Source organism: Andrena cerasifolii, chromosome 6 (genome assembly GCF_050908995.1).
Source record: "Andrena cerasifolii isolate SP2316 chromosome 6, iyAndCera1_principal, whole genome shotgun sequence".
Classification (NCBI taxonomy): Eukaryota; Metazoa; Arthropoda; class Insecta; order Hymenoptera; family Andrenidae; genus Andrena; species Andrena cerasifolii.
Window position 1 is genome coordinate 7,696,452 of NC_135123.1, and position 1,060,222 is coordinate 8,756,673.

General features: G+C 42.6%; 64 protein-coding genes, 6 long non-coding RNA genes and 2 other non-coding genes across 174 annotated transcripts; 38 read left to right on the forward strand and 34 right to left on the reverse strand.

Moving 5' to 3' along the window:
* The first annotated feature begins 1,957 nt into the window (after nucleotides 1-1,957).
* Nucleotides 1,958-5,379, forward strand: LOC143369997 (NCK-interacting protein with SH3 domain). 2 transcript variants are annotated; one of them, XR_013085543.1, is made up of 10 exons: nucleotides 1,958-2,267; nucleotides 2,350-2,534; nucleotides 2,607-3,452; nucleotides 3,524-3,726; nucleotides 3,799-3,902; nucleotides 3,999-4,217; nucleotides 4,573-4,745; nucleotides 4,817-4,914; nucleotides 4,982-5,243; nucleotides 5,327-5,379. XR_013085543.1 is itself a non-coding variant. In XM_076814575.1 (9 exons), exons 1-9 carry the CDS (start codon nucleotides 2,243-2,245, stop codon nucleotides 5,070-5,072), a joined length of 1,944 nt encoding a protein of 647 aa, XP_076670690.1. In that variant the 5' UTR covers nucleotides 1,958-2,242; the 3' UTR covers nucleotides 5,073-5,379. The 2 variants fall into 2 exon arrangements, 1 of the variants encoding a protein (XP_076670690.1); XM_076814575.1 differs by having other exon boundaries at nucleotides 4,982-5,379.
* A 724-nt stretch (nucleotides 5,380-6,103) lies between these two features.
* Tpnci (troponin C type I) lies at nucleotides 6,104-12,181 on the reverse strand. Of its 2 annotated transcripts, none has more exons than XM_076814585.1 (6): nucleotides 11,873-12,181; nucleotides 10,655-10,685; nucleotides 8,483-8,626; nucleotides 8,257-8,376; nucleotides 7,567-7,698; nucleotides 6,104-6,551 (listed from the first exon to the last, which is right to left on the reverse strand). In XM_076814585.1, the coding sequence occupies exons 1-6, from the start codon at nucleotides 11,894-11,896 to the stop codon at nucleotides 6,523-6,525; spliced, it is 480 nt and encodes a 159-aa protein (XP_076670700.1). In that variant the 5' UTR covers nucleotides 11,897-12,181; the 3' UTR covers nucleotides 6,104-6,522. The 2 variants fall into 2 exon arrangements, with proteins under 2 accessions (XP_076670700.1, XP_076670701.1); XM_076814586.1 differs by having other exon boundaries at nucleotides 11,894-12,175.
* On the forward strand, nucleotides 10,637-11,843 carry LOC143370010 (uncharacterized). Its single transcript, XR_013085546.1, has 2 exons — nucleotides 10,637-10,755; nucleotides 11,216-11,843. It is a non-coding gene; the product is annotated as an uncharacterized LOC143370010 (long non-coding RNA).
* A 2,732-nt stretch (nucleotides 12,182-14,913) lies between the features above and the next one.
* Nucleotides 14,914-16,024, reverse strand: LOC143370005 (translocon-associated protein subunit gamma). Its single transcript, XM_076814583.1, has 4 exons — nucleotides 15,783-16,024; nucleotides 15,489-15,616; nucleotides 15,317-15,408; nucleotides 14,914-15,238 (listed from the first exon to the last, which is right to left on the reverse strand). Exons 1-4 carry the CDS (start codon nucleotides 15,910-15,912, stop codon nucleotides 15,043-15,045), a joined length of 546 nt encoding a protein of 181 aa, XP_076670698.1. The 5' UTR covers nucleotides 15,913-16,024; the 3' UTR covers nucleotides 14,914-15,042.
* Nucleotides 16,025-16,881: 857 nt separating this feature from the next.
* LOC143370063 (uncharacterized) lies at nucleotides 16,882-27,805 on the reverse strand. Its single transcript, XM_076814679.1, has 17 exons — nucleotides 27,632-27,805; nucleotides 26,819-26,941; nucleotides 26,625-26,742; nucleotides 26,293-26,554; nucleotides 26,050-26,205; nucleotides 25,880-25,970; nucleotides 25,432-25,571; nucleotides 25,078-25,309; nucleotides 20,158-20,280; nucleotides 19,960-20,077; nucleotides 19,610-19,871; nucleotides 18,120-18,260; nucleotides 17,865-18,020; nucleotides 17,585-17,675; nucleotides 17,354-17,490; nucleotides 17,110-17,242; nucleotides 16,882-17,001 (listed from the first exon to the last, which is right to left on the reverse strand). Exons 1-17 carry the CDS (start codon nucleotides 27,632-27,634, stop codon nucleotides 16,951-16,953), a joined length of 2,337 nt encoding a protein of 778 aa, XP_076670794.1. The 5' UTR covers nucleotides 27,635-27,805; the 3' UTR covers nucleotides 16,882-16,950.
* Nucleotides 22,483-44,947, forward strand: LOC143370009 (COA8 family protein CG14806, mitochondrial-like). 3 transcript variants are annotated; one of them, XR_013085545.1, is made up of 4 exons: nucleotides 22,659-22,804; nucleotides 22,879-23,076; nucleotides 23,152-23,448; nucleotides 44,780-44,947. XR_013085545.1 is itself a non-coding variant. In XM_076814590.1 (3 exons), exons 1-3 carry the CDS (start codon nucleotides 22,739-22,741, stop codon nucleotides 23,350-23,352), a joined length of 462 nt encoding a protein of 153 aa, XP_076670705.1. In that variant the 5' UTR covers nucleotides 22,483-22,738; the 3' UTR covers nucleotides 23,353-23,484. The 3 variants fall into 3 exon arrangements, 2 of the variants coding, with proteins under 2 accessions (XP_076670705.1, XP_076670704.1); XM_076814590.1 differs by lacking the exon at nucleotides 44,780-44,947 and having other exon boundaries at nucleotides 22,483-22,804; nucleotides 22,882-23,076; nucleotides 23,152-23,484; XM_076814589.1 differs by lacking the exon at nucleotides 44,780-44,947 and having other exon boundaries at nucleotides 23,152-23,484.
* Nucleotides 28,987-35,643, reverse strand: LOC143370003 (uncharacterized). The gene is made up of 8 exons (XM_076814581.1): nucleotides 34,888-35,643; nucleotides 34,070-34,187; nucleotides 32,241-32,502; nucleotides 31,995-32,150; nucleotides 31,849-31,939; nucleotides 30,814-30,950; nucleotides 30,582-30,714; nucleotides 28,987-29,199 (listed from the first exon to the last, which is right to left on the reverse strand). Exons 1-8 carry the CDS (start codon nucleotides 35,026-35,028, stop codon nucleotides 29,149-29,151), a joined length of 1,089 nt encoding a protein of 362 aa, XP_076670696.1. The 5' UTR covers nucleotides 35,029-35,643; the 3' UTR covers nucleotides 28,987-29,148.
* LOC143370001 (uncharacterized) lies at nucleotides 37,570-42,619 on the reverse strand. Its single transcript, XM_076814580.1, has 9 exons — nucleotides 42,422-42,619; nucleotides 41,292-41,414; nucleotides 41,094-41,211; nucleotides 40,055-40,316; nucleotides 38,528-38,683; nucleotides 38,250-38,340; nucleotides 38,019-38,155; nucleotides 37,775-37,907; nucleotides 37,570-37,712 (listed from the first exon to the last, which is right to left on the reverse strand). Exons 1-9 carry the CDS (start codon nucleotides 42,503-42,505, stop codon nucleotides 37,662-37,664), a joined length of 1,155 nt encoding a protein of 384 aa, XP_076670695.1. The 5' UTR covers nucleotides 42,506-42,619; the 3' UTR covers nucleotides 37,570-37,661.
* On the forward strand, nucleotides 43,789-44,947 carry LOC143370008 (COA8 family protein CG14806, mitochondrial-like). Of its 3 annotated transcripts, XR_013085544.1 has the most exons (4): nucleotides 43,848-44,066; nucleotides 44,141-44,338; nucleotides 44,414-44,672; nucleotides 44,841-44,947. XR_013085544.1 is itself a non-coding variant. In XM_076814588.1 (3 exons), exons 1-3 carry the CDS (start codon nucleotides 44,001-44,003, stop codon nucleotides 44,612-44,614), a joined length of 462 nt encoding a protein of 153 aa, XP_076670703.1. In that variant the 5' UTR covers nucleotides 43,789-44,000; the 3' UTR covers nucleotides 44,615-44,741. The 3 variants fall into 3 exon arrangements, 2 of the variants coding, with proteins under 2 accessions (XP_076670703.1, XP_076670702.1); XM_076814588.1 differs by lacking the exon at nucleotides 44,841-44,947 and having other exon boundaries at nucleotides 43,789-44,066; nucleotides 44,144-44,338; nucleotides 44,414-44,741; XM_076814587.1 differs by lacking the exon at nucleotides 44,841-44,947 and having other exon boundaries at nucleotides 43,849-44,066; nucleotides 44,414-44,736.
* Nucleotides 44,791-47,453, reverse strand: LOC143369998 (uncharacterized). Its single transcript, XM_076814576.1, has 9 exons — nucleotides 47,330-47,453; nucleotides 47,053-47,251; nucleotides 46,605-46,987; nucleotides 46,301-46,540; nucleotides 46,144-46,244; nucleotides 45,697-45,910; nucleotides 45,407-45,634; nucleotides 44,929-45,345; nucleotides 44,791-44,878 (listed from the first exon to the last, which is right to left on the reverse strand). Exons 1-8 carry the CDS (start codon nucleotides 47,441-47,443, stop codon nucleotides 44,932-44,934), a joined length of 1,893 nt encoding a protein of 630 aa, XP_076670691.1. The 5' UTR covers nucleotides 47,444-47,453; the 3' UTR covers nucleotides 44,791-44,878; nucleotides 44,929-44,931.
* Nucleotides 47,454-47,760: 307 nt separating this feature from the next.
* LOC143370004 (uncharacterized) lies at nucleotides 47,761-48,884 on the forward strand. Its single transcript, XM_076814582.1, has 3 exons — nucleotides 47,761-47,902; nucleotides 47,969-48,206; nucleotides 48,272-48,884. Exons 1-3 carry the CDS (start codon nucleotides 47,761-47,763, stop codon nucleotides 48,858-48,860), a joined length of 969 nt encoding a protein of 322 aa, XP_076670697.1. The 3' UTR covers nucleotides 48,861-48,884.
* A 114-nt stretch (nucleotides 48,885-48,998) lies between these two features.
* Nucleotides 48,999-52,564, reverse strand: LOC143369996 (protein claret segregational). 2 transcript variants are annotated; one of them, XM_076814572.1, is made up of 5 exons: nucleotides 52,304-52,564; nucleotides 50,971-51,971; nucleotides 50,592-50,889; nucleotides 49,995-50,269; nucleotides 48,999-49,918 (listed from the first exon to the last, which is right to left on the reverse strand). In XM_076814572.1, the coding sequence occupies exons 2-5, from the start codon at nucleotides 51,969-51,971 to the stop codon at nucleotides 49,498-49,500; spliced, it is 1,995 nt and encodes a 664-aa protein (XP_076670687.1). In that variant the 5' UTR covers nucleotides 52,304-52,564; the 3' UTR covers nucleotides 48,999-49,497. The 2 variants fall into 2 exon arrangements, with proteins under 2 accessions (XP_076670687.1, XP_076670689.1); XM_076814574.1 differs by having other exon boundaries at nucleotides 52,396-52,563.
* A 2,185-nt stretch (nucleotides 52,565-54,749) lies between these two features.
* On the reverse strand, nucleotides 54,750-61,016 carry Marf (Mitochondrial assembly regulatory factor). 7 transcript variants are annotated; one of them, XM_076814567.1, is made up of 13 exons: nucleotides 60,865-61,016; nucleotides 60,319-60,396; nucleotides 59,635-59,920; nucleotides 59,434-59,560; nucleotides 58,087-58,480; nucleotides 57,906-58,013; nucleotides 57,093-57,246; nucleotides 56,880-57,018; nucleotides 56,489-56,802; nucleotides 56,127-56,422; nucleotides 55,889-56,056; nucleotides 55,621-55,817; nucleotides 54,750-55,544 (listed from the first exon to the last, which is right to left on the reverse strand). In XM_076814567.1, the coding sequence occupies exons 3-13, from the start codon at nucleotides 59,810-59,812 to the stop codon at nucleotides 55,340-55,342; spliced, it is 2,280 nt and encodes a 759-aa protein (XP_076670682.1). In that variant the 5' UTR covers nucleotides 59,813-59,920; nucleotides 60,319-60,396; nucleotides 60,865-61,016; the 3' UTR covers nucleotides 54,750-55,339. The 7 variants fall into 7 exon arrangements, with proteins under 7 accessions (XP_076670682.1, XP_076670684.1, XP_076670683.1 ...); XM_076814569.1 differs by lacking the exon at nucleotides 60,865-61,016 and adding an exon at nucleotides 60,545-60,829; XM_076814568.1 differs by lacking the exon at nucleotides 60,865-61,016 and adding an exon at nucleotides 60,460-60,493.
* Nucleotides 61,017-61,392: 376 nt separating this feature from the next.
* Nucleotides 61,393-65,024, forward strand: Nsun5 (Nop2/Sun-like domain containing protein 5). Of its 2 annotated transcripts, none has more exons than XM_076814578.1 (6): nucleotides 61,393-61,692; nucleotides 61,926-62,196; nucleotides 63,067-63,323; nucleotides 63,403-63,518; nucleotides 63,930-64,110; nucleotides 64,186-65,024. In XM_076814578.1, the coding sequence occupies exons 1-6, from the start codon at nucleotides 61,567-61,569 to the stop codon at nucleotides 64,891-64,893; spliced, it is 1,659 nt and encodes a 552-aa protein (XP_076670693.1). In that variant the 5' UTR covers nucleotides 61,393-61,566; the 3' UTR covers nucleotides 64,894-65,024. The 2 variants fall into 2 exon arrangements, with proteins under 2 accessions (XP_076670693.1, XP_076670692.1); XM_076814577.1 differs by having other exon boundaries at nucleotides 61,399-61,692; nucleotides 63,930-64,102; nucleotides 64,175-65,024.
* A 3,662-nt stretch (nucleotides 65,025-68,686) lies between these two features.
* Nucleotides 68,687-96,165, forward strand: Dcx-emap (Doublecortin-domain-containing echinoderm-microtubule-associated protein). Of its 2 annotated transcripts, XM_076814559.1 has the most exons (18): nucleotides 68,687-69,789; nucleotides 70,542-70,763; nucleotides 72,083-72,587; nucleotides 72,749-72,926; nucleotides 88,683-88,913; nucleotides 89,003-89,119; nucleotides 90,657-90,888; nucleotides 90,973-91,268; nucleotides 91,416-91,580; nucleotides 91,669-91,764; nucleotides 91,837-91,974; nucleotides 92,043-92,303; nucleotides 92,372-92,629; nucleotides 92,695-92,857; nucleotides 92,923-93,105; nucleotides 93,179-93,274; nucleotides 93,883-95,577; nucleotides 95,986-96,165. In XM_076814559.1, the coding sequence occupies exons 2-17, from the start codon at nucleotides 70,628-70,630 to the stop codon at nucleotides 94,149-94,151; spliced, it is 3,324 nt and encodes a 1,107-aa protein (XP_076670674.1). In that variant the 5' UTR covers nucleotides 68,687-69,789; nucleotides 70,542-70,627; the 3' UTR covers nucleotides 94,152-95,577; nucleotides 95,986-96,165. The 2 variants fall into 2 exon arrangements, with proteins under 2 accessions (XP_076670674.1, XP_076670675.1); XM_076814560.1 differs by lacking the exons at nucleotides 68,687-69,789; nucleotides 70,542-70,763; nucleotides 72,083-72,587; nucleotides 72,749-72,926 and adding an exon at nucleotides 88,100-88,583.
* Nucleotides 77,987-84,021, reverse strand: LOC143370160 (uncharacterized). Of its 2 annotated transcripts, XR_013085565.1 has the most exons (6): nucleotides 83,401-84,021; nucleotides 83,145-83,313; nucleotides 82,282-82,407; nucleotides 81,672-82,054; nucleotides 80,758-80,994; nucleotides 77,987-78,136 (listed from the first exon to the last, which is right to left on the reverse strand). It is a non-coding gene; the product is annotated as an uncharacterized LOC143370160 (long non-coding RNA). The 2 variants fall into 2 exon arrangements; XR_013085564.1 differs by having other exon boundaries at nucleotides 83,145-84,021.
* Nucleotides 84,154-87,045, reverse strand: LOC143370011 (uncharacterized). Its single transcript, XR_013085547.1, has 3 exons — nucleotides 86,148-87,045; nucleotides 85,877-86,056; nucleotides 84,154-85,800 (listed from the first exon to the last, which is right to left on the reverse strand). It is a non-coding gene; the product is annotated as an uncharacterized LOC143370011 (long non-coding RNA).
* A 261-nt stretch (nucleotides 96,166-96,426) lies between the features above and the next one.
* Nucleotides 96,427-102,592, reverse strand: LOC143369994 (7SK snRNA methylphosphate capping enzyme). Of its 3 annotated transcripts, XM_076814562.1 has the most exons (5): nucleotides 102,233-102,592; nucleotides 100,945-101,669; nucleotides 100,370-100,863; nucleotides 100,080-100,298; nucleotides 96,427-99,998 (listed from the first exon to the last, which is right to left on the reverse strand). In XM_076814562.1, the coding sequence occupies exons 2-5, from the start codon at nucleotides 101,657-101,659 to the stop codon at nucleotides 99,105-99,107; spliced, it is 2,322 nt and encodes a 773-aa protein (XP_076670677.1). In that variant the 5' UTR covers nucleotides 101,660-101,669; nucleotides 102,233-102,592; the 3' UTR covers nucleotides 96,427-99,104. The 3 variants fall into 3 exon arrangements, with proteins under 3 accessions (XP_076670677.1, XP_076670676.1, XP_076670679.1); XM_076814561.1 differs by having other exon boundaries at nucleotides 100,370-101,669; nucleotides 102,233-102,587; XM_076814564.1 differs by lacking the exon at nucleotides 102,233-102,592 and having other exon boundaries at nucleotides 100,370-101,387; nucleotides 101,494-101,635.
* A 634-nt stretch (nucleotides 102,593-103,226) lies between these two features.
* LOC143370000 (uncharacterized) lies at nucleotides 103,227-106,373 on the forward strand. The gene is made up of 6 exons (XM_076814579.1): nucleotides 103,227-103,882; nucleotides 103,963-104,368; nucleotides 104,629-104,829; nucleotides 104,916-105,112; nucleotides 105,256-105,366; nucleotides 105,431-106,373. Exons 1-6 carry the CDS (start codon nucleotides 103,757-103,759, stop codon nucleotides 105,797-105,799), a joined length of 1,410 nt encoding a protein of 469 aa, XP_076670694.1. The 5' UTR covers nucleotides 103,227-103,756; the 3' UTR covers nucleotides 105,800-106,373.
* A 13,201-nt stretch (nucleotides 106,374-119,574) lies between these two features.
* On the forward strand, nucleotides 119,575-140,673 carry LOC143369529 (uncharacterized). 4 transcript variants are annotated; one of them, XM_076813571.1, is made up of 6 exons: nucleotides 119,575-119,713; nucleotides 136,040-136,109; nucleotides 136,986-137,723; nucleotides 137,799-138,024; nucleotides 138,095-138,185; nucleotides 139,210-140,673. In XM_076813571.1, the coding sequence occupies exons 2-6, from the start codon at nucleotides 136,058-136,060 to the stop codon at nucleotides 139,318-139,320; spliced, it is 1,218 nt and encodes a 405-aa protein (XP_076669686.1). In that variant the 5' UTR covers nucleotides 119,575-119,713; nucleotides 136,040-136,057; the 3' UTR covers nucleotides 139,321-140,673. The 4 variants fall into 4 exon arrangements, with proteins under 4 accessions (XP_076669686.1, XP_076669685.1, XP_076669688.1 ...); XM_076813570.1 differs by having other exon boundaries at nucleotides 119,592-119,961; XM_076813573.1 differs by lacking the exon at nucleotides 119,575-119,713 and adding an exon at nucleotides 119,936-120,047.
* Trnar-acg (transfer RNA arginine (anticodon ACG)) lies at nucleotides 120,581-120,653 on the forward strand. Its single transcript has one exon. It is a non-coding gene; the product is annotated as a tRNA-Arg (tRNA).
* A 333-nt stretch (nucleotides 140,674-141,006) lies between the features above and the next one.
* LOC143369876 (lipid scramblase CLPTM1L) lies at nucleotides 141,007-143,405 on the forward strand. Its single transcript, XM_076814316.1, has 8 exons — nucleotides 141,007-141,490; nucleotides 141,565-141,679; nucleotides 141,743-141,966; nucleotides 142,039-142,324; nucleotides 142,400-142,588; nucleotides 142,750-142,922; nucleotides 142,994-143,245; nucleotides 143,309-143,405. The coding sequence occupies exons 1-8, from the start codon at nucleotides 141,237-141,239 to the stop codon at nucleotides 143,397-143,399; spliced, it is 1,584 nt and encodes a 527-aa protein (XP_076670431.1). The 5' UTR covers nucleotides 141,007-141,236; the 3' UTR covers nucleotides 143,400-143,405.
* A 143-nt stretch (nucleotides 143,406-143,548) lies between these two features.
* On the forward strand, nucleotides 143,549-149,709 carry LOC143369870 (rifampicin phosphotransferase-like). Its single transcript, XM_076814299.1, has 19 exons — nucleotides 143,549-144,558; nucleotides 144,628-144,752; nucleotides 144,817-144,955; nucleotides 145,034-145,214; nucleotides 145,283-145,393; nucleotides 145,463-145,687; nucleotides 145,758-145,885; nucleotides 145,966-146,088; nucleotides 146,162-146,370; nucleotides 146,446-146,591; nucleotides 146,670-146,936; nucleotides 146,999-147,149; nucleotides 147,226-147,765; nucleotides 147,842-148,144; nucleotides 148,203-148,592; nucleotides 148,661-148,986; nucleotides 149,051-149,135; nucleotides 149,210-149,510; nucleotides 149,582-149,709. The coding sequence occupies exons 1-19, from the start codon at nucleotides 144,429-144,431 to the stop codon at nucleotides 149,653-149,655; spliced, it is 3,954 nt and encodes a 1,317-aa protein (XP_076670414.1). The 5' UTR covers nucleotides 143,549-144,428; the 3' UTR covers nucleotides 149,656-149,709.
* Sec5 (exocyst complex component secretory 5) lies at nucleotides 149,686-154,298 on the reverse strand. 2 transcript variants are annotated; one of them, XM_076814308.1, is made up of 12 exons: nucleotides 153,837-154,298; nucleotides 153,464-153,737; nucleotides 153,096-153,396; nucleotides 152,841-153,036; nucleotides 152,270-152,771; nucleotides 151,663-151,952; nucleotides 151,387-151,571; nucleotides 151,204-151,318; nucleotides 150,846-151,124; nucleotides 150,408-150,734; nucleotides 150,157-150,341; nucleotides 149,686-150,085 (listed from the first exon to the last, which is right to left on the reverse strand). In XM_076814308.1, the coding sequence occupies exons 2-12, from the start codon at nucleotides 153,570-153,572 to the stop codon at nucleotides 149,899-149,901; spliced, it is 2,676 nt and encodes an 891-aa protein (XP_076670423.1). In that variant the 5' UTR covers nucleotides 153,573-153,737; nucleotides 153,837-154,298; the 3' UTR covers nucleotides 149,686-149,898. The 2 variants fall into 2 exon arrangements, with proteins under 2 accessions (XP_076670423.1, XP_076670422.1); XM_076814307.1 differs by having other exon boundaries at nucleotides 149,686-149,851; nucleotides 149,889-150,085; nucleotides 153,464-154,298.
* A 202-nt stretch (nucleotides 154,299-154,500) lies between these two features.
* Nucleotides 154,501-158,235, forward strand: Akt (AKT serine/threonine protein kinase). The gene is made up of 7 exons (XM_076814309.1): nucleotides 154,501-154,788; nucleotides 155,240-155,507; nucleotides 155,581-155,806; nucleotides 155,887-156,084; nucleotides 156,169-156,439; nucleotides 156,531-156,767; nucleotides 156,857-158,235. Exons 1-7 carry the CDS (start codon nucleotides 154,707-154,709, stop codon nucleotides 157,195-157,197), a joined length of 1,623 nt encoding a protein of 540 aa, XP_076670424.1. The 5' UTR covers nucleotides 154,501-154,706; the 3' UTR covers nucleotides 157,198-158,235.
* A 126-nt stretch (nucleotides 158,236-158,361) lies between these two features.
* Nucleotides 158,362-160,650, reverse strand: LOC143369877 (acid phosphatase type 7). The gene is made up of 8 exons (XM_076814317.1): nucleotides 160,636-160,650; nucleotides 160,164-160,531; nucleotides 159,899-160,093; nucleotides 159,505-159,832; nucleotides 159,250-159,432; nucleotides 158,969-159,188; nucleotides 158,670-158,864; nucleotides 158,362-158,593 (listed from the first exon to the last, which is right to left on the reverse strand). Exons 2-8 carry the CDS (start codon nucleotides 160,264-160,266, stop codon nucleotides 158,492-158,494), a joined length of 1,326 nt encoding a protein of 441 aa, XP_076670432.1. The 5' UTR covers nucleotides 160,267-160,531; nucleotides 160,636-160,650; the 3' UTR covers nucleotides 158,362-158,491.
* Nucleotides 160,651-161,337: 687 nt separating this feature from the next.
* On the forward strand, nucleotides 161,338-227,419 carry LOC143369869 (uncharacterized). 10 transcript variants are annotated; one of them, XM_076814291.1, is made up of 18 exons: nucleotides 161,338-162,820; nucleotides 163,424-163,536; nucleotides 163,618-163,675; nucleotides 178,879-178,939; nucleotides 179,080-179,158; nucleotides 180,902-180,987; nucleotides 181,546-181,693; nucleotides 182,171-182,361; nucleotides 208,638-211,545; nucleotides 213,241-213,414; nucleotides 219,877-220,096; nucleotides 220,344-220,579; nucleotides 220,655-220,985; nucleotides 221,067-221,281; nucleotides 221,362-221,564; nucleotides 222,397-222,569; nucleotides 222,654-222,818; nucleotides 222,959-227,419. In XM_076814291.1, exons 1-18 carry the CDS (start codon nucleotides 162,757-162,759, stop codon nucleotides 223,447-223,449), a joined length of 5,916 nt encoding a protein of 1,971 aa, XP_076670406.1. In that variant the 5' UTR covers nucleotides 161,338-162,756; the 3' UTR covers nucleotides 223,450-227,419. The 10 variants fall into 10 exon arrangements, with proteins under 10 accessions (XP_076670406.1, XP_076670407.1, XP_076670408.1 ...); XM_076814292.1 differs by having other exon boundaries at nucleotides 178,882-178,939; XM_076814293.1 differs by lacking the exon at nucleotides 180,902-180,987.
* LOC143369879 (uncharacterized) lies at nucleotides 172,991-178,256 on the reverse strand. The gene is made up of 3 exons (XR_013085518.1): nucleotides 177,870-178,256; nucleotides 177,461-177,774; nucleotides 172,991-173,674 (listed from the first exon to the last, which is right to left on the reverse strand). It is a non-coding gene; the product is annotated as an uncharacterized LOC143369879 (long non-coding RNA).
* A 2,834-nt stretch (nucleotides 227,420-230,253) lies between the features above and the next one.
* LOC143370064 (uncharacterized) lies at nucleotides 230,254-249,054 on the forward strand. Its single transcript, XM_076814680.1, has 14 exons — nucleotides 230,254-230,546; nucleotides 235,865-238,613; nucleotides 238,696-239,261; nucleotides 239,417-240,422; nucleotides 241,442-241,613; nucleotides 241,690-241,891; nucleotides 241,974-242,468; nucleotides 242,922-243,156; nucleotides 243,240-243,408; nucleotides 243,498-243,612; nucleotides 243,738-244,056; nucleotides 244,138-244,348; nucleotides 244,426-246,991; nucleotides 247,467-249,054. The coding sequence occupies exons 2-13, from the start codon at nucleotides 235,898-235,900 to the stop codon at nucleotides 244,565-244,567; spliced, it is 6,348 nt and encodes a 2,115-aa protein (XP_076670795.1). The 5' UTR covers nucleotides 230,254-230,546; nucleotides 235,865-235,897; the 3' UTR covers nucleotides 244,568-246,991; nucleotides 247,467-249,054.
* Nucleotides 249,055-249,570: 516 nt separating this feature from the next.
* Mlt (tubulin folding cofactor E like protein mlt) lies at nucleotides 249,571-263,966 on the forward strand. Of its 5 annotated transcripts, none has more exons than XM_076814310.1 (6): nucleotides 249,571-249,594; nucleotides 258,048-259,061; nucleotides 260,576-260,745; nucleotides 261,014-261,122; nucleotides 261,282-261,386; nucleotides 261,646-263,966. In XM_076814310.1, the coding sequence occupies exons 1-6, from the start codon at nucleotides 249,586-249,588 to the stop codon at nucleotides 261,796-261,798; spliced, it is 1,560 nt and encodes a 519-aa protein (XP_076670425.1). In that variant the 5' UTR covers nucleotides 249,571-249,585; the 3' UTR covers nucleotides 261,799-263,966. The 5 variants fall into 5 exon arrangements, with proteins under 5 accessions (XP_076670425.1, XP_076670430.1, XP_076670428.1 ...); XM_076814313.1 differs by lacking the exon at nucleotides 249,571-249,594 and adding an exon at nucleotides 250,840-251,086; XM_076814312.1 differs by lacking the exon at nucleotides 249,571-249,594 and adding an exon at nucleotides 255,512-255,688.
* On the reverse strand, nucleotides 250,706-253,204 carry LOC143369878 (uncharacterized). The gene is made up of 3 exons (XR_013085517.1): nucleotides 252,949-253,204; nucleotides 251,095-252,886; nucleotides 250,706-250,845 (listed from the first exon to the last, which is right to left on the reverse strand). It is a non-coding gene; the product is annotated as an uncharacterized LOC143369878 (long non-coding RNA).
* A 145-nt stretch (nucleotides 263,967-264,111) lies between the features above and the next one.
* Nucleotides 264,112-293,418, forward strand: LOC143369872 (uncharacterized). 6 transcript variants are annotated; one of them, XM_076814301.1, is made up of 11 exons: nucleotides 264,112-265,781; nucleotides 276,094-276,429; nucleotides 280,482-280,604; nucleotides 280,875-281,049; nucleotides 282,113-282,443; nucleotides 282,524-282,827; nucleotides 283,393-283,674; nucleotides 283,865-285,066; nucleotides 285,985-286,383; nucleotides 286,930-287,088; nucleotides 287,191-293,418. In XM_076814301.1, the coding sequence occupies exons 3-11, from the start codon at nucleotides 280,515-280,517 to the stop codon at nucleotides 287,342-287,344; spliced, it is 3,096 nt and encodes a 1,031-aa protein (XP_076670416.1). In that variant the 5' UTR covers nucleotides 264,112-265,781; nucleotides 276,094-276,429; nucleotides 280,482-280,514; the 3' UTR covers nucleotides 287,345-293,418. The 6 variants fall into 6 exon arrangements, with proteins under 6 accessions (XP_076670416.1, XP_076670415.1, XP_076670418.1 ...); XM_076814300.1 differs by lacking the exon at nucleotides 276,094-276,429; XM_076814303.1 differs by lacking the exon at nucleotides 276,094-276,429 and having other exon boundaries at nucleotides 287,169-287,334.
* Nucleotides 293,389-294,045, reverse strand: LOC143370065 (uncharacterized). The gene is made up of 3 exons (XM_076814681.1): nucleotides 293,819-294,045; nucleotides 293,664-293,748; nucleotides 293,389-293,586 (listed from the first exon to the last, which is right to left on the reverse strand). The coding sequence occupies exons 1-3, from the start codon at nucleotides 294,043-294,045 to the stop codon at nucleotides 293,389-293,391; spliced, it is 510 nt and encodes a 169-aa protein (XP_076670796.1).
* Nucleotides 294,046-297,317: 3,272 nt separating this feature from the next.
* LOC143369672 (uncharacterized) lies at nucleotides 297,318-301,859 on the reverse strand. The gene is made up of 6 exons (XM_076813905.1): nucleotides 301,539-301,859; nucleotides 300,867-301,106; nucleotides 299,494-299,577; nucleotides 297,934-298,065; nucleotides 297,679-297,830; nucleotides 297,318-297,444 (listed from the first exon to the last, which is right to left on the reverse strand). Exons 1-6 carry the CDS (start codon nucleotides 301,737-301,739, stop codon nucleotides 297,318-297,320), a joined length of 936 nt encoding a protein of 311 aa, XP_076670020.1. The 5' UTR covers nucleotides 301,740-301,859.
* Nucleotides 301,860-303,994: 2,135 nt separating this feature from the next.
* On the reverse strand, nucleotides 303,995-306,671 carry LOC143370287 (uncharacterized). The gene is made up of 6 exons (XM_076815213.1): nucleotides 306,537-306,671; nucleotides 305,609-305,807; nucleotides 305,146-305,385; nucleotides 304,944-305,075; nucleotides 304,727-304,878; nucleotides 303,995-304,644 (listed from the first exon to the last, which is right to left on the reverse strand). The coding sequence occupies exons 2-6, from the start codon at nucleotides 305,804-305,806 to the stop codon at nucleotides 304,518-304,520; spliced, it is 849 nt and encodes a 282-aa protein (XP_076671328.1). The 5' UTR covers nucleotide 305,807; nucleotides 306,537-306,671; the 3' UTR covers nucleotides 303,995-304,517.
* Nucleotides 306,672-308,904: 2,233 nt separating this feature from the next.
* Nucleotides 308,905-309,982, forward strand: LOC143370288 (proteasome subunit beta type-2). Its single transcript, XM_076815214.1, has 3 exons — nucleotides 308,905-309,126; nucleotides 309,298-309,654; nucleotides 309,739-309,982. The coding sequence occupies exons 1-3, from the start codon at nucleotides 309,036-309,038 to the stop codon at nucleotides 309,909-309,911; spliced, it is 621 nt and encodes a 206-aa protein (XP_076671329.1). The 5' UTR covers nucleotides 308,905-309,035; the 3' UTR covers nucleotides 309,912-309,982.
* Nucleotides 309,983-310,043: 61 nt separating this feature from the next.
* Nucleotides 310,044-313,448, reverse strand: LOC143370285 (signal peptide peptidase). Its single transcript, XM_076815210.1, has 6 exons — nucleotides 312,959-313,448; nucleotides 312,574-312,684; nucleotides 312,407-312,489; nucleotides 312,143-312,317; nucleotides 311,556-312,049; nucleotides 310,044-311,160 (listed from the first exon to the last, which is right to left on the reverse strand). The coding sequence occupies exons 1-6, from the start codon at nucleotides 313,148-313,150 to the stop codon at nucleotides 311,082-311,084; spliced, it is 1,134 nt and encodes a 377-aa protein (XP_076671325.1). The 5' UTR covers nucleotides 313,151-313,448; the 3' UTR covers nucleotides 310,044-311,081.
* A 74-nt stretch (nucleotides 313,449-313,522) lies between these two features.
* On the forward strand, nucleotides 313,523-317,386 carry LOC143370283 (uncharacterized). 2 transcript variants are annotated; one of them, XM_076815206.1, is made up of 3 exons: nucleotides 313,523-314,056; nucleotides 314,134-315,051; nucleotides 315,130-317,386. In XM_076815206.1, the coding sequence occupies exons 2-3, from the start codon at nucleotides 314,395-314,397 to the stop codon at nucleotides 316,783-316,785; spliced, it is 2,313 nt and encodes a 770-aa protein (XP_076671321.1). In that variant the 5' UTR covers nucleotides 313,523-314,056; nucleotides 314,134-314,394; the 3' UTR covers nucleotides 316,786-317,386. The 2 variants fall into 2 exon arrangements, with proteins under 2 accessions (XP_076671321.1, XP_076671322.1); XM_076815207.1 differs by having other exon boundaries at nucleotides 313,523-313,936.
* Nucleotides 317,387-317,637: 251 nt separating this feature from the next.
* On the forward strand, nucleotides 317,638-321,999 carry LOC143370284 (ADP-dependent glucokinase). 3 transcript variants are annotated; one of them, XR_013085587.1, is made up of 6 exons: nucleotides 317,638-318,017; nucleotides 318,130-318,417; nucleotides 318,499-318,635; nucleotides 318,905-319,353; nucleotides 319,427-320,465; nucleotides 320,514-321,999. XR_013085587.1 is itself a non-coding variant. In XM_076815209.1 (5 exons), exons 1-5 carry the CDS (start codon nucleotides 317,686-317,688, stop codon nucleotides 319,667-319,669), a joined length of 1,449 nt encoding a protein of 482 aa, XP_076671324.1. In that variant the 5' UTR covers nucleotides 317,638-317,685; the 3' UTR covers nucleotides 319,670-321,999. The 3 variants fall into 3 exon arrangements, 1 of the variants encoding a protein (XP_076671324.1); XR_013085588.1 differs by having other exon boundaries at nucleotides 319,427-319,744; nucleotides 319,776-321,999; XM_076815209.1 differs by having other exon boundaries at nucleotides 319,427-321,999.
* LOC143370281 (uncharacterized) lies at nucleotides 321,353-329,085 on the reverse strand. Of its 5 annotated transcripts, none has more exons than XM_076815203.1 (9): nucleotides 328,919-329,085; nucleotides 327,933-328,257; nucleotides 327,735-327,866; nucleotides 327,054-327,219; nucleotides 326,749-326,930; nucleotides 326,286-326,666; nucleotides 325,767-325,872; nucleotides 324,437-324,555; nucleotides 321,353-324,345 (listed from the first exon to the last, which is right to left on the reverse strand). In XM_076815203.1, exons 2-9 carry the CDS (start codon nucleotides 328,227-328,229, stop codon nucleotides 322,045-322,047), a joined length of 3,684 nt encoding a protein of 1,227 aa, XP_076671318.1. In that variant the 5' UTR covers nucleotides 328,230-328,257; nucleotides 328,919-329,085; the 3' UTR covers nucleotides 321,353-322,044. The 5 variants fall into 5 exon arrangements, with proteins under 5 accessions (XP_076671318.1, XP_076671319.1, XP_076671316.1 ...); XM_076815204.1 differs by having other exon boundaries at nucleotides 326,749-326,927; nucleotides 327,933-328,246; nucleotides 328,919-329,084; XM_076815201.1 differs by having other exon boundaries at nucleotides 327,933-328,246; nucleotides 328,919-329,084.
* Nucleotides 329,086-329,758: 673 nt separating this feature from the next.
* On the forward strand, nucleotides 329,759-331,430 carry LOC143370286 (RISC-loading complex subunit tarbp2-like). Of its 2 annotated transcripts, XM_076815212.1 has the most exons (3): nucleotides 329,759-330,044; nucleotides 330,114-330,561; nucleotides 330,639-331,430. In XM_076815212.1, exons 2-3 carry the CDS (start codon nucleotides 330,124-330,126, stop codon nucleotides 331,320-331,322), a joined length of 1,122 nt encoding a protein of 373 aa, XP_076671327.1. In that variant the 5' UTR covers nucleotides 329,759-330,044; nucleotides 330,114-330,123; the 3' UTR covers nucleotides 331,323-331,430. The 2 variants fall into 2 exon arrangements, with proteins under 2 accessions (XP_076671327.1, XP_076671326.1); XM_076815211.1 differs by having other exon boundaries at nucleotides 329,760-330,561; nucleotides 330,639-331,429.
* Nucleotides 331,431-332,351: 921 nt separating this feature from the next.
* Nucleotides 332,352-333,047, forward strand: LOC143370119 (replication protein A 14 kDa subunit). Its single transcript, XM_076814782.1, has 3 exons — nucleotides 332,352-332,479; nucleotides 332,590-332,776; nucleotides 332,845-333,047. Exons 1-3 carry the CDS (start codon nucleotides 332,402-332,404, stop codon nucleotides 332,931-332,933), a joined length of 354 nt encoding a protein of 117 aa, XP_076670897.1. The 5' UTR covers nucleotides 332,352-332,401; the 3' UTR covers nucleotides 332,934-333,047.
* Mio (GATOR complex protein mio) lies at nucleotides 332,844-337,682 on the reverse strand. 4 transcript variants are annotated; one of them, XM_076814756.1, is made up of 16 exons: nucleotides 337,498-337,679; nucleotides 337,230-337,413; nucleotides 336,941-337,138; nucleotides 336,576-336,875; nucleotides 335,654-335,881; nucleotides 335,408-335,569; nucleotides 335,149-335,330; nucleotides 334,959-335,092; nucleotides 334,761-334,874; nucleotides 334,323-334,686; nucleotides 334,124-334,262; nucleotides 333,905-334,043; nucleotides 333,634-333,841; nucleotides 333,341-333,552; nucleotides 333,185-333,257; nucleotides 332,844-333,115 (listed from the first exon to the last, which is right to left on the reverse strand). In XM_076814756.1, the coding sequence occupies exons 2-16, from the start codon at nucleotides 337,348-337,350 to the stop codon at nucleotides 333,110-333,112; spliced, it is 2,580 nt and encodes an 859-aa protein (XP_076670871.1). In that variant the 5' UTR covers nucleotides 337,351-337,413; nucleotides 337,498-337,679; the 3' UTR covers nucleotides 332,844-333,109. The 4 variants fall into 4 exon arrangements, 3 of the variants coding, with proteins under 3 accessions (XP_076670871.1, XP_076670869.1, XP_076670870.1); XM_076814754.1 differs by having other exon boundaries at nucleotides 332,844-333,257; nucleotides 337,498-337,680; XM_076814755.1 differs by having other exon boundaries at nucleotides 332,844-333,257; nucleotides 337,230-337,397; nucleotides 337,482-337,680.
* A 266-nt stretch (nucleotides 337,683-337,948) lies between these two features.
* On the reverse strand, nucleotides 337,949-343,366 carry Rala (Ras-like protein A). Of its 6 annotated transcripts, none has more exons than XM_076814780.1 (7): nucleotides 343,111-343,359; nucleotides 342,110-342,229; nucleotides 341,816-342,024; nucleotides 341,553-341,727; nucleotides 340,932-341,048; nucleotides 340,741-340,788; nucleotides 337,949-340,186 (listed from the first exon to the last, which is right to left on the reverse strand). In XM_076814780.1, exons 2-5 carry the CDS (start codon nucleotides 342,212-342,214, stop codon nucleotides 340,932-340,934), a joined length of 606 nt encoding a protein of 201 aa, XP_076670895.1. In that variant the 5' UTR covers nucleotides 342,215-342,229; nucleotides 343,111-343,359; the 3' UTR covers nucleotides 337,949-340,186; nucleotides 340,741-340,788. The 6 variants fall into 6 exon arrangements, with proteins under 6 accessions (XP_076670895.1, XP_076670893.1, XP_076670894.1 ...); XM_076814778.1 differs by having other exon boundaries at nucleotides 340,741-340,791; XM_076814779.1 differs by having other exon boundaries at nucleotides 340,741-340,850.
* Nucleotides 343,367-343,844: 478 nt separating this feature from the next.
* Nucleotides 343,845-350,932, forward strand: Pfrx (6-phosphofructo-2-kinase/fructose-2,6-biphosphatase). 3 transcript variants are annotated; one of them, XM_076814765.1, is made up of 8 exons: nucleotides 343,849-344,612; nucleotides 344,679-344,850; nucleotides 347,031-347,545; nucleotides 347,610-347,981; nucleotides 348,054-348,155; nucleotides 348,248-348,482; nucleotides 348,942-349,069; nucleotides 350,006-350,932. In XM_076814765.1, the coding sequence occupies exons 2-8, from the start codon at nucleotides 344,772-344,774 to the stop codon at nucleotides 350,060-350,062; spliced, it is 1,488 nt and encodes a 495-aa protein (XP_076670880.1). In that variant the 5' UTR covers nucleotides 343,849-344,612; nucleotides 344,679-344,771; the 3' UTR covers nucleotides 350,063-350,932. The 3 variants fall into 3 exon arrangements, with proteins under 3 accessions (XP_076670881.1, XP_076670880.1, XP_076670882.1); XM_076814766.1 differs by lacking the exon at nucleotides 350,006-350,932 and adding an exon at nucleotides 349,317-349,992 and having other exon boundaries at nucleotides 343,845-344,850; XM_076814767.1 differs by having other exon boundaries at nucleotides 343,856-344,850; nucleotides 347,031-347,458.
* A 114-nt stretch (nucleotides 350,933-351,046) lies between these two features.
* Nucleotides 351,047-352,182, forward strand: Gas41 (YEATS domain-containing protein 4 Gas41). Its single transcript, XM_076814774.1, has 4 exons — nucleotides 351,047-351,207; nucleotides 351,283-351,564; nucleotides 351,637-351,817; nucleotides 351,889-352,182. Exons 1-4 carry the CDS (start codon nucleotides 351,157-351,159, stop codon nucleotides 352,059-352,061), a joined length of 687 nt encoding a protein of 228 aa, XP_076670889.1. The 5' UTR covers nucleotides 351,047-351,156; the 3' UTR covers nucleotides 352,062-352,182.
* Nucleotides 352,183-352,969: 787 nt separating this feature from the next.
* On the forward strand, nucleotides 352,970-355,625 carry LOC143370116 (solute carrier family 25 member 35). Of its 2 annotated transcripts, XM_076814773.1 has the most exons (5): nucleotides 352,970-353,240; nucleotides 354,195-354,576; nucleotides 354,824-355,042; nucleotides 355,112-355,226; nucleotides 355,295-355,625. In XM_076814773.1, exons 1-5 carry the CDS (start codon nucleotides 353,206-353,208, stop codon nucleotides 355,486-355,488), a joined length of 945 nt encoding a protein of 314 aa, XP_076670888.1. In that variant the 5' UTR covers nucleotides 352,970-353,205; the 3' UTR covers nucleotides 355,489-355,625. The 2 variants fall into 2 exon arrangements, with proteins under 2 accessions (XP_076670888.1, XP_076670887.1); XM_076814772.1 differs by having other exon boundaries at nucleotides 352,971-353,240; nucleotides 354,824-355,226.
* On the reverse strand, nucleotides 354,631-361,466 carry LOC143370113 (solute carrier family 2, facilitated glucose transporter member 3). Of its 7 annotated transcripts, XR_013085561.1 has the most exons (11): nucleotides 360,353-360,392; nucleotides 360,016-360,042; nucleotides 358,445-358,518; nucleotides 357,686-357,793; nucleotides 357,339-357,612; nucleotides 356,962-357,255; nucleotides 356,483-356,889; nucleotides 356,114-356,385; nucleotides 355,929-356,041; nucleotides 355,282-355,431; nucleotides 354,631-355,181 (listed from the first exon to the last, which is right to left on the reverse strand). XR_013085561.1 is itself a non-coding variant. In XM_076814760.1 (10 exons), exons 1-9 carry the CDS (start codon nucleotides 360,375-360,377, stop codon nucleotides 355,942-355,944), a joined length of 1,581 nt encoding a protein of 526 aa, XP_076670875.1. In that variant the 5' UTR covers nucleotides 360,378-360,392; the 3' UTR covers nucleotides 354,631-355,181; nucleotides 355,929-355,941. The 7 variants fall into 7 exon arrangements, 6 of the variants coding, with proteins under 6 accessions (XP_076670875.1, XP_076670877.1, XP_076670874.1 ...); XM_076814760.1 differs by lacking the exon at nucleotides 355,282-355,431; XM_076814762.1 differs by lacking the exons at nucleotides 354,631-355,181; nucleotides 355,282-355,431; nucleotides 360,016-360,042 and adding an exon at nucleotides 361,057-361,162 and having other exon boundaries at nucleotides 355,592-356,041; nucleotides 360,353-360,399.
* Nucleotides 361,431-374,778, reverse strand: LOC143370109 (putative chitinase 10). The gene is made up of 28 exons (XM_076814751.1): nucleotides 374,687-374,778; nucleotides 372,902-373,221; nucleotides 372,510-372,766; nucleotides 372,369-372,422; nucleotides 371,665-372,281; nucleotides 371,408-371,593; nucleotides 371,190-371,334; nucleotides 370,765-371,124; nucleotides 370,192-370,682; nucleotides 369,901-370,129; nucleotides 369,639-369,827; nucleotides 369,254-369,563; nucleotides 368,943-369,181; nucleotides 367,954-368,339; nucleotides 367,226-367,561; nucleotides 366,979-367,147; nucleotides 366,700-366,911; nucleotides 366,274-366,610; nucleotides 365,794-366,198; nucleotides 365,419-365,715; nucleotides 365,141-365,352; nucleotides 364,789-365,067; nucleotides 364,507-364,692; nucleotides 364,141-364,429; nucleotides 363,282-364,075; nucleotides 362,732-363,208; nucleotides 362,458-362,583; nucleotides 361,431-362,380 (listed from the first exon to the last, which is right to left on the reverse strand). The coding sequence occupies exons 2-28, from the start codon at nucleotides 373,219-373,221 to the stop codon at nucleotides 362,222-362,224; spliced, it is 8,061 nt and encodes a 2,686-aa protein (XP_076670866.1). The 5' UTR covers nucleotides 374,687-374,778; the 3' UTR covers nucleotides 361,431-362,221.
* Nucleotides 374,779-376,462: 1,684 nt separating this feature from the next.
* Pdf (Pigment-dispersing factor) lies at nucleotides 376,463-379,630 on the forward strand. Of its 5 annotated transcripts, none has more exons than XM_076814785.1 (4): nucleotides 376,463-376,740; nucleotides 378,803-378,961; nucleotides 379,106-379,240; nucleotides 379,362-379,630. In XM_076814785.1, the coding sequence occupies exons 3-4, from the start codon at nucleotides 379,115-379,117 to the stop codon at nucleotides 379,485-379,487; spliced, it is 252 nt and encodes an 83-aa protein (XP_076670900.1). In that variant the 5' UTR covers nucleotides 376,463-376,740; nucleotides 378,803-378,961; nucleotides 379,106-379,114; the 3' UTR covers nucleotides 379,488-379,630. The 5 variants fall into 5 exon arrangements, with proteins under 5 accessions (XP_076670900.1, XP_076670899.1, XP_076670901.1 ...); XM_076814784.1 differs by lacking the exon at nucleotides 376,463-376,740 and adding an exon at nucleotides 376,865-377,255; XM_076814786.1 differs by lacking the exon at nucleotides 376,463-376,740 and adding an exon at nucleotides 377,278-377,557.
* Nucleotides 379,543-382,148, reverse strand: Pitslre (cyclin dependent kinase 11B pitslre). The gene is given in 8 exon segments (XM_076814788.1): nucleotides 379,543-380,140; nucleotides 380,219-380,482; nucleotides 380,549-380,640; nucleotides 380,642-381,235; nucleotides 381,343-381,447; nucleotides 381,450-381,539; nucleotides 381,542-381,707; nucleotides 381,921-382,148. Coding segments are annotated over 8 exon segments (1,443 nt in total). The 5' UTR covers nucleotides 382,013-382,148; the 3' UTR covers nucleotides 379,543-380,100.
* A 510-nt stretch (nucleotides 382,149-382,658) lies between these two features.
* On the forward strand, nucleotides 382,659-387,619 carry LOC143370112 (putative RNA-binding protein EEED8.10). The gene is made up of 7 exons (XM_076814757.1): nucleotides 382,659-383,363; nucleotides 383,447-383,535; nucleotides 384,380-384,507; nucleotides 384,581-384,846; nucleotides 384,918-385,402; nucleotides 385,545-385,821; nucleotides 386,159-387,619. The coding sequence occupies exons 1-7, from the start codon at nucleotides 383,297-383,299 to the stop codon at nucleotides 386,536-386,538; spliced, it is 1,692 nt and encodes a 563-aa protein (XP_076670872.1). The 5' UTR covers nucleotides 382,659-383,296; the 3' UTR covers nucleotides 386,539-387,619.
* On the reverse strand, nucleotides 386,730-395,630 carry Dsor1 (mitogen-activated protein kinase kinase 1). Of its 3 annotated transcripts, XM_076814770.1 has the most exons (9): nucleotides 395,399-395,630; nucleotides 395,216-395,291; nucleotides 394,888-395,113; nucleotides 394,687-394,799; nucleotides 394,496-394,607; nucleotides 390,560-390,736; nucleotides 390,224-390,437; nucleotides 389,253-389,419; nucleotides 386,730-389,176 (listed from the first exon to the last, which is right to left on the reverse strand). In XM_076814770.1, exons 3-9 carry the CDS (start codon nucleotides 395,104-395,106, stop codon nucleotides 389,060-389,062), a joined length of 1,119 nt encoding a protein of 372 aa, XP_076670885.1. In that variant the 5' UTR covers nucleotides 395,107-395,113; nucleotides 395,216-395,291; nucleotides 395,399-395,630; the 3' UTR covers nucleotides 386,730-389,059. The 3 variants fall into 3 exon arrangements, with proteins under 3 accessions (XP_076670885.1, XP_076670886.1, XP_076670884.1); XM_076814771.1 differs by lacking the exon at nucleotides 395,216-395,291; XM_076814769.1 differs by having other exon boundaries at nucleotides 395,216-395,630.
* Nucleotides 390,745-394,605, forward strand: LOC143370110 (sodium/potassium-transporting ATPase subunit alpha-4). 2 transcript variants are annotated; one of them, XM_076814753.1, is made up of 4 exons: nucleotides 390,745-391,430; nucleotides 391,517-393,344; nucleotides 393,483-394,261; nucleotides 394,474-394,605. In XM_076814753.1, exons 1-3 carry the CDS (start codon nucleotides 390,996-390,998, stop codon nucleotides 394,121-394,123), a joined length of 2,904 nt encoding a protein of 967 aa, XP_076670868.1. In that variant the 5' UTR covers nucleotides 390,745-390,995; the 3' UTR covers nucleotides 394,124-394,261; nucleotides 394,474-394,605. The 2 variants fall into 2 exon arrangements, with proteins under 2 accessions (XP_076670868.1, XP_076670867.1); XM_076814752.1 differs by having other exon boundaries at nucleotides 391,517-394,261.
* A 1,251-nt stretch (nucleotides 395,631-396,881) lies between the features above and the next one.
* Rpl17 (ribosomal protein L17) lies at nucleotides 396,882-398,374 on the forward strand. Its single transcript, XM_076814926.1, has 5 exons — nucleotides 396,882-396,940; nucleotides 397,197-397,283; nucleotides 397,411-397,570; nucleotides 397,909-398,079; nucleotides 398,166-398,374. Exons 2-5 carry the CDS (start codon nucleotides 397,203-397,205, stop codon nucleotides 398,309-398,311), a joined length of 558 nt encoding a protein of 185 aa, XP_076671041.1. The 5' UTR covers nucleotides 396,882-396,940; nucleotides 397,197-397,202; the 3' UTR covers nucleotides 398,312-398,374.
* Nucleotides 398,375-398,974: 600 nt separating this feature from the next.
* On the reverse strand, nucleotides 398,975-439,782 carry LOC143370188 (synaptic vesicle glycoprotein 2B). 3 transcript variants are annotated; one of them, XM_076814933.1, is made up of 10 exons: nucleotides 439,633-439,782; nucleotides 407,046-407,284; nucleotides 405,115-405,174; nucleotides 404,285-404,368; nucleotides 403,221-403,545; nucleotides 402,377-402,498; nucleotides 401,986-402,224; nucleotides 400,715-401,156; nucleotides 400,227-400,514; nucleotides 398,975-399,819 (listed from the first exon to the last, which is right to left on the reverse strand). In XM_076814933.1, the coding sequence occupies exons 2-10, from the start codon at nucleotides 407,080-407,082 to the stop codon at nucleotides 399,764-399,766; spliced, it is 1,653 nt and encodes a 550-aa protein (XP_076671048.1). In that variant the 5' UTR covers nucleotides 407,083-407,284; nucleotides 439,633-439,782; the 3' UTR covers nucleotides 398,975-399,763. The 3 variants fall into 3 exon arrangements, with proteins under 3 accessions (XP_076671048.1, XP_076671047.1, XP_076671049.1); XM_076814932.1 differs by lacking the exon at nucleotides 439,633-439,782 and adding an exon at nucleotides 426,687-426,833; XM_076814934.1 differs by lacking the exon at nucleotides 439,633-439,782 and adding an exon at nucleotides 419,372-419,578.
* Nucleotides 412,664-412,736, reverse strand: Trnar-ucg (transfer RNA arginine (anticodon UCG)). Its single transcript has one exon. It is a non-coding gene; the product is annotated as a tRNA-Arg (tRNA).
* Nucleotides 439,783-448,467: 8,685 nt separating the features above from the next.
* On the forward strand, nucleotides 448,468-451,024 carry LOC143370192 (uncharacterized). 3 transcript variants are annotated; one of them, XM_076814944.1, is made up of 4 exons: nucleotides 448,468-449,214; nucleotides 449,582-450,043; nucleotides 450,159-450,306; nucleotides 450,726-451,024. In XM_076814944.1, the coding sequence occupies exons 1-3, from the start codon at nucleotides 448,906-448,908 to the stop codon at nucleotides 450,276-450,278; spliced, it is 891 nt and encodes a 296-aa protein (XP_076671059.1). In that variant the 5' UTR covers nucleotides 448,468-448,905; the 3' UTR covers nucleotides 450,279-450,306; nucleotides 450,726-451,024. The 3 variants fall into 3 exon arrangements, 2 of the variants coding, with proteins under 2 accessions (XP_076671059.1, XP_076671058.1); XM_076814943.1 differs by having other exon boundaries at nucleotides 448,469-449,214; nucleotides 450,431-451,024; XR_013085571.1 differs by having other exon boundaries at nucleotides 448,473-449,214; nucleotides 450,159-450,563.
* A 1,357-nt stretch (nucleotides 451,025-452,381) lies between these two features.
* Nucleotides 452,382-460,460, reverse strand: Ari-1 (E3 ubiquitin-protein ligase ariadne-1). Of its 5 annotated transcripts, none has more exons than XM_076814936.1 (8): nucleotides 460,097-460,460; nucleotides 458,524-458,805; nucleotides 458,205-458,378; nucleotides 458,066-458,131; nucleotides 456,459-456,674; nucleotides 455,723-456,280; nucleotides 455,418-455,644; nucleotides 452,382-454,750 (listed from the first exon to the last, which is right to left on the reverse strand). In XM_076814936.1, the coding sequence occupies exons 2-8, from the start codon at nucleotides 458,728-458,730 to the stop codon at nucleotides 454,669-454,671; spliced, it is 1,530 nt and encodes a 509-aa protein (XP_076671051.1). In that variant the 5' UTR covers nucleotides 458,731-458,805; nucleotides 460,097-460,460; the 3' UTR covers nucleotides 452,382-454,668. The 5 variants fall into 5 exon arrangements, with proteins under 5 accessions (XP_076671051.1, XP_076671055.1, XP_076671053.1 ...); XM_076814940.1 differs by lacking the exon at nucleotides 460,097-460,460 and adding an exon at nucleotides 459,143-459,594 and having other exon boundaries at nucleotides 455,418-455,545; XM_076814938.1 differs by lacking the exon at nucleotides 460,097-460,460 and adding an exon at nucleotides 459,265-459,572.
* A 370-nt stretch (nucleotides 460,461-460,830) lies between these two features.
* Aduk (unc-51 like kinase 3 homolog Aduk) lies at nucleotides 460,831-480,049 on the forward strand. Of its 2 annotated transcripts, XM_076814941.1 has the most exons (8): nucleotides 460,831-461,194; nucleotides 464,583-464,734; nucleotides 469,325-469,539; nucleotides 469,614-469,840; nucleotides 476,203-476,464; nucleotides 476,543-476,746; nucleotides 477,845-478,029; nucleotides 479,763-480,049. In XM_076814941.1, the coding sequence occupies exons 1-8, from the start codon at nucleotides 461,093-461,095 to the stop codon at nucleotides 479,874-479,876; spliced, it is 1,461 nt and encodes a 486-aa protein (XP_076671056.1). In that variant the 5' UTR covers nucleotides 460,831-461,092; the 3' UTR covers nucleotides 479,877-480,049. The 2 variants fall into 2 exon arrangements, with proteins under 2 accessions (XP_076671056.1, XP_076671057.1); XM_076814942.1 differs by lacking the exon at nucleotides 464,583-464,734 and having other exon boundaries at nucleotides 460,835-461,194.
* Nucleotides 480,050-481,047: 998 nt separating this feature from the next.
* On the forward strand, nucleotides 481,048-496,597 carry LOC143370187 (uncharacterized). Of its 5 annotated transcripts, none has more exons than XM_076814928.1 (7): nucleotides 481,048-481,517; nucleotides 489,236-490,581; nucleotides 491,008-491,186; nucleotides 491,821-491,847; nucleotides 492,595-492,825; nucleotides 492,903-493,160; nucleotides 493,716-496,597. In XM_076814928.1, the coding sequence occupies exons 1-7, from the start codon at nucleotides 481,421-481,423 to the stop codon at nucleotides 493,909-493,911; spliced, it is 2,334 nt and encodes a 777-aa protein (XP_076671043.1). In that variant the 5' UTR covers nucleotides 481,048-481,420; the 3' UTR covers nucleotides 493,912-496,597. The 5 variants fall into 5 exon arrangements, with proteins under 5 accessions (XP_076671043.1, XP_076671045.1, XP_076671046.1 ...); XM_076814930.1 differs by lacking the exon at nucleotides 481,048-481,517 and adding an exon at nucleotides 487,102-487,309; XM_076814931.1 differs by lacking the exon at nucleotides 481,048-481,517 and adding an exon at nucleotides 487,554-487,680.
* Nucleotides 496,598-497,987: 1,390 nt separating this feature from the next.
* On the forward strand, nucleotides 497,988-510,183 carry LOC143370477 (ubiquitin-conjugating enzyme E2 Q2). 7 transcript variants are annotated; one of them, XR_013085625.1, is made up of 7 exons: nucleotides 497,988-498,149; nucleotides 501,914-502,261; nucleotides 502,385-502,544; nucleotides 502,626-502,777; nucleotides 503,246-503,543; nucleotides 503,929-504,021; nucleotides 506,889-510,183. XR_013085625.1 is itself a non-coding variant. In XM_076815638.1 (7 exons), the coding sequence occupies exons 1-7, from the start codon at nucleotides 497,988-497,990 to the stop codon at nucleotides 503,958-503,960; spliced, it is 1,068 nt and encodes a 355-aa protein (XP_076671753.1). In that variant the 3' UTR covers nucleotides 503,961-510,183. The 7 variants fall into 7 exon arrangements, 6 of the variants coding, with proteins under 6 accessions (XP_076671753.1, XP_076671752.1, XP_076671757.1 ...); XM_076815638.1 differs by having other exon boundaries at nucleotides 501,914-501,992; nucleotides 502,077-502,261; nucleotides 503,929-510,183; XM_076815642.1 differs by having other exon boundaries at nucleotides 498,008-498,149; nucleotides 501,914-501,979; nucleotides 502,050-502,261; nucleotides 503,929-510,183.
* An 18,009-nt stretch (nucleotides 510,184-528,192) lies between these two features.
* On the forward strand, nucleotides 528,193-876,361 carry LOC143370478 (zwei Ig domain protein zig-8). The gene is made up of 9 exons (XM_076815644.1): nucleotides 528,193-528,528; nucleotides 534,266-534,770; nucleotides 633,895-634,039; nucleotides 642,433-642,506; nucleotides 643,167-643,316; nucleotides 674,151-674,364; nucleotides 762,081-762,258; nucleotides 852,357-852,496; nucleotides 874,658-876,361. The coding sequence occupies exons 3-9, from the start codon at nucleotides 633,961-633,963 to the stop codon at nucleotides 874,756-874,758; spliced, it is 936 nt and encodes a 311-aa protein (XP_076671759.1). The 5' UTR covers nucleotides 528,193-528,528; nucleotides 534,266-534,770; nucleotides 633,895-633,960; the 3' UTR covers nucleotides 874,759-876,361.
* Nucleotides 876,362-881,929: 5,568 nt separating this feature from the next.
* LOC143369963 (uncharacterized) lies at nucleotides 881,930-886,590 on the forward strand. Its single transcript, XR_013085537.1, has 2 exons — nucleotides 881,930-884,627; nucleotides 885,213-886,590. It is a non-coding gene; the product is annotated as an uncharacterized LOC143369963 (long non-coding RNA).
* A 7,431-nt stretch (nucleotides 886,591-894,021) lies between these two features.
* LOC143370067 (cilia-and flagella-associated protein 96) lies at nucleotides 894,022-899,554 on the reverse strand. The gene is made up of 5 exons (XM_076814682.1): nucleotides 899,494-899,554; nucleotides 899,214-899,452; nucleotides 897,737-897,946; nucleotides 896,529-896,796; nucleotides 894,022-894,407 (listed from the first exon to the last, which is right to left on the reverse strand). Exons 1-5 carry the CDS (start codon nucleotides 899,552-899,554, stop codon nucleotides 894,022-894,024), a joined length of 1,164 nt encoding a protein of 387 aa, XP_076670797.1.
* Nucleotides 899,555-941,380: 41,826 nt separating this feature from the next.
* On the forward strand, nucleotides 941,381-955,587 carry LOC143370068 (uncharacterized). The gene is made up of 9 exons (XM_076814683.1): nucleotides 941,381-941,867; nucleotides 942,704-943,470; nucleotides 944,450-945,620; nucleotides 946,985-947,642; nucleotides 947,833-948,113; nucleotides 948,837-948,973; nucleotides 950,077-950,311; nucleotides 952,721-953,112; nucleotides 954,943-955,587. Exons 1-9 carry the CDS (start codon nucleotides 941,381-941,383, stop codon nucleotides 955,507-955,509), a joined length of 4,695 nt encoding a protein of 1,564 aa, XP_076670798.1. The 3' UTR covers nucleotides 955,510-955,587.
* Nucleotides 955,588-981,965: 26,378 nt separating this feature from the next.
* Nucleotides 981,966-982,901, forward strand: Arf102f (ADP-ribosylation factor 2). Its single transcript, XM_076815683.1, has one exon. It carries the CDS (start codon nucleotides 981,966-981,968, stop codon nucleotides 982,506-982,508), a length of 543 nt encoding a protein of 180 aa, XP_076671798.1. The 3' UTR covers nucleotides 982,509-982,901.
* A 925-nt stretch (nucleotides 982,902-983,826) lies between these two features.
* LOC143370488 (E3 ubiquitin-protein ligase ZNF598) lies at nucleotides 983,827-987,669 on the reverse strand. 2 transcript variants are annotated; one of them, XM_076815681.1, is made up of 3 exons: nucleotides 987,466-987,669; nucleotides 986,510-987,093; nucleotides 983,827-986,423 (listed from the first exon to the last, which is right to left on the reverse strand). In XM_076815681.1, exons 2-3 carry the CDS (start codon nucleotides 986,921-986,923, stop codon nucleotides 984,099-984,101), a joined length of 2,739 nt encoding a protein of 912 aa, XP_076671796.1. In that variant the 5' UTR covers nucleotides 986,924-987,093; nucleotides 987,466-987,669; the 3' UTR covers nucleotides 983,827-984,098. The 2 variants fall into 2 exon arrangements, with proteins under 2 accessions (XP_076671796.1, XP_076671797.1); XM_076815682.1 differs by lacking the exon at nucleotides 987,466-987,669 and having other exon boundaries at nucleotides 986,710-986,848.
* A 940-nt stretch (nucleotides 987,670-988,609) lies between these two features.
* On the reverse strand, nucleotides 988,610-989,585 carry Taf12 (TATA-box binding protein associated factor 12). Its single transcript, XM_076815353.1, has 3 exons — nucleotides 989,387-989,585; nucleotides 989,130-989,322; nucleotides 988,610-989,053 (listed from the first exon to the last, which is right to left on the reverse strand). The coding sequence occupies exons 1-3, from the start codon at nucleotides 989,543-989,545 to the stop codon at nucleotides 988,926-988,928; spliced, it is 480 nt and encodes a 159-aa protein (XP_076671468.1). The 5' UTR covers nucleotides 989,546-989,585; the 3' UTR covers nucleotides 988,610-988,925.
* Nucleotides 989,586-991,239: 1,654 nt separating this feature from the next.
* Ac13e (Adenylyl cyclase 13E) lies at nucleotides 991,240-999,680 on the forward strand. Of its 4 annotated transcripts, XR_013085598.1 has the most exons (9): nucleotides 991,243-991,617; nucleotides 991,980-992,279; nucleotides 992,349-993,808; nucleotides 993,892-994,146; nucleotides 994,223-994,674; nucleotides 994,756-994,911; nucleotides 995,150-995,349; nucleotides 995,423-997,249; nucleotides 997,370-999,680. XR_013085598.1 is itself a non-coding variant. In XM_076815349.1 (8 exons), the coding sequence occupies exons 2-8, from the start codon at nucleotides 991,990-991,992 to the stop codon at nucleotides 997,068-997,070; spliced, it is 4,386 nt and encodes a 1,461-aa protein (XP_076671464.1). In that variant the 5' UTR covers nucleotides 991,240-991,617; nucleotides 991,980-991,989; the 3' UTR covers nucleotides 997,071-999,680. The 4 variants fall into 4 exon arrangements, 3 of the variants coding, with proteins under 3 accessions (XP_076671464.1, XP_076671461.1, XP_076671462.1); XM_076815349.1 differs by having other exon boundaries at nucleotides 991,240-991,617; nucleotides 994,223-994,670; nucleotides 995,221-995,349; nucleotides 995,423-999,680; XM_076815346.1 differs by having other exon boundaries at nucleotides 995,423-999,680.
* Nucleotides 998,283-1,005,837, reverse strand: Ranbp21 (exportin-5-like protein Ranbp21). Of its 3 annotated transcripts, none has more exons than XM_076815351.1 (9): nucleotides 1,005,681-1,005,837; nucleotides 1,003,805-1,004,505; nucleotides 1,003,413-1,003,721; nucleotides 1,001,918-1,003,321; nucleotides 1,001,590-1,001,844; nucleotides 1,001,359-1,001,482; nucleotides 1,000,955-1,001,291; nucleotides 1,000,511-1,000,880; nucleotides 998,283-1,000,434 (listed from the first exon to the last, which is right to left on the reverse strand). In XM_076815351.1, the coding sequence occupies exons 2-9, from the start codon at nucleotides 1,004,489-1,004,491 to the stop codon at nucleotides 1,000,273-1,000,275; spliced, it is 3,648 nt and encodes a 1,215-aa protein (XP_076671466.1). In that variant the 5' UTR covers nucleotides 1,004,492-1,004,505; nucleotides 1,005,681-1,005,837; the 3' UTR covers nucleotides 998,283-1,000,272. The 3 variants fall into 3 exon arrangements, with proteins under 3 accessions (XP_076671466.1, XP_076671465.1, XP_076671467.1); XM_076815350.1 differs by lacking the exon at nucleotides 1,005,681-1,005,837 and adding an exon at nucleotides 1,005,282-1,005,612; XM_076815352.1 differs by lacking the exon at nucleotides 1,005,681-1,005,837 and adding an exon at nucleotides 1,004,741-1,004,861.
* A 1,044-nt stretch (nucleotides 1,005,838-1,006,881) lies between these two features.
* Spoon (A-kinase anchor protein spoonbill) lies at nucleotides 1,006,882-1,017,959 on the reverse strand. Of its 6 annotated transcripts, none has more exons than XM_076815649.1 (7): nucleotides 1,017,774-1,017,959; nucleotides 1,013,444-1,013,506; nucleotides 1,010,942-1,011,736; nucleotides 1,010,358-1,010,870; nucleotides 1,010,053-1,010,268; nucleotides 1,009,845-1,009,975; nucleotides 1,006,882-1,009,774 (listed from the first exon to the last, which is right to left on the reverse strand). In XM_076815649.1, the coding sequence occupies exons 3-7, from the start codon at nucleotides 1,011,690-1,011,692 to the stop codon at nucleotides 1,009,679-1,009,681; spliced, it is 1,707 nt and encodes a 568-aa protein (XP_076671764.1). In that variant the 5' UTR covers nucleotides 1,011,693-1,011,736; nucleotides 1,013,444-1,013,506; nucleotides 1,017,774-1,017,959; the 3' UTR covers nucleotides 1,006,882-1,009,678. The 6 variants fall into 6 exon arrangements, with proteins under 6 accessions (XP_076671764.1, XP_076671761.1, XP_076671762.1 ...); XM_076815646.1 differs by having other exon boundaries at nucleotides 1,013,423-1,013,506; nucleotides 1,017,774-1,017,958; XM_076815647.1 differs by lacking the exon at nucleotides 1,013,444-1,013,506 and having other exon boundaries at nucleotides 1,017,774-1,017,958.
* Between the last annotated feature and the right edge of the window lie 42,263 nt (nucleotides 1,017,960-1,060,222).

The window sequence follows — 1,060,222 nt, forward strand, 5'->3', positions numbered from 1 at the left end:
AATAGCTTTTTATTTCTTTTCCCATGTTTTGGCTAATCCTATGATTTTTCGACACTGTATATTCAGCTTCCGTCGAACGAAATAATCAGTGGAAATACATATTTAGCGTTCGTATGATGCTTGATGCACTGTTATGGTTTCGAGACAGCTTTGAATATATGTGTACAGGAAATAGATTTGTTTAAACATGCGTTGAAGGGAAGGCGCAGAAAATGTTCAATTCTTTACATAGAAATTTATGAAACAGAGAGTTGAGCTATGTTGTTATACACGTATTATATTAGCGGTTAAAGTAACAGTTAATGGGCTTAATTATCCGTTACATACATGTATAGTAAAAATGTCAATAAATGAGAGAAACGATTGAAATTCTAGTTTTAATAATCTTTGTTAAAATAGAGTTTCTGGTGTGTTTGTACGTTACATTAGTGTTCACGTGTGCCACATTCTCTTCATTACTCTTATTAATAATGTTGTACTTTAATGTTTAATGTGTTACTTTACTTGCAGAGCAATGGTAATGAAAACGGAGCATTGTTTTTATAGATTGAATCCTGGCTGTTTTCCTCTGAAGAAGCCGATGCGCCGAAATGCGAAGATAGGAGCAGAATGAAGGCATCTACAAGTTTAATCTAAACTTAAATTTAAATTCACCCGCTGTAAGACGGTTTGTGTTGGCGACCTCTCGACGATTCAAATCGAAGTATTTGTACGTGCAGTATTCTATCGGTAAGATTGCCACGTCATTTCCACGAATAAATCAATTGAATCTAATCTTCACACAAACTCAGTAAACTCCCTAAGGTCGTGTTCAGATATATCGGCCGGTGACTTTCGTGAGGGGTATTCTCCTACCATACCGCTTGCCTGCCTCCATGCTCCTTTTCTCAACGTTTAGAAACAACAACGTTTAGTAAGAATTTATTAAAACTTACGCGGATTACCCTGCATAATTAGGTAAAACATAATCGAAATTTAGAATCATTTTCATTAATGTAGGATGAGAAATGTGGAAAGTTTAAGTGATACGGATAACTAGTGATCCTCTAGGGAGTGATCGGTATAACCGCAGCCATCTTGGAGCAAAACCGGAAATAAACATATCTATCTCTTTCTATCAGCATTTCTCTCTCTCTTTCTATCAGTATTTCTGTCTCTTTCTTTTTTTACAGTTTCTTTCTCTGTTTACTTCCGGTTTTGCTCCAAAATCGCGGCAACCAATCAGCGACGATACACGTTGTTCCGATCACTCCCCAGAGGATCACTAACCTCAAATTATGGGTCAGTAATACAGTTTGGGTGGCGAAACGAACATCCATAAGGTGATAGGTCTATCCTATACCTCGTCTGGGTCTATACTTTCTCGGAGATACCGTCAGCGTTACCTGTGTCACAGACGAGGTATACCATCTTACGGGAAGTCTCGTGACGAGAACTGGGATATCGGCTTTGCGACGAAGGGCTTGATGCGCAATCTATGTCTGGGGACGGTAACTTTGGAAACTTTTCAAATCTATCGCCGAAGTCGGTAAAATTAGTTAATTTACCTAGTTTGAATTCTACTTGGATTTCTGGCTAAGTACACATAATTAAGAGAATGGAATTAGAGAACATCAGTCTGGGGTGATGAAGTCAGAGTTCCTAAAGAATATTAATAGAAAATGAGAAATGTATAAAGAAATTACGTCATAGTTAGGTAAAGTTATAGTTTAAATAAGGTTATAGAGTTGATATTTTATTTATATATAACGGTATGTAAGGAGGAGCTTGAGAGCTCCTCCACAACTGTTATTCTTGAAGGAATAAATTCAAAAAAGGATTATGGAGTTAGTTTGAATTTGTAAGATCGCGATCGGATTCCACTCCGAATCGATAACGTTGCATGCGGCACGAGAATGAATTGGACGGAAGGTCTATTGTCTATTCTGTAGCTCGTAAGCTCGCTTGTGCCGAAACTAATCTGCTCATGCGTTAGAGATCCCTCATGCGGCACTGCAACCTGCAACTGCAATTCGCTAGTATTCGTCCGTACTCGTCTTATGTCAATCTACTGTTATAGAGGGCCTTTCGAATACGCCTGCACAGTCGGCTGACAAAAAAGGACACCGCAGAAAAATACCATGCCGAGCACGAGTGAAAGTGAAATTAGTGAGCGGTGGTAGACTGCTCTACGCCCGTTTACTTCTCGCCTGGGCGTTGCCTTCTCGAGAACGAATATCACTTTCCATTTCGAATCGCGATCATGGGTGACAATTCCATGAGGTTAGGTGAGTCGAAAGATCGATCAATCCGCGACCATTACCTTCCTTTTAGATACCCTCTTTCAACTTAGACATTCTACATATCCAGATAACTATGAAATGCTCAAAGCCCTCTACGACTTCAAGGCCACCTTTGCGAAAACCATCAGCTTCCAGAAAGGCGACTATTTCGTTCTCTACCAGACCAGTACAAAGCAAAAGAATTGGTGGCAGGTGGTCAACAGAGATGGCCTGATTGGATATATCCCCTCGAATTACGTCACCACTGTTAAGGTACTTTGATTTGGGAACCATATTGTTACCTTGTAAGCAATAGCTTTTAATGGATCATCTAATGATTACCAGGTATCGTGTCAAGTATTCATTGAATACTTGGAGGACTGCATCGAGAATGTAAAGGTGGAGACTAAGAAACAGACCGGGTCGTTGCTCTTGGACAAGCAGGACCTCCTTCTGAAGCTGATAGAAAAGAAGAGGCAGGCGGAGTCGCACAGGAAGACTAAGAAGCAAGCTCCGATGCCGCCGGACTATGCGAGCTCCACGCCCAATAGAGAATTATGCTCGTCGCCTGTTTGTAGTGCGCAAGACGGAGACGTTACCTCCGCGCAGAGTAACACTTCTTACACGACAGCTCAAACAACATTGCATGGTAACACTGATAAAGAAGAAGCGCCGGTGGTGCCACAGTGCCAACGCAGCTCCGTAAGCGAACAGAGGAAGCAATCGCTCCCGCGCCAGTCCTCTTCTGATTCGCAGAAGATTCAGTCTGAGATTCATAAAAGCCCTTCGCACGGCAGCGTTCGATACACCCCCAACGGTTCGCCCACGAAGAACAAAGCACCCTCGTGCGATATTAACTCTCATACAGCTTATCAGCTGCTCGACCAAGTGCGCAGGAATACGCAGTTAAGCTACGAGATGTCTAAAGTGGCGGTGATGGTGGTGGTTTCCGGGCTGCAGCAGTTGTTCCCGAAGGGCACGAGTCATTACTTCGATGCTCTGCTGCATCAGCTGGAAACTCCGTTCACCGCGTCGCAATTGAGTATAGAGGAGACGTACGACGCTAACAGGTTGAAAGTGATTTTTACAGAGCTCACCTCTTGTAAAGAAGACTCTCAGCAGAGGAATTGGATGCTGTACGAGGACGAATCTGTTATTGTTGATTACATAAAGGAGCTTACCTCTATATTGGTGTGCATTAGAAAAATGAATTATCTTCTCTGCTTAAGCGAATTCTCGTAGATAATCTGTCGATGTTGCAGACAAATGCGGATTCGAATGTGTCTAGGTACGTCTTGAAACAGGATCAATACAACGGTGTTACTATATTGATACAGTATTATCAAATGGAGCCGAGGTGGACTATCAGGCAGCTACTGTTACAGTCGTTTGGAGTAATGTGTAGCCTGGATCCTGTGATCTTGACCATAATGTTGAACAGTGTGTTGCCCATGGAACTAGGGAGGTAATGATTAACTGAACTATAAACGTACTTATACATTATTCGATTAACGATCCGAAATGTGTCTTTGAATAGAGATATGAGGAGTAATGCTAGAAACGTGACAAAATTAAATTATTCTTCGTTATTACTTACTATGATCTTTTCAATGGGTGAACCCATGCCAGTCACACATTTGGGTGAGTAAAGTAGGTAATGCGTTACGTTCGTTCTATTATCCGGCGCTGGGTATCTTGCATTTACCGCGCGATCTCTAACTGTGAATTTCGTTGCAGAGCAACTGGGCCAGGATTTCATAGCATTCATCCTGGATTTAATAGAGAATCCACCGGACATGGACTTGGAAGACCAGATCCCAGACCTGTTCGTTAACTTCATACTGTCCTATAATCTGCAGTTTACCAACTCAGAGAATATTGTTCTGAATGCACTGAAAGAAAGGACGGTGGCGAAGTGCTTTACCGAGAAAATCTTGCTGCTCTTTAACAGAGAAGGTGAGATGTCTGGTAAAATCTAGGAGATACACTTGTGTCCTAAGGGGTCATCCTTAAATTACGTAAGGCTTTTGGGGGGGGGGGAGTCAGGTAGCGTCTTACGTAATATTTTTTCACCGAATTTTCAATAAATACAAATTCTATCATTAATGTTCCAGAAAAGTAGTTTTAGTTTAAATTTCCCGAAACCGAGTTAAATGAATTACAGTGGCGGACGACAGAAAGTTTACACTCTTTAAAATCGCATAACTTTTTTGAATTTTTATACTGGGGGAGGGAGGGGGTAAGAATTTGCCAAAATTACCCTTACGAAATTTAAGGACGGCCCCCAATGAACTGGCGCAATTTGTTGCAGTGGATCCTGTGCGAATATTCGACCACGAACCGCCACCGCCGCATTCCGTACTGAAACTATTCATCGATCTGTTCAGCAACGATGTCACGGCAAGTCTATTCTACACTAACGACGTGAAGGTTCTAATCGATATTATATTGCGGCAGCTGTACGACATGTTCCCCGGCGATAAGGTATGTAGGCGGAATCCGCCTTTATTAGTCAGAAAATGATAGCACGCGGTACACGGTAATTAATTTTACAGCGGAGACAGTACTTGGAATTGTGTCGAAGGGTGATCCGCACCTCTAGCTACAACGAGCACAGATACCGTTCGGAAGATCTACTGAAATGTTTCACAAGGTCTGTATGAATTGCATGCGTGTTAATAAGCATCGCCGTTAATAAGCTGGAAACTTTTATTTCACAGAATATTCTGCGAGGAGACTGGCGAGAGCCAAGAGGACCAACAATCGGTGCGCGAGATTAGCAACGAATTCCCACATTTGTTTAAAATGTGACATTTACTCTCGCCCTCCGATAACAAAGAATTGGAGGAGGATGATTTGCAATCTCTCGTGTAAAAGTGCTCGGCCGCGGCCAGGAGCGGGAGCGGGCTCGAGTCACCGATCAGATATCTTCTTTATTTTTCTAACTTCTACTTCGCATATGTATATTTTGCTCAGCTATACGTAAATATCGAGAACGCACACGATTTTCGTAGAATCTTTCAAATGCATGGAGATTATATTTTCCCCCTTTTTAATCTTTTTAGCGAACGACACTAATTCTAGTGAAAAACGAGAAAACAGAGAAAAAAAACAATAGGGTACACGAGTAGATGAAAGTTTAAAAATTATTGTACATATAGGCGAGAAGTTTCTCTCTATTCTAAGCATGAGGACCATCAGAGTATATATAGCGTATACATTCCAATTTCCCTGTATTAAGTGATCTTAGGTAAGATTAAAGTAGCGTGACTGCACAGATGAAGTCGCACAATTATCGTCTCGATATATTATAAATGAATTCGAACGGCACAGTTGGAATCTCTTGTAAAAGTACACTACGGAAATTCTCCCGCTGGAGGGGAAAGAAGAAAGTTTGGCTCCAACGAAGCAATTATGCTGTCCCTGCAACAACTTATAGTCTAGTCCACGTATCTGCGTGCTCCGAATAGTGTTCTAAGTCATACGTTACTGATTATTTATGTTCGACTCTGCCTAGCGAACGGCACTGTCTAGCACGTTGTTCGCGAGTCTCTCCGCGAGAAAAATTTCAAAGGTTTATTAGTGCCACCGATACAGTTATCGAACCTTCTAGTCTATCGCTAGCGACTCTATTTTTTTAAATGGTATTGTACCGTGTTACGTTTGCGACTATTCACGCCAATCGCGAAGAAATCTGAAATTATTATTGTGATTATAAATCAAATGTTAAAGATATATATGAAGTCTAGGCGAACGAGAAATAAAATAGCGTTTCTCTTGAGACTAATCCGCCGTGGAGTCATTGAATGAATAATTTTCAGGGGAGGAGAAGAACCAGGGGATCTTTTCAATGGTGTTTTATTAACAACAATAAATACTGTCCATGAAAAAACTTAGCAGGCGTGGTGCAAGTGTGTGGAAACCCGTGATTTCGTTATTCTGTAAATCGATTGCGATTCGCGATGGGTTAATTTTCGGCGATGGAACAGGAAGGAAACGTCTTGCGCGAGGCCCCCGCGAGTCTCACTGAATCCAATGGAACTCCAGCCTCTGAAGTACCCGAAGACGCGTCATGACGTTAGAAGGAAATCTTTGTACGCTCTTGGACACTGTTCTCCTGCAACTGTATCTGCTTTTTCATTCTTTTTTCTTTTTCTTGGTTTTTTAGAAACACGCGGATGATTAGTTTGAAGTAACGCGACCGTCGCACACATATATTGTCTTTGGATCGAAGTGCTGTGTCACTGGCACGTCGGGAGCTTTATTCTCCAGTCATCATCTCCATGAATTCTGCAACAGAGACCAGCGATTCCTGAATGCTGTAAAACATTGGCAATGAAAGCAACTAAATGAATTGGGAAAGTATTACTTGAAAGTACAGTCGAGCGTTAAGAGGTACGGTAGAAAGTGTCTCTAGTTACGTTCCGCGCCACGCATAAGTCACGAAGATGTTGAAGGGGGAGCAGCTTAAAATACGACGCGTCGAGGCGGCATCAACAAGTAGCCGACTACTCAATCGTGTTTCTCAAGACAAACAGATGAGAATAATCGCGTCGGCGGGACCACAGGCACCGCCACTTATTTACTAATTCGCGTATTTCGCTGACATTGGCAACGGTTACGCGAGGATAAATTAGCGTTGATACATGCAGCAGTTTGCAGGTTGTTGAGCGTCGAGGAAGAAAACAGAGGGACGGAGGGACGCCAAGATTCGCGTAGAGAAGTTGGAATGGGTGACACGTTGCGTAATTCAGAATCGCTGGAAAGTGCGAATAAATTCGCTACTGCAGAGAACTTGGATCTTAGAAACTGAGAGACATTAGAAGCTTCTGAAAATGGAGACAGTGGATGAAATGCAAGTAAATATGAATTGTTAATAGAAAAAGAATGTGATGAGAAGGAACTTTTAGATGTCTATTTTGCATAAAACTTGTCATTGCAGTTTAAGACTGCAAGATATGGTGGAGCAAAGGTGGAAGACTACTAATTGAAGTGCTCCGAAGAGTTCGAGTCTTCAGAGTCGCGGAGAAATCGCGCGCAACTTTGAAGCGAGCCCATAAATCACGAGTTATAATAAAGGTAGCGATCTTTATCCATAGATCACGTATAAATAAACCCGCGTTCAACGCGTATCGTCGAAATTATGCTCAAGAGGGTGTGCTGGTTCCTTCAGACGATAATAAATGGCCGTGCTATTTATTGCGATGCTTATACGTGGACTTCAGTATGCCAGCAAGCTCGAACGATCGTAAAAACCTTTCTAGAACCTTTTTTCAAGAAGTAAACCACCAGAGGAAAGATTTACCATCGAAGTCAACGGTGCCAGATCCATCAGAGTCGATCTCCTCGATCATGATATCCAGTTCCTCGTCCGTCAGCTGGTCATCCAGCTCCCTCAGGATCTCGCGCAAACAGGTAGTGGGGATGTAGCCATTTCCTGCGAAACAACGCAGAGCACATCCTCAAGCTCAGTCATCCTGTCGGAAGCAATGCGATCGTTTCCTTCAATTACTCGGAACAACGTGATTTATAGAGCCGACCCCGAAAGAGAATTCTGACGGGGTGGAACGGTGGACATTAATACACGTCGAAGACGAGCATCGTAATTCATGGAGGATTCGCGACAAAACGAATCGGATTTTTGGCCAGTGGCCCATCCCGTTCGTTCCCATGCGAACCGTAGACGCGGTGTGCCAGTGCCTCCACGGTTCTACGTGTTCCGAGAACCTGGAGCTATTCCGGTCCGACAAATTTATCTCTCTACCCCCGTCACGCATCGTTCCTACTCGCCCCGTTCTCCAGTTTCGCGTACGACAATAGCTTCGCGACTGGTCATCGAAACGAAAAGCACGTAGCGATAATAAAGAGGGAGAGTTCCATCCTGCAACAGCAGGGAGATGGAAAATACTTTTTCAGAGTGAATCTGGATAAGGGCCCTAGCGTTATGTGAAGATCTTGGGGCACCCTTCGAGGGAAGTTGTGGGAAGACATTTACCTTCTTTATCATAAAGCCTGAAGGCCTCCCGAAGTTCCTTTTCCAAGGCCTCGGCGTCCTCCTCGACGATGAACTTAGCAGCTAGCGTGACGAACTCCTCGAACTCGAGGCGTCCGGATTCTGGTAATCAAAACTCTACCATTAACATCCATTCAGAAGAATCGCCCACGATAATATTTCTAGGAAAGTAGCTGCGGCTCACCAGTGGCCGACTGGTGCTACTTACTGTCAGCGTCCACTTCCTCGATCAGCTCGTCGAGGATCTTCTTGTTGAAGGGCTGGCCCATCAATCTGAGGATGTCGGCCACCATATCGGTGGGAATGCTCCCGCTCTTCTCCCTGTCGAAGCTGTCGAACGCTTTCCGAAGGACTGCAACGAGAAAATCGAATCGATTCGAACGGATTTCTATTAGCAAAGTGATCGACGAAGGGGAGAGTGATGGAGGGAGATCCTCGTCTCCCTTTCGCGCGGTCAGGTCGGGTGAAGAGCTCACCGGGGCGATACAGTTTCAGATTTAGAACCCGATGTTAATGCCCTTCCGTACGCCGCGATTCTGGCTCGATGCTTATTTGGCTTGCGCCATCGTTCACTCTAGTTAGGCCGTTTATTTATCGTTGTCGAGCGGCGGCGATCCGCGCGATCAAATTTTGACGCGATTTACACGCGGACTTATTTATCACCCTGAAAAAAGGTATCGAGTCCTTGTCAGAGCTTCTTCGGGGCTTCAGCGCCGTGTACCTGAACGATGCATTTTTACTCGGCAAGCTTTTTGTGTTACGCGTAGGTATTCTATCTACCGCACTGTGCGTGCGGGGAAGGCCCGCGGGGCGTTTGTCGAATAGGGGTAACCAGTGTGCAAGATGCTTTCCGCACGCGGAGTACAGCAAGCGCTCTAATCCCAGCGAAAGCGGTGTGCGAGGCGGATTTCGTGTTTTCTGATCGGTTAAGAAGGGCAAAGTCTGATTTTTTTTTAAATTGTAAAGGGATAGCCCCGTGATTTGCTAAGTGTAAATGATTCATCGTCTTCCCGCGTTTCGAGAGCAAGTTGTCGGCCACGGCGCTGGATCTCGCGTACCAGCGTCTATTTTTCGATCGTCCAACCGCTGGAGAAGTCCGTCCTCTATTTTTACCGATCCGATTCCCGCGATCGGATCGTCACGCGATACGCGGCTAAGTCCGCTCCCCGTAGCTATACATAGGCACACGTTGGCTGCCCCCGATCGGGATCGAAGCGCAAATAAACGCCGGGAAACGCTGTACGGAGATAACTTATCTGGCCCATTCTTTATGTTAAACGCTTCTACAGCATCCACTGCGAAGAAACTGGTTTATGGAAGCTGGCCCTTAAAGCCTTACTCATTTCACAATTATAATGCTTCAGATGGATATAATAAGTAACCAGTGCATCGGTACACTGATAATTGAGAAGAGATTGTTATATGTAGTTGGAGCTTTAGATCACGTTTATAATGTTCGAAGGCAGTGCTGAATTAACCAATAAGCAAAATAAGCACGTGCTTAGAGGGGTGCCATAGAAATTTTCTGAATTTTAAAATCTAACTTTCGTTAGAAACACTTTTTAATCAAATTATCGGAAATGCTTAACAAATCGCACATTGTGTTTAAGTATTCGTCCTGTATAAAAGGGCCTCTAAAGGTCTTAATCCGCACCTGTTCGAAGGTTCGTAATTCCAACTTCCACGTAACACTTTTCCCTGTAATTTGATAGAAATTCGCCACCTCTAACTAACATTGATCAATTTCCAGGTATACCGCCAAAGAAGACGAAAACTAATGTCCCTTGCATCGCGACGGCCTTATCCACCAGCCAACAGTCTTTCGATTCCTCAGAAATCTTCATTCGACATCAAACGACCGTTGTTCTCGAATTATGCCCTGGCAGTCGAGCAGAGACTGCCCTCTTTTCTGCTCCCGCGTTTCGCGAGTTTCTCGGGGGTCGATTGCAGCTGGCGTCGAACGTAACGCGACCGGGGGGGACTAAAGATAGTCTTCCGGAACGATTAAACGGGGGTTTACACGGTCGCCGATGGAAGGAAGGGTCAGGAAACCGAAAGGGAAACGGCGAGAGCGAGAAGGACTAAATTTAGTTGCGTCCAGTAAACACGATACGTCCGCCTTCGACGAGCCGTCTTGAGAGAGGATTGAAATACCGAAAGGCCAAGAATGGCGCGGTGGAGGTGCCCGAACACGGGGATGCGATCTGTCGGAGGGATCCACAGGGTGTCTCGTGAAGCCGGGCCGCATTTTTCAGGGTAAATTTAAAGGATTTAAAGGCAAAGCATCGGGAAAGAAGGCTCCTCTTTAAGACCGTTTTGTTTTCAATACTGTAACTGTAATTATCACTAAAATAGTATTTGATTGTTAAGGGCTACATACCAGCGATTTGCTCAGGGGGGAGCTCGTCGGCCTGCGAACACAGAAAAGAATCAAGTGTGGATGTCGAGCCGGACACTTCCTCCGCGAGAAAGATCCAAGACGTGAATATCGACTTCGAAGTGTTTTTCGTATTATTGGTTATACCAAGGCATATCGTAAAATTATAGAAGAAACTTTGGTTACTCTAGTGTCGCACAAGTTGCATAGTATTACGTCGAATTAGTCCGCGTGAGAATCCAGACATCCATGGTTAACATCGATCGCAGTACGATTAAATTATTGTTACTTCATTGACAGAGAAAGTGTATTATCACAGAGACCGAGCGACAGAGGTCTGCTAAAGTTTCGCGATGGTTGCAAGTCGATTAAGTAGAAAAGGGCACGAATGGTCAGACACAGAGTCACGACTTTCCCCTGCCGATTTAAACATCCCCTTGGCATCGGTTGTAATTGAACTTGAAGCGAATGATCGTCATCGAATAATCGTCTCGCGGCTTGAATCGACAGGGGAAAGACGTGGCTCGAGAAAGTTCGCCAACTAAGAAACAATCACGTTTCCAGGGCCTCGCATCTCTGGAGCAACCGGAGCCGCGGCTGGACACGATCTCGGACGATGTTAGGCTTCATTCACTGTGCACGGTAGGCGGGAAAAAAATAGTGAAACAAAAATCACAGGCCATCAGAGACGTTACGGTGAAAGGGGTGACGAGGTGGTATCAGAAACAGAGATACAGTGGATGCAGGCGTTCGTCGGCAGCCACGGTGGTGAACTGATATTTCGAATCTTCTATTCCCTTGCATTTACACGCGACGCAGTAGTACACACTAGTAGTCCCAGTACAAACTATAATCACTCTGTAACAAACTCCTCACAAGTACATCACAACGCGCGTTATCGGAGCAGACTTAAACGGTCTAAGAAATCCTGTGAAAATTGTAATCCCCCAACAGTTGAAGGGGCGCGAATTGATCTTAAAACTCCCACGATGCTTCGACCGCTCTAAAATTATAAATCCGTTCAAAATGTGAAGCTTGAGCATCCGAAACACCAGTTCACTCGATTCCGCGTTGAGGAGGGTGTCAGAGGGGGCGACAGAGAAACGAGAAACAGAGATGAGAGTCAGCGAGGCATCGTTAATGTATTATAAAAAAAAAATACGATAAATAAATAGAGTAGACAGTAGGAAAACGTGTATGTTTACCAGGGCGACGACTTACGATATCATCAATAGAACATACCATGGTGGCGCGGTCTTTTTATTTTCTTACTTAAACAAACGTTTACTTTTAGAGCACTGCTAATACTATACGAGGGATGGGATCGAGCGTCGGGCCGTTCGATCGCGGTAAGATCGAGGTCGTCTCGTGCACAATGTTGCCCGGGGTATATGGTGGAAAGCTTGCTGTTCGCCGAGCACTGTCACGAGCAACGTCCACCGTCGCGGTAAATATTCGAATAGGAGGATATAGCGGTTGCGTGGAGGACCCGAACCTCGCCCCCCGGCCCTCCAGCCAATCGTCGAGCTTTCCTTCTCCTCGGCGCGGGCTTTAAAGCTTTTGGAAAGGCGCTTGCGCTATTTCTGGGACGGCAGCCACGAGCCCCGCAATCAGGGCCGTCTTTTCGATTCTATCCTCCAGCCTTTTCAACGCCGCGCGAGTAGAAAACCATTCTCTGGGTCCACTTGCAGTCAATCATGTGCACGTCACTGCTCGAGGGCTCAAGAGCGACGTTTTCTTAAATGAAATGGAAGGGACGCGTGGCCTTCCCGTAGAACATTAGATTTCTAAAGGCATTTTTAATTATTTGCAGCGGAAGAAGTTTGACTTTTATAGTTCTGGTGTAGGTAGTTTAAGGGTTGAGCCGTTGGTGATATAAAGAAGCTCTCCTTAAGGTATTTTTGTTACTCAATCAATACGTTAAGACAGCGGTGCAACTGATTTGCTTAGTAAATCTGAAATCAGAATTTCCTCGCTTGTTTACAGATAGGCTTGTCCCGTGTTCTCTGACGAGATTGTCTGACGAAAGCGACTCTGTTTTTTAATTTTAGACGGCCGCCGCGGGGAAAGTCACTCGAATCGTTCATTGAATCGAGATGTGCCCCACGATTTTGCACCCGTCGTTTTGAGAACGGGATATCGCCGGTACGAAAATAGAGAATGGAAATTCTGCGGACAGCGGTAAGCGACAGTAAAACACTCGGCCGTACACCGACGAAATCGAAGTAGGACTTATTATGTACTTGGAGGCGGGACAAGAACCTTCCTTCTGGCAGCAGCGAAAGAAGCCATCTACCCCCCAGATGTACCAACAGCCAGGACTAATTCCAAGAGAAACAGATACCCTGAACTTGAAGCGTCCATTGAATGCCATCCTCGAGGAGACCTCTCATTCCTCTCGCAATTCTCGCTTTAAAACTGTTATCTGTGTTTCACTCTCGGCTACCGAAGACATCTGCTAAAAATCTGCAAGCAATTAAGAGAAATCTTTCCATCATGTAGACTCTAAAGTTTCATTTGCGAGACTCTTACAACCGATTCGTCATCCAGACACAAGGTTCTTTAATTATTTAGAGCGATCTACGAGTCCAGATGCTTGCGTGAACTTCCTTGATGGCCCAGTCAACGCAAAGCCGTGTAACATTAGCCAACTTCCATCTCCAACGCCGTCAATCAGAATAATCAAGGAAAACGGTGAATCTATAGGAAGCTTTAGCAACGAAGACAGATCGTTACACGACGATCCAGATTGACAAAGAACTGTGGGTGGCTAGGTGGACGGTTGCCAGTAGAGTGTCTTTTCCGGTCTGGACACTGGTCTAGGAAAACAATAAACAAACGCCAGCCTCTCGTGGCTTCACCACTGTATTCTTGAAATATGTTTCTGTGAAGAAAGCTACATCGTAACAGGTGCGACTCACGCTTTATCTAATCAAACATGCGATAGTACATACCTTAACTTCTCGCGCAGCGGTGGACACCGATGATGAAGCAACTGTACTTGTTATCCCTCAAAAGTTGCAACCGTATTGCTTCCCAGCGTCAAGTTCAACAGCACACAGAATGCAAGCTGAAGTTTCAAATAGAGGATGGAAATACCTACAGAAATATTAGATCACTCCCCCGGAATCCAGCATCACCGACGCGATGAGTAAGATGCTTCTTATTTATGGAGCATTGCCTGATAACAGCGTAGGCTGATTACGCGACCCTTCCGCGGGAATCATCGGCCTGGCGTCTGGAGAACGGGCACCAGCGCTCTTGGAGAAGGTCCAAAATGCACGGGGCTGAGTAGCCCGCTGTACAGCGAACGTCGTAAACAGTTATTTATCGGACGTCCGAGCAACCAGAGCGTTTAGTCTGGCGGGCAGAGTGGGCGGGGGATTCGAAGACTTCGGTAGCCTCCAATTCTCAATGTTTCCTGCGTAATAATCGAAGGAAATCGTCAGGATTACGCCAGTATCACGCGGGGATATAAATCAAACCAGAAAAATGATACATCTCTGCCAAATGCACATGTACGATGGAGCCAATGCAAATTCCTTGCGACAGGAGCTGCCCCCTTCCTCGCCCCTCATTTTTACCATTTCGCTCTCGCGATGATAATGCATCCTGAAAGAAGCGCTGCGAAGGGATTCATCTATGTATATCGAAGAGTAGTGGCTGGCTTGCGAAACCAGTGGTAATAGCTCGGTGTCGTGTAAGCAAATGTTTGTATTTTCACTTCTGCACAGGAATAGAATGTACAATTTGGCGAGAGATTTTCCTCCATCGAGCTGTACTCTGGCAAGCCTCCAACTTAAGCAAACAACCGAGGCATTAGAATGGTCCCTCGGGCTGCTTATAATGGATTACAATCTGTGATCCGCTATAATTCGTCATCCACAGTAGAAGCGGTTTAATTGATTCCCACGATGCTTTTCGGCAACTTGCAGACATCGAGCCATAACTTAGAACGATTGCGCAGCGATTGGTAACGCGGGTGCCGTTAACGCGGCCGTCCGGCCTGCCAGAAAGATGGATCTTAAAATCGAGAAATATTCGTTAATAAGCACAGCCCTTCTGGGCAGCTTGACAAGAGCAGAGTGAACCAACGACGCAGAAATGACAGTATCGCTCGTTTGTCTGGCACGTGTGCGTAAAACACCGTAACGGTGACGTTAATACACCACAATTCTCCTCGCAAATCTCTCGATTTGGCAGTTAGTGGTGTATTTCTTTAGGATGGGAATTTAAGGATAAGATGACTTGAACGACCGAAATTACTATAAATAATGACGACTTTATTACACGTACGCATTCACTCGTATCAAAAGATCAGCAACTGAGCCTCGCAGAATTATCGGGCATGATGAATGATCAGAGTCACACGTTCCGCACCGCTTAGATTATTAAGAACCAGTCGACAGTAGCGCCAACAGCGCGCTAGTCGCGCCCACAGAGAATATATAATTAACAGCTGGTGTGAACGTCTTCAGAATGTAGAACGAAGATACGATCACCAGAGCTAAGAACAGGGCGTTATTGTAGAAGATGGAAAAGGTCGTCGCCTCGTAATCAGCCACCTCGTTCTTCTTCCACAGAATCCTACAAAACCATCCCATCGTGTTACATTTTAACTGCAGCTACTAGCCATAGGTATCGAACAGAAGAAGCTTTGGATACCTTTCATCCTTTTCCTTCTTGCTCATCTTCTTATCTTCCGCCAGTTTCCTGCTCATCTCTTTCGTCACTGCATCCTCCCTCTTCACTGCAATCTAAGGAGACACACAATTCGATCGCGTACAATTCTAAGAAACGCCAGTTACAGTGTACTCGATCTTTTAATTTGCCATACCTTATGTTTAAGAACAAACTTGGTGTTCTTGTACGCTAGCGCCAGTGCGTAGGTACTGGCCAGCGTGACTAAGAAGAAGGAAATCAGGTTCGCGTAGATGTCGATCAGGTGGATCCTCCAGAAGAGCCCTGTAACAGAGGTTACCCTTAGAAAGTGTGGATTCTACCCGCGAGCCTTCATTGGTTCCCAAGATCATGATATAAAGGTATACTGAAATTGATCTTAGATCGTGCGAACGTGAACGTAAGCTCGATAGACTGTGTATTTAACAAAGCTCCCGGTTACTGTACTCACAGATGGGGATGGCTGAGACGATGAAAGCGTTGCCGTAAAACAGCGCCGAGGACTTGGTCGACACATTACGCGAGAAGTCTTGTAGGAGAAGCTCCTCTTCTTTGGTGAACGCCTTCGATTTACCGGACATTTTTCGCGCCGTTTTCGCAGGTGATTTTTAACTAGCTTGAAAACAACCGACTTGTCACGGCACGTCCACGCGAGTTGTAAATGCTCGGTGGCGAGTTAGCGCGCGTGCGCAGAGGGCACCGGTGTGGCGGCGTTCGTGTCAGTTCGTGTGACAACGTGTCCACAGAAACGTCATTTCAGTGGTGTGGCTGCGGTTCCCTCGGTTGCTATTAGAGGGCCACGAGAGGCAGGATTTTCCCGTAAGTTCCTACTTTACGAGTTTCTTTCGTGACATTGATAACAAGGGGAGGGTAATAAATCCGGGCGACGCCGTCGGCGGTCGGGCTGAAGAGCCTGGAGAATTGGTCGAGGGCGGTATTCATAAACGTTTCTTATAGCGAATTCGGCGAATTTATAGCGGAATTAAAATCTTATATACTTATCATTTTGTGCTAATGTTCTTTCATTTTATAGAGAAACACCCAACAACTAAAGAAGTTGTGGACCAACCTAAAACACGCACATAAAGATGCTTTGACAAATGAAAAGCAGGTGGAGGGCCAGAAATGCCCTCCGCAGAAGTTGACGCAGAGATCGCAGCAATTACACCCATATTGATGTCTACTGCACCAGCCTTATTTACTTCAAATATGATTGTTAATGAAACAGAGTCTCATTAACATCAGTCACTTTCGGTTTACGTCGATCAGTCCCCTTATTAGACGGTTCAGGCGAGGGCCCTGACAGGGGTCAGTTTATTAGGTGCTAACTACTTCTCCTGCCCCGATTTATCGAGAATTTCCCGGTCCCAAATCTTTCTCGATAATCCAAGGAAGACTGTAGTATGAAGTATGATTATCTAGTTCCAAGCAAATTTGCTCCCTTTTGAACGATGCACCGGTTTTCCATAAAATGGTGTAAACTAACGCTCGCCCCAAAATTCACATACGGAATTCACATATTTCAAGCATATAGAAGCAAAACTCAATGATAAATGACTACAGCTCTATTTATTATAGTAGAAACACATTATCGAATTGCATTATCTTGCCATAGCTGCTCAAAACGCTGACGATACAACGGTGAAATACGACATGGCGGTTTGGAGGACCTGAAAGAAACAGGAACATCGTAAAAGAAACTATTTCTCATCCGAATCAGGGATGTGCGAGTTGCATGGCTTCTTTAACGACTATATAGGGGTAGATCGAAGACGTACCGAGAGGAACGTCTCCATATTCAGCGTCGTCACCTTCAGAGCCGTTAACGTGATCGGTGTCAGAGTATTCATGACTATGAACTGGTAGACAACCTGGGACCTCGTGTGCATCAAGTGCCACATACAATCCAGGCTAAGCGTACACGTAAGTGCAACGGTAGGGAGGAAAAGTACTTTCATTAATCGTTCGGTTTACTGAGTATAAAGAGGCGCGATCCAATTACAATTTATTCTTAATTCTTACGCGTCGAAGTACACCTGCTCGCTAAAATTTATCAGTCTTTGGCCAGGAAGGCAAAGAAAAAACAGATGAACGAGCTGTCCCATTATCCAGATCCCCAGCCTTAACACCTCCCGTGGATTTGACTTTTTCATCAGAACCTAAGACAATCGAGAATCGTAAAGGGACAAAGATCTCCAGTATGTAAAATGAAACGAACCATCCTGCAATTTTATCATCGAGTCGGACACTTACTAATACTCCAGAGATACTCAAACACAGGAGGGATAGCGATACTTGAAAGAACAACGTCTTCGAGTACGCCGATTGGACGAGTTTCGTGTATCTGGAGAAGAAAAAAAATGCAGTCTCGTGACATTCAAAAGGTACTACCCCGAATAAAACTTCCACCAGCAGAATTGTGAGAAAGGAGAATTGTGGAATAAAGATTCTCAAATCGGCAGAGTGCGTAGACGAGCTGAAAGTGTTTAGGTACGAATGACGAAGTGATCGATAGTACACAGCACACGCTCACTCTATAGCAATTTTGTGCTCTCTAACGCAGTTTATGAGCCTCTTATACACTTCCCCCTGCTGCCACGTCGAGATTTCTTCGTCCTTGTATTTTGTGATGTCCTCGCCGTTGTTCAGGATATCCATGTTTAAGATGTGCACTGTTTTCAACCGATACCTGTGAGGAAAACAGATGCATCATCGACGTAATTGGTAGGAGCAAAGTGTAAAAGGATGTTGGATAATAGTTGGTAGAAAGCGAAATTGGTGATCCTACGTGGGAAAATAAGACGAAAATGAAGATGAAAAACGTTGGGTGGGGAAGCGTGGTGACGGCGACTGTACATCGCATGGCTGACCTACGCCACGTGACCCGCTGTTCGCCGAGTTGCCAAGCTTCAGGCGTTTCATGTGCCGACTTAATAATTAAAAAACGAGGCTTTCACCGCAAGCTCATTTTGACTATGCGTTGTAAGCTCGCCGCCAGCACCGAGCGCGGTGCCTATAACAAGAATTTACTGTATTTTCAAATATCTGCTGGGATTGCAATACCGGTAAACCGGTTTCCCGGTAATTCGCGAGAAATACCTTCAAATTTTTACCGGTAATTCGATAAATTACGTATAGCAATATTGGGAGTAGAACATTATTATGCGACACTAGCGGTAGGTACGCAAACTAATAGTAATGGCCGACGCAAGTATACCATTTATTGCTACTACATATTGGCCCAGACGAGGTATAGATCTATACCACGTCTGTGGTAAAAGGTATACTTGTGTCGTGCATATTTGTTATGCACACTAGCGCCACCGTTCCCGCGGTGGTAGATTCCTTTGCGCTGCACCACCTTTCATTCGGTGCGCTGCTGCTGCTGGGACCCGAAGGAGAGAGGAGAGAACAAAAAAATGGGACTATAGTGTTCGTTGGGCAATATAAACAAAAATAAGCTTGAAACGCCATCCTGCTTAAAACACAGGAAAACAAACAAACAGACAACAGTGTAAAACAACTTCAGTTAGATACTAATAAAGACGAAAACCGAAGTATCTCATGGAGAACCAACTCTGATCCAAAAGGAAACTAAAAATCTGAATCAAGTCATCAAAAAATGGATGTATTTTCAAGTAGAAAAAGTAAGGAGAAAATATATAGATACAAATGGCATAAATGGTAAATTACCGGTAAACCGGTTTTGATTGAAAATTTTACCGAATTACCGGTAATTGAAACAGTCGGTAAATTTGCAATCCCTACTGCTGCGGACTGTATTTATTAAATAATTTTACTTAGCTGCGATCCTCTGTATGTTTGGGGTATGTTTGGTTCAAATCTAGCAACTCAATTCTCACCCACTTCCACCAATCCAATTGTTTTTGAAACTTTGCATGCGTGCGTAGGTTGGTTGGCAATACATTTAAAAAAAAAGTAAAAAATAAAAGAATATAAAAAGATATGTATAAAAAATCCACAACACTGAAAACTAGAAACTAAAAAAAATATACATATAGTTTTTTTATGTTAAACGATTTTACTAAAAGTGCACTAAAAACTAAAACAGAATTGTTTTCTCGTACTACAATTTCGATGGGTATTTCTAATTTTAAATAAAATCGTGGTGCTGTATTAAAATGATTCATATTCTGTTATGAAATATCATATAATGATAATAAAAAAAAATATTTTTTAGTCTAGTGCATTTTTAGTAAGATCGTTTAACATAAAATATTTGTTTAAATATCTTTTTATTTAATCCTCTGTATTTACCCCGTGACAGCATACAAGACGCAGGCATGTTGAATGACGGTGATGTACATCACGTCCATACAGAGGAGCGAAGTTAGTGCCACCGAGGATGCAAGCATACAGTGCACCGAAGTGAAACCGTAATGTTCCTGGGCATCGAAAAAGTAGAAATCTACTTGATACATAGTGTACTTCGGTTCCGTCTCGTTCTTAGATACGTAGTCGGTTAGTATTAGCGTGGTCGACACTGTAAAATATATAGCCACCAGCGGGAACATCGCACCTGTAGTCAAGGGAGAAAGGGATGATGTGATCGTGCTGGATGAACGCTACTTCGAGAAGAAGTGCGAATTCAAGATCAATTGCTTTACCTAGGAAAGATATAACGTAGTTTTTTCCTTCCACCGCGTACTTCTGCAGCACTTTGTACTCCGGATAAGGCATCAACCTTTGGTTATCTTCCTTGATGTTCTCCATTATACGCATCACCTACCACCACGCGCATTTACCTCGGAACTCCGCGAATTTACTTGTACCGAATCTATTTTCGTATTTATCGTGGACGTTACCTTCTCTTGCTGGACCACAACGTTCAAAACCTTGGACAACGCGTCCACCTGCGTGCACACCGTCGGGATGCACTCGACCGCGATGCTGTACTCCACTCCCCACGAACCGATCAATTTCAGAATCTGAAATCCAACGCAGATCGGTCGTTTAAGTTAAGGCTGCCTCTATAGAACTTCGGCGTAAAGTCGGGGCACACTCGTTAAGGGTTTGGGGAAAGGAGGGACCGACCACGGTGATGACACCGCCTGTCACGCACCCAAGCAGATTTTCACTTAATTAGCCATGTTCGGTGCATTTAAAGAAAAAATTTTCACAATAAAATACTCGCGAGATGACGTCTCGCGACGTAGCCACCATTTCATCCACCACGCCAGTACAGTTCTAGTCCGATCCTGCTGAATCAACAGATCTCGCCGCGATGTGTGCTTAACGTTCCTCCACCACTGGCACGGCCGTCCCTAGCTATTGGTCGGCAATTTTATTATAGTGGGAGGAAAATTGGAATACTGGCGTTAGTGCAGTTAAATGGAAAGAACGACTGCCAGGACCGCGGGTTACTGCGTTTCCCAGCAAGCTGTTGTTTCCCTCAAGAATCTGCTGCATATCTACGCTCGAGAGTGGCATTGTTGTAATAACACCATGTCGCTCTACGCATTGTCAGAAAATCAATCTCAATTGCTGCTGCCGTAATATTCACAAATTATCAAACGTCAGACATCCCACTTCTACCCTCGCGCGGCGGGCGCGAGGCAGAGGGTGCAAGGGCGGCTATACAAAGCGTTTCTAATCCTGGCGAAGTTTACGGTATGAATAATTTTTAAGGCAGTATAGCCCTAAAGCCATTTGCTCTCCAAATTGGAAAGGGAGGGTGAAAACTGTTGGGATAAACGCCGGCAATTGCCAACGCTTTTAACGGAATGGAGCATTTTCTGCACGCAACTCTACCTACTAGCGGAGCAGGTAGTCGTTACTGGCATTCGTTCGCAGCAGTTCTCCAAGCTCGAGGACGCTGCTCTTCCTGGTGCTTTCGCTTAGTGGTTCCGTGGAGTGCCGCGGAGAGTGTACCTAATGCACGAGACAGATTTCTTCGATCAGCCCGCGTACTTGTGGTGCAAGCGCACTTTATCGTTCGTTGGGGTCTGGCCCTTCCAAACGCTCTACCAACGAATCGGGAGGCAGATGGTGCTGTTCATGTGCAGCTGCTTTTGTTACGCACCGCCGGTAAATTCTGTTCGGCCTGGTCAAAGGCGAAATGATCTCGTAACGAAAGTGCCCGTTGTTTCGATTGGATTTCCGAGTGGCAGATATGATATCTGGAATTTCAAAATTTGGAATACATATACTCAAATCGCCCTGTTCTCGCATCCTCCATCCTCTGGCACCTTATTAGCATCGTCTGTGTGGATCAGGAATTAGCGCACCCCTCAGCCATCAATAGAAACACTAGCATTGACACATACCTGTGAAAACTACTTACACTCTATCGGTAAACACCGGTGGTCATCGTTCCTCGATGTTCCAATCGAGCGTATGAAACCCTCGAGTTTATCCAGGTCCAAGCAGATTTTCGTAATTAATTGCACCGATATATGTATACGTTTTGCTGTACTTCGCGCAGGGAATTCGTCTGCCACGTATTCATCGACTTTCGAATAAATTTCAGATGTTCACTTGCAGCGTTCATCGAGATTTCCTGCACTTGCCCCGAGGTGCAGCGAAACTTTAGCGAAATGTAGATCCGGGTGGAGATGCCCAAGGGTGAGATTTCTTTGTGATGCCTTTTATTGTGGAGAGAGAAGTAAAGGGGATAGGTAAATGAAATTCAAATACGTGGAAATGGTGTACCAGGATCGTGGAAGATCTTACAAGGTCATAGAATCATTACTAGATGTATTTATATGAATAGAATAGCTTACATATTTTCAGGTTCGTGCACTTCCATATCGACGAGGTAACAAATTATGACGGTCTTGATAAAGAAAATGGTTTATATTAGAGAAAATAGGCATAAAAACACGTCGAGGCCAGGTTGGGGCTAGATTTGTGTATGCAATCACTCGCCCTGGCTTGGCTTTGGCGTAGTTTAACGCTCGTTTCTTCGAAATTCTTGAATCGCTTTTTTACCTACAAAGGAACAGTTCTGTTGGTAAATCTTGTTGCTAATTGATCGGCGGTCCTACTTTAGCTCAACTCTTTCGCCACTAGGGACCCTTAGTGTTTTGTTAAAAAACTTTTTCCAGCAATAAATAAACGATTTTATTGTTGAAAACGATTGTATATTAATTTTCAGAGCCTCTACGAGCTACGAGAGACTTAGATCCACGGATCGCAAATGAGCAAATGAATCTCAACATTTTAATCTACTTTTTCAGCGAAACGAGCTCCCCGAGAATTGATGAATTATCAATTTTCTAACATTAGATAATGTACTTTTATTGTTGCCATTTTCCTATAGCAGATTTCTCATCATTTCGTTTATGATTAGTTAGGCAATAACAGCGATGGTGAGTGGTGAAAGAGTTCACGCTGCGTAATTAACCTAAAAACACTTGGGGGCCTAAAAAATGTGAACGCTATGAAATGGCTCGATTATCTAATTTCGCGCAAGTAAAACGTTACGACAGAGTAGCACGATTATGTAGCGGGGTAAGTGCTTTCTTTATTATCTTATTCAACAACTTGACAATCTCGGCTTCATTTATGTTTCGTATTTTAACCAGAAGGCGTGCTCCAACCTAAACCTTTCAGCGGAAACTGACATCATCGGTCCGCCTGACCCGATTTCTAACTTAAGACCGATAATATTCGCGAGATCTCCGAATGAGACGAACCTTGAGAAGAGATATAGAGAGGCCAGAGAAGCTACTCAACTGTGGAACCAGGATTTCTGGCTGAGGCACAATGCTAGTTTCATAGAAGTACGCCATGGAATTTTGGATAATATAGTTACAAAGAATTGTATCAAATTTCTTAACGCTCTATATGCACCGTAGGAACGTAAACGATTCCAAGACGACCTAAAGCTACAAGGAAAGGAATTAATTACGGCGGATGACATGTCAGTATTCTATAAACAGTTCTTGGATAAGAATTGGAAGACTCACTTGAATTACAACGTTGCATGGTACAGGAGAAACATCCAGCTATTGTTTCTCGAGATTGGCGTCAGAGTATCCAAGCTGAAGTTCAAGTAATTGAGACTTTCTAAAGAAATTCTAATAGGAAATGCATTATTACTTAGCGTATGCATTTGTACGTACTGTATATTATCTGTAAAGCGTCCAGTATAGGTACATATTAGAATATACATAGTATGAAGTATCATACTCATTGTGATATATTCATTGATAGAATTAGATCAAAACAATTACACAGCATACATCCAATCGCGTCTAATTCCAAGACGCACCAGTTACAGTATACTACACTGCATTCCACTTTAGAGCGGACCCGTTCCGCGCCAGAATGTACTGTTGATTGGTAGGAAGCTGGCAGGGAAAGTGCTGCTACCAATCGCGTGTGTCTCTTATGTGTAAGAGCAAACTTGCCATTAAACAGACACAAGAGGAAGGCTTTTTTCACAAGTTCCCATCTTCCTTCTTTCTTCTCTAACAAGTAGTCTCGCGTTTAAGGCAAGGCTCCCATCATGTTACTAATTATATAAATTAGTATGTGTTTAGCAGCTAAATTTTAGCTAGCAACCTCAAGCTAGACGGACCCTTTAAAGATTAGGATTAGAGCCAAGAACTTCAATATTCGACTGAGATTTCAACGATATAATAAGTATTAAAGAACGAAGAAATAAAAGATGTACGAGAGTATTAGCTTGAATTCATTCTCTATGCTTTATTGCTACTTAAACTGACGAGGATAGAACAGTGAAGTATGATACAGCTGTTTGAGTAACCTGGAAGAAACAGAAGGAAATAAACCACATTTTCAAACCTTACACTAACAGTGCAACCGTGGGTAATATGTGTTCAGTTACAAGAAATTACAGGAGGTGATTCAGAGTTCCGCGTAACAAGTTCACGGTGTTATAGAGAACGATACGGGGAGCACAGTTTCCTAATACCAGTCTGCTCTCTGGCTTCATACAATAAAACTACAGATCTTTGAAAGTTTAGGCCGCGAGCGCCTGGCGGCGGGCAACCCGCCGCCCGCTGTTGAGTTAGGGATTGCCTGTTATCAGGCTCAGGGATTGCTATTTTTTAACCATGGACCTATTAGGTCTATGTTTTTAACCGACTTCAAAAAGGAGGAGGTTATAGATTCGACTGGTATGGAAATTTTTTTATATTTTTCTCTATGTTTGTCCCCGCATAACTCCTCAGCATATGGACCGATTTTGATGATCTTTTTCTATTCGAAAAAGGGCGGTGATCCCATCCTACACTGCATCAATATTGGCCCAATATTTTGCCAGTTCTGGTTAATAGCATGTCGTGTCAATATATATATGTTTGCACTGTGTAAATCTGGCGCCGACTTAACAAATACGAGAGCCGTAGATTAAATAAGGGATTAATTTTTTTTACTTTTTAGTGCATTTTTATTTTTTTTTTACATTTTAGTTTACATATTGACACAACATGCTACTAACCAGAACTGGAAAAATATATAATAAACTAAAAAGACAAAAAATGTAAAAAAAAATAAAAATGTACTTCAATGTAAAAAAAATTTAATCCCTTATTTAATCTACGGCTCTCGTATTTGTTAAGTCGGCGCCAGATTTACACACTGCAAACGATGAGACGCCGACTTAAAAAATGTGAGAGTCGTAGATTACATAAAGGATTAATTTTTTTTTTTACTTTTTAGTGCATTTTTATTTTTTTGAAGTCGGTTTTAATTTTTTTTTCCAAGTACGACGCTGTACGGCAGAATGGTACTAAAGAGAAACGTCCATCTAATCATCTTCTATAACGCCACGAATCTATCGCAGAATTCTGAGATCCCGAAAGTAATATTTCCTCGACGCTTGATTTCGTATACGAACGTAATTCGATCCGTACCGACAGGAACGTTTGAAAATTCAACGCCGTCACCTTCAGCGCCGTTAACGTGACCGGTGTCAAAGTGTTCATGACTAAGAACTGATAGAGAGCACGAGACTTCTGCTGCAACAAGTACCACTTGCAGTTCATCCTAAGCGCGCGCGCCAACAGTAGGAAGAGCAATTAACATTCGCACCCGCAGACCCGTCTACCGGTCGTTTCTTCGAATACACAGAGAAGCGATCCGATAAGAAAGCGCTGTGGCATACGTACGCGTCGAAGTACACCTGCTCGCTGAAATCCATGAGTTTTTGGCCAGGAAGACACACGAAGAACAAGTGAAAGAGCTGCCCCATCATCCAGATAGTCAGCCTTATCATCTCGGTTACGTTCCCCGATTTCAGCAGTGTCAGCTGTGTAACATCAAGTGGATAAAGAAGCCCAATACGAAGCGTTCCAACTACATTAATCATGATTAACCACTTCAGTGCGGATATTCGAAAGATGAACGCCCGTCACGTGCGGGAATCCTCCGCGCGTATTTACTAACAGCACTCGCTGAACGCCCCGGAGGCGTTCGCAGCGCGGACCGTGTTTGTCGACCGAACGTTCACCACTGATACGGTTAATCGAGACACTCGACCACCCTCCGAATGATTCAGACGACTCGTACGATAATTACTGGTCACAGTCGAGGTAACGCGAAGGGGCTTTAGCTTACTTGAACTCCGGTGATGCTCAAGCATATGATGTTGAAGGAGACTTGAAAGAAAAAGGTCTTGCCGTAGGTGGACGTGACGAGGCTCGTGAACCTGAACGCACGCAATTAGTTTCGTCCGATCACAGGACACTATCGGCGTTATTAGATCTTAGGAGGTACAGTATACTCACTCCAGAGCTCTTCTGTGCTCGTTAATGCATACTACAAGCCTGCCATGTATCTTTTCGTGCTCGTCCACCGAGAAATCTTCTACCGCGTACTCCTCGATGCTCCTGTTCTCCCTCAGATAATTCGTATCTAAAATGTGCGCCGTTCTCAAACGGTATCTGTAACAGGCAAGTGGCTGTGTTTCCTGCTGCACTGGACCCCGGGACCTTCTCGATCGCTGGCGCCGATAAAACGCGTACAGTTACCCCGTGACTGTGAACAGGGCACAGGCGTGCTGTATGGAGACGATGTACAGCGAGTCGAACGTGATGATGAACACCAACACCATCAGAGACGACGCGTAAAAGTGCGCCACCGTGAAGTAGTAATACTTCTGGGCGTCGAAGAAGTAGTACTCCACTTGGTACGCCATGTACTTGTCCTCCGACTTGTTCTTCGTCACGATGTCGTTGACGATCAGCACAGTTGGAAGAATGAAATATATCGTCGCCAGCAGGATTATAAAATCTGAAAGGTAGTCCTTTCAAATCGGAGGGAGTAAATCGAAAGCGGGCACCACCTGGACCGATCGGTTTACCTATGAAAGACAGGACGAATCTTCTTCCCTCCAGCGCGCAATTGTACAGAACACTGTACTCCGGGCAACCCTCCAATCGCTCGTAATCCCTTTTAATGTAATTCAGTATGTACGTGATCTGCAACGTGGCGGACACGTGAAACACTCGCGCCGAGGCAAAGAACCCTCCAGCGCCTCGTCCCATCGGTATCTACCTTCGGCAGCTGACGCACCACGTTCACGTACTTCATTATCGCCACGAAGAAGCTGAACGAAGGCGGCAGGCACTCGATCGTGATCGCGGAGTTCACTCCCCACGAGAAGCACATCTTGAGAATCTGAAACGCAACAAACAGCAGTCGATACGATGGGAATGATTCTGGGAACGAAGGGTCTACAAGAGAAATCGCATCTCGCCGCGGAACCCAAGCAGACTTTCTTTCGAGCAACAATGTTTAAGTGGGAGCTAAATGGTGGTGGCAATGAAGGGATTGGTAAGACGCAAGGGACAGTTCTCCTGGCTTTGATATTTGTTAGACAGAAGGGTTTCCCTCCCTCGGCGTGTTCTTGTCTTCAAATGCACTAAGACGCGGTTCTTGCAGCTTGCAACTCCACGGAGGTCGACCAACAGGCCACTCGAACGATCGGTCTCCCCGCTGTGATCGAAAACCAGAGACAAAGTTGCCTCCATCAGCGCGGGCGTTGCAGAAGGTAATCTACATTGGCGCATTTACTGCCAACGACGGTGGACAGAGGATGCGCGCATGAATTTATCATTCTCTGAAGGCGGCAACTTTATTATAATGCCGGTCTGCTATAGGGGAAATTGTTGCGGACGGACGGTGGCTTGGCTCGTCGTCCTTAACTCGACGAGGGCAATTTTTTGTCGGAGCCGAAACAATTGGCTGCTGTCGATCGATAGCAATTTTCTCTCGCGGCTACTTTACGTGGAACGTTGCGGTATGAATAATTTCTAGAGCAATGTAGCTCGGGCGACGTCACTGAATTTATTCCGTGGCCGTTAGTACCATGCCGATCGTCCTGTGACTCGAAGAGTGGCTATGGTAAGGTGACGCCTTTGCTGCACCGTTGGATCAGTCGAAACCAAGCGGGCCACAGCGTGCTTGCTCGGCCGTGTTCGGGGGTTCCATTTCTGACGCGTGTTCGCTGTTATTAAGCCAGGCGTTTCTGATACATTCGCGGAGTAGGTGTTACCTTACGTACGAATTGCTGCGGAGTCGGTGTTACAGAATCAAGCTTCTCTGGAGTAGGACGATCCGCGAACTGTAAGCTCCAGCTTCGAGTAAGATCGTCGGAGGAGCCAGAATTTCAAGGGGGAAGCGTTCACGAAAAGATGGATGCGTGTCTGATGAACTGACACAGTCCCAGATCAGATTTGGTAAAACTGCCACTTCTGGGGGGAATTAATTGCAAGGAAATTAATACAAATTGTGACTAGTACTTTTGGGTAATGTTTATTAAGACTGTAAACTACACAGAAAAATGTTTTGGTTAATATATACTTATATATTATGAGAAGTAGAAGATAAATTTTTCCCTTATTTAATCTAAGACTCTGCATTTTTTTTATGTCGGCGCCTCATCACTTGCACTAAATCTGGCGCCGACTTGAACAAATTGAGAGTCGTAGATTAAATAAGGGAAAAAAATATTTTTTACTTTTTAGTGCAGTTTTATTGTTTTGAAGTCGGTTTTCATATTTTCCTCTTAATATTCTCTTTCTTTCTTTTCTTTCTCAGTCGTTGCGATGTATGTGATGCTAAACGCGCTCGCGCGTCTGTGTTTTTCAGTTTTTCAGTGAATCCGGAGTATGGACTTCTTCGACTTGCCTGCATACTCGGTGTGCAAGCGGTTGTTGACGGTGGTAGGCATGTGGCCCTTTCAGAGTGTGTATCACCGATACGCGAAATGCACGCTCATCACGGTGTTGAGTATAAGCATGGAATTACCGGTGGTAAATATTCTCGTTGTTTAATTACCGAGCAGCCTAAAGATTCTAACTTTCTCACGCGCCAGGGTGGTTAGTGTATTTTAAGTAGCGTATTTCCCAATGCAGATCATTCGAACTGTTCGCACTGGAAATGTTAAGTAACGCGATGGTGAAAAGTGTAAAAGACGCCGGGTTACCAAAAGCGCAGGGGCGAAGCCATGTTCCAAGCAGATTTTCTTAATTTCGACTAATGCACGAAATTTCCCTCGCCGCATCCTCTACGGAACTTTTTACACTGTCCTCCCTCGAAAGCTATGTAGCCAGCTTTGCTTTCTTCAATGTTCTTTTAGAACTGAATTATCATCCTCCCGAATCTGTAATGACGATCATTCGAATCCAGGGAAGGTCGTTCCTCGAATTAAAAGCCGTACAAGGAATATAACTCTCTTTATTATAATCCAAGTACGCTCTACAATTTTCACTCCATTCCTAAGAAATCTATCCCCGTGTCCTTAATTTGGTACGGAGAGAGTCGTTGATTCCGTGTCAACCAACTACATATCGTAAGCGTCCCCGTCACGTAGCCAGTGATGCTCAAAGTGACGACGACAAAACGGTGAAGTACGACATGGCGGCTTGGGTCACCTGAAAGAAACGGGAAGATAGTAGAAAATGAAACGGGTGACCCTACTTGAGAAAATAGGAGGAGAATGAAGAGTAAAGAAATTGCGGCGTTGGCATCGTTTTTTAGTTATTAATGTTGAAGTGTTCGAGAGAGGGGCGCCTGAAGCACGGCAATCCGGCGATAAGTGAGTCACCTTGCGGCGGCTGTGCGCAGCATTACTGGCAACACTGACCCACTGTGCGCCGAACAGAGTTGCCGTGCTTCGGGCGTTCCTAGGTCAGGGGTGGGGATTACCCGAAGTACTACGCTAGACGTTCCGGGTACCGCCATGGGGGCCAGTTAGGAGGCCGTGAAGAGGGGGTTTTCAGTGGGTATACCGTGGTAAGTCCCACATAATCCCGGCAACACTGCCTGGGTATGCGCAATACCATTTTCCCCCTCTTTAAAAAAAAAAGGTCAGCGGTGGCGAACCAAAGCACGCGTGCTTTGAACGCGTCAATGATTTACAGGTGCTACCATTAGTATCTGTGTTACGAGTTACTTGCAGAGTTGGGCAAAAAATTATTCGTCATGTTCGGGTTAACTTTATTCGTCGAATAAAGAAAATAACTGTATTCGTCAAATAATCTAATGTTGAAGTCACTCTTATTTGATCCGTTATTTAAATAATTTTTTATTTAGGTAATGCCCAACTCCGGTTAATTCTTATGAAATTCTATGTTAATTTTTAAACTTGTCTCGATACAATTCTGCAATGATTAATTTTCCACTAATTTTTTCCCTATTAAAAACTACCCGGCACGTCAGCAATTCTATAAATATTATTTATCAATTTTCGGCACGCGCAGATAAAAAGGTTCGCCATCCCCGCCCTAGGTAACTCACAAGGAAAGTTAGGCATCACGAAAATTCAGAAAATGATGCAACTTTGTGTGCTAGTAGAGTAGTTGATCCGTAAGACAACCCTATTTTTTGTTGCCGCCATAGTGCGGCTTTAGGGGGTGAAATCACCCCTTGTCATATTCGTGGAATGTCTCGAGAAAGATTAAGGATATTGAAAAGAATTTTCAACAAAAGTTGCATTCTCTTTTTATACCTACGTAATTATAATTATCGAAAAATCCATAATTTTCAAGTTGCCCCCACCACCAATCCTTAATTCGAGAATTTTATTTCGTTGAAACTTCTTTCCGATACCTTTCACTTCCCTTGTAAGAAATGACGCTTCCAACCGCAATTTCTTTACCCTTCATCTGCGCCTTATTTTCCCGCGTAGAATTACCAATTGCATTTTCAAATATCTGCTGCCGAACACCCTATATTACTAGTTCCATGCCTTTTGTATACATATACTCTTTTATCGCGCGTTTAACGAATATTTAGGGGTAGATCAAATGCATACCGAGAGGAACGTCTCCAAATTCAGCGTCATCACCTTCAAAGCCGTCAACGTGATTGGCGTGATAGTATTCATGATTAAGAACTGGTAGATAACTCGGGACCTCGTGTACAAACCGTGCCACATGCAGTCCAGTCTAAGCATACGCATCGACAGCGAGAAGAAGAATTAGCATTTCTGATCCGTTGGCTATAAAGGTAAACGGCCCAGTTACAAAGCGCATTCATAGTCTTACGCGTCGTAGTACACCTGCCCGCTGAAGTCCATCAATCTTTGACCAGGAAGACAGAGGAAGAACAGATGACTGTACTGCCCCATCATCCAGATACCCAGCCTTATCGTGTTGCGTATGTTTGCTATCTTTATCAAAGCCTGAGGTAGTGGAAACAATAGAGAGCAGCTTACAATTTGGAAATAACTGAGACGAGGTGCTTTACGGGCTGATGTGCCCCACTACCATTCCCGCGTCACATCCGACGTTAGTAACCAATTGCAAGCATGAAATATGGGTGCAGCGATACTAACGGTGGAAATTGAAATTGCAATAGCGGTGAGAATGTAAATTTTTAAATATACACACAGTTACACTTTCAATTATCATTTTGAACATTTCCTATAATAAGCAATTAAAAGAATATTAAAAACGAATGTCACGGTGTTTCTCGTTTGGTTTCAAATTCTGTAGCTTTAGGCTTATTTACTTGCTGCGTACCTCCACTTATACGCTGCTATATGCGCGTGACATCCAAGATAGATTAAGGAGTATTTTCACTGTAACGTTCTAAAAAATTACCGTTCTTTGTACCTTTCTTTTTGTCACAAAAAGAATGTATTTGCTAATTTGAGGTTTTTTGTATTATCAATACGTGTTTTGAGAATACAAATTTTTTTCCCCATATTTTTTTAATGCTTGCTGTCGAGACGCCTCAATTGCGCGGCCGATTTTGGAGGAACCATGTATCTGAGGCGGTTGAATTAGGGAGGCTTGTAATCAGTAGGGTAGATGTACCTAGGGTTTGTGGCCATTGCACTGTTTTTGGCCATGTGCATAGTAATCTTATTTTTAAACTGCTTGCAGATCATTATTATGTGGAGAACGTTTACGTTGTTTTTTTCTCATCCTTGTGTCGTAAAATGATTAAAAAATTTGGCTAATTTCGACATGTCAACATTGTGAACTTTGGACGTCCGCTACTTTGTTTTTTTTCCTTACAGTGGAAAAACCCATGGAAGCCACCGAGGTATTTCAAAAATATGTTAAACGACTCACCAGTACTCCAGTAACACTGAGGCTAATGATGTTCAGCGAAACTTGAAAGAACAAGGCACTCGAGAACAACGATTGAATGATCTTCGTGTACCTGGGCAAAAAGGTAGAGAGTTTCTCGCTGCAACGCATCCGAAGGCTACACTTACTCCAGCGCTCTTTTGTGCTCCTTGATGGACAGTACAAGCCTGCGGTACATTTGCTCCTGCTCCCCAACCGCAATTTCATTGTACCTCTGTTTCTCTGCGAGCTCGTTCTTTCCTAGAACATTCGCTCCTAGAATGTGCACCGTTTTTAAACGATATCTGGAGAGAAAGAAACATGTATGAGAAAATAGTGGTTGAGTGGTCCGGAACGCCGATGGACGTTTCTATCAGGACGAGTTGTGTAATTACCCAGTAACTGCGAACAAGGCGCAGGCGTGATTGATGAAGGTAATGTACATTGTGTCTAGCGAAAGGAAAATGTGAATTATCGTCCCGGACATAGCATAAGTGTGCAGCGTAGTGAAACCGTAATGCTTCTGGGCATCGAAAAAGTAGTACTCTACTTGGTACATGGTGAACTTCTCCTCTGTCTCGTTCTTGGACACGTAGTCGCTTAGTATTAGCGTGGTTGCCAGTGTCAGATATACTAGCACTAATGACAGAACGAAACCTGTGGCCAAAAGAAAAAGGGCTAAAGTGTGCATCCGAGAATCGCTCCTTTCCGGAGTCTTCGATCGATCGAGTTTTTACCAGGGGTAGGAATGAAACTGTTAACTTTTGTAAACGAATGTTATTTATTTATGGAACTTTTAAATTTTAAATCATTTTTCTGCTTTAAGTGAACTTTCTATATAAACTTTGTTGTCATAGGCAAGCGGTTTAACTGTTATCCTACGTTCGATTAATAAATGTTCTGGTTGTTGTGGAAGGTGCCTGGATCGAGATTCTCCCTGAGAATCTCGCGGTGTTCCTTGGTCGTCCTTCGCTGTTGTCGTTCGACGGGCTTTGAATACTCGGGTGGAGTTGTCGGGACGGGTTTACTCGGTTGGAAGCCGAGGGTAGTAGGATTCTTGGCCGGTTAAAGAGTTAGGACTCACCGTAGGGTTAAGCAAGGTTTAATCTGTCCCGATCTCGGTTACACGGACACTGTGACAATCACGCGTGCGTCTCGTATAGAGTCTGAGCTGTCGTTGCTCGCACATGGTTCTTATACTCTAATTGGGGTGAAGCGGAGACCATCGGGGTCTCCGTCTTTGGCCCGCTTTTGGGTGTTCCACCATATGCTGACGGTTCTCGGTGCGTTTCCGAAATCTCTTACGCGGTTCTGCCGGATTTCGGCTGTTCGATTGTGCAATCGGAATGCACGAGGTGTCGTTACGCTTGGGTATCGGTTGCGTCACAACATAGTGGATCCTATAATTCTCAACAGACATTTAATCGTGAAATATGAATTTAGGAATATTTTTTAATTATTCTCTAAGGAATTCGAAGCAGGATAAATATAGAAGAGACAGCATGGTGTGATTCTTATATAATTTAAGAGCCCTTGTAGCACTGTAAGTGTTAAAAATCATGTTTTTCAGGAAAGAGAACAATGTTTCCTAACTTTATTTATTATTTATATTTAATTATTTACGAAATTTTATTTATTTTGATTGCAAAAATATGCTTAATATTGAACCCTTCCTGGTCACACGGGGTGTATCGCACCCCAAGAGCAATTTTCGAGTTCAAGTGGGTTAAATATACAATAACCCAAATGCATCACAAAATTTTCTATTTTTGTTGTATTAAAATTTGCAACCCCTGTAAGTGCCAATCCTGTTTATCCCTAGCTAATACATAATTGGCGCTTACAGTGTTTTCTACAAGGATTCTTCAATTATTTTCACCGAACGTATTAATCAGGTTTCAGCTTCAGATCTATCCACCCCACATCATTTTCAGGAAATATGCTTGCCACAACTTTAACTTTTCCAGAGCAGAATAAATGTTCCTGTTTTACTAGAACTAACTTTTACATTCAAGAAAACTCAAGTGTCTTAATTACAGGAAAATGTATAATGGAATAAACATTTCACTTCATAGAAAAGATAATAGTTAAAAAATCAGAGTTACCTCATAATTAATTGAAAATCTTAACAGTTTCATTCAACCCTTGGTCGGTTTGGACTCTTTAGTAACGCTTTACGTCAAAAAAACGGAGCGAATGAAGAATTGGAACTCGACCGGTATACCTATGAACGACACAATGTACTTTCTTCCCTCCATCGCGTACTTGTGCAGAACCTCGTACTCGGGGCGGCCCTTCAGCCTTTCCGAATCGTCTTTAATGTTCAGCAGTATAAAGTTCACCTACGGTAACACGAACATTTCTCGGTAACGAATTTATACCGCATCGTTCATACAGCTACAATCAGGCCCCGATCTAGCTCTTCCGCCACTCTGAGCAAAACTGATTTTTGCCGCTCCTTATATTTAATTATAAATAATTATTTTAAAATATAATTTTTCACAGTGAGTGGTATTTGTTGGCTAACAAAAGCCTTTTGTTTCATACAAAATTTAGTAATCATATGGGCGATTTAAAAACAATTTGTACGTTTGATACTAAATTCAAACATGTAGGTATTAGAGCTGGGACTATTCGAATATTTTACAAGTATTCAAATGCTACGAATAAACTTCGAATATTTGAGTATTCGAATATTATTATTCGAATACTATTCGAATACATCAGTATTCGAATACTTAAATATTCGAATAGGATTTGAATATTATTCGAATACTTGGATATTCGAATAGTATTCGAATACTTGGATATTCGAATAGTATTCGAATACTTGGATATTCGAATTATATTCGCCAAATAATTGAGTAACTGAAGTATTCGAATATTCAAATACTGAAAAAATCGACAAATAGTCCCAGCCCTAGTAGCTATTACCTACTTCACTACCGCTTTATCAAAAAGTTTTTCCTTTATATTGGTTTTTATTAATTTTTAATTTTCTCTCTCTATCCTAGATTCGACCATAGCTACAATAGGGACTACCTTCTCCTCTTGGATCACTCCATTCGCATACTTAATCACCATCACGGCCTGCGTGTATGCAGCAGGCAGACACTCGATCGCGGTCTCCTGATCCACTCCCCACGAGAAGCACATCTTAAGGATCTGAAACTCAACGCACATTTTATCCTTCAATCGAAGCAGATTAATCAGAACGCAGCGCAGGGGGCGGGGGGGGGGGGGGTGGTTTAAAAGGGTCAGAGCCCAAGCAGATTTTCTTTCGAGGAACAACGCTTAGATAAGTGTTAAATGGTGGTAACAGGATGGTGACTGAGTGATAATGAAGGAATTGTTAGCATGCGGGCCACAGTTCCAAAGAGACACTTCCCTCGAGCTGATATTCGTTAGACCAGTGTTCTTCAACTGATACCCGTTGTCGGTCCGCGAAAACTTTCTCCTATTTTCGCTGGGAAACGCGCTCCATTAGACGATGCAGTGTCCTACCCTCCCCGTATTCTTGCTTTCGAAGCACTTAGCCGCGGCTCTTGCGACTCGCAAATCCACCGAGGTCGGCCGACAGGTCACTCAAACAATCAGTTCCCCCGCTGTCGGTCGTAATGGAAGATCAGAGATAAATTTGTCCCCTCAGCCCCGCGTTTACGGCGGTAGTTTCAGAGAATGCGTATGAATTTATCATTCGCTGAATGCAGCAACGTCGTTGTAACGCCCCTCGGCTATAAAAGAAATCGATGGACGATAATGCACCATTACTTGTTAACTTAACGAGCGCAATTTTCGTTGCAGGTGAAACAATTGCAGCCGCAGTCTGGTCACAGGGCATCAGAGGGCTAGAGGTGAGCGTAGAGCTTCCCGAGAAGCACGGTTTATACCGATTTGTATCGTGGATTTATTTCTTGGCTACTGTTGCCAATACAATTCGTACTGCGAGAGGAAACAGTGCATCTGGACTGGGTTTTCGTGTTTACAGGAGTTTATCGGGATCGATAGATTGGATATAATTTTTTCAATGAATGAGCAGAGTGAGAAATTCTTCGATCAGCCCGCGTACTCGCTGTGCAAACGATTAATGATAATTGGCGGCGCGTGGCCTTCTCAAAAGGGGTATGATAAATACTGGAAACGCGGGATGGTGATGATTCTGACGATGACTATGACTCTGCCAACGGTAAATGTGTTAGAATATATTATTAACTGTGGTAAACAAATGGTGCCCTTGCTAATAGGTACTTTTGCTAATGTAAAATAATGCGGAAATTTTGATATGTTTATGTCTATATGAGCCTCTTGATCAGTTGTATCCGCGGGGACTTTCATTAATAAGTGTGTGTGTGCGCGTTCGCAGCCACTAGTTTCTACGCAGTACTTTCTTATCGAAATCCCATTATGGAGTATTATCGAGTTCCAAGCAGATTTTCTACCTTTCGAACGGTGCACCGACTCCCCATGAAAACACGTAAAGCAACGCTCGCCCCGCTTTATGTAGAATGTAGATTGTAGCGAATTCATATTTTTCCAACATCCATCCAATTGCATGTATCGTCGTTCATACTGTTTCGTAAAAAGTAGCATCGACTTTCGAGTTAGTTGCAGCATAGTTGATCTGAAAGTGTTTTTGCACGATGCTCGTCCAATCTTGCCGTGATTCTTAATGTCCTTTGATCAAAGTACATGTATAGACAGCGGATAGTAAAAGTATATGCGTCCGAAGATAATAAAATAACTACTTGTAGGTACGTTGAGGTAAGCGATAGTCTACCTACATGCACTTAGCACTTTCTATCAGCACCAGTTTCTAAAATAATGCCGGGCATCCACCTGGAAGCTAAGCTAAACTACGCTTTGCTAAGTTTGAAAAAATCAGCTTTATGGAACCGTTTCCACCGAAAGCTAAGTTAGAATCTTGTGCTACGTCGAGCTAACTTAGCTTCCGAAAAAAAAACAGCATAGCTTAGCCTAGCTTTTGGTGGAAATAGTTCCATAAGGATGTATCGAAGCTAATTTCTTCAAACTTAGCATAGCATAGCTTATTGTTAGCTTACCTCACTGGCGCAGCGGTCTCACTAGCGCACGGAGACACAGATGCATACTTCTGCATTGCACTAGTGCAGGAGTGTCGAACTTCCCCCACTCCGAGAGCCGCACGAGTCGGGCCCCGGTCAGCCCGTTCCCCCACTTATTTTTCTCCAAGCGTTGCACGAGACCCGGCAGGGAGACAGTGCGGCTCCCGGAGGAGAAATTCATCAGAGTGAAGTAGGTGTGGAGGGGGCCGTGCTCCTACGGCTCTGCGGAGCAGGCGAAGAGGAGAAGGAGCCACTGCGGCTCGCGTGCCGCTGGTTCGACACCCCTGCACTAGTGAAGCTAAAGCTAGGAAGCTAAATCCCACCTTTAGCTTCCATGTGGATCCTCGGTTGAAGGATGCGTTGAAGTTAATTTGTTAGAACTTAGCATAGCACAGTTTAGCTTAGCTTTCAGGTGGATCCCCGGCTTGAAGCATTGCAATTTCGTCCACCAAAGTCACAACGCACAGCCATTAGATACACTACTATTCTTGAATATCCTTCTGTAAAGGCCAGTCAGTGCCCGAGCAGGCCTAAGATTCGAAATAGGATTCAGTACCGTTCCAGTACCCCTTCGAACCTCGATTAATAGCCATTAATAGTGATTTGGATCTAGGCGAAGATAACACTGGACTACCACGGCGTGTAGAAGCAAACCCCAATTATAAATGGCTACGACTCTTTTTATTATAATCGACGCACACTCTATAATTCTATTACGTAGGTAGCTATCGCTGCTCAAAACGCCGACGATACTACGGTGAAGTAGGACATGGCGGTTTGGAGGACCTGAAAGAAACAGGATCGTCGTAGAACGAGATATTTCCTTACTGTGCAGATCGAAGACGTACCGAGAGGAACGTCTCCAAATTCAGCGTCGTCACCTTCAGAGCCGTTAGCGTGATCGGTGTCAGAGTATTCATGACTATGAACTGGTAGATAACCCGGGACCTCGTGTGCATCAAGTGCCACATACAATCCAGCCTAAGCGTACGCGTAGGTGCAACGGTAGGGAGGAAAAGTAGTTTCATTAATCGTTCGGTTTACTGAGTATAAAGAGGCGCCAGCCAATTACAAAGTATTCTTAATTCTTACGCGTCGAAGTACACCTGCTCGCTAAAATTCATCAGTCTTTGGCCAGGAAGGCAGAGAAAGAACAGGTGAACGAGCTGTCCCATTATCCAGATCCCCAGCCTTAACACGTCCGTTGGATTGGACTTCTTCATCAGAACCTAAGGCAACGGAGAATCGTAAGGGAACGAAGATCGCCAGTATGTAAAGCGAAACGAACCATCCTGCAATTTTATCATCGAGTCGAACACTTACTAATACACCAGAGATACTCAAGCACAGCATGGCTATTGATAATTGAAAGAACAATGTCTTCCCGTACGCCGATTGGACGAGTTTCGTGTATCTGAAGAAGAAAAATGCAGTCTCGTGACATTCACAAGGTGCTGCCCCGATTGAAAGTTGCACCAACAGAATTGTGGGAAAGGAGCATTGTGGAATAAGGATTCTCAAGATCGACAGAGCGCGTAGATGAGCTGAAAGTGTTTAGGTACGAATGACAAAGTGATAGATAGTACACAGCACGCGCTCACTCTATAGCAATTTTGTGCTCCCTAACGCAGTTCACAAGCCTCTTATACACTTCCTTCTGCTGCCACGTCGAGATTTCTTCGTCCTTGTATTTTGTGATGTCCTCCTCGTTGTTCAGGATGTCCGCGTTTAAGATGTGCACTGTTTTCAACCGATACCTGTGAGGAAAACGGAGATGCATCATCGACATAATTGGTAGGAGCAAAGTGTAAAAGGATAATAGTTGGTAGAAAGCGAAATTGGTGATCCTCCGTGGGAAAATAAGACGAAAATGAAGATTAAAAACGTTGGGTGGGGAAGCGTGGTGACGGCGCACCCGTATCTAGGTTTCCACATCACCCATGGGGTACTATTATCGATGCGTTTTTTTGTCAGTGGTATCCCCTGTAGGCCTATTCCACTGTGCCGCGTGATAAAAAATAGAGTGGAAAAGCGCGTTTTATTATCAAAATTTTAAACATGTTTTTCGACGTGCTGGCTAAATCTAGTTTAGAGACACGGTTCTATATACCGCGAATTCATTTAGTGACGCGCTGGTATCGTCAAGGCCGGAGAGGGAGGCTTGCGCAACGCATAATGACTCTGGCGCACCTACGCGTGCGTTTTAGGTAGGGATCGCCCATCCTCGTCGATGGTCACCCCCGTGAGTACGGTCCGTCCGCAAGCTGGCCTGGGCCTATAAAAAGCGGACGCGTACCCGAGAAACGGGGTAGAATCCTGGCGGGTTAATGCGTACCATGAGGAGGCGGCCATCCAAAGCCATTCCCTCCTCCCTTGGGAGGAGGCCCATCTTCATGGGCCGTGCAAGGTAGATGGTGTGGTTCTCCGGACCAGGTGGCAAGTCGTCCCTCCCTGCTCGGCCCCGGCCGTTGAAGGGAGGTGGATATTTTATTCGATTCGTAGTTTCTTTTTTATTGCCTAAAAACGACAGGATTTCATGTGCGATTTTTTAAAAAATTTTGAAAATTAAAATGTGTCTCGAACATTTCTTATTTATGAAGACTACAAGAAATGTGTACTCTTTATTTTCAACCCTAAAGGTTGATGCTGTTACGTCTCTGTCACCAATGAACATACTTCACTTCTATATTTTCGTTATTTTTGCGAATTTGGGCGGTGACGCGAAGAAAATGTTGAAAGAGTAAATAAGAGCCACCCTAGAGCACACCGCATCACTGACCTATTCTCCTTGTCATATCAGAAGGAACCCGTTTCACGTATATAGAATGAGCTCATTGGCTCCGAGGGAGCGTTGATTGGGGTATAGACAATAGTAGCGCAGAACAGGTCTATGCGTAGGTTCCTTCTTATATCGTTCGCCGAGTTATCTATGCGTAGGTTCCTTCGTTCGCCGAGTTGTCGTGCTTCGGACGTTCCTCGCTCAGACTTTAAACATTAATAACTGAAAAATGAAGCCTCCACCGCGACTCCTCCACTTTTCATTTTCGTCTTTATTTCCCACGTAGAATCAGCAATTTCATTTTATTTTCAGATATCTACCACCTACCCTCTGTATTTAGTATACTTACCCCGTGACTGCGTACAGGGCACAGGCATGTTGAATGACGGTGATGTACATCACGTCCATACTGATCAGTTGAACTAGTGCCACCACGGATGCAATTATACAGTGTGTCGTAGTGAAACTGTAATGTTCCTGGGCATCGAAGAAGTAGTAGTGTATCTCGTACATCAGGTATTTGTCTTCCGTCGCGTTTTTAGACGCGGTATCGCTTATTATTAGCACGAATGACACTGTAAAATATACGAACACCAACGGGCCCATCACACCTGTAGCCAAGAGAGAAGGGGATGAGTGATCGCGTATGATCGCTGCTTCATATATCCTTCGATCGATCGAATCTTTGGGTAAAGACAGGATCCTTCGAAGTTAGAGGACATAGGTTAAAGAGTATTAAAGAAAAACCAGGTGTAAATATGTTTTGGAGAGCCGAGCTGAGGGCAGTGACGGATTTAAGAAAAAAGGCCCAGGTGACAAACGCTCTAAGGGGCCCATTTTTCGGGAAAATGACTTTGTAGTTTACTGCAAGAGTGTATCTGTACAGAAAAGTGTAGAAAAAAATATAGTGCTTGGATAAAATCGAAGTTTTTTTAAGACAGGGTTCTACGAGGGGCCTTCTGAGCAGGGGCCCATTTTTCGGGAAAATAAAGCTGCAGTTTACTAAAAACGGGCTCAGTGTAATAATACAGAAAAAAATATATACTTTGAATATAATCATATTTTTTTTAAGAATGGGGCCCTGGGGGCCCTTCTGTGCAGGGGCCCAGCTGGCAACTGCTTATCGGCCGCTCTGTTAAATCCGCCACTGGCTGGGGGGGGGGGGGATGAAAATATAGAAGATGCGGATAGAGAGGGCATTGTAAGAAGAAAAGTGATGAAAAGTAATGAATTTCATTGAATTTGCATTAAAAATATTTTCATCCGTTCAACTCGGCTCCTCCTCAGATTAAATCCTGAAAATATCTACTTAGCAGATAAGCACTCGAGAAGGCGGCAGGGAGAATCCTTTCGGAACGAAGAGAATGGAGAGTTGAAAATTGGTTTACCTAGGAAAGATACAACATACTTCCTTCCTTCCATCGCGTGCCTCTGCAGAACTTTGTACTCCGGATGAGACATCAGCCTATTATAATCGCCCCTGATACTCTGCAATATAAACCTCACCTACCACCACACACGTTTTCCTTGTTAATCCGCATACTCACTTGTACCGAATCTATTTTCGCATTTATATTGGCTGTTACCTTCTCCTGCTGGAACACAGCGTTCATGTGCTTGACCACCGCATTCAGCTGCGTGCACATCGCCGGGATGGATTCAACCGCGCGACTGTAGTCCGTTCCCCACGCGAAGAATAGCATCAGAAACTGAAACGGAACACAGAGCAGTCGATTGAATCGAAGCTATAAAATTTTGGCGTAAAATTGGGGCACGCTCGTTAAGGGTTGGGGGAAGGGGGAGATCGAACACGGTAATGATACCCCGTGCCAGAGACCGAAACAGATTTTCGTTTAATTCACCACGCGCGGTGCAATTAAATTAAATAAAGATTTTCCTCGAAAAGATACTCGCGAGACGATCTCTCGTGACGTAGCCACCATTTCATCCACCACTCCAGTACTGTTAGAATTCGATCGTATATCTCGATCTCGCCGCGTTGTGCGTTTAATGTTCCTCCACCATTGGTCGCCGATAGAACGCTTGACGAGACTGCGGGTTGCCGCGTTTTCCAGCAAACTGTTGTGTGTTTCCCTCAAGAACCACCTGCTACATAACTACGCCTGACAGTGGCATTGTTGTAATAACAACTTGTCGCTTTACGCATTGTCAGAAAATCAATCTCAATTGCTGCTGCTGTAACATTCGCGAGTTGTCAAGCGGCAGCAATTCTCTCTATTTGCACCCTCGTGAAGCGGGCGCGAGAAGCAGAGGGTGCAAGGGCGCTATACAAAGCGTTTTTCCAATTCTGGTGACATTTACGGTATGAATAATTTTTAAGGCACTATAGCCCCAGAACGATTTGCTCTCCAATTTGGAAAGAGGAGTGATAAAACGCCGGCAATTGCCAACCACCCCTTTTGACGGAAACACGGAGCCTTTTTTTGTTCTGCCCACAATATTATTTATTTACTAACTTCTTTCTACTAGCGGAGAAATTTTTTTAGTTTTACTGGCATTCGTTCGCGGGAGTTCTTCAAGCTCAAGAGAAAACAACACAACAAACACACACGCGCTGTGCTTCTATCTTCTCCTCTCTCTCTCTGGTGCTTTCACTGGGTGGTTTTGGTTTAGTGGAAAGTGTAGTAATGCATGAGATGGACGACAACGACGACGATTTCTTCAATAGCCCCGCGTACATGTGGTGCAAACGTACTTTAACGTTCGTTGGGGTCTGGCCCTTCCATAGTATCCACAAGCGAATCACGAGGCAACTGCTGGTGTTCACATTGAGCAGCATATGTGTTACGCCGTCGGTAAATTTAAATTCTGGTTGGGCCTTCCCTTCTCCTTTGGTCGAAGGCGAAATTATCTGGAATTCCTAAATTGTGGATAATAATAAGTACTGTATAAGGCTATAGGAATAAGATTTCGTAATTCCTATTGTGTCCGGGGGACCCATAGAAAATGGGGGCGGCGATGGGGATTCGAACCCACGCTCCTTGGTTCCTCTGCGCTACTAGCCAGCCGTCTTACCAATGTTGCCAAAGTCAACTCTCCGAGGTCTCTTATTCCGGACTCCCTCTTACGTGGCTTCCTGATCCCACAATACTCTTAAATCGCCATGTTCTCGAATCCTCCACCCTCTGACAACCACAGGCAACTTAGCACCCATCATTCCGTAGTAGAAACACCAGCGTGTGAAAACTACTTACTCTCTATCGGTAAACACCAACGCGCGGTGGCCATCGTTCCTCGATGTTCCAATCGAACGCATGATACCCTCGAGATTATCCAGTTTCCAAACAGATTTTCGTACTTAATTGCAGCGATATATGTATACGTTTTGCTTTACTTCACGCAGGGAATTCGTCTACTGCGTATTCATCGACTTTCGAATAAATTTCAGATGTTCACTTGCAGTTTTCATTGAGGCTTAATTCCAGCATTTGCCCCGAAGTGCAGCGAAACTTTAGCGAAATGCAGATACCGGAGGAGTTGCTCGAGGCTGTGATTTCTTTGTAGGCCCTTTTTTGTGGAGAGAGAAGGAAGAGGGTTGGTATATGAAATTCAGAAGCGTGGAAATGGTGTACATATCAGGATCGTGAAATATCTTACAAGGACAATGTATTTGTATTAAGAGAGAATCTTACATACTTTCAGGTTTGTGCACTCACATACCGACAAGGTAACAAATTATGATGGTTTTGATAAAGAAAATTATTTAAACTTGCCAGGCTGAGGCTGAAATGGTGACTGCGAGACACTCGCCTTGGCTTGGCGTTGACATGGTGAATCGCTTTTTTACCTACAAATGAACAGTTTTGTTGGTAAATCTTGTTGCTAAATGATCGACGGTCCTACTTTAATTCACCTCTTTTGCCACTACGGGCCCTTGGCGTTTTGTTAAAACACTTTTTCTAGCAATAAATAAACGTTTTTATTGTTGAAAACGATTGTGTAGCTATATCTACGAGCTACGAGAGACTTAGATTTAATTGGAGCCACGGATCGCAAATCAGATTTCATTTCATGAGATGTGATTTCAATCCACTTTTTTAGCGAAATCAGCTGTCGGAGAATTGATGAATTATAAATTTTCTAAACATTAACTTAAGTATTTCTATTGTTGCGTTTCAAAATATTGGCCCTCGAGTATTTTCCTATAGCATATTTCTCATCATTTCGTTTATCATTAGTTAGGCATTAACAGCGGTGATGACTGGTGAAAGAGTTCACGCTCGCGTAATTAACCTAAAAACACTTGGGAGCCTAAAAAATGTGAACGCTATGAAATGGCTCGATTATCTAATTTCGCGCAAGTAAAACGTTACGACAGAGTAGCACGATTATGTAGCGGGGTAAGTGCTTTCTTTATTATCTTATTCAACAACTTGACAATCTCGGCTTCATTTATGTTTCGTATTTTAACCAGAAGGCGTGCTCCAACCTAAACCTTTCAGCGGAAACTGACATCATCGGTCCGCCTGACCCGATTTCTAACTTAAGACCGATAATATTCGCGAGATCTCCGAATGAGACGAACCTCGAGAAGAGATATAGAGAGGTCAGAGAAGCTACTCAACTATGGAACCAGGATTTCTGGCTGAGGCACAATGCTAGTTTCATAGAAGTACGCCATGGAATTTTGGATAATATAGTTACGAAGAATTCTATTAAATTTCTTAACGCTCTATATGCACCGTAGGAACGTAAACGATTCCAAGACGACCTAAAGCTACAAGGAAAGGAATTAATTACGGCGGATGACATGTCAGTATTCTATAAACAGTTCTTGGATAAGAATTGGAAGACTCACTTGAATTACAACGTTGCATGGTACAGGAGAAACATCCAGCTATTGTTTCTCGAGATTGGCGTCAGAGTATCCAAGCTGAAGTTTAAGTAATTGAGACTTTCTAAAGAAATTCTAATAGGAAATGCATTACTACTTAGCGTATGCATTTGTATGTACTGTATATTATCTGTAAAGTTATAGGTAGGGAATTCAATCACGGGAGTTTTAGAACTCAAAAAACAGCCGGGATCCCGGGATTGAATTCCCTAATTATAGATTCATATTAAAATATACATTGTACAACGTACCATACTCATTGTTATATATTTATTCATAGAATTAGATCAAGCCAGAGTTCCTGAAATCTTTGTTGTAACAGATTTTATGAACACAAACCATTACTTTAATAAAATTTAGCAATACGCACATTACGCGACATAATTATTCATTCTCTTAACAGTTCTTGAGCTGCTCTGATACATCTGACTTCTTAGGTATCCTATTTCCTCTTCCTTCGTTTCAATAACCGACGCCATGTGCCTGTGTTGATTTCTCTCATGGGTGAGCTGTTTTTGGTAATCCTTCACAGACCCGTTCAACTTCTGATAAGCAAATTTTGCGATTGTTAAAGCTCTTTGCTTTTCCTTCTTCAGGTACTCTATTTCACTTCTGAGAACTCTACACTGCTCGCATTCTAACAGACGTGCTTTGTTCAATTTATCAGTTTGGTCCAACGTTACTTGCAGAGTTTTACTCCTCTGCTTTTCTTGATACAAGTCCTCTTTCAGCTGGTCGAATTCAGCGGCAGCTTGTTGAGCTATCCCTTCGCTATCATTCAGCAACTAGTAAAACCAAACGTTTCTTAACTCGTCTTAAATGTTGCGTCCGAAGCATACGCACTACCTTTCTTTGCCTGGCGATAGTTCTGTTCTGTTCCTCTACGATCTTCTCTTTTATTCTCAGTTCGGAAGAATGGTTCTCTCGAAGAGCTGCCAATTCTTTCTGCAAACACTTGCATGCTTCCGTTTCCTCGTACAGGCAACGTTTCAAGTCTTCGATTTCCTCCTTCATTTCTTGACAGGCACAATCACTCGACTGCAACATCCCCTGCACTTGCGATAATTCTGAACTCTGTGGACACATGGCAAATCAATGTACGATTGCGATTTACTTGCACTTATTCGTTGCCTTACCTTCCGAGACAATTCTTCATCCTTCTCGTGCAATATACGCTGTTGATTATTACATAGTCCCGTTACTTCGCATATCCTCCGTTTCTGTATCTTAATCACGTTTATAAGCTCCGAAATCATATCTATGAACTCTGTTCTCTCCTTGTTTAAAGCGTCTTCCTTCTCTTTTACCGCAGACTTCATCCTACTCACCTCTTTCTCAACTTCTTCGCACCTTGTACGATGGAAGCATGCATTTAATATCTGAAGTGATTTTTAGATTATACTTTGGAGAGGCAAGGGTTTCACATATCAGAGTCGGACATTATTCGACTAAATTTTTATGTAAATTTTATTCCGAATAAATTTTAAATAAATTTTTATATGAATAACATCATTTTATTCGAAATTTTTATTCGAACAATGCCCAGCTCTGTCACTTTTTCACGCGGGAGTAACGAAACTTACCTTTTAGCTTCGTCATCCGACAAAGATTGCATCTTATTCTTCAGTTTATCCCGTTCTTGCGTCAGAGCCTTGTTAGCGTGCTCAACTTCGATTATCTGTTGCTGAAATGGTAATTAATCTGACATTAATGAAAATGATTTCTCCTCGATGTACATACTTGTAACTTCGTGATCTCGTTCAACAGCTCGTCCCTATCTGCTTTAACTAAGTGCGACTGATTTTTGGATTGTTTCACTAAATCCATTGCAAACTTAGTTTGCTCCTCTGCTGTTTGCAATGCATCTTGTAAACAAGCTGCCCTCTGCTCGCTGTCTTCCTTCAGACAGTTCAAGCTGCAGGTCAACGACTTCAGCTTCTTCTCAAGCTCTTCCGTGCGCTTCCTTTCGTTCGAGAGTTCCTACGAAATTACATATCACGTAAACTCGCACGAAGCATGGGACAGAAACAAACTCGAGCAAAACCTCCTGAATTCTTTCAAACATCTTTTCGTCCGCCACGGGAACATCTATGCTGTAATTAACTTCTCCCAGTTCACTAATTTTCTGTATAACATCCGCTCCACTTTGATTTCTTTCTCTGCTCGCTGCTGTCTCGAGTTGTACATTTTTCATGCTCAGAGTATTTACGCTTAAGTCAGTGCAAGAAGTGTCTTTAGTGGGAATAGTCTCTTCACTCAGCTGTACGCGCGTACTAATCATCTTATCACTAACATGGAACCCAGGTAATTGTGGAATTAAGTTCAGTTGATCAGATCTAGTTTGAATCCCTTTCACAGGATCTTCTCTGATCGCGTCGCTGCTAACATTCACAACCGCGGATTTGGAGACTTTTAAATCCGTCTGAACTAGCAAAAGGAATTAAATCAGAAATTCATTGTCTCTTTTAAAAAAACTGATAGCATCGAAGTACCTTCCCTTAATTTGGTTCCTCTGCATTCAAGGCATTTCTTACGCGCCCTGCACGTTCTTGCATTGCATGGTGACTTCTTTTTACAGCTTTCGTGTGAAAAACATTCGTCGATGCAGTTGAGTCTATTGAACTGTTCTTTCAGGGACATGAAGTGATAGGTGCAGTGACAATGTTTCGCAAAATTATTCTGCATACTGCACTGCAACGAAACGCATCAATTCTCATACATCGCAACCCATTTATTGTGGAACAATAATGTGCGACACGTCGCGGTTACCTTTTTGCACGTCGCATGTGGATACGCGTTACATTCCTCTTCCATTCTTTGCAATTTAGAAATGATCGTGAGCTGATGGTTCAGTGCGTCAAGTCGTGTTGAGATACTGCACATTCCAAATTTTACTGGATGTATTTTTATGGACGTCTGTCATAATACTAATTTCTGCCCCTGTGGATTCTAAAGTATTGGCAATTAATAACCAGTGCAACAAAATAGGCCTGAAACTGTTGCTATTATGTCCTTCGCAGATTGTCTTCTTTTCTTGCCTGCGTAACCTTTCGATTTGCCATTGAGGTACCTTCGCAAAATTCATTTTAATCAAACATTTACGTAGCTCCTTTAACATGCAATGAACACAGAAACAATGTCTGAATATAATTACCTATCCATGAGAAAGTTGGACGTTTCCGAATAATACCGCTCGTGCAATGCTCTGTCGTTGCTTGAAATTATTTGCCCCAAAAAGATCGCGTTATATATCGTGGAATAGCTTGTTCCTCTGGGCATTTGGATTATGGATAGCTCTGTGCACGAGTGATATATATCATTCAGACGTATTGTCCCAAGGAGGTAAGTATGCACTCCGTAAATCATCCTGACTCGTATATCTGTATAATTACAGTGTCTTTTATCTAGCTGCGATGATCTGCCAACAAAATTGGAATTCTGGAATTGCATATAACATTGCGATTAGGACAGAGACCATGGAGAATCTGTCATATATCGACGCAACAAATTGTAATTTTTGTAATATCGTGCTGGCGGTGAAAACTCTGTTCCAAAGCATTTACATGCTTCTTTTTGTGTGCCTTGCGGTGCCTCTTCTGTGTATACACGACCGCATAAAGAGAAGCATAGATAGGCCAAGTAATATGTAAGTAAAGAATTTCTTGCATTACAGTCTGTTAATTGCATTCTCATTCACACGAGTTTCCGCAGAGCTAATAATCTTTGTTCGATTGGCAAGTATTTGAAAGCTGTTGCGAAATACTGCAAGGAAAATATCCTTGATAGAAAGATGACAAACGAAAATGATCCACCAAGTGTCTTGCAATCCGAGTTGATTGCGAAGTGTGAGATAAGGGCACAGCAGCTACGGGGAACTTTAATTCATAATTGGAAAGAAGAGTATGCTTTGGAAGGAAATCAGATCAACTGTTTATTCAACGCGAGTATAAGGACTGTACAGAACGAAGTTACTTTAGGTTGCTACACGTTGTTGCTATTCAACAATTACGAACTGTACCGTTATTTCAATGCCCAACTACTTAAAAGTACGTGCCACTTCTTCACGAAATATCCTGCTGCTCAGGATCCAGGATATGTGGTAAATGATGGAAAATGGTTGAGCGAGTGTAAAGCGATTAGTAATCTTGAATTGAAAAGTGGTATGCGAAAACGAATTATTAGCTCCTCGCCGGAATTCCAAAAGTTTCTGGCGAGCTTGAAAAGATCTCGAGTTCTTTATCCATGTATGTTAGAAGTATCCACGAGTTACCTTATAAGTATAAAATCAACTTACAAATAGTTACTATATGAACACGTCGTCTTAATAAAAACCATCTTATTCGCACGAACGCTTTTATTTGAAATTTTAATAATTTTATGCCACGAGATACAGAACACTTCGAACAGGTTTCGAACAGTGATCGATGAATGCCAAAAGTCAGATTAATGTTTTATTATCTGAATACATTATATAATATATTTATACTCTAACTTATATTATAACTGTTATGAACATTATTTCATGAAAACATTTTCCATGCGATATACCTATAAAACTGCGCACCTATTCGAAAATATCCTTCATATCGTTGCCAATGCTTTTTTGTTTCCTTTAAAGTGAGACTAATAACTTAAAAATGAAACATCAATTTCAATGGTACCCCCGTGACTTAAGTGGGCAGATTTTTATGCGAACTTTTATGTTATCACTTTACATTAAACTATTTACACATATTTTGTACCATTTTAGAAACCCGAGAAAGTGAAGTGTCACGCGTTATAAAACTAGCTTTCATAAAAATTGAATTACAAATTAAAAGTATCCGGTGTTAGAAAAATAGCTTTCATAAACATTAATATTAATTACAAATTAAAAGTATCAGTCAGTCAAACGGTAATAAAATTCTGGTAACAAAGTGTTTAGTCTATCTACAATTTCACGAAGCATTCTGCAAAACCGTTCGCGTTCTCTTTATATTGCCAGTCTTGCAGCTGTTGACGTTGCTAGCGAATCGTAACGAATTCAACGTTTCGTTGTAACATTCGTCTAGCGGCGATATATTTAATAGCATCAAAGTCTTGGAGTTGCCACCCAAAGACGGCATTAATAGATGAGTGAGTTTAGAGTTTCTATAAGGTATATGTTCCTGCTTCTTCAACAGAGCAAGTATTACGTTACCGAGATTTGCGAGAGATTTATTAATATTCTTTGTTTCAGCCACCCGAACCGATTCCTCGCCCCGCAGTCTCTCCGAACCGGCTAGATCCACCAGATTCAGATTCCCTATCGAAACCTCTTCTTTCATCTTGTGCACCCCTATGAGTTTGATCCGCGTCACCGAATGCGACCTCGATGACCTAGAAAGATTGCATTTCGTGACTGTTAGCGAATCTATACGATAATTTTCGTACATATGAAAGAAGAAATATTTACCGTTCGTTCGATTGGGTTGCCGCAACAGCCCTGTTCTTTTGGGCTGTTAGTAGACACTGGTGTAATTCTTCAGGACTATGTATTTCTTCAATCTTTAAGTTACTGACATATAAGTCTTGCCCTTTGCTGTCGGCCATCCTAATCTCGTGAGTTTTCAGTTGCGAATCGAGGAGATCGACTATGTGCTCGTTGTAAATTTCAAGGAAACTGGCCTCTATCCGGTACTCCCAGCCTAGTAATTCAAATTCTCGCATTTCTTGAAATATATGCTGTACCTGCAACATAACATTTCGAACCTGTGTTTTAGACGCCGAATAGAATATCAATGCTAAGTACTGTGCCCCGATGGAAAGAAGACGGTCGAGAAACTCTAGGGCCCGAATATCAGGCCGAATAGTATATCCCTATTGGCCGGCGCGGCAACATAGACGAATACAAAGTAATCAAACAGGACACGGGCAGCGGGAGCCAATGCGAGCGAAGAACCCCTCTCACCCCTGTGACATTTCAATCTTCTTCTTTCCATCGGGGCACAGTAGTTAATGGAAAGTAGTTATACATCACTGAACGATTATAAACGAACTAAACGATATATACCGTTTTCGGTATCATGCCCTCCGTTTCTATGCCTGGGAGACCTTCCATCGTGTACGTTTTACCAGAGCCGGTCTGGCCGTACGCGAAGACACAAACATTGTACCCTTCTAGCGCCGATTGCACTAGAAGTGCCAGTTCCTCGAAAATATCTATCTGCCTCGCGGTCGGCGGGAACACTTTATCGAACGAGAATTCTTGTCTAGTTCCCCTAACTTTGCCACTGCAGCTCACCGAGTCTGACCCGTCAGACTTACCAATCTCGATGGTGCATTCGTCAGTGAAATTCATACTGCACGTTCTGTGGGCAGAAAAAGAAACGATTACGCAATAATTTATTAAATCCCAGAATTTTCAGACACGACAGATGATGGATACATACGGTTTTCCAAGCTCATTTGGGGTTTGAGGGCGAACCCTACAGAAGACACGTATATTCCCTTTCAGTTCTTGAATGGCGTTATGTAACGTTCTCCGGTCCTTGTCCATTGTATGAACAAGAGACTGGAGCTCGTCGCTTATCATTCGCAATTCTTTATTCATCTTCTGCTCGGATTCAAGGCTTGCCCTTAAACCTTCCATCTCCGATGCGTGCTCTGAAAGGAGTGCTTCTTGCGAAGCACACTTCTCTTTGAATTTCTTCAATGCATCCGTAACAGTTTTGAACGATGCTTCAGACTCTTTAAGGCGATTAGCGAGATCCTCCCGTTCGTCTTGAATGCTGCTTACTTCTGCCTTTAATTGGTTCAGCTCGCAATCCAGGGCTTTGTTCAAGTTCTCGTACTTTTCAGCCTGCGACTTGTAGATTTTCGAATGTGTCTCTAGAGTGCTCACTTGAGTCTCAAGCTCGTTGCACTTGGACGTGGTTTCTTTATACTTTTGTCGTACATCAGACAATGCGTCATTGGACTGAGCGAGGCGCCCCTTTAAGTCCCACTTAGAGGGCTTAGCTGTATTGGTACTCTGCACCCTTCGGACTGCAGTATTTGGAACGGGTCTCGTCGTACTGGTACTGGTACTCGCTAACGTACCACTCGGTTGTACCCTAGGTTTAACAACGGGCCTAGTAAATGGCTTTTTAACTTCGCCATGCACCGTCGTGATGGCGGCTGGCCTTTTCACAGCTCTGGTAGTGATCGACGACATGGTTCTTGATCTCCTCAGATTCGGCCTCGGTGGAGGCTTATTCTCGTTTGTACATTTGGAGTTGAGATTCAATGTACTTTTGGCTTTCTTCAAAGATTCCGAGACACTACTGGAGCTGGTCGTGGGTAGATCGGTGCTATTGGACGCTTTCTCGTCGCCCATTTTCATGCTCCTGCTTGTGAATGAGTTAAGTGAATTGAGGAAATTAATTTTGGGTTTCGGTAACCGTGATTCCATCTATCAAACACACGCAATGAAAATCAATATAAATACACGAAATGAGAGGAATGCTTCTTAAAAATTCCAACAAACCAACACATGCGTTACCCAAACTTTGAAATACTTCGTGATCCCCGCGATATATTAAGCAATAAGAAAAATAAATAGAAAACCGAATTCTACCGTTCATGCCTCGTTCAAACACCGTCTACGTAAAAAGCATTCGGTTCGATCGTGAAAGAAAAATCTACAGTACGAAATCGACTCTACATATATACTTGCAAATACGATTGTTCGTTAGAAGAAACTTATATACGAACATTAGTGGGAGCAAATTCAATAAAACAAACCTCGTTATACAAGAGTAGGCAATCAAAATCCCTCGCAGCCACTGTCACACGTAAAAATCGTCGTTATAATTAATTGTATGGCGCAGTATTACCGAATACTTTCATAACAATAGGAAAGCTTTTATTTAACACGTGAAAGCGTTTCTCTCTAAGTAATATCGCAATGCCGTGAGAACACATAGGTGGTAGATCAGACTTCTCGTGGATACACCGTTCGAAAGAACGTTGCGGAACGTTATGATCTTGCTGGAGACCAAAGGACGGTTAAATGATACACGCTACATTTATTTGAACTTGAATCTGGCGGAACGCAGCCAATCCAAGGTGCCCTGAAACGAGGCAACCAATCCGTTACGATGTGGACGAGGCGCGACCAATAGCAGTGCTTATTAGATTCGTTCTCGTTGGTAAAGAGGGGAAGTATAGATAGAAATTCGTTTGTTTGGCCACGGGCGAGATATAGGATAAACCATGCATATCCTATACAAACACAGTACCGGACAAAAGTATTGGGGCATCCTTTAAAATAGAATGACTCTTTTCAAATTGGTCCAAACGGCTTGGGTCTTTTTTGAGAAGCTGGAAGGATTAGTTTACTAGGCGACGTGGTTCGTCGTTTTGATAAAAAATTGCAATTGTAGATTTGTAGATTTAAGTTATACACATGCTAAAATTTAGAATTCTGCTGTGAATTGATAACGTTCCATGCGACACGCAAATTGTAAGGGGGTTTTAGAGCCCCCAGTCCGCGTGAGGAATATTTACAATGGATGTAATGTATTTTATCTCTCATCTATGATTTTAACAAGTTCTATTGTCTAATACGTAAAAGTGACGAGTGCGTGCTGAAAAAGGCATTTCGTAGCATTATTTCTCTCTGTAGTAGCCGAACACCCTGTATATTCGCATGAACCTACGCGTCGCGTTATCTTTACGCACGCGGCTCACTATGCCGGCTTCGTTGTGTACAGTTTTTGCACATGTCAAGACAGAACGTTGGAACGAAGCAAGAAACACGTTGCAAGAAGCACGTTGGAATTGTACCATCGTTTTTGTATCGTCGATGAAGGAGATTCTCAGCCGGAATTTATATGCAAATTTTTAAATATACACAATTTTAATCGTTTAACGCAAATAACTTGGTGTTATATATGGGCAAATTTCACTTACGCCCAAATCGCCCGCGCGGTCGGGATATGTAATGAAAATCACGGGCGATTTGAGCGGAAGTGGAACGCACCTCATATGTTATAATGCACGTGGCAAGGGATTTCCCAGAACGCTGTGCGTTGCCACACGTCTTCTCGAAAGCAATATTAAATTTTTCATTTGTTAATGTTAAGAGATATGTCCCCTCTTCTTCACACGCGGCACGAGATGTAATTTTATGTATACATAATTTATTCATCCACTCTAGAGTATAACTGTACGCGATATTGTGAAATATAGCACCGATAAAGCATCAAATTTGCAATCAGAACGTCGTCTTGGCTCGAAACAATATTGTATGAGAACCTAATGGACCCGATGATTTCAAAATATTGCGTCGTATTCGAGAACTTAAGGATATTCGCGTTTACTTCTTCAACGCCTTAGGAGAGCACACGACCCTTTTTATACGTGCATAAGAAATCTACGGCTTGTATTTATGTACAAAAATCCGGCGGTTTGTGTGACGATTCCAATAAGAGAACCAGTTAATGTTGAATAAATGTTTCCATTTTTAAGGCTCGGCGTTGGGAGCCTCCAAGGAAAAAAAATTTAGTTGTAAACATTTATATTGTTTTTATATATTAAATACATACATTCTGCATGTATGTACGTTTATCTGTTGTTAACATATTGATATATTTTACATTACACTATAAAAGGTAGTTATGCAACATATTTTGCGCGCTGAAAAAAGGCATTCCATAGCACTATTTATTTGTAATTTATCAATATAGTTCGTAATATTGTATTCGCATTAGAATTATCAGTGTAAAAGTCGAAGAAATTTTGTTACAATAGAAGTGAGAAATTCAAACGAGTCGATTACTCAGAAAACGGCCATGGCCACGCGGCGATGCGGTATATCCTGTATTCCAATACATACCTCTATCCTGCTCGTCAATACTCTAGGCGGTGATTATACAGCCGAAAATAAGACGAGAATCAAAAGTAACGAAATTGCGGTAAAGGCTTCGTTTTCAAGAAATACGTAAGCTACGGGCGTAACATGGTCATTTGGGGCTTTCTGGGCGTTTAAAAAAAGTTGCAAATCAATTTTTAGTGGCTTTGTAACCATGCATAATGTTCTAAATCGACTTTCAGTATCTCCTAGGCTCGATAATGGTGTGAGAGTAGCGTTGTTTAAAATGATTTTGGAATAGTGTAGAATTATCAAATTTCTAATATCAATTTATGTACTTTTATAGTTTCCACGAACGACCAAGAAAAAGCATAATTCTTATTCAACAAACAACCGTTTATTAATACAGTAACGTAAGCTCTCTTATAAATATAATCTAATAAATCTAATAATTGCATTATTTCATTCGCTACATAAAGAATTATACGTCTTTGTAATAGATTTGGGTAGAAATCAGGTTTTTACAGATTCGTTTAAAAAAATCTCATGATTTAAGTTTGCAAAAAGAAAACAAACAATACCTCCGATCACGATTCCCCTCAGACGAGATATTTAAAAAACGAAAAATACCTTCAAAAATAAATCATCGCGAAGGCGAAATAAATCATCTGTTCGCGTCGCGACAAATTCATTAAAAGTCTGAAACTATAAATTTCCAAGAAGCCGAAGGTGCCTGCGTTAAGACTAGAGTTTCGTTTTTGTAAAAACATTCCCGCTGTACGCACATGTAATTGTTTAGGAGGACCCATCCAGGCATGCGTTCAATATATTTCATTGTAGGTATTCTAGTACGAGCTATATCGATTATCACAACATGCAAGGACACATTTCCCGATTCACGATGTTCTGAACATCGGTTTTTCCAATAGTTTGCATTACTTCCTAAGAGAGGCGTCGGTGGATGCTTAGTTTAACGATTTTAAATACGCCGCGTCGAATAGTTCGAGTTCGTTCGTTAAATAATTAGCCTTATTTCGTAAAACTTTAGCGCTACTTTTTGCCTCCTCGAGCATTCGTATCGTAGTTGTGATGCTCTTCAGATTGCTGTCCATTTCGGACGTCGTTTCGTCTACTAAATGACAGAGGCGCGCGAACGTGCTCGACAGCTCCCTGTAATCAGAGAAACAGCGCTATGTTACGAATCGGTTTCTTTAACGAAACAAGTACGAAAAGAACCGATGCTCACTGTTGTACTTGATGGCTACAATTCGCCGATGTCAGATCTACGATTAGTTTCAATTTCTGTGTAGCGTGGCCCACGTACTGGCGCTTGAACTCGCGTTCCTTCGCTTTGTTAGTCCACGTTAATCGCTCGTACAGATACAATGCACCATATACAGCACCAGTTACAGCTATAAGTCGCCAACCAATCGTCTTCAGCATCTGCGAATGGGTAATCTCAGTAGAGTGTAGTCATTCCACTCAATACTTAACATTCGGCTTGGAGTACTTACGAAACCGGCGACTATGAGACCACCCATGGTACCCTGAGACGTTACAGAGGCTATCGCGATTCTAGTAGCCAACGACCAGTCGTCTGATCGCTGTTGAAAGTTTGGTGTGCTTGATATGAATTTTACAGAATCGACACTATCTGCGGGCGACATGATCGCTGGTGGCATCTACGAAAACAGAAATTGAATAGTATCTTTGTCACGGTAAAGAAGTACTAGGTGGGGCGAGCTCACTTACATCCTGCGGGTAATTCGCTATGGCTAGTTTGTGACTCTGCCTCCCTGCGAACCTTTGGATTATGGCTGTGATTCCCCAAGAGAATCGAAACTCTAGATCTTCGTGGAAGTCTGCGCACAAATTGTCGCAGTTTAATCTGTAAAAAATTTCGAATGGCTCTCTTCTTGGCAAAATGCTCAACGACATCTGTCTCTTGTTCTCTGGCAACAAGCTTGCCATTCGCTCTGTCATTTCCTTCTGCGAATTCTCTATGTTCATCGCCAGTGCGGTACTGAGCCTCGCCCTCAAGTTAGAGCCTGCAACAATCGCCAAATTAGAATGTCGTCGTGGCAGAAGGTATGAGGGCTGAATCGAAGTATTACCTAAGCCATTTTCCACGTGGGTATGAAGCTCTCGCTTGTACACATTTAGAACTAACGAGTCGGTATGAAACGGAACGCTGAACTCGTCAATGAGCACAGCTAATCTGTGAATCTCTTCGCTCAGAGCTTTGGAAACTCTTTGCTCTACATCCTCCACCATATCATGAATCTTGTTCTTCATCTCCTGGGTCAGCAGCATCAGCTGCTGCTCCGTGAAATTTAGTGTGTCATGAACCTTCTTTTTAGCGCACAGCTGCTCGTTTCTCATCATCTGCGTTCTGTCCAATATTTTATCCAGCGTCTGTCGAATCTCTCTGAAACCCGATCATTCTTCTTGTGTGATGGGAATTAAACGTACAAGTGGAAGCTGAACGGATGAAGAACTACTTACTTGGCGATGTGTTTACCGCGTTGAGAGTGCTGCTCGAATTTTGTCTTCACTGCAGACTTCGAGATGCACTCCTCGAATTTTCGTTCGAAATCCTGGAATTCGAAGTAGCGATTTTGGAATCCTTCTGCTAGCGCGCCGTCTGCGAGAAAGTTTGGCATGCGTTAATTACGAATCGTTCGTGCAATCGTTGGAGGAAGACGCTGAAGAGCTTACTGTGAGCAGGCTGGCCACGTTGCTCCTGCATGCGAGCTTGCAGAGTCTCTTTCGCAGAAATGAAAAAGACGCGTTCCTCGGCATCTTTCGGGGTGTAAACTTTTAACTCTCTTGACAGAAAATCCACTGCCCGCTCTTGGTGTTGCGCCCTTACCTACGCACACATAAAATCGTAAATAAATACAATATATATGACAGCTCTGAGAGCACAAATTCAGAAGCAAAATGCACGCCATTTCCTTCTGACATTGAAAGCAGAGAAATAGTAAAAAACACTGCGCCATTGGAAATGATAATCTTATTTACCGTGACTCCCAGTAAGGTCTCTCCATGCCACAAAATTTGTGCGCGATATAAATTGCATAGTGCATTGTTGGATTTCATTAACAATGTACAAATCATGAAAAAAAGGTATAGGAGTGGCTATGAAAACTGAAGTTGACGAAGTAGTATGACTTACCTCCTTTTGCTCTTTGACCAGCTAAGGGATAAATGGGGTATTACGTGAATTATTTGAGTAAAGCTGCCACTGCATACAGCTAAAGTGTCAATAAATTTATACTTCACAGATCTATTTCTGAACGTATCAATACGCAGCGAGTTAAATGATTAGTACCCGAAAAGAACACCGAGGTAGAAACGTCGATATGTAGTACCAGCTTTAATGAAAATATAGAATCTTGTTTTACAAGAGACTTGTTTCATTCTTCAGATATTACATTTATGAGTAGTTTCCCAATTGATTCAATACATTACAAGACAGTGTTTGAAACGAAAGAGAAGTTCCATGTATCTCGTTCGTGCAATATATACCTGCTCGAAGAATTCTGGTTCCGAAGCAGAAGCGTCCCATCGATTATTCAGAATAAAGATATTTGGTTTCGATAACTTTGTAGACACTTTGTGGAAGAAATTCTTTTCCTGTAATTATAGGATATTTTCAATATAATACAATTGTATGTACACATGCAGAGTAGAATGTGATATCACTTACAGTAACCATTAAAGTAGATTCAGCATTGGCTACTAAAACAAAGACGTCTGCGTCCAAACAGTGTTTATCGATCCATTCATCCAGATTGGGTGTTACATCCACGCCGGGACTGTCAACGAACACTACGTCATCTCGTAAGAGTAAGCACTTCTCCTTTGGCCAAAATATTCTTACTAAATTGCTCTCGCACAATTTTTCCTTGCAGAGAGCGTGACCTAGTTGGCCGACCGATTGGACAGGTTGCTTTTCGGTAGATCCTTCGGTGATCAGATAAGACTCCCCGCTATCCGACCCTTCGACTTGTAGAAAACAATTCGTCGTGTGTCCTATGCCGCTAGGCAGAATCTTGTCGCGTAACATTGCATTAATAACCGTACTCTTTCCGTTGCTGGTCCTGCAATACATACGTTGTGCTTAGTTCAGACATCAACGCCGCTTAAGGGGGACACCGCTGTGACGGCCGGAAAAGTAAGCCGTTTTAAAGATTTTTTTCAGGAATAATTTACAGTTTTCATAGAAAATTTGTATTACCTACCTTTAGTACAATGTGTTAAGAGAAAAACGATCTTTACAAAAATAATGGTGGGTGATAAAAATTTTATATGAAAACTGTAAAGTATTCCTGAAAAAAATTCTTAAAAATGGCTCACTTTTCCGGCTGTCACAGTGGTGTCCCTTCTTCAGGGGAGGTTCCGGTCTAGAGCCCATAAAAATAGGTAATCGCTGGGAGTTTTTTTTTTTTAAAGGAAAACTACTACCTATGTATAATTTAATGGGACTTTTTGCATTGTATTAAGGAAGTCTTAAATTATAGAAGTATATTTTTTTGTTTTATGAAAATTCATCCAAATCGATGGGACCTGTATCTCCAAAAATTATTATCCGATTCGACTGAAACTTTTTTTATTTTGAAGAATATACTTCTGTCTAGGGGGAAAACCAGAAAAAAATACAAAAGTGATATTTTTTCAGAAAATAACGACATTTGAAGTTTGAAATCACTTTTTCCCAACATTTTTCGTCCTTTCAACGCCTTTAAAAATTATAAATTATCAATTTTTTGTATTTTTTTCTGGTTTCCCCCCTAGCAAGAAGTATATTCTTCAAAATAAAAAAAATATCAGCCGAATCCGGTAATAACTTTTGGAGATACAGGTCCCACCGATTTTGAGAACACTGTTTCGAGAAAAACGCGTTTAAAGTTTCACGTAAGCGCCGAGTGGCTGGTTGTTACCCATGCATTTGTTAAACACGCATTCCTAAAAGGTTGAACATTCGAAAAATGAAACAAAAGAAAAATCGATTTTTAGATCGGAACCTCCCCTGAATCCCATCGTAATCTTATACCTGCCGAAGAATGCAACTTTCATGTGATCCCGCTTGAGTACATCTCGAATCGCGTGAACTTTGTCAACATAGCTCTTGATTTTCTGTCCTTCGTCGGGCGTAATGACACGGTCTTCGACTTGCAGAACTACAAAAATAATTTGATCGTAGTCATTGGACGCTACCGACCGGTACACGAGAGATTTCTTTATGTCTATTTACATTCCATGAATGCCACAGTGTCCTGCACATAGTCGTCTATCTCCACGAATATGTCGTTGATCTTTTTCTTGGCTTTGACAAATATCTGCAGAGGAGAATTATCAGTTCGAATATCTGTCGATCGCAAGTGGCTGTCTCCCCCAATCATGGACATTGTACGATTGATGTAGGCAGCCATAGATCCTTATATGTTTATCGTGTACACAATGTGATTGGCAAAGTAAGATATAATACGGTGCGATACTTTAGGCAAGATGTTGATGGAATGCACAGCATGCAGGATCGACTGAAATCATAAAAAAAAGCAACAATTAAACATTTTCTAACGACAAATCCAATCTACGAGGTTGTAGGTGCGATTGTATGATAATCAACAGATATATATACAAACATATGTATTAAGCGACAATGTAACTGTTTGGGTACTTTGGTGTAGCTATGGGAATAAAACAGAAGGAAAGCACGATTTCGATATATAATTAACAATTCTGCACATGTATATGACACATTAAGCTGCAAGGCTACGCATTCCGTTTGAAATAATCTCTTGCTCCGAACGACAAGAAAGTCCCCGCATATTCCGAATTCTGTACATCTGTGCGATATGTGTGCGTGCGATTAATTATACATAAAGTTTCACGCGTAGTAAGCACTAAGTAACAATTTACAGCAAAGCAATAAAACCTTCTTGTCTTTAGTCATTGAAGTGTCCTTTATCTTGATACAAATCAGACTGTGAACGTTTCCTTTAGCCCGAATCTTCTAAAACAATTTATTACAATTTCGTTATTGGATGACACTGTATCGCCGTTAAGCCTAACATACTTAGCGAAATGTACATAGAGGAAACTATCTACTGCGTTTTGAAAGTTTAATAAAAACTCCACTTATAGAGTATTGTTATTTGTACTTTGTTGTCCAACGGGTTGCCCAAGTTCTGCCACTTATATCAGGGGAGATATTTATAAATTCTGACAAACTGATGTGTACGTTTTGTAGAGCGCGATTGCAACAGAATATTTTGCGTCTCTCTATTCCGTTTCGACGATCACGGGCGCGCATCGGCTTGCCCGTTAATTAACCAACGAATGCCGCGCAATTGTTACGAAATCGTCTAGCCGAGAGATTTGCAAGTTAAAAAAATGGAAAGTACACTTCGGACTGCTGGGCGAGATTTAACCTGAGGCGAACGGCAGACTCGATAGTAAGCTTTGGAGAACTCAATCTTACCGAGTGGTTACAATTCCATATTTCTAATCGAACGTAAATCTGATCGTGTGTGAAAGGGCGCATAACATTTCGTGGCTAGAAAAATAACGAACTAACAATTAGATCCAAGAACATCCAAGTACACTAAAATAAGTTCATATGCGAACTGAGGGTGGAATGGAAGTGGTAGCGAACACGTGACGTTCGAAGAACGAAGGCTCATTTCCAAATATCTCGCTGTTCTACGTTCCGATCGCCGAGAAATCAGCCTTCAGATTTCTTTCGAAGGACGAGCAAAGAAAATATATCTTCTACAAGAAATACATCTCTTCTTTCTGATAAAGTCTTTCAAACGCACAAAATCCCTTCGAAATACTTTCAAATCGACCGCCCAATATGATAATTCTGAAAATAATCCCGAATAAAATAGCTCTAAAAATTCATGGGACAGATGATATTTTAATAAGATTCTTTTTCGCGCATCTATTTTGCATTCTGAAACAGTTGCTTCTCATTTTGTAGCGTATTTATTTATTTATTATAAAACCGTGCTCGAGCTTTGTGCCACTTTCGGCGCACTTTGCAGCAGCATGGCGGCCGTGTGATTTTATGTCGTTCAGTTCGCACGAGGCGCATCTCCCGCGTGGCATATCCAACTGATACAGCACCGAGTGATTAGAGTTGATTTTAATATTTCGAGGTAATTGTCTCTGATGCAGTAACATGCCTAGCGGATTCGTGCACTCCGTCAAAGTCCCAAGACTTTATAAATCCGCTGCGAAGATCGTCCAGGAGGTTCGCGAGAAGGGTGGCAGCCTCAAGTCGTTGATATACGAACAAAAGCATCCTGTAAGTTGATCACTTAATCAGCTGAGAGCGTAGAACGAAATGACTGGATAGTAAAGCGGACTAAGTTTCACGAATTCGAAAGGCTCTGGAATAGTTGGTGGCGTATTACTCGTGCCTCCGCTCCAGCTTAATCACGTGGTTTTCATGGGTGTTTTTCCTCCGAACCCCTGCGTCTTCGATAATATTCCTGATAATATGTTTAATTTTCTCCTCACGCTTGTTTCGCAATGTAGAATGTATCTGCGATATACTCTCTGAGCGTCAATACCTTGCAAAAAGAGGCCCTGCTGAATCACCTCTTAACTAGAACTGGTATATTGCTGAGCGAGCCTCGTTTGGATCCGTGGCTGGCGAGAATTCTGATAAACGAATTGCTCTGGGGGAAAGAATCCCTGAAAACTGAGTGTAAACCTGCCAAAACTATACTCTCGTACGAGAAACAGCTGCGGGATGAGTTGAGGAACGCTAGAGACGTAGAAGCGCTTCAGCCGTCTAGCAAAGCAGGTAAACAGGTTGGCATTTTTTTACCAATCGATGTCTGTTATTTTTACAGAGATGGGCCATCCCTGCGCGAGGGAATTAGTAGCCGGATCGAGCCACCGATATATCGAGTCGTTGTCCTTGTAAGAGAATCGCGCATCCAGATTGATGGTTTTGATCATACGCAACAACCGAATACTTTCTAGTCGGCAGTCTAGGATTAAAAGACTTCTGTCTTACGTGCATAAAGATCAGCAAAAGTCCCATCCGAGAGAGACGTCTCCCGATCGGAGCAAACAGACGCCAGCTATGAGTCTTTTGTCGGTGTTGGGGACTCTGTCCCTGTATAGCATGGCTATGTTTACCTTGCCGTTCGCTGCATTTTTTGGGGTTCAGCACATTGTACAGGCTGAACTACAAGTAGATAGATTCATGACGAATTGCATTTCTGTACTCGCCGCCGTGATCACGGTGAACTTGATAATATTCTGTTACGCGTATCAGGCTTTCCACGAGCCCGACGATACCCCTGAGATTAAAGAGATCGCGGATCAGCCGTCTAAAGAAAGTCTCAATAAAAAGATCGATTAGTTGCAAATAAGTAATTATTACTAATAAGAAATATAATGTTTACTACTCTATTTACACTGCACACATATTAGTATTTAAAGCATGTTAGTAACGTATCTACATATGTAATGACTATGCAGTAGAATATAATTTATATATTTGTATATTTTTTTACTATTATTATCATGGTGTGAGATAATGGCAGTATTGGATAGAATAATTCAATATGTATAAAACAATAAACGGTTCAGCCAGAAAGCATGACTTTTTACTTAACATCGTGCACCTTTACGTGTCAGCTAAAGTCGATCTCATTTTTTTCAGTTCGCAAGCCAAGGTACGTTCGCGTCAACACTTTACTGTTGCCCTTGCACAAGGCAGTAACGTGCTTCCAAGACGAAGGATGGTCCTTGCTGCCGAAATGCGCGACTTACGCGTCGCATCTCATGGCTGTGAAAAGTTTGTCACAGCCCAAGTTCATTCAGGACTTCCATGTCCCGGAATTACTTGTTTTCCCACCTGACACGACATTCCACAACCACGCCGCGTATCAGAACGGAGAAATCATTTTACAAGATAAGGTAAATCTTTTGTAGAAATCAGTGAATCTCGCTGCGATTGTTTATACAGATAAACGTTTCATTGTACTCGGTGTTTTAGGCCAGCTGCCTTCCAACGCAGTTGCTGAACCCGGAGCCTGGATCGGAAGTGCTCGATATGTGCGCAGCTCCGGGAATGAAATCGTCACATTTAGCTGCGATCATGAGGAACGAAGGGTACGATCCGTCAAGCTGGCGTTAACGTTTTATTCACAAATGGGGGTCGTCCTTAAATTATGTAAGGCTTTTAGGGAGAGGGGGTTGGGAATATCTTAAGTTTTCTCAGAAGAGGGAAGAGGGAGTTAGGTAGCGTATTGCGTAATATTTTTTAATCTAATTTTCAATAGATACAAATGCTATTGTTGCAGAAAAGTAATTTCAGTTAAAATTTCCCGAAACCGAGTTAAATGAATTATGTAAACCTTTAAAAGAATTTTACGGTAAGCAGGGTAGGGGGAGTGGAATATAAAATCTTACGAACTCTTATACTTGGGGAGGGAGGGGTAAGAAATCGCCAAAATTACCCTTACGTAATTTAAGGACGGCCCTATGGCTCCAGGTAATTTCACTCTATGTGCCTTTTTGCAGGAAAGTTTTTTCAATAGAAATTGACAAACGAAGGTATGGCACTCTATGCGAACAGGTCAAACTGACAAGCTCCTCTTGCATAGAGACTATTAACACGGACGCGTTAACCTTGGACGCAAACGAGTACTCTAACGTGACCTATATTTTGGTGGATCCGACTTGTTCTGGATCAGGTAAAATCCTCTTCGCGCCGGTAAATCTATAAACCATCGAGATCTTATCTAAAATGAAATTCTTTATCCCAGGCATGTCGGACAGACAGCTGGTGTTCGGCAAGGAACAGTGTTCGCCGCAGCGACTGAAACAGTTGCAAGCGTTTCAAGCACTCCTTCTGAAGCACGCCCTCCTCAACTTCCCCAACGTGAAGAAGGTTGTCTATAGCACCTGTTCCATCTACCCAGAAGAGAACGAGCAAGTGATAGACGAGGTTCTCGAGATGGTTCAAGACGCGTACACGCTTGTACCCGCGCAGAAACTGCTTAAAGATAACTGGACGAATTACAGCTCGAAGAATTACAAATGCTCCGACAAGTGTCTCTACGCGAAGTCTGATCTAGATCTGTGCACCGGCTTTTTCGTTGCAGTGTTCGAGCGAAACTTGGGCGTGCCTCTGCCCGAGTACAAGCGTAAGGGGCGAGTTGCATCCGACGAGCAACAGCTGGAGGGGAACGACGAATCGAACACTGCGAGAGCGAGCTCAACGAGGACAAAGAAGAAGCGCGGAAAGAGGAAGAGCACGAACGCGCAGGAAGATTCCATAGTGGATAGCAGTCTGAACGTTTCCTCTGACTCGATTAAGATCATCGGCGAGATGTCTTCGCAGAACGACGACGACGAGGAGGTCGCGTCGCCAGTGAAGAAGGCGAAGAAGAAAGCAGGCCGTAGGGTTAAGAGGCAACCAGACGAAGGAGCTCGGCCCACCACCAGTCGCAAGCGATTTAAAATGCAGAAGGAGGCGCAATAAAAAGTGCAACGTTGCCTAGAACAGAGTACAAGTTATATCTTTCACTGTTCTAATGCGAAATACTTTAAGACCTGCTATATCCGGAGGGAGTGACGAGGAATGTATTCTGACAATATACCGATGTCAAATGAGCTTATAAATTTGTACTGTCCTCTCGTTTCTCCTTAACACGCTGTTCCTTCCAGCGCGATAAATTCTTTAGCTATTTTTAACGTTATTTAGGATAAGATCGGTACCTTTTATCGGCGGTGTCGCGCAACTTTCGACCACGACACGAAATCTCCAGCACGCACGGCATCAAAGGCCCAAGGAGCTTGTCCTTCGGACCTGGCACGTAAAGAGGGCTCGCAGCGACTCCTACCTACCCGAAATTTAGAGAAAACTTACGGAACACAGAGGTCTTTTAAACAAAGGAGCGAGATTACTTTACCAAAAGCTCCACGCTGCCTTATCTCCCCCGAACTCTGCTTAATTGCACCTCACGTGGGCAGATAAGGATTCTTTGCGAATAAGAGTTTTTAGTCCGATGGCCTGGTCGATGATTACAACTGTACCGTGGCCATAGTTAGTACGATAATAGTTAATATCATTCCTCTTCCATGGTCAGGCAAAGCGAAGCCTAAAACCCGCGCGCAAATGTTATTTCAGACCGAAGGATATCGTCGGAGTGAGCTTGATAATCCTTATGATGTACATGACGTTTCCTTGATGCTCGATGAAAAATTGGCCCCAGCCACGCAGCGTGCTTATCAAGGCTTCTTTCGGCGAAATGCATGTCTGTATGAACACTTCTAAACTTTGTCGCGCTGACGCGAGCAAGGTCTTGTATATCTCTTGATATAAAGCCAAGTGTGTTTCAGATGGCAGCTGATAGCAGCCTCATAGATCGTCGTAATATGCAGTGATAACGTGGTAATGATCATTATACCCGTGGGGTCGCACGCTTGCGTCATTAATGGGACACATGTAAGGGAACCAATCCGTGTTAGCGTCCTCGTGACCCGCCCTTTCCGAAGGGTGGATGCAATCTTCAGCGCCCACTCACACTAATTTTAATGACTGTGCAGAGTATATTGCTTGTAGGAGCTCGGGGCTTTCAAGCATCCTTCCAAGAAGACCTCTCGGGAAATAGGTGCAGCTAGAAAATAAGTTGAGAAGCGCGTCGTCGAAGCTGCAGGATTCGACGGCAAGTGTAAATGAGGTGAAAAGCCCCTTTAAGCGCTCATTTCTCTTTACGCCCGTCTATGTGTTTGCCTAATAACCAGCCGCAATTAATTCTAGATTTTCGAGCACGCCGCTTCGTGACATTTATGAGAGAAAACGTGGCGGGTATCGCCGGGACTGCTTATCTCCATCGGACACGACACTTTACGACTGGGCTTGTAAGAGGGAAGGGAAAAATGAGCGATCAGGAGCAGAGGCTTTCGGGCAACGGCCCCTTCCGAGCTTTATCGCAAAGTCGATACCAGAGGAAGGCCTTTCCTCCGCCGTCTCCGAGTCCCAGACTTGTCAGAAATTACTGGTACACGCTTTGAGTCCGCGTGTAAGTCGCCATCCCCCTTTTTTTCTTCACCCGATGCTTTGCCATTAACTCGGGCATCGGTACTTCCGCGACACGAAACTCGTTGACCTCCTTGGCCATTAGGGGTTCACAGAGCCCGCGGAGATTTCCAGGGCGACAGCGTTGATTTGTGAACGCCATTCTCCCCCTCTGCTCCGAAGAAGAAACGAGTCTACCATCCGTACAATATTTCCATTATTCTTCGAGTAGTTTCGTAGTCGAAGTAGATCTCTGGGGCGACAACGTTTGATTTGTGTACGCCTCTCGTCCTTCACTGTAAAGAAGAAATTAATCTACCATCTGTAGAATAATATTACCTGTACCGTTCAAGCGGTTAGAATGTTTATTCTACTTCGGAATTGGCATAGATTTCCAGGGCGACAACGCTGATTTGTGTCACTCTTACCTTCCGCTGCGAATAACGAACGACTCTACACTCGCCGCGATCGTTCGTTGCGAGAATGTGGCAGATCGAGCCCCCCACTGAATTAGGAGCTACTATTTCAACGCCTTGAAAAGTCACTTGTCAGAGGCCACGGCAAAGAAACTGAAACTGGGAATTACAATTCCCGAGTTCAACTGTATAATCAAGGAGCCGGCCACGCCCATGGCGCACTCCCCTCGTCGTCACCCCGCAGAGCTAATCGCGAACCGAGCGTGGGCCACTTTGGCATTTCTTCTGATTTTAGAATTGCAGAAAGGGCCGCGTAGGCGGCGGGGCTGGAAGTGACGAGTTTCCAGCTGTCCGCGGGGAGAAGTTGGGACACTCGGTGGTCATCGAATCCTGCTGATTCACGCTTGCACGTGATATACGAGCCGCTCGGCCGCTCGATTGCTTAAGTGGTAGAGGAACGAATCTGGTCAGCCAACTTCCACGGGCCGAGCACGCGAGCCAGACCCTTCCCCGTATCGACTATTCCTCGTGCCAAGGAAATATTATAAAAAGATGACCGGCGCGATACAAAGTAGAAATCGCCTGTGAGACTTAGAATCGCTGTCGACTCGTACCATGTAGAAATTGTAATAGACACAATAACGGCTCGTAATGGACTGGCTCGATGGTTAATCCCTTTCTTTGCTCGCTCTCTCACTCGCTCATACTCCCGGCGGAATCGACAGAAGCTCGCAGTTTCAATTGCAAATTTTTTTTTACAGAAAAGGAGAGAGGGTCGTTCGGAGGTACGACGTGAATATTATCGCCTGGCTTCGCTCGACCTTCGCGGTGGCCACGCCACGCTTCTATCTCGTATTCATATCGTGCATTCTGCAATTCTTAAAGCTTCATGCGGCTAATCATCCCGGTTGCTCTACGATAAGGCGTTGTTCCTTGCTCGGAGAAATGCGGACGACGGGGAATCGTTAAAAGGGGGAAAAAACGAAGGAGGGCCCGTCGAATTGCTTGAAATTATTTCGGTTATTTCAGTGGGAGCTCTCCGAAGTTTCGAGGGCGACAATTGAACAGCAAAAGTGAAAAGCTTCCCTCGGAGGAGTGCCAGTTATTCGCCCAACGTCCGCAGCTCATCGCGGCTCTGCACCCCGCGCTAATTATTCCACATCGAGCAGTTCAGCTTTATGCGGCTAATCGTCCGACTTCCACTCGGGCAAGTATATGCGCGCCGTTATTACGGCAGGGGAAAAAAGTCGATCCGACACGCGTTACACGGCTCAAACGTTCTCGATGCGATTATAATTGGCTCGACGTCGCGACGTTCTGAATTCATGAACGGACTTCACTCGCTATGCAAATGCGCCACGCTTGTGCGCGAGATGTTTAAATAGCGAGCGTTTCTTAGAAATCGCAATCTCCTGCACGCAAAATGCCGTCGCGCTCGTCTTTTTTCTCCATCTCACTCGCCACTGCCGCAATGCCCTCCGAATCACTTATGCATCGATCTTTAATGCATTCAGATTCCCTATATCTCCATCGAACTCCCCGAGCCCACTGCAGGGCTTCAAATCGATTCTCAAAGTTCACCCTTTCATCCAGAGACGAGGAGAAATTTATTTAAATCACAACTTTCAGTTCGAGTAAAAGATAAAACTCTAACTTATTTAAATAATTTTTATCTCTGCTTTCATCCCCCTGTTCAAAGCCCCTACCAATTTACTCCTCAATCTTCGACTGTGCATCGACACCCCCTTTCTCTAGAGTCCCTCAGGAATTCAAAATTACAGCCATTCAAATTTTCCAGAGCAAGTGCCATCCCAGCGAGCGAAATCGAGCGATTTCCGCGGAGCTGCCAAGCGGAAGACTTGCGCGTAGGTTGCTGGTCGGGTGCAACAAGTTCGGTGGCTCGTTCCGCCGGCGTCGGTTCACTGACACCAGGCGTCGATGCCGGCAAAAGTCGTCGGGCAGGAGAGCTGGCACGGCGACGAGGACTACGACGACGACGACGGCGGCGCCGAGGTAGCGTGGCTCTACGCTGTCCCATCGAGCGTCACACTCGACGTCGGGACGCCATCGTCGAAGGACGCATGAATATGTATACCATCGCGGCTACCACCGCGTTATCTTCCACCCGAGCGAGCAGCCGGTGTCACTGCACGATCAGCGTTACGCGTTCTTCTTCCCTCCGCCTCTCTTCTCGAGCCTGATTCACGGCCATGCCGGGCCTAGGCTTCGACTACTCGGGAACGTCGAGCAGAGGGGTCGCTATCTTCGCGCTTCGTTTCCTCGAGGAGTAGCCAGGTCGAGTCGAAGGAATTAGACAGTGATGGGAAACGGTGCGCCGCAGTGAAGCCACTTGTGTCGAGGAATCAGAATCAGGATTCAAGGGAGCTTGGCGTTGGTCGATCCAGTGTGACATCGAGGCGCCTGTAATTATAGATCGTCGTTGATTTAAAAATTATTCACCCTCCGCATTGTGCTAGCTTCTACGTAGTCGCTGAAGTTTTTCTGGTAACGGTGTGAATCACAGTGAGGCCTGCTAGGAAGGGCTGACTCAACGCAGGGACAGCTGAAGCCGAGGAGTCGCGATTCAGGCACGTGTGCCGAAAAATCCAGGCAAGATGAGGAACTCCCCGATCGATTGATCTGCAGTGAACTGCAGGCTACGGAATAAAAGTGCATCGTAAGCGTCGAGGAGCCGATCGATCGGGAATCCCCGGCAATCACGCGACACGTGGACGTTCCGCCGGCATATACGAGGCCTTTTTTCCACCTCCCATCGCTCATCCGCTGCATACCGGCACCCTGTGCCCGCAAAAAAAGGGAACCTTGAATCCTGGATAGAGGGAAACCCCGACGATCCATCAATTTTGACAAGCGATTTCACGGGGCAGAGGAACACCGTGCTCGTGGAAACGAGTACGTTCCTCAGCAGTCCGCCATCGAGGTATGTGCGAGCAACAACTCTTTCGCGCTTTCTCTCATCCGAGTCTCAATTACTCTCCGCCTTTAACGCGTCGAATTTCGACGGGACCGTAAACAGGGATGTGAATTTCAGTCGAAGATCTTTGCGGCAAACAGTTCTCATTAGTTTCCAAAAAGTTAACGCGTTGGGAGGTGCTCTTTTCTCGACGCAAAGTCTTCAACCCCTCGTGGTTACGCCTTCTTATAATCACAAATCGGTCGCATGGGGTTCAATGCACCCCGACGAAATTGTCGAGTTACCATTTTCGTATTTTTGAACCTTCTAACTTTTAATCGTGCTGCAATAGTCTATTCCCAGAAATCTAAATTTTGATGCGATGAAATTTGTATGTAGTTGAGAAAATAGTTGTGGGGAAGAAGATCTTTATTGCTGAAATTCAGCGAATTTTTAAATTTCAATATTATGGTCTAAATTTTTTCAGAAATATTGGCAAGTACATATCCTAGGGTGCGATGAACCCTGTGTGATCACGAAGGGTTAATTGAAGCTTTCTTTCCCACTTGCTCGTTGGGCATGTAAACTAGGAAATAAGCTGGTCCGTTTGATGGGAACATGGTGCATCGTGGCGCGGGACGTGTTAACGACACGGATAATCGATAGTACAGGGTGATAATGTCCGCGAGGAGAGAGTGACGGTCGAGGAAGGGACGCACTTCCGGGGGAGAGTTCAACGCGTGGAGAAAGGCGAGGGTTTGGCGGAACGGCTGTTTCAGGAGCAGCAGCCTCATCCCGGGTCATCGAGATCGGCCAGACTCGCTAGACAGAGGGCAAGGGGGTGAACGGCGGCGGCCTTGCGCCGATGATCGCCGCTGAAAATCAGTCGAGCTTGCGTGCCGGCTCCAGGCTGGGGCAGTACGAGGAGGCAGCGGGCGACGGAAGCGTGGGTGGCGGCAACGGGGGTGGTGGAGCAGCCGCAACCACTACCTCGGAGCCAGGTGAGAGAGCTAATTAGCCGAAGAGATTAGATTAGAATCGTCGCGGAGGGTCTGGCGAAAAGAATAAAGCCCAAGGGGGCGCGAGACCACCCTCGTGGCACGTAACCAGCGTCCCTGATCCTCTCGGCTGGGGATGCGGGATAGGTACACTCTGACTTATCGTTAAAGACTTCCAAGGATACTTAGAATTTTCCTTAGAAGCTATGTAAACTGTTTTGGGTGAAACCTTACAGAGCTAAGGGTAAGTTTACGTTGGAGCTGCGATAGAAGCTATAAGAGCGTCGATCGGATGCTTGTATCGTTGGTCATCCCTTAAGGGGAGGTTCCGGTGTAAAAATCGATTTTTTTATTTCATTTTTCGAATGGCCAACTTCTTAGGAATATATTTTTAACAGGATTTTTTAAAATTCCCGAAGTTATAAGCATTTGAATATAGCGGCAAATGCATTGGTACAACTGGCCACTTTAAACGCGTGTTTCTCGAAACAGTGTTCTCAAAATCGGTGGGACCTGTATCTCCAAAAGTTATTATCCGATTCGACTGATACTTTTTTTATTTTGAAGAATATACTTCTGGCTAGGGGGAAACGAGAAAAATTACAAAAAATTGATAATTTATAATTTTTAAAAGTGTTGAAAGGACGAAAAATATTGGGAAAAAGTGATTCCAAACTTCAAGTGTCGTTATTTTCTGAAAAAGTGTCACTTTTTATTTTTTTCTGGTTTTCCCCCTAGACAGAAGTATATTCTTCAAAATAAAAAAGTTTCAGTCGAATCGGATAATAACTTCTGGAGATAAAGGTCCCATCGATTCGGATGAATTTTCATAAAACAAAAAATATATTTCTATAATCTAAGACATCCTGAATACAATGCAAAAAGTCCCATTAAATTATATATAGGTAGTAGTTTTCCTTTAAAAAAAAAACACCCAACGATCACCTATTTTTATGGACTCTAGACCGGAACCTCTCCTTAAGGTAGATTTTCCTACACGCGACTAGACGCAGCTTTAAGAACTTTCAAATCGATTTTGTCGAAAAAGAAGCGCGATATGAAAAAAAGTTACTCTTTCTTTCCGACCTATAAGAAGCAAATAAGTCGAGAAAAAGGAGTACAATTTTTTGATACTGCGCTTCGTTTTCGAGAAAATCGACTTTGAAGTTCGTCACGTAGCGTCTAGTAGCGCATAGAAAAATCTCCCATTAGTAAGCGCAGCTCTGCTCGCTGCTTCAATGTAAACAGTTCCGTCGTGAAACTATAGGACGTATTTCTGAAAGAACGCATGCCCTGCCCCTGAAATCCGCTTCTCCGCTCAGGTGTAATGAAGAAAGAGGAGCAGGAGGCGCCACGAAACGAGCTCCCCCCGAAGGAAGGCAGCAGCAACGCGGCAGCGGCGACAGTGACTACACCTAGCGGCGCCGCGACGACGGCAACCAGCGCTACCACGGCGACGTCCACGATGCCTGTTGGAGGCGCTCGCAGCGACGAGGAGCAGGAGGAGGAGGAAGAGGAGGAGGAGGAGGAAGAGGAGGAGGATGACGACGAGGAGGAGGACGTGGAAGTGGAGGGTGGAGGGACGCAGGAGGCGGTCGGTGGCGGTCTGCTGGCGAACGAGGGTGGGGGTGGAGGCGGCATGGCCGGCTTCTGGAGGCATAGCAGACCCTCCAGTCCCCGCATGCCGCCTCCGGAGCAGCCGGAGCACAGGCCGAAGAGCCGACACGAGCCGGCGCCCGCGAGATACAACAACCTCGGCTACTGGAGGGCCCGACGTGTCACCTTCTACAAGAATGGCGACCCTTACTTCCCCGGCATCGAGTTCAGGTAAGCCTCCGCCGTCTTCCTCCCCCGGAAACCATCGCCACACGATCCACCCACCCTCCGGCGCCCTTCGTTAAGTACCATGAATGAGACCCTGCGTTCAGGGTCCTCCGAGGTGTCGGGGGATGATGCTTCCTCGAGCTTGAGAACTGGTGCACTTGCAGGTTCAAACCGGGCCGGGACATCGGCTCCCTGGAGGCCCTTCTGGATAGACTGTCCCTGCGGATGGACCTGCCCAGAGGGGCCAGGCACATCTTCTCCATGGACGGGGACCGGAAGCTCACTCTGGACGAGCTCGAGGACGGCGCCTCGTACGTGGTGTCCAGCTACAAGACGTTCAAGGTAAGCGGCAACCTATTGTCTCCCCTATCGAAACAGTAACACGTACCTGCGAGCCGCTGCTGGAAACGGACGTATGGATTTTCGATCGCATTATGCAGCGCGCCGCCTGAAATTGGTCGACGGCGGAGAAAAACAGGGGTTTTAATCGCAGCTTGGGAGAAAGTGGGTCGTTCGATCTGATACAATGCACGAAGAAGAAATAAGGTCCTTAAGACAGAGAGGGGTCGCGTGTACGTGCAGATGAGATCTCGGCCCAGCTAACAACCCCCTTCGGCGAACGAGAGGGGACCGATCTCATTACGGCGGCGATAATTCAGCGCGTGCAAGGACTCGCGCGCGCCGCCCCCGCCGCGAAAAGTAAATATCCTTCTGGACGCGGCGCGACGTCGCTCCGTTCGCGTAATTAAAGCGGGGTGAAAAGCAGAGGGGTTGGAGAGCAACCGGTACACACTCTTAATATTCATGAGGCCGCGCCGAGCGTTCGGCCGGCGAGTAGTAAACCGCGGGGCACGCGTGCACACACGTGCAGCCGTCCGCACATCGATCTCGAGGGGCTGCAGCGGGGGGCGGTGGTGGAGAGTCGGTCGCGATACGGCGATTTATAAGAAAGCTGCGTATACTGCCGTCGGCAATCTTTGTGTATCTGGCCCAGATCGGGCTTTAAGCAGGCCGCACGCGAACGCGATCCGCCCGGCTGCCTGGAAACAACGATTATGCCGATCCCTCGTGTTCCTTTAAGCAGTCCATTCAGACTGGCGCAAAGTTAAAGATCTGTGGCGCTTTGCATAGACTATCGGAGCCGCAGGAACCTCCCGCAACAGCGAATTAATCTCCCACGCGTTCCCTCGGAACCGTCGGGACAGCTCGAAGGCCGCCTGAAAGCAGGTGGAGGATTGCACCTTCGAGAAGCAGGGCACGAGCACTCCCAAGGATTGCTTCTGGGAAGTAAAAACTGGTCCAATTAACGCTCGATGCTTTCAGCTGCCCCGCCACCCCCTCCGCTCTTCGTTATTTCCACGAGGGATCGGTTTCGTCGGTCTCTCCCCGCTGCGTCACTGGGCGTTCAAGGCGGCCCACGCCCCAGCCTGATTTCTAGGCTTTAAGGTGTGACCGGGTCGCGGATCGCGCTGCTATAAGCCGTATCCGCGTCGTTTCTGCGTGGCAGCCGTCGCGTCGTTTCGATCGTCTCGTGCTGGGTCAACCGTTAATCCGGCAAAGTGGCTTGTGCACGATCCTATCGTTCCACGGATCGTTTGCATGCCGATCAGCGAGAGAGCGCGTGGATAGTCCGCCCTCTGCGACCCATATCCCTCGTCCACGGCGTGGCACTAGGGCCCACCTTGACCCGTATTCCACGGGGTGCAATCAATATTAAGTGCTCCGTGATTCCTACCGATGGCGTCGGCTGGTCGCCGCGATATCCTCTAATCCTAATCTCTCTAATTGGAAAGGAGCGAGGGAATCGATAGCGAGAGCTCGCAAATCTTCTGTGAGACACATTGTTCCTCTACCTCCGGGGCCCTACCCCGAAGCATCGCCATCGGGTATCGGCCATCGTCGAATTGGGTAACGCAGTGCTGGGGAATTCGAGCATTGTTTACCAAAGCCACGTGGCAAGGGACACGGAGGTCTCCAGGGGGTGAATCTGCGGTCGAGGGGTGGGGATAGGAACGCTTCGTTTGGTCGAGAAGAGGGGGGCGAGTGGCGACGCAGGGTTGGCTGAGAAGGGGGTTGAAGGGGGCTGGCTGCGGTTGCGCACCAGTCGCCTTCTTTCTCCCTTGCTTTCGATCCTTCCTCTCCGCCCTTATCCCCCGTTCAAATGGTACGTTATCCTGGTTCACTCGTCGACTCTTCATCCCTCTTTCTTCCATGCGTAGCGCCCGTCATTCGCTCATTTTTGCCCCCATTTTGCGTTCTTTAATCAGAAATGCTAGCATCTCTCTCTGGCAGCGCATAGCTCTCACCCCCTCCGTCGCACAGCCGGCAAGTTTTGCGATTTTATGGCCAAAACCACGAAAATGTGTTTTTCAATTCGATAAAATAAATGCGCATGTTAATTGAAGAACTACTATGAGTATCAAATGCCTCCAATTTTACTGTTAAATGTTTTAAGGTGTCATGCTCAGTCAGGAGACCGAAAAAAGGGTGGTTTTTGGAAATTTTTTACTCAAAAGCTATAACACATTTCTCAGAAAATCTTTTTTTCTTTCAAGGATTGCATCTAGTACCGTGCATCGTAATTCTTTTATTTAAAAATATTTATCAATAACTAAGTTATGATCCATCACTCGAAGGCGCTCTAAAAAAAAGGCTTCTGCGGTGACCACTGCTGCTCGAAAGTCGATCATCTGAAATAAAAATTCAAAAGAATTTACTTATTATATTATATTATCTAGTATTTTTTTAGGTTCTATATAAGTTACAAAGCGGTTATAGAACCGATTCTTGTAACGATTGTACAGAATTTTACAGTAAATGAAATCACAACGTATTACAACTATAGATTACTCTGTGTAACCAAATTGTTTAAAAATTATTATAAATAAGTATACAAGTGATCCTTGCATACCGCCGAGTGTATACATATACATATGTACAACTGTGTACATAATATATATTTGCTTACTTGTTTATAATAATTTTTAAACAATTTGGTTACACAGAGTAATCTATAGCTGTAATATATTGTGATTTCATTTACAGTAAAATTCTGTACAATCGTTACAAGAATCGGTCCTATAACCGCTTTGTAACTTATATAGAACCTACAAAATAAAAGTTATAGAACCTAGAAAATAATGGTTTTGACCACGAAAGTGGATATAATTCTTCAATCGACATTTGCATTAATTTCGTCAAATTCGAAAATTTCATTTTTGTGGGTTCCGGCCATAAAATCGCAAAATTTCCCCACTGCGCGCCGCGGCATTCGGAACGATCTGATCTGCAGCGTAGCGCGAAAAAAGGGTGTGCATTAAGAGGCGCGAACGATCGAAACGGCAACCCACTTAGTGCCCTTATTAATTCGGTTACGTGGCGCCAGATCAGAGGGATAAATTTTTAATGACAGCCGGCTATAAAAGAATTCAGGTCGCGGTAATGCATGAAGCGGGCGGAGAGCCGACGAAACCGAAGTCCTGGCCGATGGTACCGTTTATCGCGATTGCGGGAATGGATTTACGCCGCAATCGTTTGGCAACGATTTAACGTCGAATTAAGTTCACCTAGGGTAAAGGACCCAATTACTAACACCTAACCAATCACTGTCACCTTAAGCTATTTTACTTAAAACAACGAATAAATAAACTATAGTATAAATAAACTATATTTTATAGATTACAGTTTGAATTACATAATTCTTTTTGCGCACGACTTTACAGCGTTTAATCATTCGTTGTTTTAAGTAAAATAGCTTAAGGTGACTGTAATTGGTTAGGTGTCAGCAATTGGGTCCTTTACCCTAGTATCCTTGAATTTTCCGATTCGCTGGGATTTCCCAGGGTTGCGTAGCCCCTGTGAGACGGCATGAATCACGGCGGTGCGCGGGAGGGTTGCCTGCGCGCGAGGGGGTCGGTTCGCTCTTCCGGTTAAGGAGACCGATGCAGGGCCGTAGGGCGGCGAGCAAGGGAGAGACCGTATCTCATTGACCGTTGGTCAGCCCCGCAAGGGATCAATAAACACGGAGTTCTCCCCGCGGCGACGATTCACAGACCAAGTTTCTACGACTGCCTTCGACGTCGCCGAGTCCCTACCAATTGCCCACCAAACCAGGGCCGTTCCGTTTCTCTCCCCGCGACGGGACGCACCATTTGGACCGTGGGCACTGGCTCTTCGAGTCGCAGCGCGACCTCGAGTTCCGATCTCAGGGGGGTGGGCGTCACGGTATATTTGACCGTTATCGCTACATCGCGGTTGTGACCGAAGGATGACGCGTCGGGCGGCGATAACGAGGTGAAAAATTAATGTCGCGTAGCGACGGAAGTGACGAGGACCCCGCTGCAAGATATAGCGCCGATTACAGGCTGCGAGTTGACGCGATCAATTATGTTCTGGCCGTCTCTCGCAGCGGCAACACTACTGCGGTCGGAAGTAACAGTTTATTACTACTGCAAACCCTGGAGCCAGCCTTATGCAAGGGGTGTAGAAAAAGTAACGGTCACAGTGCCCGTCGGTGAACCGACGCCTCTGTAGCGTAGAGGTTCCTCGAGGATCTGTGTTACAGATAAGGTGGTTCAGACGGGAGACGCGTTAAGGGGTCATGCTCAGTCAGGAGGCCGAAAAAAGGGTGGTCTTTGGAAATTTTTTACTCAAAAGCTATAACACGTTTCTCAGAAAATCTTTTTTCCTTTTAAGGATTGCATCTAGTACCGTGCATCGTAATTTTTTTATTTAAAAATATTTATGAATAACTGAGTTATTGTCTGTCACTCGAAGGTTCTCTAAAAAAAAGGCTTCTGCGGCGACCACTGCTGCTCGAAAGTCGATCATCTGAAATAAAAAATTCAAAAGAATTTACTTATTATATTATATTATCTAGTATTTGAACGAAGGATTTTTCGAAATATTGATTTGGGAAAAAATGGCCGAATATTGATTTGGGAAAAAAGGTAAATTCTTTTGAATTTTTTATTTTAGATGATCGACTTTCGAGCAGCAGTGGTCACCGCAGAAGCCTTATTATTTAGAGAGCCTGCAAGTGATGGACAATAAGTTATTGATAAATATTTTTAAATAAAAAAATTACGATGCACAGTACTAGATGCAATCCTTAAAGGAAAAAAGATTTTTCGAGAAACGTGTTATAGCTTTTGAGTAAAAAATTTCCAAAGAGCACCCTTTTTTCGGCCTCCTGACTGAGCATGACCCTTTAAAGACCGTCGCGCGTTTTGGCGGGGCGAGGAAATTAATAATCGATTAATGGTCGCCAATTGTTTATAAACTCTCCTCTTCGCATCGCCGCGAGAGAATCCGTCCGCGAGAATCGAGACGGTTACTTGCTTCGCACCCTGTATGCAATGCACACACGCGCCCGTCGAATGCTCGATGTCACGTGCCTTTTGAGCAGGATCCGCGAGACGGTGACACGAAACGACACGTCCGGGCGTCGATGTCTCCGCGAGAGTGTACTTTCCCGCTGCCATTCATCCCCCGTTTGCATCGACGTCGGGCTCTCCTCCATGCCAAAGAATTTTCGTCGCTACTTTCCCCCACTGAAATTCAAACGAACGAGGGTGTTTATTTTTTAGAGGGATAACAGAGGGCTGAAGATATAAAAATTAAATTAAATGTCGAGAAATGGGCACAGCATATTAATGTCTCCACTGTGTTGTACGCGTTAGTGATGGTAATACAAGTGTGAAAATGTATAAAATTCGTTTCCTTTTCCTTTTTAATAGATGTGAAGTAAGTAGATGCCAATCTTACACCGCACTGCCAATGTTGCCCCAGTATGTACGAAAAGCTTGAGAAGGATTTGTATCGGAGGCGCGACGCGCCTGACTATAGGCGACCCGCTTCCCTCGGCCGCTTGCGCGGTCCTCACTCCTCGGGCTCCAGTAGTACAGATCAATCGTATCTGCTCCATCTTGTTCCGCGCAGTCTTAATACGCGTATCACATTGGACGTTGCATTGAAGTGGTCGCAACTCGGCCACTTAATAAGGAATCGTATGGATGAAGAAAATCTTGGGGAGCACGTGGACGTTTATCACTAATTCCTCATCTTGAGGATTTTGTGATCAGAGGAATCGGTTGCAGGGGGAGGAATATTCCAGAGGGTGGTCGTCGCGAAGCACGAGGGTGGCCGATACGAAATTCGACCTGGTTATTTCTTTCGAGAACGCTCTCGAGCGTGTTATCCCTTTTATGAATTCACGTGTGTCGCAGGAGGAAACGAATGACCCTCGTGTTCGCACGCGCGCGCGCCCACCGTGTCGACCGTTCTGGAAGAAAGGAGGACTCGTTATCGCTCCCCGTGGCTTTCGCCGCGATATGAAAATGAAGAACGAGCATGTAACGTGCGTGACGGATCGTCCCGAGTTCGAAATGTGCCACGGCGATTAGAAAGAAACAATCGCGGCGATTATTCACGTGCCGGGGGATAACAATTTATTAGCGAGCCTCGCGCCACTCGTTTACATCGCGGCCGAGTAATTTAGTTGCCATAAATTAGTCGCAATACGGCCGGCCGCGTGAACGGAACGCTACGGGCCGGTTTTGTTAATACGTTTTAAATGGTACAAGTTGGGGCGCGATATTACTGGCAATTGAAAATAGTAGGGGAGGCCAGAGTAAACTGAACTTTTGCGATTATTTAATTATAAATATCGGTAACATAATAGATTTATATAACACAGCGATGATAAATTAATTCGCTCTTCTAACTATAAATATTATAATCTACTATTAAAGTAAACAAAGCTTGTTTAAAAAATAATTCTCAGAAGGAAGTTAAATATCTTAAAAGTTCTAATAAAGTTAATTTAGTAATTATATCCTCAATTAAGATAAGGTGAATTTTAATATATTCTTACAATTATACAGTTCGACAGCCATCTGGACTTCAAACATTCAATAGCCGTTTCTTATAGGTTTTCGTGCCCTGAAAACGTATTACCATTTCGACACAAAAGATGTTCAAACTTGAAAATTTGCAATTTTTTTCAAAATCGAATTTCGCAACAACTGAGGGTGATGGCGACAAACGGTTTGCGGACTCGTTTCTTTTCAGGGGACTAAAAACTATAAGAAACAACTATTGAATGTTACAAGTCCGAAAAAAGTCAAATTTTGTCGAACTGTGTTGGTTAATCTGAAGCATGGCTACTCATAATTTGTCAATAGTAATGTACGAATTGTATTATAAATTTATCCGGACACATTTTTATTGAAAAGAAAAAGCTTTATTCTACTTTAGCCTTCTTTAGGCCCACTTTACTCTGGTCTCCTCTGGTACAAACTGGTGTACTCGAAATTAGCATACAGAATACTGGCAATTAATATATTTCAGGCAATTTCGAAAGAATTCAGGGTGTTTCTTGGGGATGCGCGTGATCTTCCTCTATATTTCTTCTTCGCGAAGCTGCCAAGATTCTCTCGAGCACAGCAGGTCGCGAAACGACTTAATTTATTATCAAACTCGCATGCATTGACATTTCGTGTTGGCCAATTTAAAACCGGGCGAGCACTCCAATGTCCTAGCGTTTTACTGTTCCCTTGAATTTCTTATACCGCGCACACAATACACCCGTTGCGAAAGCATCGTGTCATTGTGTTCGGTCCCCTCTACTTTACGATCCCAATAAAAAAGAAACTACAGAGCGCAGTAGCGAAGAAAACAAAGGTCACCCTGATAACACCCCCCAAAAAAATCACCAAAACGGCCGCACTTAACACCCCCTTTTCGCAGCCACCCCCGTCCCTCCCCGGCGAATATTCGTGTCCAAGCGAAATTCTTATCGATTCCCGTGGCTCCGCTGAATTAATAACACAGTCCCGACGAATTCCCCGCGAAATCATTAGCGAAACTCTGCATTTAAATCCGTTTAAGCACGGAACTTCGATAAACACCAGCGATATTTCATCCGGGGGGAGGGCCGCGCCCCAAATTTCGCTACAGCCTTATCGTTTTTGGGCCACGCGTTGCATGCAGATTAATCGCGGCCGAGGGGACGAAAAAACATCTGCGCCGGTAGATCGGTTTGGAGCTCGTAAATCTCCGCGATATGTCCCACCCTTTCGAAGTGATTGTTTCTTCTCGGAGAAAGAGAGTGCATGCCACGCAGCACTCCGGTTTAATTGACATTATTACGCCGATCTGGGCAAAGATATACCGAGGATTATCGAATAATGGCCCTTGGGGGCGTCTCTCCGCTGATTCGCTTCAGTCCCAGTTTCCCTCTTCAAATCGTGACGCTTTTATCGCGCCGGCGATCGGGAAATGTGCGGGCTGCCGGCTAATCGGTGCACAAAACGGCGAATTACAGCCGGGAGCAGGGAGTCGCCACTGGGGAACGGAAAGCTGCCACGTCCCCTTTGTCTACAGCGCTCTGGCCTCGCGGACAGGGTTCCTGCAAAAATTGACTTTTGAAAGAACTGGTTTTCGAATTTCGTAACCCCTTAATACTTGCTTATGGAACTACAAAAGTATAAGAAAATAAAATACACTGCATACAGAACCAATTAAAAAAAAGCTGAAATAACTAAAACCCGTACAGGATATTAATTACAAATCTTTACTTCGTTTGGTATTTTTCTGCAGGAAATATGAACTCACGAAGATTAATTTTACAGTAAACTGTTACTAGGGTATATGTACCAGTAGATGAAGAGGTTAAATAAGTTATTTAGTTATTTATTAATAAGTTATTTAAGTTAAAACGAGTAAAATAAGTTATTAAAATAAGCAACTAATTAATTAGAGACTTCTTTTAATTCCTTGCTTCGTATCCAAACGATTTTTACAGTACATAGAATCAATCGCGCTGCAAACATAATTTTACAAAAGTGTTCATTCATTAGCCTTAAGTGTTCATTTATTGGTGCGTTTACCCTATAATATTCCTGTGCTCGGGGCGATTTCAAGTCGAAATGTTAACGTTTCTAGTTAAATAATGAATTAACTTATTCGCATTAATTCTAGTAGATATCTAAAAGCGGTTTTTGAAATTTAAAAACTAAAAGAAACTAACTTAAAAAATTAAATAAGCAAAACCTTTTTCTCTCCTACCCTCTCTGCAAACCCTACCTACTCGCGGAGCGTTGCCGTGCGCTGGAGCAATCCGCGATACTGATCGGCAGGGGGCCAGAAAGTGCAAGTTCCAGTCGCGATATCTTGCCGCGGTGTTGTTCGATACGTATGATTTTCGGGGGGGCGGTTGGACGGTTTCCCCGAGAAAATACCCGGTGCGTATGCACGGGTTCATGCACGTGCGGCGACGTAACGAGGCGTACAAACTCGATCGAGGATATGTAAATCACTGCGGCATCCCGTCCCGTGTGGCACTCGTTGCCTTTTATCCCCCTCGCTGCACGCTTGTCGCAGAACATTCGCAGGACAACCACCCTCCGTGCTGCCGCGGCCCCCCTCCTCCTCTTAGGTGGCACGCTCGCTCGTCACGCACCCCCCTTCTGTAATATATGTCAATTACGACTTCAGCCCCTCGCATGCATAAGCAGCCTGTCGCCTTCCAAATGAAATATAATCTGTTTGCTCGTTGGCGAACCGGGCGCAGAGCAGAGGAGCCACTCGGAGACAGAGGGTGGCACGTTTGCTTTGGAAATTGGGGCAGTGGTTGGTGCGGATGAGTTGGTGGAATGCACGTACTCGGACCCTTGGTCTTTTTAGGAATACTCACAGGTTTTATATCGAGTCAGCACGAAACTAATATCCACCGCGATCCAACGATTGTCGCGAGAAATCGGGGCTGCATGTAACGCCGACAGATCTCCCGATAGGGGTAGCAAGAATTAACTCCGGTGATCTGGAACGTGAACGGTGTTTATCGGTGAGGTTTTTGCAGGGGTCGGGCAACTTTGGGGTGACGGTAAAGAAAATAGACCTGTGCTTTTAATATTATTGTATTAATTTATTTATTAATATATAAATAAGCTGATTTCAGCTATTGGGCTCATACCCTAAGCATAGAAAATCAAGCTTTCTTTTATATATTTATAAATAATTATGTAAATATCTTTTCAAAATATTAATGTTAAAATTCTTTAAAAGTCAACATTTTATATGCTCTTGCATTAAAATGTAAATATAATTTTAGTAATTTAATAAGTAAAATACCCCTGTGATGAATTGGATCGTGAAACACGGGGTGAGCGTGGAGTAGCTCTCTTGCTTTTTTTAACCCATTTTGTAGTGCCAATTTAATTGATAGATTAAAACCGACGTTTAAAAATATTCACTTTACACACTCCACATTAGCTTTTAATTAGCGAGTTTTTCTGAGAAGCCAGGAGCAGCAGCCACCCCCTTTGCTCTGTCAAGGGCACCTGGGAATTTTGGCGAACGTTTTCCTTTCTTTCTTCCTTCTCTATTAAACCCTGACTCGGTCTGGCTACTGCAGAATATGTAATTCGAATTTTGTACTTTTTTTTAATGATTCACGGTCGACGATCTTGTCATTCCAAATGCGGTTGCGTTTGTAGAGGGCAGGGTAACTGAACGAATCGCTGGGCGCGAATGATAATTGATGGTGGACTGACCTACCTGAAAGGTGAAGGGTTGTTGAGGTAGAACAGCGACGCGACCTTTCCGCGGTCTCCGCTCCTTATCATCGAGGTAAACGGTCAGCAGGGATATTCACCCCCGTTGCTCCGCGAGGAGCTCCGACTCCTCCGAGGAGGAAGCTTCCCACTGGACTGCATTTCCGCGATTCCTAGGAGCACCGAGGGAACGAAGGCCGCGCGAAGGGGAGCGTGACACAGCACGGAAGCTTGAAATCCTTGAGAATATCTTCAATTACCTTCGAAGGGTAGTATCTTCCCCCGGAATGAGCTGTGAGTCACACAGCGCATTCTAGAAAGTGCTGGACACGATTTTCTGGAGGTCACCCGGAATCGATGATGCAACGACTTCCAGTTGAGGCACCTGCGAAGCAATCCGATCGATCAAACATTAAATAAAGGGAGCGGTTTTCTTTTTATAAACAAAGAACAGAGAAGAGGCTCTGTGCTTCCAAGAAAAAAATGAGAAAACTTCAGGCGATGGGACTCGAACCCGCGATCTTCGGATTCACCGAGTGTTGGTCGGCTGCAGGGCTTGAAACCGTTATTATAAAGATTTCGGTTCTTGAAAGAGTTATGAAGAACCTTTATTTGGAATAACCGTTATGAAGAACCTAAATATCAGACTATTTAAGTATAAGTTACGGTTCCTATATAAAAAATAAAAGTTATAGAACCTAAAAAATAAAAGTTATAGAAACAAAAAAATAAAAGTTATAGTACCTAAAAATAAAAGTTATAGAACCTAAAAAATAAAAGTTATAGAACCTAAAAATAAAAGTTATAGAGCCTAATAATAAAAATTATAGAACCTAAAAAATAAAAGTAATAGTACATAAAAAATAAAAGTTATAGAACCTAAAAATAAAAGTTATAGTACCTGAAAAATAAAAGTTATAGAACCTAAAAATAAAAGTTATTGTACCTGAAAAATAAAAGTTATAGAACCTAAAAAATAAAAGTTATAGTACCTAAAAATAATAGTTATAGAACCTAAAAAATAAAAGTTATAGAACCTAAAAAATAAAAGTTATAGTACCTAAAAAATAAAAGTTATAGAGCTATATAGGAACCGTAACTTACACTTATATAGTCTGATATTTAGGTTCTTTATAACGGTTATTCCGAATAAAGGTTCATCATAACTCTTTCATTCAGAACCTTTATATAACAGTTTGAAACAGTTATCTTCGAAACCTATTCAAGCCCTGGCCACCCGCCTTAGCCAATTCCCCCAAAACCGACTCCCCGAAATTACTCTCTTCCGAAGTCTACTTAACGGGTCGCTATTGTCATTGTCTTATTTCCGCTACGCAATATGGTGGCGCAAATTAAAGTAGTCTAATCGGGCTAGCTGTCACATGTAATTGGCAGTATTGGAAATTTCGACTGTTCGATGTTCGATTTTGTAAATTTTTACAGACTATTTAATGACAAAAACATTATCGCACTGTTTCAATACTTGTGTGACACCAGTCCTGTAACGCGATTCACCCGATTACAGAGAGCTTACTTTAATAGACGGCGCTCTCACAGTATTTCCCAATCTATGGACCGAAACGCACCGGAGGCCGTCTCCCAAGCAGCCGAAGACCTCCCCACTCGAGGATGGAAGAAACTCGCGGGGTGCACGACCGAGTAAATGCGTGAAAAGGTTAAGGGTTGTAGCACCCATGGTGAACCCACCGCTGACGGGGGTGCACCCACGCGTACTTTCCTCGCACACCCTCCATTCGATCGGCGTTGCATACCTCCGTTGGGGGGGAAGATTGTTGCACCGTGACCTTGGCCTTGCATCGCGGATATGCATTGGCTCGCGCTTACGTGCGACTGCGGTCTACTCGCGGATCGTAATTTAAGGGGACAGCCCGGTGAATTGCGACGGGGCCATGATAGAATCCGTGAATGGGCTCCTGCTTCTTCACCCTCCCCTTAGCAGCCGGAACTTTTTCCGGGGACACCATGACGCTCAGTGGCGGATCCAGAAGCCTTGCAGGGGGTGAAACGTGTGAAAGTACACGCGTACGCTTTAGAACCTTCCTTTACAAGATTTAAAATTCACATGTAATTTATATCTTAACATTTCCGTTCGCTACAATAGCCTAAATTAATTAGCTTCGCATTAATTATAAATAATGTAATATTTTTATATTTTATTACTGGATCCGCCCCTAATGTCACTGGAATTCAACGTTCGACTGGAATCACCAAAGAGGATTCTAACAACCGCGCGGAATTCTAGCTTCAACAGAGTGGCAGGTATTTCCGAGGCAGCTATCGCAAGAGTCGCAACTTCTGCTCAGGGCAATTAGTGTTCTTTTAATAGAAAGAATATACGTATCTGAAATTGATCCATCAGATCCGCGGAACATTGCTGGTTTAGGGAACCCGAGCACGCAATATTCGTGAACACCTCTGAACCCTAATTTCGCCCAGCTATGACACGATTAGATCTCCCCCTCCACCGGCGTACACTTGACATTAAGCCGGGGGGGATTATTTTCAGAAGTTAGCTTATTGATAATCTGCCGTGGCAGGTCCCACGAGGGCCGCGATAGCACCGATTCCAAGCCTCGTCACAGCGAAACTCCCCATCGAATCGACGAGATAGAGGAGCAGATCCAACAGACTCGTGGAACCTGAAGAAAGTCACAGTGAAATGGCCGAAGAGGCGAAGGAAATGGAATGCCGTTACTTGATTTGCCGTTTGCATACATTAAACCCAAGCACCCTTGAATAATCCACCTAGTCGTCGAATGGTTGTTCTTCCTGACCCGAATCGGCCAGGAGCCGCGTACTTTTTCACCACCAGGATGTCCAGCTACCGAGACTCGTGCCTCGAGTCCATTAGGAGGCACGTGCAGCCGGTCACTCGGGCTGCATTGTCACGAGCGCCTATTAAATATCTGGCTGGTGTAATTCGAACTGGGATCGTGCCATTGATCGCGCTATCCGCTGTATTAGAATAATTATCCGGCGGAATCACCTTTTGTCACGATTCGAGAGGGGGTGGTGACGTCCGGTGGACGATCCTCCGGGCAGCGGCGAACCTGCGGAGGAAAGAAAACATCCACGACCTCAGCAAGGGTTAAGCCTGCGTCACGGAGGATTGGCTGCCGGAAGGGTTGCGCGGGAATGAGAGTAGTAGGGGTTGCTCGACCTTCACCCTGTGTTAATCCGAGCTTCCATTATCATACCAATCCCATCGAATCCCTGGCCGTCACGGCTGCAAGGCGATGAATCCAGTTATCGGTGGACGGGCCGTCGTTCAATGGAGACTCGAGTCCAGGCAACCCCCGCAGCCCCTTTAAATTAACTCGCCAGAGTTAATGGCCCCGCGAGCGACCTGATTCTCGCGTCATTAAGGGGGAACACCACTGTGACGGCCGGAAATGTTAGCGATTTTTAAGAATTTTTTTTAAGAATAATTTACAGTTTTCATAGAAAATTTTTGTTACCTACCTTTAGCGCGCTGTCTTAAGGGCTGTATAAAAAAAAATAAATAGAAAAACATGCATAAATTTTAATATATATTAATTAATCTTCTAGACACCCCCGCGCGACCTGGTCGAATGTGTAACTATGGAACAGCAGGTCCGAAATCAAATTTCATTTTTTTTTTATAATCTATATAAGTGTAGTTTCTGTTGTAAGTACCGATTTCTTAAACAAATTATTTTTGTAAAAATGGTGCGCTTTAGAAGAAAAGTTTAAAAAATCCGCAAATAAGGTGGACAGTTTTTCGAGCATATTTCAAAAAATTTGTCTTCGATCAAAGAATCCGTACGCACAACGGAAACTACCCTCATATAGTATATAAAAAAAAAATGAAATTTGATTTCGGACTTGCTGTTCCATAGTTACACATTCGACCAGCTCGGGGGAGGGGGGTCTAGATGATTAATGAATATATTATAATTTATGGATATTTTTCTATTTATTTTTTTTTGCATAGTCTCTTAAGGTAGCGTACTAAAGGTAGGCAATACAAATTTTCTATGAAAACCGTAAATTATTCCTGAAAAAAATTCTTAGATACGGCTTACTTTTCCGGCCGTCACAGTGGTGTTCCCCGTTAATTCGCGCGGAGTGCCGGCGCGATAAAAATCGGTGCCGGGCTTAATCGCCGCCGATAAATCTAGAGGGATCGACGTAACAAGGGATGACAGGGTTATCGCATCCCTGGGCGCAGCAAGGTGCGTGCCTCGAATTCATAAGTCGCTTTATTGGACCGTTAGCCCCGTTAACTTTTCCTCGCGCCCTTCTCCGCTGCGACTCGCTTTGAATATCGACCCTATTTAACCAATCAAGGTAATTGTACCAGCGCGAGAGGCCCATTTCCGCGAAGGAACTGGGGCCGTTTCGCTCCCGCAGGGGCGTGGGCGTCCTTAATTCCGAGGAGCTTTCAAGCTCGCTCGCGGTCCTCGTTACCGGGTGTCCATCAACCCTTCGTTTAAACCGAGCTTTCCCGCCCGTCGATCATCGTCATCTTCCCCTAAAGCGGGCCGAAAGGGTTGGCGAGAGGAAAAAAAAATGACGCTAAAAATACGCGACAGGAAGTGTTACGTGTAAGGTCGAGCGAAAGAAGTGTACAAAGTCGGTCATGAAACGGCGCTCTCGACACGCGAGGAGATAAACCGCTGGGTCGCGTAAGTAGGGGATGAAAAGTAATATCTGTGACGTAGGGGGAGTCGAATTTCGGAGGCAGAATTACGTGTCTTGTAGTTCGGCCAACTGTGACTCGACGGAGGGAGGGGGGTGGGTGTTTGGCCTTGAGACACGGCTGGCTGCGAGGGTAGGGGACGTTGCAGCCCCCGGGGGCTGGTTCTCCAACCCAATGGCACACACCCCGCCTCCAGTTGTCCATCGAGCACAGCCGGGGCTGCACCTAGTGGCCGCAGCCTTACCGCGATCCGTTTCTTTCGCCGCCACGCTTCCCCGCAAACATCGGCAGCCCCTTTACGATCTCTTCCTCCGGGGATCGCGAGGTGCTCAAGGTCAAGCTTCTGTTCTTTTTTTTTTTCTTTTTTTCCCAACGACGGTTACCCGTTCATTCTTGCGCTGGCAAGGTCCACGTTACGGGGTGGCCAGGAGGGTCCAGTGATCCACGGCTCTCCGCGTGAAAGATGTGAGGCCCGCGAACGTTCGGTTGCTCGGTGCGAAACGGCGCGAGGAGCGTGACAAGTCGCGGATATCGTTGGGCAGTGGACACCAGTGATCCGAGTTCACCATTGAGTCGGCAAGTTCCTCGTCCCGCTCGGACCTGGAGCCGGAGTTTGGCGCAGGCGGCGAGAACGCGGACTCCTACAGCGACTCCGAGCTAGAATCCTGCGGCCCCGAGTCCTGGGAGGCCTGCGACAGCTTCGTCGTGTTGATGAGCGACTCGTTCGAAGTGATATCGCTGCCGGCCGACATGCTGCAGGTCCTCGATCCTCTCCCTCCTTCGTCCTCCGCCCGGGACGAGCGTAGCACCGTGTGCCTGGGTAATCGCGCTAACTGATCCGTTTCTCTCTTTGACCAGCCGGCCAGCTACGGGAAGAAGAGCAACACCTGGTACACGAGCCCCAGCGGAGGAGGCAGCAGAGCCGGAGCGGGCGGAGGTGGCGTCGGAGGATGGCAGAGCAGGCCGCCAGCGGTGGCGAGCCTCAGCAGGAAAGCCTCCATCACCGACGAAGCACCGCCGCCTGGAGGCGGGAAGCCATCCTCCGGACGTGTCATACGGATCGTTAACAACCACGATCACACCGTGCAGGTAACGGAAGACTGTGTCGCCGGGATTCGCTCCCCCTAAGCTTCTCGAATACGCGGGAAGTTCGCGCTAATCCGCGGCTGGATTTTCAGTGCCGAGTCCTGCTGAACCTCCGCACCTCGCAGCCGTTCGAGGAGGTGCTCGAGGACCTCGGTCAGGTGTTGAAGATGAACGGGGCCAAGAGGATGTTCACAGTTTCCGGCCAGGAGGTAAACGCGTCACCTGGCCAACCGAGCAGTCGCGCTAGTAGCCTCCTATAGACGTGGAAATCCTACGGATACGTCGCCAAAAATGACGCGGCGCATGATCGATACGTGTCCACTGTTCGTGAACCGCTCGAAACGTGGGCGACTCGAAAGTTTATCAGCGATTTATGCAAATCGAAGACATCGGCTCGCCATCGCACTTATAAAATCTGCCTGAATAATGTTTGTCCATAAATATGCATGGCAGCGGCGGGGGAGGAGGGCGCGAGGCGTCGAAACGAAGCGTGACGGTATCGGGGTCGGCTGCTCGACTCTGTATGGAATCGGGTCGCCGCTTAAATCTCTCATGAATCGTCTTGGTTCGCTCCTATATCTTGCAATCGTAAAAATGGCAAAAAATTTAAGGCGCCGCTTGGCAGGAGGAAAAATTCGCTGCTTATACTTGAAACACTTATGTACCTGAGATCTACAGGGTGTCCCACCTAGGACTGGACAGCGCGATATCTCCTAAAGTATTGGAGATAAAAATTTTTAAAAGATATGTAATTGAATGGTTCTAGAGGACCAATTTATTAGCCGAGACGATTTTTTATTATTATTATTATTTTAAAAGATACGATGGTCAAGTTTCAACAGGCAATGCCACCCGTGGCGCCAGTAAGACCCCGGTCCTTGCTATTCCAGAGGGTTTTCTTCCAGTGAAAATCAGTAATTTTGCAAGCGCAATATCTTAAAAACCAGTGGAAATAAAGTGTATACATTAAAGCTTATTCAATTTGTCTTGGAACACACTATCAACTCAGGTGTTCAAAAAAAATAGTTCCATTTGAAAAACCGAACTTGACCATCGTATCTTTTAAAATAATAATAATAATAATAAATCGTCTCGGCTAATAAATTGGCCCTCTCGAACCATTCAATTACATATTTTTTTTTAATTTTTTATCTCCAATACTTTAGGAGATATCGCGCTGTCCAGTCTTAGGTGGGACACCCTGTAGATGGAACAGGAGAGATATCAGAAGTGGGCAGTGTTTCTATTTGTCTCCTTCTGCTTCAACATCCACACTGCCCTTTCCGATTCAAATATCTAACGTCAGAGCGGATTATACGTAGAGGGGGGGCGGTAGCTCTAAGTGGGTCGGAGCCCTGCGGGAAAAAGGTCAGAGATCCATCTTTTCAGGTCACGACCGTATATGAATTTCAAATTGGCCAATTTTCCTTAGCGAGCATTCGGCCGCCTTGTATATCACCGCGCACACCTCCGTCGCTGTCTACGTCAACAGTGACGCTCGAGATACGATCCTTGCACGAGAAAATGTCCCCGGTTCATTCATTTTAACAGCTTGGCCCCCCCCCCCCCACGCTCTTCTATTCGTCCTCGGTACACCGGCGGTGTAATATCGATCGGGTCCGTGATAGTGGGAAGAATATTCGATGCGTCTGTGTAATAAGAAAGTCATTACTCCGAAGTTCTTATACTCTTCTTAACGATACTCCAAGGCTCTAAGACATTATGTGACAGAATACTTCTCGCCAGGTGAGGAGTTTCTCGCAGCTGAGGAACGAGTTCGCCGACGTGGACACGTTTTACTTGGGCACGGGCTCCGGGATGGGGGTGGCTGGGGCGGTGACCGCGTCCCCGGCCAGGAGGTCCAGGTCCAGGGGGCCTCCGACGGTGGTGGAGGACATAGGTCGCCAGAGGAGAGCGCGCAGCAAGAGCAGACCCCGCGCTCTCTACGCCCCCGACTCTGACGTCGTCCGAGTAAACGGTTCTCCATATCGCTTCACTGATTCATCCTCCAAAATCGCCTTAGCCTTAGATCAGCCAGGAATTAAACGAACCGCCCCAACAGATTACAGCGTGGTGGAGGTGCTGCGCGACGAGCCGGCGAGGGTTACCATCAGAGGGCTGAGGCGCTCATTTTACCCGCCCTCCCACCTGCCGCCGGTGGACAACTCGCCTCCCGACAAGAAGCTGCAGCTGGAGTGGGTTTACGGGTATCGGGGCACCGATACGCGGCGAAATCTCTGGGTCCTGCCGAGCGGGGAGCTGCTCTACTACGTCGCTGCCGTGGCTGTTCTCTTCGACAGAGAGGAAAATGCACAACGGCACTATGTGGGCCACACGGAGGACATCACGTGCATGGAGGTGAGGCGCGCGGTTAATCATTTCGCAGAGAGGTCAGAACTGGAATGAGAATACAGATATTGTTATATTCAAAGTCTCGTGACCTCCGTTTGACTGCGCGAGTACCAAAAAACAAGCTGACAAACGCTCCAACGCGTTCTCCTACAGGTCCACCCAAGCAGAGAGCTGGTGGCATCCGGGCAAAAAGCTGGCAGACACAGGAAAGCGCAACCGCACGTTCGCATATGGTCGACAGAGACTCTGCTCACCCTTTACGTGTTCGGAATGACCGAGTTCCAGATGGGGGTCTCCGCCTTGGCCTTCTCGCAGCTGGTAAAGTATCAGAGCCGAGTGTAGCCACGTCTGCGCCGTCAACAGAGAGCAAAACAATAGAATGACGTTTGTGTGTTCTTGAATGCAGAACGGGGGCAGTTATGTGTTGGCGGTGGACGCTGGGAGGGAGGCGATATTGTCCGTGTGGCAGTGGCAGTGGGGCCATTTGTTGGGCAAAGTGGCGGTAAGCCTCTTCGTTTCTCTTTCAAATACCACGGCAATATATGTCGAATGATGCTAATTTCCTTGATGGCAGACTATGCAAGAAGACTTGACCGGGGCAGCTTTCCACCCCCTCGACGATAACCTACTGATAACGCACGGTCGGGGACACCTGACCTTCTGGAACCGGCGGAAAGACGGCTTCTTCGAGAGAACCGACATCATCAAACCTGTAAGACTCGGTAGAACAGTCCTGCCAAATTACAGAAGCAATCGACTATCTGTGTCGCTCTGTTTAAGCCGTCCCGTACCCACGTGACGAGCATACAGTTTGAGCAAGACGGTGACGTGGTGACGGCGGACAGCGACGGCTTCATCACCGTCTATTCCGTGGACGCAGACGGAGCCTACTTCGTTCGAATGGAGTTCGAGGCGCACAACAAGGGTATCAGCTCTCTGGTCATGCTATCCGAAGGCACTCTGCTCTCTGGCGGGGAGAAGGACCGCAAAATCGCGGCATGGGACTCATTGCAGAACTACAAACGCATCACCGATACAAAGGTACGTAATTGTTTTTACATAATTCTATGAGATTGTCTTCTGAGCATCCCCTGCGCCGTGTTTTCTAGCTACCAGAGGCAGTGGGTGGCGTGCGCAGCATCTACCCGCAACGACCAGGAAGGAACGACGGTAATATCTACGTGGGAACCACCAGGAACAACATACTGGAGGGTTCTCTACAAAGAAGATTCAACCAAGTGGTCTTTGGCCACGGCAGGCAGTTGTGGGGTCTTGCGGTGCACCCTGACGACGAGGTCTTTGCTACCGCTGGTCATGACAAGAACATAGCCCTCTGGCGGAGGCACAAGCTACTCTGGACGACGCAGGTGATGGTCCCAATCGAAGGTTGACGAAGATACGTTGTCAGTTTTCTAACAAAGTGGTCTCTTAGGTGGGATTCGAGTGCATCTGCATAGCGTTCCACCCCTTCGGCGTGGCCCTCGCTGCTGGGTCCTCGGAGGGCCATCTTCTGGTCCTAGCAGCGGACACTGGAGCGGCGGTGGCCACTCTTCGAGTCTGTGGGTCGCCATTATCCTGCATTGGATACAATCCAAGTAAGACATCTTCTCTTTACGAGAGGACCTGCAAATACTTTAATGAGTACGTTTCTTTGTAACAGCCGGGGAAATCGTGGCGATGGGCTCGCAGAATGGCAGCGTCTACCTCTTCAGGGTATCCAGAGACGGATTCTCGTACAAGAAGAGCAACAAGATACGCGGGACGCAGCCGTTGGTGCAGCTCGATTGGAGCTCAGACAGCAGATTCCTTCAGACGGTCACGCAGGACTACGACCTTGTGTTCTGTAACGTCATCCACCATTCTGATCCACTGTATCTCTGTTCAACAGTAAACGTAACGTTGCGTATGCTTTGCAGGGGACGTGAAGGCACTGTCGTCAGAGAAAAGCCCGCTGGTGATGAAGGACGTGAAGTGGTACACTCACAATTGTATGGTTGGCTACATGGTGTCTGGTGAGTGGAGAACATTTAAGTAACACTCACAATCAGACAAGTATTGCCAGTGCTGGATTAACCAATAGAGCAATGCTGGCACCATAGAAATTTTCTCAACTTTAAAATCTAACTTTTGTTAGAAGCAATCGAATTATCGCAAATGCCTAGGAAATCGTGCATTGCATTGAAGTGACCACCCTGTATAAGGGGCCCTCAAAATCTTCTAAGTACTTAGGGCCTCTAAAGGTTTTAAGGGGTTATACCTAGTCAGGCGGCCAAAAAGAGGTGAATATTTGTGATTTTTTTTTAACAAGCGGAAGCATATATTTTTACAAAACTTTTTGCGCTTAAAAGAGCAACATTTGAAGAACATTTGGTAATTTTTTCGTAGAAAAATATTTACGTTTATAATAAAGTAACAACCGACATTCAAGAAACTTTTTTAAAAATTTGGTTTTGCGGTGAGCACTGCCATTCGGAACCAGAACTTCCGCTTTTTCAAAAAAAATTCACAAACATTCGCCTCTTTTCGGCCGCCTGACTAGGTATAACCCCCTTAATCCAACCCTGAGTATCGCACAAGGTTCAAGGAATGCGCAGAGTGACCATTGACGTTCTTCTTACAGGCATGTGGAACAACCGATATTATCCACTGACAACCGTCCTGACCACCTCGAGCAGATCAGCTGCCCACGACATGCTGGTCAGCGGCGACGCTGAAGGCTACTTGAGGCTGTTCAGATACCCGTGCACCAGCGCTAAGGCTGAATACGTGGAGGAGAAGGTGTACAGCTCCCTGGTGGCCTGTGCCAGGTTCCTCTACAACGATCAGAACGTGGTCACCGTCGGTGGAACCGACGCTGCGCTCATGCTCTGGGAACTGGTCGACGAATAAGGCCCGACCGAGGTTGACCGTACTCCGATCACTCGATAATTTTCCATTCTTTCGCAAGTCTGGTGTCAGACTTCTGGCATCCACCTTCGCGATCCGCGATAATTGGCGAAGGGTTTTCCTAATACCGATAACGAGCAGATGCTACGATCGTTTATCTTATCGCTATTGCGGGTGCCGTCTTAGCGCGCATCCGACATTTCGTCAGGAACGAAAGAACTTGGATTCTCAACTTTACTCCAACGACGGAGTCATGGTAGTCGTTGGTAGCGAAGTCCAACTTGTCAGCGGTGGAGCCGTCCGGCGCGATTGCCGCGGGGGCCACGCTTTGTGTCAGTGGATTGTTCCAAGGACGAGACATTTTTAACGTTTTCGGTACCAGTTTTACATGGCGACGACGCCACTGGCGTTGCCTCTTCGAGTGAGGGTAGTTTGATACTAGCCGGGCGAGGCGACCGTCGGGAGGGAAGATACGATCCTGCTGAATTTTCTATTGCCCAGCGCAACTCTCACCCTTTTCAATAACTATCTACGTAACAGACACCTCTGCCCATCCCGTGATACGCAAAAGACATCCTGCCCCTTGAAATATAAGCGGCTCTTAACGCTTTCTCTACCAAGAGAACAGTCCCGATTCGGATCCAACGATCCAGGAGGCCGACGAAAATAGCCGACGACGAGGATGGAGAGGGTCTATCTTCCCTTCTTTCGGCCGCGTCGCTGCGGCTTTTATACGCTCGGCGATAAGAGCCGAGAACGATAACCGTTATCACGCTAAGAGACGATGCAGTCGGGCGTTACCGACCGTGACGCAACGATACAAGTAGCCATACGTGTTAAAGTGTGTCCCAGTAGTAGATTATTATAACAGTAAGCGCACGTTCAGGAGCGTGCGCCCGGGGGGCGCTGGCGCCCTCTTAGTAGACGTTAAGCGACGAGAATAGACGCAAGCCATCCCCAGGGGAGAGATATTTCAACCGAACACGCACCTTCGTACTTCGGGCAGGACGATCGACACGTTCGATCCCCTCGTTGTCGCGAGGACCTTAGGATCGCTGTTGCAGGTCAACGCGCCAACTCTGTCCTCCCTTCGTTCACACTTCCCCGTCCCACTCTCTCTCTCTCTCTCTCTCTCTCTCTCTCTCCCCGTTTCTATGGGAGATGACAGAAGAAACATAGGTTATACAGAGTTCAAGCGACATATTACTACGATTAAAGTAACTATTATAGAAGTAGACGCAGACGGCGTCACGCGGTCTCGTCGTTTTCTGTTAGAGTACGCGCTAGGTAAAAGCACGGGATCGTCACTGCCAACGCATGGATGTTCGAGATGTTTTGTCGCGGCCCGCCAACCGCCATGGCTTCCCAGCCGATCTCCTCGTAACTGCTGCAACATGGAACCCCCTTTTTTACCTTCCACGCAGGTAATGTTCTGTTCTCGGAGAAACGGTCGAGGCGAGGTCGATCGATAACGCGTCGAAGAGGCCGGAGGGTCGGGCGTCGCGACTACAATTCCTCCGACGGTTCTCTCTCTCTCTCTCTCTCTCTCTCTCTCTCTCTCTCTCTCTCTCTCTCTCTCTCTCTCTCTCTCTCTCTCTCTCTCTTCGGTGCGCACCCACTTTGTCAGTTGTTGTTATTAAGTCATTTGCATCATCCAACTTTTCGCGAAGCTTGTCGGGAGAAGTGGTGCGAGGGAGACGCTCGGTTGTTTTTAGGAGGGTAGAGTAGAGGAGAGTTTTGTGGGGGGCTGCTTAATGAACGGCGATTTAGAGAGTGCGTTTAAAAATCGTAGATGTAATATTGCTGATGCAAATGGATTAATGGTGTTACAAAGAAGATTGTGAATGAACGGCGTGTGTCACCGATCGCAGGCAGGACTGAATATTGGTCTTCGATGCGCCCTGAAACAAAACCAGAACATAAATCAACAATGATTCAAACGATCCCCCTCCCTGGATCTTTAGCATAATGTAACAGTGTAGAGAAGCTATCTTATTACAATAAATTCTGCACATTAGATATACGATGGTTTGGATCACTGCCACGCAAACGTCCCCATGCATTCATACTGCTGAAAATAGTCGGAGGAGCTCTGGCGGGTAGATGGGACTTCTGCTGCCGTGCCGCTGCTACTATGAGCGACGCGCGGTTGCATAAACGATGAAGTCACCGGAACACGGGCGATCCCCCGACTATTTTCAGCGAACCACGCAATTGCCTGTCCCGGCTCGCGACAGGTCGCCACCACATCCAGAGAAAATTGGTACCAAAGCACGAGTCGGTGACTCAAAGCGATTCTTTATTATTAATTTGATCTCTTACACTATGAGTGTTCCTGGTAAGCGTCTAAGTGGTTCAATATCTTATTAGCATTCTCTCAAACACAAAACATGGAAAAGTGATTGCGCCCGTGAGTGGATTTCTGCTGTCCCGTCGTTTGCGTCGCTCGCCGTCCACGTTCCCTTCCTCCTCGGCGACGGCACTCTAGCTCGAGCAGATATTGCACCAGTCGACGAACGTTCGAGGAACAAATTAAAGACGCGTCGGTCCACGTTTCTGTTCGAAATTTTCACGCGCTGCGATCCCTTTTGGATAAGAGGCTGGCGCCGCGTGCTAAAGACGGTCTCTTGGTGATCTCTTCCATTCCGCAGCGGGCTCCTCTTCGCGATGTTTTCAGACTTTTGTACGGAGAAGAGTACGGAGAGAATGGTAATGCGTAGGGCGCGGGACGAGCTCGAACAGAAACGCGTGTAGAGCGCGCGAGAAGGAATTCCAAATCGAGAACAGATCCTTCGGTTTTTCGCTTTCGAGCGGAAGCGACTGTCGCGTGATCATCTCCGTTCTTCCTCCGTGAATGCAGACAGACTAGATAATACATGAAGGAAAGCCGCCTGTGGGTACGCGATATCCCGGACACTTTCGCCCCCCCCCCCCCCCCTTTCTTCATCCGCAGTCGTGATCCGAGGAACTTTTGTACAATCGCGAGTGCACCGTCCGGAAACCCTCTCGGTTTCTTTACTCGCGATGCGCGACACGAGTCACGCTGCGAGACGAGCGACCTTCCTCAACAATACAACAATATTCTCGGCAACTAACTCCGTTCGCGACAACAAATTCGAAGATTTCTCGGCTCATTTCCATTACCCCTTCCCGGCCCCTCTTTCGCGCGATAAATAAATAACAACTATATGAAACAATACGCCGCTTTGGATCCTCTAAAATTACAGAAATTTACAGGTCTACAATCTAAAGTTTTCCCAACCGATAAAATTCGCCTTCCCCGTGGTCCGGCGCTACGCTAGGAGCAACGATCCTCTGTACAATGCTCTCGCATTCTTCGTAATCAAAAGCAAAAGAGAAGAAAACAAATAGTAGAAGAAAACCAATACAGAAACAAGAAGAAAAGAAAAGTGCACGATCAGATCTTTCTACTCTGTTGGATAAATCGAACAGGAAACAATGCCCGTCTTGTGTCTCTTGTTTAGCAGGAGAACGTTCACTGCCATCTCGAACCAATCGGATCGACACAATTAAGATAATCGTTATCATTTCTTTTCTGCTTTCCTTTGCGCTCTCTCTCTCTCTCTCTCTCTCTCTCTTTCTGCGTTTCGAAGAGAACTGTCGGTGCTAGCTGTCCCCGCTGTGCTCCTTGTCCCTTCTTCGGTGAAGCGGAGAGCACGGCAACAGTACGACCGCGAGCACGGAGCAGTCCTCAGTTCCGAGTGATCGTTTCCCTTCGTTCCATCGCTTACAGTGCATTCTATCCGTCTCCTTTCTTTCTTCTTTATCGCCTTTACAATTGAAAGACACACGGTAAAACCAAGGGAAATGTTAGTCGTCGGGTGACTAACCAGCTAAATGCGTACAGGCTGTTTCGAGATAAGTACCGGAATAATTGTTAAACAACGGGTTTAGAAGATACGACGAAATGTAACCAAGTTCTTTTCAAGGTCACCCTCGGTCATCGAGTGTTGGTCGAAAGGTCTTCAAGATTATTTCAAAGTCACCTCAAAAGCCACGCCATGATTTTTAAATGCATCGTTATATTTCGAAAAATCGACTGTTCGATGCTGTCAGGGCCTACATAAAAAAGGAATCCTTACATTTCGTTGTATCTTCTGTGGTTTGGTAACTATTTTATGCGGTACAAATCTAGGGACACTCTGTACTCGGGGACATGCTCTCGGATAGTACAACATAATGCAAAACGCTTTTTAATATTAGGCACGTACTTAGAATTTGTTTCGCCCCCATCCTCTTCGTCGCTTTGCCCATCGTGTTATAACTACGCGGTCAGGCACAGCCAGATTATTCACACGCTATATCACATTCGCGCTACGGGTAAAGCGATACACACAATTTCTATATCATGTACAGTGCCGGTTTACATCCCGTTTCTTTTCTTTTCTTTATTCCTTCTCGAGTCTCTCTCTCTCTCTCTCTCTCTCTCTCTCTCTCTCACACACTCACACACACACACACTCACACACTCACGTACTCTCTCTGATTATCTCTTTAATGGAGCATCACGTTGCATGACACGTAACAACTAGATATCTTCCCCTTAACAATCGAGATCGATTTCAGACGCGATACAGATATACACCGAAACCCTCACCAGGTATTCTAAAAGGGAAACTTATCCGTTTACTCGGCGTACAAATGTTTAAAAAAGAAAAAGACAGAGGAAGGAAACGAACAAACAGAACTACGTACTAACAGAAATCGAAATCTAGAAAGTCTTTATACCTATCACTATCGTGTGGGAACAATTGTCCGCCTGTCGTGGGGCAATCGATTCTCGGGATGTGTACGAGAACAATGAGTGGGAGGATAGATACAAAAAAAAAGAGAAAAGAATAGGTTGGCCAAGTAAATGGATAACCAGACAGGCCGAAGTCTGCGTGGTAGCACCGCTCGTTCTCTATTTTCAGAGGGCATATCCGCAGCGACGATTTACGTGTTGTCCGACGTCAGTTTGCAGCGTTGCGTCTCCTTCAGTTCCTCTTCGCTTCGACTCCTTGATCCATTCTTCTGTTCCCTTTGCTTCTCAGTCCTCGAGTCCCTCTTATCCTTTGTGTAGTTAGAATTCTTGCTCGGACTCTCCTTAATCACCTCCTGAGTATTCGACTCGTCCTTTCTTTTCCCCTTCTCCAATATGCTCTCGCTCGCTCCTTCCCCCTTAACTTTCACCGTTCTTCCACCACTGTCGGAAGTTGCGCTGGTCTGTGCGTGCACCTGTGTTTCATCCTTCTTTTTCGCCTTCTTCGCGTCCCCGGTGCAAACGTTTTCCGCTACAGAGTCGATGTTCCTTTTCCGCGACGCCTGAGCTTCCGTCGACGATTCGTTGCTCGGCTGATCGACCTGGTGCTCCTGCTCCGTCTTGTCGCTTTCTATATTAACGTCCACGTAACACATCTTCGACGAATCCGGTGGCTGGCTGTCGTTGTTGTGACCAGGCGTGTCGTAGCAAGGCGTCGCGCTGGGCGCATAAACGTTCTCCAGCTGATCGTACTGACTCATGGACTCGCCGCTCTGCTGGCTGATCTCCGACATGTTCCCCTCCTTGGCCACGTCCTTCTCGAACAGCTTCTTCTCGTACTCCCTGCGCTCCATTTCCTTCCTCTCGTTCTCCGTCCGCTCTTGCCGCTTCGACGCATTGCTCTCCGAACTGTCGTCCGGCGACGCAGCTTTGGTGAACAGATGGATCGGCCGCTGGAACCCTTTCACCGGGTGAGGAGGGATCGACAGCACCTCGCATTTGGAGAAACCGACTTCAGAAGAAAGGAGATATTGCGTGAAACTGTCCGGTTGGAACTCGATGTGCTGATAATTTTTGTATATGCGTTCCTGAAACAGGCACATGGATTAATATGTGTCGCGGCGCCACTGAGAAACGAACGCGCTCTTTTACAATCGTGAGACACTTACTGTAAGATTCCTTTTCCTGGTGTAGCTGCTCCAACCTTGAGGCTCCAATATTAAGACCCCACCTGGACGTAACTGTGCATACATACGTTTGAAGGCTTGCTTGAGGCCAGCATCTCCGAAATTCAAGTGTATCCACTTGGTAATCGACAGGCAGAGAATCGTGTCGAACTGTGGTTGTTCTGTGCACAGCAGAGCGTCGTCCTCCAGCACGTAATTACCCTAAAAATGAGAATATTTAGATCTCCCAGAACCTGCCGCCCGTACACGTAACGTCTAGTTTGATAGAATACCTGCACAAAAGTGACATTATAAGGAAAACCTTTGTGATTCTTATCCTTTGTGAAACCTGGAATATCAACCGGTCCGTAATTGATAGGCATAGACATTGGGAAGAAGTTTACGTCCTGATGACGGCTGTCTTCGTTACCAGCAGGGGACTGTACACAATTTACATAGTGTTTGATATTTTTTCTAGCAATATTGATGAGTGGTCGATCAATGTCAATACCAGTTACACTGTGAGCAGAGAGATCTCTTGCAACGGACAGAGTAATATGGCCAATATTGCAACCAATGTCGAGTACATCTTTCTCAATGAACAATTCTTTGCGCTGCGCAAACACTGTCAGCCTCGGATCCATATCGCGATGAGAGTTGCGATACCCGTAATACCTATTGTAGTTGCCATACTGAAAACGTGCGTCTTTCTCTCTGAAGTTCGGTACCGTTTGCTTCTTTTTCTTATCCTGACTCGGCCGATGTTGCGGCCTAGGCTTCCATGCTCCTGGTTGAGGAATGACAGGACTTACAATCTTATCTTTAACATCCATCTTACGCAGCCTTTTATCTTTAGGTTCTTCCAAACCTTTCAGACGCAATTTATTTTTGTCCTTCTGCGGGCTCTCTGGCTTAGATTCCTTAGGTTGACTCGGCAGCGGTGGCTCTGACAATGCCTGCTGTTGCTCAGCCTCGCTGCTCTCTGGCACGCACTGCGCCACGGGCTCTGTGATGTCGGTCACGTCACAGTCCTTAGATTTCGTTTTAGACGGCTCGCTCGCATCATCTTTCCCAGAACCTGAGGACGCCCGCTTTTTCTTTCTGTTCCTGCGCTTAGAACCCTTTTTCGTAGGGGAGATTAACTGTTTCTCGTACTCGTCATTGTCGTTGCAATTGCTCAGGTTCAGAGGATCGCAGATGTTCGGCGGTATAATAACTTCTATAACCTCCTTCTTATGCTTAGGCGTCGGGAGAGGGCTAGACTTAGGCGTAACAGCGTTCATGGCTCTATTTATCTCCTCGTCTTGCATGCTATTTAAATTCAACGGATCGCATATATTGCCACCGAGCAAAAACTTTGTCGGGGGAATAATGACGCCCTCCTTCTTTCTACGTTTATATGGCGGAAAGAATTTACCGTTGCTAGTGAAACTCTGCAGACGCTTACGTCCGAACTTAAAATGGCGATTGTCCTCGTGCTTGTGCTTCTTGTGGGAGGAGTTGAAAGTCTTCCTCGATTTGTCGTTCTCTTTCTTATTGATGTGACCCACTTTGGTGGGGCGATCAACTTGTGCGGACGACATGTTGCAGAATCTGCGAAAGGGTGGACTTCGATTAGAGACGCAACTTACCTTTCGCACCCAAGAACTTGCCAAAAAAAAGATAGCACCTCAAAAGCACGAGCATGAATACACGATTTGCGTCGCGAAATATCAGAAAATATCCGAGTTTTATTTACAAAACGCCGCGCACATGAATTCCGCCCGGCCAACGAGTAATTTCGAAGGAAACTCTCGAGTTGACATAAATTATACGTTATCGCTAAGACAACATAGAAAACATCACAAGGGAACGGACAGGAGGCATTCATTGCCAGCTCGTTTTATTTTACGCGGCAGCTAATATCGCGATACAAAAATCCCTCTTTATTGCGCTCGTGATTTCATTGACAATAATTCTTCACGATCAAGCCAATTGTTTGTCCCGCGGAGTATCCGCGATCGCGAATGCTCGGCGTTCTGTGTAAATTTATCGTTCCCGCGATCGCGCATGCGCAGGCTATGGTTTATGCGTTCTGTAAACGGATGGTCGTCAATGCCCAGAGTTTTCGTCGTGCCTTTCTACCCTTAAATGCCCTGCTAATTAACCAAACTCACCTTCGTACGGTTCCCAGGCAGCTGCGCTTTCACCTCGGCGTACCTTCTCCTCGCATTCAGCACAAAAATACACGTTTGTCACGGGATACACGGCGCGACCAGCTCAGAACCGTCGTTGCGTGCCCGTCAACGATGGCGAATAGCTACTTCGCTTGCTTCGCTCAAACTCCATTTTCTATGTGGCCACCCGAACGAGCCGAGCGCGACTTCGGCAACTTTCGGCCGCGAAACAAGAGCTCCTTCGGCTAGCAGCGATTTTACGACTGTTCCGCGGACACGGGACCGTTGGAAAACCGCGAGAAACTTCTTAATAAGCTCATTAAGATTCTACGAACACGATATAGATAACCACATCGTTACTTGTTAGCGATTTATACGAACGTATATACGGTGTTCGCGTTATCAGTACCGACCGTTTTTCTCGTGCGTAGATCCGGGCGAAACTTCAACGTATTTCATACGAACCACGGGAAAAAAACATTTTCCCCTCCCATTTTTCCCATACCACTTGTTTAGAGAAGATAAAGCTCCGTGCAATAGTAACACCGTGTATATCTACGAAGGCGTGTAGACTCGGATTGTCATTCGTTTTATCGTATGTTCCGAATGTTAATAGAAATGATGTAACCGATCATTTTTAATACGCAGTGGTGTTGCACGCGAAATAATGTATCCAGTAGAATTGAATTGTTGAACTTATTAAACGATTCAATGATAAGATACGAAACGACTTGACGTTTCGTTACGATTGGCGCTCGGTTTCGTGAAAGTTGGATAATGAGAGGCAGTGGAAGATAAAGTAAACGACGATCGATCAAATATTCCGCAATCGTATTGGCCAAAGTCGTACGAACGCGATAATGGTGGTGACGTTAACGTATTACTTTCTTCACTTGTAAAATACACTCGCGTTTGTTAAATACGAAGCGCGGCCATGCAACCGTATTCACAACGGACATAACCGACAGATTTTCGAATCGCGAGCAGCGAATTGGATCGACGCTGCGCGCGACGAGCCTCGGTCGACCAATGAGAGCGTTGGCGGTGATTGCGGTATTTCAAAAGTGGCCACACAGCTAACATTTTATTTTCCAGTGTCTCTAATACTTTTACGATTAATTGAAACACCGAAAAGAGGATTGAACGCGTTTAATACTGTTTGGTAGGAAGGGAATTTTTAATGGATATTTAAACGACACACTTTATACGTTCGTCGTCTGTCGCGAGCTCTGAATTGCCATTGGACGGCGTCTGCTTTTTCAACAGACACCGTGCGATAGGCCGTGAGAACCCCAGTTCAAACGCGGCGGATTTCTCAGTCGTCGAGGCAATTTTATTCCTCCCCGGGACGCGATTTTTTTTTTCGTCACAAAATTGCGCAGTCCCCGCCTCGAAAGAGACGCCGTTTAAAAACTCTACGCTTGTAACGTTCGTTTTCGTAACTTAGCGAAAGAATTGTTCCCTTCCGCCTCGTTGTATACTCATTTCCTACGTAAACGTTGCATCGAATTTCAGTCGGGCGACATGCAGGGGAGAAAATTTCTGTTTGAACCGTCGAACTTGAACCGGCAAACCCCCACCAATCTGTTCGAAAAATCGGATTTCAAGCCGCTGAAGATTTCTAACGTGCGGACTATTTCGTTGCCGCAGGTGATTTCGCAGACAGAAATATTTAATTATGAATGATTTAAAAGCAGGTACGAGTTGATGATTCTGTCCCTTGTTCCCAGTTAAAGTTGTTCGATAGGCAGCAGTTCGATGGAAATTCGAACGTCCTCGCGACGCCACCGATGGAGAAGAAGTTCGTACCGACGCCGCGGGCGCCGGTTAAGAACAAAGCGCGGTTCCGGAAGGTGGACCTGAAACCGAAGAAGTTGCAATACTCCGAAGATGAGCTGGACGCTCACAGCGTCCCTGACAGCGGCATATGCGTTCGATTCGATCAGTCGAGCGACTTGTTGCCTCGCAAACAGCATACAGTTAATTGTAAGAAACGCGATCCCCCGCAGAAACCGACGCGCATTTCGCGCACCAGGCTAGGCAAAATTAAAATACAAACGGACGACAAAGAGAACGATAGGAACGTTGTAAGAAACACGCCGAACACCAGAAACAATGTAGCACAAACATCCGTAGGTAGGTGTACACAGAACGACAAGAAGTTAACACATTTCCGTGTATAACAGTGTATGGTTAGCCGTTAATTTAATTGTATAAGTACGTTACTCCTAAGGAAACAAAAAAGAAAAGATTGTAATAAGATTGTACGATATCTCTATTTTATAAAGCGATACATTTGTAACGAGTAAAATTTGTGCAAACTTCAAGGGTGATAGACGTTTCACTTTAGCTGTACAGGGTATTTGAAAGTGGAGTTTTTGTTTGTTTTTATTTAGCGTCTAATCCGCACGCCAAGGAACTGTCTCAGTGCGATAGCAATCTCGATTGGAAAGAGAGACTGCGGTGGTTACAGGCTAGGAGAGACATCGGGCTCTGGATCGAGTGCTGTAGAAAAAGATGTGGAAAATGGAGGTACACAGAGGATTACCACGATCCATCGAATGTACCAAAGCTATGGTACTGCGACATGAACTCTGGTGTGGGAATACTTTTGTAAAATGTTTAAGCGACAGTGGAGGTTTCTATGAACGTAACGAGTTACCATTATTGCTTGATTTCGCAGATAAGTCAGTAGCTTCTTGCCGCTTACAGCAATGCCCTATAACACCTGATATTCAGATGGACTTGATTGAAAATGCGTACAACGCTGGAAGCATCGTGTGGGCGCATGTAACTGGTTATCCATGGTGGCCAGGAATGGTCAGTGATTGCCCTGACACCTTTGCGTATTATAAGCTAGCCAAAAATTCTCTGCAGCCTGTAAGTATTACAGGTTATTTGTCTGAGCATTAGGGTGGAACGAAATATAGGGGCAAAGTATAAAAAAATATTTTGCCCCTATATTTCGGTCCACCCTACTGAGCATACTCTGTGCGAATTAGTAATATACGCTTAATCTTCAGAGCCAGTACCACATTATATTTATACAAGAAGAAAAATTTGAATATGCCTGGCTGCAGAAAAAGGACATTAAACCGTTTATGTCGATTACGTATAAGGAGCTTATTAAAAAGGTATTCGTCTTTTACGTGAACTCTAATGCCGTTGTCGTTACTAGCGTTGCAACTGTAATTACAGACAAAATACCATAGAGTGGATTATAAAGGCCCTTTAATAAGAGCATGCGAACTAGCTGCGAACGCTGTGAAATTATCTATATCAGAGAGATTAGATAAGTTTAGCTATTTGGCGCAATATGAGAAATTTTACGGCGGAGCCGATAATAACGACGCCAATAATAACAACATTAACAAAACCGATGTTGCGGTAGTAGAAAATGTATCGGAAATGGACATCTCCGATACTTCAGATGAAATAATACTCCCATCCCCAACATCTTTTCCCAACCCCAGCCGTATCTCGTTGAAAGATTTTTACTATAATGTAGTATTGCCTCATAAACAGGGAGAACTTGATCGATGCAGTGCCACAACGAATCAGTTTTAATCAGTCCGTTCAGATCGACTGTTGAGGTTTTCAGTTAATTATATCACGGACAGTGTACACACGTAGGTTTAATTTATTACTCTTAACATTGTTGTAATCTCATTTCATTCTAGATCGATAACGTTAGATACGCGACGTGAGAATAGAATTAAGGTTCATCGTACATCTCCTCTCTGCGTCGATTGGAAAAGGTCGATTTTAATTCGTTGTATCCTAACGATCTCGTTTAGTTTTTAGAATGTGTGTATATAAGTTTATATTCGTGGATAAGAAAAATCGCAGGGATTCGATTGCAGGGCAATCTTTTAAGAAGCGTAAAGCCTGTATCAGGTTTCCGCAGTTATTAACTACAAATATGTAACTTTTCCGTTCAAGTTTAACAGATTCTCCAGATTTTAAGTTCCTGATTTGTATCTGCGTAAATAGTCGTGTTAAGTGCACCGGCAAAACAGCGACGACATCTGTGATGCAAGGCTTTAAATGTGAACAAGCAAAATAAACGTTTTTAATCAATTCGAAGGAAAAACTGAAATTAACAAAGATTTTATTCACCGTTCACGATCTGTTTGAGGCTACTTTGTCTAATCAATTAATTATTATGAATTCTGTAATGCTCGTTCCTTTCTGCTGGCGCCTGCTAAAGTGCCCCCTATAGGAGATTTTAGTTTAAAAATTCAAAGGGACAAGATACCGTGCTAATTATTATATAAAGTAATATTTCGCGGTTGAAACGTAAGAAGATTAATAGATTTACACGTTATACACGTGTATAATTATTTGCGTCGGTGAGTAGGGATCGTATTACGAGGAAATAAAACACAGGTGATCAGAAGACGTAGGGCAAAGGACACTAGGAAAGTTATCCTTGAATTATCGCGCGTTTTTCCATCCCTCGTTGTTATCTGGCTTGGCTTGGGCCGCGAGCTGTTGGAAAGATATGCCGTCACTACGCCGAGCAACATTTCTCAGAAAGCCAAATTACGGTGGGCCTAACCCCCCAAACAAAATTAGCATTGACGTCCCATCTTCGCTCTTTAGCCTTTTTTTCGACCTTTTGCCTTTGAATTACAATCTTTCAAGGAGTATTTCGACTTAATTGTTGCTTCATTAGCTTATACGGTTGCCTTTAGGTTGAAATAATTATTTTAAATTTGAATTCTTTCTGTCACAGATATCTGGGAGTTCGAGCTGGTGCCACCTCTGAAGTAACAACTTCGTGAAAGAACTGTGACTTGTGTTGCGCACTGTATGTTTAAAAACGGTAACTCTGAGAACCATATTCCACCGATTCATACAGGTCGGTAAAGTTAATAGACATGAAAAATAACTGCCCCTGCTAAGAAAAATGAAAACACTGCAAATGAAGAATTGCATACTAAATTACTTTTCAATTACTAAATAAACGAAATCGATCCAAATACGATCGCATTCTTTATCCTTATCACCGACCCACGGTAAAAAGTATCTCTTACCTCGCCATAATTGGTTTCAACACAGACGAGGTACAGCATAGACCTATCACCTTATAGATCACCTTATTTCATCGATTACTGGACCATGTGGGAGGCCTTTTAACAGGATTCCATTTAGATATACCCGTTACCTAGAAGACTTTTTCAGAAACTGAAGGACGTTTAAAAACAGGAAGTGCTTCTGTAATCGTGTGCAATGCGATTGTAGAGTCAGTGCCTGTGCCTGCCAAAAAGTGTTTCATAGAGTACCGTGGTTCTATCGTATACTTCGTCGATCTTAGTAACTAAGGGGGAGAAACAAGTATGTCACTCATATTTCTCCAAATATTCCTGCAACTATTCATTTACACCAAGTTCCACTAAAATGTATTTATTCATTATAAATAATACTAGATAATATGTATAAGCATTAACATTAATGTATCGAACAATTAAACATTGAGAATAAAAGAGAATTCATTCGGCGTAGAAAATCATTTGCAAATTCAAGATCAAATGTTACTAATTGCTTGATATCTCAAGTTCTATCGATCAAAGTTAATAATAATTTCTACTGGGCGGTTAGGGTAAATGTTGTTAACATTATTTGTCATAGCAATAGCCAATGGAACGTATATTTTAGCAGAAAATCCATTTTTGCCGAAGAATTCGTTGGATTTCGCAATTGTAATTAACCGTCGACCTTGTTTTGATCGGGAGACATCGTTCCTCGAAGTCTAGATAAGGAGCTCACAGAGCTTCATGTACTCAGTCGTCGTCGGTCTTCCGGGCCTGGAGGACCTCCGGGGACCCTGCAGTTGCCGAGCTACCTGGACCTACTGGACTTCCTGGACTTCCTGGACTTCCTGGACTTGCTGAGGACCTGGTCAGGGTTTCAACTCGGGTCCATCCCCCTCCCCCCGATGCAGCCGAGCCACCTGGAGAGGCGGATTCAGGAGCCTTTCTTGGAGGGGGCGAAATATGTAAAAGTACATAAGTACATTTTTTAACCCTCTTTCACAAGATTTAAAATTTGCTTGTAACTTATGTTTTAATATCTCAATCTGATACTGTAACCTAAATAATTAAATTCACATTAATTATAATTCTGTATAAATAATTAAATTCACATTAATTATTTATACAGAATTATACACAATGTCATAATATTTTCTATTTTATTACTCTTGGGGGGGGGGGGGCGATCTGCAGAGATAGCAGTGCAACTTTTCAACTCGTTCAATCTTTCTACATGCTACCGAATAAAACGATTATATATATATATGTATTAAATTCTAGATAAAAGTTTTAGTATCGCGTTTTAAACATTCTAAACAATTTTTCTTTAATTTCACAATCATTCGAGATGCTTAATGTTTTGCATGCAAGTTACGCTTCTCAAGTTTAAATATTTCATATGAGTTTTATGAATCTTCTCTTATTAATAGTTATTACATTCGAGTCATTAGATTTTCTGAATAAAACATAAATAGGCAGTCTCTCTACGGGCCTCGAAACGCTGCGACCTCCTCGTAGCGAGACCTGGTAATTGGTGAGAACAGAGCCGATGCGATTGCTGCGATTGTCAAATATCCTAAATAAGTAGATAGATACAAGAATTTCTTTAAATAGTAATACTTTGATATAATGTAAAAATAAATGTAACTCGAAATGTTTGAATAAATCATTCCTTCCCTTCCTTCCACATGTATAAATATATAAAATAAAGTAATGTGGAATTCTCAAGATATGTGAAATAATGGAGTTCAATAACGACGTTCACCAAAGTCGGAGGACGGATCGGACGGATGAACATTTAAAATGCCATGGTATACCTATCTTAATGTATTATTTCCATCGATTACTGGAATATGTGGGAGGTCGATCGTCCAGATTCTACTGCAATACACTAAAAATAAGTATCTGGAAGACTTTTTTGAAAACACTGAACTCGAGTCCGATCACATCTCCTCAACTTTGAAAGACATATATGTATACATAGAAAGAGCAGGGTGCATGGCTGCAGCTGCGAAAAGTACATATTTCGCAATGGACATTGCGATATAGAATTATTTCCGGCCTTTGTGAAATTTCAACTTCCATGGGAAACAGTTGAGGTCGACAGCAACCTCTACCAATGTGACAACATTCACGAAAGGTGTAAGCTGACAGTTCGACTTCAACCGCGGCAGCGATCGGATCAGTGAATGTACCTGCATATTATTTCGTGATTTCTCGATTCGTGCATCAATTTCATCGATTACTGGACTATGTATGAGGCCGTTTAACAAGATTCTGCTGCATTACACTCAATACCAAGATGCCTTTATGGAAACATTTTACGCGAGCCCGAACACTACTTCCCACTGCTGAGAGATGTTTAGAAATGTGATGTGCTTTTGTGACCGCGTGCAATGCGATTTTAGAGTCAGTACATATTTCGCGATAAAGTATTTCATAGAGCACTGTGTGGACGCGAGTGCAGAGTCAATGTTTTGCGCATACAGAACTATTTAAGTGAAAGCACCGGTGCTCTAAGTGATTTTTCATCGTGGAATTACTGTGTCTACATAAAATTATTTCTGGCCTTGACGAATTTCCAGTTAGCTGGGAGTCGATCGAGCGCCATAACACCGCCAACAACCCCTACGTCACAACATTGCCAAGCGGTGTCACCTCTGTCAGTTCGACTTTACTCGCGACGGTGATCGCATCAGTGAGTGCGTGTACATATTATTTCGTGATTTCTCGATTCCTGCATAAATTTCATCGATAACTGGACTATGTGGGAGATCGTTCAACGAGATTCCACTACATTACACTCAGTACCTAGAGGACTATTTTGGAAACGCTTTACTCGAGTCCGAACACATCTTTCCACTGTTGAGATATGTTTAAAAACATGAACTGCTTTTGTAATCGTGTGCAATGCGATTGTAGAATCAGTGCTTATTTCGCGATAAAGTATTCGATAGTGCACAGTGGCCCTGCGTATTAGTAATGTGAACGCGAACGTAAAGTCAGTGTTTTAACGCATCTAGAATTAATTCAGAGCACCAGTGCTCCTATTGCTTTTTCATCGCGAAAGTAATGTGACATATTTGGAAGTGTGACACATTCTATGGGGTACTGACCCTGCAACTGCTGGACATTCGCCTGCAGATCGAATAGCTACTGCTAAAAGGGGATGCTTGTCAGTGAGACTATTTTCAACGAACGGTGAGTGATACTTTTTCATTCTTTGAATTTTTCTGTATGCTATCGAACATAATGATTACTGTAGCGAGCATAGTGACCACGAATACGTACTTAGTACTCGCGAATAGTAAAATTTAATGCGTGTACTTCCAAATGTTTAATACACGTAGAAAAATACAATGAATAAATTTTAAATTCGCGATAGGAGTTTTAATATCGCGTTTCAAACATTCTAAACTTCTTTTCTTTAATTTCACAATCATTCCGGATGCTTAATGTATCGAATACGAGTTACATTTCTGAAGTTGAACTCTTTCGTGCGAGTTCTTTCAAATCTTCTCTCTTAACAGTAATTACATTCGAGTCATTAGATTCTCTTAATAAACAATGACAGTAATTTTTGGTACTACTTGGTTATTATGCTCGCTAGTTTTGCTTGCCCGTTGCATGTGCTAAATATTAAGACACACTGGTAGTAATATTACGAGAAATCAAAAATTGCCACTCTTACCACCTGATATCTCGACCTCAAATGGTCCCTTTATAAAATAACAGTATAATAATAAATGACTGCCGCCAAAGTGGCTGCTATATGAACTTAAATTTCTTTCTCCCTTGCATAAAAATAACTTTAAGCCACTAAACCTACAAATTTTATACATCGCGGAAGAACTTGCACATGTGCTTAGATTTAACTAGCCATAGTCCTAGAGTCCATTAAGTTTTAATTTAAGAACTTTAGTCGTAAGAATTTTTCCAAATTTTCAAAAATGCATTGGTCGAATATGGACCAGAAATATTTCGTAGAAATGGGTCACTTTCGTAGGTACCTCCGCGTTGGTGTGCCTGGACTTGGTAACGTTTTCCAATGCATTGCGTCTTGCAAAACGTTGTCAAGCTGAAGCCTACGATCTAGTTTAAGGGTCCAGATCAAGCCAAACTTACATTCGGTGAGTTTGGTTCGGTCTGGACATCTATTCAGAAATGCACTTGCGTACTTCGAGCGATAAGCTTTTGTTCCGCCTCGTTCTTTTTAAATATAAGAGTGCCAAACACACCCTTCTAGAAATACAATTCGCTTTCGATCACTGATTTCTATTTCGCGCATGGTGTTCTCGCCCTTCATAGGCCGGCTGTGCTGGGTACAACTTATTACGGCTTTACACAGAGGACCATTGTTAGACGAAGATGTGCGACGGTTCTCGTTCTCGGTCACGCTCGCCATGGCTGTGTAAAGTCGTGATATGGAGCATGCCATGTAGAAACGAAATTTCGGTGGATCGAGGGTGAATGTTCGCGTCGCGCCGCGCCTTTCGGTCCTTTAGTCGTTTAGTCTCTTTTGCAATCTCAATCGGGAGATTCTTAGCTTTCGCATATCCCTCGAAAGTTACGCAAGTGCATATTTGCAATAGATTATGCCACTAGGGCTCATTGTAAAGAGTGCGATAGGCTAGATTTAAGGGTAGAGGTACGCTTGCTTGTTGAGAGTGACGCCTTTTACATTTGCTTTTGCTTACAATTAGCTTCACCGTGCACCGTGTCGTTTCGCATTTAGTATACTTTTACAGACTTGTCATAGTGTATTTTCTATTTCCTACTTTCAATTCTCTTTTCTTTTTTTCCGGTAATATAATTCGCTCTCGGGAGAGATCTTGAATTAGCACAAGATGCTCGGGCACGATACACTCGCCTGTGCAAATTGTCGGCTTTGTGATGGGAGCGCGTATTGCAGCTGCATGTGATTTAATTGTGAGGCGGGCTGCTGTGAGTCTGACCCCTCAGGCGCGGCCCCTAGTGGGGAACTCCCGTTAATGGGGGGCTGGATGAATGGTGGTCGCGTATTAGCGTTTTGTCTGTGCAACTGCAATGCGTGAGTGTATCGAGCAGCTCGAGATCTCTCACGACGGCGAATCCGTGTCCGTTTTTCAATTCTTTTTCTATCTCTGCAATGAGATACTTAGCGTCTATTTGTCACTTGAAACCAGTGCAAGTGTGCCTCTAAAATATGCGAAAGAAATTGTAATGGCATATGTGTAGAAAGATCGACGAGAACCTCTCGTCTATCTTTCTTACGCGCGCATGCTAACCCTTTGGACTTTAAAGTAAAGTCTTTGGAAATAATTTTAGTAGTTTTTTACCTTATACCGCAATCACAGTCCAAAGGGTTAGTATAACGAAGTATAGTGTATATGTGTGCTGCGAAACTTAGAAAATTTAGCCAGGCAAGTCCAGTTTTAAGCGCATCATCGAAACATTCGCCGAGGGATTCGCCGAGGTTTTCTCTGGTGAATTCTTTAATAAAGAATTCACTAAGAGATTCGTTGCTAGTTTCAGGGAAGAATTAGATCTGGGTTAGGGTTTACTAACACTTTAGAGTAGAATTGGAATTTTTCTGGCATTCCATGCCATTAGCGCCTGATGAGGCTGCTTCTATTTCCTTTTACAATTCGGAATTATCATGCGCCTAAACAGGCTGCTGTATTTTTTAATTAACATTAAAAAGGATGAGACCTGATGATGGTACATTAGAATTAAAAAGCATTAGGCGCCCAAAAAGGCTACTCCTTCCATACATTAAGATTGAAAAACCTTAAACGCCCGAAGAGGCCACTCCTTTTTTCTATCAGACAGAATCAGAATTCATTGAGCGCCCAATGTGGCTGCTGGAAATTTTTCTCAAAGTCTGAATTGCGTGACACCTTGCAATTTAAAGGAAATTTTTTCGAACTTGTTTAAATACAAATTGTCTGTTTCAGTTATAGTGTTTGTGATCGCCCGTAATGCGATCGTAGAGTCAGTGTTTTTGCGCAAGTAAAGCTAGTCGAGAGCACCGGTGCTCTAATAACTTTTTCACCGCGAAAGTAGAGTCATGCACGAGTCCAACTGCAGCTGCAACGTTGAGAGCTAAGCTGGGGCTGAGTTGAGGGGTGCTCGTCTGGGAGCTGCTGGTCAGAGGGATGCTGGTTAGACGGATGGTGATCAGAGGGGAGCTGGTCTCAGGGATGCTGGTCAGAGGGTTACGAGTTTGCAGAGATGCAGTACCGATGATGACAGCGAACGGTGAGTCATTTTATAATTCTTTGAATGGGGGTGCATGTAGTACAGCTACTTAGCTCTTTCGATTCTGGCCGTTCCAACACAAATGCACGACATGCAGAGGCCCTTTTCACATGGTCGGTATTCGTTTGGGGAACTCTTATGCAATATTTCGCGAATATGGTCTAGGGCGTCTAGGCAGTAGCCTTATGGCGTGGTCCTTTTCTAAACCATATTCACGAAATATCGTAGAAATGTTCCCGAAACTAATGCCAATTATATAAGATGCGCCACTAAACGTTATGCATGTGTGTTCGAAAGAGCAGCATCGATTGAGCTGACCATACAAGGTACTCGTAGATAGTGACAGGCATGTGTCTGTCTCAAAATAAAAAATAAAATAAATCAATACAATTGTTGCTCGCGATTCTTACAATTTTATATCGATTAATAATAATTCGTAAAATAATCGGATCGATCGAGTCAAGTAGAGTCACCGCGAAATTTTTTGAAATGGGTCTCAATGAAACTAGTCTTCCTAACAATCTTGCATTCTAGCAAGATCTTTTATGGTCGCCGGTAATGCGATCGTAGAGTCCACGCTTTTTTCGCGTCCATATATTTTCAAGAGCGCCGCGGCTCTTGTGTAGAGTTCTATTACCGCGAATTTACAGTCAAATTTTTGCGGATCTATGATTTATACAGAGCACGGGAGCTCGTGTTGATTTTTCGTCGCGAAAGTAAAGTCAACCTTTTGCGTATCGGAAATTTGTCCAGAGCACCGGTGCTCTAATTGCTTTTTCATCGCGAAAGTAAAGTAAAATTTTCGATTAGCTTCAATTTTCAGCTGCTTGGTATTCTAGGTCCTAGAGAGGACCTAGCTTGTGGGCCCTAGAGAGGGCCCAGAACAGGGGCCCTAGAGAGGGCCTTCGGCATAGGCCCTAGAGAGGGTCCTAGTCATGGGCCCTAGAGAGGGCCTAGCTCGTGGGCCCTAGAGAGGGTCCTAATCATGGGCCCTAGAGAGGGTCCTAGTCATGGGCCCTAGAGAGGGCCTTCGGCATAGGCCCTAGAGAGGGTCCTAGTCATGGGCCCTAGAGAGGGCCTAGCTCGTGGGCCCTAGAGAGGGCCTAGAATTATGCTAGCTTGGTAGCTAGCTAAGATGTACTTGCATGCATGCTGTAGAATGTAGAATACGAGTACCTTGTATAAGTGGGTCGTAATCTTTGTGCGTGCATTTTGGAAGGAAAAGCATCATACCTAAGGCACGCAATGCATTTGGTAGGATAAGCTTCCTACATAATGCATGCAAAAAGACCTTACCCAACAAAAACACATTCAGAAACTAAGGAATGTGAAATAGATGAAATGTGAAATAGATGAAATGTGCGCGTTTAATAAACAGGAGCGCTAAAAGTTGCTGTTTAAATATAAATTGTCGGTTTGAGTTATAGTGTTTGTGATCGCCCGTAATGCGATCGTAGAGTCAGTGTTTTTGCGCAAGTAAAGCTAGTCGAGAGCACCGGTGCTCTAATAACTTTTTCACCGCGAAAGTAGAGTCATGCACGAGTCCAACTGCAGCTGCAACGTTGAGAGCTAAGCTGGGGCTGAGTTGAGGGGTGCTCGTCTGGGAGCTGCTGGTCAGAGGGATGCTGGTCAGACGGATGGTGATCAGAGGGGAGCTGGTCTCAGGGATGCTGGTCAGAGGGTTACGAGTTTGCAGAGATGCAGTACCGATGATGACAGCGAACGGTGAGTCATTTTATCATTCTTTGAATGGGGGTGCATGTAGTACAGCTACTTAGCTCTTTCGATTCTGGCCGTTCCAACACAAATGCACGACATGCAGAGGCTCTTTTCACATGGTCGGTATTCGTTTGGGGAACTCTTATGCAATATTTCGCGAATATGGTCTAGGGCGTCTAGGCAGTAGCCTTATGGCGTGGTCCTTTTCTAAACCATATTCACGAAATATCGTAGAAATGTTCCCGAAAAAAATGCCAATTATATAAGATGCGCCACTAAACGTTATGCATGTGTGTTCGAAAGAGCAGCATCGATAGAGCTGACCATACAAGGTACTCGTAGATAGTGACATGCATGTGTCTGTCTCAAAATAAAAATAATAGATAAACCAATACAATTGTTGCTCGCGATTCTTACAATTTTATATCGATTAATAATAATTCGTAAAATAATCGGATCGATCAAGTCAAGTAGAGTCACCGCGAAATTTTTTGAAATGGGTCTCAATGAAACTAGTCTTCCTAGCAATCTTGCATTCCAGCAAGATCTTTTATGGTCGCCGGTAATGCGATCGTAGAGTCCACGCTTTTTTCGCGTCCATATATTTTCAAGAGCGCCGCGGCTCTTGTGTAGAGTTCTATTACCGCGAATTTACAGTCAAATTTTTGCGGATCTATGATTTATACAGAGCACGGGAGCTCGTGTTGATTTTTCGTCGCGAAAGTAAAGTCAACCTTTTGCGTATCGGAAATTTGTCCAGAGCACCGGTGCTCTAATTGCTTTTTCATCGCGAAAGTAAAGTAAAATTTTCGATTAGCTTCAATTTTCAGCTGCTTGGTATTCTAGGTCCTAGAAAGGACCTAGCTTGTGGGCCCTAGAGAGGGCCCAGAACAGGGGCCCTAGAGAGGGCCTTCGGCATAGGCCCTAGAGAGGGTCCTAGTCATGGGCCCTAGAGAGGGCCTAGCTCGTGGGCCCTAGAGAGGGTCCTAATCATGGGCCCTAGAGAGGGTCCTAGTCATGGGCCCTAGAGAGGGCCTTCGGCATAGGCCCTAGAGAGGGTCCTAGTCATGGGCCCTAGAGAGGGCCTAGCTCGTGGGCCCTAGAGAGGGCCTAGAATTATGCTAGCTTGGTAGCTAGCTAAGATGTTCTTGCATGCATGCTGTAGAATGTAGAATACGAGTACCTTGTATAAGTGCAGAGAGATCGACGATAATCGTCAGTCTATCTCTCTTTCGATTTCGCTTTCGCGTTCGCGGTTGTCACTAATAGTAGAGTCAAATCATCGTTTCCCTCATTGCAAGCAATGACGGACGCGATGAGTTTATTGAAATGGAGGGTGGATGGGATCGGTGTTTGTTTCGGGATGGGTCACTTTCGTAGGTACCTCCGCGTTGGTGTGCCCGGTTCCTTGGTAACGTTTCTCAAGCATTGCGACTTGCAAAACGATATCAAGCTAAAGCCTACGATCTAGTTTAAGGGTCCAGATCGAGCGAAACTTACATTCAGTGAGTTTGGTTCGGTCTAGACATCTAATCAGAATTTTATTCTCTTTCAGGTAGGTATTTCTTCGATGGTTTTACATGATTTATTCTATTTCATGCATTTCTTCGATGGTTTTGCGTGATTTATTTCATTTCGTCGATTTCTTCGATGATTTTGAACTCATGAACACATGTCTTCCACAAATAATGTTGTTGTTTATATAAATTTTTATGTTAAATAAATTTGTTTGGCGTTAAATAAACCTGAATAGAATAGCAAGGTTAAAAGGCGTATGTGTTCTTGTTTTGTTGCGATCCTTCTTTCTCGGTCGTTGCACGGAATACGTTTATAAAACGATCTTTAAATTGTTACTCTAACAGAATCATTTGTAAATCGCGGGTTTCGACTGACATCTTGAATTCTAATTCCTACCACACGTAGCGTTACAATCTGTTTCGAGGCTTCATCGGTAACGTTGCATGCGACACAAAAATGGTAAGGTGGTTCTAGGACTCCCCCAAACCGGTGACAGAAAAATGCATTGGTTGATAGGTCTATCCTATACCTCGTCTGTGCTCCCGTAAACGATTCTGTATCGATAAAGTTGAATGCGACCACGGACGAGGTATTCTCGGTTAAATTTATTAAATTTTTTTATTTCACACCTGCACAATCCTTATACATAATTACTTTATAACAAGTATAATTGGAATTATCGACATCAGTACAAGATGTTGAATACATCAACTTCCTTCTCAACATTATTTTATTCTTTTCACATTTCCTTGCATTATTTTAAGGAACTTTTGTTTATTGTATCTTCTTTCCTATTTCTTTAAACGTAATAATAAAATAAACGATTCGAATCTTAATATTCGTTTTCACAACGTCGAAACGATAAGCGATGTGACAGGTAAAAGTGGTGTGCTAGACTGCTTTTAAATACACAGCTTGTCAATTCGATATGTTAGTGGTGATTCTTCATGAGCAAATTTGTTGGTTCGGTTTGTGGTTATCAAAAATTGGGAAAATGGACAGTCTGACTACCGCGTCACGTTCATACCGGCCCTAGAGGTGTTATGCGTCATTCTTACAGTCTTTCCGTAGCAGGGGACCAAATTCTTCTTTTACCAAAAAGAAGATATAGATTTAGACAAAGCGTAGGTAAGATAGGCCTACATTTTAAGGAAGGTTCTGTGCCACCCAGGGGGACCAAGCCGTCTTTGTTTGGCTGAAGTTTTCCCGTTTAGTTAGCACCGTATTGGTAGGAGGCGCTAGGTACATCACACACACATACCTACGTGTATCAGTGAGCACGACACACAACCTTTCGACGTTGGTGAAATGTTACCATGACGACCGTCGTCATTTAGAAATGTTTGGCGCAGACACGAGGAAGTGTCCTCACTTTCCCTGGTTTACCCTTTCTAAGGCCGTCTGACCATGGATTGTCGCGTCAGTGACGCGTATGCAGCAGATAGAAGGATATACAAAGCAATTGAATATATTTTCTTTTCCTAAGAAAAGAAGAAATATTCAATTTCAATGTTTATCCTTCTATCTGCTGCATACGTGTCGCTGGCGCGACGATCCGTGGACAGGTTTTAAAGTAAACGGTACATTACACGTATACACATACACATACGTCCCGATTCACACCAATTCACACATTCACAGTTTAGTACGCACCTCATTGGTAGGAGGCGCTACAAACTCTGCTTCAACTTTCGTAAGAGGGAAGCTTGGCCCCCCTGGTTCGAGCCAAGCAAATAGACGCCATGATGCTTGACGATGAGTTTGAAAAGTTTGCGCGGGATAATTGGTAAAGATTGAATTTGAATTGAGTCTTGGAAAAAGGTGACGATACGTGGGTATATATATTTTTTATTCTGTTTTGGTTTTTATTGAATTGTTTTCGATCGTAAGGATATTTCGGAATTTCATATTTGATCAATGCTAAGATACAGGCGAGTAGTTTGTCAGAAAAATAACTGCGGCTGTAAGACTTGGGCGATCTGTATTATTTGGCATGTGATTACTGATCGTATCACAATTATTATATAGCAAATAATACGAGCAGATGGCTGGGTTTCTATTTTTATTAACAACTGAATAGCCTTTTTCTAGTTTTACCGACTTCGCTGATTGAGTTGGGTATAGTTCTCGGAATCGCCGTTTTCGAACGTACACCGCGCGTGAGAGCCATTGACTTTTTGCGTCGGTATTTCAGGTTGCGTTTCAGGACCTCTCGTAAGGTAATCCGGCCTTTCTAATCAACTTTCGATGAAGTAGAAGTACCAGGTGAGAGCGTCTTTGCACGCCTAGAGAGAAACTTCCTTATTCGCTCGGTAAATCTGTACACTGTAACTTACAACTGTTTGTATATCCTGTAACCATTTTTGACTCACCACGTCTAATACTCTAATCTAAAGCTTCATCCTCTCTTACATCGGAACCAGGTCCCCCGTGCCTTGTTTTCAGTTTCCAGATCCCCTCGAGCTATTGATTTCAAGCGACGTGCAACGTCAGGCTTCTATTTTAAACTACGGCCAACCGTTGAAGTGTACCTCATCCGCCAAATTTAATATCGCAAAGATAAGCAGATTTCATTTGAATTTAGAACACGGAATAATAATTCCCCAGCCACTTGTAAGCAACCGAAGCGTTGGACGGTCGATCCTCTTGCCTGGAATGGTATTTCAGGCGCGTCTAATTGGAAAACGCGGAAATTTGGCTCGTCGAAGGTCCGTAGGAGGAAACGTTCGAACACCTCACACCAGCGATGCATTGCGGACGATATTCAACTCCCGGGCAGCCACCTGTCGCGCGCATGCGCACACACGGTAAAACACCTCGCCGCCCGTTCCCGAGTGTCAGTGTAAACCAAAATGGCGAGTGCGACGATGGTTCGTGACAGCTCTCGGCGCGTTTCGCTCGTGTCCTCGGATTTCTGAACGGGACGCGCGCGACTATGTGATTGACGTGACTGATCCAACTACGAACGGTGAGTGGCGAGCGATGATTTATTCGTGGCGGGCATCCGCACGCGATTACCCCGAATATCTGCAGCCGCGATCGGCACCCTCCTGTTCTCGATGGACAGTAGCGCGGGGTGACATTGACGTTCTCATCGAATTAAGTGGCCCCTCGGGCTAGCCGCTCGTCGTTCATCCGTATCGCTTTTCCCACGTCTGACGTCGAATGCCTTCTACCCGTGTTAACGCAGACAACGGAGGACTATCGCTTCCCTGGGTGTGTATCGTGCTGAATGTCACAAGAAACAGAGATGATATTGGATAAGTGTGGATTTTATTGTTGTCCCGCGGAAGTGTCACGAGGTGTGTATTTGTTTCGAAAGTCCTACTGTACCGTGCACGCTCGAACGTGCACCGATTACGCTCGGCGAGTCCCCCGAAGTCCGAGCGTAGGGACCGACGGGCGCGCGTGCGATACTTTTTAATTCCCACTCGGACGTCCAGTCACCGCTGGACACGGTGAGTCGATGCTTTTTATCACGATCGCATTAAAAGTCGCGTAATAGTTTCACTCGGTATTACGGTCGTGTGCTTCGAGCGACGGTCAACGGATACTCCTGTGCGAGCTGGATCAGGCTCGTTGGTACGTTAATAAGTTCGTACGTGTTTAGAAACTTTAGCTCGCCGATTTTCTTCTACATTCCGTGTTTATTGTACAGTGGACAGTTGTATTACTTTGTTTTCTTCGAAGGGGTTATAAATATTCCTAGTGACATTTTCGGTGCGCTATAAATAGGAGACGTTAGCACGAAATAGAGAATTAGCACGTATTATTTTTTATAGAAATGTTTTGACATTGGTTCGTTATTCTAGAATTAAAAGTGTCGTAACGGATAGGTCCTGTGGCGCAACGGATAACGCGTCTGACTACGGATCAGAAGATTCCAGGTTCGAATCCTGGCAGGATCGAAAAGGTTTTTTTTCAATTGCATCGCTTTTGTTGCATTATACATATCTCTTCGTCGCTTATAATCTACATTTACATTTACCTAGGAAACTTGTAAAGTAGGTACAATCATGTTCTTCTTATACAATCATATCTTATCGTTGAAATTGTAACAAACAATTTAATCGCTTTCCCTCGCAGCACGTGGTCAGTGATTTCGAGTTTCAATTGGTTGGAAATATTTCGGCGAAGAAGGGTCGGTCGCAAACGGTCTAATGCTCGGATACAAGTGACCTATTTAGTGTGTATCCAAATTCGGAACGGAAGGGGAGAGCGCGCGACCAGGAACCCAAGGAGTTTTTCGCAAACACGAGCAAAACGTGTCTCCGAGGAATCCTCCAGGAATAGTGCGCATTCCAGACGGGCCAAGACAAGACGGTGCCCCGATGCGCTTTGTTTCTCCCTTTGCATTCTCCGCCGCGAAAGTTCACCCGGAAGATAAACAGACGAGTGGGGCGAGGGGCCTCTCCATCCTTTGGGGATTCACGCGTAACCCTTACCTCGTTGCGGAGCGTTATTTCGAGCGAGAGGAAGCAAGGAATTTCGACCGGCAAAATACACTTGGCTCGCGTAACTCGCGCTAATCGATACCGAGTGAAAGCACTGAATTTTGTTCCACGGCGTGGTCAACTTTCTCCTTTTTTAAAATACGCGTTAGAACGCTTCAGGTCCGGCAGATTTTTATCCACCGCGTCAGTCGTAGTTTTCGGAGAAAACTGCAACGGCGTGGAAGCGACGGCCACCGCGGCCCATTTTCTACGCTCTTTTCTTCGATCCAGATAACGCGAATCGCCGCGACGCGTTGAAAGCGCCGGCGAGATAAAATTTCTAGTAAACTCTGGCGGGACGGTCGCGCAGCGATTCTTCGAGGACGTTAATGTAGCCTTCACACGCGGAATTATGCCATTTAATGGCACGATTAATTGGCGAGATTAATCGGCACGTTCGATTTAATTAGACGAAAATCGGTGGGCTGCCGGGGAAGCTTATCGTCCTCGCGGATGCATTATGTCGCGCTCTACGCCAGACAAATTGCGCAGATCTAATTGTTCTGTTTTATGCGTCGCGTCGCTCGAGCGAGCTCGGAATTATCATACCCGCCTGGAACAATCTGCGGAGCTGCGGGGGAACTGGTATCACACTCGCGGTCTCCCTCGAGCGTCCGGTCCAGGGACGTGAATTTCCATCGACAGGATGTTGCTGTTGTTGCTACTCCCTGCAGTGGCGAGTGGAACGATCCTCGTATATCTACCTTTCTCTCTCTCTCTCTCTCTATTCGTCCAGTGTTGCCCTCTAATGTTCACTTCTTCTCTCTGGCCTACTGTTGCGTTGCTCCCGCGGGTAATTCGACACTTGCGTATAAATTACAGAGGCACAGTTATCTCCCCTTGCGATTTCGTTTTCATAACCTGTTAGATTCGAGGAGGAAAGTGCATCGCGCATCGGAACGCGATGAGCGTAACGGTTGTGCCGTTATTGCGGCTGGTCGAGTGCTTGCGAACAGGATCCGTTGGAGGGATCGTTGGGAAACGCGGGGTCGAAGCGCAGCATGCGACTGTTCCGTCGGATCGGCCGCTTTCTATCCTCGGGATCAGGATTCTTATCCAGGACACGCGGGCGCAAGTGAAAGGGAAGGCGGTTGGACAATAGAGAATAGACAATGGCTCGCGGCAGAGGCGCATCGCGAAATGCCGCCCGCTGCGTTTTATTCTCCTCTCTTTCCACTTTTATCGTCCGGGGCTGTCGGCCAGCTGGCAACTGGCAATTACTTAATCGCTGCGTGGTAATTTACACCGTGCGTATCGCACCGGCACACGCACGTGCCGCCACGTGTCCGATACACATTGCACACCCCGTTTGTTTACCTTCTCCTTTCTTGACTACTCGCCAACCGACCGAATTCAAGTTTTCCTTTCAACCTCCCTGGGAGCACTTGGTAAATCTTCTTCTCCCACGTTCTCTGCATCCTGTCACCCCACTTTTCTGCAATTAATAACTAGCCGGGGCAGATTTGTATACACAGTGAGTGGGCTGCAGCTTAGGGCGGTAAATCTTGGAGGGTGCGAAATTTTCGGCGAAAGAAATTGAGAAAGGTTAAAACACAGAGGCTTTAAACTCCAGACTTTTAAATTATAAAGTTTTTAAACTTTCAAAATATAAAAACAATTCAGTTTTCTTTCATCTAGCAAATTATATATAACTCATATGCGAGTTTCCATATTGAATTAATTTTAAAATTCTCTCAACTCATTTCAATTGAAATACTTGATGATATTTCACCGAAGGGGCGGCAGACGCTTGTTAGCCCAAGGGCGCTAAATTCGCCCCTGATGAGACTGATAATAATAATAATAATAATGTGTCTTTATTACAAAATTAGAATTATTAACAAAGAAAGTAGAAAAGATAAGAAGACTAAAGAAGTCTTAAGGAAACCGCGGGAGGATGAAAGAACGTATATTAAAAGGAACAGAATTATAATAATAGCAGGGTATATAGAAAACTCTTGCCCCGCTTCAAGCAGATTATCTGCAATCCCTGCTTCTCCCTCGGGGATCGAGTTATTCTCGCCAATCTCCATTTTTAATTCCATTTGGCCGGGCCAGCCGATTCTCGGGCCACTGCGCCTCAACGAACCACCCTCTCCCGCTTCTCCGTGGAACTCCACGTACGAGTGCCCCGTCTGATTACACGGGACCCGTAATTTCATTACGCGGCGCGTCCAGGACAAGTGTCGCTTTGAAAAATAGATGGAAAACGCGTTTCCCAGCGGTCGCAGGAAAAGAGGGCCGCTTCGATGGAGCTGGGGATAGATCGCCCGGTGAAAACAGGAAGCCGGCTATTACCCGCGGACGAGCGCGCGTAATTTGGCGTTGTTTCCACTCCGTCGATGCGAATTGAAGGCTGCAGGCCGGGAAATGTTCTCGCGCAGGTCTGTGTCCGCTGCTTTGTTTGCTCAGGTAATTCTTATCTTGAGCTAAGAACATCTTGAACGGGTATTGTCCTCTCAAGAAAAGACCCCTATTTCGGAAATTCAAAAAATTCTTGGAACTGGGGATATCTAAAGGACTTCCTCCCAATTACATCGCAATTTTTCTTTGCTGTCCAAATTCACTCTAAGGGGGTGAAACTAACCCCGGAAAATTTGGCTATTTTTCGATTTTATTTTGTAACTCGCAAACTGTAAGAGACAGAAAAGAAGGCTCAAGACAGAAGTTAGTTCGTTTAATTAGATCTATCAAATGGTGAAAGTTTTATCAATTGTTTTAACAATTCGTATTCGCAAAGTTCGATGATTTTTTAAATTTTCGGCTTCAGTCGGCGAGTATCGTTAATTGCGTTGGCAGGAGGTGCGGGCGTGTAGCGTGCACGGTTGCAGCAGGAATCGTTCCACCATCCTTGGGCGGTTTGTTTTGGCGCGCACTCGATTCGGTTATATATCGAAGCACGCAATCTCAGTCGTAAAAATAGGTGGTGACCGATTCGAACGGCCCACTGCTAACGGTCGCGCTCCACCGCCTCGCCACGTGACCCGGTAGAAGTCTGGCGAAGATTTGTGCTGCGTCCTCGCGTAACCTGTTGTGTACAGTACGTCTGGCCCGCTTCTCGATCAGTACGCGCCGGGAAAGAAACTCGTTTCCCCCGTGCCGCGTTCTGTGTTGCTCGAGGGGGCCGATGTTTTGCGCGAACCGAGCGAAGTTAATCGCGCGGCTAAGCTACGAATAGCGGGGGATTCATCGAGCATGCGAGGCTCTTCAATAAAGATGGAGGAAAGCGAGGCACGGCTTTCTCGCCGGTTTTGCATGATCGCGAGCGTGACTACCAGTTGCATTAGGAGCTTTCGCTTTCAGAAACGTATACATTACGAGTTATTAGCCAGCCACGTCTGGAATCACCAGTGTCGTCGACACGCGGCGAATTACGCTTGCGCTTTTATGATTTCTCCCCCGGGGTGCATGGACCGAGGCGTTCCGCTCTCTTGCGTCGAGCCGATCCTCCCGATCGTCGCACATTATCAATTCTGATCGCCACCTCGCGTTATCGTCGCGTTCTGGACTGAGCCTAAGTAGATTCCATTCTGCCTCGAGCGAACGTAAACAATTTGAGCGGCACTGGGTTCCCAGTAAACCCCCTTCGAGCCCAACTGCGGTCGAAAAAGTGTTGATTAACTCGTCCGGAGGAAACATTCGAGGACACTCTGGCAATAATAACTTTAAAGCCGGAAATCCACCGGGAAGATAAGCTAAGCTGTGCGATGCTATGATTTAATGTAGCGTTTGGTGGAAACGGTTCCATAAGAATGTATTGAAGCTATATTTTTTAAAACGTAGCACGGCATAGCATAGCATCGCATAGCGTAGCTTAGCTTCCCGGTGGATTCCCGGCTTGTACTGAGAACTTCACTAATTTAAGAAATTAACAAGCTGTTTATTATATATTGATGAAAAAATACACTGTATGCTTTTGATAAAGACAGTCGAAACGGTTGACTGCCTAGTTCGACGGTTACGTTCTGACGAGGGAAGATCTCGTAGCCGAAAATTCAAAAAATTCTGAAACTGTTAAATTCACTCGAAGGGGGTGAAATTAACCCCTGAAAATTCGGCTATTTTTAGGTTTTGTGCTATAACTCGCGAACTATGAGAGATAGAAAAAAAGTTTCAAGGCAAAAGTTACTTCTTTTAATTAAATCTATCATTTGGTAAAAAAATTATTTTACAGTTCCCGAGTTATCACACAGAATTGGAAAATAACCGAATTTTCAGGGGTCAATTTCAGCCCCTTAGAGTGAATTTGGGCAGTAAACAAAAATTGCCACGTAATCAGGAGGAAATTCCCTACATATTCACAAAGGTTCAGAATTTTTTGAATTTCCAGGTTCAGGATGTTCCCTTGTGAGTGACCTCCGAGCGTTCTTTTCCGCTGGCTCCCAATTTCACCCTGGCACGTCCTTTTCCTCGGCACAGGGCAATAAACAGTCCACTCAAGTGGCCTTAAACTCTCCTGCAGGCCAGAATAGGTTCTGTGCCTACAGGCTTAAGGGGGTATACCCGTTTGAACCCTCGGAAAATGTATACATTTTGTGGATTTTTTTACAAGTCAACGGTTTGATGCAGATTTCCCGTTTTTAAACTATGTTTACATAGTATTATGAACTACTTATAAAAAAAGTTTCAGTTAAAAAACTATTGTTTTTCAGAAGTTACGGATACATGTCCGAAAGTCTCTCGATTTTAGACGGCTAAACGGTGGCCCTAAAAACTCGCGCTACGTTCAACCAATTTACTTCAAATTTTGCATGCAGAATCATAATAAGATTCCGCATCGTCCAACGAAGGCTTTTTTTATTTCGATTCCCCGTTTATTATTTATAAAGGAAAAAGGTGGATTTTTCTCTTAGAAAAATTTAACTTTACCTTTGATCTCTCACCATTTCTTTATTTTTCAAAATTTTCAAAATCGCCTTCGTTGGACGATGTGGAATCTTATTATGATTCTGCATGCAAAATTTGAAGTAAATTGGTTGAACGTAGCGCGAGTTTTTAGGGCCACCGTTTAGCCGTCTAAAATCGAGAGACTTTCGGACATGTATCCGTAACTTCCGAAAAACAATAGTTTTTTAACTGAAACTTTTTTTATAAGTAGTTCATAATACTATGTAAACATAGTTAAAAAACGGGAAATCTGCATCAAACCGTTGACTTGTAAAAAAATCCACAAAATGTATACATTTTCCGAGGGTTCAAACGGGTATACCCCCTTAATGCTTTGCAGAGAAGATCGACGCGAAAGCACGCCAAATATATTTTGCGTAAGCTCAGTGGCGGCTGTAACGGCCCATGGCCCCATGTTCCAAAGAAACTATGACTTTTTAGTAAAGTACCTCTACGTTTTCCCCCGAAAACGGGCCACTCGGAACCTTCGCCACCTGGGACTTTTTTCCTTATATCCGCCACTGTGTAAAGCTCAACTATCTAGGCGCGAACACACGTGGACGTTCGTAGCGTTGATCCGCAGCGCGTAGAAGCGGTTAGCAGAAGCGCGTGTTGCACGTGCAGTTCCCGAAGCTCGTTGGAAGTCAGCTCGCGATCGAAGGACACTGGAATATACGTCCCGTTGCTCGCACGAGCGCGCTGGCAGAATGCGAGGCAAACGTGCAAAAGCACGGCCGCAGGAGACGGAGGAAACAATTAACACCGCGGCGCGCGCGCGGTGTGTCTCGTTAGTGACGGCCAGACGGATTCGTTATCATAGCGGCGACCAATTACCACCGTTGCGTCCTCGGCGCTTCCAAGGGAGCAAAGTTAAATTTGTTTTTAATTGCCATCGCTGTCGCCCGTCGTAATTACGGGACTGGAGGATAGACGCGCGTCGAGTTGTTAAACAAATACGGGAGCGCTGCAACGGCGATGACACACGGCGCTGGTTGTGGCCGAGTGAAATCGATGAGATTAGATAAAAGTCCCCCGCGATAAATGCCAGTGGAGAGTTCGTTAGCCAGGCGAGCTGCAGCGAAAGCGCGATGCTCAATGATTCATCAGTGAGCAGCCTCGACGAGGAGTTACCGATGTTTGGATAGGGGAACGATCATCCGAGGATTCTCAGGCGACCCTGGATCCTTCGGATGAATTATTTCGTAGCTGGGCGAGATTCAGCGTCGGGCTTCTTCGGAGCAACGAGTCCGAGCCTCTAGGAGGCGCAAATCTCGTTACAGGCACGCCAGGCAAATCGGATTAATTCGGGAACGCCGCTCCGATTCGGAATCACGATTTATCGAGTTAGCCGCGCCTGCAGCTGGGCAGGAGAACGTCCACGAAGACTTTCAGGCGACGCGATCGATCGGCTGTTGGAATTATAACGACGCGGAGATCGAGCCGGGCGAGTAGAGGGGTGTGTGGAATTGGGCGCTTCGATCCTAACGATGTCTTTCGTGCTGTGGCAAGAGCGGTGGATTATCGAGCAGTCCGGAGCAAAGCGTGAGCATTCGCTCCAGCTTCCGAGGCTAATGGCCATGAACTGATTAGCCCCGCTAGGCCGAGTCCCTCTCTTTCTGCCGTTTGTTAACAGCCAATCCGACCCGCTTCGAGCAAAGGTTAATTTTAGCGATTGACACCACCGGGGCCTCTAATTGCTCGTTAATCACGTTTCCCAATCGAGCGGTCGCCCTCGCTGCCGACCCTCCTTCGTCCACTCGCCGCCCCTCTTCTTCTCGTCTCCGGTACAACGTCGCACGCTTCCTCGTACATTTTCCAACGGGATCGCAGCCGCCCCGAACAAGCTCCGAGATTCAGAGGCTCGTCTTTCGCGCGGCTGCCTGCCGCCGCTGCTGCGCCCACGCGGCTCCTTATCGCCTCTTCCGCGTTCCTGCGCCCCGGGAGAGGCGAACGTTAGCTCGCGGGTGCTGTGGAGCGGAATGGAGAACGCTGGGGGTTCGCTTAACACACTTTGCTGGTGGGATGTCTGGAAACTTAAAAATAGGAGACACTATTGGTGCTAAAAAGTATCCTCGGTTGTACAGTATAGTACCTAAATAGAAGGGATACCCTATAGCGAGGTGGTGAAAAAGCTCTGAGGTATTGGAACATGAGGTTTTGGCATTTTTGAGGGATGTAAGGTTTCCAGCAGAGGGGCAAAATCTTTATCTAAATATAAAATTTCAAATCACGAATGAAAGGTAGAAAGATTTACTCGCTACTCGAAGCTTCGATACAATTCAAGTTATATTTTAACGAATAAAGGTAATTGCGCCCGTCTTCTATTCAATTATTCTCCTGCCCGCCTCGGCAACGCTGTGTTTTCCTCTCATCTCGTCGATACCAGAAACGCGATCGCTCCGCACCCACCTGTTAAAAATGGTAAAAACCCGCATTTGTTTAAAATAATTGCACAAAAATGGTTGCAATTTTTTTTTAAACTGAAATAATTTTTTCTTAAAACTTCAATGTCTTCTCTATAAGCACCGTAAAGCTCATCTCCATCCGTTTACTACTTCCATAGCTATAATATATTGAAAAAAAGTTAGCACTTAACTTCAAACAGCTGTAAAATCGACATTCTTCAAAATTTCGAAAAATCCTTTGAGGCACGTTTAAATATCACTAAAGACTACGACATACTCAAATTCCAACAATCTACGAAAACTTACTCCGGAATCTGTCGGAGTTCGCATGGAATTGTCCCCAACGCGAATTTCGCCGTGCGGATGCGCCGCGGATCAGATAACACTGCCCATAAGCCACCACGTATAAAAAACTACTGCCTTAAGGCTCCCCGCAACCAACGCGAATTTCGCGGCGCGGAGCGGGTCCGCCGCGGATCAGATAACACTGCCCAAAAGCCACCACGTATAAAAAACCGCTGCCTTATCTTATCTTCGGCGCGGAGCGGATATTCGCGTTGGTCTGGGGGAGCCTTAAGGCCGGTATTCATAGTCGCTACTTGTTCTTAAGCAACTGCTTACGCATGCGGCATCCTCTGCTAACCCAGTAGCTAGTAAAGGATGCCGAACGCTTAAGCATTTGCTTAAGAACAAGTAGCGACTATGAATACCGGCCTAAGACAGAAGAAAAGCGACAACTGCGGATCGTTTGAGTTACCCAGTTGCATAACGTAGTGGCGAGCTGCTCGGCCACCTCGTCTGACGAGTTTCGGAGCGTGCAGCCTATCGCTGATCTATCGATCATCGCGCAATTAAGTGGCTGAGGTCGACGGGCAAAAGCTCGCGAAGTCCATAGTCCGTACCTATCTGCTCGCACGGATCTAAACTTTCGGGTGGGAAACGCGAGATGCGAGATCCCCGCGGATTCGGAGATGAGGGTAAACAAGTGACAAGAGCGCGCACTCGAGTCGGGCGAATCCTTTCGCGAGCCAGCCGTGCAATTAACGCCCACGCGTGCGTTCGTCGTGTGCCGCCAGCGGGTGAACGGACCGCGGAACCGTCGAATTATTTCCACGGAAATTCCCGCTCGCCTGGAACATCCTCCCGTGACGAGCGAGCGTTAAGCATGGCGGGCGATAAGGATCTCGTGAGAATCTCGGTCACGGAAGCGAGGAAACTGGGTGAGCCCCGCGTCCCCTTGTCGACACACTGAATCCGCGAGCAGTTTTCTCGCGGGCATCGCGAGATTCCCATCGAACGCTGACGATCAGCGGAGTGGCAAGGCCGATGGATTCCAATAGGGTTGCCAGCCGCGCTTTAAGGTGAAACACCTGTTCCACGTTATTATGCGCAAATGTACTCTACAGTTTTGGATGTCAATAAAGCGCGCGAAAATACTTTAATTCGCGATTCATGATATTACATTCGCCGTGATCATCTCAAAGTAAGTTTCTTATCTTCCGCCTGCTCCTGCCACCTCAGCGTTTACTGAGTGGCCGGATGAGAGACACAAAGCCTCGCTTAATTTAATAAAGAACGAATTGTTGGTGTATTTTGAAATGAACATAAAATAGTGCCGTTGATTTACTTAAAAAGGGTAAAAAGTTGCTCTGTAACGCTAAAAGCAATAAGAATAAAGCCAGTAGAGGATTAATACATAAAAGTAGAAACACAAAAATGGACAAAATAGAGGTGAAGAGAAATATTACCAAGATTGAAAGTAAGCAGAAAAGAATAAAATACGTCAACGAGAATTGTTAACCGCCTTCCCCATTGACAAGGGGAGGACACCATGTGGTAGACACCGATTTTGATGAGCCTTGGCACGATGGATCTATGTCGAAAATAAGTAAATAGGTGTCCGAGCCTTTCAGCCAATAGGCTTTAATAGTGGAGATATTTACAAGTAAATTATTAAAAATTTCATAGTAGCCGCGGGGTTTTAGTGGGTAAAAATCCCACACTACCCTGGCGCCCCCGGAGGATTATGAAGGAGTCGGGGTGCCTTTTGAAGATTTCCCCAAGTTGAAAAAAAAGATTATAAAAAAATATGTAATTTATTAAAAAAAAATGTATAAAGTTTTTTTTAACGTGAGGACATCCTCAAAAGGCACCCCGACTCCTTCAGAGGGGAATCCCCCGGGGGCGCCAGGGTAGTGTGGGATTTTCCTCATTAAAACCCCACGGCAACAATGAAAATTTTAATAATTTACTTATTTTCGACATAGATCCATCGTGCCAAGGCTCGTCAAAATCGGTGTCCTCCCCTGTGAGTGCTTCAAAGAGTATACATAGCGAGTGGCAGAAGAAATCAACTAAATGCGCGACAGAATTAGATCTCAACATGTTCGTAAGAAATAGAAACTAACAATATTAAAAAAAAATGTCCTTTTAGTTTCTTCGAACCCACATTTTGCACACTCCGCGGAAGTAAATTTACGTTATTTTCCTGGGGAAAGAAAAGGTGGCAACCCCCAGCCTCCAGTGGCGACTCCCTGTCACTCTTTTCGCTTTCGCGCCAATTCCACCCAGGCAGCTATCGGGAATCGTTTCGCTTCACTAACCACGTGTTTTCTTTCCTGGAGTCGACGCGTACACGCGCCTGGGTGCTTTCACCTGGCAAGCGATCGCGCTTGTCTGCCTCTTCCTCGTTCCTTTAACGAGAAACCGTGGCTGGAAGGTTCGCAGAGAATCGAGGGATGGTTCGTTCCCTATCCGTAGACGAGGGCCCACTAGTTTCCGCGGGAAACTCGGGCCGCTGGGAGGAAACGCTCGTTGCCAGCAGCTCGGTATTGATTTGCAATGAATTTTCGGTGTGGACTCTATTGAACCGATCCCTGAAAGCCGACGACTGTCGATGGCCTTTGCCTGGGTACCCTCTCGGTGTCCCTGTCAGGACAATGGTCCATTAGTCAGGCGGATAGCCGCGAATATCGACCGTCGACAGGCTGGGACAGAGTGCTGCTGGAAAGCTTGATTTAGAGCTAACGCGCGCTAAGCACTCGGCTGCTTTTCAATCCGCTGCCCACAGAGAGACTGTACATCCAGCGAGGAAAACTGTGTTAGGCAGCTTTCAATGATTGATTGCTCTGATTAGAAAACGAATCCCAGGTCCGGCTGGGGAAAGCAGAGAGTTCGCCGACGTAGGTTGCTCGGTCACCCAGAAAATCGGTTACTTAAAGTGAGTAATCGCGGTGGAAGGTTGCTCAATCGCGGCCTCCGCGTGACTCACCTCGTGGAGCGTGGATGAAGTGGAACGAAGGAATGCCAGAAACGAAGGAGAGCGCCATTCTGTGACTAACTCTCTCCGTGACGGTGGCAGGGAAATTCGATAAGAATGGGACAGGGCGGAGAGGTACCTAATTGCCCCACCTTGGGGTTCAAGGTATTTGTAGGAGAAGATGGGAAAAAACCCCGGGCCGGCGGGACTCGAACCCGCGATCTTCGGATCCACTGCGCGCTGGTCAGCCGCTTTAACCGATTCCCCCAAAGCCGACTCCCCGCGATCTCTGTGCGTTCGGAGGCTACTTAACTCTTAACTGGTATCCTGGGGTCGCGCGTGACCCCATGCACCCAAAGTTCGATGTACAATTTTCGGTTGTCTAAGTTGGTAAACTGAGTTTCTAATGAATTTTATAATAATAGTTTAACTTTCTACGCTTCTATTATTTTCTACGTTACCTAAGAAGAAAATATTCATAGTGGTCGCTCTAGTGTCGACTTTACAAATTTCTGTGTCCTTTTTTATTTGGGGTCTGCCACGACCCCAGTATACCAGTCACGTTTGCCAAGAACAGTATACCAGTTAAGGGTTAAGAATGCCTGCGGTACAGAGAATTGTCCGGCGGAGACTGCGGTGGTTGGGGCAGCGAGGAGCGAGCCACCAAGGGTAGAGGATTAAGCGGGCATGGCCCCTGAGGAAACGCGAAACGGTGACTGTCGACAAAATAATCTGGTACAGTTACTCGCAGACCGGTCATGCTCCGCTGAGTGTGACCAGGTTGCAGCTGGATGCACCGCGACGGCAGGGTGCGCGAACGGTGTCGCAATTTCCCCGTCTCTAGTCCAGGCTTAACAAAGATGCCGGAACAAACGCGAGTTGCCGCTCCCTTTCCGCCTGGCGAACGATAAAACGCGATCCATCCGATTCGCCAGCGTGACGCGGATGATACAGAGATATTCCTAGAACCACCTGAAGAGCTTCGGTGTGTTTGGTCACCTTTGCGCATATTTCTCATCGACTCTCGGAGAGTCGCGGCTGAACTCCTCCCGAGTCAGACGAAGCCCGTGATTGGATTAACGACGCGCCACGGGTAGGTCTCCTCCTTGGCTAAGACACCGCGAGGACGGTGTTCCTGATTTGGATGAAGGGAACCAGGGGTTGGCTGCAGGCAGAGATGGGCAAAGATTTTATTTAAATATACTAGCGTCCCCCATCTCGGCTTCGCCCGAGATATTAGCGTGACTAATTCATGTTTATTAGAATTAATATCTTTTAAGGAAATTAAGCATTTTGGAAGAAGCTTGATTTCTTCGTAATATTTCGGAGAAGATAACATTCTTGGTATATTTGGCTATTTGAACTTCTCCTAAGTTAACATACCTAGTTAATTCCTGGAGCATAATTCAATGCAAACCTTCCGGTAACATTCACTGTTATAAGTCCAGGATTCACCAGTGTATATCTTAATATATAAAGTAGAAAGTGTTTGTGTGTTTTTGTCTGTCACAAAATTTCTCCCAGCTCATTATATCTACCTAATCCAGATGAACGTGGCTATTTTCACAAAAAAATAAATAAAAAACAAATTTTTGTTATAAAATCAGAATCTAAATTTCGGGTGAAGCTGAGTAGCAAAGCTAGTATTGCATACGTCGAGCAGGAGTGGATATGATCTTGACAAATTTGATCGCATCCGGGGCATAGTAAAATCCATATAGGGTACACATAAATCTGCAACAGTAATTTGTAACCAATAACCAACGAACATTCTAACATATATGTCCGCGGTAATCCACTTCTCTAGCGAGAAAGCGCGCGAGAAAGCTTTGCCATCTGGTGGTGACATCACGGTACTGCGCGCGAAGTAGACACGGGTCACGTGGTCTGCAAAACAGCCGTACACCTGAAATGTTTACACATAAATTACATGTTAATAAGGCGTTTCTGAGACATGCTACATAGCCTATGTCCATCCTAGAGTATGCAGAAATAACGTGTTAAAATTTGAAGAAGATCGGTTCAATAGGTCTTGAGTTTTGCGCGAAAATAAAAATCGGCTGTCTCTTTACATAATAGTATAGATATAAATTTCCAGTAACGAATAAATTTTTTAAATTATTCGTCGCGCGTCGAATACAGTTAATCTTTTTATTCGTCGAGCGGTTCAACTTCAGCGTCGAAGTAATTTTTCAATTTTCGCTTTAACTTTATTCGTCGAATAATCTGAAGTTACGGTGACTTTTATTTGATCCATTATTTAGTTACTCTGGACCATTCCTAAGAACGGCTGAATATGTTTTCGTTGTCGGATCGCAGACGTCGCGAGTTATATAAAAGTGGACGAACCGATGAATCACTCGGATAACCGAGGTGCGCAAACGTAGAGCGCGCAATGGGAGCTGCGTATTATCAATGCCGACCGCGATAGTGGCGCGGAAGTAATTACTATTTAAGATCTCTAGCATTCTCCTTCTCCGCTTGGGGGTTACAAGCGATACGGAGAAAAGTGTTACTGTTTTCGGCCCTGTTTCCGCGACACCACGTGCCACTTGGTTTCTAGACCAAAAACACTTGGCGATCGCAATCTACGTGCTCCCATTCGCTGTGCGAATGGTATCGGCCGCGAATTATCCTCTCGAGCGTGAGTCAGATTCGGAGGATCGGTCGGCGGGGATCGCTGCCGTTTCCAGCGATCCGTTCCAGTTGGCTTTTAGAGTGGACAGGGATCCAGGTAGCAGCTACGTTTCAGCGATCAGTCTCGTTGAAGATGCAACCGACCAGGGACAACGAAAACGTGTTTCCTGGCCGACGTGCAACCTCGAGCTGCCTCGATACAAAAACCATTGCGTAACTGCTTCTGGAGAACTCGTTCCCCTCAGCCAGGCCTCATTCACTTTCCATACTTATCCGGCGAGATGCTTGACCTTCGGGTGGATTTTACGCGAACCGTTGAAATTCGACCTCCATGGGCCTTGGACCGTGGCTGATACATCGCTCGAAATACTGTAGCGGACTCTGAGTCTTTTTAATCGCTTCTGTATACTCAGAGTTGGGCATTAGTCGAATAAATTTTTATTCGACTACGGTTTTATTCGAGTTCATTCGAATAAAAATGTAGTCGAATAAAAATTTCGAATAAAGTGAAGTTATTAACTTCACTATTACTTTACTTATTAACGAAATTTTTATTCGAGTTCATTCGAATAAAAATGTAGTCGAATAAAAATTTATTCGATCTATATATATATATGTTTGTCTCCGCAAAACTTCTCAGCATATGGACCGATTTTGACGATCTTTTTTTTATTCAAAAGGCAGCGATGCCCCGGTGGTCCCATTCGAGTACTGGTTAATTCAAATTCGTCTCGCATTTTACAGTATATCCGCGCGCTGAGTTGTAGACCCCATATAACGAATTTGAGACATCCATATTCTCACTTTTCCAAGTCGCTTATTTTTTAAATCTTCCATCTCTAGCAAACGGTTCCTTCCTTACGAACAACTGTTTTTGTGGGCCTACTCATATTTCCTTAAATAAACGTATTTATGTAACTAAAATAACTAAAAACTAAGAAATAAAAAAATTTGAAAAAATTAAAACCCGACTTCAAAAGCACAAATATGCACTAAAAAGTAAAAAATAATTTTTTCCCTTATTTAATCTACGACTATCAATTTTCTAAGTCGGCGCCCCAGATTTACACAGTGCAAATGACGAGACGCCGACAAATAAATTGATAGTCGTAGATTAAACAAGGGAAAAAATTATTTTACACTTTTTAGTGCATTCTTATGTTTCTGAGCTCGGTTTTAATTTTCGTTTTAAATATTCCCCCCTCATCCTTGGTATTTCATTCCTACGGAGCTGGCTGAGCTTTTCGAACGATTCCTCGACAGTAGTCCCCCGGAGTACATGCACAGCCGTTTCCAAACAGTATGAAAGAGTGAGCCGAAGTGGATGGCTGGATCGATAGGGCACTCGTTTTAACAATCAAGAGAGTCCAGCGAAATCCCATCGACCTTCTCCCCCCGTGCAAACCATCCAAATGGGCTCTGTCCAAGTTCCGTCGAAAGCTGAAGCTCCGTCGATGGCTTTCGACGGAGAACCGGGTGAATATTTGCCCGATGATTCACCCGCCGAGCCTTCCTGTTCGCGATCGCTCGAAATTCCCCTGGATACCGCGGTCAGCGTTGCGCAACCGGCGCCGATCCACGGTTCCGTACTACGTGTCTGCTCTCTGTTGCAGGTACACGCAGATGACGCGATGACGCTGCATTGGTGGATGCACTGGTTCTGGGTTACCGCTCAATTTCTCGGTGCGTTCTAAATCATGCTACATACCTATACACGCCGCTGGAATCAAGGACAATCGGCGCTGACGCTTTTTCGCGCCTTTCACGCGCTCGCGAGCTTGCTCGAGGCGGTAGCTCGAAGAGCAGAGCCGCAGCCTGACGTTCACGGTCCAGATAATGTTTCACGGCGGGCAGTGAAATCGCGGAGATCAGCTTGGAGGGGATGCTCGTTAAAAGAAAAATTCTAAACACTGATTAATTTCCTCCTGTCACGTGTTCGTCCTCAGCAAGGGCTGCCGCCCACGCTTCTAACAAGGAGAGTACTTTAATTGTCCGCCTCCGATCATTTCGATTTTTGGATATGTTATAGAGGACCGAAAAATAGGAAATACGTGTTTTTTTATTTTCCCCTGTTTTCATATTTGGGGGGTGAAAGCTGCGTTCGAAGTTAAGGGTTGAAAAATCATTTTTGTGGAATATCTCGAGAACTATCAGAGATAGGGGAATAGTGTAAATAGACGAATTTTGTGTCTTCGAATGCGAAATATGACTGACTCACCAGATTTTCTAAAATCCACAAAAATGATTTTCACCCCTAACTTTGAACGCAGTTTCCACCCCACAAATATGAAAACAGGGAAAAATAAAAAAACACGTATTTCTTATTTTTCGGTCCTCTACAACATATCCAAAAATCAAAATGATCGGAGGCGGGCACCTAAAATACTCTCCCTGTAAGCATAAAGACGCTCGCAGCGATGCCAACGGCGTCCGTCCCTATGTATTTGTAGAATTGTAGACATCTCACTCGCCTTTGCTCTTTGAACACTTACACCCTGCGTTAAGAACTGGCAATTGCTTCTCAGACTTGGCTCTAATCGAAAGGTTCTCTGTCACCAGTGATCTTAGGGAACCCAGTGCCGTCGAGCACGACGGAGCCCCGCGCAGGCCAGGTGCAGGACCGCCTGAGCCTCCAGACGACCTCTGAAATCGCCTCCGTGGACACGGACAGGCCGGAAGAGTCGCGGACCAGCTTCCGCGTGGCCAAGGCGATCGGTCTTCATCCGCCGACGAACGCGGCGGCGATGTTCGACAGGCAGTCGACGACCACGATGCTCTCGACTCCCGGGGAGGCCCGGGGGAACGTGGTCGGGACGAGCGCCAACCCCGCGGAGCAGATATACCACAGGGACGCGAACGTCACGGTGGGCGTGCCGCAGAGGACCGCGGACAGCGCGGACAGACCTCGCAGCCCGGCCACCAAGAAGGACACCAGGATCACGTGGATCCTGGCGGCCAGCAAGAGCGGCAGGTCCAAGTACGAGCAGCAGGATGAGAAAGTGGAGGAGAGGGGGAACAGGAACGGCAGCGCGGATCAGGTGGAGGATCTCACGGTGCTGCCTCTTCAGGAAGAGGTGTCTAGGATCAGGCTGGTACTGAACAAAACGAAATCCTCGTCGTTCCTGTCCCCGTCTTTGTCCTCCTCGTCGTCGTCCTCGTCGTCGTTGTCGTCCTCCCTGTCCTCGTCCGCGGCCGGCTCCGGTATCAGGACGTTCAATAGGTCCGACGACGACGTCGAGATCGACGAGGAGTTCATCGAGCCCCAGCTGTTCGCCACGGCAGCCTCGATTCTCGAAGGTAACGCCCTCGTGTTGTCTGCCTGGGAATTTTGTTGGAGACGGTGCCTGCCCATTGTGGTGTTCGATGTTGCAGTGGGAGCGAGCGAGTCGACGCGGCTGAGCAGAGCCAGAAGCGCGTTCCCCAAAGATTTCCAAAGGGATCAGGTGCAGGAGGACCATGTCGCCGATTACGACGGCGAGAGCTCGGATCAAGAGGGCTCGTCCAAGTCCACGGTAGACATCGCCGCTATCACCGGAAGCTGCCTAGCGACCGTAGTCTTGCTCAGCACAATGGGCAGCCTTGGATTCATTATGTACAGGTAATTAGCTCGTTACGATCCGCGCCGGGGATCGAACGGAGAGACTGATGGGTGCCATTCGGCGTTCCAGGCGCAGGTACCTGAATCCACCGCAGACGCTCAACAGCGACAAGTGCAGCAACCCGGACAGTTCCGGTTACATCGATGACTCCACCATTCGTGTAAGTTCCCCGCTGTAGGAGAATTGAACGGCTCGCGAGGGAACATCCCCCGAAACTGGGAATTCAAAGTATTCTGTTTCTTTGTGGATATGTAGGGGATTTCATCCTGATTACAAGGGAACTTTTGTTTGCTGCCCATATTCAATCTAAGGGGCTGTAATTGACCCCTGAAAATCCGGCTATTTTCCCAGTTTCTGTTATAACTCGTGAACTGTAAAATAATTTTTTTAACCGAATGATAGATCTAATTAACCCTCGGGCGGGCGCGCCAATTAGAGGTACCACGAGCAGGCGCGTGGTGAACTCAGTTCAGCAGTTGGAAATAATCATTTTAGCCCCCTTATATATTACACTTCAGAAACGGTTTCTCTGTTGACAGTGGTAACTTAAATTAAATGTGATGGGAAAATAGTAGCAGTGTATCCAGAAATGCAGTAAATGTATTTAAAAACACAAAAATAGTATATGTAAAACATTTTTAACATCAAACATGAAAATCAACTGGCACAAGCATCATAGGGTTCTTGAAGCACAGCAGGATCGCGCGGAGAGAATGTTTGTTTTACCGAGACTTCTTAATAAAAGAAATACGCAGAACGGAGTTCACAAAGCGCGCCCGCTCGAGGGTTAAAAGAAGTAACTTTTGTCTTGAAACTTTTTTTCTATCTCTTACAGTTTCTGAGTTATAACACAAAATCGGAAAACAGCCGAATTTTCAGGGGCTAATTTCACCCCCTTCGAGTGAATTTGTTGAGCTAAAAATGTACAGAGTTGTTGTTCGGATATAATACTTTGAGAGAAAAAATAGTTTGCAATACGGCTTTGTGAAAGAAACTATTTATTTTGCATATAGAAGGTATAGAGTGTCAAAATCAGCTTATGGGTGGCTCACACCCAGAGTGTCAACGAAGGGTTAATGGTACACAGTAACGAAAATTTATGCAGCTGTTTCTGCTTTCCACTGAGCCCCTCAATTGCAGGGGAGTAGACGAATATTGGTCCTATGTGGTTGCTGTCTTTGCAGGATAATTCCGAGGAGATGTACAGTTTGGATAATGATTCGTTCCTGAACTCGCTGGAGGCGATGACAATACAGAATTACTGGACGGACAGTGTGAAGCATACGAAGCTATGACAAAAGAAGATAATACAGCCGGGGAAGAGGATCGAAACGTTCAGTATTTCCGACGGTGAAGCGCACGAGCAGATTTCATTGTTGGAGCAGTAGTACTTACGCGATGCGTGCCGGCCGTTTGTTAATCGGATGCAAGAGAGCGCAGGGGTTGATTGTACCGTTTCTCTCTCTCTTTCTCTCTACTTTCTTCAATAGCGTAACGAGCGAACAAAGCGTTTGAACCGTTCCCTCAGATTTCTAGAGAAAAAAAAACTGTGCCCGGCTTGGCGACGCGAACTGATGATAGATCAAAATTGCAGGACGCACGGCGCATTCCTGTATATTTGCGTTTTGTACGGCGTGCCCGCGTTCACGAGCTTCCGCGTAAGAGGCGGCGTGTACGGTGTGCAACACGGAATATCACGTAACATGCCTGAATTTTGATTTCGTCGCTCGCACCGCTCCCCTATATTTTTCTACCGCGACCACAATTTGGCAGAAGTCCAGCTCGTTAGTGGAGGATGGTGACCGACTCGGTTAGTGTTAGTGCAATAAAATATCTACTTTATCGACGCGGACGATTAACGGTAAACCTTTTAGAACGTTAAGTACAAATAAAAACCATTAACTTTTAGCTAGAGGTAACTGTGTTAGGTGGGTGAGATAGGTGTAATTTAATAAGAACGAATTCCTACGAATCGCCAGAGAATACTTCCAAACTGTTATTATATACTTGTACGATCAGGTTTGGATTTGTACGACAACTGTACTTACGTAATTTGTTTTTAATCGGAAACGAAGCTTGGACGGTTCTCACGGTCTTCGAACACTTTAAACGATAACACGGTTCTAAATAGGGTAATAGGAGCCTCGGGGCTCTATATTCGCTTCTGCAGACACACTTGATCAGCTTGAAAAGATATTTTTGAAACAAAAGTCGGGCTAACGGATGAATCGGACCAAATACATACGTAGTTTGTAGCTTAACGCCTTTATAACATATCCAGCAAACTGAAAATGGAGATTCGATTCGCGTTTTCCACTACACTTCTGTAGCTTGTATATATGTATGTATGTACATGTACACGCATTGTGCGATAATAATTATTGCAGATATACATGCGTAACTGTGTGTATCTTCTCATAGGTGTGCAAAGTTCTGTGACGATACCTGCCCGCCACCCACGGAATAACGATTTACGTTTTAGTAGAAGTTAGCGCGTGTTTGTTCAAATATATTTCTATACGAGTCTCGCGCGTCGAGGAACAGAGTTTATTGTGATAGATCGTAGCGTTTAATAAATGTAAAATTATCACTGATTCGTCTTATGGTAACGGTTGTGAATAAACCCACTCGTATATTATTATTATCAACTGCGATCTTTACCCAATACACTTTCCTTTACAACAGCGCTCTCCAACCTTTTCACACCTGCGGACCGGCTGGCAGCTAACCAATGTAGATAGTATTTTATTTATTAAATCTACTGTTATAAAATTACAATTTAATTTAATTTTTTTTATTTAACGTATCGATTACACAATTCGGGCGAAGTTTCGCGCGGACGTGGACTCGAAGAACACTGCTTTACAATCTTCCAAACCTCGCGCCTGTTCCTCGCGTTTGATCGCCACCACTTGCGCTCTTTCTAGTTACCACTTGCGCCGCAAGATGGCGACTGTTTTCCCGTGTGACGTTCACAGTTATTGGCGACTTTTTTACCTTATCCGTTATGTTTTTAAACGAACAGAATACGCGACCGGTTTCCATATAGATTTATCAATGAAACGTCAATTAACTGGATTTAAAACACACGCTCGGCAAGATTGTACCGTTTAAGTGCAATTTCACCACAGCGCGTCACCGACAGTGTATCATGCCCAGACTGCCCAGTGGCTGATAATTTTTTTAGATCTCTTAACAAACCTACGCCAACATGCAGTGGCCGTCGTTTACTCTGATACTTACAGAAATATTTCTGGCTTACATCGCTTACTCTATTTACAATCTGTCCCTGCTGTTCGTTGCCCCTTCTTGCGAGGAAGGCAAACCTTGCTTGACGTCCTACTTGAGGCAAAAGCCAAGCTTGCAGTTGCAGATTTATAGCTCCGTCGATGGGTACCCAGACGACAGGCAGGTGGATCATGTCTACGGCACCGACGACTTGAACTACACGCATCCGAATAGTTTGTGAGTGTACGGTTTATTGTACTCGGGCTGTAGTACCTGTAAAACGGTCTATCGGTATTGCTTTCCTTTTTCAGCCCCGTGACTCTGCGGGTTCCACGTAAAACAAGAAATAATGGAACACTGTTTCTCCACGTTATTGTTGCGCCTAACTCTAAGAGATACAGCAAAAGTATCGCCGATATACAGAAGGTAGTAAAGACTGGCATAAGCTACGTTCGTGTGTGCTTTCTGCTTAACCGAAGTACGTTTCAGGATCCATACGTGTCCTATACTACAATTAAGATGACTCAGTACACAGTTCCCGAGGCGGAGGCTTTTAATTTGTTAGGCGAGAAGGATAGGGATACTAAAAGGAAGAAGGAGAAGGTAATACGGCCTGTGACGCATATTAAGAGTCGCATTACGTTTACGCTGATGACTGACGACGTGAAGCTGCCTGTGCATAATGTACCGATGGAACTTATCAATCATCTGAAGTATGTAAATAATAGCCGCAGCTACCAAGTTCTTTTCGGACAAAGGTACAGCGTACTCGCATGTTTTTCTAGAATCGTGCGCAGCAGGACATTTTTACCTATCATTAACAACGATTTCCTGCAAACCCGACATCACGACTTGGTGCGAATCACACCGCAGAACGATACGGTTAATGTTACGCTGCAGTATTCCCCGATCTCTCTGGCGAAATTAAGACTGATACTACACGTCGAAGCCACCATGCAGAGTCTGAGGAGCCTTGGATTCTCTGACAAAGATGTGGACGAAGTGAAAGGAATCTTCGCTGATACTAACATATATATTCTGGGAGGGACTTTCTTTATCGCGGCCATTCACGTATGCATACGAAACAGTGGATTTAAGGGAAGTTGAGATTACACCTTGACGTTGCGACGTTTTCTATCGTTATAGTTGCTGTTTGATTTCCTTGCCTTTAAGAATGACGTGAGTTACTGGAGAGGGAAGGATAATCTCGTGGGCCTCAGTAAATGGACCGTTATATGGCGCACGTTTAGTCAGACCGTAGTTTTCCTGTATTTGCTGGACGAGGGTTCCTCCTTGCTTGTTCTTATCCCGACGGGAATTGGATCTGTTATCGAGGTAACACACATTAATGCGGACGCGCATTTTGGCGAAGCGCGGCGAAGCGAATCGATGAAATTAATAATAATTAATTGACGACCTTAATGCATTTATGCGAAGAGCTTTTACGCTCCATTTACGCCCAGACTCCAGATTCATACCTGTACCTTTTTCAACAGATATGGAAACTGAAGAAGGTGCTGAAATTTCGACTGAATAAGAATCGAAACAACCAGGCCGAAATAAGGACTAGGGAATTCGACGCAGAGAGCATGCATTATCTAAGTTACTTGTTATATCCCGTTGTGGTCGGGGGTGCTATTTATTCATTACTTTATCAACCGCACAAAAGGTCTGTGATTGCTCTGAAATCTGTCTCGAGTCTACGCCACATCTTTACATGCCTGGTATTTGAAATTTCAGCTGGTACTCCTGGAGCATAAATTCTCTGGTGAATGGCGTTTACGCTTTCGGGTTCCTGTTTATGCTCCCCCAGCTTTTCGTGAACTATAAATTGAAATCCGTGGCGCATTTACCGTGGAGGACATTCATGTACAAAGCGTTCAATACATTCATCGACGATGTGTTTGCGTTTATAATCGTTACCCCGACCGCGCATAGGATAGCGTGCTTCAGGGATGATGCTGTTTTTCTCGTTTATCTTTATCAACGATGGTGAGTCACATTCTCCCGCGCGTACGATGTCTAGCCGCCGTTCTCGAATATTGCTTGTTGCAGGCTATACCCGGTAGATAAATCACGCCCAGACATTGATGGTGTCGCTGAGGGATCCGCGGACCTTGGAGGGTCGAATAAAAAAAAGGATTAAAATGTATTCATTGAAGCTTTATTGATTGGTCCTCATCCCAAGAGGTGGAGATTATTGCGACTCACTTAACGGCCGCCTCAATAATTTATGGTACTAATATGGACGCCTAAGTGTTGCAGCTATCACAGAGCTTCGGAAGTAATCTCTCGTCGTTCATTTGCATTTCTGCTAACGACCCGAGACATTTAATCTTTTCCCACTGTTCGGGATATATAGTAGACGTGTGTAACTTGTTAATGCGTGGCATTAGAGTGAAAATCATTCCATTACCACGCACTTTGATTGCGACGCAGTGACTTGCAACGAGAGTTTACAAATATCGTCAGTATTATATGGAAGGGAGCACTAATGCGGCGAGCTTTACTTATGTCTGCGAGTTCGTATTGTTTTTTTAAGTAATTTTGTATCTATAAACAAGTCACGATAGAATTACAATTAGTGATACGATTGTTTTACATTGCAAATAAACGTGTGCGTTTTCCGGAAATATCCAGCTCCGTGACTCAGAACATCGCTGCGCATTAATTATCACCAGTAATGATTACGATCGACAGATAACAGGATCTACAATAAGCCCGATAAGAGAGCTTGATCTAATTATAACCGTCGAATTTATTTGTACCTAGTTATCGGGTTGGGCCTCGTGCGCTCTCAGATCTCGCGAAGACCATTATGCTGCATTTTATTACGTTATGTAATTGTTCGAGGTCAATAACGAGTATAAGTGATTCCCTCAAGTGGCGTACACAGTAAATCGTTTATTAACCGCTGGTAGGATCCTGCGCTGTGATCACAGATAGTTTACGTTCGTGATCGAGCGCAACACCACTTAGATCGCCCACAGACAAGATCGGATACTTACGCGGCATAATCTTGAAACTGAAGATAACAAGTGAACTTTGTGTTCGAGGATACGCACGCACTGAACGCGTCGTGCGACAGCAGATCTTTATTTAGGGGTACAGGTAGCCCGATGCCCATTGCGATTGGCATTAAATTTCTGTCCCCGAGTGAAACAACTACCTCACGATGGAGGGCATTCTTTTTGTCATTAAACTCGTGCTGTCCATTTCTCTGCCTTTATGGGCGTATTATTGGCTCAGCGATGCGTTTAAAAAGCAGCCTTGCTCAAGGTCGGCCCCGAGTTACGAAATTACGAGTAAGTATAGTCTGCATAGTTGAAACAGATCCGGCTGGATCATATTACAGCGGTAAATATTGCTTTCAGGTGTTAATTTCTTACTAAAACGCTGGTGGGCAGAGTGCTCCCTAGGTATGAAAAAGAAGGAAAACATGAATTCGAATAATTTCAAAAGGAACGATCTAGAGAACTCGAGGATCACGGATAATGATGTAAGCTTGTTACATTAGCATAGCGACTGTTGTGTTCGTAATTTACATATGATTTTGATTCTAGAGTACCAACAGCTTGCTTTTCTATGCTGCGGATCAAACAGGCAACTCCTTGTTTATTAAGTTCTCTCACAGAGGATTTAAAACCGTAGAGGTGTCGCTGCATCTTGCTACGTCGGACGGTCGACTGTACGTCCTACCTGGTACAGAAACGTTTATACAACAAACGCAGCCTTTCAATGCGAAGCAGAACACTGCTGATTGATCTCCTTCTTTCACAGGGAATCCTGATACCACGTTGGTGAGCAGTTTTAATCAGGAATGGACGGCAGCCGGTCTTAAAATTGAGGTGCTGGAATCCCAGCAACGTTGGAGGGTAGTTTACAATGGCATGCTGAGGAACTTGGCGCAGGGTGGTGAATGCAGCGATGAGAATGTTGAACATATTCGTTTGAACTTCCTGTAAGAGAGACAGCATCCGCCTGTTCGGCCAGCTTTGTTGGGAGCTGATGGATTAATCTTTTGTCTAGATTTATTGGAAATTCGGAGCAGTTAAAGTGGCCAGCGGATTGGAGCCACAAGCTGCACGCTGAGGCGTTAGCTCGTGAACCGTGGAGAAGCCCCAAATGGATGAACAAAATGTAGAACCATATAAATGCTTACGTAATTCTTTGTTGTTTATAGAAGTGGTGTAATGGTTTTAATTGTAGAAAGCTACTGGATCACACGGGCGTCGATCACTTTGGATCTATGTTGGGCCAAGTAACATACAAAGATGGATCTGTTTCTACGTTATATCTGCGCGGACTTCATCAGCACCGTTGGGGAAAACACGAATCTCACGAGTTTCACAAATCCGTCACCTTGTTCGGCGTAATGTCTTCCGGAGCCATGTATTATCTTAACGGGAGTAGTACGAAGCACAGTTTTCCACAGTAAGTGGAAAAGATCATAGCAGCTTCACTTCGAAACTTCTGGTACTTATTCAAGGGTCTTCAATTGCAGACTACTATGCGGTCAGTTTAGAGACAGTAGCGAGCAGATCTTTAGCATAGACGGAATGGAAATCAAGTTATCTGATTTCACGCAAGAGAAACTTACTAGCCGCTCGGAAAGCAAAATGTGGTTCACAGGTTACCCACAGTTCATATGAAAATTCTGTTTCAGAAGAGCTCTAACTCTAAGTGCATAACTGTTGTGTATTTAATTTCAGCCAGAGGGAAAGAGTATAATATTCTCGCGAAACCCGAGAGTCCGTTGACATTGTACTACGGCCAACCATGGAACTGGGTGAATACAATTGCTACTGTGAAGTTAGAGTTAGATGGGAAATTAGGTATTAAGGCAGAGGCATTTCGATACAGTGTTTGCGCATTATGTAACGTTGAATGAGGTCGATCTTTTTGCAGGCATTGGATTGATACAACTGTGCCATCCTTACGATGGGCCATGTCAGGCGAAAACCCCCGTGAAACTGCGGCATTTGAAACAAGTCCACGCACACGTGGAAAGAACGGATTACGTGCTACGCTTTGACGACGAAAAATGCCGAAATGAAAATATCGTTGGCGGGAAAGGGTTTTCCCTTGCAATGTTGACTTCGATCGAAGACAGGGACGTACGTAGCGATTCAAACTTCACGTCCATTTACTTGAATCCCTTGGCATATTTAAATCCACGCTTACGCTTGCAGTTTATTGTACCAGGAGGATTCTGCGTGACAGTCTTTGCCTTCGAGCTGCAATTGCACACGCACAAAGCGTTGCAGAAGATGATCAATGACATCGAGGACGTCAGCGTTGGCAAAAAGGACGGTGATCTTCAAAAATATTGCGAAGAGTAAATCACCTTTCTCGCTGGGATTATAGATCGCTTAATCTCTCAGTACTAAGAGGTTTATTTTTTTTTTTCTTTTAGGGCGGTTCGTATTATTCAATCGACTCCCATGGTGGACGAAGTAAAGAATGCCATTTTAAAAGCGATAGAAAATTTAGAGTCACTAGATGACAGCGATAAGCCACACAGGTACGCGATAAGATCCAGCGCAGTTGGCGAAGACAGCGAGGAAACTTCGGCAGCTGGGCAGAATTCGACGTACTTGGGTATTGAAGGCGCGGATAATATTATCAAGAGTGTAACCATGTGTTGGGCAAGTCTGTTCTCGAATCAGAGCGTCAAGTACAGGTACCGTGGTATTATTACGAATGAAATTCGTGGACACTGGTGTACAGCGATTTATACCGTAGGAAGCAGCACGGTCTATTCATAAAAGCGTCTATGGGAGTTTGCGTGCAGAAGATGGTGAACGCTGATGCGGCTGGCGTGATGTTCACCAGACACCCGACTACCGGAGATCCCTCGAACTTAGTTATTACTGGCAACTATGGATTAGGAGAGGTACCATTAAACTAAACTCAATTGCAGAGACATTGACATTCAGGAGCCTAATGACAACCTGTTCGTTCCGTTGCAGACTGTTGTCTCAGCAGCGGTGGAGCCTGATACCATAGTAGTGCACAAAAGTTGGAACAATAAGTTAACTATAAAGAGTTCCGTGCCAGGGAATAAGAGGCAGAAAATGTTAGTGGGAAAGGGTGGAGTGGTCACGATCGAACTGAATGACCACGAGAATAAGGCGGTTTGCATATCAGAGGAGATTGCGCTACGATTAGCTGCGATAGGATTGGATTTGGAAGCTCTGTTTAGCAGTGCTCGGGACGTAGAGTGGGCAGTGATAGGCGAGAAGATATATTTACTTCAAGCGCGACCCATTACCACTTTATACGCCTGGACGGACTTTGAGCTGACGCACGAATTAGACTCTGGTGTGCCTGGCGACTCCGATTTGATAACGTTTGCCAATGTAGGCGAGGTGTTTCCGAACCCGATATCACCTCTAACGCTTTCCATGATTGTGAAAGCCTTCAATGCAGAATTAAATAAAGCGTGCCACAGTGTCAGTCGGCAATTTTTCTGTACCGTAGGCATGAGGATATCTATGAACTATTATAATGTAAGTTATCTCGCGAATCTAATGCAGCGACCAGTAGAACAGAGAAGGGAAACGCCACCGGTTGCCTTTGTTGCAGATGTTCCTACGAGATCCCAGAAAGGAAATAGTGATTCTGAATAAAGTGGCCGATATAGCTCTCTGCGGAGAGGTTATAATTACACCGGAAATCCATAGAACCAGTCTCGAAAGAAACGGCGTAGCTACTGCCTTCCGTAGGTTCGCTCTGCTTTACGGAATGCTGAGGGACGCAGTGAGGAACAGCAAGGTAGAGAAACGTGCCAAAGAAATATGCGGAGGTTTAGTACTGAAGCCAGAAGAATTTCACACCGCCTACAGCTTGTACAATGAGATCAATCGAAAGTATCCTGTATATGTAGAAGTAAGTCTCCAAATACCGTAGATACTAACAGATCATTGAAAATGAATTAATATTTCAGGCGACAGGGTGTCACATGCATACGTCGAGAGTGAGCGTTAGCTTTCAGATCCTAGCGATGGGGTTGTTAATAAAAGGCTACAAAGACTTTGTGCCAGACCATTTCACAGACATCGCGGTCTTGTTCGGCTCCTGCAGCGATTTGGTTGGCACCGAGGTGCTAACGGGCCTGAAGAAGATCGTGAACTACGTCAAGAAGAGTGAGAAGGAAGAAGAATTCAAGAAGCTGGATCCTAAGAAGGTTATGGATTGGTTGAAGGTCAATTGCCCACTGGGAGCGAAGGAGTTGGAGAAGTTTCTCGAGGAGCACGGTCACAGATGCATTCAAGAAATGGATTTCTGGGCCGAACCGTGGTCCCTTAAACCCGAGAACCTTGTCGTCATGCTTCAGGTACATTGACTTGCTCGAAACACCGTAGTGCCATTTATCGTATAAACAAATCCTGACGTTCTCATTAGACAATGATAATGTCCCCCAATCTGACCAACGCGAACAAGACAATTACCGCGGCGGACACAGTGGCGTCATTAAAGACACCGAAGTCAGCTGTCACCAAAGCGATCCTGGAGAAACTGGTGCCTCTCTCTAGAAACGCTGTCGTGCGTAGGGAAATGACGAAATCGTTATTCGTGAGCGTTGTACACAAATTTAGGCTAGCTATCAAGAAACTTGGGGAGCTGATGGTTTTAGAAGAATATCTACCCAGCGAGGATCTCGTGTTCTTCTTAACGAACGAGGAAATAGGACAAGTGCTGACTCACCGTAACACAACGTTTATCCAAAAGTAATTAGATCGTTGTTTGATTTTGTGGTCTATTTGATGACCACTGTAACATTTCTTCTTTTAGAGCTTCCCGTAGAAGAAGAATTTTCCCGAGACTGAAGGAACAAAACTACACAGAATTGAATACTGGTATGCCGATTCCTACGAAGGTAAGCGCATGGTTCTATTTAATAAAAGCACGGTCAATATGTAGGAACTGAGAGACGATGTTTGGATATTGCAGGATGATTTAGAGGTGACGGTGACTGAGGGATGCGTAAAGATTCAAGGGACACCGGTATGTCGTGGCTCTGCATTGAACAGGGCATGCGTGATAACGGATATATCAGATGCTCACCAGATACAACACGGTGATATTCTAATTACCCATGCTACCGACATTGCTTGGAGCCCGTACTTCCCTTTGTTGAGCGGCGTTGTTACAGAAATGGGTGGGCTTATAAGCCACGGGGCCGTCGTGGCTAGAGAGTACGGCCTGCCCTGTATAATAGGCGCTAAGAAGGCTACGCGCACCTTCCAAACGGGTAAGCAGTCGTGCGCGAGTATGCTTTCAAACTCAAGAGAATACTACATTGATGTATGAACGTGTTTTTAGGCGATACTGTGTTACTGGCCGCAGATGCTGGCGTTTTGCAACTAGTAAAGAAGCTCGACCAGGAAAAGGTGTAAAGACTTTCGAATAACACTTAGCCAGATTAATTAAATAAATTTGTAATAAACAAGTTATATTTCCGCGCGGTACGCGCGAGTTCATTTATACAGCTTTACATCTCAAGATGACATTGATTTCCCAAGATAATAGCAGTGAGTGTGGGGGGGGGGGGACTGCAAAAGAGACTCCCATTGTATTCGGTGTAGAAATACGACGAGCGTGATGGATTACTTACCTCGCTCCTTAAGTTACTATTAGAACTATACAGTGGTAACGCGATCGGGATCGGCTACCTTTGCTGGAGTATTATTTCTTGTATCACCGGCAAGACACGACAACTGCAGCTGCATGGACGTTGTCACTTTTGATAACAGCATGTCGATACGCATGCGGTCCTCGTTGCTAACGGACTGGGGTATCGCGTCCAGAGCCTCCTCAAAGAAATTTCTATGGGTCGAAGAGCTCTGTTAAACGCTGTTTAAACATCCGGGAACAAAGGAAGAAGCCCAGATAATTACTTAGCCCTAGTTGTACTATAAGACTGCAAGACGTTCCGTAGGAGCGTGATATCGGTCCGTGCCTGCACAATCCCAGCGGGGCGAAATTGCGTGACGCACGACATGAGCCTGGCAAGTTCCTCTGCTACGGTTTCTACGATGTGCGACAGCACACGGTGCAGCAAAGCTGGCGCGACGCGGCGTACCTAGGAGAAGAGACTTAGATTCTACGAAGCCAGTGTATGCCTAAGAAAATTATAGCCGACACTCACTTCCGCGTGAACCGCGACTAAATTCGCCAGTATTTCCTGCGCGTAAGGCCGGACGTGAGTCGGCTCGATTTCGAAATCCCATTCCAAACCACCCAGGTACATGCTGGGCTCAATCGTACCGACCAACGGGTCGCAACGGCGCTCCAAGTACGCGTCTAAAACGGCGTTATCCAACGTCTCCAGCTGCGTCCAGTCGGACTTCCATCCGACGGCGCTCGACAGGCTCGGGTAATCCAAATCCTTGAGCGCATCTCCGATTCGCGGCAGGATGGTGTTGAGCGTGTAACGGATGTTACTTAATGAGATCAGGAGGCATTGCTCCCATGTCTGGCGGAAGAATCAGAAGTAATTGTTATTTATTGTAGTTTATAATGACGGAGGTAGTAGACGCGTCATGTGCCCAGAAGTAAAGTTTGCAGTCTATAAATATGGACTTACTGGGCCTTGATGTTTGTTGTTCTTGCTTTTGTAGCCGGAAGGAGACCCAACCAGCTGAGAGACGGATGCTTCGTCGTCCTCCAGAGCTTCCTCGCAGCCACTGAATGCCAGCTGCTGCAAGCATCGCGCGAACGACGTGAATAATGTCTTGATAGAGTTGTAGTAGAGCAGCTGATGAGTAGTATTGGAGAACAGCGCTCCTTCTCGAGGACCGCACGCGACCATCGTGTCTCGAGCTCGCGTTGAAACTTCTATAACCATTTCCTCGAACAGATATGGCTGTTGAATGTTAGAGAGCAGGTATATTTCATCGAGGCATGGGCACAGAAAATCCTGATGTACTGAAGTGAATAATTACCACTCTGGTAACGCCACCGTCTTCGTTCAAATATTCGATCTGCCAAGTTTCTCTCTTGTGCAAGGCTGCTATATTCTCCGCCGTTTGCTTGAACAGGGCAGTGAAGCATTGCAATCTGGTTGGAAAGATTCATAGTTGATTCTACAGCAGAAACGAAGAACATTTTCGCAAAACGTTCCATACCTTAAATCGAGTATCAGCTTCCCGAAGATATCTAACGCGTCGCTGGGTAGGTCCAGGTGAATCAGCGAAGCGTACATTTGCCTAATCCTGCGCAAGATGTGTAACAGCCATAATGCGTCCAGATCATTGCTGCACGTGTTTCTCATGGCCTCCATGGCATGTTGCATGCTCGACAGCACTAGATTCTAAATCGGAATAGTTCGTCGTGCGTGATAAAATCTGTACATCCCGATGACTCTAATTTATTACAAACTTTTTTCATTGGCATTGATTTACTTTGAATGGTGTCTGCTTCTCCGCATCCACGGCAACATGCAGTTGCCCCGTGAAATAACTCTGACCCAATCTCCACAGGTCCGGTAATTGCTCAACGACGATATCACAGATTGCTTCGATACAGGATATCTGCGGCGGTACGCTGGTACCATCGTTCTTGTTCGATTTGAATTGTCTATTGCTTTGCGAGGTCTTCATTTTCATCGAGTCGTCGACACCCGAATTGTCCGTTTCTAAGTGCTCTTGTACGCAAGCGGTAATACTTTTCTTCAAGTAACTTGCATGCGAAACTGAGGGAAGTGGGTGTTATCATTTTACTTTACGCGATAGCATTGTATGGTTCAGTGGCGGATTTAACAGGGCGGGCTGATGATCAGTTGCCACCTAGGCCCCTGCATAGAAGGCCCCGCAGGGCCCCATGACCCAAAAAAAAACATGATTAAGTATAGGTATCTAAACACTAAATTTTTTTCCGTGCTACTACGCTTGGCCCGTTTTTAGTAAACTACCTCTTCGTTTTCCCCCAAAAGTGGGCCCCTCGGAACGTTTGCCACCTGGGCCCTTTTTCTTAAATCCGCCACTGGTATGGTTTAAACGTTACGCATACCTATTGCATCCCAAGCTGGATCTCCGTCAGCTTCCAAGTTAACGAGGTTCCTAATTATCTTTTTATGCTCCTCCAAGCTGAAGGGCATTTCCTCGAGCTTGTTCCTCAGGAACACCTTGAGCATCTCGACCCTGTTGTCGATTTCCTGCAATACCTTTTTAAAAACGTCGACTTCCGTGCTCTTGAATAAATTCTTCACCCTGGCATAGTCGTTAATCACAAGATCGTAGTTGCCGCGCTTTATGTTTTTCTCTATATTAATTGGCATACAAAAGAGGAATTTGTATCGCTGCATTACGGCAAGAGCGTTCCTCGTTGCGTCCGCTCTGTCTCTTCTTGCTAGCACATCGTCGAACAATTTATTAGCCTCCGACATGGACTGCTGAATAGCCGTCTCCAGCTTTTCAGTGGGGTCACTGCCGTAAGTCTTCATGTCCGTTTCAAATTGCTCTTTCAGCAACATTATCGTATCCAGTTGTTCCATTACTGATCCTACATTGGCCTGAACAGAAGCACAAACGAATAAACAAAGGCATAGGGACTAAATATTCTGTTCTCATTATTTAATCACCTTCAAAAATGACAATTGACCCTCCTTCTGAGAGTTCACTTTCCTCTTAAGAAATGCCAATCCAGCTTTCAGGTCCTCGAAAGTGGTGGCGTGGTGATGCTGCAATAGGAACCAGCCAGGATGGAACTTGTCGTTGGTGAGATCTCCGCTACCTTCCCCGAAAAGCTCGATCAACTCATCTTCGGGAAACTTTTTCCTGCAAAGAAACTTGTTAGGGCATTTCCTTTAATCGATACGCGCAGAGTACGAACGTACTCGTTGCCTTCTACGCTCAGACCCAACGGGTCCTCCTGTTGATAGTTGGTCGGAGAGAGCGTTCTTCTTCCCCATACAAAACTCTGCGTGGGAGCTTCTTCCACCCATACCGCGGACTCTTTCATAGGACCTATAGTTTCATGGTAGCCACGGAACTGTACAGTCGACGTTCCTTGCCCTCCACTACGGGTGGTTACAATGATATCCCCGCGACCTTTGCATGGTCCCGACCTGGCGATGATTTTGTTGCTGGATTTCCATTCAGCCGACAGGAGGCAATCGCACCCGCATATCGTTAAACCTGTGCGTGTCAGATGTCACACGAATAAGAAGGTGATATAGTTTCAATCGCTGCTGACAAGACTAACCTATGAGATCGTGAACCTGGCTTCCAAGAAATTCACCGCGAACGATCACGCGAGTTCCCGGCGGACCCTCTTTGGGTGATATCCCCGTCACCACCGGCGGAAGACCCATCTTTTTGATTACACTTGAATAGAAAATCCCTTCTATCTTCGCACACGTAAATATCGATCACGCATAATTCTAACCTCGACCATTGATCCGTGATCGTGGCCCAAGCGTTCACTTTACAAACGCTGCGAGTGCACTAAAACATTTCTAAACGTTCTCCAAGCCCTCCTGAAACCTAAATCGTTAACTACGAGCCGTGGAACGAGACGTGGGTGTACATGCTAGAGAAAAACCCGTCTCCTGTCAAAATAGATGACGGCTGATTACCTAATGACAGAAGCGGCCATTGACGTCCTTAGGGTAGGAGGATCCCTGAGTATTTTCGAAATCCCATTCCCTTTCGCGACTGCCGCATTCTTGAAATCCGATTACCTTACTCCGCGGAATAATACACGGGATACTGGAATAACACACAAATATTTCGGATCACACGATTACATTCAACTCTCGCCCCTACGAATGAGGATGTTACTGTAAATAACAGTGTACAGTTACGACGACACATCTGCCAGATAAAAGGACTGACACATTGCTGTTTAAATGATTCTCCTTATCGATAGATATCTGTTTACACACAATACTCCCTATGGAAACCCGAGTATCGCAGAATCGCAGAGAGAACTTCCAGTTACAAGATCTCTCACGGATCGCGGAATGATATTAATATTAGAATAGAATAGAAACACTGCGCGGCTACATTATTTATTTCTTATTTGAAACGCGTACACACATTGACAAGCAGTAATAAACCGTAATAAACAAACCGGCCTGCGCATGCTCGCCGTGAAAGACAGAAATTGAAGACAGCTCTCGTAGACGAGGATATCGGTATCGTTCCTCAGCAGTTGAACGAAACTAGCCGGGCGCCGGCCCATGGAGGTCCACCTTCAGCTGAGATCGAGCGACGCGCCATCTTCGGAATATAAGCGAGGAATTCATGTTAGTGCGCATTAGTGCGTCCGCCGATCATCAGAGTTGCTCGAGTTTACCTGCCAAACGTGTATCTATGATTGCTCAAGTTTGTATACTCGTGCCATCCTCGCTGTTGTATTTGGCCAATTCTCCTGGAATATTGAGCTCGGACGGGGACACGAAATACCAGCCGTGTGCATACGGGCGCGCATCAAGGAAGGAGTTATGGGGGACGCAGCGATGAACGTCGCAGCGTCCGGTGGCGGCAGTCAGCGTGTCGTTAAGGAGGGCTGGCTCCAAAAACGCGGTACACCACGCACACACACCAGTTTCATAATATTTATGTTTACCCCCTCGCGAGCAATGGGCTCGCGCCACCCGCATTTCCTCGCTTTTTCGCGTGTCCCTAGAGCCTCGGCACGCTATACTCGTCGAACTTAACGTCAGGGATACAAACATTCGCTGGGTTTCACCGTTTTCGCGGAAACTTTGGAAAGTATCCGATCGTTCCGCGGGTAACGTCCTTTTCCCGTGCGATTGGTATTCGACAGCCGAGTGCACCGTGCTTCTGTCGATTAATGGACAACTGTGTTTCGTCTGTTTTGGTAGCTTTTTTTAATTAGCTTCTCGGAAAATTCTTGTACAGCTCCGTCGGGATACCAGTTGGTCCTTGCGCTTTAGTTGGATACTGCGATATAGGAAGACTCCGGTCGATTGTTGACACAGGGAGGAAGTGACGTTTTGTCGTTTGTGTACAGGGGAGCATATAAAAAATTGGAGGCCGAGGTATTTCGTTTTGCGGGACGACGGCACGCTGGTAGGCTTTAAAACGAAACCCGATCAACAAATGGCAGCAGCTGCGCAGCCATTAAACAATTTTACGGTTCGAGGATGTCAGATCATGTCCGTGGACAAGCCCAAGCCTTATACATTTGTCATTAGAGGCTTGCAATGGGCAGCTGTCATAGAAAGGACGTTTCACGTGGAGACCGAACAGGAGAGGCAAGATTGGGTGGAAGCGATCAGGTTTAGCTAGTTTTGTATCCTACGCATGCAAGCGCGACAAAAAAGATGGTTCAAGCGCTGTGTTTGTCGACAGATACGTGGCTGCTAGATTGGCGGCGGAGAAGCAGTCGCAAATGCAGCATTCATCTTCGTTGGAAGACGTCGACATGGATACCTCGGGGGGTGGTAGGTCGGATTCCAGCGGATCCATCGGAGTAGTGTCCTCTTCGGACGTGGATAGCGGTAGCATAGATGAACTGTCTGTGAAATTTAGTGTTCAAGGAACTTCGAGTAGTAAAAGTACAGGGAAAAAGAAAGTTGTATGTATGCCCTTGTCGCACGCTGTTTCATTCCTCCCGGCGCAAGGATCAATTATTCAAGCTTGGTATTTGAATTGCAGACCCTTGAAAATTTTGAGTTTTTAAAAGTTCTTGGAAAGGGTACGTTTGGAAAGGTAATTCTTTGTAGGGAAAAGGCAACGGGGCACTTGTACGCTATAAAAATTTTACGAAAAGAGGTGATCATTCGTAAAGACGAGGTTGCGCACACGCTTACAGAGAATAGAGTACTACGTACCACTAATCACCCGTTCCTAATTGTACGTATATCTTACGAATCGTTAAATTGCTGTCTCCCACCCATTTCTGGTGTTCATTAACGGCTGACACTCGTTGCTTTGCAGTCTTTAAAGTATAGTTTTCAAACAGCGGACAGGCTGTGTTTTGTGATGGAATACGTGAACGGCGGAGAGTTGTTCTTTCATTTGAGACACTTCCGCGTGTTCGGCGAGGACCGTACTCGATTCTACGGGGCTGAGATTATTTCAGCTTTAGGCTACCTCCACTCGCATGGTATCATTTATCGTGATCTCAAGCTGGAGAATCTTCTCTTAGACAAAGACGGGCACATTAAAATCGCCGACTTTGGACTATGCAAAGAAGATATAACGTACGGTAAGCGCGGCTGATAAATCGCACTGGGCGTCTTTAGATTTTAGAGCGTCGCCGAACAGCTAGCACCGGTAACAATCTTTCGATTCTGCAGGAAGAACGACGAAGACATTCTGCGGAACTCCCGAGTATCTTGCGCCAGAAGTGCTGGAAGATAACGACTACGGGCGAGCGGTGGACTGGTGGGGAGTCGGCGTTGTTATGTATGAAATGATCTGTGGTCGATTACCTTTTTATAACAAAGACCATGAGAAGCTGTTCACGCTTATCGTAATGGAGGAAGTAAGATTTCCTAGAAAGATCGGTAACGAGGCGAAAGATATGCTTGGCGGTAAGGGAACTGTTCATAGTAGGGCGATGCTGCGAGACCGAGCAGCGTCTTAATTTTCCATTATCCGTGGTCTGTGTATTCTTTTGTAGGACTACTTGTAAAGGACCCGAGCAAAAGATTAGGCGGTGGACCGGAGGACGCGAAAGAGATCATGGATCACGCATTCTTCTCGTCGATCGACTGGTCGGATCTTGTACAGAAAAAAATTCCTCCCCCCTTCAAACCTCAAGTAACGTCCGACACGGATACCCGGTATTTCGATAGCGAATTTACCGGCGAAAGTGTGGAGCTCACGCCGCCCGATCAGAACTTCTTAGGCAGCGGGGCCGGCTTGAACTCGATAGCCGAAGAGCAAGAACATTTTCCCCAGTTCTCGTATCAAGAAAGTCACTCAGCAGCTAACTCTTCCATCGTTTCCATTAATCACTGACAGTATCAAGGGGCTCCTTTGTTTATACACTGAGATGCATGGCAAAATGCATGAAAAGTCAAAGACATTCGATTGCAATGAGTGTTTGTGGATTATCTGCCGATTTGGACGAACTTCATCTCTCTCTCTCTCTCTCTCTCTCTCTCTCTCTCTCTCTCTCTCTCTCTCTCTCTCTTTTTGTAAAGCAGATCAATCGGGATATCATTTGTTGCTAATTTACGATGCTTTTTTGTGCATCTTCGAAAGTTTTTAACACATATCTCCAATGGCAGATCAGATTCGTGCACGCGCACGCTCATGGAAATTGTACATGAAACGATTGTGTACCATAAGAACCGATTGAGCTAATACTATTTATACTTGCTGAGTAGGTTCGCGACGACGCAACGGGGGGAGGGGGGTTGAATTTTTCTCTTAAGGAAGAGAACGGAAAGAATAGGGATAGTTAACTTAAGTTTATCCCCTACGCTGTGTTACATTGTAAAGAGTGGTACATACGTACGTCTCTTCTGTTCAGAAGAACAATATTTGATAATCATAGCTACTACAGTCTTTTGTTCGACGAAAGTGATATTGATTTTCGGCTACATTGTGAAATCTGTTGTAATGATTTGCGGGAGGTGAGTTCCTGGTCATTTTTTAAAAATTCGTTGGTCGACTGTTACAGCAGACGCCGAAATAGCGAATTTACACTTGGCGGAGAGCCAGCCGACGGGCAAATGGTTCGAATCCATTTTAAAAGTAGAGGCATAGAGATATTACCAGCTTTAATCGAATTACCGTGTAAATCGGAGATGGATTTTTAGCATTGAAGGAAAGCGTTTCTTTGTTACACTAGTGCTATCGAATTAGGGAATTTACATTTTTTCTTAACATGGTCCGCGCTAATTCATAATGTATTATTGACAAATAATGACTTACTGTGAGAATCAGATGGAAATATGAAATGCTACCCTAATATTATATTATTAATATTATATGCTACGATGATTATATATACATATATTTATATTTTAACAATTAAAGGATTATATTGTACGTACGCATTATTAATTTCCATCTCATTTGTAATTAGCAAAACTTTTGTAGTTCGTTCGTTTCTGCGCGAGAAGGGAACGGGGAGGAGGACGTGTTTTTAAAGAAAATTAGAATCGAAGACTACCATTTCAGGTTTACGTATATATACAATTTTCCTATTTACCATAAAAAGAACTTGGTACATTATCGAAAGAGATAAGATAACTAACTACAACGATATGTCTGCGTATCATTTCAATTTGTCCTAAACTGCGCTTCATAGTTTGTTTTCTAGGTGATCTATATTGTACGCCGGGAAAGTGTCGTCCTTTATGAGCCAAACCCGATCCAGAACATCGCCATCCTTGTCGTCCGACACCTGCGTCAATCGAGTGTTGTAAATCGCAGAGAATAATTGTCATTTACCTCCCACCTATGTCACCAGACTCCGATACCTGTTCTAGATAAAGATGAGTCCAGTTGTACGCCTTCATTCTTGTGTATCCATAATCCGAGCTACGGTACGCAGACCATGCTGGTTTATCTGGGACGAACTTTTCTCTACCTTCCTTGCAACCGGCCGATCCAGTTACTATGTGCACAGGTGCCTTGTAATTCCTATACGGTTCTTCGTAACTACCGTTTTCTACCTACGATTATTTCCATCATCTCTTATTTATTCTCCACTCGCTACCGACTAAATCCATTAAAAGAAAGTCTAGAATTCAAAACGACAGGAGGCAACGGGAACTACCTTGAAGTTGTACATGGGCCACATACGCTCGTAACTGTGCTCGTGAGCCCACAATAATAAATCCACCTTGTGCTTATGAAAGAGATCTTCGAGACCGAACCAATTCAAGAACGGCAGCCCAACTCTGACGAGACTCTGGTGATTGGTGCAGTCGTCGGCATTTGCATTGCTGCAGTACATCGGTCTGTGACCGAACGTTACGATCCACGGCCTCCGTGCCCTGTATTCCATTGTTATTAATCTTTATTACGATCGCAATAAGAGAATGATCGCAGATTTACCTGTTCTCAGGCTTGTTGGCTTCCTCCAAATCCTTCTCCAGCCATTGATACTGTTTCACCACCTGCTTTATACCGTAATTCATGAAGTAATAAGCTTCCGTCTCTATGGCTATGAAGTGGACAGGTCCCACGTTAAAACTATACCACAGACCTTCGCTATCTCCAGGCATCGTGAAGCGCGCCCTACAAAATTCACATTGGCAGAAATTTCACGGAGAATCATTTCGGAACGTCGTGACTGAAAGAAAATCCGACCTGTAGTTACTGAAATTGTATCTCTCTTCGTGGTTGCCAGGCACCGTCATGTAGGGTAAGTAAGCAGCGATCCCTTCTATTTGCTTCATGAACTCGTCCCCGACGCGTGCGTTGTCGGTGTTCATATCGTACGCGAAATCTCCGACGTGAATCGCGGCGTCGTACATCCCACGTTGCGTCTCCTCCTGCAATCTCGATAAACTTTGAGCATTCTCGTTACCCATGTCGCCGAATATGACAATACGAGGCGACCACTCTGCTGACTGGTCAGGAGTAGTTTTCAGGTAAAATATGTCCGACCATCCGTACTTGCTGCCGCAGTGGTAAACTGAAAATTTCAACGTACAAGATTCTTGTATAAATTGGTGGGAAATTAGAAAACCATTCAACTTACAATACTTGCTGCTAGGTGTTAAGTTTTTCAACCACACCCTGTGGATATATTGCCTTTGCTTCTCATCTCCACCGTCAACGAAGAGACTAGAGTATCCTGTGGCAGTGAGGCTGAGATCACCTATTCCGTATTCTACGACAGACTCCTCTGTGTCGTTCCTAGTGCTCCAAGTGACAACAATGTCACGCGTACTATCTGAAGCACGGTGTATTACGGTTCTTTTTATAAATAATCTATGCCCAGTGGTCTGAAAGATCGCTCTTACCTCCGTAGGAAAGGTGTACAGCCTCTGGTTGGTAATAAATAACATCGCACAGCGAGCCAGAGATCGAGGACAAAGTCACCAACAGAGGGATAAACGAAATCATTTTTAATAAAAGCTCTGGCAACTTTTGCAGCAATTACAGTCAATAGAATCTTCTTTGGAAACTTGTACTTGGTTCTAAGCCCTCAGGCTTCGATGATTCCGCGATGCGAGACGGTTCGATGCATCGCTGTGCTTGTTCGTGCAATGACAAAGCCTTGGTGCATTTATGCGTAGTTAGACGCGTGCACCGATCGCTCAAGATCGCGCGTCAGATGCAATGAGTCAGGGCATTATCAGGGGAACCTCTATCTGCTACCTACGCCGAGCTGGAAACATCGAACACTCGTTTATCGCGCTGTGCAAAGATCCAACAAACGAGATCGTCGGTTACGGGACACGTTTGCACCGAATGTTTCACAGAGACGGTTACCTAGGGACCGAGAGGCAAGGTTCGAGCCCCTGGTCGAATAACTGTTTCCATCTTGAAGCCATGCGATAGCGCCATCTCACCTGCGATTATAATTCGTTAGAATTCGTTCGATGCGCGTAGAGCATTCAGAAATTGAATCGAAGGAAAGGACGAGCATTATTAAGCATTATTCTACTAGAAATCCTGATTTGCAGAATGTAAACGTCGAGTTAGAAAGCTAAGTGGCGTTCGTAATCGATAATAGCTGGCAACGTCGCGACGTCAGTCAACTTTAATATTACGTTTCACGGTTGATCGCAGTCGGCGAGCAGGCCTTAGAACAAAAGCAGCTGTAGCGGAACTTTTGGGCGATGAGTAGTCTGTAGCTTCCGGCGTATTGATCAAAGGCGTCCCGAAACAAAGCCGAAGGCGCGATCTAAAGGAAATTAACGCGAGTTGTTGCTGTATTCCCTGGATCCGCGATGATCTTAAAAACTGCGCCGCGAAGCTCTATCTCGCGAGGATCGCCTCGCGGACAGAAGGACGCGGAGAGAGAAGAGAATTTGGAAGGTAGCGGAGTGTGTCAGGCGAAATTGTTTGAGATTTGGCTGGACGAAGATGGGGGGGGGGGGGGGTTGCCGCCACGAGAGCGACGTCGGCGCCGTGGGACGGCCGCCGCTGACGCCGCTTGGCGGCGAGGGCTGAAGATGAAGGGGCGACAAGCGATGTCAGGGCTGCTGCCGCCGTCGGTTAACACGCACAGGTTCACACCCATCCTCGCCGATAGTTCGGAAAGCCGTGGACGTCGCGGGAAACGGGAAAGGACGATCCGCGAATTACGCGCTCGCGGGGCAGTGTCAGTGAATGGTCGCGATCGAGGAGAGTAGCCTGGGATCAGCCAGCGAAAGGATTGCGCGATATCAGAGCAAGGGCAGAGCAAGGGTGGCCGTATCCGCTGGAGGCTCGTGCCAGATCTCTGGAGCACACGGGATCGGATAACGAGGAGGAGGATGCATCGCGAGGATCGAGCAGGCGTTTGCGAATGGTCGCCGTGCACGGTGCATCGATAAGGACCGTTCGGCTAGAATTGATCTGTCACCGATCCTCGTGGATGTATATACTTGGAAGAGGGTGAGGAAGACGATAATCCCTAGAGTAGAATTGCATAAGAGCGCAGGAGGCTGGCGTGGAAGGAGCTGGACGAGAGCTAGCATGAGGATTGTCGGTGGGAATCGGGTCTCGTCTAACCGAGACGTCCTCGTGATTCCCGAATGCCACTCGCCGAGAGCCGTACGCTCGAGGATGCAAGGAGCCAGGATGATCGAAGCGAGCGAGGAGCCGTGCTCGGCGAACGCTCTGATCAATAAGCCGGGACTTGAGCGGTTCTAAACTCTTGTGAATCGTTGGAGGAAGAGGATATCCTCAGGAGGATGTAGGGGGGCCCACACACGGGGCCCCGACGAGGGTTTCCTCCAGACTGTTGGCGCCGCGCGCCGCGACAACCAAGAGCGGAAACAGGCGTTAAAGCCTCGCCACATAACCTTCTTACGCGAGCCGCTTCGAGGCTCGGGGACGTTACAGCAGACGTAACCATGAAATAGAATTTCCGGCGGAGACACGATTCTCGCCATCGATGCTCTAGCGAAACGATTCGCAGGAATATTCGCTGCCACTTTCCCTGCTGGCTTTTCGTAGCTGACGCGTGCAGCCGACGGACGGGGCTGGTTCGTTCGGGCTTTAAAGTAACCGTTAGTGAAGTTTGAAACTCGCGGGCGTCCCGACTGTTGCACGAATCACGATCGGCCGATCGAAAAAACTGTGCCTGGACCGTTGGAGATCGCGGGTTCGGAGGAAAACGAGGGGGAAAGATGCGTTGGTGCGTTTACAGAAACGGTGGTATTGTCGGGTGAAAAGTAGGTCGCGCGCGAGGTCGATAGTGCCATCGAACGCGAAGATGCGAGAGGATACGGAAGGAATGGCACGCGGTAACGACGTTCACATCATCGGCGAATCGTGGTTTCGGTGATGACGGGTATGTATTAGTGCGCGACGCGTCGACCCTCTCGACCGAGGAGCATCGCTCTCTATCTCCACCTGTGATCGAGTAGAGCAGCGTCTGCCGCGCGCGGCACGCCAGCGAAGATGGTCGATCTAGGGGGATACATTATCATACTGATCAACCACAATGACAAGATCAAATTGTACGGTAAGCATCGATGTCCAGATCAGTCGGCCATGCAACGCACACCCGCGAGGTCTCTCTGTATTTGATCGCGAGACGCGGAAGGGCAAGGTGACAGATAAGAATAAAAGTCGAAGAGTGCCCTTGAGTGGCCGCTCAATTATAAAATCTCATTTACACGATCGAAACGAGAGCACCCTTCGTTTATCGTGTTGTGGTAATTGTTTCTTAATTAGCGGCACGTCCGTGTCGCCTAATGAGCGAGCAACTAACAAACTCGGTTGTCAAGCACGTTTAGTAAACTGCATCTTCGTACTGATACTCCTCCTTTCGTTCCCCCTTTTTTAAACGAAGGTTAGTCGTCGCGTAAGACGCGTTTCTATTACGCCAAGTAATTGGATTGCTCGTCCGCTCGTGTATCGCCACTGTCTACTGGCCGGCCTAGCGGTCTCCTCTTCTACTGATACCGAAACCGACAAGCCTCGTTCTCATCGAGCATCACTTTCTCTATGCCTTAAACGCTTTTCAATTTCCACACGCACCGCCATCTGTGAATGACATGCATGGGTGCAATTATTTCGGAACACCGAGTTGCTAATACTTCGAATGGTTTGAAATATGGCGCAGGTTCGCCGGCCCACACCGCGGACACGCTGGAGGTGGCCGATGAAATTTTACAGATTAATGGTAGCACGCTGGAGAATGCCAGTCAGTCCGAAGTCATTCAATACATATACAAGGTAAATTAACGTTTAATCGAGAACCCGCTTAGGTTCGTTTACCGAGGCATAAGGAATTAATCGGCTGGTTTGTTTGCACAGTGCATCGAGTCGAGAACGATATGCCTGCGAGTGCGGAGGAGGAGCGGAAACAAGATGGGTGAGTGTCTCTCCGAAATCATCTCTTTCGTACGAACTTTTTAGAGATACTTTCTACATATTCTTCGAGCAACGTTGATCGGGTGGTATGGATTTTCGATCGCGACGCAGGTCGCGCCCCCTTCGGCGTTCCCCCTAATCTGTTCGCGCAGTGAAATCCAATCCGCCTCGGTCTGATCCCCCCCATTACCCGGAAAGTTACATTCTACGTTACATTGCACTTTGGCGAAGGGAAACCCGACGTCGTCCACCCTCCCGGAGGCTCGCATGTCGCGCGACGACGCGACAGGGGTCCCGGCCTGCACGAATGGTCTGCCCTCGCAGAATCGCGGTAATCGTGCGGATCGAAAGGTGCGGGCAGGTTGAATCGTCGGCCGATTTCGTGTCCCCTCGTGCGATTCCGGCGTTCGCCAGGTAAACGCTCAGGTCGCCGCTCGTCTCTGCGATGGCGACTCGGCTAGGGGGGATTGGCGATCGGGGACGAGGTGGAGGGGCCCGGGGGAACCGGGGAACACGGCGAAAGAGCCGCGGGCCGCGGCACTCACGGGAACCGAGTCGATCTAACCTTCGAATGTATACCGCTGTCACGCTACTCAGGCTTGGTCCTCGCTAGTACGGAACCGTCCATACGTGCCAGCGGTTCCGCGGTGTCTCGCGCGCTCCTACCTTCCTCCTAACCTCCAGGTCGCGGCGCGGCGTGCACGGGCCTACCGTCAGCGCAGGATTTTCCGCCTTGCCAGCCCCGCGACACACCATTACAGTGGTCCCGAGCGCGTGACCAGGAAGCCAGCAGAGCCAGCAAGCCCGGGGAACCAGCGAGGGTCGTTGGCGCGAGTGAGCCGAGTGCCAGTGGCCAGTGCGTTGTTTCCGCGAGTTCGTGGCTCGTGGTACGTGAACGGTGTTGTCTACGGTGCGTTGCGTGCTCCTGTGCCCGTTTGCTCGGCTTACCGGTCGAGGGAAACAGGACGACGATCCAGATGGCAGGTTGGTGCTACGTGGACGAGCGTTCTAGGATCACGAGGATGCGCGACCAACGAGGATCGGGATCCTTGCCTGATTTCTGACCGATTACCGTTAATCGCCGATCGCGCTCGCTGGATCCCCGTCGATACGGAAGGTGATTGCTCCTCTTTCTTTTCTCTTGCCTCTCTATCTATCGCTCTCTCTCTCTCTTTCTCTCTCCCTCTCTCTCTCTCTCTCTCTCTCTGTCTGTCCGTCGCTGGCGGTCTGTCTTTCTCCGTCCGTCGAAGTAGGCGACGTTGCTTTTTAAGGTCGCGTTTGGCCCCCGCAGCGTATGCGGGCCCCATCTCTCGTTTCACTCTTTCACTCCGTCACTTGCAGACACGAGTTCTCGTTGCCTCTCGCGGATGCCTCGACTGTTCAGCGCCGCGCTTATTGCCCGGCGTTTCGTGCTCGAAAACGGAGACGAGGAATCCGCGACTGTTGCAGTTTCTGGGTTAGAGAGGCAATCGGCGTTGGACGCGCGCGGTTATTAGGTCGCCCCGGTGGGGACTCCGTGTTTTCTATGCAACTTTCTCGCGTCGCGGGAAAAGGAAGGTGGCCTCTCCGTTGACGCGCTCGTAAACTCCTCGCCCGTATACACCTCCGGGACTGCTCCTGCTCTGTAATATCGTCCCCCTTCCTCCTCGCTCTGTCAGGAAATCTAGCGCGCGCGAGCACGGCTGCGATATACCGACGGCAGATTTCCATGCTCGCGGTGGCGAAGTTGTTTAGTCGTCGTTGCCGACGGTAAGTTTGCCTTCCATTTCGTTGTGCCGCGCGTAATGCGTTGGCGATTAGCACGACAGGCATTATCGGGTAATTAGGTTTACGACTTTTGTCAATCGGTCGGTAATTAACCGAGTCTTGCCGAGCGAGCGACTTTTAACGGTCGACCAGGCGCTGCGGAGCCTCGAAAAATGCGCACCATTAGCGACGGGTCGGCGGTCGGGCTGCCGGCTCGTAAAAGTGCATCGGATTACGGTTTAATTGCGAGTCAGGAATTCAGCCGCGCTGCGGATCGATAACGAAAAATCGCCTCGCCCGTTCTCACGCGTTTCGGGAGCAGCGCGATCGAGATAGCCAGGCGATCGAGCGACAACGAGCAAGTTGGAACCGTTCTTTCCGTACCGCTGACTGCACTTATCGCGGGGATTCAGAGGAATTCGCTGTAACTGGCGGAAATGTGGAGCGAAACCGGTTGGCGGTGTTCGTCTATCGACATAACCGCGAGGCGAAATTCGATTCCCAGCGATTTCCTTACGCGGTTCCGGAGCGTTCCACTGGGCAGTGTATAACATTCGTGCTCTCCGCGGTGAATTCAGACAGAGTCGCAGGCTCTTCGCTCTCTTCTCCTCGACTTGTTTCTCGCGAAATTCAACCCCTCGAATCGATACCTGTTACGCCACCACTTGGATCCACCCTCGCCTCGATAAAACTTTCCCATTCGACTTTGATCCGTGCCGCGTATTCTCCTCAACTTCGCCGAAAATCTCAAATCTCTTCTCGCTCGGTGCTCGGTGCTGTATAGCGGGTAGAAAATTGGAGAAGAATCGTATCGGGGACAAGAGTGGGTCCTCGAGCGTGAACACTCTCGCGCGCGATCTCCGCGCGGCTCGAGCATGGGGACCCCTTAAAGGGGATCACCTCCTTCTTTTTTCCACCGGCCCCAGATGCGCCGGGGAAACGGAAAGTCGTGGCGGAACGGTTAATCGAGACCCCGCTGCGAATTTTCGAGGGTGTCGTTCCCCGTGGTTCAGGCTCGAGGGAGCGTTAGGCGCGGAAAATGGGGAAGAGTGTCGCACGCACCGCGCGCACGGGACAATTACTGGATACGTGCCATTGCGAACGGTCGGGACAGCAGCAAGAGGAGCAAGAGGTGCAACTGGAGGGGGAAAAGAGAAGAGCACCGAGTAGCGCTGCTGGAGGGGGATAGGTACGCCGTATAGACCCGACGGAGGTACCAGCCACGATCCATCGGACATGCTATATCATTGCATACGTTTAGACGACATAATTACATGCACGCGCGTCTATACTTCTACGCTGTAAATATGTGTATAGATAGGTTTATAGATAGATAGCTAGAGGCGCGGTAGTGTCTCGATGCCAAGTACATGGAAGACACCCTGTATATGTCGACTGTTGCTACTATTATTTACTCGTCGCACGGCAACCTAACCTGAAACTTATTTCATTAATATCTCATCACGCCTGCTATATTTTCGAAATTTAAAGGCATTTTTCTTGTGTAAACCGCATACCAGCTTTCGAATAAGACCGAATTTAATTAAATCGGTCCACGCATAACAGGGATATTGTAATTATTCTTCTCATTCTTCTTCTTCTTATTCTCCGAACAAATTTTGTCGACATAATACGCATACGCGTTATACGCACACCTTCGGCCAAAAAGAAACTAACACATGTTTCGTTCGTCAATCGCTATCTTCACTGTGCAAGCTACTCCAAATTTTGACAGCTTACCGTCAAGTTATGACCAAGTTATAAACGTGTTTTTGCAAATATGTATCGTTGTACCATTGAATTGCAACTAAAATGCAGTCTCAAATACAAGGTAAGTTGTCGAAATTTGAATTGCGACATGTTTGAATATTATTAAAGTGTTTCTTATTCGTAACTAAACTGGGGATTTAAAATAATACTGTGACTGGATTTGTCCTTAATTCTGTCCCGTGATAATTTGTAAGTTATAATATTAAAAATTATCTGAAGTCATTCCCTATGCAAATTATCTTTGTAAAAAGAAGTGAGATCTCCATAAAAAACTTCAAAAAAGTAAAAAAAATACGCCAAGTACATACATAAAAAAGTCGAGGACGAAAAAGAGTATTATCAAATAAATCACAAAAAAATAGAAGATAATAATAAATGTAATATTAAAAATTATCTCAAATCATTCCTTATGCAAATTATCTTTGTAAAAAGAAGTGAGATCCCCATAAAAAAACTTCAAAAAAGTAAAAAAAATACGCCAAGTACATACATAAAAAAATCGAGGACGAAAAAGAGTATTATCAAATAAACCACAAAAAATAGAAGATAATAATAAATGTAATATTAAAATTTATCTCAAATCATTCCTTATGCAAATTATCTTTGTAAAAATAAGTGAGATCCCCATAAAAAACTTCAAAAAAGCAAAAAAAAATACGCCAAGTACATACATAAAAAAGTTGAGGACAAAAAAGAGTATTATCAAATAAATCACAAAAAATAGAAGATAATAATAAATGTAATATTCAAAATTATCTCAAGTCATTCCCTATGCAAATTATCTTTGTAAAAAGAAGTGAGATCCCCATAAAAAACTTGAAAGAAGTAAAAAAAATTCCAGAAGTTAATATACTAGAAACGCCACCCACTTGGGGAATAGCGAGAAAGAAAAAACATCTTACATACGATTTAATAAAACAAATAATACAAAACTGGCTGTGAACTTATGCTGGATGCAAACTTAATGCAAAGTCCTAGATGATAGATTATTCGCTACAATTGTACAACTGTAATACTGTAAAACCGTGTACCTGAATAAAAACTATTTAGAAGAAAAAAAAGGAGGATAGGTACGCGGTTTCTACGTTCACGGGGCTGCGCGGCGTGTCGTGGAAAGATGGGTGAGCGAGCACACGGTGTGTGTAGGAGGTGTTGGATATACGGGGCGTGAAAAGGAAGGGTGAAAGGGTGGTAAAAAATAGATGGGTGCAAGGTATTTATACCCTGCGCGCATCGGTTATCGGGTCATCCCGTAAACGCTACGAATTTCATTCTATATTTTTAGAAGATGGGGCACCGCCGCACCGATCGCGTTCCTTTGCTACCAAGTTTTTCTCAATGGCGACAGTTAGCTGCGTTGGATCGATTATTCTCCAATTATTCGAGGGCCGTACACGTGCAGCTCCTCCACCCCCCGTCACTCCTCTCGAGGGGAAAATCGCCCGTTCTTCTTCATTCGCACGGGCTGGAATATATATTCTAGTGGCCGGGGCAAAAATTCGACCCAAATCCGTCGCCGTTGAAGCGTTCCTCGAACGATCGAGAGCTGGAGGTTCGCGAATGGACGTGGATTGGTCGCGGGGAACGAGTCCTGTCCCCCCATCCCATCGAGCCCACACGGATCCTCTTCGATCGCCGACGTTCCTCGCCCCCGAGTGCTCCAGATTACGCGGGCGTGCGCGCAAAGCAATCTAGACAATTTAGAGAATTTAGACGACACGTTTCCCGCTGCTAATGGATCGATCTTATCGCGGCGTCAATCGAATTTGCCGCCCCCTATAGCGAGTGGAAAGTGGCCGAGGCTAATCGAATTTACTTTCACGCCGCTGCGAGGAGAAGAGCTCTGGCGAGCGAGCGAGCGAGCGAGCGGGCGAACATCCGCGTGCCTTGGGAGGGGGAACGAAACGATTTCAGCAATTCCGCGGAACCGATCCGTAAAGCCTGACCCCGGACGTTCGATCCGGAATGCATCCACTGTTCTCGGGTGAACGCCACGTTCCGTTCGGCACGCTCCTAACCTCCCCCTGTTTATGTCGCGGCGACCGAAACGCAAGGGGCGGGGGAAGAAAATGCAGGTCCCGGAGCTAGAGCCCGCCAGGCTCGTTAGCATTTAGATTGCTAAATGGCGTTAGACACGGCGAGATTCGAAGTACTTTGGGCGGTGAAGAGAGCAGGTAACCGGTGTGCGCTCTTTCGCCTGGCCTGGCCGCAAATTTGCATGCAACGAGTCGGTGTCTGGAGCGGCGAGGGACGCGCGCGACACGTAGGACCCCATTACGCGTCGCTACGAGTTGCGCAAAGATTAATTTACTTCGCTTGTTTATCTTGCGGGAGAGAAACTCTCGCTGTTGCAAAAAATGAAAAAAGAAAGAAAGCGGATGGCACATAAATAAAAATACCGAAGATCTCGCGAGAAGCACAGTCCGTGCATTTACCGATGATGTAACCGAGGCTCCTTGAAGATCGCCTTCGTGACCCAACTCGCTCTTCCCTCGGCCCGTTTCCATTATATATCCTACCGCAGGAACGTCGTCTTGGAAACTGGTGACCGAGGAAAACGTCGCCAGACAAAGCATCCTCCGTGGGCAGGCGTGATGTAATTGCACGGAACGTTGGAGAAGTTGCGCGGCACCCAGCCGCCATTATGGTCGCTCGAGAGGTGTCTTTCTCTCGGGGAACAGTTGACGCCGCAGAGTGAAATACCTCGCCGGTTGAAATGAAAAATTGCCAAGCCTCCAGCAGCCGCCCCTGCAACCCGGAACTCTGCGCGACGAACCAGCAGATTTCGTCGTTTCGTCGGCGTGTCCAAAGGGCGTGGAAGCATCGGATGCCGCGCGTGTAGCCAACCGTCAGCCACGCAATGACTGACGATACGGTTGTAAAGCGTGCACGCGTGCACGGTGCACCAGCTAGCTGGGCTGTACAGTTAGGAAACTGGTCCCCGGATGGTCGCGCCGCGTCAAGCGACGCAAGTACTGTTCCTGATTTCTCGATATTTTTTATTCTCGAGAAATCAGAAATGAGATCATATTTCTGGAGAATTCTAGAGAAACTGAAAAAAATAATGCTAAAATTATATTTCTGGAGTAATGTTGATAATTCTTATCAAAAACACAAGAAAACTTTAACTAAATGATTATTCCTGTCTAATTTACACGAAACTTGTGTAAATGAAAAAATAGGTATTAAATATAATTGGTGAATTTATTTAATACAAAATTTGTACAAAGCGAGACACTACTTTTTGGTCTTAGAATCTATTTTTCTGAGCAAGGGAATTAGCTTCTTTCATACATGTAACAATTAACGCTTACGAAGAAAATCCGCAGATCATCTGATTTTTCAAAGGGGGATCTACGGAATCCTACGGAAAGTTTTACTCTCCCCTGCGGATTTTCAAAAATCTGAGTTGGCAACACTGCTCCAAAGCTTCGCTAAAATCGCTTCGAAACATTCGGGGAGGCTGAGACAGTGCTTGGACGCTTCCCAGAGGGTGGCAGCGCCGCGTAGGGTGCAACCGCCTCGGCGAGAAGACGCGCTGAGGCAGCCAAGCTGTTGACTCGTCCAGGATTCGTGGAACGCTTGACGGACGGTGTTATGCAACGGGATTAAGGCCGCCGCGCACTTTGGCGAAGCGAGTTAAGGAATTAATAATCAATTAATTGTTTAGAAGCTTTTCGCGGCAGCTTTCAAGTGGAGCGCGCAGCGCGAGGGAATATGTGTAGAAGACGATACCGGCTTCGCTAAAAGTGCGAAGGTTTATTAAGAAAACTGAGTGGCACGCGGAGGGTTAGCAACCCTCTGTGGATTTCTGGGGTGTATTCTCCACCGGTGACTATCTTCTCTGACTAACCCTAGGGGTCGGTGGACGATTATTCCCCCAAACACTGAAACCACCCTACATAATCTCCGCGTAACAACTGCGGACCGTGGAACGTCGAACCGTGACTGGTCGGAATTTTGCGCGGGATTTACTTTAGAGAGTGTTCCCAGCGGGAGGAAATGTTAATCGTCTCGCTCGTTATAGCCCGCTGGAGGTGGCGCGAGCTCGAAATTGCTGTGCAAGCGCCGCCCTGGCTCCTCTCGGCTCCGCGGCTTTTCTCGCTCGTCTGCTTTCCCACCGCAGCTCGCGGACTCGCCCCGCGCCAGCTCCGCCGAGCTGGAAAGCGCAGCGCGAAGATTACCGAGTCGGTTGGCTCAGGTACCGCGAAATTTTTGATCGCGAGGCGCTGCGATTTTTCTCGGCTCCCTCCTTTTCCGCTGTCGATCCCTTTCCTCCCCTCTGAGTGCTGGATGCTCCCTTCTGTGAAAGAAAAATGGAAATTCAGGCGACGGGATTCGAACACAAGATCCGCGGTTCCCCCTCTGTTTATTTTTTTCCCCAACATTTATTAATAACAATTATAATTGAGAATACTCGTGGAATAGCTTAACCTGTGTTAAATCAATCGCAGTCTTAATTTACTGCCCCTTAGTTATTGGTACCTGCCCTCCGATGTGGATCTATCCTATATTATGGTTTCTTTTATGGATGGAAGTCTCCCTTTTCCTTTGCTTTATCGCTATGGTGTTCGAAAAATCAAATCGCAACCTCATACAGTACTGGAAATATTTATCGCGTCACGCGAATAAACGCGCTAGCACTTGTACATCTCATTATTAATACTAGAGAAATGTTATTGCCGAATTTATGCACTGCAAAACTCTGTGTTATTTCCCCATTTTGTGTTATAACTCGTGAACTGTATAATATTTTTTTTTACCAAATGCTAGATCTAATTAAAAGAAGCAACTTTTGTCTTGAAACTTTTTCGCTATTCCTTATAGTTTGCGAGTTAAGACATAAAATCGAAAAATAGCCGAATTTTTCAGGGGTTAATTTCACCCCGTTCGAGTGACTTCGGGCAGCAAACAAAAATTGCGTTGTAATCAGGAGGAAATCCTCTACGTGATTCACAAAGTTTCAGAATTTTTTGAATTTCCGGGTTCGGGATCTTTCCTTGTCAGTCTGTTACTGTCACTTCGTGCGGTCCACCGGTGAACCTGCACGCTCGGCCGGGCAGCTATCGCGCCGCTCCACAACGTCAGCGTAAACGGAAGTATTCCGGGAGTGCCGGCGCACTGTACAGTGACTCGCATTAATGTTCGGACACTTTTTAAAATCCCACAACTTTTTTAGAATTGGTCCAAACAACTTGAGTTTTTTTGAGAAGCTAGAAGGATTAGTTTGCTAACTGACGCGTTTCGTCGTTTTGAAAAAAAAATGTATTTAGTTGGAATAGGGAAAAGAATAGTAAAGGTCGACTTTTAAACTTTTTTTTTGTAAGCTTGTAATGAAAATTAAAAAAAAAACCGTTTGTAATCTAAAAAAAAAAAATATATTTGGTTGGAATAGCGAAAAGAATAGTAAAGGTCGACTTTTAAACTTTTTTTTGTAAGCTTGTAATGAAAATTAAAAAAAAAACCGTTTGTAATCTAAAAAAAATGTATTTGGTTGGAATAGCAAAAAGAATAGTAAAGGTCGACTTTTAACCTTTTTTTTCTAAGCTTGTAATGAAAATTAAAAAAAACCGTTTGTAGATTACAACCAAATACATTTTTTTTAGATTACAAACTTTTTTTTTTAATTTTCATTAAGCTCACAAAAAAGTTTAAAAATCGCCCTTTACTATTCTTTTCGCTATTCCAACCAAATACATTTTCTTTCAAAACGACGAAACTCGTCAGTTAGCAAACTAATCCTTCTAGCTTCTGAAAAAAACTCAAGTTGCTTGGACCAATTCTAAAAGAGTTATGCGATTTTAAAAAGTGTCCGAACATTAATGCGAGCCACTGTATATTAAAATTCATTTGGAGGTTTCTACACGTGACTCGTTTAACTCGGTTTCGCGTTTATGCTACTCATATTCAAAATTGGGTTAAAGGAAATATTACGTAAGAAACTCGCGACTTCCTCGTCGTCAAAAAATCCTCGCGTAATTTAAGGGCGGTTTCCCTACAGCTCTAATTTCCAGCGACGTAAACGCGCCCTGAGCACGAATCTTCCGTTGCACCACCGCCGCCGCTGTACATCTCCCTTAACGCAGACAAAGCGGTTTGGTTTCAAGGCAACGTTAGAGTATCGCTGGGTGGTGTGTGACGCGCCCTTGAAAAACAGTCTGGACGGGAGCAGAGGAGGCGCACTTTCTCTGAATCGTCGAGGGATATTCGAGCGCGCTCTGGCCCGCTGCCAGGTACGATCGGAAACGTACCTACCCGTCGCCTGCCGTTGTCGCGAAATTTTCTCCGCGGATGCACCGACGTCGGGACGCGGGGCCATTCGGATTTCCACATTAACCGCCCCTCGTTCAACCCCTGAATCGCACTGTGCTCGCGCAAATCACGTTTCCTACGCGATTCGATTCCCTTCAACAGTGGCGGTGTCGGAACAGGCTACCTTCGGCTGGAAAATAGAACGACTCGCCGGGGGATGGTCTGTGGAGAACTGTAGGTCAAGTGATGCTAATAACGTAAGCATTTTTTGTTCTGCGTGAAGGAACCTTCTTAATGAAATTGCGAGCTTTCGCAGCATCGTGAATTCGACAAGGGAACACCCCGAACCCGGAAATTCAAAGAATTCTGAAACTTTGTGAATATGTAGGGAATTTCCCCCTGCAAATTTTGTTTGCTGCCCAAATTCACTCTAAGGGGGTGTAATTGACTCCTGAAAATCCGGTTATTTTCCGATTTTCTGCTATAACTCCTGAACTGTATAATAATTTTTTTACCAAATGCTAGATCTAATTAAAAGAAGTAACTTTTGTCTCGAAACTTTTTTTCTATCTCATATATTTCGCGAGTTATAACAGAAAATCGGAAAATAGCGGAATTTTCAGGGATTAATTTCACCCCCTTTGGGGGAATTTGGGCAGCAAACAAAAATTGCGTTGTGATCAGGAGGAACTCGCTTACATATTCACAAAGTTTCAGAATTTTTGGAATTTTCGGGTTCGGGATCTTCCCTTAGTAGGGGAGACCGGGGCTAAAAGTTCCGGGGGTAAGTTGTTCCGACGGCTCTATCTTCAAAATAAAAAGAGCGTTGTACTTTAAATTATTTTTTCCGTGTGAGTTGATCACGCCACTCTGTCCCCCACTTTAATAGCGTCCGCGACAGCGAATTGTGTGGTTGTAAGCAAGGACCTATTAGTCGCGTACCAGATAAGTAAAAATTTTTCTATCATTACTTTTTGGTCTATTTCAATTATTTAACGTAGATATTATAGATTGAATCGTTCTTATGGATCAAATGACATTTAAGAACATGGTGTAATAGTGTTTATCGTTTGAATACATGTATAAGCAGAATAATCTTTGAAATTGCTACATGTGTCGGTAGGGGCTAGTTGTTACCGTGACTTGGGGCACGTTGGTACCGTAAAAACTTGCCCCGCCGCAAATAGGTCTGTGAAGATAGCACCCCCAAATTCGATTTTTTAAAAAAACTCAACGGCATTCGTTTGTCCTTCGTTTGCCCACGTTTGCCCATAAAAATTTTTTTTTTGCCCACCCTACAAAAAAAGTTATGAATAAAATAAAAAATTTGTCTTCATCACCCACGATGAATGCATTTCAATTTTTTAAAAGAAGGATACGAATATACCCGACCTGGCCACGTTTGCCCACTCTCAGATTTCATTTGCCCACCCTCCAGAATTTAAATAAAAAATAAAAACCTCGAAAAGAAGGGTACAGGTGAAGCGATCGCGTTAAAGTTCGATTTTTCTAGAAAATATTATCAAAATCGGTCTTTCAACGATGCAGTCCGTTAGTTTAGATGTAGAAGAGATTTGCCCATGCATTAATTTCGTATGCCCACCCTCCAGAATCGAATTATTAACAAAGATAGCCAAGAAGTGCGTCGTTGGAAATAATTCGAGAGTATCGCCAGACATCTGTTTACGTTTCGGCAGTGGCACTCGGCGCTGCGCCCCTTTAGTTAGGGTAGCAGCGCTGCGTGTCGTCATCGAACGTGCCGAAACGTAAACAGATGTCTGCGACACTCTCGAATTGTTTCCAACGACGCACGAAAGTCAGTCGGTCTACAGAGTTCGGGCGCAACTCTTGCGAAATCGTGCGTTCATTTACGGTTTGTGAAGTAACTGTGACATTATATTATTTTCCGTTGTACGATATCATTGCGGTAATTAGTGAAAAATGACTAGAAAACCACTCTGGTATTATTCTGCACATGCTGCAGATGTGTGAAAAGTGTGAAGTATTCGATGAGCGATACAAATTGAAGTGGATAACATGTCACCAAACACCTTTAACCTTTACGGTAAGAACAATCCATTTTGATAATTCATTCGGAAAAAAAACGAACGGAAATGTATTCGGTTTAACGGGTACCGCACTTCTTGGCTATCTTTATTAATAATTCGATTCTGGAGGGTGGGCATACGAAATTAATGCATGGGCAAATCTCTTCTACATCTGGACAAACGATATGCATCGTTGAAAGAACGATTTCGATATTATTTTCCAGAAAAATCGAACTTTAACGCGATCGCTTCAACGGGCACCGCACTTCTTGGCTATCTTTATTAATAATTCAATTCTGGAGGGTGAACATACGAAATTAATGCATGGGCAAATCTCTTCTATGTCTAAACTAACGGACTGCATCGTTGAAAGAACGATTTTGATATTATTTTCCAGAAAAATCGAACTTTAACGCGATCGCTTCAACGGGCACCGCACTTCTTGGCTATCTTCATTAATAATTCGATTCTGAAGGGTGGGCATACGAAATTAATGGATGGGCAAATCTCTTCTACATCTAAACTAACGAACTGGACCGTTGAAAGAACGATTTTGATAATATTTTCGAGAATAATCGAACTTTAACGCGATCGCTTCATCTATACCCATTTTTTCGCGGTTTTTATTTTTTATTTAAATTCTGGAGGGTGGGCAAATGAAATCTGAGAGTGAGCAAACGTGGTCAGGTCGGGTACATTCGTATCCTTCTATTAAAAAATTGAAATGCATTCATGATGGGTGATGAAGACAATTTTTTTATTTTGTTCATAACTCTTTTTTGGAGGGTGGTCAAACGAAAATTTTTGATGGGCAAACGTGGGCAAACGATGGACAAACGAATGCCGTTGAGTTTTTCCAAAATTTCGAATTTGGGGGTGCTATCTTCACAGACCTGCCGCAAATGTATAAATTGTTTCCGCTGTGCTTTAAGATGCGAACATATGAATGAAAGGCGGAAAGGGACACGACTTCGATCGAAGATATGCGTAAAGATAAATAAAAACTGTCGCTTTTGGTTTTCTTTTAAAGATAATACATTTTTGTTGGTCCGAACCTTCATAAATAACCATTATTATTAAAATTCTGCTTTATTTCATTAGAAGGCAACTCTTATATCATAGTAACAACTTACCCCAATGCGATAACAACTTGCCCCATATAGGGGTAAGAAGTTCCGCTTCGATCAGCCACAAATAAATTACTTTCTATGGGAAACCTATTACAATATATTAAACACAAGCTTAAAATCAGAAAATATAATAAATTTAACAAGAAATTAGTCAATAGTGAAGAGAATAACTACATTATTTTCCAGTCATTTTTTATGTTTTATCGAAATCGGAACTTTTAGCCCCGGCCTCCCCTACACAAATATTTTATCTCCACTTTTTGTGGAGTTTTTAAATGCGACAAGTATTTCCTGACTCTTTCTTTATGCCGTATAAAAATCACATTTACATATATATCTCACAAATTTGTCAGAAATAGTAGTTTTCTTCATTAAATACCCACCCCTGAATTTTATCTACCACTGCACGTTTAAACCCATTTCTCTGTGAAACACTAAAAGTAGATACACGATATTTCCGCACAAAGCCATCGAAGTATTACCACCTCTATAATTTCTAACACTACTATTTCTCTCCTTCTTGCCTTCCAATTTTCGTAATGTTTACTGGCGCAATAAAAGCTTACCATAAAGAATTTTCGAAAGAAATAAATTTCACCAGAATCGATCACCGTATCACAGGAACTACAATCTCCTAAATTCCCGCCGAACATCCCCTGTCACTAGATATTAATTTCGACGCGGCAAAAATCGCACGCGATGGCCCATCGAGCTATAATTAATTGGCGACGCAGGCTCGCCTAAGCGGCCCGTCTGGACGCTGTTGCATGTTTACGCGAGCGTTTCAGATAGCATCGCGCCGAATTTAACACCGGCCCGCAGAAAATCAAGGAAACTCACCGACGCTGGTGTTTCCGGCCGAGCGGCAGCCACCCCCTGAATCCCTCTTGCCCGTCGCCCCACGATAAGATCGCCGCGATTGCATACCACAGCGTTCCGGGTGTCTCCCTTCGGAAACGCTGAAATACACTCCCGCCGGCGAATTATCGACTGAATGGAAAAACGGTGGAACCGTTCCGACCTCGTGCTCCCGTTTTACTCCAGCCTGATTTGCATCGCGGCAGGCCTTGGAATTTCATTACTATTTCCCCGGGGAGCTCCGAGGATTCCGCCTGTGCAAGTAGGGCCGCAGAGAACTAGGTTGGCCCCGCGATCTTAATAAAAAAAAGTGCACTCTGTTTCACCGGCCGGATAAATAGCTGCCCCAGCCGCGATGTTTTCGCCACTTTAGAATTTCGTTGCTACTCACCGTGGGGGGAGGGGGTCTTGGAAAGTGGAGAGAGTACCGAAAGGATCCTCGCCGGCGAAAAGCTGAATTTTCAGCGGCTGATAAGTGGGGGCAAGAAAGTGGCAGCCGATCGACTCGAATCGACTCGACTCGCGAGGTGCGTTGAACCACTCGGCTCGGTCTACCCGTTAATTTTTCTCGCCAGCCAGCGGTTCCAAATATAAACCCCTTGGTCCGCGCGTGTCGTGGCATCCGTCCTCGACGCTGCGGAGAGACGGAGAGTTTATTTTCTATGGTCAGGCGACACGTGCGCGAGTCTCGCCTTTCTCAAGCTGTGGTTCGGAACGTTCATCGGGGTCCTGAGAAGCTTCGGCGTCTTCGAGAGTCGCTCGCGTGCAAGAGGAAGCTTCGAACGTCCCCGTTGTTCCCCGGAGATGAGAGTGATCGTGAAAAAGAGGCAGCGGAACGTACCCGAGGCTCGCGCTGTCCGACGCTATGCCTTGAGCTCGCTGAAGTAGAGATTCAGGTGGACCCCAGACCACTGCTCGAAGAGATGTCGAGCTTCTTCCGCAAAGTGATGCTCTGCGGATGCTCGACCCGGACGGGCATCGAGGGCCAGACGTTCGTCGTGGACGAGTCGGTGGACGACGATCGCTCAAAGTCCACGGAGTTTCCGTCGGCGGAGGAGCAGCACTCGGACGTCGCGAGGCACTTCGATCTGTCCGCCATTAAGTTCATCGACGACGAGGAGATGGACGACGATCTAGTTTCCCTTCGAACTGGTAGGGGCACCGCGAAGGGAGGTCTTTTAGGGAGGGGTGGGTTTTGTAGTTTCGCAACCATCGAGCAGCTAAATCTCTCCTTTCCGTTGATACAGTAGAATTGCGAATTTTCTACTCCACGGTGGAATTGATTCGCGCCGTTAATTGCGGGCCCAGGGTCGACAGGAACGGTTTAAAATTTCATTTTAACCAGTTGCAGGTGCGTTGAGTTAAAAGTAATAGACTAATCGGTTTGAAATTGTCCACAGCAGAGCTGGACGGGTTCAACGCTGGTCGGGTGCGAGAAGCTTGGGTCATCGCCGTCGAAAGGTAATCACTTGCTTCTACTTTTAAAGCAACATGCCCAGAGAACGTCGGTAGTTCCTCGGCGCCCCTGAGTGATCTAACCAGCGTGCGCCTGGGTCCTTGGAAGCCCGTTCTAACGGTGGGAAAACGTTTGTCGGTTGCAGGCGGGCAAAGGAGAGGCTGCAGAGGCTGGCGTCCCACTGGCGGATTCAGCCGCGCGATATTCAGGCGATCCACCAGCAGGTAAGCGCCTCTAACGAGCAATTACTGGCAATCACGCGGATAGCCTTTGATTCGAGGAAAGAAGAGCGCCGGCAGCCTTTCACCGCGCCGAACCGAGCACACCTTACGTAACGGGCACCGAGGCGTTGCATCTCCAAAGATAACCGGCCCCCCTCCGTCATAGGAGCCGTCGTTCAGGAGAAATGGCCAGTGGATGTTCGGCCGATCGATCGACATCGATTCGAACCACTCGTTCCTGGTGAACGCGCGCCACCGAGATAAACTGCAGTCGCGCGCGCGTCTCCATTGTATTCGAGCAATTAGTTCCTATTCCGCTGGCGTCCGTGGCTGGCCTCTATCGAACATTCTAATCAGACTCGTGTCCGCGCGAATTCACGGCATTCCGCGGCTCGTCCGATCCAGCGACGCTGCTGAATTCCGTAAAATCGCCAGAAATTACCAACCGGTGGTATGTAAATAGTAGAAACGGTCTAGCCGGGAAACTACCCCAAACCCGCCCTCAATGATCGATCTGCAATTTCGAGAATTATGTACGTGCCAGAGCTAAGAAGTACCTGCTACGCGCTTTTTGAAGCGTTCAAATATCTTGAGTAGCTGCTGAGAAGAAAAATGGTAAAGTCACACAATTGATTTCACGCAGCGTTACATTCAATTAATTTTCATTTGGTCAATCTTAAAACGTCCACGTTTTTCAAAACATGTCCATAACGAGGAGAAACAGGGCTTCGTCCTCCTATTTTTCCAAATTTTTAAAAAGATGCCTTCAACTATAAAATTGCGTTTGTTTAGAACAATTACTAAATAAATAGTCAAATATTCGTTTTTATTAAGTGAAATAATTTTTATTAGGTACTCTTATATCTGCACCGTAAGCACCCAAAAGGTGATTTTCATCAGTTTATTAGTTCACCAGTTATAATTTTCGGAAAAATAGTAAACGCTATATTTCAAACAGCTGTAACATCCACAATTTTTGACATTTGCAAAAATCCTTCGAGGTATGTTTATATACCCCTAAAGACTACAACATATCAAAGTTGCACTTTAGCGGTTCCTCTATCTTGTCGTGTAGACTCTCAGCTTCTGAGAGAGTTTCCTAGCAAAAAAATAGTAAAGTAGGAGCAAACGGACCGCGCGCTGACCCTTAGAATTTCACGACGTTCGAAGCGGAAAGATTTTTCTCAGGCCTGTTGCCTCGTTACCTTCCGGTCAACACGTGCCTGGGAGTATTCTTTCTCTCCGAGAGAAAGTTACTTAAGGACAAACGACTGCCTTTGGGACAATTGTTTAGACTACCCGGCAAAGGCGGCAGCCAACGAGCGAGCGAGCGGTCGTCGTCGCGTCGAATCGATCGGCCGCGAGCAGGGAAATCGTTTGCTGGTTACAGAGCTCGGTTATGATGTGTGGAATGCAAAGTAAATGAGCGTAGTGAGCGGCTGGCAGGATCATGCGCGGCCTTGGATGAGTGCAGCCAGCAAGGCGCGCCTCGCCTCACCTCGCATCGCCTCACCTCGCATCGCCTCTCTTCCCACCTATTCCACAGGTTGTGTCCGAAAACACTGCCGGAGATGTCTCCTCTTCCGTGCTCCCGCCTCCCCTCGCGAGCCTAGACGCCCGGGCCGCCGAGGGGAGCCGCGGAAAAAGGGCCCCTGCGGCCCAGGGCCCCCCTCTGTTCGCCGCGGTGGAACGCGACAGGTGAAGCCGATCACAGCTGATCGTTCGCCGTGCTCTCTCTGTTCGCAGATCAACGAGTCAGTCGCGTCCACGAGCGGGGACAGCGCGGGCAAAAATGCCACCGGCAACCAGATTACCGTGACGTTCGCCGACAAGTAAGTGACATTTCATTCTTCGCGCTTCCGTGTTCCTCGCGGTACCCCCGATCGTCTCTCGTCCGACTCTTTCGCGTCCACTGGCTCCGCGCTGCATCGCTGGGGAGCCGAGCCACGGCTACGTGGAAAGGTCCGCGTCGAGATACGCGATCCGAGGCGGCCAGCGCCCAGTCGGCTGGGGCCTCATAGTGTCAAAGATTCTGGGACTGCTCCTGCGAAGGACCGCCCCTGTTCTCAGTTTAATAATAATAATTTCGATCTCTGTGGCTGGTTCCTCCTCCGGTTCGCATTCCCCGATAGCCTAACAATCGCCACTCGCCGTGCACGCCGCGGAACGCGAAAGCTCGCCGGCGCGGAGGAGGGAAGTACAATTACAGGCCGGATGCGAGGAATTGCGATTGACGTGATTGATATCCCATTGCGATGCAACCGCGCATGCCGGTCTTTGGTGGTGTTCTTTTTTTTTTTTTTTGTTCCGGAGGCATTAGCGTGTCAGAGGAGCGCGATCGTCGGTTTCTCGGTGCACCGCTAAAGCCCCGCCGGTGGATTTTGTCGCAGGGAACCGAGCCCGAGTCCGAGCCCGAGCGCCTTCACCTCGAAGCTCAGCAACGGCACGATCCCCAAGGGGCTGGCCAGCGACAAGGACCCGCGGGAGGGCAAGGACGCGCCGGAGAAACAGCAGAGCCCGGAGGAGACGAACCTCTTGGTGAGTGCCGGATAAAACGCCCCCTTTCTCCCTTTTCATCTTCTCGTTTCAGTGATTGGCGAGCGTGGCACCGTGCACCCTATGATAAAGAATAGCTGCGAGCCGTATCGGCGCTTTTTAATATCCTTGAAAGCGAGCGGCGGCTCGCGGGTGTCTCTATGCCCGCAGGTGGAAATGATTTCTCGCTGGTTATGTAAAGGCGCGCGGCGCGAGGCGCAAACATTTCGCGGAATCGTAATTCGTTGCTACCGTAATTAATAGCGGGTAACGCCGCGCAGGAATTCCGCCCCGGCGTTCCGCAGGCCCCTCCGACCTGCCGTAGAAAGTTTTCGTCGATTCCTTGCGATTAATCGCCGGCCAGTATTGTGTCGACGCGGTATACACGAGATCTGGCCGCTGCGCTGTTTGTCCGTCGTCGTTTTTTTTTCTTTTTTTGCCGGAGTATTTCGTAATCGCGGGCCGTGACTCACGTTGCAGACACCGGTGCAAGGCGGAAGAGTCGGGGAGCGACGTGCCAGCAGTCCCTTCCAAAATGGTCAGACAGAAGTCCTGATCGGGGAGCCGGAGGGCGGCCCAAGGTCGCCGCGGGGATCCACCTCGTCGGCGGTGAACGACGGCAACTTGCTGATCCCGCCGGATGAACGCGACGACCAGAAGCCAATTTGTAGGTGAGCGAGGAAATCGAGCTTTGATCGATGCATGCTTTTGCGCGTCGCTCGGCCGTCGGCCGTCGCCGCGAACGTCACACCAGCGTCACACAGGCGCATTCGGACGAGAGCCGGTCAAAGTATGCGACTCGCGTGGCTGCACCGTCAGTTGGAGAGCAGAATCAGCTGACCGTTCAGGGCCACCTCCTCCGCACTCGATACCTCAGTGCCTGCCACTTTTACTCGATGTCAGTGGCCTTGAGCGATCGATCCGTGTGCCCAGCGATATTCGCGCGACCCGAAATGCCACTTTGTCGCGTCGAGCTAGAACGGCCCCTCGTGCTCTCCGCTTCTTGACGCGTGACTAGCGTACGGAGAGGCATGGGCGAGAGGAAGATGGTAGGTGTAGGTCTCTCGGTTCCCGACCTTAGGTGCTTCGCCAGATGACCGCTAGATGTCGCGGTGAGCGCGTCGCGTTACCGACAGGCGGTAGGAATCTTCGTTACCGGGAGACAGCAGGCAAGAGGTTTATAGCACGTCTCCCGAGCATGCTTAATGGAATATCAGAGACGAATCGACGCAGTCGAGGCTTGAATTAATCTCTGGCCCGCTGGCTCTGCAATTATAACGCAATAAGGATAATAATGCTAATGGAATGGCGTAATGCAGCCTCCCCCCTCCACGGTACCCAGCCGAGCAAAGTGACGCGTTCACGAAGCTGCGAGAGATCAAAGGGAAGCTCCCGTAGCCAGTGGTGCTTTTATTCTCGGATTTATGCAGCCCACTTGGCCCGGCGAATCGAAATCTCCGGCGTGCCGCGAGGAGCTACGCTCCGTCCGCCGTCTGCCCGTAGTCACTTGGACGGTATTTCACGCTCGTGACACACCCACCGACTGGCTGCTGCGACTGCAGCCTAAACAATGCGTTTTCCAGTCCTCGCGGTGGGGCGGCTCGCTCTCCGCCAGCGTTTCCCAACCTTCCTATCCCGTTGGATGGGAAATCTTCGGTAGAATTTCGGTGGCACAAGTGGCCTGGTTGATTGAATTTTTTATCACAGCCGTCTGTGCAATGTTGCCATTGTTGGGGAGTGAAATGGAGAACCTCCGGTTCGCTTAACACACTTTGTGGGAATACCTTACAAATGGAAATTTGAAAATGGGACATTTCCCGTTGTGGGGTACAGGGCGACGCAAATCTGGTATTCCTTCGTAAGGCGTTGGAGTCACCCTCGAATCTACTTTGCCAGAAAACGGTTCGGTGCAAACAGAGAGTTCCCTATAGCGCTACAGGGAATCCATATTGGCGAGGACGGTGTCGAAACACGCAAGATTGGGAAACGCTGGCCGTGTTCGTTTCGGATTCCTCCTTCCTCGTTTCTTCTCCGACTCATTCTTTCGCCCCTTCCCTCGCTGCCTTGTGGCCGGCGACCGACAGAGACGAATGGCCCGCCACGAACCGTGTAAAGACGAGACGTTGAATATCTGTCTAATACTTTAGGAAGAATCGCTAGTCGCCCATTGGCTGGTTGGAGGTTGCTAAAGTCAGCCGTTGGGCGTCGCAGTTAGCGATCAGCAGGGAGTTGCCCCGAGGTTTCCTTCTCCCGTTTGGCGAAGGGCACCTGCGTGGTTTTCGAGCGAGAAGGAAATTGCCTCGGAGTTATTCATAGAGAGGAGAAGCGTGGAGGTGCGAATGAATGCGCCCATTGACACGGTGACGAGGGCGCGTGAATGGCCCCGAAATGAATGCTTTCGGTCGCGATGCACCAGCTCAGCCGTCTCGTCGCCCTCAATCTAGCCCCGGTGTGCTCGATTTTCGCTATGGATCGCGATCGAGCCGTCCCTGTTCCACTTCTCGGCGCTGGCGCGCTGCGCGGTGCGCGCTCTTTTCTCCGCTGAACCCCACGAGATCGCGGGTCCCGCGAACGTCTAACGAATTTCCCCTTTCGAAAGCCCTCGTTTAGTCGCCGGACGAGTGGCCTCACCTCGATCACCAAACGCGATGTGTACTCTCTCGGATTTCCTCTTGCTGCAGTCAGTGACGTCGACGAACGCGAGCGTTTCGATTAACTTGCCAATCAATGCTCGGGAAGTTGAGCGCGAAAATTGTCCGTTTTCGATAACGTCTGTCGACGGTGGATAGATAAGGGGGTAGCGGCGTCGAATGTACATAGGATCTATGTTATAGGTACGTATGCACTTATGTAGGTTGCGCAGGCAGAGGCGATGCTATCCCAGTCGATCTGTGGGGAAAGAAAGACTTTCACAGAGATAAGCGTGACCAAGTCAGCGATTCGCGGTCTCTGGTGTCCGCTGTCCGTTATCCGAGCCACGGATATCGATTTCGTGAGCGCAAATCGATATCGAGCCCGCCAGCGGACGTCCACGTTCACGCTCCAACCCGTCCGGGTCTCGTATGACATTTTTGCACGTCGCAGACCGGCACGTGAATTTGCATTTGACGGTGCAGCCCGCGGCGCCTTAAACAGTCGTGCCTGCTTCTTTCGTCCCGCGCTATCGATACTCTGATGCTCCTAATGATCCAACCTCTATCGATTGGCAAATCTGAGGGGACTCATTTACTATTTCTCTCATTTATGCAATTTGAGGAATTGTTAATTTGAAATTTTAGAATTTGAATATTTGAAAAGTTGAAAGTTGAAATATGAAATTTTAGAAGTTGAAATCTGAAATCTGAAATCTGAAATTTTAGAATTAGAAATCTGAAATCTGAAATTTTAGAATTAGAAATCTGAAATCTGAAATCTGCTATTTGAAATTTTGAAAGTTGAAATATGAAATTTGAAACCTGCAATTTGAAAATTTGAGAATTTGAAATTTGAGAACTTGAGAATTTGAGAATTTGGGAATTTTGGAATTTGAGAATTTGGGAATTTAAGGATTTGAAATTTGAGAATTTGAAATTTTGAATATTTGAATATTTGAATATTTGAATATTTGAATATTTGAGTATTTGAAAAATTGAAAAATTGAAAAATTGAAAAATTGAAAAATTGAAAAATTGAAAAATTGAAAAATTGAAAAATTGAAAAATTGAAAAATTGAAAAATTGAAAATTTGAAATATGAAATTGTAGAATTTGAATATTTGAATATTTGAAAAGTTGAAAAGTTGAAAAGTTGAAAGTTGCAAGTTGAAATATGAAATTTTAGAATTTGAAATCTGAAATCTGAAATTTGGAACTTGAAATCTGAAATTTCGCATAGGAAATTTTCTATGATAGGCTTCCATTTCATCAATTGCATAATTTTCATTTATTTCCCGCGATCCACTTGTAACCGCGTCGTTTGACAAGTCGAGTGGTTTAACGAACCGCGCAGAGATTTTCGAAATTGCTCGTTGCCCGGTGCAATTAGCCGAGCAGCAGAAAGCAAACAACTCGGAATAGTCGGTGGTGGTCGTCAGACGCTGCAGCCTGAGCCCGGTCGCCGTGGTCGACGGCGTTTCGTGGAGGTTCTCCGTGACACAGCCACGGAATACCGATTGCTCACTCTCCCATGGCGTTTCCTGTTCCGACCACGTACATATCCCTCCGCTTTCGAAATAAAAAGCACGCGGGCGCAGAGGTGGAGGAAAATAAAAGTGACGATGCAGAGGGCGGATGGGTGGAGGACGGTGTTGTAACGCGGAAGACGGCATCGCGCTTCAATTTTATTAATGTTGCTGTCCATATAACCGTTGGCTATCAACAAATAATATAAAAAAAGGTGCTCAAAAATATTGAGAAACACCGAAGTTACAACATTTTTTCCGCGCCGTACCGCGACCCACACAAGCCGCGGGCCGCCAATATCCTACAGGAAGAAGCTGCAGTTTCCTCGTGGAAATACTCAAGGACGCGGCTCGATGAATAATTGACCGGTACCCAATTATCAGGTCGTCTTGAAAGCACACAAGCGTTGCGTACGAACGCCAGATAAGAGCCTGTTATCGTTGGCTTCGTAAGAACCCGAGCAGCAGGGATCGTTCTCTCGCGACCGTGTCGAATCGCATTCGGCGAGCCGATTTATTCCTCGCCATTGACACCGTTGCGACGACACGCGGCGGGAATAACATTGGGGCGAGTCGAGATTACGCTTCTCGTCTCTTGAACTCGCCTGGAGAACTCTATCGGCAGTTCCTCCGCATGTGCATACTTATCCTGTATTCGAGTTTGATAGATCGCGCGGGCACTCAGGCTCCTCGAACCCCTCAAGTAGTAACAACTTGGAAACTGCGAAAGCAAATCCAGCCCCTCTGCCTCGTTCCTTCTTTACCAGTCAATTACCCTCGCGGTACCATGCATTTCTTCTTTCCCCTCGTCTGGATCGATCGATTTCCTGGGAAATTAAAGTCCGCGACTCGTCATCGCTGCCTCGATGATCAATCTCCTCGTTTACCAGCTGCACCTTGAACGTACATGGAGATTAGTTGCGACGCTCGTCAGCTGGACGTTCGCAGGAATCAGGCGAATGGACAGTGGATGGCTAAGCCTTCCACGTGACTCCGAAACGGAGGAAACGGGGGAAAAGGAGGCTAGAGAGGCAGCGACAAGTGGATCAGCGGAAGAGCGGCGGCTCGTGAGACAGGAGCGAATAATGGAGCGTGGATGTTGACAGAGCGGTCGTTAATCAAAGCGATTAATCGAATGTCACGGGACATCCTGGCTGGCGGATTCCTCCGCGTGGAAACACGGTGCGCGCGTGGTAGGTGCACTCGGATCCGAGTATAACCGCGCACCACTTTCCAATCTTCGGCCATAATGAGCCCCGGCGACGTGGCAGCTGGGAAATGGGGCGTTTTATCGGTCTTCCCGCTTCTGTCTCTACTTCGCTCGTAGACCCGGCAGACGATCCGCGCGGGCCACGGCTGGCCTCAAGGTTCCCGCCGCGTATCGATTAAAGAAAAATGTAATTACGCTTCCGTGGAAAGTCGATCGGAGTTCTATTAACGTAGCGCGTCGTCCCTGGTATTAATAGGGCACTCGGCGAGCGACGGAGGGATTAATGGCGAATATTCTGACGTCCCACCGCGGATCAATTGGGTTCTGGAGTTCTTGGGAAAGGGATCGTTGAAGGGTGCATCGTGGGTTCATCTCGATTTGCACTCTGCAAGGCCCCGCTCGGCTATTCGTGTACATTGGGGGGAGCGATACTATTTCTGCTCGTTTCGTATTCTTCTACGAATCACGTCGTTTAAAAAACGAATCCTTCTAGCTTCTTAAAAAACAGTCAAGTTGTTTGGGTTAACTTTAAAATCGCATAACTTTTTTAAAATTAATCCAAACCACTTGAGTTTTTTTTAGAAGATAGAAGGATTAGTTTGCTAAGTGACGTGATTCGTCGTTTTAAAAAAATTGTATTTGGTCGGAATAACAAAAAAAATAGAAAAGGTCGTTTTTTCAACTTTTTTTTGTGAGCCTGTAATGAAAATTTAAAAAAAAATACGGACATTCAGAGCATTATATATTTAATTACAAATTGCTAATAGTTAAACATCTTGAAATATCTTTATTAAATAGTTTTTCAATTGGTTGATTTATTATTAAAGAATTAATCAATTACTCTGCAAATTTTCATCACAAACGAATATTGCTAATATCGATACGAAGATCGTATGAATTTACCGATTAAAAAAATTTTTCTAAGATAACAATTTTTATATAGTACCATTAAGAAATTATTTTATTTAAATTAAGATTCAAAAGTATTACCTACAATGAAAACAAGTAATCTACTTTCCAAATCATATTTGTAAAGGAAACTAGAATTATTATTTTAATAAGAAATATCTTAGGCACCATTCAATATAAAAGTATGGAAAGGAATTACTGAATTGGTTTGAACGAAAGAAGGTGCAATGACTATTATCGATATTTCGAACAAAGTTATCGATATCTGTAATTATTAGTGTTTGAAATATCGATAAAAAATATCAAAATATCGCCACGCAAATATCGATATGTACAGTAATCGATAAATATCGCTCATCACTACCCTAATATACATAGCTCGAGCAAGTTCGAGATCCTCCTCCCCTTCTCTTTCCGTCCAACCCTCCCCCGAAGAACGCAATCCCCAGTGACCGACGCCTTTCGTGTTCGCCTGAGAGCCACTGACCTATTGTGAAGGTTCAAACGACCAGGCTAATTGAAACTTCATTACTTCCACTATCCGAATGGCCATCGACGTCGTAAAATCGTCAAGCACTAAAAATCAGCGGCGTCGAGTGCCGTGGCCGTTCCACGAGCGATTTTCTTTTAAACTGATCCTTATTAAGTTTACACTAGCAAAGCGAATACTTTCAAATTTCAATTTTAAATTTTTTAATTCAACCACTTGCCACCTATCAACTTGCGACTGCTTCTCTGCAACTCGAAATCGGAGGAGGTTTCCGCTCGAGTGAAGTAAAATTTGGTAGAGTTGTTCAATAAATTCGCAACAGTTTCTCACCTTTTCCACTTGTGACCTCCAGTGGACGTGCGAGGACTGCCCGCGCCGAGGAATCGCGAAAGAATTCGGCGCGCACCCCGTCCCCGCGAGTTTTCAAACCTGTAAATTCTAAACGTTGTTATCTCTTTGATGGTGGCTCCACGACTTCAGCCTATCACTTCCCGCGAGCCTAAGAATTCAACTGTATTTCATATTTACCACCGAGGAATCTACCCCGTTCAAAGATTCCTATTCCATTTGCAATGTGCTGCTCCGATGGTTTCCAAAAGCCAACGGGAGCACTTGGGGAAAAGCTGGACAGTAGTCGTAAGTGTTCTCGAAAAGGCGCGGCCATGAAAGCGTTAAGCGACTGGAGCGTTTCGAGGCTGCGGATCGGCGCGGAGCCTTGGCCCTCTGCGCCTCTGGTTAGCTGTGCCTTGAGAGAGCTACGCCGTGGAAATATCAAGCGTTTGAAATTACGCGAGTCATCGTCCCCACGAAACTTGTCGGTAATCGTGTTTATCGGCCCTCGGGGCTGCCGCTCCGAGGTACACCTCCTCTTACGCTCCCGTCTCGGAGTTTCGAGGCTCTTGAAAGTTGCAAGATTCCCTGAGACGCTCCCCACGATCACTTAAAGATGACGCGAAAGCCTCCCCCGATCGAGCGCATCTGACCGAGCCGATTATCGGCCCCGTCAGCGGAGCTCTTGCTGGAAAAGCCGCGGGCCATTTTCTACCTGCGACTGTTTGCTCGAACCTGATGCCATTGTGATACGCCCCTAACCCAGAGCCCCTCGAATTTCGGCTTCGCCTGAGTGAGTCACGGAGCTAAGCTCCCTCCACGCTTCTTCTCGCAATTATTTTCCATCGCCGCCTTAGAGTCTAGAGTTTCGGACCATGGCGATAGCAAGCCCGTTTGGATTGCACGTAACTGAATTACAGATGAGGCCTTGCGGTGCAGGTCTCTTTGCGAGCGAGCGGAGAAGTGTGCCAAGTCCAGTCGTCTGCCCCGTTCGTCAGCAGGCGAATGCTGAAGGGACCTTTACGAGCAGGTCGTTGAGTTCAGGTAGGGTGGATCCGTGGAGTGTACACCTGCGTTTCCTGTCGGCCGAGTCGCAGGGGCGCGCACCTGACGACCGGAAGCCTGTCGCCCTCGACGCCACTGGTAGTTTTCACTCTCGTTTTCCATCGACACCGAGACAAGCTTCCTGCCGCGAGCCTCCGCCAAATCTATATCTATACTATTGTATAAAGAGAGAGCCGATTTTTATGTTCGCGCAAAACTTAAGATCTATTGAACCGATCTTGATGAAATTTTTACACGTTATTTCTGCACACTCTAGGATGGACATAGGTTTTGTTGCATGTTTCAGAAACGCGTTATTAACATGTAATTTATGTGTAAACATTTCATGTGGATGGCTGTTTGCGGATCACGTGACCCGTGTATACGACAGTCTACTTCGCACGCGCATGCGCGATACCTCGCCCGCAGCAGTACCGTAATGTCACCACCAGATGGCAAAGCTTTTCGCGGCGCTTTCTCGCTAGAGAAGTGGAGTTACCCCGGGTGCGATCAAATTTGTCAGGATCATCCGCTCCTGCTCGACAGTACGCAATACTAGCTTTGCTATTCAGCTTCACCCGAAATTTAGATTCTGATTTTATAAAAAAATTGTTTTTTATTTATTTTTTTTTTTGTAAAAATAGCCGTGTTCATGTGGAATTAGGTGGGTATAACGAGCTGGGACAAATTTCGTGACCGCTGAGTTTTACCGTTCGAATGTTTTTAGGCGACAGACAAACGCGCAAACGCTTTCTGCTTTATATAATAAGATACACTGGTAAATCCTGGACTTATAAGAGTGAATGTTACCGGAAGGTTTGCATTGAATTATGCTCCAGGAATTAACTAGGTATGTTAAGTTAGAAGTTCAAATAGGAGCGATGGATAATATTTGCCATCATTGAGAAAATCATTATACCAAGAATCTTATCTTCTCAAAATGCTTAATTTCCTTAAAAGATATTAATTCTAATAAACATGAATTAGTCACGCTAATATCTCGGGCGAAGCTGAGATGGGGGACGCTAGTTATTATTATTATTATTATTATTATCATTATCATTATCATTATCATTATCATTATCATTATTATCATTATTATTATTATTATTATTACTAAATTAAACGGGTAGACACCCTTTGGCTACACAAATGCAAGTAAAGGTACAGGAAAAAATGAGCGAAGTCATCAGCAATAACTAGCTATACTAAAGTCATGAGGTACGGACAGAATCGCGCAGCGCGCCAATCCTTCTGAAGTGGACGACAGAGTTGTGTGAAAAGAAGTCAATCTTGCGGCTGACACTATTGGCCAATCTACAAAGACGATCAGTGGTATCATGCTCGCCGTAACTCGTAGCGTGCATTTCTAAAGGGAAAAGTGGGAATTGTCTGAAGAAAATTATCTTTCACTTACACTTCCATATAGCTGCGTAAGGGTACGTTGGAGCTGCGATAAAAGCTACAAGAGCGTCGATCAGACGGCGATAAAAGACGCCGAAGCATTGTACAAATATTTCGCACAGAAACAATGTTTGCGGGAAGGGTTCTCGGCGATTCGGGAAATAACTTTTCACCATTTCCTTCGGACCGGAGGCGGGCAACATTTGCATTCAATTTAACGGCTCCTTCGTCTCGCGGCTTATCCGGAACAAATCTGTTACGTACCAGTAACGAAACTCGCGACAGTCATTGGGTCCCGGGAAGCAGGAAATTTCGCTGGAGAGTCGTGACTCGGCCAGGCTCTCTGCGTCATCCTCATCGTCCCCGTTCCCCTTTCTCGCTCCTCCGTTTTCCACGGGTGCGCGAGAATCGTCGTCCAAGGAGGCCAGGACCGTTCTCGACGGCGTTTTTATTGGCCGCCGGTGACTCATAGACGGGGTCGGGCCCGTCTATCGCGTGTCACGATTGATCGGGCTGTTTGTCCCGTCAGGTGTGCACGCAGGCCGTGCGTTCCCTGCGAGCGGTGCAAACGGACGATTCGATTGACCGCGCGTGTGCACGTAACTGTCCGGTGCTATCGTCGTGGGAGGGGAAGGAACACCTTTCCATTGAAACTCTTGGGAACTCCGCGCTTGTAACGAAAAATCGTGTCGATTGACGGAGTTGCTCGATCGGACGCGAGTTGGGTGTGAATGGAGAAAGACAGTCGGAGGGGGATGGAGGAAGAATGGTCCTGGTCTCCTGATACGGTATACGCTGTACAGGAATCCTTTCCAGAAATTAAAACGTCGATTTCCGTGAAAATTTCATAAAACTATTATATAAAATTCGCAGAGACACTCGATCGCAACGCTGACAACATTGCTGCGCGCGACGGATAGTTGGAAAAATCCCCAACCTGGTCCATCTCCTGCGAGTTCCCAGGCACCGAGCATCCTCGGTCGCGATCGCGAGTGGGAATCAATTCCTCCACTCGAGCCGCGACTTCGGAGACGCGACGGCCGCACACAGTGCCACCGGGCGTCGCGGAGCTGCACACGTACGGTCAGATACGCGCGGCGTCAGAATGATAGGGAGATAGGAAAGGCGGTCGTATGTCGTATGCACACAGAAGGAACGGGACGCCGGAGATAAGCTTTGGATATCAGGTGGCGAGGCCGATAAAGCACATTCCTGGCCCCAGTTCTCATGGTGCACGCGGAGCGCGCGGCGTGTCAACAATTTTCGTCCCGTGCCCGTCCGCGTATTTCCACCGTGGTTCGTTCACCCGCGCGCCCTTATCGCCGCGCCTCCACCGTGATCCTCGGCCAAGTCCTACCAGCATGTCGCCACGCTGACAATCGGAATGATCGACGCGAGCCGGACAACCCTCCGTACGTGCGGAGCCTGCTGGCTCTGCGTTTTCGACCGCCTCGGATGCACCAGCCTCTTTTGCAGGTAAAAAGGCTAGATAACTGGGATCGTTCGTTATCTGAAGCGAGTCACGTTGCTGGGACTCTCGAGCCAAAGTGCTCCGCGCGTCGACAGAGAATCCTACTATTACACTTCGCTTACGTCCAAATAACGTTTTCTCAATTATTTCGCATGTATTTTCTCGAGCTTCGGCTTATAATTTATTAGGGGGGAGCAACGCCTTGACGCCTGGAAAGAAGTGCAATATTTTTGAATTTTTTGCTGGATAGCCATACTTCGTAGGAAAGTCATTGATAGGGGGTTTAAATGTGCAGGTAGTGGACAGTGTTTTAGCATTTTTGTGTGAGAATATATACAGTTTTAATCAAGTTATAGAGGTCGCTGTAGAGCGCGACGCGTCGAACACGATCTGATGGTTTCCCACTTTATTCGCGTCGCGTTCAGCTGAGAAAAAAAAGAGCATTTTTTTTAATCTATATTAGTATAGTTACAGTTAAGCGTGCGGAAATTAAAAATAAATTATTGTTACTATTTTTTCCACCCCAAAATATATTGATTTTTCCCTTAAAGTGACTCGAAGTTTTAGAACCTTCCCCTTTAAGCTCCGCCATTTCTCTAACAATTACTGTAATTAAATTTCCGTACGCTTAACTGTAACTATAGTAATACAGATTTAAAAAATGGTCTCCCTTTTGTTCTCAGATAAACGCGACGCGAATAAGGTGGGAAACCATCAAATCGTGTTCGACGCGTCGCGCTCTAATGGCGACCTCTATAACTCGATTAAAACTGTATATTTCGTCACGCAAAAATTCTAAAATACTGTCCACCACATGCACATTTAAACTGCATATCAATGACTTCCCTACGAAGTATGGATATCTAGCAAAAAATTCAAAAATATTGCACTACTTTCCGGGCTTCGAGGTGTCGTTCCCCCTTAAAGAGGAAGGGCCAAAGTATATTTAGCATATTTCTTATTAACTAGTTAATTCGAAGAAAAATGTAAAAAAAAAAAAATAAGAAAGGAAGAACGTAATACGGCCTGAAGAACTCGCAATACTGCCCTCTTTAGTTAAAATGTCCTATCTAACATTTTGAAACAATCGAGAAAACTGAAGTTTTATCATTTACTTCGTACCGCCCTTATTTCCCTTCATTCAAATTAAAACTTGTTGTCATTATTTCGTAACAGCCTAATATAATTTTTTGTAATAGGTGTACCGGCACGTGATGTATTATCAACGTACCAATTAATTAATTGTTTCAGATAGGATATTATAACCATTTGGAAAGAAGTTAGATTAAATACATTATACTGTTTATAAATCTTCACGAAGCACGTAGAGTTTTCTAACTTTACTTAAAACATAAAAGACGCGTGGAACTTCAAATATTTCAACATATCTGAAAAACTGAAAAAATGCTAGATAGGACAGTTTAACTATAAGGAGGGCAGAATAGATTTCGGAAGGTATCGAGAGAGACAGAGAGACCACGCGTTTGCCTCGCTCCGTGGCTCCGTCGACGGTGTCGGCTGTGTGACAGTGAAAAGCCGGTGATTTAAACTGGAAACGTTGCGAGGAGAAAAGTGGCAGAGATGTTCAGACGTTCCCTCGCGAATCGCGCGATCCGCGCCAGCGAATTGGGAGGTGTTGTTCGGATGGCGAGAGAGAGAGAGAGGACAGGTTTGGAGGCGAGAGTGGTGCTAGAATCGGACTCGGAGAAAAGAGGCAAGGAGGCCCGGTTGGAAATCTCGGGGATTACGTCACTGGCCGTTTTTTCTTCTCGAGGGCGTCCAGGGCTTAGTCGTAAACGAGGAGCCGGGAGGTTATCGGCGGTGGGGGAGTCGTCGTTTGCCCTTTGGCGATCTCACGGTCGACAGGGGTTGGGGGAGGGGACAGCAGAAGGAAATCGCGCGACCCGAGATGCTCGTCCTTTCTTCCACCCCCTGCCTCGAGGAAGCGACATCCTCGAGCTCGAGGGACAGGATGCCGCATCGCGGAAATTCGATCAGCTCCTCTGTTTGCGGCGACGTCACTCCGCGTTGGAGGGTGGCGCGATTTCGCCCGAAGTTATTAAGTCGCGAGAAGTCCGTGGGAGAGCCTTGCGCATTCCTCGTTTCCCCTCCGCGTTGTTCTCGTTTTCCGCTGGTTCGCGAGACCGGTGAATGGCGACGGGAAGGAGACCGCCTGGCAGCGCGGGGCCCGCGGCCACTCGAGGACGAAAATAAAGGAGGATTCGGTGGCCAGGCGACTCTTGGCCGACAATTTCCGCGACTCGAATCTGGTTTCGCTCAGAATCCTTCCCCCTCAGGACGCCGGGGATGGGGAAGGGCGGTGAGGAGAGGCGAGGGAGGACGGGGGAGGCATTGTTCCCTTGGCTGCCTCGCCATAAAATAGCAGCCTCTCTGGACCTGGTCGCTGAGAGCCGGGAGCTTGCGGTGCTTGCGTACACGTGTTACACGATGCCCGGCCGAAATTCGGGGATCGTCCTGGCATCCTTTCCCCGCCGAAGGCGGCCGACTCGCGCGCGAGCTTTCCTATTATCTCGGCCCAGGGACTTGTTCCGTGTCCAGCTGTTATTCGCACATAAATCCCGGAGACGCGGTCGACCCATTATAAAATGCCTGTTAAAACTGATACAAATATCACTTGTTTTATCAGATAAAACCTACACTGGCTCACAGCCACAATCGTGCACTCTTTAAAGTCGCGTAACTTTTTTAAAATTAATCCAAACGACTTGGTTTTTTTTTAGAAGCTATAAAATGACTCACAAGGGAAGCTGCACGAGCCGGAAATTCAAAAAATTATGAAACCTCCCGGGTGGGGATCTTCCCTTGTCAATATGATCCGAATCACATCTTGTTTGGTCTTATTTTCATCAGCAAAGCCTCGTTAATGTGATAAAAATATTTTCATAATTTCTACAATCTTTGACTCACTCGAGTTGCCTCTAAAGATGAGAATACATCGTCCAAAGTTTTTACCCAGCATTTGTATATAACAAATCAGGGTGGTATGCCTTCTAAAAAATTATTCAATTTTTTTCTTGAACTTCTAAGCTCCTCCCTAGTGCGCACTCTTGCCCCAAACTATTCTACCGATACGCTATCGTAAAGAACTGCCGCAGATCACGGTCGAAAGTCTCCGAAACCCTGCAGCGTTCGAATCCTCGTCGGAAAGGGTGCAGGGACCCGGAGGATCAAAGCCGCGGCCGGTTTAATCGACGGTGAAGCGCGCGTCGCCCTTTAACTGGCCGACACGCGAGTTTTCTCGACGACTCTTTGATACCGTTTCCACGAGCCGTGATTTCACGCCCATCACGCTCTCGCGGACCGCGTCAGGGGCGCCGAGCGTGCTGGAATTTCGCGTTGATATCGCGATTAATTACGGACAGCCGCGCGTTGCTTCGGGCCACGGCTACAGTGTTTAATATCGCGCACGCTCCACCGGGAAAACGGCGGAGAAAACGCCACGAAAATCGAATGGAAAGCGACGGCGAGATGTCGCCGCGACGATCCTCGGCGGTTGCGTAATCGAGCTGCGCAATTAAACGATCATTCGACCTGGCGAGAGTCGCTTGAATACCTTCCGCGAATACCTCGCCGCAGGTATTCGCGGCGGCGACTCGAACCGTGCTCTATCGAGGGGCACGTTTTGCGCTTAAGTTAGCCAAAGATCAGTCGTCTTTCGCGCGGGCAAAAACGGAGTCTTTCGAAGTGGGGCACGTTGTACCCTTCGGCGACGATTCTAATTTTCCAGCGCGGAGACGCTGGACTTTCTGATTGCTAAGACGGAAGTCAATAGGCAGAAGAGAAACGTGGATCCAGAGCGGCGTGCACATATTCGTTTTCGCGCGCGACTGGGACAGTAGGTCGTAATATTGTAGGCTGGAAGCTGCGTCGTTCAACGATCTCTCCGGGAAGGGTAACTTTAAGGGGAGGTTCCGATCTAGAGACCCGAAAAATAGGTGATATTTAGGAATTAATTAAAGGGAAAGTACTGTATATAATTTAATGGGACTTTTTGCATTGTATTAAGGATGTCTTAAGTTATAGAAATATATTTTTTGTTTTATAATTAATCATTACAGATTCGTTTCATCAACTTCGAATTACCTTAGTTTTAAAATTATACATATTAATAGTATTAAATAATTTAAGGTAAAAAATCCATAGATTTCAGTTTACAATCCGTAGATAAAGTAAGAAATCCGTAGATCTACGGAAAAATCTGTAGGGCTGCCGCTACTCAAATGCCTAGGGTAGATGTCCCATATTACTGCCACTTTATTTATTTCACTTAAAAAAAACGTAATGTATAACGAATAGAAATATAAAGAACGTACTATAATAACAAGAAGAACAGTCCGAATTTTATGATAAATTATTTTCTAAACTATTCATTATACATTGCGTGTTTATTAAGTAAAATAAATGAAGTGGCAGTAATAGGGACACTGGCAGTAATTGGGACATTTACCCTATAACTTCGGGGATTTTACGAATTACAACAAATCCTTTTAAACGCGCATTCCTAAAGGGTTGAACATTCAAAAACTGAAAAAAAATCGACTTTTACACCGGAACCTCCCCTTAAGGGTGACGCTACGATGAGAGGCTAAAAGCGGTGGAATAAGTTCGGAGATAATTTTAGAGAAATTTATTTATTTTCCATTCGAGGCATTTTACGGTGGCCATTTTCCACGTTGCCAGTACAAAAGCGTCGGGAACGCGGCGTTGTTGCTTGCACGCCTCGTGAATGGAGGAACTGTGCTCGCGGGCTGTTTAAGCCCAGGGGTGGCGCGCTTTGGACAAGGGTGCTCGTGTGCGCTGTAGTTGGAATGGCCACTGTCACTCCAGGAACGTGAACGCTCCTCGAGGGTTTCTCTTGGCCAAGCGACCAGGGCAGGCTGGGACCTAATCTTGCCCTGGGTCTCAGTTTCAACGGAACTCAGTAGCGAAATTCGTTTAGGATTTAAAATCATCCAGTGGATTGCCCGAAGAGAATGGAAATCCTCCTGCGTATTTAAGAGAGCGACGAAGCAGATGGATTCTGGAGAAAGACTCGGGATCAGCTGAGAAGCGCAACGCGAGAGGTGGAGAGAGTCGATGTTTGGCGGGCCGCAGCTTCTTGGAGGCGTTCCTGCTGGCCGTGCGTGGCCGAGAGACTTGAATGCTGGGCTACGTGATCCCTGGAACGCAGGAGCGACGACACCGCGACGGAGAAGCAGCGGCGCGGAGGGAGCGAGCGAGAGGGGAGGCGCGACGTGAGCCATCCGCGAACCGGAGGGAAAGGAGAAGCAAGCGAATGCCTGCAACGGACTCCTGCGGAGGGAAAAGGCGAGACGCGAAAACACGGGAAATGGAGTCCCTGGTTGGGCACTGAACAAATTCGAGGAAGAGTGGAGTGGCCTCGGGGGTGAAAGAAGCCCCGAGGAGAAATTTCCGAATGGGTGGAGCAAATTGTTGGGCAATTATCCAGCCGAGGGAAATGCCTCCAGGGTTCTGATGCTCCTAAGCAGAAAAGTTAAGTACTATCCAAGGGGACAGTACAGAAGAGGGGACGAAACTTCTAGAACGTTTGTGGCGATGACGTTTCCGAAGCAGAGAATACTGGATACCCCCCAAAAAAAAGAAACACCTAAGAGTAGTTTACCAAATGAATGGCACCGAAGAAATATCAGCGCGAGTAATCGCATCGGCTCTGCGGAGTCGTTCGCCAAGGAGTGTCTCTCTCGCCGAAGGTCCCTGGGTCTCTCTCCTCTTTTCACTCGACGAAAAGAAAGTCGTTGAAAAACAAAAGCCAGCCGGAATCTCTGGCGACTAACAAAGAGGCGAGGCATCTGGAGGAAAGGGACGAAGACGGAGCAGAGGCGCTGCCGAAGACGGGCGAAAGAAGCGAACGGGAAGAGGCGTACGAAGGAAGAGCGAGTGAGAGAGGCTGGTGGTGGCACCGTAGGTTGAAGGGGGACGCGCGCGAGGCGCGTTGGTAGGGGCGTTGGAGGGGCACGGGATCGTGGAGGGGGGTGGGGGGCAGGTTAGGTAGGAACGCGGAGGAGGACTTGTCGAAGAAGGGCGGGAGGTATGTCGAGGGAAAGGAAGAGAGAGACAGAGCGAGGGAAGGGGGGCAAACACCGCACCGGCTTGCCTCGGTCGGAGTACAGCGAAGCCAACAAACTCACGTCAGTTCGAAGCTGGAGGGATGCCAGTGTCGCTCGCGCGTCGTTGGACTGTATCGCGATCGCACCCCGAACTTGCTGGAAAAGCGACCTTGAAAGTGAAACTGGATCCGGCGAAGCGCCCACGGGTGATCGGGATCGATCTTGGACCGGTGGATCGTCGCGGTAGAGTTGCTCGCGATCCTGGCGACTCGCAGTGCCGTTGGATGGACTCCGATCGGCGCGGTTGGAACCTTGGGACCATTGGGATTGTAGTGTCGGGTGTACAGCGATCTGTAGAGCACCGTAGCGGTCGAAGTGACGGTTTCCCTTGAGATATATCACGGAGCCTGGACGATCGAGTTTGTTAATCGTGGCCCGGGGTGCAGCAGAGGTGACGGAGGTATCGGAGGGTGGCGAAAAGCGTCGGTTTTCCCCCTCGGGTGCTATGAGCCGGGCGCAATTAAGGCGGTTAACGGAGTCGGGAATACCTGTCCGGCGGCGGGCCAAAACCGGTACGAGCCTTCTCCACGCGATACAGCGCGCTCTGCCGTAGCCTTAACCGTCGTCTCCTCCTTGGCGCTCGTTCCTCGTGTTCCTTGTGTTCCTCGTGTTCCTCCTGTTCCGCCGCGTGCAGCCTTCAAAAGGTGCATACACCTTCGCCTGCCAGCGAGCAACGAGTCTGCGCTTCTGCGTGCCGCGCGCGGCTTCTCTCCTTGTCTCCTACCTCGGTATCGCGTCCCCTGCCGCATCCTTTCTTTGCGGACTTTGCCCACAACTTCTTCTTCTTCTTCTTCGTCGTCGTCGTCGTCCTCTGCCGCCTCGCGGTGAACGCGTAGCGCGGCTTGGTCCACCCAGTGAGAGATACCCCTCGTCTCGTTCCCCTTCGTCGCCTTCCTCGCCCTCGTCGTCTCCCCCCCAGCCGTAGTGCGCGCTATCGTCGACACGCCAGAGTGCATAACGGCCGCGAGTGCTGAAGAGGTGGGTGCAGCGGAGGTGATCTACGGAGCTGTGGAATATCCGTGCGTGTGGGAATGTTGGAAAGGGCGGGAACGGGATGGTGATTGGGCAGCAACGGAAGAGGAGAAGCTTGGAATTCCGTAGGATACGCTAACGGTCGCGTGGATCCAGCGCCGCAGGGAGAGAGGAGTAGCTTCCATTTCTGGGAGCGCGTGCAGGAGAGGATCATGATAATCGACAGATGATAGAAGAGGAGGCGAGACAGAGGGAAGGAGACGAGAAAGAGGAGAAGGAGGATCGATGGGTGAAATGGAAGGCCTGGAGAGGATCTAGGGAGAGAGATCCCATCGAGATCCATTGAGATTCTCTGCTCGTTGGTCCCCCAGGCACGCCGCGAGCTGCGAGACTGTCGAGAGTCCGTCCATGAGGTTTGAACGAAGGACGAATCGTTGAGAAGCCACGCCATGAGAATCCTCAAAACGCTACACTGGTAGGTTCCAGCGAGAGGCTCTCTCTCTCTCTCGTCGATTCCATTCCTCCGCTCCTCTGATCCCAGCCAGGGCTGCCTCTTTGTACGGGAATACGATTCCGGGAAGACAGCGCGTAGGGATTTACCTGGCAAGCAACCGGAGTGCTGTGCGAGGCACTCCGCGACTGCCAGTAAAAAGTCGAGTCAAAGCCGGGACGTAGGGTCGCGATCAGCGAACGAGAGAGGACCGCGGTGCCTGGTACGCGTTTCGATCCTCCCACCGGAACCGTCGAACGCGACAACTATTGAAATCGCGGCGAGCACCACGCTGCTGGGACGATCGAGGCGGGTTCCGAAACCCGCGAATGTGTTTCTCTTCGAGTACCTGGGTCCGCGAGACCCAGCCCGCTGTTTTTCACCTAGCTACCATGCACCGAGCATTCACTAGCATTCACTAGGGCCCCGGTTAACGAGCCTGAATAGGCAGGCAACGGTACTCGCTGAAAGGTAGCCATCGCGAGTCGCAACGGTCGCGCGACACAGGCGCCTCTAATGTCGCGGATCCTTTGGAGCAGCGCGTGGCTCGCTGGTTTTCGATGGTAGCGAGGGGAAGGCAGGTTGGAATTTTTGTTGCGTAACCGCGGCTCGCCCAGCGTTAGACACTTGTTCCCGCATTGTGCACCCGGGGCGAGAGGGGATCGCGTGTTTCCGCTTCTGCAGCCCTGCTCTACCTGCCCGCCTCCGCCAGGTATCGCTCGACCAGGGCCGCATGGAACGCTCGAGTTTCTTTTTTTTTACCTTTTTCTACCTTTACCGAAGCTTTCGGAGGCGGGAACGCGGCTCGGTGTGCGCGGATCGATCCTCTGTACTGTGCGATGTAGAGGACGCGAGATTTCGCAGGAGATCGGCCGTGGAAACGTTTAAACCTTGGTCCCGCCGTGATCCACGTCGCTGGATAAGTGGCCCCACCTTTGCTCCTTCTCGCGTGGCTCGTAGACTCTAACGAAAGTTCGTTCGCGAATCGGTTAGGGTGGACCGGGGGCGGTAGTGATACCTTGACTTTGGAATACGATTACGCAAGAACTATCACAGTTAGAAGAAAAAGTTCTCATACGAAAATGTCACTTACTTATCTGACATTATTGAGGCACAAAGGTTTCGCTGTATGTTAAGTAATATGCAGGTTTTTCATAAAGAAATGAGAAGCGGAGAAAGTGTTACAACCGTCCCTGACCCCGGGTCGGTTGAAACGCTGCGTGGAGTCGATAGTAGCACGAATTTAACTTTACGAAATTAAAATATTTATTGATTTTAATTATAATGATAAGTGAAGGAAAGTGAGATTTGTAATCAATTATGCGGGATCGAAATTCTGGCAGAAATGGAAAACGTTTTGGCTGGTGCATTCTTCGTGTGATCAATCCTTACATTCAGTACGTTGCACACGTTTTTTATTTCGTTTGCTTGTGCTGTGCTATAGGATTCCATGCGAAGGAGACAATATTATTAATCTTCTTTGTCACTATTCGGATCTGTCGCGATGTTACAATCGCCCCCGACTAGGTTGTTGAACTTAAATTATAAATTTTGATTAACGAGACTCGTAAAAGTGATAAGTAACGATCAGTATTACTTTAAATATGAAAGAAAAAGAAGAGAAAAACATACTCGCAAAGGGAGTATTTATATTACAATTTTAAATCGGCAAGAAAAAGTTACTTTAGGGCAGGCCTTCCCAAGTAGGGGAAAACCACTCCTGAGCACACATGTTTCGATTCTCCCTCCAACGCTACACCTTCAGCTAAGGTGGGACGATTCCTACTACCCTTTCTCCGAGGAGACAGTAACGCCGCTAGGAAGCACGTTGGGGCGCTTTAGGGTGAAAGTACCGAATGCGTCAGGTTTTTATAGGAGATTTCACGATGACTTAAAAACAGTAGGAAAAATTAATTAAATTAAAAAATTTATTATACTAAATACTAGTAATAATAACTGTATCGTTGCGTGTAATAATTTTTTAATTCTTTCCACGTCATTTTAAAATGCTAGCTTAAATTTTAATTTTTCCTACTATTTTTAAGTGATCATGAAATTTCCTATAAAAGCTTGACAGGTTTGGTACTTTCGCCCTAAAGCGCCCCGAGATGCTTCCTAGCGGCGTTACTGTCTCCTCGGAGAAAGGGTAGTAGGAATCGTCCCACCTTAGCTGAAGGCGTGTATCGTTGGAGGGAGAACCGAAACATGTGTTTCAGGAGTGGTTTTCCCCTACTTGGGAAGGCCTGCTTTAGGGTATGGAAAACTTATTTCCCTCGCTGTAAATGTCTATTATCTATCTATACTATAGACGCGTGTATTCCAAATGTCATTTTTCATCATATATCCAAAATTTGTGTCAACATCTATCATATGTTTTGAGACTATTTAACGCGTTACAATCGCCCCCGGTCTATTTTCCTCGCTACAAAAGTCTATTGTCTATCCCTACTGCTGTGACATAGACGCGTGTATTCCAAATGTCATTCTTCATCATGTATCCAAAATTTGTGTCAACATCTATCATATGTTTCGAGATATTTAACGCGTCACCCTACGCTTAACGAGATCGAAAGCTCCGAAGAGCAGACTTGTAAATGGACCTGATTTTAGCGAGTTGCTCGCGGGAAGAAGACGGCCGAAGAGGGTTCGGGTGCTGCAGAGGCGCAATGCCATTAGGTCTGTTCGCCATTGAACCGTGGGCGACCAGGGGGTACTTGTCGGAACGGTTCTGGACAAAAACCAGCTACCTTTACCCCTCGACGGGGCTGGCCGTTCTCGCGAGACGGAAACTGCCCCCTCGAGGATCGTGAGATCGATGTAACAGAGGCAACTAAACTCGCGACTCGTCCCTCATCGTTGTCAAACGGCAAAACACTTGTCGCCACGGTCCACGCGAGCGATCCCGTGTTTGCCAAGCGCGCTTTCTCTCGGACGAAAACGCGTGAGAAACGCGCGAATCGGGAACAGCCGAGAGCCGGTGGGCGGGAAAAATAAGAGAAGTCTCGACCGTTTTCCTGCGAGTGCCCCGTCTGATCGACTCCGCGTGGTCGTTCCCTTTAACAGCGATCCCTGTTAGAAGCGGAGCCCGCGGCTAGCCTAGATATCGCGCGCCACCTGGGCTTTCAAAGTGGATTTTCTCGAAAATAAAGCGCGATATCAAAAAATCTTATTCCTTCTTCTCGACAGGTTTACTCGTGGTAAGTCGAAAAGGAAGAGTGACTTTTTCCGATATCGCGCTTCGTTCTCGAGATAATCGGCTTCTATGTTAGTATAGGAGAAACTACGTTTAGCTGGTCGAGCCTTGGCATCGCGCTAGCTCGCGTAATTTCGTATATACAGGCACGCGTAGCCCCGCTTTTCGATGTGTCACGCAAACTTCCATCTGTTCCATTGTCTCGTTCACCGGAACGCGCCTCGCTTTAGCCTGCCATATCGGTGCTCGTCGCTGTGCGGCACGGCCTTGATCAATCCCTGCGCAATAGCCGACGCCGATGAATCGCGGGAAAAAAGTCTCGTTGATCCTTCCTCGATGGAAATGAATGCAGCTGGCGCGGCAACGGCGGGCCCACGCTCGGGCCACGGTAGAACGGAAACGGAGAGGCCCCGCGCGCGCGGGCCTGCGTGGAAGGTTTTCAAAAGGGCCACGACGAAAGCAACGTGAACTCGTTTCGCGTTCACGCACGGAGAGCTCATTGCGCTATCGCGGCCGCGCGCGTTGTTCCGCTCGCTTTTGTCCCGCGGCAGCATTGTCCCTTTTCTTCGGCGGGGCCCACGGAACGCTTTGGGCCAGGCGAATTCACGTGGCCACTTGCGAACAACCGCGCCCCTTGTGCCTCGGTCCCTTTCGTCGGCCCGGTAACCGGATCCACGGGGAAAACCACCTTCCACGAATTTCTTCCAGCCTTCTGAGGCCCCGTCGCGGCTAGACTTGCCAGTGGCCCCGCCATCTCCGTTATTCATTGTCGATATGAGTCAGAGGAGGAAGGATTACGCTGACCGCTGACGAGCCTCGACTATGGCCATTCCTCTGCGTCAGGTCGTTCCGTGAGTCGAGCGGTTACTTTCGGTGCATCGTCTGTGTTCGCAAAGCTTTATAATAGGGTCATTCCACGCGAGGGCGGACACTTTTTGGAGCAATATTTCGGATTTTGGCGCAACTTGGATGTGTTGTAGTCTTTAGGGGTATGTAAACGTATTTCGAAGGATTTTTCGAAATGTCAGAAATTGTGGATGTTACTGCTCTTTGAAATATAGTGTTTACTATTTTTCCAAAAATTATAACTGCTGAACTAATAAACTGATGAAAATCACCTTTTGGGTGAATTACATTTGTTTAGAACAATTACTAAATAAATGGTGAAATATTCGTTTTTATTAAGTGCAATAATTTTTATTAGGTACTCTTATATCTGCACCGTAAGCACCCAAAAGGTGATTTTTATCAGTTAATTAGTTCAGCAGTTATGATTTTTGGAAAATTAGTAAACACTATATTTCAAGGAGCTGTAACATCCACAATTTTTGACATTTTGAAAAATCCTTCCAGATATGTTTACATACCCCTAAAGACTACAACATATCCAAGTTGCGCCAAAATCCGAAATGTTACTCCGAAAAGTGTCTGATTTCGCGTGGAATGACGCAATACGGTTCAGGTAACGGTGGAGCGTAGAATGAGACGGATTCTAGATTAATAGCTAGCTTTAATTATAATTAGCTGCTGGGTACCTGCGATGTCAACGCTTTATAATTGTGGGCTTCATTGCTATTGTTCGCTGTGTAAGTGGAATTGATTTCCAACATCGCTGCGGTTGAAAGCAAAAATACTGAAAATTCTCACTTCTACCACTCGCATCATTTACCATTTCAACTCCTCAATTTCTCATACAACGCGAAGGCTTCTCTTTACGCTAGTGTACCTGACTCCGATCGCGACTCGTCGCATCTGTCAGAAAGGCCTCGTTACTTACGGGTCGACCTAACAAGGGGAGGACACCATGTGGTAGACACCGATTTTGACGAGCCTTGGCACGATGGATCTATGTCGCAAAATAAGTAAATAGGTGTCCGAGCGTTTCTGCCAATAGGCTTTAATAGTAGAGATATTTACAACGAAATTATTACAAATTTAGGGTTTTAGTGGGTAAAAATCCCACACTGCCCTGGTGTCTGCGGGAGATTACCTTCTGGGGACGTCGGGGTGCCTTTTGAAGATGTCTCCACGTTAAAAAAAAACTTTATAAATTGTTTTTTATAAATTATTTTTGTTTATAAATTTTTTTTGAACTTGGGGAAATGGCCACTATGATTTTTTTTTATAATTTTTTTATATATTTTTTTATAATTTTTGTATAATTTTTTTATAACATTTTTATATTTTTTATAATTTTTTATATTTTTTTTATAATTATTTAATATGGGCAAATCTATCCCCTATCCAAGAAGTTTTTTTTATAAATTTTCTTTTTTATAAATTTTTGTTTTAATCTTTAGAGGGCCAGCCCCACTAATAGTGGCCACGTCAGAATTTGAATACTTTGCCGAACACGTTGGTCGTATATATGCATAAATTTTAAGTAAATAAAATTTACGATTTCAATGAAAAAATCCCGGCCTTCAAAAGGTTAAGTGGGGAAATCTTCAAAAGGCACCATGATATCTCCAAAGGGTAATCCTCCGGCAGCGCCAGGGTAGTATGCGATTTTTACCCATTAAAACCCCAGGGCCACTGCGAAATTTTTAATAATTTCCACGTAAATATCTGTCTTACTAAACCCCCATTGGCAGAAACCCTCGGACACCTATTTACTTATTTTCGACACAGACCCATCGTGCCAAGGCTCGTCAAAATCGGTGTCTACCGCACGGTGTCCTCCCCTTATAACTCCTAATACTCCTAATACTTTACCTGGCGATTGCAAACTGCCTTGGAGCGCTCCGCTCGACGTCGATTGCGCGGAGGGTTAACGAGATTTAAATGGGGAAACGGGAAATTTGGTCGGCAGGTATACAGTGGTTTGGCGAAACAGGCCGCATTCTCTTCGTTTTCCCGGGAGCCGGCGTCGAATTAACGAGCAAAGTTGCTCGGCGAGGGGGGCTGGAATTTGGTCGGTCTTGCCCGCGGCCGGTGGAAAAGAAAGCAAGAGGCCCGGATTCGAGTATGCGCGAGCTTTAATCGTCGAATCGATGGAATTCCACAGCGGACAATCGAGTCGGCCGCTACGATCGAATGACCGAGCGCCTGCTCGACTTTCCACTGAAATTTCTAACGCGTTGTTCACGCTGCTCCGCGATGCTCGGTCAACTGGTCCGCCTCGGCTACGACTCCCTCGTTCCCTCCGCTTTCGTTGATCCCAGCTGAGGAGAGTCCGCCGAAAACTCCGTTGGATTCCTTGTCTTCCTCCCTTCGGTTTCGTCGAATCGAACGCACCCACCAATTCCCTCGCAATAATCTTCCTCGACGCGAGTTTCCAGATCCCGATTAGAGCGTCCAGATAGCAGGCTCTTGGAGATAAAATTGCCATCGAGATTCGGAAAGACTGATACGTCCTCTATCTTGTTTGCGCGATCCGGTTCCGCGTCTGGCGAACTTTCTGCCTTCGAAAGCGACCGTTCCCTCGGAAGAAAACTTTCGCCGAGCCACATCTTGCAATTACCGCGAACACGAGGGGTTTGCCTAGCGGCGGGCAACCACCCTGTCGCGGGAATTCACACTTTTGCGGGTGGGCCGTTATTGGCCAGCTCCACCGCGCGCCGGAGTTTCGTCCTTTTCGGCGTCTCGTCGCGGTGGGTTTCCATGGGAAATGCTGGGAAAATGTGCGGATGTTTGGCTCGCACCAGGGTTTTATCGTCGGCAAGTGGGTGGAAGTTCGGTTGGCCTGGATCCGCGCGTAAGAAACGCTCTCAGACAGCTCGTTATCCTCAGCCGGTTAATTTCTTCCTTCCGTAGTTAGCGTATGCCGAAAGTATGTCGATGCGTTCTCATCGCACTGCACCGGAGTACCGCTTTATTCCAGCGATTTGCCTTTGTAATGGGCGTGCTATAGGTAGCTTGGCATTAAGGGGTTACGTTCGTTTAGCCCCGGCGAATTTCAATGATTTTTACGATTTTTTTTTGGCGATTTTATTGAGGAAATTAAAACAAAGTACTCGTCGCGCGTGGTTCGTTAGTCCATAAAGTGAAGGAAAAAAATTATTTATAATAATTTTAGTGGTAAATTATTTACGAGTTTCGAGGTTCTTTAGACCACTGCAGGAAAAATGGTCAGCATGATATCTCCGTTAAACAGCGATGCATTTGGAGAATAATTTATTTATTTATTTATTTATTTATTCGCGGGACAAGCCCATTAAGAACAAAAACACTTGTAGTAAAAGATAATTACAGTAAGTCACAGAATAATAAAATAAAAAATGAGAAAAGAAGCGCCAGTCATGAACATAGATTTCCAAGTAGTTACATGGGGAATAAACTGCGAATTCAAGAAATGCCTTCCGCAATAAGGACTCTCCGAGCACTAGTCCTGAAGCTAGAAAGAGTACCGGCAATAATATAATATTCTCGTAAAATAATATTGCCATTGCGGGCTGGCGGGTGAATTTTTTTAATTTAAACAACTAAACAGTTTATGGCACATTATTTTTCTCGCGAAAGTGTAATCACGCGTACTAAGTATTTGGTTCTACTTTTTAAAAAATAAAACCCCTAAAATAATTCGTAGAATCATTTATTTTCGCCGCAGCTAAACGTACGTAACCCTTTAAAGGTTGGATCTTTGGTAGGCTTTTACCGGGCAAACGCCCGTGCTATCTTGTGATTGTATTTCCGTGGCGTTTTAGAGCCGCTCTTCAGGGTCCGTTGAAAAATCTCCCTGGAACTCGCTCGGCGGAATTGTCGAGCGATGGGACACGCAGGAGGGTGGATTGAAACTTCCTTTTATTTTACATTGTTCTTTGCCATCGATGTCGCGACGACGCGATTCCGGTCAGATAAATAAAAAGGCCCCGTTAAGGCCCCGAAGTTTTCAATCCAGCCTCGTTATTCGCAGAATGCACGTCGGCAGCGGCCTGCTTTCTCGTCTCCCTGCGGAACGAGGCAGCGCGTTACCGTGCCTGCGATATCCACGTTCGAGGCGATTTTTCAAGCAGCGACCAGCCACTTTTTGTTCCCTAAATAGCGCGAGTGGGCACGCGGTTGAATAGGGAGGAACGACGTCCCCCGAACTCGCGGCCCCTTGTCGAATCTCCGCGGACGAAAAGGAGTGGGCACTCGTTGCATCGAAAATCGTTAGAAAGCTCACCTTACGCTTTGTCTGGCAGGTCCCGAAGGCATGGCAGCAGTGGTGTGACGGACATACACTCGCAACAGCAGCAGCAGTCGCCGCAGCAGCAGCAGCCGCAGCCTCAGCTGCAGGAGAACAACAACAGCAGCTCGCGAGACGCGAAGAAGCCGCAGGAGGGGCTGGTTCCCGATGAGATGTGGGCCCCTGGCGGGCTAGGGCCTCACCGGGAGCTACCAGTCGACGTGCCCGACACCCTTCTGCAGAAGGCCTATCCCAACAAGGTAAAGAACTGCTCTTCCGACTATAGGAACGAGCTTCGTGGCCCCCGTAGCGACCTAGCTAGCGACCTCGACCTCGACCTCGACCTCGACCTCGACCTCGACCTCGACCTGTCCCTAAACCTTAAAAACGAGACCCTTAAATCACCGCCGCCGCCGCCGCCGCTGCCGCTGCTGCCCTCCACACGCATCATCAACGCTGACGAGCGCGCTAGATTCGTCGCGTCCGTGGTCGAGCAGCGGTCGGACGTGACCGACCACTCGAGCGACCTGACCGATCCGATCGGCAGGCAGTGCGCGAGGAACGGCCGCCAGCCGCCTATGGTGAAGTTCGTCGAGCTGAAGATCGAGTCGGGGAACCTCGAGGACGAGGACGAGCGTAAGTCGAAGAAGGACAGCGGCAAGGGCGAGGACAGCGAAAACCACCGGAACGGACCGTCCGCCCTTGGCTCCCCGGACCTCGAGAAGACTCCCTTCAACGACCTCGAGGAGCAACAGCAGCGGGAGGAGCAAGAGGAGGACGAGGGAGTGGAGGAGGCGGAGGAGGAAGAGGAAGACGAGGACGAGGGAGTGAACGTGAACGCGGAGACGACCGGGCAGAAAGAGTCGAGCGTGGACGTCGACGTCGAGGAGGATTACCCGTTCGCCAAGGAGGACTACCCGACTATGCTGAAGACTTGCAGCGACGACTCTGCCAGTCCGAGAAGCTCCTCCGGTAGGTCGGATAGCACCGCCCCTTTGGACAGCAGCCTGGTGCTCAGGCACGCCAAGAGTCGGGGAAAAGACTCGCCGACGTACGACGCCAGGCGGATAGACCTGGGCTCACCTTGCAGGCCCGTCGTCCCCGAGATCAAGGTCGCTCCGCTGTTCGGTCGCGGCAGAGACACCACGTCCTTTGACAACCCAGCGTACGGGCTGGCCGATCTGCAGAACCTCCAGGACCTGCAGGATCTGCAGGGGCTGCTGATGAGGTCCGACGAAGTGTCGGACTTGACCAGACTGATCGACGAGCAGTGCGCGATCCCCAGGATGCCGCGAGACGAGGAGCGCGCCAAAGACCAGCCGGAGTCGACGCCCAGCAAGCCGGGGAAGAGCTCCAAGTGCCGTCGACAGACGGAGGATCGGGCCAAGCTGAAGGCCAAGACCAGGAACCTGGACGCGGAGGAGCTGATACGCACCGGATCCAGCGAGGATCTAGTCGGCATGGAGTCCGGGAGCAGCGACCGGGAGCTCTCCTCGTCCTCGAGGCAGCGACCGAAGAAGAAGAGGCACCAGCAGATCTCGAGCGGCTACTCGACCCTGCGCAGCGACGCCTCCACCGACCACGAGCACGGGGAGCGTAGCTTCCTCGTGGTCGGAGGCAGGAGGTACCGCGAGGTGGCCGTCGACTGTCCGCCCGACTTTGTCCCCGTTACCAAGTGCCACCCCGTCTATCCTCCGCCGAACAAGACTCCCGGCAACAGCAAGCAGAACACCCTCGAGCCGATGAGACGGGAGCGTAACGGGAACGTTAGCAGGGAGAGTAATAGTTTGGTAACGGGGGGATGCGGGGATGACGGGAGCGCGTGCACCACGAGCACGACGATCGTAGCCTCATCACCCTGCCTTCCCTCGAACGACCTTAGCCTCACCGAGCATACCGCTACGGAGGCCGTAGTCGCGCGCACGCTAGACAGAAAGCACGACTCCTCCAACAAGGTAAGGTCCAAAGTAAAGAGTTTGCTTCTCGGCAGCTTCCTCTCTATCGTGCACCACGAGCCACCGCGCCACCGCAAAACGCTTGGTCACGCAACTTCCGCCACGCACCGCTCGCCCTATGATAATTGCTCGCTGCTCTCTCGCTCTAACAACCACCCTCCATCCCCGCAAGCTCCGCAATCGTCGCGATCCTCTCCCGAGTCGAGCCGCGTCCACGTGCACGTGACGCTCGACCACGAAGCTGCCGCCCTGGCCGACGCCAGCCTGGTGCTGGCGTCCTCTCGCGACTTCTCCGTCTCCACCGAGAACCTGATCGCCCCCGCCCCGCAGAGAAGCCTACGAATACGCTTCTCTCGCGGGTTCTCCGCGGAGAACAGCTCCTGTGGCGTGTTGCTCGAGCAAAGGGAGGACGACAGCCTCCCCGAGGACCCGTTCCCCGGGAAACCGCCGCTCCCGGCGCGGAGCACCCCGCTGCGACGCCCGTCGTTCGTTCAAGAGACCAATCAGAACTCGCGCAACTCTCTGCGCGAGCTGTCCAGCCGCCAGACGAGTCGTCGCTCGGTCCCGGAGGCCGCGACACCCTGCAGCGTACTCGACGACTCCCCCAACACGCAAAACCAGACCAACTTTCGGCTGTCCCTGGAGTATAAACGCTCGAAGCTCTTGGACGTGGCTCGAGGCTCGTCCGACGGGTTGCGGGCGAGCCAGGGGGCGTCCAAAAGCGAAACGGACCTCTCCAATTGCCGAGTCGACACCACCACCCCCGTTGTTCGTTCTGGCTTACAATCGTGGCACTCGCGCCTCTCGGAGTCCAGGCTTCATTCGACCTATCCCTCAAACCGGCGAGCCTCCTTCGAGCACCCGGGACACTCTCACGATTCGAAACAAGCTGCGGCGATACCAGCCGACTCGCAGAAGAAACGTACGTACGCGTCGCACGAGGACCTCGACGATCTTGACCAGCACCAGGTAAACCTTGCTTCTTCGACCTTCCTGGACTCCCTGTCGTCAGGGCGGACTGGTCCGTGTTCTCGGGCTCTACGTGCTGTCTTCCTCTCCGTATTCGTGGATGGTTGAGAGAAACTTTAGCTCCGATGGGATGGTAAAGCGTCGCGGAATCTCTCCATAAGGACATTCCACGCGAAATCGGGCAGTTATTGGAGCAACATTTCGGATGCTGCTGAAACTTGGATATGCTGTAGTGTTTGGTGATATGTAAACGTGTCTGGAAGGCTTTTTTAACATTTTGAAAACTGCGGATCTTACAGCTCTTTGAAATGTAGTGTTGACGTTTTTTTAATAAATTGGAAGTGCTGAACTAACTAGGGGAGGACACCATGTGGGAGACATTGATTTTGATGAGCCTTGGCGCGATGGATCTATGTCGAAAATAAGTAAATAGGTGTCAGAGCGTTTCAGCCAATAGGCCTTAATAGTAGAGGTATTTACATGGAAATTATTACAAATTTAGGGTTTTAGTGGGTAAAAATTTCACATTGCCTTGGTGTCCGCGGGAGATTACCTTCTGGGGACGTCGGGGTGCCTTTTGAAGATGTCTCCACGTTAAAAAAAAACTTTATAATTTTTTTTTATAAATTATTTGTTTTTAAATTTTTTTTTAACTTGGGGAAATCTTCAAAGGGCACCATGACGCCTCCAGAGGGGAATCCCCCGGGGCGCCAGGGTAGTGTGGGATTTTTAGCCTCTGAAACCCCACGACCACCATAAAATGTTTAATAATTTACATGAAAATATCTCTATTATTAAGTATTTCTAATAAAAATTATTTCAATTTAAAAAAACACAGTTTAGAAAATGGCAAAATAAATGGGGAACAATTTGCCTATTTTTAAAGTCAAATAATTTTTATTAGGTATTCTTATGTCTCCACTGTAAGCACCCAGAAGCTTTCTATCAGTCTCTTATTTCAGCAGTTACAATTTATTGAAAAAAACGTCAGCGTTATATTTGAAATACCTGTGAAATCCACAATTTTTAAAAGTTCGAAAAATCCTTCGAGACACGTTTACATATCACTAAAGACTGCGGCATATCCGAGTTCCAGCAAAATCCAAAATACTACTCCAAAAAGTGTCCGTTTTCGCGTGGAAAATGGTCCGATACCATTTCTCGAGGCCCGGAACCCTTTGACGGCCGTCAGACAGAGCCGCGGGAACATGGACCGCCTCCAGCCGACAAGGGGCGGTAGGAAACGCATGCAGAACGAACGCCTAAGCTTGCGTGCATGGTAAAGTAGACAGAAGCCTCTGTGAAGACTTTTCGTAGACGTAGCACGAAGCTGTCTCTCCTGTAGTGCACGCGCTCCGTAGCTTTTCTTCTCTCTCTGTCTCTCCACTCTCTCTCTCTCTGTCCACTCTCTCGACTCTCTCCCTTCTACGTCTCGCTGTGCCTGCCGTCGTCGTTGTCGTCGTCGGCTCCTTCTTCTTCTGCCCGACGAACGATAGCAGACGCTCTCGGAGGACTTGCCCGAGCCGTCGCCTCCTAGTGAGACTCTACTTTGAAGATTAAATGAACGTGTAGAAACGAACACGGATTAAACGAGGGGGAATAATGATGGATGACGTGTCGGTAGTCGCGATCGCGGCGGCCTCTGACCCGAGGGACCATTAATGCCAGCTGTTTTTCTTCGGAACGGATTTCTAGGCCGGTTTGAACGGGGTGAAACCTGCCATCCCCCCGAGAGACCAAAAGAGGGCGCCTGCCAGACCGCCGAAAGATAATCTACGTCTCTCCACGCAGAACAATAACGTGAAGAGCACCGATTACGCCAATGCCGAGCCCACGCAGCAGCAACTGCACTCCATCAGGAAATACCAGGTACGTTCTCTGCCCCGAACAAACCAATCGTAAGTTCCGCGGCCGAGCTTCGCCGGCTAATCGAACTCGCCGGATCATACCGATCGCGTCACGAGTGCTGCGCGAAAATCAGATTATCGCTTCTCTCCTGTCCGGGGGAGGGTGTGAAGCGGTTCTTCACTGGAATACTTGTGGCACTGTTTGGAACTTTTGCGAGCAGTTCAGTAGAATCTCGAAAGGACCAGCTATGGATTCTTTAGTAGGATCAAAGGGTTGTAAAAGTAACGAAGAAAATTATCCTTAACCAGATTTATCTCTAGTAGCTTCCAAGCAAACTCTAGGTATTGTATTTATTAATTTCTTCAAATATTCTTCATCTAAATTTTCCCACTCCGCTTTAAGGGGAGGTTCTTGAGTAACGGCCCCAAAAGTAACTGAGACTTGTGAATTTTTTAGAGAAAATTATTGTTAATATTGGGTTATACCGTTCTGCGATATAAGGGAGGCATCTTTAAACTTGCAGAATTTTTTTTACAGTCGTCTCTTTGCAAAAGAAAAAGAAAATTTCTTAAAGTTAGATAGCTTACGCTCGGATCGAACCCACTTCGAAGAAAAAAGTGAAAAAATATATAGCGTTTTAGAGGAGTAACATTTTCTCCTTCGATTTTACTTCACATCAATGAAAAAGGTATTATAAATAAAAACAAGAATTAAAATTTCAGGTTCAGTCCCAGTGTAAATTATTTAACTTCAAGAAATGTTTCTATTTTGCAATCAGGTGACTATGACAGGTGCTACTCGTGGGATCAGCGAAAAGAAATAATTTCTCCGAGATTAAAGGTGCCTCCTTATATCCGAAAAGAGTTTAACCCAAAACTGACAGTAGTTTTCCCCCAAAGAAATTCGTAAATATCAGTTAGCTTTGTTAATCTACTCGAAAAGTCGCGTTGCACTGGTTGGTGAACGATTCTTCTCTGCCAAGAGTTTCTTCAGCCAGCGAAGCTCTCGCACCCGTCTCTGAAACACCCTGCACATTCGGTACCCCCTAAAAGTCTCCCACTCGCCGAAACGCAGCCAGGCCATCAGTGTACCCCGGAATTCTCATAATCGATTCGAGGCCGCAGGAATGATCGAAATCGTTGCTTTTAGCATTTCAGGTGGGCAGGGAAGAAGCATCGGGCGCGGAAAACGCGTGGCATTCCAGCGAATAATTTACCGTTGCGTAATAACGCGAACGGGTGGGGCGGGAGGAGGGGGGGAGGGTGGTTGTCCGCAACAGGAAATTACGGACACGAGGTGCGCAATGCTCATCGAAGAACCGATCTCTCAGCGACCTATTCCGCGCGATTCGAGCGTCCTCGCCTCTGGAAATTAATCGTAGACAACCGCGACAATAGCGCGGGCAGCTGCGATCGTCGCGGAGAGCTGCGTCTCTACAGTATCGAAAAGGATCGCTGCTCATTATCGCCGCGCGTTTCATCGATCGTGGGACGTATCTGAGTGGGATGCCGGCATTCCTTGATTTTCTGCTTTCCCTGCAATCGATGAGTAGGGTAAACGCACCGGTAAACGAACGCTTAAGGGTAGGTTCCGATCTAGAGCCCCTAAAAAATAGGTGATCTTCAGGAATTAATTAAAGGGAAACTACTATATATAATTTAATGGGACTTTCTGCGTTGTATTAAGGATGTCTTAGAGTATAGAAATATATTTTTTGTTTTATAATTAATCATTGCAGACGGCACTGGGGAGTCGTTGAAGTCAAGGCGTCAAAAGATTGATAAAAATCGGGGGGACCTGTATCCCCAAAAGTTTAATATTCGATTCGACTGAAACTTTTTTTGTTTTGAAGAATATACTTCTACCTAGGGGGGAAAATAGAAAAATTACAAAAATAACATTTTTTTTTAGAAAATAACAACACTTGAAGTTTTAAATCACTTTTTCCCTATATGTTTCGTCCTTTCAACGCCTTTGAAAATTATAAATTTTCAATTTTTTGTATTTCTTTCTGGTTTGCCTCCTAGCCAGTAGTATATTCTTCAAAGTAAAAAAGGTTTCAGTCGAATCGGATAATAACTTTTAGAGATACAGGTCCCACCGTTTTGAGAACACTGTTTCGAGAAAAACGCGTTCAAAGTTTTACGCGAGTGCTGAGTGGCCGGGTGCTACTCAAATGCCTCTAACTTCGGGAATTTTACGAATTCCAACAAATCCTTTTAAACGCGCATTCCTAAAGGGTTGAACATTCGAAAAACGAAATAAAAAAAAATCGACTTTTAGACCGGAACCTCCCCTTGACGGTAATGAATGAACATTATAAAATTCTGTTTGCACCGCGATTGATTGCACGTGCTGCAAAAATTGTTCGAACATGGAGGGAAAAAAGAAGCCTTTAATTAATTAGCTGAATTTTTTTACTCGTTTTACTAAAAAAATATTCATTCACTGTTCGCGTTGATTTACTGGCACATCCACCGTATCTCGCAGAAGACTTTCATTTTCGTTGATCGGTGCGGTCGAATTAGATTATGGCTACGACTTTAGGGGGGGGGGGGTTGTTGAATGCTCGATGTTACGAGGAAAAAGGTCGTATATATTCGTGGGGGAAGAGGCACACTGTGTTCGTGGTGAGGAACAGCAGGTCTGGCGCGACAGGACGCGGCTGCGTGCATGTTTGCCTTATAAAACGCTCGCACTGGTCCCAGCCACCTTAAGTCAAGTGTGGTCTGGAATGCAAAGAACCCCGGGCACAATAGTCTAAGATTACACGGCCCGAGTGTAGCGTTACGAAGTGTTTCGATAGGTGTAGACGTTGGCTGACTCAGACAGCACGTATTCGTCTCTCCCTCGTATTTTTCGCCCCCTCTCTGTCCTCCCTACCCTGACCTCGGATCTCTGCCACTCTCTCTCTCTTGCTCTCTCTCTCTCTCTCTCTGGAAGCCGCATTTTTTCCTCGGAGCTGGTTAAAAACCAGACCCACTCGATACTCGAGTCCACTCTCGCGCACGATAACCATCCTCCGTCGTTCCGACGATACCGCACACGCCTTCTAAACCCGGGGAACCACAGGCCTCCACTTTGCGGAGCAACCCCTAATGTCCCACGGTTCCTCTGACGATTGCCAGGCTCCATCGCGCTTCACTCGTGTCACTCGGTCATTTCTTTCGCTCCTCCGTTACGTGTAGTCTGTCTTGGAAGACTCGAGGGTCCATCAAAAACCTTCCACCTGCTACGAAGACGGTGAGGGGTAATGCCACCCTAGCGCCCCGGAAAAACAGCCTGATTTCCTGAATTTTACTGACGAATATAGTGAATGGAATACAAAATCTGTTCGGAGGACTTTATTGTACGTAGGGGAGACCGGGGCTACTTGTTACATTTTTCAGTTTTTTATTTGTTTTTGCATTAAATATTAAATACTAACAATGACTCTCGCTTAAAGTACGTTCTTTACCTCTACCGATGGGGAGATTCCGCCCCGATTATAGTTTCATCTCACAGTGACTCGTGGTAACTAAAGGGTTAAATTAATAAATTAATTACTAAATACAATGTAACGACGTGCCCCGGTCTCCCCTACTTTGGAATATGATCACAATTTTTCTGTTAATTTTTTTAATACAAAACGGAGGCGCCGCAGCTCAACAAAGGAGAAGCTTCTTTTATCCCGTGACTGGAAAGATTTCTCCTCTAATTTTTCACCTAGAATAAAAATCAAAAACTGTCGAGTTCTATATTCGATCTATACAAAGTTGTAAACTTGTTACAAACAATTTTTCACGTAACTTTTTACCTAACAATGCAACTTTTTACTCAATCACGCGGCATTCTTACAAAAAAAATAGTACTTTTTAATTTCCGTGCGTTACTTATCGAGCTGATCTTAATAGAACTGAAAAAGGCCTTCAACCACATTTTGTATTCCATTCGCTACGCTGGCGTAAATATTCTCAAAATCAGGCTGTTTTTTCCGGGCGCTAGAGTAGCATTACTCCTAAATAGTGACGAGGATATTTGCAATATAGTCCTCGCTCGAGCCACCAACATTTTTTTCTCACAGATCAGAATCGCAGGAAATCCATTGGAATCGGTTGGAGCTGACGTCCCAGAAGCCATACCCACGCGTATATACCGCGAGAGCAAACGGGGCTTCGTCCAAGAATTCTACTCTAGCATTAATACACGAGAGCCTTCCTCGCGTTACGTAAACCGCGCTGCTTTCCGAGCGATTTTACGCCAGCCCACCAGCCTTATCGTATCAAGTACGAGTGGGCGTCGATCAGGATTCGATCAACTGCCCTCTCTAGTATCGCCACGCTTAGCTTCGGACCCGCTGCAAGTTTATGCCACCCGATACGACCGTTTCGATTGTCCGTATGAACTGTAGCCCCATCGTTCGTCGAAACAATCGCTTCTGGCGAACGAAAACTAAGATTGTCGAAATGCTCGCTTTTCAAGCTTGATCAGTGGCGTGCCCAGAGGAGAGATAAGAACCCCTGGCACCTCCGACGAAGGGGCTTTGCAAGGAGAAAAGAAAGCTGGATTTTATTCTCCAAATAAATTTCCATAAGTCACCTAATGGAGTTTTATCGAATTTGCTTTAAAATCATTTTTATCTCCTCAACTCGGCTCCCCCCAAGATTAAATCCCGAGTGCGCCACTGAGCTTGATAATCGGTGGCGGATTTAAGGAAAAAGGCAAGTGGTAAACGTCACGAGGAGCCCATTTTTCGGGAAATGAAAAAGTAGTTTAGCTAAAAATTGGCTAACAAGGGAAGATCCCGAACCCGCGAATTAAAAAAATTCTGAAACTTTGCGAATATGTAAGGGGATTTCGTCCTGATTACAACGAAATTTTTGTTTGCTCTCCAAATCACTCGAAGGGGGTGAAATTAACCCCTGAAAATTCGGCTATTTTGCGTTATAACTCGGGAACTGTAAGAGATAGAGAAAAAGTTTCCAGACAAAAGTTACTTCTTTTAATTAGATCTAGCATATGGTAAGAAAATTATTTTACAGTTCACGAGTTATAACAGAAAATCGGAAAATAACCGGATTTTCAGGGGTCAATTACACCCTCTTAGAGTGAATTTGGGCAGGAAACAAAAATTCCGTTGTAATCAGGAGGAAATTCCCTACATATTCGCAAAGTTTCAGAATTTTTTGAATTCCCTGGTTCGGGACGTTCCCTTGTAAGTGTAGCGGTACAGAAGAAGAATATAGTGTTTGGAGGAAATCATAATTTTTTCTCACTTTTGAGCAGACAATTAGTGTTTAGTTTACAGTTTATAGTGTTTACTCAGTTACGTGTTACCTGCAGAATCTTAACTGATCAGACTTAGGGATTGCAAACCAGTAAATCGGTAAATCGGTTTGAAGCTTTTTTCACTGATAACGTAGTAGATATCGACGGAATTATGCGCTACATATTTTTACCGGTAATTCGCCAAATTTTTACCGGTAACTCGATAAATTACGTATTTCTCGCGATCTACCGGTAAATACCGAGAAACCCATAATTTACCGGTAAATCGATTTACCGGTAAATATCGAGAAATACGTAATTTATCGAATTCCCGGTAAAAATTTTGCGAATTACCGGTAAAAATTGTATGCATAGCAATGTAACTCATATACATATAGCGCATAATTCCGTCGATATCTACTACTTTATCAGTGAAAAAAAAACTTCAAACCGATTTACCGGTTTGCAATCCCTAATCAGACTCTGTCATTCCTACCGATTCTGTATCGTTTGTATGCTACGCGTATTCCCGTTTATTAATAAATAATAATAATAATTTTCGTTCGAAGCCAGAGGGCCTTCGGGGGCCCATTAAATCCGCCACTGTTGATAAACATTGATAACGTTGGGGCGAGCTTCGTTTTCGCTGGCTTGTTCGTCGCATCATCCGACTCCTCGACATCGTTCGGCTGCCACGGTGTAGATGGTTGAATCTCGATCTCGAGTATGCCTGCTTGATGTTAAGTGTTTCTCGCCCGTCATAGATCGATGTTCTTTTCCGTTGTTCCTTGCGGTGTTCGTTGTTGGTGTGTCAGACATCTTCGCACGGAAGAGTTCAGGTAGGTGATTAAAGGAGAGCAAGAGTACCCCCGAGGGTGTTGCCTTCGCAGAGGCGTTTGGGATTCTCACCCTGCACGTTGGACGTCTGCCCGTCGCGCGGACGTTCGCGCGCGTTCGTCTGTCCGCCACGATAGTCTCGCGGGATTCCGTGAATCTGGCCCGGTGTAACGAACGAGGTAAGGCAACTATGTGCTCCCGATTGTCGTCCACCCGAAACGCCTGGGCAGAGATAACTAGCTTGCAGCGGCGTTGCGTCGCAGCCCGGAGGAGTCTCGAGACTCTTGGACTCACGGCAGAGGGAACTGGGAGTGGACGACGGGTCCCCTTGCAGGAAACGCTTCGGAATGTGGTTTGGCGGTGTTAAGGGAGGGACGTGTACCGATCATTTGATTGTAGGAGCAGCTACGGAAACGGAAGGATGAGGAGGAGAGGCAGGAGATCCTCAATAGATCGCTGCGGGGATCCAGGAAGCTGCAGGCGTTGGAGAGTCACGCGACGAGCCTCTCGGGCCAGGAGAATCCTGCTTACGCCCAGGACGAGGTGACCACCGTCGCGAGGCCGGCCCATGTCGTCGCGAACGCGGTGCAGGAGGTCGAGGAGCCTCCCAGGCCCCTCAGTAAGTCTCCTTTATTTTTCCCTAGTGGATAACGTTCCCCGAGGACCCACTCGTCTCGACGATGCACTAACAACCCTCGTCGCCCCGTTGCGCCTCTACTTGCGTTTCAATCGTGCGTTTGTCGGTTCCCTGCTAGCTAAACCCTTCTCCTCTTTTAATGGGAGCGAGGACTGCCCGTCTAGCTCGCGGGCAATACCTCTCCGGGAAGCTAGCTACCCGTCTAACCGTGCTCTGTCGCGTATTTCAGCGTACGGCGAGGTCGTCGCGACGCTGGAGAGGCTACAGCTCCAGCTGCGCAGCATCTCCGGGGCTCTGGGCATCGCTGGGCCCGAAGTGAAGGCCGAGATCGAGGCGGTGAGGACGCTGCTGGTGCAGAGTCGCTTCGAGTCCGCTCTGGCCACCCATCACGCCCTCAGGAACAGGCTCAGGTCCAGCAAGGTGCTGAAACATCACGCCGAGGACGCCTCGAATTTGGCTCGAGATGTAAGCGCCATTCTCTTCCACTTGCTCGCGTCCCGAAGCGCCGGCAACCGCTGTATCACGCCGCTGTGGTTTCAGTGCGTGGAGATCCTAGAGAAATGGCAGACCTCCGCAACGGCGCCCGGCGTAGGCGGAGCGGAAACGATCGCCGCGGTGCAGGAGCTGACTGGAATTCTAACGAGCCACGACATGGACGCGCTGCTCCTCGCCCATGACTCGATCGTGTCGTACGTTGACGGGCTGCAGAGGAAGCAGAGCCCATCGTCCTCGTCGCCCAGCGGACCGCCGAGCCCGACTTCCAGCTGGAGGGGCAGCCGGGGCGTGGATAACATCAAGATCATTAGAATCGAGAAGACGAACGAGCCTTTGGGCGCCACGGTTAGGAACGAGGGCGACGCAGTTATCATAGGTAACGTTTCCGTCGCCGATGCGGCTGCCTGGGTACTTGGCTCTTACGAGCTCTTTAACTTGCGTTTACCTGCGTTTGAAGGTCGCGTCGTGAGGGGCGGCGCGGCGGACAAGTCGGGGCTGCTCCACGAAGGGGACGAGGTCCTCGAGGTGAACGGCGTCGAGATGCGGGGGAAGAGCGTGAACGAGGTCTGCGATATTCTGGCGGGCATGCAGGGCAGCCTCACCTTCCTCGTGCTCCCCGCTCCCACCACTCACAGGAACAATCTGTCCAACAGAAGAGAAGATACGAACCAGGTAGCGAAGCACTCGCCGCTAAAAGTAGGGATAAGGGACCATTTAGTCTATACCTGAGCCTTGCGCCGTCCTTTTGTCAGATACAGCATATTCGAGCGCACTTCGACTACGACCCCGAGGAAGACCCTTACATTCCTTGCCGGGAATTGGGGGTCAGCTTCCAGAAGGGCGACGTGCTGCACGTTATCTCTCAGGAGGACCCGAACTGGTGGCAGGCGTATCGAGAGGGCGAAGAAGACCAGACGCTGGCTGGATTGATACCCAGCAAAGCCTTCCAACACCAGTACGTTGATAACGAAACCCTTGTGTCGTCGCACACAGACATTTATCTCGGCTGCTCACACCAGGGTTGCCAGCTCAGATTTTTGAAAATCCGTAGAGAAAAGTTCAACATTCCGTAGAATTCCGTAGATCCCCCTTGGGAAAATCCGTTGGTCTACGATTTTTCTTCAGAAGTTTTAATTATTACGTGTATGATAGAAGCTAATTCCCTTGCTCGTGGGAACCGTCCTTTCCCAAATCCTTTCTAGAAATATTATATCTCGACCCTCCCCCAACATCCTCAAAAATATTATTGTCACAACAAAATTTCACAAGTTACGAAAAAAGTTCACGTGCAAAAATTGTGAAATTCACTTTTACTAATTCCACTTCGGTACAAGAGCTCTTCCCAAAAATAATGTTTCCCTGAAAGTCGTTTTCGCCAAAGCCTTTCGTCTCGACTTAAATTCGCGAAAAGGAATTAAAAAAGTTCACGTGCAAAGATTCTGAAATCAATGTTGCTAATTCCTATTGTACTCGATTAAGTGTGATGAAAAGCTCTTGTAGCGAAGTGGAATTTAGCTACCCGCGGTAAATCGGCGGTTTGGATCGTAAAATCAATGGGTCAAATTAAACGGTAAATGATTTCTTCAATCAGAATCAGAATCTTTTCTTTTATCAACTTCGAATTACCTTAGTTTTAAAATTGTACATATTAATAGTATTAAATAATTGAAGGTAAAAAATCCGTAGATTTCGGTTTACAATCCGTAGATAAAGTAAGAAATCCGTAGATCTACGGAAAAATCCGTGGGGTTGGTAACACTGGCTGACACTGTTAACGCTTCCCCCAGGCGAGAATCCATGAAGCAGACCATCGCCGGCGACAAGTCGACCGTGCGCGGCTCCAAGAAGTCCAGCACCCTGCTGTGCGCCAGGAAGAATCCAAAGAAGAAGAAACGGAACAAGTTCGGGGCGAACTACAACGACGACGGCTACCCTCACTACGCAACCACCGCCATCGACGGTAGATACCTTGCACGGCCGTGTGCGCCTCCCGAGATTCCGCTCAACCTTCGCACGGTGCTAAAATATATTTCTGCCCCTTTAGATTACGACAGCGAGGAGGTGCTGACTTACGAAGAGGTCGCGTTGTACTACCCGAGGGCGAATCACAAGCGGCCGATCGTGCTGATCGGACCGCCGAACATCGGACGACACGAGCTCAGGCAGAGACTGATGCAGGACAGCGAGCGTTTCGCAGCGGCAATTCCTCGTAAGCGCGCGTTAGATTATCCGGTTCACCTTGCACGCTTCGACCGGCCTTTAGCGATAAAGCAGCTGCGGCCCGACAGGGCCAGTCGAAGCGTCGAGGGCCGCTGTTCAGCGAGCTGTCACGGTCGTTCGTGCTTTCAGACACGAGTCGTCCAAGAAAGGACTCCGAAGTCGACGGACAAGACTACCACTTCATCTCCCGCTCGCAGTTCGAGTCAGACATCCTCTGTCGGAAGTTCGTGGAGCACGGGGAGTACGAGAAAGCGTACTACGGCACCTCCGTGGAGGCCATTAGGACTGTCGTGAACTCCGGTAAAATCTGTGTTCTGAACCTGCACCCGCAGAGCCTGAAGATCCTCCGGAACTCGGACTTGAAGCCGTACGTGGTGTTCGTCGCGCCGCCGAGCCTGGAGAAGCTCAGGCAGAAGAGGATCAAGAACAACGAGAACTTCAAGGAGGAGGAGCTGAAGGACATTATCGAGAAGGCGCGGGAGATGGAGGACAAGTACGGGCATCTGTTCGACATGATCATCATAAACACCGACACGGATCGAGCGTATAATCAGCTGCTGACGGAGATCAACTCGCTGGAAAGGGAGCCCCAGTGGGTGCCCGCGTCCTGGATACAGTAAGCACGGCTGGAGGGGAAGGAGGGAGGCTTTCCGAGCAGGCCCGCTTGAGAATGGCAGCGACGGCCAGTAATGGAGAGAGCAGAAGGAACCAAGGACTGGTTCCCTTTATTATCGGTGCCTGTTACACGCGCGTTATCAAACTCCAAGCACCAAGCCCTTGGTACGCCAAGTAGCAAGTCGGCTTGGCGTAGTCTTCCGTGTCGCGTCCGGTGCCATCGGATCATCGAGGAGCGTCGTCAGCGAGCACATCGAAGCGCTCGCGACCGTCCGACTCCTCTCCTCGTCCGTTGAAGGCCCGAGGAGCCACGAGGCGGTGGGTCTGGCGAGCTGTGCGTCGACACCGCGTTTCCTCGGGGTCTCACTCGGCGCGATCTCTTATCGCGATTATACTCCCGAGGAGAGTTCTCGCGCAAGGATGTATCGACGTTTCCCAAAGATATCGCGAACCTTGAAAGACAGAGATCATCGCGGCCGCCTTCTTTCGCGAGCTCAGAGCCAGCTTTCCCGAGGACACACAGCCACGAGGGACGCTCGCGGCGCTCCGCAAGATATTCTTCAAGATTCACGTGAACCGCGCCCTCCTCGTATTCGTAATTCGTAACTCGTAATTCATGTGAACTAGTAACTCCGGGAAGACGGAAGCTCCATTAACCTTTCATCGTTCGCCGTAGGCACTCTCTCGTGTTTATTTAGAGAATGAGAATCGTACCTCTAGCCCCGTAGACCTCGTTAAAATACGATAGACACTTAGGGCTCGTGCGCGTAAACGGATTCTATCGAAGCGAACCGTTGTCCCCGGCACCCTCCCCTCGTCTCCTTTCCCTCCCCCATGCGTTTCCATCCACCACGATTCTCGCGCATCTTCTTCGTAACTAGCAATAATCGGGGACGTCCCGGAAGGTCCCCGCTAAAAACTCCGCGGAACGATAGGCGACGACGAGCGCCAAAAGCGCGTCTCGACCGTCCGAGGAGTAGCTTATCATTTCGATGCCGCGGATCGATCTAGAAGAATCGAAGAATCCAAGAATCTTCCCCTCCCCTCGTCCCTCCAGGAGAGAAAGGACTCGAGAAAGATTTTAATTCGGTATTGTAAATTAAGTTACGGGAATTGACGCAACGATTGTGGTCGGGACTGTTTTACCAAGTCGAAGAGGACGCGAAAACCGAGATGTGCCAAAATAGCGTCTATAATCTGTCCACGGAAAGAGAGAGAGAGAGAAAGAGTGTGTGTGTATGTATGTGTGTGCGTACTGCGTGGAGAGTGAAAGTGAAGACAAGAGAGAGAGAGAGGAATCGTTGGTTTCAGGAAAGACGCGTGAAACAAAAGAAGCAAAGAAAAGGGAAAAATGAGAAACACGCTCAACAGCACCTTCGTATCTGTCATTATACTTGATTGTATGTAAATATTTGTGCACTTGTATAGAAAAAGGGAAGAGGACAAAGTAGACGAAGAATAAGAAGTTTATCGGTATTATTATTATTATCAGTAGTATTATTAATATTGTAATATTGTTATCGTTTCGATTGTTCTGTTCACTACTCTCGTCGCATCGCCCGGACTCTTTTCTTCTTTTTTTTCTTCTTTCTCTCGAGCGATTTTACGGGCGACGCGAACCAAGGTCAGTACGATTGCGCTTTTCGCCGCGTCCCTGTGCAGTGCTGTGCAATTAAAGGTCGATTCGCATTATCCGTTCACACACTGAACATCGCGGAACGTTTCGGTTCGTACGAATATTGTCGTGGGTTATTGGATGCGAATATTTATATGCAGCGATCAGTTAAAACACGCTACGCTTCGGGCATAAGGTGAATGTCCCAATTTCTGCTCAAGTCCCCGTTTCTGATTATTTATAATAATAAGAAAAATACGAAATCAGCAGAAATTGGGAATATGCGTTACGTCTGTACTACAGTTGCAACAAAATAATTCTAAACTATTTAAACATTTACGTGAATGTTGCACGAGCTTCGGGTAATACATACATCGCTATTCTTCGTGAGCAGAAATACGGACATTTAGAGCATTGCATATTTAATTAGAAATTACTAATAGTTAACGATCTTGAAATATCTTTCTTAAATAGTTTTTGAATTGCTTGATTTATTATTAAACAATTGATCAATTGCTCTGCAAATTTTCATCACAAACAAATTTTTTACACCTTCTTTATCACGATTTATCTCTTAAATCAGCAGAAATTGAGACATTCACCTTATTACAGTTTCTCACAAGGGAAAATCCCGAAGCCGAAAATTCAAAAAATTCTGAAACTTTTCGAATATGTAGGGGATTTCCTCCTGATCACAACGCAATTTTTGTTTGCTGCCCAAATTCACCCAAAGGGGGTGAAATTAATCCCTGAAAATTCGGTTATTTTCTGTTATAACTCGCGAAATGTAAGAGATAGAAAAAAGTTTCGAGACAAAAGTTACTTCTTTTAATTAGATCTAGCATTTGGTAAACAAAAATATTATACAGTTCACGAGTTATAGCAGACAATCGGAAAATAACCGGATTTTCAGGGGTCAATTACACCTTACGACAATCGACATTCTCGAAATGAATGCTTTGACTGAAGCGACACGTGACTGAAGTTGTCGGAACGTGTTTGAACGGAGATTCAGACAGAATCTGAAACGACCACCCCTATACAAAAGTTATATTATTCCGACGCCTGTCGCCTGTCGTCGCCGAATGCGAACCGATGTTATAAACACTACATCGTTATTGTCTGAATCGAAACGTTCCGCGACGTTCCGCGTCTGAACGGATAACATAAATCGACCTTAATGCGTTACTCGCGCATCGAGGCACTCTTAAAAGGCACCCTTAGCCTCGCACACCGTCGGTAACGCGTTAATCCGCAGCACAGCGTCTAGGCGCGATCAGAGATGCTCGTCGACTATGATTTCTCTTTTCCTTCGGCGATTTAACGCGTGAGATTAACGTGCAAGCTGCAAGAGCAAGTATAGATATGTACAGGCACGCGTAGCCGCGGATAGTGTAGCAGCCGCCGACCGAGTGTCAGAATCGAGCGCGTGTAATTCGGCGCAGTCCGTTCAGATCGGCAAAGCGCGCGCCCACTGCTGATCGTTCCTTCCAGCTCGTCTCCGCGCGTCCAGCAAGGCGCACGAAAGTCGCAGAGACTGATACCGAGGCGAGGGAAACACCGTGTACAGAATGCAACACCGACGACAAGGCTCCTCGAGAATAGACGAAGCGATTTCTATCCAACGGTTCACCGCGCCTCTATTTCCGTTCCTCTTCTCTTCGCCTGCTCCTCCACGGACACGTTCCGCGATCGTACCCCCCCGACCGTGTTTATCAAATTAATAAGCGATACCGTAGGGTCGTAAAAAGCTACGAGCGTTGTTCCGCGGTGCGATTAGCAGTAACGCGGAAACAATGGGCAGCGCGCCGCAGAGAAACATTCTAACAGAGATGGAATTATCGTTCTTCCGGGGCGTCAACGGGTCACGAGCGGAACAAGTAAACACCGGCGTTTGAGGGATGATGAGAAGAAGAAGCCTTCGGAAGAAGAACGCTCGGGGAATGCGTACACGCGTAGGCTGTTAGCGCGCGTGTCTCGTTGGGAAGCAGGCATCCCGCAGCGGACGGAGTCTCGAGCAAACAAAGAGGATGGAAGAAGCTGCGGTTCGCTCGGAGCGGGGGTCTTGGGATTGAACTCTGCGCGCGATTAGATTGCTGTTTCTTTCCTGCAGAAGCATCGTGTAAATAGGGGGCGGAAAATTTAGCGTATAGACAAGTACAATATACATACATGTATACATACACATGGCGCGAGAATGTACAATACATATGGTATGGACTTGAATCCCAATGCCCCAATCGCAGCGAGATCCCGGTCTCGCGAGAGTGTCGTCGTCTCACTCCCTCCAGTTTCCTCCACGTTCTGTTATATATATAAATATATCTTCCGTTAAATAAAAGTTACTGTAATATTTCTAAGGTCGCTTGTCAACTTCACACGGCCCGATCACGCGGCAATGCACGTCCACGAACTCTTTCGCTCGATCTCGTTTCTTTTTCAGAAGCCCGACTTTCCCCGCGCGAGAGTAGGAGCGGGATAAGAAGCAGCCCCCGGTTCGTCGGGATTTCCGTCGCGGTCCTGATTTAGCGGTGCCAAGGGGAACAGGACTCGCGAGTAGGAATAAACGTGATTGTAAGTTGTTTGTCACTTCGAATCCACCGCGACGCGAAGGGAAGGGGAAAGCTGGCGACGACATACGGGGCATCGCGATCGGGGCCCGATCGGGGCAAAAATCATTTTTAATTATAAATAATTAATTATAAATAATTACTTTAAAATATAATGTTTCAAAGTGGCTGAGATTTTTTGAATAACAGAAGCCTCGTGTTTAATAAGAGATTTAATATTCATAAATTAACAATTACCCAGTTGCCCTGATTTGGGCCCCGATCGCTAGCAACCCCTTCCAAGGAAGTCGTTCTGGTAACAGAAACCGTGCAGAGATGCATTTGTCCGTCTCGACAGAACCCTGCGCTGTTTGCATTACAAATTTCCCTGCACGAGCCACCCTCCACCGAACTTCCTAGCCACTACCCCCCCTCGAATCGCGGCGGTCTAGGGTCGCGTCAGCCTCCCCAGGGCGCGAGCACCGCCACCCTAAGCCAACTAGCTTCTGGCTACCGTAAATCGATCCCTTTACAGCCGACTCGTGTTTCTTCCTCCCTGCGTTCGCCGAAGCAGATCGTCGAAGGCGGATCACCCTTCTCGATCCTCCCTAAAATTCAACGCGACGGCGCACAGTGGTCGAAAACGACACAGTCGGCGTCAAAATTCAATTCCCACGCCAAATCGAAAGGAAAATCGACGACCCTTGGTGTACCGGGGTATTAGGTATCGCTGATTACGAATTCGTTGCAGGTTTTTTGAAAAAGAAGATCGCGGATCCAATATGGCCGCTCAAAGTTGACGAAAACTGGAGAAATACGAATCCTGCGAACGAAACACGTTGTTTATTCAAAACCTACAGCTTTAACTATATATTTTATGAATCTATAAATGTGCATCACACTCTATAGAATGATATTCTAACGAATAGTTGTTAAACAATTATTGTTAACAATAAAAATAACATTATTTACTAATTTTATCATTTCCGCGACAAATACTGCAAATGCGTGATTAATCTAACCATTAATCAATACAAATATTATTTTATTCAATAAACTTCAAGTAAACAAAAAATTATTAAAATAAAATATGGAAAAGTTATAAAACTGAAAAATGTAAAAAAAAGTTTAAAAAGGTCAAATACTGGGTTTAGGGTTTTTATTTATGTATAGAAAAATACGCGTGCTTCGGTACGGTAGAATAATTAAAAGGAATTACTTTCATATCTGCTTTTTGTAGCAATTTTTTATATAATTTCGGTAAAGTAACCTCCGTATAACGGATATTGATATATGTAGGTATATGTTCGTTCACACCTACTATTCGAAACTTAAGACGCCCCAATTCGATGCACACTTACTTAGTACACCATATTCAGAGTTAACCCTTTAAGGGTTGAATAGGGTAAAAATTTGAAATTGGTTTTTAGGCATTTGTGTTGCTAGGCTTAAACCAAGTATCGATATCGAATCGGACCGAAGAGCTTTTGAGGGATCCGTGAAAACAAATTATACCCCTTTTCACCCCCATGGGGATGAAATTTCCAAGAATCCGTACTTAGTGGGTACCTACGTCATAAAAACAATGTACCTTCCAAATTGCACTTATCTTGTTGAATATTACTGAAATCGATTATGTCAACAAATTGTTTAATAACAATGAATTGTTATTAATTGTTTATATTAATGTTACAAAAAAATATGATCAATCTGATTGTATGAAATGGATTTCAGTCACTTTGTTAAAAAATTGTTTAAACAAATTATGAATAAACAATTATACTAACATTTTTTATGTCAATAATCTTTATTTTCGTCTCCGATAAATATTTAATCGTTAGATTAATCACGTATTTGCAGTATTTGTCGCGGAAATGATAAAATTAGTAAATAATGTTATTTTCATTGTTAACAATAATTTTTTAACAACTATTCGTTGGAATATCATTCTATAGAGTGTGATGCACATTTATAGATTCATAAAATACATAGCTATAGCTGTAGGTTTTGAATAAACAACGTGTTTCGTTCGCAGGATTCGTACGTTCCAGTTTTCGTCAACTTTGAGCGGCCACATTGGATCCGCGATCTTATTTTCCAAAAAACCTGCAACGGATTCGTAATCAGCGATACCTAATACCCCGGTACACCAAGGGTGGTTGATTTTCCTTTCGATTTGGCGTGGGAATTGAATTTTGACGCCGACTGTGTCGTTTTCGACCACTGTGCGGCGCTCGGACTGGCGGACGGGTGGCTAGCGATGGCCTCGAGCCGCGTCCAAAATCACCGAGGAACGGGTTGCTCGAATCGGTCGGAAAAATTTTCAAAAAAGGAGAAGAGAACCAGCTACTTAAACGAGTCCCCGAGAAGCGCTCTTTGGTTCCCGGGAAGCCGATCGGCGATGTCCAGGTGAGTGGGAAATCGATGAGAAAGTCGAGCGTCGGGTGTCCGCGTTTCCAGGCGATCGCTATCCGAGGGTGGCTGGACGGGTGGAGAGCGTAGAGGGGCGGGCGGGCGGGGAAGTGGCGTAGGGTGTCGGGGGCGACGGTGGGCGTCCGCGTTGTACGCGCATGTTTCTTCTCCGGCGAAACGGATCGATGCTGGAAATAGCTCGGCCCGCAGGAGAGTACGAGGTGAGTCGGCTTCGCTTTCGGCAGGGCCTTCGCGGCTCTCCACGCCCGTTCTATCGAATTCTCCGCTGGCAAGGAGAAAACGTACGTCTCCGCAGTCGCCTCGCGAGCTTCCCCCCGTTACCGTACCACCTCGCCTCGCGTTCTTCCTCGCCGCGGTTTCACCCAGCACTCGCTCTCCTACCCCTACCCCGTCTTCTACTCGTTCTTCTTTCCGGTGCGAGGAGTTATCGTGATCGGACCCCTCGGGCGCGGGATGACTCGAAAAAAATGTGCGTCGCACCGATGTGGCTGACGAGGCTGGAATCGTAAGTACTCTGTAGCGAACCACCGTGTTCGACAGTTGCACCCTGCACCCAGGCTTCCTCCAACGCTATTGTAATAATAGACTCCTCTGCCCGTGTACGCGTAACAGTGGCGAAACGTGGCCCTCCCCCTGCCACGCGACTCCTACGATTGATCCGTCCCAGAAACGAGTCACGAGCTCCCGCATACTAATCGCGCGCACCGCTTCGGAACCGCTCCCCTGACGCCTCGAACTCCTGGGGAAAATTGCGAAAGGGACCAAGGACGGCTCGCGTGGGCTTCCCTTTAGGCTCTCCAGAGCTACGCGACGATTTTAGAGTCCCCTAGGGGGAGGTTCGCCGAGGAGTATCCGGGGATAGCAAGCAGTGACGCACTCGGGGTTTAATCTCAGGGGCGCCGAGTTGAAGGGCTGTAACATATTTTTAATGCAAGTTCGGTAAAGCTATTTAGGTGATTACAGAAATTGATTTAATGAATAAAACCCAGTTTTCTTTTGGGGCGACAGAGGCTCTTCGCCCCACTCCGCGTGCGCCACTGGTACCAGAGATACAAGGGAAATAAGAAACCGCGTGGAAATAGGGGTAGAATGAGTCGCAGCAGGTCCCAAGGCACGTAGAAGCTATCGCAGAGGCCGACTGCGGCTTCGCGAGCATTGCTGACGCAACGGTGATCGTTGCTAAGAAGATAACATGCTCATCGAGCACTGGCTTGGTCGATACTCCTTTACTTTCCTTCCGAGTCCCCTTTCTGCTCAAACTTGCCCCCCCCCCCCCCGCCGAATCTAGAAATTACGAGCGACAGCCTGCCCCTGTGCGTGGGCAACCCGTCAGCGCTTTACTCCCTTACGTCGCTCACCCTCGTTCGCAACGATTCTCGATTTCCGGCTGGAGTATTCTCCGGGAAACGTTTCGAGGCTCCTCGGGGTTGAATTGCCCGGCAGGAGCCAGAAATCTGGCCGCGATTAGTGACGGGAAGCTTCCAGAGCGGAATGCCATTGGAACCGGCGTTACGCGTGCGCCCTCGCCGAAATCCGCTTGGCAAGCGTACCAGATATCGCGGCGATACTCTTCGCCGAAACTTTCTCAATTACGTCATGGATCCTGCCATGTTCCTGGACGTTCTTCAACCCCCTTCTCCGCGTCGAAATTTCCAAAAATTGTGCAACGCACCGGTGGACACACTCGGAGTTTCCAGGCTTCTCGGCGTTACGTCGCGAACAGCTTGCACCGGAACGTTTCTGCGGAGGTTTGTGGTAGCCCGAGGCGGGCACAGGCCTCCGGTATCCCTGCCGCTGGATTCCGTATGGGGTTCGGATTTTCTAAATATAAATCGGTACGCGCACCATTTTTCCCCCTTTCCTCGCGACCTCGTTTCGGAGAATCCTCCGCTCAGTCGGAAGACAGCGTTCGTTCGGCGACATGGTAACAGAATTCTCGTTAGACGGACCTCGGTGCAGTGCTTCACCCTGGAGCGACGCTGTCACGGGTTCAGAACGTAGGTGGCACTCTCGGAACGCGAGCCCAGGTTGCTGTTTGAATATTTCAAAATTCACACGATGTTTACGGAGAAGCCTGTTCCTCTTCGGGTGCCTGTAGGGGAGATAGTGAATCGAGATTACGGGGTGAAAGCTTGATGTTCTAGCGTCAGTGATTCCCAACCGGTACGTCGCCACGGTTTTCTGTGTTTATTTTCTTTAATATCATTAAGTTAGAATTATATTCTGAAGTATCTATTTCCATGTGTTTTCTTTGCCTTAGTAAATTTACCTCTCGCAGGTTATTTGAATATTATGAAAGGGGACCGTGACTCAAAAAAGCTTGGGAACCACTGCTCTAGAGTCTGTGTAGACTAATTGTTTTCCTATAGAGTAAGTAGTTTTAAGTTACGCGCCGTGTGGGGCCACATTGAAGTACGTAACCAGGATTTGGCAACACCGCGCAAGCAAGACGACGGAAATGACCTCCGATCGCTCTAAGACAGAAAATGAAACGTGTCGCATCATTAACCAGATCCCCGAATCCTCCTTGCGTTTAACTGAAAAGCCAACGGTCTACTTACACCTTTGAAGAGAGCATTAAAATCATCCGCTCAGTGTCGCTCCAGGATTAAAATTCGTGTGGCAATCTAGTTGTTTTCTCAGACCTCGTACTTCACTCAAACCACGTACTGCCATCGCTCCCGTGTGCGGAGCTCGTGCACAGTTGGCTTAAAAACAAACGAACTAATTTCGCTTCTCCACTCCACACCCGTGGGGACAAGAAACAAGCATCCAAGACGCTAATTAGAGCAGCGAACCTTCTACTTTCGCCTGCTACGTTCGTCGTAAATTCTGGTCGCTTGTTTGATCCAAGAAAGGAATGTCGGGGCGTGCATCGAGGTGCCTGAATCCCCGTGCTTTGCCACATCGACGACGCTTCATCAGGGACTAGTAATTAACTCGTAACAAGTGCCGGTCTGGATTCTCTGGCAGCAGCGGCAGAAACCGTGCTGGTCGATAGTTTGTGCGGAGGCAGTGACGTGGCACGGCCAAACTTAATTATCTGGATGCCAGAGATAAGAATGTACCTTATCGCTCCCCTGCATTGCTATCGATATCGCGGAGCGTCGGTTGCAGGTCCAAACACGCTTGTCAGTTCCGTGACAGTTGAGTGCCGGTGTGGTAGGAAGAAGAGAGGCGTAGAGGACCTCTACTTACCTACCACTGGTACGTCGGCACCGATCTATCAAGAAACCAGTGCTGCATTAACCGACAAGCAAAATAAGCACGTGCTTAGGGCATTAGGAGAAAGGGATACCAGCTTAGAAATTTTCTGAATATTAAAAACTTCTGTTAGAACCACTTTAAATTATCAGAAGTGCCGTAGAAATGGTGCATTGCGTTGAGGTGGTCACCCTGTACGAGGGGCCCTAAAATCTTTTATGGTCTTAAGGGGTTATGGTCATTCCGGTTAGCGCGCCGATAAATTCAGCGATTTTCAGAAATTTTCTGAAGCGAAAATAATTGCAGTAATGAAATAAAACTTTTTTCTATTTATTAAACTACATTTCTCCTGCAAATAAAAAATATAAAATTAATAAAATGATTGCTTTTAAAATGCTTTTGAAAGCGGTATTGATGACATGTTTAAAAATTCATGCCTCGCTCGGGCGGGCGATTGCAGCAGTTAGACTTATCTGAAACCAGAAATCCAAACAGATTCTTGATCAGTACGACTGTCGCTATCGCTCGGACTGTAATTAGTGATTTACCTTCAATATTAGCAAAATCGCGGGCAAAATGCAAGAGAAATGTTTTTTCAACTTTTTTCCTTTTCTATTTTCGATTTTAAAAGTTGATTAGACGCGATGAAAATACTTGGTTGTAGTCGCTGCGAAAGTCATAGGTGCGCAGCATAAGCAGTAAAATTTATAAAGCAATCGGTTCGATAGATTTTGAGATTTTGTCTTCGCGATGTGAAAAAATGACGTTTCGAGAAAACCACGTCGAAAGTTTTCATCTATAGAGGCCGAGGATATCGAAAAAATTGTCGGCCGGACGATAGAGAGTACATTTAAGACCATCTGTGCAAAATTGTACGAAAATCCATAGAGTTTGATTCAAGTTAGTGTGTAAGTACACCGTTTCAGAAAACGCGGTTTCGACAAAAACGCATATAAAATTTTCGGAATGCTTTGATACTTAAAAAAAAATTATATATATTCTTCAAAGATGTTTCCATCTTCGTTGAGAAATTTTTATCGATAAAACTGTTTTTGTCACTTCGAAATAAATTCCCAAAGATGCGCTATTTCTTGACCTGGCCAAAGGTGGTCCAACCCCTTGATTCAGAACTGATAAACGTGTTAAAACAATAAGCGACGCATCGAACAGACTCGCGTGCTCCCCCGTTTCTCCTGCAGGACAACTCCGAAATCTCTCGAAGCCCCAGAATTCCTTGGCTCTTGATTGATCCGCCATTACTGCTCCCCTATCCCACGTCTCCCACCCCTTGGAGTCGAGGACTTGATCCCAGAGTACATTCTTAAAAATACCAGCGAAGGAGAGCACTTGCTGCTCGCGATTCCTCTCCCGTTATCGATTCCCCAGCTTGCCGTCTACGTCGTGCATGCACTTGTGGTGGTATCGGTTTCAGCAGGGGTGGGCCGGGCGGTAGCGGGCGAGTTTGTTAGCACGAGACCACCCCGCGATAATCTGGAGCACGTGCTCCCTCGTCCCACCCCTATTATCGACGAAATTTCTTCTTTCGAACGCAATGCCAGTGGACGCTCGCCGTTGGTCACTAGTCGAGGGGTGGCCTCTCCCCTGCCGCTTGGTGTACAGAGGCTAGCTGCTAGAAGCAATCAACCAGGGGACAACTAAAACAGAACACACCGTTAATAACACTCTCCCCCATTCGAGGCGGATCAACGCGACTAATATGCTAAGTAGGTATGCGATCGTGTCTGGTAAGACTTTAATCCTCTTATCAGCGGCGATAATCGTGCCATAGCTGGCCGCGTATCTGCTCGAACCAGGGGGAGACTCGGTTGCACCGTGAAAATGATGAAAGTCTCCAAGTCCCTCTGCGCTACTTCCAGCTGGAATTAACTTGGTCAGCGGACATCCTAGAAGTACCTACATCGTCCAAGGTCGTGCAATCGATGCTGAATTGAATGTCTGCCCAGTTGCCTGTATAACAGTCGCCGGAGTGGGCATTTCTCGCGAGGCAGTTGCGGACGAAACGGAGAGGGTAAAGTGGGCACCGGTTACGGTCCTGCGATCGATCCGACTGCTCTGGCAACGATCCCACGACGCGTGCAGCAGAACGTCCAGAGCAAAGACTCGAATCGTGGCCGATACAGAGATCCCCCCCTCGACAACCACCGCGCTTAATTCACGCCTGGGCCGACGGCTTTAGGTCTCCGGAGGCATTCGACGTCCATCTTTGACTCGTCACTCGTATCGACGCGGAATGTCGCGAGGATGGACGCACGGAGGTGTCGGCCGGTAGGCGCGCGCGTGAAAAGAAGTCGCGGACGAATTTAGCACGGTGGATCTAAGCGGCGACTGGCTAAATAAAGATCGTTAGTGTGCAACAAGTCTTGGGAGATCGGAGGCAGCTCTGGCGTCATCGTCAGTTTTCCTCGGCACCCGATGTTTTCGAGTGGTCCGTCGCGTATACCGCAATCCTGCCTGCGAGCACCGTAGACAGTTTAGATTAGGTGGAAGACGGTTGGTAGCGTCCTGCGATGCTTGGGGGCCATTTAGTGGGCCAGGGGGGTCGGCTCGTAGGACGATTCGAACGGTGGTGCTAATGGAACGGGGGTGCGTTGGTTGCAGAGGCCTCGCGCGATCCACGGTAGCTGTTAGAGGATGCACAAGCTAGCCAAGGGCCTGAAGAAGAAGAAAAAGCAGAAGAAGGGCAAGAAGGGGGCAGAGGACGAAGAGTTCGACCCGGAGGAGCTCGAGCGTTATAGGCGCGAGCGGGCGGAAGCCCAGCAGAAGGCCGAGCAATCCGGCGAGCAGTCCGGCACCGTCGTCTCCGACGAGTGGAAGAAGTTCGAGGCGCTGACTGCCGGCGTCGATTCGATCCTCAAGAAGACCCAGGGGGACCTCGATCGCATCAAGTCGACCTCCTTCTTCCAGCGCAAGCCGCCGCTAGACGACAGGAAGAAGAAGAAGAAGAAGAAGGAGCAGCAGGAGGAGGAGGAGGAGGAAGAGGAGGAGGAGGACAGCCAGGAGGACTCGAAGAAATCCTCCAGCAAGAAGTGGGTGGGCTTCGACGAGGAGGGCAACCCTATCGACGGTGAACCGCCAGACTTCGAGGGCAAGGAGAAGAAGGAGAAGCCTCTGGTGAACGAGGACGGGTTCGTCGACGTGCCAGAGGACAACGATGACCAGGAGGTCTCCGCCGATGAGGACATCTTCGACACTACTTACGTGGACGTCCTCCAGAACATCGACGTTCAACTAGCCTACATCCCGGACAGCCCGACCGAGGAGCTAGAAGGAGAAGATCCCTTCGACACCACCAGCGCCGACAAGGTACTGAAGACAGTCGACAAGAAGGGGAACAAGCTAGTCAGCTTAGGGAACGCGGTCGAGGTACTCTCGGGGAGAGTCGATTACGTCAGCTCCTGCAAGATCTCGAGAGGCAGGAGGCCCAGGGTCCAGCAGGATCTGTTGTTGGACGACTTCGAGGAGGCCGAGGTAACAGCGGACACCGGCGCCAGCGTCGCGGAGCCCGTTCACGCGGAGAAAACCCTACTCGACGATGATACCGATCTTCCCGACATCCCCGTCGACCTAACCAACCTTCCGCCCGTCTTGCCCAGACCCGTCAGCCCGGCCGCCGAGCGCAGAGCGTCCAGCGAAGCTCCGATCGACATCTCGGAGTTTGAGTTGCTCAAGGAGAAGACCATCCTAGAGGAGATCCCTGACTTGGACGACGCGGAGTTCGATCTTGACGCGCCACCCGATGAGCCGCTACGCCTCGAGCAAGCCGAGGACCCGTTCGGAGCCAAGGAACCCGAGGTGGTGAACTTCCAGACAGAGATAGCCGAGGCCAGCTTCGAGGCAGCGACCTTTGCTGACGAAGAGGACCCATTCGACACCACTTTCGCCGAGAACATCCTCCCCGGCAAGACAGAGCTGAAGATCATCGAGAAGGAGCTCGAGAAGCTACCAGTTGCCGAGGTGACGATCTCGCTGACCGATCCCTGTGGCTTGCACAGGGACTACGAGACTGGCCTGCTGCAAGGTGAGAATGGGAGCAGGGCCCTGCAGGGGAAGAAAGATCTTCTAGGAGGATCCACGACTGATCTCAGCCAGCTAGCCGATCAACCCATAGCTCCGATCGAAGACATCACCTACGTCGACCCGTTCGACACCTCCGCCGTGAAGGAGATCCCACCTGGCCAGACGGAGCTGAAATTCCTCGAGGAAGAGTTGCTCGGCGATCGGACCAAACCCTCCAGTTCCCTAGAGGACGACGACTTTGATCCCAGAAAGGACGAGCAGTCTGTGGTTGCAGCTGCAGTTGAAACCGCTCCAGTCGTAGCGCCAGCGAGACCGTCGCTCCCAGCAGCCACTGTGCCGACCTTCGCCATCGACTTTAACGAGGAGGAGAAGGACGAAGCCACTGGGTGCAGCGGTCGCCGAACATCGAGGCCTGAGGTCCTCGACTTGGCACCCGCCAAGACAGTCGCGTTCGAGCTGCCAACACCTTCGAAGCGACCGGATCTACTAGCCACCAGCGAGGAAGAGAAAACTCTGCCCTCGAAACCCCTCACTCCATACTACTCCCAGAAGTCCATCGAGGAGTCTGTGCCAATCGAGGAGGAGGAAGAGGACGCGGATGTCGACCCGTTCGACACGAGCTTCGTTGCGAAGGTAGCTCCGGGCAAGACGGAACTGAAGCTGATCGAGTCGGAGCTGCTGAAGCAGGAGTCGAAGCTGCCGCACAGCTTGAGCGACCACGACTTCGACCCCAGGGCGGAGAGCGAGCCGACCAGGAGGCAGAGCGACTTCACGGCTACCTCCGTCAGGCCCAGCGACTTGAAGCTCGCTGAGCTGCAGAGCGCCGTGCAGAAGCAGGTGGACGAGGAGCGTCGAAGGTTGCCACCGCGCCAGGAGAGTCTGCTGGACGCGGAGGTCGAGGTAGACGCGAAAGCTCTCACGCCGAACGTCGAGTCCAGGCCCATCGAGGAGGAGGTGATCTCCTACAGCGACCCGTTCGACACCTCCATCGCCACGAACATCCTCCCCGGCAAGGCTGAGCTGAAGATTCTCGAGAGCGAGCTGCAGCAGATCCCTGGCGAAGTGGAGTTGCGCCCCGCTCCCATTAGCTTGGCCATTGTCGCCTCCACTGTCCCAGAGATCGACGACTTCGATCCGAGGGCGGAGGAGAAGGAGGAGAAGGACTTCCTCTGCATCGACGACCAAGACACAGGCGACAAGGTGCTCACTCCACTGCAGAACGAGAGCTCGGCACTGGGAGAAGACGTGGACCCGTTCGACACCAGCTTCGCCAGCTTGGGACCTGGCAGGACCGAACTGAAGCTGCTGGAGTCCGAGCTGATGGACAAATAAAGACTCTCTGCTAACGACGTCGCGACATTACACGCAAGCGAAGTCCTCGAGTAACGCTAAGCTAGTCAATTAATCCACAGCCAACATGGATTCGAAGGGGGGCAACCCGTTCCTGATGGACGACTACGGAGCGACCGAGTCCAGCAACGCGATGGCAGGTCAGGCGTCGAACCCGTTCCTCCAGGACTTCGCCGAACCAGAGACCACCGGGCCTGGGGAGAATCCGTTCCTCAGCTTCGGCGGGGACCAGTCGTACCAGCCGACGGTCACCGTCGACTCCACCAACCCGTTCGCCTCGTTCGCCGCGGACACGTCCGAGCCGAGCGCCGCTGATGCGCCAGCAGCCAACATATTCACTAGCCAAGCGAGCGACATGTTCGCGACGACCGACGAACCGAGCGCGAACCTCTTCGACGCGCCGGCTCCTTCGGACACGCCCCCGGCGATGTTCGAAGAGCCAGTTACCCCGCAAGCTCCGACACCACCGGCTACACCTGTCCAGCCGAAGAACGGAAAGCCAGCGCCGTCAAGGCCACCTCCGCCGAGGCCTCTACCCCCGGCGCCGCCCAAACACACCAAGGAGCTAATTCTCTCCGTCACTGGCGCCATGGACGCCACCTCCAACCACCTTTTGGATCGACTACAGGTTCGTACGCCTCTCACAGCCACCCTGATATATACCTGCAGGAAAGAATAATGTCAAAAATAATTTTGCTCAGCTAGGATCGCATTTCCAACCACTCTACTCACGTCCACGGTCACTGATCACGTGACCGCGTTAATTTGCATCGTTGATTACAGGCCACCAGAACGCCCAGCCCTACGCTGATGCACTCCCCGTCGCCCACTCCCGAGCACAGCTTCGCGGACCTGCTGGACGTGGACTCGAACGTGCCGGACCTGATGTCGGACGACAGCAAAGCGATGGACTCGCCGAAGCACCAAGACATCCTGGATCTGATGGACGCGCCGAATACAGACACCACCACCACTACGATCTTCTCCACCTCGATGACCACCGGAGACACCACAAGCTTGGTCACCGGCGTCGCTCTGACGAGCACCGGCATCCAGGACAACCCCTTCGCAAGCATCGCCGAGCAGGAGGCATCCACTGCTCAGGCAGAGGACGCGTTCCAGTCGGACTATCCAGAGACCGCGTCCATCAGCAGCGAAAAGAGGCCCTCCGTGGCTTCTGTGACCGGCTTCCTGGGCACCGAAGCTGATGGAAGTGGAATCGGGTTGGACTTCGCCTCCGCGGCTCCAGTTGCTACTGAAACGCAGGCTGCACCCATCACGGCTGCTGAATTCTTCGCCGCGAGCGCCGCAGAGCAGCTGACCGCGGCAACCGCGGAGCCTGCGTTCTTCTCCGTTACGGAAACCACCACCTCCGCGCCCTTCGGGACGACCGAGGCCACCTCCGCACCGTTCTCGGTTAGCACCGCGCAACCCTCTGCTACGCAACCCCTGTTCGCCACTGCAGAGGCCACCGTGCCTACCTCTCAGCCCAGCGGACCCTTTGCCTCGGATCTGCTGGGTGATTTCGGCGAACCGATCGACAATGGTGCCGCGAGGTCCACCAGTCCCATTCCTGGTATTGAATTCCCCACGAACGAGGCGTACAGGCCCGAAGAGCAGCTGGATAATTTCGCGGCCACCACCAAGGCCATCGAGAGCACTGGCGACGCCTTCGACATCTTCGCCACGAAGTTCGACAAGGCTGCCGAGCCGGACGCCGGCTCGGATCCGTTCATGGACGCGTTCGGCGGGGGTGGAGGACCCACTGCCATGGACACATCTAGCGATGGTAAATTAATGCATGTTGTGTACTTGGTACGCTAGGTCGGTGCGAATGTTCCGTCGATTTATTCAACCAAAGTATTTATTAAAAGTTAAGATACGTCACATGTCTCTTAAGGGGTCATGCTCAGTCAGGAGGCCGAAAAAAGGATGGTCTTTGGAAATTTTTTACTCAAAAGCTATAACACATTTTTCACAAAATCTTTTTTCCTTCTAAGGATTGCATCTAGTACCGTGCATCCTATTTTTTTTATTTAAAAATATTTATCAGTAACTAAGTTATTGTCCATCACTCGAAGGTTCTCTAAAAAAAAGGCTTCTGCGGTGACCAGAAGTAAATTCAAAAGAATTTACTTATTATATTATATTATCTAGTATTTGAACGAAGGATTTTTTTATCCCATGCTTAGTTTTCTTTTAATTGACGAAAATCAGGCACGATTTATGATAAAAATTGAAACTTTTACTTTAAACATCAGCCATTTTTTCCCAAATCAATATTTCGAAAAATCCTTCGTTCAAATACTAGATAATATAATATAATAAGTAAATTCTTTTGAATTTTTTATTTTAGATGATCGACTTTCGAGCAGCAGTGGTCACCGCAGAAGCCTTCTTTTTTAGAGAACCTTCGAGTGATAGACAATAACTTAGTTATTGTTAAATATTTTTAAATAAAAAAATTACGATGCACGGTACTAGATGCAATCCTTAAAAGGAAAAAAGATTTTTTGAGAAATGTATTATAGCTTTTGAGTAAAAAATTTCCAAAGACCACCCTTTTTTCAGCCTCCTGACTGAGCATGACCCCTTAAGAGGTATTCCTAGTGTGACGGCTCGAAAAAACCTAACATTTTTTTAATTCAGTTCTCATACTAAGTAGGAAGAACCCTTAATCAAAGCCTCTGTGATCCTTTGCCAGTTTTCTGATAAAAGTACGATGGATGTACTACAAAAGGACATGACGAATTTTCGCACTTACCTAATATTACACTTGAACTGGCGCTTAACGCGTGGTGTTCACAGTTTGGGGAGATTCGTCCGCCACTGGGTCGGAAACAGCGATGATGAGCGGTTTCGGGGAGGCTGACGGGTTCGATTCGTTCCTGAGCATGACTGCACCGCCACCGGAGCCAGCCGTCAAGAGAGCCGAGTCTGCGGACTCGGACGAGGGGCCAGACTTCAGCGTGTTCATCAAGCAAGTATTTGCAGAGCCAAAAATAATCCTTCGTTGATCCGTGCTTGTACTTGATCGTCTCGCTCTCTACTTGAAGGCCGAAAGAAGGGGACCAATCCGGAGTAATCGAGGGTGGAGCGGTGCCGGTGTTGGCTCCGCCACCCAAGAGCCCGCAAAACACCGCGTTCACCGATTCCTTGCCTCGTTTCAACCCCTTCGACAAGTCCGGCTCCGCGCAGGACGCCGTGGCCCCCGACGAGACCGCCCAGCTTCCGGAAATGACAAGAACAGATTCTCAGGTATTACTTCAACACTTTTGCTCTAACGTCTACATAATCTGGTGGGCACGATGGCACTGTGTTACGAACGGTTCCGTTTCAGGAAACCCCGCCGACTCCCCTGTTCGACGAGGATACGAGCCAGCCCTTGGAGGACTTCCCGAGAGTGACCTACACCGGTGATGGATGGGAGATGCAGCTGCGCCAGCCGAACAAGAAGAAGATAACCGGCCAGCGGTTCTGGAAGAAGGTGTTCGTGAAGATCGCTTACCAGGGCGACAATCCTGTCCTCCAGCTGTTCAGCGCCCCGGGTGACAGGGATCCTTTCCAAGAGCTGCCTCTGTTACCATGCTACTCCGTGTCCGACGTCGGGGCCCAGCAGTTCGATCAGTACGGCAAGATATTCACGGTGAAGCTGCAGTACATTTTCTACAAGGAGCGGCCTGGCGTTCGACCCGGTCAGGTGACCAAAGCCGAGAGGCTCACGAATAAGCTGAGCCAGTTCGCCGCGTACGCCATTCAGGGCGACTACCAAGGGGTGAAGGAGTTCGGAAGTGATCTGAAGAAGCTGGGTCTTCCCGTTGAACATGCTCCGCAGGTACAGTTCCTTTTTTACATATTATTTTTGTTATACTACGTGCAGGAGCGGATGTGAGTATAGGCTGAGGAGGTGGAAAAATTTGGGGGGGCGGAAAATTTGGTGGAGCGGAAATTTTGGGGAGCGACGCATTTCGGGAAGCGGCGAATTTTAAGCGAAAGAAATTGGAAAAGGTTTAACCACAGAGGCTTGAGACAACTTCAAAAACAATTCGCGTCTTTTTCATGTAGCGAACTAGCAATGACTCTGATGTGAATTGCCATGTTGAGTTAATTTTGAAATTGCCTCGACTCATTTAAATTAAAATCTTTGATGATATTTCACGGAGAGGGTGGTAGATGCTTGTTAGTCTAGAGGCGCCAAATCTTTAAATCTACTCCTGACTATGCGTATTCGAAGCTTGGTATGTCTTGGAATCCCCCATTCGTCATCCTCTGCTACCGAATGTTACAGATCAACCAGCTGTTCAAGCTCGGCTCCCAGTGCTACGAGGACGTGAAGCAGTTCTCCTGCGCGATCGACGAGGCCCTGTTCAGGCTATCCGCTCACAGGGACCGAGCGCTCTCTTACAAGATGGAGGAGGTGCAGATAACGGTGGTGGACGAGCTCTACGTCGAGCAAAGCTCCGACGGGCACGTGGACAAGCAGATCGCGCGGGTCCGTCTGTTCTTCTTGGGCTTCCTTTCAGGTAGGAGCCGCTGAAAGCGGTCCCAGCCCCTGCTCTACCGCTGGAAGTACATTAATCACAATAATTACGCTGTACCGCCTCAGGTATGCCCGACGTAGAGCTAGGCATCAACGACATGTGGCGTCAGGGAAAGGAAGTGGTGGGCAGGCACGACATCATACCAGTCGTGACGGAGGAATGGATCCGCCTGGAGAGCGTAGAGTTCCACGCCTGCGTCCAGCAGGACGAGTACGAAAAATCCAGGATCATCAAGTACGTCCTCTTTGCAAGCTAGTACCATTCACCGCGTGTAATTACTAACCGAATGACTCTGACTCACCTCCCGACTAACACGTTTGAAGGTTCAAGCCGCCCGATGCATGCTATATCGAGCTCATGAGATTTCGCGTGAGGCCGCCCAAGAACAGGGAGCTTCCCCTCCAGCTTAAAGCCGTAATGTGCGTTACCGGCAACAAGGTAATGCCGCTTTCCATCAAACAGCATCCCTTTCCGCGGTAATCCTTCAACCTCCCCAGGCTGATCCAATCGCCCAGCAGCTTTAACAAAACACGCGCCTTGACCCTGTTCCTCTGCGTCGCCAGGTGGAGCTGCGAATAGACATCCTCGTGCCAGGGTTCGCGTCGAGGAAGCTGGGCCAGGTGCCCTGCGAGGACGTGATGGTTCGCTTCCCGATCCCGGAGTGCTGGATCTACCTGTTCAGGGTGGAGAAGCACTTCAGATACGGGTCGGTGAAGTCGGCGCACAGGAGGACCGGTAAAATCAAGGGTATCGAGAGGTTCCTGGGTGCAGTGGACACGCTGGAGCCGCAGCTGATGGAGGTGACCTCGGGGCAGGCCAAGTACGAGCACCAGCACCGGGCCATCGTCTGGAGGATGCCCAGGCTACCGAAGGAGGGCCAAGGTGCGCGGACATGTGTTAAGTAAATGTAGAAAAGTACTGTTCCCCTTCACTCGGCAATTCACCCTGTTACCTCACTCTTAGGGGCGTACACCACGCACCAGCTGGTCTGCCGCATGGCTCTCACGTCCTACGACCAGGTCCCAGAGAACCTGTCCGAGTACTGTTACGTGGAGTTCACCATGCCCGCCACCCAGGTGTCCCACACGACCGCGAGGAGCGTCAGCTTCCAGAACAGCGACGGCGACAATCCACCGGAGAAGTACGTGAGGAACCTCTCACGGCACGAGTACAGGTATGTCGGCCACCCCTGTGTTCCTGCGTAACAGAGGCATGAAAGGTTTAAACATTTCCGTCTTATTCCTCGACCAGGGTTGGGGTGGAGCACACGCAAGGCGAGGGTCCAGGCGCGTACGTGACCGCGACGCTCACGAAGATCCCAGAGTCGACGCCTGAGGTTCAGGCCGAGGTCCCGGAGGCGGTAGCCGAGTCCGACTCGGACTCCTCCGACTAAACGGCAGTCGCTAGTGTATACATACGTAAGGTAACGCTCGGAAGTGACGGGACGCGTCCGCGTGGCAAGTAACTCTTCAGCAAGAGAGTTACTTGGGGCGCAGAGGCACTATCTCCAGTGCTACCGGGGTGTATAGAGAGAGAGGTGACGAGGCCTGTGACACGGGGCACCGGCGTTCCGCGGGTCCGTCGATGGAGATTGAAAAGCGCAACTTGGATGTAAAATAATCGCAAGGGAAGGTCAGCTCCCAGGTAGCTTCGAACGCACATGAGTATCAGACGGCGAGGATGTCGGTGCCCGGATCGACGACGCCCGCGGCACGCCCCGTCGCCGCGTGTTCGCGTAACGCATTTAGCAGTTAACCAGATGTACGTGCGAGACAAGTAATTTCTAAGGGAGGACAATACCGATTTTACGTTCCGTTTAGCTCGCTAAGTAGTAATACGCGCCCGCCGCGAAAGGCTTTGCCCTGCGGCTACGCGCTTCAAAGACGGACCGACGGGAACGTATCGGCTGGGGTGTAATTCGCGTGGTGCGATCCCCTGCCCGAAGGCTACTCGAAAACTGTGGAGTTTCGTCAGCTCTTGGACGTGGGATCGTTCCTATTTCTGGTCACACGAGCTACGCCGCAGCCTCTACGCGTAACTCGATATTAACCGAATCGGGTGAGAAAGCTTTTTCGGTTCCAACTTTGTCACAGCGATGTCTCTAGGAGAATCGCTTTATCCGCGCCACCGGTTTCTCTTTAATTCTATCGTCGCGACAGATTGCAATTTTTGCTTTCAACTTCACTCGAAAGTAGAGAATCGCATCGCAACAACACGACGATCAGAGGACAATAGTTGTTTTAATTAAGGGAGCCGTAATTCGATGGATCGTGCGCGCGCATATCTTATCGTTTCAGCTTGCAGATGATCTATATCGAATGTTATCCAGTCGCTCGTAGAAGTTAGTCTATCGGGATTAATCGTCGGGTGCTAGAGACGTAAGGAAATAATATTAACGATAATAATAGGAAAGAAAGGTGTCGGGGGTTTAAAGAGTCAAGGGGTGGGTGAGCGTGTGCGTGGTATTTAATGCGTGACTGGGAGACTGCGATGTATCTAGCTGTTAAAGATACATATTTCGTATTTTCGCGCGTTATAGGTTGGAAAAGAGAAGAGGAGGAGTTTCAAACGCTTTGCAAACCGATTGTATCTAAGTCGTAGGCTTAAGTTTCCTTTAAAGGTTTACTTACCGATCGAGAGGTAGACCATTCGACTTCCGGTGAAGTTTTAATCGTAAGGGCATCGTTCACTTTCGTGGAAGTTAGTCAAAAGTACGTAAGTTCCGTGTAAAGTCACGCGAAGCCGGAGCGAGTATCTATCAGTAGTGTGAAAATGGCGGTAAAGTTGTCCGAATGAATTCCGCAGGGGGGGGGTCTTAGGCACGTAAGTTTCCGTTGATTTACGATTTTTCGTTAGCGTTTTTGTCATCCTGAAAAAAGGAGATGGGAAGAGTCTATTCTAGTCCTTAGCTCGTAAGAAGATCGTATGACTTATCAGGTGCGAGTCCACCGGTCATACGTTTCGCTATGTCTATTTTAGGTTAACTCATTGATAGCCGTAATCGATTCAACGACGTTTAGAGATGTCGGCCGATATGCCAACTAACTCGTAGACACTTAGGATTATCAGGTCGGGTACTGTCAGTTATAGATTGTCGCTCTGATCCGTGTCAGTGCGAGTTCGAACGTTACGCCTTAAGTTAACCTGTACGAGCATAGAGAACGTATTTGCATCGAACCGTGGTCAGACAATACCCTTCAGTTGTGCCAGTGCGTAGATTAGCGAGAGAATTAAAGGAAAAACGCGACGTAGCTGGGCGCAGAGGACACTGTAAACACTGAACTCTAAACTACTGTAAAATATAAGCGAGAGATTCTCCCATTCCGTTCTTTGAAGAGCAGCGCAAAGCTTCTCGGTCCGCGGCGCGACAGTCTGTTTGCGTTTGATACATTAAACGGATCTCGGGGGAGCTTTTCCCGCGAAAAGTTCCGCTCGGGGAAAGACGTTTCCAGCTCGTGATCTCAAATTTCCAGCGCGTGATATCGCACCGTCGTGTACGATATATGTGTGCCAGGTCGACGTTTCTGCATCTAAAGGGAAAGAAGTCCGTTAAACACGCGTTACATGTATAGGTATCATACGGATGACGGACGCTACCCGAATTAGAGGTTATGTGTGGTATCGGGGTGCTAAACGAGTGTGTGAGAGAGACCGAGCAAACGGGGCAGGAGAGCGAGAGTGAGAGAGAGAGAGAAAGGGAGCATAAAATTGTTTATTCGACAAGGAGGTCGTAAGTTGAGTTTCACTTTACTTTAACGAAACAAGCCTACTGTTTGGGAAAGAAAACTACCCTAACCTATATTGCGACAGTAAGAGCGTACATCAGGGCGGAGGGGACAATTTAAATTTGAATCTTCAGTTGGCCTGGGTGCAGGATAGTTGTCTTTTGATTAACCAAATACAACTGTAAAAAGAATTGGGAAAATATTCATGTCTGTAGGTTCCTTTTTCTCCCAAAAATGATTATACGATCAGCTAGTATGTAATAATTTTTTGAGAAAAAGGAACCTGTAGACATGAAAATTTTTTCCAAATTTTTTCACAGTTGTGTTTGGTTAATCAAAAGACAACTATCCCGCACCCAGGCCAACTGAAGATTCAAATTTAAATTTTCGCCTATGTAGTATGATTATATAATTATTTTTGGGAGAAAAAGGAACCCGCAGACATGAATATTTTTCCAAATTTTTTTACAGTTGTGTTTGGTTAATCAAAAAAAACAAATCCGCACCCAGGCCAACTGAAAATTTAATATATATATATATATTTTGTCTATTTTCGCTCCGCCCTAGTGTACATGTGTATAATAATATGTACTCTGCATAATCGTACGATCTATTGCGATCGAAAGTGAGACCATAACCTATCGAACGACGGTCGAGTCGTTAACTATAGATACATATGCGTAATTATGGGAGATACGAATCAGAGATTGCGTTTCAGTTATTGATTGTCTATCACATAAATGTCTGAAAGTAAATGTTGTCGTTGATGCCGATCCAAAAGAAGCCAATCTTTAAAGTCGTCGAACGCTTGAACCTTAAATGTTTGAAATAATTGTACTCTCGAGAAAGTTGCTTCTGAAACAACGTTGCTGGGGTTAACATGCGTCGGTAAGATAGACCTCGCTTGAATCATTACGACCTCCATTTGTTATTGCTCCTAGAGGCACCATTTCTCCGCCAGTCCTGAAAGAACTTCTTCGTTTTCCCGCAGTAGGAGTATTAAACTAGAATTATAGATATAATCCTGTTATATTTCGCTGTAACGATTAACTGTAAAGGAGATGCTAGTAGTGTCGTTGTTGTTCTTATCATTATTAAACAATGGAGAGAAGGAAGCAAGTGTTCTGTACAGGTGAGGGAGAGAGTCTAGATACGATTTACGAGTCGAGCTAAGTATGATCGTCGGTAGACTTTAGAGCGAACGTTCGTTGCGCGTAATGGAGCCGTGCAAGTGACGAAAACCCCTTCGAACGTGCCGTTTCGCTTTTCCTGCGTTTTCTTGCACCACCGCGTGCTTGACGAATTATTTCGGCGCAATTTGTATCGTACGTTGGAGAATTTTGTACACGATGGTAAGAAGTAGGATTCTCTTCAGTTAATTCCGTTCAAGGGGCGAAGGTTGTCGTGCGGTGTGCGTTAAAGATTTCCCCTGCGTTGCTGTTTTAACGTTAGCCGATCAAACGTGGCATGCGTCAATCTCTGCTTCGACGAAGAATGGGAACAAAGTCTGTACCGATGGTTCACGAAAGATGTCTTTAGCGTTTAGGAAAGCACGCGTAGGCAAGTTGATTTAGTTTCCTTGGTGTTTAGAAGCGCGATTTAGTCGGAAAGGTTCCTTCAACTTTTAGTATTACGCAGACGATTGTTAACTCGAAACTCTAGAAAGAGCGTAGCGTAGGAAAGAATTTTTCGTTGCCATCGTCGCGTATCGTTTTGATCGGTTTTGACGGCATCGAGCCTTAAACTACGGCAGAAGGAGGATGACCGTGAGTATCGAAGCATTCCCTGAAGAATCGAGATAGAGTACCTCTACACCTCCGATCTGTAATTTATAAATATATAAATATATACATAAACACGTGTATGTAACGTCGTAATGTGTAATTATACGTGTATGTATGATCTGTAATTGTGATCTAATAGTAATCGGTGCGATGTATACAAGCTGACAAACGAGAGAAGAGAGAGAGAGAGAAAAGATACAGGAGATCAGGAGAGTGAGTTCCTCTCCCATACAATATGTATTATAATTTCGCGAACGAGAGAACGAGAAAATGACAACGTAGACAGGAACAAGTGTAACACTGTTAGCTAATGGTATTATTGATAAATTCTATGTATCAATAAATAATATAACATTGTTTAAGGGACGAAATTGGATTGAGAATTGAGATTTTATTATGGATTCTCGGTTTCCCGCGTTCCGGTATGGCACGCCAAGTTTATCATGGCGACCGAAATTTTCCAACAACGCTTCATAATTTCACATAACCTTACTTCATATATGTACATCTGCAGAAGGAAGGGGAGGAAGGATTTATTCAGATATTTCAAGTTACATTTCTCTCGGATTTGATCGAACTATTGCAAGTTAAAGATATTCTTATATCTAACTAGAATATTTGACAATCAGCAGCCATCGGCTCGGTTCTCATCGATTACCAGGTCTCACCACAAGGAGGTTGCTGCGTTTCGAGACCCGTAGAGAGATAGATGGAAACGAAGTTCCATCTGGGTGAGTCCTAATGGTTGAAATTCTAATTCCCACTGTAATGGGCATTTTGATCTGTTTCTGTAGTCTACTGGTGAGTTGCACGTGACAGGGAAATGGTAATGGGGCTCTGAACACCCAGAAAACCTTGCCGCGAAATTCCATTGGATGTTAAATCTATTTTATACCTCGTCTATGGTTTGGGTAAGTTCGGTAACGGTAAAACAGGTTGCAAGTGGCGGTAGCGCAACGTCACCCATCGAACCCCGAGTTTACACGCCTAACACCATCTCTAACGGCATTCCTCGATGATGTTACATAATCTCTGTTATGCACGCCATCGGTGAATTATAGATACGCATTTCGCAATCGATGCATTTACGAAATCGTCATCCATTGCGTTAATCGATTTCTTCCTCCTTGACACTGAAATTCCTAGCACGTCCTATTTCAATCATTTCACCGAGAATGCGTAAAGATCCTACATTATTATTAACAAGGGGAGGACAGGGTGTGGTAGACATCGATTTTGATGAGCCTTGGGACGATGGATCTATATCGAAAATAAGTAAATAGGTGTAAATTATTAAACATTTCATAGTGGCTGTGGGTTTTTAGTGGGTAAAAATCCCTCACCACCCTGGTTCCCCTGGGGAATTCCCCTCTGGAGGCGTCGGGGTGCCTTTTGGAGATTTCCCCACGTTACAAAAAATAATTTTTTTTTTATAAATTTTTGTTCTAATTTTAAGTAAATAAAATTTACGATTTCAATGAAAAAATCCCGGCCCTCTAAAGGTTGACGTGGGGAAATCATCAAAAGGCACCATGACGCCTCCAGAGGGGAATCCTCCGGCAGCGCCAGGGTAGTATGGGATTTTTACCCTCTGAAACCCCACGACCACCATGAAGTGTTTAATAATTTACATGTAAATATCTCTATTATTAAGGCCTATTGGCTTAAACCCTCGGACACCTATTTACTTATTTTCCACGTAGATCCATCGTGCTAAGGCTCATCAAAATCGATGTCTACCACACCCCTTACCTCCCCTTGTATGTTTTATTCATCTAATCTAATCTGATCTGAATCTAATCACCCCTGTCACTACAGAAAAACGTCCCTTTCCTCAGGAATCTATAAATTACTAAAAGCCATTGGGGAATAGGAGGAAAAGAAATTTATTTCCCTAAAACTGAATATCTACGCGTGTAACGACAAAAAGGTTTGTAGTGGTCATACTTCATTACAATTCTCATGATACGAAATAATCCAGCGGTTTGTGGTCGCGACACGGCCCTGTCCGAGCAGAGCACTCGGATTGGTCGAGCGTCGAAGCCCACGTGATCTTTTTACCAAGAAGCGTGCCTGCGCCGTGTGGTCATCGCTGTGCGGGAAGAGAGGAACCAGCTCCCACCACCTCGTAACCAGTAGCGCGGCTCAGCTGTTTCTGTTTACTAAACAAAGGAGGCAGAAATCAGTTCAACGGTGGACGGCGAGCGGCACGTTCGTGTGTCCGTACGCGACACCACTCCTTTCCTAACCCCCCTTCGATCACCCATCGAACCGATCTCGTTTCCGTGATCGTGCCGATAAATCGCGAGTGCATCTCACCCAGGATATAATCCCCGTAACCTCCCAGAAGGTACACGCGGAGGTACATCGGTGGACGAAGGGCTGCAATACACAGAGAAAACAGTGAGTACCTGTGACAGGCGTCCCACCTCGATCCCAATATACGTGCGGTAGTTTCTCCGTGATCCTTGACCCGATTACTTGGCGGTATTCTCGTCCAACGCGTCTTAATTCCGTTCCCGTTCTAATCTTCGCGAACCTCTGCTCGATCGATCCACCCTAGCCTCCAACCTACGAGCGACGTTCTTTTCCGCCTCTTTATCGCGACATCTCTCGATACGCCTCCTATATCGCATTACGGAAGCCGAATCTCTGGCCTGCGTTCTCTTTCCGTGCTCGCGTGTTTGCATGTCGAGGGACGCGTCTCTCCGAATTGTCAAAATTGGCAGATCCGTGATTCAGATTCAGACGTTACTGCGCCATGGTAGCTGTCTCTTCCAGATTTTTTTCTACCGCATCGAATAACCGTTCGGGGATGCGCCAGATAGCGTGGACAGTATTTTGCTACGCGTTGTGCGTTCGAGCCTTACATAATCACTATCAGCTGTACGCGCACGGGAAACGGGGATCCGCGGTGTTCTAGCCAGCGTGCGTTCACAGCTGCTAGCGTCGTATCCCAATTGCAACGCCGTTTCCTCGAACCAGTTTATTCCCTGTCGCAATCTTCCTCCTTATCTCCCGCCTGCATCTCGGTGTCCGTTAAGAAATCTCGCTTAGTCCGTGTCGAAAGGGTTACCTGATTTATCGACGATGGGAACAGCGTTTTGTCGATCGCTAGGTACAAGGGCTTTTCGTAACTTCTACATACGCTCGCCCATCGTAGATAGCGACAGCGACACAGTTCCCCGGGAATAAAGAGTCGAGCGAGTAACAAGTAGTCGTTAATTGCGACAGGTTAGCGGGTCTCGTTTTCTCTTAGACATTAGAGCGCAGTTGAACGATAATGGACCGTAAAAGAGGCTTCGGAGGGAACAAAGGAGCACGCGTCCGTGAGAATTGCGTCGTTCCTTGTCTGTACGAACCTCAAGGCCGACGCAATTGAAAGGAACTGTACTTTGACACGTCGGTTCGGGCATAAGGAAGGAAACGCGAAATATATGCAGTCTCCAGTGGCGTCTGGAGTCATTGTGTTCATCGTACTTTTGCTGTCGCTCAGACGTACCTGTATGCTCGTTTGAAATTGTTCCTGCTGGCTTGCATCATTGGACAGGTTAGGTAAAAGCTCGTTCGCGGACGATTTTTAAGCTCCCTTGATAAAGTAAAAGTTGCGCGGTAACACGCTGGTCCGAAATGTTTGCTCGGCAGTGCTCCATTGGCGTCAACCGGGCTTAGCTTACGGAAGAAGCGTGCATTATGTAAACGAAAGCGCTTCGCCTCCAGGAATAACGCTTCTGTAACACCACCGCGGTTGTTAATAGCGGGCGCTTTTCGGCGCTGAAAATACCCCCGCGCAAATAAATGATTAGAAAGCAGGCAGCGCCTTTCAGCGTCCATTGTCGTCGGGGCAGCCCGCGTGGCTGATCTCCGCGCTCCCTTCGACTTCTGCTCGGTTTGTTTTTCCACATTAGAACTCGATAGATGCTTGGATAGGAGGCACTAATTAGCGCTCCCGCTCCGCGGTAGCGTAAACGTTACGGATAGCTTCCGTTTTATCCTCGTTCCTTATCGACGAGTTTTCTAAAAGAAGTCGAGGAACTTCCTGCGATCCTCCTTTTTTTTTTCCGCCACGAGGAAAGTGATTTCTCGGAATCAGCGGTCCACTTTTTGCGCGCGCCGTTCGAAACAAGTTTCGTGGCGGAACGGACGCCACCGTTCGACGAAAGAAAGCTTCGTCGGTCCATCCGTTTCGCAGGCTACCAGAGTCTGTGATCGCAATAGATTTTTAGATATTTTATATTTTTTCATCGTCGATCTGACACACTTACCGGAAGGCAGAGCCTCGGTACATTGTACCGTGTCCGATGTATCTCTCGACTTTTACACACACACACATCGATATAATAATTGCCGTGCACCGATGCGAGACCCGCTCTTAAAAGCCGCGATACGAACAAAGAATAGGTGCATGCGCGCACAGCGTTGCCCAATCTCAGGTCTCGTCCTCTGCTGTTCCTGCGGCGCCGATACCGATAGATCTGTCTAGTCGAAGCAGCCAAACAACGACACCTCGACAGTGATCAACAGCCGGTGTCTAACTTCCTGCATAGTTTGAAAGGTAAACCTGCCTCGTAACGGTCAGGCTGGCAAGTGTTCTTATCGACGTGGCAGCCCGAGCGACTCAAGGTCGCTGGAAACTTGGAATCGTGCTTCGTGCGAGCGCTGACTAGCCGTGAAGCAAGTTCGACGCGCGAGTAATCGATTTAAGTCGAAAGGGAGACGGTTGGGAAACACTGACACGTGTTCCACGCCGTTGGTTGCGACACGTATCTATCGATAAAGTGCACACGCTCGAAATCGATTTCCTCGCAGCGGCTGCGTCGCATTTTAGCCTCACTTCTGATAGGGATCGCGGTGTTACGTCTGCGTTCGTGGCGCGCAGTTGGGACAGCGCGTGTACATATATATATATATCTGGAGATAGATTCACGCGTGCACACCGTAAATACGGGCGCGTTTGTGCGCGTGTGTAGGTGCGCCTCTCTGTAAGTGCCTGCCGGCAGATATATGTATCTCTGCACACGTGCATGATGCTCGGGTCGCGAGCGGAGCGAACGGCAACCTTGGCCAACCGAGTAATATTCCGAGACGGGAGAGCATTTGCGCAGCACACACCAGAAACTCGCGCTGTACTCTCCCCTTGCTGCGTTATCGATGTCATCAGCTTCTGTCCAGCAACGAAGGAGGATATAGATCACCATCGATCCCCTCTGTCTCCGAGTTACCCACCGACCCTGCCGCGACTGGTACAACGAATTTCTTAGCCGCGACTATGTACTTTGAAACGAGGAAATCGCGCAGCCAAACACTCCATCGCTCCACCTCATTTCCCCTGTGGCTAGAAAGTATCGTTTATCGCTGTTTTTCTCTCATTGCAGCGACTGCACGAAAATCGGCACCGGAGAGGCACGGTGGAACATAATGGTACACCCGTTCTGGAGAGCGGCCCAGTCTTTTCTGCCTCGTACCTATATCTCGCGTTAACTTTCTAAGTCCTTGGGCCACGGAACAGTCGAGGCGAGCGTTGTACGTATCCTCCTGCCCGAGGAATCCGAAATCTCGCGGATTCTCTTCGGTCATTTTTCCCCCGTCACGCTTCGCTGCGGTAATGCACGCCGTTTCTAATGTACTTCAGACGACAAGAGGACGCGGGGAGGGTGCAGTCGCCTCGTAGAAATGATCTTCGAGTGTTCAGCAGCGGTGTCTCGCTTCTCGGGGGACCGATCACGCGAGATTCTACTACGTTCCCGACTGACCCACTACGCGGCAGCTTCTGCCTGACATTTCGTAACCGTCACCGCCAACGTATATTTAGATACACGTTGCGCTGAAAGTTAGGGTGCGTTCACGCTGTTGCGACATTATGCGAACTCCTGGGAATAGTTGGTCTCGCAGTGGAACTGTGCTGATCGAAATTTACTCTGGTTTTGATGCGAAGGGAACTCGCGCGATAAAGACTCCCATTTGGGAAGGCTGCGGTGGTTGCACGCGTGCGCGTTAATTTTTTACTTGGGATCTGAAATTAAAGACGCAGCGAGCCTCGAGGGCCATTTCTTTTTGATTTCGAGCGCAGGCAGGGTCTCTTGCTCGACTCGTTGCGGCGATCTAAGCGCACCCTAACGCCTTTGAACCACGCTTCGCTTCTGGAACGCGTAGGATCGTCAGCTGTTCGGCCCACTCGCGCGCGCCTGCCCGATTTTAACCTGTTAACTGCGCCGTAACGCGTTGCTCGCATTAAGGAAGCGCGATCGAGTAGGGTGGCAAGTAAATACGGGAGGAGGTGATGTACTTTATTCAAACAATTGGTTCGAGGAGAACTTTCACCCAGAATTGCCCATCTCTGCGGTTTCCCAGCAGCTTGGGAGTCCAGAAAAATGCGCCGAAGAAAGTTCCGATGAAATATCGCTCTACCGAAAGGTGGGGATTTCTCCTAGCAACTATTTCTCGCTGGAAAAAAAGTCTGCTCCTCTCCGAATGTGTTCGGCTACTTCCAGCGAGCCTTTTAATCGTTTCCTTGGGAAAACAGGTTTCCGCTCGGATCTCCGTGCGGATTTTGCTGGGGCTTAGCCGACGCCTAACCGTCGTGTATATTTCGCGCATGAAATCGTCGGCCGGGGAGAAAGTAGCGTGCTCGCGTTTTAGCGTCGTTACCGTGCTCGATGCTAGAACAGTTAACGAACATTGCGGCCACGTGATGCAACGGAGCGCATTGTGTAATTTCATTAGGATAGCTTTGCATATTTGTTCGAGCGTTTGCGTTTCCATGCTCTCTCCACGCAGTGCGTTTAATATCCAGTAATATTCGATGTTCGGCTTTCAGCCCCCGAGCAAAATTACCACCAAGGACCTTCCGTGCTCCTGGACCACCCTGCACCCGATGACCAATCGCATCGACCTGTTGTACCTAGACTCGAACGAGCTGCTAGCGATGGCAATTCGAAGCCTGCGTTTCAAGATCTCGACCAACGCTTAAACCCCCCTCCCGAAGATCGGCTACCCATACAATCAGTTAGTTCATTCCAGTAGCGCACTTAGGATTTAATCTGTTTATTTGACAAATTTATTTCAGAAATAAAATCCCGATTTCTTTTCTTTTTGCGAAGCTCTTAAATTACTGCAGTCGAGGTTAGATTAATCTGCTTTTTCCTCTTTCTTTGGAGGGGTGTCAGGGCCCCTTGCTCCCCCCTGGGTGCGCGACTGGATAATTCTAATACATTGATACGGTTAGATTGTTAGACACTGGAATACACTCTGTTTTTGAAGCAGCGCAGGTACTTACCTAGTTGAAAGTAATATTCAAAGGATGAAGGATATGACCCTAGCTTTTATATTTTATACAGCTAATGGGGGGAAGGGGTTAATCGGTAGCGAGTAGAACGATAGACGATGGGACCTAGCTGGGCCTTATTCGATTAAAATATCGAATAATAAGTTACTCGAGGATAGGGAATAAATTCTTATTCGCGAACTCCGCGATGGAGAACTGTCCGAGGCTCTGGCAGCGGTTGATCGTTGCCGTGTCGAGGACATCGCTAGGCGGGTATCAGGCGAGGAGAGCACGGTGCGCTGCGCCGCTTCTATCGGGCTTCTCGTTGGCAGGCCCGTGGTCCGTACCGGAGAAAGTTAATTTCGCATGGCCGTTGAACCGATATCGCGATTACGTAGGGGAAGCCAGGGAGTAATGCAACGACTATTACGCCGGTCTACTCCTCTCTGGGCGCTCGTCGAGCGGATCACAGCGCGCGCAATCGCCTCTCCTCTCGATCGTGCAATTTCCCGAGGGGATGAAGCCGTTGCGCGTCCCTCGATCGTCCACGGCGGTTCTTTCTCTCTTCTCGTGGAAAGCGCGCCGTCCACGGCCGCGGAAGAATCCCGCGGAACGTTAGAAAGCGTCGCAGACCTCGTGCTGCTGCTCGAGAAGCTCGCCGCGAACAGAGAGGAGGACGCCGTTTGGACACCGCGTCCAGGAGTCGCTTGCGCGTTGTTCCTCTACTTGCACGTCGGAGCACCGCCAAAAATTCACGTAACATTCCTACCACCCCGCGTTCACTATGGGATATTCCGTAATCGTCCGTCTTCGTCCGTCGTGGTCCGTTGCACCCTCCCACTTTTCCTTCCCTTTCTTTCCTCTTTCTTCTCTCTCCATTTCTTTCGTTCTCTTCCACGGGCAGTGTTCGAAGCAGAAACTGCCGCATTCCATTCGACGGACGCTGCTTTCCGTCGCGCCGACTCCGGGGGTATAGTGCCTATCCGAGATATAGCGACTTAGGTGTGAAGTCCCTCAGCGGGGTCTTACCCGACACCCTGCTGAGTACTGGCCGCTAAATACACCCCCCTACTACCTCTTGCAGGACTGTATTTAGAGGAGACCAGGACAAAACCGGGGTCCTAAAGGGTAAAATCTCCAAAATTACCTGAAGCATGCAGTGACTTTAATTTAAAATAAGTTGTTAACATAAAATAATTTATATTACAACTGTTCTAATGCTGTGCATATACCTTACCACAACGGATTTGTATTTAATATGTGCTGACAACGAGAGAATTTTTAATAGCCAGTAGCAAAGTTTAATTGATGTCTTTTAATAATGACAATCAATGTCTTTTTTATTTTACTAAAATCGAAATTGTAACACTTAATCTTTAGGGCCCCGGTTTTGTCCCGGTCTTCCCTAAACACAGTCCTGCTAGAGGTCACGTTTAGCGGCCCATACCCAGCAGGATATCGGTTAAGACCCCGCGGAGTGGCCTCACACCTAAGTCACTATAGCTCGTAGAGGCACTATACCTTGGTTCCCCGCAATCCTCGCGCTAAGACCGCTGGAGGGCAGCGCCGAGAAACCGTTCCGTGGCACCTTTGTCCGCGGTGGTGCCAGCGCAACGATCCTCCCGAGCTGTTCGAGATAGCTGATAGAGTAGTCGCGTGGGCGAAGCTCAGCTCGGCCGCGGAATCGTTTTCCAGCGACGACCGGCAGGGACCCGGTACCGGTTTTCCGCCGCGCAAAAAGACAATGCTGTGACCTTAGCGGATATGGTCAGACCAGATACTCCTCGAGGATGCCCGGTTCGCGCGTTTCTTCCTCCCGTCCGTTCTGTCCCCGACGGACAAAGGCACCTTGTGCCGCGCCGCTGCGAAGGGGGCTCCCCTTTGTCCGCACCCTCCCATCCACTGCGAGGTAGATCCCTCGCCGTCGTTGATCCTGCGCGAGTATCGAGGGGGAGTCGGATCGCGAGGGAAGGAGAACAGAGTTAGATCGACCGGGGGGGAAGCTCGCGAGCCCTCGTAACCCGAGGAACAATGGCCGTTTAATTTTCTAGTGGCGGCGTGTTAAGCCCGACGGAAGCGTGAAACGATGGTCTGTTTCAGAATGCAGTAAACATGCCGTCGTTGCTGGAAGCGCTGGAGCTGAAGTACGGCGGTTCAACGACCGACTGCTCCCTGACGGACGAGGAGACGGAGTCCAGCTCGCCGAAGGCCGCCCTATCGGTCAGCATCTTCATACCGAAGAAGTCCCCGCGGCACACGGTGCCGGCCCTGCTGGTGCTACAGGACTGCGACATCGAGTCGGCCGGTAACGACGACGAGAAGCTGCGCAGCAAGTGCAAGAACGTGGAGGAGCTGGATCTAGCGCAGAACAAGCTCTCGCAATGGACAGAGGTGTTCGGGATCCTGCAGCACATGCCGAAGATCAAGTTCGTCAACCTGAGCTTCAACAGCCTGGCGGAGGTGCTCGAGATCAAGCACGGCAGCTACGACCTGCTCAAGAACCTGGTGCTCAACGGCACCAGGGTGTCCTGGTCGACGGTGCAGGGCCTGGTGCGGTTGCTCCGTAACCTGGAGGAGCTGCATCTCTCCCTGAACGAGTACAGAACCGTGGACATCGACCACCAGAAGCCGGAGAACGGCAACGCCTCGGTGAAGAAGCTCCACTTCACCGGGAACCCGGTCGAGGCGTGGAACGAGACCTCGAAGCTCGGCTACATCTTCCCGAACCTGGAGAGCCTGGTCCTGGCGGAGTGTCCCATCAGGTCGCTGGACCTAGGCGAGAACAGCAACTCGAACGACGAGGAGGCGCCCTGCCCGAACAAGGACCCGGAGAACGTCAGCCAGGACAACGAGAACATGAACAACTTGGACGAGAACACCTCCGCGGATGAGAAGGGCAACAGGATATTCGCCGAGAGCAAGGTCAATTACGATAGGTCCGAGTCGGAGTCAGAGTCCAGCGGCAACACCATCAAGTCCCCCCACGACCCCTTCAGGAAGCTCAGGTTCCTCAACGTGAACGGCACTTTGCTGTCGACTTGGGACGACGTCGAGAGACTGGCCAGGTTTCCAGCGCTCAAGTCCCTCAGGATTCAGGGCTGCCCTCTTTTCGAGGTGAACGACTAGATCCTCTCTCTGTACTCGCGTCCACAGGGAAGAAGGTGTCTAAGACAAAATCGAGCCAGTTCCAACGCACAGTACATCTGGCGCTACTCAGGCGCGACCCAGATTCGTTGCGGACACTCTGTAAGACGGTTAAAAGCGGGAGCAACGAGTCGAGGGACAAATTGATTTATTAAATGCACCTCGCTCGCGAGGGTGATCTCGCGCCCGAACGGGCTTCAGATGATTTAGGGTACCATCAGCCTCTCGATCCACAGACGGCTTTATTTTTAGAAGGACGGCTGTGGGAGCGCGATTTCGAACAGTCTTCCGTTCGCGGTAACGGAACCAATAAAAGGAACGCCGCTGAGACGAGAAAACGTTACGACAGCTCGGTCTAGTATGCGCCACTAAATCCGTTCATTTTAGCTGTACCGGCCCGAAATCTTGGCACCAAATCAACCGCTTTAAACGAATCCGCGCGCGTGCCTTTCGAAGAACAATCTGCACGGGCAGATGCCGGTGGTCCGAAGTCCTAATCTTAATCGAAAACTTACTCAGCCTCTGGATTTCAACCGCTCACTCTGCTCGCCTGGATATTCTTCGGTGGAATTTCAAAGTCGATTTTCTCGAAAACGACGCGCGATATGGAAAATAGTTACTCTTTCTTTTTCACTTATAACGAATAAATTAGTCGAGAAAGAGGAATAACATTTTTTGATATCGCGCTTCGTTTTCGAGAAAATCGGCTTTGAAATGCTTGACGTTGCGTCCAGGGGAATCTACCGAGGGCCGACTCCGTAAGCCATTTTTAAGATTTTTTTCAGGCATAATTTACAGTTCTCATAGAAATATTGTATTACCTACCTTTAGTACGCTGTCTTAAGAGACTATAGAAAAAAAATAAATAGAAAAACATCCATAAGTTTTAATATATTAATTAATCTTCTAGACCCCCACACGCGAGCTGGTCGAAGGTGTAACTATGGAACAGCAGGTCCGAAATGAAATTTCATTTTTTTGTTATAAACTATATGAGTGTAGTTTCCGTTGTACGTACGGATTCTTTGATTGAAAACAAATGTTATGAAATACGCTCGAAAAACTGTCCATCTTATTCGAGGATTTTTTAAACTTTTCTTGTAAAGCGCACCATTTTTACAAAAATAATTTGTTTAAGAAATCGGTACGTACAACGGAAACTACACTCATATAGTTTATAAAAAAAAATTACATTTGATTTCGGACCAGCTGTTCCATAGTTACACTTTCGATCATCTCGCGTCGGGGGGGTCTAGAAGATTAATTAATATATTAAAATTTATGGATGTTTTTCTATTTATTTTTTTGTATAGTCTCTTCAGACAGCGTACTAAAGGTAGGCAATAAAAATTTTCTATGAAAATTGTATATTATTCCTGAAAAAAATTCATAAAAATGGCCTACTTTTCCGGCCGTCACAGTGGTGTTCCTCCTTAAGTGCGCGGTAACGTTATTTCGCCTCTGTATTTTTAAACGCGTTGCAGAGTCCTCGAGAGTACACGGAGCACGAGAGGCGGCAGCTTTTGATCGCCAGGCTTCCAAACGTCGAGACATTGAACGGCGGCGGCGTGATCTCGTCCCAGGAGCGCGAGGACGCCGAGAGGGCCTTCATCCGCTACTACATGGACAAGCCGGAAGCGGACAGGCCCGAAAGGTGGTAACCCCGTTCCGCGGCGATCTTTCATCGCTCCTTAGTTCACGCGCCGCGCCTGCTTCCTGCTTTACCATTTCTACGCTCGCCGACACCTGGCCTGCGATTTCCATTCGCGCACCAGCCCCGACTAGTTCCCCGTTTCCTTGCCGGGTCTCGGCTTTTGTCGCCTCTATTCCGGACGAAGCAGAACCCATAAAGCTATTCTAGTTTCACGGCCATCGTCGGTCTCGTCGCCAGCCCCAACTTGACCCTGCTCCAACGTTTTCAGGTACTCCGAGCTGGTGGCTATTCACGGAAAACTGGACCCTCTGGTACATGTCGACCTGAAGCCCGAGAAGAGGGTCAAGGTCACGTTCACTTACGGAGACCTCGTCGAGGTAAATTCCCTGCAAAAGATAATCGCCAGTATTTAAACCGCAAGATATCGGGGGGTGTCGAACTGACCGCGGTCAGTCTGCTGCTTTCTCGTTGCCGCGCGTTCACCGCGCCTCGAACCACTTCAGATGTATGTACCGTAACGTTGCTGGTGCTCGTAGGTGCGATCGGTGGACGTGTACAGAACGGTTTTCGAGCTGAAAACCAAGCTGGAGACCATGGTGAAAATCCCGGCGAACAGGATGAGACTCTTCTACGTGGATCAGGTGAACTGTCCAGTCCTCGCTTTACTTTAGAGGGCCGTTTTCTGTTTTCCAGAACGTCTGGTTCCTCGAGAGGCCCCTTAAAAGACGCGAAATCAGCATATGAAAGCCCCTCCAGCCGAATCCTTTCCTCGCACCTCCTCGATCCCCAGCATCCTGTCAACTTCCCGAAGCGTTTAACCAAAGTCACGGTCGCAGGTGAAATTAGTTTGTTAGACGGTGGCCTAAGGACCGAAGCCTTTTAATCTGCTATCTGTTGAAGGTGATGAAGGCGCAGTACGGGCCGGAGGAGATGCTGTACCCGAACAAGCAGCTCTATCGGTACAACATCCGCAACGGCGACGAGATCATCATCGACAGCAAGCTGAATCGTTTCGTGTCGACGTCCTCGACCACGTCTTCCATTCGTTCCTGAAGAAGGTTCGCCAGCGAGTCATCGGACGACGCGAAGCATACCTGACGATCGTCGGGATCTAATCTCCGTTAACAGGATCCGCGACTCGGCGGTCCCGAGGGCGCGGGCCTCGGTCGTGAATCGACGATGGGGGCAGACTTGGGATTTTTTTTTTATGTATATATATACATACATATATACACAAACATATATACACATACACACAGACACGCATACACACGCGGTGTAATTGTTTTAGCGATTGTATATTTATCATCGATTCTTCAGGGTTGAGAAGCATTGTAACGCGTCATTAGGAGCCGAGCGACGCGAGTCTCAGTTTTCACGGATTCCTCGGCGCACGTTCGTCGAGTAGGGACACCTTTGAACGGCAGCTTTGGGATTGTACGCGCAGACGTGCGTATGCACCCCCGTATCCTTGTGACGTTCACTTTTCGTTTTCGACGGATTTGCGACTCTTCTTCGAAGCCTCGCCACTAATCGTTAGCGTAGACGGCAGACGAGCATGCGGAGGAAAGCGTACGGTACTTAGCCAAGTAGTGTTCGACTTTACCGATTGTTTTACGCGTAGCAGACGTTGCCTGTTGGCCCCGGGACACGCAAGTCGATGCGTCTCACTACTGTACAGGGAAAGAGGCGAACTTAGCGAGTCGGTCGTGAGCGCTCGAGAAAGCAGCGGGAGAAGATGATTCTCGTAGACTTCGCTCTCTCGTTCCGTCGCGAATGGGGTGCCAGCGAATCGACGCGACGTTGGACGCGTTAGTCAAAGTGACATAGGACACATGCACGTGGAGTGAGCTTGCTGCAGGGACGTTGAATAGCGAAGCGTTCGCTCCAGTTTGTTAATCGATGTTTTCCAACGGTAAGGACGCTCGAGGAAGAGAGCAGGGAGCTGAGCTTGAGCGTGACGTGGTCACGGACCTTAGGATAATGCGACGAGCGCGGCCCAGAAAATGGAGAAATAGTAAAAAGGAGGAGAAAATCTTCAGGCTGCCGAAGAGATTGCACTATTTTTGTAGATCGCAGCCGGTAACGTTTAAAAGGGCGCGGACAGGACGATGTAAAATAGAAGGCATGACTGGAAAAATGGTGAAGTGTACGCGACACGCGGCTTCGGTTTATTCGCACCGAATTTTCCTCTCGACTCTCACAAGCGAACTGTTTGCCACATGCTGGGGGCAATCGTGGAATATTAAAAGTCACCGGCGAAATTCTTTTTCCTTGTACTTTATCCAGCACGAAGGAATAAGACTCGATTCTATCAGGAACGATAAAGATATGTTCAGGAAATTGCGCGAAGAGAGTTGTGGTGTAATTCTGTGCATTTTCGGTGTGTACTCAAGCGCGATAACCGCGAATTACGAGTGCCGATAACACGGAACGTTGGCAACTCGCTGTACTTCTAGACGATTTACAAGCGTGTTTCGCAAGCTATGGTTTCCTTGGCTCGTCCGAGATTCTGCGAATTGTGCAGAAGCACGGTTTCTGACCGGTACCATCGAATTACGTGAGAGAATCCATCGGTAGACACTGATGAGGCGCGAGGGATCTAGGAAGCGAGCAGACCCCGAGGATGTCGCGCGTTCCGGCTTATTCCGCTTGCGAAGCGTGGGACCTTGAAGAGTCACTTAGTGCCTGCCTTTTACTAGCGTAACTCGGATACTTCTAACACTGCCCTGTAAATACCATAAACGCGCGCGTACTTCGGACAGACCGGGTTCTGCGAGAACAACTTCGTGGACTCTTCATGGTAGCGCGTTGACCCCGTGCATTGGAATATCATTGGAAAATTCGCGATAACTTTAAAACGAATCCCCAATGAAGCTGTTGATCCTTGCACGGAGATGCTCCCAGTGCAGCCTTCGCGAAGGACGAGGAGAAACAGGCGGTGGACCGTTGAACAAGGGGGGTAGGAGTCGGTCGACGCGTCTCTGAAAAGATCTCGCTTGGCGAACATTGCTGTTGGATTTCAGGGTCGTCGATCGTTTCGGGACTGCGAGCAGTCGCTCGACGGACTGGTCCCCGACGACCCTGCAGTTCCACGGTCGAATCGTGTGTCTAGTCTCGGAAAAGGAACTCTGCATTAATCTCATTTTATATAATAACGATCCTTTCTTGTGCTGGCGCAAATGTGTACGTACTAACGGAAATAAAATGTTTATATGAGACGCTGGCCCGTGTTTCTCTGCGCGCCACGTCACAGATGGACGCTGGACGCTCGTCGAGCAGCTAGGGGCACGAGGGAACTTTGTATTCGAAATGGAGCATCGCCGTGGTCGTCGCTGGCCGCCTGACTCCTTATTGGTGGCACGGCGAGCGAGCGCATCGATCGCGGGCAGCGACGCTCGGCGCCGCGACGGCCCTAAGGGCGACGCCGTGTCGATTGGTCGACGCGCGGATTACGCCGTGCCCTCGAAACTCACTCGCCTGTCCCGCGACTCGAGCGTCAACCGTAAGACAATAAACTACATGCAAAACACAGAGGCTTTTCCAACAATCTCGAAAGCGACTCTGCGCAGGCTGCCTCTCGGCGTATTACAGGGGTGACTGGGCGCCTCGTTTTAGCCAGCCCTGTTTTACTCGCTAGCGGGTGCAGAGATGGAGTCGTAAACCCCACCGCCCTGCGCCTTTTTATTATTACACCCTCCATAGAAGCAGATTGCGTACCCAGTACACGGAGTCTGCTTAACCGAGGTAGAATCTCTACCGTAGTTTTAAGCGTCTCTGGAGCCTAAATTAAATCGGAACGATGTAAATCGCGAGGGGTTCAACCTTTTTATTTTTTATTATTATTACTATCGACGGGAAAGCCTTTGGAGTACAGAGAGATGAAAAAGCAACAGAGGGAAAGTGATACAGTCTGAGGAACTTGTACACTAAACGCACCTAAGCAGGTGACAATCACTCCTGGTGATCATCGCTCTTTCACTGTGTCCTACCCCGCGGATTCCGTGGCCACGAAATCAACGAATCGCGAACGTTCGACTTCCCCAATTTGCCGGAGGTTGTCGATCGTTTTATCATCGTTTGCAGATCAGTCTCCCCCAGGCCGGGTCGATCGAAGCAAGCCGACTGTGCCGGTGCCGCGCCGGGGTAAACAATCGACGCGGTCGCGAGATTCTCCTCAATTACATGGCGGATCATACGATCCGGAATAATAGAGCGGCACGAGATGACAGCTCGGTTACGGGGTCCCACCTTTTTCCTTTTACCTTTGAAACTTTACGACCGAGTGGGATCGTGACTAATCCTACCCTGGGGGAGCGTGCGCCCCTACTGTGCACTAAACCCACAGAGGCGACCGCATCGATTCCGGTGCCCCGTCTCTTGCGACGAAACGCTTCGCGTAGCAGTCTACTTGTTGGCCCACGCGAGCCAACCCCCGCGTAGACCTCTGGGCGTCGGTGAACGGGCTTGCGAAGTTTAAGCGCAAACGACGAGTCGAAGATAACTTGAGGGAAGATTCTACCCATCGACAAAGCGGACGAAGAGGAGCGCGCGCAGAGACAGAAGCCAAGAAACAACCCCTGCTCCTCCAGCGTTCCTATCGCCAAGGAAAAATTGGAAATGCGGCGGTCCCATGGCCCTCGACCGTCGGGCTTCATCCCTGGCTCGACGTAGGTCGCGGGTAAGGGCAGCGGGTGCGCGCGCGTTGCCAAGAGAGAGTGGCGAGCATGAGTAGGACGTGGGTCGCGGTGGTGTGTCGCTGCAGAGGGCCGAGAGAGCGTGTCTCCTGCGGAACACAGCTGGCGCGGACCGTCAAGATGTAAGCTGTCGGCAGAGAGAGACGTGCACCCCACGGTAGCCGCTGCTGGCCCAGGAACGACAGAAGTGGAGCAGAAGCGGAGGAAACGCGGCGCCTGTGGACGAGGCTCCCGAGGACCAGCGAGGAGACAGCGATCGCGATCTAACCGGGACACGATCCGAGGAGCAGCGGGGATCGATTGCTTCCCGATAGCTGGCATGGAGGACACGGCACTGGGGTAAGTGAAGACACCGTGCACCCCCCGTCACGCTTGAACGGGTGCGTTCCGTGCTACGCAGGATTTAACCGATCGATCCGCTCGGCTCACGACTGATCCCGTAGGATCCATCCGGACGCTCTGCGCCCTGCGATACTCCGGCAATCGGTGGCTAGAGCGTCGTTGCACACCGTCTTCCTTAATCGATAATATGCGTTCGCCGTTATTTCTCCCCTGCGCCTCACCCGTGGCCAGCGGTGTGTTGCTGCAGCTTCGATCGGATATATCGAGTGGACGCCTGGCGATCGAACACCCCCGGAGCTGCAGGGGAACTCTTCCCTCATCCGTCGAGACCTGCACGGGCTTCTGTAGTCTCCGGTGTGCTCGCGACAGGGTTGGATGCGGTTTATTACTAACGGTTGGCTGGCGAGGTCCGAACGCTTGGCCCCGCTCGCGAGCGGGGGCAAACTGTGCCGACTAATGAACCCGATCTTCCTCCGCTCTGTTCTCGCCCTTTGTGCTCGGCGCGGACAAAAGCTCCGCGCGCCTCATTGTTGGAGCTTGCCAGTCGCACGAATCTTACCTCGATCGGGAGCGCCGGTAGTTTCGATATAAACTTGACCGTCCCTCCGCGCGAAGTAATAATGGAAACAGGGTTGCGTAGAGACGGGGCGGCCTGACACGTATATTCCTGTGCTGGCGTGTCAGCTCGCCTAGCACGGGGGGCAGCAATCGCGCCGAGCCTGCTCCATTGAAAAAGCCTGCCTGCCTCGATTCCACCAGATACGCCGCGAAGCCTGGAACGTTAACAGAGCCGCGCGCCTCTCCCCAGCAGCGCGGAAAAACTTGTTGGGGGCTATTTACCTGAGGGCTCTAACCGGCCCCTAGAGCTTTCGAGATGGTCGCCGGCGTGGAAAGCTCGAGCGCGTTCGCCGCTCGCATGCCGACTCCCTCCGGCGGCTTCGCTCTCGCAAGGGGACCTTCGGGACTGTCCAACTCAGAAATTGTTTATACTTAGTGTACGTGGAAGGTCTTCGCTCGGACTTTAATTTCACTAAGTATTAGGACGCGATTTTCAGCCAAATTCGAGAAAATCGACTTTGAAAAATTTGGAGTGCGCTTATATACGTTTTATAGAAAGCAGTGACCAACGAATAACGTGCGCAAGTGGATAGCGCTTCCGACTTACAGGGAAACATCCCCAACTCGGAAATTCAAGAAAGTCTGAACCTTTGTGGATATGTAGGAAATTTCCTGCTGATTACGACGCGACTTTTGTTTGCTGCCCAAATTCACTGTAATAGGGTGCAACTGACCCCTGAAAATCCGGTTATTTTCCAATTTTGTGTGATAAGTCGTGAACTGTAAAATAATTTTTTTCACCAAATGATAGATCTAATTAAAAGAAGTAACTTTTGTCTTGAAACCTTTTGTTCTATCTCTTATAGTTCGCTTGTTATAACACAAAATCAGAAAGTAGCCGAATTTTCAGGGGTCAATTTCACCCCGTTCGAGTGAATCTGGGCAGCAAACAAAATTTGCGTTTTAATCCCATGGAAATCCCCTACATATTGACACAGTTTCAGAATTTTTGGAATTTTCGGGTTCGAGATCCTCCCTTGTTAGTAACCATGAGGTCGTCAGTTCGCATCTCACTGTCGGCATTTTTTTTTTTATTCATTTGAATACCGACACACCTTTCGCGTGCAAAGTTGATCAAATGCATGCTAACTAAAAGATTTGCAAACATTTGTTATATGCACGGTGTGTACCGATGCTCCACCTCGCAGGGGATGGACATCGCTTTCAATTAAAAACACACATCTCATTTTAAATTATCTCTTGCTTGAAAAAATCGTGCTTTCTATTGCACGTATTGATTTTTAAATAGGAATATTTTCAATAAATTACGTTTTTCGCGCGAAAATAAAAAAACGTAGAGTAGAAAATGGAAGTTGCAAACGAGACAGTGGCGGATAAGGGTGGAGTGTCCCAATTTCTGCTCATACCCCCATTTCTGCTCATACCCCCATTTCTGCTCATTTCGTATTTTTCTTATAATTATATGCGTTACGTTTGTACTATAGTTTCAAGAAAATAATTCTAAATTACTTGAACATTTACGCGAGTGGTGCACGAGCCTGGGGCTAATCAATGCGCAGCATATGCAACGAGAAAAGTTTTTAAAAGGCGAGACTCATGATTTTTCCACCGTGTTTTAGCTGGTTGTGCTAAGGCACAGCGTCGCTATTGGTATTCGATAATTGGGCAGAACACAGTTTTCGCAGTAAAAGTTCTTATTTAATAACAAAAGCAGATAACGTATTATGCTCTGGATGTAGATTTTTTACTGTTTTCGATTAGTTTAAGTAGAAAACAGGTGATTAGGTTTAGGGTCGAGTGAATCACTATCGTGTCCGCATTTCTACTCGCCAAAGTACTCTTCCACGTACACTAAATATAAACAACTTCTGAGCTGGACAGTGCTGAAGTAGCGGGGAGCCCTTTAACTGCCTCTTCTTAACGGATCATCGTCCGTTTCATTTGGATCGCGGGAAAGCTTCTTCCCTCGCCCCTTTCATCTCGCCGAGTCTTCGTTGTTCGAAGCGAGAGCTCTCCCCATTCAGAGGCAGCCTTTCTTCGCGCTGCACGCGTCGGCCGGGCTTCCCTCGGTGTCGTTGCACCCCCTCGAAATTCAGCGGCTACCCTCCCGCGGCGGTGCGTCCTTCAGAGCGCAACCGGGTCCTGGGGAACAGGGTACGCCGCGGCTTTCCAGCGGGGGATGTCGAGTGGCGGAGCGGTCGAGTGCGTCAATGGGTTAAGGAGAAAGTTAAAGCGACCCTCTCGCTTCGAATATACATACTCCGTCCCATTTCGCTTCGATCCGCATCGATCGAACGGCATTCGAAACTCCAGCGCAGGAGCGACGCCGATAAATGTCGTGTGTCGCGTTTGCATTAAAGAAGAGGGCCAAATATACGATGCAGGGTCAACGGTGCAGGGGGAGCTGGTTAGGCGGGCGGAAAACAGGCGCCCGCCGCCCAGGTTCGAAAAGCAGAAACGAACGGCCGGCGTTCCCCGAATCTGGGCGCGGTTGCGATATTAATGGGCGTAGCGGAGAGCCTCTCGACTAGGGCTTCGCTAATTGCCGGTGATTGATCGCGCGAACTTGCAGAAGGGTCAGGGACCATCGCATTTAAATGCGCCGATACATACCGCTGCTCCTTCCCCAAGCAAACCAAGGGTGTTTGCGGGATGATGGGTACAGACGTAACTAGGTAACGGCTGCTTTTAGGTCACGCGTAAGCTGTTCGCGCGATTGTGCACGTGGTATCGAGTGACTGACATCTCGAGAGTTTAGCGTGTCACCGGGTAACGGGTGATCCCGAAATAAATATCCAACGAACGAATAGACGGTGTTCTACCACCGGTGTGGTACCACCAGTGCTGGATTATTAACGAATGAGCAAAGCAAGAAATTTTCACATCGCAGAAATTTTCTGAATTTTAAAATTTAACTTTCGTTGGAGAAACACTTTTTAGTCAAATTATATTTAGTCAAATTTGCGTCGAAGCGATCACTCTGTACAAGGAGGGCATTTGGCTTTCCAAGCACCGACTCGGCAATAATTGTTTCAAGAGTAAAAATTAAAATTAAGACAGAGGAAAAAAATCTAAATTGTTTGATTGGTAGGCATATTTGCGTATCTAGAGACGCGGCAGTGTCTGGATGCCAAGTACAGGAGAGAAAGTATAGGAAAGACACCCTGTGTATGAAGACTGTCGCTGCCGCTATCATTTACTCGTCGCCGCGCTACTCCAAATTAGCCTGAAACTTATTTCGTGGATATCTCATCACGCCTGCAATATTTTCGAAATTTAAAAGCATTTTTCTAATGTAAACCGCATATAAGCTTTCGAATAAGACCTATTGCAATAAAATCGGTCCGCGCATAACAGAGATATCGTAATATCGTCTCATGGATCAGTCGGAAATTTTAAGACTTTTCTGCGTCTTCTCCAAGAAATTTTTTCGTCAACATAATACACTATGCAATCTACTCCAAATTTTGACAGCCTACCGTCAAGTTATAACCAAGTTATAAACGTGCTTTTACAAATATACACATAAATGAATTTCTTTTTAATTTAAATGATAAAAACCAATTTAAACCAATTCCACCAAGCCAATTGTCTTGAAGCTTTGCAGGCGTGCGTAGTTTGGATGACAATACAATATATTAAAAAATAAAAATCCCGAGAGGATGAAAAAATCATCCAGTCATCAATTAATAATATAATAATATTTATTCAGTTTAGCGGCACCAATTCGGGACGCAGCGCCAAGTATTCTGCATAAAATGTTTATTCGTATTAAAATATTTATTTGTATTTATCATTACCTTTATGCACGTGCAGCTCATTTTGATTTCGCGTCTTTTTTTATTTTATAATTATTATTATCTTCTATCTTTTGTCATTTATTTGATTTCATGTACTTGGCGTAATTTTTTTACTTTTCTAAAGTTTTTTATGGAGATTTAATATTGCGGCCCGCGCAGAGTATTAGCTTTCCACTTTCTCGCCTCCTTCGAAACGGGCGATGACGACAGACCGGAACATGTGGCCGCGGCTGAATATGGATCGAGAGTGCATGCCTTTCTGCGGCAGCGGTGTGTGGGGGTTGAAGCGCGATCGAGTCACGAGATGTTTTAAAGGGTGGTAGTCGATTAAGCCGCGAAGCAGCCCCTGAAAGAATCCCCCACCCCTGCCCCCCTCGTCGGCAAGAACACGGTCGCGCGACAGACACGCCGCTGGAATACTTTCCCTTTCCGAGCGGATTCTTCTCGGTAGAAATGAAATCTCGCTGGGCCAGCCTCCCCGTCGCTCGCCAAATTGAAATATCCCGCGAGCTGGGCTCCGTGGAACGCTCAGATTTTCATCTAACCGTGGCCCAGTGGATAGAGTGGTATCTTCCTCTGAAAAAAAACCCTGTGTCCACGGAACCGAGAAGCTTCTGTCGAAGCCAATCTTTGTAAAATGGCCGCTTTTATTTAATCGCTTACGAGGGCAGATCCCGAACCCGAAAATTCCAAGAATTCTGAAACTTTGTGAATACGTAGGGGACTTCCTCCTAATCAGGGGGAATTTAGGTAATTTAAGCACAACCCCTTAGGTTGAAATTTTGCACAGCTGTTAGTTAGCATATTTGAAAGAAAATCGACCTTGCGGAAAAGCTACAAAAATGTAAAAATACTTGAAGAAATGGCCCACCTCACTCCTGCAGGGTCCCCAACTGTTGCCAGGCTTAATTCTCCAGCCAAACGCGACTGCAATCAAATGTTTCGCACAGGCCGTTACGCTCGAGACTTCGCAGTACGCGTGACTCGCGTGACTCACCGAAATCCGTGGACGGTTCGGAAAGGAATTCGTGCGTGGTCCTGCCGTTACGTCGGCCAGTCTGCTCTCGCAAGTCGGCGGTGTCCGTCGGGAACGCGAGCAGTTCTCCAAATCCGCGTGCACCGTCGGTCGCGTTCCGCGAGGCTCGCCAGCTTCACGGACGTAAGTTACTGGAAGTCACCGGCCAGTTTCCCGAAGCCAGACAGTCGGAGGATCTTTCCGCGACCGCGGGTGGTCGGCCGGGTGATTCAATCGCGGCGCGTGAAAAGCCAACGCGAGGGAGCCGCGCGAAATGTCCGCCCATTTGTTTCTCCCCAGCTGGGAACGGGCGGAGGTGCCATTTCTCGCTCGAATCGACGATTAATCTCCTTCGATAGCGCGCGCGAACTCGGCGATCGATGCCGGCCGTTGATTGCCGGGAAGGCAGCTCGCACCGCGGCGTTCCCGCTGCTACCGGGCGATTCTACGTCCCCGCGGAACAGTTTTCCAGATTGGTTCGAAATTTCGAAAGCCGACGTGAAAGGGACGTTTATAAATAAAGCGGACGGCTGCGCGATCGTCTAGGCTTGCGCGTACCGATAGAAGCGCCCCGACGCACAGTGGTGCCTTTTCCCGAAAAGCTGGCCAAAAGTCAATTTCTGAAGTGAATAGCAGCATGTTGGTAGTATGGCACATTTTATATATATATATTAAATTAAAAGCGGCATTTGTTGCACTGATATATATATCATCACTATGGTGGATGAATGGCCTATGACGAAAGGTAATTTATTTATTTATAATAAGAATAATATTTCTTAACACATCTATTGTATACGAAATTCAAAGAATATTGTCATTTTTTAAATTTGGAAACATGTCACTCTCGAGGAGAAATTTGCGAAATAAAAATTTGTTTATAATTTGACGTTACATAAATAATTTTACAATTTCAAAAAAAAATTTATTCAAATAGGTCAGATCTTCTACATTAAAATAAAAAAAGAATGAACCTAATGCGACATACAGTTTCTGAGATAAAAATTCATAAGTACAGCTCGATTTCACGAAACTAGGGAAAAACTACTCCCTCTACCGTATCACTGTAACCCGCTCTGAAAGCGGATTAATCGGGTAAATAATTAATTTACAATTTCAAAAAAATTTATTCAAATAGGTAAAACCTTCTACATTAAAATAAAAAAAGAATGAACACAATGCGACATACAGTTTCTGAGATAAAAATTCATAAGTACAGCTCGATTTCACGAAACTAGGGAAAAACTACTCCCTCTACCGTATCACTGTAACCCGCTCTGAAAGCGGATTAATCGGGTAAATAATTAATTTACAATTTCAAAAAAATTTATTCAAATAGGTAAAACCTTCTACATTAAAATAAAAAAAGAATGAACACAATGCGACATACAGTTTCTGAGATAAAAATTCATAAGTACATCTCTATTTCACGAAACTAGGTAAAAACTATTCCCTCTACCGTATCACTGTAACCCGCTCTGAGAGCGGGTTAACCGGGTGAATCTGTGCCTGGATGCCTCGGGTTACCCGGTTATGCGGGTTAGTCTACGGCACTGAGAACCGAACCGGCTTAGGGTTACGGTTACAATCCCTGGTCTGTTGTTCCCAATTTCCGCGCCTCCTTGGCGAGTGAATTAGAGAGGAGCACGAGGCACAATCTACCGGGGTGGGGCGTGACTCGCGGTACGACCGAATAGGCAATGTATACAGACGCCTACGCGCAAGTAGAAATAACGAGCGATAGACAGACGCGTCGGCCAAGTCGCGCGCAGCCCCGCGCGTCCGTTCGGAGTTGCTTCTCTCTGTCGATTCGGCGGAGAGAGATTTTCGATCGTTCATCGTTGGAAGTCGTGGCAGGATAGCGGTGCAGAAACAATTTCCCCTTAGTCTCTTTACTTAATGGCAAAGAATTACGGAAAGTAACGCTGCAGTTGGATCAGTTTCCTCCTCGATTTCTCCGAAACGGAGAACTGTTTTGTGCGATGTTTACGGGCGTCGAGTAGTGGAAGTGGTGGGCGTATGATTACCAGCCGGCCAGCGTGAATCAGCGTGAATCAGCATAGATATCGTCGGGCGATCGACGCTCGAAAGGGGAACGTTGGTCGCGGCGCTCCCACCGCTAGAGCGGCGCCGAACGAATCGATGGGAAAAACATAATGGAAACGAGATCATAGACGGGGTCAAAGGTGAGAGGAGGCTAACGGGGTGGGTGAATCGCGGAAAGCGGCGGGGCGCGTGTCGTTTCATTATTCAGCGGGGCGCGGTTTTTTCTTCGTCCGTCCGTGCGATTGTTGGCTGGTTAGCTTTTTTTTTTTCGAGTTTAAAAAAAGAAGGAAGCGGTGCGCGCCCCGGCGTCTCTACGTGTAGCGTCGATACAGGAGGGACAAGTACATACGCGCGCCTCGTGCAACCGCTAACAAGGCTCTTCTATTTATAGCGGATCGCTGCCGTACACAGCTTCGAGAAGCACGACCCGAAGCCTGCCTGTTTTCCCATTTTCCTTCCCCACAAATCGGCTTTCCCCGCCGCGCCGCGGAGGCTGCGGCTGGTCTTCGGCTGCTCCGCGAGCCGAAATCCTCGCGGGGGACGGGATGCGATTTATGAAGTGGAACGAAGACGCTCGGGCAGAGACGGATCTGTGCAAAGGCTGAGCGAGAAATTTTCAGCTGAAGAAATTGGGGAAGGTTTAAGGGGATGTACCTAGTCAGCCGGACGAAAAGAGGCGAACGTTTGTGAATTTTTTTTGAAGATGCAGGAGGGAGGATTTTTACAGAACTTTTTGCGCTTTAAAGAGCAACGTTTAAAGAACATTTGGTAATTTTTTCGTAGAAAAATATTTACTTTTATAATAAAATAATGAAAATCCGTGCAAAAATCCCGCGAAAAATCAGGATTTCAACTTTAAATAGCCGCCATTTTGTTCTAAATTAATATTTCGGAAAATTCTCTCCGTCAATCGGAAGATCTATTAATATTTTTTAATTTGGGTTTGCGGTGAGTAGTGCCATTCGGAAGCGGATTATCTAAAATCAAGGGACAAAACAGTTTTTGTTAGTATATTAATGTATCCTCAGGTTGACGGAGAGAATTTTGCGGAATATTAATTTAAAACAAAATGAAGGCTATTTAAAGTTGAAATCCTGACTTTTTCGGGCAAAAATCGCTGACTGGGGAAAGTCACAAAGTCGTCTTCTACGTTGGGGTGATTTCAGCGACTCTATTTCGTCGCGAAACAGTTCGATGCAAAGAGACAGCGCATTCGTTAGGTCCATCGGAATGCGCAGATAAACAAGAGTGTACTAGACGGGTCCCGGCGGGCATTCGCACAGTTCCGTTGTCACCAGAAGACGCAAGGGGGTGGATCTCGTCCGCTATTAGTTCCTCTTGGCTCGCCTCTCTATCTCTTCCCGTTCCCCATCGCCTCCCTCGAATTAAGCCCCGATCTTCCTCGGGGAACAGGCACTCTTCAGATATTGGCAGCGTTCCACGCTCCCGCACCCCTGGAGCCACTCCCACGCATCAACGTCCGTCCTCTCGACCGAGTCGTTAAACCCGCTCGCAGCATCGTCGCGCGGGTGAACAGTCACGGAACTGGCCGTTAAACGAGAATTATCTCTCCTAGGTCGTCCACCTATTCGGACGCTTGCCATCGTTCCTCTGCGGCGCGCAAGCCGTACAAGCGGCGCGAAGATCGCTCGAACGGCTAGTCTAGACAAACGTAACCGAAAACGCGCGCCGCAGACCGTGCGCTAATCTCTTTGAACCGTGGACGAACCAGGCGGCGGCCCTGTGCCCCAGCGTTTTCCACCGATCGCGCGGCGCGCAGTCGTGCGCTCGGCTCCGCGTCAGACGGAGCACGAAATTGCGTTTGGAGGAAGGTCGAGCGGAACGCGCTCGAGTGGTACGAGTCGACGCTGCAACGGCCGCCTGGCTGCTCCACGGGGAACCACGCGAGCCGAGCGTTTAAGGAGTCGTGCTCAGTCAGGAGGCCGAAAAAAGGGTGGTCTTTGGAAATTTTTTACTCCAAAGCTGTAACACATTTCTCAGAAAATCCTTTTTCCTTTTAAGGATTGCATCTAGGACCGTGCACCGTAATTTTTTTATTTGAAAATATTTAGCAGTAACTAAGTTATTGTCCATCACTCGAAGGTTCTCTAAAATTAAAGGCTTCTGCATCTGAAATAAAAAATTCAAAAGAATTTACTTATTATATTATATTATCTAGTGTTTGAAAGGAGGATTTTTTATCCGATGCTTAGTTTTCTTTTAATTGACGAAAATCAGACACGATTTATGATAACAATTTTGAACTTCCACTTTAAACATCAGCCATTTTTTCCCAAATCAATATTCCGAAAAATCCTTCGTTCAAATGCTGGATAATATAATATAATAAGTAAATTCTTTTGAATTTTTCCAAAAAACAGCTTCCGGGAAATCAGTTGTAATTTTGCAATAACTAAATATTTTTATACCAAAACATAATATAATAACCCGTTAAAGTGTCCCTCATCTGAGTACAAAAACCAGTGTGTAAAAATATGCGTGTACTTTCTCAAATAAATTCCCAAAGAATCGATTCTCTTTCTACCTCCTGACTGTAGGTAACCCCTTAACCCTACAGTTCACACGTGGGGCCTGACGGGCCCAAGCGACCAGTTTTCGTGATATCGACGAACCAAAATTTAGGATAATAACTTTCGATGATATTTTCCATAAGACATTATTGCAAAAGATTGTTCAGTATTTCATTCTGTCATTAAACATTTTTCTTAACAAAGATCGAGTGCAATAGATCACGAGCAGTCTAAGCGCTACTGTCTCAAAATATCCATGCGTTTCTATATCTGGAGACACGGGCCCGTGAGGCCCACCACGTGCAATGGTATAATTTTAATTTACCCTTGCGTTGCAGAGCTAAGAAGCCACCGTTTTCCATTCGGATTCGAAGAGAATCGATACCCGACCGGGCCGTAAATCGCGCGCTGCCAGCGAGTGGGAAGTTGGAGGGAAACTGCCGGCCCGCTCGAAAATCCATAGCGATCTCGCTCGGCCGCGGGCCAACTTGCCCGACTGGCAGGATATTACTAGCGAGGTGGATGGATCGTTGCTTGGATCCCGAGACTCTTCTCTCCCTTGTTACTCGAGCCGTGGGTGCTCTCGTTTCTCCCCCGTCGAATTCGAGGTCATCGTGCTCGGAGAATAGGAGGAACGGTCGATCGTCGGAGAAGATTTCCCGAGGAATCTCCAGGTAGCTGTTTGTGGAACGCCCTCGCGTATCGGCGAGAGCCGAGACTTCCTCTCGAGACGGCCGAAACAATTGATTTACCAGGAGATTGAGGGCCGCGAAACAAGGCAGCCAGAAAGATATATCCGACCGCCGAAATGCTCCTCCCTGTGCACTCTGCCTCGTCCGGCATCTAGTGCGTTTACCACCCTCTTCCGTGAACACTGTCTCTCTGTTTCGGCTGGCAAACAGAACGGCGGAGACAGTGGTGCAAGGGGCTGGCGGTTTCTACGTTTCGACTTTTTCCCTGTCGATCGAACGGACGCCGGGGTTCTTCTTTCTCTCAAGGTTCGATCAGACGTTATTTCCCGGAAGAACCGTAATAGCCTGGCCGCTGGAACGACGTTGGGAATAGACCGTCGGGCGCAGCGCGTTTAACACGTTGAAGCGAGAGATACAGTCTGAGCCCCTCGAGACTTGCTTGCTAATTGGCTCAGCGTATCAACGACCTTTCTTACATCGCGCCGTTCTTTTCCCCCGTTTGAAAAGTCCAAGCAACGCTTTAACGCATCGACTTTGCGCGCCAGGTGCCTCCGCTTCCCTTGCTGGCGTTTTCTGATCGACGTTAACCGCGTTAAGGGGTATCGCCGCGATGGTGGGCAAAAAATTGTAGGGATAAGTTTTGGAGGTGATTTTAAAGGAGTTCGTGAACTTTATTAAATATGTAACATAAGATTGTAACTTAATGGTTTATAGCGTGGGTTCATGTTTCTAATTTAAGGGGGAACACCACTGTGATGGCCGGAAAAGTAAGCCATTTTTGAGAATTTTTTTCAGGAATAATTTACAGTTTTCATAAAAAATTGTTATTACCTACCTTTAGTACGCTGTCTTAAGAGACTATACAAAAAAAATAAGTATAAAAACATGCATAAATTTTAATATATTAATTAATTTTCTAGACCCCCACACGCGAGGTGGTCGAAGGTGTAACTATGGAACAGCAGGTCCGAAATGAAATTTTATTTTTTTGTTATAAACTATATGAGTGTAGTTTCCGTTGTACGTACGGATTCTTTGATTGAAAGGATAGTTTTTTAAATACGCTCGAAGAGCTGTCTATCTTATTCGCAGATTTTCGAAACTTTTCTTCTAAGGCGCACCAATTTTACAAAAATTATTCGTTTAAGAAATCGGTACGTACAACGGAAACTACACTCATATAGTTTATAAAAAAAAAAAGAAATTTGATTTCGAACCTGCTGTTCCATAGTTACACCTTCGACCAGCTCGCGTGGGGGGGTCTAGAAGATTAATTAATATATTAAAATTTATGGGTGTTTTCCTATTTATTTTTTTCTGTATAGTCTCTTAAGACAGCGTACTAAAGGTAGGTAATCAAAATTTTCTATGAAAACTGTATATTATTCCTGAAAAAAATTCTTAAGAATGGCTTACTTTTCCGGCCGTCACAGTGGTGTTCCCCTTTAAGGAGTCATGCTCAGTTAAGAGGCCGAAAAAAGGGTGGTCTTTGGAAATTTTTTACTCAAAAGCTATAGCACATTTCTTAAAAAAACTTTTTTCCTTTTAAGGATTGCATCTAGTACCGTGCATCGTAATTTTTTTATTTAAAAATATTTATCAATAACTAAGTTATTGTCCATCACTCGAAGGTTCTCTAAAAAAAGGCTTCTGCGGTGACCACTGCTGCTCAAAAGTCGATCATCAGAAATAAAAAATTCGACCTTTAGTTAGTACATTAGATTATCTTGTTCTCAATCGTGGATTTTTCATTTCCGTTGCGTAGTTTTTATTTTACAGTTGAAAAAATGATGAAACATGAGCGCGATTCTGTGGCGAAACTCGATACTTTTGCTATGAGAAGCCGCCATTTTGTAGCGAAATTAATATTTTGGGATAATGCACACTCGGACAAGATAATCCAATACACTAATTAAATTCCCGCGAATTTGTTATTTCAGATAAACGAGGTCAGAATTAGAGTGGTCACCGCAAACTACTGGGAAAAAAATCGCTGCCGGGCGATGGCTAATATTTTTTTTATTTATTTAAATTTTCCATCGCAAAAATCACCACAAGTAGTTTAACATGTTCAGTTCCGAATACATAAAGGTTTAATTAAAAAGGTCTTAAAGTTTAAAAGAAAAAAAATCCCGAAAATACTTGCGTTTTCAGACCTTGCAGGTAGGCACAACCCCTTAATAATATTTAATTATCCGAATACATTTATTAAATATACCTAAAGAAATTTAATATATTCACTTATCTTATTCAGTGTAATAAATAAGTTACAGAACCGTGAACTAAAAATAACCGCGACGACCCCGTAGAAAACACTGCGCAACCCCGTTGGAGTCGGATCGCATACGGAATCGCGAAGGACCTACCTGGTTCCATTCATTTTCCTCGTCCAGGAATAACGCGTTCCCCTTCATCCATTCGTAAACTTGCCGCGGCAGAGGTACTTTAAGCCCCCTGTATCCGCGCAGCCCGTGTAACTCGATTCTCCAAACTTCCTAACGCGCTGAAAGTTTCAGTCCATCGAGGCGACAGAAGCGCTGGAATGGATGGGCCAGGCCAATGAATAATAGTCCGCGTTTTTATCGAAGCAATTCCACCACGAAGGGGCAGGTCTGCTTTCGTTGGACGCGTGCTCCGTCGTCCGCGCGAATTTGCACGGGCGCGGGCGGCTGTTTGCGGTGGCAACTTGTTGGTTGTTTGCTTCGGGGGACACAGCCGCCCCTGCGGTTTCCGCTGTCAACGCGTGTCCCCCAGTCTCGTCGAGGACGCGTCACTCCTCTGCTAACTAAACGATTAACGGAGGCCCTGAATCTGCCTTCCTAAAAATACACAAAACCACTGAAATATTTATGGGGGGGAAGCCCGCGGATGACGTCCGTGGCGTTCGTCTCGGGTCGAAGAATATCGAGGAATCGTTGAATGGAAATTGGAGCGTCGAGGGCCACTTCTCCGTCGTCGCGTCCTGCGGCACGTAACGGAGCTAATCGATTCGTCCTTCGCTTAAACGCTCTAACGTTGCCTCTGATTAGCGGCTTTCGTCGATGGCCGTCCCTCGGTTATCGCGGGAATATCTGGCGAGCAGGCAGCTGCGACAGTGAGAAGACCTCTTTCGTCCAATACCTGGCAGGATAAAACCTTGAACCCTGTAGGATTTCGGCGTTTAGGAACGGCCTATGCGTGGCGTTCGTTAAGGGGTTCGGAAAAGAGGCGAATATTTGTGAATTTTTTTTGAAGAAGCGGAAGCGTATATTCTTACAGAACTTTTTGCGCTTAAAAGAGCAACGTTTAAAGAACATTTGGTAATTTTTTCGTGGAAAAATATTTACGTTTATAATAAAATAACAAGCGACATCCAAGAAGCATTTTTAAAAATTTGGGTTTGCGGTGAGTAGTGCCATTCGGAACCAGATTATCTAAAATCAAAAAACAAAAAAGATTTCGTTAGTATATTAATAGATCTTCCGATTGACGGAGAGAATTTTCCGAAATATTAATTTAGAACAAAATGGCGGCTATTTAAAGTTGAAATCCTGATTTTTTCGCGGGATTTTTGCACGGATTTTTATTATTTTATTATAAACGTAAATATTTTTCTACGAAAAAATTACCAAATGTTCTTTAAATGTTGCTCTTTAAAGCGCAAAAAGTTCTGTAACAATATACGCTTCCGCTTCTTCAAAAAAAATTCACAAATACTCGCCTCTTTTCGACCGCCTGACTAGGCATAACCACTTAAGTAGAGTCCGGAATACAGGGATTCCGGGGAGTCGACGTTTGGGCGAGGTGGTTAAGGCGGCTGACCAGCGCGCACCGAATCCGAGGTTCGCGGGTTCGTGTCCCGTCGCCCGAGGTTCCGTTTTTTTCTTACAACGGCCCACCCTTCGGCTCTGCTTCTCCCCTGCGGACCTATAGGTACATACGATCTGGCCAGGAAAATTAATTAACAGCCTCTTGATGGGGAATGTTTGCGGGGTATATGGGTTTGTTTAATTTGTCGGCGAGGGGGAGGACTAACGCCGACGGTTGTTTTGCAGCATCATCGAGGGTTGAGCATATCGAAAAAAAATATGGCGTCGGGATTGCCGGGCGCCCATCAGAGGAAGCTTGGACCAGCGCCGATAGCGTCGTTCGAAGACCTGTCCGACGAGGTGGAAAACGTGAGTCCTTCCCTGTGTCCTCCCTGATTGTGAGTCCTTTGGTTCTAAACCGGCTGTGCCGTCGAGCTAGTCGCGCTCTCGAGAGTGGTCGTCGAGGATCTCGGCGATCGGTGCCCTCACGTGCGTGTGTTCCCCCTTCGAAAACCGAAGCTCCAACCACCACCACCACCACCAACTACCACCATCATCACCACCACCACTACCACCACAACCACACCCCAGTGACCTGTCACCCACAGCGAAAAACCAGCCTTACGAATTTGAATGCAGGGGGAACCGGCTGCGCGAATGCCAGGCATCGTCGAGGTCACCACGCCGGCTACGCCTGGCAGTTCGCTAAAGACACCCAGCACCCCGAGAATAGACATCAGCAGGGCCAGCAGTTCCTCCCACCATGAGGACAGTAACTCCAGGGACTCGACGCCCGAGAGGGAGCTCCTCGCAGGTATACAGAAATTCCCTGCGACCTCGCAAAATACAGAGAGAGAGAGAGAGAGGGAGAGGGAGAGAGACCTTCGAGACGAGAGACAGCTCGCGTGTCGCGAGTGGAAGGAATCTAGGCGAGGTCACCAGGGTATTAGTACAGTTTACAAGTAGCAGCGACAGCCACGCTACGTTCGGCGGGGCAAGTTTTCGCGGGGCCGAAAATCGAATCCGCCCAGCTACACAGGGTAGCCGCGGGGGCGCGAGAGAATTCAATTACGCGCCAGGCTTTCCGGCACCTCTTCTTCCGTGGGAAATTTCAGGCGCACCGCGACAGCTTGCGTCCCTCGGTCACGAGCACCGGCGAATTAAGCCCCTTGGAACGCCTCGCGTCCCATTCGATCTCCGAGGAATTCCACTGTTGCGAAAGGCTGGCTCGGTCACGGGATCGCGGCTGAAAGATTCACAGGAACGGCCGCAGAGAGACGTGCCCGCTGCTAGTGCCCCCGTATCGATTGCGGCTAGGAAAATTTCTGGTAGAGCGCGAACAGCGCTAGAGCTTGGTGACCTGAATCGATCGAGGGGGAGACGTTGTCTCTAAATGCTCCCTCGAGATAACGCCGGCTCGATTCCCCGTCTCTGCGTGGCCCGCGAATTAATACACGCTTCTGTACGGGGGAATCGAAGCGAATTGTTCTGGAAGTTTGTCCTATAGTCGCCGGGCCCGCTTTTGTCTGCGGCTGAACGTTGCTAGGTACACTTCTGCCGTAGATCGCTAACGGCACCACGGTAAATAAGCCCGCCTTCCTGTTCTTCGTGTAATACTAACAGCTGCGTTTCGCAAACGCGATAGAAGTCACGCAAAGTAGATCGTTTGTGCCTCGTAGGTAGACTAAACTTAGCTCCTCGAGCAAACTGTGCTCCGTGTTGAGGATAGATTACTCTGTAATTCGTTGAGTTTGTGGGTAAAGTAGCTAGTGTATCGATGGAATAGCTGCTCGAGATCTGTGTCCCCGTAGGCAGTAGAAGCTAGATTTAGTAGCTGAGGCTGGCATTTGAATGAACCCGGCAAATGGGAATTGCAGGCGCCGAGCCTCCGCCTGGATGCAAGCTGACTCTGGGGTACAAGGAGGACGCTCAGGACTTGAGGTCCTCCACGGAGGAGCTGGACCTCCAAGACCCTGTCCACGAGCAAGATCTGAGAAGGGAGTCGAAGAAGGCGAAGAAACGAAAGGAGGAGGGCTCGCTGTCGGAGTACAGTGGCAGCAAACAGTTGGACAGGGAACGGAAAGACAGTAACTGCTCGGAGATCATTCTGCTGAACATCAGCGGGAGGACGTCCAGGCTGTCCTCCGTGGGTAGCCAGGGCTCCGGAGCCTCTGGCAAGCTGTCCGTCGTGTCGGCTACCTCCTCTAGGTAAGGGAAGGAGCCTGGTCTTCGGTTACTGTCGTTGACTTTGGGATAGTACTGAATTAATTGTATGTCTGCGCTGCCAGGTCGCCAAGCCCGCATAAATGCCTGCTGGAGACGTCGTTCTGCGGGAGCAAGCCGACACTGGCGGACAACTTGATAGAGCCTTCGAAGCCTGAGAGCGACGACCTGGAGAAGATCCTCCTGAAACGAGAAGCGGACACCACGAAAGCTCTGATCCCGGACAGCATCAAGGTGCCCATAGTCGATGGCAACCTGAAACCAGATCCCCTGGACAAGCCAAGGAGACGCGGCCGCGAGGAGAGGAAGGAGATTTTTAAGAGGGAGGTGGAGATCACGAAGAGGTTCCTGGAGAAGGTGAACATTGAGGTGAGTCCTCTTGCTCGTCGCTAAGGGGAATCTTATGGATTTGGAATTTTAGAGTTTTACGGTTTCACAATTTCACAATTTTAAAATTTCACAATTTCACAATTTTAAAATTTCATAATTTAAAAATTTCACAATTTCACAATTTTAAAATTTCACAATTCCACAATTTCACAATTTCACAATTTCACAATTTTAAAATTTCACAATTTCACAATTGCACAATTTTAAAATTTCACAATTTTAAAATTTCACAATTTCACAATTTCACAATTGCACAATTTTAAAATTTCACAATTTCACAATTTTAAAATTTCACAATTTCACAATTTTAAAATTTCACAATTTTAAAATTTCACAATTTTAAAATTTCACAATTTCACAATTTTAAAATTTCACAATTTCACAATTTTAAAATTTCACAATTTCACAATTTCACAATTGCACAATTTTAAAATTTCACAATTTCACAATTTCACAATTTTACAATTTTACAATTTCCCAATTTTAAAATTTCACAATTTTAAAATTTCACAATTTCACAATTTTACAATCGTCCACTGTTTAGCTGCCAGTTGTCAAGAGGCCAGCGGAACCGGAAAGTACAACGGCGCAGGAGCAGTCAGCGCGGACTCTGGCGCTGGAGGTTCAAAAGCCAGCGACCCTCGACTTCAACGACAAGCGGAAGAAGTCGCAGAATTTCAAGGAGATCGTGCAAACGACCCCGACGACCAGCGTGACCGGCAGCCCGAAATTGCCCAGGCACCAGAAGGTCCGCGACCTCGAGGGCTCGAGGACACCCAGCCCGTCCTCCGTCTCGAGGAAGAGCAGCTTCGCCTCCCTGTTCAAGGTACCCACGTTCTCCCACGCCCTTTGATCTGGCACTGCTTAACAGACGTTTCTCGATCAAGCTCGCCCGCCTCGTTTTCCTCCAACGTGGACTCCTCGCTTTGTCTTTGTAGCAGATCCGCTAGCTTAGTCGAACGAAGGATATCGAAAGGCCGCGTTATATTCTGACCAGCGCCTCTTCAACTTTTAAGGCCCGCACAGACAGCAGTGTGTTGAGCCCAGAATCCCCCTCGCCCAGCACGAAGCCGAGGCGCAGCCTCACCTCCAAGATCAAGGACACCACGGAGAGCCTGCGCAGCAGGTCCAAGTCCCGCGAGCGGGTGTCCGTGGACAGAGGGTCCAGCTTGAAGAAGGAGTCGAAGAACAAGGGAGTGTTCTCGTCGACGTTGAGCCTGTTCAAGAAGCGGGAGAGGAAGAAGAGCTACGACGAGGCTATCGCCGCGTCCTGCGCCGCGGACCTCGAGGAGGTCGACGGCCACCCGTCTCTGGAGAGCATCGGCAACGTGGAGTTCCGGTTCAATGCTGAGAAAGAGAATCGCAAGGAGGACTCGATCTTCATTAGCCTCCACGCCGACGACAGGAACTACGAGGAGGCCCTGCCGTCGGAGAGCGTCTCGATCCCCCTGGAGACGCCCACGAAACTGCTGGACGAGTACGAGCTGGAGCCCTGCACCGGTAGCATAATCACGGAAGTCTCCATCGAGCACCACCCTGGACCGGTGAAGATCAGAACCGAGGCACAGATCGAGACCACCTCGAGGTCGTACTCGCGGGACAGCCAGATATCGCAGAGCGCGTCCAAGGAGTCTGAGATCTCGAGGAGCTCCTCCAAGGAGTCGAGGATCTCGCGGAGCTCCTCGAGGGACTCGAAGCTCGCTAAGGTGGTCGAGGCTCCTGTGAAACCCGCTGACGGCAAGCATTCGGAGCACCGAGTCTCCAGCAGCTCCTCCAAGGACTCTGTTGGCAAGAGGGAAGCGCCGCCGAAGCCCAAGAAGAGGAGCAAGGAGGTGCAGCAGATAGAGCCGCCGGAGAGAATAGACGATGCCGGGTCGTCGCTGAGACAGGCTAACGATCAAGCTGCTCAGCAGCACGCGGAGAGCAAAAGGCCGGAGTTCCTGGACGACGGTCTCAGACCCGAAGACGGCCTGGCCAAGGCGCCCAGCGTCATCTCCGACCTGGATCACAATAGCTCCGAGTCGGAGAGGGACTCTGAGATCGAGTTCATCAGGAACAAGGCCGAGAAGATCGTGCAAGAACTGCCGGACGAGAGAAAGGGGTTGTTCTACGAGGAGAGCTTCGAGGAGGACCTCCCCTACGTGCCCACTACCTTGCCCATGGAGAAGAGCGTCGCTGTGCCCATGCTGCCTGTCAAACAACGACTTCAAGAAGTCAGGTAATTGTTGCTGGCCGTGATTAAAGCGGTGCTCGAAGGAAAGTTTAACGCTCGTCTGATTGAACCTTCTTTTCGCCACTACTCTGCGAGCCATTCCATGTCAGGGATTTCGATGACGTTGAAATAATTCAGCGAGTAGGGCCTACTCTTTGCGATTAAAACAAACGTACAACGAAACGCGCGGGCTTAACAGTTTCGGAAATAGAAATTCATTTGCGAAGGGAGTTTCCGTAGAAATCGACGAAAATTGTGAACTTTGAGGGCTTGTGTTTTTTAAAGAACTTCTAAACTAGGGAAATGATGACTTAAAGGCCTCTTGTATTCATATTGTCTATAATATTGTGGCAAACCCCTTAAGAGGGAGCCCGGAATAAGAGATCGGAATTGGTGGAGTTGGTATGGCGCCGGACTAGTGTGCAGTGGATCTTCAAGAACGTGGGTTCGAGTTCCATCGCAGAGGCCCTGTTTTCCGTGGCTCCGGAACGCGTAGAAATTAAAAAACCTATTTCTACAATAATGGACTCACCCCGTAAATGAATAAAGAAATAAATAAATAAATAAATAAATAGATAGAGGGATAAATGGATAGATGGATAGATGGATAGATGGATAGATAAATATATATATATATATATAACTTAAATATTATAAATATATATATATATAACTTAAATATTATAAATTATATATATATAACTTAAATATTATAAATATATATATATATATAACTTAAATATTATAAATATATATATATATATATAATTTATATATTTATAATTTAATTTATAATATATATGTAATTTATAATATTTAAGTAGATATCATCGAATATATTTCAAATCCCTGACATGAAATGGCACGTTCACGAGTTGTTATCAGCTTCTCATCCGCCACTAACGAACCACCCTGCCTATTCAGAACGATCCCCATCGAGAGGCCGCGATCGACGACGCCCATAAACCCGACCCTCCTCGACGAGTTCGTGATGCAGACGTCCCTGGACGAGCGTCGCATGGAGAAGATGAAGATATCCCTGCCCCGCGAGGACAGTCGCAAGCTGAAGAGCCCGAGGAAGCACGCGGCGAACACGTTCTCGGAGTTCGCGGGCAAAGTGCCCGACGTGGGTCGGAAGGGCGCGGGTAAATCCCCGAGCCCGCCTCCACTGCCGCCAAGAGCGCCCTCCAGACCAAGCAACTGGATCAACTTCGAGGAGATCCCGGAGAAGAGGAAAGCGCCAAAGAGGATCCAGACCATCCCGCGAGCCGACGACGAGCCGAAATCCGGGGGATACAGCTACGTGCAGCCGGAGGAGTGCAGGTGCGATTAATTTGTAGGGCGCTCAATTTTAGGGGAGGGGCAAAGTTTTGGGAAGCGGAAATTTTAGCCAAAAGAACTTGAGAAATGTTTGAAACACAGAAGACCTTCGGACAACTTTAAAATCAATTCACTGTTCTTTCATCTAGCAAATTAGCAGTAACTCACGCGCCAGTTGTCGCACGGAATAAATTTGAAAATTCTCTGGATTCTTTTAAATTAAAATATTCGATGATACTTCGCGAAAAGGGCGGCAGACGCTTGTTAGCCTAGGGGCGCTAAATCTCCAAATCCGCCCCCGAGCATCCCTCTCAATCCCTCTCTACTTCGTACACGTCACGAAACTGCGTGATTAATCCCTCTCTGCTTACGCGAACCGAAACATTATATTACTGTGCACGGCAGGGGTTGGTGGGTTCGAAGCTTGTGAATCTACGTCGCGTTCTCTCTCACCGATTACCACCCTCGCTCCTTAACTATTTAGCTGAAGCCTCGAATGCATCGTTACGGGGGAGGCTTGGGGTTGATGTTTGACGGTGATTGGAACAGGTGCGAGTGCCACGAGGAGTCGCGACGTGCGTCGATGAGGGAGGCGGCTGCCACCAGGACGTCGTCCTCCTCGTGCAGCAGCAACGGCGAGCGCTCGTGCAACGGGGACAACTGCACGGTGCCAGCCTCCAGCAACGTGGACCGAGCCAGCATCGTCAGGTAAACCCGCCCGGGTACGATCGCCGCCATCGTCGAACCACTCCCTTAGAGCAACCGTGGAAGACGCTAGTGATGAGTAGAAGTCTGTTCCTGTACTTTCAGTGACAGCTCGGTCGAGGGCAGCCTGAGCATCGAGGACGGCACGCAGGCGTTGATCACAGACTCGTTGAGACCGTTCAGCATGGACCTGGACGTAAGGTCGAACAGGTCCAGCGTCGTGTCCCCGGACGAGACCGACGAGGTCACGCGGCAATAGTAGCTTAGCGACGCTTCCTCCTCGAAAAATCGATTTCTTTTCATTGCATTTTCCGAAAGCGCTATCTTTTCTGAATAAAATGCCGCTTGGTTTGCGGTAAAATTCGCTAAATTGTAGATTTGGCAGCTAAAAACGTCGAGCGGCAATCTATAGCGCTTTGCCCAGATAGTTTAAACGTGTTTTTCTCGAATATTTTCTTCTCTTCATTTTTTCCCTGATTGCGAACTAATTGAGGTTCAGATCGACTTGGAAAAATTACAGGATGTGTAAAACATGTGCCATTTCGGGGCACACCTCTTATAGGGTCCGTAAATATTCGAGATTTTCATAAAAAAATTAAGAAGTCGCCGAATTTTTTTAACCCAGACCATCATTGTTTGTGCGCTACTAAAATCCGGCGGCTTCTTAATTTTTTTTATGAAAATCTTGTATTTTTACGGACGCTATAAGAGGTTTGCCTCGAAATGGCACATGTTTTGCAGATACCGTAATTTTTCCCAAGTCGATCTGAACCTCAATTCGTTCGCAATCAGGGAAAAAGTGAAGAGTAACAAATATTCGAGGAAAACGCGTTTAAAGTTTCTGGGTGAAGGCGACGCTGTAGGTTGCCGCTTGACGCTTTTAGCTGCCAAATCTACAATTTTGCGACTTTTACTATAAACCAAGCGGCATTTTATTCAGAAAGGATAGTACTTTCGGGAAATGCAATAAAAATAATCGATTTTTCGACTGCCTCGTCTCCTTAAGGGGGAACGCCACTGTGCCGGCCAGAAAAGTAAGCCATTTTTAAAAAAAAAAATTCAGGAATAATTTACAGTTTGCACAGAAAATTTCTATTACCTACCTTTAGCACGCTGTCTTAAGAGACTATGCAAAAAAAATAAATAGGAAAACACCCATAAATTTTAATATATTAATTAATTTTGTAGACCCCCCCATGCGAGCTGGTCGAAGGTGTAACTATAAAACAGCAGGTCCGAAATGAAATTTAATTTTTTCTTTTATAAACCATATGACTGTAGTTTCCATCACACTAGCCGATTTCTTAAACAAATTAGTCTTGTAAAAATAGCACGCTTTGGAAGAAAAAATTTAAAAACCCGCGAATAAGATGGGCAGTTTTTCGAGCGTATTTCAAAAAAAGTATTTTCGATCACGGAATCCGTACGTGCAACGGAAACTACACTCATATAGTTTATAAAAAAAAATGAAATTTAATTTCGGACCTGCTGTTCCATAGTTACACCTTCGACCACCTCGCGTCGGGGGGTCTAGAAGATTAATTAATACATTAATATTTATGCATATTTTCCTACTCGTTGTTTTTTTTATAGTCTCTTAAGACATTGTACTAAGGGTAGGTAATAGCAATTTTATATGAAAACTGTAATTTATTCCTGAAAAAAATTCCTAGAAATGGCTTACCTTTCCGGCCCGTCACAGTGGTGTTCCCCCTTAAGCTCTGGGCACACGTGTCACTTCCGCGACGACACGGACAGAAGAAGAGGGGCGTAGAGCAGGGGTGTCGAACTAGCGGCTCGCGAGCCGCAGTGGCTCCTTCTCCGCTTCGCCTGCTGCGTAGGGCCGTAGGAGCACGGCCCCCTCCACACCTACTTCGCTCTGCTGAATTTCTCCTCCGGGTGCCGCACTCTCTCCCTGCCGGGTCTCGTGAGAAAAATAAGTGGGGGAACCGGCTGACCGGGGCCCGACTCGTGCGGCTCTCGGAGTGGGGGAAGTTCGACACTCCTGGCGTAGAGGATCTCTCCTTACCCCTGGCGCGCCTTAACTGTGCCGTCACGGAGCTGACAAGTGTGTTTGGACATTTATCCGCCTCGTTCCCTCCCTGGGCCCAGCTGGACCGCAAACGTGACCTCCAATTTCCGTTCTCTCGATCGCAACGGAGCACCGCCGGTCTCTTCTCCAGCGCTGGGGGCCCGAGGCTGGCCCACTGGTTTTCCCTGACTTCTCTCCAATTCTCCGTAACGATCGCAACGCTACCAAACGATCCCCCGTTTCCACGAACGCCACGGGGATGCTCCGCCAACATTCTCGCTGTCTGTCGAGCGCTGAGCACACTTGTACATACAACAGCCACTCAGAGATATCCCCGCGAGCACCTACCTTCCGCGAGAACTCGCTCGTTCTTTGAATCCACGTTACCATTGAGAGGACAGAAGCATGCTTTGCCCGTGCGCACACATCGACCAAATGCTTCCTTACGGTAGAGGAGCGATAAGTGCGTTAAGCGAATGGGATGATCGATCGTGGACGGTGGCTCGACGGTGGAACCATCGCTTACATTGGTTACAGGCTCCTCGAGGTCCTTCGCTGGACAGGCAATTCTCGCGACGCAACTTTCTGCCGAAGTTAATTAACGATAACTAAAGACAAGAACCAGTAACACATTAGAAAACCAACCGTAACTGCAAACTGAAACTGAAGCTAGAATTAGGAAGGGAGAAAGAGAAATTAATAGTACATTAATGTCTATCAGCGATTTGGAGAGTAAGGTTCCGCGGAGGACCTCGGGGAATCGAACCCTGGGACGTTCCGTGAGCTCGCGAGAGTTGAGATAGGTACTTGCGAAAGGTAGCCTCGTCTCGTTTCCTCGAATCAAAAGAGCAAGGTGGCGAAGGGGAGGGTATGATTTACCGAGGAGCAGAGCTTCGTTTCATATCATGTAGATAGGTCTAGGTATGTAAGTGTTTCCGCTGGTGCAGAGGGATATAAACGCCAGAAGAGATTTATCGACTGTTGGAGCCCATGGCTTGACTTTTGTGACCACGCGCTAGAGATAATAGCTGGGAGACGAAGAGAGCACAGAGAGGGGTGGTTCGCGCATTGAAATTAGACGCGTAAGTCGCGCGTTAGCGGTACATCATCTCGTTAGTATTAAACGCGAATAGCGTGCGCCTGGGGATAATGTGTGCAAGTGTCGAGGTTTTAGATAGCGCACCCTTCGCAGCGACTCGTGTCCGTAAAATTTGCGCTTCGACAATTTCAGCTGCTCGAGAACGATCGTATTTGTGCGAGCAGACCGAGCCACCGTCCACCAGAGGCGGTAATGAAGCGCGCTTCGGTTGGATGACTTGGATACGTGAAAATCAAACGACCACGAACGATCGGAATCGATCCAGTAGCACCGTGACTCAACTCCGTGGGAAGCACGCTTTCCAGGACGGCTCTCCATTTGCCATTTCCTCCACCAAAGCAGAGTTCAGCATTACTCGACTAAAGAATTATCCGTTATTCTTGAAGAACTTCGTCTTATTCGCAAATCTTTTTTGAAATTATTCGAATAAAAATTTAGTCGAATAAAAATTTATTCGACCAAAAATTTATTTAATTAAAAATTAATTCTAATAAAATATTAGTCGAATAAAAATTAATTCGACCAAAAATTTATTCAATTAAAAATTAATTCTAATAAAATATTAGTCGATTAAAAATTAATTCGAATAAAAAATTTATTCGATTAAAAATTAATTCGACCAAAAATTGATTCAATTAAAAATTAATTCGAATAAAAATTTATTCGATTAAAAATTAATTCGAATAAAAATTTAGTCGATTAAAAATTAATTCGACCAAAAATTTATTCGATTAAAAATTATTTCGATTAAAAATTTATTCGATTAAAAATTAATTCGAATAAAAATTTATTCGATTAAAAATTAATTCGAATAAAAATTCATTCGTCATTCTCGACTAACTCAATTTTATTCGCATTTCTTATCCGAGATCATTCGAATAAAAATTTATTCGATTAAAAATTAATTGGAATAAAAATTTAGTCGAATAATGCCGAACTCTGCCCCAAAGGAGCGGTTCCGCTTCGCAGCGAGTCGGATTAAAAAGTACAAGATAGTAGAGGTAATCGTAAAAGTTATCGGACGTCGGCTAACCGATTTAGCGGTCTCGTTAATTTAGCCGAAGGAACGTTCCGAACGGTATCGAGTTGTGCGGTTTAGAGTAATTTCAGGACGTACGCGATCCCCGCGACGCCAGTCGCGCGTACACCACTCGGACAAGCGACGGCTCGTTAAATCGCAGCAAGTCTTTATCGCGGCTGGTGAACGTTTCCGCTCGAGTTAATTGCTCTCTCGTGCTTTACCCTTGGCCGCAGATCGACCACGGCCCACCGACCTGTTAGCGTTAATTAACACGGCTAGTAATCGCGGATTAGCCCGGCCCTCGGGGGTTGGCCGCTGGAAATTAATTTCGTCCAACTCTTCTGTAGGCGCGACTTTCTCGCTAGGGGATGAAAACGGAATCGAGCCGCCCCCGATCGCCCGCGGGTGACGCGGGTCGCGCGTAGATCGTCGTTCACGCGTCGTAATCATCTCTGCTCAAGAACGTTTACGTTTCCACTAGCCGTGTACAACTGTACTGTGTTCAAAACGCAATTGCTCGTCCCGGTCTCGCGCGCGAAAAAAGGAAAGAATTATATCTTCACAGGACCGCCCGTGAATTTCGATCAAGACCTCGTGCCCGTTTGGACTTTCCCTCTTCTCTTGCACGCGCATAGGAATTGAATGATCGTTCTGCTTCGGTGTATTCGCCCTTCCAGCCCCAATTCATCGTCGCGTCTCGTCCGATGGAACGATAGAACCAAGAGAAGCAACCTCTGGGGATCGTCTGCTTCGCTCAGACGAGGTCTTCTGCCCTCCAGGGGGTGGCAGTGCTCGTGTCTGGGAGATTAAAGCGACGGGAAATTTTTTCCAATTACACAGGAGCGTTCGCGGGTTAATCGCGTGGCTTGAAAGGTATTCGAAGTCTAAAAGGTGTTTAAATAAATGTTTCTAACGTGTAAATAAGGACTCGGAGAGTGCATATCGCGGGTACGCCACCGCGCGAGGTCTGCGGGAGAGAATAGAGAGGACGGAGACACACTTGCGCCTCGAGGGGATGGCCGAATCATTTCGTACCGCGTTCCTTTAGATTCTGTAGAACGTAGAATGCTCTCTCGCCTTCGGGAAGTTATTAGCGAACCGTAACAGCCTAGCGAGCTTAGCAACGGAGCAGGAACTTCTGGCGGGGAATCAGCCAAGGGCCGAGGACTTCAACGAAAGTCCTTTCCCTTGCCTCGACACTTCTCGAACGGTGGACTCGAAGCTAAAGTAGAATTCTCGATGACTTCCCGCCGACAAAATAGAAGTCCCCCACCCGTAATTTCGTTTCCGCGGCAGATCGCGATTGTTTATTGTTGCGCGAAGAGGAAGGTCGGAGGAAAGGCGAAGGGAGGAACGGGGCGCGGGAAGCGCTCGCGACTCGTCGTTGGTACACAGATCTAACTGTGAACCGCGCGATTCTAGGCACAAGGAGGAACGTTAGGGTGAGTGGGACGGGCCAGAATAAGGAACCGACGAGAATAAGAAGAACGCGAGGGGGTAGAGGTTGCGAGAAGCTTCGTCGTGGACGACTCTAAGCCCGTTATTTTCCGAGGGACAGCATTAATTATTCCTATAGAGTCTATTCTTATAAAAGTAAACCTTTCGACTGAGTTCCGCGTCGACTAACCGGAGGTAGACGGTCGTTCGCGCGCAAAAGACAAATTCAAACGTGACACAAAAGATACAAAAGGAGAGAGAGCGAGAGAGAGAGAGAGAGATTTTCGCTGTATATATGTATGTTTATTCTCAAAGAAATTATACAGCTATTATATATATATATAATTACATTACGAACATAAATATATATATATATGTATATATAGAAAAAAGCGAGTGAAAAGCACCAAAAAAAGAGAGAGAGAGAAGAAGATGAATACGAGTGTACTACGAGAAAGAGAACGTATGCTATATTATACAATATTTCGAAGCCCATCTGTTTAAGGAATTGTTACAAGATTGATTCAATAAATAATTATCTTAATACGACGCGCTAGGGTGACGATCCCTCGGCGATGGATTGTTTAACGAGTGCGAAGCAGCTTCCAATCCGATCGATCAATACTGTTGATTTCTCCACCACCCTCCCCACCCCCCCCCCCCACATTTTTCGACTACTATCGTGTATATCAATGATTATGTACCCGATGCGTTTTATTTAATATACTGATTGTTAAGCCTTTGGATCTTGGATTTCGCTGCTGCTCCGTGGAAACCGCCTTGCCTCACCTCGTCCCTCTTCTTGATCACCTTCTCCTCTTTCGTGTCCAGCACCACCGCCTGCTCGTCTTCGCGCACCACCACCGCGGTCGTCATCATCGGCGCTGTTGAATTGTTGTCCTGCAGGGATTGCTGAAGAAACCAGGCACGGGTAGTTTTCACTCTAACCCCCCACCCCACTGTTGCAACCTGAGATCCAGGATAATTACCTGCATGACGTTTATCAGGAACAGAAAGGCCAGCAAAGTGAGCGCGCTCAGCGCGGCCCCGCTTCCGCCCTTGCTCTTGTGGCCCCTGAAAGGATCGATCAATGTAGGCCTCGAGCGTGTTTCGAAGATCAAGCCAAGCTTCGCTTTCTATTCACCCCCGGGAACCGTGGTGGTGATCGTGGCCGCCACCGTAGCCGCCTTGATGATGGTGGTGGCCGCCACCGTAGCCACCGTGGCCACCGTGATGATGATGATGGTAGCCACCGCCGTAGCCACTTGGATGATGGTAATGGGCCCCCGAGCCGCTGTGGAAGCGGTCGATGGATGGCTGGTAGGGCTCCTTGGAGTGCTTTCCGATATTCATCAGGCTCTTGAACGTCATCTGACAAAGCCACTGTGCGTTGCGGAACGACTTCGCGTAAGAGGATCGCGCGGGTCGCGATGAACGCAGGGAACGTGTTACGAAATCTTGCTCGTGGGACTCTCTGCGACGCGGCACGGTGGACTGTCTTCAAGGCAATCGTTTCTCGTCCACTTTCTGTCACGGCGCGTGAGTCCCTTCGTGTCACCCCTGCCGCGCCTTTCCGCCGCTTGCACCACTTAATTGCACTTCGTCCTACTTCCCCCTTCGATCGCGACGATCAGCGGGCGTGAAACATGTATTCTTCCATGGTCTGCTCGCGTATTCGAGTGTATTTGTTTATTGCGCTTGTTAGGAAACGTTTCAAAGCATTTTTCACGGGGGTTGTTGAACGGTTGAGGGGGAAGGACAGAAGAAGAGAGAAGGTAGTTTGCTTTTTCATCGGTAAAAGCCTCATCAGATTAGTTAACTAGTTTAAGTGAAGTAACTTGACTAATGAGAACGAGGGGCCTTAGGGCCCCTGATAGCCAGATCTGGGCAGCGGAATCTGACATCGGAACCGTAGGTCGTCTGTGTCCGCAGGTGGCTGCCTTCTGAGGTGCTGAGCCTGATGTCAGATCGGCAAGCAGAACCGCAGCAGATTCTGCCGGCTGCTAGTAATCTGATGTCAGACTGGAGGAGACAGATGGTTATCAGGGGTGGTAATCTCAGTCGCTATTTATTCTTAAGCAAATGCTTAAGCATGCGGCATCCTCTCCTAACCTAGTAGCTAGTAGAGGATTGCCGAATGCTTAAGCATTTGCTTAAGAATAATTAGCGTCTGAGAATACCGCCCTTACGGCTTTTTTTTTTAAACAGATGTTTATTGTCCAGAAACATACCTACAATAATACTGACTGGCGACAATAAAACACAGAAAAAGAGCCATCGATATAATATGTATCTCTACTGGTTCGTTTGCCAACGAATCTCATAGAGAAACTACAATGTTCTCGCTGACTAGGTCTTAAACTTTATTCTTACTATCTAACAGGTACTGTTATTCAGTTGACCGCCCTTACGGCTTACTTAGTCTACCTCAGACGGGGCGGTGTTAAGAGAAAGAACGAAACTGGTACATATTAGAGATCCCTATTTCACGTGTATTTAAATACACGTGTATTTATAAATACACGTATATTAACGTATCCGTATTTTGATTCGTCTGATTTTTAATATCTACAGATATCCCAGAACTCTGGGGGAATGCGAAATTCATAAAAGAATTAATGTATTTAAATATATTTACTAGAATAATATGCGGAAAGTATGGTTTTACAAAATTTTCAGATTGTAAGTAATAACACAATTATAAAATTAACAAGATTTATTTAATCGATTACCTATTTTGATACAAAAAATTAAGGCATTACTGGTAATAAGCGAGTTTCTTTTTAGACGCAACGATAATCCTTAAAATTGAAAAACATCACTCGGTTTTATTACACTTATTGCTTAAGTGACCGCCATTGCCCATTCTCCCGTAGTTAATGCCCAATTCTGATCAAAATAAACAAATACGTTGATACACGTGTATTTAAATACACGTGAAATAGTGCTACACGTACCATACCGTGGTCTCTAGTACATATATACAAATCTTCAGTCGGTGGTGCGCTTGCGAGAAAGCGGGATCGGCCGGATCTCCCTCTAGCGGCGGAATTCGAAAGTGTCGCTGCGCATTCCTTGCTCCAAGCAGAAGGAGAGGGACAGAAAGAACCAAACACTTGTCCATGAGAATACGTTTATTAGCTTGCTTTAATTGTACCGCGCGTACATACAACTTAGGTCTAGGTGACACGCTAACCGAGCTAGATATAAATGTAGCTGTTGCGAAAAACTCCACCCGTGTGTGTGTGTATATATAACGCTTATATACAGTAGACAATTTAGAGCGGGTGACAGAACCAGCCGTGATATCCTGAGACGTTAACTCGTACGAATATGAGGGAGGGTCTTTCCAGGACGAGCCTCGTTGCGCCTCCTCCGACGAATCGGTCCTCCGAGTGGCGATTCTGTCGAATGCGGCTCAACGAAGCTCGTCGAGCACGTCCACGTTACCGAGCCTCGTAATTCCAGCAGCTCTGAAGCTGGTCTTCCTCCCCGAGCGAAGAATCCGTGTCTCGCGAAGAGAGCCAGGGGTATACATAAATGCGAAGGGACGGCTCGCGGTTGTCGCGGTGCGCTCGTCGGCCACGGGCGAGAAGAGAACGCGAATCGAGCGATCTAAGGTCTACAGGTATACCGCTTCTACGACGGTGACCTTTTTCTCCGCGAAACGAAAAGAAAACTGGACTTTACTCTTTAAATGAATTTTTCCAGATTTTATTGAACTCGCGTTAAAAATATTGGAAATCCTGAGTGGCGCCGCTGTTAAGAAATTTCGCGCCCCTTTTTCTTTGGAACGAAGCGGTTTACGCTTCCGCGTGTCAAAGAGACAGAGTCGTGTTAAGTCGTCACGGAACTGGTACGTATGCGTGGACCTTTAGTCTCGTTGGGGGATGAGAGGAGTTTGGTAGACGCGTGCACGGTGTTCGTGAAATGTCCAGGTTCGATGAAAGCGATCCTCCCTCCGCGTGGTAGCCGATCGAGCCTGCAGCGTACGCTAGCTCTACGTTTAATACATTCAATAAATAGAAATAAATATCGTGATCGTCGCCGAGACCCGTCCGAGCGGTTCACAAGGTTCGCGCAGGCCTGTGTGCGCGCGCTTCTTCATGGACTCTTCTCTCGCCTGTCTCTCTATCGCGATTCTCCTCCTCGAGCAGCTCTCACTGTCCCCGGGGGTAGCTTGACCGGCGCCCGAGGACACCGAGAGCTGCCGGCAATTTCAACGACGCTTTAATCAACTAATCTTAGTGGGTCAGTCGATATTAATTGACTAATAAGCCGGGTTCGCTGATTCCCCTCCCCCTCCCCGGGTTTTTGAAAGGCAACCGATTCAGTCTGTCAGCCAATGAACCTAGTTCGTCGATCGAGAGCATCGAGAAAAGAATCACCGAGAGTCGCGGTGAGTCTAGTCTCCTCCTCGTTCTGTCTACAGCTACTCGTACGCGGTTCTGGGGTGGCGATCCGCACCTTGGCACGCGAACAACCCGTGCAATTTCCACGCGATCAGACAAACGGGGCTTTCGTTTTTTTTTTTTGTTTTTTTTTTAAAGAGGAGAGGAGCCTCCTCGACGCTTGAAGTGTCCAGAGTTATTCGGGCCCCAGGGCGTCCGATCGTGGGCCCAGAGAATCGAGGCGACACCCTCTCATACGGCGTTGCAGTCCATGAAGAGGGTTCGGCAGTCCTCTCCGCTGCGACCGCGTCGACTTGCTTCGAAGAGAGCATCGAAGCCGACTCCGCTCTGTCTCTGGATCAAGTAGCTCGTCGCGTACCTTGCGGGGAAGAAAAGATTTCGTTATTCCACGGTCGTCCTCCTAAATTTTTATTTCTTAATGATCTTCGGATAAGAGTATTCTAACGAAATCAAGTTACTGGAGAATATCTTGAATAAGAATTGCGAATAGAACGAAGTTATTTGAGAATGACGAATAATTTTTTATTCGATTAAAAATTTATTTAAATATCGCCGAACTGTGGATAGAACTGCGTAGAAAGAGGTCGCTTACGATCCGAATTGACAGAAGATGGAAGAGGTGCCCTGAGCTTTCGCCACGCACTCCGCACTCGCCTCGCAAAGGGCCCTCTCCGCGCAGCCCCTCTGGCCCTCGTCCTCGGCGCGTCCAATGTTGTTAATGGTCTTCAGGGACCTCACGTAACCCTGGACAATTAATTTAGCGCGTTTAAGTCTAGTAGAAATCGCGCTTCGTGGGCGAAAGCTGGTGATACTCGTCCTCCTGCTTGTTTAATCACTTGCTTCGTACCTTGAGCATAGTGATGGACGCGACTGCGGCCTCCGAGATCGTGTCGCGTCTGCCTATGGATCTGGCCGTCAGGGAACGGTGGGAGAACGACGTCTTCAACGCGTCCAGAAGGTTCACCACTATGTTGATGAACTGTTTAGGAAGGATCAGATCGGTAAGTATCTCTGGGACTTTGCGTTTGGCCCTTTAGCAGGCGTAGGGGTGGTCGCGAGCAAACCAGAGTGTAAGACTAACACGTTAAAAGCGTTCTACGCAAGGAGAGAATACTTATACTTGTGCTGGTGATTATGAAAGCGGTGTGAGACGTGGATCTCTGGTTTCGAGATATTTAAAAAATATGCTTCCCTCCAATTTTACAACATTATGCTCTCCTGACATCAAAGTTATCTAGCATTATAAAATTTTATGAGTAACTCGCACGAAGATGCGTTTCTTAAACCTTCGAATGTCCCTGAAATTCCAAAAATGCTGAAACGTAGTTTTTACATTTTTACGACTTAATAAGTTTAAATATATTTCGAGCAAAAGCGATTTATATTTTCAAATACTCTGCCACTAGCAACTTTACCATTATTGCAATGGTTTTTTTAACTTACACCAATTTCTTAATCACCCGCACACTTTATCTTGAGCCTCGACCAGGGCTTGAATAGGTTTCGAAAATAACTGTTTCAAACTGTTATATAAAGGTTCTGAGTGAAAGAGTTATGGAGAACCTTTATTCGGAATAACCGTTATAAAGAACCTAAATATCAGACTATATAAGTATAAGTTGCGGTTCCTATATAGCTCTATAACTTTTATTTTTTAGGTTCTATAACTTTTATTTTTTAGGTTCTATAACTTTTATTTTTTAGGCTCTATAACTTTTATTTTTTAGGCTCTATAACTTTTATTTTTTAGGCTCTATAACTTTTATTTTTTAGGCTCTATAACTTTTATTTTTTAGGCTCTATAACTTTTATTTTTGAGGTTCTATAACTTTTATTTTTTAGGTTCTATAACTGTTATTTTTTAGGTTCTATAACTTTTATTGTTTAGGTACTATAACTTTTATTTTTTAGGCTCTATAACTTTTATTTTTTAGGTTCTATAACTTTTATTTTTTAGGCTCTATAACTTTTATTTTTGAGGTTCTATAACTTTTATTTTTTAGGTTCTATATAAGTTACAAGAATCCGCTTATAACCGCTTTGTAACTTATATAGAGCCTAAAAAATAAAAGTTATAGAACCTAAAAAATAAAAGTTATAGAACCTAAAAAATAAAAGTTATAGAGCTATATAGGAACCGTAACTTATACTTATATAGTCTGATATTTAGGTTCTTTATAACGGTTATTCCGAACAAAGGTTCTCCATAACTCTTTCAAGCACCGAAATCTTTATAATAACGGTTTCAAGCCCTGGCCTCGACGCTTTGCCAAGCCCCTTGCTGACGGCCGCCTCTGATACACCAGAGCACAGCCACAGCGGCGTCTACGCGACTCCCCCTTGGCAGAACGTCGCGAGCAGGCCCAGTGAACTGGGCTTTTACAATTCTGTTGGATCACGTACTAACCTCGGAAGCGTTTTTAGCCATGTCTGAAATGTGATTGGGGTGCCTGCCCCGCAGAAACGCGCTCAGCATCGCAGCCAAAATATCCTAAACAACACCGACACCAGCTATGTGCGCTAAGTTGGAATTTTCATTATTATTTACAGGGGATCGCGTCTGGACCTCGATCCCAGCCAATTCGCCGTTCGATCCGACTAAACTCCAGCGATGTACAAACGCTTTTACAGCAATAGGCAAAGGAACTCGAGCGATCTCGATCGTCGACGAACAATGCTCGCTTTCTCGAGAAACGTAATAGTCGCCGTTCCGTTCGAGGGAGCAGCTCCGAATTCACCTCGCCCGGGACGCCAGTCGAGGACGAATTAGATCGCTTAGAAAACGTAAAGATCGTTAGCGAAGTTACCCCCCGTGCGAGACTTATGTCGCCGCTCGCTCGACAATTCTTATAATTGCTTAGAGACTCGACGCCTCGTTACCGGGAGCAGCCGCACGCGTCGGCGATCCTTGTTCCACAGAAGCGCGATTAAGTAACCGTGAATGGCGCAAAGTGATTCTCTCCTTTGCAACCGTCTCTCGAGAAAGACGAGCGCTCTTCGCGTCTACGTCATGCTCAGCAATGCATCATAAAATCTACCGCATAGGTGCGCGCTACTCTAATTAGCTCTAGAAAGGTGCGGGGGTGCGTCTTTGAACCGGAACCCGGTCGCAGGGGGAAAGATTCCATGCTAGGGAAACGCGTTAATGCTAGAAACAGGAATCTGCTGGGTGAGTTTGGAGAAAAGGTGTTGTGTTGCCTGGGTGTATACCATGGACCGATTTTCCCTGCGACGAGTCTGACCCAGATCGGTGCTCGCGCGCGGTCACTCGAGCTTCTTGCTTTCGTTACGCGATGAAAGTCACCCGCGAGGCTGTTCCCGCTGCAACCGACCATTTCCAACGACCGCCAAATGATATTCAATTGCTTTCTAGACCGTTACACGATTTCCGACTTCCGCGGCGTCTGCCTGCTGGCCAGGAATTTCTTTCGCGGAATTGCAACAATGATATCCCTCGAGCGAGCAATTAACTGTAGTTTCGCGGACTATCGGTACACTTGTATCGGGTTAGAGGCAGAAACCACCGTAAACTGTGGGCATACGGAGGTGCGTAGGAATAGGTTTTCGTAATTCCTGTAACCTATGCTCGGTTGCCACGAAAAAAGCGAAACCTCGGGAGACGGGATTCGAACCCACGACGTTCGGGACCTCTGCGTTACTGGCCAGCCGCCTTACCAATGTCGCCAAAGCCGCCCCCATCCGTGATCTCTTATTTTCGAGCTCTTATAGGGGTTCCTGGTCCCACAGGTGTACAAGGTGACAGAGTCCTATCCGACCTACCTGCATGGTGCTGCTCTGATTGTCCACCTTGTCTATGCCGTCGGTTTGTTGCTGCGGGCCGCCGAGAAGGGCCGTGAGCAGCCTGAGCCCCACGGAGAGCAGATTGGCCCAGGGACTGGGCGGCGCCCCCTCGTCGATCTCGTTCTTACTGGGCCCGACCACTCCCCCGGTCTGTCCCAGCAGCATCTGCATCAGCATGCTGAGCATGTTCGACCAGGAGAAGCCGGTACTGCCGCCTTCCTGGTGAGAGCAGATCAGTGGAACCCTCGACAGGCGTTCAAACAGGCGAAACCCTTGGGTAAGGGGCATTCTTAAATTACGTAAGGGTGATTTTGAATTTAAGATCCCTCACCCCTTCCCTCCCGCAGGATAAGAACTCCTAAGATTCTGTATTCCAACCCTCTTCCTTGCGCAATGTTCTTCGACTTGCATCTTTCCAGATATTAAAATTCTTTTAAAGCTTTATTTTAATTCATCTTTATTGAAACATCGGCTTTTAGTTCACTGTTATTGGAAATAAGGTTAAAAAAGTATTACGTAAAAAACGCTATCTGATTCCCTCTCCTCCCTTTCTAAGTGAACGTAAGAAAAATTCGCGACACCCTCCTCCCCAAAAATGCCTTACGTACTTTAAGCGGGACCCCTGACCAGTCTAAGAGAAGCTTCGCTTACTTGAATCTGATTGGTGCTGACGTCGTCCAGATCGTCCAGGGCGACCTTCTTCATAGCGTTGGGCTTCTCCGCGAACTTCCTGTCCTCCCTGGCCTGCTGCTGCAGCTGCTGCTGAGGGTACTGGGGCTGCTGGGGCAACGCTGCCGCCTGGCCCAGGACCAGCGCCACCAGGCACACCGACACGTACTGATTGCAATGCATCCTGCAACGGAAATCCCCGGCTTGCTATCACAGGACCTCCCTTAATCGACGCGGGACGGATCTTCCGATTCAGTTCCGTTTCCTCGAGTCACCTTGCTTATCCAGTCACGAGTAACGATCGCGAACTCTCTCTCTCTCTCTCTCGGTGCGACGATCGAGTGACTCAGAAGAGAAAACCAGCGAATTATTCGAGCAGGGATCCCAGGACCGGTTCGAAATCTGATCCGGGAGAAAATGCGCGACTGTCGAACCCCGTGCTCGCGCCCGGACGCGATCGAATGTTGGTCGCGGCGGCTTCGAGTGGTTCGATGATTCCCGGGGAGGGAGGAGGAGTCTATCCGGTGCTACCGACCTTGATCTTCAGCTCTCGGGGGCAGGGAAGAGCGAGCGATCGCGCGTACGCTGGACGAATAAAGGCTCGGCGAGCGGAGGAACGACGCCGAGCGGCAGGAAAGTGTGTCAGAGCGGTTAAGGTCGCCCTGGCAGGCACCAGGTAGCCCACTTCTTGGCCCAAGCTACCGGTTTATTGAACCCGACAGGTACCGTTAGCTGAAAACGCGGTCGCGACCTACTGTCGTACTCCGCTGCGCCTGCAGGCCAGTGGAAAACCCAGGAAACGCCGGAGGATGCCGCGTCGAACAGTCGTGGAAGTTCTTTTACCGCTGCGAATGTCTCGCGGGAAGGGAATTTCTTGGGAAAAAGAAACCGTAACGGTTTATTTGGATCTATTAATGGATATCGAAGCGACGTGGAATTGAAACGGGAGATAGAGTAAACGGGGAAAAAAGTAAAATTCTCTTCGTTAATCTTCTTGGTTTAGTAGAAGGAGCAAGGGGAGTTTAGTGATCAGGTGCTTCCTCCGAGATGTGATTGCAGGGAGTACCGTGCGAATAATGGATACCGTGCACGGAGAGCGCCACGCCTTTCGAAAACGGTACCCGCCGCGTTGCAAAAATCCCGAACGATTCCTAACTGTACCCTGACAACCTGCGAAGAGACGTATTCTACCTGTTCGCGCCGCGTTCGTCAGCTTTAGTCTGCGCCGTTTCCAGCGCCGACGGCGAAACCTTTTCGATCCTCCGCGCTCTCTCCCTTGAAAATTCTACTTCCCATTCCGAGCCGCGAATATAATATCGCTAGGCAACTGCAAAATCATCCCCTACTAAATTCAATCGATCGCCCGCTGACCCCTCGCTAAAACGCGAAATAAAGAAACCGTTGACAGTTGTCTTTAAAATTTCCCGCAATTGACAGCGAATCGATATTTAGGCCTATGGATCCTCTTCCCCCTGCCGCGGACGATGTAAGTACGAAAGCAAAATGCTGGGCTCGAGTCGAAAACGTACGAAATCACTGCGGAGGCTCGAACGGCGTTTTGCGCTACTTACGTAAAGACGGGATTTTTTTGGAAAAATTCCGGACGTCCCGAGGACGAGCGACTAGACCCGGATTGTTCGGCTTCCCCTGATCTAAGGTAAGAGCTAGATCCCGAGAGATCGATACTAGGCGAACTGTACTACTCACTTTGTTACCTCCAGGTAGGCTTCCTTGACACTGACTCTCAGCTCTGAAGATGAAATTCCTCGCGGGGTCTTCTATATAGCTTGCGCACTTTCGTGGGGGGAATACCGTACGTCCAATGACCACGCACCTTTGGCACTATTTTCAATGGAACTGACCAATCCTCCGGCGCTGTTCCCTGCGGAATCAGCTAGGTCTACTTTTCGAATACTTTTCAAGCGGACTTTACGGTTTCGATGTTCCCGAGCGCTTTTTACCTCCGACGAATTCCCTTCGTGGCGAACGAGGACCGGAAGCTCTCCTTTTTCTCCTCATCTGGATGAAGAAGATCGCGGAGGATCTAGAAGGCTCCGAGGCAAGATCACTCGCGCCGCAGTATCCTGCAGAGGCTGTACTTTTAATCCTTTAACATGCTACTAAAGCATTAAGAGTTCTTTGAGATTTCGAGGTCGTCGAATTAACTTTGGCTTCTTTTCTTTTCTAAATTCTAAGCTCGAGGGAAAGGATGGAATCCGCTTTATGGGTCATTGCAGTCGGGCCACTGACTCGGCCAGAAAGTTATCTTTCCTGTGCGCAGCTTCACTTCAGAAGAGTTTAGAGACAAAGACAAACCCAGACACCTTCGTGTAAGTCCCATTACTTCGCTATTGATTTTATCAGGAATATCGAATCAGGATCTCAGGAAGAATTACTGCGAAGTTCTTCGAAACATTTACATTTTATTTACAATCGTACATAATCATCGTTTGCGCTATATCCTTTACAATCACATATGTATAAATATCTCGCTACAGCTGCGTGCGTTCTTAAATATCCCAGGGAAATATAAGCTTGCTCCACGTATTACATAACAATGACGTCGCGCGCGTATACAAAACACGCGCGCTCGCTAATCCTACGTGTAGTACGCTCGACGAATAAATCATTGATAAATAAATAAGTAGTATGTTGACCGTAACCGAGACTGGATCACCTGTCCGCGGCTCGCTCGGGACTCGAATTCCATCGAGGCCGCTTCCACGACGAGTGTTCCCGAGTGTGCAACCCGCTCGCGGACTCTTCCGTTTCCCTTTTCGCGAGCAGAACTCTCAATATCCACGGGAAATTCGGGAAATTCGGGCAATTCCCAGGGACGTGGAGAGTTCCCATTGTGTCCAGCCCGTTTCCCTTTCAACGGCCGTCGACTCTGCCCTTCGACCAGGTCGATCCAGTCGCAAGGGATCCAGAGTGTTCGCGTTCCGCGGAGCGTTAACCTTCTCATACGCTGTTGCAGTCGACGAAGAGAGACCTGCAATCTCCTCCGGTGCGACCGCGTCGACCTGCCTCGTAGAGCGCCTCCAAGCCCACGCCGCTCTGTCTCTGCAGCAGGTAGCTCGTCGCGTACCTGTAACACAAGGGAACCTTTCGTTATCTCGCGATCAGTTCGCGCGGAGTACGCGAGGATCCTTGGAAACCTATGCACGTACGATCCGAGCTGGCAGAAGATGGAGGTGGTGCCCTGAGCGTCCGCCACGCACTCGGCGCTGGCCTCGCAGAGGGCCCTCTCGGCGCAGCCTCGTTCACCCTCGTCCTCGGCGCGGCCGATGTTCCCGAAAGACTTGAACGACCTCACGTAACCCTGGAGATTTCACAGATTTAAGAGGCTTTAGAAATGCTCATCCACGCGTATTTGTACATTCACACCTTGAGCATGCTGGCAGAGGCGACAGCGGCCTCAGAGATCGTGTCCCGTCCTCCCATGGACCTCGCAGCGAAGGAACGTTGGGAGTAGAAGCTCTTCACGGCGTCCAGCAGGTTCATCGCCAAGTGAACGAACTGTTCAAGAAGAATTCGTTTATTAAACACCCTCGGGTACATTGTTCTGTCCAGATCTACTTGGACGTACCTGCGTCGGGTTACCGTCGTTGCTCTCCTTGTCCACGCCCTCCATACCGACGTACCGGGGACCCCCGATCAGCACGGTGAGCGCTCTGATAGCATTGGCAGCCAAAGATTTCAGAGAACTGATCAACACTCCGCCGTCGTTCTCGGTTTTGCTCGGCTCGCTGGCACTGGGTCTCCCTAGCAGCGTCTGCATCACCATACGCGTCATCCTCGACCAGAAGCTCTCCGCAATGCCAACTTCCTGATAGAACAGACCAGGGGGAAGTATATTCGTTCGCTTAAATCCTTAAAGTGTTCCCCAACATTTTCTGAGTCACCATCCCCCATTTTCATAATATTCAAATAACCTGCGACACCCCATACGAGGTAAGGTAAATTTAATAAGATAAAGAAAACACATTGAAAATAGATTTCTCAGAATATTATTCTAACTTAATAATATTAAAAAAGAAACGGTGTCTCACCTGAATCGCGTTGGAGTTAAAATCGTCCGCCTCGTCGCTCGCCACCTTCTTCACAGCGTTCGATTTCTCGGCGAACTTTCTGTGCTCCCTGGCCCGTTGCTCCAGCTGCTGGGTACCCTGGCGGTGCTGCGGCAGCGACGCTACTTGCCCCAGAACGATCGCCACCAAGCACAGGCACGCGTACCGGTTGTAATGCATCCTGCAATGGGAATCCCAAGCCACGCAGATCCGATTAATCCGCCGACCTTGAAGCACGATTAAGCCTGGCCTTGACAACGCGGGAGGCGGCGGGAAACAAAGGAATCTGCGCGCGTTAGGCGAGGGAGGAAATCGGGCGGGACGAGCGGCAGGAAAGTGTGTCAGAACGGTTAAGGTCGCCCCGAAGCACCGCGTAGCCAGCGTTGCGATCCAAGGCGACCGGTTTGTTGAACTCCGCAGGTACCGTTGCAGGGAAACGCGGTCGCGACCCACTGTCGTCCTCGGGCCTACCGATCAAGTGAACGCCAGCGGAGAAGAGTATCGCAAGGGACAGTAGGCTTTGTTTAAATATTCCTTGCGAAGAAAAAGGACAATCCGCGGAGTGCAGCACGCGTCTACCCAGAAGTACCCGGACGCGACGTAAGCGAATGGCATCTATCTACTGTTGGGCTTCGCCATCTATTATTCTTAAAATTTTGCACAATCAACAACGAATCAGGTTCCACGGTTCGAATCTCTTCTCCTTACACCTCGGCCTGTCCAAGTACAAAAGCAAAGCGCTCCGCTGTTGTTAGAACCTTGAATAGCGGCGCGTCAAAGGCTCCTTGCACCCGAGTACGACCGAGCGTCTCTAAGGGGAGGGGATTGAAAATTCGTGAATTTTTCACGCGTAGTAGGCAGGAAGAGAGGCTTCGCGATGGCCGACGCTAGAAGGACTGGACTTACTCACTTCGTTACCACCAAACGGACTTCCTTGACACTGACTCCCAGCTCTGAAGATGGAATTCCTCGCGTGGTCTTCTATATAGCTTGCGCACTTACGTGGGGGAAGAGCACACGACCAATGACCACGCACCTTTGGCATCATTTTCAGTGGAACTGGCCAATCCTCGGCCACTGTTCGCCGCGGATCCCGAAGGACTACTTTTAACACACTTTGTCCGGCGAGATCTTACGGTTCCGCGCGCCTTTCATTTCGCTCGAATTCTCTTGCACGAAATAGTCCTTCGATTAGTGGGAACGAGAGCTCCGACCATCTCCTCTTACTCCACAGAATCCTTTCGTTTTGCTCCTGCCGCGCTGAGAATGCTAGATCATTCTGGATCACGACCCTGTTGCATCCACGGGCCGCATAACAAATTACGAGCGGCCCTCGTTACCCGTTAAGGACGCGCAACGGTTGTTGCTTTACAACCGAACACGTATTTGTCACCACCGCGGGTGATCGTCCAGTAATTTTAGCGCAGAGTCGAAGTTTCTCGAATGCTCGTTACCTGAAATTCTTATCCTTCGATCCACTCGCGATCGTCTCTTACCTTTCTCAAGAACTTTCAGGTGACCACTCGTCTAAAAACGAGGACGGGACCGTTCACCTCGACATGGCATTACCGTGGCTCAGTTTCGAGTTACTGGTCAATTTCGACGCTGTACTACCCGATCCGTGAACAGAGGCTTTCCTTTTCTTTGTCAAGGCCCATTTCACGTTGCACGCATTCCGCTCTAAGGTGATCGCGATTTATCATAACTGTTTCCGTAGCGGGACGCTGGCGTCGTGTCTTCTTATTAGAAGGATCTTGCTAATCGTCGCGTACACGAGCGTCACAGATAGATGGTGAGTTAACGGGACCGATGGACCACCTGCCAGCGATACCCAACTTTTCCATCAACCTGCCGTACTCGCATCAGCCCCCTTTTTCCTTCCCAGTAGTCAATGAAGCTGAATATTTTCTCATCCAGCGATGCCTGTTTCCCGTGCCTACATAACCCAAGCAATCCATAAATTACAAGCGTAGAGGTGAATGCTTTAGGGGCGATGCAATCGGTACAACACCCTCTACCGTCTGTTCCCTGAAATACCTACTTCTTTCTAGAGGAAAGGCGAAGGGAGAATGACAGTTTGTTAGGAACAGAAATTCTATCGTTTAACGAGTTTCTCCACTAATCGTGAGTATTACTTGTTTCGAGTCACCCTTCGTCGTCATGCTCGTTCCACGCGGATCAACTTCGGAGAATCGTCGATTAACTGCCATATCTAATAAGCCTGAAAGGAGGAGATTGTATCCCTATTAGACCTTTTACCAGTGACACAGAAAAGCAGCGGCGGTCTAATAGCGGGAATCGATCGCTTCTCTTTGGCATTCCTTCCAGTTTCCATCGTTATTCAGTAAAAGAAATAAATAAGTTATTATTGGCATAGCTCCTGCGTCTACTTGTCACTTTTACTACCTATTTTATACTGTGGATCCAGATCTATTCCGATTTCCGTTTTTCGTAGCAATTTTCACCATATGAAGTTTCAATTCTAACCGCTAGTAGAGTTGCGATCGAATTCCACTCTGAATTGATAACGTTGCATGCGACACGGAAATGGTAAGATCCGTTATGGATGTTGACATAGACGAGGTCACGGTGTAATAGACACGTGTTCCGACTCCTGTGCAGAATGTGTGAATTTTTCGTCCTAGTTCTTCTGGCGGCCGGCAGAAGTCGTGGTTGTTGTAGGCCGGTATTCATAGTCGCTACTTATTTGCTTAAGAATAAGTTGCGATTTTGCATACCGGCCGTAAAGCATTTACATATATATATATACAGGCCTGGTATGGAATTCCTACTCGTAGTGGAAGGGGAACACGTCACGCATGCGCGTGATGACGCCGTGACGTCAAACGAATCGACGCCAAGATTCAATCAAATGACAGCGTCATCGCGCGCATGATTTTTCTGGCAAGCCCAGTAATACCATTAAAATCTCTACTACACAATCTCATTAACACGTATGTATATGCCTTCTAAGCCACGACGCCTCTCGCGGCGGCTTAAACAGAAATCGGCACACAAAATCGTTGAGGTAAAAGGTACAGAGTCGGAACATCTGTCTATTACACCGTGGACGAGGTATACCTCGTCTGTGGTAACACAAAATTACATTGGATGATCAGTCTAGTGTTCATATTCATTCACGTTGATAACGAAGTAAACAACTTTTCTACATACCATTTGAAAACAGCAATAGTTGGAAAGGTCCAGCGTTAGATGGCCATCGAGTTTCTTGGTCCGCGAACTAAATAACCATACGAGGGGATAGTGTAATGCATGTTTAACTTGTTCACCGCGCTGCATCGGTCATCGTGGTAGCACGTAACCCTGCAATACGTGACGGGCAGTTTTCACTGTTTGAATGGTAGCGTTATAATTCCAACGAAGCTAGTGAAAAGAATCGTCCGTCAAAATGGAATGTTTAATCGGAATACAATTTAAAGACTTCGTGTTCGTTGCGGCTGACATGACCACGGCTCAATCGATCATGGTTATGAAAAGCGGTAAGGAAATGCTACTTTCATTGCAACCTCAAAATTATTTACATGTAGTTCTCTCTGTGATTCTTCTTTTCATCTAATAATAAATTCCTGTTGCATTAAGTCACGATTTGTAAAACTGCAAATATCTACGCAACGCTTCCAAGCTGTACTTCAACTGTTCCCTGATTCTAGACGAGCAAAAGATTCACAAAATCTCTGACAAACTTGTGATGGCAGTGTCCGGAGAGTCCGGCGATACCACTCAGTTCTCAGAATACATAGGAAAGAATATACAGCTGTATAAAATGAGGAATGGGTATGAATTGTCCCCGAAAGCTGCTGCCTGCTTTACTAGAAGAAACCTAGCCGACTGCCTTAGAAGCAGAACTCCGTACTACGTCAATTTATTGATGGCAGGCTATGACGATAGTACAGGACCAGAGTTATTCTTTATCGACTATTTAGCATCGTGCGTTAAAGTGCCTTACGCAGCCCATGGTTATGGAGGTTTCTTTTCTCTTTCCATTTTGGACAGATACTACAAATACGGTGATTACAGCTACAAAAATTTATAGCTCTTGGTCGGCATAGTAATTCGGTGATGGAATGTATCGTAACTATCGTATATTACAGATTCAACAGAGGAAGAAGCATACCTCCTAATGAAAAAGTGTGTCCGAGAAATCCATAAACGTTTGATAGTTAATCTCCCGAATTTCAAGGTGCAGAAAATATTTAAAGATGGTATAAAAGAATTGGAACCCATCACGGCAAAGAACTTGGCAGTAGAAGATGCCGAAGCATGAAGCACGTGTTTATATTCATTCGATTTGTAATATTATTTCCACTTCAAAGAATAAAAGCAATTAAAACAGAATTTCTTTGCCATTCTACGCGATCGACCCCTCTAATACACGTGATACTCGATACCAAGGATGTATGAATTAAAAAAACGTAGTTTTATTACATTTTCGAAAGGTTTTTACAAATTGTTCTACCTTACATATTTTACAAAATTAAGTTCTTGGAAATTTTTGTGAAGTAAGATCCGTAGAGTAAATTATGAATAATAAATTGGAAGGCATTCTCGTAACGAAATGAAATCTGATCTTAAGAAATAAGGCTTACCACTATTGTTTCTTGCATTGTGCACATTGGAAACCGTACTTGATTTGTAAAATCGTAGTTTGAAACAATTAGGTACACTCTTGAACGTGTAAATTTGTTAATATATGCGCAACGTAATACATGATTCCGTATTGGTCGTTACAAGCGTATCGGAGCAAATGTGTAATGCCGCGTTCGAATGCTATGCACGCGAAACTGCGAATCGCAATGAGATAAACTAGTCGTAAGTTAAAAATATGTGCACTACTTATATCTTATACCTGTCCAAATACATTTACAGGGGAAGGTGATTTATCGTATTACACAGTTCGAGTTTCGTGTAATACCAAACTATACGTGGATTTTTCCCGACCAAAGAAAGAATATAATACTTGATCCACGGCAAAAGAAAATTACGCACGCGCGAAAGCAATACTACTGCCAATTGTACTTTAAGAAATACTTGGACAAAACATAACTTATATTCCCTGTACCAGTTAAAATCTATACATAAAAGAATGACTTACAGTTTTCACATTCCCTCCATACATTATTCATGTTAACGTTCCTATGTTTGTTGTCGCTTGTGGAAACCAAGGCGAGCACACGATTAAAAATGAACTAGAATGAATCTCGTTAACTGAATTGAGGTCCGATGTACCGAAGTACATCTGATTTGAGACGAGCCGTATATCGGACTATACCTCCGAATGTGCGTACAGAGCATAAATACATATGCCTTTGACACTTCACTTTTTATGATTGTACCGCTTGAGCATAAGATGTAAATTATCGTTCGTTCCCCCCCCCCCCTATGTATGAAGAAATTTAACCAATAACGGCTTAACAGCCAGGCTGAAATACGAGTATTATGTCTCCTTTTTCGCCTCGCTTTGCGTTTGCGCGGGTTCTTCTTCGTGCTTGGGGTTCGCTGGATGATCCTCGTAACTGAAACGCAATCGATCAATTATAATTTATAAGTTGTTACAGAGTTTCTTGACTAGCAACTTTATCCCTCGAGTGTATCCCTTCGGTGTACGCGCCCGCGGCAGTTAGGCGCAAATTTTATATTTCGTATATTTACTGTAAAAACGAGCAGGAGATGGATGTGGACTAACTTCCTTTTTATTGTCTTCATCGCCATTAATATTCTATTCTAAGCAACTAATGTAACTTCGATTTTCTTCTGTGAGACCTAAAATCGTCTAAATTCAGAGGTAAAACAACGAGAACTCCGATTGCGGTGTAAAAGCCGCAACGCGCCCACTCATGCAAGTCTGAAGAGCGCGCCCACCGAAGGGGTATAGCAGAATGGAACTAACAAAACAGTAAGTAATACGTACGAGAATAACGCTTTTAAATCTCCTTTAACCAACGCCAACAGCAGCGGAGTGCCCAAACAAGCGGGCACTAAGTACACCAGAGCAGGTTGCGGGTGATTGAACAAATGCATAATCAGCATCGTTGCCAACAGTCCCATGAAGTACGCGAAGAATGTTGAATAGAAGTACACGTTCGTTTTCCTGCTCAAGCTATTATCGAACCGCAATAGAAGGGCAATAAATATTCCAGGTAAAACAATGTCTCCCAAGCCCAGCATGGCGAAATTGCTGGCAGTTAGACCTTTCTCCAATAGATCTTGGGGGAACATTAATTTAATCGGTACTTCAAACGACTTCGCAACCGTTACCATCACGTCTGTACCAAATACCCAGAAAGCGTCGTAGAACAGCAATCCGCAGAGCAAGATGCATCCGGTTATAATGTTATTCAAGTGTAGCAATTCGACCCCATTAATCGCGAACGCGATGCCGAATAAATTGTTGGCAATCCAGTGCTGCAAATTAAAACGACGCTATTTTACTCCGTTTCTCACGTAGATAAGTATCCCTCGGAAGGAAGTCGATTTAACAATTTTGGGCATGCTTACCTTTTTCAAGAGGTACCAAGCCCCGACGACTGAACAGCATATCAAGCAAACGATGTCGTGCAGATTGAATTTGTAATTAATAATGTGTTCCGCCTTGTCACCTTCGCCCTTGGTGAACTGTATATGATACGGGGTTTTTGGAATCGCAGCAGGCACCAGTGATGAAATTAAGGGGCTGCAAATATTTAATATAATTACGACATATGATAAGATCGCTGCAGGGTTAATGAAATGCTTGTTTTATCGAAGGACCTTTACTCATACCTGGCGATGTGACACAAGGCTAGGATGCCTAAGAAGAAGAAGTAACTAACTAATATTAGGTTCACATACTCCTTTGCAAAGATCTGAAGAACATTTAAAAAAATTAGTATTAGCCTTAGAAGCGTGCCTTAGTAGGTTCACAGCGCTCCACGTTAAATTCTTCTCACCTTATATACAACATATAGTCCGACTAATGTAAAACTAGAAATGAAAGGAAATATGACTGCATCCTTGCGAGACATTGTATCTGGCTGTTCTCCACTTTCCTTGTATTGTTGCTGTAACATAATAACGATACTACGTAGAATATGATACGAGCATACATAGATCATTATTTATTCATCGATGTATGTGCAACCAAGGAATAATACAGAGCGGCTTTATTATTGAAAACCGCTACCGACGAATCGACACTTCCCCCGATTTTCGAAATAACTAGGCGCGACTAGAAGACTGACTGATGCTTCGAGTGATCGCGTTCCGCTTGAATTTAAAATACAAAAATCCGCTCGAGAAATACACGTGAAACATATGTCAAAACGCGTGGCTAACCTGCTGCTCCTTATGGTGTTTAACGGCTCGATAACTGCCGAAGAAAATTGGCAGAATGGCCATGATTATCAGGCTCCCGTAAGCAATGGCCATTCCCTCGGGCGTCGAAGGTATTCTTCCCGTCAGGGAATCATTGTTTTCCGTCACATTCTCACTGACTTGGGCAGCGATCTCGCTTACCTCGCTTGCCATCTTGGATCTATTGATTATTCTGACTGTGTGCAATCGCTCTATCTACGCGACACGACTTCAAAAAGAAACAGACTTCGAAAACACAGCTTGAAGATGGTCAATCCAGCCCATATTTTATTAACAATTGCACTTAACTCTTTGATTGGCGTTTGGAAGTCGAAACACTGTCTCGAGCCTGCCGGACCGATTTACGAATTCGCCAGTAGCGGGAGAAGCATTGCGTGAATCGCGTCCCTGTTGCTACGCTTCTTTTTAACCATATTATGGACACTTTCACTCTTTAATGCTTGGGTGACGCCATCTATAACTATAGCAATATGATATATGATATGATATACCGCTCTCGATCGCTCTCTTGGGCCATGAATTAAACGAACGTTCCTGACGCTCTTTATGTTAATAATAATCTAACTTCGAACAAAACTCTTGCGAAACTTACTCCAGAAAATAACCCAGGCATTATAAAACCACCGTGGCGGTGGGGCACGTATGGTGCACGAAGCGTGTCGCGTTACACCGGCTAGACAGGCTACATCCCGTGACACGCTTCGTGCAACGCATCTGGCGCACGGCCAGTGTCCACGACACGCTTCGTTAAGCTAAGTAGAGTCTACAGCCGATCGGTAAATGTAATTACCAATTGTTACCTTGAACAGTGAAAGTGCGCGCGTCCCTTGGAAAACTATGAAACCAGAGAATTTCAAATATTACCCGCGTGAGGTTTAAAAACTAAATCTGGGGGGACTTAATCTCGACGAGCGCTAAACCTCGTCATGAATTGAACAGGTTAGGGTCACATTCCGTGTTATTTTCTGAGAAGCTGCGAACTCCGTTCGAACAATGTTCTATCCGTACGCCAAAAATGGAAGTTTATGAAAAAGGATCTAGCGCACAAGTGCCGACCAAGTAAATAAAACTCTACATCGCCGTTTAGCAAGGCATTTCGGAGCTCGCGTGTCTTAATCCTTCGCTTTCTTTCATAGATCACAATGGACTCGAAAAGTAAACAGTTGAAATGTCAAGACCGAGAACCATGCCAATGAAGGAGTTTCATTTCTTGGTCAGAGAAACCAGTATTAGATTCCTACAAGAGAAATTACATTTTCGTCAGGAGTTGCTTAAATTTCTGATTTCGAGTTAGAAATCCGATAAGCAACAGAAAAGCTAAAAAAGACCGCAACAGATATTGTTTATACAAGGGAGCTAATAATGCCACATAGTTGATCGTTATATAAATTGAGAAAATGAATTCCCATTACGATACCGTGAACAAAAGATTACATCATCGGGGACAAATTGATGTGATGGACATGCCGATAGAATTAACTTGTAATTATAAATACTTCTTTGTTTACGAAGATCAGATGTCCAAGTTCGTTGTACTGAAGGCTCTACACGGAAACACAGCAAGCGAGGTAGCTGCAAAGCTCTTAGACATATTAGCTATTATCGGAGCACCACAGGTATTACAGAGCAGTAACGGGCGTAAGTTCGCGGAGCAAGTTGTACAGGAGTTACGCCTCTTATGGAAAGATTTCATTATACTTCACGGAGAGATATCCGAAGACAAAGAAAATGGGAGAAATTTTAAAAGCTTGCTCGAATGCTGGGTGCAGAAGAACCCGACGAGAACATCACACGAGGCGTTGAAACATGTACAGATTCTTCAGAATTCAACGTTTCAATGCGAAAATGGGAAGATTCCTTGTGACATACTATTCGGGCGAAATATCCACGAAGAATTTCAGAAGCAGTCGAATGCTTTAGGTCTGAAAGAAAACATATGGACCGAAGAAGAATGGGTGAATCTCACAACCAGTAAGAGCAACGATGCTGAGAAAGAAGAGAGCGTAAACTGTAATGAAAGTTCAAATTTTATAGCCATGAGAGATATAGACGATGTAAGTATACTATTAGAAATAGAATAATTTATGTAGTCCCATCTGTAAAGTACTAATCATTATTCTTCACCTTACCAGTCGAGAGATTACGACAGTGACTCCCTGAGCATCAAGGAGGAGTTTCAAAGAGACACTCCTGGCTTTAATTTCGTTAACGTGAAAAGCGAACCTTTGAACATGCACGCGGAAGATATAGTATTCGAAGACGAGTCGACGCTAGATGGTAAAACAAAATTAGTATCGGAGAGCCAAGACTTAAAGTGCAAAATCTGCAAGAAGCAATACATGAAACCTGGTCATTTAAAGAATCACCTGAGGACACATTTGAGAGGGAAAAAGTTCGAATGCAAATTGTGTAATAAAACGTTCCACGTTCTAACGTTGTACGAGAAGCATATGCGACAGTCTCATAAACAGAATAAGCTGTCCAGTTTGAGTAGATTGCGAAGACATAAAGATTCGCAGGAGAAAGCAACGTCGGACCCAACGGCTTCGAAAATCAATTGTTCTTTGGACGCAGACGCCAATGAATCACAATCTAATCATGCCGAAAGAAAGAAGCTACCCGCGGAAAGTCGGTCGACGAAGATAAATTGGGATCCAACTCTGGAGTGTACGTACTGCAAGCAGAAATTCAACTTCCCCAGCGTATTAAAGAGGCACATGCGATCTCACACGAATGAAAGACCGTACGTCTGCGAAGTCTGTAACAAAAGTTTTAAGCAATTGGGCCACCTCAGCCAGCACTCGCTCACGCACAAGGATTACCGGTCCTTCCACTGTGCAGTCTGCGGGGTAAAGTTCGAGTCACTGAGCTCGTTGAAAGTCCACACTCAGTCCCATAAAGAGGACTATATTTCGAAAACGAAAGAGGCCTTCCGCTTGTTCGAGTGCGATAACTGTAAGAAGGTGTTCACCACTAAGAGCGTACTAGAGCGACACATACTCACTCACTCCCACGAACGTCAATTCGCGTGCATAATTTGCGAGAAAAGATTCAAGCAAGCTGGACACGTCAAGTCTCACATGCTGGTGCACACGGGTGAACGGAGATTCGAGTGCACCGTGTGCAAGAAGCGATTCAGCCTCTCCAACTCCCTGAAGAAGCACATGTACGTGCACAACGGGGAGAAACCGTACCAGTGCGACGTCTGTGGCGCACGGTTCCTTGAGAAGAGGAATCTGAACGGACACCTTATGACTCATACAAACGAACGGCCGTTCCGCTGCAAAATCTGCGGGAAGAGGTACACGCTGGCGGACACTTTGCGCCGTCATATAAGCGCCGCCCACGAGGACGGGCGTACCTACCAGTGCGAGATTTGTGCGAAGATGTTCAAGCAGCTCGCTCATCTCTCCGTTCACAAGAAAGTGCACAACGACGAGCGACCGTTCCAGTGCCACTTATGCGAGAAGAACTTTAAGCATAAAAACGTCCTCAAGTCTCATCTGGCTATACACGCAAACGTCAGGCCATTCGAGTGCGACGAGTGCAAGGCTACCTTCGTAAGAAAGACCAATCTCCAAACGCACATCGCATCGGCCCATATGAACGAGAGGCCGTACGTTTGCACCATTTGTGGCAAACGGTTCAAGCAAATTAGTCACCTGAACGGCCACGTTGTGGTGCACAGTAACTTAATGCCTTACCAATGCGATTTCTGTGAACGACGATGCAACAGACTCGATAACTTGAAGAAGCACATGCGCCTGCACACTAAAAACAAAGAATGAACAGTTCAGCGCAGTATAATTCCTACGGTTGTCTTCTACGAGGCATCCCTAACGATCTTCTTAACGTAAAAGTAATAGATATTCGAACCTGTTTATACTAGCAGTAAAGATAAGCCGATCTTGTAGAAGTCTTTACTTTCAGCCTACGTTCGTTGTAGTATTTTTACCAATGACAAATGAATTTTCTTGATCTGTAATCGCATCGTTGTGTGCGGCCACAGTACACTTATAAATTTCAGATATTTTTATATATATATATATATATACACATATATATATCTCAAGCAGAATCTCGCGACGCTCTACTCATTTGAAACTGAATCAAACTGGTCAACAATCCCGATGCTGCTTTAAAGAATACGGACTCGGTTCGGCGATCGGAGTTTCAAACGAGTACAGCTAAAAATTTTAACACGTCTCCTCTGTATTTTTACTAATACATACTATAAGCTTCCGCCCTTTTTTAAGTCCCATTGTAATCTAAAGATAGAAAGCAATGCGTTGTATAATTCCTCTGTACAAACATATAGAATGTATATTTCGAATTTCAGAAGTTTTCGAAACTTATACATGTAAACCAATTAAAATTTATTCTAAACAATTTATCGTTGCGCTTTTTCTCAAACAATTACCAGCGGGCAAAACTCTACTGTACATATTTTCACCCTTTCGAAATGAGTCTTGGTGCAAAGATTTCATTAACAAACTGTAACATATATTTATATAGTTGTAGATTCTTGAATTTTATATTTAGAGTTGTAAACAACGATACGGCGTCTGGGGCAAAGTTATTATTTGCGTGTTAAATAGAAAAGATAAGGACCGATATATGGCATCGATTAGATTTGAAAGGGGCAATGACTGCAGCGCTTGGCTGGTTGCCTATCGTATGTGTTCACCATGGGGTACAATAAGGGATGGAAATTCGGTTCGGCACTGACCCTGTTGGTGGTTTTATCTGCAATCTATTATAGAAACTCCGAGAACGTGCTTCAAAAACGCTTGCAGACATTAATTCACGGATTAGAGAAGCTTGAGAACAAACATGTGATTACTTCGAGGCCGAAAGTTGCGATAGGTTATGGTGTGTGCACTGACGTCTACGTGAATGCCGACCAATTGCTCACGTACAGCGAAGAGATTGGGCAACCGCAGCATTTCGATGAAATTAACACGCAATTAGAACTCTTGAAGAGCTTTGCCTATTACTTCCGTCATGGAGCTGCCGCCGAGTATGAATTCGACCTTTGCTCCGCTGCGCTTTAGCATAAGTTAACATCTGCTCGATGAAAGCCGAGCTTTTTTTCCGCAGCTTCAAGTAAAATGCCTAATTAATTCTTTCAGGAGGTACATGGCGAATCAGACATTGTTCGACGATCTCGTCGCCAAGGCTCGTTCGTTGCCTTCGTCTTATTCCACTATCGGTGGCAATGCAGCTGTTATGGCGCTACGATTCGCGAAGGAGGGGTGCGACGTGACGCTCGCTGCAAAGCTGACTACCTCGTTGCACCAAATGATACCACAAGTTGTCAATATTGTAGGCGGCGAAGTCAAGCGCGACGATATTCACTTAGTTATGGAGTACAAGCACGGCGATGTTTGGGGCCCGTACTCCAGTGCTAGGGCAAATAGGTGTGAGATTCGAGGGGAAAGTTTTAAGACCATTGCACCAAATTGTTGAACATCGAGTTATTCGCTAATATAATTTTGCAGGTACATAGTTCACAATGATGCGAATAACCCGATGATTAATTCTCTTGAAGCATTCGATAAGCTTCTGGCGAAGCACGAGCCTAATTTACTTGTCATCAGTGGCCTACAAATGATGGACAATTATCCATTTCCCCAAGGTAATTGTGGGTTACCCTATTAACTACATAATTTTTATGCAGGCCCGTTCCTGGCGGGGGTGCAGAACGTGCCCCTGCACCTGGGCAGCCAACTGTTCAAAATTATGTATATATAGATATAAAAGTAAACACTGCATACCAAATTCGTAATTGAAAAATATTAAATTTTAATAGGGGCGGCAATATTGTTTTTACACCTAGGCGGCCGGAACTCAGCAACGGCCCTGTTTTTATGACTCATTTCCTGATACTTGTTTCCTCCTTTGCAGGCGAACGGCATAAGCTGTTGCTGAAAGTGAAGAAACAAATGATGAGTCGATCTCCGTCCACCAAAGTTCACTTCGAGATGGCTTCGTTCGCGGAGGATAAATTCTTGTTCGAGCTGTGCGAGTCAATTATACCGTACGCGGACAGCTTAGGCATGAACGAGCAAGAAATAGCCAATTTGCATAACGCCATGTATTATGGGAACATCTCTTTGGTAGCTAATTCGACGCCGCGCATCGCGACCGTCCTAGATCAGATGCGAACGTTATTCAAGCTCATACGCACGAGGAGCAAATCTCTGACCAGTTCTCGGGAGCTCACAAGAATTCATGTACACACATTAGCGTACCAAGCTATATTTACCGTAAAAGATTCCGTGTGGAAGAACACTATGGCTGCAGCGGCCAAAGCCTCGCTGACTGCGCATAGACACGTGTGTGCGACGAGTCACGTGAGTATATGTTGAAGGAATACTGGACAGCGAGTCAGCCTGAACGTGTATTGAAATTCACAAACTCTTGCAGGTGGACGTTAAAAAGGCGGCTCTGATTTTAGACGATAGCTTTTCTACTTCTATCATCGATGGTACACGAATAGCGCTAGACATTGACAAACCAGTTTCGTGCTGGGACGAAATGTTGAAAGTAGGGCTCGAAGATATCTCTATTCAAGTATGCGTCGCGCCAGTATTAGTTTGCACCCAGGCGGCTCAAACCGCTGGCGGCGGGGATAATATTTCAAGCGCCGGTCTCGTATTGCAAATTTAAACTTCAGATTTCTCAGCAAGAGCGGCCGAACCGCACAGTTATTCTTCTTTCGTACTATTTTTTTACGTTTCGACACTCGCAAAGTAAACGTGCAGATTCCCACGACCGTAAACTTGAAAAGTTTAGATCACGTTTCATTCCACTAGATATCATTCCAATGTTTCAATTATTTTACTCTTTTACACGTGATAAGACTCGGCATTGGACATATGCATTTATACGCAAGCAAATTAATTGGAAATAAGGGACATAAATGATATTTGATAAAAGTGAAAGTTATTAAAGCGAATACACAAAGTGTCACTTCGCTACGCGCCACTATGGGCGTTATCGTTCTCTGTCTTTATATGGTGAAGGAGGTAAAGGTGGTAGTGATATGTAGAGGCGAAGATTGGATAGAAAAGGAGGAAAGGAAAGAGGTGCGTTTCGTCCTGGGCCTGCTAGTGGACTCGTAGGCAAGGCTTACCTAGCAGACCCTGCCTTAGACGCGGGGATGCTAGGAGGTAGGACGAACAGGTATACATCTGAACCCCCGAGCCAGAATGTATTAAGTCCGCTTTATTTAAAAAAAAAAAAGTAACACGTAAAATGTGACTTTTTAAAAAAAGTGGACTTAATACACTCTGGCTGTTGGATCCAGATACAGGAATCGGTAGTTAAGGGGGAACTTGCGAGAGAGGTATCGCTTCAATGGTATAATTGTTGGTCATCTGCGACGAAAGTTGAAATTAAGACACTACGAAAACACGTGAACGTCGATGACGTGAAGCACTTTTTTGAGTTGTAGATACACTCTGTCTGCAGCTTCTTTTCAAATTATCTTCAGAAAGGTACCAAAGTGCAGCAGGACTCCATCTTTGTCGGATTGTAGACAACAGGCCCGGCTCGTCCTTATAGGCAAAATTAGGCAGCTGCCTAGGGGCGCAAAATGGTCTTTTCATTGTTGGTATTTTTTAAAAAATAAAGTTTTCAGTGAAATATTACAAGTTGTACTATAAATGTTTAAAGCTACGAATAAAAATTCAGAGTAGGATCATCAAAATCTCAAATAAATGTACTTTAAATAAAGGGCGCAACTTTGCACATTCGCCTAGAGCGCAAAAGGGGCTCAAGCAGTTTCACACGTGCGTAAATGACACTTTCATATCACTGAGCACATTGGCTGAAATATAATTTGGAGGGAGTTATCGATACAGCGCTCGAGTAAAGGTAGTATACCGGGGAGGGAAATCGAAGGGGTCTTCGAAGGACCGTTCGGGAAATTATGGAACGCAGATTACTCGAGCTGTAAACTTTTGTTCGTAAAGGTCTTGCAATTATACCGCCAAGAGAGCATAGCGTAGAAAAGTAGAATTTGCATTTCTCAATAATTGTTAAATTACTAAGTGAACAGAAAATGTTATGACAATACTTAACGAAAATGTTAGGCATATTATTTATGCCTTGGACACAATTTATGCTACAGACGATGCCACGCGGTAGTTAGTGTATTAAAAAGAATTTCATGAAAGTTTGATTGCGCGAAGATTGTACGCTTCCATGGTCGAAGCAATGTGATATAGCGTTTTAAAAATTCTACGAATCAATTCGAAGAGAAGAAAGGAATAAAGTATAGTTGAACGATGCACGAAATTGTTTGTTATTCTGTTGCGTTTTACCCTTCCTTCGGAACATAAAATCACATTTCACGTTTCGTCATTTTATTAATGGAATACTATTGACGAATAAAATTTACACTTGGAAACTTTTCAAAGCACGGCGTTTATACCCACATTGGGATCCAATGTGATCGTATCTTGAAAATTGAGAAAGCCGTTTCTTACGAGTCTAAATTACAGCGCTTAAACTATGTAATACCCTCATGCACAATGCATATTCACTGAAACTCCGAACTTGGATGGGAATTAAGTTTCAATCTATGCAAGAGATGTGTACACATATGATAAAAATAATAGCGTGACGCTGTGATATTCTAATTCTTGCACATTCTTATCAACATCTCAATATTCCCATCAATTAAAGTCGAATGAAAACAGTATGTTCAATAAAAAATAGTAAACATTTCGTACGACATTCCCGTCCCTATTCACTGTGTACCTCGTCTAATTAGCAGACAGAAGAGCATAACATTTACTATTTCCCATTTAAAATACTAGTTTACATAATTACACAATTCCATTACAAAACGTGTATCATATGAGGTGTACACTTAAAAAGATAGATTCGTCGAATCATAACGGATAATGCCTGCAAATAACGGCCCCATCAAAGGAAAACGTGAACAACCGATGAAATGACTCACAAGGTTTCGCATCATGAAACCTTATTAAGAAAGAAAAATTCGAGTCTATGCATGTACGTGTCCGTAGAAAGTTTTACAGGATAGTGTCTCCTTCGTCGATACCTAACATCTTCAAGTCGTCTGGTCCGGGCTGAGTGTCTACCTCGCTCTCCGCCTGTGTTATCTCTGGCGGCGGCTGATCCATGTACTCTGGACCATAACCAACGCAGCCCAGCATACTATACATAGAGGAGTACATGATATTAGTCTCTTGCTGACTCTGCTGCTTGGTCTCTGTTTCCTCTTTGGGGAAGATGATGTTCAGAGCCTCTTGCAAATCATCGGGTAAGGGAATGCTTGGGTCGGTCCGTTTCTCGGTGGGTTCCGGTATCTCGGCGAGTTCCTGCGACCCGCCTTCCACGACTGGAAGCGGAGGCGGTGGAGGGTTCTGGTGGTTCTGGACGAAAGGTGGAACAGCGGGCATCTGCGGTGGCGGATTGGCCATGAACGGAGGATGGCTCTGCACTGCTGGACGCACTGGTTGGTGAGCAGGGAACCGTGGTTGGCTCTGAACGAATGGTGGCGGGTTAGACATGAATGACGGGGGTGGTCTGTTCGTAGGGAATTGTGGTCTGCTCTGCACCGTTGCTGGCTGCTGTTGCGCCTGTGTCGGCTGAGCCGAGAACGATGGCGGTGGTCTGTTCAAAGGAGGCGGGGGATGAGGCGGCAAAGGTAACTTGGATATACTCTGCGTTTCCTTTTGCTGCTCCATCATCGGCTCCTCTATCACCGTCTCCTCGATCTGATCCTCAATCTCCATGTCAACTACCTGCTGCGTTGGCTTGGTTTCATTCAACACTGGTGGTGGTGGAGCTACCAGTATCTTCATTGGTTGATTCTTACTAATCGGACTCGGTGAGGTGCTAGCGTTATTGCTGGCACCGTTATTGTTGTTACTGCTATTGTTATTGTTACTGTTGCCGAGATTTAGCGGAGTAGCAAGCTTCGTGATATGCACAACGCCCGGCGGATTGATAATTTCATTGGGTACTTTCGGCGTATCCTCGAATTTACTTTGCTGATAAGGGAGCGGCGTAATGTCTTTTTCAGGCATTTTCGGTTCCTCGGTTTTCTTCTTAAACAATGGCAATCTACCGATAAAGGGCAACTTCCCCTTGGATACCTGAGGCGCTGATTTCTTAGTCTGTACGCCACCCTTCTTCGATTTGGACGCGGACTCGTTCGTCTTCTTTTCGAATTTCGACTCATCGTTGGACGAATTATCGTCCCTCCTATCTTTGCTGTACTTCTCGTAATTCCTCTTTGGACTGTCGCGCCAGCCTCTCTCCCGTCGCGGAGAATCGTTGCTGTCTCGTTTCCTACGATCCTCGTAGTACTCCCTTTCCCTGTCCCTATCACGATCCCTGTCCCTGTCCCTGTCACGATCCCTATCCCTGTCCCGATCCCTATCCCTATCCCTGTCCCGTCCGCGTCTTCTGTCGTATCTGCTATTGTAGCGTTCGTACTTTTCCTCTCGTCTTTCGTATTTCCTGTCGCGATCGTCTTTGTATCTGTCGCTCTCCCGATCCCTGTCGTCCTCCTTCTCCACGGTTTTCATCTCGGGCGGCTTCACGGTCATGTTCACCTGTTGCTTCGTCCAGAATCCCATGTGAGGCTTAGGCATCTCTTCTGGTTTCGGTAGTTCGATCGGCTTGCTGACTATAGGTTGCGGCTTCTCCTCTTCCTTTTTTATCCAGAAAGGTTTCGGCGGTTCCTTTGGTCCCCAAGCTTCCAAGCTCTCAGACTTGGATTTGTTAGAGAAAGAAGGCTGCTCTGGTTCCTCTTCCTCCTCTTCTTCCTCCTCCTCCTCGACAGGTTTCTCTTGACTCAGCCTTCGATTACCAACAGACTTCATCTCCTCCTCTTGCTTCGCTTTCAACTTGTCCCTGATCGAGTTCAACAACTGCCTGTCATCGGTCTCCGTCGGCTGCGGTTCCGGAGTCGGCGGCTGATTCAAATGCTGGGATATCTTGGACCAGTGGCCCTTCAGCTTTATTCGATGATAGTCTATCTCCTCGTTGAGGATCGCCTGAGTCGACGCCTTCATCTTGTTCCTCATGGCAACGCGAATACTCTTGGACATGTCCTGATCGGAATCCGTATCAGAGTTCTCCGAGTCGCTGGAACTATCGCTCCCACTGCTCCTGTTCCTTCGTTTCTTCGACTTCTTCTTGCTCTTTTTGCTTTTCTTCGATTTCTTCGACTTCGGTGGTGGATCGTCATCTTTGTGCTTCTGCAACTCCATCTGTATCTGCTTGTGCTTCTCCTCGGAGAACGCTTTCTCGCGATCCGCCATCCAATCGGTTTCCCAATGCGGATTCTGTTCTACAAAACGCTGCCAGAAAAAAAAAATGTTGAACGTTTAGTTTGCGTTTTAACGCGCGTTCGGCGAAATATTCGAACGTAAGAACTCTGCGGACACTTACGGAATAATTTTCGGAATGCTGCTTAGACTTCAGGTGCAAACTCGCGCAATGAAGATCGCCGATCCAGGAATCGCAAAGCTTGCAGTACCATGCCGTCGCAGCGCTGAAGAACTGCAGACCTATAACCAAATAATTCGACACTTAGCATTGCTTAAGCTTTGAAAAAATGGTAGACAATTTAAGTTCATAAAGAATGACCTTATATTCTGCCACGACACATTCATGTCACTGAAAAAACAAAAATAATATATTAAAAGATGCTCAACAAATGGTCGAATACATTATAAATAATTCTTCAGTGGGTCCCGCGTTGATCTCTAGAAGAAGAAAAGGGTGGGGGAGGGTACGTCATACTTTATTTATACAGATATATGCACATATAAGTCGTAGGTGTACAATAAAACTGATAAACTTTACATAGAGCAACGTATAAACTTTCTCCACTCACATACCGCAATTGCCACTCGTTGACGGCACCGTGGAATGCTAACTGTTACAAATTCCCTGCGGCGCCCAGCTCGACAAGGGAGATGAAGTTCGGCGCTTGCGGTACGTTTCACATCAATATATTTCGATTTATAAACATTTTGTATCATAAGTGTATTGTATGTATAGATGTAACAGATACGCCGAATAAAGTAACACGAGCGATTATCACAGTTTACACATTCCGTATAACCAGATACGTTATTCGTATTTTGTACACGCACCATCATTATGATAACATTGATCTGTATGTTGATATGCTTTTCTTTTCACATTTTAGTAATTCTTCTCTCGTTCATTCTTCACCGTGTGAATCGACCTATGTACAACAATTCGACGAACGATACACTTACGAAGAATAATGTTTAAACAGTTCGAGTATAGGAGGAGGCTGAAACATCTGAAATGCGCCCGAAAGTGTGCTCCTCGTCCATTTTAAAATCCAGTGCATCTCTATGGTGTTTTTTTACATCGTTGCTACAAAATTTGCTGCTAACAACGTGACATGCATAGATACCCCTCGGAAATAGAAACTAATAATTCTCCGCGAATCACGTGGAACACCCGTAAAACGATTTCCGCATAGAGAAGAGCCAGACGTCTGATTTCAATAATTTGGGGTGGGAGGGAGAGGAGGGGGATTTTTTTCAGAAAAAAAAGAATGCATCTCTTTTGCCGGCAGTTCAACTCTGGGAGCCGACAATTACGTATGTTAACGCAGACAAATTTTTGAGCAAACCATAGCCGTAGGTCTCTTCAATACATACCGGACACCAACACAGTGTCTGTGCACAAGCTACGGAATTGTATTCTATTAGTAATTATCCACTGAAATAAACCATACCTTTAATAGGTGTTCTTTTCGTTGGCAGTCCGGGATAATAGGGCACTTCCTTTTCCGTTCCCTCTCCATTCCGCTCATGCCATGGCATATCAACTATCTTGCGTTCCTGTTGCAGGGAATGAAAAGCGTTAATTCGCGATGCTCCTCACAAAACTGTGCGAAAATACTCGGTGGTACGTTGTTAAGAGTGATATTGTTATGGCACACCAATCAGACTACGTGTACCAAGTACCTGCACGTCGATCAGTTACTGTAATACATATCATCCTTACATAAATATAGTTCAAATTAGAAATTAACCGAATCCGTTTTCTTTCTCTCACAACGTAAATCAATAATCAGTTACATTTTTTTTTCTGCTCCCTGTTCTAATGATTACAAATATTATTTATGAAAACAATCCTCACAATCGGGAATTTCTAAATTAAATTATTCGGAAGCACCTACGATGTATATATACCAAGGTTGGAGGAGTTTTTACTAATACTCTACGTTATTTACAACGATAGGCGGACTTACTAAACAAGCTTCTTTGTGCTCATTGCTATGCAGATGATTCAAATATTCCTTTGCCGTTTTAGGAAATATATCGCAGACTTTACACCAATGCATTTCCGGATCGTAATGCACGAAATTGTACATAGGCTTAGAGTCCTCGGGAGACCTTCGCTCTTTCGTTTCCCTTTCGGTTTTCGATTCCTTGTCGGAATCGGACGCCGACGTTCTGTCGGGCGACTCCGATTTCCCTTTCGGAAAGTCTTCTTTGGGACTCCTCGAACGTTTATTAATCTCTAGTTTAAACTTGCTCTTAAGATCGTCAACGGTAGCTTTATCCCCGATTATTCCGGTAAGCATGTCGATAACGTTGTGTATCGACTTCATTTTGTTCTGTATCTCGATCTGCAAACGGGAAAGGATTAAACAACGAACAATCAAGTTGGAAGAATCTGTCGACCCACGTTTCAAGCGATAGCACATTTACCTGCAACTTCTGGTTCTCCTTTATGATGCGATTGTTCTCCCGCCCGCCCTCTTTACCAATTTCATCACACTGTTGACGCAGGATCTCCAGCTCCCGTTGCAGCGTGGCCGATTTTTTAACGTACTCCTCGCGCTGTTTAGCCAGAGTCGCTTTTTGCTGTTTCACTTCAGCTGCGATTGCTGCTGGGCATGTAATTTCAGGGGATTTTAAAAACTATACGATATATAATTTTATAGATATCGTAGAATGGACAGATCGGCAGTAATTCGATACGAAATAAAGCTGAGAGAAATTAAAATGCGCACCTTCTTTCTTGGCGTCCTCCGGTCTCGCCAAGGTCGGCACTAGTCCAGAGGAACCACTGTCCATTGGCCTTGACGACTCTTGCTGAGACGTTAATGTGGGGGGTGGCGGTGGTTGTTGACTGTTATACGACACTTGGCTCCCTTGCCAATTTGGTGGTGGATAGTCCTAACAAAATAAATATGCAGTTCATCTCACATACTTGGGCAGTATTCTTATCGAACCTTACCTTTCTTCGTCCATACGCAAATCAGAACTTTGGATAATACACGGAAGATTCTTGAAGATGAATCATCTGGTCAATTATACTGGTTTCCAATGTCAATGCCAATAAAATAAACAACGCGAGTGTTATACTTACGCGGAGAGTCGCAACATTTTGCGATACAAAAGGACAATAACGTTCGTCCTCGGAAATGAATAATACTACCAAATACTATCAAGAACACTTTGATAGCTTGCGTGATAATTTCCTAATTATTCTCACAAATTTATAACGCTATTAAGCCAACGAACAGGTGATAACACAGAAAGGTTCTTGCGAGCGGTGGAACTTAATTGCATTGCCCCGATCGCGATGCAACCACAATTACCGCAGACATAAGCTTAACATCCGCATATAAAAGTACACCTCTCTCTATTAATTAATCATTTTTCTTTCATATTCTTTTCAGAAAACTTACGCTGCGATAACTAGTCGGCTGCTGGTAACTGTAGTCATAGCTTTGCCCGTAGCTGTAGTTGTAGTTATTATATCCCTGGTTATACGCCGATAGAGGTGGTGGTGGTTGGCTGGTGTTTGGGGGTGGTGGCGCCTATGCAACGACATTAACAATTTAGTGTTAATAATAATATTAGTGATAACGTTGATTCGACCATACCTGGTACTGATTGTGTACCGCTGCAACATAACCACCGGAACTGTTTGGATTAGGAGTAGAAGCTTGAGACTGGGATGTAGCCTGCTGCTTCCATTCTTGTTGAGAGCGACTGGACTCCTTTCTCCTCCTATCCCTGGAACTCGAACGAGATCTTCTGTCCCTAGAGCGAGATCGACGGTATCTGCTCCGCCTCGGAGATGGAGATCGATCGTATTTCCTAGACCTCCTTCTGTGAGAGGAATCTTCTGAATCGGCGCTCGGACTTCGTGGTCCTTTGCGCCTGGATTCTTGTTCCATCCTCCTGCCCACTCAAACTGCAAAAAATCTATTCGTGTTATAACAGGTATATTATTAATCACGGACAAATAAGGGGAAAAAAATCTGCAGGCTACTCTTAGCATTTGAGCAAACATTGTCAAGCTTTTCTGCTATAAATGCTTCCTTCTCAAGTTACGAAGACTAAAAACTTTGGATGCGCAGAAAAATCGCATCGCTCCAATAAATCATCGGTGGCATAAGTATTATTTAACACTACTTGGGTGTAAACAACAATAAGGCATGACAGTGTTGCTTTCTGCCAAATGATATTAGGAGAATGCACTATAACAATTCGTGCATAGCGTTAGTAAGTTATTTCCTTCGAAGGGCCATAACGCCGAAAGCAAACTGTTGCGGAGCTGTGATTGCGCGACGCTATTGTTAAATACGATTAGTATATTACGCTGTTATAGTTTGACCGAAAATTTTAGGAACACCCTATGCATTTAGGACGCGATAACGCGTATCGTATCGATGAAATTGGTAGAACTGTGCGTCGCGTTAAGTTCGATATTGATCGCCGCCCTACAATATCCTATGTTTTAACCGCGATACATTTTCGGGAACGGAAGGCACGATTTTAAATGTCGCATTGCAGCCATTGCTATTGTGCCGATAAAACATGGATGTTGTTATTCGGCGAGTTGAAGCTGATTAGATGTATTTACCTTCGTTAACGACCGTCTTGCGACTTTCGTACCCCGTTCTCGGTAAGTACTGAAGCGAAACAACGAGAATAATATATTTCAAGCCACTTCAATACCATTAATTCCGCACGACGTAACACGGACCCAAAAACGAATGGAAGAAGCCGAACTGCGACTGCGAACGAAGCGCATAGAAGCAACAAGATGGAAGACGGATCAACTCGACGCGCTACCACGTTTCTAATGCCACAACTAACGACAAGCAACTATAAAAAATCGCGGCAACCAATCAGCGACGATACACGTTGTTCCGATTACTCCCTAGAGGATCACTAGCCTGTCGTTGTTTGCCGTGTCACCTGCGGATAGTTTTATAAGTAGAAGTAAGTGGATAGATGCTCAGTCTTTTTCGATAACCCTGGGAATCCCTGGACATCCCTTTGATTTACCACGCATTAGGTGCTTGTTACCATAAAGTGTCATTGCATGTTATTGTTAGATTTGCATAAATAATACTGTGCGTGGTTGAAATGTAGGGGGATGATGTGCGCGAAGGCACAGGGGAATGCGGGGTACTCTTCGTCACGCTTGTGTGATCTGATTCGTCGATGTTTTCGCGTCGACCAATAACGGACAATACTATGGGGACTTTCGGGATATAACCAGTTATAACCAATCGGACCCACATTTCTTCCTCTTCTTCTTCCCCGTTCTCCCCTTCGATTCCAAGCCACGCACAGTAGTTCTTTCTTATTCTTTCTGGTTCATCGTGCGCCTACTGTTTACAATACATGCCCTACGACTTGTTACGTGGTCGTACGTAATTGGTCCTGACCAGAAATGCATATGCGAACTGAAAAGTACGTTGCAAACTCTAGCATGCCATCTTTTTACGAAGCTTTCATTTTTCCGTTTTCTAGAAAAGTCCTTTCGAGTTCGAGCCGATGATTCAATTATTAAAATTAATTAATTAACGTTTCGAGCAGTTTCGAGTTGTATCGCATCCCTGATATTACGCATAGGTAAACTTGTAGATTTGTTCCAATATTAAGGCGTGAAAGAATCATCCTCGGTTACCAGTCTAGCTTGGGTTATCGTTCAGGATTAGGATTTCCAGTTCTCCGTGATTCTCGGTGTATCTCATATGGTAAAATCGTGAAATGTAAAGTTACTTATCACAAATAATATTATGACTGTACGGTTGCTTTTCGCGCAGATCAAGCAAAATGAGTAAAACACCGGTAATGGTATTACAAGAAGTTGCAATGAAACGTTGTAGTTCGTTACCCGTTTATACAGAAATTTCTTGCATCCAAGGCACTCATCAGAATAAATTTACTATTGGTGTTAAGTGGAAGTCCTATGATGCTAAAGGAGTAGGATCTAGTAAAATGAAAGCCAAACATAATGCTGCACAGAAAATGCTAGCATTGTTAGTAGCTTCATCAGAAATATCGCAAAATCAAGTTTCCTTGATCTCGTGTCATGAAGCAGCTACAACTACTGTAAGGCCTACTAATTCAGCTACTTCTACAACGACTATGTTTACCTCTGTACTTGATTCGGGCAAGTCTTTTAATAATTCCTCGATATCTTTACCTTGTTCACCTGTTTCGGCAGCAAGCTTAGGAAATGCATTTGTGAACTATGTAGGGCTTCTCCATGTAAGTATATGTTCAAGCATTATTCGCATTACAATGCTATTTGAATGTACATTTTTGTTTATAAGATTATTTTATAGGAATATTGTGCATCGAGACATATACCTGAACCCCAATATGATATTGTTAATAGAACAGGACCATCTCATCTTCCTGTATTTATTATGAGCTGCAGAGTTGCTTCTGTGCATGAACAAGTATCTGCGACTACAAAAAAGAATGCCAAACACGAAGTGGCTAAGAAAGTATTGCAGCAGTTAACAAAGGACACAGACTTTGGTGTCAAGAATGAAACATTAGAGAGCTGTGTTAAAAAGTTGAACGCAGAATTTATGAATCTTCAGATAAGTGAACCTAAAGTAGACGATTCTCAAACTGTTAAAGTGTTGACAACTTACACACAACTAAAACATAAAAGCCCCGTAATCACACACGCAATAAAAATCGAGAACTATCATGCAGTATTGAGCAGTTTATGCTATAGAATTCCAAAAATAGAAAGAGATTCTTTGATAAATATATTCAAAACAAAAACGTATTTTACACAGAACATAAGCGATGTAAAAAATATTATTTGTAGTGCGATGGACACGACTATGCAAACAATTGCTTTTAAAGCAAATATTGGAAATCAATTCATAATAGGGCTTAGATTGTGTACGTACCCTACAATACTTAAAATTGGTATAGGTGAAACTACAGAACGAGCAGAAAGGCATGCTTTATGTAAACTCTTTGCATTCATCGCTGTATTATTAAAATAATATGCAACGTGAATCGCGAAAATTTATACATTATAATATTACGGTTACCATACTGCAGATATACCTGCCTTCAAATTATATATATATAAATTTGTTAATTAATTATAAAATGTAAGCTTTATATAATTTTTAAATATAAATATATTTCATAATGTTTAAATGTTCCTTCGAATGTAAGTTCATAAATTCAACTAATTGTCCGAAGAAATTATTTTGTACACTGGGATCAGAAATATCTTTCCAACTACCTACCACCAGTGATGGGTCGAAGTTGCGTCGGACGATTCTGATTGGTTAATTGTGGTAGAGACGAAACACTTGTACACTTCCTAGGCGCCGATCGGCTAGTGGAAATGCGCTGGCTAGATGCGAGTAAAATTATGTGGTCCGCCCATGGTTTTTTAAAGTAACAGCTAAAATTATGTTATTTCAAGAATAAAAAAGAAAGTCAGCATGTAGTAGTAAAATACTTTGCAACAAATTTTAAGAAGCTTGATAACCTAAAATTTTACAATCCTACATTCCCTATGCATTATCTACAGATTCTCAATTTTCTTCAGTTGGTCACTTAATATGCTAATAGCGAATTCGGTACCTCGCACTGTCTCTGCACTGGTGCCAGAAAATTACTTGGATTGGTTGTTTCTGATAGAAACAAGGTAGCTCTATAAGAATCAACTAATCCAAGTAATTTTTTGGCACCAGTGCAGAGTCAGTGGGAGGTACCAAATTCGCTATAAGTTACTTTGAGTTGCAAACAGCGTGCGGCGGAAATGACTTGTGGTCAAACTATTCCGCGGAGGGGGAATAACCAATCAACGCCAAGGTGGGAAACGAAACGGCGCCACCGTCAAGTCAAGCCAAGCTAGGCAACACAGGCCAACCAGCGTCGCCGGGGAATCGGTTATCGACGCTGGTTGGCTGCGGCCTCACTTGGCTTAGCGCTGGCGCCGTTTCGTTTCCTACCTTGGCGTTAATTGGTTATTCCCCCTCCGCGGAATAGTTTGACCATCAAGTCATTTCCGCCGCACGCTGGTTGCAAACGTTAAAAGGCGGTGAATTGTTCTGTATACATCAAAATGAAACAACGTATCGATGGTCGCCGTTTGGCACAGAACGTCGGGCAACAAGTTATTTTACTTGGGACTGTCGAAAATGTATGATTCGCACGTAATTATGTTACGCCATAGAAGATATTCAATATAAATTTTATCTGTTTACAAATCTGTGCAATTCTAATAGACTTTCTTCTTCCGTCACGTATTAGAAAAGTTCGAACGGTAAAAATATAGAACTGAAAACAACCGATGGCGTACAAGTTAATGTAACTCTGCCCAATCCCATCGATGGCAATGCAGAAGGTTATATAGAAGTGCACGGTACACTGCATTCAAAATCCACCATGGCTTGCGATAACTATGTACTATTCCCAGCCAGCATGACAGAAAAGTTTGGCAAGTATAACACCCGCTTAGTTCTCGTATATCCTGCAAGGTCCGTAAGAACATGGAAAATATTACAGATGCCGAGCAATATAACGAATTGATGGTTATATTAAACGTATTGGGACCGCAAAAATGGAGAGTGTCCGCAGATGACACAGGATCATAAGCTGCTATGGAAGCCTACTGTACACCTTTTGCAAGAGTACAATTACTATTACGCGTATCATCATTTTGTAAATCCATGCTTTATAATAAAATTAAATAATATCTATTACATAGAGATATAGGTAGTTATCCTTTGCTTCTTATATTAAGGTGGCTCCAAGAAATGTACAAAATATCCTAAAACTGTAATAGGTAGTGTAAGTATTTCTCAAAATTCTTAGGAAGCACGGTTTCTATTTATGGGATACCCACTCCTATTTTACACGATGCGTCTAAAGAGAAGCATCTGCAAGTACACGATGTTACTGGACATTCGGAATGCTGCCTGTTTAACGTGAATAATATTAGTCACCTCGAGAAAGCTACAAGCTGAAAAGAAACAATGCGTATAATTCTGAAAGACCTTACCTGAACCAGTGTGTAATATGATCAGCATGACCACCGTGTCTGCACGTTTGACACCACGTGAACCAATTGTTGAATTCTGTTAATTTATTGTCACATTCTTCGTTCCTACTAACACCCGATGTTGTCATCTGTAATCCACTAACGGTACCCATGTGCATCAAACAAATTGCACATCGTGGTAACGGTTTTCGACAATTTGGGCACGAGGACATCTACAAAAGAAAAAGAAACAAAAACAGAACACTGTAGATAGGATTTGAATTATGTGAAACATCCATACCGAAGCTTATTACCTTCAACTTATTGGGTGTACTTCCTAATCTACCAAAGGGGCCTCTTGCCCTACTCAAACCCTGCATAAACGCGGATATGCTTTTGCCACAAAAATTACACGAGACGTATATCTGCTGCGGAGGCTTTTCGTTCGTTGCAGATCGCATAGCGATATCGAAGTGGGCTCTCTGAGTCCACATTTTCCAAGCATTTAAAAGGTTCCTGTAACTATATTCAACTTCTTCACGCCACCTGCTTTACGCTGCTAGCCCTCGTTTGTAATGTTAATACCTAGTAATCCATACTTGGACTTGATTTTCTTGGAGTAACTTCGATGTGAACGCTCTAATAGCTATAAGGCTGCAACTCTGAACATCACCAGTGATTTCTAAATACCGATTTAGTAACTGTATACCTTCTAAGCTTGCACCTAAAATATAGAGGTATGTAGAAAAGGACTACGGTAAGTAAAAATTGTTTACTAAATAACTGAATAAAGGAAAGCCGAACCTGTTAAAAGAAAGCCAGATAGATCGCCCTCATTGCTCAGCTTCTGAGTCAATTTTTTCAAATATTCATTTAATTTATTATCCGACAGAAACATGAGCGCGAACGCTACTCTGTCCTCAACTGCCATGCCGTTTTCGTTCTGGAACAGTAAGTATAATAGATATCGTTTCCAGCGATGGGCACATCGACGTATACTTACCAGAACATTTTCGTACGAATCGTCCGCGGTTAAAAAAGCAAAGGTTGCTCTTAAATAAGGATCCGAAAGTTGCGTTATACATTTTAAGCATGATTCTCTCCACATGCTACTTCTGTCTTCAGAGAACCCCGACAGGGCCATAGCGACGATATTTAAATTCGCGGAGACTGGCATTTTACTGGCTCCTCGATTTAAAATGTCTATAGCCTGTCGCAAACATAAATTGAATACTGCTATCGCTGCTGCTCTCGAATAAGCCCCTTCCCTTTCTAATCTTTCTAACAATAAGTTATCATAAAGAGTATTTGTATCCTTATCGAATCTCCAACCACATAAGAGCAGTCCTTTATCTCTGTCTGGAGATCTGTAACCGAAACTCTGATAATTTACCCGACATAGTAACTTCGATATACCAAGCTTATCGTCTCCGTTTTATACCTGTACATCTTTGCTGTGTGATTCGATCCTATGTCTGACCAGGGGCGATGAATCAATTCCGATTTCAAGAAACCATTATTAGATCCTTGTTGGCTATCTAATTTCAAAACTGTTCTATGTAATATTGATGATCATTAATTCGTATACTTCCTTGCATTCCCCACGCTCGTGTTAAATGAAACAAAATTCTTAATTTACCTGACACCTGGGTGTTTATTATCTGGACTAGGTATAGTGTTGTCTTCTACCAAATAACGACTCAAATACAGCCACTGCCACAAATTCTTCAAGGTGTCGTTTACAGCCAGTTCGCCATTCTGGGCCAGCTCTGGCTACAAAGACACGCGTAAGAACCTTCCTACGTGAACCACGAGTTTTCTCAACTTACAAGTAATCCATATTCCGACGTTGCGCGCGTTTTGGTTAAAATAGAAATGTCATCCAAGGCGTTGTAAATATTATCGTTGCTGCATATGTATTTAAATGACTTAGACGCGTGATTCCATGCGAGGTGAGATCGCGTGGACCAGTTTACCGTAATCCTCTCGCAAACTGTATAATCTGTGAGTCCTTTAAAAACAGGGGAAACCGGTTAAATAGTTTTTCTCCGATCGTTCTTAAAACGTAGCGGTGTAATATGATCAAACCTTGCTGCGATATTGCCAACAACCTGTTCACGTGTGTTGGATGCCATGAGAAACTTACAGGACTGTGCCAAAGTGGTGCAACCGTTCTTTCCAGAGCTCCGGGTTCGGTATCCTCTCCGCCCCCGATGCCACAGTGTTGAATGTCGTACAAGTGTAATGTCACTTCAATAAAAATAATGCTAATATGTAATACAATTCCTAGTAATTCATTTCCTTACATGCATTCATATAAAAACAATATTCTACCCGAATCTTTTTGTAAAGCTCCCAAGAGATTGTGTCTAGTCGGACACCACAGTACCTTGGTAATTTGTCTAGCTTGCGACAGAGTTAAAACAGGCTTCTCGAAGCATCTTGTGTCCCAAATCGTTACTTGATTGTCAACGCTTGACACTAAATGGTAATTATTGTGTGGATTAACCGATACGTTATAAACTGCTTTAGTCGCTGCTGTATTTATCACCTTAGCAGAATCTAATAAAAACGTGGATTAATGTATATAATATATATATAGAGATTTATTTTCAGCCTCAACAGCGTTGAAAAGGAACTTGGTTTTACAATTTTTCCATCCAATTCATCCACTCTGACATTCCTTCTATCTTATAAACTACAATTTAACTCATCTTTCCTATCTTTTAAACTTCCTTCCTATCTCTCTCATCCACTCTAGTATGTTCCCATTTACTGTCCCCTCTAATACCCTTTCTGTACTGTATCCTAGTCTCTCTGTTTCCGTGCCATCTTCAATTAGATGCTTCACCAATCCTCCTCTCTGGCACAGACCGCATCTTCTCCGGCCTACCGCATTTAAGCCTCCCTCCTCGAATTTCCTTGCCCTGCTTTTATTCTTATTTTGTCTCGCTTAGCTTCTTCCAAAACTATATACCCTGATGTGCTTCTTTCCAAACCCAGACACCATCAAATATCTTTCATTTCTACCCTTTCTGTGTCATCTCTCTCCATTTCTCTCTCCTGTTTTCATCTTCTCTCTCTCCCCCCCTCCTTCTACCTTCTTTCTACTCCCTACTTTCACCTAATTTTTATATAATACCCTCCTAAAACAGAGATTTTTCGCTCACTCTCACACCGCATACAACCAAGTCCGATTAATGTATAATATAATAATATATAAAAGCAATGAGCCATACAGTTTGTTTAGTAGTACCTCTAAAGTCGATGATCTTCAGTTGCTTATTGTTGGCACCGATTACCATACATTTCTGTTCGTGTTTGAACCAAGCAATGGAATGTACAGTTTCAGAGACTCCAACTTCTGCGATAGGTCTTAAAGAATCTGTTTGCACCGCCGCATGGTGATGCATCCTCTCGGAACTTTGCAAACCTTTATTTATATCCCATAACAAGATAGAATGGTCTTTACTATGTTTGTCTAAACCGGACACAATCAAATTTGTGTCTATAGGATTCCAAGCAACTGTGTTGCATTGCCTAGCGTGTTTCGGAACTGCAACAGTTTATAAATGTAATTGGTAAGTGCACATCTCACGGCCACGCGTCAGAATGATTTACCTAGCTCTTTCCCGCTAAGACCTTGAGAATCAAAAACAGTTGGCCCGAAAGTGGTTAAAACGACCTTTCCGTTCGCTTGCCCAACAGCTAGGAGAATATCTGGCTCCGGCTGAGGATATATATCGATACACTTAACGTAATGATGATTTGTATTCGTGGCTAGTAAGTGGGCCACTGTGGAATCGGAGATCTTTGTATCTACGCGAGGAAAATGTTCAAATTTACTTTCAATATTTAACGAACCTTTCGTCGTCGGGCGAATACGTGTCTGTAGGAAATTTATACTCACACATTTGCCTGATATTGTCTTTTACTTGAGTAACTTCGTACAGACAAATCTCTGTACCCCAAGTAACGAATTTATTTCCATGGATAGGGGACCACTGTACGTCAAGTTTGATACTACCCATTTTCTCCTGACTTTACGTACGTTTGTCAATAACGGTAAAATACATTACTCTGGTAAGCGGAACCTGGAGTAAGGAAAAGATAAAATGTTAGAAGACTTCATCGATACCGATTCGTCGTTGTAAAGACTGACGGATAACCCTACGTACAGTATTTCATTCATCGAACACGTCCTTTTACGTTTGCCAGTTTTCAAACATTCATCCTTCTCCACTGCGTTGTAAACGATTAATAGTAAATATGCAGCTATAGTAAACTAAAAAGTAACAATAAGTACTATTATATTTCCGTAAAGCTAGGCTATGATTGGTCGCTTGATAACTCTGTCCAGCGACGTCATACGCCGTTTACAGGATGTTCAAAACTTACGGGCTTGTAATCTTTCGATAGAAATAAATCAATTCGGATTAAATAAAAACAGCTATTGCAAGCACTAGCTTACCTAAATTTATTGCATTTTATGCTGTAGGTGAAGTAATAGGATGTAACGCTGCATTAACGAGATCGATTAACGCTTCATACAGTTTCGCTGATTTATAATTTTACGAACTACGTTTCTAATATTTCCGACGATACGATATAAAGGTGACGCACAACACGTTTTCTAATTTGTATAAAACACGTTTTATTAAAAAGTAACTATAGACATGTGGTTGAATAACAGACGATAGTGCATGAAAGTTACATTAAATATGATTTAATTTACGACAGAGCCGTGATTCGAATATACATAATTGCAAATATTGTACAATGTTCACAATGATATATAAGCGATTATAGGATGAAATACGTTTGAATCCATACGCACTGATAAGACTCCTCTAAAGAATTCTATTATATTATTAATCTCAATTTGTTAACAATGAACACTTAAAAGGCACAATTAATTTCAATAGTACAAAAATATGAAAACTCAAGTGCACAAGAAACATCACTTATTCTCTATGAAAACTATTACTACCAAATGTATTTCCAAACCATAATCAATCGCCCCGTAAAATCTGAATCTCTAATAATACATACATACGCGTATAAACATGCATGTAAGTACGCCGACGCGTATATACACGCATATGTATACATGTAGAATAGTGGTAAAACTGTAATTATAATATAAAAATTTTCTTATTACATGCTTGCATAAATAAATGCACCTCATAGAGGTTCAAGTCTTTCAGAAGTTGATTAACCATGTGCTCAGTCTACTGAAGTCTATGAATTCATAGACGCAACGTTCTGCGTAGAACTGTATTCTTGGTTCGTTTTAATAACGTAACATTCAGCCTCGTGTAATGGACCGCGCTTCGAAACACGTATATGTATATATTTAATAAACTTTCAATCTAGAATTCAGACACCGTCAAACGAAATTCAATCAACTATTAAAATTGTGTTCAACAAAGACTATATATATAATTTATAAGCAATATATTCAAAGAAATTCAATAAAAGTGTGATTACCCGACCTGGACGTAAACGTTTAAGGTAACAATGATTCGCTTGCGCCTGAATGTTTGTTACCATCGCTATGTTATGTCGTTGTAAAATGTAATAACTTCGCAGACTTGCTCCTGATACAACAGCAAAGTCGAAACTCTTTCTTCCTTGTCTTAAAAATCAAGATCAATCCTTTTGCTGCGACTTTCGATTATAAATGTAAATAAAGCTAAGCTACTTGTGTTTGCATGTCCAGGACATAAAGCCATTTTGATACATAGATGCACTTTGTAATTAACTAGACTTACAAAATACCACAAATAATAAGCGAATCGTCGATCGATTATCAGACGTCTCCGTTACTTTACAGTGCGCTGACTAAGTTGACTATCTCGTAAAATAAAAAAAAAAACAATTCGGATTGTTCATGTTCTGTTAATGTATGCTGAATGAATGCAAGAGTGCTGAAATCACCGAAGGTTATAAATAAATGCACAAAATACATTACTCACGATATATTAGTTTTATTTATAGAATCGATTACAGGATTTTCATAATAAATATTTGTAATCTTTTGAGTAACTGTCTTCGATAATCGTGGAACGTTGTGCATAATGTATACGCATATATTTTTAAATAAATTGGACCTTGACTTTTATCAAATACTGGGCCAGATAAGTGTATAATATTTCAGCACTCCAAGTATAAATGGAAAAATTAAAAAATAATTTCATTAATACGTAAGGTACTTTTGTGCTCTATTAAAAGCCGTGAGCTTTGCTCTTTATATATTACGGTAAAAATATATGGTGTGAATCCCTTAGTGAAGATGAGTTATGATAATATGTACCAGTGCAACATGAATAAATCAATTAGTAGTTTTACGAAAGAGAGTAAAAATTTCGCAACTCTTAACAACAGAATAATTATTGAACAATCTGCGAACTGTATGCGCTCTCAACATAAATATTCTGTCCGTTCAGTGTCATTTCACTGTAAAGTGTCAGAAAACTCTCACGTATATATATGTATATATATATGTGTCGGTAATTACGAAAGTGGTTTAAGTGAAAAATCGAAAGAAGTGAGTTTATTACTTATTTTGTATTGCATCCATCTAAATAACCACTAAATTCACTTTTTCTCGATTTTCCACTTGGACCACTATCATAACAACCGACATATATGTAACACATATGTATACATGTATATAAATACATGTTTCTCTTACTCAGATTTTCGCAATTAGGAGCCGAACATTCCGTTATAGAAGCTATACGTATCGTTTTATGTTTGTTAAAGCAAAATGCAGCAATTTCGTTTCTTCTTACGTTCGTTCCCGTCCCCTTGATTTTCCTGTGCTTTACGCGCAGCTATTGCACGCATTAAGTCAAAGAATACCTGTAATACAATAAACAACCGTCGATTTTCAACTTATACTTCTACCCATATCGTAATTAAAGACCGCAAAAGTAATCATTACTAAGTAAAGTAATCACTGAACTAAGTATAATGTTAGAAATATTCCCCAATATATATAGCTATCGGTAGTTAGATATAAAACTACAACTTCTGTCTTTGTCTTTGGCTTCAATTTTGTCCATTAACTTTAGAGAACTAATGCATAGTAAAGAGAAAAAACCACATATCAAATGAACGAAGATACAATACTGCAGTGATGTATAATACTTATTTGCATGGCCAAAATAAACATGCGTAACGGCAAGCTATATTTACTATTTTACGTTACGATTCGCAGAATGGTTCTCAGACTTTTTCACTTCTAAAACGGATGTCTCAGAAGTGAAAATAGAGAATCACTCTGCGCCCATGTAACGTGGAACGCTAAACTGAAGTTGTACATGCATACGCAGTATCTCAGGCATAAGCAAGTGTCAACATGATAAGCGAAATATATATATATATATGTAAAAAAAATCTTATTCTGTACATGCCTGTCTGACACTCTTGCAGAAGGTTGATACTTCTGGCATGACTGTTACCTGCTGATAATTGTACATGTACTTATACTTATTTGAAATTTCAGAGAAAAGTGAAAAGAATACTGCAATTTATAAAAAAAATCTAATCATCATCCAGCCTCTCCGTTATAAGAAATTAAAAACAGTGCAAAAGAACAGCAAACCTATAGAATAATGCACTTCTTTTTCTTCTTCTTGGCACGGTCCTTCCCACGACCGTTACTTGCCGATTTGTCCTCGATCTTGCGCGACCTTATTTCACGCATCAAGTCGAAAAATACCTGGAAATGTGCAATCGATGCTATCTCAAACCTTCGAGGCTTGAAGAGTGTGCTTTATGAGCTAAAGGAGATATGCAATGTGTATATGTATTTATCGTGAGCTTACAAGAATATCTTTTTACGACAAGGATTTATTGGTGCGCAAGCTATAAGACGTTGTGTATCGCCAAAAAAAACAAAAGAAAAAAAGGAAAGAGAAGAGTCTATAATAAATTGCGAATCAAGCTAAATAATCATGTATCTCATGCAACTGCTCAGTGGTCTAACGTGTTACGGTAAATTTTAGATGGTGTAACAAATGAAATATCAAAGATGCATGTGCATTACAAGATTTTTACACACGGCTATAAATGTAGAAATCTTATGACTATCAGCGAAGTGCTATTAAAGACTTTAATTACTGTACCAAACGAGATTGTCTCCTATGGGAACATCTTTATGTTGTTACTGTCCACGCTGCTTTATATAAAAACAAGGCTCACCTCGGTGTCGATTAGTAATTACCTTATCAACATTCTCCTTCGTCTTTGCACTTGTTTCTACATATGGTACACCCCACTGTTGTGATCTGGCTTGAGCTTCGGCTAAACTAACTTTCCTCTTCTCTTGCAGATCACTCTTATTTCCCACCAATAGAAATGGAATGTTCTCATCGTTTTTTACCCTAAGAATCTGCTCCCTGTATAGAAGATATTAAATGTATTCACCTTCTTGTACACACATACATACCATACGCACATTTCTCTACTTAACTGGCCGTCGCTCACCTAAATTCTTGGGTTGCCTGAAAACTGTCATCCTCTGTTATCGAAAAGACACAAAGAAATCCTTCTCCGCTTCGGAAGTAATTATCCCGAATGGCGGCGTAATCTTCTTGGCCTGCGGTATCTAAAATATCTATTTGTACTTCTTCCCCATCTAATACAACCTTTTTTCTGTAGGAATCCGCTTTTGTAGGTTCGTAATCTTCAACAAACTGATTAGAATACAATGAAAAATATACACGCATTCTAACGCGGCTTAATCTACGGCGACTTTTTTCTATTATACATATTGTGTACCTCGTCGTACATAAATTGTAACGTGAGAGCAGACTTTCCAACGCCTCCACTCCCAACCATTATCACTTTATGCATCGCTGGTGTAGTACCTGGCTTCTTCGACATGTTGCTACGAGTTTCTAGAACCAATTGCAAAAATTGTAAATGGCAGTGTTTACACAACGTTTATCCTACATTTATGAAATTGTACATTTTCTTAGAAATTGGTGCTATTAAAGGAAGTTACACTTGAGAAAGGCAGGATGTGAAACTACTGTTGTCAGCTTGAGAAATCTAAGGAACAGGGTCAGGAGCGTACAACTATCTGGACTACATTATGTACTCTATATTCTGGTTTACATTGTGCAAGTCAATCAACTATATTAACTTGTGATGAAAAATTCTAGCTTTCAAAATAATTATCAAACACGGACTTTCGCGCATACAACGACCAAGAAAACCCTATCTTTCTATAAATAAAGAACCGTTTCGAACCATATAAACATTGAAAATTAATTGACCATAATTCCTGTTAAAAAGGTATCAGCCCTTCTTTGCGCGAGGAATATAAAAGACTCATTCACACAGTCACAAAATTCGACGAAGACGATCTAAAGATAAGATAAGGAAAGCAACTGCAAGGAGAACCCGGAAATAGTTTCGATGTACACAGAGTGATGCATTTAATTTTTTCGTCTCGTGTTTATGTGCCGCGAGTATGGAGATGCAAACGACGGGTATGGTGAAACGAGAGGTGTAGCACTATGCACCGTTTCCGATAGAATTAGAAATGTTGTTTACGTTGTGTCACACTTGTCTATGCAGAGAAGTATAACAAAAAACACCGAAACGTATAGATATAGGGATGACGAATAATGAAAAAGGCGGTGCCACACGCCCAATTTCAAGGAATGCCCGCTTCGATTTCCAGGTTCCCTTTATCCATCGTATTCAACTATATCCATTTAAGCACAGTTTCTATCTTGAATGATCGACGATAAACAAGGATCGAGGAAATACCTTTCGAACGATCGCGTGTGTCGAAAAACGTTCGATGTTTTCTCTACGACCTCGGTGGTCGCGCTTTACTTCGCTCTACCGCGACTGGTAGTACCGATAATTAACTACAGAGGTACCGCGCCACCCTATCGGCTTCTTCGCGCACTGCACTACCGGCGCTGAAAATAATCGACATTTCCATTCGACGCATGAACAAAAAGAGCTTCACATGTTACGTATATATTCGAAAAGCTGCAGCGTATTTTCTTTGGTTGAAATAAATTTTCTTCGAGAAATTCACAAATGTACCAACAAACATAGGGGAAGTAACGAACAAATGGATACACAGTAAAGATAATAGACCTTCTTTTAAACTAATAATGACACAAGATATTCCACAAGTAAAACATAAGAAACGTGTTTAAACAGAGATTCAAAAGATAAATGAAAAATGAAGTTACAGGGATTCGTTACGTTGACCTAAACGTGGCCGAAACTATAGTTGGAGGTTTAACAAACTATACATTACGCGAAGCAAGTCGTTACTTGTCTACTATTTAAATAATAAAACAGATATCTATTGCCACCTCATTACTAATTCGAAGCGTTTTCGATCCCACTCGCCACTTGTCTGCTGGTGATTTTCTAGAATGTGTTCTTATTCGTCCCTACCTAGTTACCAATATTTCCTATTGGTTGCCGCGGCAAGCGAAGAAACGAACGGGCATTCGCTAGTGCTCTCCGCTCGTGCTCCCCATTTTACTGACGACTCGATCTATATTAATATATTCAGTCATATTCAGTTCTCATTTGACAATCACACTAAAATAAAGAATGACTCCACTTTGAAGTACAGTAGCCCATTCGTTCGCGCGGAAACCAGAAGAAATCGGTTCGAAAAGAATAAAGTGACGTCAAGAGGAATCGCGTGATCGCTCTCGAGGCTACGGGACTGGTCAGAGGTGTCTCGCATGTACAGTGGTGTTTGCCAAAAGCTTCCGAATGGAATTCGCGTTAAATTTCCGAAGTACCTCGGTGGATATTCTTCTGCTCGAGAGAAATGCATCCAATTAACAAAATGATAATCGAGCCCGCTTTCTAACAGAATCGATGGTCGTTCGAGTGTTTTCTCCGAACACGCGAAGAAGCCGCGCAATGAGAGTTACTGGCGAGGAGATTTGCCCGCAGCTCGATTCGTATGTAATAATAATCGCTTCGAGACTCGAGGTCTGTGTGCGGCGCGGCGCGTATTAAACTTCCGACTTTTCCGGCGAACGTTCCTCTTCTCTCTTCCCTCGGTGCCTCCTTCTTCGCCCTGTACTCCGCCACTTCCGACCACCTCTTTAAGCTTGTTGCTCGCGTTCGCTCGTGCAGACTTGCAGTGCATGTCCATGACTGTATCGGGACGATGCCGAGCGTTTAACGCGATGACATGCCCGTAATTACGAGTCGTAGGATGGAGCCGTAGTGACAAAGTGAAATTACCGCGTCGAGTTTCCATGCGCGATTAACAAGCGACACGAACGTACGTAGTGCACTTTACACCTGGTGAGCCTTTCAGAAATCTCTTCAAGTGTTCTTTCACTCTTAGAGAGTGTTAGCCACCAGCGAGACAACCAAAGACAACCAACCGAGACATTCAGCCAAGTGATCGGAAAGGGAATATCTACGCGTATCTCGTAGGATGACCGATCCGAAAATCGAGATGCATTACACACCACCGACCTCTGACACCATTCAAACCAAACCTTTTCCCATTCGAGGTAAGAACTTTTTTTCTTACGATTACGTATATATAGACGAGGGACTGTTCTTGTTCTGAAACATCGCCAAGGGAGGGACTAGGTTGGGTACGATTCACTGGAAAATGAAAGAAAATTGAAAGGAATTTACGAACCTACGCTCGGTCCCTGACACGTTCCTAATATTTTATAAATGGGAAATTTTCCTCGGCGAGTTCACTTTAATGGGGATAATGTACCGCCCCCGATTAGCCTCACGTGGGCTACTGCACCGTGCCCAATTGCCCTCCAGGAACATAACCTCGGAGACGTTGCACCATACTGGTCGCGTAGAACACGCTTATATTGAACGATGCGTATTACGTAGGTGTATACTTTTGATAGACAGAGGATCGTATTAACTGCCCGAACCTTGTGATGAAACGAATTCGACTGCGGCCGGTGCAAAGACGGTTGTATCCGACACCATGAGAACAGCCTTTAGTCCTGACCTTGGTCACGAATGATTGCTCCTGCGAATAGATACTACTACTTACACGCTCAATGGCAATACATATTCGTCATCAATAAGGCTGATGAAATTTAGAATGAATTACTTCGAGTAAATCTTGAGGGGGCGTTTGCCGAATTGCCTTCGCAGGCGCCATGCAATACTTATGCCTTTTGTTTGAACGTGGCAGCGATTCACGCGGAAAACCACTGAGGCGCCATCGTCGAATACTTTCACAGACGACGGATATCCAAAGCTGATTTTCTCGACATAAGTCGTGTAAAATAATTGTGAGAGCTCCAAGGGCAATCGATTTCCTGACGAGGCACCCGCTTCAAGTGATTCTTTGCGTAACCGTAAATCCCCTTCTCTATATGCGCGCGTAGAACCCCTCTTGATCGTGTCAAAATGTGCGATCGTACCTCGATCTTTATACGATTGTTAAATACAACAGCGCGACGATAAAATTAATCTGAGAAAGATTGGACTGCGATGAAGAACGGCACATTCGCGCGCGCGCGCGCGCCCGCTTGCTTACGTGTTTTTCGAATCACAGGGGGTGCTATTTCGTAAACGACGACAGATAAGAAAATGTTTTTCGTTTGAAAAGTCGATGGGCAAACAAGAGTACGCGCCGTCTTCGTGACGATACGTCGAGCTGTTGTTTTATCTGATCAAGATTCATGAATCAGCAGCAACCGTTTGGGCATTTATATACGGATCCGTTTATCCCAACGAGCTTTATGAGAATCCAATTCTATTATTCCCCCCTGTGGCCTAAGCTGGTGAAAATAGGCAAGCGGTCATTAATAGAATCCGACCCGGAATTGCGTAAATTTCTTTGGGCAGCCGTTGCATTCTGATCGTCGCATAAATCTAACGGCTGTCGAGCGACATTCGCACAGACAGGCACGAACACGCTCGCAGCTTTATCTGGGATCGAACGTGCGGACAATTATTATCCAACTACGTTTACTGTACTAAATGCGATAATTCGCCGCGGTGTTAAAAGCGACCGCACGCGAAGGACAGATCTATCGGCACGTGCCAGGAAAACCAATAAAGATAAATAAAAAGTATACGTATCTACGCTTATAGGTTGATCCATAATCAGCGGTACCAGTCCGAGAGGAAACGATCGCTGCTTGCAAATAGATAAACGGGGAATGTGGAGTAATATTTTTTCCTGCAAACTTTTGCTGCCCAATAAAAGCTACTTACGGGCTGGACAATGTAACGATAATTGAAAAGCACGCTCTGTGCACGCAGCGCATGAGATACGAGATCCATATTGGTAGAAACCGGTTTGCCGCGCTGACAAGAAATTTCGATCTGGGTGATAATTCCGAATCAATATGCGCTCACTTCTGCTTAACGACTCGTCAGTCGTCATGCTTGTATGCAACATTCTACTGTTTTCAGTTAGTCCAGCAAAAAAATTGCGTAATATATAGTTGTATATTCTCTATATATCCCTAAAGATTAAAGTTTATATTTATTCACTCTAAAGCGGTGAAATTGACCTGTAAAAAAAATTCGATTCTGTTATAACTCGTGACTCCTAATGTCACTGGACTAAGTAGGCATTTTTCAAATGTCCAGCTTCCAACCGCCTCCTTGCTCGATCTAGCGCTTAGAGGCATAGACTTCTAGAACTTAAGAAATGGATGTTACCACTGTTTACGGAAGACTCATTATTTGCTGGTTGTAGGTGAACGGGCAAATTTCGTGAACAAGCCTCATGTGATCGCTATGGTCGGTCTGCCGGCCCGCGGCAAGACCTACATCTCGAAGAAGCTGTGTAGATACTTGAACTGGATCGGGATCAGCACGAAGGTGTTCAATCTAGGGGAGTACAGGCGACACGCGACCACCGCCTACCAATGCCACGAGTTCTTCCGCCCGGACAATATAAAGGCGATGGCGATACGTACCCAGTGCGCGATGGATGCGCTCAACGACGTCTGCCAGTGGTTGGAGAGCGGGGACGGCGAGGTGGCTGTGTTCGACGCCACCAACTCCACCGTCGATAGACGCCAACTGATCTGGGATATCGTGGTCGAGAAGATGGGCTTCAAGCTATTCTTCGTCGAGTCTGTCTGTAACGATCCGGAGATCGTCGAGCAGAACATCATGGAAGTATGGAACAGCCTTCTTCTAAATGCCCCTGAAACACACAGTGATTCTTATAGTACCGTTCTACCGACTATTGGTTCAAGCATTCCTGTACGATCACGAAAGAATAAGTTGGGGACTGAGTTACGATGAAATGCAACCTCTGTTCGTTTAGGTAAAGGTGAGCAGTCCGGATTACGCCAACATGAACAAGGAGGAAGTGTTGGCCGACTTCACGCTGAGGATCGAGCACTACCAAGAGAAATATCAGCCACTGGACGAGAATCAGGAGAGCGATCTTTCCTTCATGAAGATCTACAATACCGGCGAGAAGGTGCTGGTCCATAAGCACGAGGGTCATATACAAAGTAGGATAGTCTATTACCTCATGAACATCCACATAGTGCCACGCACCATTTACTTAACCAGGCACGGCGAGAGCGGGATGAACATCGACAGTAAGATAGGCGGGGACTCGGAGCTGAGCGACAGAGGCTGGGAATACGCCAAAGCTTTGGCTAGCTTTATCACTGGCCAGGATATACAGGTAAGCATGGCGTACAAAAGAGAGGGAATATAGGGGGAGGAAAATACGGAGCATAAATTCAACCGATTGCAGGGACTGCGAGTGTGGACTAGCTGGCTGAAGAGGACAATACAGACTGCGAGCGATGTGAACGCTCCTCAGGAAAGGTGGAAGGCGCTCAACGAGATCGACGCGGTAAGATGAGACAGATGAAGTGCAAGGAGCTGAAAGAATATCGATTATAGAGAGAATAGGTAAACGTTGCAATTCTCCACACTCGTGCGTAGGGTATCTGCGAAGAAATGACTTACGAGGAGATCGCTGACAAGTACCCGACCGATTTCGCCGCGAGAGATCAGAACAAATTCTCCTATCGTTATCCGAGAGGGGAAAGTTACGAAGATCTGGTCGCGCGATTGGAGCCTGTAATAATGGAGCTGGAACGACAGGGTAATGTACTGGTTGTCAGTCATCAAGCGGTTCTGCGATGTCTGCTAGCTTATTTCTTGGACAAAAACGCGGGTAAGCAGAACGTACACTGATACCGATTACATATTCTCGAGCGCAATTTCGCACGCCGTTAACTCTATTCGTTTTTTTTTTTTGCTCTAAGCATTTACATAGCCACGGTACAGATGGTGCAAAGCTATTAGACACAATATGCGTCATTCAACCGTTCGCATTGTGAATGCGCGGAAATGTATTTACGTTGAAGCACGTGCGTCGAGGTTGCGTAACTTTTGACGTTCGAGTTATCGGAAAGAAGTAGGGAAATAGATCTGTGCGCGGGGATCGGGGTGCCTGGAACGACGTAGTTCATGCAATGAAAGTTCAAGGCACTCCGTTCGTGTTTACATAAATTTACCACCGCTTGTCGTAAGTCGCGAGTTCTTCTCTTTGCTCGGCTAGTAAGGGTATTGATAATCTTAAAGGACGATTTACTTTTTGTGTTACTGCAACATGAGCCTTTTTTGATTGCAGATGAATTGCCATATTTGCAAGTACCGTTACACACTATCATTAAACTAACGCCCGTTGCTTATGGTTGCAAAGTGGAGCACATTCGATTGCCTATCGACGCGGTGGACACGCATCGGCCGAAACCAAAGGTAGAAACGATCAGAATTGTATCATAGTAATCGTTTTTCCCCCCTACCTGTATATATATATATACATATATATCCTACGCGTGCGTGTACTTTGCTAATTTGGGATAAAGAAAGAAAGAAGGGAAGAAAGAAAGAAAGAAGGGAAGAAAGAAAGAAACCGAATCGAAATACATATTCCTATTTGTTTGCTACCCTCAATAAACAAACAAACCACAACCCCTTACGTTTCTTGTTTTAATGTTCCCAGAATATGCGTGACCATTAGTGGATTGGGGCCACTTTCTTGTATCTAATATCGTGTCTAATGTACCCTAAAGTCATCCGCTCTCTTAAATCTCAAGCTTGCAAATTAAAACTGCGCCGCATGCATTTCTTTATACTCTATAGTACATACCTATGGGTACAACGCGAGACGTCGTACCACGCACGTACTTAATATTGTACCGTCGCAACGTAATAGTTTTGTGCAAAATTGTAAGATAGTTAACATTAACTTGTTGCAAGTTAGAGACTAGACGCTCTAACCTGCTAACTGGTCGGTTATACGAACTTAAGACTGTACGCATCTGTAAACTGAAGGACCTCATCGCCACATACCACATTTCTCTAATAAATCACGTATCCTTTCCGGTAAATATTCGTTTGTGTGAATGTAAATTGTCGTAGCGAATAAGCATTGTGAATGTTTTGTCGTTGTAGAGCAAAAAGATTTTGTACTACGTTGTGATCTGTACACGTATTATACAACTTTCTAGAGTATGGTACGACGTGACCATAAAACTTATCATTAAATCCAGCTTGATAACATGCCTGCAAGAACTTCATTATTTTCTGTTCACATAGAATCTAGACGTAGTAATGCGTGGTAGCTGCTGCTTACTGTAGTGGGGCCATCATGCAACCGAATGTAATCGGTCCTTGTGAAACTATTTTCAGATCCCAGGATATCTAGAGGAACGATTCCGAAGAAAAGGAACATTGTCTCGCACGTGATAACGACGACGTTGTAGCGCGGCAGAGCTAATTGTCACGATCGTTACGAGGTGCTGAAGACACGCATTCGTTTTTGGCAGCTGGCTGCCTTTGCACGTCCGACGCAACGCGCATCCATTTCATCTTCTAACGTTTCATCAATTTAGGCGACGATCTTATCCTCTACAATTTCCCGACCGAATGATACCCTCCCGTTTTTCTCTTTCTCTATTTCTCTGTTTCTTTCTAACAATACAACTAGTAAAATATGCGCGGATCCGATATACTTTCACTCCTGTATCTCCAATTCATTTCTGGTAGAACCCAGGAACACATTGAGTAATAAAAGTGAAATGGCAGAGTTTCGTGAAACTCGAGCGCATGTGTAATCGCTTTACGTATATCAGTTTCAATTTGACATTTCCTCGAGATGACGCCTTTAATTTTCTGCAGAAGCGTCCGTCCGCATTATCTGTAGAATGTTTCGTGTTGTTTGTAAATGAATTGTCGATAGGAAATGCGAAGATTGATCTCCACTGATATGCTACGATATAGATAACGATTATATTCTACCGATATCATGTTCCGGCGGTCGTCAACTTAACGAGCTGCGTATATACCGATCAGGAAACAATTAACAGCCGTTTGCGCGTTTTAGAAGCTGTCGTCCTGAACGAGAATCATGTTACATTTATGAAAGTTTATCGCCTTACGTACATGATCCAGTTGCCGGGTATTCAGGGAATAAATCCCAGAATATTTTTGTCAATACGATCAAGCGGCGAGGGCGATGATAGAAAACTTTTTGGAGTATAATTTATTTCGAGAGATGTGTACATATTTTTTTAATGCCCTTCACGACGGAAAAAAAATACATTTACTGGAAAACAATGGCCTTGGAAACTTTTAATTCTCATACCCCACTCATCCATCCCACAAATAAAAAATTGAACGAATTACGATTTACCATATTTTTAAAATGCGCCATGTAGCGCTACAGTGGAATTATGAATGGTAATGGCGTGATGCGGTTGTGTTTACATTTAGTGGACCCCGATCGTTGTACAAATCGGTTGTATCCAAAGTACATGCGATGAACAGCGTGATTAATCACAATGATGGCAACGACTAACGAGTTTGGCCCTGACTCTGGTGGCAGAGTAAAGGTAAACTTCCTTTAAGAAGTTCCGTAAAGATTTTCCGCGCATAACCTGCAAATATATCATTTGTATTCGTTACAGGGAGTTACAATCGTGAAACCCATAGTGTACGGCAATGTAGCCCGTTATTTTGGCAAGAAAAGGGAAGAAGACGGACACACCCATCAATGGACAGTTTATGTCAAACCATATCACAACGAAGACATGTCACAATATGTAAAGAAGGTCCATTTTAAATTGCACGAGAGCTACAATAACCCCAACCGTATTATGACAAAGCCACCTTACGAACTCACTGAAACTGGTTGGGGAGAATTTGAAATTGTCATTAAAATATATTTCCACGATCCTAACGAACGTCCTGTGAGTATAATCCTTGTAATGCCACAAATATGGACCGATATAGGCTCATGCAAAGTCTTGTGTTCTGTACAGGTGACTATATATCATATATTGAAGCTATTCCAAACAACACCCGATATACAATTGGGCAAAAAGAGCTTAGTGTCTGAATTTTATGAGGAAATAGTTTTCCAAGACCCAACAGCACTTATGCAACATTTGTTAAACAATGGCAGGCCTATAACTCTTGGTGTTTGGCGACACAACACAGACTGTAGGTATACGTGACAGTCGTTTAATCAAAATTAAAATTTATATGCCTAAAAGCTAATTTTTACCCTGCAGTCGAAGCTAAGAAGGAATCCACGATGAAGGCAGTAATGGAAGCGAGAAACAAAATAAGACTGGAGGTGATAGATCTTAAAGAGAAGTTAACACTGGCAAAAGAGACAATTGCTAAGTTTAAGGATGAAATTGCTAAGATTTCAAAGGCTGGTGGAAGTTTGTCTGTTGCGTGACAAGTGATTAAGGAAATCCTGGAAAACTATTGTAAAATAATATTTTGTACAATTAAATACGATGTATATAGTCCTGTTATAACATAATTATAAATTTAATAAAATAATTGAGTCTAAATGCGTAATGTGTATTAAAATCACATTTCGATAGAAGATTCTATCGCGTATAGTTGCGAGAGTCTGTAGTTACTATAAAAGAGGCGCGCTGACGCCATAATAATACGCAATAATAAGTACAATGAAAGATAAACGCGACAAGGGGGCCCCCACCCTGAAACCACTAACAAAAGACAAAGTTAGGGCTTTTTTTGTTCGTGTAAATAAAAATATAGGACTTAATTGAAATATTCAAAAAATCCTACGGTATCTGAATCTCGTTAGACGAACGTAGAACCATAGACATAATATGTAACTATTAAGATAGCTAACTCGATTTTTTTGGAAAATGGACTTACGCCACTTTCAAAATAAACGGCTCATATATAGACAGAGCGTAAGCTGAGGGGGGTGTAAGATTCGCGGTAAAGGGTGCGATACAGGCAAATCGGGTAACGCAGTGGTTATGTATACCGAATGCTTCCGAAGCTAACCCGACGTCGGGCCGACGTGCCTGTATCTAATTTCTGCCTTTTTCCCTCCAAACCTACCGTTCCCCTCGCCTATAGTCCCAGCTTCTGCTCCGTCTATATATGCTATGCGTAGAACCAACAACTCCCGAAAGTGTTTCATAAACTTCTGATTCTGACAGCGTAGCACACGCGCGTGCGCAAAAGCGTCAAACTCGGATGTCACAAGCTCGTTAAATTTGCGAACCGCGGCCGCTATTTGCAGCGATGTGATTTCGGGTCTTATAAAGGCATACAACGATACGCAATGGTATCGATCCGTTTCTGTTAAATATCTATTAAAATCCTACTTTGTTAAGCATGACCTTGAAACGTCAAATACACAAAAATATATAGTTATCTCGTGCGAGCGTAGGGAATGATGTAAAGTGGCTGAATACGGAAGTAATGAGATCAGTAATGTTATAAACAGAAACGGTATCGGCGCTGCATGACCCGACTAAGTGACTCGATGGAAATCAGTTTTCAGTAATCGCGCAAACGCGCGTACATGAACATCTAATTCTCGCGTATGGGAAATGACAGCAGCGCCGAGCGCGATCAACGACAGACCGTGAGCCTTTTCATCGTTGACCATGCGTTTCTAATGGACTGTAGTCTCAGTTGATCTTCATCAAAATGTTGTCCCTATACGTACACGCACGCACCGCGTCAAGTAGTTACGCAACGATACTTGTGACTGTACCGGCTGGTCAATGATGTCTCGTCTCGATTCAGGTCTATATTTCAGTGGCTAGAGCATTATTGCTTTAACGATTGGGGATTTTCGCGAATGTTTCGGTTATCGCTGTTCTGTGCTGCAGTTACGACAGCCAGCGGCCGACCAGCGATGACCTAAGTATTACATTTGATAAGCATATATATATATACGATATGTCTCAATTTGTTCATTTGTTTAAACGCCTATTTCAAATCAGTTAAAAATAACGTATGAATCCTAAATGTGCCGAAACATCTTTGACTTATTCCGGAAGCAACTGCAGAACTATTTCTGACTTTGAAATTATTATTCAAGTACACGGAACGTGCGCTACTTATAGAGACACATTATTCATTTTTACTGTACAAAGTATGCAATGTACATAACTAATGATTCCACGATTTGAGTAATTTATGGGAATTAGCATTTAAACGCATTTTAATAACAGAATTACCTGCCATTTTGCCTCGTTCGTTTTCGTCGCGCGAATAATTTCTCATAACGAATACAGTTTACAAGATTCTAACACGATTAATTTCATAATATTTCTCATGTAACTGGTCCATGAAACATTTAAATGTCCACTAAAGTGAAGTTCAGACCGATTCGCATTGTGTCATTTCCGGTTTAACGTCGTTACTTTCCCGCGCTCAATTTCAAATAGTCTATCAAAGGAGATCACCGTTTTTTTACATTGATATAATTGTCGTAGCTATCGCATCCACTGGTGTTACTATACGATTGCGTAGATAGAACATTTAAAAGTTAGTGACTAATTTTTCGGCCATTGTTTTTCTCTGCTTCCAGTCCGGGTACTGAGTTTGTAATTGGAGGGTTGGCGGCGGTGGGGGCTGGATTTTTTACAAATCCAATTGACGTGGTAAAAGTACGCTTGCAACTGCAAGGGGAACTGGAGACGCGGAATACGTACAAAAGAATATACAAGAACACTTTACACGCGGCTTACTTGATAGCGAAGCATGAAGGCGTTCTTGCTTTGCAAGCGGGTATCGTGCCAGCCCTTTACTTTCAAGTGGTGCTCAATGGAATACGGCTAGGCATCTACAACACAGCCAAAAAGTATGAGCTGATTACGAACGACGAAGGGAACACCGCCGTGTTCAAGACTATAATGGTAACTGGAACGGCTGGGTGCATAGGAGCTGTTCTCGGTAGCCCGTTCTACATGGTAAATTCTCCTTTCTACGTTTCTGCGTGTGCTACTCGTTGAACGTACGAATCGTTGTTTTGATTCCAATTATTCGTTTAATACCTTCGTCTCTTCAGGCATGAGCAATCAAAGAGAAGTGTACAAGAGTCCTACGCGGTATTAACAATGGAATACTGTACAATATATATATATCGATATGTAAATGTGTAAAGACACATCGTTAAAGTCTCAACATTATACCAATCTGTTTCTTCATTTGTAACAGGTGAAGACGCAATTACAATCACAATCGGCGCAAAACATAGCCGTTGGCTATCAGCACAATCACTTGAATTCGTGGAGCGCATTTAAGGCTTTGTGGAGAGAAGGTGGAATAGCTGCCCTGTATCGCGGTTGGCACGCTAACATTCCACGCCTTTTCGTCGGATCTGCAACGCAACTGACTGCCTTTGGTATGGTCGCGGACTGGCTGCGCTCGTTACAAGTGAGTATCTCAATCAACATCGCAGCAAGAGAATCGTCAATCGAGAGGTATGTACTTGCTTTCTCCCAGGTGTTTCCAAATCAGCCGATACTTCTGACTTTCATGGCGTCTTTGATCGGCGGAAGTTGCGTGGCACTCACTATACAACCATTCGATGTTTTAGCAACAAGAATATACAATCAAGGTAGGTCTGCCTTAATTCAATGATGGTTCTTGGCGCGTTATACTAATAATTTTACCATGGAAATACAGGGACGGATACGGGCGGAAAAGGTTCGTTGTACAATGGCCTCCTAGACGCTACCGTCAAGATATTCCGAACCGAAGGACTGACCGGTTTGTATAAAGGAATATTTCCAACGTGGATGAGAATTGCGCCGCACACTGTGCTGTGTTTGGTATTTTATGAGAAATTAGAACAGTTATACGATAGGATTCGAAATTAACGTTAATCTCTGATCAAACGTCTCTGCGTTTGGTCAACTATCCATTGTAGAAAACGAATATTTTATAAATGTCAATCAAACCAAAGTGTAACGTACCATAAAGTAAGAAAGAATAAATTTTAATTTCTTACAAGGCAGTGACGTGTTCTGTGATTCATTAATTACACAATTAATAAGCTAATAAAAAATAATGCAATGCCGTCAACATTGCACGATTTATCGATACATTACTGCTACTTTCCTAATGTTTAAACAACTTAGCAACGAACTATACAAGTTACAAGCATTTACAAATTGATCTATACGTAGTTTCTCTTTGTTTACCCTGAGCCATATGAATTATTTAACGAAACGAATATTTATATAAAACTGTATAATTTAAAAATTTCAAATAGATCTATCTATATATAAAAAAATGTGATAGAAGAGTTTATTAATACCAATTTCGTAAACTTAAATGGCTGTTCTGGAATGCGGCCTAGATTTGAAGCCTTGACTTATGGATGCCGCCACGTCCATTGTATTCTTTCCTCTAGTCTCTGGTAAGTATATCCTGAACGCATAAATGTAACATTAGAGCACGAGCGTGATTAGAATTGTCATTATTCAATTGGGTATCACGTACCTAACAATCTGTCCCATACTTAAAAGGGCTCCAGCAAATATTAAAAAGGTGTATGGGCCTATAATACTTTCCACTGTCGGAAACAACATCCCCACTAGAAAGTTTCCACCCCAATTGAAGACGCTACCAAGCGCCATGGCTGTTGGCCTAGGCCCGACGTCGAACAATTCAGATCCAATGAAGTATGGTATCGGCCCAAGGCCGATTCCATAAAATATCACATAGGCTAGTACAAGTGCTGTACACACAATCGGCATAGACGATAATGCATTCTGTAAAAGTGAAGATAATTGTTGGTACATGTCACGTGATATCTTTAATTCTGCCACCCGTTATGTTTCGTTGGGTATTACGTTGACTTTTACTTACAATAAATAAAATGGAGGAACATAGAGCTATCAAACATCCGAAACATAAATACGTGCTAGTGAGTAGGACGCCCCTCCTGTTGAAAGATGACATCACTGGCACAGAAACAAGAGCCATAGCAATGTTTGCCACGCCAGTCCCAAGGGTGGCATATTGTGATCCGGTCCTGCCGAGCCCAGCTTGGAGAAATATTGTGTTCGAATAGTAAAAAACCACATTTATGCCGCTCATTTGCTGTCCAAATTGTAGCAAACAAACTAAAAAGACGGGGAGCTTTAAACTTGGATCTTTCAATATATGTTTCAGATTCAAAGGCTTGGATATCGTTCTTGATTCGAGTTCCTGCTGCAAGCTAGCAATTTCTACTTGCAAAAGCATTATGTCCATGTTACGTATCCTACAGAGTTCTGTAACATTGAAACAATTATTACTATCACACGACCATACTGTTTACCGACAAAATACTAGTCGCTACTAACCATTCAAGGCTCTTTGCTTTTGCTCCTTCATTATAAACAGATATGTAGGGCTTTCCGGTAAAGTAATACTTGTAACTACCAACGCAAATACACATAGTGGAACGAATGCTCCTAACATGTATTGCCAGGCATCCTCAGTTCCCAGAACTGTTTCGAGTCCTGCAACTTGACCGAAAAACACTCCGCCAGTAAGTCCTAGTTGGCACAACACCCCGACTGCACCCCTTAATCTTAGAGGTGCTATTTCTGTCAGATACATCGGTACTATGGATGTCGCGAAACCTCCAGAGAGACCTGAAAAATAAAAACAAAACATATTACTCTTAATATAAGTTTGACCCGAGCAGCTACCATGTAGTATGTAAATGGAATCTTACCTACAACTAATCGACCTGCTAAAAGCAGTTCGATTGAATTTAATTTACGCACTAAGAGAAACATTGCAGCACCCGAGATGCCACATATGTTTCCAAAGCATAGCGCTCCCTTCCTCCCATATCTGTCTGCTAGCCAACTAGAGATAAACGACCCGGTCACGCCGCCAATAAGAAAAACTGACACGACGGCCGACCAGAGTAGTTGTAAATTATATTCGGAAATATCCACGTCGTATCTTTCCCTCATACTGTCATTGCAGAAATTTCTTATTAGCTGAAATTTGCATGTACATGAATTTATTAGACTTAAGACAGCGTGCAGAATATAAATAGGGAGCGGTACTAACATGGTCCACATTATTCAGTACTCCTATGTTAAATCCTGCCGGTACCGCTGACCCTAGGCAGCAAGTGATGCCCGCTAGGAGCAACGTAATGGTCCATCCACCTGGCGCCTGTGAAAACATAATGTTACTACATGTCTTTTTATAGTCATCTATGAGGCACAATTATAAATTAAAAGTGTGTTTATAATATAAATGTGAAATCGGTCTTTTAATATAGACTGAAACTAAATAAGAAAAAAAACTTCCTCTGTGTTTATCACATCGGAATGCTTATCAACTCTACACTTATCAACTCCACACTTATCACCGCTACGTTTGTTTATGCTTCAGTCATTCATACCGAGTGCAACTACATCACGAACAGGAAAAAAAAAGCCGTGAAGAAACCACGCGATCCTGGAGAGTCAGTTGAACATTTACTAAGACTATAATCCCTCCTTTACCAATATGCGCTGAAGTGCATTAAGCGAGCAGTTCGTGTATTATGTACACAGCACAATACGGGAATGTTCTGATAAAGTGATGATAAGTAATATATCATTTCGACTTAATTTCAATACACAGGGGCTACAGACGAGAGCTGCTTGAATGAGAAATCCATTGCTTTTTGGCATCGGGACTTTCCATTACTTTATACAGATACTTTGCAGTGAATTGCAATTACGAGATTCGTCAATGGTGCTCGCAAACCTCTCCAACGAACGTGCAGATACACAACGAATGTTAGTAGTTTCAAGTTAAGCGTTGAACTGTACCCACCGTTCTTTCATCGCGGTCGTTAGAGGTAGATTGACGCGGTCGTTCAGCGTCCGTGAGCACGGCAGCATGACTATCTGTAATGACGAATTATCCTGGAACTTCGATACTTCATGCGGAATGAAAGACACGCTATCCTCTGGTTGCAAACGTAATATTAACGCACAAAGTATACGAGCTTTCGATTTAGGCATATCTTGATCTAACAAGTGCGTGTAGGTCACATAACCATATCTGTGAAACCATGTTTACAAATTCCCGCTGTACGGAATGTATACCTATATGCTACTCGAACGAACATCGCTACGAATAAACAGCGAACTGAATGGTATATAGACGACACTAGCACTGCGACAAAAAAAACTTGACAAATGTTACCTAACGCCATGCTTCGCGTACAGCACGTGTCGCTGACGCGACGTCACAATGGTAAATAATGCACTAGAAGTAACGGCAGTTGCCTTTGTTTTATGATGATCCTCGAAAAAATTTGGGCGGGCGAAACTCGCGACTCTCATTCACGCAGTCACAGAGAAGATATCTTCCGACTACGATGCAACACGATTCTATTTGTGCAAAGTGAACGACCGAAAAATACACGCACGTATACAGTCGAGACAAACACGTATATTTTCGACGCAACCGTGTGCTCTTAATTGAATCACCTTTTCCGTAGAAAGCATTACGTAGTGGCTGGTATTAGCGCACTTTACAGCTCCCTGGGACTTTAAAACTCTCCTGGAATCCATTGAATACTAATCGAATAACTTCTGCAGGAGCTGGAATGTTGCAAAAATGAATTTTGCCTGCTATTGTTAAAGAGACCGATACGACTGATATCGATCGGTTCGAACACCTCTGCGGAAGATAACAGTCACCGTTTCGTTCTCACGCGGAGGATCAACGTATCTACTTTTTACACGTGACTGATTATAAATTTAGATCTGAAAAGAAGCATTCATTCCCTTGGCTTTTGAGAAAACATCGCTTATTTTTAAAAACTGATATTTATTAAGTATAAACTAAAAAGTGAATATTTCTAAATTTTGGATTTAAATTTTTAATTAAATTGGCAGTGCAAAATGAGTTCAAAAAAGCAAGCGGGCTACTCGTTTTTTCATTACTATATTTTTTTTCACCATCACCTCAAAGTTGCTCCCTTCTGGAAAAAAGTCTACGGACGCCCTTGTTCAGGTTGCGAAGGGTGTGATGGTTTGTCTTCGTCGTAACGTAACTTCGCTTGGAAATGTTTCAATTTCAATAGACTGTATGATTCTAGGATTCTACTTCGTCTATCGCTCGCTGCATATCGTATATACTTCCGTAAATTATAATCGCAAGATGGAAAGCCTTGAACTATGTGTGCAAGCGTGGGCGCCAGCTACATATTCGAGGAACGCTTTTTATTCTCGATGTAGGAACGACATCTTCCGAATTGTATAGCCAAATTCTTACGAAGTGTAATTCGCGTTTTCTGTTTTTAATGGATGGGTTACGTTGACTCGATAAGTAGGTAGTCTGTAACGCAGAGGGTAACGTTCTTTTAGAATGAAAACACGGGAGATTACGAATACCTGATCGCACCATACCGACAGGCGGAACTGCGAAGAAGAATGAGATTCGAAAGCTAGTTCACGCGATAGCCGTGCACGTGCACGCGAGATTCCAATTTCAGGGTATCATTATAATCGCAAAAAGCTGACGGTGCATCGTTGAGGGATTCGGAAAATGTACATATGCACGTATAAATTATTTGCCCAGTGTCATGTCACGCCATTAAATGATTCCTGACAAGCTTAACGCGACTGTAACGTGTAATTTATGAAAGTAACTCGACACCTATGGAAAGGTAAGAGAAGATAACGCATATCGATGTGTTACCGTTCAATCAATTTGCTTCCTTTTACGTACCCTTGTAGTCGAACATGCCTGCCATTTATCGATGCGTGCACTGCAATCTGCACAAATAAGAATTCTTTGAGCAGTGTCACGGTACTTATACTAAATAAAGAGTCTTATTCACGCCGCTGCCATTAACGTCACTTGCGTTTGCAACATTTGCATGCATGCGTTAGCAATGGATGCGCATCGACTATCGAAATTTATCGATCGACCTTAACACCGGTTTTCGATAAATTCAACATCTTCAGCCGCCAATGACCATTAATTACATTACGCATTACATTATCAACAGAAATACACAATGAAGATGATACTTCTTATATTTGCAAATTAGCTTTTATTCTTTTAATCGACCGAAACTGTGCGCCGAAATCATGTTTTAAATTTTTTAAAAAAATTCACGGTCGAAATTCCAACTTCATTATTTAGAAATACACAATACTAAACATTCGCCACAATATTACCTTTGTCCTTTTTCTTTCATTCTAGGCCATTTCTAAATTTTGTATAAACTAATTAGAGTCGCCGGAAAAATAGAAAAATAAAGTTTTTCGATATTAAAACCTCCATGTTTTTGTAACGCATCTCAACTATGACGAGGCTATGAATTTTTTTCCAATGTTCCTTGTCACGATTCCCGATTTTAAATGCACATACTATCGGATTCAATTGTTTGGTTACAGTATCGTTCAGGGAAAGTGTTTCTCACTTACATTTTACTTGCGCGATGTGTGTCGGGTCCCAGAGCGCACAGAGACAACCACGCCGTCACGCTACCTGCGCAGGACTGTTTGCAATAGCGCAAACGAATAACCGTGGTCCCCACTCTAACTCGCCACGCGCTTATTTACTTGTCTAATTAATTCTATCCTTGAGCGTTTACTTTTGCGGAAAAAATCATACGAAAAAAAAAAACAGTTTCGGTACAAAAATTTTCGCTACTCGATGGGATTGGCAGAATTATATGTTTACTAAAATTAAGCAACGTTTCTGAAAAAGATGGTTCAAACGGGAAGCTTTTATTTCACATCTTTGACTCGCGTTCTGCCGTACTATTTCCACGAAGAAGAAACCAATAATCCCCATCTTTCTCTTGTTGTAATGTCATGTATTTATAATCGTATACTCGCGAAGTACAAATATATCGAAAATCGTGCGTGTAGTTATCCTCGCGAAACGTACAATAGATTTACAAGATCGATCGAAATGTCTTCTCAGGGGACGCGATATGTTTCGTTTTCTCTATCTGCGTCACCCGGAAGAGTTTTCCCAATGGCTTTATTTATTCGTGAAAATTTTCCTTCGCGCACCACGCTCGATGCATTCAGCAGTGTACAGTTTCTTATCTATTCTTTTCTCCTTTTTTTCCCCCCCGTTTCTGCCGAGATGAACTTGGAGGAATGTTATGCGCGTCTTGCGTAATATAGCTGCTGGGTAGCATCATGAATCGAACTATTGGATAAGTGTTTTATCTCTCGGTTCGATATCTGCAATGCCCCATTACGTAATTAATGATTACGATTATTCGCGAAAGAGATGAGGAAAAATGTAAATGGCGTCCATCACCGCGATAGACGTGCGCGTCTCCTAAGTTCGAACGCGAGGTGAGCAACGCCGTTCGGGCGTTACAAATCACTTGGAAGAAGCCTAGTCCATCGCGTTACTCGCATTTCCGTGAATTAGATAAAACTGTAACGATGGAACGCAAGTCGGCGCGTCGGAATTTTCACCTTGAAGCGGATTCGTTTCGCGTTCGCACTAGCTGATACTTTCTTCAGCGATCCGAGATTTATCGAGATCCGTGAAAGTGGAACGCAGCGTCGATGAATTGTCGTCCGGTGAATCGTTCGCGCGTTTTCCTCGAGGCAGGAGTATCCCTCAAGTACAGTCCATCCTCGGGTCCCGTTTTCCTCTGACCCCTTGGCTCAGTGCTGTCAATAGAGGATACTTGCCGCAACCGCAACGGTCCTTGAAATCATCCAGATCCAAGGACCACATCATCGCGCCGCCGAGATTCAGATCGTTTATTAATTCGACCTAGGAGAAACGCGCGCACCCTTCGTTAATAATCATGCGCTCGCAAATGAAAGTCGTGCTCGCGAAGTGCACATTACCTTCTGCGTCACACTGGACACGTCGTCGTAACTGACCCACTGATCGCCTTTAGAAGCGTAGGGCCCGACCAAGCCTTTCGGATCTTTCCTCGCGGACCATCCTTTGTTCTTCACGTTGTCGCATATCTAGGAGGGCAAATAAAGGAAACTTGTAAGCAAGCAACTTTGGTAATCTGATTTGCAATAGTGATGTAAGTCGGACTCCTTTTTATCCTGATTTATTCCCTTCTGTGGCTGTTGCATAATCACGCGCCTCTGTCCATAAATCTCCTACCTCGTAATAGGCGAGGATGCCAGCCGATTTCGTGAATTCTCCTGGACGACCAGGTCCAGAAGCCTCCACGTTGAAGCCAGGCGTCTCCCCTGCCTGCGGCTTCCTCGATAGCGTGAAGCTTTGCCCATAAGCTGGCACACCCATCAGGAGCTTGCTGGATGGCACACCTTGCTCCAGCCAGTAGATCATTGAGAAGTTGACGTTCATGTGATTCGTTCCTTTGTTTGGATTGCGGTAAAGGGGAGCTACGTGTCCGGTTCTGCCATCCCAGAAACCGTGATAGTCGTAACTCATCACACCGATCCAGTCGAGATACTTGACCAACGCGGGGACGTCGTAAGCCGCGTCGACGACTTCTTTGCCCGCCGAAACGGCGGCTGTGAGGAGCAAACCTTTGGGCCTGAACGCTGCACTCAGTTCCTGCAACAGCAGAGCGAAGGCTTCCTTGTCGCTCGGTGGCCCCCGGTTGCAATCGACCTGCAAGGCACAATCAAACATGTTCCTCGGGGTCTACTAGATATGCACTTATCATTGCGCGCAATGTAGTTACCTGCCAGCACACTGGGTACTCCCAAATAAGATCAAGTCCGTCGAATCCATGACTCTCGAGGTACTGAGAAGCGTGGCGTGCAAATCTCTGCCGCTCTAACAAGTTGTGCGCGATCGTACTGTATTTGTCATCCTTGGACTCCTCCCAGCCGCCCAAACCGAGCAGAACTTTCAAGCCTGTTCGGCTCTTGATGTCGGCTATCCTATCGAGAAACTCCTTCTGCCTGCTACGCTGGCGATTCTGTATCGTTAGTCGTTCCGGGTCCAGCTTGGCGAGCCCGTAAACGATATGCGTGCACCCCTCCAGCTCGATGTCCTCCGGCAAGAATCTCCCTGCCCTCGGGCGTGTCCGCGCCCATTTCATTAGGTAGCAAACGACTTTCTTTTGGTCCCTTTGCTTCGCAGCGATCAGAGGGAGAAGCTTGTTCGTCTGTTTCTGGGAGTCCTTGCACTTAGTATTCTCTGGCCAGTCGCAACGGTCCTCGTTCCAGTAAAGACCAGGCGGGCACGAGTGCTCGCTTAGCCTGCCAAAGTTGCATAAGAAGTACTTGGAACAATCTCTCTTGTGGGGAACGAATAAGCGGCCAGTGCAGTCCTCGGGCGAGGCTCCCAGCGGTGGTGGATCACCAGCTTCTATTTCAACGGTGTCGTCGTCGTCGATGTCCGTGGTCGAATCGGTGGATGTGGAAGTTGGGGGCAAGTATGTCGGTCGCGGGGACGTCGTGGGTTCCCAACTGGGTTGCTGGGTAGTGGTCGATTCCGTGGTGGACTCGCCCAGGTCGATCGTTGTGTATTCTAATTTGAGAACATCGAGAAATTCATGATTCCCTGCGATAGAAAGCTGTCTATTAAATATTCACCGTTTGCTACTGGGCACAATGGGCCTTCGGGATAATTTCTGAGGACCCTGTTCATGGTCCTCAGCAGTGGGCTCGGCTCGCAGTCGCATCTGTTCTTGAAATCGTCTAAATCTAGAGCCCAGATCATACCGCCGGCTAGATCGAGGTCTTTTATTAGCTCTGCTTTCAGCTTGATTTGCTGCGCGTCGTCGAAGCTGACCCACTGGTCGCCGCTGTAAGCGTACGGGCCGATGCGTCTCTCCTTGTCTTGGATCACGGTCCAGCCCTTCTTCAGGGTCCTTTCGCATATCTGTAGGAATGAGAATGCGGAGAATCGTGGACAAAGGTCTAAAGAAATTGCTCGCTGATAGGGCAAAAGGATCTTACTTCGTAATAGGATAAGAAACCTCTAGCTCTGGTCGCTTCCCCAGCTTCACCTCCGCCGTAAGTTGGCGCGTTCAACCCTCTTTGACTTCTCTCCGCCAAAGAAAAGGACTGCCCGTACATGGGCGCACCCATTACGAGTTTCTTTGCTGGGGCACCCTTCTCCATCCAGTAGTGAATCGAGAAGTTCTGTAAAACGATTACGACGGATCCTATCGTACGAACGTAGCATTTGATCGAGACGAAGAGCGACTGCGCGGTTAATCGTGACTTTTAAACACGTACCGCGTTAAAGGTTGGCTCCCAGTCGCCAGGCAAATGGTACAGGGGCGCTACGTGACCGGTTTTCTTATCCCACTGGCCGTGGTAATCGTAAGTCATGACGGATATCCAATCTAAATACTTGGCCAGGGTCGGGACGTCGTAGCCGGCGTCGATGACTCGTTTGCTCGGCGAAACCGCCGAGGATAGCAGCAAACCTCGCGGCTTAAACGCATCGCTCAACTCCTTCACCAAATTGGCAAAGGCTTCTTTGTCTGAAGCCGGCCCCTTGTTGCAATCCACCTGAAATTCACGGGTCAGCGGACGCTCATTGGAGAATACTGGTCCAAGTACGAAGTGAATCCTCTTTCGTTACCTGCCAGCATACTGGGTACTCCCAGTCCAAGTCCAGGCCCTGGAAATCATACTTTTCTATAAACTGTATGACGTTCTCGATGAACCTTCGCCTCGCCGACGGTGAATTCGACAGTCGACTGTATTTGTCACCGGCGGAGTCGTTCCAACCCCCGATTGCCATCAACACCTTTATCCCCTTCGACTTCAACGCCGCTATTCTTTCGTAGAATTCTAAAAGTAACGAACGATAGTACGAAGCTACAAAACTGGGTACAAGAAATCAGTTCGCTTATTTACTGTTGTCTATGTCGGCCCATGGATCGTGCGATTTGATCGTCAGCTGGGATCCATCGAGTACAGCGAAACCGTAGAGAACGTGGGTGCACAGGTCGACGTCTATGTCCTCCGGCAAGAATTTCCCTCCCTCTTGTCGATACCAGGCCCAATTCGTGAAGTAGCATATCACTTTGTACTCGTCGTCAAGTTCCACCTGATCATTCGAAGTTGTCGATGAAACAGGCACGCCTACAGTAGTGGGTGCCACTGTCACCGTGCTCGGCTCCAAATCCTCTTCGCTTATCGATGGTCTCACGGCTGTAAATTAAAAGGAAGTTCCATTATCTCGAATAGCGAAGAAGAAGAATGATGAAAGGAGCAAAGTCTGATCTTTACGTTCGTCCCCTTCGTCCGGAGTCGCAGCCAGCACCCTCTGAAGGGCGTGCATCAAGGGATGAGGCTCGTCGCCGCAACGTCCACGGAAATCGTCGAGATCCAAGGCCCAAACCATCCCACCGCCCAGGCCCATGTCTCTGACGAACTCAGCTTTCCGTTCAATCATTTCCGCATCGTCGAAGCTGACCCATTGGTTGCCTTTGTAAGCGTACGGTCCCATTCTATGCTCCGGGTCCTGAACCACGGTCCAGCCACGGGTCCGTATCCTGTCGCAGATCTCGTAGTAGGCCAAGAATCCAGCAGCTCTGGTGAATTCCCCAGCCTGTCCGGCACTGGCGGGAGCGTTCAGCCCTGTCCCCTTGCTTGGCTCGTTTATTGAGAACGATTGCCCATACAGCGGCATTCCTGATTTCGCGACAAGTGATGCGGATGGTCAATAAGCTTTGGAGTTGAAACGATTCATAGCAGAAAGATGTATACCCATAACGATATTGCGACGTGGAGCACCCTTCGCTATCCAGTAATTAATCGAGTAGTTGGCGTTGAAGTAATAGTAATCGTCATCTGGGTGGGAATAGAGCGGTGCCACGTGGCCAGTCTTCTTGTCCCACTGACCATGGAAATCGTAAGTCATCACCGCGATCCAGTCCAAATACTTGGCCAGCGCTGGCACGTCGTAGCCCTTGTCGATTACTTGCTTGCTGGGCGAAACCGCGGCACTCAGCAGCAATCCTTTCGGCTTCAGCACGTCGCTCAGCTCCCTCAGCAAGTCTGCGAAGGCCTGTTTGTCCGAGGGTGGACCTTTGTTGCAGTCGACCTGCAGAAGTTATGCGAACTCGTTCTAGCAACGTCTCAAGGGAAATTGATACGTCTGCAGGTCATGAGAATTATGAAGGTATCACTTACTTGCCAGCAAACAGGATACTCCCAGTCCAAATCCAGACCATCGAAGTCGTACTTCTCCAGAAATTGAACAGCGTGAGAGATGAACTTGCTCCTGGCGGCAGGATTGTTCACCAGGCGACTGTATTTGTCCCCAGCAGAGTCGTTCCAGCCTCCTAGAGCGAGCAGCACCTTCAGCCCTCGCTTCTTGTAAGCGACAACGCGTTCGTAGAAGCCTGTTCGAAGGAAATCTGCAGTTAATAAAGAGATAATGATCGATGCAACGGGGTAAGCGATCCGTACGGTTATCGTAATCTGCCCAAGAATCGTGGGCCTTGATAGTGAGCTCCGAATAATCTAGGACGGCAAATCCGTAGACGATATGCGTGCACAAAGTGTGGTCGATATTTTCAGGGAGATAGCGGCCGATGCCTCGCCGGTACCAGGCCCAGTTCGTGAAGTAACACACCACCTGACAATTAAAGAACGTACATCATTATGGGGAAACCTGATGTCTATGAAGTGCTCGGATAACGACAAACGGTTTTACTTTGTAATATCCAGAAAGAGGAGAAACTTCGTCAGGATTTATCACCGCTGGCGAGAGGGTGGTCGTGGCTTGAGTGGTGCTGGAAGGTTCCCAGGGTTTCTCTGTGCTCCAAGTGACTGGCTTGTCGATCGGTCTGCTCGACGTCGGAGGGTCCAGGTCCTCGGTCGAGTCAGAGTCATCCTGGCAATTAGCGCGAGCCGGCCAGTCGCAAATTCGAGTCTGTTTATTGAAATGCAGCCCTGGAGCGCAGTGGAACACCTCGTGACGACCCCACAGGCAAGCCTGGTAGCTTTCGCAGTCCCCGGGGACGCCGGAGTAGCTTCCGGGAATGCATGGCTGGACAAAGCAACGGACAGTTAAGGGGTCATTCCGGTTAGAGGGGTTGAAAAAATAGATTTTTTTTTTAAACATTGTTCGAAAGTACATATTCTCAAGAATGTACTGTTAAATTTTCATGAAAAAATTCCGATTATTTTAGCTTCTACAGAGACATTTTGTAGGGAGCGCAGAGGCTCGACCTCTATAGATGGAACGACTCTCCAGTACCGTTTGCAATGATTAATTATAAAACAAAAAATATATTTCTATAGCTTAAGATATCTTTAATAAAATGCAAAAAGTCTCATTAAATTATCTGTGGTAGTTTTCCTTTAATTAATTCCTAAAGATCGCCTATTTTTATGGACGCGCTGGCACTCAGTAGAAGACAAACGAGAGCTGCTACTCACGCTGGACTTTCCGTCGGCAGCAACCAGCGAGGCGCTCTTGATGGGCGTGTCGTTGCAAGGGTTCTTGAAAGCCCAGTCGCACATGTTCCTCTCCTTGTTCCAGTTCAACCCCGGGCCACATTGCTGCGAGATCAGGTCACCGTTCACGCAGACCAGGAAATTCGTGCACGAATTCGGATAGGGGTAGTACTGGCCGTGCTCGCAGCTTTTCCCAGGCCTCTGAATGGGGCGCTCTGTGGTAATCGGTTTCTGAGTGGACGGCTGTCGCGTGGTGAGCGGAGAAGAGGACCAGCTGAAGGATGTAGTCGGCTTCTTAGATGTGGTGCTTCCAGTAGTAGTGGAAGTACTCGCGGTGGTGGTCCCTGGTGGCCTGTGAGTCGCTGAATCTGACCAAGCAAAAGATCAAGACGCTTCAACACGATTTATTCTGCAGATCGTTAGTCTCTTCGTCTAACAGCCATCGATTTACTTATATTGTACCGTCGGGAGATTTTGTACACCTGCGGTAGCGCAGTATCGATCGAAATTAGAAGGAGACTCGCGCAAAGGAGATAAAGCGGTGTCATTTTCCAGGAAGATGCCAAGGAGCAGCCTGAAGCCCTGACAATCTTAAGCAAACTGAATGACTTACAGAGGCAAGATGCCTCGGCACAATCTTTGCTTGGAGGCGGTGGTTACAAAACCGACGGAAAAATGTGCGCAGGAGTGAACATGCTCGCTGTTAGCCACACCGTAAACAGGTTTATGCCATTGCCAACAGACCGATCCCTCATCTATTGACATGCGTTTAAAAAAATGCCATACAGCTGAGTTTGCGTAACTTGTTACGCGCGCGCATCTCAATCGCTGCTTAATTCACATTCTACAGAGGGTACGCAACAATCTACCTCCCTGGCTGCATCTTCCCGACAGAAGAGTGTCTCCTTTGTTTCCACTGGTAGCGAACAAATCTGTTGGATCGATGCATCCGATAAGAATCCAGTCCTTACCAGTTGCTTGGCATTTCGCCGCTGCTGGCCAGTCGCAGATGCCTCGTCTCGCATCCCAGTGCAACCCAGGCGCGCATTGTTCGCGCTTCAATTCTCCGAGCACGCATCTGAAGTAGCTACCGCAGTTGTCAGGGTCCGCGACGTACTCCCCAGTCGCGCACGGTGCCCCTGGTCTCGAGGAGTCCGTCGGTTTCTCTGTACCTTCCGTGATCTCTACGCTGGGCTCCACGGTGGGCGGTCTACGAGTTTGAATAACGAATCAGATGTATATTTGGTGATTCGAAACGGCGCATTGCAAGATAGCGCTATACTTCGTTGAGGTCCAAGTCCAGGAGACGCTGCTCGACGGCTCGGTCCAAGATAACGTGGTGCTGCTCTTCGTCGTTGACTCTGGCTGCTTAGTCGGCTTCGGAGTCCACGTCCAACTTGGCCACGTAGTTGTCGGAGTCGTCGTGCTCGGTTTCTCGGACCAGGCCGGCCACCCGGTTGGTTTCGTAATCGGTGTAGTGGATCCGGAACTCTCTGCTGCCGCGTCGCTGTGAGTCGTCAGCGTCGGAGGCTGCGGTGTGACTGGTTCCGCTGGGCGGAGGCAATCCTCGGTTGGCTTAGTCTTCAAACGTCCTGCAGAAGAGAATACACAATTTGGTTCTTCTGTAGCGGAAAACTTATAGGTCGAATAATGGGTAGTACGCTGACCCAACGCCCGGTTTATGCTCTTCAGCAGGGGGAACGATTCCGAGCAGCAACGATTCAAGAAATCGTCCAGGTCTACGGTCCACAACGTGGCTCCTCCGTAACCACTTTGCAATATGTGTTCTCCCTTCGCGAAAACGCTCTCTGCAGTATCGTAGCCCACCCACTGGTCCTTGTAGTAAGCGCTTGGCCCTGAAAAGTAGTATTTAAGATGAAGTCATTAAGACAGAACGCAGACGCCACGAATCCTCCCACGATTCTTCACCTGATCCATGTTTCCAGCCTTTGTTCTTGAGCCTGTCGCAAATCTCATAGTACGCTAGCATACCAGGCTGCCTGGTGAATTCTCCCGGAGTTCCAGGACCCGTCGCAGGGTCGCCAGGACTCGTCAGACTGTCGCTGGACAATCGGTAAGCTTGCCCGTAAAGAGGAATACCCATCAGAAGCTTGGACTTTTCTGCGCCTAATTGAACGAGGTACTCCAGCGTGGAGTTCTGAAAGAGTATCAACGATTAATTGATCAAAATCGATCATCATCGCGTCTATCAAAACTTACGACGTTGTAATACGGGTGGCTCTCGCCAGGAGTGCCAAACAGTGGCGACAGGTGTCCCGTCCTGGACTCCCAGGCACCATGATAATCGTACGTCATGACAGACATGAATTCCACCGTTTTAGAGATCGCCTGCACCTCGTACGCCCTGTCGATGACTTCCCTGTACCCCGACAGCGCGACAGCCAACGCGAGCTTAGGCTCCTGCTGGTCGAACTCGTCCTTCAACTCTTGTATCAGCTTGGTGAAGTTGGGCTTGTCGGAATCTGGACCTTTTCTGCAGTCGCTCTGCCAACACTTTGGATAGTTCCACTCGACGGAGAGTCCATCAAAGTTGTGCTTCTTTAAAAAGTTTATGGTGGACGCGATGAATTTCCGACGAGCAGCTCCGCTGCTTATCAGCCGAGAATATTTATCCCCGGTGCTGTCAGTCCAGCCTCCGATGGCCAGTAGCACCCTCGGCCCCTTGATCATCGTTATTCGTTCGTAGAGGTCTGTAAAAAAATTAGAAGATCGAGTCTCTACTAGGTTCTGACCCACCGAAGATAATAAGGACAAGGAACTCGATGCAATTACTGTTTTCTATGTCGGCCCAGGGGTCGAACGCTTGAAGGAGCAACGTGTCCGGGTTCAGCCCAGCGAAGGCGTAAATTACGTCCGTGCACAAACGCGAGTCCAGCCGCTCAGGGACGAACATTCCATCATCTTTGCGGTACAGAGACCAGGAGGTCAGGTAGCAAACCACTCGTGGCGCCGTGTCCATGGAGATCTCCAAATGCTGCAGTTGCTGGTCTTCTCGCAAATCTGACGGTGATCCATCCTCCTGGGCTCGATCATTTTGGCGGGGTTTACAGGCGCCTGGAGTGGCTTTCGCGCAACGTCCATTGACGGAGTCGAAATACCTTCCATAACCGCAATCGCCGTGATACTGTATACCTAAAGAACAGACGAGAACACTCCGTAACCGAGCGTACACCTGGGCTATGATGCGCCTTGCGTACCTTCGTGACAGGAATAGAATCCAGAGCAGCTGTTCTGGTCGTTGAGGAGCCCGTCGGTGGAGCACTTCTTCAGCAGCGTTTCGTCATAGAATCCTATCGATTCAGTCGCAGCGTTCAGCATCGGCCAAGGATTTCCGCAGATGCCCTGAAAGTGCAAGATACTAGCTGTAACAGATTGGAAGGACAAATTAGCGACGAGTCAAGAGTTACGCGCGTACCTGAAAATCGTCCAGATCGAGGGACCACAGGGACACGCCGCCGAGTCCTGTGGATCGCACGAAAGCCACCTTTATCTTCACCGATAGAGGATCCTCGTAACCGATCCATTGATCTCCGCGTTTTACATAAGGGCCCTCCTCGTCCCTGCCAGAGATCCACGAGTCGTCCTCCAGTTTCTCGCAGATCTTAAACGAATTAGCGTGTGAAATGACGATAAAAGGAATAGTCTCTAGAATTACAGACTACCGATCTTTACTTCGTAATAGGCTATCCTGCCGTTTTTCTGATTAGCATAAGAATCGTCGGTTCCTGGTCCGATGACAGGCGCTCCAACGTCGGTGAAGTTTCCAAACTTGAGGGTGTAGCCCTGCCCGAAGATCGGCAGGCCAAGGACGACCTTCGACCTGTGCTCGCGTGGGATTCGATCGATCCATTTGCTCGTTGTTCGAACAACGTATTTCAAGGGTGCTGGGTGAAGGGCCAGTTTCTCCCTCCTCAACGGCGGAACCTCTCGCCACGCTCGTAGGAGCAGGAGATCGGCAATGGAGGTGACCTCCTGATCCACTGGATCCTCTGGTCTCTGCGCCACGGCTAGGATATACTCGCGACCGACGAGAGATCTTCTGATGGCCTTCAGCAAGAGCTTCAAGTCGTTCGAGTGCTCCGACGAGCTCTCCCAATCGATTTCAACGCCATCGAAATCGTGATCCTCCAGGAAGCTCAGTATAGATTTGGCCAGCTTCTCGCAATGGAGGGTGCAGTGATTTTTGGTCACCTCGGAGAACAGTTTCCCTCTATTAGGTGCTGCGATCGAAACGAGCACTCGCAACGCTGGGTCCCTGGATCGGTGTCCCGTTACCGCCTTGTATCCACCTGTTCGAATTGTTCGAATAAATTAACGGGACTCCCGACTTTATTAGTTTCTTATACTTCGCATTGATAAACGCTCGATCGGTTTACCCTTAATCTCGTCGTACTCGCGGTCCCTCGAAGCGATGACCAAGCCCTCGGGATCTGCAAGCGAAGAAGATCGCGGGTTACAACGTCCAGCGCGTCAGACCGCGGTTTCTGTGCGCATCGAATAAATAACCGAGTGTATACCCAGAGTGGTCGCTGCGTATATTAAGTGGGAGCATTTGTGGTCGGGGACTGCCTGAGGGAAGAGCGAGAACGGCTCTATCCTGTGGACAGCGCCAGAATCCAAGTGGCATATCACTTTCGGATCAACGATCTGCTGCGTGCGCGTCAGGGTCGGTGGAGCCAGGGGCTCGATCCAAATCGATTCATGGTCGATCCCGCTGAGGAAAGGAGTCTCGCGGTGCTCCACTGCATCCCTTAAGGGCACCCGTCCGTCAGGCCTACGAAACGTTACAATTATCAGTCACGTACCAGACATGTTAATCAACGAGTCGGGCCATTCTACGCGCCCAACGTTCGCGCCGAGAGCGTTGGGTTCGTGGCATGCTCCGACGATATCCCCTAAGGCCACTGACTCTCTGATATCCTGCAGAGGTAGGCTGCCACCTTGGGGATCGATCGCATTCGCGGGCAACGCCTCGACCGCGTCCCGCAGCGGGTATCTTTGCGAGCCGTATTCCTCGTGGGTGACGGGGTCCTCCAGCGAATTCTCGATGGTCGGCGGGCTCTCGACAGCACCCCTTTGAAAGGCTGGCACGCCGATCACCTCTGCGTCCACCTCCCTCTGATTCGGTTGCCACGGCGGCGGCGGCGGCAGCAGCTCGTGAATGGATACTCGATACGAGGGCCCAGCGGCCGCCAGGCCCCCCAGAATCAAAACGAGCCAGGGAATCATCTGCAAACAATCAGCGCTGGAGTCGTGATACGCCATAAATCATACAGCTCTAAAAGGTCCGCGACGGTCCGAATGGAACGTGACAATGAGTAGCGACGACAAGTACAAACGTTCGACGGGGGATTAAATGGTAACGGCTGACAGGGGGTGTCAAATACACGGGTGATTAATTTTCTCGGTAGGACTCCGGCCTGCCGGTCGGCCGGATCGCGTGGATTCGCCTATGCGTGTCCGTATGCGTTCGTGCACGCGACCCACCAAACCTGTCCTGCACTCGAAACGCGCGTGCATCGAGACCGGAAAAGAAAAATATGGAACAAGGTGTGCTCGGCATGACAAGAACCTCGGCCTCCCGATAATTGGGCCCGGCCAAGTTCAATCACAATAATGACCAGGTTTGCGCCGTTGCTTGAAAAACGGCCGACACCGCGGCAACAACAACGTACTTCTTTGTTGACCTATTCTTAGCCCCTTGGGACCAAGACAAAAGTCTCTCGGACACTCGGCGACCTAGGGGGCTACCAATGGTCCCGGGGAGTGTCGGATGTCTCCCAAGCATTTAAAATAGCAGTTAAGCGGCTTCCACTCGTCTCGCGGCTAAATCGCTCGCTGTTGACAGGCCCATTGGCGAATTCCTTTTATTCGTCGCAAAGTAAACTGTCCGCGACCCGAGAGGAGCCCAGAAGCGGAGGAAAGAGAACGGCGAGAAAAATCGGCTTTTCGCCGGTTTCGTGTGCCGACAAGAGATTCCTCTGGAATTCGTTTAGACCCCGACGATTTCGTCGACCTTGCCATTCGCGTACCTACTTCGACTGAAATCCGTCTTCCTCGCGATGGGACAATAGGCGATACATTAGCCGCGAAATTGAAATTTATGCGGCCCCCGTGCGCTGATTCACTCGAGGACAAAGGCCACGCGGTGTACTTAAATCCTCGGTCGGTGGCGTTGAGGCATTAAAAATGCAAAGCCCGTAGGTGGAAGTGACCGGTCACGGCAGAGGACGACGTTTGCCAGTCCCCCCCGTCGGCTGCTTCCTCCGATAATAACTTTGAATGGCACGGACGACTGCAACGACATTTCACAGATACCGCGAGTCGCTCAATTAAATCCAGCAATTAAAATCGCAAGCAGTCGCGACGTTATCTTAACGCCCGAGCTACCGATGATCGAGCTGCTCGCTGACCATCGCATTGGCCTTTATTTTCGCATCTTATCTCCGACAAATGAGTCCGAACGGCAATCAGTCTCGGGCGCGCGCAACGGAAGGATACGATCTCTCGGTTCCGGTTAACGAGGCGGTAATCGCGGAGGCTGAGGGGGTCGGCTGTTCGCCGACGAACATCTTCAAGTACAAACGCTGATCGCCGTATAATCGTTAGACGGATATCTACGGAATAAGCGAGAAAATGGTAACGGGGATGGCAACCGGGGTAGAGAATGCGTCTGTATGGTAAGAGAACGAACCTTGCCCCGAGTTAGAAGCGGACGGGCGTTCCCGAAAATAGCGTGCCCAGGAGACGTCGATCCACCGAACCGTCAATAGCACCTGATCGTACTGCACTGACCGATGATTGAGAAGTCGCAATGGGCCCCTGCGGACACTTCTCCTCCTTCTGATACTCCTCCTGCTCTGTTAGGACGTCCGCGATGAATTTTTAAAAGCACACACCACCCGCCTCGCGGGGAGGGCTAACTTGCATGAATCTGGTATTCCGAACGCGCGAGGACGCCCATATATACCTACTCCATCGCCGGGGACCCCTCGACCCGCACCCTACAGACCCTGTCTCCAACGTCCTTGACCACGAGAACACGACCGTGTACGTATGTACACCAATTCTCCCGATACACCTCGCGCTGGTGACATTAAGCGGATCTTTTGTGTGCGTGCTCCTGCACCCGTGCACCCGGGGACGTTCCGCGCCTTCTAATCCCGCCGTTTCTGTCCACTCCCTTCGCCGACCGAATCCTCCGTTTCCCGAGCTCGAATGCCGAGTGAAACAAATGCATTTGGCGAAGCTATCTGCACTCCGTTCGCTCTCCGCTGGTAATCGACACCTGAAACGGCGAAATGTTTATTTCTCGAATAGCGTGACTGATCGCGGCCGGTCAGCATCCGGTACAAAGTGTAAATGCATATTTATAACAAGTATTCTGTTCGTACTTGACCGCGGTCTCGCGGATGAGACTCTAAATGAATAAACGACGGGCTCTTATGTTCTAGATGTTGAGCGCGATAGCGACGAGTCCTTAAGCGTCCTCTCTTCGAGTCTCAGGGATAAATGGAAGGTGATATCTAGAATAACGTGCCGCGCTTCTTTATGAACTCTCCGTCCTCTGTTCGACGTGTTGATTTCAATGACACCAGGAACTCGGTGCTAAGGTGTCACCAATCCGAGATCGTCTCCTCCGCTTGATCCAAAGAACAGCCGAATTACTGGAACTGGGTAAACGAGCGCCGAGTATTAGGATACAGAAAGGATTCGATGCGCATACATAAATTCACGGTGCCAGCTCTCTGCTTAGAGTTTCATGTCACAGGCACGACGATATTTCGAATAAACTAGGCAAGATTACCTTGAAACAGACGCAGGACAACCACGAGCTGCGCAATGGTTTTTTATTTTGACTAGTTGCGCGGGTGCAGTTTCAGTCTCCGAGTATCTTTCGCTTAAAAGTTTCCGCGGCATCGTCCCGCCTCGGAAATGCCGTCTCAGTTTCCACAGGCTTGGGGCCATAAAGTTGCTAGCAAAATTGAAAAACAACGACCGCGCAGTCGGCCGATGGTGAAATATTCCTGATATCCTCTCGAGCTACGTAAAGCCGCCCAGGGTCCGCTTTAAAACAAACGCGCGTGGTCCTCGAACCCCCTTACCAGCTACACCTAGAGGCCGGCGAAGAAGAAGAGTGGGAAGGGAGGGCCGAAGTTAGGGAACTCGTCCTATTGAAAACTTCACGAGTCGATCGTGCTGGTCGCCAGGTACTCAGGAACCAGCGGTGTCCTAAAAATAAGGCACTTTAGGGAACGGCGATGATTCGCCTTGAACTTTTGGCCGGTCGAGTTATCGTCTTGTTTGCACCCTGAAAAAGAAAGAAAGGGGAAAGTCTTAGAAGGCATCCTAACGAGTACTCTTTTCAGCCGAAAGTTAGGCACAGGATGGAGATGTACTTACGCGGTTACGTTAGTGGAAAGGGAGAGAAGGCCAGGCGAAAATGTCCCTGGTTGCCGACGAGAAACAAAGACGGAATTTGGGTGGCGACGGAACATGTTAGACGGAACGGGTATTCAAATCCGCCCAGAATTCCGATAGCACGATTAATTGTCCTTAGTTCTCCGAATTACTTCGGAGTCGAGATCCAGTTCGGGCAGCCAGGCTTCTTGACAGAGCGGATTATGGATGTGATCTTTCAAGTTCATTGGCATCGGGAAGTCAAACGTTTCGACACAGCTCGTATGAGTTTCTCGTGGCGTGGAACCAGTTAAAGCATCTTAACAGCCAAATGGAATACATAATCAAGCTCGTATTCTTCTTTTCTTTTTATAAATAAACGTGACAGTTAGACACGCGCGAGGAGCTCCGCAGATGGGGAATGAGATACGTTGCTGTACCTTCTGCCATTCTCCTTGTTGACGATTGTACTATGTACGACACGAAAATTTACGATCGTTTCAGGGAATCGCTCAGGTCCTCCGTCGGCCGACGATTCCACGGAAAAGAAGCCTTGACCCAATCCCGGGGAACATTGTGTCGCGTATCAGGTCCAGGCATTGGCCATTAGTGCACCGCCTTCTAAACGTTTCAGATCATCGTATGATAGTTCAGAACGGACGTATACACGGGAATGCTATTAACACGGGGGCAATAGATAATTCGGGGGACAAAACTGTTGTTAGTTTGCTGTCAACGTTGCCGGGCGAGACGCGGCGTGATTTATACAACACCTTGGACAGTCATCGGATCCTTGGGGAAAGTCGCCGAAACCACGGGCGTCGATTAAAATTACGATACACCCGAGGGAAGCTATCAGGCTGGTATTTAATTACGTCACCTATAAGTTAATTCGTACCCGTAACTGTTCGATCGAGACAGCTGAATGAGAAGCGGAGAGAAAGACGAGGCGAGATACGCGCGATAAGAGGCAGCCGTTGGATTTCGTTTCCCGCAACAAGCAGCAGGCGGCTCAGGTTCAGTGACGTTAACATAAAGGAAAGTACTCGGGTGTCGACAAAACCGAATCCACGACATGATCGACACGACGCCGCTTCGGGCTCGAAGGGTCTTAAGAGCGAACCAAGGACACGACACCAGTCTCGGGCCACTTTTCTGGCTGCTGGTTAGTGACCCGGGCCCATCCCCGGAGCACCAACGTTTCGATTATGGTCCATGGAGTTCGGGAGGACTCTAAGCTCCCTCTCCCTGTTCCTCTTTATTTCTCTCTCCCTTTTTTATTTCCTCCGGCTCTTTCTCTCTACTCCTCCGTTCCTACGAGGGATATCGGTGCCTATCTTCGCTATTTATCGCTCTCCATCTTCGCGTGGGCGTCTCATGAATAAATACAATTCCCTTAATTATTAGAGGTGCATCGCTGGTAGGCCGCATTGCTAAAGATTACGGATTCCGCGCGCTTTTCTCCCTATCGTCGCTGGGGTGGCTCGAGCATCGCAGCAACGTTACGTTCAAGTACACGGAACCGGCCGTCAAGATTAAAACTAACACTTATCCGCCACTAAATAAAACATAGAAGTTTATTCCGCGTGATGTATTAAAGAACGCGGATACGCGTGCTCGGCGAAACGCTCGCGTGACCGGTCGTGCAACCAGAAGGCTGCAGGATTCTCGGTGGACAAAAGGTAAAACACATTGTAAACAATCGTTGAATCGAACACCTGAGAGCCGTGGTGTATCCCTGCAGCGTAAATGCGTGCGTAAATTGACCGAGCCCGCGTTATCGTGTCATTAACTCGAGAGCGGTGCGTCGTAAACGCAGATAGGCCAGGACGCATCGCGGACTGGGGCTCGCGAGCATTAACAATCGCGAGTGATTGTCTGGACGATGGTCACCAACGGATCCTTACTCAACTTCGATCCGCTCTTTCGCGACGCTTCACGACCGTGGCGTAGATGAAGCGGTGCGATTAGTCGGTCCACATGAACGAGCGACTTCAAAATATCCTTTAATCTTCTTACTACTTGTTTCGCTGTATTTCCTTCTTCCTTGATTCCTCGTCTGGATGTAATGACACCTGAATCATTAAAACTTATTTCAATAGGAAAGTGGGGACTTGTTTCCTTGTAATTTGAGGCGGATAAATAAAGGGAACGAAAACATACAGCGAATTAATGACTCTGAGAATCCTCAAACCGCGGAGGCCTCGCGCTGAAGCAATGCGTCATCGCAAAGTTATTTTTACAATAAGTACGAAAAAGAGACGAGACGTACGGAGCGGCGTTCGGTTGGAGCCGATCGGAAAACTCTGCCACCGACACAATCGGCGTTTACGTAATTCAAGTAGAAAAAAAAAGAAATGAAGGGCAATTTCTTCGATGTCTCGTCAAAGGAGATAACTGTCGTTCACAGATGCATCTGTCGCAAGCAGATTTCAACCCCCACGAGGAAGGATCCACGACGCCGCGTATAAAAGTATCGTGCCCTGCCGGAGCTTAGGGCACATCCAGCTTGCACGTCCAACAGGAACAGTTATTGCATTCGCAGCACCCGCTTCACTGAGGAGAAACAGTAAGCCGCTTAAAATTGTAATCCCCCACGTGTACACTTATTTTCATAATTATACAAAAGTCTGTCTCATACTTAACTATCGCGCGATTAAAAGGGAAAGCTTTATCGGCGAGGATTTTATCATCTTCTGTGTGGTGTTTTCAGGAATAAGACATGGCTTCGATCAAGTGCATGATCGTCTTGATCGCGATTCTGGGAATCTCCTACGACGCGTTGGGGGCGATCGAGGACCCGGAGAGGAATCTCTTGGGACTAAGCATCCCGTACGGCCGAGGAGTGGTAAACAGATGCACATACAATATTAATGAACATTTATAGAATAGGATGATTTCTCGTTTGAAACAACTTTCGACGAAAAACACGACCTGGCTTCAGGAAATGTAGGAAGTTATGGTTTCAGGATAACGAGCTGCAACTTGCAAGGCTGCTGCTGTTACCTCCCCGCCTGTATCATCCTAAACGCAATTCCGAACTCATAAACTCGCTGCTGGGCTTACCGAAGAACATGAATAACGCTGGAAAATAAAAGTTCTCGGATGAATCGCTGTTGGAGACTCTATTATAATTAATGAATCTTAATGTAAACGGAGCTATGCTTTATTCATCATGTACATTTCGAAGAATCTCCCGGGCTTGTAACGTGTCGAACTCAATAAAGGTAAAAAAATATTGCGTCGTTGATATCTCCTCAATCCCTCACCTGTTGGCAGCTCTAACGATTGTCGGTCACTTCTCATAAATACTTGAACAAAGTAAAACGAAGCGTATAAACATAAAAATGTTCCACGACCAAGCAACTTTCCTCTGTTAAACTTGTAACATTTTTTAATCGTGTGCACGCTTTTCATTGAATATTATGAACCAAGTGCGGAACACCAAGTATTATGAAATTTATGTACAAAGTTCATTTCGTAGAAAAGCACACGGGAGGCTGCCTTCCGCCTTCCGCGAAACCCATGTGAAACCCGGAATTGCTCGAATCAGCATCATCTCCGTCTCCTAGTTGTTTGTACTCTTTTCCTCCGCTCGGTGGTTTCGGGAAGCGTTCGCTGTTCGAACTCCGAGCTCTGATTTCGCTGGCTACGTAGGAAACATCCGCGGTTCGATCGGTAAAGGTGCTTCCGCGAAGTAGCCGTGCTTTAGCGCGTCCTCCGCTGTTGGGAGTCGTACGTGAGAAACCTGCAAATACATTTAAGAGACGATAGAGAATAAAGTGCGATTCCGACACAAAATTGCTACGCGACGGAGAAAATATACTTATTCAACAGCAAGACGCCCAGATCCGACATCGATAAGTGGCCAGGGGATTCCCCGTCGGAGTGATCAGACTTGGCTAATCGATCGACGGATAAGGGGCTTGGATTATTGTAATCAGATCCGTCATTCGATTCAGCGTTAGAGCCTTTGTTCGAATCGTTCGACTCGTCATCGTCCTCGCTGCTTGATTCAGATGAATCGGAAGAATGTCTATCGGAAGATCTTTCGCGTATACTTCTTTGGCCATCGGACGAATGTCTGGACCTACGAAACAAATACTTCAAAGATATACAATAATTTCCTTTAATTCGTTCAAGCATATAATCTTACTCTATGGATTTGGAACAAACTTCATCCGAATGGATGGGACTTGGACTTTCGTCCGACAGTTCCACGATAGAAGGGTCTTGACTGGTGTTTGGGACTCAGCAGCCGCTTTTCTCCTCTCTTCATTCGTCGCGCTTCCAACTCCATTCTAGAAACTTCTTTTCTCCTGACCATTTCCGTGTCGGCTTCCAATAATCTTTCTTTCCTCAGCTCTTGTTCCGTCATCTCCTTCGGATCCTTCGTCTGTATCTGTATTTCATTGATTTCCATTTCATCCGCTTCCTCCGTAACGATCTCCATCGCTTCGCGCAACTGTTTCTCCCGGTGCTCTTTCTCCCGTTCCGCTTTCTCTCTGTCCCTATCGCGGAGTCTGTCGTGCTTGTGCGATCTCTTGTGACGCTGCTCGCTTCTCTCGGGCCGTTCCATCAGCTCCGTTTCCGAATATTGCTCCTCCATCGCCCTCATGTGCCTGTGCTCCTCCATGCGAATTTCACGACGTTCCCATACATCGTCTCCAATAGCACGGATCTCGCGACGCTCTCGCATACCTTCCATTCGCATTTCCCGGCGCTCGTGCGTATCGCGCAAGTCACGAGAGTCGTCCAGACGAATTTCCCGCCGAGTTTCTGCTCTGTAATCTCGAATATCCCGCGAATCCTCTCGCCTCTCTCGTCTCTTATCCAGCAATCTGTAAATAAAATATTATAATAGACAATGGTATAATCGCACAATGAGCCAAAAGTTACGCAGCAAGTAAATATACCGCTTCAAATATCTCAAATCTTCTATACCTTTCTTTCTCTCAAATCCTCCAAAATACGATCTCCGGTGCTCCATTCTTTCCTATCGTGTCTAGATTCTCTATGACCATCTATTCTTTCTAACCATACCATTCTCTCTCTCTGTCCCTTTTAGATCCATCGGAGCACTCTGGCCTCTCTAAAAGGTCCGCTCCATGTCTAAGGTTCCAGTGCTTGTCCCTGTGCCTGTCCTCCCAGAATCGTGGTGCCTAGACTTTCGTTCCTTCTCTTCCCTATGGTCCCTCCTATTGTCGTTCTTATCTCTCCTTCTCGTCGAGTTAGACTTGTGATGTCTGACGACAGCCTGCGGTGGCTTTATGTCCAGAGAATCGGCAGTATCTCCGCCATCCTCCCCTGAAAAGCTATAAGTATACTTTTCTCGAAATGAAAAAAGCATGATTCGTCAGGCACAACCAAATAGTGAAAGAATGTGAGTTCGAAGAAAACTTATCCCTGCATCGAGGATTTAAAGTAACATTGCTTGTGGGGATGATGAAATATTCTTTGACTGTTCGAAGTTAAAAGTTACGGTCGGAGATTAGAATCTAATTATTTAACGACGAATTATTCGTTACCTAAAATCATCCATATCCTTCGAGGGGCTTTTCTTTACTTCTCCGTCTTCACTTTGATTATCAATATCCATGTCAAATCTATTTTCTGACATGTTACGAGTGAAGGTGGAATTTATACAGCCGTCGTCACAGGCACGATCCGAGTCGAACGTTTGAAGCTCGCGCGAAGGAAGATGGGTGAACGCTTGTCGGGGCGAGACGAGTCGCGTCCGAGGTCTATCCGTGCCTAACGACAGTCGTGTCGTTCAAGCCAGGACCTACATAACATATGGAAACGCGTGCACAGAGACGACAGAACAACGATCAGTCGTTCAATCGGCGGGCACCTGCGACTGTTTCGGATTTTTAAGTCGGCCGACTGTCACAGGATTTAGTGATCCTCTAGGTGTAGTGATCGGAAAATGTGTTCCGCGCTTTCTATTGGTCGACGCAATTAGGGTCTAAACCGGAAGTAGAGAGAGCAAAAGAAACTGTAAAAAAGAGACAGAAATACTGATAGAAAGAGACAGAAATACTGACAGAAAGAGAAAGAAATACTGATAGAAAGAGATAGATAAACGTTTAGGTTATGTTACTTCCGGTTTTGCTCCAAAATCACTAACAGGATTTGCGCACGACTGTCGTACGACTTAAAGTCGTATGTGTAGCCTAGCCCTAACTTTCACTACGCATCCACCCATTTAAAAGCGACCCTTTCGAGCGTTTCGAGGGTTCTGAGGTGCTGCAATGCGCGCTGCAGATGCGTAGACGTGGCTTTAGTGTAACATTCCTGAATTTGACCTTGACCTTGACCGTCACCTTGCCCGACGGACATTCACCTTTCTCAATGTGATCGGCACAATAGGAATAAAGTCTCTATAAACACTCGTACACATGCGAGAGGGCAGTTAATTAAAGAGCACGTTCAAAATTGATAGCTTTCAAGTTATAGTTCGTTCAGCATTGGCTACTTGTTTCAATTATTTCCTTCAACTGTTCTCACATCCGTATTACTAAACAAGTAGTATTTAAACGAAACATTTTGGTTCTTGTTGTCCGCGATGGATTAGTGATTATCTACATATCGCGTTTTCTGTGGAGAAGAATGCATATTCTTTAAAATTCTTGCCTTCCTTATATTAGTTTCCTCGGTACTTCTTGTACGTATCTTTTATGAATTAATACTAATTACTTAAAGCATTTAATCATCGTAATAGTTCGAGGGGGTGTGCTATGACGTCAATTGAAACCAAAACTACATTGTATAAGTACGTACATATCTTTTGATTGGACGAATCTCTATTCTGGAATCATGACATTGATGCTCGGCGAGTGAGCTGTATAAAAGTAAAACGAAGAACAAGCGATCTGCGTTAAAGGAATTACTAACAATAAAAATGATTGACTTCATAGAAGAATGTATCGCTAATAACTTGTATCTCGAACACATTCTCGAAGAAAATGGTAAATAGAACAATCGAGTTCTTGGTTAACTCCCAACAATTTTACTACGATTTCACGGCTTTTCATCCTTCTTGTATTCGTAGATGTAACGCTAATGTATGCAGACATTCGCAGTGTAACAGAAGATGGTGTGCCAATTCGAAAGTTATTTATCAGTAACTTAGCGGAGAGGGTTTGTATTTACACATATGCCTTGCTATTTTAGCGTTCAATTGAATTTAAGTACAGGGTGTGGCTACAATGATAGTACAAACATGAACGGAGTGATTCTTTTGCGAAGCCTTTTTACAGAAGACTCCTTGTTTCGAGGAAATTCGTTTCGAAAGTCTCTCGAGTACTCGTGCGCTTGAGTAACAATTTGTTCCTATCCCTCTTTAGATCAGCATCCTTTCTCAGACTCACAATTGTATACACCGAAGCGGTCGCTTAATCTGTTTCAACAATTAATAACTCAAGAGATATTGGAATCAATCAAAGAATCCGTACGTACAACGGGAACTACACTCATATAGTTTATAAAAAAAAATCAAATTTGATTTCGGACCTGCTGTTCCATAGTTACACCTTCGACCAGCTCGCGTGGGGAGACGTAGAAAATTAATTAATATACTATAATTTATGAATGTTTTCCTATCTATTTTTTTTGTATAGTCTCTTAAGATAACATACTAAAAGTAGGTAATAAAAATTTTCTATGAAAACTGTAAATTATTCCTGAAAAAAAATCTTAAAAATGGCTTACTTTTCCGGCCGTCACAGTGGTGTTCCCCCTTAACTGAACAAACTAATAAATGCAGCTTTTCAACAGTTATTGTACTTTCCTGGATTTTGCGATTGACATTATCAATATTCATAAAGTGTACGCACACTTTCGTCGCCGTTCAAATGCCTGAAAAATAAAATCTTGTATAAAAAGGTTTTCATTCCCCGTCTTCGATCTACTTTGCTCGTACCGTCATTATCGCCATACATTATATGAGCGCGCAAAGTAATGACGTAATTGTATTTTTTTTTAGACTACGTATAAGAATCTTACAAAACTGTTTTCCAAATATGGGAACGTTGAAAGTTGTTTCTTACGGAGAAATCCAGAAAGAAAGAACTATGCATTCGTCACGTTTGACAATGCGGAAGCAGCTGTAAGGTAAAGACGGAATGAAAATGAAGATGAAATTATACGTCAAAGGACTTTAGCGTTGATAGAATATGATCTGTAGAGCTAGACGCGAAGATATAAGGCTCCACAACAGAAATTTAAGAGTTGAGCCCGCTGATTCTTGGCATCAACCAGAGAGCATGGAAAATCAATATTATAGTAGAGATTGGCAACGGTCTGACAGAAAACAGTCCAACGAGCAATGCAATCAAGATTACGTACAAAGCGACGTTTGTACGGGCACTAGCATTCAAACATTAAACGACGACTGCTTGATACATATATTTCTTCAGTTGCCAATTATAGACAGAATTAGCATAGAAAGGGGTAAACATTTATTTATAATTCTTTCTCATGGGCAAATGGCATTTGAAAAATTGATTCTTCGATGATTACAGTATGCAAACGATGGAGAGCAGTGAGCCAAGAATCTTGGTGCAGTGTAAAGAGATTGGATTTATTGGACAGCGGAGAAATCAATACAAATATCCTTCACAAAGTGTTGCTGCGGTGCGGTCGATTTTTAACGGAGATAAACTTATCCCAAGTTCGCTGTCCGTTAAGTCAAAGCACGCTGACCATAATTGGGAAATTGTGCCCTAATTTACAAAGGCTGGATGTCACTACTCTGACTGTTTCCGCGGCAGGTATCAATTCGTTAACGAATAATTGTCATGACATTACAAAGTTTAGTCTAGGCTCCACCACCTCTATGTGCGACAAGGATCTGCAAAAGTTATTTCAAATGAATCAGAAGCTACGATATCTTAAAGTAGTTACCGGTAAAATACGCGGAACGTGTCTATTACATTTGCCATTGGAGAGAATGGAGGAAGTAGTTTTACAAAAATGTACTTGCTTACGGGCATACTGTTTGTCTAAGGTAAAATATGTAAATAGATATCTCTTTACTCTGCCTTCCATAGGACGTTCGGCGACGGACAGTAGAAAATGAAATGGATGGGTCCTGCGTGGCTAACTAAGGGGGAAATCATGTTTGAAATGTGTCTTTCGTACTTTTTCAGGCGATTGAGAAATTATGCAATCTGAAGAATCTCGTGATACATAAATGCCTGGGAATCTCTCACAATGTCATCCAAGCTATCGGTACTTACTGTACCAGTTTAAAGACGTTAGAACTTTCCGACATTTCTTATTTAATACAATCAAACGATATGCTGTATATCGCGCAACTGACTAATCTCGAAGTTTTAAAAATCAACACGAATATTGTCGTCACGGACGAGCTTCTCAGTAATTTGGCATTGAAATGCCAACAACTTACTTACATAGATATAACTGGTAAGTTGGTCGTTCTGTCAGTAATTCGTATACACACGAGGTGTATGGCGCAAAATGTGTTAGGCCGGGTACAGACTAGAGGCACGAACGCGAACGTTCAACACTTGCATGTTTATTCTGCCTCGGCTTGCCTCGTTCGCGTTCGTGCCTCAAGTCTGTACCCGGCCTAAATAAATCGTATTCTCCGATATTGCTTTTTGCGTTTTTAAATCACCCGTAAAAATGAATCTGGTAACTGGTATTCAAAACCTTTTTTTGTACTCTAAATAGGGAAGGAGTTGTGACGAAGAATATTTCTTATTGATCCTCTAATGAAATAATTTCTTATATGTTGCAGAATGCGATTTCGTTACGAATGTGGGTATAGCGGCCATAGCCACGTTACCGAAATTAGAAGTGTTAATAATGAATTCCTTGTGTCAAGTGACGGACACAAATTTACGAGACATGTGTAATCTGAAGAGATTAGAGTGTCGCGCATGCAATTTTACAGATAAAACAGTTATGGAACTTATAGCATCAGCGCCACGATTGGAGTTACTGGATTTATCATTTTGTGGCGGCATCACAAATCTCACATTGAAGAAAGCTGCCGCCGTTACTGTTAACCGAACCAATATTATAATTTTGAAAATATTCGTCGGTGGGACTACTGTAAATTTACGAACGTTCGACGAAGTGTCGCCGTTTTTGCAAATAGTCAATGTACTTTTCTAGTCACTGTTATAGCTTTGTACGGTATTATGTAAGTCTTTCATAAGGAAACATAAAAAGCGTCAAATTCCTGCGAAATTAAAAAGTACCGTAGGTTACGGTAAAAGCTCTATGAATGACTCCCAATATATTCTTGACTGCATAGACACGTCATATCTTTCGCTGCTCAAGTGCCAAGTCACAAGAAATGACGGTTCAATGTAGGATAAATTTATTCTTCGAATAATTACAACATTTAGACAGTGAATCGATACAACGGCAATTATTATGCACAGACTTGCAACGACGAATATCCATATATTTTTTTAATAAGTGCCAGAAGTAATCAATCATCCCTTCGACAATCAAGATTCACTGCTTTGCAAATAGAATTTTTAACTGCGCGTCATATCTTACATTTGTTTCTTAACAGAACAGTATCATCGAAAATGTTTCCAGTCCACGGTACACGCGCTGTAAATATGTATCGTGCTGTGGTAAATAGCGTTACGCATATTGTTATCAGGCATATAAAATATAATACGAAAGATCAGTTCTTGGGCGTCTTACGCTGAGATACGTAAGTGTGTATCCCCACTACGCTTGCAATCACAATACGCTCGTAGTGCGCTCCGATATTTTTTAGCCAAATCGGCAAAGGCTGATACGACACTACATCTATAAGAATGTAATGGGCTAAGCGAACACGGGAAACTGTGTCCCGGGGAAAGATTTACTATTATATAATAGGTGTAGTGTCATATACGTAACGAATCTTTCCTTCAATTCTCAATCGATTGTGATTCAAAAATAACTGAATCTGTAATGTTTGCATACTACGGTTTAAGAATGCTTACGCTATCGTTATACTATGTACAATGTACATATAGACACTCTTTGTCAGCACATTACAATGATAAGCAACTATGCCTACTGAATTGTACAATATTAAACATCTTTCTATCACTATAGTCATATAGTAAAAATAAAAAAGAACGACTGCTGTGATACAGCAACGAAATCATTGATTGCTATATTCGTAATATATATATATATATATATATAATGTTCTTTTTCTTTCCAATAAAGATTCGAAAATTTTTAATCCTATCGAGCTATGTTCCTTTCTCGTAATTATAATAAAAAGTATTAACATCTCTTGATTACAATTAATTACTGAGATTAAGTATAAATACAAAGTGGCCAAATGGCCGATTCCCAAATATGGTTCACAAAAATTGCACAATACTCGATGCATAACTACACAGTACATATAGTTGTATATATTAAATATCGTGTGAACACATGGACACGCATGAAAATAATGTTATTTATCGAACCTACGAAATGTAACGTTTCCGACCGCGATGTATTTAATACAAGATAAATTAACGTATTTGCAGAGATACCGTGTCGTTTTGTGGTTTAAAATATTTTCATCTACGACGCGGAAGTTACGTATTAATTGGTGCTAAATAAAAGAGTACTTCGGGACCATTGTTTGTTAAATTGCACAAGTTACGATGAAGTGGTATTCGTAATATTGTTACACCGTCGTATTAAATACACGCTCCTCCAACTACTTATACATTCGTTATTCGAAATACTGCTGTGTTCAACTACAATTTCAAATCATTATTCAATCGCGGATCGATACTTGGTAAAAAATAGCGTGTTATTCTAGCGATGATAAAACAAGTCTTTTTTTTCAATGGTGTGAATAATACTCTACGAACGTCAGGTACAAATGTTATACTAGTAACTTGATCTCTAGTTAACACTTCTTTTCCTCGAATTCTGTTAAAACCGATGCCCATTTATGTATCCTAGTATCATCACAGGGAACACAATCTGCCCATGGGTGTACGATAACGTTAAACTTATAATGATAATAGTTTATCTTACATACTTTCAACAGAAGTATATCACGAAAATAGAAATTACGCACAATGTAAACGAAAGTTTAAGCACAGTGACGTATTTTATGCAAACATGTCGATATAGATTTCCGTCTTTCGTAATATCCTATATACATCGGAAGTAGCTGTATGAAATTTTAGATTACTCTGATCGCGACTTTGAAATCGGGTCTGGGTGATGTATCGATAAAACAATTTAATACCCTAAGTCTGGATTTCACGAGTAAATAGAACGTATTAACATATAATTAAGAACTAACAATTTGCATCCTCAAATAACTGTATTCCGTTATTTAAGGGAGGGTAAATCTGTGACACACATATATATAAAAAAAAATCTACCTTAATATACTTAAGATTCTATTTAATAAATACGTTTGCCCGGACGCTAAGAAATGTTCGAGCAATGGTATATAAAATATAGCGGATAAAAGGATGGCAGGGTCTAGTAAACGTGTCTGATTTCAAAATCGCGAGCGACTTTTGCTTCGGGGATTATTATAACGGAAACGAAGAAAATAAATCACAGACGCCACTGTATACGAATCGAACGAAAAGTAACTGAACTCCACTTAAGAGTACTGAACGCGTATGTAGGTAGTCAAGTATGTAAGAGTGACATTTATTCAGGATTGTACGTTTGCTAAACGGGTTGGAGTGGTCGGTTGCAGATCCATCGTGCGGCATACCCAGCCAGCGATGTCCACATTCTCAGATTCCGCTTTCTTCACCCATTCGTGATTCTAAGAACCAAAGAAAACGATTGAATGGAAGGGGTACTTAGATAGTAGGAACTTTTGGTGCGAGCAGAATATGTACCATTAAAGTCTTCAAATCTGCCCTCTCGGCAGGATTTTTCTTCAGGCAGCGATCCACGAAATCCGTAAAAGCATCGCTGAAGATTCCAGAAGGCAGTTTAGGGGGTGGTTCGTTGACAATATAATCTAACAATTCGAATATGGCCATTGGGCGTGGACTACCTGCACCTGAAAGGTGGTACATTCAAATTCAACACCGTTTAAGGGCTCGGGGACGTTACGATTTTTCATACGATGAGATCGAATACGACTATCTAAAACAGCGCTGTCCAGCGTAGGGGCCCCTCACGCGCCCGCTTCCCCTTCTAATCTTTCTCTCGCACAGCGTGCCTTCCATTGTCAAGGAGACCGCGTGACGCTAAGAAGGCTGCCATGACGGGCTAGCCTAGCTAGCGTCTTCGCGGTTAGCGTCGCGCGGTATCCCTGACAACGCGGACGAGAGTGGGAGAACCCCAAACTCCCGCGGGAGCGACCTTGGACAGCGTTGATCTAAAAACAACAGTCTTTAACTATGTGCGTGTTCGGCGATTAATTAGAGATGCTATCAATTTTGACCGGATGATATTTCGCACCTGATAGATCGTCACGTCTGTGGCAAAACTGTTGTACATACAACTGCATCCTCGAACTCATCGCACGAATAATCGTAATATCTATAGGGCCTTTTACACTAAGCGCCGAATGTCTGCTGATCTGGTTCTCGACCATGGCCGTCTCTAGTACTTCCGCATGCTGCTTTTCGTAACGCACGTTTCTTTGTAAGAAAATTGAAACGTGCTACTTTTCGTAACGCACGTCGCTATGACGTTGCAACAGCGCATTTCGAACAACCAGCAGTCCGACAACTATGTTCCGGCCGGTAGCAGAGACGGCCGTGGTTCAATCAAAACGCGCGAATGGCTTCAAAGGATGTTAAAATGTGACTGAAAATATAGAAGGAGGCAAATTTAAATGGATAATAGAGAAACCAACTGTGTCCAGGTGACTGGGTTGTTGGAGTAGAAGCATTATTCGTAGTAACACTGTCTGCTGGTGGTTGGCCTGGTGGTGTGTTGAATATCGCAGCCAAAGTTTTCTCATCCGGTGGTGGAATTGGGTACATTCCAATAGCCATTTCAACAAGGGATAATCCTAGAGACCAGATATCGCTTTGCACCGAGTAATGCGTGCCCTGAAGCCTTTCTGGCTGAGAACAAAAATACCAATACAAACGGAGTTACATTTGGAAACGACGCAATCCATGGTGTCCCAAACAGTTTGCATTCCAAATGATAATAATAAACGCAAATTAATCCAACAATATCTTACCGACATGTAGCTTCTTGTACCAACAAATGAGTTAGCCATGGAATCGATTAATTGTCCGGAAACACCAAAATCACAAATCTTGATCTCTCCAGCGCTATTTACTAAGATATTGCTCGGTTTTACGTCGCGGTGCATGATTGCATGTTTATCTCGTAAATAACTCAGACCTTTCAGGACCTAAAATAAGACCAAATATTATCCAGTAAAATTGTTTGTAACGAAAAATGAAAGAGTGTTTTCCGTGACAGGTATAGAGTATAGAACTATAGAGACATCAAGCAGAAAGCTTTCCAAGAATTACGAAATTGAGCAAGTAGGCCATGACTTCGGCCATTAAATAAATGAACCTCAAATCGTAATCAATGATCAGATATATCCACGTTATAGGTAGTTTGTATTTTCCCGTCAAGACGCAATACGATCAATATCATTAAAAATGCCAACAGCTCAACGATCATTTTTGAATCACGTCGATAAGAAAAGGCTAACCAAAAACGAATTACTAGATCTCCAAAAAGAACTGGTCACCCAAGACCACACAATCCCATTAGAAAAATTATGCGAAAAGCTAAACACCGACAGGGTAAATGGTTTGACCGAAGAGCAAGCGCAGAAGATTCTCCTCGAAAAGGGACCAAATGCTCTGACTCCACCTAAAATAACTCCAGAATATATAAAATTTATAAAATGCATGTTCCACGGATTCGCTACTTTGATGTGGGTCTGCTCAGCGTTGTGCTTTATTTTATATGGCATCAGTATGCTGGCCGAAGACACAGGTGGTGGCATTGAATGGGTAGGCCTTATCATTACCTGCACCTGCCTGATCTCCGGTGTGTTTGCTTACGTACAAGAGAGCAAGAATTTAAAGGTAGGCGAAGCACAGCAGCCACAAATACATATGGCTTTTAAATGGTTCGACCACGAATATAACTTCTCCTGTGTAACACTTTGCAGGTGATGGGATCTTTTACGCAAATGGTACCTACTTTCGCAACGGTCATACGAAATGGTATTAAGACACGCATAGCAACCGAGGCCTTAGTTCCTGGTGACTTGGTGCAAATTAAATTCGGCGATAAAATACCAGCTGACATCAGGATCATTGCGAGCAATGGCCTCAGGGTTGAAAATTCGAGCATCACGGGTGAAAATGAGCCAGTCGCGCGGACAAATTACCCCACCGACGACAACCCTTTAGAATCCGCCAATGTGGCTTTTTTCTCGTCTTTCGCTGTGGATGGCGAGGGTATAGGTATAGTACTTGCCACCGGTGATGGGACGATGATCGGGCGGCTAGCCGGCCTCACGTCGCAACTCGTAAAAAGCGAAACACCGATAGCCAAAGAGATCAGACACTTCGTCCAAATAATCATCATCGTTTCTATACTATGCGGAATGCTATTCTTCGGTCTATCCTTGGCACTCGATCCCAATATACTAAGAGCAGTGACTTATTTAATTGGCATTATGATAGCCAACGTTCCCCAAGTCCTGCTGATAACTGTCACCACAAGCTTAACATTAACAGCCCAGAAAATGGCCAACAAGAATTGCCTGGTGAAGAATTTAGAGGCGGTGGAGACGCTCGGATCTACGTCGACCATTTGCTCCGATAAAACGGGGACCCTTACGCAGAACAGAATGTCCGTGTCCAACTTATGGTTCGGCCATGCTAGGTACAATTTCCCACAAAGCGAAATGCTGGGCGTTGAGAAGAACCTGCTGATGGAAAAACCAGCGTTTAATATCATGATCCAGAACGCCACTCTCTGCTTGCGCGCCGAGTTCCTAGCGGAGACCACTCTGCTGGATCCCATCGACGAACAGAAGATAATCGGCGACGCCTCCGAAACGGGCATCCTCAGATTCTGCCAGCACATACATCCAACAGAGAAGTTCCGCGAGGCATACCCGAAAGTCGCCGAAATACCGTTCAGCTCCATAACGAAGTACCAGATGTCGATACACAGGCACGACAAGGGATACATAATGATCTGCAAAGGTGCGCCGGAAGTGATATTGGAGAAATGCACTCATATACTAACTACGTCCGGGGAAACTGAAGTCATGACATCAATGGATCGCACGATATCCCGTCGAGCTTGCGCGGAGTTGGGGCATTTAGGGGAGCGCGTGTTGGCTTATTGTGACCTTGAGCTACGCGAGAGCGTCTACGGCGCAAATTACAGATTCAATACTGACTCCCCAAGTACGTACAACTTTCCAAAGAAGGGCTACCGATTCGTTGGATTTGTAAGTCTAATAGATCCTCCGAGACCGGCTGTACCGGACGCCGTGAGAAAGTGCCGCACAGCTGGCATTAAGATAATAATGATAACGGGTGACCATCCCGTAACAGCGATGGCGATCGCAAAGAAAGTCGGCATCATAAGCGAGGGACACGAAACCAGATATGAAAGGGCGATATTAGAGAACAGATCTCACACGCAAATCACGGACTCGGATAAGCATGCAATAATCGTAACCGGCTCGGAGCTGAGGAATATGGACAGCGCGGAACTGGACCAGGTCATACGAGGCTACGCAGAGATCGTTTTCGCGAGAACATCCCCGCAACAGAAGCTGCTTATCGTGGAAAGCTGCCAGAGATTGGGAGAGATTGTCGCTGTAACCGGCGACGGAGTGAACGACGCGCCTGCACTGAGGAAAGCGGACATCGGCGTGGCCATGGGCGTCACCGGCTCGGACGTCGCGAAGAATGCGGCCGACATGATCCTCATGGATGACAACTTCGCTTCGATCGTGACCGGCGTCGAGGAAGGTAGATTGATATTCGACAACCTTAAAAAGTCCATTGTGTACACTCTAACGTCTAGCGTGCCCGAGATGCTGCCCATGCTATTTAGCCTCGTGTTTGCCATGCCTCTGCCGTTCATCCTTGAAATGATCCTCTGCATAGATATCGGGACCGATCTGCTTCCATCTATAGCATTGGCATATGAGAAGGCAGAATCTGACATAATGCACCGCCCGCCGAGAAATCCGCAATACGATAAGCTTGTAAACAAACGTTTAATATCGGTGGCCTACGGCCAAATCGGCATGACACAGTCTCTAGCTGCCTTTTACACCTACTTTCTCATTCTTATGCTGAATGGATTTTTGCCTGACCGCTTATTAGGACTAAGACTAGAATGGGAGAACACGTCTATCAATGACTTGCGAGACTCCTACGGGCAAACCTGGACGTACGACACTAGAATGGATTTGCTAAACGAGGCTCGTACTGGATACTTCTTAGCTATTGTTATAACGCAAATGATAGATTTAATAATGTGTAAAACACGAGTGAACTCGATCTTTCAACAGGGGATGGACAATTGGTTTCTGAATTTCTCTTTCATTTTCGAGATCATTCTAACTGGCATTCTGTTGTACACGTCTGGAACTGAGAAGATATTCAAAACTATGCCTCTCAGTGCTTATTGGTACTGGCCGCCTTTGCCGCTAGGCGCGTTTCTTTGGATATATGACGAATTAAGGCGGCTATGCATTCGCAAGTTTCCAGGCGGGATTATTGAGCGCGAAACCTATTACTAAATATCTAATAATTGAAACGCTGAATTCGATCAGTTGATTGTACTATATTTCTCAGTTACTAATGATAAGTTCGCCATTGTTATTGTTGGGTATAATTACAAGGGGGCAAGTCGTAATGTTCGGATAAAATAAGATAAGGCCAGGGTTGCGAGGCGGTTCAGTACGCCGTACTGGCATATATGCCGTCACTTGACTTGGATTGTTTAATGTTGATATGACGTCACAGCGTCACCAACCAAATATAAGTGTTCCCCGTCTCCTACACCGTACCGCCAAAGAGAAGATATGAACGACGTCATATCGGCCAGCACTCCGCCGTTTATCCAGTACGCCTGGCAACCCTGGATAAGGCAGTAGCTTCTTACTACTTACCGCAGAAGTAATTGTACTTAATATAGGTTCTGGGATCCGTCCAGCTTTCTTTAATATTAAGTCTAACGATCCACCATCCATGTATTCCATGCATATACTAATTTCTCCATCACTGTAACAGATAAAATATATTAATGTCAAACAATAGCTCCAATTAATAAATCGAATTAATCGTACGCGTATAAGTATACCTGTAAAAAGCACCGTAGAAGCCGACTATATGTGCAAAATTGCACTCGTGAAGAACTTTTAGTTCTCTGATTATCTGCTTTTTGATGGCAGGCTTAACTTCTAAATGTATTAGCTGAAATGTTGTTACGTTCATTTCAACCGTAGTCATTTGACGCGGCTGCAGTCGAGTTACATTAAATACATATAATAACGAGCTATACCTTTCTTGCCATTATAAGCCCATACTTCTTATGCCTGACTTTCATAACAACACCACCATTGCCAGCGCCTAGCTCGCCGAGCTTTTCAAAGTCCTCGTCGCATAATTCGCCGACCTTCTCCTTCTGTCCTAAAAAACTTTCCAGCCTCTTCCTTTGTTCCTCGTCCATTTCTAATTCTTCTAACCTTTCCTGAATAGCGTCTATACTCATTTTGCCCATAACTCCGCTGTAATCGTAAGGAGCGTGAATGAAAAGAGACAGACAGAGATAAATTGCAACTTGTAGTTTGCGTGTTGAAAAATTGTGTTCGGTAACGGAATGTATTTACTCTGGAATCGCTGGTGGCCCAGAATAAATTGGCAACGGTGGTACCGGCGGTACCGGTGAGACAGCTGGGACTGGTTCTATCGAGCCAGGAGGAAGTGTCAAATTTAATTTGTTTTTTGACATTTGGTATGTAAAATGAAATTGAGCACCACTAATGCACGACTCTTATGCACAATAATCTCACTTGTTAATAACGTTGGCGGAAATTGAAGTACACCTGCTAATCAACCGAGAACTTATTTCTTTTACGATGTATCTCTTTTCTAAGTGTACCCGCGTAAATCACAGTGGACGAAACGTTATCGAAATCGTTCTCATTGCGACATTTGTTCGAAAATACAAGTACACCGTTGAACACAATACTTGTCAACCCCACCAGCCCCACTCTTGCCTCCCGAGAGCATAGAGCATATATACTGTAATTACTATATGCTCTAAGCCCGAGACACGCTACGGAAAACAGCATTCCCATCTATGACACGAGGTTTTGTGGCGCATCGCGCGTGCGCAATCGACTCGTTTCAACTTCTCACTTCTGATCTAACAAAATCTCTTTCACTTTTACAGTAATGATATTGCTTATACAAGAATGATATTAATGCGAATATCATGATATGTTGAATATTCATAAACTGCAAATAAATAGCGCTACTGAAAAAGGCATTCTGCATCGCTATTTACGTTTTGTGTCGGGTCCGGTCGACCACTATCTCGAGAAGAAAAAATCTTGGGGATTTATTCGTTATCGAAATAAAAATTGCCCGACTCTGCTCTCGAGGCAAAAGTAGTGTTGAGTGTTGACCGTCAGTTGACTGGGCGAATTCCACTTACGTCCAAATCGCCCGCGCTCACGACCGTAGGGATTATCCCTTTTTGTAATAAAATGAATATCATAAATTATATGCTCCTGTTTTTGAGTCGTAATTTATATTTAAAAAACTGTATTTTCGATAACGGCCCTTTCACAGATTTCTCTTCCATATTTCAGGAGACTTTCATAAATTTTGAAACGAAAATCACGGGCGTTGCGGGCGATTTGGGCGTAAGTGGAATTCGCCCAATTGTGTTCAGTCAGCCTGGTTCCAACTGGTTTAGACTGTCTATCTGTCGTTGGTATGAACTGTCAAGGCTCGAACTGTCAAATTCTTTGCCGGTAAACACCTTTTGATAAATGACAGAAGGCTGTATAGTTTGTTTCAAGGAATCATTAATTTGCCAGCGATCACCACTACATCATACAACTATGCACATTTTTTGCAAATTTCATGTAAATGGAAAGAGGTTATACGAATCTTCCCGGGAACAACTGCGACTGTAGACTCGCTCATGGTGTTCACCGTGTTCACTTTAAATATCCCTAGTATTACATTTTGTTAAAAATTCATATTAATGTTTTATTTCTCACTGATGGCTGATTAATGATCACAAATTAAAGGTAATTAAAAGATGAATGATGTAAATAAAGGAAAAGATAATCGATATCTAGTTCTTTCTAATTTGTTCAGAGTTATTTAAAATGTATAATATTAACTTCCAAAGGATTCTCGAAAACTAAATACTTAAATTACGATTTAATTTATGCACATTTAGACTAGAAACTTAAACAAGCGCTCTCATTTCGGTCTTATGTCGAAAATATCATAAGGTTGGTAATCTCGCTTTTACAGGAAGTCTCTTTCTAGTTGCAGATGTGACGTCTTTTCCTTTAAAATCGTGCTGTTGAGAGGTACGTATGGTGCGGCCTGTAACACTTTTCGAATCTCTTTACATCTGCAGTTTTATATAAAAATTTCTCTCGATACCGTGCAATTTTCGAACATGTGATTCCAAACTGTCGTTCAACTGAAAAAGTGCGAAAGATAAGTTCGGCGAATGATGATAACCGTGTACAAAATACGCGTGACGGAGGATCTGGCCGCGACACCTACATGGCAAGGTACCAATGTATAAAAGATTGTCAACGAACATTTGTATGATTTCAGAACACAATGGGGCGTTACTCTCAAGAACCAGTGAACGCGGCCAAGTCGTGCAAAGCACGAGGCTCTAACTTGCGAGTGCATTTTAAGGTAAATAAACGGACGACTGTACGTCGCATAGTGTAACCTCAAAATCAGTAGTGTTTACAAAACGCGGCGTGATGGTTCCCATTATCTACCGAACTTCGTGATTGTCCGCGTCTGTTCCACGTTCCAGAACACGCACGAGACAGCACGTGCCATTAAGAATATGCCCCTGCGGAGGGCGCAGAAATACTTGAAGAACGTGATTGACCACAAAGAGTGTGTACCATTCCGCAGATTTAATGGCGGTGTTGGCAGATGTGCTCAAGCAAAACAATTTGGCACCACGCAAGGTAAGCGTTAACACATTTCAACAAATTTTTGTGAGAATTGTGAACAGAACACATAACTCCTGTGCAAAGATGAAGTTCAGTGAGGAAGTAGGGAGTATTGACGAACCAAAAAAAATGAGCAAGGCATCACTGACACAATTTTTCCCAGAAACTAATGTAGCGTAGATAAATGTTTGTAGTTTGTCGTAGATGAAAGACACAGTAGTATGCCCTAGCTATGAGGTTTAACATGCCACTGCTCACAAATGTATTAAGAAATATTCAGTGAAATTTGTAATGAATTCGTGTATTGTTTTCACTGTTCGAAAAGTGTGCTTATGTTTTGTGTCTGACTTCAGGTCGCTGGCCCAAGAAATCTGCAGAATTTTTGCTGCAGCTTCTCAAAAACGCAGAAAGTAATGCCGATGTCAGTGGGCTAGAGATTGACCGTCTTGTAATTAATCACATTCAAGTCAACCATGCTCCTTGTTTGCGCAGAAGAACATACAGAGCTCACGGGCGCATCAACCGTTAGTGTTTTAAAGTTATTGCCATTTAAAGCATGAAAGGAATGGTAATTGATGCGTAATTAAATTAATTTTGTGCTTTTCCATAGCTTATATGAGTTCTCCGTGTCACATTGAGGTGATTTTAACTGAAAAAGAAGATTTCGTGATGAAGAGTCCAGAAGAGGAGCCTTCGAAAAAGAAACTCAGTAAGAAGAAGCTTGCCAGGCAAAAAGAGAAAATGATGAGGGAATAATTTTTCACGCTAGCTGGATATTGAATGTACCATGGAAAAAATGAAAATTACTCTGTTCTATAATTGTTTTACTTCATTCCTGCCCTTTCCCAGTATTGTAAAATAACGAAAGATGAAAAGTCACTTGTTTGTTGTATATTTTAATTAAACTTTATACTGTTAACAATACTCGAAGTATTAGAAACGAATATTCTTATAGTAATTTTAGGACGAGCATCGTTTTATTTTCAAAAATTTCATACAGCAAGTGCTATTGTAATTAAATATCGGAATGATAATCTAGAAAACTATACCTTCGAAATGTAGAAAACCGTTTACGTTTCGATTTATGTTGATTACCATTGTATGATTATTCGAATCATATTTATTATTTGGAAAAATTCCATCTGCTGGAATAAATCGATCCAAGTTAAGATACCTGAACAGTTGGAATGGCTTTGTATTCGAATGCCTATTCCCAAGTATTACCATTTCCATACAGCCCACTTCGTTGCAGGGACGTTGCAGGAAAGTTGCGATGTTGCATGTTTGCAGCGGAATATTGCTGTATCGTTGTTGCAACGTTGCCGTGCAATAGTCCCGGTAATGTTCCGGTGCTCTAGGGGTTTACAGGTGTGAAACTAAAACTATGATTAATCAGAAAAAGAAAGGATGTACAAAGTATTAAATGCAATACTAAACATAGTCTCGTTTAATTTAATATTATCAGGGAGTTATAATCTGTCTGGACCTCGAATAAGGAGAATCGGCAGTTAGGGTGGGATGAATAAATTAAATATAATGGCGAACGTATTGACAAGTACTTCTGAAAAAAAACACTTAACTACCCTTCATTATTGCACTTCTGTTTTGTAATTAAAATATTTGGCAATTATTACATTTTGACAAATATGAGAAACATTTTATGTATACAACAGCGACGGCTGTGTTTGGAATGGGATCGAACGACGAGAAATACAAAAATACATAATAAAATTTACACGCATTTAGGAATAGACTCCATTATGTAATTGCCAGGTCTACTTTTCACATTTTGCATCGGTGTATAAAATTCACACGCCTCACGGTTAGCGCAATCTATCGAGTATACCTAATACTTGAAAATACATTATAGAAATACCGTGGAATATTTATTTTCTTATAAAGAAAACGTTATACGAACTCGCATTCGTATTTTTATTTCTTCCTCGAGATACACACTAACGTCTAAGTCTAATATCTATCGCGAAGTCTAACGGCTAATACTACTTTCTTTATTGTCGTTTAAACTTGATGTATAACATAGGAATGTGGAGCTCGATTATAGCAATGATCATCCATTCATGAAAATAAATGTGGGCAGATGTGTGAGCGTAAATGTGCTACTTCAGAACGTCCGATGTTTCTGTGCTTGAAAAATTGCGTAGACGACTGTACATATCGATTCAGGTCTGATATAATTCTCCACTGGTATCAAGAAAGTGGCTCTCGCGTTGTGTTTGGTAAAAATAAGCACAATAATCCTCCGCCTGTAAAATAAACAGAAATTATGCTTTTTATTTCGACAAGTGACATATTTCAGGCGATATAAAGTGATGACCAAATAAGATGGAGCACTTAGGTATATAAATGCGTATAGTTCACGGAATAGATATAGCGAAGTCGTAGAAGCAGCAGGTGTAAATAGAAGGTGTAGGCATGCATCGTAGTAGAAGTGAATAGATGTGATAGTAAAATGGTTGAAAATGGGAAAGGTTGGGAAAAGGGAGAAAGAGTAGAATAAAAGAGGAGGAAGGCAATATGACCAACAGTAAGACGAGAGCGATGAAAAGAAATAAGTAGAGGTTAGAAGCGGGGAGAGGAAAAGAGACACGTGTAGGAAGGTTAATTTTTATACGTGTCAACTTGTACAGACTGTTTATGATAAAGCACTGACCAATCAAAAGAGCAGCAACAATGAAAGTTGGTGCTGGACAGTACATGTCCAGAAGTTGGGCTATCACGATGTTTCCAATAATTCCGCCGAGACGTGCCGCGACCATGGAAATAGCGATTCCGGTCGCGCGGAGGTGCGTCGGGAAAACTTCTGTTATCAGGCAGTCCAGTGCCGCATTTCCACAGCTAATTACACCGCTGAAGAAAGCCGAAACAATCAGGTTGTGGGTCTTATTGTACACAAAGTACAATCCAACCGAACACAGCCCCGATGAAAGTGTACTAAACACTGCAAACAAGATTGTCAAGAAGTTTGAGAGTATGATCCAAGCTGCTTTCTAACTTTATTTTAGATTAATTAAACGGCGATATCTATCAAAATGTGTTTCGAGTAAAAACGAAAGAGTTTCGAGGGGGGCATTTTATAGCGGACATTATTCTTTCGAATGAGTCGATGGTCGAAGGAAATAAAGGAAATATGATGCTTACCGAGGAAAAATTTACGCCCAAGACGATCCATCCCCAAAACAGCGACGATATTTGCGGGGATGGCGGACGCTACTGTGATCAACGACTCGAGGAAGACGGACGCGCCGATCTTGTCCGAGCAAAGGTTCTCGACATTGTGAGAACCCTTTTTGACCACGTAATCGGTGACCTCGCATATCGAGGCGACTTCGCCAGGATGATCGCGATGGAATTCATCGAAACGGTTGAACAGCTCGGGGAACCACATCATTAGACCATAGTAACCGATGTGAAAGGTAAAGTTGATGATTATCGAGATCACGGTGAAGCGAAGGATCGGTGAGACGAACAGCTTTTTACTGTTGTCCACGATGTCGCCGAGCATAGTTTTGCATTTATTCTTTTCGACCTTGTCCTTCACCGGTTCCGGCACTTGGAAGTCGTCCAGAATCAATTCTTTGACCTGTGGAAAGCGCACAGTTATTAAGAATCGCGATCTGTTATCCGACTCGATTTTAATGGATCGGCCACGATTCTCTTAACACTTTAATCGCATTCTCAGTGCTTAATCTCTTAATGTGGGGGATACTATTAGTAAGAAATAAGATCTGTTTATTTTGTCATAGTGTTAAAGCAACAAATACAGTACTGTGATCCGCGATATTGAAGAATTTAGTATTAAGCCTTCTACTCGTAGGATAAGGTCAAAGTGATTGGTTGTAGCAGTTGCATATATTATTTAGTGGAATGTAGTTTACATTGATCTTGCAATCTGCAATTTCGTAACAGAAGTTGAATTAGCATTAACGTCAGCACGTCTCTATTTAGTTAGATTAAGAGTATATGTATTCTGCCTATTTTTTTAATTGACACTTACTTTTTACAAGGGAACTTAGGCAACCGGAAATTTCAGAAAATTATGCAATTTTGTGTGCAAGTAGTTCATCCATAGGACAATCCTATTTTTTGGTACCATAGTGCAGTTTTAGGGGGTGAAATCACTCTTGAAAAAAATTCAGAATTTTTTTTTCGAGGAATATCTCGAGAACGGTGAGAGATATCAAGAAGAAGTTTAAATAAAAATGATTTACGAACTACGTTTGATCTACGAATAGAATGAAACGATTGCAGTCGGCTGAGAAACAACAAAATCGGACCACAGCAATTCAAAACCTTTTCTTTTATACTTTTCTACTTATACGTATGTTGCTCTATCGATCGAAGGTTCGTCGTAGCATCACTGATACCAGACATACCGTTGTAGTTAATTAGTACAGTGAATAAGTATTTACCGTGTAAGTGTCACGTGATTTGCCAGTGTTAATGGCATAAATCCCGCGGAAGATGTCGAGTGCCTCTTCGTATCTTCCGCAGGATAAGAGGTATTTGGGGGATTCGGGGAGCAGCATGAGCAGCCCCGCGACGATAAACGACGGAGCAGCGCAGATCAGCAGGAAGATTCGCCAAGAATTGTACGTGAACGTTGCGCTCGCAATGCCGATGTCATTAGGGATGATCGACCATGCTAGACCTAGATACAAGCAAGAGTGCATACATATTGGAGAACAAAAATATTCTTGACAAAATAAATACATGTCCTTTTAGTCTTATCTTGTCTTTTTTATTTCAGTATACTCGTGATAGTGTAGATAGTGCGTAAGACGAATCAAATAGCAACCTTACCGGCAACGAAAAGGTTCCCAAGCGTCCAAAATGCTGCCATGAAGGACAGCATGGAGCCTCGCTTAGACTTCGGCTGAAATTCAGCGAAGTACGACCAGATGACAGGCCCACTGCCTCCAAGGCTAAAGCGGAACAGAAAAATAAATATTATGCCCTATTTTGCATATCCTAACGCCATTATAAACCCCAGTGAGATCGAACATATCGATGTAGGAATTACGAGAGATCTAAAAAGGAAGCACGTCCTGCGTAATTTTTAAAATGCAAATTGTGAAGATTTCGAATTCGTCTTTATCTTAATGGCGCTGCATATCTGATAACATACTGCACATTCCATTGAACGGGTCGAATAACATTTGCTTTTACGCGAGTGTTGAAGAGATACAGTACCTAAACTAAACTCTCGCTATGGGCTCGTCTCGACTATGCGTTAAGCGCTCGCCGCCAGTCCCGAGCGCGGGCCCACAGCGAGAGTTTACTGTATCGCCGTAATATCGTCGATAAGGTAGATACTGTGTTTCATTAAAAATAGTGCCCTACACATTAAAACTCTTCACTATAACCACAAGATGAATACATAACGCGCGTTTGTGTCACTAAAACCGACAACAATTTACCCTGCGTTACAACCAACCCCGGTCTCCCCTACATAATCTAGAGGCAAGAAAACTAATTTTCTGTGAAACACTTCTTTGAGTATTTCTTTGGCAGAGAGTACAAACTGAAAAATATATTAGTCAAGTTTCATGCTGATGTAAACTATAATAAATTCCGAATTTAACGTTACTTAAATGAGTGAAATACGTTGTGGGGGGTGATTGATTTTTTTAATCGATTCACTTACGCAGCGCCGTTGAGAAAACGGAAGAACATGAAGAGTTCATAGGACTGGCTGAAGCTGGAGGCCACGATGCAAAGAGCATTCGTGAAGGAGATCGCGATGAGAACCTTCCGGCGACCCAGGGCGTCTGCGACAGAGCCCCAGGCATACGCGCCGGCCATCATGCCGATGAAGATGATCGAGTTGAGCCATCCCTTGGCTTGCGTGTCGAGCTTCAGATCACATTGTGCACTTGGCAGGATGAAGGACATGGAAATCACGTCCATCTCCTCACTGGTGCTGACGAAGCCGCATACCGTAAGGAGGAAGTAGTGAAATTTGCCATAGTCTGGAATCATCAGTGAAGTGGCAGAGAATAATGAAAACTAAAATTCTACCGAGCCCGATAAAAACAGTAAATACAGCGGAAAGTCAATTATCCAAAATAACGAAAATGTGAAGCATCACTGACAATATAATCGAATTTTCAGATACTCGTCCGAAGGGGAAAAAAAATAGAAAATTTATGAAAACGTAGTTTTTAGTAAAAATTACTTCAACCTTAGATATAATTGAAACTTGCTTCAACAAAATAATATGGTTATCCTTTTAGGGGGCGATTCTACAGGTCAGAATAAAATGTAAATTGAGAATAAATATTTCGTTACATCGCGCTGTGTTTTCGAGAAAATCATCTTCGAATTTTAAGTAAATATGCGTGCACCGAAGTACAGTTTTATTCGGCTAAAATGCAAAGTCAATTCTCTCCTAAACGAAGCGGGGTATTCGAAAACTTTATTCTATATTTTCGTCTTACTTTTGAGCTGTAGAATAGTCACCTAAAAGGATGACTGATCGAAGGGTAGTACTACGCGCATACACAGGATACGCGTAACACTTGATTCTTGATCAAGGTTTCGGTAAATTCATATTTATATAGATAATCGGCGTTCTACAATAGGGAAAAGTACCAGCGCATTTTTCAAACGTTGACTGTTAACGACGCGATAAAATTGTAGTAAAAGTAGCGATGCATTTGTACTTTCGAAACGGTTTAATTTGGTACAGTGGAAGGTACGTTCGATTACCGGTAAGTTCAATGGCCTTTTCAAAGTCTGCTTTAACGAAGGATCCTTTCTCAGGATCTAGGGTCTTGCCCTTGGTTCCAATACCTGTACACAGAAAATTATGGCGTGGTTATAAATCCGTAAGAATATCGTGCCCGTTAGGCGAGCAGATGGTGCCATTATTCGAATAACAGCCATCGAAAAAGTTCTGGAACTCTTGTTTTTAAAAAAACTCTGTTAGAACTTATATCTTTCGTTTAAGAAAATAGAAATGTTACCCTTAGGAACTTCTTCAGAAAGTGTTCTTGTGGGAAACAGTTATATTTATATTTATTAAAAAAAAGTAATAAATAATTAATAGTTTCAGAAGAAGTATTGAACAGAAAAGAGAACTTGTCAAGAATAATACCTAACTAACATTTTTTTAGAACTTACATGAATCAAAATACACAGAACTTCTATAACATCTGCGTAGAAATTATCTAAGTAGGTAAATATTTAGTTTAACTGTAATAATTATTTATTACTGTTGCAGTACTATTCATTGAATATTATTCAGTATTTGTCACTACGATTGAGAAATTTGTTTAATATCGATGAACAAAATATCTGTTTCTGTTATAGAGAAATTTTTATTTCTATACTTTATAAGTTCCATTCCAACTAGAATTGCTATTTTCAAGAACCTTTACTTTATCAGTTCTCATGGGAACTTATAAAGTGAGAACATTTTTAACAAAAGCCCCAGCGTCTATGTTTCAAATAGGACCTATTGAAAAGTTCAAGAACTCTTTCGAACCCTCTCGAATAATGCCCAACTCTGAGTAGATCCTCAGGAAATGTCTACCTACGGGCAAGTTCGAGATCCTTGGAGCCACAGCCGTTTAGCCGCTCGTCTTTTACATCACACTCTGAAATAGAAAAAAGTTTAAACACGCATATTTTCACTCCTCTTGCGATATTGCTCGAGCAAACACGAGGTTCACACTTCGCGAAAGTTGACGCTCGGTCTCGTAACGCGCCTGTTAAATATTGACATATTATTCGGCGTTCACGACAGCGGGGATCGCCAACGAAAGAGATTATTAACCTTCACGCGTGAATCGAAGGAGTTTATTAACCAGGCGATCGCCGCCCGGATCAAAGCACCGAGAACTATTGCGCAAAAGCCGGGGAGGAACCAGTGAGGTGGTACCAGAGCAGACTAAACTAGACGGGGGTTTCCGTAACTACGAAAAAGCGGACCCCATTGACGGTAGAGATGGCTCGATCTCTCGAACCGTGCACCACTGGTTCATTTCGTTATCTATATCTTTTACAGGCCTCCACTAGGGCCTTAAACCTTAGACCACTGATGAGCAACCTTTCGTCCGCAGTGGGCCCAAAGTGGAAGCCTACTACTCCACGCGGGCCCCAATTTTAAATACTTAAATATGCTAATCAGAGAATTCAATTTATGGGCTGAATTTGGTATTTCTGGCATTGATTTATAATAAAACCTAGAAGGTTTCTGATAAAACCTAAAGTTTTCTTAAACTTGATTTACTGTTTATTAGTAATATATACATATAAACAGGTACATGGACGTATATTTCTTTAATTACACGAGATTTACAAATAAAGTACCAAATAAGCGGTTTCAAATCTTTTTCACCAATATTACGTTAACAGAAACGAAAAAAGAAAAGTTAAACAAAGGTCAAAAAATATGAAATTATACAACATTAGAAAGGGATAATTTTACCCTATTTTTGCCGCAAAATTCATTTCGATATCCTTTACAGTGCAAAAGATACGCGCAAATGTCACGAAATCGTTCAGGCGGGCCGTAGGTCTGTGGCTGTTGGGCCGGCTAAATGCGGCCCGCGGGCTGCGGGGTGCTCATCACTGGCTTAGACAATGGCTTTCGTCACTGGATACGTGTAGATATGCACAGCAAGTTACGGAAGCATTCGTTTTCGTTTACTTTAGTTAATTCGACATGACAAATTTCTAAAATTATCTTTGTTTAATGTGTGCTCGTTGCCGGTTGACGTAGAACAGAAAGAAGATAAGATAATCACGTGGTGTGAAATGTACGGAGTTAATTTAATTAGATTACGCGGTATAACAATGAAAAATAGGGATTTCTTACACTATTCGTAAATGGCATAAATGCTGACTCGTTGGATATTCGTCGAATATTATTTTTTGAATTTTCGGGTTCGAGATCTTCCCTTGTAAGAAAAAAATACGAAGGACATAAGACAACTAACAAGAAGAGTATTTTAGGTGTCCGCCTCCGATCATTTTGATTTTTGGATATGTTATAGAGGACCGAAAAATAAGAAATACGTGTTTTTTTATTTTCCTCTGTTTTCATATTTGGGGGGTGAAAGCTGCGTTCAAAGTTAAGGGTTGAAAAATCATTTTTGTGGAATATCTCGAGAACTATTAGAGATAGAGGAATAGCGTCAATGGACGAATTTTGTGTCTTTGAATGCGAAACATGACTGCCTCGTCAGATTTTCAAAAATCCACAAAAATGATTTTTCAACCCTAACTTTGAACGCAGTTTTCACCCCCCAAATATGAAAACAGGGAAAAATAAAAAAACACGTATTTCTTATTTTTCGGTCCTCTATGACATATCCAAAAATCAAAATGATCGGAGGCGGACACCTAAAATACTCTCCTTCTAAGTGATAAATTGAATATTCCCGGAACTTTTACTCAGGCCACTTTCATGCCGAATCTGTGCCGAGTCCGGGTCCGAAGAAAGGTCCAGGAAACTTGTACGTACTATGATTGTGCTTTGAATCAGGTTCACTCTCTACCATTCTACGGTATCGGCGCAGTTGGGTGAATCCGGCTGGGTGATTGTGTCAAATGAGAAATCTTCTTGCTCGACGATAGGCCTCGATCGATATTAGATTGATCGCGTTCTGGCGGATCACTGGATCTCGGCAAATTCTTCCTGCTGAATCTGCGCTGATCTGCTGCTGCTCGTCGGCGGGGCTAGGTTCTGTGCTCACTTGCGAGCTGAAACACATCGCGAAAACAGATTTGCCGTTATATAAGCGAAAGAGGTGCACGCGACAAATCGCCGCGAATTAAGACGGTTGAAGGAAAACCATTTCTTCGAAACGGAACGTTCCGGGTAGAGGCGAAGAAAGCTATTGCCCGACGAAGTCGAGGTTGACGCTCTTTTACCTCGGATGGAATAAAATTCGGGAACGTTAGTGTCGAGCGTGCGTTACTTTGTAAACGGGGATCCCGCAATGTTGATCGATAATTTTGGATTGGAAACTGCAGCGGGTCCTTTCATAATTGGAAAATAAATCTCCTAACAATTTATAGCCATTTCAGGCGCTACCGCTTTTTAAGCGTTACTGTTTGACAGCTCCTGTTGCTTACAAAATAAGTAACGCTCACAGGACTCGATCCTTTGTAATACAGTAATGTTTGTAATACAGTGGTACACCCTTATCTTTCATTCTAGTGCACCAATGATTTTTTATATTTAACCCTTCGTTGACACACCCCTTTGTTCCAGGTCAACTTTGACATACCTGGGTGGCTCACACCCAGAGCAATTTTTCAACGACTGCCATTCTCATCTAAAGAATCCAATCGTAATGAAAAAAATCACCTACTTTTCCTATACACAAATCCACCCCTGACTATAGGTAACACAGAGAGAGAGAAGCAGGACGAGGGTGACCAAAGTTATCACGTCTCTCAATTAAGCCAATAAGATTTAATAATCGATATGAATTTAATTATATGTGGTGTATTTTAAAACAGCCTCATCGCTAGAGAATATATCGTGTTCTTTTTCGGTCTACGAATGCTGCAAAAAAGGCGTTAAAAGTATCGTTTATTTATGCATAAATCTGTGGGCTGTACGGCTTGCAGTGTAAGATATAAAAATAAAGCATGGATTTCAATGATTATAGCGAAACGTTGACAACGAGGCTGTCACGTGTTGCCCCCGGCAGTCACGGGCATGCACAAATTGCTTGGTAAAACATGCCTGTGTACGTTAAGGGGTTAAATAACATATAATACCCAGAAAAAGGGTAAATACGTTACGGTGCGAATGCGAGGTGCGAGGAGTGAGTCACGCAATTCGCATGCTGTGTATGTCTGCCACTCTTGATAATAGAAAAATATGATAAAGGGTAAAGTTGAATGGCATATAACGTTTATTGGGCATTTTTCGCGAGTAAAAAAGTTTTAGTAGTTTCGTGAGTGCATTATTGTTTTAAATAGAAATATCTACTCCCTTTTTGCATACACCGAGCCTTCTGAACAATTTGCGCTCAACCCTTCGTAGTCGCACGGGGTGTATCGCACCCCAGGGGCGATTTTCGGGCACAAATGTCGCGCCTAACTTCCAAAGGGGATTTATCGCGAGAAAAATAAAAATATCACTTTTTTCCACGACCGTGGAAAATCGCTGTGTTTCAACTATAAATATTTCATCGTATCAAAATTATATTTCTAGGAAAAGAATATTAGAGCATGATTTTGCGAGCATTACGAATGTACAATTATAGCTCGAAAGTTAAGAGATTCGAAAATACAAAAATGGTAACGCAAAAATGACACTGGGGTGCAGTGAACCCCATGTGACCTATCGTGATTATAAGAAGGTGCGATCATGAACATATTTTTACAATCTTCAAGCTTTATCTGAGAATTTTTGCGACATAATTTAACAGTTATTTCTAGAAAGTAGTTGATTGGAGAAATAGGTGTGACAACCGAGGGTTAAGTGTAATTCAAGGGCTCCTGTAGAAAACACTGTAACAGCCAAAAATTAAATGCTATACTATATTTTCCGGTAAAGTATTTTTTAATTTTGGCACTCTTACAGTGTTTTCTATAAGAGCTCTTTAATTATTTTCACGCTTGTCGGACTCGATAGACAGCAGCGGAGGAATAAAATGTTAGAAATACAGAGCAATTCTGCAATCAACAAATACCAAAAAAAAATCAGAAGTTAGACGACTAGAATAATCAAGGTTTAAAAATGAACGAGATGCTGCCGTCAGTAATGAGTAGAAATATAGGCGCCATGTGAAAATCAATTGTTGAAAGTATAGGGGTGTTTCAGAAGGCTGCATTGACTCCCTTTTTTCAGAAGAAATCACGTAGTGTCTGATATAGAATTAATCGTCATATCGGGTATGTAGAGTTCCTTTAACGATCAATTACGTTCAACGATCTTCTACGAGCGTCTAAACGATCAATCGCGAATCAAGAATAGCTATTGATCACGGATCGTGAAATATGGAGGCCCTTGAGAGTGCGTTCGCTTGCTTTTGCATCGAAACGCGCGGTCACGTGTTTGAAATCAATATCCAGGGGTTAAGTAGGGCCAATTTGTAATTGCACCGATAATGGGCGTTGGTCGTAACGTTCTGAAAGGCTACGATTCGGAAGCTTTCCAATGGTGGCGGCGATATTGGAATCTGCTCGGAAACCGGCTCGCATCAATTTTGTTTTCCTTGTCGAGTTATTAGGTCGATCGGATCACTCGTTCGTTTTCTCCCTAGATCACTCGTTCGATGAATAATTAACCCTCCGCGGTCGTACCTTCTTATAATCGGAAATTGGTCACGTGGGGTTCACTGCACCCCAGCGTCGTGTTTGAGTTGCCATTTTTGTGTTTTTCAATCTTTTAACTTTTCAGTGATAATTGTACATTCGCAATACTCATACTGTTCTATAAATGTCAATTTGGATATCAACATATCCAAGTTCGAATTTAATGTCAACTAAATTTAATAAAATTTAGCTCCCCCCAAAAAATGTATCTTAAAAAAATCGAATTTAATGTCACCTAAATTTAATAAAATTTAGCTCCTCCAAGAGAAATTTTTAACTTAAAAAATCGCATTTAATGTCAACGAAATATAATAAAATTTAACTCCACCGAAAAAAATTTAAGTTAAAAAAAAATCGAATTTGCTGTCATCTAAATTTAATAAAATTTAGCTCCTCCAAAAAATTGAATCTTAAAAAAAAAATCGAATTTAATGTCACCTAAATTTAATAAAATTTAGCTCCTCCAAGAGAAATTTTTAACTTAAAAAAATCGTATTTAATGTCAACGAAATATAATAAAATTTAACTACACGAAGTCATTTGAGCATACTATAATTTGGAGCAATCATTTCTCACACCCTTCCTTGCACACTTCCCGGTTACTTATCTTGTCAGCAAATAAATAACTCTCTAAGATTTAATTTCCTTGAACTATCCTTTTTTTAGTGCAGTCTTTGAAAATATATATATTACAAGAACGTTTGATGAGAAGAAGGTGACTCTAACATTTTTAAAACACTAACTGCACGAATTATCATGTAATAATGATTCAGAGCTAACATAAGGTTGATCGTATAATAATTTCCTGAAACTGCAATCGCTTGCCGGTTTCGATCGGAATGTTAATACCTACGCCAAGGCAAACAAGGCGATGGCAGAACGTTTAAAAGCTTTCTACTCGCGAGAAGTTAAGGACTGCTATCGTACGCAGGCACGCATAAGTTGAAGTAGGGACAAGACGAGCAGTTCATTGTTACGAAGAGACGTATACACGAAGGAATAGCAGAAAAATGTTGAATTCGCGCGAGATCGCAAAGCGTGGCCTTGATTCACAGATGACTGCACCCGTTTAACACATAAACGAAGCATGTTATGACCGCTTTAATTATTACGTGTTCCCACGATACTAATGGTCGACGTAACGAGCCGTCATACGTAACGAGTCGGTATTGCGTATAGATTTTTTTGTTACTTGTTACCTTCTTCTTCTTCAACGACATGCGATTGTTGGACTTCGTAGAATACAATGGCGAATTAGATATTATAGAGCACACGTAGATGCTCTGTGAACTCGTCCCTGTTTCGTTTACTGGATGATATTGCAATTCCCTTGTAATTAGGGCTGGCAACTTCTTTTCGGGAAGATACAGTACTTTACCAAATGTGCTAAAATATATAGTACACTGTGAAGAGATACAGAAATTTTCAGAGGAAAGTGGTAGAAAATAAAGCTACGTCAAAGCAACGCAACCCTAGGAGACCGGGGCTAAAAGTTCCGATTTCGATGAAACATGAAAACTGACTGGAAAATAATGTAGTTATTCTCTTCACTATTCACTAATTTCTTGTTAAATTTATTATATTTTCTGATTTTAAGCTTGTCTTTAATATATTGCAGTAGGGTTGTCCACAGAAAGTAATTTATTTGTGGCTGATCGAAGCGCAACTTCTTACCCCTATATGGGGCAAGTTTTACCCCTGTATGGGGCAGCTTTATTTTGTACCACTTTCTATATTTCTTCACAATGTACTATATTTTTTATCACATTTGGCCGTAAAGTACTATATGTCCGCGGATTAAGTTGGCAACCCTAGTGTCAGAGGTGGTCGATGATCCGCACAGTTCACTGCCGTAAGGTCACAGTGGTGGAAGAATATATAGTCGCGTTAAGTTACTTTAGGTTTAAGCAAGAGTTTGGATTTGGATGCTGGTAGCCGTTATGTGTTTATTAGTTGAGCGCCAAGCTGCTCTCTTGTTTGTCAGATTAGCTGCCTTCGGCTGAACAAAATATCGTAAACCTTGAATGGAGCATCGTCACGGATGAAAAGAGCTATGGGTAATTCGCTGAACGACCACTAACGACTCAACAAGCACGTGCTACGGTGAAAACAAGATGATGGAAGATACGTGGAAATAAGGAAGATGGAAAAATAGTTTCCTCCACTGGAAGCGGAACACACATGCTTCAGTTCACACGAGATTAATAATAATTCGTTATAATTTAAAATGGGACAAAACATTCTATTATTCGTGGATTATGCTGTGTTATTTTTTATAATTGAAATATTATTAAACTAATATCCACCCCTGAACTAAAAACAAAATTAACAAACGATATTTCTGATGACGAGTTATTTAACGCAGAAATAACGAGTTATGAATTATGTCGTTTAATAATCTTATTGAAATAAGTCTTCTCTAATTTTTTATTAATTTTGTTGGTCACGTCTAGTAAGAAATGATCCCAGAACTAGTTTCCTCAAATACAAAATAAGATAAAAGATTATTCTACCAGGAGCCAAGTAACGAAACAATTTGGAAAAAATATTATTTACGTGTACGATTAAACAAACTCGAATGCAACAGATTTTTCAGTCGAAGAATACTCAGAATAATTTGAGAGAAACTGATTTCTGTAGGGCGCAGCCCGCGATTTCAATTCAAAGCAGTCGAGATCGTATAAAACAATTTATTATAACGAAATTCTACAAACTAAAATAAAAAAATTATTTTCACCAAAAAGTAATATGGAAAGTGAATTCAGTTGTTCGAGATAGAAGGTATAAAAAAAAAAAATTATTCATCGACCGTGACAGGACTCGAACCTGCAATCTTCGGATCCGAAGTCCGACGCCTTATCCGTTAGGCCACACGGTCATTGAAGGGTAGTTTTCTGAAATTTGTATATGTTGCGTCGGGAAATATCACCCCTGCTACTATTCAACACGAAACAAAATTATCGTGGGAACGTTTCAGCGTTTCGTTTACAATCTAACTTTAAGTAAATGAACAAACCCATGGAAATATTATTATCTGCAGGCAATAATGCGCGTGCAACGTGTCTAAACGAAAATCAAAACTTTAATAGCCTTATCCATCCATGTATACATTTTGAAAAATAGCTCGAAGGCTTTCATTCTCGTCTCCGTTACAAATATCCTCTTTATTAATAATAATTGCGAACAAGATTAATGGTAAATTTTAACGTAAATGGTATTTTGTAACTTCCACAAATCAGTATGTAGGGTAGATGTCTGTATTAATGCGGGCAACCGTTAAAATCTTGTCCCTATTAGTGGCTAAATTAAAAAAAATACGAAATCGTTTCAAAGGTGCTAATTTTGCTTATTTTTTATAAAAAGTTTTTATGCTGCAATTAACACTTAACACAAGCGTAAACACGGGCGTCCGGAGGGGGGTGTAAAAAGGGGCAGTTGCGCCACCTGGTTATTGAGAAAAAATCGCTTATTTTTCAAAACTGATCTTTATTAAGTTTACACTAAAAATGAGAATATTTTTAAATTACGATTTTAAATTTGTAATTAAAGTGGCACTATAAAAGGGGTTAAAAAAAGCAAGAGGGGTATATTTTTCTTTACCATCATCCCAAAGTGGCCCTCCTCCCCCTGGAAAAAAATTTCCGGACGCCTTTGAGTGTAAATCATGATAATTATCAATTTATTCACTTCTGTAATTTCTGAAATTTTCTTTCTATACTTTCGTTGTTTAAAAATACATTTTTCTCGTTTGCAACGCATACATTAATAGTTCAGCTTGATTAAGAAAAATTCTTTCCTAAATAAATAAATATTTATGCGAGTTTTTTTGCACTGCTTCATTAAACATAAAGGCACCGTAATAAGGACAGGTACCTTAATAGGGACATTTACCCCAATTTCGTCTCTATCTGTTCTGATTATATTATCGAAAAGTACTGTTGAAATGAAACATAATCTTGCTGATATTAAACGGAATAAATTGGCGGAAATTCCAACAGATCCTCGCTGTTGTTATATGTCGAGTTGTTGTACTAGTTAATACGATTTTTTCCACCGAGATTTAGCACAGTCATAGGTAACAGAGCAAGATAGCGGTGTAATTTTCACGGAAGCTTTGATTTGATACCTTGGCAAGTTACGCTGGAGAGCGCGAAGGCTCAACGACGTAATTGCAAGGGAGGCGTGTCGCGGCTTAATGCCGTTCCAGAAAACGGCAGAATATTAGCAGACATTGGCGGACATCCTGTACCAAATACTCGCTAAATAGGCGATATCACGCGTGTCTGTTGAAAACTCGGCGCGGACTTCTTGGATCACGACCGTTCGGAGTATTTCTCGCGCGTTGGCTTCCTCATTAGCTAGAGTGCATCAATAACCTTCGCTTTTAGCTTCCCAATGCTCCTGTCATCGGCGGAATAAACATTTGCTTTCACAAGGTACTCGATAAGAAAGATTCAATGCATTCGCGGATTCTCAAAGCTGCTTTTCGCAATAACGAGCAAGTGGATTGCGCAAAGAATATATTTTCGATTTGTTAATTCGTGTATGAAGAAACAGTTCATTTCCAGCTGTACTATTATTACCGGGACACCCTGTACATTTATTTATAAATCAGACGTAAGATTATGTAAATTAAATTCGAGGTTCAGGTTTCCGATTAGAAAATCCAGAGTCTAGTTTCGAGGAATAATTCGCGTGGCTGCAGCACCTTTTTCAAGGTATAAATAGTTTGTGATGCTGCATCGAGGTCGTTGCTCGGCACAGTACAATCAACTACATCAATTAAATTGTCAATTATCTGTTGTGAAATTGAGTTCAATGATCCGACCAACGCAACAGCGATCTGCAATGATGCGTGTTGCAGGTGCGACGTGTGTATGTACAGGGTGTTCCGTTAACAATGCAGACACATTTTGTTGGAACAATGGTTTTGTAACCCACGCAACTCTCACAAATAAAATTCTAGAGTCATTGTAGAAAGCACTGTAAGTGCCAAATTTAAAGAAAGGAATTTTTTATTGTAAAATGTTCTACGTGAAAATAGGGTGGCCATTTGTGGCCAATTTAAGATATGGTACCAGTCCGTGTAAGCAATAAATGTAACCTTATACTTCTGGCGGTATACTAAAGAAAATATTTACGATGTGAAATTCTCCACGTAATAATGATCCGCGAGCAATTTAAAAATGAGATAATTAAGCACACCCAAGTCTACCCTCCCTACTAATGATTTTGGCACTTGCAGTGCTTTTCACAAAGATTTTAAAATCCCGATTAATTAATGCCTCTAATAAATCTGGCACTCGCGTTAGGGACAATCAAAGGTAATGGTCCTGATTAATTGATTTACGTTGGGTAGCATTTGACCGAACTGTAAGTTCGGGAGAAAATTAAATTTACTTGCAATTAGGAAATCTTGGAGCTCAACTCTATTTTTATAGAGATGTAACGTGTAGGACAGTTAAACTCATGGAACGATTTGTGACCAAAGAGTGTGTCGCAATTAATATAAAACGTTGGATAGCTCTTATCTTGGAGAATCGAATGACATCGATTTTATCTAAAAAAAATCATGTGCGTGAAAAGATTATTAAAAATGGACTATAAGGTTCGTGATTTCGGGACAAAACAATGTGTATCCGCGTGAATGGATTTCGAAGCACATTTCAAAGTAAAGAATGGCAAATATATTTACTGGATGTATAAACGAATATACTTTCCAGTGCAATTTAGTTGTAAACATTCACGTTACACTTTTAAAGCATGACCTGATTAACCTACTTTCTGCGGCGCACCGCTATTATCACCTAGCGCGCTTGTAAGCTTGCTTAATTACTGTTGTGAGTGATGCAAAGATATTCTGTTCACAAGAGATCTATTGTAAAATGTCTCTCGGTATTGTGATTCTGTACCGAGCAGCAATTTTCAGGATTTTTTTTCTAAATAACTGTGCAAGATATCTTGATGAATCTTTTTACAGTTTATTAATCTATGTTTGCACTACCATTTCCCATATTGTTATAAAAAGTATGTCGTTTTTATAGAGGGTGGAGGAGTAGACTCCTTAAGGGGTTACGCCACCCTGAAAGGTTTGAAAACACGATTTTTTTTCTTTGCATTTTCTTATTACGCGAAGTTTTAAGAATAATTTAAGTCATTGTAGACGCAAAAATTCCCGAAAATAGCCGAGTTATAGGCTTTCAAATCCCTACGCTACATCGTAGGTATTTTATTAAGGAACACGAAAATCATCGGGTTTTTGATTTCAGACGAACATGTTCGTTATAATTTGTTAGGTTAGTCACGCGTGTAACGGCGGAGGAGCTTCGCGGGAGAACGAATACCTCGGTCATTTTTAAATATTTTTCTCCAGTATTTATACAATATATGCACTAATACATGTTCTACCCATAAGAAGAAAATAAATAATTTTCAACCTCATACTATCAGTAAAAAAAATTCGTCTAGCTTAGTGCTGTTTCGAGCGCCTCAGGGTGGCGCAACCCCTTAAGGGATCTCTCTACTGTAACTGCCTGGAAATTGCCGTTCTTTGGAACTGTTTTTTATCACTAAAAGAACGGATTTGCTGGATTGAGGTTTTCTCCAATGCTAATGTGATAACGATTTGTTAATTTTTAAATATAAAAAATCCCTATTTAGTAAACTGTTCTTATTGTCATCGAAAATAACATTCCGCCCTTAAATCCGCCACTGACGACCCTCCACTCGCTCGCACGATCTTCGAACACCGATGGAGTCGCGACACCGCTACGCACCCCTCCCCCCGCGGCTTTCGAACAGCGTCAATCACGCCCGGGCTCGCCGAAATCGGCTGCGCGTGGCATAATCATCCCCCGGTGGACGAAGCTCGCCGCTTCCATTCCCGATCGTACCCCGCGGCCCGGGATCGAGCGCCGGGGATCGCCGGCGATCGCGGATCGAACGGCGCAAGAGGGAACGAGGTCAAGCCGCTCTCGAAAGCTCTAATCGGCGTGTCAAGCGTGTGGCACTGAAAGTAAAGCGGTTTGTAATTATCGTCAGTCTCGCAAGGACATAATAATCAGTCTCGTTGTCGACAAATTTGCCAGTAGGGGGGAATAGGGGGGGGGGGAGGGGAGGGGGAAGGGGGAGGGGGGGGGGCGGCGGTGCTGTCGCTGAAAAGCGGTGTCATCACACTCGTTAATACAGAGGTTCGCGCTGCTGGTTGTCGGAGTTAATTGACGCGTTTTCGACAGACGGTTCACCGAGCTGCCGCGATATTCACGTGCGCCTTGGACCGATCCTTTCCGCCACCCGCGATAGGGGTAGGTAAGTCGCGAACGCGAGGAGCGCCTTCCGCACGGAACCGGGGCTGAAAATCTACGGGTCGACGGGTATGAAGAGGTCGTGGAGTATTTAAACGACTCCGGGACACATTTTTTCGTTTTGTTTTTAGTAGAATTTTTGTGGTTTTTGAATCACTCCCCCCCCCCCCCCAAGAAGATGGAAACACTTATGTTCGAGTAGATATTTTAATTAATATGGAACGTCGCCTGCGACTTTGTGCTTCGCGATATTCGTCTTCTTCCAGTATTTCGGGAAAGCATTCTCCGCGACAGCTGTGCGATCGCGCGAGGACTATTGCGGCAAGAAAAGATTTCCATTCTAGAGGAGAGCAGTTAGAGAGAGATTAAGATCAAGGCATTGACGTCCTTTACCATTCATTTATTTTCTCCTTGACTTGCACGTCTGGAGTAGAAATATTTCGCTCGATGCGACGCCCCGTGCGAAGTCGCTACGCTTTTGTGGAGAACATTTTTGCCGGAACGCTGCGATATGTATGGGGAAATATTTAAAATGGTAAAATTAGGTAGTACAAACTGTAACCGCGTTCAGTTGTTTATTGCAAAAGCTTGTTGAAGCTTCGTGATGCAGGTATTGTATTTAAGTCAATGCAAAGAAGTAGTACAGTAAAGTTCTAACCCAAATTTGAATTTTGCGTTCAATACACGTTCAGAGTGGTACGATAGATGTTCGATACACGTTCAGAGTGGTACGATAGACGTTCGATACACGTTCACAGTGGTGCGATAGACGTTCGATACACCATACTACTTTTGACTGGCGCCATAGGGGTATCGAACATCTGCCGTACCACTTTGAACGTGTATCGAACATCTATCGTACCACTCTGAACGTGTATTGAGCGCAAAACTTAAATTTGGGTTAGAACTCTCTTTACTATACTACTCAAAGAACTATTTTAAATTAATATAAATATTAAAGGGAGAGAAAAGAAAATCACTGGAAATCAATAAAATAATTTAAGATTGCTTACGCAAATGGTAAATTATTGAGAATATAAGGAAACTGATCCAGGGTCGGCCTTCTGTATAAAGGGACCCGGGTGCAAGAAATATTTTGGGGCCCCAAAGAATTTCTCAACAACAAAAAAACATATATCTTTTCACAGAACGAAATCTCGAAGAAAAGGACAATAATAACAGTAATAAAGAAAATAAAATAAAAAAGAAAAGAAATAAACTTTGGCATATGTAAATATATGTCTTGTTATTGCCATTTCATTAATGATATTAGATTATTATATTACAAATTATATTCTAATTTATTTCTCCTCGATTTTAATTAAACAAAGAAATTTCGTTCCCGTTTGTTTCCTCTTTATTTTCTCTTTCCGTCACGCTTCCTTTTTCCGGGGCCCCTGTGCAGCCCGGAGGCCTGAACAAGATCTGTCGTTTATAAAATATTTATTCCGAGGTCATTCATTAACTGTTAACACGTTGAACTTTCGAGATAGGATTCTACGCCACACCGAATCGAGCAGATTTCGACTTGCGCAACCAAACATCTCGGAAGCACCGTTTCATATTTCTTAAAATATTTCTTATTCTTTCCACACAGCCCTGAAATACCCGGCGTGCCGTTAGCTACAGTTAAGCAAAGAATTAATTCGTGCTGTCTCTGCTGGTGCACCAAGAACCTTCGGCCATTGTGCGTGATGTGAAAGGGGAGAATGATTGAGCATTGAAAGTCCCTTAATCGTCAGAGCCGTAGAGAATTTTGCAAAATTGTATCACTTACTTCACGAACCGACGAAGCGTTTTCGTTTGGATTAATCCTCGTGTATCTCTGCGGCCTGAAGCACTCAGAGAGCACTCTAAGATTCACTCTTACTTCACACGAGTGCAGCGAAGTACCTTTGCAAGTTGATCACTGAAAACGTTATTTACAACGCAGCTGCGTGCTCGCAGTTCCAAATTGGTCTGTCGAAAGGAGTCACGGAAGCCCTCGGGGAAGCGTAAAACCCTCCTTGGATCTGTCCTCGAAATACCAAATCCCCTTCTCCCTTCACCGAAAGCTTCGCGGAAACGACTGACACAAGCCTCGAACGGTCGAGTAAATCTCAGAGACGCCCCTTTCTTAACAGAACCTTGGAGCACTACCCCCACAACATTCTCGGCGGACTTTAAAGAATTTCGACGCTCTCGGAGGATCGCGGCTGGAGAGAGTCACCTCTTTGGAGAAGCTCAAAGATCACGATGATTCTGATGACACTGGTGGCACCAAGCAGCAACGATCGCAGCGCGTCGATTGGTGGTTGAAGGAGGGTAGTTTCCGTGGTCGCACGCCGTTTCCTGGGCTCGTTCCGCGACGTTCGTTAGATGGTAGAACTGTGCCGATATACGGTGCGAATCGACATTTAATAGCTTGACCCGCGAGAGACGGTGCGTGGAAATGAAATGAGTGTCCGAGGCATTGAAGCGCTAAGAGCTACCTGCCACCTCCCACTGGACTATCGCGGTAGATGCTTGTTGACTGTAAACGTTTCCCGCGCGTTTCCTAGTCTCTCCACTATCGAATGGCACGCTGGCGATGATCGTGAAGGGGGATGCCCTCGTTACGTCGCTCGGAGCATTTTTAAGGACACGCGTTGTCCTTTAACGCCCCCGCCACTGGCGCCGTTCGAACGTTGCGCTAGGATTCTTGCTATCGCGCGGTGGAATCGATCGCAAGGGGGGTTAACAGATCCAGAAACGAAGAAGGAGGAGAATCTAGTCTGAAATCGTTTGAAAAGGGGCACGTTGTAAAGTAAAATCAAATTTTAGATACCAACTTTTATTACGTAAGGAGATATTAATGTTCACGTTAGAATAATCTTGTATACATATTCAGGCTCTAATTAGCTCTGGGCTAGGCATTAAATACTGATTCAATACAATTAAGGGGCAGTGGAAAACACGCACATGCCACAAACGCATAAATGTTCGTTTCTGAAGGATTCATAATTTTTTTCAGAAAGCATCGTACATATTTTTGTGAACTTTGTATGTTATTGAAGTCTATGAACATTAAACTGCAAACTGTGGTGGTTTCGATAATATATGAAGACAATAAATATGAAAATTTTTAGGTAAAAAAGTCATTAAAAAAATCATGAAACTGTGGCACGTGCCTGTATTTCCACTTGGCCTCTCAATTTCAAACATATGACTAGTATGGAGTTTTATGATTATATGCTAAGAAATAAAGAACATTTTTGTCAAAAATAGGCAGCTCTGAAAAATATGCCTGTTTAGGAAGAGGTTAAGATAATTCTAATGCGATGTAAGCATTAATGTTTTCTTATATGATGAAAGTTGATATCTAAAGTTTAGTTTTATTTTACAACGCCTTCCTTTTGAAACGATTTCAGGCTAGATACTCCTCCCTTTCTCATTTTTGGGTCTGGTAAATAGTGATGGAATTTTGCCGGCGAAGTCGAGGCGAGTGGATCGCTGGAGTTGTGGATAAAACAAAAAAGAAGGACATTTTTAGGTAATGGGAGGACACTGCATTTCAGTAAAAAAAAGGAGGACATGTCCTACTTTTAGATTCCATATAGTAACCCGAAAGAATGGTAGTTTTTGAGAGCGAGCCGTGAATTACAAAATCACCCGGTTTATTTGCAACGCGTGTATTAAATAATATTTGGCAAACATTTTCACGTGACATATGCTGAGGAATATTAAAAATTGACGCAGTTATATCGACTTCTATAAATCTGTCGTGCGACCCGTAACAATTATTGAAAAAAATGACAAAATTTTTTTTTATAATTTATAGGTACTCAATGCTTTCGATTTATTACTTACAAGGGAAGATGCCTTTACAATTAAATGCGTTAAAATACTTGTGCGTTTCAGCAGTCGGAGAGGCAGAAATCGTTTGAACTTTTCATGCAAATCGGCTCCCTGCGTCGCGCTTCCATTTTCAGTAAATAAAAACTGACGACATAATTAAATAATTTTCAAAGCGTTATCTAATCTCGACAAGAATGCGGGAGGCTGATTTCCATATTCAAAGACGGTGTTATTTTTTTACAGCGAGGAAGTAGCGCAGTATTCATTATTACTGCATTATTCATTCATAGTGAGACAAGCTACTCATTCCAGTTTGTAAATGCGTAAATAACTTTCTGTAATTGCAATACTGCGTGTCTTGTATAATATATTGCAATCAAGGCGATATGAGATTATTACGTTATACAAACAGTTGAGCATGTTTGTACGAGGCATTAAGAGCAAAAACGGACTAACCCACGTTGAAAAAAAATCAATTTCTCCTATTCTACACGATCAGTATTTAGTACGGCCTGATAAATATATTATCGTTACTAATTGGATTTCACAAAAAAAATGAGGATTACACCGAAATGTTAAGATATTCGGGAATATATTCGTCGTTTCCTGAACTACGGATTTGGAGAACAAAAGGTAAATTACATCTGACGAAAGTCTTAAGACAGAACTCACGATCTCTCCGCTTGGTGTTATGAAAAATGGAAATACATATATGCTGACCTCGGCGTCACTAGAGCAAGGATCATTCCATCTGTGTCCGAAGGACTGTCGCAATTTCCTGCACTACTCTCTGCAAACATTCGATCGTTCCACAGATTTGATTGAATATATAGTTTTGATGAATGTAGAGGAATGAAAATTAAATTGGATTAAGCAGTGGATGGTTAAGCAATTGGAATTAAGGGGTCATGCTCAGTCAGGAGGCCGAAAAAGGGTGGTCTTTGGAAATTTTTTACTCAAAAGCTATAGCACATTTCTCAAAAAATCTTTTTTCCTTTTAAAGATTGCATCTAGTACCGTGCATCGTAATTTTTTTATTTAAAAATATTTATCAATAACTAAGTTATTGTCCATCACTCGAAGGTTCTCTAAAAAAAGGCTTCTGCGGTGACCACTGTTAGTCGATCATCTAAAATAAAAAATTCAATAGAATTTACTTATTTTATTATATTATCTAATATTTGAACGAAGGATTTTTTTATCCGATGCCTAGTTTTCTTTTAATTGACGAAAATCCGCCACGATTTATGATAACAATTTTAAACTTCTACTTTAAACATCAGCCATTTTTTCCCAAATCAATATTTCGAAAAATCCTTCGTTCGAGTACTAGATAATATAACAAAATAAGTAAATTCTTTTGAATTTTTTATTTACTTGTCGTATAAAGTGGCCTTCGATGTTGGGCCGAATGTGGTTGAATGTCCTATTAGAATAGTTTGGAAATATCCTTTCTAAACCTACAGTTCACATTAATTATACAAACGTTGACTCAATAACTTAGAAAGGATAATTTTTCAAATTTGCATCGAAACGATCTAGATTTCTCACGTAAGGTGACACTTGAACGAATCGAAGAGAAACTGCGCATTAACCAACACGTACTACCCTATTTAATTCATTCGTATACTTGTTTATCATCCATTGTGGAAATGGAAAAAATAGTAGGGGACAGCACAGAACGATATTACCAGACCCATCGACGTGTGATCTCATGTTTTCCAAAGAATCTCGTCGATGCGTCTGCAAAGTGCAATTATGCACCCTGTTTTAAGCGAAACCACATATCTCTTTCAAAATCGTCAGTTTAGACATAGAAAATAGTCGTAAACAAAAGCATGGCAATTTTCAACAGGCAATAAAAGCATTCGTACAATTGAATTCTTAATGAACAGTATTCGGTACCTATTCAATATCTCACAAGGGCTCGATCTAGCTCATTCGCCGTTCTGGGCAAAAATGATTTTCGCCTCTCTTTATAAATAATAATTTAAAATATAATTTTTTACGGTGCGTGAAATTTTTTGTCGACATTTTTTAAAGTCTTTAAAAAATTTAATATATAAATTTAAAGAATTTAATGATCATAAAAAGACAGTGTCAAATAAAATAAAATATATATGTACAGGTAGGAGGCAAGTATCTACTTTCTAAGCCTCCAAAAAAGGATTTAACGAATGAAACGAAATGAATATAAAAAAGGGGAAAAATCTAAGATCTTTAATATAAGTATGGAGCTTTTCCTAGTATAATAAGTAGTAATTATTTGGGTGATTAAAAACAATTTATAAGTTCGATACTAAATTCAAACATGTATTATTTGCTTTTTTACTGTTTTTTTTTTTAAAAAGTTTTACCCTTTTATTGATTTTAATTTTCTCTTTCTACGATTATTTGCCGCCCCTAATTAGCCGTTTTGGGCAGTTGCCCTGCTTGCGCCCCCCTTGATCGGGCCCTGCATCTCGCACCTGATATTATCAAACGTTCTGGTATCAAGATCCAAATATATCTCCCACACGTCTCTCATTAGTCAAACACAGTACTGCCAAATCTTACTTGAAAAGATAAGGTTGCAAAACGACGATTGCAAACTACTGAATTTTCGTGGCTGTTAATTAAGCCTGCCTTTACATTTATCTGCTGGATGTTCTCCACTCTGTTCGTTGCACTACTAGCTAATCAACATTTTCCCTACAAAATGTCACTAAAGATGACATTATTAATTATTTATCATTGATTGTGACTTAACCTGTTCTACAACGCTGGATAGTTACTGTAATTTATACGTGTGTTAAAAACTGATTAATTTCATGTGCAATCTCCATCACGTTGTAGGAAGTGATTATTAAACAATGTAGATACCAGGGGCGGATTTTCAGATCTGGCGCCCCTAGGCTAACAATTGTCTGCCGCCCTTTCTGCGAAATAACATAAAATATTTCAATTTAAAACAGCCGAGACAATTTCAAAATTAATTGAATATGAGTTATGGCTAAATAAAAAAAAGGAATTGTTTTTAAAGCTGTGTCAAGCCGCTTTTACAATTCCTTTCGCCTAAAATCTGTGGCCCCTCGAAATGCTCCACCCCCAAAATTTGCCGCCCTAGGCTGCAGCCTACTCAAGGTACTTACGTTTTCCTAAACGCAACTGGACGCAGCGTCAAGAATTCCAAAGTCGATTTTCTCGAAAATGGAGCGCGATATGAAAAAAATGTATTCCTTTTTCTCGACTGATTTACTTGTTACAAATCGAAAAGAAACAGTAACTTTTTTTGGTATCGCGCTTCGTTTTCGAGAGAATCGACTTTGAAACTCTTATCGCTGGGTCCAGCCGCGTATAGGAGAACCTACACCCAAATCCGCCCCCTGACAGATACTGTTACAGCAGCATACAGTGCACTTTGATTTCGGGTGGGGGAAGGTTGACCCTAGCGACTACCCGCAGGAAAAAGCAGAAATTTGAACACCGGACCGGAGAGCGAGCGTCGCGATTAACACTGGCGATAAGTTTGGATAATGACTGGTTCGACGAGATTTATCAGCTATACTCTTCGGTGAATCAGAGCTAACAGATGACTGGCCATCCGACACGTCTAATGGTATGCTCGTAATCAATCGAACAAATTATACCGGGCTTCTTATACACGTGCTCAACGTCAAGACCTTTGAAAGTGGTTTTAACTGGTTGCGTCCCGGAGACGTCGAGAATAATACGATGCTCTAGATCCCCGGTGTCCACGTGCCGCGATCCTGGATCTTTAATTACTTGAAATTCACGCGGACCGTTTGCCCGGCACGCGAAAAGCTTGCTGCCACTTTACGATCCTTCCCGAACTGCGCGAGAAAATCTCTATCGATAAACATTTCGTTCGACACTTCCCATCGTGCGGAAGAACGCCTCCGTTGCGTCAACAAGACGATAGATCCAAGACAGTAAAACGATTCGAAACAGGGGAGAACCTTATCGACGATATAAAAATCGTAATTTCCTTGCCGATTACCCTAGCTGGGGGCATTATCCCGTGGGCCCATAACATGTAAACATTTACGAATCGCCCACGTGCTTACCCATACACCCGCAACAGTAATGATAACGTAATTTACATAAATACGTAAATTACGTATCGTAAAGAGCAGTGCAAAGCGAGGCTCACAATCAGCTTGACTACTGTTAGGCGTAACCTACATCTAGCTAACATCTAGAATTCGTTTAGTAAATAATGTAGCATCGCGTGGTTCTTGGATGATGAAATGAACACGAGCAAGTCATCATCAAGGGGACATTGGGATAGAAGAGAAATTAGGACGAAGCCGGGTAACTTAAGAAAGACGCATCGCTTGCGCGTTTAGGGGAAGGTGTAATCGAGGCAACGACAGCAAGCACGGACTAACAAATTAAAAAATTCGAATACATTATTGCTGCGTATTTAATTTCGCCAAAATGTGGGTTAGTCCGTTTTTGGTCTCAACGCCTCGATTGAAGAGTCTTCGTAGAGAACACTGTATGTGCCAAAATTAAAAAAAAATTATCAGAAAGTGTTCTACGCCCAAAGTGGTACCTACAGAATTTCAATTTCACAGTGTTTTCTAAAAGAACTGTGTTTCCAATTACAATAGCCGCGTGGAGTGTATGAGGCAGAGTTTGCGAAATCTTTGCAAAATGGTACTTTTTTAACCGTCCGAGTAATCGACTCTTTCACGAGATTCGCCATTGTTTCGCAAGGTTTTAAACGCGTAAAGAACTGCAGGCTACGGAGCGACACTCAATTCTTCGATTAACGAAGGCTCCATTAATACTACTTGCCGAGAAAAAGCAACGTGCGCGATCCGCGGGACAAGCAATTGCTTCAGTTCCACAGGCGAAAGGAAAACAAGCATTAGTATGGCTGCAAGAGGATAAACTGAGAATTGCGTCCCGTCCTTTCGTTCGCGGGGACATCAAACGCTGGACAATAAAGTAAAAAAATCATGTACAATTGATTTCGTAAACGAGGAAAGTCATCCGCTGGCGCCAGCCCGCGAAACAACGCGAAGAAAAGAAATAAAAAAAATCGAAAAACGTCGCCGTTGGATCCTCCGACTGGGAAAGATTCGATTGTATCATCTACTGGGAAGCGAGCAAAATCTTCCGCACTCTCCGTTGTACAACCTCTGAACATATATTAACACTTTATCGCTCGGTCACGAGGTATTCCGTATTTTCTGTTCCCTTGGCTGACGACTCCGTAGAGATGTCTCCTTGGAACTTCACCACTCACTGCAGAATTACCGAGCGTCGTTTTATATTAATAAATATAAACGTGGCTCCTCCTCGAAGTTGGGTAAAACCGACTGCAGTCAGCTACGAACGCACACACCGCGTGCCCGGCGATAAAGTGTCGAACAAACAGCTCCTTTCCTGTTCGGAGGATTTTCTTAAAACGCACCCCCGCGTCCGCACTCCCGGCACTGGATATTCTACTTAAAAACGACCAGCGCGGAGAGCTGGCGATGCTTCCCTTATTTCACAGTCGAAGAGACACTCTGTTCGAGACAGTCGAAGAGTTAGAATCGCGGAGGCGTTTCTGGGTGGACGGTTCTGGGGCAGCAGAAAATTTTCCGAGACCCGAGATACGTGCGCTGAGCGGCAGAGTTGCTTGAGCCAGAGACTCTAATTGTTTTGAGCGGCGCGCGTATGTGTGTAGCGTAAGAAAGATGTGCGTGACTTACGGTGTGCGATGTGCCAAGCTCGGAGAAGTTGCCCGAATTGGGGAACAACCAAAGAGCGATGGGACAGCGCAAACCTTATATAGGGGAGGCCAACAGGCACCAACATCCCCCACTCTTGCTCCGCGGAACCCACACGGAGGCATATCTGCATCTATGACAGAGGCGTCGAAGAACGGACGGCACAGAAGCGGCAACGGAACCCGGGGACTGGTCCTTCGTCAGTGGTGTCGTCGTCGGTACAAACGCAATCTTTTCCTTCCCCCCCGCACTCTGATTCTCCTCGAGGAAGACGAAGAATGCCGCGCGTGTCTTCGACAGGGTCGTGCGGCCACATGGGGCCGCAGAATTTCACGATATCCGCGGCGTTACGCAACGGCGAGCAAGTGTTTCGCGCGGAGACCATCGCAGGTGTCAGGAGCCGGCTCTTGGATCACCGCGGGAAAACTTGCGGCCGGGTTCTGGATTTGTGGCTGGACGGTAGATCGAGTACTGTGCTTCAGAGAGGAGAAGGACTCTGCGTATTTAACATTGCAAAGTTATTGTCAAATTTTTGGCTTTGGAATGCGAATTGGTTCGTTAGAGAATGCGCATCGGTGATTATGTTTTCAAGAGATTGTTTCAGCGACATCCACAGTTCCTCGACACAACACGGGTCACGATGGGGAATCATTGGGCTAAATTGTGCTGACGTGACTTGATCCGAAAATGAACTTACGATTGTAAGTACCATCTGGAGTATTGAACTGTGATGATCATGGGCGGATTTGAAGATTTGGCGCCCCTAGACTGACTAGCGTGAGCCACCCCTTGCGTGAAATGTCATTATGTATTTTGGGTTAAAAAAGTCGAGGGACTTTGAAAATTAATTAAATATGGCAACTCATATCTAAGAGATAAAGAAATGAATTGCTTTTGAAATTGTCTTAATGCTCTGTATTTAAATTTGAACTGTTTCCAATGTCTTTCTCTCAAAATTTGTCACTCTCAAAAATTTGTTGCTTCCCAAAATTTACCATTCCCAAAAATTTATCGCTCCCCAAAATTTGATACTCCGCAAAATTTGTCACTTCCCAAAATTTGATGCTCCCCCAAAGTTACCGCACCCCAAAATAGGATGCTCCCTCAAATTTACCACTCCCCAAAATTTGCTGCACCCCAAAATTAGCCGCTCCCCAAAATTTGTCGCTCCCCAAAATTTGATGCTCCTCAAAATGTGACGCCCTCCAAAATTTGCCATTCCCCAAAATTAGCCGCTCCCCAAAATTTGACGCCCTCCAAAATTTGCCATTCCCCAAAATTTGTTGCTTCCCAAAATTTTCCATTCCCCAAAATTTGTTGCTTCCCAAAATTTGTCGCACCCCGAAATAGGATACTCCCTCAAATTTACCACACCCCAAAATTTGCTGCACCCCAAAATTTGCCACTCCCCAAAATTTGATGCTCCCCAAAATTTTCCACTCAAAATTTGCCGCCTACTTAGCCTATCCTCAAATCCGCTCCTGGTGACGATCTGAGTTTAAGTCGGGTCTTAAATAAATTTGGTTGACAAGTTGGTTCCTGGAGCTTTCACAATCTCTAGTGTCAACTTTACAAAAGTGCTCAGTGGGGAGGTGATGACTTTAACTTTTAGTTACTACACTAACGTGTCAAATTTGTCTGAATGTGTACGTTAAGATCGAGAGTCGGCACCGTGCGTTTCGGAAGTGGTTGGTAAACGGAAGTTGTCGGTCGGTCCCTTTAGTGATTCAGGGCTAACGAGGCGGGTCATTTAACAGTGCAGTGCTAGATCTTCCTCCTTTCTTCGTTAATAATTCACAAAGCTTTCGTATTCGACTCCTTCGATCCTCGTACTTTAAAAAATAATTACACGGAACATATTCATAGCTATTTCCTCGTTATGGAAATACCAATTGCAAGTCAAATTCAGTGTGAATGAAAACTGCAAACTGACCTTGTAGAAAACGCTGTAAGTGCCAAAATTAAATTCTATATACACCTACTATAGTATACCAGTGGCACGTAGCACATTTTCGGATAAAATTATTGTTTTTTAATTTTTGGCACTTACAGTGCTTTCTACAAGGACTCTTCAAACACAGGGTGGTCCATTTAAACAACCCCACCCAAATATAACTCTTCCAATTGTAATGGTACAAGAAATATTTTATATGCAATTTGAATGGTACCGAGGGTCCAATATCCTGCAAGAATCTTTCTTCCAAAGGGTTCTCACTTGTCGCGTTATGTGCAAGAAACATCGAGGACCTTGACAACTCCGAAAAAAATGACTTTGAAAAAAAATATATTCTTGCAGCATATTTGATACCACTCAAATTGCATGGAAAATATTTTTTGTACTCAAATGGGCCACCCCTATATAACGCAACCGTTTGCAATGTGGATCCTTCAAACTATTCGTAAGGTGTCACAGACTTCGTTGCCAATTTACAAATAAATAATCGGGGCCATTTCGCGCCGAAGTCTGCGCGAAAAATTAAGGAGGAAGAGAGTGAATCGATCGCTGTAATTAATTCCGAAAGCCGAGGGGAACTGCCGTGTCGAATCCCTCGGCGTCATCTACGCATATTAATGTCGTGCAATCATAAATCTAGATAAACAGGCGGACTGATTTATTGTATCTTTCTGAATTTGCTTTTCTGTCGACGATCTCCCCGCGATCGTCGTAGTCGATTTTACGTCAGGCGTGCCCTGAAAGAAAAAAACACTTATCGTGCGTCACAACAATATTTGATGCTTAATAAGATCCTATCGACTGGCCCACTAACAGTGCCAGCAGAAACCCAAGGCATTAATCAAATCGTATTTAAAATCGATTAGCAAGAAACCACGATCTCTTGTCTCATTGTGTTTTGAATCTTATGTAAGATCAGCTGTTCGTTGTGAAGTAATTTTTTGAGAAAATTCTCTTCGTTATTTCTTGTTCTTAAATTATTCTACAAAGGTATTGCCGCTTGGGATCCAAATAGGAATTATTATTCTCAATTTCTCGCATTCTTTCAGACAGTACTAATTAAGCAATCGCTTGTAAAAAGAAAAGAAAAGGAAACGTTCTTAGGTATCTGATCGCGGCGACTTCCAGAATGAGAATTACGCTGGAGTTCGTCCATGCAGCTTTGCTTCGCGTATTCCCGGCAACGCGTTTATAAATATGTATTAATTTTCCGGGAGAAGAGTGGTGGTATGTACTGGGCAGAAGACAAATTAGTGATTCACAAGATCAATCGGCGCTCCGAGCGCCGTCGAAATTGAACGAAAATACGCTGCTAATTGCGCAGTAGCGGCATCAATCACGTAGATTTACCAACTTTAAAGAACTGTACGTCGGCTCCTGTTGGAGGAACCGCGATAATGGAGAGAGTGTTTGCACTAAATCTTACCGGCGGCTTAACAAGCGCCAAAGTGGAACCAGGTTTTCGTTGTGCAATCGCGCGCTACAGGGTGATTCTCTCGTTGTGCCTGTCAAAGAGATGCCGCCTGGTACCCCGAGGTCAACCCCCCGTGGTTCCTAATTCTATGGATTTCAACCCTCGAAGGGGTCGATGTGCCTATTAAGAAGTGAGAAATTTTTGAGTTCCACATTTCTTATCAGATCTTTGAGAAAACGACGCCAATCGATTCCCTATGTTTCGCCGATGAAACTGACACCAAGAACGACGTAATTCGGACGACAGTGAAGGAAATCACATGAAAAATTGATTTGCGTAATTTCAAGCTAACTTCGTTGAAAATAGTCCGATTTACATGATATTTGATATGGTTCTCATCGGAAAAACACAAGGAATCCAGCGGTCCCACTTCCATAGCGATACGATAAGGAATAAAGAATTATTTTATTTCTGAAACAGGTATGAATCCTCGGCCGACCGCAGCGAATTGAGGTCCGCGCACCGCAGTCCAGGGTGAAAATGTGAAATATTTATTTCAGTGTATTGAGAAATTCTTTATTCTTTATCGTATCGATGTGGAAGTGATACCAATGGCTTCCTGGTGTTCTCCCGATTAAAATCGTGCCAAATATCATGCAAATCGGAATACTTTTACATAAGGAATACAAATTCTTTGCCAATATTTCTGTAAATTTTTAGAACTTAATTTTAAAATTTAAAAATTTGGTGAACTTTAACAAAACAGGTCGCTTTTTTCCACAACTAATTTTTCAACTACAAATTTTATCATATCAAAATTTATATTTCTAGAAAGAGACTCAAAAGTTAACAGATTCAAAAATACGAAAATGGTAACTCAGAAATGGCCAGTGACGCACCCAGAGGGGGGACAAGGGGCCCTGCCCCTCCCCCCACCCCCCACACACAAAACGAAGGGACATTGTGAAAAGAAAACTGGATTTTATTATTTAAATGAATTTTGATATTTACCTTATGAATTTTATTGAATTTACCTTAAAAATATTTTTATCCGTTCAACTCGGCTCGCCCCAGGATTAAATTCTGCGTGCGCCACTGGAAATGACGCTAGTCAAATGGTGCAGTGAACCCCATGTGACCAATTTGTGATTATAAGAAAGTGTGAAAATGTATTACAGCATAATAAAATTTAGCAAGTTTATAGTTTTAAAAACATTACCCGAGTTGATTAGCGTTTGCCAATATTTCTAAGTCGATTCAAACGCCAACCCTTAAATATCTCAATGTATGAATAAAAATGGACTTATACCACTTTCGAAAACACCGGCTCAATATCACCCTAGCGATTCAGCCAGACAACCTGTTCAACCTACATTTCCATGAGCGAGGTCGTCCTGGTAATATCTACCATGGTCTTCTGCCTGTTGTTATCAAGAATCTTTGCCGACGAATTAAAATACGTGTAGTATGTATCCAGACGCTGCGAAATATGCGTGCACGACGCACGCCGCGCATAAGGAGAGGCATGGCTGCCATGCAACGCTCGACATTAATATACGCGATGATATACAACTATCATCCTGTACTAATTGATTGTCTCGCCGCGCAACGATTGCCTCTAGTCGCCTTTGTTTTGCTCGCCACGGCTTTCCGCGCCCCCTTCGCGGCGAAGCGATTCGACGGATCGTTAGGCAGTAACGTTATTGCACCGCCTTTTAGCTTTACGGCACTAAACAAATCTCATATCGCTGTAATTCGTCACGTTCGCTGCACTCCAGTAGAAAGAACGTTTAAAATCGGGTCGACACACTCCGGTTACACGGTCCTCGATATTATCACTGACAATCAGTGAGTAACACGAAGCACGATGTGCAACTCCGTAAATATTTCCCTGGACTACGATCCTCGGCGTTCTAATCAAAGATGACGTTATCAAAATTTCTTGAACTTCAGAGTCTACGAAACCACGCACAGTGGTTTCAAATGCGATTGTGCGCAAAATTATTTTTCTCACTGTTTCTTCCTGTAATTGCACGTATGCGTTAATAGTATTTACTCGTTTATTATTTTTAATGTTTTTTTTTTTACTTAATTACGAGTTTTAGCTTGTTTTTTTGTGTAAGTAAGAATACAGGTGTTCCCGATAAAAGTTAGTGTTTCCTGATTTTAATCAATTAGTTTAATGGGAAATTTACAAATAAACACACAAGTGTTTCAGCAAAAATAACAAAATGTATATGACGTACGTAGAATAAAAATAGTGCGAAGCATTAGGAAGTGCAATAGAATTTAAGGGCAGTTTTTGCTGGTTTTTGAAAATTATTGAAATTCGAAAATTTCCTTAAAAAAAATCAATTTCTCAATAAATTTGCTCGGCTAGAATTGCATTTTAAACCACTGTGCAACGTCCTCCTTCACTTGAATTTACATTCGTAAGCATTTCTTTGACGGCGTTCTTTGGGGTAATTTTTCAAATGCTTTGTCAAGCTTTTTCATTGGAGTATTAATATGGGGACTATCTGATTAATTAGAAGTAATGTACAGTAGAATTTTGCATTCATAGGCGTCCGGGGGTGGGGGTAAAAGCGCAGTTGCTCCCCTGACTTTTAACAAAAAAATTTTAAAATCTGATCTTTATTAAGTTCATACTAAAAAAGTGAATATTTTAAAATTTTTTAATTAAATGGCACTACAAAATTAGTTGAAAAAGCAATATATTTCTCTATACCGTCACCCCAAAACTGGCCCCCTGGAAAAAAGTCTACGTTCGCCCTTGTTCACTTAAACGTGTGTTGCTAATTTTCTTGAAATAATAATAGTGAAATAATCATTCGACTGACACTCGTAAAGCTATTAATATTGCGTAGAAGTAACGAGTGTCGTGAGAATAATAAAAGGAGTGTGGAAAGTGAAGATTATTCCCGTAAAAATGTAATATTTCTTATTTGCACAGAGGCTCTACTATTCCTTTACAATTTTACACTAACGCTGTCCAATTTAAGCTCCGGAGCTTATTGCGAGACTTCTTCCTCCACATGGACTGCGTTACTCTGCACGCGTTACTATGTAGAGCAGCGCTGTTCAAGGTCGCTCCCGCGGGAGCTTGGGGTTCTCCCACTCCCGTCCGCGTTGCCAGGGATACCGCGCGACGCTAGCCCGTTATAGCAGCCAGTGTTGCCAACTCAGATTATTGAAAATCCGTAGAGAAAAGTTCAACATTCCCTAGAATTCCGTAGATCCCCCTTTGAAAAATCCGTTGATCTACGGATTTTCTTCATAAGTGTTAATTATTACATGTACGAAAGAAGCTAATTCCCTTGCTCATGGAAACCGTCCTTTCGCAAATCCTTTCTAGAAATCTTATATTTCGACCCTCCCCTAACAACCTCAAAAAAATTATTGTCGCAACAAAAATTCACACATTACGAAAAAAGTTCACGTGTAAAGATTCTGAAATCAACTTTCCTAATTCCTATTGTACTCGTTCAAAATGCAGGGTAGTAGAGCTAGAAAATAATAACTTGAACTCCAGCGATTAAGTGTGATGAAAATCTCTTGTAGTGAAGTGGAATTTAGCGAAGTAAAATCAATGGGTCAAATTAAACAGTAAATGATTTCTTTAATCAGAATTAGAATCTTTTGTTTCATCAATTTCGAATTACCTTAGTTTTAAAATTATACATATTAATAGTATTAAATAATTTAAGGTAAAAAATCCGTAGATTTCAGTTTACAATCCGTAGTTCCATAGATAAAGTAAAAAATCCGTAGGGTTGGTAGCACTGATGGCAGCCTTCGTAGCGTCGCGCGGTCTCCCTGACAACGGAAGGCACGCTGCGCGAAAGAAAGATTGGAAGGGGAAGCGGACGCGCGAGGGGCCCCTACGCTGGACAGCGCTGATGTAGAGAACTAATTGGTCTGCACTTTAACGCGCTTTTACCTATTGAGTCTGAAATACAGCAATTGTACCAACTCCCCTGCCGTACCGACAGCCCGGTTTTACCCTACGCTACGATCAATTCTGCAGTGGTGAGGTACAATAAATTCCGCTACAACGTTCGCCCCTTGTAAAGATATTCTTGAAGACTGTTGAAATCTCCAGTAATAGAACCTACATTTCATGCTCACAAGTTCCGTTGTTTAATTCGGAGGTGCCGAGATACGATTTACTTATAAATGTTTCTTAACAAATCTACAAATCGAATAACAAAATTTGTAACATACTACTCCTCTTGTCACAGCTAAATATTTCCACCCGACTGAAATCTATCCACCTTTGGAAAGTATGCTTATGAACCTGTCTAGGTTCGAAGTATTTAATAAAAAATAAAAAAATCTTTCCATCCCTTAACTCCTACGATATAAGAACCCTACTGTTATTCTACCTTCCGAGTTACCAACCCTGATTCATATACCGAAAGCAATTTCCTAAACCTCAGGTTGTACTAAACATATCTCTCACCCTCACTGCTACCCCAAAAATTTCTATCGCCCACTCTGCAACGTCCGATTAGAGCTCGGTTGGGATCCAATGCCAGTTCGGTTCTATTAATGGCGAGTGTTAATACAGTTCCAAGTGAAACTTGATCCAGTATCAGTTCGGCTCCGCTTCAGCGAAGCTTTAGTTCGGTTCTCGATCTGTTCCGCACACCAGTGACGCCTCGCCTTTCACAAATGATTCAATAACCGTGCCATTAGCCGGTAGAACGTTTACGCCTTGTCTTCATCGGAGATCGAAAGATAATGACAACACTTGGACGAACGTACCGCGGTTACCGTAAGCCAGAACCGCGGGGCAATACGTCGGGTTCGGAATGCTCTCAATCTTAAAAGACCACACACCTAACCACATCGCAATAAGTTAATACAATATAATTCTGGTGAGTGAGAGTCTTGAAGCTAGATGACCAGTATTGAAGTACCAAAAATCACAAGAACCCCCGAAACAGTTGTGAGAATCGAAATAATTTTGAAGCAGTTACGAGTGAAAAAGGTTCTGGCGTATATCGGTATCGGTTCCGGTTCCGCAGAACCGATATTGCATCGGTTCCGTAACGGTTATGTATGGGTTATACAGTAAACTCTCGGAACTGATAAAACCGGGCTGTACTTCCGAATGGCCCCAGTGGCTAACCCACACCGACACGAGGTTTTGTGGGGAGGGGTGGGGAGGGTGTTTGGGCCCTAACTCTAAAATTGTTGCTTCGGGAATTTATTAATTTACGAGATATTAATAAAAAACTTTTAGTATTTCTGTTGACTTATTCCGACATTATGCATTCCACTTTCCAACTTGATCTGGGTATTAGTATTGGTTGGGGCTAGATTAATGCGGGGGACGCGTAAAGCGATGCAAGTTTGGAGATTTGAACGAGAAACTTGGAGATGCGATCCATCCTATTATACAGGGTGGATACCTATTACTTTATCGACAGGCAATACTCTAGGGGGGTGATTCTACAGGCTAGAATTTCACCGGGGCTCTGGCAATCGTCACTTTTATTGCCCTAGCCCCCAAGCTCGGCCACCCGCAGTAGGCACTCGAGCAATCGTCCGTTTTGGGCCTAGGAAATAATTGAAACTTTCTCTCGGCCTACAGTCCGCTACAGTTAGAATATTATTATATATTATTATTGAATATTAATTGTTACATACGTTCCGCGCTCACAGACGCGGACTGTACGTGGTCAGGTGAACGCACGCGCGTGAAAGTAATGGAAATTATGCGCGCGCGATTACGCGTGATCGTGTGTGCTCGCTATGTAGCGTACGTGGCCAGCGCGCAGTGACTCATCCAGCGTACCTACTGACGTCATCAGCGTGCCTCGAGCCGGAGAGGGGGAACAATCAAACGGCAGGCAGCGTAAAAATGTTGCGAATCACGCGTCACGTAGCGTACACTGCTTGCACTGTTATGTACGTGGGTGGACGCTGAGAAACTGAATGGCGGTCGAACATCGTAATCGTTTCGATGGGAGCGTAGAAACTGGTCTAGCCGTTACGTCACGCCATTTCAAACTTCCGACGGTACATACCTCTCTTCCTTTCAGTCCCCGGAGAAAATCCAAAGTACTATTTGTATTAGCACATACGATTTAATTTCCAATTTTATCGAATGCAGAAGAAAGATGCGCAGGAAAACGGTTTGATAATCTAACAAGATGTGGCTTCTTGTGACTTCACTCTCTTCTTAAAGGCGAAACCGCACATTTGACGTTCGTTACACATTCGTCACGCGAAATGTGTGGTTCTTGCCACCTGTCAGGTGCCGGTACAGTTGCACGTTTTTGTTACGTGTCATTATGTATTCTTTTTTTTCAGATATATCGACTCTTCTCGCGTAATAGGCACGTCAGAATAATAGCTGAAGATTCGGGAAATCTTGCGAAATATTTCGAATGTTTCGAATTTCTGAAGCATTGCGTACCAAATGCTGCATACCTACGCCGTTGCTTTATGTTTTTTATTGGAGCATTAAAATGGTCGTTATTTGGGTTCAAACGATTTACTGTAATTGATTCTATCACGTTTTCTGTAGCAGTGATTCTCAATCTGTGGGTCGTGACCTCTTAGTGGGTCGCGAAGTGTTTTTTCCTGGAGGGTCGCCATGGTTTTGGGTTTTTTAAAAATATTTTTAAGTTAGAATTATATTCGGAAAAACCTATTTTTTATATGTTTTTTATCTTATTAAATTTATTTGAATATTATAAAAAGCGATCGCGATTCAAAAAAGGTTGGGAAACACTGCTCTATTGGTTCAAATGCATGCGAACACTTTGCTTTATAGGTAATAGGTACTGTGGGAAAAAATCAGGAGGATTTGAATTTGGGTAACTATGTTTAGTGGTGTTGAATTATGCGTACCAACCTATTTTTCGCTATTTTGTCATAAATAATTATGTAATAACAACCTAGGCACCAGTGGCGGATTTAACAGGGCGGCCAATGAGCAGTTGCCACCTGGGCCCCTACCCAAAAGGCCCCCCCAGGGCCCCATCCTTAAAAAAAGTGTGGCCGACGCCATTGTATAAGTTTAATAGGTTAAGTCTAATCTTTATGTTGACGAGTTAAATTAAAATTGAGTTACGCGTATCGATCGTATTCCCTAGGTGCATTAAATCAATCTTTGTCGCACACATAGTGATTTCTTATCGCAGAATCCGGTTTCACGATGAGTAAGAAGATTTTAAATAGATCAGTCGTATGTGCGCTACAATAAATTTGTCCGCCAATGGATCTAAACGCAAACAGTGTGAAGTCGGAAATCAAATTGTAAATCAGGAACACAGCGGCGCGCTATATTTTCGGCGTTTTATCACGGCAAGCTTTGACTGTATCTTCCACGTGTCCATTTTACTTTCCAGTGTTTCTGAGTATGTATCAATTTCTGGGAGCCACAAGGGGAGTGAAACTTACCAAGACTCTTTTTGCATAAAGTATACAAGGCCCAATCTAGAGGGGCGCAAGCAGGGCAACTGCCCAGAGCGGCAAATATTGTGGCGGCAAAAATGGCAGAAAGAGAAAATTAAAATCAATAAAAAAGTTAAACTTTTTGAAAAAAAAACGGTAAAAAAGTAGGAAATACTTTTTATTTTATTTTATCACTGTTTTTTTATGAATATTAATTTTTTATACAACAAAATACTTTTGTCATTGAACAAATACCTGCAAAAAGTTGAATTCACTGTAAAAAATTATATTTCAAAATAATTATTTATAATTAAATATAAAGGGCGGCGAAAATCATTTTTGCCCGGAGCGACAGAAGAGCTAGATCGGGTTCTGAAGTTATAAATATATATATATAGATGTATTAAACGGATAGGGTGCACCATTATTTAGTTTCCTTATTACGTGGAGACGTACTGTTAATCATATAATTTGATTATTTCAGTTATTTCCAGGATTAGCGAATGCATTTCGAGTACCTATTTAGAAAATACAAAATATTCAACTCTATTTTTGTAGTTTAATTAGATCTCGACAATATTAAACACTCTTTCCGATCCCGTAAAAAAAAATGTCATATTATATTAAAAAAAAATGATTTTGCGGTCTACGATATTTTATTAACTCTCGCACGAAGGAGCGGTATTTTAAACCGAAATGTTGCTCACTTGGTTTGCATAATTTCCCCCCCGGAAGTTAAGGCTATCAACGTTATTAAAGTTGTTAAAAAAATCTTCGCAATCTGATTTCGCTTGCTTCCTCGTGCCTTCGTGTAATTCATTAGGTACCTATATATAATAACGTGTCGTTATCTGATTTATGAAGTTATTCTGGAAACAAAGGAAAGGAGACACGCGTGTCTGTAAATGTTCAAGCCGAAGCGTCTCCCTGAAACCATGTATTTTTATCCGACTTCTATAAACTAAATATAGCGGCGCAATAGAATAACAAAATATGCCCAACACCGTGTTTCGCGACAATATGCAATTTTCGGATCCTAGATCCTTTGCCGTTAAATTGCTTCATAAATCTAAGATCATCGAAATATACCGTATAAAAATTGATTGCCAATTAATTAGTTATATTACATTATTTTCTTGGCTCTATATTAAAATAATACCACGTTAAAGAAAATTCGAAAACAGAGTATGCGCTTTATTTTTACGTTATAACAATTAAAAAACGTTTAATAGTGCCTATATATTTAACGACTTCTGTCAGTGTTTCCCAACCTTTTTTGAGTCGCGATCCCCTTTTATAACGTTCAAATAACCTGCAACCTTCCCGTAAGGCAACGAAAACAGATTAAAAGTAGGTATTTCGGAATATAATTTTAACTTAACGATATTAAAAAAAAAAAAAAAACAATGGCGTCAGAAAACACTTCGCGGTATTACCACAGGCTGGTAATTCCGTTTCGAAATAGTCACCGTGTCTATTATACAACGTTACGATAATTTACTTTCTATTAACGAAGGGGGTGCATGAACTTCGGGTCACCGAATTCGTTCAATTTTCACACAATGGCACCGCAGATTATAGACAGCAATGTTCTAAACGCGCGGGGCACACTGTGTGCGTACTCAATTTTTCACGAAAGAATTAATCCAATGCTCTATATTTTATACAAACTGAAATGCACTACAGCGGGGCCAGCGACGATCTAGAATTTAAACACTCCGAATAGTAGTCGAACACACTAAGCAGCCACTGCCCCACTCTTTATTTTACATATAAAAAATGCAGACTCCGATTTTCTTGAGAAAATTTTTGCTACCTGTCATTTAGTACATTACAGTGTATACTAACTATATGCGAAACCTGAGCCGAGTCTATGTTTCGAGCCTCGCACACCCTCTTCCTAAGCAGACGCTCTTGTTATAACCTCGCGCGACATCGAGTTATTTAAAAATTCCCAACGGAACTTCAGACGCGAGAAATTACTTTCCCCATCCGCAACCAGAAACGGGATGTCGCCCGGTAGCAGTTTCGCCAGCAGTTACCGTACTTCCTGGAGGCCTGCATACCTCCCGCCGCTGCGAAGCTCGCGAACGCGCGACACTTTGTGGAGCAGAACAAAAAAAATCTGTTGCGAAGCAGCGCATACTCACCTAATCATAATATCTCGCCTCGAGAGGATCCCGAACCGGCGGAAGCTCATTCAGCGTGGAGCGCGCACTACCTTTTGATACAACACTTCCGGCGGCACTTTTATTTCTCGTTTCCACGGCGCGATCGCGAGCGGTGCGACTCGGCGAGACGTCGATAGAGAGATAACTAAATCACTACGACGGGGTCAGTTCGCGGCGAGTACGTCTGTTAATCTGTTAGTACCAGTGCCGTCTCAGGGACGTGACACGGGACCACGAAATCAGGCGGCCCCCTTCCCATTCCTCGGCCCTGGCACGCTGGGGAAAAAAAAAGGTGTTCCCCGAGAGTTATAATGGACGACCATTGGCAGCTTCGCGGAAGTAATAAAGCTCGCGGTAAAGGATAACCGCTCGGCCGGCGAAGTTGTAAGTGGGTAAATAAATTTCTGTTCAACCTCGGCGGAGGGTACTCCTTCGGGTCCTGCAACTCTATAGCTCTCTATTCTTTCGACTCCTATAGTTCCGTACATTAACGTTAACACGGTGGGAATATGGTAGGCTGCTCTTTACCGATCGAGGAACAAGGGATCGCGATCATAGTTTCTCCTTGAACTGTTTCCGTTGCTCCTTGTGCGCCACCTTCACTCGAATTCCTTCGTCACACCGTTCGCAAATCGGTTAGCACGGCTACCTTAGGAATAATAGAATACCGGCAGCTTTCTAGGTATATCTTACTCCACGTCTTTCGTCCTCCACGTTTGCGATCTATACCTTTGTTTAATTCGCCGCCGCTATCCAAATCGCGTTAGCAATCGTCTTCATTTTCGCGACACAATGTCGTCTCAAATGAATAAGTGGAGCTAAAATGGGGGAATGCAATCAACGGGGCCGCACGCGGAATGCTTACAACGTTGATTCAATTTTCATGAACATAAAGCTTCGTTAATGAAAAGCGCCGATTCGCTGAGGTAATTACTCGGCACCGTGCACGTGTCCGATAGGAAAAATATCGGTCTGTGTGGCCGAGCGGAAAAAAAAGAGAAGAGGAAGATCACCGAAGGGCCCAGCCTCTGCACCCCTGCGCCCTGCTCGAGTTAAATTACTATAGAAGACTTTATCCACTTTAGGCACCGACCGTCAAGCAATCATCCTATTGGCCGTGCCATAGTATCATGAATGACGGTAAGAAAAGCCACCGAGAGCCGGTTACCATGAGTTCCCCTGAAACACTATGTGCCGTTCACTCTCTTCTATTCCCACGGTCCACTTTGCCAAGCGAAAACAATGCGAAACGACGCTTTCGGGCGACCTGGCCGGACGGTGCACGCGGCGGTACAGTTTGTGCCTTGGGAAGCAAGATATCCCGGCGTCATGTTTCTATGACCGTTTTGCGGATTTTTCGTTAACAAAGTTTGGTCACCTATTTCGGTGACACCCTGTACGTAATACAGAATGTTAAGTACGAAGGAAATTCTTTCGTGTCTCTGGTCGCGTTCCTTTCGAGGCACAGGAATAATTTACCTGCCTTTGTAGCTTTATGCCTTTATGGTGCGGCCTGTTCACGACTAACTTTCCTTCCAAATTCATACGCAGCGTTGTGTAAATGTTTTGACGGATTTGGAAAACAGTTTATTTGGGGATTCATCTTTTTTTTTTAGCAGTTCGTACAAAATTTCAAGGCGGTACAAAATATAACACTGAAAACCTGGTGACCACGGGCACAGGGCCGAAAGAAATCGAGGCATCAAAAAAAAGTTTGGTTAGGAGTTGCTACGAATAAGGTAAACATCCGATACTTCTGCATTCTGTAGAAGTAAAGAAAAAATGCTTCAGGAGCCTGCAAATCAATTTAGATTTTTTTTTGCTCGTGGAATGTCGTTACAAGATACGCGTAGAAATTGTTTTGTACGATTTGAAAGAGATGGTTTTGAGTTACGTGACAGAGCACGTTCCGACAAGCCTCGGGAAGCTCGACGCGAAGATTTGCGAACACAGCTGGTGGAAAATTCGACACATACCACATTAATCAAACTAAACTGAATATTAGAGAAAAAAAACTATTTTTTTGGACAGGGGAGTCAAAAAGCCACACTCCTGAAGGCCGTGCTCGATGAGAAGTTTCGAAATTCACCAAAGAAACCATCGTAAACTTGGGTTGGGTGCTTCTCCAAACGGCTTACTCATCAGGCAAGGCACCAACCGGCTACCATTTATTGAGGTCATTGGAGCACTCATTAAGGGCTAAGCAGTTTACATTGTTTAGCAATATACGAAAATTCAGCGACCACTTCCTTGCTACAGTAACGACATAATTCTTCCGCGATGGAACTCGCAAGCTGCAAGGGAGGTGGTTTAGAGAGGTAGAGAGTAATGGCAAATATTCCGATCAACAAAACTCGTAACCTATGTTGTAGTATTAATAAACGAACTTCTACGAAAGAAACCCAAAAACTTTCACCTAATATTTTGTGTTATCACAATCTTCTTTAGTGTTCTTTCTCTGTTATCTATTCTGCTCGGCAAAACAACAGTTGATTGATAATCCATCTCTACGTGGGTAATGGTTGCAAAGAAGCTACCTCCACTAACATATGCGCATACTCATGTCAGAAGTCAAACATAAGGAACAAAAATAAAGTAGGATGATGCAGTTTACTTCACATTATTTTCTTCTCTGTTTGCTCGTGGTTTACTACGGCGCGATTCGATCGCTACTACCTCTCGCAACTTCGTCGTCCGCGCACTCATCTCCTTCTCTCTCTCTCTCTCTCTCTCTCAACTCTCCGGCCAGCCAATACAGCCAACACAACATTCGCACGCACTTCGTCCTTTCACGCCGCGTCACGCATCTTCACATTTCAATGTTTCGTGAAAGAAATAGTTATCCCTGAATCACTATAAGACTTATGCAATAAGTACCGCTTAGAAGACACGTCCGAAATAAGTTACTTACCAAAATCTAACTTTGTAACTAGGAGAATTAGAGGGACAATTAGAGAAGCAACAGAATAGAAACTCAGTCCAAAAATACTCAGCTGAAACTCCAAGCACAAGACTTCAGTACTCTACATGCAATTAGTCCATTTTCTATGAACGCTTAATTCACGTCACGTCAGCTCGATTTAGCTTAGTAAGTATTCTATTGTTAAGTACAATCAGTATATACGTTTCTTGCCCGGGATTCCAACAGGTTACAATAATCTCCTTATTGTCATGCCACTAATCCTTCCATCCCTCTTTTAGCTGCCCCTTTTATAGCGCCCATCGAAGGTGTCGGTAGCATTAGGAATAATTAAATTCATAGAAGGAGTTCGAAGGAAGGGCTGGCAAATAAAGAAGTTCGTGGAATTTCCCTTTTTTTGGCCAGCCACCCGATAGTAATGCTTCGATACTAGATCGCCTAACACACCTCCCACCTAGCCATCACTAGCCTCCCAGTACATATACTTGCACTGTACAGTGGAGGGGGGCGTCGTCGTGCCTCGTTTAGGCATGCGCGTGAAACACTCGGCTATTGCTTGGCATGCGTGGACAACAGATGAGTTGTGTTGACATAAAAACGTGTATACGACATACAGAGGAATTATGAACGTGAAATAACAAGGTGATAGAAAGGCTAACGCCACGAATACGTGACTGCCAAAGCGTTAAGGCAGAAACGTGCTTCGGGCGGAATGTAAGAACGCCATGGTATTTGCTTTGATTGAATTCTTCTTAACGCTTACCCCGAGGAATTCGTCGCACTGAACGTCCACGATCCACGGAGCTCCTTATTGCGACTCTTCGCCACTTTAAGAAGCGACTGTCAGATAATGACCCAATTAGATGTCATTTACACGTGAGTCATATTATCAATTTACCCATGTCCGGTTGCTGGGCTTTAATGCCTTACGCGTACGGAGTACCCACGTTTGGTATAGAAAGGTAAACCGCCTCGGGTTGCGTTGGTAATCGTCGCACCTGCGGACTCTGTTCTAACTGATATTGTTCGATTGTCGCGAGCGCTGTGCGAGCGTTTTGTGTCTTGACACGAATTGTTATATGCGGCAGAGGGGATGTACAAAATTCGTGGATGAAGGTTAATCCTTGACCGACATACCTTAAACAGGTTTTGTGCGTAATTGGCGATTTTATCACGCGCTGCAATGATCATTTTATGTGTACTTGATTGCATATGTTGCCATTTGAGAAAGAACAAGACCACTCCAGCGTTATTTCGCACAGTGTCAAATATTTATTAAAAACTGTTAGTTTTTCAGCGAAAGAAATTTCATATCACGGTCATAAATTTCTAGTTTCACGTGTTAGGTTGTATTATTGATATTTATTGAAAATCACTGAAAATATTGGCAGAGAATTTTCGAACATTTGCGGTGGAAACAAAAAGAGCTGGGAGATCGCTTTACTTCGCCACCTCAGCGACCCTTCCCTCGAATAATAAAATTTTAATTTGTATATTCCCTATTAGATCTTCACGACAGTGTTGCCACTAGAATAGCGCGGTTTTCTTAACGAAAATGTGTCCAAATTGAACCTCGTCTCTCCCGGAATATTTTTAATCATACGTAATGATCATTGGTCTATGGAATTCAAAAGTAATTTAAATCATGTATAATTAAATATGTTCCGAATGAAGTCGTGTTTGGACTCATTTTCATCGGAAAAACCTCGCCCATCCGTTGATAGCACTCTCATAAAGATCTACTAGGAAATATAGAAAATAAAATTATTAGTAGTGTCGACATATATTCAGGCCCGTCTCGACCCATTTTTGCGCCCTAGACAAACTTGTCAAATCGCACCCTTTATTTATAATACATTTATTCGAGATTTTTTGTGACTTTACTCTGTTACCGAAAACACTGCAGCGTCAGTTCTTAAAATTAAAAAAATCATAATTTGTGGACTGACAATTGACAGAAGAAGAATTTGATTTATTTAACGCATTACTGTGTCAAATTTTACAGACAATATTATTTAGGGTGCACACAACACCGCTTTGCCTATTGTTATAAATTAGGGCACTAATGGTGTCAATGAAGAGCGAAGGATTAATAAATGCTGACGTATCGCGCCCAGTGGCGTCGCATTTCCAAGTGGAGGGGGGCAGAACTAGTTCGCCGCCGACTGACGTTGGAGCTCTCGGTTTCTTCGCCACCTGGTATACATATCCGGTCGACCGGCACTCTGCAACTTTCCTACTTCATTCATCGACGCATTCTGTGGCCTTTGAAGGTTGCACAGACAGCAAGGAGCGGGTATGGTCGCGCGCCGACCCGTTTCAACATAATAATTCCTTCTTGGAAATACAGGGTGTTTCAGAATTATAGGCAAAAACTTGACGAAGCAATGGGACTTGCAAAAAATAGATTAAAAAATTCTGTTACACGCAGACCCGCAAAGCAATGATTTTTTTTAAATATTCATACGTGCTGTAAAATGATTGATGTGTCGAAAGTTCAAAATGTGAATGAAAAGTTCGCTCGAATCCATGTTTCACTTTTCTGTTATTCACAACGATTCGCCTCGCGTTTTTCTTGGTCCTTGTGTTAAATTCATCAAGCATCAAACAAGACTTTACTTAAAAAATTAAAAGAAAGCTTTTCCTTCTTACAAGTTCTGTTTTCCAATTAAGTTTGCTTCTGTAGTTTTGAAACACCCTGTATAGCGCGGTACCACTGCATTCTACCAGTACGCACACATTTTGATGATAATATTAGTTAAAATAAAGATGATAAAGAGAACTAACTCATAAATTAAAAAAGCATCGTTTACTCTGATTTTCGACTCTTGCTAAATTTTTATAAAACGATCTGCCCGAGGATTAATGGGAATCGGATAGCAATGATGTAACGATCGTAAATGTATTCTGACAAAGTGCTCTGCAACACGGTGAGAAGAAAGAAACAAATCGTCAGCCGTGTGTGTAGCAGGAAGTAATAATAATAGGAAGCACGGCATCAATGAAATGGGAAACCACCAATGACTAGAATACTATCGTCATCCCCGACGGTCTTTACGTCACCTATGGGTCAGTAACCGTGACGTTGCTTTCACCGGGTACACCGGGGCAATCGCTCTGAGCGTTGCAATTTCTTGCAATCGATGAACCACTTCCATTACATATTAACTCATTCATCGTCTGGCTGGTTCGCTCAATTTACTGAAAAATTTAAAAATATTTACTAACGATCCTGTTCTCAATAATTGATTAGAAGATCCTGAAAATTATAGGGGAAAAAATGGAGTTTTGGACAGCCCTTGGAATTAACGGCTCGCGATAAACGTGTAATTTTGAGGGCATGGGCAAATTCGATGATGCATGCGAAACAAATTGCTGAATACAACGGGGGGCCTAACAAGTCTGACGAATGGCCAATGTATTCTAGAATGATGGGGACATTTGATGAGAACGAAATTGCAGATGAATTTTTCTCCTCGCAGCAATTAAAACTTTAACGTTTTCAGTGGCGCAAGGTTTTCAGGAAAGTTTGGCTTTACTCGGCCCGAACCAACATCTCGGACGATACACTTTCGATGCTTTCCAGAATTTGTAAGTATATCGATGCGAGATGAAAGTGCTAAAAGAAGGTAAACACGATTTAAGGAAAATTGACGAAACGAATCTGCGACGAAAATTGCTGACACTAATTTTCTATTTCAACAGGAGAATATTATAATTTATACCGCGACGTCAGTAAATATGCTTTTTTTTTAAAAAAAAATGCATCATTAGTCTGTCCGTTTGATATCTCTAAATATTTGTGCGTTTGTATGTAAACCTGAATCTAGTATTGGTATTTAACTCGAACCTATCAGAATGTATCGACGAAAACAGTTTAAGAAAATATATAGCTACAGAGAATTATTGTGGAGAGACACATCAGTTTATTATTCACCTTTCAGGATACAAAAATGTCCGACTTCCCTTGTTTTCTTTAACAGCCTAACCTCTTAACCCATCTTAACCTACTTTTATAATATAATTCCCGAAGCTATAGCTTAATCCAATCGCTCCTCTCAGTTTTTACTTATTCTAACTTTTAACTCATGTATCTTACAGCTTTCCTTAGAACCTATTTCCCAACTCTCCTTCTCAACTTCTCATCCATCCCCTCTGCTCTTACCCCCCTGCCCCTATAGTTCGTAGCCTAACCAATTCTACTATCCACCCCTCCCTCAAAATATTCACTATCATCTCTGCTCCAACCTCACAATCCCCACCCGGAGAGCCGTATCGTGCACGTTATTGAATAATAATTGGAACATTAATACAGCGTATCTATAATTATTTTGTCCCAGGCTATAATAGCTTCATCGTTCCGACTTTCACGGAAAGGGAAACGGCGACCTTAGGACCCCACCGACAAAACTGCTTTTGCATGGAATTTCTGCGACACCCAGCTGTTGACAGTTACAATTTAGTCATAAAGCATAAAACCGTGCTCTACTGATCATACCGATCACTATTAACGACCATCCCAGTAAAAGATCTGAGAAGGGCACGCGACCTGGTACGTACACAATATTCGTGGGACCATTTCTAATCGATCGTTAATACGATGTTTTTTGGTTCCGAGCGTAACCACCGACGCCTTTCCCTCTGCCCTCTGTGGCCTTTTCTCAGAGTCAAAAATCCTTACACTTGTCACACAGTTTCTAGTTGAAAGTTTACGTGTATCAGTTTCTAAAAACGTTAAGAGTAGCGTGTGATCTGAATTCATACATATCCTGTTTATGGGACAGAACATACAATTATCACCTTTTTTTATTCGCATACCTTGTATACATATACCTAGAACACAGCCCCCTGATAGTGCGAGATATGTAGGTACACTCCGCGTTACACTCGCAGGAATCGCGATATACGAAACGCACGCTCACGCGAAATAAAGGGGATGCGCATTGTACATTCTTCCGCATATCTCGTGCCATCTTTTGGCCTAGCGTACGAACCTTGGCAATATACGAGATAGGTGATTGACACTGCTCGCGTATAGTTCTTCGTTTCGGCTGTCACCAGCAGCACTCATCCATTTTCATAATTCAGAAATAACAGCGTTTCTCGTTGCAGGAAACCGCTTTAAGCTTAATTCTCACCATCTTTCTAGCTGACGGCAATCAGCCGTCCAAAACCAAACTGCATCGCATTTGCCTTCGGACTACTCGCAAGAATGTAAAAATGCCACTAACGTGTTTTAACTCTGGTCACTTGTTCTTCCATTCCTATTCTTAACTCAAGTAAAACATGAAAGCAGTCACTTATCGGCTTATTATTAAAAACTCGAAGAAAGGACTAAGTAGGAAAAAGAGTATATGTAGCGCAGATTCCGGGGAGACTTAGAAGGTAATTAGAAAATAAATAAAATCTCATCGCATCTTAATGCCGACGAAGGACTATCCTTCCCAGCGAAATCCATGGGAGAACGCTTCACGGACGCCTGACGGACGGTTGCCTGCCGTCGGCTAGACGAATAGTGAGAATGAACCTTTACAAGGTGGTCTATTGTACCTAACGAACGTTTCGCACAAGCAACGCAACGGCAAGAGTATGCCTGGGAATGGCAGTTGCTGGCAAGGGAGCTCTATGTTCTATCGAAAATTCCATTCGTTCGATTCCCGGAGTTAACACAGGTATTCGCGGTGCGACCGTGCGGCGTGCACGTGCGCGAGGGCACCTTCCGGAGGGGAAGGTTATCGACGGCGCCTCGCGAAGGAGAGTAAAGCAGAGGACGGCGAAGGGGTAGAGGGGAGTCCCAGGGGAAATAGTGAGGCACACACGGATGAGACGTAGGTGTACAGGGAGTTTGTGTGGTAGGGTGTGCGAGGGTGTGCGATCGCGTGCCGGTACGCCAGCGATGAATGGTGGGGAGGAAACGTGAATGATCCATAGAAGCCGGTGTCGTTGTGTGGCGGGATCGGGGAAGTGTGTGTTGCCAAGCGTACCGTACCGATGGAAGGGAACGGAATGGTAGTGGAACGGTGGGAAACGTCAAAGAGATGGTAGGGATACGGCGGGGCAAGGAAGTGGGGCGGGCGCAGGGAGACTCGGCTTTGGAAATGGCCGCGGGAAAGTAGAGAGCGTTACGTCGTCCGGCAGGCGAGCTAAAGTTTTTCGTGCGCGGCGTTGATCGACCCGGCGGCGCTTTGGAGAATCGGCCGAAAGCTCGAACAGGGTGCGATGCTTTAAACTGCTTAAAGGAACGCTGCGCACAGGGGAGGATCCTGTGGTGTAAGTGCGCCTGTGACAGCCGGTACCTCCGAAGGGATCAGTGCGGGCGGTCGTGCACGAGGATGGCCGGCAACGACGGTGCACCACCGAACAATGAGATCCTCGGTACGGACAAAGAGGAGGAGCAGGGCGCGTCAGCGCGGGGGGAACCGCATTCCAGAGTGGGCGGCATCCTGGAATGCGATCCCCCCGGTAACAGGAATCCGCCGAGCGAGAACGACTGCGCCGACGGAAGCGGTGAAACTGTGATCGGCGACGACGACTGTGACAACAGCGGAGGTGTCAGAGCCGCGATCACTGATAACGGCGGCCTGTGCCGATATGCCATCGGCACTGCCAATACCGCTATGTCTTTCATCGAAGTTTGTCAGGTATATAACACGATCATCGGTATTCCCGCTTCAACCTCTGGCTACTGTCAATCAGCTCTCTGCTCGTATCTTTCCTCGAGCTTCCGACTTTTCCATGATCCCTCTCGCGTGCACGCTCTCCGTCCCCTCTCTTCGTTCCGCTCACGTGTCCCAAAGCCGCGTACTTGTACACACGAAATCCCTGGTTTTGAAAACTTCATCAGCGGTCCCCTCGATCGCGATATAAATAATGCCCATTCAAACGACCGCTCGCGGTGCCGAGGCGCCCGATCTTCGAAGTAACGAGAACGAAGCACCGTTAATCGCTCGATTACCGCCTCGCTTTCTCTCGCGGTGTAACAATGTTACGAGATGTCGTCCGTTTCAGATTCGGCTGCAACATCTCTTCCCGCAACTGGTGTCGTCCCAGCGGTACAGCCTCTGCGTGGACTCTATAGAACTTACGGCGGAATGTTTGGCCAACGACGTGATACGGTATCTACTGAAGGAAGATATCTATCTCATATCTCGGAACCCGGTTTCACGCAGCATGAGGCACAACGTGTATCAGATGCTGAATAAACACAGCATCTTGTTCGCGAGCATGGTGAATCGTTTGAACGTTGTGCCGGATACGGCGTACGAGGCTTTCATGGCGGTCGCGGACGAACTGTTTTTACACGGCGGCGTCACATGGGCAAGGATCGTCTGCCTGTACGCGTTCATGGGCAGGCTTGCCCTTTGGGCCCGCGACAGACGAATGCACGCTCTGAAGAAAAAATTACCGCTATATGTATCGCGATTTATTGGGGAGAAGGTCGCCCATTTCATTAAAGGATACGGGGGATGGGTAAGTGTTAGGTATTGAAGTTCAGGAAGCAATACCGACGGCGATTCTCTGTTTTATCCATGATAATAAATTGCTCGCTGGTACGCTGATCTTTGTGTATGCTGTACTTGTTCAGGACCAGCTCTGCGTAGAATACCCTGTAGCGGAAGAAATTAGCGGAGCGATCTGGAGGAGTCTTCTGATGACGGGCGCCACTCTCGGCCTGGTTGCGACAATTTTAACGGTGACCTCCTGATATACGCTCACGAACCAAGCTCCACGGGGTACGTTTTACATGAGACCTTTCAGCGTACTTATATTCTACCAAAATGCAATTAAAAACAACTTCCAAGAATTCGTACGGCATTCTTGCACTGGCACTGAAAATGGTATTATGTAATTTGATAGCCAGCTTTGGTACTGCGTCTTTATAAGAAGCGTGGAATGTGAATTTAGTTCTGCCCCTCCGGCGCATCTTTGTATCGATGCCGCTCGGTTCAGGGGCATCCTCCTGTTCGCATAACTCAAGCAGATACGTAGAGTTTGTAAAAGTTAACGATACAAGTTCCCTATTATATTTGTATTTTGCAATAATTGCAGCTCGATGGACTAGTTAAATTAGTAAAAAGGAATCTTATTTAATGTTAACCTAGATATTTTTTATCAAAGTAACTATATATGATACTCAAAATTGATGTTTCAGATATTTATACCAAACAAGAATCTCGAAATTATATTGAATTTAGGTAGAAGCAATCTAAATATATTTATTTATAATTTATTTTAGGTAGAAAATATATTAAATAACAAATTTCCTTATCGATCAATGACCATTGGTAATGAACACTTGGAATTCATGAAAATAGAAACAATCGATGTAACAGTGCTCATTAAATGTATAATAATATCTTCAAACAGCAGTGAATATTATGTGATAGCTTCTAATAGTATTGGAAAAATTTTATACAAGTATTTGGAGAGAATAAACATTTCTACAAAGTATCAGTTTCCTTAATTGTATCAATTATTTTGTATTCCTATAACAAAAGAATCGTCTACAAAATAAGACAATTCTGTTTTATACGTAACGGATATACGATAATATACCTCATATAACTAACACGTTTAAATATCTTTTCAACGTCAAGTATGAAATGCAAAGATGACCGGATGATTAATACAAGTAGCTGATGCTTGTTGTCACTCTGATCGACAGTATTAATGTATTACGCTTAATAATTAATGTCTATTAAATAGTATCAATGTTACGATCTAAAATATCTTATAAAAAAAAAAGTATCGACCTTTTCGCTACATAGCGTTCGACCGAAAAGCGACCATACGGGACGGGCCCCAACAGCATGTACCTAAGCAATAAGACTAAAGCCCGTTTCTAACAAGGTGAGTATCCCAGGTGTCCACCTTCGATTGCTTTGAATATTGGATATGTTTGAGAGGACCGAAAAATAAGATATGTGTTTTTTATAACGGCTAGTTTTCATATTTAGGGGGTGAAACCACCCCTCAAAGTTATAAGATCTTCAGGTGTCCGCAACCGATTGCTTTGGTTTTTGGATGTTTTAGAGGACCGAAAAATAAATAAATATGAAAACGGGCCACTATAAAAAGAACACGTATATCTTATTTTTCGGTCGTCTAAAACATATCCAAAATTCAAAGCAATCGGTTGCGGACACCTGGGATACTCTCACTTTATTAAGATTATAATTTTTTAGTGTAACGAATGAAATGAAATTTACATGAACAATATAATTCTACAAATCGTAATACATAAAACTATCTCTTTAATAATAAAGCTGGCTGTGATATAATTCAACGCAAGGGTACATGCGCAGTTGGGCATCACGAATTACTAAATCGGTAATGCGATTCGCGCTTTTTATCGTAAAAATAAAATAAAAAAAATAAATCCATCACATCTGACACTATACACGCTTGTAAGGCCAAACTGCGACGGATTATGTGCAGATCGCATACTGTTCCGGGCCGTCATGGCCACAAAAGTGTAGAGAAGCAAAGAAACTCGATCGCGAGCGACTATAGTCAACGCTAGTTCCCGTAAGTCGTAGAGGGGATGACTATAGTCGGCGTTAGTATCCACAGTGATTCGACCGAAGACTAGTCGGCAGTAGTAGTGAAAGGGGATATAAAGCAATGATCATTGTAAGTCTCATAAGCAGTTGTTCTTAATTGTACCAGTTTATACATAATATAGTAAAGATGAGGGGGATAAATAACTTGGGTTACATCTTATTATCAAACAAATTGATTTGAATTTCGAAAAGGTATTCCTTTAAAAGACAACTAACATTCTAGCACTAGAATTATTGAAAATATATTTTTCACATGTTGATATAGTTTTATTTGAAATAGTTATTCAAACATAAATACAATCTATGTATGTACTACTCAAAATATATCAATTTATGGATTAACATCGGAATTGTAAATGTTTGGAAAGCAAAAAGTTTCTAAAGTACATGATTATTGATGAATGTATTATTATGATTTGCGTTTTGTCGCCTTTCGGGCAAATCAGATAATATTAGTAAAACACCGGCGTGCAATACCGACGTTTTCGATTGCAGAATTAAACGCGCAATTTTACTAACATTACATTTTACTAAAAAAAAATATTTGATGTAACTTCTGTATACATGCAGCCAATGATTGAGAATTAGTGGATACTAAAAATATGCGGCCAGGAAACACGCTTTCTCGAGTAATACTGTCATTTTTAAATATCAAACACTTCGTACTGTTAAAAGATTCTAGTATTGATCGAACTATTACGTTCTTTGGATATGTTTAACAATTTAAAAATCTAAAACCAACTAATCGAATTTATCGTACAGGTCTTAATAAATACATGATGATTTTTAAGGGCGAATAATTGTTACACAGATTACATGAAATTTTTTTTAAGCTTCTCTAAGTATTTCTTACGTCTGAATATAAAAAAAGGTATTTTCCCTGATCATTATTTTTATGCATTACATGAATATACAATACAAAACCATGAACTAGAGGATAATTTCCTGTGAATATATTCTAACGGTTCCCTTACTTCTACTCAAATTTTGTGACTGTACAGAAAACAACTGCATTTTACTTTTTATTCCCTAACGTAGATAATAGTAAGGATCAACAATTTTTTTTTTATTTTAATAAACCTTCAAATGTTTCTACTTTAAGTTTGCTAATATTGATATTACAACTATATATAAGTATGTATTATGCATTTATGTGTGAATATATAACTATATAACTGTACAAACGGAACTCTTAATTCGTTCCCCACTTATATAACAATAAGTGATCATTGTGTCATAGTCATTAACCTCGAATTATTTGGCTAATGATGTATGAAAAAACATCGTCAGCATTATGAGAATATCACATCAAACGAACTTTACTATAAACGATAGTATTGTCATGAATAAAATAAATTATCGACAGTTTTTCCTTAAATTCCAAATTAAATAGAATCATGAAAAATGCAATGATATATATATGTAATGAATAGTACGAATTTCAATCGAGAGCACAATGTTAAACGCAATTCTTCGTCAATCGATGTATCAAAAATAAAGCGGTGCGAACTATAAATTCCTAAAAGCATTTGGACCCTTTTATATTACGCGAACTTGATTCTGATAATTTGCCCTAAAACAACAATACGGAGTTTTAGGTGTTTTCGTGTTTGCATTATTTATAGACCAATTCGAATTTCTTCTTTTTTTATATATATGTGAACTACTTTACGTAATATCGTAAAAAGAAGAAGAAATAAAGTAGATGGTAAAGAAATAGAAGGCCGATGTACGGATTGCACACGATACTGACGATACGATCACTTTAATTCAGTTCTCCTTAATGGTTGGCAGTTATAGCCTGGACGTATTGCTGTCCAAAATAGAGCAAAAAGTGGTAGGGTATTTTATAAATCTTATTTGCACCGATATTCATAGCGTTCAGTTATCCCTTTGTAAATTGAATTGCGCAAGACTGAGGATAAGATTAAGGTATTTTAGATCTATATTAACCTTTCCACTTACTATTTAAATAACTCTTGAAAAGTCGCTGCTTTCTTTTTTAAATTCAATTGATACTTTTCTAGAGGAACTTATAGTATTATGAAAAGGTACACTACATTATTATACTATGGCATTAAAATACATTAAGCGAATTTCAGATAAATTGTTGTTCAGTACTGCAACACACTGATCGATTTTTCTTTCATACCTTCGTTTATCGCTTGTAGTTTATGTATATAAAATTCATTTAAGTCTTGAAAATATCGTTAGAAGGCATATTTATGGAGAATTAAAGATTTGCAACGATGAATAGCGCACGGTAAGTGCAAATTAGAATTAGTAATACAAAAGTATTTTATGTTTAGCCTGATGGTAATAGGATTCAATTTTAATAAATTCAATGTTCAAAACGATATATGCGTTGCCACAGATCATATTGCGTTTAAAGTATGTCTAATGCGTAAATCACTCGGTGACATGCTCTATTTCTGTCTCTTGTCAGCTTTTTTAATTTATCACAGCTGGGGAAAACGCGACAAGAAGGAAAACTTGTCTTGCACCCCCGAAAAACAAAGCTGGTATGGTCCTCTATTCCATGTAGTCCCACCAATCCTTTTCGTAACCTTCGTGTACGTGTTCCAAAAGCACTTTCCTCCGACTGTCGCAGTATCTTCAAATAAAAAGAAACACGTGAGATATATTCAATAACATATGCGCGTTTGGCTCATTAGGCTTTAAAGTCGTGGATATGTTTGTTTAAATGGAACCATATATTATTGTTCACGCGACGCCATTGCTGACGTCGAGAGAAGTTCGTATAACCCACGGTATTGACCTCTACGGAACCTTAAACACGAAGAATCGCGTATATTTGGGAAGAACAGAAAGGTGTATCAGATCAGATCTTAATGGAACTCAAATACGTTGGAATAAATAACTTCGAACATTTTTCACGGTGAAACGCATAAATTTTAGACCTTTCTGCTTTCCTCGGCACATGTAATTTTCCTTCTTTCCAGGTCATACGAAGGTCACGCTGTCATGTTTTTCCACACCTTTCGATGCCAGTTAAGACATCGCGCGAATAAAAATACATGGCTGCATACAAAAAAAAGAAACTGCAAAAATAACTTTCGTGTTATAAAAAATAACGAATCAGGTTTATGTAATTAAAATAATTAAAGCATTTTTAACCTGGTAACAATAGTTATAAAACAGTGATGAACAAGTGATAAAAACTAAAAGATATCAATTACTGCAATTTTCTTTTTAGCAAAATCAGGATACTAATACTATTTCGATGTGCTCGTAGATAAAATATTCATTTAACAACTTACCTATACTTATCTTGCACCTTTTGTTTAATATCAGCAAGATTTTCACCGGTAATATCCCTTTCAAGATATTCAGAGAGGCGTTCCGTCGTACCCTCCAGATCTTTTTGGTTGTCTTCGAAAATCACAGACTGGTTGTTTTTTCGCACGTAAAAAGCAAAAACATAAGTATACATAAGAGTCTGTCTACAGGAGCACAAAATATCTACCGCTTTCTTTAAAAATTGTACCTGAAAAACAGAGTAACGATGTTAGTCTAACATTCCCGTTCGACCGGCGGTCGTGCATTTAATTTTAATCTATTTCACCTCGATCCACGACATATTATGTTGCTGCATTTCTTCCATTTTTTCTTTAACACTCGCATAAAGTTTATTTTCGAATTTCAACGACTGCATATGATTCATGTATCTATTGCAATAAAATAAGTATCTTTGTAACGCGGATCTTGATTTTTCTTGAGCGTCTCTTGCGGCTTTAGCCTCTTCTTCGTCGTAACGATTACAATTATACCAACTGGAACCATGCGGTTCCCAAGGTCCAAGACACACCCAACAGAAATCAGCTTTACAATTTTGATTTTTACACACCATGTGGTTACATCCACCATCCTTCTCAATGATGACGTTGCACTTTGGACATTCTTTTGTATTCGCAGCGATCCAATTCGATGTTTCAGAGTCATCGTCGCATTTCTTTATCCACTTACGCAGCAAGTGACATTTCACTGGGTCGTGCCAATTCTCGCCGCAATAGAAACAGAATGTATGTCTACATTTGCAAGTTACGGGCCTTGCTTCTATATATTGTACTTTTATAGCGTTATTACAATCCGGAGACGGGCACCACCTTAGTAACCTATTACACTGCAAAGCGGAATAATAATTAGTACGCTTTACACACGATTATATCGACGCGCGTTAAGAAGAGTAGCACGTTTCATTTATTTTCTTACGGACAACTGCATGTAGAAATAATGAAACGTGTTACTTTTCGTAACGCGCGTGGATATAAATATATATTAATGCGCAAGGTGGTATTTACTTCGACAAAACTATTAGTTATCAAATGTTGATACTTCAATTTGACTTTCGAGTCCTTTATAAGACGCATAACGGTGACATCGTCGACTAAAATGTCACAAGCGTGCGCCGCGCACGCGATAGTTTGACCAACTCCTTCTTCCATAATCTTCGTGGTAAGATATTCTCCCCAACAGCCGGTACAAAAGCGATGTCCGCACTCGAGCCCAGTCATCATCTAATTTAAGAATAATGCTTGAAAGATGCGTGTACGTATATAGAAACCCTTTCATTGATTAATGAAACGACAAAATATATTACAAAATAATGTCCCCTTTGTACCGGTCTAACAAGGGGACCTTCAGGACTGGCAAACTCAGAAATTGTTTATACTCAGTGTACGTGAAGGTGTCCCCTCGGACTTTAATTTCCCAAAGCAGTAAGGTGCGCTTTCACGTCTCACTGTTGGTACTATTTCTTTTTTTTTTTTATTCATTTGAATACCTACACCTTCGCGAAACATAAAAGGAAGCAAAAAGGGCGAAACATCGAATAGTAACGAGTCGACAGTCGGCTAATTGTAAAGCGTATCCAGATACGCCGCGTAGAGTAATAAACTCACAACCTGCAAATGTGAGCCGTACGTTCGAGATCAAGGGCAGGTCACTGGAACACCCCCGATTGACGCACCTACACTGCGTTCCACATTAGAGCATACTCGTTTCGCGCAGGGATACACGTTGATTGGTGGTAAACCGGCAGGGAAAGTGCTACGACCAATCGCGTATGTCAGATCCGTAAGAGCTGCGCAAATCGGTCGCAAATCGGTAGGGGCGTTGATACACTCTTATATGGAACGCAGTGTATGTGCCTTTCGTGCCGCGATGTACGCGACCCTTGTGCGTATGCTAGCTGCCGTTCACCACTATCTCGTTTGCAAGTTCCATTTTCTACTCTACGTGTTTTATCTTTGAATGAAAAATCTAATTTATTGTAAATATTCCTATTTAAAAATCACTATATACAATAAAAAGTACGATGTTCCAAGCAAGAGATAATTTAAACTAAGATGTGTGTGTTTAATTGAAAGTCACGTCCATCTCCTGGGAGGTGGAGCACCGGTATACACCATACACCCATACATATAACAGATGTTTACATATCTGTTAATTAGCATGAATTTGATAAACTTTGCATGTGAAAGGTGTAGGTATTCAAATGAATACAAAAAAAAAGTACCAACAGTGAGACGTGACCTGGCGATCTCCTGCTTACTAGTCGGGAGCGCCACACACTGGCCCACGCTATTCGTTGGTCATAGTTTTCTATCAAATGTATGGAAGGGAATTCGACATTTTTCAAAGTCGATTTTCTCGAATTTGGAGGGGAAGCGCACCTTACTGCTTTGGGGAAATTAAAGTCCGAGTGAAGACCTTCACGTACACCGAGTATAAACAATAATTCTGAGTTTGCCAGTCCTGAAGGTCCCCTTGCGAGTTAACTTTGCCTATCATAAGAGTTTAAAGAAAACACATCCTGCAGATACATTTGCATCCTTTGAATACAGTTCGCCTGTACACTGTACAGACTAGTCAACAGAAGAGTTAACACAAATTCGTTTATACATACTGCAGATGGTTGGATGGTAAAACATATTCCACATTCCTCGGTACCGCTCGTCGACGTTCTCCTGGACTAAAAATCACAAGTATACATTACCAACTGGAACTCCCATCGCTGTTCAGAGAAAAGCTTCAAACTTACTTACCAAAGAACTTTGGGAAGATTGATTTCTGTTTATTAAGGGACCCTTTGTAAATGGATTAACAACTCGCGCCTCCGCGAACAGTTTCTCTTGATCGCCGTCGTAAAAGCGTTCCATTAATTTCTCTTTGTCCCATTTAAAATGATTTAATAAAATACGCGTGGTGGTCGCTGGTATCTACAATTAAATCGTCAAGCACACCGATTACACGCGTACATCGATTCTCTTTGTATCAATAGATGTTATTATTTCTATCGAGCCTCGAAACTGTTACGACATAGTAGCCCTTTGACTTTACGAAACGGGATGCTACTTCACGTACTTCTACGACTGTGTTGACTTCTTTTATGGAATCGATCATGTGCTGCACTATCTCCTCCGTCGACAGAACTTCGAAAGGATAGTTATCGACGTCCGTCGCCCGTTCGCTGGGATTCTCCGATTCTGTTTCCATCGCGAAATCCACATCGTCCCCGCTGGATTCGTTGCCGGAATCGACGTCGTCGTACGTCTCCTCTTCGGAATCCATTGTGCCGTCGATTTGCGGAGCGATTAAAACGCCAATTTATATGTATTTATTCTTTTTATTTCACGTAGTTTGCACCTGTACATAAAACACCTCTATCAAGGAGTGCGCCTTTCGCGGCCGATTACTCCAATTTCTAAGTCATACTTTGTCCGTGTACACTAAGTTTCATTTGCTCGACTGCACAGTAAACGTGTGTACGGGAAACAATGAAAGCACCAGTAAGAGCGTGTTACGATTAAGTAAAAACTTTTACGTTGGCGCACTTTCGTTTTGAATTGTCCTTTATCGACTTTCGAAATAATTGCAACGGGAACGATAGGAGCGGCGCGGTTCCACCATAATAATTACCGTTCCACCACTTTGCTCGGCGGGTTTTACGGGAATTTCGTTACTAGGAAGAAACGTATCGCACCTGTACCCGCGAAATACTGTTGTAGCGGAACGAGGTGAAAACAGCTTATGTTTCAGCACATGACGTCATCGTTCGCTACTTCCCGAATAAAGAAACTCTGTCGCACGTATTTCCTTACTTACTACCAATGCGGCCCCGCAAAATTTACTACCGCCACGCTACAAGAGTCTTTGATAAATCTAGAGGACCGAAGAGTTATCGAAATATATCTGCGATATTTCGAAGCAACGATAAAATCATCTACCAAAACATCCGACTTGAACTCCGACAGCTGATATAGCAAATACTATTGTCACGGCAGAAAGGATGAATGAGCTGCCGTGTAGCTAGCCTTCTATGTACATATTGCCCAATGGCGTCCCGTGTTTATCGAATTGATATTTCGCATCGTTCTTTGGCTTTTGTTCACATTTTCGGTAATTTCGCATAAAACATTACCGTTCAAGTTGTAACTAATGAATTAAGATCAGCATTAAAATAATCGAGAGCGGTTCAGTTTCGATAGAAATAAAGTCATTCCGATAGAAGCGATACTCATTAAGGGGCAATTTTCTCTTTGTCGAACTTGTGTTCCACTAACAGTGCCTGGAGATTATAATTAATTTCAATTTTAGAAATAAACGTATACGATGGATCGTATCTTTGAAAAATAGAAATAACCCAAGTATAAGAAATATATTTTGTAATTCTGCCGTACGTAAGGATATCGAATTTTGGGAATACAGTTACGCGCGGTATCACTGATGCAACCAAATGAAGCCCGATTTTTCTAAAACCGTAGAACCAAGTGAAAGTTCTTAAGGAAAAATTAATTCAATTATTTCTTCATTAAGCGACAGGACATCCGATTTAATCGATGATCTTAACGTGCACGAACATACTGAACAGATTTTGCGCGATGCTTGAAAATTAATCGACGTCGAAACACATCACAGGTGTTACGAAATGTATTACCATGCACAACAATCTTTTTAGCCATTGCACTCAGGGAGTCACCAATTTAGTAGGCTAATCGGGTGAAACCATAAATTAATCTAGGATGCACTATTTGCCATCAAAGAATGGACGAGCTTATAGCTCGATCACTGCTGCCACGTCCATAGCAATGCGTGCCGTAACTTTCCTTCGATGATTGACTTAAATGCACTAGTTTCTTCTGCGCTCACTGATTCAGGTTAAGGCTTGCTGATCGTTGAATGAGAATAGACACAAAATTTCACGCGATACCATCCAAGAAATTGTACATCTATTAGCGACGCGACAACAAAATGTCTCGTCACCAAGTGCTGTTTCACTGATTCCAGTCAACTGCTTGAAGTGCGCTCCGAACGCGGCGCACAGCTGACGCACATGGGCGTCTCAATAGAGGGCACAACTATTTCATATAACGAAATTTAATTCATATCAAAACAATTAATTATCGTATCGAAAGAAAAACGATTATACTAAAGGCCGTTCCGACGAAAAGTACTATTACCACACTTTGTTCTTACGGCAATCACTAGTGTACTTTCCTATAGTAATTCGCGTCTTAATTTATTTATTCTTCTGGCGGAATAAAATGCACTGAAATTTGAAAATAATTAAAAAGGTTTGTTAATGAACGTGTATATACGCATATATTTGACTTAAAGTTATTCAGACTGTGCCCGATACTCGCGAACGTGAAGATGAATGAGAATTTAATTTTAAAAACAATTGTATTTTCAGAATAAATACTATATTTCGCTGCATGATTGTGTACGTACGTCGATACAGCGCAGTATGCATAATATAATCACTTGCGTGCATGTAACATCTTGGAACTTAACAGTGACACGTTTATCGAGGATTTTGTGTAACCACGCCAATGCATACACAAACGGTATGTGGAGAGGCTCACTGCGTTTTGTCAAGTTAAGTTAACCCCATAGTGTCGTAATATTTCGGGCAATTACCGATGTGAATTACATGTCATCGGGCAAAATGAGTTTGCCCAGCGTGAGTGATTATTGCTTGCTAGAGAAAATCGGATCGGGGAGTTACGCGACGGTCTACAAAGCGTTTAAAAAGGTATGTGCATTTTGAGGTTCGGAATAGAGTTGTGCGAAACATATGACGACAGTGCCGTAACTAGTTCCACAGAAACCACCCTTTCACCATTAGAATCGTGGCTTGACTGGGTGCACATGTGACACACGTAGAAAGCATGTCTTTTTTTCTCACGCGTATAAGTTTATCACCAACTTTATAATTAACACAAATTTGCTGCTCTGACAGAGGAAAATCAATATCATTCCCTTTTATGGAAATATAAAACATATCATTCATAGAATGTTGAAGGCAGGTTAATAGCTTATGAAGTACAGTGATGTTTGTGGTGTCTTCAGCATATAGAGATTACTTTTATCGAAATATATGTACTCCCTAGCATATTTTTTCTTCCTCCACTGTAAACTTAAACTGGAGCACTGCATTGCAGTGCCGGAACGTGGCACAATATCAGTAGTTATAAGCTACGTTACGAGCAATTTAATAATCTAATAAAGTCGAAGTGAATAGTTCGACAAATCGTTTGTGAACTGTAATTTTGTAAATATCAAATGCGATGAGTACAGTAAAATGAGTTCCTAATAGTGCACTTTTTCCAGGAAGTAATATTCGATTTCCCTAATGCGTTTTAACAGTTTGAAGTTTTCTAAAGGTTCGAATTAAAAACGGAAATATAGGTGGCGATAGTTTGCAGATCTGGCAAAGGGGAAAATCGCTATATAGCTTTAAATGGTGTGCCTAAAATCAGTGCCGTCCAACCTAAACTCCGCGGCGCTTAGGTCCCTCTACCTACTCCCTCTCACTCTAGCTTCGACTACTATGCACATGAACGCTAATCGAAGGCGTGCACGCGTCTATGCTTTTTACACAAACAAAGTACAGCTGAGGAGTGGGAAATAGACCTGCGTGAGGGACGCCACCCATGGACGATAAACTTCTGCATCGCGCGGTTTTTTTTTAGGTATACCTAATATCGGACTTCAACCTGCTATTCACTCGGTGGATAAAATGTTTTTCCTGACGCAAAACAAAAAAGCAGAAAACCGATTTTGCTGAGTTAAGCAGGAAGTGACAGTTATCTTTCTGCTAGCACTGATTCGAAATACCCGCGCATTGCAGATTTTTCTCCATTTTGTTTCAGCACAAGTACGTATGATTAAATATGATCAAAATTGAACCAGATATATTTTGGGTACAACGTTTTTATTTTATTGAAAGACATAGTTTCCAAGAATATTCGAAACCCGTGTAATATGTTTGTGATAAAATTTCTAAAGGATATTAGGATGTAAACAAATTTTGGTCAGCTTAATTGAAGCTAGTTTGAAGTAAGTAGGTGTTACTCGTACTTTTCGTCGTGACTGATTTTTCCAGTGGCATGGAAAAATAACGAAAAGAAGTCGGAGACAAGGAAATGAGAAAGGGCGCTTAAATGGGCACTGAAATGAGACGAAGAACACAAATCGTACATCGAAATCGCTCAACTTATAAGTAGGAGCAACTCTGGTATTTATTATTTTTTATGAAAATGCGAAACTGAAGAACTGATGAATATCGCGAATAAACTTCGTGGCCATTGTGGAAATTAAAATGGAAAGTACAACAATTTAAAACACAGAATTATTAGCGTAAAACTTGAAGGCGACTGTGAAAAAGAAATGATGAAATCTTACCCAAAATAAAATATTTCAAAATTTGATAAGAAAATTTCTAGGATAATATCAGAAATAGACCTGTCAAATAATCTTTGCCATTAATAATACAGTGATCTGAATAACATGGGCAAAGTTGCTAAAGGGTGAATATTAATGAGCTGTAGGTATTTATATCCTTGAAGTGGAATATCGGCGAAGTTTGGCAGTCCATGAAGTCTCATTTCTAATTTGGTGCATTTTGGAAAATCGACTGGCAATCAGCAGAACTGTAATTGAACTTAAAAGCGGTAGGACTTCGTATCGATCTTATCTTTATTTGACGCCAAAACCATATTTTGAATATATTTGCGATATGCAACACGTCTTTCAATCTAAAAAGAAATGGTGTACCTTGGATACGTGTGATTTGATTTAGATCATATTTAAAGGGGCGGATTTGGAGATTTGGCGCCTAGGCTAACAAGCGCCCTTTCCGTGAAATATCGTCAAATATTTTAATGAAAAATAGTCGAGGCAATTTTAATAACTCAAATTTGAGTTATTGCTAATTCGCTACATGAAAAAATAAGAGAATGGTTTTTAAAATTGTCTCAAGCCTCTGTGTTTAAAGTTCACCCTTCACTTGCGGAGTTAGAGAAAATGGATATTCTATTTTAAAAATAAAAAATAAAAAGTTACAGGCAAAAAAATTGCTATCTTTTCCAATTTCCTCCCCCCCCCCTCTATTTAGCCTACCTATGTACAAATCCGCCCCTGCAAATTTATTCTTTTCACCTTTACTTCCCCCCCCCCCCGTACATAATTATTATTATCTTCTATTTTTTTGTGATTCATATTATTATCATTTTCTTCTAGTTTTTTTTTGTGATTTATTTGATAATACTCTTTTTCGTCCTCCACTTTTTCATGTACTTGGCGTAATTTTGTTTACTTTTTTCACCTTTACTCCCCCCCCCCCACCGTAGATAATCCACGTGGTATTGTCAAAGTATCCTGTGTGCTTGTACATGTGGTGCACTGATTTTCATGATCGTATAAACAAATCAGTTCTAGCTTATCAATATTATATAAATTAAATAACGGTATAATGCATAAATATGCATAGTGTGATATTTAGATCACGTTTCTTATCAAACTTATTGTTTTAAATCAGCTGAATGGAAGTGCAATGACAATACACAATGTTAATACCACATTTCACGAAGGAAACTAAAACAAGAATAATTTTATATTAATCTCAATCATGCTTTTACACCATAACAAATTTATTTACAATCCAAGTATGGACATACATTTTTAACATAATTTTCTACGTTCCATTCGCACAAAATAATAATACGCTGTTACAATAATATGCAGTAATAACATTTAATAAAAGTATTGAAAGTGTTCTGTAGCGCAGGGTTTCTCAAACACACGGTGTTAACGATCGTGCTAATCCAATCTTTGACGATCTCGGCAGAGATCTGCCATCCACACCACTGGCGTTACACAAATGCCACAGAGACGTTTGTACGAATACACTGACCTTTGCGCCAAATTGTTTTCCTCGTACAACGCGCGTTGAAGAATAATCGGTTTATCAGCGTGTCGCGGATTCCAGCGTAACTTCAACGTATCACGACGGTTGGCTCTCTATCCGACGAGCGACACGGCTGATTTGAGATGTGGCCAGAAAGAGGGTTGCATCGAAGCTTGAAAGAAGCAAGTTATCCCAAGGCGACTAACGTATGCTATTGTTGGTCGTTTTGTAGGATGGATGCCGAGAGGTGGTCGCAATCAAGTGCGTAGACAAATCGTCGCTCTCCAAATCGGCTATTGATAATCTCGTCACGGAGATTAATCTCCTGAAAATTCTGAAGCACGAGCATATCGTGGAGATGAGGGACTTTTTCTGGGACGAAGGGTTAGTTGCGGCTGATTTCTTTGAAGGTTGAAAGTGTAGACGTGAGAAAAAGGACTGCAAATGCGGAATATAGTGATCGAGGAGGTATCTTACTTTAAATAGTTAGATAAATGAGTCTGTTCTGCTTTCAATTAAATTCGGACAACTGAAGTGCCATATGTACCTATGTTCTAATAACTTTTTAGTATACATAATACACAGTAATAAATGTTGCGCTTAGTTTACACCTGACGAGTGCTGGGCCGAGTGAGCCCACTGGGCCCAGTGCTCGCACAGTCTGAACGCATGTTCTACTAGGTACTCAGAGTTAGGAGCGATGGGGCCGCAGCGATGGAGGGGGAAACGCCTACAGGAGCGGTGGTAATGTGTGCGCGACTGACGCAGGCGCAGTTCGTGCACACATAACCACCACTCCTGTAGGTGTTTCCCCCTCCATTCACTGCGACCCCATCGCTCCTAACTCTGTAGGTGTTTCCCCCTCCATTCACTGCGACCCCATCGCTCCTAACTCTGTAGGTACTTGACCGAGTAGTCCGACGGGCAAATCGGTCAAAATTTTCACTCGGCCGAGTAGCAGAACGAGTGACTCGGCCGAGGCACTCGTCAGAGGTAAACCCAGCTGTAGAGGAAGGAGGCGGTAAACGATCCAGCGAGTTATAATGTTAAAAATTAATAGCGTGCATTTGTTTTTTGTTAAAAGAAGACAAAACCGATTTATTGCGTGTTTATTCGAATACAACTTATATTATGTTCTATCTTTTAATAATTTCTCTTTTACCATGCTAACACGAAGACCAGACTATTTTTAGAAAATAGTAGTTGATTAGTAATAATAAATGCCACAAAGATTACAAATGTGTTTACTATTAAAGTAAAATATTACGAAACTTCGGGAATGTATAGGTGTCTTGATATTAAATGGTATGTTAACCCTGGAAGATCAAGCTATTTTTCGTTTTAATTTTACTCTTGGCAATCGGTACGAGATATGAAAGACTTTCTGAAGATAATTTGCCTCTTTCAAGCAGTCTTATCGCTTTATTAAAGGTTACCACTTATTTATGTGGCTGTAAAAAATTTATAAACAAAAGTGAAAAAATATATTCTTACCATAGCTATCTTGACTTTGTGACATTATCCGAATTATTAATGTTAGGGAACGTTTTTGGAAACATTAATCTGAGCGTTATGACTTTCGGTACAATTAAAACATATTATTCAAAAACTATTTGAATACATTTTTCCTTGTGCTTTATGGTCTAATAAACCACGTGTAATAAGTATTTTGTTGCATTCTTTTTAAATAAAACCCTTATAAATAATTCTAAAATCAGTTATTTGAATGAAACAATATGGATTACAGTTCTGTCTCCCAAAGTGACACTGGTTCGGGGCCGGCCAGTATCAACTTTCGAATCGGGTAGTCTATTCGGCTTGCCCCTATTCTCCGCCGCGGCGCTCGAGGCGGACTGTGAGAAGTGAAAACGATCAAGAGGGTAGGCAACAGCGACAAGCCATAGATTACGGTTCCCTCTTATTGTTAGTCCCGGTCTACACGAGCGGCATGCGTCACTTTGCAGCCGCGTCGATAATAACGTTGTGCTCTAGCAGTACATATATGTACATAGAGACATATATAAAATATTTGTATATTTTGGGACAGTATTGACACGGCTGCAAAATGACGAGTGCGGCTCGTGTGCCCTGGGCGTTACTCGTTCTCAGTCCCTCTCACTCGCAGCGGCGACTACGGAAGAAATGGTGGGCATGGCAGATTATCACACAAGGAATCGCGAAATGTATCACTTATGAAGACAGCGCTGTATCACCGAAGGCAATAGACTCAATTATTTATCCAAAAGGTTGTACATAGCACAGTTTCCTAGATTTAAATAGCACGATTAAACGTCCCCGGAAAATGTGAATTAGTGAAAAATGTCTATTTACAAAGGAAATTTATCCCACCCGATACAGGCATTGCAGTCCTTTTTTATAGCTATTTTATAATCATCACTGAATTCGAGGAATTCTTCAATGCATATTACTTAAAACGATATGGGGATCAGGTTTCTGGAATTCAGAAAAATGAAGTACGTAACGGTCAGGAACAGAAGAAACGCCGAGCACTTAACCCTGCTGTTCTATTTAAGTCGGGTAGATACAAAAAATCGAGAATACTTCAAACGAAGGTTTCGTAAACAAAGATAACGGTGCAATGAAAGAAGGAACTTATATTCAGAGCGTTTCACGAATAGAACGAATAGTACCCTTAACGTTGCTGTCGCGGTGGTTTTTGGTCGCAGATTCTGGCTTTAGTTTTCTATTTCTGCTTTTTACTCATCGCGAGTAAGTTCTTAAAGTTCATAGTACCTATTCTAACTTACGCATTTATTACTAACATCTCGAAGCTTACAATGTCCTTAAAAAAATTAACAAATTGTTATATGTTTATTGCTAAGTAGACATACATAACAAAACTTTCTTTCGCTTCTAAATTCACTGTCTCACGAGCTCATGCATACTTCGTCTGAAAAGCTTCCAACGTCGGCGGATTTAGCATTTCCTCGCGCTTATGCACACTATTTTCCATTACCAGCCCCGTAATCCTCGGTTATTATAATATAAAATGGCGGCGACGCTAGGTGTTTTTGAGCGTATACGGTCTTCCTGTAGAGTCGTGCCAAATTAAACAAACAAGGGGAGTGCACAAAGGTCGGACTACCGATTTCACTGAAAGTTTGCATATCTATAGTTAGTGTGCATTGCGGTGGCTCTTATCTTCGACTTTTTAATTTTCTTCGCGGCATCGCCCAGACTAGTTTCCATTAATAAAAAAAATCTGTAAAGTTTCAGCCCGATTGGATCAGGGGGAAAGGAGCCCCTGGGTCCTTGAACATTTAAATAATTACTTAAAAGCGCACAAAGTCGATTTTATTTAATTACATCAAGAAACGTGTCAAATAAAAGATGTAGATCCAAACATGAAGCATCTTTTATATTGTATTACTTTTTTTCTATTACTTGGAACTACCCTGGGCTGTGCAGCGAAGAAAATCTTGAAAAATAATTTCACCAATAATCCTATATAATAAGACGCTTAAGGTTAAAGTGGCCAGACATTTTCTATTGCAATGCGGGGCAAGCAAGCAAAAAAAAAAGGTTAACAAATCCGTGAGGAGATCTTTTCCGTAGTTTATTAAAGCATTTGCAATATATTCAAAAATACATGTGATTATAAAGTGATACATTGAAACGAAATTAAAAATATTTCTTTCTTCACAACAGAAAAGGTAGAGTAACTTTACGCCACTGCGAAAATGTAAAAGGTTACATGTCCAACCCAGGACACCTTGCGGGACACTTTTCAATGCGACTGACTGTCCCTCACAATGCGGGACGTCTGGTCACTTTACTTAAGGTGGATGTTCGTTTGTTAACAAAATCTTTTTCCAGCGCCTTTTTTCGTACTTCCCGATGACCTATAAGGTTCAGATTCGGCATGCAGTTTCCTCGGCAGCCAAAGGTGCCGTAAAAAATCCAAAACCTGGAAAATTCCATAATGGGTAGTCCCTGTGGCCTAAAATAGGTATTACGTACAATGTTGTAGCTGCTACTGCATTGTATGTAAGTACCTAGGCCCGCACTCGGGTCGAGCTCGCTGCTCGAGCACGAGCTGAGAAACGAAGCGAGACAAAGTATTATGCTTTCTCTCTTTCATAGCCGACGACTACTTCGTGTCGACTCTGTCGTCCTCGCTCGCTCACGAGTTCTCTCACTCTCGACCGAAGGATTCCAAGAAGCGATGGAGATACAAACGCGCGCTCAATGCAGAGTCGAAATGCGCCCTTTATTTGGGCTCTCGTGAAGGCAAACGAAAACGCATTGTTCTTACATGAATATGCTCCACAAATTTCTTGGATTCGGGGTCTTTGTCACGTATTAGTTGTTGTAATAATATCGAGAATTATTTCGTTTCTAGGGGGGGTCTCAAATGAGTCTGGGCACGTATGGGACTTAGGCCCAGTGTTCGGGGGGAGTCGGCTCCAATGATGGAGGGGGAAACACCTATAGGAGCGGTGGTTAAGTGTGCATGAACTGCGCCTGCGTCAGTTACGCACACATAACCACCGCTCCTATAGGTGTTTCCCCCTCCATCATTGGACTCCCTCCGAACACTGCTTAGGCCCCTCGAAATGCCCTTCAGGAGACCAATTAAACAGGTACCCTTCTGGTACCCAAAAGTTGTAAAATTTCGTATTTCGCAGCGAAAATTGTTTCTAGGGAGATTCCAACAAAAATTGCGGTTATCTTAGGCGTCTTATTATATAGGGTACTGCCTGGCAAAGACAGGCTAAAAACTAGTTGTAAATAAGAGCCACCCTACAGCGTACTTTTAACTTAGTACGCGTCGTGTACGATAATATCTCGCATAGGTATATACAGTGCACTACTTGAAGCACTATAAAAACGTGGTGTAAAGTCTTCTCGTGTCCAAATCCAGTAAATGGGCCTGTACAGAAGAGCGAAACGTGATCCCCTAATTATTTTAAGCGACCTGTAATAACGTTTCTATCGCCTGGCGTAATGTAGGCACATATACATCGTAATGGAGTACTGCGATGGCGGTGATCTATCGAGTTTTATAAGGGAGAGACACAAGCTGCCCGAGCAGATTTGTCGGAGATTTTCGCAGCAGCTCGCGCTTGCTTTAAAATATCTGCGCAACAATAATGTCTCTCACATGGACTTGAAGCCACAGAATTTGCTGCTAATGAAGAAACCATGCATGACGTTGAAGGTTGGAGGTTCGTACGTGTTCGGGAGTTGAGAGAATCTTCGATCCCTTCGTCACGGGTCCAACGAATCCTTTTTCTTGCAGACTTCGGTTTCGCGCAGTACCTCTCGAACTCGGAGCAAAAGTTTACCATCCGGGGCTCCCCCCTTTACATGGCGCCGGAGATTTTATTGAAACGCAAGTACGACGCACGCGTCGATCTCTGGAGCGTCGGCGTGATCATGTACGAATGCTTGTTCGGCAAGGCTCCGTATTCTAGCAGTAGCTTTCAGGAACTGGCGGAGAAAATCAAGGATGGCCGGCCGATAGAGGTGAACTGCTTTATTATAGTATCATAAAACGCGTATAAGAAGTAATTATTGTTAGTTAGCAAATTACTACCGCACGCATTTATTAAGTTTGCTTGGTTTTTTTTTTAAAGATTTAAAGAGTGCATCGTTGGCTTGTTGGTGGAACTAAAGTTCAATCGGTTACAGAAAAATCAGGTAATAATTGAAGCATCGAAAGCAGAAACGGACTAACTCACGTAAAATAAAATTAATTGTTCCTATTTTATATGATTAGTACCTATAGAGGGTGGCTAAATTATTATACTATTATTAAAAAAATTCTTAAATTGGCAACTAAAGGTTTGGGTTAGGTCTGGGTTAGAATGCGTTTTTTTAAATATTTTTTGCGACTATTTTTCGCAGAGATACAGCCACTTCCATCGCTTAAACTTACAAAATCTCAAAACTGTTTGCTGGAGTATAATAATTGGGCCACCCACTGGGTGCCAAAGCGTATTGAAATACATTATTGCTACTAACTCAATTTCATAAAAAATATGGGTTAGTCCGTTTTTGTTCCCGATGCCTCACTTGAAAACTATTGCAACATAATGTTTTCCCCCATATGGATTTTGATTAATCCATTGTTGTAAACAACTTGGAAAGTAATTGTTTCCATTAATTCTGAAGGATTTCAGGATGGAATGAAGGACTTGGTCAGTTTTACCAACAAGCCAACGATATAGGATTTAAATTCGTCTTTAAATTCAATCTTTCATGCACCTAATTGTAAGTTACATTATATACACGACGCAGTGAAACAGTTCCAAGACTATATAGCAATGCTATGCGAATGAAATTTTGAAAATAACAGCTTATAAGTTGAAAACATTTAGCTGGTGAAGATAACGGTTAATTAATATAATTATTTACCTATTGTTTTATGAGTGCACTGTCTACACCTCTGAAATAATTAAGCGTCGAATATTAAGTCACGATTGTTTGCTCCACTAGAAGAAACCTAACAGTTTCGATTTTTTTGCTTGTATACGAGAGTTTTATTCGTTACAGCAAGTTAGACTTAAATAATGCCACGTTTTATGCCACGTATTGAAAATGAAACTGGTCCAGATTAAAAAAATCACTGCGCATTTTTAATACAAACTGTGGCAAATATTGATTCAGTTTTAGTAGATAATTTATTTATACGAATGTATTATTATCTTATAATTCACTTCGATATAGATTTTAGGTCAAAATTAAAAAATCTCGCGTACATATTTTGTAATACCTTTTTAGTTAGTGTATCTTGTCGTGTTATGCTGTATTTCCCTTAGATTAATTTTCACTTGGTTATAGTTACTTTACTTATTATATTGATATGTTAAAATAAATTGTTAATATGTTTCCTTTAGTATCGCGATTCGCAATCTACGCATAAAATGAATTGTAGCGTAATTCATTTGCATTTAAAATATTTGTACGTATCTACATATAAATTATGTAGCGCTAAATGTGCAACAGGCTAACATGTATCTTGACGACTAACAAGTCTGATATGAAATTTTGTTGAGGGGTGCAAATGAAGCGAAATTTATGTCTACACCACTCCTTTTTAATAGACGCGAGTAGGCGGTTATCGCTGGAGTAACAAACTTCGAGGATCGGTTAACACTTGTAAATTGCAACAACACGAGACGCTCCCTTAAAGGACTGGTACAAGAGTGAGGGTGCGGGTTTTTGTTTTGTTAAATTTACTCAGTACGGGGAGGGGGGTTGGAGGTAGGTTCTCCGCCTTTCTCTCTGTGGGCCGTCCCTCTAAGCGGAAGCCCAGTTACCGGCCTGTAGGATGTGGTACTCCCTCTGGAGGGCTATTTATGCAGCCCCCGCGGAAGGCCGCGCCCTTCAAGCGTCACCAAAAATGCGCGGGAAAAATCGCGCGGGAAAAATTGCGCGGGAGACGCGTCCGTGCCCGGAAAACCCTGACCCGGGCGAGCCTTGCTGCCAGATGTACAGGGTCATCCGTTAAAACCTTAAAACTGTCACTTACGTGCGCGTGAACAGTCGAAAATGGCAACACCGCATCACGGACGCATTCCACCACAACCATTCACCGGCCCAGCGTTCGCAGGGCTGCCAGCGACCGCTGAACAGCAGTGATGCCCGAGCTTCGAAAATTTTAGGATGGTCTCTTTCAAATTAACGTCGCAAAGAGCTGTGCGGAATTTCCCGGCCCAGTTAAGCGAGAGCCGCGCGCTCCGCTTTTATGATCGGTTTACCGCTCGCACCCCAGATTACTGTAATGAGGTTTGAAAAGAATGCAAATTTAAAAAATTTTAGCTACGACCCAGACCTAACTCCTGTGCGGAGAGATTTTTCTCCTACCCGCTGGGCCTTTTTCCTTAACCCTTCATGGTCACTGTGGGCCCAATAAGACCCGCCCTCTAACTTTGGAGCTTGATGCCAGAAAGTTCCTGGCTTTGAAATGTCATTGAACTGACATTTTACGGAATTTCGAGGTTTCCTCTTCGGATAGAGACCGGCAGTTTTTTAATCAGAGCGCGTTCGTCGGTAAGTGGCAGCTGTTACTTGAGAAGGGGGGCTGGATGCCAGAGGGTGCTGCGGGTGCCCGCGAGCACCCGCGGGCGCGTCTGTGGAGCATGCCGGATTTACAGAATCCAAAAGTGCAACCGAAAATAGCCTGAATGTAGTCGTCTTTGGACTCATTTTAATTGAGAAAACGTCACCGATCTATCAGTAAGTCTGTTACGAAGATTCAACGAGAAATATCAAAATTTTTAATTTCATTTATACAGGATCCATCTCCAGCGCCTGACTTACAAGGGAACACTGCGAACCCACACTCACCGAATGGAAAGGAACATTGTGGGTTTATAGAGTGACTCAAAATAGGAAGAACTGTTCATTCGTGTCCAATCCCCCTTTATGGTTGTAAAAACTAACCTCAAAGTCAAAGAGGCACGCCCACTTTTCCGCGCATAGCTCCTAAAGTAAAAGGGACAGAAAAAAATGTTTCAAACAAAAGTTTAGTGGCGCAATAAGCACTGCAAACTTGCGTTAACAAAATTTAAAAAATAAAGTTTTTTTTCGACAGGTTCTTTTTTTTAAACTATTTTTCAAATTTTGTTAACACAAGTTTGCAGCGCTTATTGCACCATTAAACTTTTGTTCCAAACATTTTTTTATATCTCCTGTACTTTAAGAGTTATAAGCGATAAAGTGGGGGTCTATTTGAATTTGAGGTTAGTTTTCACACCCTTAACAGGCGATTGGGTGGGAATGAATCATACCGTTGTTCTTGCGTGAGTCACTCTATAAACACACAAAGTTGCGCTCCAATTGGTGAGTAAGGGTTCGCGGTGTTTCCTTAGTGATTTTAAGCGGTGCTCAAATGTGGGCGAATTTCTCGAAACGAAGAGGATAGCGGTGGACTAGCTTTAAAATGCGGATTAGTAGCGAGGCATTGCTCTGTTAGCCTGTACCATATTTAGCGTTACGCCCCGTATGTAGGGTGTGAGGATGGCGATGACCAATCGTGAATGGAGTGATTCCTCGAGCAAAAATAAACAAGAAAAAGTGGAATTAAATTGTTTTATACGAGGCTTTGTCTTTCATCTGTGGGCAAAAAAAAAATAACGATTATAAAAAAATAACTTTTTATTAAATTTGGATAAATTTAGGTTTCGACTTTCATCCAAAATTCAAGAACAGTCCCAAGGACGAGCATAGAGTGTTTCACGGACATAAATGGCTGTTTTAACGGAGAGAATATGACAAGTATAATATTTGAAAAACGAAGTGTGGGTAATTTGTTTATTCTACTAGTTGAGAATGAAGTGTAGTAGTTACAGGTGCTACAGAAATGTAAATGCTTTGAAAAGTTCTTTATGGCCGGAAGCCCTTTGTCGCATTTCTATTCGAGAGCTTCTAACAATCAAAGCGGTAGGACTGTCGGCAGCAGGCTCCATAAAACCAGAGATGAAACCAATTCTTTGATAAAATACAACAATTCAAAGATACCGGTTATACAAATTTTCGAATATAAGAAGTATAGACAGGATGACGAACCATAGAAAAAGTAGCTTTTATTCATTTTATTAATCCAACCTTGGAACTTTATTTGCCTGTGACTGTATTTATAATTGAGGCATTAAGAACAAAAAACGGACTAACCCACATTGAAAAGATTTCATTTTTCCTACTTTATATGATTAGTACAGCCTATTGGAATACATTATTGCTACTAACTCGATTCCGCGAAATATGTGGGTTAGTCGGTTTTTGCTCTCAGATACACAGTTTATATACAATTATACAATATTATTACATTTCTATATAAACATGTAAGAGATGCGTGGCCAGTTGTACAACCAACTGCATTGTAGCGGTACAGAGAACTGTGTAACGAAATCAACTACAACTCTGTTTACATAATGAGTCATCTACATATCTGCGACGCTTTTGATGACGCGAAAGTCGCACGAAGGTCAACATTGCATGCTTCGAAGAAGTCTATGTGGGGATTGAAAAATGAGCGCTGTTCAAAGTCGGGTAGAGATTTTTTCGAGACCTTAAAAGCTATCCAAGTATTTTTAAATGTGATTGTATATTCTTGTGAAGGTGATATTAATATCCAGACAGATTCAACGTTCTACGCTGACCTGCATAAAAGCGTATTCGCGTAATTACTTCAGTGTATAGTTTAAATTTGGAGAAAGACAGTGGATTCTTATTCAAACTTCTAAGTTTTGTCCCATAGTACTTAGGAACGTGTCATAAATTCACAATGGCACACGCTGAGTGGCGTCTAAGCATTTCCATCTATTTTAAAAACTTTCAGTGACCTTTAGGTTTGAAAGTAACAGCTTTAGCAGAAGCCACTTGTATTTCGTCAACTCTTCTTTCTCGAACCATGTGACCTTCTCATGAATCATTCGTGGTCACGCGGGGTGTATCGCACCCCAGGATATGTATTTGCTAATAGTTTTGTAAATTTTTAAACCTTAATGATAAAATTTAAAAACCAGGTGATTTTTAAACCTCAAACACTACACTATATTTTCCTAACGCGACCCAAAATTTTCTTTCCTCTATATATCAGGATTTGCTGGACCGTTTTAAACAATTTTTTTTTTAATCAATTCGTCGGACAGTAAAAAATGGAATATATCGATAGTTTGGTGAGAAATCTTTTGATGCTCAGGATATTTAGAAAAAAAGACGTCTGTGTTCTGAAAGTTAAGTTTTTCTTTTAATCACAGTTTTTTTCTTAAAATAGGTACATAGATTTTACTATACATCAATTGAAAGGTTTTGAGTCATCCTTCAAGAAAGTATATATGCTATTATGATTGGTTCGAAAAAATATAATTATTTCGAGGGGTGAAGTCGAGTGATTTTTTTTACTTCTTCCGAACGAATGTTCTCCGTGAAATGATACAATGAAATGGTTGGAATAATAATTTATTTTATAAAAGCAGTATAAATCTCTATGAAATAATTAATTTACACTAACAGCAGTCGCAACATATTTTCGCCGCATATTCCCGACACATCGCATTTTAAACACTTTCTATCGATTGAAAAGTATATGTTCTACTTTACACAGCGTAGAAACACTGTCTGAACAACAGATCACTGCACAAACAATAATGTTCTGTAGCAACTATTAAACTCCACTTTTCCGAAAATACTGACGTGTACACCACACTGGGTCTGCGCGACCCATAGACTACCTTTATCACGATGTCACTCGGCTGCTTCAGGTACATTAGGGGTCTCATGGTGCGGAATCTGTAGTACGGGTCCCAAAGTTTTTTCCCCCACCACAACAGGTCCCCACCATTTACCGTTTAGCAGTGACCACGAATCTTCCAAACGGCCAGGGACTCGGTGACCCAGTGTGGTGTTTGAGGGTTAAAAAAAATCGCTTTCATCCACAGCTATTTTTTCAACTACAAATTTCAACATATCAAAATTTCCATTATTAAAAAAAAAACTATTACAACACGATTGCATGAGTATTGCGAATGTACAATTATCGCTGAAAAGTTAAAAGATTAAAAGATACGAAAATGGTAACTAAAAAATGACTCCCTGTGACTGATTTATGATTATAACCACGGAGGGTTAAGAAACTATTCAATTTTTCAGAAGTATCGCGAATACTTAGATGCTCCTTTTTTGCGCTCAATTTTCTACACGAAGACTTATAAATAATTTGTATATATTCGTCACTTACAAATATATATAAATTAATTTCAAACGCAGCATGCGATGGATGGAACTCGTATAAACGACGGGAAACAGGATTATTAACGATTCTGTACGATAGAAATTGGCAAATTTATTTTGTACGATACTTGTAACACCGTTTACTGCAGTTACCAAAGGGCTCGCGCGTGTCGCGCGAGTGCAAGGATTTGCTGATGTCCTTGCTGAAGCACGATCCAGGCGAGAGGATCTCCTTCGATGAATTCTTCGCTCATGATTTTCTGGATTTGGCTCACGCGCCAACGAAGGAAAATTATGACAAGGCGATTGACTTGGTGCAAAAGGCCGTGCAAATGGATACAGAAAATAATCCCAAAGAGGCATTTCACCTTTACTGCGAAGCTCTTAGATACTTCATTCCTATTTTAACAAGTAAGGGGCTACGATTTCTGTATAAGTGAAGCAAAGGTGTCGCAAACAGATTAATACAATCGGATGCTGTTTTATCAGATGAAGCTGACCTAAAGCGCAAAGAGATTTTACGGTCGCACGTGAATAACTACATTAAAAGGGCGGAAATATTGAAAGCGTCGTGTATAGATAGTTGCAACGAGAAAGAGACATGTTTACGGGTAGAGAGTAAAGGAAATTCTTCATCGAACCAGAGGGTGTCGTCCTTAAATGAGAGATTGTCATTCGTGCATCATGAACTACGTTTGTATCCAAATTTTCATAACAAACTGAACTTCGCGGTACTTAAGATCTGAGAATAAGAGAACTTTTAAATTAACTATTAATTTACGTACGCACAACAGTGTTTGTAAAATAATATTTCTTCTGTCGCATTAAATTAATTAGTTCACGCCAGCGTGTGTTTTAATTATCCAATTGCCCCACTTAAGGGGATATTTTAATGCGCCATGCGATTTTTTCAACTTTCTTCAGGAATTTTTTTTATGGACTTAATGAAAGCTTTTTATGCTCAAATTTTTGTTGTGTATTTATTGTATCTTAAACTAGGAATATAATTTTTTTTCGGGTGTGAAATAAAGATGGTGCCACAGCCCATGAAAGTAGCAGATTTGGATTGAATCTTCGAAAATTCTTAAAATGCCTGCAATTTGAAGATCAACCGTCGACTTTCGCGATTTTTCTTCGTCTTTTTCGGGCTGTAAAATTAAAAAAAAAATAGAAGAGACAAATATGATAGCCCAATTCTGATAAGAACGATAGCCACGCATCTGCTGAAGATGTGTGCGCAAGATGGGCCTAATCGGTCAAGTAGAATTTGAGATATCGTGGCAACCATAAAGCACCGTTTTGCGAAAAACGTGTTTAATCTTTCGCAAAGAGTTCTAGCGAAGAAAATTCTACTTACACCCAATCTGCCACACCTGGTCCGTAATAAAAATCCTTCGCTAAGTCCATAATAAAAAATCCCGGGAAAAAGTTAAAAAATCCCCTCTTAAGAATAATTAATCATTTTTTCAATTAAAATCTAACACGAACACTTTGCATTAATAGTACTACAGCTTGCAGAAAATTAGAATATCTAATGAAAGCTCTTCGGAGATAGTTACGTGCCATTACATACATGGAGTTAGTTGATCGGGCGAGAAAAATAAAATGCTAAGTGTTGATAGTAATAAACAACTTCAACATTCGCTTCATTAATATTGCTCGTTATCGAGAAGTATTATTTTATGATCACGTCTTGCGATTACGAAACAGAATAGTTGACCACTTTTGAATGGAATCGAAGTGCGTGTAAAGCCTGTAACGTAATGCACCCTGTGACACTTTTATCGATAGGAACACTTAGCAGAAGTACCACCAATATGACGGACGCCCTCGAAATAGGAGATGTTGCCGAACAATATCTGGCGGAAGGGAATTACGCGCTTGCGTTGGAAAAATTTCAATCTTGCCTGGGAATACTCGTTCCTCTCTTGGGAAAGGAACCACTCGGCCGAAGGAGGGACTTGCTACATAAACAGGTGATTAACTAATATCATATTAACACTGATTTAATTAATAAGCACACTAGATCAAGATAAAGGAACCCAATCAAATTTTTGCGCACCTAATATCCTGCTTCGCACAGGTAGAACATGTGGCTGGCTTCAGAAAAGGATTAAAATAAAGGGAATGCGTATAGAAACGTATTTTTTTAATATTATCATAATTGAAGGGCGATGGAAAGAAACAAGGAATGTCAGAAAACAGCGCTATCGAGAAAATTAAGTTTTAATATTTTAGTCCATCAGTAAAGAAACAAGGTTCAATGAACCTTCTTCTTAAATAATGTCTTGTTTTACCTTGACGATAGAAGCTTGTGCTTACGCAAAGAGTGGGGACATTTCGTTTTTTGTTCCAGTGCAGAGTGGAGATTTCCGGCTTTCAACCAGTATACCAAATCTTTAGCGGTAACTTACGGGGGTGTTTGAACTTTCTACCCCTTTTTGATTCGACAGTTTAGTAGATCCCAGTTGCCAGCAACAAAATATGCTATGAATCGCAGAATCCCGGAGAATGGACATTCCCGGTTTTTCCCTTTGCCCTTCGATTATGGTAACTCGAAAGTAACGAGATATTTCTACTTTAAATTAATAAACTGCGGAACCTAGTAGATATTCGATTAAGTAGAACCCTCTGAGCGTGGCACTTCGATCGCTTCGTAACTCGGGGGCGGATGATAGTTCGCGCGCCAAGTATAATTAACCCCAATAAAATATTACGAATGTAACAATCAAGACAGTATCGAAATTAACCAAATTCAGGGCGAAATTGTTGTAACATAAACCTGAAATTCTTCTCAACGTTGTCAGCCCGGATTCTATATTAACTATTCGGCAAGGAAATGCACCTACTAAGAATTCTGAATGCTTTTTCATTCTTTCGCAATTTACCGGTACCAAGTTCTTACATTAAAAATGCGATGCAATTATGAATATCTGTCGTTCGCGATTCGCATATCTGCATGTAAAGAACGCAATGGGTAAAGAGGAAGCTGTCAAAGGTCTTACAGCGTCAGCTAGTTCACTGAATAATATATGTGCATGAATAAAAATCATTTGTGGTAAATTGCTTCCGTTTACCTACAATTAGTCTCATCGAATCCAACTTGTTCGTCGTTTACGATGATACAGCAATTACATATTGCTAAAGCCTGCACCATTAGCTACCGTTTGGTATAATAATTAAAAGTATCGATCGAATTGGATACCTAAGGATCAGGCAATACAGCGTGACTTTAGTTTGATGAAGTTTAGTGTTAGATATATAGTAGGGAAAAAGTATATTGCTACTTTAAATCGGTTAAGTCCCTTATCGTCGAGGAATTTCCGTGCGCATTACATTAAATAGGCGATAATCATCAGGTGCCGTGTATTATCACCCAACAAATAACAGTCGTTTAAACTCATTATTAAAATAAATAGCCACTATGAATTACATGCAAATACCTTTCAGCTGCTGGCGTATACAATAATACTAACTAATTCATATAATTTGGAAATAGATGATTCTACGCACAGTATTCATTAAATTCGTAATAAAAACCCTTTTTGTAAAGTGGTATTTCTGCGTAATTAATAATTTGCGACTCGATATTACGTCGCAAATAATATAACGCAATGAGTAATATTTATAACAATATGTTGCATTTACAAATACACAACTAATTATATTAGATACATTTCGTTATGCATAATGTTGTTTTAATCGGCAGGTCCAGCTTTGGTTGAAAGAAGCGGAGAGCACCAAAGGTCTTTTAGCCACTCAGGACATTGAGGAATCCGTGCACCGTGGTTCTGACTCGTTTAAGCAATGCGCCATACAGTAATTTGTGCTTTGCATTTAATACAGAGGTTACTTTCACTGGCATTGTGCGGGTAAATTTTGCGAATGGAATGCGAGTCGTTTCTGTCGCATCACGTTGATGTATATATGTAAGATATTCGTATTAATTTATGGAGGAGTAAAGAATTTTATATTAAATTTTTCAATGTCCATGGATCTGTCGTATTCTCTTAAACTGTACAACTGGCTTCTCATCGAAGCAAGAAGAAAATAAGCAGCGAAGGTGAAATATTTTATAATACTAATAACATTCACACTTACTCTATTTTATTCCCCCCACCACCACCACCACGCGCAACAATCGTCCTTTGCGGGCTCGAAGCCTGTGACCTCCATTAATGACTGCCATTCAGGTCTAACCGCCTTTACATATTTACTCTCATCGCCAAGTTACAAGGAGTCATTTAAGGACTCACTGACATTATTTACATTTCAAAGTACTAACCTCAGGCGTTCAACGTACATATCAAGCCATTTTTTCTTTTTGTTTCGTAACCTCAAACCAACGAGGAGTCACGCAATTTGTTTGCATCTTTCGCAACAGGGTTTGTTTACTTTGTGCGCGTTATCGAGTACAAGACCGTTTCCTGCTGAGGGCACTCTAGCACGCGCGGTGACGTTTCCAAGAAACTACAATTGCGAAAAATCGATTGACGAATACAAACAGATCGAGAAAAATATAGCGACGTTATTAAAGAAAAAGAATAAAAAAAAAAAGAAAAAATGATTCGATTGGAAAGAAAAGTTAATCACTTCCAGGGAGGGCATTGGGACTTGCGACGGAAGAGGAGGGCGCGCGCATCGTGGCGCGTCGCCCTTACAACTTCCGGCAGAACCACGTGACCCAACTAACGGTCGCCGTTGCCCCGAAGCGTCATGGAAAATTCCCATTCCCGAGCAACAACACTCCCCTCCCCCCGCTCCGCTCCCCCCTTCCCTATGTACATACCCCCTGCTCGCCCCCCACCCTCCCGCGTGCCCCCACCATGCCGTTGTCAGGTACTTATGTACATCCCCCACTCCTTTGCAAAATTCTCTTTCCCCCACCAGCGGACCGGTGGTACCGGATGTGCGGCAACGTCGCAACCGTTAAGTACATAAGGATCAGGGGGGTAGAGGGGCGGGGGGAGGGGGGCACGGGAAAGAACTGGCAACGTGTACCACATTCAAATCTGGACGGAACCCGGTCGGCCTCTCGGTTCACCTCCGCGCAAAACAGCAGAAAACGCGGGCTGGCGAGAGAATCGCGTGCACGTTTGGGACGGGCAACCAAGCGAGCGTTCCTGACGATCCGCCTAGGATCATCCGTGGTGTACGTCGCGCGTACCCGTCGCCCGGAACAGTGCCGAATAGCGTGCAGAAGCCGTAGAGCGCGATTTCGCGGCGCCCTCGTGCGACGACCCTTTCTCGCCTTCCCCGTGGAGCAGTGTGAATTTTCGCGCGCGCGCAAGCAGCTCATGTAAATGTTACGGGAACGCGGGGGTAGCGTGACCGTGTCGCGGAAGTGTTATCTTGTGCCGCGGAATTATGTGCATGGATATTCAGGTTAACGAGAAGGAGAAGAAGATGAGCGACGGGAGCGTCGACGAGGACGTACAGATCGTCGAGGCCCGAGTCAGCGGAGGTAAGCTTTTGAGGTTATGGGTGGCGGCAACGACAGCAGACTCGCGCGTATCCCCCCTCCCCTCCCCCTCCCCCTCCCCCCTCCCGCCGGTGCGCCCTCTGTCTCTTTTTCTCCTACCGTCGTTCGCGCCCTTCTTTCTTGTCGGGCAGTCGTCGCGTCCCGTCCTTTTCCCTCTCAGCCGCGTCTTTCACTCGATGTTCTACCACGTCCAATCGCGTTACCCTCGCCGCCGCTGTACTTACCTACCTACCTACCCAGCGGCCAGAACTACACATCATGTTTGATGTTTTCTGCGAGCTCTGCGCCTCGTGCAGACCCGGCGAAACGTGCTTTCCCGATACGCGACCTGTCAACGTCTCTGACTCTTCTGACTCGAGGCAAGGCCTTAAAGACATTTTGCCCGCCCTGTGCCTCGCACGTGCGTCTCATCGATTCGATACTTGGCAGCGAATGCCGCTAGCAAATACTTCACGCGTGTACTTATGTGCTGCACTTTATTAACAGGGGCAACAGGTTCACAGTTACGTAAAACGTTTTATGTTGATTCATTCCTGCATGGATCCGACAGTGTTTTCAGACTCGTGTGTAGGCAGATTCATTTTGGAGTCGCATACGCATGAAATTATTTCGTTTCCGTGGTATATCGTACGTGAAAGAAGTTTCGCGTTAAAGGAAAAGGAAGTGTTGTTAGAAAAGATTTATATGTGAATTGATTATTTCATCGTAGTGTAGGAGTCACGTGACTGCGCGCTGATGCGTATGAAATTGTACGAATAATACTTTTACGTTCTACGTCTCACTAGATTATTAGCAATGATATCTTTGTTAAATTGTTCTCAAAAAGGACTATAAATTTTTATAAACATTAATTAGGACTCGTCAGTTACGCACATTATATTTACGAATACTATTAAACAGCACGACTCGTTTTTAATACATCTCCGATTTATAATCAATAAAAGGATCTTAAGTCTCATTTCATTTTATCCACGTATGATTGTAGCGGATGACGTCACGGTTTATTTAAAGCAACCTGTAAGATGATCCTGGCAATATCTTAGATGCTTTTATAGAAAGAAATTGTATAACGAATACTTAAATTAGTACTAACCTTAAAACTCGACTTTTTTACTCAACAATATTTCCATATAAATGGTAAACTTTCAAATCATTAAATAGAAGAATATGTTTATTTTACACCGAAGTGTAACTATGACCATTTAAAGGCTGTTGAATACTCTTCCGTCTGTTGTATATTTATTAAATTTTAGTTTAGGAAACAAAAGAGTATTTTATAGTATAGTTCGCCTGACATAAAACTGAATGATAAAAGATATTATATAAGTAGCTTAATGTCTTTAGTAGCCTATAATGTATGCTACATTAATTTATTATACTCTTGGATTGTTAAAGATTCATAACGCGATTTATGTATCGACCAATTAGGTTTCATATATCTTTCAACTATTTTCATGTGCAGTTAGAACCTAATGAACTGGAAAAGAAATATGTAATCTGTACAATTTTAATGGTAATAGAACATCAAAAGTTAATTGATTACAGATATTGCCGATAGTTATGGAGGTCATCTTTGACATTGCTATGATAAAAGAATTTCTGTTCCTTTTATACAGAGAATGTTCAGTCTCCAAATGCTATTTTTTACCAATTTACAAAAAAAACATGCGATCAACAATTTCTTCGCTAATAAAATCAATTTTAACAATACTTAAACTATTTTTTTTATAATAAAAATGTTTCTGTTATACATATATGATAAAAGCACTGCTTTCCTTCGCGAATGTGGTTTTTCTCTGAATCAGAATGAAATTTATTAAATAAAGAAATATATTGGTATGCTTATGAATGATTTTTACCAAATACTTAACATTCTTAATAGTTCAGTTAGATTTTATTATAACTCGTGCAATTACTAATGACAGAACATGTATATTTTATACACTAGTGTTCGTTCTAGTTATTCACGCCCGTGCGCCTCGTGTAACACGGATTACAGCCTGCTCCGACCGCCCGCCCGTTTGCTGCGATGGCACATATATGCAAAGGCAACTATATACCCTGTACATACGAGAGCGCGAGCTAGAGTGGGGGAAGATATGTGCAGGCGCAGTACATAATGTACCCGCCCCTATGTACTACATAAGAGCCGAAGAATGATGTAACAATGAGGCAGCTTCACGAAGTTTGCCGAGCGTTCCCGAGACGAATGCTTTGTCCAAGTCGCATGCGTGCTTGTGTGCTATGGGGTCGCACACCACGAAGCTTGTCAGCTGCTGCAAGTGTACGACGCCATATGCAATTCTACTGAGTTGCGCAAAAAAATAATGCCTCGAAAAATGATAGAGCATACTTAAACGATTGCTTCTCGGTCATAAAAATCTATAATACATACGTATTTACCCTAACTTATTCTCATTCTTCTGATGCGAGACGAGCAAAGCGATGACCTTCGCGTCGTCCGTCTTATTACGATAGAAGGCAGCGGGCTTCATAGAAACGTGCCTTTGTGCGCGATATTTTTTTGTATTACGTAATGTTTGTTCCGACGATTTCGCAATTGAAGAAAGCATAATAAGCAGTGCATCGTTATTAGAGAGGAGAAAAGGGACTATGAGTGAAGTATGTAGGTAGTATATTGGAAAGATAGAGAAAGGTAATGCTGTTATGGCAAAGAGAATGGATTGGAGTGGGAGAAGGAGAGGGCACATCCGGTTTACCGCCATATTGTTCTTTGGTAATCTCCTCTTCCCCCTCCATCTTATACTGTCCTCCCTCCCCTCAAACTAAGTGTGCCTTCACTCGGCATAGCAACAGCAGCAATAGAAGCCTGCTATAAATAGATTGCTACGACCTTCCAGTGTTGCCAGAACGACTGGCCCAGCATACGTAGCGAAAGAAATCGGGCCAATCAAGGCCACGTCAGGCATTTTGTAGCGGCAACGTCGCATTCGTCCTTAGTAATCCGTTGCGAAAGCAAGCAGTAAATAATCGAATGTTTTAATTCCTTTACGTCCGATTGATTCTTTGTATTTGTTTTCTATTTTGTCAAGTTACGTTTTATCAATACGTATTTCCATTTAATACGTTCAGATAAAGCGTTAACTTACATCTGCTTATTTCTATACGCGTGTCTGTCACATTATCAGGATAACGACCAACGCATTTTATGTGCATTTTTTTTTATTTCACATTTCTTTGCGTATCGATCAAAGCGGCATTGCTTTTCTCCGCGTGCATTCTCCATGTATTCATGTGTATGACTAAAAAGTGAAAAAAGCCGGAGTGGGCGTGCCTGTGGCGCGAACCGGCAACGCTGCAGCCGTAAATCATGATTAAAATAATAAGTATAATATATATGTAGTATATAGGAGGCTGTCGGGTATATGTATATAGGAGCTGCGCAGATGCACAAATAGCATTGCACGTCTGGCCGGGTTCTGCGCAGCTTCAATTCCCCCACCCTTATTCTTCGGCCCCCACTATCACGCAGAATCCCACGGGTAAGTTCCAGGAGTGGCAGTGGGGGTAAAACGCAGGCGTTAGAGGAGGGAAGGGCACCTGAAACCGCGACTATATACCCCCGCGTGCGTTTACCAATCTTGGCACTTTGCCTGAAAGAGCATATCGACCGTGCGACGTTGTCACATCGTCTGCGCGATCTTACGTGCTGGCCCTGGCCACTCTTTGAGCGGTATGTACCTAGCCGCTGCAGCCGATCCGTGATACACGATGCGAAACACGATCGACAATATATATTTCACCCATTTTTTCGATTCAGTGCCGTACCTAGCGCAAAAGTTCATGACTCTGTATCTTCGAATAAATTCCATGGGATAATTAACCGAGGACTAATATTTCGAAACTTAGCAATCCAAAAGGTGGAAAAGTGTATGCAAGCAAAATGTCTAATACGTTTAGTGACATTTTCGGTACGAAATTGTTGGATACAGTATTATACATGTCCGTAGATGAAATTCTACTTTACGTGCATTTCTCTACAAGTCCCTGTCCCTATCACAATAGTCTCATTGACGTACTGCCTCCCCATCGGTCTTAATGATCCAAGTTCCGATTTCTTTTATAACCGGAAATGTAGTAGAAATGTAAAATAATCTTGTGATTATCAAATCACTTCATTCCATACATAGAATCTTTAAGAGCGCGACTCGTTGTTTCAATTTATTTCGAAAATACGATTCCTCCTTGTAAATACGATATATGTATACAGGCGGAATGTACTACCAGATTCGCAAGCCGTTTCTGCTTCGCTCTTTCCTACAGTTCTTATTCGTCGCTGGCAACGTGCGTACAGTCAGTATCAAATCGTTACAATGCGGAAACGACGGGATTCATTGTGTAAATATTCGAGCACGTACAGTCGTCGCATGTTTAGGCATTGTTAAAGGGTTAATCTGCGATAAAGTACGTTTAAAACGTGCGTTAATATACACTGGGCGGTATAAGTTTCGGTGGACGAGACTCGAACATGAATCACACGAGGCGTAACAGGCATGCGTCTTAACGCACGACATAAAGATTTTTCCAAGTTTTTCTCGATCTCTCGAGCACTTGTATCTTTATTTGTCGCAAGAGGTAAAAATCGGAGCTACGTTGTCGATTTCACGTACACGGGAGGCTGTTTTAATCATTTCGAATCGGTATTGTTACAGAGCGATATTACATACACATACATACGTCATCACAGAATATAAGATTTTGTGCGACTCTCAAGATTTTCTTAAGTCATATCATAAAATTGTATACACCCTTCACTTGTCACTGTTCGGCTTCGACTAAAGACTGCCGCCACGCAACGTTCTTATATACCACTGTGCAGCGAACAGCAGAGTATCGCAATTAGTACGGGGCAGAATTTCCTTTGCATATCGTAAATAATTCATTTATAATGGATCAACAAACATTTCTTACATTGCGCACATAAGTTGTGCAACTTGCCCAACGATTTAGTAACGTTATAACGTAGTAGAGTAATCCCCTTTAAATTCTGCGCGGCATATGTATTCCACAAATTATTGGCGCATGCGTTGTATTCAATTTCTATCGAGACGCTGAATTCCATATAATTGACAATAGTAGCTGCGGCGGATAGATGGCGCCAGTTACCGGGACCTATTCATTTCTTTCTCTACCGAACAATAGACATTTGAATCTTCGATCTGTAAACTGAAGAGTTGAAATATCACCGAATCGTATGAATCGTGTATGGGATTGGGAATTTATTTTAAAAATCCCGTTGCGTTTTCATTTTGAGCCAGATGCCGCGATAGAAATAGCAACCACCCAAGAATTAGTATTACTGAACCGAAAATAATTTTACGGATAATAAATATATTAACTAAGTCAGTTAAAAATCGATTCCCTCTAAAAAAACAATAAAGTGAGAGTGCAAAAGTTGGAAGAATGATTTCTTGGAGACACGCAGTTTCTCGGGCAACAATTTCAGAGGAAATCCCAAAAATGGAAAGTTAAAAGCAACCGATCGTGTGTACGCGGAGGACGATACTGGTACCTAGCCGTACAGTCCGTGCGGAAAATTAAACCTGTGCCGCTCTGGCCCGTAGAATTCGCGGTCGGCTAGACCGTGGAATGCCTAGTCTCCCGTGCAGCTGCAGCCAGACAGCTCGATGCCACGACATGGTTTATCGGGCGGCCTGAGATCGGAGTTTTACAGAGACCAGGTCCGCGTAAAATGGCGCTACCCTCGGCCGAGAGCACCCTAATCTACGACAAAGCTTCGCCGGGGTCCAGAGGTATGCCCGTCCAAAGTGCACGTACATAGTGTCAACGGTGCACCGTTCACGTACGTTCGTCTACACCTCCAAATGTATGCTCGCCGTGAGTCGAACGTGGACGAATTGCCTCGCGCCACCTGCTGTAATTGTAGTTGCTGGACAAAGTGAAACGTCGAGGGAAAGCGTGAAAACTAGAAGCCGCGAGAGTAGAGACGAGAGAACTTTTCCGTCCCCCCGAGCCTGTTCCTTCCCTCCTCCATGTCGTGTAACATGGTCGTGTGTCGCCGTCTCATTGACAGTGCACTTCGGTAGAGGCAGACGCAGCCGCGTATAACCTCTTCGCTGGTGTGTCTTCCTTCGCAATCCGTCGAAATGTGATTTCAATTAAAGTAAGGCACACTCTGTATCGTCGAAGATGAGGAACAACATTACGGACATGCACACAGCGAACGCTGATAGTAGCACGGACGCCATATGGCTCGAGAAAAGGAGTCCGTCGCGGACGGCGCCCGATCAAGTGTCACTCAGTACGTCCCTAAATGCATCTTTCCTCGCGAAAGAAAGATGTGCTTCGCAAAAACTTAGTGCTGCCGTGTCTGTCGATGGTATTTCGACCTGCACGTCCGCGCGTTGCCAGCTAGCACTTTGTTTTACATTAGTGATTGATGTTGGTAGAAAACAGTGTGAGATCTATTTTCCTTTTTCCTTGTCGGGTTCGTTGACAGAGAGAGAAACATAGATTGAATTATTTTACGATGCTTTTACCTGAGGAAATCGAAGGTTGCCTTATTGGAATGTTTGCTTAAAAGTGACCGCGGAGGATCGGTTAGGCTCGGATAGACGGTCAATTAACGCAGGTCATGAGCGCGGTGGTTTCCAAGTACCTGACGTTTTATGACGCTTTGATTGCGCACTTACATTGGATTCAAATTTACGATTACATGTACTTACAAAGTGTAACTTTTTTTTTTATTATACGTATGTTGGAAAGGAAAAGAAAATTTTGATGCGCGTAAATTCCAAATACCGATTGTCGCGTAGTTTGAAAAGAAAATACAACGGGTCTTGTAAATAGATCGCAGAGTACGCTTTCCATGTTCGTTTTCCATGATTGTGCTTCGTACGAAAGTGTAAGCAATTATCTGTGCATGATTGTGATTACTACCGTGTGAGATTTTGTTCCGCGATAAAGAAAATAATTACGATTTGAAATTTAGAATTGCAATTAAATAATGATACTTACATATATGGAATTTGCTGTTTTACATAGTGAACGAATTTAAGTAAATTGTATCACTGACATGCGCATCGTTCGCGTGCACGTGTACAATTCCACATGGCTGGCAATGCCAAAATTTTGTGCATCGCAAAAATCGGCTTCCTATCGCGCGAGAAGCAACAAGAATCTGGTTTATCTCGAATGAGACTCGGGATTGTACGAAGCCGGAATTTTTATGGGGCGCGTGTACGACAGAATGATAAGAGATAATTGCTCGAATTAATTACCGATTACACGTCGAAACCGTGCATTGGCACGCGATACACGCTTTCTCGCGCTCTTCTCTATCTACCACTAATTTTTATAGAACAGATAAAGATCTATTTAGGGAACTTTTTGCAACGATTCTTTTGATATCTTAACACTCTTCCTCTTTCGTTTCTCTTATAGAATTTGAAATACAGTTGCGATACGACATCAAAAACATTCAATTCATACATGAAATATCTTCGATTGTATAAAATTTATTTAAACAATCGCACTTGGACCTGAATTGTTTTTACGAACGATATTTTAATCACTAAGTGGGCATGAAAACAGTTCCCTTCTAAGGGCGAATGTTTTACTTATAGAAATTGCAAATAATTGCAAATCGTATTGCTTTTTTTCCAAATGTCTATCTTGCAGTAACATAGAAATTAATTAAAGTTGTTTGTCCTTTCTAGGTTTTGAAAAGGTCGTTGTAAAGCAAGAACTTCCCGATGAAGCGGAGATCCGAGAACTGGCTGCCAAAATGGTGGAAGCAAACAAGGCGAAAATGGTCAGTGGGGTGTCAGGGGCGCCGCAGCAAAGGCCACCTCAATGTCTCCTTCCGCAGACGAATCTTCCTGGGATTCTAGGGTATTTGAATAAACGGCCGGCAGATTCATCAACCGCCGTACCGACGAAACCCCCTCCCGTGGAAGGGAAACTACCCCCGGACGACGAGAGTCAAAGAGGCCGGTTCGGATGGACCAGCTTCGACGACTGTCACATACCGTACATATTTCGCTCCGGCGAGAAGTATTGCGCCGTACGAATCCTAGAATCTAAGTTATTGAACAAGTACCTGAGCTACCTGCACGCGGACATCTACAGCTGCACGTGCATAAGAAGTTACTATATTACGGAGGCCGAGAGCAAGCTGTTCACGGAGATAAACGTGAAGCATTGCGAGAATCAGTTTGGCCGAGAGCAATTCACGTGCAAAGACTTGGTGGTTCGTCTCTCGGATGCTAAGGAGTTCTACAATTTCCTGGACGTTTGTTACACCAAACTGACAGCCGGCACTAATCCCAGCCTGTCGAACGGGAACAAGGCTGACAAATGCGGCTTCATCCGGATAAACAAGGAATCGGTGGTTCCTTACACAGTGAAAGACGGCCTTCAGTACGTCCCTCTGTTTTATTTCGAGGGCGAGACTGAGAATCTGAAGCTAAAAGCCGAGAAGCTCGAGGGTTGGGATCTGTCGTACCTCAAATTCTGTTGCAAAGTACAGGGTATACGTAACGAGCTGTTTGCCAGTGAGACATGCTCGGTGATTAGTTTGAACGATATTAAAAGTTACTTCCCCCCTGGCACGGGATTCGAGGACTACTGGCCGACCAAAGTTATGGACTCTCAGTTGTTAGTGAATAGCAAAGGCGGTGGTAGCGTCGGTGGTTGGACGAAACAACCACCGACGCCACCGGCGACAAAGCCAGTAGCCGTGCAGAACAATGTGACCAAACCGACGCTAAATCCACGCGCCACTCCTATGCACACCATGCTACCACGTGGACCTGTCCCCAATACGTCGCAAGTACAGCGTGTTACTCAGCCGAGGCCTGTCGCTACTACGCATCCTACGCATTCGTCTCCAACAGCGCTTCCCTCCGGCAGGCCAAACATTGTGACTCAGCCAATGTTAAACACCGTGCAAAATGTTAACGGTTGGACGGGACTTGTCGGTGGCCAGCCCACTTTCCAAACAGCGCTGGTCTCTCAGGCCAATTCCATTATACGAATGCCTTCGTCCTTAAACATGCACAGCGTAAGTTCGTTTCAACGCCATATTACTTCTTTCTACTTTCCATTCAATTATGTCGGAAGCAAAAGAATCTAAATGTGAAAACGTATCTCAAGATACACGTAGGACCTGTTTTTAACTGGAAAAGTTCCTTCAACTGTTTCAATATTAGTGTAAATAATCAGGAGTTTGCTACATTGCTAGAACCTTAATTTCGTACTAAACAAGACTCTTCGTTGCAAGCTATGTCTTCCAGGAATAGTGTCCTAATATTTCATTGGTACTGTAATTATTTTCAACGTTAAATATTAAATTTGGAAAGCCTCGAATATTATTTCTGGGGAATCATTTGAAAAGTAGTATTTTGAAAAGGTCCCGGGCAGTATGTATTGTCTGATGTAATACGGAGCTGTTAATTGTTATTCATATACGTGTATGTTTTAATTGCAGCAAATGCCTGCGCAACCGAAAACTTATTCGCAACAGTCTAGTAGGAGTAGAGGGGGTGGTGGCAACGTAACAGCTCAGTATCCTGGAGTATATCCGGTAACAACTATGCAGACTGTCGCTCAGGCTCAACCACCCCCTCTTGTAAGAGCAACGGTCCATTCCAGTCAACCTAATCTTGGGTAAGTCTTGCAGAGTTTCCTTAAACCCTGGGTTTCTTAATGTATAGATGTTTTTCTCGATAAAGTATGAAGTATTCAGGGAACTTTTTCTTTTTCACATTCAGCATTTCCACTTGTCTCTTATAGCATTATCGATGCTTTGTGCTTGCTTTCGATTTAGCGATTGAAGCCAGTAAATTGTACCTTAGGTGTGAGTTCAGTGTTAAAAAGCACGCAGCGAAACGTTCTGTTCGAATCTATACATTTTTAGTGTCGTTCGCTATTCAAAAGCTAAATTGCACATCATATTTTTAACACAGCGTTCGAAAAACTTTGTATAAGATTCGGTATAAGCGAGTCGGCAGATGTTTTGTTTATTTAATCAGTAGATTAGTGTAAAGAGTTGCCTATTACATTTATTGTTCACCTGTACCTTCATTAACGATTGGAATAGTTTTAATTGGAAATGTACGTCCAATGCGATATATATTAGAGTAAAATTAGCATGTGATGTCAGATTTTGGGGAGCTAGTTCATTTATTTAAACATACATAATTATATTTGTATTTGCAAACGATTATTATTTATTGTGTGGAGAACCTGCACTATAGCTTTTTGCATTTGTACATACAACATATGATTTTTTTTTGTATAGTTATCCAACCTATGGGAAGGATGACTGGTGAGTCCCTGTAAAATGTACTATAGTCATGATTACTGCGTAAAAGTAAGATAGCATGCACAAGAATACTATCATTAACAAACTTTGGTTTATGCGAAACTATAATAACTAAATACTGTCTGTGTTGCCTCCTTAGACTTTTTTCTTCATATTTTCATTATTTTTATTCGCTAAACACATATTCAGGAGTGTAATTGCGTTTTTTTTTTTATTAACTTTTTTTCCTTTCGTATTTTGCTAACGTACATGTCAGTATAAATAAGAAACGTAAATATCTGTTACTTATGATTATTTCAAAATATTCTCCATTGCCTTATTCGTTTATTACCTTAATCGTAATATTCTATTGCTTTAAATCATTTAAATTATTATACTAAAGTACTGAAATTTATACTATTACAATATCACAGTATTCACTGATATTAAATATAATGAATTAATATATACATTTTGTAGGGAATCTCTAATTACAACGATGCGAAACTTAATATGCCCTTAATAATTAATACTTAATGCATTTTCTTTTGCTTTGATATACATTTTGAAGTGCACACTTCAAATTGTTCTCGAATGCACATAGAGTAAATGGCAAATGTATACAATAATACATGTTATTAAATATCTCGCAACTTACCTAAGTATCGCAAATCAGTAAATTAGTGTCGCAAGTCTAAATCACATAGTTACGCGTACGTTTCTTGAATTCTTCTATTTCTCAAGATCTGATGTAAAGTTTTTCTATTTTAGGGTCACATCCACGTATACTACACCTACCTTAGGTGTACCTAACGCAGTAACTGCGAGCACGTACCCGCAAATGCTTGGTTTGAGCGAACAAGTACAAGCTCTAATGCCTTCTCCTACTTCGGTGTCTACATTATTGCACCCGCAAAGGCATACGCCATCTGTACATAACACATCCCACACAAAATATCCACCACCATTGATACCAGTAAATGGTGCTAATAATAACACCAGGTATGAGATTATATATACTTTGCATTAGAATGTACATCTACGAAAAATCGCTGCTATGTAAAAGTATTTGATTTCAGAGATTCCAGAGGTAGGAAGCCATTAATACCAATATCGGAAACACATATATCGACTTGTCAGGTTCAACCTTATCAAATTCAGAAAGCGCTTGTTGAAGATAAAATGGTACCTTGTATTAACTTCAAGCCATACATCTACTCCGAATTATTGATGACGCTTCCTGATTTTGTTGCTCAGTATTTCCCTGCTTGCGACATCAATAGTTGTCGGCAAGTCCTCACGGATGTCTTGCACATAGACTTATATCAAGGAAATAGGTAAAGTAATACCTTTTTATACAGGCTGTTTCTAAAATAGTGTTACAAAATTTACAGGTGTATTGTACGTCTTCGATCTAGTCGTAAGAAAAAGCTTCACAGACTTAAATTTAACTTATCGTAATCCTAGTAATCACAGGAGGAGAATTCACCTCTGTTTCTAATCGTGTCGCACGCGCATTCGTAATTCTGAAGCATTTTCCGTCGGTGAAGAACTCTAAAATGCACTATTGAGTTCTAGTGATTCCACAAAAAAGTTGAAACGGTTTAAATTCATTTTATTTCATTTTTCACGAAAGTTATGATTTCAATATTCTCGGGTTACAAGATTAAGGTGTGACGGAGTTATTATAGTAAGCTATTTCCATACTGCAACTTGGATTGATTGTATCTCAAAAAGAATATTATATTCTTACACGAAATCTAGACCAATACACTTCTCCGTAAAAATAACACAATTTTTCCTTCATCCTTCTGTAAATGTGTAACACAAACTGCGTGCTAACTTTAAAGCATACTTAATGATATTGATAGACAGTGACCTTTTCTTTAAAGGTTACAAATGAAGATGCTAATGGAAGCAGGAAAGTGTTCGTCTATGAACGAAGAACTACCCTTAATACAAGTGAAAAGTATAATGAAATACATGCCACAGTTGAAGTACATGTTCAATAGGGGAGAGATGGTGATGCCTACGCCAGCGCATTCATCCGAGGAACACCCTGCTAAAAAGCGCCAGCGCACCAGCTAGGACTGGCTACAGCCTTACTGGCCTACTTACGACTATTATCATTCGGCATTTTGAGAAAGCCGATCACATTGACTCGTGTGTAACAGATCAGCATTATCATGTGCTCTGAGAAAACGTGAAACGCGGAATAAATCTATATTGACGTCATGTGCCAGAGATTGCACGCAACCGAAGATTACCTTTTATATAGAAGGGATCTGTGACATACTGTGAGCTACTTCTTTCTCCAAAGTGTATCTACGAGACGACAGTCTGTTTGTAAATAAAAAAAAAAAAACTAAGATGTATAAAGCTGATGTTGCACAGTTGGCGATTCGAATATGCTTTTATATATTAAGATCAATAATACTTTTCTCCCTTGTTTCGTTTAGAGCTGGATGCTGCTAAACGGGCGGGGATACGAGAATAGAGAATATCGTAACTATAAAGATCATTCCTCGTTTTGTATTTTGTTTCAGTTTTCTACCTCTGCTGCAGAGTATCGTACGTGTAGTATTTCTTTGTAAATAAACTGAAAAGTTCTAATCTCGATGTGATTCGGAGAGAGAAAGTGCTGATGTGTAAATCGTTAATGGACACGAAGTGCTGATGGTGTATTATTTAAAATACAACCTGAATCGCACGTTGGGACAGATATGAGAAACAAATTTGGCATTTGTATCTTTAAAGAAACGGAAGTAATACTTCTTCAAGTTCCTAGCTATCGCTAATGTGTATCCTGATAATTAGCTGAAAAATAATTTAAAGATGTTCTTAATTCACATCAACGGTTTAATGTAAATTACGACGTAAGTTTAACAAGACTTATTAGATAGAGCGTTATAAGTTTCAAATGTTGGGAAATTCTGTTTCTGAAAATTCGATTAACAAGATCACCGTATACAGCGATGCGACTAAGTTTGTTCGGATATTGTCAGTATCTAAATACCTAGGTCAATAAAACAAATAAAAAAAAAAGAAAGAAAAATGCAGCTTAGGTTACTATTAAATCCATGACGCGTGTTAACTAACAGTCAATGAGATATGTATCTTTAGTGTCATACAAAAGATTTGTAACTATTTACTATTCGGTGAGCACAATCATTCCAGAATGTGAAAATGCAATCAATTCTGTTTTACTTTTATCGAGATCAAAGTATGCACTGTTCCTTTACATTACGCTTAACGGAATGTCAGTAACTGTGTAGCACACTCGAGTTCGAAGGATCCTTTATGTAGATTAAATTACTGATTGTCTTATTAATATTTTCTCTTCAATCAACAGATTCCATAATGGTTTAAGTATTTATTGAAAGCAAACATATCTCATGAATGTTAATTTCAAATATTCATGTAATAGTATTTAAACGTTATTAGATAGCTCGCAAGTTTCTTGGAAACAATTGAACAGGAGAAGTTATTGATTTTGCGAAACTGACAGATCGAAGAACTTTTAATTTTAAGGCCGCCTGATACGGTCTTCCGTTTTAATCTACAATTTCACGTGGATACAAAATTATTCTCGTTTTTAATCATTATTTAATATAATTTCCTATATTTACAAGAAAAGTACGCGCCAGGTGTTTTCCACTCGGGTGAAAAGTAAGGTGCGACTAACTGATAAAAGTAATGGCGTATTAATACGCAGTTTCAACTGGTTCTGCTCTCAGAAAGAGGCTTCAATTAGTATTATCGACTGATTAACTTTCGCATTCGCTATTACTATTACATAAAAGGAAACTAAGTATGTATATGTGAAAAAGATGTGTATGTATATATGTATGAAGATAATTGTAGCGATAAATTAATGTTGACCATCATGAATTTTCCATATAAGAGAAAGGCTTTAGACATCCTGTTACGGTGGAAGTGGTATATTTTGTTATTTATAAATTACATTTAGTCATATCACAACTTCAAAGATTCTATTGCCATTAAAAAGACTACATACGTTGGGCTGGTGTCTACCCTCTCTTGATAAAAAGAACGAAGGAAAACAGAGGGGCAAAATAACACAAGAAATTCGTACGCGAAAAGTATTCGACGCAGAAGTCTGCAATAATATGTAAAGTACTATTTATTGTTTACCAGATTTTACGTTTGAGTCTGCGTGAAGTTATCGAAAGACACCGACGCGTCAACTGCTTGACAGAAGAGCCGTTAATTTCGGCCGCACGTGGCATACGGTAGATTCACATTCTGTTTAATAAATGAAACGGAGTATCGGTATAATAAATTTCCCAGGTACGTTATTTTGTAAGTAAACACATTCTTTTGTATCTGAAAAATATAAATAAAAAAGTATGAAACATATACCATGGAGGGCACACGAATACGAATTCGTAACTGAATATTCAAGTCTGAGGAATTTCTTGAATTATTTTAAGTATTAACTATTTCAAGCACACGTATTAATGTACGTTATTAATTGCTCCTTGTTATTACAAAGTGCAAATAGAATAATGTATCACACGCATATAATAATGTTTCGTGGCGAAGAAACAAAAGGAAAACTGAGATTTTGTGGGCCCAGTCCAAAAATTAGAACTTAATTATTTTTAGCATATTAGATTAGAGCATTTATTTGTTATCACATGTTAAAATGATGCGTGTATTATACTTTATCACATTATCATCTGTACATATAGATCATAAGAATTAGAAATACTAGACATTTCAAATAAATTCATGATATAATCAATAAGAGTGTTAGTCATTTTATATTAAATTTTTTCATGTGTATCGAAACGCACCGCCGAGAATAGAACAACACTTTTTCAATTCAAATATGGTATATTTAATAAAAAAGTGGCATAAATTATACGGTCACTTTTTTTATTCTTATAATTTAAACATGCATCGACATACCGCAATTTTCCAATTCAAATACTGTACTACTTCCAAAGCATGGAACAGGTTCTGGTTTAGAAAAATGTTTGCAGCATGAATAGCGTATGTTAAATATTTAAGACAGTTTTTTATTATTATGGCATTCCAATGCATAATAATGTACTCTGTTACAATCACGCATTATAATTTTACAACGAAAATAGACAATCAAAATACATCACTTAGCTTTTTAGAAATAGTAATTCAGTAATATATGTGTTTAGTAATATCCAGTAATTTCCAGTCTTTTATGCTCTATCGTGCTTCCAAAAGAAAAGTAAACTTATATTAAAAAACCAAAAACGCGATAACTTTAAGGGTTGATTTCGCCTCCTCAGACTGCATTTCCGTAGAAAAAAAGAAATTGCTCCTGGCATACTGAAATATTCTCTACATTCACAGGAACTTTCATTAAAATCCGAATTCTCGGATTGGAAGTGTGTTTTCCATTCTGATATGCAAACAAAGCATAATTATATACTAATACAGTTTCGTTTGATTTAACTTATTTGAAGTAAATACGTCTAAATATACCTAATTATTATTTGGCATAGAAGAATATCAGATATTATTAAAAGTGGTGGATATAAACGAAATAGTATTTCAAATGCAATATGAAGATTTATGAAGTAAAACTGTTTGCTTTAAATTCATGTTCTTCGAAGTATTCACTAAAGTATTCTATTTTCAATATTCACACATTTCAAATATATGAAACATCGTGCAATAGTGAAGATAAGTACGGCTAGATGGTAAATAATAATGGAACCATCTGTGAAATAAACAGATTTTCTAGACCAACTAAAAGAACCCGCTTTGCGCAGAGTATCGGAGCACAAGTAGCTAAGCCGAATCCCCAATATATTGAACAATGCAATATTCCTATTTCATATGTTCGCTACTCAAATAAAGCTACTCTACTCATCAAACTTCTGCGTTATGTACCTATCGGCTTTGCTTTTAAACGCCGCAACGCGTTTGATCGCGCTCAGCTGTACCGGAAGGACGTCATGTGCATTCGAACGGCACAGTGCTGGCATCTGTGACGGGGGCAAACGAAATTGCACGAGACTGGCCGAAGCAGTCAGTCGCGGTCGCCATTTTGTCGGGTAGTCATCGGGTACGTCGTGTTTCTTTCGGGTTGCTGTGTTTTTGGAGCAAGCATCGCCGAAGAATTTGGGGCACGCCAATCTCGTTCGCTCCCCTAAATGGCTTGTCTGAACACCCTTAAGCAGGAGATCAAAACTCTTGAGTCCGTCTTCCCTAAGAGCCATGAGAGATTTCAGATAATGTCAGCGAGTGTGGACGAACTCAGCTGCAGGTTCGTCGGTAAAAATGGGAAGAAATACGAAATACACGCCAATATTACAGTAAGTGTAACAAGCACGGTTGGGATTTTAATGGGCAAGTCTATTCGAAACCGCCGACAGCGGTTTTCTGTTTATATGGGGGCACGTTGGTTCCCATCGTTGCCCGCGACAAAGAAACAATAACACTCGGTGTTATTATTTAGGACTTTTTGACAAGAGCCATGCCCCGCCGCACGTACATGTACCGTCCATCCTTACGTACACTTTTCCCACCACCGTTTCTCGTTGCACCGTAGAATTTCTTGTAGCCACGATCGATTCTTTCTCGCTTCGTCGAGACAGTTCCCGTGGAGATTTTCAGGCGAATTAATATCGCGCTAGAGGTCAATGTATGTCACAAACAGAGGGTAAGCCCCTCGCAATAATACCTAGCCCGTCCATTTCTACTTATTACGATGAAAACAATATTCTCGCTCTCGTTCGGTAACTCTCGAACAGTTACATCGTATTTGCGCGAAAGCGAGCCACCAATTTCGTGCACCTTAGATAATTTTCGTAGATAATCTCAGTAACAATGGGTACATTCATTTGCGCTTGTTTCACCGTTACTGTTTCCGTTTGTTTTCAATAGGAACTTATCTGTCGCCTTTTTATTGGATACCGCGAAGCTTTGTTAAATATCGAATAAATAGCATTCCGCATCGGATGGCATTCGTATTTCAAAATCCACTGATTTGCAATGCATAATTTAAGTAACAAATACATAAGTGTAAAATTCACTATCACTTGGTGCGCGCAAATACCACACAGGTTCTTCTCTGTTTACCTCCTTTGGTAAATTATTATGCAAATTCAAGAGTAGTTACATGTTTTTATGTTAACTAATTATGCATTGGAATCGTGCAGCACTTTAGACGCGTGTAAAATTTAATTACTAATAACTTACGATTCGCGTATACAGCGATACCAAGCCAATTGCAATTTTTCCTTAACAAATATTTCTAACAAATGATGCTTCTACATTTACTTAACGTAACGATTTATTAGAAATAATTATCGAGTATAGCGTATCGCGATTATCAAGTTCCTGCGATCGTACGCTAAAGGTTTATTTCTAATCTGTTTAGTTTTAATGATTGGATTTTTAATAACTGTGTTATGAGTAAGTATAATCGGGGAGTTATATTATTTTTATAACAAAAGGATATGCCTTAAACTTCCAGGTTGTAAGATATTTCTCATTTCGTAAAGGCGAGTAGTATTACGCGAAATGCTTGTGAAGAAATGCTCTTTTCAGAATCTGCGAAAATAATAAAGAAGTATTAATAGTTGTGTAATAGTTTGGAATTCGCAGATGAAAACTTGACTGTATGTACCTAGTTAAAACAGGTCAATGTTATTGTACGAGATACGTACAAACTTTATTTGTTTTTTAAAGAACAAGATTCTTAATGCCTATAGTCCATTCAACGAGTCGGTTCACCGACTGTAAATAAAGGCGCGTGGTGATGTTCAGACAGAACAGCGACGTCCCTCAGATATTGTATATTATTCGTTGCAAATATGATTAATGCAATAAACAAAGCAAGTTCTTTGATTAAAGGTTCAGTATTTACAGTATGGCACGACGTGCTTTACAAATTGATACAAAGACGGCTCTGTGATTAATAACTGACTAGTGTTTGATTGCTGGTGGTAGCCAATAGCTGTGGCCGCTGCCTTTCCTGTGTACTTCAGCACGTGCATAATTTGTTTACAACTGGTGACTCGACTCGCTCAACGGACTTTAGTTCATCGGCACTAGTCTTGCTTACTTTACTCTGTGCTGGGTATAAACGGTTATATGCAACGAATGAAAACACTTTTATTGGAATCGTTGTTACCGTTACATTACTCTATGTGGATTTACTTTACATTACCACTTTTTTATGTACCATTATTGCCGATAAAGTGATATTTTGGAACATTTTTGAGGACGCATATACTGGCCCCCTTAGTTAAAATGTCCTACCTAGCATTTTTCAAGAAACGTTGAAATATTTTAAGTTCCAGACTTCTTTTACCATTTAAGCAAAGTTAGAAAACCCTACGTGCTTCGTAGAGATATAGAAACAGTATAATTTATTTCTTTACGAGGAGGGCACAAAGAAAATGATAAAACTGAAGTTTTCTCAGATGATTCGAGATACTAGATAGGACATTTTAACTGAGGAGTGCGGTATAGTTCACTGAAATAGGATTACTCTGTCTGCACTTACAAGGGAAGTTCTGAAACTTGGAAATTTGAGAAATTATGAAACTACTATTGTTTTCTGCTACCAAAATTGACTTTAAAGGTCAATGTTTGATGTATACACTCTCGTATCTCCTGTAGTTTACAGAGAATGAAATAAAAACAGAGAGAATCTGAATTTTGAACGGTTGATTTTACTGATTTAAGTAAATTTCGGCAGCTTACTATTCGTCATGATACGTTCCATATATTTGCTAGTATTCAAGTATCTGATACATGTAAATTGTGATCTGTAAAAGGAACTTGCAAACTTTGACAAACTAATACTCCCTCTGTGTGAACGTTGCGTCTAACTGATGGAATATACTTCATTAAAGATGGAGTAGGGGCATTAAACATATAATTGAGAGGCTTGGTAGAAAACAAGCACATTTCGTTTCTTTGTAGCATTAATTCGTTGCTGCAATGTAGTATAATTACACCACCTCCTAATATAATAGCATGTACGTTTCACCAAGCAGGATTGTATTCAATTTTCTTCACGCTGAGAGAAAACAAAAGCGTAGTGGAAAAGTGGCCCATGTGCCTGTTTTCAATTGGGCCCCTCAATTACAAAATGCAAACGAAGATCATACATATATAATAATTAATGTACTTTTATAATATAACTAGTATGATAAGAGGGAATAAGGAAACACTGATATGTAACGCACACTTTTATAAGTAGTAGACATTTTTTCACAAGAAATATGTCTCTTATATGTGAAGAGAAAAATGTGTATCTCATAGTAAAGAAGATACACTACCAGTGGCGGATTTAAGAAAAAAGGCCCAGGTGGCAAATGCTCTAAGGGGCCCATTTCTTCGGGAAAATGAAGAAGTAGTTTACTAAAAACGGGCCAAGTGTGGTAGTACGAAAAAAAAATGTAGCCTACCTATGTAGGATACCTATAACTAATCATAATTTTTTTTGGTGATAGGGCCCTGGGGGGCCTTCTGGGTAGAGGCCTAGATGGCAGCTGCTCATTAGCCGCCCTGTTAAATCCGCCACTGTACACTACCTGTTCTATCAGCTAAGTGTTAACACTCTTCAAGTGTTATAGCAGATTTTAGAATATATAATTACTAGAGAAGACATCGGGTCGGGTCGGGTCGGGTCAGGTTTCCAAAAATTTCGGGTTCCCGAGTGTGTTGGGATTCCCGAGTGTGTTGGGATTCCCGAGAATATCCCGGTTTCCCAAGAGAGTCAAGATTCCCGAAAGTGTCGGGATTCCTAAAAGTGTCAGGACATTCTTGGGAATCCCAAAATCCCAGAACCTGTTCAGATTCCGAGAAAAATTCTCGTCCCGACTCGACCCGAGATTTTCGGGTTCTCGCACACCTCTAATAATTACGTACTATTAGTTGAGCCGACAAATAATGAATTTCCTACAATTTTAAACTGTAAATTAAGATTTGATTTCATAAAATGTATGTAAACATTATTCTGTACCGATACATGTACACCATAAATAGAATTGGTTACGCATTAAAGTTTATTATTCCGGTACATCGTGAGATAATCATATAAATGTTAATCGGTGTCTTACAGGAAACCTACCCCTCTACGCCACCAGTATGGTTCGCAGAATCAGAGGAGACGAGTGTCACAAATGCGGTACAAATTTTAAGTAATACCACAGGCCGTGACAACCATGTCATTAATCAAGTTGGGATTCTCTTGAAAGAATTATGTAGACTTCACTCATTACCAGAACCACCTGACGTTGAACGATTGAGAACAGCTTTGGATCCATTGCGCTTAGGAGGATCAAATGAAGCTGCAGCGCAAAGGATGGAAGCTGATGATGTTGAAGATATTGACGAAGATGAGGAAAGCGAGACTGAGGAAGACCTTCACTTAGACATGGACGAGGGAGATGCCAATGCCAAGAGTAAGGTAAAAAGGGAGAATATTAAATATAAAAGTTATGTTGATATCGAACTACTTGCGTCTAGTGACTATACTAAATTTCAATCCCTTCTGGCATTCATTTGTATTAACGTTAAGTTTACTTTGAAGGGCGAAGAAATGGATTTGGAACATCTTGCGACGCTAGAAAGGTTGAGACAAAATCAGAGACAAGATTACTTAAAGGGCTCGCCTTGCGGAAGCGTGCAAGCTACGGACAGGCTTATGAAAGAATTGCGCGATATTTATCGAAGTGACAGTTTCAAAAAAGGTAACATAGTGTGATCTAATAAAATATCTGTATCATAGAATTATATTGTATATTTTAATCTCCTGTTTAAATCTATTACAGGAATGTACAGCATAGAATTAGTAAGTGACAGTTTGTATGAATGGAATATTAGGCTGATGTGTGTTGATCCTGATTCGCCACTGCACAGCGATCTCATACTTTTGAAAGAAAAGGAAGGCAAAGATAGTATTCTCCTCAACATGCTCTTTAAGGTATATCATCTATCTAAAATTCTTCTTCTCGCAAACATCTTGTGTACATCAAAATATATCGATTGTAACTTCTACCCAAATAACATACTACATAGCTTTTACCCCGGCGGGAGGCGCACCCCATATTGTAACACAGGTTGTCGCTACCGGGTCAAAAATACCCAAAATTGAAACGTAAAAAACCACGGTTTAAAGTACAATGTTTTAAGAATCAAACAAAATTTATGAAATATCTTAAAATCTTTATTAAAGTTCTTTAAAAAATTGTAACAAAAACTCAAACAGTCTTCATATTTTCGCAACTAGCGCCTCTGTGGTAAGTTTTACCCAGTAGCGCCTCCCGCCGAGTTAAGGATACACTTAGCATTTTGCTGTACATAAACGGACCACCTTCTTTAATTTCTTTTTAAATCTACTGCACTAATATCCGAGGATAAGAGAACTCATTAGTGATTTTCGTTATTATAGGAAACGTATCCATTTGAACCCCCATTTGTCAGAGTCGTACACCCGATAATTTCTGGTGGATACGTCCTTATCGGAGGCGCAATTTGCATGGAGCTCTTAACGAAACAGGGTTGGAGTTCTGCTTATACAGTGGAAGCAGTAATCATGCAGATTTCAGCGACATTAGTGAAAGGAAAAGCACGCATACAGTTTCAAGGATCTGGCGGTGCTGGAAAAGTTTGCGGTGGGCAAGGCCAATACACTCTAGCACGTGCACAACAGTCATTCAAGTCTCTTGTACAAATACATGAAAAGAATGGTAAGCTATTAAGTTTCACTTATTATTTTACGAAGATCAAAGTAGTGGATTCGTTCAATGAGAAGAAAGTTTCGAAATATGTTCAAGCTGTATCGCAAATGATTCCTTTATGAATAATTGTGTCGGAGCGCTTACAGTAGGCGGATTCAAGAAGCATTCGCTTACCTCGTGGTACGTCTCGATGGTACTCCTCGAGTATCTGAAACCGTCCTCGAGTCACTATGTATCCCATTCTCTCGAAAACAGAGGCACTTGCGAACAAATTTTACTTTGCAATTTCAACCCACTGTTTCACGTAGAATCGCCACGTTTCGGGTCGTATTGTCGGCCCTGTTTCTGAAATAACGATGCATCGAACATATTGTGTATTATAATATTCTTATAGGTTGGTTTACCCCCCCAAAAGAGGATGGCTAATGAACACGAATGGCGAAGGATGAAAAGTATGACGCGTGCTTACAGCTGAGACTTTAATTCGGTGTGTGCCCAACAAATAATTGTTACGATAATGATTTAATACACAAAACACAACATTAACTAGGTAACTTAAGATACTGAATTAATCGAACGCATAATTCCTTTGATGGCTGAGAAGAAGGCTGCTGCGCGACAGCGAAGCGTTTCGTTCCGTATGCATAGATTTTTCAGTAATTAGTGATTTAGATCGCCAATCGCATTTGTGGAATGTGAGACATGATCATTTTATCTGGAATTGATTCTCACGTTCAGGGGTTAACTGAGAATCGTAATTATTCCAAATAACATTAATCTTAGTTTTTTTCCCTTTCTTTCTCTTGTACTCTGTCGAGTACAGATGTTGTACGTACGTACGAAACAGTGTGAATATTCTGTGAAATGCGTTTGCGCAATCTGTGCTTCCTGTCTTTTCAACAGGGAGGGACACGGCAATTAGCAACTTAGATAGTTATATTGTGAATTTTTCTAAATATTTTTTTATCATTTTGAGTTTCCATTCGTTCCATTCTACCTTATTATAATATTAACTTTCTCATTCATCGTGCAATTCATAAATAAGTTGTTTGGGTATATACAACCCCTGGCAATAAGTTTGGAACCAAACGCAAAAATACGAAATTAACGAGAAACACCAATATTTTTTATGTATAATATGCAACGGTATATATATGAAACGCGTGGTAATGTTAAATTGGTCTATTTTAAAGTAAAAGCACCACAAATAATTAAGAATTTTGTTTATTATATAATACAAAATATGGAAGAAACAAAATGTGTCTGGGAAGTAAGTATGGAACGGACCGATGTTCTGGAAAAAGTATGTAACATTATGAATTTGCAAAGAAATTAACAATAATTGATTTAATATTTATATTACCTAGTATTTTGTGACGTTCCCACGTGCACGTATCACAGCTTGTATACGTTTTGGCATCGATGTAATCAAGTTTTCATACTGTGATGGCAAAATTTGTTTCCATGACAGCTTAAAAGGCTTCCAAAAGTTCATTTTTATTTTTTGGTTTTTTGTCGCGTATAAATTGTTTCCAAAGTGCCCACAAATTTTCGATTGGACTTAAATCTGGGCTATTTGCTGGCCATTTTATGGTTCAAAAGCCTTTTTGTTGAAGGTAGTTTTGAACTATTTTGCTTCGATGACAACTTGCATTGTCACGTTGAAAATAAAAATCATCCGAATCCTCGAACCACTGATCTAAACTCGGTATTAAAAAGTGTTCTAATATATGAATATATACTTCAGAGTTCACATTTTTATACAAAATGCATATTTGTCCAACTCCTTGACCTGTCATACAGCTCCAGATACGACTTTGGATATTTTATTTTAAAATTCAAACAATCTTCACCTAATTTTTCAATTGGTGTTCTCCACACGAAGTGTCCTGCATTCTTACACCATTTTAAACGTTTCTTTTTGTGTTCCTTAGTGAGAAATGGCTTTGTCTTTGCTTTGCAGAAAGAATACCCAATTTTTTCATTAATTTCGTGAAATGTGGCTCTTCTCATTTTCTTTACGATCTGTCTTAATCGTCTGTCATCTCTTCTTGAAGTTGAGCGCGGACGTCCGCCTCTTTTGCGATTCACCACACTGCCCGTCTCGTTAAATTTTCCTTTTATTTTACTTACTGCACTTCGGCTACAATTCAAAATTTCAGCTACTTTTTGCTGAGTATTACCTTCTTTCAATAAGGCATGTTTTATTCATTCGACTTGTTTGTTTCCTGTCTCAAAAGAGTATTGAAAAGAGAATAATGAAATGAAAACCACGAAGTAACTAACTAATATGCATGTACAAATGTCAGAAAATACTAGGTAATATAAATACTGAAAAAATTATTGTTAATCTCTTTGCAAATTCATATTGTTCCATACTTTTTTCCTGAACATCGGTCCGTTCCATACTTATTTCCCAGACACATTTTGTTTCTTCCATATTTTGTATTATATAATAAACAAAATTCTTAATTATTTTTGGTGCTTCTAGTTTAAAATAGAACAATTTAACATTACCACGCGTTTCATACATATACCGTTGCATATTATACATAAAAAATATTGGTGTTTCTCGTTAATTTCGTATTTTTGCGTTTGGCTCCAAACTTATTGCCAGGGGTTGTACGTTCGTTAAAAACCAAGCAGTGAACGATTAAACGCGAGAATAGCGATGTTTCTGGGGGTAAAGCGAGCTTCGTTATTACCTTTTGTATTTATTGGACGATTTCTTTCATTGGCGGATGTAATTCAACGATGCGAACGAGCGCACAACCAAATCACTACCTGGCAGAGTACCTTAAAGTAACACCCATTACATTTCTACGAAGTTAATGTTGCAGTTGCGTATTACGAGACTTTAGAGAGTATGTATGATGCTATATAAATACAAGCTTCCTTAAATTCTGCACATCGTAATAGAAATCAAGAGAATCTCATTCGATATTAATTTGCTTCACGTACGTAAAGAGATCGTAGATTTTTCATGTAAAAAATATTTTCTTACATTTTCTAAGTAGTGAATTTCACAGTGCTAGTTACTAAAATACCGAGCGCAGGTACCTTTAATGCTTTATGTTGTAAATACCATAATTATCATTCGTATTTAAACTTCAACTAACGTTCATATTAAAGCCTGTTCTAACATGACATTTTCAAAAAGAAGCTTCTGAAGGTCAAGTTTAAATTCTCGACCGTATTTATATATATACACATCGCATAGCAATACTTAGGTAATATATATTTCTTTAATGTAATTGAACAAAATAGATAAGGGTTGTATAGATGTACATATACATGTTCGTATACTAACATCTCGGAAGTGCTCTGTAGTGACAATTTTCTTTTCTCCTTTAGATCGAGGATTACAAACACACGATTAAGAAAAGATACCTAAGATTTGGTTGTGTGACTCGTTTGATACGGTCGACTTTTGTTACGTCGTCTGCAAAGTGGTGGATATGCTTGGGATCGGCACGAAAGTTTAGTCTGTATGTTGGGCGTACGCTCAAGCGAACTTTTAGTAGTATGTACTCTATATATACATACATACATATATTATATAAATATATATCGTGACATTGATTTGCAATTCAAGCTCTATTTGCAAGGCGTATCGAACACGAGGATAATGAGTAATCGACGAAATTAATTTGTGCCACAGTAGGGTTTACACTGAAGAGTCGTGAAAACGATAAGGCAGAACACAAAGACCACTCGTACATTAAATGGTACAATTAGAGTCGCGGAATGAGTACATATTGCTTGTTAAAATTATACACAACTTATCGTTGCACCTGTATTTTTGGAATTCGCGAGACTTACGGCGGAACATTTTCTTTCTACGAGCGAGTCTCATTTCCTTCTTGTACGAGAATAACGAACTTCCGTTGCATGCCTCGCGATGAGATTTCGTCCCAGTTGTAGCAGCGACAAGTTACCGTAAATGCGTGGCAGGAATCAGAGGCCAAACTCTATCGCTGTGTTAACAAGCGAATTTCTACATTTCTAAACGATTGCTATTACGAGGTACTCGAGATCTTGAGTCCACTCCCAGAACGTCTGTGCAACTTGTTTCGTACATACATACACGCATGCATACACCCAGACACTCACGCGCACCCCGGACAACACATACCTATGTCATACGTACACACACCTGCTCCGATTCGTGTATATAAATATCTTGCGGTTTCATCTTTGTACGTTGCCCACGCGAAAACCTTTCATCGGTCGAACGTATTCAGTGGGCGACCACTTTTGCTCGGTCACTCGAGATACATTTCATTACTCGCTTAATACGATATCAACCCTTTGGCCCATCGACGCGCCGAGTCACAGAATGACGATAGCACCAATGTACGTTTCAGACATGGCCACCAGAATCGTACGAAGATGAAGCGGTATATATGTTATCGGTAATAACGCGCGCACGATGCATCCGTGGACATAATTATCGGGCTAATCCAGCGGAGGTAGCGTGGGTCGCTAGTTTCGTTCGTGGTGTAATTAAAAGTCGTTCGTGAAATTCGTGCGAGCAGTATCGTAACGATATCTAGATTCTTAAGTGTAGGGTGTACAATCGACGGGCTCGTTGTCAGCGGGCGTCAATGATTTGTACAGCCGAGCCTGACTGACATTGAGTACTGGTTGTTCGACGTCGTTAACCGTTATGTTCTTTGTCAAAAAGCTTCTTTCTCTCACGTCTGTTAAGTTTTCTTTCATTTAAGAATTTGCGAACCATATATATTGTAAGCAGCCACCGTGGCCTGTATATTTTTGCTACAAATATCGTTAGTAGTACCGTTTTAAACGTACAAACGTTTTCGTGTTTCTCTTCTCCTATTTGTTTTCTCTGCCTCTCTGTCTTTCTTTCTTTCTCTCTCTCCTCTCTCTCTCTCTCTCTCTCTCTCTCTCTCTCTCTCTCTCTCTGTTTTTACTCATTGACGTTCTAAAGAAAGCTGAAAAGAAGATACTGATGTACTACGATAAATTGAAGACGAATTACATTTAATGGTTTACATTTGTTAACGTGAATCGATACGAATCTTTCTCGGTTTTTGAATAAACGAGACTCTTACTTGATTGATGCAACAGTAATGGGAATTTTCGAAAGGGAATAAAGCATTAAGTATCGAGCAAGAATCTTTTGTTCTTGGTTTAAGTTCCGTTAAGAGCGACAATGGTGGTGTATAAAGAAAACGATATTACTCTTGGACACAGTTTTCCTTTCCAAGGTAATGAGAAGCTCTTCGCTCTTGCATCGTCGCAATAATTTAGGGAGACAGAAAAAGAAAAGAAAAGGAAAACAAAAAACAGAACAAGCGAGTGTATCTAAGAACGTACCGAAGCAAAGCTGATCGCTAATTCCTCCGGAAATAACCAAATGATTTTCAGTAGTTTGTATGCGATATATGCTTAACGAGCTCTCGACATTTCACGGTAATTTACAGTGGACATTCGATTTGAAGACTGATTAAGGTCGGAACCATCGCGTTCCTTCTTCCATTGTCACGTACTAAGAATTGTCTTATCATCGACGCTTAACTCACCCATCGCGGATCGGCACGAACAAGTAGCAGAGAATAATCGGCCCGTGCGTGTTAAAGCTGCCCGTTCTCGTGCACTTGTTCGCGACCGATAATAAAGAGATCCATTAAACGTAGACATTTCGTTCCCGAATGTATTTGTGGCAAAAATGGCGAGCTCGCTAGAGAGTGTCTTAAGTTATCTTTGTTGCCCCCGGAGTAGCCCGGGGACAGTGTAAGCTGGTTCCCCCGGGTCTCGTACGTGGGGGTCGCACGTGTTTACGTTGATTTGATCGGTGACGATCGGAACGGCATCTTCTGTTTTACGGTGGGGCACGCGGTTCGCAAGGAATGTGTAATCAAGCGGTAGAAAGGGAGACTTTCGCAGACGTAAATCAGGAACCGTTGGTATTGATGCGCGACGGAGAATTGCTATTAATTACCGTTGCTGCCGTTACGATTGATTACCATAATTTCGTTGGAACCGCTGCCTTCGGTCAGAAATTTGAAGTGGTCAACTACTGTACCCTGGTCAATTACTGTATCGTTTACCCTATGCAGACTTTGCGTACCGTGTTTTCTTTTATGTATGTGGCATCACTTAATTCTCGTATTGTAATAGATTTTTGACAAGGGCTTCGGGGAAAGAGCATTGTTCGCGTCGACAGTGGCACGCGAGAAGCTTTTTCTCCGCTGTTAATTGCGAATCCACGCCTTTGGACAGAGATCTCTCAGGATCTTCCGCGCGAGCAATGTTCTTCGAGCCTAAATCTGTAACTCGACTTACCTATCCACTGTAACTGCCTATGTACCCACCTAATTAATTAACCAATACCGGCAATCAATCGGTCGGCCGATCGCTTCATCCTGTCGTCGTCAATCTATAATCTTAAGGTCATTCTACGTGTCTTAAATCTGTCTGCCCCCCCCCACCCCCTCCCCCATACATATATGTCATACCATTCGCAGACTTGAGTGAACATTTCAATAATTCTAACGTAACATCATACTTTTTCTCTATCTCTGTCCCTTTCTCGCGCCGCGACTTTTGCATTAAGTTATGTTTAAATATTATTTAGAAGAACGCTACGAAACACAGAAAATAAAGATTTTAATAAAAAATAGAGATTCTTCGTGGTGTGAAGTGATACCCTCATTCTCCTATTTTACTGGTCGCGACGCGGTTCCCTCGCGAACGTGTAGCTTGTTGAAGAGCCGATTTCTACAGCCGTAAATGCATGGGGGAAGTAGGGAGTAGCGGGGACCGCATTTGGCTACGTGGGTCGGTTTACTGACCACTGAAGTGTGCGCCGGGTTAATTATTATATTTGCACGGCCAAGGGTGGATTTGGGTATAGGCTAAGTAGGCTGCAGTCCAGGGCGGCAAATTTTGAGGGGTAGCAAATCTGGGGGAGTGGAAAATTTTGGGTGGCATGGAATTTTGGGGAGCATGAAATTTTGGGTAGCGACAAATTTTGGGGAGAATCAAATTAATTTTAGGTAGCGAGACGTTTTAGGTAGCATTAAGTTTTGGGGAGCATCAAATTTTGGGGAGCATCAAATTTTGGGTAGCGACAAATTTTGGGGAGAATCAAATTAATTTTAGGTAGCGACACGTTTTGGGTAGCATTAAATTTTGGGGAGCATTAAATTTTGGGGAGCATTAAATTTTGGGGAGCATCAAATTTTGGGAAACATCAAATTTTGGGGATCGGCAAATTTTGGGTAGCATCAAATTTTGGGGAACATCAAATTTTGGGTAGCGACAAATTTTGGGGAGCATTAAATTTTAGGGAGCATACAAATTTGGGAAACATCAAATTTTGGGTAGCGACAAATTTTGGGGAGGAGCAAATTTTGGATAGCATTAAATTTTGAGTAGCGACAAATTTTGGATAAAAAGTACCCTATAGGGTATACTCTGCAGGAAGCGATCCCTACTATAAAAGAGTGTTCTGTTATCAGAAAATTTGTTTACTCAAAATGTACAAATAGCTGTGTTTCTCTATCGAGCAAGCAGAAAAAAATGATCAATAAACTCACGACACATCGATGAATGTATCAATGTACAAGTGTCATTTCGTTTCATTACTCTGTTGAGTAACTTTAGCGTACATACGAGATTGCACACATCAGTTTCGGTTTCGCTTAATGCGTTGTATGTGTTGTTACTACTTATCTGCTTGTATTTCCCATGGGGATTCTCCTCGCGTTCTATATGCTTATAGTTTGAGATAACACACCCGTGGTCCTCCGCCCGTGCTATGCATCGAGCTTGCTCTCAAACTTATCTTTTTATTTCCAAGTCATATTTTGATACCGTTACCTCCGTTCGCGCGAACATTCTGCAGCTTAAATTTTACAACTACATTATTTCTGTGTAAACTGACGCGAATATATTAAAAATTGTACACACTTCTCCAAATAAAATTAGATGGTTATGTATCCTCCGACGAGGCAACTAATACTTCGAAAGCTATTCAATGATCTTTTTATTTCTGACATTTGCTCTCTTCAATTAGTTGCGCGAAAAATGCTACTATTTAGCAGTCGAGGCCTGAACTCTGATTAAATCCAAACGAATGATCTCTCCTATTTTAGCTCGTTAAAATAATCGACCAATGCCCATGATATTCGAGTCACCCGGTAAAGTTTCTTCGAAATCGATACCCCGTCCAATAGTCCGGGTTGCCTTTCGTCGCGCAGAGGACGAATCTGCTCCTTATTGCTTCCGTAGTGATGGTCGAATCCGAGACGCCGCGGAACTTGCTAAATTGGTTGTAGTTGAAGCGACAGAGTGGATGAATTTGTAACAGGAACGGAGCTATTGGCTTCTGTCACGGGCGAGTATCGATGAAATTGGTCCGGCTGACCAATGGACGTTATCATATAAAGACCACGGTCTCCTGGTATCTCATTTCTATATAGGTATGTAAGGGTTAGAAGTTCTATCTACCTCCTGAACAGGAATTTCGAGCATATCTATTTCTAGGACAAATCTTCTGTAGCATTCCATAGTGGGATCAATTTTTTAAAATACTTTATGTTAGAAGCCTCTCCGGAGTAGAATTCCTGGGTAAATAGAAGTTCCTTGGGGCCTAGAGCGTCTGCCATAATTCAATTTTTCAAAGCAACAAGTGCTATATTGCTCTGTAAGAAAGTAGGTCTTTTAGCAGAATCTGCATTTTTTTTTATACGGTAAAGTGAGAAAAGTAGTGGGGAATGAAACAAATACTAGGGATTGTAGATTTTTAAAGTCCTCACTGCTTCAGCACCCTATTGAAATATACCAAGTTACAAGTCCTCGGTGAGGTACTCCACCTTACATCATGAAAGCATGTGTTCCACACTAATGTTGTTGTTTATATAAATTTTTAGGTTAAATAAATTTGTTTCGCGTTAAATAAACCCGAATAGGACAGCAAAGTTAAAAGGCGTATGTGTTCTTGTTTCGTTGTGATACTTCTTTCTCGGTCGTTGCACGGAGTACGTTTACAAGACGATCTTTAAATTGTTACTCTAACTGAATCATTTGTAAATCGCGGGTTTCGAATGACCTAATTTTACACTACTTGAATTCTAATTCCTACCACGCGTAGCGTTACAATCTGTTTCGAGGCTTCACCGGTAACGTAGCACGTGACACGAGAATGGTAAGGGGCTCGCGAGCCCCCCGAGCGTGTGACACAAAATTCCATTGCGGGATAGGTCTATCATATACCTGGTCTGTGGTCGCATGCAACGTTATCAATTCAGAGTGGAAAGCAGCGCTAGTAGCGGTTAGACTTGAAACTAAATATGGTGGAAAATTGAAACGAAAGAAGGCAAATGTGAATGGTTCTAGATCAAGAGTGTGGAGCAGATAATGAAAGTGACAACAAGTGGCGCGGGGATCAGGCTAATTCACACTATGAACACATAGGTATTGCTTTTCTCTTTACTAACTTTACCGACTTCGATGATTGAGTTGAATTAGTTCCCGGAGCGGCCGCTATTAACCCCTCGCATGGTGGATGCAGGGTCTAGTGATCCTCTAGGCAGTGATCGGAACAACGTGTATCGTCGCTGATTGGTTGCCGCGATTTGGAGCAAAAGCGGAAGTAGACAGAGAAAGAAACTGTCAAAAAGAAAGAGACAGAAATACTGGTAGAAAGAGATAGATACACGTTTAGGTTATGTTTATTTCCGGTTTTGCCCCAAAATGGCTGCGGTTATGCCGATCACTCCCAGGAAAATCACTAGCAGAGTCCATTGAGCCCCATCTTAAATATTAAACTACATGTATTATTTACTACTGGTATTACTTCTTGAAAAAACTGCGGATTTTCGATGATAACAGGATTAGATTCAACTCCCAAAGCTTATTCCGAGGCAAAGTTGGGCATTAAGGCTCCCCCAAACCAACGCGAATTCCGCCGCGCGGAGCGGATCTGCCGCGGATCAGATAACACTGTCCATAACAGAGTTGGGAAAAATGTAATCTAATTACAATTTACAAAGTACGATTAAACTGTAATCGTGTAATTGATTACACATTATTTTCGGTAATCGTTCATTTAGATAATTGACAAAACCAAATGGTCAACTACCTAAATTAACAATTACAGAGAATAATGTGTAATTAATTACACAATTACAGTTTAATCGTAATTTGTAAATTGCAATTAGATTACATTTTGCCCAACTCTGGTCCATAAGCCACCACGTATAAAAAACTGCCGCCTTATCTGTTCCGCGGCGCGGAGCGGATATTCGCGTTGGTTTGGGGGAGCCTTTATTCAAGTAATGTTCGAATACGAATCTCGAATGAAACGAAGTTATTCGAGAGTAGTGAATAAATTTTTATTCAAATAATCTCGAATAAGAATCGCGGATAAAATGAAGTTATTCGAGAATAGCGAATAATTTTTTATTTGAGTAATGCTCGACTTTGTTCTGAGGTGTGCATGAATTATATTGTGGGTCAAAATGGACCCTGCATCTGTCGTGGAATCGAATTATTCATCGCCCAAGAATTAAATATAAAGAGCGCGTCAGAACCACTAATCTTTTACGAAGTCAGTATTTCCCAAGATGCGAAGTTTATACCTTGCCAGTGGTATTGGATCTCATTGATGCTCGTTTAAGTTCGTTTGTCTGTGCCCCGTTATAAATTCCTGTAGTTACAAATTATCAGGCCTGATGCAAGATATTTAATAATCAGGATACCCCGGTGCAATTTTACGTTGCACACTACACCACCCCTCGTGGATATATTTTACATTAGAGAATACCATATAGACACATATTATGCGGATATTGCGGAGGCAACGATGCGTGTCGTTTGGCCGCTAACAATGGTGCGTGAATAACGTCCGTCGGTTTCGCGTTGACAGGCAGAGTTAAGAGAATTTGTTGAATTTCATCAGGCGTGTAGCGCGATACGTTAGCTGCAGAATTCTATACAAATTGGGAGCATTTTTGACCGAGTGGTCATTCTACCATTAAATCAAAGAACCGTTTGTGTCTACCTAGTACGTACTAGGGTAAGTCTTTTAATCTTGTAGGGAGCTGAGTTAAACGGCTAAAAACACTTTTAACGCAAATGCAATAAAATTCATTAGATGATTGTAAAAATCTATTTAACGAATAAAATTCAGTTCCCTTTTGTTCCTAAAAAGTGTCGCAAAAGGGGTTGAAAATTTTCTTTCTTTGCTCAAGCAAAAGGGTTCTTCGTGTACAGAGCTATTAAACAAAAAGTCTCTGAATAACAAAATCTGTCTCAGCTTTTCTTTAATGAAAAATCTGTGTAATAAATATCTCATTATCCTCGTAGCCTGACTTTCCGCTTGCTTTAAATAAGCACCCCGTGAGCAATTCTCGTTCCTCGAATTGCTGCAGCTCTTTGCCTGAAACTAACCACTCCTTAGATCGAAAAGGTCGCTTTGGAGGAGTTGCGTACATTTTTAAACGTTAAACGGCACGTGATACGCGGCTAGTGGGACACTGGTATGCCCGTGTGCGCGGAGTGTGCAGCGGCGTGTCTGCCAGTGAGTAGAGTAGCTGGTGCACCATCAACAGGTGCAGTAAGTCGGTTGTTTCGGTTAATCGGTTCGTATTCTGCGACCAAGACTTCTAAGCTCCGCGCCGTAATTCGTGATACCCCCCGGGAAAATCCGGTCGATGCGATTCCGGTACCCCGAGGCAGGTATGATCATTTGGTCGTTTCCCGGAATCGCCTGGAACCACCGATCGAAAGCGAAACTGTGAAAGTTATGTACACCTTCAAGGTACTCGTGCCGATAGTTGAACGAATCTTGATGCCACACCGGTGCGAAATAAATCCGCCAGTTAAATTGCCCTGGGAAATTTCCAATTCCAACTGGCACGCGTGATGACACACGTGGTCTCTGTTCGAGGCTACTGGGCTTTCCGAAATTGCAGCTCAGACTAACAACAAGTTGAAGTCATTTAAGGAGACTACTCAAGTAGTCGAATCGCTTGAAGATCAAGCATTTCTTTGCGAATTAATTGCAAGGAGATGCATGCAAATTGTGACTAGTACTTTTGGGTAATGTTTATTAAGACTGTAAACAGTGAATTATATTTTTTTTTTGATAATATATACATGTATACGACGACGCTACAGTCGTCTGATGTGTATGAGTATTTTCTGCGGTTCTGCCCTGATTGCGAGAAAACCGAGGTTCGGATCGACTTGAAATTTTTACAGCATGTTCAAGGAATGCTCCTTCTTGGAGTGTACCTCGGCATAAAGTGTAACAGCTTTAGTTTCCGAGATAAAAAAAAACACAGCCATCTGTGCACTCCGAAAATCGACATTTATTGCACGAATCGCCTTCTCGTAGTCGATATTTTAATAATTTTGGTTCAATTATTTTTTCAAAGGTCCACTCCAAAATTGCAGGTTCTAGGAGAGACATATACCAAGGAAACCGTTGTAGCTTTATTTTTAGGCTCAATATCAGGGCAAAACCAGAGACACTTTTCCTAAACCACTATATAATCAACCTCGTCTGGCGCCATTTGTAAAACAGATACGTAGCCACAAATAATTTTTTTTTACTCTACGTGACAGTAATAAACATTGTATGAAAGGTAAAGTCTGTGCTTGCTCTCGTCTCTTTGCAATTAATTCGCAAAAGCTACTTGATTTTCGAGCGATTTGACTGCTTACTGAGACCCCTTATGGATCTCTGATAACAATAAATAGCGTTACGAACGTTCTAGTTCCACACGGGTGCTTTTTACTTCGATTATTCCCATTGCTGGTATATCTTCGAAAAGAAGAAACTCCTGACGCGGATGGGAATAACTCAAACTAAGTACTCTGATTCAATTTAAATATGTCGCAGTCGAGCTGCCCACAATTTCTGCGTTCCGGAGCGCAGTAATAAGCAAAACAGCGATGCCGCTAATTGCAAGAGATGGCACGCCTATTACGGCTGTTCAATTTATCACGATTCATAAATGAAATTCCCTTTGTACGGAATCAGCAAACGTCTCTCCGCAAAGACTATTGCGTCGGAGTTACAATTATTATAAATGATCGCGCAAGCAAGTAGTAAAATCAGCTGTTTGAGCCTTGAATTTCCCTCAAATGCACGCGCGAACGGATAGCTTGAAGCTTCGCGAAAAAGTGCGAGGTGTAAAGGGGTAAGGGGCAGGGGGCATTTCTGCGTAGGAGGTCGCCACCGGCCTAAGTTGTTTGGCATTCATTTGGCGTGCGATGCCAAGCCCATTCCGAGATTGAATCCCACAAAACTGGCTGCACCGCGGCGTTATAATTAATTTATAATACCTCTAATTACGTGGCCATGTCGGATGTGGCCGTCCCGACGTTTAATTTGTTCGCTAATTAAACAGGGTATACGCCCTACGAGGGCGCAACGCGTTCGCCCAGTTCACCTGCTTCTCTCCCCTTCTGTTCCACCGTTCTCTCCGCCAGTTTTCGACGAGCTATCTGCCGGCCGTTCAGGTTATATGTTCAGGAACGACGGACACACCGCTGCTCGTTGCGGTCGCAGTTTACTCCTCGGCTGCAACTGCCTGTCGCCGAGATTCGACGTTACGCCCCGACCCTCTCGCCATTCAATCCTACTTTCCTCACTTTCTTCTTGAAATCTCTGTCGTTCCGCGTTAATCGACATTTTCCCTCCCCCCCCCGCCCTTTCCCCGCCATTTCACAGCTTATCTCCTTTTTCTGCCATCCTGGGCCCCGCACCCTTTCCCGTCGAATTTATCTTCAACGATTCTATCTAAACTATGATTCCTTGCTGCGGGGGGTCCGGGGGAAATTATTTCCACGATGGTTATAATACGATCCGCGCAAAGTGGGACGAGAACAGGATTTTTAAGGGTAGGTAGGTACTAGGCAGTCGTTCCTGTCTGAAATCAAGCATTTCTGTTTCAATTCATTACAAAGCAAAGAAATTGAAACTGAGACTTGTTCTCTGGCCTGAAGTTTATTGACATCGTAAGCTTTAAAAAATATGTTTGCTTAGTCAAGAGCATGCGTTATGTATGACGCTACAGATGGATCATTAAGGGGTCAAGCTCAGTCAGGAGGCCGAAAAAAGGGTGGTCTTTGGAAATTTTTTACTCAAAAGCTATACCAGATTTCTCAAAAAATCTTTTTTCCTTTTAAGGATTGCATCTAGTACCGTGCATCGTAATTTTTTTATTTAAAAGTATTTACCAATAACTAAGTTATTGTCCATCACTCACTTATTCCCAGCTAGCTGGCAGGTTAGGTTAGAGTCCGGAGATTCCAAAAATTCTGAAACTTTGTGAATATGTAGGAAATTTCCTCCCGATTACAACGGAATTTTTGTTCGCTGCCCGAATTCACTCTAAGAGGGTGTAATTGACCCTTGAAAATCCAGTTATTTTCCGATTTTCTGTTATAACTCGTAAAATATAAAATAATTTTTCTACCAAATGATAGATCTAATTAAAAGAAGTAACTTTTGTCTTAAAACTTTTCTTTTATCTCTTACAGTTCGCGAGTTATAACACAAAACCTAAAAATAGTCGAATGTTCAGAGGTTAATTTCACCCCCTCCGAGTGAATTTGGGCAGCAAACAAAAGCTGCGATGTAATCAGGAAGAAATCCCCTACATATTCGCAAAGTTTCAGATTTTTTTGAATTTTCGGATTCGGGATCTTCCCTCGTCAGTTCACCCCGAGGTTCACTTTGCCCCGTTCTCCCCTACATATTATACACACACTACTATACATTATACATATTATACTACTCAAGACGTTCCGAGACGTTTCTGAGCAAAGACATCCGCATGGTAACGCGAAGCGACGGCACGACGCCGCCTAGCGAAACAAAACCGATTTGACTCCGCAAATCGGCAGACTCTGGGTCCAACCCTCGACCGGATAACCCGGCTAAAACCTACTTGTACACCTCAGTCTAGTTTAGTTGTTTTCGAATAAAGACTTAGTCTTTGAGTTTAAACAAACTTGGTGCAGCTCACTGGATTCTTATCCTTTAATCACTCCCGAACCCCCGATTACGCCAGATCCCCTACCACCCTTGCGTCACACCACGCAGGGCACAAAAGCAGTGGTAACTCAAAAACGGAGGTACCAATCGATTCAAATCAAACTCGAGTATGTTCACAAAATGCGTAGCTTGGGCTTGGACCTAAATTGAAGTTAAGGAAACCTCCGCGTTACCTTGCCTTTACTCAATTATAAAATCAATCAAGTCCTCTATAATTTTTATTTCCATTCCAGGTCTTTAAAGTATTCGTGCCAAAGATCCCGTACTGACAGTCTCTCTCAATGATATGGAACGTGATTCGAAATAATAATTTAGTTGATAATCTTCCAACAATTGCTTCTGGTCGCTCTGACGAATATACTTCCTAGGCAGAACGTTGAAGAGGAGGCGCGAAGAAAATCCTCGTATGAGGCGCGAGAATGAAAACGGGGATTTAGACAACAAGGCCGTTTAGTTCGTCCTTCTCTTTAATGCTCCTCTTTGACGCCGCACTTTAATTTCCTATGGGAATTCACGGGCGCTCCTCGGGTACAGTATCTATTACCCCGGTTTCGCCGGTTCGCTCGGGTTCTGACAAGTGTCCTTTTCGCTTCTGCACCATGAATAGCATGTCGCGTCGCTTATTGCGGCCATAACGATCAAAGGCACGGCTTTGTACACCCTGCAAATTATCGAGGTGCTTCCGGCTCGACCAGTTCTAATTGTAAGTGATGGTCCGGGGCTTGAACATTTCCAGCTTCGGGGTTCCGCCGGAGTCGAGTGTTATTCTCACTTTGCGCTGCAACGCTTCTGATAGTTCGGCCGATAACGAGGGCCCTGTAACTTTACAGTATTTTGCTCTCGAGTTGATTCGTAAGGGGTTGAGAACTAAACCGACGAGTGATCCGAAAGAAACCTTATCTTAATCGATCGACAACCATTTTATTATGCTTGCCGATCGCCCCCTGGCTTGTCAAAATAGCCAAGCTGACGTTCGACTGTTTATCGAGGAAAATGTCAAGCCATTATCAATCGACAGTTCGATAAGCAGTCAAAAAGTAGTCGAGCGTCAATCGGACTTCTGTCAGATCGATGAGTAATCCAGTAGTAATCCAGATCAGTAGTCCATACCATTCGGTGAAATTTGACTGAAGTTTAGCCGCTAAACTGTTGATCGACATTAAGTCGATAATGCGCTAAGCCTTTAATAGCACTCAATCTTCCATCGTTCCCTTTGAACGCACCTTCGTTCTTCGATTTTCAAAAATTGCTACGTATTCGAGTAACGAATGCAAGTGAGAAAAAATAACTTTACTAACTTAATCACCTTAACACACGACGAATAATTTTTTTTTAACTTTCATTTGTTACTCGACATTTCTCTTTAAATAAGATATTCTCCCACGTCTGTTCAGAAGTATCTGAAAGCTTTCTGGGAACAGTGGCTGCGAAGTAATATCCAAGAACATTCTGTTTTTAATGGATATCAGACATTAGCTTTACATAATTCCGTGGATTCTATGCACGGAGCATGAGGAATAATAGTAATATTGAGTGGGCTCGGTCGTAAAGATACATCAACTTATTCGAAAAAGGTGGGACCCTTTGGGAAAGTTAGGTGGCTACGCCGGAGCCGTTGTGAGAAATGGAGCGGTTCATTCTAAACTGGCATAACTTCCCAGCTCGTGGCTTTCGTTCTTTTCATTATTCCCATAAATTCCGCTCCACGCCGTACATTTTAATCGCACGTTTCAGTCAACGGGGATTGTAATTTACGGAAACTTTTCCTGTACGACAGCCGTGTTAATGACAGACTCTTGTGCTCCTAATTGGGCCACGTGCCTGTAATTAGGCGACGGGTTGCCAGAAAAGGAGTGAAGCAGGTCCACCGTATGGATGGCGAGACCGGCAGAGGTGAAAAAGGATGCGAGGGGGCAGGTGTTCGGAAGACTTAAAACGGCGGCGGGTTGCAATCTTTAATCTCGATGGACGCGGGGCGTAAACAACATCAAATAAAAGGATGCGATCTACACAGATTACGCTGGAAATCACAGTGCGCCGTTCAATAATAGTGCTTGTCGAGTTAAAAGGCTGGAACTCCAAAAGTTCAGCGATTGTGTCACTGAATTTTAATTGTTTAAGTTAAGGGTGCATTCTCGTTAATCCTATACAAAAATTTAGGATGCTTTTATAAAGACAACTGTACTGGCCCCTTTAGTTAAAATGTCCTGTCTAGTATTGTACCATTTTTCAAGAAAGATTGAAATATCCCACAAAGTTCCACAGCGTCTTTTACATTTTAAGTAAAGTTAGAAAATCCTATGTGCTTCGTGGAGGTCTAGAAACAGTCTAATTTATTTATTTATTTATAAGGAGAGCACAAAGAAAATGATGAAACTTCAGTTTTCTCAGAAGTTTCGAAATGCTGGATAGGAAATTTTAACTAAGGAGGGCAGTGTAACAGATGCATATTTTAAGATGATAACAAATTTTTTTTATTGTTTTCTCTCCGATGTAATCACGAATAAATTAGCTGTATTTAACTCTGACGGTGATAAAAAACGGTGTACATAAAAACGAAAAAAAAAATTTCGTAAATGAACTCGCTATTGTATTACCAACTTTCATAAGTTTTAACAATAATTGGTGATATGATAACCATGCTCATATATTTTAAGAAAAACTTGTGATTTTTTATTTCAAGTGAGCCTGTCTTTAAATATCATGTGTACCTACACCGTGTTTTTTTATCATAGTCAGAGTTATAGCTATTTATTCAAGATTACATCGGAGAAAAAAACAATAAAAAATTTTTATTAGCTTAAAATATGTATAAATCAATACCAAAGAGACTTTTGTACCTTATCTGTCACAGTTTTAAAAAAAATCCTAAATTCTTGAGGGTATCATACGAGAATGTACCCTTAAAGGAAATGGAAAAATCTTTCACTTTCACGTGAACGGATTCTGAAACTACAGTTTGCTGTAGATTTCGTATTCAACTGTGTTTACAAATTCGCTTCTTCAAATAAATTAATATTTGTGAAATTCTAGCAGCAAATCTTCGATTCTTTCTTTTTCCTCTTACACAGGATGCTTCCAAATTGCGGGGCAAGGTAGAATACCACGTTAATAATCGTGGATGATGATAACCGTCTTCTAAACTGGAGTTCTCGGTGAAGTTCACCTGGAGATTGGAGATTGGGGATCTGACTTCTGGCGCGGGCTATTTAAATGTTAAGTGACCAGGCAGAGTATAGAATATTGGCTTACATTCCAGAATACATGGAAAATGTAGACCAGTGGTTCTCAACCTGTGGGTCGCAACCCTCAAGGGGGTGGCGAAGTGTTTTTTGAGGGGTCGCCGCGGTTATTTTTAGCTGACGATTCTTAGCACTTATTTATTATACTAAATAAGACAATTAAATACATTAAATATCTTTAACGATATTTAATACGATATGTATTAAGGTAATTCAATATTATTAAGTTAGAATTATATTCTGAAATACCTTATCTTAGGGTGCGGGGGTCGCAGGTTATTTCACTATTATAAAAGGGTGTCGCGGCTCACAAAAGGTTGGGAAACACTTAGATTGAGTTTGCTGAGAGGTGTAAGAACGTATGACGAGATAAGGCCAGTGAACTGTAAAGTAGACACGTCTGGGTGAACGTCAGTTTTTTGAAACGACGAGAAACTTACCGAGTTCTATTGACACTTTTCTGATCATACTTCGTTCCAAACCTAACCCAGACCTAGTTTAGTTTAGTTTACCGTGCTGGTGTGGTGGCGTGATGACGTCAGAGGCCACAAAGTAACCCAGACCGAACCCAGACCTTTTTTTATAGAGGGGGATAATGCTGTTACGCATACCCCGGTAAATATTATCGAGTAAATAAGTCAACTAAATGATGTTTTTAATGTTAAAAATACAAAAAAGTGTTTCAAAATAGATACCGTGATATCCGAAGGCAAATTATTTATTTTTTAATGACAACTCTGCTAATCCAAACATATTTGTGGGCTTTTTACTTTTTTTCACATTTTACTTTTATTTGATGTGTAATGAATATGGAAGATAAAAGAAAAGACATTTAAATTTAGAAAAACAGAAATAATATGTGTACTTATTTATTTTTCCAATTTTATCGTATTTTATAACTGTATAAATTAAAAGATGCTTCATTTTACTTTGCCTTTACTATTTTTTTTAAATAAAAAGTTAAAATTAACAAGTTTAAATGGAAAATTAAACGTATTTCGAAATGCGGCAACACTCCCGCATGTGCGGCGTCTCTCCCAAAAATTGATGTTTTTAGTTTCAATTATTTAAGGGTGACAAATATTATAATTTTAATTTTCTTTAATGCTAGTAGTAGCACAGGGTGTTCAACTAATAATACGTATCCTGGGAAACAGAAATTTAATAGCAAAATCTAGACACTGTGACAATTTTGCGTAAGGTGCGGCAACTCTCCCACAATTACCCTAAAGCAAAAATAAAAATTTCTGCTACGTTGAACTTGTGCTCCTCCTGCACCAGCGAAACTGTTACTGACATTTAAATAACGCGTGCAGGAAGCCGAGCTTTTAAACTTCCACTGCTTCAGTATGGAAACGCAGCCTCAGGTTCCAAGTGCTAAAAACATTTTGATTTTTTATAGCAAGAACAATTTGCATGTTTGGCTAGTTCCAATAATTTTGAAGCCCTCGTTATTTCGATTTAATTATCTTAAAACTACAAAATGAAATTAATGTGGTCACTGGCGGAAGAAATATGATATTGTACGGAACAAAATTATGCATGTAAGAATATATGAAACCGAAGTTCATGATAGATGTATAATATTGCACCCCGGGATTCGTATTCATATTTTGTATACCTGCATATGATTTCACGTTGAAGCAATTCAACCACGTTCGAATTATTTATAAAGACCCTTCCCATTAAAGTGTAGGTAATAGAAACGTGGGAACTGAAATGATGATTAATCAATCATTAAGTTACAAAGTGTAAATCAATTTTTAGTTTTTATATGCGAGTGGCAATTGCATTAAGGGGGTATTACCCGTTTGAACCCTCGGAAAATGTGTACATTTCGTAGATTTTTTTACAAGTCAACGGCTTGATGAATATTTCCCGTTTTTTTACTATGTTTACATAGTATTATGAACTACTTAAAAAAAAAGTTTCAGTTAAAAAACTATTCTTTTTCGGAAGTTATGCATATATATTCGAAAGTCTCTCGATTTTAGACGGCTAAACGGTGGGCCTGTAAACAGCTGTATGTCGTGTCTGAAATAAAAAATAATAAAATCTTCTTATAAAGTATGTCAATAGCTATCGTCCAACGGGGCCGATTTTGAAAATTTTGAAAAATAAAGAAATGGTGAGAGATCAAAGGTAAAGTTACATTTGTCTAAGAGAAATATAACATATAATAAAATAATAAAATTACGAGGATATTATGAAGGAGTTTTTCGTAATATTGTAGGTATTTAGGAACGTTACGGTGGTACGTAGGTACTTCGTAGAACAGTACAAGTGTATTTGGAACTGAAACTGCTAGCTATTATATTGCATACACGGTTACAACTTATCGCGTACGGAAGATGATAGGATCAGCGGACTGTTCGAGCAGTTTCCGAGTATACGTGCCATATTACACGGGAAAACTTTTTTGGGTGGCTTCCGAAAACTTCGCGGCTAAGGAAACGGTTGAAGATCTGATTGGAGTTTAACAGGTTCGTTCTATGTAGTCCCTTATCAAGGAAACGTAGGTAGGTTCGAATTCTAACTGCGAGATGTGACTACATCAGGAAACCGTTTACTGTTCACACTTTTACAGAGTATTTGGGCAGATAGATTTTATTACGTGTGTGGAAATTACTCCCGTTCATTAATGATTCCTATTAAAGAAAAGGGAGGTCTTGATCCAGCAAAATGAACGTGAAAAATTACCTTTTATTATATCACAGTGCTTAATTAAAAAGTCCATTTAATGGCTTAATTTACTGCATGTGGTTCTTTCTACAGGGGAACGAGTTTTGTTCTGCACTTTTTCCAGGGTTTCTATTGTAATTTTGCGAACAAAATAAATGTTGCATATATATATATATATATATATATATATATATTCGTGTACGTGAAACGCGAATAGCATTTTAGTCGAATTAAACTAGATATTTGAAACGTTTTCTATGAAGATAATTGGTTACATTTTTTTGCGACACGTGGTTCTTCTCGAAATTTTTAACTTTTTTTTTTAATTTTTTCTTTTCATTTTTTAAGAAAATGATAAGTAACCGTTAATGTCGCAATAGTCGATATATATTTTTTGGATGAAAGTATGCAATTCCATTACGAAAATAATAATTGCAATGATGGTTTTGAAGAAAATGACTGTAAGTCAACAAAAAACATTCATCACTACACATGTGTTTGCATTTTGAAATTCGAAGAAGATATTTGGGGGTACGTACTGTTTTCACGAATGGCGATGTACATTATTAGGTCGATTAAAACGATGGATTTACCGTACGATTATAAATAATATAAAATCTAACATGGAGCCCATATGTTGCAGTTTATAAATAAAAAATGTCTGATATTCTTTGTCGGACAGTTCTTCCTACTGGTTTTATGCGCTCATTAAATGCAGCGACTAAATTGATTTTTATTGAACGAGGATGTCGTCTGTATGTCGAATTGATAAAACGTATTATCGCTTTTGTTATTATTATCATCGATTGTTTGTATTCTTTCGCGGTATCAGAGGAATTGAAAGCTTTCCGTTTACTTTGGACGTTTGCTCACCATCGATTTCGCCTTTTCCTCTTTATATCGCCTTCTCTCTTATTCATCCCAACTTTTAATAGAGAACAATCATTCGACATTATTTTCAATCCGTCTCTGTCCGCACAAGTGACTTTACCTTTTAAAGAAAATAAACTGAATTATTAACTATGCGCGCAATAATGTTTATAAATATATAGAAACAATTATTTGCTTCGTAAATGAATCTACTTTCTGATCAATAATATGTATGATGATAAAATTGTTTTAAATTTAAATTAATTTGTTATTATAAATTCTTTAGTGATTGTTGGGTTTTGAGGGTGATAAGGTTAATTTTTTTCAAGTTAATGTTTATAAATCTTACCAATGTCATCTTGATACTGTTAAATGTATTTTTGTAGATTTATTGGTGTCCTATTTCTTAACAAGTTAAATTTTAATAGTTATTTATCCATTGAATTCAATTGGGTTAGGGGTCTGCTATAGAAATTACATTTAAAAAGTATCCCAGTGTTTCAAATCAAGATCTGAAAACAGTTGCGATATCGGTTTCGGTTCTTGAAACAGGTATGCAGTACCGTTATTCTGAATAATTGTTATAAGGAACCGAAATTTCTGACTATTTCCGTTTCGGTTACGGTTCCAATATCGGTTTTATATAGGTTCTTATCGGTTCTGATATCGGTTCTATATAGGTTCTTATCGGTTCTATTTCAGTTCTATACCGGTCACGGTTATAATAGCATTCATTTTTATAGCAGTTCTATTTTGATTCTACATAATAATGGTTTGACGAGGAGTTAGGGTTATTATAACCATTATTAGGTCGAATTGAAATAAAACCGATATTAGAGTGAATACTATGATAACTGTAACCGTAACCGGTATAGAACTGAAATAGAACCGATATCAGAACCGATACTAGAACCGTAACCGAATCCGATATTAGGTCAGAATCGTTATTCCAATAACAGTTGTAACATTATTTCCGTTCTCGTAACTGTTTCAGTAAGAACCGATATATAACAGTTTGAAACCGTTATTTTCGGAACCTTTTCAATCTCTGGTTCAAATACCTGCGTAAGATAACGTTAAAGATTTGGTATAGGTACTGCTTAAACACAGGAAATCTCCCCTGTGCATTGGAACAAACACGGAATGTCCCCACTCTTCGTTTAAGCGTAAGCTTCTATCGTCAAGGTAAAACAGGAAATTATATAAGGGAATGGAGATCTTCTCTGCGAGAAAAATTTGTAGAGAGATGCCCATTCCCCATTCAGTAACTGAAGGAAATGCGAATATTATGTTTGTTATCGAACCAGTATTCGAATAGTTATATACGAATAGAATACACCACTATTCGAATACTGATGTCGAATTTTTCGGTATTCGAATATTCGAATACTTCAGCTGCTCAATTATTTGGCGAATATAATTCGAATATCCAAGTATTCGAATATAATTCGAATATCCAAGTATTCGAATATAATTCGAATATCCAAGTATTCGAATATAATTCGAATATCCAAGTATTCGAATATAATTCGAATATCCAAGTATTCGAATACTATTCGAATATTTAAGTATTCGAATACTATTCGAATATCCAAGTATTCGAATACTATTCGAATATTTAAGTATTCGAATGCTACCCGAATATTTAAGTATTCGAATGCTATTCGAATATTTAAGTATTCGAATACTGATGTATTCGAATAGTATGGTGTGAAGTGGGTCAAGATTAGCTTACAAGATTTCACCCTGACAAATGAATCTAAAGAACTTGATTTATAATTCACACTATACTATTCGAATACATCAGTATTCGAATACTTAAATATTCGAATAGTATTCGAATAGCATTCGAATACTTAAATATTCGAATAGTATTTGAATAGTATTCGAATAGTATTCGAATACTTAAATATTCGAATAGTATTCGAATAGCATTCGAATACTTAAATATTCGAATAGTATTCGAATACTTGGACATTCGAATTATATTCGAATACTTGGACATTCGAATTATATTCGCCAAATAATTGAGCAACCGAAGTATTCAAATATTCGAATACCGAAAAATTCGACAAATAGTCCCAGCCCTAGTGGACTACAGTATTAAAGCTTAGGCAACACTTTGCGACATTCCCTGTTCTAACGTAAATGGATGGATAGAGACCTTAAGCTTTGTAATGCTCCTCGTAGTATATTAGGAATATCATTACTAAACAGTGTGCTCTTGGTAAATCCTCGTGTGGTTATAGAGGCTCCTTGACTTAAGGTCCCCTGGACCGTCGAGGCGCGGGATGCCAATAGAAGATAGGGATTCGTAGCGTTCGCAAAAGACGGATCGTCGCTCTGATCGACGCGAGGGCTGCATCGGGTACCGTTTGCGGCTGCACGTTTCACGGGGGCGCGAAAGGGAAGCTGGAAAGAGTGGAGCGCGAGGGATCCGCCGGTATTGGTTGGTATCGCTGCGACCAAGGGGCCAAGGGGTTCTAAGGGGGTAGATGCGTCGGCGTGCTGCGCCGTAGGTTTTGCCGCGGCGCCCGGCAGTCCGTAGGTGAAGTCCTACCGAGCAGCCGGTGGGCGAGTCGTTCCTCCGTAAAGCTTCCCTCCTCTCGCCAGCCAGGCCGGAGTGGAAGTGTACCGCGTTCGCGCCCTCGATCCTGCCTCGATCGGCTGTTCGTTTCTTTCACCTATCGCGTCGGCTGGTCCGTTCCCTCGCGGGTTCACGGCGGCGGGACGCGAGACCGCGCGCGTCGCTCCGTTCGAAGAGCCTCCGACCCTTTCGATCGCGACGAAGCAGAGCAAAATTCAGTGAAGAAGATCGAGTGCCGGCGGATCGATCGTCGCGCGGGAAGTCCGGGGCAGAGTGCCGGGAGCAGTGATTCATCGAGGAACAAGCGAGCGTCCGATGTGCTTCCAGCGACGACATGTGATGAGCCGCTAGAGAAGTGTCGATCGTGCGCGAGCAATAAAACACATCGATCGCGGCTCGATCCTCCGCGAGGATCTGCGGCTCGTAACAGGCTGAGCATCTCGGTGGAGCTAACCGGGAGTATTAGTGACCAGCAACGAGCGTAGTTCTTGTTTACGTGCCTCGGTGTTGCTTAAACGGTTCTACCGAGCCGATCTCGCAGCGGGAACCCGCACGCGTCTGAGTGTAAAGGTGCGTCAATCGACTGTCTCTTTTGCTTAAGAAAATACCTCGGCGATTCAATTGAAATTCGATGATCGAACAGCAAGCTGGAAGTGAACGGGAAGCTTCGATCGTGCTCAGAGCCTGCGTGGCTCCGAGGGTTTCAGCTATAAATCCCCCATCTGCCTCCGATCGCCGCAATCTCTCTTGGTTCTCGCCGCCGATTATCGTCGCGAGCTGGCGAGACGGCTAGGCGATGCCCGCGTTGTTGTAGGTGATTATAAAGTCACTGCAGGTGACCGCTAAAACTGGGGCACACCCAGTCCGCCTCCGGAGCGTTATCTGATTCGAGCGTTTCACGGTACATGGGAGAGAATAAGGAGGCAGAACGGAGGGGGTGGAATAAAAAAAAAACGTGCCAGGGTGACGGGGGGAAACGGGGGACGAAGGGGTGGAGAAAGCCAGAAAAAGCCGGGAAATACGAAACAATACCAATCGCGACAAATTACACGTTGCTTTATCCGCTAACGCCGGTTCATGATTAAAAGGGGATACGCTGCACCGAATACGTACTCTCGTCCACCCCGGCAACCGCCCCCAACGGCGTGGTCCGCCCTTTTTATTCGTTGCTTTCTTCGGGGCAAAACTGTCAAGAGAACGTCATCCGCTCGAAGCTTATCGGAGCTATCGCCGCAATTTAATTAACGCTTCGCTGACTTCGGCGATTTCTGCTCTTTTTTCCTCGGATTTTCGAACCCGTAAATTGATTGCTGTGGAATATCGCATGGGGCGGGCGATAATATTTGTTTTGGATATCGTTTTCGTGGGAAGATTTATTAATGAAAATAAATAAGTGTTTCTTTGATGCCGTTGAATATTTTTGAAATATGATTTTATTACGGAATTTTGTTTACGAGGAAAAGAAACAGGGGTGGATGCGTCTCTTATTTGGAAATTGCTAGTCCTCTAAATTGCTAGCTTGATTTGAGGTGAGGGTTGCTCTTAGTATTACGTAATTCATTCACTAATAACAGTGTAATAAAGGTGTTCGCCTGTAGTAGACTTCCTCTATGTATGTACACGCTAACGAGCTGAACGTATTTCTCAAAATTGCGTTTTATGAATACGCAATTTCTCTTCGAAGCGATAGAGGCTGGATGAATGCGTGCGAGTGAATGAACATTTTTTATTAAAACGAGCAAAATTAGTTATTAAAGCAAGCGACTAATTAATTAGAGATTTCTTTTAATAACTTGCTTCGTATCCAACCAACTTTGCAAACACGTGGAATTAATCGCGCTGTATAGAAATTTTATAATGATGTTCATTCGTTACTATTCAGTGTTCGTTTATTGAAAGATGAATGATTTTCAAACTTCGCAATAGTCGCTTAAAATTTTCATTCCTCCGTAATGATAACGGAATTGCCGTTTAATTTACAGACTTACAATCAGCGCAGTTTCAGAGATATGAATGGTATCACCTATTGTTTAGTCACTCAAGATTAAACGTGCATTTAACACGTTCGCTGCCACTGTGCGCTTTGGAAAACAACCTGCCACGTACCGCGACAAATTTTGATAGTTTTATTCAATGTAGTGTATGTTTTCAACGCGTTAACTGCTGCGCAACTCTTCCCGTGTTTTGACGTTTAAATTGAACACAGCTTGTATGCCTGCGACCGTTCCTCCGCGTTTATTCAAACTGTGTTGACGAAAATAAAAACATTTTGCATTTCATTAATATACTTATTATTTCAACAGCATTAATAATTAGGTCGATGGGAAGGTTCGGTTGGTTTTATTGAACTGAAGTCTTTATTAAAAGTAAAAATATGTTACATGTTTCTTTAAGGGGGTAGGTTACCCTCAGCAGCTCAAAATCAGGCGCTTCTTCGAACGCATATTCTGAAGTAATAAATGAATGTAGAGATAATTTTTGTTTTAATTTTTAAGCTTCATTTCCGTTGACTTTAATCCGCAAAAAGAAAATTTTAAATATATTTATAGGAAAACAAGTTATAAATATAAATGTGAGAGCGTGTACGCGACGCCCCTCACTATTATCTTCGCTATCTCGACCAATTGCAATTTTTTCCAAGACGACGAAACACTTGTTGTAAGTAAACCAAACCTTCTAGCTTCTCAAAAAACTTCAAGTGGTTTGGACCAATTTTAAAAAAACTTATTCTGTTTTAAAGGGTGTTCGAATACTTTTGCCTCCCACTGTATGACCTTCTGCCACTTCTTTGGCACAAGTACAAGTAGATGTAGTGAAAAAAGACATTTCCGTACACCTAACATTACGTGACAGTGAGCGAACGAACTTTTGCATCGACCTAAATATTGCTCAGACATATAAATATTTGTGTCCTTCTTTGCATACGTTTAAGGGACCATTGACTCACCTACACTCACCTACGTTCGCATACATGATGAAGAATAACTAATTGCGCAAGCCATTACATTGCTTCTGCTTCTTGATGCTCATCATTTTATGGTTAGGCTTATTGTTATGTTTAGGCTTATTAACAGTTTTTTAAACTGCGGCCTCGCCTTTACTCGCATCCTAAGTTTCTCCTACTTTTTTCTTATGCGCTATACTTTCTGTCAATGAGTAATGAAGTCGAAATAATAATAATAATAATTTTGTACACAAGTTTAATATATAAAATAAGAGTGCAGTCATAATGTGGTCGAACGAATTTGGCAGCCTCTCGTGAACTTTCTGAGCAACTGTACGTGCAATTAAAATGCGTTAAAGCAATCGATATAGTCTCGTAAATGAGCTGAAACACAGTACACATATGTGACGTTGATCTATACCTCAGCTAATTTTAATTGTAGACCATGAGGCGATCTCTGAACAAAAAACATGCACGGATTGTATAACAGCCAAGCGTGCTAGTACTTGTATAATTCATACAAATAAACCATTTGTTCTGTTTCGCGAATTTGTCGCGACCAGTCTCCTGGAATTGTTCTCTATTGTGCCGTTTTCTAGGCTGCATGGTACTGGCAACCGAGGCTTCTATCGTTTATGTGGATCGTCATTATATACATACGCGAAGTACGGTTGCGCGCGTGTTAAATGCTCTCCCTAGTTCGACGCTCTGAAAATAAGGCACATTTTTTAAAAGAAAAGTATCGAGTATTGTAATTCTAATCTTTGTACGTTTATTAATCGCCATTCGAAGAATGTTTTCAAATTTTTTTTATGTACTAATAATAATTTTGTTCAAAGTTATAGCGAATGTTGTAAACACACAAAATTTCAAACGAATACTTCTATTTAGCGAAAAAGAAATTCTTAGTTTTGTTTTAGATGCCTACAACTTATCTTTCAAACCCCTTTTACTGCTACCACCATAACTTCCAACAAAATTATTATTATTGCATAAAAAAAATTGAGCACACTCTTCGAATGTCAATTACTAGACGCGCGGAGTTTGGAGTTATAATACTCAATACTTTTCGTTTAAAAAATTCCCCAAAATGTGCCTTATTTTCAGAGCGTCAAACTAGAGTGACCCCTTAATGCGATATTTTCTTAATCCATGAGTGCGCGAGGATCTAAGAACGCGGGTCAAGATTCCGTTTCTCCCGTTTATATCAACCCCGCGTGCTTTAATCCCATGATATTCCGTCTATTCGCGACGCAATATCGTTTCCAGTGCTCAAGATCGCGTTGACACGTGTGCTACTTGTAATCCGCCAACGAAACCGTCGGGGTTTCGTGAAATTTATATGATCCGTGGAAGATTCCCCGTAATCCCGCGGCGTTTCAAGGCTCCGATGTATCCGCAGCTAACGCGCGACGTACGGGGAGTGTTCTCCAAGTTTCAGGAAATTGCGAACAGTTTTTTTTTTTACTCACGTGCGTGGTTTCTCTTTCGTGTTTCCTGTATCGATGCGATGTCAGGTCGATGAGAGAACGTTGGTCTTCTTCGACAGCGTAGCCCCAATCGCTTCTGGTTTTCATCCGCCACGGCTGATTTGTCACAAATGAGGCTATTAGACAATGCTAACAAGCATAAAACCCTCTTTTAAGGGGGTACACGGGTATTAAGCGGCTAAAATGAACGGTTCCTTTCGGGTTGGATTGTAGGATGACTAATAATTCATACCATTTGCACGTTTCGCAATACTTTATTGTGGATATAACACGCATTTTAAGACCAGGAAACCTGAAAAATATTAAAAATTAAAGGAACTACAAAGCGTCAAACTGGGCGCTGCGTGACGCACGCGTTAAAACGATGAACATCATAATTCGAGTACGGATTAATATTTTTGGTTGAAATTTTAATTGAACCTACAAAACACTCTTCTCCACAATGTGGAACTCGGTTGAAAAATTTTAATAAAAATTCACGGAGTTATACAACAAATATCAACTTTGGAGGATTTTACTGAAGTAATCCTGTGATAAATGTTGTCTTAAATGTTGTTAAATTTATGCGATCCTATTGGGCGAGTTTCACATCGTGGAGAAAAGTGTTTTGTAGGTTCAGTTGAAATTTCAACAAAAAATATCGATCCGTTCTCGAGTTACGATGTTCACCGTCTTGAGAAACATAGTTCTGAGAAAAACGGCTTTAAAGCCCGCCGCGGCGCGTTTACTTGCATTGGCCCGTCCGTTACTTTTCACGCTGTAACTCTCACAATTCTTCGAGTTTTTCAATGAAATCTATTTTAAAATACTTCTAAGACTCGTGGCTACTATAACCAATCGAAAAATTTTCGATTGTTTGACCCCGAAATACTTGTGTACCCCCTTAAAGAGAAACTCTATTTTTGGGCTAAAAACATAACAAAATTGGGATTTTTTAAAAAAAAACTAGCGATCCGATTGGTCTGAAATTTATACCACGTTTTTATGCATCTTTGAAGAAGTTGCAGTTTTTTTATTATTAATTTTTAATCACAAAAACATCAGTTATGCCGCGCAAAGTTCGTCGCCTGAAATATGCTGGTGTGCACAATATTTACCTTCCAGGTAATCTGGAGCAGAGAAACGAAACGGAGTTTTACTTTACACATATGTAGCTTCGGTTTGTCGAATCAGAATAAAAAAAAAATTATTGACAAGAGTGATAATCCCTTACAAATCAAACCTTAATTTTTGCTATTCGCCCCTTCATCAAAACTGGCCAATTTTCTTATGCAACAAAAACGATACCTTATCAGAATTGTGGTCAATCGAATCTCTAATTTCTTGCAAAAAATCCCGAAATTTTGCTATGTTTTTAGCCCGCAAAATAGGATTCCCTCTTAAAACAAATCACAGTGTTCTTCGAATCCACGATCCCTACGTGCCCCAAGGGGAGGACGTTCGCTTCCTCTCACAGCAGTTGAAGACAAACACCTCCTGGAACCTCCTTGGGTGAACTGCTATTCCGACTCAGGTTGCTATCCTACTTCCTAAACGGCAGGCGAGCAATTTCTTTCGCTCCATCATGTATTTATTGTAAGAAACTCGAGCAAACGTGCATACATAGTCGAAGCGCCTGACAGTTTTACACCCTTCGGCGAATCTCCCCGCGGCATCCGTTCGTTTGCTTGTCCCGCGATAAACCGTCCGTTGTAGCTGCCCCGCAGGGGGTGGCCGTCGATGCCCGGGCCTCGCCGACGCTCGAGAGATCGCTCCCCGCTGATTGACACGCGCGAGACTGCGAGTTGTCGGGTCGGTTAACAAATCCAATCGCGGCCGCCGCGATTACTCCCGCTCAAGCGTGTCCGAGTGCTTCAGAACGTGATGTTTCCAGGTGTCGTCATCGCGTCATCGTGCCGGGCTTAACGAGGCGCAGTTAACGCCGGCGTCGTTAGGAGACGCGCGACGCGAGTGGACGCTCCTCGTCCTACCGAGCCCTCGAAATTCGTCGCAGCGATTGCTAGGCGGGCCGGCGTGCAGTGTCTAGAAAGCATTTGGGCCATTCGCGTCAACGGCTGGGCGACCCCTCGATCGCGCGGCCGAACGGGCCGAAGCTGAGGGAGCAGGGATGCGCGGATACCATGCGGACACTGGTAAACTTGACGGCGAAGGAAAATGAGGAAGACCGTAAGCGGCGGTGGTTACGAGAGCGTGTGCTCCCTTGAAGAGAACTTTTCGCGCGGATATGGGCTATCAGTGAGGGGAGCCAGTGTGTAATCCCTTCCGGAGACGATTGGATCGTCCTTTCGCGGCGAGGAGCTGCGGGAAAGGAACGGAGAGGCGCGGCGAGTGGAAGGAACGGCGAAAGGGACAGAGAGAACCAACAGCGGTACAAAAAGGTGAGATACATGAATAGCGATGATAGAGGACGATGAATTAATGTACCCTGGTACATATGTGCGGCGAACGATATTAATGCCTCTTCCGCGGCTCGATAATGCTAATTTATATATTTCCCGATAATGTCGCGTTAAAGCTGTAATCGTGCTTTACTCTTGTTTCGTACGTATGTATCTGCCATCCACGACGCTTATAACGATAAGGTATTATTGAAAATCCGTCTTAATTGGCGCCAGCCACATCGTTGCCATTGATAACGCAGGCTAACTTGCTTTTGAGGAGCTTTGTGTTTATTTGAGTTTTGAATTTTGTCTTTACACGTTCCATTATGACTGACAATATAGGCGTAATTTAATATCGCCGGGGGTAATAGCGGCCCTTTCTTATCATTTTTATCCACGACGGAACGGAGAATTTGTCAACAACAACGATATTAATTCATTAATACTTGTCGATGACAAATATCTAACCGAACGTATAGAATGTGTTACATTTTTTGAATACCTATAGATTAATTATAAATCGATAAAAATATATATCATGGAAAGTTCTAGTGTGAACACATTATTCAAATATTATTATTTATCATTTCACTATTTTTAGAGGACTGTTTTATTTTTTTATTATTAAGTTTTGATTATTCTGCGTGAATTTAATTGGCCTCTTAGATACCTTGGTAGGTGACACCTGCGACAGAGTTGCTTAATATTAACATTTTGAGAGTATTCTCGTGTTCTTATTTACTTATATGCTAGCAGTGGGTAAATTTTAAAATGTCATTTCGACAGTGAGTGAAATTCTTTGCAGGTATTTGTTGAATAAGAGAAGCCTTTTGTTTTATAAGAAATGTACTATTCATAAATGACCGATTAACCAATTTTGCCGCTCCGGGCAGTTTCCCTGCTTGCGCCACCCTAGATCCGCCCGTGATGCCAATAACGTGGTGTACAAAAATACCTTAGCGGAGGGTGTTAATAAAATGTCGGACGCTTCTTTCTGAATCGATTTTATACGTCAGCTTTGATGGACAATGCTCGATAACGCTAGATTTTTTTAGTTGTACGCTGCTTTGTAGGTATCTATCGAAACATCCAACGGGAACTAACAGGAGTCCATTCTAATAGGTGTCAGCTCGTCTAATATCTCCATACCTGCCATTAAAAATAATATTAAACATTTGCCAACTAACTATCAATCACACGAAGAATACGTAGACTTCGGTTTTAAGGAAAGTCAAACGTTGAATGCAACGCGACGCAAATGATCGCAAGTGTAACAAGCAGGGTACTGCGTGCCAGATTACAGTTCTGTAGACCAGGGGTGTACGAGAACTCGAAATTCGAGCCGAATAATGATCGGTCGGGCGAGCCGAGTCGAGCGTTTGAATTTTCCGAGATGCTTGAAATGGACGAACTGTTTGAGAAAATACGAGCTACTTGAAAAAGAACTCAAACGGCTCGAATAGGTACTCGAGCCTTCGTAAGACATCGAGTTGCTTCGAGATCAATTTTCAGCTCGAAATTTTTCGAATTACGCGAATTACTTCGAGTTACAAGCATCTTACATATTTCTTCCTTAAAATTAAACTGGTATTTGATAGTAAATATATAAATACTCGAGTAACTCGAGTACCGAATTCGAATATTTCGAGATCTGTTCGAATGTATTCGAAGGGTTCGAGCATTTCAGTTTCTCAAGCAGCTCGCATTTTTTTTCAAACACTTCGTCGATTTCTAGTACCTAACTCGGAAAATTCTAATTCTCGATTGTGGACCTTAGCTACTCTTGACGAAAATTCTTTTGCGAAATTTATGTTGGCCCCCCCAGAAATGTGACACTTGTTGGGAAAATGATCTGGAAACAATTTCAGCCCGATTGGACCACGGGAAAACGAAGCGCCACGAATTTGAAAATTTTGAACTTTCTAAACTTTGTGGATGTGAAATTATGTCAAGGTTTAAAAAGTTAAAAATTTTCAAATTCGTGGCGCTTCGTTTTCCCGCGGTCCAATCGGGCTGAAATTTTTCCCCAGATCATCTCCCCAACAAGTGTCACATTTCTGGGGGGTGAGACCAACAAAATCTGATGGTCGAAAAATAAGGTCCACCCTAGTGATCACCTTCCGAACTCCCGTTTGTATAATGTATCAAATCACACCGCAATTCGCCCTTAAAAGGGTTAATGCGTCCTGTTTGCTAATTACTGGGTTATCGGTCCCTTTAAAGCCACGTAGAAATCTGTTGAAAAATCCCCGCCTAACGATGAATTGTGGTAATTGGTGCCGGTTAACGCAAAGACCAAGAAACACCAAGAATACTCGAGCGCAGAGGCGGCTGGTACACGCGACGCGGGGGAAAACAGCTTTGCCTGGCTTTTGGAGACGCCATAATGCATTACATGAAAACGGGTCAAGAGGTCTTTGCATAAGAAAGTTAATTCCAAGCTGGTCGCAAGTTACCGAGGATGCCGGACAAAAACAAGCCACTTTTAAGTGATAAATTATCCCTAATGGGGGCGGCTTGTCGTTCTTCGATGAGGTTCCTTTTGCGTTGCACGTTCCGCTGCCGATTACGGGCACAGGTGCGCTGGCGTGTCCCCGTAATTCCTGTCGCCGATGAAGCACTGCAATTAACATAAACGCTCGCGTTAACGTTGACGGCGATTTATTCGGTTGTTCGATCCCAAACAAAAACACCTACGTATTATGCGTCGGTTGGATCGCGATTTACGGCGCTGCAGCCGCGTATCGTTGCGCGGAGCGCGCGGATCTATACCGTTTTGCAGTTGATTAACCATAATTTATTGTGAGGAGCTGGCTTGGCGAAGTTTTGCAGCGTTGGAAACAATATGCAGGTATATTGTTCTGGGGGCAGCGAATCATTATCGGTAGCACTGCGAAGAATTTATGACGATAGTCGAGGGAATAGAGATCCTCTGCTGCAGGTACAGTGGAATTATGAGTTTTCGCATTAGTTTCGCAGTTCCACGGACATAATTGTATTCAATGTGGTGATTACTTTCGTAAGTTTATGGTACGCATATTTCGACGATGAAACAAATCTCGGGAACAGATCAACCTGGTAGCTAAACTCGTTAGCAAGTGCGTTAAATTTCAGAGTTGACAGGCATAGTGCAGAGTGTTTATATTGGTCTGAGGGATCATGGCGAAGTATAAAATTTTAAACGCGATCTGGAGTTTTGAACTTTAGTATATTTTATTTATTTTTTATTGTAGTTGCATTTATTATATTTTAGGATTATTTCGTTGACTATATTGAAGATAGGAAACATATTAGAAACTGTTCCATAGGCACTTAAGATGTTTATTTTAAGTTATTGAAATACAGATTGATATAATTCTGGTCACTTTTGATCTGAAAATATCTGAATTTGGAGGAGGTTTAGTTCAAGTGTTTATATCATACTCTTCCTAGCAATTATTTAATGATATTTAAAATTTAAGGGTTGGAGGGTAAAACGACGAGAGTCCACTTTTGGTTAGGTTAATTCTTACCCTTCGATTTTGTGGATGCTTTGATGAATTGATATTTTAGAAGATTCGAGTGGAAGAAATCGATCGCAGGAAAAATGGGACTTAAAGCTAGAGTAATCAATGTCTACGAGCATACCTCGAAAAATTATTAGTGTCCATCATGGTGGAAAAGGGGACTGTGGTTGAGGACTAATTTAATAAAGTCATAAAACCGATTTTTCTGCCATCGCTTACTTTCTAAAAAAGTTTCCTTAATTTGAGGTAAAAAGTATTTAATGTAGACAACGACGGATAAAAATTTAAAGCAGTATTACTTGTATTCTCGATCATAAGCCATGACAATAGTAGCTAGAAAAATAAACTAAACAAACTCCAGATCTCACGCTACTTAAAAGTTTTCTGCCCCAGCTTCTCGAGAACTAGATTTAACTGAATTCTGATAGTTTTTCTCTTCAACCTTTCAATTTATTTGGGGAAGCGATCCAATTAATCAAGTCTGCTTCAACATTGCTTTTCGCAGACTGTTCCATAGAATGCGAGCACAGCTTCATAAGCGAAAATAATATGCAAAAATAATAACAGTCTTAAATAAACTTTCCCTCAAATGCCAATCCGTTTCGACATTTTACAGGTCGTTGGTCAATTTTCGTAGAAGTACACTTTTAGATACGTTCAATGCTTTACAGAGGAGCGAGCTAAAATGCTTCACAGAATATTGTGGAAAAATTCACGGCACGGTAATTGAGGACAGGTTGATTTCACGTGTAAAAATAAATCGATGTTATACAATAAATTTGTTTACGCGCAGCTTGGTTTTCCGTAAGAAACGACTTTGAAACGAGCTCGCGTAGAAGTACCTACGCTTACCGCGGTCTGGCTCGTCTGGCTATTGACGGGTACACTCTACTTACGCTTGTGTTTTCGAACATGCTGGCGCTTCGTCTGCCCCATTGCCATACAGTTGTCAGTTTGAGTCAAGATATATTATCGAAATTATCCAGCAGGAGAAACCTAGTCTTTTAGCAGGATGGTGCACCACCACATTTTAATAGGGAGGTGTGGAGTTTATTAAATCAAAAGCATGACTGGTGGAATCGGGTGTTGGCCTATGAGATCTCCAAGCTTTACACAGTTTGATCTTTATTGATGTGGCAACGTAAAGTTCTTAGTTTATACCACAAATAGTCTAAATCGTGTCTAATCACGTTCAATTCTGTTATCAACAATTCATAAAGCAATCATTAGAAGAATGATGATGTCAATATTTTCAGTAATTCCTGAATTTCTAAAATAAACAGATTAAATAGTTGCTCGAGAATGTGTTTAATTTTCTCGAGCAATTTCATTTTATAACTCTGCGCACCTATGCCTGTGGATTTTACACAAGCACGAGTAGAAGTGCACCTGTCGTAGTCAACAAAGCAGTGGCATGGGACGTGCACGCGCACTCGACGAAATTACAAAATGGTTTTTCCCCCAAAAAATGGACTCTCGCGCGGAAAAAGCTTAGTCGAATTCTGCTGGCACCTTGTATAATTCACTTTCTAACGAGAATCAGTAACATACAAGGGTAATGGTGTAATTAAGAAAGTAGAACGTGCAGGTTGAACATCTAACGAAGTACAGTGGCGGACAAAAAAAAGTTTACAACTTATAAAATCGCATAACTTTTTTAGAATTGGTCCAAACGACATGGGTTTTTTTTAGAAGCTAGAAGGATTAGTGTACTAAGTTAGTATTCCGTCATTTTGAAGAAAATGCAATTCGTCGGAATAGCAAAAAAAAAAAACAAATACTAAATGTTTTTTAAACTTTTTGTGTGAGCCTGTAATGAAAATTAAAAAATTCCCGTAATCAGCGATTTTCGACCTTATCTTGCGACCTTTAAGCGATTTTTGATGAAATTTTAGGTATGTATACAACTTACTTCAATCTACAACCGGGTTTTTTGAATTTCCATTACAGGCTCACAAAAAAAGGTTTAAAAACGACCTTTACTATTTTTTTGCTATTCCGACCAATTGCATTTTTTCCGAAACGACGAAACACGTCACTTAGCAAACTAATCCCTCCAACTTCTCAGAAAAAAGCTCACGTCGTTTGGACGAATTCTAAAAAAGTTATGCGATTTTAAAAGTTGTAAACTTTCTTTCGTCCGCCACTGTATGCATTATTGTTATTTGCTGAATTCACTTCTCAAGCTACCTCCATATATTATATGTTATGTTTTATTATATTATATATTTGTTTCGCGAATAACTTCAGCGCTCATTGGGTTCGAAAATATATTTGTGATTGCGCTATTCGAGGCAAGCTCTAAACGCGACGTAATTTCCCGAGATTTCTTACGTCGTCGTCGTCCGCTGTGCTTCGCGTTTTGATGGTATTGCTATTTTAGATAGCGTGCAGACATTGTGCATTCGTGAGCGCGGCTCGTGCAACTCACGTTGCACGATAGATGCGCCGCTGGAGGGATTCTGGTGCATCTGTATGTAAGCGAACGCAGTGGTTTGAAAGTGGAGTAGGAAGGAAGGTCTACTTAATGGAACTGCTATCGTTTCTAGCTACTCGCGATAAGGTTACTCTGAAAGCTCTGTGCCCATTGGTTTTCTCCCGAAACTCGGTGACGTCTAATACACTGAATATTAGAGTACTCCGCTAGTAAGCGCCTTTTGGCATTAGGTTGCTTCCTTATGCTGCTCCTATTCCTTCCCTGTTGTTAGACATTTCGGCAGTAAGCACGAAAGCATTTTCACTCCTCCTATAAACTTTGGGAACGTGCAAGAAACGTTTCCACACTGACGTAGACGAATCAGGCTACTGAAAACAAGTATTCCAAATTTGTTTTTTTCCGACTGAAAATTCAACTTAACCCTCTGGTGCATACGCCTGCCTTAAGGCGGGCGTCTGTTTAATCCAGGAGTTAAAATTTTGCTTGTGCACCTTTTTAGCTCTTTGTTCATGAAATTTGGTACCTATATACGCATACATATATCATAGGGGAGACCGGGGCTAAAAGTTCCGGGGGTAAGTTGTTCCGACGGCTCTATCTTCAAAATAAAAAGAGCGTTGTACTTTAAATTATTTTTTCCGTGTGAGTTGATCACGCCACTCTGTCGCCCACTTTAATAGCGTCCGCGACAGCGAATTGTGTGGTTGTAAGCAAGGACCTATTAGTCGCGTACCAGATAAGTAAAAAATTTTCTATCATTACTTTTTGGTCTATTTCAATTATTTAACGTCGATATTATAGATTGAATCGTTTTTATCGATCAAATGACATTTAAGAACATGGTGTAATAGTGTTTATCGTTTGAATACATGTATAAGCAGAATAGTCTTTGAAATTGCTACATGTGTCGGTAGGGGCTAGTTGTTACCGTGACTTGGGGCACGTTGTTACCGTAAAAACTTGCCCCGCCGCAAATAGGTCTGTGAAGATAGCACCCCCAAATTCGATTTTTTAAAAAAAACTCAACGGCATTCGTTTGTTCATCGTGTGCCCACGTTTGTCCATAAAAAATTTTCGTTTGCCCACCCTTCAAAAAAAAATTATGGCAAAAAAAAATTTTCATCAGCACCCCCATGAAAACATTTTAATGATTTCTCGGTGGGAAATGATTGTCCTTCGTTTGCCCACGTTTGCCCATAAAAAATTTTTTTTTGCCCACCCTCCAAAAAAAGTTATGAACAAAATAAAAAATTTGTCTTCATCACCCACGATGAATGCATTTCAATTTTTTAAAAGAAGGATACGAATATACCCGACCTGGCCACGTTTGCCCACTCTCAGATTTTATTTGCCCACCCTCCAGAATTTAAATAAAAAATAAAAACCTCGAAAAGAAGGGTACAGGTGAAGCGATCGCGTTAAAGTTCGATTTTTCTAGAAAATATTATCAAAATCGGTCTTTCAACGATGCAGTCCGTTAGTTTAGGTGTAGAAGAGATTTGCCCATGCATTAATTTCGTATGCCCACCCTCCAGAATCGAATTATTAATAAAGATAGCCAAGAAGTGCGATACCCGTTGAAGCGATCGCGTTAAAGTTCGATTTTTCTGGAAAATATTATCGAAATCGTTCTTTCAACGATGCAGTTCATTAGTTTAGATGTAAAAGAGATTTGCCCATGCATTAATTTCGTATGCCCACCCTCCAGAATCGAATTATTAATAAAGATAGCCAAGAAGTGCGATACCCGTTGAAGCGATCGCGTTAAAGTTCGATTTTTCTGGAAAATATTATCGAAATCGTTCTTTCAACGATGCAGTTCATTAGTTTAGATGTAAAAGAGATTTGCCCATGCATTAATTTCGTATGCCCACCCTCCAGAATCGAATTATTAATAAAGATAGCCAAGAAGTGCGTCGTTGGAAAGAATTCGAGTGTATCGCAGACATCTGTTTACGTTTCGGCAGTGGCACTCGGCGCTGCTACCCTTTAGGGTATCAACGCTGCGTGTCGTCATCGAACGTGCCGAAACGTAAACAGATGTCTGCGATACCCTCGAATTCCTTCCAACGACGCACGAAAGTCAGTCGGTCTACAGAGTTCGGACGCGACTCTTGCGAGACCGTGGATTCATTTACGGTTTGTGAAGTAACTGTGAGATTATATTATTTTCCGTTGTGCGATATCATTCCGGTAATTAGTGAAAAATGACTAGAAAACCACTCTGGTGATATTCTGCGCATGCTGCAGATGTGTGAAAAGTGTGAAGTGTTCGATGAGCGATACAAATTTAAGTGTCGTTCCAATAAAGTGAGAAAGAAGTGTGTGCAACATTTTTTGGATAACATGTCACCAAACACCTTCAACCTTTACGGTGAGTACAATTGATTTTGATAATTCATTCGGGAAAAAACGAACGGAAAGGTATTCGGTTCAACGGGTACCGCACTTCTTGGCTATCTTTATTAATAATTCGATTCTGGAGGGTGGGCATACGAAATTAATGGATGGGCAAATCTCTTCTACATCTGGACAAACGATATGCATCGTTGAAAGAACGATTTTGATAATATTTTCCAGAAAAATCGAACTTTAACGCGATCGCTTTAACGGGTACCGCACTTCTTGGCTATCTTCATTAATAATTCGATTCTGAAGGGTGGGCATACGAAATTAATGGATGGGCAAATCTCTTCTACATCTAAACTAACGAACTGCACCGTTGAAAGAACGATTTTGATAATATTTTCGAGAATAATCGAACTTTAACGCGATCGCTTCATCTATACCCATTTTTTCGCGGTTTTTATTTTTTATTTAAATTCTGGAGGGTGGGCAAATGAAATCTGAGAGTGGGCAAACGTGGCCAGGTCGGGTACATTCGTATTCTTCTATTAAAAAATTGAAATGCATTCATGATGGGTGATGAAGACAAATTTTTTATTTTGTTCATAACTTTTTTTTGGAGGGTGGGCAAAAAAAAATTTTTTATGGGCAAACGTGGGCAAACGAAGGACAATCATTTCCCACCGACAAATCATTAAAATGTTTTCATGGGGGTGCTGATGAAAATTTTTTTTTGCCATAGTTTTTTTTTGAAGGGTGGGCAAACGTGGGCAAACGATGGACAAACGAATGCCGTTGAGTTTTTCCAAAAATTCGAATTTGGGGGTGCTATCGTCACAGACCTACCGCAAATGTATAAATTGTTTCCGCTGTGCTTTAAGATGCGAACATATGAATGAAAGGCGGAAAGGGACACGACTTCGATCGAAGTTATGCGTAAAGATAAATAAAAACTGTCGCTTTTGGTTTTCTTTTAAAGATATTACATTTTTGTTGGTCCGAACCTTCATAAATAACCATTATTAATAAAATTCTGCTTTATTTCATTAGAAAATGAAATATTTCATTAAAAGGCAACTCTTATATCATAGTAACAACTTACCCCAATGCGATAACAACTTGCCCCATATAGGGGTAAGAAGTTCCGCTTCGATCAGCCACAAATAAATTACTCTCTATGGGAAACCTATTACAATATATTCAACACAAGCTTAAAATCAGAAGATATAATAAATTTAACAAGAAATTAGTCAATAGTGAAGAGAATAACTACATTATTTTCCAGTCATTTTTATGGTTTATCGAAATCGGAACTTTTAGCCCCGGCCTCCCCTACTATTATAATAAAGCTACAGCATTTGTTGGTATGCTCACAAAATTCTCGAAAAGTACTGAACAAATCATTACGAAATTTGAACTACTATTTTATGGTGTAAAATATAATTAATCTGTTTAAAAAATTTCATGACTCGGCCGGCTCGCGGTGGATAGTACGCGACGCGATTCTTCTTCTATGCTTTCTTAAATTTCACAATGCACAATAATGAATACTTCTCTATTATATCATAAATTTATATTTTTTTAAAACATTTTTCATAGTTTTTCATTAAAAATAAAGTATTTATTTTATAAAAAAACACTAGATTTTTGAAGGCTGCTCTGGGGATCCCAGACATCCTGCAAATTGAATACAGACATCGGTTTCGGTCTTTTCATCCCTAAATTAGACTAGTCTAGTTTTTTCCAACTGAATTAAAAATCTATGCGCTATAGGGTTCATCAACCAGGAATGGATATATATTATCGTTGGACGAATCACAAATTGTTGGAAACGAACTAATTTATTATTATTATCGACGTTAATGGACCTCGGGGATCATATTGACGTGCACGACGTGAATAAAAGAAACACGTTTTAATTAATTCCTGCAATTATTGTTCGCCGCTATGCAGAACGTATAAGGGAACGCGTGGTCGTATTTTGTAAAATATATTTCTGGACTGGTAATTTAAAATAAAAGGGATCGCGTTTCGTCGGAGTGCGATTTATCTGATGTTTTCGTATCTTGCGTAAAAATAAATCGGAAAATCAATTTTGCCCGGGGATGCAGGATTTATCGCGACGGCTCTGTAAATAATGTAACGATATTACAATTTTACGAGTCGTATAAACTGCCCCTAAAACGTTTCAAGCCCCGGTCGTAAGCTTTCGGTGATCGTTGAACTTTTTACGTCAATATGCTACGTCGAGATTGCAGGGGACAGCTATTGATGCAAACGTTTAAGATTTTGTGGCGAGAATGAATGGCAAACAAACGAAGCGAGGAAGGCCGGAAAATTTTAGGGGAATATTCCATAGATAATGAGACAGTACGTAAATGGCTCGGCAGAAGCAAAAACAAAAGTCAAGTAGAAAACTTTTATCAGCCCCATTATGCTTTCTAATAAATAGTTTCTTTAAAACGACTAATTTCTACTATTTACGGACGAAGCTACTTATAATTTTTCCATCGAGAAACGCATTTTATTATTCAACTCAGATTCGATGGAATAATATCTGGCTCCGCGCAGGAAGCAGCTTTTCGTGGCATACAAATTTTAAATCCTGTGGTATCGATTTTGTTCAACCAAAATGTAGTTAATACAGTTAATCAATATGAATAACTAAAATACGATAAATAACATAAAATATATATGTATGAATGTAAAAGATATAAATGTAATTGAAATATAAAAAATATAAAGATATACTTATTTTAACCGCGGCCGGAACTGTCTATTTGTCTATTTGTTGAAATCCGAGTAAATTTAAAAGTTGCAGGTAGTTGCACCTAAAATTTGCATTCTCTCCTTCATAATTGTGCAAGCTTTCATATGAAATAAGTCCGACGTCCAGTACTTTTGAACATTCTTTTAAAACCCTGCTGAAAGCTTCAATTATTATAAATCATGATTTAAAAATGCTTAGAACAGGATTATATATCTCGACATACACCTGCTGACATGTATAAAACCGTCATTCAAACCTGTATTCTGATATTCTATAATGTAGTGTTTCCCAACCTTCTTGAAGACCCCCTTTTATAATATTCAAATAACCTCCCCCCCCGGGGGGGGGGCACACATATAAGGGAAGGTAAATTTAATAAGGTAAAGAAAACACATTAAAAATAGGTATTTTAGATTATAATTCTAATTTAATAATATTAAAAACAAACCGCAAAGAACGTGGCGACCCACCAAGAAAACACTTCGCGACTTGGGGGTCGCGACCCCCCACTGCTATAGTGAATCTCTTTACCGTTTAAATTCACTTTGAACCTTACGATTTTGTCTCCAGAACGCTGTATCTCATCGCAGAATTATCTAAAATGAATATTTTGGATTTTGAAGCCTCAAAGGGTTGTCGCTTCACGCGAAATTTTTCTCCTCGAAATATTAAACTTGAAAAATCGATTTTCTACGGTTAGGTGGGCTTACGTAAAACCAGCAGCATCTCCATTGGAATTCAGAAGACCATTATTTCTTTCGCGAGTTGCCGCAAAAACTCCAACAAGTTCGATGGTGCAGGACTGTGCCGGAAGGTTGCGCTGCAGATAAGAATCCCTTGGATTTCTCCTTCAGATTGAAAGCGTCCTCGCAGCTCGCGCTTTCCGTCTTCTCTTCCGTTTTTTCCTCCATTCAACGGAGAAGCGAGAAACTGGTAAAACAACGAGCCCTGAATCCACCAAGTTGCGAGGCTGTCAGTGAGCTGCAAAGGGATGGAAGGTGTTTGCGTCTACAATACGATGGGAGCAGAACGGCAGATAAATGGCCTTACACTTTTCACGCCGTAACGCGGCCACGTATCTTGGAGCAGTCATTCGTCGTGCATCGTCTAATTCACTAAATTAGTCTTACACATCGGGTATAAAAATTCATCAAAGACTATCAGCTTTACCATTTCTATTGGGCAGGAATTTGGAGCAAGTATATTGTTTTATGGGATTTAATCTTGGGGCTAGCCGTTGATCGGCTAAAAATACTTTTAATGCAAACTCAATAAAATTCATTAGGTGATCATAAAAATTTATTTAAACATTAAAATCCAGTCCTCTTTTCTTTTTACAAAGCTCTTGAATTACTTTAGTCGTGGTTACATTAATCTCCTTTCGTAATTTATTGTATTTATGTTCTCTTTCTATTATTATTGTGCCTACTTTATCATTAGTCGTTCGGGTTAGACTTAAAAACAGCAAATTGTTGAGGCTCACCCATTACTTCTCTTCTTATTTTTTGGGGCGGGGGGTGAATGTAATGAAGAAGTATTATTATTATATTTTTAAGATAGAAGTATTATTATTATATTTTAAAAATATAATAATAATACTTCTTCATTACATCCCACCCCAACAAAAAAAATACGAAAAGAAGTAATGGGTGAGCCTCAGCAATTTGCTGTTTTTAAGTCTAACCCGAACGACTAATGATAAAGTAGGCACAATAATAATAGAAATAAAATAATGTTGTGCGACTAGCTAAAATGCCGGAAAAGAACACGAATTTTGCCAGTAAGCCTTATTAATGGGACTCTTACATCTTCAATTCTTCTAATGTACTAGGACTATCTAGTCCAGACGATGCTCTTGCGTAGAATATTTAAAAAGAAAAAGGAAAAGGGAGATTAATGTAACCACGACTTAAAAATTTAGGGACCTCCATCACATATTCATTCTACTGAACATTAAAAATGGTCCCACAATCAATATCCCACTTCAAGGAGAATAATAACATAGCGAGCTTAGAAAACAAATTACCTGATATTTATTGATTGTGTTGGTTATTATTTGCTTACGAAAGACGCGGTCGGTCAAAAGCGAGCACTTTTTGGCGTCAACGATTAATTTGAAGTAAAATTCGGTTGGGAGGAATTACTTACGTACTCTCTTGTACCTACTCCGCGAACTAGGAGGGAAGAATTTACCGAATCGGGGCGTTATTCATCACTTCGAACATACGACCGTCACATAATCTGAGGCCTAGCAAGAGAAAGAGTTTCTGAGAGAAGTAGGTATATGAATTTGTGCCTTTGTTATAGGGTGTCTTGTTAAGTGGCAATCAATTTACGATTATTGGACGTTTTCCCGCGCTTAAAGTGATCGAGTGTCCCTTTAAATCATCCCATCCCGCAGTTTTCCACCTTGGACCTTACCGCGCCACTTTATATACGCGCGCAAGTGTCAACGTAACGTATAACCTCCTCCCGTTCCTTTAGCATTTTAATATCAGAGGAGCCAGTCTTATCTGCGAAATACAGTACAATTCATTCGTATACCGATTCTTCACTGTAAACACACTGAAGATTCGCACGGCTCCAATGGCACCTAAAGCTGCGAGACTGCCATTTCTACGAATCTAACAAGGGGAGGACACCATGTGGTAGACACCGATTTCGATGAGCCTTGGCACGATGGATCTATGTCGAAAATACGTAGATAGGTGTCCGAGCGTTTCTGCCAATGGGCCTTAATAATAGAATATTTGCATGTAAATTATTAAAAATTTCACAGTGGCCTTGGGGTTTTAGTGGGTAAAAATCCCACGCTACCCTGGCGCCCCGGGGGATTCCCCTCTGAAGGAGCCGGGGTGCCTTTTGAAGATTTCCACAAGTTAAAAAAAATTTATAAAAACAATAATTTATACACAAAAATGTATGAAGTTTTCTTTTAACGTGGAGACATCTGCAAAAGGCACCCCGACGCCTCCAGAAGGTTATCTCCCGCGGGCGCGAGGGTAGCGTGGGATTTTTACCCACTAAAACCCTAAATTCTTAATAATTTACATGTAAATATCTCTGTTGTAAATATTATTAAGGTCTATTGGCTGAAACGCTCGGACACCTGTTTACTTATTTTCGACATAGATCCATCGTGCCAAGGCTCATTAAAATCGGTGTCTACCGCATGGTGTCCTCCCCTTGTAAGCCGAATGCACGATTTCATTCGTTTGCCATCGATGCACACCGTGGCGAGGTTTTAAAGTTATTTAAGCACCTGCAGCTTCGCAACTTCACAATTGGAGCCACGACAACTCTAGATCCGACCGTTCTCGAAAAACGGTAAACATCGATGTTTCTGTTTTAACAAGTAGTCCTGTTTGCACACGATGTTTTTCGGCAAACGTTATCCATACACGCAAATTCGACTTTTGGTCATGGAGCGAGATCGAGGGTCCGTTTTTTAAATCCCTCGCTATACGCACGTGTTGTTTCAGTGAAAATGTATCCGCGGCGTGGCTGGGAAAATAACGGCTTTGGAAATTGCACTTTCAGTGTCTGGCAAAAAGAGTGGCGAGAAATATCCGTTGAAGTGGAAATTCATAGCGACGAACTTCTGCGCCGTAATGCGACCCAACTTTAGTCCCACGGATCTCTTTCTGGGGGAGGGGGGTTAACAATTTCCGCGGCAACGAATTCATGGTGCCGTGTTCCTTCCGCGAGTGAGCCCTGCCGACAGGCTGCGAGAATCCCCCTAGTCTGATTTACATTCGGCCAGCTTAATTGGAGAAACGGGAGCGTTACCGGTCTCTGCTAGTCTACACTAAATTTCAATCAGTGTTACGTTGGCGTTCTTGCGCAGGGGCGCGTGTCGTTCCGATCTTACCAGTGCAGATCTTAATTAATCATTCGCTTCGTATCGCGTGAGCATTCCATCTTCGTATCTTTACGTAACAGTCGGGGTGGACGACCATTTCGTAGATGAACCTGGCAGTCCCTCGCCCATTCTCTTGTCTAGCTGTTTCGAATTTCTCCTGTTCTCTTTCGATTCTATTTTTCAATGGTAGGTCGACATATGTATAATGAAACGTAGGCTGACTATTTTCGTAACTTGTAAGCGAAAGTGCGTCTGTTAAGAATGTTTCTAAATTTAAAAATAATAAGCTGTACTGAGGGTACTGTATGTGTGAGCGCGTGGCACTGAATTCGTATGATTGTTACTACTTAAGGGTATTATTTGTAGGTAGGAAATATAGGTAGTAATATATAAAAGGAAATACACTACAATTAAATGTTTATAAACTCTAATTTAAACTTTCCTTTTATATATTACTAGCTTAAACCACCTGGCGTTGCGCGGGTAAAACTTTGACTATCGCAAAGTGTCAAGGGGATGAAATAAGGGGAGGGGTGGTACGTCCAGATTTCGTGGTAGGCTATCTTTTCCGCAGGGTTTTAATTATGCGAAATTTGGTCCGGATCGGTTAAACAGTTTGGGAGTTAAATGGTGTCCCTACCTTGACGGACGAAAAATGATGCGAAATTTGGGAATTTTTTAAAACAAAACCATTAAATAGATTAACTTCCAGCTTTGTAGCTTTATTTGTCAATCTTTGGAGAATATGAGAAAAAAATTGTATGCAAAAATAGTGGCTATATCCGGAGTTATAGTGTTTCAAATCAGCCGTTGTAGTTGTCTGAGATATAAAATTTAAAAATTGCTGTAATCTGTATGAGTGTGGTTATCGTTTGAACTAGATTAAACGAGAAATACTGAAAAGTGAAAAAAAATGGCAGCGTCTAAAACAGACATCGATTTCTGCAAAAAAATCGCTGGTATTTTAAGTCGCAAAAGTCTAATTTTGCAAAAACCGACTTAGTTTAATTACTAACGATAATGTGACATCTACTGAATATATGTATACCAAGTTTGAACTAAATCAGTTGATCGGTTTTTCAGATACCATGCTAACTAATTCGAAAAATATCGTTTTGGGAAAAACACATTTAAAGTTTCAGGTACCGTTTTTTTAATTATTTTTTTTTAAATGTTGTCTAAATATGGACAAATATAGGCATAAAGTTTTCAATTAATATAATTTGAGAGTTTCTCTTTAAAAAATCCCAAATATCGCGCTGCTTTTCAGTCAGTCACCCTAGGGAGACCCCTTAATGGGGAATATACAGACATACATTTTATTTTATTTTTACAGAATAGAAGATAGACCCAGACATTTTTTATTTCTTTAGAAGGTCTTAGTTATATATTTATTTTACTTTTTAGGGTGACTATGTGAAGAATTAATTTCTCTCATACACCTATCCCTCCTTCAAATTATTGAAAATTATTGAGCTACAATTGAAAAAATTAAGAAATTGAAAAACGTTTAAACACAAAGGCTTGACACAACTTTAAAAGGCAATCGCTTCACGTGTAGCAAATTAGCAGTAATTCATATCGGAGTTATCATATACTGAATTAATTTCAAAATTGCCTCAACAAATATTTGAACTTTTAAATTAAAATATTTGATGATATTTCACAAAAAGGGCTGCAGACGCCTGTTACCTTAGAGGCGGAGACTTTCAAGCGTCGTACTGTCCCGACATTACGTAAAAAACAATTAATATATAGAATCACATCTGTGCACGAAAGCTTCTTCATCCCTTTTCCCAAGTTTTGCTGATCAAATTAAGTTCGTACCCGCAGGTCTGAACTACCCCTGTACGCATCATATTTACCGTGGAAGCCTACTTTCCCCTGTTGTTTTCTTGTTAACGCGCCAGTATTTGCCGTCACGTTGTCGCAAAAGGTAGAAACGTGTCGACGCAAATAAGCATATAAATACGCCGCAGGGAAGTAGGCGTCGATTCAAAGAAGCTTGATCGCATTCTTCGCGCTAATAAGCGTAAGTAGGTGCAATCGGCGTTGCGGAGCGGCGAGAGAGGGTACAAAGGCAGCAACGACCTGAAAAAAAAAAATGACGATCGTTCCGCGCGAAGCGTGGCTAATAAAGGAGGAATTTACGCAGGAGGTCGCGAGAACAGCCGCGGGAACGGTAAACTGGGAGGTGTCGATGGGAAAGGTGGATGAATGATGCGTCGTTTGAATTAATGAAGATCGCTTGAATTAAAGCGCGGCGCGTCTTTCTGCAGAGACTCTTACGGGACAGATTCACTTTGACGCTGTCCTACAAAGTCGCTCGGGGGGGGGAAAAAAGCGCGAGCGTGAAGCTCTCTGACGGGCTCTTTTGAGGTGGCGTTTTTTGTTCGTTAGTGTTGCGTAAGGATACAAAAGTTGGAGACCAAAAAGCGATGCGTGCTTTATGCCTGACGCGAGCTGTTACCGTCACGAGAGAATATTAATTGGGGGAGGAACAGTGATCTACAGGCGTGGAAAGCTTCAGCGTACGTATTAACATCTTTATTGTTCTTTACGTGTTACAATTTTCTTCCTCCCTGCGATATATCTCTCAGGTATATGTCAAAACGTCTTGGTTACGTATGCCTCAGCGCTGGATTTTCCATTTATGTTGTATCGTTCACAAAATACTCTCATCTCATGTCCCGCCTTATCTCTATAATATTCTTCGCAATAATCTTTCTTACCATGGGCCTAATTCTCTTTCTGCTCGACAGCAAAGTCTCCTTTCCATACCGACACACTTGACATCTAAATTTCAATCATCCTTTGCTTATATTTCGACTCATTACTATAATTCCCTCCCACCTGATATTCGAGGTTTAAATTCGTTTCCTGATTTTAAATGTAAAGCTCGGCGATATATATGGTTACAGTATGCGTCGCAATAACTTTCTAGTTTCTTAATGTTAGTTAGTTTTTAGTGATTTAGTTAGTTATTTAGTTATGGTTAGGCTTCTAACAGTATTGTACTGCAGCCTCGACAATTACTTCGCTTGTCTTTATGTATTATTTTCTTCTCTGGATGGGTCAAGTAACACAGATTTCGGTGGATTTAATAATGTATGTACGGTACAAGCGTCAACCTCAGTCGATTTAAATTTCTCTCTGCTCCCTTCCATTAAAGGGATTGCGTAAGTGTTCCTTTTAGACAGGAAATTTGTTTAACAGCTTCGTTCCTAGTTAATGCGAGGGAAAAAGTTCCATTTGCTTAAGGGTACTTAAATGTCCGGCTGCGAAATGGATATCTAAAGGAACTTAGCGAGACGCGATGATTTTATAATCGTAACAGGTAACAAAGCTGCTTATGCAGGCTAGTGAAATATATTTGCATTTGCAGTCTACACAGCTGGACAAATTTAAACGATCATTATAATTTTCCGAAAATTTTCACCATTTTCAAATGTCTGTATACCTACCTCTGCGAAAAACAGTTGCAACAAATATTTAAGAAAAGCATTTTAACACACGAAGTTTCTAGCTTTTGAATCAAGGTATAAACTTTTTTTTTCATCCATGAAGGAGGTCGCCCGCTAGGCCAAAGCAGGGCGAAGCGAGGTGCGGCGACCTCGCATCGCACATACGACAGAACAGCGGCGATGAACATTTCGCTTTGGGCACCGCACTTCACTTCGGCGTAGTGGGCGAAGGCCTTAATACTGCTTCGTCAAGATGAAACGCAGAAGACGAAGTTTCAAAAATCTCTGTCTAATTTGAACGTATGCACGGGCCAATATATTTTCTATTTTTTTTCAAAATACGATGCCTTTGACGTTCCTTTGCATTTGCAAGAAACTGTTTTGAAAATAACTACTAGATGGAATTCATCTGGCATTAGGTACTCGGATCCTTCGGTGACTCCGGATTTAATGAAATGTCCAGATTCATATAAAACTCAAAAATGGAGGTGAGGGTTCAGAATTTCGTAAATCACGCATATCGGAACACGATTGAACTTTTGCCGCGAGACAGTTTTTTTTTAAAGTGGTGTAGGTGTTTTATTTTCTTCTTCTTCTGATTATTAAATCAATTGACAGGAACGTCGTGAAAAGTAGACCGCGATGAAAATGTGTACACACAACTTGCTCGCTGCACTGGATGAATATATCCCCTAACGATGATTGATCCCGCCGCTGCGGACGCCACGGATTTTTAATCTCCAGTTCGACACGAGTGTTCTGCCTCTCTCGCACACAGCCGCCGATGGTTTTTATCATTCTATCGAGTCGACCGAGCCATGCAATCGTATGTACGCACGTGTTGCTAACAATAAGTGTTTACGATCATTTGCATCGGGCCTGTAAACAATCCGCTGGGATCGGGGAAACAGTCCAGCTGCTGTTTTTCCTAGCGCGGAAAATTCGGTCGATGTCGCGCGTAACGCCCGACGATTCCTTTTAATCGGGCGATACCTGCGGCGACAGATTTTCAACAGGTTTAATTGTAAGCGTAAACGGAGACGTCGGTGTACAAAATTTTACGATAAACTGTCGACCCGTCAGCAGGCAAATTGTGTTCTATCCGCTTTGAAATTTCGCGTGTCACCGGCAAGCATCGCGTTAGCGGCAAATTAATATGTTACTCCTGGCTGTGACAGTATTTTTATCTGCTCGTGTATACTTTCAACGTTATCGGCGTTAATGCAAATGCCGTGGTCGGTGAAATAGTCGCGCACGTTGGCTCGCAATCGCCCCCGTAAAAATGTTTCGAATACGATCGAGGCGTTTCAAAAAATATAACGCGTGCTGGGGTGAATACAACAACCCCGCGTGAGATTTCGAAGAGGAAGAAGGAAATAGGGCAAACAGAAAAGTACGAAATTAATGTTAAGATGAAATTTAATAATAATAATAATAATAATAATAATAATAATAATAATAATAATAATAATAATAATGATAATAATAATAATAATAATGATAATAATAATGATAATAATAATGATAATAATGATAATAATAATGATGATAATAATAATGATAATAATGATGATAATAGTAATGATAATAATAATGATAATAATAATGATAATAATAATGATAATAATAGTGACTTAACTTTGTTATTCAATCCGTTCCCTGTCCGTTTGCCACACGTGATACTTGACAGTTCAAGCTGGCACGCTTAAGTACGCCGTATGTGGTGCACTGGCACGATTGTGTAACACAAACCATGCGTAGGGCTAGAGCCTGATCAAGCTCTTCCGCCGCTCCGAGCAAAAATAACTTTTACCGGCCTTTATATTTATATTTAATTATGAATAATTATTTTAAAATATAATTCTGGGCAGTGAGTGAAATTGTTCGTAAACATTTGTTGAATAACAAAGCCCTTTGTTTTATAAAGAACTAGCTTTACTACTCGGCTTTGCCCGAAATTTAGATTCCAGGGTTACAAAAAAAATATCTTTATTTACTTATTTTTGTGAAAATAGTCGCATTCGTCTGAATTATTGCCTAGCGGCATAATGACCTGGACGCATTTCGTGGCCCCAGAGTTTACCGTTCGAAAGTGTTTAGGCGGCAGACAAGCACACAAACACTTTCTGCTTTATATATCAAGATTTAGTAATTAAATGGGCGATTTAACCATAATTTATAAGTTCGATATTATTCTAAATTCAAACGCGTATTACCTACTTTTTTTACTGCTTTTTCAAAAAGTTCCACTTTTTTAGTGATTTTAATTTTCTCTTTTCAACAATTCTGCCGCACCCGAATTTCACGCTCCGGACAGTTGCCCCGCTTGCACCCCCGCGGATCGTACCCTGCGCAGCGCGTGTCGCTACGAAATGTATGCTGCCTGACATTGCTATGCTTTCGTAATACGTAAAAAATAAAATTGCAATTGATCTCTCAGAAATATCAATTTACCTGGCGCTCACAGCTTTCCCAAATTGCAAATAACTAACTCGACTATTGCCGAGTTACACAAAACATCCACCTGAAAACATTCTTTTAGAGACACACTTGCCAGGCGTTTTAGGGAATACGAGCTAATGTTTAACCGACAGGATGGAGCGTCACCTGGTGTATATTTATAAGTACAGGCCGTTCTCATTATTCCGATGCGGAGGATCGATCCTGCAAAGCGTGTGCCATATTTTATTAAACCCACCCGGCAAGCTCATTGCGTTTGCGGAAGAATAATAAACACTGAAAGCGCCGGAGATCGGTGGCTGAATTACTTTTCGCAGCCGAGTTTGCCGCTTGGAACGCGGTTTCAGCATCCCTTTAGTGTGTCGCGCTGCGCAGAGCCGGCGCTTGTTTAACTCGGCAGTGTTTACCGCATTGCGAGATTATATCATGGTTTATAGTGCACTGCAGTGAATGTTTAATAGAGTGGTACAATGGAGGAGGTATACGCTCATAGGTGTGTTACGTACGTATCACATACGTATATGCACACGTGCATATCTAACTTGCACCTTGTCCCAGAGACCTTCGTCCCCTCGGCTCATCTTTCTACCCTCCCACTATCGTTCCTCTCTCTTCTCATTTCCCCCTCCTCCCCCCTTCTTTATCAGTTCCCAGTCAGTGATTCTGAACCTTAAAAGTTTCTCTAACGCCAGAGATGGGGAAAGCTTTTATTTAAATAGCATTTCGAGTAACGAAATTATTGCTTTAACTTAATATACAAAAGAGAACAGTAATTGAAAAAAAATATATTTACACACAATAAGTAGTAGTTATTGAGTTGATAAGTTTGTATTTCTATTTTTCACGAATTTCTCAAATCTGAAACTGCCCAAAACAAAAATATTGCACGAAATGGGTGCAGGTTCAAAATTTGCAATAAATCGCTCATTTGTTATCGGATTTGCATCAAACGTGCAGCAAGAGATGTAGAATTTTTTTTTCGTATATTACACGTCGTAACTCAAAAACTGTCAAAAATGAAGTTGCACCCCTCTTGTTGCAAGGTCCTCAATTAGACTTCAGATTAATAAGCTTTATTGTTGGGTTTATTTTATACTATATCAACTGTCTTCGATATATAGAAAGGGTGGTGACGGATTTTCAAATTTCCATCTTGATTTACGTCGATATTATCTTTAAAGAAAAATGGCTTAAATAAAAACTTCATGGTTTTAAAGGAATTATGTCAAACCCTCAGCTTCCATAAAAATAAGGGATAGTAAAGGACAATATTCGTGATTCACGTGGGGCAAAAGCACAGCCAATTTAAAAATCAAATTAGGTGGTATTTGTTTGCTGTATTTGTTTCAATTTTGCTGAGTAGGGATCAAAAGATTTTATACACAAGCAGCTACATCAAAGTTACCCTTGTAAAAGATGTAATGGGTCGAAATTGAACGGTTGATTAGAAACACAACTCCTTTGACAAGATTAGAAGAGTCATGTAGAAAAAAAACATTGTAAGAGCCAATTACGTAGCTAGGGACAAACAGGATTGCCACTTACGGTGCATGTAAATTTAAACGAATGGCACACTTACTTTTCTGTACAACTAAGAGGTGGCACATACAGTGTTTTCTACAAATACAATTCTTTCTTCCCTGAATCTCGATTATATTAATGCAAAAAATTAAAAAAAAATGTGACGCATTAGGTTATTGTACTTGCGTATATTTTAGCAATCAAACTAAATCAAATTTCGTAAATAATTTGAAGCCGGGGAAGTTTTTTCTCCCTCCTGAAAAATTTGATTTTTGACACTCACAGTGTTTTCTACAAGGATCAGTGGTGCACTCAGAAATTAATCTTGAGGGGAGTCGACTTAAGCGGATAAAAATATTTTTGATGCAAATTGAATGAAATTCATTAGGTGGTTATAAAAATTTATTTAAAGAATAAAATCCAGTTTTCTTTTCTTTTCTTTTTACAAACCCCCTACCCGAAACCACGGGACCCGATTTGTGATTCGGGAGCCGATTTTCTTGCTTAAGAATTTCTACATTTGATCACGCTGCAAAATCACAACTTAAAAGTTATCGGGTATCCGAGACCCGCCCCTGCTGTGATATTGTACTGCTTTACGAACCGTCCAGGAAGCTGCAGTACAGATTTGTACCCATTTTAAAGATTTGAAGGTGATTATAAATACAATTTTAATACTACAATACTTTGTGAAATAAAAACTGAGGAAATCAACGAGTTTGCGCAGTGTACCCCGACGCAATAAAAGAGTAGATTTAAGAGATTACGGACCCATTATTAATCAAGCTTCCATCGAAGCACTTTATCGATTAATCGTATCATCCTTTTCACATCATTCCTCATCCCCTACCACTTACGTGCGCCATTGGAAGTAGCTTCCTCCGGTCGTACCTTAAGTCCCTCCGTTTCAGTTTGCTCCTCTTCCCCTGCAGATAGATCCGCCGAATACATAGAGAGCCTGCAGGATTTTTCATTTCCATCGCGCCTTTTCGATTATTTCCTTTCATCGAGGGTTCGCCTCTCCAAGCTCCTTCTCGAGAGGATCAGGAAGCATCCCCTAACCAGTCTAACCGTTAGAGTCTATCGCGTCACGATCTACTTGCGATTTCTTCCCTTTGAACATCGCGAGGATTTTTAGATATCTTCGGCATCTATAAGTGCGCGCCGACGAGAAGTTTTAACGAGAGGCTCCCCTCTTCTCCTCTTCGAGACGAGACGCTTGGCGTAGTGGAATAGAATGGCCCCGGCTCGTTCCGGTTTTATGCGCATCTTGTTTCAAGACCCTCCGACTTTTGTGGGTCGCGGAGTGAAAATTTTACCTGGACGACACGCTCTTGCTCTTCGTTTTTCGGCCTTTCCCTTTGAGGAAAAACTTTACAACTTCCCGTGACCAGGCCGAGGGATGAATGGGAGAGGTGTGTACCAGACCTGTGTTTCCATTCCTCTCGAATGTCGTCTTATCATCTGCCCTATCGTGGTCAGCTTTTTGGCGCCTGAATTGTTTCGCGTCGCTTCTGGACTTCGTTGCTTTTATCTACGAGCTTGACTAGACGAGGGAAAATGTGATTACGATCACAACTGCTTTTATGTAGGTACCTATGATAGTAGCAGAAAGTGGATGGCTTAAGGGGAATCCTGTTTTATGGGCTAAAGGCATAGCAAAATTTAGGATTTTTTTTTTAAGAAACTAGCATTTCGATTCAGCTGAAATTTGGAGCATGTTTTTATGCATCCTCGAAGAGGTTGCAGTTTTTTTTTTATTCATTTTTAATAATAAATGTAGGAGTTATGCATCACGCCCCGCAAAACTCGTCGTCCACTGGTGTGCGTGATATTTACCTTCCAGGTAATCTGAAACAGAAAAACGAAACGGTGTTTTAGTTTGTACATATGTAGCTTCAATTTCGATGAACCAGAATATCGCTCAGTTCTCTACTTCTTTTGTTACATAAGAAAATTCACGCAAAATTGGATAGCAAAAATTAAAGGTTAAGACCTTTCAGTTTGAAAATTCTTCATACTGTTCAATAATTTTTTTTTGTTTTTTGCTGGTTCATCAATTTCAAGCTACACATGTATAAAATAAAACGCCGTATCATTTTTCTGTTTCAGATTACCTGGTAGATAAATATCGTGCACACGAACGGACGACGATTTTTGTACGGCGTGATGGTCGATCATGCATAACTACTATATTTGTGGTTAAAAATGAATAAAAAAAAATCTGCAGCTTCTTCAAAGATGCGTCAAAACATGGTCGAAATTTGAGAGGAATCGAATCGCTGATTTGTTAAAAAAAAAATCTCAAATTTTGCTATGATTTTAGCTCAAAGAATAGGAATCTCCCCAAAAACTAATTAAAACGAATTAATTTAAACACAGTATTTTTTCCATAATTTTGTGATGTTTATTTTGCATAAAATTACCAACCCGTAGAACAACTACATTATACAATTATTAAAACTACCAAGCCACAGTTCCATTTTAGGCTTAGGAAACAAAAGCTACAGAAAGCTTAAAATAATATTAATTACGTTTCAATTAATGTATACAATATAAACATATACTCGGCAAAAAAGTCGTGTGCAGCAGTATAGTTGGAGGGCGTCTTTGCTGAAAGGTCGATGCTCGAAAACAGTTTTAGCAGCCTGCCCAGTAAGCTCGCAAGCTCGTCGCGAGCCCCGCACGATTCCGATATGCAATTAAGGTCGCTGTTTCGACGTGCAACAGGGAGAAATACGGCGGAAATAAAGATGAGCCAGACAGTAGCACCTTGATGAAAGTTTAAAGCCGAGTTTAAGCTTGAAAGATCATGCAGTCTTGCTAACATAACTTTCACGCCGTCGCGGATCTAGGGAGCAGCGACAGAACTGATTTCTCGTTTGCGTTACTTCAGCGAGATCGCGACGCGGAATAAATTGATTCGGCACGCACCAGCTGCGGTGTAATAACGAGGAAATTGTAGAAGTCTCGGCACGTTGCGGGACAGTGGGATATTTATGTCCGTTCATAAATAAAGTAACAAACGTGACAGGCGCGCCACTTAGCGCTGAAACTGATCGAATAAATATGTAGGTACAAAGCACGGGGTGAAACATTACTCACAGACATTACTACCAACAAGTACCTAAAGACTAACAAGGGAAGTTCGGTGGCCCCAGCGTTCCGATTTTTTTTTTTAAACTGTGCAAATTTGTAGAGGGCTCCAATAGAAGTATCAGGCAATTTTTCGTTTCTGCCCATTTTCGGGGTGAACACACCCCCTAAGGGTTAATGAGTGTTTTCCTACTTTCCAGTATATCTTAAAAACTATAGTAGATATAGAAAAATTGTAATAAAGAAAATTGAATGGTTTTTGTGCTGTATAAAACTGTGTAATCGAATTCGTTAAAAATCGTGGTGGGGAACGTTTTCGTGTTTACACTGCAAATTTTAAACAATTTGATTACACAGTTTTGTGGGGTAGAAAAAAAAACGTTAAGTTTTTATTCTAATAACTTTTTGGTATCTGCTATAGTTTTTAATATATACCCGTACAGGAAAGTAGAAAATCACACGTTAATCTTTAAGGGCTGTTTTCACTCTGAAGAATCGAAAATGTGCGAAAAATTCACGTGCTCTACAAACCTGCGCAGTTTCAAAAAGAAGGTCGGAATGTTTGGGTAAGCGAAATTTCCCTTATTTAGTGTTGAATTTTAAATGTGACGTCGAATGTTTCGTTGGAATTGTTGGAAAATTCTGTCCAATTTCCAGGCGATGTTTACCAACGCGGGAGTCGTGATTTTAACGTTGTTTCAGGTAGGAACTGGCTCAATTTTTTATATTAGGGTTCTGCTAAATAAAGTGCTACCTAGACCCGTGCTTAAAACACAATTACCTCGACTGTATAGTTAATGGATCGTTCAACACCTGCCTCCTTTAACGGGACTACCGCGCATGTTTAATGTAACGAGCGGGAACGTGAAACAAATTGGAACGTAATCCTTTTTTCAGGTATGCTTTAACTTCGTACCCCGTAGCTTTCCGGGGCTGCAAATTTTCCAGCGATTGGGTTATGCGCTTCCCCGCCGTTTTCTTCCGTGAAACGAGCCGCGTAACAGAAAATCATGGTGTACGTTCCATTAAACTTCACGACGGAGATTAAAATGTACGGCTGCTGTGTAGGAGCACGTGGGAACATATACCGACTGAGTTAATGTTTTAATGTCTCTCAACACATTCCCTGCCCGTGCGTATGTAAATGGTGCACCGTCCGTGGCGCACGACCATTTCACACGTGACACGGCTTTATAAACTGCTGGATTATAAATATCGAACTCCCGGTAACGTCTAGCTGTGTAAACTTTAAATATCAAAAACATTGGGATCGTAAGATCGTAGGACATTGATTGATTGATTGATTGATTGCGAGCCGATTAATTTGAGGCAAAAATCGACTGGTATTCAGGGCCACATTTTTGTAATTTGTTGTATCAATAAATTTGGGCATTAGTAATAGGTATACGCGTGCGCTACTAATTGCTGTGCAATACAGCCCCATACTAGGGTTGTAATGAATATTCGAGTAATTTAAGTATTCGAATATCGGAGAATTTAAATAATCTAAGTGTCCGAATATCGGGGAATTCGAATGATCTAAGTATTCGAATGTCGGAGAATTCGAATGATCCAAGTATTCGAATATCGGAGAATTCGAATAATTCCTTCGAATATTCGAATAATTAGGAGTATTCGAATATTCGAACACTATTCGAATAATTAGGAGTATTCGAATATTCGAACACTATTCGAATAATTAGGAGTATTCGAATATTCGAACACTATTCGAATAATTAGGAGTATTCGAATATTCGAACACTATTCGAATAATTAGGAGTATTCGAATATTCGAACACTATTCGAATTATTAGAAGTATTAGAATTATTCGAATATTTACAGTTCTACTCCATGCGTGGTCTATATGATAAATCTGGAGACTCCGGTGGTCAGATTAATGATACAAAGATGTCCGTCTGTTGAAAATACGTTTACTAATTTCGAGGTGTATTTAAAGTTCTTATATCTAAGCGATCGTGTCACAGAAAGTGTTGACGAAAGTCTAGAGAGTTTCCTACTGTCTGTGTAAATTCCTTCCCTTTGCCTCCTCTATTGGGTAGTAAAAATCACTTTTGTGTAACACAGTTTGAGATTTCTCGTACCGTGCATAACATTCACTCATCCACATGCGCAGAATTATTTTGCTTCTTAACTTTCTTTGGCAAGTGTACCTATATTGCGCTTCCATCGAGGAAATAGCCGTCGTTAAGCACTTTTGAATTTTGGAGTAAGCTGTGCAAGCGAGACTGAATGCAGGCCGTGAATGGGTTAAATGTTTGATGAGTCTGAGTTTTTTTCCCCGTAACAGCGGATAAGGGAAACGTTTCTACCCTCGATTCGCCTTCTCCCTTTGTGTCGGTGTTCTGTACTCCGCTTTTCAACAAGTTATATACATCGGCTCTCGCGAGGTATTGTTTCGTTGTTCGTCGCTGCCTGATCTAAAGCAAAAACCCAAAAGGATTTTTAATCAGTAAGAGTGTAGCTTACGCCCCTATCAGATTTATAAAAAAAAATACAAAATTAAAAAAATGGCGAGACTTTGAATTTAAACTCATTTCTGGCGTCTTTTTCGTCTTTGAACGGCCTTAAACATGTTAAAGAAAGACTTTCTCAATTCAATTCTGCTAGCGGCTAGAATTATATGTTTTCTGAAGGTGTACGAAAAAGATGAACCAGAATGGCGCACTAGAAGTTGAGATACTGTGTGCATCGTCACGAATAATACCGTTTTGAGGAAAACCCATATCTCCATTAATTATTATTATATACTGTTAGACTTTTTGGTAAAATATAGAATAATATATTTATTAACAATAAGTGATGTTGATGGTACAATGGTAAAATACAACTCTGCTAGTACTATACTATGTCTCTGCACCATGGAGGCTCTGTGCAGACTGAACGGAAAAACTGTAGCCCTCCGCACCCTTCCCTGAGTTAACTGCGTCCCTAGAAACAAGACAAAAGGTCGGGAAAAAACGCCAGGCGTCAAGAGGCCCAACGGTCTCCAACTGCTATCCTGCTTCTATATACGTGTTGATATCGTTCCACTCCAACATACATGGCTGAATTTTTTTTTACAACTTACTGAAATGTTAATAAACACGTGTGGATAATACTCATGGCTCATTGCTGCGTAGTGTTTTTGTGCGTCGCCCTTAAAGAGGACAGAAGATCCCCTGTCTCTAGACGACAATCCCCCTTTAAGGTGATAGGTGCTACACATCCCGCCAACAGGAGTTACATCGTGGAAGAGGTGGACAAGATCCCACAATAATTAATAAATAACAAGAAGGATCGACATTAAAAAAAATATTTTCTGCAAGTTCAAAGATGCCTCCTCATATCCTAAAAGAGTTTAATGCAATATTAACGATAGTTTTTTTTTTTAAAAATTTTTTTAAAAATCATAAACTTCAGGGGCTGTTACATGAGAATCCCCCCTTAAGTAGCGAGACGTTTAAGGTTCGTAGGGCTTTGTAATGAGTGGCGGAAAACACTTTCGCTACTTTCTACCTTCAAGATATCACATCACATGTCGCCTGAATGTGTGCGCAAACACAACAATATGTTGATTCCACCAGCTGTGGGCAATTTGCTTCAGATATCTATGTAACTGATATTAAATAATGCGAGGGTGTTAAAGGGCCTGTACACTTATCGTACTATGTTCGATACGAGTGTTTGAGCAATAATTGAGGCGTGTGGAACTGTTGTACAACCAGTCGTACGCCGCTGTGTTGGATGTTAGTATTGCCATAAAACCTGTTGTACGATTGATTGGATGAACGATGGGTTGCAACGCGTGTGAGAATTCAGCGACTATGTAGTTCGAAATTACCAGTGCGATTTGCACATTGTTCTAATTGTGGCCATGCGAGCGCCAGCAGTTGGTTCATTTGTTTGGAGTAACAGCTTTACATGAAAATTGACGTTCCTTTTCCAAAGCCAGTTCTTGCAGCATTTCCTCTTTTTACCTTTTCTTATTTCTTCGAAAAGATCGTGTAGGTATGTTATAGTAGCCACGTTGCAGGAATCATTTCTAGCTTATTCGATGCTAGCTTTACCACTCGGTTTCGCCCGGAATTTAGATTCTGATTTTATATAAAAAAAAATATTTCTATAGTGTCTTTTTTTGGTGAAAATAGTCACATTCGTCTGGATTAGCCAGGCATAATGAGCTCAGGCACCTTTCGTGATCCAAGAGTTTAGCATTGAAAAGTTTTTAGGCCACAGACAAACACACAGACATAAATTTGCGTAACTAGTTCCATAACAATGAACCCTTATTCTTTCTTATGATTAGTCGCGGATATACTACTTTATAATAGATGATATTTGTGGGAAATGAGTTGCGACAAGTCGATACAGCAATATATGAATCACCGCTTTCAATATCTTCGGATCCATCGAAGTAAGAGAAAAGTTAGTCCAATAAAAGTTGTTGCTTACGAGAAGGTCAACCCTACTTTTCTAAGACGTACCATATTTTTTATATTTATTTGCTAATAACAAATATTCTTAAGGCAAATAAAAGACTTATAACACAAGGTCAATCAGGTTCATGGAAAGTCTGTTACATGAGTTCACTTCTGCTATATGCGATATTCGAAATTTTGGTATCGATTCTAATGACGTCAGAATTTATTGAACCATAAAAATATGACGTGGCGTAAAAAAGACGGGGCTGAACTTCATATCTCGTAAGCGGCTTCGCTTATAAAAAAAAAAATCAGTATGGCCATACGATGGTCCCTTTCAAACTAAACAAATTTTATACCAAAAAGTTTTCTCTTACCTCCATGGTTCCGGAGGTATTCAAGGTGTGAATGGTAATCCTTATTGGTCCACCCTGTATATTAGAGTGGTCTTTAGCTACGGATAATGAAAAAGTTTTTTGGCCTCGCCCCCTGAAATGATTACTAATCCATAAAAGCATAGTACCCATTGTGTAAAAGATAGGCTCGATCGGATAACGGTAAAACGTACCCAAGGCGCCCTTAGATTCTACATGTAAAATCCCAAGAGCGCCTTCTGCAAATCCTTTGGTAAAGTTGCCCAGCTATCTAGCTGTTCCTTCGGCTCCTGTATTTACTGTTGTTTAATGTATCTTTCAGATCACAGATCATAATCTTTCACACTGCGGAGTCACAATTGAAGGGTCCTTGCAAAAAAACACTGTAAGTGCCCAGACTCAAATTCTATACTATGTACAGTATTACTATTGGCACGCAGAACACTTTCCCCCAAAAAAATTCTTTTCACTTTTGACACTTACAGTGGTTTCTACAAGGACTCTCCAATTATCACCAATGTAATATCGAATGTTCTGCTATCAACTAATAACGTGACTAAATAATGTGAATATATTATTACCGAGCTTGAGAATCGCTCACTTTTAACAGATTTTATCGAGCCAAGGGAGGCTCATTCAGTTTCACTGCCTTTTCGAAACAGAGTTTCCCATTTCATCCTGGGTTCATTATTATACGAATATTATTATGTGGCCTTAAACCTGTGTTTTCATCGTTTGGAGGTAGCTTGGAAATTTTGATAATAATAGGAGCTGTTATTACTCTTTCATTACACGTTATTTAAATCCATTGATTTCGCAAACTCATTCCATAGCTCAGCCAGAATGAACAATAACGGATTAATTTGATCTTTTAGATCCAACCACTGATATCGGATAGAGTGTATCGCGACCTAGTTGAAATTACCAAGGAACAAGCCGACTGCTGATTCGGTAAGGTTCCATCTTCGCCCGTTAAGTCAATCGAAATGTGATTAGACTTAGTTTCTTGCTGCTACAGCTAGCTAAACTTCTCCAGGCGAGGTAGCTTTGCTAGGCTAACTGTTTATGTTGGAATGCAGTCGAATTACCCTGAGCCTTCCCAGGTTCACCGTGTTCAGAAGATTTACCACTTACGAGGGAGCATCCCGCACCCGGAAATTCGAAAAATTCTGAAACTTCGTGAATACGTAGGGAATTTCCTCCTGATTACAACGGAATTTTTCTTCGCAGCCCGAATTCAATCTAAGGGGGTGTAATTGACCCCTGAAAATCCGGTTATTTTCAGATTTTCTGTTATAACTCGTGAAATATAAAATAATTTTTGTACCAAATGATAGATCTAATTAAAAGAAGTAACTTTTGTCTTAAAACTTTTTTTCTATCTCTTACAGTTCGCGAGTTATAGTACAAAACCTAAAAATAGGCGAATTTTCAGGGGTTAATTTCACTCCCTTCGAGTGAATTTGAGCAGCAAACAAAAATTGTGTCGTAACGAGGAGGAAATCTCTTACATATTCACAAAGTTTCAGAATTGTTTGAATTTTCGGGTTCGGGATCTTCCCTTCGTTAGCAAATTCTTTGGAATTCCAGGGAATTTTGTTGTACTTAGCGTTCAGGCGTGGCTTCTTATAGTTAAATATTGTCGAGTGAGTTTCGATAATCGCTTTCATTAACTTCAGAGGGTGTTAAACGTATTCTGTGTTATCTGATTGTTTGAATTTCAGAGCACCTCAATTTGCGCCAATATAATTAATATCAGTCGGAGACAGGTCCGTCTGATGTGTTGAATTTTTGATGAGTTGTGATGCGCCACCAAAGTATTTAGTTCCGATCGATACTGCCCAATGCTTTAATAGAATTTCACGTTATCGCTATTTCTTATTAAAGCAGCATATCTGGATTCTGTTTGAAGCTTCAAAGATGCGTGGGAACAGATTTTCATTTGCGTTTTTGCGAGATTTGAAAAATCTCACGAGATGCTCGTTCCTACAATCACCCTTTTTTTCCTGAACGAATGGTGTCGACTAATTGTAATTCATAAAATATAATTTAATCGTTTAGCCCGTTCAGTGCAGGTCAGTTATCACCCAATAAAAAGCAACGACTACCTATATCAAGACCACTTTTTCCTCTGCCAGCCCAGTGTAACTCATTTCTGGCTTTTAACATTCAAATTCAGCGTGTAATTTGAATAATCGATTGTCGACTCGGATTCAGCTCAGTCGATTAAAATCAAGTGGTAATAGTGGTAAAAAGTTCTGCGAGCACTTTCATCGAGCTGACTTCCCGCGACGCGGGTGACATTAAACGGTAACGAGGGATTTTAATATTCATTACGTAAATGTTTCATGCTTGAAAATAATAGCGTTATGACCTGCCGTTCTGAATGAACGGATAAACATGCGATACATAAATATTACGCCCGTAGGTACTCTGTCGCTTGCAAAAATGTACCCTTTTTTACGCCCCTTCACATAATTTTTTGTAGGGGAGACCGGGGCTAAAAGTTCCGGGGGTAAGTTGTTCCGACGGCTCTATCTTCAAAATAAAAAGAGCGTTGTACTTTAAATTATTTTTTCCGTGTGAGTTGATCACGCCACTCTGTCGCCCACTTTAATAGCGTCCGCGACAGCGAATTGTGTGGTTGTAAGCAAGGACCTATTAGTCGCGTACCAGATAAGTAAAAAATTTTCTATCATTACTTTTTCGTCTATTTCAATTATTTAACGTCGATATTATAGATTGAATCGTTTTTATCGATCAAATGACATTTAAGAACATGGTGTAATAGTGTTTATCGTTTGAATACATATATAAGCAGAATAGTCTTTGAAATTGCTACATGTGTCGGTAGGGGCTAGTTGTTACCGTGACTTGGGGCACGTTGTTACCGTAAAAACTTGCCCCGCCGCAAATAGGTCTGTGAAGATAGCACCCCCAAATTCGATTTTTTAAAAAAACTCAACGGCATTCGTTTGTTCATCGTGTGCCCACGTTTGTCCATAAAAAATTTTCGTTTGCCCACCCTTCAAAAAAAAATTATGGCAAAAAAAAATTTTCATCAGCACCCCCATGAAAACATTTTAATGATTTGTCGGTGGGAAATGATTGTCCTTCGTTTGCCCACGTTTGCCCATAAAAAATTTTTTTTTGCTCACCCTCCAAAAAAAGTTATGAACAAAATAAAAAATTTGTCTTCATCACCCACGATGAATGCATTTCAATTTTTTAAAAGAAGGATACGAATATACCCGACCTGGCCACGTTTGCCCACTCTCAGATTTTATTTGCCCACCCTCCAGAATTTAAATAAAAAATAAAAACCTCGAAAAGAAGGGTACAGGTGAAGCGATCGCGTTAAAGTTCGATTATTCTCGAAAATATTATCAAAATCGTTCTTTCAACGGTGCAGTTCGTTAGTTTAGATGTAGAAGAGATTTGCCCATCCATTAATTTCGTATGCCCACCCTTCAGAATCGAATCATTAATGAAGATAGCCAAGAAGTGCGATACCCGTTGAAGCGATCGCGTTAAAGTTCGATTTTTCTGGAAAATATTATCGAAATCGTTCTTTCAACGATGCAGTTCATTAGTTTAGATGTAAAAGAGATTTGCCCATGCATTAATTTCGTATGCCCACCCTCCAGAATCGAATTATTAATAAAGATAGCCAAGAAGTGCGTCGTTGGAAAGAATTCGAGTGTATCGCAGACATCTGTTTACGTTTCGGCAGTGGCACTCGGCGCTGCTACCCTTTAGGGTATCAACGCTGCGTGTCGTCATCGAACGTGCCGAAACGTAAACAGATGTCTGCGATACCCTCGAATTCCTTCCAACGACGCACGAAAGTCAGTCGGTCTACAGAGTTCGGACGCGACTCTTGCGAGACCGTGCATTCATTTACGGTTTGTGAAGTAACTGTGAGATTATATTATTTTCCGTTGTGCGATATCATTGCGGTAATTAGTGAAAAATGACTAGAAAACCACTCTGGTGATATTCTGCACATGCTGCAGATGTGTGAAAAGTGTGAAGTGTTCGATGAGCGATACAAATTTAAGTGTCGTTCCAATAAAGTGAGAAAGAAGTGTGTGCAACATTTTTTGGATAACATGTCACCAAACACCTTCAACCTTTACGGTGAGTACAATTGATTTTGATAATTCATTCGGGAAAAAACGAACGGAAAGGTATTCGGTTCAACGGGTACCGCACTTCTTGGCTATCTTTATTAATAATTCGATTCTGGAGGGTGGGCATACGAAATTAATGGATGGGCAAATCTCTTCTACATCTGGACAAACGATATGCATCGTTGAAAGAACGATTTCGATAATATTTTCCAGAAAAATCGAACTTTAACGCGATCGCTTTAACGGGTACCGCACTTCTTGGCTATCTTCATTAATGATTCGATTCTGAAGGGTGGGCATACGAAATTAATGGATGGGCAAATCTCTTCTACATCTAAACTAACGAACTGCACCGTTGAAAGAACGATTTTGATAATATTTTCGAGATTAATCGAACTTTAACGCGATCGCTTCATCTATACCCATTTTTTCGCGGTTTTTATTTTTTATTTAAATTCTGGAGGGTGGGCAAATGAAATCTGAGAGTGGGCAAACGTGGCCAGGTCGGGTACATTCGTATTCTTCTATTAAAAAATTGAAATGCATTCATGATGGGTGATGAAGACAAATTTTTTATTTTGTTCATAACTTTTTTTTGGAGGGTGGGCAAAAAAAAATTTTTTATGGGCAAACGTGGGCAAACGAAGGACAATCATTTCCCACCGACAAATCATTAAAATGTTTTCATGGGGGTGCTGATGAAAATTTTTTTTTGCCATAGTTTTTTTTTGAAGGGTGGGCAAACGTGGGCAAACGATGGACAAACGAATGCCGTTGAGTTTTTCCAAAAATTCGAATTTGGGGGTGCTATCGTCACAGACCTACCGCAAATGTATAAATTGTTTCCGCTGTGCTTTAAGATGCGAACATATGAATGAAAGGCGGAAAGGGACACGACTTCGATCGAAGTTATGCGTAAAGATAAATAAAAACTGTCGCTTTTGGTTTTCTTTTAAAGATATTACATTTTTGTTGGTCCGAACCTTCATAAATAACCATTATTAATAAAATTCTGCTTTATTTCATTAGAAAATGAAATATTTCATTAAAAGGCAACTCTTATATCATAGTAACAACTTACCCCAATGCGATAACAACTTGCCCCATATAGGGGTAAGAAGTTCCGCTTCGATCAGCCACAAATAAATTACTCTCTATGGGAAACCTATTACAATATATTCAACACAAGCTTAAAATCAGAAGATATAATAAATTTAACAAGAAATTAGTCAATAGTGAAGAGAATAACTACATTATTTTCCAGTCATTTTTATGGTTTATCGAAATCGGAACTTTTAGCCCCGGCCTCCCCTACAGAATTTAAGGGGTTACGCCACCCTGAAAATTTTGAAAAATGGATTTTTTTCTTTGCATTTTCTTATTACGCGAAGTTTTAAGAATAATTTACGGCATGGTAGACGCAAAAGTTCCCCAAAATAGCTATTTCGCAGCAGGTAGCGACCATTCTACTTTTCTTCTATTGCGTTTTTCTCGAAAGTATATTCTCAAACGTGATATATCAAATATCTCCAAAACTGTTTCTCCGATTGATTTCAAACTTGGTACGCATATTCTTAATGGTATTGTCTACAACGTAGCACATCATTTTTTTTCATGCGACAACCCATTCGTGTATAATAAATGTTTTAAGTTCGTTTTGTCAGGTGAAAAACGAATAATTTTCTTCACCTTGCTCTCATTTGTGTAATAATTTTTTTCTCTCGAATCCGTATGCTGCATTGTAGGTATTTTATTAAGGAACACGAAAATCATCATGTTTTTCATTTCAGATGAGCCTGGGCGTTATAATTTGTTATATCAGTCACGCGTGTAACGACGAACGAGCTCCGCGGGACGACAAATAACTCGGTCATTTTTTAATATTTTTGTACAGTATTTATTCAATATATGGACTAATACATGTTCTACACGTAAGAAGAAAAGAAATGATTTTCAATCTCATATTATCGGTAAAAAAAATTCGTCTAGTTTAGTACTGTTTCGAGCGCCACAGGGTGGCGTAACCCCTAAATTCACTGGCAAAAGGACCATTTTTCTCGTATTATTTATTCCACATTTTAATTCTACTTTAACGATAGAAGAAATTGATTTATTTGCAATGAAATTTTCTTATACGAGGCTTTGCTTACAATAGAATCGATTCTGAGAGTGCATTGAGTAGGTACGGATCTATTTAACTCGAGCAGGTCATAGTTGTAAGTTGCAAGTCATACCTGTTCCGTAGATCTCGATGGATTAGTATTTCTAGTCGATCTTTACATTAGAAATAATCCTGGATGGTTCTTCAGAAAATAATTTCCACGATTCGCATATCTTTGCCCGTTTAAATCTGAACAAGTTCTGTCGAAGATAGTTTTGTGTGAATTATCTTCAGGCGTGCCAGTTACGCGGGCATTGATCGCATTTTTCAATCACCATGTTTTTCCAATACACTTACGGCAATGTTACGATTTAAATTACAGCGCGAAAGTGAATTTATTTGAATGAATTCACACCTATCATGATGCCAATTGCGTTGCCCGCGTTTGCCTGGTATGCATTATTCAAAGCCCCTGGCTAAATGGTAGCAACTCGGCGCAAACACGCGTGCACGATTTGAAATGGTCAAGGATTTGATGCAGCACGCGCAGCTGTCGGAATTGGTAGCCGTTAATTACGCATTTCCGCAATATCGTTCACGCATTCGACGCGAGTGGCCCAATCCGTTCGAAATACAGAGTGGTACAAAAATCCGTGTTGGTATCTCAGATATAGGGTGTGCACATTAAATCGAGGAGAAATTTAAGTTTTCTCAATGTGCGCATGTTTCGTTGTTAAATTAGGTACATTAGAAAATCATTTATTACGAAACTGGTGCATCTCCTCTTTTCGGGAAATCTGTTTATACAGCAGCTAAACTGCATACGTAGTAAAACTACCCCAACATTTTAAGGGGGGATTCTCGTGTAACAGCCCCAGAAATTTATGAATTTTATTTTCTTAAATATTGTTAATATAGCATTAAACTCTTTTAGGATATAAGGAGGCATCTTTAAACTTGTAGATTTTTTTTTTCTATGTCGATCCTTCTTCTTATTTATTAATTATTGTGGAATCGTGTCTTTCTCTTCGACGATGGTGGTGTCAGGTGATTTAACACCTGTCACAGTCATCTGACTGCAAAAAAAAAGAGAATTTTTCTTAAAGTTAAATAATTTACGCTGGGACTGGACCTAAATTTTAATTTTAGTTTCTATTTATAATACTTTTCTCGTCGATATAAAGAATAATATGAAAAATTTGTCTAAGGAAAAAACTTACTTTTTCTTTCAATTTTTCATTTTTTTACTTTCAAGTGGACCGATCACAGCGTAAACTATCTAACTTTAAATAGTTCTTAGGATGAAAACAGTAGCTTTCCGCACACTTTTGTACGTTACACCCTTTAAAATTACAGCCGAGTCAATATGCAATGAAAAATCACGCGAGTTCAGGAAGGTTAAATAAGTCACCCTGAAAGTTTCATCAAGTTAGAATAAATAAGTTCTTCGAAATGAAATTTCCAGAAATCAAACTTCATCTTAGTCATATATACGAAATGTCCCCTCTACAAAATCAAATCGTTGCGAAGCCTTTAATAATTTTTGCTGACCAGACGGTTCATTTGTGACATACCTATGGTTTCTTTTAAACTTTCTCTCTTCTTACCGCGCAGAATATGTTGATGCAAACAAAAAATTTAACATTAAATTTCAACGATCTAGGGTTCGCCCCTGAAAGCCATGGCAAGTAGTTTCGCAACGCCCTGTGATTACTAGTGGCATAACTCAAGAAATATAAATTTTACAGGAAAAATTTAAAAAATTTGTATTTGGCTAATAGTCGAATACTGATCATATAATTTCTTCGAATTGACATTTTTAGAGTTATGCTACTGTGAAAGGGCCAAACGACGATATGGCACACCAACTGTACGATAAGGTACACGTAAACGATATTACAGTCGATTCGATGCAGCAATAACTACAAATTTCGTACATAAAATTGCACCGCTTTGTAACTTCAGTACTTCGTTACCGTTAATACACTATATGGGATAATTGATCCTCCAACGCAGATTCTGCGATGGTTGGTACGATATGCGAAGAGCATCGAGAATCGCAGCTCTTAAAAACCTCCATACGATGTTTATTGCGGCTGGCATTATGGATAAGAATCAACTGATTATTCGATGGCTCTTAAAAATTGTCGCGTCGCTGCTGGGAATTTCTGGTTTTCATACGAGCCATCCGATAGTATTATTTACGAGGGCCGATTGCGCCATTGTAAAATTATTCATTCCGAAAGCGCGCGGCTACGTGACCGTCGACACCACCGGGAATAAAAATCTTGTAAATTCTCCATCCACCGGATTGCCGTACACGCGCGATAGGAACGATCGACCTCGTTTGCGTGATCAGTGGCTGATACGACCAATCTTTTAATTGGGAGGTGCTTAGCGTGTATTAACGCTTTTCAATTTATCCATCGTTTGACCGTGTTTGACAGGATTTGATAGCTCGTTTCCAACACGAGCAACGCGCTGCCATTGCCAAGGTTACGGGAATAATCGAAATACTGAACAAATTGTTCTGCATTCACCGCCAAACTCGTCCGTTTAAGGGGGAACACCACTGTAAATTTTATTCAGAAATAATTTACAGTTTTCGTATAAAAATTTGATTACCAAGCTTTAGTAGGGTGGATGCACCATTTGTGGCCACTTTAAGATATTGTACCAGTTTCGGCCACTTCTTAAAAAATATAATATTTTTCCGTGTAAGCAATAACTGTAACCTTATATTTCTGGCGGTAGACTAAACAAAATATTTGTGATGTGAAATTCTCCACATAATAATGATCCGCAAGCCATTTAAAAATGAGATATTTAAGCACTAGGCCACAAACGGTACATCTACCCTACAATATCTTAACAGATTATAACAAAAAAAATGTATAGAAAGCATACATAAATTTTAATACGTTAAATAATTTCCTAGACCCCTCACAAAAAGCACAGGTCGCTGGCAGGACGTGTAACCATGGAACAGCAGCTCTGAAATCAAATTTAATTATTTTTTTATACGAGTAATTTCCGTCGAACGTACGGATTTTTTGATCGAAACCAAATTTTTTAAAATCGCTCGAAAAACTATCCATCCTATTTGCGGATTTTCGAAACTCTCTCTTCTAAAGCGCACCACTTTTACAAAATTAATTTGTTTAGAAAATCGACACATGCAATGGAGACCACACTCGTATAGTTTATAAAAAAAAAATTAATTTGATTTCGGAGCTGCCGTTCGAAAGTTACACGTGCCGCCAGCGACCTATGTTTTTTTTGTGAGAGGTCTAGAGGATTAATTAATATATTAAAATTTACGCATGTTTTTCTATTCATATTTTTTTTATAGTCTCTTAAGACGTTACACTAAAAGTAGGTAATAAAAATTTTATACGAAGGATGTAAACTGTTCGTGGGAATAAAATCTTAAGAAGGGCGTATTATTCCGGCCAGCACAGCAGTGTTCCCCGTTGTGGAGCTCGAAATAGCGAGGAATATTCTCGTAATTTCTATTTTTCCCCGCCATTAAGAACAATTACCCCCAAGTGAAACGTAGTAGAGAGAAAGGACTTGCAATCAATGGGCGAGGTTTAGGAATACAGGCGGGACTAATCTCCTTAAACTTCAACGGCAGGGGCACACGAGTAAATTAATTTCTACATAGGGCAGTGGAAGTGGTTTTACCGGTCACTTATCCGAAGACGAGCCGTAGAATGAAAGGATTAATCTTGCTCGGACAAAAACACGGGGCGGAAAAAGGGTAGAAGGTAGAGGGATGATCGACCGTTGGAAGATAAAGGAGCAGCAAAGGAGTGGGCCCCATTCATTCTTGTTTTTGTTCTCGATCCAGCAGAGAAACTTGCCGCGTTCAATCTAATTCCATTTGTTGTCCGAGTATCGAACGCTCTCGGAATTAGTATGAAGTGGGATTATGGCCGATAAGGTTGACCGCTCAATTTCCGGGGTTCGGCGAGTAATTTATGGAATTTTTCGTGGGAAAGAGCAGGAAAAACAGGCATGATATAGTGCCACGCGCTAGATGGACGCGGCCCGATAAGATCTTCGATCCTCGGCTGGTAGGGTGGAGGGAAAATGATTAATAGTGCCTGATGGGTCACACAAGTTAAATTCGTCAGGGTTATAGGAAGTTGTCAGCTGTGATGCGCGCGCTTGTAGAAAATATTTCAATGAACACGGTAATATATATTTAAGGGGTTATACCTAGTCAGGAGGCCGAAAAGAGGCGAATGTTTGTGAATTTTTTCTCAAAAAGCGGAAACATATATTTTTACAGAATTTTTTGCAATTAAAAGAGCAACGTTTAAAGAACATTTGGTAATTTTTTTGTAGAAAAATATTTACGTTTTTAATAAAATTACAACCGACATCCAACAAGCCTTTTTAAAAAGTTGTTTTGGGGTGAGCACTGCCATTCGGAACCAGATTATCTAAAATCAAACAAACAAAAGAGATTTAATAGTATACTCTGATTCGCGGAGGGAATTTCCGAAATATTAATTTAAAAGAAGGGCGGTTATTTAAAGTTCGCGTATACTTAATAAATCATTCTTATTAACGATGAAACATATATAATAATCGTTATGTTCAGAAAAATCTTGTTCGCTATTAAATTTGCATGAAATGTATTAATCTTGCTAGCTTGCTATTATTATGCAGACTTACGTTATGGATAATTAATTGCTGAATCCATTTTTTGAGTGATCAGACGATTCAATAAAGAAAGTGATTGATGGTTGCTAGCGCGTGACACGTGTATACATAATTTCAGCCATCTGCTGTCGAGTCGTTTTAAACGAGTCCTTGTCCACAAGCTTTATTTTAAAATTTAAATGTGGTTAATAATAGTTCTCTTCTCGATAGAAATGTAATATACAAAAAATTTAATAGAAAGGGATTAACGGATCACAGAATTGCTAAGCAAGTTAAGTTTTGTCAAATACTTCTCAAATTTTGAACTAGCATTACAATTTATAGAAGGAATATTCTGAATTCTAATTAAATTGGATTTTACAAAAGTTTCATTGCAATTTCTTTTCTACCTAGGTATATAAATTTACAACTATTATAAGGTCTTGTGCAAACTACAATCAAGCTGCGAAAGGGGATCTTAAAACTTCAATTTCCAATGTAATACCAAGTTTTTGTTATTTAATTCAATTCATAATAATATTCATAGGTGTTGATCTAGAATATTCTATTCTGTCTTTTACTTAAAATATGTGAATATATTCCTCAGATTTTCTGTCCGAGTTTAACAGAAACGTTGTATGCGGTTCTGTAAAGGGGAATAGACAATTCAGCATAAAGTGAGAGGGTTGATTCACTTTATCAATAATTGATTAACATATGAAGCAGCGAATCGCGGACGCATTGTGTTACACGAATATTAATGGGAGTGATTCTAAATTCAAAATAAGAATTATCTCTCGAATTGCTAATAATGCAAGATGAACTATAGGCATGTTTCATGCTTTTAATTAAGAATCGTCAGCTTAGGTAAACGATGAATATGGAACTTTTGTATTTACGCGGAGAATATTCTCAACCGAGGAGAACGCATCTCAGAATAAGACGAGCTTCAATTTTTTCGTGTGCATTTAGAATTCAGGTCGATGAAAATTTCTCGGTGAAAAAAAAAAACATTACATTTTTTCATTTGTTCTTGTGAAACTCCGCAGGCGTTACCTCGACAGCCTCGATTTACAGTCTCCCTCACGGCGTTTAAACCTTCGAAACGTTCCTCTCGCAGAAGTTTCTTCAATTCGGGGAACAGATGTCAGTCCTAAGAAATAAGATCTAGAAGATAGGTCGGGTGCGAACGTTTCCATTTCGCGCCGGAAATCGTTTTCGGCGGATCGTGAAGGCGCGAGCGTGGGGGAATAATTGAACAGTGGAAACTTGTGACATAAACTTGTAATAGTCATTTAACTGGGTTTACATGGAGGACACTCGTACGAGTGACTTAAACTTAGTAACCGCGGATTCGAGGAACGTCTTGAAATATTTAAATTTCCGTGAGTTACTACGATGTAGCGAATACACCTACTTGTCTTATTTACAACTTGTCTTATTTTAATCAATCCACGTAGAAATGCTCCAAAGTATTAGAGATTCCGAAGAATATTTCAAATAAAATTCGAAGGGATTCGAGTGTGGCTATATATAATAGCAATAATGCAACGATTTTGTTGTACCAGACCTATGCAGGGTGAGTGACGATAAATAAAGCACCTAAATATCTCTGTTAGAATTGAAGACAGGAGAAAATGTCAAAGAAGAAAGTTGTACTGTTCAAGCAATTGCATTCGTAAATATAGTGATACAAATTGTAGATCTCCTGTTTGACGATATCTTCAAGATTATTTACCCTTCGTGGTCACACGTTCTTATAATGACGAATTGGTCACTTGGGGTTCACTGCACACCAACGTCATTTTTCAGTTACCATTTTCCTATTTTTGAATCTTTGAATTTCTGAGTGATAATTGTACATTCGTAGTAAAAATCTAATTTTGATACAATGAAATTTGTAGTTGGAAAAATAGTTGTGGAAAAAAGCGGTATTTTTTTATTAAAATTCGCGAAATTTTTAAATTTCAATGTTAAGGTCTACAAATTTACAGAAATATTAGAAAATGAAAAAAGAAGAGTTAGAGGTTATTGATGCTTTTTTTTTAAACGACATCATGCATTTTAATTTCATAGCGTAGTAGCTGATGTAAAGACGAGTTCGACGACATAGGATACTATGATCTTGAAATGATCTTGGACCCAGACAAAACCAAATAAATAGAAAAAAAATGAAAAAACTGAAATCCGTACGAATCCATACAATTTTTTTGTTCATTTAATATTTATAGATCTACAAAAATATAACGCAATAAAATACACTGCATACAAAACCAAATAAAAAAAGCTAAAATAAGTAAAATCCGTACAAAATCTAAATTATAATGCTTTATTTCATTCAGTATTTTTCTTCCGAAAATATGAACTCATGAAGATTAGTTTTACAGTAAACTCTTACCTACTGCAATATGCTTGTGCCCGAGGTGATTCCAAGTCAAAATATTAACGTTCTACTATATAAAACCCTTTTTTTTAAATTTATAAACCGCCTTTGTAATGTTAAAAATTTATAAAAAAAGTCTGTTTTTAATCCCGATTTTTAAAAACCGGCAAACCCTACCTGCTAGGAAGATCGTTGTTCCGCTACCTCTGTGTCCGTCGAAGAGTCCAAATACGCGATAGAGGCAAACTCCCCGAGTATTTCTCTTCAGCGTTACATTTTTCGAGATTCCAGACTTACAGACATTTTTTCAAATACGTAGAACGACCCGCTCGGGAAACGTACCAGCCATTTGCCATCTCTTTTCTGAAAATAGGTGTAACGAGAGGTAATGAAATAATTAGTATGCGTGTAATTTGAATATTCAGTACAAACGGGACCACTGTGTAATGGAATAAAGTATTTCAGTGATTTGCGGTAAACGAGCTGCTGAGAAAAATTCACGGGACGAGCAGTGAAACACAATGAAAAGAGGGACGAGAGTGAATTCCGTGTCTTTGGGACGCGTAACATTCGCCGCGCAATAAATGCAGCTTTAATAAACCAGTAACTATTCATGCTCGGGAATTGCAACGTTTGCCTTCGCTACTCCACAAAAGCTGATAATCGGCAGTTTCTGCGAACGTGGCATTTCATAATGGAATATTATGAATGTTTCAGCGATCATGCCGCCTACATTTAGGAGGAAGCACGAGGGGATAACGTGGAATTAAGCTGGTCGAAATTAAAATTCGCGCTCGCGCGCGCGCGCGCGCGCCACTCTTAAATCGCCGTGTCGCTTACATTAATCCCCGGCTTCTGACGACGGCAAAATAATATTTTGTCATATCGTTATTAAAGTTGCCTGCGCGCGGGATTAAGCAACGCGGTAATAACGGCGCGTTAACGCTAAAAATCGTGTATAAAAAACTGCAGCCCTGTTAGTGTGCTCAACTTAAAGTTAAAACGCGACAGCACCGTAACTTTTGACGACCACTCCACCTTCCATTGTTAATCTGCTTAAACTCGCGCCTTTTGCATATTTCATAACCGTGTTCCGTATATTTAATCGCGCAACCTTCCGTCCCTGCGTTTACTTTATACCCGCTTTCTTCTTTTTCATTGTTTGCTGAAAGGAGAATTTTTTCTTCCATCGACTTGTCACAGCCGAGTTTCATACCCTTTAATAAATCTGGCATTTTTTTTTATTTCAGACCAATGGTTTAGGTTTAGATGCTACAGGTTCCACCGTGTTGGATGAATTTTTCACACCTCGACTGTAACGACTGCCCAGTGCCGTCTGCAATGATTAATTATAAAACAAAAAAAGTATTTCTATAGCTTAATACATATCCTTAATTCAATGCAATAGGTTCCATTAAATCATATATTGTAGTTTTCCTTTAATGAATTCCTAAAGATAACCCACTTTTATGGGCTGCAGACCGGAACAGCCCCCTTAAAGAAAATCAAAATTTGATTATAACGAGAGCACAATTGGAATTAGCAAAGTTGATTTCACAATCTTTGCGTGAGAAGGTTTTTAATGTTTTTCGCGAATTAAACGATTAAAGGTACAATTGGAATTAGCAAAGATGATTTCACAATCTTTGCCTGAGAACTTTTTTCGTGAATTAAAGGGAATTAGCTTCTTTCATACATGAGTCAATTTTTTTGGGGGGGGGGGGGGTAGAATCGACAGAGCTGTATTTTATTTTCGACAACCCTGAGATACCAAAAGTGCGGCGTCTCTTTCAATGCGGCATCTGTCCCGTAACCACCCTACAGGCAGTTGGTCCGTGCTATGAACATTAACGTATTACACGTGGATAAGAGACGCTACAAAATTTTGTTCCTCAGAATGTCAAGTGTAATAAAATTTCGTGCTGCTAAATTTTGCGTATAGATCTATGCGCACAAAAGGCTCCAATTTATACAACTAAGCGCAGAAATAATTAATGGCTCGCAAAACTCTACAGGCAGGCCTGGAATTACTCAACGCGTTACAGTTCCGCTGTTACTGCAACTTAATTACAGTTTCGCTTTTATGTGCACTTACATATAAAATCACGGTGAAAAAAAAAACAGAACTTAGAACTCGATTTACCCGTAAATTCGCCCTATGCGCTTAAAACATAATTATACACGTGGTGCACCTACTACCTGCCCGTACATGCAAAATTTCAAGCAAATCCGTAACTCGAACCTCGTGCGCTTCCCCTCGTCAAAGAGAAAGAGTCTCGCACACAGTCTGATATTACATTCATACCAAAACACGGGAGCCAGCGGCCGCGTTCCTGGATGCAATTATTAACGAACATGCTCGATCGCAAATTTGTAATTAGATTTCTTCATGGCCGCGCAATATTCCCCGATTCTCCCAGTTGAACAGTCACTTTTATTCCCCCGGACACAGCCGGCGAGTTCCCCGCCTCAAAGCCAGATAGACCATCGACCGGTTAAAAAATTTGATCCCGGCAGCGTGGCTACGGGGCGCCGGATAAGTTTCTCGATTCCAGCTCCCGTCCGTTCCAGCTTCGGCCTCTGTAAACCGGATTTTACGCGTCTCTAGGTTGCGTTAATGCAAATGGATTAATTCGTTTCAGCTGCGAGGTCGGCGGGACTTTCGGGGAAACGATTAACGGATCTACGGAACAGCGATGGGCGAGATCGCAACCGGGGAGGACAGGGAGACTGGGGCAAACAGGGGATCGCGGCAGTTGAGGAAACTTGGCAAGGAGGCGAGGGGTGGGGGGTGGGGGTGGGGGTGGAAAGGGGGTTGGCGACAAAGGTGCGAGAATCGAGCGAGTTGCTTCGGGCGTTTCGAGAATAATTTGCATTATTCGCACGGAGGGTTGCCCCATCGGTGCGTTAATGGGTCTCTGGGACCTGAGATTCGGCTGTTCCATTTCTTTCTTCTCTTCTTTCCACCTTCTTCCGCGGTCGGGTTTGAGAAAGCCTAGGCGTCGGCGAGCGTTGCGGCTTTGTCCCGCCGCGACACGCCGTGCAACCGAGACAATGCTTTCTCCGCAAGCCGGCTTCTTCCAAGAGACAAATACGATCGCCCGGAGTGATAGCGAGCCTTGCTGTCTAGTAGCATTAATGGGATTAACAGTTGTGGCGTTTAATTGGTCGAGGATACGGTTCGCGACATTAACGGAACGTCGTGCGTGAAAAGAATTGCCGATTATTTATCGGGAACAGTAATTGGGTTCTGCGTGAATATTCAGTTCGTTTTTCACATGGCTGAGTAACTTGATGAACGGGGGGAAGGTTAATAGGTTCGTTTCAATGTCGGTCGTTAATGGTGTCCCTCGTTTTAACATGCGGGTAGCCTAGGTCAGGGGTGTCGAACCTATGGCACGCGTGTCAGAGCTGGCGCGTACGAAAATTTTGCTGGCACGTCAATGATTTATGACGTGCTATCGTTAATATCTGTACATGAATCTAGAATATTTATTATACCGTTAGATACACCTACGGTAATATTTTTGGCTGGTTTTTACTATACGAACATGTGTACGTCAAGTCATGAGTTAATTCCAGAGACGGGCAAAAAATTATTCGTCATGTGTCGAATAAAATTGCCCCGGGTTAACTTTGTTCGTCTAATAAAGAAATTAACTGTATTCGTGAAATAATCGAAAGTTGAAGTAACTTTTACTTGATGCGTTATTTAAATGTTTTTTTATTTAGCTAATGCCCAACTCTGGTTAATTCTTATGAAAATGTTTGTCAATTTTTAAATAGTAATAGTTATTCGGTTGCTTGTTCCGTCAAATTATTCTATGAACCCTCCCGAATACAAGGATATAAGTTATATTACTGCATTGTGAATATTTAAATTAAATTAAACAAAGATCGAAGGGGAAAGAACACCCGAAATGCACCCATTTTTGCAAATATCTATAAACTTATTTCCAAAACTAGGGGTCTAGGAAAAAATCTAACTACTCCACGCGGCGCAGCAGACAATTTTCCTTCGGAAAGAATCAACAGACGTGGTAAGTCGCGTTTCGTTTTCAATACAGAAGCGAAAGAGTTTGGCAAAACGTGCGGCGCAGACAGTGGTAGTCAACGACGGCGGGCCATCCACTGCCACTCAGCGTAACACAATCACTTAGGCCCGCTGCACACATCCGATTTTTTTAACGTGCGGCGACGTGGGAACCGATTAATTGCACTCGAATGACAGGGTTTCACGTTCGTGAATTTAGCATATTTTGCACAGGGGTGGATAGTTATATATTGACAATTAAACCGATATAGCTGGACGAAAATGAATACTACAAACGAAGGGTGATTCTGGGATATAATCAGCGCGAGTCTGGCTGTGAAACGCCGCGTAAAATTTCTCATTTCTGCGTAATGGTAACGGGATACGAACGAAAATTGTAATTAAGTGTTAATGAATCGTTGGAAACGGGGTAAGAAGGGGCGAAGTTTCGAATCGAAAGTTCCCGCGGCATTTTGCAAACGGAACTGGGGAGCAAAGTGGGGGTGGAAAATATTCTGTAACCTTACGAGGCAGGTAGAAGATTGCGATATGGAATGTTATTAAAACCTTGAAATTAAAAACGTATCGTCTATTAGGCTGTTAGGAAGAGAATTAAAATACGGCTTCCGATTACATCGTCGGGCTTAGAATTATGTGAGCTGCAATCTTGTGCAAGCAACGTAAAATTCAGAGCGTTATTTTTTTCAGCGACTGGTCGGGGAGAACGAAAAGTTTAAGGGGTGCTTGAAAGTAACGAAATGAGATTAAGGAACGAACGTATCTAGACGAAGAAAAAAATTAATGATTTATTACACTGGCGTTATTAATTTTGGCCGAGTTTCCACCTCTCGACCTTTTGAGGAAGAAAATCGAACTTCCACGAAGTAAAATCCTTTCGACCCAAAGTTCAGTCACTTTCGAATACTTTCTTTATTATTATTCGTGCTCGGTAGTAAAATGGATCTTGCTATAACATTCAACAATTTACTTTATCAGGTTTTCTCCAACTTCGATGTAAATAAAGGAAAGTATATGACTACATAGTTTTAGCATAGTCATAGCTTTCAAAGACTCCTCCCTCCTACTGTTTTAAAATGGTTTACAGACGTAGGGTAAATCTGGGAGACGTTGTCGAGCCGGAGAGTTGGTCTAAACAGTTGATTCCTAGGGAATTAATTGTTCTGAACCTTACACACTTTTGCATATACACAGATGTAAAGTCTGAACAAGTCTGATTTTCGACCTTATTTTGCGATCTTTAAAGATTTGTAGCTCAGAGCAACGTTAACAGATTTCATTGAAATTTTAGGCATGTGTACCACTTATTTCAATCTACAAACAGGATTTTTGAATTTTCATTACAGGCTCAAATAAGTTTAAAAAATAACCTTTACTATTTTTGTTGCTATTCCGACCAACTGCATTTTTTTCAAAACGACGAAACGACATTTAGTATATTTTTTTTGCTATTCCGACGAGTTTTGCTAAAACGACGAAACACTAACTTAGTACACTAATCCTTCAAGCTTCTAAAAAAAAAAATTCATGTCGTTTGGACCAATTCTAAGAAAGTTATGCGATTTGTAGTAGGCTCGCGGTGAGGCGCGACGTTGCCGGCGAAGTGTTGCTAGGCGGCGAGCGGGGGGGACTACGCAGCGGGCAGTCTGTGGAAAGGCAAGGCCGGGGAGTTGTTGTTCGGTTCTGCGTTGCGTAAAATAGCGAGACGATAGACTGTATTCTGTATACAATTTTTATATACTCTTGCCCATTAAAATATACATATCTTTCTGACTAAAGAAACCCACAGATTTTAAAAGTTGTAAACTATCTTTCGTCCGCCACTGTATATGCTGCACCATTGTTTCCATAACACTTGTGTGCATCTCTACGACGCGATGATCCCTCTTGTCTTAACGACGCCAAGCGTTCCGTTTCACTGATCCAGTCCAGTTTAGTTTCGGGAAGAATCCGTCGTAACGACCGACGCAGCTAGCTATCAGTCTGAATTACGAAAGCATGGGGCGGCGATTCGTTTCCAGCGGGGGGGGGGGGGGGGGGGGCGCACTCGAGGACTAGCGTGCCACGGAACGATTCGTCACGTCACATCAGATCACGTCAAAATCACTGTTCCCCCGATGGACCGCGGAGCCGCCATTAATTTAGCCATCATTGTCGTTGTCGACGGGACCGCGCCGCTACGATCGTTACCACCACTATTGGCAGCCATATATCCGGCTGTCGTGACGTCACATCGCTCTATGACGACGTAAAACACGATCCTTTCTCTCTGTATTCTGAGCCACCGTTCGGTTCACTTTTGGTCACAGGTGATTGGCCCATTCGTTGACGGCGTAACAACCGTTTGCCGTAATTGCTGCTGGACCGAGCGAAAGCAGGCTCTTCTGTTACACGACACTGAATTTTACTGATCGTTGTTGGCCAGCGTTTGACGGAGGCTGTATACAGCGAACCAGGAAAAACAGAGTTTCGCCACGGGGGTGCTTTACGCTTCTCTTACGTGGGATACGCCCAGTTGGGTATTTCATTATCAGAGAATCTATATTGACTATTTTCTATTGCTCCTCCATCTTTGATATTTCATTATCGGGAAACCTGCGCCGGCGTGATTAAGGCGGTTCCTACTCGGATGTTTACGGATGGAAGGGATCGCTTTATTCTGGGTCTGGGAAGATTTTCATGCGCGGTATTTACAACTTGCTGAAGCAGCAGGGGTTCGTGTATATATGCGAGTATGTAAGTCACCAGCAGTGATAGCTGTTGCGTTTTATATATTTTTCTCATATCTTGGTCGATTTCGTTCAAAATATTTTTACAAGTCGTTTATTGTTTCTTCAAAGTGATCTGGTTGCAACCAGGTTTTTTTTCTATTATTTAATGTCGCGTGAATCAGTTGTATGGGTTCTGAGCGACTTAGGGTCTGGTTTATAATTTGTTGTACTGTTCGATGTGCTTTAGGTAATAGTCTTTGTATTTATCCTTTGTCGTTTAAGTTGTCCTTTAGGGTGGGCCTTATGTTGTAGTTTTGTCTATCGGGGGTAGTATTTCTAGCAGTGTAGGATGATGTGATTTTTTCACCCTGGAGGGGGCGAGTTTTTCAGAATTTTGTATTATCATCATAGCTACGTACGCCTGCAAAGTTTCAAGTCGATTGGATTTGTGGAAGTGAGTTCAAATTGAATTACAAGATTTAAACCAAACAAACAAACATGGGAGTGAAGTTAAAAATAAAATCGTTTAATAAAACTGGCTGTGACTTGCGAACAGTTTCAAATAGGGCACGTGTTTCTAGGGATACTTTTTTTTTTATTTTTATGCTCCCTCCGACTGTTGAAGTGAGTTTCACGTGTTATGGAACGCCCTGTATATGTTGTAGTCCAAACGAATATTGTTGAGAGCAGGCGTGGCAATATACGGCAGTAATTGAAATCGGACTGATGGGAAAACGGACGCGATACGTTCTGCTGCATGAAAATAGAAGGAAAATACAAATAAACGATGAGACAATATAATTTTTTTTTAATTACCTGCATTCGTTGTAAAATATGTCGTTATTTCCATTCAAAGGTAACATTCTCCTCTGGTGTTACCTTCCATTTGTCTGCAGCCTGACGAACCTAGTAATTGCGGTCTATCGACAGATGTATTTCGTTGCTTTAACAATTATTCTTGGTTTCTCATTAAAAAGAAAAAGTGGTCGTAGATCGTTTATAACCATGCACCAATGGTGACACAGTTACCACTTCCATTTATTTTATAACCCCTTATATTCCTGCATACCCCTTATGTTTATTATTCGAAGGAAATATGACACTTTAGTTGCCACTCTCAATTTAAATATAAAACCTACCCCCGTGTGCCATTGAATTCGTTTCCATAGTTGCTTCCTTGTAACACAAAGATGTACAATTTACAAACGAAAAGTCACCTACTAATTTCTTGAGCAATTTCATCCGAGAAATATTATTGCCAGAGTATAACTACACCTGTACAGTGTAATTTGTTTTCACTAAATGTTCCTCTAACTGCTACAGGCGAATAAATAATGAAAATGTTAGCAGTTACTAGACCACAGATGCAGGTTGATCGAATCAAGTAGTATATCCATGGCACTGGTCAGCCAGAGTTACTTGAGCGTCTCAATACACGTTGGAGAATCTTTATACGTATTCGTATAATTGAGTTTCTTCCAATTTCTGAAACTCAGGGTACTAATGTTAAAAGATTTGCGGTTCCATTATTTAACGATTCATAAAGAAAGTTGGAACTTATTCTCAGTGATGCCGAGATTTGCGAAACAGAATGGAGTATTAAAATAATTTGGGAACGGAACTCCTTCGGATTTCTCTTTTTGTAACATGTGTCAGAGTTTCCCTGGGATTTCAGTCACAATAGAATTATACCTGCAAGGTTTGTAATATGATGGATAAGCATCCGCGCATACTAGTAGTATGAGATATGTATGAGGGAGGCTGTCGGCTCGTTTCAGCTAATTGCTAATCACGCTGCATTTACATGGGAAGAACGAAGGAACGGCAGAGGGTGTGAAATGTGGAGGAAACCAGATAGTAGTAATAATAAGCGTGTCTCGCTATTACGGCGAACATCCACGATACGTCAATGGTCTCTCTACGAAAAAGGTCACAGCGAATATCGTGAAAAACGAGTAATTTTGTTTCCGAAGGTTTTATTGTGAAAAATCGTGCGTAATAGAATTCTTTTTCAACCCTCGGTTGTCACACCTATTTCGTCGAACGTGGTTATCTGCTGCTGCTTAAAAATTATCCGTTAAATCAAGTCGCAAAAATTGTGAGATAAAGTTTGAACATCGCAGAATAATATGTTCGTCGTTGAAAATTAGCATTTAAAGTATCGTCATGTTTAAACACCAGTGCCATTTTCAATTATGCCTAAAGTGTTTTTTTACGTCAGAATCAAATTTCGGGTCATTTTCCCCCAGTGTGACAACCGAGGGTTAAATTTGAGCTTTATACGCCGTAGCAATTTCTCCAGTATTAATTATTGATGATTAAGTATTTATCAAAAATTAAGAAAAACATCTTCAAACACCACAGCTCCAAGTGGGTCGAATGAGTTTTCTTGAAATTTTAGTGGCTTTCAAATAGTGTAATGAGTAGATATAACCAAGGCACTTGGATTAAAACCTGAGAGCATTAGCGCTCAAATTCTCTGAGGAGTAATTACTATTATGCTAGGAGTAATTACTGGTATAAATTTATACCAGCCATCATTTTACGTGTGTTAAATTAAATATTACAATTTTTAATTCAATACTCTAATACGTCCAAAATTACGAATGGACATTCAACAAATTCAACAAAATGTCTCAGTCTTTGTTTCAGCATCTTATCTGACCTAGTTATTACTGAGTTACTTTTTTTTCAAATTTCAAATTTGGTGGCCTATAGGGTGTCCCATATTTTCCTCACCAAACAGTGGCAGCTTGTTTTATAACTAAAAATAAGGAGAAAATATTATATAAACACAAGGACTGAAATATTTTATTAAAATGATATAAAAATAACTGATTTGTTCTTCGTGCGGTATAGCCTGAGAATAATTTGAAATATCACTTGAAATGTTATTCTGCAGGAACAGTATGTTTCTGAAACATCATTTCTTTCATCTTGAATCTCTCAAAAGTTGACAACCCCCTGACGAAATATAGTCGATATTTTTGCGAATATCTCGAAAACTAAGCGGTGGTTACGTGCATAGGTAAAAGTTGTTCAGAATGTTGATCTTGGCAACATATGTCAAGGTCAACGTAATTGGGGCTGGGTTCCCTTCTGTCCACATTTACCTTATTTTTACACGTAGAATACACTGCCACAGTTTGGCTAAAAGAACCCGGGACACCCGGTATATTTTCTTGTTCGTCCTCCTGCCTCGTCCTATGTAAACTGAAAGCCCTGCTAATTTGCTTTACCAATACATATAGCGTGCTTCGACGAAGAAAGTTGAAGGTGTTTCAGCAGTAGATTACAATCCCCAATACCCTTCTCAAGCCAGCTGTCACTTTCGACGCTTTAAATACAAAGCGATCGTAGGGGATTTTTTCCGAGACCGGAAAGTGCGCGTTTGATTGCAAGAAAGTGGAATTCTCATCTCGTTCCCTGCTACGCGATTGTGCAACAACCCAGCCGTTTCAGAAATGGCCGAGCAATTTCATTCAATCGACACTTCCGCTGGATGGTGTAGCTGGTAATTACCGGTAATCAAATAAATCGCGGACCGAGCAATTTTTACATTTATAGGAGCTTCCGAGCGTCTGCGCCTGTAATAGCGTTTTATCGGATAAATCATTAGTGTCGTTAATTAAAAACTTTAATCAGCCTCGCCAGCTTTATAGTGGTGCTGTTCGGGTAATTTTAAAGTTGCGAAGTGTTGTGCAACTCGGTGCGTCTCGTGGAGCGACACGGTGCCCCCCGTTAAGTGACATTTCACCATGTGATAGACCCGAACGGCTTGTAGTTTCCGAAATTTTCGCGAGATACCTACGTACAATAACTTTCATTGGGAATTTTAATTCGCGCTTTCTGTCTTCTACAATCCTTTGTACATTTCGTTTCGTTACACCCGATGCTTTGAATGGTCCAGTGAAATTGGACGGAAATATGGCCAATCTGCGGAATTTATTTCGTAGTTTTAAACAATATGTCAAATGTCCCCATAGATGTGACCGCTGCTAAAATTTTTACAGAGGTTCAATGGTAACAAAAAACAGTTTTTTTCGCGAATATCTCGTTACCTATCAGTTTTACAACAATAAATAGTAATTACGAAATTTGTTGCTTAGGAAAAAATTCTCTACAAAAAAGGTGGTATGAGTTTTTTCTTAGGTTTGATCCCTGCAAATTTTTCGATTTTGTATTACTCGCGAACTGTGAGAGATAGAAGAAAAGTTTCAGGAAAAAGTTACTTCTTTTAATTAATTACAGTTCGGGAGTCATGGCAGAAAATCGGGAAATAGCCGAATTTTCAGGGGTTAATTTCACCTCCTGAAAGTGAATAACCATAAACTTTAATCTCTGGAGGTATGTAGAGGATATATAGTAAGGTGTCACTTATTTTCCGACTTCTGATTTTGCAGGGAGGCCCCTCCCCCAGTTCCTTTCGATTTAATATTACGCTACACGAAATCTCAGCTAATTCGGATAATATTATCCCGTGACGACAACCCGTGGAAATTAACAAAAAATTATCTTCTCAAATTTTTATTGAAGGATTTATCTTATTTCAAATGCCCCAACTGTCTTCCAAATCCTACATACTTATATTCTAATTTATCGAATTAAAAAAATTAATCACAATTCCGTAACATATCAAAGTCAAGTATATAGTTTTACTGTTTTATTTTAAAATGGAATAGCGAGGGTAAATATTGCATCCCTTAATTTTCGTTGCTTGCAAGATTTCTTTGTAATTTTTTAAAGTTAAAGTTCAAATCGCCTCGGTTCGATGTTACTCGAATATTATATCAAATGAAACAAAATTAGGGGGCTCCCAGGGAACATTTGAATTTCTTTTACTAAATAAATAAGTGGCACCCTAATACATACGTACATATTATTCAATTTTTTTGCAGCCCAAATTCCCTCTAAGGGGGTGACATTGACCCCCGAAAATCCAGCTATATCTCAACTTTCTGTTATACCTAAGTAATCAAATGATAGTTCTCATTAAAAGCAGTAACTTTTTCCCGAAAACTTATTTCTATCTCTAAGCCACAAAATTTCACACTAACTATTTTTATCTCAGAACTGATAAATAACGATATATTCGGCAGAAACGTCCTTTTTACCTATGACGCTCAGTAAATTTTTTATCTGGAATTCCGACATATTATTTAAAACGGCGAAATAAAGGCCCATACAAGAACCGAGCTTGCTGGGGATTGTTCCGCAGACAGATCCTAATTTCGCTGGACTATAAAGGCAAACATTTCGTTCGTTGGTAAAAAATATCGTTTCCCCGGAGCGGCGCACACTTGTCCGTGTCAAAGAGACAATGGGGGCCACCGACACCGGGCGGCGCTGAACCGTCACGGAACTGATACGCGTGCTCGGAGCCGTGGACCTTAAATGCCGCTAATTTTCCAGCGGTCGTAAGTAGGGCGTGATCGCGAAGTGGAAGGTTCCCGCAGGGGCGAGCATATTAAAACCACTGGGGGCGGGAGCTATCGACTCCTCGCGTCGATATATTTTCCAGCGTGGAATTCGGAATTCGCTTAGCCTGTCGGCTCACAAGGCGAAAGGTAATATCTAAGAAATTTTCGACATTTTCATCGGCATTCCCGCGAGCAGAAGCACACGGTTAAGGTGGAACGTGTGGAGTGCGGACGTAATGGAATGCGTGTACCGGTCGGAAGGTGGGAGCAACAGGGGACAAAGTGGATGCTGAGGGTAGAAAAGAATTTGGGTCAATGAGAAATTTGCGCCGCGTTGCCGCTCCACCGATTGAAACCCCCTCGCCCAAGATCCGCGGATTGCGGACTATAGCAATTGGCTCTGGGAAACGTTTTGGCGAAGGTAATCGCCACCTTACGATACTTGAATGTGGTTTTCATTTTTTTTTATTTCTGTCCTCTCTCTCTCTCTCTCTCTCTCTCTCTCTCTCTCTTATTATGCCTTCCGCTTAATCGAGAAACGCTGGCTACTTGGTAATTCGAAGACGATTCTTCCTTAACGGAAAATGTAATCGGATTTGATGGTTCCGTAGTTATCTACGTCGGTAATGGCCGCTTTTATGTCTCCATTGCTACTACTCTTCCCCATTGACGTACCTATTATTACCTCATATATAAAGTGATTTTATTACGACAAAACGGAATCCACCTGTGGGATAATGGTGCTCGGTTGGCGATTGTTGAAACTTCCTGGAAGATGTACGAGGGGGTGACAAATTTGACGGCTGGGATTTATCGATTCCTCCAATAGAACAATTGTTACTGCTAGTTGGTTCAGGGTGGGCAATAGTCGGATAATAGTAGCAGCTCTTCTGGGAAATTATGATTCTCGAATTTTTAAGGTCATGAAAGATTTGTTTTTAAGGGGACTGTAGCTTGTGTTGCAGTTGAAATGGCAAGCAAGAATCAGTGGAGTCCGATGATCGGTATCAATAGGATTTAAACTTTCGCGCACTTTGAAAAGTAATGGGGGCATCTAAATTGCTGATAAATGGGACACTGCACCTCACGACTGCCAAGTCGTATAAAGGGTGAGTCAGGGAGAATACAATCGAGTGTAGGGGTCATTCATCGCGGAGAAATGAATGGAAAGTGTAGAATACCATTTTTTTATGTTTTTAGTCTTTCAAATCGAATTTGAAAACCCATCGAGTACGAGTACCTGCATTTGACTAAAAATTGGTCCCGCCCTTAAATTGATTTTCCTCATGTTTTAAAATAAATTCTTCTGATTTTTAGTTTCGGGCGCGCGTAGCAGGTGAATTTGCAAATTCGATTTTCTTGAAAACCAGGGCTCGCGTAGAAGAAAATTGATATTCTACTTTTACGATTTGTTGTTAGAACACATATTCGACGGTTGTTTTTTTATCATACATACAATAAACAGTCACGGAGACGTTATCGAAATTGAAATTAATTAAGTTGAAATTATTGCTTCGTGCAAAAATGAAATGTGCACGAGACGTGTGCTTTTATTTGGCGTGATTGCGATCGAACAGCTACTTCCATTTCATTGTCAGTGTGTGTGCCAAATCGATTAGGAAATATAATTTTCCATTTCTAGTCCTTCCATATTTTACTACGCTGGGCATAACTGCAGGATCGTTGCAACTAATTTATGCTCGAAGATGGTTTGCTGTCCATTTTATTTCAGGTATTGATGGTGCAGAGAGAAGTCTGGCAGTAGACGTTGAAATCGTTTGACCGCGGACACATAATGTAGGCTAGCATGGTCGGAAGCGACGCCAGCGTCGGAAGTGGTTGTGGGAAGGGTAGGAGCTTACTTAGCTCGAGCACCCCTCTTGTACCTTACGCCGACTACTTATATCGCGAGCACTATTTAATAACTCGCTCATTGATCCTCGACTGAGGGTTTAGTTCGCCCACAAAATTACGAAGTGAAAACAAAAAATAATGTTCTTAATAGCAGATCATGGGTTAGTACACGATTTAATTATGAAGCGAGCTATTAAATTGTAATTATTGCAATATTTTTTTTCCAGTGATAAATTGACTGCAACATTGAGTTGCATGTTTCTTTCCTTATTTGAATTTGGCAAGGATTAAATTAATGTTTGTTTTTCCAAAGGAATTCTACACATGCAAGCACTTATTATACTAAAAAGATGTTTGATATTGTTTACACCTTCAATCGTAACAGTTGTAGTATTAGAAACTTAAATGTTTGATGAAAAAATTAAATTTTTGAAATAATGTTTTTTCTACACTACGTTAAATAATGTGAATTAGATTCAAGGGAGCTGTTAATATGTGTGTATACTTTTAACAATACATGTATGTTAAATATTTTAAGGGCTGAAATAGTTTTTTGTTTGATTATAATGGACTACGCCATGATTGACTTAACACAGAACCGCAAATGTGTGGTGAACGAATCTATTATTATTATATGGCAAGTATTAAATAGTAAATACACTTTCAGAATTTATCAAACGAAATTTGCCAGTAAAAATTTACTTATCAGTAATACTGTTTCTTTCTATTACTATTGAAACGTCGATCTCTTAAACAAATATGAGATAGATTTATTTTAAATTCAACATTTCAAATCAAATTATCAAACAAATAAAAGTATACATTGCAGTATTAAAAAAAATCTTTTAATCCAACACAGTGCTTGTAAATAACCAAGACAATTTGTAAAACAAAGACCAAAAATGTAAAAGTTACTCGCCAGTTTATTTTGCAAATTGGAACATTCCTGTTAGATTCTGTAGATCACGATGAATGCTTTGGACCTTGGTAAATTTGCACATGATACATCATGCGTATGTTCATAGGGAAATTGGACTAATAAACGGTATTCGTGATGGTTTATTTCGGAGTTTATTGGAGTCACAGAAAGAGATATTAGGGTAAACCAACCAGTGAATGACCGAACTGTTGAATCTATGAACCTTTGAGATTAATACTTGAATATATTTATGTATAACAACAAAACAACTGTTGAAATTGCATTTAAATTTATTTTTCTTTAAATTTCTAGAAAAATAATAACTTATTCTTATCGTAATTAAAAAAAAAAAATTATAAAATGCAAAACGTGTAGACCGCATACTTTTAATAAGAATCTATCGAAGTCTAGTTGCGCCTAGTTGGGTTTAAAATCCACACCTTTGATAAGCGAAAAGCACTTGATGCTTCTTTCCCTTACAATCCAACTATTTTCTACTTAAACTATCACTACCCTTTAAACTATGGACCTGGGAAGTAATACAGCGAGCCCTGTTATTCTCCACAACACAGTATTATTTTTTGCGCTGTTTCTTTTTCAAATACCATCGACGTAGAAATAATGGTACCTTTAATGAGCAGTCGAGAATGAAGGTTCATGCTCGATTGAGAGAAGCTTAAACGCGACGGTAAACTTGTTACTTGTTATATCTCGTTGAATAATAAACGCTACTTTGCATAATAAACCAGGGGAAACTTTGCCCAGATTTCTATGGCCCTTGATCGCATTACAGTCTTCTCTGAAATGTATAAAGTGTGAGTCCATAACGCCAGGCGAGCCCATTAAATTTACATAAAAATTCCCCGTCGCGAGATCCAGCGGCGTCAGAGGACGGAAACATCGAGGAAACGGAGTTTATCTCTCAACGGGACTTGTAGCAGCATATTACCGGGGATGTAGTATTACTTTTAACCTTAAACTGATCCCCGACCAATGAGCCTCGCCTTCTTCGCGCCCCACCGCACGAGGAAGTAGTATTCTCCGAGGGGATGTAAATCCTTCTATCGGGAGAGAATAGGGAGACATAAGTTTTATACCACATGTTTGGAACTTCCGTGGATTTTTCCATTTCGAATAAACCTGTCTCTTTACGCGAATCCGTCGCACGAACGAATTTATTTCTTTTAATTCGCAGCCTTAATAATAGATATTGAATTCGTTCCTTGTTCGTGCATCGCGAGTGGTGCATTGCTATTTAAATAGTATCGCGTGAAAGGTTTGCGCGCACCACCTGTCACGAACTAGTGTCACGTGATACGATTGCATGTGTTAGGTAGCACCGTTGCTACGTAGCACCTTTGGAGCGATAGCACGAGTGGTACAGAAATGGTTGCAGGTACGCAATGTGGGATGCATTGTAGATAGCGTCGTCGTATTTTAGTAATTTACTTATGGGTTCGGGAGCCACGGAAAATAGCGGGCCTCGGGCGATGGGACTCTGACCCACGATTTTCGGGTCTTCTGCGCTATTGGTCAGCCGCTTCACCAATGTCGCCAAAGCTGAGCCTCCGAGCAGAGTTGTGCATTATTCGAATAAATTTGTATGGGAATATTCTTTGAATACAAATTTCGAACAAAGTGAAGTTATTCGAAATTAAGCGATTAAATGTTTATTCGAATAAATTTTTAGTTTTTATGTATAAATTTGTTCGGATAGTGCCCAACTCTGCATCCGAGGTCTCTTATTCCGGGCTCCCTCTTATGGGGGTTTCTGATCCCACATATATACCAAGGAAATTCGAATTAAACTCATAATTAGCTTGAACATTGTTAATTGTAAGTTATGCAGGTTTTACCTCGGCGAAAGGCGCTACTGGGTAAAATTTACCACAGAGGCACAAGTTGCGAAAATATCTTTTTTCTCGCGCAATCCTGTGCCGTGCTGTTCTAGGTACTTTTCGGTGGGGGAATAACCAGTGCAATAAAAGACCGAAACCTTTCACTAACACTGTGTAAACTGAGTCTAAGTATGTATACACTTTAGGAAAATTCTGAGTGTTGTTTTGAAAAAGTTGTTACGAATTATTTTCTGTGCGTTCGTTGATAAGTTTATAGCATCTACTTTTGATAAGGATCTCAATTTGATATTGTTACTAAAGAAAGAAGACTAATTTTTATTATTCGATTTTATAGCCAAGTAAAAATGAAGAATACTGTTCGAGTTTTTCTTACAATTTTTTAAAGAACTTTAATAAAGATTTTGAGATTTCTCTTAAATTTTGTTTGTTTCTTAAAGCACTGTACTTTAACATAAAAGTAACAAGGTTAAAAAAAAAATACTCTGAAGCCGTGGTTTTTAAGTTTGGGTATTTTTCACCCGGTAGCGACAACTTGTGTCGCATATTGGGGTGCGCGTCCCGCCGAGTTAAATCTAAAAACAAATCGACATCAGATAATCGCAGAAGTGATGTTATTTTTAAAATCTTGCTACAGTAAATTGCTGAATTACACAGGCTTCGAAAATGCTTGGAAGAAAAATCTGTTTTCAGTGTTATTCTTAAAGCCTTTTTAAACGTCCAGCGTGAAATAAAGTGCTAAAGGCTGGTTCAGGCACGCCCAGTAATTTAGTCGAGTGGAGAGTAGCCACTTACTACTAAACGGTTTGGCGAATAGAAAGTGTCCAAATTAGTACAGTTCACGGTACACCTATACCAACGCGATGACATTTCAGCTACTAATGAACTCGACCAAACAAAAAACATTCAGGCTTGTTGATTAGTGAGTGGTTGGGGGAACCCTACTCGACTAAATTCTTTTACTAAACTACTCGACTAAATTTTCGTGTTCGTAGTTCATACACGGTAAATTACCAAATTACTCGCTACTCGACGAAATTGCTGGATGTGCCTGAACCAGTCTTATTGGACAGGTAAACAAAAGCCACTTGAAAGTTTTCTTCCAACACGTGACGTTTCCTATTAAACCTATATACGAGTACATTGAGCTTGACTAATTCATACGGAAGTCTGAAGTAAAAGTATATTGGCTGCGAATCACGTAGCTATAATGCTGGCAACGTCCCTGGTACCGTGGCACGAGTCTGCAAGGTAGAAGTGTAATTGCGCTCCGTGTCCTTGCGTACGGCAATGAAAGATCGACTTCCCGGTTAAGATACATCCGCGGGAATTTATGCAGAAAGTGGGCTAACAGTTACATCCCTCTGACATTTGGTAGCCAAACTTCTCGATTGTTACCGTGTCCTTGTTCGTGGTATTTCCAGTCAACATTTGTAACATTCAGTGGAACTATTGCAACACGGAAATTGGGAATTGTCACCGGAGAATTCATGCAATACATCGATCTCGTGTATCGCCAGATATATTCTAGCTAGCGAATTACATATCAAACAACGTGGAACCAAAGCATGAAAGCCGAGACTTGAATTGTTAAGTGAATCGTTGTTTAAATTTCCTCGTCAATTACAATATATCAAGTTTCAACTTGGAACTGTGGTATGCGTTTAATAAAATATTTTGGTGGAGGGTTGAAAGCTCTATAGAACCCTGTTAAAGTTGAATTCATTTAACTAATAAACACAAATTTTATATGACATTGAATTAGACAACACATTTTTGGGGCCGACAAAGGAGTTACCACTTTTGGTGACTTTTTGGACAGTCCTAAAAGCAAAAAATGCTCCACAAAATATTAGATTTTTGTATTACTTTTCAAAAATGGTAACTTTTTGCGGCTTTAAAATTGTGTAAAACTTATTTAATTTTATTGCAGGATTTTTGTTTGTTAGGTAAATACATTCAACTTTAACTGAGTTTTATACAGCTCTTCATTCCCTATCGGAATATGTTTCTATTTTGGCCGCGTGCTGTAGTTTTGAGTTGATGATAAAAAGTAATGGGGGTAGAAAAAGTGGATCGAAAAAGTGGTAACGCTTTTCTCCGCGACTGTAGGTAGGCATACGTGTTAACACAGGGGATATGAAGATTACGCTGAATGGTGAGGTCTTGTAGACAGAGTTGGGCATTAACTAAATAAAAAATTATTTAAACAACGGATCGAATATAAGTTACTTTAACTGTAGATTATTCGACGAATAAAGTTAAATTTTTTATTCATCGAGTGTTTCAAATTTAGCTTCGAATAAATTTTTCAACTTCAACTTCAACCTCAACCTCAACTTCAACTTCAATTTTATTCGACGTCGAATAATGTACTTAGTATCGCCAAATCACGGTCCTCGGCGGCTCGAACGCGCGCCAGAAAATTATTCCACCTCGAATAAAGTTATAGTTAAAATTGAAAAATTTATTCGACGCTCAAGTTGAAACGCTTGACGAATAAGAAAAATAACTTCATTCGTCGAATAAAAAGAGTAACATTATTCGGCACATGATGAATCATTTTTAAATTTTTGATTCCTTATTCGAAATTGTATTTAAATAAAATATTGCCTATCTCTGTTCCGGGCTCCCTCTTATAGAGAGTTCCTGACTCCACACGAGTGCCAGAGTTTAGGGTTGCATCGGCGATAAGACAGTCATTCTGGGGCGTCCCTAACGACGGCTAGTGAGATTCCATCTTGAGTCTTATCATACCTTTCTCTACTATTTAGCGGCAGTGACGTTGATGGCTCGAACAAATCGGTTCGCCAATACAGGAAGCTTTTGGAGAACGCACTTTTACGTTATCACCCGAAGTACGTTGCGATTGTTATCGTAGCGTTCCACGCGAGGAGGGCCTATGCCGATCAATGTTTACGACAAGAGACGCCAGAATTGGGTAATGCGAAAGAGCTCTCCACGATGGCTATACCGACGTCCAGGCTCGTTTGATCCCTCGGCTTAGACGCGGATCCTCTCTCTCTCGAGTCCCACGCAATCGCGTTAGTTTCACGCCGCATGCTGTACAAGGTCCACCGATCGCTGGTAAAATGAAGGAGCCCCCAGGTCGATGTTCGACGAACGTACATATCGATTTCGAGCGTGCACCGTGTCGATGCTCCTTCCGTCTCTGTTCCTCCGCCACTTGCTCCCCGTGCCTCTCTGTCCTGACGCCGCGCTCGGCCTATTATGGTCAATTGGCGGGCTTCAAAGAGGGCTCCGAAGCGAGCATATTTATTCAAACCACAATGCGATATCGTTTTTATTGGGGATCGTCGAGCATCCTCATCGGGATTTCTGCCGATCGCTTTGAGGTTAGTGCTTGTGAATTAAATCTCAATTGTGCGCGTGCCACACTAAAGTCGGCTCGTTCCCGCCAGAGACCGCAAATGAGCGGCACGCCTGAACCCGGCGTCATCCCCCGCGTATTTGCTTGTCCGAATGCACATTGGAGCCCCTCTATTCATTTGTGATTCCCCTTCTGACGGTTTTTCTCGTATGCGACACCCGCGACAACGCCACGGTTCTTGAATAAACAAAAACAATAGCTAGCAACGGGGTTCGTCATTTATTAAAGAAGCACAGTAGCTAACTAGGAACTTATTAAGGGATATCAGCAGGATTGCCACCCGTTCTACGTTATGTAGTATTGTATTATATTTCGGTAAATTGTACTATATACTGTTGAAACAAAATATAGTACGCTAAATACTATATTTTTACTTCATAGTTAATTGCAAAAAAGTTTAATTAACAACCTAACTAAACTAACTCAAAACGCACCCTTAGCTATTAGCATCACGCGACACCATGCATGGCCAGCTTAGGTTAGCTGTCAATATCTAAGTTGTTCTTGCATGAATACTAAATGGCGAGAAGAAAGAAATCAAGCTACAATTAAATTAATAAAAAATGAGCTGTTAAATTATATTAATATGAAACTTAAGGTTACTTTGTAAAAAATAATTTCTTGATACTAAAAGCACAAACTAACAACAGATATACTTGGAAAAATAAGTAAAAAAGTATTAATCTCTACTTTTTATTTTCCTAAATTTCTCTGAAAATACTGTATTTTCCTCAATATTTTTGGAAACACTATATTTTCCTAAATTTCCCTGAAAATACTGTATTTTCCCAAATGTCATTAAAAATACTATATTTTCCTAAATTTCTCTGACAATACTATATTTTTTTCAAGATTCCACAAATATACTATACCACCCCCCACCCCCGAAAGGTGGCAACCCTTGATATGATCTTGAAAAGATGTCGTTGACGCGCAACTCGAGTGCGCCTTAAAGTCTGTCCACCCAGATTCCAATTTCCTAATGTCCCCTTTACGAACTTTAACTTCATTTTTCTCGCACTTCGAGCGACGCCGTGTTTTCACGCCATGGGATTTGCATCTTGCGCAAGCGTATGGCATGTTTTCACGTTGATATTTTCTGCAAAGCGTCGAAAGTATTGCTCGAGAGCCCGGGAATGTTTACTGCGAAAACAAATCAAGTTCGCAGGTCGCTTTATACTTCACCGCTTTAGCGATTCTTCGCTTGCGTAGCAAAAATGGTATTTTCTATATTCTCTATTACATCATAGTGACAACGTCACCAATGAATTAACGAGATTTTCCTGATGAAAAGGAGTCCAAACTCGATCTCATTTAGACAATTTTTAATCATACTGAGCAGGTATATTTTAAAATATGTGCCTGTAGCAATACTACACAGTGCAATATCCTCTAGCTAACAAAGTCAGCTCGAGACTGCCTCCTTTTGCATCCTGTTTTGTGATGGATGCCTTCTACGTTGATCCCCAGTCTTCCAGGATAACTCTGCTTCCCACGTTTCCCAAGTGTCCACATTTGCGTGCTATTTTTTTTATTATTTAGGCTCAAAGAAACTTTCAATACAACGTTATAAAGCTTCACATGGATTTTTACACTTTTTAATAACCAATTGTACCCTTGACTTTGTTCAGTCATGCAGGGTACATGATGTTTCCAGCGACGTGTGTTTATATTTTTAGATTATAATTTTTAAGGAAGAGTTATACATACATGTGTACAAGCCTCGATGTATTCGCTTGACCGAGGAATTACGATATATCCAGTGGTAGGCGCAGTTCACATTTATTTAATTTTAATTAATTAATTCTATTCTTCAAGTATCGAACAAGGCGCATTTTGCGTGCCACTTGTGGAGAATGCGACGCTGCGAAATAACGTCCACCGTCGCCGCGGCTGTTGCTGAAAAGCCAAGCCACCCCCGCAACCAATACTCCTGGAATGCAGAAAATTCTTTCAATGGCACATACCCGCCTGTCGCCCTACGTATCACTCGGAAACACTTGACCGACTTGAAGGATGATATTCCGAAATTTGTCGCTACTCAAAGTGTTAACCTACTTCCATTTAATATTTAAAGCTGGTACCATTTACAACGAAGTACGGAGATCGTGGAATGCTCTTTGGATCCCAAATCCCTTTATAGTGTTATTATTGCCCCCCGTGCTTTTGTACGCTGTGCGGATGGAGCACAAACAGCTTTTCTGTTTGTTTACCGTTCACCGGGGGTCCTGCACTGCGCCTCGCAGGGCTGCGTGCACCTTTTTGCACTTTAAGGTCGCGGGGCCCTTTCAACTTGGGCGGGAAATGTCTTAGAGGAACGGTTCCTCGCGGATGGTAATAATGCAGTAATAATTTCTTCGTCCGGGGATGAAATTCTCTTTATTTGTCTTCGCTTCAAGGAGAATTCGAGGGACGAGGGCGCGGACGTTCTTGCCTGTCTCGCGTTTCCCGGGCTCCTCGTAATGCAATATTAATTCCAAGAGGTTTTGAATGGGAAATAAAGCGAACGGGAACGAGTGAGAAAAAGCGGCGTCCTCTTTACATTATAAGCGCGCCGTTCTGTGTCTCCCATTCCGGCGTCGTTCCGCAGCCGTCGGTGCCTGTGCTTCTTGTCGTGGCTCCTCGTCTCTCCTTCGGCTTCGAGTCTCTCTCCAATCCTCCCTCTCATTTTCGGCGCTGTGCAGCGCGAACAAAACTGGGTAGGGAGGGGGGGCGCGATAGCGGCGTGACGTTATGGAACTTATCTGTAAAATAGGAATTTACGAGGGAAAAAGTAGGGGAAGGGGTGCGCGGCGGGCGCAGGGAAGGGATCGGTGGAAATAATGCTGGAGGGGAAAAAGAAAACGATGTTAAATTTCGGCGTCGGTTATCACGACCTACTGCCTCCACTCCCGTTTCGCTCTTCGCCGTGGCATTTTTTTGCTTGCCATTTTTCCTTAACCCATTCGCTGCCTGGCCGTTCCAAGCGGGTTCTGCTCGCAGGCATTACTGCGAAATTTTTAAATGCCCAATACCGATGTACCTTCTTAACGGAAAATCGATATAAGTACGTATACGCGACGCGGGAGAATTCGTGGCACGAGCAGCATGACTACCCGTGTAAAAGCACATACGTCGAAATATTAGAATAAATTCTTCTGATACGGGACTTCGTTTAGGAGAAGAACGACTTTGAAATTTCATCAAGTAGGTGCGCTTGAATTTCAGCTCGACTTGCCTGGCTACGGATAAGTGGATTTCTACCCGGGTTTGTATGCAGGACGCGACACAGAAGGTTACGAAATGAGATTGTTCGGGAAAATTAAATTCTTCGGTATTTAATCTCCTTACATGACTAGTGAAAAAATTGTTGGAGATGTAGGTATCGTTGTTGTATTTATTTATCAAATCTTCCCGACGTATAGTCAGGTTCTGATAAGTGCTGCTATAACTTTTTTTATTAATGGGCATGATATTGGTTATTTATTGATTGAATTAAAGTTTCGCTAATATTTAACCTGCTTTTGATAAATCTTCATCTGCCACTCGATGTCTCATCGTAAATTGCTAGTTCTAATATTAAAGCTTGCTATTGCATTCTAGATTTTCTAAATAGCTGTAATTTGCGTATCTAGGACGAATAATGGTTTAATCCTACTGTATACTTCTGTACGTGCACACTGATATCTTTATTTTTGTTGCGTTTTCTCTGAAACACTGTGTATTACCTGTAATATTGTTTTAATAAGTCTCCTATGAGATTTACATAAAAAAAAAAACTAAAGTTTCGCACCACCATAAACAAAGATTAAGGTTGCGTGCATCATATTCTTCTAACAGATAACTTCATGATACCTGAATACAAACTGATAATTGGAACGGACGTTCTACGTCAATACACATGTACAAGCATGACTGGACGTCTCCTTTACGCTGTCAGGCTAGTCTGATCGTGGTAAATGCGAACGTAGCTAGCGTGAATGTACCAGTAAATGAACACGTACCAGTGAATGGACATTTTATATTAAAATTAGTAAAATAAGTTATTAAACTAAGCAACTAATTAATTAGAGACACTCTTTTAATTTCTTGCTTCATATCCAAACAATTTTTGCTCGATGAAATGAGGCGAATTTACAGCAAAAACGGACTATTCCACATTGGAAAAAATGAATTTTTCCGATTTCATATGATTAGTACGGCCTATTGGGATACATTATTGCTACTAACTCAATTTCGTAAAAAATGTGGGTTAGCTTTTGCTCTCGATGCTTCAAATATCAAATAGTGTTTTTTATCGAAAGCAAAGCCCCGCGCGCAAGAAATTTATTGTAAAATTTCTTCCTCACTTCACCAACTGTGGAATTAGCAAGTGAAAATGTTTATTAAAATATTTTTTTCACGATTCAAGAGTAACAAGAGCTCAAGAGTAATTTCTGTGTAAATGGAATTTTTCCCGTTCTATTATAAAAGAAATGAACGAAGAAAAAAGTCTACGACCTTATGATTTCGAACCTTTTTATATGTAGAATCGATATGACTTGCCGCCAGTCAAATTACATATTTTTTTTATAGATAGATGAACTCCAAATATTAACTATTTAGATTGGAATTTATAAAAAATCGGTTACAGTTTCTTTTTTACATATCACGAACATACACCTACGGTGTCAGATTCCTATGCAATCTAGGTTTAATATCTGTTTATCCACGCAAGCTTTTGCTCCGCGAACGTACCAGTGCGCCACATTCAACACACGCGAGCAGGTGACGTGACAGCGATAGAGGGAGTGAGTTAAAATGCGCCCATTTGCGCCCCCATAGGAACGCGATGCAAATCGAATGACTCTTTCTTGCTGGAGGTTTAATCAATCGCTTTTATCCATCGGGGAGGGAGCCTGCAACGAATCGCATTGGCTGATGTGTTTTAATTGATTCGATAAATTGATTTATTAAAGGACTCCATACCCTTGTTTTATCTCATGCTTAAGAAAATGGTCCATTGGTTTTCAATTATCGTGGTAATTAAAGTGTTGTTCCTGGAGGCGGATTTGTCGCGCGTAATTGATGTGCAAACGAACGGTGGTAAATTTGCTCTAGCAAATTCAGCTGTATTGAGAGTCGATTTAACGAAACGGAACGTATGCATATTTATCTCCGCTTTGGATATACGATACGAAACACAATTCATCGCAATTTATTAGATATATTATGTGCCCATGATTACTTCCCGGTGCTAAGTGAAAGACCATTCGCTTCGTTGCAGCTCCGAGCGTTAGATAAATGAAAATCCAATTAAACCGAAATAAGAATTGATGGGAGACGAAGTGAAATACGAGAAAAGTGTTGAATTAATAGAACCTAACTTACAGCGAGCACAGGTATATGAAATGTAGCTGAAAAGTTATAAGGAGTTACAGAAAGCGCAACTTTTAATCTACTTTCGTGATTTACTATTACATTTACCTTTGCACTGGAGTGGCGCGGTGTAAAACTTATTAGCAAGGAATATCATCTAGTCCCTACACTCGGATTTTCATCAAACTTTGTGCTCGAGTAGAACGTTTGAAAATATCTGACATGTATTTCTCCTGTAGGCGCCCGTGTTCATATTTACAAGGGGAAAAGAGTTCCGAAAGCTCGGGATAAAAAATATATTCTCTTGAATTTCTCGGAAAGTAATGCAGATAGAAAAAGCTATTGCGCTGCTTGTGTTTTCATACGAAATAAAATGACGTGAACGAAATTTTTAAAAAGTCACAGGTGGCGATAGTGCGGCTCTAGTGACCCCCCTTTTTTTTACAAATATTTCTGTTACGGTATTATTTCCCTGCTGTGAATTGGCGAGTTTAAACGAACCGAAAGGGTAAACATACCGATGGCTTTGTGGACAAATATTGTATGTTTACTTTTAGCGTTTTTGAAAAGAGCAGGGTAAAACATGCATTGGTCCATGCGATTCAGGGGCATAGAATGAACAAAAATATCATTTTTAACGAATTTATGAAGTGGATATAAATGTGATTTTTATACAGTCAAGAACTATTTTTTGCGTAGGTATGAAAACTGAAATTTCACAAAAAGTGGACACGCCATCGATATGCTATGTAAGTTAACTTGCATCGTAATTTTTATTTCGCTGTGTCTGACCAGCCTAACTTGATACTACTGCGCGCCGGCATAGTCCAAACATAAGCTCCTCGCGTCACACGGTTCTCAAGTACATTTTCAACAATTAATAACCCGGAAACGAAGCCTCGAACGCAATTTCGACATTCTTTATTTTTGTCTTTTTTTTTCATGCAGAATCACCACTGAAGGTTTCTTATCGATCACGATTGGTTAGTGCTAAAGATAGCTCTGAATTTTATATTCGTAACGCAATGGTTGTACATATCAGTGATTCTAATAATATATCAGTTGGTATATTTACGATAGACGTTCCATGCACGATCCTTCTTTCCTCTCCTGCTCTTTCTTCACATTTATGAGAGATCGTACATCACAGACACTGGCCCAGGAGAAAGCTCATATTGATGAATCAACGTCGCGCGAGGATGCACGGAAAGGAGGCGACATTATCTGATTTACTGGACCATAAATATCTCTAATCTGTAGCAGACCCGGTGCATCCTTCCACCTCTCTTTCTCTGCCTCCAACACGCCCGTGTTCTATCTCTTTGTTCCTCTTTAACTGTCCTGGTCTTCCTTCCGTTTCCCATCCCTCAGCCATTTAGTAGGGGAAAAAAAGCATTAAATTACGATCCACCGAGCGGCGAGTCGAGAGAATTCGAAATCAGTTTTCAGATTAGCTAGAAGAGCGTATGGTGTAGGGATTGAATGAATAAGAATGTTAGTCTCTCTCATCGAAAGTGCACATAGCGGCTGGGGTTTGTCCCGCAAACGGAATTAACGATCTCGAGGCACCTGAGCCAGCTTGCCAGCACTGAGACAGCGCAAAAGGGACCAATTCTGTAAGTTTCAAAGGCCCCACCGTCGCTCAAATGGTTAAGGCTGGTTCCGGGATGCTTAAAGATTGACAGGGCTTTGTCTCGACTCTACTTGCGAGTAGAATCCAGTCTGATTCTCCACTAGTCTCGTTCCAAGCTAGGTCTCGCCGAATCTGGGATTTGCCTTCAGAGCGAAAATAGTGAGTTTGGGTTTTTGAGTTTTATCTGAGCTAGTTTTTCAGCACTGAAATAATATGGAAGGCTTGACTGGAAACAACTATGAATGTGAAGGGAATTGCTGGGCCTCCAGTGACTCTTGATCCTAGTTCCCTAAACAATAGAAGTAGACTTTTCATTAGCTCCTCCGCAAGCTCTAGCTTGGCAAAGCCCACTATTCTCTAATTGCCCGGTAAAGTCTGAGTTTGGAATTGCTGAGATGTGTAGTGGTTATGTTTCAATTCGCAGGGCAAGGGTCTTCAGGCTCCTTTTGATAGTTTGGTAGAGGTATGGCTCGATGAGTCAAGATTCTGAAACTGTTGGACTGCAGCAATATTACGTCTCATAAGGAAGCTATGTTCGTCGATGTGCCATCGGAATCGTTTAAGGGGTTACGCCACCCTGAGGCGCTCTAAACAGCATTAAACTAGACGAATTTTTTTACTGATACTACGAGGTTGAAAATTATTTCTTTTCTTCTTATGCGTGGAGCATGTATTAGTGTATATATTGTGTAAATATTCGACAAAAATATTAAAGAATGGCCGAGTTATTTGTTGTCCCGCAAAGCTCGTCCGTCGTTACACGCGTGAGTGGTGTACTAAATTATAACACGCAGGTTCATCTGAAATGAAAAACACGATGACTTTAGTGTTACTTAATAAAATATCTACAGTGTAGCGTATGGATTTGAGAAAAAAAAATTTATTGCACAAATGAGTGTAAGGTGAAGAAAATTATTCGTTTTTCACCTGACAAAACGAATTTAAAACATTTATTATGTACGAATGGGTTATTGTATAAAAAATGATAAGCTATATTTTAGATAATACCATTAAGAGTATGTGTACCAATTGAAATAAATCGGACAAATGGTTTTGGAGATATTTGATACACCGCTCACGCGGAGTAGCTTCGCAGGACAACAAACAACACGGCCATTTCTAAATATTTTTGTACAATATTTATTCAATATATGCACTAATACACGCTCTACCCGTAAGAAGTAGAGAAATAATTTTCAACCTCATAGTATCCGCAACAAAAATTCGTCAAGTTTCGATGGTCTCAGGGTGGCGTAACCACTTAATATAAATTCGTGACATCACTGTGCCTATATGTGCACTCCTGGACAAGCAGATAAATTTTATGAAGTTTTTGTACGTACGGTTTATAATTCTTTATGCGTGCAATGTAGTAAAGAAACACTTTGTGTGCTGGCAAAAACTATATACAACTATATATAATAAATTGGACACCTGAAATGATAGCACATTTGAAATAAATTACGAAAGGTATTAAATGTGGCTACATGTTCAACAATATGCTGGACTCTCTTTCTCTGTTACCTCTATCGTACGTTTCAGTAAAGATTTGCACACCACTTTTATTTTTGGCTTACGAAAGTTTGCTCCATTCTTCTGCAACACGTCGTTTCAGTTTCATCGCGGTATTAAATTCCAGATTATCAGCACGAACAGTTGAGGAAAGTTCACCTCAACAATTTTCAATAATGTTGAAGCTGGGCGAACGGCCGGGTCAGTTAAGTGCAGGTATACACAGTTTTTAACTTCGTGAATGCAAAGTATGCCGGAAATTGACTCTTTCGAAGATACCTGTGCGTGCCCGGCGGAACGTATTACAAGCCAATCTTTGTTTATTAATGCGCCGTTAGAAGCTCGCGGAGCAAGTATGCTAAAAGTTAGCTTCCCCGTATGGTTACTAACTCACACATCCTCTGCAACGTAGTTATTCTTACGAGGAAATTAATCCCTTGTAAAGTGGAGGGGTTTAATGCAATTAAATTGAACGAGATTCCCCGCGCACACAAGCTCGATACACGGATGGCAATTATCCCGTAATTATGAAACCTGAATTTTCCAACGGAATCTCATTTATTAATATTAACGACATCCGCTAGGCAAGAGCTCTCAGCTTTCGCACATTCTTCCTCGATGGCCGTCGTCATTCCCCTCCGCTGGCGTTGTTCACCGATTCTCCAACTCATCTCCGTTATTCTGTACCACGCGTAACAACGGTCGCGTTGCATAGCGAAATGATCCCGCAGGGAGATTGGTCGGTTTCCCGTGAATAATATTCTGCTGCTTTCGTACGTGGCCCCTTATTTTCTACCGTCACAGCCACCTCTCAGTCTTCCGTCCAGCACCGTAATTGACTTCCCAGTTTCCAGCATCATAGAATTTTAGTTGAGCCTGTTCGCGTGCAATCTGACTGCAAACATCGCAGGGCAATTGGTAGAGATCAGGTTTCATCGTTGAATGCGGTAAGATTAATCATGGATGCGCGCACGTATGTACTTCAGGGGTGGAGCTACACACATACTCACAAGTAAACACATGTCCTCTTCTCGCAAAGAAAGATCGGTTATCCGAACATTCAGAGTTTTTTTAAACTGTGCAGGTTTGTAGGGGACCTTAATAGAAGTATCAGGGAATTTTTCGTTTGTGCCCGTTTTCGGTTCATCTAGGTGAAAACACCCATTAAATATTATACGTGATTTTCTACTTTCCTGTATATCTTGAAGACTATAGTAGATAGAAAAAAAATTATTACAGTGAAAACTTAATAGCTTTTTATGCCCTATAAAACGATGTAATCGAATTGTTTAAAATCTGCAGTGGGGAACGTTTCTTTATTTAAACTACAAATTTGTAACAACTTAATTTCATTATATTTCATAAAAAGCCGTTAAGCTTTCATTGTAATAATTCTTCTATATCTGCTATAGTTTCCAAGATATACAGGAAATTAGAAAATCACGTATTAATCGTTAAGGGGGAATCCTATTCTTTGGGCTAAAGAGATAGCAAAAAGGGGATTTTTTTTTTAAGAATTCAGCGATCCGATTCATCTGAAATTTGGACCATGTTTTGATACATCTTTGAAGAAGCTGCAGGTTTTTTTTTATTAATTTTTAACCATGAATATAGTAGTTATGCACGATCGACTCTCACGCCGCTGAAAATTCGTCGTCCGTTGGTGTGCACGATATGTATCTACCAGTTAATCTGAAACAGAAAAATGAAACGGCGTTTGATTTTATACATATGTAGCTTGAAATTGATGAAGCAGCAATGAACAAAAAAATTTATTGAGCGGTGTGCAGAGTTTTCAAATTGGTTATCAAATCCGTTTGGCTGTTACAGTGCCAATTTTTAATATTTTTTTTAGTTACAATAAACTCAACTACCAAACTTCAAATTAACATTATTTATTAAACAAGGAACTGATGTTCATTACTTTGTAAAAAGAGTAACGCTTCTTAACAAGTTATAGTTGAGGGGAAAACTCCAGGGAACTTTATTAACTATTAACACTAATAACTATTAGACGCTGCAACCGAAAAGGGGCACAAGCAAAAATTCACTTGATACTTCTATTCGAGTCCTTTTACAAACTTGCACAGTTTCAAAAACATCGGACTGCTCGGATAACCGAACTTCCCTTGTCACTGGAATTGTCTACCTTTTTCCGCCGCGGTAATTCATTTTTCTCCCTTTGCTATGCACGACGCCGTCGATTAACTCTATCGGTCGTACGGGAGATGAGTTACGCAGGAAGCGTTTAATCGAGCCGCGACGGAATGATGTACAATGGAATTTCACACGGTGCCAGTGTACGGCTACACATATATCAGGATCAAGTCGGGGATCCTCTTTCGGCTCGATGCGCTTAAGCAAGCCGTTTCATCTCCTCCCTCGAGAAAGGGTAAATGACACTTGAGGCATCATCTTCAGCAGTGAATGATACACTTTCTACCGGGAGAGAGTAAATGACACTTGAATCCTGTAATATGGGGCGACGATGGATGTATGCATCAGTAGGTCACTCGGAAAATACCCATCGCGAGAAATATATTCAGATCCGGGGAAATTCTACGTGAATTTCCATTAATTTTATTCGCACGCAGTAGTTCACTCGTAATATACGCTCCACCCGAAAAGTGCCGGCACATTTTCAGCTGTAATTTTTACTAGGAAATTTTACAAATCATCGACGCGAAATTCTTATTTCTTACAGAAATACAAAAGTTTTTATACGATGAGAAATATTACAGTACGACAGACAGTAAAGGGTGAATCGTTGTGAAATCTGAAATTTCTCTATGCTTCGATCAAGCGAATAGCACTTTAGGTTGCCTGGAAATTTACATCTTTAAAATTTTGCAACTATAATTTCTGAACGCTATATTCGCTCCAAGAATTCTCGATTTGTTTCTTATGACTGGACGAAACGTTCCGCCGGGTTCGCGTGTATTGTAGTAAAAGGTTTACAGAAGAAAACTACTAAATATAAATAAAGATTTATAATTTATATTTTGTACGAATTTCAGTTATTTTAGTATGTTCTTAACTGGTTTTGTACGGAGTATATATTTTACGTTGTTATAGTTTTGTAGTTCCATAAATATTAAATGAACTGAAAAATTGTACAGATTTTAGTGATTTCCTTATTTGTTTGGTTTGGTATAGATAGGGTACCTGTATTTTATTTCGTAATATTTTATAATTCCATAAATATTAAATACACCGAAAACTTTACAAATAAGTATAAATATTTTTTCGTAAAATTTCGAAAACTGTTTTTTTTTTCAACAGCCGATTTTTGTATAAACCCTAAGTGCCATCAGTGTCAGCGGTAAAAAATATCGCATCCTGATCAACAGTTCACACTTACCCGTGCCAATTACTGACACCGAAACAAAGAAACCACTGACACCGCCAACTGTTTTGCGTAGCCCTCCATTCTCCGCGTTTCGTGTGTTATAAAAAAGCATTTTGAGTTTATCGCCCCGAAGCGACGTCTTTTATTCGATTTAAGAATCACGCCCGTTCCCGCGCGTAATTCAGAGGCAGAATACATTAATCCTGAGCAATCTTAGCGGAGATGCACCATTTCTCCTCGCCACGTCTGGTAGATCCGTTTCCTTCACCGAGGTCAAACTCCGCTGCAGCCGCTGAAACTTCATCCTGGAACGGCAATACGGGATGAAGAATTATGAGATCAGGCGGACCTTACGAGATTGGCCTTAAGCCTGAAATAAAACGCCGACGGGGTGATGATGCCAGTCTCGAGAATTTTCCCCGCCGAAGGCTTTATGGTCCCGTTTGAGCCGTAGCGTCCCTATTGCCAGGACATTTTTCTTCCGCGGAATTAAGAGACGGCGACCCGTGAGACGCGATCAATTCACCCATAACGGTTTCGTTGATGCATCCCCCCCCCCCCCCGAAAAGAAGCGACATTTTCCTGCCCATTTTATGTCACTCGTCCACAATGGAGCTCCGTGGTGGGCTTCAAGGGTAATTCCTTGCGCTCGCTTCCTGGCCACCCCTGGAATACGAATAATCAAATTTTTGCCACCCCTTGGCCTGGAGGTACAGCAGACCGCGGCAGATTGGCCAGCCTTTTCGGGGTAAATGGATCGACTCAGCGCTTGTTATGTGGTTAGAAGTAAATAGAGAGGGTGATTTAATCCATCGCCTGTCTGTGCATCGTATATGGCGCACGATCGTGTATCACGTGGCGCGGTTGGGCGCGCAATAGATTGCATCCTGCTACGTTTTCGGGGCGAGACATTAGCGGGAGATGCAGGCATTTAATTGTATTTTAATTGTCTTTTAATGTACAGAAATCGTCCGGAATTACGAAGGGCACGATACGTATATATCGTTATACGGAGGATGGTGAAATAATTGGTGACTTGAATTTGTCAGGGATTATTACATAATGTGCACTCGATGCGCTGGAGTGTCGGAGTGAACGTGACCGTAAATGTATTACAATGTAAATGATTTATGGTACAGAGTGATATACGAGGTAGCGGTGATTATTTTATGGCGTGCATTTAAATTAATTTTGAAGAGCCTACAAGATGAAAGAAGTAAATTTTTTATTCAATTTCTTTTGGAGATATATATTCCGAGGCCATAGTCAGTTCTTTAGGTGATTCCATAGGTTTGTGTTGCCATAGTCCTGTAGATAGTGACAATGCAAATTCAATCGTGTATGATGCGTTGACATTCAAATGATTTAGGCCAGATAGTACTGGCCTCCTCTCCTTTTTTTCTTTCTCGTTCGCTGTCGATTTGAAGGCTAGCGAATGTGAAATTATCTTGCCTAATTTGTCTTTAAATGGCGGAATTAAAACGCGTGTTTCTACTAGAAGGAAGAACTCAAGGCGATCTTAAGATTTTCCCTCAAGGAATTATTAAAAAAGTTTCTAGTCAATGTCTTGCCGACAACTCGAAATAAAACAAATCCAAAGCAATGTCAAGAAAGGGACTGTTCAGAGGCGTGCTTTAAAAGATCAGAATGCGCGGGTCACACCATATAGTACCATTGCACATGTGCAGCGATGGTGCAGCGCGCACGTTTATTAACCGTGTCTGTTTAGATAGCAATTTCCTAGTTACATATCCACGGAACATTCCCAGATAGGAGACCATGAGTGAACGTTGCACGAGGTGTGATATTGTCACTTCAAATAAATAATCGATGCATCTGTAAACATTTTGCGAGAGGATGTGATGTAATTAGGAAGTGACACTTTAATTACAGCTAGGCTCTTGAAATTTGTCGTAATTCTAGGAGTTATGCAGATTGTCACTTGTTTCTTGGGGTACGATGTTAAATCTGTGAAGCGATTTTAGAGCAAAAAGTGGAAAGTATTGAGCAAAATGGAGCCATCCGGAAAATCGGAGTGAAACATCTTACAAAATGGACTTAAAAGAGGACCGTCCGGCCAAGACGCTCGTAAAATTGGTGATTTTATGCTTTTTTACAAGAAGAGGTTATAACATATCCTAAAAAATGTTTTTGGCTTTTATTAATACACGCGTCAGGGTACAAAAAAATGTTTGTTTCAATCTTTAGATCTTGATGCATTTTCTAGGTGGCGCTTAGTGGAGCGCTGGAAGATATACCTAAATGGTAACCGCTAAAGATAACGCTAAGTTAAGTTAATTACAACAATTTTTGGAGGAATGGCGGAGCTTAAAGGGGAAAGTTTAAAATTTCGAGTCAGTTTAAGGAAGAAATCAATATATTTTCCGGTCGAAAAAATAGTAAAAATAATTTATTTTTAATTCCCGTACGCTTAACTGTAACTATATTAATATAGATTAAAAAATGCTCTCCTTTTTTTCTGAGATGAATGCGGCGTGAATAAAGTGGGAAACCATCGGATCGTGTTCGACGCGTCGCGCTCTACGGCGACCTCTATAACTTGATTAAAACTGTATATTTTGTCACAGAAAAATTCTAAAATACTGTCCACTGCATGCACATTTAAACCCCATATCAACGACTTTCCTACGAAGTATGGATTTGTAACAAAAAAATTTTAAAAATTGCCCTTTTTTCGGGCTTCAAGGTGTTGCTCCCCCTTAATGGGACTGCTGTAGGCTATAGAATAGCTCGAAAATCCACGTGCAGAGTGCGCTACACTTGTAATATTAAATGTTAAATTAAATGAGAACGAAAGGTCTTGTAAGTTTATACCGTAGCGAAGCACGAGTGGTTTGATAATATATAATAAAACTAACAGTCCATAATAGTCAACTGTGTTGTCACCAACGCGTAGCTCAGGTGAACGCGGCTGTATATCAATAAACTGGGGTACCTACAGATAATCGAGCAAACGGCGCTCAACACTCGCGTTAGCCCATTCCCTTTTCTATTACAGCAGGGCGCACACGGATTCACCAGTGCTTGGGAAAGTACATTGTACTCGTATATATGTACGTAATGAACCGAAAGCGCTCAGGTATCCAGGGTTTGTCCGTATATCTATCTGTCTCTCGATCTAGAGAGCATTCCGATGGTTAGTCGATTGCAAATCGTGGAATTCGTGTCTGCGGCTTCCATTAAGGGAGTTCAAGCTGTAGTTTCGCGTCCGTAGCTAGTACAACCTCCTCCTCTTTCACGGCATGTTGTACGAGCAGTTCTCACCCCTTTCCTCGCCTTCGTTATCGTTACCAGCAACCACGGTTCTTGCAATAGTGGTCTTTAATTAATGATATTTGCTAACCGTCCTTATTATTCCTGCTTGTCGATGAAATTTCACCTCCCTTCGGTTATTAAACGCCTGATAAGTGGCGAATCGAAACGCGACCGTTTCGTGAGCCTCCCCCCTTCTACCAAGCATACCTAGGTTTTTGCGATTGAATTAGATTTCCGTATCGTTCCCCGAAGAAATTACAGTCTCATGTTTTATAATTCCGTGGTTAATAGGTATGCTGTGCTTACTGATTACGTTGAGATTCTTCTTCTTTAATGGGACTTGGCAGTCGCCAAATCGATTTTTTATTGCATTTTCTGAAAGTGTCATCTTTTCCGAATATAATGCCACTTGGTTTATATTAAAATTCGCAAAATTGTAGATTTGGCAGCTAAAAAGGTCAAGCGGCAACCTATAGCTTCGCCTTTGCCCAGAAACTTTAAACGCGTGTTTCTGGAAACTTTTTTCTCTTTGTTTCCGACTAGTTGCGAATGAACGGAGGTTCAGATCGACTTGAAATAATTACAGGATGTGTAAAACATGTGCCATTTCACGCCAAACCTCTGATATGGTCCGTGAGAAGTCGAGATTTTCATCAAAAAATTAAAATGTCGCGGATTTTTAGTAGCGCACAAACAGGACCTAGCCGGGCCTACCGCTTGACATTGTTAGCTGCCAAATCTACAATTTTGCGAATTTTAATATAAACCAAGCGGCGTTTTATTCAGAAAAGATGGTACTTTCGGAAAATGCGATAAAAAATCGATTTTTTTTAAATGCCTAGTCCCCTTAATACACAGTTTGAAAAAGAGCTCTTCTGTGAAAAGCATTATATTTAGTCATGATGGTATTTTATATTTTATCCGAGTCTTACACTGTTGATTCATTTGCAAAGTTTTTTCATTTTTCAAATTTTCTCCATTTGCATATTTTTTTAAATTCGCAAATTTTCTGCATCTACAAATATGCGACGCGACGCACGAGAGTGCATAGTCCCACTTTCGGTGACTGCCTCAACCAATTCTGAGCTATCGTGGTTGGCAATGAATTCACTGCCCCGGTCCATAAATACATATCTATCGAGGGGCCATCTAGCTGCCGCCATTAGCTAACAATAGGTTCAAACGCACTGCGAATAGAAGGAAACGCGTCCACGTCGACCGTGTCTGCCCGACAGTCTGTCCTCTGCGCCATGGTTCGTATACTACCGAGCTCGAAATTGCGTTACGTCACGGCAAGTTACATCGAATTAATTCCACTCGAACTGGTTTATCGTATGTGCAAACTTGAGCTTCAGCTGCATATCGAAAGTTACCGTTGGAACGGTAATTAGTTGGGGAGTATTAATAATACAAATGCTCGTAGTTTCGGTGAAACGGAAACCGGCATCTCCCTGCAGCGCGCCTAGATATTATTGCCAGATATCATGCGATTACACCGCGTTATTGTAAATGTTTACCGGTGCGTTACGTCGGCCTACATTCGAGGAGTCCGTTGCTCGGGCACGGCACTGCGAGCTTCGGGAACGTTGCCCGAATATATTCGCTTGGATTTCTCTCGAACTGACTATCACAGCAGCCTAGGTTTAATAGCGGCGTTACGGATGCATCTCGCCTTTCACGCATTTCTGTTTATCTTCGTTGTAATACCTACCTCGTGGTTGTTGCGTATGTGGGACCGGTAATACGGCCCGAGGAGATGCTCTGATGTAAATAGCGATTCGGACACTAGCATAGCACTGTTTCAGCGATTACCGGCTTCCTTGAAAGATGAATTTCAATATTTAATGAACGGGCACAAAGTGGTGTGTAAATTGTTAGCAGGGGTGGATTTGTGTGTAGGCTAAATAGGCTGCAGCCCAGGGCAGGGGTGGTGAAGCTTTTTATCTGCGCGTGTCAAAAATTTATTAATAATATTTATTAAGGCAGTTTTTAATACGGAAAAAACATTAATAGACTATTAATCGTTGCAGAATTATTTCGAGACAAGTTTAAAAATTAACGTAGAATTTCATAAGAACGAACTCATAACTTGAAATACACAAGTGTAGGATATTAACGGGAACAAGTAGTGTCGACGAGAAACAAAACCCTGCGAGTGCTTGACGCCATTAATATATAGATGTTAATGATATCACCTGTAAAACATTGACGTGCCAGTAAAATTTTCCTACGTGCCACCTGTGACACGCGTGCCATTGGTTCATCACCCCTGGCCTAGGGCGGCAAGTTTTCGGCGAAAGAAATTGAAAAGGGTGGGAACACAGAGGATTGAGACAGCTTTAAAAACAATTCACTTTCCTTCGATCTAGCAAATTAGCAATAACTCGTGTGTGAGTTGTGGTATTGAATTAATTTTAAAAATGTATCAGCTCTTTTAGATTAAAATATTTGATGATACTTCGCGGAAGGGCGCCAAATCCCCAAATCCGCCCCTGATCGTTGGTACAGCGACTAGCAGCAATAATTCATAAAAATGATGCTACTACTTGAGAGGACCAGGTAAGTAGCGCGTAGAAAGCAGGAATAAATGATTTAAGTGCACTGGTAATTAATAATAATGATTATTTATTGCACCAATAGATATTAAGAATAATAACAAGAAGATAAAAAGAAACATAAATACATATGTACCTACGTAGAGAAAACAAGAAAGAGAAATATAATACAGGTAGAAATTAGACCAGGTGAGTCCCGTGAAGGAGCAACAATTACCAATCGAGGCATGAACGCTCGTACCCACGACACAGTGACACGGAAATCCACCGAACGCGGTTCCAGTCACGTGTTAACGCAGGGTGTATCGTGTTCGCGGTTGTATAGCAATCCGAACAGATCGAACGTTCGTGCGTTCGTCATAATATCCTCGCTGACAGAGGACGCGAAGTGAGGACAGTCGACAAGAAAACCCGGATGATCCTAGGATTCCGATATTTTCACCGCGGAACTGATCGGTAATCACCGCCGGGGGACAATATGGAGGGTATAACTGGAACGATAATTGTTACTGCGCTCGTTAACACATCGATATAGGGCACGTCTCCTGTGTGCGCACGGGAAAGTACCGATGCTCGTTTGGTGAGCGGCAGTTGGGAGGAAGATTAACAATTTCGCTGGCGTTAAGAGCGGCTCGGGCGACGCACAAGCCTTCCCACCTAGCTGCAACCGATTCAATGGGGTGGTTAATGAATTTAAGCTATCTTCAGCGACCTCTAGCCGCGCGGCGCTGGGGTCAGGTTCCGCTCGAACGAACCAGATATAGATCCCTCTATCCGCATCACTCGCGAACGTCCGCTTGCTGCTATCTTCATCCCATTGTTACCTCACAAGGGAAGGTCCTCAAGCGGGAAATACAAAAAATTACGAAACTTTGGGGATACATAGAGGGCATACAGGGTGTTCGGCTACGCGTGGGAATGAATTTGCTTCTAGGCATATCTTTAAACGCTTGTAACTAACAAACGAAGCCTCAATCGCAATATCGTTACTCTTGATTTTCGTCTTGGTATGGAGTCTAGAAGTACGACCTATATTACTCAATTTTTTTTTGCTGCCCAAATTCACTCTAATGGGGTGAAATTGACCCCTGAAAATCCGGCTATTTTCTAATTTTCTCTTATAACTCGCGAACTGTAAGAACCGTGAGTTACCAAATGATAATCTTAATTAAAGGAAGTAACTTTTCTCTGCGAACTTATTTTCTATCTCTTGAGCGTTACTGTTTATACTATTTCCTCTCGAAATGTTTCTTAACAGTCGCAAACAGGCGTAGTGAGTGGAAAAATATCAGCGAGGGTACTTTTTCAAATAGCCTTCCAAATTTCGTACTGTACAAGCTGACCATATAAGATATGCAGAGGGGTAAAACGCTTAAAAGTTAGACACGTCTTTGACTCGGGCAAAGTAGCCAGCAGCCTTCTCCTTCACGTTCATCAAAAGTTTGCTGTTTAGTCGCTGTTGTGAAGCAAGAAATAGCTTCAAGCCCCGCAAGTATTAATTATCGTTTCAAAATTCTTTAACGCCGGGATCCTACGAACTGTTCCCGAGTTCTTTGATCAGATCCTTTCGAGCTGCGGAGGACGTGACTGAAAATAATCTGAGAAACTACTGAGCCGCAACTCTCCCCAAATTTGCGAGAAATAAATTGTTGGAAATGTGAAGATTTCAACCGGTGTGCGGCGACTGTGCGATCCACGAGGTTGGGTCGAAAGGTTCGCGGATTTCTGAAGAAGGAGAGGGTAGCTCGCGCACAAAGTTCTACCGTGTTCCTCTATTTCTGTACAAATGCCAAGTTCCAACTCGATGGGGTAATTAGTCCACAAGTTATCTATAAGCAGACCAATGGCGAAGAAGAACATTTACCTGGTAAGTCAAATTCCCGCCACTGTCCTTAACATTAATAGCCGATCGTTGGAGCTCTTTGGGAGGCGACATTGCAAAAGGAGATGCAATCTGACAACGGCGGGATCGGTCACAAAGGGAATTGTTGGAAGGCAGCGTTGCCCGGTCGTTAACGGGGAGTCGTTAACACGTGCATGGGCGTAACGTATGTTTTGCATTTAATGAAAATGTGTTTACTCGTGCTGTATCCGGCGCTGTGTCGACCGCGCGAAACGAAAATCAAAATTTACTGCGCGTCGGTCCCGAACACGTGCCTCGCTAATCCAGTTCCTCGGCTTATTATCCTCCATTAGTGGCGCTAAAGGGGGGAAGCTTGAAAATTTGACGAACTCTTCTTAATAACCGACCCCGAGGGAGGCGAAAGTTTTTTTTCTTATATTTTTCATCGTGGAGAACTTTCCAGCGCCTGTCTCTTCTCTTTCCAACTCCTTCGAGAGAGATGCACTTCTCTATCATCTACCCCTTCCCTTTGTTTTGTTTTTACAATGTTGCGGTCATGTTTCTGCTAGACCCTAGCAGACTTAAACATAGCTAGCTAGCTACAGCTGCGCTGCTGGATTCCATTTTTATGAAGACGTGTAAAATTGGAGGTTGATGGCGATATTTAGTTGCTTGCGATTTGAAAGAGTCGGGCGGAAGGTTCGCGAGGCTTAACAAATTAATTCAGGCACGAAACTATTTTTTTTTCACGTAGCGATGCTTGTAGGGAAATAAAGGTTTATGTATACGCAGGAGTAGATTGAAAAATTTGATGACCCCAAATCTTGTGCTATTTAATGTGAAATTATTTTTCGTGTAGGCGGCTATAATAAAGTATTATACTTGTTTTATACTTTAATATTATATGCACATTAGGGTGGCCCTTATTAATTATCCGTGTCGATTTTTTTTTGTATTTCTTTGTTCACACCTCCGCATATGGTTCTATTTCATGAAAAAATAGTCCATGAAAAAGATTATTGCAATCGGACAACAGGAAAGGGTGTCGACCAGTTCTTAAAGTTTAGAATTCATCAACGATTTGAATTTGAAGAATTTCTCAAGAATGGTAAGCCCTATCGAAATTTTGTTCAAATAATATTAAAAGAGCATTCAAGTTTCTACAATTACTGTATATACAAGTTTTTTGTGCTGCCAACCATTTTATAGATAATAGCGTTTGAATATAGAGAGGTCGGCGCTATGCGCGTATAGGCAATACATCACGCCGTACAGATGGGACGCGCGAAGCGCGGACCTCTCTATATTCAAACGCTATTATCTAAAAAATGGTTGGCAGCACGAAAAAACTTATACATACAATAATTGTAGAAAATTGAATGCTCTTTTAATATTATTTGAACAAAATTTCGATAGGCCTTGCCATTCTTGAGAAATTCTCCAAATTCAAACCATTGATGAATTCTAAACTTTAAGGCCAGGTCGGCACCCTTTCCTGTTGTCCGGTTGCAATAAACTTTTTCAGGGACTATTTCTTTATGAAATGGAACCATATTAGGGGGTGAGAGCATAAGAAATCGCAGGTTGAAAACAAGGGCCACCCTAAGGTACACTTGGTGCGATAAAGTAATTAATAATAATGTGATATGCACAAGAATTGGTTCAAGAAGGAGATGAAAATCCTTGCGATATTGGACTACGATATCGCGTAAATAATAGAGTTTCTTTCTTCTATTACTTAATGCCACATCAACCACTTGTATGAGTTATTAACGACCTAGAGTCTGGTTTACAATTTGTTATGTACCCACAAACTGTAGTTTGATCTGTTTTAAGAAATGCAATAGTCTTTGTATAGTATAGATCCTTTGCCGTTTAAATTGTCCTTTAGGGTGGGCCTTACGTTGTACTTTCGTCACATAATAGAATTCAATTTGGAAGTTGAGCCGAATTGGAAGAAAAACTGTTGGTCCCTTCGTGGGTAAGCGTTTAACGTCTCATTATTGCATCACGTCGCTGTACTTGTTCCTCTCTTCGTTTGCTTTTACCACTGTTAAACGGGCTTAACAAAAACGTCGCTACAAACCGCTCCGGCGAGATAAGTTAACAAGTGGAACGATATTGCGACGTAAGGTATACACGTCGCTAAGCTTTACGACAGCCGTTCACGTCTCTGTCGACTGCACTCGTAAAAGCTCGATGGTAAAGCCGCGTGACAGACGCGAGCGATTAATTTAATTTGTCGTACACCCGGAGCAGCGATTCGGTTTTTGCCCGAACTTCATCGCTTCAGTTCGTTCGACGAATCAGTCGTTTAGCCGGCATTCTTTCGTCGACAATTACCGCACAGTGCACGATGCAATTTATCATTATCACCTGCAGTATCAGGTGCATTCTGGGCTGTTTACTGCGGCGGTGATTGTGCAGTAGGATCTCCAATATCCGACTTAATAGCGAGGCATGACCATTCAGATAACGAAATGTTCGAATAGTGAAACGTGAAGCACTCGCTTATTATTCTATTCTATACTGTAGAGGGAATGGTACGGGTTTTTACAAACAAGATGCAGGGTAATGTAAATGTAGCATAGTCAGGGCTGAATTAAAATCTTTAGAGGCCCTGAGCACTTAAAAAATGTTGATTTTTTTGTCATTTCGGATAATTTGGGGAAAAAGTGTTTCTAACAAAAGTTAGACTTTAGAATTCACCAAATTTCTATACTTATTCTATAAGCAACATGGACCGCGAGATGACAGTAGCGAGCGAATCACACGTGGCCTAAGAATCCAAGAAGATCTTAATAGATAAAGCAAAAAGTGTTTGTGTGTTTGTCTGTCGCGTAAAAACTTTCGAACAGTAAACTCTGGGGTCACGAAATGTGTCCCAGCTCGTTATGCCTAGCTAATCCAGATGAATGTGACTATTTCCACAAAAAAATTAATAAATAAATTTTTTTTTATATAAAATCGGAATCTAAATTTCGGGCGAAGCCGAGTAGTAAAGCTAGTATATAATAAGTGTGTCAGAGTAAGGGTGTTTTCTTGTGGGGATTAAACAATATTACCGCAGTGTTAAGCGTTTAAAATCGTGCGCCCTTATTGTATGAGATGTCTGCGTGTGTGTGCATTGGTGGCGTAGATGGTGTTATGTTTTTGTTTATGTATATCTGCGCGCTATGCGACGACTGTCTTGCTTTTTTCCCCCAACGTATAATTTTCATAATAGTGTTCTTATATTTCAAATATAGAGAGTTTATTTCCCCAAAACGCAATTTTTCATGCTACTGGTATTTTACGTGCGAATAAAGTGTTCAAAGCCCCGTGTGAAGTAATTTCATTCCCTTTGGGAGAAACTCTTCGAGTAGAATATGCATTTTCGCGTAAATTTTTGCATCGCCTACCTCGAGCCGTTCACCCTTCTCATTTATCTTGTTTAAGCGGTGCAACCGAACGTGTACGGATTATAGCGGTTTATTTAATTTTCGCGTGAGTTTGTGAAAGAATGATGAATGGAACAATATTGCGATAGACCGTATCTTTGCTTAGGTGCGTACACATAATTACTTCTCAAACTATCGGAGATCCGTGCAAGTTGCTCATAGAAATGTTGTCTTCTCATTGGAGGGGAGAAATATAACGTAGGCATAACATTCTTTTGGGATTATAACTTGCCAAGATTTCGTTACTATCGTAGAGTCATTGATGGATACAGAGATGGATACCTAATCTTTATTCCATAGTAAGGTTAGTAGGTGGGTATGGTGAACTTTATACATATGGGTACATGTAATGAATACCCAACTGGCTGTAGTTAGGTACTTTTTGTAGCGAAGGGGCTAAACATTAGGGATGGGTTTCTCGAAGCGTCGACACCTTGAAACCTCTAGAAGTGTCGAGTTTCGAGAATTCGAAACATTGCACTTTTTTCGCGAATAGAAACTCCTGAAAGCCAGATAAGGAAAAGTATAAAATCCAAGAATAAAGAATCATTCGCAACGTGCCTCGGGAATTTGTATATTGTTATATATTTGTTTGTATTTTGTTTAACTATGGTCAATAGAGGTCTATGCAAAAATTGTTTTCGCTTTAGTTCTTAAAGCAAGATAGTCCACTTATAAAACAGAATCAGCACTTGGAATTTCGATTGTTTCGAGCTTCGAGTTTTGAGATTCGAGTTGCGAGAAATTGAAAATCAAGTTCGAACTCACCCCTACTAAAAACTAGGCGCCACGTTATTTCTTTCCTGCAGCCGCGACACATTTTGCGAGAGTGCACGAATGTTTAGAGGACGAAGATGGCAGCAAAATGGGGAATAAATTTTAGGTTAAACTGGGCGTAGTTTCTACGAAATTTTCGGGCGATAGCGTTGAAGAAGTGCTTTGTAAATCGTAGAGACACGGTGTACGAGTACAGAATTCGTTAGAGTTCGTTGTTTGCGAACAATAAACGAGTTGCCGCGTGATTGGTCCGCGGCCACGTGCAGCGAGAGGTCAGGGGGAGGCTTACAACACGGTGGGCACGGTGTGACACGTACTTTATGGTTGTGTAGAACATGCCCTGGCTACGGTGTAACGTAGTTGTTCTGCGCGCTTGTTAACGGTAACTAATGCGCTACACGCCCATCCGATGGCTCGATCCGACGATCAGCTAATGCGAGGAAATCGAGAGGGAAAAACGACGAGAATGCCACATAAATAGATAGTAGTGGTGTGCCAGGGAAATTAAATAGAGAGGAAGTTGAATTTGAAAATAATTCACAAATCAAGGGCGGAAGAAAAGAAGGAATAAAAGAGAAAGGGTGGAGATTTCTGAGGTTTAATAAACAAAAAATCGATTTTTAGACCGGAACCTCCCCTTAAGGGCTGAAACGCACTTATCAGGTGACCAAGTCACGATTGACGATTCCCCACATGTGCTCGCTTGACGTGACTTGTCTTTAGAGGCGAAAGGTAGTACTCGATTTTTGTCCACCTACACCGAGCAGATTGGATATCCCCCTTGTCTGCTCTCGACGACGTCGCTCCCCATTAAGCTCGGGTGGGGCTATCTTACTCATAGAATGCTCCCAGTCGAGCCTCCTGCACAGTCTCAGCGCTGGTAATCCAGCTCGAGATCCCAGGATCACAAGTTGCCATCCTGGGGGCATACTACTGGGGTTTAAAACACCCAGAAGGCAAGCTGCGAGTGTTTGGGGGCCTTAACCATTAACCGTAGTTAGATTTCAGTCCTTCAACTTTCTATATTCAAGTTAGTACTAGATTTTCATAAATCAGTAAAGCTCCATAAGGGCTTCACTCACGTCGTTGTCATATTTTCATCGGAGATAAAAAAAATTGATGTTAGAGCTGATTTGTTCTTACTTTGAGTTGTAACAAGAAACTTGCATTCGTAAGTCGTTTCTCGACGAGTAAAGAGACCTTACGCGGCGAGGGTTTATTTCCAAATTTAAAAGTTCAAAAGCATAGAAAGCAATAATAAGTTTGTGGTCCGTTTCGTGATCGGCCAGGATTTATTTCGAAATTTACAAGTCTCTCGTAAGCCGTCCCGCGTAATGAAGAAAGATCGAAGTGGAGTGAGATACCGAAAGCGTGGAGATAATTCAAAGGACAGAATGAACGAAGATGCATAGTGGTAAAAAAGTAACGGACACCGGAGAAAAAACGGATGCAGGTAATAGGGATGGCGAAGCAAGTAAAAAGCACGTAGCTAGGGAAACAGCAGTTCAGAAAAATAAAATCCAACGAAGAATTGAGTAAATTGCAACACGCGAAATGTCCACTGCGAACCAAAGGTACAATGTATCGCGGAACGTAGCGGATGGACGAGGGAATCTACGAAACAAGCCGGGACGGGAAGTTTCTCGTTTTTCCGTACGTGAAAATGAATGTCCGCCGTCATAGGTATACGCTTGCATTTATTTTTTCCTTCCGAACGGTTTTCGATGGGTCTATTGGCGATCGATTCTGCCGGGACTGCGAGATCGTTTGTCGAATAGACCGCAGTGCATTCCTCCTACCAGTTGTTTGCGGGTCAACAAGAGCCACGCTATTAACTAGGAACCCAGAAGAAATCAGAAACTTCCCATTTCGAAATATTAATGATGTTGTAAAAGTAGCAGGGTGCAAAATCACCAGCGGCAATTAAGGGAGCAGTCTTGAAGGAACATACTCAAGGGCTCAATCAGGATTAGGGTAAATCCGGGAGGAAAGATGGCGCAGTCACTATTCTGCAAATTAAATTACAATATATTTCTTGTTGTACTATTCACTAGTAAATAATTCTCCTTTCTTCTTTGCCATTTTTCTCATGAATTATGCGAGCATCTCTCCCAAAGACGCGCACCATCACACCCGGCATTCTGGGAGAGATGGTTAGATGACTCAGGTGTCATGACTTCAGTTTTCAATCAGAGCAGAAGTAGATCCGGAGCACAGAAAATTTTTACTGTTCCACTGCTCCAGATTTTTTTTTATTATTTGAATTTTCTTTTTTTTTCTTATAAAAGCAGATGAATGAAATTTTTTTAAATACTAATTCTCAATTTAAAGGAAATATTGACCACTTTTTTTCTGAATCGGCACAAAATTTTAAACACATTAGCTTTATTCTGACAAAATCAATAATACCAGTATCTAGCCATCTCGTGTTAGGTGAGCCAACTGTCCCGCACTTAACCAATTTTGCCACAGCTACTCACGGTCCTGTGCCAAAACATGCGTCATTTGCCAGTAAGACGTAATACATACATCAAGTTTGACGGAGTAGACAGCGCGATACGCGAATGAATAACGTTCATAAACACGCCATGCACCGCAGCTACGTAGTCACCTTAATTTACCACGCTTAATCGCGGAATAGTCGCGAACGTCGCTCTTGTTAGCTCGTGCCGTGGGCAGAGAAGAAAAAAGACCACGGGCGGATGAGCTTTCCCTTCGATGTGCATTACCATCGAAATTGAAAAGCAGAATGCGGCAGGCCAATAGAAACGTCGGCGGATCTCGCACGCTCCCGCGAGTCCTACCGCTGGCATACATTTATTTCATCGAATCGAGTCAACTCGTGCGGCAGATAATGCGGGCTACCTCGGCGCATGTTTCCCGCGACGGAAAAACCAGCGAATAAATAGCGACTTCGACGCGCTTTGTGTTTGCCCAGGTTCGCTCGCGGTGTCGTGTTAAGCAAAGCTCTTCGTGTTTGTGCGCGGCATTGCCGTTCGAGTTATTACTTTATCTTTTCTTTTACGTCAACGTTCGACAGTCCAACTTTAATGTGAAAAGAAGCGGGTGTACTGGATTTCGATAGAATATCGACGGTTGGCCGTACACGAGTTTCGGAAACGGATATATTCGCCGACGGAATCGTACCGTGAAATAGCGAGCGTTAGATAGCAAGGCAGAGGTGTGAAATTAATATCATTTTCATCGAATAATGGGAGCGAGGAACAGGGTGTTGTATTGTTTTCTAATATCGTTATACCTACTTCAGTGAAGGTGATATCTATTGCGAATAGTAGGTAACTTGATGTGCATTACTCCCTCGCAATAGGATTTTATTCCTTTAACCCTCTAGTGCATAGATTTTTAATTCAGTTGGAAAAACTAGACTAGTCTAATTTGGGGACGAAAAGACCGAATCCGATGTCTGTTTTCAATTTGGAGGATGTCAAAAATGTAGTGTTTTTTTATAAAATAAATACTTTATTTTTAATGAAAGACTATGAAAAAATGTTTAAAAAAACATAAATTTATGATATAATAGAGAAGTATTCATTATTGTGCATTGTGAAATTTAGCAAAGCATAGAAGAAGCGGGAGAAGCGCTTGGCCCGGTCGCCGCCTGGCGGTGGCGTCGCGTACTATCCACCGCGAGCCGGCCGAGTCATGACATTTTTAAAACAGATTAATTATATTTTACAGCATAAAATAGTAGTTAAAATTTCGTAATGATTTGTTCAGTACTTTTTGAGATTTTTGTGTCACATTATTCGCCGCGATGCGCGTTGCCGCATCGTTCAAAAGCCTATACCATTTTTAATTTTAAGAATTCAGATACAGGGCGTTGCACATGCATTTTTCACACAATATTCATTAAGGAAATGTAAGAAATGGATTTTTAAAGTAGAACACCCCTTTAATAAACACTCTTAAAAATACTCCGAGCTTCGTATTCGTAACGGGATTAAAGGTAACAGAAATCCGGGCAGAGCTGGCGAACAAACACGGTGCTTCCAGCATTCTCTTCACATCGGGGATTCTGGCACTACGCTGTTTAATCTTTGACTACTGAATGGCTTAGGGATTGGGCCAAAAGCTTGCCTGTATTCGCGTATCGGTCATCAGGGATCGTTCTTCGGCTCGGATCAAAACTGGGATAGGAAAGTTGCTCTCTATTGCCCACGGCCTTTTGTGGAGATCCCTCCATTCAGTGGGTGCATTCAACTTATTCGGTAGAAATAAAGACAGGGAAAACGAGAGGCGGAAGAAACGCGATTCGCGTAGCCGCTGCGGCGATTGCGGCGCCGGTAGCCTGAAATGCGGCTCGACTTTGCTACAGTGAACCTGGCGTTTAAATAAAGGAAAGCCACTGGACGAAATTTTACTTCATGTTTACTCGCACGAAATTTCCAGTTCGCCCTAACAACTCTAACCTTTTTCCTATATCCTCGTGGCCATTCAATTGATCTTCGAGTATAATAGACACGTGTGGTTAGCATCGAACTTCATTTTTTGAACTCCTCAGACCTTGCCCTAAAAAATTATCGTGTTTCGAATTTTCAAATCGAAAAGAATCTGCCGTTTAAAGCAACAGTTATAGTAACAGTACGTAACGTGTTGAACATGTTTGTTATTTTTCTTCTGGAGATCTGCTCATTAATGTTTAAATACGCGAAAAAAAATTGTTATCAGGAGCACAATGGGAAAGAAGGTGGTATTTCACGGTAGAGCAAGTTTATTTGAAATACTTCCCACCCTTAAGTTTACTCGGGTATTGGCAGAATATCTACTTTCTTTGTGGGACATTGAGTCTTCGAGGCATGGACTACTCCAAGAGGTTTCGAAGTTGAACTAACAAGTAAAAGCTTCTTTTTGGTTGGATGAAATTTTCTTGAAGATATTTGTGAAGGTTAACTAAACACGAATCTCGAATTCATACTCCTTTCTCTTTGGAATTTCAGTTTGTACCTTGTAATTATAGAAGACAGCTACTTAATTGTAGCAAGCCCTCTTTAAACATTGACAAAGGGAATGGAGGTTAAGAAGAACAGAAAAAATTGTGCGTTGGTATAAGATGGAACTACTTCTAACTTGTAACTGATGATCGAGCTTTCAACTACACTTTGTAACAGCTTCGCGCGGAGAAATTGTCTACAAAGCACATAGATCAAACTTCCCGAAGTTTGAACGACAGCGGCAGTTTCCAAAAGTTACTTTAAAAGTTACCCGAGCCCTTATTCGAGCAAGTCAACTTTCAAATCCCGACAGGAGCAAGTAATTGTGGTTCTTAAATAAGTCGGAAGGCTCTTCCTCCGTGCGACAGCCCTCGTGCAGATGCGCCGTTGTTTCTCTGAAAACCGAAAGCAATTTCGTCCGCGCCCTGTTGGTTGAACGGCGCACTCGAATTAATTATTATCGATGCTCGCGGCGCCGCGATTCGACCGATTCGGGGGTGGGGGAGGGTCGCCTATTAATATTCTCTTGTTTGTCGCGTGCGCGAACTTTCTGAAAGCGAAACAAACAGCAGAAGTTCCATCGCTGACGTTCAGAAATTTATCAGCCCTCCGCTAGCTGTTTTCCAGCTGTCGTCTTGTGGCAGCCGATCGATCGGTTTTGGCAGTAGGACCCTGGCAATTGTAGTTTCGACCGATGTTTGCTCAATAAACCTCTGTAGACCCGACAAACTAACCGCTATTAGCCTCGGGGTTCTCGAGCTGGAAGTTATTAATTGCATTGGTAGCACCGGACCCCGTGTAAACCATTGGGCACACGAGGAATTAGGGTGCTCCTCATGAAACACTGAATAACTGAATTGCGCAACTTGCGCGGCCTGAACTTCGGCAACGTATTAACAGAAGCTCCCTTCCGATTGTCACATATCACGTGCAGAACTCATCACAGCCCGTGTTTGCTGTTAGCGAGTGATAATGTTATCGCATTCGCATGATTATTACGAATTACCGTTGCATCCGTACGCCTGGCTACGATGCTATCTAATTTCACTTCGCTGTACCGATAAATATTGGTGAACAGGATCGCGCGGCCACGTTATTTTCCTGATACGTATTACGCCGCCTGTTCCTTCTTGCGTCCGCACCGCTGCAAACAGAACAAAACATTCACACAGCGTTAACAACCCTACGGATTTCTCCGTAGATCTACGGATTTTTTACTTTATCTACGGATTGTAAAATCTACGGATTTTTTTACCTCTTTCGTGAGTTAGTAACCTATAATCAGCAAAAGAATCACTTTTTTTGGAAAGACTAATAGCGACATCTGTTGCCATTGATTTTACGATCAAAGCCGCCGATTTACTGCGGGTCGCTAAATTCCACTTCGCTACAAGAGCTTTTTTTAATCACACTTAATCGCTGGAATTCAAGCTATTTTTTCTAGTTCTACTATCCTGCATTTTGAACGAGTACCATAGGAATTAGCAAAGTTGATTTCAGAATCTTTGCATGTGAACTTTTTTTTATTCCGTTTTGTGAATTTACGTCGAGAGGAAAACGACGTCTTTGGGGGAAACGACTTTCGAGGATGCATTATTTTTGGGACATGCTCTTGTACTGAAGTGGAATTAGTAAAGGTCGATTTCACAACTTTTGCGCGTGAACTTTTTTCGTAATTTGTGAATTTTTGTCGTGGCAATAATTTTCTTTGAGGATGTCACGGGAGGGTCGAAGTATAAGATTTTTAAAGGGCCATTCAGCCATCTTCAATTTTAACAGTTTTTATGTGGAGTTAAAAAAAATTGGTGGCTGAATGCTACTTCTCTACTCGTGAATCGAACTAAATGTAGTCAGGACTGCCGCATTTCCGGCAGTTTACTTGTTCGATGGCTTCACTAGCAGGTCTGGGAAGAAACATAAGTAAGTACTTCCTTCTATTTCTGCGTCCCTCGCCTCGCTTCCATGTCTTGTCAATTATTTCTGCCCGTCAAGAGCATGTTACGTGAGAAATTAAAAGTCTTCCATCTTAACCGTTGATTTTTCTCTAGTTCACGTTTCTCACTATTCCCTCAGCCTTGAAGGGCGTATTTCATTAGATGTGAAACCAACCGAGCCTCTACAAATGCAATTGTGATCCGCTTCACTCGCAGCAGCTGTACGAAACACAATCAATTTGATGTTTGAATACTGCACACTATACAGGATGCGAGAAACTATTTACAAGGGCTGTTCAGTTATCTGAACACTCCCATTATTTTGAAACTGCGGAGGTTTGTAGAGGACCTCGATAGAAGTATCAGGCGATTTTTCGTTTGTGCCCATTTTCGGTTCTTCGCGGCGAACACTCCCCCTAAAGGTTAATGAGTGTTTTCCTATTTTCTAGCATATCTTCAAAACTATAGTGGATATAAAAAAAATTCTATTTCGATTTCGACGTTGAATTGAGAAAACACCATTTCCCTTCGGGCAAAAGTTTCACCACCGATAAATGTCGTGGGCCACCGGTGGCCGACGTGGCGCAGAACGTAAAGATGCATAAGGTTCCTCTTGCGCTTTGGAATGGGTGGAAAATACGAGTCGTTAGATCCAGCGACAGGTGACGACCGACCGATAGGGTCGCAAGAGCTGACGATGGATTCATTAGGACTGCGACAGGAACTTGATGGCGTACCGTGTTTTCGCCCGAACTTCCGGTCAAATTGAATCACGTGGAAATTCGTGGTAACAATCTTCTATTTGACTTTGGCTGACTGTCTGATTTACCGTGGACTTTCGGTCTACATACAATGTACGTCGTTCAAAGCGATTGATTCTCGGGAACTTCCTTTGTGCCGTTGGCGAGCTTGCTCCTGTGACGAATTCTTTGAACCGAGGAAGTAAATTGGCCCACGGAGTATAGTGCCTCGACGAGCTATAGTGACTTAGGTGTGAGGCTACTCACCGGGGTCTTAACCGATATCCTGCTGTGTATGGGCCGCTAAACGTGGCCTCCTACTACCTCCTGTAGGACTGTGTTTAGGGGAGACCTGGAAAAAACCGAGGCCCTAAAGATTAAGTGTTACAATTTCGACTTTAATAAAATAAAAAAGAAATTAAAGAAATTGATTATCATTATTAAAAGGCATCAATTAAGCTTTGCTACTGACTATTAAAAATTGCCCCATTGTCAGCACATATTAAATACAAATCCATTGCAGTAAGGTATATGTGCTGTATTAGAACAGTTGTAATATAAATTATTTTATATTAACAACTTATTTTAAATTAAAATCACTGCATGTCTTGAAGTAATTTTGGAGATTTTACCCTTTAGGTCCTCGGTTTTGTCCTGGTCTTCCCTTCGTGTCTTTTAATAATGATAATCAATTTCTTTAATTTCTATTTTATTTTATTAAAATCGAAATTGTAACAGTTAATCTTTAGGACAGGAGTGTCCAACTTCCCTACTCCGAGAGCCGCACGAGTCAGGCCCCAGGTCAGCCGGTTCCCCCACTTATTTTTCTCCATGCGTTGCACGAGCCCCGGCAGGGAGAGAATGAGGCACCCGGAGGAGAAATTCATCCGAGTGAAGTAAGTGTGGAGGGGGCCGTTCTCCTACGGCTCTACGGAGCAGGCGAAGAGGAGAAGGAGCCACTGCGGCTCGCGAGCCGCTAGTTCGACACCCCTGCTTTAGGGCCTCGGTTTTGTCCGGGTCTTCCCTAAACACAGTCCTGCAAGAGGTAGTAGGGGGCACGTTTGGCGGCCCATACCCAGCAGGGTATCGGTTAAGACCCCACTGAGTGACCTCACAACTAAGTCACTATAGCTCGTAGAGGCACTATACATGTACTGCTAAACGACATGTCTCTTGCACTTTCGGCTTGCCATTCTATTTGTCTGCCCCAGTGCTATTCATATAATACTAACAAGAGACTGCACACATTAATACCTGGAAACTTCTAGCTAATGTATACGTACATTTGCATATAAATCGTGACTGTGTGTTCTTAACAAAATAATTTATTCTGAACAATACTGCGTTCGACGTCGTGATTTATATTTTCATTAATGATTATGTACGTATATATAATTGATAATTATTGAATATTCTCTATGTACATATCAATTATTAATTACATAGTTATTACATATATAGGTAATAGATAATGCTTTCATTATAACGTGCATCTGTGAGTCTAATTTGACATAGAATTACTAATGAACTGGGGGTGAAGAAGGCCGAGGTAGAATCTAATATAGACACTTGCAATGGATTAGAATTAAATTTAGGTTGAACTCGTAGGAATTAAGATTGAACTGTTATCGAATTGGAACTGACTTGTGAGCTCGAATAGGATCTTGCAATGGGTCTATTTGTGTAACAGCGAAGATGTTATTTTTCGGTGTATTTACAGATATCGGTGACTGAGCTGTTAGAATAACGCGTGGGACTCCTGAGGCGTACAGGGTGGGTGATGAAAAAAAAATTTGGCGTTTGGGCGGAAATATTTGGCTTCGATTATTGTATGTCCATTGTAGGCGACCTACTTGGGCAACTTCTGGATGCGTTTGGAATATTGTAGATGTGCACGTGCCTGGAACATTTCGAAGACGTGCGCTTTTCTTACAAATGTGTTCCATCATATACAGTCTGTGCGAAAAAGATAGTCTCTTTAAGGGAGCTATTACGGCAGGTTAAGGGGAGTAAAAAAAATATCCTTCGGCACAGTGTCGAAAACGTAAATTTGATCAGATAAATGTTACAGCAAATTTGCATTATAATCACCACATTTTCTGATGAACAGTTCGCCACAAAAGTGATTGACGCACTTCTTTTAGTACAGGCGTAGTCTTTCTTTCCTTTTTAATTTTTTTGCAATGTATACGGAACAGAGTTTAGCTGGCATTACTAATGTTACACACATATTGATATCTTTCACAGTTTCTGTACCAACTTCATCTGTTTGCTTCCCTTATCACCTCCCCCGAGAAGACAATATTCTTCAAAAACACTCTGCAGTCATTGTTTAGTCAGTCGTTCACAAGCCCCCGATGTCACATGGTAACGAAAAATAAATTTCATCATAAACGCGTATCAGCCCTTTCGTTTCTTCTCATATTCTCCTATTACTTTCCTCTCTGGAACCATTGAATTTTTCGTGATTCTTGAATGCGCGCTCAATTTCAATTGAAATATCAAGTTTTGATGGAACGATGTCATCAGGAACTCATCGAGGGCGTATTTGCAAAAGAGTGGAGCGCCGGGAGACTGGTGCTGGGTGTGCTAAACTGCTAATCCGTCACGAAAAGGGTCGATCCTTTTTCTGGGGCGCACACATACAAGATCGACCGAGTAACGCATTGATCTCTGCTTAGGGGAGGTTTTGTGTCTGGTGAACCCAATTGGGTCAGCGCCAGGCAACCGAGAGGTGTTATTTCGAAGTCCACGAGGATTCCAGTAGGTCTGGTAGGACTGTTTGACATTGTGCAGCGGGGAACTGCGTAACTAATTAACGGTCACATGTGTCTCGTCTACAGCTTTATCTTTAATCTCCATGCGATAACATTGAATTTGTGATATCAATTTGGACGTGCAATTGGCCACATGGAAAACCGCCTGACACTCTTACCTAAGCAGTGGTCTTTATGCTGTTAGGTCAGCGAGGTCCAATCGGGCCATTAAGGAGCCTGACCTCCGTGATGTTTAGCAGTGCCGCGCGGAAGAGGAGCTCGAGAGCCAACGATAACGAGGGCGTGCAACGGATAGGGAAAACTATAGTAGCGCAGGCTTATACCTGTAGGAGAGGCTTGAATGCCTGGGATTCTTGGGGGCCCCAGTGTTCGCTGCCCCAAAAAGAAGGCCCCTGGCAGGCGGTGCAGTCCGCCGCTGTGACGATTGGTTTTTGTCACCTAATTGGGCAGACAGGCATACGTATTTTTGTTATTGGCGGAACCGGCTATATCTACTTACTACTATGCACACGGACAGAGGTTTAGGCGGAGCTAGCGGCGGACTGCACCACCTGCTAGGGGTCTTCTTTCTGTGCTGTAATAGTACTTATACTCTTACAGTTTTCCCTATCCGTTGACACCCGCGGTATCATTGGCTTCAAGCTCCCTTTCCGCTCTGGAAGACACCATGGAAGGCGGGCTCCTTAATGGCCCAGGGAATACTTCTGTGCTTTTGGTTTTATAGTCTATAAAACCTAAACGTTTGAGGTCCTAACTCGAAGTTTCTAGCTATTACCATTGTTTAGATCCAGTTATTATTTTCCTGGTCATTATTAGTCCTTCAAGATGAGAGTTGAAGACCTTGGGAACTATTGAACCGATTTTAACCAAACATGGCTGTTAACCTTCCCCAATATATACACTGTAACACAAAAAACCGCATCAGAATCCGAGCGCTCGTTGATGAGCGAAGGAACCATAGACAAACAGACGCACGCACACCCCGTCCTTTTTGCGCCGGGGGTTAAAAATGATATGAAACTGAGATATCTTCCCGCGCTTTAGGTCACTTACAGCGTTGGTATTCACTTGCTGTTATTGCGGAGCGATATCAACACCAGTCGACCAATTTAAGTGATGAATTAAAGAAAACGTACATCTTGTAATAGATCTATATTATTCTTTCGCGTGGTTCCTTGGAAAGACCATAGCTTAACAAGTGTACTAAAACTATCTACTAAGTTCCTGGTTCACTCAGAATTGAGCACAATCGTTTTGCCATTTCAGATCAGCCGGGGAAAAAGGCACAGCGTCCCAGCTTTCGAAACAGAGATGAGTTGAGGATCGGCTACGATGTTGAGTCGTCTTTCGGCCGTGGTGGCCTCCATTTTGGTTCACCAGCTGCACTTCTTATATGCCGCCGGTTTACTAGGTAAGCATAACCAACGCGTGAATTTATTTATGTTAGAAAAACTCTTCAATTCTGTGAAACGAAACTACTTAAAATTGAACGTTAATGACTGGTGATAGAGCCCATGTTAGGATTCAGTTCACCTGTTAGAGAAGTGCCAAGCTCAGTTAATGTGTTTAATGAAATTAAGAAATTGTAACTGCGCTATGTTTCATTCTGGAAGCATGGAAATTCTGCAAACAACATTATTTGAGGTTTTACTTGTTTGCATACGACAGCCATTACGATAATGAGAGTTGGGGAGAAGAAATAAGCTCGTGGCGCGTGTAGATTGCGTTGTCCATGTAGAAAAAGGTCCGCTACTGACGACAACGAATATGAATTCTATTTTGTACTTAAAAAAATAAATAGGTGGTTGAAGCATAAATACACCACTTCGATTCGGCACGATGCGATACAAATTTTATTAGCTTAGTATTTGTACGGTTCGACGCAAGAAGGGCCTCAGTGTTAAATGGTAGTTTTGATAAAAGTATCTGTAAACATTACGGAGTTAGATATTTTTTATACCTACATAGTGAAGTTGTGAAACTGTCTATAATATTTAAAATTATGATACATCTCCTTGGAGTTGCATTATTACAATCAGAATTATGTAATAAATTGATCAGTGAATTTTTTAGTATTTATTTTATACTTACATAATATTTGAAAAAATATATAGAATAATGAAAATATTGAAATAATATATTCATAATAAATATTTAAAAAAAAAATTAAATCCGACTTCAAAAGAATAAAAGTGCACTGAAAAGTAACAAGTACATTTTTTCCTTATTTGATCTATGACTCTCAATTGTTTCATGTCGACGCCTCCTCATTTGTACCGTGTAAATCGGGCGTCGATTAAAAGAATAGAGTCATAGATTAAATAAGGAAAAAACTTATTTCTTACTTTTCAGTGCATTTTGACTTTTTTAAGTAGCTTATAATTTTTTTATTTTTTACTTTTTAGTTATTTAAGTTATACATATAACAACATTTATTTAAAAATAATAATAATGAATTCGGTTAATGAGACAGATTTCTTATTTTTGGCGTAACTTCAAAACTATTTAACCGATTTTGACAATTCTTTCTCCACGACCTAAGTCGATTAAAGCTAAACTAAATGCAATAAGTTCCACGAATATCGGTCCAGTAGTTACGGAGAAATCCGCGGACAAACATAACTCATCGAACCGAGAACCTATGTCTTTTTGAAGCCGGTTAAAAACAGTCGGTTAAAATTCAGCTTGATGTATGTTTGGCTTAGATACGAGTTAGGGGTCAGTTGCTCAACATCGATTCGCAAAATCTACCATATCTCTGTCAATTTTAAAGATGCGGTAATGAGGGATCTAATTATGCGTTTCATGCAAAAAGGGCCTGAATGTCCCGAGGCCGTTCTTGCATCCAACAGTACATTTTATCTTTCCGATGGGTGCGGCGAGGGATGGCGGTGGTAGCTTGATGCGAAGGTGTCGATCTCCTTTCTGGAGGCGGAAAATATTGAGGTTGCGGTTGTGAAAGTCGGCTACCGGTGAGGGGCAGATTATACCGGTTGAATAACGAGCCACGGACCGAACGGTCTGTTCCCAGACATTGTCCTATAATTTTCCAATTAAGGCATTGGATTCCCATAAATCCAACGGCCACAGACAGGATCCATAAATTCGGCGCTGTACCGAGCGACAAACCGCGCTCCATCCGACGCAGTTTTCGATCCGAGACGGTCCCTTACATTACTGACTGGAGAGCCGTCAGTGAAGAAGGGCGCCGAGAATTTATCGTGCTTTAACGGTTGACAATCTTTCGTTTATTCGCCGGGATTTAGGGGGACAGAAGTGTCTTATCTCCTACTGCCAATGGGCATAACTACGGGGCCATTCTGTTAATGAATTCTTTATAAATTCAATAGCACGGGGGCATGGAAAAGGAGCGAGTGACTTGTTTCCTTATATATAACGGAGAAGGCTGCGTTTCTTAAACCAATTGCCAACCAGCGCACTTGCTTGAAACAAAGTGGATTATTCCCTCAATGCTCAGACGTTTCTCTTTTTAAACGATTTTATATTAGCTTCATTCCTGTGTTCGTTTCTTTATTTGCTTGGCTCAAATCTTGTAACTTTAATTTAACCCACTTCCACGAATCCAATCAGCTTGGAATTTTGCAGGCTTACGTAGTTATGATGGCAATACAATTTTTTTTTAAAAAACTCACCCTCGAGGAGGGGAAAAAATTTCATCCCCTGCAATAAAAACGCATAACTAGAAATTCAACGACTTGGAATCAGCTTCTCGCCCACTTCTCGAGAACGACAAATCACGTGCAAATATTTCAATTGTTCAAGTGATTTTAGTTGCGAAACTCAAACACTAAAAATTAAATAATAAAGAAATATATAAAAAAATTGCAGTTACGCCATTTTATTTAATTAGATCGAAAATGCACTAAAAATAAGTATTTTCTTGTACTACAATTACGATGGTGATGTGTCACTTTAAATAAAGCCGCGGGACAGGATATTTCGTAACAGAATAAACATCAGCCATTTTTTCCCAAATCAATATTTCGAAAAATCCTTCGTTCAAATACTAGATAATATAATAAAATAAGCAAATTCTTTTGAATTTTTTATTTTAGATTTTTATTTAGAGAGCCTTCGAGTGATGGACAATAACTTAGTTACTGATAAATATTTTTAAATAAAAAAATTACGATGCACAGTACTAGATGTAATCCTTAAAAGGAAAAAAGATTTTTTGAGAAATGTGTTACAGCTTTTGAGTAAAAAATTTCCAAATACCACCCTTTTTCGGCCTCCTGACTGAGCATGACCCCTTAAATAAAATCGTTTAACTTGAAATTTTTGTTCATATATTCTTTTATTACTAAAATCTTTCGTGTACCGTAAAATATGTTTTCCGAAAGATTGCCTGAAAAGATGAGCAGGATGGTACTTTCTCCATAAAAAAAATATTAAATGCTCGAACTCTACAAAGATTCGTTCGGTCGTTGTATCATTTCTGCTGAAAAAATATCCCCCACCACGATGCTCTGGGTATTACAAAGGAATACGTCTTTCATTTGGCTGGGAAGAGTAATACGAACTTTCAGTCGGGGGAAGTTTTCTGCAGCTTTACCGCCGAACGAGGAGCGAGGCGGGAGGAATTCGCCTCCCGTTAATATATTTCGAGTTCCAGGGAATTGACAGAGGAGGGTCCAGAAGGTATCCCGGGGACCAGTGTCGCGAGGTGTGCGCGCCGAGAAGAGTTCTCTTTGTACAGCGCGGTTGATTTGAGAAGGAAAAGTAATTCCGCGGGCGACATTCCCTGGATGTCGTATTTCGAAATCCTGACCAGTAACCAGGTTTATCCTTCCTGAGAGATTACGTGCTTCGTCTTTCTAACCGATATTAGATGTCCCTTCGTTCCTTTTCCACGGGGCGCCACGGCAGCAGGAGAATTCACCTCGCGAGATTGGTCCTGCCAGAAAGGACGGAGGGTCCTCTCGTTGGGGCTGATAAATTTCTCGAGGATTATCCCGTCGTTCTTCGAGAAATAGTTAGGACGAAAGTAGCAGGAGGCGGCGCGAGAGGGAAGGGGGCGAGGCATTGGCGCAGTAAAAGAGAATACCGCTCGGGAGCAGAGAGGAGAAGAGCTAGTTTGCTTGTAGCTCGCTAAGAGCGATCAGGCGAGAAAATAATTTTCAGGTGTGTCCTTTAAGTCGGCTGGGAATCCTCCGGAGGAAATGGAAAGAACTTCCCCGCGCTCTAAGCCCTTCCAGGCGAACGATTCGTCGAGCGCTACGCTGTTTGAGTCGCCGAATTTGATGGAGAGATATTGCGCTCCCTTGTGGTCTTTCGTATTCTACTTTCCTTACTTTATTTCTCCACCCCATCCTGCCAGTCGGTGGGCCGTGCCTCTTTCAGCCGCTGCCTTTATAACCGGCGAGGCCGCTCAGTTCCTCGGTTTGCCGCTCAAAGAACAGGATGCTGCAAACTGACTTTATTACTTCTTCCGGCTCGATCGCACGTGTCGCGCCGAGATCGGTGAAAAGAGAGATTCCTATTGTTTCTGTAGCCCCCGGCGCGTTGTCTCTTCCGCTCTGCGCGGTATCAATAAAAATTAATTGCGCGGGTATTGATTATGTGTACGTCGCTGGTAAAAGCCGCGGATTATTATTTCTTTAATCCTCTTGGGCTTGTAAGGCGCATGTAACTGTCGTAGTACCTACGCTCGCGATTGCCACTCGCCAGATTATTGTCGAGTGACTTTTTTAAAAGCGGCGAAGCTAGTGGCGCTAGATTTTGTAATACATTTCGTAATTATTGACGAAATATTAACAAAACAATAAAATATATATAAAATGTACATAAAATACAAATAAATAACACGTATATATAAAACACAAATACATCGTTTTATCGGCATCAGTAAAGATAAATTAAGTGTAGCAGTTTGTAGCAGATAAAACTTATTTGACAATGTGATGCAGTAGCTTTTTAATACAGATCAATACAAATTACAGGATGGTTTGATCCGTTTCTTTTCAAACAGCTTTTTGTTAAAAGAATTATTTTATTTAATTGGAAATTAAAATTATACGAAAGTTCGAACGTGAATTAATACGTAAGTTATTACGTTATTACTGTCTCTACAAAACACAGTACCGATGTTAAGGGCGTACCCCTTGTATAGATAGATAAATCTATAGCTGTAGTATAACAATGGGAAAAACATAAAACAGTACATTAAATTTTGTATTCATAAATTACATATATTAATAAACACAAAGAGTGATATAAACAATTTAACATTCCTCTGGAACCCACAGGGTGGCACTATCTTAGATACAGTTACTACGGCTTCTGAGTTCTCACGGGGTACCCTCAAAAGTTTTACCGCGTACCACACCTTGGGAAACACTGCTCTACGATTTCTTTCCATTTGCAGGTGGAATGAAAATGCAACCCCTCTCCGTTACGTGACTGACATCTTCTCTTATATTTAACTAGCAAAATACCCCGCGCTTCGCTTCGGGCCTAAGAGATATTAAGGGCTCCCTGAAAACACATTTCACCCCGTTTCACCCCCTTAGGGGTTGATTAGGGCAAAATCCTGAAATTAGTTTTTAGGGCTTTATGTGGATAATCTTTCGAAGTAAACCCCAAGTTGATATCTAATTGGGCCTAAGAGATTATGGGGAATTCGTGGAAATACACCTCATCCCGTTTCACCCCTTTAGGGGTTCGTTAGGGAAAAATCCTGAAATTAGCTTTTAGGCATTTGTGTGGGTAATCTTTGTGAGTAAGAACCAAGTTGACATCTAATGGGGCCTAAGAGATATTAGGGAGTCCGAGAAAATACATCTTACTCCTTTTCAACCCCTTAGGGGATGAAATTCCTTCCTTAGTGGCTGCCTACGTCATGAAAACAATGTGCCTTCCAAATATCACGTTCCCAGGTTAAACGTTTTGAGCTGGGCGTTGATGAGTCAGTCAGACAGTCAGGACTTCTTTTATATATGAAAAAAAATCACATATGGGTCGAATCTATAACCTCCTCCTTTTTGAAGTCAGTTAAAAATACGTAGATATAGATTACAAGATTTTTCTGGTTCTCCACGAACAAGTGGTGCGCAGAATTTTGAGTAAACTATTTAAAATGATAACAACGTGAATCGTGTTATGCCATTGTTTTTATTAAACGATTTTATTTTATAATTAACATTCCTGGAGCCAATATTATTTTACAATTAGCTTTTATTACACTTAAAATTACACTGAAGAGTGTTGCATGCAAGGTGTTTCAAAATAAGTGGACATAATTTTAGAGGTGAATTGGGGTCTAAGGGTTAATTTTCGTAGAAACATTAGGTGAAACAGGACAAATGTTTATACCAAGTTTTTTTTATTAATTTCGTGTCGTGGGATCGTCCCCAAAGTTGTGCCCTTATGTTTTGGAGCATCCTGTATATTATACGGTTTCTCATATCCACAGGGTTGGATTATAAATTCTGTAGTTCGATAACTCCATAGCATGCAAACATCGTATCGCTGTTTCTATATCCGCGTCCAGGCGGCTATTTTAGTGGAGTGCAAAAGTTTATTCTTGTTTCAGTACCTACGACGTTGCGTAACCCTGCCAGCGGAATACATTTGTGTAATGTGTATCGTCTTGGAAACAGTCGCGTGTGCTCGCTGCTGATAAGGCCATTCTATTCGTCGACAGCCGAAGGAGTTCCCTTCCAGCCGTAGGAAAGTGAAAAACTTTTCCACTGCGATGTACACCCTTTCTCCTGCCTCGCCACTGTTTCCATAGTAATTCGATTCTCCGTGTCTATTCCACTAACGAGGTGGCTGTTGGTGTTTGCACCGGGGGCTTTCTTTAGGACTGAACACAGGATAATGTTCTGTTTCCTGGATCACAGCAGATCTGGGCTTACCGCGGTGATTTATAACGGCGACGTCTGAAACGTTTATTGCCACCAGAATGAGGCTACTTCGTCCACGATTCGCTCTTCTCTCACAACCTAATTTTCTGCTGCGTTTCGCGACATGTTGCATCGGGTTGCCTCGGTGGAATCGCACCCTTAACGCGGAAATTCTTAAGGATTTGGCTGATAAGTGCTGCTTGACGTTTCCGTTTTTTAAGTGCGCTTATTTATAGTCGCGTTAACAATTGAGTCATTAGCGAATACAAAGGTGAGGGGTGCGAAGGAAAGTATTACTAGAGACTCTTACACCACACTCCTTTTAATTCGCGACAAGGCGATACAAGGCAAAACACTGTTGTGCACAAATGTTTGAACGCGGATAAACAACACAGCGCGAGACGTGGCCTCTACAGGCGGTTCCTAATGAGTGAGTGAGAGGGAGCGGCACCTCTGGAGGGCTATTTATACGGTCCCTCAAGCGACGCCGAAAATGCGCGGAAAATTTTGGCGGGAAACGCTTCCGCACGCTGGAAAAAACCCAGACCTTTCTAGCAAAATAAAGATACGTACTTTAAAACTGTATAAAAAATCCAAGTCCTATATTGTTATTTATACGAACAAATAAATCCTTAAAATTTTGTTTTTTGTTAGTAGCTTCAGGGTAGCCCCCCTCGTCCTCCTTAAATAAGAGGAACAGAAATGTTTTAACCGAACACGAATCTACACTCTCCCAAGGACCTTTCCATTGCAGAGTTCGTAAACTGTCAAACATGCTCGTCTGTTTAGGATTGACTGTTGCCCGTGGCACAAACTATACATATATAGACGAAGTTTGAAGCTTTTGTACGAACGCTGCAATAGTATCTCATACAATTGGTCTTAGAAGTTGGGAGGGGCGGATTTCGATATTTCACTCCCCTAGGCTAACAAGCGTCTGCCGCCCTTTCCACGGAGTATCAAATATTTTAATCTAAAAGAGTCGAGACAATTTTGAAAATGATTCAATATGACAACTCAGATATGAATTATTGCTAATTTGCTACGTGAAAAGGAAGTGAATTATTTTTAACAATTCCAGAAATCTACTTATTTTACAAATCCACCCCTGCAAGTTTGATTCTTTAAATAAACCAAATGTCGTCAATCGACGTCTTCAAATATGTTCAATTGTTCTTCAATCAGCTTATGCAAGGAGCCACTTTACTTTCATTTGAGTTCTTGAAGAAGTCATTGGGAATAATTGGGCAAAGTGTAGTATTTTTCTAAAAAAAGAATACCGGTGTTAGAAAAGAAATAGATAGGTGACGAACTGTTTTCGTGCAAATGTTATCTTATAAAAGTGATCCTCTAAAAGTGCATAGTTATGGAATTAATTTCAATAGAGATTTGAAAGGATTGGAAAATTGCAGGAGAGTGTATGGGTATCAAAGCTTCACGACCGTAAAACAAAACGATCCTCTGTTATTTATAAGAACAATCTATGGACTGAAGTGTTACTTATTCAACGTGTTACAATTCATCAATACCCTGTATGTTATAAAATTCAAATAAAGCTCGGTCGTTTCGACGAAAGTGTTATGGGCACTTCGGCTTACAATTATGCACAGTTTATTATTTAGATTTATTAATTTCAGCGTGGTGGAATAAATTTAATTCAAATCTATTGTAACTCATTATCGAGTTCCCTTCGTAGCATACTTTTCTATTTCCCAGATAGTATTTTATAACGGTGGGAGTAATTGCAATGGAACAATCCCAGCCAGGATCGATTAGTCAAGCCTCCGCGAGTGTATTCATTTGAATAATCAAGCGTGTCGTTCGTTAATTGTAACGAGAATGGTGGAGAATTTACGGCCAAGTTTAATTATACCGTTGTATCTCAGTAATAAAGCTTAGGCAGCGGAACATATAATCTGGCTCTAAATTGTTTCAGGTGCTAAGCCGTTTCCTGGACTGGAAAACCTGCCGAGGTCGTTCTGGCATGAGCTCAGTTCGCCTTTTACCGAGGTAAGTCGGCTACGTAATTGGAATGAGCAGTCTAAATGTCTTTTCGAAAAGGTACAACTGTTTGTTTCTTACACACTTCCCCGTTGCACGCCGCGCAAAAAAAAAAACAGTAAGCTCTCCGTGACCAAAGCAAAAACCAATATTTTATGCGATTTTGTAACATCGCATTGTAATTTAAATGCTCTCGATTGCAAGAACAATATGGGGAGACTTGTATTCATCCTACAGTAGCAGCGTAATTTATCATTTGCCTGAATATGTATGTTTATTTTCTGATATCTAGAAAAATTTTGTAAGGCCAATGGTAAATTATATTCAACAGCAAGATTGAAGAAGTATCTTGCATGAAATGCTAAGGCTTGCGATAAAATGAGCGAACTTTATTCACGTTATGAAAGGAGCCTTCCAAATGCAAATTTTCTTCAAGTTCCGTAGGTTTATAAACCTGTATAAGCGGGCCATTGAAATATGATTCTCATTTCTCGATAGAATCATCCGGGGAGGGGAACGTAGGGTGCAAGTGGTCATTATACAAAATTTAAAAGTCGTTATAACTTTTGGAATTATGAAGATATTCGAACGTTATTTTTTCTTTAAACTCCCTGTATATCGTAGATTCTATCCGTCTGCCATCTGATATATTCTCCTATCGGGGTGCAGGTATACGAGGTGGAAAGTTTCGCGACAGAAACTGGCGGCACCCCCGAGCCCAGGCCCTTTTTCGAAGATCCAGAGAGCAACATCACCGTGCAACTCGGTGCCCAAGTGTACATGCATTGCAGGGTACAAAACCTGCTGGATACTCTTAAGGTAAGTTTCCATCTCTTTTCTCCTGCCGACGTTCTGAGAGCAGCGCGCTGCACAAATGATTTCCACACAGCGAGCGAAAGCATCAGTCGGAATAATCTCGGAGTACATTCAGCTGGTAGACGTTTCTTAAAGAATTTATTATATAACCCGTAGGCGTTATCGTACCTCCTGTACGTAAATATTTTCAGTAAGCTGCAACACAATTTCCAGCGTTTCGTAGAATTTTATATTCTCGGAATACGTCGGTAGTACTGTCGGAAGTGGTTTATTTTTATTCATCCGTTTTGCCAGTCGTATTAAATACTCGCTTCTTAGTTAATAAGGGTTACAACATGTTTTTGTAATTATGTAACTACTTTTAGTTTGTCTTGAAATAATAGTAGGGTATTAGATTAAGTTTTGTGATTCCTATATGTTCGGGAGCCACGGAAAAAACGACCACAGGCAACGGGACTCGAACCCGCGATCTTCGGGTTCACTGCGCTACTGGCCAGTCACTTTACCGATGTCGCCAAAGCCGAGGTCTCTTACTCCGGGCTCCCTCTTATGGGGGTCCCTGATCCCACAAAATACACACCATTAATTAGCAAGCAAAAGTAAGCTCAGTACTGTCTTTGCTCTTCGTCTATCCAACAAATCTATACTCTAATTGAAGAATGACACGTTCGTAGGGTAAACAGCACTAATACTGGCACTGCACTAATCATTGGCATTCCTGATTAAAAGGCCAAATATTAAGAAGTACGAACTTAGAAAGTACTTTTTTACAATTTCTTATTTCTCTTTCACTACAACACTGCAAATTCCAGTAGTTGAACCACACACTTTACATCTGGCAACACCACAAAAAAGTCTTAAAGGTAGCCGTGGGACAAAGGGCTAGTTTCAAGCTTCTAAAATTAGCTCAAGTATAGTCTGTTTGAAACTTCCTTTTTAACCATTGTTTTCTATATAACCTCCAATTTTCGGGTGTCAATGATTGTGCCTTTATGCCTATTTTTATTTAATAGGCATTCAAGATGTTTTATTTCAACGAGAAATCCATAATCATCGATAATAACTGAAAATTAAGACCACGTAAAAATATTGACATTCCAATTGGGATTTCCGCTTCGGGTGCCAATCATTGTACAGTTTACCTTGGTACAAATCCGAAGAAAAATTTAGCCCCGTTCGGTTAGGTTTGCCTAAGCTAAAAGCAATGCGTGAAAAGAGGTTGGTCGAAGGTAATTTCGCTGAAAATAATCTTGCGTCTTACAATTGTCGCGTTACCAGTTCGAAATCCCCTTCCTTCCTCCCCGTTTCTTCTGCTCCTTCGGGCTAAAAGCTTTGCACCGTTACCACTATTTCCAACGAACATCCCGTTGCAGTTTTTCCCGTTCGCAGCGTCTTCGCTGAGAACTTAACTTTTCCATCCACCGTCACTATCAACACCCTAACCCGTTACCAACTTCCACAAAGAAAATTCCGCGAATAGCGGCCAAATATTTTCCTCTTAATTTTGTGGCCGGAGCACCGGCAAGGCCTCTAACGGTGTGACGCGCGCAAAGTGCTCCTGTGCTCTTTATCGAGGTAAATGTAACCGAAAGATGGATCGTAACTCAGTAAACTTCCATTTTATAGTTCCATTCCTTATTTTATGTGAAGTTAAATCGCCCGTGCCGTATAGGATCAGGTCAGCTTGGGGAATTTATCCCTACTTAAACGTAAATATCCAATGCAACTAAAAGGATTGAATTTGAAACGCGAGCGTGGTACAACGATAAGCCTATTTACCCACAAGTCATAATCCAGTTACGTATTTCAACAATACGCAATTCTCTGAAGAAATTAAGGGACCGCCAGAAAATTTAAGGAGACATTCATGGGCTCGGCTAATAGACTTATGAGATTCGCGTCGCAACAAGAGCGTTAAGGTCAAAATCATTCTTAATCCATTAATTACGCAGAAAGTTTTAAGTAGGTACTTAAGAGTGTCGTACTCTTCTGAATGGAAAATCTATGTTATATGGAAATATCGATTGAGGGTTTATTCTAAGTACTTTGATCGGCAGAAGAATTAAGCTACTTTTAAAGATATTTTTCTGAGTAAATACAACATATGATGAAATAAATCTTTGTCGAATTTATTAAGGGACTTTTATATTACACAACAAAAATGTAAAAAGAACTTTTTTCAATTTGTTTTAAATGGTTTTTGTAGCGTCAATATGGCACCTCAAAAAATTATTTTTATTTTTTTTGCATAATATAAGAGTAGCTTAATAAATACCTCCAAAAATTCTTTCATTATATGTTGTACTAGCTTTACTACTCGGCTTCGCCCGCAATTTAGATTCTGATTTTACAAAAAATTTTGTTTACTTATTTTTGTGTGAAAATGCGCACGAACACTTTCTGGTTTATATATTAAGACCAGCGGCCCCAGTCTCGGTTTCGCCCGAAATATATACGCTACCACATTTGTGCCTTCATTTGAGACTTTTACGATTTCTGTGTTATTGGTATTATTTGCTAGATTTTTACCACGATTCGTGTTACTTCCGGCCTACTATTTTTCACCGTAAAAGAGCAGGCACGGCTTGAAAGAAAAAGTCCTGCACATTTAATGTTTCATTCGCGTGACGTACTAATGAAACAGTTGCTGAAGATTATTTTCCCGGCTATAAAAACTGTACGCGCCTCGTCGTTCCGTTTTTACGCTTCAATATTTTTCCCTCATTAAAAATTTTTCGAAGCTAACCCAAGACTTAGGTTCTAACGGTGACAGTTGAACGCAATTCCATTTAATCGCATTTTAACGGGGCGCGACATATTTCGTCGAGTAAATGAAACTAAAAGGATACTGAGAATCTGTTACGGCGCGAAAGATAATATGGCAGGTAGCTTTCCAATTTGCAGCACACTACCGCAAGGGTGCGTTATTAGTCAGAGGTTTTTAATCCCACATTACTGTATATCTAATGACGAACGTTCAAACGTAGGACATGTTTGGCATCTCTCTACAAAAACTGTTTCTAACATACTGGACGCGAGGCCGCATAGATTCTTGCAGCTACCTAACCGTGATAAATACTCATCCCACATCTATGTAAAAATCATCTGTATGCGTATGCAAATCTGCTCGAAAGTACGTCATAAATTTGCACGCGTTCCTCGCGAAGTGGGGTCAAACAAACGATCCGAGAACCGGCTTCAGAAATTCCGTTTAAAAATTTCGGAAATTGGTAAAGAAATGATGCCCTCAAATGGAACGAGCAAGTATTCTATGGCATTTGTAATCGTTATTTATTAAACATTAAATAGTGAGGGGGTACAGTAATTCTCTAAAAATGAATATAAATACTTTCTCTTCCATCGAAATTTTCTTACAGGTTGGGCAACTTTTAGTTAACTAGGATAATATTGGATTTAATGATCCTGAGCTTAATCGATTAGATTATATATGTTTTCGCAATGTTTTTTTTTTATTCGTTTGTATTTAGTTATCCGTAATTTCTGTTTCTATTTAAAGTTGCAGAAAATGCTTGCATAAGTACATATTACATACAGTAATAATGAGGGCTCTAATTAGCATTGCCAAACGAACAATTGTAAGGTGGCTGACATATCGTTGACTTTCTCTACTTGACAGTGTATCTACAACTGTACAGTTTATAGGGTTAACGATGTTTATACTTTCCCATTTTCTCTTTGCATCTTATTATTACTCGGTATATCTATAAATAAGCATTTCCTGAAGCATATCATATTTATCTATACGTATCACAAAATAAAATTCCATTAAAACCTTATCCCCGTCTGAAAATCTCATCGCAATGTTTGTTCAATTGAATTTTTCATTTAACGGCAATACTTTTCGCAACATATATTTCGTGTTTCGTACAAACAATTTCGGTTTTACATTTTCAAATTATTTTTGCACGACAAATCATGCGTTTCATAGTTGTATCGGGAATTTAGTCGGCCCATTTACGCCCCCGCCCAAAAATATTAAAAGCTTCAAATCCCAGATGTATGGAATCGGTTTTGGGCCAATAAAACGGAACAAATCGCCGTTTACTACCTATGCCATAAAATCGTAATGATTTAATGAAAAAATGTATAAAAATTTCATAAAACGCAGACACTTTTACGCACTCAATCAATACACTTTTTCTGGAAATTGTCACCGCTAAATAAAAAAGAAGCATTTTAAAAGAAGCAAATCACAAGCATTTTTGTATAATTTCGGAGAAATTGTGAAATTTTAAAGAACTCTACATTCCACGAAATATATGAATTTAAGGGGATGTTCCGGTCTAAACATCGATTTCTTTTTATTTCAATTTTCGAATGTTTAACCTTTTTAGAATACGTGTTTAAAGAATTTTTTGAAATTCATAAAATTCCCGAAGTTACAGGCATTTGAGTAGCATCAAATGCATGAGTAACACCCGGCCACGGTGTTCTTAAAATCGGTGGAACCTATAACTCAAAAAGTTATTATCCGATTCAACTGAATCTTTTTTTATTTTGAGGAATATACTGTTGGCTTGTGGAGAAATCAGTAAATTATTTTAAAAAATGAAGATTTGTAATTTTTAAAGCCGTTGAAAGGACGAAAAATATAAGAAAAAAGTGATTTCAAACTTCAAGTGCTGTTATTTTCTCAAAACATGTAATTTTTTGCAATTTTAACTGCTAAATCCACGAGTGAGTTTCATTCCCGTTAATAATCTGGCATTGTTTTTTATTTCAGACTAATGGTTTAGGTGTTACAGGTTCCACCGTTTTGAGTGATTTTTTTGACGCCTCGATTTTAACGACTCCTCACTGCCGTCTGCAATGATTAATTATAAAACAAAAAAATTGTTTCGGTAGTATAAGACACCCTTAATAAAATGCAGAAAGTCCCATTAACTTATACGTAGTGGTTTTCCTTTAATTAATTTCTAAATATCACCTATTTTATGGGGTCTAGACCAGAACAGCCCCTTAATGCTTAATAGTATTTATTGATGGTGATACGTATTTAAAAAGGTTTAAATTTTCAATTTTTCGAACGAAAATCGTAAGAATCGTATGGAAAATTTAAAAAAAGAGTATATTCGAAAATTACTTAGTATTGCCAGTTTCATTGAAGCCTCTAATAACTGCATTAATTTTTCGTTCGAAGTTCTGTCATCACTTTTTCAGTTGTTTGTCGCGTTCTTTCGGGTGTCGACCCGCTGCGAAGGCACTTTATACCGTTCAGAGGGAATAAAAAGAAAACGATGGCGGGAAATAGGAGCAAACGTTCCGTTGTGCTTATTGTGCGGTATGGCCGATAAATCGTTGTCGAATTCGCCAATCTCGTGCAAAACTCGCGACGCTTTGGAAGTTGTCTGAAGCGGCGGCGGCGTATGTACAAGAAGCATTTTCGCCCGCTCGCTCGCAGACGCTTGGAATTCAATCTTTCTAAGTGGCGAACGCGCTAGATCGACTGAAACAAGTTGTTCCATACGATCGAACGCGGGCTGCGTGGGCGCAAACACACGCGGACGAAAATTCCTGGCCTGGCTATCTCAGAAAATCCGTGCAATCGTTTTAAAATCTTAATGGAATGCCGGGAGCTTAGTGGAATATCAAGTATCTCTCCTCTGACGGGCGCAGCAAATAAGCACCGTTAAAGGGAGAGAAGCCGCGAGTTCTTGGCGCAACATATATTTCTTGTATCGACGGAGCAAGTAGTGAAATAAAAAGTAGGCACTCGCAGGTTACTTTTAATAGCTTTAATCCATTCTTTGCCCGTGTGCCACATATGGCGGACTGGACTCGCTCGAAACAACTCTAGGCAGTGAATTAAGTAACCCGCCGTGGGCAGACTCCCAGCCCCCCATATGGTCGTCACTACTACTGAGTTTCCCATTGCTAATATTGTTTAACTGAATAAGTAATTGAAGTATTCTATCATCTTATTTTGGCTTGCAGTATCAGCTCTCACGATGTAGTCTACAGTGTATAAAGCAAAATGACTAAAAACGTTATTAGAGTATGTAGGTCATGCACACTATGGTTTCTGAGTTATGCTCATCTTTTACACATTTCTGACGATCGTGTGTCGCTGATCTTCGCTAACGGCGGCAGAAAACTTCCATATTTTCTATGGAAGCCTTTCAGCATCCCCCTATCTGGACGAACAGATTCGATTTCGGTAGGGACACTAATTTCAACTAATCTGTCCTTTTCACGGAATCCCATTTCTGAAGCTTGGACTCCTTCTTGCCGTAGACCCTCGAGGCTTCTAATTATCCAGTGCACGGGAACTCTTCGAGCGTCTAAAATCGCGCCTGTGATCTCCCGGCCGACGTGTATTGTAGAGATGCACCGTCCACGTGTCTGAAACTTCCTCTAGAAGCTGTCAGTTGTCTTCAATGTTTGGGAAGTGACTTAATCTGAAACTTCATTACCAGCAACAAAAGAGCCGTTTCTCAGGCGCCGAATAATAATATAATAATGATGTACTTTGAAATCTATGGGCTCTAGTTGACCATTTTGTTTACAATGTGATTAGCTGCCTTGAAACGATCGATGGGTGCTATAAACTTCGTTGGACGAATGCGTTGTGACGTCTAAAGTTTCGCGAAAAGCAGTGATAAAACTGCTGGTGGGTAAATAGATTCAGGGTCTTCATTAACAATATGTATTGTTTATTATTTAAACTCAAACTTAAACTTATAAATTACAAAATATTAAAGCGTGCACTCTCAATGCCGATTAGACAGCATCTGCTTTGTATTTCCCAAGTGTTATACTAAGGATTGTCGGTTTTTAAAAACCGGGTTTAAAACCTTTTTTTTATAAACTTGTAAAATTCAAAAACTGGTTTTTAAATTTAAAAAATCGACTTTATATACTAGAATTAATATGTAAACATGAATAAATTATTTAATTAAAATCGTTAACATTCTGACTTGAAATCAAGTAGGTACTGTAAAATTAATCTGCATGAATTTTTAGAAGAAAAATACTAAATGAAATAAAGATTTATGATTTATATTTTGTACGGATTTTAGTTATTTTAGTTCTTTCATTTGGTTTTGAGTGCAGTCTACTTTATTCTGTTTAATTTTTGTAGATCCATAAATATTAAATGAACTAAAAAATTGTACGGATTTATATGGATTTTAGTTATTTTAATTTTCTTTTTTTACTTGGTTTTCTATACATACAGTACATTTTATTTTGTTATATTTTTGTAATTCCATAGATATTAAAAAAACTGAAAATTTTTAAAATAAGTACAAATATTTATTTTCTATTTTAATTATATTTTTTGTGAAAATTCGAAAACGGTGTTTTTTAAAGTCGGTTTTTGTATAAACCCTATGTATTGTATAAACCCATCTGCAATACGCTCACCTCACTATAGTAATTATTTCTCCCTTAAGTGACTATTCCAAACCCAAATCCTTCTGTAGCACGAATTTTACTTTACCTATATCAAATTTTGGGTTACTGTAAATTCTGAGTCACCTATATAGACTCATCCATTGAAAAATAATTTCTCAAGCTTGATTGTGACCTCTTATCCCATAGAGCGAATTATATCACCCTATAGACGTTAATATTGCCCTTCGCCAAGGCAGGCAGCGGAAATCAATGTAGCCGCTTTTATGCGAGTTTGCTGGTGAACTGGCGTGGCCTCGTAAGCATCATGAACTCGCTACTTTTCTCCCTTGTAACGACGGGGAGAACTTTTGACATTCCTCTCGTCTAACAACTGCCGGAAGTTTAAACACGTGTAATTAGTTTAACAAGTCAGCCGGGACTGTCCTAATTGCACGGGAGTGAATCGCGACGATACGAGGCCAAACGAGTGAAATTGTTCCGTTTCACGCTAACCGGGCGGAATTTACGATTGAGATTTCCGCGTTGCCTCCATTCACTCTCCCCGTTATTAATTCCGCAATTGGAACCATGGAAAAGTATTCTCCACGTAGTCTATTGCATTCCTTGCATACCAGTCCTTTCTAGATAAATGTCAAGCGAGACTCGCAATGAGTGGGGCAAGTTATCGTGGATCGTTCGTCAGAGTATCGTGTCGTTTTATAATATACTAGCGACCCCCATCTCGGCTTCGCCCGAGATATTAGCGTGACTAATTCATGTTTATTAGAATTAATATCTTTTAAGGAAATTAAGTATTTTGAAAAAAGCTTGATTTCTTCGTAATACTTCGGAGAAGATAACATTCTTGGTATAATGATTTCCTGACATTAGGATGAATTGTTGTTGCGCATCACCTGCGGGAGCAATGATGGCAAATATTATCCATCGCTCCTATTTGAACTTCTGCTAACTTAGCATACCTACTTAGTTAATTCCTGGATCATAATTCAATGCAAACCTTCTGGTAACATTCACTCTTATACGTCCAGGATTTACCAATGTATCTTAATATATATAAAGCAGAAAGTGTTTTTTAAGTCTATTTTCACAAAATGATAAATAAATAAAAAAAATTCTATTTTTTATAAAATCAGAATTTAAATTTCGGGTGAAGCTGAGTAGCAAAAGCTAGTAGTATTACATACGTCGAGCAGGAGTGGATGTTCTTGAAAAATTGGATCGCATCCGGGGCATAGTAACATCCACACGAGGCACACATAAATCTACAACAGCCATTTGTAACCGTACGATCATTCTAACATATATGTCCGCGGTAATCCACTTCTTTAGCGAGAAAGCGCGCGAAAAGCTTTGCCATCTGGTGGTGACATCACGGTACTGCAGCGAGCGAATATGCGCATGCTCGCGCGAAGTAGACTGTCGTATACACGGGTCACGTGATCCGCAAACAGCCTTACACATGAAATGTTTACACATAAATTACATGTTAATAACGCGTTTCTGGGACATGCTACATAGCCTATGTCCATCCTAGAGTATGCAGAAATAACGTGTTAAAATTTGAAGAAGATCGGTTCAATAGGTCTTGAGTTTTGCGCGAACATAAAAATCGGCACTCTCTTTATATAATAGTATAGCTCTGTAATATTTGTATTTCATCACTTTGATCAAATACTTTTAATTTGTAATTGTATTGTAATAGTAAATGTATGCCTTATTATATGAATGTCGCTAATAACATGTAGCAGTTGGTGCGGCAATACCTGATAAGTAATAATAATAATAGAAAAAATAAAATAAAAAAAAATACTTATAAACTGGTGGTATCGCGGCGATACGTTCGGATCTGTCTTCGTTTCCATTTAAGAATTTTGCAGTATTTATGTTGCATATCCGGTGCTTGGAGTAATGAGTAAGTAAACATTTATTTTGGAATTGTAAAGAAGTTTATGAAACGGTAGGGATTCGTAAATCGTGTATATTCTAGACAGAGAGGGAAACAGAAATGAATTTGCCGATAGCTTTAGTAAACATGTAGCAAGTACTAAATGTTAAATTGGAGAGCACAAATACGAGCGGCTCGATAATGATTAACGTACAGTACAGAATTTCTTCGGTAATACGAGGATTACGTTGAAATATAGAGGATCGACTTCAAAGATCAAATAAGGATAATGGCCGAGATATTTCATTCCGAGGACTAGAATTTATGGACAAATAAAACACAGTACGTCTAGCGACGAACGGAGGGTGGCAATTTTACAAAGATTAATTTTAACACAGTTGGTTAAAGTGTCTATAAGATAAGCAGAGCAAACAATATTGAAAGAAATTCATTCGTAATGAATGCTAAACCAGTTAAATCTCCGCATGATCTTTATTCAAATTTTACCTCGAATTAAAAGACAGTATCGCCGCGTTATTAACAGGCAGCCATAAATAACATGATTTATTCATAATAGCTGTAACAATTTTATATTACCACAATTTCTCTCTAAAGCGATATTCGCAAAATAACTGGAGTATATCCAATTACATGCTTCCCTCCGTACATGGTCGTTATACTTCGCAATGGACAGCGAGTGGAATGAAAAATTATTGAAAAACCTGCTCCGAGCGTAAAAGTTTATTCATTTTCTGTGAATTTGCAACTGCGAGACTGTGATGAAAGGTATAACTGTAAAATTCAATTGTTATAGATCAGGTGACAAGGTAACTGTTCGAAAACGGCAAAAGTAAAGGCTATTAATCTATTCTTTGTGGCTTCAGTATTTCTATCGCTTCTTGACGCATTCCATGTCACGTGTCATCCTTCTATGCGCAGCAAGTGTCGACTGTTGTCACGTGGCAGGGTTGCGTGCGCCACACGTGGAGTATTGGTACGTTTATCGAGTAATAGCATATGTAGAATCATGCAGGTATGCAACATGGATTGCATAATATATTCAGGGCATTCCACCCTTATTTCCATACGATCATCTCCGAAACAAGTGGCAGTTTAAAATTCTGCAGTCAATTTCATTTCATTAAATGAATGTATGTATGCACACACGTACCTACTTTTTTTCTTCGTCTAATCAGTTTATGCACAGACGAACCCCACGATCTAAGATAGTTAAATTCCTTTAAGACCATTCATAAGCAAATTTCGGTGAATGAAATTCGAAACTTGACATTGAAATTCAAAATTGCGTCCTTGAGCAGCTTGTATTATTCTTCAAATTCAAACCATTCATGAATTCTAAACATTAAGGACTGGTCACCCTTTCCTGTTCTCCGATTGCAATAATCTTTTTCAGGGACTATTTTTGTATGAAATTGAACCATACTAGGGGGTGAGAGCAAAAGAAATCGCAGGTTGAAAAAAGGGCCATCCTAATCCCTCATCTGTCGCAAACGCTACAAACTTTCCGAACAACTGAATACTTCTGCACACAACATGTTTTTACAGTTTATAAAAGCACCATGTACAGATCAATCTTCAGTGTTCACGTTTAGGGAAGCAAACCTTCCTGATTAGAGGTGTCCATGCCTGTGACAGAGTGGGGGTGCAAAGTATTTTTGCCCGATTTGTTACAATGCAGGAGCGTCCGTTAACCCTACAGTGCACATGTAAATTAAAAGGACACCATTGTTGGGCCCCACAGGCCCATATCTCCAATTTTAGGAATGCATGGATATTTTTGAGAAAAATATATTTTTAGACCGCACTTAATCTATCGCACTCAGTCTTTGTTAAGAAAAATATTTATAGCAAAATGAAATACCGAAGAAATATCTCTTTAACACTACAGGCCATCGTTATCCGAATCTTTCCTTTCATTTAATTGTTCACTTGGGCATGTCAGGCCCCACGTGTTCACTGCAGGGTTAACATTTGCGGAGACGTTATTATCGCGTGAAAATGACGTTCCTCTGTCCGCTTTGTGTCTCCCTCGAATCATTCTCCCTCGAGGATCGGTATTTCACTTTGATTATTCTGCCGGTGCCAAGAACGCCGCGTGAGTAGTTCTCGGGGGGCATAAATATTGCGGTGGCATTCGAACGAAAGACAAGGGTGTGCTCCTTCCTTCCCCGTTTCCCCTCCTTCTACCTCTTTCTCTTTCTCCCGTTTTCCGTGGTGCAAACGCCGGTTCAGAAAGCAAAAGCGGTTCACTCGAGGGTCCTCGAAAGAAAAGATACGACCGAGACGCCGGAGGAAACGGCGGGCGCAGGGGCGATGTTGAAAGAGGAGCACGTCATCGCGCCCCGCTTAAAAAGGATTTGGTATCTTTGTTTGCTGGCGGATTAATCCAAGCTCAAGGCCACTTTTACGCGAAGCCATCTCTGATCCGCACGGGCACCGTAGTTCCCTCGGATTTTTTCATATCCCGCTCGCCACTCCAACGCTGCGACCTGAAGAATATCCCACAGCTTGGTTCCTTCATCCTAATAAATTCCGCCCGCACGCTGCACGATATACAGGGTGCTTCATAATACGCGGGCATAACCTCAGGGATGAATTTAGATCACAGAGATTGTATTGGGAAAAGTTGGTGTGAACGTTTAAACTATCCTGGCCGTGTTTGTGAGTTACAGTTTTATATTCCAATAATTCCTGCTGTATATTGATCTACTAGCAAAATACACATGCTTCGCTACGGTAGAATAATTAAAAGGAATTACTTTTTTACTCTGCTTTTTTAATTCATTTTTATATAATTTCTGTAAAGTAACCTTTGGAAATGTATATATTCGTTCACACCTACTATTTAAAAATTCAGACGTCCCAATTTAATGTACACTTAGTATCTGTTAGCAGATCCAGATTCGACCCTTTAAGTGTTGATTAGGGCAAAATTTAGAAATTGGGTTTTAGGCATTTGTTAGGCTAAAACCAAGTATCGATATCAAAATGGGACGAAGAGATTTTTAGGAATCGATGAAAATACATTTTACCCCTTTTCACCCCTTTAGAGGTCGATTACAACACCCTCGCTGCTGTTCCGTTGGGTATTATCCTGAAATTTGTTGTTAGCCATTTGTGTTGCGTCGCCTTTGTAAGTAAAAACCGAGTTGATATTTAATCGGGCCTAAGAGATATTAAGGAGTCCGAGAAAATACATTTTACCCATTTTCAACCCCCAAAAAATACACTTAGGTATTCAGTTTGTGTATTCTTCCTAATGCTTTTCTATTCCATAGTTGTTCGACGTTTAGAATTTTCTATTCTGAGCAGCTGGTTCTCGCGTACAACGTAACGATCATTTTTGCCTGTATGAATTTCTCACATGGTGCATCACGTTTACACACGTCCCTATAGCAATTTGAATATCACGTGCACTGTTTCATCTATAATCCGTACAAAGATTCATATATTAGCAATGCTAACACGTGGCAATTATCCTAATTGCCACATAGTGAGTATATCCCTTCAACCCTTGCACATATCTCAAAAGCGAGTGAAAGTATATGTACTTCAGGGTATGACAACGTGATTATCGTAAGTCCTCGTTGCCCTATCTAATCTTCTTGAGAGTTCGCAGAAGTGATAGTATCTTGCGGGGGCCTGTACCCGAACCACTGTTCGTCCGTGGCTTGATTAGAACTTTATGGGCTCATTATACAACGGTTATCTTCTCGTCTCCATTTAAAAGCGTTTTAGCGTGTTCAAACTGTTGATCCCTGGGATTTGGTAAAAGTCTGAACACGCATGGTACCGCATTCTTATTTTTAAATGACTGTGCTTCGATGGTATTTTATAAATGAAAAATATTTTAGGTAAGTATATTTATATAAAAAAAAAAGAGAACGATGTACTGTCAAGTTAGAACTTATTTTATGGCATTTCTTCCTCTTGTTCACCGTGGGCCCTTAAAATTGTATTGATCTAGCGCACGTAGGTATAAATACGATAAATGCAATATCGGCAATCGGCCAGGAACGTCCAGTATTTATTATCATTTTCCGTGGCTTTCATCGGTTCCTTCCTTTACTCGATTGATGTCGTACGAGGCACGAGGGTGCTTTTCGTTCGAGTGCAGTGATTTTTCGCGTTCCTCCATTCCAAAGGGAATCGTATACGGGCTCTTCCTTCCACTTCTATGGTCAGAAATATTCGATCCTTTTCGACGGATGGGAGACTCGGATTAAGAAACGATCCCCCGAGATAAGTAATTGTTCACGAAGAATTGATGCTTTAATTTCTAAATCAAAATGAGTTAATATTGTACGTTTACTATTATTATACTAGTATCTATATTAATAATTACGTTTACTATTTATTATTCAGTACAGCAAGATCATTACTCGTGATTGATTTATAATATCGCTGTAGTTGCAATTTTATATTTATTGTTAGTGAAAAATGAAACCTGGAACATTAAGAAAACTGTGCGAATACTTTGATGAAAATGGGGCAAATGGTGACGAAAGTGCCTATTTAGATATCGTTGCGGTGCCTTCGGTTTTAAGGGGACTAGGCATTCGAAAAGTCGATTTTTTATTGCGCTTGTTCTAGAGAAACGACGAACTGTGTTTTAGGAACGAAAGTTTGGCAAGGACATGGGATTTTCTCCAGTTCTCTGCTTCATCTTTCTTTCCGCAGCCGCAAAAACCACTAATTGCAAGAATGGTTTCTGCAGAGTGTCCTAGCTAAAGTGTTACGAACTATTTTATCTGAGACGGTTAAATATAACGATAAAATTTCTTGTAGCTTGTTATTTTTCGTTATGTTTCATTCTTTTTAAATGTAATAATACATGTATATTCTTATTTGCGGGTGGCTCTTCTCATTTCTAACAACACCTTTTTTCACTTTAGATAATTGAAGAGATATGACTGAAGTAATTTAAAAAGAAAATTTAACGACAAAGACGAAAGATATTAAATTCAATCTACGTTTGTAAACTTCTTCTGTGAGGCAACCTTTCTGAACAATTAATAAAGTAATGTTGAATCTACGATAGATTCAATTCAATACCATTCGTCGCCACCTTTAAGTTTCTTCTCTAAAATATTTTTTGCCATATTTATTTAATTTCGTAAAACAGAAAAAATGTTATAGATATATATTATCAGAATTAAAGATACCTAATCGGAAACAGAATACTTACGTATCAGTTTATTTGAAAAATGGAGAGGACTATTCCTCCCTTGGAGCTCCAGTTTGTCCATATCTGAATTTCTGCTTTCATATGCATCATTTAGCCTAGGGAATGTCCACCAGCAAATGCTTAAAAAAAACAACATAACTCATATCCAAGCCGATATCTCCTTTAGTTAATAATAATAACTCATGAAAATTTAGAATAATATAGTTGAAAGATGTATCTCTTAGCAGAAAAACATTGTGTATGATTTTCACTTATACTTTCCCCAAAAAAAATTCCTCAACTTGTACGCTTTTTCCGGACCTCTAGGTGGACGTAACTCCTTAACAAGTGGAATACCCAGACTCGAAACCCAATCAGCCGAGTCCCCATTCGCGTACAGTGATCAGCGATTAACGAATGTCTTTTTCCACCGACAATCAACCCCCTCGAACTTCCCCCGCTTGTACTGCTTAATTCTCTAACTCGTGACGCGAGGTCCATAGTAAACGTCCGTCTCGAGCGCGTTCGAAAACTTCGATTCCTGAAAGCTGCAAGCTTCTCTGAACTCTTGCGCCGCGACTGAAAAAGTAGAAATTCTTATAAAGCGGGAGCAGATACTTTCAGCTGTTGTCAAATATATTCCGGCATAATGGGACGACAGCTGTTGTCATCGCGGGCATGAGTGTGGCTCTTCAGGGGGGGAGTTTTGTTAGTTTTGGTCGCGCGGATGTGTCGATAGCTCGGGGCACGAGAAAAATTTGATGGCGGGGTGGTAAGCTTGCATATCGTGTGGATAGAATACGAGACGGTGGAAGGGAAGTTCCCTCTCGTTGGCGACAAGGTGTAAAGTTAAACAATTTACGGTGGCGGCGCGATACGAGCTGGCTTATAGCAGAATTATACGATGCAAACGCCAGTCGAGATAGAAAATTTCGGACAGGAACCCTCGCCGATATAAATCACTTCAACGAAACTCCGCGTTAGTTGTGTTTACTCTTTGTTCAGTTGCAGTTACAGAGTACATCGGCAGAAAGTGGTGGAATTTCATGGCGCTGCTCGACATTCCGCGACCATTTTTTGCGTGCAAAATGGGGAAGGTGACTGAAAAATTTTCCCATCCGTGACGCCACCAACACACGTGCAAAACATTATGTAACTACCCACTTCATACATTCCACAAATGAAAAATTCGCGCGCAAATCATTCGCACATGCGCCGAGCTTTGCGTCATCTTCCCCAATGGCGACGGACAGAATTCTAGGAATATTATTAGAGGACGCATCTTACGTACGTTTGTCGCAGAGACGGGCAAAATTTTTATTTAAATAAAATTTCGAATAACGAATAAAAGATAAAAAAATAATTCGTCATGTGTCGAATAAAGTTAACTCAGATTAACGAACGAATAACGATATGATAATTCTTTTAACTCTTATTCGTTATTTGACATTTTATTTAAATAAAAATTTTGCCTATCTCTGGTTTCTCGTCATAGAAAATATTTTTTGAAACCTGGTTTGCACTCGACATGAGAAAGCGAAAGAATTCTAATACCTACGGAGCTTCCCACTTCTTTTGTGATTTCTATCGCAGCCTATTTTCACTCATCGAGGGAAAGTTGAGGAAAAAATAATGGTAGTTGGGTCGAACCACCCCCTTCACCCTTTGTTAATACCCGTGGTTGATCGTTCAGATCGTTCGGGTGTTGTTAGATTTTGCACGTGATGTGCCGACTGTAAAGCTTCACTCGAAGCACCATCCCTTTTGATTGATAAGAGAAAATAATTTTGTACAAGTCTAACTTTCGTGAACGTGTTGCGTCTTTATTCAAAGCTAGTTTCTATCTGCCTGCGAGGCGTACATACAGTGGCTCGCATTAATATTCGGACACTTTTTAAAATCGCATAACTTTTTTAGAATTGGTCCAAACAACTTGAGTTTTTTTTTGAGAAGCTAGAAGGATTTTGATGAAATTTTAGGCACGTATACAACTAACTGCAATCTACAAACGTTTTTTTTTTTAATTTTCATTACAAGCTCACAAAAAAAAGTTTAAAAATTGACCTTTACTATTCTTTTCGCTATTCCAACCAAATACATTTTTTTTCAAAACGACGAAACGCGTCAGTTAGCAAACTAATCCTTCTAGCTTCTCAAATAAACTCAAGTTGTTTGGACCAATTCTAAAAAAGTTATGCGATTTTAAAAAGTGTGCGAATATTAATGCGAGCCACTATTCTTTTCCGAAGAAAACTACATTGGCTGTTAACGAAAACCGGGGTGAGAAAATCACGGTTGCTATTGGTCGCTTGAAAACAGTGGGTGAAGCCACCCCGCGGTGGGGAAACGTCGCCGGCGTGGCGGCTCGACTTTCCCCAAACGTACATCTGGCAATACTCAAGGTCAAGTCCCACCAAAACAGTTGACGAAAATTTGGGCCTAACCCTGAGATGTAAACATCTGCAACGCAGACTACCAGAGTAGACCTCAAGTACTGCCTGCCGTAATAAATTTTACAGCCCTGTCCCTGTTACAGGGTGTCCCGGAAAAGGGTGACCAAGTGACGCGTCCACACCCTTTCAGAGTAAAACAATTCCTTCGCGAGACATTTCTTCTTACTATCGAAAGTAACGGAGATACTAAAGTGGCCAGGTTAACTGAAACTCTCTATACATCGTTTTGGAAATAGGAATGGCTAACCTGGTGATTCTACGTTAATAGAATCCTACGTTACTAAATTTTTCATCGGCCATACCCGGAGTTTTAAAGCCTGCGTTATGAAATATTTATACCGCTCCGCTGAGAAACCGAGAGATTTTTGGGAACGGTTCGAGAATGATCGTTCTCGGGTGCATTAAATTTAATGACAAAGTTAATGGCGGGTCTGGTGGAAATTGCAGATCGGTTTAGGCCATTTACGATTACCGCCGTTCGAAGGGATGTTCCGCTTCCCCTTCGAGATGCACCGACGTATTTTTATGCGGCACCCCCTGAGTAATGCTCTCAGATCTGCATAATTTTACGAAATTACGTGGCAAGTTTCATGTTGCACCCGGCGATGGAGATACTGTTAACGATAAAATATTGATAACGACACTGAGATATCTCTGCTTGTATTACTAATATAGGCAGGGGTAGGGAATCCTCGCTGGGGGGGTGCAGGGTCTATCTGGGCTCGTCCCGAATAACAAACTGCCTACGTGTTTTACGTACTATTGATATTGCTTCTTGGAGAATATAAGGATTTTAGACTGTAACGAGATTTGCTTCTTATACCTATAGGAGCTTATTCTGACATGTACACTAGTGAAATAAATTATGGGGAAATATTAGCTGTCCTTGCGACATGTGGTGAAGCTATCCAAGGTTGATTCAACACAAACCCATTTTCAATCAGATGCTGTTAAAAACTATCTGTTAAAAGTTAAATCAAGTTGCAAAAATTCTGAGATAAGGTTTGAACATTGTAGAATATATGTTCGTTATTGGAAACGAACATTTAAAGTACCATCGCGTTTAAAAAAAATTTGGAAAGAAAAAGAGTTCTAGAAAAAATATTATTGCTTAAAAAAAAGTCATAACTTTCAGTTTTAATATTTGCAGCTAAAATTGGCTGCTTATACTCTTGAGATACGCTACTTTAATAACAAATATTTAATTAATAAAATTCCCCTCACCCGATACACGAAATTACTAACGTATAACGTCAGTCGTACCATTTTCAATGATGCCTGAGATATTTCACTTGAACTACTAGAGTAATCACAAACGTCTGTAGATTGTAGTGCTGCTACAATTTTAAAGTCCAACCAATTATTCTATTAATTCGCCATACAGGATATATCGAGAAGGTTGTATAATTGATCTCGAGCTTTGTATCTACGTACCAGATATGCTTGCGGCTTCTTGAGCACAAAACGATCGAAAGCAAAAGAAGTCTTATAACCGGCTAACGCGTACCGAGAACCCACAAGTTATGGGCGGTGCACATGTCTTGTTCCCCAATCGAGACATCGTATGCTCAAACATGCACGGATATTTGTCGATAATATTATCTCCGACAAACCCCCCGCGTATGTGTTCACCCCGACAACACGACGGCTTCGCGATAGTAACGGCGGTTTCAAGGTTTCACTTTAATCGAGTATTTTGACTAAGCCGGGGTTCATTTCGGAGTTTCTCTTAAGCGAGAGATACCGGTGAGCAGGTATTATATTTTGGGGAGCGCGAGACCCTAGATGCAAAGTACTTTAGCGATAAGACCGCCACTGTTGCGATGATAACGAAACAGCTGATTGATCGATGGGGCTTAGGAAATAATACTTCTGCTGAGCTTTTCACGATTTCTTACGGGGTGGAAAGACGTATAAACCGCAACACATAACAATACAGCTTCATTTATTAGCAGCGCGCGCGCTAATGAGCTCTGCAGCTGGTTGGGTCGAAGTGGACGCTCCGCGAGTTTTCGCCGGTTAAGTAGGACTGACAAAACAGAGTTAGAGGTAGCGAAAAAGAGAGAGAGCGACAGCTCGAAAAAGGAAAGACAGGGAGAAACGTAGAGAAAGTTTGGAGGAAATGTAGGAGAGAGAAAACTCTCCAGCCTCGCAAGGGCTTCGTCAAATGTTCCTGGCGGTGATCAAGCCTGCCCAACCCCTTCAAACAACAAAGAAAAATAAAAATAAAAATTGCAGGAAGTCACAAAGAAGTATGAAGGATTAGAAAAGTAAAAGTCAGAATTGAAATACCCTAAGATATAGGAGAGAAGAAATGATAAGATCTAATAAGAGAGGATCTACTTCAGGGTCAGTGGCTTGTCCTCAGAATTGGTGACCCCCCAGGTACCTGAGTTAGCTTGCTAGCGTTTAAAATTGTCCAAGAGGCTTTGCTGTGAGCAGGTTTGTGAATTCTAAGGCCTCATTAAGAATCGACACCCAATTCTCTTAAAAGTGGAGATGGGGTTGACTCCTCCTTCAAAGGGAGGACCGAGGATAGTTCTCTGAGTGGTGAAGGCTCGTGATAGCTGAAATGGTGTCGAGTTCACAGGCAATTGAGACATGAAGTGAATGGGTGTATTACTTACTCTCCTGTGCAAGGTTGTAAGGATTTATTCGTTCCCTTCCTATCCCACGACCAGGTCAACTGGAGAAATCCCTAATCGCATTTCGGGCTTTGGGTTTGGAATCACGAGGGTAGTAGACGCGCCCCGAATTCGCGAGTCACAAGTGTTTCTGTTTAAAAAGTGCACGCGTGGTTGGCAAGGCTTTGTCATTTTACTGCTCACAAATTAGTCTTACAATCACGGAGCATTTTTTATTCCTTTTATCAGGATCTATAGTCTGCCAGAGAAACGAAGACGATCTAACGATTTTTAAATTGATATGTTGGAACCTGCTTTTTATGCAAATAGCTGTGCGTCGAAACTTAATATTTTATGTTTTGTTTATAGTTTCAAATTGTCTGAAAATTGATTTTTTTTTTATTGAAGAAGTCTGCAAGAAAACGTATCGAACTCCTGTTATTTCATTTTCCTGGGGATTCTGGGTTGGAGCATGGCTACGCGATGAAATGATCCATTCTACCGATTATGAAGTAATATAGCGCTCGGCCGTACCAATCTCCTGCCGTTCTAAAATCCCGCATCGTTGCTTTACGTAGCAGTAATATTCACACGTGGATGCTCGGCTACAGTTTACGGTAGCAGATTGGAGCTGCATGGGCCGATATGCATACACGCTCCATTCAGACGGCACCGCTCATCTTACGCTTACACTTTCGTAATTGCTCGTCCGTGCAACCTCGCGATTAATGAATTAATTATTTGACGAGTCACTCAGGGAAATGGAGAAGTCTGGTTCAGATTAAGGCACGAATACAAGAGCTTCCCTACCTCGAAGAATTAATGTCGAGCGGCACCACCGTTTTGCATTCTTGAGATTACTCAGCGAATTAATCATTTGTCCTTGGAAGTCATTTTGTATTATATATTACACGTTCGTTTCTGGAACCTTTCTTTTCGATTTTTTTCTAGAGGTGATCGTGGTATCGATGAAGTTTATTGCCATTGCGATTTTAATATTTGGTATAGGTGTCAGGTGGATGTTCGATGTGATATCACAAATTTTCCCAATAGGCTTATTTATTGGTAGCTTAATAGGTGGTCATAAATGCAGTTAAAAATAATGATTCATGTACCAGGAAATTTTGAATACGTTCTTCCTCGTTTCTTTTATTCTGGTTGAAAAATTCTGTACCTACGTCGTGGCAGAGTATCAGCCGACATCCCTTCGTGTTTCTTTCATTTGTATTTACGTGCTCACGTTATTATTGACTATACTTCGCTCATGCAATGTATAAATGTTCGGATTCTTGAAAGCAGGAGAGTCGTGGTTGACCTTTGTTTTTTATTCAACGTTATTCGCGGTCAGACGAATAATTCCCTGATTTCACTGGTCAATTTTAATGCGCCTGCTCGACCCATCAGAACATCTTTGCTCTTCAGACCATCGTTCTTCGCATCGCGTCTCAGTGTTACGGATCCAATTAGCAGAATTTGTTCTCTGGCGAATGATTATATCGAGGGGATAGATATTTTTGCACGGAACGTCATTGTCTTTAGGTCTGAACTGCTTAGAGTTCTTGATGGGAAGATATGGTTATTACGTTAATGGTTACTCGTTCAGTTGCAGATGTATTTTCTTGTTTTTGCCTTACTCTGGCAATCTGTTAACTTTTAAGGAGGATTCTAGTCTAACAGCCCCAAAACTAACTGATACTTAAATTTTTTTTTTAAAGAACTGTTGGTTGTATTGGATTAAACTCTTTTGGGATATAAGGAGGCATCTTTAAACTTGCAGAAAATATAATTAATAATAATTAATAAATAATAAGAAGGATCGACATAAAAAAATATTTTCTGCAAGTTTAAAGATGCCTCCTTATATTCCAAAAGACTTTAATGCAATATTAACAATAGTTTTTTCCCCTGAAAAATCATAAATTTCAGGGGCTGTTACACGAGCATCCCCCCTTAATATTGTTCTCGGGGTTTCGATGGTTATTATCTCGTGTGCGGTAATGTTTGTTTTGTTACATTTTTCACATTGTAAATTATGGTGTCTTCCCGTAAAAAAAGGTAATAAATAAATCATTGAGAGTCCGTCACGAAATTGGTGTGATGGGAGCTGCATTAGGTAGCACCTTGTTGCAAAAACGGAGGATAGGACTCCTTTCCAAAGACAGGCCTTCGGTCATAACCGGACGGAGGTCGATACGATCGATTCGCTCCAATTTTCCCAGGGTATCGAGTTTTATCGGATGTGTATCCTCCTTAGCGGATCGTTGCCCGGTCTGTCGAGCACGCGAGTACGTTCAGCTTTCCGTCGATTTCGCATTTTAAACTGCTGATTCGACGGACGACGATTTATCTCGGATACTGCAGCGACAGGCAAACATTATTACCCCTTGTTATCGGGGCTTGCAGCTCTACGCGCGATCCCTACTGCAACTTCTCCAACCCCCTCTTTCCTTCTTCATTCGCGTCTAATGTCGACGGCACTGTTTCTCGTCACGTAGTAATCTGAGTCTCGTATTTTTGTATTCTCTTTTATCGGCTATCTTACGCTAAATCTGTCATTCAGCAGCCTACAGGTATCGCTTATCGTTAGCTTCGGCAAAATACCTCCTTTGGTTAAAAGGCTGCAGGTAATAGAGTACGATAACTGTGCGAGGTATTACGTATTGGGAAAAATTGAGAATTATACTTACTCAGAGCTGCCATCGTTCCAGTTTTTATTTGTCGACTCTGGACTTTGTCTTCTGCTTCTGGTTTATTCCAGTTGTTATACTAGACTTATCGTGGGGCTGTGTTTCCCAACATTTTTCGAGTCGCGACGAGCCCCTCAATTGACAAGTGGCGTAAGTCGAAAATTACTAAAAAAATGAGTTTATTATAGAAATAGTAAGTATTATGAACACTTTACTGTTTACTGTTTTATTTACCAATCTAACTTGCGTTTTATACAACTCTTGTTGCCACGTTTGTTCCTTTGAAATTACGTACATATACATATGTCTTTGGAACCGAAAGTTTCCGACGATAAAACTCTGCTTGTTTGTTATTTAAAACAGAAACTGAATTTACAACTATTCACTATTAAAATGGGAACAGTCACAAGCGTGCTCAAAGTTGTGAACTAAGTTTCGACGTTAGAAAGAATATAATTACAAGGCGTGTAATTTTCTTTGGGAGTGGATGCTATCGGCATATTTAAATAAGAACTGGCAAAGTAATATGAAAGTTCTTGGTTTGATTAATGTTGATTGATTAACCGTTTCGCTGCCGCGCGTATCAGATACAAAGCGACCGCAATGTGCTGGCTCATGATGTTGATCGAGCACACCGGCTCATTGCATGCATCTAATAACAGTTTTTAATGCCTCGTTGGGCACATAATATCCAAAGGGAATTCTCTGTAAAATTAAGTGTTAGACGCTAATGTCTCTGTAGTTTACTGAGGTGTGAAAATTTTGCACTTTAGGGACCGTTTGGTCTCGCGGGTGGCGTCAGATGAGAGAAGGTTATTTCTTTGTGCGAGAGAGGGGGCGGTTGCATATTGGACACGTGCGGTCTGGGGAATTTGTAACAAGTTGTAGGCTTATAACTCACTATGAACTAAAAACAGGGTCTATTTCAGTACCATAATCACTTATTTACCCGTGGAAATACATTTCAACGACAGGTATGGGTATCTTATGCGGGGGAGGCAGCTCCGATGACAAGAACACGACCCTGAGTAACTTTTTCCTTATACCCTAATCCAGAAATTTCTTCATCTTAAAAGAGAAGAAGAGGGAGATAAAATGACAAAATCAAAGTCGAAGGAAGTATGGCCTGAAGGAGTAAAAAGTAAAAGGGATGAACGAAGTTGGTACCGAACGAAGCATGGCTGTGCCATAAGAGCAACGTTAGGGGGAAGCTCAAAGAGACCACAAAGACTATGAAGAAGAGAAGGATTTCTGCATGTACAATTCTGGAGAGTATGAATAATTTTACTAATCTGCAAGAAAGGGGAAAGTGTACAATGTGAATTTTACACGAGAATTCCTGTCACCCAGAATTCGTGAAGCACAGAGACAGAATAAATAACTTCTATGCATTGCAACAGACAACAAGAAAGGGAAGAAGAAAGCAAAGGAAAAGTTACTCGGTGTCTTCATAGATTTGAAAGTAAGTACCATTTTGTAATGTAGACAGAGGGGCATTTATAGAAAATGATGATGGGAGCAGGATTAAAAGGAGAGTGGATAAAAAGTGTAAAAGCGATACACAGTGAAATGAGGATAGAATTAAAAGCATCGGTTCAGTTTTGGAATTAGAAGGGAGTAAGGCTAGGGTGAGCTATAATAAGGGACATCACTCATTGTACTTAGTTCTCGAAAAAATATTTTACATGTATTTTGTTTATCGGCAAACGTCCATATCTAGGGGTGAAATCAGTCCTTAAAATTGGGGGTGAGAAACTCGTTCGCTCAAATATCTAGGAAACTATGCACTATAGAGAAAAATCTTTTAAGCAAAAATGACGTATTTTTTTATAATAAATTCAGCCACCTAGTCAGATTTGTAATACGTAAATTTGTTTAAACAATATACTAAAAAGTAGTAATTTTTTACTGAACCTCATTGCGTGGCTGAATTTGTTATAAAAATACATCATTTTCGTCTAAAAGACTTTTCATTACAGTGCATAGTTTCCGAGATATTGGGGCAAATGTGTTTTTCACCTAGATATGGACGTTTGTCATTAAAAAAAATTGGTGTTAAATATTTTTTCGTGAACCTCATGAAAATCGGAGTGTAACATTTGGGTGATGTCCCTCATAGATTAATATCCTCGTTAGCTAATGTAGAAGGATATATGATTTCAACGTGCAGGCCTTTCATTGCAAAATGAAATGTTTACACAACTACTTTTTTACATACTGCGTAAAATTTCTGTTTCTTGTTATAAAATAATTACTTGCTTTAGTTCATCTTTAAATATTGTTAAATTTTATATTCCCTAGTTCCTTTTTCGTTCTTAAGTGAAATATATATATATATATAAAAAAGTTGAAACAACGAACTACGAAATGTAGAAAAATTGATGCCTCTTGTTGCATTTATTGTCAGACTCATTTGGATACAGAGGAGTTTAACGAATGAGGATACTTTATATTCAGCCTTTGTGCCCCTGATTACAGGAGCTGTTCTCTTTGCGCAATGATCATAAAACGTCATCGATTAAGGTAGCTGTATGCCGAATGAATACAGAACTAACGAGTCGTCTGTGGAAAATTCCGCTTTTAGTTACGAGCTCGTCGTAATGTTATAAAAGCTGGGTCATTCCACGTAGTTCAACGCCCTTTGTAGATTTGCGTCAGCTCTGTCTCTTATTTCTTGCTCAAAACTTGGCTAGTGTGCCACGCAAACGATTATTGAATGTTCCTGGGCAATGTTATAGAAAAATTGATGAATCCTGTCGCTTGGAATTGGCTTCCCTCATTCATACTTTATAATAACAATAATTTAAATTTAGCTTTTTAGATGCCAACAACTGTTGTGTGTCTTCGGAATAGTACGTCTTTAACCTTCACTCTGCGTAATAATAGTTTAACGTTAACCGTGTACGGGGGTGTAATTACACCCCACGCATTTTTAGTCCCAAATGTACAGAAAAAACTTTGGCTGCGTAAGTATTTGTGAAATTTTATTAATTTATAAGAAGATAAGTGTAGAAAGAATTATGACATGTAATAGATGTTCAATACACGTTCAGAGTGGTACGATAGACGTTCAATACACGTTCACAGTGGTACGATAGATGTTCAATACACGTTCAAAGTGATACGATAGACGTTTGATAGATAATTTCGAAAATTTTCAAATCCAAATTCGGATTTCCCCCTCCCTCAAAACTCAAATTTGAGTTAGAACTGTCACAGATATACTACTTATTGTTGCTATGATTTTTACACGCTGGTGTTTGAGAAATGTAGCAGCTGGTCGTGATGTCACTAGACCGAGGGCACAGGTAGCATCAGCGTTAAGATCCCTTACTCCTCTTGCTGGTGCTGGGTTCGATGGAAAGAAAATAAATAAACACTGCACACGGTTAAGCGCTCAGGTACCTTTGAAACCTATTACTGCATTCAAATCCAGCGATTCCAACGAAATATTTATCAAATTCTCTGTGAAAAATATCACAGATAGCATTCCCACAAGAATACTTGGGAAAGTTTCCACTCGGTAACTTTTTATTTACGTTTTTATTAGCTCGGGGTGTGTTTGCATCCCTGTCCGCAGAGCGAAGGTTAAAATTTATCGTGTTTAAAATTTCAGAAATATCCTCATTTATTCGAATGGAGGCACAATAAGATAAAGAATAGCAGCTCGATCGTAGGTATCAAGAAACTTAACAAAATTGTTTCACAGGGCAACTCAATATCTTAAGAACGATAAGCTTACGTTGAGATTATTTTCAGATAAAGTTAATTAGAAAGATTCTAACGAATAGAACAAGCGGCACAGAGTGTTGTTCAAATGCTAAGGGGAAATAACTTTATAATGGAAAGCGAACTGAAAAAGATGGGACATCCATCTTACGTCATTGGTTTCGCGGCGCCGTCGTTTCTCTATTATAAATCGTTCAAGGATTAATTTATTATAGTCGCACGCGAGCTGACTGCGACGACGATTCAGCCAGGCGGTATCACGCCTGGGCAACGTCTGGCGGAAGTTTCGTCGGTATAAATTAATACAGTACTCGTAGTTGGTGTTCCAGAGTTTGATACAGAGGAGTTAAAGAATCGTTAGGCGCGGCTGGATTGCAAGAAACCTGGTATTTCGAAGGTCTCGCTGCAAAAGGACGGAGCGAACAGAGCCTACAGCCATTTGTCATTATTATAAAGGGCTCAGTGGTGAATAATTACGTCTTAGGAAACTTCGTGTCGTTGGTTACGCAGCGTTCCTCCCCCGATTTCTATGCGCGTCCACTCTAACCCGATTCCTGCAATTAATTCAGCCGGACCGGTTAATTGAACTGCTATGCTCTGTTTTGTGACGGGGCGGAAGGAACAATCCCGATTGACGTTCACGCGCATTGGAATATCAAGCAGTAACAATCGTTTGACTGTTTGAACGGGAATCCAGCGCGAGATGGAAAGCGTGCGAAAGTTACGGCAATGGAATTTTGCGTGTCAGAAACTATTTCGCTTCGGCCGTTAATATCCGCGATGCTCATAGTTTAATAGAACGTGTTCGCAATTTACACCACCTTTGTTCAAGGATTAATCAAGAATTTCGATGAAATCGTGATACAGGAAATTCCAGTTCACGTGACACAGAGACGGATTGTTTTATATTTGATCTGAAGAAATATCGAGTTATTAAGTTATTACGGTTTCAAGGTGATTGGTGAGAAATTGTTTATTTACGATGTTTTTAAAACAGGGTTTATAACACACAGGGTGAAAGTACTCACTAATTGCAAGTTGAGGACATCCTTTTTCTTACGGCTTCAAGTCACTTATTTTTGGAATCTTCCGTTTCTGGCAAAGGGTTCTTTTTTACGAGCTCTTTTTGTAGGTCTACCCATCTTTTTTTTTAAATATATGTAGTTATATAACTTGAATACCTAAAAAGTAAAAAATAAAATAAATTAAAAATTAAAACTGATTTCAAAACAATAAAAATGCATTAAAAAGTAAGAAATATATTTTTTTCCTTTTTTTAATCTACGACTCTCCACTTTTTTTATGTCGGCGCCTCATCATTTGCACTATGCAAATCTGGCGCCGATAAAAAATTATGAAAATTAAAACCGACTTCAAAGAAATAAAAATGCACTAAAAGATAAAGAATAATTTTTTCCTCTTATTAAATCTACGATTCTCCATTTTTGTATGTCGACGCCTCATCATTTGCACTGTGCAAATCTGGCGCCGGCATAAAAAAATGGAGAGTCGTAGATTAAATAAGGGAAAATATTATATTTTACTTTTTAGTGCATTTTTATTTTTTTTTTGTATTCTTATTCATCGCGTGCGGAGTAAAGATAAAGTACAGGCAACATTTGTATAACTGTTACAACACGCATAGAAAATTCTGAAATTCAAAATTTTATCCTAAAACGTACACAGGTATGCGTAAACTTAGGCGAGCAAAATAGGAATTCTATTTTCTCGAAAGAGAACTTGAACAATGTCCAGCTTTACACTACGAAAATGAAAATCTACCAAGAAAAAGGATGCAAACGAAAGCAACAATTTTTTTTTAAATTCTAGAATATTGAGATCTAGATGTTGCGGATGAAAGCACAGAGGAGCTGAAGATATTTTGAAGAAGAAAAAACGAAGAAAACAATGAGCGTGCAGTAGTTAACATTAATCTAAGTATAACACGTCTGACCCTGTTTTTTCTATTAGTTCTTACAATTATATCAGCATATTCTTACCGCACTATTAACATTTTAGTACCACAGAATTCTATGCTCTATAGAATCCCAGGTCTGCTTATGACAGGCATTTTCTACTTACTGAACCGAAACTTGCAATATCGCGTCTTGCAAGATGAGAATATAATAAAATGATCTCTTGTATTCACTTAGCGTAGGATAATTCTATTACCACCACGGAAATTTGCGTCTAACTCTGATAAGGTGAATTGTCCAACTTATATTCAAAGAGCACTTTTTTATTCAGTTTAGTAGGATCTATTTGTCCCATTATCTGTGAATCGTTGTCGATTGCAATCAGGGGCAGATTTGTAGATTTTATAAAATATTTTTATTTAAAAGAATTGAGACAATTTTAAAATTAGTTTTTGCTAATTTGCTACGTGAAGAAAAATCCGGTCAAAACAGCCAAAATAAAAAAATTACCGAACCCGAAAATTCAAAAAATTCTGAAACTTTGTGAAAATGTAGGGGATTTCCTTTTGATTAAAACGCAATTTTTGTTTACTGCCAAAATTCACTGGAAGGGAGTCTGGGTTGAAATTAACCCCTGAAAATTCGGCTATTTTCCGATTTTGTGTTATAACTCCCGAGCTGTAAGAGATGGAAAAAAATTTTCACCACAAAAGTTACTTCTTTTAATTAGATCTATCATTTGGTAAAAAAAAATATTTTACAGTTCGCGAGTTGTAACATAAATTCGGAAATTAACCGGATTTTCATGGGTCAATTGCACCCCTTTAGAGTGAATTTGGGCAGCAAACAGAAATTGCGTGATAAACGGGAGGAAATTCCCCACATACCCACAAAGTTTCAGAATCTTTTAAATTTCTGAGTTCGGGATGTTCCCTTGTTAGCCTATATACAAATCCGCCCCTGCTCGCGATCCGTGGAGAGGCTGCTATTTTACATGCTGCTGGACGAGAATAAAAAATTAAGGAAAATTTACAAAAGCAAAAATAAAATTTCATGCTCATAATCACGGTCGAAGCTCTGCCGCGCAGGAAGTGCATGTCTCTTTGCTTCCACAGCGACCTCAGTCGCCTCGACTCCGACGCACTTTGCAAGGAGGACGAATCTTTTATATATTCGTTTGCGAAAGGTGCCTGGGAATAGATCGACCTTGTTTATGCGCGGCTTTTAGATGAAATCCGAGGTACTTTGATGTCTCCTCGGCGTCGTCGTCAACGAAATTTCATTTCTCCAGGGTTTTTCTGCGTGTTTGAGATAGAGCCGCCTTGTCCATGGTGCCTCGCTCTCTTTGAGCTGTGTATCTAGAAGGTGATTATCTCGGAAGGCATGCATCAAGAGAAGGCGTGCCGTCGTCTACGGGGACGATGACATTTGAATTCGAATACCCGGCGACGGCAGCAAGGCGAGCAGGACATCCGATTTACATTAAATTTACATTGCTATAACTTGCCCCCGTGTCAGAGATTGATACACAGCGCAGCAACGGCGAAAACTCTCTACCATAGTCTCTCTGGAATTCTCTCTTTCATTTCATATAACTTTCAAGGAAACATCGATACACGCCCATCTCTCTTGGCGGAATCACCCTCAGACTATACCTACCCGTCGAGTAGCTGTCGCACGCGTTCATCTCCGCCCAGTCACGCATTCGAATTCGAAAAACGTTATGTCGTCACAGTGGTTTCGTGGATTATTCTTTATTGAGAACACCTTTATGTTTCCTGCACTTTGCAGTTGAGTGCGGCGCGGTGTAAGTGCAGTTATTGATACACATGCCTACAGTGCCGGACGAGGGTATCGGGACACCCTTTAAAACAGAATAAGTTTTTTAAAATTGGTCTAAGCGACTTGAGATTTTTTGAGAAATTCATGTGGTGTCATGTTGATCTTCAGCAACACCTTCTGTCCTTCAGAAGCATATACCTTTTAAACAAAGTGTAGATGAAATGTGTTTTGGCGAGTGTCCCATCGAGGCACCCCACACATATACACAGTTCACACCGAAACTGGGATAAACTACCTTTCAAGCCTGCATCAAGTGAAGTCTGTTTTTGTATCGTATCGTCAAATTGATTCCATTCGGCTAGTTAACATCGAAGCTTACTAGAAATAGGATAATATAAGTAAAATGAAGCATATTTTTTATTTTATACAGTTAAAAGATACAATGAAATTGACAAAATAAATAGGTACAGATGTTATTTCTGCTTTTCCACATTTCCAAATTCATTACACAGGAAATAAAAATAAGATGTGCAAGAAAAAGTAAATAGTCTAGAAATATGTTTGGATTATCAGATTTGTCATTAAAAAATAAATAATTTACCTTGAGATATCACGTTATCTATTTTAAAGCACTTTATTTCTATTTTCAACATTGTAAACATCATTTGGTCGACTTAGCTTGCGATACATTACAGTAGCAATCCCGCACAAAAGTGCGGCATCTGTCCCGAATGCCTGCAACCTATTCCGGCAGAGAAATATCGCACAAACTCCCTTTAACCTATTACAAAAGTTATATCACGAAGAACTATGAATTTCTAACTATTATAATAGCAAAAACAAACACGGCGTAACAAACACGAGAACGTGTTTCCCTTATTACTTTTAAATATAAGTATAGAAGCAAAGTGCGGTAGGCTTACCTAAAGAACAGCAAAATCTTTAAAAGTAATAAGGGAAACAGGTTCTCGCTTAAAAATCCGATCCAAGCCCACAGCCCAGAGCAAATAAAATGAACAGCGCTGTGCTTTATTACCGACAACCCTGAAATACCAAAAGTGCGGCGTCACTCCCAGTGCGGCATCTCTGCCATAATTATGAAAATTTAGCACCAAGTGTTCCGCGCCTGATTTAGCGGCTACGGTTCGAAGCGAGATGGCCAATGGTCCTCTGACGGTTGATCTTTATGATTGCAGGTGTCCTGGGTCCGCAGACGCGGGGAGGAGCTGCACCTACTCACGATCGGGCTGGACACGTACGCGAGCGACTCCAGGTTCACCCTGGCCTATGAAAAGCCGAACGATTGGCGGCTGCTCCTGAGCTCGGCGACCGAGCGAGACGGTGGCCTGTACGAGTGTCAAGTCAGCGCTCATCCTCCATTAATCAGAACTGTCCATCTAACGGTGTCAGGTGAGTAAATGTGTATTTGCGCGTGTATATCCGCCCGCATTTGCTTGTCAGGCTACGAAGAGCAATCGCAAACCGAAATTTCTACCCGGTGGTCCTAGAATATATATATATATGTCCTTTGATCTGACGACTTTGGCGTCACCTATAAATCAGCCTGCACGGACAGTGCTCAAAGCGAGACTGCTGCGCGATGGATCTCCGCTAATCAACTGTAACGAGAATTTCACGGGGAGGGGGATGCTGGGCAATTATCCGGTCTCCCTTTTTCGCCCGCGGATAATGGAGACCCGCGCTCGTGTTCGTTCGTCATTTGGTCCTTTCAATGGGCCGACATAAATCGTTTATTTTGAAACGGGAATGCATCCGTCATTCGCGTTTTGTTCTACACTTCGGCGAGGTAAGCAAGGATAATTAATGGAGAAAGATGAAAGGCCAGAGAATGGTCGAAGGATCAGATTCCTCGCATCTGCAAGGATTATAGAGTTGACCGGCAACACAGGAGTTTATTGCTGTTGGGTGTTGTTTTTTAAATGGCAGAATAGGGGCTGTTAAATAACAATAGGATCGCGTTTAGTGTGTTTGATATTAGCGTCGAAAGAAAAATTTTGATTCTCCAAATACAATAACAAGCATTGACGTGATCTATCAAATATGCGATTATCCAAATAATATCAGTTACCATAAAAGAACAGAGGAAGTAACAAATAAGAGAAAAATTTTATTTGAATAATCATTGGCTAAATGTTTGTTCCAATAACTTTGAGTCGTGCTTCTGTTAAGTGTATGCTGTTTAAAAACTAAAATCTTTATACTCAAAAGTAGTAGAAAAAGGACATATTTCTTTATAGAAGAATCACAAGCAGGGGCGCAAGGAGCATTAATTATTATTATTACGGTACAGTAATTTTAATAACCACAGATATAAGAGCAGTTATATGAAATGATACTTTTATATATTTCGAAATGTACGGGCAAACTGAAATGAAGAAATTTCTTACGCTTTCCTTATGAAACTGTGTATAATCGTGAATTTGTATGGCTTTAAAATTGCACAGGATATATGTGTGATGGAATTTGTATGAATGACTTAAAATTTAAAAACCGTCTCTCAAAGTGTAGTCGCAGGGCAATGGGGGTTTTTATATAGTACAATAAGGAATACGAATATGCTAAGAATATTATTGTATGAGAAATATAAACGTAGATATTGCAGTTAACATTTCACACAAAACCTACACTGTTCCTGATCTAATTTAATTAAATGAAAGGGTAAAGCATAATACTCGATCTCTCTCCCGAAATATTATTATTTAAATAATCCGTTTCTTGTCCACTAATAAATTTAGGAGAATAAAATATCCCCGCAATCCTGCCTCATTCAAATTCATACCCTCCTTTTGAGGTATTTGCGCGTCAGCCACGAATAGCCAGCGTAAGCTTATGCAAATATATATATATTTTTATAGAAAAGCACCCCACCAAGTGGGACTTTGATAGAAATACGTTTCGTCATTAGAGAGTTTTAAAAGTAAATTTTTTTATTTTGCACGTTTCGCACACGTATACTTCCAGCACATGCGTACAGAACTTGCTTACAAATTATCTCGAGTACAGTAGCGACCATGATACAGCGAGGTCGTAATTATCGTAATAAATATCGTACTTGCGTAAACCTCCGCAGTCTAGTCACGGACACACTGTAAAATTCCGCGATTTAGAACGGCCGTTTATCAGAAAACGATCGAGGCTGAGGTGGCTAACGAGAAGCGCACTCAACCCGCGAACAGTAGCATATTACGGCCCTCGTCGGGTTCATCTCGTCGAAGGGAGGGCGACAAAATCCAGCCTCATTATTCTCTTAATCTTGCCGCGGAAAGTATCTCGGGAAAGTTGGCCGGTAGATACATAATCCACGCGTTCCACGGAGCATTTTCGCCGGACCATAAATCACGGCGGCTCGCGTCGTTAGAGTCGTCCTTGTCGTGGCATAATGGCGATCTTGGAGCTGTAACGATGTCCTCGTCGCACTCCCGGCCCGGCGTACGTATACCCCCTTAATTGGAGCCCCCTCCCTCCTTTGCATCCTTGTAGTTCCCTCTCGCTCGCCCCAGCAGTATTGCTTTCCCTCGTTTTCGGTGTTTCTTTCTTCCTGTTCTGATGACGCGGCACGGATTTGCCGATTCCTCTCCAGTTCCATAGGTACAGATGCCAGGGAATTGCATGTCCTTTCTTCAGATCGATAATGTACAGGATATTCGGATTATTGAAACCCAATATCTTTCATTAAAGTGGATGTTGTAACAATAAGGAGAAATCGAGCAGGGGAGAGTTTCGGTACTAATAAGCAGGGAGCAGGACAGGCATAAGTGCATAATAAATCGGGGGTGGTTATGGTCCAAGTTCATTTTTTTTTAAACGGAATGGCGTATAGATTTTTACTATTTTAAACGGCTCTTCGAATGCCAAGTATTGTTTATTTAAAATATATACTGATGGCGAGAAGAATTATTTATAATGGGATCTTTAATTTGGGGATGAACCACTTTTCAATTTAAATATCATTTTCTTCAATATTACAAATTTCATTCAGTCTCTTGTATGGATTTATATCAGGGATCGAAAAAGTTCGAGAACTCTTAATTTTCAAAAAAATTCTGTTAAAACTTATATGTTTCGTTTAAGAAAATATCTGTGCCTGTGGAATTTTTATTGAACGAAATGTTGCGTAGGTAAATATTACAAATAAATAACACATTCAGAATACCAATATAACTTTAATAATTATTTATTATTGTGTAGTATTTATTCATTGAACAGTATTCAGTATTTGTTACAACGATGGAGAGTTTTTTTTTAATATGGATGAACAAAGTACCCGTTCCTGTATAGAGAAATTTTTACCTTTATATTTTACAAGTTCCATTCCAACTAGAACATTTATGTTCAAGAACTTTTACTTTATCAATCCTCAGGGGAACTTACAATGTGAGAACATTTCTGAAAAAAAAGTTCCACGGTCTATGTTTAAACTAGACCCTATTGAAAAGTTCCAGGACTCTTTCGAACCTTGATTAAACATTTCCCTGACACAAACCAAATTCCAACTTTCTAAACTCTATAAACCTCGCCTCTGTTTTGTCAGTTCTCCTCAGAATGCTGTAGCCTCGTGGTTCTGCGAAGGTGCATCGGTCTGGTTGGGCGGGGTGCTTGTTTAAAATGAGTCATTCAATTTCGCGATTCCCGCGTGGAATGGTCACTGAGCGTTACGTGAGCTGGCCGATAATATTGCGACTCGTTGCCTTTGTCGTCGTAAATCGAAAAGTCGATTGCTGCAAAGCCCGAGGCTGGCAGGCCAGCCGTATCGACTTCAACAACGTTTTATCACCGATCGTTCGTTCATTCTATTAAAGTGTGACTATGCAACGAGAACATGGTGGCGATATCTTGATCACCGATATTCCTAGCAATTTCAGGTTAATAGAGACATTCCGCGAGCCGGGCAAGTTTATTCCACGGACGCAGAGGCGACAGATTATTTGATAATGAGAATATTCGATTGTGGCCGCTCTGACGCAAATCCACGGCGAACAGGGGCCAAACTTCAAACGATCGGTATCCGGGTCGCGAACTCTTCTGCGATTCCCTGCGAATATGGTGTTCTGGCAAAGCCACGCTGTCGAGTTCTCGCCTGGACCATAGTCACGAAACGATTGCCACATGCGAATTAGCTGGTTGTACGTCGGATAACTTGGAAAATAATTAAATAAAATCGATCGATACCAGTAAGGGAACACGTTGCGGGTTCGCAGAGTGACTCAAGACAAGAATAACGGCGAGTGCGGGTTCGCGGTGTTCCCCTGCAAGCAGGGGATGAAAGAGGGGGCAGACCGGCGCACAGTGGTCCGGATTGGGGATGTTAGTGACGTTTGGGTATAACTTGTGAACTTTAAAAATGTATATAAATAAAAAATGTTATGTTAAACGATTTTATTTAAAGTGCGCTAAAAATTTAGAAACAATCCATTTCTTGTACCTAATTTCGATGGTGTTTTTCAATTTAAATAAAATCGCGGAGCAATGTATATCTATAAAAATGTGTAACTAAGTAAGTAGACAAAATTATATTTAAATAACTAAACAAAGAAGCAATTTCTTACGATTTTACCTCGTTTAAGGAAAAAGGCACACAAACCACTTGCTTGGAAGTTATAAATAAAGACATGTATCATTTTCAAGTGATGAATTCTGTTTTCAGAACGTTTGAAGGACACGGTGCTACATCCTTAACAAATTTGTATTCAATTGCATTACTTTTTATTAAGTTGTACTATATAAAGAAAACTTTGAAATCGATTTTTATGAAATGGCATTTTGACGTATGTGGCCTTCTTCCATCAAATGCCCCATTTACAATTAATAGACTGTTCGACAAAAGATGCTTTCCGACAAAGTGTATTTTCCTTCGACAATTATTTGGATAACCCGTTGAGGAACAATTGCGCATTTGCGGTGGTTCGTAACAAATCATTACAAACCCCCGCCCTAATGGCATGCAAAGCACGAATCACATAGAATGCAAGAACTTTGAGCCGTAATTGAAACCCTTAATTAATCGTTTCTCGAATAACCTTCTCCATTACAGTAATAGATGGATAGCGGATTGGACTAAATGCGCTTAATCGCGAATGATAACGAATATTCGGTGAACCAAACAGTTGCAGCAGCGCAAGCGGAGGATTGTTAGGTCTCCGCGTTCCCACCGGGAAATCCAACAACTGCATCGCGCCCCAGTATCGTTCGGGGCGTTTTTACGGCGTGGCCGTTATTGCCGATTCCGAAATCCAAAATCCAGAAAGACGATAAATCGAGCAATGCACGTTGAACCGCCGCGTCTCGGGAATTCATGCATCGACGTCGCTGGTTCCATTGTTTCCGTGTATTTATCGGCACACGGTTTCGGAAGAGTTGTTGAAGATCGACCGTGTTTCAGCCGGATCAGTTGAAGAGCAGAGCGCACGGATGGTACGGATACAGTTGGAGTTATCAGTGGAACAGCTCACGGCCTGCGCTGTGCAGCGTTAAACGCTAGCAGGGGTACTCTTTATACATGTAACAGTAACAATTGTAATGATAACCGGGTGATTTTAAAAAGGGCCTAAGGTTTTAGGAATTTACAATACTCACCGAGAGGAGTAAACAATTCTGGACGAACATACATCCTAAAATCAGTCCATTCGGTGTAAGTGGCACTTGTTTGTTTACGAGCGTGCAGTACCAAGCTCCTTTGCCACGCAGTGAATGTAAGCGGAAGAATGAGCCAAAAGAATTTTAGGCGACCGACTTTTAGGAGCACTTCTCTTATAAAAAAGATTTACTCGTACTTTAGGCTATAGCCTGAGCCAAACAGCCATTCCTCTGCGCTTGAAGCCATTTCGATCTCGCTCTGCCAGTTGCCGGCTAAACTCCGCAGCTGAAAATCACGCGAGCTAAACCAGCCGAAGAAGTTTCGTTGTTACATTGCACGAATTGTTTATTACGAAATGAGCGCTTAAAGTGTTGACTAAACGAACAATTTGACCGGGCCCATTCGGGGTCGCTAAACTGTGCGCCCGCAGTAAATAACGGCTAGGATGAACAGACAGTGTGTCGGTTTATTCAAGGTCCAACTGACGCGCTGCGCCTCAGAGTTTCCTCTATAGCAGCATTGAAACCAAGCAAGATGGAGTGAGCATTTAATCTCTTTCTATGAGACCACCGTGCAGGCCACAGGGTGGACGGAAAGCAGAGTGAGGTCTGAAAGACCACGTCTTAACTCGAAGGGATATCACCGTAAGGAATTTTTGCTATTGGGCAGGCCATAACGGTCACGAATTATAAACGTTCGCAACCGGGGAAACCTACCCTTAAGGTTGCCAGCAGCAAGCAACGCACCAGGAGAAAAACGGTCACCCATCTTTCCCCGATACGCGCCCCACGATGCTTAACGTCGGTGATCGAACGAGAACCGGTGTTTCCATCGCGGCCACTGCCGCTGGCTGGCTAGGATGAACAGTGCTCCCTACCAAGCGGGCAATAACTTCCGCGCGATTCATTTACCAGCTCTTGCATCTCCCGCGGCGTGGAAATTTCGATCCCGCCACCGCCGTGGCGCATTACGACAAAAGAAATCGTCAATATGCCGGCGGAAGGGGCCGAGAGGGTGGACGCGTGAAAGAACGAGCAGACCGGGGAGAAGCGATAGGTGGAAGCAATAAGCGCCGCAGAGCGCCGGCACGAAGATATTTCTCAGCCAGGTTCGACGCGATAGACTCGTACGATGGTTATGAAATATTTGACCGAAATACCAGGTGAGGGACAGAAATAAATTCCCCTGTTCCTTCCCGATATAAGCGGGAGCGTTTCGCGTGCTCAAATGGCGGAACGAATGACCGTCTTCGTGTTCTTCGTACGTGCGCGCGATACCCGGCATTTATCATCCGCCCATGTACAGCCCGCGGTCCGCCCGTGTCATTCCGTTCAGATTTTTATTGTTGATTTTTGACAGGACCATAAAGTTTTCTTTTACGAGATTCCGCTAGGCTCTTGTCGGCCGCTCGACTGTATCCACCTCTCGAGGAACTCGCGACGAATGTTCGGTTAGGAGGAGCGCATCACCGCACGCTTGACGGCGGAAGAAGGATTTTACGAGTTCGACGTATAGCATACGCTCGTTTCTTGAATTGTTCGCTGGCCGTTTCGCCGCGAAAATGGCCCCGCACGCCACAAAAACCTACACGCTAAACGGGAATCTCTCGTATGGGGTAAGGAGAGGAGGAACGTGGTCCTTTGAGACGCAATCGTGTTTTCCCCTCACTGTTTCCTCTTTTTGTTAGGCAAAACGTTTCGTTCGACTGCTAGAGTTTCTTAGTCAGTTCTAACCACGCGCTGCCGTTATATGGAGCGTGCATAAGTATTGCATTACCGAAAATTGTCAGTAGGTACTCGTAGTACTGGAGGGTACGCTAACGCAATCCTTGGAGATTGATGGTGAAGTTCGCGTGGCCCTCAGGATTGCATACAAGTGAAAACGGTTCTGGGTTATATAACTTCATTGGTTCCGAGCGCCCTCTTTCACGCGAGCTTTGGAAAACGCGATGGATGCTCGTGCTCTCGGACCGCCCATCGGGGCACCGCTGCCCTGGGGTGAAAACGTAAAAACGGTTCGTATTTTAAATCGTTATTTTTGGTATTTATTCGTCTATTAAAGAAATTGGATTAGTTTCATTCTAATGGATCCTATTTGCAATTTCTTTTTCACATTAATAATATCAAAGCTATGAGGTTTTATCCTCAACGTCCCGATTTTGCCCCGGTCTCCCCTAAGTCACAATGTGTCCAGCATAGTTTCTCAGCACAGATCATGATTCCAACGCAGATGATTAACGATATCCTTTACACGCTCTCCAAGCCGCTTCGGGTTCCACGCATGGCGTATCTGAGTGGTGCGATTAATATCGGACGAACCACTCGAACATGGCAGAAACTTAAGGGAACTGTAGCCAAGTACGTAGCGCGCATCTCGATCATGCTGGACAAAAAGCGCAAGGGAAACTGTAGATTCGCGCGTTTGTGCGGCATGGCATAAAGTTGCCCGGGAAAGGGGCTCTTCCGGATGGTCAGTTAGTCTCTGTTTCCGTGCGCATTCGAGCAAACTTCAGGTTTTATGTCGCGGCACGAGCCCCGATAAAAATGGTAGTCGACGCGCATAGATTGCGCGAGAGGCTCAGAGCGAGCAGCCCTGGGACGCATTTTTTGCCAGGAAAACGAGCGTACGGAACGAGTCGGTACAAACACACAGCACTCTCTTCTTTCCTGAACTTGCGAAATAATTCCTGCAAGGGGTCGCGGAGGGGGGTGGCCCGGTGGCTGGAGAGCTTTATTTTTGGCAGACGCTCAAATAGTTAGGGAACTTAAATTCCGCGAGAGAGGACGGAGGTTTTTCGGGAGGGTAAACTGCTGCCGCGGCCACGACCCTTCTCTCATACTTGCCCCCGCCAACTTTACGAGCGCCCGGCTCTCGCCGTCCCCCACTGGCAACATTCTAATCGGGTTTCGATAATGGCTGGACCGTCTATCGATCTAGACGCTGCTGGAAAAACGCGTGAAATTAGGATGGAAGAGGTCCCGCTATGAATCGATGTCCCGCATAACAGAATCGACTTACAGGTGTTCTTACAGAGATTTGAAACGATGAGCTTCGCGCTGGAATAAAGTGGTCGATCTGATTCATAAGCTACACAGGTCATCAAGAGATATGAGTGGTCGACGGAAATGCAGTGCACAGTAGGTTCTCCTCCGCGCGTTGTGGGCCTTGTGTTGTTCAGTTTTGCAAATGTTTAACTTCGAAACAGAGTAGAAACTTTTGTTAGGCACTTTCTGTTATCGTAGATGGTATTGGTTCCAAAAAATGTATCGACCACCTCCTACATTTTCTATATCGTAAAAACAGAAAGTGGGATGTGGTAAGGCTCTTGGCTATTGAAGGTTAATCCTTGAATGATGGGTATGTTGCTAGGTCACGCGTCGCATGCAGGGTCCATTTTGATCCATAATTTCTAAATAATTTCACAATTTAGATTATTTAATTTTGATTAAAATAATTTTCATTGTCTAGACTTAATTTAGGTTAGTCTAAAACTCATACATCCTCCAAGAAGTAATACTTATACTGATAATTACTTATTAGTAGAGATATAGTTTGATTTTCGTGGTGGGTCAAAATTGACCCTGCATCCGTCAGGTGAAGGTTAACGACCCAGGGACTCGGAATAGTTTCTAAAGATTTTGGGTATATACACCTAGTTGGATGAGAGTTTTGGGTCTATGGGGTCTCGTGATAAGGATGAGGAAACGCAATTTGACAGTTTGTACCGTAAAAGGTATCATTTTACACGCCATTGAAACGTGTCTTGCTATTACGACGGTATCTTGCGAGATGTAGTGAGGAACCTGAGACCTACTCAAATGGCGTGCAACACGATATCTTTGAGGGTGTGTTCTTTGCTACTCGTTGCAAGGTCGCATTTATTTGGAGGCGATTTGACACACCCTTGATCCTTAAAGTATAATACCTTCTTGGGATACAGCGATGTCGTAAAAGCAGAAGAGGGTGAAGTTGGTAGCATCTCCAAGTTCCTCGATAACAAGTCAAACACCTAAGGACTCGCTCAATATATTTTTTGGACATTATGGGCCTTAACGTCCTGGCGTTTGTAGAAACGTGACCAATTATATAAAGCCTGTAGTAAGTGGTAGAAAACAAATTCCAGTAATTCGTACCCTCGAGAGTATTGTTTTATACAGCATTATATTATATCTTCTAGATGCTTCTAATGTTTGAAGAGTGTAGTGAACATCTATAGGCTCTTGATTCGCCAGCAAGGCACAAAATGATACTATCGAGTTTACTCCCCGCTGCTTTTATACATTTTTAACTTTACTTCATTGTTTCATTAAAACACGAGCTATGTGAGGAAGGTGGTTAAACACGAGGAAGAGAAAGTCCAAATATAATAAATGGTACAGGGAGATATGGACGAAAAAAATACGAAACTACCTGGTGGCAGAATGGAGCGAAGAGAGGTGCAGAAGAATAGCGAGATTCAGGATGGGGGACGAGATGAGAGAGGGAAGGTCCTGGGAAGAGGACGAGATGGGGTGCAGGATATGTAGAGGGGTAATATGTAATAGACCGATGTATAGGGGGAGAGAGAAATGAAAAGGGAATATATGAAAGGGTAAGGGAAATACTGGATGAAGAATGTCTGGGAGGAGTGGATGAAGGAGTTGGAAAGGAGAAGAGAGAAGGAAAGAGCAACAGGGGAGGAGGTAGAAGCCGGGGATGGAGGTGACGAGGGTGGGAGTGTAAAAAAATGAAAGTAGATGGACGGCGGAAGCGAGTAGAACAAGTACAAAATAAGAGCAGGGTAAGCATAGAGTAAGATTGAATAGATAAGGAATAATGCAAAAATAGAAGAAAAGGCTAGACGGTAGAGAGAGGGAGAACGGAAGCCAATGTAACGTTAAAATACGAACTGAAACTACGAAGCAATAAGCATCCTAAGTGAATAAAGTGTCTGCGAAGTGAAAGTTAGCGAAAGGCTTGGAGGACCCGTACCTTGGAACTTATAAATTCAAGTCGGTTTCCCTTTTACATTTCCCTCGCGAAAAGCTTCAAAGCTTCGGGTGCAGTCGCCGAGAATAAATCAAGGCTTGCCAATACCAAGCGTTACGAGCTTTTATTACAGTGTCGGTGGTGGTCTTCTGTCACCCGTCGCGTTTATTTACAAAGGAGCCGCCTCTCGGGCCGCCTGTTCGCTTTTTCCCGCCGTTACGTCCGTTTCCTCCTCCGCGGCGAGCTGTTTCTCCAAGTCGTTACCCCGGCCAGTTATCGCGATTGACTTCTTAACCGGCGTTTCTTTCCACGCCCGAGCGCGAGCTCAGAAAACAACCTTGCCCCGTAAAATTGTATCCCCTGGATTTTTATACTCGCGGATGCCAGTTTTTTCTCGGCTGAGTTCGCGAATCACGCCTCAGAAAGGCTGCTCGAATTACGGATCTTCTCTTCAGTGCCTGCTTTTACACGGAGACGATTTTTATGAGCGATTAATCCCACGATGGAAACACCGTCGCGTGTTGTGATAGGAGTTACGGTTCTCTTAGTTAATACTCTGTTACTGCCCTCCGACTTGTTGCCATCAAATTGATGGCAGCATACTATATAGTCTCAGACACGTATTTTGCCTTAAGTAAATGAAACTTGATCGTTTTTTTGTTGTTGTTAAAATGACCCGCGTTTAAGTCTTAAGGGGAGAAGATCGCATAAATCGAAAGAAAAATATAAAGACAAATTTTTCCATAAATAGCTTCTAAAACATTTCAAAAATATATTGCCAAAGTTATAGGCCGAACTTCAACTCCGTATTGATAATATAGCCTGGTGAGTTAACGCGCCTCTGAGCGCCAAGCATACCTAAAACGCATTTTAACCCTTTCAATACCGTGGACGAGGTATCTCGAGATAACTCAAAAACTATTTGACCAATCAACTTCAAATTTTGCACACATTTAGTTTATAATATTCCTCAGAATATGGACCACAAGGTTTAACCAAATTATTAATTTTAACCACTGCTTTTAAACAAATAAAACACGATTTTTAGGTAAAATTACACCTAATTGCTTGAAGTTCCACCATATTCAAAAATTGACATTTTTTAAACCATTTGTGGTTCATATTCTTACAATCGGCACATAAATTGAAAAAAATTATTGGTCTGTTTTACATAACTACCAGAGACGCTACAACAGGCGCCGTTTTGCATCTCGAAAAAAACCTATTTCACATACTGCTCTATTTCTTTCATATTTATTATAATCTAACTGTTATAAAATTTTGTTCACTTGTTGTAATGTTAAGTAAAGTACCCTTAAAGTTTCGAAAGGATTAGCGTATCGGTGTCTTTGCAAAAAATTCCTAATAATTGATACAAAAATAAGCCGTTTATACGGGCTTCTCCCCTTAATACCACAGGATTTGTTAATAGTGTTTGACTACTAATTGTAAATTCATTACCAACGCATATCAGTAGTTTCCTCGCGAGATATTCCGAGTCGCGATATCGCGTGCTAGGCAGCATTAAATGCACATACCCTATCCGCTATAGGAGGTAGTTAAAAATAATGATATCAAAATCAAGCAAGCAATATTATCATCAGTACCAAATCTAATTTAATAGAAACTGCCATCCTGAGGAGTTTCACTTCAATCAGTCACTTTAGTTCTCGATCACGTTCCCTGCTGGAACGACCTCGAAGGAAAGACACTTCGCAGCAGCCGCGGTAATAAACCTCGTTGGGTACTTAATTTCGACCGAAGGTAGCGTGTTACGCGAAAGTAGCGAGGTAAAGTTCCGCGTTGAGGTAAGCTGAGTCGGAAGTTGCTGATGTTTTCGGTGTTCTAGGTGCTTTCACGGCTCGAGCACACGTGTAGCGTATGCTCGCTTACACGGCTGGCCGAAACTCCGACCGAGCAGCCGAAGAAAATCTCGCGAAGCGGTGGCACGGTAACAAGGGTTACCATTTTAATGGCTGTCCATGTTAATAATTACGCTGCCACAAGCATTCTCCAAGTTCACCGTGCCTATCGCGACGGCGAAACTAGATCACCGGCTTCGTTCGCCAGTCGAGGATGGAACGTGCGAAACGACCCCGCCGCTGCCAGACTACTCGGGATTTTAATTGCGAGTGCCGCTCCGACCGTTTATGCGTCTCCCAACGTGATACATATTTTTTTTTTCTTGTTCTCTTCCGCAACTGCCGCGGCCGCATTAACTCGGCACCGTTCAGTCGCTCGCACTGTTACAGGGACGTTTACTTTATTTCTTCATTAACGACGATTAACACTTTCCAGCGCGGTGAATTTTTCCGCGTCCCGCAGCCGCCGATGCTTTTCAACGAATTTGCCCCAGATTCATTGGAATTGTGCACCGAAACGATTTTGACGTTCGAAAAATTCAGAGGGTAAATACGGACGTGTTTTTATGATTCCGATACGATACCGGGGGAAAGTACACGGGGTGAAGCGTTAAGAATTACCACCGCGAATATCTCTGGAACCACGACAGCGAGGGAATAATTTTTCGAATGAACGTTATTCGGTACGAAAGGGACTGTCCTATTGTCATAAAGAATTTTTTTGTAGGTGGAAGTATAGGTGGGTTTTTCTCTTTCATGGTTCTGGGGATACTCGAGGTGGTAATTCTTATGGGTCCACTCTGTATGGTACGAAGCCTTTGAAAATTGCTGGGTTTATGATTCGGACGTGACTGCGTCGCTATTTTGGAGATTACAGAAACCGTGGGCGCGATTGCTAGGGTACTCGCATTTTTGTTCATTTATGGATGAAGGGAGCTGGAAATTCTTATAACTTGGAAGTCGGATGGACCGCGAAAATGGAAACCGATTACTTTTCAGTAAACTTTCAGTCAACCTTCGAGCATTACGGAGCTGAAAAGTGGCCCGTGGAGAAAGGGGTTGAGTGGCGAAATTCGTGGAACCGTCTTTGCAATTGCGATGACAAGAAAAATCGAGGGGTTTAAGAGGAGCAGTAATATTAAACAGAGGCAAATGCTTTTCAGCGTCAGGAATCACGGCGAATGTGAACTGCACGCGAGAGGAGTCGTTGCTGAGTAGCGGCATTGACAGTGTGTTTGCAGTGGCTGGCCTAAATAGAACGGCTGCGACGAAGAAACCGCTGTTGCGGCTGGTGAACAAGAAGAAGAGGTCGCTGTAGAGCAGGGAACATGAGAATTGGACAATAGGATGTGGCAAAATGCGTTATGGCTCGTCGAGTCCACGTCGCAGTTATTTGGATTTGAAGCGACGGTATTTATCTGACGCAGACTCTGCGGAAGGACCTTCTTCAACTGCACCCAATCTCCAATGGAGGACAGAGGTGAATGCATATTGTAATACATATACACATGCAGCATGGAGAATAATCCACCCTTTGCAACACGGGAGATTTGATAGAGACTGATAGATCGTTAAGTGAGGAGATATGCAAAATTACATTAGAGGAGAACGCTTTGTGATTAGGCTCGTAGTTGATCGGAGATAATTTCATATTTCCACGAGAGAACCACCTCAAATACACGCTACCTACTTGATAGGGTGCAATAAACGTTTACTTCTGATTCTCTAATTGAAACAGTTTAGGTACTTTAGTGTAATTATTATAAAATTTAGACGATACTGTTGCAATAAGTTTTTTACAAATGGGGCAATGATTGGAGCCAGAGGCTCTTAGACCCGTCTCGTGAGTCATGCAAGGCTAACTGTTTGGGAAACAGTTGATTAGTTGTTTCGGGCAAAAATGTGTATTTCTGTGAGGACTGCGTCAATTTGTAAACAATTTATCTAACAACGTCAAAAATATGGCTGAACTTATCTCAGATTGACCGAGGCAGAGGGATTGCTTCAAGTACTGGGACGGTTGCCATAATTTCTCGATTTGAATCCGATCGAAAAGTTGTGGCCAGAAGTAAGCAGATCATTAAGGAAGTGGAAAGTGGGGCAAAACCGGGTGGCTAATGTATTTTTTCTGCTAGCAAAAAGTCAGACGGCAACATAATCTTTGAACACCGCTAGAAATCTTAATTGGACCTTGCAGAATGAGGAAATGAGAGTCCTTTTTTTAAAAAAAATACTATTTGGCTCGCAGGAAAACAAGAATTCTTGGAAGTATGCAAGTACTCGGTTTTACCCTATAGGTGTGGGTAACATCGGGTATCTATTAATAGACGCATAAAATATGATATATAATCATAAAACCTCTATTACTATTATTTTAGAAAGCATAAAGTAAGATATTTTAACAAATATTAATTTGTACATAAATTTATTTTAATTTATCTAGTGCACAAAAATCACAAATAAATGAGGTAATTCACTAAACATTAAATATTTACACTTCAACATGCGGTAAAGAACCGGGTAAAACGTAAAAATACTGTGTAAAGACTACAGAATACAGTGCAGTGCTTATCGTAACATATTCTTTAAATCCAAGTGGTATAAAAAATGCAATTCACCAACGCAAAACTGGAACTTTTCAACTCGAAATTTGTCAACTTCTCTGGATGAAAAACTACGGCTGTCTTTGCGCTGCGATTGATCTCGTACCGTCGTGAGGTCCACCCGAATGTAACACCGTGCGTTGGGTGCATATCGTAGCTCTTGTCTCAGAAAAACAGTGAACGGTTTCGCCCTACTTTCCCCTGTCCAAAATCCAAAGAACAACTTTAGGAAATCTTTCACAACTGCTGGCAATTCACTTCGGAAGAAACATTTCATAAACTTGTCACATTTATTGTTGCATTCCACAACTTCCATGGTCCTAGGTATCTTTAAATTTTCAAAGAAGATTTCATCTAAAACGAGGTCCTGTAAGAACAAATTTTATTCTGCACTTTTGACCTACTTTTCTGCAAGAAATCATCTGCTTTTACAGAGGGTGGCCAAATTAATATATTCAAACAAAAAGGTTTGAGATTTTGTAAGTTTAAGCGATGGAATAAAATAGATGTCTCGCTTTTAATGTTATGATATTATTTTTTAATACTAGTATGTATTTAAGAATGCAAATTAAATAGATTTATGTATATAGGTTTAAAACTGTATTGTACGAGAAATACAATTATTCAATATTTGGTGACTCCGCCTCTAGCTTTTATGACGGTTTGGATTCGGCGTGGCATGCTTTCAATGCATTCTACGGCTACTTCCTGCAGTTTTGGAATATTCTGCTATACTCTGATGGCATTCTCTATTATTTCTCTTATTTGTAATAACTTCATACTCGCCCTTTAAAAAACAAATGAGATTTATATGTTGAAAAATTACTCACAATGTTGCCAGATGTTGTATCTAATCAATAAATGAAGAAACAATAGCATTCGTGCATTGTTACATTAATTACAGCCACGACTTTCACAGATTTTAACGAAAATGTTTTGGGTATAATTATTCGGCCACTCTCTGTACTTTTCTTGCATATGTATTGCTTTTAAAATGGCATATGTATTGATTTTCAAACATGCCATTGCGTACCTATATTCATTTCCTCGTGCACACTCTACTGTTATATTTTACTTTGTTTTTAGGAGTAATTAAGAATGTTGATAAAGATTCATAGGATATTGTTTTGTGAATATGATTCTTACGATTATTACAGTTTCCAGTGTGTGCATGCTACCGAACTTTGCAAAGAGCTAATTAGGTGCCAGGATAATGATGAAATAGATTAATCTTTCATTATCGGAATCAGTAGCATCGCCCATAGAACGAACATGTTACGCTTATCACAGGCCCATTATAGAATACACACTCGATAATAATTTTGACCTCCTAATCAGGTTATCACAGCTAACCCCGCGCCTCTTGTAATGGTAATTATTAGACGAAGGGATGATCTTCCATTCACCCATTTTCTCTGGCACATTCAATGGGATAATCTTCCACCTCTCCATTTCCCTCGCTTGTGTTCGAGCTTAACAAAGGATTCGATTAAAGTATGGCATTCGCAAAGGGATTTAATTATGAAAGCAAATAAAATACACATAATTATAGGATACAGTTCGATATCAATCCTCGTGAATAATTTTACCTTCATCAAATTACCCGTAAATGATTCTTCACTGGTTTACACTTTACACACGAACCCGTTTGACGGGAAATTTGCAAGACGATTAATGTAATGCGAAGCAATTTAATTGAAATAATGTTGTAATGAGTAATATTAATCCGATGACGAGAGATGAAACGAACTGGGTAATGTATTAGTGGGAACAATGAATTGGTATAAATAAAACGCGAGATAAAATTACAAAACGTGATTATATCGGTACACTCGAACTGACAGATATTCCCAATAGGTATCGCGGTGCTGTCACGGAGGTAGGTATGGTCAGCAAATAATTTTAATGAAGTCCTCTATTCGAGGGACACATATAATTTATACATATTTTTCTGTATCTTTGTCCTCGTCTGTTTACGCAAAATTAACAGCCCTGGGTTTGCCCGCGTATTTAATTATGACATTTCAATTGGATTGGATACGTGGCGAATATTTATGAGAATTGATATAAATTATGTATTCGCTTGATGGGTGTAAGTACTAATTCAGACATTAATACTGTAACATGAAAATACGGTATTTATTTAGATATCATATATAATTTTCATGACAGAAAATGAAACCGATAAATATGTACCTACGTAGCTTGCTAGCGTCCTTTTGTAATAACGGAACATCCTGTATAGATGTATTAATTTTCCATCGAGAGAAGAATTATCAAGTATATTTCATTCTTGGAGTAAAGCGCATAAATGGGACTCGTTTGAAACGTGCAAACACTAAATGGATTAATTTATGAGGAGCTCGACAAAAATGACGGAAAACCTACAATTCTATTTTTAGACGTGGCTTAAAATTAATTGGTTACATATTCGTTAGTTTTCGAAGATATTAAATGCATTAAAAAATTGTGAAATATTATGTTTACAGCATTTTTGTATTCTAAAGTTGACTTCCTTTTGGAAAAAATTCTTAAGTACCCTTTTTAGTTATGCTTGTGTTAGAAACCAGAATTAGTATTTTTTTTCAGAAATATATAATCAACATGGATTTGTATAAGATAAAATATAGCGTTATAGCTCATTCACATATCTCGTGTCCGTTAGTATCGCGATATAAGGCGATTTGCCAATGTAATTAGCTTTGGTAGGATTCGTAAACACCATAGCAAGAACTAACAGCTATGCACTGTGATGAAATATCGTCACAATGGAGCAAGCAGCAAGTGACTGCTGGCAGTACAGAGAATAATTCCAAACGCGTAATTTACCTATTCATTCATTTGCATCGTACAATGCAGGAGAACGTATGCTGCTGTTTCATCGTCAGCGGCAATATGCATGTAGTTTGTTTGTATACTTGTAAACATATTTTCAGCGTGCATTGTTCGATAAGTGTACCAGAGTGCCTGCTGTGCGAATCTTTTTTCACCTTTGGCGGCGATACTCGCTTGCTTAAGCGTACTAGGCACTCGTTTTAGTCGAAACGAAGCATTTCTTTTTACAATTAATTACAAAGAAATATATTGAAAGATACTGAATAGAAAGAAACTTTTTGTAAAAAGCCTCTTTAATGATCCATCTGTAAATGTGTATGTCTTTTGAAAAAACCGGTTTTCGAATTCCAGTATTAAAAAAAACGGTTTAACCAGTTTTTGAATTTTTACCTCCAAAAATATATATATATATATATATATATATATAGGTAAACAAATATTTATACTTATTTCAACATTTTTCAGTTTTTTTTTTTAATATTTATGGAATTACAAAAATATAGCAAAATAAAATAAACTCTACTTATACAAAACCAAATAAATAAAAACTATAATAAGTAAAATCCGTACAAAATATAAATTATAAATCTATATTTCATTTAGTATTTTTCTTCAGCAAATATAAACCCATGGAGATTAGTTTTACAGTAAACTTTTACAACAATATGCTTGTGCCCGAGGCAATTTCAAGTTAAAATGTTAACGTTTTTAACCCTTCGTTGACACACCTCTTTTTTCAATCAACTTTAACACACCTGGGTGGCTCACACACAGAGCAATTTTTGAACGACTGCCATTCTCATCTAAAGAATCCAATCGCTATGAAAAAAATCACGGATCAAATTCAGGGTTTTTAGAATATATTTCAATAGTTTTTCGATTTAAATTTTATCACGGTTTTCGTAAAAAAAATTCTAAATTTCCATATGTCGATAAAAAACGAAGATCTTCTAAAAATTGTAACTTTTACAAATTTCAATATTAGAAACTAAAAATCAACATAGTTGTTGTTCAGATGTAACATTTTGAAAAAAAAAGTTTGTAAGTCGGTTTTGGAAAAAGGTATTTATTTTGCATACCTATAGAAAGTAAGCAATTTCTACAATTTTGAAAAACAGAGATATTCCACGAATATCCACGATATTCTACGTATTGGACTTTTCCAACAAGAGCGTCAAAATCAGCTTATAAATGTCAACGAAGGGTTAATGAAATAATTAATTATCTATTACATATTAATTCTAGTATCTAAAATCGGTTTTTAAATAAAAAATTTTAATTTTAATTTTAATTTAAAACCCGTTTTTCGAATTCTACAAATTAATCCCCAAAAAACAATTTTTAAATCCAGTTTTTAAAAATGGACAAACCCTAATTACGTAATTTGACAGAACAACGTAGACATTTAATTTAAAACGCATATTTTCCACTAATTTTTAGGACAAGAATTATTGAAATGCAGTTGTCTCTATCATTTTATTCAAAATCCGGAAAATGTCGCACGCATAGTTTCTGAAATAACCGCTTCAATTGCTTGTCCACTATCTCATTGGAGAACTTAGCACGAGTGAAACCCCATCTGCCATGAAAACCAGTTGTCAATCACAGCCACGTCATGCAACTACTGTACACCGTTAGACACTTTTGGACTACCTTCACAATTCCATCCGTAAAATCCGTCCGCGCGTACGAATCTGCGTGGGAAAATTCGAATCATCGATTTCACCGATGACGGCCGCAGCTGCGCCAACCCTTCGCTTACCCGCGGTTCCTCCGTAACTAACAATAAGCAGCACGCTAAAACTACTTGCCTGCTTCTGTTACCCGAGTTCGTTTCGCCTGTTTGTTCCGTCGCGGCGGTGCTCCCCTTTCAATTTGCCGCGATCGTGCGACTCGATCGTGCCAGATTAGGAGATCCGGAATGCGTCGCTGGCTGCGGAGCCGCGTAATCCGGATGATAACGTGGATTAAGTCCGCCGTCGAAATACCAGGAGTTAATCGTATTTCGGAGACACGAGCGTATAATTATCGCGGCCACGCCCGCCACGTCCCGTCGAACCAGTTCGCCCTCGAGGTGCAGAGAGTTTCCTAATTTCTCAGGGGCCGACCCTTGAGGCTCACCCCGATTCGCTGACTAGCTAATATCGAAACAGCCCTTATCTCCTTTATCGTCCCCTCCGTTCTGGAACGACTCTGCGGTGGCTTTTGAAAATTTTCAAGCGGACCGGAACTCGATTAAGAAAGACGTAGCTTATCCGCTGGGATCTTAAGTGGGCCACCAGTGCTTCCTGGTTGTTTAACGAGGTCATTTTTATGTAGAGATAGTCTGTGACAGGCGAAGTTAAGAGTGTACCGCGTGTTACGCTGTATACTATGTTGGGCCACAAAATCGCGTTTTGATGACGGTCGATCGTTCGCTCGTTGTGTCGTTGGTTCACTATATGCACGTACATTAATGTCGACAGATTTCTGGGTTCCAAAAAATTGAAATTTCTTTTATCAATTTTTTTTTATCCTTTAAGGGGGATTCTCGTGTAACAGCCCCCGAAATTGATTTTTTTAAACGAAAATATTGTTAATATACCGTTAAACTGTTTTGGAATATAAGGAGACATATTTAAACTTGTAGAATTTGTTTTCTGTCTCGATACTTCTTATTATTTATTAATTATTGTGGAATCGCGGTCACCTCTTCGACGATGTTGGCGTCAGGTGTAGCACCTGTCACAGTCATCTCATTGCAAAGAGAAGAGAATTTTCTTAAAGTTAAATAATTTACGCTGGGACTGGACCTAAAATTTTAATTTTAGTTTTTATTTGTAATACTTTTTTTCGTCGATATAAACGAATATGTACATAACAAACTCAACAATGCTTATATTTAATGTTTTGTTCTATCACACCGTTACAGAGTTATATTTAAAAGAACAGAAAAATTATAAAAACAATAATTTTAAGAGATGGTTTCGCCGCTTGAGAGTGAATTTCCGCAGAAAAAGAATTGTTCCTTGCATACTGCTGTACATTCATATGAAGTTCCATTAAAATCAGAACTTTCAGGTTGGGCATTAAGTAAATAGAAAAATATTTAAATAACGGATGAAATAAAAGTTACTTTAACTTTAGATTATTTGACGAATAAAGTTACTTTTTTCATTCGACAATATTTTCTTAAAAAATCGTTATTCGATATCTTTATTTAAATAAATAATTGCTCATACGCCTAGTTCGGAAACACTCGTATATTTACCGTTTTGACCGTATTTCAGGAAAATTCTCGCGGTTGGAATACACTTTGTGACGCCCGGTGAGCTGAGCGTGTGGTTCCGATAATAATCAAGCGGTCGCGGAACAAACAAGCCGACCGAACTACCGCCTGAAGTTAAACGGGCTTAAAGATACAAATGCGAAATTAAGACGAAGCTTGCCACACTGTTTAACTAATCAACCGACTCCTGCTTGTTGTTTTCATCTTCTCTCGTAAGCCTTGCGAAATTAGGTCAAACTAGGAACGAACGGTAACCGATTCTGAATTGTCAATAAGTTACTATGCTAACAGAAACGTCAATGCCGAGGCTTGTCCCACCTTGCCGAATCGCTGGTGGATCATGACGTTGGAATGTCTTGCTTCGCGCAATATGACGCTGAAATTGCAGTGATCTTCGAAACTAGGGCTCACGATGCAGGGGTGCATGCAACACCTACAAACCGTCACATAGGTTGTAAACTCATAGAGACAAAATTGCTTTCTCACAACTGAACATACCCAACCCGCGCATGCCGATTTTGACGAGACTCTACGGATTAGCAGAATAGCGAACAATATTTGGCATGTATTTTTTGTTGCCGGCAATCGTCCATGCTGATGTGGTGAAAACACCCCTAAAGTTGGGGGTCGAGAATATAATTTCTAGAATATCGCGCGAAATACATATTTTTTAATCGCGAGATTTTTTAAAGACGGAGCCAGTCCCCTGCTCAGTTTTTAGAAAATTTCAGGAAATATGTTTTCGACCCCCAACATTAAGGGCTCTCCTCACCCCTTCCACATGGACGATAGCCAATAATAAAAAATACGTGTGAAATATTTTTAATTATTCTGAAAATCTACGGAGTCTCACCAAAATCGGCGTCTCAGTCTCACTTTTCTGGATACGAAATATTTAGCGCGTGCTGTATAGATACCAAATTTTGGTCCAGAGGTTCTCAAACGATTCCTGTACTCAACAGATGCGGTACAAAGGGTTTGCAAAAATTGCGGCCTTTGATTACTTCGTACCCTACTCCGAAATGGTGGTTGCGTATCAGAAAGGGCTCGCGCTTGCGTTCCATGGCACATTTGCAAGTGAGCGTGATCGTATAATCATGTTAGCAACACGATACACGGAAATACTCGATTGCGCGTGGAAAACACCAACGATCCATTAAAGCGATGTCGATTATGACGACCAACCGCATCGCGAGCTGTTTGCAGCAATTTGAAAACAGTGAGGTCAATACGAGGCTTACGAGACTGCCTTTGCTGTTGGTCGTTGATCAATGGAATTATCAATCAACCGCCTCTGGTAGAGGCCATTAATTAACAATAACAAGACGAATCAATCGCGTTTCGCATCTGCGAGTCATGCCCTCGTTGCATTACTTTGATCCTTCGACCACGTCCATCTAGAGGTAACGAATTCACGTTGCGTGAATGTTCATTATCCCCATTGGTCCAGATTTGCACTTAGAATAGCGAATCATTGTGTTCTGCATCTTCTATCGCTGAACAGGATTTGTACGCTGAACGTGAATTTGTAGTCAGGGGCGGATTTGAAGATTGGGCGCCTAGGCAAACAAGCATCTGCCGCCCTTTCGGTGAAATATCGTCAAATATTTTAATTTAAAACAGTCGAGACAAATTCAAAATTATTAATTCGATGTGGCAAGTCACATCTGAGTCATTGCTAAGCCAGTATATGAAACAAAGTGAATTGTTTTTAATATTGTCTCAGGCCTGTGTGCTTAAACCTTTCCCAATTTCTTTCGCTCAAAATTTGTCGCCGTCCAAAATTTGTCGCATCCCAAAATTTGTCGCTTTAAAAAATTTGTTGCCCCCAAAACTTTCTGCTCCCCCATAATTTAACATCGCAAGAACCCGAGAGAACCCTAGATTGGTTGAATATTGTGTTCGCAAATTTACAAATATTTTACGTTCTTTTTGGTAGTTATAAAGCCGCCCGTTTCAGCGTTTGCGGTACAGTTACTCGAGAATGTATTCCAATTTGTTACTGACCAATATTTCCGACCTACTCGAAACATTGAAATTGTTTGAAATATCAGAGCTATTGGAAAGAATTGAGCACTTGCCTTTTTTTATAACTTTTGACCGTTTATTTAACGTTGCACCAACTGTAATGGCTATTAGCGACCACATTCTAGTAACATGAAATAAATACAGTAGTAGAGCTATGACAGTTCAAACCCAAATTTGAGATTCAAGGTCAGGGCGAAATCCAAATTTGGATTTTGAACGTGTATCGAACGTCTACCGTACCACTCGGAACGTGTATTGAACATCTATGGCGCCACAGATGTTCAATAGTTGTTCAAAGCGGTACGATAGACGTTCGATACACGTTCAAAGTGGTACGATAGACGTTCAATACACGTTCAAACCCAAATTTGAGTTTCGCCCTGACCTTGAATCTCAAATTTGGGTTTGAATTGTCATAGCTCTACTACTAAATATAGTATATATTTTGTAATTACGTTGGTATACTGATTAAATATTTAATATATAATATATTAATATGATCATAATGTATCAGCCAAAGCGTATGGTTCCACTTAAAAAGACATCAATATCCTTGACGCTATCCTGAACCAAAAAAAAAAAAAATTAAACCGAAAGGTATTTTCTGGTATTACCAATATATTCCAAATTTTTTCAATTGTCACGCGGAAATGCCTCACCCTGTGTTTAGTTATCGTCGGGGAGCATCCAACCCCAAAGTTCAGTGTCTCACCACACTAACCCCTAACATTATTAAATAAAATAATAAAGTAACTTCAGTCACCTGTATGCACGCTGCAATAATCAGTTCAATCTAAAATAGCGAGTGTCCGTCTATTTTATAGACGGGAGTGTTCGTGTGTACAGAGGGGCACAGGCACGCAGGTAAACGCGGCATATTTGCCGTTAAACTGCGAAAGTTGCGAATGTAAATCTGGCTCTCTCGTCGCGATACATGCTGTTGTTGCGAACTGGCACGATTTCGCCGTATAACTGCATCTGGCCCCGCTGACTCCCGGGATCTTCCATAAATAAATGCATGAGCGCGTACACGTACCGATCCCTCGGTCCCGCTACCAATGTATTCGACGTATGTTGCGTAGGTAGCGCTCGTATGTTGATTATTGTGCACGGTGTACACCAGTTGTATCCGTACGTGCACGGTACAAACAATCGGTACGCGCACTGCGGATGCACCTGTATACCGGGGCACATGGTTAAGCGATGAAACCGCGATCAATTCTCGAGAGACGGATGCTATAGGGTCGCCGAGCGCCGTTAATATCGTTTACATGTCGCGGAAGAAAAGGACGAGACCGGAACGCTGGTGTGTGGGCAACGAAACGGAAACTGTGCTGTCATTCTTCACGGAGGCGAACGCAAAACTCTGTATAAGTGTACCCATTTATTAGGGTGGTCCACAGCCTCGTGGGATTTTTGTTTGTTTTATTCTTTGTTGCCTTCCACAAACCCGCTTTTGTTTCTTAAACGAAAAGAAGTGTGTATATCAAAAACTGGCTCAATTGAACCATATTTACAGGTCCCTACGATTTCCAACACTATTTTACACAATTAAATGTTTGTGAATTTTTTTTGAAAAAGCGGAAGCGTATATTTTTACAGAACTTTTTGCAGATTGAAGAGCAACATTTAAAGAACATTTGGTAATTTTCTCGTAGAATAGTATTTAAGTTTCTAGTAAAGTAACAATTGATATCCAAGAAGCATTTTTAAAAATTTGGTTTTGCGGTTAATCCTAGCAACCTCCAAATATTATTCTGATTATGCTGAATTTTTGCACAGGTGTTAGTTAGCATGTTTGGTACAAAAGTAACCTTGTAGAGAACCTACACTTCATACTTGAAAAGATCGACCGCCCTACTGCATAGCTAACAACCATATTAACATAGGTAAACAGACCTACACTGTGCATGACGTTTTTTATTGCACACATTCGACACACTTCGGAGCCTTGAAGTGAAGTATGAAGTGGAGTATGAAGTGGAGATGTCCGAAGAATATGTGGAAGGCGTCCCTGGGGTTCGGACTTGAAGGAAGATACTCAAGCTGCCGACTTTGACCCCCTGCTGCTGTTACGACATCACTATATCTCTGCAAGACACTATAGTCGCGGGGACAGAAATAGTGGAGTCTTGAATGAGACGAAGTGACAGACAAAAGCAGGTCTTAAGTGTCTGGCCCAGCGGGTGTTTTAAGCACCCATCGCCATATGTCCTGCCTTGCAGGAATATAGTGACGTCGTAAACGCAATAGGGGGCGAAGTCGATACCGCCCTTAAGTGTCCACGAACAAGTCAACTACACAGAGACTCAAGGCTGATACCCACTAGCGTGCACTGATCACTGCATTCAATTGAGGATCACGCTGAAGAAAAAGAGGGATCACGTTGCTTGATGCGCGAGCATTCGCACCAGAAGTGTATGATGAACTACATTCTAATCTGCGAGTACAGGATGCTCCTGAACTATAGGTAGAAGCTTAGTCGGTTAATAGAACTCATTAAAGGAAATGAAAAACAGTTGGTGAACATAGGGCGATAAAATAATTGTTCTTAATATTTGCAATTTTGTATTTCGTGAGGTAATAGTTTTATGGTTTTTTACACACACCTCAGAATCACTGATGTTTCGAGAGGTATCTGGACACTTGGCACTATTTAGTATTTAAATTAGTTACAATGCTTGTTGATATGAGAAATTCTAATTCTCTACGGGTGTTTATACAAATCAGTTCAGGACTGACAGGGTAGGCAGTATTTACTATTTATGTTTTTTTTACAAAATCAAAACAATGGATTATCTCACCATTAATAGGTAATCTTATTACATTAATAATTGAGGGGCCCAGTGGAAAACAGGCACATGCCACGTACGGATAAATTTTCGTTTCTTTGTACCACGAATTCTTTCCTGCAGTGTAATTCCACCACATCCTAATATATAATAGTAGCTATCTACGTTTCACCGAGCAGAATCATATTAAATTTTCTTCAAGCTGAGAAAAACAAATGCGAAGTAGAAAAGGGGCCCATGCCACTCGGCTTCTTGGGGACACGTGGCCTCATAAAATTAATTTTTCAGCTAAAATTAGATAATTCTTGTCATTTATCATCTAATTCAAAGACCTACTGTTTAAAATATTTGCAATTTCCTACCGTGTGTCCTATGAAAATATTTTTTCAGCTAAAATTTGACAGCACCTGTCATTTACCATCTAATTCAAGTACCGTTTAAAATAATTACAATTTCATACTGGGATTTCCTACGAAAAATATCTTTCCTTCAACTCGCTTTCCCCTAAAATCATGAAACGGTAGCACGTGCCTGTTTTTATTGTAATTCATGCTACAATCGATAATTACCACTTTGCTATAATATTTTAATACTTATTAAGAGATACAGTGCATACTACAAGTTTCGCTGCAGTAAGTAGAAAATGCCTGGTACGGTCAGACCAGGAGTGTCTGAAAGAGTTTGCGTAACGCTAATACCGTAATGTTAAATGTCTGTGGAAATGTAAAAATAACATACAGAGCATGTTTTGTAAACATCAAAGTAAGTACATACGTGGTAGAATACCCCTTCGTTTCCAATTCACATCCGACGAATAAAAGCAAAAACAAACACTTCACTTGCATCACTAACATCGAAAATCGCTTCCAACTCTGACAAGGTTGATTTTTCAACTCATGTTTATACAGCATTTTGTTCTCAGCTTTGCCAGTACCATCTGCCCTGTAAGTCTAAAATGGATTTTTAAAAACACCCTGCATTTAGAGTCTCCGAAAGTTTAGTCGCGGCGTCCCCCGTTGAGCGTTTTATAAAAGTACGACAATGTGAGACTGCTGTGACACATCAATGTATCATTTACGGTGCACGAGCAAAAAATGGATTAAACGTGTCAGTTAAATTATTGTAAAATAAATATATTCGGGCTAATGTCGAAACACACTTGGGTTGCTGGCCAAAATTGCATATCATGCTGACAGTTAAAACAACTAAAAGGTTAATGTAGCAGTTGGCCAATTTTCAAAATATCGGTATGTACGTGTTTACATGTATACGTCGCGGGACAAATATAATATCAGCCTTTTTGTAAAAAACCCTTCTCGTCGAAAAACCGCCTTTTTGTCGAAATGAAAAACGTTTTTAATTCAAGTAGCCTGAGGAATCATAGCCTTTTTTTAAATGGAACCGTATATTTGTTTTGTTAATTTAACATAAACATTACTTTAAAGTAAGTAAAGAGTACCCAGTTTGATACTCTTTTCCTCTATTTCAACGCGCGTCGATTTCGGGCCTTATCGCGCGCTCATTCCTCGAAACTCGTTCTAAAGAAACAGTCTGTCACTTCACCCTACCACTTCCCCTTCGCACCCTAAATATATATATATATATATATATATATATATATATATATATACACAGCGTTAATTAACTTTGTAGCGGTCTCAGACTACAGAATAAAAGAGATGTTTGCGCGTGCGATATTTCCTTTTAATCAGCAAAAATAACAAGAGCGTGGTAATCGATAGACGATAGCTTCATGGATGCGTTGTTTACCCGCCGCCGACGTTCGCGGTGCACTGTACCGCGGCGAAAGTGCGCTTTTTCACGGTGTACCGATTTCAAGCTTTTAGTTTGCCCTACTGAGTTACGGAATGGTGGAATTCGTTACTCCCGCCCGTGCAGACCTTAGCGATTCAGTTTCGGAACACCAGCGGAAAACGCAATTATTGCGTAATCGATTCGCTGAAATTGCCGGCCGAGCCTGCTGCTCGATGGGTCGTAGCTTGCCGATGTAAATATCGTGCGCGAGGAGCAACGAATGAGAATCACACCTTATCGTGACGTCCGCGTTATAATCTGCTCTCGTACATTCTTTTCCACGCATGAACCGATTGTCCTGGAATCGCGTCAGTGTTTGCAGGCTTATAAAATTTACGGGGGGTAATAATCAATTAATACCGCACCGTCGCCGACAATTTTCGAGCGTTTTAGCGGAGCTACTAAAATAGGGATTGAATTATTGGCTGGGTGTTTACCGGGCTTGTTTGTTTCCGGCTGGTCAATCAAAAGTGCAGTTGACAGATGTGAAATGGTATGAAAAACGCAGTGCCGATATTTCTCGTTCAATTATTTAGTCTCTTCATTGTTTTATGCTGAGAATATACGGGATACAGCCACCGAAGCTTTGGCCATTCAATGTCCCCTCGAATTGTCGAGCTAAATGATCAGAGAGCTTTACTCTGACATTTTTCAGAGGATAGTGGAATTGATGATCGATTAAGGAAACTTGACAAAAAAATTGTATGAAATGAATTTGGAACAAATATTTTGTGGCTATATTAGTTCCAGGAAAGCCTTTCCCTGCTTTAAGGGGGGATTCTCGTCTGACAGCCCCAAATGTAACTGATATTTAAGAATTTTTTTTGAAAAAATTGTTGGTCATATTGGATTAACTCTTTTGGAATATAAGGAGGCATCTTTAAATTTGCAGAAAATATTTTTTTGTGTCGATCCTTCTTATTATTTATTAATTATTGTGGGATCTTGTCCACCTCTTTGACGATGTAACCTGCTGGCGGGATGTGTAGCACCTATCACAGTCATCTGATTGCAAAAAAAAAAATAGAAGTCCCGATGCACTTCAAATAATTAAATAATTTTCTTTTTGCTAAAATTGGTGAAATTATAATTACGCATGTCTTCGTTATAATTATGAAATATGCATACATTTGCTGTTACCTACACATTTATTTTGCGTCAGACGGTCGCTTTTTTTTATTCCGAAAAGCATATTTTTATCTAAATATCGTGGATTTGGGGTTTATACGTACAAATTTCTCTTCAGCACCGCGCGGAGGCAGTCGATTGGCCGTAAATTGTCTCTGGATCGACGGAATCCCACGCAACCGTGCCAATTTAAAAAACAAAGCTGTTGCTGGAAGTTCTTGCACGGCCAGCCCCGTATACACGGGTCCCGCCATAAATTCGATCGCGATCCTCTTTTTATCGCGGGATACCAGAAAAGTTTCTACCTCTTTTCCCTTGACTTAATGGCCCGTGAGCTTGTCTTAATTCAGTGGGATATTCAAATCGGACGGCTCCGAACTGGACCGGAGGTAGCTCGCATTTTAAACCGGCTGCACTGAATTATGGTTCGACTCGACTGCTGGGATCCCTTCCCCCTTACTTGATTCTTTCCATTCCATCTTTCAGAATCACTTTATCAGATCGACCACCCCGGGCTATTCATCTCCGCCCAGCGGGCTGCTCGTTCAGGGATAAGATTGGAATTACGCTAAAATAAAGCTCGCATCTGCCTTGCCCAAAAGGCAGTGATCACTGACTGCTGATAGAGCGTGACTGGCTTTGATCGATGGCCCGCGATGTCGAAGCATCGAATTTCACGGGAGTCAATTTTTCTTTCTGCGCGCGGCTCGAACCGAATCTGCCAGTGAATCTTTGAAAGTTTTCAACAATGTATAATAGCGTACAAGTGCATTCGCATTTTCGTTTTACTATTTACGTGAAATACGAACGGAGAGGCAAAGATAAAAGGTAACTGTGATATAGAAAGTACGGTGTAGAGATATTTGTATAAAAAGAAAAGAATCTATCAAATACTGTTAAAGCATAAGATTTTTTACATCAATTTTCGAAGCTTTCATCGTATGGTGTAATTAAATCATTTTACTCTTTACATTTTCCATGCTTTAACATTGATTATAATATATGTATACGTGCACTGAGCAATAGTGAGGTTGTGGGAGAGGCGAGGAGTGCGGATGGAGGAAAAAGGGAATTGGACGGTGGATTTTAGTTGCAGGCCACGCAGTAATAATGTAATAAATTCATGTCGTAGAGCTCTCTTTGGACATCTCAGTGGTTTTTGAATAGTTTAATCGTTTTAGCTCAAAATTTGTTCAACATTGCTAGGTATGCGAGAAGAATTGAAGTCTTTGTAGAAAACGCTGCAAGTGCCAAAAAGCAAAATCTATACTTATATAATCGTTGTGTCACTGATTCACCACCGTCCAGCCCAAACCGCTGACCCTAGAAATATGAAATTCAGAAAGTATATTCTTTTTGCGACGTAGGTGCTCGATAAGAAGGGATTTTTTGAAATTCCAACCCTAAGGGGGTGAAAGAAGGTGAAATATGTTTTCTCGGACTCCTATATCATTTCTTAGGCCCGATTAGATATCAACGTGGTTTTTACTTACAAAGATCACCCCACACAAATGCCTAAAAATCAGATTCAGCATTTTGCCCTAATGAACCCCTAAGGGGATGGTGAAAAGGTGTGAAATGTTTTCATGTAGTCCTTAATATCTCTTAGGCCTCAAGCGAAGAGTTCTGCTAGTTTGTACTATAGTATTACCATTGGTACGTAGAATATTTTCCGACAACAAATTTTTTTTTTAATTTTAGCACTTACAGTGTTTTCTACAAGGACTCTTGAATTGTTGTCAGAGTAGTAAAGCCATGGGATCGTATGAAAGACTAACACGAAGTGTTGCAAGATGCCATTAATTCGTTAATAATAAGCAAACATTCTAAGGAAAATTTATAATAAATTATCCCCCGTTACAGTCCAACAATACATTTCTAAATGGACGTTTATAAAATGTTTAAAAGTTAGAATGCATTTTGCATTAAATCGCTGACAGTGCCCTATCGTTAAGGGGCAGCCTTTACAGTCCAGCAGTTCGTGTCACAGGGTATGAGTCCCGCAAGATTAAGTTGACGATTGACGGCGCAGATTATTGCGCCTACCCAACATTTCTAACAACATTTCTGTTACACCTTGTGTATAAGATCGAGCGATTACCGTTGAACGGTCAGCACGTGGGCACAATATTAAATCCCCGGGAAAAAACCCTCTTCCATGTGTTTGGCCGCTCTCGGAGAGAGATCGCGTCATGATGCATACGTTCGAAATGGCGCGTGAAAAGAATCATCGATCATCGTCAGGAAGTCGTGACCGTTCGTTGAAATTGAGCAACGAGCCAATACCTTTTTACGATTACGTCGTAGAGGATGGTGTGAGGAAACACACACACACAGACATAGTGTAAAGGGACGAAAGGTCGATGAAGGATAAAAATGAAAAAAAGAACGTTGAAGACTACGGTGAGTACGAAGACAAGAAGCATAAACAAGACGAAGCAGGCCAGAGAGACAGAGAGAGCTAGATAAGAAGCTGATGAAACAGAAAAATAAAAACAGTGGATGAAATCGGAGAAGAAGGAACAGCTGAAGTAAAAGGAGAGCACGCGCGATACATTCTACGCCCGAAAATTAATCCAAACTCTGTAGACGCGTCGTATGGAGGCATTCTCAAGATTCATGCCTGAGAGTTGGCCGGGCCAACGATTTGGCAGTCGCGGAACGTTCGGGATTGAAGAAACGGAGGAAAAAGGCGGAGGGGTATGGTAAGAGGAGGAAGAAATGGTCCTGGGGAGTTGTAGGTTTGAGCGTGAAATACTGGAGGATAGCGCGATAGGGAGGATGTAAAATACAGGCAAATGTGAGAACGAGGGAAGCTGAGAGGATGGCGGTCATGAAACGGTGGCAGCTCCTATTACCGAACTTTTAAAGTGTCTTCAAGCAATATTGTCCCCATGATGTAAGATGGAATGCCGCCGTTCCGTTTTCCTTCCCGAGGCAGTCTCGCCGGTGTTGCTGCCATTGGCACTGCATCCGCCTGCCGTTCTTTATGCTCTCTCTTCTAGCGAAGTATTTCGCCTCTCTTCTCTCCCTTTAGCTAGCCCTACCAAGCACTCCATTTCCATACCTAATAGATTGAATTATTTCGAGGCACGGTTAAATACGTTTCGTTACAGCGTCCCATCCCATCGACACGTGCAAGTCCCGGACTGCTATTTAGAAGGTCAACTCTTTAAGGATCTAGCCCCAGAGTGGAGAAGACTCTAACAAACTATTACTCCCTGTCGTCGAGTTAGTTTATAAATCGCAAAATCTCTTATCATTTACATCAGCGCCGTTCAGGCTACCGTTTGGCGGGCAAGGACGCCCGCCACTGCCCGGGGCAAACGCTCCGGGCAAAGCTCCGGGCAGTGACGTCAGCTATCGTTGCAGCGGAGTGGGAAGAAACGGTTGTACAGGTTCGTAGATGCGTAGCCAGGTATGTGTTAGTAGGTTCATTCTAATACTGTCGAGTCGACGCGACGGTCCTTGTTCATCCTGGCATCCGTACAGTATTACCCGGGGAGGCGCGACTTGCTCGCCGCCGACAAGTGTTTGCCGCGGGCAGCCTGATCTGTTGCCCGTGCGGGCAACTCCTGAACGACGCTGATTTACATAATCCTCTTTTATAATTAGAGCGGAAAGGAAATTAGAATACGGAGTTTTAATAGGCACGAGTAGGTAACCTTGATAAGCTTTATGCTGAAGTGTATGATGATTCAGAAATAGATGGAAATAAAGTATACAACCAAAATACCTTAGATCTTAAAATATGTACGTGCAGTATTACTCAGAAACAAATCTGACCTGTCGCGAACCTGCCGCGTGAGACAGACGGACTGCAAAGGGTTAAAGTTGCAACCCCGACGAGGGGAGTGGTCCCTGCCTGCGGTGTACGCTTACGATTAGTTCGAGGCACCGTGTAGGATAAGCAGACGCAGAGCATCCTCATCTCAACCATATCAAGTGCAAGAATTCCTGGAGATTGCCCTCGCTACGCAATGTAAGCGGTTACTGTCAGGGATCTTGGGTAACTAAGATCCTACTACGCTGACACGAGGGTCTCTGTATGCCCATCTTTCCTAGGCTCTTTCTGCCTCCATTTTCAGCTTCCTCGCCCCGTTTTCTTACGAATCGTCTAAGCATCGTTACCCCATCGGTGGCTGTAAATTGAAGCTCCCTGTAGCTGACCATTAGGGTGGTGCTTAAAATACAACTTTTAAAATACTACATGGGCACACTGAAATTTTGTTCTCTATACTGAGAAACGGGCCTGGTTAAAAGTTTATTAGATTACATTGCATTATGTTTTGGAGTTAATAGGTATTATTGTTTAAGGGGTTATACCTAGTCAGGCGGTCGAAAAGAGGAGAATATTTGTGAATTTTTTTTGAAGAAGCGGAAGCGTATATTCTTACAAAACTTTCTGCGCTTAAAAGAGCAACATTTAAAGAACATTTGGTAATTTTTTCGTAGAAAAATATTACGTCTCTAATAAAGTGACAATCTACATCCAAGAAGCCTTTTTAAAAATTTGGTTTTGCGATGAGCACTGCAAAACCACAAAATTCAGTACCTGGTAGCGACCTCCACTAAGTAACTGAAGAGAATCAAATAAATACCACATTACTTACTCGTAAGGGTAAACACATTGACATGGTGCACGGTGAAGAAATACGAGAACAATTTTTGGGGGTCCAATAAGCACCACCCTGCTGCCCCTACTTTCCTCCAATAAACGTCCTTATCCTATAGGTATCTTTAAAGCCAACCGTTCGAAATGCGGTCCAAGTGGTTCGCGAATGGAGCGGGATCGCTTCGAGGACACTGCAGCGCGATTCGTCGAATTTCGTGAGCGCAGACGGGCGGGACACCCTGGCTCTGTAAAGGCTGTTCGCGAAATGGCAGTGAGTTATCGCTTTATAGAAGCACCCGCCGCGCGGCAGTGTTCGCCGTGTGAGTGGTATACGGTGCACGCCGGCGAGCGTCTATGCATATGCATCGCGCGTCTGCGTGCGCACGCCCCGCGCGGGCGAAACGGGACTAGGATCAAGATCCTGTCCTGACGTCGAGCACGTACATCCGGTAAGGTATTTGCTCGCTGTCCGTTCCGCGGGTTGACATGTACATGCACTTCTAGATGCAACGTGGAAGAGCTCCTTTCAAAAAACTCCTGGCACCGTAGTCCCGCGGACAACGCGAGAAAGCTTCTTCCCTAAATGCGTCGCGACGGAAAATCAGACCGCCATCCCTCGTCTTCCGTTCCTTCGGTCTCCTTCCCAAGGTCTGCCGGAGATCTGCGAGCATACGAGCTGAGTTTATTGGCCGCGGTCTGCTGGCTAATCGCATTGAACAGGGTGTTCGACTACAGGTAGGCATCCCTTTAGGGGGTGACTCTACAGGATGAAATAAGAGGGAAAGCAAGAATCACGGAATTGCCGCTGAGGCCTCGTTTCTGAGTTATTAATTGCTGAGAGTTCGCGTGGAAAGTGTTCGACGCGGGGGGTGTATTGTTAGAGTACTACCAGGGCCGCGTTTATACTTTTGGAGGCCTTAGGCGCGATATCCTTTATGAGGCCTCGAAAGAATACAATCTATTTCTACGGTTGTGTGAACTATGTAGTACAGGGAACAAAATAGCTATTACCAAAGTAGCTGTTTGCCTCGGTGGTAGCAGAGATGGGCAGCATTTTTATTTAAATAAAATTTCAAATAACGAATAAAAGAAACAAAATTATTCGTCATGCGTCGAATAAAGTTGACATGGGTTAACTTAATTCATCGAGTAATCTAAAGTTAATGTAACTTTCATTTGATCCGTTATTTAAATAATTTTTATTCAGTTAATGCCCAACTCTGGTTGGTGTGACGCTTACGTACATGAATGTTACGCAATACAGCAGTTCCTGTTAGTTTTATATTCTATGGAAAGAATGATGTGCATATTTCAAATGGAGACGGAAGGCCTGCAAAATTTTTCAGCTGCTTCTAATTTTTATATTATGAATTTAATATTTAAGAAGTATTTCATTTTGCAACTATACCTAGGCTGTTTTTTATATTGTTGTTTGTGAGGAGTAAGGTTTTAAAATCTGGCCCCATGGAGAGTGACGTAACGTTGTTGTAAACGCGGCCCTGACTACTATCCTCGCCGCGTCTGACCTAACTAACCTGATACTACTGCGCGGCAGCAGTAGTTCAAGCCTCTCGCGTCAGACGCTTCTTACGCATATCTTCAACAATTAATAACTCGGAAAGGAAGCATCAAACGCAATTTCGTCATACAAAAAAAACTTTGTATGCTAGAGCGTGTTTCCAATGATTTTTTATAGTAATGCATGTCTGATAAATACAGAGTGTCGTACACAAATGTGTCATAGAAACTTATATTTTATGACTTTGTCTGAGTTTAAAAATACAGAACGAACAAAAACAGGGGTCAACCCTACGTAGATTCCTTTTGTTGAAACGCAGGCAGCATACCCAACGAATTTGCATATCCATCCGCTTTCATTATTCATCGAAGCTCATTGTGTTTTCTACGCGCGAACAATTTGTTCATCCATCAGCTTTCTCAGTAGCAGAATAAAATGAATATCTATCACACTGTCTTAACTATCTTTTTAAATAATACGAATTTCTTCGGTATCGAAACACTTTATTTTGTCACGGATAATGAAGCTCCTCGTTAGAACTTTTCTGAGCGGCAGCGTTGATAAACCTTTGCTTTTAAACATTGTTAACGACAGCCTTGCGTGCAGGAACGAACATTTACTTCGGGTGAAATGCTCCACGTAATTAAGCCGCGATCTTTTGTCTCAATAGAACGATTTAAGATGTCGGCTGCATTTAAGCGAACGTGGCGAGAGATAATGGCAGTTAGGGGCTGAAAATTACGAGCACCTTTTAAGACAAATCTACGATGGTCGTAATTACGTGATATTTTCCTGCTGTTGGAGCAGTTATATGCGAGGAATGTAGGAAATATAAACAATTTATACATTTTTATACATCACAGAGAAAATGATAACAAATATAATTTCACATGGAATACTTTAAAAAATTAAAACCAGCTGAACTCCATTAAATTCTGTATCCACACCGCAATTCGAGGAATACCTCGGCAAATCAAAGTGCTATCCGTTCACATATCCCCTGTTAACTCGTTTCCAAATCCTCCTGACCTAATTTCAACGTGTGAGTGTTTAATGGCCCAATGGAAAATCAATATATTACACAAATCGATTTTGAAAATTAAACAAGTTTGGTTACAGACTCCTGAAACCTTGTGACTTTGATGTTCAAAAGATTTAGAATAATTCTCATGCTTCGGCTGTACTCAAGTTTGTCATTTATAGGTTGAAAAGCTTGAAATTCTAGTTAAATTGGAGTTTAGGTGCTGAATTACAATTCCATTTTTACGTATTATAGAAGTACGATAACGCTATGCAACTTCCCCTGTAGACTTCAATGTTCCACGCATGCTTTCTCTCTGGAAGAGTTACTGTGCGCCACATGGTGCGCGCGAATAAGGACTACAATTTTGAAGATATGTCACAGACAAAGGTGTATATACCTCGATAAATTATTTCCTAAAATACGTGCAGTACTAGAATTTTATCGTCATAATTATCGCAAGATATTGCAACAGTTAAAGTAATTTTTTAAAAGTGTAAAATGCTGGTAATATTACTAAAAAATTACTAAAAAATAAATTCAGTTACCATCACTGATTATTCCTGTAAAAACAGTTTCTAGGTAATACTTTACACATCGTATACTAAGAGGTACTTTAATCAAGAAATCTCTAGCGTAAGAGGCGCGCAGAATCAAAATTTGAGGTTCAAAGTGTTCTAAAATTATCAGTTTACCCCATATTCTCCGCGAGACATTTCCCGAGATAACTTGTAAATTTTTCTTTACCTCCAATGAACATTAAAAACTCGTTTCACAGTTTCTGTTTAAAAGTTAGGAGATTTCCTAACACACACTTTCAGATTTGCTGCGTCGAAACAATCTCTTTAAATCCCTACTGTGTGGAGAGACACGGCCGGAGAGAAACGTTTCTCTCAAGTTTTTGAAGCCAGCAGAAAAGTGACTGTTCTTTTTCCCCTCAAAAAATCTTCCACCTTCGGGGCAGGAGGTTTGCTCTCACACAGGCACCCGCGCGAATGCGTGTGCGCGGTATCGGATCGAAACGTAATCCGCATTAGACGATATCTCGATTTTTGAGACGTTAAGGATTGGAAGGGTGGTGCGCTAACTCCGTAAAGTCGACAGCGTATTTTCCAACCCCTTATTGGCTCGAGTAAGGTTGTCCCCTTGGTTATCGAGGATTTATCTCCCGGATGCGCGCGGGCCATCGATTCCTCTTCCTTAGCGTAGCGAGGTTAAATCGAGCGTCCCTCGCGGCTGCTGTCAAGCCACCCTTCTCTATACCCTACGACCTTTATTTTATCCCGAAGCATTTTTCCCGAGCCCGCCTCACGCTTGACGGTTTGAACGACAGACAACAAATACGGAATTTCCAGCTTCAATAGCGGCATTTCGCTGTTCGCAAGGAACCTTCCGTCCGTGGCCATTATAGCGTTGTGTCTGCTACATCATTTCTATGAAGTTACTGTCCCCCACACATTACTCGATCATTTCATACGATCTCAAATTCTACAATCGAGAATAATAGAAACTTGGTTACCTTTCATAGAATTCCGTTTCGAAGTTAAAGCTTATTATGGATTTACTACTTATTCCACTTCTCTCGAAACAGGTGGAGATTGAAATCAATGTAGAATTATACTTTGGGCTTTTTTAAAACGAGACATTTCGGTGACTGGTTATTTTTACTTCACACGTATTCACACATTTTCAATATTTCTCTTACTTTTCAAGCCGCAGGCATCAGTGCTCAGTGAATGGCTCTCGTTTGCATGGCCTTATGTCACCATTCTGGTACGCCAGGTGAAACAATAAAACAAAGAAAGTGATTCAAACTGTACCCACTCCGGTATTTAATGCGCTAATACTTTTAGGTAGTCCTCGCGTTTTGCGAAGGTACAAAAGTTGTTTGGAATTTTTAAAAACTTATTACGCTTAACAATAATAAGATTACGATGCAGTAATCATAACGAAACCAGGTAAATGCAATTCAATTTACAGTGCAATTAATAAAAATTCAAGGAGGATGCAAAGAAAGATTTATTAGGTCAGTGCATAAGTAATTTCGTTTTTCATCGTTAAGTCTTCTATTCGCACCTTTCCCGTTGCATGTAAGCGTCGAAGAACTGTTGAATGGTCAGCCTATAACTGTCTTGCAAGCTCGTAAGATGACTGCGCAGGGTTTCCGTCCAATAATACCTGTAGATCCTTTGTTTGCATTTCCTGAGGCCTGGCCGTCCGGAACGTTGCCTCTCACTACCGTTGAAATCATTTTCGAATCTCTACAACCAATTTGGACGTAGCTGTTCGGATAAACCACCGTCGCCATAAATTTAAAAAATAGTTACAGTTCCTTCAGCAGCCGATTTCCCTTGACGGAATAGGAAAAGAATACAATGTCACACGCGCACTCTGTCGACCCCTATTTTTTCAAAAATTAGACGTTCATTTCAGTAACCAAGGAAGAGCTGCATTCACCTTATTTACCTTCACAGTTTTTATCGACTGTCTATGAACAATATCGAAATAATACAATGGAAGGTACATTGTTTTCATGACGTAGGCACCCACTAAGAAAGGATTTCCGGAAGTTCCATCCCCAAGGGGGCGAAAAGAGGTAAAATATATTTTCCCGGACTCCATAGTACCTCTGAGACCCGATTAGATATCAATTTGGTTTTTACATACAAAGGTTTCCCACACAAATCCCTGAAAATCAATTTGAGGATTTCGCGCTAATCAACCCCTGAGGGGACGAAAAGGGGTAAACTCTGTTTACATGGAGTCCTTCATATCTCTCAGGGTCGAGGCGAAGCGCGGGGTATTTTGGTGGAACAAAATAAAACGAGCCTGTAGTATACAAAGTTTTTTCTTCATCGCTTTTATCTATCTCCTTCATGAGGAAGGACTCTTCCCAATTGCGCGATACACGTTGCACCTTCGTTTGTGAGCGACCGGCGGTAAAACCGTGAAGGGACCCTTACGTTATGAAATAGGTGTTCCATGTGCCGCCGGAAGCACGTATATCGCAACAGTATCTTCGATGGAAGTTGTACAGGTTGATATAGTAGCACCTTGGCACAATGATACAATCCGCACACGGTATCCGGAGGAGTTACGAGCCTTTGGGGGTTGATAATTCCATCCGTCTGCGCACGCTGCTCAGACACGGCGGATGCGCCGTAGCTGAACGTGCCTTCGGTCGCCCTTCGAGTAACCAGTATGAGTGAAATTACCCCTGAAATTTATGTTCCTATTGGGGATGATCGGCTTCCCCAGGGCTCGTCCCAGGGCTTGTCCCCGAGGGGTATTTCCTTTTGAGCATGTCCTCAAGACGAAAACTGGTAATCCTGGGGTACCCGACCCGGCTCGCCAGCGCGGAGACAGTGCGAGAGACTCGATTGGGAGCAATTTTGTGAATTGTAACAGGGATCTGAGTGCATCGGAATAGGGACCAGACAGGGGTATGCCCAATCGGGCCCGATGAGGTGTGCAAGGGTTAGGTATTCCTTTTCGTCCCCTAAGTCTAGGCTAATGAGTGTAGGGGTTAGTCTCCCTTCCCACCAATTACCTCACAATTGGGTTTGACTTCTTCGGGGTAATGGTTTTGCCCCAATTCCTGGGGCGTAGATCCTCGAGTCTGTATAGAAGGATTTGCTGTCAGGAGCTTGCAATCCTGTCAGCAGAACGTACAGTGATGGGTATAAATTTGTAGTTTGGATACTCTGAATAGAGTTGCCACCTTTGGGGAGGGGGATATAGTATTTCTGTGGAATCTTGACCAAATAGAGTATTTCCTGGGAAATTTAGGTAAATAAATAGTACAGATTTACATATTTTTTTATTTCACTTATTTTTCCAAGTGTATTTGTTGTTAGTTTGTGCTTTTAGTATAAAGGAATTATTTTTTATAATAATTTTTTCTACGTTCATATTTATATAAATTTATGGCTTATTTTTTATTAATTTAATTTTAGTTGTATTTCTTTTTTCTCGCTATTTAATATTCATTTGAGGACAGCTTAGACTTTGACAGCTAACTTAAGCTGGCCATGTATAGTGTCGCGTGATGTTAAGGGTGCGTTCTGAGCACTAAGACTCGCCGAATGTTTCTTTCGAGTAGGCATTAAAATTTACTTCTCGTTCATACGAATGAACCTGTGTGATTAGAATTTGTCTACGAAAACATGATGAAGGTGCAGTAATTAAACATCAAATACACCGGATAGGTTTCTTAGAGTGAATTTGGGCAGCAAACAAAAATTGCGTTGTAATCAGGAGGAAATTCCCTTCATATTCACAAAGTCTCAGACTTTTCGGAATTTCCGGGGTCGGGATGTTCCCTTGTTAGTGGTACTATTCTACTCCCTCCTCCTGGTTATGATACCCTAGCTACACCGGGATAGGTATGATAGACATTCGACGAAGGGTTACCCTCCGCTCGAGGGTTAAGAATATTAAAGTATTACTAACGAGGAGTGGATATAAAAGAGCGAGTAAGATGAGAACGATGAAAGGCTGGAAAAGAAAAGAAAATTTGCAAGCGCAATATCTTAAAAACCAGTGGAAATAAAGTGTATCCATTAAAGCTTATTGAATTTGTCTTGGAACGCACTATCAACTCAGGTCTTCAAAAAAAATAGTTCCATTTGAAAAACCGAACTTGACCATCGTATCTTTTAAAATAATAATCGGAAACAAAATTCGTTCGCGCTAATAAATGGGCCCCCTCGAACCATGCAATTTCCTATTTTTTTTATATTTTTAGCGACAATACTTTAAGAGATATCGCGCTGTCCACTCCTTAGTGGGACACCCTGTATATTTATAGAGGATAAAGGTTCAGAAAACTTATCTTCCTACAATATTATTCCTTAAATCTAAAAATGCATAATCGGTTCTTCTGCCATATCAGTATTCTTATTATTAATCATCTGCTTAGCATATATTTAATGTATCTTACTACGCAGTTTAACTCAGTCTGTCATTACATTACTCTGGACACCCTACTCATAAGACTTATTAATAAACTGCAATTGACGATATAACAGAATTTCGAAGAAGGCGGAATGGAACCAGGAGAAATTATCAAACGCCGTGGAGGTAATTAGTAAGAATAAAATGTCCATACGCGAGGCAGCACAATTGTTTGGGAGGTAAACCAAACCTGTGAAAAAAGAAACTGAATTTTCAATCGGACAATTCAGATATAGAGCACGATATTTGCTCCTTTTGCAAAGAATTCGGAAAAGGTGGTGAAATGTGGTTCCGGTGCATATGAAGAATGTTCAGGATGGGATACCCCTGAAGAATACACTTGTGATGTATGTACTAATTAATTTTAAAATAAAGAATACAATTTTTTGTTAATTTAACAGTTTTCCTATCTCCGGCCAAATGACTATTTTCGTGTTATTGCTCCCAATTTTGTTACAACGTAGATTTATGCTTTCTCGGTCACACTAATACAAACTAGACACTTCAAACTATCAATTAACATAAGAAAAACTAACAACTGTGTAACTTGTTCAAATTTTATAGCATTTACTGCTTATGCGTCCGGAATTACCCCGCTTTCTCCTACACTTTGACTAGTAATTGCACCGATGGTCGCGTATGCTCGAGTCCAAATACGAATTATTTATTTCTGGTGGTTTGCACCTGAAAATCGGTTGTGTGCCGTAAAATTTCACGCTGTCCGTCACATAGCCGGGAAGTGTGTTTGCATCAATGCCATTTGGCACAGTCGGAATCATTAATAAGCCCTTTCCAGCTAACATGAGCAAATCGTAATATTCAATGACAGACTTGGCACCGTCGAAAGGTGACTTCTCATTGGGAGTATACGTGCGCGTCGCGATCGTTACTCGTCCTTTGATGCCGCAATCTCATGTCGCCAGTAGCAAACTGTGTCCGTTTCTCTATGTACAGTGACTTCAAACTTCAGAGTTATGTTACTTAAAAGGTCTCTACCTTCTATATGCAGGTATATCTATTTACGCTGGATGGTACTATAATTAATTTCCATTGCAAGTTTATCTTCCAACACGTTCTTTAACACTTCTTGGTAGAAACTGACCAGGTTCATATTTCTTAATTTTAAAGTTCAATCTATTACAATAAATCAGGTAACAATTGACAGCTGTTGCAAAAAATATATATATTTTTTTCCAATATAAATTTTTATTCATCTATTGATGTAGAAAACTTAGGAAGTAATTGTTTCCATTGAACCTTAAGGATTTTAGTTTTATTTTTTAATAATTCTTGTATTGTTATAACAGTGCTGAAGCACGGCCTGCGATATTTTATAACACTGTATGTAACATATCCATCTCAAATCAGAAAATAAATTCCAGTAAGGAACGTGTTTAAAAATTTAGGGTTTGCTTCTGAAACTGATTGGCATTTATAACTGGGTGGCGTGAAAGTCCTCATCCGATGTTAATAGCTTCGTTATTTTTTTTAATCTCAGGTATATGTCAGTGATGTTTTGACATTTCAATAGAAGAGACTCACGAAATTGATTGTCCATAAAGATGAATTAGTATACCCTTCAAGAACGCGGAAAATTGTGTCGATGTTTTTACGTAATAAATTATTATTAATATCAGTTATTAACTGTAATAGTTTTTGCGTAATCGTATTCCAAAGTCAAAATGTTACTACCGCCCCCGGTCTACCCTACTCTACACGAACTATGTATAATATATATCTAGCAGACATCCAGCGAGCGAAAGGTTACGCTCGCTAGACCCTCATTACTTTGATATTTATAGGCAAGAGGACTCATCAAACTTAATTAAAAGAAGCTACGAAACTTACAGCGCTTGCAAATTCTTAATCTCAGAAACAGGAAACTGGTCACGAGCGTGCCATAAATCCAACCTGAGCCATTGTCTTTAACAGCATGCAGGAAGAAAGGCGACGGATGGAAAATATCGACACAAAAACACTCACATCAAACCATCCTCGTTGAACGAAACTATTCATCCGGGTGGACGCGATGGCGTAAATAGAAAGTCCACGCCAAACGACAACTTTGCCCCGCGTCTAATTTTCAAGGGAGGGCCTCCATCGAATTAGGATCTACTTTCCCCGGGTCCTTGGGATGTAAATTTAAAATTATGTCGGTAATGCACAGTTTCTGCCTCGTGCGTATCAAGCGCCGCTGAAGACGCGTTGTTGGCAGGCCTGGCCGAGGGCCCGGGCGATAATGGACCCTCCGCGATGAAGCGGCTTTATATCGGAACGGCTTACGTCGGCTGATAACGCGAGGAAATTATTACCGGCGGGTTGACGAGACGCGCAAGTTCGATGCAGCAGGACTTGCTCAGACGATGTGACGGTAATTCCCGCCGCGGAGCTAACCTCGTTCGCTCTTTGTATTTCGCCGGGAAATCCGCTGCGAAAGAGGGGATTCCCCTTCAGACGCGGCGGGAAATATGGACACGCCGCCGGGCTAACTTGTAACGCGATTTGCGTTCGCGTGCGAGGAAAGTGCTCCGCTGGAAAACTTCCCCCGACCTTTGAATAAATTCACGGGGGACACGGCTGTCTGCCGCGCGCCAACAGAAATTGCGAGGAACCGATGGGAGTAAAAAGCGTTAAAAAGTTTCAAGCTGCTTCATTGGACCATTTTTGTGCTCAGATGAATATGTGCACGCGGGACACTCGATAGAAACTCTTTCCCGCGGGGGAAAAACGCGGGGGATGGTGCGACGGGGGAGACTGATTCGATTTTCTGCGGCGAATAATTCCGGGCTCGATGTTCTGAGGAATAATAAGGCTTGATACGTTGCGACGTAATGCGGTATGTTTGTGGGCAGCAGTGGCGTTTCGCGAGAGTCCTTTTTATGCGGGGATGTTACTGAATTATATGTCGAGCATTGGCGGTAGGTATAGTCTTGCTTATGAGAGGAATTCCATTTCACCTGTGTCTCCTTTCATCGTTTTAATGTAGAGGCACTTTTATATCCTACGCTCAAAGGGAGAGAAGTCAAAGAATTTAATTAGCTTCCCTGGTACACGTAGGAAAAATGATGGTAAAAATTTTTCTTCTCTGCAGACTTAATGTATAATGTGTTCAAATAAGAAGGATGTAAGGATCAGAGCATATTTGAAGTAAAAAGTGCTTGGCCCAGCTCCAGATAGATTGAAAAATTATTTGGTTCTGATAGCGACTGAGGCTCGTTTTCTTCTTCAATAATTAGAATAATATTACAGTGTTTTATTACAATTTTACTATTCCTGTCAAAAAATGGGGTAGAAACGTAGTTATTTGGAAATACACGCCGTTAGAAAAATTTAAGGCGACTTTGGTATAATTCGTTTGAATTCACATAGAACAAAGTGAATTTAACGATATGGGCGATCAAACATTCCCGAAAGTCAACAATTTCATAGCCGGTAGTTTCATACTTCGTGGTTTAATTTATATAGCTTAGTTTCGAACACATTTGTCTGTAATGCTTTTAATTTGCACCCGAAAGTTTGTTTACATTTCACTAACAGTCGTGAAAAGAATTTGATTTCTAAATCAGTGATTCTAATGTCGAGTCGTGCTATCACTTTGACATTTTTTTAAGTTGTAGTATTTACTTTTGACATCGCGAAAAAAAAATGTAGGTAGGTATAATTATAATCACACTTTTGGAGCTTCTGTAAACCATAAAGGCATCGCTTACGTTTTAGTTGAGATCCACCCTCCGCTCGGTGTTACCACCAATCGTTTTAATGCCCCGCTCGAGTCGCTATAACCGTGGAATCTTTCCTGTTACATCGTCGAGGAGAAAATCAAGAGAAGATCGCAGAGCATGGGGCAATCAGTAATTTGAGCCGCTGGAATCTCTGGCACGCGAGATCCGGAAAGGGGCGAAAAGGCATTTAGCTCTCGTTGAAACAAACCCCGTAAAACCATCGACTGGCCGGTGGCGGAAGTGTGGGCGACATTCGAGCGGAAGCCGGGGCTGATCTTCTCCCCTAGCTTCGCCCAGGCACGACCTGCCAGCGAAAAACGGGCGCAAATATTAGCAATCAGGCTGAATCCACCTCGAAAGCACGGCGATTTAATAGTGGCATAGCCGATTTGACTAACAAATAGAGGAGCGATTACACGACGAGGCCTTTCGGAAAATAATTAAGGAGCCGTGTATCGCGCCCGCGGATTTGCATGAGCCGCATCCTCGCGGCGAGCAAAGTATCAGCCTGCCTCCGAAGTCCGACGTCTGATATTTATGATAATTTATGCCATCGGTAGGCGGCCGAGGAATATTTCACTCTATTACCTTCGACGATTTAATGGAATATATTTGTGACGGCGTAACAATAGATTTGCGAAGCCGGGGGATGTGGTCATTCTAATTCGGATATTTAATATCTTTGATTATAGCCGTGCGCCATAACGCACATGTTTGCTATACCTATACATCACAAGCGGCTAGTGTAATTCCCACGAGTAACGATTGCAGATTTCCTCTCGCGCTTCAGACGTTGATGAAATAGATCTCACATGCCCAATTCGCGAAGAAATACAGAAAAACTATGTTTCAGGAACAAACAGAACTAGGTCTCATATTAGGAACCCATTTTTTCCCCAGTGTATTTGTATAATTTTCGTTTCTATTTTATTACGAAGGAACCGAATCTTTTCCACTGTACTTTCCAGTAGGCTGCAAAAGAATACATATCGTACTTTTAAAACCCGTATCGAATTTTAAACAAAGTGTTTTATTTCTTTTAAGAAATGGGTCTCATATTAAGCGACCTTACCCGACCTATGACGTAACAGAAAAGAAATCACTTTCTCAGGTGTGAATAAATGCAAGAAGGAAACGAAACAGACCAGCCATCTCGTTCAACGTGAACAATTTCTCGTGCATCTGATGGGGGGCAGGGAAGGGCTGTTACTGGTTCCATTTAAATGCCAGGAGAATACAATCTACCAGTCATTATTACACGGCGCATGGTACATTCGCCGCGTTGATTTGTTTCGGAAATGTTGCAGTTCGCGTTCCATTGAAATTCCCGCCGGCGCCGAGCGCGCCGAGATTTTTCCATTCTGCTGCTGTACGTATCGAGACGAGACTCGAATCCCGTAAGCAGGCGAATAATAAAGAACTGTCTCCCCCGGAGCAGATCTCCGAGGACGCTAGCTATCCGGGAATACTGATGTGCCCGATAACCAGGCTTTTGTAGCCCCCGCGACTTCGGTCCAGGATCCGTGTTGATGGCTGGCATACTCCGGGCTTGTCTTAAATATGCAAAGCATCAAGGATATTGCGGTCCCAAGCGGAGAGCAACGATTTTGCGCGGGAAACCGGGGAAAGAAGATATTTATAATGCGCCAGGATTTTACGGTGCCGGCGCGGCGCTGAGAGACGAGGGTAAAACACCGAAGGGCGTAGGAAACCGGGGGATCAGCGTGGGGTGTGGAAAAACAGATGCAGCTTCACGCCGGCGTAGATACGAATCAAATAGTCGCCTGGCAACCGCGCTCTTCTCGGCGTATGAGTAATCGCAAATGAGACTGTAGGAAATTCGATGAATAGTGTGAGATGCTAGCGAGACGTTCGAGGCTTTGAAGGAGCAGGCCTTTTCAGTTGGAGCAGCTTCAGGATTGCAGGTATGAACCGCTTCGTTAGTGCTTGATATTAATTACCAGCACTGTGTCTTTGGATCCCCTACGAGGTTATAAATGGCTTTGGTTAGCTGATATTATTGGTGGCCATGTTTTGACGGACTGTAGGTAGATTTAGGTTGAAAATTTGTTGATTTAAAATACTAAAATTTAAAAGTTGTATATAAATAATGAAAAATAAGTTTAAGATGCATCGTCAGAATCGGTGTGCATTATTTCTTCATCATCATGAACTTCGGTGTTCATGGATTTATCGTAAATGTTGTTGCTATGATTTTTACACCCTGGTTTTCATAACTGTAGCAGCTCAAGCTGGTCTTGATGTCACTAGACGGGGGGCACAGGTAGCATCCACGTTGAGATCTCTTACTTCTCTTGCTGCTGCTGGGTTCGGTGAAAAGAAAGTAAATAAACACACTCTGAACGTATGTTATTGTACTAATTAGCACGATCTTTACAATAAGGAACAGTATAATTTACCAGACACTTACCAGTAATTCAATAAAAAACCTATCTTACTTCTTTGAAACGTAAGCAAAGACCGAACTGAAACTGCATCGAACCATTTTAGAGATAATGACATTACGCTGAACAAAAAATGACTAAAAATCATATATTTTAGGCGACAGGAATGTAAATACAAAACACACTGTAGAAAAATATTAAAGCAGCTGCTTACAAAAATTGATTTTTATACAGGGAATATCGGAGTGCATACGCACCCCTGTACAGGGTTAAGCGCTCAGGTGCCTTTGAAGCCTACTGCTCCATTCAAATTCATCGATTTCAATGAAATTCTTATGAAATTCTGTGTGAAAAATATCACAGATAGCATTCCCACAAGAATACTTGGGAAAGTTTCCATTCGATAACTTTTTACTTACGTTTTTATTAGCTTGGGGTGTGTTTGCACTCCTGTCCGCAGAGTGAAGGTTAAAGAAGACCCAGTTGGCTGTTTCTAACAGAAGAAAGAGGTGAAGTCTGCTCAAGCAGAAGAAACGAAAGTTTCTAAAATGCTGATCAAAGTTTAGCCCTCCCTGGGCCATAAACTAATAATTGCTTTCAAAGCAGTCCCCCCAGTATCATACAGGAGTCCCGTTTAATAACCTGCGCTAAGACAAACGAAGAAACTAATTTAAGTTTTTAAGAGAGGGCCCTGTTAAATCGAATGTCGTCGAAGCGCATAGGGCGCCGTGGCAGCCACAATTGCATCCCATCTTTGACTGTATCCTTCGTTTGTCCGTGTGAAAATTTTATCTTTGGGACAGCGCGCTGAGGCGAGTGAGATGAAAAAGAGCAATGGGGGCGGCGGGGCAGTGGAAGAGGAAGCGACAGTCAACGCGACGAAATAAAAGGCGAAGGAAGTGTAAAAGTTTCCAGCAAGTTGCAGGCGAAAGGCAAGTAAATCCTATTTACCTACAGCAACGCGACTCTAGTCGTTTGCTCCCCTCAAAGTTACGCGGCGAAAGTTGAAAAAAATCTATTGTGACTTGAAAAGCGTCGCCTTTGAAGCCGCGTTTCCGAGGGGAGAGAAACGGGAATTGCTACATACTGAAAGTCTCTCGGGACAATAACGACATTTAGAGGCTGATTTAAGAGCCAGTGAGTGTGGCGACCTTTTCTAAACGCGAAACCGATATAATGTTATCAAGCTTTCCCATTTCACGATACACCCTGCGAAGGAGCGCTCCGATTTTTTCACATCTTCGCCCTCACGGGGAGAAAATTATTTGACGTCGAAGAAAGTGAATGTTAAAGTTGAAAAATTTAGGTGCTCCACGCTGAAAAAGTAACTCCACTCGGGGAATAAGAGAAATAACTTTATTCCGCGAGTAATCTAAAGTTAAAGTAAAGTTTGCTTGATCCGTTATTTAAATATTGTTTAATTTAGTTAATGCCCAATTCTGATTCACGCATTACCTGGGAATTGCTCCGTCGGAACTGTTTTGTTCCTATGAAAAGTGCCGCACACTAACAGATTTCTCGCGCGATATTGCTTGCCGTCGATATGTTCGTCTCATTCTTTGCTTTTAAACAAAAGTGGCTCTTCGATATCCGATACATGAAACTCTAAATTAATTATCGACCGTCTCCTTCACTTCAGTGGCTAGTCCACCGCTACACTATTTTCTAAAATCAATTTATTCGTTATAGAAACGATTTTAAAGAATAAGAGAGAAGTGTAACAGTTTCCAAGAGAATCTAATATTTTCCAAACAGTGCAGCACTTAAAGCCGATATTTCTAATAGCGTCATTGCGACTCATGCGTCTGAAATTCAATAAAATTTACTAATAAGAATCAGAGGAAGCTGCACAACTGTGTCGCAATTTCAGCATTTAATCTTTAGGTCCATTTAAGGTTCGTAATAAAATTTAATTCTTACACTTACTAAACTAAAGTCTGATATTAAATTTTATTTTTGTGATGCCCTTAAATCTCTACTGCTTTTAAAGAAGCCATGCTAACAACAAGCAGCTTGGTACACAAGCTTGTCTAAACGGAACTCTGTATAGTGTATTCTAATGTCAAGTGAAAAATAAAAGAAAATTCCAAATTCAATTCAACGGAAGTCTACCTGTTCAGTTACATTTTAAAAAATTGGATAAAAAATCTAGCAGCAATCACCTCCACCTAACTATCGAACGCACAGTACTGAAGAGAGAAGCTAACAACGTCTACTTATCGAAAGACTAAATTGGTTTAGCGACATTGAATAGTGAGGCATCGTATGTTGGGCAATGTATCGCGAAGGATCTAGCCCACGTTCTGTATGAACCAGGACGCCGTTCGCTATTTTCCTTTTCCCCTCGTCACATCCATTTCTCTTTTTATCGCCGACACACACTTGCAGCCACGTAACCTCCCAACTTTGGGTGTGAAATACTTTATGTTAAAATCGGCGAGTCCACACTTTCCCCGCTGCAGATATAATTTCTCCCGAAATACATTGCAACGTGCCGATAGAAATATACACTCTAACGTGTCAACCCTGTTATTATAGCTACGTCTGTTCACTATGCAGTGACATTTACGTTACCTGAGAAAAAATTTCTTAAATCGTACCCTGTCCTATCACCATCACTCCTACTTCAAGAGAATCCTAAAAATCCACTGCAATATCCTAGTCGACATTACTCTGAAACCAGTTCAATTCTTACGATTTAAGTCTCAATCCGAAACCAATGTATTGCAAGCCTCGAGTTCGTCTTGTTTCTTAGTAGGGGAGACCGGGGCTAAAAGTTCCGGGGGTAAGTTGTTCCGACGGCTCTATCTTCAAAATAAAAAGAGCGTTGTACTTTAAATTATTTTTTCCGTGTGAGTTGATCACGCCACTCTGTCGCCCACTTTAATAGCGTCCGCGACAGCGAATTGTGTGGTTGTAAGCAAGGACCTATTAGTCGCGTACCAGATAAGTAAAAAATTTTCTATCATTACTTTTTGGTCTATTTCAATTATTTAACGTCGATATTATAGATTGAATCGTTTTTATCGATCAAATGACATTTAAGAACATGGTGTAATAGTGTTTATCGTTTGAATACATGTATAAGCAGAATAGTCTTTGAAATTGCTACATGTGTCGGTAGGGGCTAGTTGTTACCGTGACTTGGGGCACGTTGTTACCGTAAAAACTTGCCCCGCCGCAAATAGGTCTGTGAAGATAGCACCCCCAAATTCGATTTTTAAAAAAAAACTCAACGGCATTCGTTTGTTCATCGTGTGCCCACGTTTGTCCATAAAAAATTTTCGTTTGCCCACCCTTCAAAAAAAAATTATGGCAAAAAAAAATTTTCATCAGCACCCCCATGAAAACATTTTAATGATTTGTCGGTGGGAAATGATTGTCCTTCGTTTGCCCACGTTTGCCCATAAAAAATTTTTTTTTGCCCACCCTCCAAAAAAAGTTATGAACAAAATAAAAAATTTGTCTTCATCACCCACGATGAATGCATTTCAATTTTTTAAAAGAAGGATACGAATATACCCGACCTGGCCACGTTTGCCCACTCTCAGATTTTATTTGCCCACCCTCCAGAATTTAAATAAAAAATAAAAACCTCGAAAAGAAGGGTACAGGTGAAGCGATCGCGTTAAAGTTCGATTTTTCTAGAAAATATTATCAAAATCGGTCTTTCAACGATGCAGTCCGTTAGTTTAGATGTAGAAGAGATTTGCCCATGCATTAATTTCGTATGCCCACCCTCCAGAATCGAATTATTAATAAAGATAGCCAAGAAGTGCGATACCCGTTGAAGCGATCGCGTTAAAGTTCGATTTTTCTGGAAAATATTATCGATATCGTTCTTTCAACGATGCAGTTCATTAGTTTAGATGTAAAAGAGATTTGCCCATGCATTAATTTCGTATGCCCACCCTCCAGAATCGAATTATTAATAAAGATAGCCAAGAAGTGCGTCGTTGGAAAGAATTCGAGTGTATCGCAGACATCTGTTTACGTTTCGGCAGTGGCACTCGGCGCTGCTACCCTTTAGGGTATCAACGCTGCGTGTCGTCATCGAACGTGCCGAAACGTAAACAGATGTCTGCGATACCCTCGAATTCCTTCCAACGACGCACGAAAGTCAGTCGGTCTACAGAGTTCGGACGCGACTCTTGCGAGACCGTGCATTCATTTACGGTTTGTGAAGTAACTGTGAGATTATATTATTTTCCGTTGTGCGATATCATTGCGGTAATTAGTGAAAAATGACTAGAAAACCACTCTGGTGATATTCTGCACATGCTGCAGATGTGTGAAAAGTGTGAAGTGTTCGATGAGCGATACAAATTTAAGTGTCGTTCCAATAAAGTGAGAAAGAAGTGTGTGCAACATTTTTTGGATAACATGTCACCAAACACCTTCAACCTTTACGGTGAGTACAATTGATTTTGATAATTCATTCGGGAAAAAACGAACGGAAAGGTATTCGGTTCAACGGGTACCGCACTTCTTGGCTATCTTTATTAATAATTCGATTCTGGAGGGTGGGCATACGAAATTAATGGATGGGCAAATCTCTTCTACATCTGGACAAACGATATGCATCGTTGAAAGAACGATTTTGATAATATTTTCCAGAAAAATCGAACTTTAACGCGATCGCTTTAACGGGTACCGCACTTCTTGGCTATCTTCATTAATAATTCGATTCTGAAGGGTGGGCATACGAAATTAATGGATGGGCAAATCTCTTCTACATCTAAACTAACGAACTGCACCGTTGAAAGAACGATTTTGATAATATTTTCGAGAATAATCGAACTTTAACGCGATCGCTTCATCTATACCCATTTTTTCGCGGTTTTTATTTTTTATTTAAATTCTGGAGGGTGGGCAAATGAAATCTGAGAGTGGGCAAACGTGGCCAGGTCGGGTACATTCGTATTCTTCTATTAAAAAATTGAAATGCATTCATGATGGGTGATGAAGACAAATTTTTTATTTTGTTCATAACTTTTTTTTGGAGGGTGGGCAAAAAAAAATTTTTTATGGGCAAACGTGGGCAAACGAAGGACAATCATTTCCCACCGACAAATCATTAAAATGTTTTCATGGGGGTGCTGATGAAAATTTTTTTTTGCCATAGTTTTTTTTTGAAGGGTGGGCAAACGAAAATTTTTTATGGACAAACGTGGGCAAACGATGGACAAACGAATGCCGTTGAGTTTTTCCAAAAATTCGAATTTGGGGGTGCTATCGTCACAGACCTACCGCAAATGTATAAATTGTTTCCGCTGTGCTTTAAGATGCGAACATATGAATGAAAGGCGGAAAGGGACACGACTTCGATCGAAGTTATGCGTAAAGATAAATAAAAACTGTCGCTTTTGGTTTTCTTTTAAAGATATTACATTTTTGTTGGTCCGAACCTTCATAAATAACCATTATTAATAAAATTCTGCTTTATTTCATTAGAAAATGAAATATTTCATTAAAAGGCAACTCTTATATCATAGTAACAACTTACCCCAATGCGATAACAACTTGCCCCATATAGGGGTAAGAAGTTCCGCTTCGATCAGCCACAAATAAATTACTCTCTATGGGAAACCTATTACAATATATTCAACACAAGCTTAAAATCAGAAGATATAATAAATTTAACAAGAAATTAGTCAATAGTGAAGAGAATAACTACATTATTTTCCAGTCATTTTTATGGTTTATCGAAATCGGAACTTTTAGCCCCGGCCTCCCCTACAATGTTGAGTCGTACTTAATTAGTAGGGGAGAGCGGGGACAAAAGTAACATTTTTTACACTTGGCCTAGCCTACAATTACCTTTTATAGATATAAAAATGACAATTATGCCTTAAGATAGTATGTTTCTTGGTCTATCATTTGAGCCCAGATTCAGCCTTACGTGATAAGTAGTCGAAGAGTTGTGGCAGTTTTCCGCAGTGACTGTCATTGTTACTTTTGTCCTGCAGGGGTATTCTACATGAAAAAAAGAACTCAAAAATATACCTAGAATAAATTTCTTTTATTTGAGGCTGTATTTTTTTTAGGCATTATGTCTTATTTTCATTTACAAACCCACTCTAAGCAGATGGAGATAGACGATCGTACCCAAAGAATATTAGAAACTAATTTTCTCAAAAACAAAGCCTCAAGTGAAAAAAATTTATTCTACATTTTTTAGCTCTTTTTTCATGTAGTAAGTTCCCACTCCTCGGTTGTACCACGCAATACTGGGACACCCTGCATATAGTGCAATTCTTGATCGTGTTTCGCGCTGACATTTCGGACTTTTATTAATCACAGACGAACCACTGCCAGATTAACACCAGTGTTTTGTCGTAACGGCAGGAAACTTTATGAACCCGTGGGTGTAAAATTCTGATCTGCCAGCCGAAGACGCCAATTTGTACCCAGCCTGAGTTTCGACTCGGGCAGTGTCATAAACTGCTACCCTCGCGCGATATTCGCATACGAATATTCAATGTTCGTGTAAGAAGACGGTAAAATACGTAGGTGTGGCTACAATCAGGGGCGAATTTGGAGATTTGTCGCCCCTAGGCTAACAAGCAGCTGCCGCCCTTTCCGTGGCACATCAAATATTTTAATGCCAAAGAGTTGGGAGAATATTAAAATTAATTCAATCTGACAGCTCACGTATTATGAGTTATTGCTAATTTGCTGCGTGAAGAAAAAGTGAATTGTTTCTAAAATTGTCTGAAGCTTTTGTGTTTAAATGTCGCACGGGCAAAGCAGCCAAAATAACAAAGTAGTCCTTTCTATTTAATTACGTTTAATATTTTATTCAGATAATAAGCAAATAGGCATACAGAGGTTGCCACCAAAATTCGCTGCCCCAGGCTGTAGCCTCCTTAGCCTATATACTATATACAAACCCGCCCCTGGCTACAATATTCGTATTCGTGTAGGTATTCGTGCCAAACAGAGGATAAATTCAACCACAACAAACTGTACAGGTGCGAATCCACTCTTTTCTCTCAGCAACAATTAATGTAAACAATGGACATAGTCACGAGAGATGAGATTTTTTAAAATATATGCTGAAACCTTGTCTCACGAGAGCCTAATTTCGTGACATTAATGTCGAAATAATTAAAAAATAATAAAATAATTGTCTCATGAGAGGCACGATTTTTTTGTCTCATCGTGGATTTGCATCTCACGAATATCTTGTGCTTCCGCGCGCAGAAAATACACTACAACGCATTAGTGTGCCTAATATACGCATGCATAGCACTGTGATTTTTAAAAGTAGGTAATACTGGAAACTTACCCTCCCCTTGCAACAAATATTTAAAATGCAATGCGAGACAAATACAAATGCTGCAGAAAGTGGCATTCTGTAAGTGCGGCAAAGAGAGCGATTTAATTTTGGTCGCGGCTCTGCATACGCTGTCGCTTGTATTTCGAAAATTGTATTTATTAGTAGTAAAAATTCCATTTCTTTACTCATGAAATAAACGTTGGACACGGTGGAATGTACAGTGGTGATAAAACGCAATTGTCCAATTTGTTACAGATACTTGTGACGCGTATTTCAATCACTCCCACTTTTATTGCGCATTCTACAGCAAATATCCAGGATATTGCACGAAACAAGCCGGGGTGCGCAACAAAAAAAAAAGAGCGCAGAGAATGCTGGGGTAAATAACGGAAGGAGGGAGAAATATAAAATGGTAGCTGCGATGCCGTCGCCAACAATTTTGAAGTCACGCACGATCGTTAATCTAAATTCCAGGCCTCATTCTCCACATTTGAGAACATACCGGCCTCGACGCGATGAAAATGCATTCGAATTCGCCGCAGGGCCGTGCGCATCGACTTCGCGAACTTCCAGCATAAACTGCTTGCGGTTCACCAGCGGTCACTTGTTCGTTCCACCCACCTTTTATCGATATCTTGTTGGCCAGTAAATAAACTGTGCCCGCTACTTCGCTCTTATCCGATTTATATCGCACTCGTCGATTCAATGTACGATTATCAGTCGCCGAATCGACGACAAAATTTTCCAAATGCAGAAGAGGGAAATATTCCATTATAATAGATAATTCAGACATACGTAGTTTGTTCGTTTGGCGTGCCAATGCTGGTGACGTTGAATACCGTTCATGTCGAAATTATCTTTGAGCGATTCAATTCCCCGATTTGTGGAAAATTAATTTTGAAAGTCTTTGATGCGCATGAAAATATTTTAGAGCGGATTCCCTCTATTTTGAAGAGAATGTGTGATGAATTACGCGATTCATAATTAGGCAGAAAGCTAGGCAGAAGCTTTGACGAGACATTTTGTTTTCAAACATAATATTTAAAATTAATTTACTTCACTAAATGAAATAAGTAATTAAAAATTATTTAATTCCAAATAATTAAAAATTATTTAATTCCAAATAATTAAAAATTATTTAATTCCAAATAATTAAAAATTATTTAATTCAAAATAATTACTAAAACAAATTTTAACATTAATCATTTTTGTAAAATAAATATTACACAAATATAAAGAACATAAATATTAAATTAAAATTTCCAAAATTAATTTAATTATTTTAGTGTAATTGAAAAGTTTTACTTAAACTACAGTGTTTCTATAAAATACACTTTCCAGTATGATGAGTTATAATGAGAATGCCGGGCAATTTGTACACTAAATAAAATCATCTTCACCAAATTTAAAGTAATAAATTTACTTTCAAATCCAATATCAAAATTATATTAAAATAATTCACTTATGAGTGTCGCATCGACTGCTACAGGTTATTAGCGACATACATATAAGTAATGCATACATTTACTATTACAATATAATAACAAATACAATTATAAATTTTACATACATAAATATTATAAACTTAGTCGTAGTTTTTACCAGAGTTGGGCAAAATGTAATCTAATTACAAATTACGATTAAAATGTAATTGTGTAATCAATTACATTTCAATCACACAATTACATTTCAATCGTAATTTGTAATTAGATTACATTATGCCCAACTCTGGTTTTTACTAACTTCAGTGAAAAATTGTGTTAAATTTATTGATATGTACAATAGTGTTTAGCAATCATTTTCTAGCTAGAGGTAGGATTCCGAGACAATGCATCAGTGGAATATTGAGACGTGCAATTTAAAAACGTATTTACTAGAACTAAAAGCGTGGAATAATTTCTGTCCCCCATATAATCATCGATGTTAAAAATAGAATATTCTGTGAAACGAGGATAAAGTTTTAAGACGTTCGCCACCACGTATCACAAATATTGTAACACCTTGATTTCTTGAGGCGGACCAACGTCGTACCTCCAGCCTAGGAGACATTCAGAACACCAGCTATACTCATCTGTTACATTCTTTACGCACATAATAAATAATGTACATTACACTGAATAAGACTGCTGAAAATATAGCATGGATTGTGGTCGACGATTTTCCAAATGCAAGGTGGTAGCGAGCGTTTTAAGTTATTTAGGTCGGCGAATTCTTGTCCCGTCTCATAAATAGCTATCGGGGCGCCACCTAGCTGCCATCTGCAGCTCGGTCGAACCCCACTTCTGGCCATAACCACTATACTAGAGAGCAGAAATGTAGGCACATGGGAAAATGCGCCATTCTTCCCCAGTCAGATATTCCCCTACATCCGCTTCTGTACAGGTTTCAACATATTTTTTCTGATTCATACTGTCTACGTTAGCAGAATTTAGTAGTTATTCGTACAACGAATTTCATCCCTTTTAAATCAAACCTCGCATTATTCATTGCACAACCAGAAGGAGAACTTCGGTGCATTATTAAAAAAATATAATTTTTAAGGAAATACACTCGATTCAGTGACTCTAGCAAGCGGCGATGCAGAGCCAACGCGTGTTAATAAATAGTGGGCAGAAAGGGAGTGCATACCAGCCTTCCAAATGTCTACACTTTTATTTGTTATTATAGTTAGGTACTTCCTCCAATGTTCTGGCATTATGAATTATCAATAAAGCTTTGACAAAAGAGTTATGCGTTTGCATAGTCACTGTAAGGTAATCTCCTGCTTCAAACTTTAGCCTCACTCGAAGAAACTATAAGTGCTCTTTAACCACCCTTCCGGTTCCATCACCTAAGATCCCTGGAAGACTTGATGGTCAAGGTTTGACGACGCGACGTCCAATCATCTCTCCCCGCAGAAATTCCCCATTGTTATTGCCTAACCTCTGGGCTCACGCTTTACACCCCACCAGCGGGCTTTAATGCCAGGTACCATTTCTGTCGCCTATTCCAACTTATTGATGCAACTCCAGTTGAACCGAGCGACTTCACGGAGAGTAAATGCACCTAATTTCCCCAACCCAAATTCAAATCGTTCTCAATTAATGGGTAATTGATACTTTTGTTTTTAATTAGTCTCGCGAGGGAAGATCCCGAACCCGTAAATTCAAAAAAATGTTTAAAAAAATGTGGGTTAGTCCGTTTTCCTTCTCAATGCCTCAGTTTATCACTGAACCCTCCAGTGAAAGCATTAAGTAGAATCAGCGAGAAAGTAATTTTCATTCTCATTAAGTCGAACGATTTTATTTAATTCTACTAGCTGATAACTTTTAACCACTGGAAATTCTGACCGCCGGTGACCAGTGGGAGCTCGATTGCTCGCAACAGAAGCAAAACGACCGTTGACACTCGTATCGTCTCCGCATTATATTTCGAAGTTTTCGGAGCTGACGCGGACGCGGTTGGATATTAGTTTCTGTCCAGGAAGTAGGTCGAGAGCGAAACAATAATTTTTCTCGCACTTCGCGCGAGATTTACTTTGACACGGTGGCCCCCCCGTGAAATTGTACGTATCTGAGCGAAGCGAGTCTCTTTGTTTTGCTACCGAAGCACGGCCAATGATTAACGATCACAGAAACTTCCCTGGCTTCTGCGTGATATTCTTAATACCATCAAGGATGCTGCCGCGACAGGAGAAATTTCGCCGTGGTCTATGTTCGACGCGCTCAATCCCCTTAGGCTTGCCAACTTTCCCCATAATATAAAACGTCCTTTTCGTTGGATATTTAAAAACGCGACACCTTTCAAAATGCCTATAATCGGCGACAAAATTAAGTGGACGGATAGCGGAAATAAGTATGCACTTAACATTTATCTGTCACGTATCTTTATGCTGCATAGATCGTTTAGTCAGTAATTGAAATTAATATCATCATTAATCTATAAATAATTTGTTATTAATGAATAAGTGAATTAAGGAGAACAAAATTAATTCGCTTTATAGTTTTCCTTGATACATTTAATTCTAATGTTTCTACAATGTTTTGCGATGTCATTAGTAATTTTCGTTGATACTTGTAAATATTTCGACGATCATGTAGGTAGTCCACGACCTTCAAAATTGTCAACGCTAGTCTGTTATGTAGTAAATATTTTTAATACATTTTTGGAAACCCACTTGTTGGAGCATTACATTTCCGAGCTACTGTACAGTAAGTTAACTTTTACAGCAGTCTGAAACAATCAAATCTCGAATTTGTAGTCTTACATATAGATTTATTCAAAATCTGTGTTTATGAGACTAACCTACGCTTAGTATTTGTTAATATTTCTGGATTCTCAATGCGATGCTAAATTCAGTGTCCTGCAAACAGCAGGCAAGAATAGAATGGACACTAAGCTAACATCTGTAAAAATCCCCGAAGGTTGTGCGCAGGAAAGAATGTACGGCCTTCCTACTATAAAAAGGACATGTCTTCATTTAAAAAGACGAAGGGTACCTTGAAATCTTCGAAGCTCTTCGATCTAGAGATCTTTTCGTTTGATCCATCTCAAGCCTCGCTTAAGATCATGCAACGTTTGTTAAACCCATTGTCCCCTGCAAATAATAATAATTTCAAATATCCCACCGTCTATAAGTATAGCAGCAGAGCGAATGAAAATACATAATCAGCGAATTAGGAGGGATCGACGTGCATTATCAGTTAATAATCGGACGAATATGTTTGTCGTAAGCTCGTCAACTGTTCCTGATCCCGCCATGAGCTATCATCAATGCGCGATTGAGCTAACACGCTAATTGCATTTTCATTTAATCCTGTCATCGGATCGACACAATCGGCTTCCACGGCGATTCACTGCACTTCTAAGCTTGCTTGAGTGGCCATTGATAGGATTCTGTCATCGCCTTGAAGGGTTTAATGCGGCTTTAACGAATTCCCATGTGCGCAAGCTGCTCTCATCGCGATTCACAGGCGACAGACGATTTTTTAAACCCCCTATGGGAACATCACGCGCAATTACCCAGGGTGGAGGGTTTGAGACGAAGGGAATCACAGTATCGTTTTGTTCATCCATTACTATACGGGTGTTCGATTACAGGCGGACATTCTTGAGGCGACGAAATTGCATTTACGGCTTAGTTTCCGAGTTATTAATCGTTGAAGATACGTGTAAAATGCGTCTGACGCGGAGGCGATGCTGCCCGCGCCGTGTCTGACCTAGCTGACTTGATACTACTGCGGGTCGGCAGTAGTCCAAGTCGCTCGCGTCAGACGCTTTTTACGCGTGTGTATTTTCCACAATTAATAACTCGGAAACGAAGCCTCAAACGCAATTTCGTCATTCCTATTTTTCGTCTTATTTTGCCATGCAGGATCACCTAACAAAAGGATGTCTACTTGCAACCGAACGCCCTGTATATACATATGGGAAATGGAATAAGAGATTGTACCTAATACTCGACGCTTGAAATTAAAATCGCGATCCTTCGGAAAAATGTTTCGTCGTTCTGTCTGCGTTCCACTTAGCTTCAGTCAGAGATTCGGTGCTGTGTTAATGCCCCCCCTATAGCCTTGAATAGTACAATCTACAAACGTCGTGCAACCATCGAGTATGGAATTAACAAGCGTATGTACAACGTAACATTTTAATACTACGTACTCGTAGAACTTACGAGGGTTCAAATGATGAGCTTCCATATGGTAGAACAAATGCATACTTCATGACAGAACAATTCTGCCTCTACGAGTAGCCCTCAGCTTACCTGCCATTCGAAAAAGTTTTTCAAATGTACGAAGCAGATTAACAACGAACCTGCTATTCTCTATAGATTATACCGGTGCAAGGGGCTCCGCTGTAAGCCTCGAAGCATTACGTAAGTCCTGATCTGAGATTTAGTACTCGCAGCTTAAATGTATCTCGGTATTCGTATGCGAATGCGGTTCGCAGCAGCGCCTAGCCACGACGCATAACTGATCGAGTATCGATTATTCGAGCCGGACGAGTTTGCGTGCGCGTGCAATCCGCGGCGCGCTTCGTGCGTTGCCATTATCATAGCGATGATTGAAGAAGCGTAGGTGGGAACGATGGAATTCAGTTTCGACGGCGATCAAAGTTCCGTTCTATCGTGCAAACGACTACTTCATACGGAAATGAAGTTACGCGAGTTCCTAGTTAACGTGAATTTCGGTTCTCCCGGTAGCATTATGCGGCCCTCTATAATTGAGGATTGTTCGGGACCGACCGTGAATTATTAGTCATGCAACGAGTTTCCCCGGTTAATTTCTGTTTGCACGTTATTAACGGATGTATTTAGCTTACATGTTAGAACTCTGGTTTATTAGGAACTTTTCGCGCCTCGGAGTTACAACTTTCCTGCATACGAATAAAAGATTTAGAACGTCACTAGAGGACGACGAGCTGATAGGTTGATTATTACGTCAGCTGTTGCAGCTATGCAAAAACACGTGGATACATTGTCACGTCCTGGGTTGCCTCGTCGCCTCGAACGTACCGGTCGCGCCCTAAAGGTGGGATTTCTAATGCGGCTGTTCGCCGCGGCGACTGACGGCGGTTCCACCAGTGTAAGGGAGAAGTATGCATCTGTTTCTGCCTTGCACTGGTGGGACCGCCGCCGGCCGCCGCAGCGAGCCGCGCATTGGAAATCCCAGCTTTAGGCCGGCCGGTTACGCCGCAATGGAGTAACTTGTACGGGGCGGGTGGATTGGCTTTGTCAGGATCGTGGAGGGGAAGAAGAGAGGTGGGTGCGCGTTTCGTCTTGGGACCGTCAGCCAGACTCATCAGTAGGGCTATAGCTGACGGCCCCTTCCCTAGACACACACGGGAACACAGGAGGACATAATTTGGAACTTGTATATATATGAAATGAGATTGGGAATTAGGGGCGGTATTCTCAGTCGCTACTTATTCTTAAGCAAATGCTTAAACATTCGGCATCCTTTACTTTACACGTGTGATTAAAAATAATCCGAGACAGGTCCAGTTTGGACTCATTTTCATCGGGAAAATCACGCCAATTCATTGGTAATGCTTTCGTGAGGATTTAATAAAGAATATAGAAATTACTATTATGACGCGAAGGATCGTTGAGACGGCGAGGTAAAAAGCGAACTGCAAGCTGGGTTTGCTTTCAAAGTAGACATTCGAGTGCACTCGGACAACACTCTCGTTGCCGTTCAAAAAATATTTATGTAAAAAGATGCCAAAACCGTGCATTAGAAGAAATCCCTCAGCGTGAAAACACGCCGACGCCATTGACAGTATTCAGATGTCCTTCAACGTTAACATTAACCCTTTGATCAGTTTAGCTTACAGAACATAGAACTTATACCTGCCTTCGGTCCGTGTCGGTTGTTCCACATTGTCAGCCTTCCACAATGGATCAATAAACAATGGATGGCTATCGCATACGATTCAGTTAAGACCGGCGCCCCAGGCATTGTTGTTGATCCGAACGCTACGTTTCGTATCAGGTGCTTCACGATTCCCATCAGTAGTGCATAAATTCGACGGTGTCCGTGTAATCTTTTGTCCCCCAGGATACGATTCGCAACGACGACAGCAGCTGTTTCTGCGCGTAACGGCACTATCCCGTTTCGTTCTCTGTTCGTTGTCAATTTTTCCCTGATGGTCTTACGCTACAATGACTCACATGTTCCCCAATCGAGGCACGTATACTGCAATGTGATTCGATTACATTGGGCAGAAGGGTAAAAGCTTGCGAGTGGATCGGGGAGAACTGCTAGGCTTTATATTAAATCTTCTTTTCGTACATTAGGACTCCCTGGGATTTGTACAAATAATGTATTTGAGTCACTATGTTTTTTTAAAATTAACTTACGTTTTCTCTGGAACCCAAAATTACATCCTTATGTTAGGTAAACGAAGCGAAATTGCACCCAAGATATATTCTCACGTTACGTGAACGAGGGCAAATTAGATCCACGTTTTGGAATATAGTACACTCGCTTTATTACTCGGCTTCGCCCGAAATTTAGATTCTGATTTTATATAAAAAAAATTTATTTATGTATTTTTTTTGTGAAAATAGTCACATCTATTTGGATTAGCTAGGCATAATGAGCCGGGGCACATTTCGTGACCAAAGAGTTTACCGTTCGAAAGTTATTAGGCGACAGACAAACACACAAACACTTTCTGCTTTATATATTAAGATGACAGATAAACAGAAAAAGCGTTATAGAAACTGGGACCGGTAGATCAAGATTATGTAACTGATATCCTGCGCCAGTGGTTTGATAATGTACGCGAATTGATGCGCCACAGGAATCTGTCTATGATCGATTCGACAGCCAGCTATGAATGTGCGTGTCTGAAAACAATGAAACCATAACTGCCATTCGACGGACAACTAGACTTGGGTACTATATGTGCATGCTCTGAATAGATAGACAGCCTACATTGTAAGCTTGTTTCACGTTTTATGAGTGACACTCGACGGACAATTGTGTAATGGTGAAAAAAAATTCTGAAAGGGTCGTCTTTCTGTCTTTGGGCATATTTTGTGCTGCAACATTCAGACGTTTGAATTTTAAGATAACAGTTGTAGTAAGCATACGTTCACGAAATTATTACAGATAACATAAACGTAAACAAACTTATTACGCAGTTATACTTTGGTACACATTAGAAATTGTATCAACAATGGGGATTGCAATAAATTAAGCACTGTGTGGTTTAAAATACAGATCGGCTACAGTGAATAGTAGTAGAAAATTACTGAACCACCACGATCAGATTTTAATCACCAATATCTCGCTTATTTGAATTCTAATTAAAGAACTAAGTTTGGTTTTAATTGTTGTTACGTTGTTATTAGAAACTTAGCCAAGCTTTCTAAAGCGTAGTATATTTAACGAGGCTTTAAATGCTAGCCTGTCAAATCTATGAAAGTCCATTAAATAATGTTAAAACTTCCCCTGGTGGCGAGGTATTAGCATCACGTCGTATTAAATAATATTCTGATCATTCATATTCTAGTAATTACGTCGGTTAGTTATACCAGGAGCGCTGTTAATAATCATCTAATTTACATAGTATTAATCAATAATTTCGGTATACATGTATGCATGTACACAAACATGTATATTCATTTCGGCACCTCTAAGGTATGACCTAAGTAATTTATAAAAGCAATGTATTAAAATTTCGGACATCTAGTATTCTACGCTTGTTGTGCATCGTTAATAATTACCTAATCGTATATCTTCTTCTTTTCTTATCCAAAACACGCGGATTTGTCAATTCTGTGTTGGTCGAATATTACAACAATGACGGCCTGACACGTTTGCGGTCATGTCATCATCAAAGATGGATGGAACAGTTCCATTTACATATTTCGCCTTTGGTCATTAATGCCCGCCAAGCCGAACTCAATCCCGGCTAAACTTACCGAACTTAACTCACACGTAATTCAAACTAACTCTCAATTACGTTAAAGTTTGTAATATGAACTCAAAGTAACCTGCCCAGTCCCTTCAGAGCGTCGTATCTGATGGATTAAAGCAACGTCTACTCGCAACTTTGCGTACTCCACATTCAAGCTGTTGCGAGACTTGCGGTGGAGTGGTAAAGTACTGATTTATTGAAAATAATCAATTGCATTTAGTTTCTTTTCATGATCTTTTACATTAAGGATGCAGCTGAGAGTCTCTCGTCGAGTTAATCCACCATTTAAAGCTGTAACCAATTAACACTTTAACAGTTAAGTCTTGACGACTTTCAGCGTCAAAGGTGCCCCTGGATTAGCTGGCATTGACGTGTTTTTACGACGCAGGGGCAGAAAAGTATTGACCTGTATGTCAGACATGATCATTAAAAAGGAAGATTTTGACGTTACAAGTTTCTAACCCTACGGTTCTGGGGTAAATGTCGCGTGGTTTGTCACAATGCTCTTACCAGAACGCAGCCTCGGGTCATTGGCTCCATGGTCATATTTTCTAGGAGAGAATCGCTTTTAATTTCCAAGCTTTCTCACCCTAAGCAATATCAGGTCACACTGGACAGCGATGTAACTTCGAGTCACTAACCGCCCAGTGCCCATCCACTCGAGCGCATGGCTTATGTCAAGGCCTCATCCTAGTCCTGACCTAGCTATAAAGCCTCCGAAACTGAAATAGGGGCTATCAGTCTTCAAAAGATCGTAAAATATGCGGACGTTGACCTTGTTTGTACCATATATTAGTACTTTTCAGTCTATTATGGTTATAATTATTGTCAATTTTCATATTTGTTATACTTACTTCAGATTTATAGTACCAGACGAAAAAAAGTAAGGGGCCGGTGCATGAACACTGAAGCAAACTTGAAATTACATGCAATTTAAGTTTTTCAACACGCGTCGCAAGCGCGGAGCTAAGCTGGCCGATACTTTCCTCGTAGATAGCGAATGTGATAAAACATTCCAGCTCATAAGAGCCACGTCAGCTTTCCCGCTGTCAGCTAGGAAGTTCTTAGAACTCTCACTAACAAGTCAGAAAGACTTAGCTCTTGTGCTAAGCTGTTAGAGCTAAGAATGAATTCTTCTTCTACTAAGTCCCATAAACATCTAATAGGGCCTCCTCCTCCAGCTACCGCCTGTAGCTCGGCCGATCCTCGCTTCTCGCCGTACCCATTAGCTGTGCTCTATTTAGCGACAAACTTCCGAGGAATATGTAGTGAGTATTAGTACCTGAAACCACGTTGAGTACTAGTATATGTATGTATATCTGAAGCCTGTGACAGCTTTAGCTTCAACAATTTACTTCGCCAAAGCTTCAAAGATTCGGTTTGTCTTCTGAATAAGGAAAATTCCATCCGACAACGTTGAATCGACCACTCTGACACTTTAAGCGGCAACACACACCTGGCAGGCGAAAAAGTAGGAGGTATTTGAGGATTTTTTTTCAGTGGAGAAACGTTTTTATCAAACAAACATTTTACACATTATAAAGGTCATACTTTTGACTATAAAATGTGAAATTTCCATCAAGAAATTCGGAGAAGAAGCTGCGTGGCAGCTGTTTCCGTATAACGTTCTTTTCTTCTTCAGAAAAGTTACGGCGTCTGCGGTAACCACCATATCCTCACTGCTTTTCATTTAAACACAAGAAAGGAAAAATTACTCTAAAAGTAGCAAAAAAAAACTACTATTATAAATATTAGTAAAACTACTATTTTCAATTTCTCGCAAAAGGGCGGACATTCGAACATAGAAGTCGACTTTGTGACTGCTTGTGAGTCATATGTCCATCCTCCTTTTTCGAGCTCTTAGGTGTATGTTGCCCCTTAATCACCCAACTCAGTTCGCGTTATTTTAAATGCATTGCTCGCTGTTTTATTAACAACCAAGCAGTTAAGCCTGCTATCAGAGCTGGGAAGCCGTAATACGTCCGACAACTAACTCCGCGGAGAGACATTTTTAAACGCGGCGAGGCTTTTTCAGCTCTTTAGAACGATGTATTAGTAACGGACCGCTTAGCGTTGTTCCAGAAGAAAATGCTCGATAAATCGCAGTCGCCTAGCCCTCTCGAAAAAGAAATTTATACAAGCCGCCATAAAGCGCTTTCTTCCTTCACCTTCATTTATTTGGCGCCGTTCCTATTTATTTTTATTTCGTTGCTTCCTCGCCTCGTTAGCTAATCTTTCGTGGGATTTATCCCCAACGTCCTGGAAATCTCTATTCACCGTGATTTTTGGCGGTTTTCGGCGCCGGTTGCTCGGCTTCCGAGGCTGTATCGCTCGTCGCCAAACGCTGCGACCGCCCTTCGGCACGTGAATATCATTTACGGAAATTCGATTCCCGCCGCGACCCGGCTTTGTCCGCCGACCTTTAAAGCTGCTCGCTCTTGGATCACGCAGACACTCCGTCTTTACTCAGATGATCGTTTTCCAGGCGAATGTTCTCGCCCACTGTCAGCTATAGGTCTGTGAGAAATGCAATCCTTGGGTCAGAAGGGGGTTGTTTTCGAGTTGCACGGATTACTCGTGTGGTAAACAGTAGCAGGAGTGAAAGCTGTTTGCTGTGTTTCAATCGAGTCTAGTTAGAAAAGGATTCAGAATCGAATAAGAATCTAGAGAGACAGGTAGGAAAAATATAGTTTGTTAAGGATAAAAACGATATATAGATACAGAGAAGAAAACGCAAATTAATATATAGGTGCGCGTCTTTGGCCTGCTAACGTCTTTTGGAGACTAACTTTTTACAGGATCGCGCATGTGAAAAATAATGCGTAGCACCGCTTTGCGTTGCTTCCAAATACAGATACATTGGAGGATTCAATAATTTGGATATAGATTCTTCTTAAATTAGCTACGGATAAGAATTTTCTTTAAGGATAATGCAGTATAATGAATTATTCTCCGAAAACGTAGAGTCGAAAAAATTCAAATATTATCAGAGTAGCGTTATCAATTTAAATAGAATATTTATAATCTTTTTTCGTTAACTCGTAATACTGCGCGTAAAGTTTATCAATATTATTTCGGCAGCAATTAAATTTTTATTTACTTTTCTGAAATTCTGTAACGGTTAACTACCAATTTCCCAGAAACGGTTCATGCTTGTTGTGTTTCCTCCATGGTGTATATGTCCTGTTGATTGCAATAAATATTAACTTAATCAAAACGGTTTCAATGAAGCATACTTTTAATTAAAAACGTTTCTTCTGAATCATTCCTCCCGATGCAAAGCATCGGCTTAAAACTTTTTCACGCTGCAACTGTGGTGCGAGCACTGTGGAATTTTCACGAATCTAGTAACATGTTTTTATTGCTTCCTATAGCAATGCATTCAGTAAACAAGGGATAAACTGAAAACATATCTATCGAGGGAAGTTAGGCAACCCAAAAAAATTTAGAAAATCATTCAACTTCGTGTGCAAGTAGAGTGGTTCATCCGTAACACAAATCTATTTTTTGTTGGTGCCACAGTGCGGATTTAGGGGATGCGATCACCCCTTTAAAAAAATGCAGAATTTTCTTTTTCGTGGAAGATCTCGAGAACGGTGAGAGATATCGGAAAGAAGTTTAAACGAAAGTTGCATCTCTTTTTATGTCTACAAAAATACATAAAAACGATTCTCGAAAAATCCATAATTTTCAAGTTACCCCCACTACCGATCTTTAATTCTATACTTATTTTCACACAGTCTTGTAGATATAAAAAAGATGCAACTTTTGTTTAAACTTCTTTTCGATATCTCTCACCTTTCTGGAGATATTTCACCAAAAGGAAAATTCTGCATTCTTTTCAAGGCCTGAATGATTTCACCCCCTAAAACCGCACTATGGCACTAACAAGAAATAGATTTTGGTTACCAATAAACTACTCTACTTCAACACAACGTTGCATAATTTTTTTACTTTTCGGGGTGCCTAACTTCTCAACAACTCGGTATACCTACAAGTAACATTCGTACGAAAACCGATACCATATTCATCGAAACCCCTTCGCAGGAATTAAATCTCTTCGTGGACAAAGGGAGCCACGATAACAAACGATCGCAATTTTTTCGTGCCCGCTTTTGTCCTATCGCGATTGATACTGCAACATGTGTTGCTTTACATTTCGCGACAGTCCTTGTTTTTCGTTTCATAGGCGGACAAAACGGCGGAATAGAACGCATATTTGAAGCGGGGGGCGGGGGGAGGGAGGCACAATTGAGGTGGTCAGGTTGGGTCTTTTAAATGAGAGGATTCTTCGTCAGCGAGGCCATCCATTTATTGAATATCCAAGCAGGATGACTTCCTTTGTACCTAAGACGCGATTTTCCTGACAGAGGCAAGACCCTTGTTTAAATATAAAAATTCTTGAGATGTAAGTAAACGTCGTAGTTCGCGGACAAAAGACTTTGCAAGGCGTCTTAACAATAAAATATGGAATATAAATTAAAGGTAAACGCCCCCGCACTTTAAATATTGCACGTTGCATTGTGGAGGCCCCTCGACCTTTGCCTTTAGAAAAATAGATATTAAGTCTTAAGATTTAAATTCTTTGCCGAGCTTCGTTCTCGGCCAGCCAGATCTCTGAAAGAAGCACGAGCTTCTAATTGTTTAAGCAATTTTGCAGCGATATTACCATGTTCTTTCATTATTCGCTCGCTCTCAGCATAAGTAAGTACCGCTGCACCTTGGGAGATTATACTTTTCAACTTACAGCAAACCAATAAGAATCACAGTGTACAAAAGAAGAAAGGTGTTGTAAAATTGTGGAAATTAATTTGACTTCTAATTGTACGTAGGACTGAAATTGAATATTTCAGCTTTTTAACAATATAGGTATCTTGCTATTTATTAAAAATTTTAAATACCAAAAGAAGAAAGATTTTGTAAAATTGTGGAAATTAATTTAACTTCTAATTGCATGTAGGACTGAAATTGAATATTTCAGCTTTTCAACAATATAGGTATCTTGCTATTTATTAAAAATTTTAAATACCATACATACATTATTATTATTTACAATATACAGTGAAATAAAGATGAAATGAATATAATTTCGAGGAAACAATTTTTATACCACGTATTTCCGTATTTGCAGTTATTTTTTAGACATAGTTTATACAGTGCGTTTCTGAAATATCCTCGGCAAGCTTTCAGCAATATTTTATAATTTAAAAGCAATGTTGTGATAGATACGAGTCGTTCATGTTAAACGTTTTCATTGAAACTATGTTTATTAATTGCGCTGAGAACAATATGATCGAAGATATTCATTTAACTCGCACTGTATTCTTCTTTCCCAATAAAGTAATTCTCTGAGCTACAGTGCAATCACATATGTATCTAGAATATTTCCCCAAATTGTAAACGAGCTGAAGTCCAGAAGCAAAAATATGACGAAGATGTTTCTGTTAGAGTTCCTTTGTTAGCTTCAAACATAAGAATATTTTTGAATTGGCGTTCTGGCCGTGTATGACATTCACCTAAACTTAAACGTGCCCCAACGACCAGCGTGAAGTAGAATGCCAGTCAGTGCTGGTGCTTGAAAGGAGCAATTACAGAATACCTACTCAGTCTTTGCAAAGTGAAGACTGTTCAGGAATACTAGTATTATTCCTTTTAATTTATTAACTTCCTCCCTTTCCAAAATAGCTTACAACAATTTCAATGGAACCAGATATCGTAATCTGTCTTAAGCATGGCTGCGATTTAAACTTTTGTCTCAGTTTAAATTCTTATCTTTCTGTGAAACAGATAGACTGCAGACCTACAGTTGCAGCCAATCGCTATTGTTTTGTCAGAAGTGCTTCGACGAAACAATAACTCGCGTACTTTGCCACATAATTACTGAATTCTTGGATTTGCATTTCTTCATCATCATTTTTTTTGCCACTTAATTACTGAATTCTCGGAATTGAATGTTTCGCCCTTGGACATTCATGCTATTATCCAGATTCGTAAGCCGTAACACCGTTCGCACTAGTTACCGGTATCAGCCAAGATAGGAGATGCGTCGAATATCTTGACACTACATCGGATGAACTTTTTGTTCGCCTGACTCGTTCTATGCTCGAGTAACCGCACCCACCATGGGGTACATCCTCATTAGCCCACTCTGACTCGGTCTGGTTAACTGATTGGCTCGCCAGTCATTATCTCCATTTCACGCTTGGCAAAATTCAGTGTCTGGTATCCCCATGTTGAACGTTAATAGCAGCGGTGCGTCGCAGATCGATGCAGTTAGGTGTTGGTGAGAATGAATAGGCTTAGTTTTACCATGAAATGGCGGTGTGTACTCTGCGGTCGGGATTCAATTATGAGCCGCAGGTCTCCCGAATTTCCATTCAATTCACACTTGGACGAAAAATGTACAGAGCCCCGGGCCACCGATGGGACAGTTCTATAGGTGCCTCTTCAACACAATCGGACGGATATTTTTCTATTTTATAATCTACCCAACTATACCGTACAAAACCGAGAATTGTTATAAGTATGTTGTAACGCAAACCTGGTGGATTCGTAGCTTTTAAATTTTAAAAATTTCAATGCAATTCCTTACTTTATTGCAAGCATTTCAAAGTGCATGGCCCACATTTCGACGACTGTGCTTTTGAATATGGATGGATACTCGAAACGAAATTGAGGAAGTGTCCAGGTACCCGGGTATAGAGATACGACAGCTTTGAATGCCGATGAATTGGAGCATCAGCGGCAGCGCCAGTTTTCGCAGGAAGGAATTGATAGTCGAAGCTGGTAACAACGGCTCGAAACGGCGGAATTTGCTCCGCACCTAGAGGCACACCCCTGGCGGTGGCATTTTATTAAATCATTCATTTTAATCACGTCCGCGGTCGCGGGAGATAAAAATAGCGGCCGGAGAAGCGAAGATTATTACTTCCTGCAATGGCTAGCAGGGTAATCTCTAACGGGGGGATATGAATTTGGTGGTCGTCAGTAACGGAAGTACACGGAAAGGTTCGAGATGTCATTGTTCTCCGCCCGGTTCCCGGATTTGAATTCATTGTTTGAAAGAGCCAGTTACACTGGCTTTCCATGGACGATATATTATCTGTTATTATTGCAGCTCGACCCGCGGCCACAATGGTTGGCTTTGCTGTCGAGCTGATCTCCATATTTTAATTAAAAGCTCTTGCCGCGCGCGGCGCGTCTCGTGGCGCGGCAGTCGTTTCGCGATATGGGTGCGTTCGCGACGCGCGTATGTGTCCCCCTCATGTCCTCGAAACGCGAATGAATGCCAACTAGAACTACACTTTACTCCCACCTTGAGTTCGTTCTCTTTTTTCTCTTTAACTTGAAGTTTAAAGCCGCGTTGACTGTACAGGTCGTTAGTGACTACACATCAGTTTAACAGTATCTTTACATATTTTTTATACATATGCGTTGAGCATTCCGATGTTTTTTTCATTTGATTACGTTCTCCTGGTATGTAAGTATATTTGGTACGGTCATCATTATGTCTTCTTTCCTGACTGTATCTCTGACATTCACTGATTAAGTATACGCAGACATTAAAAATTACACTGTGTTCCATATAAGAGCGTACCAACGCCCCCACCGCTTTGCGGCCGATCTGCGCAGCTCCCACGGATCGGACACACGCGATTGGTCGTAGCACTTGCCCTGCCGGTTTACTACCAATCAACAGTGTATCGCTGCGCGAAACGAGTATGCTCTAATGTGGAACGCAGTGTAGGTCAAATTTAGTTAGTAGGTATGTTAGATTATCTAGTGTCTGTTCGTTCATTATCCCTAAAAATTAATTTGCTACAAAGTGACGCCTGTTTATAGCAAAAGCATCGACTTTCGCCACAGGTTCGTTCGTTTTTCGTCATTTTTCATCTGTAAAATGAAAACTACACAACGAAATTAAAAAAGCCACGGTCGGGCACTATATACTCTGCCATATAAGAAGAAATGTTCAGCAAAGACATGTTCTGCGCTACTATTGGCTATACATGCGTGAAACGGGTTCCTTCTGATATGACAAGGAGAATAGATAATCTACTGTACTGACTAAATTCAGTCGAATTTTTTATTTCTGACGAACCAGGTCAAAATTACACTGGTCACCCCAAAGTGCTTAAAAAAATAACGCTGCCGGGAGATGGCCCATAATTATTTTATTCGTTTATATATTGCGATGCAAAAAATATCACAAGAACTTTAAAATACATACTTTCGAATACACAACTCTTTATTTAAAAAACTCTTCAAAGTTTCCCCCCAAAAAACCGAAAGTACATGTGTTTTCAGATCTCACAGGTAGGCATGATTCCTTAATGAAAATTTTATTAATTAGTTTTCTGATAGCCCTTAGTAAACGCGTAAAGCATTATTGTCTGATAATCCGATATGTGTAATGAAGAAACACTTTATCGTTCAATATTTTATAACACAAGTAACCAGCACCGCGTTACATGCACGTATAGACTAAATTGTCGAAGGATTAGTCCACACTGGCTAGCAGCACAGAGACTAACAAGAAGCCAGGTAGTCTGATTTGTTTGTCAGCGTACATTGGAAACTTTCAACTATTCTAATAAAGCACTTAACGTTTCACTTTGAAATTCGAAGGAGCATTCACCGCCACCATCCCATTCCCTCCCGTTCTCTACGTGAACCGCCAACGTGTCACTGCGGCTACAATTCCCCGTTATTCAGGTTTCTAATAAAAGCAGATAGTCCGGGAGCCTAACAAAGGACTCCAGCTTGAAACCCGGACACCCACAGCGAGTCCCGCGCCGCGCTATCCATCCTCCTCGGAATAAAAAATAAAAAAAAAACTTAATCTCTCGATTGCCATTGGCCCGCAACTTCCACTGTCCCCATATATATCCGAGAAGAACGTTTACTCGAACGATTTGCTGTTATCGGCACACATTCAATCCGCAGTTATCCTACTTTCTGGGGCTCGTATAGCCGCGCGACGCATCCGAAAGAATCTGCTAATGGATCCTCGAGACGGTTGCATTGAATATAAAACATTCAGATCAGCCCGGAGGACTCCGAGGACGGGATGGGATGAGACGCCATAGAGAGAATGGTAGACACGTAGGAGAACAAAGGGGAATAATAAAAACGAGAAATAGGAGGAACGGAAGCGTGGGGGTGGACGGTTTCGGCAGGCAAGGTCGAACGTGGACTAAGGATGGCTGCTTTATACCCGTTGTAAAATATGGCAGAAATGTCCCCTCTACGCGAAAATAGTGGGTCGTAAGAGCAGCACGGCTGGATGAAGAGGCCGCGGAGGGTGTGTCCGAGGTTGAAGTCGGGCCAGGGCGCGACGACATATGCCCTATACGATGTCAACGTGATTCCCATGCATACTGGCTGCGTGCATACACGTGCCTGCCTGCACGTGTGTACCGGGAGGTGTCGCGGCCGCACGTGTTCCTCCAGCACATTCTGAGGCACACGTGGAGCTCCGTGAGCACGCGTGCGTGTTACACTCGTAGCGGACGGAAGTTGAATTTACGCTCGGTACTGCGGGGCGACACGTTACACCGCGGCAGGGGTGCTTGGCAGAGAAGAAAATGCCTCATCGGGGTTGCGCAGCGCTATCCGGTTAAACGTTGCTGATACGTGCACACTTAATTCTGCTTTTACAGGATTTTCGTTTAACACGGTGTAGAAAAAAATTAAATTCCCTTCCCCAAGATTTGTTTTGATCTAACAGGGCCCGACATATTTGCCATTTTGAAGATTTTTACTTACTTTTAATTCTACGAAGAATTTATTCGTAATTGTTTTTCGGGGAAATGCCTCTCAATTAAATAGAAATTCTTAGAATTTGCATTTAAGGCTAGCACGGACTATTAAGTAAATGATTTGTCTGTTTTTTTAAGACTTGTTTGAGTTACAGAAATATAATTATACAGAAGAAATTGATTTGGAAGTTCGACGATTTGTTGGTATCATTGCGGGGTGGATACAATGCCCCATTTCGTCATATGCTCGGCATATTTGTTCGCGCGGATTTTTCGGGAACGCATCTACTGGGTAAAAGCAGAATTAAGGGTACTCGTTATCCAGAGTGTATACTAAAATAATAAGGGTAATAAAAAAATTCGAACGACCGTTTTGTTTGCACTAACAAGCACCCCAAGCGTGTATTCAAACGCTATTATCTAAAAAATGGTTGGAAGCACTAGAAACTTATATATACAGTAATTGTAGAAAATTGAATGCTCTTTTAATATTATTTCAAGAAAATTTCGATAGGGCTTACCATTTGTAAGGGTATTCTTTAAATCCAAGCAATTGGTAAATTCTAAACTTTACATTCATAAACTTTTTCAGGGACTACTTTTTTTTATCAAATGGCACCGTTCTAGGGAGTGAGAGCAAAGAAATACAACAACAAAAAATTCGACACGTACAAATAAGGGCCACCCTAGTGTAACTTACTGTCAGCGTTGAACGATGTATTTTTGGATCTCAAGAGCAACGACGAAGTACGTAGTAATCGCGAATCTGAACGAAGAACCATGAAGTCCTCTTGTCAATTACAAGCTGAAGAACAGGATGCTCCAGAAATATAACCTGCGGTAATTACTTGCCGATTAACCGAGGGGAGTGACACTTATTGGGCTGTCACGCTAATTTAATTCGTCGATAGCTCTGCTAACTCTGGAATCGTTAAATTTAGCTCTACCCCTGAAATAGTTCCGACATAGTAAATCGAGATTCCCCGGGTTGCTTATACGCGGCCCCGCAAAGGGTTCGAGCAAGTAGCTCGCCATAATTAGCAATTAGATGTTCGAGATTACGTGATATCATCACTTTCTGCGGCACACTGCTTCTCATTACGCGTGAAATACATTCTACCAGTGCAACAGTCCCCGCGCAGAGCGTTCGTTCCCCAGTATGTTACTTTAATTATCATCGCCACTATGGGCCATGTAACAAAGCAGTTCCTCTAGCAGTGCGCCAAGATGCTACCGAGCCCAAAGCCAAATGGTTAACCCGGGGTAAAGATTCCTCAACGGTGAATTACGGTCTCCCCTTTGCATTGCCACTTGGCGAGACGAGGGGGGTGAACAACCGCAAACGTCGCGGAGTGGTTCGCATAGATGGAAGAATCTTGGCGTCACAAACGTCTCGCGGCCCGTCCCGACTGTTTGGCGATAGTGGAGCTACGGTTACTTGATACGCACTCTCTGCTCCTGAGCATATGCGGCGCTCGGTTGCTTAGGCGCCGTTTTAATTATTGTCACCCCGCGTGTCTCCCAACCGTGAACCTATCCCCTTTCCAGCGAGTACAAGTTTCCGCTTTCGTTCCGTGCTCGGCGTGCTAAATGAACATAGTTAAGCAAAGAATCTGCTTCGCGAAGAACCGCACTCCTTGCTCGTCGTATCAGTATATTTAGCGAAGCGTGCAGATGTGCGGGGTTACAGCGAACTTCGGGAACGTGAGCTTTGTTGGAGGCTGTATCGTGCAAGCAGGTTGGTGTTATTCGTTGCATCAAGCAAAAGGGATCGAAGTGGAACAGTGGCTTCTAAATTAAGAAGCTTTTATCAGGTCCCGAGGAAAGTTCTTGCGTTTCTTTGCTAATGTATTGTATTTGTATTGCCTCCGATGTTCCTAGACTCTTTGTTAATTCTGCACATGCTTGATGCGCAGTATGTGGACTTGCTTACATCATTTTTTTTGTCTGCGCACATCGTGTTCAATACCTTCTATATTGTGCCCCAGATCCAACTGACTCGATCAATGAAGCTCATCTTAAAGCTAAACGAATGACGAATCTGTTGATATATGGTGTTTTGTGAAACTGTTTTTTTTTTTCAAACCGGCGCTATTTTATTACTTTTCAACAAAAATCTTTTGGAATTTTTGTTTCGGATAAACCTGAGCCGGGAAATCAACTACGCCATACCTCCTTTTTAAATTTTGTTTGTATAATATAAGAGTTGCTTAATAATTACCAAAAAGATTTATTTCATTATATCTTACATTTACTCAGAAAAATGTCTTTAAAAATAGCTCAATCTTTCGGCGGTTCAAAGTAGAATGACCCTTTAAGGGGTTACACCCGTTTGAACCTTCGGAAAATGTGTACATTTTGTGGATTTTCAGGCCCACCGTTTAGCCACTTAAAATCGAGAGACTTTCGGATATGTATGCATAACTTCCGAAAAACAATAGTTTTTTAACTGAAATTTTTTTATGTATAATACTATGTAAAAATAGTAAAAAAAACGGGAAATCTTCATCAAGTCGTTGACTTGTAAAAAAATCCACAAAATCTACACATTTTCCGAGGGTTCAAACGGGTATACCCCCTTAAGGAGAAATTGAACAGGGTCATTACTTCATTAGGAATATTGATGTCCACAAAGAAATGTGTTCAAAACTGGTAAACAGGTACCGCTAGATGTAGCCTTCTTTCACAGATAATCAATACTTATCCTGCGTAAGAACAGAGTAATTACCACTTATCCAAAGTATTCCGAAGCCAATATACTCATTTTATTCCTTTAATCGCTTTATTCCTTAAATCCCATTTTATTCCTTAAATGGACACAAACTTCTTTCATACCCTTGACATACAAAGTAATATATTTATTTTGTAATAACGTAACATACACTCGCCACAAAGTTGTTCAATCCGCTAAAGCTGCTAGAATGTAAGATATCAAACGAAAAACCTACCAATCCCTTTTCGAATGAAGAATTTGCGGAATTAAACTGAAGAAGAAAATATCATCGTAGGTTCGTTCGTTTACAATAGAATAAACACGTACACGTGCGCGCACATACACACACCATGTAAGAGAGTCGAAACAGGTAGAACGACAGAGGCAGATACGTGGAAGAGATACGGAAAAGTTGAGCGCGTAAACTTGAAATTGGTTGCTGGCTGCGGTCTGCGGATGCCCGATAGGAATTCCAGATATGTTCTTGTTTCCCGTCGAACTTCCAGACTCCCCGCGTGTTCTGTCTTTTGTTCATGTTCCGCACTCCTCCTGCTTGTCGTTCCCATATAAGCGATTTCGCGTTTCCGTGTCCCTTTTGCTTTAGATTCCTCGCCTTGATTCTTGCACATATTACTTCACCGCTGTCAAAAGTCTTTCAGCTTCTTACACATTTTAGAATGCTAACTATCCGTTTTACATTCTTCTTTACTTACAGTTTCAGTCGTTACAGGGTTCCACTAAATTATAGAAACTTTACCTTCCTTTGCGTATTCTCTGCTTTCCAACCCTGTATTTTAAGCGGGCAGCAAGACCTCTTTAATTGAATACCTTTAACATCGTATCTGGATTGTAATATAATAATTCACGAGCAGGAGGGCGTATCAGATCCGCGGCAATTGGTGATGCAAAAGATATTCGTGCAGAAGAGAGAAATATATAAAGCGCGAGTACTTTGAATTACGAGTACGGCTGACGCAGTAAGCAATTACCCTATTCGTTTTTGCACGAGATAAATTTTTACAAGATTTCACGTTGCATAAGTTTCCCTCCGTTTACTGCTCCGGCGAAAGTTCCTCCTGATTCTAAAGACCTGGAACAGCGTTGTACGCTTGTAATTTCTCAGCACCCGTGGACCGGAAAATTGAGAAGAACTTCTCAACGCATAATTCATCTTCAATGATTGCAACGGTAAGTTGAAGAGTATATACGAAAGCGAGGCTCGTGAAATTACGATGTTCGCATGAAGCGTAATGAATTCATACACCTCCTCTCCCTCTGTCTCTCCTATTCCACATCCCCTCCGTTGCCACCTGAAACTTTCTGCTCTACCCTTTCACACTCCTTCCTTTTCGTTTCCATATTCTCCTACTTCATCACTCCCTACTTCTTTTCCGTCGTTCCTTACCCCATCTCTTCACACTATCCTATTTTCAACCCCCTGGCCTCCCCCCCCCCACTGTTCGTCCTAACTTCAACCTCGGTTCTCCACCTCACGTTGCCCTTCCCCTGTTTCGGTATCTTGTTTTCCTTTCTCTTCACGTGCAACAGTTATCTCGCGAATAGTAAAAGTTGCACCAGCGGGCTGGTAGCTTTTGCAGTTTCGTTTAACCCCGCCCACTCGCTCCTCCGTATTCAGCCGCTGTAGGTTCGCCGTCGACTGCGTAATAGCCGAAAGAAACACTTTGTTGGGAAACACCGTCTATGTCGAGCTACGAAGCAGTTACACGAGCCTCTCCGCCCGACGGATTCGGCTGGGAAGTCGAAGGAAGTTCTTGCCTAACAAAAGAAAGCCACGAAACTTGGCAGATGAGGGGTCGCCGGAACAGTTCCCTTCCGTGGGCGGCAAGCGCTCGAGAAAACGGTCCTGGAGCCTGCGAGACCTGAAATAGCCCCTAGGACACGCTACGTTGCAGGTAAACATATAATCCAAGGTGAGGGTGTTGTTAGTAAAAGTTCAATAAAGGAGGCTCGTTAGCCGAGGAGGAACGCGGTTGTTGGGAAGCTGCATTTATTGTTGCGCGTGAATGAGTTTCAAACTTCTTCGTCGCCGATAGCTTATTTTGTAATGGACACATGGATGTTCGGAGTGTTCGAACCACCAGGTCGTTTTAAATAAGAGGCTTATTAATAAAACGAACGGAACTTTATAGCGAATAAGGGCCAAGACTGACTCCCCGACGGATTCCGAGATGTGGTGAAAAATGGCTTAGGGTTTTAAAGGGTAGCTGGAGAAATATTGGCAGGGATAGGAGGCTATCGCAGGCTTCGAGAATTCAAGATGACACATTGTTTTCGAGTCTAAGTGACGTGGTCTTCCTAAGCAGGAGTGGCACGGTGTTTGCAAAAGGAGAAAGCGAGAAATATTTGTAAGCATGAGTATTTTCCGAGGCCAGTGCAAATTAAAGTGGCAAATTGTACGTATGAAGAGAAACACAAGTATTTCACATAAAATGAGTTCTAACTTCAGAATTCGATTCTCAAACAGCAAATATCAAAGCTGAAGCCGTAAAGCAGTCTAAATGCCTTCACTTGCAACTAAATTTGGTAAGTTTAAATTAGGGTTGTTATAAACAAATTATTCCCCTCGATATAAAAAATCGCTAGTTTTACTTGCCACTCTAATACTGTTCCCCAGCAACTTGTAAAAGTGTAGAATTTAGTATCATTATGAGCAGAATTTTCAAAGATCCTTTCAAATTTCCACATGGTGACCCAGAGGAAAAGAAAAAGAATTAGTGGCCGTTTTTTATAAAAGTCTCAGCAATTCTTTTCATGCGGCCTCTTCTCTCTGCCTCTGTGCTACCTCGCGCTGTCAATCAAACACTGACACGTTGCAGCGTGGCACGAGCACGGCAAACAGAGCAGGGTGACGTAATGGGCTGCTAGTGAACGCGCCGTAACGCGACCATGTTTGCCGCGGAGTCGCGTAGAAAGAACGACAGAAAGAAATGGAATCAAGGGATAGGTAGTCTTCATTTGGGTGCAAATGGAGCTTTTTCGGGATCGACGTTTTAAAAGTTTACTGCTGCGAGGCATTGTTTGGCCGACACTGGGCGAAGACAAGGGGTGAGTTGGCCGAGGCTTTGATTAACGGGCGCCACCAGGGAAAGCCCTTTCGCGATTGTTTGCCACCCCGTGCTGTCTCTGTCCGCCTTTGTTCTTCTTGGCCTGCTGTTCCTCTCCCGCCTGGTCTGTTCTTTCGTGTGGTAGTTGGCTCTTCCGTTGTTGCCCGTTTCCTCTTTTTTTCCACGCACCAGTCATCGAACTGTTTCTTCTGTGCTGTTCCTCGACATTATCCCCTGCCCCTCCTCCTCTTCTCATTCCCTCTCGTACTTTTCCTCATTCCTCTTTCCACGATTGCCTCGTTGTTGATCTGGCAAGATACTGTTGGAAACCGGGTGAGAAACAGACACCGATAATGCTCGAACAATAAATATATTTTGGTGAATATATCTTAACAGATTCGATCGTACAGTTTTAAGGAGTCTTAATATATATTCCAGCTATTTTGCTGAGGAGAAGATGATTGCAGGCTTTAACTACAAGATGACTAATTTTAAATCAGCTTTCTTTGAGGTTCTGGAGTCTGTGAAGACAGGGGTGACGTGTAATGTATAACGAACACGGGGGTGTGAACCAGAACTTATAGGATTGATCCTTTGGTGACTATAAGAGCAGTATGGTGGTAAGGAATAACTGGTCTGTTGTGTTGCAGTAGTACCTATTATATACAGTGGGCGTTCGTGTGTATACAGGGTGATTTTAAAAAGGAGTACAGAATTAACAATGTAGATAGTACATACCGAGCCGAGTAAAAAATATTTCATAAGTCGACAAAGTTTTCTTGCTCGAATTGGAAGCGATTTTCGATACTGATAATCGAGTGATTTGCCTGTTTCTTGTTTCTTCTTCTATTCATCGGATGTTAAGTAAAAACGATGGATTACTCTGCCACGTAATTACCTCGGTGTTTACAATACATATCCTGTGTGTTATCTCTCCATTTCCATACGTACTTCACATACACGTATACAGAATTGCGACCTCTTTCAAAAACTGCTGGTCTGACCATAACAGGCGTTCTCTACTTGCTGGACACTTACTCGTAAAATTAAAGAATTATGACACAAAAGTAAATATTATTATCGATTGAAACACGAATGGCACACCATTGTTGACACAGTAAGATGAGCTATTGGAGGAAACAATTCCTTCCTTCTCACGAATAGAAGGAAATACATCAATCGCGATACTAACATCGACAATCGTTTCCAACTCTAACAGCGCTGATTTTTCGACGTATATTTATTAAACATTTTCTGCTTAGCTTAGTAAATACGAACTACCCTGCTAGTTATAAATTGTTCCCTAACAATACCCTGTATAGTTTGAAAATAAATCATTGAAGAAACAGGAATGGATTATGCGAGGCTCTAGAGCAGGCATAATCTCGTGTAATTTCATGTAACTTGCTTATTTTTGTTTAAAGTTTTCTTTAGTATAAAGTCTCTCAGTACCTTCGGTATAAAATTATTAATATAAGCGAATATAAAATTAATTACCCTGACTTTCTTCTCTTAATATAATACCAGTAGTATTACCAAAGTTATGCATGTTGAGTATTGTTGCAGTAATGCAGTCATGTAATCTTCTCTGCTCTCTGTTTTATACTCCTCCAGCTCCTTGTTCTTCTACTTACCCTCCTACACGAGCTTCTTTTCAGTACAATCCTGCGATTTCCGCCGACTCTCTTATACGGTGTAAACCCTCCTTTTCGCAGTACATCTCACTTAATTTCTCCGCAAGACAACCCAGTTTCTTCAAGATCCAGAGGTAAGATATCCTACCGTCATTAAATTTTGCCAGTGTGTATGCAACCATTTCAAGAGGTTTTACGCTGCTGAACATCCACTTCCAGGCAACTCCTCATAACTCTTCATTTAGATTCTCGTTCCTGCCCGGTGTGCGTGCTCATCTTTACTGAGATTTTCATATTTTTATGACCTACTGAACCTCCAAGGGTTTGCTGGCACACAGTAGCTATGAGTGTTTAAAGTTGCAGCGCATCACATTTTTCTCGTACCTCCTGCAATTTCCAAACTTTTACATACAGTTAGCACTGCGTTATTCAGAGAGAATAGAGTTTTCAAAAGCAAAATGAACAAAGAAAAACGTTGGACAAAGTTTATTCAGGAGCTTCACACCCCCTTAACATTCTTCAGTCACGCACAGATCTTTGGGACTATGTACACAGATGTGGAAAGAAAACACTTTCAAAAGTAATATTGTATAGCTGTATAAAGATAGTAAAAGTAGTATATTTTTATATAGCTCATGGACGGTATTCTTCCCGCTGCTTCGAGCAATATTAAGATACTATCAGAAATTTAAATAAGCCCTTATTCTTCTGCGTCATGTACAATCGTATCTTAAACCAGCGCGCATCTTTCCAGCTAATTTCCTTCTGCATGGGTCTCATTCCCGTTTACCTTTCTTACATCGAGTGGGGTAACTGCTTATTGCGTATTATTCCCCCTGCTATATTTTCAATTTCGTTGGGGCCAGCCGCTGGATTCAGTGTGACTAACCGAAAATAAAGGAAATCGCTCTCTATGCGCTTCTCTTCTTTCTCTTGCTTCAAACATGCGAGTTAGAATCCCTTTGCCCTTTACTTTTTTCTTCTCAAATGCCTGCCTTCCTGGCCTTGTTCTTTCTAACTAAACTGACACGAGGCAGGGGAGAATGCGGAAATTTGCAGTTATAAATTTACGAAGGAATTGCTTTTACAAAATGAAGTTTCAACACAACGTTACGCTCGTATCGATCCTCTTTGATGTACCGTCCACAAGTCCCTTTATGTCATGGCAGTATTACAGCAAAGCGAAAAACTAATATTGGCTACCTCTTGTTTCCCATTTCCAATATATTCGTGGAAATGTAAACGAGCTCCATTACCCATGCTCAGTGGCATCTGCATAAAAAATCCGACAATGAGATAATTAAATGTAAATTCCATTTAGCTCTTTAAACACGGCCGCAGAACAGTAGACAAACATTTATTGGTATTGTAATTGAACTTTAACAGAAGGCACATTTGTGTTTCTTCTTGTCTAAATTTACACAATGCTCTGGCGATACTTCTGCTACGTTATTATTGCGTTTATTCGTTTGCAGAGAATTTATTTCGTTGAGTGAATGTTTATTTATCTTTTCACTTTAATACTGTTTAAAATTCTGTTTTCTGTAATGTAGAGATTTTAGGTCAACCAGTAAGATTTCATACGAACCGACATAGTTTTGATATCTACAATTACACATATTTATTACAAAATGTTAACAATAAAACACTGAATAATACACTTAGTTCTTAGATTTTCAAATATTCTCTCTCTCTAGACGACTCTTTCTTAAAGAATCTCTTCCTGTCCTCGAGATTGACTCCGCGCACTCGTCCAGAGTCTTCATCTGCGGGCAAAAATTTAATTTACATACAAATTTCGAATAACGAATAAAAGTTAAAAAAAATTATTCGACGCGGGTCGAATAAATTTAATTTTCAGCGTCGAAAAAGTTTGTCAGCTTTAACTTTAACTTGAACATCAGCTTCAGCTTCAGCTTCAGTTTTAGCTTTAGCTTTAGCTTTAGCTTTAGCTTCAGCTTTAGCTTTATTCGTCAAATAATCTAACGTTAACTTAACTTTTATTGGATCTGTCAGTTAAATAATTTTTCAATCATAAAGAAACTTCAGTTAACCAAGGTTAAAGAACAATGTTTGGAAAGAATAGTTATCCAAATAATTTGGGATATCTGCATTTTATTAAGACGGCTTTCAATCTGAATCGTACGAGGTCGTTCCCTCTACTTCTCAAAACTAGCTTCATTCTCAGTTCACCACTATCGGCGGAATTAATTCCAGACTGTTGCTTCCAACAGACTCCGTCGAGGCATGATATAACTTTGTACTCAAATGGACTGTTCCATTATACTTGCGTGCATCAACAGTTAAACGAGCCACGTTCTGGTGAAGAGTTGATCTCGCGCCATTGGCTAAGACGGCCACGTTCCCTTACCTTTTAAATATGTACGAAATCACTATCTTCTCTATCTTTGTCTTCCGCGAGATTAAGTCGAACTCGTTCGAGGAGTAATCGAACCGTTTCTTCGTATGGAACTGCGCTCTCAAGTCCGTCTTCCGTGCTATTAGATTGCGAAAGAGTAGAGGAGTACACAACAATATCGAACAGTTCTTACAAAAGGAAGACAGAGAAGTATTTGAATTTATTTCGGTATCTCGCTATAAAAGAAAAGTAATAAATATAAAAATAATAATTTTCGCGTGGTTTTTAAATATTTCAAATATATTTGAACTAATCACATCTCTAGTATATCTTAGGAAGTTATTCTCTTTACACTTTTTGGGGGAAAGTTTGACAAACTTCAGACGGCGTTAACAAAAGCCATTGGCAAGTTTATGCTCATATTACGATGGTGGCAAGATGCCCCGTTTTCTGCATACACCGATAAAACAGCTCCCCTTGAAAACATATAAGTTTTATTTTAAACATTTCTTCGTGCAACTGGTATTTTACGGGCACTTCGAGGTGGTAATTTCAAGTACCTTGTATATACATTTTATATGTTCATGCGAACGAACGTTAAATTTTTTCGAGGTATAATTCAAAAGAGGAAGTATACAGTATGTGCTCGAAATGATCTCCACGAGATTTAATGTATGCATGGACTTGTCTTGAAAAAATTCATTGTTTCATTGTTTTCTACGAACTGAGGAAACATATGGTTCCATTCGCCGCACATTTTACCCATTTTGAATCACATACTAAACTATATTTATGAACACCCATGTATGGGGAAAAGAGGGCCTATGAAATAACTTCTGGATTTGAATTTTTTAGATTTTTACTTGTACAGGAAATTTGGAGCAGAGCATGTGTATATAACTATTATCTAAGGTTGATTAAGAATTTTTCTCATATTTTTTATGAAAATTCAACGATTAATTAGTTTGCTAGGTGACGTAAGTAGTATAGTAAAGAGAGTTCTAACCCGTATTTGAGTTTTGCGTTCAATACACGTTCAGAGTGGTACGATAGACGTTCAACATACGTTCAGAGTGATACGATAGACGTTCAGAGTGGTACTGGCGCCATAGGTGTATTGAACGTCTATCGTACCACTTTGAACGTGTTCACTTTGACCGAACTGATGTATCTTATTCGAATTCCCCGATTGCTCTAGATTCAACAGTTTTATTTACCGAAGGGGGTGTGTTTCAGATGAAATTTCGGTTTCTTATAACAGTTATTTAGAATGATATATAAGCTATAAAAAGGATATATATCAATTTGAAATATTTATTTTCGGAACCGTTTCAACCTCTGCAACAACTAGTTCCAGTACTGGTCTTCATACGCCTTTAATAACGAAATTGTGGCAAACTTGAAGTTAATGCTGCTAGGAGGCTTCAATAATCTGACTTCATCATGAACTTCCAGGAACTGTCCATTCCAGATATGCGTAGTTTGTGCAATTTGAATCCCAGGAACAGGTTAGACTTCTCTTTGGCTCCACGATTCGATTATCTTGAGGGTTGAACAATGAACTTGTGTCAGTTGCGGTTATATTTGCTGGAAGATAATATCCACTGTGTATAGACAATGGCTTGTACATTATTATGCCACTATATGCGACTATTTCACACACGTTGTCATTCTTCCGTAGAAACAGTTAGCTAGCTTTCTGATTTTTAATTAGTTATTGGGATTTCAAGACCTGGTTTTGCCAATGTTTTTAACAAGTTGAGAATTTGGAGATTTGACAGAGTTTGAGACCCTTTTCAGGATGAAATAGATTTGAAAGTGTTGTAAGTTCTGAAAATATTCACGGGAAAAGGACGATGCCGACAAATAACAACTGAATCAAGATGACGGCAGGTGCGTTTGTCAAAAAACGTAGAATGACGCAATAAAGATGTTACAAAGAAATACTTTCGCTGTTATACCGTGCCCCGTGTTACAATCTACCCCACCTGACCCTACATACCCGACAGAAAAGTTCAGAAAAATTCTGAGTATTACTTCAAACATACCTTGATATGCAGGCCAAACGCTAGACAGTATTAACTAATAGTTTTTGTTAAATAAATTCCCAAGGATGGTGCTGAAAACGGGCAGTTACATTAGAGTACCCCCTTAAATCTTCTCGAGTCCCATCGTTTCTTCGAATCGCAGTGCCACGAGCATTACCTGCCAAACAGATTATTCTACTGCACATGCGTAAAAGGAAGAATGCCAAGGGAGCCAGAGTAGTTCACTGAAAGCGCGTTCTTTAAACGTCGAAGCTTAAAAATGGCGACGAGCACGAGCTGCTGTATTCTCCCATTGCTACGGGGAGGTAATTAAGTAAGATGCCCGTTCAGGGAACCACAACAGATGCTTGAGCGCTTCCGATTTCGAAGTTTAGTTCGTCGACGCGCCCTGATAGCCTGTTTCGTCTCGAAATGGTGCTTAAGCGTTCACGGGAATGGGATCGCTCTTTCCGTCGTTTGCATCCATCTTCGCGAACGCGCTGAGAAACTTATTGTTCCACCATGGTTGCTCGTGACGTGCAACGGCGGCTTCTTTTTTTCGTGGCCTCTTTCCGACGATCGCTTCGACGCTGAGAAATTCCACCAATTTCTCTGGCAGTTAGTGGCTCGCGGCACGTATCTCGCTCGTGCTCGAATCCAAAACGAACCGATAACTAGGGAGACACTATTCTTCTGCGAAGTTGAAGCCACAACGTGAAACTACTTGTTCCTCTTACTCGGGGTGGACTATGACGTCGCGGCTTGCCAGAGTTGGGGTAAAAGTTTGTTCCGGAAGAGCTGAGTTGTCATGGAATATTTAAACTTACAGATCGGAGGATTTTCTAACGAGCAGCAGCATCGGGTGCTCTGACGTGCGTATCGCGATTTTATTAGCGAATTGAAGGGTGTAAAGGGTGTAATCTCCGTTACTCGTGATGACGAGGGTAGGCGAGACCGGGGGTAGTTGACTAATTTTTATAAATAGACCATTGGCATTTTGTTGACTTGTTGCACACCAAAAGTTTAAAAAATTCATTAGGTATACAGGCTTAATTTTTAAAATTCTTTTAATTGAGTCTAGGTCGTAGTTTTTATTATATTTAGAGCAGTGAGACGAATAAGTCAACAAACCCCGGCTGTGGGGTTTGTTGACAAATATGATGGGGTTAGTTGACTTGACATTTACTATTTAGTTTTAACCCTTTGCCTGCGAAAAGCGTATATATACGCAGCCAATTCCATCAAGATAGTATATTCGCAAATGTGTCTGTCTAACAGCAAAAGAAAAAAAAAGAAAAGTTGTCGCAATCTCGATAAAGTAAATATAAATCAATAAGCGACCCCCGTTCCCGGCATAATTCATCAAATCGCTTATTGCCGTAGTTAAAGGGTGAAGAATTAAAAAGTGTTTGAACTGAACAGCTGAAGGAGGCATACTTCGGACCGTCCTCTTATGACCCACGTTTGTATAAACAGTCTTTGTTTAATATGATTAGCCGAGTATGCTGGAAAACTTTACCCAAGCAGTTTAGGAACACGCTGCACAACAGTTTGAAACAGTTATTTCTGTAAGAGTTTCAATCCCTTGTAAACGCCGGGGTATAGTTTGGGAAATTATGGTAGGTGGCACAGAATACTAGGATAATACAGGACTAGGATGATACAGTGGTTAGACGACACAAGGGGTTAAGAAGATACAGTGTTTGGGCTGTGCAGGATTTGGATGATATAGGAAACATCCGTTTTAAGGATAATATTTAGTGCAGCGGGGAAGGGTGCAATACAGCTCATTAAACTCTGAATTCTTGAGTTAAGAGGTTACGCCACACTGAGACGCCCAAAACAGCACCGAATTAGACGAATTTTCTTTTATGATACTACGAGGTTGAAAATTATTCCTATAATTCTTGTGTTTAGGGCATGCATTGATGAATATATTGCATAAATATTGTAGAGAAATATTAAAAAATGACCGAGTTATGTGTTGTCCCGCGAAGCTGCTCGCAACCACTTTTCTTTCAAATTGGATAGCAGCATAACTTGTTCAATTTTTATTCGATTCACTTGAATTTTTAGTAGTATCTTCTATAATAGATTATCTACAGAAGTACACACAGATTTTACAATTCGTTATAAAGATTTTTTGCTACAGGCAATTTTAGACACGATTTAGGCAAATTTTTCAGGTAAAACTGATATTCTCTTAAAATAGCCACAATTTTCACACGAATCAATATTTTTGACAAATCGATGTGTACTTCTGTAGCAAATGTCACGTAAGTAATGAGAATTTACGGTCTTTTATCCTACGTCAAAGTGTACGTGACTTCTACTGCTATCCTTGTAGAGTGTCTTTTCAAAAACTGCAATACTGGAAGAGCACCGGCACCGCCATTTTGTTCGGAAAAAAAATAGTTACAATTTTCTTATATATGCCATAAGGCATGTAGAATAACCCCCTTAAAAAAGTTTTTCCATTTATTTCCTAGTTTCGCCCCAAAAAAATCTGAAAGTTAGGTACGCATGATTTTTGGGCCTCTGTGTTTTCTTGTAAACCATGCAACATTCTCTACTGGCCAGTGAGTTCGCACAAAACTGACGATACCGTCTCTGAGAGACATTTCGATCAGTGTACCGATGGCTTATTGTTTTAAGTATATCGCGACGGTCACGGAAGCCACGTTTCTGTCGCGAAAGAAAAAACTACGAACTATGCTCACAGAAACGAATCGATGTCTGTTTCAGTGCCGAAGGTGGAGATCGTCGACGAGCACGGCACCACAGCTGGGGACAAATTCTACAAAGCGGGCAGCACGATAGAATTGAAGTGTGTGGTCAGCAATATACCCCAGCCTACCGGATATGTTACGTGGCGGCATGGATCTCGAACGCTGAATTACGACACCACTCGCGGAGGAATCAGGTAAGCCCAGAATGTACGATCTAATGGCACAGACATTGATTTCGCCGCGCCCCCCGAGTCGGATATAATTTCATGGGAAATCCTGTAATAACACAATCGTGTAATATCCCGATAATAATCGGGAAGCGAGATTGATATTACGCCCACTGTGGAGATTTAGTTTCATTTGATCCGTGAAAATCTTTCGCGGCAATTTCTCGCCACGAAGACTCGAGGCGAATAATTCTGGAGTTTTTTTTTTAAAAAAAATTCGTATTATTGTTTTAAATTCCCTCGCGCTATATTTTCCGCGGGAAAAATTGGAATTCTATGAAGGTTTTTAGTGAACAGTTTCATATTTGAAACCGAGCTTATTGGCTCTAGGTGAATAAATACGGGCGGCCAAGTTCCGTTTTTTTTTAGGATATTTATACAGGAAGTGAAACGACGCGTGGTGCGTTCTAGCGGATATATTTTATTAGAGAACAATGGAACAACTTCCAAGGCAAGCTGGGCTTGCCCGAGCAACGGAAACCCATTTAACAGTTACACAGTTACCCAAAGCTACCCTACAAAAATGTGTATGTATAATCGGGTGGTTTTGGCGAGGTTCATTAAATATGTTCAGGGGTCAGGAAAATGTAATGGGGGTTGAAGCTGGTGAGAACCGCGTTGCAGGCAGTTTATTCCGAAATAATTTAAAATAATCGATAACACAACGCATTGAAGCTGCTTGTTAAATCAAACCAGTCACTTGTGCATTAAAAGAGTTTCGAGGAGGGCGCAACATTTCGCTCTGAAATTGCACTTGCCAGATACCTACTCTGATTTCGTATTGTAAATCAGAATTTCCAGTTAAACTTTCGACGCCGGTGGTTGATTGTGAACATGGCCGTTATGTAAAACTGGAAGTGGCTTTTGCCCCGCGGAACTTAAAGTACAATCAGAGAAGAGATAATGGAAGCGCATCGAAGTTCCTGGGGGATACTTTAAATAACTTCCGCCGAACCACTGTAAATACATTATTAATAATTTCATTTAACTCGAACTTGAAGGGTGAACTTGCTACCTTGGGCGATTTCGTAGTTCCATTTGTATTGGAACAACAAATGACCACTCATTGGACGATTTTTTGAATGTGTTTTGGAGAGTAAAAGAAGAAATTAATTCCTGTAATTTAGCAGGAAGACTGGACTACTTTAATTACGAATTGGACAATTAGTCAGTAATATTCTGTTTGGCACCAATTATATCCAACAAAAATGGCAGACAGTCATGAGGTCGCAGGTGTTCGTATATAAATAAACTGTGGCTTCGTTATTGATTTTCATTAATTGCTCACTAATTACCCAGGACCTGATAACGTCAATAACTATTTGTACATGCATTAATTAGTCTGGTACATATTCAGACTGTACTTTAATGATCTATCAAATTTAGGCAGAACGGACCATGTTTCTGTTCGATATAATTATGTCGGATCTCGTTCGATTTAAATGATCAAGTAGAGATTTAAATAATACTGCAGCAGTGGGATATTATTCATTTCAATCACTTTAAAACAATGTGCTTTGTCAAATGATTGCCAGCGCAAATTTTTAAGGGATGTGAAAGGAATATTTTAATTTTTATATCTTGCCACCATAGTAAGATATTAAATATTAATTACGAGTGTGGACTATGATAACCGATTGTTTAAACGCAAGTATCTCGAAAACAAATGAGCAGTTGCACCCTAGAAGGGGGTGTTTCTTGAACAATTTGATATTACTCATTGGTTCTGGTCCCCTCTTCGTTAGTAGCCGCTGCATAACTGTGGTAGCTATAAAGAGTTGTCATTCAGATGATTGAAAAAAATTAGCGTGTCTCATGCTAGATTTCCTTAGATTAGAGACAAAAAAGTTTAGCCATTCGAGGTGACTTTCCTATTGCGAATCACGTCGAACACGTTCCTTTTAGAGTCCCTATAAAAAATTTATGGCGGTTTATTCAGAAAATTATCTACTTCAATCCTGCTATAAAAAAACATGTTTCCATTTAGTAAAACGAAGGTCACCCTCAAATCTCTGAAACGCCTCCACCCAGAAAGATTTTGCTTGGTTCATTTTATGTCCACCGTAAAATCTTTACTCGCCTTTAGTCTAACCCATTCTTCTCTACAGATAATAATGTAGACGTAAATGAAGATGACAGTTTTACGTGTCCCACCCTGTATTCTTCTTATACAATCGTGTGCAACAGAAAGATCAAATTTGCATGCGACTTTTCACTTTTCAGCCGACCGCAAAAGTGGAACAAATCGAACTCAGCCCACATTTAATGCGAACGTTCAAATTCTTACTATAAATAATCTTTAATATAACTAATTTGTATCAGGACAAACAAGAAGTCCTGCCAATTCACCATATCCTCCATCTTCATAAATTTATTGCTAGAAAAAATTGAAAAAAGAAAAATTAAAACCGACTTCCAAAAAATTAAAATGCGCTAAAATGTAAGAAATAATTTTTTCCCTTATTTAATCTACGACTCTCATATTTTTTAAGTCGGCGCCAGATTTACATAGTGCAAATGACGAGGCGCCAATTTAAAAAATATGAGAATCATAGATTAAATAAGGAAAATTTTTTTTTTACTTTTAGTTCATTTTTATTTTTTTGAAGTCGGCTTTAATTTTTTTTTTGACTTCTTAGTTTTATATATATTGACACAACATGCTGAGGAGTTATGCGGGGACAAACATAAAAAAAATAAAAAAAATACATAGGGGAGACCGGGGCTAAAAGTTCCGGGGGTAAGTTGTTCCGACGGCTCTATCTTCAAAATAAAAAGAGCGTTGTACTTTAAATTATTTTTTCCGTGTGAGTTGATCACGCCACTCTGTCGCCCACTTTAATAGCGTCCGCGACAGCGAATTGTGTGGTTGTAAGCAAGGACCTATTAGTCGCGTACCAGATAAGTAAAAAATTTTCTATCATTACTTTTTGGTCTATTTCAATTATTTAACGTCGATATTATAGATTGAATCGTTTTTATCGATCAAATGACATTTAAGAACATGGTGTAATAGTGTTTATCGTTTGAATACATGTATAAGCAGAATAGTCTTTGAAATTGCTACATGTGTCGGTAGGGGCTAGTTGTTACCGTGACTTGGGGCACGTTGTTACCGTAAAAACTTGCCCCGCCGCAAATAGGTCTGTGAAGATAGCACCCCCAAATTCGATTTTTTAAAAAAACTCAACGGCATTCGTTTGTTCATCGTGTGCCCACGTTTGTCCATAAAAAATTTTCGTTTGCCCACCCTTCAAAAAAAAATTATGGCAAAAAAAAATTTTCATCAGCACCCCCATGAAAACATTTTAATGATTTGTCGGTGGGAAATGATTGTCCTTCGTTTGCCCACGTTTGCCCATAAAAAAATTTTTTTGCCCACCCTCCAAAAAAAGTTATGAACAAAATAAAAAATTTGTCTTCATCTCCCACGATGAATGCATTTCAATTTTTTAAAAGAAGGATACGAATATACCCGACCTGGCCACGTTTGCCCACTCTCAGATTTTATTTGCCCACCCTCCAGAATTTAAATAAAAAATAAAAACCTCGAAAAGAAGGGTACAGGTGAAGCGATCGCGTTAAAGTTCGATTTTTCTAGAAAATATTATCAAAATCGGTCTTTCAACGATGCAGTCCGTTAGTTTAGATGTAGAAGAGATTTGCCCATGCATTAATTTCGTATGCCCACCCTCCAGAATCGAATTATTAATAAAGATAGCCAAGAAGTGCGATACCCGTTGAAGCGATCGCGTTAAAGTTCGATTTTTCTGGAAAATATTATCGAAATCGTTCTTTCAACGATGCAGTTCATTAGTTTAGATGTAAAAGACATTTGCCCATGCATTAATTTCGTATGCCCACCCTCCAGAATCGAATTATTAATAAAGATAGCCAAGAAGTGCGTCGTTGGAAAGAATTCGAGTGTATCGCAGACATCTGTTTACGTTTCGGCAGTGGCACTCGGCGCTGCTACCCTTTAGGGTATCAACGCTGCGTGTCGTCATCGAACGTGCCGAAACGTAAACAGATGTCTGCGATACCCTCGAATTCCTTCCAACGACGCACGAAAGTCAGTCGGTCTACAGAGTTCGGACGCGACTCTTGCGAGACCGTGCATTCATTTACGGTTTGTGAAGTAACTGTGAGATTATATTATTTTCCGTTGTGCGATATCATTGCGGTAATTAGTGAAAAATGACTAGAAAACCACTCTGGTGATATTCTGCACATGCTGCAGATGTGTGAAAAGTGTGAAGTGTTCGATGAGCGATACAAATTTAAGTGTCGTTCCAATAAAGTGAGAAAGAAGTGTGTGCAACATTTTTTGGATAACATGTCACCAAACACCTTCAACCTTTACGGTGAGTACAATTGATTTTGATAATTCATTCGGGAAAAAACGAACGGAAAGGTATTCGGTTCAACGGGTACCGCACTTCTTGGCTATCTTTATTAATAATTCGATTCTGGAGGGTGGGCATACGAAATTAATGGATGGGCAAATCTCTTCTACATCTGGACAAACGATATGCATCGTTGAAAGAACGATTTTGATAATATTTTCCAGAAAAATCGAACTTTAACGCGATCGCTTTAACGGGTACCGCACTTCTTGGCTATCTTCATTAATAATTCGATTCTGAAGGGTGGGCATACGAAATTAATGGATGGGCAAATCTCTTCTACATCTAAACTAACGAACTGCACCGTTGAAAGAACGATTTTGATAATATTTTCGAGAATAATCGAACTTTAACGCGATCGCTTCATCTATACCCATTTTTTCGCGGTTTTTATTTTTTATTTAAATTCTGGAGGGTGGGCAAATGAAATCTGAGAGTGGGCAAACGTGGCCAGGTCGGGTACATTCGTATTCTTCTATTAAAAAATTGAAATGCATTCATGATGGGTGATGAAGACAAATTTTTTATTTTGTTCATAACTTTTTTTTGGAGGGTGGGCAAAAAAAAATTTTTTATGGGCAAACGTGGGCAAACGAAGGACAATCATTTCCCACCGACAAATCATTAAAATGTTTTCATGGGGGTGCTGATGAAAATTTTTTTTTGCCATAGTTTTTTTTTGAAGGGTGGGCAAACGTGGGCAAACGATGGACAAACGAATGCCGTTGAGTTTTTCCAAAAATTCGAATTTGGGGGTGCTATCGTCACAGACCTACCGCAAATGTATAAATTGTTTCCGCTGTGCTTTAAGATGCGAACATATGAATGAAAGGCGGAAAGGGACACGACTTCGATCGAAGTTATGCGTAAAGATAAATAAAAACTGTCGCTTTTGGTTTTCTTTTAAAGATATTACATTTTTGTTGGTCCGAACCTTCATAAATAACCATTATTAATAAAATTCTGCTTTATTTCATTAGAAAATGAAATATTTCATTAAAAGGCAACTCTTATATCATAGTAACAACTTACCCCAATGCGATAACAACTTGCCCCATATAGGGGTAAGAAGTTCCGCTTCGATCAGCCACAAATAAATTACTCTCTATGGGAAACCTATTACAATATATTCAACACAAGCTTAAAATCAGAAGATATAATAAATTTAACAAGAAATTAGTCAATAGTGAAGAGAATAACTACATTATTTTCCAGTCATTTTTATGGTTTATCGAAATCGGAACTTTTAGCCCCGGCCTCCCCTACGTGTCGAATCTATAACCTCCTCCTTTTTGAAGTCGGTTAAAAAGACAGAAGGGCCATTTTGTTTTGCACGCGACGCTGTATTGTTTTATGATATTCCTATACAGTGGCGCACTCAGGATTTAATTTTGGGGGAGCCGAGTTGGACGGATAAAAATATTTTTAATGCAAATTCAATAAAATTCATTTAACGAATAAAATTCAGTTTCCTTTTCTTTTTATAAAGCGCCTTTGGGGATGCCAGGGAGATATTAGCCTCCCCTCTGGGCGTGCCACTGTTCCTATGTACATATATAGCAAACAATGATCATTTGGAGCCATTTATGTTTCGAAACGGATTAGACGGTTTTGTTCTTTCTCCTGGCGCGATTTTGTGCCGTTTAATTATAACGAATCAGCACTGCACAACCTCTGACCGCGTGACCAATATTCAGATATGGTTTCCGGGCGGTCTAGTAATTTCGTTGACCAGGGGCTGATAGTTTATGCAGGCTGCATGGCGATTCTAATTGCTTCGATAAAGAATGGAGCGTTCGGTGAATTTTGAAAGGCTTTCATTAAAGTTCCCCGAACTGGCAGCCCCGGCCCCGGCGTGTGTGACTTAATTGGTTATAGATATGACAGAATTCATGAATTTTAAATAGCATCGCTCGGTTATACCCGCTTCAAAGTGGCCTCCCCTTCGATCACAGAGAGTCGACGGTAAATCGATTTCTGACCATCGATCGTTAATACGCTCCGCTGTCATTTCAAGGGAATTTTCTTCTTGTCGTTCTGGAGTATCAGCGAAATGGTAATAGCGGATCACTTTAGAACGTCGCTGTCCACTGATGTTAATTTCATGGATTCTAAACAATCAAATTTTCATTTCAGCTAAATATTATAAGAATGTTTAACCCTTCGTGGTCACACCTTCTTGCAATCACAAATTGGTCACATTGGGTGCACTGCAGCCCGCAGTCATTTTTGAGGTACCATTTTCGTGGTTTTGAATCTTTTAACTTTTAAGTGATAATTAATCATGCTCTAATAGTCTTTTCCTAGAAATATGGATTTAAATATGATGAAATTACACAGTTCGTCAGCCATCTGGACTTGTAACATTCCATAGCCGATTCTTATAGATTTTTGAACGCTGAAAACCCTCATTTTTTCAAAATTCGATTTTGAAAAAAAAAACTGCAAATTTTCAACTTTGAACATCTTTTGTATCGAAACAGTAATAGTTATTCGGTTGCTTGTTGCGTCAAATTATTCTATGAACCCTTCCGAATAAGATATAAGTTATTAGTGCATTATGGAAATTTAAATATGTTTAAACAACGATCGAAGGGAAAAGAGCACCAGAAATGCACCCATTTTTGCAGATATCTTTCATTTTATTTCCAAAACTAAGGGTCTGAGAGAAAATCTGACTACTCCAAGCGATGCAACAGACATTTTTCCTTCGGAAAGCATCAACAGAAGTGGTAACTCGCGTTTTGTTTATAATACAGACGCGAAATACTTTGGCGAAACGTGCGGCGCTGACAGTGGTAGTCACGCGCGTTACGCGATTCTGTGACGCTGTCGACGGCGCACGTTTTGCCAAACTATTTCGCCTCTGTATTGAAAACAAAACGTGATTTTACCACTTCCGTTGATGCTTACCGAAGGAAAAATGTCTGCTCCATCGCGTGGAGTAGTCAGATTTTCTCCTAGATTCTTAGTTTTGGAAATAAATTGAAAGATATCTGCAAAAATGGGTGCATTTCGGGTGTTCCTTTCGGCTATTGAATGTTACATGTCCGAAAAAGATTCAAACTTTGTCGAACTGTGTTATCAGTTGAAAAAGAGCGATTATCCACGGTTGCAGAAAAAGCAATTTTTTTCGCAATAAATCTCCTTTGGAAGTCGTAAAGGCCCCGACATTTGAACTCGAAAATTGCTCTTAGGGTGCCATGAACCCCGCATGACCACGAAGGGTTAAGAATGAAAACTTTCAAGCACTTCGTCACTAAATCTTCACTGAATCGTCGATTAATCGTGAAGTTTCGTCTTAAATTAGGGGATTAACTTTTTCCTACATTTCGTTTAATTAGTCGGACAATAGGGGAAATGGACATTATCCTTATAATGCTCACTGGAGTATTTCAACGAGTATTTCAATCACGATGCATGTCCAATATCAATTCGCTTCCCTCATGGGATTATTAAACTTGATACGTATAATGCGCGCACACGAGCAAATATTATATTCCATTGCATTTGTTCCTCTTCAATCACTATCATTAGACGATATTATGACCTATTATTACGAGATATCGATCAGAATATTCGGCAAACACGTTACGACCAAACACGCAACTGCGTAGTTTGAATGCATTGTTCTGTTAGCGTAAAATAAATCAAAGAGAGTTAATATAACGGCGAATTGGGTAAACAATTCCAATCTGTCATTACCTGCTTTCCCCCCGTTATATTTGCGCGGCAAAATATTTTCGAGTGGAAGGTAAAGCTGTGGGAATGTCATTATTAAAAATAATTATTGCAAACAGCTCTCGTGTGAATTTTCTATCAGCTTTTGGCATTAATCACTGTCGAAACTGTATGTGCTTCAATCGACAAATAATAACCATATTTTTAAAATGGTAATAGATCAGTAGCAGATAATAGTAGTAGTAATAGGTTCCATTGTAGTAGACAAATTTTCAATTTATGAGTGATTTAAATTGTAAAAGTTATTACCTAGAGCATTTATTCATGACAGTGCCCAGGAACAATATTTACGATTTTTATAAGTGTATATTGCTTGCAAATTCATTTTCTCAGAATAGCCATCACAGGTTATACATTTGAACATTATTCTTCTTAAAGTTAATCTTATTAATGCCCATCGAAATTTAATACAATTATAAACGCATAAGCAAATCTAATAAACGCGCATTAAACAGAAGTAGCACAAACCTGCAAAGGGACGACTATAAAGCTTGATCGTCGGTCATAAAGTTTGGAAACGACGATAAAAAAATGGGGCATTAATATGTAGGTACTATTATGAGGGTCGTAAAGTAGGAGGACATTACTGTCAGCTTGGTGACATGTACCTACTTATATGTGTGTGTTTCTGGGATCTTCGCGTCACCTTTTCCAAAAATAATCTGAAGCACCAAACTCTTAAATACTGAATGAGTCTTTCTGATAGATATGTTCTCTCCAAACATAGAAGTGATGGTAAAGTTACCTATTCCATTTTGCACACTAACGCACTGTCCCAATTAGTCAAATCCTATTTTTCATTTTCTCTGCTATCTGAAACTTTTGTCTGTTTGGATAAGTACGTAGTACGGGCGTAACTGGATTTAATATTCTCAATGCTTATCGTCAGCTTTCGAATCCGGATTTGCAATTTGTTTGGCGAGCTCTATTCACTCTTAACCCATTGGTGATCGATATCAAGCGTGCATTCATTTCAAACTTCATTAACCGCGCATGACCTAATGGTGTGGCGAGGATTCTTCGATTTTTTAATTTTCTGGGTCGTGCTGATTGCAGCAGGAAATAATACCGACTAATACGAGTCGACGAAGAAAGTTCTGTTATTCAAGCATTCATTATCTCGAAAAGGAAAAACTGATTTTTACGCGGGGCAACTACCCTTTCGCGTTAACGGTATTAAGCAAGTAACATGTGCTTTGAATGAAAGCCTTTTCTGACCAGGGTTATAGTTACTTAAATCTTAAACCCGAAAGTATACGCATTGGACTTATTTAACAGAAACAATTAGTTTTCTGATAAAAATAAATTAAACAAGTTTGAAAGTGGCTTTTAAAAAATCACCTGTTCATTGTATGTCATAAAATTTGAAAATGTTTTGTTTTTTATTTATATTTTTTTCTTGCGTCTATGTGTCTGTGTGTAGAAACACATAAAGGTAAAAGATATTCGTTGAAAACACAGAGATCGCAGTACTTTTATTTAAAAAACAATAAAAATACCGTGGAACCTTATTGGTTTAGATTAAATTGCTGAGGATGAAAGAATACAATCCATGCCCTACAATATTTTTCAGATAAATTTAATTGCCGTAGGAGTCTGAACGTTTGCATTTCGAGGAATCAGTGTCTATTCCCATCTATTTTTTTGATTTTATAAATAAAGTAACAGGTATTCTGGCTGTACATGAACACCCGACGATTCGGGAATCTGACAAACTCATACAGATTTGTCTCTATCTAAGGACTCATACAGAGATTCTATTTAAAGGATTTCGATAACGTAGGCTTCACTGTACCTACTTTTGTTAACCTTTAGGGGACCAGCAAAGCCCTTCTTGGGGCTTTGAGTAAGGACACTATTTAAAAATGATTTAAAGTATCAATACGTATGAGCGTGTTAGTGTTCGGCAGTGTTTTTGCGTATGTTCGACTATAAATTCGTTCTGTTCAAAAGAACACAAGTACGACAAAATAAAATAATTCCTAAAACAACAGAAAAATACCAAAAATAATAAATCAAAACACGGAAAAATGAAAAAAAGAAGAAAAGATGTAACAACGACTTTCTACGTCTACTTCGTTAGTTGTGGGTAAGGCTAAGAGAAAGTTCTCTGAATTTTCGTATATGTTCATTCGTTTAGGTCGGTAAAACTGCCCTGAGGGTCAAACATTTTAACAATCCGACTACAGATTCGTAATCGTTATAATCGTAATAATATTTTTGAAGTTGCAAAATTTTAAAAATTTTATTACCGTTCCGGACCGGCAAAGCCCCTGGGGGTCCTTTAATTCTGCGTAAAATAGTGCAAATCTTGTGCAGAATTTTTGGAAACTGAGAACCACTAATTTTTTTGTCGAGAAAAAACCGGGCCTGTAAAGGTTAAAATTTCCCTTAAAACTCATTTCTATCTGAAAAACACCCTATTCTGTCACGATCTCCGCCTCCACCCAAGGCGACAACCCCTTTCCCGTATCGCATTTAATCGTAAGAAACTTTCGCCACTATCTTACAATTAATCAAGCCCCCTTCAACTTCGCATTCCAACAGTCTTCTGAAATCAAGGGTAGTCATATTTCGGCGTCGAGTTTCGATAATAGAATGTTTCATACACAACAGCCATTTCATCTAAATCCGCAACGAGTTTGAATCTTTTGATCCATTTAGCCAGTTCTCGTTCGTTTTTGCGGAAATTAAACTCCAACGGGTTGCCTCAGGTTTCTTTGCAGTAGAGGCAAAAAGGGCGTTAAGGAACACAGCTCATAGGCAGAGCGGAAATCACTTAACGGCCCTCGTTCTAAGTTCAACTGACGCTAACAAAGCCAACGCATCAATTTACCTTCGTAATAGAACCGCGCAGGTATTACGCCATCAGGAAATACAGCTGGAAGCTAGCTGGCCGGGACCTATAGAAGCGTTTAATTAAAATTGAATAAATGCGTTAAGAACACATTCTATGCGCGGAAACGTGTCAAGAGAGTATCAACCAAGATCGGATTTTACAGCAGTGTAATTTTGATCCCGGAGCTGGTTTTTCCTCATAAGCATATTATTCTTGCACGGGCAAACTCGTTCGAAGAACAATGCCAGGTCCGACGGCGATGTAAACGAGTTTAACGCGTTCTTTAGCGCTGTTGAACGTGAACTTCGGTTCGACCGAGCACGGAGAAAAATCAGTGGGAACCGTGATAATGAATGCAGTCGGTCCCTCTCTATTCCCGGCACCCACCTTTTCTCTCTTGAGGAAGAGAATTCTGTCAGGCGGGCTGTTGAAAATTTAATCATCTCTGAAAGCGCCCGATTATTGTGCTGCGACACGTGACGCACGAGCTTGTTCTCTATTCACGGTTGTTAAGAGAAAGACAGGAGAGAGAGAGAGAGGGGGAGAGAGGGAGGTGGGAGAGAGCTTTGAATAAAACATACGGCGTTTCCAATAAATTTCTGAAAAAGAGGCGTGATCCAAGCCCCATTTTCGACTACTCTACACGTATTGGCAGCTGTTCGTTCAGATATACCATGTTTCTAGTACAATGATTATTGGGAGACTAGGTGTACTATAATATTCATGACAGACGGGCAGGTCTCACGGATTCTGGTTGCTAATTAAACGTTTGCATTTATATTATCATAACTATTGTGAACAGGTGTATGCATAAGTAATTTTGATTATGTTTTAAAGGCTCTGAAATGTTTTTGTTTTATGCTATATAAATTCCATAATGGTCATCGGTAGTCGATAGAAATTATGTATATAAGGTAGATGCACCATTTGTGGCTACCTTAAGGGGAGGTTCCGGTTTAGAGCCCCCAAAAATAGGTGATGTTTAGGAATTAATTAAATGAAAACTACTATATATAATTTAATGGGACTTTTTGCATTGTATTAAGGATGTCTTAAATTATGGAAATATATTTTTTGTTTTATAAATAATCCTTACAGACGGCACTGGGGAGTCGTTAAATTCAAGGCGTCAAATAATTGATCCAAATCGGTGGGACTTGTATTCGCAAAAGTTATTATTCGATTCGACTGAAACTTTTCTTATTTTGAAGAATATACTTCTGGCTAGGCGGGGAAACCAGACAAAATTAAAAAAATGACATTTTTTTAAAATAACGACACTTGAAGTTTGAAATCACTTTTCCCCTACATTTTTCGTCCTTTCAACGCCTTTGAAAATTATAATTTTTCACTTTTTTTGTATTTTTTCTAGTTTCCCACCTAGCCAGAAGTATATTCTTCAAAGTAAAAAAGGTTTCAGTCGAATCGGATAATAACTTTTGGAGATACAGGTCCCACCGTTTTGAGAACACTGTTTCGAGAAAAACGCGTTGAAAGTTTTACGTGAGTGCCGAGTGGCCGGGTGTTACCCATGCATTTGCCGCTACTCAAATGCCTATAACTTCGGGAATTTTACGAATTTCAACAAATCCTTTTAAACATTCCTAAAAGGTTGAACATTCGAAAAATGAAATATAAAAAAATCGACTTTTAGACCGGAACCTCCCCTTAAAGTATTGCACGAGTTTCGGCCACTTCTTAAAAAATGTAATATTTTTCCGCGTAAGCAATAAATATAACCTTATATTTCTGGCGGTATACTAAACAAAATATTTATGTTGTGAAATTCTTCACATAATAACGATCTGCAAGCAGTTTAAAAATAACATAATTATGCACACGGCCAAAAACGGTGCAATGGCCACAAACGGTACACTTACCCTAAATGAGTGAATGTAGCTATTTCTTGCTGACTGAAATAAATATCTAATTTGCATTCACATTGCAGTCTTTTCTTATTCCACCAAGGAAAGCCCGCTGCAGAGGCGGCTAGAACTATTTTTCAGACTTATGGTGAAGGCGTTTTATCTGAAGGGGTATGTCAACATTAGTTTAAGAGATTCGAAAATGGTGATTTTGACGTTAGTGGCAAGCAACGTTCCGGTCGGCTTCAGGAAATGCAAACAAACGATCCACAGGTATTTTTGCAGGAGAACCCTGCACAGGCGTCTTATGAGCTTGCAAGACGGTTAGAGGGATGATTACGCACTGCGACAAGAATTGCCTTTCTTCTGGACTTGCAACATTCAATTTGCCGTTACTTATAGGTTTTCGTGCGCCGAAACTGAATCCGCAAACCGTTTGTCGCCGTCACCTTCAGTTTTTGAGAAATTCCATTTTGAAAAAGAAAACTGCAAGTTTTCAGCTTCGAACATCTTTTGTGTCGAAACAGTAATAATTACTCGGTTGCCAGTGTGGTTGGCACTAAGAAATTTAAATGAAAGTTCAAGTGTGCTGTGATTTCGCCCATGTTGTTCATCGTTTTTCCTTGGTGTACACAAAACCCAGCGATGTTGTGACTCTTTTCCAGGGATCCGCGTATCCTGGCTCGTAGCCTATCTTCTCGACTGGGAGTGCAGGTACATAAACAGTCGGGGCGATAGAAATAATCCGCAGCACGCGATACTGAATTTAAGGTAATTAACGCAATAACACGCCGAGCATCCCCAGACTCAAGCTCCCTAGAGGAGCACTAAGATCACTCGTATTCATAGTTCACGATTCGTTGAGCAAATTGCTCCGCATAGCTGAGGCAGAGATAAATCCCGGAGCGTTACGAAGCAAAAGGCAGCCATTCAGGGTAATGTTGGCTGTGAAGCCGTGACGAACTTGTTATCGGTTGTTCCTAAATGGGTAAAGCCTCGCGAATCTCTAATGCTTCTCAAACGACGCGCCATTATGCAGAAGGATCGGTGCGCGCGCAATTTATCCAGGACATTCTATTACGCTTTGATTGGCCCCGAGAAGCATTTTGTCTAGGTCGTTAAACCGGGTGCGTCAAACACGGCGTTGTAAATAAATGATGTTCGATCGAACCACCGTGCGCCCCAATCGCTCCGCCGTATCCTCCATTACGCGATCGGACCTACGCTCTGTTGTTAACGCAGGCTCCCTAGGGCTTGGGGCTTGCCTTCGGGATGGGAATGGTGACTCCGGGAACCAGAGCTATATGTATAGTTAACCATCGTTGAAACCGTGTAAGAGGCATCACTGCGAGCCATACTGTGAGCTGCAAGGTCTCGACGTCCCTTAAATGGCACCATACCACGAAGTCGATGGGGGTATCCCTAGTCTTCCGTAGTTAAGTTGTAAGAGTTGTAATTCCTACCTGTCTACTACGAAGCTCAGACCCGCAGGAGAAGTGGCCAGTTAAGCCCTCTCCCCATTCATAGATTTGAAAGTTTGAATACTCGCGAGTGCTGCCCCAATTTGCGGGCAGCACGTCTTTGGGCTTATTTAACAATTAGCTGGCTGTTAGAAGCTTGCAAGCCTGGAGACACTGCTAGCTAACGAAGATGGCTCTTGTAGCTGAGGTGCTCCCAAGGCCGCCTGGGATCGCGGTGATATTACACGCTGATAACGTCGTTTAGATTAAATGAGATTTTTGGAGGGAGTAATGACATGCATCCTAGGGCGAGAAATTTGATGCATGATTCCAGGCATTCCCGCCTCGGTTTCTATAATGCAGAGCGTTGCGCGTCGCTTAATTATTCAGGTATACTATGCGACTCTAAACGAGATTGCCTTCGCGCTGTTGCTCTCCTTGATGCGTTAATTTCGCGAAGTTGGGGACGACTTAATTAAAACCTTGTTGCATGATTAACGGTGCACGGTTAAACGATTAGTACAAGACGCTGCAGAGAATCCGGCACGGCGAACGAAGTTCGCAGAAACGATTCTGCCTTGAGTTCTACGGGCTTCAAATCCATGCTTGTGTTACTCATTAGGTGTAATAAGGTACGGGCGCAAGGAGGTTTTACATGCGCGAAATAACGCAAAGTTTGGAGAACATGTATCTGCTTTTCGAGCTCCGACGTCGTAGAAATCACCAACGTTGATACATACCGTAGCAGATAATTACAGCTTGTTAATTAAATCCTGAAGATCTACGCACGCGAACATGGAGCTCATCAGGGTTAATGCAGCCGTTTGGAAACGTAGTCGTGGATATTTTTCAGGGCTACAGTATTTGTCAATAAGTGGGTGCAATTTTGTTTAAGGCTCGAGGAAGAAATGATAAAACGATGGCTGGTATAGCTTCATTCTTCGAAATGTTGAAAACCCTTGGAGCCAGGAGGCCCGAGTTTCTTTGGTAGGAATTTTCGTGAAATTTTTTGAGCCACTTCGAGGCTTCGGACGACTCCTAAGTGCCTATCAGATGCACTCCGTTTGCATTAATTCGGCGTTTATCCAAGTCGACAAAGATTGAAGGGAGAAGCGGTGTGTTGAACACTATCGATAAAGTTAGGGACTACCATAACATGGTTATGGACTCAGTTATGAGGGGCATTACTTCCGAGCTTCCTCTCTTCCATGCATGTACACGGTTCGCCACCTTTCTGTCTATTACTCTTCACCTTGGGCCCTGAGGAAGTTGGCCGAGTTCGTGAGTGCACGCTTCGAGCATACGCCACGTTACGAGCTAACGTAATAGAGCTCGTGTCGCAACCACAATATTAGTGCCATCGTATATTCAGTTACCGCTAACGCGATCGCGACGTCCAACCAAATATTCTCTATGAATAGTACTTCGTTCGTAGGCGGAGTATTGCCGGCTGTCCGCGAGGAAAGTTTATGTCTTAATCATGCGAGATAGGTGCACCAGTGACTTCAATGAATGGCCAAAAGTACCGAAGCTTTTCCACGTCTGCCTTAAGCAACGACTACTTATCTTGCTGACCTATATGCTCCCATCATTCTGATCAGACAATTTAAACATGTGCGTAATTGACATGTTGTCAAATGCAACAAATGCAGGCCAAGCGAACCAATCGAAGTCAAAAGAAGCCGTAGTTCAAACCTTGAAGTATATTACAAGAACGAAGCACAAGAACTACATGGTCTTTACTGACTCGTAATTGCATCTGTCAGATGCAATTTCTGTTGGATTACTGTAATTATTAAAAGTCAAAAATGATTCAACATTCAGGGGAACCTGAATATAGTAAAAGATAATGATACGTGTGTAGAGCGTCTTTTTGTTTCAATATCTGGCAACGGTGATAAAACAGTCCGTTGTTAGAGAAGAGCTCACTTCTGTTCGGTATACCGTCGTAGAAAGACATTCTTTCCTAGCCGTTAAATAACACTAAAATATAAAACTAAAAGGCTCATTTATTTAATAACGAATTTCCAATAAATTCAGGGCCGTGTTGGGCCTGCGTTTGCCCCATGGGCCCCTTTCCTAATGCCCAGTACGAAATCGCAAACGCAGGCCCCACACGGCCCTGAAATAAAAGTCATGAGGCACGTTTGCCGCCCCACCCTGTTAGAGTACCGCTAACATCCCTCGGTTTTCCCTCAGGTGTCTACCCGAGGTCCCTCGGGTCGGATGGGACTTTACTACCGGTTTGTTTTGTTCAAAACCGCAAAATCTCGAACCTTGAGGCCATCTTTCGAGGTGATCCCATCTGATTTCGAAGTTAAAAATGGTATCAATCGATTCGTCTTGGCGAGATCTTTCCATCGGTGTACAGCATACGCTCTAGGTTCCTAGGTTTATACTAGTAATCCCCCCTGCGACTTAATATTGTCCTTAGAGAGCAACTACCAACGAGGCTCCATAGAGCCTAGCAGTCCTAAACGGGTGTGTTTCACACGTTGTTACCTTGCTACTCTCTCTGTCTCCGTAACTGAACCTGGATCTTACAATTAGTTACAATTAGTGCGTAGGGAGACATCTATTACAGGGAGTAGCTTTGTAAGCGCATCCAGGCTAATACTCCCCCTTTTCCCCATTACCATTTGTCAGAGTGCGAGCAACTCTGCGACGCTTGACAGCGTGTCGCGACTAATCGTAAATTCCTTTCTTCATTATTTCCTCATTTATCGTGCAAACAGTCATATCGCACCCTTCCAAACGTTTAATTTACACAGAAATAGAATAAGTAGTCTCTGCGGTCGGAGAAGATGTTATTTCCAACAGTTGTGCTATGAAAAATCGAAAAGGGGAAGGACAAACTATTTGGAACGGTAGGGCCAGCCGTTTAACCTTAGCTGTATCTACGAAGCTGTCCTACAGAACAGTTGACGATGAAGTACAGTGAAAAGTTGGGATTTACTTGCTGGACACCCGTCGTCAAAATGGAGCCTTCGCATAACAAATAGTTATTAGTCTTAAAATTGCGAAAGTTACTATGTTGTGACTCTTTATTGGGTCATTGTAAAGATCCGAGGTTAAGGGAATCCCAAGTGTATTATTCTACGAAGATAGAGGTCGTTTAGATTCTTATAGCCCAAAGTATCCGCAAGTTTATTATTAAGTAGTTGGTTTTACACTGGAGAAATTATTCGGCCCTGTGGTAGCACATGGTGTTTGCACTAAATAAATCAGGGTGGCTGTTTTCATGAAATCTGAATTGAGGGTAAGCTATTGAAGGCAGAACTTGAGGTAACCGACGGGCAAGATGCAGACGCAGGTATTTGGATATGAAAATAGGAGGAATTGTGAGCAGATTTCTGTAACTAGATTCATCTCGGTATTTCATTTATAAATCATTCGTATAATTATCCTGGGTATTTCAGAATTATAGGTAAAAATTTAGCCGTAGCTAATAGAACTCGTAAATACAAGGAAAACTGTTCTGGTGAACATCGGTTCGCAGAATAATCACTTTCGACATATTCTAAATTACTGATTTATCGAACAGTTTAAAATATCAGTAATTAAGTGTTTAAGAGACAAACTTTTCGTAGAGAACTTCAGCATTTATAACTAAAGCAGATATTTAAAATGTCAGTTGTTTAATAAGATACTCATATATTCGTGTTCAGTACACACTGCTACTGAAAATGTAAACATAGTTATCATATCACAAAATTGTTGATAGTTTCAACTGTCGCCCGTTACGCGTAGGTAATCGTGCAAAGAACTTGGCTAACAAAATAAAAAGATAAATATCTCGAAAAGGATTAGTGTATTAATTCATATTTATTCAGATTACTTGTTTCTCTTTGTGAGCCCTATTAGCCAGCTAAATTTCCTTGGTAGGTACTTGTTTTATTTGCACATTATGTACCTACCTGTAATTCTAAAACGAAGCACCCTGTACAATATTTCAAATGTTTGCTAGTTCCTTTCTTTCCCGTGTTTCGTACAATCTAAGTATTTATAACATTTTCCAATCATTTTAATTAGAGTATGTTACACTATGCACTTTAATTATAGTATTTTGTTTCTTGCTAAGTGTGTTAGCGTGACCAAGCTTTTACGTAGTCGGATCAGCGGAAATTTGGTCGTAAAATGTTTGTTTAAAGTTGAGGAGACGCGCAGATGTCGCGAATGGACGAAACTTCCAAATTATGCACGTCCTGTTATCCTATATCGACAAAATTTCGTCGGAGGATAACGTTTTAATAAGAAAGTTCGTAAGTTTTTTTTCATGTAAGTAATGTACGTGGGTTTGACAAACGATTTTGAAGGTCTTGCCTAATTTTTTGTTACAAGGTTCATTTATTCTTAAGTGAATTTAATATTCGTAGCTTGGACTCAATCGTGCATAATTAGTAACGTTGACTGTACTTCTTCCTCAGTACTAACGAGTTCTTGGTGTACCAAGGGCTTGATTGGTCAGCAATGCTGGCGAATTTAATTGTGTACATGGGACCTTTATAAAGTTAACTTTTCATAAGTTTGAAAGAAACTTGAATAAAAGTACCCCAGTACAACAAAATCGATCAAGACACATCGCTTTTCCTCCGCCACTCTAACATTCCAATAAAAACCTTCTCCTGCTCACGTCGGTATTATTAAAATATGCAAGAATAATTAATAAAAACCTATTGATAAGTAACACTGCCACAATTAAAGCAGCAGTAATATCAAAATCTTGACGCTATGTTTCTAATTCTAACTCTCTAATTTCTTCTCATTTCTGAACTCTAGACTCTCTAAGTGTCAACTATCGCCCAATGATGTCTCTATTCCCAATCACAACGCGCTTTTAAATACTTCAAATGAACTTCCCACACTCGTGACAGGTGCCGCCGTGCGCACAAAATCTCCGCGCCTCTTCTCTTGCGATCGGTACCTGAACCTAAACCCACACTCTATATCTCTTCTGTTCGGGAGCCTAACCCAAACACTTGTCTTCCACGCGAAACACGTGGATCACCTACTCGACCATGCGATCTAGCCACTTACAAGAGCTGCCTTAAAATTGCAAAGCAGCTTCTTCGTTTCGCATGTATAAACTTTTTTGCGCAACGGACGTTGCACACTTTCGTCCGTCGATTCACTCAGCTGCCGTGCCTAGTCATCTACCCTGGTAATCGTTCAACGGACCTGTACGAAAATTTATATTGGTATTCGCCGAATGTTTCGACCCTTGTGCAAGCACACCGGCGATCGTGACGTGTAAGCCCAATCAGTTCTTCGGGTATCGACACGTGAAATTGTTCGATCGGCCACGTATTGCGCCCCATCGATACACAGCCCTTCGTATTATTGGCCGACGATAGTTTGGGCGGGTGAGCGCGGACTGTCAGTGCGGCCTGGTTGATCCATTACTCTGCAAATCAATTAGGACGCAGGCACGATCTGCGTCGTAACGTGGGAAAAAAGAGTGGCGAAAACAAAGCATTTAATCGGATTTTGTTTTATCGGCCGCACACACCGAGACCACGCCGGCAAATATTTCACGGGAACAACAGGGAACCGTGCTACCCCCGCTTCTTTTTTTTTTTTTTTACCCCACATGCACGCGCGACACATATACGTACCGCCGCGCGTGTAGGGTAGAACGAGGACTATATTTCAAAAATTCTATACCGCCGGCGCGCGTTTTTTCATCCTCTGGATTGCCGGCGAAACCGCTGCCGAAATTGCTGTGTTATTAGCGGATTACTGGGCACGATCCTTGATAAGCGATCGTAATTTTTCAGCCGAGGAATTTCCAGTACAGGATTTCTGTATCAATGTCATGCGTCGCGCGGGACAAAAGGGCAATTCGATGAAAGTCCAGCATTGATTCGAATCCGAATCTATCGCTCGCAGAGGATAAGTCTTACCCATACAATTTCTGGCTCACCATCAAATTTGTAATGCCTGTCGTGCATACAAGAGTGTATCAGAAGATGACGCGTTATTATGAGGGGTAATGTTTCGACTGTATCAACACGGTAATGGTGTTATTATTAAACAGATTCTACTAGCGGCGCAGTGCTCCCGATGCTCTGCAACGTGTTAAAATTGGGAATCCAAATGTGAGATACTCGAGATGCAGCCCTAGGAAAATCCTGATGTATGGCAACCTCGAGTGACTCTCGGTTAGGGCTGTAATGAAGATTCGAATAATCTACGTATTCAAGATTCGAATATTTGAATAGCAGAGAATTCGAATTCGGGAGTCGAATATTCGAGTACCAGAGAATTCGAATTCGAGAGTCGAATATTCGAGTACCAGAGAATTCGAATTCGAGAGTCGAATATTCGAGTACCAGAGAATTCGAATTCGAGATTCAAATACCAGAGATTTCGAATTCGAGATTCAAACACTAGAGAATTCGAATTCGAGATTCAAATACAAGAAAATTCGAATTCGAGATTCAAATACCAGAGAATTCGAATTCGAGATTCAAATACAAGAAATTTCGAATTCGAGATTCGCAAACCAGACAATTCGAATTTGAGATTCAAATACAAGAAAATTCGAATTCGAGATTCGAATACTAGAGAAATCGAATTCGAGATTCATATACCAGATAATTCGAATACTAAAAAAATCGAATTAGAGATTCATATACCAGAGAATTCGAATTTGAGAATCGAATACCAGAGAATTCGAATATCCGGAGTGATGACTATAATACTTTTATTTCTTCCCCTGTTACTACAGCGTTATTTCTCTAAATTTATTACTTGAATACTTCTAATGAATAATATTCGAAGAAACTTTTCGTATTCCAAATTATTCGAATATTCGAAAAAATTATTCGTATTCGAAATTATTCGATTTATTCGAATAATCACAGCTCTCCTCTCAATGATAAAGAACAGACAAATGTATTGAGTTTTAACAGATAGTTTCTGCATAACTATTTCGCAATATCTGAGTGATGGTTATTGCGGAAAATGCCACACTACAGGTCACAGGTCGGCATAGAGATCCGTTTAGACCGCAGCCATCACGCGTGTAGCGCGCGCACCAAGGTTTTGGGTTTCACGTGCTGCGACCAGCGGAGGGAGAAGACACCTGAACCGCCATATTTCCCACAGCTGATGGGCAACGCGTTGGGCTGAGTACAGGCAATCTCGTACTCGTGAAATTTGTCACAGCGGCCTTAGATTCGTGGAGCCACGAGAAGAGTACTCGGGGAATCAATGCAGAAGACTGCGAGCCCGTGGGAACTGATAAAGACGCTGCAAATCCGATACAAACGATCCTGGCACGTGAGACCCGATACAGTAGACTCCAGATTCGCAGAACTCCGCCGGGACGATTTCGAGCATCTGGAATCCGCTGGAGACTAGATCGAGCCCTACAGATCCGATAAAGGCGATCTTGGATCTATAAGACTTTAGACCATCGCAGGTGAATGTCAGCCTCATGGAACGCGAGGAGGCCGACTTCGGCATCGTGGATCCTCGAGGCTCCCTCAGACACGGGGATCACGAGATTCCTAAAGGGTCTGGGGTGTCTCGGAGATACATGGGGTTTTAGTAGCACTGGCCACCTTCAGGGGTCAGGGTCAACGATCCTCGAGTTTAGAAAACAATTTACTTAAGCCTGTCCCGTCCAACTTGAGCCTAGCAGCTTAGGGATCTCCCCTATGCTGCGTTTGCTAATATATACATGAACGCTAGTTGATACCACTATATGTACCTATCTGCTCCATGTTCCTGTACACATCACCACATGTGGATTCAGCCATGAAAGGCGACCCTTCCGTGGTTACCTCCAGCGATGGATATTCGATGTATTTGGTTGCGAAACGTTTGACGAACTCAGTTATACTCCCGCTTCAAAACCACGTCGACCACTATTCGAATCTGGACGATTTTAGAAATTCCGACGTGCCTGGAGAATATTAATGTTTTTTCTTCGTGGTGAATGTACCTACAAGTTGGAAATCCGGTCCAGATTTAATCCCATCATTTTTCCCGCACCGCGAATTTATCATCCCCGCGCCTGCAACCCGCGAAATTGACCGTGAGATCGGGGTAAATCACAAAGCGCGAAGGTGCACCGTCCACGAGGACAAAAGTTTTCATCCGTCGTGAACTTTTACGATACTTACGCAGTGACTTCTTTACAACTTCCTGCAGCGGGTTGCCGCCTATACGCCCGGCCGGGATTTTGTTGCGGAACAAAGACAACTGCGGGGATTTATCGCGCGTAAGTGGCGTCTGCGTCGGAAGTTCGGCGATGCCCGCGTCCAACTCTTCACGTCCATCTCTGGAGAGCGCGTTGCTGGTGTCGCAGAACATAAAAACGCGGTTAACGGGAACATGGAAGCGTACATTTCTGCGGGGTGTTCGCACAAGTTATACAGGGTGCAAGCGGAGAGGAGGCGATTCCTCGTGTAAAATTAAATTGAAAATATTTTTTCATACGCAGCTTTGTTCTCGAGAAAATCGGTTTTGGAAACACCGTGCATTTGGAGGATTTACTTTTTTACGAAACTTACAAAGAACTTCTTTCTTTTAAGCTTCTATGAAACCAAGCGCTAACACTGCGCGAAGCTAACATAGTCCATTCTCCATTCCCTCGTTGTTCATCTAGATCTCTATCGTCCTATGTAACAACGGTCGCTATTGCTTCTGCTGGTCTCACTCTGACACTATAATCCGTAGTTCACGAGTTTCACGCTAACGTGGATTGTCTAGCACGCTTGATTTAAGTTATTTATTTATTAATCATAAACGGGTTAGAGCGCATTATATAGCAAGGATACATAACATTGTGCATGTTGAATAAAAATAAATCTAAATATATGCATTTTATATCAAATTACACTTAACAATGGAGAGAAAAATGAAAAAATAGAGGTGAAGAATGAGTAATGAGAAATGAAAAATGTACAATGGAAATGGAAATGAAGATGAGAATGAAAATGAGAATGAGAATGAAAATAAGAATGAAAATGAGAATGAAAATGAAAAAGAAATTGAAAATCAAAAAGAAAATGAAAATGAGAACGAAACTGAAAATATAATTACATAGAAAAATAGAATAGAAGTGAAAAGTGAGGGGTGGAATTAAAAGTGTACACTATACTATTAATTTTAGTTTTGTCGCGTTAACGGATTACCAGCTATTTTGATCGTTCGCTCTTAGCATTCTGTGCAATTTACTCTTTAATACGTTAACTGATTCATGAAAGAAATCAACAGCATCAGCATATAAGTTTGCTTGCTGTAGTAGCCGGTTAATCGCGTCAGAAGATCCATATTTCGTTTTGTACACGATATAATAGAATAAGGGTTTTTTATGGTTATCGCGGCCGACACTTGTATGGTACCTGAATGGATGAACAGCGAGGCAGAGCAGAAGAGTGTCCCGTCGTTATTTTAATTTCTGGCGAAGATGCGCGCGTCATGCTCGAGGTACAGATCCCGAATCCACTAAAGTGGATTTATCCGATTTGGTGTTTGTCCTCTTCAGCTCCACGAACAAGTCTACGCGTTTCCAGCTACGTAATTTCTATCTAGCCCTCTTTCCTCTCGCTATTGCCAGCACAGTGGGAAACACGGCTAGCCAAAATCGATAGTGTAGATTGTTTCGCATGAACAGGATATCGAGCACCCGTCGACGCCCACGGATTGTTTAATTTCGATGTTTCCACGCGTTTGGAGAACCACCTTACAGAAATTACGACGCTCACAGAAATAGTGATTTCTGCCCTCCGTCTCGCGGTTAATGCGGGAAGACGAATTGATTACTTATTCGGAAATGCCCCGGCAATTGACAGGCTGGTTGGACTTAATGTGAAAATTTAATTAGTTTACTCCTACAAAAGGAGGCAGCGCAGCGATAAGTTACACGGATCATTTGCCGCGACAAATTAAGCCATTAGTTTCATTTATAGACCCCGGCCCCACATTTTTATATAAACGGGGCACGTTTCTGGTGGCAAAATGACCCAGTTAACAGGCTAATGGTAAGCCATGATATTTCGGTCTGCAACGTCGCGCGTATGATTCCGATGATTGCTCATTCGGAGCATGATCGTAAAAATTTATACGAATTCCAGGTATATGAATAATTTAACCAAGACTCTTCCTCCTTTTTCTTTAATTCTAGTTCTTTATTATTGTAATTGCTTGTTGTTGACTTTAGAGGTGCCCGGGCTCAATTAAATTTCCGTGTGGTGCGTCAAGTATTAGTCAATTACCTGCATCTATTTGCAGACCACCCTCGCTAAGGGAAAATCGCTACGGGCCTGTAGCTTTGAGTTTTATTGAAATGTAATACCTATTGTTAGAAACTAAGCGAGATCATAATTTACTACATTAACCTTTTACCGCCAGCACCTAGGTCCCGTTGATGGAAAAATATCCCGTTTCTTTATTGTTAAAAATGGTCTCAATTTTTATTATTTTTTTCAGAGGTTAAAATGCATATAAGAAATGAATACGGGGAGCAAGTAGGTCCATCTTCCTTCAATGCATAAAATTACTATTAATCGCTAAAGGATTAAGTAACAAATAAGGAACAAATAAGGAGCAACATTATATACATATATGTATCTATGATCTAGATTCTAGGTGAACCTGAAGTCTAGTATGTGCCCAAAGGGTGCCGAAATTTCTATATTTTTAAGTGAAAAATTGTGCGCAAGGGGCTACGACGTGGACGGCAAATCAATCATCGCTATGTTTCCCTGCATCGCGACGATCACCCTCCGTGCCACATGTAACCCATAGGTTTGCAGTGTGGAAACGTTACCGGACACCTGGATCCAACAGTTGTAACTCAATTAGAATGCCCAGCTATGCGTGTCACGTCCTAGGTTTACGATACATCGCTTGCCGTTGGGATCACGGGAGCAGAGTGCTAGCAAGACGCTTCTCAAAAATATCAAAATCATTAGCTACTTGAATTTCAGAACCTCCGCGTCAGGGGACACTGTTTGGGTGCTTCTTAAGAAATCTCGCATCTCTAACAGATACTTTAAAAAGCGTTCTCAGTGACCTTATTAAAAACCCAACTGCAGGGAGGAACTAACGTCTATAGACAGATTGTCTTCCTTGTAGCTGGTAATTAAGTCACGAACATAGCCAAGTTTAAAGTCAACATGTACCGCGAGGGAAGTGGGTGATCCTGATGAGGCTAGCTGCTATGTCGGTGAAACGTTGTGATACCGTTCCTACAGGGCGCGTTTTACATTCCTTAGCCACCGCTACTAGCAATTCAACCTCCGAATACTTCAAATAAAATCAAGAAAATCGTATATTCAAGCAGGAAAAATCGAGAAGGCTGAAGGGGTTGCATCCTGTGTTGCTGGTGTTGTTCGGGAAGTTCTGAATGTTTACTTTGAGAGCAGGCCAAGGTGGGAGTTCGGTTTGTACAAAACCTCGCCGCCCTGACGTCAGTCCTCCCGCATTAAAGGGCCATTTTCCAAAACCTCGCGGCTCTCAAAGCGTTAATTAGGTAAGCCCAATTATTCAGGCGCGTGTCCTTTAACAGTCGGCTTCTACTTCATTCGAGCGTCTCAGTTGTGAACCCTAGAAGTCTCGCGAGCTATCGCGCTTTCCGTCCATTGGCGAATCATTTCGTTTATCTGGCCGGGAAGACGTCACGAGACTCGGGGTTTACGGCACAGTTGCGAATTACAGGCGTATTTTCAATACCGGCGATACTGCGGCCAACCACGCAGAACGATTCAAAAATATTTTCTACGACCGAACGCTTTGGCCCCGCTCCAATGTAATTAGCAGTATTTTCGCGCGAAGTGGCTTTCGACGGTATCGCAAATATTCAACCGTTTTCTCTGATTTTGGCACAGGGGTGGATCGGGCTATTTTTTTTTCGTTTGTCCCCCTCCCCGTTCATTTCCAAATCCCTCCCATGCGGCTTATTAAAAGCTGGATTATATATATATATATCACTCGATCGAATTTCCCCTACTGCGATCTCACCCGCCGGCGATAGTTATTCGAAACCTGAACGAATTTGAAATTCGAAACGTCTGGGAGCAGTCCCACTCTATTCCTCGAATTTCGAGGGATTACGAGCTGCGGGTAAATTACGTGACCGGTACACGGGGCGATGCAGTTCGATCGAAGTAATTATCCGTCGATTTAGGAAGACTGGCATACACAATTTGAACGTTCGCACGTTTTTTATCTGCACGGAACGCAATTTTTGTATTTGTCAGATCTTATTTGTTAACGACAATTTGTGGCGCGTATCTTTCCTATTATTGCATGGAAATTTTCCCACAGGGAAACGCTAATAAAAGCGTCCCATTTGTGTGCAGAATACACGCGATTCACTTTGAGGCAGCGCGTGCATTCTGAAGCGGGAATTTCGAAAACCACAGGCGGGAGTCGGCTTTGTCGAAGCGAATGCGTGGTGGAAATAAAAATCTGCTGAATTTTCCAGCGAGTGTTGAGATCGCGAGTGCTCGAGTGAAACGATATGCCCGTGAACTTTAACAATTAGCGTCCGGATGAACCTAGCGAGCGGTTGCGTAAAAATTTTCAACCCTCTGACGAAAATACGAGATTTGCGCGCGGTTCGGAAATAAAGGATCCGCTTATGGAATGTCGCACTTTCAATAACGTGCTTAAAAAGGATTTCGCGTAAGTAGGGATTTTAATCTACCTGAATACTCGTTCAATCTCTACCAAACGCGAATTCCAGTTCTAGTAATAAGGAAGAGAAGTGTGTGTGTGAGATCGGAACATGTGCGTATTGTACGTGCTAAATATTCTGCTGCGTTGCGGTGGGAATATCAGGAGCTAAGTCGACTTTTCATAGTAAATCCTCGTCGGGGTTTACGTTGAAATTGTAAGAACAGAATTACATATTTGTAAAGCGTGCCAAGCGACAAGGCGTTCGCCGTGGAACGTCTGGCCGAAAACAGGGGGCGATCGAGGTAGGCCTCCGTCCGCAGCCGACTCGTAAAATAAAGTAGTTGCTGCTAACCAGCCGAACGAACGGCACGTTTGTCTCGTTATTAACGTTTTACGATTCCCTTGCAAAACTGTGTTATTTTTAAATCGGTGTGTCCAGTTAGTAAAAAGTTATGAGGTCTTAAGAGCAATTTCTAGTGGCAACCCAGCTCCTTCTAGTGACGATCTAAGGTACTCTCATAGCGAATTCGGTAGCTCGCACTGACTCTGTGCTGATGCCAGAAAATGAGTTGGATCAGTTGTTTCTGATAGAGATGAAAATAGCTCTATAAGAATCAACCAATCCAAGTCATTTTCTGGTACCAGCACAGAGTCAGTGCGGGATACCGAATTCGCTATCATAGAGTCGACCACGCACCCCCATTTCCTGAGGCTGGCAGTGATGACCATTCACTGTGTCTTTCTCTGCTTACGTTTATTCTCTGCACGTAACAATTGCGACACCACTTTTCCTGTGATTCTCGACAAGTCAAGGTTCTCTACCTTTCACTAACAGTGTACGAAGATTTTTATATATTTACTTATTTAAAGAATTTTTCATTATTTAACTAGTAACGCACAACATATAAGGAGATGGAAATTATACAGTACCTACTTATCATTCGCTGAGAATAACGGGTTGAATACAGTTTTTGGGATAGGAGTTATTCCAGGCGATCAAAGTTATGGTCCCACTCTGTGTAGGTACGTCATAATCAGAGTTGGGCATTAACTAAATAAAAAATTATTTCTGTATTCGACGAGTGAAGTCAATTTTTTTATTCGACGAGAAATTATTCGACTGTTAGAGTTAATTTTTTTATTCGTCGAGTGTTTCAACTTCAGCGTCGAATAAATTTTTCAACTTAAAATTTAACTGTAACTTTAACCCGAGTTAACTTCATTCGATACGTGAGGAATAATTTTTTTTATTCGTTATTCGAATTTTTATTTAAATACAAACTTTGTCTATCTCTGGTTATAATATAGCCTACGTAATACGAGAGTGCAGAAAAGGAAAAGTGCATACCAGGAAGAAACTTATGTTTACGCTGAACACATCCGTGATTTATCTCTCTTACGACGAGCGATAAATATTCTATGTACGACGTGAAAATTTGAAAACTGCTATGGCTCGTTGCGTAGATGCGCATGATTTACTCCGTCGATCCTGGGATCTGAATTTTACGAGTAACCCTATAACTTCTCGACGAGATGGCGGTCTTACAAATGCGTCCCCCGAGCCACGTGTGACGCGCGGAACGCGCTCGAATCGTTACCCCATTGCTGCAGCGTAATTCTCGGTTGCGTAAAAAATTTTACAACGCCCCTTCCTCGACGGAAGTGCATATCCCTCCTCGTTCCCCCGGTCACTCGAACGTGTTCCCAGATCTCTCGTCGCCTTTGAAAGTCTTGATACCGCGCTGCGAGCTCTAAACCAGAATTGGGCATTGTTCGACTAAAAATTTCGACTAAAATGAAGTTATTCCAGAATAATGTATAATTTTTTACTCGTATAAAATTTGATTCGAATAATCTCGAATAAGTATTGCGAATTGAATGAAGTTATTCGAGAGTAACGAATAATTTTTTACTCGAATAATTTCGAATGAAACGAAGTTATTCGAGAATTCGAGTTATTCGAGAATAATGAATAACTTCGTTTTATTCGCAAATCTTTATGAAAATAAATTGTCATAGAAATTCATTCGAATAAAAAATTATTCGTTATTCTCGAATACCTCAATTTTATTCGCAATTCGAGATAATTCGAATAAAAATTTATTCGAATAATCCCAAACTCTGCTCTAGACCACCTTTCCCCCTGTTACACTCTGGAATGCAGGCTGAACCGAGTATATTTCTCATTTTCTTACATCTACCTTCAAGTAACTGAAAGATCTAACTGGAGGATCCTCTAACAGATGTTAATAAAACTGCACACGAGGGCAAGGAAAAGAGAGGAATGTCCCGTTGTAATACTAGACAGAAGCGCAATTTTCAAGGCTGCTGGCTTCTTCGGAGGAAGGAGAAACAAGACAGCAGTATCGCCTAACAGACGAGGGAAATGAAATCGAAGAGACTCATCAGTCCCGATCGCGTTCTCCTTTTACATTTCGATCAAAGCCTCCGCCGTCCGTTTCCCTTCCGAGACGATATCGGAAAGGGGAGGCTTCCGTTTCCCGACGCATACCCGTCAATTTCTATCTGTCGTTCGCGCGTCTCGATTTAAAGCCGCTCGAGTGTACAGCTACGATAACATTATGTCGATTTCCTCGGCATTTTCTATCGCAGCCGGCTAAAAGCGTGCACAGGCATATATATATATATATATATATATATATATATTTACGCGAGCATATTTGCTCGAGAAGGAGCACCACGGCGGCGTCGCACGCCCATTTACACCGGCTAGGAGTGGGATCCGTGGTTGCATAGCCCTAGCCACTTGAGTCGCATTCGCAGACGAATTCTAAAAGGTAAAAAGTGACAGGGGGCTCCTGCGGAAGAGGAAACGAAGAGGCTCGAAGGCGACCCGTTAGGAAGCAGAGAGAGAGAGAGAGAAAGAGAAAGGAACGAGGGGTAGGAAAAAGAGAAAAAACAACGAGTACACCTTTCCCCTCGACTTCCCGAGTATACCGTGTGTATCCTCTCGAGCAGCGCCCGGGGAATTTAATTCCATTTTCAATTTACCTAAACTCCCTTACGCAAACTCTGTTCCGTCCTCGAGCACCTCTGGACTTCCCTCTTTCACTCCTGGGCCCCGTGCTCCTTCCTTATCCAGCCCTTGCCTCGCCCTGCTTCCTCGAATCAGCTGGCGCCACGGCCTAGCCTTATTCAAGATCGTCGAGGGGAAAGAGACAGTATCCCTTCCCCGGCATCTCCTCTCCTTTCTCGGCTGGCCGCTTCGCGCGAGTCCCGCGGTGATAGGGTGGCCGCCACGCGGCACGCGAACGAGAATGAGACGCGAAGATGAATTCCGCGGTGGCCAGGTTCTAACCCCGTTTCACGCGAAAACATCTTCCCCCGCCGGCACGCAGAATCTCAACAGTCAACTCGACGTGACTGCCGCTCTTTTTTTCTCCGCCGGGGAAGTGTCTTGCGCGAGCGCTAATTAGTTTCCAACCGGGCCACCTCCCCCGCGTTCACGAGCCACTCGTCGACGTTCCTCCGCCGCTCATCGTTTCCCTTTCCTCGAGTCTTCCTTTTCCGCACTCCAGCCACGAGAATCCACGGGAAAAGTTCGCGGAGTGCTACCGTACTGTCGACTCTTCCGTATCTCAGTCAATCTCGACCAATTAGCGCTTCTTCCCCCTTTTCATCCCCCTCCACCTCCTTCCCCGCCTCGCGAGTTCTGCTATTAAGCTTTCTCGCCCGGGTTTCCTTTCCCGCCGACCGGCCTGATCAATCGGGAGCGCGGAATTATTTATGCGACCGCCAGTGGGAAACTTGCGGCAGCCTGGACAGCTCGGTCGGCGAGCATATCTCATCTGGCGACTGGCCTGTCCTTGGAATAATTTACCGCGCGATATCTGTTTAACGCGCGCGGATACTTTCACCTGCACGTGACACTGCAATCGAATTGCACCGCATCTCTGATCTCTGTAAGATAAATCTTTATCAATGTTGACCGCTTTCTCCACTTCCTCTGCACCCATAAACGGTGCGGTGGCTTTTCCTACATGGATCCTGAGATGTCCTCGCCTCTGCATCATTCGGCGAAACCGCTTAAATATTGATCTATTCTTTGTATCTTCTTCTACCCTGAAAATCCGTATAATCCATTACGTTTTCGCAGGTTCAGTACTGTAGTGGAACTTCAACACCAAGGCAAACCTCGATCTAGTACTAGCGCAGTACCAATTTTTATTATTTTCTATTCAAAGATTAAGTAATAATGTATTCCAATAGGCTCTACTAATAATATAAAATAGGGAAAAAAATGTTTCAATGTGGGTTAGTCCGTTGTTGCTCTCACTGCCTCATATAGTCATTCAGCAGTGTCCACATATTTTACAATCAATAAAATATTATATACTACCAGAGGTAGTAGTGGTAGGATCTGCTAAACAGATACCAGTGAAAAGAAAGTCTTCTTGCAGGTGTTCGAAAGATTTTCCGCCCCAGCTCGGGGAGATGGCAATCGGGCGTGAAAATTTAAGTGAACTTGACTAAAGACAGGGGAATAATTCTTCCGACGTAATTCAACGATCTGCGTGTAATCTGTAACAAATCCGTAACTCTAACTACAGATGGAATTTATGTCGCAGTTAGATAAACGACTGCTAGGCGAGAACAGGTGCGCTATAAATTGAAGCGTCGCGATTCGCGCTCCGCCGAGAAAAAGCTTCCGTAAATTGTAACTGATATTTCCAACTAAACTCGTTAAATCGCGGATATAGTTCGCGATGTCGACCATTACTTAGCTGAATGAATAAAACGCGCTGTCCCTTCCGACGGCCACGGCCTCAGAGATTTATGGGATTGTGATATATTTCGGAGACAAACAAGCGTTGTCGCGTAGAGGAAAGTTAATTGTAAAAAATGGCATCGCTGATGGACCGAGGAATGTTAGATTTATGGTCATCCCTCGATTGGTTGTCCATTTCGTTTGACGTTAAGAAAGAAATATAATATTCGTGGGATTCTCCTCTCTGTCTGCTGTATTAGCCAACAAAAAGATTAATTACGCGATGTTTGCCAAAAAAAAGCATCTGGAAATGAAGGAAATTGAAGAGAAATTAAAACTTTCTATAAAATTCTTCAGCCGCTTCGCTTTACTCACAAAGAGCGTGCCAAAAGGGCGACAGTTTAATTCAATATCCACTTATCTGGTCTTTGAAATATAAGTCAGTCTTTGAAACGTTTTTTATACTCTGTAATATATATGTTATTCATATATCTATTAAAAAAACAAGTGGAAACTATGGAAAACTTTTTTTCTCTAATGGCTTATTTTTTAAGAAAATAAATATTAATTTCGTTTATTTGACTGTTTGTGCAGCTTTCAATTTTTACTTAGGAGCCACATTAATATTTATCGAAGAGATAACAAGTAGTGAATAATTATTAAAAGGTTGCTAGAATTTTGCTAGAAATATTTTGTAAAGTGAACGTATATAGGTACATCAAAATCACCACTATGGATTGTGCCAAACTTATTTAAGTAATTGATTTTATTATAATTTTACAGTAAATATTCGTTATATGTTCGCCAAAAATATTCGTTATGTGAACGTCGCCTAGCCCCACCAACTGAGGAAATCTCCCTCGGAACCAGTAATTCGTGAAAGGCGACATGAATGAAAACAAGACAACCCTGAAATAAGAAGCCTGGCATTTAAGAAGCACAGCCTTAACGTCAAATTAAATATTTAAAATTTTGGTTTTATTCTTATGAAAATATTTTTAACATATTAACGAGGGCTTTCTGATGAAAATAACGATGTGATTTGGATCATATTGGGCCATTTTCATATTCAACTGTCGTTCATTCTTTCTCATTCGCTCTCACTCTTTCTCACTCGTTGTCCACTTCTTCCACTGGTGATTGCCGCAGTCGGCAAAACATACAGGCGAGCCCGAAACTCGACAGTATCGCTTGAATAAACAAGCTAGCTCGAGCTGAAATTCGTGGCTTCCTACACGTTATATGTTCGCGACCGGTCCCGAGTGGTGAGCATGTAACGAATATTTGCCGCATCCTCCAACTTAAATTTTCCGAACCAAACAACCACTCAAAAATAAATATCATATGCTTTTTACTTACTTTTTCGCACGAATTCATCCCTTAAGGTGGGTTCTCACTGCGCCTCGCCTCGGTTCATATTATACTTCCTATGCTTTTCTTATGTATTTTGATAATTTCGAGAATAGTTTGAGGAACAAGGCAAGCTCAGATAACTTCAGCTACGGAAAACCCGAGGCGACGCGAGCCTAGATGTGAGTGCGAAAAGAATTTGCGCCGAGGCGAAGCGAGGCGTAGTGAGAGCCTACCTTTACTCCGTTGTTTCGCGACACCCTTTGTGGAAGCGTTACGCGACAATTAGCATTCATTATTTCATCTCCCACGCATACACTAATACACTCCGACGCTATTAATTTCTCGATAGAGAAACATAGCTCGTACAAAAACGTACATAAGAGTGCAAGTTCCGAAAGAAGAACGAGAGCTCGTACATAGAGAGCAGGTATCTATGAACTTTCGAACAGTTGTTTGAAACTCAAGCGTCGGCTTCTAAAGCAGAACGAAGGCGTTACGGTATCGACGAAGTCTATTACGAACGGTGATAATTGCCGTGGCTGTGCCGTGTTGCCTGCAAGTTTTATTGTAGTTAGGATTTACAGACTGGAGGAGGGGTTGAGCTACGAGATTAAGGAAGTATGAGCTCCGAGATTAGGTGTCGCAGTTAGCGTTCAACCGTTGCCATATCTCGACCTACGAGATTATGGTGCGTTTACGTCGTGAATAGGTTTACATTTGCACACAAAGTTCTCGATTTATCTTCGGCGAACGTAAACCGTTCCTCGTACCCGCAGAGGCGGAAACTGGGTTGCCTCTTCGAGTATCCCCGACCCTCGAATACTCAAATACGGAATTACTTTCAACATCGAGTTATGGCGAGTTTTCCATCGGAGGGTATTCTTCTCTTGAAGACGTCTGACGGATTCAACAACCTTAAGGATTTCCGAGTATGAGCTTCGACTCCGAAGATTTCCAGCGCGTGGGTCGATAGCATGTTCATCTCTTATCAACTGCGCGATTTTCTCAACTAATAGTGGCGGGCTACTGTCGATTACAGAATAATATGCGTACAGGTGCGCCGCACAGGACAAACTGCGCTCTTTTGTGTCAAAATCGTAGAACTTTTGATAGAAATAAGATACGGGGGTGAATCTTCTTGGAGGTTGAAGCTAAGATGTTGCAGAATAAGGGAAAAATATATAAAAAGTATGACAAACAACTTTTCACCTTGAAAATCTATGTCAAAGTTGACATTTTCCAAGAAAATTGCGGGTTCTCCGTGTGGTTGAAGTTTTTCCTTAACTCTGACGTTCTTTCCCTCTTTAGAGGGGCTTCAAAAGAGGACGCCATGTCCTATGCCCAGCTGGTAAGCAATAGCTCGAAGTCACACAGGTACTCAGTAACCGAGAACTGTTTATTTTGATTTTGAACGTACATGGTAATCATTGCCTCCAACTATAACCACGCACACCCGCTTCTGAGCAATTCTAACTAAAAGAAAAACTATTTGAATACAAAAGTGTTAAGGCAGCCTCTTCAAAACTCCAGCAAAGAATCGGGCAAAATTCATGCACCGTTTAATGCTCGGTCCGCTCCGCCTCTAGTCCCGTCACCGGTACCCGTCGCGTTGAAAACGCGCGGGCATAATTTCGTCGCTAAACGACGTTTCGCTGGGACATGAGATAAAAGTGACACCCTAAGGGTACATTTAACGCGAATAAACTGTTTCTTTCGTGAGTGGTGTCCTACGCCAGCCCGTTAGTCAGACAAAGCGAGTCGCTTTCGGGCTGCTTGAAGTAGACACCCTTGTACAGTCGGGCCAGATACGTTCACTGGGTCAATTGTTTTCCTGTTGTAAACAGGTCAGAAATAAATTCCGGCTTAACGCCGAGCTTAAAAGCTCTTAAAGCAGTACCCGACTCCGGCGGCCCTCCCCACGCCTCAATTTATCCTCTACCCCTCTGCTCGTCGATTTAATGTCTTTTTTCCTTTCTTTTCGTTGGCTCCATGTACCCCCGCACATTGTGCAACGCAACAGTCCCTCTTAATCGCTATTCCACGTTGATGTCTGCACGCTGTGTCCCTACGTCGTTCATTTCGCTGGAAAGTCACTGAGAAATACCTTTACCTTTGGTACCTGCAGCACCTCGGTGACGACAAACCCCGTTGCTGATTCGCCATCACTTTTCAATTGCCTCGAATAATTAATTGATCAAAGCAATCCGCCTGAAAAACCAGAAATTCGAGTTCAAGTGTCAGCTCAGCGAATCAATCGGCCAACTACTTTTTGCTCTGCAGAGCCGAACCATTTCAGGGCTTGCTCCCCTCTGGTTTATTCCTATTCACCCCGCCGTGCTTACTTTAATTCGTAATCCTTGACGAACAGGTCACCTGTAGAGAATTTTGGCTCAAAATGTGACCCCTTCGTTCGTCACGAAAAAAAGCAACTTGCATCGGCACAAATGATATTTTCAATTGGCGAATAGAATTTAAAAGTTTGCGTCAAAAACGGGGCAACTCCAAATGTACCTACTTATTAATTAAACATTTGGAAAGGTAATAAAAATTGTGTTTACAGAATATTTTTCTATATGTTCGAAGTATTTTATTCACTTAAAAACTACATATTAACAGCGCGTTTAGCACCATTATTAAACAGAAATATCGTCCCTCTATGAGGGGGTGAATTTTCAAAATTTCCAGCTGCTCCCTTTATGCATCTGATTCTATAAAAACCCACCCGTCTCGGGTAAATAATTATTTTAAGCACCATTATTATACTATAAAACCGTCTATTAGTGCATAGAAACCTATCAGAAAACTTCAATCTACACAATTTTAGAAAAATTTTAGTGAACTATGCTTACAAAATTATGAAATAGTCTCAAAGTTCATCTGCTTGATCATCTGTGCCAGAAACTACAGAATGATTTTCAGCGTCAGTTAACTCTACCAAGCTATTCAGAATTTTTTGTTACATTCAATTCTACCTGTAACATAATTTCAGCAAATTATGCAGCTACCTCGTTTCTACAGCAAAGTATTCAATTGTCGAGAATTTAAGCAGTCAATCTAAGTAGTAATTGCACCAATTGCATCGGTGCTTTTATCAGTTTAGCAAACCTCCAAACAGCAATGTCTTCTGGCGGTGGAAACAAAAAATTCGCAGAACAGCAGGAACCGGTCGACGCAATAAATTAATGTTGTATAATTGAGCTATCGCGCGAACGTATAAAATCCATACGTCGCGGGCATAATTCTTTGTTAAAACGGCCAGTAGAGGCGTTGCAACGAACGCGAGTGTGTAGGTGGCCGGGCAGCAAGTTATATCCGCGCTGGGTTTTAATATATGTAATTTAGCGGCGCGCATTCTGTCCTTTTGTTCGTCTTTTTCCAACGGTTATTAAAAAAAAAAAAGGGAAACTATGGAAGGGTGTATGAAAACCATCCATCACGAGCGATAAACCTGGCGCCGTGCCACAGCCAGAGCAGTTTTAACGAGACTTCAAAGCCAGGAACTTCATTTGCTCTACCGCGTTTTTGTTCGCCCGTAATAGAGGACTACAGCAAGAAACCGAAAGAGAAATGGAAGGACTTCAAGTACATATTGAGATTAATCGCGGTGATGTGAAGCTCCTGCTCTTCGCACGTTATTATCCTATAAGCGCTTCGTTTATTCAACTAGGCTCTCCTTGCGCATGTTCTAGCAATTGTTAGTTTCTTCGTCGTTCAACATAATAGAGCTTGGGTTTATGGTTTCTGTATTTTCTAATAAGGAATGCAGCTGTGTAAAGAGATTCCAAAAAATCCGTTGCTTTTTAATGTATTATTTAAACAAACGAATTTTTCTGGAATCTGTTTGCACAGCTGCATTCGTTTTTAGAAAATATATAATTTTGCTATTTACTCCGTTCTCCTAGCTCTAGTAGTTTCCAAGATATTCGAACAAACGTGTTTCTCCCCCTCAACTTTGAAGTTTGAGGGCTGTTTATCACTAGGGTTGGGACTATTCGAATAATTTAATATTCGAATATTTTACAAGTATTCGATTGCTTCGAATAAACTTCGAATATTTGAGTATTCGAATACATCAGTATTCTAATACTTAAATATTCGAATACATCAGTATTCTAATACTTAAATATTCGAATACATCAGTATCCTAATACTTAAATATTCGAATACATCAGTATTCTAATACTTAAATATTCGAATACATCAGTATTCTAATACTTAAATATTCGAATACATCAGTATTCTAATACTTAAATATTCGAATACATCAGTATTCTAATACTTAAATATTCGAATACATCAGTATCCTAATACTTAAATATTCGAATACATCAGTATTCTAATACTTAAATATTCGAATAGTATTCCAATACTTAAATATTCGAATAGTATTCGAATACTTGGATATTCGAATTATATTCGTCAAATAATTGAGCAACTGAAGTATTCGAATATTCGAATATCGAAAAATTCGACAAATAGTCCCAGCCCTAGTTTTCACCCCTTCAACACGAATTTCAGCCGATAAAAAGCAATACCTGTTTTTACATATATTTTTGTAAGAACTACTTTTTACCCAAGTCGCATTGTAAATCGGTGATTTTTACTTCAATATATTCCCTTGTAAAGATGAGTCATATCTCGACTATATTTCAAATTAAAAACTTCTGTCCACCTCTTCTTTTGTTTTGTATCTAATTCGTTGATAACGTGAATTATTAAACGGGGTTAAACAACTTTATTTGTGGAACCCCGACTTTCTTGCATTTATACACCACTATAAAGTTTCTGTCAAGAGGAATTCCCTGATCCCCTTCCTCCCGAAACACAGATGCGAACACGTTCAATTTATGTTTGATGCAGGAGCTAGGAAAATATAGACAACGCGGAGCGTAAGAGGATAGTGTTGTTAACAATCCAGCATTTGGATGAAGCATGAAATGCTTAGAGGAACATTTGCTTCAGAGGAATCGTTCAGTGACGATGAGCATATTACATAATATTCAATGCAAAACAGGACCGCGCCCAAATTAATTGGAAATTTACTAGGAATCAAATAGCCGAGCCATCACTCCTTTATGCTCAAGTAGGTCAACGAATATTGTGGTACGATCGATGCGAAATCCATCGCATCGGTGTAGTACATGCGTTGCTGGCGCGTTTCAAAAACAATTTTTCCATCCCAGGTGAAATTCCGGCGTGTAGCAGGAATGTTATTCGGTACGGGGGACTGTAATTCGCCTGGGCGAACAATAAATTTTGAAAGGGCTTGAAAATCGGCCTTGCACGTTACGAGACACAAGGAAGCTACTCGTGCGCATACGCTTTAAGCGTGATTAATACCGAGCCCGGTCTACATTATTCCGCGTACGTGCGATACACATGTGCCGACATGATTAATCGAAACGCTGACGGCGGTCACATCAACTCTTCTATTGCATTTTAATTCCCGTTAATGGCCGCGTTCACTGACCAGAGAATCGTGCCGTGTCGCGGCTAATAAATTAGCTATGCCCGTCGTCGGAAGCGTAAGCGATCATTTTTCTTCGGGACGGACGCGAGGCCAGCGCCACCTTCCATGGCCACTCTTTTACCCGATAATTATGTCCGCGACGTGAAACTCTCGGTACAATGTATACGTGTCGCCTTTTTTTTGATAAAACTTTTCGGCCCGGCGGACCGTTAAAAAGTATTATAATAAGCTTTATCCCGTCTTTGTACGCCGTGCGCTCGGTATACGCTCAAGTTCCGAGTGTGATGTTAAGCTGAAAGTTTTTCATACTCGTCTCAGGAACTTCGTAGTTTCTAGCGTAAAGAAACACTGCGGCAAATGAACTCGTTGTTGAAGTTTCGATGGAAAATAAAACAGTCGATTGCGTTGCTCGTGCACAGGTCTTGGATAACCAGCTTTCTATTAACAATCGGTATTCGCTGAAGTAGCTCATTGATAAAAGCCGCCTAGAAAGTTCGTCGGATACAATTTGATCGTCACCGCACTTCCTAATCGAAAGAAAAGAAATAAAGAAGAAAGAAAACGCGAAATATATTTGCTTAATTAGGTATGCTGAAAATGTGATAAAAATTAGCAAAAATAGAGGTAAAGCATTCCAAAAAATGGTAAAGTTGTTAGTGGCAAAGTATTTGAAAATAAAAATTGCTTATCATCCAATCAGCATCAACACATTCGTTACACTAATTTTTACCAACATGTTTCGAAACGCGCTGCTCTTGTTAGTGAAATGTTAAAGAGAAATATTCTTATTTCTCAGTCAGGAATGAAGTTACAACTTAATTCACTATGGAAGTAAGCAGATGGAGCCTTTAAGACTTAACCCGACTTAACCCTTCGTGGTCACACGTTGTGTATCGCACCCCAGGAAATGTATTTGTCGATATTTCTATAAATTTTTGGACCTTTCTAATGAAATTTAAAAATTTGATGAATTTAAACAAAAATAAATTGCTGTTATTCGCCACTATTTTTTCAAATACAAATTTCAACATATCCAAATTTACATTTCTAGAAAAAAAGACTATTAGAAAATAATTCTATGAATATTACGAATGTACAATTATCACTCAAAAGTTAAAAGATTAAAAGATATGAAAATGGTAACTAAAAAATGACGCTGGGTGCAGTGAACCCTACGTGACCAAGTGATTATAAGAAGGTGATGATAGATATTACGTGGAATAGAAGAGATCGAAGGAGTTAGCGTAGATTGCTGGCAACGAAGTCTTCTCGGAGGTATGGTGGTTCTCTGACAAGAATGAGTCGGCGCAGTTGTATTTTAATTGTTCGTGGCGGGTGGTGGCTGTGCCTGACGTTAATGTCGTTCGTAAACTATGCATTGCTCGCCGTGTTATCAAAGCAGTCAGGCTGGCTGCTTTATGCATCCGCAAACGACTCACGACCTGCGAAACGTCCACCTTTTCTTCGCTCCGTGATGTTTCTTCTTTAGGCCAGGCAGACTTCGTAAATTACTGACGTTTTAGGAGATTACTCGTCCTGCGGAGTGGAAAACACGGAAAGCTGATTAGGGCATCGTCGTTGGGGGAGAAATTATTCACCTGGCAAAGAAGCTCGTTTTTATGGCGCGTTTTATAATACCATGGTCTCCCTTGGTATTTCGAATCCTTTCAAGTTTTCACGAAGGAAAGGTTGAATTCCGTGAAGCATGTACGAATTTAATGTGTTGACTGAGGTGTTTTTTTTTAGGGCTAATCGATTTTTAAAAACCGGTTTTTATTTATAAATTTGTAAAATTCGAACACTGTGTTTTTGTGGGTTTCGGAAATACTAGGAAATTATTGAATTTTTTAGTGGGATATTCCCACTCAAAAGAGGGTAAAATTAAATTCCTTTTGAATGAACAATACTTGCTGATTGTGCGCTCCAAAAAGTATTCAAGGATCCAAGCAGCTGAAAGAGATTATAATAGTGGAGTCGTAAAATTGACTGAGCATCAAACACAAAAATATGTTTTGAATATGGGGACAAGCATTTTGAAAGAAATAGGACGAAAGAGGGACTCAAATGTCACTCAGCGTGAGGGAACTCAATCTCAATCAGGGGCGGATTTTTAGATTAGATTTTTGAATTTGGAAATATCAACAGATATTTTAATTTCAATATTAATTCATTATGGTTACTCACATATGAGTTTTTGCTACATGAAAAAAGTAAATTGTTTTTAAAGTTGTGTCAAGCCCCTGTGTCTAAACATTTTCCAATTTCTTTCGCTCAAAATTTACTGGTCCTCCTTCCCCCAAATTTGCTGTTCCCCCCCCCCCCCCAAAAAAATTTGCCACCAATCAAAATTTGCCGCCCCCAAAATTTACGCTCCCCAAAATTTGTCGCTCCCCAAATTTTCCGCCCCCGAAAATTTGCAGCCTACTCTACCACATAGTTATGAGTCCATCTATTTCAATCACTGGTGACACTTGACAACTTGCATCTGAAGTTATAAAATTTGTTTTACACTGAAAATACATTACCAATTATATGACTTATTAAAATTCATTGGACGATATATATATATATATAATCGTGTTCCTTAGCACAGGAAACCTATTAGAGAATTGAATTTCCATCGGAGCTCACAACATGAACCATGGCCAATGAATTGTCGCTGAATAGGGAATTCCGTTGCTATCCACCTCTGCGTAATTCATTTTGTTTGTTTGACGTTCACTTGCCCTTTGTTACGTCCGTATAAACAAATACTATTTTATTTCAATGGACCCTCCGAAACTGTCAATCGCGGCGCAAACAGGAAGTGTAATATCGAGGTTTGAAATGCATCAAAACATTGATGAAACGTAACGCGGGGACGTAAAAACGGGCGTGCGAAATTGAAACACAACACAGCCTGAAAATTGCAATCTACGAGCTCCGAAATGAATAAACGGATATACAGTCTGTGGATACTGAATACGTTTACCCGTATTGCTTGAGACCTTTGCTCCGTAAAATTCGCACGATCCCGTTGGTAAAACTAATCACCTTAATGGCTAACTATAGCTGGAACGTGTAATTACAATTCCAGATAAATTCCTCGCATTTATTTGGTATTTATGTGTCTCTACGGACGTTTAATTGTAATATCCTTTAACCCTCGAGCTGACTGTGCTTGGCACTCTTTGTACCGTACATGTTAACCGAAAGGTTATTTAACCCATTCTACGTTCGACTAATGTCTCGTGACCCTCCTTTCGGTCGCAGCATTTAGTACACGACCTGTTTCACATGACACAGTTGCATGCGCTACTCGCGGCGCACTGGTATGTAGCAGAGGTGGGCAAAATCTTTGTCTAAATAAAAATTTCAAATAACGAATAAAAGAGAAAAAAATTGATTCGTTATTAGTTATCGTTTAAGGAATAAATTTTTATTCGTTATTTGAAATTTTTATTTAGACAAAGATTAAGCCCATCTCTGGTACAAAACAGCTTTACCGAGAAAATTAAGTTTTAATACTTTAGTCCATTAGTAAAGAAGCAATGAATTTAATTTTCTTATATAATTTTCTTCTTAAATAACTTCTTGTTTTACCTTAACGTTTATGCTTAGGCAAAGAGTAGGGATATGTAGTTTGCATTTTGTTCCAGTGCAGAGTGAACACTTCCTGTTTTTAACTAGTACCTATACCAAATATTTAACGTTATCATACGGGGGTATTTGAACTTTATAACCCTTTGTGATTCAACAGTTCTGTAGTCCCAGTTGTCACCAACAAAATATCCTATAAATCGCGAAATTACGAAAAATGGATGTTCCCAGTTTTTCCCCTTTACCCTTCATATGTACCTAGCATTAGCAATATAGGAGTACTTCGAAAGGTGTAAGCCTTACACTGTAAGTTTTCTACTTTGTGTCTAATACGAAGTTAACGGATTAAACCAGGGATTGTAACCCGCTCGGAGCCGGTTACTAGTAACATAAGACAGTCTAGACCAGACAGCCACTTAAGGGGGTAGGAATACCAGAGGTTCATCTGGCGGAAAAATTGAGCAGGGCACAAGTAGATGAATATTATGTAAAAAGTTTTGCACGATTATATTTGTTATTCATTCAGCAAAAAATTCAATTCAATTCAATTTTTTCGGCCGGATGACCAGAGTACGTTAAGTGGCTGTCTAAACCAGACTGTCTTATGTTACTAGTAACCCGCTCCGGGCGGGTTACAATCTCTGGATTAAGCTTATATGACAATCTAATACCTACGTGCACGTGATCTTCACTCTGTGAAGGACTTGATGTTCAACTGTTACGGGATTCGCTTGACCCAGGGCTTCCTCTGCTGCAGAAACCCAAGAGGACACCTCTCCCCGAAATTTAGGTGAGCTGCCGTGTAGGTTGCATAGCCTAGGTAGCTGTGCACTTTGCGAGCCCATGCCCCGACTTATACAAGCCTCGTTACGTACATTCAAGCAGGTGTGTACTACGCGCGTATACAGGGAAGACTACACGGTTGCTCGACCACTATATTATCCGCGAGTTAATCGTCCGGGCTTGCAAACTTTTTATGGTCCATAATTCAAACTTTCCGTGGGTTATTCTTTAAGGCGTAAAAACGGACCGGTATACCGGAAGTCCCTTCCTTTATTTCAACGTAAAGAAACTAGGGAGGTGAAGTTACGTGGCCAGAAGATATCACTGCTTCACTGTGAATTTTTTAACAAGGAAATCCGTATCCGCAGATTCATCAAGGCTCCTATTGCTTTGCATACACGCGGTGGTTGCTCGTCTTTGTGCAACGAATCGTCTCAGAAACGAAAGCAGTAAATTTCCTGCAAAAGTGAATAACGTTGAAGGAACCGTTCAGTTGAAAGAAGTATTAGAGCTGCGGTGCAATATCAGTTGATCTTTGGCTGTCGCGCAAACGGATGCCACCTCTCGAGGGACTGACTGGGGAATGGTTTGGGACCGAATATAGTTTAACGATCTTCGGTACAATTATCGAATACCAAAATACCAAACTAATAATTGATAACAGTGATATGTAGGTACATTAAATAAATCGATCTAAAGTGCTTTTATGACTCCTAATTGGTACTTGAAGCTGACTGATTGCTGATTAACTAGAAGCCTGAGTGCTTCTGAGTGCTTCCGAAACTGCCCAAGTGCTCTTGGTACTGACAATCCGACGACTTGTTACTAACTAACTGTAGGCAGACCTTCCTAGCTAATTGTAAGTATTGATTGAACACCTAATTATACTGGTTTACCAATCAGTATTTCAGCCATACTTTTCGTATGATTGGTATACAAACCTTTCTTTTTTAGGTTTTTAAAAATTCTCGAAATTCTCGGGATAAGTTATAATTTGATATATAAAATCCCGGGAGTTTTAGAATCCAAACAACAGCCGGGATCCCGGGATCCTGGGATTGAATTCCCTAGACGCGAGGGACTTATTGTTAGACTACGGCCCTCGACGTATATTTAATCTATAGCAGTCCAGCTAGTATAAAGGCATTGTAATAATGTAAAATATAAGGTAACGATTCCTACTTTGGCCCATTGATACTACCTGAAATAGTAACCAACGAACGAAAGAAAAGACTCTTCATCTTCGTTTCGCTCTCAGGAGTGGTCGCAGCCAAATGAATGGCCCATCAAGTATAACTTCGCTAGGCGATGGACACAAATCCCCGCGGTGTTGAGATACCGCAAGCTGCATACCGCATTCTCCGAGTTCGCCTCTTCTAACAGCGGAAAATTGGTTCAAGAGGTGCCTGTAATTTCTCCATAAATTTATCGGGACTAGCGTTAATGTACCGAAAGTGTTCGGTTGCCCCGTTGTTTACTTCGTGCATCGCTTTGCAAATTTATTCGATTTGTCATTTCGCGGGAGCCGGACGCCCGCACATTTTCTCGGACCGCGCGGCTCCCGCCCTAATCCGATTTGCGGGCCGGATTTAAAGTGAATCGTCTGCCGAAAGACAATTCCTGTTCTTCTTCGTCGGCTTCTCTTTTCCGCCTTCGAGAAAACGACGGATTTGCGACCATTGCTGAAATCTGTGCCTCCTTCAGACGAATGCGAGAACGAAACTCGAGAGGCTCACTACGCAGCAAAGAACTTTGCGAGCACAATTCTCTCGTTCATAGTTGTATTCTGTCTCTTGCGGAGTTAAAGAATGTTGGAAAAATGCAATGTAATGCAGTGGGCATGCGGCATTTAGGCAACGGCTTAGTGTGTGACTGTAGCACATAGGTGGCGTCCATTTATGAGGAGTTCGGAGGACAGGGACCGCAGAGAGTCAGCATAGCCGTGGTGGCAAACGCTGCTGATCAGTACGCGGGCGGCTCGAGTTCGATTCCCGGTGCCGTGACTCCCTTTTTCCGGCTCCTATAGTAATTATACTTTATGGGCAATTGGAGGAAAGAGGAATATTCGAAATACCTCTACTAAGGACTCGTAATGCTAGAAGTACCCCTATATAGCGAATTCCTGAGGCACGATGTCACAACTCCGGAACTTGCGAATTCCGATGCAGGCAAGCGTCGAGTCGTTGAATGGGATGTAAACAACTCATGTTACTCAAGATGAATGACCCCACTGGCTCCGGTTCACTCTCATGGTTCGCGGAATCACTGGACTCCGAGCTATTACAATGGTCTACTGAGTTGCGACGTTCCATAGGGTCTGGACCATCTGTGAAAGTCCTCTAATCCCAGGAGTTTGAGAGATTCCTCGTTCTGGGAGTTCTGAGGGATCGGATGGGATCTACAGGATCTCTCGATAGTCACGGAAGTCGCGAAGTTTCGCGAGTTTTACGAGTCTCCGGTCGCTGTGACGAGGTTCCACGACAACAGGGTCTATACAGGGGTGGGTGAGTCACATAAGCCACCTGAATAACTTCTACAGTTTTTGAGGTAGATAGAATTGTTTGAGACAAAAGTTGCTTGATTCCTAGGGGCCCATTGCGTGGTGGAGACAGATTTTTCTTAGGTAGAGGTGCGTATAAAATTTGAAGGTCAACTAAATTTTTTTAAATGGGACCTTTCTTCTCACTTTTTTTAAAGTGAGTTGCGAGTAAGTCAGCAGAAGAATTTTGTGAGCCAACATTTTCTTGAAATTAACCCGCTAGTGCATACGCCTGCCTTAAGGCGGGCACCAGTTTAATCCAGGAGTTAGCCCCTATAATTGTTTTTAAAAATTCTCATTTGCCAGCCTTAAAAGTATTGTCACACCACACATATTGGCCTAAGAAACATGTCAATCTGACGTTTCGATTTGACAGAAATCTAGTTTGAAGTGCATTTTTGAGCTTAGCACGCTGTGAAAATTATTTGTGTACTATAAAAAAATAAAATAAAATACTTCCCCACACCGTACAGCTAAAAGAAAAATATTGGTAAGAGCATTTGTTTGTATGCTCACAAAAATCTCAAAAAAGTACCGAACAAATGATTACGAAATTTTAACTACAGTATCCTTGAACAACGAGAAGGAATATAGGCTATGTTTTGTGACGTAAAATATAATTAATCTGTATAAAAAATGGTATGTACATAAAGAATTCATGACTCGGCCGGCTCGCGGTGAATAGTACGGGACGCAACCGCCAGGCGGCGACCGGGCCAAGTGCTTCTCGCGCTTCTACTGTACTTTGTTAAATTTCGCAATGCACAATAGTGAATAATTCTCTATTATATCAAAAATTTATATTTTTTGAACATTTTATTATAGTATTTGATTAAAAAAAGTATTTAATTTATAAAAAAAAACACTACGTTTTTTGCAGAAGTCTTCCAAATTGAAAACAGACATCGGATTCGGTTTTTTCACCCCTAAATTAGACTAGTCAAATTTTTCCAACTGTATTAAAAATCTATGCACTAGAGGGTTAAATGACCAACTGTATTTATAGTATCGAAGGTTTCATAAATCATGTCTCTAATTATACTCGTAGCTCACTGGCGAGCAAAATATCAACAGTATATCTTCTACTGAGCCACATCTTAACCAGTGTCCTCAGGCCGTCCCGGTTTCACGTCTGACGTAGGTGTAATGGTGAGTCTGGTGTCCAGAATGTTCGCGCAACAAAGCCACACTCCTCGACCCTTTTCATGCAGCTTTAATGAGGCGATACCGGTTTCCATCGCGTCGCCTGCCTCCCTAAGGCATCGGATCTTCACTTCGAGGGTCCGAAGTGTTTCCGCCGCTTTCAGTGGCAGGTAACAAAGCACCCCTCTTCGCTATACTTCACCGTTATTTTCGAGGCCGTCCGTGGCTTCGAGTGTCCCGAACATATCGAAGGACCATCCTGTCGCCAGGACGTGCACGTATGCGAATTCAGGCTCGAACCACTGCAACGCAACGAGTCCAACAGTTTATTGCTTCGAAACAGAAGTCACTAGTAATTCGTTTTCTTCTTGGATTCCTTCTCTGTAAATGCCCCTTTCTGTGCTGCGCTCCAGGCCCCTTTTGGAAGTCAGTTCAAAAGGTGGATAAAGGATTATTCGAATTCAGGAGGAACGCTGATCCTGGATAGTCACTGCGTTCCTTCAGAATCCTTTATGATACTCACGTCTTCTCTGCTTCTATTTGAGATGGGATTGGGGAATGGAAAATACTTCAGGATGTAGCGGTGCTTCTGTACCGAGGTTGGAGGGAGCAGTTTAAGATTGATAACTTGCTGATAAATTCTGCTGATTTTTTAAAGCGACTCTCTTGAAAATGGAAGCACATACAGAAGGATTTTATTCTACATTTCCGACTTATTTTTATCCAAGGAATTAGCGATCATTTATATATATTGCATCTATGTAACTCTTTCATTTAACCAACCAGGTAAGTTACTTCACATGCCACGATATAATATCATCACTTGTGTATCTAGTTTTTATTAAAAAGTGGAAATTTGAAAAATCAAAGTATCCATATTTTATAGTTTGGGTTGGATTTGACCTGTAGTTTAAGTTGACAAATTTATTCCAAAATGGATCAACAATCTATAAAAGACACGAGTGAAAAAGGACTACTTTTTAATATATCACTTAAACAAATTTGTTGTAAAAAAGTACATCATTTTCGTCTAAAAGATTTTTCTATATAGTGCATACTTTCTGAGATATTGGGGCAAACGTGTTTTTCACCCCCAACTGTGAGGGCTAATTTCACCCCCTAGATATGGATTGCTGATAAAAAAAACAGGTGTCAACTGAAAATTAGAATTGTTAATATTCTTCTTGCAAAATAACTTCTTATCAACTATTAAAAGTCCCGTGGATCGTAGCGCATGTAATTCGCGAATGCTTTTTCATCTTCTGGTCTCTTTAATCTTCTCACGCACAGAAATTTGTAAGCGAGCGGTAGGCGAGTGAAAAATGGCAATGAGAGGGTTAAAACTTTAAATTTTCGTGTTTTATATTGACTCTGTGCTTCTCTCTCTCTCTCTCCCTGTCTTTCCATAAAGAGCAGCTTTGGCCCTTTGTTCCCAGGCTCTGCTCCTGCGGTGCCAGGAAATTATACCACTGACATTACAAACCCGTTGTCGCGAAAGTTTTACGTTGCCGCGCGTAATTTGGGCTTAATTATCGCTCCTGGGCCGTGAAATTCGACCGCTCCAAATGGCCCCGCGCAGTTTTTTTTCTCTCCCCCGTTACGCCTGCACAACCGCGTTGGATTATTTAGTCACTGGAATTCGCGTTGCACGCAGTCACCAGAAGCACCCGCTAATTCCATTTTGATGCGCGGTAATTCGTCACAAACCGCGCGACACGCTACCCTCGCTCTCTGACGAAACTTTGCGTGACCAATCACTGTTACATTGGTTCGTGTTAAGCGACAGAATCTCATGTTTGCATGACACTCGTTTCTGGATAGTCTGGAAACTGTACTTCCGCGGGTTTAATCCATTATCCAACTTGTACCCGACTAAGGATACCTACTATGAAACGAACCATTTCTCTGGCTCGTGTACAGTGTACGTCGCCAGAGTCTGCACGGTTTTCGAAGCATTTGCAATAGAATGATAAGATAATACTCTTTCGTGCTTCGCAGAGATATAGAGCATAAGTCGAGATCCATTTAAAGGGTCTCCCTACCTTGACGGACGAAACACGATGCGAACTTTGGGAATTTTTTAAAACAAAACCATTAAATATATTTACTTCCAGCTTTCTGGCTTCATTTGTCAACCTTTGGAGAATATGAGAAAAAAATTGTGTGCAAAAATAGTCGTTATATCCGGAGTTATAGTGCTTCAAATAGAGCGCCTTACACAAATCCGTGTATATACTACCTAGGGCCCAAAGGTCCTCGCTCACTTTCGGGTAGACCGCCCGTTGACAGCCCGGACTTGATTCCTTATATCTTCCCGATGAAAATGGTCCCAAAAATGATATCATTCGAACCCTGATTAAGGAAATTACGTGAAAAATTTGTTAGCAGAATTGAAAGCCCGTTTCGTTAACAATAGTCCGATTTTAATTATTTTCTGTCCAATTAATCGGGAGAATGCCAGGAATCCATTAGCGCCACTTTCATATTGATACGATGAAAAATGAACAAATTCAGATTCTGTAGAATCGATGACACATCGCCGAGCACTGGCGACCGCGTGCGGCTTGGACCACAAAGGCTCTCGCCGGTTATTCGAGCTTCTAGTAAAAAGGCACAATGAAAACTGAAACATTATTCGAAACCCAAGAGGAGAGGCCTTCGAATAAACGAAGTATCTTTCGCCGTCGAAGGAATTCCCGTCGAATAACCTGCTTCGTCTGTGGCGCTTCGAATAAAGATAACTCGGGTGACTTTTATTCGACGACGGAAAGACATGAAGTCTCTTTATTTGAAAAGTTATTTCAATCATTTTTCATCTAGATAATGCCCATCTCTGGTTACAATATCCCAATAGTGTAAGACACAAAGTTTCCCTCCGATAAGTAGAATATGCATGTCAAGAACAGACCGTGAATTTTTTAAACGTTCTCTACGGTACGTAAATATGAAGTGCACCTGGAAATGTGAGCAGGACACATAAACACCATTTGTAAACATCAAGGGAAAAATATGGTAAGACAATCCTATGCTTTTATGCGATCGATAGAAGCTGGCAAACCATTCGCATTAATAACATCGGGAATCGCTTCTACCTCTTATAGCTTCCACTTTTCCACCTGTGTTTATTAAACATTTTTTACTCAGTTCCGTAAGTACTATCTATCCCGCAAGTCTTATCCCACCATACCCTTCGGGGGCCGCGAAAATTCAACTGACAAATCCACGATCGTCAGATGGTGGTGGTTGATTTCTCCTCGATCGCTGCTCGCGAAAACGAACTCACCGGCCAATATATCTGACCCCGACCTCAGGTTCGTACACTTATGTATACATTTATCAATTAATTCATCAATTAAGCAACATTTACTGATGAAAATTTTCATGGGTGGTAATTAGATGTTTTAAGCATTAAAATTCCTATACAGACATTTATAAATTATTTCATCCAGGAATAAAACGTTTTGGTACATTTAAAAGCTATACACCTCACGTGTAAGCATGTATATGCAAATGTATTATTATATTAAAATACAGCGTTTTGTTTCAAAAGTAACGGTTTCGAATTTAATAATATTTATTTCAGCGAGCGCTTGTCACTGTTATTCATTGAATCGAAAGAAGGAAATGTCCATTTCTAGTCCAACGATTTCACATGCAATTTCACCGAATTTTATATCGTTGCACATTTCTTCGCGATGGAATTATTCCCGCACGTACGGGCACAGACTGTTCGTCCCTAATTATTATTCTCACTCGCTGACAGCCCCGTTCGTAATATTCTAATTTCTCTGGTCAGCCAAGCTGGCGTCACTCTCCTCCATCGCGATTGCAAGGGGGCCTGGGAAAAGGAAAAGACAGAAATAATTCGTCACAGGTGCGATCAGAAAAATTCCAGCGACGGCTGCACTTTTTTTTATCTATTCCAAGTGGGTTCCCATCCAAAGGAATTATTAAACAGCGGCATGTCGAATGAAAGATATTTATAAAAAGGGGTGAAACGGAAGATTACAAAAGCTTTTGCCACCTTCTTTTATTCACAGTTACTACAAAATTGTATTCGATAAATTTCTTTGGACGTTGCGATAACACATTCGGTTGATTTTTAATTCTTCTTTCGTCATTACAGTGCTTACAATTTTGTCATACAACGTGCATAATAAACTATACTAAACGTTTCTAACTGAAAATGAGATCCAGACCAGGACGTGTAAAAGAGTTGTTTTTAAATTTTTTTTTCTCTAAAAAACTGCCAACTTTGCTATTGATCCAATATTAAAGTGTGTAATATTAAAATTTTTTGAAATGCCAAAGTTACAGTTATCATCTGCAAATCTACATTTATCTGCAAAACGAAAGAGTATTGTGGTCTCGTGCACTCAATGACTGCTTTGGTTAAAATATCATAACTATGTGAATTATATTTATACATGTTTCAATTTAATATTTTGGGGACAGGTGCTGTAGATTTTAAGCCAAACTCAGAAATCGGTCTTTTTCGATGTAACCCCTTGATGATTTGTGAAGCCAAGTTCAGCTTCAAGTTGGGTCTTAAATTATTATATACTTCTTCCTGTAGAAACCTATTTAGTATCAAGAAATCTTCTTTTCTATAGATTACAACTTGCAGCAAGTACCTGGTCGTGTGCAATTAAAAGCATTTCAAAGGGAAAACACGTTTCCGCTTCTTTGTTTCTCTGCTGCTCAGTTCATTGATGTACACTAAAGGGAGCCATACAATTCAGTAAGAATCACATTACACCTGTTGCGATTAATGCTTATTATGTCACTGCCAGCGCAATTAAATTCGTACGGAATGAAACCAAATAAAAGCCATTTGTTTCATTTTTAACACCATTAAAAAAAAGCAAGAAAAACAAAGAGGAAAGGTAGAAATGGAGCGAGACGTAAAAATAAAAGAAGGGACAAAAGCAAAACGGAGGAGAAATGAGAAGGGGTGACGTTGTAAATGGAAAAGCTAGAAGAAGGGGAATACTAGGCAAAGAGGCGAAATTAGAAAAAAAATAGTATGACTTAAATGTAGTAAGTACAAAAATAGTATGTACTTGAAACTGAAGATAGGGAGAAACTACCACCAAAGTAAACTTGAGAAAAGGGAGCGGATTTTTCAAACGAGCCAAAAGTAAAGGGGAAACTCTGTTCGGCTCGTTTTCCATAAATGAATAGAAAAGAGAAATAATCCAAGTAATCCCGGTGTATATGTGGATTTAAAGCCGCAGGTGTCGGTCAGTCGCTACAGGGCGGTAGAAGAAAAGTCTAAGATTGCGGCACTGGCTCGTACAACGGACGCGTGTGTTGCATACAAAAGGCCCCTAACGCAATCTTCGGCCATTGCGACGTCGATGCATATATACATGCATACGTACATATATAAGCAAAGTTTTTGGAATTCGACACGACGTCCTCGCCAACGACCATTTACTTGCCACGTCGATTCCAGACACGTTACGCTGGAACCGCAGGATACAAATTTAACAAAAGTAGGGCAAAAATCTGAATATATGGCGAGACGTCGAACTTTGAATTATCTAAGTAGTTTCGGTATCCTGACGTATTGGTTGTTTCCTCGGACGTGCTTCATACGCGCCAGGCATCGTTGAATTGCGAGCAATGGGATTTCACGGAGCAACGCTTTTGGAATTTAAAGAGGGAATAGTGGCCTTCTTGCTATGGTAAATGGCAGAATGATTACCGCACCATAGATTTCTCTAGCGACGCGCCAATGTCCAATGTAATTGTGAGCCACACAAAAGTCATCACTGAATGTGGTAAAAGAGTAGGGACTTGAATGATTATAAAGTAATGGTCTAAGTGCTTCATCAACTGTACAGTACCTACTGTCCAGTACCTTTACTTAATTTGTGTGTGTGTCTTTAGCCAGACCATCACACGTGTATGCAATTAAATTCTAAAACCCCCAAGATTCTAGACCAAGGTGTCCACCAGGTATTCCTGATTTTCCCCCCTGTAGTATTTGCCAAACAGTAGACTCTCCCTGCTAAGAACTTCCTTGTTTCCACTCCAAAACTTTCATCAATCAGAAAACAGTTTGCGAAAGGTTTACACCTTTGGCTTCACTCACTGAAACTTCACGAATTTCTGCAAGATTCGGTTGCGGTACTAGTAATGAGAATGAAGTCTAGAAGTAATCACGAAAGGAACCCTCTCAGGTTAAGCTCTCGTAGAACATTCAAGAATCCAGTGATTACTTTAGGGAAAGAATATATTACAACATAGTTGTAACAAGGTCTAATACAAATGGGTAGGGAGACAGAATGTCGGTCTCGTTATATTTTTAGTAAACTACAGTGTATAGAGGGCCTCTCGGGGCCTTTGCCAGCTGGGCCTTTTTTCTTAAATCCGCCACTGATCATTAGCGAGAAGTTGTAGCCTTCAGAATTTTTTCAGCCACCATCCTGCCTAGCGATTGATATTATGGACGTGCGGCGGTTAATGATATGATGCCAATTTTATTACGCGTCGCGTGGCCGACGCATGAAAATTACAGACCACGGTTGACCTCTTTGACGGCCGCTGTATTTGTGCAGGTGTTTCGAGCAAATGTTATCGCAGGCGTGAAATAGATTCACGTTTGCCGTGGATTAAAATCATATCAGAATTTTCGCAACACGCCCGGCCGGACCTATACACGCAACCAGGGGGCCTGGTGTAAGCGAAATATGTCCAGCCTTTGTAAGCCGAGATGGGGTGAAAATGGCATTTACTGGATGATCGCCTGTCGAACTATTTGCATAAATTTGTAGCGCCGAGAATTCACAACGTACGGTCGCTTCGTAGACTCTCTTTCGAGCCCGTCGCTCTCGTCACTAATTTAACCCCCCCACCCCCGCTGCTCAAAACATTCCGGGTTTTTGTTCAATATCGAAGTTGCAGCGCGCGGCATGCAGGGCAGCCGTGATAGTTTGTTGCGATTGGGTGACTGCTCGATACACCGTTCGAAGTTTCATAAGCGCAGCGGAAAGTGCACCTTTCATCGCGAGGTAGATGCAGAAACAGCGTCGCAATATAAAATCAAAAGGGGCGTCGTTAACGGAGTGAAGTCAACGGGCACGGCGAGGAAAATTTACGAAGACGAAAGGGATAATGAGAAAGAGGAGGAAGGGCAGGGGGGTGGGTCAAATAACAGCACGGAGGGCGGCGGCGATATACATAATAAGAGAAGGGAAATGGCGGAGGGAAGCGTTTGTGCAGGAGATCTAAAGGACTGTAAAGGTGAGGCGAGCAGAATGGCAGCCCAACGTGCAAATTGTAACGATGGCAAGCATAGATAATGTATTTCGTTACAACGGAACTATGAGGACGAAAAGCTCTGTGTTCGATGCTCCAGTCGGGTGGTATTTTGCTGAAAAGCAGGGGCGAAACGAGGAGTTAGAGGGAGCGAGAGGGAGCTTCGGGAAGCTGAGGTACAGAGTCTGCAGCCCCAGAGCAGTCGGTTTGTTTAAGGAAGTTGCAGGGAAAGGAGATGAAGATAAGATTCATCGGATACGTGTGTACCTACTATATTCTGCTGGTAGAGAGTAAAAAGGAAAGTGGGTGGACTTAAAGGTAAGATTGTTCCGAGGCGATCGCCTTTCATGATTATGCCACGTAGATGAACACTTGGTTAATGCGAATCCTTTGCCCTCTCCTATACTACGCAGCTTTACTGAACGATGAAATTAGATACGCATATTTCATCAAGCAACTATAATAACCTAAGTAGGCAGGCCAAAAAATTGCTACAAGAATCTGCTACAAAATTGGCAGATAGTATGCGATATTCTCTGAACACTGAATTGAACCTGTTGATATCGTAATCTCTATTAAAAAATTAATTTTCTAAAGACTACAGAGGATCCCTCAAGAGTGTTAAACAATATTTAGACAACGGGAGTACCGTGTGAGTTACATCTGGAACATCCTTCCGGATCTTGAACAGTTGACCATTTAGGGGTACTACTTAGGCAGTCCTTCGTTCCTGTCTAAAATGAAGCATTTCTGTTTCAATTAATTACAATCAAGCAAATTGAAACTGAGACTTGTTCTTTGGCATGAACTTTATTAGCATCATCAGCTTTAAAAAACATGTTTGTTTAGTCAAAAATATATATTATATGTGACGCTGCAAATGGATCATTAATGAGACTTTGTAAAAAAGTTTCTTTTGTTTTGCAGTGATAATTAAAAAACGGATCTAAATTGAAGTTAATGAAAACGATTATTCTTTATGAAAAGAAACTAAAACCCCATTCATCAGGTTTCACCCTCCCCCAAACCCTAAAAGATGAGGTCTTAGTTTCTTTAAACTACACATTTTGTGAACATGCTCGAATTTGATTTGAATCGATTGGAACCTCCGTTTTCGAATTATCACTGCGAAACAAAAGGAACGTTTTTAAAAAGCCTGTTTAATGATCCATCTGTAGCGTCATATATAATGCATATTTTTGACTAAACAAACATGCTTTTTTAAAGCTTATGATGTTAATAAACTCCATGCCAAAGAACAAGTCTCAGTGTCAATTTGCGTCTTTGTAATTTATTGAAACAGAAATACTTCGTTTTAGACAGGAACGACTGCCTAGTACCCTTAAATAATTCGATTTTTCGTTAGGGAAAGCACGCACAGAAGAACAAATGGAACACTGTTAATAAAATTGACAGTAGCTTTTCAAATTCGAGTGAAGCTAATTGCGACGCTGACGAAACGTCGCGATAGAATGCAGCACATATTCTAGGTTTACGCTCCAAAGCCTCGACTAATGGTAGCTGTGCGCAATACATACTTTGATGCACACAGAGTCTTTGTCGAAAACAAACGAACAGGGCATGGATGTAGTGAGAATTAACAAGTCAAAACGCGAAACATTTATTTCCACCGTGATGGACATGGAGAAAGAGGGAACCACTGGTTCGTTTAACAATCGTTTCAATAAAATAATTGTAACTATAAAGGTGTGAAATTGATGGATTCTTCTGGAATCGTGTTGAGTAGGATCAGAGACTTAAAATAAGAAATGTAGTAGTGACGCTAATGTTTGACCGGAACTTAATTCCAGGAGTCTGACTCGCGACGTTCACGTTTGGCTCAAACTTGATTCCACGACTCTGACTCGTGCCGTTTGGTCCGAAATTGTTATCACGAGTTACGGGAAGGGGTTAATGCACACGGAACATATAAATAAGGCCCCGAATGAGGACAAGCACCTACGTTATGTCGTGCCCGCGAAACAATGGCATTCCTGGCTCATCTGTCCCGCTGATTGCACTCGGTGCTTATTGTTAGTCGCTAATAATGCAAACACTGCTAGGCGTAAGGATCGGTCTAATGGCCTGTCCAGGTTGCAACCTGGACGATGTATCTCTCGAGGCGGCGGGCGATGGGCTCGAAGAACGTCTCGCAAGCTCGCCCGTGTTCAACGGAGATATCTATCTATAACACGTAACAAAGATCTGCAGTGGAAACCATTAAGGCTCGTTTGCCATTCCCTTGCTTCGTGAATTTATCTTAAGACCTCGGAAAAGACGGAATACGTACTCCCTTATCGGATACGTGTACAAAGCGTTCCCAGGGCGCGTCGTATAATTTTGTTGGATCTCCGCGGCGATTCATTCCACGGGCACAAACATCGTTGCAGGAGGAATGCTCGCCCTCGCAGCGGAACGTACCCTTCCCCGTGAATTACGGGCTGCACAGCTGTGTTCTTTTGAACTCTTATAAATGGCACCGCGGCATCCGCTGCTCTGGAGGACCTCCCCGGCCCGTGAGTTTGGGCAGCAATTCCTTTTATGGCGAGGCTGTGTTGCTCCTTCGCCTATTTCGATTATAATGGATTCCGTCAGAAGGCGAGATTTTGGGTACTTAGGTGAAATTTAGTCGGGAGGTGCACCGCTACTTTGATGCGTCCTACGCGTTGCTTGGGAGAATAGTGTGCAGCAGAAGCTGATTTGATTCTTCGTGAATAATGAGTGGATGGACGATTACGCAGGAAAACGTAGCTTACAAGGGAGCGTATCGAACCCGCACACGACAATTTTGACGAGACTCTGCGGATTTGCAGGATAGTAAAACATATTTGACACGTATTTCTTCTTATCGAAAACAGCCCCTGAAGTTGAGGGAAGAAAACATATTTTCTGGAATATCTCGAGAACTATTAGCCATGGGACAATTTTTTTTAAATGTGAGTTTTTTAAGACGAATCCAGTCCTCTGGTTAGTTTCTAGAAAATTTAAAACAAAAGCGTTTTCGCCCCCTAGGTTAGGGACTCTTTTCACCCCTTCAACATGGATAATTGCTAATAACAAAAAATACGTGTCAAATATGTGTTACTATTTTGCAAATCTGTAGAGTATTATCAAAATCGGCATGTGCGGGTTCGATATGTTAAAGAAAATATTTGCACAGCGCGTGATTACAAATATTTCTAACTACAGGAAAAATTGCTATATTTTATTCTCGTATAGGTGTTCGTTTACAATATCTCACTTATCCATATAGACAAACAGAACTATGTACAACTATTTTACTGTCTGGTCGAACTAATTGGCACACACATAAAAGAGTTTATTTACACATAATATTTCACGGGAATTTTGATTTCTGTTTCAACATAACGTTTCTTGAAAACAAATTTCTAAAATAATTTTTTATGCATATTTTTATCCCGGCGTAAGATGATTGCAAAACACATTTTTACTGGCTTTGTGTTATGTGTCTTGTTCAATCAGTTCCGTGTTTCCATGTAGGCAATTGAGATATCGAAATAAACATTCATACCGGAAGCACGCGCAACAGCAGTTTTTCCAATAGCTACAAAATATTTGTATTCTGAACATCCGTTTAGCAGTGTAGCTGCTGGAAACACAAATATTTACAATGGCATATTTTCGTAATAGTTTCTCCATATGCTAAGCATCCTCGTAAGAGTCACTGGGTTGATATCGAGAATTATCAAATTTTAAATTATTCTTGCTGCAGTGCACTACTCTTCAGAAACGAGTATATGAGTTTAGACTGAACTTGGAATTTTTCTGGATTTTATATAGTTTAGATCTTTCGTTGGGAAATGATCATAGGCTGCAGAGGCAGGACGAGTGGGTGATGAGGGCGTGATGGTCGATCATGCATAACTCCTATATTTATGATTAAAAATTAATATAAAAAAAACTACAATTTCTTCAAAGATGCATAAAAACATGGTCCAAATTTCAGATTATTCGAATCGCTAGTTTCTTAAAAAAAAAATCTAAATTTTCGCTATGTTTTTAGCCCAAAGCATACCTAGGATTCCCCCCTTAAGTGATCCAATATAGTTAACTTTCTGCTCATGTTACTGCTTTTCGGACTATCCCTCCGTCCCCTTTTTCAGGGTCCTAATGTATCCCTTTTTTATGTTGACCGTGACGAAAACCTTGTACGCTTTGATAATACGTTAGAGTCATCGGCAAATCTCGTTCATCACCGAACAACTCAACGCAAACAAACAGCTGAGAACATTAGTCAGTCGAACCGCCCGTCATCCTAGCAGTTAACAAACTACCTCTTGTAATAACATTTTACGTTCTCCATCTACCGCAGTAGCGACCTGGGTGGAGAAAGTTTGAAAAACCAAGAATTCCATATATAGAACGAGCACAATGATCGAAAGGAACATGCTCGAGTTTCATGGGGGGGAAGCCGCGATGACGTCCGTGCTCTTTAATAAAGTAGCAAACAAGCCAGTCGTTGCGTGTCACGGCAATACACGCCGACAGCGTGACGGATGTTTGGGAACTGTTTCTCCCTTTGCAAACGTCGTCACGTCCCCTGAGGGATTACAGCGTAAACGAATAATGGCTCGACCTCTTTACTCCTTTCTGGGGCCCCTCTTGTCCTTCACCGCCGGCTATTGCCGCTTATTGCATTACGCAATCTCATTAATGTATTCTCGGCGGCCGCAGCCAGCAACGTGCACCCGCAGGGCTACCGGATTCGCGGAATTAAATTTGACGATTGTGCAGCTTCGATCCGAAGGGAAGGAACGGGGGAACGCGCGGGCGTTGATAGTATTTTATGGAATTAGATCTAACGCACACGGGAAACGCGAAACAGGAATTTGCTTTTACCGCTCTGCCTGTGGCCATGATTATCATTCACATGGACAAATGTTTTAATTGCCGCAGCAGTGGGCGGGTGCGAAGGTTAGGGACATTTCCCTAACAAAGAGAGTGCTCGCGGTTCGGGTCACCGATTGGTTTCAAATTTTGTGCTAGTGGACACCATGTACGTGTGTTAAATGCATGAGACACACCACTCGTGCTAATATTATGTACAGAACGAAGTTGGTACTTTTTAATAAGCATACAGGGAGCAATTAATAACGTGGCCCTGAACTTCAAATGAAAGCAGAAAAATACCATATATGTACCTTCAGAATTTATCTTTAGGCTAGAAGCTGATTTAGAACAAGTGGTGCCTTAAAAATTGGCCGCAGTGCGGTGAATAATCTCCTTAACGGTCCATATACGTCATAAAATGTTACTCGATACTCGCGAAGATTGATTTCAGGGGTTGGAAGTTAAGTATCGGATGGCGCCCATTGTGCTGCCAGTGTACATACGTACTCATATCCCTGACGGAGGAAGAAGTGCAAGCAAAATAGTTATTCCCACGTTAACTTTCGGTACCACGCGACGCGGGTTGCCAATGGCTGCAAGAGAAACGCACCACTTAGCCGCGTTATTAATAGCTTTAATACCTCTGCTATTAGAGCGGAACGATGGGAAGCTGAACACCTGTGTTATTTCACATGCCGGAGAAGCTGTACAGATGGAAAGTCACGGTGCTCGGTCGATCTTGCTGGACTGTTCTTCGTTCCTGCTTCGAGGAATAACGCTCGTATATTCAGAATTGATATTTATGCCGTACTTTTAAAGAAGAGCAGTTTCCAGAATTGAGCTGCTTCTTGTTGTTGTTGAACTTTGAACTTCTGTCTCCATTACTCTTGCTGCTGCGAAAGCAGAAACCCAGAGAATTATCTCTGAAACAGTTGTTGGATGACCAGCTTTGGGGACAATGATGTGAGTCTCTTGTACGAATTCAGTTATTTAAAATTGGCAGAAATATCTTTGAAGCAATATTTTATAATAGAATGATGCGATATCATCTTATGACTGCGGCTGGTAATATTTTCTGTCTTTTCGTCTGTGCTACCAAGAAGTAATCATTGCTTTGAGCTACAGTCGCATCGGAAAGTAAGTTGACACTCTTTAAAATCGCATAACTATTTTAAAATTGGGCCAAACGACTTGAGTTTTTTTTTTAGAAGCTAGCGGAATTAGTTTTCTAGGTGGTGTTTCGTCGTTTTCATAAAAATTGCAAATGATTTCGGGAAATCGCTGATTTCGGGAATTTAGCGATTTTCGCCCTTATTCTGTGATCTTTAAACGTGTGTAGCTCGGAGCAACGTTAACCGATTTAGATGAAATTTTCAGCATGTATACAACTCACTTCAATCTACAGACGTTTTTTTTTTTTGAATTTTTATTACAGGCTCGGAAAAAAAATTGAAAAAAACGACCTTCACTATTTTCATCGCTATTCCGAGCAGTTGCAATTTTTTTCAAAACGACGAAACACGGCACCTAGAAAACTAATTCCGCTAGCTCCTAAAAAAGCTCAAGTCGTTTGGCCCAATTTTAAAAAAGTTATGCGATTTTAAAGAGTGTCAACTTACTTTCCGATGCGACTTTGTATTAGAAAACTTTAAAACTACTTGTTAGTCTCAGTACTGGGTATGTACTTTGAAAACATATCACAGTAGAGATCTAAGTTAGACTTGACTCAAACTTAACGTTTTGTATCGTTAATGTGTAAACGTAAACCAGCAACGAACAAAGATTTCGTAAAGAAATAATATTTTATTGCACCTACATGTCGTTGGGGGTTATACAGCGATTACCCTCTTCTCGATAACTCTTATCTGTGTTAACTGTCGTTTAACGATAACGACAATCATTACTGGAATGCGTTCATAAGGAACAAGTTCCAACGAGCGGAGACTGACATTTCGCTTCTGAAGGAATACGAAGAAATACCCTGTAATCTCTGGTAAAGAAGATCGACTTTGTTGAAAGGTTCCGACTGGGAAGGGAAGATAAGGGGCTCGGTTTTAGCGATCTACTTCTCGCAATTTATGAGACGTCAGCCAATCCACGAATTGGAATTCCTTTAATGATCAAAGTTTCCTGGAATCAGTGGTAAATCGATTTAGTGTCCTACGCATGCCGAATGAAATTCAAATTAGGACAAAGTATTCGGGAAAGTATTATCTAAATGACTATATTCAGCTTACCTACGTACGAAGTTACTCAAAATAGATTTTCTTTTACTTTTGCAGGTTTGTAGTTCTATTGTAGGGTCAGCACTATTGACATTAATTTTCTATTCTAGCTTCGAGGAAAGACGCAGGAAGGGGTGAAAGTGCTCCCCGTGCAAAGTACAAAAGAGGTTATAATTTTTTAGGGGTTGAAGGTATTTAAATGATTCTTTTTTTCTAATTTATATATATATATAAATTATTAGAATAAAAATTCAATAATTTTTTATGTTGCATAAGTCTGTTACCTCTGTTAAGATCCTCTACAAATCTGCGAAAGTTTCCAAAGGACCGGAATTTTGGGGTCACCGAAGTTCCCTTGTTAGTGACGATTTCACGAAGAAAAAGATCCCCTGCGTGGAAGTAAGCCACGTTATAACGAATGCAGAACGCCAAACGTAATTACTTTCTTGTGCGTCGGTACACAAGAGCTGGATGGGAAAGTACGTAGACAGAACGCGGGCAATAGGAAAGAACATGGCAGATATCAAAGAGTTCATCCGTTAATCAATATTTCAAACTTTCTTGTCTTTCGAACTTCGCGGAAAGGAATATTACTTTCTTATTGACACTGTATGCCTATTTGCGACATCCTGAGATATCAGAAACAAATTACCTTTATTTCCGTGCTCCACTGGCTCTTATTTCCTCTTAATAATGCTTCATAGCTGCAATTCTTTTTCACAATGAAAAATCAGTGCACATGAGATCCCATTTAATTTAACCACGTTACATTATTCTCAGAAACTATTTCGAAAAGAAACTGCTTGTCTGAAAGGGGCAGATTCTTAAAAATTTCATGTTCATGTATATCTATTTTTTAATGGAATTATGCATTTGTATTGACATCGTCTTATAGATATAACTGACGTCAGGAGGAATTCACCTTGAGATCACCTTGCGTATAAAAATATTTATTTAAACTAGTTAAAAAAAACTTTCATATTCCTTCCATACCAATTTAATTCTTAAGAAAGTGCTCGCAGTATCTGTCGATGCAACTGGCCACTTCGACAGCTTTCTCGAGACACGGTAAATAAACGAATGCATCAGTGAATAAATTACTCACTGAACAATACATTGACACACATTGATATCGCGAACTTCCACGAAAATTCAGGTGTTGCGCTACTTTCGTATATGCAGCGTGTCTCTAAAATGAAAGAAAACTAGCTTAGGATCTCATGAAAAGTGCAATTCTAAGTCAAACAGTTGCAGTAAGTACAGGGTGGGCCGTAATTTGTGTTACAAGCGCGGTGGGGTAAATCCTACGGGTCGAAATAAATAGGTTAAAATTATTCTTGTTAACATAATTAATAGTATAAATGAATTAACTTCAATTAATTAATGGAGAATATTTAATGGAATAAATATTACGAGTAAATTAAACCAATAATTCAATGGAAATATTGAAATTTTAATTATTATTCTGACTATAATTAAAATATTTGTATTTATTATCTTGTACATTAATCCTAAAAAATAAGATAGCTCTTCTAATACATGAAGTAATAAAGTAGATAATTCTAGAATTGTAATTAAAATATATTTATATCTAAAACGATACAAATAATTCTTTTATTTTAGTCGTGCAAAGCTTCATTTTTTCAGAAAATATCATGCAGATTCTTAGAATCAGCAAACAACCAAAAATAACATAAATTCGATAAAAACAGGAAAAAATCGAACGCCTCCCTATAAAGTCCTGGACCCTCAGCTTACAAAAGAAGTGCAACAATTCACTTGGCCTTAGGTCGTAAGATGAGGATCGTGGCATCCGTTGTTTCGTTACTATACGCATACAGGGTCGAGGCTCACCATTCGCGGAGAAGGCTCTCCACCTGGGCCCTTTATTTCCCCGCGGTATAATTTTTCTGATTTCGACGACGTCGCGCGGGAAACAAATGCGCCGGAGTTGGGTATGCCTTTTTTCCCCTGCCGCTGCGCTGATTAAATGGAAGCTTCGATAATCACGCGCGGTCCGTTCGCTCTGGGTCCCTACGTTCGCGCGTGCTCCTTTACAACAACAAAAAATCACGTCTCACGGGTGTTATTCGCGGCGCCGTCGCGATCGTACACGTATCCAGTGCGTTCGTCCTCATTCCGAAGTTCAGCTCGCTAAATCGCAGGGCCGTGTTGAAAGTTCGGCTGTCGCCTGCCGGTAATGGAGGCCGACGCATAATTCCTGCAATGTTTCACGCGATGCAGCCGGTTACACGGGCTCGCTGACGCCCCGTGTCCGAACGGTAAACCACTTTAATCCTCTCCACCCGTTCATACTTGCGAATATACGGTTGTCCACTATTTTTCGGCGGTTTCTCCGCGTGTTGAATCCGCATCTATGTTTTCGCGGCGATCTATTTTTTTTCCCCATTTTTTCGGCTGGCTCTTACTCGACGTTTCAATCCTTTTTACTGTATTTAGTGAATGCTTCCCACGTTGGTTCCTTAAAAGCATGTCCCCCTGAATCAATACGTCTGTCCGCCACTTTGTTTATATTACGAGCACATAGTACGAGTTACTCAATCCAAATACAGCTGTCAGTGCTGACGTTTATTGCCAGCAACTTGATAGAGACAATGAGAATTTCAAGCAAAAGTTCACTTCGTTCAGGAACAGAAAATACAGCTGCACGGAGTGCAGTCTGTGGCCGGCCAACAGTTCGGATGGGAACTGCTATCTACGATTCGCCTGGCACTGTCGATTTTCGTGTACTTGGTGATCGGCCGTGTCCGATAAACACGTACGACTCATCTACCGAACGTACATACCAGACTTCGAACGTTCACGTAAAAGCCATTCCGAGCATTCTACTCTATTTTACGTCTTACTCCTGCTGAGCGAAATCAATCACGTACTCGAATATTCCAGCATATGAATACGTAAATCAAGCTACAGTTAACGATCTTTTCCTCTGTGCAATCAGGAGGAACATCTTTGTTGAGATAAATTTATGACAGGTAGAGTAGATGTCTCAATCACTACTAGTGTTCCTATTAGTGTCATTTTATTTAGTTTACTTAATAAAAACGCAACGTATAAAGAATAATAAGAGGAAGAAGAATAAGAAGAAGAACTGTCCCAATTTAATAATAATTTTTTTTAAACGCTACTCTTTATACGTCAAGTTTTTATTAGGTAAAATAAATAAAGTGGTAGTAATAGGGAGAATGTCTGTAATCGGGGCATCTACCCTACGTCAATCACTATTGAGCGCCAGGAAAGTCTCGAAGGGTCCCCATCATAATTGGGATTCGGAGTTTTCTCCTGTTTATGGAGTCAGAAAACTGATATCCGTTGAAATTTAATAACAATTAATCGAGTCAGTTTTAAGTATTTGTGGATGTTTGAGAATCCTGTTTTATTCGATTAATTTAAGATTCTTATACAAAGTTCTTGACAGCAGGTGTCAGAAACTTTAAGAGGTGATTCTTTATGCCAAAATGAATCGAACATCAAGAACGACGAAAGTGTGTTTAGTGGTTCGTTTCCGAGTTATTAATCGTTGAAAATATGTCTGACGCGAGAGACTTGCACTACTGCCGGCAGCATGCCTGACCGGCGAACCTAATACTACTGCGTGCCGACAGTAGTGCAAGTCTCTCGCGTCAGACACATTTTGCGGATACATATTTTCAACCGTTAATTACTCGGAAACGAAGCCCCAGAAGCCATTTCGGCATTCTTGGATTTCGTCTCATTTTGGTCTGTAGAATCATCCCCTAAATTTTCTGACTTTCGTTGCCGAACACCCTGTGTTCGTATTCAATTATATTAATAGAAATGGAGTCAATTTGTTGAAAAGAAAATAAGAAAATAGAACAGTTTAGTATATCGGAGAATTATAACGCATTTTAATTTATATTCGGATTTAATTTATATTATTTGCTTGGCGCTTCGGAGTCCAACTCACGGTGGAGGAAATTCTCGAGGGAACCCGTCCTCGATCTGGCATCACAGCCCTGGACAGGCCTGCTGTATCCACTTTGCTGTCTTCGACAAACGATTTTAGCAAGGATTCAGTCAGGCATGGAATTAGGTTATAAACAACTCTCTCTCTCTCTCTAAACACATAAGCAAGTAGTCAAACTCGATCAGCATTCAGACATCCAAGACCAGAGTTGGGCTTTAATTAAATAAGAAATTATTTAAATAGCGGATCAACGAAAAGCTACTTTAACTTTAGATTATTTCACGAATAAAGATAACCCCAGTTAACTTTATTCCACACATGACGAATAATTTTTTTTAACTCTTATTCGCAATTGGAAATTTATTTAAATACAAATTTTCCCCATCTGTGCCCGAGACTTACAGTATTACGACCTCTTGATATCGTAGCCTACAAATCTGAGGGCGTCAGTGCAACCTTTGTTCCCAGGTTTCAGGGCTTGTATGGTGCCTTACATCACTACTAATTAATCTATACTTATATAATCGTTGTGTCACTGATTCATCACCGTCCAGCTGAAACCGTTTAACCTAGGAACGTAAAATTTGGAAGCTACATTGTTTTTATGATGTAGGGGCCCACTAAGCAAGGATTTTTTGAAATTCCGTCCCCAAGGGGGTGAAATGTATTTTCACAGATTCCTCAGAATCTCTTAGGCCCGATTAGATATCAACTTTTACTTCGAAGGATTACCCACATAAATGTCTAAAAACAAATTTCAGGATTTTGCCCTAATCAACCCCTAAGGGGATAGTGAAAAGGGGTGAAATGTGTTCTCACGGAGTCTTCAAAATTTCTTAGGCCCAAAGCGAAGCGCGGGGGTATTTTGCTACTCTCATATAAGTTCCAAATGCTTTGCACAAAATATGACGTGTCCAGAGTTACTTCTGCCCACTTTTACGTATCGACAGAATTTCGTGTCTTGCTTCGTAAATGTAGAATTGTTATCACTAGAGAGCAACGAGTACGTCTCGTTACAATAAGAGTCCTATGCTGCCAATAACGGATCTCACGTTCCCCGAGTCATCTGTAACAGTCTGGTGCTATCGACATGGGATATCACGTGTTTGAGTAACGGCGCTCTTCGCAGACGCGTCATATGGCGGAGGCGCTAGAATGCGCAAGGTCGATAAGGTTCGTGGATGTCTTCTTGCGCGATGCGGATATCAAGGAAGCTGGCACATGGTCGTTCGTTGTCCGGTTGACGTGCTTTGTTTCACGACGTGACAGCTGACATGACGTATCGCCATGTGGCAAACTCTTTAATAACGTACGGGCAACTTGAGCTAGCTGGATGGCAGTGGATGATGGAAAGCAGATAAGTCGGATGAACCGACGCAAAAAGCTTGCGCTTGCGTTTATTTCAGCGTTCCTTGGCACTTGACTGACATACACATCTCATAGATTTATTCCTGACGAGTGGTTAATGGCCAGCAAACTGGTCGGTTCGTGATAATGAAAAAGCACTGGCAACTTAATGTTCTTTTATCTCATTTCTTTTGTTTCTATTGACAGTATTTTAGACAGTACTATTGCTAGATGAGAAGAAGAACGACTACCCACAAGCTGAAATGTCACAGGCGCAAGGGGAATCGCCAGCTCGCTCCACCCTATCTCCTCCTAGAAGTCCTACTTTTCAGTTCTTAGCGGCTGTCCATATCCGCGGGCTGTCGTGATTTCTTTCGTTCGCGTTCTGCGTTACGCGGCGGACTTTGTTGCAAGCAATTAGGTGGAGCGAGCGGCTATTCCCCTTGCCCCTGACATTTCAGCTTGTGGGTAGACGTTCTTCTTCTCATCTGGCAATAGTATTACAGGATCATGCAATAGGTAGTCACTGTAGATGCAGAAACATATTATTTCGTTCAGAACAGTAGCAATTGCTTTTGTATACCAAAACAGAGACTTATATTTAAATCGTTGGTGTCATATAAGGCTTGCTTCTGAACAGTGAAAGTATTGTTGAAACGTTCTTTTAGAAAAAGCTCTATCTCTGGTATGTTCAACGATATTTTAGCAAAATAGATATTCAACATTTCTACACACTTTCTATTCGTTTTTATTATTTACATCATCTACTATCGAATACACGCGCGATTTATTTCATAGAATAAGGCTGGAAGCTGAGCCTCCACAATTACATGCCAGTGTATCAAACGAGACAACTGAAACCCCGTACCTCAAATCAGAATAATTAGTAGTTAATGAATTTTGTAATGATCCCAGCTATTTCCACCTACAGCGGAACATAACGAATTTGGGGCATTGCTTCTTCTCTCTCCTCTCCTATTTTCGGTCGAACGCGATAAGCTCGCCGAATCGTTCCCTTCGGAGTAAATTGAAGTACAAAGTGAGTGTTGTTTCATGCCGAAGAGAAAAAAAGGGCACGACCTGGTAGAAAGGAGAGGAGTTTGGCCGGTACATTTTCTCGTTGTCGTAGGATGCGCCATAAGCGCGTTATGTAGCTATGGATGCGCCCGGGGAAAAGTAGAATAAGTGGGTAGAAGAAGGTTTTAAGGGAGGGCGCAGGGGACGAAGGAGGAACGGATGGGCGGAAGGATCGAAAGAAGGAGAAAGGGAGGAAGGATATACGCGGCCCAGGACGACACATCTGAGCTTGCAGGCTGCAACTTTTCCCATCAGCGCACAGCAAGCTGCAAGCTTGTTATGCGACGCTTGAAGCATGTAACGCCAGATGCCGCATATTGGCTCGCACCTGACCCACACCATTGAAAACCGAAACCTCTTCTCTGGATCCAAGCCATCCAGCCAGACGCAGTCCCTTTTCAAAGTAATCAGTGTAGTACTTCTTACGGAATGTCATCGCCTTTCGAGACTGAAGCTCGCCAACTGTAAATGCCCCTTCCTCCGCATCTGTGATTTCTCGTGAGAGATGTTTCATTGACTCGTGTTTTACCCAATGCATAGATGAGTTAGATGCAGAACTGATGTTGATCTGTACAAGCGGATTTAAAATTTATTCTCCTCGTGATAGATTTGCCCAATTAGTCCACATTAGTCGTTGAACTAACAGTTTGAACGGCAATATTTGCCAACGGAAAGTAATCAGCGCTTTCAGCTATGCGAGTTAATTGAAACGCTCGAAGCTGTTTCAACGGAAAAGCAATAGGCGTGCGTAACATGGCTGAGCGCGTGATAGAAACGGGGCTGGTGTTAGCATTTAATGTCGATCCGCGTGTAGAGATCATACTTCCACTTCTTCACCTACCAATTCTTCCAATACGCATGTTCCTTTGGATGTTCTATTAGGTATAATCCACATCTGACTGCAGAGGGTCCCCAGCCACTTGATTTCCTTGCTACCTTCACTGTGCTCTCTCGCTCTATATTTTCGCTTCACAATCTTTCAGTTACGAAATTATGATCTTGCTATATTCTCAATAGAGCAGACGTAGCAACGTGTTCGAGGCACTGTTAGGAACGTCCCGAAATGACTACCTTATCACTGATGGAATCCTAAACTCTGGAAGTTGGAGACCCACATGATCTCCGCCACATGGCGTGATATTTAACACGCCTGCAACCCCAAAACTCCAGGACTCGGTGGCTCGCAGGACCTCCGCCACCCAGCGTAATATCGGACGATATCTTAACTCCTGAAACAACCATAAATTGCAACGACTAGAATCCTATACGACTTCCCCGGTGTCATCGTCATTTGTGTTTTTCATAATGGAAATTCTTCGAAGACGGAACCTTATTAGTAGACAATATGTACACAGTAGAAGTTTCCCAGCCCCTGTGATTTCTGCAACTCTGCAGTATAGACACGGACGCTGATGGAAAGCTTACCTCCGTCCGGCTTGTATGTGATATGGCGAAACACTTGTGCTTCTTATTTTCAGTAGTCTGGGAGCTATAAGCTCGCTCGATAAATCAGCGTCCTAATTCCGTTTCATAAGCGTGAGAAAGGATCGTAAACCTCTTACAAGTATATCAGGCTTTTCCCTCTTATAAGTTCCCTACAGAGAATTTAGGAGATCCTTTAATATGTTACATAATAAAATGAAGCGCTCTGATGTTCCCTTCATCCGGCTCAACAACGTTTCGTAAAATATTGTCGACCTATGTTTTCCGAATGTGTAACAATTACGCTTCGGGTATTACTTTCCGATAATTCTTTTAACACCTCTGATATCCATCTTAGAATATGTATCTACTTACTTCTTATTGTCTATTCGTTTATATAGATAGAGATAGAAGTCCGTTTTGGATACGACAAAGCGATCACACGAAGTGTCGATTTTAATGAAGCATAGCAGGTGGATAGGGAGCTAAACAGTATTTTCAGAAATTAGTAACGCGGAAGCGAAGCCCGAGGCGCAATTCCGACGTTCCTGATTTTCGTCTTATTATGGCATGTAGAATCACCCCCTAAAAGGGTGCCCACGTGTAATCGAGCACACTGTATATCAAGTAACAAAAAATTTCCTCTTAATATATTTCTTTCTATTTTTCTATCTATTTACAATCTGCCTATCGGCAATAACTCGCACCAATTAAAAATATACATAACGTTTGACCGTTATGAAGTTATTTAAATCTATTGAAATGCAGAGGCTTGTTGCCTTTTAATCTTCTGGTGCCTTCTTCGTCCAGTATGATTACTGCTAGCTGATTGGGGTGATTATTTAGTCTCTTGGTGTATTTTCCACCAAAGTTAGCTGTTTCTGCTTTTTGCAAATCTTTCCTTATTATTTCGTTTGTAACGAACCATGGGGCCTTTACTATTGTTCCTGACACTTTTGATTGAAACCTTTCTGTTATCTTAATACATCATGTACTTTTCTTTAAAAATCAAAAGTGAAATATCTATTATCTTAACATACCATGCACTTTTCTTTAAAAATCAAAAGTAAAATATCTATTATATTAATATATCATGTACTCTTCTTTAACCCGGCGGGAGGCGCACCCCATGTTGTAACACAGGTTGTCGCTACCGGGTGAAAAATACCCAAAATTGAAACGTAAAAAAAACACGGTTTCAGAATATTTTTTTTAACTTCATAATTTTTATGTTAAAGTACATTGTTTTAAGAATAAAACAAAATTGATGAAATATCTTAAAGTCTTTATTACAGTTCTTTAAAAAATTGTAACGAAAACTCAAGCAGTCTTCATATTTTCGCAACAAGCGCCTCTGTGGCAAATTTTACCCAGTAGCGCCTCCCGCCGAGTTAAAAGTCAAAAGTGAAGCGTGAAGCTACCCTCTCAAGCAAACCCTCTACGACGCTACGTCACCGCATAATGATACATACCCAGGCGAAAGATCTTCGAATCCGCTTACAGAAGCGCGTTGGTAGCCCAATGGTGGAAATGAAAATTCTAATTCCTACCAAGGAATTACCACATCTGTTGTTTTTATGAATCCACTTCCGCGACGCGCCGATAACCGTGCACCCATTATTGTATAGCTTCCCTTAAACACCGCCATACTTCACCAGCCGCGATCCACAATTTCCCTCACGCGTTATCTAAACGACGAAGCGTACAAATGCGCAAACAGGGAGACCGACGCTGGAGTTTTCCAGCCGGGGATCGCGGCAATCACGCGCGCCTTTTGCATATGTTCAGGGGGGAGCGTGGAGAGTCGATAGAGGGAACGGCGGAGCCAATTGTCGAAGGGAAAATAAGGGAGGAAGATTGGTCGAAGGCAGTGAGATGAAGAAGATAAGCGCAGGGAGAGAAAAGGGAACGGACTGGGAAAGAGAATGAAATATACCGAAAGATAAATTGAAGATTACACAGGCAGGAGAAATAGGGGAGACTTTACTGCCGCTTAAAATTTCCGGATATTTCTGAGATGTTTAGATTGAATCAGCAACGGCTCACTCAAATTCGCAGGGAGCAGTTGTAGTTCGTCATGCACGGTGCCCCGCAAATACAGCCGAATTGGGAAGGCAGTGATTCTAGATGAAAACTACCTGCGTAGAAAGTACAGGGAATATGAAATTTTCATAGGAGGTTCCATTTACGAGAAACTCGATGTTGAAAACTCATCTGGTACGTGTGCACCTAAGAGTTGGCAGAATGCAGGAGTAAATATGGCGCAATTGCGGGTGGAATGAATGTTTGTGCAAGAAAAGTCGAAATTGGACAATATTTCTTTCTTTTTTTCAAATGGCGCTTTGTTTTGGAGGAAATTGCAATTGGTTAAATGTGTGCGTGCAAGCTCGTGTATATATAATCTATATTCTGTGATTGTTTTATCATTAATTACCAGGTCGGGTGTACCAACTGCAAAACCTCCCACAATGGATTAAAATGCGATTCTAGCTAAGCCAAATTATTTTTGTCATTCTTTTTTTCTGTACGTAAGTATATGTATATACTAAGAATTTACTCATTTATTATTTTTAACGTTATTTCCACTTATTTGTGATGCTTTTTTTGTTTGTTTCTGGGTGTAAGTAAAAATACAGGTGTTCTCGATAAAAGTTAATATTTCCAGATTATAATCGATTAGTTTATTGTAAATTTACAAATGAACAGATAAGTATTTCAGCGAAAATCAAACAATGCACATTATGTATGTAGAATAAAGGTAGTGTGAAATATTAGGAAGAGCTGCTATGTTTAGTTTTTCCGGTGTTTTGATAAATTCATTAATAGTGCTGGTTTTTGCAGGTTATTGAAAAACTGTTCTCTTTTTTTAAGGTATTGTTGCAACGTTGCTGCCATTCAACTTTGTCCTTTTTTAAATCCCGTTCACGCGAACCATTTTACTTCGTTTTACCTCCCTAATCACCTGCATTGAGAGGACCCTCTATTTACGAGACGCCCCGCAGATAAGTGAGACAACAGGTTAACGATGTCCAAACGTAAAACATAGAAACGAGAGCGAGAACAGTTTATCTCGACGAACTTTCGCCTGCGCGTGAGCTTGTCCCCGAATATCCTAGTTTTGTTATCAAACACCCCTGCTAATTTACAGCGATTTCGATAACCGTAATTACGTCACATTTCCACGGGGCTCGCTAATAAATTCGAGGAACGGTTGCCTAATCGCGTAACGTGAGAATATATGTATATAACCCTCTATGCAGGCCGCGGCGGGGACTGCATTATCGTTTATCCCCCTTGAGAATTTAACTTTCTGCCTCTGAACAATTACTTCCGAATTCAACACCGGTCCCGGCGATACGATCGCACACGAGCTGGGGAGGCTCGCATTCTTTTGGAGCTTAAATTTAATGTACCGCTTCTTCCAGCCCCACTCGCCCCGACGTGGACAGTCACGGCCGCCCTTCCTTTGCGGAGTTAATTACCCGGGCCCGTATAAACGCAATTACGTAATAACTCGCATCCACCTCATTACTCAGACTCGCAGAAATGAGGAAAAAACCAGAGACAGGATGAAAGTCGCGCGCATTGGTTCGGAAAAATTCCAAAACGTCACTACCTTTCTATCTCTGTTTACCCCGTCCCTGCCCTTCGGTTAATACCCTGTTTCAGTGGATTTCGATGCGGCTTTTTCTCACGCAGCTTACAGCAGAATTCTCGAAAAAGGTTTTAGGCTGTTTAGCATTCTGGCTTTACCAGCGAGGGTGCTTCTAGAGACAGAAACAGGGATCGATGATGATCCCTGTCAAGACTGTGCGTAGTCGTCAATTGTTTTACTTCTACAACGATCGTTGTAGTTGGCTTTTATATTTGACAATCTGTAATTTTCAATTGTTTTACCAATCTAAACTAAAATTTGATTCACAAAATAAAATTACTTATAATCCCTTTATTAGGGCACACTCTTATCTGCTTCAGCAATGCTTTTATGTTTAAAGCCGAATAGCATAAGGTTGCTTGGTATCCCAAAACGTTTCTATGCTGTGAAGAATCATTTTTCACACACTTACATCGCGACTTTGAGCCACGAGCCAAACGTCCAGACCATATGCAGACGAGTGTCCTCTGCTAAAAGTTCCCATTCCAGCCAAAGTTCTCAGCACGCAACCCTTAACGTCACTTAAAAGTGCACCCTCGCTAAATACAAACTAAACGATCCAGTAAACTTTACAACAACGATTTCCCTGCAAATCTATAATTTTCCCAATAACATTTTTCCAGATTCGATTTTTTTTAATATTTGGCTTCGATGTAGGCAAAGCAACTCCTGGATTTATGCTTTCCACTTGCTCTCGCTCCACTCGTCCAGTGCCCACTGTTTGAATCGTGTTTCCGGATTGTGTACATCCTTTTTTTTTTTATATGAAAAGAGACTTTCATTTGGTGTCCTTTATCTATCGTTTTTCGACGTACACCATCCGATATTTTTTCTGTCCTACATACCTCTCCCGTAAACCATCGAATCCCTATCACGTGGATTGACGTTTTTTACAGCGTTTTCTATATTCCACGTCCGCCGACCAATCCGCGCCGGCGGACTCCATTTCTCGCCTTAAGCTGCCAGATGTTTCGAATCATTCCGTATTAATGATCCGCTGGAAGCGTTGGAATTTTAAATTTATCGCCCGCGGCGCGCCGGTTTGTGAATCTATGAAACATTCAATTCACCACTAAATTGCAAATCGTATACGTTCGTGCATAACCGGAGAGTAGCGAGGGGCGATATCCAGTTCCATCCGAAGGATTGCGCGGCGTTCCAGGTGTGTCGGAAATATAAAATCTCATGGATCCCATATAAATCACGTACATACCAAGTTTCATCCTCGAGTCTCGTGCAGCAGGGATCTCATAATTTTTTCACCGGAATTTTAAGCACCCCGTTCACCGATGACTTCAACGTTGCCGCGCGCGTGACGATACACGTTGCTAAACACGCTCTCATGTTAATCTATCTTCTTTTATTTACATTTTCCATGGTGCACGCACGAAGAATTAAATTCCAGACGCGGCGCTGGCTCCTACACCGCGTTCCGATCGCGAGAGAGAGAGAGAGTGAGAGAGAGAGAGAGAGAGAGAGACGGGAAAAAAGGACGAAGATACACGGTCGGGAATTGTGCTAGGAAAATCCTGGATAATCCGTGGAATTCCACGGTGAGACAAGGGGATGAAGGGTTCCTGCGAATTCCCAGTAGCGCTTCGTGTAATACGCACCTCCCTCGCCTCCTTTGCTCGAGTCTATGTCGCGCGCAATCTGCTCGACGGACGCTGAACTCAGAACAGAGCGGAAGGATTTGTGCTCCTTCGTTTTGTTCGCCCTGGTAAAGAGCTGGGAGAAAACATGGGGGGAAGAGTTGTGCCCGTGAAACATAACGCGGTGGCGGCACGGTTTGTTAACCCGAGGACATGTTAGAGGAAACCTTTGACCTACGGCTCGTCAGTTCCTGCCTCCAGCTGTGTTCGGTTTTTGAAATATAATGACGGGAATTTTTAGCAGTCCTATAATTAAGGCAATGGCATCTCCTGAAGCGCATAGTGCGTTTGGTATCTCGGTATTCATCGAACCATGCTGTCCCCATTTAACTGAAGATGAAATGTATCAGTTTGATCATCGTAGTCCGAAGTGTGCGATGCAACTTATGTGGTGAATATTAATCTCTTTGATATTGTATCAAATAAACACAGGCTCGAGATGTGTGGAGAGCATTACTGGTGGCAGCGGATGCCATTAAATTGGCAAATGAAAATGTTAGGCTGTATTTTGTTACGACCATGTTTTTTTTTCAAAAACTGCATTGCTTTTCGAACGGAATGGTAACTATGAACTAAAGCCCTGAATACCTCTTGAAGTATCTTATATTAGCGAACGTATGTAACATTTGGACAATAATTCGGGTTCTCCTTTTCGAGTGCGTCTTACAGTGCACGTAAAAAGGTTGTAGTCAGTTATTTTACACTCCACGTATAAATAGGGTTCCGTCCTCCCATTAATAGGACTTGGGGGTGGTTTAGCTACTCCCCTTATGGACATTAATCGCACAATCACATTCCGGTTTTGAGGGATCTCCGCTTTTTCAGGACCTCGTCGTATGAAGAGAGACTTTACTTGCGGGAGCGTGTGTGCGCAAGTTCGTTGGGGGTAAGGCCTAAGCCTGTGTAGCCAAGAAACTGAAGGGGGCTTCAGATTGTTGGAAGACCACTCCCTCTTGTCCAGGAGGTGCAGCACACTTGTTCTCCACACTAAACCAGACTTCATCATCGACTATTCTAGGGGACAGTTTTGTAAACGCGTTCAAGGCTAAGCGAACGCCTTTGACTTCCCACTTCGATCTTACCCTTCTCGCCTTTTCCTAAGGCTCTCGATACATCTCCTGTGAGTAACATTTTCTACGATAACAAAACAAGGAACGAGGTTTCCACTTTGCACAGTAGTTTCCATTTTTCATTAAATAAGATCTTTGGGTTATTAAGGAAAGGAAATACTTTGGGAAACAGAAAATACTTTGGAGATACTTCCGGGGCGGGTATGAATGTGGCATAATGAGTGCAACCTTGTAATAAGGGACGAAGAATACATTTGGGGGTTTGTACCCTCAGGGATATTACTCTAAACTGCGCTTAAGGGAGTCTCAGGCTAGTCCCTATATCTCGGCTAGATATACAGTATACCTTTCAATTAGAAAAATATTAAAACTAATTTTATTTTGAATATTTCTCCTTCTAGAGAGCCACGCGTGCATCGATACGCAGTCCAACTCGATTTTTTTTGTTAAGGTGCTCCGTGTTGTGATCTGTAACGTAATTGATCGCGAGTGGACGTGGCTTGAACACGGAATATAACCGTTGAGATATTTCTAACCATTCTTCTATATTTCTGATTATTATATTAAATACAAGTTCAGTTCAATTCAAAGAGGTGTAATTCATTCAAACTGCCCAGACAGCGATTGCTTGGACAATAGATTTTCAACACTTTCCATTGCTGTTGATCAATGTTACCAATAATGTACAGAAATTGCTACGCCCTTTTTGATTTAAAATTATACTGTAAAATTTAACGAAATTTCTGACCGCGACACATGGATTTCGACGAGGCCGATTAAAACGGGCCAGAAATACAGAAAGTGCGGCTAAACAGAAAAATATCCTGCCGTTTTCGCCACATTTTTATACACTGCACTGAATTTGCCGAATTATGGGGGGGGGGGGGGGCCGGTTAATGAAGTTTAATTCCGCAAAAAGGACCAGCCGGCTGCTCGCGGAACAGTGTATTTACTTACGTCCGTTCCGCTGCCACTGGAATGAATTCAGGTAGCGGCACGAAATATGCGTTTCATTAAAATATGCATAATTCGAAACAATTCGCGGCACTCGCGTCGCGCTTGCTCGGTTCATCCCTATTTTGATGCCCGCCATTCCTTCTCCATAAAGTGGAAAATGAGTGTGCTGCACCAATTGTTCGAGGACCGATAGAATTTCATTATATATGTGGGTAGTGCATTGCCTCTGTGAAACGGAGATTGAAAGCAGAAAAGATATTGGGTTGTTGAAATAAGTACAAAGAATCTTTAAGCCGAGTAATAATAGTTGGAGAGTTTCGAAACTAGTATATGTAGAGTGACCCAGTTCAGTTTATAAGTAAATATTGTGCAAGAAATGTAGACACATGTGCAGGGTGAACAGCATTAGTCTATTAGTCAATATTATGCAAATATAATATAAACACATATGCAGAGTGGTTTAGTTTATAATTAAACATTATGCAAAACATATTATAATGACATTAGAAAGCATGTTATGAATTTATACAAAAATTCTGTTAAGTTTAATATTATTTTATGTAATGCTTGAACTGGAGTGGTTTGTCCTTTAACTAACTTAACACATTTGCTTCAGTGCAGGACATGTATGTAGGTACCTCTCAGAAGCAGAGTTAGGAGCGATGGGGCCGCAGTGATGGAAGGGGAAACAGCTATAGTAGCGGTGGTAATGTGTGCGCGAACTGACGCCAGCGCCAAGCCAGCCGAGTGGCCCCAACGCGAAGCTAACCGCGGCCAACCAGCGTCGACAATCTATTTCCCGGCGACGCTGGTTGGCCGTGGTTTGCTTCGCATTGGCGCATTTTTTAGAAAATTAAGTAGAATATCTGAGTTTTGAATCGCAATCACGCGTTCCCGCAGCGTACGCGTTAAAATAGCTTAATGCAAAGAGAATGAACATTTTGTCAATTTGAGGACTAAGAAAAATACAGCCCTTTTAATATGAAATACTTTTGTGATTCTTGACCAGTGTTTTGGGAACATTTATTTGAGGCACTGAGAACAAAAACGGACTAACCCACATTAAAAAAAAATCCTATTTTATATGATTAGTAGAGCCTATTGGAATACACTATCACTACTAACTCAATTTCGCAAAAAATGTGGGAAACAAGAAAAAGTAGAATGCGGTGTAAAGACGAGGCTCGGCTTGTCTGCTCCTAAGCCCAAATCCAAAAGGTACTGATGTTTAAGGCCGCGCTATAAGAGCTTCTATAAAATGTGCAACAAGGTTTGTGTGACGTAAATCACGTAAGTGCGCAGGTGTCACAGAGACTAGCACCTTGTAAACAGGACAAGGGCGGCGAAGAATCCATCGCTGTCGGATATTCAACCACCCTGCACGACAAAACAGCGACGTTATCACCACGCGCTACGTCAGCTAGTCAAAAAGGGGCATCGCCAAAAGCTGACAATATAAAATGTCGTACGGGTTGGTCAAAGCATGGCGCAAAAGGTTTAAAGAAAGTGGTGAAGGTTGCGTGCTAACGAAACTGGGCCAAATAGAAGGTTGAAGGAGGATAAGTATCGGTGGAGGCAAGAAGAGCCGATTACTAACAAGGAGGATTTAAAAGGATTTAACTGTGAAACGTGAGTTAGGCCAGAGTATAAGCTGCTAAAGGTCTGGTTCGATTTCGCGCTTAGCAGATTCAGCGGAACTAGGGTCGGAAGCTGTGGCTAGCTGGACAGATCTGATAGTTAGGTACTACATACCCAACGACAAAGTCTTCAGAGACATCTGAGTCTGTAATGATTCAGCGTAAGTTATCGGACACGTGGAAAAGGATAAATTTTCAAAGAAGACATGTTGTGATTACTCAACTATAGTCTGGGCCAGGTGCACGATGTTTTAAATTCCCGGTTGATGTCCCGCAACCAAAGTTCCATACATTTTGATCACAATTTTTGTAAGAAGTTTGTGATCAGTTCTGGCTAAGCAGAGAACTTTAGCTAAATAGCGGAGAGGGAAGTGTTCGTAATTCAGGCTAGGAAACGAAGAGCCGCAGTGATATTTCTGACTCTTTGTTCGTGTCTCGTCGACCGCCCTGTTGCGATCTATAATGCTTAAGGCGATTTATGTCGTAGGACGAGTGAAACGCATCAGATTCCCGTAAGATGCTCGTTTTGCCTGTGGTTGGAGGAGCTTGAATTTGAATAGTGTTGAGAGGTAGAAAGATTGAATGGAATATTTCTATAACACATATATTATTTATTAAGGGGGGAGACCACTGTAATCGTCTGAAAAGTAAGGACGTCTTCGGAAATTTTTTCAACCAATCAACGCAAGTAAATCAATGTATTGCTTGGTATAGTTAATATGTACATATTGAAGGGTAAAATTTTTTTTTCAATCAAAGCTTGCCGGGTCGAGACAGTAGATCCTGTTTCTTGGTTACGTCACTTGCATATAAATAGCCTACAAGTATAGAGAATTATTGAAATGCTTTGAAAACTGCACGCAGGTTGCATATTTCGCGCAGAAAGAAACCGCAGGAAGTTTAATTATGATTACTCGTGAGATGACTGTTACATGTATATATTATGTAAAGAAAGTTTAGATACGAATGTTAGAAGCATTGTGCGGAAGGAAATGTACAAATTTTCATTCCACCGGGTATCCAATGTTTGGTTTTACACATTTTGAACGACTCTTCCACTCATAACAGCTCAAAATTGTATAATAGATACTACAAATGCCAACGAATTAAAAGTACCAATGAAAAAACACAATTGGGGACCTTAAAGTAACAGGGGTGCAGCTCCACCTTCCCCGACTTCGAATAAATTAGAAAAATCTATTTATAAAATTATTGCTTTGACTTGACATTAAAAAGAGAGCACTAATTGATAAATATATATTTTCACGCAATAAGTATTTTCTTCTACCACATTTTTTTGATTTTTTTTTTTATTATTATCTTCTATCAGTTTATTTTACTGTTTGTGTAAAATTAGAGGTATCTCATTCTAACAATAATTGATTATTCAACACTTGCTAGTCAAAACGAAGGCAGAAATCAAAATAAACTTTGCTTCATAAATTCCTTGTTTTCGATATGTAGCCGACAGTTTGTGGTTACGGATAGCAAGTAGAATGGGTGTTAGAAAGTTTTGTCATGAATTTTATTGTCAGTTTAACTCCGGCATAAAACCGTCAGTAATTTCGTAGTATTAAAACATAAAATAGTTGAACCTTGACAGCAAAACATTTGGAAACCCATATATTTAGAGTACTGTTCTTAGTTCCCAGTTGCAGAATGCATATCTAAGTTCCGTGACACCGTTTATAATAATTCGTTATAAAACGACGCTTGTATCTGCGAAATAACAGTTTCATTGCCCTGTAAATTCCCGGATATAAATCGGTGAAACGTTATTACCTTGACCAGCCATTGATCGTTCGAACTTCGCGACGGGAGGGAGGGGGTAGTTTATTTCAACTCCAACTTGTTACGCTGCTGATCGAATCCATAAAACCGTTTTCTATTCGAAGACTTTTCATTCTTTTACTGCTGTGATACGCGAACGTCGAAGTTAACGATGTCGGCGAGACTTCGTCGCGCAAACAGGCTCGAAAATTCGAATGAAACGCGCTGAATGCTGCAACCCCCTCTCGAATCCGAGATCCGCCGTGCTTTCATCGCGTCACCTTACATCCCGTTGCCGTCGCGAACGTCTTCCAGGTCGGGCATTTCTGGTCGTTGGACGCGAATCATAGCAATCCCCTGTGTGTTTTCGAAGCAAAAACCCGTATAGAACAGTAAATCACGTATTAAAGTTGAAGCCATCGATTTAGGTCTGTCAGGGTCATTTCTCAAACTGTAATTCAGGGCAAGCACGACCCCACTTTTTTGGTCTCGCATGTGCTTCGGTGCTTGTCACATACAGATGATAAAATTATGAGCTAACACCTTTGGACTTTCAGGTGTAAGTATCATAACACTGCAACACGATCCTCGGAGTTCCTCCTACCGCTACATGCACCTTTCACTTTTCCTCTTCGCTCTGATATTTAATTTCTCACTCTTTCCGTACAAACTTTTTTCACGTTGACACATTACCTCTTTCCTCTCCACTGTATTATTTTTTCGGTTCCTCGTGACTTCTTTTCTTTCGCGCAATAGAACAGCCCACCCCTCTGTTTGCTGGAGAGATATATTGATTTGCTGAATCTCTTAAGCGCAGAAACAAGCACGTTCCATTTTGTAACTTTTCCATAAAATTGATAAATCATTGATATTGGTGATCATAATAATTGCTGCTCTTCTGGCAGCGTTAAAAATATATATGTAGCTTCCATTTAAAGAAATTTACGTGATCTAAGAATCTCGAAAATTGTCATATTATAGAATATTTCCTATTAACTAGAACACCCGGACCAGGTAACATATCCTTTTACACATTTTGCAGTCCTCAAGAATCATGGAAATAATTATGCAGAATGGTCGATAGAGGGCGCTCTGCACATGCAGATATGCAATAGTATAAGGTGTTCTGAGCAATAGTGAGGTTTGCAAAAGGAGTGAAGAGATGGGAGAGGAAAATAAATCATATCCTGGGAGTAATTCTCCAATATTGCTGTAGTCATTGCGCTGTACCCGTTGTTCCATCTTTTCTATGGGCATGCGCATCAGTCACCTCACTATTACTTGGTGCATCAGTTGATACCATGTTTATATTTATGTCCACCGCAGCGCTCGCGCTGCCTACTGTTTGCGACGGTGTCGCCGTCAAATCTTGTTTTTAGTTTCATGGCGTGCCACGTACGTGGCGCTGTAGTAGTTTACCCATAGCGAGTAGACAACAGAGATGGACAATGATAATATCTAGATACAAGGTACTTTACGTTTATTCGTTATTCGAAGATCGAATAAGATGATTTATCATTATTCGAAGCGCCACAGATGAAGCAGGTTATTCGACGGGAATTCCTTCAACGGCGAAAAATACTTCGTTTATTCGAAGGCCTTTCCTCTTGGGTTTTGAATAATGTTTCATTGATTCTACAGAATCTGAATTTGTTTAATTTTCATCGTATCAATATGAAAGTGACGCCAATGGATTCCTGGCATTCTCCCGATTAATTGGACAGAAAATAATTTAAATCGCGCTATTTTTAACGAAACAGGCTTTCAATTCTGCAAACAAATTTCGAGATGGAGTGAAGGGATTTCTGAAGAAAGAGACCGAAACCCAATGCGTCTAAATTCCTTTTGGACCGCGCTAAATTTTCCCTCAGCTTTAATACAACCTGTACGCACCCTGTCACCCATACCAACACAAAGAAAGTAGACTGACCGTTTAAGATTTAGCGTTCATGTACCATGGAGCTGTACAGCAAAAGGCACGAAGCTCGCCGGATAAAAACAAAAAAGGGGCACCGAAATAAACGCAACTTGCACCTTTAAATTCCCGAGCTCGGTGCCGTCAGCGAAATTCATTGCGGCTTCGTAAACGGTGTGGAAAAAAATTCCTGGGGTCGAACGCGAAGGAGGTGGAGCCGCGGGAGGGTGAAGGGGAAATGGCGCGGGAAAGAGGGACGGAGACAGAATTACGGGTAAATTTCGGGACTGTGCGTTGGAATTAAATTCCGCGAGCCGTGGAAAGAGGAAAAATCGTGTCGCACGGGTTTGGGCGTCGTCAGACGGCCCGAATATATCGCTCGGAATGCAACAAACTGACAGCTCGGTTTACGAGAGTTTTTCTGTCGATGAGCCGCAACAGAATCGATCGGAGCGCAGATATTAACCGGGGTGCGTCCGTATATTGGAACTGATTGAAAGCCCTCTTAAATGCACGCAGTTCTGCGCAATCATGCACGGGCAACCTTTCGTTAACGAAATATTCGAAGAAAGCGAAATGGTTGCCTTGTGACATGGGCGTTTAAAGGTAGTGAAAGTGTTCGCTGATTTATAGAAATTCTCAGTGAACACTATGACGCTTCAAACTTGGCGTTTATATTACGAAGATGTTCATAATACAAGCAGTGATTCTTAAACAGCTGTACGTGATATATGCGGGGTTAATAGTGAAATAGATATATATTCTTGACTTCTTTTCAATAGAGGTACACAGATAACGTGTCAAGAGATTATTGTCGTTGGGCTATATAAGTGTACAACTTGAAGTGCCATCTTAGTAGGGGACTACGTAACCTGGAAGAAAATAAATACCTTAACCTTAAGATAACTTCAATCTGAAATTCGCTAGAGAGCGAGTTAGAGAACCGCCCTCGCATTTTTCAAACACGCAGTGACATTATTTTTTGTTACTCAACAATAGCAATTAACTCTCAACTGTTAGTCTTGTTATTTTCAACGTCCAGTCCTTAATCGTGATTACGTTATTTGGCTATCTACATTTATTTTCCGTGTACACTGTTAGTGTTAGTTTTATGTAGTTTTAAGTGGTCTGGTTAACAACAGCTGACAGGTGTAAGTACCTATTTACTAGTACTATTTTTCTCTTTCTTGTATTCTTATATATTTGTTTCTTTTATCTTCTCGTTACTTCGCTAATGTCTACTGGTGCGACAAAAAATTGTTATTATTATTATTATCGTTACTTTTTGTATGTAATATCTAGGAATTCCAACGCAGTGTACTTAGGATATGTTGGATAAGTCTGTAGAATATAGGTACCTCCGTATTATACCATCTCTTATTGATCATAAATAAAAGTACCCGGTGGCTGCTCGGCGAGAGTAAATAAAAATTTCTCGACGATAGGAATCTGATATTATCGATACTCCATTTCTATCCAGGGCGATCAGCACTCCCGGTAATTCATTTAATCGCCGAATAGTTCGCTGAAACTTTCATAACTAGAACGAATCCGAAGTTCCGGGAAGCTTTATAATCGAGGGCGGGTAGTTTCCATGGCGTGGGATCGGCCGAAAGTTCCCAGCAATTACGGCATTGCGCGCGGGCGCGATTAGTTCGGGAATAGCTGTGCCGAACAGAAGAATTCAATAGTACGTCTCCGGGCATGCTGGAGCAAGAGGAAAACTGAAGCTCCCGGTTGTCCCATAAAGGTATCTCGCATATCGGGTAACCGAGGTTGCTCCAGGGATTTTTCCAACGAGTGGAGAATTCGAGCGGGCGATCCGTTGATTTTCCGTGACACCATCCAGCCAAGTAAAACGCGCGAAATTAAATTCTTGTGAATATGAAACGATGACGCCGAAGGAGAGAACGGAAAACACAGGGAGCTTCGGCTCCCCGGCACTTGGACACGACGGGCGACGGGATTATGGACGGAACCAGGGCGAGAAAGATTGACACGGGAATGTTATTAAAAATGCACTGTTCCAGACACAACTGTCGCCCTGTGCTTCGAGTATCACCGTGGAATTGGGTAGTTTTGTTCATCGAACTCGCCAACAGCCTCACTGGCTGCAAGGAAGGTGACAGGTCTGTAACTCAGAGGACGTTAAGGTAGTTAGACTTTCTGAATGTCACCATTTGTGAAAAATACATGTAGGAGTGTCAGTTTTGAAGGTGTCGCTAAAAGAGGAGTCAAGGTCCTAAAGTTAATTAGTGAAAGATTTTTAAACAGCTACAAGCCACTTGCCCTGCAATGTTTTTGCGAATAGTTTGAGTTTCTCGTTTTCATAATTATTAGATATTGCGCGCAAAATATGAACCCTCTGAGGAAATTTATATTTTATGATTAATGATTACCTGTCTTAATTAGTCTGGAATATTGTCTGCATACTTCTGATAGTCCCTTTCTGCTCCCTTTATCGCCTTCATTGACTAAGGCGTGATTTTACAACGATATATTCTTGAAGGCATGGAAAGTAGTATCCGAGAGTCTACGAATGGTTTGATTAAAAAACACCTCGAGCTTACTCTGTACCTCGCCAGGCATTCGTTCACTCAGTAAGTCAAGCCTATGATGGATGGGGTCCATCTAAATTTTCAATTTCTCTATCTTTTATTAGATCTTTATCATAGTATTATCAATGGATTGGCAAGTTTCTTCTCGATGAAAATGAGTCTAAAACTCCACCTTACTCGGACTACTTTTAATCAGGCGGTATACACAATTGGTCTACTAGGGAGAGTTCAGAAGTGATTCCATGTACCGTGTGCGGCGGCTGAGACGATGGGCAAGCGGAAGAAATGCGGGTCCGATTGGTTATATCCTCAAAGTCCCTTTGGCGGGCGGTGGAGTATGGTTATAGGGTAGGGCAGAAGGAGAGAACATGTAGGGGTGGTGCGTTTCGTCCTAGGCGTGCTAGTGAACTCATTACCAGTGGGGCTTACATAGCAGACCATGCCTTAAACGCGGGGATGTTAGTACGTAGGACGAAACGGGTATATATAGGAGAGAGTAGATGAGGGAGAACTTGCGAGAGAGCGGGATCGGTCGAGAGGCCCTCTGGTGGCGGAGTCAGAGAAATCGCTACGTCCCCATGGTATTATTGGCTGACGCGGCCACATCGATGAATCGGATCACACAACAGCGCGTGACGAAAAGCATCATCGGAGCTAATCATCTTTCCAGCTCTGTACAGATGGACTGTACAAATGGACTAATTTTCATCGGCAAAATCTCGCACACCCATTGATATCACTCTCATGAAGGATGATCGAAAATCGAGGAATTTAAATTTTCATTAATATCGGCGTGTGTTGAAAGCGCGGGGTGAGCTGGACAAAACTTTCCCTGCAGAAGCAATCGCTCGGAGAGAACTGACCGACTTGAAACCGTATTTCATTACTTGTGCCACTCAAAGTGTTAATATCTCAACCAACAACGCTCCCCAATGCTAATTAACTGCAAAGGACATGTGCTTTCCTCCGCCAAACAGGTAGCAAAAGCAAGCTAATTGAGTATCGAAAAGCAGATTGTCAAACAGCAAAGGCTATCGATTCCTCTTACAAATACCATCTAAATTGAAACGCTTCGCTTTGACAATTTTTGGGATCACCGGTGTTTAAGAAACACTCAGCAAACTTCTAGCGCGTTGCCGAATCTATTTTCCGTCAGAAAGTTGGTGTTTAGCAAACTTTTTATCGGTTCTCATTTTCCTGGAGCCCCGAAACGTCCTGCCTAGTCTCCCCTCGCGCAGTCCCATGTCTCGTTTCTCCTCTCGTTTTAAACAGGCCTTTGGTGCCCGTGGAAAATTTACAATTTTCCCGGCGCGCTTGGAGCATTAAAAAGTATCACGAGGGAGAAACGGCCCGGCGAGATGCACGGTACGTGGAACGTCGACACGTGTTGTGTTACAAGGACAGTCGCGGAATGGTAAATGGCGCGGATATTTCTCCCAGGGTGGCAATCGGGAGAGCTCTGGGCCGAGTCGGATCCCATGGATCGATGTCACGAGCTTTGTTACACGAGGGCCGATGGGCAATTATCGTCACACGTGCTCTCTTGTGTCTGGCGGGTAAAGGGAACGACTACGCTCGGCCTGAATTACAAACAGAGTTAGTCACCTCATTTAGATCTGCTTGCGACCGTGCGAGCGCTATGAAATCAAACATTATCGTTTTGTCTGCGCCTCGTTCCATCCAAGTTCCATTCTTTGCCTCTCAATAATTAAATGCGACGCGAAATCCGATGCCTTAGTCAATCCTGGTACATATCGAGATCGTTGCTGCGCAATAGAGGGCAATGCAGGTGTAAATTCACGCACGAAGGTGTGACTGTGGGTCATCCCCGGTATCAGACACTGGAAGCTGATGTTTAATTGTTGCAGAATCATATCAAGGGAAAATGAGGAACTTTTACGGTTAGACATCATAGAACACGAGACATACAACGGGAAATAGAACTGTTCCCTTTCTTCGACTTTTGCTACACCTCCGCCCCAGTTGCTTAGAAAATATGACGGTCTAAATACACCAACTTGCCTCAATAACGCACCACCATACATGTCTTGCTGTAAGTGTTGTGTTTATACCTATTATTATTGCGAAGGTATATTAAATAATGACCGTTGCACAGTCCTACGCATTGCACTCAAACCAGGTTTTTCAAATTTAATTTATCACAAGAACAGCAGCGCTTAATTTATCGCCGTGGTGTACTCCCCCTCCATCGCGATGCTGTGCTGCGGCAAACATTTTTCAAACGCGCATTCCGGATTAGATTTCAGATTATTGTTATTTATGATCGTAGGAGGAAAAAAATGGCCAATCGTATTGCTATATCGAAATTCGAACCCAGATTTCTTTCCCCACAGCTCGTAACCTGAAATGGACTCAGTGGCTGCCGCCTACATATATTACACTTATTTTACGCCGTACATAGAGTCTTTTCTGGCTACATAAATATTGCCGGTACGTGTCACAAACGACTTTACACTTTAGCTTAAAATACAGGACGAGTTCACTATTCAATGGTTCTCTTACGAGCCATCTTCCATTGTGCGGTCGAATTCTTAACAACTCCCTACTTTAAAGTCTCGACAAACTGACGTAAGATTAATGTAAGATTAAATTACGTACAGTAACACCTTTCTTGAACATAGTCTTTACACTCTGTCAATGGTCCCACAGCAAACTGTCTTAGTGTACACCAAACCATTTCGGCTATTGAACGTACCATTCAACTCCGAACAATAAAAATAAGCTTATTCAACTACATCTCCCCATCGACATTCAAAATCCCTGAGGTGTTAATTAAACTTCTGAAACCCTACCAAGCCGAACCTCGATTACACACGCCACCCCTTGACACGTCCCATTTTTCGTAATAGCTTACCGTAGATTTCAGCTTTTCGTTTACGATGTTTACGTTTCGCGTCCAACTCTGTTGATCAATGGTAAAATGAAGAATAAAACTTCTCAGACGAGGCAAAACCTCTTAACTCCGATTCGTTTCATAAACGCAGCTATCGAAGGCAGCGGTAACGGGGGATTGGATTCTAGAGTAACTAGCAGAGTAAGAAAAGTAACGATAACAGGGTGGCAACAAGTGCTCTTAACACCCTAATGGTTTCTATCATCTTGGCTCGGGGGAATGTTACCGATGCGATATTCCCAAAGGACCACGCTGGTGCCCTTTACGCGAGCCTTTGGAACCAAGGAAGTGGTTGCGGACTCGAGTGGAAGCTACAGGATGCCGCGCCGTGGCATTCCGGCTATCCGAATGAATTCTTAAACCGGTCCAACGCGGTGGAATGCGCGGCAGCAGCCTCATTTTCCTACCTCCTCCACATTCTCGTCCCTTCGCTCCCTATAGCAGAGCCTTCCTTTTGCGGCGCCATTTCCCTGGTCGTTTTTCTGACCTCCTTAGCTGGTTTAGCTCCTTTAAAGCGAACCTCTCCTCTCCCATCATATTCAGAAGTATACGGGTGTAGTCCCTGCTTAATGACTCACCCCCTGTTTTCCATCTCCTTCGGCTAGGGTTCTGTTTGCATAAGCCTAGTTATATAAATATCACTAAATGTGTAGAGTTTGCTGCGCGTGCAATTACACGAGGTCTGTCAGACGGCTCCCTTCATCTTCTCCTTTTCTGCAACTTCAGAGCCTACCCTTTTAATTATTATGAGTAAGGTGGATGTTTATCGTCTGTGTTACTCCTACTTTCAGTGACATCTGCGCGACTGGACTCGAACCGAGAATGGAAGGATTTATGTGGATATTAATATGGGATGGAATATAAAAGGGGGAACATAGAATAAATAGGTGTAGGGCTTTTTCTATCTATGTCTTTTTTAAAAGTTAATTTCCTGCTACCAATCCGTACGTTCTATAGAAAACTATATAGATGATACTTTTATTCACGTATATATGTACATGTACAGTTACTCATACGTATAACATTCAGAATTACCCCCTATAATTTTAATTACTATATTTTTAGTTAGTACCATCTACCAAAGAAACACTCGAAGAAATTTTGTCAGAAGAATGGAACAAGATAAGCTTGAATTTCACTTTCTGATTGTAATAAAATTGCAGGAATATTAGATGAATTTGGATAAATTAACTATCGAATTTGAGCGAATATTTCTTTGCACGATCTCTGCTTCTTCTACGGATAATAATACTTTTTTAAATAAACTATGTAGATTTTTTTCAAATTGAATGCACCCAAAGTAAAAGTGTATTAATGTGAATTAGAATTGCGAATTCTTACTTCATATACATTCTTAATTCTACGTACATAATTATCACTGCTACAATTCCAAGTTGCTCGTTTCATACGATAAGCGACGAACTGAAAGAAGCTTTTTCCCTGAACAAAGTTAGTATTCGAAAACTTAAAATATGACGAATTGGAAAGGATTGAGTACTGAAAACGACATTATAATCAATTTGCGAGAAAAATTTCCAACGCGTTCCCAATAAAAAACGCCCCTGTCCTGCAATGCCAATGAAATTGATTCCATCATACGTCGAAGGCCACACCCCGTCCGTAACTTAATATTGTCGGAGACGCGGGAACACGAGAAAAGAAATTCACCGAGCGGTTCCCATCGGCATACGAGATACACTCGTAAATTCGGTCACGTCATTACCAGGAGGCGCGACTCGTAAATCGAATGAAACTGTTTCACGTTGGGTAGGCTAGTACTACCGTTGATGCTTTAAGGTGGGTAATATGGTCCACGACCATTTCATTCTACGCTGTTGGCGAAGGTGAGGGAGGTCTGGAGGAGCGGTCGATCTGTCAGAGCCAGACGCTTCGCGAAGGGTGCACTTTGATTTACTCTTTCCTTATTCCCCTCTTCTTTCACCATTCGCGACAGAAAGCGTGGAATTTTTTGACTAAGGAGAGAACGGCTGGGGTCGCCGAGGATCGAAGCGTGAAGAGTGAATCTTACTCGAGTGTCCTCGACCACCGATCTGCGAAATTTCACTGACTCTTCCGCATAACCTAATACCACTCGTCCCTTATTATTTCTGACACCCTATGATTTGTAGAATTTAATAAAGTTTTAAATAAAATTGTTTTTTACCTTGTTCGTCATTGAAAATGAGAGTGTCGCGGGGTATCGGCTGCTCTATTGTTAGAAACGATTCAAACAGTCCTTCATTAATACTTTAAGACCTGAGAGTGACATGGCAAGATCAGTATTGCGTTTCATTCTAGCGAATTCTACATTCAGACTGTCTGGGCATCAGATTTGTGCTTTATGATCAGTATTGCGTTTGCATATTTTGTTTATGTACAGGCTTTTCCAAAATTGCGTGCCAATCCGGGACGTGCAATATCCTGATGCAAAAAGACATCGAAAAGTCCTTTACCGTTTTGGGATCCGAAGCTTCGTTCTCGAGATATTAACAGTTGAATATTAGCCGTGGAACTCCGGGCCACGCAGTTTAAAGCCGAGTCAGCTGAGCGCGCCGAGTCTGCTGACTCGGCTTTAAACTGCGTGGCCCGGAGTTCCACGGCTAATATTCAACTGTTAATATCTCGAGAACGAAGCTTCGGATCCCAAAACGGTAAAGGACTTTTCGATGTCTTTTTGCATCAGGATATTGCACGTCCCGCATTGGCACGCAATTTTGGAAAACCCTGTACGTACCTGCGCATTTAAAAAAAAAGAAATACACTTTTACCATTTCCAAGCTCTTTGCAATTTTATTCGAGCCCGATGAAGTACACTGCAAAAATAATTGAAGCTTCGCAGGGCCGAACCTTACGTCTGTAACAAACTCTATCGAATACCATTTACACTCCACTCAACGATCGACTAATTGTATCGAGGTTTCGCAAAACGTTTTACTCCCAGGAGAGTAGGTCAACGACCCACGAAAGCATAACAGTTTCTTCACTATTCAGTTTTTACTACCCTTTTTCCCTCTCGCGATCTCCGCCATCCTTTCGTTTCTTACCAGCTTCTCCTCTAGCCGTCGCAGCTATCACTTTTTGCAAGTGATTTAGAGCGAGCTCTTTCACCGTCATCTTTCGTGTTTTCCAAAGCCTGGAGGACCGACGGCCGGAAACCATTGCGACGGTGTGTCTGCTTCCCGTTTAGAGGACAAAGCTGACACGGACGCCGACCGCGCAGTTCGGTTCTACATGGATCCTTTTGGTTTCTGTTTCAGCGTGAAGACGGATATGGGCACCAGCGGCGCGGTATCCAGGCTCTACATAGCAAACGCGAATAAAAAGGACAGCGGGAACTACAGCTGCGCCTTGGCGGATGTGGCCGCAGCCACTACGGTCTCCGTCCACGTGCTGAATGGTACGTTTTAACGTTTGCTCAATAGTATCGTTTCATTATTTCCAGGTGGTATACGTTTCTTTTCACGCAATAACAATTGGGAACCATTTCTATTAGGCGTCTGTTGATTGGGAGTACGATTATACAGGCCTGCGATGGAATTCTTCTTCTCAACATGTTAGCTCTTTTTAACGTATCTTTGGGTGCTGGATTCGAATAACACAATAAAAAAATCATACCACGTTTCATTTTTCACTGCTAATTTCAATTAATCGAATAGTACAACGTAGAAACGTTAAAGCGAGTTGTGACGAAGCTATAGGTACTCCATGAGCCAATCCTAGGTTACTTTTGCATTTAGAAATCAACTGTGTTCACCGCGACTAACTAATTAGGCAGCTTAAGCAATTTTCGTGTCCTGACTGACACTTAAAACTGACTGATTGCTAATTAATTAGAGGCCTGAATGCTCCTGAAACTGAGAGCCAAAGTGTTATTGACATTGATTGTCTGGCGACTACTTAGTTGCTACGTGACTTCTAACTAAACTATGCGAGTGCTACCAAACTAATTTCCGATTGTCTGTTGAACCAAACCTGACGCATCAATCAATATGTATACATATCAGAGGGCATTACGATCAACTTTCCATTTCACCCTTAGTAAGGACTCTTCTTGGTTAGCTAATGTAATAACTCTCATTATGCAGCAGGAAGTTTGGTAATAAATTTTGCAAAATTTTCTAAAACCTCGACTTTCCATATCCAACTTCTAATTTGCCTTTCAACAACATTTACATTTGACGCACGTCTCCTTTCTATTTTGGACGGAAGAACCTGGAAACTCACGTTGGGACCATTTCGAATAAACTCCAATTTTTTGTTAAGACATTCTTTACTTCTGGCCAACGCATGCTCATTATATACTGAAATCTCTCAGCTAAAAAACAGTTAACGTTTCACGCTACTTTTTCATATCTACGATGCGAACGTGTTGGATTATTTGTGGTTGGCAAATATTTTTCTGTTGCGCGCAAGTTTCGCTCAACTGCGTTGGGGCTGGAATGAAATGAATACCTAATTATTTGTAGAACAATTGGAACAAGCGGTTTAATTACAAATATTCCGTATAACGAGAAAACGCTTCTCGCTGAGAATTTTCACATTTCCGAGGAAGCATTCCGATTTGGTTGATTGATTCAGTGATTGCAATCGGGAATCTTCAGATGCTTGTTCAGCACAACTTTATTTGTGCGAACTGCAAGAGTCTCACAAAAGGCTCGAGAACTTAATTACCAAGGCTATTCAAGCGCTATTCACTAACAGTGTTTTTCACTTTCTATAGTCGCTTTCAATTCTTTGTGTCGCAGGAAACGTGCATTGTGGAAACACGTTTCGCCGTTGTAAAGGAATGTGGAGTAATAGCGTTGATTACAATGAAGCGTTTAGAAGATGATCTTGTTTTGAATTGCACTTACAATTAGTAAACGTTTTCATCTTCAGTAAACTGTCGTTTCGTGTAATTAAATACCTGTCGTTAGAGTAATTTTCAAATCAAGAAATACGTTTCGTTGCAGGCACAGGCTACTTGAAAGAACAATGACGCTTTTGAAAGATTGAAGCGTGACGGCACTTCTCTGCGTATGCGTTTGCAATAATTGTTCAATATCGTCTACCAGATGAAAATCGTAAACTACTTGAGGAAATAAATTTCTATTTTATGAGAGGAATATCTGGCAAAAGTACACGTTCTTAACGAAACAGTAGATACGCCATCCATTACATTTTACATTTCGTAGCACTTCCCCCTCACTCAGCACTTTTCTTGGGCTGTGTCCAATCTTCTACACGGACTACTCATCCCTTTCCCCTAATATCATTTTTCTCGCTTCCTCATATTAAATTTTTCTGAATGTGGCCGACTGTGTGAAGGAGATAAAGTGTCTTCTTCAGCAACAAAACCTGTCCTCGTAAGAAATTCTATAATTTTCTGAGTAAAAAGGTAATTTAATGTTATTAACAGAATCTGCTTCCTTGAGTCACACATCCCTCATCCTATTGCGTAGACAGCCTGTGAAAATACAGGAACAAAAATTGTTAAAAAGAAAGGGTCATATAGTGTTTTTTAACTAGCAAAGTATTAACTTTTACGGGTTAAAATTTGTGTTTGTTTAAAAGTATATACATTAATGTATTTTCATATAAGATTTAACTAAAATTGTAAGAATGCCAGACTTAAGTAGCATTCCAGTAAATATAAAAATTGAACGAGTTTTTAAAGTGTATGTAATGCTGTAGTTACTTCATTAGTAATAATTTTAATTATTTGTTTGACATAAAATAATGGTACGTGAAATTCTAAATATCGATTTCTACATATTTTCTGGCCGATATTTTTGATTTAAAAAGCAAATGCAAACACTAATAAAGGAGATTGAAAGTAACTAAAGCCCGATAGCTTCGCAGAATAAACTGAATGTTTTAAATAAGTCGCTTAAATAATTCCCGAAATATCATTCGTCGCCTTTTAGAAAATTGCGATTGTCGATTCAATAGAAGATACTTCTCCAGCAACCCATTTATATTCGGTTTTACCTCGATCACCGATTCCTAGTCAAGCGCATTTCACGGAAATGTACATACAATACGAAAAGTGAGGATAGTAGGTACCCGGAGCACACAACAGAATTCGAAATTTCAACTATTGACTTACGTGCAGGACGAAAGAATATTCTGAGCTTAGGGATGCGTTTTCATAAAATACCCTAATTTTGTGGGTAAATTTTAACGCAATATTTTGGAAACACGTTTTGAACACTCTGTACTTTAGGAAAAAACTGATTTTTTTTAAAATGTATTTTGGTATATTTAACCCCTTAATTAGCCATGGACCTGACATTATTTAATCCTAGCTCCACATTAAGGTTATAAATCAATACTTAGTCACACATTGTGTTTTAATAACGCAGGGAAGGACTTGGGAAGGCTCAGAATAGAATAGATAAAACACCCACATAGACAAGAATAGGTGTTATGATAAGGTCTAAGCGAGGTGGTGCGATAAGGTAAAAAAAATTTATAGAAATGAGGCTGAATAGTAACTAAAAGGTTTTTTCATAAATACAGCGATGCATTTGAAGAGTTCAATTACTCATTTCTTTTTAAATATCACTATACCTTTTTTTTTAGAAGAAAGAATACATCACGAAATGTTTTTTGTATATGGCTTACGCTTTATTAAACCCGTTCAAACGTTCCATCGTTCCGTAGTAAGCATTTGCTGGTCCTTTTTTTGTGTTTTTCACTACAGAATTCAGATGCATGGCCACTATTTACGTTCAAATAATTTACTCCACTGTTGTCACAGTCACAAAATCTCCGCTAATCTCTACGCCCCAGAAACAACGCAGCAGCGATGGTACACTTCAATGTTTTGACCTGTGCCATTTTTTCACTAACGTATTATTTTTTTAAAATTCTTTATAAAATTCCAATACTGTTTTTTTTTTTTAAAAAAACTCTATTGCAATTGCGGGTGGTGGAAATACGTTATTGGAAAACTGCCACTATTCATACGTAGAAATTAATCCTTTTTTTGGACGATGAAATGATGCATACGATTTTTTAGTGCGCAGTTTGCAAGAAATACCGGAGTATTTGTTAACGAACATAACGTTTCTTAATGTTATTTTTCATGAATTAATTGTCTAGAGATTGACTCGAGTGTTATAACTGTCGAACACCCGATTAGGGCTGGGACTATTCGAATAATTTAATATTCGAATATTTTACAAGTATTCGAATGCTACGAATAAACTTCGAATATTTGAGTAGTTGAATAATAAAATTTGAATACATCAGTATTCGAATAGTATTCGAATACTTGAATATTCGAATAGTATTCGAATACTTGGATATTCGAATAGTATTCGAATACTTGAATATTCGAATAGTATTCGAATACTTGGATATTCGAATAGTATTCGAATACTTGGATATTCAAATTATATTCCCCAAATAATTGAGCAACTGAAGTATTCGAATATTCGAATACCGAAAAATTCGACAAATAGTCCAACACCCGATACGCTTCAATACAAATGAAGAACTATTTCTGTACTTACGTTGTGGATTTCAACAACCACGGAAATGCGTAATAACCTTTAGTGATTATAGATGAGTGGAAAGTCTCACATCGTATAGATTTAGAGTTTAAATGTGAGATTCTGAGAAGCTGAAAGAAGACTCTGCCAAGCAGTGCCTTGCGGAAATACTTGTTAACCGCAAATTAGCTGGTAAATACTTGAGTAACTGCAGACCTAACAGATGACTGATTAGCCAACATGGTATATCATTGCAAGGTTACCAGCTCTAGACGCTATCATACACGCAAACCTCCTTCTACACGCACGCCGACATTATTGGAGCTGTGTACAAAACGTTCATGTCAATGGACCATCCCTTTATCTATACGAACCCATTACAAGGACTCAAGCAACACAAACTACAACGTACAGCACATTTGCTTAGCAGCTTATCGCGAGGGTCATCTGTCGAGTCTTTAGCCCGCTTGAAGTTATAGTAAATGCGGGGGGGCTCTGTTTCTCACTGATAACAGTGTTTGGGCGTCTCGAAAGAGGACGGAAGGTTATAGCCACCCTTCGTCTGCCTATCGATATAATTTTCCAGACCCTTGCGCGATCGATAATTGATTCCCCATGGCTTTTCAACGACACAGCTGTCTATTATCGTACCCGTTCGCCCGGGCTCCTTCCTCGCCCTCCCTTCGGCCCGTTCTTTTCCCTCCCCCCGTTTATGAAAACCATGCTGCGAACGCGAATGAGTAATCGAAGAAGGTGACCGCGACAGAGTCATGAAGATCCTGCCGATGACGGCTGGCTCGATTGCTATTCACGGACCCCTGGTTTATCTCGATTCTCATTTTCCTCGAGCCCTTTACGTAACCGTCGACGCCGTCGACTCGGGAACTACTTGAGGAAAATAGTCTACCGCCTGTTGTTAAGCACCTTGGACCCGAAGAGGCACTCGCTAAGACCGCTGAATAACGTTCGATCAGGGAGCCGTCTGTCCTGTCATTTCGAGGCTACAACTTGCTTACATTTACTGGTACTCGTATTAGAAATTGCGCGTCTTATGTGGTTTATGCGCAACACCTCCCCATCTTATTTTACCCCCTCGTATGTGGCCACTTTTTAAATCATACTCCTCGCTTTCGCCCCGTTTTATCGCCACATTAACGCAGACCGTCTGGAGTGTGACGTAACAGGTGGAACCCTGAATATTTCCGAAACACTAGTTACTGAAAGGACAATGTACACCTTTTCCTACGGTGGCGTTCAGAATCCGTTGTTCTCAGTTCGCGGGTGTCGAACAGCGAGCTTTGTACGGCTAAATTTCAAACTTATTCCCCCCCTCGGTCCGTTTGCCACGTCCTCGTCAGCCGTCCTTTCTCATTTCCCTGCCGGTTTCCGATCCTCGGGGTAACTGTAGTGTTTCGTATGCCGCTGACCCCTTCTCTGATGCTCTTGCATGGCGTATTCATGGAAAAGTTCGTCGGAGATATTCAGGTCGACCCATTTCCTCCTACGACGAGTCTTCCTCTTCAGACTCCGCTCCTTTTCCCACGATCTTCCCGACCGCTTTCCCATTTCCATTCTCCCCTTTCCTTCCTCGTTTCCTCGCCACTCCTCCATCCCCCACGTTTCGTCGTCACTATTCAATCCCTCGCTTTTTCTCCACACAACTCGCTACTCTCTGTACTCTCCCCCGTCTAATCCATTATTCCTCCATACATAGGCTGCTTGTCTCCGTTTATGACGACCGATATAGATGTACCGAAAGTGTAGTCCCTTTACCGCGTTTCCTCCGCTCGCGTTTTTTCCCTCGTGCTTCGGGCTGGATGATTGATACACTCTGTTATTCGTGTAACGCAGCGCATGGCTGCTGGCCGCTTATTTCTCTTTGGATACTTCGTGTAGTGTCTGTTCCCTTTTATCGGCTTCTTTCTCTGCGCCGTGTTTTTGCACTCGTTTCTTATAGGATTATCCCCGCTGTCGCATGATGATAATGTTATTCGACTTTTAAATTCGACTCTTCCTGGTACGCATATCTGGGACCTGCGGGTTAACCCTTAACTGGTATACTGTTTTTGGCAAACGTAGCTGGTATACTGGGGTCGTGGCAGACCCCAAATAAAAAAGGACACAGAAATTTGTAAAGTCGGCCCTGAATCAACCTCTATGAATATTTTGTTCTTAGGTAATGTGTAAAATAATAGAAACCTAGACAGTTAAACTATTATTATAAAATTAATTAGAAAAACAGTTTACAAGCTTAGACAACAAAAAATTTTGCAGCGAACTTTGCGTGCCTGGGGTCATGAGCGACCCCAAGATACCAGTTAAGGGTTAATTTCTTTGCCAAAATGGGGATTTTGATTCAAGTGTCTGGCACTCTATTAGGAATACGTAACATAACATGGCTATTAAAACTAATGAGCACTGATATTACAGTCGAACCTCGATAACTCGAAAACCTATATAAGCCGAAAATTCTCTTTATTCCCTTTCGCTCCGCTGTAAACACCTCAACAACTCGAAATAGAACTTCTTTAACTCGAACTATATTTTGCACGTTAAATTATTATTATTATTATTATTATTATTGACGGGAAACCCTTTAGTGTACAGAGATACAAAAATATTACCATTATTACATAAAAAGATAAAAATGAGAGAAAGTTATAAAATATATATATAAAATAATAACATAAAATAAAATAAAATAATATAAAATAAAATAACAAAGATAAAAATGCCTAATCCCAAATTATGTATCTCACCTCTACAACTTGAATTTAGAAGAACTCCGACCTCCACAACTCGAAGTTTACTTCTACATATGTATTACGAAATTTCGTAGAAAGATCTGAATTTTGAGGAAAATATTTTCTCTGCATTATTCACGATTGAAAATGCTATTGATTTGCTATACACTAAAAGACTAGCACAAAGCAAAATCACAATATTTTCATATGTAATAAAGAGTGATATTTCGAGCATAAGACGTGTCTTATAATTATTTTTATATATGTATTGCGATACACCCCGCGTGACCACGAAGCGTGAATTAGTAACAAATGAATGTTTACAGTAGTTCGATACAAAAAATGGGTCAAAATGGGTCCTGTGTCTCGCAAGCGAGGGTAAATTGCAGCCGTTACATATACCTCCTCTTCAGCTTGCACCAGTCCCCTGAAAGTTCGAAGGAAGTTATGTCACAGTGAACTGACTTCCTTCCGAGTATTAGGCAACGTTGTTCCAGATTCCTACGTCGTACCTCGGCCCTCGCCCACGCAACAGCGTAAGCCCCGGTAACTTTTGTATCCCACCGAGAATCGCATGTAAGTCGAATCGATGAGGCACGCCGAGGTGTCGATACGTACTGCTAAACGCAGGCTTTAGATCCGAGGATAGGGGAGGCTTTTGAAGTTTCAGCGAAGGGTTCAACTAGTTTTCCACGGCGGCTTTCCGCGGCTCGGGCGCGCGAAAGTATCGGAAGTCCCGCGGCGGAGGCGTCGTGCATTATTTACAACGGATTACCGCCAGTCGGCTGAGCGCCCGGAGTTCGATCATATCCGCGGCGAAACTTTCGACTGCATTGATACCGGACGAACAATAAAGCCTGGGAGGACCAAACAATTTCCGCGGCCCGATTTCACCGGGGCGGCGAGGAAGGGTGATCGATAAAAAAATTTTCATCGGCTTCCGTCATCCCGCGGCAATGCTCTCAATACTCGTGTCTCGCCAGATGGAACTGCACTGACAAGGGGAGTGCACAAGGCTCCACTCGTCGATTTGGCGAAACGCTCGCGCAGTTAGTCGAAAAATTTAGAAGTTCCTTCATTAGAGGTTTTGTTTCTGAGAAGGCCAGTTTAGGAGACCAACTGTGTACGCGTGTATTTAGCGAAACTCAGGTTTATCGAACGACATGTTACCATTTATACAGTTTTCTCGAGTGTTTAAGGCGTCTCCCTACCTTGACGGACGAAAAATGATGCAAACATTGGGAATTTTTTAAAACAGAACCATTGAATATATTTACTTCCAGCTTTGTGGTTTTATTTGGCAATGTTTAGAGGATATGAGAAAAAAATTGTATGCAAAAATAGTGGTTATATTGGGAGTTATAGTGCTTTAAATAGAGCGCCTTACAAAAATCATATGCGCATGGTTCGCATAAAATCAGCCGTTGTAGTTGTCTAAAATAGAATATTAAAGAATGTCTGTAATCTGTACGAGTGTGGCTATCGTCTGAACTAGATTAGATGAGAAATACTGAAAAGTAAAAAAAATGGCAGTGTCTAAAACGGACATCGACTTCCGGAAAAAATTCGCTGTTTTTTTAAGTTGCAAAAGTGTAATTCTGCAAAAACCGACTTAGTTTTAGTAACAATGAGAACGGGAGATCTACTGAAGATATATACCAAGTTTGCAGTACATCGGGTGATTGGTTTTAGAGATGTCATGCTAACCATTTCGAAAAACACCGTTTCGAGAAAAACGCGTTTAAAGTTTTAGTTACCGTTTTTTAAATTAATTTTTGTTTAAATGTTGCCTAAATATGTACAAATATAGGCACAAAGCTTTCAATTAATATAATTTGAGGGTTTCTCTAAAATAAATCCCAAATATCGCGCTCCTTTTCAGGCAGTCAAAGTAGGAAGACCTCTTAAGTTGAAAAAAGACCAAAAGTATTACTATTTGTTTATTCTTTTAACCGGGGAATTTTTTAATTCCTTTTATTCCTTACGGAAAAATGGCACATACCGTATTCAAAATTTTTACACGTATACCTACAAAGGTCTTGTTAATTTGAATAACTTTTACTCGGATCGTTTGTCCAAATAATAATCGTATTCGAAATTACAGAGAGGTATAGCTCCAAGCATATTGGTCCGCGTGTCTGTCTGACTATGGACGTTGTTCTTTCACTTCGCCTCTCTCGCGCGGCTTCGTGTACAGATTCTAGTAGTACAGGTCAAACATAACGCCATATGTGTTGCCTACAGGCATCATTCAATCGTTTGACTGCGACGTGCGCGATCGTTTTTACTTTCTGCATACTCGTCGTTTTGTATGTTTGCACAGTTGTTAGTCACTTTTCATGTTATTTTTAGAAAGAAAAAACCATTCAATTCTGGATATATACATATCTGTTGGTTGAAGAGAAAGTTTCTGCATTTTTTCCGGGATGCCGCTATAACGTCCTATTACATTATTTCTTAGTAATTATTCTATTTTTACAAGCTTTTATTTAGCTTCACTTGTGAGTTCGTTAGTTAGTCTGTTAGGATGAAACCTTGTAAGCTAGTTTGACCCACATATCCGCTCCGCTTGAAACGTTGCAGAAATCCGTAGTTCCGATGGCAATGCAATATTTTAACTAAAAAGCATAAAATAATTTATAATAATGACAGAATTGTTTAAACAAAGCGTTTCAACTTCAGCGTCGAATAAATTTTTGCAAATTTAACATTCACTGTAACAGTAACTGTAACTTTAACTCAACTTTATTTGACACGTGGCGAATAATATTTTTAAACTATTATTCGTTACTCGAAATTTTTATTTAAATAAACATTCTGCCCATCTCTGCTCTCGTGTAATTTGAATTTGTATCGAGCGAATCTGTTCGTGTCCACAAAACTATATCAGAACCCAAAGAACTCGCGTCATCCCTTAGAGAGTACCACGATCGTCTTCAGCTTCCGTTTTTCCGCGAAAGCACGCGGGGCCGCGGAGCGCGCTGCTGATGCGCAATGGGTATGCGAGACGCGCGGGGCGGAAAGTTATTACCCTGGGTGTTGTATGCAGCTAACTATAAGGGCGACCATAATGCTGGAAGTAATGCGAATTTGCTTGACAAGTAGTCGAACGGTTGCGGGCCGCATTCGAAATCAGTTCACTTTGGATCGGCGTCGGTGGATCTGCGCTCTGAAATTCCACGCGCGTGGCACCACCGCCGGCCCGTACGCTTCGCCAAATGCTCCCCGTGCCGTACGTGTGCCCATCTACGCTGACCAGCCGCGCGCGTTCTTCGTGAAAACGCTTCTCCGAGGATGCGAATTACGATCGATCCCGCGGCGACCGCGCGCCCTCGACAAACGTAATCGTCCGAGCGTTTTGACGGCGGAAATCGGGCCACGGAATTTCGTGGCCGTCCACTTCAACGCTCGCCTCGCATTTTCGGCGAGATCGCCGCCGTTACGTCGAAAGCGGGGTTTGGTCGCGAAATGGCCGTAGGTGCGGAGAATGGTAAGAACATTTACGTGAATTGTAGGAGACTGCAGGGTCTAATATTATCGTAGGTTGCTGGGAAATTCACTGCTCCAGTGATCAGGAATTTATGTAGAATATTTCGAAATTGGAAATGTTACCAAATAGGAGCAGGTAGGTAGTCTTAAGGTGAAATCTGACGGCTCGTGGCTCCGCGAGGCTTGCTCGTGGGTCAGCGATCCACGCGCCGTCTGAAGGTGAAATCAGACGGCTCATAGCTCCGCGAGCCGTCTGATCGGTCATTGCTCGGCTAGCCCAGGCTCGCTAAGCCCGAGCTAGACGAGCCGAGCCAGTTCGCGGAGCCACGAGCCGTCTGATCGGTCATGGCTCGGCTCGCCCAGGCTCGCTAAGCCCGAGCTAGACGAGCCGAGCCAGTTCGCGGAGCCACGAGCCGTCTGATCGGCCATGGCTCGTCGAGTTGGGCTCGCCAAGCCGACTTGACGAGCTAGACGAGGCGAGCCAGCTCCTGGAGCTACGAACCGTCTATTCCACCTTTAGGGATTTACCCAATACTTGAGTCGGTCGCAGATTCGTGATCGCAGATTCGCAGATCACTGTGTCCCACCGAGGTACAGCTGTGCGGTATACAAAACATTGCAAATCTACTGTTTTGTGTGTTAATTCTATTGAAAGTATACAGTCCAGAGGATAATTCAGTCCTGCCTTTTATGGAGCCCTTGCCTTCTGGACTTCCTTTGTGTTTGCTCTGGCTGAGCTGTTTGTGTCCTGGTTCTACCAAAGCTGGAGGTTAATTGTCAAATTAATTTTAACGCGCAGGAGAAATGAACGAAGTTTCCGTTTGTTTAACAACACGTCTATTGAATTAATTGTAAGAATTGGAATTGGTGCTGGGTCGAGTTTGACTCGGTGTTGGATTAGTAATAAACTGGAATTGAACTGGAATGAGACTGGGTCTGTGGCTGACCTAGAGTCCCACTACATGCACTATTCGATTGGAACTGAGCCCGAGCAGGACGTTACAGCGAGCTTTTAGGGTCTTTGGTGTAGGAGTGTCGGTGATAGAACAGGACAAAGTTTCAGAACTAAATTGTTTTTAAGTATTTGAATCGGGATTGGTGACTGAGGAGCGAAGATAACGCGGTTCAGAGGACGGAGATGGAATATAGAGGGAGAACTGGTTAAATACATCCTATATACTGTTGAGCACTATTTTTTGTCGAGTATATCCTTATGTATACATTAATTGGAGCATAAATACCCAAGAAATGGCATATAACATTTTCTTAAAAATCATGTAAGAAGTAAATAAGACATAACGAGGGTTGCGACACATTTCTTTGGCGATAAAGTTTGTCGCTTCGAACAGTAACTTGTTTACTAATTCTTAAATTTGAAATAATACGCCATCTTCTTCCAACCAATAATTGATCATTTAAACAATGCCATCTATGCATCACTATTCACTTTACACGAATTTCATTTATTGACTGATCGGCAAAAAATAGTGTCCAGCAGTACCTATACTTTATATTTGCCGTTTTAATCACAAAATTCTGAAATCTAGCACACAGCCATACCTTCGAGAGTTTCTTGTAACTACTTCAAAAGTATACTGTAATCGGTCAACTTTTACTGGGCACGTTTTGGATTCAGTTGCCATAAATATGCGCGAAATCTCGGTAGCAACTTTTTATTCTAGTTTACTTCCCGCGGCGATATGCCCATAGCCTTCCTATGAGATATTTAATTTGCAGTAGATTTAATAGCAGACTTTCTCTCGCTGAACCTTGTATATTAGATATTAATTATAATTTTATCTAACACAGACGATATTATTCCAAAATAGGTTCTCACAGAAAAGCATAAGTAATGATTAAACAGTAATTTACAAATGCAGAATTATAAATCGATCACGTTTCTCGTTATAGCACACTTCATTATTTTTTAAACTCAACTAATTTATTATTTTACGTCACACAGTTACGAAAAAAACACAGTATTCGTGCGCCACCTCTCACTCGCTCAAATTAACAAATTAAAGTTTAAATTATAATATCTACAATATTGTCCTACATTTTTACAAGTTCAAATTGTTTTGGAACACCCATAACAATGCAAGTAATTATTTTAATTTGTGCGCTACATCCAGGAAAATATTTGTTAGGTACAACATTTACTAAAAATATAAACACTGTATTTAATATTCCTCGTGCTTGCAGTACGCGTATACCTACACGCTTATCACAACATAATAGTAAGTAATATGTCTAAGAATTCCTTGTTCCCCGGTTTACATTTTAATCCCAATAATCCACTTCATAGTTACGAGATATTTTATATTATAATATTGAGCATCGTATTTCAGGAGGTAGACTCGGTTCACTGAACACCCCATAAATAAATTCCGCGTGAATTCCTACGGGAGCGTATAGATTAATATACTTTTCAAGCACAGCAACCGGAGATAATATCAATAACATTGCCGGCGAAGAAATTATTATACAAATTAGCAGAGCAGTTTATCCTTTGGCAAGCCTGATGCCACGGATTTGGATCTCTGTAGACCGCGGAAGAAAATTAATCGCGCAGCACCGTGCATCGTTTGAATATTACTTTCATGCCTTAGACAGCGAGGATAATTTAGCGCACGTAATTACTTACTGTTTGTTGGCCATCGTGTTTGTGTGCGCTCGGAGGGGCGGTAATGTGGATCACGGATGGTGCATCGGGGAGAGAGAGGACAGACATGGGTGGCTTTAATTTCGTTCGAGCAGAATACACGACTACCGTGTAGACTCACTCCCCTATCCTTTTAATTATTTTTTTTTTTAATAATTAATTTACATTACCCCCGGGGTAAGCTGTGGTTATTAATTAAATGCCGCCCGTGTTGGAGACGAAGCACATTACTTGACACTATTCGCCAGGGGGCCTGGATCTTCCGTCCTGGTCTTCTCGCTTCTTTTCCCTCCCGCCCTTCTTCAGGGACTAGCCTTATCTCTTTCTGCTGTCTCAATTGCTGCAAAACTTTCCGCGAAATTATCCTGGACGGCGTGGAAGTTGTCGATGGCCCCTGCTGTTTTGCAAACTAATTCGACCGTGGAATACTTTGTAGCTCGAAACAAGGTAATTTGAGAAGTTCGGGTAATAAGGGTCACGTGGTCACGTTTCGTGAATTAATTCGCCTGTCACTTTGGGACACTGTAATAAACAATTGTACGGCTATTATTATTATTTTTGTTGCCTTTATTCCTGAGCAATGTGCTCCATTTGTGTTGGAAGTGCAAGTACCTTTTCGGATGACACGTTTGTGGCTCACAACTGGTATTTTGGCATGTCCGCGCAATTTCTGTGCTGTTCTTTTATCACTTTCGAGGGTGAATTTCAGTAACTTTGAAAATCAGCGGAAATCTTTAAAAATTGGGGCAATGAATCTTTATGCAATAGTAAAACTAGTTTTTAAATTATTCAACTTTCAATTTAACATGGGAAAAGGCGATATTGAGAAATATAACTAAAAAAATATGAGTGAAATAATAGTCCCGAGACAAAATTGTCACAAAAATTCCGCGCGAGAAGATTTTCTCATTGTGCACCGGTGCCATGATCGCAAGGAACTTCCGAGTCGTGAAAATTATGTGTATATAGGAGTTTTATTAATATAATTAAGGTACATATGATCAACACTCGCCAAATACAACACATTGGCACACTTTTCACTGCTTTTCATGTGAGTAAAAAGGAGAATTATAATTTGGTTATTTCATTTCTAGCAGTTGCATTTCAGGTGCCTACATTTCAACAAACAACTTTATGATAAAAGATCAAGTATTCAATAAATTGAGAAAGTAAAGTAAAAAGTAAGAGCGATTCTACTGAATTTGCGGTAAAAACACACCATTGCCATTTCTAACTGGTTTTCATCACAGAAACAAGCCTTATTAATATCATGGAAATTGATTAACTTTTGGCTTAAATTGTCACTGAAATTCATCCTTAAATCCACGCTGTACCTGTCATGTGAATATATCGGAAATGCCAGTTGCGAGCCATTTTACTACCTCGAGTGATTACGATCTCATTAACTTTTTAATGATACACCTATGGTGTAATATTACCTACGTCGCAGTTTTCGCTTCTCGCAATATCTCGGGAGCTCAGCATTAATTATTTGCAAACTCGATTACAGAGCATAAACCGCGAAACTATCAATACCATATTGACGTCACATATCAGAATTATAATATTTGCGATAGCTATTTAAGAGAACAGATATTTATAATTATTACTCCCCATCTTTCGTTTATAAAATTACACTACGAAACCCGTTAATTAGAACAAAGAGAAACTACCTTTATGCTTTGTGGTAATATCTTGTAACTCATGTAAATTCTGAGCATCAATCTATCCAAATGATTTGACCCCGTGAAAACCCTCGGCCCAAATATATTCAGATTAACCACCCCCGAAATCGCGCGCCCCGTTTCCGTTCAAAGTAAACGCAACGAAGGGGATCACGGGGATCTTAAGAAACCGAGATCGCGCCGCAATCCGTGCTCTCCCTCGGCAAACGTTGACTTCCATTCCCGAAAACACCGATACCCCTACGCAGCGCTGCGGAGATAATTGTCGGGCGTTGCGGCGAGGAGGGCACGCGGGATGGGTTGGTAAGGAGGAAGAAGGTTCGCGCAAGTCGCTGGCAAAATGAAAGTAAAAACGTAATGAAAGCCAGAGGGAACGAGTTGGGGTGTAAGCGGTCGGAGCGAAAAAAAGAAGGAGGAAAAAAGAAGGGGGTGAAAAGGGTGGCGGAGGGTTGTCGGAGCGAGAAGAAGATAGGAAAGCCCTCGTTCTCGAAAATGAGCAGTTCTTGGCCCAGTTAACGCCTATGAGGAGACAAGCGACTAGCTATGGAGTGTGCCGCTGGTTGGTCCTGGCATGGGACCGAGGTTAGAGAGGTTATTTCGCGGGGTGTCACGCCCGACCCATTAATAACCCTAGCCGCAAACTCTCGAGGACTAGGATGTCCCCTCTCTATCTCTTCTTGCTGCTTCCCCTTTAGAGGCATGGCCTCTCTCTCTCACTCTGGCGGGGCCACCCTTCATCCCCAGCCCCTCGGTTCTCTCACGGCCGCTCTGCTACGCGGACGACGACGAGCGTGAGGAGTTTGCAAAGCTCTCCTCGCGAGACGTAGTTAACGGAAGCGGTGCACGCGGTCATGTATAATAGACAGAAGGAATCTCCCAAGGGTGCTCGGCAGCTCATTTCGCCTACGCCTTCTTTAGTAGCCCCCGTTTCTTCTTGTCGCCGTGCAACCCGCTGTCGGTGAAACGTTCGATGTCGAAAGTCGAGTGTGTCGCCAGCAACCAAACGCGCTCTCGTCTTCCGCGGGATTACCCGACTCCGCGGGCAATGGGAAAACCAGCGACGGCCGCTCAATCTTCCCCGTTGCGAATTTACAATCGATTCGATAGCTGTTCTCCTTCAAATCACCTAGGATTTTCTTCGAACCTTAAGGGGAGGTTCCGAGGCACACTGTCGAGAAATGAGTACTCTTTGAGGATTTTTCTTCATCCAGTGAAACGAGATGTTAATATATGTTGATATTACGTTACGTGTAATAGTATTTGTAGGTTCATATTGTAATTTGGTTTATGAGAAAAAATAGAATTTCTACCGTCCTGGTACCGTTTTATTAGTGCACGTCAGTCTGGCGAACGAAATACCTCTCCAATAGATTTTATTGGGGATTGAACGTAATTTCACTGGACAATGTTGAAATTTGACGAAATTCCAGCGATTCAATGTTAGAAGAATCTTTTTACCCCTTTTTATTAACTTATTGCAGCAGGAAATATATTAAATGGTCTAATTTTTTAGGGGGTTTACGTCAGATCCTCTTGCAGTAAAAGTTATAAATTTTTAAAAGATGAAAGCTTCTAATTGGCAGGTTTACCTTCTTAAAAGATAATATGTTAAGTTAAATCTGCGAATGGGAGGAATTTTGTTGTCAGAAAATCGCCACTATCAAAATACTATTCATGTGGCCACTCTAATTTACACATTTTTGTTTGGAGACCACTGATTTACAGTACCTACACCATTTCTCACGCACCGAATTTGTTGAGACAGGTATGACTATTTTTAAACAGATTGTTTGCATAACAAAACGAAACCTTGCTTATTTTGTCCTTGATAATTTTGCAAATTTTCGTTGACCTTGGAAGTTTGATGAATCTTTTGTAAACAGAGAACGATTAGTTCATCTTGACCAGCTACAAATATCGAAAGCATTCTTCTAGGTTTACACTATTTACATACATGTTTAAGTGCACTTAGCGACGTTAAACTACCACTCGCATGGTTTTATATCGCCAGTTCTAATATTTTGAAAATATCTAAAACTATAAAGTTTGAACTCTTGTTAGTATGTATTTCATGAAGCTGTATCATTCGTTATAATATTTATCCCTGAGTGTGAGCTTTGCGCGAAAAAAACGTTGCAAGTGTAGAAAATCGAGTTGCAGAATCTTCGTTAGAAACTTCTTTTCTGGGGCGACACAAGTCTGATGAAATGCTCTAATTGATTTATTTCTCCCATAGCTGGCCAAGCGTCGAGTGCCAGCAATTCGTTACCACCCTCTAAACTAGCTTATTTAAGAAGTCGCCGAGGTAGAGTTTTCCACGTCCAATTTCCCGTATAATGGAACTTAAATATTAAGAGAAGAAAATAAGAAAGTTAGAAAGCTACTTATTCAACACACCAATTTCATTATAGTATCTTTACGGCTAATACAAAATCGCAGAATTGAATTCAGTAAATCAATTGCTCAATATGTACATTTAATAGATCCTCAGAGAAGAAGGATGTTGTATGAATTCTCATGAATGTTTTAATCCTGTATTCCAAATCATCCCATTGTCGTTATTCTCAGAACGCACTTGACGTATCGGTGTTGAAATACGAAAAATTTATTCCTACGTGTATCCGAGCACTCTGTATAAGTTTGATGTATGGGATGGGTCCAAATTAGGGTGGAGTTTATTTTTCAGCCATGAAAATATGATCTTCTTACCATCTCAATTTATTTGTTCCTATTTATAAAAAATAAAATTCAGCAGAATATGAGCACAATAGATCTATATTTAGGGGTAACTCAATGATGGCGAAATTTCCAATGCACATGATAATTATATGGAAGGGCATGGGACACTAGAATTTTTTTCAAATACACTCATTTGCTCATTAAGAAAAATAGAAACTGAGGAACGATATCATTGTGCCCCATGTGACGAATAATTAAGTAAAAGAATTATTTAGTAGATTGTACCCTGACAGCAGGAAACAGACACTGCCTCTGTGAACAATAAATCTAACAAATTATCAAATATAAATGTAAATGTACAGTAATGTAAATGTAGATGTGTAAATTATATATAAGATAATTTCTATAATCTTTGAGTCACTTGAGCTATCCCTAAATATAAGAATGCATTGTCGAAATTTTTTATATAGTGTTTGTATATCTAAAGGAACAAATCAGGGTGGTAAGACTTATAAAAAAATATTTAATTTTGTTTTTAACTTTTAAGCTCCACCCTAGTCCAAATGGACCCTGCGTCCGTCAGGCAATGCATTGCTTAAAACAAACCTAAATGGGAATATTTCGCAGCCAATGGATTTGGATCTGTGTTGAAACTGTGTTCGACTAATCAAACCATTTCGCTGGATTCAGTCGCGCTGCGGTGTTATCGAGATCTTTTCGTTTTAATCGGTGAATTTAATTTCATAAGAAACTTCCGTTCCGGGCGCAATCACAGGACGACAACTCCAAATCGATTCCTCTATGGCAGCCGGTAAAATAGGTTCGTTTCCTTTTCGAATGAACGAAGATGTCTCCGACGCCTTCTTCCAAGGGAATTCAAGAGATCCAATTAACGAGGCGAAGAACCGGAGCTAATCGCGAGAATCGGCTTACCAGCGTCGAGCGTAAACACAGTTGTAAATTTTTCCAGCGCTGACGGCGTTTAATTGAATCTCGAGGGCGGGCCGGCCATTGTGGAGCTTCTTTCAAACGGATCGCGTGAAATTCTCCTTCACTCTCGCGTCCGATCGAAGCTCAAGATTTCGGAACCTGCTGATAATCACGTTTCTGGGCTCTGATAATGAATTCTTATTGCAGATAATTAAATTCAGATCGCCTGAAAATATGTTTTTGTCACATTTTAGATTAGCCCTTCGTTGACACACCTCTTTTTTCGATCAACTTTGACATACCTGGGTGGCTCACACCCAGAACAATTTCTGAACGACTGCCATTCTTATCTGAAGAATCTAATCGTTATGAAAAAAATCATGGGTCAATTTCATGGTCCGTAGAATGTATTCCAATAGTTTCTTGATTGAAATTTCATCACAGTTCTTGTGAAAAAAATCTAGATTACCATGTGTCGAGAAAACACAAAGAAAATCTTTAAAAAATTGTAACTTTTACAAATTTTAATATTAGAAGCTAAAAATCTACAGAGTTATTGTTCAGATATAATATTTTGAGAGAAAAAATAGTTTGTAAGTTGGCTTTGGAAAAAAGGTATTTATTTTGCATATAGAAGGTACAGAGCATAAAAGTCAGCTTATGGGTGGCTCACACCCAGAGTGTCAACGAAGGGTTAAGTTAAATGGACTAGCTTAACCATTATGTAGAAAATATCATAATATTACCATATTAATATCATAGTTTACCATTGTAAACTGCTAAAACTATTTTCATTATTCAATATTTCTGAGAAGCTCCGATATTAATTAGACACATTTAACTTTTAAACTCGCTAGAATTTAAATATGTATCGTAGTCGCGGCCACTCCGAGTCTGAGCCTGCAATTACCTACTTTTAATTTCTTAGCAGGTAACATTGTTATTAATTTTTGTCATTTATTTGAAAGCGAGTATTTCAGTGTCTATAAAAGTACAAGGTGAATTTTCTTACTTCGGTTTCATATTTCAGTGCCCAGTGATTTCCTGGGTAAATATTTAATACCACCAATATTTGATGATTAAGCGATTTACAATAAATATATGTAAATTATTTATATGATTAAGCCAAATATCATACGTGCAGTGGTTGTTGAAAAATGTGGTAACTATAATACATTTATATGGGCCTTCAACGTCAGACTTTACTTACCATGTTGTTATCACTGGTTTATTCTGAAAAATCCCCTCACTGTGTGCTACATAGAACAGAATATGAATACTCCTTTTTGCTCAATGACCATGATTGCCAATCATGCTTAATTGTTTATGGGTTGCTGCATAGAAAATCACATTTCATTCTCGTTAATTCAGAATTCTTCTTCCTCAAGTGTTATAAATGCATTACTCCATAATCATCCCTCACAAGCCCAAAAACCATTTCGCGGATAATTAAAATTTTGCTTTAATTTCAGCCGAAGCAATAAATTAATAAATGCGCACGTTCGTTCGCAGGAAATTTTTAAATACGAAAACTCCACAATTAGTTACCCTTTTTAACACATTCAAGTGAATCTGAAATTGTCTGGTTTTGCATAATAATTAGTTGGCCTGCACTACTTCGCCCACCGCGTTACCCGCTATTTAATTCTGAAAATGCATTAAACTCTTTTGTCTTTATTATTCATCTCTGTTTTCATAACCCCTGAATCCAGCACACGTTAATTCCCGCGCTCTGATTTCTGATAAAATCCGATGACACTTCTGTCCTCGATTCGCGAGAGGCTTTTAATTGGAACTCTTGGCGAACTTCGCCCCAATGTTCGGCGTTAATTTCAATCGCGCCACCTTACATATAATTATACGAGAAAATGCAATTAGGAACACTTAAGCCGGGGAAGGAAGATTACGGATTAGCGAAAAATCAAGAACCGTACATTAATCCATCCTAAGTCTGGGCTTCGCGATGTTTCTCCGTCCCTTTCACACCACCGTTCAGAGTGGCCGGCTCTCTCTCCTCTTCCCTGCATTTTATCTCATTTCCCCTCCTATAATTTCCTTAATTGCTGATCCGTGCACGATTTTTTTTCGGCCAGAAGTTCTGTGGTTCTCGAAGAACGACGAGTGCGCGGCACTTTCCACAACTTCATAACGTCTGTTTCCTATTTTTCCACGGGATTGAGTGAAACACTAGATTCTGTATCTTCCAGACTATGTGCTTTCATAAACAAGCTTTGTGTTTCTAAATTATTTTTCTTGCACGCATGCATTTTTGAAATGGAAGATCGATCAAGTCATTTAATTGTCTTCCATGGTTGAAAAGATGTAAATTGATTAATGTAATCTAATTATATATTACAAATTACGATTAAACTGTAATTGTGTAATTAATTACATATTATTTTCTGTAATTGTTAATTTAGGTAGTTGACCATTTGGTTTTGTCAACTGTCTAAATGAACGATTACCGAAAATAATGTGTAATCAATTACACAATTACAGTAATTAGATTACATTTTGCCCAACTCTGGCCCCATGTAACCAATTTCTGATTTTAAGAAGCTGCGACCAAGGAGAATGAAAACTAAACTGAAGCTAGTTCAGGTTAAGGAACTCTGAGCTAAAATTCATGTCACTATATTATCATTCAGATCGCTGTAAGAGAATATTCCAAATATTTTTAATAACGTCTGGGAGGAACCTAACAGTTGCTGAACAATACATTATACATATATCTGTACTACTGTTCTTGTAAGTCGACTAATCTGGCAACGAGGTAAATTCGAGCTATCAACAACTCGATTTAAGTAGCGAAACTGTATAAAAAAAATTGTATTCTGCGGTTTTAATATTTTCTGCATTCTACACTTATACTTGTACATAAAGCCAGTTGACGACTTTGACTCTTTATACATGATCACTGACAGCGTGTTTCCTCTTCTCTTTCCGCTTGTATTCCCAGTCGAGTTTTAATTCGACGTATTTGAATGTTACTTGAATGCGCTTTTCATGAGTTTTGAATCCACAAATGCGCGAGATTTGCATTCGCTGCTAATTGCAAGCCTCTGTCTGACAGAAACATTTGAAACCCATTTCGAGCCACTGTTCGATTCACTATTTCGACTCGAAATTTTCGAGTACGTCACGCTACCGACGAAAAACAGAACCATGAAATGCCGTTTCGAAAATTAAACCTTTGTGCATAGCTTGGTGGTTCCGAAAGCTTTTGAAACGGACGCTTAAATTCGCTTTTCCACACGCTCAATGCGCCTTTCCCCTAGAATTTCGGAAATAGGTCATGCCGCAGATACTATAAGCATTTCCCCCTTTCTTTCTGCAGCGATTCATTATTTGAAAAGCAGGGAGGAATTGGAGCTTGAAATTGCTATACGTGTTCTCGAATCTGCGAAAGAAATCAATGAATTTAAAAAAAAAATTTCTAGTACACATATCACAATGACAACAGGTGTAAAATAATTGAACTTGTGATTCACAAACATCTGTCTTCCGCGGTGTTCATTCAAACAACAGTTGATGGAACTTCGATCGAAAAGAACAATAATAACATCAGAAATGTTTAAGCACTGTATAACCAGTTCGTATAATTATGTTTCCAATTGTTTTTCGATTGCAATCAGAATACTTACGCCTGATTAATTCGCACATTCCACGAAATTAAAGATACAATTATTGAGATACCCAAAGCTGAAAATAATCCGAATAAAAATTGCAGAATGATGTCACACGTGCCACGTCTATGATAGCCGTAAATTTTTTAATTAAATTCAAATACACAGCTCTGTAAAAGTCCGACGAGTCTGAAATAACAGAGAGACAAGAATTACTCCGTTCTTCGATCTCAATCTTTTACCAGCAATGTTATCCATGTTTCAGGTGAGAATCCAGCGGCCATGCAACACGGAGGCAGCGCTCACCTGAAATCAGTCTTCGTCCTAATCGTCCTCGCGACGCTGTCCTCGTCGCTCTTGAGGTGACCATGATGACTGGATTGTTCCGTGGGCCTGCAGTTCGAATGGTGCTAATTTTCTTCTTCCTCGTGGCGAGCCGATCGCTAGTGGATCGGTACATACGAAGGAGTCGAGACTGTCGGCTCAGGGAGCCTCTATTCCGCGCAGCCGATCTTTCAATGATCGGACGCGCTTTCGTACGCGAACTCCACGTTCACACCGAACGCGGAGAACTACCGAGGAACGGAAGCATCGTTCCACGGCGAGACGGGGAACCTGGTGAAATCAGTATCGCGTCTCCTCGTCCCAAACGAAAATGAACGCGGCGGGACGAGGGCTATCCACTCCGGAACCCTCGCCCCTCGCGAAAAAAGAATCACTGACAAACTGCTTTCTATCTTTTCTCTCCCCTTCATTCTCTTGTTTTCCTTTGTACGTGAAACTTTCCCGACGCAGACAACGAAATTTCTCTTGCATCCAGACCATTTTGTAGATCATGTTCACACGCACGATCTCTTGCCAGACGCGCGCTCAATGCTCGTGGGTTTAAAGCTTCCCGTGCGCGTCGCTGTACGTCAGTTTTTCGCGGATACCTTTCTGCACAACAGCGCGAAGAGTTGGCGTGAAACGTTGAACAGGACGTGGCGGATCGTCCTCCGCTGACGTTTATTCAGACGATTCCTTCGATCGCGTATGGTCGATCAGACTTTAACAGAGACGCGCGCTGTCATGTTTGTCGAGCACGAAACGAACGAACTTCTGAGGGAGAGGATCGGATTAACATATCAGTCGATTTCGAGGAATGGAACTTTCAGATTTGCTCGTTCTAATTTCGGTAGGAAAGCGCCTTGCCATTCGAGCGTTCTACAAAGAGAGGGGTGTTCGAGGAAAATGAATACATTCTCAGGGGTAGTGGCCATTGATTCCGACAAGCCCATTTGCTTTGAAGCATGAGAGCTTTCGAGAATAAATGTCGAGCAAATATTGTTTATACCAATCGTGTAAAGTTCAAACAAAGGTCGTGCCAATGGGAAAGTTGTGAAAGCTATCAAGGGCTGTCGAAACACCTTCCGCCGCTCCTGTGTTATTCAGTTTCGCTAAAGCTGCTTGTACATTTTAATTGCTCTAATGGGTGTTAAAGAAAGTCGTTTAAACGCATTTAACGGCTTCGTCGTTCATTTGCGTGTACTTGCAAAGAGTATTTATGAGATTTGTCTGATATAGAAACAGTGGAAATTGTTTTACAGTTAGAATTCGTAAACTTTTGCTGATCAATGCGCGCAGGCGTGTCATATAAATGTGAGAAGGGAATAATCTAAATGAAAGGGAAACATCTTTTTAAAGTGACTTTAGATCTTGTTATTCAGCTGAACAGAAGAGCGACGATGACTATTTTGGGTAAAAGAATACTCCCCTTTCTGACATTAAGGGGGAGCAACACCTTGAAGCCCAGAAAAAAGTGCAATTTTTTTTAATTTTATGTTAAGTATCCATACTTCGTAGGGAAGGCATTGATATGGGGTTTAAATGTGCATGTAGTGGACAGTGTTTTAGAATTTTTGTGTGACAAAATATACAGTTTTAATCAAGTTACAGAGGTCGCCGTAGAGCGCGACGCGTCGAACACGATCCGATGGTTTCCCACTTTATTCGCGTCGCGTTCATCTGAAAAAAGGAAGAGGAGGGCATCTGAAAAAGGAGAGCATTTTTTAAATCTATGTTAATATGGTTACAGTTAAACTTGCGGAAATTAAAAATAAATTATTTTAGATTATAGTATAGATTGTGCAGATTTTTTATAACAATTAATTTCAACCATAATAAGAGAGTGATTGGATAGGAAAAGGAATGGGGCCCTTCGTGTAACAGAATCTTCGAGCACTACAGTCTTCGAGTGATAAAGTCCTTCATCCGGTCATATTCTATTCTTCTTGTAACATACTGTTTATTACAAATGTCAATTGTAATCTCTATGAACATCAAACTCCCAGTAGGTGAGGTGTGTCTTATGAGAAATAAAGACTACAAAGTGAACCAATCATTAATTTAACTTAATCCCTGACTTAATATTAGACACAAATAAAATATTACATACTTTTGTATTTTACTATTCATTTTAAAGAGAACAAAATCGAACTGACGCTTGTGTACTGCCCCTTGCTAGACAAGAAAATCACAGCAACGCAACTCCTCAGCATCAATGAATATCATCCCGTTGCGAATTTCATAAACGGTCGGCACGCGACGCTGCAAACTCGAAGCATCGAATAATGGCCGGCCAGGGGCGTTCAAAATTATTGCTCGATATAAAGTACTCGTTTCTGCGCAACCAGGGGCACTCAGCCGGGCAGATAATGACCACTCATAAAATTTCGAATCACTTCCCGCTCCCACCAGCTCCTCCCAGCCTCCCCCACTCCTCTGTGTTTATTGCGTGCCAGTATGCAAATTTGCTTTCACTTCGCGCCACCGCTGCAAATTTGACGCTTTGATTACTAGACCGTTGGGAGGACAATTATTTTTGCATCGGTCACTGGACTCGACCCCGACTTGCCGAACGTGTTTGCATAAACGCCGGATGCACGCGATCGCATCGACCTGTCCAATCCTCGTTCACCCGCCCTGTGACGTACAATCGCGCGCGTTAATCGGTTTTTCTGCTCGCCGCCAGCGGATTCGATTTTTTTCACCCCTCGTCCGCTTCTCACGGCGGTCTACGGAAAGGGATAACGCGGGTCACTTTGATATCGCGGTTTCTCGGCTTCGTCGGTTTATATTCATCAATTCTCGTTGTGGCCGTGAATTTCAAGAGACCTCCCGATCGTCATGGGGAAGGGTCTCGTAAACAACGATTAGCTTCTATTAGTCGACGAGTAGCAATGCTTTATTTGCTGAAGTGGGTCGACTTAGTTTGCAATCTGGGTGGGTGTGTGTGGGAGCCATAGTGAATAGTACACTGTTGGCATTGTTTGATTGGTGCGAGAGAAACGTTTGTAAAAAACGAACACTTCAATTTTAGCCTGAATAATTATCATAAATTTACGCCTGCAAGCGTCTTCAGCTTTGGAACGATAGGTTATTCAACTTTGGTTTCGAAGTGCGTGCTCTGTATGTAATTACATCTAGAATCGTCACTTCTTGTTTCTTTAGAGGGTATTTAGTTTCAAGCGGAGTTGGGTAGTAATGAAATGAAAAATTATTTAAATAACTGATCGAGTAAAAGTTACTTTAATTTTAGATTATTCTACGAATAAAGTTAATATTTTTATTCGACAAATAAAATTGATGTTAAAGTGAAAGTTGAAGTTGAAAAATATATTCGACGATCAAGATGAAACGCTCGACGAATAAGAAAATTTACTTTATTCGACACATGACGAATAATTTTTTTTAAATTTTAGTCGTTATTCGAAATTTTTATTTAAATAAAATTTTTGCCCATCTCTTGTTTCCAGTACGTAATGGTCGATTGATTGTATGAAACAAATTTTCTATTTGCTCTTTTCTTTTCATTTTAAGAGTGTCTTCTAATCTAAAGTATACAAAAGGGTGTTTTTCTACAAATATTATTGACAATTTCTTCAAACTGTGCATATGTATTGTGGGATCGGGAACCTCCACAGAATAAAAGGGAGCCCGGATTAAGAAACCTGGGAGAGTCGGCGTAGCCGTGGTGGCAAACGCGACTGATCAGCACCCGGGCGGCTCGGGTTCGATCCCCGACGCCCTGACTCACGCTTTCCGTGGTTCCCGAACACGTAGGAATTAATACGATCTATTCCGACAGTATATGTTAACATCAGTGAAAGAAAACAAGCTTTTTATGGTGTTCTTGATTTTTTAAATTGAATTATTCTGACAGAACAAATGGCAAAGGGCTTTGTTTAAGCAATGGAAACACAAGAGTAAGGGACGGGGACTGGTGGTACCCAATATCGATTTGCGAATAAATGATCGCAGGTCAGCAAAGAAGGGTGTCTATCTCTCAACCCGGCTGGAAGACATAATTCTTCATGCAGTTGCTGCAGATCCCTTAAGTTCACCAAATTCTCTGATTACTCCTCCATAATTCAGAAACTGTGCCATTGTTTTGAACAAGAACTGCTATCTTAACTCACAAACTACAACATTTATTTGATTAGATGCATTCGTCCCTTGAAGTATTAACACGCTCTGTATATAACGTTCTTCCGTTTGCCAAATTCCCTCCCAAAATTCAATTGACCCAACAACGCACAAATAAGGGGGTGAAAAAATAAAGCTGCAATTTAAACATAAAAACTCTACCCCATTTTTGTGTTGCTTTAAATGCTTCTATATGCTATATATTTCCTAAAAAAAAACGGTGAGTCGAACAATTACACAGAAATGTGATAAAGGCAGAACTAGTAGAACCTGCTTCCTCTTTTACTTTCGCCGGTCTCGCTCCTTTGTTAACTGAATTTTTTCAGCAAAAATCGCCAGCGAATATACGAATATATGCTACGGGGATCAATTACCACTTCAGTCCGCGCAATTCGAGCGGCCGACAATGAGGCAGACGGAATTAAATTTGCCGGGCAATGCGCGTAAGAATTGATCGTGAAATCATCAACGATAAATCCGATTCGGAACGGTTAAACGGGTCGTGACAATGACATGGGAGTATTTCGGTGTAAATCAGCAGGTCCTGGCTGCAGAGTAGCCACCCACAGTCCGTATAACACGATAATTTAACAGAAACATTATCGCACAGGCAGGTGCAAAATATTTCAGCAAGGCGTGCGCTTGCACACGGAACCGCTGCACAAAAACCACACCCGTGTAACCGATGCCCGTGATAAATTTAATTATCACCTGAACCTGAAACGGAACACTTTTGAACACGCACTCGAATCCTAAGGTCCCGAGAAAATCGAATTCCCCGCGCCTTTGAAGGGGACATTTTCCTTTTCTCTTTGCACCCTTTCTCTCTCCCGCTTCCATTCTCTATTCTCTATTTTGCATGGCCAATATTGCATTTTGCTTTCTCCTTTAATCTTTTCTCCTCCGCTTTCTGTTCAACCTGTAGAACAGAAAATTAAAAACCGAATCTTTCCTTTTTTGGTCTACCATAGGTTGTTGACTTTTCGCAGATTTTTCGTTGAAGCTTTAACCTTCGAACGGGAGGAATTTTTTAATTCAAGGAAGCTTAATTAACTTCGTGTATTTCCCTGCGGAACTGTTCACTTTACAGATCAATTTAATATAGGAATTGAGAGAATTACAGCGAGTTAATCATTGTTATATAAAGCTTCCGATTGTACTTATTAGAAAAGACTGAAATATTGTTACAATTTTTGTAGGACAAGATTCTCATATGGTATCGATGGTATTGATTCTGGTTGCGATTCTAATATCGGTTACATATCAAATGCCGTAGTGACTCTTATATAAATATAAGCAAAACTCGCAACAGTATTAATATTAACACATACTGTTAAATGTGCCCCTAACGCAAAAGAAAGATAAAAAAAACCCTCAGGGACACAGTGACTGTGCTAAAGTATTGTGCAAGTAACTTAATGCAAATTTTTCCACGCCTTCCCTTTCCTTTCTACAATCCCCAGAACAACCACTTTCATTTCTTGCTCGCAGAAAAATGATAATACATTTATCTCCTTAAACTTCTTAGTTCCCTTGTTTTTCTTCCCCGCATTTCCGTTTTCTCTATTCCACTGTTTCGCGTCTCTACGTTTGATACCTTGTTTACCACTCCACACCGCCCATCTTCTTTTTCCTCCAACCCATCTTCTTCTTCGCAGCACCCTCGCCCTCCACCGGAATCGCCATCCATTTCCATTACTCGAAGAGCGAACCGCTGTCGACGGTTGGAATTCGCAAAAAGCCGCATTTGCGAATTAATGGTAAACACTCGATGGCCCGGTTTCCATGATGAGACGCGTTCAGGGGAATTATTCTAAGAAAACCAGCCTCGAAATGGAATCGTTGGTGGCTCTCCCCAATTTTGGATATTAAATGAATTAAATTTCTTATCTACATTATATATTATAATATATGTATTAATCCTAAATGCAAGTTGTCACGAAACAGAACTTCCTCCACAAGATGGATTATTGAAAAATTAATAGAATATTTAAAAATGTAAATACTCAGTTTCATTTAAATTCAATTTAATGCTACTTTCTTTTCAGTTTTATAGCTGAGAGGGTCAAAACTGATTAATTATAATCCATTTAGAATTCTCATTATGGTATGCTTATTTTTAAATTTTTAATTGTATAAGACTTTAGTTAGTTTTTTAAATCAATATTATTATTTGTTCAAAATATTTACGCCAATGTGCCGCTTACTTTAGATTTCTATATGCAGTAAGCTGCCTATTTTAAATTCATAAGATAGTTGCCCGCGTTTGAAGGCATGAACGCAGCGACGCGGGATTATTTATCGTTTCCGAGCGGCGAGGTTGATATAAAACAGTTCGTTAATTAAAAACACGACGCCTATGGGCGACTCATTAAAACAGGGCGCCATTATAATCGGGTCACGACTGGCTTAAAGCGTCCTCAAGAACCCCCGGTCCTTCTTGATGGTCGTAAAGCATTCGTCGTGGTTCGCGTGATTTTCGTAGTTTGCAAAATTAAGCAAAGCCGCCTGGAATAATTTTGAATGCTGAATGGAATATATTTCTGTGACTACGATTCTGTTCAATAACATGTATGGTGGGGAAATTTTATTCAGTGACGTTTTTTTCAGGTCGCATCCATATACAATACTCCAGTACGGTTCCCTAAACTATCTTTCTCCATAAATCGATACTTTAGGTTTTGATGAATAATTGTATGGTTCGTTGTATTGTTATACTGTTAGACTTAATGTTTCGTTCTTCAAGCGTTTTGGCTCAGTTTGCCACCAACTACAGTGTCTCTGACATAGCGGAGAGTAAATGATAATAATTAGAAAAAAATACAATTGATTTTTAATTAATCTAATAAAAATCAGTTCAAATAACAGTACTACCAATATTTACCTATGACGTAACAGATAAATATTGGTTGATGATACAAACATTTTACCAACAGTAAACTTGACAATTCGAATAGGTGTTCTCAGGTATTTCTATAATTATTGAAATCTTACCAATATCTTTCAATTATTGTAGTATATAGGGGGAGGTGGGGCAAGATGGGGTAGTTAAGGTTTGATGATGAATAAAAAACAAATTTTCATAATCAACTAATCAATTTCATGTCTGAACCATTGTTTGGTAATAAGTCTTTCAGTTTAAATGCGAATCAACCTAAGTTTTACAGGTTTCAATGGAATGAATAAAAAAAAATCAGAAAAAGTCGTTTCTCCCCATGTTGCCTCACGGGTGGGGTAAGATGGGGTACCAATTAAAAAATCCTATAAAGTATTTATTTATTGGGTTGACAGAGGAGGCACGAGATACGGGGGTACCCCGCCTTGTCCCACCTTCCCCTAAGTACTCTTCTTCGACCACAAGTTACATTCAATATATTCAAAGATGCCTTCTTCCTTGAAAATGGTGCAATGCATTTTAATCATCCCAGCTTCGATATTCTTTATTGAAACTGAAATCTTTTCTTCAGCTGGAAACATATAGATACTCGATGCAGAAAGCAGTTGTGAACAGGTAAAATCTCTCAATACAGTTTCTTCTGCCGGTTCGCAGTGTACAATACACATAAGCAGTGAAATACTTGAATATCCAAATACATACAAATTTGAATCTTAATAATATAGGTCCGACCTTTATAAATAAATAATTTAAAAAAAAAGAAATGAACGAATTGTTTTACCTGGGGAAAATAACGTTATGCAAACCACAGAGGTCTCATTCTTCAACGCTGCATTTTGATTCTGCGTCGTGTTTAAAGTTTCGCACGAAACTGTGCGGTCCTATTTAAACTACCTCGCGGTAATACCCACGGAAAGCAAAATCGGACACGCGTTTGCTTTCTAGTGTTTGCTCGAACATTTACTGAGTGGACTGTTCATGTTTGCTTTGCCGATCATGTGTGTCACAGCGGTGGAAGCTTTCCAATTTTTCCACGGCACTTGCCGCCACAAAAGTCTGAAAGGCCAAGGATCAATGAGACTCGAAGACTTTGATTACATCGTAATATTTGGGGGAATGCTCGAATGCTCGGCCGTTTTCTACCTTAAACATTTTCGGTTACGTATCATTTAACACATTTTATATTTCGATAGCGTGGTTATTGATATTAGGTCCCGACAGAAATTACACAAACAGCAATGAACCAAGTTTTAAATAGATGAACATTCCTGAGAACACAAGGTTGCGAAGGATTTTCTGTGGCAAGGATTCGCGTTGTTATTTAGGTGCACTTTTTATGTTCTCACAGTTTTATTCTCTTTCTGAAAAGTATCTTAACTGACCGCGGATCAGGTAATTTTAAATAGAGAAACAGAAATACACTGCGTCAATGTGACGTTGTTAACCTTTACCTGTTGGTGACTTTTAATATTTGGTTTTTATTTGAATAGGATTTGTTACTTTGGATAGGAAATGAAATTATTTCGCTTTATAGTTCATAGCGCTGTCTATGATGTTTAGAATATAATTTATAGTAGAAAGTATGGTGTTATATTTTCAGTAAGAATTACACCATATTTGGTTAAAGAACGATTGTGCAAACATGAAGACGCACATATTGCTTATGTTCAACCTTTCACGTGTCGACTTATATTTTCAAAGAAAAACACTTATAATAATCAACGACGCTTTTCATGGAAAAAATGACAAATTTAACGAAGACGTTCATCAAATCTTTGACCAAAAACTGACGACAGCTCAAGCACTGGAAAGATGTGAATACGTCTTTCGATAAAAATGTTGGTCGAAGTTGACGTATATGATAAATTAACGTCTAAGGTATGATAAACGCAACTCGTATACGAAGCGTTCTGTCGATGGGGAACACAAATTTTTTGTTGATTTTCGAGTGAATTCTTTCCTCCTAAAAATACGATCTGAAACAAATGGGATCTACGTGTATACATATACAATAATTTACGGTGATATATCAATCGCTCGTAATACCTTTTTTTTATATGAAAATTCTTGCTGAATATTGCGCGTTGGAAATAATTGAAGAGTTTTTACCAATACAAGTAAATACACTAAACAAATTTTTATCACTTAAATTAGTAACACAGATAAAAAAATTAGTAACACAGATAAATTTTTTCTCCGCAAAAGGTTTACTTATCTCGGTAATCTTGAGTCGCTAATCACTAAAAAAAATGTGCTTGAAACTCAACGGAAAATTTGATTCTTTTATCGAATTCCTCGTCAGCGCGCGATGAAATATTTGCGCGGAGGGTGGAGAACGAGCTTCTCCTTCCAAGTGTCAGTTAATATCACGCCACTGGAATTTCTAATCGCCTCTGATTGAGTTCCCATTCGATCGACCCAGCGTTATGGACGGCAAAAATTTTTGCGGTCGCGTTCTATAATACCTAAACGCCTCCGTCATTCGTTTGTGAGTGAGAACCTTTCTGCGTGTGTGCGTGAGTACGTCCGTTTGTATGTGTGCGTCCCCGCGTATCCTCGAATACACGAGGACTTCGTAATGCATTTGATAAAAAAAAGGAAGTAAAATAAAAATAAGGGGGACAAAGTATTCTGAAGTTAGAGAAAGTAAGTCACGCGCATCCCGTCATACCGATTGGAGATCAGAAGCATAATTGCGGTCATATTTTCAAGAGAGGAATACAGATTCAATTTTCTGTTTACTGACAGTTGCTCGCGGAATCTGAAATAATTCTAAGGAAACACTACCGCCACATGTGTAATTTCATCCAGAATAATTCGGAAGACTCACGGTGTAAATACGTAATCGTTAGAAAGCATTGTAATTAAGGGGTCAGTCCACTGTGCAGTGGTGAAAAATTGTCATTTTTTAGGATTTATTTTTTAGTAAACGGAATGTCCAACGTAAATAATTGTTTGCCTGCTTATTAATACACTTATTGACAGTGTAACAAAAAATCTATTTTAAATTTTTAACAGTTTTTTTTAAATATATACGCCACTGATATAAACGCCTTGAGAAAGCGACGTGATGCTGGTGCAGGTGATTCCGGGGGAACGACGCATTTGAAACAAAAGATAGAAAGTGTGTTGTAATCATTATGAGTGTGGTTATCGCCGGAACCAGGATTATTTTTACTGATAAAAAATTAACAAAACGGCGGAGGTTTGATTTGGTTATTTTGCCATCACCTGCACCAGTCGAAGAAATGTTGCTTTGAGATAATCGCGTTTAAAGTTTTAAAACAAATTAAAAAAATTCTTTTAAATTTTTTTTCTGTAATATAAGAGTAGCTTTATAAATACCAAAAAGATTTATTGCATTATATATTGTATCTACGGAGAAAAAAATCTTTAAAAAGAGCTTAATTTTTCAAACCGTCACAGTGAACTGACCCCTTAATAACAATGAACTATCTAGACACTAGTCTAATACTTTGGTATTGCTATATGCCTGTGTATTTGTGTCGCAAATGTTTGTACGTGACGCATGCCAAATAGTTGGTAGGGTTTGGCAGATGCGACTAATTCAGTGTTAATCTCTCTGATTTATTTTCGCAGATGTGGCTAATTAACAATAACGTTGAAGCAACTTTTGAAGTTTTTAAAATTTCTTTAGGCTTACGTTGCTTCATACTCTACAGATCTTTGTTGTGATAGTGAATAGATCGTTTCTTTATTATTCTCTGTCTGTCATGCTTTCGACATAAGAATGCAATGTATTGATTCGGATCTCTGATTGGGATGACGTTAATCGAAGTAAATGTGGCTGAAATAATTCGTACCGTACTACCATGAATGCACGAAAGTCGTTAGAAAATAAAGCTTCCTTCCTTAAAGGAATTCTGATATACCGATAATGTGCAAAATTCGTATGCAGAAAGTTATAGTGTAAACGACGATGTAAATCGTTGCTGTGGCAACTTGGTCTTTTGTTATAAACTCATTAACAATTTAATATAATACATCTGGAAGACACAGGGGTATAAGTCTATAATGTGCGAAAAAATAAGTGTAAGATTCTAGTGACTAAAGCCTAATTAAATCACATAAAACAGTACCTACTAATTTTGGGCATAAATTAAGGCACACTTCCTGAACAACCCCTCGTCACTTTTAATACTGTCGAAGGGTTAAAGAGTTCCAATATTTAAATATTTCTGCAATTTTATGACAGTTTGGATACTCTGGGGCAACATTATCCTTATGTCGTAACAGTGAATTTGCAAGGCAATTAATATTAATTAAGAAACGAGATCTATTCACTTACACCCCTATCATGAAGACACTTCATAGAAACAGCATTGCTCTCCAACTGATTTTCTATTAAAACGTCTGAGAGAATTAAAGCTTTTGAGTATGTAATCACCGATTACTAACAGAACAGTTTGATCGAATGTTCTGCGAGTTTTGTTCTCTATCAGTTCTCGTGCATTTGCGATAGTATGATACAAATTATTTAAGCGGAATATACATTATACGTAAAACCGAAGAGCATTCGGGTTAAGTCTTCGGCTCGGTATATTTGCTCATCGCTAATCATGTCTCATCACCCATAGCAATGTATCTACGATAACAATAAAGTGAATAAAGAAAAGGCATGTCTATAAGCGTCTATAAGTTATTGGTACTATTAATGTCATTAACGCGGTTAAGAGTGTGCGAACTTGTTGTAAGGTAATGCGATTCAAAGGGAGAACGGAAAGGAAGAAACATAGGAAACTCATTTAGTGTCGGTATTCACTGTTCGCTATTTGTAAGACTCGAGAAGGTAAATATAATAAATTCATAGTATCTAACTGATTGTGTACTTTATTCCAATAAACCCCACCCGCACAGCGTAGAATGTTTGCATTATAAGAATTTACATTCGAAAGAATCTGTTTCCTGTTTTCTGTTAACCTTTAGAGGGACTAGATTAGGTCTGGGTTAGGTTGAGGGGTTCTGGGTTCATTTTATATAATGCATGGACATTAGTGAGTTGCACGACTGCAGCTCGCATGATAAATAGTAAAATCAGAAAACTAAGAAAACAAATCCAAAAATAACACAAAAAACCCCAAAAACAAAAAAAGAGCAACAAAACTTTCTACGTCCACGTGGTTAACTCTGGGTAACGCCAAAGGAAAGAATAATACATGAATGTAACTGCTGTTATTCATTTAGGCTTCTTTAGGTTGGCAATACTGTTTCTGTGTAAAATTTCGATACTCTGACCTTAGGATCGTGATTAGCGATATCAAAATCCTTTGAAACATTAAAGTACAAATTTTTAAAATTCCAGTACATGCCATACCGTTCGCGGCCGGGCCACTATAGTGGCCGCCTAAGAATTTCAATACTTTGCCGGCCACTTTGGTGGTGTTTATGCATAAATTTTAAGTAAATAAAATTTACAATTTCAATGAAAGAATCCCGGCCCTCTAAAGGTTAATACAAACTTGGAATTAACGAAACATTCTACTCGGTAAGACTTTCACTTTGCAGTTGAAATTTTCATTTCCCCTACTTATTCCTGTGGAAACCATGGCTCGTAAATATGTTCCTTTGCATATGCAACGTTTCTGCATTCCGTATTTGCATAACCACTCTGAAAGTATACACTTCTACCTATGCGCAACGAGAAAATTATATTTATCATTCAATTTTGCAAACGGAATATTCTGAGTTTCGAGCACAAACCCTCTGGTTTTTGTAATGCTCTACATCTATATAGTCCAGTTTTCTTAAGAACTTTCCGCTGGATTATATGAACACGGTGAGCGCGCTATTCGAGTAAGAGTTCTCATCCTCTGCGGTGGTCGTACAACACTTTCGTTAAGCTTCACGTAGTTATTAATGTTTAAATCTTGAGAGTTTGCACTGTACATATTTTTTGTATCTTCAAATCTGACACAGATATTAGAGTGTTCGTTTTTCAGACTCCTCTACACTATGTATGAATCATTTCACGGCAGATCGACCACTTTTCACAACTTGACATCAATGAATTGATGAAAATGAAAAATTAGAACGGGTTTAAGTGATTAATCTGCTGGTTTCGAATTTATTAAAAAAAAAGTCCAGGCGGCGATATAAACTAACAATCGAAAATGTAAGCAGGTCTACAGGGTGTAAGTAACTAAATAGCCTCTCAATTCACGTGAACCTTGCATCAGAAGACCCTCATGGTTCTTCCCATTTCGAAATCGAACCACTCAAGTTGAATGGTTTCATTCCTTCGTTTTTACAACTACTTCGACTGCAATTGCAAACCTTATTGACGACAATAAGACTTTCTATCACCCCGTAACAGTAAAAAGGAATAGACTATGAGAGTGCCTAGACCTGTCTTCTATTCGATTCTCTGTCCATCATCACAGAAAGTTACTTTTACGAATATTTCGATGCACATGGCGTAGTAACAACCTAAGCTACAATTAGTGTATATATTTAATATTGACACGTACTACACGCTTCAGTCAAAGTGTGCCTACATTAAAACGTATAAAGAAACACTTTCATTTTAATTGATTTATAAAAAAAAATTAAGGTAAATCCAGATGTATCCCTTTACCCAATGTTTATTATTATCATAGAGATTGAAAGAAAAGTTGGAGTGAAATATACTTGCGCTTTAAAAAATGACTTAGCTTTATTCGACATCGGATAAAGATAAAGTTTATTTTATTCGATTTAGTTATTTAAATAATTCTTTATTCAGATAATGCCATTTCTGGCTCGAGCCTACCCACTGTCGAGGACAGTGGACAAGACGTGCTGGTGAGCGGGTGAGATAGAACTCAAATTTGGGAATGTCGATCGTGCGTTTTCCGAAGGAAAGACCCCGTGTAGTTTATGAAACACTACTGTATTAACTTGCCAAAGCAGTACTAATATAATATATTATTCAGTGAATTTTGCAAAATATTAAAAAACGGGACCGTTAATTTTTAGGAATAACATTATACTTAATAGACAACTTTCGTGTTTTTGTTTTAGACAATCCAAATTTTTGTTAGGAGGTATACCGTTTAAGAAACACCATCAGTTCGGAGCCACCTCGTGACAAATATCTATATATATTTTCGTAATCTTTATAATGGTTTTTAATGCTGTACAATATGCCAAAACCAAGTGTTAAACCTCAATTTCATCGGGTGATTAGTTTCTCTACAATTTGCATCAGAAGATTACCTACTTCTTCGTGCCGTCACAGTAGTCTACCCCCTTAAAAGTGATATCAGTAGGCACACGAAGACTGTAGTGCACGTTGTAAGTACATAATAATATCCCCTCCGATACTGACGTGCTACGTCTCTATACGTATAGTACACGTAATGCGATCGTAAATGCATTTGCAAAGCTTTAAAACCTTAAACCAGAAAAGAAGTACATACGTACGACATATTGACAGGTTACGCGAGGGGCGCGTAAGTATTGAAATGTACGTTCTAGACGTTTCTCAATGCAAACTAATAAACAGCCTGTACATATATATATATATAAACCGATAGAACACGACCGTGCTTTCGGTGTACACGGTAACCGGGGTATTTCACAGTATTCGATACTCCACGGGACCCCCGCTGGCCCCCATTCAACCTATTCTTACGACGTGTATGCTGGTTTTACCTCGCGGAGATTGATATTCCTAACATTCGTTGAAACGGCTGGCTTTACTGCAGCTTTCGCGCTGAAAGCTCGCTTAGACGCGGCCGTACCTCGTAGCAGCCTGCCCTCTTCTTTCGTTTCAAATTCTGAGCCTCCATCTCCATTCCGGATCCCCTTCCGTGTCTCCTTCGACCTCGCCTTTCTTCTCCCACGTACTTCTGTTGTAACGGCGTGACTCGCTCTTCGCGAAATTCCGTTTCCCAAATTGTTTCTCTCGCTTGCAGCCGAAAGTTACGCGGCCAAGTTCCACGACCCTCGACACGCTCAGAGCGTCGCATCACAAATTAGGCGAGAGTCCCGAAGATTCCTTTCATGCACGCACTATTAATCAGCACCGTTACCCACTCGGAGGGTCGACGTTTACGTTCCAAGCTGCCAGTTTAGATTTCCTAAATGCACACGGTCTGACCCAATTCTAATGGCAACAATAAGATTGTGAGTAGAGAATCGTGGCAGAATTGTACTATCGAGTATTCAGAGTCACGTCTGCCGTTGCGCCCTTCGAGGACCGTGTTTCCGGTAACCCTTCGAGAATACGATCGATTACGTGAAATTCAAGCGTTTCTCCCCATTTCCCGGGTACCTCCAAGCGGTTCGTGAAACGAAGAATACGGCACCGCGGAGCTGGAAGTAAATCCTCCCTCAGAAGGGGGCGGGCGGGCGGGGGGGTTAAAACTTGGGCTTCGGTTTCCGAAACTCGAGAAAAAGCACATTTTAAGGCGCCATTATTCTCGATATCCCGTGTAGCCAGTCCCATTCCAAGCATTCTCTATTTTTCATCGCTGGCCTGCACGGCCGAAAGCAACCTGGGACGATTTAGTATGGCTCGCGTGCGCAGAAAGGAGAATACCGCCTTAATCTCGTTGGCCTTAATTATAAGACCCGTTACATACTCGGGCGACGAATAATATCATTAGCCGGGGTCGATAGTAACGAACGCCGCGTCGGCTAGGGAAACGAGCAAAGACATTTAATAATTTGTAATTTGGCTTCGTTCGGCCGGAAAAGCGGCCGTGCGTAGAATTATTATCTCTTTGGCGTCCTCCGTTTCCGCCCACCCCTCCCGCAGAGTGCTCTCACAATTTACGGGAATGGAATTTTCTGCTGAACGAACTCTTGGGACTCTCGATCGACAGATTTACCAGAAAGGATATCGTTCGTTACGATGATCCCCTTCAGCCTTGTTTTGGGAGCGCATTCGAACGATCGTCGTCATAAGTTTACCTCGTTCTATAGTCCACTTCTATAGGTGACAGAATCGTGCGCGATCATGAGATAGAGCTGTATAATTTGTAATCAAGACGATGCCAGTATCGGCGAAATGAAAATTAACTGTTCGAATTAAATGTCTGTTTTGTTATATAGGTACAATAATCCTGCATTCACATTTAGAGTAAATCTATTATCTTAATTATCACTAAATGCGATTGAATTAAAGGAAACTAATCGATCAGCTTGTGTGGAAACGTATTTGAACTTTCGCGCACGCGAAAACAATAGTGGGGGGCGAGCTGTGCGCTTGCGTATTGGTCAGTGACTGTCGACAATTAAGGGCGCGTCCAGAGTATAGGAAAATGCGGAGGCAGACAGGATTAATGTTATTTTCTCACGTGTGAATTTATACTTGTCGTAGAACTGTGAAACTAAACGCAGGGTTGGCTGACATTTAAGGATTCATTCTACTTTGCCGGTCGAAAAAGGGGCCTATTTTCATGAATTTTTTTTCAAGAGCTAATGCGCGGATATTGATGCTCTTTTTTTCATAAATGTTTATTATTCCTTGCTGTTTAGAATCGTATTTTTCATGGTTCCAAAATATAATTACAAATGTGTGGATTTAAATCGTAATGTTTGTTAAGGGGGTAGACAACTGTGACGGCCTGAAAAAATCTTCTGGGGCAAATTGTAGAGAAACTAATCACCCGATTAATTTGCGGTTTAACACTTGATTTTTGCATATTGTGCAGCATTAAAAACCATTATAAAAATTAAGAAAATATATATAGATATATGTCACGAGGTGGCTCCGAACTGATGGTCTTTCCTAAACAGTATACCTCCCAACTCAAATTTGGATTATCTAAAATAAAAAAACAAAAGTTGTCTATTAAGTATAATGTTATGCCTAAACATTAACGGACCCGTTTTTTAATATTTTGAAAATTCGCTGAATAACAGCGTGTTGAAGAAAAGGATGCCGATTTTCGCCACGATTCGTCTATAACTCCCGAAAAAAAAATTTTCGTTGGATTTTTATTACCTATAAACATATATATTTTTCTACAAAAAAATTACCAAATGTTCTTTAAATGTTGCTCTTTTAAGTGCAAAAAGTTCTGTAGAAATATATGCTTCTACGTTTACAAAAAAAATCGCGTCTCTTCGACCTCCTGACTACTTAAATAGGTATAACTGCTTAAGGCTGAACCGTTCGTCAAGGCTGTAATCACTGCCATCCTCTTCCCCATGCCTGTCTGTCCGAGAAAACTCGAAGGAAACAACAAAGGGAGAATATCTCCTCTGGAGACATTAACAATTCCATACTCAGCCTCGCCCAACTATAAAAACGTCCACGTTTAGAGGCTACATATGCTTCCGCGATTTCGCATCCGCACGCAAGGTGGTTCCGCAAAGCATTTCCTCGGTTTACCCGGATAGACTTTTCCCGGCTGAACGAGTCCGCTCGGAAGATTCCACAGGATTCGTCGAAGTCGCATATTTTTCGATCCTCTTTGCTTTCGCCCCTCCTTCCCTTGCCCGATGTTCTTTCACCCAGGAAAGAGCTCACCCGCGAGCCAGGCTCTGTGTGCGTGGGTGGTCGCGCGACTGTCTCTCGTGCCGGTTCAAGGGTCTACGCGGCTCAGGAGGGGTGTATCGGTGCAGAGGGGTGCATAGAGGAAGGTATCGCAATGCTTGGAATGTTTAATACCGGCGCAACGATACGGCACAGAGAAATGGCCGGCTTCAGCTACGGAATAAATCTCGCGGAATCATACCTGCCTAGCCGCCATTTCTTGTCTGCCAGCAGGCGCCCACTAGAAAATTTTTCTGGGGGGCTGCCGCAGAGAAAACGCTTATTGCGCCCCAATGTGAGAATGCTCCTCCTTTTTGCCCACCCTTCACCTCCTCTTCAAGCAGAGCCTGCATTTCTATGACTGTGTAATGCAGCACCAACTTGCTTGGACCAAAAAAGAATTCTGGTCATCGATAATCGTTATTCGTAACCGAAAACAATTTCCGTCGTCAATAACAGTCATTAGTGACCGAAAACAATTCCCGCCGTCAATTTTTATTATATATACAAACAGTTTTTATTGATCAACAAAATATTTCCGTTGACAATAATGGTTATCAGTAACCAAAACAGATAAGTCTTAGTATTTTTTAATCACTTCACTTTTCGGAAAATGTATGCAGTATTTAATGCAGACTGACTTCCATTTGAATAAAAATTAACTTTTTCTCAATGATTTTTTTCGAAAAAATTTAAGATATAACTGTTATCTCTGGTCTCTGGTTGAAACTTTCAATATTACAGTACTGCCCCCTTGCGCAAACTTGCATGCAATTGCTCTCCATCTTCCAATTAGCAGAATAAGTTTGCATTGCGTGATATAGAAGGTGCACCATATAACAATACGATTACGTTGAAATATTTTCCAATAATTCGAGTGTTTCCCAATATTTATCTTCTGTATTTGATTTTCACACTAAAATCCACGTTGCAAACTCGCAGATCTTCATAAAAACGTACCCTCTCTCAAAGGGGAGAGAAAGAAAAGAGAGAAACTCGGAAATGTATCCCCTGTGGGGTCTCGTATAAGTTATTAATACAATTCCGTGTGCGCGTCCTAAGGATCAGCATAATTTGTTTCGCTTTTAGCTCGGAGCGTGTCGTCGTCTTGTTGGTGTTTTTACTGGCACCTGAAATTCTGCCATGTTGTCGGACGGCAGATCGGCGGTTTTTCCTCTACCGAGCAAAACAACCCGTTAATTACGCGGCCTTGTTTGCCCACCTGTGAAATACAAATGACCTTAGTAGCGTGGCGGGCTTTTAAGTGACGTAACGACCCTATCATCCTGGTACGGCGATGTTTGCCAGGAGCGTCTAATTGCGACCACCAGAAGTGGACTCCGTGGCATAGAACGTTAGAAATTCATTAGTAAGTTCGAAGTGATTCGCTTTGACAGAATCGTATCTCGCAAGTACCTACATGCGTAGCACGAGTCCGCAATACGTTTGTCACTGACTTCTTTGCTCCCAGAAATTGCCTAAGTAGGTGCAATGCTTCCTCCTACCTGATAATGCGCCCTCGTAGAACTGAATGGGGATGCCAGGGACGAAATAAAAAATACGTCGGTATTACGCCAAGTAAACAATTTCCAAATAACTACTAAACGAGTAAACAATTAAGAAAGAGAATAGATTTCAGCATTAAAAGAATGTCTCGTGTTTTTTAATATCTTATACATGTGTGTAACTTTTATACCAAAAATATTAAAAGTATCTTCATCTTAAAAAGCTTTAAAAAAATATACAAAATAGGATCTAAAAATTAGGCGCGAAACAGAAACTGTCACTTGTCGAGAGGATAGACCTGTGGCTGATAATGCGTGTATTTCGTCGCGTTGCAGGATGTGTCAGTAACTTGATGTATGATGCTATTGGTGTATTTCATGCGCATTGGCGGCCCACCAGAAATAAACACACCTTCCACCTTCTTTTCCTTGATATCCTTATCGTAAGGATCGCTCGCGTACTTCGGATACTTGTCGAAGCAGCCGTCAAAATTCCCACCAGGTTTCTTGGGGAACGGGGTGTAAAATTGAGGAGGCCCTATCATTTTCGGGTCGCATACGATCGGCCGTATATACGTGGGCCCGGGAGATAGCTCTTTGTACGGATTTGGCGGGAAATAATCCAGTGGCACGCTAGCACTTAGGAATCGACCCACCGGTTTTTCTGTTTGCACATTCAAATAGAAACTGTTAGATGCTGATTGATCAGCGGGAAAGAATTTTAAAGCATAGAAAAGATTCATAAAAATAAACAAGGAATCTTTAATTAACATACCCAATTGGATGCCAATATTGGGATTGGCTAAGCTGCGAGACGCTACCTGATAGCGAAAATCAGAACCTGAAAGGGTAGGTCGCCACCAGGTAGCGTATCGCAGCTTAGCAAATCCCAATAGGTAACATGACACGTAAGTAGATGCGATAAAGTCATTTTCCTTCGCATATTATTTATTTTAGATAAGTTTCCAGTGAACTAAGAAACATGACATGCCTGCGAATAAATGTTTTTTCAATGTAACCTGTAATAAAGTAGGCGCGTTTAATTACCCCGGTCACGTAGCAATAGCAAAGGCAATGAAAGGAGCTGTTTAGAGTTAATTTCGCATTTTAAACTCCCTCTGCTTTCGTTAAAATCAGTCTCGATTGAAGTTTGACGGCAGAGGGAGAAACTCTCCAAGTGCAGAGGGATTTCATTTTTCTACCTTCCCTTCCTTACGACAAAAATGTAATTAGTTACGTTGGCAAGCGAAACAGAATTTTGCCAAAAAGAGAGCGCAAGCTGGGAAAGCAACACCCCAATCTTCTTTCGCGCTGCAAACCCCCTTCGCGTTACTTTTCTACTCGGTAATATTGCCCGTCGTGTCTACCATTCCCAGGAAAGGGTAATGAACAAAAAATAAGAAATAAGGAGCCGTACTGCAAGGGGAATACAAAAATTGGAATCTAACGAGCGGCGCGATGCGCACTCATATGTATATTGTTACTACAGCAGAGTGTCCTAGCAAAGTAGTTACAAGCTTTTTGTCCAGCATTATTAAAGCTAAGGATAAACAATTTTTGCGGCTTGTCACTATTTTGTTACGGTTTTTCATATCACTAGCACGGTCGGGGGACATTTTTCTAAATGGAACGATGAATAAGTATTTGTGTTTTGAGTAGCTCCCTAATAAAATATATATGAAATATTTCTTTTACGTAATTATAAACATGTGACAAGAAATAGTTTAGAGAGGAATCTTATAGGTATGTGCAGACGAAAGGCATTAAATTCAGCATTCCGTGGCTAAAAAATTACTTTTTTAATTATGCAAAATTTGACTCTATTCATTTGAATTTTTGAAAACAGCTTTCTCGAAAGCAATGCCTCGGGTAAAAAATTTCATTCTACATTTTATGTACCTGCACGTAGGTACTTTTAACTGCATAATCTTTCCGTTTAGGTTGTACCAAGCATCCATTGAAAAAGAATCGCCATTGAGCATTTACATTTTTTAGTAAATCGTGAGAATATTGCTCACCCGAAATAACCAAACTGGGAACGAATTAAATAACTTTTAAATGTTACGTAACCTTAGCATCTCGATTTACGGGTTAAAACGAGCAGTGAACAGATTGCGGGCGCGGAATGTTAATGAAACTATTCACCCAAGGTTCCTAAACATTGCGCGGGGGAGAATCGTGTTGCGATTTCCCAAAAGGGTGATTGACTTTCTCCGTTGGACGTTTCCTGATTGGATATTAATCGTGTACCCCCCAAGAGCGATGAACCCTCCATGAAACGATAGAAATTGATTAATGTACAGCTTGGGAACGGTGAACCCCATCCATGATGTTACGAAACAATTTGTATGTAACTCAGATGTCCCCTAGAGAATGATCCGAGGATTAAAGTCTCTGTTTACCGTATGGCATGAATTTTAAAAAATCGAACAGTACATCCCATTAATCAATCTGTTCTAAAGCAATCCACGATAAGCAAATGAATCGCGAAGTTCGGAGATTTTGCTAATACAAGAATGTTTCCAAGATTAATAGTGAAAAGAATAGTATGGTAAAGTAACTTTCAAATAAATATCGCATTGAGCACAATTAGGTCTGTGCAATATCTGTGTAAGCATACACATATGTCATTCCCTGTCACGAGGTGCCTACGAAATAATCCAACAATTATGTATAAAAGTGGCGTAGTGAAATACATAAAATTCAGAGCACTATTCTATTTCTTACAAGTTTCATAAAGCAGGAAAGAAGGTCGAATGAATTACAGAAAACTCTACTTTACTACCTTTGACTTTTATTTTCACGTCGTAGGGTGTATGGGAGTATGTTGGGAAAGGACTGAGACCGATGTCCGCGTATCCAGGTCCTCCCCGAGGATTAGGCTTGGTCTGCGCGTTGGGTGGTTCAGCTGGAGCCCTTTTCGTCGGCCTTTCAGCAGGGCTAAAGTAAGTAACTTTTTCAAAACACCCATGCCAATCACCAGGCGTTGCATGCTTCTTCGCTGGAGAGGGTGGCAACATGCGCGGCCCAATATTTGCCCGCTTGCGTTGTAACTACGAAACGGTCGATGAATCAGCTTCACCTCTTTAGCGCAGTAATTATGGCTGCAAGAATACCAATATCTTTGTAATAAGTCAGTTTCGAGTTTAGAGGGTTCGTGAAACAGCCACTGCGATTGAAATGTTAATTTTTATAAATACATAGTACAAGGTCTCTTCGCGTTTCTTCCTCGAAACAAATAACCCCGTTGTAACAAGTGAATCTATCATGTTTTAATGTTTTTTTTTAATTGATATGGTTTTAACGTGTCAGTTAGTTAGGTAGTATATCAAATGAAAGAAACGAAAATTGCAACTGAGAATATAAAGAATTTTCAATGCAACACACAGGGTGGGTCACCGAACATTTAAACCTAAAATGTTTCCGTAGTTTTTAATGATGCTGGAAAATGTCTGAAGAAAAAAAAATGTTTACTTCAGAGGGGCAATTATTGTGATGGAGAAGATTACTTTCTTACGGTCATATTTTCCGAAAATTAAAGGTCGTCAACGTTTCTTTAAATGGGGTGAATGTCAACAAATTATACATGGATGAATTTGTCTTTTTATTGGCTATTACGTCACACTAATGAAATTACGTAATTTAGAAAAATATAACCTTGAGAAAAAATCTTGTCCATCGCAATAATTTCCGCGCTGAAGCAAACATTTTTTTCCTTAGACATTTTCTCGTGTGATTAAAAATAACGGAGATATTTTTAGTTTAAATGTTAGGTGACTCACCCCGGTATAGTTTCATATAATTAAAATCATAGACGTAGCTTCTGAACTATGTACTTCCTCGGATGCTGTGAAGAATTCGCCCGTATTTACAATGCAATAGGTACTTTAAAATATTTCTTTGAAAAGCATTGCGTAAAGGCATTTTTGTAGGAATATCTCGTCTGCAACGTGCGCCTGAAATTGGAATTAATCAATTATGTCGTTCGATTACCTCCTCTTGCGCTTCTATACGCCATGGTTCAGTCAACGCCTCGCCTTTGAAAATCCGTACAAATTCCTTTCGGAATAAGTGTGTCCGAGGTCCAGGGTGCATTTGACGTCCTTTTTCGATGCCTTCCCGAAACTCCACAGGACTACCGCGATACTCGTCGAAGGGTGCCAGAGATGGATCGTGAAAGTACCCTTGGAGAATAAGGTAGAACTACAAGTATGAAACGAGAAATTTCAACGATCGATGTGTACTTTACCAACTCGATCCAGATCCGTTTTTCCAAATTGTTTACCCAAAGGGCGCAACTCGACCCGTCTCCTCCCTCGCTTCATAGTTGCTGATAGGAACTTATATTATTTTATTTCGTCAAGTAACCTGTAATTTTAGCTGACTTTTCAAAGGAGTTATTCGTGTCGGTTTCTCTCTTTCGTGACAGAATGTCTTCTGTTTTAAAAACGAAAACGAACGTCAGGAACAACTTCGTTAGATGTATAATAATTTTATTTGTACTGCTGGCGCTTATATTATGCCGATTTGCAAGCAGCAATTTAATGATAAATAATGTTAAGTTAAATAAGGTTTTCGAACTTTTGAGGATAATAGATTAGAATGCACTTAACTGGATATTTAAATTTTTGGAAATGCTAACTTCCTAATCTCTAACTTATTAGTGTGTACTTTCTTTTGAAGATCTTAAATTTGAAACTTACTGTTTGTTTTTCGAGAGCCGATCTTCATAGTTATAAATCTTAAATTGCCCAATTTGAAATTGTTGAACTTGAATTTTTAAAAACTGAAGAGTATGTATATCAATTTCTCAAATTTAAATGCTTGAAACTTTGGTTCGACGATTAAAATAATAATATATAATATATAATATATAATATATAATATATAATATATAATATATAATATATAATATATAATATATAATATATAATATATAATATATAATATATAATATATAATATATAATATATAATATAATATATAATATATAATATAATATATAATATATATTAATTTTTCTGTTTACAATTTTTTTCAATAAATAATAAGATTTTTTTACGTATATTGGACGTCATAACTCCACAACTGTCAAAAATGGAGCTGCACCCCTCTTGCTGTAAGGTCCCCAATTGGTATCTCTGCCCTCAACATTAACGAAATATGCAAAATACGCCATACATATAGCGTGGGTTGATACTTTTGTAAGTAACTGTATGCACTCCCATTTCCGATCGCAGAAGCAATCCGTACACTTGCGCAGGTCGCGTTGATAATTGCAGCGGCTGGTCTGCCTGGTAGAAACTACACGCAAGCAGGTAAACGATCTCTACAAACAACGCGGTAATGAAATGTTCGTACTGTTACCGCGGCGAATAGATGCCTGGCAATATCAACTCATTAAGAACTATGCGTTACCAGCGCGAGGCGGTTAGGAACGTTCGCCGTCGACGAACACTTTCTTGCCTACCACGCCGTCAGCTAAATCTCGAGGATGTTTTCCTTGAGCGCGCGTCGATTCTGCCGGAATCTGTAAGTCGCGGCGCCGAGATTTCGGGAGGATCACGGAGGACTTTGGATCGCGCGGGTGTTCGTGGAAGGATCTACAGCCGTGTGGACTATTAGGAGAGCAGGATCGCGTGGCGGTGGCGAAAGAACGATTAAAGTTCCCGACTGCGGAGACTTTCCTCGGGTCTTCGAAGGCCGGAGCTGTTAGCGCAAATAGGGGAAACCTGGAATTATCCTTATACCGTCGAAACTTCGCGGCTGAGAATCGTCGGCGCAAATAGGGAAAACCTGAAACGCTTCCATTCTTATGCCGTTGGAGCTCTGAAGCTGAGAACCGTTAGTACAAATAGAGGGGACTAGAAATGCTTCCAGGCTCTAGTACGGTTTTGACAAGAGACACAGCTGTCTCTGTGACTTCCTCGAGACTTTACAGCGCGCTGTGTCTATTTACGGGCATGCACGCAAGTAGACGCCCTCTCAGACGCAAGTAAGGCTATCCCGCGAAGTTCCGGGCAAACGTATGTAATGGCAAAGCTATGTCGGATAAAGCTGGGATATGTTTACACCTGCGGGTGAAATGTACGTGCATTCGGATGTAACGAAATTACAGCGTTAACCAGGGAATAGGGGGGGCACGAAGTAAAACTCCAGCAGAAATTACAGCCAGCCCGTACGTGCCACGGGGCTGGATGGCGGCCTGGGTTATTACTTTAAGTTTCGGGTGAATCTGCGTAACAAGGGAGGCATGATTCCCGGGAAGAGTGTTATGTTCACTAGTGAATGTTTTAAGGTAATGCGTGCCAAAGTTACATTACGAATTCGTGTAAGAGGGGTGGCGGGACACAGCAGTGTGCACCGCGTTCGGATTCACTTGAATGGAAGTAGTAGTTGTTTCCAACGTAATTTCATATTCGCGTACGCGTAAATCTGTCGTTGGTTGTGCGGTGTAATAATTGTTACAATGTACGAAAGTAGGGGAGGGTTGCCAATATCGTACCTCTTCAGATATTTTGTCCACTTTATCATTATATCACTTTAGAATTCAATTTTCATATCATACCCAATCATGCTTTGCGAATAACAAATAAAGGACAAAACGACATATTACACACAACAATTGGGACCATGGTAAATTTTTGTTTTTCTTAATAGTTCTGCACAACTTTCAGGCACCCACAAGTTGCATCTAATGCATTGAATCATATGTATTTTCCGTATGTGATTTTGTTACACAGAAAGTAACACCAGTAACTTCGTTTGTAAAAATTCAGATTAATTTGATTTGAACTAGGTACTTGGAATATTTTCTTGTTTTATTTTTTTTTAAGCTGTTTTATTTTTGTAATTTTGCCAGTCCTCGGCAATCAACCTGTATGCACCAAGCTAGATGCGTGGAGCGAACGTATTAAATGAGCTGTCAAATCGTTCTGGTACGATTCAAAGAACCTTGTAGTGGTACGATTTAGGACACAGGCTCAAATTATTTATAAATATCAATTTAAACTTTATAATGAATGTAAAGTGTGCAAAAAATGAATGTAAAATATTCTACATTAAATTCGCTTTTAGAAAAATACAAAAATACAGGATAAAACTGCATTGTTTGATTATTATCAATTGAAATAAGCTGGTAAAAAGTTACATCAATCATACCTGATTTTTTAAATGTTTATAGCACGCTCTAAATAGAGTGTAAACTCGAAAGGTTTTGTTTCTATTTTTGATTTCGTATTTTTTTAATATTTTTATCATCAGATGCCGTTTATATACAATAATTACTGAGAAATTGATGAGGTAGAGAAATTAGAGAAAGCTTCGCTTCCTTTCTTGGATTTGAATTTTAGATCTGAAGTCGCACCCTGATATTTTTGTTACTTATTGTTAGATTTGAATCTCACATAAACTACCCTCATTGTTTCTACTGAACTGCTCTGTGATAATTTAACACGGAACGTAATAATATTAGGAGTCCTAACGCAACACGTTATTACACATCCTCGCGTTGATTTACTACCCAGACCTGTAATTCTGCTGGTTATTTTCGGCTTGGACTCGGTGCTTCAGGATTTCTTATCCCTTTGCAGTTTATATCGTCATGCGTTACCACATAGTAAAGAAGTTCTGCTAACCACGTACGCTGATTTCGAGTTTGGCTATGTTTTTAATTTCATTCTGGATTGCAGTAGATGGTTTAGCTGCAGTCGTAAAATAAATTAGCAATAGAAACGCGGCAGCAACTTCTCGGTTAATATTTAACGTGCAGCTGATTGCATTTATGTTTAAAGTGAAATTATCTTGGTCGACGTTAAAAATGGAATTTACTTGAAGGAGCTTAAACACCATTAACTTCCTTTGGAAGAATAAAAACTCTTAACGAAAGCTATAGGATCTGTATAGGATGCATATTTTCATGTATGCAGTATGCAATAGCTTGCTCAGGTGCAAATAAGGAAAACAGCTGTTGATTAAAGTTCCATGGTATAGCCTATATAATAAAGTGTTCAATTCCTAAAATGTAAGCTATGCGTGTTCTTAAGAAGTCCGTATAAACGCTTTTTGGTATAACTTTTTAGGATATTTTTGCAAAGATACCAATGTGCTAATCCTTTCGGAACATTAAGGGTACTTTATTTAACGTTATAATAAGTAAAAAAAAATATAACAGTAAAATTATAATAAATACAAAAGGAATAGAGCAGTATCTGAAAAAGGTTTTTTTCGAGATGCAAAACGGCGCCGGTTCTAGCGTCTCTGGTAGTTATGTGAAACACCCGAATCTATATAGTTGCATTAAGAGAGAGATATTCGATCCACCTGACAAGTAACATCATCCAATTGATAACTTCGGATTTTTATAAAATTTAGCACACAAGTAGAGCAATAGAAAATATTCGACACTCAGTTGCTTGTTTATTGGCAGATATTTATGTTCAGAAAGTGATAATAAAATTGTTCACAAGTTTGGAGATAGATAATTACCTGCTTAGTTAAATTCCTGAAAAACTGGTGGAGGTAGAAAAAAGAATGCATTGTATTTTATTGGCAATAATATGACCTAAACGAAAATTTAACCAAAATCAATGGCGTCAATATTGATACTTTGCTATATCCTCGGTACATCTAAGCAGCCACTAATCGTCACGTCTGACGAAAATTCCATCGAATCGTCCTACACTTGTAATTTAATCCTTTCGCTATAACAGAATCAACCCAGAAACGCCGAAGCGCTCACTTTATTACAAATCGGCGCAACTAAAATAGTAATTCTCATACATAGGACGATCTCAATCTTAATACGCAAGGAATGTTCATTGCAGACGCTCACAATCAGTCCCACAACTTGTCAGTAGCGAAAGGGTTAAAGTGTGAGACGAAACACCATGAATTATACGAAACGCAATCGATTAAGTCGCTCGTCACAGACCCAGTGAGCCGCACCCCAATTTCTTGCAGCCTTAGATGGCGATATAATTCACCGGAATAAGGGAGCCTATTATCAAAACCCCTCGCCACGGTAGCACAGCTTTCGTTTTCACCGCGGGGATCGTTCCTCGCCGAGTCCCGGCGACTCGGTGCCGTTGGATCGGCTACGCGTCGCGCCGTCGATTCCCTCCGCCCTATCTGCCGCCATATTTCCATGGGATCTTCCAGCGGCAGCTCGCGAACCGAAGCGACAACGGTCACGATAATAACTAAACTTTCGATTGCCGAGGCAACCATTAAGATAAGACGGGCGAAACGGGCAGGCCAGCTTTTAAAGAGACCAACGAAAGATGAAGGTAAAAGAACGAAAGGTGGAAAGCGAGACAAAGGGTGGGGGGAGGGGTTGGGGGGAGTTAGAGCGAGGCGAAATGGAGAACAGTGAGGCGAAGCTGGAAGATCGGGGGAAGGTGTCGGAAAAAGGAAGTGGAACGGGGACGGCTCTCCCTGAAAGGAAGTCAAGACGGGAGAGGGCGCAGGAGGGAAGGGTGGAGGCTCTCGCAAAACGAGAAAAGGACGCGGATATATATTTGGCTCCCGAGAGATCGATTAAGATTAAACGCCTAGTTGCTGGGCTTAAATCAGGGTACAATGGAAAAGCTGAGATTGGGTTTCACGGATTGAAATCAAGGACGTGGCCGTTTAATTTGCAAATGGAAAGGATCGTAGCTGCTCTCCCTCTTTCTCTCTCTCTCTATCCGTCTCTTTATCGCTCGTTCTCGTTCTTTCTGTCCGTTAGGCAGAGTGACACGTGAATCCTTTGGCCGAAGAATATTCTCACATTGATGCATTCGGAGTCCTTGGCGGACCTTTGGAATCCAATGAACCTTTGAACCCTTGGTCATTGTTGTCGAAGGCAAAGGGATGCAATTCCCTAGGGTACCACTGACGAGACTCCGAGGAGCTGGTTGATTACGATTGATCATGGAAGACATCACAGGAAACAGATAGTTTTGTATGCGAATTGAACGACAGCGGCTGGGCGAAAGTGTTAAGGTGGAATCTGACGGCGCGTGGATCGGCGAGCTTGCTCGGCTCGCCCAGGTTCGGCGGGTCGGTTTGGCGAGCGTGACTCGGCGAACCATGAGCGTTCTCACGGCACGTGGGTTCGGCGATTCGCGCGCAAAGCTCGCCGATCCACGTGCCGTCAGATTCCACCGTTAACCCCTCAATGACCACCTCAGTATCTGGTACGGACCCTAAGTTTCCCACTGCTCGCCCACTTTCGCATCTCGTACGGACCTTAAAGCCGTACTTCCTATACTTTCATTTCAAACTTTCCCCAGTCCTGCCCACGACACTTATTTAGGTATGTACTTACATACGTATATGGCTTGGTGCCCCAAGACCCTAATTACTGACGTCCAGAAGCTAAGTATGCTGAAATGCAACCCTAGGCTCTCGACGCTCAACGCTCAACAGCACAAACGCCCTTGAGCCTTACTGCTATGGAAAGTTCATTATGTCTGCTCCACTAACAAAAACAAAACACGTGCCACCCAATTAAATGGTCGTGCAAAGAGTCTAATAGGTACGCGAGAACAGCTTCTACGCGTGCTTCGACGTGTCGCGTGACAAATTTATTCCACACAACTACTTTTGCCCGGCGTCATTATCCTTTCATAAACGTCATCGGGACCGGCCTGATCGACGTTATGATAAAACCAGCTCGATTTATTACCGCTATTATAAGGCAATTAGTTTACTCAAGTGTGAAGAGCCGTCAGGTTGAACACGTACACGCCTGAGAATCATTCTTTTCCCCGCCTCGAAACCGTGAGGGCTGGCAAAAAATGAGTGGAAACGCCAGGGTCTCCGGAGATTAATGCCTTAACGAGAATTTCAGGCCGCCCTCTTTATCTGGGTGCTGGCCACGCCGGAAGATACGTAATTTAAAAATCCCGAACGCGATGATACTGTTTTTCTCACACCCCCGCCATCCGCGTCGCTATCATTCTTCCCTTCCTCGGCGTTTCGTCTGTTCTTTTTAAAGTTATTACAGCACTAGCCAAGTAATCCTCCCCGCGACCTGATTCTCGCCACGTGAACCAAAGAAAAATTAATTTTCCGGGTGAAGCATTGATATCGTAATAGACAGAGTTAAGGTAAAGGTGTGTGAGATAAGAAAGTTATTTGCGGGCAAAAGAGAGATATCAAAGGAACGATAGTGAATTGCAGATCAGGGTTTCTTTATTCATCTTGAACAGAGGTGTCTAGAAACATGTGGGGAAGTGTTTAAACAGTGAGGGACAGAATATCCAGTCAAGCTATAAATATAATAATCATACCTGATTCATTTATTATTATTTCTTACCTGAATAAGTTAACACCGCCATAAAATTAAAAATTGACTAAAATTGCTTAAAGTTCAAAAAATCTTGTTTACAAATGTTCTTCGAATCGATCATTTCTGAAAGCTGATGTACTAAGTACCTACCCCTGCACTCATATACATGTGAAATTGGTCTGTGTTCCCAGACGAACTTCTTGCTTCGTTAACTTGCCAGATTTTGCGAGACAAATCCATTCCTAATTACAGATCCAATTGCACTGCTTCTTGGTCGCGTCCAATTCGTCTCCTAGTTTGCAAAATAAAAAAAAAAACAGAGTGAAAAACTGCCAAACTAGATTTGCGTCTTGTATCGATGTTCCGAAGCGGTCGTTAATCCCGCGTTTGCGTTTTTATGTACGTGCGCCGTGCATCCCCCCGTGGGAAGCTCCCATGAATAATCAAGAAGTTTGTCACGAACGCGACCTGCCGGATATATGCGTCCGCCGAGGGATAACGAAGTTAAGGAAACGCTGGTCGATCCAGGCTATCGGTCTGCAAGGGGACGCCTTGGCCTGATTCGATCTCATTAGATGAAAAGACAGGAGCTCGCAGCGGGAATTCCTTGTGAATACCGAAGCGCCAGGTCCAAAATGAAAAAGGAAAGGGGGCCGTCTCTTCCGTCGCAAAGAAAATTGCCGTTCCGGCGTGAATGATTTCTGAATCGTGATATTTAGGAGGCATTTCTCTTTATACATCGCCGCCCTACTCACATTCCACGGCTACTTTAGATTCTTCAACAGTTGTTCAACAGTTGCAGCTAGAGTTCGGCAAAATGTAATCTAATTACAGATTACGATTAAAATGTAATTGTGCAATTGATTACACGTTGTAGCGTTAAGCATGTACCTATATTTAGGTAGTTGAGAAAATTCTGGTCAACTACCTAAATTAACGATTACAGAAAATAATGTCTAATCAATTGCACAATTACAATTTAATCGTAATTTGTAATTAGATTACAGTTTGTCCAACTCTGGTCGCAGACCTGCTCCATTTATGTGACACTTTAAAGGCCGGCTTATCCATACACCGTTTAACAAACAGTGTTCTTTAGTAAAGTAACTTTCGTAGTAACTGTGGGGAAAAATAATACATTAAACTTTAAGAAATGAAGATTTTGTGTTTTATTTTAGGATTGTCTTCGCATGGTTATGCTTTTATTGACATTGAGATGAATTTAATTATTCTGCTGCTAGTATCTAATTTCTAAGAAATCTTGGATGGTTTTAGTAAGTTAGTGAATTACTAAGGGATGGGAAAATCAGGGTACGTTCAAATTTCTTTACAGCCAGGTTCTTTCTCTCTATGTGTCTCGTTGGAATATCGTGATTTTAGTGAACAGTCTAATAAGTGATTGAATAGTAAAAGGTTTTGTCACGAAATTTGCCATAAGGATGCGAAAGGTAGTCTGCACCCGAGTAATAAAAAGTTAAGAGTAAAAATCGATAATGAAGAGTAAGGGATTAATAACAATGATGTGCTCAAAAAATACCACTTCGAGGATGTGAGAGCAAACTTGGAGCAAACCTGAAACGTTTGCACCACAGTATGGTGACATTTTGGCACTGTACGATATGAACGATTGTTGTGAAACGATTAAGCACCTGGTGGTGCAAACGTCTACCGAACAGGATCCTTTATTCACACTTCATCGTCTCCTACTCTTCATGGATGATGCTTTAGCGAGGCTGGTATGCTATGAATTGGTAAAGGAATGTGTGTCGCATATATTACAGCATCGTTCAAGCAGTGACCCGGATTTTAGGGCGCCCAAACGATTTCAAGTCGCCGTGCAACTACTGCTACGTATAGGACGCATCGTACGTTAATGAGACATTCGTGGTTGTAAAAAGCAACGATTGATCGAAGTGCCATAATAATTAAAACAGACCATAACTAGTATCTACGTAAGACTAAGATTTTGATCGCAACGACACAGAATTTTACAGCTGGAAGATTGAAGAAGCTGCGCAAAGGGCGAGGCCGGCAAATATTTATTAATCAGGTGGAATTTTACACTTGAATGATTACGTTTAATAAAAACGTATTCTCGCCTTTTACGTCACCAGTTACGCCGTCACATTCTTTTGTCGTTGACTATTTCCTGCCATATTATCGTTGTTATTAAAAGACGTTAATATTATTATCATCATCATCGTGTTTTATAAAAGTTAATACACTAAAACGTCTAGGTGAGCGCCGTTGGTTTTGTTCCTTTTAAGAATCCCTCCTCGTAAAATTACATATTTAGGATTACCTGCACCGAATTCCAACTACATCAGGATAGTTCCCGCACCGGTGGAGAATTTTCTTTAGTTACTTAAACAACTTCAGCAGGGCTCTCTGTGTAGCGATTTCCCTTAAGAACAGTTTCCTAAGAAAGCTTAAAGTTTCGTTGAGCACCGCGAGTTTAACCGGAACAAAAACATTCCTGTTCAGTGCGGATTGTGACCGGTCCGAACGGCCGAAACGACTTTAATTTATAATACACTATCGCGAGGCCAGCCATCGCCTTGCGTCGTAAAAAAATTTAATCAGAGAAGTAATTAATTAAATATATCCCCCGGCCTTGGTAACATCGCGCGATGCGTCTTCCCTCTTTTCCTCGCCCAAGACTGCCGCGGCGGTAGATTTCGTGCATCAACACCGAATATTATGTTTGCAGCGGTGCGAAATTTAATTCGCGAAATTGCGGCATTAAGAAGGGAGGCTCTTGTGCAGAGAGAAAATTATAGTATAAACAGAAAAACGTTGCTTCACCTGCGAATGCTACTATGTAGTCGACAAACAGCGATATTATTGAGTTTCAGCACCGACAAGGATATAGGTACAGGATGTGCGGTATAAAGTAAATCTTGGATATTCGAATAGTATTCGTATACTTGGATATCCGAATAATCGCCAAATAATTGAGCAACTGAAGTATTCGAATATTTGAATAGCGAAAAATTCGGCAAATAGTCCCAGCCCTACGCTTAACCCATTGTTCACCTACCACATCTGAAGAATAAAGACCTGTGTATTAACTGAAACTTTTATTCCATACACCTTTGTGTAAATAAGAATCATTCATTATCTTGAGTGTAAAAAAAGTTAAACAGGAACATTTATTCTGCTCTAAAAAAGTTAAAGTTGCGACAAGCAGGCTTCCTGGAAATGTTGTGGGGCAGATAGATCTGAACTTGAAATCTTAAACCGTTCGGTGAAAATAATTATATAAAAACCACAATGTGCTCTCTCTCTCTTCTATATTTATCCTGCTTCCAATTCCTTAAATAATACTAATTACGAAAATATTCCTAACTTTTAAATGGTACCCTTAAACAGGTATCTATTCAAAATTACACGAACCTCCAGAGCTTTTATTAATCGAACATAAAGTAACTGTTAAAACAGAACTCTTACAACAGAGTTGAAGTGCTAATGCACAAAGTCAACTTAAAACAGAAAATAAATGATTTAAAAGTTAAAATTTCGATAAATGACTTTCACTTATAGAAGCTAACAGTTTCATTCTACTCCTGATGATCTATTTGAAAGAAATATATGGGAGGAAATGGCTCGAGCAGCACTATGGTCATTCTTCGGTAGCTCGCCTTTTTATCAGTTCCTACTAAAGCTACTTGTAGGACGCACCCAGGAGGAACCCTAATTGTGATTCGGCATGCGGCCCTGGATCGTTCTGCTTCAATCAGTGCCGCCATTTAACTGCCGAATTTACGACTTCGCTATATCTCTAACAGCAAGCATACATCATACAGTGGACAGCGTCTCTGAGAACTGTCCGCGCAAACAAGGCATGTCTGTTTTACTAATTCGAGGCAGACAGCGCGGCGACAATCAAAATCGATTGGTCAAAGTCTCCCGGGCTGCAGCAAGGTGGCCTGTCGCGCTCTTGAAGCCGCTGGACAAACTAATCGCCGGTGTAGCCGGAGCAACAGAAGCGCTGTAGCTGAGGAACGTAGTTACCTATGCTCCACGAGTGGCACGCGCCCCAGGACCAATGAGAGAGGCCACAGAACTGCAGAATTATCGATGCCGCGGTGGCATTGCGGCGCTGCGTCCATTAATTCGACGTTAGCCTAAGGGGCTTTAAATAATTAATCCCGCGACCCATCTGCCGCGATTAAACGACGCGATTAAACCGACCCGTGGGTTTACTTGACCGAAGATCGCCGACCTTCGAGCCACTGACTTTCTCCCTGGAACTTTGTACCATCTGGAATGTCCAACGAGCCGTGGCCAATGCTTCGTCGACCGAAAGTGTCTTAGAAATTCGTTCGTTTGCCATTAAAAGGAGGCAAGAGTCAAGGGATTGGGAACGAAGCTGTTAGGAGCTTGGCCTCGGCTCGCCGGGCTCAACATACAGCGGATAAAAATCGAGTTTGCCAATATACTGGATTTATGATAACAGCAATAGCAACCAACGATTTACAGGTAGATATCGATGCAGTGCGGATTACAATATTCAAAGTCGCAGGTGGACTAGTGTTCTCTCAAAAGAAACATGAAAGTCACTTTCATATCACGAACATAGTCCTTCCCAATTAAACAATGTGTCTTTATGTCAATTGCGATTAAGATGATTTTGCTAATTGAATGTGAAAATCGTTTCGCGATTGCGCATCCATGTACAGTGCGTTCGCGGGAACACTGGACAGCTGGATATCTCCTAACGTATAGGTGGAGTTTGTAAATTTTCGTAAAAAATAAACTTCATAATTAACTCGCTCAAATGCAGTTCTCGGGAGTTGGACTTGAATGTTCACTTCGAGTCTTTCTTCGTAATTTTACATCGACCTGCTAGCAATTACATACTGGTTCCCTGATAATCACCTGATTCCCCAGTTTAAGTATAATGGCAGACATTAACGTCGCATGACATCGTGTATTACCTGATATAACGCATGTGGCAGTAATCGATATTGTGTAATATAACAATGCGTGATACCGCGGTAATGAATGCCGTACAATATATTACGTGGCATAACAGATTGTACTGACCGTTAACAATTCAATATTCATACATTACGGCTATAGAATCGAATAGTGTGTAAATTGTTACTGCACTAAATGGTAACACTAACACTGAACAATAAAGAAACAGGCTCCATTCTTATATCGACCGATCTGCCAAAAGTAATAGTTTAATTATGGAGTTGCATGCACGTGGTATAATATACACCTGTATATAATATATTCCTACATGGCACGAACTGAAATTGCCTAGTGGCGCAATTCAATTGCAATGCAAATGCTGAATAGATCATATTGTCCAATTAGAATAATTAATTGCCTGATCGAGCGTACGTTATTGAAAACTTCGCGTACCTACGAATTTAGTTTACAAGTTTCTTGTTTCCTGTCATTTATCGAACTATACTTTAATTTCATCCGACCACACTCTGTTCCTCTGCATTTATTTAACGATCATGAGTTTCTGCACCGTGCCACGTGGCCCTAGCATAGTTGGTTTCATTCTGTTTTGAGAAAAGCAACGCGAAACTAAACGAGTCAGCAATAAGACGACCAAGAACATTCTGTTGCATATTAATTCGGTTTGCACATCTTAAACAATACAAACTAGAAGAGTACACTGACTCATGAAGAAAACAACTCAAGATATTATATTGTGTCGTCAGAGTCGTTTAATAACAGTATCGCGTCGATAAATTACTGAGCTTAGACATAAATACACTATTTGTTAACGTTGAAAACTCCATTTGTGAAAAAACTCTCCCCTCGCAGTTTTATTTCTGCTGCGCCGGCCACAGGGAACGAAAATATAGGCGAGCAGGAATACTGAACCTCGCCCTTTCGTCACTTAATTAACGCAATGCAAATTTTTTGATGCAATGAAGACCAATTATTATTATTATTATAATCTAAAGCATTATGAGAAATGCAAAATGTTAAAATTCAGAATAGAAAGTGAATGAATAAAAATGAGTTCGAAAAGTGACGTTCAGAATTAGTGAGGATAGTAAGTGAATGAATAATGAAACAAATTCGAGGAGGGTTTGGGTAAATAGGCCAAAGGGAACAAGGATGTCAACATTGCTGCCCCCCAAAAGCACAGTAATACTGTGTACCGGAGAGGATCAATATAGATGCTCGAAGATGTTTCATTTGGGATGGTCAAAGTGACAACACGTTTATATACACGGTGCAGTGTCGCTATTGTTAGCAAATTGGCGGTGGACGGATCCGTCGACGATGACCGGGGTTTGATGAAGTAATGGACGTTCTCTGTCGACGTGTTGATCTGCGTCGATTATATGCACTGTAATAGGACATGCACAGAGGAGGAGAGGGGTGGAGGCGACAGGTGGCATAGTGACTACCGATACATGTACAGTAGGGCTGTTTGAGTCCCGAAATATTCGAGCCAAGCGACGCTCGGTTTGTCCAACTGAGCCGAGATTCGAATGGTTTCGAGCAGCATGGATGCATTTCGAACAGTTTGTACGTTTCAACTAGCAGAGAAAAATTCTGGCTAGAATAAATACAGCGAAATTGAAATGTTCAAACGCAATTTGTTGAATCGGAACGTTTAGTTTGCGTCGAAAATAAATAAAAAATTATGTTTAAAACTTTGCGACAGACTATGTACTACTATCTATTTTCGCCTTCCAGGTAATCTGAAACAGAAAAATGAAACAGCGTTTTACTTTGTACATGTGTAGCTTCAATTTCAGGAACTAAAATACCGCTAAGTTCTATACTTTTTTGTTACATAAGAAAATTGACGTAACATTGGATCGCAAAAATTAAAGGTTCAGACCTTTCAATTTGAAAACTCCCCACACCGCTCAACAAATTTTTTTATTTTTTGCTGGTTCGTCAATTTCAACCTACATATGTGTAAAATAAAACGCCGTTTCATTTTTCTGTTTCAGATTACCCGTTAGATAAATATCATGTACACCAAGGGACGATGAATTTTGCGCGGCGTGATGATCGATCATACATAACTACTATATTTATGGTTCAAAATTAATAATAAAAATCCTGCAGCTTCTTCAAAGATGCATCAAAACATGGTCCAAATTTCAGATGATTCCAATCGCTGGATTCTTAAAAAAAAAATCCCAAATTTTGCTATGTTTTTAGCCCAAAGAATAGGATTCGCCTCTTAAGAGTTCTTCACATTCACTAGCTATGAATGTAATATGAATTAAGTGTACTGTTAATTTTGCTGCTGTTGATATTACAATGTTATGATATTGTTCCTGCTTGAGAAGAATATACCTCTGCGGCAGAGCACTGTAGGAGGAGAATGGTGCTATTTACGCATGTTCGCTGTCCTACTTACTACACCAGCAAATCCACGAAAAGCTTCACTCTCTGGCAAAGGCAGTGATTTCACATAACAGTAAGTATTAACGTAACTATTCTCGTGGAACACACTTTTCATTGTAACAAATGCGTTGTTTCGCGTAATCACGCAACGGCGGCCTTCCCTTGAAGCGCATTTGTTTTCGTTGGAACGGCTCGTTTCCGCGATTACGGTCCAGTGCAATAACTCCTCGTCGCCCGGTGTCAGTGCCACGAATTCGCCGAATTTAATTAAACACCGCAATACGTAATTTCTAATTTAGTTAAAAACCACCTGTACATCGTCGCGTCTACTCGTGACAATTGGTCGTTTAAACCAACTTATCGTGATCCCTTATTGAGACCCAATTTGATCAAATTTCATACACAGTCGAAAATAAAATTAACTGGGCAGGTGGTAGAGATTGTTATAATTGAAATTTAAGCAAAACAGTACTGTTAATAAATAGTTATGTTTATTGTATTACTGTATATCCTTATCGTATGTAGAATACGTCGCGGAAAATTCGAGTTAATATCAACAGAACAGCGTAAATAAATACTGTTTAATGCGCAAGGCGACAAATTAAAGTGGTAAAAAATTAAGTGGCTGCTCAAGTAACAAGGCATTTGGAACCGAGAAATTTAAACAAGCACCGAGTATATGTAAAATTCACAAATAGAATTTTGAACAAATTTCTCTGTTGGTATTAAGTCACATTAGGTAAGTTTACATGTATAAATTAATGCCAAAAACGAAGGAAATTTTATTAGATGTTCGAGACCTGATTGTTTTAGAGTGCCGTAAAAGTTAAGTTACCGTGCAATAGTTCGATAACATAATGTGTCAAAAGTCGTAGTTAAAAATATTTCTTTCCAAAAATTATTGCAGAAAAAAACAATGTTATAAATCTGAAATATTGAAATGTCCAAACTAAAGGTTTCATCTTTTGAGCTGAGCTTTCAAAGAAATCAAATACAAAGCATTATTGAATTTAATAAAGGAAATTAAATGAAGGGAGGATAAAAATGCTCGGAGAGCGTGGAATTCCCTAAAAATGAATATCAGTTGAAGCCTCTGAATGAACACAGGTTAACGTCGACATATTTCGAAAAATCTTTTCGGTCGTAAATTCGATTACTTTTCACTGATGAAAATATTTATAATGAAAAAAAAAACAGTTAACGTTTCCAAACTTTCGGGAGTATATTGAGTCAATAAAAATAAACGAAATAATTATTTAAAATTCAATATAAAATGAAGAAATAATCATTTCGACCGTGCTAAAAGTAGTTAAAAGATTGTAAAAGTTAGTAAACTTCTGGAGAACAGCTCATATAGTGGCAACTACCCCTCTTACTCCTTCTCCAAAGCTATTTCAGACTCTGTGTATTACAATGCTAATCCAAATGATAATTCCAGCCAGGACACTATTGTTCTTTTTGTTGTTGCTGGCTGGCACCTACAGGGTAAAATGCCAGTTGCTGATTGCGAGAATCAGTTCCCTGGGAAACGCGCCCTTACCGTCCCACCCCCTGGTTTTTTGTAAATTCAGACAGCGGAGCGTAGTCACAATGATATATAACCAACCACCGGCGTGCATCCAGAAATTCCAGGCGCGACACAGTAGCTTCGTGCCATCACAATGCGAATTATGACAGAATGGTACTGCTGCCTTTTTGCTCCTGTTTTGCCGAGAACAAAACGGAGGAACATGGAGGGAAAAATACGTGAAGGGAGGGAAAAATCTAACTGTGCGTCATATGTACAAGGGAAACGTGAAATTAGAAATACTGAGAGATCATACTTTGGAATCGATATAATTATATAACGACCCACCTCTGAATAATAGCGCTTTTAAGATAAAGCGAGGTTTAATGAACAATCGAACTAGTATCACGCTTAAATGAATTTCGAACGTTCAATTTTTTCAATTAATGTTGCCGGAGAAGCTTACCTCGCCAATAATATCGAGTTATCATGGCAATATATCGCGATGATTGCTCCCATTGCTTCCCCTAATTACAGCTAATTCTTCTCGCGAAAATTCAATTAATCCTGATTGGCTTTAACGTTTATTGAGTTCAGTCACCTCGATTAAATGAAATATTCACTCTTTCAGCTTTAAGAGTAAAATATGGCTAGTCATTCGTTAACACCTCTCCGTTCATCTTAATATTCTTAGTACCCAAATTTGTTTTACGAAACACTTGTTTACGAACTCTTTCTTCACGAAATCAACGGAATCAACGATTTTATTCTTCATTTTTAAATGGCTGTATCTCCGCGAAAAATGGTCACAAAAATATTTAAAAAAAAACATTTTAGAGCGTGAAGTTTCTAGTTTTTAAATCAAGGCATCAAAATTTGTGTTCATGCATTAATATACTGTTTTATTAAGATGAAGCGCAGAACACGAAGTTTTAGAAATTTTTGTGTAATTTGAACGTACGTAAGGGTTAAACAATTTTTTCAGGTAAATCCAATGGAGGCTCTTGTAAATTTCTGATCCGAAACTTCATCTTGATAAAACAGTATCATAATGGATAAACAAAATTTGGAGTCCTTGTTTCAAAAGCCAGAAACTTCAAGCGTTAAAATGCTTTTTTAAATATTTTTTGCGACCATTTATCGTGGTACAAAATTTTCCAGAATTTATAATGATCCATTAATTATGTCCAGCAGTGTATTAAACTTCTTTGACAACAAGTGTAAATACCCCAGAACGTTTTCTTTTATTCTCATTCATTCTTGTAATATTACCTCCATAGCGTGATTAATAATTTTATATAAAAACTCGCTTAAAATATACCACAACTGCGAACGTCATTAAGGACACTTAATTACCCGAATTTGAAGTACTACGTTACTCCTCGTAATCCAACAGAACACACGAAAGTGTAAAGGGGTACGAGAAGCTTATTCAGCTGATGGCGCTTTTAATTTCAACAGACCCGATTCAATGAGAACGATACAAGAATAATTGGGTTCTCTAAATCCAGCCGGAAATAGGCGTTTAAACAAATTGTTTCGACGTGCAGCCACGCGGAAGAGGGCGTGATTGGAATCAGGAGTTGCGGGATACAATTTCCGGATGCATATCGTCGGGCGCACAGCCTCGTTATTGTTACCTAAACAGTTACCCAATCGTTTTGTCGGTTGCAACTAAAATGGCCTGTATCAAATAATGTGCGAAACGGTTGCGAGCGGCTGGTCGGGTCCGCTGGAAATACATATGTAAGGTCCGTTTTTGTCCGGCGAACCACGACAATCCTTCCCTACCCTACCACCACCCCCCCGCCCCCCCCCCGCCCCGGTGAATTACGACAGCAATAAACGAGAAGTTGAATATTGCTACCGGAGTTCTTGCGCTTGGCAGGAGTTTAATGGAGAATTTCCACGGAAAAATTGTTGCTAAGAAAGTGGCGATAAAAAGTTTACCGAGGCCGAGGGAGGGATGAGCTGAAAGTATGAATCGCAGGAGGTCAAGTGATACGGCGGAATCGTTCGTTACTGGAGCATTTATTACGCGCACTTTTAATCATGGCCGCAACAAAGGATTATCAAGCAAACTTTTTAATACATCCCAGTGAAGCGATGATAGCAGGAGGGTACATGAACCCGGGAATTGATAAAACTTTGCACCCATTGCATCTCGGTATTCGTTACAGTTGCGCGCTATTTTTAGTTAGGTACTTGTTACATGGCGTTCGTTACGCTTCGCCCGTAAGAAGTAAATATATCGCGTGGGAAAGAGCGGTGCGAGAAAGCGGACAATGAATAATAAAGGTATTTCGCTCGAAGTGAAGCTGACAAATCGACTGTACCGTACTTTTTCCTCCATTTCTTTTGAATCAATTTACTTGCGCAGTTTGCAAGAGACAACCTTTCCCAGACTATTGCAGTTATATCAAAGTGTCGTTTTCTAAGAAATATTACGTCAGATTACCTGGGACTGTAAGGAGAGGAAAAACGGAGCGAAGGGTTCGCTGCGCTGGAGGATCCTTGAGACTGCTCGTCCGCACATAAAAATAACATAAGATAAAAATTCTACAGTGGAATACTTCTCTTGGAAAACGTTTCCTGTTAAGCGATCACCTTCCACTTGCATTTATACATAATCCAAACCATGGGGTTGAAATTTCAATAGTAAAAAGAATAAAATTGCTAATTATTCCCGTGGAATACATAACATCATTTCTGTACGTTGTAAACACGAGCTCAGAGTCTCTGTGTTAACTGTGATTCTGTGATACTTTTTTCTACTACGATACATTGTCTATTTGGAGCTTATTAACGTGACACTGTGGCGCCACATGTAGCGTATGATCTTCGTCGCGTGACACGGTGGCGCCACATGTAGCGTATGAGCTTCGTCACGTGACACGGTGGCGCCACATGTAGCGTATGAGCTTCGTCACGTGACACGGTGACGCCACATGTAGCGTATGAGCTTCGTCACGTGACACGGTGGCGCCACATGTAGCGTATGAGCTTCGTCACGTGACACGGTGACGCCACATGTAGCGTATGATCTTCGTCGCGTGACATAATGGCGCCACATGTAGCGCATAGTCTTCGTCACGTGACACGGTTGCATTAGCCTGCTATCATATGAAACTCTGTTACACTAAAATGATGAACGCTAACAATTACCCTTCAACCTAATTCAGAAACTCGTTCAGCCTTCCTTTGCATGCGAAAGAAGGCAGTACTAATGATCTAGGTACGTGTAGTTGCGAATACTTTCCAACGTTATGGACACCCGTGAATCTCTGCCGCAGTATTTTATGATAGTACGCCTAGATTTTATCTCCAACCACTTCTACCACATCCGGTAATAAGGGGTGTGAATTTATGAAACCAATAAATAATTACTTTACAAGCTGCTTTATATCCCAAGCCCTGGAATTACTTCAAGAATTTAATACTATCTTCTGTTCCCATCTGCAAGCAGGGTTTGTCTTCAAGGAAAAAGATTTAAACTGTTTCGATTTAAAATACTAGTGGCAATCCTGCTACATATCGAAAGATTTAATTTACCTAATACTTAAAAAAAAACTTCATGTATAGTTGTTCTAACTATTTTTATTATTACATTTATTATAAGATAATTCTATATAGTGATGATAACGTAGTCAATCTTATTTCAAGTCTTATGGTGCATTTTGTGTAATTAATATCAGCTCCTTACCAAAAGCAAGTTTACTTTGCAGTAGATTGGGCACGGTGTGAAGCTAAATATGTAGATAAATTTCAGAAATTTAACTGACATTTTCAATTAACGTGGAATTAAATGATACTACAGTAATTATTATTCCACATCCAAAAGTGTCTCTCATGTGTTTCATTTAGTGAAACAACCAGTACTATTTCACAAAGCATCATTTTCTCAAATGACTTTCTCACAACTAAGAATTTCTCAGTCTCAAGGAATCACTTTTGCCCTACGTAAGATTCCATTCACAAAGCATTTTAAACACAAACTTTTCTGTATACTTCCAATGTTTATTTAACTATCGCCACAATTCGCCAGCCCCCTCTACGCCGACGTGTACACTCGCATTGCGTATGAGGAAATGACTTAAGGCAGCCAGTTTCCTAGAGGCTTCTGGAAGGTTTCCAACAGTCAGCTGTGCAAGCCGGTCTCCACAACCTTGTTCACTATATGTTATCTGCTTTATTGAATCACCAACCACTGTTACTCTGACTCGTATCCCTGTGGGGCAATCTGCCATCCTTGCGTGGCTCAACTCTTATTTTTTCCTCCCCCTACCCACCTCAAACTTACCCCCGCAGATCTCCGAATAAGGTGTACCTCGCTAACTCTCGATTTTACGAGGTCGCTTCTACGGCTCTTATTTCAACTGCTAAATCCGTTTCGATTTTCGTTTTGGCCATTCGAGCTTCCTACATCGACCGCCGAACACGTGGACCACCCTACGGACTGATCCAATAAAATGTCCGCTCTGGTCGTTATGTTTCTTCCACCCGCTGCATTTCTTGCATGTTCGAAGAAACATGAAATTCTATTCAAATCTGAATTGTTCTGTATTTTTCTGCTGCATCATCCGCAGGAGGTTTACTGAAGGTCTCTTCTTCTAATATGCAAATTGTTATTGTGCTTCAAGGTAAACTCGTAACGTGTTTTATACACACGTCTTCCTGCAACGTACACACACCAACCCTGTATTCTTTCTGCACATTTTTGTGTAATAATTAATAGCACGCAGAAAGTGTTGTGCTGAATACATTTTCCATGTTACGACACAGTATTTTGTGTTTATTAAAAAGAGAAAATATATGAAAGTTTAACGTTATTTATAGCAGCCTGCCTTGTTTTGGTGTAATATTTGGCGCATATTAATCATTCTGCAGTCTCGGCCGAAAATTCTGCCACTCTTTGGTGATGTTTTTTATTACGAAATAAACACTTAACTGCACGTTACTTTCTCCTGAACGTTAAAAATGGTCACACTTCGATTTCCATACTTAACGTTGCGTCGTAATTGAATCTCGCTCGATAGCTGCGGTGACACATCGATCACCTGATTATGCTCTACTTTTGTGGCTCGCAAAAGAAGCGGAAGGTTTTCGATATCAATAAAGATGCTAAACGTCGATAGTGGAAGAATCACGCCAGCGGGTACCACGTGAAACGAGATTCCAAACGAATGGCCGTCGAACAAGCCGCGGAATTGAATCTCGTGATAATCTTACGATCAAAGCACATATATACATACATAGACGGAGAAAGACAGGATGGCTTATATAAGGTGGGTAGAGTTTTTGCCAGTTACAGTTTCATTGGCGCTCTGATTTACGCTTTATCAGCGGAATAGAAGAGGGTGTGAGCAATGAAGAAAAGGGGAATTCAGGTGTGGTCTATACTGAATGCTTCCACCACTAGATAATGAGAAGACTTTGGAAGTTTATGCAAATATATATATTTATAGTAAAGGACTAAACAAGTGTGACTTTGATAGAAATATGTTTCGTCATTAGAGGGTTTTAAAAATATATTTTGCATATTTTGCATATCATGTAGCTTTAGCATGTGTTGCATATTTCTATCATATACAAAACTTGCTTAGATATTAGCTCGACTGTAGTAGCGGCCACGATATAGCGAGTTCGTAATTATCGTAATAAATATCATACTTGCGTAAACTTACGCAGGCTAGTAATGAGTTTAATGTGGAAACGCCTTATCGGATATGCCATTCTACACTAATGATTTACTAATTAGCTTCAGCAGAATTACGTGCGATTTAATCCATACCCTGTGCATCACACGTGGTGCATGACACTGTCACGAGACACGGTTGCGTATATACGCAGCATGTTGGCACAACCGTACGTTTCCTTGGCAGAAACATGTGCGAGATATGTATGTAATATAGATAAGAGAAGAAACTGCAATGGAACTTGCACAAATTCGAATTTAGATAATAAGAATTTGGGTACTTTTTACTAGTAAAAAGATAAAAAAAAAAGACGTAAAGACACTAAAGATATTATAAATCAACGACGAAGTTTCAATGAGTTTTAAGGCGTAAATTCTGAGAATGATCTCCAAATACCTGTACCCTTTTAGGATAAAGCGTTGGTTGCATATTTTTTGCTTTTCTAATTATCCTCTATTCCCAATTGTTCATTGTGCGATTGATTGACGGAGTATTAACGATGCGCGTTACCTTCAGATTACCATCGATTTTTCTTTATTGCAACAAGCTTGGCCATCGCAGACTACCAGGGATGTCAACACTTTAAATAAGCTCAGGCTCTCGCACACGCGAGCCCATTATGATTATGATTAGCTTCTTAAATTGGAAACCAGAGTATCGTGAACAGCAGCTGGAGCTTATCTCCTAGGCCAGATAACTCGGACACTAATTATATTACTGGCACTATGCGAGCTTATATCCTGCACTTTGGCCGATCGATTATTGCCCATTGCTCTATAATTCTCACGCAATGTGCTCCATCCACTTTGACAATTTGAATTCTTCGTAAATACCGCAAACGTCTACTCTTTTTAGTTTTCTGAGAAATGGAGTCCCCGTGAAAATGAAATTTGGGGAGCGGAGCATTTTGACACCTCAATTACTCGTTGACCGTTCAGAATTACATCTCGTAAAAAATTGACAGATTTCAATTAAATAGAATGCTTTAAATTTTCTATTCCTGAAAAGCATACAGTTTCAAAGTGTACTTAATTGTGTTGCATACGATTTTCTTTTTTTTTCAGCAGTTGAGGCATTTAAATCAATGAACAATGGAGTTATCATTTACGTTATCTTCAATAACCTTTATTACACCTGAAACACCCAGCAAAGTAAACATAACGAAAAGTTGTTGGACCCACTGCGCTGGATATTTGCGCGAAGTTCCTAACTAACTTAGCGTCCGACTCGTGGATGTAATGTTTGTGAAGTTAAAACCGAAGGCTTCGTTGGAAGTCGACAGTTATTCTGCAAGCTGTGCTGTCACATTAATTCTCTTTCAGCTTATTCCGTAAATATTTCTGTAAACATTAATAAATCTGCATAGAACGAAATATATGGAGAGAAAATTTCGCCACCGGAGAAAAAGCACTAATAAAGATCGACTGATAAAACAAATTAGCTTACCTAACTTACAAGGAAAGATCCCGGAAATTCAAAAAATTCCGAAACTTTGCAAGTATGTGGGATATTTCTTCCTGATTGCAACGCAATTTTTCTTTGCTGTCCAAATTCACTCTAGGGGGGTGAAATTAACTCTAAAAAAATCTGCTGTTTTTTTATTTTATTTTGTAATTCACAACCTGTAAGAGATGGAAAAATGTTTCAAGACAAAAGTTACTTATTTTAATTAGATCTATCAAATGGAAAAAGTTTTATCGTTAAAATAATTGATGAAACTTTTTCCATTAGAGAAGTAACTTTCGTCTTGAAACATTTCTCTATCTCTTACAGATTGTGAATTACAAAATAAAATAAAAAAATAGCAGACTTTTCGAGCGTTAATTTCACCCCCTTGGAGTGAATTTGGACAGCAAACCAGAATTGTATTATAATCAGGAGGAAATCGCCTACATATTCACAAAGTTTCAGAATTTTTTGATTTTCCAGGTTAGGGATATTCCCTTGTTAGAGATTTTAAACAATTTCCTTATCAGTTAAAAACGAAATTAATCTCTGTGTTAAATCTTGCAGTTTCCTTGACATTGACTGGAAGTAAAAACTTCACAAATATTATTTCAACAAGCATATTCAACAACCTAAATTTTGCAATAAATACAAATTATCGTGAAATTAGCACACTGCCCTCTCTACACCGTGCAGCTAAAAGACAAAAAACAGTCACAATCAGAAAGTAGCCAAAGATTTAACACCACCGTGTAAAGTACACATAAAGAAACTTCTGCATCCTTTACCCAATACATAATTTACTCTAAATACCTTCACTAACATAAGTTCCATACGAAGTGTTCATTAATATCCCTTACAATTAGGCACATACAACTGCCATCAGTATTCAGGTGACGCGACAGTTGAAATGTTAAATCGCCAATATAATCTTATCACCCGCTGCTGTACGCGAGTCCAGCTTTCTGCTCGGATTTATTAGTTCCTACAGGCGGCCCGCATGAGCGTCGATGTTCCAAGTCGCGTCTATTCGGTCCTACGAGTCCTAGATCACGTAGGCGCAGGCGATAGCTCAAAACGTACTGCGAGGACAGTACCCACGCGAATAGATAGCGTGATTTTTGGTGGTGCAGCCGTTCGAGTTCCCCGGGAATTGCCCGCAAACCTACCTGATCGTGAATCAAGCGATGTAGGGTAAGCCTACCGCCGATTGAGCTACCTGATACTATGAAGGTACACGATGCAATATGCCTCTGCTTTGCTGCGCATACTAATCCCACGGAACGGGCCGATTCACTCTATGTACCACGGATGTTTCCTGTCTGGCATATCATTCACCCATGACTCTATTCCTCTTTGCTCGTTAGTCTCGCTCTCTTCGCTGGTACAAATTATGCAAAGCCCTAATACCGAGTCTATCCAATCAGAATTCCCGCTACATCTGTACCGTGATTCGATCCTTTTTCGATTGTCATATACACTAGTGGTCCTCCAGGCAGTGATCGGAACAACGTGTGTCGTCGCTGTTTGGTTGCCGCGATTTGGAGCAAAAGCGGAAGGAAGACGGAGAAAGAAACTGTTAAAAAGAAAGAGAGAGAGAGAAATACCTAGTTATTTCCGATTTTGCTCCAAAAGGCTGCGGTTATACCGATCACTCCCTAGAGCAGGGTTGCGCAAGGAGCCGTTTTCAGCGCCTAGCTGCGAGCATCTTGTCTTTATCTACCATATGTATGTATTGTGAGGGGAAAGGTATCGGCGTCGATGAATGATCTTGGAATTATGTTAAAACGCAATATAATTAAAATGTACTCATATTGTCAGAGTGCTAATTTAACAAATTATCTGAAAGCCTGCGGGAGGGAAGGTATGGGTATTGACGATCTGAGAATACCTTGCCTCGCCAGGCCAACTATTTGACTGAAAGCACCTTTACGTACTTGCAGTTCATTTTGATTTCACATATTTTTTTTATTTTGTAATTATGATTATCTTCTATTTTTTTGTGGTTTATTTGATTTCACGTACTTGGCGTATTTTTTTTACTTTATTGAAGTTTTTATGGGGATGTACATTCCTTATCGCTATCCTCACTTCAACTCTATGCTGCACTTATTATTCGACGCTCTCAACCTATCTTGTTCGCTAACTCCTACTCACCACTACCTTCTTTCTGTTTACCACCCTACTTTATATCTAATTCTGTCTACCCTCCCGCCTTTCGCCGTCTCCTATTCCTATTTTAATCTCCTTGTTAATTAATTTGCATTCCCTTTGAACACCAAGCACATCAACCCGACCGTCGCTTCACTTTACCATTTACGGCCGTTCCGATTCAGAATGTTGAAAGGAATCCGAAGGCTCAGTAGCCGAAAATCAAATGCCGAAATTAAAACTCATCAATGCGTGAACTAACCGAGCAGATTTGATCAATAGAGATTTAATTAAAACGCAGCCATTCGCTGTTTACCGTACTCGATTCGTGTGGAACGTTTCAATACGAGCACGAATATATGTACCTTTATAACGAGTCTGCTCGACCGTAACGATTCGCAGACTGATATTTCCAACCATTATAACCGAAAATAGAAATATCACGCAGCTCGATAATGCGCGCAAATTGCTGGTGTGTTCTAACAGCGGTGCTGAATACTTCGACAGAGGGTACAAAGGGTCTGAAACAAAGAAACATCACCCAGACTTGTTAGCCACGGTCTCTTGAATCTATTCGCTGTCCTAGAGCCACATGTTGCGTACGGCCATGCCACGTGACACGTTTGCCTCAGATTAAACTATTATGTGAGGCGCACTGGTACGTTTTCAGCGAATACCTAGAATCATTTCCGATCATATCATTTGCACATGTACCTAACATAGTTATCAAAACTTGCCGAAGTGGAAATTTCTTACCGACCTTCTGTGCTCGCAGATATTTCAGTGACGCTACTTTATTGTAACTTTTGAATAAAAAAATATGATGAGTGTCTATCGCGAACATATGTATTTATTTATTCTTCCAAACGTAATGTTATTACACTGTTTCAATACATTCTCACTGATTATAACTACGTGTTATCGTGTTATCAATGTATATCGTTAGATTTTTGATAATATTTAATATTTGTCGCTCTATTTACTGTTATGTTCTTTGAACGTTCACAATTTCTGCGTACAATGTTTATTTCGTTAGAAAATTTTTCTGAAAGTATTTTATAAGGTCTTTAATCGTTGTCACCGCACATTGCATGATTTGTAGTGTCTCGGTTACTCGAGGCTCCAGTATGTTGTCCCAATTGTTGAATAAAAATATTGCACATATTTGGTCGTCGACTACATATTTGTCAAATTTTTTTAGAGTAATCTCGAGTGTACCTACCTAATGCAACTGAACAACATTTTTATCTGCTCGCGTTTATGGCATTTTATAATATGCGATTATAATGTGTACCTGTATGCGCCAATAATAATTCGCGGTGGATTTTCCGAATCGAAGAACGGACTATAGAGTACGGAGCAATCAAATGAAATCTTTGCGTCTAATTTGCGCCTACTGCATTGAAACACCGAGCGTCAGACGTTTGACCTGGAAATAAGTAATTAGCGGAAGAATTGGGTCAGTCATTAAACTGAGTAATTAATTTCATTTCGTATGCGAAAATGCACCGTCGAATTCAGCTTCTCATTGAGAAGTTTCCGCGCGAACGGTACAATCTGCTGCAATACCATTATCAGCTCAGGACAATTTCCCAAATATAAATTGCTTTTAATTCGTTAGAAATATTTGAACACGCTTCGTGGCAAACAATAAGAGTATTTCGAAGCAATATCTCTAAATTTAAGCACAGAAATTTTTGTTTACAAACAACTGAGAAATATAAAAATAAAGAAAATAAATAGACATAGTCATCTCATAATAATAAGGACAATAATAATAATTTTAAGCTGCATATAACTAACTAAACTATATATATTTATTGACAAGCGTGAAAAATATAATTTATTTACTGACTAGCATATCAATATTTGTTGTCAATTGCTCCCACAAGCGTTGAAGCAGAGCGAGCCTTTCAGCGGCTGGTAATACATATTGGAAATGAAATGAGAAATCGACTAGGAGTTGATACTTCAGATACTTTGCTATATTTTCGTTCGCAATTCCAAAAATCCATTTACTGGACTTCCCTACTTATCCAGACTTTATTAATCTCCATTGTTCTACTGTTTTTATTGTTGAAAATGATTTTAGTTTATCTTTGAGATTAATGATAGGAAGTAAGTTTGTTTACTTTAAACAAAGATTTAGAATTTTAACACGTGCTAAATTATTTTAATCATTCAAATTTTCTGTTACCCAATCCCAGGATTAGTCCCGGAATCCCGAGATAGACTTTTAAAAAATCCCGCAGTGCCGAGATAGTAAATAATGACCGGGATTGTATTCCCTAGTCGTACCAAGGTTATTTCGATTTTTTAAAGGTGCACGTATGTTTCCGAATACCTACATTTGTACTCCATTTCTAACCGAAGAAACTGACCATACATCGGGAAGATCCAAGTGTAGTCGAAAGGAACAGCGCACTGAAACCTTTATTTCCCTTTCATTACTGAGTGCCATGGGGCACGAACTACAGGTGTGGATTTATTGCAAGGGTGAAGGTATGCGAAAGGAAAGCCGTCAGGCTAAAGAGGGATTAGTGTGGTAGCGTGTAGCCGCCTTAGGTTGTAGCCGCGGTTCGTAGTGATAGAAGGCCAATTCAGGGTATGAGACTGAACTTGGCTAGGGTTTACCCTGGGAGACAAGTGGTCCTTGTCGGGCTCGCATGTTGAAACAGTACAGAGTTGAACAGACGAGGTCATCCTCCGACAGCGCCATTGTTTCCTTCAAATTCAAACTGTAGCCCCACTAAATAGCCTCCACGTTCGGCGTCTTACACGTGTCGTCTCTCTCTTTCACTGGCCCAAAGTCTCTTTACTTTATTTCGTGCCACCTATTGTCACTTTCCAACCATTCATTTTTCCCTCGCTTCCTCAGCGCGCCTCTTTCTTCATTTTCTCTAGCGTAGACACTACAAAATAGGCAGGGAGGGGAAGCAAGAAAGGGAGAGAGAAGCAAGAATACGTTTTTGGAGTTTAAGAAAAAAGGGTAGGCTAAACTCCAAAAACGTATTCTTGCTTCTCTCTCCCTTTCTTGCTTCCCCTCCCCGCCTATTTTGTAGTGTCCCTTTCTTATGAGCTTTCCCTGTTTTCCTAGCACGACACCGATGCTACCTTAACATCTTGTTTCTGCTCGCCTTTCGATTTCGTTTCACGTCGCCCTAGAAATGAGCCGTTTATTTTGAAAGTGACCTAAGTCCATTTATATTTAAAAATTTTTATACATAAATTTTTAATGCCAACTTCAAGCTGTACACGTTACTACAGTCAACGAAAAACAATTGAGGAATGGACTTAGGTCACTCTCAAAATAAGCGGTTCAAATATTTGTTTCTCGAAGCGTTCATTCAGTAGGCGGAACATGTGCTTTTGCACGCATTTCACATATTTGACAAGAAATATTAGCTGCATGTATCCATTGAAGCGCGCAGTTCTAAATGGATGCAGGACTTCGCATGAACTGTATATTGCATTCGGTCTCAAAGGAGATCGGAGAGGCGGGTGGATTTGGAGACTTTGCGCCCCTAGGCTAACAAGCGTCTGCCACCATTTCCGCAAAATATCATCAACTGTTTTAATTTAAAAGAGTCCAGACGATTTCAAAATTAATTCAATATGGCAATTCACATCTGATTGTGAGTCATTGCAAATTTGAAATATTAAAATAAAGTCAATTGTTTTTGAAGGTGTCACAAGCCTTTGTGTTTAAGCCTTTTCCAATTTCTTTCGCTCAAAATTTGTCGTTCCCCAAAATTTGCCGCTCCTCCAAATTTGCCGCTTTCCAGAATCTGTCGCTTCCCCAAAATTTGCTGCCCTCCAATATCTGCCGCTCCCCAAAATTTGTCGCCTCCTAAAATTTTCTTCTCCTCAAAATTTTCCGCTCTCCAAAAAATGTCGTTCCCCAAAATTCTCCGCATCCCAAAATTTGTCGCTCCCCAGAATTTGCCGCTTATCATCTTTAACTCCGACAAATCTCATTTATTCCTTATTATAGGTACCTATATTTGAAATATTGAGAGCAAAAACGAAATAACCCACATTTCTTGCGAAATTGAGTTAGTAGCAATAGTGTATTCCAATAAGCTGTACTAATCGCATAAGATAGAAAAAATTAATTTTTTTTCGATGTGGATTGGTCCATTTTTGCTATCAATGCCTCAATTACACTCTGTCCACTCAGAATGTACAAAAAGATCAATTCTATATGCAGCAGCCAACTGGAACAGTCAAATTCTTTCCTACGTTAACATATTCGTGGCCTACCTATTACAGAGGCAAACAGAAAGTAACTCGTTATTCTATAATTTCCTAATTATGTCGCCATTAATTTAATAAACACCTTTGTTCCCTCATTCCTTCGTTAGTCTCCTTGGCATTTCGCTGTTTCTCTGTTACTCTGTGCTCATCCTCTCACACTTTCCTGCTTCCACAGTCAGTTGCAACTATCCCCTTTGTGCCCACCTCTCTCCTTCTCCCTTCCCTTGTCATTATACTTCCTGGTGTAAATGGGCCGACACATTACGCTGGCTTACCTATCATCGTTTCTACCTGCGATATCCATGTTCCTGATACCGCTCGAAAACTGGCTCGCTTCCGTCCGCACGCCCAACCGTGCCGTTCCGCAATTATCTAGCCGCTAATCCGCTGTCTCGTCGGCCGTAAGCGACGTTTAGCTTCGACCGAATGCGCCGTTGCTGCTAAGTGACTTTTCGGCATGCCCGTGGCGGAAGAAGCCACGTTGTGGCCATGCTGACCATGTTTTCGGGCGAAATCCTCGGCACGAAAATGTACAATTTGACATTCTCATGATTGCGTGGCCATGTTGAGTGCCTCCTTCAACTCATCGCATTTGATGCTTTCGCAGCTAAATCAGCGTCCAACTCGTTGCCAGCGGCGCGTAAATATTTATGGAACAGAAATTAAGGGGGGATTGCGCCTTGTTGGGACGAAAAATAGATAATTCTTTGTGAATTTTTTGAACAAAAATGGTTCGACAAATTAATTTGAGATTTGGCAGGCTGTTTTATCGAATCTTGAACTGTTGTTCTGAATTTTTGTGCGACAGTGAGAAACAAACATGGCAGATACAGGGAGAGCGTTTTAAAACAATCGGGTAGTCCTGGCGTTGGCGAAAAGTACTGTAAGGGTTATTCGAAACACAAAAAGGAAAAGAGATTCTTAATCTATACGAATGTGGCTAGCTGTGGTAGTAGATGCATTAAGAAAAATAAAAAAAAATGTTAAAATGGCATTTTGAAGAAGATGAAGCGCCCTGATTTGAGTCAGAAAAAGGTTTTGCTTTTTACGTGTTATATTTGTTTGAGAGAGTAGTTGTTTGTACACTTAAGTGTGATCAATCGGTCCCGATGGGTCAGCTGAAAGATAGAGAAGATTCGTGAGTAGTGATTAATGGCCCCTGATAGAAGCAGAGGCACTTATAGGAAGCACAGTAGAATTAATACTTCGACCTTAACGAAGATAAGATCCTTGATGAAGCCTCGGAAAAATATTCTAAAAGTAGGTGTACTCCTCAGGCCTGAAAGCCGCAAACAGTATTGACGCTACCATTTCCCCTTAATTTCTAAGCACGTGTATAAATTTGCATGATACAAATAAGCCCAGGTGAAGCTTCTGCAACAAGAGCTCACGCTACTACCAAAGTCGCGCGTGGGCGTCAAGCAGCTGACTGACATCCCAACCTTGCCATGCGCAGGGTGTATCGCCGCTTCTGACGAACAACGCAAGACAGCCGCGCCTCCGACTGCTTTCCTCTAACAATAATTTAATTATTAACGGCAGAACGGCCATAGAGAGTACTACTCGAGGAGTGGCGAATGATTATCGCGATGCCGCCCGGTTGCCTCGGCGTTTCCCCCGAATACAGTACGTTCGAACTAAACTCGGATAACGACGTGCTCTTCATTCGCGATCTGCTTTAGCGCCCACGGAAACTGGCGAGAGCAACGCCGCGGGAAGGAAAGGGACATTCAGAGAGGGAGACCTGTAAACGCGAGACAGCGCGAAAGGGGGTGCCACTCGAAGTTTCGAGGTGCCCGCACAGATACGCACGCGGAACTACATTATGATTTAATTAAAACGAAACTCCTCGGTTGGCACGCGCGGGCGCAGCAACTCGAACACAACAGGGACCACGGTCTCGTTTTCATTTATAAAACCAACCAACGTTTGCGGATGCGAGACTGTCGACAAATTAGCGAACCTCTGTCCCCGGTCGGCTGCCACACCCCGCGCGACCCGCCCGACGAATCACGACTTGATAAACTTCTCAATTATCAGAATTAATTAAATTTGTTTGGTCGATGTTACGCCGGTTTTGCCGGTCGCCGGGGCGCTAGATCGCCGGCAAAGAAGGGCGGCCGCATGTAAAAACAAATATAAATTTCGGTAACGGTAATTCCGGTTAAGCGAGCCGAGCCAGCCGCCGCATCCTTGAATTACGAACAACCGAACGTGGCTAGGCTGCCCCGGTGCGAGCGATAGTCCCGTAATTAAATAGCCGAGTCGTTTAACTCTCGAAACCTGGGGAGCTTTGCGGATTTAGGGTTCCTGGTAAAACTTCTTGTATGGGTGTTCTAAAATGAGCTTCTTTCTTCACTTGATTTTCAACTACGAAGCGGAGCGCGGACAGGTATAATACCGATTTTCACCCCATTTGATTGCGCCAATTTTCGTTACTTATTTGTTACTGTCACGTCTGTTAAAAAATCAGAATTCTTTATAAGAACAGAGTCAAAGCCTAACGCGAAGACTTATTCTGGGGTTTGTGTGAGAGTAATTATTATGCATTAAAATGGACCCTGTATTCGTTGAGCGATTGATAGTAAAAGCTATCCGTTAGGTAAGGGTTGAAACTGAAAATCTCACTCATTCGTGATTAAGAATGTTTCATAGAAATTAAGTTGTTTTAAGAATAATATTTTTTTGGGGGTGCTTTATTTCTTGCAGCACGCTGTTGTAGTCCCAAAATTCCCCTCATTTCTTGAAGGCAAGCTTTTCATTTGTTTACTAACAAGGGAAGATCCCGAACGCGGAAATTCAAAAAATTCCGAATCTTTGTGGATATGTAAATATCTACTTATTTGGTGAATATTTACTTATTTTCGACATAGATCCATCGTGCCAAGGTTTCATAAAAATCGGTGCCTACCACATGGTGTCCTCCCCTGGTGTTCAATTCGAATCTGAATCGACTGACCTAACAGTAGCGGGACCAATTAACGATGCAAGGTTCCTTCCCAAAATCGTCAGCAAATCGTTAAAGGGCTAGGGAACATTTAATTCTCTCGTTCCTTAATCACCATTTCCTTTCAGTGTAAAACCTTCGTCAGTGGAAGCAAAAGGTAAGGGTGGCAGGTTCATGTCTATCAGCAGCGAAAGATAAATTCACGAGCGGCCACGATGGACGTTAATGCCTCGAGGGGGTTGTATTTTCCACGCAGAATGCTCACGTTCTCTCGGTGAATTTCCAATTATCATTATCTTCTCCTTTGTTTGGGTGACCACGACAGCGCGGGGGGGTAGAACGTCGCGCATCGCTCGCCGTGGCGTACGTTTTGGCATCCCATTTGTTTAACTTTTTCGAGGGGTCGTATTTTACACACGGCGTGACGCGCTGTTCGCCAGGACGAACCCTTCTCACCGATCCCTCCCCCCTCCCCGCTCCTCCCCTTCCCCGGCTCCCTCCTGTCACGCAACATCGCGACTACTTTTTCCTCCTCTTGGGCGAAAATTACAGTTTCCACGGAGTTCCGTCGTTAAGTACAGCCTGCACATCCGCGTTATAATGTCGGCCGCCTGTGTCCCTACTGACGGAACTTACGGCTCCGATAATACGTTTTCCATTACTACTGGCCGAGGCTCGTGAAATGCTCGATTTAACTCCGACCTGTAACTGGAACAGCTATGAACAAAGAAAGATCGCGCCCCGCGCGTCGAATCGCCCGCCTGCTGGTCCTTTAAAGAACGGAGAAGTGTGATTTTCTACTTATCGCACTCGCGATTTCTCCCTTCAGTAGCTTTACCGCTGTTCTCTTCGAGGCCTCCCATACTCACAAGTCTTCCGCTTTGCATGGGTTCCAGGTTTATGAAGTACATAAATGCCCGCTTCCTAAAAGAAGCTCGCCACCCTGTGCACTCCGAGTATTACACCAAGGGTACACCAACGACAAAAATGGCTCTATACACGGATATTATTGAAATGATCAACGCCTTCCACATTTTTCGTCTGCAAGAATTCGTGACTCGCAGAATCAAACGAGTTATCGATTTTGAAATTACTGTAGTACACTTCTTCGTATTTCACAGTTCTGTGGTTAATAAGTGCGGCATTTAGCAAAAGATCTCTGGTGGATTGACGAGGGATTAAGGTAGAGTGTAAAGGGTTGATTAAGCATATCATAAGATCAAATTTGTTTCACAAGCCTATTGGTTTCTCCATTTTCCATTATGTTTTGAAAACTATAGTGGATATAGAAAAACTGTTATAAAGAAAATTTAATGGTTTTTATGCTGTATACAACTATATAATCGAATTATTTAAAATTTGCAGTGGGGAACATTTTCCTGTTTAAATTCAAATTTTTAAAGAATTTGATTACACAGTTTTATGCGGCATAAAAAGTCGTTGAGTTTTCGTTATAATAATTTTTCTATATCTACTACAGTTTTCAAGATATACAGGAAAGTATGAAATCACACACTAAGGGGTGTTTTCACCCTGAAGAATGAAAATGGGCACAAACGAAAAGTTGCCTGATACTTCTATCGAGGTCATTCACAAACCCGCTCAGCTGAACAAAAATTTGAGCGTTCGGGTAACCGAAGATCCCCTCGTTAGTCTATTTTTCGACCTTTTAAATGCCTACAATCGTTACATGAGAAGTTAGATTCCTTGTCTGCGGAGTTTCCAGAGTCGTTTCCATCCCCGCCGCGTAATGTGGCGGAGAGTTACCAAGCAGTGCTCTTGAAACTGTCGCATACCGGGGCAAACCTGTAAACAAGCAAACTTACGTGCCACGTGGAAGTTCTCAGTTAAATCGAAGCCAACCAACACGCAGATCGGGAACCCTTGCGTGTGTTCGGCGTTAGAAACTCGCGGATGCTTAATTTCTGGAAGACCCCGAGCGTGGCAGAACTTCCGAGAATACCCTCAATCGGATGTCTGAAGTCACGTGCTACTCTCAGTCCCTTCGCTGCGTAAATAGTAGGAACGTGAATAATTCTCTTCATAAGAAGCTTCATGTATCATGGATCAAAGGGATGACGTGCCCTATAAGTATGCCAGCGCGACTTCTGTTTTTAGACTTTTCTGCTTCCTGAGTGTACGAGAAACGTCATTCCCTATCAACTGTATTCTTCGTGCTTGGAGAATGTTTACGTGCAATTGTACCATAGATTTAAAGAGAGAAAGCTTTCCCCCCTTAATACCATACTTACAAGGGAAGATCCCGAACCCGGAAATTTAAAAAATTCTGAAACTTTGTGAATGTGCAGGGGATTTCCTCCTGATTACAACGCAATTTTTGCTTGCTGCCCAAATTCACTCGAACGGGGTGAAATTGACCCCTGAAAATACGGCTATTTTCCAATTTTATTTTGTAACTCGCAATCTGTAAGAGATAGAAAAAAAGTTTCAAGACAAAAGTTACTTCTTTTAATTAGGACTATCATTTGGCAAATACCACAGTACGTAACTTCTGCTCGTGCTAATTCATATGCTCCTAATTTTCGTGCTGATAAAAGTAGATGAAATATATAATCCTGTATAAAAATTAGTTTAATATCTCCTGTATGGTTAGTGCTGCAACAAGCTGTGCTTTAAAAAGACACGCTAATAACACACAAAGATAGGCTATTTCAAATTTCCAGATAAATTTTGTCGAGTTTAAAGTACAGAGTTTATGGTTAAAACTGTAAGGTATATAATGTGAACTGCAATCAACAAGTGTACATTGCGGTTATCACTCACTGTTAAAAAGCTATCTCTTACAGGAATCGAATAATGCCATTTTTATCCTGAGAATTAGATGGAAACGTTTTAAAAAATATATTTGATGCTCCCAATTTCGAGGTAGCCAACAAGGGAAACGGCAGCAACCTCTCATCCGGATGGAAGTACTTGGGGGAGGCACTTCAGGCCCACTCAAGTGGTGCGTAAACGAAATCGTTGAAGGTCAAGTCGCAGAACGTATTTTTCGCGAGGAAAATTCAGAGAAATCTGCAGAGATCGATAATAATAATAATAATACGTGCGTGTTGCGCAAAGATTGTGGACAAAACGTTTTGAGGGATTCGGTTGAAAACGATATAAAGAAATAACGATAAATCCATTAGAGTGAAGTGATGTAACGTAATATGCTTTCATCGACCTAACAAATACCGAACACTGCAGGCAGGTTCGAAAAGTGGTCGAAAGCAGCCTGCTTAGTCGGTATATCGGTGAACGGAATTCGCGCAAACCATAAAAGGCTTTTCATTTCATTTAGAACGAACGAAATTCAAACAATGTAGGGAACTATTGCGCTTTAATTCAAACTCTCAGTAACTGGGTAATTTAAATTGCTGTAATACATCACGCAGCGTGACGTTAGCCCCGATATAATATGCTTCCAGCAGCTCTCACGGTACTGTCTAAATACGCGGCTTTTCCTTTGTTCTCCCTTTCTCCGCTCGATTTAATTTGCCCTCCAGCCTTTCATCGTTCAACATCGCCCGGAATTAAATCAGTCCGATTTAATAATTTATCACTCTTACGCGCCGTACTCCTCACTGTTACACGGCACCCTCCGAGGCTCGCGCGCAAGCTTTCGTCCTTTGCCGGCGATTCCGTTATCTATTCTAAATAATTTACCGCTCTTCCGCTTCTCTCGCGCGCATTCGGTTCTTCCTTCAACTTACGTTTCCAGTATTTCATTCGGCCTTGTTGATGAAGTCATCATAATTTCGGTTGTTCATAATTAACCCAAGACGTTGAAGTGAAGTTCAGCTGGAACGTAATTACTGATCTGGATTCGATTGGAAACTCCACATGCCGCGCCCATATTAACCACTTCTTACGGTTATCATCCAACAATAAACTAGTTGAAAATATATTTTGTCCTATATTCGTGTAATTTTAGTTTAGAAAGTGGCAGTCGAGTTTCGAAGAAGGTAGAAAAACGTGCTTAATGTTAAATAACTACTGTACTATAATGCTACATTACCGAAACTTGAGAGTTTCAATTAATTTACACGTTTCCGTAAAGATTACTTAAAGAACATTTGCAACTCGTAATTTCTGGAGACAAAGTATTCGGTAGAATTCAAAATTATTTATAGATGCTTCTTTACAACAACTGTAACGAATTCTGCATATTTCCCACGGAAAAGGATAAAAAGTAAGTTAATACGTCTGACAAGGGAACATCCCGAACTCGGAAATTCAAAAAATTCTGAACCTTTGTGAATATGTAGGGAATTTCCTCCTAATTACGACGCAAATTTTGTTTGCTGCCCACATTCACTCTAATGGGGTGTAATTGACCCCTGAAAATTCGGTTATTTTCCAATTTTGTATGATAATTCGGGAGCTGTTAAATAATTTTGTCACCAAATGGTAGAGTTAATTAAAAGAAGTATAACTTTTATCTTGAAACTTTTTTTTATCTCTTACAGTTCGCGATGGGCATATATTCTACAACGTTCAAACTTTGTCTCAGAATTTTTCAGACTGAATTTAACGAATAGTTTTTAAATAACAACTGGTTGAAAATTGACAGGGTCAAATTGACCCAGTGTGACAACGACGTTCGAAAAAGTAGGCGTGACAGAAAATATATGTAAATTAAACAACTTTAATTTACCAACACAGCCTCGGAATTGTTCATCTGGTGCACAAAGCGCTTTACAAATTATCAAAGATCTGCGATAGATGTGTCTAGATTAACCCAAACTACTTTCTGTTGGTCGATTCCCGAATGGGATGAGAGAAGCATGAATCAGCGACGTATGAAAAGGATTTAAGAGTTTCCGCTAGGTTGGCAACGAGACTGACGCGAGGGTCATCGATGAAGGCAATCACGCCCTATGTACCTGTCGTCGTTTCAACGGGAGCCGTCGGGAAACTATAAGACGGACCGGTTGAAATGACGTGCGTCTGGCTCGGAGCAAGGGTGCTCGACGAGGTGCCGAACTATACACAAATAGCACTTTGCACACACCCCTGAATGTATAGGGGTGCGTGCGCGTGTACAGGCGGAAGCAAACAGAGAGCCAGAGCAACAGCCTCGATCTCTCTGGCCTGCTCGTGGCCCAGTATGTTTGCCCTCCCCGAGAGTTTCACACCCACCAAACAGCAAATACGATCCACGCTCTTCTTTTTCCGCCGGACGGCTGCCTGTCGTTTTCGAAACTTCTGTCTGCGCTCCCCTTACCCGTGCGCCGTAGCCCCATCGACTCTCGTTTCAAGCCTGACGCGCGATTCCCCCGCCCCTGCGACAATAGCCTTTCCACTTCCGTTCAATCATTCCCCGCTTGCCGTTCGGAGCTTCTTAGACAGCGGAAGCTCGCATCGCGGAAGTTTCGGCGATGTCTGAAGGAAACGTTTCGACGCCAGCGTGTACCATTGGACTAAACACAGCGAGGCGAAGTTTGCTCTTTGTTTTCATGCCAGCGGGTGGATGTTTGACAACCGTGGCAACGTGCTCGAGCCTCTTGAAAATAAATATTCTGATTTTGCAAAAGGAAAGGCTCACGGAAGGCGAAGGAAATTTTTTGGGTAAATACTGACTCCAGAGATACCGTAAAGTGGGGTGACTTTGCCTACTTTTGAACTTGAAATAACTTTTTTAGCACACCTAGTGCATTAAATTTTTTTTGAAAAATACTATTATACGGTAGATGGCGTGTAGATTTAATTAGGCTTTTAAAATGAATTCTTTACTTAAACGTACGCTTTTAAAATGCTAAAAACGTGGTGGGAAAGTCACCAGCTCAGTTGGGGTGTCTTTGCCCACGTGAAATTTTTTGGTGGAAACATGCCTAAAACTCATTATTGAGTTATGATTGAGCAAGCGTTCTTATTCTAATGGATACATAAGACTAGTATTATCGAAACATGTGTTTTTAAAAAAAAAATTATTTAAAAAAAGCCGAAATGTCGTCGCTGAATGTATGTTTGTTTCTTCTTACTATTGGCTTCTCCTCGATTCTCCACGCAATATCTGGAAGGAAGAAAGTTTTTCCATCATGATTGAATTCGCTATTGTTTTTTTCGTTTGTCCTTGGAGAAATTATTGCTATCGATTACAAAACACCATAAGGTGAATGTCCCAATTTCTGCTCATTTTAAAGTTAACTCGTCATAAAGAAGGTGTAAAAAATTTGTTTGTGATGAAAATTTGCAGAGTAATCGATTAATTCTTTAGTAACAAATCAAGCAATTCAAAAACTATTTAAGAAAGATATTTCAAGATGTTTAACTATTAGTAATTTGCTCTAAATGTCCATATTTCTGCTCATGAAGAATAGCGATGTACGTATTGCCCGAAGCTCGTGCAACACTCGCGTAAATGTTTAAATAATTTAGAATTATTTTCCTGCAACTATAGTGCAAACGTAACGCATATAATAATAAGAAAGATACGAAATGATCAGAAATGGGGACATGGGCAGAAATTGGGACATTCACCTTACGTTCTACTAACTTCACAGTGAAATAAAATAAAGTTTTTCCGAAAAGTGGGCAATGTCACCCCGGCGGGCAAAGTCACCCCAGTTCACGGTATTTTCGCGACCGGTTTATCCTACCGTATTATCAAACTTCCTGAATTAATATTTTTAAATCGCCACTCTTTCTGTTATACGCATTGCCGTTGGAATTTATATCGCATTTCGTATTGCCTGACACCGTGCCGTTTCTATCAACCGTGAAAAAAATACTAGAAAACTACGGCGATGAAATCGCGCTGCCAATATCGCGGTTCACCGCGAAATATCTCGCATAATTATTGCGAAATCTTTAGAACAGCGCTAGCTCCAATAACAGGCGCAATTACATTACATTCTTCACCCTGAATTTTCTAATTACCCTGGCCGTCGTGTTTCCGCATCCTCCGCCGCGTTTTTTCGCACTCAACTGGGAACTCAGTGCGCGCTCGCATCCGTCAGTCGTTTTCATAATCAGTATGAGTACTCTCGCTGGCGCAGAGGACAGGCAGCGTATTCTTTTCATTTAATTCCCGACGCTCGCGGGCTGTTTAAATGGATCCACGAGTACGGGAACTACGCGAGGGAACGCTGTCCATTAACAAAACTGTCGCGAGATTCGGGGCAACTTTCAGCGTGACGCATCGCCGCGATATTTCACCGGCGAATTAATTAATGAACGTAGTATTTTATCGCAGGCCCGCGAGTCTTGACCCACTCGCAACTGGCGTCGTAATTTGTAACTAGACGGGGCCATCGCGATAGATATCAAACGTAACAAGTTACGCGCTCGGCGGGCGCCACGAAATCACTGCCAGCCCGCGCTAAAGTGAGAAGTCATTACAATCAGACGTGTCCCGCGTCGCGATTCCAGGGAGAATTAACAAACTGAATGATGGCGCCCCTTACGGCTTGGCATTCCAGTTTAGCTTTCGATTTGGGATTTGCATAGCTGGTTGAACGTGCGTGACGTGCCCGCGCTGTGGCTCGTTAATTTTATTCATCGAGAAATGGTAATCTGCGAACCATATCAACTCCATTAAGGGTAAACTCTTTTAACCTTCCAGTGACAAAGTGAAGTAATGCTCGTGCAAGTGTCGGGAGGGTTAGAAATACTAACGTGCTTTAAGGGGGTAGGTTACCCTCAATAGTCCTAAAAAAGGCCTTTTTTCAAACGCAAATTGTACAGTGATAAATAACAGTAGAGAGAACGATTTTTTCTAGTTTTAATCGTTATTCTATGAGCTTTAACACAAAAAAAGAAAAGTCTAAATACCTCTATGTACATAAAAGTTGTGAGTAAAAAGGTAAAGGCATGTACGCGGTGCACTGTTTGATGGTGAACATAAAATCTCGAAAACCGCTCCAACGATTTGGATGAAAATTTAATGAGAGATGCAGAAAACCATTCCCTATGAAGTGTCGGGAGCAGATTTTCAAGATAAATTCTTTAAAAAAGATAAAAAAATATTTTTCATACAAGAAATCGATAAAATCGTATTTTTCAACATAAAAATTGTATTAATTTTTTTCTCGAAGATCTGCTCTCGACACATCGCAGGGAATGGTTTTCTGCATCTCTAATTAAATTTTCATGCAAATCGTTGGAGCGGTTTTCGAGATTTTATGTTCACCATCAAACGGTGCACCGGCTACACGGTTTTACATTTTTACTCACAACTTTTATGTACATATAGATATTTAGAGTTTTCTTTTTTGGTGTTAAAGTTCATAAAATAACGATTGAAACTAGAAAAAAACGTCCTCTCTACTGTTATTTATCACTTCACAATTCGCGTTTGAAAAATGGCCTTTTTTAGGACTATCGAGGGTAACCTACCCCCTTAACCGGCTGGCGGACCTATATGGTGGCAGAAATGGACTAATTTTTTTAATGGACTAATTAATAACTTGCAATATTAACGTAAATCTGTATCCATATTGCAGGGTCGATTTTTATTTTTGGATTTGTGTCAACGTGTTGGAGGAAAATAGGACGAAACAATATTTAAAACGTTCCACGCTTGATAGTTTCCACCCTTGGTATTATTCAAGCCATGGTGGGTCCTTTGCAACTCACAACAGTATTGCTCCCAGTTGAGTCTCTTGCATGGCCTCAGCGCTGGTGAACTAGATTGCCTACTCCATGGTCGCGATTCCCCCCTTGAGGATTCGCCCAGACCACGAGAGAAAAATTCTCCACGCCCGTTTGTACTCAGATCAATGATAAATTAATCCTCTCACTGGCTGTGCGGCTACGCAAACACGTCGTTAGCCTGGCAGACCGTTTCAGGCATTTGTCATAAGGATGGCGATGAGAACATTGGAAACAAACTAAAAAGGGGAGGACACCATGTGGTAGACACCGATTTTGATGAGCTTTGGCACGATGGATCTATGTCGAAAATAAGTAAATAGGTGTCCGTGCGTCAGCGGGAGATTCCCTTCTGGAGGCGTCGGGGTGCCTTTTGAAGATTTCCCCAAGTTAAAAAAAACTTTATAAATTTTTTTTATAAATTTTTGTTTAACTTTGAGAAATCTTCACAAGGCACCCAGACTCCTTCACAGGGGAATCCCCCGGGAGGGTCAGGGTAGTTGTGGAATTTTTACCCACTAAAACCCCACGGCCACTATGAAATTTTTAATAATTTCCATGTAAATATCTCTATTATTAAAGCCCATTGGCAGAAACGCTCGGACACCTATTTACTTATTTTCGACATAGATCCACCGTACCAAGACTCATCAAAATCGGTGTCTACCACATGGTGTCCTCCCCTTGTAAGTCTAACGTAAGTCCCTGAAGAGGAGTTTCAAGGTTAAGGAGAATATTGTGTGTAATATTTCCTAGTGATACGTTCGCTCTTCATCGTATATGACACTGGGAAAATGTTTCAGGCTGCAAGGTAATTTATGATTATCAGTCATAGCCTGTCCCTGTTCAAATTCTGTGGATGAATCTCGAATGTAGACGTCTAACGGCGGACCATTACAACCGATTTTAACACAGTCCAGACAATGCTCTGTCACCCATATGTCGTATCCTCGACACTTCAACGGACTGTGTAAATCAGCTTTAAATCAACTTGACGCGGGGGGGGGCAGGAAACCGAAAATGAAACCTGAATTGTCCGCGGCTGGAGGCCGTCACGTTTACATTGCCCAGAGTCAAGCCACCTGCCACCGTCATATACACCACCGCTGAGCAGTCTAGGGTCGTGTGTCTCCCTTACATTCTACGGTATACTATTTAAATGAGATGCAGAATACGACTGAGTTGATATGTACATATATATGCATATACAAGTCTATTTAGCTTCGAAATATTGATACTTTATTAAATAAAAGTGACACTTTATTAAATAAAAGTGACCAATGGTCACGCGAAAACATAGGTGGCTTTTATGATTTTTTCTAGAAAAAAGTATAAAATGTATGGGTCTAAAACTTTTTGCATTTTATTCGACTATAAATGTAGAGTGTAAAACATTTTTTATATTTCATTTTTGCCCACCCCTGCCTCTGATATGCATTGCGTGCTGCATCGTTGTAAAAAAAAACTGACCTCCACTGGCGCCACGATAACTTTAGACAGGATCATCCAAAATCAAAAAACCAAAGATATTCCTTAATTACAGATGTGTTGTTATCGCGCTACCCTCAGGCAGTGTTCAGAAACAACTGGGCGATGATTGCCAAATGTTTAAACGATATAGTCCCCAAAACATAGGTTTCTTCGCACAAAAATGTTTTGTAAAAAAAAATTGAGTGTATAAAAATTCGTAATAGATGGTAGCGCGGAAGACAGTGTAATTGCGAGCAGAATCCCGTTTGAATTTTTAGATTCGGTCAAGAATTGCATTTTTCATCGTGGCGACAGTGCGTGACAAATTGTTTCGAGAAAAACGCACTTAAAGTTTGACGCCGAGCGCGTTCGTCTATAGACTATAGTGACGGGGACTTGTCCTATTTTCCATACGTTTATTCCATTAAAACCAAAATCGATTCTTTTTTTAGATCAATAAATGTATTATTAATTAAAAGAAAAATCACATTTCTGTCTATTATACCTGCGTTACAATCCATCTTCAAAAAATAACTATTTTTAAGACCGTCACACTGTTGATCCAGCTGAACTGCCTATAAAATCTGTGCCGTTAGGAATTTCGATCCAAATTTTTAAATAGGCCTTTTTGGGACGTTGTTGAATGAAAATATGCAACAAAAAAAATTTCGATTTTTTTGACTGGCGGATACCCTTAATGGTTTTCTATATACCAACTTCTACCGACCTTCCCTCAAATAACTAATCCAAGCGACTCATTATTAATTCTCGTCATTTACGAATTATTTCTTTGACACATTCCAAGCATTGTTCAAGATTGAGTTTTCTTTATAAATACCTACGCAAGAGTTACACGAAACAAAGAAATTTCACTTTGAATTGTCATTTGTCCATTGCGTAAAAACGATACACGAGTGTAAGGTTAGTACGTGGAGAATTACCTACGATGGAGAGGAAAAAGAAGTCACCGAGGTCTAAAGTGTCCACCAAAGGCAGAAAGCCAGTTGCCGAAGATTCTTGGCGTTCAGAAATAGAGGCTCTCTCGATCAACGATGACAACTGGTGGTGTATCGTGACCATGATGGTTGAAACGATTACCGAGCATTCGGAGTGTGTGTCCCTCTTCAACGACGGCGCTGAAGAGGGCAGGCGAAATGCTATTTACTCTCTCAGCTGTCAGAAAGCGCTGGTCGCTGTGAAAACGTTGTCGAAGGAGAGCCTAGACAAGTGCCCGACGATCCAGGGCGTGTGTCATTATGCAAGTAAGGTTCTGAACGAGAACGGCGCGTTGCCGGCCTGGCTTATGGCTCGGGTCATCAAATATTTGATATACCGAGCCAAGGAAGAAAGCATCGGTATAGTGAAAAGGCTAGCCGACTTGGAACGTGAAATTGACGAAGAGTATCGGATTATGCAAACCATTGCTGATTGGGGTTCGTGTCTGTACACGCGGGTATGGCGATAACGTTCCCACTGATTTGCCACGCGTAACTTGTCATGTGTTTATTAAGTATTCACTTAACTGTATGGGAAATAATAACGATTGCCACTTGATGTTGGTATGAAAATCGTACTTAGGGTACAGTAACAGTAGAGCGAGAGGGGTGACTGAATTATATTTAATTGAATTTCGATTTAATTATATTATTGAATTTGAAAATGAGGAAATTGAAATTTATGGTTGCTCCAGTAATTTTAATTATCAATTTTTAATTTGAAGTTCATCTACATTGATTTTGGTAGCGCTTGCAGGTGATAATGCAACCTGTACTATTTTAGAGAGAGTTTGAGTGATTTTAATTGCAATTAAAGATAAGAATTTGCTCATCAAAGTCCCTTTAGTACCATTGTATTTAGTCACGGTTCATTTTGAAATCTTATTTGCTGATCAGTTTTTCAACGTACTTCTGAAAAGCCACGAGGATATTTGTTTATCTATTTCTTGTACATTCTCTCATAACAGCTATCAGTCATTGTTCAAGTGAAATAATTCACTCACACTTAAATGTATATAAAAAATAAAATTTAAGCTCTGAATAACCGATTTCTATCTACATGCATCATTATTCGCCCTCCTTCGGGAATGAAACAAAATTAAAAATGTATTTTTCTTGCTTCGAACTTTGAGCTCGACTGAAATAAAATAACGCGTGCATTTCCTGATACCTGAAGTGAAACTGAAGTAAAACATGCACGAGGCGAATGGTTAATTAAATATTCTTCCTAATATAGTTTCTTATCAATCTCCTGATTGTCGTCCATTTCACAGGAATCCCAGGATCGAAAAATTTCAGTGCAGAAAAATTTAACAGCAAAGCGAACACAAAACTGCGAAAACGCAACGAGGAGTGGCGAGACGCGATATACGTCGACGACGCGCCTCAGAACGGGCCCAATTTCTACGTGATTCTCACTGGCTTTCACCATCCAGATCTTCCAGAACACTTAATAAACATTAACACGCCATTGTCATTTATAATTCGGATTAAAAGGCCGCGGGAAAAATTGCGATGCATTGCGGAGCACGAGACTCTAAGAGAATCTCAAGTAATACAAAAGCTGCAGTTCTTCGAACGCTACAGCAGTCGCAAGCTTCACCTGTTTAAATTCTGGACGACGATCCACCAACGATCGATGAATCCTGAAGAGTATCCAGTCCTTTGCGACGTTGCGTTCCCTACTTTTTGCCCCCCGAAGCTACCTGAGGCTTCCGATGACGCCGCATACGAACTTCTGAAGAAGGACATGTACGACAGGGTGTCCTACTTCGTGTACGACCTGTACGACCTTCATCGACAGCATACCAATTATTTGAAGAGCATGAAGGTGGAGGATCGTATCGTTGGTGATGGTCAGGGGACGCTGGACTTGGACGTATACGAGGCTCTGTTAGATGCTATTCCTCTTGAACGCGTTTCCGTACCGCTGATATTGCATGCGTTGCTGATGCAAGTTGAAGCTAACGATGGCAAAACTGCGAAGGAGATGCGTAGAGACGCAGGAGATGCGGGTGGTGATGTGCAAGATGTCAGAGTGGTAAGGAGCACATTCGTATACCTTTGCGGTTGGAATAAACATAGCTGGCAAAGTGATTCATCAATATGTGCCAATGCTTCGGGGGATGAACATCCCCTGAAGAATGGGGGTGCAGGATCAGGAAGGTGAAAAACATGTCACATGGACGTTGATAGTACCATGGTATAACGAATGGCTATGACAAATCAATAATTACGGAAGATAGAGTATGATGAATTCATTATTTCGTTGGTACAGCGATTCCAAAATACGGCTAACTAAACGGACGGAGTTTCGGTCTCGTATAGAATTTGACCTGAAACTTCTCTAACAAGGATTAGACCCAGATTAAAATGAGAGTAACAATGGGAGCGCACAAGGTTTGGGTCACCTATTAGGCTAACGCTTTGCATATAGTTAGTCCATGCCATTTATATTAACGCGTTAAACAGGGTTATACTTCACGCCAACGCCAAAACATTGACGGTTTTTGGGGATGTTTTGATTTAAAGTTTATACCTAGTGATCCAGATGACAGCTGGTCACACAGCCGACTCGGGTTTTTAAGTCCCCCAACTAAGTGCATTTTTTTAGCAATTTTTGCCGTAGAAATATTTTTCGTACATATTATAAATATATTTCCACGGCAAAAATTGCTAAAAATGCACGCAGTTGGGGGACTTTAAAACCCGAGCCTGCCGCGTGACAAGTTGTCACGCTACCGTTATAGCCACGGAACCTTCTTGGGTGTAGGTGCTATGTAACTGAATTACTAGATGCGTTATAAACTGTAAATCAAAATATCCCGAAAGCGAAGGCCTGGGAAAAAGCCTAAACGGTATTTTTATACTGCATGAGTACCACGACTCCCGTATACTGTCGTTCCAAAAGCGATTTCCGCGCCCGTGCCTTCCCCTTGTTAGCGCACCAACGTTTCTGTTTGCGTTCATTGAACGTATTTCAAGATTTATTCGTTGCATGCAACGTTTACAATTTTCAGGAGGCGAGCGCAAACACGGAAACGGAACCTACAGTTACGATCCAGTCGGTTGCTTCAATCGTTGAGCAAGAGGTAAACAGTCTCAACGTCGTATACAACCTCAAGGAAGAGAATGACGTTATCAGGACCGATGAGAACGTAGCTGCTATTGAATTAATTCTTCACGGAGATACACTGAACGAAACCATTCGTGTTCTCGATAACCGTGCAAACCTCGGAGTGTCAAGTACATCCAACTTGATCGCCAGCATCCTGCCTATCTTTTGGCATCCGAATATCATGGGTCTGCATTCGGTGCATGAAATCTCCCAGAGAAAGCTCGAAGGATACTCTCGTCACATCGATGAAGCTCGGCACTATTTCAACGTCAGAATAAGCAACGAAGAAATCAGGCACTACTTGCACCTTCTAATGTTCGACAGAATGATATTCGGACCGTCTCAGCGTCCACGCGAGAGCGCAGAAAGCAGAAGCGAGAACATTGTAGGAGACGCAACGAACGTGCGTAGTTCGCCGCTGTCAGTGAAGCATGCGAGATCAGTTCACAGTTTAAATTCTAGAGACAGGCCGGAGATCCATTTCCACAGCGATGGCAACATCGACTATGGCAAAATGGCACGGAAACTCGCCGAATATTCTCCGTTGTTCGATTTGATAGATCCCCGTGAGCTGCTAGTCCCTGGCTATTTGAAAGCGAACGTCTTCGGAGCAAGATACAAAGCTGAGCCAAATCTCGAGGAATTCGAGGACGTGGAGCTCTTATCGAATGAAGTTTTCTTACAGCTGGTTCACGAGTGTCTCCTTTCGTTCGACCGTTTCGAGGCTCTGTATTTCGAGCCCACAGACTCCGTGTTACTATACTTCGGTAACGAGTGGAGAGTTAATGGTGTGCACGAGGAAGAAAGAATGTCTGCCATTCGGACGCCAGTTTGCCTTCGTGATTTCTGCGGATACGTGGTGGCTGAGGAAGGGGATTGGATACGACGGGAGGAGGAACTGTACAGATTGCAGACGACCAAGTCGATAGGAAGATTGATGAAGAGGGCCGAGGAAGTATACGAGGAGGCGATGCTATTTCGCGACGAGGACTTCATCCTGCCTGGATCTTTGAAGGCTAGGGATCTTGCGGAAAGCGGCGTTTCTCTTAAACGAAAAGGGGACTCGGGAACGGGTAAGAGTAAAGTCTCCAATTACTGTTCCATCCAAATACTTGCTATATGTTGTAAATAGGATTTCTTTTATATTTAGCGCGAACAATAGGTGCGCGATAACATTAAATAATATGGAAGCAGTGCTGTATTGTACTGTACTGAAAATATCTTATATTTGTGTGTTTGTCTGTCGCCTAGAACCTTTCGAACTGTAAACTCTGTGGTCACGAAATACTTCAGCTGTACTTCAGCTAATTATGCCTGGCTAATCCAGATAAATGTGACTATTTTCACAAAAGAAAAGCCTAAAAATAAAATTTTTCTTTAATAAAATCAAAATTTAAATTTCCGGCGATTATCGGACGTATATCGAATTTTAATAAAAGTGTTCTTAGTTTTGATGTTTTTAAGAAATGTCATATTCGGCTACTCTACCCTATGTACGTATCTACTATTCTTCTATCTATTTCTTCCTTACCTACTTGCCCTACTTACATCATTTAATATTTCTTCGCTATTCTATTATTTATTCGCTTATGTCTATCCTAACTTTCCTCGCACTACCCCATGCGTGTACCTCCCCCGCCCCTCTGCCTCCTATCCAATTTCTCCATCCATTCCTCACCTGTCTCTCTGGCATCCAATATTTCTCAGATTTCTGTACGTTCCTCCCCCTCGTTCTCTCACACATCTCAGCACATGTTCCCATTTTTAGTAGCGTAGTATTGATAGTGCGGTAACGGCATTAATTGAAGAGCTCTTGTAGAGAACACAGTAAGTGCCAAAATTAAAGAACAAAATTTTAATCGGAAAATGTTCTACGTGCCAATGCTAATAATTTAGTGTAGAATTTTAATGCAATTTCCCATTGTAAATAAGTTACCAATCGTGCTAAAAAAATGCTACCGCTGGTACGTCCAACTCTACTTCTGTATAAACTTATTTTCCGTATTCATAAATAATATCCCTATTTGCTACAAACATACAGGTGCGAATGTACGATGACTTTTTTATCACGAGGCAAACATTTCAGCAACAAATAAATAATGGAAATATATCATGAAACTTGTCTCATGAGAGTCTAGTGAAACCAATGACAAAATAATTAAAAAATAATAAAATAACGAAATAATTGTCTCATGAGATTAAAGTCTCATGCGAGACACGATATTTTTGTCTCATCGTGGATTTGCATCTTCTCACCTGTCCCTTATATCCAGCAGTTCGTGAAATAGAAACAGTGTTCACTTAAACGGTAAGGCGACACTGCAAAATCAATAGATACACCCACTGAAAGATACTGACAACCGGCGAGCAAAAAAATTAGCTTACAGCCAGGCCAATTCAAGCAAGACAGAACTTCCAATCTCTTTCTTACCGTCAGACGCGCAGTCTCGCTCCGCTGTCGAAGAGACAACACAGGATTCAAAGAAGGGTAGGGCGAAGGGAGGAAAGACTGCAAAAAAGGGGAGAAAGGAGAAAGGAGAACAGAAGAAAAAGGGGCAACAGACGGGCAGGATCAGCAAGGGGAAGAAGTCGGACGTAGACGAGGACTCCTCGGCGACCTTGAAAAAAAGCTTGCCTGATTATGGCGCTGAAAAGCAGGCGACTTATGAGTTCGTTGGCTACGACCTCGGCAGACTTCGCGTGCAAGTAACCAATCGTGTGAAAACCTTCCTCTCGGCCGATGGCACTCTGGTGAGGGCGGAGATGGACGATTGGCTTTACAGGAATAAGGATTTACGCATCACGGTTACCATTCGCGACAACAGTTTACGACTGTTCCCTCGGATTGGCACTATTGGCAGTCGTGAAGCGAACGAGGTGTTCCATTTAACGAGCAAAACGGGAATCATCGTTGGCTTCCAGAAACTGCCGGAACCACAGCGTAAGGTTTCCCAGCCTCCCAAGAGTTTCGAGTGCTCCTCCGACCATACTGCACGATCAGATTTACAACACCTCGAAACGAAACGAAAATCCTGGTTCCCTCCGACAGAACTGATAAATTTATTCGTCTCATTCTTCCCGGACTTTATTGGGGTGTATATTCGAGTTTACATCGAGATTCACGCGGCAAACAGCCTTGTTCCCCGACAGCGGGTAGTAGCGGCGCGTTTATAAATGTGGAGTTTGTAAAATTGAGCGTGCTGTGGGCTAAGATCTCTAAAATTCAGAGAGCTACGAAATTGTTGCTTCTTCAGGGGTCGTTTGGGCCCCAAGTGTTGATTTTAGAGCTTCGTGGCCATCGGGATTACGGATCGAACCGATCTATGACGACGGGCTGGAGGGTCCGTTTTATATTCATCAATCGTACATTTCGAAGAGGTACAAAGTCAACAGGAACCGCGAAGTGTGTCGGAAATTCTTGAGGAACGGGACCGTATTGAAGTATCTCGCCGACGGAAAGGTTATCGTTCTCCGCCCTAATGGAGACATAGTGACGTGCATAGCTTTTGAGGATCTTCAACTTAACAAAAGTGAAGAGTCTGCTAAAGGAGCCCATAATGCACAAGGTACGAGCTTGTAATGGTATTTACAGAGAATTATTGTTTGTTCTGGTGCTTGAACTATCCTACTGTGGAATTGTATTGCAAAAATTCTGTGTACTTAACATTCGAGAAATTACTTTTTTCCTATATTCAAACCACTGTATTTCGCGCGGCGAAAGGCGCGAGTGAGAAAACGCAAGAGCGAGCGAGAGGAAGCGAAAGAGCCTCTCGCTCGTTCCTGGGTTCCCCCACTCTCGTCCGAAGGATTCCAAGAGATGGTGGGGATAGTCGCCGAGCTTTAAACGCGTAGTAGAAACAAACGGACCCATAACAAGGATTTACCGCAGGGCTGAGCAACTTGTGCGCCGCCGCGGGCCGCACAGTCCCCACTACCAGTCAGCCGGTTCCCCCACCATCAGCAGGTTAGCCGCCACTCCATGTCCCTTCCTTTTACTCCTACGAGTGCGGTCATGTATAGGTACGGCGTACACAGTAGGAGTTGAAGGAGTATGGTGGGGGTCGTTCTCCTGCGGCCCAGCAGAGTAGGCAAGTCGGAGAACGGGCCGCGGGGTGCCCGGCCCTGACTTACTGTACATGCAAAGAGGAATTTAAGCTGTCTTTGGACACAAAATGCAGATGGGACGTTATTCTTGTGTGCGAAAATACCCTCTGCATAAATGGAACCCCAAAATTATTTGTAAATTAAAGCGAAATTGTTAAACGTTCCTGTCTGTCCCGCTTTCAAAGGCAATAGACCAGTCGCAGTTTCGAAGCCTCAATCTAAAGGTAAAAAGAAACCGGCGAGTTTCTTGAAGTCGCAATTGCCTGGAGTGGTCGAGGAGGGTCGTACGCTCGCACAGCAGGATCCGACTACGGTGAATCAAGTAACCGTTAAATTTCGTTTTGACTGAGATACCAGAATGATTTAATTCAATGAGAAAAAAACTCGGGCCTTTGATATCGCTCAGTGCCTTCACATTTGGTCGTTGACATTCAATACGTACACTAGAGATCCACTTAAACATCGCCTTAGACATTAAAACGCAACGTTCCTCTCGTCTTGCACTACTGTTTATTGAAATTTCTCTTGAAAAGCTCACTGCAGATAAGAAACACAATTAATTTCGATAAAATCGATAGAAATGTATGCGTAACTTTAAAAAGCAACGATTACTGTTGTTGAAAATATTTTTATGTAGAATTTTTTAAATATTTCTGATATTCCAATCTTTGCATACGTTCGATGCATACGGTAATCAACGACAAATATCAAAGTCTATTTTAAACAAATATTTTGTTTGTATTATTTTATTCGTTTCTATCATTGATACACACTGCTGCTTATAAAAGGATATCTGCTGTTTATCCACAAAATGTGATATTTGGTACAGATTCAATACTTTTCACTGAAATGAGTTTCTGCTTTTAAATTAAAATACCGCGTGAAGTAAGCTCTTCAATAAATTCCCAACGTTTTCACAATTTTTATTCCGCGCATCGTAGGTGTTCTAATACTTATGAACGGTAGTGTATACGTTACAGCCGTCGTTAAATAAATGAAAAATTCTAATATTCCAAAATGCCTACCAAATCCTCCGTATTATGTACAGTTCAATTCACGATGTTTCTGCTGCATTTTACAAAAGTAAATCTGTATTCAAAAATGTATTTTATTTATTTAAATAAAAATTTCGAATAAAGAATAAAAGTTAAAAAAAAAATATTCATGTATCAAATAAAGTTAACCTGGGTTAACTTTAACTTTGACTTCAAGTTTACCTTTACCTTTACCATTAGCTTCAGCTTTAGATTCAGCTTCGGCTTTAGCTTTATCTTTACTTATAGAATAATCTAAACTAAAAGTAACTTTTATTCGATCCGTTATTTAAATAATTTTTCATTCAGTTAATGCCCAACTCTGCACCACGATACAATTGGAGGGACGTACTCTTTTTAGCCGATTTGATGCAGCATATCTTCTCACCAGGCACATGAAAGCACTTCCTTCATGACGGACACCACAGTCAAAGTGTCACGATACACAGTGCTGAATCACGAGGGCCGACGGTACGAGGTGGTCGACGACTTGGTCGTGGGTGAACATCATCGATTACTCGTGAGGACAGCGTCTGACTACGAGGTCAACGAGAAATTCACGCGTCGCGCCGACGGCACCGACATGTTGCTGAATTCTAACGGAGAATTGATCGTCAGTTTCCCTGGTAGGTTCAGCAAGCATTTCTTCTTACCCATTGCAATAATTAGCACACAGGGTGGGGTGTAATTCGCGACACAGACAGGGAAGGATTAATTCTCTGTGTACAAACGAATTGAAAGTGTAAAATAATTTTTCTGTCTAAGAGAGTTTAATTTTCGAAATACTTCATTTCGAAGAGTCTTCGAGATATACAATTTGTCTAACGTGCCTGTATGCTACTCACTATTTCGACTTACGCGCCAGCATTCGTCTACATTGACGGTGGTCAGACTCAGATGATGCAGGAAATTTTTAAAATGCTTTAAATAGGCCCAAAAATTACATTTGTATTGGTTATTGCGGTGAACTACCTTAGCTTCCAAAATAGAGGACATGATGTCCTTTGATTTACAGTTAGGAGTCACCTCAAAGATATTAATACAGGTAAATTATTAAAAATCAAATCCGCGAAGAAGAACGCAAATGGTTTACAAACGAACAGAAACATTTGTGCAAGAATTGAGAAGATTAAAAAATTAAAATAAATTCCTGTTTCTCCTGTTGTCTCTTGGGCTCGCCAAACAAGACTCTGTGCCGGACTGCGTGAGCAGAATTTTCAACCATTTTCCAATACAACAACAAGATTAATGGTCTGCACAAATACTATGATATATGTGTTTTTGCCGTATCACGTGTCTGCAGATACAACCAACCTATGCAACGCGCCGCTGATCGCCAAATTGCCGTGTTTCAGACATTACTGACCCGAATTTTCAAATACGCGTCGGTAATTAAAATGCGAAGCCCCTACGGCAGTTTTAATACTCTAGATTCTCGTCTTATTTTATCACGTAGAATTATTACCATTGTTTATTACACAGGCAATACTGTAGGCAAATCAGCGAGCCAATTAATTTCCAAAAACATAATTTCGACTATCTGTTTTTTCGAAAAATTTGGCTTTCACAGTTGCATTGCTATTTTCACCGCGCACCATATTTATTAACAGGCAAAGCATCCGCAGCAGTGCAATATTAATCCCAGAGAATCCCTTTAACGTGCTCTCGCATTTTTATCAAACATTTTGCCCGCGTTTCGCTATTATCAAGTCTCGGGGCGGTAAATATTTATTTTCCGCGACCGGATAAAATTATGCAACGATTCGCACCCGCACCACGTGAACCGTTTTCATGTAACATATGCTGGGTGGGGGGTGGGGGGGGGGCCAAGTTCATAAACTTTCATCCGAACTTTCCTCATCTCGGCCGTGTTTTGTGTGCTCGCTGCAACAGTTCCTACAAACAGTTGAGAAACTCGCGCCAGGGCGAACTCGACGATTTTAGTCATCCTAATGAGATTCTTTTCGTTTGTAATGTATGGCGCCTTTGCGCGGCGAAGTTTGCAATTTGTCGCAAGCATTGTACGTTGCGCCCCGATCAGCGAACTTCTTTTTATGCCTATTGTCAGCCATGTAACGCTGATTCGTTCCTCGATGGTAATACGCGTTTTCTCATGCAAAGAAAGTTCCACCTTCGAATGAGTTCGCTCCACTTTCGATAACGTCGATTTTAATGTAACCGCGGGAGCTTCGACGCTTTTAAATTCATTACTCGTTGAACAGGTTGAGCAAGTTCCCGAAAAGTAGTTACGTAGCCGCTTGTAATGTACATTCGTTTCGAACTATGAGAAAAGCATATAAAGTTAAACGGCTCTTTTTACATCTCATGAAAAGGAATCGAGGGGGAGAGTACCTATTTGTCTTATTCTTCCATGCTTCGACCCGTTAAATCTTCATTTCGCATAAAAAAAATACATTTCGAACGATTATCTTCTATTTCTTATCTAATGCGGGCTATATAAGTGATTCCCAACTGTGGATCGCGAAGTGTTTTCTGCGGGTCGCCACTGTTATTTTTAGTTAGCGATTTTTAGCACTTATTTATTTTAATTATTATGTTAGAATTATATTCTGTAATTCCTTTTTTTTAATGTGTTTTCATTAGCTTATTAAATTTACCTTACCCTATACGGAGGGGAGGAGGTCGCAGGTTATTTGAGTATTATAAAAAGGGATCGCGACTCAAAAAAGTCGATTAAGAAGTTAGAGATTCTCCTACCTGTGCGACTAATTGCAACTTTCGCATTAGATTCGAATTTATACTTGTTACTACAATCTTACGTGGTGGCGTTTCCCTCGATTATACATTTTAACACCCTATCGTTCATATTTTATTCCCGCAGCGTTACTAAACAACTCAAAATAGCTTCGCTCGCTTCCCTGAATTTTTCTTCTCTTTTCTCGGTTCTAAAATTCCTCGTACAAAGAACACGAACGATTTTCTTGTATTTTCAGTGTGATGTCTTAAGATTTTTCTCCTGCATTAACAAGGTTTCTAAGGACCAGTGTAATTGAACAATCTCTCGTGCATTTTAGACGGAACACGCATCACGACCGGTTACACGATAGAAGAGGAGCCAGTGATGTGTGAGTGGACCGAAGAAGAAATTCTGCGATACTTTACAGCCGCTTGGACAAAAGGAGAAGACGAGGGGTATGACGGTGCATCGTTTTCGAGCTTTAAACTCCTAAAAGAGGCTTCCTCGCGATCGAGCGGGGAATACGAAAACGAAACGCCTGGTATATCGATCGACGAGGGCTTTGTCTCTATCCTGTTGACATGTTGCATGGAGCACAAGAAGTACGCCACAGTGTTCTACGATCAGTCAGCAGTTAGCTTCACTCTATCTATGCTCGACGATCTTCGAGTCAGCATATCGAGAAGAGGTCATTACAAAGTTTCGATGGCGGGCGGAGTTAATCTAAAGGTAATCGAACCCCGCGAGATGAGATTCGGTGGAAAGCGAGCACCCAATACCGGGGTATCCCAACGTTTCAAATATTGGGACGTAACGTGAAGTTGTGATTTCGTGGATCTTTGTAAGAAATTTTAATTAATATTACGTTTTGGAGATGAAACGTTCGGTTAAACAGTCGTCGTTAGTTGTTCATACAAGAACGTATGGAACTCCCTTTAGTATTAACCAGAGGTGGGCATTAAGTAAATAAAAAATTATTTAAATAACAGATAAAAAGAGTTAATTTTTTTATTCGCCAAGCATTTCAACTTCAGCGTCGAATAATTTTTTTAAATTCAACTTCAACTTCAACTTCAACTTTAACTTTATTAGTCTCGGCGGCTCGAACGCGCTCCATAAAATTAATCGACGTCGAATAAGGTTAACGTTAAAGTTAAAAATGGAAATTTTTTCCGACGCTCAAGTTGAAACTTGCGACGCATAAAAAAAATTAACTTTATTCGCCACATGACGAATAATTTTTGTAACTTTCATTCTTTATTCGAAATTTTATTAAAATAATAATTTTGCCCGCCTCTGCTATTAACAGCTGGCAAGGTTCATGCCGTGATCGCGAAATTTTGCGCGTTGGTATTTTTCAGTGAGTGTTTCAGTTTGCAATCAGAAGTAAAGCACATTTGTGGGAAGGAGTAGGATTCATAATAAGTAACCTACAAATGTCGCTTCTCTCGGTTCCAATAGTCATCAGACGTGTCATGAACTCTAGAGTTTTTCAAATACAAATTTAACAGTATTTATGAAACTTTTCGGGCACTTACGTGCCGAGCAAAGAACTCGAAAGCAACCATTCAGTAATTAGCGATGTAAGATGCGGCAAGTTTCTTACAATTAGTTTGCTAAGTGAGTTAAAGTTATTGAGTTAAAGTCAGAAGCAATTAAGTTCCTATATCAGTGCGAACAGAATCAGAATCAATCAGACCCCACATTAGTCATAAAAGCAATCGGGCTTATCACTTGGTCAAAGCAGAGCGATCGGGTCCTAACTTAGTTAATCTGTAATCAATTAGATTCAAATATCATTCAGGATCATGCATAAGAGCACTTGGGCTTTCTAGGTAGCTTAGAATCATTAGATAATTGGTAGAGAAAAGTGCAATAATTCGATAACATTGTAATGGACTTACAGTGAGTTAAATTGAAAAATATTTGTTGAACTTTTAAATAACAAGCTTTATGACTGGAAACCTATAAAATGGAAAATACACTATCGCAGTAAAAAAGGGAGAAATTGTATTAACTATACAGGCTGTATACTTTTAGAATGTGGTATGTACTTCTCTCGCTATGTCTGACCTGTCTAACTTGACACCACTGCGCGCCGGCAGTAGTCTAAATCCTTCGCGTCAGACGCTTCGTACGTGTATTTTCAGTAATGAATAACTCGGAGACGAAGCTTGAAACCCAATTTCGTCATTCTTGACTTTCGCCTTATCTTCACCTGTAGAATCACACCCTAAAAGAGACACCTAAGAAATATCTCAAACTTACCAAAAGTAAGTCATTATTGTATTAGTGGTTGACATGTTTTGTGTTACCTTCACTGCATTTAGCGAGTCGCTGATAATGCATAATATTCAGCCGTAAATATATTGAATACATGTGGAGTTGCTGGTTTGAATAGATCCAGATGGTGTCAATGTAACTTCTTATTGACGTAGGGGCCAACTTACCAAACTGTTAACGTCGCGTGAACAAATTGAATGTATAACTGCGGGAAGTGTTTAAACGAACACAGGCGTCGAACACGTCAGCATTTCAAAGTGAATGGCTTCTCATTAGATCGAAGAAGACGGCCTGTCATTGAAGGGCAACGCCTGCGCGATTTGCGGTAACCAGTCAACGTCCACCTACAACTTTTTCCCGTTCGAGTCGCCAGCCGTCATATTCAGCACCAGCGACGTCTTCGGAAATATCTTGGAAATCAAGGACGACGGTACGACGCGTTATAGCCGCGGAAGGCAGCCGCCTGGCTGTTGGAAATCCACCTCGGGAGCGGACGTTGAGGAATCAAGCAATGAGGAAGATAGTCGGGAGGAGTCACGGTGGGGCGAGTCAGAGGGGAACGAAAATCACGAGCATAAACAGGGTTGCGACCACGAGAGACTTTGCCACCAGACCAGAAGCAGGGGATGCAGAATATTTTCGGTGAATCGAGATCTGACGGCCAACGAGTACCATCATCGATCTGCCAGGCAGAAGGCGGAGCTCGCGGCGGTCTTCGATAACGAGACGAGCGTGATCTTGTATCCAACTTCGCGCAGTCCAGAACTTCGCCGTCTGATTACATTTGAGACGGTGAAACCTAAGTCACGATCAAAGGATCTGCTATCATTACGGGTTAGATAATCGGGCCAGCCAGCCCCGCTATCGTTTGCTTCCTCTCGTCTTTCCGCGACTGCTTACTTTAACAAAGTAGCCTTTGAACTTGAGCCACCGACGAAGAAAATCGATGGTACGCGAAGGGAATTGTACAGAGTCTGCTTTCTTAATTCAAGGGGGCGAGTTGGCCAATGGGGGAGACCGGGGAATACGATAGAGATTCGAAGTCCTCTGCATTGGGATTAACTTGCTCGATGTAAAGATTGAGATAATATTTATCCTGACAGTGATCATCGAGAACAGTTTGTGTTTCTTGTTATTCTTTTATTTCATTGCTCACGGGGTGCTGGGAATATTCTCAGCAATGTTTCGACGTAATTGAAAGTATCATACGATTTCATCATAAGAATAAGGAAATTGATAGATTTTTTTAAGATTTTCTGTACCTTCCACTACCTGTCCTCTTATTTTTACTTTATTAATGCTAGGTAAGAAAATTGAAGCCAACGAATTTTGACAGAAGAGACTTAATCCGTAGCACTTACTCGATCCCATACGATTGGCCATTCCCGTTCGGCAAAAACGGCGATGGAATTCGGAACAATACCCACGATCTACCTTTCACCGGTGCCATGGAGTGTCCCGTGCCCAAATTATTGAAAATTCGTATCCTATGCAGTTTCAAGGAACCAGGTGGAAACGCAGTGATCGATATCCAAAGAGCACTCGGACGCTATTGGATGTCCGTTAGTGAATTAATGTCCTTTTTATGAAGCTACTGCCAGATGTTCCAATTAAATTATTCGGCCAGCTACCGCCTTTCTTTTGCATATTATGCAAAGTTATCACCGTTTGTATCGGTTAAATTATTCAGTCAAATAACGCCCCCTACCCCGCGGCGAAAAAGCTTTCCTCTATTCAATCTAATTTATTGCAACGCCATCATCATATGATTAATAAAAAATGCAAATTAGATTGTTCAAAGGTGACTCGGTGATTTGAAAATGTGTATAACTTTGCATCAGTATGCATTTAATTCGGAGTCGATGTTAATTACTGCGCCCTGTGCGTTTCATATAATTGAAGAGTCCTTGCAGAAAACACTGTAAGTACTAAAAATCAAAATTTTCAGGACAGAGAAAAATCTTCCGTGAGTTTATATTATTTACGGAAATTAATTTGTTTTAATTGCTGAATATGCTTAAGGGGACTAGGCAGTCGAAAAATCGATTTTGTATTGCATTTTCCGAAAGTACTATCTTTTCTGAAGAAAATGCCGCTTGGTTTATATTAAAATTCGCCAAATTGTTGATTTGGCAGCTAAAAAGGTGAAGCGGTAACTTATAGAATCGCCTTTGCCCAGAAATTTTAAACGCATTTTTCTCGAATCTTTCTTTCTCTTGGTTTTCGGCTAGTTACGAATGAACGGATGTTCAGATCGACTTAAAAGAAATGCAGGATGTATAAAACATGTGCCATTTCGTGCTACACCTCTGATATAGTCGGTAAAAATTCAGGATTTTTATCAAAATATTAAAAAGTCACGGACTTTTAGTAGCGCACAAACACGACCGAATATTTATTGAAATAAGATAGACTAGAGTATTACCATTGGCACGTAGAACATTTTCCGGTAGAGACTAGAGTATTACCATTGGCACGTAGAACATTTTCCCAGAGAATTTTTTTTCTTCAAATCTACCACATAAATGCCACCGATGTCACATTCCAATACACATTTTCAATCGTAACCAGTTAGTTGGCAGTGCCGTTGGACCGTCCATCGCCACAAACGGAGAAGAAGGCAGGCAGGAGAAAGAGGAGATAGCTTACGGATATTTGGAGGACATTCTGCAAGACCTGGCGCTGGGTATCAAACAGGCGATTGACGTTGCAACGTACAGAAGCGGCTTGGAAAGGCAGTCGAAGGTATCGAGTGTGAAGGCGCCACAAAGATCGATCAAACTCGACGAACTACTCAAGCAAAGAGCTTCGAAGAAGGAGGCGCTTCAATGGTACAAACGCTGCATGAGGGAAGGATGCGTTGTACCGTACTTCCAGAATATCACCGGAACGTGTTTCCTCTTGATAGAGGGTTGCGTGGAAAACGCTCTGGCGATATCGCTACCGGGTCGATCGTCTACTGGGCTTCACGAAAGTGAAGAGATTTTGGTCCACGAGGATGACACATGCTCTGAACTTTTATCGAATTTAGACTTCTAGCAAAATTATCATCGGTACTAAATTAGGTCGGCCAATGAATGTTCCATTTATGAAACTTTGACCGTGTCACTTAAGGGGGAACACCATTCTGACGGCTGAAAAAGTAAGCCATTTTTAAGAATTTTTTTCAGGAATAATTTACAGTTTTCACAGAAAATTTGTATTACCTACGTTTAGTACAATGTCTTAAGAGACTATACAATAGAAAATAAATAGAAAAGCATGCATAAATTTTAATATATTAATTAATATATCGTTACCCCTTAACGGAAATGCACGAGATTCGCGCCACTCTTTTGGTCCAAATGTTGCACACAGCGCGCAACATGTACAACAATATATTGAAGACACGAGGTACGCTACAAAAAAGTTTATGAAATAATCGAGTTCAAAGTCAATGCTTCCCTAACCTTCGATATGTGCACGCACACACAACCCGGTTCTTCCCCTAAGGGGAAAGCAGTAAGAAGAAACTTCACAGTAGTTTAAAATATTCACAACACCTTATTTATTCGGTCAGTGGAAAAGTTCGTTCGCTTTATTGAACCAAAGTGTTTATTAAAAGTAAAAATGTATTCCGCGTTTCCTTAATAAGAGTATTTACCTCGGCTATCTATCTTTTCTGGTAAAAGTAGGATAATAAAAAAAAAACATTTCCACAACTTTCTTACAAATAAAATACCGCGCACAAATTTTCAATCAGTCCCGCGTTTGGAACCTCCCCCGTTCAAGAGAAGTTAGCAACTCGTCCGGTCATCGTTGTCACGCTTTAAAACGAATCCGAAATACTCGTGCGCCGCAGACTGCACATCGAATTATGCTAACTGCCTGCACTTGGGCATCATCGGGCGTTCGCATTTAGCTCTCGATACTGGATGCCAATATCGACGGAACGCCTCGAACTCGAGCACTTGTTTAATATAGGCGTATCATCCGGAGGGGGGGGTGATGGCATCGACGCTCAAGGCGCGGGCATTCTCGTCCCGCATGCACGTTTTTAGCAGCTGGTGATTTCGGGACGCGTGGCGGGAATACCGAGGGTGGCGAGTTAGAAAAGGGCAGCGAAGGCCGTAAAGGGGTAACAGCCGTCACAGTACCATATGCCTCGCACATTACTCGCGAAAGTAGGGAAGACTCGTAAAAGTATGGCACACGCTTTTTTATTCCCCGCCCCGTTACCTTCCCGGCGTTCTTACGATTCCGTCTTCCTACTCGAGCACCGTCGGACTTTCTTTTCTCGCGATTAACGCCTCCCTTTCTTTCGGTTTTCATTACCAGACGCTTCGGTTGCATCGAGCACTGTTTCTACAATGCTCCCCCGACTCCGCCCCCTCGTACCCGCCGCGTTTTCTTTCTCCCGTTTGCCGCGAAATATAAAACGCCTCGCGGAGGAGGTTTCGCTGTTTGGGTGCCACCTGCGCGGCGTGTTACCCGAGACAATAAAAATGTAACGGCGTTTTATTTTTATTGTCACTCGGACGCCGTGGGAAAAACTAAGACGTTCTCGAAGGAGAATGCGGATTATTGCTGGACGCGACCTGGATGACACTAATCGCGAACGGAAGAGCGTAAAGTGGGGGAAGGGGTGGGAAAGTGAATAGAAAGGGGAGAAATATTTTCAATGTAACGATGCAGTAGGTCAGGGCTCGCGGGTTGCCCAGCCCTGATCTACCCAATCTGCCGGTTGTTCCAAGTTGGAACTTCCAACTCTGCTTTCCCTCCGGAAAGCTCGCCTTTCCGAAAAGGACTCTGCCCCCTCCCACTACGCACGCTGTCCAAGTCGCCCGCATGCCCAAATATGGGCATTCCATCGTCGCGCACTTTCTCGCCCCGACAAACCCTTGCGCGCGTCGCTGGGCCCAGTGACGTGTTGGGCTTTCCCCAACGGGCCTGTCTCCTCCGAGGTTCTCAACGTCTCAGATCCACATACATTGCTAAACCTATTCCGATGCTACATATTGTACAGCTTCAAATGCACAGCTTGAAATTCTAGTATAAATGTCCTCGAACAGAATCTTGGTTTCGAAAAATTCGGTTTGGTCTTTGGCTTTGAATCTTACCCAAGTGCACGTGTACCTACTCCGCGGATCTTCAGAGTTGATTTTCTCATAAACGAAGCTCCCTCTGAAGAAATTCTATTGTACATTATCAGTTTATTTTTACACGAAAAGTCGCTCACTTAACAGTTCCAAGTTTTACTACCAATTCACTGGTTCTCTATATAACTTTGATTGAAAGCATTTGAATTTTAAATGCTATTATAAATTTTGAAATTATGGTAACAAAACTAAGTACTCATTGTCTACTAACTACTAAAGTTTAGTTGCGACGAATCGCAGCAGTTCAATTACTATAATTTTCAACATGTGGAACATTGTAAATACATTCTTTTTCGTACACTTTATGGACTAATAAATAATGCGTAATAAGTATTTTGTATTATTTTTCTTAATGCAACCCCTAAAAAGAAATCCTAAAATCATTCTTTTTCGCCGCGTCTAAACTTATGTAACTCCTTAACGCTGGAAAGAATGTACCGTTTACTATGAATTCTACCGAACGTTCTTTCAACGAGATAAGTTGCATTTCTTTTCAGTATGATGCTTCCTTGAGAAATGTCTTAAAGACTGCTTCCCTCGTATAGCTTGTGGAATCGCACGATGTCGCCCAGGGATGCACAGTCGACTTCGTATTTCCGCTGGGCTCTGGACCTCCTGAAAGATTTCGCTCACGTATTTTTAACCTATATCATTTTCCCTTCCAAAACGTCATGTGACGTAGCACGATGGAGAAAAAAAACTCGTTCATCTCATGTATTCCTCCTTCTGGGGTTGGTCTCACGAGAATCCCTATAGGCCGGGCGGTTCCACGGCATTACCTTTACCATTCATGCTTCACCTGCTTTATTAATGGTAGAAACTGTATGGAAATATATTCACGTTTCCCTGTCAGAAAATTACACTAAGAAGATTATAAGATGCAATACTGAAATAATACAGCTTGTTGCCTTGAGTGATATGTAGGATTCAGCGTAATTTCTGGAACCAACAAAGTATACGTGACTCTGCATGTAAAAACCAATCGAAAATGTGCGATGAAATTTTTCCGTACGTGTGAAAGGTAAAGTAAAGTAAAGGGTTGCGAACAGAATGAAATATTTTCGATTATGCCACGAATTACAGCGCATCCTGTATATTATTTCTTTCAGCACCTTGTTCCAGGATAAAGAGAAGTGTAAGATGTAGAATCGAAAGAGCGTAGTAGATATATCAGTGCCTATGAAACCGAAGCCCCTCTGCTTAGTAATAAGTACATACAACTGCAGAACCTTATCCTGGCGTAGTCGAAATATTAAAGATAAATTGCTAAACGATCAACCGTTCTGCGACATTCACTTCTCTCCATAGTAATGTTCAATCTAACATACCTACCTATATTTCAGCTCTCGATATGCTAGTGCAATAAAGAACAAGATGAAAAGCTATAATAAAGATCGTGTAACATACATACAGTTATCAAAACGAGATATGTATTTCCATTTCACCAAAAATCTTTTCGTGCTGCGGTCCCTATGTTATTCTGCCTCCGACTCATGAATCCTGATTCTGAAACAGAAAAACAATTGTGCAAATCTCGCTTTGTGTTATCAGTGTTATCACTCTCTCTCTCTCTCTCTCTCTCTCTCTCTCTTTCTCCCCCCTTTCTGCTCCTCTCTCTCCCTCCCCTCCCCCCAACTTTGAGTCCCGTTTAAATGTGCTCCCAATTCATTATTAATTTTCAGAGTTTCAACTTTTAATTACTATTCCAGTTAAAATCCGATTGCCCCGAGTTTTAACATACTTCTGTTAAAATCTGTTAGGATTTTGTATACCACCGACCCTCTACCTCCTAAAATTAGTCGACTACTCGTTTCATGAAACGAATTGGTCTTTATTTTTTCTTTTGTCATGCCCGTGTTGCGAACGGTGCTATCAGTCACGCAAGGAGATACATATCAAGCAAGAAACAGACCAAAAACAAACGAACACGTATGAAGAGGGTTGGAGGACGGGGGAGGGGGGAGGGGAGAAATTTCGAAGTATTGCGCAAATATATCGAGTTGGGCCGGGTTTAGCCTGGGCGTGTATACGGACGTTTACGTATCACGTTATTGGACAAAAGTTGCACCATCGGTTTTAGACGCGACGCGATCTGATTTATCGCCCAGCGTGGATTTTTCGGTACGAGAGGGAGAAACTACGAGACTGGCCATTTTTCTCAGGCTACAGCTGGATAACGTGCAACTCTCTCCCCCCTCTCCAGTCTACCTCTCTCTCCTGAGCTACCCTCTCTCTCTTGCCCCCGTTCACCCTCATTCCCTGTTGTTCTTTCCCGCTACCCGCGAAATATATGAACTCTATACGCTCGCTGAGCCCAACGATGGCGAATCTATCCGGTCGTTGCTTCCAGTAAGGCTAAAGACAGTTAACATATCATGGTAGACACCGGCGATATAGATCTCGCACGTGTGCACCACCGATCGGTTCGCAGGGCCCGCGAGCCTCGATCACAGAGGAGGCTCATTCTGTTCCGGGGAATTGATATTATCACTGCACGATATTAACCGCGTCCTTTGCTGGCAACCGCTCGTGGCCGCCCCAACACCCATCGATCAATATCGCGTCGCAGCGTTGTTCATATTATTCAATAAAATCCCAAACGACTGGCAATTTAATTTGACCCGTCAACTCCTCCGCGTACGTGCGCCGAGCTTTTGTCATTTGCGCTGAGTAATTAATTTCCGATCGGCAATTGAATAAACGTTGGCCTTTGACTTTCCATAAGTCTCTTTGCTGCGAGCGCGGTTTTCCCTACCTGTATATTTCGCGACGAATGCGACGGGCTAGAACGTGCCGGCACGATGTATATAGGTCGGTTCACTGATTAGAGGCCGTTGGATATTTTATTAAATTACAGTTTGCATCTTTATCGTGTTGATATAAATAAATGAATGCCGGTGGAACTTGTCCAAGTGGGAAATTCCTGGGAAAGCAGGGTCTACGTGCATATACAGGGTGTCCCAGTGTTGATGGTACAACCGGCGAGGGGGTGGTCCTGCGTGAAATAAAAAGTCGAATGCGTAGAATAAATTTCTTTCATTCGAGGCTTTATTTTTGGAGGGTTTAGGTTGTTTTTATTTGTAAACCCACTCGAAGCAGACGGAGAAATATATAATAACAATAAAATATTGATAAGGTATTACGTATGATATTGTGTAATGCTATTTGTAAACAACACGTTAAGGGGAATCCTATTTTATCGGCTAAAAACACATAGCCAAATTTAGGATTTTTTTTTAAGAAACTAGCATTTCGATTCATCTGAAATTCGGGCCATGCTTTTATGCATCCTTGAAGAAGTTGCAGTTTTTTTTTTATTCATTTTTAATAATAAATATGGGAGTTATGCATCACGCCGCTCAAAACTCGTCGTCCGCTGGTGTGCATGATATTTAGCTTCCAGATAATCTGAAACAGAAAAACGAAACGGCGTTTTGCTTTGTACATATGTAGCTTCAATTTGATGAACCAGAATACCGCTCAGTTCTATATTTTTTTGTTACATAAGAAAATTGGCGCAATATTGGATCGCAAAAATTAAAGGTTCAGATCTTTCAGTTTGAAAACTCTCCACACTGCTCAATACATTTTTTTATTTTTTCCTGGTTCATCCACTTCAAGCTACATATGTCTAAAATAAAACGCCGTTTCATTTTTCTGTTTCAGATTACCTGGTAGATAAATATCATGCACACCAATGGCCGGCGAATTTTGTACGGCGTGATGTTCGACCATGCATAACTGCAATATTTATGGTTCAAAATTAATAAAAAAAAACCTGCAGCTTCTTCAAAGATGCATCAAAATATGGTCCAAATTTCAGATGAATTGAAACGCTGGGTTCTTAAAAAAAAAATCCCAAATTTTGCTATGTTTTTAGTTCAAAGAATAGCATTCCCCCCTTAAGTGCATGTGATAAGGGCACACGCACTTGAAGAATATTCAAAATTTATTTTCTCAGAAATAATGCCTCAAATGAAAAAAAATTAATTCTATATTTCCGACTTGTTTTTTCATCCAGAATCTTCGTACAGTGGTACGGATCTCAGAACACACGATTTCATCGCGACTCAAAATTTATTTTTGGGTTAAAATTTGTATTCGAGTAGAATTAACCTCTCCATAGACGAGGGAAGTGTTACTAAAATGCTAGACTTTTATTTATGAATTTTTGATTGAAAATACAAATACAAATTTTAACCAGAAAATCAAATTCCATGGCCTAATAAACGCCCCTTATCAGCCGTTTTTATAATGAATAGTCGTGTCTATTTAACGTAAACACATGTATTACACAACGTATTTTTTCCGTGATTTCTGAGATCCGTACTACTGTGCATCGATTGTGCTATCAATACTGAAACACCCTGTATGAAGAAGTTTTGAATAAGTAATGTAGAATACATTTCGTGTACACTTGGGTCGTTTCAGTAACGTCTAAATTCTACGGCAAATTCTCCGCATTAAGCCTTCTCCTTAATGAAGCCAAGAAATTTGGAAAGTTGTTATTAAGATGAAGCGCGAAATTTAATTCCCGTGCTAAGTGAAAACTAGAACGCGTAGTAATTAGAAGGGAATAACGTTTTGAACTTTCGCACGGAAATTATAAGTGGAATTATTATGCTTGAAAATTTTCAGCAAGCAAAGCCTCAAACTCCGATGTTACCATCATGACTTGCGTTATAGTTATTGAATAATTTACGGTAGATAGTAAATTATTTTGTTGACGATATTTACCGAACTGTTGTGTAAGAAATATTCAACAAAATCACGTTCTTATGAGACACAGCGTGCTTTAAACTAAATATAAAAGTATATCAGAATATAATTCAAAGTATTCAATAGTCAAAAACTGTTCAGTTCTGAGAAATCTGGAAATTGATCCGGCATAAGCAGCACGTGAGTTTTGTTGTATTAATGCTATAATTTATTTGTTCTTATTCCCTAAATATTGCGATACGATATAAATCTCTTTGTTTAGTGTTGTGATGTAATGGTGAGGTTTTCAAATCCCACAGCTGTTGACGTTTTTTAAAGGTGTTACTTTAAAAGAAGAAGTGACGTCTAGTCGCGTCAACACCATTAAAGAATTATGGTTTTTTAAAGGTATATTTAACGTTATAAGTCACACTACGGGATGCGATGTAATTTTATGCACGAAATGGTACTCCATCGACTAATAATTCCCTATATATACAGTAAGAAAGTACATAAAATTCTGCCTCTTTTTTCCTTTGCCTCCAAGTGCGTCCCCCCTGATTCTTTAAATAATCAACAAATTTACCAATGATCAATCAATTTCTGCCATTTTACTTGAGTCGAAAGGACGCGTGAAGAAGGAAAACAGATTGTCAGGATTGAAGTACCTTAGTGGAAACACATTTTTACAAGTGGTCGGATGGGAAATAGATTCGACAGTATTTATTCGCTGTAAGTTCATAATTCAAAGGCAGATTCCCTGCCACTGCCATTTTCGTCATCACAACAGTTCATTCTGCATAAGTATAAAGAATATTAAGGACAGCCACTAGCTCGTAGCATACAACTTAGGAACCAAATCATACCTATTGCTAGAGAATACTCTATTTACTCTCCGTTGCTTTAATGATTTATAAATAGTTACTGGCGGCTGTCTGTCGCCAGCTAAACGGACACCGGAAATCAACCTTCTTTACTGTCAGAGTGAAAGGGGGATGGGCGAAGTGGAGAGGGTAAAAACGGTTGCAGCATTCGAAGCTCTAAGTTGGGATTGTTTTTGTTGAGAATTCGAGAAGTCATAGGGACAGAGATACGGTCGATCCACGTGGGGCGTCCTCGTTGGCGGACGTGATCCGATTTCGGATTCAGCTGTTCTCCATCGCGCCCTACACTTTTGCCCGTGCCAGGAGCGAACATATACCTTCCCGCGATTTTCGCATCTTAAAAATTCCCTCGCAAACTGTCGCGTACCGTTGGCGAACCAACTGATCGTGCTTCCGCTCCGCTCTCGTCCGTGCACGCTCCGCTTTACGACGATCCATTTCCGCTCCCCTGACGTTACATTCGTCCCCGGATACAACGGAACCTTTGTTGGAAGAAAAAAAGCGTGATGAGCGATCGGTGGAGCACTACAACAGTGATGCGAATAATTCTTCCCTCGGTCGCTCTCACGTTTCAAATGTTTCCCACTGGGCACAATGGCGGGCAGTAATAGCAGTAGACTAAGTGTACCTATAGGATTTAATTTCTTATAGAAATAACGAATTATTATTCAGTTCATAATGCGTTATTTAATGAAATTAAATACCAAATAAATCTACGCAATCTTAAAACTTGCAAAATTCAATTAGTATCAAATTCATTTTTATAAAATTCAATTACCCTCCAATAATCAAACTAATTTAAATATCTCCAATAAAATTAAATACCAAATAAATCTACAGAATCTTAAAATTTGCAAAATTCAATTAATATCAAATTCATTTTTATAAAATTCAATCACCCTCCAATAATCAAACTAATTTAAATATCTCCAATAAAATTAAATACCAAATAAATCTACAGAATCTTAAAATTTGCAAAATTCAATTAATATCAAATTCATTTTTATAAAATTCAATCACCCTCCAATAATCAAACTAATTTAAATATTTTCAATAAAATTAAGTACGAAATATATAATATTTTACAGTTCTGAACGGTAATAATACGAAAAGTAGAAAACGTTGCTTGGTTGATTTTAATTTCAAGCATAGAGCCTAAACCTTAATTATTGGAATTCATGTAAAGAAGATATTGAACATATTGATGAGTTGCTTTTCGTTCAAAGTTAAAAGCGTGCATGCTTTGCTGTAATATAGCTGCTATTTGCACCATTTTATTCGTGTGGGCAAAGCGATACATTTTTCGCTTGCAATTTGTTTCGCGTATATTATGCATAATATACATATGTATGTATCTTAGCTCACATTGCCAGTTCATTCCCAGCATTCTTCATTTTCGACACAGTGCCGAGTATGGTATTCTATAATATCTCTAATTGATATTATACATATATAAAATAAATATATATTCCATTAATTAAATATATTAAATAACTATATATTAATAAATTATTTATATTCCTAGTGTTTGCAATTTTCTTATTAGAATGTATAAAGTAACTTTTCCCTGCGGTGCTAATCGCTTCTTTATCTCCTCCTTTTAATCCTACACTTTTAATATACGTCCAACAGCTCGGTTATTTATTTGTGATTTAAATCTAATAAATGATAGATGCGCCCGTAACAGGTACCTACCTACTACAGTTTTAATGAAAAGTGATTTTCAACTACACCGAATGCATTGAGCTAGACCACTGAGTTTGATCAACCAGTATTGCATGAATTGCGTGTCATTAAATTCGCAGATAGATTTCGCTTCGTTTAACATCAAACGTATTTTCAATCGAACGGACCACAATCTTCTTTTCCCCACTGCATAATTCGCAAATTTGTTGTTTCCAAATGCGTTTCGGCTTTGGTGACAAATTTCTAGCAGTCGTGTCCAGGGAGCGTGGAATTTTTTTAAAATGTTGAGAAATACGCAAATTCTTCTGCGTGCTTTATTTTTCACATTTCACTGCAAAATTGTTTAGACACTTTAAGTTAATTTATCTTCAACCTACTGCAAACAGAATTTCTCGTAGCTGATAGATCATTTTAATCCATCTCCATTTTTGTATATTCCGTATATCTCTATTGTATAATAAATAATGTAAAAACAAAAATGAATTGCCTACCCCGCTATTACTCACTAAAGCATATACATTTTTGGATAGACGCTTTAGATTCTTTTCCACGAACTAATATTTCCCGAGTCTATAGGTACAAAAGTTTCCCAAAAGACCAAACCAACTTTTCCGACATTATTTTTCTCAAATTCTAAAGCGAAGATTTAAAGCGTTACCGCTTTGTTTGTTTTCGATGCACGTAATAAGCATGCGTTTCCCTTCGGAGTCCACGGATCTCCAGTGGGGATTTTCAAAAAGCCAACCCTCGCGGCTATGGAAAGCTACACTCGACCGCAGGTGAATAAGAGATGAGAAGACAGCTTGGTATTTTCGGTACGAAGCGATCGTCGGCTGTGCAAATCTTGTTTTTTAAACGCTGCACAATTAGGGCAACCTCCCCAGTGAACCTCCCCATACATTCTTCGTGGACGGGGGTAGAAAATAAAGAACTAGGCAAATTTTAAGCATACGCTGAATAGATTAAATATGTATCTAAAAGAATCATTCATCAAATCGCTTGAAACATTGTTTTGCGTCGAACAGTCAACGAGTGGCTCGAAACCATTCGAAATTTCTGGTGAAACACCACGAACTTTAGTGGTTAACTACTTTGACGTGGCCGAAGCGGTGCACGAAGTTTAATTATCAAGTCCTTGCCTGTGATTGGTGGAATTGTCAGATGAAAGCTCAAACCGAGTGGAATATATTCCTTGAGAATATATTAAAGCCTTTATATAACACCGATCACAATAAAATTCCACCTAAAATAACAAAATGCGCATGGAACGCAACAGGAATTCATTTTTTCAATAAAACAAAACAGTGCTTCATACAAACGGTGATTTAAAATAAGATACAATTTTTATTCGTTTCAAAAGAACTGGCCCCATTCTGCTCTGGTTCATCTGTGGTCGTGCGTGGTTGGAGTGTTAATTAATAAATAATTATAGTGGTCGATAAAAGTGTCCGCGATCGGTATGGAAACTAATACAGCAGGACCAAGTGGGACCAAGCAAAAATTCATCGCAACGGAATCCAGGCATTCAGTAAGCTTCTCTCCAATTATCGACTTGTTACGTTCTTGCTGCGCCACAGTGCGGGCAACGGGGTTTTGGTACTCGAACAGCTTAAATGGAAGAAAAACTTTTGATGGCTCGGTAATAGATTCTTAAAGGAAAAGTTCTTGCGGCGTGGAAAATTGTTTCTTCCGTTCGAAAGAAGTAGAACGTTTTAGAGGAATCGCGATAATTGAACCTTATGTTTAGTTTGTAGAACGATTATCTCTCTAACCGACGAACCCTCCGCAAGTGTAATCGATAAATGCCGATAGTTTTGCTGGATATGAAAGTTGGTAGAGTCTGAACTTCATTGGCATTGAATACACCATTTTCAAACGACTATGTAAACTTTTTACTAAGTAGTTAGGTCGTCCAAATTGAAAAATCTCGGTGTTAAATAAACATTACTATTTAACCAATCATTTTACCCAAACGTTGCTATTAACTAATTTGTAGTAATTCGTTTATAAAGTGTAATCGAGGACCTTGCAGCAGAGTTGGGCATTAACTAAATAAAAAATTATTTAAATAACGCATCGAATAAAATTTAATGTTTTTATTCGACGAATAATTTTAATTTTTTTATTCAAAACCAAAATGGCAAATAACTGCGTTCTTGCAAATTTTCAGCCTCCACCCATTACCCTGCTGCAAGTCAGAGGCAGCCCCGGATTTGAAAAATTCGCCAAAAATAGAAATAAAAACTTATCAATTCAATAACTACTACTTATTGTGTGAAAATATATATATATTTCAATTAGTGTTCTCTTTTCAATGTTAAGTCGAAGCAATAATTTTATAAACAGTTTTCTCTAATTTACTCAAAGTTGAAAAAAAATGGAGATGCACCCCTCTTGCTGCAAGGTCCCCGATTTGATTTCAAACCGTAAAATAAACGAAATTCAAAGTAGGTACTACTCGCTTAAAATTGTACCAAAAATACTAGCAACCCACGTTAATTTACTTGACAATCTCTTAGTACGTATTTCCATCCCAACTTGCCATCTCAAAATCTCTGTCTTTACATCTCATTATTTCTACTCAATACGTTGTCCGTATCGAAGCACGTCTGCACCATGCTCCCTAAATGTCTAATTACCGCAACTTCAAAGCCCAACGAATTTCAATTCAATAGCTTTGACGGAGTCAGCTCCATTGCCCATACACCTCGGTTTTTCACGTTCTGCGAAATTCACCGCGGCCACGGCGAATCTACAATTTCGAGCGTCCACAAAGTGAATCGTTATCGGAGGAAAAATTTCATCCCTGGCGAACGTTGCCCACGTCGCGGGACGAGGGGTAAGTTAGTATGTGGCTCACGGTCGACCCCGCGGAGAAGCAGATAACTCGGTACGTAATAAAAATGATCGTCGATAAGCATTCGAAACAGAAACTTCGGGGGATCGTTCGCATGGCGGACGCGCACAGGCCACGTACGCGAGGGTGGGTAAGCGGACATAATTCCTGCTTGTTACGCGAGGCGATGCAGTCGTCGAAAATTATTCCTATTCGTCGAACCACGTCGTTTACGTCTCAATAGCAGGCCAACCTTTATAAAAAAAAAACCATGGACCATTCACTCAATTGGTTACCAGTTAAAACTGAATATTTAGATTTCGACTCTGTACTTACCACTTCAGAAGTGCTCAGATAAAATTAGTACGTACAGTGAGTCACAGGTTTTCTCACACAAAATAAGAAGAATAACTATTTAATTATGAAAGCCACTACCTTGCTTTTGCTTGATGCCTAGATGAACATCATTTGACCCATAACTTTAATACTAAAAATAACATTATATGCACAATGTATTTCGACAAATCTGACATTCTTTCATTAACAAATTTGTAAGTGACTGTATATCACGATTAGGACTCAATATTAACATTCGTACATGAATGAAAGATGTATACCTATGGAATAGATCCTTTACCTATCTATGCGCTATTATTACTAATGTTTACAAATAAATTTTACTGTCATCCTTTACCTTACAACACTGAATGCATAATGAACACAAGACACCCATCATAACCAATGGTACATTGCCAGACTTTTAACAAATCTAAGCCTCCTGGTTGAAACTATGGAACATAGTTTCAAGAAGACAAAGCTTACAAATAAAAACCTAGAAAAGTGTTATAGTGTTACGCAAAGATTTAATAGTGCCATGAATGTAGGATGAAGCGAAATAGTTAAGACCCTTGAGTGTTCTGCTGATGAATCACGAACTCAAGTTCTTTAATTAGTACTTAAAGGTCCTCGGACGCGCGTGGATATGATACAAGTAGGTACACAAGTACAGCTCTGCGACAGGTGAGGAAGAACGCATTTAGTAGTTTGCACACTTAGGGATATCACTTTACACACCACTTGAGTGGCTCCCGGGTTAGTCACTGTATCCGTGTAAAGCAGGGTGCAGCAAAGTTCTTGGTATGCACGCCAATTAGTCACGCAATATTAAGTTGGCGTGCGACAGGGAAAATCGGGAGTGTCGTTGCAATGTGCAAGTCGCAGGGAACGATTTAGCATGCCCGCCGACCCAGTTGTACATCGTCCAGATGAGAACGAACAATTTGTGGTGTTTTTAACAAAATCAATGCGGCTGAATCTTCGAAGGCTGGACAACAGCCAGACTCTGACGTCACCTCGAAAGGTACAGCGAGTGTCGGTTCGAATCCTCGCTCTGCAAATGTACCAGCCCTTTTACACGTTCCTGCGCAAAAAGCACAGGCATAGGGCCAAGCAGACCAGCAACCGTTCCGAAATGGAGAAACAATAGTTCTACAAACCGAAGGTGTGGTGCAACGAACTAAGCTGGGAATCTTTATGGATGCATTGCCTGGCAAATAACAGTGTTTGCGCTGCCTTGAACGTATAGTAACCTCTAAGGGATGAAGAAGATTTGGCTGCAGCATTTGAATGCCATTCAATTCTTTGCGTACTAAAAACGATTCTCTCGAATCGTTGTTTCAGCTTTGTATGCTCAAGGTAGCAATTTAAGTGGATCTTTGGCGTCCAAGTGTTATATGTCACATATTACAAAAGCGATTAACACGGTTAATCAAGTCGAGATTGACAGTTGTTGGACACAAGTGCGACGGTTACTGAATCCAGACTAGCTATATTGTTTCCAACAGAGGCAGATTTGGGTATAGGCTAAGTAGGCTGCAGCGTAGGGCGGCCAATTTTGGGGAGCGGAAAATTTTGGAGGGCGGCCAATTTTGGGGAACGACAAATTTTCGAGAGTGACAAATTCTGGGATGCAACAAATTTTGGGAAACGACAAATTTTGAGCGAAAGAGATTGGAAAAGATACACGAAGGCTTGAGAATACTTTAAAAACAATTCACTTTGTTTCATCTACCAAATTAGCAATAACTCATAGATATGTAAATTGCCACATTGGATTAATTTGGAAATTGTCTCGACTCTTTTAAATTAAAATATTTGATGATATTCCGCGGAAAGGACGGCAGACGCTTGTTAGCTTAGGGGCGGAAAATCTTCAAATCCGCCCCTGGTTTCCAAATATGATTGAAATGCAGTTAATAGAGGTAGCTTTTAGTTGCAGTGCCTTGCAATAACAGCGATGTCGTGAAAGCAGCAAAAAGAAAAGTCAGTAGCGTTTTAGAATGTCGTTTCTGAAGTCAGGACCCCAGAGATGTGTTCAGTACACTTGTACATTAGTACTGTGAGCACCAGAAGTGCGTAGGGATGTGATCAAACTAGTGCAGCTTTCTAATGGATGACAAACGCACTTCACGGTTTGTACCTTCAGGGATATCACCATACGTATCTACTATTGTAGCGTGCCCCATCTTGGTCGCTATATCTCTGCAAGGCGCAGTACGTGACGGCTGTCCAGAGGGAAATTAGGAAATGCAAGGGAAGGGGATATTTTTTGGACAGGAGAAATGCGGAGGAAAATCTGCAGGTAATTAAGGAGGGTCCAGTTCTCGGAGTTATGGAATTTAGGGTACCATTATGGCATGTGCCGGTGTACAGAATTTATGAGGTGGGTGCGCGCCTCGCTAGCCCTCCAGAGGTTGCTTCGAACTCAGTGGATTACAATACACACTTAAATAATAAAATTCGAAACGGTGGGAAATAAAGGCTAGGAAACGAGTGATTGTAAAGGTTTCCTCCATCGATATATCAAGGCTTTAAGCGCGGAGGTGAGTAGAGCGGTAAGTGCCATTGGACGCCTGCTGTTTGAACCGACAATGAATTTCTACTTGAAATTTAACGTCCGTTGAGGAGAGCTGGTTAAAAGGCGATAAGAAATCTCAGAACGGGGAAGATCTCCCCGGACTTGAAGACAGCCTGGATATAATAAGAAGCCCTGGGTTGAATAATGCCGGGTTATATTTCTCGAGGTTTCGTGACGGTCGAAACTCATTCGTGGACCTACTCCGGCTATTGCTCTCGCTGAGTTGTCTGGCCCCTTAAAGGGGGAATCTTATTTAATGGGCTAAAAACATAGCAAAATTTGCGACTTTTTTTTTAAACCAGCAATTCGATTCATCTGAAATTTGGACCACGTTTTTATGCACCCTTGAAGATAGTCATCTTATACATATCACTTTAGGAATTCTCGATTCGTTAGTAACCAATGAGAATTTAGTCAGGATACAGTAACGATTCCAATAGTTAATGACTCTTCTTAAATAGTTAGCATACAGATAACTATTCTTACTTTGTCAATATTAGGAATCACTTAGGCTTCCAGTAATTCGTTAGCCTAAAAGCACTCACAATCAGAGTTTGAGCATTTTGAGTAGCATGCGCCCAATACGTTTAGGCGCCATATTAATGAATAGTTTGAGACAATTAGAATCTTAAATTAGAAGCGACTAGACTTGGAAGACTTTGAAGCAACCACGCTCGTTACCTTTATTAACGCTTTCATTATAATTAACGTTATTAAAATCAAATTCTGTCTCAAGACCCTCTTGGACGGTCCTTAAATACAGTATTTAAAGGCGGAGATCAAGAAACGCCACGGTCGTGGTCGTAACAGCTAAAAGCCTACTATTACCACCCAATTTCAGTACGCGAAGCAACCATTCAAATGAAAAAGTCTAGTTAGTCCTAAGGATAAGATTAACACTGCTCTATGTCATGACACCGGATGGCTAAATTGCTGCTACAGCAAGCAGTCCGCTGTTACCAGCGTGAGCAAATTACTTCTGGGAATAGACCGCGTTCCTCTGATCGTCGGTATCAAGAATCGCTCGGATGACCAGAGGGATCTAATCATTGATTATTCCTTTTCCCAGCTGAAAGCGGGACGTAGGTACCTACGCGTCATACGTATACACGTACGACGACATTGGATAGCTTATCGGCTCTCCTGTGAGATCGCGAGCTTCGTCCCAGGATGATCCCGCGACGGAGAAACAAAGAACGCGATGGTATCTGTTAGAGAGCAAAGCGGCAAAGAAGGAAGACCACGGAACAGAAGAATTGATAAGGGGGGCCGGGATGGTGGAATCGGGACGGAGAGTGGGAGGGAAAGAGAGGCTGTATTACTACACCGCGATATCGGGAACGAGATATCGAGGGCGGTTGCTCGTAGACCTACCAAGCTCGAAACGATATACAGAGATATCGACGCAACCTCAGGGGACTCCGAGGAGTCCAGCGTAGCTAATGGGTATGTCATTTCGCGAATCTACGAGCACATAAAACCGGGAACCCTTTCAGTTGTATTCCAATTCCCGCGACATCCCATTTGACCCAGTATCCTTATAAAACCACTCTAAATGGCTTTAGACCTACTTCGGGGCTCCAGGTTTTCGAGGTCCAGCAAAGTTACTTGTGCACATTTAGGCCACGCAATATGTTTGTACTTCCGCGATCGCACTTGATCAGCTACTTACAAGGGGAGGATACCATGTGATAGACATCGATTCTGATGAGCCTTGGCACGATGGATCTATGTCGATAATAAGTAAATAGGTGTCCGAGATAATAGAATATTTGCATGTAAATTATTAAAAATTTCACAGTGGCCGTGGGGTTTTAGTGGGTAAAAATCCCACACTACCCTGGCGCCCGCGGGGATTCCCCTCTGGAGGAGTCGGGGTGCCTTTTGAAGATTTCCCCAAGTTAAAAAAAATTTATAAAATTTTTTTTTAACGTGGAGATACCATCAAATAACACACCGACTCCTCCAGAGGGGAATCTCCCGGGGGCGCCAGGGTAGCGTGGGATTTTTATCCACTAAAACCCCACGGTCACTATGAAATTTTTAATAATGTACATGTAAATATCTCTATTATTAAGGTCTATTGGCTGAAACGCTCGGACACCTATTTACTTATACAAGGCTCATCGAAATCGATGTCTATCACATGGTATCCTCCCCTTGTTAGTATTGCAATGGTAGAGTTGTGCTACCAAGTATCACAATTACACGGCGGTATGCGTAGAACGACGTTTAGAAAGTTGCTGGAGTATTTAATCAGTTTCTGCGATAATATTAAAGTCTATACTGATGGTAATTTGATTAATTAATCACTAAAGATAGAGTGGATAAAAATGTCTTTGATAATTTGTGGATGAACGCAATTTAAATTTGCAGGCAATTTCACTGCAATCGTGGATTGTCTGAACGAGCAAAATAATATGAGTCGTTCATCACACCTTTCTCGGTAAATATTGCTGTTTATTTTGAGATGCGCCATAGGTACACGATATTGCAGAAGCTTTTCCACAACACGATCGTTTACCAATGACAGCTCGATTTTTGATTATATGCTTGCCAAGCTATCAGAGTACCACAAACTTAGATGTGTTTAAGAACTAGGGATTTTCAGGTGGTGATACGAGCTCCTATGTAAAAGAATTACGAACACTGCCACCAGAAGAAACGTATCGATTTGTGGGAAGATTTAGCTGCTAATGGGAACGAAATTCCATTTCGATACTTGTCGGTACGAAACGTAGAGAATGAAATGTATCCATGACTCCGGGGTAAAAGTAATTCGAAATATATATTTCTGTCGCATTTCAATTCATACCAGCATCGTACTGTTCTCATTTGGACAGTTTATGTAAATCCTCTTTATTCTTATTCCTGCCGTTTCCGGGAATCTTCAACGGTACTCCCGTTATAAATGATGAATATTCTTGCATAAGCTGACTCGCAAACGCAATTCTCTTCTGTAATACTCTAGGCGACGTCATAACTCCACTAATTATTCACCTTCTTAGGTAACAAAATCGATGAGGATTACGTAATGCGATATACAAGTTATATTCTTACAGACGGAACTCTCTTCGGGGATGCATTTGACGTTGAAGAACGATGGAAAGGTTCGCGCGAACATGTCATTTATTTCCATCCGCTCTAGAGTTTCAGTAACTCTTACGCTTCTGCTGTGCAATTCTCTGACTTGAAATTATGACGACGTAATTGCTCAGAAAGCAAGTGAGTTCAACGAACTCCACTGATGGTGTTCAAGCTTATTGTATTCTCAGCGACACTTGCAACTAAATACTAATAAGTGACCGAGGACCTGATTGTTTCACCCCCAATAACTAAGCGCAATTGCTTCTGTAACTGACGTCGAGTTCCACTACTTTCGCCTGTAACTATTTGGTGTTTGAACCTAGGTGGTCTTGATTCAGCCTAACAAAACCTGACGCCGTGTTGCTAACTGACTTCGCCCGTGCTAACTGGACTGCTAGAAACCAAAGTGCTTCCTAAGTGGTTTCTGATTGACTAAACTAAAACTGATACACCGATCAATGAGTCAGAGGACCTCGCGATCTCCCTCTCTTATTGTTAGTGCGCTTTGCTTGGAAAGGGGTGCAGCGATCCCCCTCCCTTACGTTCGATGAACGGGACATTGGCACCAATACGGAACTTCCATCAAGCCTCGAGTTCTACTTCTAGTGTATGAAACCCGTTATATAGATTCTCCAATCTATCCTTCGAAGATCTTGGTTTGCACGACACTTCCGAGTGCTACTGAAGATGGGATAAAACACCACCACAGTATCTGCAATAAACTTCAATTTCTGCTATCAGGACGTACTTCAACAGAGACGCGCTGCTCGGAAGCTAATGTTTCGCAGTTTAAATGTAATAATATTCCGCGACCATGTGATTGATTTCTGTTAGCTGCTAGGTCCTAACAGTTGGCGCTAAGAAAACGGTCCCTGCCAATTTCCAGGATCACAATCCTTGAGAGTTGCGAGAAACATTGCGGAAGCTTCCTCGGTCGCTTGGTTCCTGCTAGTACAATCGCGGAACCGAAGCAATCTTCCGTTTGCTGTCGAACAGTTTAGAAAGAAAAAAGGACCCCGGTACCGCGCTGCATTTGCGGGCGACCGGAGTGTCCATCAAACGCCAGAATCAGTCGCGTTTAACGATCAGCAAAGCCGGATCTTCCAATTGAGCGACTGTTTCGCGCATTAAAGGGAACCTATCGATGCGAAGAAACTGTCTGTCTCTCCTGGCTTTCTCCCCTGTTCGCCCCCTTTCGCCCCGTTGCGCGTCGAATTGGGACGCAAAACGTAATTTCGAGGGAAATCGGGCAACCCGTTTGTCGATCGACTTCGACGTGACTCACTGTACCACTCTCCAATTCCCTGTGTTCCTCTTTCTCTCGCCCCACCCTTAGCGACTCTCCTTTTCTTCTCCTTCAAACTATTTCGCTCTGCATCCCCTTCGCTCTACCTCCCTCGTTCTTCTGCACGCTGAACGCTATAACCATCGGACCTTCGTTACTTCAACTAATTGGGAGCCTGATTAATTAGGGAACTTTGGTTGAATTACAGTTCGACCCTCCGTTCCGCGGTCTACGCTGGAAGCCTCGAAAATGCGAAGAGTGTTTCAAAAGACGACGTGGGCTGGGAGGGTGTGGTGGCGGTGGTGGGGCAAAACACTGCGGGAAGGATTAGGAACGTGTCCGTTAAGTCTGAAAAGCGTTCGATAGCTCCACGTTCGGCCTTGTAATTGTCCAATCTGCCTTCCACTCGAGAACGCGAGGCTCGCGAGGCTAACTCTTCAACTGACAGCGGAGCTTGACTTCAATAACGTCCCATGGTTGGCAGGTTTTATCGTGTGTCCGACTTGTACCTAACTGTGGTATTAAATTACTTCAGAGGTGCAGACTTAATGAGAAATAGGTATCAAGTTTCCAAACACGCGTTCAGGATATGGATTGCAAGCATATCCTCGGCGTGAAAACAAGCCAATACCACGGGAGGGATTAAAGGAGCCTTTAAAGCGTAGACGGTGACTGTAACATATTTCCTCGTTGCTGGAAATGTCCAACAGAAATTCGTGTCGTTTGTGAAATTTGCTACTATATTGCTACTGCAGCTGCAAATTACAATTAGGGAAGAAAACTAAACGCTAAACGCAACGATCATTCGTTCCACAAGCGCTTCCCTCCTTTGTACAAATCTGGACTCTCACTACCACCTTTCTTCGGCCTATTTCGTGCAAGCGAAATCGTGCAGGTTCCCTGGTTTAGAGCCGATTTCGCCAGGGATAACACAGTACAACTGCTCTATCGCTGAAAAGACAGGGAAAGCAAACTAAGTGCAATTTAACATATATTAAAAATTAAGTACCTATATTTGCAATTTAACATATATTAAAAATTAAGTACCTATATTTTGTAGACTCATGTCCACCAAGAAACCCTCGCCAATTTCTTGGCCATACTGTCATAAATATCCGACGCGGGACATAAAAATTCAAATTTTCATTAGAGTTCAGCACGCGTGTCAGACTTAGCGCCCTCGACTGCCGCAGTTAGGCCAAGGGCTAGTGCTGTAATTCTACCTCGCTCGCTCTCTGCGCGTCCTGGTCACTACCCTCGTCAAGCTATTCGTGGCAAAGTCACTCCGGACGTGAAATAACTTGAATTACTGAAATGAAAACTGTGCCGTCCCTCTTTATATGCACGCGTACATGATTTATCCGTATTTAGCAAGTGTCGAAGTAACTTTTAGGTATATCTCATCGCGGCTGGATTTCTCAAACGGACAGCTTCGCGGATAAATTTTACTGCAAACGTTTGGGCAGCATATGATCGAAGGCGATATAAAGCCGGCGTTTGCGCGCAGAAATGCCGCTTGAGGAAAACGACTGAAAGACACGGGATCCGTCATTCCGCGAGCGTGGCTGGTCGATCGACCGCTTTGACGCGTAGCTTTGATGAGATATCGCCAGGCTTGACGCGTCACGGTGTCGAATGCCGTCGTCGGGAAAGTAAAGGGTGCCGAACGATCGAGGGTTCCGCGATTGCGCCAGTTTCCTGCGTTTTAATTTCGTAGCGGGTGTATTAAGCGACCTCTCAACAATAAATCCGTTCCAAGGTTCGCGAGCGAGCGCGAAAATGCAGACTGCTGACGCGCCGGAGAGGATATAACGACGTTATCGGTATCGGAAAGATTAATGAGGCTGCGAATCGATCGATGGGAATATTCTCTACTTTCGACATCCGCGAAAGAAGTCGTTAGGGATTTTAGTCTTCGAGCAAGCGGACAGATACCTAAATTGTGATAGTCGTAACGCGCATTTGAATCTGGACCTAAAAACGATTCAGTTTCATTGTGTTATATCCATTTTACAAAAGCAACTCGGGTTCGGTAATTCTTACGATATATTTTGCTGCGAATTGGTGTATATAGACTTCTCTGACTGACTGTACTTTATATAATAATAATAATATATTTATTTTACGGGACAAGCCCATTACAACAAGTATGTGCAGTACAGTAATTTGCACAGACAATATAGGGACAAACACCGTATTCGAATCAGCAAAAAAAACAAGTAAAAATATATTTATAAGGAGTATAAAGAGTTCGGTGTGCCGGTCAGACGTAGGTCTGGGTTACTCTAAATAATGCCATCAAGAACCAAGGCTTTCTGAACGTTCTGCTTAAAACTAGAAAGGGAATCGGCAAAAAAATCAATGTTTCCATGATACCTGTTCGCGAGATCGCATATTCTGTGTAGGGGATGCGTATTTCCGACCCAGGAGGAGCAGCCAGGAGGTCTAGAAAGGGGAGTGTGCCTTGTAGCGCGTACAGGCACGCTGAAGTTGACCAGCGTCAGAACATAAGGGTTAACATCCAATCCGTTTAATATCCTGTACAAGAAGGACAGGTCAGTGACTCTCCTCCTGTGCTCCAGAGACCGGATTACCATTCTGCTCATAATGGGGCCATAGTCATGGTTGAAACGAGCAAGAGGCTGGCCAGTTTTGTAAGCCAGTACTTTGGCGATAGAACGTTTTGTGTAAATAAGCTAATGAGGGAGCACTGCGAACCCTGTACTCGCCGATTGGAACGAAACTTCGTGGGTTTATAGAGGGACTCAAGACCGGTATGTTCCATTCCTGCCCCATCACCCTTTAAGGGTGCGAAAATTAACGTGGAAGATAAATGCACCCCCACTTTTTCGCTTATAACTTCTAAAGTACGAAAGACAGAAATAAGAATTTCAAACAAGAGTTTAATGGTACAATAAGCGCTGCAAATTTGCGTTAACGAAATTTTTAAAGAAAGATTTTTTCGTCAGGTATTTGTTTAGACTCTTTTCGGAATTTTGTTGACGCAAGTTTGCAGCGCTCATTGCACCATTGAACTTTTGTTTGAAAATCTTTTTCGCTTGAAATTTTTAAACTATGGCCCCTTTTGTCACCTTCGTTTCTGCTGCAAAAGACGGTAATAACCCTCTGCAAAGGTTATTCGAGCAGAGTTCCAATTCGTACAGACTTACTCGTTCTAGTTCAAATTGGATGCATTACAAATTCAGCACCAAATTAGAGCCAATCCATTACCAGTTTTAATTATGACGAGTTCTTAGTCTAATTCAAATTCGATTCAGTATACTTTTGGACCAGCTTCTGACTACTTTTATATGCCAGCAACAGAGTTAATCGAATAAACGTTTCGTTAAACCTTGGATAGGCGGATACGGGGTGCCTTTTGACTCATAACACAAATTCGTTCGTATCATTCTCAGAATAAACTTTTATGTTAAGCTTCGATCTTGTTATTAACTAAAATTCCTATTTTCTTGTAGCAGTGATACTAATATATAATAAATAACGTAACTAGTTTCGGTTGGGACTAAATGGGCCCTTCGTCCATCAGACGACTGTTAAATGAACCGGTATTTCTTCCCCTTTCACGTGTTCCTTATAATGGTAATGTGAGGTAAGTCAAAAAAATTGGCAATTTCTACATTGAGACGTTACCAACAGTTGGATAGTCAAGTTATTGATTTTGAGGGCACCCTACGATATACCATCAGAGGGGTGGTTACCCTCTGTAAGCAAAGACGAGGAATAGAATAGACCTTTCTTTTACGTGGCGGGAAAGCCTGGCGAGAAGTTCTATATATAGAACTTCTATACCTTTGAAGGATTGTAAGGTCTGCTGCATTTCCGTGCGTAGATAAACATCAATTTTCATCATATTTAGTTTCAGTTCTAACCGCTAGTGAGATTGTGATCGAATTGTGTATATACCACAATTTAGGTAGGATGTAAGGCTTTTATTCTTAAGTGAACGTTTGTTTCCAAATACAAACTGTAATCATTTTCTCGCATAGAGTAATAATTTTTATAAACGACACTTTCTAATCATCACCGGAGAGATAAAATTTCACATAATAATTCGATACTATTGCTATACTTGAGTTTCAAGTTCTTAAATTCTTGTAACGATCGCCTGCGCAGGATTCTTTAAACTTTTCCTAGGTCACCAATCAATCTTTCGTCGACCACGATCGTAATTGAAACTCTTGCGAAACCGTTAAGAATAAATTTCCAATGTTGCAGGTTGCATAATAATTGTCAAAATGTCAAATTTAAATCTCGCGCTCAAGTGCATAGGGAATGGTTATAGCAGACCACGCAGCATCTGCGGACTGCGTTCCTTATTTATCTCGATGCGTTTCATCCGTTCTGACGGTAAACTACTTTCATGCGAATCTTCTAACTGCTGCTATTAACACTTCTAAAGTTTTGTTATTAGTAAAAGAGTAGTTGAAGCAGGTTTTCGTGATAATATCCAGTGCATCTGCACTCGGTGGTTTTAAGCAAGCGTTGGCGTGCGTGGTCAATTTTGCCAACTATTTCCGGAATAATATTCTGCCGTGAGGTGACGTTTGCTATTATTGTCTGTAAGGTGTGTTAACGGCAGCGTTAGAAACGTCGTCATATTCTGAGAATCTAAGAATATTGGTTTTCCTTTTCAGAAACACCGTGTCTGCTAATAAAACTTAACAACTCGTGGCTGCGGTAGATTTTTCACCAATAGAAAGGGTATCACTTTTACACCCTTCAGGCGTTCAGTGCCTTTCCAAACAAAATGGGCCTAACAATCAGCAGTGTGCTCACCCGACTCTTTGGTAAAAAGCAAATGAGAATACTAATGGTGGGCCTGGATGCTGCTGGAAAAACCACCATATTGTACAAGTTGAAACTCGGTGAAATTGTCACAACGATACCTACCATTGGCTTCAACGTTGAAACCGTAGAATATAGGAATATATGCTTCACCGTCTGGGACGTCGGTGGCCAAGATAAAATCAGGCCGCTCTGGAGACACTATTTTCAAAATACCCAAGGCCTCATTTACGTCGTCGACAGTAACGATCGCGAGCGTATAGGAGAGGCGGAACGTGAATTAGCGAATATGTTAAAAGAGGACGAGCTACGAGACGCCGTCCTCCTAGTCTTTGCGAACAAGCAAGACTTGCCGAACGCCATGTCCGCGGCGGAGCTCACAGATAAACTGGGACTTAATTCGTTACGTGCTCGCCACTGGTACATCCAGAGTACTTGCGCCACGCAAGGACACGGACTCTACGAAGGGCTGGATTGGTTGAGTAATGAATTAGCTAAAAAGTGATAAAGCACTATCGTTATTTGTAATCTTCATGAACAATTTATTCATTGAGCATGGACGTAGAAGACAGGTTGCAGTCTCCATTTTGTCAGATTACGCACTATGTGTACAATTTAATACCACTGTGATTCTAATTTCTAAGAGGAAAATTACATGGAGTAACAGAGTAACTCGACTGACTCAATGATCGTAAAGCTTACGCATGTATCATTTTGGGAAAATGGAAGTTCTCCTTTGAAAGAAAAAGAATCTATGAATTAGACAGCCATGTAAATTTATCAGTTATATTTTATTTCTGTGCTATCGATGATTTTCACTTTGTAGGGTTGTAAGTTTAATCGAAAGTGTATTGGTTTTTTGAAATAAACATGGAATATTTCTAGATCGATATCAGTACACGCTTTGTTTTCATTCTAAAAGAAACGTATTGCCGTTCGTTGGAAGCGTTACTAACAATTCCCGCTACAAAACGGAACGAACTATTAGCGAACTTTCACACTTTTCCGCACTTTACTCTGCGTCTGTGCAGTAAATTGGAAATGAAATATTACATATTACATAATTTGACATACTGTTTCGACTATCCTGTTTTTCTAAATAAATCGATCACAGAATGAATGATACTAACGATAAGTATTAAGAATAAGTATTTGAAAGGAACTCTTTATCTCCGACGCTCGTTTACATTCTATTGAAATTTACAAGTTTTTCTCTCATTCGTAAACATAGTTATTTGTACCGTGAAGTATCGCATACTTACGAGTAAAGAAAAGAATTTAGAAATAAACGTATGAAATGAATTATAAGTTTACATCATATTCCACCATTACCATCTTATTGTTTGTTCGACGATTCGAAATTCAGTAATTAATTACAAAGCAGGGAAGTGGAAGAGACGACTGTGATTTGTAATCTTATCGTTTAACTCAATCTAATAACTTTATTATAGTACAAAACAGTACATCATCGATACATGTACTGTATAATGTATAACGTATCAAATAATTTGTTAATATGCGGTGTTATTTTTATTGCACCATAAAATTCTATTTCCATTTCTACTACATAAAACACAATGAATAAATTACAGAAGTGTGTGTTTTCTACTTACGATTAATATATACAGAGTAGTTTTAACGTATGATGGAACAGGGCATCGATTAGAACGTTTTAGTACAAGGATCACATAGGAGCATCTTATTCGTAATGTATTACAGTTATTAAATCGTTGAAATTAATTTACACAAAGTTTGTTATTATATAGAGAATTATTGACTTTCTTCGCTATAACTCGCATCTCGTAAAATTATTAGTACAACCATTCAATAACAAATTTTCTTTATTGTAGGCAGCGATCACACAAGTCATTGAACAAATACCAAATACAACATGGTAATCAACTTGTTCAGATTAACTCTTAATACTCTGGGGCTGACAGTTGAAATATGTACCGTACGTTTTAACTTCAAGTTATTTATGATTATCTTACACTGATGCCATCCACAAAAATAGTTTGTTTAGCGCAGTTCCTTCGTCCGTACCTTACAGAGCCTTGGCAGAGATTGTAAGCTAACTAAAGGAACAGATTTATACTCATTTACGTACCCAGGAGTTTTTCTGAGGCGCGCTATTTTTACCCAGCGCTGGAAAATGATTCTCTAATGTATGACTAGTCATGTGTTGCCGAAAATCAGAGCCGTTCTTTAAGACTTGACCGCAGGTGGCACAAATCTCCAAGCCTCTAATCTTGTTACCATTCTCCCTTTTGTGAACCTTGATCAGCTCTTGCTGCTTGGAGATGTCAGGTAGGAGGACTAAAAGCTCTGGAAATACGTTCTCGAAAGCACTCAGGCCCATAACTTCGCGGCAGTGCGTGTAATATTCTTGGCCGTTGCATGTTCCTTGACGGAACAGTCCGCTTATATATCGGAACTCCTCGATCTGGTCTTGCTGCATCAAGACTTCGTTAACTTTGGCTACGAGACATTTGTTCCGTTTTTGAAATTCCAGAGGAGGTACATAATTGTACGCACTGTCGTGCTTACTATCATCCGGAAAGATAGAGTAACTCTCTCCGGAGCTGTTTGTAAAAGTCAATCCGTTACTGCTGTTTAATTTATCCATGCTATTGAATTTTATACAAAAACCAGGAGGCGGAGGAGTTGTTGTACCGAATCCAGGCGGCGGGTTTGTAAAACCCGGTGGCTTAGAACTGCTGCCACCTAATGCCGGAAATTCTTCTGAATGGCGAACGTTCCTGTTAGTAGAATTTAAGCTATCTATCTTCAGTTCAGTACGTTTTCTCTGTACTCCATTGGAAGTACTGTTATCGGTATTAGTATTTACAACCGTCTCGTTATCCACGCTTCTATTCTTTTTCTTCTCCTTCTTATTAATTTGCTCCGATTCCTTTGAATGCTGCATATTCATACTTTTGGATGTGTTCTCATTGTTACTCGCGTCTATATTTTGCACAGACTGAGAACTGGACTGCACAGCGTGCACGCTATTCATGCTGCACGAACTTCTGGATGCGTTAGATGTTTCACACTCTTTTTTTACAACGACGGTACTTACATTAGTTCTCGAGCCGCTAGTCTCGTTATTATTAGTATTACTATTATTATTATTATTACAATTTTGCTTAACCTTTTTCTTCTTCGCTTTCCCCTTCGTTATGTCAGTGGTAGTTTTCGGATTATTACTGGAGTTTTGCGGTTGAGCCCAGGTAGGTACTACTGTGATCGTCGACTGCTTCTTCGACTTAGATGGCTTCGATAGCGTAGGAAAATCTTCCCCCGATCGAATAGGCGGCGGGGAGGGTACTAATGGCGGTGATGCAACTTTCTTCGGCTTTGGTACAGACGCTGATGCTGATTTGGAACAAGTCCATTGCAACACTTCCTTCCAATGAGCTGGATTCGCGTTACTAGTCGATGGTTCCACGGGACCCAGTGCAGGGAAGTCAGATTCTCTCGAAAGTTGTGCTGGACGAATTCTAATGTTAGGACCCGAAACCTTTGTGGTAACAGTTCCATTCGGTTCATGATTCACTTGAATCGATACGTTGGAAGTTGTACCCTTCTGTGATTGCGCGCTCGATCCTGAAGGGTTACCGCTGGATACACTGAAGTTGACGGTCTTAGATATACTCGCACCCGCCGACTCCAATCCCAATGCAGGGAAATTTTCATCCGTAACAGCCAGAGGCTGCGGTCTTATAGTACTACGAATTGTCACGTTCCCTCTGCCTTTAGCTTGACTTAGGGTAGGTACTATAGGCGCGGTGTTACCCAGTGTTGGAAATTCTTCGGTGCTCTGTACGTCTACAGACGGCTGGCGTACAAAAGTAGGTTCGTTGTTTGATACAAATACATTTGATGGGTTTGGTGTTACTGTTTGCTGATATTCCCTGAGATTGTAGTCTCTCCAATTGTAATCCCTCGGATTCCTAGAACTCGATGCGCCTGGCATTCCTCTTCTGTTCATTCGGTTCTCACTGCGCGGAGCCAGAGTGAATTCTAACTCTAACGTTCTTGCCTGCTTAGCGGCGGCTTTGCTCAACTGCTTACTGTGAACACTCGTCTTATGCGCTTTAAAATCTATATCGGTTCTGAAGACACTCGTGAACTTCTCCTCGGAACACATTCCTTCTTCGCACAAAAAATGCTCTTGTCTGAAATGGTCTCTGAGGTAATCGTAGGAGCTGTAGTACTGATGCAAACCATCTGCATCACAAAAATGACAGTATAAATGGTCTCGTCTTAAATGTCGGAACAATTCGTCGTTATCCATGTAACGCTGGTCACAAAATTCGCATAATGGATGCCCTTTGTGACTTTTGTCATCGGTATCTCCTTTCCTTCTATGCTGGGCAAGATCGGGCCATGTGTAACAACGCCTTTCTTGGGAAAATATCTGTTACAGAAAGATAAGTATTCCTTAACACGATTCCTTTCGCCAAACCGAACCTAATGTATCGCTATAAAACACATTTGATATACCTTCAAATTTTCCACACAAAGATTACAGTAATGCAACTCGTGTTGGTATCTCATATGATCTTTCAGACTGTTAAAGTGATTAAACACAGGTTTTTCTTTACAAACATTGCAACGGTTGGACAACAGATCGTAAAATTTACTTTGGATGTCAGGCGTATCAAAATGGATATTATATTTTGTGTCTAACAAATTGCCCTTACGTAAATGACGAAAAGGTTTTATCTCCCTTGTGAATACAACTTTGGGTAAATCTTGGCGACAAATCGGACACTCGTTCTGACAACAGAGCACCCTCATTCGAGTGCTGCACTCGTAGCACACAGGATGCTCGCACATACCAATACTATAAACCTCGACATTTTTGTAACACACAACGCAGGTGTTGTTATTGGTACTTTCGTTGCTGGCAGACATTCTTCTTAATTAAATCTCCTCTGGGAAATGTCAATTTCTGCCGATCTAAGCTTTGCTTCGAGCTTCGAGAATGTAAGAGATCCTTACACTATATTTATATTATTCAATTCTTATCGAATTTCTGATTTCGATGAGAAGAGTCACGCTATCTTCTATAACACCCTCACGATCTGCAAAACAATTGACATTTCAAATTCGACATACCTATTTCCTTGTTATAAATATAATCTCAAAGCTGTTACTATTAACTGCAACTTGCACAGAAACTACAATTAATTATCGGGAAAATATTTCGTCTAAACCGACGCAGTACAGTCACGAAAGTACAAAGTCGGCTTAACATAATTTTTATATTTAACTATCAGGGCAAAGACGTGTAAGTACGTTCAAATGATACTTTCCAATCGCTCGCTCCCCGATAGAATGGATGTTTTACGAAAGAAAGACTGTTTATATTTTGGCTACCAATAACGTGGCGATAATTTCTGGTAAATTGCTCAAGCTGTTCTTCATTGAAAATGATATAATACGATGAACAATACCGTTTGGAAAATGTTCCAGTAAGCAGATGGTAAAATCTCACGGGTGTCCCTGAAGGAAAAAGGTTATCACGATTTATATACTATACTATAGTAATGTCGGTTTGACGAATTCAGCCCGATGAACAGGCAGTTCCAATTTCTGCAGTTATGGTCAACGTCAAAGAGTAACTAGATAGACTAGTGATTTGAATCTAGTGCTTGTTTCAATCAAATTTTAAGACTATTTTTAACACCGTCCACTGCGAGCCGAATTGGTATTCGCAAAATTTTACGAGCCGAAATTTTTCATAGAGCAACAAAGTGGAGTAGAAAAGTTGCAATCCAACTTTCTCCTAGCATAATAGTTCATTCTCAACTTGTTTATCAACCAGATAAATGGCGAAAGAAATGAAAGTTACATTATCGGATAAGTGCGTCGCGATCGCTGTTTTAGTGTTGCGGGGCCGGCTGGGAATTCTGACTGTTTGAGGGAACTTCAATGTGGTCCGGTGTCCGTGGAACCCAAAAGGGTTCTGCTTGCGAATCGTGCGAAGTTGATTCAACAAGACAATTTGTAACGAATAACTTTGAACGAAATAAAGATTATTGAACTGAACTAAATTTAATTATTGAATATTAACCAGAACTATTAAGAAACAAACAAAGATATGTAAAGATTGATCAAACGTTGGGCTTTATTATAAAAAGGAGTACAGAAATGAAGATTTCTCATCGTCGAAATTAAACCTTTAGTTCCATATTTGGTTTTCTTACGATAAATGGAAAGAAGGATGAAATTAGTTTGAAATAATCGATAATTTATTCATCGTCCGCAGTAGTTCAATTAACTAACTTATAAAAATCTGTTTGTTCTTTTGTTTATTTGCAATAAGAAGTCCTATGCCTCGTGCAGAGACATTGTACTTCATTTTAGAACTGGATTTAGTAACAAAATTGTTTATTTACTGCTCTGAAACGCATTTTAAAAGTCTGCAGTTTATGGACTGCATATAACCATCTGAAGCGACACTGGTGAACTAAAATGGCGTGAAAACACGCTGACGCCAGGCTAAGGTTGGATTCCAACTATTATTTGACATTGGCGCGTTCCGAGCGTGCATTGTTTTGAAAGTTCAAAGGTGTTCGAGGGTAAAAATTGTACAAATTCACTCTTTCGCTTGTAATTTTATTAAGAAAGGAGATTCATCCACACTTTTTTACTGTTCAATTTATCTATTATATTATACTTATATAACCGCTGATTTTCTCCGCAAATAGTAATTCAGTTATCCAATTGTAGTTGCTTTATACTTAAAAAACTATACATTGCAAAAACTATATAGAATCCAGCATTTTTATTCTCTTACAAGTATCAGTGATGCGTATTATTATAGTATCCTGTCATGTAAATGTAAAAAAAAAACAGAAATTGTCGCTTAAGAATAGAAGAACTGATGTAGGAAATGAAATATACAGGAAGACTAATATTTTTTGATTGATTTTCGTATAAGCGCCAGTCTCTGTTTGTGTGCCTCGGTGACCGTTGCCCTCTTGTATGGACGTACTTCGTCCGTACCAAAGCCGGGGATCCACATATTCCAATTTCTTTCTAAAAGTGATTGATTTAATAAATAATCTCCCAGACTCGTTATACATAAAACGCTTGTTTATCTTCCTCCACTCACCTAAGTGTAACTGAACATCCTTCACTTCTACGGTATTGGCATGGCGGTGCTTGGCCAACAAGCATGCCGCATTCACGGTCGTCTCCACAAAATCATCAGCCAATTGTAGAAGCATTTCCTCCACATCTTCATCTAACTGTTCAGTGGGATCTACCTCCTTTACGAGATCTTGTAATCTCGTTTTTGTTAAGAACTGGAAATCAGATATATTGTCAAATCAACCGACACAAGTTTACCTTCAATTGCAAGACGTCTACCTGTGGAAACTCGTTAAAGGAACTTTGTTGCTGTTGTTGTTGCTGCTGTTGCTGCTGTTGTTGCTGCTGCTGCTGTGTAGTCGGTTGTTGCGTCACTTGCTGTTTCGGTGGCTGAGATACAAATTGCGTTTGCTGGGTGTCACGTCCCGGGTCCGCCATGGGATCGCACTGTTGGTACTCGCCAGCGCCACCAGAGGTTTAATCTTTCAAACAGCGAATCATGAAGTAAGAGTAAGGAGACTCATCTCTACGTTGCAGCTCATTTTGATTTCACATATTTTTTTTATTTTGTACTTATTATTATCTTTTATTTTTTGTGATTTATTTGATTTCACGTACTTGGTGTAATTTTTTTACTTTTTCGAAGTTTTTTATGGGGATTTTAATACCCAAACAACTTGTTATAGATAGGTGTGTTATTACTAGATGAAATGAAATTATCTAAAACCTTATACTTCAATCGCACGAACTTAAAAGTTGAAGGATTTGTTGTTTTAGGTGCATACACTTCTAAATATCAAAAACAGAAAAACGGAGATCATGCATTTGTTCTCATGTTTCAGCCTTTCAAAGGCACATGGGTTCGCTCGTTAGCTTGCTTTTTGAGTGTTGGCAACGCAAGTGCTGCAATTCTACACAAAATTATTATGGAGTGCATTATTCTAACCGAACAATCTGGCTTAAAAATAGACGCTGTAGTGTCAGATGGAGCATCATGGAATCGATCCATGTAGAATATATTCGGAGTAACCGAAGAATGTGTTAGTGTAGAACACATTGTAGATATTGAAAGACGCTTATGGTTTATTTCTGATTTTCCACACTTAATAAAATGTCTTCGAATTTATTTTTCTCAATTCTTATAGAGCTATCTTCGTTTCTATCAAAAACAACCAATCCAGTGTTAAGAATTCTACTTGTCAAATCATTGAACTCTATTCTAAATGGTGTGTGAACAGAGCAATGGTGGACGATCAGACAAGGAACGCAAATACGAGGGATTGCTTTCTCTGTCTTACTAGATTATAGATGGATAGTGCATCTCAGTGAACTTATCCGCGAGCACAAGAATGTAAAACATATCCAAAAAAGAGTCAAATGTGTTAAAATTAGTCATGATTATTATTTTGAGAGTCGTAACTGATGCTAACGAAGATCATGGCGTGGTGGCGTGCCGCGTGGCGTCTATACCCCTACTACACACAAATTTACTACGATAGTAGAGATAGAGAGGGATAGTAGGAAGAAGAAGGATACATTCACGCACTATCTGCGATTTCTCTCGGTCCGCTGTCGCCTTTACTTCTTCCTACTGATATTCACACTCCAGTTAGGATAGAGCTCAATGGTTCAAATTTATTCGAATTTACTCCTATCAGTCCCCATATCGTCATATTTCTGTAGATCCGCAGGTGTATCCAATTTCAAAAAAAAAGGAAAGAAAAAGAAATTGCGTGCCAATTGAAAGTGGCGCTGGCCTTAAGGCTGATTCAGACACGTCGAGTAATTTATGCCCGATTTCTTCACCTCCGATTAAAGCCCCGGTTAGTAAACGACAAATTGGATGCTATCATGTGGCACTCGTCGACCAGTTGGATGCTATCATATGGCAGTTATGTGGAACATAACTCTAATTGGAAGATTACTGACGGTGAAGAAATCAGCCGTTAGTCGAGTGGCGAGTAATTTAGTAATTTACCATTGCTTTACTAAACTACTCGACTAAATTTTAGCGTTCACATACGGTAAATAATTACTCGCTACTCGACTAAATTACTGGACACTGAATCCACCATCTTCACTACCTGCAGGAAATGTTTATTCCTGAACTTGCGAGAATTTGCTGTTGGCTGCGGCCCTCTCGCGATAAGTCTGGCAGACAATGGTACTTTAAATATTTCAACGCATAAGTTTTCCATTCGTGGGCGCTGTCATCGATAGATTCAAGATGGCTATGGTATATTATAGAAGAGAAAATTTGAAACGTTCGAATAACAAGTTTTAATGGTATATCAATCTAAGGGCATCGGAAAGATTTAGATTTCAAGTTCTGGTTCACGCTGCATCGATTTCTCTCGCAAACGCCGAGAACCCTGCGCAAAAAGGACGGGAACCAAGATGACATTATTCAAAGTAAGCTGATTTCATGAAGAATCTCCGATGTTAGCGGGGAGGATGATTTCCTTAGTTTTGTGGCGATTTCGCCAGTGATCGAGGTGACTTAACCGGCTGTAAGTTCCTTTATCGAAATGTTGCCTCTTTTAATTGCACACTGTCGTTTTTAGACACCGTATTATACCGCGAAGATCGTGTTAAAAAACACGCTGTCATTTAAGATAAATGTTCTATAACTATCTTCTTAATAATTGAATAAGTCTTATATCCAATATAATGTTTCATTTATCTTCGACTTAGGAGCCCGAGTATGTTTTCCAACCGATAATGAAAAATGATTCGAAAATAAATGTAGCACATAGTAACAAGATTATTACACAATATCATTTTTTTCCTAATAAAATCAATGCGCAAAGTAACGTTAGCGAAATATTTATTTTGCTCTTTGTTTATTACATGTGTAACACTTTGCTTTTAGTATTATTTGAATGTCAAGTATGAGTCCTCCTTCAAATCGAAAGCGAAGCTCATCTGTTAGTTTTACAAGAGCTAAAGATGACAGTGAAGATGCCACGGATGAAATCCATATATCTTTAGCACCGTATATACAAACGTATTTGGCACACAGTGGCCAAGGGCTCGGTTGTTGTGGAATTAGCCTTCCGGTGCCATTCGAACGTGCAGCGCCTAGATCTTGGTTGAATCCTAGGTTCGATTCAGAAATACTTGAAGAACAATTTAAGAGAAGTGCCTTTCCACAAATTAGATTAAGATTTCGGTAAGCAGCAGAATAGCATTTGCATAATTTCTATCGAAATCTGTGTTGCGCTGACCTTTATTATTTCAGGTACGCCCTGACGTATATTTTATTGGTTTCTTTATCATGGTTGGCATACTTTGTTATAATCGGAACAAAATATAATACCACGACATGGCCAGCCATAGCGGCAACTTTCACCACTGTTGGAGCAATGGTATCGGCAGTCTTGTATTTAACGCATACAGATTACTATAAAACCTACGTGTTACCAATCTCACTAGGGGTTGCATCTACGCTTTGCGTCCTCTCTTTACTTTTTCTCGCAATAGTACCACCCTACATAGATGGCTTAACTCTAGTCGGGCATTTCGCACTATGTTCTGAGATTTTATTATTAATTTACACTGTGTTGCCAATGCCACTGTACGCTTGCGTGGGAATATCGACAGTTTATTCCTTTCTATTTGAATTTTTGACTGCCTACCTATACGGTACAAAAACTGCAAGGGAGAAGTTTTTTAGCGAACGTACTTTATCGACTAATTCTACAGGGAACGATGCCGTAATAGATTATACCGAAATATCAGCAGCTGCGTATACTTCTTTAAGAAATTTTAATGACACTCAGCTTTTAAACGTAATGCACGACGACAACGAATATACAACGGCAAGCACGAGAGCAGTACCATATTCTCAGGATTCGAGACTACTGTCTGTCCTTGGGCTGAGGTCGCCCGAAACTATCATCGGAAGACTAACCGAGGCGTTCGACGACACGAATGTTTTGAGAAGCTTGAATTCTAGTATAATGTCGACGATAGCTAACGTTAATTCCGCTATCGACACGTCGCCTAATGATTTCATTTCCAAAGGCATGAACGATACAACGTCGGTGTTAGGAGAGAACGTATTATCACGCAGAAATGGTGAAATGTCCAACTATTTCTTAAGTAGCAACATATCCAGCCGATCGTTTTCGGACGACGATTATTTTTCTACCAGCCTTGGAATAAGAATCCTAATGCAAATCTGCATTCACCTGATAGGTATACATATTTTAATAATGACTTTTGTAAGAATGCGTGGCACGTTTATGAAAGTCGGCCAGTCTCTGCTGGTTCGGCGCCAGCTAGAGATGGAGAAGCAGCTTAAAGAAAAAATGATTCATTCGGTAATGCCGCCGAAAGTCGCCGACTGGTTAATGGAGGAAAGCGAGCGCGAGAGAGAGCGCGAAGATTCTTTGAAAAAAGGATCGATACCGTCCAATAATACGGATATCCGTTCACTGTTTCGGCCATTCAATATGCATTCAATGGAAAACGTTAGTATCTTATTCGCTGATATAGTCGGGTTCACGCGAATGAGTTCCAATAAGACTGCCGAGGAATTGGTAGGCATTTTAAATGATCTTTTCGAAAGATTCGATGATTTATGCGAGAATCATGGATGTGAGAAAATTTCTACATTGGGAGACTGTTACTACTGCGTTAGCGGATGTCCAGAGCCAAGGCTTGATCATGCGAAATGTTGTATCGAAATGGGATTAGGTATACTGTCCCTCTTTCTTTTTCGTTGCATCGCAAGAATGTGATACACGAATGAAGAGTAATATTTGTATGCTCTTCGACAGCTATGATAGAAGCTATAAAACAATTCGATATTGAGAGACGAGAGGGTGTTAACATGAGAGTTGGGGTGCACACTGGAACTGTGCTCTGCGGGATCGTAGGTACCAAGAGATTTAAATTCGATGTTTGGTCTAACGATGTGACGCTGGCAAATAAATTAGAGAGCACTGGAAAACCGGGAAGAGTTCACTTAAGCGAGCAAACGTTAAGTTTCCTGGATGATCGGTACATCACAGAAGAAGGGGAATTGATCAATGGTACGTGATTAGTGGAAACCACACCTTCAGCCACTGAATATCGTTAGTGACGAAGCTCTTTTATTCTTTATTCCAGGTATCAAGACTTATTTCATCAAAAGCCGGAAGTCAGATATCACTAATCAATTCGTAATGAACGCGACATCACCGAAAAGTATATCGCCTTTGATGCAGTCGCGGCATCGCTTGGCCTCTTGCAACAGTCAATCTAAATCCAAGTATCATTATCTCCACATGGTTACCAACACAAATAATTATAGAATGAAAGCGAATTCTCTGCCGAGCATTCTAGATTCGGAGAACGGGGACACGGACGTCGCGGATGAAAAGGGAAACGTGAATAAAAGCCCAATATCCGTCGGTAGTTACGGAAAGAAGAGGGCACGGAACAAGCCGTGGAAGTACTTGCAACGACAACGAACCGCCGAAGAAATGACCCCGCTGGAAATGGAGGAAGCCAAGGCGATTATTACCGAACGCTCAAAAACTGAATCTCAATCGTTCGAAGATCGCAATGGATTTAGGCAGGTCAATCGCGTCGACAACCGTGTTGTGCATTAACATTCATCTGTATTGTCTCATTCGTATATAACTTGTATTTATTTGCAGAATACGTCTCAGAACGACGTTGAAATGGACCCGAATCCAGTACCTTCTAGTCCTTTATTGTCTGGTCAAGAGCCGCTCAGTCGTGCCTCTTCTATGTGTAGTAGGAAAGATTCTGGGATCAGAAGTAATAGCAGGCGCAGCAGTATACAGCAACAGGTATTAATAGAAACATAACGATATAACTGGTAGCGATGGGACTAGGTACATTTCAATTAGTATCTGAGCCTGATGGAGCATGTTCAAATACTGTAAGAGTACTTAAGAAAAAAGCCAAAGTGATATTGATATTGATGGGTGCATATTGTACTTAGTCCAACCGTTAGTCAGTGAAATTTCACTCGACTACAAGATTAGCGTACTCGTCTTCCTCCTGCAGTTAATTTTCACGTTTTAGTTGTTTTTGATGAACGGTATGGCTCAGGGAGACTTACTGGCACACCGAGTAAGTGGCTATTATACTTCTAGTTCCACGTTGAACTCTGTTCACGAGCCATCGTCTTCGGTACCGCCCTATCCGTTTCCGCCGGCAGTCACGGATACTTTTGGTGCATGCTTTCATAAGTTAAGGAAACAATCTGACCTGCAATTAATCAGGTGAATAATCGATCTCAAGTTACACGGCCCCAAAGAGCATCTCGTAATTCGTGTGATTCTATCTTTCACGAAGGTGCGTCCAGGATAACGTTACGTCTCAGCGATCGTACTTCGTGAAACCGCCGCTCTCGAGCGTGACTCTTTTCTTCAAGAACAAAGAGATGGAGAAAGAATACAGAGATCATGCTCATAAGGTCAGCGAATGTATCAGCGGCAACCCACCCACCCTGGCTACATCGAGGTTCAATACGTATTTTGATATTCTGATATCGGCGCTGGTGTACACTGCCGTCGTAGCCTCGCTCTTTTTACTTTGCCAGCCATCGCTGTACTACATGATCTTCTTCGCCTGTGCCACCACAGCGCAGATCATAGCCGTGGCGCTTTGCGTTCGCCAGCTACTGTATCCAAATATCGTCCATGCGCCATTAACGCAGCAAATATTTAAGTTCTTCTCGCAATGGTATCCCTGGCATATTTGCGGTGCCATTCTGGTCGGTTTGCCCATCGCGTCCATTCTACTCAATTACACGTGCAGCAACTTTCACAATCTAAACAATTTCGAGTACTATTACGGCTATCTGATATTCGTAGGTTTAGTCCATTTCTGTAACTTCACCCAGCTCAACTGTTGGATGAAGAACTTCCTGGTTACGTTCATGGGCATGCTGTTCCTCTGTCTCGTAGTGAATCACGTGTCATACAACCAAGAGAATCTCTATAATCGGTTTCTCAACGGCTCGGCGCATTATCCGTACACCTTGGCCAATCGGTCTAACGAGAGTACCGTGATATTCGACAATACGTCTGTTCTTACGTCGGCCTATGCAACGAGGACCGCTGTCGCGAGGCAACGGGAGGCGGAGATCGTCTACAACGAAAGATTGTACAATTCTGAGATATTTTTAGACATGATACTTCTACTCCTGCTCGTCTGGTTTCTGAATCGCGAGTTCGAGATCAGTTACCGGTTGAGCTTCCACGGGAACGCGGTAGCGGCGCGGGACAAAAGTCGCGTGCAATCTATGAAGAATCAAGCCGACTGGCTTCTGCACAACATTATACCGAAGTACGTGGCGGATCAGCTGAAGACCACCGCGAAGTATTCGCAGAATCACAAGGCCGTGGGGATAATCTTCGCGAGCATAGTGAACTTCAACGAACTCTACGACGAGTCTTACTTGGGCGGCAAAGAGTACCTGCGCGTGCTCAACGAGCTTATCGGCGATTTCGACGAGCTTCTAGAGAAACCGGAGTTCTCGAACGTGGAGAAGATCAAGACGATTGGTAGCACGTTCATGGCGGCCAGCGGCCTGAACCCTCAAGTCAGGCAACAAGCCGGCCACGAGTACACGCATCTCTTTCAGCTGATGGACTTTGCTATGGCGATGCACAAGGTGATATACGACTTCAATAGGGATCTGTTGGGCTTTAAATTAATATTACGGATCGGCTTTAATTACGGCGATGTCACAGCTGGAGTAATCGGTGCTACAAAGTTGTACTACGATATCTGGGGGGATGCTGTGAACATAGCATCTAGAATGGACTCCACTGGCGTGGCTGGGAGGATACAAGTGGCCAAAAATGCTTTGGACGTTCTGTCGGGGCGATACGAGTTCGAGCCGCGCGGCCAGGTCTACGTTAAGGGGAAAGATAATATGGACGTGTTTTTATTGATAGGAAAAAGGGACGACACTGATACAACGACCAGCGATTAATAAAACTCTCGAACGCCTAACGGATCAAGCTCCGAACTGACCTGTCCATTGAATCGCGCGTTACACACTTATCGAGCGTATAATTGTTTCCAGATCATCGGGCTTCTAGCGATATTTCGATCTCGTGAACGAATTGTATGTGAACTCGCGGTGAGCAACGTACCCGCCAGCGTTACAAAGTAAGAGACTAAGAAAAAGAAAAAAACAGTACCTTACTCTACAATTGCTCGCTCATTAAAGATATTTATTCTTAACGAAATGTTCACTGTATTTTTCTGTTTGTTTCTACGTAATTTAAGACGATCAGACGTGAGACCTACCAGAAATCTACCGTCACGAGGTGAAGTACTAAAGTGGGATCGACGCGAGAAACGAAGAAATTTTTCCTTATGATCGGTACGAAGGATCTGCGGGATAAGATCTGTGGAGATGAATAGAGTATCTTCTCTGTTGTTTGCATGCTTCTGGACGAATGAGCGGATGAACGAATGCACGAATGAGCGACCGATTGGTCATCATCGACAGTTCCTAGTAAGCGAATGCTGATATCTTCTTCGTTAATTCTTCCGATTTCTACGAGATTATACGGCCTAATTTCTTTCCTTCCTCCGATACGAGTAATTGATCGAGATTATTTATACTGTAAATTGGATTTGAGATCAATCGCGAGGGTCAGCGCTATAACGAAGATTCCTGGATCTCGTAAGGGTACCGAATAATTCGTAGCCCGTGAATTTTGATGAAATACTCAGGCGTGTATCTAAAGATCGAATGACAATATTCCATATAATATTTCGAGGCTTAAAGATCCTAATAGTTTTAGCTTTAAATGTTCATAGGAAATAGAGAATTGTAACGAAGTATTCGGCAAAAATATTGTCATTTGATTTTTAGAATAATACCTCAAAAGTTTCATTAAAATCACGTACTGGTGAAACTTATCAGAGGAACATTGTTCAAGACTCATCTGACCAGACAGGATTATGGTCTTTCGCTTACCCTGCTGCAATTAATAACACTAATCACGTAAATGCGATTCCGGACTATTTTCCATTCGCATTAAAGCCTGTATTAAGATCATTATAATTCTGGACAGCATGGCACTAGAAATTCAGATCTATCCTAGTCGGACGTTTCAGAAAGTTGTTCAGGTCTTACTAATTGTTGCCTCGGGATTCACAACCAACAATCAATGTCAATAACAAAGCCGTCTTTCGTAAATTATCATTCCGTCATATTTTTTAATCTAATATCTATCTTTTTCTTACATATCGGTTGGAACATATACAAAACGATACAAAAACGATCGTATTCCAAAGATTATCTGTTAGGTTCAGCACGTGATGCCTTTAATGTCTCATTTTCTTCTGCATTTGTATGCGCATACATACATACGTACAAAAATTTACAAAACGTGTATTATGGCTCTGTTCTGTACTTACATCGAAACAATTTCACGGATCTCTGCGATTTTTATGAAAGCAAGCGTAAGCAAAACTGGGGAAAGTTCTGGCCAAAGTATCCCTCGGTTTCAACGATTCGATTCAAAGTACTTGGAACGGGAGAACTTGTTAAATACCTAACGCGGTAGTTCGACTAGTAATGAAATCTTAAGCTGATCGAAACTTGTACTTTGTTGTATAATAATCTTAGTGATGTTTTGTTGGAAAATATAGATCTTTACGAATTTTTGTTTTATAGTAACATATGCGACGTGTCAATACTATAAGCAAGTTGACCGTATTTAACGAGACGTAATTTAATAAGGAGGTGTCACCGTTTGGGACATTTCGAGTTACATCCAAGTAACAAAAGTTGTCGACGCGATTCACGTGTCTTATCATAAATTTATCTTTCGTTCTTCTTTACGAAGCACGGTCTCGATTTCGGTATTGCTTCTCTTCTTTTACAAATAAGTATCCACCATTACGACTTATAAATTTCACGAGTGATGATTGTCGCATACTGATCGGTGAATGATGATCAATATCCCATGATCTCGCATAAATTACTGTCACTGTTTGATGTTTAATGGTGTTTTTTTTTTTTACAAAATACTAATCCAATTTTCGTGCGATAGTTACAGTGCCACGGCCTTCACAATAATGGAATAATAATTAATTGAACTAAAAAAAAGAAGAAAAAAAAATAGTAACAACGAATCGTGGAAATATTACAATTCTGTTTTAATCGATATTTAACATTGAAAAATTGTCCACGCGCGGGCAAGTGGAATGCTGTATTGTTGTTAATTTTAAATGTTAAATAAAACCTGCATTTAATCGCCGTAAAACGTATGGAACAAGCATCACTTTCTACGTTGAACGGTTCGATTTCAAAGAATGTTCACTTTGCATTTTTTAAAAGTAGCAAGAAGAAATTGATTGAAAATCACAATGTACAAACGCTTTTAAAAAACGTACACGCTCCTCTTCTGCAAGAGTCAACAATCTCTGTATTGTATATTACAGCGAAGTATTGTTTACAAAAAAAAACTGTACTACAGATCGTGCGATCGTTGAAAACCATGCTGTTTTATATTGTTACAAGAGAGAGATTTTATGTAAATCCAAAAGGAATAGTAATAAATGCGTGCGACTTAATATACAATTGCTCGATAACATATTGTTAGTTTTCTTCTTCGATCAGTTATATCAAAAGTGCTGCGTGGTGTTCTTCAGCGATCAACGTTTTACTTATGTTACACAAGTGCGCATTCATACGCACCACGCATACAATTACATACATACACACACCCGCGCGCGACACGCGCTGTTCACGCACGCACCTTTGATATCCAATGAACATAATTGTCTTCTGTATACGATGAAATCCCGAGCCGAAAATAAGAAGGTTCCCATAAATAAGTTGGATTTTAATACATTTTTTTTACAAACTATTCACAATTGGCTGAATACGCGCGTAAACGTATGCTACCCGTTCAATTTCGTTAAGTATAGTTTGTGTCGCTGCGCCAAACTATGTACACGCGTTCAACTTTGCGGATAATTTAAAAATGAAGAGAAGCGGAAAATATATCTTTAAAAATGAAACTCATTCAACGAAGTCCCCTTATTTTAGGTACGGGATTTGTTTATCTAATAGTATCATCATTTTCTGTAGGAAATCGTTTTCACGATGATTTATCATTTATCAATTCAAACCATGTGCTGGCTATATGGTCCTCCAAGTGTAGTTTCTGCTACGTAGGTCCCGCGAACAGAGCTGCAAGCCCGCTGTCATTTGAATTCTTTGAGATTTCGTCCACGCGTATCGAATGCGGCTTCCCAAACACTTCTATTCGTGGTAAATTGTGTATCTTCACTTCTTTGCGAAACAACTGACCGATGCTGCGGCCGATGAGCTGTAAAGAGTATCGTATGGCATATGTTCGAGCAACATTCTGGCCTTCGTTCTATCACTGTCTGAAAATGTTCTACCTGTTTCGTGATTTTCCTGAAAAGATCTTTCTTCCCTTTCTCAACTTTGTTTCCTTTAGTACTAATTACAGCCATCTTCTCGTCGAAGCGTTGCAGATCCGTGGGATTAACGCCGGGGATTTGTTGCATCACTTCGATGATGTTGGGGAATTTAGGTCTCAAGCATTCGTAAACTTGTGTGCCCAAAGTCACGAGGGAACCTTGATTGGCTTCGTGTTGCCCATGAAGCTGTAAACCCTGAAGGATAGCTACCATAATATGAGCAGCCATGGCGGGTGTTAAACTACCATCGGCAGTTAATGCTCGTACAACCGGCCCAGTTAACATTGTGGCTTTCAAGCTGGCATTTGAATCGTTCCAAGCCAGAGCCCTGAAACGGTAAGTACGCTTTAAGACCGATACTACTCTCATAGATACTAGATTAGGATGAAAAGCGTTCATTACCCTAAAACGCATAAGACAACGCTGTGGCACGTAGATGGGTGACGAAGAACAAACGTTCCCAATTCGCTGACAACTTCTGCGACTATGCTGTTTCCACGGGACGAAGGGGGATCTATGGCCATGCCTCCCATATCTTGTTCCATGGTGTCAGGAGGAGTTGCGTCACTAGCAGCACCTCCTACGAGAGCCACTTTCAGCACGTCCACAAAGTCCCTCGTTAAATTCCGATTTAGCATGTCGGCAATAACTTCCTGCGTATCAGTATTCTCTTCGTCCAGACCACCAGATTCGTATAGATGTGCGATGTACTGCCACTTGGCACTTAATCTTTGGCACACTGGTCGCGTAAAAAGAAAGTGTAAGTGAACGGAAAGGGAAAAATAAGAAAGATAAAAGTGTCTTACTGTGCGTAGAGACATGAGCCAGTACAGGTACGAGAACACTTTCATAAAACGCAGGTGGACAGGAATATATGAATGGCTTCATAAATACACGTATAATTGGTCTCAGTCTGTAATCTGGAATCAGCTGAAAGGAGAGAGAAGTTTAGAAATTAGAAATTTTCATACACATATAATGTAATCCCTTTGTGATTCTATTTTACAGCGCTTGGCTAGAGAGGAACAAATAATTACCTCCATATTAGAGAAGACCGAATTGATAAGAGCTGGCGCCAAACCAGGTAACTGATAAAAGTCTCTTCCGATCATATGACACCCACTGCCCAGCATGTGGTAGCACTGGTCATGAATAGTACTGAGGAACGATTGCATTCGCACCAAAGCCGTACTAGAAGATTGATCAGGTTCTGACGTGTTATCATTTGTTATATTTAGGCCTAAAAGGTTCGCTTTTTCCGACTCGAGCAGTTCGTGAGCATTTTTGTATCCCTGATAGAGAAAAGCAGAGGGCATTATGTTTGCACCTGTTGGATGAGAGATAAATTGTTAACGTACGCATTACCTCTGACAGTGCTGCTAAAGCGGCGGGTGTGAAGAGGGCGTTCATTGCTCTGAGCAGTGCGAAAAGCGTTGGCAGTACCGGGATCACATGTGGCGTGGCAGGATTTCTGTACACGGGATTTCCGCTTTCGCTGAGCGCGGTAACGAAGCTACCTCTCGCAGCGCGATCCGGATCGTCCGGGATCGAGCACCGTTTCACGACGCTCAATATCGTACAAATGCAAATCATTAAGTCACTTCGATTCTGGCCTGCCAGGTCTTCCGTCATATTCTCCACTGGTGGTCTGTCCAGCCCTATGAATCTCATTAATTCAAGGGGACCTTTGAATGCTTCAGCGCCGAGGGCGATGAATTTCGCCGACCCTTCACCGATCACTTCAGCTACGAATCTGGTTTGCCTCTCGTAATCACAGAAGTGATTTGATATCAGTAACAGAGCCTCGTACAGCATGATAGTCTCCATCTTGGACAACGGGCTGGGTTCACGCGCTAAGCCGCGGACCATTGAGTGTATTTGATCGAATACTGGGAGAAGTAACAATGGATACTTCAAACTAATCTTCACCATCAGACTAGCTGCATGACGCCTCACGTTCTTTGCTGCCCTGGACCGAGTGCCCTTCGTCTCGCCGGGTGCTTCGAATACGAGAGCGGCAAAGATCTTTTCCAGAACTCTTGGCAGGATGGCTACTCCTGGCATAGCCATTGAACCGGTTGACATAGACAGGAACACGAAGAGCGCGCTGATGCATGAAAGTAGAGCCGACAGCAGCCAGGGATCTTGCGGAGAGTAACCAAGACACAACTCCAACAGCTGAAGGCCAGTTTGTACGCTTGGTCGTTCGTTGATTAATAGAATTCTTGATACGACAGAATCTAGTGCTTGTGCGAGGGCTTCCCATTCGAGATACTGCGGATCGTTCTGATCACTTTTGTACCGAAGATCTGCCATCCCCTTTGTTATCTTGGCTGTCAACCATTGCTGTACATAAGTAAACGTTACTAACGGCGCTACCATTGTCGCGTGCCGAAATCCTTCCAACAAATCGGTCCTGAATCGATGGAGGAAGACGTTGAACTCTTCCTCCGAATCATAGTCAGCGAGACAGTAAGTGCTCATCCCATTGCTCTGTCTACCGTGCGGATATCCTATTTTTATTAACTTTGGGGCCGTGCTCTCTACATACTTCGGTATGTAAGTCAACAGTAACGGATCTTGCTTTATCTGTTCGTGTTTAAACAGCATTATCCAAATCGCGTTCGCCATGTGTATCAATGTTAAGCTCGAGGAAATGGTGAACGTTAGCACAGTGTCCAGAAATATGTTAAAATGTGCTGGTCGAATGCTAGAACCGTCGTCTTTGCCCCAAAGCGTACATAGCTGAGTCGCCATTCCAGTCAATACCTGAATTTAGGTTTATAAAAAAACGTAATAAGCTTGACGCAATATCGGTAGAAGCCTCGATTAAATTTAGGTAAAGCATTATGGAAGTTACCTGTGTAAGTTTCTTTAAGAACAAGTAATGATTCTCGTGAAACTCGTTCGAGCCACTAACAGATGGTGCCGCGGTTGCCGCGGCATAAATGTACCTTAAAGCGTCTTCAGAAAATAAAATCATTAGTTGCTTTCTGTCTTCGGCTTTCCCTTTACGATTCACAATTTGCAACAAACATTCAGCTGCCGAACATTGAAATATCGGATCCCCCAGCAACAAACATAGTATTTGCAATAGTCTGCCGTCTTCTGCCATCACGTGATTGATTGAAATCCACTCCACGAATCCAGTTAACGTAGATAATACTACCTATCGAGTAAAAACAGGTGAACATAGTTTTAACAATTTACTTTGTAATGCCATATTCTATAAAACCTTTGCGCTCGATGTACCTGTACAACTTTACTATGCGCGGCTGCCTCGGACATGCATCCTAAATTATTCTTCTTTTGAAACTCCGAGAAATGCTGCTCCATTAATCTGAGAAAGAAGCTGAAAATCTCAGCCATGTTGGTGTTAAGCGCTTGGTATATATCCTTCCTTCTCTGATTAGATTCTAAAGTTTGCAAGAGCGCAACATCTTCGACCAGCCTTAAAAACACTAGAAGAACTAATTCAGTCTGACTTTCTCCCCTCGTACAAGCTTGACTGAGTTCCGACAGCAGTGTGGGCCATTGCTGCGGCCATTCCCGCTTTATCATTTCCACCACAACCCGAGAAAGCGCGTCTTTGATGTGAGCCTCTTCCTGTAGCAATGGTTCTGTACCTTCTTGAAGTAGCTTCATAGCGTTCTCCTTTATAAATATCTTTTCCGATTGCGATATCTGCGTCCATCGGTATTTAATACAATGCTCCATCAGCTGCAATCCGAAGTGCCGTACCACGGAACTCCTGTTCGGCGACTTCTGCGCTAGATATAACCCACATTGAGCGCATAGAGGCGACGACTCCTTAAATCTCTCGCAAGCATTGTACACTTCCAAACGCTGCTGCTGCGGCACGTTTGGCGACATCATCACCTCTACCACTTGAGCGAGTTCAGCTGATATTTGGGCAACATCGCCCACACCGAACTCCATTCCTGCCTATTGCTCTGTAACGAAAGTAAAATACGCTTATTTCTCCCAATTTCCACCACCATTTAACATATTATTTCTCCATTGGCTGCGGTATTCATGAAATATTTGCTGAACAGGTGTGAAGCCAGAATAGAAGACTTGATCACATGTAAGTTAGAGTTCGTACTATAAAAGTAAAAGAGTTTGAAGAACGACTAAATGGAAAATAAAATTAAACGATTACTTTTACTTGCTACAAGTTTAACATACATTCGCATACAAGATACATGCACAGACGATACTCAAATCTGTGACCTCTGGAACATCTGTCCAATGGATATGAATTTCACTTATCAATTCCTGCTGCAAATGATAAAACCATTAATGCTTTCTTCCATCATTTGGAGCAATGCTAGGTCAAGCGCAACGTAAGTAACGATCTACTTTGCATAAGGTATGCAAGGAAAATGTCATTTCACATCTGCCAGGCACGTGACGTTCATGAAATTAAGCGAAACAACAGAATCTACCAAAGGAATAGAACAGAAAGGGGAGCCTTGAAAGTGTCGCAAAACAACATGTTGTTGGAAATTGAAGATCAGTAGCGAATGAAGAAAGACAATTAGACGAGCGTGACTCGCGATAGACATGAGAGCTGTTCCGCGGCGGACAAGAATCTGCCTGAAATGATGGGAATTCGCAGATGAATCGAATGACGTAAACTCGTGCGATCAGGATGGTAGGGAAGCACGAGGCAAGGCAGCTTCTGCGAGGTGTGTGTGTGTAGCATGCCTTGACAGAAGGTACCTACCTTTTAACGCGATCGTAGATCGAGACGGATCGAAGATACACGTCTGGCAAAATTTCTGCCGATACGATCTGTCAATTCATATCTGGTAATTGTTGAAAGAGTCAAAAACTCGCGGCGCGCACAAGCGGTGCTCTTATGCGTCTAGGTATTTAGTCGAAGAAGCTCGCCTCCGGGAGATACGCGGCACGTTGAACAATTACATGTATAACCACACGTAAAATACCTACTGCCCTCTAGACCATTTGAATTCGACCTAACTTCACCTCACGGCGCGTGCATGTTTTTTTATGTTTATGTACGAGCCTCGTAATTGTAATTAGTAACGCGACGGTGTCCGCGGGATAAATATACCACGGACGAATCGAGAAATTAAAGAAAAGATCATTGATTGTCGTTTACCCTTCATATACGATAGTTGAAGCTTCCCTCGATAAAGTTCGAGTGAACTTTCTTGGTGGAAGTTTGAAGGTTATGCCGGCGATCTCTCGTCGATGTTAACCCTTTGCTGCTCTATGCCTGGCAATGGCGCGTTATCACGTTAAATATCCGCATCTGTTCTCTGGCATTGGCGTGCTTTCGCGCCAACGAGGCATGGAAAGTGTTTTGTCCGATAGATTCGATCTAGGGATATTCTAGATTCTAGACTGACCGATAAATGTGACGAAAATCACGTCTAATATGATGTAGGATGAATTTGTAATATATATAATGAAAATCATTACATCTTAATATATAAAGCACAAAGTGTTTGTGTTTGTCTGTCGTCTAAAAACTTTTAAACTTTTTTTTATAAAATAAGAATTAAATTTCGGGCGAAGCCGCGTAGTAAAGTTAGTATATTATATGGCAAAGTAGTCAAGGGTCCGTACTATTAGATTTAACTGCAAAAATACGTGAATTATTTGTAGAAAATTTGTAATTAATTAATAAACCAGAGTATGCACTAAGAACCGCGTCAGATTCGTTCTAATCCTGTCGAAAAGCTGTTAATAACTAATTAATAAAGAAAATAGTTGCAAATATGATATAGGAAAGTAGTCAAAGGCTTATGCTTTAAGATGCAAATGTAAAAGTACATAAATTATTCTTGGAAAATGAATAATTCATTCATTTTCCGTGATAGCACAGTTCACTGTGAATCAAGGTTATGTGCGAAAACATACGAATTGTTTATTTAATTGTCATAGGCCTCTTCTAGAGGCTGCCAGGGTCATTATTTAATGGTTTTTAACAACAAAATTGTTTATTTATTGGCCGAAGAAGCTATTTGGCCACAAATGCTAGCGACACGTAGCAGCGGGAAAGAGAATTAAACTATGAGCTACTTCCCTGGTATTGGCGTTTTAACGCCCATTTTTTCAGTACATACGTACATATATACAATACAACAATGCTAAATGGAATCATCAAATGAATAAATAAATAAATATATAAATAATATCACTTATACTGCGAGAGCCGACTCTGTATATATATCACTGATACAACTGTCCTTCATTAGTAATTTAATTGAGTTTTATTCTGAAAATTGTTCAAATCGTATTTATACATCGCGGGAAGGAGAATTGTGAATGGGGGGTAGGAAATGAAAGTACTGCAATTAAAATGATGCAAATTTAATGAGAACGCCGAAAGATTACATTTGTGGTAGGTATATACAAAATGAGCTTAATTTAATTGATGACAAATGAAATCGTAAGAAACAACGAATGGTGTCGGATACTGTGGTCACGCATGTTTCATTTACATGCAGGCAACGTAGTGATGCTAAGTTTAGGGCTCGAGGGACCGATTCGACAGAATTAAACCGCTGCCGATCATCTAATTGGAGAGAAACATGGTATTCAATGTTAAAATAAAGCGTCCGTATAACAATTCCGTTGCGACGCATATTGGAACATCCGTACTGGTCAATGTAAAAAAAAAGTGCGTCCAAATGAATCAAAAGAATTCTCATTTCGCGACGGTGATATTTATCAAGAATACACACGGTTGATTATGAGCGGCGTATTAACTGTGTATCCTATGTATATATCCCTAGAAAAATATTTCTATCACATTTACGTATTTAACAATAGTACATATTAACATGTAACAGTTTCGAGATGTGTTTCTTCAACCTGGTTACAGTACACAAGTTGCAAATGACTTTACTCTTTTTTTCATCCAATTTCTTTCCTTTTTCTTTTTCGTCGAATATTTTCCATCTTTTTCTAGTTCTTCTTTTTTAGAAACAATTTGTCGCAGCAGTTCGATACGAGCAACAGTTGCACAGAATAAATGAAAAACTCTCGTGTTAATTAATCAGACATCATTATAATTACATATTAACGACATAATCGTATAATCATCCTACATTGTTGTATCAAAAGACTACCAGTCTTTTCGAAGTCTGTTCGACGGCAGTGCATCAGTAAAATGCGTTCAATTCATTATCAAGAAAACTTCAATCGGGAATTAGGAAGCAGAAAGATAACAGTTCACTCGTCGCTGATCCGGAAGCAGATTACAGGAAAACTAATATTATCGTTTACGCAAAAAAAAGACTGAGAGAGAGAGAGAGAGAGAAAGAGACAGAGAGAGAGAGAAAGAGAGAGAGAAAAAAAAACAATTATATAAAACATGTTCTCTTTATCTAATCATTGAAAATAACTCGGTTAATCAATCAACATATATATATTTATTTATATACGATAAGCCTCTAACGTTAAATTGTATAGATAATATCGATAATAGTTTCTTTATCAACAATTTTGAGACAGCGTATTCGATCTCTGGGATCATCACTGTATTCGCGATGTTACATCGTATAGCGAAATACAACACGAAAGAAAGGAAAACAAAGAATAACTTGAAGTGAAAAACAACGTTCCGGTACTGTTTAGAGAAAACAAGTCTCTTGTTGCAGCTCGGTGCATTTTAAAATGTTCCCGTGAAATGAACAAACGTTGACACGTAATAGGTATTACGGTCACGTAGAAGCGAATTTCCCGATTCGTCTGGAATTGTTACAATGCAATCACTTTTCTTCATCAAGTGTTCGAGAAAAATGTAAAATATACATACATATATATATATATACATACATATAGGTATATATATATGTATATATATGAGTATATACATATATATTTATATAAATTCACTATCCTTATCTTGTCATATTTATCACCGTGTAGAGCTAGCTAGCGTCTATCCGTTCCTTAGTTTTCTCATCATCATCGTTATTACTATTACTATTATTATTATCATCATCATCATTATCATTAAGGTATATTATAAATATGTTATAAACGGGACAAGTAATGTTACACTATGTACAAAAGTAAGATGAAAATCTGTCTACGGGAAACTAAATACGCGAAATGCAAACCGCTAGATTGCATTTCCATTTCCAGTAACAGTCTCAGAGTTTGTATTTCATTTTCCCATTTTTCCCCCTTATTACTTTTAATATGAACTTAAATGTGTTCGGTTCCTAAATCGGTCATAGAAGCCGCCTCAGTGTCATCTGCAGGACTTTGTCCCACACATGTTTCTCGTACAACACAAAGAAGAAACGGTAGTTTCACGAATAAAAGTGTCACGGAGGATAACCATGATGATTCTTTGCGATTCAAGAAGAGCCTACCTCCCACGACTTTCCTCTATACCTCATACAAAGAACGTATGGTACACATTATCATATACCGTAAAAAAAGCCGTTCCTACGTTATAAATCGTTTGAATATCATATGAAATATACACAAAGGTCCGCTTTCAATTTCAAATCCCTTTTCTCTTGCTTCGAATTTCTTGTCGTTAGAATGTGGCGATCGATGGATTCTCCTCGTACACTCCGATAGCGTAAATACGAAAACAAAAAGACGGACATGTTCTCCTCTTTCATATCCAATTGTTACTACGGTTCGACCGGAACTTTCTTCCTCGCCCGTTATCCCGATAATAACGTTAAGAAAAGAAGTGTATTAACCATGCACGTAAAAGTACCACACTCTAAACGTAATTCACATTTGTACTTGTCATAAATCATACATAAGGAGTATTTATAAATGCTCGTTATCTGTTGCTCTTGCGTGACTAAATGATGCTGCATCTAATCAACAGCGACACGCGTCGTGTCGTTTAATTCGATCTAAACTCAATAAATATGTTATATGAAACAAAGAGCGAAGAAATTATTGATTTTTTTTTTGTTTTTTTTTCATTTTAAATGGTCGATAGAAAATATGCTCAATTCATCCTCCACTGTATGAAATCATGATGTATGAAACTCCGAGTATGAAATCGCGTTCGAATACGCGCGTAATAGTGACTAAAAGAACACGCGATCACGAATTATCACCGCACGGTTTTTATACAGCTCGATTGTTAAATACTAAGTCCCTATTCGTATCTTATGGAAACGTTATACCTTCCTCTGGAACTATGCTTTCTAATGGGATGGGTTCCGCGTATCCACGGGCTATTAATTCATCGGCAAGGGATATCACCTGCGACAAGTAACGACATTGATTAGAAAAATCTCTACAAAACATTCATTTAAAAAGAAGATCTACTTACGCCGTGCTTCTGAATATTGAGATAAAGATTAACGTATGTGTTCGTGTTGATATAGCCTTCAATTTGGGCCTGACCGACGATACCAGAGCACATATGAACGACTACGTCGAAGGCCTCTTTGTTCCACTCACCTGGCATAAAACACACGATCACGTAGAAGATTACGCATCCAGGCAAACTAACAGCAAGTCTACGCCATTATACTTACCATTTTTCGGTTGAACATTCGCCAGGTATATTTCAATTGCTTGGAATGGCAATGTAAGATAATCTGACCTAATTTTCTTCATTTCTAGATTACTGAAACACCAATAGCCGCCATGATCGACGAGCCGTACTAGATGTCGTTCACCATGAGGATCTGGTTGCTCGACGAATACCCTCACCCACCTGTTGTACCATTTCGCAACTAAGATCATACCCTCTGTAAAGCACAACGTAGAAACTTAATGACTGAACCCAAGAGACATTTAATTGCCGCACAGCTAAGAAACTGTCGGAATATGAACGTACTTCTAAGTTCGTCTGGAACTGGAGGTGATTCTGTCGTGTTATATGATTGTGTCATGTTGTCAACTAAAATCCGCAAGGTTGGGTACGTGGGGTGAGTAGGGAGCTGTACGAAGAATCGATTTGGTTTTACTATGTGACATATAGCGATGTCATTGTTCACTCCCTCGACCAGGTGCAGCTGCATCAAGTCCGTAACCCATGGGATCTCTTCCGGTACTTTCAACGGTAAGATCTGCTCGAGAACCACGTACGGGTACTTCTTCTCTGGGAATTTCTGCCGTATCATATCCAGAGCGATGTTAATCCCTTCGGTGGAACCCTCTATGGCACAAATCTTCTGCTCCCTTGACGTAGGATGTCGCTTGACGACTATACGTACGTCTGCCGCCACGCGAATGCTTTGCAAGAAGCTACCGTAACGACCGATTAATTTTCCAACTAGATTCTGTGGTATGCTGAATTCGTATAACATTGGAATTGTGTTATCCTTCGTGTGACCCTTGATACTTCCTCCTGAAATGATTACGCACTTGCACCAGTGGTATAACGTTCTTAACTAGCTCGAATCATTAATAAAAGCTTACCTTTTCCACTGTCTGTGCTCCCTTCGCTTTTGGCTTCATCGGTGGCACTGCCTTCCAAGACACCGGAGACCGGACTATGGTTGGCGGAATCTCTTTCGGACAATGCCTGCACCTGACTCTGCGCGCCATCCTCTGACGGAGTGGCTACATCTTCTTCGGTCTTAATAACAAGCTCTAACGAGCTGTTCTCACAAGTCGGTTTCTGCTCCTCCTCTTCGGCAACGTTCTCAAATATCTTCAACACTTTGCCACTGTCGATGGGATTCTCCAACGAGGACGCGCTTCTGCTTCTGGCAACCATGTCGAAGTTACTTGTTTTAGGGTTACTGCCCAATTGTATGTCCATCTTGTTCGGCGAAGCATCCAGGTAATCGTACCATGCTTGCTCGTCTATGGGTGTTATGGAGTGAGTGGAAATAGGCTGCGAGCCAGACTTCCTCTGGGGTATGTCTAAGCTCTCGCTTCTCTTTCTGGGGCTGCTAGTGATTTCCTCCGTTGGTTGACTGGAGGAATTCAGTGAGAATGATTCATCGATTTGTATCCCAGAATCGTAGAAATCTCTGCTAGACTTTGACGAGGCGGCTGCTTGGCTCTTCTTGCTATCGACGAGCCTCCTGTCGCTGCGCTCTGGTTCGGTGATTCCACCTGGATCAGCTCTGTCTACTCGTCGACGTTTATACCACAGCAGGCCAATTATAAGCGCGAAAGCAGGGAAGCTCCACTTTACAACCTGGATATGGGTAGCTGACATGTTTCACGTCCGCCGTAGTTGCTGTTATCAAAGAACTTTTCCTTCTGAAATGAGAAAAGCAATTATGCATCTTACAACGAATCGGGGGGGGGGGGGAAGGATAATTATAAAAATACATAACGCTTCTTTTTCTCGTTTATATCTTTCTCAATATTTCTGTTTTATTTGAATTGCATCGATAGCGGGCATAAAAAGATTTGGAATTTTTCTATTGGATCGAGCGGTGTGACTGCGCTTTTATGCCGATCGCGCAAAGTCGATAAAATGTAATTTTCATTCAGACTTCTCGTCTTACTCGGTTTCCTGTGCTAATTACCGTTTCGTGAGCGTAACTTCCGGCCGCAAGGTGCACTTGCTCGAATAGCATAATTAAGAAAAAAGATGGGAGACTGTCACAATTCAAACGAAACCGTCTGCGCAAGTGAATCACTCGTTCAACAAATCTAAAAGTCTGAATTTAAAAAAGAAACTAAAACTCTAGCATATTTCCATGAAAATACATAAATATTTCATACCTTTCGCAGAAAGCAGAAAATATTTTAAAACTATCGTTCGAAACTGTCTCGGATGCACGGTAGAATTTAGCAACCGTCGAATAACTGAGTATTTACTTTCTATTATTTATTTGAATTACAAGCCACTGGTTTCGCGCTGTTTCGATTTCTACGGAGTGTTCCGAAATACATGCCGTAAATGGCAAATTAAAATTAACGACCAATCTTCCAAACATCGTGAAACGAATGTATCCCACTTATACAAATTTCGACTCTATGAGATGTGGTCAAAGCATGTTACACAAGATGCTCCGAAGTATACCACCGAAAGAAGCTTGTTCATCTTAAAACTGTAAATAAAAAATCTGTAATACAATCTTTTGCCACGGACCTTCGTTCTCAAGAAAATCGATTTCCAAAACGAGCGGTAGTACCGGTACATTTCGCTAATAAGTCCGAGCTGAACGTGTTTCTCGAAACTTCTACCGTGTTTACGTGCAATGTGTACAAGTAAATAGGTCAGGGTTACACAGGAATCTGTAATTTGACTGTTTTCTTTTATCGACTTACAAATACCATAGATGTTTGCCGCGCGCATTGATTGGCGCACACGGCGTGTACGTTAAAAATCAATTTGCTCGAAAACGAAAGCCCGCGACAAGCGTTTCGTCCAACAACAATTCAGTTTTGCAAGAACAATCACTTTCTCTCCGTTTGCACCGCGTAGTTCGAGACACCTTGTATAATACAATCGCCTCCGCTTGATGCACGCTCGAGGTTCCCATCTGTGACGCTTGAAGTTCGAACGTTCCGTTCGATCGTCTCTTGAAATTTGCAAAAGTCGATGCTCCAGTGAGCAGGCTACGAAAACAACGCGTAACGAACTCGGGAATAAAGCGGAAATTACACAAGGCGATGCATCAAGGCGTAAGAGCCGCGAGGCATATGCGACGGTATTCCCGGCTCCCTTTTCTTTCGCCAGTGATTTTCATTGAAGCGGATTACAGAAAAGAAGACTCACGATTTTCTTCCGTTTACAATAACAGTACTCCAATACGATAGAAAAGCGAGCGCGACGTTAATACAGTCGGTGAAATGAATTCGCCGTGCTCTCGGAACGGTTGCGACATCGACCCAGCGAAATTCCACGGGGCACCATGGGGCGCGAGGCAAAACAGTCCTCTGACGACGAAGGTCGAGCCTAGTACGTTAGGTTTACGATCGGACGAGACTCACCGACGTTACGTCCATGCTTACTTCCATCTGTGATCGTTGCAAGTGTCGATCGAGCCCTGGTTTAGCCGTTTCGAAAATTCCCTACTGGATAAACAACGGTCACGGTGAAATGGTGAAAAGTTCGAGAGTCGGCTGAGGCGCGCGAAATATATATATGGACCCGATGCGAAACCGATGGCACTCTCGTTAAACGCGGCTGACGCGGTACTGCGGTTTGCGGAACGGGTCGCGGCATTCGGGCACGTGGTAACTCCGGAGACCAGTTCGACTGGAAACGCTCGCTACTGCGCAGGCGCGACGTTACGTTAAGCTGCGCTCACACGGTGATAATACTGATAACGTTCGAGTCCCCTTAGACCCCTTGGCCCCCTCTGTTCCTCCCCGATCACGCTATTAGATCAAACAGAATAATCGTAGTACACACACCGCGATTGGTAAGATGGAATTTTCAATACGGGAAAGAAGTTTCTATTCAGGATCGAAGCGACTTATCGAGTAGATGATTACTATCTCTTCGAAGGACGTGGACAAGGAAGTCGGGCTGCACTGGCTACTGTAAAATTTCTGTTGAAAGTAAAAGGATTAAAATTGGTGATCAAAGGAAGGGATTACGCAACGCCGCATGAAATTATAGGTTTCCATTATATGGTTGTTAAGGTGGGACACAATTCCGACCAAACAGGTAGTCACGCAAGAATTGTGAAATTCAAGGAATTCAAGTTGTTCGCGCGAATTCGAGATATCGGAATCGCAAGGGAGAAGAGGAGGAGCGCTACGTTTATGTTTCAGGATAATGTGCAACGGGTAGCTAGTTAATGAACCGGTAGACCAATTATCATCGAATAATTCCATTCGGAGGGGCAAATGTCCAATGGCCGTTTAATCGCTTTCGACACGGCCGGCTCCTACAGAAGTAAGGAAGGAGATCGGCCAAGGTGAGGCATGAAAGCGATTTTAAGCTGTCGCTAGGGCTGCCCGAAAGGAAGAAGGGATATGTGCCGGATGAGAAGCGAAAAAAAAGTTGAATTAAAACGAAACCGGTAACCGCTTGGAGAAATGGGTTACGCGCGGCTTTAATTTCTAGTAGAATAAAAATTTCAGAAACGGAGACGTGGAATGAAAGTCTGCGAATGTCGGGCCTGTCCTAGTAATTCGTCAACACACTTGACGAAACAGTTCCTTTCTCAACTTCTCTTAAATAAAATACAAGATCTGCGATGTACTACATAGCACAGTTCTATTTAACGAGCCAGCAAAATGTCCGAACGGCTGCAGGCTACTCGAGTCCGGTTATTAAATTCGAAGACAGTATCTCGAATGCCCGGATATTTGGATCACGAAAGCCGTATCTAGGTCTCTCGCCACATATCCGAGATACAAGCCGTGTCCCAATCATTTGTAACAGCCTTTCAAGTCTTGAAAATGATGTACGAGTGCCTGCCACGTGCCACCCGCCATACACCGTAGATGCACGAACTGTATACCACAAGGAAACAGTTGCAAGCTTCGTTTAAAATCGTTTCCTCGAATTAGCTTATCTGTGGATAAAGAAAGACAACCGTCTAACCGGCTGATTTAACCGGCAGGTCGTTACACGGACGCATAGATACGCGAGGAATAAAGGTGGCCGTGTGGTTCAACGTGCTCTTGGAATGTCCAACCTGTACACGCAGAACGATGAAGTAACCGAGCCACGGGTAAGAACACCAGGGAAAAGGGAACGAGAAAGAGAGCCCGTAAGGACGGCGAAAGCCGCAACAAAAAAAAAAGGGACACCAAAGAAAGCACAGCGCACTCGCCTAAAACACGTTCTCGGACCGATCCTCGTACCAGCACCATCTGCGAAAAAATGCACGAAGCTGCGGTCGATTCGCATTAGAATACTTCCGTATCAACCGTTCGCATGATATTACAGGATTCTTCCACGAGTTACGCGTAATTCTATGATAAATCTAGTAAGTCTTCTGGAAGTGTTCTCAGCTGGCCCACCTTATAGGCAACAATTTACACTTCGGATCGATAAGGTTGCATGCGACATGAAAATAATAAAGTGACTCCGGAGCCACCGCGCCGTGTAAGAAAAATTTATATTGGATATTTAATTTAGACAGCCGCGGGGAGATAAATCAAGCGACATGTTAACGAGCATAAAGGTTGGGAGTCAAGGCTTCGGATCGAGAAATGAATGCACCGTGTGTAATTTAAAATTGAATGTCTGCAACAGTGTTGTGTAAGGAATTATGTAACGGCAGAACATATTGCAGTTGATTGTAATATATGCGACACGTAGATTATGACAAATATGAAATAAACAGCTGTAGTTTGCTACAGAATTGCTAGATAGTTGCTAAATTGTGATAAGGGTAATGATACGAACAGATTCATTCCGTGTTGCGTTTTGTTTCTATATGAAATTAGATTAGGTATACTTGTCGGTAATTGAAGACCTTCGTTATCCCGCGCTCCCTGCGTTTAGCATGAGTAAGTAGTTTTTTTTTTCTACAGAGAATAAGGTGACTTGGGAAATTTTATGTCGTATCTACTTTGTGTTTGTAGCGCCGATAATAAATCAGCGGCTCGATAGTAGTAGCTATAATCTAGCAAAACACGACAGAGGTAATCTTGCAACTTTGTCGATTGTACACGAGCAACCTTGTGTACGCGCAGTGATATACGTAATTTACAAAATGGGGATGGATGAAAGCCAGAATTGCCAACGATATTTTCGGTTGCTCAAACGAGCAGGGAATTCTCGAAAGTGTAACTTTCTTAACGTAATTATTCCTTTAACACATGCCGATGAAGATATCTCTACATTAAATACAAATAATATTTGTGTATCAATTAAATATAATTATTCAATGCCGACTTTCACTTCGGCATTACTATTCGACGAAAGCCTATTGAATACGTAGTATCATAGATACATAACAAGTGAAGCGGGGAATAATGGAAGCGCGCGTATTTTAAACTTACAATTAAGAAGCGTCGGAAGCGCAATGCAGCCCAGTGTAAAATAAGAGGCAGCACAGATTTCTTAATGGAATTACGGGAACAGTGTTACATCGACCAACGTAAGACTCTGTTACTATCGTCGCGACGGGCGAGATAAACATTCGAATTAACGGAATTATGCGTGCCACTTTTATTTATCAAATCGGGTGTGAACTGCGTCTCGATTCAAAGGTCTGTCTTATTTACCAACACTTGTCGATTTGCTTCGTGTTATTCCCTACGAATTTGTGATCGGCCACACTATTGACTTGGTACTGTGTGCGTAGAAATTTCTACGAAAGAAACTTGATTTTCGGCAAGGCGGTCACGTGACCACGCTCGCGGAACAATTAAACTACGACTCGAATACTAACACGGAAATAACCGCCGCGAGTTTCAGGGCCAGCTGCCTTAGAAAGCGAGACGGCGGTATAATCGAACGGGATAAGTATATCTTCGAAATAGCGTGCAACTAAAAGCGCCTCCACAGTCTGTTGACCCTTTAAATGTCCGTACACAGGCGAAGGAGCACAACATGCCGCCATGCAGCTGCATGCGGAACGCTTCACGCGTGCACGCTTCCCGGCCGTGTTGTTATCATGCATAGCTTCTCGATTCTCGCTCCGCTAGCGAACCAGATGACGAATTTAGAATGTCAAAGGGAAGATATCTAGCCTTCAGGACGTATCCAACGATGTCAAATTTCCAATCCACTCCATTCGCGATAATACTAATAGGGCACCTAAATCTGTTCCCACAAGTGGAACCTCGAGTGCTATTCTGTACTCAGAAATGTGGACCTGAGCGAACGAAAGAAACGTGTACGAAATACTAACAACCGCGAAAGGGTTAACGGCCATGGTATCTTCCACAAACGGGCTATTTCTAGATGTCGGTCTAACCGGTGTCATCTCTGCCAGAAACATCCTGATTACTTGAGCGCGAATCGATTATTACGTCTCAGGAGGGAAAGCATCGGCGTATGGGTAACGCGGTGTTCTCGTGGACGAGTCGAGGCACCGGGCACACGAGACGGGACACGTGTCAAGCGATTAAAGCGGCCGAATTCTGTCCAGTTTCTGCTGATGTGCCCATATTGCAGCGTGTCGAATTTCGGTGAAGAAGCTATGGGCACCCAAGGAATAGCGGCTACAGACGGGCCGTAGGCACGGCTCCCGTGTTAAAGGGTTGCCGGTCGATGAGCCGGGGTTTTCATAACTGAAGAAACGGGCGAAACGCCGCCGCGAACCGAGTCGAGAGTTCCACGAGTTTTGCGCGAGGACGGGAAAAAGATAACAAAGGAAAGTCGACGAGCGAGCCGCATGAACACGCGGTGAACGCAAGACGATCGACGTACCTGTATGTTTATTGGTCGATCCACGTCCAATCCGTTCTTGAACCTTTGCACGCGTCCAGCCAACAATTACATTAACCTTCGGTCACACCGAGTAATCAACTTTCCTATTATTTCGTAGAAAACTGCGCTACGTGATCACAATGTTTTTCCTCGCTCGCGAGAGACAATATGGCGGTACAAATTCGGGTGCGCTATGTCCGGTATGGTGCGATCGTCGCGTCGCTCCGTGGCGAGAGTATACTTACATCTTGGCGGTAAATGTGTGGAGATTTGAAACTCGTTATGCCCGACAGAGTCCTTGAGTCTGCATTTCCATTCTTACAATTAGCGAGGTAGACAAATCATTTACTACGAGAGAAACGGGAATTCGACACAACGCGGCGTATAACCACACTTTTTCTAAAAAAAAAATGCTTTCTAATATCTCGTCGCGTGGAGCCATCTAACGGAGAACAGGCAACACTATATATAGCTTCGCTCTTGCTGATCGATATATCGTTCGTTACCGAGTGTAATTCAGACAGTTGCCTAATAGACAAACCTTCGTAAGATAATAAATGTATCCCTGCAACTGGTCTGTGCTAGCATCAGTAAGAGGGCAGTATCTCAAAGTCGCGAGTGAAAAAATGCGAGTCCGGTGCAGGAGAAAGAGAAACACCAACGAAAATTGTTTACTTGAAAGCTGGCTATTGTATCAAGGAATGATATTAACATATAGAAAACGATTGGCAATGGACTTTTGCAATAATAACGACGGGAATGTCTGCCATGCGTTACGCCTATGTAGAACGGCGTAGCAAAACGCGGGACAACCAGTTACAATCGTCGAAGGTACGTACAGATTTTTTGCAAATGGGAATAATTCGTATGAAGGAAAACGCCCGGGGCATTCTGTGATCAATTCAAGGGCTTGACCTAGACGTAGGGTAAGCTTGACGTTGAAACTCGCGCATCATTAGCCTATTTTTAAAGACTCGTTCTATGGCTTGACACGCTGCTAAGATTCCATGGCGTTTTACAACAAGTTTTGTCGGGAGGATCGCGTAGCTTACCGAAACTTAGACGCATACTAGGTCGATCGTGAATCCTGGCTAAGGGTGGGTCGGCTCTCGTAAAAATGTAAATGGTAATAGGACAGCATACTCATGCATAATATCGACAACATTGCCCCATTACGTGTAATGCAAATGTAGTTAGGTTATGTCTATGGGGGGCGAGACTTGTTATCCCTGTGAAAGAACGTGATGCTCACTTTTTGTAGGTTCGGACATTCGTAGCATTTACCATGCCAAAGCGGAGTATCTGACTAGTCAAACGTTCCATATTTAATGCTATTAGCACGTTTGTAAATAATATGGATTACAAAGAATTATATAAATATATAAATATAATCTAGAAATATCTGGCGGAGAAAGCTGCAAAATAAAAAACTTGAGGTACGTAAATAGAAAGATATTATATATATAATCTTTATAAAACTATATATATATATATATATATATATATATATATATATATATATAGAGAGAGAGAGAGAGAGAGAGAGAAAGAGAGAGAGAAATGTTTGTACACGATGGGTCACGCAACTTGCCTCGCTCCTACATCTCTTTATAATTGCCAATAGAAAAACAAAGTTTTTTTGTCTGCTCTTAACGGCAATCTAACCCGTCGAAATTGCGTGACTCGCCCTGTATAATCTAGGATCCGAAGGTCTCCAGATAATCCGCGAGATGATTTGATCTGGATGCGCGGCGTCGGGACGCAAGGTTACAGCGGTCGTCGGGTCAGCAACACCATGGCAGCCCTCCCTCCTATCCCCCCTTCTGACCCTTCTTTTCCTTCCCCGCGCTCTCGCCCTTCCTTCCTTCCCAGCCCTCCCCCTCGCCCAGACTGCCCTTCCTCCCTCTCGCGTCTTTCTCTTCTTTATTTATCCTCTCGCCGTCGTCGGTCGTGCCATGGCACGCCATCTTCTACGGATCCGTCGAGATTCTTATTAACAGTTATTACGCGGTGGAGGGATCCATTCTTTTTTTCAGAGGGATGGGGGATCTTTATTCCTCCGGGATAATGCGTCTCGTCCCTTCAATGGCCGGGTGGCTTTCGAATGACTGTCGTCATTAGCGATTACGCCGGGTCTAGATACTTGTGGCCGCGTTTCCCACAGATTAATTCACCGGGTCCATTTAAAATGGAGGCAGGGTATCACCTCCCCTTTCCTCACTGGTGGTTCTGCTTCTGTTAGAGCAGGCTGCGAAGGTGGACAGTGTAAAGTATTTTGTAACTGGTCTTGCTTGATTATCCTCGAAGAAGGAAGGCGATAATTAGAGTCGTTTAGGTACGCGGAATAAACTGGTGCTCGTTAGATCACCGAAGTTCAACTGCGCTGAGCACTGTGTCAATACTTGGGTGTGTCGCTGGCGCGTTTAGTCGTTGGGAATCTATCTAAAGTTCCATAAGCTTCGTAGCTCACTTATCTCTGCGCGGCTAGGTGTCCCTCTTTTTTTCGTTTATCTCTGTCATTAGATTACGTTCATTATCCTAATCTCTGGACACTATCTCTGTTACAGCAAGGATAGACCCAGGTATGTCCTAGATAGGCCTCTATCTAGCCTCAGATCCGCGGCGTTATTTTCATTTTCTGTGCCCCATTATCCGCTCCATTGTTGCTGCATCTTCGATGCATTTAATCCTCCGATTGTTAGCCAATGCGGTAGTCGGAGCTACCACCGAATAATACGGCGGAGGGGGTGTCTGGGTCACCCCCTTTCGTGTTTGTCTGGCTGGCTGCCTACCTTGCTGGGGTTCGCAACCCCAGCTTCGGAGCCGGTGTACGGACCGTGACACCGAAATACACCGAATTGTTTACATCCAGCCGACGTGTATTAATCAGGCCATTGATTAAACAACTGTAATGGCTAATTACAACCGCGGCGGAGGTTCGATCCCGGGGCTCCCCTCTGGCCAGCGTTAACCAGGGATCAGGATCAAATTAATCTGGAACTTTACAGTTTCCCTGTAAACGCGCGAAACTGATTCGCAGAAGCTGTCGGTTGTATTTTTTTATCGTCCGTCGATAGCGCCAGATATAGATCGATAATTAAGTCGCACAGAGGGATTGATGAAAGGGGAACGGAGGGAAGAAAGAGTTCACCGGTCTTTTGATTGCAGTACCGTGACCGTAGTTTCTGTTTTGTTACTAATCGTTAACCGTGACGCTAGCGAACGAAAGGGAAACCCGTAGAAAATTTATCACTTTCGAGGCAATTGAAACGATCATCCCGGGCTGCCGGCCGCGCTCTCTAATAACACGAGCGCCCATTAATCTTAATTAACGGAGAAAGTGTAAAGGCTAATTGCGATACATTATGCGGGAGAGTTGTCTTGAAGCGCGTCCAGCGTTTCGATCGGTGATCATCTCGTCTGCACGCACCTCGGCACCTTCTCTCGTCGTTTTTTTCTTCTTTTTTTTCCCACCAGCTCCCCCGTCAATCCACAGCGAAGGGAATAAACAGGAGGGGTCACGCTTCGATGTCCCTTTTCTCCGACGAAAAAGAAACGCGAGTCGCGTGCGCGATACGTCGATACGGCTGCTTATCTCTCCTCCCCTCCGTCTGTCCCCGTCGCGGACGTATTGCATTTATCGCGCGTGGGCGGTGCAACGGTTTATCAAGCAGACAGGGTTTTGCACCCCGTGCCATTGACGGCAAGGGTAGGGTTCTCGAAGCGGCTACGGCCACGGTGGAGGGAGAGCCGTCTGCTGGAGGGGGTGTCTGGGGCAATCCCCTCCAGTCTGGGGGTTCCCAAACTCAAACGCATTTCCCGGGGTTCGCAAATCTCTCGCCGGAGCACGCGTCCCTGCCAACGGCGCCGAAACTTCGCCACCGATGGCACAGTTTCCACGAAACTTGGCGCCGCCGATGCAAATTAAGCTTCGGCGGATTTCGGAAAAAGTTCACCGGGCATGCTGGACCGGGGAGCGGCGCTGAGGATTCGAAGGTGTTCGACGATGTTCGGCAGAATTATTTCCGCCGGGGGAGATGTCCGTTTCGTTGTTTAGAGCAGTATTGATTGGACTCGTGCGATTCCGCTCATAATAGTCGGCTGGATTCCAGGTTCGAGAGGAGACCGGATGTTCCCGCGGGCGCATAGCGGTCGATACGTGGAATTCGTTGACATTGATCCAGGGAATTCGTCGTATAGCTATCGGTGAGTCACCGTGGCTCAGTGCCCTTCAGCCAGCTCCGTCCGCTTCCTAAACTGGACGACTCCGGTGCACCGTACGGCTCGATCGGCTTTCACCGCGGTTATTACTTTCGATCGGTCTTTTCTGCGAGTTTTTATGCTCATTAATACCCGAGGCTGTAATGGACCCTGATCTCCAGGCAGAATTATTTACTAAGCCGACTTCGGCCAGTTAATCACCGGTGGATGTAGCTTTCTAGACGCCGCGCTTGATAGAAATCGGCATAGGCGAATATATTCAATGTAAAAGTGGATATTAAGAAGGAGCCTGGGCTTTTACTATTCTCCTGCAGTGGTAGACAGAGTAACCCTGGTTCGGCTAGACTTCCAGGCCCGCCAGTCTCCTTTAACTACGTTACAGTTAGAGATTCTGCAGTAAAGGTCTCCTCGAACTCCCCCGCACTTCTAGACTCTACATTTTCGGGTCTCTCGGAGTCCCAAAGAACTGACAGATTTCTGTTACAATTCTGAGCTACAGTCAGCCTCCATTTCACCCTCTCAGACTTAGCGAGACTACTCAAGTTCCGTGTGAACACCAAAAATTGGCGAACCTCGCTTGCTCTCTCAGTCACGTAGTCGCTGCTCCGCCGACCTCGCGGCCCGAGGATCGCTTTGAAACGCGCTCCAAGTTTCCCTAGTTTGCGTCGAAGGGAAGAGCGCCTGGATGGGCGACCACAAACGAGACAGATCGATGGCCAGCGAGTGCTAAAACCGGGCAAAAATGAGCGGAGGAGCATAGAAGTGGCACAATTGGTTCAGTGGGGCGGTGCCCCTGCGGCCTTGGCTCGGGACAGTGAACTCCGTGGCCATGCGAAACGCGGTGCCCCATGCACTTCTCAACCCCTCCTGCCCCTCCCCGCTCCTCTCGCCCTTCCTCCCTCCCCCCTTGCCCAGTTGCTCCCCGTTCGAACGCGTTGCACCCGTTTCGCACATATGCAACGTCCATTCCCGGTCGTTTCACTCGGAACTAGGCCCCGCGAGGCTGGCAACCAGACACGCACGATGCCTGCGCGACGCGCCTGGCTGCGTGTGCAGTCGCGCGCGCGCAGGCGCGCCGCGGCGCACAGTGGGGAAGTTTTGCGATCTTATGGCCGAAGCTACAAAAATGAAATTTTTTAATTTTACAAATTTAATACAAATGTCAATTGAAGAACTGTATCCATTTTCGTGGTGAAAACCTGAAAACTTATTTTTAATTTATAAAATTCGGCACTTTTACGTTCTAATATATGAGAAACTAAATTATCCGAGAAACAGCAGTTGCAAAAATTACGAACGATAAAGACTTCTTTACTATTTACATTTATACACTTTTTTCTTTGTTAGAGCATGCCTTTGCTACAGTCCAGCAGGGCATAGCAGAAGGGTTATCGCTTAATTTAAACATTTTATTAAAAAGAATAAAATGTTTGTAATGTATAACAGGTGATTCAGTCTCGGTCACAGTTATGTCGTGTGTTAGACAAGACACACTGGATCGTGTTTAAAAAAATGCATATAATTACAAGATTAGCAGCTATTAGCAATTAATAATTAATAAAAGGAATGAAAATCATTGCGGGATATTATGGGATTGATAACTATTTTATGTATTGAAAATTGATTCTTATGTGAAAAGGTTATTTCTAAAACACTACTTTAAAAATTGTATAAATTACGTATTAAACACTGAAACATAATTATTTTGAGGACAAAAAGATATCTCACGCTACCACCAGGAATTGAATCCATGCCTTGAACTTATTTTCAGATCTTTGGATAACACAATATAAATGTTTGAAGCAACTTGAAAATCTGGATTAATTTTTTGCGATCGGTCTAACCTCGCGTGAACATAAACATTTGCGAGTCTATACGAGCTTTGTATTAAAACATTTAACAGTAAAATTGGTGGAATTTGATACTCATATTAGTTCTTCAATTGACATTGCATTTATTTTGACGAATTGAAAAATATATTCTTGCGGTTTTGGCCATAAAATCGCGAAATTTCCCCACTGTGCGGCGCGGCAGATCCGAGAGTTCAAAGAGGGACAGGGAGCGCCCGGGAGAACGGCGGAGGGAACGAGGAAGAAGAATCGATGGAAGCGCGAACGACGACGGGGAACGGGGAGAGGGGCGTGGAAGAACTTTCCCCATAGTTTTAAGGGTTCGGATCCTGGAGCTCGAGTAGTTTTGTAAATAGTCTAGGACGAATTAGGCGAAAGTGGCCGAGGAATGGCGACGGGGACGGGTAAACAGAGGATCGTAAGGAGGACTGGGCTAACGAGGGGGTAGGAAGATTTAGCTGGGTGGTGGAAGGAATGGGATGAACGGCGAGAACGGCAGCGATTGGGGACAGTTTGGGAGAGAGTTTAGGGGTACGGGAGAGGAAGGTATAGGCACTGATAAGAAAGTAAAATGGGTGGGAGGGATCGATTGTTGGGAGGGAGAGGAGTGCTTCGTGGGATTTTAAATCGGAGTAAGGGAAAGTTTTGGGGCATCTGGAACTGGAATAAAAGAATCTTTAAAGTCCTCGGAATGAATTCTGAGCCACGGGAGATGGTATTGGGCGACTGTCATTAGTAGGGGCGAGCGAGAAAACGCAGGATGAAGCGGTGGGTTAGCGAGCTAGACACGTAGAGAACGTTCACCCTGCCCGGTGCGTCGGCCCTTCTCTCAGCGCTTCTCAAACCTAAGCAATATCCTTCATTTATGAGTTCGGGCCCTTAGGGAGAACGGTCGTAGGGTGTCGGAAACCAAGGGAGGTTAAGGTTGACTTTGATGGAGAATGTCGATGCGTGCTGCGATACAGTCGTGAGTGAGGAATGATCGAGTCAAGGGTAATACACCGAGGAATCAGGATGCTGAAATAGCTATCCGTCGAATTTTTAGAAGCTGCGCTGTATGAGACGAAGCGGCAGTGCTGCTGTACACGAATGCCAATTCTTCTTTTGCTTTGCCTCGGAATTATTAATGAAAATATAATGGAATTGAACGAGGTACGGTTGCCACGTCGCGGCGAATAATTATCAGCTCACGTACCTCGCGCGGCTCCTCGGTGCGTTCACGAGCGTTGCCAAAATGTTTACGTCGAATCGCGCACGTACACCACCCTCGAAGGGCCTGGCATAGCCTCACGATCGTCTTTTTGCCATTTCACCCAAGTCCCAAGAATTCGAAAGTCGAAGGACATCCGCGGGGGAAGGAGAGGAACACACGAAAGCATCCTCTTCGAGCGTATTGACGCGTGCATCATGCAACCAACCGTGGCACTCTCGGTCCCGCATTCCAGTCTCGAGAGCCGACGAAAGAAGCCGAACGCTTTTTCAAAATCAACCTACTTAAAAAGCTAAACACACAAAACGTAGAACGATGGGGGGAGCTCTACGCGTGGGCTAGAGCCGCTGGCATTACATTGCACTCTCCTATCAGCGCGGCGAAACATTCTACATCTGCATTCGAAAAATCACGAAGGCACAGCGCGCGACGACTACAAATAGACTAATCAAAACCATAAAAGCAGCCCGCGCATCGCATCCTCCGTCTTTAATAACTACTACCCTCTCCAAGACCACACATGTATCTCCGCAAACAGAAGAAATTAGACCATTTAAAACTTGAATTTATCTTGCTTTACAGCTTCGCAAGTCGAGAAATTAACAGTTTTACCAAAGCCTCTATAATCCGAAGTTTCGTTTGTTGAACCTCTCTTACCCAGAAACTCGATAACAGTTCTAGGCTCTCCGGATGGTTACTTTGGAAGCGAAGCAAGCTCAGAGTTCGCTTTGCACAAAACCCTGCCATTAGGTAATTACACCTTGCCGTTGGGCCATTCGAATTCGAAGGTGCATCTTTTTAATCGGACCGTACGTTCGGACGCCTCCTTCGGACTTACCACCGTGAGACGACCGTTTCCATGGGGAGAAGTATAGCGATGAGTTATTCGTGTCGCATAATCGTATCTGGTCGCCGCTCGCTCGTCCGGCTGCCTGCGGTAGGCGCAGCTGTTCGCGCGGCATTGGGCATTGCACTCGGCGCTTCTCTCGAGGGCGGTCTCCCGGGTTGATGCACGCGGAATGCAAGCCGATGCTGGCCGAGGATGCACGAGGCCTGTCTCGTAGCGCGTCCCGCGCTCGCAGCTGCAACGGTCATCGGGTTCGATGCACTCGCGCTTCTGCATGCACGATTCTGCACGAATGACTCAGCCGACCCCGGCGCACGAGGGATACGACCTTGACCCGGCTGCACGTAGGTGCATCGCACCTTCGCGGGGCTCGCCTTGCCGAAACGGTCGCTCTGACGAAAGATGCTGCCGCCTTGGGATTCGCGGTGAAGCGCGTGGCTCGAAGAAATTCGCTGGGTCCCCGGTAGCCGCGTCGGGTCCTTGGGGCTGCACCCAGGCTCGCGAAGGAAGTCGGGTGCGTAATCCTGGGCCGTATCGCGCCTCTTATTAGGCTCGGTGTAATTTTCAGTCGAACCGAGCCGATGAGTTTGCGCGGGGGTACTTTGTAACTTGCGGTGGTTTTGTTCTTGAAAGGTGGGTGGGATTGATGCTGGTATATTGAACGGTCGAGCTCGGATTTGACTGTTACAATGTTCTTTTGAAGCTGCAGCGGTGGATAGCGATTGAAGTTATTTTTCCTGCTTTTTAAATTATAAAGTGCTTTCACCGTGTATCTTTGTGGAATTGTTGCAGCATTTATGAAACGCGTGTACTGTTATGCAATTAATGTGGCTGCGTCCAAAGAGTCTCCCGCGTAAGTGACTTGGTGATTAATGGATTCAACGAGTCTACCGTGCTTCGAAATTTCTCTACACTCTGGCAGCGTAGTAATTTCTTCACTTTTCCCCTCCCCTTTCCAAGCTGTTTCTCGCGAACTATCCTTTTTTAAGTCAGATTGTGCAACCGAGACGGCGAAGAAGACTTACGTAAACTTTTTTCCAAGCACTTTCCTTTCGCGCAGTCTGCTTTCGAGATACGCAAGAAAAGTAACTGCAAATTTCTAATTGTTTATTGGTTCGACCCGAGGGAAAGTGCTTCGTTCTATAACGCAGATATTCTAACAGATTTAACCGTGCAATTAAGACGAATATTTTTACATTCACGAATATTTCAAAGACATAAGGATTTAGTAAGTAGCTTGCGTAATCCACTTCTGGCGCCACCGACGCTTTGCGGAGCCTGTCAAATTTTCCTCGAGCTTACCTCCGTCGCTGAAACTTTCCACGACTTTCTTTCGTTAACCTCCTGATGACGTTTCGGCGGAAATAGCGACACATCGCGTGCCCCGTAGAAAAGAGGAGCCAGAGGACCCTGGAATTGCCGAGGTCCTTCCACGGCTGAGGGATCCTTCGATGCAGCGGTTAATTCGCTGTGCGCGCATAGTTCAAAGTGTGTTGTCCTCGACGAACGGGTTCAACGTCTGCCGGACGGGAATGAGACAAAGGCTAAAAGGCCCTACCTCCTCGGGGTATCTTTATAGAACACAGTGTCATCGACATGCGACAGGGTGTATCCATTGTAAAGGTCAACGCATCTATTGTGAATAACCTCGCCACGCGCGACAGGGCCTATCGAGGAGAGAATATTCAATTCGCTTCACGGGGATTAGCGGTGGAAGGAAGCATTATCTTCGTATCACCTGGCAGAGAGCTTTGTTTCCGATCGCCATTAGATTCGTAATATCGCCAATTTCTCTGCATCCTGATTTTATCCGCACAAAATCACTTAACTCTAACGTGCAGCAGCTGGGAAATCATATTACTTCCAGGTAGCGTTCAACTCCTCGATTCTGGAGCCTCGGAATCTTCGTTCCGGTGAATCCAAATTCTCGTCCATGATTAACGAGAGGTTTCCCTACAGACATGTTTCGCGTAGTCCCCCGTGCGAATAAATATCAAGCTCAACAAACCCTTCGTAAATGATCCACTACCTCGGATACCTCCTCTCGATAGAACTCTACCTCCTCCACACTCTTCCACCTCCAGAATCTTCGCCTCATCCTTCCCTTCGCCCTGTAAATATACTAGAAAACCACCCACACGAAATCTCACGGGGAAGATCAAGGTGGAGCCTCCTCCCCTCCGGGACGGGGCTAAGCGTAGCAGGCAGCGTCCTCCGGAGCGTTGCTGCTATTATTTCAATCGCTCCGTCGATTCCGGTGCTTGCAGCAAGGTTACCGGGATGCATCGACGATCTGTCGCCCCCTCTCCCTTCCTTACGTTGGCCAAGAGTCGCGGTTAAGTATTTATACATCAGTGGGGGGATGTATTTCGGTCCGCGGACGCTGACGCTACCACGCGGTGGCGACGGCCCGCGCGCTCCTAACCTTGAACTGATGAACGTACGCAGCCACCACCCGAGCTGCCATGTCCTCAGCTATTCCTGGACAGTCACCCTGGAGGACGACGCACCGGCGGTCGTAAACTCCGCGTACACTTTCGCCTAGATCTAGCAGCGACACGTCGGCAGGCCTGGCGATCCCAGCCACGCGGGCTGCAGCTCTCGCCTCGCGCCACCCTTCGCTGCTTCGTTTTTCACCCGCGGGGTTACGAAATCGGCGCTCCTCGCCTGGTTAGGGCACTATTGCTGTAGGAAATTTGTAATATCGCTGGTATCTCGCTTTGTCATTGAAGAAGAATGGCGACGAGGCTGTCTCTGCTAGGTGTTTCCATTTAGTTCAATTATGAGCGAAGTTGCTGCTGTTGGAAGCTTCTGGAAGTAGTTCGCGTCCTCTTGGAGGAAGAGCTGTTTGGGTCTAGGTCTCTATCAGATCTCTAGGCGAGGACTACAATCCTCTCTTCTTAGCTCGAGCATCATTTCGTGAGGGATTGCGAGCAACGACGCGTTACTGTTTACTACCAGGCGCTCAGAATTGCAGAAAGATGGTGGTTTCTTTAATCTAGCCGGAGAATTCGTCGTTGGAGCGATCTGCGACGGGAGAGGGGAGTTCGTCGATATCGATTCCGAGGAAAGTGGGGTGACAAGGCTAACATTCTTGGAGGGTGTCGCCAGAGAGAACAAAGGCACTCGACGGAAAGTCGAATTACCGTATCTAGCGAGCAAGGTCGTGTACCCGCGCAAGTATCTCTGCGTGTTTACGGGCCGCTCGCTTAGATATACGTCTCTCCACGACTCTGGCGCGCCACGAGCACAAAAATCAGTTGATAACGAGCGTGATTCCACTGTTGGCACAGTTTGCTGCGCTTCGGAGCCTCCCACGTTCAGTCGAACCGAATCGCAACTAGGGATATGATGTTCTTTAAGCCTCCGCGGGTAAAGGGTCTTTCTGGACCCGAGCGCGAAACTCGAGGAACCTAACAATTACTTCTGTACTGCTCTAAGAAATAGGATATTTAATATCCTGGGTCCAAACTGAGCCAGGATCATCGGAAATAAAAAATTCAAAAGAATTTACTTATTATATTATATTATCTAGTATTTGAACGAAGGATTTTTTTATCCGATGCTTAGTTTTCTTTTAATTCACGAAAATCAGGCATGATTTATGATAAAAATTGAAACTTTTACTTTAAACATCAGCCATTTTTTCCCAAATCAATATTTCGAAAAATCCTTCGTTCAAATACTAGATAATATAATATAATAAGTAAATTCTTTTGAAAATTTTTATTTCAGATGAATCGACTTTCGAGCAGCAGTGGTTACCGCAGAAGCCTTTTTTTTAGAGAACCTTTGAGTGATGGACCATAACTTAGTTATCAATAAATATTTTTAAATAAAAAAATTACGATGCACGGTACTAGATGCAATCTCTAAAAGGAAAAAAGATTTTTTGAGAAATGTGTTATAGCTTTTGAGTAAAAAATTTCCAAAGACCACCCTTTTTTCGGCCTCCTGACTGAGCACGACCCCTTAACTCGAATTCAATTCAATTATTTAATCTATTATTCGAAACGCGCATAAATTGTTAAACGTTTGCGTGGTTCTTTTCACCCCCGCGAATTTGCCCAACTTGTCCGAATCGTCGGGGGAAAATTGTTGCAGAACTACTTCACAGCGTCCCTCGGGGAAGCCGTGCCGCGGAAATATACTGATTTACGCCGCTCCTTCGTTCCCGGGAAACGACGACGCCGACGCTTCGGGCCCGCTCGTGCCGGGGGTGAACTTGACTTTCCCCGTGCAACGCAGGTTGCCCACCACTGCGGCGTCATCGGCATCGACCTCCGTGGAGACAGGGGATGTGAAAGTCGGAGGGCAAAGCGGGCGAGGGTGGGCCAGGGCGAGGGAAAGTGCAGCGTCTGTCTGCACCGCTCCCATGCCCGTCGCCGGCGCGCATCGAGACGAGCCTCGGAGCTGCTCGCGTCGCGCGCCCAGGGGACGGAATGCATATACGGGGGAGTACGAGAGACGACGGCAGACGGCGACGGCGGTAAACATAGTGCTCTTGAAAAATAGAACACTCGTTAGCGTGTTGGAGCGTGTCGGGCCGGGAGGGAGGGGCTGGAAGGGCTGACTTTTCTTGCCATCCCTCTTTTTGTCCACGTTTCCCAAGCCGGGGCAAGGCGCGCCTCGGCTTTCAAAGGGCGATTTAACGAGGGCCCCGGAACGCCATTCTGTTTCCGTTTTATACGTCCGTATACGTGGACGCGCGACGATAAACGTTAAGCTTCGTTAAAAATAATTGAGGAGTGACCGAGGAGCGACGAAGGTTTTCGTCACTCCTGTTTCGATTTCTTGGTGGATGCAACCGGGGGAAAACGGGTGGCCGAGCTCTTCCGCGACGATTGGGGCGCATTCTCTCGTGATTAGAATGGGAGATGCACTTCTTACGTCCCTTAAGGGGTTATAGCTAGCCAGGCGGTCGAAAAGAAGCGAATGTTTGTGAATTTTTTTTGCAAAAGCGGAAGCATATATTTTTACAGAACTTTTTGCATTTAAAAGAGCAACATTTCAAGAACGCATGGTAATTTTTTCGTGGAAAAATATTTAGGTTTATAATAAAGTAACAGCCGACATCCAAGAAGCCTTGTTTAAAAATTTGATTTTAAAATCAAGAAACAAAGAAGACTGTATGTATACACTCGGCGGTATGCAAGGATCACTTGTATATATATGTACAAATGTGTACATAATATATATTTGCTTACTTATTTATAATAATTTTTAAACAATTTGGTTACACAGAGTAATCTATAGTTATAATATGTTGTGATTTCATTTCCTGTAAAATTCTGTACAATCGTTAGAAGAATCGGTTTTATAACCGCTTGGTAACTTATATAGAACCTAAAAAATAAAAGTTATATATTTAGGTTCTTTATAACGGTGATTCCGAATAAAGGTTCTTCATAACACTTTCAAGAACCGAAATCTTTATAATAACGGTTTCAAGCCCTGGTACGAAAGTGTAGAAGGAAATTCTATTGCATGCGGGGTTGTCTGCGAATGATTCTGAAGGGTAAGCGTATCACGTAGCGAGGAGTCGGAGGGCAATTTGTCACGGCAACGTGGAGAGCGTTCGAGTCGAGTTTGGAACGGGGGCATTGGTGCCATCCTGGCTGCTGCAACGTCGTGCCGCAGCACCCAGAAGAAGAACGAGATGATACCGATCGGCCGGGGGCCCATCTTGGCACAGTTTCAACAGAGTTGAACGCACCGTCTAATTTTATGCGCACCCTCCGTACACAGGTTTTTCTCTAGGTCTAGTGCAAATACCGCGTCCTTTCTCTGGCTGCGCCATCGGCCTCTTCTCTGCCACTTCTTTTTATCCACTCCATTACCTCATATGCCTACCACTTCTTTCATCCTGCTCGTTCAGGTGCGACAACGAAACGTTAATCTAAATTCGATTTCCCAATGAACGTACTAACAATGAGTCAGATCTCGTATTTCTCGCTAGCCCGGGGAACCACCCCTTCTCTTGTCTTATTCATTAAATTTCACCAGCGTCTTAAAATATCCCTCGATGCTCAGCAAAACGTAGTACATTGTAGTCTACGTTCGAGTGAAGTGTGCGCGATAGTTGGAGATGGAAGGTAATCGCGGGTCATCAAAGGGATGAGAATTGGAGAATTGAAATTCGTGGTAGCAAAGTCGTCGTTCGGCCACGGCTTCGCGAACAACAGGCGAGGCTTCATCAGGAATCGTCGGCGCGCATTCGAGGAATTGCAAAAAGATGCAAATGACCGGGGCAAAGGGGTGAAGTCGAGAAGAGGGTGCGCTGGGCGCACGCGCGCTCCTGAAACGTGTTCTTGCACAGGCTCGAGCCGCGACTACGTAACACAAGCGTCAGACAGGGGTAGGAGAGGGAGGAAGGATTAGTGTTCGTCTGATGTGAAGAGGCACCAGAAAGGAGGCTCTCTCTTTTGAATGTCAATGTCTTTGTCTCTTGGGCACGCCATTGCATCCCGCGCAACGGTTCCCACTGGCGTAGCTCGGAGGGGGTTCGTTTCCCCTTCGTCGCGTCGTCCAGCTCCTGAATTGTTACGAAATCCGACTAGTTCCTCGGGAATTTCATTCGTACTTTAATTATTTTAATACTATCTATCGAACAAGTATTTGCACTCGTACAATTCAAAGTTTAAAGTATAGTGTCTTATTTGCTTCAAATCCAATAATTCTAGTGACTATCATTGTATAAATATCCCGGGAAAAAGTCAGTGAGTCGAGGATCGAGAGGGAGATGCCGTGCCATCTAAATTCCACAACAACCCCGTGACCATCGATTTTCAGCCCCTTAAATAGTTGGCATCGGCTCCGACGCCACCCTCGAGCCTCCAATAAAACCACCCTCCGCGGTTGCATCTTTCCGGCTAACCCTGGCGGAGACACTTCGACACAGAATTCCCGTAACCCGCTGCCCGTAAACAAAGAACGCAGGCCAGTCCGGTAGCGGCCAATAGCCGATTAAACTGAGCGAGAGTAGCGTGCCGCTGCGATTCACCGTGCAATCGTATTCCTGGCCACGCAAAAAATCGGTTTTTGAGCCGAGGAGCCAAATAAACTTCTCGAGCCCGCCAGCAGGGGATGGAGAATTCGCGGAGCTCCGTCTGGAGCAGAAAGGGAGGGGGCAGGGGGCGAGTGAAAGAGCAACAGAAGTCGTTGAATTCAATCGAGCAAAGGGGGATGGGAAATCGTGGGGTCTGGGTGTAAAGACTGGAGAACGATGGGAGGAATACCCGACAGATAGTGTTCCTGATTTCTCGATATTTTTCGCATCTCGAGAAATGAGAAATCAGATTATATTTCTCGAGAATTCTTTTTAAAAAGCACAATGCGTCTAATGTCGCGTCAGCCAATCTACTTCTTTTTCTTTGTGACAAAATCCGCGGCTGTTGGTTTAATTGTATATAGAGCATCCAAAAGTTGTTGTAAATTGGATGTCCATTTCCCAGTGGACTCAAAAATATGGAATTCCTTTGCTACAGTCCGGAATTTATCGTCTCCTTGGTTAACACTAAATTCTTGGAGGGTATCTGCGATTCATAACTCCAATTGCTTTTTTAAAGATAATTCTTCAGTTTCAGGATCTGTAAGGTTTTCAATATTTTCAGGAGAATCGTGGTTATTGTTAAATTTTCCGAAAAGTCTACTTAGAATTTGTTTTGCCGTTTTATACATGTCTGTCTTGGATATTAAGTGGAAAAATGCGTCTTTTGAATCTTTTTGATGAGATTCTGGATTCTGCAAAAATTTTATAAGGGACACAATAGCTTTATCTCTTCTTTTCGATATTTCTCGTTTAAGTTTCTCGAGAAATACTGTAATTTTTCGAGAAATGACAGATAAGATATTATAAAATTCTCGAGAAATTCTCGAGAAAGAATTCTCGAGAAGGAACACTACCGACAGAAAATAACGGGAGGATATTATAAATGGAAACAGTAAACTACACACAAGGCGATAGAACCCTAGAAAACATACACAGTTCGGCTCCAACGCCGGTGACGTAAATGATCCAAGGGGGAGGAACTGACATATAAGTAAAATTTCACAGACCCCACTTCTCGCATCTAACTGAAGATTCCCAATGCAGTATCAGCGACCCAAATTCGCCGCCCCGAGCGCTCCACCCTTCCGCTCACAGAGACAGCCTCCGCCAGCCGAATTTTCCTGAAGAAATTCGCTACGTCTTACCCCCTCGCTTTCGGCGCATGGTCTTATCGCGACGCGCCGCTACCAGCAGCCAAAATTTCCGCCAAATCGTTGACCCTCGTCCCGCGGCCCTCTCGCGAGCCGTCGTTAGTATGCAAGGGGTTAAACGGCGGCCCCCGTGCCCCGTGGAATTCCACGTCCCCGATCCGGGGAGAGAGCAGCGCGGAAACGAAAATAGGGTCCGCGACGTTAGAGGCCCGTGATAGAGGTAAAAACAGTCGGCGAAGAAAGGGGGGTTGGCCAGGGAGGGAGGAGGCCGCGAGCGTGCGGAACGGTGCGCGAGGGAGAGAAGAGGCATCGTCTGGCTTCGGGAGGGGCAGGGGGGAGGGCTGGTCTGGAAGGAGGTTGCAGGCTAGGGAAAGGTAGGAGGTTGAGGTCGTCGGCGCTCGCGGGAACGAGGCATTGACCTCCAGTGAGTTAGGATGTCTGCCGGTATTGATTCGGCGGCGGTGCAGCGGACTCGGGGGCGGCGAAACAGGAATACGGGAGTATACCGGGATGTCGGAGAGGGTTGGCGGCCTGTGACGCCTGGAGGGACGACACCCCATGGTAGGGGGGGCTGTCTGGTGCGACGGAGAGGCCAGATATAGGGGGAGAGGGAGGGATGAAAGAGAGAAAGGTAGACGCCGAGGGGGCTGCACGAAGGGGGATGGGAGGGAGAAGAGAGAGGGTGCAACGTACCGGGGCAAAACTTTCCTCTCGCTCGCGGCCCTCTCCTCGTCGCTCCGCTTTCGCACGAGCAAAAAGAGGAACCAGCTCGCAGACAGGGCGGTTGCCAACCTGAAAGACCTATTAAAAAATTCTACGGACCTGGAGCCAGTTCTATCCGAGGAGATAGGAGGAATCGGGGATACGGTGGTCCTTTGGCGATGCGCTTCCTCCGCCTCCCTTCCCGGGCAATATTCCTTCTCTTTCTCCGTTCTTCCTACGGGGTGGACCCGGGTCGTCGGTTTAGCGGTTGGAGAACCTCCTCGGCTCGAGGACTCGAGGATTCTCGTTTCTGGAGCGCTCGCTGGTTGTCAAGGTTGAGATCAGTCTTTCTCGGGGAGGGGGGCTGTTTCGATTTTTCTTTTTATCCACGGAGGCGCTTGATCGGCGAGAGTCTTATGAATATAATAGTGGTACGTATTTGACGATACAGGGGTATATCCCTTTGAAATTCGTTCCTCGTCAAATCTAATTCGTGGTAATTAACAACGACTGCACGCGACGATATTTAGGTGTGGCGATGTTTCCGCGGATTCTTTTAAATGGGGCCCTCTGTTTGCCGCAGTGGACCCAGCGGGCCTTCTTATTTCGCACGTCGGAGGAGGATGCCGAACAAAGGGAGTAGACCAGTAGTCTGCCATTTCCACGAGTATATATATACCTGCATTAGCGGATCCCGTTACAGAAACCGTAGCTGGTCTAGCGCGGACCAAAGGGGTGGTTGATAGTGGTGGTGCAACGGCGACGAGCACGCTGGGTCGCCCGGACACGGGGGCTGAAATTTCTGCAGACAGGATGGCGGCACTGGGGCGAACTTTCGCTCTCTCGTGCTTGCACTACCACACTATGCCACTGCCACGCCCCGTGACGCGACTGCAACCAGGTGTGACTTTGTTGCCCGGAACGAGAGACGGTCCTCCTTTTAAATGCCCGGCCGCGTAATTCCCCAGGCCTTTAATTCGATCGCATCGCGCTGCTACCGTTCTGGGAGCAACATTAAGGTCACTCAGATTCCCTGGGCCTGCTGGGGATCTGCGCGTTGATACCATTCCCGTTTAGCTGGTACGTTTCGAGCAACGAGGAGGTGCATAGGTGCAACAGGAGGTTAATTAGCTATACGTTCGAATATCGAGTTGGAGCACCGTAGGGCGACGATGCTCCGACGAACTTTCACTGTCTCGTTCAATCTGTTACTCGTGCTACCGTAGAATGGAACCACAGGGTTGAGAATAATTAGATGTCCCTGGTCAGGCAATTAAATAGTTGGCGTAAAAGGCACTCGTAAGGATTTTGTTGAATGATCAGATTGCTTGTAATGAGTAGCTTCCAAAACAGTCCGAAGAAATATATTTCTCGCTGTTCGTGTTTTGTGATGTACAGTAGCGGACAAAATAGTTACCACTTTTTAAATTTGCTTTATCTTTTTTATTTTTCAACATCGACTTGGAGCTGCGGTATGCGTTTAATATACATATTCTGATGGATAATTGAAAGCTGTATAAAACCCGGTTAAAATTGAATTTATGTAAATAATAAAAAAAAAATTATGACATTGAACGTGATAACACGTTTTTGGGGCCGACAAAGTAGTTACCACTTTTGGTATTCTTTTAGGCTGTCCTAAAAGCAGAAGGTGCCCTCGCGAAATATCAGATTTTTTATTACTTCTCAAAAATGGCTTTTCCTAAATGGTTTTCTCGTACCTTAATTGGACTGGCTCGTAAAAAGAAACAGGCTCATAGAGCTTTAAAAAGAGCTCTCAACTGTCTGACTACTTGACTTTTGTCAACTTGCGAGCCGAATGTAAGGGAATTGCTAAACATTGTTACTCCTCTTACTTAAATTTTACCCAACTTTTACTTAAATTTTTCTCGAAACATTCCTCCACATTACTTTCGTCTGGCGTTAGTTCGTGTCGCAAAGAAGGGACACAGTAATTCCTGGGGCTGGTACAGGGTTAAACCTGCATGAAATATTTCGTCCCGTTAAGATGAATTCCGCGGATGATGTACATATGTTTATGACGGGACATTCCCAGCATTAAACCCGTCGTATCGCCGTAGCGAGATCCCATTTGCGCTAAGCCACTCGCCGTAGCAGAATTTCGGCGTTCCGGGGGTGGAAAAGCGAGGGTCCGACTGCCATTGAAATATAATCTGGCAAGGCACGGCTCCGTAGAAAATCGTGCCAACGACTAGTCTGCCCTCGGTCGGTCTTTTTTCTCCACCGTTTCTAGATAAAATATCCTTCTCACCCCTTTGAGAAAACGTTTCTCACCCTCTGAGCGTAGCCTTCAACACTTGCTGCGGTGATCGGGGGCAAAGTGTAAGATTAAAATAAATACCCGTACACTTCTGAAAACGTCGGCATCGTTATTCCCAGAGAAAAAGAATACAGATTGCTTATTGATTATTCGAAAACTCGGTGGATTTGGAACACTTCGCACGCCGTTATTTAAGGGTGAGGGAAAAAGGATTCCAAGGTGGTGGAAAAAACCGGCCCGGCGTTGGAGGCTTTCCAGAGGGCATCCAGACGACGAAAATCGTTCTTTCGACCTCTGCCACCCCTTCACCTCGATCTTAAGGGACCTTCGAGTAATATATGACGCTAAAAAATCCTCGCAAGTCTGAAACAACCAGCAGAACCGTACAACAAGACGAAATTTCTACCAACAACTCATCGGCTAATTCTCATCTTGACAAAGACACGATGTCGTTCTTAACCGCTCCCAGCCAAATTTCCATCCGCTGGTTTGCTGAAAAAAAAAAGGATACCATATCTTCCGAAGGTTCTGAAGCCGCGAAATCAGGAATTTCGCATGGCGGTGCCGTGGCGAGGGAGCGGGTAGATCATCGACCGACAAGAATCAACTTTTTCACCCCAATTGCGAGCGGCGGAGTCGACTGCAGCTTCGGTGGCTGGGATAAAGGCGCAACGAGAGCGATATACACGTATCCGACAATTCGAGTGGAGGCTCCGTGGCTGCATACGCGATGAGAGTGTCCTTTGCATGAGCGGACATGAAAGGAGTGGGTCCTGTCTGCATAGGATACGTTGCAACGGAACGACGGACGACGACCCTCCGCGATCGATGCACGCATTCAGGAGGGGTTGAACGCCGGCATACCAAAGCCATTTTTAATTAATCGCGATTATGCGGGGAGCTCGAGATTACCGGGGCGTTCTCTCCACGCCCTCCGCGCAGGAGGGACAAACAATCGAATTTAATCTTCGACTGGTCACTGGCTCTTCGTAGCGATTCTCTTGTACGATTCACCCCCCTTTTACTGGAGGCAACAAATGCCCCCTCAGCTATCAAACTCGAACGATGAAATTCTCTTTTCAAGAGCTTCCGCTTGCGACCCTTAATTTTAAGGACATGGTAGATCTTACCCAATGAGTATGTGTCTTCTCAATTCACCAACTCGCTACCCGTTTTATCAACTATCTTGCCACCTTCCGATTATCATCCCCCGACAACGATACTGCTCTCAACTTCCCCAAGATCCCTTTGCAACCCTTTACACGATTCAGACACGACCATAATCTGCGAACTATCGAAGCCGAGCCACCCGCCCGAGATTCCGCTGCCTCTTCAATCTTCCAGATGCGCTGTATTATGCATTGCCAAATGTACGACAATGCAGTGACGTCTGTAACGTGCACGGCTCGGAAAAATCGCGGGGGAGATCACTGGCTCGCAGCGTTTGATGCACGAGGCTTTCCAGGCCCGTGCAGTTTCGCGTAGCCGTGAATGCAACGGAGTAGGCGCGCTACGCTAGCAGGGAAAAAAGGAGGAGAAGGAAAAGGTGGAAGGTTCATCCGTGGAGGGCTGTCTGTCTAGACGGATCGTTGTTCGGTGGAAACTACGACCGTGAATCGGCGACGATGTGGTTGTGAGGCAGAAAGGGACGAAGCAATAACGAGTAGTGCCTGTAGACAGTGCGTGGGCGACGCATTGTTTTCAGATACGCCCGAAATGTGCAGCGAAGAATGCACACCTCCGCAGCGGACCGCCTTCTCTGTCCCACTTTCATCCCTGAACCCTCTGCCGCGCTCGCTATCGGAAATTCCCCCGGACTTTTTCATTCGAGTCCCTCTTCTTAAGATTTCATTTTGCCCTTCGTTTCTCCGTGTGCCTGGACAGTGGGGGGCGGGCAGGGGGTGGCGCGGAGGTCACGGTTTTCGAATCACAACGGGTGGGAGCTGCCTTACACGACCGGTTGATTCTGCTCTGGCTGTAGACACGTTCGGAAGCGTTTCGTAGTGGGCAATGCTCCCGAAGCTTAATGACCCCGTGACTGTTCACAAGCAGCTGGCCAAAGGCCCCGCGTATCGCGTGCGCATACACTTTGCACGGCTATCGCTCGAATAATAATATTCCGCGCGGCTGTGGCGGATCGGTCTAATCGAATCTACCACCGAACTGCTGGCGAAAACTTGCCCGGTGTGGTAATAATCGCGCGGAGACCGGGACACGGGTTTCTTGACCCGCCCGAGAGTCTCGCGGACTTCCTGTCACACCTGCGAGCGAATTATCGCGTGCTCCCTATGGGTACGAAGAAATTTTACGTCACACACCGCGCAGGCAGATCACAGTATCCACTTGCAAGAGAGTCTGTCCCGCTTACGCGACGGAATGACCTTGGTTGACCTTCAGAAATATAATGACTACCTTTACGAGTCATTAAAGGTGGATTTATATTATCCGCTCAGACACGTCGCGGAGCGTTTTGGTTCGTAGAAATATTGTTGTGGGTTATTGCATACGAATGTTTATATGCAGCGCACAGTGGGGAAATTTCGCGATTTTATGGCCAAAATCACAAAAATAAATTTTTCAATTTGACAAAATATGCAAATGTCAATTGAAGAACTAATGTGAGTATCAAATGGCACCAATTTTACTGTCAAATGTTTTAATACAAAGCTCGTATAGACTCGAAAATGTGAAAATGTTCATGTGAAGTTAGATCGATCGCAAAGAATTAATCCAGATTTTCAAGTTGCTTCAAACAATTATATTGTGTTATCCAAAGATCTGAAAATAATTTCAAGGCATGGATTCAATTCCTGGTGGTGCGTAAGATATCTTTTTGTTCTCAAAATAATTATGTTTCGGTTTTTAATAAGTTAGTTTATACAATTTTTAAAGTAGTGTTTTAGAATTTCAGCTTCGATCCTCTGTTTGATTGTTTGTATTATATACGCTTGTTTGTCGTCAGAAGCGATAACTCTTCTGCTATACCCTGCTGCAAAAGAAAGTGTATAAATGTAAATAATAACAAAATCTTTATCGTTCGTAATTTTTGTAAGTGCTGTATTTCGGATAATTTAATTTCTCATATATTAGAACGTAAAAGTGCCGAATTTTACATATTAAAAATAAGTTTTCAGGTCTTGACCACGAAAATGGATATAGTTCTTCAATTGACATTTGTATTAAATTTATAAAATTCAAAAATTTCATTTCTGTAGTTTTGGCCATGAATACGCAAAATTTCCCCACTGTGCAGCGTCGCGATCAGTTACAACACGTTACTCTTCAGGCATACGACGATCGACATTCTCAAAAAGACTGTTTAGACCGAAACGATACGTGACTGAAGTTGTCGGAACGTGTTTGAACGGAGACTCGTACGATATGTATTTAGTTCAGGCAGAATCTGAAACGATGACCCCTATACAAAAGATATACTATTCTGACGCCTGTCGCTTGCCGAATGTGAACTGATGGTGTAAACACTACACCGTTGTTGCCTGAACCGAAGCGTTCCGTAACGTTCCGTGTCTGAACGGATGATATAAATCGACCTTAATTCTGAAGCTCCAATTCCATATCGGAGGTATCCGAAGCGTGGCCATTTACGAATACGTGACGGCCACCGTTCAACTTCACCCGAGAAATCCGCAGATCGGTATCTAGGCTACTTCGTCGCTGACAGTCCTCTGATCATTCGTCGCTCCCGAGATCCTAGCATCGATCGAAACACGGTCACCTTCGTTGCTTCTCAGCTGGACACGGCAAGCAGAAATTTCCAGGACCTGGCGCCTCACCCCAGTAATCGAGTCACCGGTCTCTCGGATTATCCCCGATTCCGGAATCCGGGGGTGCTCGTGATGAAGCAAGCGCCCCGAAGCTCGGCACGCGCGTCCACGAGGGTAAATCGGGAGGCTTTCTTTCCCCGAAGATCACGACGTATTACGGGGACGTCGTTAGAGACGTCTGGTTACTTCGGTCCTCATTCAGAGGAACGCCGTGACAGAAAGAAACACCATGAAGGGGGAGAAAAGCACGTCCGCGGGAGAGGGGGGCGGTATCAATGCAGTTTCAGTAGCAGAAGTGGCTACGCGAGACGGATTAATTGCGCACTTCATCCTCGCTGAGAAAAAACCCCATGGCGTGCCTCCCTGCACACCCTCCTCGGTCTCGTTGCCACGCAACTACTCTCTGAAAGTACTGCTGCCTCGATTCTCTAATTAGCAAGTAATTGGATTCGTTACCCGATAAGCGACCATGGGTCTGAACGGTCGACAGGGAGATCGCTTGTTGTCGACTTCATGCGTGGCGACATTTTTCAAAAACTTCTGCTGCTCTCTGTGGCCCCAGTCGGTTCATTGAGATTCACCTAGGATGCTGCTTCGGATTGATATGATAGTAACTCTAAGGGCACGCGTGAGAGTTATGGGAACGATGGATATAGCGTGGTGATTAGACTGTGGTGGTATCAGGAGGGAAGTGACGCGAAATTGGCGGTGCAGCTGCGAGGATAGTCGATTTGAAAATACTACAATTTAACCAGAAATAATTATATTCCGAAGAATTCTCTACAAATAGACGAGTATTGCAAAGACGGTGGGTTGCGGCATTAAATTTGCCGTAGTCTGTGCAAAATTTCAGCCAAGGCATAATTTAATAGTCTCCTGTATTGGTGCTCGTCGTACTTTATCGATCAGCTGGTACTCGTACCCATGGTCTACCATGATACCACGGGTTCCCCGTGCTAATTGCATAAATTTATTAATTCCTTCGCACGCTCGACGAAGATCGGATTTCCAATATGGTTGCCAGCCTCACGTAGCCCGCTGAATATTTCATTCAGCCGGAAATACCCAGAAGCACGTATCATTAACGAGATCCCAATCGACCAATGCGTAGATCGTTGGTTATCAGGACGGTTAATCGACAATGGTCGTGCAGATAAGGACGTCTGGACGTTAAATTGCCCTGGCTTCTCTCGTGTGTTGCGTTTTCCACCCGTTTCTCGATGCACCGTGGCTTTCCACCCCCCGCCCCTCTGAGGGAGATAGGAGAGACCGGGGCAGATTGTAACAAAAAAGTTTTCGCAGTTTTTTCTCGAAAGTGATTTCCTCAATCAGGAAATTATTTGCGCGATTTACTACTTACATACGTGGTGAACTAATTGCGTGAAAGTACGCGACAAAATCTTGGACACTTAGATATCTAGCTTCATCTTAAACGAATCTGAACCTTTGTTACAATGTACCCCAGTCCCAGGGTAAATTGTAACACATCTATTTTACTTATTTAAATACAAATATGAACGCAAATAAACATTTATAAAAAATATAAATGAAAACACATATCGTTATTAAACATTTGATATACATGAGTTAAACAATAATTGCTTATTCATCTGATTCTTTCAAAATCTTCTTTTTTGCTTTCTTTACTTTTGTCTTTATACTTTTTTTTATAACCACAAATTGAATACATAACGCTCGTTTGTGTCACTAAAACCGACGGTGCTGATATCGTCAAGCAGCTCTCGGATGCTGTGAGTTGTCAGATTTGTCGTTCAAAAGATTTTACTTATGTTACAATTTACCCCGTGTTACAATCTGCCCCGGTCTCCCCTACTCCAATTTGATTTTGAGTTGCCTGGAAACTGTATTATTAGAAGTATTGAAAATATTCATTAATAAACAGGGTGAATAAGCGAGGTATACTGCAATGGGGGGAAGAATTGTAGAACAGTGAAATCAATAACTATAGGGGAAGGTTTGGCGTGTGGTACATTGGGAGTGATATAAATATTCGACTACTAAAATGCTGCGAATTTACCCTTATGCAGTTAATTATTTGTAGATGAAGTGAATTTCTTATTTTTACACTGATAAATCATTCACCGTTAATAACAACGTGGAGTTTATTGAACGAGCCCGACGAACGAAAGAGCGTTCCCCGTTTTTTAATTATTCCTCCTTCAAACTATAAACGCTAGTTCCGCCATTTGTGCTGCGCCTTTCCGAGGAACATCTACGAGACTGGAACAATAGAAGGACCAGACACTGCATCGATTCAGATTTTCACCTGGCGAAAAAGAAAGGTGCCCGGGGAGGGGTTGGCATATCGGATGCAAATTGGAAAGCACGCTCGTTTAAACACACGTCGCGGGTGCATTGAATAATGTCCCCGGCGAGGAAGTGTCGAGGGCGTAGGGCTGAAAAGATGCCCGGCTGCAGCGTTTTAAGTATTCTTTGGCTGCGCGAAATCGAGCAGGTCGAGAGAAAAAGAAAGGAAGTGGTGGAGGCGGGGGAGACGGGGAGATGGTAGGGGTCGAGCAGTCGGTGAGCACGTCCGCGCAAAAGCCCCGACCGCGTTTCCATGTGAGGGTGCAGACAGGAAGGGGTGAGCAACCCCTTGTCGGCGTCTGGCGCATAGGCGTAGATGCAGCGGTTCGTGCGGTCTGTGACCGGGTCAGCGAAGCCCAACGAGAATAAACTTTTTCCACACCTGTCGATCCATCCTCTGTCGCAGGTGCAGCCGGGCATTCCTCAACTACGCCTCTCCCTCTCGTCTTCGCCCCATGGAATATTAACGCGCCGAAGACTTAGCAGCCCTTGGCCGACGACGAGTCAAATCCCATTTACACTGTTAGCATAAATCGACGAGCAGGGGCGTGGAGCTGTTACGTCACGAGGAACAAAGATTTCGATCTCCGGTTCAGTCATTGGAATACCAAGGGGGTTGGAAAGTAAATGGATCGAGCCGCGAGGGCATCGTTTATAAAGCGCATTCATTTCGAGAATATTCCTTCAGAGCCAGCGAAAGGGTCGTGGAAAGAATCGATTTATCTTCGACAGTATCGTAGGCATGCTAATAATATTTCTCGTATCCGCGGCATACTCCTGACACGGGATAGGGAAAGAAAAGCCCGGACAATGCAATCGAAACGCAACCCCTCGCGATACCGCCCCTGAAAGTTCACTGTAACCAGCCAGACAATCTTCAGTCTCAAGTAATGACAACCCACGGTCCGTTTCAACCCCCTCCGCCGGCGACGGCCAACCGCCTGCATCCCCGTGCTGCTACCATCCCCCTGCGCTCGCGGGGGTTGCCTCTGTCTAGGTGAGGGGCGTCGAGTGCGCGCGCATCTACGATGCAGTGGAGGTCATCCACCTGAAAGGTCGGGGTCACACTCTTGGTCGTAGACCGCCGCCGCCGTCGGGACGTGGGGGCTGTCTGCGCGGGTCGGGTGAGAGTAGGTGTACGCGCGGGGGTGGTTATCGCCATAGCAACCCCTACGCGCAGTCAAGGCTAGACCGTAGGTTCTCAGTGGCGACGCAGTACAATGTGTGCTATCGTCTGACTACATGGGTCAGGGTAGTAGCTGGAGGGGTTGAAAGAGGGGGGGGGGTTGAGATGAAAAATAGCGATTCCAAGGATCCGTCGTGGGTAGTGATTTTCACGCATATTTGAACTGTGAGAATCGTCTCGCCTCTACGAAATTGGCCTGCTTTACCGCGCACCACAGGCCGCAGGAATTTCTAGTCGAATAACGAAAGCTGGTGGGAGTCATTTAGCAGATCTCGCGTAGCTTCTTTTCACCAACGATGATTCTCGCGCGACTACAGATGCCCATTGGAGGACGTACTTTATTCGGCGAGAAGTTTACGTATCGGGCTAGCCAGCAGTAAAAATTCTTCTAACAGGGAAACCAGTAATTCCGAACGCTCCCCCGGAATGAACCAGAATTCCAAACATTCCCCTGGAATGAACCAGAAGTCACGAACAATAGGCGAATATTGCGCGTTTAATGCCGTGAAATATTCCCCGAACTCGTAGTTCGTGTTCCACGGGGTGGCTTTTAAAACGTTAATTACCTCTGTTGACGACTTCAACCCCCGTAATTATTTCGAACGCTGGCGGGGCAGGTACGCCATTTTCGTGCACATAAGTTGCGAAAATTTGGCGGACTTTGAAAGCCACTTATTAGCGAAACGACGAGCGGCCGGGAGGGGGCGCGCGAGTGCATAATGCACAGACAAATTGCACGGTGAGGCATTTACGGGCGTGATAGCTTTTAAAAACGCTGCCTGAAGGCCGGATGCGTAAGGATGGTATTAAGCTCGAAGCCGATGGGGGGTGAGCAGCGAAGGGTACCGCCACTTTCGCAGTTGATGATGGTGTCGCGACACTATAGATGAAATCTGTTTTTCGTCGTCGCGTTTCCATCCCTCTTCCCCCGGCCCCTTATCAATTCATTCTATTTCAAATGCGTTTCTAAAAGGGGAAGTTTTCTCTGAATCCTCGAAGAAATAGTCTGCCTCCTTGGCTTGATTCTTCAAAATTCATTGAACGCTGAAAGAACAGTTCGAATCATCCCCCACGGAACTTCCTATTCATCATTCGCGATATCCCGTGAAATCTGCAAACCGCAGCTCCGAAGTACGATTTTAAACACAGCAATCATCCTTTCGCTTTATCAGAGCCACATTATTGCATCACAGAGCTATCTGTCTCTAGTTACTTGCCATCGAAATTTCAGACAAACGCAAAGACCGAGCGGCGTGTCAGTAGTATAATCCGTGCAGCAAGGAGCAAGAATTTTCCCCATCGCCTTGGGAGGGGCAAACAGAACGTGCCGCGAGATTGTTTAAAATGCTACGAAAGTGCTCCGCGTCGTCAACAAAATATCGCAATGCGCTTGAAATCCATTCAGAGTATCGGAATTTGAATTTCATGAAGCACGAAATCGCGAGGTCGCCTGTCTTCCCGACAAAGTGCTTTAAAATATTAATCCGCCGCGATGGGAGATTTATCATAAACGTGGATTTTGTTTTCGGTGGGGATGAAAATGCTTATTTACTCGGATGGACTATTTTTGGATCCCTGACCTACCGTATGCCGAACGACCCAGTATTTTCCAGCGTTTTCTCTCGCAGGAGCTCGTCGAGGCGCCGCCACTTATCGAACGAATGTTTCGAAAGAAACCACTCGGTGGTATCATAACGCATTATGGTCACGACGATTGTTATATTTATATATATATATTCAGGAGCAATTTGGTGGAAGAGTTGAAAACATCAGTGACCGGTGATTTCTGTGGTTTAATCGGCGACAGCGGCGATCGTCGATCCAAAAATACCCATTCATGGCGCAGTAACGAAGTCGTTCTCCGCCAGACAAAGAGATTACGGCGGGGGCCGTTGCACCGTGACGACTCGGCGTCAGATTTTTCTCGTCGTAACGACGAATAATGCGACCGCGCGTATTGCAGCCGTCGTATCGATCGTGTCCCTCGCACTCCGCCAAAATTCAATGTCACCGATAAGCGGAGTCGACACGACGGCTGAATTAATCACCCGACAAACACCGAAAATATCCAGCGACAAAGGCGGCTGCACTCGTGGGACGGGAGAGAAGTCGATACGCAATATTGCTCGGTCGGATCAAGCCGTCTTGACACCTGTACCTTGCCCATTGTCGCTTGCTATTGTCCCTTTCGAATTTATGACTTTTTACGAGCTCCTTACACGTTTTTTTTTTTTTTAGAATAGAATTCGGGTATTTTGAAGCGAGCGTCGTTTACATTGCGGGGCGTGTTTATTGCATCACTCGAATATTAAACACGTTATCGCTTCTACTCTCTTATTATTGATACTGGGAAAATATTACTGCAAAATATTTCTTGCGAAAATGTGTATCTCGCTATCTTGGCAATAATAAGTTGGATCGTGTTATCGTAATTATTATACTGCTATGGAAACTCTGCGCGCTACGTAAATTTAAAACTTAGGGAAGAAATATTTCCACTACTCGGGTACTGTAGAACGTGGCACCGCGAGAATTTGCTGATCGACAGTGTTATTTTGAAATTGGCGGAAAGTTCGATCGTTTTCTGTGTCACTGCTACAGGTTTGGGAGTCTAGGAAATAGATAAATGTATTTCTACGTTTCTGAAGGGGTGGGAATAGTTTAATTGCGTTGTGAGTAGCGCGAGCTATTGTTTAGGACGATTTAAATGCTAATGAATTAACGAACACGTAATTCATGTATGGAAAATGTATTTGCGCAGGGTCCTGAATTTCCCACCAGAAAATCCGATAAGGAATTCAGTGTCAAACGAGAGGGATTACCGTATCTTGATGTTACATGACGATTCGCTGGCACGAAGGTGCTCGACTTTGTCGTAGGTCGCTGAATTTATCATTGATCACTATCCCGATAGCGTTCTACATTTCAAATACACGCCTTTCGAGAGAAAAGTCTGCGCAACGTAGAAGCTCGCAAGATGTGTTTACGACTCTTAAAAGTCACGATACTTGCAAGCATCTTCGCCAGATTAGAAGACTTTCAGGCAGTGAAAGTGTCCATGTAAGGACAGACGCCAAGTCTACCAATATCTTATCAGCGAGAATTGTGTCAAATCATACTGCTCGTGCCCCGCGATCACAGTAAACCGCAAACATAATACCCGAATCGTAAAATGGAGCAACGTTATTTGATAGATTTGCCAAACAAGCTTTAAATTATGGACTGCACTTACTTATCAACTGTGACAATTTAATTTCGCAGAAACGTGGGTAAACGAACGTTCTGTGAGTGAAAGCTGCACATCCGTTACCTGTGATCAATCAATAATAATTGTATCCACGATTATTCTGAACCTTTCTGAACCTCTGCTCCACAATTCTTCCCAGTTTCTTTTTAACGAACTTTGGGGATACTGCATCTTCTATTTCTCACAGTTCTGGAGTAGAAGAGAGAGAGAGAGAGCGCGCTCCTTGAAGTAGAAGACGCGGAATGTGTCTACACGCATGGAATGTTCACGAGAACCAAAGATATTCTTGACACGAAGCGGTGTGCGCCGAACGATGAAGGCTACGAGGTTAAGGAAACAAAAACGTTGATACCGAAATGCATTCGCGTCTGTAGATATGGTATCTGAATCAGGAGGGCCGTCCTCTAATCGACCGTGCTCTGTCTCAATGTTAACATAAATTATCGCAGGTGATACCAGCCGGGCTTACATCGTCTGTGGCGCGCGATAATTTCGTAACGGCGTAGAATCCCTTATTTGCCGTCGCGTTTACACTCCCGAGCTTGTTTTAATTATCTTCAATTAATTAGTTACCCCGCGGCACCCTCGGGTGTCATCAGCTCCCGTCGCCTTTTCTCTAGTACTTTGTTCTTAGAGAAACATTGCTGCCTTACTTCCGGAGCATCTCCTCCACTGACGGCTCAGTCCCCATCTTGAAGCTTCGATCTTGTAATCTTCATCAACGACGCGGGCGTTGACTGTGAAAGAAATAGAATTCAAATTCTCGTGTGATATGTTAGATGCAACTGATAGGATGACCCACTGATAAGCTGGGTATGAAGGGTAGCTCACGATTTTCTTATCGTTTCGGCGTTAAAGACTGGATATTCTTTCAGCTTGCTCTGAGGAAACTAATCTGGCGATTTACATCGTCTTTCGATCCAGCAAATGAATTCGTTGAACCGGCGAGGCGAGATAAATCATCGCGCGCGCGCGCGGTCAGGAGTGTTGCGAATAACAGTGGCAATGTTTACTATAAATATAAAAAGAGAGAACGATAAGCGGTCGTTATTAGTCAAGCGTAAATATAAGAGGAAAAAAAAGGCGTTTCTCTTTGCTTTGGGTGGCGATACGCGTGAAAATATCTCGCGTAGCTGTTGTTCGCGAGCAAGTTGGTGCGAAATCACTCGAATCCTCTTTCGTTCCACAGCGTTTCATTCAACGCCCCATATAACGCGGTATCAACCGTAAATTAGTAATTACACGTAAGCTTTGCATACCGTGTCCGAGGATGTGACGTGATCAACTAATTCCTGAGCAACGAGTCTGCTGCAAATATTAATACAGGTAGTAAGATAAAAGTTCAGCCGATGACATCGTGATTTTCTAACGTAGGCAACATCGACAAGTATGTTAGTCTATTATGAGGCAAGAAGGAAGTGAAATAACTCTGTTTCTCTCCCAATGTTTCACCCTCTGCGAGAACTTGAGCCCTTTACGAGGAAGATAGTCTGTTAAGGGTTGGCATATTAAGGGAGACTTATCAACAATCAAGACGAAGAAAGTGATAAACGTTTCGCACGGAGGTGCAAGCTTCTCCCATCGGTACTGTCCGCGACTTTCCTGGCCCCGGAGAGTGAAAGCCGTCGAATGAATTCTGTCTAAACGACGCCAGGCTAGAAACGCGAACGTCACGAGCGCAGACAAGTCACGCAGGCTGGCTCGTTTGAGACAGGTCATGGCTTTTCCGCTCGCCACGGTTAAACTTTGCCCGCCATTAATTCACACCCGTCCCCGTCTCAATAAATCCGATAAGCAACCCGTGCCACTCTCCTTCGTTTCGCGGCGACAAGAACAGCGAAATAAAAAAAAACTTTGCACTTGATAAGACTCGTTGTACCGCGTGACACACTCGCGCGAGAATTTTCGTGCTTAGCGCTCGCGATAACGAATCGCCTGGATAACTTCTCCGCTGGCAACTTTTTAATATAAAAAATACTCCATCGTCCATTAAACTCCACCTTATAAATCAACTTTATCCATCAGATTCGACACAGACTCAGATTCAGCACAGCTCAATCGACGCTGATAATGAAAACGTGACAGAAGCGAGTGCACTTTCACTCGCGCCACTTAAGAAAATTCTGCTCCTTTACTTTACGAACAGATATTGGGTTCGGTAAAACCCAGAGGCAATTAACCACCCTAATACGGATTTTACGCAACATTCTATGTGTTAGAGCAGTAGGGAAGAAATTTTCGGATTTCCGAAGTTTCCCCTGCTATTGTTGCGCTTGGTAACGTCACCCTAGGGTTCGAAAAGATCCAGCACCGGCGGCCGAGGGTTGAAGGAAGGAAGAAGGCGGAGTGCAGAGATTGGCGGTCTCCGAATCGCGAGTACAGAAAGGCGATCAGAAGCCAGCCGGTTAATCAGGCCCCCCTCCCCCGAAAGAGGCGACCGGACGTCGGAGTCATCAAGATCAATTAATCAGTCGGCTGGTCGGGCCAGTGGAGCGGGGAAGGGGGGGGGGCAGGGGGGAGGTGGCACGGAATTGGTCCAGGAAGCGTGCAAAATCCCGATCGGGAACGGGCGAATATGCAAATGGGGCGTCTAGAAGGAGGCTAGGCAGAGGGTAGATCGGGTCGCTGGCTTCGGAGACCGTGAACAAAGACCGGTTCTCGTATGAAGGTCACTAGTTCAATGGCGCCCATATACGAGCTGGGAGAAGCCTCGTTCCCGAAGGCCGTTTCACTTTCGTCGAAGGCGACCAAAAACCGTTTCTTTAGGCCGCGTACGGCCTCCCCCTTTCTCTTCCTTTCTCCACGCTCTCTTCGCCACGGATCCGCTCCGCGGCCGATCCACTTGCACTTTCGACAGCAGGTTCAAGGCCACGGAGAGACGCCGCGGCGAAGATTCACTCTTCGTTTCGGGACGACTCGGAGCGCGTGAACCAGGGGTGGGAGATGCTACTCGCTGCTCCAGATATATGCGTTCCTAGATCGCGGACGTCGAAGGATTATATCTCTGGTGTAGTTCCTGAATTTTTAGGATCCTAAGGCCTGGTCTACATTAGTCGAGTAACTCGGCCTAGTGAACCGAGTCCAATGCTCGGCCCAGCTACTGTGCTGGCCGCTCTACCACTCGACTCGACTAATACTCGCCCGTTTGCTCGACTTCTTTACTCGACCAACTGTTTACACTGGTCGAGTTAGATACGCTTCTTCACACTCGCCACTCTACTGTACCGTTTACTCGACTAATGTAAACTAGGCTTAGAGAGTTACCACTCGTTCAGCGCGGAGATAGCGTTGATCCATCGAACGTGTTCCATTGGTTGAACATTGAACTTCAGAGGATCTCGACAGTTGAATCGATAAACGTCAACTTCCGAAGTTGCTCGTGGGTATCACCAAGCACAGTTTCGGTTTTTGCTGTATCAGTTTTGTCGTAAGTACCTACCTTCACCTTCGACGTTTGACCATCGCGGCTCTTCCACGAATATCGTGGATGCACCCCGTAAGGTGCAGAGAACCTCGGGATAGGCAGGCTCACCGATTTCACCTCCAGTTTGGCGATGGCGGGTGATAGCGTGGAAAGTTGTATCGGCGCTCCCCGCGCTGCCGCCGGAGAAACAGAGTTTCGCTTTCTTAAACGACTCTCACGCTCGTTCCCGGCGGTTCCTCGGCCCCGTGCCGAGTTTTCAAGACCCCCGGTGATCGCGATCCGGTTTCTAAAACTCTCGCCGCGAGTGTGCCTCGCTTTCGTCGGGGGAACGCCGTCCCGTGTCCTCCCAACGGAGAACGAAAGTGGAGAACGCTCCGGATGACCCACAGCTGGGTCGACAAACCCCTTCGGAATTCCCTCGCGTGATGCCATCGGGCCGGACTCGAGCACATTTTCTCCTCGGCGATCCAGTGAAAGCATCTCTCGCTTTTCCTCGCGCTTTCAGGCGCTCCTGCCGCTTTCCACAAACGATGTCCGTCCGCGTTCAGGAGGTGATCTCCGTTCACGCGCCTCTGCTCATCTGCTTCGCTGCAGACAGGGCTTTTAGACTGTACTCGCTAAAATCTGAAGCGTATGTTTCTTGGACAAGCAAAACGATTCGCGTGGGCATTCGTAATGGAGTTCGAAGTGATCCCGTTCGATTGAGATGCCACTTGGAAGATGTTGTTGGAACTCTTAATTGCGGCTGATACATGGAACTCTGGATATTTATTGATAGGCGAGCCAGTATTTGCAGCGCGTCAGAGCTGCAGGAATTTTCGAGATTTCAGCGAACAGTTAATTGCAGTCTGTTTAGACACTTAAGCCCCTTATCCCTGGAGGATCAGTGCGCTTCAGCGTCGCCTCGTAATGGGCGAGTCACGTTTCTGACACAAACATTGCGGCGAATAAGAGTGCGCTGTTCTACTCCGAATAGTTGTACACCGAGTCGCGGATTCCATTAAATTTAACCGCACCGGGCATATTTCAGAAGCATCCAGTGGAGGAAAGCCTGCCCGCGGTCCAGGGTGACCTGTACCGCGAGTTCTGGGTTAGTTAAAGCATTCTGCCCGAGTGAAGCTGGTGTGCGGCGGTGTATCGGGTGGCCGAGGACTATGTCGGCAACGAGACCACGAGCAAGGCTTTCTCCGTCAACCTTGAGCCCCGGGAGCTACGTGAACTTGAACCACTCTCGCGTTCTCTCCCCGAGCTCGACCTCTGTTTCCTCCTCGGCGATGCTTTCGCGACAATTACGCAACCCGCTGCGCATTTTATCCTCTTTCGACGGGGATCGATTGATCCCTGGCTGTAACACGACCTCGGTATCAGGGATGCTGGGCCCAGTGGGATGACCACGGCACACGTCCACGCGATCTCATGAGACGGGGCTAATGTTACCACGAGAAGCTGCGCGATGATGAGTCGCTGTTCCTGCGCGCATATACACTGTCGCTCAGAAGTATCAGGCCACCTACCCTGCGTGGAATAATTGCGAAAGCCGTTGGAAATCTATGCATCGAACAAGTCTAGCAAATTTCACTGCAGGCATTTGGTATTTTAAGTTAAAAGCAGCGAGAAGTATCGAATCTGTACAAATACCGCATTCCGCGCAGATAGAGCAGATGCCCTAATGCTTATGAACGGCGATGTAAGTGCGTGGCTTGAACGCTGGGTAGCCAAATATGACGTCGGCTTTGGCAATATGGCTGGACCATGCTTTCTTACTTTCTCGAGAAATTGCAAGGTGACATAGTGATTTTTCTGCGTCTGCGGTGTTCCCTGAAGGTTGGCTGGGATTTTCGTCGGGGGGTTTCGAAATTGGTTTGGTATTGACTTAAGGGTTCACTGCGAAGCAGCCTGGCTATGGTATTTCGGATTAGAACAGCGTAACAGTAGCATAGAAAGTGCAGTGCGAGTGAAAGTGTAGTCCGAGCGAAACACGTTACACAAACTGCTCTCGTTCCAGAAGAAATGCCTGGGCCACGGGCGCGAGTAAGGTGAATGTCCCAATTTCTGCTGATTTAAGAGGTAACTCGTCATAAAGAAGGTGTAAAAAATTTGTTTGTGATGAAAATTTGCAGAGTAATTGATTAATTCTTTAATAATAAATCTAGCAATTCAAAAACTATTTAAGGAAGATATTTCAAGATGTTTAACTGTTAGTAATTTGTAATTAAATATATAATCCTCTAAATGTCCGTATTTCTGCTCATGAAAAATAGCGATGTAAAACGATCGGAAATGGGCACATGAGCAGAAATTGGGGCATTCACCTTAGGTAAAGTGAAGATGCAAAGGAGACAAGGGATATCAAGGGATATAAGGGTGGAAGATAAACTCTGCTTGGAGATCGATCGTTGTTTTAGGTAGAATGATGCAAAGTGGATTCACGTTTTCTAAGGTGCTAAGAATTTCTCTTATCTTGGGAGCTTCGTTGGGCTTCAGTATAATCTGAGGATATCGTGGATTCTGAGAAACTTTCGCGGCTTCACTGATCGAGGTCCTGCGAGTTTAGGTTTACGAAATGGGCGAGATTAAATGTTACGGAGTTGAAAAATTTGATACACTTCTTTGTTACCAAAATAGAAGAGCCGGGGACGTCGAAGACAAGACGAGCTGTATCGACTGGGAGCAGACAAGCATGCAGAGGTATTCTCTAAATAGATTAAACACGCGAGGACCTCCTTCAAGCATGAGCCGACCTTGCCTCCTCATTCGAACGTTACCCTTTGTGTCAGGCATCTTCTCTTCCCTCAGTTATAGAATCACTTCTCTCCCTACCTTCTATCTCCTCCGTTGGAAGCTACTCCTTATCCCTTCGCACTCTGCCCAAGTAAACGAAGAATCAAATCTACCAGACCCACGAGTTAATGCCTTGTAAAGTCAAGTGAAACTTCCAAGGATCGCTAAAGTTTTCCCTCCAGCCCACCCATTCATCTACTTTCTCTCCGCAATCCACCTTTCCTGTTAATTCCACTGCCCATATTTCCCTTTCTTCCATCTCGCCTGCCTCCGTCGCATCCCTTTCTTGCGCAGATACATATTTCACCAGTGTCCATCTCAATCAAGCCCCCCGCCCACTCGTCCGTGTCTTCCACCTTCGTTTATTCCACTTTCATTCCATCATCTCCCCCATTTCTTTATCATTATCTACCATTCCACCCCGCTTTCCTGCCGCCTCCTCATCTGCCGCCGCCTAAGCGATATCCTCGGCCTTATCTCCGCGAGGTCGCCTCTCCCTCCCCCCTGATATCAATCGGATCACCACAGCTCGCCCCTCCCCATGGCCTTTCTCTATTCTAACCCATGCGTGCTACAGCACGTCTTGTCCCTAACCTAATACAACGAGAGTCGCGCCGAGCTACACCGCGGGCTCTCCAGCCAGCCAGCGCACCACATTCAGACCGGTTTGATGATTCAGGTTCATCTAGATCTAAACAACTGCGACCTCGACCACGTAATACGCTGGCCAGCCACGAGATTACCCCCTCGCGGGAATGGCCTCGCAATGTGGCGCGCAATATGCTGCTGCGAGGCCAGGGTCAAACTATCCAGTAGCCACTGCGCGCACACTAGGCCCTTCGAGCTTTTCAAGGGCTCTACGAGGCAGAGGAAAATGAAAAAGTGCTTTCGTCGAATCGATGTGGCCGATCTGTTACCCACACACCGATCAAAGTGCATCGCGTCCTTCACCCCCATCTTGCGCATTTAGCAGTGATAATCCTTGAACCGTAGAACGCTCTTCTGTCGCATCTTCCGCGACTTCTATGACGTTGACCCGCGAACATCTTTTCCGTGACCGTAGAGTCGATACACCCCCGCAAGGGGTGGGTTTGGAGTTCCTTAGGCAGAGTAAGCAATTGAATGTTAAGTATTGCAAACGGTTAGGATTGATACGTGAAACTTTTTAAATAATGGTGCCTCGTAACGGGGGAGGGCTCCTTCTCGAAGAAACACTTTTAACCCCTCGAAAGGGACGTTAATGGATGGCAGACTTTCGGGGAGATTCTTTTGCAGAGATTGCAACCCCTAGTGATAAGAAATCCTCGTCGAGGTCGGGCGACTATATGCAGCGGCAGATAGCGGGTCGATGTCTCTTCTCTTCGAGGGTTGAAATTTTATTCGACGGTCGCCGTAATGAACCCTTCGTTGGCCGAATGTCTGCGCACAATTAAAAGTTTGTTTAATGGCGAGATGAAAGGGAAAGGTTTGGGAATGATCTAGAGGAAGAAGTTAGTAGTTTCGAGTGCTTCGGTTATCTTTATTCGATGAATAATGTACACAAAATTTGTTCCACGGTGAAAATTTCAATTATCCTGTTTCCTAATTAGCGAATGTAAATGTATTATTTACGAGTCTTTTTAAATTAACTGCAGCTCCGAGGAAAATCGGGACAACGGAGATCGATCGTCCCGAGGCATCTTTTCTTCGGATATATTTAGCCGTAGAGAAAATTAGGCGTAGTAGCCAACAGCGGGGAGACAGACCCACCTCCCATAACCCGTATCCCCGTGTCGTCGTATGTCACTCTAATAAACCCGAAAATTCGATATTCCAGGGTATTCAGGGACGGCGGTGCGCAGTGCGGGAGCGAATGCCAGCCTGGGTCCTCAGCAATAGGGACCTTGACCTTCGATAAACGACCTACAACGCCCGCTTCGTTAAATCCACCGTCTGCGAGGATCCTCGGATGAAATTCAGGATGGCTTAATGCCCGCGTTATTACACTTATTACGCTCCATTCTTCCGCGTGTCGTTGCGACGGGAGGGATCTCGGTAATCACTGTAGCTCTGGAGAAACGAGGCAAAAATATAGCTACCACGCGCAGAATCTTGACCAAAGGTCTTCGAAGTGTGATCTCCGAATAACATAGTAGCCTGCAATTAGAATCCATGGCGAATTAAGTACACAGTCAGGCGGAGAAACAAGAGGTACCTGATATGTATTCGTCTGTTTGCGTAGATACCTAATGGTTCAGAGATTTACGTACAATTGTTACGCACCTTGAAAGCTGTTGAGTGTCTAAGAAAACTGTTGGAGCTTTAAATCTGCCGCTCGTATTAGCACGTAGGAATGGGATAAGGAAACTGCAACGCTACTAGCGTTCACTTATGATAATGGAGCAAGCACTTGATTTCCAGTGCTAATGTCGTAATACTAAACTCGTGTGCCCTTATTGTCTGCCTCCCAAATATAAGAATCCTCTCGAGTAATCCAACCTAGTGAGTTACAACAAAAACGACTGCAGAGAAAATTGCTTTTTTTAGTCGCTCGTATTTCTGTAGAGTATCGTTAAAATCGGGGCACAGCAATTTATGCGGTCCCCTTGCCGGGGCCTCGAGAGCTCGTTGCAGAGGGATCCGTTGATCCGGGAGTACTCCGGGCTAGGTACGCTATTGCACCGAGATAGATGGATGGTTATAGCGAGTGCGTCGAAGCGGGATGCGGGGGCTGATCGATGAAAGCGGCAGTCGGGTTCACGAGCCTCATTCAAGGACAAGGCCATGTGATAGCGGCCGCGCAACCGCGACCGCGCACTTAGCCACCCCTGCCTATCGGCTGGTCGTTTGCGTCAGGCTTGTCGCTACTCGGTGCAAAGCCCTGGTCATAGGCGGCAACGATGACAGAAATTGGTAACGGATTGTACAAAATCTTGAATTAGTTAAATCCACATTAGTGGTGTTTGCCATTAACCCGGGAGCCAATAGATTCATCTTCATAATAAATAAAAATCGCGTGTCTGTTGAAACGGGTGGCCGAAGTACATTTAGTAGAACCTTTGCACACCACAAGTGCGTGTACCATGCGCCAGTACGGGTAGTGATCGGGCCGATACTAAATCAATACTATCGGTACCAGCCCGGAAATTATGATGCGGTATCGAATTGTATATATATGACGTAGGTATCAGAAATCTATGCAAGTATCGATATCCGTTTGATACCTCTATGAAGGTATCGGTACCTGTTTGATACCTCACGAAAGTATCGATACCTATTTGATACCTCTATGAAGGGATCGATACCCGTTCGATCCCGAAAGTATTGATACCCATTTTGATATACCCGGCATCACCTGTTGACGGCACAAGTCAATACAAAGCATCGATACAAGTAATAATCTTTGCGCCGTTGAGACGGTCGCGGTTGCAATTCAAGAAACAGAGAGCTTATCACTTTGTAGATGGACCAATAAATTTAATAAATGAATATATCGAGACAAGAAATCTAATCGTAAGTTTTTAAGTAAAAAGAGAGATCGTTAAGCATGATACGATTAACTGGGGAATCAATACAATTTCTTCTTGCCGTAATCATCTTGGCATCACCTGCTTAATTGATAAAACGTCATTTCTTTTATCAATATATTTCGGTGAAGTATCAAATGAATATCCATAATTTCAAAAGTTTAATATCTACAGGTATCGATGCATTCGTAAAATATTAAACGAATACCAAACGTTTGTAGAAATATGACATGCATATCGATACTTTCATCAGGCATCAAACGTGCATCGATACTTTCGTAAGGTATCAAACGGGCATCGGTACTTTTGTGAGGTATCAAACGAGAATCGATACTTTCGTGAGGTATCAAACGGGTATTGATTCGTTGTAAGCACTTTTGGAATTGATATCGATTCAAGTAGTATCAGTATCGAAAATTGATACCAAGTACCTAAAACTTCAATACTTATCGATAGTGTCCATTGAGTACTTTAGTATCGAATTGATTGAATATTATTATTATTATTATTATTATTATTATTTCGACGGGAGAACCCTTTAGTATACAAAGCTTGAACAATTCAGTACAATAAATATATATAAAATAACGTAACATAAACAGAAAAAATAAAATAAAACGGAAAATATAAAGTAACGAGAAAAACATAACAACATAAACGACGACATCGCCAAACCATTAACAGTATCGGTATCGGTCCGATCACTGATCACGGGTTTTCTGTATCAAATTTCTGCAGACGCGCGAAGACAGTTAATTCTGCTTACTCTTCTATTTATTTTGTAAATAATGCAGAGCGATAGTTATCGAGCGGGTCTCCCCCATAAAAATTGCGTGCCATAAGGCTTGAAACAGCATCGAGGTATGCGTCAGTTGTCCCAGTACCCAAGGTTCGAGCGATCGCCCACTCCTGCTCCCCTCGGTGCGTAGCACTCGTCGGCCACGCACACGCGCCTAGGTCAACCGTGGGTGGTGCGACTAGCTTCCCCGTGGTCCCTCTGTCTGCCTCTACAACCCCCTTCTACTTGGCGGGCGCAAGTCCGTTTGCACTTGTCGCGTCCACGCGCTCGTCGCGCTCGTGCGAGCGCAGCACGAAAGGTATCCCATACGTCTGCACGTTCTTACCGAAGCCTTGCATCGCGCAGATGGACGCGCAGACACGCACCATTCGCAGGCCCGTTCGCCTATCTGCACATCTAGTGTCGTACCATTCGTATTTCGCTGGCGCACGGTCGCAATAGCACGCTTCGTATTCGCGCTCAAAGTATATCGTCCCGGGAACGTGCTACCGCGCATGCGCGCCGCCGCCGCGATCGCGTGCACGATGTAAACTCGAGAGGTTAGGTGTGACGGACGCGCACTCGTCCAGTCCTTGGCCACGGAAGCGAATAGGAGCGACGTGAAATGCAGAGCGGAGTGCAGTCGCCAAGGGAAGGCTCGGAGCGGCGTAACGCGGTGAAAAATTAATGCTGGCCAGGATAAGGAGGAGCGGGGCCGATGCCAAAGAGAAACAACCGGGGATAAAGATATTTTGAAAGACAGGGAACGAGAGCGAGAGAGCGTTATCGCTGGACAGGGGGAAGAAAGGAGAGAGGGCGATAGACGAAAGCGAAAAGGAGAAAGGGCGAGGGAGGCAGACGGAGAGAGCGCTGCAGTGCGCGCGCGCACGCCGGTAGATCGTGTTGCGTATGGGTTAGTGTGAGGTCGTATCGCGGAGCGGTCGTTTATACACGCGGGCGCTGTCGGTGCGCGCGGACAGCGCGTTGGAACGTCGAACGCTATAGGTCGAAACCATGCGCGCTCGCCACAGGCTGTAGGCTACCCGTAAGGGCCGAGATAAAGCGAGAACGGGACAGTGAATCGGGGAAGGACGGATCGAGAGACAGAGAGGGCTGCTTGCAGCGAGGAGGGCCGAGGAAGATAGCTGAGAGGGAAGGATAGAGCAGCGAGAGAGACAGCAGGAGGCGAGGGAGACATCTGGCCAGAGGAAGAGAGCGAGAGAGAGAGAGAGAGAGGAACGAGGAGCGCGTATGCACCGCTGAATCCACCGCGGCCAGCCGCACTCTCACTTTCGCCGGCGTCGATGACGGTTCTCGTCGTCGTCGGCTCATTGCCGTCTGCGCTCTAACCACCGACTTTTTCGCTCGACCAAGTGACGCGTGCATGCAGTGACATACGATTTTCACTTCATCGAGGAAAGTGCCCGTTTCTCTGTACAGAGCGCAGCATAGGGGGGCGCGCGTTCCTTCCGCCATGGTCCCTCGCATACGTCACGATCACGTGATCGATCATATCGATTGTTATCGATCCCACCGTCAGCGTCAGAGATCGTGCAATTAGCGTCCGGCTTCGCGTCGTACAATCCATCGAGCGGTCGCGTTGCACTTTCGCCCGCGAGGGCGTTCACGGTTCCCGGCGGCTTTTCCTCTCGCCGTACGAACTCTCCGCGGTCATCGGTTGGAGGTGGATCGCGTCGCGCGTCTCTCCCCGTCCGGACGGCCGTATCAAGGGTGGCGAGAAAGGGAAACCGTGAGTGTGCCAGAGGAGAGGGGTAGAGTGTAACGCCGGCACCAGGGCGGGAGCGAGAAAGCAGAAGGGAGGAGGACGCTGCGTGGGTGGTGGGAGAGAGGGAAAGGTCGACGGTGGCTCGCGAGGGACTACTCGTATTCCGAGGACTGTTGTTTTCGGCGAACCGCTAAGAAACACTCTCGTCCACGCGGACCAATGCGAGGATCGCGGCGTCAGTGACACCTCGGCAATCTGGTCTGAACTGAACGCGAGTCGGGACTGCGTCCCGCACGTGTCACCTCGCGCGAGAATACCGGATCGCAGTTACTGGCATTGGAGCATTGGATAATCCGAGCAGTGCGTCGCGTGTGC

What these genes read in the sequence shown, in the direction of transcription:
- LOC143369997 (XM_076814575.1), top strand. Translation starts at nt 2,243, where the DNA reads ATGGGTGACAATTCCATGAGGTTAG. An exon ending in AGGAGCTTACCTCTATATTG is followed by an intron (nt 3,453 to 3,523) that starts GTGTGCATTAGA and finishes TCGATGTTGCAG; the next exon opens with ACAAATGCGGATTCGAATGT. An exon ending in TTGCCCATGGAACTAGGGAG is followed by an intron (nt 3,727 to 3,798) that starts GTAATGATTAAC and finishes GTCTTTGAATAG; the next exon opens with AGATATGAGGAGTAATGCTA.
- Tpnci (XM_076814585.1), bottom strand. Translation starts at nt 11,896, where the DNA reads ATGGTATGTTCTATTGATGATATC. An exon ending in CCCCCCTGAGCAAATCGCTG is followed by an intron (nt 8,627 to 10,654) that starts GTATGTAGCCCT and finishes TTCTCGTTGCAG; the next exon opens with TCCTTCGGAAAGCGTTCGAC. An exon ending in CGAGGAAGTGGACGCTGACA is followed by an intron (nt 8,377 to 8,482) that starts GTAAGTAGCACC and finishes TTTGATTACCAG; the next exon opens with AATCCGGACGCCTCGAGTTC.
- LOC143370005 (XM_076814583.1), bottom strand. Translation starts at nt 15,912, where the DNA reads ATGTCCGGTAAATCGAAGGCGTTCACCAAAGAAGAGGAGCTTCTCCTA. An exon ending in AGTTTGTTCTTAAACATAAG is followed by an intron (nt 15,409 to 15,488) that starts GTATGGCAAATT and finishes GTGTCTCCTTAG; the next exon opens with ATTGCAGTGAAGAGGGAGGA. An exon ending in AAGAAGGAAAAGGATGAAAG is followed by an intron (nt 15,239 to 15,316) that starts GTATCCAAAGCT and finishes ATGGTTTTGTAG; the next exon opens with GATTCTGTGGAAGAAGAACG.
- LOC143370009 (XM_076814589.1), top strand. Translation starts at nt 22,739, where the DNA reads ATGGCTCGATTATCTAATTTCGCGCAAGTAAAACGTTACGACAGAGTA. An exon ending in TAGCACGATTATGTAGCGGG is followed by an intron (nt 22,805 to 22,878) that starts GTAAGTGCTTTC and finishes TATTTTAACCAG; the next exon opens with AAGGCGTGCTCCAACCTAAA. An exon ending in ACAATGCTAGTTTCATAGAA is followed by an intron (nt 23,077 to 23,151) that starts GTACGCCATGGA and finishes TATGCACCGTAG; the next exon opens with GAACGTAAACGATTCCAAGA.
- LOC143370063 (XM_076814679.1), bottom strand. An exon ending in CTACGTTATATCTTTCCTAG is followed by an intron (nt 19,872 to 19,959) that starts GTAAAGCAATTG and finishes CCTTGACTACAG; the next exon opens with GTGCGATGTTCCCGCTGGTG. An exon ending in GTCTTGTATGCTGTCACGGG is followed by an intron (nt 18,261 to 19,609) that starts GTAAATACAGAG and finishes TTAATTATTAAG; the next exon opens with TCGGCACATGAAACGCCTGA.
- LOC143370003 (XM_076814581.1), bottom strand. Translation starts at nt 35,028, where the DNA reads ATGTGCGTTGAGTTTCAGATCCTTAAGATGTGCTTCTCGTGGGGAGTG. An exon ending in GAGTGATCCAAGAGGAGAAG is followed by an intron (nt 34,188 to 34,887) that starts GTAGTCCCTATT and finishes GTGTTACCGTAG; the next exon opens with GTGAACTTTATACTGCTGAA. An exon ending in TCAGTGTTACTGGAGTACTG is followed by an intron (nt 30,951 to 31,848) that starts GTGAGTCGTTTA and finishes CCACTACCTCAG; the next exon opens with GCTTTGATAAAGATAGCAAA.
- LOC143370001 (XM_076814580.1), bottom strand. Translation starts at nt 42,505, where the DNA reads ATGCTGCTCAATGTGAACACCAGCAGTTGCCTCGTGATTCGCTTGTGG. An exon ending in AGACCCCAACGAACGTTAAA is followed by an intron (nt 41,415 to 42,421) that starts GTACGTTTGCAC and finishes GTTCCGTTTCAG; the next exon opens with TTTCTGATGCTATTCTTCGC. An exon ending in ATTTGGAGACGTTCCTCTCG is followed by an intron (nt 37,713 to 37,774) that starts GTACGTCTTCGA and finishes TGTTTCTTTCAG; the next exon opens with GTCCTCCAAACCGCCATGTC.
- LOC143370008 (XM_076814587.1), top strand. Translation starts at nt 44,001, where the DNA reads ATGGCTCGATTATCTAATTTCGCGCAAGTAAAACGTTACGACAGAGTA. An exon ending in TAGCACGATTATGTAGCGGG is followed by an intron (nt 44,067 to 44,140) that starts GTAAGTGCTTTC and finishes TATTTTAACCAG; the next exon opens with AAGGCGTGCTCCAACCTAAA. An exon ending in ACAATGCTAGTTTCATAGAA is followed by an intron (nt 44,339 to 44,413) that starts GTACGCCATGGA and finishes TATGCACCGTAG; the next exon opens with GAACGTAAACGATTCCAAGA.
- LOC143369998 (XM_076814576.1), bottom strand. Translation starts at nt 47,443, where the DNA reads ATGTGCAGTATCTCAACACGACTTGACGCACTGAACCATCAGCTCACG. An exon ending in ACGAGATCACGAAGTTACAA is followed by an intron (nt 46,245 to 46,300) that starts GTATGTACATCG and finishes TTACCATTTCAG; the next exon opens with CAACAGATAATCGAAGTTGA. An exon ending in CTATCGCCAGGCAAAGAAAG is followed by an intron (nt 45,346 to 45,406) that starts GTAGTGCGTATG and finishes TGGTTTTACTAG; the next exon opens with TTGCTGAATGATAGCGAAGG.
- LOC143370004 (XM_076814582.1), top strand. Translation starts at nt 47,761, where the DNA reads ATGCTCTGTCGTTGCTTGAAATTATTTGCCCCAAAAAGATCGCGTTAT. An exon ending in AGACGTATTGTCCCAAGGAG is followed by an intron (nt 47,903 to 47,968) that starts GTAAGTATGCAC and finishes TCTTTTATCTAG; the next exon opens with CTGCGATGATCTGCCAACAA. An exon ending in ATAGATAGGCCAAGTAATAT is followed by an intron (nt 48,207 to 48,271) that starts GTAAGTAAAGAA and finishes GAGTTTCCGCAG; the next exon opens with AGCTAATAATCTTTGTTCGA.
- LOC143369996 (XM_076814572.1), bottom strand. Translation starts at nt 51,971, where the DNA reads ATGGAATCACGGTTACCGAAACCCAAAATTAATTTCCTCAATTCACTT. An exon ending in CCAAATGAGCTTGGAAAACC is followed by an intron (nt 50,890 to 50,970) that starts GTATGTATCCAT and finishes TTCTGCCCACAG; the next exon opens with AACGTGCAGTATGAATTTCA. An exon ending in AGGGCATGATACCGAAAACG is followed by an intron (nt 50,270 to 50,591) that starts GTATATATCGTT and finishes GTTATGTTGCAG; the next exon opens with GTACAGCATATATTTCAAGA.
- Marf (XM_076814565.1), bottom strand. Translation starts at nt 59,812, where the DNA reads ATGGCTGCCTACATCAATCGTACAATGTCCATGATTGGGGGAGACAGC. An exon ending in AATCTACTTTAATGGTTACT is followed by an intron (nt 58,014 to 58,086) that starts GTAAGTGATATC and finishes CTATAATTACAG; the next exon opens with GAAAAGAATTTCTTCCACAA. An exon ending in TAGCGAATTACCCGCAGGAT is followed by an intron (nt 56,057 to 56,126) that starts GTAAGTGAGCTC and finishes CTGTTTTCGTAG; the next exon opens with ATGCCACCAGCGATCATGTC.
- Nsun5 (XM_076814577.1), top strand. Translation starts at nt 61,567, where the DNA reads ATGCCTAGCGGATTCGTGCACTCCGTCAAAGTCCCAAGACTTTATAAA. An exon ending in AAATCATTTTACAAGATAAG is followed by an intron (nt 63,324 to 63,402) that starts GTAAATCTTTTG and finishes TCGGTGTTTTAG; the next exon opens with GCCAGCTGCCTTCCAACGCA. An exon ending in TCCGACTTGTTCTGGATCAG is followed by an intron (nt 64,103 to 64,174) that starts GTAAAATCCTCT and finishes TCTTTATCCCAG; the next exon opens with GCATGTCGGACAGACAGCTG.
- Dcx-emap (XM_076814559.1), top strand. Translation starts at nt 70,628, where the DNA reads ATGATCGCCGCTGAAAATCAGTCGAGCTTGCGTGCCGGCTCCAGGCTG. An exon ending in TCACAGTTTCCGGCCAGGAG is followed by an intron (nt 89,120 to 90,656) that starts GTAAACGCGTCA and finishes ACTTCTCGCCAG; the next exon opens with GTGAGGAGTTTCTCGCAGCT. An exon ending in GGTTGGCTACATGGTGTCTG is followed by an intron (nt 93,275 to 93,882) that starts GTGAGTGGAGAA and finishes TTCTTCTTACAG; the next exon opens with GCATGTGGAACAACCGATAT.
- LOC143369994 (XM_076814561.1), bottom strand. Translation starts at nt 101,659, where the DNA reads ATGTCGTCCGCACAAGTTGATCGCCCCACCAAAGTGGGTCACATCAAT. An exon ending in ATAATGTCACTTTTGTGCAG is followed by an intron (nt 100,299 to 100,369) that starts GTATTCTATCAA and finishes TCTCATTTTTAG; the next exon opens with GGTAATTACGTGCTGGAGGA. An exon ending in CCAGGAAAAGGAATCTTACA is followed by an intron (nt 99,999 to 100,079) that starts GTAAGTGTCTCA and finishes TGCCTGTTTCAG; the next exon opens with GAACGCATATACAAAAATTA.
- LOC143370000 (XM_076814579.1), top strand. Translation starts at nt 103,757, where the DNA reads ATGCAGGGGAGAAAATTTCTGTTTGAACCGTCGAACTTGAACCGGCAA. An exon ending in GTACTGCGACATGAACTCTG is followed by an intron (nt 104,830 to 104,915) that starts GTGTGGGAATAC and finishes TTGATTTCGCAG; the next exon opens with ATAAGTCAGTAGCTTCTTGC. An exon ending in ATAAGGAGCTTATTAAAAAG is followed by an intron (nt 105,367 to 105,430) that starts GTATTCGTCTTT and finishes CTGTAATTACAG; the next exon opens with ACAAAATACCATAGAGTGGA.
- LOC143369529 (XM_076813570.1), top strand. Translation starts at nt 119,911, where the DNA reads ATGCCTTCTACCCGTGTTAACGCAGACAACGGAGGACTATCGCTTCCC. An exon ending in GGTTACCGCTCAATTTCTCG is followed by an intron (nt 136,110 to 136,985) that starts GTGCGTTCTAAA and finishes CTCTGTCACCAG; the next exon opens with TGATCTTAGGGAACCCAGTG. An exon ending in CTTGGATTCATTATGTACAG is followed by an intron (nt 138,025 to 138,094) that starts GTAATTAGCTCG and finishes TCGGCGTTCCAG; the next exon opens with GCGCAGGTACCTGAATCCAC.
- LOC143369876 (XM_076814316.1), top strand. Translation starts at nt 141,237, where the DNA reads ATGCAGTGGCCGTCGTTTACTCTGATACTTACAGAAATATTTCTGGCT. An exon ending in GTATCGCCGATATACAGAAG is followed by an intron (nt 141,680 to 141,742) that starts GTAGTAAAGACT and finishes AGTACGTTTCAG; the next exon opens with GATCCATACGTGTCCTATAC. An exon ending in GTTTATCTTTATCAACGATG is followed by an intron (nt 143,246 to 143,308) that starts GTGAGTCACATT and finishes TGCTTGTTGCAG; the next exon opens with GCTATACCCGGTAGATAAAT.
- LOC143369870 (XM_076814299.1), top strand. Translation starts at nt 144,429, where the DNA reads ATGGAGGGCATTCTTTTTGTCATTAAACTCGTGCTGTCCATTTCTCTG. An exon ending in AATCAGAGCGTCAAGTACAG is followed by an intron (nt 146,937 to 146,998) that starts GTACCGTGGTAT and finishes TTTATACCGTAG; the next exon opens with GAAGCAGCACGGTCTATTCA. An exon ending in TATCTATGAACTATTATAAT is followed by an intron (nt 147,766 to 147,841) that starts GTAAGTTATCTC and finishes CCTTTGTTGCAG; the next exon opens with ATGTTCCTACGAGATCCCAG.
- Sec5 (XM_076814308.1), bottom strand. Translation starts at nt 153,572, where the DNA reads ATGGGTCTTCCGCCGGTGGTGACGGGGATATCACCCAAAGAGGGTCCG. An exon ending in CTGAGCGTAGAAGGCAACGA is followed by an intron (nt 153,037 to 153,095) that starts GTACGTTCGTAC and finishes GTTTCTTTGCAG; the next exon opens with GAAAAAGTTTCCCGAAGATG. An exon ending in ACGGTGGCGTTACCAGAGTG is followed by an intron (nt 151,125 to 151,203) that starts GTAATTATTCAC and finishes AACATTCAACAG; the next exon opens with CCATATCTGTTCGAGGAAAT.
- Akt (XM_076814309.1), top strand. Translation starts at nt 154,707, where the DNA reads ATGGGGGACGCAGCGATGAACGTCGCAGCGTCCGGTGGCGGCAGTCAG. An exon ending in GATTGGGTGGAAGCGATCAG is followed by an intron (nt 155,508 to 155,580) that starts GTTTAGCTAGTT and finishes GTTTGTCGACAG; the next exon opens with ATACGTGGCTGCTAGATTGG. An exon ending in CTAATCACCCGTTCCTAATT is followed by an intron (nt 156,085 to 156,168) that starts GTACGTATATCT and finishes GTTGCTTTGCAG; the next exon opens with TCTTTAAAGTATAGTTTTCA.
- LOC143369877 (XM_076814317.1), bottom strand. Translation starts at nt 160,266, where the DNA reads ATGATTTCGTTTATCCCTCTGTTGGTGACTTTGTCCTCGATCTCTGGC. An exon ending in AACACCTAGCAGCAAGTATT is followed by an intron (nt 159,833 to 159,898) that starts GTAAGTTGAATG and finishes TGAAATTTTCAG; the next exon opens with TTTACCACTGCGGCAGCAAG. An exon ending in GCCAACAAGCCTGAGAACAG is followed by an intron (nt 159,189 to 159,249) that starts GTAAATCTGCGA and finishes AATGGAATACAG; the next exon opens with GGCACGGAGGCCGTGGATCG.
- LOC143369869 (XM_076814291.1), top strand. Translation starts at nt 162,757, where the DNA reads ATGGTCGATCTAGGGGGATACATTATCATACTGATCAACCACAATGAC. An exon ending in TTCAGGCGATCCACCAGCAG is followed by an intron (nt 179,159 to 180,901) that starts GTAAGCGCCTCT and finishes CTCTGTTCGCAG; the next exon opens with ATCAACGAGTCAGTCGCGTC. An exon ending in GAAGAGAAGATACGAACCAG is followed by an intron (nt 221,282 to 221,361) that starts GTAGCGAAGCAC and finishes TCCTTTTGTCAG; the next exon opens with ATACAGCATATTCGAGCGCA.
- LOC143370064 (XM_076814680.1), top strand. Translation starts at nt 235,898, where the DNA reads ATGCACAAGCTAGCCAAGGGCCTGAAGAAGAAGAAAAAGCAGAAGAAG. An exon ending in ACCTTTTGGATCGACTACAG is followed by an intron (nt 239,262 to 239,416) that starts GTTCGTACGCCT and finishes CGTTGATTACAG; the next exon opens with GCCACCAGAACGCCCAGCCC. An exon ending in TGTGCGTTACCGGCAACAAG is followed by an intron (nt 243,613 to 243,737) that starts GTAATGCCGCTT and finishes CTGCGTCGCCAG; the next exon opens with GTGGAGCTGCGAATAGACAT.
- Mlt (XM_076814311.1), top strand. Translation starts at nt 257,712, where the DNA reads ATGGTCAGACCAGATACTCCTCGAGGATGCCCG. An exon ending in AGGGCTGCCCTCTTTTCGAG is followed by an intron (nt 259,062 to 260,575) that starts GTGAACGACTAG and finishes AACGCGTTGCAG; the next exon opens with AGTCCTCGAGAGTACACGGA. An exon ending in GAAGCGGACAGGCCCGAAAG is followed by an intron (nt 260,746 to 261,013) that starts GTGGTAACCCCG and finishes CAACGTTTTCAG; the next exon opens with GTACTCCGAGCTGGTGGCTA.
- LOC143369872 (XM_076814301.1), top strand. Translation starts at nt 280,515, where the DNA reads ATGGCGTCGGGATTGCCGGGCGCCCATCAGAGGAAGCTTGGACCAGCG. An exon ending in GCTTCGCCTCCCTGTTCAAG is followed by an intron (nt 283,675 to 283,864) that starts GTACCCACGTTC and finishes TCAACTTTTAAG; the next exon opens with GCCCGCACAGACAGCAGTGT. An exon ending in GACCGAGCCAGCATCGTCAG is followed by an intron (nt 287,089 to 287,190) that starts GTAAACCCGCCC and finishes CTGTACTTTCAG; the next exon opens with TGACAGCTCGGTCGAGGGCA.
- LOC143370065 (XM_076814681.1), bottom strand. Translation starts at nt 294,045, where the DNA reads ATGACGTTCAAGAGCCTGATGAATATCGGAAAGCACTCCAAGGAGCCC. An exon ending in CACCACCACGGTTCCCGGGG is followed by an intron (nt 293,749 to 293,818) that starts GTGAATAGAAAG and finishes CGATCCTTTCAG; the next exon opens with GGGCCACAAGAGCAAGGGCG. An exon ending in TCCTGATAAACGTCATGCAG is followed by an intron (nt 293,587 to 293,663) that starts GTAATTATCCTG and finishes TGGTTTCTTCAG; the next exon opens with CAATCCCTGCAGGACAACAA.
- LOC143369672 (XM_076813905.1), bottom strand. Translation starts at nt 301,739, where the DNA reads ATGCATTGCAATCAGTACGTGTCGGTGTGCCTGGTGGCGCTGGTCCTG. An exon ending in TCAGCACCAATCAGATTCAA is followed by an intron (nt 301,107 to 301,538) that starts GTAAGCGAAGCT and finishes TGCTCTCACCAG; the next exon opens with GAAGGCGGCAGTACCGGCTT. An exon ending in ATCAGAGCAGCACCATGCAG is followed by an intron (nt 299,578 to 300,866) that starts GTAGGTCGGATA and finishes GGTGTTGTTTAG; the next exon opens with GATATTTTGGCTGCGATGCT.
- LOC143370287 (XM_076815213.1), bottom strand. Translation starts at nt 305,806, where the DNA reads ATGCATTACAACCGGTACGCGTGCCTGTGCTTGGTGGCGATCGTTCTG. An exon ending in TTAACTCCAACGCGATTCAG is followed by an intron (nt 305,386 to 305,608) that starts GTGAGACACCGT and finishes CTGTTCTATCAG; the next exon opens with GAAGTTGGCATTGCGGAGAG. An exon ending in ATCTTCTGCCAGCTCGGATC is followed by an intron (nt 304,645 to 304,726) that starts GTACGTGCATAG and finishes CTTGTGTTACAG; the next exon opens with GTACGCGACGAGCTACCTGC.
- LOC143370288 (XM_076815214.1), top strand. Translation starts at nt 309,036, where the DNA reads ATGGAATGTTTAATCGGAATACAATTTAAAGACTTCGTGTTCGTTGCG. An exon ending in GATCATGGTTATGAAAAGCG is followed by an intron (nt 309,127 to 309,297) that starts GTAAGGAAATGC and finishes CCCTGATTCTAG; the next exon opens with ACGAGCAAAAGATTCACAAA. An exon ending in GGACAGATACTACAAATACG is followed by an intron (nt 309,655 to 309,738) that starts GTGATTACAGCT and finishes CGTATATTACAG; the next exon opens with ATTCAACAGAGGAAGAAGCA.
- LOC143370285 (XM_076815210.1), bottom strand. Translation starts at nt 313,150, where the DNA reads ATGGCAAGCGAGGTAAGCGAGATCGCTGCCCAAGTCAGTGAGAATGTG. An exon ending in GCCTTGTGTCACATCGCCAG is followed by an intron (nt 312,318 to 312,406) that starts GTATGAGTAAAG and finishes AAATATTTGCAG; the next exon opens with CCCCTTAATTTCATCACTGG. An exon ending in CTTGGTACCTCTTGAAAAAG is followed by an intron (nt 312,050 to 312,142) that starts GTAAGCATGCCC and finishes TTTAATTTGCAG; the next exon opens with CACTGGATTGCCAACAATTT.
- LOC143370283 (XM_076815206.1), top strand. Translation starts at nt 314,395, where the DNA reads ATGAATTCCCATTACGATACCGTGAACAAAAGATTACATCATCGGGGA. An exon ending in CCATGAGAGATATAGACGAT is followed by an intron (nt 315,052 to 315,129) that starts GTAAGTATACTA and finishes TCACCTTACCAG; the next exon opens with TCGAGAGATTACGACAGTGA.
- LOC143370284 (XM_076815209.1), top strand. Translation starts at nt 317,686, where the DNA reads ATGGGGTACAATAAGGGATGGAAATTCGGTTCGGCACTGACCCTGTTG. An exon ending in CGTCATGGAGCTGCCGCCGA is followed by an intron (nt 318,018 to 318,129) that starts GTATGAATTCGA and finishes TAATTCTTTCAG; the next exon opens with GAGGTACATGGCGAATCAGA. An exon ending in TCCAGTGCTAGGGCAAATAG is followed by an intron (nt 318,418 to 318,498) that starts GTGTGAGATTCG and finishes ATAATTTTGCAG; the next exon opens with GTACATAGTTCACAATGATG.
- LOC143370281 (XM_076815203.1), bottom strand. Translation starts at nt 328,229, where the DNA reads ATGGAACAAGAATCCAGGCGCAAAGGACCACGAAGTCCGAGCGCCGAT. An exon ending in AGGAGAACCAGAAGTTGCAG is followed by an intron (nt 326,667 to 326,748) that starts GTAAATGTGCTA and finishes TCCCGTTTGCAG; the next exon opens with ATCGAGATACAGAACAAAAT. An exon ending in GAAAAGAACACCTATTAAAG is followed by an intron (nt 324,556 to 325,766) that starts GTATGGTTTATT and finishes ATTTGGTTATAG; the next exon opens with GTCTGCAGTTCTTCAGCGCT.
- LOC143370286 (XM_076815212.1), top strand. Translation starts at nt 330,124, where the DNA reads ATGAGTAAAACACCGGTAATGGTATTACAAGAAGTTGCAATGAAACGT. An exon ending in ACTATGTAGGGCTTCTCCAT is followed by an intron (nt 330,562 to 330,638) that starts GTAAGTATATGT and finishes ATTATTTTATAG; the next exon opens with GAATATTGTGCATCGAGACA.
- LOC143370119 (XM_076814782.1), top strand. Translation starts at nt 332,402, where the DNA reads ATGAAACAACGTATCGATGGTCGCCGTTTGGCACAGAACGTCGGGCAA. An exon ending in TACTTGGGACTGTCGAAAAT is followed by an intron (nt 332,480 to 332,589) that starts GTATGATTCGCA and finishes GTCACGTATTAG; the next exon opens with AAAAGTTCGAACGGTAAAAA. An exon ending in CAGCATGACAGAAAAGTTTG is followed by an intron (nt 332,777 to 332,844) that starts GCAAGTATAACA and finishes AAAATATTACAG; the next exon opens with ATGCCGAGCAATATAACGAA.
- Mio (XM_076814754.1), bottom strand. Translation starts at nt 337,350, where the DNA reads ATGGGTAGTATCAAACTTGACGTACAGTGGTCCCCTATCCATGGAAAT. An exon ending in GTTGGCAATATCGCAGCAAG is followed by an intron (nt 335,331 to 335,407) that starts GTTTGATCATAT and finishes CTGTTTTTAAAG; the next exon opens with GACTCACAGATTATACAGTT. An exon ending in AATAAACACCCAGGTGTCAG is followed by an intron (nt 334,875 to 334,958) that starts GTAAATTAAGAA and finishes AATATTACATAG; the next exon opens with AACAGTTTTGAAATTAGATA.
- Rala (XM_076814780.1), bottom strand. Translation starts at nt 342,214, where the DNA reads ATGTCGAAGAAGCCAGGTACTACACCAGCGATGCATAAAGTGATAATG. An exon ending in CAGGCAACCCAAGAATTTAG is followed by an intron (nt 341,728 to 341,815) that starts GTGAGCGACGGC and finishes TCTTCTATACAG; the next exon opens with GGAGCAGATTCTTAGGGTAA. An exon ending in CGAAGGAGAATGTTGATAAG is followed by an intron (nt 341,049 to 341,552) that starts GTAATTACTAAT and finishes GCACATTTCCAG; the next exon opens with GTATTTTTCGACTTGATGCG.
- Pfrx (XM_076814765.1), top strand. Translation starts at nt 344,772, where the DNA reads ATGACCGATCCGAAAATCGAGATGCATTACACACCACCGACCTCTGAC. An exon ending in CGCTCAACGAGATCGACGCG is followed by an intron (nt 348,156 to 348,247) that starts GTAAGATGAGAC and finishes ACTCGTGCGTAG; the next exon opens with GGTATCTGCGAAGAAATGAC. An exon ending in TTTCTTGGACAAAAACGCGG is followed by an intron (nt 348,483 to 348,941) that starts GTAAGCAGAACG and finishes TTTTGATTGCAG; the next exon opens with ATGAATTGCCATATTTGCAA.
- Gas41 (XM_076814774.1), top strand. Translation starts at nt 351,157, where the DNA reads ATGATGGCAACGACTAACGAGTTTGGCCCTGACTCTGGTGGCAGAGTA. An exon ending in ACTCTGGTGGCAGAGTAAAG is followed by an intron (nt 351,208 to 351,282) that starts GTAAACTTCCTT and finishes TATTCGTTACAG; the next exon opens with GGAGTTACAATCGTGAAACC. An exon ending in TTGGCGACACAACACAGACT is followed by an intron (nt 351,818 to 351,888) that starts GTAGGTATACGT and finishes TTTACCCTGCAG; the next exon opens with TCGAAGCTAAGAAGGAATCC.
- LOC143370116 (XM_076814772.1), top strand. Translation starts at nt 353,206, where the DNA reads ATGACAGCAGCGCCGAGCGCGATCAACGACAGACC. An exon ending in TCGGTAGCCCGTTCTACATG is followed by an intron (nt 354,577 to 354,823) that starts GTAAATTCTCCT and finishes CATTTGTAACAG; the next exon opens with GTGAAGACGCAATTACAATC. An exon ending in AACAAGAATATACAATCAAG is followed by an intron (nt 355,227 to 355,294) that starts GTAGGTCTGCCT and finishes ATGGAAATACAG; the next exon opens with GGACGGATACGGGCGGAAAA.
- LOC143370113 (XM_076814760.1), bottom strand. Translation starts at nt 360,377, where the DNA reads ATGGCAGGCATGTTCGACTACAAGG. An exon ending in ACGACCGCGATGAAAGAACG is followed by an intron (nt 357,794 to 358,444) that starts GTGGGTACAGTT and finishes ATGTTTTCACAG; the next exon opens with GCGCCAGGTGGATGGACCAT. An exon ending in GTTCCTCCATTTTATTTATT is followed by an intron (nt 356,386 to 356,482) that starts GTAAGTAAAAGT and finishes TCACTTTTACAG; the next exon opens with AATGCATTATCGTCTATGCC.
- LOC143370109 (XM_076814751.1), bottom strand. Translation starts at nt 373,221, where the DNA reads ATGATTCCCTGGCTCGTTTTGATTCTGGGGGGCCTGGCGGCCGCTGGG. An exon ending in TCGATCTGGACGATTTTCAG is followed by an intron (nt 371,335 to 371,407) that starts GTACGCGCGTAA and finishes TTGCACTTTCAG; the next exon opens with GGCATCTGCGGAAATCCTTG. An exon ending in AGTACCCAGTGTGCTGGCAG is followed by an intron (nt 363,209 to 363,281) that starts GTAACTACATTG and finishes TGTGCCTTGCAG; the next exon opens with GTCGATTGCAACCGGGGGCC.
- Pdf (XM_076814785.1), top strand. Translation starts at nt 379,115, where the DNA reads ATGGCTTCGATCAAGTGCATGATCGTCTTGATCGCGATTCTGGGAATC. An exon ending in TCCCGTACGGCCGAGGAGTG is followed by an intron (nt 379,241 to 379,361) that starts GTAAACAGATGC and finishes TTATGGTTTCAG; the next exon opens with GATAACGAGCTGCAACTTGC.
- LOC143370112 (XM_076814757.1), top strand. Translation starts at nt 383,297, where the DNA reads ATGATTGACTTCATAGAAGAATGTATCGCTAATAACTTGTATCTCGAA. An exon ending in GGGCATACTGTTTGTCTAAG is followed by an intron (nt 385,403 to 385,544) that starts GTAAAATATGTA and finishes GTACTTTTTCAG; the next exon opens with GCGATTGAGAAATTATGCAA. An exon ending in TACTTACATAGATATAACTG is followed by an intron (nt 385,822 to 386,158) that starts GTAAGTTGGTCG and finishes TATATGTTGCAG; the next exon opens with AATGCGATTTCGTTACGAAT.
- LOC143370110 (XM_076814752.1), top strand. Translation starts at nt 390,996, where the DNA reads ATGCCAACAGCTCAACGATCATTTTTGAATCACGTCGATAAGAAAAGG. An exon ending in AAGAGAGCAAGAATTTAAAG is followed by an intron (nt 391,431 to 391,516) that starts GTAGGCGAAGCA and finishes AACACTTTGCAG; the next exon opens with GTGATGGGATCTTTTACGCA.
- Dsor1 (XM_076814769.1), bottom strand. Translation starts at nt 395,337, where the DNA reads ATGTCAAAAAACAAATTAAATTTGACACTTCCTCCTGGCTCGATAGAA. An exon ending in TTCTACGGTGCTTTTTACAG is followed by an intron (nt 394,608 to 394,686) that starts GTATACTTATAC and finishes TATCTGTTACAG; the next exon opens with TGATGGAGAAATTAGTATAT. An exon ending in TAAGTACAATTACTTCTGCG is followed by an intron (nt 390,737 to 394,495) that starts GTAAGTAGTAAG and finishes GTCTTATTTTAG; the next exon opens with GTCCTGAAAGGTCTGAGTTA.
- Rpl17 (XM_076814926.1), top strand. Translation starts at nt 397,203, where the DNA reads ATGGGGCGTTACTCTCAAGAACCAGTGAACGCGGCCAAGTCGTGCAAA. An exon ending in ACTTGCGAGTGCATTTTAAG is followed by an intron (nt 397,284 to 397,410) that starts GTAAATAAACGG and finishes TCCACGTTCCAG; the next exon opens with AACACGCACGAGACAGCACG. An exon ending in ACAATTTGGCACCACGCAAG is followed by an intron (nt 397,571 to 397,908) that starts GTAAGCGTTAAC and finishes GTCTGACTTCAG; the next exon opens with GTCGCTGGCCCAAGAAATCT.
- LOC143370188 (XM_076814933.1), bottom strand. Translation starts at nt 407,082, where the DNA reads ATGGTAGAGAGTGAACCTGATTCAAAGCACAATCATA. An exon ending in CGTTTTCTCAACGGCGCTGC is followed by an intron (nt 402,499 to 403,220) that starts GTAAGTGAATCG and finishes GTTCCGCTTTAG; the next exon opens with CCTTGGAGGCAGTGGGCCTG. An exon ending in TGGGAACCTTTTCGTTGCCG is followed by an intron (nt 402,225 to 402,376) that starts GTAAGGTTGCTA and finishes GCTTGTATCTAG; the next exon opens with GTCTAGCATGGTCGATCATC.
- LOC143370192 (XM_076814944.1), top strand. Translation starts at nt 448,906, where the DNA reads ATGGCCGGCAACGACGGTGCACCACCGAACAATGAGATCCTCGGTACG. An exon ending in CTTTCATCGAAGTTTGTCAG is followed by an intron (nt 449,215 to 449,581) that starts GTATATAACACG and finishes CGTCCGTTTCAG; the next exon opens with ATTCGGCTGCAACATCTCTT. An exon ending in TTAAAGGATACGGGGGATGG is followed by an intron (nt 450,044 to 450,158) that starts GTAAGTGTTAGG and finishes GTACTTGTTCAG; the next exon opens with GACCAGCTCTGCGTAGAATA.
- Ari-1 (XM_076814936.1), bottom strand. Translation starts at nt 458,730, where the DNA reads ATGGATTCCGAAGAGGAGACGTACGACGACGTCGATTCCGGCAACGAA. An exon ending in AATCTTCCCAAAGTTCTTTG is followed by an intron (nt 458,132 to 458,204) that starts GTAAGTAAGTTT and finishes TGTGATTTTTAG; the next exon opens with TCCAGGAGAACGTCGACGAG. An exon ending in TTACCATCCAACCATCTGCA is followed by an intron (nt 456,675 to 458,065) that starts GTATGTATAAAC and finishes TTCTTAAATTAG; the next exon opens with ATGATGACTGGGCTCGAGTG.
- Aduk (XM_076814941.1), top strand. Translation starts at nt 461,093, where the DNA reads ATGTCATCGGGCAAAATGAGTTTGCCCAGCGTGAGTGATTATTGCTTG. An exon ending in CATGACGTTGAAGGTTGGAG is followed by an intron (nt 469,540 to 469,613) that starts GTTCGTACGTGT and finishes TTTTTCTTGCAG; the next exon opens with ACTTCGGTTTCGCGCAGTAC. An exon ending in CTTCATTCCTATTTTAACAA is followed by an intron (nt 476,465 to 476,542) that starts GTAAGGGGCTAC and finishes CTGTTTTATCAG; the next exon opens with ATGAAGCTGACCTAAAGCGC.
- LOC143370187 (XM_076814927.1), top strand. Translation starts at nt 487,707, where the DNA reads ATGAGGAACAACATTACGGACATGCACACAGCGAACGCTGATAGTAGC. An exon ending in TCCAGTCAACCTAATCTTGG is followed by an intron (nt 491,187 to 491,820) that starts GTAAGTCTTGCA and finishes TTTTTTGTATAG; the next exon opens with TTATCCAACCTATGGGAAGG. An exon ending in GGTGCTAATAATAACACCAG is followed by an intron (nt 492,826 to 492,902) that starts GTATGAGATTAT and finishes ATTTGATTTCAG; the next exon opens with AGATTCCAGAGGTAGGAAGC.
- LOC143370477 (XM_076815637.1), top strand. Translation starts at nt 497,988, where the DNA reads ATGGCTTGTCTGAACACCCTTAAGCAGGAGATCAAAACTCTTGAGTCC. An exon ending in TCCTCAACATGCTCTTTAAG is followed by an intron (nt 502,778 to 503,245) that starts GTATATCATCTA and finishes TCGTTATTATAG; the next exon opens with GAAACGTATCCATTTGAACC. An exon ending in ACAAATACATGAAAAGAATG is followed by an intron (nt 503,544 to 503,928) that starts GTAAGCTATTAA and finishes ATATTCTTATAG; the next exon opens with GTTGGTTTACCCCCCCAAAA.
- LOC143370478 (XM_076815644.1), top strand. Translation starts at nt 633,961, where the DNA reads ATGTTGAGTCGTCTTTCGGCCGTGGTGGCCTCCATTTTGGTTCACCAG. An exon ending in TCAGTTCGCCTTTTACCGAG is followed by an intron (nt 642,507 to 643,166) that starts GTAAGTCGGCTA and finishes ATCGGGGTGCAG; the next exon opens with GTATACGAGGTGGAAAGTTT. An exon ending in CTCCGTCCACGTGCTGAATG is followed by an intron (nt 852,497 to 874,657) that starts GTACGTTTTAAC and finishes TCCATGTTTCAG; the next exon opens with GTGAGAATCCAGCGGCCATG.
- LOC143370067 (XM_076814682.1), bottom strand. Translation starts at nt 899,554, where the DNA reads ATGGAAGCGTTTCAGGTTTTCCCTATTTGCGCCGACGATTCTCAGCCG. An exon ending in TCAGCCGCGAAGTTTCGACG is followed by an intron (nt 899,453 to 899,493) that starts GTATAAGGATAA and finishes TTGCGCTAACAG; the next exon opens with CTCCGGCCTTCGAAGACCCG. An exon ending in GAGATTTAGCTGACGGCGTG is followed by an intron (nt 897,947 to 899,213) that starts GTAGGCAAGAAA and finishes TCATACTTGTAG; the next exon opens with TTCTACCTTATTCTCCAAGG.
- LOC143370068 (XM_076814683.1), top strand. Translation starts at nt 941,381, where the DNA reads ATGGAGAGGAAAAAGAAGTCACCGAGGTCTAAAGTGTCCACCAAAGGC. An exon ending in ATGTGCAAGATGTCAGAGTG is followed by an intron (nt 943,471 to 944,449) that starts GTAAGGAGCACA and finishes TACAATTTTCAG; the next exon opens with GAGGCGAGCGCAAACACGGA. An exon ending in TTCCCGGACTTTATTGGGGT is followed by an intron (nt 947,643 to 947,832) that starts GTATATTCGAGT and finishes TGTTGATTTTAG; the next exon opens with AGCTTCGTGGCCATCGGGAT.
- Arf102f (XM_076815683.1), top strand. Translation starts at nt 981,966, where the DNA reads ATGGGCCTAACAATCAGCAGTGTGCTCACCCGACTCTTTGGTAAAAAG.
- LOC143370488 (XM_076815681.1), bottom strand. Translation starts at nt 986,923, where the DNA reads ATGTCTGCCAGCAACGAAAGTACCAATAACAACACCTGCGTTGTGTGT. An exon ending in TTTGTGTGGAAAATTTGAAG is followed by an intron (nt 986,424 to 986,509) that starts GTATATCAAATG and finishes TTTCTGTAACAG; the next exon opens with ATATTTTCCCAAGAAAGGCG.
- Taf12 (XM_076815353.1), bottom strand. Translation starts at nt 989,545, where the DNA reads ATGGCGGACCCGGGACGTGACACCCAGCAAACGCAATTTGTATCTCAG. An exon ending in CCTTTAACGAGTTTCCACAG is followed by an intron (nt 989,323 to 989,386) that starts GTAGACGTCTTG and finishes TCTGATTTCCAG; the next exon opens with TTCTTAACAAAAACGAGATT. An exon ending in GGATGTTCAGTTACACTTAG is followed by an intron (nt 989,054 to 989,129) that starts GTGAGTGGAGGA and finishes AATCACTTTTAG; the next exon opens with AAAGAAATTGGAATATGTGG.
- Ac13e (XM_076815346.1), top strand. Translation starts at nt 991,990, where the DNA reads ATGTCAAGTATGAGTCCTCCTTCAAATCGAAAGCGAAGCTCATCTGTT. An exon ending in TTGTATCGAAATGGGATTAG is followed by an intron (nt 993,809 to 993,891) that starts GTATACTGTCCC and finishes GCTCTTCGACAG; the next exon opens with CTATGATAGAAGCTATAAAA. An exon ending in ATCGCAATGGATTTAGGCAG is followed by an intron (nt 994,675 to 994,755) that starts GTCAATCGCGTC and finishes ATTTATTTGCAG; the next exon opens with AATACGTCTCAGAACGACGT.
- Ranbp21 (XM_076815351.1), bottom strand. Translation starts at nt 1,004,491, where the DNA reads ATGGAGTTCGGTGTGGGCGATGTTGCCCAAATATCAGCTGAACTCGCT. An exon ending in CTTTAGCAGCACTGTCAGAG is followed by an intron (nt 1,001,845 to 1,001,917) that starts GTAATGCGTACG and finishes TTTCTCTATCAG; the next exon opens with GGATACAAAAATGCTCACGA. An exon ending in CGGTCTTCTCTAATATGGAG is followed by an intron (nt 1,001,483 to 1,001,589) that starts GTAATTATTTGT and finishes CTCTCCTTTCAG; the next exon opens with CTGATTCCAGATTACAGACT.
- Spoon (XM_076815649.1), bottom strand. Translation starts at nt 1,011,692, where the DNA reads ATGTCAGCTACCCATATCCAGGTTGTAAAGTGGAGCTTCCCTGCTTTC. An exon ending in GAGCACAGACAGTGGAAAAG is followed by an intron (nt 1,010,871 to 1,010,941) that starts GTAAGCTTTTAT and finishes TAATCATTTCAG; the next exon opens with GAGGAAGTATCAAGGGTCAC. An exon ending in GAATGTTCAACCGAAAAATG is followed by an intron (nt 1,009,976 to 1,010,052) that starts GTAAGTATAATG and finishes GTTTTATGCCAG; the next exon opens with GTGAGTGGAACAAAGAGGCC.